We start from the raw sequence: 1,153,433 nt of genomic DNA, 5'->3' as shown, positions 1-1,153,433 counted from the left end.
GGCAGAAAACATGGGAAGAACGAACCAGAGTCCCAAAATTCCCTTCAAGTTCACAGCACCAAAAACCTAAGGACTGCAGATGATGCGCGTTGGTGCATCACAGATGGACTAGATTGAACAAGACATTTAATATTTAGGCCACTGTGATCAGTCCAGCCATGGGCAGGGGGGATCATCCAGGTGAACCCTCAATATTCAAGGTCAGTGGCTACGGATTTGAACTTATCACAGATTTTAGCATTCCGAGAGATTAGACATTATATCCAACACCAAGCCATAAAATTTTAGTTTCTTGTTTGTGCAGCAGTGGATGCCCACATCTTGCCCTTTCACATTGTTCTTCTGCTATGTGGGCATGATGCTTGGTGGAACAACATGCTCTTGGGAAAAGTCAGTTAACCCGAGTGAGGGTGAAAGTCATTGCTTAGAATGAGAGGCAGAAAGACAGAGAGAACCCGGCTCCCTGAGGTGATCCTGATGATTCTTTAGTTTAATGCTCTCTTCTTCAGAATCTCTCTTGCTTTAAAGTGAATTTTTTGGGCTTAAACCATTTAAAACCCATTTTCACTAGATAGACTTCCTTCATATCAAAATGTGTGTATTATATAGTACTATTGAAGCTCTTCTGTTGCTCACATTTAAGTCATGCCTTCTTTTTGCCTATTAATGTAACTTGCATGACTTTTATCAAAAATTTTAAGTTCTGGGGACAGAATAATAAAGAGCATTGCTAGTATTAGACTGATGATTTTATTTTTAGAAACATTACTCAGATGCTATTCCGTATCCTGGCAAAGAAGGTAAATCTGTGTGTCACATTTGCACATGGAAAGGCCAGCAGATCTGTAGTTACTTCTCATCTCTACTGTATGTGCAGATTAGGTCAGAGCAATATACGTATTCATTTTTAGTTGTGCTTAAACAACTACCACTATTCTGTAGACACCAGCGGTATATATCAAAAAGAAATTTCAAAATTAATGAACTAGCATTGAGAGATCTAGATAAATATCAAAAATAAAATATGCAATCATATTACAGAGAAAATGTTTTACAAATTTTAATTGTATAATGCATTCTATCTTCTATGTGTCATGATTATTATTATTGTTATTGTTATTGCTATTGTTCATCGTGGCCCAGGGTTGAATCTAGGCCTATCATATGCTAAGTAAGTGTTTTTCTAACTGTGCTACATTTCCAGATCACATTAAAGTTTGTCTTACTAGGAGGCAATTAAACACTGTTAATGAATTACTCTCCCTCATATATCCAGGAATTTAGAACACAACCCGAATAACACTGGTTCATTATACAGATAAAATTTGGGTCAACATTCCATGTTTCATATTAGTTAATTATATTTTTGATTATGAGAAGATTTTCAAGGCTTTTGTGAAATAGATAGCAATCTATTAAAATCAGGCCTTCAAAATCATCATAGCAGTTGTCTGTCACCAGCACTGCAGTAAAAGACATATACATTATAGTCACATTCATGAAAGGAGTTTCTTTTGATTAGGCTTTGTGATCTTCAATGGAAATTTTCAGGACCATTGAAAAATTTCATACATTTTTTTCTATGTCAATCTAAATTCTTTAGAGAGTAAATAAGGAAAGTGAATGGCTCTGTTAGACATTTCTCAATCATCTCTAAATGGGTCACAGTTTTTAATAGGATGTGTCAAATTAGAATTCTAGGAACTAAATTATGCCGAGTAACTCTGTAACATCTGCTTAATGAATTCTACACAGGGGTCAGCAAGTCATCAACTACTAATTGCAATTCATCACTGAAAGAGTAAAAATCAATGTATATTCTTCTCAAAACTGAAATTCAAGTAACTGTCTTCAAGAAATATTGAAAAAGTTGTAAATGACCAATGACAACCACAGATATATAGTGTTAGAGAAGAGAATGTACTATGTATGACATGTAATGTCTTGCTTTTTTCACTTTTATTCTTATATATAATCAAAATAATCAGACTATCGAAGTATTTTCTGCTTTGAGATGGTCTATTGTTTAATGTTTAATAAATCTTTATTTCATATAAGCATATCTATGTAAATGAATTTGTATTTTGCTTTATAGATTAAATTTATTTTATATATTTACTTTGGATTTATTGGAATTGAATGGCTGTACTGAAAACAGAAGAAAGACAAATATTTTGGGGGCCAACTGTAGAATGTTATACTTGTATATCTGTGTCTTCCAAAATTCTTATGTTGAAATTCTGACCTCCAAGCTGATGTCACACAGAGAAGCAATTGTGAAGTGAGCCACTGAAGTGTCTTTATGCAAGAGATGCCAGAAGCTTTCCTTATCCTTTCTATACATGTGTCTGAACCAAAAATCCAGAGAAAGTAAACTCACCAAAATTCCACTTTTGCGGAAGCTATTAAAAAGCTTCTTGACAAAGAATATAAATACTCAAATGGTAAGGTGGTAACCAATAATTTATTACAACCCAATTTAATTGTTTTCTCTTAGATTCCAAGTGTAAAGTATTTGGTGATGACTGAATCATTACAATATAATTGAACAACAGAATGTTTCATTATGCAGTATTCTTACTAATGACAGTTACCTAATAAGGTTTGTGTTCCTTGAAAAGAAAATTTTATTTTATAAAACTTGGTAGCAATAACTGCAAAATCGTCAAGCAGTTTCTTTATGGGAAGCAACGTATATAGCAACTTCAGATTAGTTGTCTGACTGAATCTCTTCCATTGTCATACATATAATTTATGTGGGTATTGACTTTAAAGTTTCTATTGCATTTTTAGTAACTCGGTTAATGAGTTTTGTGTATTAGTGTAGAAATACAAATCGGTATCTTTGTCAATGGCTGATGACTTAAAATATGTGAAAAAAAAACTATTTCCACTCTGTGTGACTTGGGTCTTGTAAGATATATATTTTAACTGTTCTAGTGATTTCTCTCTTGGGTATATTTAGAGAAAGTGGAAGAAAAGGACAATACAGTAGGGTGTCTTGTGACAAGTGCTTCCCCAGACACTACTGATAATTAGTGACATGAAAAATTAGCTAGAAAATAGCAAAGGCTTCTGCTTACTGTGACAGCCATATGATCAGTGTCTATGTGGAATTAGGTTATCCAAATTATACTTTTCCCTAAAAAACACCTACCATTTAGAAATAATGCATAGGCCAAGTGTTTTTAGAGAAAATATTTATATTAGATTTTTACTTTTGTTTCCTTTTTTATTCTTTAGGTGTTTTTGTACATTTTTAATTTTCTATACATAGTATTTATAATCTAATATTAATTGTATAATGAAATACTTTATTATTAAATATTAATAGCAATAATTAGTTCTTGAGTATTTTATATATGCCCGATATTATATACATATGTTAATTTTGGAACATCTCATGACCAATATATTAAAGAGTTTCCTCAACACAGCTCATGGGAAAATTGGATTCCAATTTTAAGTTATTATGAGGATAAAAATTTAATTACACCACAGTGTTTGCAAGTGGGACCTTTAGGAGGGAATAACCTTAGATGAAACCATAGGATAGGGACCCAACCCAGTGGTACCCTAACTTTATAAGAATAGGGAGATGGAAAGTAAGAATGCTCTGTCACTTCACCCGGGTGCTGCTGAGTCCTCACTATGAGGAAAAACCTCCCAAGTGCAGTCTCTGAAACTGGAACTTTCCCGAACACAAAGCTGTGGATGGAATCACATTTCTGAACCCCTCAGGTTGTGATATCCTATTACAGCAACAGAAAGCAAAGAAAGACAGATACTGAAGAAAACACTTAAGATTTTGAGAACTAAGAAATTTGCTTGCATTTCCTCATTTGAAAGTTACATATTATGTAGGCAGTTGAGTTTCAAACTCAAAAAGTTAAATAGTGCTCAATATAACTACTCTAGGAAAACAATAACTGCAAAAAAAAAAAGTAAAAGAAAAACACATAAAAATCCTGAACTCTCCTGTCTTCTATTGGTTTTCAAATAAAACATGGAATATTACTTGAATTATTTAAATTTTTGTTTTTCAAGTTACTCAATAAAATTATAGATATTCAACAATTAAAAATGTTAAAAGTAAATTTACCTCTTTCCCTAGAATAATGAGCATTAAAATGAGATGTAAGAATCAAGCATTGATGGTTCTTAACTATTTGCTATTCTTGATAAGATTTAAGAAATGTTCAACTATTTATAACACGTGTATCAGGTATGATCAAGGGCACCTCACAGAAACTAAAAGCAATCCTTGACTTCTATTTGAGCAAGGTCAAATTTTTCCTATATAAATACGAAAGACTAACAGTTATATTTGTCATATTTTCTTTTTCGTTAAAATAGGTATTTTTGTCTTACACTACCTATCTTAATTTTCATTCTATACAATATTCACAAATTAACAATCTCAACATGTGACAGTATTTGAATTTTTGAAAGTGTCAAAGCATAACATTACTTAGTGCTTACTTTATATTTGTCTTAACAAGAAGATTACCATGATGAAAACCAGCATGATATTTCAAGCAATTTAACCTTACAGCAGCTTATTTTATCATTTCAATCTGAGAAGTAGCATATAGAAAAAGCTCTATCATTTCGGGCTTATGTCTGCTAACTTTATTTTTTATTAATGAGGAGCATCAAAGTTTCCAAAATCTTTATTTTTACACACGTACACATACACATACAGGCAAATATTTGAATATATGTTTACATAACATTTTTACTAAAAAAGTAAAGGAAATTAAGATAAAAGAGGACATAACAATACAGGTCAGAACAGAGCAATTTAAGCAACATAGTGTTTCACCACAAGACAACCCAACATAACAGTAGTTACCTTAGTGTCCCTTTCCTTGAAATACTTGCTTATACCTTCGTATACTGTAGCATCAAACATACCAAGACAGTGTAAAGCCATTTAAGAGGAGGAAAGTATTACAGGGTATTTAGAACCAACTACCAGAAAATGACAATGATTTCTATAACATCTTCTTGTCTGTAAAAAATTTTGTTTATACTATCACATATAATAAAATCCAATAAGATACAACCTGATAAAACCGATGGAGACAGAAGAACAAAAGCTTTATCGGACTTCAAAATAAGATGATATTAAATCAGCACTAGTTATTATGATGTCTTGTTTTTTTTTCAAAATAACTATTTATACCAACACAGACAATAAAATTGGATACCCCAGAAAAAAATGATTCCAGTTAATGAGTGAAAACATATAAGGCTTCAAAACAATATAATGGGGAATCATGATTACCACATCCTTTTATGTATTCTTACCATTTCTTACACTAGGGAAACTATTTGTATTTAAACATATGAGTTTGCTTTATTTCTGTTATGAGTATGGTCTCAAGCTGTGCCCATTTATTTAAAATATATCAATGTAATCCTTCTTTATAGCTGAGTAGTACTCCATTGTATTAAAAATATCATAACTTGGGGCTGGGGATTTAGCTCAGCAGCATAAGTGCCTGCCTTGCAAGCAGGCAGTCGTGAGTTCGATCCCTGGTACCGATAAAAAGGAAAAAGACAAAAAAAAATCATAACTTTTTTAACCATTCCTCAGTTGATGGACACTTAGATTGTTTAAAGATCTGGCTATTACAAATTGTGCTGCTGTAAACATAGGTGCACATATATCACTGTGGTATGATGCTTTCAGTTCTTGTGGGAATATGCCCAGAAGTGGAATAGCTGGAACAAATTGGACTACCAATCCGAGCTTTTTGAGAAATCTCCAGACTGATCTCCACAATTGTGGCCTCAGTCTACACTCCCCCCAAGAGTGCAGGAGAGTTCCTTTTTCCCCAAAGCCTGTCCAGCATTTGTTGTTGGTGGTTTTCCTGATCCTGGTCATTCTTTCAGGAGTGAGATGGAATCTCAGTGTGGTTTTATTTGCATCTCTCTAATGACTAATAATGATGAACATTTTTTTCATGTGGTTATTTGCTATTTGTATTTCTTCATCTGAGAATTCTGTATTCATCTCAGATGACCATTTTTGTATTAAATCCTTGAATTTTGGCGTTCTGATTTTTTAAAATTCCTTATATGTTTTCTACAGAAGTCCTTTGTCTGAGCAACAGTTCACTAAGATTTTTTTCCCAGTTTGTAGGTTTTCTTTTCACTATGCTAGAGATTTCTTTTGACGCACTAAAACTTTTTAATTAGACATGATCCGTGTTATTGATTCTGGGAAGTATTTCCGTGCAGTTTTATTCCTGTTCATGAATTCTCTTGTTTACATAACTTTTGACAAACCAGGAATATTGTGCTCATACTGCATCTCATCTCAAAAACCTGGGCAGCAGAAATACACTACAAACTTTTCATCTTTTTAATGTCAATTTTTATTCCTCCTGAAAACTCTTCACTACGCAATACCTGAGAGTACACGTATATTCTTGGCATGTTATCAATGACAATTGGCAGTTATCAACTGCCAATTTCCAGGATGATAGAATCAGCATGCTTTCCTGTAAATTCTAAAAAGTAAAATACCTGTTTTAAAATGTAATTTAACTTGTAATTATACTTTAATTATTAAAAATTTATCACAAGTCTCAATATACCAAAACTGGTTTCTCATGCTGAATACTTGTTTTTGTGGCCTCAGTGTTATTCTAAAGTGTTCATTTATTTTTAAGGACCACCTTGAACAATGAGAACAATTAAAAGATGTATGCTTGTGTGTGTGTGTGTGTGTGTGTGTGTGTGTCTACATTCGTATATGTGGATGTATGTACAGATTGTTTACTTTTTTCCAAAGGAAACTCAATTCATCAGTCAATTTATTGTTTTAATTTTGAGCATGACATTTAGAAATATATATTTTTGTAGTTTTATTTCTAAAACTCTGCCAAGCTTGTATGTTTTTTATAAAAGCCAAACCAGCTTAAAATATCTTTGATCATACCACTTTGCTAAAGGTCAAAGCACTTTTGCGGAAGTGTAGGTATTTTAATGTCAGATCAAAAGGAATCACTTTCCAGCATTTAAAAAGGATTACAAAAAAAAAAAAAAAAAAAAAAAAAAAAAAAACCTCACAGATTTTAAAATGTTTTTCCTTCTAATCAGCCATATTTTCATTAATTACTTCATTTTTGAATAATCTCACCAGAGATTTGCACAGTCCTGAAAATTTAAATTTGGTGAACTTTGTAGAAATATCACTTTTATTTATCACAAAATCCAAAATGTTTTAAGATAAAGATATATTATCATTATTTTAAGCCATTATCATTTTATAAGAATATGAACCAACATTCATTCAATAGGTTGTCACTACAACTTGACTCACATTGCAAAAGATATGTGAAATACTTTAATGAAACCAGTTGATTCCTTGCAAAACTATCATCATTTGATAAATCTTAAAGACCGGTATATTCCATGAACATTGGGTGTTGCCCCCAACATACCCTCAGACTTTGATACTCACACTGCATTACAAGGCCTTGAGATAAAAGGGATGGGCTCAAAACTTTCCATCCCTTCCTACTTTAGGAAGAGATGGGAAACAAGAGTGAACAAAGGTAACAAAGCATTGTTATTTATAAGTGATTTTAAACACTGAGAAAGAGGATTCAATTGAGTTGACCAACAAAATGACAGGAAATAGGTTTGTTTACTAGAGGAAGAACTGCTGACCATGTATCAAACCGAATGTTGTCTCCCTGATTCCACCAAAGTTTCCAAAATGTAACAGTCCAGGACGCATTCTTGTCAATCAACAGAGCTTCACCATCTTTCTTACTTACTTTCCGTATGCTGCCAACCAACTGTGTAGTTAACCTGTGAAGTGTCTGAATAACTGCTGTTTTGTAATTATATTGAATAATTATTTACTTTAGAAAATCAAATAGTCAATTCATAGTACTAAAATGTTGTTTTATTACACAAAATAATTACATTGTATTTAATTACACATAAAGCAGTATATTGTATTTTGAATCTTCTTTCTTTCTTTTCTTTCCTTCTTTCTTCCTTCCTTCCTTTCTTTCTTTAATTTCTTTCTTTCTTTCTTTCTTTCTTTCTTTCTTTCTTTCTTTCTTTCTTTCTTTCTCTCTCTCCCTCTCTCCCTTTCTTTCTTTCTTTCTTTCTTTCTTTCTTTCTTTCTTTCTTTCTTTCTCTCTCTCTCTCCCTTTCTTTCTTTCTTTCTTTCTTTCTTTCTTTCTTTCTTTCTTTCTTTCTTTCTTTCTTTCTTTTCTTTCTTCCTTTCTTTCCTTTCTTCCCTACAAAGGTTTGTACACCTCCCAAGTTAGGCAACTGACCACAGGAAAGCATCTGACCACAGATCTGGTCTAAGACTTGCAGCATGCTGCAAAATACAGTGCACTGTTTGCCCTCCTCCAACCACTCATGAGATTAAAAAAAAAAAAAAAAAAAAAAGCACAGGCAATTATAATGCATTTTTAGCACCTTTAAAGTGGCTTCTCAATAATAACTTGAAGTGTCAGGAAGATCACTTTTAAGCTGTCTCATAGGATAGTGATACTCATTACATATTTACTATAATGAAATACATATGGCAAATCTTTATGAGCAAAGTGAAAATTATTTGTGACTTTCTTGGCTCAGAGTCAATATTCAGTGTATTTTAATTTTCAAAAAAGGATAAAAATATTGTGACTAGTTAATATCAAGTGTCTTCAGGCTTGTAAGTGGTCATGATTTAAATTTAATTTCTTTTGAATTTTGGACATATCTTACATGAAATTAAGCATATTTCTGATTAAAACATGGAAAATGTTCCCATGTAAATGCAAATAATGACAAAAAGTCATCTGTTCTTGAGAACTGTGCTATTTAGTTAAAACATGACTATTCCAAATATGTCACACTTAGGAATGAGATAGATATTACATTGCAAATTTATATTCTATTAAATAATCTGCATGAAGTCTTAATATATGTGAAGTATTTCTGAAGGGTCAGAAAGACCACAAAATCAAAAGAAATGTGCACTGCATACTTCTTTTGGTCAAATATGTTTATATTATCTCTTTGAATTCCCTGTTCATGAAAATCTTGATGGTATTGGTCAGGCAGAAGGCATCTGCTTCAATGGTCCATTTACGAGACTTGATGGAAGAAATTAATACATAGGAAATTTAAATAAATAATATTGATTATGATATAGAAAATATATACACTATCAATGGAAATGTAAATTATAACAAAATGAAAAACTGTATGAAGATTTCATTTTAAAAAACTAAAATTAGAACTACTACACAATACTCCTATAACATCTCTGGGTATACATGCAACTAATGGTAATGAATGTATTTATCATTTTTGTTGCAGTCAAGATATGGAATCAAGCTATATGTCCATCAACAGATGAAATGATAAAGAGAGTATTTTAGATCATACAGTGAAAGACTGTGTGTCCTTAAAAGAAGGGAATTTCTGTCACTTGTGAAAAAGGTATAAACTGGGAAGACATCATGGTAAGAGAACAAGGCTACCACAGAGAGACAAATGCATCGTACTTTTGCTTATATGTGGTATCAAAAAAGGGAATGAAACTACAGAAGCAGAGAATAGAACTGCAGGGACTCAATGATGAGGAATGGGAGAATGTGGACCAGAAGTTATACAGTGTCACAAGAATATACTATAAGTGTTTGAAATGATATGTGTTAATTAGCTTGATTCCATCATTCTACATTGTATAAATATATTGTAATATCACAATCTACCCTATTAATATGTACAGTTATAATATGTCAATGTTAAATTACATAAAAATATACAACACATTTACTGAGATTAATTAAATCCTTGTTCTAGACTAGAAATTATATAAATGAGCAGGATAATTATTCCTAATGAGTTATAAAAGCTATAGTAGGATTTCTGAGATCTGTTTAACTGTTTCACCTTCCTAAAGAACTGATATTATTCAGGGAGGTTAAGAAAATAGTATTAATTCAATCAGTAAATTTGACACTCACTCTTACATTATACAAGATTTGTCACTATTCATATATTTTCTTCCACAATATTTATGGTAAATATTAATTAATTTACATCCACTGTGCAAAGCATATCTTCATAAGTGTCTTTGTTTCCAACAGTCCAACATATGACCTTATTACTAAAAGTGATCTATAGGGTGATAGAATCTCTATTAATATACCAGCAATATTCATCACTGAACTAGAAAAAAAAAAAAAAACCTTGAATGTTCATATGGATTAGAAATGATCCAGGATAACCAAACCAATTTTGAGCAAAAAGAGCAAAGCATAATGCATCGTAACATGGGATTTCAGGTTATAGTACAAAGATACAGTAAAAAAATAAAAAGTAAATAATGACATACAAAGACGTGCAGACCAATGGGTTAGACACAGACATACCCACGCACACATGCAGCCAGTTAATTTTGAAGAAAGGAGCCAAAAACATAAAATGGGACAAATACAATTTCCTTAACAAAAGATCATAGGAAAACTGAATATTCACTCACAGAAGGCGAGAACTTGATTACCAGTTCTCTCCTTACACTAAAATCAAATCAAAATGGATCAAAGACTTAATTTTAATAAAGCATTGAAAATGTTGAAAGATAACATAGGTTACTGTGTTTTGTTTTGTTTTGTTTTGTTTTGTTTTGTTTTTAAATAAATTTTTACATTTGGAGCCAAAGAACCTGGCAAGGACTTCTTGAATAGAGTTCCAACAACATAAGAAATAAGATCAAGAATTAACAAATAGGATTATATAAAATGAAAAACCTCTACATAATAAAGAAGATAAGTATCTATTCATTATTTATAACTTGTATGGAAATCTTTATTGCCCTCAAAAATGTTTTCCTAGAATATCATATGCTTGAATCTCGTCTCATTGTTTGCCTCTATGTGATTATCTATCTATCTATCTATCTATCTATCTATCTATCTATCATGTCTCTATATTTTCCAGCACACTAAATTGTGTACATTAATAAATAGAAGATGAAAGTTTCTGAGCTTACATTCTCTTTAAGAGTCATTCAGCTCTGGCACTTCTTTGTACCTCTTGCACAGGAATCTTATAATTATAACACCTTATGGTAGCATGCAAATGAAAACAATACATATTTAAAATAATAATACTACATAACTGAGAAAGAGAATATCTTTTTTTAGGACCTTATGCTTTACAGGGGCTCACTATGCACCTAGATCTGGCCATGATTATGAATAGGACAGTGAATTCACAAGCCCAAAGGGAGAGAGGTAGTAGAATATGGGGTCACCTATTCTATCACTGGTTAAGTCATGCGACAGTACCTATGGACCTAGAAATCTGTCCCCAAATCATATTGAGACTGCTTTCAGAGCTGTGTCCTCTCTTCCTGCTGTCTTTCCTGGTAAACTATGCATTTGATACTTTCAGCTAGAAGCTGGTGAGAGCTGGGTGGGAAGAAAGTGGCAGGCAGCACAGTGCTAGACCGAGTTTCGACATTTCATTCGAGTTACCAAGTGTGCGCGTGCCAGGCATCTCGTGGAGTAAGATGAGCCAGAAGCCAGTTCTTTCCGTGTCAAAAATTCCAATGCTGGTCTTTCCAATTCAAGAACTGTGGTTCACTGGATTTCATTAGAAAGGCATAGATGGGTAGAAAAGCAGACCTAACTTCATTTAGTAGTGTGTTAATTTGACTTATGACTTTTAAATGGGTAAAAATATTGTCTGGGTCTTATTATTTTTTTCTTTTCTTTGTTAATATATATTTGGAGTGTATAAAAATTACATTCATCTCGGAGAACTAACACACATACCTATCATATTTTATCACTGTCCCTTCTTTCCATGACCTCCTCTCCTTTACCATGCCACCTCCAGATCCCTTTACACATCCTCAAAGCTTCACTTCCTGCCCTATCTCCTTTATTTTATTTTCCTCTTTACTTGCATTTTTTATAATCTGGATTTCTCATGTAAAATATAACAATGATCTTATCATCATCATAATCAACCTGATTATCATCTTAATGATGATCATCCTCTTCATCACCACCATTACTGATTTTAGTTTAAGGCTTGAAATCAAGGTTTCATGCATGTTAATCTTCTTAATTCCAACTGAGATCTAACGGTAGCCTTGCTAACTGTTCTTGCCTTGAGTCTTGAAAATGTTGAGCTTGATTTGGAAATTTCCTTAACTATAAGAAAAAAAACCACATATGCTCACAAACACAAATATATAACTCTTTTTATCATGCAAAATATCCATTGAGTATCTTATTTTGACTGCAGTTCTTGTAAGCGCTTACATGATTCAACAACAGCTGCCCATTTGACAAGATTCATTTTTTCCTGGAGGAAAATATTCAGTGAAAACACCAACAATTTACTTCTCATAATTCTTAGAGTATAAACAATGGAACATATATGTCAAACTGTTTTTAAAATTTTAATTATATGGAAACTACTATTAGCTATGAATGAAATCTTGAGGTTATAGTTCAGTCTTATTTATAACTTGCCTCATTCATGTATTTAAGACACACAGAGAAACATAAACATATATTCTAAGTAGAAACACTAGCAAGTGGACTTCATGAATCTGAGTGATAGCTGGAAAATAATTTAAGACCTGGTAGCACCACTGCTGGAAGTGGAATTCATTTAGAAACGTGGATCCTTTAAGTGCTTCCATTCTGCACAGATTTTGAATTTGCTTATCCATAACCAAGAGACATTAACGCCTGTATACTTCTACAAAATACATAAGTGCAGTTTGGATAATATTACATGATATTTTTCCAATTAGGGCTTTGTTATTTTATGATAAAAATGATATATGGTAAAATTTACAAGCAACAGTTCATAATATTGGGGAAGACAAGTCTGAAATAAAGCTTCAGGGTGTGTGTAATGTTTTCTTTTGTCTTTGGTTATTGATTCATAAATGTTGTACTCAGATCTAAATCAAAATAGTCAAAGTCTTTCCTTTACAATCTTCCACAGGGACTGAAAATCATAATGAGACACACTGATGAGTTATCATCTGTTTACACTGTCATTAACACATATTATCACATAATTAGACTGGACATTGGCCATCTCAGAGACAACTAAAAAAACAAATGCACACGTGAAAGACAAATGTGGACACAGAGCACTGTAAGCTGTGCATGGGTAGTGACACAATCCAGAGAACTCAAGATATTCTGTCATCACATGTACAGTGCACAATGTCGGTAATCAAATCAGTGTCTCCATCTGTGTACCACAGATTAGTTACCTGTTAAATTTTTGATCTCCTAAAACTGGAGACGTTATTTTAACACTGCTATTTTCAGGGAGGGAAGAAAATCATAATGGCCTTGGTAATTGTTAGGAAGTATTGACACAGTGAACATTATAGGTATGATATCTCTGGAGCTTGTGGGTTCAGCTGCATTTTGAAACAGATAACTAGGTCTCCCTTAGGATCTTCTTTTTCTTTTTTTTTTTTTTTTTGTTTTTTTTTTGTGTGTAAGTTTACAAAGGTCAGATGCCAGTGTGATCTAGAATAAGAGCTTTTGTGGGTGACTTTGAAAGGTTATTTTAGAGAAAAATCACATGAAGGATCAGTGCTGCAAAGAGCTGCGTGGAATGTGGCTGGAGTCTTATTTCCTAATAGATCTTGTGTGAGGGAACTAGAAAGCCCTAGTTTCTCAAGTATGCAGAATTCAGCTTCCATTTAATAAATAAAAACAGAGGAAGTATCTCACAGACTTTCTGGCATATGTGACGCAATGTCCATTGGACATCAAATGATTAGGGGATCAATTGTACCAATATAGTAAATTCTGAAATATCTACTTCATGGTGCAATAGAATCATTAGATTGGATCTTCGTGACAAAGAACAAGGCTTATTTTTTATGGACTATAATTCATAGTGCAACAACCTCAGAATTCTGCAAATTTTTATTGGCTGTTTGTGATACTATCAATACCCTGGCTTTTGCTTCCAGGAAAAATATGAAACTCTGAGTTTTGCAGAAAAGAAGAGCATCTTTAGTGTATATTTCACATTAATGCCATTGACATTGCAAAATAACGAGCAGTTGGTGAATAATGTAAATTTCTTTTTGAATTAACTGCATATATTTTATCTGTGGATGACTCCAAATAATTAACAATTGAAGAAATATAAACACTTCTTGTTTGACTGCAAAGTAATGATATTCAATATTTAAACTTAGTAAACTAGGATTTTTGGTTTACCCTGCCATAGCCCTGATTTGGGAACCTACATATGTCTTACAGTTTCAGCTTTAGAGATCTGCTCTCTCTTTTTTTTTTTTAAATTTTACTTAAGAGGAAAAAGAGAAAAACACAAAACAAAACAAAGCGGTGTAAGGGTACACGTAATACAGAACTACAAAAAAAAAAAATAACAGTAAGAAATCACCTGTTAATAGATTACATATTATCATCTTGGAAATAGTTGCTCAAATCACAGTATCAAAGAATACAAACTGGACATTCAAACAGAGAGACTGCAAACAGCTGTGTTCAATGATCCAAAAACATTAATATAGTAAGCTATTTAACACCCCTAAACACACTTGCTGTTATATCCGTTAGAGCTCTTTTTTTTTCCCTCTCTTTTTTACAACAAAATTTACACATTTTGGATTTTATTACTCCTTAGTTCTTATTACTTTTGGGGGGGGATAATAAAGTCAAATATGGCAAAACAAAGCTGTCGGTCAAAACCAAGGATAGACATAGCACATGATGTAGAACAGAGTACAAGGTTATCAACAATGGTTATCAACTTTGTCTCTTGTTTCCTTAAAAAGAATTGTCTATCTCATTAGATATTATAAAGTTGGACAAAACAGTAGAGAACAAGACCTATAAAACTTAGGCATTGTAAACATTACAGGATTTCCAAAGGAGACAATAGTCAAACCAGAATGGGCATCTTAGTGAATCTTATTGCCTTCAAAGTAGTTGCCTATACCCTCAAACTTGATACTATCATACAGAATGGAACAGTCTCATCAGTCAAAACAAGAGCGTGGGAGTATTACAGGACTTCAAAACAAGTTAATAGGAAATCAAAAAGAGTTACTGCTCTCCAACTGAGGGTTAAAGAACATAGATTGGGAGCTGATGTGATTGTGCAATGATATATTCACCATGGGGATGTGATGCTAGTTGCAAGGCACAGGTATAAAGTCAGATGATCTGAGATGTCAGCGTCAAACTGCAGATGAAGAGAGTGAGAGAGTGCAAGAATTAAATTGTTAGAATTGTGGTAAAGTACCATGAAGATATGCTCAATCAGTACGTTTCATATAGGATACTGTTACATTAATTTATTTTTTCTTCTCATTTCCTGTATATTCATGGGGAAAAAAACAGTAAAATGCGTATTAAAAGAATGATTTTTTTTGTTACAACACTGAAAAAAATTTAAATCATTGTAGAAAAAACACTTATAAAAGTATGGTTTCTTGTTTGAGTTTAGGAATTATTGTCCAAGAAATGGTACATCTGTGGGTCTTACTTACAAAATTGTTACTTTAGCACTCAAGTTACAATAAATATGAGCCATGAGTTAATTAACATTTTTAGTGAGTTTTCTTTGCAAGTCATTTCTGAGTATGAATGCTTCCTGTAAGCTCAGTTATAATACATAGGTAGTAATATGCTTATCTTTTCCAGAAAATATCATCTCGCTGTTTCTAAGCACAAAGAGGAGTCAACCCACAGATTCTGAGAGTAGCAGATTGTTGCTCTACAATAAACTGATTACCAACTTGGACACAAGTGACTTTTATCACAGATCATAACATAACCCACATAAAATATGAATGCATTTGAGAAGGATTTACTGCATATCTAAGTGCAATATCTAACAATTTTCCTGGATGCTCCAGAAATAAGCAAAGTACAGTATAGAAAGTGTCTTCCTCTAGTAATAAAAGTGATTACTGTCAAGGTCCAAAGGTCCAAGACGAATATCAGAATTTCTGAAAGTTCGCTTATGTTCCAGTCTCTACCATTATTAGCCATCAAATATGGGGTCTTTAGTAAACTCTGAGGCTCTGGTTCACAAGATTGTTAATTTACAAATTTTGATCCTGAAAACTTCCATAACAGGAAGTGCTGTCTGCTCTCAGATGCAAGACTTGTTCTTTTAAAGAAGAATATAGTGCAAATATCTAATTGTTCCTGTATTACACAGTTTCTTTTTTCTATCTACTGGGTGTTATTTGATTGTCCTAACAGGGAAAAAATACTATAGCACTATCCAAAGTGTTTAATAATTGATTTTTAAGGGCTGGGGAATTAGCTCAGTTGCATAAATACCTGCCTGCAGGTGTGAGGTTGGGAAATCTATGTCCAGTACCGGTAAAAAAAAAAAAAAAAAAAAAAAAAAAAAAAAAAAAAAAAAAAAAAAAAAACCTTCTAAATTGAAAAACACTATACCGAGTGACAGAAGTATACTTTTGTTTCATTTTAAATATATTTTCTACAATTAGGAAAGACAATTCCTTAAAACAGAAGAAAGAATATCTGTTTTGATAGAAAAATAGATTTATAGCTTTGTTTGCACAAATGCATGCATCTAGTTTACCAACACTTACACATGGAAAGAAATAAATTATATTAAATTTTTATAAGTATACTATCATTCTCATTTTCATAAAATGTATTTATACTTATTGTATTGATGCATTTGCTACAAAAAAAGTAAATAAATACTTGTTATAGATTGATTATTCTCCCCTCTACCAAATTCCTACAATGAAGCCCTAAGTTCGAAGCTCAGAAATGGAGTGTGTTTGGCATGAAGGATTTTTATGAGGGAGTGAAATTGCAAGTGAGTCTTTAAAATGGACTCTCCTTTAATGCTTATTCCAAATTGGATGTGGTGGTAAGCAACTATAATCCCCACTCTCTTCAGGCTGAAGCAGGGTATTGTTATGAGTCCAAGGTCATCCTGGACTAAATAGAGAGACTCTATCTCAACCCCACCCCATCTCTATTCCAAATCTTATATATTTATTAAAAGAGTAAGATACAAACATAGTCACTATATCCTACAAGTGCAAGATAAGTATCAGGTAAACAGTTTGAATAGAGCCATCTACAATGCAAGCACAGTCTCAGGAGAAACTTGTTACTACCTTGTGGTCACATTTCCTACTCCAAAACTGGAAGAAAATAAATTTTTGTAGTTTAAACTGTCTAGGCTCTAAGTTTCCATATGGTAACCATCAAAATAAAACATAGTGCTTAAAAACTTTTGAATTTCATTTTTCCCTTACAAGAAGGAAAATAATGTGAACACAGTTATGTTCCATCAAGTATTTTGTTACTCTGTATATTGAAAGGATATTTATTTTCTGAATTGACTATTTTCTAAAATTTAAAATATTAATATAATTATCTTGGACTTATATAAATTAAAATTTAACTATGAATTTATTCTATAATATTTTTCTACAGGTTAAATATCATGATATTTAGAAAAACTGAGTATTTGTATTTAAAGTACTTTAAATTTAGCATTCTGCAGTATATAATGCTTCCATAGTTCAAATATTTGAAGTACTCTTATCAATTGACATTATGTCAGTGAATGCCATTTCATATTACATATACACAATTCATAATTACTAGAAGGATATACTAATAACAGTTTCTAGCACTTGATTTACATAAAATCTTATTTTGGTTGCCATACAAATAACTATGTTAGCTAAACACAAAATATAAACAGTGAGAGTTTTATGAATTCAAATGTGACTAAAGAGCTTAGAAAATTAATAATTTACTTAACACAGCATGACTATTATTCACTGAAGTCAACATTATGAACCAGTATTCAAAAGTCAGTTTCTAAGCCTATGATGCTAAGTTTTACACAATAATTTTAGAAAAGACTTCCTTCAAACTTGTCAGATGATATAACATATACACATTTTGCATATGCATGAACATTATATTATATATTTATATGCATTTTTTCATATATATATATATATATATATATATATATATATATAAATGAGAGTTCTACAAAACATGTTTATTCATTTCAGGAAAAGAAAAACCTGTATTAATATTTTAATACTAAATTTATTGCGACATCCTGCATAAAGATGTTACTTTTGGGCTGTTGAATTACAATAGATGGTCAAAGTGCTGGCCATGAGCTTCCAGGTAATTATTATTAAAGCAAATTACTTGATCACTGAGATTGTTGTACACATATCCAGGTTTCTCTAAGTGCCACCATTTTAGTGGGTTTTCTATAGTATACAGCATCCTCTGGCATCTTCTGTATGAGCGTAACACCATCTGTTGGGAAACATCTTACTATTTTTCATTTCCTGAAGTATATACACATTTTTTGGCAGTCTCTGTTTTTAAGAAAATGTGTGCATATATTTGTAATCACATGTGTATATATACAGATGTATGTGTTTACTTATATAGGATTATATATAATAATGGGCTTCTTATACTATAGAAACATGAAATATTTTATAGATTTAAACATATTCAAAGCAAATTTGTATAGAAACAACAAAAAAAGAAAGAAAACAACCAAAAATAAATTCAAATAAATTGCTTTTATTTATCTCATTACATTATGGGACACTTTCTACTTCATTCTGCTTGTTTCCAATTTCAAAATTAGCAGAATTCTTGCACAGACCTTACAATCTCCATAAAATCCTTCAACTCTATTTTAAGTTGTTATTTTAGGTAACAGAAAATATATAATTAATTGACTGAAATAGTTGTGATCCTATATCCTTTATATTTCTAAAATGATCAATTGTAACTACTAAAACTTTCACCTCTTTTGAAATGAAATGTTAGAAATACACTGATAACATTAAAAGTGACATTAAACTTACCTAATACTTTTCTGTTTTTCAGAATTTTCTATGAGATTCTAGGCACAAAAACTAAGAGAAATTACCAAGATCTGATAAAATATTTATACTAGACTAGGTTGTATAAATATTATAAGTGTTATGATCAATAAAAATGTGTTTATCTGAGTCAGAAAACGGGGAAATTGCATTGGTGCAAGTATGTGTCTAACTTGATGCTGCAGAGAGAAGCTGGGACATGAATCTAGTACAGCAAGTGTCAACCAATGAGAACAGCTAAACATAGAAATCCTGACACTCTTCCTTTGCTGTTACTCTCAGGGCACCAGCACGTCCTCAGGAAGAATCAAGGCCACAGTGTCCCTTTGCAAGCAATACCCACAGAAATTGTGAGTGAGCAGATTTGACACAGATGAGACGCGAAGGTTTCTAGAGAATTCATTTGGAAGACACAGTTGAATGAAATGGAAAAAAAAAATATAAATATCACTGCTGAAGGAGCATATAACCTCTTAAGGTTAGATTTGGCAGAATGAATCAGAAATTCACATTTTTTTAAAAATAGGGAAGTGCTTCAAGAATGAACAAGCTGCAAATCAGGTTTTTGTAAGGGATACTGTCCCTGATCCTGAGGAAAAATGTTGAAAATTCTCAGTCATTAGAGGAATAGAATCTAACATGTATAATCCACAGTAGTGTTTTTCACCAAGCAACGAAAAAATTGTGTTGTCATTTTTATCAACACTGTTTAATGGATTAAGAGTAAAATACATTAAATAGATTACTGAGAAATATTCTGATGAGTCTTCTCAGATCATTGGGAACGATCAGTTTTTATATTTCTTAGTCAAATTTTGTGCAATTGTTATGCCGAACGACTATATTTAGTATTATTGCTGAATCCCACTCAGACTGAGAAAGTGTTCTTTTTAAATGTATAGTAAAAGGTAAAAGAAACTCAACTCTTTAATGTTGGATTTCCCACTTGGATCTGTAAAACTCAAAAGTGAGTCATTGAAAGCAGGCTACGAGCAAAAGTGCTCACATTGGAGTGTTCACAAATACACCAAGAATATACACTTTCAACTTCAAACACTTGACAGCTTTCACAGGCTGAAATTTTGAAGAAGTCTAGTAATATTTCAGCTAAACTATAAAGACAGAAAAAAAAGAAATAAATAAATCAATATGTCACCTGGTTCATACCTACAAATGCTATCCATTATTTTACATGCCTGACCTCCAAACTTCTTGATTTCTGGCTAAAGGATATAGGCACATAAGGGAATTATTGTGCACTGTGCATTGATTTGCTAGGAATATTTTAACCAACTACCACAAAGTAAATGTCAAAAAAACCAGAAATTTATCATCTTGCAGTTTGCAAGTCAGAGTGCTGAGATGCAAGGTATTGATCTTCTGTTGTGTGTAGGGGAGACCATTTCCTACTCCCCCTGTCTTTCTTATGACTTGCTGGAAAGCTTCACTATTTTCTGGTTTGTAGAAGCGCCATCATGATTTTTGCCTTTATCTTCAAATGAGAGTCCTACTGTGTGCTTACCTGCCCCCTCGTTTCTTTCACTTTCAAGGACAACAGTCATAGTATATCAGAAAGTGCCTTAATGACCTAATTTTACTCCATTGCCTCTGAAAAGACTATCTCCATCTGAGGTCGAATTCTGAGGTACTATGTGCTTGCCTAGGCTTCAACATATAAATGAGGGAGAGATAACTTATAAATGGTGGAGACATAACAACTCAAACTCTATTATGCTATTAAACTAACTACTATGTCAAGTTTTGTGGTTATAAAAAGTGGAGGGCATCATTATAATAAACACATGAAACACGCTATGTCAGTGTCATTTCAGAATTAAACAACGGTGACCCAATTTTGTTAAGAACATACATATCATTCACAGCCACTACCTTGCTGAAATTTGGGGGGGAAAACTATATTACTGTTTTTTTGTAGTGTGAAATTTTGGGTTGTATCTTTTGGAGTACTGGTTGGAAATCAATCACTCAACCCTGTAACCTAGATTTCAGCTAAGGACAAGTACTCCAAGTCAAGGTCTATGCCTTTTCACTTTTCCCTGATCAGAGGTGCAAGACTGTCAGAGAATGAGATTGAGTATGAGACCAAATAATTTTGTGGGATCTGCTAAATTAAAATCAAGTGGATGTAGGGGAAAGAAGCTCCCAACCTACTATATGTCCAGAATGAGTTCCTGTTGTCTAAAATTGAAGAAAAAATTTAGGAACAACAGAGGTTAAAAGCAAAAACATTTATTGAGATAAGGAAACTTCTACCTAAGAGATAGATAGAAGGGATGCCAAGTGGGTTGCCAGGGTCTCTGTCTGTTGTGAGGATTTTTATAGAATGAAACCACGAGGTGAGGCAGGTTTAAAGTTGGGGATAACCGAGAACTCCCAAGGCAGATGGACATGAGGTGGGACAGAGCTATGGTCAACTAATAAGTAACTGTTCAGTAAAACTGACCAAATCAGGAACAAATGGGGAAGCAAGTCATATAGCAAGCGAGCATTCTTTATGGATCAGTGACTCTTCTTCTAGGGGACTGGGATAGTAACTCCTTCTCAGAGTGATCCAGATTTAATCCCTAAGGATTATGCTCAAGGTTCTTTTGCTTTCTGTCTGGAGATGTGGCCTACAGCAAGAGATGTTTGTCTCCTCCAAGATCATCAGACATCTTGGTACAAGCTTCTTCAAGGGCCAAACCCTGGCTGACAGCCCATAATATTTCTAACTAGCTCAGCTGCCTGTAACAAGGTAACTCATACTTTAAATACAGGAAGTAAGAAAGATACTTTGTAGCAATTTTGATTTTGAATAAGATAGTTTTTAGACGAAAAGTCATTATTTATCGATTAGCCCATTCAAATCTCAGGAATACTTCATATTCCTGTTAACATATGATGCACACTTTTTTGATCTGTTATCCGCTACTACAAGGAAAAACACAGATTGAGTCATTTTAAAGCAATAGATGTTACTTCACTAACATTTCTGGAATATGGGAAGTTCAAGAACGTGGCAGAAGCATCTTGTGAGGGTCTTCATTTTGCATCTTTCCATGGCCAAACACCAAACTAATCACCTCTTTTTAAGCCCCACAACACCATGCTATTGCATTGGACATTCGACTCCACACATGAACTTTACAGACCAAATTACAGCACATACAAAATGGGAATCTCCTCCATATAACCAGAAACCTTATGGCACTGGGCACCTAGATCTGCCAGCATTTGTCTACCAAAGGGAAGACAAATACATTAAATGTGCTTCTATAAAAGTGTTCTCAAGAAATGGAGTTACTACCCAAAGGAATAGAAATCTTTTGGATGTTTTAATTATTTTAGAATTCTAAGATTTATTGTGCTATTGAGAGGGTTTTTTTGTACATCTTCAATCTTGTAATTCCCACTTGGATGATTATATATTTGGTAGAATTCAAAAGCAGCAATTTCAAAGGTCAGAATACATTTTAGAAAGAAAGGGTCAGTTATAGTCCATTTGAGTATATAGAGAGAAAAACGTAAAGGCTGCTTCTGAAGGACTGATTGTGATTACTTTTAAGAGAAAGTTTAAATGTAGGTTTCTTTTTCCTCTCACTTGCGTTTGTGTGCTAAGCAGCTCGGAGGGTTTTACAGGGTGGCCCTGAAACAGCTGTGGGCAATGTGCTCCTGGGAGACACAGACTAGTACAAGATGATTTGTGTATAAAGACTTCCTGCACTTCTTATATTTGACTGTCTGCGAGATGGATTTTCTACGGTAAATGTGTAACTTTTGATAGTGTAACACAGATCACAACTTTGTCACACAAGGATTTTGGTCTTCACTTAAAAAGCCAAGAGCAACCCTGAAGCAACTGTACGCCACAGGCTCCAGGAAAGATTCCTGCCGCAGGCAAAGGCAAATGCTTCTGAACCACCCAGATGCCATCAGTGTGTGTGCACTTCTTTGCCATCCTGTGCAGCTGGAGTGGTGGTCACAGCTGCTGCGGTGGTCAGTAAGGCTAAAGTGACAATTAACACAACCTTTCTACCATGTATTGTCTCACCTATCTGACTCAGATAGCTGTAAATATGTGTCTAGTAATAAAAATTGCTTCTTAGACGTCAGTTGGATTCTTTATTCACATTCCTGCTCTATCAAAAACATTTGCAGCTTTAAACGCTTCATATTGTTTAGGTTCTTTTGCTTTTTTGTTTCATTTTAAACCACGGCCACAGACCCAAATTCACTGAGCCACATTCTCAACCCCTTATTTTTAATTCACTTAGCGTGTCACAACAAAGCATGTAATATATTTTTACTAAGACATTCAATACACTTCTAACTCATTCATACTAAAGTTCTACCTTATATTCATATTTTTAACTAAAACATTACTCATTACTAGCCCTTTAGAAATATCAAAATGCATGAAATTAATGTAAGTAATAGGTGACTACTGAATTTATAGGCACTAAAGGAAACAATACACAGTTCTATTTTTTGTCCTTTATAAGTATTTTTAGAATCTCTTTCCACAACCTTGTCATTCATCCCTGATCTTCCTATCACACATATGCAAACTTCTTTTTTTCTGCATTTTGTTTCCCCTAAATAGTTCTACAATGAACATCAGAACATGCGCTGATCTCTTGATGCTGATGATTTTGTTTCTTTGGTTGCATAATCAGGAAATAAATGACTGGATGTTGTGGTATTTTTGTTTGTTTGTTTTAGATTCTCTAAGGAGAGTTCAGAGCTTTTATGACTATATCAACTGACCTTCCTGAGAAAAACCAGGCCTCTGCTCTTCTATATCTTCAACAAATTTGATTTTCTTTTTCTTTTTGATAACAGCCACTCTCACAAATACTCCGTATATTTCCTGGGACTTTTGTTTGGTGTTTCACTGATAACTCACACAGGACAAGATAATTACAGGACTGTATCACTCATGTGCATAATTCAAACCAGTAGAACTCAGAATGGTATGGGGTAGGGAAGGAAGAAGGTAATTCTTTATCACCAAGTTAGATAACTATGTACAAATAACCTGCTATATAACATGGTGTCTACACTTGAGAATACTTGGAATTTCTTTAAAGCTTTCAAAGCATAAAATGAAAGCTTAACTGAGGAGACAGATATGTTGGCAGAGTTGTTTGTTGTAATAAAACTCACAAAACACAGTTATCAAATTACCATAGGATATAGTTAAAGATTATAAAGTTTTATTTTTCAGTTGTCAATCATATAAAACTAACAAGAAACAAAAAGTGAGGACAGCTTCGAGTTGGGCAGAGCCTGGCACCCTGGTGACATCAGTCAGCTGCCCCAGGCACAGAGACAACTGGCAGTGTCTTCTGGGATTGAGCTACACCTCTGGTTGGTACCCAACAAGCAAGTATAAAATTTTTATGACTCTGTGACATCCACAAGTTACAACCTAACTTTTGGATTGACTGGCTCAGAGACTCGAGGCTAGCCTGCACCATCCCTGCATCCCTGCATCCTTGCATGTAACTCAGATAACAGCAAATAGGGGAGGGCAGCAAAACCCCAATCAACCTGCTTTGGAAAGACTGTAAGCAATACAGAGAGGGCCAGACACCCCCAGGACATACCAGTCTGAAAGAAACCAGAAACATGACAAGAGATAGATTAAAAAAAAAAAAAAAAAAAAAAAAAAAAAAAAACTCCAGCTGCCGAACCTGGGAAAATAAGCCCAAGAGAGAGAACCAGCACAGTAACCATCCAATATTAGATACAGCATCAGCCAAAATAAAGAAATACATTCATGATCCCATAGAAGAATTAAAAACTGTACTTCTGATCCAAGTGAGGCAAGATATAAAAAGATTAATTAAAGAAAAGATAAGCCCCTCCCAAGAGAACACAGATGGAAGAACTACCAAAATCAGAAAAGAAAAAAGAATCTGCTGATGAAGAATTCAAACATAAACTAGAATACATGAAACAGATCCAAAGAAATTACCAGGAAACTAAAAACTCCATTGAAAACTGGCAAAATGCCTTGACAGAAACTAAAGTTAACTTTTTGAAACTTGAAGAGAGATTTATGATATGTGATTGCAAAAGAAAAGACCTCTTAAAAATAATTAGGAACCAGAAAGAAACAATTCAAAGGCTAGAAGATGACAAAAGGATACATAACTTAAGAATAAAGCACGTGAGTGAAGAAGCAGGAGTAACCAAAAATGAAATACAAAGAATATTCACAGATGTAATAAAGGAAAACTTTCCAAGCATAGGAAAAAGAAATGATATCCAGATAAATGATGCATACAGAATTCCAGCCACCTACAACCAAAACAAATCTACACCCAGACATATAATAATCAAGATTCCAGAAATCCACCAAAAGAACACAATGCTAAAAGCAGCCAGGGAAAAAATCGGATTACGTACCATGAGAAAATTAACAAAATAACAACAGACTTATCAACACAACTCTCAAATAGAGAAGAGCCTAGGGGGAAATAGTCCAAGCCTTGAAAGATAATAATTTTCAACCAAAACTGATGTACCCAGAAAAACTCTCTCTGCAAATTAATGGAGAAATAAGATGTTTCCAAGATAAGGAGGAACTGTGGGAGTTCATGACCACCAATCCAACCCTAAAAAGAATGCTGAAAGGCATTCCATAGAGAGAGAGAGAGGAAGGGATACCAGGATTCCAGCAAAAGTGGCAGAAAGGTCTCAATGAACAGGGAAGACAGTGGAATGAGGGAGTAAAGTGGACAAATTATAGCAGTAAAGTGGAGTAGCAGACCTGAGGCAGAGACGGTAAGCTATAATCTTTAATATAGATAGCCTTGATACACTAAAATAAATAAAACAGTCAGAGTAGTTTAGGAGACAGGCTCCATCAAGATGCTCTGAATGGGATATACACTCAACCCAAAGGAGGATTAATAAACTGAAAGTCAAAGATGAGAAAACAAAGCTAAATACAACATGAAACCAGAGAGAAATAGGAACAGCTCATCCAGCAGCTGCAGATAGATTGGAAAGCTATGACACTTTTGGGCAGGGTAGAACTATACAGCTGGAAGGAAGGAAAACCCTATGACTTTAGTGAGTAAAGGAATATAGTCCAAGCTCAAGATCAGTGGTAGAAAATTTCATCAAAACTCAGATAGACAATGAGCTGGTCCACTAATCTAAAAACTAAAGGAGCTAATAAGACCCAAAACATACAAAGCATCCTGAGAAGTAGAAAGGTGAAAAATAGCCTACGAAAGGAAGGCAGATGACATTGTTAATAGTGTATCAGGATTTAAAAGTCACAGTAGCCTTATCACTCTGTTTAGTTTGATTTTATTTTGTTTTGGTCTGTCCACTTGTATCAGATTTAGGGGCACAGTCATCTAACCCAAAAATAGCAGTTTGTACCACGGTAAATATCCTTAATTTCTTATTAACTTAACTAAAACCCTGTATTACTTACATTGTCTTACTATGACTGAACTTATTTGAATCTGGCTTATTAGACTGCAGTTTTGCCTTGGCTGATTTTTTCAAATTTTGTATGCATGATATTATCAAGTCTAAAAGTAGAAGCAACTACTATGAAGATGACAAGATGTAAAAGATATCCATACCGGATTTGATTATTCATCACTCTCAAGTCCTATATCGTTTTCAAAGTTGTGTTTTTATAAAAGTAGCTATGTAATACTATGTTTAACTATATTAAGCCTGATGATGTGTACAAGTCAATTGAAAATAACAAGAGAAAGTATAGTAACTATGGTAGATCACTTATATACTTTGCGGTCTTATGTGTCTTTTTCATTGTGTGTTTTTCTAGGAATTTGTTTTGTTGTCTTGTTATGATCTTTTTTCCCTATAATACAGAGATGATAGATATACATGTAGAAATTCACACATGGGAAGAGCTTTTTAAACTATTTATGGGAACAGATTATATAATGCATGATGTAATGCACAGATATTCTGAATAAGAAGAGACACTAAGAAACCCAATGCTAATTCTGTAACATTATGATATAAAATCTAGCAATAATATTATTCACTGGTCAGAGGGATATTAGTATAGTCCCTTAAGTTCAATTTCAGGATATGTAAAGATAAGGACAGCTATTATGAAGAGAATGAGAGACATTATGCTATTCATTAGTGATGTCCCAAATGTCAGATCTTAAAGACCTAAGAAGCCTCCATCATCCTGTAATGATTTGATTGGTTCTGTAATATGCAGTATGTATTCAGTCTGTGCAAAGATGGGGACAACTATTTGCTCATTTTAAAAAATTTTAATTAAAAAAATTAAAGAAAGAAGGAGATCAAGATAAAAGAGGACCTAACAACATAACAACACAGCTCAGAACAGAAAATTTTAGTAACATAGTGTTTCACCACAAGATAACCCGACATAACAAGAGCTACCATAGTATCTATTTCCCTGAAATATTTTAGTATAAATTCGTATATTATAGCATCGACCACAACATGACAGTGTGAAACCATTCAAGAGATTGAAAGTCTGCATGGTATTTAAGACCAACTAACAGGAAATGAACAATGGTTCCTGTATTATCTGCATGTCTATAAAAGTTGTTTATATTCTCACATATAATAAAATCCAATAAGATACATGATAAACCAATGGAGACAGAAGAACAAAATCTGCAGAGGACTTCAAAACAAAATGCTATTAAAACAGCACTACCAATTATATTGTACTGTTTTCTTCAAAATAACTGTTCATAGCATCACAGACAATAAAATCAAACAACCTAGAATAAAACCATTCCAATTAATGAATGAAATCATTATACGACTTCAAAACAATATAATGGGAATCATGTTTACCATAATTTTATGTATTCTTACCATTTCTTACAGTAGGGAAACTATTTGGCTTTTATACATTTGAGTTTGATTTATTTTGCTTATGAGTATTGTCTCAAGATGTGCCCATTTATTTATAAATGTGTCAATGTGATCTTCTTTATAGCTGAGTAGTTATATAAAAATACCACAACATTTCTCCATTCCTCAGTTGATGGACACTTAGATTGTTTCTAAGATCTGGCTATTACAAATTGCGTTGCTATAAAAATGGGTGCACATATATCATTACGGTCTGATGTTGTCAGTTTTTCTTGGAATATGTCTAGAAGTGGAATAGCTGGAACAAATGGGACTTCCTACCCAGCTTTCTGAGAAATCTCCAGACTGACCTCCACAATGGTTGCAGCAGCTTACAATCCCACCAACAGTGTAGGATAGTTCCTTTTTCCCCACAGCCTATTCAGCATTTGTTTTTGGTGGTTTTCTTGAACCTGGCCATTCCTTCAGGAGTGAGAAAAAATTTCAACGGGGTTTTAATTTGCATTTCTCTAGTGAGTAAAAATGATGAACATTTTTAATGTATTTAGTTTGCATTTGTATTTCTTCATTTGATAATTGTGTATTCATCTCATATGCCATTTTTGGATTGGATCTTTGAATAATAGGGGTCTGATTTTTTAATTCTTTATAAGTTTTAGAGAGAAGTCCTTTGTCTGAGGGAAAGTTCACTGATATTTTGTCTCAGTTTGTGTATTTTTTTTCACTATGCTGGAGATTTCTTTTAATGTGCAGAAACTTTTTATTAAGAGGTGATTCAATTTATTGATTCTGGGAAATATTCCCCGTGCAGTTTGATTCTTGTTCATGAATTCTCTACCTCCCCCTGTGTCTTCAAGTGTTTACCCAATTTGTCTTCCAATATATTTAGTATTTCTGTTTTAAAATTTAGATCTTTGATTCATTTAGATTTTAATTTAGTACATGGTGATAGGCATGTGTCTTGTATTAGTTTTCTGCATATGGAGAGCCAGTTTTTCCAACACCATTTATTAAAAAGACTGTCCTTCTTCCAGTGAAAATGTTTGGCCCATTTATCAAAAAATATGGTGGTTGAGTGTTTGTAGTTGTGATTGTATCTTCTAATCTATTCCATTGATCTTCAATTCTGTTTTGAATCCAGTACCATGTTGATTTTACTCCAGTTTCTTTGTAGTATATCTTCCAGTCAGGGATTGTGATGCCTCCTGCTTTGCCTTTGCTGTTTAGAACTGTCTTTGCTATTCTAGCTGTTTTCTGGTTCCAGATGAATTTTAGGAGTGTGATTTCTCTAATTCCATGAGGTATGTTGATGTTATTTTCATTGGGGTTGCATTGAATTTGTATAAGAGTTTTGGGAGAATGGCTATTTTCACAATATTTATTGTTCCTATCCATGGGCAAGGGATGTCTTTCCACTTTCTGATAACCTCTGCAATTTATTTTTTCAATGTATTATAATTTTCCCTACATAGTTCTTTCACTTCTTTCATGAGCATAATTCCTAAATGTTTGATTTTTTTGGTTGCTAGTGTGAAGAGTGTGGCTAATCTTATTTCCCTCTCTGCTACTTTGTTGTCAGTATATAGAAATGCTGTTGATTTTTGAGTATTCATTTTGTATCCAGCTACACTGCTGAATTTATTTATATATCTACAAGTCTTTCAATGGAGTTTTAGGGGTTTTCTATGTAGAGTATCACGTCATCTGCAAAAAAATGATAAATTAACTTCTTCTTTTCCTATCTTTACCCCTTATATTTCTCTCTCTTGTCTAATTGCTCTGGCTAATATTTGCAGTACTATATTAAATAGGAGCAGTGATAAGAAACATCCTTGTGTTGTGCCTGATTTTAAGTAAAGGACTTCAGTATTTGGCCATTTAGTATGATACTGGCTGTTGGTTTGTCATAGATGGCCTTTATTATATTAAGGTAAAAACTGTATGTTCCAATTTTCTGTAAGGTTATTATCATAAATGAATGTTGGACCTTACAAAAGCTTTTTCTACATCTATAGAAATCATCATGTGAGTCTTACTTTTGGCTTTATTGATATGGTGGATTACATTTACTGATTTACGTATGTTGAACCATCCCTGCCATGCCTGCGATGAATCCCACTTGATCACGTTGTATAATCTTCTTGATGATTTGCTGCCTCCTATTTGCCAATATCTTATTGAGTATTTTTCCATCTGTGTTCATTAGGTTGATTGGTCTGTAGTTCTGCTTTTTAGTTGTGTCATTCTCAGGTTTCGGTACTAGAGTAATATTTGCTTCCTGGCATGACTTAGGAAGGATTACTTCCCTTTCAATTTCACTGAAGAGTTTGCGGAGTGTCAGCATTAAGTCTTCTTTTATTTCTTATAGAATTCTGCAGTGAATTCATCTGGGCCTGGCTCTACTTTGTAGATAAGGACTTAGTTACATTATCAATTTCATGAATAGAAATTGGGTTATTCAGCAGTTTTACATTCTTGACCTAGCTTTGGTACTTCATATGTTTCTAGGAATCTATTTCTTCTGTGTTATCAAACTTATGAGAGCAGATGTTTTCAAAATAGGTGCTGATGATCTTCTGTATTTCTACAGAGTCTGTTTGATTTCACCTTTTTCATTCCTTATTGCATGAATTTGAGCTTTTTCTTCCGTTTTTTAAATAAGGTTGGGTAGGTGTTTATCAATTATATTTATTCTTTCAAAGAACCAAAGACAGCATATGGTTGGATTTTGTTCCTTGATCCATTCTGCCAGTCTGTTTCTTTTAATTGATGAATTGAAACCATTAGCATTAATGGTTATACCTGTTACCTATTGGTTTATTATTAAAATGTTATCTTTCTGCTGTTGAATCTTTATCTTTCCATTCTGATTAATTTTCTGCTTTGCTTAGTGGTTTTATCCTAAATGTATCTAAACTATCTTTCAGTATTCTTTGCAGGTTTTTCAGGAAGGTGTTTAGCTGTTCTTTGTCATGGAATTATCTTATTTCTTCATGGATTTTGAAGGACAGTTTTGAAGGGTACATCAGTCTAGGTTGGAAATCATTTTTCTTTAGGATCTGGAATACTTCATGCTCTTCTTGACTTTATTGTTTGTGCTGAGAAGTCTGCTAGTTTCTGATAGTTTTGCATTTAGAGGTGATCTGTCTTTTCTCTCTGACAGCTTTTAATATTCTATTCTTATGTTGGATTTCTGAGATGGTGATTATTATATGTGTGGGTGTAGTTTTATTTTGGTTATTTTATTTGAAGTTGTATATGCTTCAGTGATCCTGATGTCAGTTTCCAATATCAGGTTTGGGAAATTTTCAGCTATTACTTCTGTAAATATCCTCTTGACATTCTTCATGTTGTCTCCTTCTTCTTCATTTTTCCCTATCAATCATATGTTTTTTTTCTTTGCATAATCTTGCAGCTGTTAAATTATTATTTCCTGATTTCTTGTTATTTTTAAAAGATCTTCCCCTTAAAAGATCTTTCGCTTCACTAGCTGCAATCCTGTCTTCAAGGTCTGAAATTCTATCTTCACTTTCATTGAAGCAGTTTTTATAACTTTCAATGAATTTTTTGGTTGCCTGTATATCTCTTTGCATCTGCTTTATGCATTCTATTTGTTTCTTATATTGTTCATCCTACCTTTTTTTTAGTTCCTCCTATTTTTTAACTGTGTCTTCTTTAGATATGTTCAGCATCTCTTTCATTTCTTTTATCATTTCTTCTTCTACCTGGGAGAATATTTTTAGTTTTGATTCCTTTAAAGATTTCCATATTTTCTTCTTTATTTTAGTTGCTTTTATTTCAGGTATTTCAGGTGTATGTCATAAGTTTTCTTCCATGTACATAGCTCTGAATGTTTCTAGGGATGGGCTGTTTGTTTGAGATTGCATTTTTGTCTTTCTGTTTGGCATTTTCCTACATTTCTGTGCTTCAAGTGTTGTTCCAAGGCTCCCCCTAGATGTGTTGGAAATCATCTCCTGTGCCCTATGCTCCTGGGACTGAATGGAAGTTGGTGAGCCTGGCCCAGTTAGGCCCTCAGGCCCTCCTGTTCCACCTTCAGTGTTCCAGGTATCTGGGCAGGCAGCTAACCACTGTGCATGATGGGTTAAAACTCTCCCTGGGTGAAGACCAATGCCTTGGAACTCACTTCACCTACTTTCAAATCCCAAATCAAATTGAAGAAGGTCACTGGGCATAATATAGTTTGTCCACCAAATCTCCCAAGGCTAGTCTAGTGTTTCTGGGCTCTGGACAGTTCCTTGATCCCTGGAAGACATGATCTTAAAGTCTTCCTGGACTCAGGGTGGTGGACAAATTTACCCAAGTCGCCAGAGTTTCCTGGTTTGTGAGAAGGTCACTGGGCATGCCCTGGGCAGGCTTGAAACCTGTCAAGAGCAGCCTAGTGTGGTTGGGCTCTGGGTGGGTCCTTGAGCTCTAGAAGAGATGTTCTTAAAGTCTCCCAGGGAATCCGGATGACATGCAGACTCACTTCAACAGCTAACTGAGTTTCCCAGTTTGGGAGAAGGTCACTGGGCATGTCCTCGGCAGTTCTGAAACCTGCCAACCACAGCCCAGTGTGGCTGGGCTCTGGATGGGTCCTTGAGCTCTGAAAGAGATGCTCTTAAAGTCTCCCAGGGGCTCCAGATGTCATGCAGACTTACCCCAGCCAGCTGAATTTCCTAGTTTTCAGGTACAACTATTTGGAAGAAAACTAGAGACAATAAGATAGATAGTGAAGATCTCCAGTGGACTGGCTTTGAAATCTGTATTTTTTTTATCAGTACCAGGGATCAAACTCATGACTGCTTGCTTGCAAGGCAGGTGCTTATGCAGCTGAGCTAAGTCCCCAGCCCCTGAAATCTGTATCTCTTTAAATATTTTCATTATGAACTGTTTTGTTCTATTTTGATATGTTTAATCTTGTCCTCTTTAAGATGAGAAAAAAAAAACAAGTGTGTAAGACTGATAATCAAAATACTAAATTTTTGTTGGATCATTGAGCAGAATTGTTGGCAGTGCCACTATTTGAATGTTCTTTGTATGCTTTAATATTGTAACCTGAACAACTATTTCTAAGATGAAAATATGTACCTTATCAACTCGTGATTTCTCACTGTTTATTTTTCTGTAATTTTCTATAAAAAGTGCTTTTTTTTCTATTTTTTTGTTCTTTCTTTCTCTTTAAATAATAATAAAAAAAGAAACAAAATGTTATTTGGTATAAATCATGTAAGTTGGAATTACAGATACCAAGGATGTTACTGATTTTTTAACTACTGAGATTTTGCAAATAATTATAGAAAATTTTCCCCATTTATTAAGGAGTTGTGGATATCAAAGGAAGTTGGAATTTGCTGGGATTAATTTTACTGTTAAGCACCTTTGGAAATAGCAAAAGATGAATAGCTCTTTTCCTTCCTTTTAATTCACCACAACATGCTGAAAGGCTGGGTGAACACAATTAAATATCTGTTTGTTTATTTATCTATTCAATAACTCAAAAATATTTTAAAGGATTGAAAAAAAAGCATCAGTTCTCCTATGAGGATCACAGTCTAGTGTGTAATACTCTCTCACTTCCTGCTGTTATTTGAATCAATTAAATACTCCTTATTGTCTTTTTCTCAAATGAAAATTGTACCATGAGGATTTAGAGGAAAATCTCTTAAAATGTTAGAAAATATTTTTAAGTTATGATCCATCAATCATGAAAATCTACAGCCATTGATAATTCCCTCAATTTCTACTTGGTACTTCTTATCTTGATTAATGGCCCTTAGCTTTAGTTCTATATTCCAATCATCTGAGGAAATTTAGATAAAGATACAAATAAAAATACTGGGGAGGTTAGACATAGATACAGAAAGTGAATATCTGGGACACAAATTTAAGTATCTGTATTTTTAAAACTCTTGCAAGTTTATTAACAGCTGTGGAACACTTTTATGTGGATAACCCAGTTCTGACCAATTTCAGTAATTATTCTGTGATTTTTGTGTCAGCTATCTCATTGGTACAGCTTCATCCATTATAGGTGCTCGTATCTTTAAAAATCTATCTAATATCTTATCTAAACTTCCTAAGAATCCTACAATCTATCTAGATATTCTAACAATAATTAACCTTGTTTGCAAAATTATGAGTAGAACATTTCTATAAAATTAAAAATCACACCTTGACCACTATAATCAATATGACACAAAAGGAAAAATAAATTATAATTATATTAGGATTTATAATTCAGCACATCACAGCATTAGAGTGCCTCTGCATGCATCCAGTCTAGACAGATAGAAAGTGAGAAAGTCTGCATTCTTTCAACAAGACAGTTGCTAAGCAGTTATTTGCTTTGTATGCAAATATTGCAGAACTTACAAAAAAAAAAAAAAAAACTTACAGAGGCTCATAATCCCAGTGGATTTTGACCTTACATAGTTATAAAATGACTAACAAATTGGATTACACTTCTGTGCATATTGATAATAGAATTTAAATTAACTACACAAAATGTAACTGTTTCCTGAGACCTGATTTTAATATAAGAGTAGCTGTAGAAAGATTAATACAAGCCTTTGTAAAAAATCGACAGTTGGAATTTCGTGGCAGAAAAATTCTGTTTTGAGTTTGTATGGCAGCAAATGTATCACTTTATCTTCATTAGAAGAGATCTTTTAAATGGTTTATGTGAAGATTAATATTTTAATTGTTTTTTCTAAATATTGTACAGTGACAGGCTTTAATTAATCATCCAAGCACTAGGGCAGTTAAGTACACTGATACTGTCTTGGTTTTTATTGTTTGTTTGTTTTTGGTACCAGGGATTGAACTCATGACCTCACACTTGCCAGGCAGGCGCTTGTGTGACTGAGCTAAATCCCCAGCCAAAAATTTTTTGGCTACTATCTTCTTATATGCTGTAGTGCAATAGGTTAAATTATTGAATCATACTTAGTTTGAACGTGATACACAGGTGAGATTAAGAAGCAATAATATAAGGAATAAATAGATCTATGTTAGAATATTGTTAAACATTTAATCATGTCCAAATAGTTGTTACTTTTATAAATATTACAGTAGATTTTAAATATCAAACAATTTGAGTTTTTCTTCACCACCTTTTGTGATAATTTTATTTACTATAGGAGTTAGATTCTAAAAATTTTCTGATTTTAATAGTTTTCATAGTAAGTTTGAAGAGTAAACCTTAGTGTTTACATTGTGATGAATTTCTTTATTGTTTGGTGATTTCAACTGTACAGGAAGATCATTTGATGCAGTCACATATTTAGTAGCATGTCCCAGTGATCTTTCTTTGAACTATATTAAGTGACATTATGTTGAAAAAGTATATAATGAGTTGATAAGACTTACAGAAACATGCATGCAGATCTTTTTCCTCCTACCAGTCAAAATTAATTACATTCTAAACACTAAAAAGGTTTTGATATATACTTTTTGACACTAAGACATTAACTTGAATGACATTTAGTACTGAAGTGCCTGATAGCATATCAACACTATGAACAAAATAGTAAAGAAGTTTGTAAAAGCCATTTGGAATGGACAGAAAAGACAGAATATGTACTTGATTTTGTCTCATTTTATACCACTAACTCTCTAATCCCTTATGTAAAATGTAAGGTCTGGGCTAGTTTGTCAGTTAACCCTAAATAACAGTGACAAAATGATCGTTTCAGAGTCACAGTTTTAGAAAGTGTTAAAAGTCAGAGTGACATCTCCATCTTTCCTTGCTCTCCAAAGCTCGTTGTGTTTTGCAGCTTTTCTTGCATTATTGATTGAGTTTCTAGCCCTAAGCATGCAACTTAATACTTTTAGTAATTATTGGGATAAATTATATTTACAAGAAATATTTTTGATTGGGAATATGATATTGAGAAATATATGAGTGAGTCCTATTTTTGATCATGGGGAATATCATTAGCAGTGAACTAGGGTTGTTCATAGCAAAATTATATAACCTCACAATGACTGCTGCTAGGATTCCTACTTAACAGTTTTTACCACTGACTGTAATAGTTGGCTACTTTTTTTTACCAAACTTTTAGAGCTGTGATTTAAGATTATGTTTTCACGACTCATGTTTTGTACAAGATGCAATAATTTTAGAAGTCATCATTGAGGAAGATCTTGAAGAACCAGAGTTACATGATGATATTTATGCATTGTTGCAAGTAGAATAATGGTTCCTAAAGACATTTGTATTGGTATTCCAAGCATCTGAGATTACTTACATTGTCATGACAAAAGGAAATTTACAGATATGATTAAATATCTTGACATGGTGAGGTTACCCTGGGTTATTCTACAAGGGCTACTTTATTGGCATTCATTCATAATCATGGAGCAACTACTCTGGCCATTATCAGAAAAGGAGATAGAAGTATGGTCAGAGATAAAGCTATGTGTACTGATGGACGACAGAAACAAAAAGTTAAGTAGGTTTGGGAGCTTCTAGCACTGGCAGAATAATAAAAGAAGGTACAATTTCCATTTTGGCATCTAAAGAAGACTATAGCTCTTTAAACACACCAGTTTTAGCTCAGTGAAATATGTCAGATTTCTAAGTTACAGAGGTGGAAGATGATCAATTTGTATTGTTTCATGCTTGCAACTCTGTGGTAATAAAATGGTATAGAAATACAAAAATAATTCACACACTGTAGGCATAATTGTTTAAAGGTGTTTGTACCTACATTCTGATGCATTTTTACCTTTCAGAATTTAAGTTCACAATAGAATTTCTCTCCAACAATCTCATTATCTCCTTATGCATTACTCATGTTAAAAAATGTTGGGGCTTACTCAGTTTAAGAACATGCTAACTCTCTGAAAAACTTTCTTTGCTATGTGGTAAAGGCAAATCTGAAATATAGTGTATTTAATTTCTTTTCTTTTTTTTCCCCCTATTTACAAATGAACTACACCTACTTTAAATTTGTATCTAAAAACTTTGGAACATTTTATTAAGAATAAAATTTAAATGTATGTTTCTTGTAAAGTGATTTTACTTTATTTGTGCACACGTTTACATGATTTCCTCTACCAATAAGAAGGAATCAATTTCTTTTGATGTCTTTAACTTATCTTTCAAGGCGCACAGACCTCATCTAATGAGAGTCACAGAACGTGGGCCTTCCAAATCCGCGTTCAACTGCACACCTTTCATAAAAGTTTCAATGTCAGTTACTCTAACACATTTAAGAAATTAAGAAAATAATTCATATCACTAGAGATTTTTTTACCCTAATATAACAAAAAACTACATGTAACGTAAATACTGTCATAACCATTACTCATAAGTCTTAAGACCAGAATCAATGTTCATCTCTCCAAACAATGTTTTAGAGCAAATGATAAATTAAAGAAATACTTGGCAAACATGCATGTACAATCAAATTCATAAACACATGTATTGTTTAATGTACACATACCTACATATATGATGCATAAGTAGTAATGTTGTGAGTTGCATTTCACATTTACTACTAATAATTACATTTAAAGCATTTGTGCTTTGAGTATCTCATAATAATTACATTATTAGTTTATGACATTATAACTTTCAATATTTCCATTTATGTTCTCAAATCAGATTATCAGATTATTATCAGATCATTTCTACTGAAAAACTAATCCTTAATAATTTAAATGCCATAAAATAAACTAATCAATTTTATCTAATGCTTTTTAATGATTTTCATGAAAACATGTCATAACGAAAACACAGAAATTTGAGCACATATCCAACTCACTCAAGAGGAATAAAATGTGTCTTTCATAGTATATTAAATTTAATGTCCTCATTATAAATTTAATATCATCATTTTCATCAGTCTGTAAAACTAGCATGGAGATTTGTTATATGCAATGACATGACTGCAATACCAGGACAAACTCATAATGACCTCTAAAAATGATGACAAGCTTCAAACAAGAAAACTCATTAAACAGGTTGTACAGTTAATTTTGTAAACATGTTCCAAACACATTTTGGCAGAAGAAGGATACAAATATTTCAAGGATAATTTATGGGGTTTATAAAAACTTGACTGCTTTCCAATTAAAGCCATTAATAAATTTTTAAAATTTTAATCTTTTAAGATCTTTATTGCATTTTATCACTTGATTATTGTTGTTGTTGTTGTTTTTAATACAATGTTAAGGAACTGAAACTATGCCAAATTTTAATATTCTATATAAGGAAAAATACTGGAATTTGTTCCTCTACTTTTCAATGTGGCTAGCCAAGAAATACATACATTCACATATATGTATATGCATAATTAATAATTAAAATATTTTAAAATTAAATAATTAAGCAACAATTAAATCCAGCAAAATTATAAGCAGAGAAACAGTGCCCAAGTTTAGTTAAATAAATAACTACAAATAAAACTCTTGGGAATAAATTAAGAAGAAACATAAGTTAGTACATACAGCCTTTAGACACATAAAACGCTAACATAATTTAAGAAGCAAAGAAAATCCCAGGGCAGAGTCAAAAGCTACACAGAGTAACTGCCACCTACAGCTTATTACTGATCACTAACTAAGAAGACTGAAACTCAAATGACTGAGAGATGATGAAAAAGAAACAAGAGCAGTGTAAACCCAATGGACACCTTCACCAGATTTGCAGAGAAGTAGTGACTTGCTAATCAAACTGAAACAACGGAGTTCAGTGTCTATGCCAACTGCTGCTCTGGGTTGTTCTTTTCCTTTCTGTTCGGAAATCATTAGTTCATTTTCACAATGTCGCATAAAGAAGTTAAACAAGAATTGCATATCTGAATGAGGTTCATTAAATTATAGAGAAGTCTCACAAACATCCATGTAAATTATCAATGTACATAATAGAATCATAATATGTCAAAATACCTTGGGCAAGTTTTGGAATGAAGACTTGATCAATACCTAAATGAACTACCAGTAAGCTGGTGGCAGATCTTACTGCTCATGGTGACGTAACTTACTGAGGTCTCTAAATTAGAATACCAGCCATTCTGTGTTAGTCATTAAGAGATTCTCCAGACAGTCTAGTTTACTGCTCAGTAAATGCATGACCTTGGGAAACACCTTGGTTGTTTAAATTCTATGTATATCATCAGTGGATAAATTATGATACTGGTACCTGTTGGTGGAAATCCCTATGAGGATTCACTGAAATAATCCATGACTGATGATAGAATTACAATAAAATTCATCAAGAGGAGAGAAAACTATGTAAGGCAAAATTTCTTACACTAAGAAATGAGGAAAGTCATACTGAAATCAGAAAAAGGAAAAATAAACATTGAGAACATGTTTCTCTTGCTTAGTTTAAAACAAAAACAATTTGTATTTCCTACAGCTGGAGTTTAAAACAGAAAGTCTCATGCATGTGTTGAATAAAGCATGTTTCCCTCAGACAAAGATGTCTTTTGAACCAGTGGGAGTGAATAAGCTTGCCATGAAAGGGAGAGATGTGTCTTCTGGAACAGTAGAGAATATGGGTTCAGTGTCATCCTCAGCCTCACATAATTGCTGTACTAACCATGTTATATTCCAGGGGACAAAACCCACCCATCCTGGAAGGTGTAGAGGGCAACTGTGTAATTTCATTTACATTTTACAATACAATCCTATCTATGCATTTATGTAACAAGATCTTCCCTTATGAGTTTAAAAATATTAAAGCTAAAGAATTTGAAAAAAATATCACAGCTAAAAATGATTAAGTTTAGGATGAAATCTGAAGTGTACTAATAGGTCACTTAGCAAAAATTTTTATGTTCAGAGAAAATTTCTAACTTTATATACTTTTCCAAAATAAAGAAATTAATTTAAGCTCAAAACTTTATAAACGTTATCTTTATCTCTAAATACCTTAAGTCCAGTGTTAAATTTATAGTCTACTAATGAATTACATGTATTAGAATTATCTTTATATGTAGACATATCTATGTAAACATCACTTATTAATCTACCCTTTTATATGTGACCCATCTAGAATAAATCAGAAATGCTCCAAATTTTTGAGCATATTTGTTGATCTTTCACTTTAGATCTCTGTTTAAATAAGATTCTATAAACAACAACTTGTTAGAGACAATGATATACATAGCATACAAAAATTTATGTAAAATATAGTATAATCATTGAAGAGACTGCTAAACCTCTAAATTAATTGATTTGACAGCTTAATGTAAAATGAATAGTCAGTGAGTTCTCTAAATTAAACATTGCATTTTGTTTTTCTTTTAGCAGAAACTTTTGACGTTTTTAATACTTTCTTCCAAACTGCGTATCCTTTTGTATTAAATTGATTCCTTCCTTCTAAACTTTCATTGAATAATATTAACTTTACTTTGACTCTATCTACACTGCATAGCCCAAGATAAGTTGGAAAACAAATACCATGTTCATTTTTTCATATTCTAGATTAGGTGTATCATTAAATTATTTGGTCCAGCTCTGAGTTATTAGAAATGACAGAAATATTTTTCCCAATTCAGACATGAATTGTATAATATCTTTAATATTTGTATTCGTGTTATGTTCTGCTATTTTATTTATATTTCAATGAGAGTATAGAAAATACAGAAATTTATTTTGAGTTGTCTCATTAGTAAAGTTTAAACTTAGACTGAGTTAGTAGAGCAGAACAGGACATTTTAATGTCACCTGAGGCACATAAATCAAGAGAACTTTAATCAAATTTTGATCCTATAAGAAGTACCAGTTCTTCTTCTCCCTTTGGGTTTAACTGGAGTTTGAAGTTGCTTCAAATAAGGAAAATTGACATTGATTACATTTTTCTGAACTTTGTTCATAGTTGAAATTCTATAGTTATGAAATGTAAAGGAAAGGTCAGTATATTCCTTCTTCTAATGCTTCTTTTCAAGTCTGTGATATCATTAACACAAAAAAAGCTTCTCAGGCAGTGGTCAGTCCATCGTGTATATACCCAATTCACATTAAAAGTAATGAAATATGTTCACTCTGGCAACACAGCTGCTTTCAACATGCTGAAACTGTAAGGACGTGGATATGTATGCTCTTCACCTCTGGGAAGTACTTATCTAAAATTTCAGATTGTTGAACCACCACGGGGAAGAATTACTGCTACCGTAAAATACGAAAACAAAAATCTGGCTCCAAAAATGAAATTCAACTTATTTTCTTAAACTCAAATCTCTGATTTGTTGTGTTTAATTTTATTTATTGCTTCATTATTATATTCACATTATTGTAATGAATGTTCTGACTCATAATTTTATCTTTTGCATTCATCCAATAATGTTCCCCATATCTCAGTGATATATCGTAGTAAATCTTAAGGCAAAGTTTCTGAAATTTACATTTATCCTGCATATCAATCAATAAGTTTAAAGAGTGGAAAAGGAGTTTTCACTTACAGTGACTCTTTAAATAAACATTTAAGTTTACTTTTAAGGCATTCAGTTTAAAAGACATGAAGGAAATATATAACCTGAACTTTATCACTGCAGGGTTGATGTGATCTTAACATATTTCTGTAGTTTAAATCTAAAGTTAACTTTGAGTATGAGATCAGCTTTTTCAGTCACATGTGCTAATTTGCAAGACAGGGGTGGAATATGGGCTTTAGCAAGAGGCTAAAGGAAGAACTCCCAGTGGTTCAGGAAATTCTTGCAAATCAGTGGACCCCCAGTTCTTTAGATGTAGCCTTTGAAACCCTGGCGACCAAATGTTTAAAAGGGAGACTGAGCAATCTTTTGCCAGAAAATCGTACAGTAATAAATATAAGAAGTTGAAGGGGTTATTTTGCATTGAATTTCAATAAGAAAATGCTCCTTCTTACCTAGTCAGCAGAGTAAAATCCCATCTATTCCCTCCTCTCTTTTAGAAAATGATAATGTCTCAGCCAGAATTCCAAGGGCACAGTGACTTATCTCCGAGAGAGTGGCCGGGTAAAGTGCACAAGTAAAACACTCAACATGTTTAACAAGTTGAAGCAGCAGCCTGTATTTGGCAGACGACATTGTGAGAATGATTCACTCCTGCAAATGGGCACAATAAATCTCTGCTAAGATGAAGGGATCCACAATGAGAAGGAACACATGTGTTGATCAGAAACAGTCGATTGGGGTAAAAAAGCAGAGATTTCTAAAATGAAATAAAAGAGGTTAGACTGGGGCAGATCATTTTATTATCCACATTGATATGATGTCCCCATTATATTTATAAATTATCAATGATTGTTATTAATATTTAATGTCACACTAATTTATGCTAGTCATATCTATTTCTTAAATCAGTGTTAGGCAATATTTAAATCTAATGCAATATTTAAAAGCCTAAAATAAAGGAATTTCTCTGGGCAATGATTATTATGTTTGGACAGAACAAGATTATTAACACGACTTCAGTATCTATATCACAATCATCATAATAATAACAATACTGAATAGATTTTCAAATTTGTGCAGCAAATACGAAAATAATGTGATTTAGTAGGAGATCATTTGAAATTGATTCACATCCTACTGTGTATTTTTTTATATTGGGAAATTTCCTTAATTTCTTTGCATATTGCAACATAAATATGTTATGATTATGTAATTATTCTTGAATGATGGTCAATTTTACGTGCCACAGAAACTGAATTAAAGGATACATACATAGCTGCCAATGTATTTTTTCTGATTGTGTCTGGAAGGTGATTTTAGAACACACTGCCATGAAAGTCAATGAACTTAGTGGGAACAATCTTATCTCTAGTGAGGGGCAACATCACCTACCCAGCTACCTGCCCAGCTAGGGCAGAAAGGGAGATGCTGGGTAAGTTTGCTTGCTCTTTGACAGTGCAGGGATGCTCCTCTGTCTCTGATCTCGAGCATCAAGACCATGCTGTCCAGATTTTGTACATTCCTTGGCTTCTCAGATTTAGGGTCAAGATTGAGAGTTATACCATGCCTCTTCTGGTTATGAGGTTTTGGGGCTGAGTCTGAACTATTTTATTCTTTTTGCTTGTGTTATTACTTTTAGATAGCTTAGCCCACAATTCTTGGATTTTCTCAGCTTCCAAATCCTGAAAACCATTGATTCTTACATATATATACTTATTATCACTATTTTCCTGCCAAATTCTGGTTAATATATCAAGCAAGTATATTATTAATATGAATTGGATAATGCTTGTAAAATGCTGAACACAGCAAATACTATTATAGTGTGCATTTGACAATTCATTTCCATAACTGATGTCGCTGATAATTTCTTCTCCTATGATAAGAGCCATCACTTGTAAGACTATTTATTTTAAATGAAAAAAAAATGATTTCTCTACAGCATAACAAAGTATTTACTTTCAATATTTAGCATAGTTCATAAGATTTTTGTTTTATATCAACATTTATTATTTATTGAGTATGCAGAAAAATGACTTTTAAATTAGATTTAAAAAAAACAGATGCAGTCATATATTCCTCAAACATTTAGTTATATTCACCATGAACTTTTTCAGAATTCCATATGCTGATCAATTAAAAAGAAATCTTGTATTTAGAAGGAAGAAATGCATATAAAGATACTTCAGTTCTCAAAACTCCTGAATTATCTAGTACACCAGGTAAAATTTTCCTCATATAACCACAGAGGTTGTTTCTCTGCCAAAATACTCAATTTTGTGAAAACAAACCCACAAATTTATATAACATTCTAAAACATTCAAATAATGCAACATTTTCTATGTTACTTCATTTTCTTTCTTTCAAGATCCTGTGACAATAAATACTCTTGATTTTTTTAATCCTTGAAAATATAAACTTACCAAGCACAAAGGACATTAGTCTCTCTTCAATATTCTTTGAGGTGCTGAGTGCAAAATTGGTTTCAGAAATAAAAATGCTGGCATTAAGCTAGCATCTAAATTTGGCAACGGAGAGTAGCTTTTTTCTATATGATACTGAGAGATGCACTAGAAAATGGACTTTTCAGACCCTTGAAGACGTTTGCTGTGTTCCCAGGGAATCAGGGAAAAGTTATACTGAAATCTAATTCTTGACGGAAAGTGCATGGGAATAGAGGACCAACTCTTTGATCTTCAATACACTTCAATAAATGGAGCAACGTTACCTGTTTCCAGTATTTTATCAATCAAGAAAAATCTGATAATAGCATACTCCAATACATTCTGACTTTGGTCCGTTGTTTCCTTTACAGAGTAATTTCCACAAACAAATATATTCAGCTTAATGTTTTTTTTCCAACCCAATTAATGCTTCTTTCGATTTTGGTTTTTCAATTATGCTCAATATTAATAAACAATGATGTATAATGCATTACTTATGCATGTTACTTGAATTAGGATTCTGCTAATATGTCTTTAAGAACTACAGGGTGATTAGGTTAGGTTATTGCATTGTTGACCAATACAGGTCGTATATATCAATGAAAGTTACACTATTACAAGCATTACAGGAAAAAAATACTGAAAAATAATTCCTTAGCTAAATTTAATGAGCACTCAACATCCACTAAAGACAAAAACAGTAGTTCTTCAAGTGTTCCAAAAACAGTTTTTATTATTAAAATTGCATTAGTGATCCCTCTAGATACTGTTTCCCCTATATTTTCTCAGTTTATTATATATTTTTTATTTCTTGAACTTGTTTTTGTTTAATAAAAGTAATGGCTTTTATAGGAAGCTATTTAGCTCAGCAGCACATGTGCCTGGTTGGCAAGTGCAAGGTGGTGAGCTTGATATCTGTTTAAAAAAAAAAAAAAAAAAAACTGTAGAAGTAATGGTTTTTCCTATTGTAATTTTTGTTTACTCCCTGTCACTCTCATTTGTGTTCTGGCTGTTCTTATTCTGTGAGATGCGCTAGAAAACGGGTTTCACAGCCATCTTTCCTAGAACATCTACCATCACAGTCTCACTCCCCTTCCATCACCCAATCCGTGGTATCTCGTTACTGTATGTCCTGCTTCTTCTGCCTCATGCTTCACGTATAATGCAATATCTTAATTTGTATTTCACTTTCTCTCTTATAATTTATTTGGACGTTAAATATGTAGAACTCATGAACATTTCTGACAAACGAGGAATTCGTGCCAGGCATTTTTGTGGACAAAAAGATTCAGCCCTGATCACTGCAAAATTCTTGCCTTCAGAAATATACATCAGTGGTATTGATTAACTCATTTAAACATTATCGTCCCTGTCAAGTACAGTCTTCTGCAAAATTACTCAACAAAAACCCAATTAGTTAGAAACTCTTTGGGTCAAGTCGCATAGGTTAACTCAGGCAACTCTGAGCATAGTAATAAGGTACTGCATCTTACCTTTTCTAGGGTGAACACAGACCCAGCACAAATGGAAATACCTTGTATCCTTCCCCTGCCCCCGAAAATGCCTTGAAAACAAATGATAAATTCCAATGTGAGAGAATAAAGAGGTTTATGGATAGCAAATAGAATGCATTTTCCTTTTCATTTGAAATGATATTATGTGGTTTGAATTTCATTTTCTTGAATATTCTATGTAAAAGAGTGCCAAGTCAGTTTCTCTATATGTGCTGGGTATATGAAAATTATGTTCGTAGTCTATGCCTAGACATTTCTTTCATTTTGCAGCAAATAGAAATGTTACTGTTTTTCTCGACAGAGTAGAGTTCTTTCATCCATAGCTCTTCAAAGTCATTATTGTACTTTAAACAAAATATCTATATGAAATTTTGATATAAATAAAAAAACACATTAGAATACTGTAAACAGTTAATACATGGTATTTTCATATTTTATTACAAAACTGTTTCATGAAGATTTTTAGTATTCGGATTCATTAGTGATAATACACATTTTGCCTTTACGAACAATATTGAGAACAGGTATGAACATACACATGTACACGTTTTCCTTCACACACATATGAGCATGCACACACATGTGCACACTCTAATAGGATAACAGAAATAGGATTAGAGGTACACGAGATCTAATAGAAGGAACATGCAGACACATGAGAGGACAGAGGCAAGGATGAGCTGGGAGAGTCAGCAGTCAGCACACACTTTTGAAGCTTTCTAAAAGAGGAAGGAGGCTTGAATAAAAGGAGTATCGAATGTCTTCTTTGAAAAATACTCAGTTCAATGTCATTGCTTATTTTGCATTGGGGTATTTGTGGTTTTTATAATTTTATAAAAATTCCTTATATTTTGGAAATTAACTCTATCAACTTGCTTGACTTTTCATTCTCCTGTTTTATCATTTATTCTTAAAAGAGAAAGAAATTCTTTCATGTGTAACATGGATCAGTTGGGAGGATTTTGTGAGAAATGAAATAAGGAGTCATGGTAGGAAAATTACAACGTAATTCTACTTCTGTGACGCATCTTTAATAGTAAGCTGATTAAGAGTGATACAGTTGGGAGCTGGGGATTTAGCTCAGCGGCATAAGCCCTGCCTTGGGAGCAGGCAATCCCGAGTTCGATTCCTATATCAATTTAAAAAAAAAAAAAAAAAAAGAGTGATACAATTACAGGACTTGTCAAAATTTGAAAAATGCATGGTCGAAGGGAATATTTTCATGGTGCACAGTTTCACTTATGCTAAATGAATTACTTTTTAAAATATGTTGTGTATTTACCATGGTAATAGTGCAATGGTGGGCATCATATAAGCTGCTCAGAATGTAGAGCTCATTTTAAGTGCTTTCCCACACAGCAGCACAGGCATACTCAGAAGCATCCAGTGAACACGGACTCCAAGAGAAATAGGAAAACTTGGGAGCTATTTTATAAATATATTACTTTATTGTGTTGGTGATGTCATAGAGTTCTATATCTTCAATTTCATCAAGTTTTAGACATCAAACAAACAAGTACTGTTCTTTGATATTAATTATAACTTAGCAAAACTGTTAATTAAATGTTGGTAAATAGCATTTAAAGTGAGTTATTTAAAGATGCCTAATACAAAAATTATATTAATGGGAAGCATTTATTTGTTGGGTTCATTTCATAAGTTAATAAAATACCTTAACAACAATATATAATATTTAAAATAGCAGATACATTTAACAAGAATTTAACATGTTTTATTAGATTTGAGGCATAAAATTATTCTTAAATTTAGGATTAAATTCATAGTAAGTTATAATATTTCACACACAGATATGACAGTGTCTTTTCAGCTTTGCTGGTAAATGTTCCAGTCATAGAAATGTCAACAAGTTATGAGCCATCATTGCATTATTTAGGTAACATGGGAAGTGCTTTTTATAAATCCTTATCATTGCTATCCATGTAAATTAGGTATTCCTGAAATTTGTTAAGTCAAATCCTGAATATATTACTAAATATAGTGTTGGATTTTCCCTGAAATCTAAGTACATTCATAGATTCTATTCTACTGTGTATATCTGTTAAGAGAGGGCATACAATAATCTCCACATGAAGAAACGAATTTCTAATGTAGTTTTGCATGGAGATTTTGTCATTTATAGAGAGAGCTAATGACAATGCATTCCATCAGGACTCCTGGTACCAGTAAGGACTATTTAAAGGACCTGGCCCTTTACACCTTCCACCTGTGTCAATGGCCCAAAGCAGTGGGCCTCTGGAGTTCACATTTTTACAAGGAGAAAAACTTAAGTGTCTCTGAAAAGCTCTGATATTTACATCACTGACAAAATTCTTATTCTTAGTAATACCAGTTATACACCAAGAAAGCATATTATTTTTCTTTCAAAATACCCTATATCCGTTTATTAATCATCATGGGTATATTTATTCAACAAACAATAAAACATCTAGTACTTCCATTAGGCTTGCTATTTCCTATTATGAGCTTTAGAGTCTCAGAAGACATTACCAAAAGCTATAAAAAAAATCAATATGCTCAAAGCTCAGGCCATTTAATGTATTTCAAAGAAAGCAGTTGAGAGATTTAGGTTATATAATGTATGCTTTATTCAAAGGTGCTACAGTTTCTTTCTAAAGTTTTTAAAACCTTAAGGAAAAAATGACTTACTTCCTCATTAACAAGATAACTTTTGGTTAAGTTACTCAAATTTTCTTTGCCCCAGATTGATGTAAATAAAGGAACTAATAAAAATGTTCTCTCTGGGCTGGGGACATGGCTGGGGTGCAGTGCATGCTTTGCCAGGAAAAGCCTTTCGTTCAACCACAAGAAAAACTTTAAATAAATAAAGCAATCATTATTATAATGTAGATATGCGACTAAAATTAAGCAATGCTAGTAAAAATTTACTAATATTTCGAATGGGAAATGTTTAATGATATTAAACATTATTCTGTATGAATAATGGCATACATATTATTTTGCAGAAGTCTTTGGCCTAAAACTCCAAATCAATATAGCTTCACCTTAATATATAGTGTATACTTATCACTTTAATATTGCCATAATATCTCATTGTACAGTACAATAATTTTCTATTAATCTCTATTGACACATTGAGATTTTGTTTTGCTTTCTTTTGCCATTATAAACAATAATGTTATGTCATTGTTGTGTACCTATGTCACATAGTAAGTGTATCTTCTTCCATTCGCTAGAATCACAATCTAAATGCTAGGTCAGAGGACATACATACTTTTGAGCCTGAAAGAGATCTGAACTTTATTTGTCAAAAGTGAAGCAATTTATAGTGGCACTGCAAAGTTCAAGAATGTCCATCATCCTAAAAGTACCCTAAAATATTTTTTTAAAAAATTTTTTGTACATGTGTTTTTTAATATAGCCAAATTAGAATTTTGACAGACAGATCAGCAAAATGTCTGTCTCAACAAATTCACAGTATATTTTAGAATAAAAAGATATAAATTGAGAGATACATGATTTTAGTAATAAATCCTGAAATTATGAGTGCCTGCTGGGGATATGAAACATAATAAAAAATTTGGTTCATTGTAAAGAAATACGCAACAATTTTATGTGCATGGATAATGCCTGATGTATTATTCACCAAATTACTCTTGCAGTTGCTTCATGTCTTTCCTTTCTGTATCCATGACACACAATTTAAGTCAGTATACAAAGTAAATATTAACATTTAAGTTTAATTTCAATAATATGAATACTAATATAATTGAATTGGTAATCATATTAGTTAATATAAAACTAAGATAACTAACAGCACATGTTTCTATTATGTATCTATCAAATTTTAAAATCAGTTTATATAATCAAGATTGTGTCTCACAGAAAATATTTCAGAAGTCTGTTGAAAAGCATATAGCATTTGTTAAAGAGAAGGTAGTAATTAATGTCTAATTCCACAGAAACTATACTATTGAAAATTCTTGCAATAATGAATAGCAAGTGATGGTAATTTTCAAAATTTTGAATTACAGGCATTTCTGTATCCAGCAATGAATTATACACATACTTTAGTTCATCAGCACATATACGACAAAATTTTTGAAACATATCAATTTCATAAAGTATATATATATATATATATATATATATATATATACACATATGCATAGTATAGATTACATATATATGACAATATATAGTTGTACATATATGTATCAAAATACCTAGTTAGGTTCTATGATTATATCTTTTATACAAATTATTGGAAGCTATTCATTCATAAACACAGAAGAAATCTTAATATACAAAGTTTTCTCTACAGGTAAACAATAAAATAATTTTGTCAAATTCTACTTCCTTTTGATTTCTTTTTGTAGAAAATGTTTCTCATTGTCCTAATGATAATCAGAACTTTTACAGATGCACTCAGATATTTTCACTAAGTGCTCACACAATTCACAGGGTGATGCTCCTTTTCAGTAACAAGAATGGAGAAGCAGTTGGTAGGCTCCACAACCTTTAGAAAAATAGTGGATATGAGTATAGAGCTTTCAAGAACTTACTAGAATATTATATATTGAATAATTCTATTGAATCAACACTTACTATCATTTTAAATTATCTATTTATGTAACCAAAATTTTAACACGGACAGTTTGGAAATGTACTCTAAGAAAACAGCACTAATTGGGTCAAGCAAAATTTATGACAGAATTAGATCTTAACAACCACACTATTTACACATTTCCTCAGATTATGGCTTATATTTGGCTGTCCCCAAAGCCTCATATTCTCAATATGTGGCTTTTGGAAGGTGAGTGGGATATGGGAGAGGTGCAACTGCCTTGCTATTACTGAGGTCTGGTCAGTCTCAACAGTAGGGTCACAGGACTCACAGCATGCAAGGATGCAGCTTTCTTCCTTTCCTTCTACTCTGTCAATCACTCGGAAGTAAACACCATTCACCATGTCTCTTTTGTCCTGGAGCCAGCCAACTCTGGATCGAAACCTCTAACCTGCAAAATGTTTACCAAAATAAACCGTTCCTTAATTTGTATGGTGTCAAGTGTTTTGCCTCAGTGAGGAGGAAATTGACTGAGGCTCCTCAATATATTTTAAAACAATTGAAATTTAACAGAACAATTTAAACAATTGCAATGAATCAAATCCACCCCCCAAATGAAAGAGAGGAATAGAAAAAGAGAGACAGAGAGAGAGAGAAAGACAGGAAGAAAGAGAAAGAGAGAGAGAGAAAGAAAGAAAGAAAGAGAGAGAGAAAGAAAGAAAGAAAGAAAGAAAGAAAGAAAGAAAGAAAGAAAGTTTAAACAAGAAAGAGATTTTGTGCAAGATAGAAGTGTAAACCCACCTGATATCCACAAATTTTGGTGATGATGACTATATTAACCTTAACAATACCACTAACATCAGAAGTCTCACCTTCATTCTGATTGTTGTCCTTCATTTATTGGGATCAGATATGGTCCAAATTCTTCTCTCTGCTCATGGTTCTAGATCATGCTTCACATCTTTTTGTAGAATGATTTAGAAACATTAAAAAGACACACCAGATACCTGATAGAATCTCTGCTGGATGATTTGTCTTTGATTGCATGACCTAGAATTCAGTCAGATGATTCAAAGTATTTCCAAATAGTACATGAATAAACGATTGTCTCTCTTAAATGGAAATTTGTCAAATTAAATATTGTTATCCTATCATTAATGATGAAGACCAAGATAAGTGTTGATGGTGTACCGGTAGCCTCCACCACAGAGATTTAAAGGTGTTTTCCAGAATAAAATTATATATCGGGGATGATTATTTAAAGACTCCATCATCCTATAATGATTTGATTAGTTCTATAATATGCAATAAGTATAGAAAGTGGGTGAAGTTAGGGACAACTATTTGTAAGAAGCTAGAGACAGTTAGATAAGGTAGATCTCCAGTGGACTTGCTTTGAAATCTGTATTTCTTTAAATTGTTTTTTATTTTTTTTTAAATGTTCTGTTCTGTTTTGATATGGTTAATCTTATCCTCTTAGAGATGTAAAGCAAATAGGTGGGACTGATAATCATATTACGGAGCTTTTGTTCGGCCATAGAGCAGAATGGTTTGTAGGGTCATTTTTTTTTTAATGTCATTCTATATACTTTAATTCTATAACCTGAACAGCCATTTCGAAGATGACAATTTGTAACTTATCAACTGGCAATTTCTTACCTTTTGTTTGTCTGTAATTTAGAATTATTTCTACCCTTTTTTTTTTAATCTCCATGTATTTTTTTTTCGTTTCCTTTTCTTTAAATAAAAAAAAAAAAAAAGGCTAACACAAGGATTGGGAGGGGGAAATTACAAAAGGCTCTGAATAAAACAGAGAAGTAAATGAGAGCATTCTGTGGTGGGAGAGGCGAGTCGATGTTTTATCAGTTTTGTCTTGCTGTGACAGACTGCATATCTCATAACTAAAGGAATTAATTTCTTATAGTTCTAGAAGCTGGTAAATTCAAGATACAGGTACTTACAGATTTGGTATCTCATAAGAGCCAGGCCTCTGTGCTCAAGAAAGCTCTTCAAGTGATGCATTTCCTGGAAGATAGAAACATTGTTCTTCACAAGGAATGAGGGCAAAGAGAGAGACATAACTGTGAAAAACAATTTTAAAAGCATTAAACTCATTACCGAATCTGGAGCCCTCAGAGCTTAATCACTTCTTAAAGATTCCATATCCCAACGTTATTGCATTGTTAATTGAATTCAGCACTAGCTTTGGAGAGGTCAAACATGTAAAGTTTAGTGGTTGAGTCCTTGAAAATCTTGAAGGAACATAAAATTGCATTTTTCAGGTTTTGAAATTTGACTCTACTGCCTTCTGACTAAACCAAAGTGTGTGCAGTTCTAGGCACAATACTTAAATTAGTTTTGAATATGCTCTATTCCATAAAATATGCGTGTCAAAATTCAAATCATTAAAGTTAATTTGAATTAGTACTATATGTCATGATGGTTGATATCAAATATTATTCTTCTGAAAACTGAGTTGACCACAATTGATATTAAGATTTAGACAATATGTTGATGTTCTTTACAGAGATAATTATTCCTGTTATTAATTCTTAATGTCAAAATGACATGTTAAACAACCATGCCTTGAAATAATGAGGAAGCTATAAATTATAAAGACTGTGTATGCTTTTACTTTATGATATTAACATCCAAGACAAAAATTTGATTACTGAAGACTGACCTGTAATCATGAGTAGTACTATTCACTGATACTGAAGATCTCAAAACCAAAAATGTATTCCAAAGACACATAACCAAGAAAAGTAAAAAACAAGCATGCTAATAAATGCAGAAATTACTAGATGTCTTGGAAGAAAATTTGATGCAGGTTTTTCAGTCTTTGTATAGACAAAATATGGTAGAATAATAATGCTTATAGAATATAAATTCCCTATGAAATTAGATCATATCAATTAATTTGTTCAGTTGGACTCATTTTCTTGAGGAATCACCTAGTATTTATCACCAGACACATTCTACTAAGTCAGGCTGGACTAGAAATAAAAGTAGTATCATTATTAGCAGTATATTTATGGTTAAAATTGTCTGTTTTTGTATTTTGTGTCAATGATATCACGATAAAAAATGAGGTGCCAAAATAAGCTATTTTGAACTACTTTCTATACTAAAAAGAATAATGAATAATTTGACAATTTTATTGGCTATGTATCAAAATACATTTCTTAAAGACAGAATCAAGGAGAAGAAACAACCTTATCTGGTCATGTTGCATACAGATGTACCTCACCATGTTCCTGAGATAAGAAAAAAGGACATCCCAAGACTTAAGAAGGTATTCCAATCAAAATCCAATATAATATTTCCAGTCAGATTACTATTTTGGTAAATAGTTTGTTTGAAAGCAATTTTGGCTCACCTTCCTTGAGCAGTTAAGTGTAACATTAAAGAAAATGTCTGAAAACAATACTACTACATTTCACAGAGGTAATATTTCAAAATCTATTGAACTGTGATACAATTTGAAATCAAAAATTATGAGAAACCTAATCTTTAAAATTTTTAAGTCAAAATGAGTATTTTCCATAATTTAGATTATAGCAAATCTCAACTTCCTGATATAAATTATATAATTCCAATGTTATTTCTACAGGAATTTGATACATAATATATAATCATCAATTAATCTTTGGGCAAGGTTTCCTACCAAAGGGTCACTAAGAGAAAAGTACTAAAAAGTCTGGATGGTTTATAAACTACAAAAGTCTGTTTTCTCTAATTTGCTTCAGTAATGGAATATGGTCAGAATATCAGAAATGGTTTGCTTAACCATCCTGAACTATGAAGTTCAGATAAATATATAATATCTTTTGGTATTGAATCTATCATTTTATTTCTCTTTGGCAAAGCTGAGAATATACAGTACATAATTGGGAAAGGTATTACTTATGGATACACACACAAATAAACTTCAACATTTTGTTTACAATTATTAAATTTTAACACTCTTTATTCTTCACTTTCATAATTAATCACTTCATGTAAAAATAGGGGAAAAAACTCAGCCCAGTTCATACCTAGTTACATGAAATAACCAGCTAAAGTATTAGACCAAATGTATGCCATCTTTTATATGCACACATTGAAGCTGAAGGATAAAATACATCATGATGATGCTCTTTGTAAGAATAGAGTTATTGTAGTGGTCTCAGTTTTATATATGGATACCAAAAAATATGCTTGTAAAAACAATGTCTCTAAAAGTTCATTATGTTAGAAATTCTATAAAAATTCAGAAACCCATTTCTCCTGAATTAAAGTTTACATTATGGTTAATACTTTAGATGCTGTACAGAACATTTTTTGTTTGTTTGCTTGTTTTTTTATATTGCATCTGGGATTAATATAGGGCATCCTGAATCCTAGTAAATGGTAATATCATGAGCATCACAAGTCCAACTTAAATCCCAGGTTGCAGATTATTTTTCAATCTTTAATCCTTTTTTCTCTAATAACTAAACCTCATGTCATTGATTTTATCATATGCTTATCTTTAGGAGTTTATCTGCACTTTTATATATGTAGTGCTATGTGAATACATAGTAAGATTTATTATAAAGAATTAAGCAGGTGGAGAGTCACAGTGCAGGCTGTAATGGAATGAAGCTCAGGAGGAGGCCGTGGCACCGGGGCACTGGTTATCCCTTTTTCCACAGGCAGCATTCAGGAAGAAAGACAGAGGGAAGAGTGAGTAGCTGCACACTCATTTTGCTGGTAAGCCCCAGAGAGGGCCTAAGGCTCCTTTTAATAGCTTTCCAAGTGATTCCTCCACCTCAGTCCAGGGAAACAATCTTTCACCTTGTTGTAGTTCATGACCGTGGCATGGCACAAAGGATGAGAGATTACTCAGCATCTACGTACATTTTAACCTCTAAGCCCAAAGGGGCTGCCTCAACCAAGACCCCTCAGTGTGAGTCTCAGGAGAAAACAAACCTTAGCTGAAAATTCTTTGACTTTTTTTTGGTAAGTCCAGGAAGCAAAATAAAGGACAAAAGAAGGACACTTGTGCAGCAATCCACATAGAGGAAAGGGATAGAGCAGAACGATGGGGGAAGATGAGCCTGGCCTCATAAGTGGCTGACTTTAGGGCTAATCTAAGTGATTAATTAGAACAAGGGGAGAAAAAGGACCACACCACACATTTCTTAAGCTGATGCGTTTTGATTCAACTTGGACTTGTGGCCTCGTGGGCTTATTTTTAATCTTTAATCATTCATTCCTGAAGATTTTGAGTGTGTGCCCCCAACAGTGCCTAATCCCTGCACGTCCATCTCATACACATCTCTGCCCCTGGATAATGCTCCACAGTACCTAAAGCAAGGCAATCAGGGGCTTTAATCACATTTCCAGTTCATTCTTAGAAAAACCTAGATTTGAGTTTCAGTAATACAGTGTGAGTTGTCTAGACAGTTTTCTCACATAATTAACAGGGTTCTATGCTACACAAATATGATACCTTTAATTGGCTTTTACCTGGATGCAGATGGGGCTCCCAAAAAGGTGGCAGTAATTCAAGACCTGTCCACTAATGTCCACATTAGGTTTTCCATATATGGCTAACCAGTAATGAGGACAGAGTCAAAATCTGTGGCAGACCTGCCATTTCACAAGAAGATGTGGCTGAAGTATGCCACTATAATTACTGAGTACAACAATACTGCACTGTAATCCAGGCAGGTTATATTTCTACTGACCCTTCCTCAATGGGAAGCTAAAATTGCTCCACTTCCCTGTTCAAATATATCCTTTAGTTTCTAGAATATTCCTTTCTGATTGTATGTTGATAGTACATAAATAGTTAGGAGATACAAAGTATACTTCCAACTTATTTTTAGTTTTGAACTGCATCTATTTTAGTAAAAACAGATGACACCTTTGACAATACAATTCTCAAAAATCTTTTTGGATCGAAACAACAAACTGTAACGTTTTCAATTACACAAACCTATATTTGTTCATATGTGGAGACAACCTACTATCTACATTTCTTTTATTTTAAAGAAGATAAAACAAAATAAAACCAATCAAAAATAAACCAGTTGTAAAAGATACAGGACTTCAAAACAATATGAAATCAACAATAGTTACCATAGCACCTTTTGATGTTTTCAAAACAGCTGCAGATAACTTCAGATATAGTGAAAATCAAACAGCAGAATAGCCTAGAAATGATAAAAACAAAAGAATGAATGCAATAAAAGATTTCAAGACAAGCCAATAGTAAATCCAAAATTGCTACCATAATATATGTTTCTGTCCTTGAAATAGCTTCTCCTGACATTGGATTTATCATAACCAAACCAAACAAAAGAGAATAAGCCCAATCCAACTCAAAAAAAGAATGGCAATGATATAGGACCTCAAAACAAGGTGATATGGCATCAACAATGCTGCAGCCCTCAGAAGGACATTCCCTCCAGATGCCACACTGTGTACCGCCATCTTCTGAACCTATAATCAGAGCACTGGCCCTAAACCTGCAGTGCTAGTCAAACATCAAACACCACAGACATCCAATTGCATTTCACCTCCTTCGCTGTCACCACAGCCTGTGCTTCTCTGGATAACTGGGTCAATTACAGTGTGGGGGTTGGTATTTCTTGTTGTCCAGCCCACACACCTGAATGCATTGGGGTCTGTGTGTTCCAGTCCAGTGGTTACCCGCACATGGCACTGGATCCTAGAAGGGGTTTGTTTGGTGATGTAGCTTTTCTCTACCCCCAGTCTGTGACTGGTGCAGATTCATAGGCAGAGGTTGGGATCTGTCTGGTCCCGGTCCACTGGTGTCCCATGAATCTATAGTCTACTTCTAACTGAGAAATAAATTTTAGAATTTCTGAGATCCTGAAAGTTTTATGCACACTATTGATTTGCTTGGTCTCTGTCAGTATCCCCAAATCCACATTCTCTCTGTAGCTCTTAGTTTTAGAAATTTCTGCCATTTTAATAGGCCAAGGATGAGAGATTCTCCAACATATTAAGCTTTGAAAAGAAATATTTTTGTTTCTTTCTGCTTGAAAAAAAAATGTTTCTTAATTTGACTTTTTCTCCTGAGGTATTTATCAGATGCAGCACACCCCAAAAAATCAACTTCCTAAATTCTTTGTGAAAATACACTTGAGACTTCTGCTTCCGGCTGCATGCAGAATGCATGAGATTGGAAGCTCGGTGGTGTCCAGCTGCGAGAGACCCAGGGATGCAATTTCCTCCAAGGGCCTGAGTGCTGGCGACCCTCTGGCAGGCACAGAACCTGGGTTCTGGTAAAATGTATTTGTGCTTCTGGGAGAACACGGCAGATAGATAGCAGCAGCTTCAGAGGCTCTCTGAGAAACCACACTTAAAATCTAGGAATGGTGCCGGGCGAGAAATCCTAAGCAAGGGAAATATACTTTGCCGACCTAGGAATGAACTAAACTAAGAGAAACCAATGGGAAATGCAATCCTGGTGATATAACAGGAACAGATAAGGTCTCAGTGTGGAAGCTGGACCCCGTACCACTGGAAGCTGCGATTTGAATTTCCTGCAGCCACTGCTGTATCCCAATTGGCACAGCAAGGAGAGAGGGGTGAAAGCTCTGAGAGTGGGAAGCAGTAAATAAAGTTGAGAGCAGGACTGGCCAGGAGCACTGCATCAACCTGTGGTGAGTGAGGGGATAGGGGACCCTTCCATACAATAGGAGGCTTCAGCAAAAGACATACTGGGAATGGGCAGACTACCTGGAACAGGATGCTGCAGTGACTTCAGTCACATATTCCCCTCTCAAGCGGGATTGGTGGGGAGTTCCTGACCTGTGTGATGCCACTGACTAAGACCCAGTAGGCTAGCCCAAACCAGATCCCAGCACCTTGAGATGCACCCTAGCAGTGAAGCCTTCGGTAGGTTGACCTGCAGGGGCGGGCCCAGCATAGGCTGCACAGGTCTGTGTCTCCCTGATACACTGCAGTGGGTGGGAACACCTAACTGGCGCAATTCAAACAAACTGTAATTGACAAAAAAAAGAAACTGGGCCTCTTATATACGCTTGTATAAAAGAAACAAAAACTATGGGAAGAGGGAACAACAAGAAAGGGTCCTCGCCCCCAATCCTGAGAAACATGCAATATCAGACACAGCACCAATAGACACAAAGCACTATCTCCAGAGCCTCATAGACGAGTTCAGGAATGAAGCTATTAATGACCTGAAGCAAGATGTAAGTGGAAAAGTTAGAGAAACGATAAGCACAGCCCAAGAAAAAAAACAGATGGTAGAATGGAAGAACAGAAAAAAAGGGGAGAATTGTTTGATGAAGAAAATAGAGAAAGCATTGAATACATGAAGCAGGTTCAAAGAGATTACCAGGAAACTAAAAACTCTATTGAAAACTGGCATAAAAGCTTGAAAGAAACTAAGGATAGGTTATCTGAACTGTAGGGCATATTTGTAATACGGGAGCGTGAAATAAAAAACTTCTTAAAAATAGCAAAAAAAAAAAAAAAAAAAACAAACAAACAACAACAGTACAAAGGTTAGAAGATGATAAGAGGATCTATAACTTAAGAATTAAGAACATAAAAGAAGAAGTAGGGACACAAACAAATGGACTACAAAAGCTATCCACAGAAATAATCCAAGAGAAATTCCCTAATTTAGCAAATGGTAAAGATACTCATATATGAGGCATACAGGACCCAGCCACCTACTACCCAAACAGAGCTACACCAAGGCATATAATAATCAAAATTCCAGAAATCCAATATAAGAACAGAATATTAAAAGCCATCAGAGACAAGAAACACATCACTTACAAGGGAACACCCATCAGAATTACAGCAGACTTCTTGACACAAACCATCAAATCACGAAGAGCATGGGGGGAAATAATTCAAGCTTTGAAAGAAAATAACCACCAGCCAAGATTGATAGAGCCTGCACAACTGTCCCTAGAAACTGATGGAAAAACAAGCTGCTTTCAGGATAAAGAGGAACTAGGGGAATTTGCAACCACCAATTCAACTCTACAGAGAATACAGCAGGATATTCTAAAAAAAAGAAAATTCCAAGATTCCAGAAATAGTACTAGAGAGGCCACAATGAATGGAGCAGAAAGCTAAATGAAGAAGACAAACTGACAACAAATGACAGAAAAAGAGCTCAGCAGAAATGAGGCAGAGAAGATCAGATGGTAGGAACAGCTTTTTTGGAGCAAACAAGACATCATAATAGCTAGTGCTGATTTAGTATCATCTTGTTTTGAAGTCCCATCAAACTTGTATTCTTCTGTCTCCATTGGTCTTAAAAGGTTGTATCTTATTGGATTTTATTATATATGATAATATAAGTAAAAACTTTTATAGACAAGGAGATTATACAGAAACCATTGTTCATTTTTGGTTAATTGGTTCTAAACACCCTATAATAATGTCATTCTCTTGAATGGTTTTATAGTGTCTTGATATGTTTGATGCTACAGTATAAGAAGTTATACTAAAAGATTTCAAGGAAAGCGACACTATGATAACTATTTTTATGTCAGGATATCTTGTGGTGAAACACTATTTTGCTTAAATGGTTATGTTTTGACCTGCGCTGTTCTGTTGTTATGCCATCTTTTATCTCAATCCCCCCACTTTTTAAAAATTATTTACTTTTTTATTTTTATCTTTTTAAGGGAGATATAAATAAAAAAGCAGAATACATTATAGTAACCTACTTTGATTTCCTATTAACTTGATTTGAAATCCTGTATTGCCCTCATCATCTTGTTTTGACTGATTTTCCCCTATTTTTCTTTGCTTGATAGTACTAAGTTTGAAAGTATAGGCAAAACTGTGAAGACAATAAGAATCATTATGACTTCCATTCCGGCTATTATCTTCTTTTAATGTCCTGTAACGTCTCCAGTGCTTAGGTTTTATTCTTTCCTGTTTTGTTCAATTTTATTATAACTGTCAATTCTTCTTAAAATAGCAAGAGGCAGTATGGTAACCATCGTTGATCACCTTGCATTTTGTTTTTACATTATGTATTATGTCCATCCTTTTGATTTGACTGACTCTGTTCTGATATGTCGCATTTGGTTTTAATCTCTTCACAGAAAGTAATAAGAACTGTGGGAGTAATAAATCCCAAAATGTGTAATTGTCATTATACAAAAGAAAAGAAAGTGCTCTAAAGTTTATAACTGCATATATATTTAAGTGTATAAGATAGATAACCATATTACTGAGGTTTTTTGGATCATTGAACAAAACTGTTTGCACTCTCACTGTTTGAAAGTCCACTTTATATGCTTCAATTTTGTAACTTGGACAACTATTTCTAAGATGAGAATATGTAATCTATTAACTAGTGATTTCTTCCTGCTTATTTTTTAAATTTTGTTTCACTTATACCTTTTTTTCTGTTTTTTTTTTTGTTCTTTTTCTCCTTAAATAAAAAAAAAATGTATTTGTGTTTTCAAAAAAAAGAAAATATACTTGAGCTAACTCTATGTCCACAAGGTATAATTTTTTTCTTTCATTTTATCACTGATAATAGGTTTGATAAAATTCTAACATTAAGGTAAACAGACTGGTAAGGTATACAGACTGGCCTTGAAGAATGTAGAATTACAATTTCTCATCAATCTTCCATTCTTCATTAGCATTCACATATTTGACCTTCCAACATTTCACTTCACTGTCAACTTCATATATTCAGGTTTTATTAAGTAAATTGCTATTAATGGTACCTAATGCTGTTTTGCATGATTGTTTCTTTCCAGAAAATCTACCAATAATGAAGAATTCAGGGGAAAAAGGTCACATCTTCTGCTACATGTACTGCCAGGTAGACACTCTCCCTTAAGACCAGTTTTAAATGACAGCTGATTTCAGCAGGCAGAAAGGACTATGAAAGTTTATGTTGACCTGACCAAAGGCAAACTGTTAATTACTGATCAAGAAACCCAGAAATACATTTAAAGGCAGCACAAATGCTGTATGCTAGTCTAGTATCATTTTTGACATAATCTGTTTCCAGACTCTTTTGAAAAACACAAATTTGATTTTACAAAATCACCATTGTAGTGCATTTTACTGAGTGTTTTATTCTAAATTCAAACTCATTCATTTGAAGATGTATCCAAGTCATCTTCTAAAGGTAGTTCTCAAAGACTTTCCACTTTTATTTGGCACTCTGAAGACATTTAATATTTTCTATTCTGATGCAAAATATTACTTTCCCACTTCCATGTATCAGAATCCCCAGGACTTCTTGACACATTATCAACTGTGCCATCTCACTAAACAGCAACAAAAAAATCACAAAAATTAAACCAAAAAAGCGCAGTATCTTCTCTTTTCTCAATATGTTGACTCCATAAATCACAGCTCAGTTTTGCTCACTGTGTTATAGACGGTTATTTTCTAATCTGTAGTTCTTTGTAGTCATGGTTCAGTTGCTTTATCTCTGAATGTCACCTTGTGTATGTCACCATCAAAGCATCCATCACGCTGTGGAGGGGTTTGTATTTTGCCATTCACTCTTCCAGAAATCATTGAGCTCCACCGTGTACCACACAAACCAGTGCTTGGCAGACAACTTTACACACGAAGACATTCCACACATGTTCAGAGACAATATTTAAGTTAATAAATATCCACAATAAATTTAAGAACATTTATATCAGTCAGGAAGCTTAATAGGACTCTCCCTCAAAATAATCAAGTCATTTGTGAAGAATATACAATATATATTCCACTGAAAGGTTACATTTAATTAAGATATTTATGAGCATAGTGATTTTTTATAAAAGATTTTGTTTATTTAATATCTTAAGTAAATAAGTAAGACTATATTCTAAGGAAAAAATTGATTCTTCAGCCCTTGGAATATCCTTGCTGTGTAAGTTCAATATCTCAACACAAAAAATAAAAAGTCACTTTTTTCAAGATTTCCTTTTTTGTATATTAAGCAGCAGTTATTGAGCTCATTGGACTGCAAAATACAATAAACGTCTTCATTCCACGGCCAAGCTATTCATCTGCACTGAAGTGAAAAAAGTGTGCAATGATTTTTTGAAAGGCTACTGCTTTGTCAGAAATAGAAGGTACTGCCAAACTTTCCTTAGAAAATAAAACATGTTTCTACCAATGTTCTGCTACATAAATGGATTTGTTTTCACAAACATTTATGTTTTAATAGGAAAGGTTTATTCCTGGAATGGGGAGGGGATGGACACAAATTGTACAGCATCGTCCTCTCTCCACTTGTATTTTTGAAGCAGACCTTGAGCGGCCATTGCTGACATTTGTGTTCTGGAGTGAGGTCTGATTTTGTGCTGTGAAGGACTGAAATTTAATCATGGTCCATGAAAGTGAACAAACAATAAGAAAGATTGTGCGTTGGAAATATAACAACATAAACTTTGAAAAATAACACATTATCAGTTGGGCAATCAATGAAAACAAATATATGAGGAGTGTAGAATACTCAGGGTTTGAAGAAATATGAGAGAAACTAGGGAAACCACCCTACATAGAGGATTAAAAATGGGTTAGAAATGAATGCTGGAGGTAATTATCTGAATTGCTATACAGTCACGTTTATCTCATTTGTCAACAGGTATAGCTTTTAATACAGGAAGGCAGAACATGAAAAAAGAAAAATATCAGTCCAGAAAATCAATTATTGAGTAGGCATAATTTTTTAATTTAATAGGACAAATACATTTCTAATAAAAATTTAAGAATGAACAGATTTAAATAAATCAACTTTTTCTTTTTTAGATTTAAATATAATCTTCCTGTATTTTAAAATATATTTTCAGTTGTGTAGATATTTTCTGGGAATTTGGTTATTGAAGCAACAGTTTTACTTACTTATATGAATGGATAAAGCCTATGTAAAATGAAATTTGAAGTTTTGAAGATTTCCAGCATAATTTCTGAATCTGCACATCATCTCCAATCCATGTTAATATGGTGTTTCAATATGTAACACTTTCTTGTGTTCGTTAGATCCTTGTGGGAATGTCCACTACAGAGTAACTTCTGTAATTCATTTTGAAACATAAAATGTGTAGAAATATCAATTGCATTCTGTAAATTTGTACTAAATAAACAGATTTGTTGTTATTAGCATAAAGCAGTGAAGTAATATAGACAATGTCAGTCATAAATGTCTGGAAAGGTCCTTTCTTCTTCTGAGACTATCACATATGTGATGCAGTCAATATTACCCTCATTTGAAGGCTCAGTCTTTTGTTTCCCTTGTGGCTAAGGAACAACCTAAATTTATTGCACAGTATGGGAGTGTTTTCCAAAACTTCTTAATAACTTCTGCTGTAGATTAATGGAAGCTTGATGAAGAGCAAGCCATAGCCTTGTATCTAGTGATCTTGAAACAAAATGAGAAAAAACATCGAGGAAACTATTATCCTTGGAAATCCCCAAGCTTTGCCTCTGCTTATTCTTTTTTCAAATGTCTAGTCGTCAGACCCAGAAGGCTGATTTGTCCAGGAACTTCACCTGAGTTTAAGAGAATATTTTAGGGATCATACTGCAGAAAACTACACTAATTTTTAATTTTCTATATTTTGTGCTGTAATATTTAACAACACTCAACTTTGGAAACCTGTCCTTTCATGGATATGCTTTCCTTGTAGAGGGAAACAGAAAACTTTTGTCTGACTTTTTAAAAATTGAAAAATCCACTAGACACCAAAATATTACTTTTCATAATATTGTTAACAAGTCCAGTGAAATGACAAGTGGGGATGTGTGTTTTCCCTTTATTAACCTGGTTCTAAAGAAACAAGTACAGGTGTAGACACAGGTGTAGGCAGATCAGAATCCAGACTGCACAGGAAATACAACAAAGAATCAACAAATGAGACCTCACCTTGTTAAAAAATTTTGTACAGCAAAACAAATCACCAACAAAGCGAAAGACTACTAACCACGTGGGAAAACATTATAGCCAGTTTTCCCTCCAGTAAAGGACTTACATCTAGAACAAGGATAGAATTGAAAAAAATCAGGCCCTCAAAATTCAAAGACCCGATCCAAAAATGAGCATTTGAAATGAAAATATACTTCTCAGAGGAAAAGTAAAACAGCAGTAAATATATGAAAAACACGTTCAGCATCTTTACCCATTTGAGAGATGCAAACTAAAACAACACTGAGATTCCATCTCACTCCAGAAAGAATGGCCGTCATCAAGAAAACAACCAATAACAAATGCTGGAAGGACCTTGGAGAAAAAGGAATGTCTCTAAACAATTAGTGGAGTGTAGAATGGTGTAATAACTGGAAATCATATTGGAGATTTCTCAAAACACTGAAATTAGAGAACTCTTTCCACCTAGCTATTTTCCTTATTGGTATATTTTCAGAAGAATTAAAACTATTATACCACAGTGACATATGGGCTTACATGTTTGTAGAAGCAAGACTTGTAATAACCAACTCTTGGAAACAACTCAAATGCCCAGCAAACAAGGAATGGAGAAAAATGTGTTCATTAATAAATTGAAATAATAGCAAAAAAACCCACCTGACACTCATAAGTAAATAAATGCAACTTGGGACCATGCAAGTAAGGAGAATTAATCACACTCACTAGTGTGAGAATCCGACAGAGTTAACAAGATAAAAAATATACAATAATATTGTAAGTCAAGAAGAAACTGTTCCACAGAAAAGAAAAACTGTGATGACAGAAAGGGGAAAAGAAGGAAGAGAAAAGGAAAAGAAATATATGTATATAAACAGAAGACAGAAGATTTCTCTTGGTTCAATGGAGGGAAAGTTTTGTGCTAGTAATTTTCTGGACCATGTTTTATGCCTATATTTTGTTCTCTGAACAACTGTTGTGTGACTATAACAATACAAAATATGTTTTGTATTGTAACTAGCCTTTTTTGAAACTCTGATTTATTGTTATTTCTTACTTTTACTGTTTAAAATTAAAAACAAAAAAATTCATAAGTAAGAATAACTATGTAAATAAAAACAAAAAAAGCCTTAAAATGACAGGTGCCTCATTTTCTCAAATACATTTGAGTCATAGTATCATCATGATAGTCAAAGTGATGGATCATCTTTAAATCATACTCAGTGTCATCATGGTGGTAAAGATGATGTTTCAGTGTGTGACGAAAATAAAAAGCCAACACTAAACAGAGGTGTATTATAGTTACTCAGCTCTCCCTCAGTGGAGAAGTAGCACTGGAAGAGAAGGGAAAAAAGAATGTCCATTAAAAAGAAAGCTTTATTTTACTGTAATGAGAGAAAGAATGGTAGAGAAGAAAAGAATGATGAATTAACAACTATGATCAGGCACACGGACACTGAAGCTCACTTATATTTTGAGTTGTTTTTTTTTAACTGACAAATGCTGGAGTTTTAGGATGCATGCTTGTTTGTCACATATATGGTAGCTTTAATTAACATGAAGACATTTTTACTATAGTAAGGAGATAACCTATAATGTATTCTATTTGTATTATGACCTTCATGGTAAAGTTCTATATTCATTCTAGATTATGAAAGAATTTATAATTTAAGGGCCTCCTGAATTCAGTTTTTATTCCAAGCCCTTCCATTTCTAAATGTTATTGTCTTACCAGAACTCTAATATTCAAGTGATATTTATCATCTTTAAATAGCTTATCTGTAGAATCCTGCCTTTCAGTTAGGCAAATTGACCTGTACGATTGTAATATTCAAGAAAGAAAGAAAGTCATAGTTCACTACATAGAATTATAGAAGCATTGGATACAATAGTGGAACTCAAGGTCCTCTTTTCTTACAAAGATAAACACATCATATCTTTTCAATTTGATCACTAATTATCTTTACTGCAAGTTTTGTTATGAATAACCACGTGGTGTTGTGTTATGTTTCATTTTTTTTTTTTTTTGCGTGACACAGGGCCTCACTATGCAGTTCAGACTGGCCTTGAACTCACTATGCAGCACAAATTGTCCTCAAGCTCACGGTGATACTTGCTGCTTCCTTAGTTTCCCCAGTGCTGGGATGAAAAACATATGCCGCCATGTCCGACTTGGCACATCTGTTTTTCACTATGCCAATTTATGTCATTTTATCACACCAAAATTCTTACCAAGATGCATAATCTTGTTTTTCCAAAGAGGTGGGAACTTTGCTATCTCAAATCATAGTGATCTCAAAGCAAGTGCCATAATATTTTGCAATATGAGTACAAGAAATATGAAAAAGTTAATGACAAACAAGGGAAACATGTCATTACATAGAAAGTGGGTTATTGTCAGATTAAATGTGGGTAGTAATCACACCAGGACAGAAGTCAGATATCTTGTACTATATTGCAATAGGGCTCCAGACAAACGAGTTTCTGCTGAGTTTATGACTGATACATTGTAAAACTTATTTTTATGAATGTAACATATAAATGATCAAACCAGTTAGTCCCACTTCATAACGGAAGAATGTGCAAGCTATAAAATGAAATTGCTATATACAAAAATTAATTGCTCTGCTTCGTACAGTCCTGTAGACATGTTTCCACAACTTTTACTTTTCCTACCCGTTATTGATAGTACAGATTTCTTAGTGATCTCAACCAGTGTTTTTAGTACCAGCCTTGTTTGTTTCAGTCATATCCTTTGCTGTGGTTGAATGTGTTTTCTCAGGACTTCAGGAAAATAGGAAGATACTATGAGTTTATCATAAACAAAAATCATTCAATTTATAAAATCACTTGTGTTTCTGACATCTGACATTTCAACCTTTTTATTTCAACAAGGGTGATTTTAGATAGCTTTGTGTTGTTTTTTGTATATTTCTTGAGAGATTTATCATGCCATTGAGAGCTACTAGTAAAATTTATAGTAGCTTCATGCCACACTGTAGAAAATCAGATAGATAGATAGATAGATAGATAGATAGATAGATATACACACAATATGTAAATATCTATATAGACAATGATTTTAAAATTCTACTCTAAACACTATGCCCTTTTTCTCTCCTTAAAATGAAAAACAGTGATTACAATGTGACCCACACAATTATTTATTTTTCTTTATTAACCTATTTGTTGGAACTGTGAAAAAGTGGATTTTTTTGGTTTCACTTATCTTTGTGACATTTCTGGACTAATTTTAATTAACTTTTACTTCATTTGATGTCACAGTGCTCTGATTCCTTTAAAATGTCAGATTTTAGAATGCTGACATTTTCTTGGAAAGAGCAAGGACCTGAACGAGTTAATTAGGAAGCACTGGTCACTTGGAGATTCCTGTGTAAAAGTCAGTTTATTTTGTAGATAAACTGATGCCCCTGCAGGCAGAGAAACATTTTTCAATGTGATACCGAAATTGTTTTGTATTCTAAATTGTGTTCCACACTTCTTTCTGGTGAGAGAACTGACTATGTTTTTCTTTTTCCTAATTTAAAGGTCTGATAATAATCAGGAAAACAAATGTACTCATTTTAAAGTTTCTTGACAGGAGTTTGTCACAGTGTGTTTACATTATATTAATAACTGTGCTTAACACAGGAAGACTATAATAAATGCTTCTTTTTTTTTAAATTTTTTTTAATTTTTATTTAAGGAGAAAAGAAAAGAAAGAAAAAAAAAACAGTGAAGGGGTACCAGTTATACAGATTTACAGAATAAAAAAATGCGCACTAGGAAATCACAAGTTAATGGATTACATATTGCCACCTTAGAAATAATTGTTCAAGTCACAAAATTAAAGCTTGTAGAGTGGACATTCCAACAATGATACTGCAAACAGTTCTGTTCAATGATCCAATAAAACTCTGTGATATCATTTTCTATCTTATATATTTAAATATACATGCAGTTATATAGTTTAGAGCACTTTCTTTTCCTCTCTTTTGTACAGTGACTATTACACATTTTGGTTTTCATTGCTCCCACGGTTCTTATTGCTTTTTTGGAAGAGAGTAAAACCAAATGTGACATAACAGATCAGAATCGGTCAAGTCAAAAGGGTGGACATAATAGATAATATAAAAACATAATACAAGGTGATCAACAATGGTTACCATAATGCCTCCCGCTATTTCTAATAGAATTGCCTATATCATTAGTTGTAATACAATTGAACAAACCGTAAAGAATAAAACCGACAAAACCTAAACATTGGAGATATTGTAGGTCTTCAAAAGTAGATAAAAGTCAACGAGAATGGGCGTCATAATGAATCTCATTATCTTCTCAGCTGATGCCTAAACTTTCGAACCTGATACTATCCAGCAAAACAGAATAGAGGAACCTCAGTCAAAAACAAGATGGTGAGAGTAATACAGGGCTTCAAATCGAGATAATAGAAAGTCAAAGTGGGTTACTATATTATATCCTGCTATATTTTTCCCTTTAATTAAGTGGATAAAAATAAAAAAGTAAATAATGGAGTGGAGATTGAGAAAAAAGAGGGCATAACAGCGAAACAGGGCAGATCAAAACATAACCATTTAAGCAGAATAGTGTTTCACCACCAGATAATCCTGACCCAAAAATAGTTACCATATTGACTCCCTCCCTGAAGTCCTTGAGTACAACTTCATATACTGTAGCATTAAGTATATCAAAACAATGTAAAACCATTTAAGAGAATGACAGCATTATAGAGTATTTAGAATCGACTAACAGAAAATGAACAATGGTCTCTGTGTAATCTCCTTGTCTTTAAAAGGTTTTTGCTTATACTATCGTACATAACAAAATCCAATAAGATACAACCTGTTTAGACCATTGGAGACAGAAGAACAAAAACTAGATGAGACTTCAAAACAAGATGATACTAAATCAGCATTACCTATTAAGATGTCATTTTCTCCAAAATAGCTGTTCCTATCATCCAATCTTCTCTGTCTCATTTCTGTTGAGCTCTTTTTCTGTCAGTAGCTGTCAGTTTGTCTTCTTCATTTTGTTCTCTGCTCCATTCCTTGTGGCCTCCCTGCCACTATTTCTGGGTTCTTTGTATTTTTCTTTTTTTAGAATATCCTGCAATATTTTCTGTAGGGTTGAATTGGTGGTTGCAAATTCCCCCAGTTCCTCTTTATCCTGGAAGCACCTCATTTTCCCATCAATTTCCAGGGACAGTTGTGCAGGATATCTCAATCTTGGCTGGAGATTATTATCTTTCAAAGCTTGAATTATTTCTCCCCATGCTCTTCGTGATTTGATGGTTTGTGAAGAGAAATCTGCTGTAATTCTGATGGGTATTCCCTTGTGAGTGATCTGTTTCTTGTCTCTTACAGCTTTTAATATTCTGTTCTTGTATTGAATTTCTGGAATTTTTATTATTATATGCCTGGGTGTTTCTCTGTTAGGGTTGTAGGTAGCTGGGGTCCTGTATGCCACATACATTTGAGTATCTTTACCTTTTGCTTAATTAGGAAAATTCTCCTGGATTATTTCTGTGAGTAGCTTTTGTAGTTCACTTGTTTGTGTCCCTACTTCTTCTTTTATGTTCTTAATCCTTAAGTTATGGCTCCTCTTATCATCTTCTTGTCTTTGTATTATTGTTGTGTGTTTCTTTGTTATTTTTATGAAGTTTTTCATTTCATTCTCCCATGTTTCAAGTCTGCCCTCCAATTCAGATAGTCTGTCCTTAGTTTCTTTCAAGCTGTTATGCCAGTCTTGGGTAGACTTCTTAATTTCTTGGTAGTCCCTTTGCACCTGCTTCACATACTCAATGCTTTCTCTGTTTTCTCCATCAAGCAATTCTCCCCTCTTTTTCTGTTCTTCCATTCCACCATCTGCTTTTTCCTGGGTGGTGCTTAGCATTTCTCTAACTATTCTGCATACTTCTAGCTTCAGGTCATTGATAACTTCATTCCTGAATTGGTCTATGAGGCTCTCTAAATGGCGCTTAATGTATATTGGTGCAGTGTCCAGTATTGCCTGATTCTCAGGATTGGGGGCCGAGGAGCCTTTTTTGTTGCTTTCCTTCCCCATATTTTCTGTTCCTTATAAAATGCAATCTTACACAGGAGGCCCAGCTTCCCTGCCTGTCAGCCACAGCCCGATCAAATTGCGCTGGCTAGTTGTTCCTGCGCCCCAGGGAGTTGCGGAGGAGGCAGCTCTCGCGGGGGTCGGTCGCTCCTCCAGGCCACCGTCAGGCTCTGGGATCTGGGCTAGGCCAGCCTAGGGAGTCCGCCAGCAGCGTCACGCAGGCCAGGCACCTTTCACCAATCCCGTCCGAGAGGGGAATGTGCGGCTGCAGCTGCCACCGCGCCCTGCTCTTACAGGACTGTCCGAGCCCAGAAAAACCTCCGCTGGAGTCAAACTGTGGTAGGGAGTCAGTTCCTCGCTCACCTCGCCACCAGTCAGCCTTCCTCCCTGTCCGTCGCGTTTCCGACTCCGTTCGCAGACTCCCGTTCCCAAAGCTCGGTGGGCGCGTCTCTCCTTGCCGAGCCGCTGTGGAGGCAGCCGGCCGCCGGGCGGCGGGAAATCCAAACCGCGGTTTCCAATGGCGCAGGGACGAGCCTCCACACCGAGATTTTTCTGTTCCTATTTTAGCGCCAGGACTGTATTCCAAGTTGGATTCTCTCAGCCCAGTTCGTTCCTGAGTCAGCAGAGCATATCTCTACTGGTTCGTATCTCCTTAGTCCGCTTCATTCCTGGCCTCTGAGCCGAGTCTTTAGAGAGCCTTCAGTAGCTGCTGCTGTCTGTCCGCCATGTTCTCCAAGAGTCCAATAAATGCTTCTTATGTTAGCGCTAAATGAAAGAGTGACAGAGAAATAGTAAAAAGGAAGACGTGATTCAGACAAAAGGTGAAAAAATGGTTGAAAAGTTACAAGAATTGTTTCCAATGAGACAAATGAACACTTGAACTTCATTCAACCAAAGGCAGCTGAACATTTGATGCTGAAGTAATTTTGAAGCTGAATTCATGTAAATATTTAAATATAAGCATTTGGAGATCATAAAATTATGAGGCAGATACCAAATTCTGAAGAATACAAAAAAGCAGCTTAGAGATATGAGTGGGTAAGGGAAAAAGACTGACTGTGACACTTTTGTATTTACATAAGAGAATATTAAATTCGAAATTTTACATATAAAAGTTGTTTTTTGGTTGTTTACATGACCCATGTTGTGAAATATATAATGAAGTACCTTGTTTGGTTTAGTATTTCCAAAGAGTATTTTTAGAATTTAGAATAACAGTAAATAAGATACACAGTAATTTTTAGTGCTTTGGGGTAATCAATATCTTACAAACAAAATTGTCTATTAAAGAAAACATAGAATTAATATAGAATAGCAGTAAATTCAAAAAATAAAGGCTAAATAAGTGAAATTAAACTAACCATGTGTATATCTAACCTTTAATTGTGAAGAATATATGTTAGTATATATAAATTTTTATCTGGTGTCCATTTTCCATATCTAATCATGTTATCCAGGCAAGTGGTTGAACCACTGAGCAAAATCCTTCACCCATTACAGTGATTTTTATATTGTCTGAAAAACAAGAGAGAAAAAGACAGAGAAAGAGATATATTTTAACTACTACTAATAAAAATGTTTTAATGAAATGAAATAATGGAAATATATATTAACTATTCATTGGGCTATTTATAGATTTTGAAGGTAGACATAAACATGAAATACATGAGGATGACTTTTTGTTGTTGTTGTTGTTGTTGTTGTTGTTGTTTTTGTCTTTTTTCCTTTTTATCGGTACCAGGGAACAAACTCACGACTGCCTGCTTTCAAGGTACCAGGGATCAAACTCATGACTGCCTGCCTGCTTTTGCCGGTGAGCTAAACCCCCAGCCCCGAGGATGATGTTTTTTTAAATGATGGTACGAATGCTATGTTACGTTTAGAATTTTTGGTCCTGACTTAGTGATGGGGTCCCTAGCACTCTGCCTTGTCTCCCACATTCCACCAGGTGAATTTAATGCATTGGACAAATCTCTACCCTAGCTAGTTTGTGATAGTTGTGTTATTAGATCTTGAATCATTACCACTAAGGCATACATTGTGACACTGATATTTGTTGGGGAGAGAAGCAGGAAACCAGGAATCAAACTCAGGACCTTGCACTTATCAGGCAAGCCCTTGTGCTATTTAGCTACATCCTCAGCCCTAAATTGTGACCTTTACATGAATCCAAATTTAAATATAATCAGATATGTTCAAAACTTTCATTTCCAAAGCTGCCAACATGTAACATGTACCTGATTTCTCATCACTGCATTGTCAAACCAGCTGGGATTCAGAGAAATTATTTTATATCCCTGCTGGGCAATAATGAAATGATTTTTCACCCTGTTTGAAACTCATGAAGATCTGCATGAAATGGAAATTGAACTGAAATCCATAAGGTATCAACCAGAGGATCCAGTGCATGCATATATATATATATATATATATATATATATATATGCATTTTATATTTTTCTATCCTCTGTTCTCTTTCTTGCAGACATATAGATAATGAGACTATATATTTATATGTATATATATATATATATATATATATATATATATATTTCTCTCAACTCATTGCTCATTGAAAAGGCAGGTTTCACCCTTGTGTGATCTCAGCAAGCATTTAACAATAGTTAATTTCACAAAGGATCTGAAAGCAGTTGGGCATTATGATGAAACAGAAGGCTGTTACTAACTGTATCTAATGTGGGAATGTTGATTATTGATCCCTTAAGTCACAACTAGTGTTGGTAAAAATGTAGCTAAAATTATCATGAGTCAAACTAGAGGAGTCAAATTTGTTACTTTTTTATTGCTTGTGCAAATCTTAGATGTATCCAAATGTGACAAATTGCTATCCTTTTTTAAAACAAACTAATGTCATCAACAATTTTATATTTTACATTGACACTAGCTTTTATGCTTCAAAAAATTATAAATAGATACTTGAGCAACTATCTCTAAGATGATAATTGTAATCTATTAACTGGTGATTTCTTACTTTTTGTTTGTTTGTTCTGTATTAATTGTACACTGCTTTGTTTTGTTTTGTTTTTTTCTCTTTTTCCTTTTAAATAAAAGAAAAAAATATAAATAGAACAAAGGAGAGCACTCTTTTACCCATGAACTGAGAAAATTATTTTTGATTAATTAAATAGGTACGGCTTTAAGAAAGGGATAAGTTTCCTGGCATAGCTGCACATGCCTGTAATCTCAGCAGTTGGAGACTGAGGCAGGCAGATCACTGTGAGTTTGAGACCAGCCTGGGTTACAAAGTGAGTTCAAAGCCAGCCTGAATTGTGTAGCAAAACTCTGTCTCAAAAGGACAAATAAGTAAGGCATAAATAAAATTGGTCTAAATTACAAAGGTAAGATAATTTAAAAATAATTGTTTTTTGCAGGTAGTTTTCTTCTGAATTGAAAAATACAGAAAAATTTCTTTAATTTAATATTACTGCCTCTTCACCATGAGAGCTGAACAAAACTTATGAAGACAGTCTTATATAATACATGAATGCTTAGATATCTCCAAGGTGGTCTTCATATGCAAATTGTATTAAAATGATCTTGGTTTTAACAGATAGGGCAATGTGACTTTACCCTAGCAGATTATGATGTATGTACCCATTTATGGTAGCAATGATGACACCTTACATAGCTATATCAGCTTTCTTTCTCTCATCTTTATGACCTAAATAATCAGTTCTACTGTAAGTTTTTTGAAAACTCAAAATTTCCAAGCAATAGGCATAAGGAAAAAAATTGAACTTGGCATAGAATTCAGAATTTCATGTAGGACTTTGTCTGTTACAAAGAGTGAAATCTGCATTCAACTGCACCAAGTTACCTAGAAATACATAAAAGAACACATGGAATCATGAACACAAGACTCTGAGGACTTTCTCTGGAGTCACCGCCCCTGCCTGCTTTCACAGGACCTTACTTTGACCACTTTCCTAAACTCCAAAGCACATCAGGAAGCCTATTGGCCCCATACTGAGCTTTCCCTTTAATTTTGCCCCTGTTTTATCAGTTTAATGTTATTTCTCTTCTTTACAATTGTCTGTCCTCTGTTCTCCTTCTTGCAGAGTCACAGACAAGCAAACTTCAAATTCTTGTGAAAGTAATTTGACATTTTTCTATATAGTCTTTATTTTTCAATTGTGTAACATGCATAATCTGTGCTACTGTATCTCTTTTTATGGAAAAAAGTAAAACAAAAATTCACAACAGAAGAATAGATGGATAACAAGAGTTAATACATTGCACATTATTTTTGAAGCAGTTACTTGGGATACAAGGTATGAACACCACAATTTCTCCAATCATTATTAGCACAAGCCTTCCTTTTAATGAAATAAAAGACATAAATAGCATAACTGACTTTTGTTATTTTTTTCCTTTTCCCTACTTCTCTTTCCTCTTTCACCCATCGTAGCTCTTTTTTTTCCTTTTGAATAATTTCTTCCCTTTACACATTATTGTTGACACTGTAAACTTTAAATACTCTGTTTCTCACACTAGAGAAACAATATGATGTTTATACATGTGAGTCTGATTTATTTCTCTTATGAATGTGGTCTTTAGTTGTATATATTTACTTATAAAAGTACTGAGCTTAGGCTTCTTTATGGCAGAGAAGCACCATGACCCCTGAGGCTCCTGAGGTTTTTGGATGAAGGACCACGAGAGGATGAGAAAATAAAGAAAGGACAAAAGAGAGAGTCAACCCTTATTCCCCAAGTGGGAGGAAAGGGATCGCTCCCTAACTGTGGGGACGTTTATTTATACATCCAGCAACACGATGTCACGTGGTACCCCTTTGCCTAGCAACCCATTTCTGGGATTGTCTAGGGGCTTGGTGCTTTTCTGGGATGAAGCTGGTATGTCATACAGATTGCCCCAGGCCCTCTTTGTTCTTGGGGAGGTCATGTCCCAGCCCTGCAAGTATGATCAATTTCTAGCTTCAATGGCTACCAACAGAGTAGTACATCATTGTATAAAAGTGCAACATCTTTGTATCCATTCTTCAGTTGATGGGCATTTGTGTTGTTTCTAAGATCTAGCTATTACAAATTGTGCTGTTATAAACATGAATTGCTGTGGGGTGTTGTTTTTATTTCTTCTTGGCATATAGCCAGAAAGGGAATAGCTTGGTAGAATGGGACCTCTATTTCTAATTTTTTGAGAAATTTTATTTTTTTGATTTCCACAGTCACAGAGTATTCTACACTCCCATCAATAGTACAGAAGTGGGCCTTTCTCCCCACAACCCCACCAGCATATGTTATTGGTTTATTGCTTACTAATGGTCACTTTTTCTGGGGTGAGATGGAATCTCAGTGTTGTTTTAATGTTTATCTCTCAAATTTTCAGTAATGTGGACCACTTTTTCATATATTTATTTGCCATTTATAGGCCTTCATTGGAGAAGTGTCTATTAATATCAAATGCTCTATTTTTATTGGATCTCAAGTTTTAGGAGTCTGAATTTTTCAATTCTTTTTATTTCTCTAGATATGTCTTTTTACCTTATTATTTTTGTCCTTATTTTATGATGCAAAAGTTGTATGATTCACACATGACCCTATTTCCCCCCTAACCTTTCATGTGTCTTGCTGGAAAAGTTTGTAGTGTGATGATATTTATGAAAATATTTTTGATTTTAGAACAAGAAGTAGCTATTAAACTTTGGAACTATTAAACTCTGTGGCATGATTGTTATTTTGTTTCAGTTTGAATGGACTCATGGACTTCCAGATAGCTGACAAAATAATATTTCTTGGTTAGTCTTTGCAGTTATCTTTGGAAAAGTTTAATGTATGAGATGATTAGGAAATCAGATGCTCTTCTAAGTGCACAGGCTTCATCCAATAGCTGTGCATCCACGGAGAATATAATAGAATAGAACACTAAAATTATGGCACGAACTGCTTCTCTATTGAATACTTCTACTTAGCCACTTACAAGATGCTGTCACCAACATAAATCTGTCCATGACACTTTTGAACATTTTTGGATGATAAAATATATAATGATGTTTGCTTGTTTCAAATATTACTGGATAAATCAAAGGATAATTAGGGGAAATCAATCCTCACCTTAAACGCTCTATAAATGACTTGAGAATTTTGAGATATGTTTAGATGTTTTATCTGTATCCAAAGGGAACAGAATTATCTCTCATTCACTGAGTTCCAATTGTGAAAGACAGATTCACTCTGCTATAGGGTGATTCACAAGTTAAGTTGAACTCCCAGCCACTGTTAAAGTGTTGGCATTGATTAGGAAAGTTAGGATCTTGTAACCTAAGACAGTGATGTATGCAAATATTCTCATGAAGTTGGGGATATTGAGCTCCTTCTTTGTCACTAGACAGAGGCTTTCAGTATCAGAAAAGTGGTTTCCCCACTGCTAGTGACAGCAGCCATCACCCATTCCAGTGAGCAAGCACCACGGACAGCATCACATGTTTTTGTTTTTTAAACCTGCAGCAGAGGGGATATTTCCACTGATTGCCCAACGAAGCTGCCATCTAATACATGTGATTATCCTCAGGCTCTATTCCCATACCTGCTTGCTTTTCAACCTTAAAGAAGATGCCAGTCCCAGTAGATCTCTAAAGGTAAGCTGGAAAGTGTGACCCAGAAGAGGGACACTTCACACTGAAGGAACATTCTGAGTTTTCTAAGTTGCATAAGCATTAATTTTGAGAAAATATATGATACTAGATATTTAGGGTAACAGATGATAGTAAAGGTCACATTTTTAAAATATGGGTTTAATAAGTACAGCTTTCATGTGTAATGTTACAATTCAGTAGATAAATGGTTTTAAACTATTTTCTAAACATTTGTCTGCCTGGATCAATTGTGCAACATATGTTGGTCTAATGTAGAAAAAGAATGAAAAGTCTCAGAAAGTTGGTGCTGTTAAGTAGACTTGTAGATTTTTCATACAAAGCATATTAATTCACACGAGGGTAATCGGAAATACATAAAGGAATGTCAAAAATAAATTTGGTCCGGAGGGAGCTTAAACACTCTTGGGGAGATCTTGATCATCTTTTTCCATAATTATTCCAAAACAAAGTACACGTTACTATTGAATCAAGACATTATAGCCTATGTGTATTGTACATAGATCACACAGTTAGTGTAAGGGTTCAGATTAATAGAATTTAATTTCATTCCTTTTTTCTTATCTGGTACACAATGCATCACTCTTTTCTCAATTGAATTTATGCCAGTGATGCCAGCATTGGCCCTTAGAATTGTCATCATTGGGGCTGGGGATTTAAGCTCCGCAGCATAAGTGCCTGCCTTGCAAGCACATGGACGTGAGTTCAATCCTGGGTACCAATAAAAAAAAAAAAAAAGAAAGAAAAAGAAATGTCATTATCTTGATTATAATAAGCAGCATTGTTTTCTTTACCACAATGTACAATTTTTTATCTTAAAGAGAATAAAACATAACAAAACAAAACGCAAAAGCAGAATAAAGCAAATCACAACAGAAAAAAGCAAAAATGCAGGACTTCGTAATAAGACAACAGGAAATCAGTAATCAACAATACAATAATATCTCTCATTTTCTTCAAAATTCGTGTCCCTACTATCACACAAAATAAAACCAAACAACCCAAAATGGAAAAAAGCTAATCAAAACAAAAGAACAAATGCATTATAGTACTAAAAATAGAAAACCAACAATATCTGCAATAATTTCTCTTGTTTTCTTCAAAATAGTTTTCCATACCATCATACATAATAAAATCAAACAAAACAAAAGTGAACAAATTCACTTTTTAAAAAATAAAGATATTATAGAACTTCAGAACAAGATAATAGAAAATCAACCATGGTTGCCATAATACATGATGTTATCTTCAAAACAGTGAACCATATCATCACATAGAGTAAAATCTTACAAAACAAGCTAGAGTAAAACAAAATTAACAAAATTATGAAAACAATACAAGAATTTAAAACAGGATAATAGGAAATTGTAGTGGTTATCACTTTCACTTTTTAAATGATTCTCCCCTATCATTTTCATAATACCTATTGTGATTTTTGGATTGACTAACTCAGTTTTTTATGCTAGAGAGATAACTCAGTGTTCACCCGTGTGAATCCAAACCATTTCAGCCATGAGTATGATCTCCAAATCCATCTATTTACATACAGGAAACTTGAGATTATCCTACTTTATAGCTGAAGAGATTTCAACTATATGAAAATCCCTTACTTTTTGTATCCATTCTACAGTTGATGGGCAAGTTATTCTTGCCATTTTCTGAACTTCTGTTGTGTGGAAAAATAGTTTTCTCTCCTTTGATTTTCAGTCTATGAATTTTCGTTAAAGTTAAATACTTTTCTTATATTCAGTGCATTGATGGACCTTGTTTCTTCATCTGCTCTCCCTGTGCTTTGTTTTATTGCTGAATGGAGCCCTCTACACTGATGGTATGACTGGCATGCACTGGTCCACCTCTGCTGTGCTGCCTTGTTGCTGTTGTCCTTCTGTTTTCCCCTTCATTCAGTTACCCTTCCTGTTGTGATCCTCCTCTGCTCCTGTTCCTGCAATCATGGCCATCTTTATCTCTCTCTAGAATGTCCTTCAGAAATACCTGTAGGGTTGGTTTGGTGGTCATGAATTACTTCAATTGTTCTTTATCGTGGAAGTGTCTTATTTTTCCATCAATTTTGAAAGATAGTTTTGCGAGGTAGATCAACCTGGTTGAAGTTGTTTTCTTTCAGGATTTGAAACACTTCACTCCAAATGCTTCTTAACTTTATGTTTTGTGTTGAAAAGTCTGCTGTGATTCTGATTGGGTTCCTTTATAGATGATCTGTTTCTTTTCTGCAACAGCTTTTAATATTACATTCTTGTGTTGAATTTCTGGGATCTTGATTATTATATGTGTGAGTATAGACATATTTTGGTTATGTCTATTTGGAGTTCTAAATGCTTCACTTAGGTGTATGCCAGATTATTTTCCCATGTTTGGGAAGTTTTCTGTTATTACTTCTGTAAATAGTCTTTTTATATCATTTGTGTTGAACCTTGGTCTTTAACTGACACACATAACTCTTAAATTTTTTCCTTTACATCATCTTGCAGCCAGTGAGTAGTTATTTCCTCTTGCTTGTCGTTTTTAAGACATCTTTCCACTGATGATTGTTAGCTGCAATCTTGTGTTCAAGGTCTGAAAGTCTGTCTTCTCTCTCTTTCAAATGATTTTTCTAGCTTTTGATAGACATTTTAATTCCTGGGTATCTCTTTCTCTGTCTTTTGTGAATTGTAATTCCTTTCTATATTGTTTATTCATGGTTTCCATCATTTTCATACGCTCCTCTTTATTAATCTATGTCTTCTTTAGAATCACTCAGAAATTCATTCATTATGTATATGATTTCTTCTTTTACTTGAGATATTATTCTGGATCTGATTACTTTTACAACCTCATAATTGTTTCTTGATTTAATTTACCATCCTCTCCGAGATTTTGGGAGTGTGACTTCCATTTTTTCCCATGCTTATATCTCCCAGACTTGTTCTGTGTATTAAGTTGTACATTATTTTTATGTAAACATTTTAATGCAAATGAAGTCCAGCTGTCTTTATGATACAAAAACATGGAATATTATCTTTCAGTGCTTTTGTTTTATCAGTATTTGTATAATTTCCTTTTGTATCTTGAGAGTGTTAACTGCTAAGCCACAGTGCCTACGAAAGCTGATGATGTTGTAAATCTTTATATATATATATATATATATATATATCAATCTAGCAATTGTTTTTCATATCTGAGTTTATTTAATTTGTTAATTTCTCTGCCATAGTATACAATGTTTTATGTATACATACATAAATACAGAAATAGAAGTATCAATTTTCTTAATATGTAGATTTTATTTTTATTATGCCTTATTTGATATAAAGTATACTTGTAATCACCTTTCCTTAATAATAGGTTATCTTGTTCTTAAAAACTCTTTCTATTCAGAGTGTGTAAGCATTATATTTGCTTTAATATTCACATTTATTGCTTAGTTTCAATAATTTATTATGAGTTTTGCGTGATGTGAGAAACGTAACAGAAGTTTTCACAATTTTTATTGCAACGTTCTTTCATTTACTCTGTAATAATCTCAGCAATGTAATATAAGTAACTACGACAGAGAAAAATGAAAGTACATGCATGAGTAAAAATATATGCATATATCATATATAATTGTAATTCAAAAGTATTTTGACTTAACTCTTAAAAGTGTTAATTTTGCTTCTTTTTACTTTAAGCGCATTTAAAAAACACCAGTCTTCTTTCATTACTTTTACATTGTTGTATCAGTGTGCATTGGTTCCACAGATTGCAGGGCTCTTTTCGCTGGTCTGTGCTTGCATATATAGACTTTAGTCATTGCCTTCCTATGTTTCCCCTACGCCTGGAACATTCTTTCCTCTAGTTCACATTCAGGGATTTGCTTAATGCACGTGATATGTTTTGAGCCTATTTATCTCCCACTAGCTTTGACACTTAAGAACAAAATGATTAGAAAAGAAAACATAAATTGAGTCATCATAATGCGCTTCAATACATACATTAAATACTTCCATTGTTTTGGAAAAACTTGTTTTTATACCACATTCCACTATATTATTTGAGGCTCTTTTATGTGATCTGCATTATTTTAGTCCATTTTACTTCAACTTGAATCATTACTCTGAGATATCCAGAATTAAAGAGAAATTAATTCACTAAAACAAAAATTAAAATAGAAAGGTGCAAGAATGAAAATAGATGGCTCTGTCCAACTGTGGAAACTGCTTCAAGTTACCCTTTGGACATTTTAGTTATTATTCTTTGCTCACCACGTCCTGAAATTATTGAAATGGTAATTTTTCCTGATGGTAATTTAACTTTTGAAACATTTCCCAAGGCATTTCTCTAAAAGGTAAGAGTCTCTCCTTTTAACCTGTTCTCTGTTATTCCACAAAGCAGTTGAAAGCTAGACATTCTCAGGGAAGGAACATCTTATGATGGAGCCCTCTTTTGCCCTGGCACAGGAGGAATGCAGCATGTCTCTGGTGAAGTTAGTAAAGGAGAAAGACGAATATTCTTTTACAAATACCTAATGATTGTACCCATAAGTGTGAGTCCAGTATCATGGAAGAGAAGATGTGGGGAAGTAAGAATAAATGCACTTTTTTTCCTTCTTGTGGAGAGGCTGGCAAGCAAGGAGTACTTGTTTTACTATTTGGAGGAGAACACCTGGTAGAGTTCCCAGAAATCAATATGAATATACTTCAGAAGACTTCTTACGTGATCTACTGAGTATTCAAGAATGTCTTACTATTGTTTTTCTAGTTGTTCACAAATTTTCTATGGCTAGTTGTGTTAATTCATTTCTAACTTCAATGCACAATGATATGATAGTCTGCAGAGACTCATTTCAATTATTTTGTACTGAGTTATGCCAGCATAGGAAACTAATATGTGGTCTTTTTGGAGAGAGTTCCATATGCTCCTGAGGCGGGGAGGGAAAAACTATATGATTTTGTAGTAAGGAAAAATGCTTTGTAGATATCCATTAGTATTAGAATATCTCTGTTATTTCTTTGTTGAATTTCTGTTTAGTTGATCAGTCTTTTTATAAAAGTGCAGTATTGATAACCCCACTGTGTTCACATGATGTTTATTGAACCCAATATGTCCAGCGTTTATCTCATAAAGTTAGGATCTCCATGCACACATATTTATAGCCCCTTTTATTATATTGAGTTGTTCTTAATAGTCAGTGGCATTATAAGCCCCTTCTGAACATTTTCAGTTTAAAGTTTAATTTGAACATGAAATTGCTACCTCTGTTTCCTTTAGGGTTAATGACACATAGAATATTTTATCCATTCTTTGGCTTTTTATTCTATGTTTTTTTTTCTCTTTGGATTAGGTGAGTTTCTTGAGTGCAACAGATGTTTGGTTTCTGTTTTTTGATCCAGTAGACAAATTCATGTATTTGTTGGGGTAGTTGAGACAATCTGCATTGAATTATTCCTGAAAGATACCGATTTATTATTGCCATATTCTTCTAATTTTTATGATTCCATTATTTTTTTTCTTTTTATTTAATTAATTGCATTACTGGATGTATTCATTGCATATGATTTTTTTTTCTTTGTTGTCTCTGTCTAGGATATTGATTATGTTTTGGAGTGTTGATTTGGTGTTAATGTATCTCCTAAAATATTGTTTTGATGGACTACATTTATTTCTCCCTCATTTTGATAGATTTTTTTTAGGGTACAGTATTCTTGGCTGAGAGATGTTTCCTTTAAAGATCTGAAATACTTCATTCCAAGCTGTCCTGGCATGTAAGATTTGTGCTCAAAAGTCTGCAGCAATAATGGGTTTACTTTTATACATGATTGTTTGCTTTTCTCTGATAGCTTTTAAGATTCTGTCTTTTTTATTGGAAATCTGGGCTTTCACTGGGAGATGTTATGGGGAACTATTTTTTTTTTTTATTTCTGTAAACCAATCTTTCATTCCTTGGGTTGCCTTTCATTCCAATTAGCCTTAAGTTAGTCTTCTTAATATCTGCTGGATATAATTTTCTTAATTTATCATAATTTTCCATTGTTCCTTGATTTTAGAAATCTTATTTTCACATTGGTTATTTCTGCAAGTTATAAACTCTATACAATATTTGTGTCTTTTATTCATGTCTGCTATTTTTTCATGGAGTTTGTATCTTTAATAAATTTGCCATTCATATCATGAAACAGTTTGGTCAGCTCATTCAGTTTTACTTGTTTCTCTCACATCCACATTGGTCAGTTTGTATGTCAGTTACAGCCTCTTTAGGGCCATGTCCTCTTTGATCTCACCAACTTCCATTAACTCTTCCCCAATCACTTCATACAGTTCACCTATCTGGTGTTTTATTTCCTTTCCATTTCTCCATAGGTGATTTTTTATTTACTTTCGTAGATTTGAGGGTCTTTATGGGCATTATATTTCTCTCTCTCTCTCTCTCCCCCCCCCTCTCTCTCTCTCTCTCTCTCTCTCTCTCTCTCTCTCTCTCTCTCTGTGTGTGTGTGTGTGTGTGTGTGTGCATTTTGGTGCTGAGTCTTTAGGTCAGATACAGTTTGCTTTTGATATCAGGATATTTTTTAGTTAGATTCTGTTTTCAGTGATGTATTTGAGGATTTAATTATGCAGATCTAATCGGCATCTTTTTTTACAATTCCTGTTAAATGAGTTAAAGCCTGTCACTGCATTGCCAGGAGAAAATTCCTACTGATTACAACAGCAACTACACATCCAATTGTACAGCACGCCTACGTGTTAAACATTGTTTTCACACATTCGTCCTTCATCAGTATCCTTTACGCTTAGTAATCTTTTGCTATTACAACTTAGTCTGTGATGTGGGAAAGGAAGGTAAGAGGAGGAGCTGAATCTGTATGGAGAGACATAGATAAGAGATATAATAAATTTTAAAGAGATCAGATGAGGGATCAATTTCTGATTGAATTCTTTTATATTTATAATAAAACGTTAGTGCTGACGGATTTTAAGAAGTCATTTGTTGGAGTGGGGATATGAGGTAGGAGAAATAAGACACAATTTGGAATTAGGAAAGCTTGGATGCTATAAGACATTGTGGATGAATTTGTGGTTAAGATGATATAAGAACTTGTGGATTTATTTGTGTTTTTTTTAATTATTTTGATACAATTCTTTTAGAAGCTGCTATTGTGGGCATAGTTAATTGCAAGCTTTTATCGCTGGGCTGAGATCATATCACCTCAATTAATTGTGAGGAGGATACAGACTTCTCCTAATTCTGCCAGTGTCTTATAACTATTGCTTCTCTTGGTTCTGGGCAAATCACCATGTTCTAATTTCAGGGATTGTCTGCCTAGTATGTCATCACAAGCCCTCTGTCTTACCAATCCCCTTTATTCCTTTATGCTCTGGTCCTGAACTAACCATGTCTGAAAAGTTCCTCTGCAGCCAATGGCACATGATGTACTCCCTGGGTTTGGTCTGGGGATACTTTTCTCCAGCACAGAAGAGTGTTCGCTATTCAAGATTTGTTGCTAACTCAGGTATGTTTCAGTCTCTGTGGAAGTGACATGGAAGAGATCATTCTTCTCCAGCTGTCCAGTCTCACTGCCTCTCCTGCATCTCCCTGCATGCAATTATTTGGTTTTTGCTAACAGCTTCAGCTCCATCCCACCTTTTGTAGTGTTTAGCTTATCTGAGTCTTGATTCTGTGAGATGTGCTTGCCAGTAGCAAGCCAGGAAGAATGCGCTGTGGGATCACCGTGTTTCCTGATCTTAGCAGTGTGATAGGCTAATAGAGGATATTGGAAGAACTTGTCCCAGGAATCTGTCCTCTGCAGCAAAAGCTCTCTCCCTGGGTTTGCCAGAGTTGCTCTCATAAGGGTGCCAGTGTGTGTGAGATACGGAACAGTGCTGGTAACACTTCCCCTTTTCAGTGATCCAGATATTTGGTTTCATTTAGATGGACTGTCTTTCAGATTGAGTATCTGTTTCTGCTTGTCTCTGCCATTCCAGAATACCAGAAAGTTTGGTAACTATTTCTTTATGGAATCTTTATGGACCCTTCTTCTAATCGGCATGTTGCATATGTAACTTGATTTTCATAAAAGGCTTGCATGGTAGTTTTTTCCTCCATGAATTGAAAACATTTCTTCATGTATTTTTAGCCTCTAATGTTGCATAAAACAACAGCTATGAGTGCATTTAAGTATGACATGCATTGTGTATTTCTGTAACTCTTCCAAAGTTTCTTATAATTTAAATTATTCCAAAATAAAATTAGAGGTTCTTTCGATTAGATTTTTCATTTTTCCTGCCAATCTCTTTTGAAGTCTTTGAAGGTTTAGGGTTTATCTTATGAAAACTTTCAGGTATTTTGTTTGTACATTGTTCTCCTGTCCACCTTGTCTTGGAAAGCATTCTGAAAAGAGGAGTGGTAATAGATAAGTCCTCTTTCTCTTCTGTACTTACAATTTATCCATTATGCACTTCATTTATTTTTTTCATATTTAGTACCTTATTCTGTCAGGCAGCTGATCTTGATTTGGTGCTACAATATCAGTAGTTAGCTGGTTTCTCTTTTACTACTGTTCGGAAAACCAATCTAGCAACTTACCAGAATACAAAACCACTGTCAAAGTGTAAATGTTTTATATATATATATATATATATATATATATATATATATATATATGAAATTGAATAGCAAATAGATAGTGTTACATACAATAGTATCAAAAATATAAAATATATTTTAAATAAATTTAGCAAAATTGGATATGATAATTAAATGGAAGAAAGCAAATTTTACTGAAGAAAAGAGACCTATGCATACACTAGATAGCTTGCACATGTAGGAAATATTAGTGTAAGACATTAATTTTTATACTAAATTGGGATTTTGAAAAGTTTTCTCAGTTGATTGTCACATGGAGTAAATCTAGTGTCATTTGGGAGCAAAAGCTTGTGCAAAAACCACAAGGCCCTTGTGTGTTCATCATAGAAAAAAGTAATTTAAAGAAAATAGCATCAAAAGCAGCTACACTGCCCTGGAAAGGAACGCTGATTCTGTGATAACACAGAGAAAGTTCTTGAGTTCAGAGAAAAATATATCTCAGACAAGAGAATTACAAATTGATAGGAAAAGAGTGAAAAAAAAAGTTATTTAAGAAGATTGAATTACTCAAAAACTCTCCTGAAAATTTGCCAATTAAGTCATTGGATGTACCCTTTGTGACATTTTGGAGAACTAATCATTGATAATCAGAAGATAATCGTTTTTTTTTTTTTTTTCATTTTCTACAATTCACTTTTTACCTAATCTACACCAAAAAGCTTTTCAGTACTTGGGGGTAATCATTTCCTTGTCTTGTTCACCAGAATAAGATGGTCCCGACTTTCAGATACAGAAATCACCATGCCAAACACCCAATGGTGCTGCAAACCCCCAAGAGAGTTGGGATGAGTTCCAGAGGAACTCATCTGAGAGCAGACAGGGACAGGGTGTTGAAATAATCAGGAAATTTGAGTATCCAAATTCACAGATATTTCAAATGATCAGCAAGTATTGAGAAAAAAGAATACGAAAGGGATGGATGATAGCATTTTATCAGATTTCCACAACTCCTCTCAGTATTGAATTGCTGGTTTAGAGATAAATTTGAATCCCAAGATAGCAATTTAAATGTCAGAGGAATTCAGTGATAATCTGTGTGAGTTTGGAAAACATTTAAAATGTGAGTGGCTATAATTGTACTGAATTTTAATATATATGTAAGAACACCTTCAGATGATAAGGGTGTTTTGATTGGATAGTTACAACCCATCTAGGTACAAATAATTTTTGAGCTTTCATAATCCTTATGGCTCATTGATTTGCCTTGCTCAAAGCATCAGGCTTTATGTGTCTTTAATTAAAATATAAATATAATGAACATTTTATGTGCTATAAGATGTGTTTTCCGTTTAGGCTTTTAAATAGAGAAATATACAAATGTAGCTTTTAAATTTTTGCAGTTTGCATTGGATCTCAGCACTCAGAAACACTAACCCTCAGCAGCACATACCCTAGAAACAAGAGCCATTATTGGTGGGAACCTATGCTGTTCGCCAAACAATACAAGGAGAAACAAATCACTGAACTACAATTGGCCCATCCCTAAGGGTATTGAAATGTAGCTAATTTGTTTTGCTGTAGTGCCTCCTTTTTTTCCAGCACAAATATAATTAAAATAGAAATGGTAGGAGTCTATCAAAAATGTTTGCATTCCACAAAATAGTTGCATAAGTCATTGCAGAAAAATCTCATAAACTTCCAGTTATTATTTTGAGGAAGCTTATTATTATCTTCTTTCTCCAAAAAAAAATGATGCTAAACAAATTCCTTTTAAAGTGATCAGATAGAGATTATCCTTTTGCTTTCACTATTAAAAAAATTAATTTAAATTAGAACCAATTTAGCCAGGCGTGGATTTTTCTCAGTGATTTTCCCTAGGAAACCATCATTATTATGCTTTATATGCTAGTATGAATTAAATATTTTTCAATTAGTCATGTAGTTTAATTTCGAGCACTTCCCATTGAGAGGACTCCTGATGGCCGAAGTGGGATTAGGGTCCACACCTGCTAAGCAGGTGCTCTACACTTTTCTCTCTGTTCATGACAGAGAAAAGAAATGATTCTCCATCTTGGTGAGTATATGTCTTTTTTTTTAAGGAAATATATTAAAAACTGGATAATACTTTTCTAAAATTTGGAGGAATTCAGGTCAAAAGAGGAGGAAGCTGGACGTGGTGGTGCAAAGCTGTAGTCTCAACACCTCGCAGGCTGAGGCAGGAGGATCACTAAGTTTGAGGCCATCTGGGCTATGTAGTAAGTTTGAGGCTAGCCTGTACTACATGATGAGACCCTGTCTCCAAAAAAGGAAAAAAAATGCAAAGGAAACGATGACATTTATGCTGACAGACTACTAAAAGGTTCAATGATACGCACTCTGCAAGCAGATTGAACAAGGTTCTAATCCCAGCTCTACCAATTACTAGATCTGTGGTTTTGGGCACAGATCTAGTGAATCTTAATGATCAATATTCTTATCTGTAAAGTGGCCTTAATAATAGAATAATTTTATAATGGTATTGAGTTGACATTCCTAAAGTACTTGGAGCAGTCCAAAGACCGCACTAATTATGTTCATTATAACAGTTGGTACTTATTTCAAGTTTGCTTAATCACTTCTTCGTCTTTATTGGTTCTTTTCATGTTTTTTTTCTGGTATTCTACTTTTTTTCTTTTGGTCTATGATAGTGTAATTTAAACTTTAAGGTAATAATGTTTCTATTGACCCAATTTATGTCAAGACTCTAGTATTGCTGCCATCATGAACAGTGTGTATACCCCACAACTACTTTTCCCCCTTTTTCATGTTTCTTGTGGCATACCAAGGAATATCATAAATCAGAAAGAAACAAAACATGTACAATAAGTACAATGCTTATAACATCTATACTCTTTGTAAAAAAAATTGGCTAGCTTTATTTAATTGCACACTTGAAGTAATGTTCTACAAAACATCAATTTCATATAATTGCATTGATGAGTAATTTTCTAGTTAAATTAACATTATTCCAGAGAACACAGCACTTTTAAATTGTTAGTATACCTCCCTCCACACACATATAAATAAGGTCATTACTTCAATTGTAATATTTAAATGTCTAAAGCTTAATAAGTAGAAAAGTACAATAAAAATGTCTTTAAAGACTTGTATATTACTTTAATGAAGTGGTTTGCCAAGTAATCCTCAACACGTTAACTCTGAAAAGATAAAATTAATCTAACTGGCTTTCATCAAAACCAAGAAGAAAGAAAATTCAAAAGAAAAGCAAATGAAGACAATGGTGATAATATAGTATTACTGGTCTGAAGACATCTTTTTGAAAAGTGCAGAGATGTAAACCCTAGACAGATCTCCATGCATGATATGAACTTGACGGTGTTGCTAACACATTTCAAAGATAATGTACTTGTGCATATAATTAACCTTAATTATTTGTCATTTCTGTATTTGAGGATTCACATACTCATTAAGGATTATTTTTGTCCCTAACATGAATACCCACATTTCTTTTATATCATGTGAAGATGTGTGTAGATTGAGAGATAAAAGCGAGGAGCTAAAAAAGTGGTCTCTCCACTGAGTTGAATCAAGGTGCCCCTCTACTGTTTATTTCAGCTTTTGCACAGTACATGTTGATTATTTCCATTCTGCGTAATGACTCTGTTTTAGATTTTCATGCTCTTTATTAGTGACTTACCTGTTTAATAAAATAAACACAATGGAACTCCAGAAATTTCATTTAAATCCTTTATGCAAAAGAAGACCATGACATAATCTGTAGAGAAAATATATGTACCAGATAAGCTCTATATGGTACCATTGGTTCTGACAGCGCTATTCAGGAGTTAGTGCCATGAAATATTTAGAGAAAGAACAAGAAATTCTCTGGTCTGTATGTGAGGTGATTGAGAAAACTTTTAAATTAACATGAAGGGTTTGGAATGAACCTATGAACAAAAGATAAAAAAAAAAAAATTCATGGATTTCACAGTGGACTCTGATCCTAAATAAACATTTCCTTTTCCATGTGTATTGAGTATTTTGTTGCTGGAATGAGAAAGACAATAACCAACAAAAACCGTGGTGGGCAGGAATATCATAAGACTTAAAAACAAAAACAGATTAGATAATGTTGTCCTGATTATCAAATGAAAAGAAGAGAAACTATTATCCTAGAAAACTGTGCATAATTGATTATTTGTAAGAAATATAAATTTAATAAGATCCTGTTCAACAAAACAAAGTCATTTGTTGAGTACCTAACAAAAATGTTGATACCAGAAAATCTTTTGAAATTAACTGTGTATATCATAAAAAATTTGGTTCAATATACACTGATTATATTGATGCTTATTATATCTGTTTTAGGATATTAAACACAATTAAACTTTGAATTTGATATAATTCTACATATGAAATATTCATTAGGTATATTTGAGAATATGTATTCTCCTGTCCAATATAAACTATACTACTCCTCTCTTATTTATTGATACCCAGAATTAATGTTTCTTTGTAGTTTGTCTTTCTTTTAGACTATTGTCTTTTCAAGTTATCTACCTAATCACAAACTACCAGCTCATTTATTTCTTAAAACTTTATTTTTCTAAGAAAATATACTTAAGATACTCTTTCATTTAAGAACTAAAAATACTATCTAATTAACAACACATAGGATGTGAATTATTTTGTTTTGATTTGTTTTTGATTTGTTTTGCTGTGAAAAAGGGTCTCACTTTGTAGTTCAGACGGGCTTGAACTCCCTATATAGCCACGGCTGACCTCAAACCCATACCAATCCTCCAGCCTCAGCCTCCCAAGTACTGGCTTCACAATCATGTGTCATCATGCCAGGCTTGTGATTTTTCAATTGTTCTTTAATATCCTATTTTTATTACACACAATATGATTTTTCATTGCATGTTTGCAAATAAAGTGGTTTGCCTTCTTATATTGCTTATCATCTTGTATTTGCTAGCAATTAAATCATAAGTGAATATCAGTAATAAGCATCCGAATAGAAAAAATAAGTCAAAAACCAGGATTCAAAATTGTCCTGGTAGTTCTTGAAGCCTAAGTAAGGACGGCCAACGTGTGTTACCAAAATGAATAATGTCAATTCTAACTGGTAGTCTGAGTATGTTAGCAATGTGAGTAAAATAAGACGTATAAATACTTCATGGATTTGTGCCCATAAAGGTGTTGTGTCAAATTCACTTTGTAAATGCTAATGTTGCAGGTAGCTGAGCTACTTAGAAACATTATAGGCAGTGAGATAGAGTTAGGTCCTCAATGGAGGTAGCTCCCTGGCAGCTCCCTGGGAAGCTGAGGCCTCCTTCTATGGGCCAGGCCTCAAGACAAAAAACCCTACAATACACCCATGTCCTGAGATTGATACACTAAATAGTTCCCATCTCCCTAGCAAAGACTCGCTGCTCTCTAAGAATGCCAGCTTTCTATGTGACTGGCTTCCACATTTGTCCCTAATGTAATCAATTTTATCTGAACGATTGAGCTTATTGGCTACAATCATTATGTCCCACCTTATGCCCATCTGCCTTATGAGTTCCCAGGCTTCCCTCACATTGAACCCATGGTTTTAATCGATAAAAGACCCAGAAAAAGACAGAGTCTTGGGAACCCGCTAGGGACCTCATCTGTCTGTCTCAGACAGAAGCTTTGTTTCTCTCAATAAATATATTCTACCGTCACCTCCGTTGTTCCTAAAATTCATTCTTCGATTTTAGAGAACACGAACACGTGGATATAGTAGGTTGGGCATTTCCTTCCTCTATATCAATAACAGGTTCTTTGGATTATAGGAAATTGTAATTAATAATTTAAAGGACACAAGAGATATGAATTTGCTGGGACTGAAACACCTTTGACATGTAAGCATGCACGACTCACAGGAATGTTCAGATGTAACATGGGGAAGAGAGAGGGGTTCACCTAAGGTGGAAAAGAAAAGACGTAACCCAGGCTCCAGTGTCACCCAAGGGTGAACCCAGGTACAGGCTAGGGTAGATATGAACAAGCAAAGGGCTAAAGCTCGCTGCTCTAAATTTTGTTACAGGAAAACAATATTAGGAAAATAGAAGAAACTAGCAATGTCTTTAATCTTAGGAAAAGCATGCACTGACAATTTTACTTCTTATATTTCCTTCTACATGCCATACATGTGTTAGGTTTCCCCCCGGACATATTAAAAAGAGTTGATATCAGATAACAGGGTAATTGCTTATTTCTTTGCATTTTAGGTTGATGTGTAACTTATATTTCATCTATTTATTTATATTTTATAAACATAAGCAAAGGTGAGAAATTAATTGCACTTAAACTAACAATAAACTAATATGCCTATATTATCTCACTTTGGTTTTAGATTTATGAAGTTCAGGATAATCAGAACAATTCAGCTTATTAAACTTTTGTATTTTTCAAACATCTTATTTTTGAATTCTCCATTATTTCACAAGATAATAGAAATTTTCTCTATCATACTTATAAAATTTACATGAATGGAAGCTTTTCCTCTGTGCATTGTGTTCTTACTCATTAGCGATAAATGAATGGTGAAACTTCTAGCTACCACAGAAAACTGTATTTCTGCATTTCTTGCAGATTATAGATTATATCGTATTGGAATGTAACCAATTCCTCTGTTCCTTTTCCAGAATTTTGTGACTTTCTGTACAATATTTTGAAAGACCATCAAGCTTAGTATTCTTATTCATTATTAGTATTTTATTCATTATTTCACTCAGCAAATATTTAATGAGTCACGCTGTGTGTCAAGTGTTGTCCTAAGCTTAGAAGATCTATCACTGAACAAAATACAGAAACACGTCTGCCTTCATAAATTTAATAACAGAACAATGAAATTCATTGTTAAAGGCAGGAGAAAGAAGAAGCCAAGTTCCTAACACATCTTAGAACTTTGTTTTAAAATTTGTGTGTGTGTGTTTGTGTGTGTGTGTGTGTGTGTGTGTGTGTGTGTGTGTGTGTGTGTGTGTTTTGAGACAGGATCTTTTCATGTGGTTCAGACTGGCCTTGAACTCAAAGTACTTTTGGCTGACCTCAAACATGGCGCAATTCTCCTGCCTCACCTTCCCCTGTGCTCAGATTACAGGTGTGCACCACCTCACCTGGCTGTTTTAGAAGTTCTAAAAGAATGCATTTTACATTTGTAAGTAAAATTTATATCTTCATATACCTGTTAATATTGTTTCATGGTTTATTTATAAATGATTATAGAATTTTCTCTGAATCACTTTCACACTCTAATATAGTTTGAAAATATTTTAAAATTGTTGAATTGTATATACTTAAAATGTTTTTTCACATATGGTGACAGTATAAAGTGCTTAAATCAATACAGCTTACAAAGCTATCCACTGAATGATTTTTCGTTTTCAAAGTAAGATTAACACTTAATATCTACTTTTCAAACAATTTTGCAGTACAATATGCTGTTATCCATTATTGAATAGTTACAATAGTTACAATAATTTACAAACTGTAAATTCAACCTTCTGAGAAAAATGGCAGGTAAACTGCTACTTCTTAAATAAAATATACACAGTAGTGCAAATACATATGTACATTTTTGTAAGTATCATATGCATTTAAAAATGTGTAAAAGCTATTGAATTGTCTGAAACAGGAATTATTTCTAAGGCATGAATTATGAAATACTACGTTATACATCTTACCAATTAGAAAAATATACCACCTTTAATACATTTCTAAACAGCTACAGGACTCGACTAGTCAGATGATTGTAAAATCTACTTATATTAGGTCTTTCAAATTATCAGTAAATATTATTTAGATCCATGTTATTTTTATAAAATCATGTTTCATGAAAAGCTTCATTTCTCAGTTGATTTTCAAAAGTATCTTTCACGTTTACAAGCCATGCTTGAAAATTACTTCATTAACAATGCAATCTTCAACCTCCAGTAATATAAATCTTTTTGTTCAGGAGGTTACTGATATATGATTGACAGAAATGGGCAATGTCAAAAAAAAAAAAAAAGAAAAAAAAAGAAAAAGAAAGAGATGAAGCAACCAAGTGAGTACAGGGAGAGCTGATATGATTTTGTTTAAAGCATGTTGAGAAAAACACTGGATTTCCTAAGTTTTATGTGGCAGCGAGCAGGTTTTTAATAATAAACCTTCAAGTTGCAACTTGTGAAACTGCCAGTTCTATATCAATCATTCGGTTTCACAGATGCAATGTTATAACAGGACCATAGCAAGGACACTGCACTTCTAATGTGTGTGCAACTGCTTGTTTCACGGTTTTAAATGTAAAATGAATCATTATGACTTTTCTTTTTTCTATATCTCTTAAAGTCGTGGTTAGCTTTATTCACTGATTGAATATTCTGAGCATTTGAGTTTCCATACTGCAGATAATATAAATTTCTGTTTTTATGTTGATAACAATTATAAAAATTAAATTTATTTAACCACTAAAGCTAGTGATTAGAAATTCAATATAATTTAAAAATTTATCCCAGAATGAGATTCATTCTTGAAATACTTACTCAGAAACATTTTTGCATGTAATGTGCTTTTCATCTTTCAATTGTTAAAAGTCAATGGAGAGTTGATGAATTAAAAAAATTCATACCTAAGATGATTAAAATTATACTAAAAACTTAAAATCAATTTTGTCTATCACTCGATCACCAAGTTGTCCATGAGACCTTGTTTATATCTCAAAACGTAATGAATTTATGTAATAAAAGTATCTCAAACTGTAATGAATTTACTTAATGAATAATATTTCAAACAGGCATTGGATAATTATTTGACTATCTTTCCTCATGTTTATAATTATTTCATTTAACTTTCACAGTAAAGCATGGAATTTAGATAAAACTACTTGGACATTCTCTCCCTATGGTTACTATCTGTATATTTTGCTCATGTTTTAGCACACAGCATGCACCTGGTTCAGATGGCTTCTGAATGTGCATTGAAATTTATCTAGAAGATCAGCAAATGTCAGTTTTTCTATGTTCAGTAAGTCACTTCTGTGATGCCAGATACCTCTAACGTGGCTTCATGCACAAAAAACAAAAACAAAAACAAAAACAAACAAACAAACAAAAAAAAACCACCATAATGAGAGACTGTGCAAGTCCTAAGGGGTAGAGGAGTTAGTTGCTCAGCAAATAGAATTGAACTTTTCAAGAAGCAGAATTCCATTTAGTTAGTTCTGTTGTCTTTCATCATTTTGCCCTGCACTGTTAGGCAGGAACAAAGATCCATTTGCTGTGTGTTTTGTTTCCTTGACTGTGTTGAGATGCTGAGATTTGAGATGATATATTAATACATAAAATTTTCTTCTCAAGTATTCAAATAATAACAATCCAGAAAACAAAACATTTGTGATTCTCAATAGAGTTGCAAACATATTTAATTCAATATATTCTTCTTTGAACCATGGATATATTAAAAGATACATGTGTTAATGATGAAATATTGATTTGTAATATAATAAAACTCAAATTTAAGAGAAGCAATCACAGAGAATATGGATGTTTTACAGTATGCTTCTTTTAATTTGTAAGACCAGGTTCCTTTGAGTGTGACATTTATTGACCGTATGACACATTCTTTGAACTACTTCAGGTGATTTCTAATTCCCCTTAAACACTTCTAACAATCTTACCTTGTATATCTTAGTACCTCCACTTTATAGATAGGGGTATAAATGTCCGAGACTCCATATACATCAAAAGAATTTAGGCACTTATATATTTCAGGCTCTTTCAGTAAACAAAATAACGCCTTCTTTGAGCGCATTGTACTAAAAACTAAATTGTTGGCTACACTCTTTTCTCACGTATAATAATGACATATAAAATTTGACTTTTTTTTGACCATTACTAAACATTTTAAATTGATTTAAATGATGAAAAATGCACTAGATTACTGACTTTTTCTGGAGATAAGAAACAACAATTATTTTGATTGAATGCTGGCTACTGTTAAATAGAAGTATTAGTTGTTATATCATTATTTGATAACATGTAAAATTAGTATTTAATCAGGAGTAAGTACAATACAATTTAGATCTTCCGATTTGAAACCAATCATGTATTTTCATTGAGCAATTGGCATTTGTTTCCTATATTGAGTTATTAAAGTGTTTTTTGTTTTATTAAAATTTGAATATATATCTTTGTTCTCCAGATTCTGGCACTTTGGGCAACTTATTTAATTTCTCTACATCCCAATTTCCCGCTTTTGAAAATAATATGTTGGAAATATGCATGGCATGAGTTTATGAGCACTAAAAGTTTGTGCATGGAAAAATTAGCCAAAATAATCATAAACACAATTAGAACCTGATAAATGCAAATTGTAGTTAAAAGTTACTTGTAACATATAGTGATGAAATTCATCAAAAATTAGAGCAACTAACCTACTTTATAGGTATATAAGACTAAAATATTACTATTTAAATGCATGTGTTATATTTAAAGTAATATGAAACGCATTTACTGAATTACATACATTAGGTTAGTTACCTTACAATAATATATATAAATTCAGGTTATGTATTTCTGGTAAATTGCATTAGACACTTTTAAAATTATTTTGGTTGATTCTGTTTCATTTTTACTAAGATAGAAAACTAAGTTAACAGAACATTAATGTACCAATCACAAGAAAATAGAAAATATTGTTATAATTTATGAAATGTCAGTCTTTTGGCTTGCTGTAATCTAGCAGAAAATTGCTTTTGAGCTTCCCCACAAAATTGGTTTTTAGCTTTTTGAGTTAGTTGCAATATTTTTGTGTAAATGTTTTTTTCATTCATCATTAACCACATTTTCTTAGTAATGATTATTATTTAATCGAGAAAACTGAATGTAACCAAGATTCTTCATAATTCCTTAACACAAGATTGACATTCAAAAGTAGAAAAACAAAAACATATTAACTCTATTGTTTTTGAGGTGAAGGATCAATATTTGCCAAAAAATAATCCTAATAATAGTTGACTAAGATATTGTTTTTCTTTTTTTTTATTGGTACTGGGGATCAAACTCACGACCGCCTGCTTGCAAGTCAGGTGCTTATGCCGCTGAGCTAAATCCCCAGCCCCTAAGATATTGTTCTTTCATGTATCAACATGTAATCATAAATTCAAAGGGCCCTGTTTTGAAATTATTGTAAATAGTCCAGTTCAAGAAAATGTTAAAAAGAAATATATTTGAAAACAGTATTTTAAGTTATTTTCCAAAGGTAAAATTAACCCTTATAAAATGGCAAAATCACATTCTAAGTAATAAACTTTTAAGAGTGATTCTGTAGATATATGGAAGAATATTTTGAAAACATTCTAATTTTTTCTTTCAAATATTTTACACAGTTAAATGCCTTCTATAATCATTTGTTTGCTTTGCTCTGGGCCTGAAATGTGTAATACTGTTCATTTCCCATACTACACACTCTTTTTTTTTTTACTGGCATAAATATGCAAAATACGATATCCTGTGTCCTAAAACCGCAAGTTTCCATCATTATCTAAGTAATCACACAGTGGGAAAATTAACCTGTCTTCACAGAACTTCCCTATTAATCCTTTTTCCTAGTGAAAATACAATAAACATTTGATAGTTAATATTCATATATTCTTGTAAACATCAGCTACTTCAACTAAATGCTTCAAATTAGTGACAGAAATGGGGTAAGACAGATCATAGTATGTCTAGTAAGATGAGAAAACTGACCTGCAGACATGTGAGATCGTTTTGAAAGTTTGTGTGTTGGCCTGTGAAGTTCCAGGAATGGAATATGGCAACAAACAAAAGACATGATACTGCCTAATTTGTAGCTAGTATCACCAAGGATTTGCATGCTATTAGGCTTCCTAAGTGTTTCACTATTTCTTCACTTGTATGCTGCCATGCGCAAAGGTACCTTAGGGAAAGGTGAGAAACGAGGTTCTGGTTGAAGCTGAGTGCAAGACACTGAGTTATTATAAACCGCAGTGACCAGGATGCATTGATTTGAGTGTAAGAAAATCCTGACAATCAAAGCTATTGAATTAGTATTACCATATCCTGGAAAATAGTAACAGTGTCACAAAAATATGTCTTTTATTTGTTATTATTTCAAGGACACAAAATATGTCATGTACCGAGATGTTTTCCATTAATAAGAAAGCCTTTAACAATAAAATCAAAAGTGCTTTCAAATGAAAAATATATGTTCAAAATTTTTTTTTAAATTTTGAATATTAAGTAGATGAAAGACTTTGAAGCACACTAATGATATTGCCAGTTTTGCATAGCGTTCTTTGTTGTACACTCCTTTAGAATTCCCTGTAGACATGATTTACTTACTGGTATTTGTACATTGTATTTGAGATATAATGAAATCATACATTATGAGAACTGCAGGTTTATAATATATTAAATTAAGCACCACACCCCGTTATCTTCACACTCAATCAGCACTTATTCTTACTTCTCTCATCTTTTACATTGGGATAGTCATCAGATTCCCATGCATTTAATCAGTGCAACAGATAAAAATTCACAGGATCATGCATTTCTATTTCTGTAGTTGAATACTGTTATTTTTAAATGCAATTCCAAGGACAACATTAAATGTGATATGTCTAAAAAAAACTTGAAAGTTGAATTCAGGAGGCTTCAGGCCACCAAAAGTAGCAGCAATGTAACAGCAAATTGGCAAGGAAAGAATACTAAAATATTTTGCTAATATTTAGCTCAGGTATTTTTAAAACTGTAAGATCAAATTTTGGCATCTGTTTCCTGAATTTCATTTGAAATTTCCACATTAACCATGATAAGAGCCTATGTAGTATCTGGGATATACCAGCGTTTCTTAATTAGAAATTTCATATGTTCATCAAATGCATGTAGACTTATGGCAGCACGATGCTCAAACATTACCACTGGACTAGTAACCATGCTCAGGCAACCAGTGGTAATTTGGAAACTACATGAAAGGTCTGTGAAGTTACAGATAGGACTGTGCCACCAAAATTTGCGCTTTCGTTAGAGTGTGGAACAATGTATTTCATACAAACTTTGTCACTTTTGGTGGAAAACTGCCATACTTGGAATGAAAGGCGTGTTCTGTTGGGAAGGAGCTGTGTTGTTGAAATTCATTCATTCATGCATGCATTCGTTTTTTCCATTAATATTATTGTACTTCTCCCTAAGCTTAGGGGGTACAAGATACAAGAGAGACAAAACACACTCCTGCTTTAAACTGTCTCACTATTAGGGAATATGTTCTCATTGATTGATAATGAAAACAGATTTTTAAGAAAACATGTAAGTATGTGTGAGCAATACCATCCAGGCATGAAAGGCTTCCTGAAGTAAATGATAACTGAAATTTAGCAGAATATATTAATAAGTTACAAAGTAATATTTAGATGGGAAAGTGGAAGGGAACATTTGCCATAAAGATTATGGCATGTACAAAAAAATAAAGAGTACGAAATTATGCAAGAAATGAAGTCTGAAGAGCAGAAACCTGCTCCGAATAAGTCCAGGGAATACCACTTTTCCCAAAATCATGTAACAGTTGTGAAATTCTTTAGTGCCCATGCAATGAGTCAGGCCCACATTTTTCTGGGGATAAGCTCAGAACACTTCAATATCTTTGCTTGTTGTTCAAATTTTGAGAAATCCAGTGTTTAAGCCAGTGTGGATTCATGACAGCACTTGGTTCTTAATAAATTCCTGCTTCTATAAATAAGATTTGAATTCATACATAATCACTCAGATGCTAAAATTCTTCACCCTTAGCCACAACCTAAAAACACCAACAACAAAATCAACAACAACAACTAAAACCCCAAACGTGGTTCTGCCCCCCTTTGTTTTGAGCAACATCACACAATTTTAGTGCTATTTATTGTTGCCCTAAGCCAATATATCTGGCTTTGTCATACAAGCTCGTACATGATGTACTTTTGCTTTTAACTTTAACAAGATCTGAAAGTAGATTGCCCAACTGGGAATATCTTTTAAGGCGCTTTGGCAATGTAGCTTGGTGATTCTCTTCCCAATTGCTACGTTTAAATTCATCTGCATCAGTAGCTAACTCTATAATCAAAGACAAATACCTTTTTTAAATCAGATTGTCCAGATCTCTTTGGTACTATAATAGTATTTCCCTTGGAATGCTGTTGCTCTTAAAATTGAGTTAACATGCACAGTGTAATTAAAAAGATGTTTTAGAAAGACTTCATGTTGAGAAACTTGAATTTCTTTCTGTGCAAAATAAGTAGTAGGTGAATGTTTTTAATTCATAGACCATCAAGCTGACGAACAGGAAATGTATAGAACAGTAAGGATGCCAGTAAACAGTAGTTAAAAGAGAATGTAAGAGTACTTAAAACATGATGGTAAGTGTAAGCTTAAGACGAAGTAATTAAACAAGTGTAACTTGTGGAGAATTCTATAAACAATGTGCAAATAAAGCTTAATATAAAAAAAAGTTGTTACACAGCATGGACAATGTACCTAAAAGTGTCCTATGGTTTGGTATAATATTGTCATACGGGTTTTGGTCTTAGTCTAGCCTTTAAGCAGTTAACCAATTCATTTCAGCTGTTAAGAAACTGGCCCGCTTAGGGAAGTTCTGCATTTTACAGACATGGAGCAGCTCACTGCAGCCCTCTCCAGTCCTTCTGCCCCATGTTAGTCTCTTTCTTTTCTCATGTGAGCAGTGTATATATTTCTTCTTTTCCTTCTATTAACTAATATTTCAGGAAATTTGTCATCTTTATTGACCTTATAAAGACTCACATTTTAGTTCATTGACTTCTCAGTAACTTTCAGTTTTAGTGATTTCTGCTCTGATTAATAATACTTTATTATTTTTAATATTTTAGACATAATTTGCTATTCTTTAGAAAGTGAAGGCTCTTGACTATAGAGCTTCACTTTTATTAATATTTTAATTGCCTTGCCTTTTCCTCTGACAACTATTTTCTGTTACTAAAATTCTACATCATTGAGACTTATTTTCTCCATTTTTTAATTCTAAAGCTTTCTTTTTCTGTATATGCTTTTAGAAGCACATCGTTGCAGTTTAAATGCTTGAGAAATTTCTAGCTTCTTTTCTAGTACTGATTTCTAGTTGATCAACATCATGCTCTGACAATATACTTTATGTGACTTGTAGACTAAGACTAAGTTTGTTGTGACAAATGTTATGCCCAAGAATGCAGTCTGTACTGGATAATATTCCACATGAAGTTGACAAGAACATGTTTTCTTTTATCGTTTAATGAAATATTATATAACATTAGATTTTAAGAATTACGTCTATATTCGTCCTTCGTAGTTTTACCTGCTAAGTTTATCAATTATTGGAAGACGGTCAGTGAATTCCTCAGCTATACTACTGTGTGCTTTATTCTCTCTGTAGTTCTATCAGCTTTTTCTTCATGCATTCTGATGTTTATTTAAGCCACATTACACTCTATCATGTCTTCAACTGCTTTTACTCATTATACTTAGTATGTTTTGCACTCTTTTTTACCTTCTCTGGCTTAGTTGAGCATTTTGAAAGATTCCTTTTCCTCTTTTCTGAGCATATCTATGATTCTTTTTTAAAAATTATGTAGGCATTTAGTTTTCCACATATTTTTTAACAAATGTAAGCCTATTTTCAAATTATGCTATTCTTATTGTGCCATAAAACATCCCTCTCCATTCCTCTTTAGCTTGCTCTTATATTACAGTCATAATATATTACTGTTGTCATTCCTATATGTTGTCATTCCTAGTTGCATAAGACTATAATCTTAAAAATTGGAAGGCTACTCACACACACGAATATGCTGAATACAAATATACCATGTGTAAGAAAGTACTCCCATTCATAAAAACGATTTTCTGCTATACGTGTCTTCTAACATTTTTGTAAATGTTTGTTCCTTTAGGATTTTACTTCCAAGAACAAATTTTATTCCTGTTCATGTAAACTTTTTAGTTTACATTTGCCTCATTACATTTGTCTCATCCTAACTTATATAAGCATTTTCAGATATTTATTCTATTTTCCAGAGTACATACATATTTTCAAGTTCATCATTCTGAAAATCTAGTGCAGAGGGCTGCTATGTCTATTTTTGATTCATTACTGTATTTGAATGTAACATACTTTGTAATATACCCACGTTTAAAAATTTGTGACTCCTGCATCTGCTACCACGCAATCAGAATTTTCCTTTGTTGAATAATTTGCTCAATCACAAGAAGTATATGGGAATGAAGTATCTAGTCTTCTCATGCATTATATTCAGAAATCTGTCTGTTTCTGTGGAAGAAAAGTAAAAAGGATTCATAAGAGTAGAATTTGAAATCCAACACAATATTAGAGGACAGCCACGTGAACTGTTTTAATCTTCCTGTTTGCATATGACTAAAATTTGTTGCATTATTAACCACAAATAAAAAGTTGAAAACAATTTACAAGTAGATGGGTAATAGATTGCAGACATAAAATAATTTAAAAAGTACTTGTTGTTAGAAATGTTTGAAATTCATAAAATGTCCATTTACCTAAATTAATACGCAGATATCCAAGTCTGATAAAATATCATTTGTTTCCTACAAAAATAAGAAAATAAGCAGGTTTGTTTTACCGAGTCATAGAAGGATATGAATACCAATGCAGTTTTAAGGAGAAAAACAGAACTAGAAAGATTATGGTTTCTGATATCAAATTAGATTACAACGTGCTAGTAATAAAAGATCTTAACACTGGTATAAAAGCAGGCTCATAAACCCCAGGAAACCCCAGGAAATAAGTCCAAATGTAACACAGGCAACCTTATCTCTGTTCTGATTTCATGGACTAAATCAGTCATATATTGAAAATCATCAAGAGAATGATTGTATCTGTAATGAATATGAAACTTTGTCTTATTATTCCCTATATTGTGGAGTATAACAAGTATTTACTAGACATATACTCTGATTTACTTTTATATGGAAACTGAAAAAGTCAAATACATGAAAGTAGAGTGAAGAATACTAGTAATTGAAAGTTGGAGTAAACAAAACAAGTAAACCCTGACCAAATCGTACAAACATGCAATGGCTCGAATAATGAATGCGGGATATCTAAAGCGTAGCATGGTAATTATATTTAATAATCGTGTATGATAAATTTAACATTTGCTGAGCAGACCTTATTATCATCACATTTAACAAAAACTTATATGAAATGATGGTTGTGCTCATTAGCTTGATTATGTAAAAACTGCACAAGATCTATTTATCGATCTATTGTCTAAAAATATCACGTTGTACACTTTGTGCATAATTTTTATCACCTAACTCAACAGAGCTAAAATGATAACTTTTATAATTTTAAGGTAAATTGCAGGTGCTTTAGTGATGAAGAACTTGGCATTTTTCCTTTCAGCAATTCCATGTGTACGCAAAATATAGACAATCAGAATATCATGAACACTTACTGGTAATTGTGGACTTTGTGGTTTTTATTTAATTATGCAGCAACAAAGAAAATTAAAGATTTGATAAAGAAATATTTTCTCAGTTTCCATTTAATGCAAAATTTAAAAATGACTTTCTTACTATTGAATTTGTTGCACAAAAATATATCAGAATTCACATTTTATTAATTCTATATCATATATTTATGAAATTATTTTAATATAAAAATGTTATTCACATGAAGCTAAAGTGATTGTTGTAGATTTTTAGCAAATGGAAATTTATAGATATAAATATGGTTATCATAAATGTGGAATTTATTTTATAAAAATAATTACAAAATTAACATCTTCAATGTTTAATGGAAACTAAGCTCGATATGCAGAATCTTTTTTCCAAACATAGAAATGCAAATAAATTTAACTAAAAATTAAAAACAGCAACTCTTCTAAATGTAATTACAGGAAATACATTATACATACTGCATGTTAAACGGCACATTGTACATTTGAGAATTACTCTAAGGAATGCTGTAGGTTAAATGAGGATTCATCAAAGAAAGGTTCAAAATAGGTGATAATGAAGGACATGATAACGGTTACTAAGTAAATATTTTCACATACAGGAAACATTGATATATAATTTCAAATAAATTTCCTCTAGAAAAACAAAAAGAAAGAAAAGACAGTAAGAGACAGAGTGAAAGAAAGAAAAGGAAGAAAGGAAGAAAGGAAGAAAGAAAGAAAGAAAGAAAGAAAGAAAGAAAGAAAGAAAGAAAGAAAAACAGACATGCACAGGATCACACAAATTCTTTGAACTTATACGTCCTTACAAATATAATTAGTAATGTTAAAATGATTTATCAGACTAAGATAGTCTCGAATAAGTATAAATGTTACCCTTTTTAAAAGATATCTATAAGCCAGGGGTTTAGCTCAGAGGTATAAGTGCCTGCCTGGCAAGCATGAGGTCATGATTACAATCCCCAGTAAGACGTGCATAAAACGACTGCTTCAGATCACTATATGACAGCTGTCTCTGCGTGAAGTAATGCAGCTCAGCTGCAAGGCAAGAAACAGAATTTACATCCACCAGGAAATGCTGAGAAGTAAGCAACATCCTTATACATGTTGCAGAAAAAAAAAGAAAGCCCCTAAACAACTTAATTTTGAATTTTTGGCCTCCAGAATATGAGAAAAACTATTGTTTAAAGATCTCTGGTTTGTAGTGATTTCTTAGAACACTTCCCCACAAAAAACTGACCAAATCATCTGAAGTTACTAAAGCAAGTTACTAAAAACTGTGAGTCAAAAGTGATTGTTACCTCGAGCATTCATATATATTTAAGTGTCTGAATGACTGACAAGTGTAAAATGTACAGGAAAACTTAAGCATATTTTAACTGGTGCAAACTTTTATGGACTAGAATAAATCAGGGTAAAGGTGAAAAGGTGAGTCCAGAGGAAGAAGTACTTACATTTTTAGAGGTGAAATGTAAGTATTCAGTGTAGAGTGTGGATTATACAGACGATTGAGTGATGTAAGAGATGCAGCAAAGTCTCTTCTGGAACATGGCTACAGATGGAGAGAATGAAAACACCCTCAGTACTGAGAAAGGGTGGAGTATGTGGAAGAAAGGAAGGATGGATTAGATCCTGGCAGATGAAAATGCAGTACAGGAAGATAACAGTGGATGTAGCCATGGTAAGAATTAAAAAAAAAAAAAAAAAAAAAAAAAAGAGCTGATAAGGAACGAAACTATTTATTAATTTCTCAAGTTTTAATGTTTATTAGACATTAGAATACAGATGTGTGACAGCTGAATTTATCACGGTCAGATTTTGTGTAGACATTAAATTATGCTTGGAAACAATCAGTGTCTTATATATCATGCATGTAACTATGCCTGCCTACATAATTTTTTCGTTGAACTTTGTGACTCACAAGTTTACAATCAGGTCAGTATTTCACTGCGCACCTCCTCTACCTTTCCAGATGAAATAAATGAAGTTTAGTGGTTTGAAGGTGTAGGGCAGGTCTAGCTTTCTACAGAGCTTGCACTTACTTTTTACATTTTACTGCCACATGTTTGAAAAGGTGATTTTATTGTCCTCAGGTCCACTGTGAAGATGTAGGAGATTTATGTTTGAGGGAATTGAAAGGGGATGGTAAAGGAGAAGGGATGTGAGAAAAACAGGTGAATCTTACATAAGCTTTTTTGGGAGAGACCTGCACCGAGAGGGCTGGAGGAGAAAATCTGAACCAACATAGGACATCAAAGGCTGTGATTGGAAGCATCTTTCATAAGGGGAGAGGACGAGGAGTATCCCAGATGAGGACCCAAAGAGGGCCCTACACAGCCTGGTGAGGTCACTCAGCAGCATGGGGGTATCAAGCCGGAAGCTGAGGGGCTCTGGAGCAGAGAACTTCAAAGGTGGGAGTTGCTGAGGGTCCTGGAACCCCAATCCTCCATGGCCAACAGACACTGATGATTAGTAGGAAGCAGCTGTTTCTAAATGACTAAAAGTCTGCATATTTGGAATGTTTTAAGAAATATGTGATGAGCAGAAAAGTGAGTGTGGTGTTATCTAATCTTTGCATAATCTGTCTCATCTTGAGATGAAAAGAATAAAGTATCTAAGGACAACACACAGAGAAGAGAAACTCAATTTGTAATTTTGAAATATGATAATTTAATTATAGCTCAGACAATCAATAGGAAAAAAAGAAATAAGAGTCATGAGAATACTGCGGGAAATAAATGTCTGACAGAACTTTAACATATATTTCATAAATACATTAATGGGTTTTATATGTTACTGAATATTATTTAATGCTGTTATTTATAAAGTTTCCTTCTCCTAATATTCATCTCAGAACCTAATATATCAGCCTCCTAGTTAATAAATAATGTCCATAATACTAATTATATAGTGAGCACACATTAATGAGCAAAATAAAATTGTAACAGGCCCATTTTTCCCTTGTGCTTTCATTTGCTCTGTGTTAAAAATGAGCACATGAAGCTAGATAGTGTCTTGAGAACTTCAATTTTCAAAAAAAAATCACTCACATAAGTCATGCAATGAAGACCAAAAAGGAGATAATGCACACCATCCCCAGCGCACAGTATTCTGTTAATGCAAATCACCGCCAATACGGTTTTGCAATCAACCTTTGACAAGGACAGCTAAGTAGTGAAATGCCAATGGCACACAGAGTGTTTCAGTTTAGGACAAAGTAAGAAGCATGCAGGAGGAAATGAAATCACTTCTTGGAACTAAAGTTTCAGAGAAAACTTCCTAGTTCGTAGCGGTTTTCCTCCTTCCACGGTTGACTGGTAAACTTTTATTTGTGATCTAACTGCCTGGAGTATAGAGAGATTAATAACCTCCAGAAGAAACTGTTAAGCCATTTAATTGCTATTTAGTGGATTTAGGGACACACATGGAAAGTTGTACTTTATCAAAGAACCAAAATTGGGTCACTGCGGGGAGGGGACTACAAATCACTCAGATACTAATGTGCCTCCAGAAAAGGCTTGTTCAAATGTTATCAGTGTGGAGATTTTTTTCGAAGTAACTCAATCTGTGACTTCATGTTTAATATTGAATATATTTTCTTGCCTACCTTCATTCCTCACTCCCTTCTTTCTTTGTTTCTCTTGATTTTAGTTTTATCTTTTGTGACTTTCTTTCCGGCACAAGTCATGACTCATACTGTAGAGCAAATATGAATGTATCAATACATTTTAATTCCTCAATAGTGTTTAACTTGCTGCCTAGAATGTTATTTAATACTGAGACAACTATCCATGAGATAATTCAAAATGTATCACAATGGAATAATGATAACAATGGAAAAATTGTATTCTTTATATGGCAGATACTTACGTATTAATGTGCTAATAAGAAAAATAGTAGTTAACTTTTAGTAATAATATGATTAAATTAATAAAACTAATGTGCCGAAATTGAACACAAAGTGAGAAAGTTGTTTCTTACAGTAAGGTTTATGAGTCTGCTACTGGACTCCTGGGCTCTTGTGTGATGTAACGAGAACCCAGCAGACCCTAAAATTGCTCCATGGCATTACCCCTCTCATGCCCTCACCATCCATCCTGTCCGCATCAGAACATCGTCAGGATGAGTCTGCCTTCCCTGCCATGAGATCCTGAGGTGGAGAGACTTGCTGAGGAATGCAGTGAGATTTAGGTGGACCCTAAATCATGGAATGTTGCAACAATAGAACACATGAAACAACATAAATTATTTCGTGTTACTCAGAAGTCTGGCAAATTTCAGTACTGGCAAACAAATCCAGAGATAGTAGCAAAGCTAAATTCAATATTAAGAAAAGTAACTCAAAATCTAAGATTATTATTTTGCAAAATAGATTAAAATTTTTTGATCTACTCCAGTCACTTATTTCAAAAGTTGAGTCAGGTGATCAATCAAATCTACCACTATTAATGGTTAGAGTAAGTGATAATGTGACTATTGACAATATACTTACAGTATTTTACATCCTTCTTTAAGTCTGGATGCGAAGCAGTTAACAAAACATTCATGCACATGTTTTATAAGTGCAATTGATTGGCAGAAAGAGAAAAATATTGTATACCAGGGAAGGAGCAAGATAATCCTTTGTCATGAGGCTGTCTGGTGTACTACAGGGTGGAGAACAATGTCTCTGGCTTATACGCATAAGAGATAAAGAACCATCAGTATCACCTGCATTTGTGTCAGATATGTCTTCAGACATTGCCAAATGTTATCCAGGACAAGCTATTTTTTTTAAGATGAGCATAATTTATATGGTCAACAGTACATATCAAAAAAGGTATGCAAAGAAAAGTGTTAAACAATGGAGGGAAATGAACTGAACTTTGCCAAAATTTGTGTTAACCTCCCTTTATTTACAGTTCAGTGGTTATTTTCACATGTTTTTTGATTCAAAATTAAAAAAAAAACAACAAATAACAGAGGAAAGCACCTATGAAAAAGAAAAAAAATAATGAAAAAGAAAAAAAAAAGCAACTTCACTTTTTCCTATAAAGTGCTGTGATTATAACTATTCCTTTGAAATTCATCTGTTTGTTTTTCAGATCTGTTTTTAGAATGAGGGGAAACTGTTTGCTTCATAATGTCTTGTTTTGTAAATAATATATTTTCATAGCACTCCTATCTTAATCCCAAGATCAAGGAGATAGTGCCAGAAAAACAAAGCAATTAGCACAAAATTGAGCCTAGTTTTATCTGTTTAGAAAATCGTATTAACCTCCCTTCACAACTTCACCAGTTCTTGCTTGAGCACTGGGGAAGCTGCTGGGAAGTGCTACTATCTATAGGAAGAAAATAATACCCTCCCTGCAGTCCATAAAACTGCCAGAAAAGGACCTTGTGTTCAAAAGTAAACGCTTTAAAATTCCTGATAAATAATAACACATTAAATTAATAGACAAAATAGCTAGGCATCTTAAATTCATAACTTATCTTCAATAATTTCTTATTTTTAAATTTGTGATATATATCATGGGAAATTGTTGTATGTCCTTCATTGAAATGGTAACTTAGATATAGTAGGAGACATATTTTGCTAGAGGTGCTTGTTCTCTACACCGATGTCTTTCATAGATGTTCAGTGTGATGGGATTAAAGTGTATTTTCACTGTTGGAGAATGGCTGGGGTCCTTCACCTCCATTTTATGACAATAACTCAGTAACAGAAGTTAGTAGTGTAAGTGGTTTTATAACATACCCACTGGTAATATAAAGTACAGTATATCTTTGAAATGTCTTATTGCCATTTGAGCTATAGAAAATTATCTTTATTAATTATGTCAATAAATTATTATTATTATTATTATTATTATCATTGATATTTCATCTATTATAGGTGTGTTATCATTAACTAGGCACTGGTAAAATGACCCTAAATATAAGAATCTGTTTTAATTGTTGCTATGTGCTAAATTAGTCATCTTTAATTCAGGGAAGCCTAGAAAGCAGTTTGGAACCCAGAGAAAACTATTGACTGTAAATAGTAATATGAATGCCTTGACATAAATTTATATAAAAATCTAATTATATTTTGAAATGACTCCCCTGTGCTTTGAGTTTTGATTGCACAGTTGCATTGTTATGATAATTTTTTTAATCTTTTAGATGAAAAAGTCAGCTGATCACCAATACACACTGTTACTTAAACAATTTTAACTCAGCTATCCACTGCGTTCCCAGTGTTTGGGAATGATTTTGTGACCCACTTTGAAATTACAACATAGGAAATTGGGCTTCTGGTAACTTTGTCATGGAACAGTAGTAGCTACAGCAACAAGAAAGTGCATAACAAAAGCAGTAGCTAGCAGAAGGAAGCACTCAGCTTGCAATGGGTGATGAGACTACAAGCACTGTCTCTAAGGTTCAGTATCGCTGGCATTACTGTGTCTCTGAACTCATTATTTTTGCTTCTTGGGGTAAAATCTCCCTGGATTCCTAAGATTACCATAACCAAATGTCACACACTATATGATCTTAAATTACAGGGATTTATTTTCATACTATAGTTAGATTTAAGGCAAGCTATGCATAACTATGTGCTTTAGAATTCTTTGTTTGGATACAGACGGTCACCTAAAGATGTTGTCATTATCAGAGTTTTGTCCACATTACAAAATTATGTTCAAGTAATTCCGAAACTCTAATGCCATTATTTTTAATTATTTTTCTGCTCAAATATGTTGCCTGGTTTTATTCAGAGGTCCTGAATCCCAAACCTTAGCTTTAGTAGCTTAATAATAATAATAATAATAATAATAATAAATGATAAGAATGACTGTAAGACTTAAATGCCATAGGGCAAATAATTTACAGTTCAGTCACAATCATGTTTTACACAGTCAATAAAAAGTAATTGTGGCCAATATCATAATTTTTATGATTAACATGAAAATTACAATTATAACCTCACTTGGATGTATTTGATTTTTATTATATTTTGTAATTTGATCCTATTTAATGTCATTCTTATGTTTCTTAAGTGATTTCTGTACTAAATTCGGAGAAATCGAATGTTATTTGGGGAAACATAGAAAAGGAAAGACATTTTCCCCACTGGCAAAACAAAATTTGAGCACTATTTTCTTTGGTAAATGTGAAGTTTTGAATTGTTTTTTTACAACCAAGTAGTGTTTCATTGAAACTTAAGCTATATTTTCATAGAAAAAAACTATATAAATGAGGTATATTTCATATGCATGCAGCCAGGGAAATATTATTATATGACAAGGACAGAGAGATGGTTCTGCAGTAATTAAATCTCCAAATCAAATTCAATATCTTAAGAGAATCGAAGACTATTTTTTGATGAAAGATAATCCTCCATAATAGAGTGCTTGCCTGACATCTTTGAGGCCCTCTGTTCATTTCCAGCTCTGCAAACACAAGAAATGTTTATTTCTTGCTCAACTCAGGTTGGTGGTGGCAAACAGATCTGGTAATTTCACAGCAGTATCTGGTGTTACACTGTAACTATTGGGCCACAAGTAGAGACAGCTCATGAGAGTTGTTTTGCAAGTAAATTATCTTTTCCTGTATGTGAGAAGCTCTGTACACTTATCACTTTATCAGAACTACTCACAAGTCTCTATGTATACACATGGGATGCGGGAAGTATAATTTTATTAAACATTGAAAATTCAGAGTGCTGATATTACAGAAATATTTAGTGAGCTAAGTTAAATAGTACCAAATTTTACCTCCTCCTTGTCTCAAATCTAATTTTATGCATTTAAACACTTATAAACAGGAAATGTTTTATGGTACACAATATACAAATATATATGTAATATAAAATAAGGTGGGGCATACAGATCAAAGAATATCATGGAAAATGAATTTTTCTGGAGACCATAAAGTTAAGTAAAATAAATCAGACACTCAGGCTTAAATATTACATTGTTTCTCTTTTATGAGGAACCCAGACTAGCAATAAGGAGCAAAATAAATAAAACATAGACAGTAGGAAGTGGAGTGAGAGATCATCCCCAGAAGAGACTGGGGCCAAGAGGTGAAAGGAGTGGAAGGGAAAAGTATCAATGGATGGAAAAGGAAATGAACATGTGCTTTGCATGTGTACTGACTCCACACGCGGCATATGAAAACTACGCACTGCAAATGCACAGAAAATAAGTATATAAAAAGGAGGTAAACAAAGGCATAGAGAGAAAAGAGACAAAGAGCAGGAAATGGGTATTAAAAAGGAATTAATATATGTTATGAGCATGAACCAATTTTCCACAAGGAATATAAAAATTATGTTCTTTACCCATGTACTAACAAAGCGAGTAAAAATCTATAAATTTCTCATCCCTAATAGTTATATGGTGGGTAAAATAAATGTGATGTGCTATGTTCCTTTCTTTTCCCTTAGCCACAAATCATTGTTGAAACAGAAAATAAAAAAACTTATTGATATTTAACAAAGCATCACTTTTAGAATTATCTGTTGCAAAAAAAGTGCTTTTATATTATAGATTCATAAATTTGTGTCACTCCAAACTGTTAAAGAATGATGGATGTTGTTAGAAATAAACCAATATTAGCATAGAAGACTATTGAGTTAAAATGCTGTAACATTAATAATTTGAAAAGAACTGCTTTAAAGAAATGACACATGCAAGCTTTGTAACAAAACATCACCATATTCAGAGGAGTAATATTAAATTACGCATAGCTACTTTTTGCTTATAGGCAAAGTATACTTTTCAAATTATAATTTTGCTTTTTGTTTCCTTTTTGTTAGCATTTTCCTTTTCTTTTAAATCAAAGGTTTTGATGATTCTGATTATAATGAAACCTAAAGAATTCTAAAAATTGGAAAAATTAACCTTTTTTACCAAACATATTTTGTAAATCCCTATTCTATGGTATAGTAGCATGAACATTAAAGAAGAAAACTATGATGAAATATACACAAAAATGATTTTACATAAGAAATTTGAAGTTTTAAATATTAAATATATTAAGACCAACAGAAAATGTCATGTGCATTTTTCATGCTGTGTTACAATTGTTTTCCTTACTTTCAAGAATCCATCAAATATAAATGTTGAAAAATAGAGAAAGCCTGTAAAAGGTTATACATTTCTCCTGGGCAAACGATTGTGCATTGCCTTGTGAAATGCAGAATGTTAGATTGTGCACACGGATTGGCTCATTTATTATTCAGATTTTACTTTTATTTCTGAGTCTATTAGTGTGCAAATGTTAAAGAATCATTGGATGTTTATTGTTTTTTAAGTGGTAATTAAAATTAGTAGCATCTCTGTGTTACACAAATTATGAAAATTTGAACATAAATTTACATGTACTTTTTTAAACATTTGTTCTACATGGGCTTCACTTGTTATCGCTCATAGGGAAAGTGGAGCGGTAACAGCTGTATCCGTCCATTCCCTTGATGTGAGTGAAAAGCAGCATGTTCAAATGCTCTCTGTTGTCTCCCTGGAGGTCTGAGAGTAAATATACTCACAATTTCTAGTCTCAGAAGAAATGGCCCACTTTTTATGTCATAAGATCTGAATTCCTCACCATCTTTTAAGTGGTCAAAAATATAAGCCAGAATAACGAATTAATCACATATGTAGCAAACTTGATATAACATGGAGCGTGATTTGTATTATTGGTTTACTGTTTTATGTGTATGTGTCAAGTTGATTATATGAAAGGATAATTAGCTGGAAAAGCCTTGTTTCTCAGTTGGAGTGTTTCTGGGTGATATTAACATTTAAAGAAGCTATATTTTTACCCAACATGGACAGGGATCAATCAACTGAGGACCTGGATAGATGAAAAATGCAAAGGAAACATGCTTGTCTTGACCCTGGGCACCAGAACTCAAGGGTCATTGGCCTTTGGAGTAAAGTGCACCATTGACTCCAGTGTTTGACAGTTACACTATGAACACTTTTATTTCAGATTTTCAATCCTGTACTAAACAATACCACCAGCTTTTCTTCTACTTTACCTCACAGACCTGTTATGGAACTTCTCAGCTTCCATTGATAAGCTACCAATTCTTCTAACAAAAGTTCTATCTATCTACATCTATCTATTTATCTATCTATGTATTATCCATCTGTTTATCATCTATCTATCTGGTCTGCTATTTGTTTCATCTTTCTGGATAAGCTTAATACAATTAGTTTTTGGTACTTTCTTTTGTTTTAGGTCTTCTCTCATCACATACCAGTAAGAGATTATAGCAGAAATTTATTTTTCCTCAGTATTGTGCATTGAAGTGAAGCTAAATGAAGGTAATAACACTGTCTTGGTTACTTTTCTCTCATTACTGAGACAAAATACTGGATTCCCAAAATGAAGGAAGGAAAGGTATATTTATCTTACAGATTTTGGAGGTCCCAGTTCGTACTCAGCTCCAAGGCATGGACATTGGGCTAAGGGGCAATTGTTCATGGTGGCTGCAAGCCACAAGACTGAAAGGGACAAAAAGGGGATACCTCCTTCCTTCCCTTGTATTGTATACCTGCTACCTGCCCCTGGGCGGGTGCAGCATCCACACCACCAACCCCAGTGCTAGATGATGACTCAATCTGAAACACTAGTCTTTAGCCACCTTTGAAAGGCCTGCCTCCCTGCCATGGACTGCATGACAATTTGGGGGGACTTCTAGGCACAAACCATGACATGCAATGTTGAAATTTATGAAAATTGTAACAAAGTCTGTGAGTGCTAGGAGTGTAGCTGAATAGCAGAGGACTTGCTCAGCATGAGTGAGGCACTAGGTTTGATGACCAGAACCAGAGTTGGGGTTCTCTGTCCCATGGTCCTCTCCATATTTTTGCAGACAACATTTAATATTCTTTGGTCTGTAGTAGTGGAACAAATCTTTACATGGCATTGTTCATCTACCTCTTTGTGTTCACATTTCTCTTAAGGACAGTGTCATAGAGATTTAAAGTCCTTTCTAATGACTTACTTAATTTACTCATCTGCAAGGACCTTGCTTGTAATAAGTTCACATTCAGATGCAGTGAGTGTTAGGATTTTAACAAATTTTGGAGGATAACATTCAAATTCACAATGTAAGATAATCACTTTAGGATTGCTGAGGAGAAGTTCTTTTTTTTTTTTTTTAGTTGTTCATCTTGGTAGTACTTGATGTTTACATTGCCCTTGGAGAGTAGGTACCGGTACTGGACATATCTTGTTCTTTTCTATTTCCCTCCCACAGCCCACCTGCCTTCCTTCTCCCAACTCTGGATCCCTTTCCTCAATTTTACTGCCACCACCACCACTACTACTACTACTATTTGTAGTTCATTCTTAGGACAGATTTCATTCACTGAGGGTGGTTGATAGGTGCACATGATAGACGTTAAATCCTTTATGACTGCTTCCTTTTTCCCATCTTCCCACACTCAGATTGGCATCCCTTTACATTTGCCAAAGATTTATATCCTGTTTTCTGTGATCAATCTTTTATTTTTGTAACGCATTTAAGAATGGTGTCAGAGAAACGCATTTAAGCATGGGTGTCTGATTTATTTTACTTAACATTATTTTTGCAATGTGAATCCATCTCACTGCAACTGTCTCAAATGCCTTTGAGTCTTTTGAGAGAAGCACCATATTTTTTAAGATCATCGCTTTTATATTTTATATTATTTTGACATTTTCAGGGGCCTAGCTGATTAGAGACTTTTAGGAGTATTTCAGTCTTTAAAAAAATGAATAACTTTTCTTTTTTTTTTTAATTTTTAATTTTGGAGGAGAAATGACCTTGATAATATAGCAAATTGCCTGCGCTGATCTGTAGTTTGAGATTCTCCATCCCTGGCAAGTAAGCAGAGTTATAACTTAAATGAATCGTTGTGACTTCATGCCCTATAATCAATTCCTTTATCTTACTTTCATATACCAAGCCAATATATATTTTGTTCCAAACCTAGGCAGCAATGATACTACTAGAAAAGTTCTTCCATTAAAGCTTACCAGAATCATTGAAATTAAACCAATAATAAGTTTTTGAACATGAACTGTTACACATTTCCTTGAGATATCAAGATAGTCATGGCCTAAGTCTTATCCTTAGTTACACCTCTGCTAAACTTGGTGCTTCCCTATATGACACTATTAGTGAGAGTTACCTAGTGTGGGGAAAAAAGGTTTTCAGGAACAGATAGAAGATAGATAGTAGATAGATAGATAGATAGATAGATAGATAGATAGATACATAGATACATAGATAACATACCATTTGTGAGAACAAAATTGATTTGTATGATTGTGGAAAGCCAAGAAATCCTGATATCTACAGTGAGTAGCCAAAGTCTCAGGAGAGCCAATAAGTCAGGCTTAAAAGTTACCAGGCTTTGTTCAGAAATGTTAATGTTTCAGGTTGATCTTGGAGACAAGAAACAGTCAATGTCCCAGGTGAACACAAGAGGTCAAGAGAAACTCATTCATGCAACATTCTTTGCTCTTCTTGGAACTCCTACTGGCTGGATGAGGGGCCTCTCATGTAAATAAGCACAATGAGCTTCCATCAGTCTACAGATTCCTAATTTCATCTCATCTAGAAATATCTCTACAGGCACACCAGAGTAATGTCTCACCGACTACAGGGGCCACCGTCGTCCTGCCAGGTTGGCAGACAATTCACCAACACAGGCCCTGCATGGCTTGGTGGATCATGTTCTCCCTGGTCTCTCAAGGGTGCTAACTTGTGCAGTTCCTCACTCAGTCACCCCATAGAGTCCAGTCTAGCAAGTGCTGCCAGGAGACTTGCGGGACTCTTTCCGGATCCATGTGAATCTCAGTGGTTGGTGCCCTGCACGCTTCTCCAGACCTCTCTTCCTCCTCATCCTCTCTCAGAGGAAGGTTGTACCTCCATCAGCCCACATGGTCACATTGTCTTGCCTTGAGCTTTATATCTATAGGATCTGACTAATAATTTTAGGACTAGAATTCTGTGAAAGGAAAAATAGATATAAAAAGTCTTAAAACCTATACAGTAAAGCTAATTTAAATTTTCTAATCAATAAAATGATAATATATAGAACCATATCCAGAAAGGAAATCAATACAAAATTTCATTTCAGAAATATATGTTGTGCTATACATATGCGATCAGTTGTTATAGATAAGAAATTTCTTCCATGGGGTAGAATGGGACTCCCAATTTTTATATTAAGTTCAATGAATTAATCATTATAAAAATACCCTGAAAGAAGACTATAACTCAGAAATAAATTGTTATTTATTATGACATTTATTATGACTTATGCAAGTAACTAGTTAGTACTAGTATCCAGTAAGCCAAAGAACCAAAGAGGGAAATGTTTGTCATGTAAATTATTAAAGACACTAAACAGAATTCTAAATATTGGAAAATATGTAACAAATATGAGTGTATTCCGGATGTAAATATATTATTACCAAAAACTTTGAAATGCATCCTTATTTTTGAACCAGTACTCATTTTCAAACAAAAACTATTTTAAGATAGATTCATGTATGCAGCTATAAAAATCAAGCTCAATGATAATTATAGGTGAATGTGCAGGAAGAGATTACAGAAATGAAGACCTATTAATATGTCACTTTTCCACTAAAATAACGTAGGAGAATAATGTATGTTGACGTGTAAAAACACTATTGATATATCAATACAGACAAAAAATAATTTATTAATCTTTTGTGACTCAACTGTTCATAGATTGTAAAACATTAAAAGATACACAGTAAAATCTGGGGAGAAGTTACTTATAGAGTTAAAATTACTGATTTTTTTTGTTTCTTCACATGTCAGTGTGAGTTTATTCAATTCACTGCCACAATGAAACATTAAATTTGGGAAGTTTTATAAATATTATTTAATAAGAAGAATGTTTATGAAACATAAAAAAAGTGCAATCCAATTTTTTCAAACCAGAATTTTAGAAGTATCTATATCATCTTTATAGGGATGTGGGCTACAAAAGGGGTAAAAGAACGTGAAATATTAATGTGGAACAGAATATAACTCCGTTTTCAGTGTTTGAAGTATGGACACTGAACCTTCCCACCATTTTCTAAGACAGGGTCTCCTTAAATAGTCCCGTCTGAGTTCAGACTAGCGATACTTCTGCCTCAGCCTGCAGAGTGCTGAGACTACAGGCAGCACCGCCACACCAGGCTTGTCTGTGTTTTAATGTTTCCTCGAGCCAAATTTGAGACCCGGTTGAGAGGCAAGCTCATGAGTTACCCTGTTTTCGCACGCTTCTAAGCTCAATCCACAGCGGTTTCCCTCTTCGTTTCTATGTGGTAGATCATAAACGCCTATCAACACAGAGCCAGGTACCAAAACCCAAGCCAGCTCTAACCTGCTTGCCAGAAACAAGGTCCCTGCACAGCTCTGGGTTCCAGTTATACTGTGTGCAGCTCCAGCACCCTGGATGATCCAGCCAAGCGGCCTTCTCTCCCGTGCAGTTGCTGTAGAGACTTATACTCTTTGTCTATGCTAGTAACTGTGTCCTGGGTTCCATTATCCAAACAACACTAAATTTTATAAAACCAAACGTACACATGTCTCTCCAGATGGGTACAAACATGTAACTTTTCTTCCACAACTGCTGCCCTCATTTAAATTTTCATTATCTCTACGGCAAATGATTATAATGTTCTTCTAATACAAACTTTACATTCTCAAATTATCAGTGCCTAATGTTTTCTGTTAAACAAGTTGATTTGGCATGGTTTTCTTTATATATTATGTTTTTAGATGGTATTTCAATTGTGTATTCATACTAGTTTTTCTGTCCTTAATACATGCATTGTATTGGGAAGAATGCACTTAGAAAATGTTTTATCTTTTTTCTCTGTAATCATTGCTGTCTTATCCATGATGAAATTCTCTGGTCATTGTTCAAAAACTAATGTTAATATATACTCAATCCCAGCATAAAATTAGTACCTTCTGTTTTAATAACTGTAACATCTGGAAAACATCATCACGATGTGAATTACTATGTTTCACACCTGTGTAGTTACATTTCCACTTCTCAACTATAAATGAACTTTCTGAAATAGGTAAGTACAGTTAATTTTCCCCTGTTTTCTCAGTCATCAATTACATGACAAGTGGGCTGTATTCAATAATCTTTCCAGCTGAATATCCTGGAACTACATATTTATAAATCTTTAATTAGAATATAATTCTTTGAATATGAAATCACATTTAATTCAACATCTTTGAATTTAGAGAGTAAACTATAAAGAAAATGGTTGAGACTTAATTTCATAAATATAATATCTGTATTTCTGATGCCAACACGAAAGTTTTATATGGCTCAGAAATAGTTAAATAGTAAACTATGCAGATATTTCAAAACACTTTATCCTAGAGATCATAAATTCAGTGATTCTCTCTGGTAATATTTGATCTATTTTATTCTATTGAAAGTCAGGCAGATTTATACACAATATCCACCAGGAAGAAACTGTCATCTTTGCAGTCCTTAGAAGGACAGATTTATATCTATCAAGAGTCAGAGCCTCCAAATCCTGCATTTTTATGTTTATTCAGCACCACAGAGACAGCGACTGTGAGAGCGAGATTCATGGACATGATTCCCTCACGCTCTGTAGAATTACCATTCTAGAAATTGTAGCTGGTATGAAAACTCCACTGGCTTTCTTTTAGAAAAAATAGCTCTGAGCTAAATATTTAACAAATTGCATAATAACTTACAGGATCAGTACAATCTCTGGAGAAATATACCACGCGTGGTGGGAGAGTTGGTGAAAAGAAGGTAAAAAGATTTCATAGAGAGTTGTACTCTAAATTTATTAGTAAAAAAGTAGTCTTAAATTTTCCTGTAACCCTATCTGAATACACATTATATAGTTTTTGTGTGTATTGTACATTTACTTATATGTCCAAATATATGCTACATATTTTAACTAATTAATTACAGATAGTATATTGCAAAGTCTGACTCGGTGCACTGATTAAAATCTTAGATATTCATGTCCCGCCTTCTTCTGTCATATTAAATGTCAATATTATTTGTACCAGATCAACTCAAGTCACACTTCTGGATATGAAGGTGGGAAATTCAGAAAGAACATCAGCAGTTAATAAGCTTACTTCACAAGGCAAAGAGGAAAATTAAAAGGTATTTCTCCCTTGAAGTCCAACATTTTGCTTTCTGTACATTAATATATTATCAAATTTTTACTTGAAATTTTAACCTTATGCCTCGTGTTAGTTTTGCTCAATTTGAAATAAGAACTTAAAAATAATACTAATAAGTAAAAATACTTGTATGTTTCTTGTGTTCCTCAATTTTTTTTCTTAATCACTGAGGATCTGTATCTCTTTTTATCTTTTCTTTTCTTTTCTTTTCTTTGTTTGTTTTTTAGTTGCTACCGTGGATCATACTCAAAAACCTCCCAGTTGACAGGCAGGTGCTTTTGCTGTTGAGCTAAATCCCCAGGAAATAATCTGTATTTCATAGCCACTGTGGTTTAAACAACAAGTTAGCAAAAATGAACATGTTACCCATTTGTAATAACAATCACAGAGATTGTAGTTCCACCCCAGTTACTCCCCAAACATAAAAGTACCATACGATTCGAGGCAGCATTTAACCAAGATCCTTGGAGGAGTCTTCACTTCTAGTGAGAAATTGCAAACTGAAGTACATTTTCAGTGGCAGAGTAGAGAGTCTAACATGTATGAATTACTATTTCTGGGTACTTTCCTTCATTTGTTTTATAAAACACAGTTCATAGAGACCTTCTGTTCATGTTCTCCAGCCATAAGGAGCAGATGGCTGCTTCTTTGGTGGTTAGAATGTAGACCAACAGCAGTGTACTATACCATGTTTACTCTCTCTTGGATCTGATCAATAATGGAGAAGCTTTGCAGGTCATAAATTTGCAAATAGCAATAATAAAGCATATTGCTAAACAGCTCTTACTCTTAAATGCACTTTGTGAATAATGAGACTTCTGTGAATTGGAAAGAATTGAAAATATGTACTCACAGATCTATATATTAAGGGAATATTATATATATATATGCATTAATTCATCAGAAATACTAGATAACCTCTTATATTTACAAAGAAATAGCATAGATTACAAAATATGAATTATAGTATGTGTGACAAAGAAAATAATATTTCAAAATATTAATAGTGTACAAAAGAAAATAAGATGACAAAAATAATGATTTCCTTACAAAATGTATAACTAAATATTGATTTTGTTTGCTTAGTATTTATTGTACTTTTAAAAATTAGCTATTTATGTCTTTGGAATCACTGAATGTGTTTTGTAAACTACCTATTGTTAACAAGGAAAACAAAGTATCTCATCTCGGCTGGTGTCAAGCTATAATTATAGGAACATTTTCACACAGTTAATTTTGATTGTATTCACTTAAAAATATCTGCTAAGTAGGGGTTGTCAATGCATTCAGGACATGCCTGACTTGTCAAAAGGCTGGAAATATCACTTAGCATACTAAATTTTTGCAGCAACTAAAATACATTTTGAAGAAATAAAAATGAACCATTTTCATCATTTGAAGAAAAATATTGGCCAATTTTTTAACAACTGGATGCACATGAATACTTGCAGGTAATTTATAAACAAAATAAGTTGTTTTCCTAGTATTTGACAGTATCTTTCTAACATTGTTCTTTTGATGAAGAAAAACAGTCAGTCCTCAACTTCATGTTGTCATCTAATTCACAAACTAAAAATAAAAAAAAAAAAAAAAAAAAAAAAAAAACAACTCTCAACATACCAGAATTACTCAAATACCAGGCCCTAGTGAGGCACCCATATAAACTGCCTAATTACTATATCTAACAAGAAATCATTCTAAAAAATATTAGAATCCTTATCTAAACATTAGTTTATATACATATCTTGAGACAATTTACTTCTAAAAGTCTTTATAAAATATTTTAGAAATATGTGACTAGAATTTCTGTAAAATTACAACTTCCAAAGGAAACTAATAATAATAATAATAATAATAAAATAGTGACTACAAAGTAATTATTTTTTTCATTATCACAATGATTTCTCTTAAGTCACATTTGAAAATCGTGCTGTTATAGTCCATGTGTGTTTTGGTAGTGTTGCAGGCAGCTGAGTTAGTTAGAAATATAGGAAGTCAGATAGGGCTGGCCCTCAAAGAAGCCAGAGTACAAGTTCAGATACTTTGCAGGCTTAGTAAAGACAATCACCTGCTGTGGGCCAGATTTCAAGACAAAAAGCAAAACAAATACAATCAAATCTTCAGGAACTACAGTTCAAATAGTTCTCTGTCACCCTGAGGAAGTCAGGAATCAGCATCTCCACCCCCCCCACCAAAGGAAGAGTCACTGCTATTAAGCCTGCCTGCTGACTATGTCCCACTGGTTTGTAATTTAATCAATTTTACCTGAGCAATTCATCTTATTGGTTGACCGCAGCTCTGTCCCACCTTATGCCCCCCTGTGAATTTCCATTTTTCTCCACCTTATATCCCTCTCACCTCATGATATTACTCTACAAAACTACCTAGAAAAAACCAAGTTTTTGGCAACCTGCTGGGGATCCCTTCTGTCTCTTTCAGACAGCTTTCTTTCACTCAACATTCTTAACCTCTGTTGTTCTTAAAATTCACTCTTTGATTTTAGAGAACATGAACTCAAAATGCACATATAGTAGGCTGGGTGTTTCATTCCATATATCCCTTGGAAAGCTTTTCTTTCTAAGATGCTGACATTGGAAACATTTTTCAAATTTCATTTTTTAAAATATATATCTAAACAAAAATTGCAATAGAAAAAGCACAACCAGAATGGAAGGATTTTTTAAAGGGGATTACAGTAGGGAATAGAGGCCAGCATACATTTGAACTCAACCCCAGTGAAATAAATGATAAGGGTGGAGTTTCTAAAAGCTCAAAGAAGAGGATGGAAAAAGGACAGATTTTAAGCCATTTGTCTTTGTTGATTTGTCCTTCCAAAAGAACAGCTAATATTGCCCTAATTCTATGTCTTCAAGACAAGAGACAGCTTCAAAATGTAGTAGAAAGTATCTGTTGTACACTAGCAAAGAGGTTTCATTATATTTGTATTATACCAAAATACCTGTAATGTGGCCTACTGTTCTGTATGAATTTTTCTTTTCCTCTGGAGGACCTAATTGATATGCTAATCAATGCTGTCCTCTGTAAAGAATGGTGATTCCCTAAAAATCTTACCTAATTGATAAGTTAACCATGGTTGCCCTCTACAAATAACAGACATGATGCTAGAGTAAGCTGATAAAGGATTGTTAATTACTGCTAGACTTCTGTCCTCTGCAAAGGAAAACATAGTGTGTTCCTCATTGACAGTTTTCCTGATCTACATCCATAACGCTTTACTTTGTTAACTGTGATATGTACTTAAATGTGGTAAGTATAGAGCATCAACACACAGCTTTTGCAATCTCCAACTGTACTGTGTCACTGGGCCCAGGATAAAATAAATCAGTGCTCCTTTTTTAAAGTATGTCTTTGCCTCATTTTTGAACTCAAGTTTGAGGGTTCGTTTGTGGATTACAAGATTTGAGGGCTCGTCCCGGATTACTGGAGGACCTCCCCAAATTATTTTTTCACTGATCAATCTGCTAAACATGTTAAGTATTTGTTTTTTTTTTTTTTTTGCTTGTTTGTATTTTGAGTGTACACATTCATAAATACAGATAAAATGAGACAACTTCCGGGGGCTTTTTTTTTTTTTTTTTGCCTGTTTTATAAAACATAAATTACAATTAAATTATAATTTATGGCTTTTGGGGCTCATTTGTAACTCTGGGCTTTGACTGGTGTGGGGGTTTTTGCCCGTTTGTAATTGGATGCACGCAGTGACTGCAGATGTGCTAGGGCTCTTTCTGCACCAGACTCCGGGGTCTATCACTTGTTTGTAATGTGGGGCTTTCACTCATGCGTGTGGCTTCAACCCATTTGGAGCTTCGGTCTGTTTGGGACTTGGGTTCTTGGGGGCTTCAGCCCATTTGGGGCTTTGACCCATGTGTGTGGCTTCGGCCTATTTGGAGCTTTGGCCTGTGTGGTTCTTCGACCCGTTTGGGGCTTCAGCCTGTGTGTGTGGTTTCAGCCCATTCAGGGCTTCAGCCCATGTGGGGCTTTGGCTCCTCTGTGGGGCTTCGTCCCATGTGGGGCTTCGTCCCATGTGGGGCTTTGGCCCATCTATAACTTTGGGGCCTTTTGCCTTTGTGTATTTATGTTCAGTGTTTTTGTACTTTGAAATTGTCTTCCTGTTTGAATCTGTTACTAACTTTAGGGTTTCTTTTTTTTTTTTTTTTTTTTTTTTTTTTTTGCCCATTTGAACTTGTTGAATTTGTTACTAGCTTAGGGACTCATTGCTCATTTCTGTTGCAGGATCCATTTGGCTCGGTGGACTCAAGGTTCATATTGAAAATTGTTTCCTTTAGCTCACCAAACTGTGCACAAATCAACCTTTATTTGTGTGTTTAATGTAGCTCTTTTCTTTTGTGGTGCTTTGTTTAATGTTTTAGTCCTCAATTGATTACTTGCAACTTCGGCATGCCTTTTTAAAAAGTATTTTTCTTTCTGGTTAAAATGCGAATATATGTGCACATATATATGTATATTTATGGTTTTTAAAAATCATATCAACTTTACCAAGTAAAAACCAGGTCATACTGTAATTGAGCCTGTTAAAAAGTGTACATGTTTTGTTTTGTTTTGTTTTGTTTTTAAATGTAGCATTTTATTGTGGTAAAAAGACACAAAATGATTAAATATGTTTCAGACTGCTAAAAAGGTCACTTCAAAGATTTTGTTAAAGGTTTTAATGCTGTCTAAAAATCAAGAGAAAAAGCAATTGACTGATAATAATTAAAAAGAAAAAAAGTGGTTTTGTCTTAAAGCAAAAAAATAAAAGAGAAAATGCTTTCTTTCTGTGGCATGGCTATCAAGAGCAAAGAGCCCAAAAGGATAATTTGCAATACTGTGAGTTTGGTGGAGGGAAATTTCCAGGAATGCTATAGATTGTAAAGACAGAGTTGAGATTTTTGATTGCTTAAAAAAAAAAAAAAAAAAAAAAAAAAAAGAAAAGAAACAATTTGTCTTGTACTAGAAAAAGCCGATCTAAATTTAAAAGAAATAACTATTGTGCCTAATGTGATTGGTGATTATAGAGATAAAATACAAGTTCTTGCATGTGCTGTGGGCATCTGGGTATTATGCGGCACAATTAATTTTGTTACCTATGAAAAAGCCCTCTTTTGTTAAGCATGTAATTTCAGTAAAACAATGGCCTGCCATGTGGCACCCTGGGACAAAAAAGTGGTGTGCCGTCCAGATAAAGCCTGCCCTCTGATCTGAAATTCCAGAACTATGCGTTCCTTTTGTCCCACCATGATTGGGCAACCAGATAGCCATTAGGACACACTAGAAAACCCACCAATTTGCCCAAGATAGCAGAGGTGAAACAATTGGCTAATAAGTCTCCCTCAGGGTTTTCTGAAAAGATTGTAAAAGGCCTACCACATTTATACACTGGTAGCACCTAAAAATGCAAGGGCCATTAATATTGTCTTTGTAACTCAGTCGACCCCTGATTATAAGAAAAATTTCAAAAGTTTAGGAGATTTGAGAGAATGCCCTTTATCCAGTTATTAAATGTTGCTTAAAATATATTTGACAACCTAGAGGACCCTAAATACCAGACTTAAGAGGTTTCTGCTGGACAGAAAGACCACATTGGTTGTTGGACTCTCCATAAAAAAATAAAATAAAATAAAACTCTTTCCTCACAGCAAATACAAGCCATCCAACAGATTCCAGTCCCTGTGACTAAAAATCAAGTGCAAACATTTCTAGGAGTCATAGGACTGACCCAGAGTTTGGGACGCTGGCAGAGGCCTGTTGCCTGTCTTTCCAAGAGACTTGATTATGTGGCAGCCAGCTGGCCACCTTGTCTGCGGGTGATTTCCTCTGTGGCCTGCCTGGTAAAGGAGGCTTAACAATTGACTTTTGGACAAAAACTTTTGATTTTGTCCCCTCCTATTCAACGGAGAGTCTCATCAATGCTCTGCCAGATTGATGACTACCCAACTCCCAAGTCATTCATTATCAGGCATTACTTCTAGATCTGACCACCATCAGTTTCAAGGGAACAGTGGCTTCAAACTCTGCTATTCTGCTGCCTGATAATTCCCCTCCTTGCTGCTCCATGACTGTATTGGGAACCAGACTTTACAGATGAGCCACTATTCAGAGTTCCTTTACATTTCTTAGATGAAAACAGTTACATCTATCAAGGTGTCTTAGTTACTTTTTACTCATTGCTGAGACAAAGTACCTGAAGCCCAAGTTGGGAAAGGAAAGGTTTATTTCTTACAGTTTTTTGGAGGTTTCAGTCCACATTCAATTGGCTGCAAGGCAGGCAGGCACGGCTGGGCCGCAGTTCATCACGGCTGCAAAACAGCAAGCAGGAACCAGCAAAGAGCAAGACACACCTTCTTCCTGCCCTTACATCACATCCTGGCTCCACCCCTATGTGGGTGGAGCACTAACACCATCAATCCAAGCACTAGACAATGAAGCATCACAAATGCACAATGCAAACGTATGAGGTTTGGGGGCCACAGACATAAACCATGACATTTCACTCCTGGCCCCCAGGATTCAAGTATATCCTTTATACAAAAGACATTTAGACTACCTCCAAGATTTGGCAAAATTCTAACAGATTTCAACTCCCCCAGCATTTCTCTTAAATCCTCTTTGCTCCCTTTTTGCAGCTTTCCTTGGATCACCCATGCTCCTGGCTTTTCCAAACTTTTGGGGTCTCCACTGCACCTTTGGCTTCACCTTTACATCTTCACAAATTGCCCTCTCACGGGCACACTGCTTGGCCTCCCAGGCCCTTTGCAATTGAGGTGGAAGCCGTCTTACCCTTAGAATTCATGCGTTTTCCTTGCACCTAAAATTAGCACCTTGTGGATGCCGCTAAGGTTTGCTGCTAGCTGAAGCAGTAGCCAGGTTTTTCTCTCTCTTGGCTGTAGGGGTCAATTGCCTGGATTGCAGGGCTCTGTTTGCCTGATTGTGAGAAAAAGATTCTCTATATTGCCACGATTCTGGAAACTCATGTGGCCTCTGTGGCCATTTTGGAACCTCCTGTGGCCTCTGTTGCCATTTTGGAACCTCATGTGGCCTCTGTCACCATTCTGGAGCATGGTGCTCTGAACAAATTCTTTCAACTTTGCCATGAAGCTACAAAGGTGGGGACCTGCTTTTTGGGATTTTGTGGGGCCATCTTTCTTATCTTTCTGTTTCCCATTAATAATCAAAATCTCAACTCTGTCTTTACAATCCACAAGCTTCCTGGAATAGTCCTTCTGGCTGAACTTGCAGCATTGTGAATTATCCTGCTGGGCTCTTTGCTCTTGATTTGAAACATAAAGCTGGCTGAAAGCCCCCAACAATAGCCATGCCACAGCCTCAATATTTGATTGCTTTTGAATTTCTTTTTGAAGATTAATCGGTCCATTGCCCTTTGTCTCAGTCTCAGGCAAAGTCTCTGGCCATGAGCAAAATGCAGACAAACTTTCTGCCAAAGCATAACACACGTCATATGGAGTACAGCAACTAATGCAGTCCTTCCCAGCAGAAACCTCCGAAGCCTGGTCTTTATCATGAGGCTTTTTATCAGCCTTCTGGTCTCCTGAACCTGACCAGTATAGTATCTCCTCTACAGAACAGCCTAAACTGTTCCAGCTTTATGTATCCAGGTGACATGTCCGAACCTTTCCAAACTCTTAAAAAACATGGTCAGGTATAGTCACAGCAAACGACCCCACTCCTGGTACCAAAATCTGTCTTAGTTACTTTTTACTCGTTGCTGAGACAAAATACCTGAAGCCCAAAGTTGGGAAGGGAAAGGTTTATTTCTTACAGTTTTTTGGAGGTTTCCAAGTATTGGCTCAAGGACATATAGTCTTCTTCAAAGGTCAGAATAACATGGATTGCATTGTTATAAAGATGGTCGTGCATGTATCCCTGTAATATGATATCTTTAAAATTTTGGGGAAAATACCTGGTTTAGAAGAATACCTGGGTCGGATCAAATGGAATTTCTAGTTTTAGCTTTTGGAGGAATTTCCAATGTATTTCCATAGAGGTTTCATCAAGTTAGATTCCTAGCTTGCTAACTCTTCTCTCCTTGCCTCATCAAAATTTGTTATTTTTCACGTTTTGATGATAATAATTATTTATTAAGACGGAATCTGAGTTTTTGTTGTTTCAAGTTCTCTAATGCAAGAGATGATGAACATTTCTTTGTGTATTTATTGGCCATCTTTACTTCTTAGGTGAAGTATCTATTCATTTCAATTGTGCATTTTTTTCATTGAGATTTTATCTAATACTCTTGAGTTTCTTGTGTATTCTAGATATTAGGCCTGTGTCAGGAGTAGCTGAATTAAACTTTTTGCTATTCTGCTGGTTATACTTTCATTCTGCTATTGTTTCTTTTGCATTAGAGAAGATTTTTTAATTCCACATGATCCCATTTGTTGATTCTTGGATTTATTTCATGTGCAATCAGCTTTCATTTCAGTAAGTTCATCCATACACCTATGACTACAAGAGCTTTATGTAATTTATTCTCCATCTGTCTGTCTAAATGTCTCTGTAGTGACACCTAGGTCTTTGATCCATTTTGATTTTAGTTTTGTATATGGTGAGAGACATACGTTTACATCCAGTCATCTCCATGGAGATAGCCACTCTTCTCAGCATCATTTGCTAAAGAGGCAGGCCATCTTGCCTCCAGTGCGTGCTCTTGGCTTCTTTGTCCAAGACCAAGTGCTTCAATGTGCTTCAGCCTGTTTCTATCTCCTCTATTCTGTTCCATTGATCCTTACCTTTGTCTTAGTGCTAGTACTACCTCTGCATTCCTAAAATACTACTTCAAATCCAGGATTGTGATGCCCCCTGCCTTGCTTTTGTTACCCAGGATTGTTTCTAACCTATGAGTCTCTCCAGTACCAAATGAATTTTAGAACTGATTTCTCCAGTTCTGTGAAAACTGTTGGAATTCTCATTGGGGTTGTCTTTAATTTAAACATCAATTTTAGAAGTATTACCATTTTGACTAGATGGTTTCTTCCCCTCCCCCGCAGGAAATAGGGATATATTTCTATTCTGATGTGCTCTTTGATTTCCTTTTTCAGAGGGCTATAGTTCATGTTATAGAAGCTCTTCATTTCCTTAGCTACGTTAATTCCTCACAATCAATTTTTCATTGGTGCTCTTTTGAATAACATTTTCTTCTCAATTTCCCAGTGGGTTAAATATTGCAAGGAAAGCAATTGGTTCTTGTGTGTTGATTTTGGATCCTGCTTCATTGTCAATCTGACTTTAATTCTAGAAATCATTGGTGGACTTTTTGTGGTCATCTATGTGCATATAATGACAGTCTGTGTCTTTCATATTGGGAGTTTAGATCATTAATGTTGAGCTTTATTACTGAATACTGTATTCCTATCATTGCCTCATTTCCCTCTTGCTAGTTCCCTGTATTTCCCCCTTGCTTACTTAACTGTAACTGGTATGTTCCACCTTCTTTTATTGTTATTTTCATAGAATCTTTGTCTCCATAGTTTAAATGTGTTTACAAATTTTTGAAGAATTGGTGATCTTTAATTTATTTAAGTATGTTTTATCATGGGAATATCTTAATTCTATATCAATTTCAAAAATTGTTTCACAGGGTATGTCAGCCTGGGTTGAAAATTGTTTACAGGTTTCAGAATTTAAACTTTGTTTAAAGTTTTCCTGGACTTTATGATTTGAGTTGAGAGATGTGCTGTAATTTAGATTGGTTTACCATTATAAATGGTTTCTTAGTTTTCTAACTTATGAGAAAATTATTTCCCCAGGCTTTATTATTTCTTTCCTTGTTGGAACTCGTCATTTTCACTACTTCTTCAACTCTTTTTCAGGGTTTCAGAATAAAACATTTTCTTTTTGTACTGATATCAGTCTTAGTTACTAGATATATCAACGTAATTGATATTTTATTAAAATATGTAGGATATCCATTCTATCTTTAAATGGGCTATGACCCATTTTTCTCTTTCTAATCAGTGTAATAATTATATCAATGTTATCATTTGTAAATCCTAAGTAGTACATGATATTAGTATCATGTACACAATATGAACTATGAAAATAAAATGTGAAGAAAAACCCTTGAATGCATAACGCCTTGATTTACATAATATTATTTGCTATTTTGTTCTTCATATGCATAAAATAAGACATTAGTTTTTGGTTAAATATCCCCCATAATAGCTTGAAGACTAACTGTATAAAGTCATGTGCTATATATATTCTTTTCTGCAATACAGTACCATTGTGAATAATTATAGAAATTAATGGCCTTACATCAGTGTGGCACTAAATCAAGCAAAACCTCTAAATTATGTTAATTGCAGGATGCAGCTAAAATATTTGGTCAATGAACCTTTATGAATTGTATTAATGTGCAAAAATAATTTTGCTGCAATGTATATATCATGCTAACACATGTTTATAATGATTGGCTTTAGAATATAATGTCAGGTCTGAGAGAAGGGAGAGGATAGGAGAGAGAGAGAGAGGAAGAAGTCCGTGGGAGGTATGGAGCGGACGGCCATGAAAGTAGTGGGCAGTGGTGGCTTAATTCCGGGAATGCGGGGAGGAGGCCCCCTTCCGCCGGCCTGGGCGCAGCCTCTCCACTGCACCTGGGGCCGTGGTTAACATGGGGAGAGGAGACTGGCGCGCTGGCTGCTGGAATCTGGCGATCTCTCTCTGGCGATCTCTCTTTTGTGACCTCTCTCTCTCTAGCGATCTCTCTCTCGGACATGTGGCGTGGGGGAATCTAAATAGCCTAAGCTTAGGGCAGCGCCCCAAGGCCATTAGAGATGTACCGGTATCTCATTGGCGCACAGGTTCTTAAGGATGGGGATATAGGGTTACAGTCAAGTTCTTAGGGGGGGGGGGGTTTCTAACTTAGCTGCAGCCTTTTCTGGTTACAGTGTTCCGTCTGGGCCAGCAACTCTTTCATATAATATTTCTTACAATGTTGTCTCCTAGAATTATACATTTATTTCCTAAATTTGCATCTTAGAAATCAACTTAGTTTTATACTGTCTTGGCATTGAATTAAATTGAAATTGTCTCTTTTTCCTCATATACATCACACATTTTCCACTTAAGAATAATATACTCTTTAACTATAGGATTATTTTTATTGTTGAATAATTATCATAATTGGCCTTTGTTTAAAAAGTACATATTTGTTATCCTAAAGTTTCTTTGGATAAGGCATCTGCACGTATTCATTCTTCATCCAAGGTCTTCCACATTTGAAATCAAAATGTAAAGTGAATCTGTTTTTTTTTTTTTTAATTTTCTTTAAAAGGAAAAAGAGAAAAAACAAAACAAAACAAAGCAGTGTAAGGGTACAAGTAATAGAAAACTACAAAAAAAAAAAAAACAGCAAAAATCACCAGTTAATAGACAACATTATTATCATCTTAGAGATAGTTGCTCACATCACAGTATCAAAGCATACAAAGTGGACATTCAAACAGTGAGACTGCAAACAGTTGTGTTCAATGATCCAACCAAAAACATTAATATGGTCAGCTATTTAACACCCCTAAACACACTTGCTATTGTATCTTTTAGAACCCTTTTTTTCCTTCTCTTTTTTAAAACAAAATTTATACATTTTGGGTTTTATTACTCCTTAGTTCTTATTACTTTTGGGGGGGGAATAAGGTCAAATATGGCAAAACAAAGCTGTCAGTCAAAACCAAGGATAGACATAGCACATGATGTAAAAACAGAGTACAAGTTTATCAACAATGGTTACCATTAATGTCTCTTGTTTCCTTAAAAAGAATTGTCTATCTCATTAGGTATTACAAAGTTGAACAAAACAGTAGAGAACAAGACCAATAAAACTTAAGCATTATAAACATTACAGGACTTCCAAAGGAGACAATAGTCAAACCAGAATGGGCAACTTAGTGAATCCTGTTGCCTTCAAAGTAGTTGCTTATACCCTCAAACTTGATACTATCATACAGAATGGAACACAGTCTAATCAGTCAAATTAAGATAGTGGGATTATTACAGGACTTCAAAACAAGTTAATAGGAAATCAAAAAAAGTTACTATTATATATCCTGCTAATTTTTAAAATTTTTCCCCTTAATTAAAAAAAAAAACATAAAAATAACTAAATAATTTTTTAATGAATAAAGGAGAGATTGAGATAAAAGAGGACATAACAACATAGCAATACAGGTCAAAGCATGACTGTTTCAGCAACCTAGTGCTTCACCACCAAATAACTCGACTTAATAGTAGTTACCATAGTGTCTGTCTTTTTCCTTGAAATATTTGAATAAAGCTTCATATACTATAGCTTCAAATATTTCCATATCAAGAAGCCCAGAATAAAGCCTTTCCAATTAATAAGTGAAAACTTTATAAGGCTTCAAGGCCACAAAATGGGGAATCATGATTATCCAATATTTTTATATATTTGAATCATTATTTACATTAGGGAAACTATTTGGTATTCACAAATGTGAGATTGATTTATTTCACTTATGAGTATGGTCTCAAGCTGCACCCATTTATTGATAAATATCTCAATGTGGTCCTTCTTTATAGCTGAATAATACTCCATTGTATAGAAATACCTCAACTTTTTTTATCCATTCCTCACTTGATGGACACTTGGGTTGTTTCCAAGATCTAGTGGTTACAAATTGTGCTGCTTTAAACATATGTGCACATATATCACTATGGTATGATGCTTTCAGTTCTTCTGGGAATATGCCTAGAGGTGGAATAGCTGGAATAAATGGGACTTCCAATCCCAGCTTTTTGAGAACTCTCCAGACTGACCTCCACAAAGGTTGTACCACTCTACGCTCCCACCAACAGTGTAGGAGGGTTCCTTTTTCCCCACAGCCTCTCCAGCATTTGTTGTTGGTTTTCTTGATCCTGGCCATTCTTTCAGGAGTGAGATGGTATCTCAGTGTGGTTTTAATTTGCATTTCTCTAATGACCAATGATGATGAACATGTTTTCATGTATTTATTTGCCATTTGTATTTCTTCATCTGTGAAGTGCGTATTCATGGCAGATGCCCATTTTTGGATTGGATCTTTGAATTTTGGGGGTCTGAGTTTTTTTTTTTAATTCTTTATATGTTTTAGACAAGAGTCCCTTGTCTGAGAGAGAGTTCACTAAAATCTTTTCCCAGTTTGTGGGTTTTCTTTTCACTATGCTGGAGATTTCTTTTGACATGCGGAAACTTTTTAATAAGAAGTGGTCCTAGTTATTGATTCTGGGAAGTAGTTCCCATGTGGTTTGAGTCCTGTTCATGAATTCTCTACCTACTCCTATGTCTCCAAGGTTTCTACCCAATTTGTCTTCCAATAGATTTAGTGTTTCTGTTTTAATATTCAGATCTTTGACCCATTTAGATTTTAATTTATTACATGTTGATAGACATGGGTCTAGCTTTAGTTTTCGGCAAAGGGAGAGCCATTTTTTTCTAGCACCATTTATTAAAGAGACTGTCGTTCTTCCAGTGAACCTGCTTGGCTCCTTTATCAAAGATAAGGTGGTTGAGTGTGTTTGTAGTTGTGGTTGTATCTTCTAATCTATTCCATTGATCTTCAGCTCTGATTTGCTTCCAATACCATGTTGATTTTACTACTGTTGCTTTGTAGTATAACTTCAAGTCAGGGATTGTGATGCCTCCTGCTTTGTTTTTGCTGCTTAGAATTGCCTTTGCTATTCTAGGTCTCTTCTGGTTCCAGATGAAATTTAGGAGTGATTTCTCTAGATGTATAAGGTATGTTGATGGTATTTTTATTGGTATTCCATTGAATCTGTATAACAGTTTTGGGAGAATGGCCATTTTCACAATGTTTGTTCTTCCTATCCATGAGGAAGGGATGTTTTTCCATTTTCTGAGATCATCTTCAATTTCTTTTTTCAGTGTATTATAATTTTCCTTGTATAAGTCTTTCACTTCTTTCGTAAGAGTAATTCCTAAATATTTCATTTTTTTGCTTGCTAATGTGAAGAGTGTGGTTTCTCTTATTTCCTTCTCTGTGATTTTGTTGCTCGTGTATAGGAATGCTATTGATTTCTGAGTATTGATTTTTTATCCAGCTACATTGCTGAATTTATTTATTGTATCTAAGAGTCTTTTAATGGAGTAGGGGGTCTTCTATGTAGAGTATAATGTCATCTGCCAACAATGATAATTTAACTTCTTCTTTTCCTATCCTTACCCATTTTATTTCTCTCCCTTGCCTAATTGCCCTGGCTAGTACTTCCAGTACTATATTAAATAGGAATGGTGATAAAGGACATTCTTGTCTTGTGCCTGATTTTAAAGTAAAGGCTTTCAATTTTTGGCCATTTAGTATGATGCTGGATGTTGGTTTGTCATAAATGGCCTTTATTATATTGAGATAAAGACCATCTATTCCAATTTTCTGTAAAGTTCTTATCATGAATGAATGTTGGATCTTATCAAAGGCTTTTTCTGCATCTATAGAAATGATCATGTGATTCTTACTTTTGACTTTATTTGTACGGTGGGTTAGATTTATTGATTTATGTATGTTGAACCATCCTTGCATTCCTGGGATGAAGCCTACTAGGTCATGTTGTATAATCTTCTTGATGATTTGCTGCATCCTATTTGCCAATATTTTATTGAGGATTTTTGCATCTGTGTTCATTAGGGAGATTGGTCTATAGTTCCCTTTTTTGTTGGGTCTTTCTCAGGTTTTGGTACTAGAGTAATATTTGCTTCCAGGAATGACTTAAGAAGGATGCTTCCCTTTCAATTTCATTGAATATTTTGAGGAGTGTCAGCTTTAGGTCTTCTTTGTATTTCTTGTAGAATTCTGCAGTGAATCCATCAGGCCTGGGCTCTTCTTTGTAGGTAAGGACTTAATTACATTTTCAAGTTCATTAATAGAGATTGGGTTATTCAACAGTTTTACATGCTCTTGATCTAGCTTTGGTACTTCATATGTTTCTAAGAATCTGTCTATTTCTTCTGTATTATCAAACCTTTGAGAGTAGATGTTTTCGAAATAGGTGTTGATCTTCTGTATTTCTATTGGGTCTATAGTGATTTCACCTTTTTCATTTCTTATTGCACGAATTTGTGCTTTTTCTTCCCTTTTTTTAAATAAGGTTGGCTAGGGGCTTATCGATTTTATTTATCTTTCAAAGAACCAAATCTTTGATTCGTTGATTCTTTGGGTTTTTTTCTTAGTCTCTATTTTATTGATTTCTGCTCTGATTTTTATAATTTCCTCCCTTCTTTTGGCTTTGGGCTTGACTTGCTCTTCTCTTGCTAGCTGTTTGAGGTGTAGCATCAAGTTATTTATCTGTATTCTGTCTGATTTCCTGATGTGGGAATTCAGTGCAATAAATTTTCCTCTGAGGACAGCTTTCATTGCATCCCACATGTTCTGGTAAGTTGTATCTGCATTTTCATTTTCTTTTAGGTATTGTTTAATTTCTTCTGTGACCCACTGATTACTCAAGAGTGTGTTATTCAGTTTCCATTTGTTTGCGGGATTTTTGCAGTATCTTTTATCATTAATTTCTAATTTCAGAAAGCTATGATCTGATAACATGCAAGGGATGATTTCAACTCTTTTGCATTTGTTTAAATATGTTCTGTGAGCCAATATATGGTCTATTTTGAGAATGATCCATGTACTTCAGAGAAGAATGTGTTTTCTGATGTTGTTGGGTGGAACATTCTATAATGTCTATCAAATCCATTTGTTGGCAGGTGTGATTCATTTCTGTTATTTTTTTGTTCATTTTCTGTCTGATTGATCTGTTCCTTGGTGTCAATGGCGTATTAAGGTCTCCTGTTACAATTGTGTTACTGATAATTTGAGTTTTCATTTCTGTTAATAGTTGTTTTATATAACTGGGTTCTCTGGAGTTTGGTGCATATATATTTAAGATAGTCATCTCTTCCTTTTGGAGTTTTCCCCTAACAAGTATGTAGTGACCTTCTTTGTCCTTTATGGTCATTGTTGGTTTAAAGTTCACGTTGTCTGCAAACAGAAGGCTACTATTGCTTTTTTTTTTCGGATTCCTGCTGCATGAAGTACTGTTTTCCATCCTTTGACTTTCAGTCTGTGAGTATCCTTCTGGGTTAGATGGGTTTCCTGTAAACAGCATATGGTTGGATTTTGTTTCTTGATCCATTCTGCTAGTCTGTTTATTTTAATTGGTGCATTGAGACCATTTACATTAATGGTTATTACTGTTAAATGTTGGTTTATTGTTGACGTTATCTCTCTGCTGTTGCATCTTTATCTTTCTGTTCTGTTTAATTATCTGCTTTGCTTAGTGGTTTTTTTCTTTGTGTATCTAAACTGTCTTTCAATTTTTTTTCAGGGTTGGTTTGGTGTTCATGAAGTTCTTCAGCTGTTCTTTGTCATGTAAGTATTGCATTTAACCATCAATTTTGAATGATAGTTTTCAGGATACATCAGTCTAGGTTGGAAATCATTTTGCTTTAGGGTCTGGAATATTTCACTCCCTGCTCTTCTTGACTTTATTTTTTGTGCTGAGAAGTCTGCTGTGATTCTGATAGGTTTTCCTTTGTAAGTGATCTGTCTTTTCTCTCTGACAGCTTTTAATAATCTATTCTTGTGTTGGATTTCTGGGATGGTGATTATTATACGTCTGGGTGTAGTTTTATTTTAGTTATGACTATTTGGAGTTCTGTATGCTTCAGTGATCCTCATGTCTGTTTCTGATCTCATGCTTGAGAAATTTTCAGCTATTACTTCTCTAAATATCCTCTTGACATCCTTTATGTTGTCTCCTTTTTCATTAATCCCTATCATTCTTATGTTATATTTCTTTGCATCATCTTGCAGTTGTTGAATTGTTGTTTCCTGATTCCTTGTTATTTTTAAAAGATCTTTCCTTTCCTGTTCACTAGCTGCAATCCTGTCTTCAAGGTCTGAAATTCTATCTTCACTTTCATTGAGGCAGTTTTTACAACTTTCAATGGAGTTTTTTATTTCCTGTATATCTCTGTGCATCTGCATTATGCATTCCATTTGTTTCTTATATTGCTCATCTAGGGATTCTATCTTTTTGTTTAGTTCCTCCAATTTTTTAACTGTGTTTTCTTTAGATATATTCAGAATCTCTTTAATTTCTTTTATCATTTCTTCTTTTACCTGGGAGCTTATTTCGAGTTTGAAATTCTTTAGAGCTTCCTGCTGTTGCTTGTTAATTTCAGTAGCTATTGTGTCCAATATTTGATGTGAATGGCATATATTTTTTTCTATATACCTTGCTCCTAGGGTTTCTTGAGATGGGCTGGAGGTTTGAGGTTGTAATTTGGACTTTCATTTTGTCATTTTCCTATATTTCTGTGTTTCAAGTGTTATTTGAAAGCTTCCTCGAGGTCTGTTGAAATCCCCTTCTATGTTCGCAGCTTCTGAGACTCTGGCACCCCGTTACCCTAAGCCACTGGGCCTGTAGAACCAATGGCCCTCTTCTGCCTGTTTAGAACTCTGTAGTTCCAGATAAGCTGGACTTCAGGGACACTGTGCACCCCCCTGCTTGTTGGAAGCTCCATAGTTCTCCAAGCGCAGCCAGGATGGGGAGTCGGATGTAGATACCTCAAACCCACTTATCCACTTCACTGCACCTGGAAGCCTGGAGGGTCCCGAACAGTCTGGGCTTTAGGCAGAGTGTGCTGAGCACTTAGCATAGGCCGCGGGGACTCTGGAACCTGCAATGCTCCTCTGCTTGCTGAGATAGCCACAGTCCTCCAGACACATGGAGAGGCGGAAATAGGTGCCCCAGATCCGCCCAGCCCCTCCTGTGCACACAGGTGGTGAGGTGCAGGAGTCCCAAATAGGCTGGGCTCCGGGGATAGCGTGTACTCACCTACTTGTTGGAAGCTCCACAGTTCTCCAAGCTCAACCGGGATGGGGAGGGGGATGTAGATACCTCAAACCACCTATCCTCTCACTGCACCCGGAAGCCTGGAGGGTCCCTCACAGTCTGGGCTTTGGGCAGAGTGTGCTGAGCACTTACTACAGGCTGAAGGGCCTCTGGAACCTGCGATGGTCCCCTGCTTGCTGAGATATCCTCAGTCCTCCAGACACATGGGGAGGCGGATGTAGGTGCCCCCATTGCTTGATTTCTTGACAGTAGGTGGTAATATGGGTACCGGGCTGGAGAGGCGGCAGCAGCGCCCACCTCTGCTCAGCTAGATGCCCACCTTCTGGTCCCCAGCAGTGGTAGTATGGGTCCTGGGCAGGGGGCGTGAATCTGTTTTTGAACTTGGGATCTTCTTCCTGCCTCACGGTGCTGAGAGAGCTCAGCTCACTCTGATCATGAGACTGAAATTCTTATTTTCTTACTCTGTAAGGGCCAGAGTTGGTTCTCATCTCATAAAAGTCACTCTAGTCCTCATCATATGTTCCAGAACAATGTAGCTTACTTCTTCAAATACCTTGCTTTTGCTCAAAGAAGACATCTTTGTATCTTTAACACAGTATGTTCGATAACACGGCACAATTACAGGAGTGATCACATTATATTCATGGGCGTGACTTACAGTCCTAGTTTGGTAGCTATGCCCGGGTAAGACTCCTGAGGACAAGTTTAGAATTTAGCCTGTCTCGTTTCCCAACCACACTACCTCAAGACACAGGCACAAAATGCTTTCTTCTTGGTCCCAAGTAAAATATTCACTGTCAGAGTTTTTCTGCAATCACCAAATTAGTTAGCATTTATTCTCGTATGAAATTTTCACTGCTGGAAAGGTGCTACATATTTTTTAAAGGGAATGAGGAGCTGAACAATTTTTGAGTACTTCTAGTCATTATACTATTTTTTCCTTTATCTGTATATTAAACAAAGACCATCTGATATGCAATGTCTCACTAGAAAATCCATTTATGAATTAATGAACGTATAGCCACCCCCCCTCCAAATATTTCAACTAATTAAAAATTAGGGCACTACTCTATAATCTAACATTCCACTACTGTATATATGAAAGATGATATAGGGAAAGAAAGAAAGAAAGGAAGGAAGGAAGGAAGGAAGAGAAAAATAGGCACAGAGAAATCAATGCACATCACATGAAAATTCATAATAGCAAATAAATAGAGACAGCCTATGTGTTCATCAGCTGACGAATGAAGAAACCAGGGTACTTATATGAAATATGATGTTACTCAAATACAAAATAGAATGGAATCTGTTTATAGTTATTGTTGAGAGGAAGATCTGGCATACTCTTAAACGGTAGTGTCACTGTCAATAATTGTTAACTGTTGCAGAATTTTAAAAAATTAGAAAAAAGGATTTCAAAAGTTGATAAGTGATTTATTTTATACACATACATATATATTGCATCTGATAAGCACATTTCACTAACACGTTTTTCTTTTTTCTTTCTTTTTTTTTTTTTTTTTTTTTCTCTATCCATCCCAGGGATCAAACTCATGACTGAGTGCTTATAAGGCAGGTGCTTATGCCACTGAGCTAAATCCCCAGGCCCACATACAGGTTTCAAAATACCATTTTACTCCATGAATACGTACTCTGCATGCATTAGATAAATAAATTTAGTTTTACAAAAGGAGTAACATTATCCACTATCTTTTTAACTTCATTGCTTTATTTCCAAATCTTTCTTACACAAATACCTCATTGATCGTGAATGTTTGGTCCTTATTGAAAAATTTTAGAATCTATTTGAAAACTTTTACAATGGAAGCTTTCTTGCCAAAATGAAGGCTGTGGTACATGACATGAAAATTAGGACATCAATTGTCATGTTCAAAAGCAAAGAAATATCTCCATAAATTTGATTTCACTTTATGTAATTTAAGTGATGCTGCTACAGGTGTATCTAGATCGAGCAAGGCAAGGACATTTCTATAGTTGTGACAAATTTTGTTTGACCTACTTGATACTTGACTTTGTGTATTTCAGTAGCTGCTGTGATAATCAAACACCTGGGCAATGTTTGCAGTCTTTCAAGATGTCACTTTGGGACATGAATTGGTGTTAACATACACATAAATCATTTCAATAAGCCAAGAGGACCGGAAGCAGATCTTCAGCTCAAAGAGTCACCTTCTGAGGTAAACGAAAAGTTCAGTCAGCTAGTTGAAATGCATTCATTTTCTAAATTATTTAGTGTTACTTTATTTTATCCCTAATAAATTTAAGTAAAAATTGATGTTACTAAAATTAAAAGTGATTTCATCACACGTAAAATTCATAAACAAAACATGGCTTGTGATACCAACATTAAAAAACATTCAAGAAGAAAGACTTCCTATTTTAGAATATTAAATATTGAAAAGTGACTAAAATTATAGGATGGTTCTATTTTGTCAGTTTTCTGTGACCCTTAGGGCGAACAGATTTAGAGGGCAGAAATATTGAAAAATAAGGTAAAATAGCAAACATTAATTTCGTGGCATTCAAAACTTGTGAAGATTATGATGAGATTTTGTGTCCTATGAGGAGATCAACTTTTAAATACAGTATTCTATATAACACTTCTCAATAGTGAACTTTTCTGACTTCTCAGTGTCTTTAGCTACATTGTAAACACAGAGATTTTCAGGAGCCATAGGTATTTCAATTCTGCATTTCCATTGAAGAAAATCTATAATTAAATTTCATGTCTTAACTAGTGAAAACTGAGAACATTCATCAGGACATTAAAAAGAGTAAAGTTAGCATAATTTAATTTGAAGTGGCTTTTAATTAATAAGTGTGATGATTAATATTGATTGCCTCCCTACTGGACAATCAAGTTGGTGGATTAGTAAAGAACACCTGTGTGAATCCTGAGTGCGTGACCTTGTGGATTATATGTTTTCGGCACACTCTGATATTCTTTCCTTCTGTCCTACATCCAGATGGCTACGGAGTGCACAGCTGTGCCCTGCCATGCTGTTCTGCTGCGCTGTTTCCAACTTGGGATAATCTAACTATGGACTGTAAGTGCCAGTTCTGGAGCCAAAATTTAATTTCTTCCTCTCACTCTGAAAAAAAGTGCCAGATACTTGGCAAATCAATAAAAACTGCCTGATATCATATGTATTTAAAGGTAATTTATTTTTATTATTTCAAAGCATAATATTCAGGGTTGTAAGCCTGGAAAATCACATAACAAATTTAACACAAGTTTTGATGATAAATATTATGAAAGTCCAGCTACAGAAATATCTTAGAAAATATTACAGCAGTTTAGTTTGGGGCAAGACAAAAGGGCATAAGGGAAAATTATTACAATAGAGCAAGCAAATTAATAGAGAAAATGTGGGCACATGAAAAAATCAATGTTGGCAGAGAAAGTACAAAAAGAATAAAGAAGGAACTTCTATTAGTCTTCATCCTTTCTCATAGTCAGCACCCTACACGGTTAGCATACAGCAGTTTAGAAAAATTACAGTATGAAGGAAATGCTTAAAGTTATATGCGTACATTTTTGATTACTCAGGAAATAAACTTCTTGTGTCATAGATGTGTTCTATAAACTTCACTACCAGAATTTTGGTGGTTTAGCAAGAAAAGAGCCTCAGAATTATCATTAATATCCTTGATGTCAAATTAATGCCTATGTTACATTCAGTTTCTCCTCTCCCTGGGTTCACACAATATTCAATCCACTTTCTCCAACTTTCTGTCTTCTCGATTTCTATAATGGAAGTGTAGCTTTCTGTCTACATAGTACTGGGCTAAACATTCCAAAATCCAGCTGCTCCAAAACTACTGTTTAGCTACATTGTCTGGTGTCTGCTACAAGAGAACCCAGGCTCCAGGCACCCATGGTGCCTATAAACTGTGAGCTGTTCAGGATTTCAGGTGTGCTGTAGTACTTATGAATATATATATATATATATATATATATATATATATATATGTATGTATATAAGGGCACACACACACACACACACACACACACAGAATTAGCATTCTTTGCTATGCCATATAATTTAAACTTCATTTATCTTTTTTCCTGCTTCTGAAACTCTGGGTTCTTCTATCTCCTCTCTAATGCACATGTTATTTTTCAGTTGATGTATATTATTTGATTTTATTTTCCTGCTGTTATTTGAGGAGAGCAGGGAGAAAGTGGCCATAAGAAATATTTCAACAAAGAATTTGACTTTAAGTGTTGCTTTGTCTTCAAATTCTTCACTTAATTTATTCAAATAGTTACCTGCATCTCAATCACTTCTTGAATTAGTTATTCCTCTTAAAATTCCACCACTCAGTGAGAATTCTTTACATGGTTGCTTGGAAATGTTTGAGGTAGATTTATCCTAAAAATACAATGTCCCTGCAAGTGCCTGCGTGTGCATGTGATCGTGTTTGCTGTTTTACTGCAGACTTGCAGTGTCATTATATCCTGAAGAACGAAAAAGGCATAGCTTACTCCATCTTGAAATATACTGAGGTCTCTTTTATGACTTACTGCATTTGTTTACTCCTTTTTTTAAGAAAAAATGTTGGGCTTTATTATTACAGCTCTTTCTTTATTAATTTCAGAGCTCACACTGCTTAGCTGTTGTTCATTTTGTATTCCTGTAATAATTCCACCCATATTTTGTCATTCAAGTTAACTCTTGGATGGCTATGAATACATTTCACCACTGGTTTGTTATTATTTTGCAGTAGTTGCTATTGGATGCAGCCTTATCTGATAACTTTCAGTGCTTATTCTCGGAAGCAGTATATCATATTCCAAAACTGCAGATGTGATGTAATCTTAGGAATCAAAAAGGTAATTTAACATACTTACAGATTAAAGGGTGGCAATCATATACCTCACACAGAGCTAACAATGGATATTCTGCACCAAGAAAAAATAGTAAGTACAGTGGTATTTCCACACATACCCTTATTCTACTCAAGTGAGTTTTGCAAAGATCGTGTTCTGATGTGAAGAATGGGTGTGTTTGCCAACCATTTACCCTTGTGCTGAGTCATTTTATGTAGTTCTTCTCTTATTTTCTATTTTTCAATTTCCTGAAAAAAATTTACTCCAATATGATTGGATATCCATCTGGCCCTCAGTTCTTTTGCACATGAGTAGTTATTTTTGGGTCCCTCTTAATATATTTTGGTAATTGATATTCCAAATTTTCCATATAAAATGGCTCTATGTGTATTCTCTCTTTAAATAAACTATTTTTCTTTTTATACACTATCTTACTATATTAAGGTTTTAAGTTTGGTGAAATGCCAGTTACTCTTTTGCTAAATTCTTTTTCTTTCTCTGGGGCTTGTCTGAATATTGATAATTCGAACTATGTCTTTTTGGTCACTTGTGCATTACATCAAGCATTATTTATTTGATATATATCTTCTTGATGTCATCTGCCTCCTTATATATCCATTGTATTTTTACATCTGTTCATTTAAAATCTGATTTTCTATCACCTATTTATCACATATATAACCATCTCTGGAGAAATGTTCTTGCAACTGAAAATTGACATCAACATGTGTTCCTCTGAATGTGATTATGTGGAAGAATTAGGAAGTCCTTAGAATGATTATTTTGAGCCAAGGTTTTGGTCTCCTGTGTGTTGACAATGCAATACCCCAAGTCCAGTCTATAGAGGATTTCCTACCACTCCCTCTAGAATTTAATCTTTTCTCTGAGTTTTCTGTATTGGGTTCAAAATATCCTGACAAACATCAGAAGAGGAATTTTTCTGAGGTAATCCATTCACCTCTGTCTCTCCTTCTCTCATCAATCTTGCAAAATCCAAAGCCAAAGAACGTCATCTGTCTATGAGCTGAAACAAGCTTGGTTATATATTTGTTTTCTTTTAAAACGTCTTTCTGCCTTTCAACAGGACATGAGAAATTTTCTGCTGAAATGAGATGGAAATAAGCACCTCCAAACCACTGCTCTTGTTTAGCCCCGCCATCTAGCGTGCTCGTGTCTGCCCTGGACGACCTGTACTTGCAAAGAAGGGAAAAGCATTTTATGCTAGTACTTTTAGAATCAAACACAATCAAATTAAATTTATCTTTAAATCCTTTAAGTTAGAATTATTGTGATATGTGTTTATTATTTGGTATATTTAGTATGTTGGCCTGCAAAGATATATACTAGAAATAATATAAGCATTTCAATAAAATTGCCTATCAGTATAATTTTTTCATTAATTATATATACATTTATTTTCTCATAATACAATTAATGGAACAAAAATGACTTCTATCCATACTCACTGGCCCACTGACTATGAAAAAGAATCCCCTTATTCTAGAACATTTTTTTACAAAATTAAGCATATTCTGACTCTCTATAAGAGAGCTTAGTCTCCTGAGTGTATACCTGATTTCTTGATCAAATTTTAGTTGTTTGCCATGTTTTTCCAAGTCTAAAAACTGATTATAAAATCATTTTATCCTTCTTTAACCTAAAGAATCACTAAGCCAAAGTTCTTTTTCATTATTCTTTGAATTTCTAGCAAACCCAGTATTTATTTTTACAGTTATGTTATGTATTAGCTCATATTATCTTCTACCATAAGGTTTATTTATGGCTTGAATATTTTAAGTTCATTCCTATTAGACTGAAAACACTGAGCAAATAGGATCTTGATTCTTTGTTGTATTTTATTCCCTACTTGTTGAAAATACACGAATTCCAAACGTATACTAACCATTCAAGAAGTGTCGCTATTTTAATACTGTAATTAATTAATTTATCACATAAAAGCAAATATAATGGAAATACAATAGCATTATAATTTTATTCAGTATGACAAGTGTCAGTTTAGTACTTTTTATATATTTCAAAGTTATCATAGTCAGGGATAGGGTATTTTTATGCTATCGACTAGTATAATTTTCTTTTTTTTAATATAGCTCAAGGGGTACCCAGAAATAGGTTTATAGTATTAAAAGCGTTTCCTTAAGAAGTATAGAAATATGTTATTCAGATTCACAGAAATCCACAAAATTTGTTCTTTCAAATTTCACACACTTTTCTATCATAACAAAGATTCTTCCTATTTTACAAAATGACATACACATAAGACAGTGAACATAGCCACATTTCCACTCATTTCTGTAACTTCCTAGGGAATTCTTCTGAATTCTTTAGATGTGCTTTAACTCTGTGGCAGAAATTTTATTGTGAAGTGAAATAAAGCTGAAATCTGTTCACTGAAATTGGCATTATGCTTGCTTAGGCATAAATGTTCGCCGAACTTGAAGTGGTTTAAGATACTGTCTCACAAATTTCTCAAGCATTTTCTGGCACAAGTGGTTGACTTGAAGAAAACTGTCATATGTTCTTAAAATATATATGAGTGTTTGTATACCATTCAGGCTGAACTTATATCATTTGAATTCTCTTACGTAAAAATATTTCAAAAATCCTGAAGTGTGTTCTCAGAATGACGTAACAAATACCTACCCCAAAAGTTAAGCACACGTTAAAAATTTAGCAGACTGAATTAATATTTTCAGCAATCAATTATAGATGGAGTTGAGGCTTCTTTTTATGCATGCACTATTCTGTCTCAGAGATGTGCAGTTTTGCAGTCAGGATAATTTCTATAGTATCAATATTTTAAAAGTAGAATTTATGAATAAAACTTTACTGCATTTTAAAACTTACTCTTATAGGATAATATGATAAGTATTACTCAGGAAAAACTGTTTCTCTGATGAAAGCTTAGAAGATGTGTTATCAAGATTAAATAAAAGTAAGCCTCATTCTGTCTCTATCTGTTGTCCACTGACAAAACCAGGGCAGGATTTTAGGTAATTGTCCTTAGCACTTCCTTCTGTGTTAACCAGAGTGAAATCGGGTCAAACTCCCAGTCTAATAAACCTGGGGAAAGAGAGGGGAATTTCTTTAAATAGAGAAGAATTTGTACCCAAACTAGTAGGCATTTTCACCTCACACTAATATCCTGTTACCTCCTGCAGCTATGGCTGGCAGGCAAAGCAAATTCATAATTGATGCACATAAGTGATTATTTTCAGAAACTAAAGCATTCTCTCTCATGCTCTCGCATGGTGTACTCATTCTTAAATTTTACACCATGTCTACAATATGTTTAAACAAGCCTTTGATGAACTCTTACAGTTACCATTTGATTTTGTTTAATGATTCCAGAATTTTTGTTAATATGTGATTATTTAGAGTGCCTGAGATTTATTGATTACTAATCTATGTTCCTGTATGTGGGTTGTCACTTTATGTTTAGTATGCTTATTGTAATTACTGCTGTACCCAGTTGGTACTCAGTTTCATTTTTATGTTTATAAAAAACAATAAGATGCTTAATTATTCTAACATAAAATGTGCATCTACACACATTTTCTAAACATTTAAAATGGTACCAAATTATGTATAATGTAAAAATTAAATGAAAATGATTAAGTCTAAAACATGGAGTTAAATATTTAAACATATTTCATTTTGCACAGTAGACTATGAAAGACTTATACAACAGTTACGGCTTCTGTTTAAATCACTGAAGTCTGATTTGTACCTAGATGGGTTTTTGGAGATGATTTAAATTGGCATGATACTCATCAGTGGATTGGTCCACTGATAGGTTTATAGCTAGATGTGATGTTAGAAAGTGAAACCTTGTTGGACAAGTAGTCTTTGGAGGCGTGGCCTTGAAGGTTCTCTTTCCCTCCTCCCTTGATCTATCTCTGTGCTTTCTGCTGCCAACCCATGAGCAGTTCTCCTTTGTGACACTCCTTTGCCACGTCGCCATGCCTCAGAGCCACCAGCCTTGGCATTGGAATCTCAAGAAACTGTGAACCAAAATAAACATTCTCTCCTTTAGGAGTTGTGAATGTCGGGGATCATGTCTCAGTGATGGGAAGAGTAACTAAAACAGTAATATACAGTTAATGAGTGAAATGCCAGCACTTGATCAAAAACATCAGAGCTTATTAGCCAAAATGCTACTGGATTAACTGTATAGTATGTGCAGCTCAGATATTTTGGTAGCTATTTGATAAATAATACTTGTTACAATTGAAGGAAAAAAAAAAAAACCCAAAAAACTAAGGGCCACTCTAGACAGTTATCAATTTTCAATATTATTGGAAACTATACTTCTAAGAAAATTTTCTCTAAGCCCAATGCTTGTATTGAGTTTGTGTCTTTATTTGTGATTTTTATTTTTTATTTATTTCTTAATTAAATTTTTTGGTACACTACAGGCATTGCATAATGATCACATTCATTATAAAAATTGTATCTGGATCTGATAGAACTTCCTATTTTTTCTCATTCTTATACTCTCCTTTCAACTCCTGTACTCTAGTATTAGGTACAAAAATACATATTTAAAAGTTTGAACTCAAGATCAATGAAGTTTTACTGATGTATACTCTTGAATGTTTTCCTCCCAGGAGAAAATATAGTAAAACAGCCTGTATCCCGGCACTCCAAACACTATTCTAATTCTTAAGGCCACAAATTTGCTAAGCCTGTAACATTTGTCTGTCTTATTTGTTCACTAATACATTTATAATTTTTCAGCTGTTTATGAGTAGTTATGTATTGCTGTTTTATTGTTATATCATATTCCTTTATATTAGTGTATAAGAGTCCATTGAACTGTTTTAGAACATTTCCATTTGTTTTCATTTTTGATCTCTTAAATACAATGTTGCAATACATATATCTGCATATCTTTTGATAGACATAAATATATAATTTTTGTGAAGTGTAATTTCAGATTTTTAAAGTAAAAGTATACTTAACTTTAGAAGATACAGTTGAAATGTCCAAAATATCTGTACTAATTTACTGGGCAACAGCAATACAAAGTTTTAGATTTGCACAATATTCTGACAATCATATTGTGTCAGACTTTTAATAATTGCATCTCTTATAGCAGAATATAGTAATTTTTTACTCAGTATTGCTTACCAGGTTGAGGTTTGCTTTTCATTTTATTCGTATTAAAATTTAATTAATAAATTTTTAATATTTATAGTCTAACTTTTTACATAAAATAGAGAAGTTTTCTTTACACTTTATAGTATTATTTATCTACTTCAATGTCATGTTGTCATCCTATGTTTTCATGCAGAATAATTAGGATTTTTTCTTCTAAATTCCATAGCTATAGTTCACTATGAATTTGTTATGCTGTATGGTGAGATGCAGAGGCTGAATTTTATTTCTCACATGGATATCACAATACCAAGTAACACTGACTGTGTTACTCTATTTCCTACAGAATGACATTTAGTTATGTTTTAGATCTCTTTATCAATGTCACTCTCCCAATTTGTGTACGTTTAAAAATAAGAATAGTGCAGAAAAATTGAAACATAAAAAGAATATCCTTAACCAAAAAAAGAAGGAAAAAAAAAAAGAATTATCTTACAGATAGAACAAATAAAGATAAATGTGAAAGACTTAAATTTAACCATACTCATATTTATGGTACATTGAAAGGCAAACATTGTCAGTTTAGATTTAAAAACAATATGTTCTAACCATAGGTTGATTACAGAAAATCCACTTTCAAAATGAAGTCACAGTTTGAAAGATGAAAGCAGATATGTTGTGTATTAGTCAGCTTTGTTTTATTAAAATGAACTACCTGGCACTACTAACCAGTAAGGAGCAAGGTTTCCTTAGTTCACAGAGTGAAGCACCCCCCACCCAAAGTCAACTGGCCCCATTGTTTTGAAACCCTGGCGAGAACTCTGGGTTGCAGCTGAGGGGAAGTTATGTTTCATTAGAACACTTTTATCTTGCAGGCAGGGAGCAGACAGAAGACAGAAAAAAATGTGCTTCCACATTCTTTTCAGGGCGCATCCTGAAGGACTTCAGGACCACCCACCATCATCCCATTCCCTAAGGATTCTACAACTTCCTAATGGTACCACGCTGGAAACAAAGCCTGTGACATGTGTCACTTCTGAGCTCACTGATCCAAATCACAGTGTCATTCTAATATTAGTCAAAAGACACCTTTTCAGTGTCTTCAAAAGAAATCTTTTCAGTTGACATAATGAGAAATGGAAGCTTTTCCTTATTTTTTTAATTTTATTTAAGGAGAAAAAGAAAACAAACAGAAAAAGGGTAAAAGTAATACATAATTATAAACAACAGTAGGAAATCACTAGTTAATAGATTACATATTGTCATCTTAGAAATAGTTGTGCAAGTTACAAAATTAAAGCACATAAAGTGGACATTCAAACGTTGAGACTGCAAACAGTTCTGTTCAGTGATCCAACAAAAACTCAGTAATATGGTCATCTATCTTATAGGCTTAAATATACACACAGTTATATCCTTTAGAGCACTTTCTTTTCCTCTGTTTTTTAAAATGACACTTACATGTTTTGGGTTTTATTACTCCCAGAGTTCTTATTACTTTTCTTTTTGAAGAGAATAAAACCAAGTGTGACATAACAAAACAGAGTCAGTCAAATCAAAAGGATGGACATAGTACATAATGTAAAAACAGAATACAAGGTGATCAACAATGTTTATCATAATGCCTCTTGCTATCTTAAAAAGAATTGCTTATATCATCAGTTATAATAAAATTGAACAAAACAGTAGAGAACAAAACCAATAAAACCAAAACATTGGAGACATTACAGGACTTCAAAAGAAGATAATAGTCAAACCAGAATGGGCGTAATAGTGAATCTTATTGTCTTCAAAGTTGTTGCCTATACTCTCAAACTTGGTACTATCAAGCAAAACAGAATAGAGTAAAATCAGTCAAAAATAAGATGGTAAGAGCAATACAGGGTTTCAAATCAAGTTAATAGGAAATCAAAGTGACTTACTATAATATATCCTGCTATTTTTATTTATTTTTTCCTTAATTAAAAAGATAAAAGTAAAAAAAAATAATAAAAAAAGAGATTGAGATAAAAGAGGACATAACAAAACTGCATAGGTCAGAACATAACAATCTAAGCAATGTAGTGTTTCACCACAAGGTATCCCGAAGTAAAAGTAGTTACCATAGTGTCTCTTTCCTTGATATTTGAGTAAAACTTCCTATACCGTAGCATCAAACGTATCAAGACAATGTAAAACCATTCAAGAGAATTACAGTATTACAGGATATTTAGAACCAACTAACAGAAAATGAACAATGGTTTGTCTATTAACTCCTTATCTATAAAAGTCTTTGTTTATAATAGCACATATAATAAAATACAATAAGATAACAACATGTTAAGACCGATGGAGACAAAAGAACAAAAGCTTGATGGGACTTCAAAACAAGATGATATTAAATCAGCACTAGCTATTATGATGTCTTGTTTTCTCCAAAATAGCTGTTCATACTATCACAGACAGTAAAATCAAACAGCCCAGAATAAAACCATTCCAACTAATTAATGAAAACATTATAAGTCTTCAAAGCAATACAATGGGGAATCATGATTAGCACATACTTTTCTGTATTGTTATCATTTTTTACACTAGGGAAACAATTCGGTATTTATACATGTGAGTTTGATTTATTTCACTTATGAGTATGGTCTCAAGCTGTGCCCATTTATTTATAAATATCTCAATGTTATCATTCTTTATAGCTGAGTAGTACTCAAGAAGTAGTTTTTCTTAAAAGGATGAAAGTATGAGTGACCAAGAAGGTAACAAGCTGTAAAACTTTGATGCTATCACTAAATGAAGAGTCATTCTGAAAGAGAATTTGCATAAATCTTCTTTGACCACGTATTCATAAGATTCAGATGATGTGTTATTTTGTTGCAAACACACTATAACTTTGTTTAGAAAGCATTATCATCCCTCATTTTTACCAGGAGAGTTTATTTTCACCTGAGGCCAATTCTAGAGGTGCAAGTGTCATGTAGGGGAGCAACTGGTTGGAACAGTTACCATGAGGCAGAAGCTGTTACTGATCTTAGCGGTTAAGAGAATAAAAGGGATCAGTTACCGGTAATCTAGAGAAGCTGAGACGATTAGCTCTCATAGAGATAAACATTGCTATTTAACTGGCAGATACAACAAATCCAAGAAATAGGCAAAAGAAAACTTCACGTCAATTTTTATCTTCCTCACAATCCCCAACTTCCTTGCATTTTCTAACCTCTTCAGTTTTCTTCTCGGGTTTCTAGTTTACTGAATCTTACCCCAAGAATATAGGCTAAATGGAAAACAGTGTTTTATGACCATAACGACTTCCAAAACCTGCTTGAGTAAATTGAGGCAAAATTATCCATGCTATGCATGGAAATAGTCTTCAAAAAGTTATACTGCACAATGATCTCCTAAATGCCATCACTTCAGAATGTCACCATATTTATATGAAGCCTGGTCACTGCAGATATGTAGTGATTAATTAAGTAATGAGGAGTTCGTACAAGAGCTTCCTGAGAACATAATCTGATATGGCTGAAGTTCTTATAAAGAGAGAGAATGAGAATATGAACACACACACGCGCGCGCGCGCGCACACACACACACACACACACACACACACACACACTGGAGATTGAGCTACAATAGATGGGTGTGGTGTTGTGCACCTGTAATCTCAGAAGTTTGGGAGGCTGCAGTAGGAGCCTAACCTGATAATTTAGGGATTTAGGGAGAGCTTGTTTTAAAATTAATTTTAAAAAAGGTCTGGGAATAGAACTCAGTGAGAAGTCCCTAGATTCAACCCGCAGCATGATGAAGAAAAACAAAAATAAAGAAAAGATTGATTTATTCTATGACCAACTCAAAATTTAACACAAAAATAAAAGTAAAATGTAAAGTGAATCCCTGCAAGAGACCAGGACTATCTCTCAGGAGTTCAAAGTGTAACCTATTTTCTAACACATCTCAGACACACGTAATAATAGGGATGCATAGTGTTTTTCATTAAATCCACTAAACATAATTAAAATTTATTCATGAGACATATTACTATAATATAATATCTTTGATTATGAATCTATTGAGTTTTGTGGTTAATATCTCAGTGTAGCTAGACCACAGCCGAAGTTATTTGATCAAATACGTTGTGTAGGTGTTGCTATGAAGGTATTATATAAATGTTAACTCCTCTGACCAGGTGACCTCAAGGAAAGAAATTACAGTCAGTTAAGCAGTTGATCTTCAATCAGAGAAGCAATCTTAAGAACATTAAGAGCTTCAGGGAATCTTCTCTCTCAAAATAGCAGCATCAGCTTCTTTTTGAATTTCCAGGATATTCACACACCCTGCACCTTTTGGATTTCAAGCGCTCATGGTCACATGGAACAATTCCTTTGTAAATAATCATTTATTTCTCTAGGGTGCCCTAATAAATAGAGATTTTTCTATTGCTTTTAAGAACATACGCATTTCCATTCCTCTTGGCTTTTGAAACAGAATACATTTCTCTTTTTGAACGAGCCATGACAATCTTCTCATTTTGCTTTGAATTGCTACAGTGTCAGTCTATCTACACGATTCGGCTCCTCTTTTGCTTTTATAACCCTAACTCTCTCCTCATCCTCCTCCCCCGTCTCTCCGCAGGAGCACAGGAAGGGACTGTGCCCCTTCTCAGCCTCCCATCTCCCCCTGAGGGATCCGGGTCAGCTCTAGAGTCAGTGCCTGGCTGGGGAACCAAACGGCTCCCGCTGTGTTCAGAATCACTTTCCGTGGAGGACAGGCAGGACAAGGACTCATGAATTAAGACAAGAACATTTTTAACTCTAGATAGAACACAAAATTAGGTCATGGCAGTTTCCTCAGCTTCTCCCCAAAGTAATTTGATGTATAATTCCAATTTATCCTCACTATATGAGATATTTAACAATGGAATGAGAAACTAACTTTGGCCTTACATGTGGGCATTTACAAAAAGGAAAATTGGAATAGGAAGATAATGTGATGCTGAAATAAGTACTTGTAAAAATGAATAAATTATTATAATTCACCAAAGGTAACACTGGCCTGTGTCCTCCCTTAATTACTGAAGCCTCACGTCTCTGACCACTGATTTGAGGACATCTGCACAGAAACAGTTTCTGACACAATCTTTGTGAGCTCTAAATGTAAATAAAGTAATTTCAATAAATATCTTAATATATATTAGTGTTTTGCTTAATTTATCTCACTAAATCATGTGCAAAGTAATATCCTATTTTATAAAATTAAGTGTAAATATCTCCATTTGTGGGTTCCTTTGTATTATTTTTGTTAGAGAAAAATCACTGAAGTGGAGAGACTGCTTTGAAAATATCTTTAGTCAAAATTTATTTCAGCTGTAATCCTTTTGTTTCTATAGAATTATGCAAGTAATGAAGTTGACAATTATGACTCAAAATTTTAGTAACATTTTCATTTATCTCTTGATTTTCATTTTTTAAATTAAAAATGATTTCTCAAATCTTTTTGGAAGATGAAGCTTTCTGTGTGACATACATCTCTTATTTCTCTTCTATTTGTTCTTTTCATGTGTCTATTGATTTCTTCTAGAATTAATCCACAATATGCCCACTTTTTGGGTCAAAATCTTCTTTGGGATGATTGTATTCATTATAGGCAGCTAAACATATTCACTGTTCCTTCTTTCTACCATTCACATGATTTTTCAATCTTTGATTTTTAAGAACCCAGAAATATACATGTTTAGGGTGACAATACAATTTGAAACATGTATACACTGTATAGTGATCAAACTTAAGCCTTACCTTAACAATTTTGACAGTCAGTTCTACTTTTCATTGTATTCTTGTATTTTTAGTTCAGTTTTCCCCTAATTGAAAAAAAATAAGAAAAAAATAGATTAATTTTTAAAAACGGTGGGGTTGAGGTAAAAGAGGACATTGTATTAGAACAACACAGGTCAGAATCGAACAATTTAAGCATCATTGTGTTTCACCCCCAGATAATCTAACATAATAGTAGTCACCATAGTGCCTCCTTCCTTGAATTATTTGAGTATAACTTCATATACTATAGCATCAAGCTTATCAAGTCAGTCTAAAGCTATTCAAGAGAATGAAGAAATTACAGGGTATTTAGAACCAGTTAACAGAAAACAAACAATGGTTTCTATATTATCTCTTTACCTATAAAAATTCTGCTTATACTATCACATATAGTAAAATATAGTAAGATACCACATGTTAAAACCAGTGGAAACAGGTGTACAACAGCTTGATGGGACTTCAAAACAAGATGGTATTATATCAGCACTAGCTTTTATGATGTGTTGTTTTCTTCAGAATAGCTATTTGTACTATCACCGATACTAAACTTGAACAACACAGGTTAAAACCATTGCAATTAATGAGTGACAACATTATATGGATTCAAACCAATATGATTGGGAATCATGATCACCACATACTTTTATGTATTCTTATCATTGTTTACACGAGGGAAACTATTCGGTACTTATACATGTGAGTTTGATTTATTGCACTTATGAGTATGGTCTCAAGCTGCGTCCATTTATTTATAAATATCTCAATGTGTTCATTCTTTATAGCTGAGTAGTACACCATTGTATAAAGATACCACAACTTTTTTATCCATTCCTCAGTTGATGGACACTTAGGTTGTTTCCAAGATCTGGCTATTACAAATTGTGCTACTATAAGCGTGGGTGCACATGTATCACAGTGGTGTGATGCTTTCAGTTCTTCTGAAAATATGCCTAGAAGTGGAATAGCTGGGTCAAATGGGGCTTCCAGTGCAAGCTTTTTGAGAAATCTCCAGACTGACCTCCACAATGATCATACTCGTCTACACTCCTACAGTGTAGGACAGTTCCTTTTTCCCCACAGCCTCTCCAGCATTTGTTGTGGGTGGTTTTCTTGATCCTGGCCATTCTTTCCGTAGTGAGATGAAACCTCAGTGTTGTTTTATTTGCATCACTCTAATGACCAATGATCCTGAAACATTTTTCCATGTATTTATTTTCCTTTTGAGTTTCTTCATCTGAAAATTTTTATTCATCTCAGATGCCCATTTTTGGATTGGCTCTTTGAATTTTGGGGGTCTGATTTTTTTAAATTCTTTATATGTTTTAGACAGAAGTCCTTTGTCTGAGGGGAAGTTCACTAAGATTTTTTCACATTTTGTGGGGTTCCTTTTGACTATGCTGGAAATTTCTTTTGACGTGCAGAAACTTTTTAATAAATGTGATCCCAGCTATTGACTCAGGCAAATATTTCTCATGCAGTTTGAGTCCTGTTCAGGAATTCTTTACCTACTCCTATGTCTTCAAGGTTTTTACCCAATTTGTCTTCCAATAGATTTAGTTTTTCTGTTTTAATATTCAGATCTTTGATCCATTTAGATTTTATTTTAGTACATGGTGGTAGGCATGGGTCTAGTTTTAGTTTTCGGCACATGGAGAGCCAGTTTTTCAACACCATTTATTAAAGACACTGTCGTTTTCCAGTGAACATATTTGGCCCCTTTATCAAAGATAAGGTGGTTGAGTGTGTTTTGTAGTTGTGGTTGTATCTTCTAATCTATTCCACTGATCTTCGGTCTGCTTTGGTTCCAGTACCATGTTGATTTTACTACAGTTTCCATGTAGTATGACTTCAAATCAGGGATTGTGATGCCTCCTGCCTTGTCTTTGTTGCTTAGAACTGTCCTTGCTATTCTAGGTCTCTTCTCACTCCAGATGAATTTTAGGAGTGATTTCTGGAGTACTATAAGGTATGTTGATTGTATTTTTATCGGGATTGCATTGAATCTGTATAAAAGTTTTTGGAGAATGGCCATTTTCACAATATTTATTCTTCCTACTCATGAGAAAGGGATGTCTTTCCATTTTCTGAGATCATATTCAATTTCATTTTTCAGTGTATTATAATTTTCCCTGTATAGGTCTTTCACTTCTTTTGTGAGAGTAATTCCTAAATATTTCTTTTTTTTTTTTTTTTTGGTTGCTAGTGTGAAAGGTGTGGCCTCTCTTATTTCTCTCTCTGTGACTTTGTTGTTAGTGTATAGGAATGATATTGATTTTTGAGTATTGATTCTGTATCTAGCTACATTCCTGAATTTATTTATTATATCTGGGAGTCTTTCAATGGAATTTTGGGATCTTCTATATAGAGTATCATGTCATCTGCAAATAATGATAATTTAACTTCTTCTTTTCCTATCTTTATGCCTTTTATTTCTCTCTCTTATCCAATTGCTCTGGCCAGTATTTCAAGTACTATATTAAATAGGAGTGTGATAAGCGACATCCTTGTCTTGTGCCTGATTTAAAAGTAAAGGCCTTCAATTTTTGGCCATTTATTATGATATTGGGTGTTGGTTTGTCATAGACAGCTTTTATTATATTGAGATAAAGACCATTTATTCCAATTTTCTGCAAGGTTCTTATCATAAATGAATGTTGGACCTTATCAAAGGCTTTTCTGCATCAATAAAATGATCATGTGATTCTTACTTTTGGGTTTATTGATATGGTGGACTACATTTATTGATTTACGTATGTTGAACCATCCCTGCATGCCTCAGATGAATCCCAGTTGGTCGAGGTATATGATCTTCTTGATGATTTGCTGCATCCTATTTGCCAATATTTTATTGAGGATTTTTGCATCTGTGTTCATTAGGGAGATTGGTCTGTAGTTCTCCTTTTCACTTGTATCCTTCTCTGGTGTTGTTACTAGAGTAATATTTAGTTCTAGGAACGATTTAGGAAAGATTGCTTCCCTTTCATTTTCATTGAAGAGTTTGAGGAGTGTTGGCATTAGATCATCTTTGTATTTCTTGCAGAATTCTGCAGTAAATCCGTCCTGGCCTGGGCTCTTCTTTGTAGGTAAAGATTTAATAATGTTTTCAATTTCATTAATAGAAATTGGGTTATTCAGTAGTTTTTCAACATCATGCCCTAGCTTTGGTACTTCGTATGCTTCTAGGAATCTATTTCCTCTGTGTTGTCAAACCTTTGAAAGTAGAAGTTTTTGAAATAGGTGTTGATGATCTTCTGTATTTCTATAGGGTCTGTAGTAATTTTGCCTCTTTCACTCCTTATTGCATGAATTTGAGGTTTTTCTTCCTTTTTTAAAATAAGGTTGGCTAGGGGCTTATCGATTTTATTTATTCTTTCAAAGAACCAGCTTTTTGATTCTTTTATTTTTTTTGATTTTTTTTTTTTTTTTTTTTTTTTTTTTTTTTTTTTTGGTCTGTATTGCATTGATTTCTGCTCTGATTTTTATAATTTCTTCTGTTCTTTTGGCTTTGGGCTTGACTTGCTCTTCTTTTTCTAGATTTTTGAGGTGTAAAATCAGGTTATTTGTATTCGTTCTGTGTTCCTAACGTGGGAACTCAGTGCAATAAATTTTCCTCTGAGGGCAGCTTTCATTGCATCCCACAGATTCCACTAAGTTGTATTTGTGTTTTCATTTGTTTGTAGGTATTGTTTAATTTCTTCTTTAATTTCCTCTGTCACTCACTGATTATTCAAGGGTATGTTACTCTGTTTCAATGTGTTTGTGGAATTTTTGCAGTATCTTTTATCATTAATTTCTAATTTCATAGCGCTATGGTCCGATAGCATGCAAGAGAAAATTTCGACCCTTTTGCATTTATTTACATATGTTCTGTGAATTAATATATGGTCTATTTTAGAGAATGACTCATGTACTGCTGAGAAGAATGTGTATTCTATTGCTGTTGGATGATATATTCTGTATACGCCTATTAGCTTCATTTGTTCACAGGTGTGATTCAGTTCTTTTATTTCTTTGTTGATTTTCTGTGTGGTTGATCTGTCCATTGGTGTCAATGGTGTGTTAAGATCTCCTGTTAGAATTGTGTTACTGCTAATTTGGTTTTTAATTTCTGTGAGTACTTGTTTTATATAACAAGTTGCTCGGGAGTTTGGTGCATATATATTTAAGATAGTTATCTCTTCCTCTTGAAGTTTTCCCCTAACCAGTATGTAGTGTTCTTCTTTATCCCTTGTGATCATTATTGGTTTGAAATTCAGATATCTGCAAACAGAATAGCTACCTCTACTTTTTAAAATTTTTTTTTAATTTTTTAATTTTTTTATTTTGGGGGATCCTGTTGCATGAAGTATTGTTTTCCATCCTTTGACTTTTAGTCTGTGAGTATCCTTTTGGGTTAGATAGGTTTCTTATAGACAGCATATGGTTGGATTCTGTTTCTTGATCCATTCTGCCAGTCTGTTTCTTTTAATTGGTGCATTGAGACCATTTACAATGATGGTTAGAACTGTTATATATTGATTTGTTGTTAACATGTTATCTTTTTGCTGTTGCATCTTTATCTTCCATTCTGTTTAATTGTCTGCTTTGTTTAGTGGTTTTTTCCTAAATGTATCTAGGCTGTCTTTCAGTATTCTTTGCAGGGTTGGCTTGGCTTGGTGATCATGAAGTTTTTAGGCTGTTCTTTGTCATGGAAGTATCTTATTTATCCATCAATTTTGAAGGACAGTTTTTCAGGGTACATCAGCCTACGTTGGAAATCATTTTCCTTTAGGATCTGAAATACTTTACTCCACACTCTTCTTGACTTTATTGTTTGTGATGAGAAGTCTGCTGTGATTCTGATAGGTTTTCCTTTATAGGTGACCTGTCTTTTCTTTCTGACAGCTTTTAATATTCTATTCTTTTGTTCGATTTCTGGGATGTTCATTATTATATGTCTGGGTGTAGATTTATTTTGGTTATGGCTATTTGGAGTTCTATATGCTTCATTGATCTTGATATCAGTATCTAATCTTGTGTTTGGAAAATTTTCAGCTATTACTTCTCTAAATATCCTCTTGACATCCTTTATGATGTCCCCTTCTTTTTCATTTATTCCTATCAACCTTATGTTGTTCTGCTTTGCATCATTTTGCAGGTGTTGAATTGTTATTTCCTGATTTCTTGTTATTTTTAAAATATCTTTCCTTTCCTGTTTGCTATGTGCAATCTTGTCTTTAAGGTCTGAGATTCTATCTTCACATTCATTCAGGTGGTTTTTACAACTTTCAATGGAGTTTTTGATTTCCTGTATATCTCTTTGCATCTGCTTTATTTATTCTGTTTGTTTCTTATATTGCTCATCCAGGGATTCTATCTTTTTGTTTAGGTCCTCCAATTTTTTAACTGTGTCTTTTTTAGATATGTTCAGCATCTCCTTCATTTTTTTTATCATTTCTTCTTTTACTGAGAGATTATTTCTAGTTTGAATTCCTTTAAGATTTTCCAGAGTTGCTTCTTTATTTCTGTTACTGTTATTTTAGGTATTTCAGGTATGTGGAATGTGTTTTCTTCTATGCATGTGGTTCCTAGGCTTCCTTGGGATGGGCTGGATGTTTGATGTTGCATTTTGGTCTTTCATTTTGTCATTTTCCTATATTTTTGAGCTTCAAGTGTTGTGCCAAGTGAGGGAGAGAGTTCCCCCAGACCGTGTCTAGGCCCGACTGGCTGGGCCCACAGGAAACCATGGCCTGGCCCCTCAGGCGGGAAAGAGTGCTCCCTGAGACTGGGATGGGATTCCGTGCCTAGGCCCAAATGGCTGGGCACGGCCAGAAACCACATGCTGGTCCCCAGGCAACAAAGAGAGTTCCCCTAGACTGAGGCAGGATTCCATGCCCATCTGACTCACTGGTCCCAGCAGGAAACCACAGGAAGATCCCCAGGCAATGAAAGAGTTCCCCCACACCAGGGCAGGATTCCTGGGGCAGGATTCCTTGTCTAGGCCCCACTCGCTGGTCCTGGGGTAGTGCTAATTGTAGTTATTTCTAAAAGTAACTGTTCAAAAAGTTGATACTGTTATCTTGGTATTTAATTTTATGTACAAAACTATGGGGAACACGCAGGGTATCAAAAACAGCCTTACCTGACCCCGTTTCCCCACATGCTGACCTCATCTCAGTGTGGAATGTGAGATCCTTCCTGCTGACATTTTTCTCCTTTGTAACCTCAGCTCTACATAGAATTTAGAGCGCTATAATGTGTTTATTACTTGTGTAGTGAAAATTATGCTCAAGTATTTTCTGTTTTTTAAAGTTTACTGTCTTTTGGAAATTTTCCAATACATAGTTTTTCAGGATATTTTCAACACTTCCTTGCTCATCTCTGGGATCATTTCTTTGTTTTCCATTTCCGTAATTGTCAGGGCTCGGTTTGCTATTGTATTGCAGAATTTAGGCAGATTCACAGTCAAAATTATACAGCTTTATGTTGTTATCCATGTACATATTTTCTATCAGATTGGACAGCCTGAACACCAAAAATTATTATTTTATATGTAAAATCAAAACTCATAGTACTTAATTTCATATACCAACATATTAGTCACGTTTTTGAATTAATAAATTAATTCACCAAAACAATGTTGTGCAGAATATATGCTTCCTTATTTCATTTTCAAAAACTAACCTCTTGTCTTTCAGTGTTAAATTCCTCACAAAAGCTTTTTTTTTTTTCCAGTTGCCTCTGTGATCTTGATAAATTCAGCCTTCTCTTTCTCATTTTCTTTCTCAAGATGTCTTTTTCAACAGCTTTTTCCCCTCAACCACAGAAACGCAGTGGGTATGATTAACCGTTAAAACAGACATTTAGAAACCTTGACATTCAAAAAATTCAAAATATTTTCTTCTTTCTTCCATTTTTTTTCCTCCCTAGTTCTTATGGAAGAAAACAATCATTTATTCTACCAATCTTTTCAGTCTCTCTCTGTGGTTAACGTTACCCTGCGTGTTTCCTCACAGTTTCCCAGCTGTTAACCACAACTCAGGAAATCTACGTGCTCTTGCAAATTGGTGCCTTTACAGAGGTGTGGAGTGCAGGCTCCGTTGGGCCCCAGAGTGGCTCTTGTCAGGCTTCTCCTGCTCTGTCAGGTCCTCACCCTCATTCACCCCAGCAAAGCTTTTTATTCTGCAGTTGTCCACTATCCCATCTCACAGAGGTCCCATTACCCCACGGTATCCTCCACACAATCCCACCTCTGCATGCTCAACTTACGGTTCCAGTAGTTGTCAAATATGAAAACGTCAACTTTCTGTTTCCGTTGTAAACCTGGTGAACCCTCTAGGGTTGTTTTGCTTTCTTAGGTTGGAAGAATAAAAATCCAGAGTCCTCACACTGAGCTACATCAAATGCTCTTTAATTTAATTTATTTCAATTTAATTCAATTCCATTTAATTTAAAGTCAAGTCTCACTAAATCCCTAGGTTAACAAGGCTGGACTCAAACTTGTGATTCTCCTACATTAGCCTCGAAAAGTGCCAATATTACAAGTGTGTGCCCAGAGGCTCAGCTTCCTAAATCCTTTTGATCAACAATTTTTCAAAGAACGTAAATTTTTGTCTGTCATTTTATTGGCAATGCCTTTGATGTCCTGGCAAAAAGAATGTTTGTAATCCTACTTTTGGGAGTCCTTTTCCCTGGTTTTGTTTTTTAAATAGTTGTACAGTTTCTGATCATACATGTAGGCAATAGATTGAAATAGTCTATAGATCACAAATTAATTTTTGTATATGACATTATAAATTGGTAAAATTTTGTTCTTTTGTTTATTAATATCAGTTGCCTATAAATGATCTTGACACTCTTGTTAAGAATCTTTTGTCCATATAATCAAAAGTTTATTTTAGATTCTCTATCCTGTTCTCACTTAATGCCAGTAACACATTGTTTTGATTACTAGGATACATTTTTAATAATTTTTCAATTTGGAAATTGTAGGTTTTCTAAATTTGTCTTGCTTTTTAGGATTATTTCAGCTACTTGAAATTTCTTGATTCTGTGTAAATTTAGTATACTTTTTTATTCATAGAAAATTATTACTAGTATTTTGATAGAAATTTCATAAACGTATGGTTTTCTTTTGGTATTTGTATCTTAATATTAATTATTCCAAGCCAAGTAGACAACTTTAGTTTTGTTTTCTTTTTTCTGTTACCATTTAATTGTATTTTCATTTAATTGAAAAAACAGAACTTTCACATGATTGGTTAAATTAATACCTATTCCACTGATGTTATTATACAGGAAATTTCTGTATTAGATTTCTTTGGGTTTGTTCATTGCTAGTATACAAAAAGCAACTGAGTTTTGTGTGTTTTGTATCCAGTTAAATATAAAAATACACTAATTAGATCGAGTATAATCTAGTAATATCTATAGGCTTTTCTGGATGTCATCTGAATAGAGATGATTTTACTTCTTCTTTGCCTAGTAAGATTCTTCTTTATGCATTATTTCCCTGGCTAAGACTTCATACAGTGTTGAAAAAAGCAGAGCGAGCAGGCCTCCTTGCCTTGTTCTCTTGTTACAGAAAGAGCTTTCAAGCCTTTATTATTGAGAATGGTGTTCATATGAATTTTCCATCTATTGATATTATTGTGCTGAAGCAGATCCATTTTAGTATGAATTTGGTGAGGTTTTTTCAACCTGATACTTATTTCATTTTATTATATGCTTTTTATTTTTTCTTCATTCATATGTTTCTGTATGAGTCCACTTTCCAAAATCTAGAACACAGCACTGAAAATTCAGCCTTTAAAGGATGGGAGGGTTAAACTGTTCCATGGAAAGGGGTGTACAATCCATGTTTGGCTGCTTCCACAGCAGAAAGATCATGGGGAGAGAGCATGGTAGAGAAAGCTGCTGAGTCATGGTACTGAGAAACCGAAGAGGAGACCAGTGCCAGAGAAGAGGGTCAGTGTCTATATTTAGTCCTCAAATTAAAGTGTCCGTGACCCACCCTGAAACACAAAGAATTGTGGTTTCCTAATCTTTCTAGATATTCAAGTCAATCAAGTTAACAGAGTTAAGCTAAATCACCATGGTTAACGTGGTCAATTATAGTAATAGTGTTCATACGTGGAAAAATTCTTGTATTACAAAATAAATCCAATTGTTTATGACGTATAATCATTTTAGAATGTTGATGAATTTGGATTCCTAGTTCTAACTTGATTAATTTTGCATAGAAGTTCAGATGGGACGTTGGATAGTCACTAGTTCTAGCATCTTTCACTTTGAGTATAAGCATGGTGCTCCTCCTATCTTATTGCGACTCTTTGGAAACTGAGAAATACTGGCTATAGTTCATCAATAAATTTGCATTTTACTATTAAAGCCATCATGTACAAGGCTATAGTGATTGCAGTGGAGCGTCAAACTGATGGCCTTTGAGATCCACTTGATAAATTGGGGGAAACACACTTCTAAATGTGGGTCACAGAGGCTTGGCCCAGGATTTGTGTCTTCTCTCTCAGCTTCCCTTTCTGGAGCTGTTCATCTACTCTGCATCCCAGTTGCCATGCACTAAGCAGTTTTGCTCCACCACGGTCTTCCACAGTGGAGCTTCCACCGTGGAGCCAAGTGACTGTAGATTAAGTCCCCTTCCCACATGATCCAAATTAAACATCCTCTTTTTAATTTGTAAATGTCTGACAGGGTGGTCAGAAATAAAAAATACAAGGGAGTATTGCAGTGGGAGGCCACTGCTGTGCAGGGCCGCTGCTGGATTTTGCAGTTTAGAAGCCTTTGCCATGTTTGTTGAAGGAGTTTAGAAGACTTGGGGATGAACTGTAGAGAAGTCTGCATGAATACAGCGTGATGGGTGACTCTGGGTAGAACTCAGTAAGCCCAGGCTTAAGGAGTTTCAGCTGAGAACAAGGCCTCTGTTGCATTTGGAGCAGAGACCATGTGTGTTACACTCTGGAAGATACTTTCCTAACTTTTTCTCATGTCCCACCACTTCTCAAAAGATTAAGATTAAGGATTATGAACTAATACTCTGACAGATGAAATTTCAAAACAGACCAAATTCTAAGCTACAATGTGGATACTATAGGCTGCTTTTAGTCACATTTGGAGTGAGAATTTGAGGCAAAAGGCAGTGAAAAATTGTTCAAAAACTTAATTTTGACCCAGAAGGAACAATGTGCAAAGTTTGAACTAAAGAAACTGTGGCTCTTGAAGAGATAAGTGTATTCTATTTGTCCAGGGAAAATAAGACAGATGCCTCAAGGCTTCTGAGAAATCAGAAATATCCTCCCATCACAGTATCCAGGGTCAAAGGCATAATACTTTCCATTGAGAAAGGAATCTCTGGTTCCTTATTGCGGACTGCCTAGATAATTGGTTCCCCAGACCCATTTCCTTCTGCTCAGGCATGCAGGTACTCAGAGGCTACCTGTAACCCTGGTACCCAAATCATTGGCTACTAGCCTCAATGATAGCAGACCTTGGTGTCATCGTCTGATGCAAGTTTTATCTGCACACAATATGAGAGTTGTGGAGTCATGGAGGCTTCCAGCCAGATATCAAAGGAAGGCCTGGGAGGGCAGTGCATGAAGCCATGGGAATGAAGCCAAAGCTGCAGACTGCAGAAACTCGTTGCTGCCAGGAATGTGGAACATCTGCTCAATAAAGATGCAGTGTGCGAGTGGAGACAATCAAAGGCTAAGTCATTTAGGCTGAAACTACCAAACACAGGAGTGGAGCTGGCCAAGCCCAATGGAAATCACATTTTACCAGTGTGTTCCCCAGATGCCTGATATGGAGCTACAGGACTTAAAGTTTTCCCTAGTGACTTTTGGTCTTGCTTTGGTTTGATTCCCTTCTATGCCCCTATACCTCCCTTTAGGATGGGAGTACTTACCCTGTGTCAATTGTACCCCAAGATTATGTATCTTGTTTTTTACTTTTTGACAGCGGTCACAGCTAACAATTTGCCTTGAGTCTTAAAGAAGAAGTTGATTCAGAGTTTGTATTAATTGTGGAACCCTAGACGCACTGAGAGGGGATTTCTGCATTTTTGATTGTGTGCAGAAGAGCTGTACTGTGTAAGATGTAAGTATAAATTTACCTTTTTCTTTGAAGTGTAAGTATGGTGTACAGATCTGTCTATGTATGCAGACAAGGTATGGAATAGTTTGCATATGAAAAGAATGTGTTTGTAAATGAAATAGGATGTGGTAATTTAGGATGAAGTATTCACTTTATGGGTTCTGTGAGCCACCTGATGAATTGGTAGAGCACATTTATTCATCTGGGTGGATGATAGAGGTGTGGACACAGAAATTTTGGCTGGTCCCTCACCCTTTTGGCTCTGACACTGTTCCTACCTCAGCCTCCCAGGCAGCATGAACTAAGCAATTTTGTTCTTCTACACCCTTCCACAATGATAAAGGAAAAAGCAGAGGTGAATGTGGTTGTAAAATATAACAATAGCTATATATACCTGGCCTGTCTTGGTTATTTTTCTCATTGCTGAGACAAAATACCTGACACCTAATATTAAAGGAGGAAAATTTGTTTAGCTCATTTGGAGGTTTCAGTCCATAACTAGCAGGCTCCAAAGTAGGGTGACATGGCAGAGCGGCAACAGTTCATGGTGGAAGAAGAAGGCAAAAGCAACAAGAGCAAAACAGGGAGAGAGCAAGCTTCTGTTCCTCCCCGTGTTGCTAACAGGCTACAGCCCCACTCCTAGGGCAGGTGAGGCTCTCACACCATCCCCTGCCCTCCTCTTGCACAGGCTGAAGATGTTTACAAAGTGAGGACCCTGGCCACCTGCTGAGTTGCTTGATTAACTTCTAATATTCTCAGGTAGAATCAATGTATCAATCATTTCAATACCTTAGCTATGATATATCTTTTTTGTAATCACTTTGGATGAATATCAACCTTATACTTATTTCTCATTGATTACGCTCTTCATTTCTTTCTGGGTAAGTCTAGTGGTAAACATCTATCAATCCATCAATCAACCCCAAAATTCTCTGATTTTTTTCTGTGAATGTCATAACTTTTCCTTAATTGTTGAAGGACAATTTTCCCGATATTCTGTACTTTGTAGATGGTTTTCTTGTCTTTGCTGTTAATTTCCTGTGAGCATGCTCAATGTCTTTTACTCTCCCTAGTTTTTGTTGAGAAAGTGGAGTGCAATCTTAATGAATTTTTTTCTTGTATGTGACCAAATGTCTTTTTTATTTTTGCTGAGATGGTAACCCTGCTTGTCTAGCACAGGTGTGCATGAGATACAGTTATATAACCATAATTTAGCACGGGTAAATACTCATACACTGGTTATGGCACTGTGTAATAATGTAAATATGAGATAATAACCTGTATGTTAATTATACTATAAAGATCTAGGTGGTTCTTGTGCACCCTGCAGTCTCGTGTATTGTGTGTAAATGTGCTTTGTGTTCTGCTCTGTTTCATTCCACCTACTATTGCTACTGATGTCTTCCACATGTACATTCTCTCTCAAAGAAAATCCTCCCTTGCCCCCACCTTCCCTGATTGGAACAATTACACTCTGCTTATAATGCGACTTGGTGCAAAGTTTTATACATGTTTACTATCAAAAAGGTTTTGAGTCTTTGGCATATCTTAAACTTACACACACCTTTACCTAATTTGGGGAGTTTTCATCTATTATTTCTTTAAATTGTCAGTGTGCCTCTTTCTCTCTTCTGTTTCCAAAGGAACCACAGTGTCAGTGCTAATCAGATTCATGTTGGCTCACAAGTTTCCTTACACTCTGATTATTTTTCTACATTTTTGTCTCTTTATTATACCCGATAGTTTCTATTATTTTATCCTCTGGTTTACTGCTCAAATATGGTTTCTTATAAAATTTTCATTTCAATTATTGTAGTTTTTGCTCTGTGGTCTCTATGGGGGATTAACTAATGGTCGCCCTGCATACCCAGATAACTGAATGATCATAGTGCTGTGTGGAAAGCCCACCTCATGATTGTTGCCAATGGCATAGAAAGAGAACTGGAGGGAAAGACGGTGTGCTTTGTGTTCTCCTGGAGAAGCTTGTCACACTAGAGAAAAATACAAGAAGACACATACCAGCCCTTTAAATCTCCTACAAGTCATTTTATTCAAAGGGTAAGAGGATTGAAGGAAAGTGCAGAAAAAATGGTCACTGTTTTTTGTTGTATTCTCTTATGAAAATGGCAGCCAGTGCGCAGATTCCAAAAATGCAGTAGTTTGAAGACAAGGTACTGTTTTATTTAGCCCTGACCCATATGAGCTCTGTGCAAGCATTCCAGGAACGTTCACTTTTTGCCATGGGGCTGAGAGGTACAGAGTAAGATTCTGCTGTTCTAAGAGTTTAAATGGAACAAAATAACTGCAATTTCTCTTTCTAGCCTTCAAGGGGCATTATATAGTGTAAAGGGACTGCTTCATAAATAGTTACTTCAGATTCTTATTCTCTACAAAGAAGGCAGTGGAAGAATTCGAATTCTAATACTTTCTACTCTTTTGTCTTCTAGTAATCACTCTATTAATGTTAATTTATTTTGCTCTTTCCAATAATATCAGTTATAACACCCTCAAATCAATAGCTGGATCATTATTTTCTGTTTTGTTAACAGCTGATTCCCAAAATCTTAACCATATTAAGATGATGGGTTCTGGAATTTGGTAGCCATATAATGATTGTGTATCATTTTACAAGGTAATACATCTCTTTAATATCAAATTCAATTTCATAGAGTTTTAAGACTTAAGAGATTGTTATATGAAAAAAAATATTAGGTCATCATATGTCTTTCAATAAATTAATCATATGTCTTTCAATAAATTATGCTTAAATTAATCTAAGCATAAATTATTGATGTGTCTTTTTATTGATGATTGACCAAATCACTATATTCTAGGGAAAATTCAAAAAAAAAAAAGAAGTGGAGAAAAAATTTTGGACAATATCAGGCTTTTAGCATTAGCAAGTTTATATTTTAGTAGGAAAATATGTATAATGACAATTGAACACATAAGGTACATGCAATTAGATAAATGTGAGACAGAGAGAAAAAATGGTGGTGTATAAGGGGTGTAACCTTTAGTATTAAATTTTTCCCAGTTGCCTCTCTGTGCAGAATCTTCTTTAGTAGCATGAAAACCCAAGTATGTGCACTGTGGTTTTACACTATTGCTTTACTCATTCCCACCTTCAGGACATTTGTGTTGCCTTTAAATGAAAAGTAGTAGTGGCATCCCAGGTGGTTATTGACTTTTAGTTGGGTCTCCTAGTATTCAATACACCTTTCTCCTAGAAAGTTCTCCCAAAGCACAGTTCAAATTCTACTACCTCTCTGCTAAAATATTAGAAATTGTTTTCAAATTCCCAAATTACTAAGATCCCAGTTTTCAGATTTCTCCCTTGTGTTTGGCTAATTAATGGCCCCAATATTTCTGCCTCCTTTGACCTATCATGTGGCTTCACTTGACCTTCCTCTATTTTTTAAAAAGGAACATTACCACAATATGATTTTTACAAACATGGTCTCTGTATTGTTTTAGAATCAATGTGATCTTTCTTTTTAGTAGTATTTACATTTTGAGTTACTATTAAAAAGGGAGACAATTGTTCTCCTTGTGCTTTTTTTTTTTTTTTTTTTTAAGAACTCCTTATACCAGACTGTAAACTCCTGGATAACTGGCTACTTATAGTATGCTGGAAATAGCAAGATACAAGCTGCCCTGTTCTTCATTTACCTATGGTTTTTTTTTTTTTCTTTTTTTTTCAGTTTCTGAGAGTTGAAAACCTGATGCAAAATGTTGCTCCATAAATATTTGCTTTACTGCATAAGTTAAATCACTAAAATTGTCTTCCAAAGAGTATTATAATTTTTTATAGTCTGAACCTCAACTGAGCTGAGCTCCCTGGACATACACCACAACAGCTGTTTTTGACTTTGTTTAGAAGACACATCAGAGTATCCATGCATTTTGTTTCTATCATATGAAGTTGAAGGTTGAAACTAAAATGGCTAATACCTGAAATTTAATGTCCACTTGGAATTGAGCTGTCATCAATTATTCTTATATAATTTGTTTTACTGCCTACAGTAATGCATTATCTCAATGAAAAAGTCACTAAATCTTGTTGATCAAACAGTGTGAATTTGATAAAAGCAGTCATCTCCTAATAAGAAACAGAAAAAAGAAAACATGTCTAAAGTCCATCAGTGTTAACTTCCATTTGTGACAGGGATGAAGTAAAATACTTTAATAGTTCAAAAATAATAATGTTAAAAGCTTTCTGTGATAGACTGAATGTAAAAGTAAAAAAAGTATGCATAGTTGTAAAATAAAGATTTTTAACATGTTTATTTACTATGCACTATTTTAATTTAAATGATAGCTTAATTAATAAACATGTCAAGTTTATTGCTGCAAAAATACTGCATTTTTATGGTTTGAGTACACTGACCACATCAACTTTTCTTTTTTCACTTTTTTTTGTTATTGTTGTTCTAATGGATTTATGCCAGGAATAAAAATCCTTCCTGGTCTTCAGTGGTTTATTTTGTGCTTCTTATGGTTGGTCACAGTATTTGAGCAATGAATGTGTCACTTTAAGAAGAAAATCTTCTTAACTTTGAAGGATTGAATCAGGTGTGAAGTGCACTATTTGATACATTTAGAAGTGTCCCTTTGTAGATTTGTGCTTTAAAATTGAAAAAAAAAAATATTCTAGAGACGGACGCTTGACTCAGACATTGGTTAACCAATATCTGAAAACATCACCATTCCTTAGGACAAAAAAATATTGATCACAAATTTTCTATAACAAAATAAATAACTTTTAACAGTACACGAAATATTAGGTGCTGTTTAATTGATTTGAGTCATGCAGATTCCTCCAGGCATAGTTTCTAGCCAAACAGAAAAATTTCAGTGTATGCAGTTTTGCTCCTGAAATTTTTTGGATATAACTGAATATGAAAGATATTTTTCACATAAATAGCACAGTGCTCCTCTGCAGCACTTCCTAAATAATGATGGATAAAAGATGAGTATGTACATGTTAATTTCAGTTGGATTAGAAGGGGTACATTTTTAAAATGCAATAACACTAAGCTTGCTTTAAGCCTCTGTTCTCTCCAAACCTACTGCTAAGGGAGGCAAAATAATGAAAAATACTTTGCTAAACTGCTGGCAAAACTCTTATTGTTTGTACCACTCTTGGAAAAGACTCTTGGGACTAGCAGTAGAATCCTTGCTATTGATTGGCTGGTTAAATAGAGGACTATTAGCTTCAGACAGGCTAGATTGATTATACAGCAGCAGCAACAGCAGCAGCAGCAGCAGCAACAGCTCAGACTCAGAGCTGAGTGAGCATCAGGGTGAAAAGGAGAGAGAGAAAAGAGAGGTGTGGAAGGCTGTGCACGTTCCGTAGCATCACTATGTAACTGCTGCTGCTGCTGATAATCTTGCTTCCAGCTCCCTCCCGTCAACAACTTACTGAGGTGCCTTTTCTTTTACAAAAGGATGTCAGCTCTGAGACCCAGCAAGAAATAACAGACCTCACCTTGGAATAGCTCGTCCCACTCCTGCATCATTAAAGTGGATTTTGTAAAGAAAACAAAAATCAAGCCCCATTACAGCCCCTCCTCATTCCAGCACTGAACAGAAACTGTTTCATGCTCCAGGTAAGGAAAACAAATCTTTATCTCTGTGCTTCATTTTAGTCATTTCTGGTAAAATACAGGATAGCTTTGCATGCTTTAAAAGCAGAGTTTGCAGTCATGCATTAAAGTCAATTCAATACACACAACTATAGATTTAAGAATGTAAGAATGCACATTTATACAGATATGTTTGCTTTTCCCCCCAGGTGTGTGTGTTTATAAAACCACTAGATTATAAGTTTATGTGCCAGAGACTCCATTTAAAGGAAGAAAAAGCCAAATTCATACCTTATTTTTTAGTATAGGTATTTTGCTGACAGCCTTAAATACGTTCATAAATATTATTTTTAGGAGTTAAACAACTTTGAGAAATAGCATATCGAGAAAGGATAGTTACTACATTAACAGCTAAGTATTATATTTCATGTAGACATAGAATCTATGTGCTTTTCAGTCTTTTTTAAAAGTCTGTCTTTTGATTGCCATTTTAACTTCAAAATAAACATAACATATCTTATGCGATGTGATACTAGACTGCCCTCATTACAGCTATTAGTGGCTGTCACCTGTTCCTAGCAAAGTACTGAGCAGGCAATGAAGTAGGATGCTGGAGATCTTCAGCTATTCCATTCCACAGTTCATTGCTAAGCTGCAGTCCTATCAATTAACGTTTAAAGTGTCACTGATAGTATGTGCAGGTAACATGTCAATGAATTTAAAGGAACTTTCATATATTAAATTCTCTACTGGGAGCAGGGCTTTTAAAATTATTTCTTAGGAAAGCGATGGAATAGAAAAAGAAAAGCCAGCTGTGGCATTGCAGTACTGATGTACTTGGTGGACCTTAGGTTTATGGGTCACAAGTATCAATTATTAAAGAGAGAATGTTGTGACACAGAGCATTCGTGTCATAGTTATGGTAAAATTAAAATGACTTTTGGCATTTTGAATATCCATTTTTAGGGAATCAATGAAGAGGTATTTTATCCCAAGAACTATTCTGAGTGTCTTTTCAGTGAAGTTCTCTGAGTCACTCCGTTAACTGAAGAACATATTGTCAAAAGTAATAAGTCAACAAAAGCCCTGCTTTTAAAAAAATATATATTTAATGTACAAAGAAACTAACTGGGAATGCCCTTGAGAGAGCCAATACATTTGAAGTTTACTGTAAACACTACATTGCTTTACTGGTGTTTACTTCACCCTGTTTTTATGTTACTATCAACCGGTGAAAAACAATTATTTATGATATCAATATTAACACCTCAGTGTAACACTACATTGAACTACTTCCCAAAGATAGAACTATTACAACTTCCTAAATATTTCTGTTGGTAGTAATCACATCAGAAGAGTAATCACAACTTTCAGCTTAATAGGAATTTTGAAAAGTACAGTTTATGTGAAGCAATTGAGATATATATTGAGGAATATTGATCGTTTTGTGTTTGAAGAGTTATCTGAATAAAGGTTTATACATCTATATCTATATCTATATCTATATCTATATCTATATCTATATCTATATCTATATCTATATCTATCTGCTTCTCCTGGATACTGAGGAAGGCAGTATAGGTTATACTTTCCTGGATGTAGTAACAATATTATAACAAATTCACATTCAACATTGGTAAAAATTTGTTATAGTCTTGCTTAATTATTTGGCAAACGTATAAATTATGTGTTTTTTAACATGTTCTCATTTGTATCTTTAACAATCATTTTTGTGCAAATGATCTTATATCTCATTAAATGATGTAATTTGTTTAAATAGAATTAACAGCTTTTAAACCATAAAATTATTTAAAATTCATAATTTTCTCAGTAAAACTATTTTCTGCAGAAATTGTTTTATGGCATGTATGTGCTCTATTGAGATATACAATAAAGGAAATTGATTATCAATTTATTTTTATTTCTGTAACATCCACTCTGATTTTAGCATGAGTATATGTAGACCTCCATACTTAATTTTTTACTGAGAAGTGCATCCCTTCTTTGAGAAGACGTTTAAGAATTGTTTTTTAAGCTGTCATTACACCTAGACATTCAACTTAGCTTACTCTTGGTATTCATTTCTTCTTTTTCTTTATTATACACTATGGAATGTCTCTTACAAGAAATTTAATTCTCTAGCTCCTTTCATAGGAAATATTCAGTGATTGAATAAAAAGTACTTTCTTTTTAAAACAGCATTTCACACTTTCTAGGCATGTAATTAACAAGTCTCCTGCATTCCAGATCAGTGCTTTTCAGCAAACGTGATTGAGGAAGACAGCTGCCCCGGAGTGATTAATGTGAGGGTCAGTGTGATTCTCAGCTTTTCCTGCTTACTTAACCAACTTATCTTAGCAATTCTCACTTTTCCTTGTGTGTTTGAGAGCAGAGCATTTGACTGTTTTTTCCCAACTTCTTGTTCATTTCCATAGCATCAGACATCTGTCCTGATTATACTTGTAACCTTGCAGAATCAAGGGTTCCGAATGAGCAGCTTCTCTTGCTGTTATAGATCCAGGAGCCATTAGGGGGCTCCTGCTTCCTTGCAATCCTCAGTAAACCCTGCACAAGTGACGCTGCCTTCTTCAAATGTTCCCTGCTTACACCTAGAGTACCACTCGAAATAGCGTCCTACACTTCCCTGTCCCACAAAGGAACATCTAAAATCAGTAAGAAGCCTTTATTTTTGCAATAGAAGTATATACAGCCTATGCTTTTTAAGTGTGGTTACTTCAGATTTATTTTTATTTTTGAATGTTTATAAAAATGACTGAGAATATAGAAATGGCCTATTTATTCCAGACAAATTTAAAAGTTATATCCACATGCCAATATAAGTTTAAAATAAGATGACTCGGATAGGAATAATACTATTTTACATTTTTTTTCAAATGTTTGCCTGCAGCTTGATGAGTGCTGTTGACTCTGTAGGCTCCCTGCAGTTTCGCTTTCAGAAGAATTGAACAACAGGCAGCTGAGAGGAGTATCTATTTTTAACACAAATAAGCATGGGAATGCAAAAGTAATAGGATAGTTTTACCATATATATAATGAAAACGTCATAATTACAGTAATATGACATTTTGATTACATGGGAAAGTAATACAAAAACTAATTATGGAAGAAAGTTACTGAACATATTACATTTTAAAGACATCATTTTCAATTTCATTGCAGACTTTCCTTATACAGGGAAACATATTTTCCCTTCTCTACATCAACCAAAGATAATCCTCTACTATAGGGCTTGCCTGGGAAGGTGCCAGCACTGGAGGAATAGATGGACCTGTGATCTGTTTAGAAGGACTAGGCTTTTCACTAAGTGAGCTGTCTTCTTGCAAAGAGAAGTGACATCCACCACTGTGAGATATTTCTTTTGGGAAATGAGAGGAGGGGAGGGTCTCGCAGCAATGAACCATAGAACTGAATTTTTTTTCAAAGAACTTGTTGGCTTATCAAGGTGGAAGCTGGTGTTTAAATAAGATAGAAAGATCGAAATTGTCAAGAGTGCTTTGAACATAAAAACTAGGAGTTTTGTTCTTTGTGTGAAAATACACATAACTTGAAGGGAGAAACTTGTGAATACAACTGGTGTGATATAAATAACTCTGTGGACAGAGCTCAAACCTACCTGAAGAATGGTGAACTGAAGTCTACTGCATTCCTTTTCACACAAAGGGGTTCTGGAAATGTTCATTATTGAATAGTATAAATGAGCGATGTGATGCTACATTTTATGTAAAAGTATGAAAAACCCTAAGAAATGTAATTTTCTCTGAAAAGAAAATCTTTTGTGGTACAGTAGCGAGTCATAAAAGATGAAGGAAAGGGCTAACACTGAAAATAGGACAAATTACAGCAACTATATGTGAAATTTTGCATGGCAAAAGTTGGCCCAGAACCAAGAGAAAATCAAAACTATGCAAGAAGTATTTTCATGCTTTCTATTTAATGATAAAAAATAACTATACCACTGAAGTGGAATATTTTTGCAACTCACATAAGAAGGAGAGAAAGGTGCCCTCCAAGATAGGGGGTACGGAAATGGGTAGCTGTTAATAAACTGAATACAAAATAAGTCTCATTTTTAAGGACTTTTATGGAAACCAATACATGGTATTAATAATTATATAGCAAACATTTACTTATAATTGTTATTGCTATTTTTAACAATTAATTAAATTGTATTACTTATAAAATTACCTTTGGGTTTATCTTTATTAACCTATATGTGTGCCAGGAATATAGTTCAGTGGTACGGCGCCTTCCTGGAAAGCACAAGGTCATGAGTTCCATGCTAGGTGCTAAAATAAATGAATAAATATTTAAATTAAAAGAAAATATAAGAGCTGGAGATTTAGCTCAGAGGCGTAAGCACCTGCCTTTCAGGCAAGCAGTCGTGAGTTTGATCCCTGGTACCGATAAAAAGGAAACATACCAAAAAAAAAAAAAAAAAAATCTGTATGTGTGCTTGGTAAGCATGTAGGTCAGCAGTGACCCCACTTTCCTGGCACCAATTTTTGTCTCACTTTTCACTTGTTGCTGAGACAAAATACTTGAACTCCAAATTTAGGGAGGGAAAGGTTTATTTCTTACAGTTCTTGGAGGTTCCAGTCCATACTTAATTATCTGCAATGCAAGGTAGCATGACAGGGCTATCATACATGGCCGCTGCAAACAGCAAGCCACCAACCTGGACCAGAAGAAGAGAGCATCTTCCCACCCTTACATCGGATGTGTGCTGGCTCCACTCCTACATGGGCATAGCACTCACACCACCAATCCACGCACCAGATAATGAACCAATAGCAAACTCAAGATTTAGTGTTGTCTATAATTGCATAAGGCTTGGGATCCACTGACATAAACCATGACACCATGTTGTCTATTTTATATTTTATGATTGATAAAGTGAGAGTCCCGGTCTAATTTGTAACCTTAGTCTCAGAAATCCTATGACAAATTGCCTCATCAGCAGTGCAGAGTGAGTAGAGTTTGTGTCTACCTGGGCTCCAGGACTACATTTCATGACTGAAGAAAGAGTTCTAAAGGACAGCAGACAGTGTGACAGAGGACTCAGATGGGCCTCTCTAAGGTCAGAGATAAAAATGGAGATTCAAGTGGGTCACTGCTGTTATGTTGCCTGGCCACATGATTTAAGAGCTTTGGAAATTAATTTGGAAAATTTTGAGAGACTGGCCAAAAAGACAGCTACAACATATGGTCTATGCTGTAACCATATTGGAGACTCTGGTGGGAGCCTGGAAAAGTCAGAGTCTGAAGGAAATGCTGCCAGTTAAGAGGAAGCATGGGAGATTTCTTGTGAGGATTGCAACCGCTGCTTGGAGCCCAGGTCGTGTATTGTGCTTTGGATGAAAGTTGGTTTTCCTTTAGTTTTTGTTTAGTGATATTACCCAGTGGCAGAAAAAATTTCATGGCAGCCTACTGTTGGAAAGGTTCTCCATGGTTATTCCAGAGAGCTTTTGAGCAGATCTGTATTGGAAATATAAAGAGCCAGTAGAGGAATTTAAAACATTTGCTCACAAAGAAGGCTTTAGTAGAACTGTGGGTTACAAATATGAAACAGAGAGTAACGTAGTTGTTTAGGAGAACAGGATAATGTAAAAATGAACTGAAGTCTTTCACCTGAAGATAAGAGTATATTTCAATTGCAGGAGATCCTTATATTTTTGTCTTGCCATTAAAAGTTAATGGGAAGTGAGGAATGTGATTGTAATCTTTTAGTTTGATTTTAATATTTTTATGTTAGTAACCAGACTACTTAATCAAAGTATTGTGTTATAGTGTTGAACCTTGGTCATCTTTGAATATTTTGGTACAGAAATAAGGGTAAAAAGAATTGTATATATTTATTTTTGTATAAAGGTAAATATGAATACACCAAGACATATTAACCTTTCACAAATCTGCCAATAAAGATTGTGGTTAAAGGAAATGTGGGTGGTTATCAAGTTGACCAGGGGTGGATTGTTATAGATTAAAAACTATTGGCCAACTCAGTACCAGCTGAATTAAATCAGCATGGTGCTGAGTGTAGATGGCCTACCTGAGGAAAGTTGCCAGCATAGAGACATGGAGAAGGAAAAGTTAGGTGTTGTGGGTTCTTGTAAATCTTGCTGTTTTGAGCCATTGGTTCTCCTGGAGGAGCTTGTCATGGCTAGATTCCCCAGTGTGAGTTAAACCCGTGTCATCAGAGGAGCTCAGAACCTTATTGATGAGAGTGGTTCTCATTCTTTTTGGGGAGCTTTGGACCTTACAGTGAGCATTTGGATTGCTTCCTGGCTCCGGAGGGGAAGATGTGTCATGTTTAATCTCCAGGAGTAGCTTGTCATGCTGACTTTCTGGCATGTACTCAGCTGTTCTTATCTTCGTAGGAGCTTGGAAACTTTGTGTCACTGGGGATGGCTGTGCCCTTTTCAGGGCAGCTCCGATTCTTATTTTGAGTGTGACTTCTTGCCTCCAGTATAGAAACCTCAACCTACCAGCATGGCTCCTTCATCCCACTGACATAGACTTTCTAACTTCCACCACTGACCTTTTGCCCTTCCCAGTGTAGATCCATAAACCAGACTGGCGCAAGTCCTTCTTGTAGGCTCTAGACCTTCAGCTGGACTCATGGAAGGCATTGTCAGGAGCTCTAGGTTTTCATCTTGACTCAGGCGGACATTGCTGTGGGATTCATGCCCTTGGCTGAAAATTCTGGGTCTTTAGTGTTGTGGACATATTTACTGAACTTTCTTCTGTTTAACTCTGGGTGATCATCATAAAATAATGTTATAAATTCTGTGTTCTGATTCTAATTGTTCTCCTTACATCCGCTGACTGTAGCACATGGGTTTACAGTATTATGTGCTATTCATGGTGGACAATACAAAGAATGCAACATGCTTGACCAAGACAGTGGACCATGATGTCTGAACAACATATTCAGGACAGCCATGGCCAATGGCTTCCATATAAAATGGACTCAATATTTTACGAAAAGAAATATTTAGATCAATTTTAGGTTTACAGATCAGTGAGAGGAATAAATAGAATTTTCTTCTGTCTTGTCATTCTCAACCTTTCCCCACAGAAAGAATGGCTATATCAAGAAATCAAATTATCACATATGTTGGCAAGGCTTTGAAGAAAAAGAAATTCTTCTACACTGTTGAGAATGTACACTAGTGAAACCATTATGGAATAAGCATAATGATTTCCCCCAAAAAATACAGGATCAAGGTTTTAGTTCAGTGGTAGAGTACTTTCTGGCAAGAATGAGATCCTTAGTTCAACTTCTAGTGCAAAAAAAAATTATGTATGTGTGTGAGTATAAGTTCAATTTGACTCATATTCCTGAGACAATTAAAATTTTCAAATTAAATTGATACATTCCTATCCATCGCAATGGCTTGTATCTAAAAGTTCCCTAAATACCCATGTGGTCATAGTCAGGACTTTTCTGAAGTGGCTGGATTTAGGGTGGATGAATATGAATTAAGGATGTGATACTGGAATTAACAGTTTGGAAAATGGAAGTCCAGCCCTGGTGTGAGAGTCACCAATCATTTGGCTTATGTCCTGGATAGAATACAAAGGAAAAAGAAGAAAGGTGGGCTTCCTGCTGCTATTGCTGAGAAAAAAAGGCTGGTTACTGCTCCAGCTGGCTGAAGACCTTGGCATCACACATGGTGCTGGCTTTAGGTGCATGAAAAATGCAAGAGTTGAGGGCTCAGGATAGTTTAAGCTCAGATTTCAGAAGGAGGCCTGAGAAATATGCCCATGAAAGGGCAGTGTGTGAAAGTGTGAGTGTAAAGCAACAGGTGCACTGGAACCCGAGAACACCAGAGAAACCAGGAATGGGCATCCTCATAGGAGAGCTGCAAAGAGTGAGCAGAACTAGTCCAAAACAGAAACTGTGGGAACTATAAACACCCGTGGCCCAGCGTGGTGGAATCAGTTAAACCGTTTCCAGTTTACATCTTCTTGCAGAATGGCCTAGATTTGGACATGAGATCTCACTTCTCTTTCTCTCTCTCTCTCTCTCTCTCTCTATATATATATATATATATATATATATATATATATATATATATATTTGTCTTTTTCCTTTTTATCGGTACTGGGGATCGAACCCACGGCTGCCTGCTTGCAAGGCAGGCGCTTATGCTGCTGAGTTAAATCCCCAGCCCCTATATATTTTTTGAAATGGCAGCATTTATGTTGTGCTTTTGAATGTTGAAAGTGTTTAACTTTCTTTTCATTTGTACAGGGGCTCACAGCTTTAACTTACAGATGAGAATTTGATGTGAACTTTTCAGAAATGGTGAAACTGTTAGAATGTTGGCACCTCTTAAAGATGGATTAAAAGTCTTTTGAGTAAACGGATGTACATGAGTCTTGGAGGCCAGGAGCAAGAACACTATGGCTTGTATCCTGATTTTCCTGCAGAGCCTCTTGGCCCACAACTGGGCTTTTTGGAGGCGGCTGGAATTAAAATATGAAAATGTGGATTGAGGGAGGCTGAGGATGTGGATAATGGAAGCCCATCCATTGTGTGGATGGTGGGTGTTGCTAGGCTTCTGGTTTGGGTGGCATATTAAGAGAAAAGAAGGTACGTTTGCTGCTGCCACTGTCGCTTATTGCTTTTTGCCTGCCCTGCCGTAGACTGTTTCTCTTCTCTCATGTCCTTATGACTTGCTTCTTTGCCTTGAAGACATCTAATTATAGACTGCAACCTCTACCAGTGGGGAGCCAAAATACACCTTTTCTTCTTTAGTCATTTAACGGTTTACCCTGAGTGTCACAAGCAACACATTTATGTACTGTATATTCCAAATAGACAATCAAATAGATGTCATTTCATCCATTCGATTCTTGACTGAATAAATTTGATAATGTTGTCATTTTATATTTCCTGTTATCTTACCAATTAATGGAAAAAATGCAATTTTTGGTCACTGTGTATTTAAATGATTGATTTTGATAAGTGGTTAAATTTCCTCCTTGACGTTGGATATTTTGTCCTGGAAATTATAAGAGTAACTAAGACCTCCATGTTTGCAGTAGCACAAGTCATAGTGACTAAACCTTAGAAGAGGCCTATGTCTGTTCATAGATGATTTGTTAAAGAAAATACAGTATTTATACACAATGGACTATTAGCTGTCATAAAGGACAAACTTCACTGATTTATAGGAAATTGAATACATCTTGAGAACATAATATTAATTAAAATAATTCAGTCATGCAAGCTTAAATATTGTGTAGCTTCCTTTTTATGGAAACCTAAAATAAAAATAAACAGATAAGTAAAAATTAAATAATAGGAAATAAGGAGATAGTTTTGTTTTGTTTTCAAACAGGAAGATACCAGGATATAGGAGAACAGGAATAAAAGAAAAGTATTTTCATGTACTAAACTTCCATGATGAATATAACTGCTATGTACTGTAAGTACATGTTAATAAAATTTTAAAAATAACTTATTCATTTAAAGTATATAAGTAATCACATAGCTCAGAATCTATCATTTTGTAGGCCCTCTTTTTCGGTTAAAAGACTGTAAAAATAACTATAAAGTATTCTAATCTGTTTTTCCAGTATTTTAATGCATTATCTAAATATCCCTGAAATTTCTAAATATATTTCTAAATATATTTCTAAATATCCCTGAAATTATCTGGCTTTAAATTGTTTATAAGAGATCTAAAATCCTCAAGGAAACCAAGGTTCTTTTATTACCTACCCTGGACTGTAGTTTCCAACACATTCAGCTATTTCCAACTAGAAGTGAGCTACATCTTTCATATCCAATATGCTTTCTTTCAACTTTCCACTTACACCTTTGATAAGTCTTCATTTGACCCATCTTTCTCACCCTGCTTGTAAACTCAAGATTTCTCTTTCCTCATCTCTTTCTTATTTCTATTGTGATAATCACATGAATTTTTTTTAATTATTAACTCACAGTTTTATGGGTCTGCATAACATCTTACTATTTGAATTTATGATTTGAAATAGGAAAGGTGATCCTTTGCATTTCTTTTAGATTTTTGTCTTCAAAGCACAATTTTTTATGGTATTATTTGAAGTAAAAAACATTGCTACATTAATAAAAGTTCTATTAACTATTCTTGAAAATGTGTTTTGCTTCAAATTTTCTTTCCTAATAGTTCATCTGAAACAGAGAACAATCTAGTAGGTCAAGCAAGTCTAATGGTCTAATCTTTATGCAAATGTGAATATCTACAAATTAAAAAACATGTATATTTGTGTCTTCTCACTGGGGAGAAAGAAATTCTGACTGGTGTATTAATGAGTTAACTCCCTAAAAATGGATAGAACTGTGGATGAATGTAAGATAAACATATTTTTAAATATTTTTGGCAACAAAACAATGTTCTTGTTGAAGTAGAGTGATTTAAGGCAAAATTCAGAATATGGAATATATTTATACATCCCCTGTGTTGATTACTACTTTCTTCTTACTAAGAAAAAATACCTGACATACAAAATGAATGAAGAAGGAAAGATTCATTTAGCGCACAGTTTGTGGAGGTTTCACAGTTTGTGGAGGCTCCAAGGCGGGGTGATGTGGCACACAGGCAACTGTTCTTGGTGGTGGAAAACAGCAAAATCAGCAAGAGCAAAAATGGAGAAGCAAAAGGGGAGAAAAAAAAAAGACTCTTTCTATCCCTTGTATTGTAGATAGTCCACATTTACTTCAGTGTTGCACCCAAAACCATAATCCCAGCATTAGACCACAAATTCTAGAATTAGCTGCCTTCAAAAGCCCAATCCCAATGGTTTCACAAGACTTTGGGAGGACATCCAGACACAAACCACAACATCCTCTTAATGCACTTATTAAGTTAAAAGATATGCAGATTTGAGCCAAAGAGTTGGGTAAATTTGATAACCTGTTAAATTTTCCAAGATTTCTTGAAACAGTGCAGAGACACATGTGAGTCACTCTCAGGTTTTTGTCACTGTCCCCATCTCTCTCTGTGTGGATAATTTGCTAACACACTTATACATAGAAGATTGACTTACACTTTGAAATGTGCACCCTTGACATTTGTTTAATAATTTATGTGTACTTTTAATATTCTTTTATATAAAATTAGCTTTTGGCTGGTAGAGATTACCATGGCATCATTTGAATCATCTAGATATTCAACAGTTCTGTCCTAGAACAATATAACTTTAGTTTCTAGGCTTGAATTAGCAAACTGAACAACTCATTGCCATGAATGCTCCTTCTTGTAGTGTTTCTCAAATCTTTTGAGAGAACTATGTGATGCACAGCAGGAAAATCAACACCAAAGGCATTAGAAATACCCTAAAATAATTTTATGAAGTGAAATTTTGAAATTTATTTCTTAGAGGGAAAGAAAGACTGAAGTGCTGAATTTCAAAGTCAGGTTCTTCTATCTGTGATGTGGATTGTTCCACACCATGGTCTATTGATTTCATCACTCTAGAAAATTAGAAAAAAAATTGTTTGAATAATTTGTCATCTTGAATCCCATCTTCTTTATAATAAGGACAATAATGACAAATATGTGTCTAGGTGACCAAATTGTTCATTGAGATTAATGCTTTTAGAAGCTTGGAAAAATTGCTGACAAAATCAAAGTCATGTGAACAACAGAAGTGCTCACCTTAGCATAAGTGCTTCTGGATCCCTAGTGCTTAATAATATACCAACAAGACTTCAGCAGCCTTCATTCAATCATGCAAAAAACATGATAAGCATCGTATTTTACTTATAATGATTTGTGTGGATGCAAAGACAAATTAAATCAGAAACTGCTTCTCAAGCAGGCAAGGAATAAAAGTGTAGCTGTGCTCTTTTCCACCCTAACACACCATTCTGTGCTGTTTTCTAAGGGCTGGGTTGAGCCATTTGGAAGAATATTTCCTGGTTAGCTTTCCATTCTATTCTACCAAGAAATACTTCATGTTCTTAGATGGCAGGAATGAGAGAAATGCCTTGATGTTCCTTGTTTGCTGCTCTTCTCAGTGTGTCTAGTGCCCAGCATCTCAGCAGCAGCAGGTGACTCAAGAACATGTGCCTGCTCTTTCTAGCTGTTCCTGATGTGCCCAGAAGTGAGCTCACTGTGTCCCCTGAAATGGCAGCACCAGTAAGATTTTCTGTAGCGCCATTGTTTCCCTCCTCTGTTATTCACACTCTTATTTTTTCAGTAAGTGCTGTCACTGAGAAAGCAAAACACTCCAAAGTCCTTGTTAAAGAAAGAGAGAAGGACTGAAAACAGAACCAGCTTTGCCTCATACACACCCCTGCTCCGCTTCATCCACTGCAAACAAAATACATATAAAATATAAATATTAAATAAAATACTGTATAAGAAAAATATATAAAATTTTATATAAATATGTAAAACATTGATACTTTTTTAAAATACAAAAAAAGAAAATGGCAAACATATATTTCTTGGCAAGGAGTCAACATGAAAATGTTCATTATTGTTACTTCATTAAAAGCATGTTTGTGAGCTAACAGATCCTAGAGAAAACTAAGGAGGTCTTCCTCATCCAGCTGTTCCACAAATGAGGGCTGCATCCAGCATCTAAAGTCTCTTCATGTCACCGTTCCAGTCTTATATTTTCAGCTCCCGAAGATACCCATTAAACTTCCTGCTAAAGTGACTGGTGTGCTTGCAGTATTCCTGAGCTAGTGCTTACTGAAATGAGTTCAGATTTCAGCTGATAACACAAGAATTCATAACAGAAGTAATGTGAGTTCTCCTTGTTATATTTAGGCAATTGGTGTGGCCATGTCTTTAGCCTTGGGCGCAGTCCTGAGCTATTTGCTGATAGAAAGCCTGAACACACAACCTGGAGCATGCGAAGATTGTCTCAATTAATCACATAACCAACCATGTCTTCCTGTGCGGCAGGGCCTTCTGAAACACAGCTCCAGCAAGTACCTGGTGGTGACTTTCCTGTAACAATTGTCCCTACTGCTAATTGCAAAAACATAAAGGTGAAAAATTTGCTTCAAATCCACTTGAAAGCGAACAAACAAACAAGATCCTATCATTACTAGAGAATCAGATTCTAATACGATCTGAGTGGGTGAGAGTTGAGCTGAAGAGCTCCCGATGCTCAGTTCCTCTAAGCCTCTTCTGACAGCAGAAGCAGCCTTCCTTGCCCAGCCTGAGCAGACCAAGCTCCCCAGGCTTTCAAATCCAGTAATACACTACCTGAGTTCCTTCCTCGCCACGTTGAAGATTTACTTTCCAATGCTCCCTTCTCCTTATCTCTTTACCTTAATAATTAGGCCCAGAGTTCATCATACTCCAGAGGGATTTTTACAATATCTAACATAAGAAAAGCTAATTAATATCGGTAAAAAAAATAGTAAGGCTTATAGAAGGTGCTAGATTCTAAGAAGCTAGAAAAAATATTACAAAATGTAACGCGGGATCTGGCTAAATTTAGTTGGAGAGTATAACTTCAAGGATCCTTTTCTAACCCATTTCCTTGCACTCCACAGTGTGGCACTGAGGGGTTACTTGGTGCTCATGGTGCTCATGTCCCTTACCTTGCCCTGGGGTAAGTGTTGACTAGTCTAGATAACTTGTAAATTGGAATTCATTTCCTATGTCTAATGTAAAATGTAAGTTGGAATGCATTTCCTATATCTAATATATCTTAGCCATGCAAAAGAGATGGCTTCCCTTCCTGATTTTGTGGCTGACTTGGAACTGTAGTTCACTGCTGCTACCCAGATTGCAAGAAAGCATCATAGCAGCAGTTGATAGCCTGGGAAACAAAAGCACTATGCCAACTTCGAAGGGCATTTTATTTTCCTGAGGATATATCACTTTTGAACCATCTTAACATAAAAAAACTGTAACATCAAATCATTGTAAATTGGAGAGCATCTGTATTCATCAGTAATCTACACTCACGCAGGTTGCAATGCCAGACTTTATTTATCATAACTCATAGGGAAGAGTGAAATAAAAATGCTTAAGCAAATTTATGATTTTTCAAATTTCTCTCTACCCTAACTCTCACCAAGCAAGCTCAGAGCATACAAACCTTACTATTAACAACAGAAACAGTTGTGAGCAGAGTATGTTCATTGCTGCTTGCAATGATTTCTAGTATAGTCCAAGTGTGAGACATGATGTTGGAAGATGATACTTTTGAGATGGGCTCTCTGGTATCCCTGTAGACTGAGGGTAACCATAGTGATTGAAACCAAGCATCAGTGCCTTACTGCATAGCTAAATTTCAGTAAGGTGAATGTACCAAATAAACACAAGAAATAAAGAACTTATCTGGGTGTTTCTGTTGGCAGAATCTGTACTTTTCAAGGGTCAGTGTTCTTACTACAGCTTACTGAATGTATAGACTTGAACTTCCACAAAGGAGGTTCAGATCCACTCATTCATTCATTCATGAGGCAAAACAGGCCAGATCATGTAAATAAAACCATGTCATTAGTATGCTGGATCCTTTTGCACACAGACCCATCCTCCCTTAAACAAGTACAATTTTAAATTTCCATCTAAATCTTTTCAAAGGAACTAATATGACTTATACTATGGTAAACAAATTGGTGAAGAAAACAAGCACTCCTGAAAATTCATCCCAAGGTCAGAGGTAATATTAATTTCTCATTATTCAAAATACATATTGACCTCATTAATCCCTGAAAGTACACTTAATGTAAAAATAGTTGGCCAATTGTAGCATCCTTGTATTAGATCTCCGACTCTCAGAGTGAAGGAGTTATGGAAGAGAGAACAAGATGCAAAGTGCTGAGAACTTTCTCCCTGTATAAAGCTCTAATGGATAAAGTGTGTACTAATCGCTATCATTCTAAAATCAAGACACTTTGCAAAATGGTGAGACAATAAAGCAGATATTAATTTTGCTGTTCTTCACTTGGTCAAACAAGGGAATTCAGAGGACCTGATATTTGAGTCGTTCCTAAAATAACTGTGATGAAAGAGAAGAAATTCACAAAAACTATGGGGTATATAGACTACTTAGTAAAAAAAATATATATATATTTGCCAAGTATAGTATCTTTGTATAAATGAGAGCTTTTGACACTGGAAAGATAGACTGTTAAATACATAACCAAAATGTATTATATATTATGCTGCAGAATGTGGACTTTTTGATAATTAACCTTTAAATATTTTTAATCCATGGTGATATGTGATCTTACTTTATTAAATGGTATAAGAGTTGTGTTAACAATTAATAAAGACTACACTGGCTCTGGGACCTTTCTGTAATTAGAAAACATAGAGCCTAATATTTTGGATGCAGAACTCTCAACTAGTTTCTTTCATTTCGACCATTAGCCTGAAGATTATAGTCCTGTTTGTTAACAACAACAGTTTAAGGAGCTCTGTTGAGATGAATTCTGTGCCAGATCTTATGTAAATAAATGAGTTGCCTAAAGTAATAGAACTTCCTTTAGTGCGTCTGTTGATATTTATGTATGCAAAGCCACACTCCAGATGTGTTATAACTAGCTCTTTGAATTAAGCTTCTGATTGAACACCTAAAACACAGCAGTAAATTTTTTTTTCAAACCCAAAGAACACTAATTGCAAAGATAGTCACTAACATTTAAATATTTTCCTTTTTGTTCTTGTTTACTTATTTCTTAAAAACAAAATGTAAGTTAAACTTCTTGTCAGCAATTAAAGAGAAGAGCATATGGATATGAAGGAATCTTTCTAGACATAGATAAATGGGGTATAATCATGCTGGAGCACTCAGCAGTTCTGCAGAGGTTGACCAGGTGAGCTTTTGAATGCTTATGACACAAAATAAATTGTTTAGTACACATTAACTCTAAAGCCACACATTTTGTTGATATGCTTTTATAGATAAACTGTTACAAATTTAATTTAAAGATTTATAGGCAAGTCTCATAATTTTAAGAAAGAAAATACTTCCTTTTAATACCAACAGGCTGTCCCTTTCCATACCACATCCTTTTGATTTTTACCTGTATGATAACTTACAAACAAAAATATATTGTTTGATGCAGTGGGGCTTATGCAATTCTGCTCTGACGTTAGTAATTCTTATGCTAGAGGTGCAAGAGAATATTAAAATAGTAATTATGGTAGTTTTGTGCTTATTTTAGCAGAGCATAATATTTTAGTTACTTAACCCAATTAAATATATATTTCATAATGTTAAGTGTATAGAAAATAATCTCTGACAAAATAATTTTTGATAACATGGTTTTATATATTGTGTATTATTAAAATATCAATTAATATGCTGTTCAACTTTTTTATTCATAACTGAAGTGCATGAGCGACTCCTCTTAGATCTCCTCTCAAATATTTCTATATTCCGCAGTAAGAATATCCCTCAGCCATTATTAAAAATAATATCTAGTATTCCTTTGTGTATAGCAAAAATTACATATTACTCTATGTCTCCCAGCAATTTCAAAACTCTTGGTAATAATTTCTATTTCTCCTTTTAGTACTCTATTACATATATGAACAATTTGGTATGAAAATAATTCCCCAAAATTTCCTTTACCCTTTGGATTTGTGAATGTCCAATTTAGGTCACCTATTTTCTTTTCTATTATAGATCTTTGGATTTTATGAATTTTATAATTAAACTTTAATGAATTTTACTCTAATAATTTTGAATATTACTGAAAAAATCACCATGTGCCATTTTATTCAAAACAGGATATTTGATTTGAAAGTTTTCATGCAGGTCTTAGCATTAATTTTCAAGTATTTATATTTTTAAATACAAAATAAAAGTCTCATTTTGAGTTTTAATGTTTTAGAAACGTGGTTCTTTGAAACATGATTCTACTGAAACAAAGTAGTAATGAAAATATTACAAGACAAGGTTAAGTCATTTTCATATAAAAATAATGTTAAACTAGGAATCTAGAATTATTTTAATTATTAGAATCATCTATTCCTGCTTTAAAGATATTTCCCTTTTACATAGTTTGAATATTTAAATTCTTTGTGTTGTATATTTTATGTCTTCACAAAGATTTGCTGACATGCATACACTATTACACATCATACAGAGTGGGCTGCTGACATGCACACACTAGTATAGCATCATACAGAGCGGACTGGCTGTACTGGAGCCCTTACACTTTACCAATTCTTCCTTCCTTGCCTTCCCTGGTAACTACAAATCTTTTCTTTCTGTACATAGGTTTGGCTTTTTTGGTATGCTTCATTATTGAAATCATATAATAACACTTTCTAATTGTCATTTTCCATTTAGTATTATTTACTTAAAGCCCATTTGTAGCATTTCATGGCTTGAGACCTTATTTTTAATGTTAAAAAGTTCTCTAGTTTCCTGATAAATCACAACTTACTTATCCATTCACCTATTAAAGAACATCTTGCTGCTTTAATAATTGGGCAAATGTGAATAAAGTTGCTAAACATTAATGTGCAGGTCTTTGTGTAGGCTTAACTTCTCCATCACTTGGGTAAATAACAAGGAATATGATTGCCAGATTAAATGCTATGAATGATCCTGTTTCATAAGAAGCTAATTTATAGCCTTTCCAGAGTGAGGCTATTGATTTACGTTTCCCCCACAATGACCAGGTGTTCCTGTTGCTCCATGTCCTCAGCAGCACGGGTGCTGTAATATTCTGGATTTTGGCCATTCTCATGTAGGCTACTTGCTGTTTTAATTTGCATTTCCCTAATGATATATTACATGGAACATTTTTCCATGTATTACTAGTTATCTATATATTTTGATGAGCTCTCTGCTCAGATCTTTGATCACTTTTAATCAGAATCTTAGCCTTCTTATTGCTAAGGTTTCAAGATATTTTTGTACCTTTTATACTAGCTTTTTATTCCATGTGTCTTTGCCCTGGCCTGTGGCTTGTGTTCTCAATCTCGTGATATTACACACAGTTTAAGAATTTATAGATAATCTCTTCATTTATTAAACTTTTAGTTGCCTTTATCAAGAAAACCTAATTTCTCATGTCTCCCAGGCTTAGTGTTCTGGAGGCTTTGGATAGATTTTAATGATCTCTGAGTAGAATTTTATTCTGAAGATGTGTTCTATCATCTGAATCTTCCATGTCACCATTGTAACAGTATTAAATTAGAGCTGGGACTTTTAGGAGGATATTTGATCCCGAAAGGATACTGACACAGGACTGTGCTCATTATTGCAATGGTGACTCCTGATTCAAAAGATTTCGGTCCAATTCCCTTTCGCTACCTCATGGGCTTTGTTATACAATGCCATGCAAACATGCCCTCACTTCCTGCGGTTTCTCAGTGTTGGACATCATAGGCTCTGAAACATGAGCTCAGTATAATATTTTGTTTATAATTTACCCAGCATCTGATATTCTATGTAAAAATGGAAATGCAGACTGGCATTCTCAGCATTTTCCACTGGGAGAACCTGACAAGATTACTTGCTAGAATGGATCTTGTGAAAGGTACATTTCTATTCTGGACCGTTTCTATTCTGCTCGAGAATTACCTTTACCTCTCAGTGGATATTTGTTTTCTTTTAACTGTTTAAAGTCATTTGGTGACTCCTAAAATATTATTCAAACTCTTAAATTTATTTCTGTACCAAAATCATATGTGCGTTGAGATTTCCACTGACACACAATAAGCCATTAAACAATGAATTATAAGTTTGACTATTAAGCCAGATATTTGCAGTAAAAGTTCTGAAAATAGGGTCTCCTGTGAGTAGTGCAAAAGATCACTAAAAAGATGTCCTATTTTAGGGGCAGCCCCTTTAAAATCCTACCTGTCACACAAAAAATGCTGAAATCTGTGACAGCATGATGGCCTACTGCCCATGAGTCTGCTGATTCGGTCCTTGAATTGTTCCAGGGCGCATTTTCACCTGCACTTAGCAGCTGTTTCTTGCTTGGTTCAGTGGAGCATGTGATGCTAAACCAAGCCACAGGTCAATAAAGTCACTTACAATGATCAACCCCGTAGGCAGGAGGGGTGATAAACAGCCAGAGCACTAGACAACAGACCGAGCAGGGAAATTTCGCACTTTAGCTAGTAACCTGCAATCAAGTAAGTCAGCAGCCTGCATATCTCCGCAATTAATTTTACTACCTTTGGAGAGTCAGGCAACAAACTTTTAAATGCTTTTAGCCTTTAAGTGGAGATGGTAGTGTTTAGACATCAAACAATTTCAGAAACCTTTCAGCCTCAATTTGTATGTACCTAGAAAGTGATCTCTTATTTTTTATTTTATTAGGTATAATTCAATACTCACTTTAAATTCTTCATAGTTCTCTAATGTTTTCTTATAAGAATGAATTAAGAAATTCATTTGTAATAATTCTAAAGTGGCATTAATTAATACTTCAATAAAACCAAAAACTGCCCTCATTGAGGGCATGTTAAGTCTCATGAATTAGTATTATTGCAATTAACCCTCAAAACAGGCTACAAAGATAAATGACATATTCACTATTGTAAACACTCTTTATGCAAACTGAGTTAAGAAAACAAGTTAAGTAACATTCTAGTATTGTAGAAAATATGAACTGAAGTACTAAATGTAAGTGTTTCATGGAGTCTACATATTTATTTCATCATTAGAAACCTAAGTGTTTATTTAGAAAATTAGATTCATAAAATTGACAATTGTTAAATCCTTAGTAGTTTTTAAAAATTTTTTAAATGTGTGCTACGTTATTTTCCATAGCATTTAAGACCAATGCAAGAGTGAAACAACTTGTTATATTTATGTATGAATCACAACAAAAACATTGGTTACCAATTAAATAATTAAAATTCTTGACTCCAATAGGTGACACGGTCACAACTCCTGACATAATCCTCATATTAGCCCCTGAAAATCAAAATGTTTTTATGATATTAGGTGGATGATCAACTTATCTCTCAAGTAAGTGTCTAAGTTTGTATAACATTATATATAATCAGAATTTCTTAATTTTCTTCATTCAACCATATATTTTACCAAAGACCTAATTTTATTTTATTGTGTAATTTGGACAAATATTTTTTGCATTTAGTCACAGTTGTGAAAGATAGCAAAAACATATATGAGGTGAAACTTTCAGTTTCTATGTGAAAGCTAACCTACTTGTATTATTAACAATGATTCCCACTTTGTACAGAGTTTTATCAAGGCATTAAACATCAGATCAGTGTCAACTTCAGGAGGAACAGAAATGGGTGACATATAAAGTCAAAGTGTTTTAGAAGACAGACCTTGAATTTTTTTGCAGTTTATAGATATTTCTTGTGTTGATATAAGCACATTGTAATGCAAATAATGTAGCTCTAATTAACTGAGCAGTCAGGAGAGTAAAGTACAGCTGGGTGTGGTGAATCATGAGTCTAATCCTAGCACCCTGGGAAACTGAGGCAGGAGGCTCCTACGTAAGTATTTAAGCTCCTTATTGATGTAGTGAATTAAGACCCTGTTTTAAAATTAGAAAGCAATATTTAAAAAGTGTTGGGTTTGTAGTTCAATATAAAGGTCCTGGATTCAACCTCTAGTCCTCCTAAAAGTAAAAGAACAAAAGACAGTAAAGTGCAGTGTTGAACAGCATGTGATATATGTTAAACGGAGTTCAGAGAGAGAAGACTATCTTAGGGTTAAAATGGTCCAATAAACCTCTGAAAAGGAGAGCAGGTGGAATGTATGTATCAGATGACCACTGGGATTTATTGTTTCTTATTAAAGTAGATTTATTTGAAATTAGCAAATTTATTTCAAGATTTCAAGCTATAGAAGACATAATATATTTTCTAAGAGATCTACAAATTCCTAGAAATCAGCAAGCCCAGAGAATGACCTTCTAACTCCTTCTTTTCGTCTGTTTCTCTCTGTCTATCTCTGTCTCTCTCTGTCTCTCTCTCTCTCTCTCTCTCTCTCTCTCTATATATATATATATATATATATATATATATATATCCCCAATGTTTTCTTCAAAATTTCTTGCTTCCAAATTAATCTTTATGTGTTCTTAATAATTATTGATTCCCTCTGAGTATTCCCAAGTAAAATAATGTTACATCTCTTATGCTATTCTCTGTGGCCAGTAGAGTTTAGTTAAAACTTGAGGAGAGATAGAAGACATGGTGCATCCCAGAAGCACTGAGAAGCCTCAGCACTGAGTCACTGCTGTGTGCTGTGTGCAATGATTTTGCCACCAACCCAGAGAGATGGTACATGTAGTACTTGGTTTTATGGCAGCTCTGAGATTTATCTTGTTCTTTCTGGAGGACTTTCTCAGTTCCCTTGCCTTCTTATGCTATTTAAGAGACTGCCGAGTTGTTCTTACTCAGTGTTCTGCACCTAATTGTCTCTACCAGAGTTCTTCTCTAAAACTCAAGTCTAACACACAAACCAACTAGCTAACTAAAGGCCAAAGGACTTTTTTTTTTTTTTTTTTTTTTAAATAAGGACGTACTCTGTTTAAGTGCTTCTGATATTCACCTGGGAGGAGATGGAGGTCGCTGTTAGGTTCCATTTGTCCTAATTGGGCTTTGAAAGCTTAAGTGGTAAATTGTGACCATATAGAAAATGTAGACTTTTCCAAATGCTAGTGCTTTATTTTCATTGAAGGTCTCTAGTGAACAGAAAGTGAATAAAGTGTGTCTCATCATTATGATATTCTTTGTGTCATAGTTTCTGTCTCTGTGATTTGTACTCCTTTGCGTTAGAAATATCCCTAGGGGATGGGGATTTAGCTCAGCGGCATAAGCGCCTGCTTTGTAAGCAGGCAGTCGTGAGTTGGATCCCCGGTACCGATAAAAAAAGGAAAAAGACCAAAAAATAAAAAAAATAAATAAATATCCCTTCCTTACTGACTCAACTTTCCAGTTGTTTCCCAGGTGGGCGTCTCATTTGTCCCACCTGTCTCCATAGAGTCCCTCACCGTCCTAGTCACTCCACTGTGAACCTAGTTTTCTTATGACATTCTTAAAATGTTTTGGTAAACACTAAACACAGTGGTGCAGATGTGGTTTTATAAGTAAAAGATAAACGATGCAAAAGTTAGATGTAACACATTTCTGTTTATGAAAACACTTGGTTTTCTCTTGTAGCTTAAAAGTCATATATTGTGGTTTTTGACAAAGAAACCCTCTGTACAGTATTTCTCAAATCTCCTTTTGATATTCTGTATATATGCATCATGTTTTGGTGTCACTCTCATCATATGTATTTTTGTTTTTGTTTTCTTCACTTCCATTTTGTCTTTCATTTCCTCCATGCAATTAATTGTTGAATAGTCATTATTTTGGATTTGTTTAACTCTGTTTATATTTTTACATGCCATATGAAACTGTTCTCATTATGCATGATATATACACACACACACACATATATATATATATATATATGACAAATCATCTCTATATTATAAGATAATATTTCTTGATATCCCCATTCAAACAGGTTTCAAGTTACCTGAAATCATTACACTTAAAAAACTCCAGCTATTTTCAATGAGGAAATGAACACAAGCATATATGATATTTCATTGATAGATTAGTTTTGCAACATCTATAGCATCTTATAAATTTTAACCTTGAAATTTGTCACTCTGATACAACACAGTAGGGAGTGAAAAAACGATCTGTGCCTCGTTCTGAGAAAACTTTCTGTCATGCTGGTGTAAAGCATGCTCCTGAAACACACTGGAAAGTTCTTTTATGTGACAGTCATAATAAATGCATTGACCAATCAGCAGGGATGAAGTATCCAGAAGTAAAGCTTCTCAAAGTGATTGTCCTCCACCTTTGACTTCACAAAGTAATCATTTTTTTAAATTATTGTATAGCCTATGCACTGAAAATGTCCATTCGAAATATTTATCTCCTAGACAGTTTGCTTATAAAATTGAAAGTCTTTTTAAATCTGCTGAACACTTTGATGAGTGAGGTACATATATTTTTAACTTCAGTCTGTTAGCAAAATATGAAAGAAGCTTAATGGATCTTAAAACAGTTTTACAATTCCCCTGTGGAAAATGAAATACAATGTTTCCGTTAGATACACAAATTAGGTTTGGTGATAAGAAGAGTTCCAGAAGAAGTGAAAGCCCTCAGAAAATCAAGAGAAACCAGTGACTTGTTACAGTATGTGTGTTGATGTGAAAGAAACAGAAGAGAAATGATTGTTTTAAATTTTTTGGCTTCCGAAACTGGACACAAAAATTCCATTTTAAAAAAGCGGGGACAACTGAAAAGCGATGTAACTAATGAGTTTCCTCTGGGCAAGTATTACCTTTGAAATAAGTGGGAGAATGTATCTGCAAAATAAAGATCTCGAGGAAATTAGTCTGCATCCTCAGAAGAGACTGGGGAGCAACTTCACACGTACGAGATAGATGAATCCAGTGCAATACCCAAAATTATCGGAGGATAGTGCTGCAAAAACATGATCATTAAAAGTCAGACTGTTTATGAATTATAACAAAATAGACCGAGAAAGAATGAGGAGAGCCTGCAAGCTGTTTCCTAGAAAAATGCCTAGGAAGTAGAGGAGAATTTGAGGAGTTTTCGTAGTTATCTATTACTTTATAACCAATTTGTCCAATGTGCTTCAGATAATGATAATCATCCCATTATTTCTTAAGATTTCTTTATCTAAAATCTGTAAAATATTTGGACGTAATGATTTTGGCCTATCTGAGCTTAGACTGCCCTAACAGAACACCACATTGGGGAGGCTAATCAGGTGAGATGCTTTGCTCACAGTTCTAAGTCTGGTAAGTGCAAGATGAAGCAAAGGGATGTCTGGCTTCATGAATGACTGCGATTTCAAAATGTGTTCATGGTGTGTGTGTGTGTGTGTGTGTGTGTGTGTGTGTGTGTGTGTGTGAGAGAGAGAGATTGAGAGAGAGAGAGAGAGAGAGAGAGAGAGAGAGAGAGAGAGGCAGAGGCAGAGGCAAAAATAGAGGCAGAGGGAGAGGCAGAGACAGAGGAAAGGAATATACTCAGGTCTACTAAAGACGCTACTTACAATGTAAGACTCTAACTTCATGTTGTTCCCTAAAATTTAACACCTCAAAGAACCTAAATCTGCCCCACAATAGTTTAGGACTTGAACTTACATGAATTTTAGAGGACACTGACTTTCACTCTATGACCTGGCTCTTTTGGATCAGAGCTAGAGCCGCTGAGGTGCACTCTAATGTTATCTCCGTCTTCCTTTCCTCTCTTGCCTTCCTCACGTGACCTCCTGCTGTGTGTCTGTGGTGCCTTACTATAAGGTGAGTTCAAGTGCTGGGACTGCATGCATGGTAGCAGAGGGCCTGGATGTAAACATTCACTGCATAGCTGTCTATATGACCCTTTATGACATAATTCCAGAAGTCATACAGTGCTACTTGTGAAGGATCCAATTGGTGACAAATCTATCCAAATTAAAGTTGTGTGAGGTTCTGACTCTTAATGGAGAAAAGAGAAAGTTCCAGAAGAGCATATAGATTGGGAAAACTGTTATGCTCTCCTTAAAAAAAAAATCAAAATGCAGCATAAAAACGTGACCTCAGAGTGTCATCTGTGGTGGAGACATCAATTATGGCAATATTTAAAAATTGTCTATTGGATTTATTCCAATGAAGTCATAACATGACACTGATAAAAAACAAAGTAAGATTCAGTGATTTTAGAATGCATGAGACCTGAGGAAGTAGACAGGGTATGAAATTCCATTGCAAGCTTTGGAGATGAAGATTAGGAAACATGATCTTGAAGATTTAGCTTTTCAAAGCCTGGCTTTGCAACATAGGCAAGACTTGACCATGCTTCTGGGGTAAAGGGAAATACATAGAATGTGAGCTTTACATCAAATTTGTCCTCATTTTACAAGTTTTGTGGGCATGCAGTCAATCCTCTTTTCAAATTTTAACAACAGAATTAAATAATAGTGACCAATGCTGTCTTATCCAAGTAAGTCAACTAACTTGCTGTCACTTTACAAAGAATATTTCCTAAACCATTTACTTTCAGAGAAACTCTCACAAAGTATATTAAAAATGGTGTTGTTCCTTGGAATGAGTTTCTGAAAGAAATATCTTCTATCCAGACCAAATATTTGTCCAAATATTACACAGTTGCTAGTATATTAGTTATTACAGGGGACACTGGAAAATGATTGTAAAAGAAGAAGTTTAAGGACAAGAGAAAATCTTTAGTATCAAATCTGTCATTCTTTTGAAGTGAAAGAATACTGATGTAACAGTATTAGAAATGTAACTATTATTAAAAAATAATAGTTACACAAAAGAATTGTTATTTTCAAATCACAATTATTCTGCTAAATAATATAAAGTGACTACACCACTTTGGGCGTGGTTAAAGAAATAATTGTTTGTTCTGTCCTATAAGGTATGTGACTTGAGCATCACAGTACAGTTAACAAGTTTTTTCTGACATATTACAAGAGGTAGCTTTGTTTACATAGTGGAATCTTTGATTTCTGTAACTAGCATGCTGCAGTTGGACCATTTAGTTTTTAGTCAGTCAATTTGTGAGAATGATTAAGGGACATTTTACTAAGATTCTTTGTAATATATGGAGATCCCATAGTCAGGAATTTTCTTAACATAGAAGTTTATAAGATTATAATATGGCTAATACACATTAACCATTGCTTCTGGGTTTCGTTTTTGTTGTTTGTGGTTGTTAATTTGTGTGAAGAAATCTTGTTTTGGTCACAAGGACAGAGTGTCAGTGATATGCAGGGTGACATGGGAGAGTCCCAAGCATACCACAGAGCTTGGGTCAGGCCTAGGCAACTGAGAATTTCATCATCAGAGCAGTAACTTTATTAATAAAGACTGTGTAGAACATATAGGAATATACTTTAGGATGGTATGGATTTTTTTAAATAAAACATTTTCAAAATTACTACATATATCAGACATTTTGCATAGAACAGAGACAAAAATAGCTTTTATAAATGTTTGAAACAAAAATGTTTTATAAATGTTTGAAAATAGAATAACAGAACCTATGAACAACTATAGTAGATCTTGGGAAAAACTTCAAGGGATTCTACAAATCCAGAAAAAAAAATTGTCCTAACATAATATTAAATAGAGGCTGCATCTTGGCAAAATTAAATTTTATAAATTTTGTATGCAAAAACTGAAGATGAAATTCTGTATATTTTATCTTTTATTCTCCTTAAAATGAAAAAATAAAAAATAATTTGTTACACTTCAAATCTAAATATTTTTTTCAAATATAATATTGTTATCACTTTTTTGAAACACTTCAACCCCTGATTGAGAGTATCAATACATTATTTTTTCAGAATAAGTCCAAAGTATAAAATGTAGCAAAGAAAAATGTGATTAGTATATATTTGCATGGATATTCTAAAAATGTGTGTGTGTGTGTGTGTGTGTGTGTGTGTGTGTGTGTGTTTGTGTGTGTGTGTGTGTTTATGTGAAATATTTATTTTCATCATTGGTCAGCAAGTCTTTGGCAAACATATTTCCAAATGATTGATGTTCCTTGAAAATTCAGTGAGATAATCTGAGTAACATATAAGATAATTGGATTTCATACCACTTATAGATTTCTATATTTTTTTTGTCCTTTTAAGAAATTGATCGCAATTTGTAAATCAGAACAAGTATAAGTTTGGAGATTTAAAGCTACATATTATTTTTGGAGGACCTATTGCAATTATCAATTTACATGAAATAAGATGTTGAAGCAGAAACCCCAATGACTCTTTCTATATAGCAGTCAGAGCAAATATACTCTTGTAGAAGTGGAGAGCAGCCTGTGAGTAAAATGGTATTCAAAATAGGACACGTGTTTCTCTCTGTTTCCATTAACACTTGGTGAAGTCAGACACAGGCGCGTGCATAAAATGCACGAGCATTTACAGGCAATTACAGACTCACCTCTGAGCAATCAAACTAAATCTGTCCTGATAGAACTAAAATGCTGAGTAGGGAGGTGCTGAAGACTCGCCTTTGGAGGAGTAAAAATGTAGTCAGTGGATTTGGACAACTCTAAACATCAAGAACAAATTAAACACCAAGGAAAATCTTTGCACAAGTATCCTTCATATGTATCTTAGAAACAAGATGATAAAGGTTTATCTTTAAAAATAAGAAAGAAAAAAGAAAGAAATAGGGACCCTTTAAAATTATTTTAGGCAAGAGTTTGTCTCATACCTTAAGTTTCATATTAGAAAAATAATGCCATGTGCTCCTAACAGTTTTTATGTAATTATTTATTGGTTCTTAAAGGACATCAGTTTTAAGACATATACTTCTTTCAACTTTGCAAAAAAAGTTTTCAGAAACTTTGGGCCTTTAAAGCAGCTCAAAATCATAATTCCAAGATGGATATCATTGGATTAAAATGAAAGTTTAAAGAGATTACATTTTCTTCTGGATGTTCTGAGACAGATGCTGTCTCCATTATTTTAGGGTTTATCTGTTTATTTATTTGATATAATTCAGATCTTTATAATTATAAAGCTCCAGCTCCTTTCCAGCCTGTCACCTACTGCATTCCAGTTACTGTCCTCTGCAGATTTCCTAAATGCTTTCTCTTGTGGCTCCTTCGCTTTACTGCCAAAACCAGCAAGTTCAAGACTAGGCTTTTCTCCTTCCATTGTGAGTTCTCAGGCTTCCATCTTCCTTTTACACTTTTAAATAATTTTAAGAGCTTATATGTTAAAGGTAAGCCCTTCATTGCAATTTAGCATATTTTTTTAATGCTTTACTCTTCATTCCATTTGCAAATTTCCATCTCCATGTCATCCCATCTGCTATCATGTATAGTGAAAACTAAGATAATCCCTTGGTCATAATTAAGTATGATTAACAGATAATGAATAATCAATTGCGTAAAATTAAAATAACACCCACAATATGTCAGAATAGCCTCCATTATATTGTCTCCATGAAACTATTTCAGCATATTAGAGATTTAAAATGACAACATTACTTTTTCACTCATGTTATATATTGTGGTTCTTCAACTAGCCTTTGCTTCATATATTATAACCCTAGAGTTAATGCCAAAACAGGAGGAACCATCCCAGCATGCTGAGAAAGAAAATGTAGTAGTGGATGACTTATTGGCGATGTTGAAAATGTCTGCTACATTTGATAGTTAGGTTTCTCCTTGCTTTTCACTGAGTAACCAAGCCATGTGTCCGCCCATGACGTCCAGGTGTAGGAAAAATGTAATTTTACTACAGATGTAGGATGAGAACCAGACTCTTTTGGTGATCTTCAGGAATTGGTATTAAATATATATGATTAAAGCAGAAGTGGAAATTTCAATGACCCTTGCTAGGTAAGACTTTTACAGATGACTGTATCTAATCTGAAATATTAAAAAAAAAAAGCTTCCTTGAATAGTGATCTTTTGAAATGGAACCAGAGGATGAATGGGGCTTTAAGAAATGAACGATTGAGTGGAAGCTGTCATTTGGGAGCATCTACAAGTACCATACTCCAATGGGAGACAGTAGGCACCTTGAGGACTCTCCAGACGGTATAAATGGAGGTCTGTAAATTGTCTGTAAAATACCAAAGACTTGTATTTTAAGCAATATACTGCACACAATTCTGTGGAAATTTATTTACCTAGAAAAAAGTGTCCTATCCTGAAGTAAACTCTAGCTGAGGTTTACCTAGGATTTGGAATAATTTGAGACAGTTTAACATGCTTAAAAGAAAACTTTAGTCTGACACCCAGGGCTACTGCTGGCCTGGAACAGGCAGATACGTGCCTTTTCCCTGTGGGTCAGCATTATTTGCCAACGGGGGTAGAGAGAAGAAGAAGGCCACACTAGGAATTACATCCAGTCTGGGAACTGGCTCCATACACGGGCCACCACCAAGCTAGGACAGACAGACTCCAGCCACTTCCAGTGCAAGGGCTAGCAAAAAAGAAGTACCAACAATCATTCCCCTCACTCTGAAAATGGGTGACTCACTTATCTAAGAAGAAACACGGGCTGTGATGACAGCCATCAAGGTGAAATGCAATTGGATTCCTGTGGTATTTGGGATTTCACTAACTTTGTAGGTCTAGGGTCAGTGGTCTGATCACAGGTTCACAAGATAGTGGTGTGCAGTGTGACATCTAGGGGGATCTCCTTCTGAGGGTTGCAGCCCTTGTTGAATCCCTATGACTCTGTTTTGGAAGTCTGTATTGTTTACATTATTTTGTTGAATTGGGTTTTATTCTCTTTTGTTTTGTTTGTTTATGTTAAATCTGATGATGTGAACAGCTATTTCAAAGGTAGCAAGATATATTATGGTAGCAATTTTGTATTTACTATTGCCTTGATTTGAAGTCCTTTATTGTATTCATTGTATTGTTTTTAGTGTTTCTATGATTTTTGTTCTATTTGATTTTTATCACATCTGAAAATATCTTCAGCTATTTTCAAGACATCAAAAGGCATTATGGTAACTATTGTTGATTTTGTATAATTTTGAAGTCCTATATCTCTTACAGTAGTTTGTTTTGATTGGTTTTATTGTTTTATCCTCCTTACAAGAAAATGAAATAAAAAAAGAAAACTTTAATAGTTTCCAGAGTATCCTTAGTGAATGTGCTATAAAAACCCCTGAGGTGCTTGTTAAACTATAAGACCTTAGCCAACTGTGATAATCTTTACAAGTGGATTAACAAAACACAGTTTTAGAGACACTTCAGCAATAATGGGAAATTTCTGAAATCCAGGAGATACTCCTATGAATGCTTTTGGAGGAATGAATAGTTTCTCAGTCTTTAATCCTTTATCTGGAATCTATAGGACTATGTACAATAAGATCACATTTGTGAAAAAAATACATTTATGAAGCAAAAGATGGCCATAAAAGAACCAGTACATTCATATTTTAATATTCCAAAGTCTGATTATTATCATGGCAGTATAATATCGTGTAATTGGCAATGGCTTCATTTTTTATAGCAGTGGTCATAGTAACACTGCTGTTGTGGTGGTCAGTGCCTAAGATCACCTTGATAGAAATGCCACATTGTTCCTAGTGATGTGAAACATCAGACAAAATCCTGCAGTCCTGAATGAAGACTTCCCGCTGTGTTCTATTCATTCAAGACAGGAAATATAAGCTACTAATCAGTTATATAAATATAGTATACACAAAGACATTTAGATTTCCTTTTAATTCCCAAATCTCCCCTACCAAATTGATTTCCATAAAAGGTCTCTATACTATTAACTTTAATTATTTGAAATTTCATTTTTCTTATAATGTTTTTTGTGACTTACTTTATTTGATATTTTACTACAATGTATATAATCATTATGCTCACCTACATAGGGTTTGATAGTTGAAGATAATCCTTTAGATGTCTGTTTTTAAAATTGTAGTCCATACTATTTGGCTTTTTATATACATTGCTTTCCTTTATCTTCATCTTAAATTTTGCTTTTGAATAAAAATTAAGGCTATGGATATAATTCACATTTCCAGGGTGAGACTATAGCTCATAATTGGTAAGACTATAGCTCAGCAGTACAGCGCCTTCCTGACAAGCATGGGGTCATGAGTTCGGATCCTGTAAGTTCATGACTCCATATAAATTTGCTTTTAAAGTAAGCTTGAACAGTTTTGTTTACTTACCTGTCACTAGAATCTTCTCTTTAAATAAAGAACATGAATGGAAACACCCAGCACCTTGTCCTCCATCAAACATGGGCAGGCAATTTTAGCAAACATAGCCAAGTCTTATTATTCTGTTGCTATAGATTTACAAATTTCAATTTTAAAAATGCTGGAAAAACTGACATTGTATGTGATGGAGGAACAAACACTTAAAGCAAATTGTTTTTACAAAATTTTGGGTGAAAGAGCTTTCACACATCTTTTCTTTCATCTTGTGTATGAGTCTGTTTTGCATTCATATTCTAGCTTCCTTTGTGACAAACTAATGCATACTCTTCCCAACTGTGCTACACATTTGAGACCATGTCTCCAATTTAGAAATGTCTCTTTGGAGTTAAAGCTCGGCAGCATGAGCACCTGCCTGGCAAGTGCAAGGTTGTGAGTGTGATTCCTGATATATAAAAAATTAAATACCTCTTTCAATTATCACCTCTTTGTTTGTAATGCTTTTGGCCACAATCTAACCTGGCAACACAGAGATGGACATAATTTTAGCAATGAGTCTAATTACATATGTTCCAAAACATCTTGCACATAGATAATCTTAGTCTCTAAAAATAATTTAATGGATATCATCTGAAAATATTAGATATTCATAAAATTTGATGCAAATAAATGGATATTTTATATTGTTATAATACTAACCAAACAAGTGACATGAAAAATGGCTTTAGCATTCCAAGAATATATCACTTTGAAAATTCTTGACACAATGTTATATGATTGTTCAACTAGAATCCATATGGAAGAAAGAGAGTACAGAGTAAAATGCAGACTTGCTGAACTTACTTATGATTTTTGCTTCTGAAGTGAAGACTGAGAAATGGAATCAAAAAGGTAGAAATATCAGAGAAACCAGAGAGTAGTGGGCATAATTCATGTCTTGTAACACTCTCCATTGCAGTGTACCCCTCTGGGTAGTCTTAAAAGTGGTAGTAATCCAGAGATAACTCACCTGAAACAGGAGGTGCAGGAAGAATAACATGAGAGTCTGACTGCTTCATAGACCAATATTTAAATTCTAGTTGATTGAAAGTCATACAATTTGGAAGTTCTTGCTGAATTCAAGAGATTCCATGCCAAAGAAATGTGAAAGATTGAAAATTATCAGTTTTAAATGAATTTATACTTTTTATGAAAATACAACTATAATTGTTTCCACATAGTGAAAATATGTGTGAAATATATATACATATATATATATATAAATTATATATATATAAATATATATAATGTGTGTTTGACTTCATATATATATATATATATATATGTGTGTGTGTGTGTGTGTGTGTGCAGTAGTACGTATAATATATATACATATTCTTACATGATTCTATGTGTGTATACACATATACATATGCTTATTATATGAATTAAAATATCAGCAAAAGTCTTTACCCCAAGAACAGGATGTGGTTTCTTTATAGTTAGTTCACAGTTTCCCTCTGTAATATAATAACAATAACAATAATAAAAATGTACCTTTAGTACTTACTATATACCACTCTTTTTTTCTATTCTTGCTGATAACAATAATAACTGATTTTATTTACTATTAAGTATTCACCTGCTATTTGCTAAATAGTTTACAAGTATGTAGAAACTAGACTTTAAGATAAACAGTAACTTCTCCAGGAACTCACAACTAATGAATGTTAAACGATGAAATTAAACCTAGAGATATTGATGCTGCACTTCATCATGCCATACAGTTACCTCTCACATGGTTCTTCTGGAAAGAACAGAACAGCAAAGCCCTGCTGCTTTGTCTTCTTAATGGTAATTCCTTGGGTTGTAAAATACATTTTACTTCCCTACGTATTTCTTCTTAAAAATCTTCTTAAAAACCACAGAGATGCACCTTAATTTTATAAGTTCAGTCATGTGCCTTACTTATGTTACATAGAAAAATATTTTTCCTAATATTGAAGAAGCAAATAATATTTTTAGATTAACTTACCAACTGCATTCCAGTTTACAACACAGTACAGCTCCTGTAGCACCATGGACACATACTCATTTGACCTTACGTTAATGCTCAGACAGCATTTTATCTAACTTCTTAATTACTTTACAAGCCATGTTATTTATATTTTGTTGCATCAAATTCACTGTGTAAAAGGAAAAAAAAAGTAGATGCATTTAAATTTTATCAGTAATTTTCTTACCTGTCATTTTACCAGATAAAATTATTTTACAGACTTTCAAGATTTCAATGATACAATTTCATGATTTATAATTGAATATGAAAGTACCACCCCTTTTTTGAAATGAAAGTAGCAAAAGATACTTGATAGCTGAAGCATTTTAAGAGGATATTAAAATCTCTTTCAATGTCAAATGAAACAAGACCAATAATTTGATGTAACTTGTTAGTATTTTTGAAATATTTCTAATCATATTTATAGATTTCTTTCCTTATTGTGACTTCCACTTCAATAGGTATACTGAGACATGTAATCCTAATTTTTAACCTCTTTCAGAATGATATTTAATCATCAAATGGAAAGACAGCGATATGCTAAGCACAATGTAAGGCATATCCCCATTCTAGTTGACCACACTGAGATTAAAAAAAAAAAAACTGATAATAAAATTCATTAACTAATGAGGAACATTTTCACTGATTTGCAAGATTTCATAAAGATCACAGGGGAGTAATATACTGGTTCAAGTGCTTCGTTCAGTATCGGTCACTTTTACCACTGTATATTTGACCAATGTCATGAATCCTGTTATTAAATTGGTCCTCAGATTGAATACTGCTCTAAAGCGTTAGTGAATGATGTTATGGCTTAATTTCTGTTACCAAAAAACTACAGTTTATTCTAAAATTCATATTTGAGAAACTGATACAGTGCAACATTTTAGAATTACTCCCGTGTTAATTAAGGCATTACTGTATTTTATTTATATCTATTTCCTCCTCCTTTTTTAGTCACTCACATGTGTTATATCATTGAAAAACAGGATCGTTGCTTTGGAGCAATCCATCAAATATTTTAGGTTACTATAAAATTTCATAAAATTGCACATGACTGACCATATTTCTTTGAACTGCATGTGGTATGCAGTGCCTACTATGTAGCTACCATAATTATTATTATTGCATGGATTACTGGTGATATATAATTATAATTATCACATTTTTCAGGATTATGATGTTGTATTTCCTTGAGATTGAATGTATTTTTAAATTAGTGCTTAGGATGTGACTGCTCTGTGTGACCTACTGCAGAGAACACTGTAGGAATAATGTAGCTTATGTCTGATTTTGCAGAAGCACTATGCTAATGTACTGTCATAAATATTAAATGAAAAGAAGCCACAATTTTGTATCAACTACTAAATGACACAAAATCAAAGATGTACCAATTTTTTGTGCTGTTTTGGGGTTGAAGTTATTACCAAAACCACTAAGACATTTAAATTTGGATATTAAGCATTTAGGTGAGTTAGTTTCATTATACAAATAATTATTTAGTATAATCATTAAAAAAGAACTGGATCAATTCTTTCATATTTTCAATGAGTACCCTGAGTCTTTGATAAATGAGATAAATATTACAAACTCACACAAGTTATAAATGACAGACTGGGATTTCCATGTCAGAATGTAAAGCCAATCTCATTACCAAAGTCTTTGTTACCAGAAGAAAACTTTGTAATAGTTTTTAGTTTCTGGTGTGTATATATGAGCACCAGCGCAGATGGTGATTGTAATACAATATGCTTTAATTTGTACATGTGTGTCAACTAATATTAATGTTTCCTTTAGATGTCTACAGAGTCAAACTTTCTTGACTTTAAAAAAATTTGTACCTGCCTTGAAAGCAGGCAGTCGTGAGTTCAATCCCCGGTACCGATAAAAAAGAAAAAAAAAAAAATTTTTTTTGTAATGGCTCAAAAAGTTCTAGTCAACAACTTCCATTACTTTCTGATAGAACAACTTATTCTTGATTGTCATAGTGTGGAAAACGTCTTGACAGAAGGTCTTTTGGTTCCTGGTTTCATCATACAGAACTCTGTATTGACTCTTGGCAGGAAATATTAGCAGTGGCATTTTAGAAGCTGCAAGCTATCAATAAATATAGGCACTAATGTCATGGTTGAGTCACCACTACAGAGGCAGCATAGGGACTCAAAATTGTCTCTTTAGTTTCACCATGACTGTGATCTATTTTAAATAGGTATATTGAGCAAAAAAATTGATTTACTATAATTTTTATCTTCTATAGCTGTGGCTGACAACTTCAATAGTAAATTGGCAATATAGACAGGTATCCACTAAATGAAATCACCACACAAAGGTCATTATTCCACAATAGAAGTGATTATCAATTTCACACAGTACGCAAATGCAAATTAGCTAACAGATAACATTTTCTTTTTTCTTCAAGCCCAAAAAAAACCTGAGAAACTGATTAGAGATTCACTTATATGCAGTAAACATAATAAAATCTCTTCCTGTCATGGCTCCATCCCCAAAGAACAGAGGAATGTGCCAGAGATTAATGGTCATGATTAACTCCATACAGGTTGTGGTTTCACTGCTCAGTGATTATTCTGTCATGATTCTGCATGACATGCTACCAGAGTCACATATGCTTTCAGCCATAAAGTCCAACAAGAATAAAAGGTCAAGGCACTTAGTTGCAAGTATTCCTTCATTCTGGCACATGTGTTCACAGTAAAAGTCATAGCAATTGCATAATTAAAGTGGTAACATGGGTGTAGTATCAGGTGCCACAGAGTCCATTGTGAAGCATAATAGACTGGAGTCAGGAGATGAAAGCACCAGGTTTTCCTAAGCACCCAGCATGTACACAAGAGGAATGCATTACACAACTAAATCTGATCAACTTAATTCAAAGGACTTTTGAAATCAAGTCTTACATCCTGCTCAAGTTATGTTTTAATTTTACAGCATTCTGTCTCATGAACTGTGAATTTTGACTTGCTGACCATTTATGTTTAAGCTTACTTTTCTCAGAGGAATAGGATATTAATTAATTTTGCAGTATTTTTCTTCTATTTGCAAATAAACTCACAGTTATAAAACTATATAAGTCTTAAGTGGAGTGTTTTCCATCACAAAATAGAGAAAATCACAAATTGTTGTCTAAAATACAATGAAAAGTATGATCACATACTTTGTTTAGTCATACCGATGATTCAAAATAATGCATTTCTTAGTATTTCTAAACTTCACAAGTGCAGCATTTTACTATATATGACTTCATATTCCTTAGTGTGTGTGGCTCATGTACCAAAATTTTCCATTATTATAGCCAAACATTTTCAGATTTTAAGAACTTGAACAAATATTTGTGTGCATAACTTTTTACCAAGTGGACAGAACACTTGGAAATGTTTTCTTTCTATTTATTTGGTATTTGTGTTATAAGGAATTTAATTCTTCATGACTCAAGATACAGTCTTTTGAACCCAAATGAGCTTAATTCCTTCTGTGGCATCTGTGAGTCTCCTGTTGCCTTTAGTTCTCTTTATAGAAGCTTTTAAAAATAATATGTAGGAGAATATGGTCCGCTATGCTTTTAAAGCTTTCAAAGTATCATCAAGTCAGATAACACGATGTATTTTCATTGATTTATAAAATGTAATTAATAGCTTACTTTCCACAAAAAATTATATATGATTTTAAACAAACATTATTGAATAAACTAACAAATGTTTGTAAAGCATATATCTGTTGTACAATATTATACCGTAATTATACTGTTATATGAAAATTTACTATGAATATATGTTACTAGCAAATGAAAATATTTCTCACTCTTTATTTATTATGTAGACTCCAGTTTTACTGTAAAACTAAAATCAGTACCCAATACCTGGGGATACCTCCCAGAGTGTATATATAAATACTGTTTCTAAGCATGATACAGTCCTGAGAATATAAGCAAAAAGTCAACCTGGAGTTCACCTAGTGCATCCATGACATGAATGGAAGAGTTTTGACATGATAATGCCTAAGCCATTCAAAAACTACTGGTTGGTTGTAAATGTAAAGTACCACTCCCCAGATTTTCAAATTATAATGAATATTATTTTCGAAATCTACTACCTGTTCTCAAAATTAGAACAAATCTGAAACTAATTAATGAAACAAGGTAAACATTGATTATACAATGGGATATTTATAGCTGTTGACACTTCCCACAAATATTTTATTCCAAAGTTACGTCTTATTATTCCACCTTTAAATAGCTATGTTCTAGTAGATGCACAATAGACCTATCACACATATGCAGGCATTTACACTAAGACACTTTAGAAAGTATGCCTAAAAGGCTTTCCAAACATAAGTATCTTTAAAAAATATATTAGTAAGTGATAAATAGCATGACTTGTTATTTACTCCATTCTAAGCATTTATGAAGAGATCTCTTTGCTCAGTGACTTGGAAGAAATTAGACATTTTAATGCATTAGCTAGAAAGATGGAAATTACTTTTTTTTTCTTTTTGAAGTATATTTAGAAGTATATTATAAAATATGTATATAAAGAAACTAAACACCTGTGAACCAAACTATACTCCTAGCTTTTGTTACTGTTATTTTTTTATGTGAAAAATCCATAAGACACTAAATCCTAGTGAGCACCAAATTCTTAGATCAGGAAAGGGCAAGGCAAGGACCAGATTGAACAGAGGAATCTCTTTCCCCACAGGAGCCATGACTGGTAGGCTAGAGAAGTAAGGAGCTATCTGTTATTCAGTCTAAGTACTACAGAGGTGGACCATCTAAATTTCCAGTGGACGGTTTATTTATGATAGGGCTAGAGAAGAAAGATTTTCCAGGTTCATATCTACCTTCAGTGTCTTTGAGACCTCTAAAAATCAAAAGTGCTGAATTCATATAAAGTGAATGAAGTCAGAACATCTAAAATTTTTCCACTGGGTTTTCTTACCTGTTAAATTAGTAACAATCCATGTTACTTTCCATTTTTGAGTGCACTGCACAATCAATTACCTCTGAGTTAAAAAGCCGTTGTGGAAAATAGTGTGAATTTTTGCAACTTCAGCTGATAAAGACCAATTCAGTCTTCCCAAGCTCCTTCTCTAGCTGGTAATGCAGCCATTTTCTCTTGGTCCTAAGTGAATCAGAGTACCAGTTCCAATGCCCAGGCATCAGCTACACTTGTGCAATCAGAAGCATTAGGAAAGTTCATTCTTCTCAAATTGAATAGTTTAATCAAAATTATATTTGGATCTTACAGATATGTGTTTAATTTTAAGTTATTGTAGTAAAGTACCTATCACCACTTAATCTTCTAAAAATATGTTCGCTCATTTCAAAATCCACTTATCCTTGACACTTTCCAAAGCAGTTCTGAACTCCTCTTTTGTGTCTTTATTGGGTGTTGTTAAAAATATGGTAAATCCTGCTGTTGGTTGCCATCCACCATAAAGACAGACTTATAAAATATTGATATCTCCATTCACTTTATTTGCCAAATCTGTCATCATGCAAATTCCTATTGGTTTTATTTTGTTTTGTTTTTTGTTTTGCACTGGGATTTGAACTCACAAACTCATGCTTCCCAGGCAGGTGCTGTACTGCTGAAAAATATCCCTGGCCCACATCATGCAAATATGCAAATACTGACTCTTCCTCAAAGTTAAAATATCTAAGAAAAGTAAGCATTTTGGATTAATGTACAATACAAAGGAGGTCACAGCAATGCAACTAAAGACACTGGTGAAAGAGGATTACCAGAACTGCTTCAAACAGCACGAGGATGATGCAATAAAAGCCTCCAAAGCATAGGTGAATATTTTGAGGGGAATTAATGGCAGTGTGCCCTTTACTGTAATGAGATTTTTTTAAAATGTTAAATAATATTTCTTTTACTCCATCCTTCACTCTTTAAACTATTTCCGTTTTTGGTGTTTACTGCATCCCAACAAGTTTGGGAAACAACAAATACGTTCATTGTCTATTGAATAAGTAAGTAGAAAGACTTCATTGGTAACTGAGTTTTGCAGGAGACAGAAGGAATTGGTGCCATTTTTTTTTTATCCTGAACCCAATTTTCATTACTCTTTAGTTGAAGAGAAGAACAGGTAATCATGTGTCAAGTATTTTACAACTAAAATACTTTTTATATCTTTTGAGTAGTTTCTCTATTATAAAATAATGCTACTGAAACTCATGCTACTGAAACTTAAAAATATGTAACATTGCCAAAATTTTTGGAGAGTTCTGCATCTGATGGTGAAAAGAAAGTAACATGTATTATAAACCCTGTGCTCCCTCAAAGGAGGTCAGGTATATTCTTAGTCGTGGTTCCTCATTGCTGAGACACAGCAGGCAGCTTCCTTAACTTAAGTAAAGGTTTTTTGGCTCACATTTTCAATCTGTGTTCAGATGACCAATGGCAGGAAAAAAAAAAAAAGTAGCAGAGGAATGTGGCAGAGCACAGCTGCATATATCATGTTGTCAGGAATCACACAGCAGTGGAATGAGCCATGGAGGGAAAGAGGGATCCTAATTCTTTAGTTGATAAACCCACTAACAAAAATTTCATCCCCATGACCCAGCTACTTCCAAAAGCCCTACCTCTAAACATAGGAGGCTTTGGGGGACATTCCATATCTCAAACATAACAATTTTGAATGTATGAATTGTTAAGAAAATATAAATCTTTGTCCCTGAGAAATGATCACTCAGCTGATTTCTGAAAGCCAAAAATTCTACTCAATAAGGTTGAACTGTTTTGTATAGATCAAGCAGACTTCCATATTTTTAAGTAGTTTCACACTACTGTTTAACAGTTATTTTATTCTAGTTTTTGTTCAATCTAGAAGTGGTTTTCAATGCTTGATGTATTTTAGAATCATGTTAGAACCTGTTATTTATAAATCTATATTCTTTCTTTTTTTATTTGTTTTTGTTTGTTTTGTTTTGATTTTGTACCAGGGATTGAACTCACAGCCTTGTGCTTGCCAGGGAGGTGCTTACACTACTGAGGTAAATCCCTGGCTCTTGATTTATATTATTTCTGATTAAGTTGAGTGTTTTATTAAGTTTTGAAAATGCTTCTAATGTACAATCAATTCCAAAACAATTGTGGTAAAAGTTAAGTAGACTTTCTTTGTGAATAATGCAAACAAAATTCTACAGTGTGAAAAATTAATGCTTTGCTTGATTTTTCAAATAATTTTATTTGCAAAAATCTCTCTTTGTGAATGAAAAAATATAAATGAACATATCTGATAGTAAACCTGGGTACAAGACAGTAAGTTCATGCCCACAATACCAATTTTGCCCCCTGCCCCAGATACCATGGCTGGTTAGAATACCAACAGGAATCCAAAGACCCAGGACAAAGCCCAGCACCAGACACACACACACACACACACACACACACACACACACACACACACACACCTCTGGATGTCAAAGAAATCACCAATGTCAGTAACATGGAGATTAAAGCCTCCATTGAAAGCATATGCAACAGATTGAAAGAAAAGACAGAATTAAAGCTAAAGATCACGAAAAGAAAGATACCTTAACAGTTGCAAGAGACCATGGGGTCATGAGTTCAATAGTTCGATACCCAGTAAGAACAACAACAGCAATGACACCATCAAAATCAATCTAATAGCTGCAAGATGAAGCAAAGAAGAATAACACACAATTGATTGGGGTCAATGAGAAAGCTGCAGACAGCATAAATGCCATAACAATCATAAATATAGAGACAACTAATAAGGCATCACCCAACTATTTAAGACAGTTATTGATAGGCATGGAAAACAAGTTAGACAGGAAACCTCAGTACTCCATTGTCACAGAAGGAAAGATCAACTAGACAGACAATCAGCAAAGAAATAGCAGAGCTGGAGCTGGGACTTTAGCTGAGCCTTCCTTGTAAGTGCCTGCTTGGAAATGCGAGGTCCTGAGTTCAATGCCTAGCACCAAAAAAAAAAAAAAAAAAAAAAAAAAAAAAAAAGAAAGAAAGAAAAAAAAAAAAAAGAAGAAATATCAGAGCTGAATCAAACCTGGGAACAAATACACTTAACAGGAAGAAATCATACCCTGAGGCTATGCACCAGGAGCACAGAGAGATCCTGGGAAACCATCACCAAACTGGATGAACCACTGCCCTGTGCCTCTTCACCACTCCAGGAACTCAGGTGCTAGTCCAGTCCACTACACCAAGGGACTGGCAGCCAGTACTGGAAGCATCTGGGATGCAGCAATGGGCTGATTCAGAAGAACACAGGAAAATATCAAGATGAAGGAGCAAAATACAGTCTCAGACCTCCAGCAGACACAGAATAAGTTTAGGAGACACAGACACAGGAGAAATTAGAAGTCACACACCTAAAATTTCTGAAAAGATAGCAACTGAAGTGAAGATGCAACTTAGTTCTTGTACTATTTGGCTAAGTTTTACATGCCGATGTCTGGTGGTATGTGATAGGATTATTTCCAAAAGATGAGAAGTATAATACAAAAGAGGCCTTTATTCTGAGAACACGGAGAGAGAGAACTAGCACCCCCGACTGCTGGAGTCTGGCTTTTTCTCTGGTGGACATGTGACGTGGCGTCGGGAGTATGTAAGTAGCCTCGGTTTGGGGTGGAACCTAAGGGGACATCAGGGATGCACAGGTAGCCCATTGGTCCTAGTTTAGCGCCATAGGTAAGTTCCCAGGGGCAGGGAAGATGATGTCACAGGTAAATTCATAGGGGTGGGGGAGATAGGAGCTTCCTGGTTCCAGTTGAGGCTTTTCTGGTTACAGAGTCCTGTCTGGGCCAAAACCCTTTCAGTATGGTCAGTTCCTTTGAAGTTAACAAGAGACATTATGGTAACCACTATCCATTTCCTATTATATTGCTTTGAAGTCCTATATCACTTTCATTGTTTTGTTTTTATTAACTTTATTTTGTTTTATTCTCTTTAAAATAATTTTTAAAAACATATATATGAGTGTAAAACATAACCTCAAAGAAATATATATTTAATAAATGTATATATTATATGTAGTGTAAAATATAAGCAGAAAATGAGTCATACCATTTCAAATAGGAATAGTGTTCCATAACTTATTAATTGATAAAAAAATGGTAGATCTCCTGAAATTGCATGTATTACTAAAAACATTTTAATAAAAATTTCTCATGATTAAGCAAAAATGACGTATAGAAGCTAGTAAATGTTAACTTACAATAGGATACATTTTTGTATAAAAGATTCAGTTAGAAATTTCCAAGCTGCAAATACAGATTCAATAGCCAAATGTCTCTGTGCAAGTCCATTGTTTGGGGAAATATTACCTCTATTCAAAACAGCAAGAGTCCTTTCTTTTTCTCTCTGATGTGCCGATCTTTGACTTCCTCAGCATTGCCATTTTCACCTCCTATCCTAGGGAAAACAAATACCTGTCAAGTTGAAAGTTGTATTGTGCTCAGGCATTGTTGTTTCTACTAAGTTTTAGCTTCTTTCTCAACACTTTATATTTTGTAATCAATAAAAACATTCAGGTTAAAATAAATCACACTCCCCAACTATCTCTTGGTTATTACTTTGTAGGCCATGCATTATGAAAACTCCTATGGTAAAAATACTTTAACTCACAAATATTTATGGACTTCAGTTTCAGCTCACAAAGACAAATTACTTCCAATAATTGTTTCTGTGGTGTTAGAACAATATATAAAATCCTGATCTTTAAAATTTTAGCGATAACAACAAAAGACTGCAGTTTCTGAGAAAAGGGAAACAAAGCAGTGTTTTCCAGAAGACAGTGTGGGAAGGGGAAAAGGCAAATGGTGCAGGGTTCTGACAGAATTAGGAAGCAGAAATTAGAATTTCTAGAGTTTAAGATGACTGAATCACAGTGGACAGACTTACCAGAACAAAACACAGCGCAGCCAGCTATGACCCTTTCACTTTTGACTTTAGACTCCTGAAATGTGTTGTCTACTAGGAGAGAGTAATGAAGCTACAAAAACTGAAAACAGAACGCTCATCAGATACATCAACAAGGCAAACATATTCAGAGCTGGAATTTGTGGTGATAGCAGCTTCCAGGAGAAACTCAGTGAGAGGGGAACCTATGCAAACACCACTGACATGGTGGTTTAAGTGTAGACAGAATCATGCCTCTCTTCCCTGCGGTGGTGGGAATAAGTATCTTTGCAGGTCAATACGTAAACGCTTAGTATTCAGGGTGGCCTGTTTAGGGGGTGCTCTGGGCCTTTGCTAGGTAAGCCGTGGTGGGGGACACTTAGTACAGCAGGATCCTGACTTGGAAGAGAGTGAAGGAAATTCAGTCTGCTATTTGAACTGAGGTACAGCCAGGTTAACATATTCTAAGCTGTTTAGAGTTAGGCTAATTTTCTCCAGATTGATTTAACTTAACTGAATGTTACAAAATTGATAGCAGCTTAATGGGATTTCTGCAATGACAGTTTAAACAAATAATAATACAAATGAAAGTTTTAAAAAATAATTTCCCTTCAATATAACTTTTTTATCAACTATGTTTTAAATTTTTTAAAAATGTGACAAGAATATGTAATGAATATATATATGCATTATGTATGCACACATGTATATATTCAGATGGATATACACAGAAAATTTAGAGAAAGAATTTTTGTCCATAATTTCTAACAATTAGCATTAAGCAAATATATACCTTTTGAGATATTATAGATAGATAGATAGATAGATAGATAGATAGATAGATAGATAGATAGGAAAGTGGCTACATATATACTGGAGATTTATTTGGAATAAGGAATATCTCATTCTTTTTAAATAGATTATTTTTAAAATTTAAAAACCAAGAAAAGAAATTTGCAGAGCCTCAGGTACCATAGTGCGAAAGTTTTTGATTTATTTACATTCAAATTCTAGGTAAATTTGAGTATATTATTCATAAAGAAATTTTTACAAATTTTCAATTGAAGTTAATTTGACATAGGAAAACATAGTAAGAATTTATAGAATTACATACAAAGAAGGTCAATTTATAACTAAGGCTAGATAAATTTACTTAAAATTCTCCTGTACATTTATGTACAACTGTCTTTCCTTTTTTCTTTCTTCCCTTGCTTTTATTTTCATATCCCTTTTTCTCCCAAACATAAAGAAATACTTTTTTCTTACAAAATAGAAATATCCAGAAATATTCGGTAATTTAAAATCTATGATATCTTCTAGCAGTCCCTTTATAATATTCTGCAAGGTGAGAAATTATGTAGATAAGCTTCCCTGCAGAGGTTACATTGAATAGCTGTGTTTCAGCATATTCCAACCATGATTATGATATAGAGAATTTAAATAAAGATTCTGCTAAACTTAGATTTGCCCAGGGTCAGCACACAGTCTGCTACAAAGGAAAGGAATGCCTTAGATCATGCATATTCTCAGCCAGCATTTTTCACAGACTTACAGTCAGATTAAATTGTCAACTCAGCTAATGGCAAGGAATAAGAAGACATTTGCAAAAGGAACGCATGAGCAAATTTGCTTTCAGCAGGTTTTTTAGCATTAATAAAAATTAAAGTTTTTGGTAGTGTAGCACTTAAAAAGTGATTGAAATGAGAATACAAAGACAGTGATTCCTGTCTTGCACAAAGATACACCGCATTGAATAACTGTGGAGAGAAATGAATTGCAATGTATTAAAATGATGAAATTTGTAAATTTGCTGTTAAACTTTTAAATCCTACGGTTGCATGGCTAGCATGAAAACAAGGCAAATTATTACTTAAAGGGATGTTATATGCAAGATTTTTGATTCACTGGTTGCATATTAATCACAGCTAAGTTAAATGCCATACTCAATTGTTTGATTCTTTTTCCTCAACATCCTTGGTAGAAGAGATACAAGTGTGTGCACATAAATTAAAGATAAATTCTTTCAGATTATGAATCATGTCTGTAATGAAAAACACTTTATGAACGGTTTCACACGAGCCCAAGAGAGGATTTTTTAAAATATTAATTTATTGGTTCTGAAACCTTCTGGAAATAGAGAATCAGGCACTGTCTTGCCTTTAGAGGAGTATATAAAATGTCAGATTTCTCTTATCCTGCCTCACATTATTATTATTATACATTTACCTAAAAGAAGACCTGTCTGGTTCATTCTGTATAATCCATGTCTTATTCTCTGTATCATAACTAATAAATGTGTTGCTCAATATATTGAGGAGCAGTAAACTGTAATTAAACACAATGTACCTAAGCCATAGTTAAACCACCCATTTGTATTTATTCGTATCGTGGCACTTCAGTGTATGCTTATTTAGTAACCTTGATAACAATTGCTGGACAGGATAATAAATGTCCCATGAGATGTGGTTATTACTGTCAAATAACTTCCGTCCTTTATTAATTTGCTGGGAGTGCCATCACTAACTGCTACAGATGGCTTAAATAAGAGCAATTTATTTTCTCACTATCTTGAGGCTAGAAATGCATGGTAAGAATCAGAGGAATTTTTACAAGAAGCTTTTAGAACATTCACAGTCTTTCTGTGCAAGTTTCTGGAATCTTTCTTGTGCATGTACAAATTTCCCTAATATATAAACACCAGTTCTGTTGATTGGAGGCCTATTCTGAACATATAACTGTTTTTAACATGTAATTTTAAATTAACCACTTCTGGGGACTTTTTCTCAAAATATGTGTATGCGTTGAGATGCTACGGCATAGGACACGAGAACTGGATATTGGAACAAGTCACCACGTGCCAAATCCTAGTTGTTCTACACTTCATTAAAAGGGTAGAACGTTAAAATCCCACATCTTACTCATTAATTTTATAGTCAAATAATTTAACTGTACTTGACACAAAATGCTTGCTAGCCAGCCTATAATTTGAACAAGATCCCCACTTGCCACCACAAAAGAAATCGCTGTAGAAATCAATGCCTTTCTTTGCTACATCAGTTTTTCTTTTCTACTGAATCATTTCTACCATCACACAAATTTATACCTGATTCCAAGTGTAAATATACATCTCTTCAATTGGTTTTTCCCACCAGATACTGCTCCATTCATCTACTCTTTGTAAGGAAAACATTTTAGATTGGGGTGATGGTTACATTCACATTTTTTCTCATAAACCCTTCTACATCCACTCCCACAAAGTCATGGCTTCATCTAAATGCCTGTCAAGTTCAACATTGAGCGCCCTTTGGCTAAATCTACTAGCTAATTCAGATTGTTAAGTCTCATTTGTCTGATCATCAAGGAATGATCATTTCTTGTTTAGGATGGTAGTGACAGCTGAGCCCACGTTAATTTAATATTTATGTGTTGATAGTGGAATTTTAACTACTAACAACGTCGCAGTGAGCACACGATCATCCAACTCTTCTTAATTCCTTTTTTACATTTATACATCTTGACTTCTATACAGTTTAAAAATTTTGTCTCAGTCATTTAACTTGACATTTGCATAGTTTTCACTTACTACTTTTGCTAAACAGTAACATGTAAGTATGATCAGACTATTTTTTTCTACCCATCCTATTTTTAACTATTACATTTTCTTATGCATTGCTTTTATATTATAATTTTTTGCTGCATAGATTTTATACATTTGCTTATTCTCTACCCAAATTTCTCTTGTGGTATTCAGATGAATTACTTTCATGAAAAAAAAAAAAAAAGAAAAGAAAGAAAAGCTTTTCATTCTCTTGCTGCATTTTATTTTTGGTCGCAAGAATAATTTCTGGATAGCATAAACTTTCTTACTAAAAGCTTTGACTTCCTATTACCATTTGTGGTACATTTAACCCTTTGAAACATATGGTTCCTTGATGGTTTGGTTATATTTGAGAAATCATCAAAATCTGTAATTAAAGGATGAGAGAATTATTTGCCTACTAGCATATGCTAATTCAGTCAAAATACCATTTGTATTCGACAGACGTCTCCCCTGCTTGTTATGGTTTATAGAGGAACTGTACAACATTGGCATATGCTACTCAAAAGTGATTATGGATCTTACGGCCAAATTTGATTGCACAATAAAAGCAGAAACCCAGACGTTCATGCTTTGAAGATGAGGTATACATTTAAATCTTTTCTTCCTGAGCTCAGCATCACCTACCAGTTTTCTTTATTCTTTCTGTAATATATATTTGATTATTCACAAAGCATCTATGGGAGCAAGCCCAGTACCAGGCTCCTTTGGAAAATGAAGCCAGGGAATTGCAAGATGGAGGTCAGCCTCACAACTTAATGAGACTTTTTTTTATCTCAATACAAACTTGTAGAGAAGGGCAATTGAGAACACAGATCAAAGGCAGCATACATGCCTTGGATGTGTCTTGCCCTGGGTTCAATCCTAGTACCACAAAAATATCTGACAACCTATCAGCTATAAAATATTTCTCACTACAATAAAAAAGTTAAGTCAATGACTTTCCAGTTGCCATGAAAAGAAAAAAATAAAGTTGAGATAAGACGATTTTGGTTTTGTCAGATACAGGCTCACTGAGTATCCTAGGTGGATTTCGGTTATGTGAGGGAAGAAAACAAACAAACAAACAAAAAAATTCACTGGCAGGAGGATATCTGTATATCTTCTACTAGTATTCCTCTGTACTCTCCATTTAAATTTGACATCAGGGTCATCATTATGTGTACTGTAAACAAGAAACTTGAAAGATTAGAGTAAAAAATGGATGGATGTATTTTGGGATAAATATTTAGGATCAAAATCACTATTTGATTTTATAAAATACAATTAATTTAATTTCCATTCCCTCTCATAATCAAGTCCACTTTCATTGTTCAAGAATTCTCCCCACGTTCCCTGAGACAAACATCCCAGCCACACCAACTGTGACAGTGTCTCAGCTCAGCAGAGATGTAATATTGTAAAATTGGAACTCAAGTGCCATAGATTTCACTTTTTCAATGGGACTGGGATAATTTGAGTATTTTATTTTAAAAGGCAGAATATTATCTTGATCTACATGGAATGCTTTCTTTAACATGATTAAGAACCTTTTAAGAACCTTGTAAGCCGGGATAGTTTCACAGAGTGAGCACGCATGCTAAGTGAATAAAAGATGGAAGCCCTTTATTTTGAAGACTTATCAATACCTGGGCAGTCAGATTTAAATTAGTTTCCTATGCATGTGAAATTTCTTGTTTTAAGATAATTATTGACCAATTGAATTAATATTTCAATTAAAATCATATTATGTGTTAACCCAAAATAGTAATATACTCACTTAAAAGATCCATTATGTAGACTTACTTCATTTATCATAGTATTGACCTTCACAGTAAGTTTTTATAGTATCCTGCTTCATTGTTTGTTATATCGTGTTTAATATTTATTATGTCATCATACGTTCTTGGAGAAAATACATATGAACAAAATAATTTTTTAAAACTTTATCTTTATATCCATGATTTTAAATTTAAAAGTTCTCAAACGAACTCATATCTAATAAATAAAGTCTACATTAGAATGTAAATAATAATTCATTCAATTTATTACATTGTAGTTCACAAGCATGCAACAGTTGCCAAAGAATTATCAAACATAATAGCAAGTATAGAGATTTTAATTCAATAACTGTAAAAAATATACACAGTTCTCTCTTATGAACAGACTATAAAATGTGCTTAAAATTCCATTCAAACTGGTTGAATTTCCACTGTACTAAAATATAGTAGATAAAATTATACTAAAGCATTATACTAAAATCTAGCTAATGAAATCTGCAAAGGAAGAATTAACCACACTTAAGTGGTTCCTGTGATTTGAAAACAAATAACTCATCAGCAACTTTAGAATAAATGAAGTTATAAATTCTGTCTCCTCTCACTATAGATTTAAAAATTCCTTATGGAAAACTGAAAAGAAACAAACTAATACATCCTCAGGTGTACAGTAGCATAACTAGTCACATAAATCAGTCTTACACACTCCATATCAGTTCCTGATTTTGTAGAAATGGAATGAGCCTAAAAAATTAAGAAGCACAAAGGAAACTTAAATTTTTTGTTTAATATAAATTCACTGCTTATTGTCTAATCTCTTTACACTTTGTTCCTAATCCCAGTAGTATCAACAAATCCTTGACGTTTTATCACTTATGATGATAATTACTTCATTTGCAAACCAAGTATAAAGTTATCTTCATTGAAATTGTTTCCTCTAGTACTACATTCTGTGAAATATCTGACTTTGTTTGCATTCTTAGAGACACTGGTACACAGTTTACAGTAAATTATTCACTAAATTTCCCGCTTCTATACACAACTATACTTTATATTTTGTATTTATAGGATTATAAAATCATTTCCAAACTACTTTTTTCAATTCTCTGAAATTTCTCCAAGATTGTTGTATTCCAGTATTTATAGAACATCGTAAAATAAATGAAATAAAGTGTCCATGTGAACTTTCCAGCAGAGAATTTCTCCAAAGCTAATCCCTTTTTCATCAATGTGCTCTAAAGTGAAAAAACACAAATTATAATGGAGTTACCCTTATAAGTATTTTTACAAATCTTTCAAAATTTTTATTCATTGTTTAACATATAATTTATGGTGCAATTAACAATGATATCCCGTGTCAAATTTTTGAAAATAATAACTTTAAGTTCAGTTTCATCCTGTAAGTTAAAGGCACAAAAATTTAAAGAAATGAACATTCTCCATGTTACAGTCACTCTGTGACTATCAATCCAGATCTTAATATGTTTAATTAAGCTAATGCCAGTCAATTAGTCAAGCAGCTTAACTTCATATTTTTCTGGCTCTGATGATGATAGAACTGTAAATGTTTATAGATGAGAAAATAGGAAGTCTGCCAATAGCCATTCAAAAAAAGATGAAAGTCAAATTGGTTTGTAATACCGAAATTCCCTGTCTTTCGGGGAAACTTCTAACTTTGAAGATCATGACATCCCAAAGCTAGTAGACTTTCTCCAGGGGAGGTGTGAATCAGTGTTACAGAGTTGACCTTTGGAAGTGCTTCGTAGCTAAAATATATCTTTTCCTTTTAACTTTTTATTTTATTGGTACATTTTACTTATACAAAATAATCACAAGATTCTTTTCTCTGTTCTCCTTCCCTTCCCCCTTTATTTACAAAGCTTTGTTCTCATTTTTCTTCTTTTTTTCTTGTCCTTTATTGCCTTTCTTCCTCTTGCCTCTCTTGCTTCCCTTCTCATTTAAGTTTTTCTGTTTTGCTCTTGAGTTTATTTCCTCCTTCTTTCCTTCCTGTCTTCTCCACCAATTTCCCAAATTTTGGGTACCTCCGTGTGTCCTCCAGCCTTGCGTCTAATCTCTCTTCTCTACTTCTCAACTTCCCTCTGAACTCCTATTAAAATTTCTCCCCTGAAGGTAAAATCTCCGTATTGAGGGCATAATTACTGTATGCAATGTACTGGTTCCTTTTAAATTTCTTTTGTATAATCTAGTTCATAGGGTTAAAGTTAGCAAATTAATAGTTACCAGTTTACCATTGTTTAGGCTGTTTTTGATGTTACTGTTATTGCTGATTGTACTACATTAGTCAAGGTGACATAATTGTTCAGATCAGCTGTTCTTTCTGATATACCTAAACTGAGATTCCTCCAGAGTCACAAACAATATTATATGCCAGGGCCAAAGAACAAGTACTGGGCCAAGTAGGCAGGAACTTTCCATTTCTAGTTAAATAGAAGAAGTGAGATCTTGCAAAGGACTCAAACCCAGAATCCAGCTACGTCTGGAAGACAAGTTTGAGGGGTAGACATTTCCTAACAGTTCCAAATAGTAACTAGATAACTACTCACTGTAAATAATTTACAACAATCAACATAGGGATTAAGCTAAAATTAAAAAAAAAAAAATAAGAGGGGAAATTAGAAGATGCTTAAACAAGATGCTAACACCAGACTTCCAATTCACCAAAGGCAAACCCAGAGGGGACTGAGGAGAAACAATTTAAAAACCAACATGTATTTAGATCCATTAGAATAGCTACATGCTTGAATAAGAAGGGCTGGCTGTGTTTAGAATAAAAAGTTGCTAAATATCAATGAACAGGTGTTTCTGAACAGGATTAAACATACTAAGAGTGGACACTCGGGTGTGTAGAATGGATTAGGTCATAGATTTCTAAGGAGAAGGAGAACAGAAACTGTCTCTTTAGAACAAAGCTCTCACTGGATGCTGACTCACATATGTGTTGAGTGCACTTGTTTAGTACAGGACTGGTATGCAAATTAGATATCTGTCCTCTATACAGTGCAAGAGGCCTTTGTGGCTCTGGTTACCCCTCTCCTTTACTTCATAGTTTCCTCTCACTCTCTTTTTTCTGTTCTTCCAAATTCTGCCACTGGCAAGATGTACATATAAGTCTCGGTGGAACTTGTTACACAATTATTAATTCACTAATTTTGTTCAAAATCATTTCTATTTCATCAGCAATCACTGCCAGTGGCAATCTTCATTACACAAATGTTTATTCATTTAATGGTTAACAGAAATATTTCCTGCCTTCCTCATACTATTCATGTGTTATTTAGGTTTATATTTATTTAATTTTCTCTCATTATGACTTTTGGAGTCATTGGAACATATGATCTTCATAAAAGTTGTTAAGAATGATATATCCATAAAATATAAATGAGTACAAAAAAGCAATGTCCAATTAGTTGCCTCTGAATAAGCTCAGAGTCTATGGAGTAATGACATTGTTAACAAACATTGCATCTGAAAACATAGTTTATAAGTGATATTCTTTCCACATGGCAGGTAAAAATCTTTAATACTTACTAATTTCCCATTTCATTGAGCAGTTTATCAGCTTGTTGGTTGAGCAATAAACTGGGACTTATGATTTGTCAGGAAGAAATCTTTTGGCAACACACTTATAGGTGCATACAAAAAATCACCCATGGGGATACAGTGTCATTCACAAGTATTCTTACTCGACTTTCAATCAGCACATGTAACACCATGAGCTTCATTTCCTTATGCAGACCTCTGGTGGAGAACATTAGGGAAAAATCCATAGCTCAAAGTTTTGGATATAAGGAAGAGGCAATCTACAGGGAAGCGAGAAGTAAGTGCAGTATAGATGATAGGAGGATTTTGGTTGCCAAGATCAGAGGAGCTTGAGGAAGTTCATATATAGATGAAACGTAAAGTTACATTGAAAGCATATTTAATGTTAATATTTATTCTATCTACCTCACATTATTGAAAGACATTGAACATTAACATCTGTAAAAACATCACTTTGTAATATAGCCTGTAAATATCATAAATCATTTAATCATTATCATCATTTTCACGAATACCTCTGATATATATATTTGTATAGTAACTGTATGTGTTAAACATATTATGTACATGATAACCAAATATACATTTGAATTCATGTTTCTTATCAGGAGAAAAATATTTATTAAAGGACAAAAATTTCCATCTAATGATGAATACATACATATATATATATATATATATATATATATATGAAATCTAAATTAACTCTGTAAATATTTTCAGTTCCCTAAAAGTGGGTATATTTGTGATTTCTCTAATACAAAATTACTATGAGTTTTATATGTGAAATTTCAAAGGAAATAAATATAAATATATCAGTACTTTTCATATGATTTGATCATTTCTGGCTGTACTTAAGATTGACCTAGTAAATTTATATTGTAGTACATGAAATAATCATTTTGTGTTTAATTTTCATTATTTATTACTTGCATAATTGATCTAATATAGAGCTCTTATTTGTACTGTCAAAAAATGAAATTTTCCAGTGTCATTTCTATCAGATTGTTTGCTCAGATAGTAGAATTTCCATATAACACCTAATCACATAGCTATCTTCTTAAGAAATATTTTTTGAATTTTCAATTTAGTTTTTGTTAAAATTTAAACTTGTCATATTACATGGGGCCATTGTAAAATAAAAACTGAAGATCTTTATATTTGTAAGGCGTCTCACATTTTATAGGCCACATCCAATTGCTGGGTCTTCCCTTCCTTATTAAAATTAAATAAAGAATTCGATCACTGGTACCAATAAAAAAATTAAATAAAGACTTGTTTTGGGTTTTTAAAAAATCAATAAACATTATTTTATCATACTCATTTTAGTTAACTCTATAAAATATATTTTATAAAATCTACCTAAATTATTGCTCACATTTTCAGAAAGTAAATGGAAAAATAATGAAAGCTTTAATATATAGTAGTGAAAAATTTTTAAGGGAGAGATCATTGGTGACTGATGAGCCTGTACAGAATCTCTACGTATCAAGGTTCTTTGAAGTACTACAGAAGTTAGGTCACACTTTAAGCTTTTTATAAAGGTTATTTTAGTAATTACAGTGGGATGATGAGGAATAAGTCAAAGATGATTGGATACAACACAGGAGGGCAGGGGACTAAGCTCAGTGATGTAAGCTCCTGTCTGGCAAGCCCAAGGTTGTGAGTTTTATCCCCCGTAACAACATCAACCACCACCATAACAAAAATACAATATAGGTTGCATTTTAATTCATAATCACAGGAAATGTGTTACAATGCAGAGCTAATTTACAGTTTTTCAGTTTGCAGAAGATAATATCACAGGTCAAACTCAGTGATGAACTCATAAAGATTTTCTAAAAATATATGAACAAATATAAGAAAACCTGAACTCATTCTCTACCAGAAAGTTCTGGACCTACTAAAGAAATCTAATACAAATGGCCAAATTAAAAGATTAAAGACAAATGGATGAAGAGATGTAAAATTTCTTTAGTTTCAAAATGGCTTATAATTTATTTAATGTATACAATTTGCTACCCAAATTCCAAAAGAATATACTTCTACAAGGAATATATATCTAATGATCTTGATATAAAAAACTCACTAAGAAATAAAATAAAATAAGCAAACTTAAATTATATAAAATGAACACATTTAATAATGTGATAATCTATGTATCCTCTTTAAATGAAGAATAGGACAAGGCATTTTCTTTGACTTTCTTTATGACTACTGGGATAGGAAAAGGAGGAAAAGAAGGGAAAAGATTGTGTGTGTGTGTGTGTGTGTGTGTGTGTGTGTGTGTGTACTCTTATTTTATATGGTAAAGTTATTTTTCCAAGAAAATTTAAGATGCTTAAAACTGATAAAATAAATACAATTCTAGTCACCATTCATAAGAGTGGAAAATTATAAATCTCCATCAAACGTAAGTGTGTTTTTCTCTCCATTAGCTTATATAATCAAATATGTTACATTTTATTTCAGTATCATAGTTAAAAATGCTTTCTTTGAAATTTTTTATTAACATCTCTTTTACTGTGAATTGTGTCTCTTTCGTGTATTTCAGCATATTTGCATTTCTTTTATGGCAAACTATCTTTGCATTGTTTGCCTACCGATTATTGGTATTTTCTCTACTTTTAGAAGCTTGGTTTAATGAAAATTGGCTCTTCAAAGTAATACATTTCCTTGTTAATCATTTAGTTTTTCTTATTTCAACTTTTATTATAGTTTCTTCCAGAAAATTCCCAACCACCTGCCTTTCATTCTAGGACAGAATTCTGCCTGCTTGATCTCAAGCACTGTGCATACACAAGTACTTGTAAAAATAATATTGAGAAAGAAAAAGAAAGAAAGAAAGAAAGAAAGAAAGAAAGAAAGAAAGAAAGAAAAAGGAAAGAAAGAAGGAAGGAAGGGAGGAAGGAAGGAAGCTAGGAAGGGAAGAAAGAAAGAAAAGAAAGAAAGAAAAGAAAGAAAGAAAGAAAGAAAGAAAGAAAAAGAAAGAAAGAAAGAAAGAAAGAAAGAAAGAAAGAAAGAAAGAAAGAAAAAGAAAAAGAAAAAAAAAGCTGCCAAATTCCCTCCAGTAATTGTTCAATCTTTTCTACTGGATTTTGAATCCGGGGTTATGCTGTAATTCACTCTCATCTATTCCATTCCCTTTCTGATCTGGTGCTCTTAGATTTCTGATTTATTTAGATCGTGTGTTGATCTGTTGTTTGAGGGCCAACTGTTTTGATTTTGCTTCTACTATTTGAAATGTCATCTGTTAAAATGAGTTAAAATTTTCTCTCATGTATCTGCATGTGTTCTAAATTTCCCATCTTGTTCCAGTCGGTGTGTTCTAACCCACCACTCTAGGAACATCTTTACCCACTCTCCGTCAATTCACATGATGCTTCAAATTTCCTGGCTCCTTCTGGTTATTTAATGTTCCAGAGGAAATGAATTTCTCAGTCACTTTACAAAGCTTCAGGCAATAAACGTGATGTCTTCATTCAGAAAGCATTCTGTTCATAAATTAAATGAGAGTGGCTGTTGTTAGGTTTTAATGTCTTTATTTCCAAGGACATAACATGACACAGCACTTCTTCAAGACAAGAATTGAGGCGGAAATTAGCTAGATGAAGATAATGGCTGGCACGCTGAAAAACACATTCAAAACAATTAGAACCACTTGACATTTGGCAAGTGTGGACCTGTCTAGAGAGCTAAATTTTCATTATTAATGCTAATCAATATAGTGTGGGTTATGCTGGAAGAGAAGGGCTTTATTCCTACAGGAATTTTAAAAAATATATAATATACTAATATAGCAACAAAGCTTCCACAGATAAACTAATATAGTAGTATACACAAGGTTTTATAGATCTGTTGAATTTTTAAATCCTGTACTCACGAGTAATATGTAACTCTAGGACAAGTTTTATTATCCTTATATGAAAATGTTATTGAAGAACGCTAATGAAATATGATATTTTCTTTGTTCCTTTTTAATCTTCTCATCAATGTTTCTTGTGAAAATGAAACCAATTTTTTAACATTTGCTTTCTTGATAAGTTAAAATCAAATATTATCTTCATGGCATATTAAACTGTCCAAATAAATAGTGCAACTCCATACCTTTGAAAAATATGTGTAATAAATATTCTATATGTCTAAGTAAAGCCTAAAAAGAGATTCAGTGGTTTTGAAAAAGATTTAGAATTTTTAGATTAGTTAAATTTAGTTAAGTGAACATTATCAATATAGTTTTATAAACTATTGCAGTAAACATTAAAGACTGGATTGCACGTCCACCTTTTATTTTAAACTTCTACCATGAATTTCTCAGTTGCATTTTGAATGTGATGAAAATGTGTCATTTAAGGAGACAACACTGAACCCAGCGTTCTGTATGATTTTCTCCAACTACCAGGAACTTATTTATACTTTTTTCTCTTGTTTTTCAATACTTTCCATTTTCTGTATTACTTGTATGAGAACGAAAACTTATACAGTTCATAATTTTTATTACAGAATTAATCTATACCTTCAAGTCCAACATTTTATTAAGATCCATTTCCAAAACCATGACTTCACCCAAATATCTTAATGAAGTTTTGTTATTACAAAAGAGCTTCCAACAAATATCAGTAGAGATATTTTACTTACATTAATTCACTCAGTATACATTGTGATTCTAGGTGCCAGTCATTCTTTTCATCCATGGGAATGTGTTCCTTGTCTTGAAGTTTGGACTTTCTATTACAATGTAGCAAATTATATTGTATAGTCTTAGCAACTTAAAAATATACCTCAGGTACAACTTGGGGGTGCATTTATTTGCATATTGACAACTCTTAGCTTGGACAGGTATGATTTCTTGCTTGTGTGCCATGCACATGAACATCTATCATATTTTATTTTTATTTTTTATTGTTTATTTTATTTTTTTCATTTTTTGAGACAAGGTCTCACAATGCAGTTCAGGTTGGCCTTGACTCCACTTCGGAGGCTGGGCTGGTCTCACACTCACAGTTTGTTTTATATCAACTATTTTACCATACTTTTAGAATACTGTATTCATCTTTGATGTTTATTTCTAGTGGAATCTAATAAGTTCTGGTGATTTACTTTTACTCTTTTATGTTCATCTGTGAAAAATCCACTCTATAAAAACTGTAGTCTATAAAAATTCTTAATGTAAGTATATTAGAATATTTTTTTTACTTGGCCAAAACTCAGTGATATATCTGTACAATACAAAGTGAACAGGTTTAAGAAAGTCAGACTGAGGAGGAAGGAAGCACCGAAAGATCTGTAAAACAAAAAAACTGAAAAGGGGAGAGATGTTAGACTATTACAGGGGAGAACTCTGTGCTTATAAAATGGAAACACAGAAAGAAGCATCTGCTCATTGTCAAATACTCATGATACAAAATGTTAGGACCTGAAAGAATAAAAGTAACATAATTCCAGTAGTGGTCAGTGATGATCATAATTCCATAGGTGGTTATCTTGTCATCCAAAAGTGAGGGAAATATTATAATAAAATATTGATGCATCTTCTGCAAAAGCATTATAGAATTAATTTGTTGTTTATTCAAATAAGGGTCTTTAAAGAGCCACTTAAATTTAGATCAGGCCTCATAGGTCAAATAAGTGAAAATATAGTGAAAAGCCAACCAGGATATCCATCATCTACATCTTCACTAATAAATTTAGCAAACAGACATTTTATTGATATTTTGTGACCTACAGAACAAAAGGAAAGATCCATAAGACTACCTAAAATATGTTCTTCAAAGAAAGACAGTAATTCAAAAAAATTCAGAAGGACAGTATCTGCTACTATCCAGATAGTAAAGTTGCGTTTTGTATCGAGCATTTAAAAATATACCATACATACAAAAATATTGAGTAAATCTGGTAAAATTGTTGTTTTTATAATTCTGTTATATTATCACATAAAATTAATTAAATATATAATTTGGCCATCATGCATGTAAATAGTTGGGCAACTTACTGGATAAGCCAACAAAATATTTTTTGGTGACTTTACATTTGCTTACGTTTCTTGAATAGAGCTCATCTTTATTCTTTGTGTTATGTGGTCTGCTTCAAAAGAATAGGAGCTCTTTCCAGCATTCCTCAAGCATGACTGGTAGCTCAGCTCGATCTCATCTATTTCTGTCTTGTGGGACTCTCCACAAAGCTGCACAAATTTTCTCAGCATGAGTGAAAGTTTGGATAAGGGAAAATGGGAAGTTGCCAATCTGCTCATACTTCAGTGTTTCACGACAGCTGACATGTAGAACAGGTTGTTTTCTTTCTGTTCTGCGGAAAGTGTAAAGCCTTCCAACAAAGTGTTTAATGTGGACTTTTCTCTTGCACCCATGCTGTAGATTACTGAATATAATAGTTTGATTGTGATGCTGAATATATGTGTCTTTACCAAAAAAAAAAAAAAAAAAAAAAAAACACACAAAAAGAAAAGAAATTCTATTAGAACAGTTACAAGCCCATTAAAATTTCCCAAAAGAGGAAGATGAAGCATAAATTTATTTCTCTGTAAGAAAGATAACAAAAAGCTTAATATTTTGAATATAGTATTCATAATATATGAAGAACATACAAAACTGGCAAAAAGATAAGGAACTATGAAATAAATAATTACAGACAGATAAATCTTCGTATTTTCAGATCACTGTAGACACAGAACATTGATTTATATAGTAATATAAAATACAGTGACCCTAGTTGTGTCACAAATATCAAAAAAGATATCTAATGTAAAATTAAAATAACTTTAGAATTGCAATACTTTAGTTACCCACAGCTTTGTAATAATATTCCCATAAGCTCACAATTTCTTTTAGTTAGAATTTGGCATGGCTTAAGTTCTCTGTAAGTTATGATAAGAAAATTGGATGAATATTTAAATTTAAAAATATCACAATAAAATATGTTGCTAATAATCCCCATCAATAAACAGTCCCTCAGTTAGCATACACCTATCCTTTCTTTCTTGCTGTTTTCAAAGCAGTTGTCAGAGTCTTCTTTTCTTTAGTTATGATTTGTGAAGCCCATGATGTCCTGAACTGATTCAAAATATTTACTTTTCATGGCCAGTTTGACTTTGGGGAGAAGCCAGAAGTTTCATGGTGCCAGATCTGGTGAATAAGTAGATGATGAAACAGTGGAATGTTTTAAGAGCCTGCCTTTCTATTGGTCGACATTTGTCAGCAATATTCACTGTAATTTTGATTTCATTATAGAAAGATTGTCAGAAAATAGGACTTCCAGAATGCTTCAGAAAATGGCTACAAGAATGGGATGAATATGTTTGAAGAGAAGGGGAAGTTCTTAAGGCTGTTTAATGGGAATATTAGAATAACTTTTAATGAAACCATCACAAATAATTGGATCATATCTTGTACTTTAGTACTAATTAAGGCAGCAATTAAAGTTTCAGCGAGAATTCTCATTTGGAGCCTTTACAGTGTAACTGTTTTCATGTGCTAATAGACATAGATTTCAGTTCCTGTTCACCTGGAGACTACCTGTACCTTCTGGAGGTGGTCTGCAGTTCCTTGATACATGAGGTTTCTTAGAATGAACATTGGAGCTCCCAAAGAAAGGTGTAGTGAAAACTCAGCATAGTGGGCAATGTGATCTAGTAGGATTTAGGTCAATCAATATGGAATTACTGCAGTGCCCAACGATCCTCATGAGGACTTCACAGAGGATGATAACCAAGCAGTAAAGAGAGTTAAGGGTCATCTTCACTGTCAGTGCATATCGAATAGTAATGAAGTATCAACACACCAGCACTACAAAAGACTCCTAAATACAGTAACTACTTTTGTTTGTGCCAAGTAAATCAAGGTCAGCATCATTTTTGCCTCCTTTGTCATTCTTTTACCCTCTTTATTGGGTCAGTGATTAGGCACTATTTCTGTTTCTCAAGGGCATCAGTTATTGCCATTCTCCCTCCAACAGGTACCCAGAAAGGGAAACACATGACTATGGTGGCTTCAGTGTTAGACTACAAGGATTGGGTGGAGGTCTTATCACCTGAAGGACTGTACATTATGCAAAACCAGTAATTGCTGCCACTCAGAAATAGGGGGTCAGAGATTGACAGAACAACTTTTTTTTAGAGAAGTTAAAATCCTTGATTTTAATGAGAAAATTTGACATTGGTAAAGCAGTGTGCAGAAAATATACCTATAATACAAATATGTGTGACAATCTAATAGTTTTTTACCTCAGATTTTAAATATTTTTTTCAATTTCAAATCTTTTTCTTATATCTTTTATATGATATATCTCTAAAATGTGCTTGAAAGAGATTAAATTTGCATATGTTGCAAATTTACATGAAGGTGAGCAGGATACCAAATTGTGAAAGGTATAATCATATTTTATGGGAATGATTGATATTAGGAAATGTTTGAAGTTATTAAATATTTGTCACTAAATGTACCATGATGCTGTGTTTAAAAAGGACTAAAAGAAAACAAAACAAAGAAAAAAAAAAAAAAAACAAGACTGAACGTTTTATCACTTTGCTTAATATGTACCATCTAGAATTGTCATGTAGAGAATGATACCCTGGACAAAACAATGGCCTCTTTCTTTTAAGAATGCTCTTCATGAAGCTCTTTCAGTTAAAAGTGTCCTAATGAACACCGCAAATATAGCACATCCCCTTGTGATGTTTTCTTTGTAAGGTACACAGGTCTTCTATCACTTGGATCTAACTCTTCCTTGACTACTGACATACTTTCCATAGTCAGGATCTAGTTTTCTTACTGACAACTTTGCTTAAAATTTGTTCTCTTATCAATTTTTCCTACCTTTTGCAGGTCCTAGCTCTTAAAATTCAATTTAAGCATCTTTTTTTGTATTAAAATGTTTCTGATTCCCCCAATTATATTCAAATCTTCTTCTACAAAGGTTAAGTGTTCTTTAAAATATTGCAGTCATAATACTTAAGTCACTGTCTTTTGAATGATCCAGTGTGTATTGTACGGCATAATTTTATAATTTTAAACATAGTTCTGAGAGAAGTATTGATGACATGCATTATTTTCTACACTTTAGGGAAAATGCTGGAAATATTGTGTTTTTGTTTACTTACCATAAAGCCCTATGAAGAACTTTGTTCAATATTGAAAATAAGAAATTACAAAGGCTTAAGGTTTATATGGTGCCATTAATGTGGACACTGTAATGGCAATGCAAATTTCATATAGTGGGTCTTTTATGACAATCACAGAAAGAAACAAAATATCAAAAGGTGAAATTGTTCTTTGAAACTCCTAGGAAATAATGAAAAACAGTTTGCATTTAGAACTTGAATGACCTAGTTTTTTGACTCAGTGTTTTATTTCAATTTAAAGTAAAATAATTGGATTAAAATCATATTAGTATTCATTTGAAGATTTAAATTTCCTCATGTTTGGGGCTTAATCATTGTTAGCACTTATTATTTTGAAAGTTAATCAGTATTTCAAGAAACACTGAAAAATTCATAAAAAGTCTCAAATTTCTTTTATGTACTATTAAAATTTTAAATGTCTTGTCATTGGCATATAAACACACAAGAGAACAAAGAAATGAATCACTGAATTTTGGATGTTTAAGATCCTGAAGTTCTTTTGTATTTCTATCTCTTGCTCATGATATAATAGATATTAATAAACTGAATATTATTATCCCTTACAAATTTGAATTAATATGAAAATAATGGTTGAAAAATCTGATAAAAGCCTTTCTCTTTGTGGCACTATAATAAACTTAGTTCTCTAATTGGCTTTCGTTGAGTGTATCTGAACATCCCTCCTTTTTTTTCCTAAGTTCACACTAGCATTGACCTTTTCTTCATAAAAGGAAAATTTATTCTCATTAAATTTAATTGCGTAGTTAATGTTTTCATTGAGGTGCCTATTAAGCTCCTCTCTGACATTTCTCAGATCACTTAAGGTTCTGAACTTGTCATGGAAAAATGTCAACCCATGAAAACACCCAATTCTCCTTTTTAAATGTACTAACCCTGACTGAGACGCCTATTGCTTCTCGATAGTCTACGGAACCTGTTTCACGTACCTGCATTGGTACTTTCCCAGGAAGCCTGTTTCAAAGATATCTTTTTTGTATCTTATACACACTTGTACTAAGATCAAATATGTGATCATAGTTATCAGTGATATTCAAAATTTCATAGTTTTTGTTTTCTAAAAATAAAATATTTGCAAAATTGGTGTATCTAAACTTCAAAACAAAAGAAAACAAAAAGAAGCAATAACAGTAAAACAAAACAAAAAATAAAAACAAATGAACATATAGAAAAAAAAAAGCTGATTTCTTTATAGCAGGTTCCTGAGTGGTTTGCTTCTTACCTATTCCATGAATCTTCCCTTTATAATTAGAATTAACTCATTGAAAAGCATGGACAGTGACTACAATTCTCTTGTGCTTGAGGCAACTGGGTTTTTTTAGGCATTAATTAAGAGTTAACTATGAAGAAAATTATCAAGGTAGTTTTGACTGTGGTTGATAACCTTGACTTCTGCCACTGTGTACCTTTCACCACCTGCAGTGTTTCAAGCTGAGCATGCCGTGTATATGCATCTTCAGCATCCATTTTCCTGATTTTGAGAATAGTAATCTTCTGAGCAACCAAACTTCATCCTTGGAATAGTTCAAAGGATACCCAAAGGAGAAAGAAGATCTCCATCCTTTAATTCTTCTGATTTTTGCCAGTTTGTTGTAAAAATCTAAAACTAGACTTAGTAACATTTGGGATGACAGGCATAGATTGTCTTTGAATAATACTTTATTATAGGAGTTTCATAAACTCTGTTTTCCTTTTTTTTCTCAGACAAGTTGATATGACTTTCTAACTAATAGCAAACCCTTATGTGCTATTTAACCTTACTTTCTAGTCCCAATCTTTTGCGATATTTTCTTGAAATAATAACTTGTATATATTGTATATGTGTGTGGCAAATGTATTTCTTTTAAAGATAATATATAGTTTCTCCTGACCTGAATTTTTATTGCAGATTTATCTGTAGTATTCTTTTGTAAATAGGCACCATTATGATTGGCTTAGTCTTCTTTAATCTGTACATGGTTAGGTACACTTATAAATCATTATTTTTTGGATTTAGTAATAATAAAGAATATATTATAGAGTTAATTGGCAATATAGAATAAAGCTATTCCCCAGTACTCACCTATGAAGTGTTACAATATCACACTTATATTACAAATAAAATAGACATATTTATATTAATTTAACAATTCTAAAATTATTTATGTTTAAAAATATTACATGTATTTAAAACTAGAAATTATCTTTAAGAATATGATATTTTATCATATATGTAAAATATAAGGAAAGTGGCCTGTATATCCAGGTCATACAGTTATTTAATAAGAGCTGACATAAATTATTGTGTAACATCATACTTACATTTGAAAATAATTTGCTAAATTTGGCCAAAATGTGTACAGTATCTGTGTCCTTATAGTTACTACACCAAGGCCACTTGAGTTTAAACTTTAAAAATTGGATCACAATATGATTCTTTTAAAATTATAACAAAATCATTTAAAATATAAAATGCTTATTAGCTGGATCTAGTGAACAAATACTAAATATTATTTGGATATAAATATTAATATTTAAATTATACTAAAACTATCATAAAATCTTATATTTGTGTTTTTAGACACTTAATATACATATAATGTCATTAAGGTATGAAATATACAGATATATTTCATAAATATTAATATACATAGATTAAGACATTAATATATATGAAATATCTGTATATTTTATATATCATTATGCATATATTAAGGAATTTATATATTTGAAATATATATATATTTCATTGAAAGCATGATGCAAAAATTATAATGACATATTCCCATCTCAGCAGAATCTCCCATTTCATTGCCATTATTTTTAGAGTCAGTTTTTCTAGCTGTACTAAAATTCTTACTTAATGATGCCTTAAATTAATTTTCAGAATGTCCAGTAAAGGAACACCAGATATTCAAAACATCTTTAGGGCCCACGGTTTCCTTGATAATGAATCACGGTTTACCCTCCTTACCAGTTCCAGGCCAGTAGTGATCCCAAGTATTCAGAGTAACTTAGAGGAGTGACAAATTCCTCACTTCCTTAGGTGGCCCATAATAATTTAATTCTATAGTTATTGTTATAATCCAAACATGTTTGCTTTATTACATATTCAAATTTATTTTTGAAATATTTGTTTAGCGTTAGAACAGAAGTTGAACTATTTGCACCTGAACATCAAATACACAACTCCTATTTCCTTAAAAGTATTGTCATATCTAATTAACGGAGGCTAACAAAATTTCTAAAGAGGCATTTAGATAAATACACCTCTCTCAAAATTAGCATCAACAACTGGATTGAGTGTTTTACCATTGTGGAAAAGAATATTTAAAATGTATTTTTCAGCCTTAAAAATTATAAAATTTATTTCCTACAAAACAGGAAGTCATACTGATTAGATTTCAAAGTAATCTTATGAAGATACGCCGTGTCCCAAGGTTGTCTAGCCACAGCACTAGAAATAGCTAAGGGAATCTACATATGTGTATGTAACATGTAGCATGGTGAAAGCATGGAAATAACATAAGACATTAATTTTATTGGGTGTGAGGGAAATAGGCATCTTCACATACTATTTGAATAATGCTTGTCATATGAGAATAAATGTTTATACTTCAGCATACCAATTTTCCAGTAAATGACAAATTTAAAATACTTATTTGATCAACTCATTCATTTATAAATTTAGGCATGTATTGATTCATTATATGCATAAAATTCTAATCAATCATTTATATAGTAAATTATCTTACCCTATTTTGTATTAATATCTAGATCTCCATTCTCAAAGAGATTGGTCACCCAAATCTAAATTTATTAGATTTACTGTTGCAAAGAAAACACTTCACTGATTCTCCTTTATATTTCAGAATCAGAAATCCTCTTTTAAAGATATTTTAGGGATTTAGTCTAGAGACAGGTTGGTGCTGAGAAGATACTGACAGATAATAACTTTAGGTCAGTGGGAGCTTTGAGGCAAAGGCCTTAATCCAAATTCTGTTAAGCATTAGTGTTTCTAAGTATATTCTTTAGAGTGTTCATGGCTCATTTATCTTGAAGTTATTTTATGATGCATTAGACAAGAAATGTTAAATTCAAAGTTAAAAATGAATATTTAGACTAATAATCTTAAATATTTGAATTAAACTAAGAAATTAATTTCACCCTCAGTATAAAAGCCCTGATATAAGTAGTTAAAGGTATTTATTCATCAAGTTATTCTTCACTGTGACTGAATATAAATATAATGAAGTTTTGAATTACAACTGAGTTGAGTGACTTTTATTTTTAAACTGCACACATCAAAGATTTATTAACATGGTTTAACATTGATATTAAACAAGAAACTTGAGTAAAGATCTAGAAATTCAATTTCAGGAACTATTTAGAGGTTTTGATTTGTAGCACTTTTCAAAACAGCAGAAATAAAAATTTTTAAAATGATATTACCTATGACAAATTTTACTTAATTTAACCCAGTTTTATATTTTTAATAAGGTATGTAAATGTTTACATCGCATACAATTAATATATGGTATTTCGTAGATTTAAACTATGAAAAGTTTAACTGAAATCTTCTTTCTAATGAAGTATTTAGTGTATTTTTATAGTGGTGAAATCAGTGGAAATAACATAAATACATACAGCTGATAAGATTCTAATCCTTCCAGGGACATTTATTTATAAAAGATTGAAAACTAAACGGTTTTAACACACATAGGTAGTCTATTAATACCCCAGACATTATGATTAAACACAGAGGTCCCCTCTCGACCTGAGTTTGTATTTTTTCCTGTTTTTTTGTAACACAAAGTCCCTACATCACCCAGACTGGGCAACATCCTGCCTCAACATCCCAGAGTGCTAGCGTTACTCATATAGAGCCCCATGCCATGCTTGAGGTAGTGCTTTCTAGAATTTCATTAACTCATATTTTCAGTTAACTGTGAACAAACATAATCCAAAATCAGTAAAACAGAAAATTCTAAAAAAGAATCTAAAAAAAAAAATTCAGTTTCATACACTCTCTGCTGTCTGACAGAATCGTGCAAATTAGCATTATGTTGCATTCAGGTCATGAATTCTTATTTGCCGACGCTGTGCACATTGTAGTATTCACTAGCTACCTGCTCACTCAGCAACTAGCTCAGTTATAAAACTGTTTTGGTTCATAATATTTAGATTTATAATATAATTACTATATGTAATAATAGCCCTAAAAACAGTATTTCCAACAATATCCAATTCCAAGGTTAAAAAAGCCCCTCAAAGTACACACAACTTTGAGGAAAGGGTCATTTTGAAACATGATTTTGGTCTATGGTCAACTGGCTCCAAACCAGAAATAGAATGGCAGAGGACATGGTGGTCAAACCATCACAACAAAGAAGCTGAAACAGAAAAGAGTGTTTGAGGACAAGAAGACATGCTCCAGGTCACACTTCCAATGAGCCTCCTCTAGCCATGCCCCATCTGCTAAGGGCACATTCAACTGCTGAACCAGTCAGTGCCAATGACCGTTTTAGGGGACATTTTAGAAATAATGATCTTCTCTCAGTTCCTGTAACACCCAAGGCTGGTTCATTATGCAAAATGCATTTAGTTCATTTCCAAGAGGCAGCACAGTTTTGATTCTCTCAAGTTTGCTGAAAAGTAGAAAGTTTTCTCTGCAACTCCAGATAAACTCTTAGCTATGAGCAAAACCACCAACACCAACATTTCCAGTAAAGAGAGGCATAGATTAATTATTCTCATTCAAAAATGGAAAATGAGGGGATTAAAAGGAATAAGATGAAAGAAAGACTGAGCTACAATTGGGCAAATACTAATTTTGTAGTTCAGTGTCCAGCAACTGGTATAAATTGTGTCAGGATGTGAGCCCACCCATAGGATGTTGATTACTTTGCCTTTATGACCTTTCTTTGGGTGTCTCTGCTCAATGCAGCACCTTTTTCAGCAACCATTCCATGCTCTTGGTATCTCTAACTTCCTGAGTCCTTACCTGAAATTACTGGTTCAGTCTCATGGTGTCACTCACTGCCCTTTCTGTAGATGCAGGACTTCTTTTGAAATTTGAATGGAAGCCTCCCTGACCCACAATTCTTACATTCTGCTTGACCTAGATTTCTGCATTTGGTTTCTGGTGAAGTCAAACTTTATAGCTCGTAGATGGAAATTTCTGATTCTGTTCCACATTCTGGAAGAGCAATTTCTCTCCAAAGCTTCACTATAAAGGACATTGGTCTGCACTTTCCTAGGTCAGGGCAGCAGAATAACAAGTTCAAGATTATTCCATGCAAATAAATGACTTAGCTAGCCCCTGTCTAAAAATAAAAAATTAAAGATTAACAACTTTGAAAGTAAAAACTAAAATTAAAAAAAAAAAAATCTCAAGTGGCTAGAGGTGAAATTCGGTGTAAGGACCCTCAGTAGACTCCCCAGTACCAACAAAAACAAAGCTCCTGATCCACTGGATTCATATAGGTGCTAAGGTAAATTTTGGAGAAAGAAAAATATTTGAATCAGAACATATATTTTCCGACATGTAAATATACTTTCCTTCTTTTATTTTCTGAGCACCATTTGATGAAACATACACCTTTAAGGCAAAGGAGAAAGTGAGCAGAAAACATTCCCTTTTATTTATCTTTTTAGTAGTATTTGAAATTTATTGTGTATTTTAGACAAAAACAAATGAGCAAAAACTAGAGTTTTGCCAATTTCATATAAGGCTTGCAACAACTGGGGTCATTATTTTGCTCTCGATCTCATAGAGATCTTCTCTTTGTTTATGGCAGCTCAGCCACACGGTGTTTATTCAGTTGAGCATAATGCGAGTCTGCTTTTTTCTTCCTCTCTATTTTTGACATTTGCTCTTGCTTCAAATTTCTGAATGGTTTAATCTCTTCATTCTCTTTAAACATTTTTTCATGCATCACATTTCATACTCGAATGATCTGTCACCCACCCTCTGCTCCCAACTGAAGTTCCTTTGTACCTTTTTATTTTATTCAGAACAATGTGTCATCTTCTTACATAACAAAGCATACAAATTCCTTGTTATAGCAAGTTTATTGCCTTTATCTGTCTCCCTCCGTTTTCCATCCATATATATATACAACAGAGCACTCCATAAGGATGAAGATAACTATTTGATTCTTCAGATAGCAACACCTGGGTTGCCACAAGCACAAATTTACTTTTATTAAATGAAGTACAGGTTGAATTTTTCGTATGCCACTCAAATGTAAGTGTAAAGACTATTTTCATTATTCATTTGTTGGTTCCTGTAATCTTTTATTTTAAAATAATTCCCAGTTTTGCCTGATTTTATAACTAATATTAGATGTATCACTGTAATTTTTATGAAATATAATTCAGACAATATATGTCTAATTGCAAGTGTAAACCAATTAATATTCTGAATTTAAGAATTCTTTATTTTTTTCCTTTTTGGCATATTTTTTGATTGGTAGAATTATTTTACTAGTTTTTCTTCTGAAAAATGGTCATGAATCATTTATCTATCAGTCATTTTCTTATTTGAAAGATAGTACAGTGAGGTCTAAAATTTGAGGTTCCCATACTTTCCAAGGCACCATCAATATCATGGTACTGCACAAAGGACAAATGAAAGCAAACTGTTCTCTATTATCACTGACTTCCCCACCTGCCCAGTGTCCTTGCATTTTCCATGAAAATCACTAAGCGGGTAATGGTCAGCTTGGTTGTTGACTGGTTTACATTAGTGTTTCTTAGTAATGATGTACACTTTCTATCTTTATATTTATTTCAGATCAGTATTTTACTTTAATTTGATTTTATATTTTCTGTTCATTTTTTTCTTTTCTCATTTCAAGATATTGCATGTGAAATCTTTAATCCTCATTTTAAATATTTATCATCTTGTTAAAACTGATTGATTGTCTATTATATAAATTTATATTTTGTGACCTAAGTTATAGTCTACTTAAACTTTTCAGATGCATTAATTATTAGGTTGTGTGTATCATTTTTACTATGCCTTTCATTTAGGCTGTAATTATTTTGTGAATTCTGCAAATTTGAATCTTATTTATCTTACATTCCCTTCTTTCTTTTTTTAAATTACTTTCAACTTTTTCAGATTTATGTTCTTAAAAGAGAGAACACTGGAATGTTTTAGTGATAAAATGTCTACTTAGCGTGTGCAAAAGTCTGGGTACAAAAAAAAAAAAAAAAAGATACAGATTGTGCCAGCAGAGTCTTTGTGATGACTGTGAAGAGCTATCAGAGTAGATTCTTGTTTCCTGGGTTATTAATAGTCTCGTACATGTTACATCTTGTTATTTTGTGAGTAGAGTTATGGCCAGATGGTTCTTCTTCATCATAATCAGGTAAAAGCCAGAGGCAGAAACGGGAACCATGATAGCTTGAAGTCTTTACCTTCAGCAGAGATTTGCTGTTGAACAGCTTTTCAGTCCTGGAGCGCTGTCACTTTGTAAAGCAGACAGGATGCTAACCACGATTTAGGGACATTTGTTAGGCTTTGTCCTCTGCTGTTGGGCTCCCCTCCTTCCTTCTTTTCATCAGAGACATTTGTTGCCTCCAGTGATGAAAGAACACAGTGCAAAGGAGTTTACAGTTAATAAAATAATTTCAAATAGTCTCTTAAATAAGAGAGACCACGAGCAAAAAGAGGCAACACTAATCGTTGCATGAAAGTTCACCCAAAAGAGATTTTCAAACTCGGAAGAAAATGTTTGGTCGGTTTTCAAGTAGTCAAGAATTCACCTTATAGAATTAAACACACACACACACACACACACACACACACACACACACACACACAATGTTATGACAAGATTGTTGCTGAAATATTTATATCCTATTTGATATTGCTTCCTTTTTTTCCTTCTAATTTTGCATAAAACAGCCCCAAACAAACCCTTAACCCCAGAAGCACCCTAGTCCGCTGACCTTGCTGAGCCTGAAGGATCACAGGGCCTGCGGGATGAATGGTGTTGCCTGGTGTCGCGGTTTCTCTCCTGCTGCTCCTCTTGGCTGTTCTTTCATAGTTGAGTTTCCATAGAGTCATTTTCCGTCCTCTGAAGACATGCATTCCCCTGGACTGCTCTGTTCTCAGGGAAGTAGCCAAGAAACAAGCTGTTAAAACTTGGACGCTGACTTGTGGGCACAGGCCTCCCATCTGGGGCTCCTGCAGAGCCTCTTTGCACACTGCCAAGCTCTTGAACTGCCCTGCCTGTGGTCAGCCCGTTCCTTGCATTGGTGGCGGACACTCTTGCAGCAGCAAAGCCAAATAAAGTAGCCTCTGCTTGTTCTCAGCAGAGAGCACGCTGCTGGGTCCACAGGTAGAAACAGGGAGAGTGATGCCACAGCCAAATCTACCCCAAATATTTCATATGATTTCTTGAGAGTGAAAATCATTCCCTAAGTACATGCCATAAACAGCCCCGTGTTTGTTATTGTCTACTTCAGTCTTTTTACAATCTGTTTGATCACCAGCTGGTTTAACTTCTTAAGGGGAGCTGTATAAACACCTTGTTCAAAATTTAGTCTCTTAAATAAGGAAACCATTCTCAGCAGTGAACAGAAAAAGAATAATTGAAGCACATGTGTGCTATCAAAATATTTCCTTGAAGAGATTTCAAAGAAAACTGAGGGATCTAGAGACTTAAAGTACTTTAAATACAATTAAATATTTAAATATTCTGAAATTAATACAGAATATAATTGGTACAACTGCAGGCATTCAGAATTTTAAATATCTGAAAACTTGTCTTCCTCTGGTTATGACATATATGTATTAGTTAGCATTTTACCAGGACAACCTTTCTTGTCAAATTGAAAGGCGAAGTTATTTCCACATAAATCTAAAAATAGAACTTTGCCAGTGATATTTCATAGGTAACATTTGAGATGTCAGGAAGTAGAACACTATATATTTTAAGGACACCTTTGTTTCTTATACTCTTGGAATGTTTGAACTATTTATTTGAAATTTGGAGAATATAATGTATTTAAATTGAAAGCAATGTTAACAAATATTAGGCTGCTAAAATCACTTCAGCTTCTAAATGGTAAAGTTATTGGTAGTCAATTTTCAATTTTCTTGTTTTAAAGAAGGCACAGTGACACTAAATAACAAACAACTCTAAGGAAATAATCACACATAGTGATTTACATAAAATTTGTTGTTGTGTGACATGTTGCATTCCATACTTTTTTTGGGAAAAACTAATGATGAATTCATACCTCAAGGAGATGACATAAGCTCTCTGAATTCATAGATAATTTATTAAAATATGAAATAAATCTATTCAGCTTTTAATACATTTTAGAGAGAATTCCAACCTGAGAACAGGAACAAAATAAATTACAATTAATATATGATTAATTCAGAACAAATTATAAGGTATAAGGAAAATAATGAATATTTTAGCACTGTATTTTGGTTAACGAAGACTAAAGACGAATGGTTACAGAGAAGAATCCCTCTGATGGTTAATGTTATGTGTCATCCTAGCTGGACATTAGTGAATGTATATTTTGTCATATACTGTTCTGCATATCTATGAGAGTGTGCTTGGATAAGATTTACATTTAACCCATTGGACTTTGACCAATTTTTCTGCATAATATGGGAGAGTTTGGGTCAATCAGCTAAAAGTTTCAGTAAAAGAAGTGAATGAATTCCCCAGAACAAGAGGAAATTCTCCAGCAAATCATTTTGGAATGTACGATATCAGCTCCTGAGTCTCCAGCTTGAAAATTTTTAAACATGAATTCTAAGTTGATTCTGTTTTGTCTCTTGAACAGTCAGCCTATCTTGCTGATTTTGGACATGCAGCCTACCCTAATCAATGCTAACTAATCCTTAAAATATGTTTTCTTATCTCTTGATTTTCTGTTCTTTGTCACTTCAAAGGGTTCAAGTTCTGGAGAATTTTAACACTCTTTCTTTGTAATTTTATTACCTGAAATGTAAATATTGCTAAACTTTTTATGTTACTAGACATTTTCCTAGTTTTCTTGTAGAAATATCTATCGTAAGTTCAAATTTAGTCCTGTTCAAGCACTGTGGTTGTGTGTTTTGAAGAATCTTAAAAAAAAAAAAAAAAAAAAAAAAACCTTCAGAAAAACTAAAACTAGAGATTTCATTTGACCAAGAAATAATATAGGCCAGCAGAAACAAAATATATCTAGTTTTTATGAAGAAAATTTTCTGGCATGTTTGTGAATGTTCATCTAGAATTCTAATTTGAGTTAAGTATTAAAAATGCTCGGTATGCCTTCAGTCTGAATTAAAGTTGCATACATCTTTAGATTTACAAATAGCTGTTCCATGGAAGCAAAATAAATATTGTTTTGAAGTACTCATGTCATTTTGTGAGATATACTAAATTTCCATGGCTAAAATACAAAGAAGTAACCACTATTTTAAATCTCGTGTTAACTGAATTATTCGTAGAGGGAAGATAGCTAAGAGAAAACCTGGAATTCATAGAATATTTGATAAATGTAAAGTATTAAGTCATGTATTTTTATGTTTTCATTTATTACTTATAGAAAACTGTAGAGCTATGGAAAATTGTATCATAAAGAATAAAATGATTCCCAAAAGTTCAGGAAGACACAGAACCACGGATATGAAAACTGAGCTTAAACCCCAACCCATTAATCACTGAATGAACTGACGATTCCAACAGAGCAGCTTGGCCATGATAATCTTACAGACTTAGCAATTTTACTAATCTTAAAAGAATATTTTTAATTATAGTTAAAATTTAATCTTATTAAATTTAATGAATACATCCATGCTACGTTTATTATTTATTTTTTAGTCACTTACTGCATAAAGTTCCTCAGAAGAGTTTTGATTTCTTTTGCTCTTTTGTTCTCTTTCTCCTTTTCTTTCTTTCTCTTTGTTTTATTATTATTGATTTATTATTTATTTTTTTACTGGGAATGGAAACCAATGACTTCACATTGATCTGCATTTACACTCCTTTGTCATCTTTTTACTCTGAAACAGACTTTCTAAGATGCTAAATTGCCCAAGCTGAGGTCAAACTTAGCATCCTCCTATCTCAGAAACTCAAAAGACTGGGATTTCAGATGAGAGCAACATGGCCTGATAAGTTTGATAACTTATAAACATAAGTTCATAAGTTTTTTCTACTAAAGTTCAGTGACACAACTGAGACAACATACAGTAGAGACAGGAGTAGACCTGAGCATTTCTCTCATTTTATCAGTCTAGGCTCTTAGAATCTCTCAGGTTATTACTTATCAGAAAAAAATGATAAAACTAGTTATCACTCAGAACTTTGATTTTTACACTTTCCATATCATAATCATTGTCATAAATTATAAGCTTTTGATCACAAAAATGGTCTGGGGGTTTTGATATGTAAAAAGTCCAAACTTTTACATCACAAACTATCAATTATTCCTGGGTATTGAGCAGGTATACATTTTTTGGTTTACCATCAAATTATTCAGTACTCCCTACTGGCTGTATATTGGGGCCAACTTAAAATTTATAGTCATCATTTAGATAATTTTTCAAAGATACATACATTAATACCTTCTAGAATAATTTCTGTCAAGAGTGGGTGCTCAATCAGATTTGCTAAGGTAGTGATGTCTGGGATGTGTTTTCTGTGGCATACTCACATCTCCAGGAAAATGAATGTGGGCAGAAAAATAAAAGTACAATGTATAGCACTGTTACCTAGGGATGTGCTCAGTGTTAGAGGGCTTGCCTAGCACATGTGTATCCCGAGGTCACTCACTAGCAGCACAAAATATGAAAAAAAAAAAGTGGAACTAAATTGTATAGCAAGTGATACCTGGAGAAACAAAAAGGTTTCAGGAAGTTTTCTGTATTTGTGTCATAGAAATATAAAAACAGAGCTTTTCAGGTTAAATCAGTTAATCCAATCCTCAAGTGGAAGCGGCTTCTTGTTTTAACACATGTGTGATAAGGCGGTCCATATCCTAAAAATGTATTCACCACTCAAACTATAATATTAAAACATAGTGTTTGAAAAATAACACAGCATTAAAGTTAACACACTGAAATTAAAACCTGTTCTTCGTTATGTCATTTTGGCTCAAAGTTTCAATACAAGATTATTTTTATGAGAATTTTTTTAAAATTGAAATCATCCACCTTACCCTGATGAGTTAGGGTTATGTAATTGTGATGCCTTATTTAGAAAATAAGAATGACTAATTCTATTAGCTCCTGAAGTAGTTGAGTCAATTTTAATGTGTTAAGAAATTATGCATATATATCAATATATTCATATATTTGTGTACACATATATTAAGTGTTGATTTCATGTCATCTGCATAACATGTCAAGACAATGAAAGAACACCAAGCCTTTGAGTTCTAACTCTAACGTAGAGATTGTTTTATCCATTGTGGAAGAGACTAGTTTTAACAGCAAAACCATCTGAAGTTTGCCATACGACATTTTCTGTGTGACATTTATTCTAAATTTTGAGGGCTCCCATTGTGAAGTAAATTCAAAACCTCTGAATTCCCCACGTGTCTCATCAAGCTGTACACAGGGAGAAACTGGCTAACCTGAGAGTCTTGAAAGGTTACGTGAAAACCTTTCCAGTGCTCTTTCTGGAGAGAAGGCATTTTAATATGAAGGAGCTATCATGTATATGTCTATATAAAGCTCATGGAAGTGTAATTAGAATTAACAAAATTATAAATCATGCATATGTATTTAAAAATGCAAGTGAAGTGTTTCCTATGGGTTTTAGACATTTAGAATTCCATTAATATATATTGTAGCTGTAGGATATGTCTTTTGAAATTGCATTAACATGTTGAAATTTAAAAAGGATAAAAATAATCCCTTTTTTCAGGAGCAAAATATATGACATTTTCAGAATAAAAGGTACAAAGAAAGAAATGGCATCTGTAGAAATGACAGATCCGACAGCCAATCAGTGGCTGAGAGATCGGCCACTGCTGAATGCCACTGCTGAAGGCGAGTTACAACTGATGGCACAAGACCTCTGCTGCCGCCCGGGGGGCCTGCTTGGACGTGGACTCTGTGTTCTGTTCAGATTTGACAGTAAAATCTTGAATTGAGCTTGGCAAAAAATATGCAAATTAAGTGTAGTATATTTGTCTTCACAATATTAAAATCTGGGATATTGTCACAGTGTTGCAGAGATATGATTTAAAATACTGTGCAATACTTAATAACACTGTGCCTCTGAGATGGACAATTCATAAATTTTATGGTTTTGACATCACCCAAGGCTAAATTAAAAGAGTTAATTCAAAAATTTTTATTTTGTTTTGTTTTGTTTTATTTTGGTACTGAGGGTGGAACCCAGGATGCCTGTATTATTTAGCTACATCCCAGCTATTCATTCGTTTGTTTGTTTGTTTCTGAGGCACATCCTTGTTTGGGTTAACTGGTCTCAAAGCTGCAGTTCTCAATGCAAGACTACTGAGAGGGCTGGGATTTGAGCTAGTTTTCAAGTTAACTTTAGGAAATGTGTTACCTTTTTTCAGATTTTAAAGTAAAATGAAATTATGATGTACGTTTGCTATCTAGAAACGACACTGAGTAAACACAGTGACCTTCTAAATGCCAAGCTCTGATATATAATGAGCACACTTAGTTATAAATGAAAACATATATGTATATGTCTATGTGTGTACTTGCACTCACATATTTAGGCATTCATCTCATGAATCAGTTAAATTTCTTTTAGCCTACATGTTATTCTTGTAGGTCTATAGTATATATTTTTCCTGACAAAAAGTAATCTTACATCCTGTTATACAGAAATACATAAAAATACGAGTATGAAACAAGAACAGTTTAAGGAGCATAAAATTATCAGTTTTTCATTTATGTTATGAATGGATTACTTTTTGTTTGAAACAAAGTCTTACTCTATATTTCAAACTGGCCTTACACTAATTATGTTGCTCATTCTGTCCTTGAACCTGTGGTGTTCTTCCTGCCTCAGCCTCCCAAGTGCTTGGAGTTCTGGTGTGAGCTAGCACACACAGCATGAATGGATTATTAAGTATGTGGTTAGCTGCATCAGAATCACACTGAGTGTTAGAGGACAGCTTTTATGACCTACCGCAAGCAAGACCTTGCCACCTCAAGGAACATCCAGACAGTGCCTTGACACTGACACTGACACTGACACTGACACTGTACAAACCAGAGGGACACGGATTCCCACTCTGAATCCCTGTGCTCTGCACCCTGAGTTTCATGACCAGTACACCAAGAACATTCATTACCTTCTGTCTTCCTGTCACCTTTGGAATTTTTCAGTTTCTATCTCAGTGACCAGAGTGCACCTTGTCCTTGATCTAATTAAAATGTAATAACAATTCAGGTCCTACATTTCTGAGATGAAAAAAGTAACATTAAAAAAGGAAATGTGACCCACATGCAGTAGACAGAATCTAGTTCAATCCATCCCTTTATCACTTAATGGCAATTTACACAACTTCATACATATGTGATCCCATTTTCCAGAACAAAGCCTCAAATTTATTAATGAAAACCTGCCAATCCTTTGTCAAAAATAGTCTCACAATCAGAAACCTGATCCTGAATAATAAAGTTGATCATCACTAGCAAATGTGTATAAAATAATGCAAAATGATACAGTAAAAGAAATGCAGTAAAAATACACATTATTTTATTATTTTTTGTATTTTAAAGACAAAACAATGATACAAAATTTCTAAAACAAGACAGTATGAGAGTAGTAATGGTTAATATTTTATATTGTTGTCTTAATGTAGTTTCTCATATTATCAGATATGAACAAGAAAAATGATCAAAGTGGTACCAACCTTTCTTTTCAATGAACCACTAGAAGTTAGTAGTATAACTATATTAACTATTATATATATATATATATATATATATATATATATATATATATGTATTTGTTTTCCCCTTCTTTGTTTTCTCCTTTTTGCACCCTAATTTCTCTTTCCTTTTGAAGAATTTCTTCTCATTTCACAAAATCTATTATACATTTTGGATCTTATTTACTCTTCAACTTCTTACACTAAGGAGACAATATGATGTTTACACATGTAAGTCTGATTTATTTGTCTTATAAGTGTGGTCTCAAGTTGCAATGCAGTTACCTATAAAAGCCTCCAGTTTATCATTCTTTATACTGAGTAGCACTGTATTGTATTGAAATAGTACAACTTGGGCCAGGGATTTAGCTCAGCAGCATAAATGTCTGCTTGCCATGCAAGAGGTCCTGTAAGAGGTCCTGTGTTGGATCCCTGGTCAAAAAAAATAAATAAATAAATATAAATAAATAAATAAATAAATAAATAAATAAAAGTTTTTTATTTGTTCCTAACTTGATGGGTTTTTGGACTGTTTCCAAGATTTTGCTATTGCAAATTGTGTTGCTATAAGTATGGGTGCACCTAGACTGTTGTGCACATATGTTGATGCTCTTAATTATTCTGGAAAAAAATCAGAGAGACGAATAACTGGGCGGAATGGGATTTTTAATCATAACTTTTTGAATAATCTCCAAACTGATTTCCACAGTTTTTGCACCAGTATACACTCCCACAAAAGGTAGAGAATTGTTCCTTTCCCCCCACAGCCTCACCAGCATTTGTTTTTGGTTAATTTATTCATGATAGTCATGCTTTATGAGTTGAAATGAAAACTAAGCATGGTTTTAAACTGTATTTCTCTAATGACCAATGATGTTGAACATTTTTTTCATCTTTACTTGCTATTTTTATTTCTTCATCTAAGAGTTGTGTATTAATCTAGATACCCGTTTTTAGATTTAGTCTTTGAATTTTGGGGGTTTGCCTTTCCTTTCAATACTTAATATGTTAAATACTTAATATGTTCTAGACAGAAATCCTTTCTCAGAGGGACAGTTGACTAAAACCTTTTCCTCCTTTGCGGATTCACTTTTCACTTTGTTAGTGATTTCTTGTGTTGAGCAACCCTTTTTAATAAGATGAAATCCCAGCTGTTGATTCTTTGAAGTATTTCCCAGGTAGTTTGGGTTTTGTTCATGAAATCTCTGCCTCCACCCATATCTTCAATATTTCTACCTACTTTTTCTTCCAGTAAATTTAGTGTTTCTCTTTTAATATTTAGATCTCTGAACCCTTTTGACTTTGGTTTAGTGGGATAGACATGGGTCTAGTTTTTGCAGCACAATTTATTAAAGAAGCTATTTTTCTTCCAATATTTGGCTCTTTTGTCAAAAACAAGGTGGCTGAGTGTATTTGAATTGTGTCTTAATATTCTGTTGTATTCTTCTAATCTATAAATATGTTTAATTTATTTTCATTGCCAGTACCGTGCTGATTTTATAACAGTACTTTTGAATTGTAATTTCAGGTCATAGATTCTGATGCCTCTGCCCTACTTTTGTTGGCCAGTATTGCCTTTGATGTTTTAGGTCTCTTCTTTTTCCAAATGAGTTTTAGGAATGCTTTCTATAGTTCTGTTTGGTATGTTAATGGTATTTTGGAATTGTATTAAATCTGTGTAACAGTTTTAGTTGTATGGCCATTTTAACTATGTTGGTTTTTTCTATGCATAAATAAGAAAGGAACACTTTCAGTTTTCTCATATCCTCTTCAATCTCCTTTTCAAGAGTACTGTAATTTTCAATGTATACGTCTTTTACTTCCTTTGTTAGATTGATTCCTAAGTATTTCATTTTTGGCATGCTTTGTGAATTGTATGCCTTTTCTAATTTCTTTCTTAATAATGTTTTTTGTTTGTGTACATGAATGCTATTGATTTTTGAGTTTTGATTTATAGCCAGCTAGGCTACTGAATTTAATTATTAATTATAGAAATCTTTTGGTGGAGTTTTGGGGTCTTCTTTGTAAATTATTATATCATCAGCAAATAATTTTAATTTTTCTTCCTTTTCAATCCTTATTCCTTTTATTTCTCTCTCTTGTCCAAATGTTCTGTCTAATGTTTCCAGAACTGTACTGATAAGGAATGGTGGTAGTGGATATCCTTGTTATTCCTGATTTTAGAATGAAAATTTTCATTTGTTTATCCATTTAGTATGATATTGGTTGTAGCTTTGTAATACATACCTTTTATTGAATTGCAGTAAAGACTATCTATTCCAATTTCCTGTTGTGATTTTGTAATGAATAATTGTTGGACTTTATCAATTTTTTTTTTTTGCATTTGTTGAGAAGATCATGTGATTTTTATCTTTGGCTTTTTGAAATGTTATATTACATTTGTTGATTTGTATTTGTGGAACCATTCTTACATTCCTGGGAAGATTCTCAGTTTATCATGGAGTATAAATTTGATGATTTGTTGCATTCTGTTTACTACTATCTTATTGAGGATTTTTGCACCTATGCTACTTAGGGAGATTGGCCTATAGTTGCCTTTCTTGTTGAGTCTTTCTCAGATTTTCGTATCAGTGTAGTACTTGCTTCCCAAAAGGTGTTGGGTAGTACTGCTTCTCTTTCAATTTCATTAAACAGTTCAAAGAGTATTAGCATTATTATCTTCTCTATATTTCTCATAGAACTCAGCAGTGAATCCATCAGGACATGGGCATTTTGGTTGGTAAATTTTTAATTAAATTTTCAATGTCGTTAACTGATATTGGGTATTCCAAATTTTTATATCCAATTAATTCTGTTCTGATAATTAAGCATATCTAGGATTCTGTTCATTTCTTCTGTGTTTTCCGTCCTAGGTAGGCAAGTAAATATTTTTCTAGTAGGTATTTATGATCTTCTGAATATCTATGGGATCTGTAGTGATTTCACCCCTTTCATTCTTCAATGCATGAATTCGAGTCTTTTCTTTCCTTTTTCTCATACGTTGGGATAAGATTTTAATAATTTTATGTATTTATTTTTGAAGGACAGATTCTCTGATTCATTCTTTGTATTGTTTTATTTTCAATGGTGCTTATTCCTGCTCTGATTTGTATAATTTCCCTCCTTGTATGGGCATTGCACATGTCTTATTCTTTTTTCTAAATGTTTGAAGAGAAATATTATGTTATTTGGGAACATTATTATGTTTTCCTGATTTGAGAATTCCCCACTATGAATTCTCCTCTTAGGACTGCTTTCATTGCATCCAATAAGTTCCAGTATGTTATATGTGCATCCTTGTTTAGTTGTAGATATTATTTAATTTCTTTCTTAATTTTATCTGTGACCCATTGGTTATTTAAGAGAGAGTTAATTAATTTCCATGTGTATACGAAGGTTCTTTTTGGTTCTTTTGCCATTAATTTCCAACTTCATTTCACTATGGTCAGATAATATGCATGGGAACATTTCAGTTCCTTTGTATTTAATGTTCTGTGGGCTAGTATATTGTCTATTTGAGTGAATGTCCCATATGCAGCTAGGAAGAATGTGTATTCTGATAATGTTGGTTGGAACACTGTGAAAACATCTAATAAATTCATTTGTTTACAGGTTTTGTTTCAGTTTTGATATTTCCTTACTGCTTTTTTGTATAGCTAGTCTATCTCTTTGTGACAATAGTGTATTAAGTCTACCAGTTCAATTATGCTATTATTTGATTTTTAATGTTTATTAATAATTGTCTTATATAGTAGGGCACTCCTATATTTGGTGCACAAATAATTGTTTTTGTTATGTCTTCCTGTTGAAGTTTTGCCTTAATGACTATATTTTGAACTTCTTTATCAGTTTTGATGATTCTTGGTTTGATATCCACATTGTCTACAAACAGAATATCTACTCCTACTTTTTTAGGTTCCTGTTGTATGGAATATTGTTTTTCATCCTTGTACTTTCATTCCATGAATTTATTTTTGAGTTAAATGTGTTTCTTGTATATAATGAATCTTGTTTCTTCATTCATTCTTACAGTCCATTTTTTCCCCCATTGGTGAATAGAGGCCAGTTAATTTTATGTTTATAATTGATTTGCATTGGCTTATCTTTGTCGTGATAGTTTCCTGAAGTTGGTTCCCTGATTTTCCCCGGTTCAATTTCTAGCCCTGCTTTGGTGGTTTCTTTCTGTTGTTGTTCTTGAGTTGAAGGTATTCTTTTTAAATCTCTATTCAGAATATCTTTTATAACTTTTATTAGCATTGCTTTAATGGTCATAAATTTTTTTCAGTTGTTCTTTGTCATGAATATATTTCATTTCTCCATTAATTTTGAAAGACTTGCAGGGAATATAAATCTGAGTAGTTGGAAGTTGTTTTCTTTCAGACCTTGAAGTACTCTTTTTGACTTGGAGGTTTGTGTTGACAAGTCTGCCATGATTCTGATGGGCTTTCTTTTACAGATGATCTGTTTCTTTTCTCTAACTCATTTTAATATTCTGTTATTGTGCTGAATTTATGAAAACTTTATTATCATATGTCTTGGTGTAGTTTTATTTTGGGTGCTTGAAATTCTATATGATTCATTTATTTCTATGATTCATTTATTTGTATTTATCCATGATTGTGAAGTTTTCTGCCATTATTTCTCCAAAGGCATTGTTGTTTTGGTGGTGGTCGTTGTTGTTGTTTTGCAATTTCCGTGTCTCCAACTTTCTTGATAACCACAATCATTCTACGTTATTCTTATTCTCTTCATTTTGTAGCAGTTGGATTGATTTTTTTCATGGTTTCTTGGCTATTTTTAAGGAGGTAAAGAATGTAATAGCATGTGAAGAATCAATTAGAAAGTGAAAACAGTATTTACTCACTTGTAACAAGTAGTTGAGGAATGAGAGAATGGAGATCAATAGAAGAAAATTGAAAAAAAATCTAAGAAACCTAAACAATGAGTAAAAAAAGGAATAGGAGAACAAAGAAGAAAAGAAGAAAGAAAAAGAGCTCAGCAAAAGAGAAGAGAAAATAAAAGCCTAAAAACAAAAATAATGACAATATATAAAATGAAATGAGATGACATTCAACTAGACAGGAAATGGATAGCCAATCAGACAAACGAGGAAGAAGAGAAGTAGTAACATGCATCTGGTGTTTACAGTTCTGTGATAGCGCCCATGTGAGACCCCAGGATTGTGCTGAGTATGGAGTTGGTGTGGCCTCTGGATGTTGCAGCTGGGACTGGTCTTCGGTGGTGGGGTTCTCCAAAGCCCGACCGCTGGATCCTCACTGCTACTTCAGGCACTTCCATTTGTGAGTCTCACTGATTACACTCCAGAGCATGGGTGTACCTGCGTGCCCAGGTCCTGCTGTCCTGCCACATTGTTTTAATATTGAATGAATATAAATGAAGATATTCTGTAGTACCAATTTCAACAACCATTGTTCATGAGATCAGAATTCATATATATTTTTATCTGAAAGTATCAAGATTTTAGCCTTGAGGAAATAAACTCCAAGTCAGAACATCTGTCAACTGCTGCCTGTGTGAAGTTAGATTACCCATGTACTTGGGATTATTAAAAAAAAAAAAAAAAAAAAAAAATGAAAAGGTCTTTCACTTCCAGACATGTTCATTGTAGTCACTGTGTTACAATCAATTCTTTCAATCAGGATCTCAATCAAGGTAACAGGATCAAAAGAGCAAGACCTTCCTTGACCTGTAGGTTCAGTATCCAAAAGAATCCCAAATGATGCACAGAACCCATTGTATCATCTCTTTTAAAAAATGCAAACTCTTTCCTACTTGTGTCCCAATCAGTATACCTCAGTGTCATTCTGGAACTACTGTATCCTTTCTTATATTAAAAAAAAAGGATATCTTATACCTCTGTATAAAATATAACTTCAAATTCTAAATCATTAGGAAGTCTACCAGTAAGACTGAAAATCATGATGGATTCTGCATTGTGAAAATCACATTATTTTCTTAGAAAGCCAAAGAAAAACTGAAAAAGAATATATAAAAAGAATTTGAAAATTTAAAATCAATTACCTGAGCTTTGTTTTCTTAACATATATGTATATTTCATGTTACATAAACAGTGAAAGGACTTAATTTTATGTCAATTTTCAAAATTTTTGAAATTCATATTTTGTCAAACTATAAATCATATTTAATATAAATGTTATTCTTGTTAACACTACTAGAAGATAGAAAATTTGATGAATGTTTATATCTACAACTAAAATAAATTTCAAATATATATAAAATAAATAAATTACCATGGAGGATTCTGTCTTTGTTACTTTTCTCTTTTGCTGGGATAAAATACCTAACACCCAAAATTAAGGAAGGAAAGGTTTATTTAGTTAGCACATGGTTTGTGGATGTTTCAGTCCAAAATCAGTTGGTTCCAATTCAAGGTGACATGATTGAGGGGCAAAATGGCAGCTGCAAATGACAAAAAGCGAAAAGAGCAAAAAAGACATGCGCACTCCCACCCTCTCTTTTATATGGTACTGAGACTCCCTGACCTTGGCTAGTGCAGGACTCACACTGACAAGACAAAGAACCAAACACAAATGCTGGGATCCTCCCTGACTCTATGAGGCATGCGGGGACATTCAAACACAAATCCTGGTGGGCTCTTTCTATGTATTTAAAGTATTTAAAATACTAAAAATATAAAAAGTAATCAGTGACATTTACATATCTACTCCACAAATTGCCTGAATCATGATAATCATAATATATTCAATATTACATGAATGGAGTTTATCAGAATACTTTTAGCTATTATTTGATTTTAGTTGTACATTAAATTTATGAATTTTATTATATTCTAGTTGCAATCGTGAAATATCAGTTAATAGTCCAAAATTATGAAGTTTTGTGCTATTTAACTAAAACAATAATATATAATATGTGCTATATATGTATGAAACTGGGGCCATTCCATATATGTCCAGCTGGAATGATGAAAATATGTCTCAGCAAATAAATGTTGTAATTGCAATTTCATTTTAAGAAACAGATGCCTTATAAATCATTGGATAATGTCAAGACTACACATTTTTTAGTTAAATGTGAGTCATTGAAATAAACCTGTTGCCTAATAAAATTATATTAGAATATACAAATTTAACATTTAATACGTGCCTTTCATGTCAATACCCTTTGTTACCATATACATTTGAACCTGGCTCTTTGTTATGTGTCATTCTGAGTGGTCTATTGGCTTTTATATTTGATGTGTTCTTGATCATTTTTGGCTTTAAGAAATTAGTATCATATTCAAGAAAGATACCTTAACTGCTGTGCTCTTTGGTAGAATGAAGTTTTTGAATTACCAGTAGCAATTATGTGCGTGCTATCTTGAATGGAAATCCCAGCGAAATAAACATTTTACTAACTCAAGCTAGCAGTCAATCTTAAAACACTGATGTTGTGGTAGTGACAGAATGAGAGAGACATGCCAGGAAAGAAAGAAGAATAGAGAGAAAAATTAACAATTCAAGTCAGAAAGTGCCTGGGGCTTAAACAAAAGAGACAGACCCAATGCAACTAACAAGGAGGTGAAAGTTGTCCTTTCTACCTGTCCAGTCTATCTTCCAGTGCATGTTGCTGAATGTCAGAATCCCATGGTGGCAATAGTGTCACATTTGACACCCGTGAATCACTTGATCACTTCAGTACTCTCTCTCCATCTCTCTCTATCTCTCTGTCTCTCTGTCTCTGTCTCTCTCTCTGTCTCTCTCTCTGTCTCTCTCTCTGTCTCTCTCTCTGTCTCTCTCTCTCTCTCTCTCTCTCTCTCTCTCTCTCTCTCTCTCTCTCCAATGGCAACAACACTTAAGACGTAGGATGCTACCAATTTTTTCGTACCATTTCCACTGAATCATAGCCCCATTAACTTTAACCATCCTCCCTCTGTAAAACCACCTGACCATACAGGGAGAAAAACTAATATAGCATCCCTAAAATCCTATGGTGTAAAACTAAAAATATAACAGAAAAAATACAAGGAAAATTTAAAACTCTTTGAGAAGCTTCATATATTTTAAAAGGCTGTGATCAGTGAACATATGGATTAACAAGAATATTATAGAATCAGTAAGAAATAGAAACCTTGAATAAAAAGATATCACCAGTAATTAAACTTAAATTTGAAGAATTTCCATGAAAATAGTTTCTCAGTATATGTACTAACATGTTAGTTTTTAAATTAAAAAAAAATAAAATATAATACCAAACAAAAAAGATTTTAAAAGAGTAAGGGTATTTATAATTTATGTAGCATTATTAACATTATTCATAACTTCAAAAAAGCAGTGCAATATATTTTAAACGTGTAATTTAGATACAAAAATTATTTCAAACTTAAATATAACAAAATGATAGCCAAATCAGAAAGCAGTATATATCACATCTAATAATTTGGGCTTTGTCATTACAAGTAAAATAATTCAACTCAACTGAATTTAAGCAAAAGCAAATAAAACAGTTAGTAAACTGAATTTAGAGTTTGCTTCAAAAGCTGTTGTAAAAACTGTTCAAAAAAAATCCTTAACTTTTAACTACTGTGCACTTAATGTTTACTTTTTTTGTATGCTGGTTTTAATATTAGACAGTTTTCCATAAAATGATCAGACGGGTCAGCATCAGACTAAAAATTATCATCTGTTACATTAATATGTTTAGTGAAAATAATTACAGCAAAACCTGAAAGATAGACAATAACTGGCCTAGGCTGTAATGTGCTAAAATTCCAACCAATCATGGTGCCTCTTACAATGTACAACTTTTAAACCTTTACTGTACTGATTACAGAACCAAATTTTTAGTTTGGAGTTTATTTCAAGTGCATGGACTTAGAGCATGTCAAGAATTCTTCTCTGAAGGAAAGTTAAGAGTTCTGTTACCAGAAGGTAGCCAAAATCAATAGCTGGAGTTTTTCATAGTGTTGTTTTAACGTGTTCTCCTTAAATAAATGGGATTTTGTTTTGTAGACAAATGAACCTCTTGTGACAGTTCACAACTCTGGGCACATCTAAATCCCTTCTAAATAGGGTGTCTAATTCTTGATAACTCATACTTTATCTATGGTTATTAACTCTGTAAAGTTTAACATTTAATTTTTTTTTATTTCTATACTCAGCTTATATTCTTTTATCTTCAGAGAACTCTGGCTAAAATTATGCCCAGAAAGAATAGATGTACATTAGAACAGAAGAAAACTAGACATATTTGTAGGAAGTTTTTCAAAAAATTACTACACTCATTGTTTAAAAAGTTGCTAACTTTATTATACTAATTGTATATATTATATACTCAGTGTATTTTACCTCTCCAAATTGATTGCTTTCTTTCATATCAGTACTCATTTGTCTAAATTGTAATATATAACTCCCAACATATAAATACCCATGATTATGTATTACAGAAAAATGGTATAACTCAATCTCTCCTGAAAGCCCACTGATGGATTTCGTCACGTTTTTTATCAACACTCCTATCTTTAATTAATGATAATTTAGTGTCATTTCTGCTCCCTATACATAAACTGCAATTTTGCTCTTCCTGTCCTTTTTTTTTTTTTTTTTTTTTTTTTTTTTTTTTTTTTTATCTCTGTTACTTGGTTTTGGGATATTGAAATCTTGTTTTGTTGGTGGATTTTAGGATATTTTTGTTCTGCAAAAATACTTGGTTTGTACAAGCATAAATGATAGTATGGATTTACATTTATTAAAGAGTTGAAAATAAATGTGCTCTGCAGAGTTTGGGGCAAGTAATAGTAGGAGAAAAAGTTCGTTGTGCAATATGATAGTGGAAGAAAGAGCAGAGTAGAAAGCTCAATGGTGAGTGTTCTTTTGTATTTCCTGCTCCTCAGGCTGGCATCAGGTCTAGAATCCTACTAAAAAATTGCTTGAAGTCTCATGAGATTTGAAGGTAGCCCTTTCCAATTCATTCCAGGTGCAAAAAGTGTTTTCACAAATGTCTTCTTAATCTCCAGGATTGGTCAAGGTCACATCCAATTGTCCAGAAAGTTTGTCACATCCTAGTCTCTTATTTCAGGTTCATTTAGTGTTGAGCTAGTTCAAAGTAAGAAATTGCAGAGCAAAGTAAAGCTGATCACCTCAGTCAGGAAACAGAGATAAAAGGGAGGAGGCAGGGACAGGAATAAACCTTCTGAGTCATGCCCATCTCTTCTTACTAGACCACACTCCAGATGCAAGAGACTTTTGGGAGACATTCCCTAACTAAACCATAACACTCATCCTTGGTGTTCTTAACAATCATGTTCATCTGATTATGAAAAATGCATTTAGTCCGTCAATAAGAGGTGAAAATTTCTTAACAGCCTCAATCGGCTGAAAAGTCCAAAATGACCTCTAAGATTCAAGGCAAACTCCTTCTGACAGTCCCTTAAAAAATAAATGTAAATTCCATTATATTCAATGGGAAATGGTAAACATTCACATCCTACAAAGGGAAGAATAGGGGACTACAATGATATTGGACCAAAACAAGATGAAAACAAAACAGGGCAAGCTCTGAATCTTATAGCTCCATTTGCAGCACCTGGGGCACATTGTAGTGAGATGTGCAGGTCAAAGGATTTGAGTGTCCCTGCCTCTATTGTCTTGTCAGTTGCTGCCTCCACGGGCTTTCAAGGTGGCAGGCTCCACACACTCCTACTGCTTCCACCAGTGACACGCCACACCCCTGGCATCTTCACTTCCTGTGGGGTCCACGGTATATATTGCTTCCCTCTCACAGTTTCACACATTACCTTCTGAGGGACACAGCCTCCCAAGCCTTCCTTTGAAATATGAGTGGAAGCTTTCAGAAACCACAGCACTTAAATTCTGCATGCCTAAAAAGACAGCACTAGATAGATGATGCCCAGGTTTTCCATGAGCTGCAGCAGTATCCCAGACCACATATGTCATGGCAGCAGCCTTTGATGGCCTGAACGGCTGAACTCTGGGTAACTTTTACTAAATGAAGAGGGCACCCTGGGGCTCTCTTCTAAAAGCTAAATCATTCAAAATGAGTTTACCCTTTAATACATTTAAGCATAGGATAAGTTAGGTCTGCCTACTCCCTGAGATATCTTCAAGGCATACATTTTATTGTTCTAAGACAAAGTACTCCACTTCTTTTTAAGGTTAATCTTTTCAATAACTCATGTTTTTCTTGGCTTCATTTCTGGTGAAACTCTTTCATATTATTCCACTGTACTTACTGCTCTTGAGTCTCATTGCTCTGGCTAAAAGTAGCCAGATACTCCATAACACATTCTGAACTCAGATCTGCCTTGTAATTTCTTCCACCTGATAAATTACTCTATCGTCTTTAAATTCAGTCTCTTACAAAGCCTTAGGAAGTATAAACAAACAAATTCTTTAATAGGATGAAAGACACATTGTCTCTAGTTCAGTTTCCAAGGTAGTGTTCAGCCCCAAATAAAAGATCAGTTATGCATTTACTGCACACATCTTTAGGCATTATGAGCATCTGAGTTCCTACAAGAATTGCTCATCAAGCTCTGTTCACACTTTCATTAACCTGAACCATGAAACGGCCAAACTCCTCTTCCTAGCCATTTGCAAGGGCTTCTGAATCACACGGTCAGGGGGAGTCACAGCAGTGATCTCACTTGTGGTACCAAGAGTATGCAGATGTTAGGTTAAGATGGCTTTTTCATTGGTATGGTCATAGTTACTGTAATGATATCTGATAAATAGACAGATATTCTTAACAGAATGAAAATTAGGTCTAAGAGGCAGTGTAACTGTTGTCAGTGAACAATCCTTTATGAGGCAAATGGATAAGTAGTTAGGATTTTGAGAATAGTACCCTAATTAAATGTATATTTTAAAAGAATTGTCGGAACACATGTGAGGAATGCCAATCATGAAGCTGCTGCTGTAATTCAGGTGCAGTGTGCAGGTTATTTAGTGCTGTGGTATTCCAACAAAGAATGCAATGCAAAGCGATTTTATTGAACCAGGTAATATTTACAAAGCTCAGTCTCCAGAAAGAGGCAGTGTTCAACATTGTTAATGACACATAAATTCTGACGACAGTCTTTTACAGCAGAGTACAAAAATTACCCAACAAAATTAGAGTAAGTGGAATAGAAAAGATAATAATTTTCCTTTAAGTATATTTAAGAGAGATGTGGAGGAGGGCTGAAAGAACATTTTCAATAATTTTAGCTGCAACTGGGTAAACACAAATGGTGAAGAGCATAAAGGGGTCCAGAAACAGTACACTTGAAGAGCAGGAAAGCTACAACAAAAGCATGATAGGAATGGTTCAGTAGAGAGGACACACTGGTGGCCTCAAAGGTAGAACCCAGAATTGTCCAAATGATGTCACTGAGCAGCAAAGAGAGATTTCACACATAATAATTGGCCAGTGTGTGAAGTTACTGAGTCCAGGGCAAAGTGAGAATCGTAATATAGCTCCAGATTATTGCAAGCATATACCATAGCAAAATCGGAGTTTGTTCGAATGAAGAGTCATATTATATTTACATAAAAATACTGCAAGGAGGTCAAGGACCTGGGTGAGGCTTTGGCAACACTGCATAAGAGAAGGTCTTGGCAAGTGGCACATTCAAAACAGTGAAAGCAGAGTTTGAAGGTACGGATGTCAAACAGGAAGATACATGTGAGGACACAGGATTGGATTTATTTGTCAGGGAATTTGGAAGCCTGTATCAGCTAAAAGTGAGTACAGGAAAAAAAGATCTTTGAAGAAAGGAAAAGGGTACAGAGTGCTCTTGGATGAGAATGAAAGAGAAAAGGCAAAACAGAAATGAATTATTTTAGAGTTGAAAAAGAATTTAAAATAGATCGGGTACAATACATCCGTATTTTTCTAGAGCCATGTCAGTGTTCAGCTTTGGGGCTAGATTAGTGAAAAGTTGAATTTCAGGAAGTTCAGCGTTTCGTCAAATTTAATGAGACATTCAGAGAAGAATGGTGTGTATAAGACGTATGTAAGGGAGTCATTTAAACATCTGGCCATGGAATTTATACCTAGTTCTGGTAAAAGAAGAAAAAATATAAAGGTGGTGAGAGAAAGTGAAAATGCTGTGTAATCAATAAATATACCTCCCCGCTGGCATAAAGGCTTATCAGAGAGGGATTGCTTTAGGCAGTGAGTTACAAGCAAAGGGTCAGGAAGCGGAGCCCACAGAGTGTGAGGCATGAAATTGAGATTACAGAGGAGCTGCTGTAATACATAACAACAGCAAGGTAGAGGTCATGACTATCGGACCGCGGCTTGGGGAATGTGAAGAACTGGTTCACAGCAGTTTAAGAAACTGAGAAACTCAAATATGGTTAGGATTTCCGTGCACTCTGAAAATTAAAATCGCCCAAGTTTCTGGGAAAAAAAAGTAATAGTGGGATAGGAGCTAAAGATACCAATAACCAAGGCAAGAAGTAGATGTCAGTCAATTCTAATGTAATGAGTGAGAGCCACTGAAGTCTGATAGAAACAGAATGTCCCGAAGAGAGGAAGGAGGAGATGCATCTGAAGTCCTACCTACATCCAGGTTCACTGATAAGAAAAACACAGTGGGAGCATAACAAAATGTCTCTACGACTTTTAGACTGGAAGGAGCAGTGAACAGTACCCTTAGGTAAGGGCCTAACATTAATCAGAACAAACTGAGAAGTGCATTTTCAGTGAATCAGCTGAAAAGGGGGATTTTATGATGATAAAATTGTATTTCAGTAAAAACTTTTCTGATAGCAGTGGCATCTAGGAAACTGGCAAAGACAGAGGCGAAGGTAACTGTTTTCTAATTTTTACGATATTTAAATGACTTTTTTGACAGATTGTTTTCTCTCATAGATTCCAAAAATATTTTATGTCTTTCAAATGTCAATCTGTTGCAACATATGAATAGCATAAATGACTGTTTCCAGAAAAATAATATAGCAGAACTATCCATAATCATTGACAACTGCAGACAGATCGTGGTGGTTAATTCACATGAAAAATATATTGGATATTTGTTATCATTCTACATTCATTGGCATGTGTTTGCACTTTGATTGGGCTGTAAAGTTGTTGTCTGCTACCTGCTTCCATGTTTTTACAAGCATCACTGTTACGTGCTGCAAAGGGACTAAAAAACAGTATATAAGCCAGCTTTTTCCAAGGAAATAGGATATGGAAGTCATAGTAAGTTTATTTTTCTTTAACTTGACTGATATTTCCTATGATTTTCTAGTCTGATATACCAGTATAATTTTAATAAGTTTCTTCTTTTGTTGTTCTCAGCTATGTGTCCAGGGCCTAACGACACTAAGCAAGTAATCTAACATCAGAGTACACACCTAGTTCTTTAATTATATTTTCTATGTATTTTCAGGTCATCACCTTCATGTATATCTAGTTTTTTACTCTGACTATTTAGTCAAATTCATTTCCTTAAATAGTTCTGGTTTTACATGGGATCTAAATTACATTTCTGAAAGTTATTAGGAAATATTTTATAGGGGAGTAAAATGCTTGGAAGTTATTTTGGATTATAAAACAATCTTTTGAAATAAATTTTAGATATATCAGGAAAATGTCAATGTTTCTCAGCTCATTTGGGATCCTTGGTATTTCAAAATATTAAATGATAAATAAAACACCATGAGGTCTTTGCCCAAATAATTAAATAAGGAGTGGAAGAGAGAAAATGATGAGACATAGATGTCAACAGATATTAAAACTGAATCTTTATATGTCAGATGGAGAATTATATTTATATATGTTTGGCATCAAGAAGTAATTAAAGTATTTTAAAATGAGAGAATGCTATCAATCAAATATATAGAAAATTAAATAATGACAAGTTATTTTACAGCAAAACCCACCTAATGGAAAGCATCTGTTGGTTCATTTGTTTGTTTTGTTTTGTTTTTGGTACTGGGGATCAAACTCATGACCTTGCCTTTGCCAAGCAGGCACATATGCCGCAGGAGCTAAACTCCGGCAACATCTATTGTTTTTATATCTGTAAATGGTACTGTTTTCAAGCCATTAGTTAGGAGATGCTTCCCAGTTCTTTCTCTTCTCTGTCATATTTAATCACCTAATTATAAATCCATGGGCTCAATAGTTTCAATTCAGTAATTATGTATAAGTCAGTGAAACTTTGTATTCTAGTGAATGCCAATTTCACTCTTAAATTCTTCAAAAGAATTCTCATGATGTTCTTTCCTGATACTTTCATCTAATCCAAACTACTAACCTATCCAGTCTCTTTTGCTCACATCTACTCTTTTTTGTTGATTTCTATTTTATCATTACATACCAAAGATTAAATCCATACATCTATAGCTTATCAGAGCTTTTAGAATCTGGATAAAATATTGCATTTGTATATGAAGAGGAATCTGTTCACCCCTGTGTGTAAGACTGTAGTTTTATTATATCACTTATTTGGTTGTGTTTTTTTTTTCTTTACATTACTGTTAGATTTTTCAAACAAGAGCACGTATTTTTACCATTCAAGAATCACAAAAGATTTCAAGAACCACAATAGACTGTAAAGTTTTATATATTGAATAAAATATGGATGATAAAATTGGAGAAGTACTTTTACTCTCTGAATATATTTTCCATAATAGATATGTTGGTTCATATAGTTATCATATCTATTAGGCAATATCTTTTATTAGGCAAATTCATTTTAATTTATTTCAAAGGATAAGTTTTTATATCTTTTAGGTCATAAAAAATTCTCTGGTTATGATTTATTCCACCATTATCTATTTCACATTATATCTTCCTTTATTGCAACAATGCAAAATTACTTGTATTCACAAACCATAATTTAAGGATACTTTTGAGACAGTGATTATATTCTGAGAGCTAGGAAAGTAGAGCACATCTCTCTTTCCATTAAATAAATGGCATAAACTATGAAGGTTTTAAGTTTGCTGAAATAAAAACTCTGGTTCATTATCAGTCTGTCAGGACAGATATGGTGAAAAAGCTTAACAAAGATACACATTCCTCGAAAAGATGAAAAATCTAGGCCTGACACAGAATGTAATTAAGGAAAAAATCTATTAGGTTTGTGGAGACTGATATGCATCGCTCCTACTTGTGAAAAGATAGCTCGATTACACAGTCTGTGCAACCACAGGATTAGACAGAAGTACAATGTGTGTAATTATGTGTCATATTCTCTATAAAAGAACTTAATACAAAGGCAATGTTGTGATTTAAGGAGTAACGAAATCATCAACTATACTGTACTTATGGATCTGCATTTAATGTGTTTATTTCTAACTATGAAATATATTTTGCTATAAAATGATCTAATATTTAATTTTGTGATTTGAATACCTTACTTTATAGAGTAATAGAGACTCAGCTTGAAACAGCACTGCAAATTATGTGATTGTATTGATTTCCTCATAAAGAACTTCCCAGGTTTAAGGAACACTGAAAATCATGTTCTGCACATTGTATTTCTGTATTATGCAAGTCATAGGCTCATATATCAGTTTGCTTTCAGTAATTGCATGGAAATGACCTCCATATTTTTGATATTTGTTATTCATAAAGAAAATGGCAAGAAACACAGGAGGGTCTAATTCATGAGGTCTTTAAAATGCTTATAGATTTCTGAGTATGATTAGAGAAAATGGGGAAGCTGCCTGCTCTATTGGATGATCAATATGGACAAATATTAGCAACCAGAAAATCAGTCTTGTCAAGGACAGCAAGTTATCAGCTCACCTCATGTGATGAAAAGCACCATTTTCTTAGATCTTTATTAGCAGATGTGGAGCCACAATTGCAGATTAAAAGTTACAAGTCATGATGAAACAGTTAATCTACTACTTTTTTGTAGATTGTCACTCTAATTAAGAAAACAAATGATACTTTGAATTACTACTTCAAGGTTTAATTTCCCAAATTGTATTTTATTGCCTTAAATTTATGATGCCTTCATCTGAATGTATATTAATATAGGTTGGAATGAATTTCAAATATTATGCAGGGCATTGTTAATCATATGATAGTCATTCAGAAAAAAACTTACAATCAGTACATCAACATTATTCTTACACAAATTATAGAAACAAACTACACATGAGAAGTTGACCAGTAGGAAAATATTAAAGTATATTCAATGAAGAAATCCTTTATAATGTTTCATTTACTTGGAATACTATAAAATAATTTCTAAAATCTCAGTATTTCTTATGATTTATTATACTACATAGGTTTATAACAGGTTACATGACATAAACCTTTTTGAAAATTTTTATAAACCTCATTAAATTTTTAAAATAAGTTTATTTTGTAATAAAAGTAAGCTTCTTGCTTGTGAAATATTCTGGGGTAAACGAATTTTTATATCATTATCCACATTTAAATTCTTCTCTAAAGAAGAGAAAAGCAGGCCTAAGTGAATTTTTGTTATCATTAGGAGTTTACAAATGATTTTCATGGTGTTGGTAATTTTACTGTCATCAGTAACTACAAAGGCTCCATGCTCACTTCTTACTGCCATCCTGCCTCTTCTTCATTGTATCCTAAGTCTGCTTCACTTCAGTGATTCTTGTTTTGTATCTACAAGCTTTACTACTGGCTTTAACATACTATTGTAAAACTTAACTTCATATTCTTCATTGGCTGAACGAGCCCACATCCAGCATGCTAAACCAATATTCACGTAATTTTAGAAAGCATAGGTTCCCAATACCTCTGTATTGTTAAGAACCCCTATACATCTAGAATGGCAGTATTTATTGATAAATATACTAAAACTGTCCTGAAATATTCATCAATATGTTATTTACTTAAAAACTTCAATACTATCTTTCCTTTACCTCCCTTTTTACTTCCTTCCCAGCACACCAGAACAGACTCTGGGTTATAGAACCTTTGCTTTTTATACATTTTCTCTCTTTCTTCACTGATTCTCTGTACAGGTTTTACTTGTTCTCTCTCATGTTCACAATTATTTGCAAAGATTTTATTTCAAATTCTCATTCTCCATCTTCTTACTCTCCATCAACCTGCTCATTCATTTTTACTAAACATCCCCTACTGACAATTCATAAATATGTCTTCTCTTAAATACTGCTTACCACAATTTACAATATAGGAGTTTACAAGAATTTTTAATCTAAGAAATTTTAACCATCACTCTTACATAAAAGAATGAACATATGAATGAATAAGTTTCTCCTATGTCTTTCTAGTCTAAGTAATTTTTCCTCTATTTTTCTATCCTATTCTCAGTGTTCACTCAAAGTGCGCCCTAATCATTGATAATCATTTTAAAGAAAAAACAAGATGACCCTGCAGTGTAATTCTACTCAGTTGTATCCACATCCTCATTAACGTAAGATCCACCACACGAATGTAACATATCCAGTTGGCATGGAATCACAGACGTGACTGTTTCTTGGCATGCGCTTCCCAATGTTTTACTCATTTCTTCTCCCATTGGCTTGGCAATAATTACTTGGTTTGTTGCGTGTAGTTTTCCTTAGAAACTTGAGGATTTTCTGTGTTAGACACATGACTTAAAATCTCCAAATTTAAAAGCAAGAGAAAATACAATCTGCACTCTATTCAATATGAAGACAGTGCTATCCTGACATTCTAATTTCAAATATTCATGTCTACCTTGTGAAAGGAATTTGTTTTTCCCTCAGAAAGCAATAAAAGTAGTCACTTATTTGGCACTTGTTGCGTTCATATCTTTTTAACCTCTTAAAAAATTTAAATCTGCTCTCTGGCATTGTAGTATACAAATTACTCATTTTTACATTTTTCCTGCTTACTAACTTTATGACTGTCACTGAACTTGAATTACTAAACTTCAAGATACTCTCCAATGTCTGTCTAGTTTTCTAGAAATTATGGTAATTTTCCCATTCGACTGGGATGCAATGATGAGGATTTTCTCTCTTTCATTCTTTGCCACTGTGTCTTATCCACAGCCACCCGATCCTCTTGCACGGCTCTCTCTCTCTCTCTCTCTCTGCTTCATCGCTCATTCTCAGCTGCCATTGTGCTGGTCAGCACCCACATGCTAGACATCCTGCCCCAACTCTCTTCAGACTTGTGGCCAGATTCACGTTGGATTCATACTGCCTGGGTTTGCATATCATCTCAATACACCATTCATAATAGCTATGAGACCTACTGGCACACTATCAAACCTTTAGACCAGGAGATCCTTAATACACTTAAAAAAGAAATAGGGCAATGTTGTTACATCTGGCTGCTTCGCAGGGAACAAGAGATGTCCCGCCTGGGGTAAAAGCACCACTGCCCTGCCATGCAAGCAGTCCACTGGGATCATGAAAGCCCAAATAAATTATTAGAGGGACAAAGTTCAACAAAAAGAAAACACTATTTTTAAAGAGGAAAAATAGAGAGAAAGGAAATAAATATTAATACCCTGATAAGGGAGCATCAAGGTAGGGGGCTCCGGAGAGATGGAGGATGGCAGGTTCTCTTCCTAACGCCTTTTCTTTCTGTCTGTGTGTTTATTTGTCTTTGGTCTCTAATTTAGTTCTTTATCTTTGGGGTAGACAACTTGGTACCAAGAGAGTACATTATTTATTATTAGCATGTAGTTAGTAAGGGGCATGTGAAGATGTACTTCACTCTATAACAGCACTAGGGTATCTATTGAACTCTACAATGACACTAGAGTGAATAAATAGTGACTCTAGAAGTGTGTAAGTGTCAGTCATACTGCCTTAGTCAGCACTCTCCTTGTTTTCTCGGTACTCTGTTGAGGAGAGAGTGGCACACTTGGGGTCAGTTGTGCACTTGGTTTGCTCTCTGTGCCTCCACTGACAGCTCTTTTCCTTGTCTCTGGCTTCAAGTCCCGAGGCTCTATGTGCCATCTTTATGCTGCTTTACTTTTTTCCTCCTTTTATTTCCCTGCTTCTATCCTCGACCTGTTTCCCAGGGGAATTTCTCTGGTAAGGTTTATTTTTAAATCCTTGTAGTCACAATTGTCTAGAAGACTTCATGAAGTCTCTATTCTATGTTTTTTCCCGGATCATACAGTATTTTCAAACAACACATGCCATAAATGTAGGAATATTTAAACAAGTGCACACAGCCCTATAATACATCTTTTGACACAGAATAATATAATTATTGAAAGCGCAATCAGAACATTCCAATTTTGCATGAACATTGAAATGGGTTGATGAACCACAGATGTGAATATTTAAATATACTGGATAAGTTCATCACCTTATAAAAAGGTTAAATGAATTTTTAATTGCACACACAATATGTATAAAATCTGGCTTTTCTCATTTTTGGAATATTATGCACCATTCTTATAAATTTGTTACCTACTGAATTTACTTATATCTCCCTATGATGTTAATATAAATTATTTAGAAAGTGATTAACGAGCTTCAGTGTTTTCATGTGGTCATTATGTATTCTAGCATCTAGTTTTGGAAATTACTAATTTAATGTCTATGCATTTCTGTCGAGGCAACTATCTTATTGTTTCATACTGTTACTTTATGTATTCTTAATGAAAATTTTTTATCATCTAACAACAAAATGCCCAGCCACATAACCACATTGATTGAGTTGAGGCATCACATTTGTTATGTGTAACAACTTTTTATACTCAACTTCTACTCTGTAAAATTGAAACTATTAAAAACCTTTTAATGGGTGAGTTATTTAAACATGTGAAGTTCTGAGAACAATGCAATAGAAAATATTCAATAGACATCACATGTCATTTTGTATTATTTGAAGTTATCTCTTTTGTAATTCAGGATAGCTAGCAGCAATTTGTAGGTCTTAACCTGAATTTATTATCTTTATATATGATACTCTACCTACCTTCTCCTCTGCAGTGCCAACCTTTAATGGACTATTTAATAAAAGAAGATCCTGTAGCATCATTTCAATAGCTTGACTTTATGGCCTGTTTTTCTCTGGCATTCCCCTAGACTTCAAATGTCATTGTTTCATTTTCTAAGCTGAAAACTGCGGGAAAATAAAAATAAACTTGTGAAATTCTTTTGAAACACTCATATCATTAAAAGCTTTCCACATTACAGGTGTATTTTAGTTTGCATAGTGTTGGAACATGTACACATAATCACACAGAACTCTTCTAAATGTCAAGAAAAATCAATTTTACAAATGTCAATCCTCAGCCAGGAATTCATAAAACTCAGCTCCCTTTAAAGGATCTTCCTCTAATTTATGATAAAAGATAAATAATTTCTATTTACCATTTTTTCAAACAGGGAAAATGAACATAGCTACATTTTGTTTGATAATTAATTTAGTATTTCAGAGTCATCATATGCAAGTATATGTATTATACATTGAAAATAACATGGCATATATTCTGTCCTATAGGTTTTTAAGATAATACACTTAAATATTTACATGAACATTTCAAGAAATTATTAGACACATGATTTACTATTAAACATTCATTTATATGTTTGTATCTTGAGAAAATATTAAACTTTAATTGTATTCTTCATTTTATTGTCTGAAGCTCTGCATGTATACTGATAAAATTGTGGTACAACAGATCAGTGATAGGGAAACTCTTAGAGCTTCCAATGTTGCAAACAGTCCACTGTGACAGGCATGCCTTAGGTTTGTCACCACTTCTGTTGTTCAAAAGGCCACGATCAGTCTATAAGGTTGTGCTCCATTTGAGAATAATAGACTGCACTAAATAATGTTATTCATATTTTCATTTTCAATTTGGTATTTATACTTAGTGATACCTTTTATTTGCATGCTGGCACATTTTATCTTATGATTTCCTAATGAACTTCAAATGTCTTACTTAAACCACACAAATTTCTTAAAGCTTTCACTATACTTTAAATCAAAATTTTCCAACGAAACCGTTTTTGTGGCTAGAGTTCCATGTATAGTCTCTTTATCAGGAATTTTAGGCACTTCTGTAACCACTATTTTTAGTAGGCTATTTGAGATATACCTGCAGTTGTAGACAAATTGGTCAAAACTTCTTCAAATATCAGAGTTTAGAATCCAAAGGTGAATATTTTAAAAGTATTTACATGGATGAAGAAATCACTAACAGTTAGATAACAGCATATAAACAGTCTCTTTCTTTGGCCAATTCCATCTTTTGTTTTTACATTTTCTAATTGATTTTCTAGAACGATTGTCTTCCGTGCCTCTCGGCACTGTGTGCACAGAACCTCTCTGTTAGAGGAGAATGAGGCTGGCATAGTAATAACCTGAGTTTTCTGTCAGCATCGTCATCCCAAACTCTTGCCAACTTCTCCTATCAAAGCACACATCAGATATTTGAATCTCTTTGCTGAGCTGTAGTAAATATTTCCCTTGGTTTTTGGAATGAAGAAGGCAAAATACTAACAATTTCTAATCCTTAGGTCCTATCCTGTGTTTTCACATATCTTGGTAGTTATTCTTTGATTTTTTGTCAAATTATTTTCAATTGGAATATGTCAATTAATTAATAATGACCTTGAATAATAATAGAATCATAATATGGAAAAACCCGCTTGTCATGAACTATGGCCACTGTATTTGTAACAATCATTTATACAATATCGTTTGTATACTAATTAACTCTAAAGTAATTAGTCTTTGGATTTCCATAATTGAATATTCACTTGTCCCTAATTATATTTTAGGCATGACAAAATTCTGACACATTTTATTAAATGAACATTCTGAATGCTAAATATTTATCAGTCTTTTCTATGGCATTCAATCTATAATTGAAATATTCTTGTACAAACATCTTTATAATCTTGTTTTTTTGAAAGTTACACATAAATTTAAAAATCATTTCATTTTTTAAGTAGTTAGGCAAAGTTGCAATCATATTGAATTTTATTAACTTAATAAGGGTGTATTAATACCTTGATATGTAGTTCAAAGTTGGACTTAAAGTTACAATATAGCCAAGACTGGCCTGGAACTCACAGAGACCCTCTTTCCTCCTCTTCCTAAGTTCCAGGATTGCACAAATGGGGTGTGATGGCCAAGCAAAATTTTATTTTACAAAGACTGTTGAAAGCACAAAAATATAATATAGGAGAAAATTATGTCATTAATGGAAGCAAAATATCACAGTTATGTGGATATTTGGCAATAGCTGGACATAAATTACATATTTATATTTTCCAAAAACACTCAAATTTTGATGACTACATTTTACAGCTGGAAATCAATGGTCTCTGGCTTGAACTTAATTAGACTAATTGACACTTAACTTTTGGAATGATACATCTTCAGTGTGACATTACTAAATAATTGTTCCCAACACTTCCAGTGACTAGACATATTCCATGTTTAAGGTCAGTTTTGAATTCTTAAGATCCTTCAAAAGCTATGAATCACATTCAGCAAATATGGTAACATTTAATATTAATGTGTCGCTCTTAAAAAAGTTAAACAGCATACTATGTTTAATTATTTATGTTGAATCACCTGAAAAAAAATCATTTGAAACAATTGCCAAGTATTCATGTCAACTACAAACGCAATTGTGTTTACTTGCAGTTCTTATGAACTGGGCACTGATATGGAAAGCCATGGTCTCCTTAGTTTTTAGTGCTTCCTGTGAGTCATCCACAGTAGACAGGTATGAAGTGACAGGGCACGCACCTGAGAAGCAGCTACGTGTATTTGAAAATGCTAGGTAAAGTCTCTCCGTCCTGAGACTTCTAATTGGAAGTCAGAGACATAAATTGGAATTTACAGGAGAGGGCTATTTGAGAAAGGAATCCATTCAGAATGTAATATATATATATATAATATATATTACATTCTGAATGGATATTAAATAAATAAAACACATACACACACACACACATACATATATATATATATGATTTTTTTATTTATTTATCATTTTTGAGTCAAGGTATCATTATGGAGTTTTGGCTGGCCCTGAATTCACTCTGCAGTCCATGTTGATCTCAAACTGATGACAATCTTCCTGTTTAACCTCCTGAGTGATGGGATTACAGGGGAGAGCCATTACATGTACATGTATAATACTGAAATGTTCGACATGTACACTGTTGAATGAATAAGAAGGAAAATTGAACAAAAGCCATTGAACCATTCAAAGAAATTAAACATAGGGTAGGATTTGACAGAGAGAGAGAGAGAGAGAGAGAGAGAGAGAGAGAGAGAGAGAGAAACAGAACGGAGAGATAGATGGGAAAAGAATGAAAGGTGCTTAGGTGGCTTATATAAAAGCTAACTTTCATATTCTGCTTTTAGTAAAATAGCAATAAAATCGATTGACTTACTGGAGGACCAAAATACTAGATGCTTTATACTTTAGGAATGCATGATAAGGGGCCAGAGTTAGCTCAGTAGCTTCAGCCCCTGTCTGCTAAGGGCAAGGTTATGAGTTCCATCACAGGTACAAAAACAAACAAAAAACAACAGAAAGATAAATACTGGTATTTAAATTTGAAAATGACTAAATATTTTATATTCTCATCAAAAAGAAATTAATTTGTGAAACATTTTAAAGAAAAAAAAGCGAAAACATCCTAATATATAATTATGCTTGAAAACAACAAGAAAGATAGAAAAAGAAAGAAGTCAGAATCAAGGCTTGGAAGCTGTGGAAACGATGAATTTCTGAGGATACCAGCAGCGCTTACCCAGTGCAAGCGCAGAGCTTGGGCTCAGCAGTGGCTGCGGATTCTGAGCTTCCCTTACCCCACCATCACTCTGGCCTATTTCGTGATACCAGTGAAAAGCAGCCATTTTCGGCAGAAGCAAACCGCAGCAGGCTGGAGGATGCTGCACTGGACAGAATGCCGTGTGAGCTCTCACAGGGCCTCCTACGCAGGCTACTGTCCCAATTTGACCTCTGCAACACTTTCTGGTAAAAACAGTCTATTCACAAGAATCGATTGTATTTGATCTGACTCCAGCTCATTCAGTGAGCCAAGAGACATCCTGAGTGGGTTAGAGAAAAATGCTCAGAGATGAATAAATCAATTTTTTAACTTCAGAGTTACATGAGTGAATTACACTAGTTAAAGTTTGCAAAAGGGTAAGGGTCCAGACAGAAGGTGAGAGAAAGGAGGGGAGGCACATGAGGAATACAGTCATTATCTCCTGCAAACTAGTCCTAACACAAATTTAAAAAGGGAAAAATTAATTTAAAAATATGAGAAACGAGAAGTCTCCATGTGACTTTTAAAATTTCCAACACATTTCTGGGTTTCTACAAAGACACACTCATATAGAAGGCTGAACATCTGCTTACAGGGAAAGATCGGATCACTTGAGTATCTCATCTATTGCTAAGATTCAATGTCTGTCCCTGAACAAATAACATCAACAACAAAACAAAGAGAAAGATCAGTGATAAAAACAAATCTTTGTGAAGGGGAAAACATGATTCCCAGCGTTGGTAACTTTCATTATTAAAACTCATTTAAACATAAATAAATTCAAATATGCTTAAACTATAGAAAAAACTGCACTTTAAAAAATTACCAATATTTCATAAATCATGTAAAGAATGAAGAAAGCACTCCTTAAATTCAGGAAAAAATTCACTAAAGCTGTTTCTGAGGAAACTTGGAATTTAAACTTATTCAAAAAAAATTAAATCATTTATTATGAATCTGGAAAGGACAAGTATATTAACTAAAAGAATTGATGCAAACAATATCTCATAAAAAGGATAATACTAATGAAGTACAAAATTTAAAACTGGAAATTCTGGAATATACAAGTCTAATAACTGAAATTAAAAATTTACTAGAAACTTAGAGCAGTAGATTGGAGCTGGCACAAATAATCTGTGAACTTCAAAAGAAGCAGTTTGAAGAGGTAATATCTGAATAATATAAAAATATTTGCATAAATTATAGGCCTATTCTCCAAAACTCAAAAGGATAATGTCGGAAAGAACAAGGTGAAAAAACTAATCACACAAGAAAGACCTTGTGTCTGTCAAGGATACTTACTCTCACCAGTGTTTGCAAAAGAAATCATGCAGTTCCAGAGACTGAATATAAGACAGATAATTCAGTGAAAGAAAACAATGCCAGTGAAAACTCCTAAATTATGTATCTTTCAACAATGAAAGGTAAATACAGATATTTCCAGTAAACAGAAACTATTAGCAGGCCATTGGCACTGAAGGAAAAGGAGAGTAAGAATAAGACGGAGAGTAACAATATGACAAAAAATAACAGAAAGAAGAGGAAGAAAGGAGGAAGAGGAGCAGGAGGAAGAGGAAGAAAACCTGAAGGGAATAGTCTTAACATTCCAAGCCAGGAAAGGAAGAGCCCAGGGGAAAGAAAATATGCAAATATATCATTTTTAAAATGTATAATGTCAGCTCTACCTTCTGTGACACAAAAGACAATTGTGTCATGATTAGAAAGAAGTACTTGCGATCTGTTGATGTATAAAGCTGTTGTTTGTATGAAGATAATAATATAAAGGAGAGCAGCAAAGGGATACATCCAAAAATTTTTTGTGGATTCTGTGGCTCAAGCTTGAGATCCCTGCATTCTAGGCAGCATGGGCAGTGGCTCTTCTTCTTCAAGGGGAAGCCTAGCCTGAGCAATTTAGATGCTGTTAAATGCTGAAAGGAGGAGGAGATACAGCCCATTTCAAAGATCTAGAGCTCTATTTCCATTAACCCCAATTCTACACAGACTCACAAAAAGCAAACACAAAGAGATAAGAAAGTTGTCATACCATTCAGGTTCAATTAGCATTCCTTTAAATCATGTCATTTTAAATTAGCACATCTAAAAAGGTTACTGTTGAAAGAACAGATTGTAAGGGTTGGGGATTTATTTCAGCAGCATAAGAGCCTGCTTGGCAAGCTTGAGGTTGTGAGTTTGATTACCGGGCCTCCCCCGCCCCCCAAAAAAGAATAGATTGTAAATAATTATGGAAAATGCTATATTATTCAGGAAATAATTAGAAGAGAATTGGAGGTTCTCCTGTTAGAGAAAACTGATTTGCTATTTGTTATGGATTGAAATAACATTTATAAATATATATTGATCTCCAATAGAATTTCAAAATAAATGAAGGAAAAATGGAAAGAATTGAAATGAGAAACTGACTATTCAACTACTAGAGTTGAGACCGCTTTTCCTATAGTGAATGGAATAAATAAAGAGAACTACTAACAAAGCAAGTTAAATATGTTGTATACAGATAGCAATTCCCCACTGTGAATGTAGGTATTATGTACTGAAAATATGTACTAATAAAAGTGAAAAAAGAAAAAAAAATACACACAGTATGTGCAAACACAAGCAACAAAATCAGAGAGAAGTCCAGAAAGAAAATAGAATAGGTCAGAAGGTATGATAAAATTACTAACTCAATTAGGCAAATATCTCTAGAGTTGAGGCAAATAACAATAGAGCACAATTTCTTCTCAAATGCATATAACACATTATCCGGGATAAACCCTAGATAGGGCATAAAACACGCATCAGTAATTTTTGAAATGCTTGAAATAATATAAAGTACATTCTGTAAAACAGTAGAGTTAATTTAGAAATCAATAATGTAAGTCAATTTTGAGAATTCACAAGATAGCCTTAAATAACCAATTACCAATGAAAAAATGCAAGCCAAATCAGACAACACTTAAATATAATGAAAACAAAACAAAATTTACAACATGCAGCTAAACCAACTTGTAGAGGAAATTCATAGGTAAAAACACATAGAAAAAAAAAATTCAGTAAACACCCTATTATGCCACACTAAAAACCCATACGTTGATGCAGACTCTCAGATTCTGTTAGTTCTTTGTATGTTCTATATATGAATAATGAATGACCAGCAGTAGTAAGGCCATGCTGATGCCCACACGTCCCATCATGATTGAAGATAGCTTCAGCTTTTCATAGTACAATAAGATAGGAACATGTTTCTTTTATGTTTGGGACCCAAAATAGCAACAAAAGATGTAATATCTAAAATTACTTAGCATTATGTTAAGTAGTTCTTATTTTCTTATCCAACATTTCCAGTTCCATGTTTATCTTGGTTTCTGTTTTTATGTTCAAAGCCCTTTGATTACTTTATTTGACTCAGTAAACAGTTTGAAAGAAATTAAATTGTATTTTTCACTGAGATAGAGCACTACCTTAAGTCAAGCATAATTTCAGAGTCCTGTTTATCTATAATTCCTCAAAAGCCAAAATCCACTAAAATTAAAATACATTTAAAGTTCATTTCCTTTTAGTCCACATTTCTGCATTGAAGTTCATTTCAATGCAAAAAGAATATTAAGCACACAAACATAAGTGTATCAAGTCTCACCCTATAAAACTAGGTAATTTTGAAAATTTATTTGCTTTTAATTAATGGACTACGTAGGAAAATGCTAGGTTTGGTTTGAGAGACTTGACTCTGAGTATAGATACTAAAATTGTTATATCTGTTGTGAAATAGTTAAAACTACAAAGCCTAGAATGAAAATCATAAAATGTCCCTTTTAGTGTTTTAAGAAACATTAGGTTAATTAACTGAAATGAAACCTAACTCTAAATATAATTTCCTTTCACTTTTCACTTTTAATTTTTCCAAAATAAATCAGGCAAAGAATTTTTTTAAAAAATTATTTTTATATAAATATATCATCGTGGTGTTTTTCTTCAACCATCGAAAAGATTGTTTAATTTCATGAAATGTACTTACATAGAAAACTACATGATATTCAAAAAAAGCTAGTGTCTGCATTAAGTTAATATTGATTTCTTTATTAAAAATAGAATAACAATTAGTACATCTTCAAAATCAAGCAACACTTCTGTATCATGCATCTCCCTATGCATGCAGTAGGTTTCTTTTACTTAGATGTTGTCTTTTTTTTTTTTTTTTTGTCTTTTTCCTTTTTATCGGTGCCGGTGATCTATCTCACTACTGCCTGCTTGAAAGGCAGGGGCTTATGCCGCTGAACTAAATCCCCAGCCCCTTAAATTCTGTCTTTTTACCTTAAAATTTTACAGAGTTTCAGGAAAAAAGACTACTCAGTTTCTTCACTCAAATGAAGAATATAATATTAATAACGTGTCAATTTTATATTGGCATATATTAATAAAATCTGCATTACTTTTATAAACACATATAAGAAAGGTGTTAGCTTTAGAAACATTACCCCGAGTAATTTATCATAACAAGAGTTCCCAGGCACATTCTGTCAAGTAGTAAGTTGTTTATCTTCTGCAGATTAAGTCACTTAATACAGTTTTTGGCTATATGGTTACATAAATAATTTTTTAGAAAATGAAAGAGATTTAAAATTTAGTGCTTGGGACATAGACCCTACTTATCACATATTTGTTGGCTTAAAAAAGAAAATACTGTTTTAAATAAATACACTTAATAAATAGATTTAAATGTTTAGGTTTGATTTTTGTAGGTGTAAAAGATCACATATGTAGGAAGTTTACTAGAAACCTAAATACAATGTTCTGTAAAACAAACAGGTTTGTATAAATAGAATAAATATGAAACAATAAACTAAACTACTTTTGAAAACTTAATTCTTGTGCAAGACAGCACTACTTTTGGCAAGATATGATAGTATGTATCTTCTTGCTTTCTACCCTCAACAATTTATTCTATTAAGCCTTAAAAATTATGTCTAAATTTTTCTCAAAGTAATTTGCATGATTCCCTGCTTGTAATTCCCTAGTTTAGACCCTTCCCACTAATTCTTTCTTCTGTAGCAATAGCTTTTTATTTTATCTTTGTCTTGATCTCCTTGAATCTTGCAGATTGGGAGTAATGTGACTGATTTAAATTTTAAATTTCATTGTGCCATTTCATTCAGTATAACCTTCAGTGACTTGTTTTCAAATAAGTCTATGCTTATAGTTTTATGCATGCAATCATGTGTATACATTATCTGTACAGTTACGAATAACTTTTGTATAAAATGTATTCCTCATGCATTAACAGGAATAAATATTGTGAAGGAAATCCAATTCCATCTGTTTTGGAATGAAAATAGCACAAAATAAATAAACAGTAAACTACCTGTGAAGCATGTAGCTTGATTATTGACATGGGACCAGTTACACATTGTATTAAACCTCCGTTAGGGTTTGAACCTGGAATGCCCTCAAGCATGCACTCGTTCATGGGCATTTTGGAAATGGACTCAAGCGAAGGAACACTGTCATTCACTTGCTGCTAGCACAAGGGGCTCCTTCCTGATCACCACGATGTGAGCAGACTTCTTCCACATCAGCCCCTTGCACAATGCTGTTTCTTTCTAGGAACCATCTGACAATGAACTGAAACCCCCAACAAATGTGACTCAAATAAACCTCTCCTCCTTTAAGTTGTATGTGTCAGGAATCGTGTCCCGAATATGAGAGAGTGACTAGGACGCCCATCCTATATTATGAGATATAAATCAAAATTAAAACATAATATGAATAATAATTTCCCTTGGCCTACGCACCTCTGCCAGCTGCAGCTTTGTAAGATAGCAGGCAGATTCATTTTATAAGTACTAAATCAATTATTTGAAACATTAATCATAATTTTGTGCTTCAGAAGATAATGAGATGTGCCGCAAAATAGTTGGAGTTATTTGTGTCACTAATTTAAAAAGTAGTAAGTTTTTTTTTTTCCTTGTTAGACATCAGTTGCTAGTTAAGGTAGGTGACTTCATGGTTTTGGAAACTGTACCAGGTATGTTTCCTACTTTATAAAGGACAAGATCAATCTTTGAAGAAAATAGTTCTTCTAAAGCAGGGGAGCCTGATAACAGCAGACTTGGGATTTGCACAGGCTTGAGCTGAGGAGAATTAAAGCTCTTCACCACACAACATGTGTTTGTTTTTCACTGTGCAAAGCAACATGACCAAAAATCAAAGCCTAGAATCATATATTATCGTGAGAATACTGCTTTATAAATACAAACATGAATATAAATATGAATATAAATCAATGCACATATATTTGTCTCTAAAAACAGATAGGAAAATTATTTTTTTATTGTAGCCTACCCTTTGCTTTCCACTGTGGATCTGTGCATTTTCCTGCAGTTTGTGGATTTGAGTTCAGTCTCTGCTCTATTGCAATTGTATTAATAGTTATTGAAATAATCTTCAGTGACTTATTCCTTGTCATCTTGAACAAGTGTCAGAATAATTGTTTACCTTGTAAATTATTTTTAAATTCCCAGATTACTTATTCTTTTCCCCCCATTTTGATGTGCATTTGTTACTGTCATGTACAGTGTTGCTTTTTAGCCCTGAATTTTTTATTTTTTTAATATGCAATACTTACGAAATCAGATAATCAAAGTTGTGAGAATTTTGTGCAAATGAGAATTAAATGGCATTATTCAGTTCAGTCTGTGTAACAGCTATGTCTATTATTTTAATTTTATGCTATATTTGGAAAGTTGGATTAGCAGAAAGCAGTAACCGTGAAAGACAGAATACTTCTGTGCTGTGTTTCATGTAGTGTCTAAAAACATCTATATGATTTTAATTTGCCTTCAATAGAAAGCTACAGATGGTCAACAAAGCTTAATATTTGTGATTTTGCTTCAAATGATCATTAAATATAAACATATAACCCTTTTTGTATCAAACTGTCACTTTTTGTTGATATATTTGTCTTGCCTGGCAGACTAGCTGCATCTCCTTTTGGAATTTGCTTTCTTCATATCAAATGAAGTCTCAAGTCACTGATGGCTAGAAAAAAATAATTTAGTATACCATATGCTTCAGATGATCACAACTTAAATATTGATATTAAATATTGATGACAAGGAATGAATGAAAAAAGTGATTTCTTTATTTTTGCTAAATGTCAGCCACAGATGGCCTTCAAATCTCACAGCTTGATGCTAAGATTACATAATTTGATTCAACTAAGAAAAGAACTTGTCGAACGTAAAGATGTCTTCCCTTCATCTACAAAAGAACTTTGGTTATATTATACACAAGCTAACATGTGTTAAACAGTCTGACTGGGGAATGAATTTCCCTTCATTAATTTATTTATCCATATAAATTAGTCATCAGATTATTTCCATGTAGAGACTTTGTTTAAAATCTTCAACTTGATCTGCATCCTGGAAATTTGACTCTTGCATTTCATAAGGCATTCAAGCTCTGAATCTGATACAAACAGATGCACAATGTTGTGAAAACATACCTTCTTATTCTCTTTTGTTGATAAGATAAATTTACCAACTGTTGGCTGCTGGCAAAACATGTTACTTAATTTTATTAAATTCTAAAACACTTGATTCATTTTTTTCAATATTGCTTCTCCTTAGGCTGTTGAGCATAACAGAAAATAAATTCTTAGTCTTTGAGATTCAAATATTATTCTACTCACATACTTTAAAAGCAAAACATGAAATGATTAAATCTTCAACAAATCTAGGAAACATTTGTGTTGGAAATATATTTAAGCATTATAATTTAAAGCATTCTATTAAAAAGTGCACCCAAGAAAGGCCATGTCACTAAAATCAACGCATGATTTTTTAATGAGGACTTTTCTTCACAAATTTAAACGTTATATTCTGAGCAAATAGTAAGAAATACTGAGAACACATAATATTGCTGCAAGTATTATTCTAGATATTAAAATATTCAACTTTAATAATATCAGCAAAGGCCTCATCAAATATAACACTGGCTAGGAATTCACAGAAATTATTACAGAACTATATGGAGTTTATTTGACCAAGCAACAAAGGGAAAATCTCGTACTATTAAAAAGGTTACATATAAGTAGTAATAAATATCTCTTGTTCTACAAATGCACAAATTAGTATCGAGACATTAAATAGAGAATGAAAAAATGTGAATTAAATTCTTAAAGTTCTCAAATATATACTTCAACATATATAAAATCAGATTCTTTCAATGACTCATAGATGAAAACAAAGCACTATTTGATCCTACATTTAGCCATATAATTGAATGCGTTATTTGTATTTGGAGGAAAGAACAAGAGCTAATGAGAGACAGAGACAGAACTAACTCGTTTTTCATGTTTATTGAGAACACCTATGACCTCGAGATCGACAATAGAAATATTGTAGAAAATTAACTAAAAGGGATAGAATAATGACCACTGAAATACTGGCAACATGAGAAAAAAAGATAAACACTGCAGAAGCATAGTATAATTTTGTGAATTTCACATTTAAGAATCAGTCTAATAGTAGATAGTAATAGTAGTTAAATGATCCTGAATTTCTAGTATTAGTGGCCATCTACTAGCTCTCTCATTGCTGGACCATGATAACCAGCAACCATCACTTAAAGGAGAGATTAATTCAGTTAATGGATTTGATTCATTGTCTTACTTACTTTTTTATTTCTGAGTCACAATTCCTAAGCCCTGCTACTTTGGCTCCCATTTCAGTCCATAGTTACTTAACCCCAAGAGACGATGGCATGGTGCAGGGGCATGATGGAGATCAACTGCTTATCTGTGGAAGACAGGAAGCAGAGAGCCAAAGATGTTGATGGTAAAGGATATGTAACATTCCAGGCTAGGCCCAGAGTAATCCACCTCTTCCAGACCCAGTCTACTGTGAGTAAATCGACTTCCAGATCCAGACTACTATGAGTAAATAATCCAATCTCGTTCCAAAATCCCCACATATGAATGCATGAGTCTCTTGAGAGACATCTAGATATAAACCATGACATCCATAAGCATCTGGCTCTAAGACACAATCATAAAGTTGGAAGGCTGTGGTGGGCCAAAGTTACTTATATCATGGTGGCAGAAAACAGAGTGAGAGAAGAGTGTCAAACCAGGGAAGGCAACAGATCTGATGTAGACCTTGAAGCTATCCCATCACAACTCATGCCAAGACATATGGATTCCAGGGGAAGATCAGTGCCCATCAAATTGAAACTACCCTGACCACTATAAGTTGTAGTGTTAAAAAGTTGCTACCCAGAGGTATCTTCGTAAACCACTTTTGAATAGACTAAGTAAAGACTATTTTAACATCATGATGCTACTACCCCTTGTACAACTGTGCTGGCATTTTTCAAAAGTTCAAGTTCAAATCTCTTCTGCAACTTAAGGAAAAATTTGAGGTGAAAGTTTCTGTAAAATTCAAAAGCAATTTACATGATTCTAAGGTATAATGGCATAACATAAACATTTCCATTTCAAAAGGGAAAAAGAAAAGAGTAGAAAAAAAGATTAGATTAAAAAAAGACCAAAACCCAGCCCAGGAATCATTAAATTTTGTAGTTCATGTTTGTTATCACTAGAGGTAAATGTGAATTAAAATGCCTCCCCACCCATATAGCTTTTCAACAGGCATGGCCTGCTTTTCTGTGCTCATACCACTTTCAAGATGCTCAGCAAGTTCTGGTGTCTCTGAATTCCTAGAATCTAAAATAAACTTTGCTTTTTTTTTTTTTTTTCCTGTAGCTTCACATTTGAAATATGAATGGAAACTTCCCTGACCCCATAACTCTTGCATTGTGCATGCTAGTAAAACCAACAACATGCTGACAACAGCAAAGTGTGGTGTCAGCCACAACAAGGACCATGGAACAACAGCCTCTGAGTGTATTTATTGCTGAGCTTGTGAAATGAATCTGGAGGAATCAAATCCAAAGGAGAACTTTCTTAAGCATATAGGTTCCATTAAGATCTTTCTCAAAAAACAAATTTTTTTTTTTTTTTTAACATTATAACACTGTTGAGCCTAGGATGGGTGGGGTGCGTGCTGGACTTAGTCTTTTCTCTCTCTCTCTCTCTCTCTCTCTCTCTCTCTCTCTCTCTTTCTTTCTTTCTTTCTTTCTTTCTTTTGTTCTTTCTTTCTTTCTTTCTTTCTTTCTTTCTTTCTTTCTTTCTTTCTTTCATCTTTCATGAGACAGGTTATTGCTATGTAGTTCAGGCTAGGCTTTAGCTATGTACCCCAGATTAGTTTCTAACTCACTGTAATCTTCCTGACTCATCCTCCAAGTGCTGGGATAAAAGATTTTTGCCATCATGCCTGACATCTTTCTGCATCTTTCTGATGCCTGATATGCCCTCATAGCATCATTTGTCTTTTCATTGAACAAACTACATGCTTTCCTTTTAATGGTTTCAATAGTAGAAATGACCCCTCCTCTAGCCCTAAATTTATACAGGGCTACTTTGGGGACATATCTGAAGCCATTCATATTTTTATGCTCTGACTTTTATTCCTCATTTTTACTATAAATCTCCGTAAAATTAACCAACTGCACTCTGGCCACAACCTGAATTTTAGGCTGCCTTGAAATTTTCTCTCTCAGATTTATTTGCTTTCTGGCCTTAATTTCAATTTTTTCAAAGTCTCAGTTATGACAAAATACAGATGAATTTTCTATCAGTGTAATAAATCTGATTTCTCCTCGACCTGGCAGTGGAGTCCTTGTACCTAAATGAAACCTGCCAAGACTGGCCTTTATCATCCACATTCTTCTCAGCCTTTCAGTCTCCTGAGCTCTGACTAAATCATCCAGAAGACTTTGCTTATATCATTCCAGGACTTCTTGAAATACTTTGAAAAACTTTCAAATTTCTACCACACACTTGTTCCAAAAGCTTCTAAACCATGTGATTGTATACAGTCACAAGAAATCTCCCACTCCAAGTGCCAGTTTTCCGTGTTAATTAGCGCTCACTCTGTGACATGATACCTAACACCCACAGTTTAAAGGAGGAAAGGTGTAATTCGGGTCACAGTTTCAGTTCACGATCAGCTGGCTCGAAATTAAAAAAAAAAATATGGAAATGCATGGCAGAGCAAAGATCCATTGTCCACACTGGCTTGGAAGCAAAGCAGTAAAGTAGCACAGCAGAAATGACAGGAGGCTAGATTTAGACTTCATGGCCACCTCCCCGTGATCCAGGCAGACACAGACAGAAGTGTGCTTTACCAACCCCTGGGACACAATGCTGAACAAAGCAGGTTCAGTCTCCACACAAAGCACCACAGGTGACGGACAAATTTATTGAGCATCTATACAATGCCGACAATAATTATTTGTCTAAAATCACTGGATATTGTGCAGGAATCAGTCATTATTAAATTCCCCTGAACCATCAAAATACTTAAAATGGTTGCTATTCTAGGATGCATCACTGAGTTGTCAGATAAGGACTTTATGGAACCTGTGACCATGGAGATGCCGTTACTCATACTCATCCATGCTATTTTGGAAAAAAAAAAATATGTATAGACTGTTTAGTTTAATTTTAGGATATTATACATAATTCTATCAAGTCATTCTACCTATGGTGGTTATATCTTTACACAATAATGTGAACTGTTTTAAAGAGATCTTTTCTCTTTCCTGGTCTTTCTGGCAAAAGCTATGCTTTTGCATTTTTGCCCATTTAGATGTTAACTTGCAATGAGCTCCTGAGTTACTTATTGGCAGTGCTTATATATTTGATCCATTCGATTTGAACATTTGTCCCTATTCATGAGCTGTCACAGACATTATTGGCACTTTTTTTTTTCAACATCATTATTTCTCCTGTGACTTGCATTGTCAGAAGAGTAGCAGGCTTTTCCCGTGAGGTTTCTTTCCTGCAACAGTCAATAACTGGTAGACCAATTAGGGCTCAGCAGGCAGCAAGTGTTTCTTTCTGTAGCTAAGCTTCCTTTGTTTTACTCTTCGCTCATTCAATATTTTATGAGACCTGACACTTTCAGTGAAGGCACCTGTTATTTGTATGACATGACTCAGCTTTCTATGTAACTCAAACCCCCAGGATCATCTAGCATCAGATTGTAAATTCATGACACAGTGTATGCATATGTAAGTTTTATATAGATCATCCCATATTTGAAATAAAATTTCTAGCATTTTCATTCCAACGGAGTATAGTAACCGCAAATCTGATATTACTGTAAGGCATTGGAGAGCTGTTCTTTCTTAGTACTATCCAATTATATTGTTTATTAAGAAATCTCAAATGTATGCTTCGTTTGACTCTTTGAATATTTTAACTCTTTAGTATAAACGTATTAGTATTAACAATGAAACAGTTTAGGGTTTGTCTTTTTGTATAGTTATTGTTCTGAGCTCCAGAATGCCAAAAACAAGTTTTGGTGGGATAAGGCAAACTTTTGAAGATTTTTCTACTCTGGTAAGTATCATAGAGCCCTATATTGAAGCCAAAATACTAAGAATTGCATTTCTTAGGAATCAGAAATTTACTGCACAGGTAACAGTATAGGTAACAGTTACCAAAGCAATTAACAAGATAGGTAAAATATACATTGTCATATGTCACCACAACCGTGAAATAAATTGGGATTTTGGGTCTCCTCTTTAATCTTATTTTACTGACTTTCTCATGTGAATAAATGTGACTGATTTTGGGGTTGTTTCAGTTTGCTTTTGACTTTGGAAACTGAAGGAATGCTACATTTTCATCTGCACTTTTACAAGGAGAAAATACAGTATAAGAAAAAAGAATAAACTATCATGACAAGCCTCTGTTTCTATTTGGAGAGCATTTCCGTCATCCAAACTCAACTTCTCTGCATTGTGTGTGTTTGTAGTAGGATCTGCTTAGGTTTCCAATCTGGGCTTCCCTCTTCATTCCACACATAATGCAAATAAGATGAATATACTAGTGAAAGTCATTTGCTTTTAAGTAAGAGGCAAGAACTTTGAGCATACTTGTTGATTCTGTTTTACTAACTTGTTTTTCAGCTGTGTATGGTTTATGATTTTACTGCAATCAATTCTTAGTGTTTTTTCTCATTTCTTCTGATCAAAAGGAGATATTACATATATTTTTGCCAGAACTTCAGAAAGTGGTCCTTCTCTGTACTCTAGAAAGAAATGTTCTCACAAATTTCTTTAGGTATAAACCTAAATAGAATGATTGCTTAAATTGTACCATTTACTTTTAACCATGGTTATAGTCATTGTCTCACCTTTGTTTTATATTTATATGCTTTGAAATGTTTTTTTACTTTGTTAGGTTATAAAAATTCCAATCTCTCCAAAGTTCAAAATCTGGAGTTTATGTCATATTAACATTACTAGGTATTACACTGTAACACTGCATTCTATGTATTTGATTCCCTTAGAAAGTGAGTAATTGAATCCTAGAACTTGTTTTATTTTTGTGGTTTACTTATCTTATATTGCATAATCACTCATTCATTATTTATAATGATCAAATGTAATTAATGAAGAAAAATAGAGAAAAAGAAATTTATGTTTCCTCGATATACTAGCTTTAAAAATGTAATTTTGTCCTAGATATACTAGCTTTAAAAATGTGAACATTATCTACCCTTTTTCATTTAAATGGACAGTGGAAAATATTTGGAAAATTTTCAAGATGCATAATGATTTTAAAATGTAATTCCCCAAGTTATGAATTGTTATATCTGAAATGGAAGATAATTTGAGAAAAATATAAACACATACTACCTACTGATATATATAGGAGAAATGTAGATGTATGAGCTTTAGACACATTATTTTGAAAGTATGGATTTCATCTCATGTGGCATTTTAGCAACAAGATGTAAAAGTATCAGAATCATGCCATGAAAATTAAATCAAGCGCATAAAGGAGATGGATATGTTGAAATTGAGTAAGGCTATAAAATCAGTTTAATAACTTTGTTACCAATGTACCTTAATTAATAAACTAGAAAATAATACATATATTGAAATTAATATTGCCTATTACAGCATTATTTAAACTGAACTGCATATATATGTATATATATATATATATATATATATATATATATTCAAATATACACGTATTTGATTAAAAATCATTTTTTCAGTTTGGATTAGAAATGCGCTTCAAAATCTCAAGTTTTGAATCCTTAGCAAAATGTGCTCCTGGGAGGTGTGTCCATCCAGAAAAAGCAGGTTGTTGAGGGAGTGACCTGGAAAGACAGACCTCCCCCCGACAGACCTCTCTGTCTGCTTCTTTGAAGCCATGATGTGAGCAGTTTTCCTATACAGGAAACCCTTCCTCCATGCCATTTCAATCTTAGAGCCAGGTCAACAAACTATAATCATGAGTCAAAATAAAATGCTCCTGGCTCTAGTCATGGGTGTCCGTGATATGTCAGCCATGGGGCAGCTGACTAACAGGATTACAGAACTTTCTGGGTATGTTGTTTGTCTTTTGCATGGTAGTCTTACGTGATTTTTCAGTCAATTAATTTGAACACTTTTGATTGAGACTGTCTCTGCCAAAGCTTTCAAAACAGGGAGCTGTGGGAATGACAGAGATGTGCATTCGTCAATATTGTTTTACATTAAATAAAATTAACTTTATGTGATCACCTATATTATGGCTATTAACCTTGGTTCTTCTGTTTCCTAGCGGAGTTATCATCAGACTGTCTTTATTCATCAAACTATTTCCTTTTTTTTTTTTTTTTTTTTGATTGTATCATTTGGAAATGCTTAACCTTCTTTTTGCATATTTTTAATTTACTATATATTGAGGCTTTATATACTTAATTCACCCATCATTGTTTTACAGTTCATCAAAATTATTATATTTACCCCAAAATAAGTATTTTCTCTAATAACAACTTATTATACATTACTCTGTGGGCCTATTTCCCATTACTCACATTTGTGAGAATTTTTGGTTATATCAGTTTTTTTCATCTTCCTAATTCTTAGAAATAACCAAAGAAAAATAGAAAATATGATACTTTAAAGCCATAAATTTCTAAAGAAAAAAGCACCATGGTGTGTATATTTATTAATGCATATTTATGTATGTGGGCATATGTGCATATATATATGAAATATTATGTATAAAATATTAATTTTATTGACTTGAGAAATGTGTAGCAGATTAAAAGCATGTCTGGGTCAGTCATGGGTGCATGGTAGAGGTAAATATATCTGGATTTTTCTCTCCCTTCTGGTTACTGCAAGGTCAGTAGTTTCCTCTACCACACAATTTCTGGCTTAGCTGATGGATCATGGACTAAACTAAAATCACGAGCCAGCTTGAACCTTTTCTATTTTAAGATCTTTATGTTAGTTATTTTGGTCATAGGACTTCAAGCTGTTTAACACAATATACATATTTTAAGTGAATACTTGCAGTAAATGTTCATTGCATTTACTTCCAGCAACTTTTTTAGGAAAAAAAAAAAAAAAAACAAAAAAAAAAACTACATTGTAAAATCCAGTGCCTTGTTACTTTTGCTGATAGATGATGTTTAAAGATAATAGCTACAGTGAAAGAGAGTTAAATATGATTAAGCTGAAAGAGACAACCTGTAGGATACGAACAAGCACATAATAGTAGGAGGGTTGATTTCAATTTCAACTTAAGAATTCATGAATCAAATAGTGCTTTGATTTACAATGCAGAGGGCACAGAAGAGTGAGCTACATTTCCACAAGAAAGTGGAACAATCAATGGAAGCATTTAGTAAGTGTTTCTAGCAATTGAATATGTTATTTCATGTTCTAGCAGTAGAGTGAAATGGATCGTTCTATTTGTCTTCCTCCAGCCTTCACTTACGTGTATTAATTAGCGTGTAGTGGTGCACTGCAGATTAGAAAGAGTGATTTAAAAATACATGAGTGAATAAATAAAGCAAATACTCAAATTATGCAGTGAAGATCTTCATTTTGGTAGCTATAGCTTAGAAGTTTCTACCTATAAGAGTTTGCTTAAAATCATTGGAAATGTATAAATTTTATAGATTAAAAATAACAAAAAGGAAATATAAGTAATGATGTTATACTCATAAAATATTAACAATAACAAAAATAGTTCATAAAAGTTATTGCTTAGTAAGTCTCCACATAAGCATGTATTCTGCTACTAGTTTTAAAAGTTTTGTTAAATATTATTTTAGAAAGGAATAAAAACAGAAAATCAATCAAACCAAACCAGTGTAAGAGACTTCAAAACATTTCAAAATCAACAATAGTAATCATAATGCCATTTTATGCCTTCAAAACAGCTGCTGATAACTTTGGACATAGTAACAATCAAATAGAATGGAATAGAACAGAAACAGTAAAAACAAAACAATGAATACAATAAAGGACTTCAAAACAAGCCTATAGTAAGTCCAAAATTGCTACCATAATATATCTTGCCATCCTTGAAATAGCTTCTCCTGCAATTGGATTTAACATAACCAAAAAATACAAAAGAGAATAAAACCCAATTCAACAAAACAATGGAAACGATATAGGACCTCAAAGCAAGACCATAGGGAATCAGCAATGGCTGCAACACTCCAAAGGGGACCCCCCCCCAGATGCTACACTGTGTACCGCTATCCTCTGAGCCTGTGATCAGACCACTGGCCCTAGACCTGCAGTGTTAGCGAAACACCAAAGCACCACAGGTATCCAATTGCATTTCATCTCCATATCTGTCATCTCAGCCTGTGTTTCTCTGGATAAGCCAGTTGCTTACTGGGTGGGAGGGATGGGTTGGGGATTGAGACTTCTTGTTTGCCAGCCCTGCACCAGAAGGGCTTGATTCTAGATGTTTCCAGTCTGGCAGCAGCCCATGCATGGCGCTGGTTTCCACACTGGATTTGCTTGCAGGTGCAGCATTGTTCTCTCTCTCCACTACTACTCTGATATCTGTTTTTAAAATATGTTCTTTCATGTGTTTATGATAGTTAACTACCATAAAAAAACAAAACAAAACAAAACAAAACAACAACAACAAAAAACACTTATTTTAATTGCCTGGGTTTCTACTCTTGATATTTGCCTTAGTTACTTTTCTCATTGCTGAGATCAAATACCTGACACACTAAATTTAAGGAGGGAGGATTTTCTTGAGCTCACAGTCTGTGCAAGTTTCGGTCATAATCAGCTCGCTCCAAGTCAGGGTCTTGAGGCAAGGGAACACCAGAGAATAAACACAGGTAGGCAGGAGACAGCAAAAGCAGCAAGCAGTCCTGATTTTCCTTTTTACCCCATCTAGGATATAACTATGGAGTTATTTACTGCTGTCCTCAGTAACTTCATTCAGCCAGGCCAGAGCTATTCTAATTACAATCAGTGGACTAATTTAGGACCACCCACCCTTAATGCCAGCACCACACACCTCACATTCAGGTGGTTTTCAAAAGCCCCATCTGGGAGGCCATGAGGTTTTGTAGGCAAATCTACATACAAGCCATAACAATGTCTAAATTACATTTTTGAGACAGATTCTCAATTACTGGCAATTGCTTCCATCTTTTGCAAGTGACTCTGTATGATAGCACAACACAGAGAGTGGTTGTTTTTATGTCACTCTTCTCCAGAATAAAATATCCAACAGGCTGACCTATTTCAGGCAGCAGTTTTGATTTGTGAGTCTGTAATGATGCAAGACGTATACCCTGTCTTAGCGACACACAACCTTGTCAGTTTATGATCCTGTAGTCAGAGAAACAGAGCAATAATAGTCGTTTCATCATGAAATTGTTCTGTCAGAATGTTCCTGAATAAAATGAATTTAGAAAATATTCGCTAACTTCTTCACTCATACAGCACTCTACCTGCAAACATTTTTCTTACTTACATTATAGTTGTGTGTTGTCCTAGCACAAAGTATCATATTTCATGCTGAGCACTTCAGACACACACAAACACCGGAGGCCCTTGTGCTTTGTAGTTGAGGGCAGAAATGAGCAAATCATGTCCTTAAGCTTTAATTCAGACCTGGACCATATGAAATGAGCCAGATTTTTCTTTTTCTACCATCTTTAGTTGCAAAAAAGCTGAGGAATTCAAACTCAAGAAAAAAGAATTACAATTGTGTAGCAAACTTATCAGCCTATAGCACATTAGAGAAAGGAGAGAAGTGTTTCATGGCTGGAACACTATGTATACATGAAAGAAGAAAATGTGACACAAAAAACATACAGTAGCCTTCTCAGCACTGTTAAATTATTAGGGATGCATGCAGAGCGAAACTCCCCTGGACTGAGAAAGCACCCTGGAACTTGGTGCTTCTCCCTTTGAAAGAGGATAGAAGCCAGATAGTGAATTGAAGTCTAATTTACTTTGCATGCAAATGTGAATTTAGACTCCAATTTACAGGAGCACATTAAAGTCGTCAAATGAACAGAAAAATCATTATTTCATGTTGTACAAAAAGTTATAAAAATACAGATTGGCCTTCTTAGGAAATTAGAATTTTTCAATGGAGAATAATTCCCTAAGTAGAGTACAAGCTTCAAGAGTGAATTTATTTTCATTTCTTACTTGCATTAAACAAAATACTCAAGAGTTAACTGTTAATTCATCCGCAAATGATAAAATATCATGTATATATGTATTGGAATCCCTCTGAGAATTAGATGTGGTTTGTCCTACAAGGAGTCAAGCATTGGAGACTTGGTCCTGGGTTGGTGATGGGAGAGACTGTGGAATACTGAAGGCTGCAGCCTATTAGGAGTGCATTGGAGATGCTGTTTTAGTTAAGGATTAAGATTTGTTTTAAAATAGTCTCTGTCTCTGTATCTGTCTCTCTCTCTCTCTCTCTCTCTGTTCTGTTTCTGTCTCTCTGGCTTCTAATCATGCTGTACAATCTTGAGCATGCTTTTATAATACTCGTGAATCTCATAATGATGGCATCTGACACAGTTTGAAATATCTAGGGGATCTTGCTGGAGCTGGTGCAGAGTGTGGAGTTTCACACTTGAAAACTATGAGCTATTTTTTTTTTTTATTTGTAAAATGCCTTGCCTCAAGCATGTTGTTACAGCAATGAAAAATGCATTATTTTAAACCCTAATTCCCAGTACTTTATAATGTCACTTTATAATCCCACAACCATAATAAAACATTAACATTACATATTCTAGTTAAATTGGGCTGTAATCTACTAAGGATACCTTTGACAGGAGAAATGTAAGGGCACAGACAAAATAGAGAAAATACGTAATGTTAAAGGTTGAAGACAACCATATACAAACCAGGCAAAAGGTTGCAGAATGAAATCAAGATTGTTCTGGTGCATCTAATGATGCACTGACCTCAGACTATCGGCATCTAGAACTATGAGAAAATACTGGAAGTTTAAATCACCCAGTGTGTGCATTTGTTATGGCACCCCAAGGGGAACAAAACAGTGACATTCTCTGATCATGAGCTCAACAAATACTTACTATGATCCTTGTATTTAACTTAAGCCATTCTATTCTCTCTAGCTCTTGCCTCCTACGGGCCTCAAACATCAGCAGCTGCTTTGAATTTTCTGTTTGTCTACTTTGCCTCTGAATATAAAATTGACATTGGGTTCTGAATGAGATCAAACAATGGAAATCAGAGTGGAAATGAGAATTAGTAGTATAAGAATAATGACTACTGCTAATTAAGGCACTCAGATGTTAACAAACTAAACTTTTTTTTTTTTTTTTTTTTTTTTTTTTTTTTTTTTTTTTAACCAGGGATTAAATTCACGCCCTCACACTTGCCAGGCAGCTGGTTACACTGTTGAGCTAAATCCCCTGTCCCAGCTAACTACTTCTGTAACTCTCCATTCATTTCTATTTCATGTGGTACAGTAATCATCCTGACAATCTTGCATGCTCAATGAAATTATATATTCCAAAACAGTGTCACAGTGTATCCTGAGTCACTGTATATGTTTTTAGTGAACCTGTTATAAGTTTATGAGATTTTTGGCTGATATTTGAGAGCGTCTGTTTTTCTTTGCAAAAAAAAAATGGTCTAACATTGATCAGTTTGTAGAGTTTATTTATAGAGAAAACAAATAAATTACATCATGAGCAGTTTTAGCGGTCTCTTGTACATCAGAATTTTTCATTATGTGTCAATTTCTCATTAAATTGCACTTAAAATGTTTTAAACCATGGTAGAAGAAACGCTTTATAAAAATTAAATTTAACATAATTGATGTGCATAAAGAATGCAGACATCAAGAATTAGGTAGCATCAGAATAAGAGGTGGAGAGTGCTCCCTCTAGCGTTCATTGTTTTAATGTCACAAGAACTATTCCTAAATTCCAGTGTTTACATTGGTAAAATCTTTATTTATAGAGACAACAAATTCATACTAACCACCTGATTTTTAACCTGCAGTAATACAATATTAAATAATGATAGGCAGTATGTCACTTAACCTACAGTTTTTTTTTGTACAAGCATGAAATACAAAATGCATCTATTTTGCACCTATGCAAGATTTTTTTTTTTTTTTTTACATCTAAATAAAACAAAGCACATAGATTGGAAGGAACTATTCGCAGTCATAGAAAAACAGCAGTAGAAAATAATAGTAGTTTTCTTACTGGAGAAACATTATTGCACTGATCTGAAGAACACAGATTTAAATCAAGGAGATTAAATCCAAGATCTTCCTGGCCACGATTTGTTCACATGAACTAGGCTGAATTTTTATTCAAATGTGAGTGAGGATGAAATACTTCTCATGTTAAAAAATTAAAAAATCAGTACGAGTCAATGTAAATTGTTTAATCTTTTCTTTGTAATCTGAGAAGTGGCCAATAAAAAGAATCTCCTTAAGATTTTAAAGATTACATACTATACCAATTTCCCTTCTCCGGTTCAAACATTATTTCTTTGATTTGGACACAGTATCCCTTGACTAGGCAAGTGTGTTAATGTTAAGCAAAATTCATTGACTTCATTTCTACATGTTTTGTACTAGCAAAGCCGATATAAATGCATTAGGAATCTTTGTGTCTCTGATGATTTTAGCCCTTCATTTATGGATTTTACATAGTTATGTTTTAATAAAGCTTTGGAAAAAAAATAATACAAATACAAAATTCTAAGAAATTTTCACAACATCAATATATATAAAACAAGATTCTTTTTCAATAAGTTTTAATAAGACCAAATGATCACAAATGATCACGCTAATCAAACCATGTATATGTATAATTATTGTCATAGTCATTTAATAAGTTAGACCTTATTTTGAATCAAAGATTGATAAAAAGCTTGATAGACCATGATACTCAAGCATAGGTCTATGTAATATGTCATTTGCTTTTACTTTATTGTTTAAAATGTAGTTAATGCAGAAGTACTCTGTGTTAAAATTTATACAAACAGCTCTTGTTTTTTTCTCAAAGTAGGTTGATCTTTCTGTCTTTAGTACATCACACTTCTAGAAAGAATGTAAAATCTGTAACCTTTTTTGTCTCACACCCATATTTATAAGGCTGGTTAGGACTATCAAAATAGTGAAAAATTTTGTGGTGGTGCACCGCAAAGTCATTCATCTCAGACTTGTCTACAAAGTAGTTTAACATCTACTTAGCAATTTCTTTTTCTGGCCTACATAGGTTTTATGGGTCAAATTAGCAATTCTGAAATAAATGCGGTGTATAGAGCCTGTGTAAGAAGAGAGTGCTGTGCATTTTCCTTACGATGAAGGTACGCTTTCCTTCCTTCCCTCTGCATTCTCTTTTTTTCTTAAACACACACACACACACACACACACACACACACACAGTATTAGAAGTACGGCTATGTATTTGATCGCTCTTGTCCTCTTCACCTGGAATTGAATTCTCCTAGGTAGGCGAGGTACTGTGAAGGGGAAGAATAGTTTGCCCACCCCTGCAGAGATGCTACAATCTACAGAAACTTCCAAGGAACCGGCATATATCAGAACTGCAAAGGCGAGTATCCGAGTCTCCCTTGAGGAGAGAAATTGGATGAAAACACGCTCGGAAAAAGGAAGCAGCACAATCAGCAAAGGAATAGAAGAGTGTTTGTGCTATTTTACACTTCCCTGCAGAACATCAATATTTTATAGGCTTCTCCGTTGGGAAATGACAGAAGATTCTATCTCCACTAAGTAAAAACATGCATCGCTCTCTTTGAGAAATTGCCTATTTTCTTCTAGATGATGGGAAAAATTACTAATGCTTGCATTTTTCAAGGAAAGTCTTTCTTATTTCCTTTTCTTGCTTTATTTTGCCTACTTCTGAGAAAAACTATCAAAGCAAGGCAGAAAAGGGACTGAATGATATGGATTACTTGTGGTTCATTACTGTGCTTACATGTGTTCTGTACGAAAACAAATTGAACTAAAAACAATTTCATATTTTTCTAATTGGAAAAGTGACATGTTTCAATGAATGAATTTGCAACTTCAAAGTAATAGAAGCCATTGTATTTCTGCATCTAGATGTTTTCATTTCTAAAAATAAATCAAAATACATTAAGCTTGTCAGCAGATTCCTTGGAGTTATTAATTTTATGCCTCATTAATAATTTTTAAAAGTCAACAAAATTGTTAACATACCTCAAAAATAAGGCAGTAAAGGAATCGTACAAAATTCAAAAAGAAATAGGCATTTATTTAATAAGAGGCTAGTCTAAGAATAATAAATATAAAGGATATTGAATCACAACATCATTTGCCCGTGCACTGGCAAAATAAATTTTGCTGAATTCTTTATTTAGAAAGCACCCTGCATCTATTTATGAACTCATGGAATTTCAAGGCATTCTCTCATTTTGTCTTTTTATACCCTGAATCTATTGACAGGCTTTCTCTTGAAAAGTTTATCTGAACTTATTCTAAGGATGTTATGCATTCAGGGAAACGGGAGGAATTGGAGAAATGTCATGTATTCAAACTTTCAGGGGATACGTTTAGGTTATTTTCCAAAGTGAAAGTACTCTACATCAGCCATTGAAAGGGTTTATAATGTTACCCAATACATATTGGAAGGAAACAAAGCTACTTCCTGCAACATAAGCCTAGCCTGGCCATTTCATTTCTAGGGGAACGCAGCCAGTTTCATGATTTGAAACTTAATGGGTCTTTCTTTGCAAGATTTTAATACTTCAGAAAAAATTTAACAGTAATGAAACAAATTCCTGCTTATTCCTGTATCATTTTCACAAAGGTACTTATTTTTCTGCTGCTGTAACTGAATACCATTTATAGGAATAATTATAAGCAGTAGCATTGTGTTTAGGTTATAGTTATGGGCCCCATAAAGCCCAAAACCAAAGGGCCACATATATCCCCTATATGACTCCATCCCAAAAGAAAAGCTAGTGAATAAAGTCTTAAAATCAGTTGTTCTAACTCTGTGGGAGGTAAGGATATTCGTTCATGCCAAATTTCCCTCAGTGAAGACACCTGGAGTCCCAGACAACTATAGACCAATTAGTTTCATTTTTAGCCACATACTAGGCCAGTTATTTAAATACAAGGTGATCACAGCTGGCGTTTTGCCGTGATTTTTGTAGGACAGCATAACAAGAAATACAAAAATGATAATTTTACCAATTTATTCAATAATTTTTATGTGATGGTACATTTTAAAACATTCATTACACAGTGCAGTGTTCTAATAAGGACAATAGTATCACGTCTCGCTCCAGATTCTTTTTCATTATCATCTTCCTGTTAACAAACACACTTTACACTGTTGTGTTCACGTTTCCTTCTTTCGGTGGGTGGGATAATTTCGATAAATGTCTACTCACTAAACTTAATATGAAGACATCCATGATGTAGGTTTTGTTTGGTGTTCTACTGTCTTGTATTTTTACATTGTTTGGTCTATTAGACATAGCCTAAATTGTAAATTAGTTTTGAACAATTTTTTTTGAATAATTAACAAAGGATTTCTATATGTCTTAGTGCAGAAAGTGCAGAGGTATTTTAAAATAATTTATTTTCCTTTTTTGTTTGATTACAGGACAGCTTGTTCAGCTGCCAACAACTCTCATAGAATTATTGTCATCCCTGGCGGCTTTGTAATATTTTAAGTTTAAGCCCTTCTTTCAAATTCTGTCAATTTCTATCATGAATAGTTTGCAATAACGAGAGTCTTTTGCCTTTCTATTTCATAATACGGATTTTTCCTCTCAAATATGCTAAGGTCTCTCCTTTTTTCATGTTGTTTGTTTTTTTGTTTGCTTGATTTGTTTTGCAGAACTTTCGGTATTTCCCATTCAGTCTCGAGTGTCCCAAATGTGTCTGTTTTGTGTTGTAAAGGAATATCACTGAGTTCTTTCACTTTGGAATATCACTGAGAACTATCGAAAGTTATATCCAGTTACATACTATAAAGATTTTTGTAGAATGTAGCAAAGAATTGAGGTTATTTTCTACCAGTAAAATAGATACTAACTAGTAAAGGAAAATCATCAAAGCTTACTACTAGATTTCTTTAAATACTTACAGTAAAGTTGAATACAGTATTCTCAATGAACAGATATGTACAAAATAGTCAATATAACAAAATACACAGAATATGGATGTTGGAGAGACACTTGAGACATTCAGTATGTAAGCAAATGCAATGCCCAGGTGATGCTGGGTTAAAATTAATTTATTAAAAAGCTAGTTCTCAAAAATGGCCATATTTTGCTATCATCTATCTACATCTTTATCTCCAAAAACTACTTAATACTTTTATCTATTTATCTATCATATATCTATATATCTATCATTTTTCTTATTTATGAAATTTCAAATTCACTGTCATAAATCTGCCATAATTGTGCTCTTTTTACTTATATAGCATATTTATTTTTTCTCTGTTTATGTCTACGTAGCTTAACTCCACATTGAAATCAATTAAAACTTAATCTTAATAATATTTCTTCTATTGATACTATTCCCAGTAGATTAGTCAGAATTCATGCTTTGTATATCAGTAACCGCATTATCCAAAATACATTGCATTATATTGTTAACTATGCAATTACACATTCATTTATACAACATATACTAGTAAAATATATCAGAATACAACTACATAATATACTTTATTATTAATTTTCTTCATTTGGCTTTCCTAATGATGTGACTGGGGATTAGCTATCAGAGATTCATTTAAGCCCTTCTCTAAGAATAGAATATACTTGTCCTCTGAGTGTTCATCCCATGTCAGCCTATTGCTTAGCAGTGTGTAAATGAAATAATTATTTTTAATACATATGGAGTTAATTTGCATTCTAATATATGTAAATTTGCAATGCCAACATATAAAAACTTTATTCATATGGTTTACTCTACCAGCATGCACTTAACTAGAAAATGACTCTCAATTAGTCATAGTAGAATGAATGAGATAGAAATAATATGAGGATACAACTGGCAGAATTAGAATATAGAAAAAATATGTACTCTACCCTCAACCATCGAATCAATTTCACTATTTAAAGCTGTACTCAAAAGAAATCAAGTATTACTAATAGAGTGAATATGTGACCTTTAAAATTATCTCATGTAAGCAAATTCTTTTTTTTTTTTTTTTTTTTTTTTTTTTTTTTTTTTTGTGGTTTTCGTTTTTATCGGTACCAGGGATCGAACTCATGACTCCCTGCTTGCAAGGCAGGTGCTTATGCCGCTGAGCTAAATCCCTAGCCCCTGTAAGCAAATTCTTAGTATTCCCATTAATTAGTTTAAATTGTATATTCATCATTATGTATCATACATTATTAAAAATAAGATCTTTCTTATCCATATTACAAATATTTTCTAATGCAAAAGGAACTGTGCAGAATAATGTGTCATGTTTATTATATTAGTCTTGGCAAATATTTTCTTTTTAAGAAAATAGATGCTTCCGAGGGTGCCTTTGCCTACTGTTTAATTAATCAATCTAAATTCTAAATAATTTTGTAAAATTCAAAATAATATAGTGCCATTTTCAGATATCAATCCAAAAGTTTTGTACTTTTAACTTACTCATTAATGAATAGTAATGTGCATGTTAAATCAAATATTTCACATTGAATGTTAAATGAAAATAACTTAAAACAGTTCTTAGTGGATAATTTTGTGCTTGTTGTACTTTATCATCTAGCAATTCGTGATCAGTGTTTTCTGAGAGCTTTTTCTGGCACATCAAGGACTATTCATTTAATCACCCACCAATTCAGAAAGAGATAAATTCTGGTTCAGCTCCATTTCCTGGGTCAGGAAGATGAGGATCAGAAGAGTTACAAATATTTTAATAGTATAACAGAAAATGAGGCCCCCCAAAGCCAACATACTTCGGTTTCTTATTTGCCTGTATAATAGATTCTATTCCATTTCTGGTTTAGCCCGTCTCTTAGAAATAGCTGGTCATCATGATGCACAATGTATAAACCAATCCCCACTGACAAGCCATTCTGCTTCTGTATTTCCTGCTTGCTTATCCCATGTGAGCCCTAGACCATCAGAGATCAGGGCCTAGCACTCTGGGAATGACTCTAATCAATGCCTGTTGGCATAAATACATTTGTTTCCAAATTCTGAATATCACCCTGATGTTTTTGCTTGTTGTTGCAATAGATTTTAGACAGTGGTAAAAATTTTAGATCAGGACTCATATTCCTGTTGGCTTTGCAGCTGTTTCCTGTCTACATTCGACAAAAGGAGTAGGATTCATTGCCTATAAGGTACACTGCTATTTGGTTTACTCAAAAAGACATTAATAAATATCTCATGCAGTCCTTTCAAACAGAAGTGACAGAAGTCCTATTAAAGTTCAGAGTGAAATATTTAAGCATTTTTTAGAAGTCATATGTATGTAACTGTGGCATATTTAATTGTCTAATTTAGCCACCAAATGATCTACAGTCAGGATGGTTTGGATTTTCATGGATCTAGGTTTCTACACATCCTTTTCACTATTCATTATTATATTAATTGTGTAAGTAATATATGCAGATTTATAAACTGAGTCAATGTATATTGATTTAACTATGATATGCCAATTTAAAAACTGTTATCTATAAAAATATCTTTTGTTTATGCATAACATAGTTTTAACAATATCAGGATATATTTTAATAAATAATAAAATGATGAGATGATAAGATTAATAGCATAATTAACATTTAAAATAGAATTTATCGGGGCTGGGGATTTAGCCCAGTGGCATAAGCGCTTGCCTTGCAAGCAGGCAGTCGTGAGTCAATCCCCGGTACCAATAAAAAAAGGAAAAAGACAAAAAAAAAAGTTAAAATACAATTTATCAAAATTTATGAAGTTGCTTTTATCATACTCTAAAATATCTTTTACTAAGAATAATAACTCTAATAATAGTTATAACGTTTCCATTTGTATATATGGTTCTAAAATTTTAATGAATATTATCTGATTTAATTTTCCCTAATGAAAATGACGATTCTGGTCTATTGGTACCATGGCATAAAAGATGAGAGAATCTAGAGACAATGATATCTTGTAACTCTGGCAGGTTACACAGAAAGTGAGAGAGATTTTCAACCGTGTAATCTATGTTCATAAGAACTAAAGCTCATAGCTATTGTATTAGCTAATATTTAGTAGTTAGCACATAGTACATTGCCATGTTTTTAAAAACTGATCACAAAACGATAATTATAATTATGATTATATCTAATTTGTTTTTGCATCCAGTTAGCACAAAGTCTATCCAAAACAAAATATGTTATTTGGAGAAGTACTGCAAGTTTCTTGTAAATAGCAACCAAAAACCATCTGTTTTAGCAAGCTATTTACCAGCATAAATAAAAAATATAACAAGTAAACTTGTTAATTCTCTGAGGTGTAAAATATCAAAACATTAATAGATACACCTGAATTACAACAAAATATGAGTTTGAATCAACTTATTTTTAACCAATATAACATAAGTCTTTTTGTAAAAGAACTTTTGCAGCTGACTTTGAATAATTTTAAAAGCAAAAATCATTTCTATGCCAAATCTCTGCAACTATTTCAATATAATTATTTGTCACTTCTTATTATTTATTAAGTTCTTGAAGTAAATGTAGGTAGCATACATAAAACTTATACCACCAGTTCTGATACCTTGCACATAGGATTTTGGTTCAGTATATAAATGAGGCTTTATTTTATGTGATTGTCCAAATGTTTTTTGGGTTTTTGTTGTTGTTGTTGTTTTTTACTGGGGACAGAATTCATGGTCTTGTGCTTTCCAGGCAGGCACTTATGCCACTGAACTAAATCCCCAGTGCTGTCCAAATGTTTTCTAAAAATAAAATTATACTTATCAATTATTCTTGTCTCTCTTTTCATTTTGTTATTTTTCTAAAGTTAATATTTGCCTAATTTTATTTTGATTAGCTGAAAGAAAACAAAACAAAACAACAATGAAAAAGATACCAGTGTACTCTCTGTCGCATTCTCCAAGTTCTAAGGACCATTGCAATAGACTTCCCAAGCATCTAGCTCTTAAGTTTCTGTTTACCTGCTCCTATTTCAGCCAGGATAGAATGATGGATTTGCTTTTCTCTCAGGACAACTCTCAGTTTCAATTTTGCTGAGAAATTCCTGGTCCCTTTCTGTAGTTCTTTTTTCCAGCATAAGAAACACAGTGCCTTTTAAAATCTGTGTTTATTCTTTATAGAGATGAAAACGAATTTATAATGTTTTTCCTAAACAACATACAAATAGATATACTGGTTCTCTACAGTTCTGTTTTCTCTCTTTCCCGTGGACTCCACAGTAGCTGATAGAAATACATAGAAATTCTGTTGTAGATGCTGTAAATGAGAACAGGTTCTTTCTATTAGATTTGTTCTTTACAAGTTTCTTTTGGTTCATAAACTTCTGCAATTTCAAATACTAAGCGTTGATAATGAATGATTAATCTTCATTAAGTAAGAAAAATGTATTACAGTGTAAAGCCAAACTTTGCTCACCTGTCACTTTCTGGAATCCTTAGTTATTTGTAGTCTTTGTAGACAGAGTTTCTAATTTTGCTGCACATTATAATCACCATAACTTTTATTTTCTAATTTCTTGAAACTTATCATTCCTTTTTTGGAGTTCTTCATTGATATTCACATTTCTGAAAATACTCATTTTTTACAGTGTGATATTTCCAAGATGGTTTTCTGCGTATATTTCATTGTTAAGTATATTTACACATTTATTCTTCTATTATAAGTGCTTTCACCATTTCTTCTGCATTGCACATAGATTTTCCTTAAATTATTTTGGTTAAAGTATTTTAAGATGAAAAATTTTCACAAATAGCTATCAATATTCATCCAGCTATTTCTGCTTTAAAAAGACTTTATGAATTTTCATTCTTCAAAGACTTTATAAAAAGACTTGTTGCAAGTTGTGATGGTCTGTGTACATGTTAATGTGTTCCTAAAAGTACACAGGTTTGACTGGAAATTTGGAACAATAGCAAATTCTTGATATAGATTATGCAGTAAACAGGTAGAAAACATGAGATTTTATGAAAACCATAAGTAGTTAGTGTAGAGTAGTAGATACTCTACTCAAAGGTGTTTAATTTCTGTATTAAACCATCACACTGGCCCCTTAATCAGGGGTATGATGCTGCTAACAATATTCCCAGAACTGGAGGGAGAAGAGAGCTAAATTTCCCTTGTACACTGAACTTGCTTCTGTTCAGTCTCTGTATTTTGGATGTGGAAAATCAGCACATCATTTGTTTGTGCTCAGGATTCACAAGTCTAGATGAGTTCATTTTCATCTCCTATAGATAATACAATTCTTCTTTCAGAAATGGAGATTTCTAGCACTAGAGAGGATTGAAGGGTATGTTGTTCATCTTCCTGGCTCTGTAAGAAAACATAGGAGATAATAAACTTAAAGGGTAGAAATATCTGAGGAAGTAAACTTACTCTGGCCCATGGTTTCAGAGGATTCATTCCCTTGGTCCTGGGCTGGTGATAAGAATGAAATCTTCTGCAGTGTAACTCATCTCATACAGCTCAGTCACCAAGAAAACGAGCTAGAAATTAAAGGGCTAGATCGGGTCCCCAAAAGTGTGCTCTAACCACCTCTCTGTATTAGTGTTTGCTAGAGGAAATAATTTAATATAAAACATACAACATCCTTTATTAGGTAGGCTTATAGGAAAAAATCTCATAGCCATCAATGAATGTAACTTGTTTTCTGCAGGCGGAAGGATCAGACTATCCAAGCAAAGGTGCAAACCGAGAGTTCACAGGGGAGTCCAACAAAACCTGTTTTGGGAGGCTAAAGAGTCTTCACTAGAACCTTGAAGGAACTGGAGATGAACATCCAAAGGCAGTCACAAAACTAGTGCTCTGAATTAAGACGGATGACTTCCCTCCTCTTCCTCTTTTTATTCCATCCAATCTTCAAGCCTGTTGGTTATTGTCACTCACACCAGGGGTGAGTCCTGCCTCCTAGTTTACAGCCTGCCTGTCAGTAACCCAGCAACACACCAGAGCTTTATTAACCTGCCATGTGCTTCTTCTTACATCAAGTTAACATATCACAATTAATAATTACACCCCCCTCAACTAAGCCCAACCTATGATTCCATTATCATCTAATAATGGATTAAATTATCAACACATTAATCCACTGATGAAGTTAGAGATGACGGTACAGTCACTTTCCAGACGCTCTGCTTCTGACCACAGCTGCATAGGCCACAACTCCAACATGAGCCTCTAGGGAAAAATAAAGATCTAACCATAACAGAAAATCTAACACCAACACTATATAGCAGCTTTCAAACTAACATATGGGTTTAGGTTGGTATCCAGTGCTACATCAAAGAAATAATGAAATATAATTTTAGCATGTTTATTTTTATGGAAGACCCATGAAAGCAAAAGTACCCTACAAAATTCATAGTGTCCTGCAAAGCCATTAGTCTACCACTGCTGCAGATCCTGAAAGAAACATTGTCCAGCACCCTGGACAAAAATTCCCCCAAATCTGATAAGCCAGAAGAGGGAGATACTAGTTTGCTGTTTTGACAGTGGTAACAAATAAAGCATAAAGGATTTACAGATTACCCAAGGTCCACCCAAGGTTACCCAGTAACAGATTCAGGATTAGCTCACATCTGCAGGTGCGTGGTGTTCTAAAAAGGCACTGCTGAGGCTGGATTGTGCCAACACAGCCTTACCAACAACCTTCTCCATTCTGATGAAAAGAGGAATGATTCTTGTGCTTTCCAAAGTTTCTGTGATATGAACTGGTGATTCTGGTGAAATATTTACTCCTTGGCAATTGAGATTAACTTTTCTCTATTGAGTTCTGTTAAGTTTATCTATCATCATATGCTCTAAATTATTATAATTTGTGTCTCGGGGTTTGAATGTAAAGAATGTTCATTAAAAGTAAGCATATATTTAAAGTTTGGATCTGATTTTGAGATAATAAAGTAAAACTTTTTTGAGACAATAGATAATATTCTCATGTAAACTAGTTTGCTTAAGGTAAAATGAATTGATTTGGAAAACTAAATTTTATAGGAGTATACTAAAATTTGTACACAAAGTTATATTTTATTATTAATGTTATATAAGTAGGTATAAAACCATATTATGAATGCCAAGTTAAACCATCTCTGGAGAGAACATTTAACATCCTATTTGAAAACATTCTGAAAGTGTTTTTTTACTTGAATTCATTATATTATCACATACCACACAAACCATGATTATATAGTTTTATTTAATTGCAGAGAGATGAGTGGATTTTAGAATGTAAACTATTTAGAAAGCATATTCCAGGTTGCTTTTCCTCTCTAGATATGCATTTAAAAGCTCAATTAAAGGGCTATTTATTCACTCAAAGTATAATTTATAAATTTATTTAGAACTACACATATCTCTGTTGCACAAAAGGATTTTGTTTTTTCCACTTTTTTAAACTCTGATAATTTGGAGTTAGAATACTTAATACAGGGAAACTGTTTTAGTGTCTAACACTGTCGTTAGAGTGTCTCCATGAAAAGGTAGCTAGACAATTTTTGAACATAGTAATCAAATACAAAATAAGTTGATAAATTTATGGGTGTATCAGGCAAATTGCCACAAATAATATCAGTGCAGTGCTTCTTTAGAGTTTAGTGAATTATGCACTTATTTATCTATATGTGTATGGGTACACATTTATGTACATACGTTAAATATTTTAAACACAAACACCTTATGAATTCATTCCAATTTTCTTGTTTTCACCACATTGAATTATTTCAGCTTGTATAGAGTTGAATGTGAACATGAGAACACACACACACACACATACACACACACACACTCACACAAATGGATCACAAACAAAACTTTAAGAAGACACCACACACCACAGCAGTCTTGAGTCTAAGTTAAAAATGTGAAAAAGGGTAATATTCTGTGCATTCTAAATTAAGTAGTATGTTAGTTACTCTGCTTGATACTGGTAGCAAACGCCCACAGCTTAAAAAAGGAAGATTCTATTTTGAATCACTATTTTTATAAGATTCAGTTTATGGTCAGGCTCCAAGGCAAGAAAGCTCTGGAAGAGATGATTTGCTGATGTCATGTCAGCAAGATGGCAGAGAGAGACAGGCAGAAACATGGAGAAAGCTACATTTTTCCAGGTCACAGCCCCAGATACTTGCTTGTAATCACGGCAAACCTCCCAGTAGGAAGTCAACTATGAGCTTGTTTCCAATGATGGCCCCAGAAGACTTTTGGGAAACAGCCTGTGTCTACATCATAAGATTCCAAGCCCTACCTCCAAAATACATGTCACCATCTTCTTTGAAAAATGCATTTAGTTCTTCTCTAAATTGCATTTAGCCCATCTCTAAAAATGGCCAGATTTTAACAGTTACCACTGCTAGCATATAATTGCACTGGGAAACAATCTCATTTGAAAAATAATGAAAAGGAGAGAATGGAGAAAATTAACTAAAACAAGGCAGACATGCAGATGTGAAACCATTAAATCCATTTCTCTGTGTCCAGAGCATGGTGCAAATTTTGACAAGATGTAAGGTCCCATTTGCCAGTTGCAGCCCTCGTGGACTTTGTCTTGCTGTGATTTTGCTCAACACCTACATCTTTCCTGAGAAGACATTCCATGCTTCAGGCTTCCTTAACTTCCTGGGCTCTCCACTACAGTTTGGCTTCACTCTCATATCCATATGTATTACCCTCTGAAAGCCTCCCTGACACCACAACTCTTGCATTGTGCATGCCCTTAAAACTACCACTGTAATCTACTGCTAGCTTGAGAAATAGTCAGACCCTCTTGGATCATGACTGCAGCTTCTCTCAGTGTCTGGATGTCTTAACTCCAAGAAGTGTTTCTTAGTTTGCCTTTGGCCTGCAAAAGGTAATGTCTTGCTTACCTCCAAGATACCACCAAAGAATCTTTGCTATTGTCATGATGAAAATATGTGGCATCTTTTTTTCTTGAATGCTAATCTTTTCAAAAAGAAGTCTTTTGGTCGTAGTTTTACAGGACCAAAATTATAAGCTCCTTCCTTTCTAGTTACCTATCAATTTTTTTCTATTTATTCAGCTCTGCTTCTTACCCCTGATTTTTCAGAGTAGACATGTATAAAATCAGGCAACAGTACTCAAGTAATAGTCTCAACATTGGGCTGCCTTGATTTTTCTCTCATTAGATTAATTAGGCTGATGCCCTGAGTTTCAGTATCTCATGATTCTCAGGACTTGGGCAAAATATAGAAAAAATTTTCAGCCAGAGAGTAATGTATATATTCTGTAGGTCAATGAAGTTCTTTCACCAAACTGAAATGTTCTGACGCATTCTTTCCTTATGTATATTTCTATCAGCATACTGATCTGAGCTCTGTCCAGAACTCCACCAAGCTCAGTTTATAGAACTGTAGAATTTCTCCAACGAGCACCACCAAAACTTCCCAAAATTCTCCTTCAATCCAGTTCAAGGTGGTTTTGAACCACAAGGCCAGGTATAGTCACAGTAATATCTCACTTCTTCCACCAAAATCTTAGTTAATCTCCTCATTGCTAGGGAAACAATTACGCAATATACAAATCTTAAAGCAAAAAAGATTATTTTGGCTCATAATTTTTAGAAAATACAGTCCATAGTCAGCTGTCACCAAGATAAGAAGTGCATGTTGGAATAGTCTAGCTGGTGAAAGACGCTCAATTCATGATGATCAGGAAGTAGACAGAGAAAGGAGGCTCTGATGGGGGACATGCACTTCAAGGTGAGGACTCCAGTGACCTGCTACTAACCAGGACTTAATTTCTAATGGCAAGTTAGCTATGAACTTGGTAGTTTCAAAAACCACTGGTGAATGCAACACTCATGAGCCAATCATGTTCCTAAGAGAGGGGACCTTTAGGGAACACTTCAGATCTAAACTATATGTAGAAGAACTGTTTAAATCTGAAGTCTTATTCATTTATTTGCTATTATTTGGTATCAAACTCAAATGAATGTGCAAACAAGTATAGATCTAGAAGGAAAAAATGCATATATTTTCAAAAATAAGTTTTCGTATTTATTCCCATCTTAAAATTTTAAATTTCATGAAAAAGTTCATTAATAAATATAAAAAAAAATCAGGACTATATGTAGGGAAGGACTATCAATCTTATTTTGCATATTTGCTGTGTATAGTGAAAATCCCTAAAACTTGTCAAAAATCTTATACATTTACATGGCATAGTAATAAGAGGTATGATTTTTATAAGGAATAAAAAAAGAGCCTGTTTATATTTCATTTGGAAAGATATTTTTAAAAAATTAATTTTAGATTATGATGAAAACAAGGCAAAATAAAATTCTATTACTTTTTTAATACTGAATAACAATAAAGCAAGTTATTCTTGTCTATTGAAGAATCCTGAGTCATTTTACAAGCTTTTATAAAAGTTCTGTTTTTTAAAAAAAAATAAGAGATCTTGAGGGGACCAATAAAAGCTAGAGTTGTCTTCCTTTCTGTGCTTTAACATCTAATTATCAACTATGTAATAAAAAATAAAGTTAGATTACATTTTTTTTTACTTGTTAGAGTATTGTTTATTTTTATGTCATTATTGGTCCTTTACAAAGAAAAAAATCTTGAACTTTCATTCATTTTTTCACACATTTTTTCTTGTAAATAGGTATGGTTTTTACAAAGACAAGTGACAAATGTATGTAAAATATATTTTCACTTGCTATAATCTGTCTTTTTCAGGTTGGAAATGTCTGAAAGTTTGATATACTGAAACTCTAGGTTAACCAACTTGCTTTGTGGGTTGAAGTGGAGACTTCATCTAAGAATACTATAAATCACAAGAAACAAAATTATTTTTAAAAAGGCACTGCTCTTGTGCTTGTAAAATATGATAAATTTTCTTCTTCAATGATCATTTTTCAGAAACACTTAACATTTTTTCTTGAAAAATAGATATATAATAAAGAAAAATAAATGGACTTCAAAGTTGGAAATTAAAATTTTACGATTGAAGTAGATGGTTCACCCTCACACATTATATGTACATAAATTATACATGTACTTCTTACCTCAGGTTGTAACATCAAAGTACCATATGCTGAATGGCTCATAAACAATAGAAACTTATTTCTCACAGGGAGAATCAAAGCACAAGATGAGTGTGGTGACATCACCAAGTTCTCTGGAGCACAGGATGAGTGACATTACCAAGTTCTCAGGAGGGCTGCCATCTAGGTGGCACACTATATTTTCATTATTTGCTTACATGTTCAAAAGAGACTGAGAGAAACTTTTAAAGTTTCCTAGTAAGGACATTGACTCCATGCCTGAAGATTAAGTAGTCATGATGAAAGCATTTCACACAGGACCTCTTCCTAAGGCCATCACATGGGAGATTAAGAATTCAACGTATGAACTGAGAAGAGGAGAAACAAACCTTCGGTCCAGTGTATTGCATATCAATATTTATAGATAGATAGATAGATAGATAGATAGATAGATAGATAGACAGATAGATAGACAGACATCAGAACTAGAGCTAGAGTTAGAGCCATAGCTAGAGCCAGATATAGACAAGAATATATAGATATAGATATATAGATATAGGTGTATGATGTAGATATATATGATAAATTATACTTGTCAGGTTGCAATTGTTCATTTACAGTTTAATTTTAGAAAGTTTACTTTTCTGAATGGGCTTATCCTTACCAGAGAAAAATAAAGCAAAATAAAACATGAATTAACATTTTAACCTGCATTTTGACTCAGAATTTCTGCCTAAAATAATGATGGCCTCATTATAGTGTATTTGTTAGCAAATGTAGCTTCTAAATATGCATCACGATGATCAAATACATGTTTTTAACAAATTGTCCCCTAGAGAAAATATAAGCAAATATCAGCCATGGGATAAGACACACTCTTTTGTTTAAAATTTGATGCCAGCTACGTCTTTGGTAGCAAATTCACAGCTTTTCTTTTCCTCTATTTTTGTAACAGGTGTCCATCAAAGTGACCACCCTCAGGGCTGTGCAGACCAAATGAGGTCATGTAAGAGAAGGGCTTAGAAAAAAAGCAACCATCACCCTAGAACTAAATGAAAGTCCAATTTCTGTGATGTAATAATTATTGAGATAAGTGGAACTTGGTTATTCATCTCTAATTTAGACACCGCCTCCTGCGCCCTGCTTTTTAATGTGAAGAATGTGATTGAGAACACTGAATGCCATATTCTCCTGAGAATCTGGAATAACACAGCAAACAGTGTTTACAGCTCTTGCTTGTTCAACATGATTTGCTGGTACTGAGTTTTTCAAATCACCAACAAGCCGCAATGTACATTTTATTTTTAACAAATTTGTTTTTTTCACTCCTCAACCCTGAACACCAAATGTGATCTAACTGTGTTAATTTAGTTTCAGAATGAATTTTAGCTGATGATATTTTTATAATAATGGAAGATTATAGCATCTCATAATTATCATTATAGCACAAAAAGAATTACGAAGTTGAAGTCATATGCTCTTTTTAAAGATAATCTTATTCTATGCCCAATATTTTGTATTAAAATAAGAAAAAAAAACATAAAAAATCCCAAGGAAATAAATATCCAGGAAACAATACAGCAATTTTTATCAAGAAAACTTAAGTTTATAGCATTTCTATTATATTTGTAATGGATATTCTCAAGCAAAAACCATCTGAATTGCTAACTATCATTCATAGCTTACAAAATAACCTCAAATTACTATACAAAAACAAAACAAAAATATTCTTAAATATTTTCATTATTAGACTCTTCAGCCTTTGTAAATTGGAAATCAAATGATATAATCTATATACTTAAAGAAACTCACTAAAACTATGTACTGAAAATTTATGTACAAAGAGAAATCTTATTTTTTCCTCATATAGTGCTTTTTCAAGGTTTAATTTTTTTTTTTTTTTTTTTGAACTGGTGATCGAACTCATGACCTCGCACCTGCCAGACAGATGCTTATGCTACTGAGCTAAATCCCCAATCGCTTCCGGGCTTAATTTCTAATACAGTGTGTATATTTCACAAACGTATCACTGTTTACTTTTTACCTCCCATTATAAGTCAAGTAATCCACCTGCTATTAATTGACCCTGTAATTATTTATTTGTTCTTTAGGTACATTTCTAAATTAACTTTAAGTTTCTTCATGGTGTAAATATTTGACATTATTATAATATTATTTATACCAATATTAAAATTATAGTCTTTCATATTAATCTCTTATACCGAATATTTTACCAGCTGTTCAAGTAATATCAGTCCATTTTTATTTATATTTATATTGAGACAGCCTTTTTTGTACATAATTTAGTAAATGAAATATAACTAAAATCTGACTTTCCTTTTAGTGAACAATTTAAATGAATTTTTATCTCTATTGCACTCTTTATTAAGTCACATTGCATTTTTCTATTTATAACTATTTTTATTTTGTATTATTTCTCATCAATTTTCTTCTGTTCTCTGTTTTCATTGTGTTTTAATTAGATTTAAAGTTAAAAATTAAAAGCTTTCCTAAAAAGAATAATACATTTTTATGTATCCTGGAATAGTACATCATTTATTAGTTTAATTAATTTATTTTATTGGTACATTTTAGAGATACATAATGACCACATTCATCATAGGGAATTTGTACCAGCATAACTTGATTATCTTTTTTTTAAAATTTCTTACCTTCTCTTCAAGCCTTTTTCCCCCACTTATTTACGAAAGCTTTGTATCCATTTTTTCTTTCTTATCCCTCTCTGTGACCTGGCTTATTAATTATAACATGCTATCAATATTTATCAACTTTATTATAAATTATAAGATTTCTTACATTTTAAAATCACAAAATGTATTTTTGTATGCCTTTTTTCTAATAAATTTTACATTTTAAAGTTGTAAAATTGTTTTAATCCACTTAGTGTTTGTTATTATAAAAATACTGACTTGTCTTAGTTACCACTTATTAATAATATATTTTGTAGTTAAAAGTGCTATACTTCTCTTTAATCTTTATTCTGCAAAATCATTCAACCATTTTAAGTAATTTGTATTTTTAAAAATAAATTTGAGGTTGCTTTTTGATTTCTGTAAAACTTGCCATTTGGATTTGAGTATATACACATAGGAATTACACTATGTAATTCCTGAAATAAACTGAAGCTATAATTTGTTTTCTGTAGTAAAAAACATCTAATAATAATAAATATCTCCAAACATATGACTATTAGTAAAGTTTCTTTTGCAACTGGAATTAAATCAAAGTAGCTTAAATCCTGGAGCTATAAAATTAAATGGGTTCAATACACATGAAAATAAAACCAATATATCAAAATTGATAGCATACAGAAATGATAATTAATGATTGCATGATGAGCACCTAAATGGAGAAATTTCTCTGAGATACAAGATTTAAATACATAAGAAAACAAAGAACATGGCTAACCCACAGCTGCAGGAAGGAAAGGAAAAGTATAGTTTTATTTATAGTGGAAATAAAGAGAATAGAGAAAAATCTTAAAAAGATAACCGAGATATGTGTTCTGTTTTTGAACAGATAAATACAATTGGTATAAGTTTAACTTTATGAAGAAAAGGAGAAGCATCAACTAATTAAAAGCAGAAACAACATGGGAAATATTACAAGTAATGGCACAAAATTAAATACAATTTTCTGAAATTCCTATGAATCGTTGAACACCAACAAGCTCAGTTAAAAATGAATGCATTTCTTTATTCACATCATTATTTATTGTAATTTGATTGTTGAAACTATATAATTTCTACATATTTATAAAATTTTCCATTTTCTTTTTAAAATTTTATTTTAAAGAATAAAATTAAACATAACAAAACAGATGAGAAGAAAACTATGTAATTAACACAAATTTCAAAGAAAGACAACCTGAGATCTCCACTGTCTATCATACTGTCTCTAGTTTTCTTCCAAATAGTTGTTCATATCTTCACATACTATGAATCCAAACAAAACAAACTAGTATAAAACTCATCAGAACAGGATGATCAAGGCATTATAGGTCCTCAAAACCAGACAATAGGGAAGTCAACAATGGCTAACATAACATCTCTCATTCTTTTCAATATAGCTGTTCATGCTCTCATGTATGTTGAAATTAAACAATACAAACTAAACAATACAGACTAAAATCACTCTGAACAAAGAATAATACTATTGCTAGATTTCCAGCATGATGGAATCATCACTGGGAATCTTAGTGTCTCTTTTCTTCAAAGTAGCTGTTCATTTCGTCATGGATTATATAATCAGTTCTCGTAAACTGGTTAGAAGTTCTACACATGTATGAGTCTCTACATGTATAACTATCATTTCTGTATTAGAGGGGAAAAAACAAAACAAATTCCTAGAAAAACACGAAACAAAAAATACAAATAAACAACAATAGCAAAGAGCCCAAACACTGACAATATAGACCTTCCAAAAAAGATAGTTGGAGCATAAGGAGGATTGTTATTTTACACAATGATCTTCAAGAGTTCCTCAGATCAGCATACAATAATATGCACAACTGTTCCAATCCTATGAATGTTAACTATTTTGTTCTAAGAACTTATAGAAATTGTAGCACAATCCTCTTAGCGATACTAAGTGTATTTATATAACTTTAGAAATTTTTTCTTTTCCCTTCCTTTTCCTTTTTCCTCATTTTCCCTGAGGTATTAACTTTTCTCCTTTTGGCAGATTCTTATCCTTTCACTGTATTTACTATTTTAGTATCTTATGTACTCTTACCATTTCTTACTCTAGGGGGACTATAGGGCATTTACACATGTGAGTTTGATTTATTTCACTTATGAGTATGCTCTTGAGTTACTTATAAATATTTCATCCATTTACTTATAAATATTTCAATGTGATCATTCTTTATAGCTGAGTACTACATTTTATAAAAACACCACATCTTTTTATCCAATCCTCAGTTTATGGACATTTGTTTCCAAGTTCTGACTATTACAAATTGTGCTGCTATAAACATGGATGCCCATATATCACTGTGGTATGATGCTTTCAGTTTCTGGGAATATGCCTAGGAGTGAAATACCTGGATCAGATGGGATCTCCAATCCCAGCATTCTGAGAAATCTCAAGACAGACTTCCACAATGGTTGCACCAGTCTACACTCCCACCAACAGTGAAGGAGAGTTCCTTTTTCCCCACAGCTTCTCCAGCATTTGTTGTTATTTTCTTTATCCTAATCATTCTTTCTGGAGTGAGATGGAATCTCAGTGTTGTTTTAATTTGCATTTCTCTAATGACTAATATTGATGAACTTTTTTTTTTTCATGTATCTATTTTAATTTGTATTTCTTCATCTGAGAACTGTTTATTCATTTCAGATGCCCATTTTTAGAAAGGCTCTTTGAATTTTGGGGATCTGATTTTTTAAAAATTCTTTATATGTTCTAGACAGAAGTTCTTTGTCTGAAGGACACTTCACTAAAATTTTTTTCAAAATTTGTGGGTTTTCTTTTCACTATGCTGGAGATTTCTTTCAACATTCAAAAACTCTTTAATAGGATGTGATCCCAGTTATTGATTCTAGGAAGTATTTCCTGTGAAGTTTGATTCTTGTTCGTGAATTCTCTATCTACCCGTATGTCTTCAAGATTTTTGCCTACTTTGTCTTCCAGAAGACTTAGTGTTTCTGTGTTTATAGTTAGATCTTTGATCCATTTAGTATTTAGTTTAGTACATGGTAATAGGCATGGTTCTAGTTTTAGTTTTCAGCATATGGAGAGCCAATTGTTCTAGCACCATTTATTAAACAGACTATCCTTCTTCCAGTTAACTTGTTTGTCCCTCTATCAAAGATAAGGTGGCTGATTGTGTTTGTAGTTGTAGTTGTATCTTCTAATCTAATCCATTCATCTTCTGGTTTGTTTTTATTCCATTATTATGCTGAATTTATTATGGTAGCTTTGTAGTATAACCTAAAGTTAGGGATTGTGTTCTCTCGTGCCTTTCTTTTGTTGCTTAGGATTGCCTTTGCTATTCTAGGTCATTTCTGGTTCCAGATGAATTTTAGGAGTGATTTCTCTAGATCTGTGAGGTATGCTACTGGTACTTTGATTGGGATTGAATTAAATCTGTGTAATAGTTTGGGAGAATAGCCATTTTCACAATATTTGCTCTTTCTATCTATGAACAAGGGATGTCTTTCCAATTTCTGAGGTCCTCTTCAATTTCTTTTTCAGGCTATTATAATTTTCCCTGAAAAGATCTTTTACTTCTTTTGTTAGATTGACTCCTAAGTATTCCATTTTTTTGGATGCTGTGGTGCAGAGTGTGGCTTCTCTTATTTCTCTCTTAGTGGTTTTGTTGTTAATAAATAGGAATGCTATTGATTTTTGAATGTTGACTTTGCATCCAGCTACATTATTGAATGAATTTATTGTATTTAGGAGTCTTTCAATGGAATTTTTCGTGTCTTCTATGTAGGAGAATCATGTCATCTGCAAATAATGATAATTTAATATCTTCTTTCCCTATCCTTTCTCCTTTTCTCTCTCTTTTTTAATTGCTCTGGCTAGTATTTCTAGCACTATGTTGAATAGGAATGGTGATAAAGTACATCTTTGTCTGGTTCCTGATTTCAGGGTAAAGGCTTTCTCTTTTTGGCTGTTTAATATGATGCTGGCTGTTGGTTTGTCCTAGATGGCTTTTATCATATTGAGATAAAGACCATCCATTCCAATTTTCTGTGAGGTTCTTGTCATGAATAAGTGTTGGACCTTATCAAAAGCTTTTTTTTTTTTTTTTTTTTTTTTTTTGCATCTATAGGAATGAACATGTGGTTCTCTATTGATATCATGGATTATATTTATTGATTTGTGTATGTTGAACCATCCCTGCATTCTTGGGGTAAATCTCACTTGGTTACATTGCATAAGTTTCTTGTTAATTTGCTGCATTCTGTTTGCCAATAACTTACTGAGAATTTTTGTATCTATCGTTCATTCGGGAGATTGGCTTGTAATTCTCTTTATTGATTGCGTCTTTCTCAGGTTTTGATGTTAGAATAATATTTGCTTCCAGGTTTGAGTTAGGGAGAATTGCTTACCTTTCAATTTTATTGAAGAGTGTGAAGAGTGTCGGCATTAAGTCTTCTTTGAATTTCTTGTAGAATTCCACAGTGAATCCATCTGGACCTGGTCTTTCTTTGTTGGTAAGGATGTAATTACATTTTCAATTTCATTAATTGAAATTGGGTTATTCCACAGTTTTGTATCTTGACCCACCTTTGGTAATTCAAATGTTTCTAGGAATCTGTCCATTTTTTCTTGTAAAAAATATGGAATGCTTCACAAATTTGCAAGTCATCTTTGGGCCATACTAATTAATCTTCTCTGTATCAATCAATTTTAGTATATGTGATGCCAAAGTGAGCACAACTTTTCCATTTTCTATCTGCTATTGACTTTTTTTTAAATTTCTCTTGTGAAGGAAATTTGGTGTGATTTTTTTTCATAAAGTTGTTAAACTAGGTTTACAGTCCTAACATGGTATATCTTTAAGAATATTCTCTTCTCAATTTTTAAATATGTCTTGCTGCTGTTAGGTTAAATGTTTTCTGTTCTCATGCCCATTTGTTCTTGATAAGATATTGAACTCTATGACCTCATGTTTGTGAGGTAGGTGCTGTGCCACTGAGCGACAGCCCTGGCCTGTCCCATTTATTCTTTAGTGTTCATATCTACTATTTTTTAGTGATTTTTCTTTCCAATTATTTTATTATTATGACAGTGTAATATCTTAATATAATGTAATGACTATAATACAGTTTTTAATTCTTTCATATGTGTGTGTGTGTGTGCATACAGAATTATAATTTTTATACATCAATGGAAATTGCTTACTTTATAATTGTATGGTGTTCTTTCCTGTCTTTCTGTGTAGTTTTTTTTTTTTTGCATAAAATCTACTCTGAAATATTGGTAGATATACTTACATGCTCTTTTTGCTACTATTTGAAGAGAGTGTCATCCTCAACCCCTCACTTTCTCGTTATTTGTGTCTTTTAAATGTAATATGACTGTAATAGAAAGTATATATTCTTATTACATGTTTTAAAAATTCATTCATCTGTTCCATGAGTTGTAATAGACATTTTACAGCATTTATTTTTATGGTAATTATTAACAGAAAGGAATTTATCATTTAATCTTTTCTGCCTTACTTTTAATTTTCAGATCCTTTAATTTTCACATCCTATTGCTCTTCCTTTTCTTCATGTCTCTCTTTGAGTTTTGCTCTTTTCTTATTCAAGACTCTAGTCTCTTTATTATGTAAATTTTACATTGATACTTTCTTCCTAAGTACCAAGGGACTTTCTTAAAATGTCTTAAAAATATCCACATTAAACTACTTGCTATTCTGATTGCACACAAAAGTTATATTTTTATTTCCTCCCCAAAATGTGTTAAGGATATCATACTTTATACTTATTTGTAGGTAAATCTATTTAAATATTATATATTTATTTTAATAGACTTGTCTTTTAACTCATGTACTAAGACAAATTTACACACCACGGTTTCAATATTGTAAGGGTCCATAATTTTTTTATACTGTCACCTTTTCCAATGAGTTTTAAATGTTCATATCTATCATGTTGATCCTTTTCATCTACCAGTTGTTTCTTTTCAAGAAACACACTTTAGTGTTCTTTATAAGGCGCATCTAGTCTGTATAAATAACCTGTATATTTGTCCTTCTAGCCTAGCTAGAGGTTCTGGGGCATCATAAACTCTGATACTAATCCAAATTACTGTCTTTTTTCGAAACAACCTCCCAGTATCTAGAGTATGCCAGATCTAATCAACACTCAGATAAATGAGACCAAAATGAAGCTGTTTGGCAGCACCTTGAAAAGTTGACACTTCAGTGAGGTCAATCAATTTTCTCCATTCATTTCCTTCCTTTTAGTGAAGCTAGCACAGATTTATTTTTTTAACCTGATTTATCTGTTCTAACCTGGAGTAAAAGCTAAGTAAGCCTCAACTCTGTTTCAGCTTGCTATCTGTTCTGAGGAAATCCCCAGGCATCTAATATACAGAGGAATCCTTCAGCACTCTAAAAAAGTCAAGGCAGAAGCTAATTTCTAAGACAGGGGAAACAGTTGAAGAGTAAACCCAGGATTCAGCCCCTCTTCTCCCTAGAGAGAGAGAGCTGCCCTCTCCTCCTATTTCTCTAACACTGCACTGAGGAGGAAGAAACTGTCCCACCATTTTCACAGTGGCTGGTTTTACATTTCCCCATGGTATAAGAGCATCTCAAATAAATGTTACATTTCTTATAAAGGTAATTGATAAGTATATTTATTTAATTAGTTTATTCATAAGCAAGAGAGGCTGCTCTATCTACTTATTGGTACATCACAGAATTCTGAAGAGATTGATCATTCTTAAACCACATTAGTTATTTTTATGTTTGTTCAATGCTCCACAGTTTGCATTGGTTGAAGTAACTACTTGATTTTATACTCTTTTCTATGTGGCCATTTTGGTTCTAAATTAAGTTATCCTTCTTTATTGACTTTCTAACCGATTTTGATTAAATATGGACAGAACAATAATTTGAAAGTATTCTGATTTTAAATAGCATCTTTGTTTGGTAAAAGCCTCTGTTAACAGCAGGATGGATCTCCTTTATTTGTATTTCATGACTTATGACAGCTATTTCATTGAATTACTTAGGTTGTTTTTGGTTTCGTTAATTTATCTTATTCTTTTGAAGTTACATTTAAATGTTTTGATATTATAGCATTCCATTACATACCTCTTTAATTTGAAAAATGAGATTTCATAAAGTTTCTTATTTCAATTATTTTTTTAACATTCGACACTCTTGATAATTTTTTTTTTTTTTTTGTCTTTTTCCTTTTTATCGGTACCAGTGATCAAACTCACGACTGCGTGCTTGCAAAGCAGGCACTTATGCCACTGAGCTAAATCCCCAGCCCCAACATTTGACACTCTTAAAACCACTAATGAGCAGAAGAGATAACATAATTGACACAATATTATAATATGGCTATTATAAGAACTATCATGAATAAAACATTTGTTTTTATCTACTGAATTTTGTAACATTATAGTAGTAATATTTTTAAAAATAATCTTCAAATGCCAAAAAAACTGCACTTTAGATCAATATACAAACAAGTGTCCATGTGATTGTATGTATATATACTTATTTTTTGTGGTTTTTGTTTTATACTGTCTGGGTTTATTTATTCATTTATTTTTTGGTTTGATTTTTGGTAAACCATGAGTGAGAACTCTCACTACCAACTTGCTTTTTTTCAGAAAGTAAGGAAAACTGTATCAATAAAAACATAAAGTGAGTATTAGGTTTACAATACAGGTCTTAGGTAGATTAAAATGTTTATATAATTTCTGGTTCTAATATTTCAATAAATTTTGTTGAACATTTATTTTGAAATTAATTATTTTTTACTATGTTTCTTGTAAGGGGATATTATTATATAATATTTTGAATTATCCAAATGATAAAATATTAATCCATTAATCTGTGTGCATTCCCCAAGAAACAATTTTAAAATATTGAGTGAGGTTTAGAAAATCAAATAAATGATTCTCTCCCTTAGGAGTGCATTTAGAAATCATTTTTCATTAGAGTTGCTGAGATGTGAATCAGAGAATAGAAGTATGCATGTGAATGTTAAGTAACTGAAAAAAACATGTTTCCTTCATATGCCTTGTCTAAACTTAATAAGTTGCTTGATTTCCTAATAAATGGAATATTGATTTCAAACAGATAATTATATGTGAATAGTTACAACATGAATAAAACATAAATAAAATATATGAACATTTGACTCTACTTGAAATTATCAAGAAAATATAACTCACTACCACTGTGTTACTACAAATCAGATCGCTATTTGCAGCAGTAAGTTCCTTGAAAAGAAAAACAAGTATTATTTTTGTCCTAGATTTATCATACAGATATGAATTTTACAAGTACTGATACAAAGGTTACTATATATCATGCTGCACTGCGTGAGAAAGGGATCATGAAGCAGATATCTGGCTGGTATTTTACGCAGTAGTGCAAACGGGATGTTTTCACACTGAGATATTTTCTATGAAAAAAATATATGGTATTCTAGGATGATAAGTTCAGTAAAGTCAGAACAGCAAACTGTCCTAAACATATAATGTATGGTGGAGAGCTGGGAGGCTAGGAATAATCTGTGCAGTGTTGGGACCAGGCATAGGCAAACACAGAATATGTAAGTATAAGTGTTTTGAGGTGAGCACAGCCCTGCATGTTCCAGGACCAGAAAGCTCATGAGTTTGGAGCATTCATAGCAATGAGAAGAAGCAAAGCAGAGAAATAAGGCAAGTTGGCAGAACTACATCGGAAGGCTTAATAGGTCAAGAGAAAACGTGACCACGTCATTATTAGAACTATGAGCAGGCACAAAAAAAAAAAATATTTGAAGCAAAGATATTGTATGATATAGTTTATAATTTATAATATCACTGGAAAATAAAAGCAAATTAAGCTGGTAGGCAAATTATCTGAAGGATATGGGCCAATGAGGAGAGTGGAACTGAAGAGGTAATAAGTGATAGGAGTTTGGTCTGCTGTCTCACCACCAGTGAAAAAGGTTTTAAATGGATGTATGATTATTAGTTGACACAAACATGCATAAGAATTATAAGAAAAAAAATCAGAAACAAGACCTCACCTTTCTTACATGTTTTCTGTGTAATAACTGCATAGGTTCTTCATGTGAGGGGAAAAAAAGATGGAAATCGTGATTTTAAAGCAGGGGAACACGAATTCTTCACTCAGCATAGAAAAAACAAGAAATACAGATCACTTAAGGAAGCGTTTGTTCAATTACAAAAGTTTTGATGTGATGTAAAAATGTGAAATCTATCATTTATGTTATCATGAATAAATTTCTACAAATTTTCATTCCTGAATGCAATAAATCTACTTTGTATATCTGATAAAGATACCTTTGATTATCTATTTTCATCATTTTTTTCCTTTTTTTTTGGGGGGGGGGATACCGGAGATCAAACTCACAACCACACACTTGCAAGGCAGGCACTTATGCCGCAAAGCTAAATCCCCAGCCCATTTTTTTTTTTTCATTTCTTATAAATAACAATACACTTCATTTCAAAAATTCACAAACTAATTAGCATACAATGTGTTCTTGTTATAAGCACCTTCAGAATAGTATTGTCAGATAACTATTGTCAATGATATTGTCCTAGGTAAATATAAAACTCATATATTTACAAATTATATATTTTTTTTTATTTAAGAGGAAAAAGAGAAAAACACAAAACAAAACAAAGCAGTGTAAGGTTACACATAATACATAACTACAAAAAAAAACATAACAGTAAGAAATCACCTGTTAATAGATTACATAATATCATCTTGGAAATAGTTGCTCAAATCACAGTATCAAAGAATACAAAGTAGACATTCAAACGGAGAGACTGCAAACAGCTGTGTTCAATTGTTTTGACTGATTAGACTCTGTTCCATTCTGTGCGATAGTAGCAAGTTTGAAGGTATAGGCAACTAATTTGAAGGCAATAAGATTCACAAAGATGCCCATTCTGGTTTGACTATTGTCTCCTTTGGAAGTCCTGTAATGTTCACAATGCCTAAGTTTTATTGGTCTTGTTCTCCACTGTTTTGTCCGGCTTTATAATATCTAATGAGATGGACAATTCCTTTTAAGGAAACAAGAGACAATGTTGATAACCATTGTTGATGACCTTGTACTCTGTTCTACATCATGTGCTAAGGATCGCATTGAGATATTTATCAATAAATGGGCGCAGCTTGAGACCATACTCATAAGTGAAATAAATCAATCTCGCATGTATGAATACCGAATAGTTTCCCTAATGTAAGTAATGATTCAAATATATAAAAATATGTGATAATCATGATTCCCCATTATGTGGCCTTGAAGCCTTATAAAATTTTCACTTATTAATTAGAAAGGCTAATATATCCCAGTTTTTTCTCAGAATTTGTTCTGACAATAAATAAATTAGACATAAATGACACAATAATGAAAAGTCAGTGTCAATGAAGAATAAAATGTTCAGTGAGTGAAGAAAAGAAAACATCATTTTCAACATAGGAGACCGAACAACTGATTTTTGTGTGTGAGGTACTTGGTGTTTGTTTGATTTTTTTGACAGTGAGAGGTTTCTAGGAAAGCTGCTAGTAGGCATTTCAGAGATAAAGGGCTTAGCCTGGAACTGATGACCATGATTCAGCTATGCAGAAAAATTCTAGAGGCGACCGGAGATATGGAAAAGAGATTTTACTGATCACTAGATCTGAGACTGAAGTTTGCCACCTTGACATTCTTTAGGATTTTTTAGTTTTTAAACCCCAATTCTAATAATTGTTGGTTTTCAGGTAAAACAAACAAACAAACAAACAAACAAATTCCCGGACAACAGAAAAAGCTTATGCACATGTTGTATTTTTTAAAATTTTGTTTAGTTTATATCATAGCCACTTACCTTGTACACTTCGGCCACGTAAATTTTTATTTTATTTTATTTTATTTATTTATTTGTTTATTTATTTCTTTATTTATCTATTTATTTATTTTTGAGACAGAGTCGTGCTGTATAGTTGAGGCTGGTGTTGAACTCACTGCATAGATCAGGCTAAATTCAACTAGCTGTGATCTTCGTGCCTCAGCCTCTGGAGTGTTGAGATCACAGGCATGTGCCACCCACCTGGTGAATGAAAAAGCTTTAAGCATTTGTTTTATGCTATTCCATATTTGCCAAATCCCAAAGCACCCACCTGGGTTTTTCTAAGGCAGAGAATACTATACTGTTAAATTATTATTACAATGCAAGTATTTTCTCCTTTAAATTCTTCACATTTTGTCATTTTCTAATGAAAAACAATTATATTTATGACACAAAAAGAGGAATCCAAACTATTGAAGAAGATGAATCATTATTTTTCTAAAATGCTTTGTATGATTTATGCAACAAGTTTAGTAAAGATATTTTAAAGTATTTGCTGGTAAATTTAATGAATACATGAATTAATTCAAAAATGTTTGTGTATGATGATCTGCCTGTTATACTCACCACATTTTGACACTAAAGACTTTAATAACATTTTTGTCCACTATATTTGACTTTTATTGTGTCACGTATTGTAACTAACATGACATCAAAAAATTGATGTAACATTACCATCAATTACTTAAAATTAATCTTAGCCAAAGCAAATTGAGAAATCTTATATTTACATTACCTTTAAAATCTAATAAATAGTTGTAGTATTCCTATTTTCAATAAGATCTTTCTAGAGACTAGTGTTTATTAGAATGAAACATTGCAATGAAGATTCCTTGATAAATATAAGTAATTACAGGAAAAATATACTATTTAAATCTAAATGTATTTTGTTCAAATGTTCACTAACAATGATGTTAATGTGATATAAATTTGCTAAATGTCCCTTGCATAATAGAACCCTAAGTTATAGATATAATAGCTACACTGATCCCCACAAAAGCTAGTTGAGGAGATACTCTAAATATTACCAGTATGCAACTTTTACCATGAAATATAGGCAAGTCCTCTCTGACCAATTCATTTTAGACTTGGATTAGAGAACTTAATTATTATCCTGTGGAGTCAGATCTCTCTAGTGATGTAACAGCAGGAGGTTTTACTGAATTACAAGATGTCATATGTTTCAGAGCATCATTTCTAGATTGCATATGTTTAAACCCCTATTTACTTTTAGGCAACTTGATATTTAATATTTTGGTGTTACATTTTGATGTCTTAAACAAGAGCAATAATTCATTCTTATGAAGTATTTGACGGGATATAGGGATATAGAGAAGATTGTAATTACTGAAATGTGATCAGGGCCAATTACTAGGAGATATTACTGTTATTAGATTTTATCATTACAATATAAAGAAACCTAAAATTTATTTCATGTCTCTGAATGCCAGTCCCTATATTATTTTTTCATCTGATACCATGACAGCTAATTAATTTTTTTTTTGTCTTTTTCATTTTTATCGGTACCAGGGATCGAACTCACGACGGCCTGCTTGCAAGGCAGGTGCTTATGCCGCTGAGCTAAATCCCCAGCCCCCTAATTAAATTTTTTTAAAGAAACTGAGGCTCAGAATGACTAAGCCACTTTTCAAGGACTATATTACATAATTTAAAATTAAAGATTTTCTGCTACTGCATCATTATTTTTTCTCTATGTCATTTACTTTCCTAAAAGTGGCATATCAACTTATATTCATTCATTATTTTATTAAATCTTTCCTGGGTTGACCCCTTCCCGTCATGCACTCTTTCTCTAGGTAAAGGTTACCAACTTAGTCTCTTACTTCCTATTTCTTTCCATTACGTAGAATGAAAAAATTATATATGTTATCATCATTTTTGGCCTTATACAACAAGCCATATTAAATTTGAAGTGAAATTTAATAATAGAAGAGCAAGTAGAATTGCTTTAATGTTCATTTAGTTAGTTCTCTCAATTTTATGTTCCCTTAATCTATCTTAAGTTCCTCAAGCACAGCGCTCATGCCAGATGGATGTATTATTTGAGTGAAACAGAGATGCAGGAAGCAGGCAGATTTCTATAACTGGTTTAATTGCTTTCTGTGTGGGCTGCCTTGCTCTTCCCTCCTGAGAACCTGCTAACCTTGTCATGGAAAGCCAGATTCTTTTGTTTTCTCTTTTTGTCACAGAGCAGTGTTGAAGTTGCTTTCTGTGGTTTTTCAGTCATGACCACTTTACAGATTAAATCTCTGAGCAATGCATTAAAAAATTTAAAATAAGTATATTCATAGAGCATTGAATCAGTTCAAAAAGGGAATTTTTTGTCTATGTGTGTTTTACAAAAACTGAAAAGCTGTGCTTTTATCACATGATTATTATTCTGGTGCATAGTGACTGTTCATGCACCTTAAAACCAACTTCGAGGACAGCAGAATTGTTTTGAAAGACGTTACACTTAAAATGAGAAACATATATATGCTTGAATTTTAGTATGAAAGGTAAAGCAGTCAAAAAATTGAGTGACATTTTTTTCATTTATTAACTGGCTTAAATCTAAGCAGTATAGCAGCCCATTGGCTCTGCTATCAATTGAACAATTAAAATATGCTAAACACAACTGAGGAAATGAATATTTAATATTAACATTAAATTAAATATATATATATATATATATATATATATATATATATATTTTTTTTTTTTTTTTTTTTTTTTTTTGGTACTGGGGATTGAACTCACTACCTTGTGCTTTCCAGGCAGACACTTAAGCCACTGAGCTAAATCCCCAGCCCCTAATATATTTATTTTTGGTGGAGTTTGATTAGTACACATTTGCAGGGCATAATGATTACATTCACTGGAGAGAACTGATACATACACATCACACGTTTCCATTCTTTCCTCCCCTCACCTCTCTCTAACCCCTTTTGCTTTTCCAGCATCAAATTCATTGGTTTCATATCAATAATTACCATATACACAGATTAAAAACCAGATGAATAGGCTAAAGAAAATTAAAAACGTGTAAGACAATGATATTAAGTCATGGTACACTTTTAGATACCTATCCACAATAGATTATAAATACCTTTTATTTTCTCTTTTTTCTACTGTTCTGTTTGTTTCTATTATTTTTATCTCATATACTAAGAATATGAATATATATCCATATCCTATGAATATGAATGTATATTTATATATAATGCCTGTCTTATTTCACATATATATGAGAAAGAGACAGGGAGAGCGCAGGAGACAGTTTTTAGATAAGAGAAATTTGCTCTTTCAGGCATCAGTAGTCTTGTCAGTTGATTGTCAGCACATTGAAAGTTTACCAAACCCAGCGAGCCGCTGTATGTCCTACTCTGTATAAGCAAGAAAGTGGAAACATAAATTGTTTTCTTGCTTATTCTGCAATGCCCAGGATCCTAGTTAGCGTCAGGATTCTCAGAAGCCTGCCAGCTTAGCTCAAACAGGCCCCGTGATCCCCAGGCTGGCACAGTGCTTGTCATGAAGGTTTAAGAAATTATTCCAAATCAGCCTTTTGGGAGAGAGAGGTGGGCCAAAGGGGATCAGCACTTAGTTCAGGATTATTTAGAACAACTAAGGACAATTTCTCAGGCCTCTCACTAGGGATCTGGGCGTCTGTGCTCTTTTCTAGGTTTGTCAGAAGGTACTGATCTGCAAGAATTCTCTATCTTATAAACATCAATAGCGTGTGAAATAGGTCTGTTGGTGTTCTCTGGATTTCTTGGTTAAATTATAATGCAAGTTGCTTATGAATATTAAATCACAGACAAAAGTACAACATAATTTAATTTAATCAAACGAGTAATATAACCAGTATATAAATACCTTCAGCTTCTGACAAGTCCCACTACAAGTACTGTTTGAGAGGATGTGCCAAAACTGGAACCCTTGTGCGAGTTCGTAAGAATGTGAAATGTAGCTACTGTGGAAAGCCATATGGAATTTCCTCACACAAGTACAAACAGAAATATGATATGATCTCACATTCACTTCCGGGTCTATATTCAAAGACACGGGAGTCAGAGTCTTTAAATGGCACCGAGATTCTCATGTTCATTTTTACATTATTCACGGTAGCCAAGTCATCAGATGCTCCAAATAGCCAAGAGAGTGAATGAATAAAGAAAATGTGGTATACGGATCCTTCTTAGCTTGTACAGGATTAATTTCTAATAATCCATCACTATTTTAAAACACTGTGGAGTAAAAAAAAAGTACATTTAGCACACAGAACTTACCCCCTTGGCATCAGGCCTTGCTGTACATGTAGAGTATCTGATGTTGATTCTCATGACTGTGAGACTGAATGAAAGCTGAGTTTTGCTGACCGTAGAGTATGAATCATACTATATGTATCACTAAGGAGGGAAAGGTAAACATCAGATATCTCAAGGATTTTATCTACTGAATACATAGGACCATCATGTCATTGTAAAATTGAAAAATTAGAGAGATGTGCCATCATCAGATACCCAAGCAATGGAACAGAATTCAGCCTTTAAAAAGAGACTAGTGTCATAGGCAACATGAGTAAACACTGATGTTATGTGAGGTCAGAGAAGCTAATTACTGAAGAAAAAAATATGGCCTGGCTTGACTTACATAAAGTATCTACAATGGTCAAATTCAACAAAAAGAAAGTAGAATCTTTATGGGACTTACCAGAAACTAGGGGATGGTGTAAATGGAGGAATTATTCTTTGCATATAGCAGTTTAGTTAATGTAAAATGAGTTAATTTTACTTTTTTCTCTGTAGTAGTTTGTTGTTAAAATTTCTGCATTGTTCTTTTAAAATTTCTTGTAGCTAGTAATTTTTATGTTTAACTGCTTTCCCCAGAATACAATTTTAAAAGAAAAAAATAATTCTCTATAATTTCATTTTTTCATTTAAATTACTAAACAGTATATATAAATTGTATATTTTATATCAATTGTATATCAATTTCTTCCCATACCATTGGTACTTAACTTTTAATGAGGTTTAATCTAAATTTTATGCTCATTTTTCATTGCACAGTCTTGCTAGGTTGTGTAACACGGCAGACATTTTAATTTCTACACCATATTCCTTTTGGTAAAGTCATTGTTATCCTTACTCCAATCATGAAAAGCTATTACTCTTTTATCATAGCAGTTACACATTTTTATATTATTAATCATACTCAAGTGTATTTCTATTTCAAGATCACATTCTGTAATTATGTGATTTGCAAATTCTTTTCAATAAATCTTCAGTTTTCATTCGTCTTTAGGGAAAAAATAGATCAAAGAAAGCATTTTAGTTAAGTAAAAACTAAGTGTTAATACAGATGATATTGCAGTGCAGTAGTAAGTTATGACAGTTGTCAGCTAGAAGGCGTTCTGCGTCCTTGTGGATAGTAAAGGCAGCTAAAAAACTGAAACAAAACAAGGCCCGGGTGCTCAATATTCCACCTATTAGTGGCTCCAAAAATTATGTTAGCCATTTCCAAGAAAATCAGGGGTTCTGTCAGCCTTTGAAAGCTTTGCAAAACATTCCTGAAAAAAAAAAATCCTGTTTCTCTGATGTAGTTAACGTACTCCCACAGCATATGGACAGCTACATATTACGCTTAAGCTTTAATTTTTACACTTTCAATGACTGATGTTTGGATATAATTTTTGTTTGACCATTTCGTTTTCTAAATGGCCTCAATAGTGCTAACTCACAACATCCAAATGTAAAAAATGGCGGGGGGGGGGTAAAATACTTTTTGTTACTACACAAAGTTTAACACAAGGTCACTTTAGAATGCTAGGTACAGCACAGAAAAGGATACTGTTATCAAATTATAGCAAAGGAAATATTCTTAGAAAGGAGATTTAGATTGTGTCCAAGATGGCAAGTTAGGTAAACATTCCCTGGCCGCAACCACCCACTTTCCATAGAATGGTCCTGCTGAGTGTGTGTAATTTTTAATGAAAATGTTTCTGTTTCCATAGAAAACAATGGTTACTATAGCGTTGATTGGCAGGAAATGAATAACTTCAAAGAGAAATGGAAAATAAATGCTAAGTGTTTAGCAGTGGGTTCAAAGTGAAGTAAAACACAGGCCATAGGTATAGTACAACCTACAGCATTGTAATATACACATGAATGGCATTTGATTTTAAAGACCTGTAAAACCAGTGTTGCTTTTAATAGCTTATTAATAATGCTTGATCCCTGTAAAACTCAAAAATACAGGCCCGACTGCCTCGCTCACAGGTGTTCCTCTCTCACTGCCTTTCTCCAAGGTGGCGTTTGTCTGCTTCACCCTCCTGTAAGGCAGTGAAGAACCTGGAACATATTTTTCCATAGCGGGGCTGATCTTCCCATGAAAGTGCTAACACCTTCACCGGCACTGATGGAAGGGAGGAAAGGATGACAGTTTTCTTGTCTGTTTTCCCCTTCTATCTAAACTGTTCCTGCTGGCCATAAAATAATGTCATAAGGTATTAGTGTAGTGAATTCACTTACACAAAAGGCTACAGTCATCCCCACTCTTTCCACTGAAAGCAAATGTCTGCCCTGAGCTGGTCCATTTTTGTCAATAATTCTGCAGTGTTATTCTTGACAAAACAAAATGAAATAAATCCCCTTGAGGTACATTTTCTTCACATAGCCTACGCTTATCACATCCTCTAGAGCACTATCTCATGACCCCATTTTCATATAAATCGTACAATGAAAAACCTATCACGTCTGTGATCATATAGAAGTGTCTGTCTCCCTTTTCAGATTTTATACTTTGAAAGTAAAAATATACAGTATTGTCTACAGACATTTCCATATTATCTGATATCTAACTAGTGATTCATTTTAGGTACTGATCCACTTTGGGGGGATGAGTGAGCATGGTGTTGTCTTTCAGTTAAGGTATTTAGTATTCAATATCAATATGACTTGCAAAATGTTTAATGTTATCATGGCTTCAACTGAAATATTTTTCTTGTATTTTCTTTCATCTTTTCATTTTTAATGATTCTATTAGAATCTAACTTCCTCATAGGACCTGAACATAAAAAGGTAAGGTAAAATGCTTTCTTATATGTTAGTAAAATGTTTTGCTGACTAACTCTTTATGTCAAGGTCAGTCTTTTCTCTATTTATAGCTGATATTGAGTTTGGTTCTTCATTTGTTGAATGGACAGGCTGTTGGGTAATCCTCAGAGCTCAGCTTGATGCATTTCTGTTACTGGGGTTTCTGTGCATATTAATACACTTTATATGTATATTTTTCTTATATAAGAGTTGATTTTAAAGAACTTATTTTATTCACTTCTTCAAATTTCTTTATCTTATTCATATCCTGTTTGTTAAAATATAGTATTTCTCTGGTCCTCAGGTTTTAAATGACCAATAAATGTGGAGTGTATATAATTCATTACATAGAAAGTCCAACCAATGTTATTCTACGAGAAACTGTATAGGCTGGTGGAGAATAATTTTCCATAGTATATTTTGCAAAACAATCAATATAGTTCCTTTTTTTTTTGGCTCTAAAATCCTATCTCCTTACGCTATGTTAAATTTTTATCATAGAAATTGATAGACATATGTTATATCTCAGAAATTGTGCAGAGAAATTACAAACTATTCCATAAAGACAAATTATCTTTTTTTTTCAATTAACTTTTAAAACAGTACCTTAACTTGTCATTTTATGAATAGCTATGCATCCATAGCCTACAACTAACCAGAGCTTCTCTCTCCAAGGTTATTTTCATGCTTTGGATAATTATGTGACTAGTGGGCCAGTATATAGCTCAGCAGCACAAGCACCTGCCTGGCAAGTGCAAGGTCCTGGGTTCAATTCTGGTTAAAACAAAACAAAACAAAACAAAACAAACAAACAAACAAAAAAAACTGGATTGGAATTTTATGTATTAACATTTTAGTATATATCAGATAGATAATAAGACTTATCAGAAGATAATAAGTCTTCACAGCCAAAGATGTCTTCTACAAAATAACTACACTTTGTATCTATCAAGGAGCTATGGAGAGACATCGTTCTTATTTACAAAAGAAAGAAAAGAAATTAAGATGTTTCAGTCCTCCACATTGTATAATTACATAATCTTGAAAACTCATTTGAGCCCAGATTTACCTTGAGAACCTCTCTACTCAGGCATGGAGCAAAGGAAGTTCAAGGATTAATATTTAATGCACTTTGAACTCATCCGTCAATGTTGAATTAAATTGACAAATATATTTTTAAGAGATGCCACATTTTAAAACTAGCTATTTCCTTTGTGCTATTTCTTCCCCCATTTTGCAAAGACATCCACTTCGTGCCTTTAGCCATCAATCATGGAAACCACAGTCCTCTCTGGCTGAAAGAAAAACAATAAAAACACTTGAGATACTTTATAGAATTCAGATATTGGAACAATTGCACTGTCTTAGTGCCTTTTTTTTTTTTTTAAGTATCCATCTAGGAGACCGATTTAGATTCAGTGATTGGGGTCATAGCCTATGGCTCGCGGACTCTCTTTTCTCTCTTCTTTGTTTGCAGAGTCTTTAATGGTCAAGAATAATTCAGTGGTGTTTACTCCTTATTTGTCACTACTAAAAACGAATATAAATTGAGCTTATTTGTGTCTTAGGATATGTTTAAAATATATGTTAATTACATTTATTTTAGAGAATTGCATCTTCATCTAGTTTTACCATATTTTATTCATTAAGCTTTATCACAATATGCTGAATCTGTGTTTTAAAACAAATTCCTACATCTAAGCATTTAATTTTAGATACATTAATATCACCAATTTTTCATTTATAATTCAGCTTGTTTTATTTTTAATTCAGTTGAACATGTGTATTCATATTTTCATCAAACATTTCTTTAGTAGGTTTGCATGTTTCAGAGTATTATTGCTAATTCTGCTAGTCCTGAAATAAAGGAGAAATTTCATAAATTTTTGATATGTTCAAAATAATCTGTTTGGACTACATACTGACCCAATGATCACTCTTCAACAGAACTGTAACCTGACATTTGTGATTATAAGCAGTGATTTAATGTAAAATTTCCCAAATACAGATGTATAACATATTTTCCAAGGAAATTGTATGATTATAAGAAGCGATGGTTTAAACATTCATGTATGGAAATTATGATAAAAAAGAAAGGCACATGATATAAGCAAATTATCATAGTTGTTGATAGCATCCTACGTTTGAGATGTGATGTACCTTTCATAGTTTTTAGATTTCATAACAGCCTGGAACACTGAAAGCTTTTCCAACAAGGTCACTAGTCTTTCTCTTGAATTTCATAGCTTTTTATAATAGCTACTTTGTGTAGAATGTTCTGAAGACATAGAGTATGGAGAGAATACCCATTTGCCTATATAAACCATTTTTGATATTTGGCCAAGTTTCCGTGTATGTGATATTATCTGAAATGTTTTTAGTAGGTTGTATATTAATGTAAGATAAATTTCCTTATTGCTTTTGTGTATCTTAGAAAGTTGTCTCAACCCTTATTATTGATTTGATGAAACAATTCTCAGGCAAAATAAATCACCTAAGATGCTAAAAGCAGTTTGGTTTCAGTTATAGATCTAAGCTACTGTATTGCTAAAATCAATCTACTAATGATGTAAGGTTTCCATTCCTTTATTTGAAATGAAAATTTTAGAATCACACTGTGTAACATGCATGTTTGACATTGTAAAGGTTAGAAAGTCTTTAGAATTTTCACATTTGGATTTAAAATTACCATATGTGTGAGGGGATGTTATTAGAGTTAAAAACTGAGTTTGCTTACAGAGACCACTAGGTTAAACCCCTAGACATGCAAAATAAGTAACTGGATGGAGTGTCCCAGTATTTTTCTTAAATTTTGGATAAATAATAATTCCACACATCAATTTTCTCATGTTGGATTTTACAACATGGCTTTTTATTTCTCTCTGGATAATATATCCTCAGAGAAAGGGGATCATTTTCTAACAAAGTTAAGTTAGCTGAAGTTTCCTTTCCTGCAGCAAGATGAGGAGTGTGATTTTGTAAAGAAATTACCTCACATACTCACTCTGTTCAGATAGAAATACGAATGTTCCTCACAGCAGAAGTTTAGATTCATAAGCAGGAAATTAGCGTCCATTGGAAGATATTAACTTTTGTGAACATTAATCCTAGTTGATTATTTTTGCTATGGTGCATTTATCACTGCTCAGGATCTTCAGCAGGAATGCTCAAAATAGTTCGTTAGTTCTCAGACCTTATTTCCCATTTTCCTTTTAAATTTAATTTTAGTTTTCCCTACTTGTATATTATATAAAACTCCTGCAGGAGTTCCAGTATGGTGCATTTGTGTAGTGTTCCCTATCTCAATTCAATCCTTCTTTCCCTAGTGCAGACATATCATCTGCATTTTAAATATATGTCTGCAAATCACACTATGTTTAACAACCATTATCATTTTGTTTTGATTAAATATTGCAAAGTGCATTGCTTTTTTTGATTTTTACTTTCAGCCATGCATATTTTTACATTTTGTAAAGGTCAACTTTCCTACTGCCAGCTTCCAGGTAACTAATACAAAAGAAAGGGACTAGCCCAGTGTTACCTAAGCTGCAGTGACGCTTTTGGAATAAAAACATTGTTTACAATACTTCTCCTAATTCTTCTGAAATTATATTTATAATCAAATGATTTGAGAAAAAAAAAAAGAGAAACAAGGAGAAGTAAATAATTTATGGATCTATAAACATGAATTGTAATACATGATGGGGACAAATACTTCACGTTCAAAAAAGGAATTTTTTACTATTATTAAAATTCAAATTGCATACACACTGAAAAACGGTAGAGAGCAGCTATATTTTTTAAAGGAGCAAGCTTGTTATATTGAAAAGAAAGTGACTACTTTACAAAGAGCCAAACTTTAGGTCATTTTGTCCACAATATGATATTTAAGTACAATGACAACCAATTATGCAAGTTACCTTTAAAGGACACCATATCTGTTATTTTATTCCTGGTATCCTTTATTCCTTCATTCATTTTTGTTTAAATTCATTTTAACTGGTATAGAAAAAATTAATTTTTAAAGATCAAATTTCTGGAGTGACTTATTCCTCAAGCTGTTATAAATATTTTACTATTTTCATATGAAAGATAAAATCTGAAAATTAAATTGTGAAACTATATGCCATTTATATATTAATTATTGTCTAATCTAAATGTACTAAGATGTTTAGATATTTTACTCTTAGCACACATCAAGCTCTTTCATCTTATCAATGTTGTGTTTTCATTTATTATGCTAAAGACTTGTGTCCTTATCCCTAAGAAAATTATTAACTTTGGAGTCATAGATAGAAATTAACTGATCTGTCTCACGGATCAGTCTGTGGGCCTCGCCTGGAGAGGGGACGGAGATGGAGGGCTGGGCAAGAGAAAAGAGATGGAGACAAGTAGGATTGCATTCAAGTCTGCTTATTCTTAAAATGGCTACAACTTATATAGGGTGGAAGTGGGCCAATGGGGCAGGAAGAGGGCATGGAGTGTTATCTGATAGGTCATCATCACATCCGGATATATGACGTAAGCAGGAGAGGATTATGGGAAATGTAGGCTGAAACGGAAGTTGCGCACGTCATGTGCACTGTAGGCAAGGGGAGGATCATGGGAAATGTAAGCTGACACCCAAAATGCCCTCAAGTGGGAGGGGCAGGGCAGCAGCAGCCACTCTAAGCCACTCCCTACATCTCCTCCCTTATTATTATATATTTTTTAGGAATATGGAAGGCCCTGGGAGGATAGCGCTTGTCTTGGGTCAAGGACTCCTCAAATGAACCCAATCGAGCCTTACCCATCATGGGCAGGCAGGACAGCTGTTGGTCCTGGGCCTGTCTTAGGTGGCCGATGGCACAACATATGTGTCCTAGTTGCCCGTCTCTGGCTGCCTGTCCAGTGCTTCAGGGCATTTGGGCCACAGTATCGTGTAGACGATTGGTGGGTGTTATTTCCTGGTAAGTTTGTTGTTCTGCCATTTCCAACCGGTGGTAATGTACCTGAATGGGCTTTGCCATAAATTTGTCAATCCTGTTATTAACGTTATTAATGAGCATCATGATCCTCTAAAAAATGCAAGGTCCTACAGTAAGCAGTAACAGCAAGGCAGCTAGGGGTCCCAAGAGGGGGGCAATGTAAGGGAAGAGACCCCCCACATGGAGGAGAAGGTGGTTTCTCTGAGGCACTCTTTTCCTCTCTCTTTGAGAAACTCCCTTAGTTTATTCATGGACTCTTTAATGATTCCTGAGTGGTCAGCATAAAAACAACATTCTTCCTTGAGGGTAGCATATAAGCCACCCTCCTTTAAAAATAGGAGGTCTAGCCCTCTCCTATTTTGTAAGACTACTTCAGACAAGGATGTTAAGGACTTTTGTAGGGCTGTTATAGATGTTTGTATTTCTTTTAGATCTTGGTCTACTGCCGCCTGTAAATGGGACAAGCAGGCATCTTGTGTCACCAGTGCTGCAGTTCCTGTCCCCACACCCACCACGACCCCCAGCACTAGCAGTGCAGCCAAGGTTAGGGACACGGGTTCTCTTTTGACTCTGTAAGCACCCTGTAAGTCCTGGAAAAAGAGATTGTCAGAATGGTAAACTATACGAGGAAGGACCTGAACAAGAACGCAAAAGTCAGCCAATTGATTAAAGACATTGGTTGATATGCAGGAGGAAAGGCCAGTAGTACAGGCCCAAAGTGTTCCTTGGGGCGGGATATGGTATTGGTTACTAGGGAAATCTGTGTGAAATTGTGCACACAGTTGTCTTTGATGTTGGGGCCAGTGATCTTTCATACCAAGACAGGTACCTTGTCCAGAGATGTTGGGGAGGTTCATTTTATTGTGGACGGTCCAACTGCAGGCACTCGTGTCAGAGGAAGTAACGAAGGTCACATTTGAGTGCCTTTCCTTGGTAATATGGAGGAGGGGGGAAGCCAAGCACAACCAGCAAGATGGGGTCAAATTAGGCTGCGTTAGATTTAAGGCATGATAAGCTCCTGAGATTAGAATCTGAAAGATGAGTGGGGTCCTTGGATGGGGATGTATGGGGGGGGGTTAAAGTGGGAGTCTGAATTGGTGGGGGATTGGTTTGGGGATCCTGAGCCCTTGGAGGGTTGGGGACTTTAGTGTGAGGGCCTGACTTTGGTTTAAGGGCTTTATTTGGGCCCACTTTCATAGTAGGTAAGGGTAGGCTCTTTTTTTATGTAAATAAGGCCTCCCCTGTCTGTGCTCTGTTCATAATATTGAAAACCCCAGGTTGTCCCTGTAGCCAGGCAAGGTGTGGTGACATTGATTTCTAGGTATTGACAGGTCATTACTCCCCCATACCACCAATAAAATGGTGTGCACCCCCATGGCCAACATCCTAATTGGAGGTCTTTGTCAGGAATAAAGGGGGTCCAGCCTGTCGCTGCGGTTTCGCAGCCCCAATAGGCACAATAATAGTGTCCCGGGTAATTGCAGTATGTTCTACCTCTGGTGGAAGCAGGGCAAAGGTATACGGGTATTAAGTTGAGGCATGGATCTATAGGAACAAGGTCACAGGAATAGGCTTTAAAGTTTGGGTTTCCTGATCCCGTCCAGGTGGTGACAACCTTATAGTCTTTCCAACGTCCAAGAATGCACTTCCAGGGCTGATGTGGGTCACTGTGCTCTTTTGTCAGGTGCAGTTGCATTAAGAGTCCAACAGTGATCCACACAGAAGCCAGCATTGTCTGTAAGAGAGCACAAAGAGTTTGGGCCTCAGGAGATGGCATCACTCCTGGGCATCATCTGGATTTTTAGATGAAGGACTGTCTATTTGCTTTACAAGTCGTTCAGGTAGCCATCGGGCTCCCTTTTCCTGTAAACACCAGCCTCGACCCCAGATGAGAACAGGGTCAGGGCCATTCTAGGTATTGGTTATTGGATCTCACCACAACACAGAGGCGAATTGTGTCTGTGTCTGTGTATGCCAAAAGCCAGATGCCGCTGAGCAGCCTAAGGCATCCAGGGATAGAAAATTCAAAATAAAGAGGGCATGTGAAAGAATATTTTTAGGCGACCCTCGGGTTGGGTACTAGGTTCCCCCTTTTATTTTATCTATGGTAGATTTGAGGGAGTGATGTGCACGTTCCTGTCCTTGAGGATTGTAAGGTATACCCATGGTGTGGAGCATATTAAGGCATTTACAAAATTTGGCAAAAGAGGTACTAGTATAGCCTGGGCCATTGTCTGTTTTGAGCTGTTGGGGACATCCTAGAACTGAGAGGGCTGATAGCATATGGGCTATAATATGCTTAGTAGCCTCTCCAGTCTGCAGTGTGGCAAAGATGAAACCACTGTATGTGTCAACAATTACATGTATATATTTTAAGCTGCCAATTTCATTAAAATGAGTGACATTCATTTGCCATAAGGCATTGGGGATTAAACCTCTTGGGTTGACTCCCAGATGTTGAACAGGCAAATGAACAGCACAGGAGGGGCAATTTTTTACAATTTGTCTGGCTTGTTTTCAAGTAATTTTATGGAGGAGGCGGAGAGTCTGGGCATTGAGATGGTGTAACTGGTGAGCCTGTTGGGCCTCAGATATCTTGGAGTCATCTATAGGCTCAGAGTAGGCAATGAATACCTGTGTCCATGTGGCAATAACAGCCAAATGATTTCCCTGAGCAAGGGGACCTGGGAGGCCAGAATGAGCTCACAAGTGGCCAATGAAAAACTTATGACTGTGAAACAGAATCATGTCTTGCAATTGTTTGAATAGGTATGAAGCTGGGGAGGCATGGCTCATGGTTGCAACAGTTTCTAGTAATGGAACAGACTGGGTGAGGTAGGCACTATCAGTGAACAAATTGAAGGGTTGATTGGGGTAAGCAGTGAAAACCGCCAGGATGGCCTGTAATTCAGCCAGCTGTGCAGAAGAGGTGTCTGTCTGGAGGGTAAAAACATTGTCTTGAGCTACATAGGCAGCCTTACTGGAGGAGGAGCCATCAGTAAAAAACACTGGGGTACCAGAAAGGGGCTGTGAAGCTGTAATTTTGGGGAATACAAATGTGTGATGGTTAGCAAAGTCAACTAACCTATTTGGAGGGTAATGGTTATCAGTGGTCCCTGAGAAGGAGGCCATAGCAATAGGCCATGCCTCAGTGGTCTGGAGTAGCCAGTCCACTTGATCTTTGGTGAAGGGTTGAATGATGACGTCTGCTTTCTTTCCAAAATAACATTTTCCTAGCCTTCTGCCTTGAATTATCAGGTCAGAGACTGCTTGGTATAAGGCAATAATATTCTCTTTGGGGAGACTGGCAGATGAAGCCACATAAGAGGAGCATGTTGCCAAAATACTGCCATGAGAGAAAGTTTTGTATTAAAAATGAGATATTGTAGCGGCCTATTATAATCTATGAAGGAGACAGTTTGTTGAGTGATAGCCTCTTCTACTGTATGGAGTGTTTTTCTAGCATTGGGTGTAAGCTCTCGGTGGGAAGTTGGGTCATTGTCTCCTTGGAGGATCTCATAAAGGGTTGTAGGTCATGTTTGGTCAATTTTAAATAGGGTAAAAGCCAATTAATTTCACCTAGGAGCTTTTGAAAATCATTAAGTGTCTTAAGGCCGTCAAGCCTTAGTTGAGGCTTTGGAGAAAACACCCGAGTGCCTTGTAACTGAAAGCCCAAATATGTATATGGGTCAGTAAGCTGGACCTTGTCAGGGGCTATTTGAAGCCCAGCCTTTTGTAAGGCAGCTTGTAATGCCTGATAACACTGTAAAGTCTGGTCTTGACTCTCTCCCACCAAGAGGATATCATCCATATAATGGGAGATATATATATTTGGCCAATGATCTCTACCTGGCTGTATTGTGGCAGCGACAAAAGACTGGCATAGCTTGGGGGAGTTAGCCATACCTTGTGCTAAGACTCACCATTGAAATCTCTGCATAGGGGCTCTAAAATTAATTGATGGGAGACTGAAGGCAAAACGCTTTTGGTCATTTGGATGTAAGGGAATAGAAAAAAAGCAATCTTTAAGATCTATGACAATTTTAAAAAATCCCAGGGGAATGGCACTGGGTGAAGGGAGGCCTGGCTGTAGGGGTCCCATTAAGACCATGGTCTTATTTATTGCCCCAAGGTCTTGTAGCAGCCTCCATTTCCCCGACTTTTTTCGAATAACAAAGATAGGTGTGTTCCAAGGGGAATCACTAGGGCCAATGTGGCCTGCATCTAACTGGTCTAGCACCAGCTGTTGTGCGGCTGTAAGCTTTTCAGAGGTAAGGGGCCTTTGATTGACCCAAACAGGTTTGTCTGACAACCAGGTATCCTGCTTTTTACTGTAGAAATGCTCTTCTGAATATTTCCAATAGTTAGGATAGTTATAAAAAATAAGTAACAGAAAATTGAACAACCAGGTAATCTCTTTTGCATGGGCCGCAGGAATGTCAATGACCCCTATTGAAAATGGCCTAGGCCTGTTTTAGAGGGGTTTGGGGTTGGGGAAATAGGAACTTTGATACCTGAACTCTGTTTACCTAAACCTTGATTAGGAAGGAAACCCTGAGTGAGCATTTGTTTGGTGACTATAGTATTAGGGCTGCTCATCATCATTGCCATTTGGGTTAGTAAATCTCTGCCCCACAAATTAAGGGGTAGCACTTCTACAATATAGGGCTGTATGTGCCCCTGATTGTTTTCTTTATCTTTCCAGGTAAGTAGACTGGCACTACGTTGTGGATTTTTAGATTGTCCAATCCCTTGCAAATGTGTCATGGTGGTTTCTAAGGGCCATGTGGGAGGCCAGTCCTCCTTTCTAATGACTGTCACATCAGCACCTGTATCTATGAGCCCTGAAAAACTTTTCCGTTAAGCAATAAAGCCATAAGAGGTTTATCTTTGGAAATGCATTGAGCCCAATATATATCTGAGGATCCAAGGGAAGAATTTCCCCTTAGGAGGCCACAGCTGCATTAGGAGTTTGGACTAAAGGCAATATCACCAACTGAGCAATACGTTGTCCTTGGCCAATGGAAACCAGGCCAGAAATAGAGGATTTCATGACAGTAATTTCACCAGTATAGTCATTATCTATGACTCCTGGAACAACTTGTAATCTTTTAAAATTGTACTACCATGTCTAAGAATTAATCCACATGTGTCATTAGGAAGAGGGCCATAAATCCAGGTAGGGATGGCTTGTATTCCCATGTTGGGAGCTAACACTATATTGGAGGTGGAACAGACTTTATCCCTGTCAATTAAATACATAGTTACATCTTAAGAATTTGTTGTACAGGAAAGCATTTAGGGAAGTCCAAAGTGATTGATTGTATTTGTAGTGAAATTTCATATGCAGATGCTAATATGTTGGTAAACACCTTGATAAACTGTTGCCTTATAGTTTGTGTAATCTTTATTGTGTCACAAAATTATTCTTTTATTTCTTTAGTAATGTCCCATGAAAAGTAATGGATACACAAAATAGTTTTGCCCACTGTTATTAGCTGCTAGTTTTATTGTACATTTCATCTCAAATCTACTTGATAGATGGAACATGATTAGTCTCCTAAATCCCTCGTGAATGCAGAGTTTACAAAAAGTATCTGTGCCCTTGTGCACAGCATGGGTATTGCAAAATAAAGAGTTCAGTGACTTTCATAAAGCAGACATACACAGAAATGTCCCGGGTTATAAATTAGAATAACTCAAAGCATATTCTGAAAAATTTAAAGAGTGGTTAATGATAGGAATGATATGCTTCTGTATAATTGATCTTATTATGAAGTGAAAATTTGATCTGCACTCTCCGATATGGTAGCCAATATTCTCATACAGATGTTTAATTTAAATTCACCAGCCACATTAGAAAGCTGAATGCTAAGGGCAAAAAAAAAGAAATTCTAATTTTTTAGCAGTCAGAGAAGGTAAGCTCAAAGTTAATTCTACTTGCAAAATCTTTGACATTCAATTGAAATACAGGTAAATCTGTGAGCAAAGTAAATTTGATTCTCCCACATATTAACACGTTTATCAGTTATGCTTTGGATCAATTTTTCATTCATAATCAATATAGTTATGTGAGATAACATTCAGATGTTAATTCTTTCACAGTTCATTCTTTTCCTAGAGGCTTGTTTGTTTAGTTTAATATAATTTACTTGATGATTCTTTGTTTAAAATTATAATTTTAGGGAATGATAACATTATATGATGATGGGGTTTATTTTGGGAACTTGGTAACTGCATTTAAGATATGTTAATTAATTTTGATCTTCTTGTCCCCTCTACTTTTTCTTCCATGTCCTGACTGTCCCTTTTCCAGTATCCAAATTGTATATCATGGTTTCTTGACCTCTCTATCTTAAAATACTATTAATATATTTTAATAACCTCATATAAATAAGAAACAGATATTTAACTTTCTGAGTCCTACTAATTTTTAAACATCATGCTCTATAGTGCTTGAAAATAATATGATTTTATTTTTCTTTATGAATGAAGGTTCTCATGATTGTAAGAATTCCAATTTTTGTAGAAGTAACCTATGAGCATTGGAAAATTCGATACTCTCCTGATTTAATCTACAGTAGAATAAGAAATTTCAGTTACTTTCCATCTCTTATCTCTTGGGTCCTCAGATTAATGTTAGTGTAGAACTCTTATTGTAGAGAGTTTATTAAATAATAAATTGATATAGTGCTATACTTAAGAAATTCCATTGTATATATTCATTAAACATCTACTTTTCCCCCCAAAACCACTGTCAATCATTTCAACAATCTGAGTGATATAATTCATTATTAACTTTCCTGTTGATTTTTTTGAGATATCTGCAGATTCGAGTCTAAACTGAAGCAGTTGTGTATAGTGGTTAAAAAACTGGAATAGTTAAGTTAGACAGACTTTTATTCCACTGTCATTTAGTAGAAGAAGAAGAACCTTACATTCTAGGTCTGCATATTCTTTCATGCCCAAAACACTCAGCACTCCACGTAGCACATGGAGAGACCACATGATTCTTACTGTAAAGATTATGCTAAAATCATCCATGCACTTTTGTTTTGCCATTATTCCTTAAAAAATTAACTTATTTTCTGATATACTTAGTAAAATTGCTAAAATCAGTTAATTACTTATTCATATGTGCTTTGTCTGATTACAAATTTTGTAAAGGTGTTTCTTAAAGCTCATAATGTGGTATGCATATGTCATATTATTTAATGTTTATAATATGTAATAGAGATTGACATTAATATCAAAAATGAATAGTTCAAGCACATATTAGTTATGCTATCCCCCACATTTCTATATTTATTGATTTATTTATAGTATACTTATCATAGGCAAAGGACCTCTTTTTTTCTGATGTTAACTTGTTTTAAAAAATATTTGTCAACCCTTCTTACCGTCTTTATTTACAATTTTTTTTCCGTTTCTCCCTTCTTATCACATATAGTAGGGAAATCGGAAAAAAATCAAGTTTCATCATATGAAGGTACCAATTCTGCATAACGAATGTGATTGGTATGGATGGCTAAAATGTACCAATAAAATTTATTAATTAAAGAACTAACTTAGATGACACTCAACAAATATTTTTCAAAAGAGACTGACGTCAATTATTTCCCAATTTGCACTTTGATTAAACATATAGAAAATTAAAAATGACGAGGACAAAGTTTTCACGGAAGTAGTGAAACATAATCTTGTGCCAAGACGTGACTTACTCAGTACTTAGTATAGCACCCTAGAACATCTCTGCTGTGTGATTGGGTGACTAATCTAAATAATTATGATTGAAAGAATGTTAGATATTAGTCTCTTTTACTCAGTTCTCTGAGGTTAAATTATTTAATCTCTAAAGTAATAATAGTAATTATAGCTTACTGCTGATATGAGAATTAAATATATGAACAGATATAAATATATTCCTGTTACGTATGACTGATGATGAAGAGTGATGGGGGTGATTAAAATGTCCTTCTAATTTACTTGAAAGTAAAATTTCCAGCTCATTTTCCAAAGGGACCCTATTAACTACTCCCTAAAGAAAATCTGTGAAGTCTATACATATCCCTTTACAAAATGCAGCAATAAAATAACATTGTATTATTAAATTACTGTTGAACCTCTGTGTTGGTGCATGCATGTCATCCCGGCACCCTTGGAGGCTGAGGCATAATTGCCAATTGCATCCAATTCTGGACAACTTAGAACTACATGAGATCTGATTTCAGAATTTAAAAGCAAAAATTTAAAAAGGGCTGGGGATACAGCTCACTGTGAAGGTCCTGCTAAATCTCCAGGACAACAGGAACAACAAAAAGAGAAGTTTATTTAATTTTCTATGTTTTCATTCCCACTTCTTACAATAATTGATTGTGATTCATTGAGGACCAACGCCTCATTGACAATAACAGAGGCAGACAGTGCAAGAGGGCGTCTACATTTCAAGCCATCTCTGATACCCCTGGATCCTCATAAGTCCTCCCACAGACATCTCAGTGGGAAAGGGAAGGGGTGTGTTGGTAGGCAAAACCCACAGAAATTAGTCCGCAACATTTCACAACAAAAGAAATGAAGAAGCTGGTGTCTGACTGCCAGCGCCAGTTTTTTCTCAGAAAAAAATAAATGAAATAAAATCAACTTTGAATTGGGAAGATGTCAAGTGAATTGTTCCTCTAGCTTTATTGTGATAACATACTGTGCGATTTTAAATTTTATTTCATGTGTGTTACTGGTCGTAATCAGTGTAGGATATTTACACTGACATTTGCCAGACAAATGTTCTCATCTTCTCTTCTCCTATTCTTTCCCCTTGAGTACAACAGCTAGAGCACTTTGGATTCAATTCAGTGGAAGCATCCTCCTCCTCCTCCTCTTCTCCTCCCCCCCCTTCCTCTACTTCCTGTTCCTCCCCTATTTTTTTTTTAATTCTTTTTAATTCTTTCTTGTGATTTATACCTACCTTAGGGCTTCAAAGATTTTCAGTTTTCCACCCTACTCCATCTAAGGAATAAAAATCAATTTCCAGGATTTCTATAGTTCTTCTTTTGTTTGTTTGTTTCTATAGAAGCCAAGGGCAAGCTGAGAAGATGAGAAGAAATAAAAAGAAATTTAAAAAAAAAAAAGAGAGAGAAAGAAAGATTTATTTCCAAGTCTAAGCAAAAGCTGAGTCCCAAGATAAAAGAAAAAGTGAAGGATAATGAGAAAAAAGGAGCATAAAACAAAGAAAACTGCTAGAGAACCACACTGAATTTGGCTTTTGTTCTGAAAATTCACAGAGTAATAAATTATAAGGGAACGCAGGACATCTTTCCTGTCATGGAAACCGTATCTACCGCCTGACTAGGGAGCCGAGCGACAGTGGGCAGATGGAGGGCGAGGGCTTCGCGCAGCTCCCTGCCAGCTCCCTGAGTCTGACTGGTGATGCACACTTGCTGCTGGCACCGAGCTGGGCTTCCTTCGCTCCAGCGCTGATACTGCTGGTTCAAGTCATGTTTTTCTTTTTTTTTTCTTTTGTGCCCAAGTTAGATGCTCAGATCTGAAAGCTTAAATATATCAAGTCTTAGCAATGTTTCTCCAAAGCCAAAAGAGGATAGTATAATTTTTTTTTAAGCTCTGATTTAAAATGGGAACCAGCATGCTAAAATAGATGCACTGTTCTTCAAAAATTCAGATAGGAAGCATTGCTCTGTCGATGATCTCATTTAGAAGATGCTAGAAAGCAATAGGCCTCCTTCTACTGCTACTCCCCAAATTTTCATATTATGGCCTTGAATTAATTTCCTCTGGCTTTTACATTTAGATATTTATTTCTCTTCTACAGGAAAAACCAGTAAGAACTCCTTGATTGTTTTAACTGCTTTAACCCAAATAGTGATTTCCTAGAAGAGATTAAAGGGACTGTATTAAATATAAAAGTCCTTAGGTAATTAAAAATTATTGTCCCAATGATTTCATCAATACATTTTGTCTTAGGAGCCATAAAATTATTTTGACTTATGTAACACCGAAGCCTTTTCTGAATACAGCATACTTAGAATACAAAAGTCCATAGAACCTTCCAGTACTTTTGTCCTGACCCAAACACTAACCACTTAAAATCAGCTTCTCAGAAAAGAAGCATTAGACATCAATGTTTTTTATAAAGCCTTCCAGTAATTGTAATGGACATAGATGAGAGCAGTCTTTTTTATATTAAAAGATATTCTTTCTTTGGTGGAAGCAAATAAGACTATCTTGCATCAGTGCAAGCAAGGAAAACAATGATTCCAAATTAGTAATCTTAAATTTGTATACACATGGAAGCACACATATACATTATTTCTAAACACACACCAAATATTTAGTAAAATGAGAATTAAGAATACCACACTTTTACTTAACTGTGCTGTGCTTTATAAATATTAGCATATATAACATGTAAGTGTACATCAATTACCTGTTTCTGAAGGGGGAATGAGGCCTGTGCCCTGGAGATTTGATACCAAAAATGAAAGTCACATATTAGTTTTGTTTCTCCATATCCCAACAGCTGGGGTTCTAAGTCAAATGTAGCACTAACTGTTTGCTTTGCATGATCTAATACAGTAAGTCAGACCTCTGGTTACATTTTACCATCAGGCTAGATAGTGGAAAGGTTGTTATGCTGGCCAAAGTTTGGGGGAACCCCAGCGCTTCAATTCTGATGTTTCAAGAACTGAAATCTTTGAGAGTTTGCAAAGATTAATTAACTTGAACTCTAAGTAGGAGATTGATCTTGAATAAGCTAACACTTGTGTACTGCTCTTACTTAAAGGACAGCAGTGTGTCTACTCTGTCAGTCACTGTATTCTTAGCTACAGAGTGTTTGCAGGCTGATTTCTAGCCCACAAGGAAGACTTTAGCTGCCTAGAATTACTAAACATCACCCTACAAGTGCAGACCAATTACACCACATGTGGCCAGGGAAATATTATTTTTAGGGAAAGACTATAAGTGTACATTGTTTACTAAAAAGTAAAACAAAAGCAATCGTTGTAGGTGAACTTGGAATTATTGCATTCTCCACACCATCCCAATCACCATGGACAAATGAAGAGCTATCTTATTTCTCTTCCTCAAATAAGAGTCCTAGTCTAATATCTGCTGTCTGATTGGCATAAAATTAAAACACACAGATTCAACACATTCATATTAGGTAATATATATTAAACACTTACGTGTTACCAACCATCTTAAATGTTTCCATTCAATGGCTAATTATTCCTCACAACAAATCTGTGAAAAGGTTATTGTTAGTTTTTTTTTTCATTTTTAGAGAAATGAATTTAGATATTAATGAAATTCACTAACAATTATGAGGCAAAATGTTAGCAAAGTTTGAGTGTAGAATTTGTAAAGGGTACCTAGACTCTACCACTGCTTGTCATGATACTTAGGAAGAAACTATACTTTTGAAAAAAAAAATTAGGCCTATGATGGTAACACACACCTGTAATCCTACATGATGGGAACCTGTTGGATTGCAAGTTGAAGTTTATTCTTGGCAACTTAAAGCCTTAGTGAGAATCTAAAAGTAAAACAGGCGTGGAAAAAATTACAGAGTAAGTGGGTCAGTGTGGAACTGATTAGAAAACTGTTGCAGTAGATAATGTGCCTTACCCTGAGATATGGATTGGGACAGAGAAAAATCGAACAGACACAAAGAAGACAGATACCAAAGACACTTAAGACATTGTATGTGCAAGGCTTGGTGATTGAGGAGTTATAGTGGATAAGAAGGAAGACATGTCAACCATTACTCTTGGTTTTTTATCTTGAGAAATGACACAGGAGAACTAGAGGAAAAAAAGGTGTGTGTGTGTGTGTGTGTGTGTGTGTGTGTGTGTGTGATCATGAATTTAGTTTTGAACATGATATATGTAAACAGGTTACAGATTTCAACTGGAATAATTAGGCAGGTTTTAGTGTATTTTATTTACATCTCCTCTAATGACTGAGGAGAACGCTTTTCATGGAATTTCTAACTGGATTTTCCACTGAAAGGAAGAGAACTAAATAAATTACCTGTAAAGAAAACAGAAAAGAGATATATAGAAAGCAACCTTTTTATTTAGAACCCAGCAATGGAAGTCATGTTTTATATTAATGAGTTGCCATGAGATGGAGCAAAGTGATGTATAGAATTAGGAACTCTTCCTTACAAATGAAATGGAGAAACACATGATATATATTTAGCGAAACAGAAATAAAAAGAAAAGAAAAAAAATTGAGGATTACCAGGATTTTAGAAGACATCAATCAAATACAAAGATACTGACATGATACAGTGTAGAAACTGTACTGAAGTGATTGCAAATTGTGTCCGTGGGAGAGTGATCAGTTTTGACCTAATTACCTAGAATCATTTTGACATTTTTACATCCATCATTACTGGTGATAAGCTTAATATGAAAAGAAGCACAGAAATATAACTTTAGGCAGCTAAACATATCTGTGATCACATGATTTTGATAATTTAGAGTTAGGAAAGGCTGGATTTTTTTTTTTTTTTTTTTTTTTTTTTTTTTTTTTTTGCCAGAGTCATAGTGAGGTATATAAGGAACAGCTTGAGGAGCCTTTGTCTCTCAAGATCAGGCAGAACTATGGAGAAGCTCTGTGTTCCCTCAAGTCTTCTTTGTTGAAGCCCTCATATCAATGCGGTCATATTGGAAATAAACTCTTTGAGAGGTCACAAAGGTCCAGCCCTCATAATAGCATTAGAAATCTTAGAACCAAAGATAGCAGAGTATGTTCCCTCCTTCCTCTCTCTGTCCCTGGCTCCGACCTGCTTTTATATGAGGAACCCATGAGAAGAAAGCCATCTGTAAGCAAGAAGACGTCCTTACTGGACCCCGCCATCACGTTGGCAAACTGGTAGTATTTTATAGTTCAAACCCCCATCCATGTTTTCTTGGTATTACGAAATAACACTGTATTTGTATCCTCACATTATTAGGACTATTATCAGGTGCAGATTAAAATCATTATTATATGTCAGGGGAAACATCAATCATGATAGACATTATACACATCAATATACCTTATCTGTCCATAATCACTGTTTAAAATTCAATGCTTAAGAATCTTAAGAAGTTCTAATGCCTAAACTATTCAAATTTTAAGTCACCTTGGGAAAAATCACTTAATATTTTATTTCTGTAAAAATTCACCTTTTTTGCTTGTTTGTTTGTTTTTGTCTTTTCGAGACAAGGTCTTGCTGTACTGTTCAAGCTGGTCTTGAGCTCACTTCATAGCCCAGGCTGGACCCTCCTGTCTCTAGAAATTCAATTTTTATATAGATAGTGTTCAACAGTTCTTACAAAAAATTATGCACTCAAAATATGTATTCTAGATATTTTCTGTTTTTAATTGCTTTAAAAGCAAATACTTGAACAGGTGATTTGTAGAAGTCTCCTTTGGTTCATCGTTGCTTTTATCTTTAAAATATGTATACATAAAGTGTACACCTGTGCTCCCATGCATAGACGTCAGCTGGTCATTTTTTTCTTCTCTAACACTGTTTTTATTTAAAAGTTTTGATGAATTTAAAATTATTTACCAATATCCCAAAAAGATTAGTTTTGCATCAGAGATATTAGATATCTAAAAAAAAAATAAAATAATGCCATGCGTTCTTGCCTTCACTGAGCTCTGCTTCTTTCTGTTGGGAAAAACCAGAAGAATGAAACATGGCAGAAACACCAGGAAAACTTGCATCCTTCTCCTTCATACAGCCAAATATTGTGTCTCTTTTCAAAAGCTAGCTCATAATTTGGATTTTTTGTGACACTACCTGCCAAATAAAAGGTAATGCCTAACTCAAGATGTTAAAAAGATTACAGATTATTTAAACTGCTTAGCAAGCTAGCTACAAGAAAGCAAAAATCAATCTTGTTTACTGTCGTTATCATGACATAAGGAGTGAGGCATCACAGATAATTAGTAATGCTTCAGAAAGCATTACTAATATAAAATTACTAAAATAAAACTTTATTTTAGATGAGGATGAAGGGATTTGTTTTTAAATGGTGGGAGTTCATAAGGAAGACTATGTAAAAGGACTTTTTGAGTACAGATTGTGGCCTGATGGTATCATATCCACAAGACTGAAAAACTAGGACGTAAGTGGACCAAAAGAAGACAAAGTGACGCTTTAAGTATCACTGATCATTTAGGTAGGAACTTACTGACGGCACTTGAAACTGTTTTCGTAGTGGCCCATTAGAATTGTTGAAATAGGCATAAACAATTCAGGCTACAGAATATGCCACCATAAAGGTAGCACTGAGAAACAGTAGAAAATATCACTGGAGCCTAGAATAAAAACTAAAACTAATCAACCCTTGGTCATATTTCAGTTATAAAACTGCACGGTCTATAACCCATTTACTCCTTCAGTGGTCCTTCAAGCTCACTTTTGCTTCATAAATCCTGCTAAAGCCCACCTTCAATTTACTGTTGTACTGAGAGTGTAGCATAAAGAGAAATTTGGGGTTTAAGGAAGAATTTGGTCGCAAGGTGAAGCTTTACAATACCTAACATAGTGTGGGCGGTTGATTGTGCAGGGAAAAAACTACGTACCCCTTACCAGCCATCATAGTCCACAAACCATTCAAGGTTAATGTGCCTCAAAAGAAACTCCCTGTCTTTTCTCCCAACTCTTTACCCCCCTGCTTCGAGCTTTGCCAATGATGTTTCCAGCTTTTTAACACACTTAAGTGGCCTGCAATGAATGGAGTTACCTTTAGTGTATAACTTTCATGCGTCCGCAGTGTGATCCACCTACTTAAGCACGGATAAAGAAGAGGAGAGGAGTACATTCATCATACTTATCACTTTAAAGAAGCTTCAGCCTGAACGAACAGCAAGATGAATAATTTTCAAGCTGAGTAATGAGTTAAGATGCTTCCCTGGCATTCTATCAATAGGGCCTTTGATTAGGAGAGCGTTTTATTAATTGTTCATCTAAAATTTGATTCGACTGAGCTCAGTCTCATTTTGCCTGAGAAATCACCCTACAGTGAAATAGGAGCTGTGTGTTTGTCAGGTGCTTGTTTTACTTCAATAACAATGAAAGTGATGGATTAAATGTCTGTTTCTCAAGAGGAAAGCATGACTTTTCACTGAATAAGAAAATAAAAGAAGTTTTATATAAATGGTTCTGATTAATGTCTAACTAAAGTACATTCTTTGACAATGCATGTTAATTTAATTTTGAGGCTATAGTATATATATATATATATATATATATATATATATATTCCTCATTTTTTAATTTTTAAACTTGCATAATTTGTTTTTGGCATAAATGCAGGCAGTATTTTTTTCTGAATTTCTTTGTTTGTAACTAATTAAAATTGTCTTTGTAAAATATTTAAAATACATGATATTATTTTTCAAGATTATTCATTCTAGCAAAATTTATTGGGCACATACTGTGAATTGTATTTTTTTTTCCACTAGTTTGACATTGGATTTGAAATATTTGGTTAGATCAACTAACAATATTTGCTATTTGTGAATAGAAGAAACAATACTGATTCACTTCTAAAAGCCAAATATTCCAATTTAGTTTTTTTGTTTGCAATATGTTTGCCAATATAACTAAGTAGATAATTTATGAAGATAACAACATTTTGTGGATTTAGTTATCTGTCATCAATGCAAAAAGCCAAAATATTTCTAAATTAAACCCACTATTAACAAAGATAGATATTCCCAATATATTTGCTTTGATTCTATGATACTAAAATGAAATCTATGGATAATGAAAAATATATTAAACGCTATATATAGCAATAATTCAGTGGAGGTCCTCACATCTGATATTTCCATGTTTAATGAGAGGTAACACTACTGAGTGTTTCTTTTATTTAAAATATTTCTTACTCAAGTTGTTTTCTAATAACTAGTGTAATATTTCTAGAGTTATAAAATTGACACAAAATTGATGTGTGTCAAGGGAGTCTTAATAAGTGAGTGCATAACTTACCAAGGATTTTTTTTTTAGAATTGATATAATTTGTGAAAGGCTGAATTATTTATGAAAGACTGAATTTATTTTTGTACTAGGAATCGAACTCACAAACTTGCACTTGCCAGGTAGCTGCTTAGGCCACTGAGCTAAATCTCTGGCCCTGAATCGTTTATTTATGAAAGGTTGTATCAGCAAATTATAATCTAAATTACAGTGATAAAACAAATTTCAGAAGCAATATTTGGTATATTTACTCTATTTTATTAACATTACTTTCAGCTAGTCTTTGTATATTCTATACGTGTGGCCACATTTAAATCTCTTAGTGTTTTTTTTGTGTGCTAAAATTAAAAAAAAAAAAAACCACGGGTTAATACTGTACTATAATGATTTAAAAGCATTTTATCTTTGAGAAGATAGTTTAGATTTAAATTCTTAGTGGTCTAAATGAAATCATTTACATAATACAAAACTACTAAAAACAAAAACATTTACAGCATAATTTTTGAGGTTTTTTTATCTCCATTAAAGGACAGGATTTACTGATAGAAAAAAGTCCATGTCAACATACTTAATCCCCTAAATATACCATCTTGAACTTGTGGTCAACTTTTCCAATGAAGGTTAAACAAGTCTATATGTAGTTGCATGGATTCAATTATCAGGGGCATTATACTCAGAGCAGGGAAAATTACATGCATTGTCTTATTTAAAATTTTACTATTTGGCACCTGTACCTGGGGCAGAATTCCAACCAAATTGTAAGTGGGAATGATGCCAACCTAACAGATGAACTGAATATACCCATGCCAAGAGGCCGTGCTCACATATCAAATGTGTTTACCTAGGGCAGGATTCCCAGTAATAAATCTTCAAAGATGCTCAGAAAAACTGTGCCAGAGTGAAGACACTGCCTCTTCTATAATCCATCTGGAGTGTAGATTACCCTTGAGTTTATTTTTAAATGTGTAACCTAGCCACCAAAGTTTGATATCTTTTCAATCTGGAGAGAGAATAATTTTTGAATTTATGTATTTAATCACTCTACCCTTAGTGTATGGTTTATCTAAACATTTATTTTATCACAAGTGTATAAGCACACTTTGTTGACTACAATTCACATAGAAAAATTAATGATAAAATTATATAACCTATGAGATAGATTTTTAAAGGATATTATTTTTGAGATCCTCAATATTCTTTTAATATTCACCTAAAATTATAAAGATGACTGCAAAGTAAAATCTACATTTTACCTTTGCAAGGTAGTAAAAAATAAGGTTTTATTAAGACATTTTATCTGCCTATCAATCTTAAGAAAACATCTGAAAGTTAGAAGTTGAACTGTTTTATTGAGAAAAAGTATTGATTCTCAAAATAATGAGCTTAAAAATCTGTTATGAGAAAATGTTTCAAAGAAAACAGTTGGACAATTACTGTATCCACTGAAATTGACTAATATTATTCCTATTTGAAGTTAAAGGTGTGTTTAATGAAATCTTCTGTGAGTCTGATTCACAAAATTAGTTAGAACATTTTGTGGCCAGTATTTTCCCATAATTTAGGAAAAGGCTGAACACCAAAGTTCAGAGACTACCAAGCATTTAAAGCCATAATTTATGGAAAAATGTGTACAGAGGAAGACCATTCGTTCAGCAGCATGAGAGCAACATGGATCTTGAAAGACAAAAATGCTGTAAAACCTACGCTTCTCAATAATGCATAATTTGTATGAAAACCAAATTTTAATATTCTAAATATTTTACAAGATTTTCTGCAACACAAGCAGCAATTCCCTTTAAAAAGAAAAAAAAAACCTTATATTTTCTTAAATAAGCAAAACATGGTAATTGCAGAGATTTTTGACAATATAAATGTGCACAGAGTATAATACCTAATAAATTGTTCCAAATCCAGTGTTAGGCCTTGTGAATATCTAGATATGTGTGTGCCTGTGTTAAAAAGAGATCAAGGTTTCATTGCTGAAATTTTTAAATTTTTCAGCTAAAAAAATTTTAGGAAACATTTTAAATTTTAAAATGTGTTCAGTTTTTGCACCTATTTCACATGAACAGTGTGGTTCTGAGTATTTTGCTTTGTAGTTTTGCATCTTTGAAATAAAAGAAAATAATTCTGTATACATTTCTTGAATTAATAACTTGAATCATAAGTCTGAATGCTCCTCATGTTCTAAACTAGTAAATTATATTTTGTGGCCAAATGTTATTTTTCCAAGCACTTTGAATGGTCCTCCAAACAAGTGAACACTAATAAAAATTCAATTCTGTTGCCACACTATATATAGCCTCCAACATACTAGTTGTAGTTACAAACGCTTTTGTTATTAACTGATAACAGATAGGATGTTATTTTAAATATTATTTTCCTCTAGTTACATTTGACTAAATTATTTGGTTTGGTTTTCTTTGGCCAATGTGTCATTGAATCTATTTATTAGCTGGCTGCAAGTTACAATTGCCTAAGTTTATTTTATGCTAAGTACATAGAATCATCTATTCTCTTTCTTATGTAAATACACACGTATTCATTTTCATAAAGAAGTTTTCCTTCTAATATGTTACATAAACATTGCATTGCCTATTAAATTCTAACTTAATTACCCTTGTTTATCAAGAGATTAAGTTTTCTTGATTTATATAAAGTATCTCTGATGATTGGCTTTATTTCTCTAGCTCCTTCTTTCTTCTGTGGATATGATTATTTCTTTCTATCAATATCACAAAACTTTCATTCACTTTAAATTCTAAGTAAAGATCATTTTTTACTTTTTATTATACTCATATATTAGACAAAATTATTAAATGTATAAATGTATGGTCTAATAAACACTTCATCTTATTATTCGTGAATTAAGTGCTGAAGCATCTTACATATGTTTTCTTACATATGTATTTGAGATTTTTGCAATAGTGTTTTTAATTTTCTAGTTGCATTTATAACAAATTGTAATGCTTTATTTAAAAAAGGGACATATTTTTTTTCTCATTTAAATTAATAATAGTCACATTTTCTAGTGAAGCTTTATTGTATGCATAAGGTTGAAGTCTGTCATATATCTGTGAATTCAAAATCATTGAATATGTTAGTGAACATGTAGCAACTTTTGGTTTCCTTTTTGGATTGGAAAATATTAACAAGGATACAAATCCCTTGATAGTCAATATGTTTTTTATGTAAACAGGACACTCTAAGATAAATTTGCTATAAATTTTATGAAAATATTGGGTTTGCAGTATGCAAATATATAGGTAAAATTGTAGTTGATTAAACATTTAGCTTCAATTATCTCCAAATTCTATCCTCCCTTTTAATACTCTTTTCTAATCAAACAAATATACTGTAAGGTAGATTTTTTTTTGTACTTCACACAACAGAAAGTTACAACTGTACCTGACAAGTAACGATAGAAGAGTACTTATTGTGAAAAGGACCAAAACAAAACTTTCCAAAGCTTGTTCTCTCCATCTCAGGATGAAGTTTCTCAGAAAAGAAAGAAAAGTCAGTGATGTGGGAACAACGTTTAGCCGATCCATTCTTTGCAAATGGGTAGTATAGTTAAAAAAAGAAATACTTCTCTTTCATGTACAAGCTAGTTCCAATTCATACATGGAACACCGCCTGCAAACGTGTGTGACATTTCAAAGAACACATATGTAGTTTTTGTTATGTCCAGAAAACACAGTGAAGTCAAAGGCATGCCGTTGCTTCCATAAGGAGCACCAGTGAAGTTGGCATGGGTGTGTTGTGAGGATAGCCAGCCTCCCCCCTGTATGTCTGACACAGAAAAATGACAATTCCTTCATTTACTACATAGCTCATAGGGAATTAGATGTACAAGACAATGATCGAAGAAAATACAGGTTAGGGGAGGAAAGACAAAGGAGGTGGAGAAATGCAGGAGAGCTTTAAAAACTGTTAGGGATGTCTGAAGTCCTAAGGAAGGAGGGAAAGAATGTAGGTGTGGTTCTAAGAGAATTCTAAAAAGAGACCCAGGCAGTGCTTGAGCCGATATTACCTTTCAGGTGAGTGTTTCCCTGGGACTGCTGGCCTGAACTTATCTGTTATGTTCAGCCCTGTTTGGGGACACCTGAGGCCAGTTGAGTAATTTTGAGTCAGTAGTTTAAGAATTACAAAGGGCAGTGACTGGCAGCACCATCCACCTCTGTCCCTATGGGCAGGAGGTCTGATGGCAATATTGCCATGACTACTATGACACTATCCATGGATGCTTTTTTCTTTTCTTTTTAAATTTCTACCACAATGCCACCCTAAATCTCCTCTGTGCAAGATGTCTGACTTTTGCTGAAGCAAACATTAAGAAGCTGCTGAATCAAATGAAAGAATAACTATGGGGTGTCATATGATTAAAGCATGCTCACTCATTGTGAATGAAGTAATAAGTAGTTTACATAAATTTAACCTAATTATGTTAAAATTGTCCTAGTAAGCAATGTACCCTCAATTCCAATCAGGGAGAAAAAGTAAACACTGTTTATATAACTAAGTAAAAGAGTGTCATTCTGTGCTTTTGTTATACTTGAAAAATGCCTCATTTTATTTATAACATTTTGTTATGTAGTGGGGATTTAAAACTGTCTCAACAAAACACTCTGACAATTCTCCATCCAAAACACAACAGCTGCTTTCACTTCTGATAAAAATATAATGGGAGGTTTGAAGTTAAAAGTGGTTTCTTTAAAGGAATCTATCTTCCTTCCTTCCTTCCTTCCTTCCTTCCTTCCTTCCTTCCTTCCTTCCTTCCTTCTTTCCTTCCTTCCTTCCTTCCTTCCTTCCTTCCTTCCTTCCTTCCTTCCTTCCTTCCTTCCTTCCTTCCTTCTTTCTTGACTTAGTTTTCTTTTGAAGACATTGTATTGACCACAGACCTTGCACAGTTACCTACAGCTCTTATCATCGTGAGCAACGTAATCTTTACACTTCCAATAAAGGAAAATCTGTCTATTTTCTTTCCAATTTCTCAAACTTGTAGGAGAAAATATAAAAAGAAGCAGGAGTTCTTGGAATTCAGCTGACTCAGACTGCCAGAAAAGACAAATTACAGCTTTCAAAAGCTGGAAAATAGTCATAAGAATGAATCACATTAGCTAAGGGGGTAATGGCTGATTGCCAAGCGATAAGCAATTCTGCAGAAACTTTGGTGCCAACAGCCAGAAGGCTGAACACAAAACATCAGAATCTAAGTAACAGCCTAAATTCTTGGTGAGTCAGACGAGAATGTTCCAATGAGAGATTTTATGTAGCACTGAGTGTATCATAATGATAAGTTAAACTGAATTGTAAAGTTACCACACTGAATACATATTGCTATGGAACATGTATAAGAGGATTTTACTAATTATGCATATAGTATGTTTTAAGTAAATCTCAGAAAAGGGGACATCTCTCCCCTTTAATACCTGAAAATGTTACGTATCTTATGAAAAGGGAATCTCTGAAAAGCCTCATGCTTCCTGACAAGCAATGCTTCAGAGCGAAGATGTACAAGAAAAGAAAAATCAGAAGCTTGTTGAAAAAAGAAACAATCCAGAGACTGCTGCAATTAATTTACATGTGAGGAATAAAACAACATATTCAGTAGGAAAATACAAGATTGTGAGAAATCACATTGCTGTTGTATGTGAACATCTTTCAATTTTTAGGGAAAAGAGTGAATCAAATGAAAAAATCACTATTTGCTATACAGTTAAAAAGAAGAAAAAAAAACACATAAAGTCCCACACAAAAGACATCCTTCCCATTAGTGTTTCAAATTAGAGCTATTTTCCATGATACAATTTTGTAAATTTCAGTCTATTCCTATTATGTCCTAAGATGCAGACATTTAATAAGAAAAATGGCAGGATAGCAAAAGGTATAAATTATGTCATTGGCACTCAAAAATAACAATAGAAACCTATTTTCCTATAGAAAAAATTGTAATACTGACCATCATGTAGTATAGGTTGCATAAAATTTATAATTTTTAATGTACCAGGGATCAAACTCACAACTAACGCTTGCCAGGCAGGCACTTACACCACTGAGCTAAAACCTCCCAGCCCTAAATTCATTAAATTTGGAATAAAAAGATATAAAGAAATAATTTGATAGTCTACAAAATTTACACCTGGCTCAGACAGGCTCTGATTCCACTTCTTTAGATACCAAATCATGATTTTTTCCAAAAAGAGGAAATAATGTATAAATTATCCACATGTCTTTCAGAAAAACTCAGAAAAAATATAGAAACAAAGGAACTTTAACCCTTAGATCAATGATGGTGACATTGGTAGTATTGAAATAAATATTTCTAGGAAATCATGCTTATGTTTCCATGAATTTGTTCAGCAAATTGTTACCAGGTAGTTACTAAATGCTAAGCTCAGGTTGAAACACTTGAAATGTCAGTGAACACCATAGAAAAGAAATTAGCATTAAGTATATATTCAAGAAGAAAATAAGGAAAATAAGCAGTAACATATTCTATTTATGGAAAAATATGAAATTTATGTAATATTGTAGAAGATAATAAATGTCTAAATAAAGAAGCAATCATGGAAAGGAGAAAAAGCTATGCTGGTCGATGCAGTTTTCAATCGAATGGTCAGGGATGTCCTCAGAAGATAACATCAAAGGGAGGTTTTGACAGATATATATATAAGCTAATTTCATTTTTACTTATCCAAAGTAAAAAGGCTTGAATATCCTTTGAGATTCCAAGGTAGTCTTATATTTTTTTCCCTATTCATTTGTTCATTTCAAAAAGAAGTCAAACTTTTCAAAGTAAGAATAAGTCTAAGATGAAAAATATTCTGAATGAATAGGACAGTTTGACTGATGGATCAAAAGTTATTTTCATATCTAAATTTTTGAAGAACTTCTAATAATGTTTGCAGTAATTTAAATTTCGCCCAACAAGGAGACAAAGTTTCTTTCATCATACTCTAGTCAACACTAATTATCTTTGTCATTTTTCAAGTGGTCATTTTTACTAGGGTGATATTTCCTTATAGTTTTAATTTGTATATCTCTGATGTTCAGTGATATTGATACTTCTTTTATATTTGATCGTTTTTATATCTTCTTTCAAGAAATATCTCTTAAGATTATTTTTTCATTTTTACTCAAGGTATTGTTTTGGATGGAGTTGTGTTCTTTAATATTTTGGCTATTACAATTCTTATCAGATTTATAGTTTGACAGTGTTTTCTTGCATCCTTTATTATGGCTTCACTCTTTTTGATTATTTACTTTGGAGTACAGAAGATTTTTCATAAAGTATATAGTTTCACCTACTACCCATTTGTTGCCTGTGTGTTTGGAGTCATATCAAAAATGTGATGTCTAAAACCAGCATCTTAGAGAAAGCCTCCAGTGTTTTAATCTAATAATTTGACAATTTATGATTTTACATTGAAATTTTCCATCTAATTTGAAATACTTTTATATATGGTGTGACATAAGTTTTTTTTACATTCTTACAGATGTTTAAATTTAATTTTTACAATATTATTCAATTTAAAGATTTTTTTAACTCTATTAAATGTACTTTGCTAAAAATCAGATGACTGTAGATATATTAATATATTTCTCAGTTTTTCATTCTATTTCCTGAGCTGTGTCAGATTGTTAGTACTAGGCTATTTTACTTTGATGTTTGTTTTAAACTCTGCTGATTTCCCTTTAGGATTATTACTTTTAGGCAAGATAATTTTGAATATTAGTGGTATCTTTAGTGATTTCATACGAATTTTGAAGTTATTCTATTTTAGGAAGCATATTATGGTATTTTGTGAATGACTATGTTAAACCTATATATAATGTAGGGCATATGAGCATTTTTTTAAAAAGTGAGATTTTTTTTTTGCCCAAATCCATTAACACAGGGTATTTTTAAAATTAGTCGGTTGCATCTTCCTCAGTTTCTTTCATCAGTGTTTTACGTTTTTCATTGTAGAGCTATTTTATCTCCTTCATTAAGCTTATTTCTTTTATTATATATTAAGTAGCTTTTGTAAATGTGACTGTTTTCTTGAATACTTGTTCTTAGTGCATAGAAATACTGATTATTGTATTTTGACTTTGGGTCATGTAAACTTAATGAATTTATTTGTTTTAATTCTCTGATATACATGCATATATATGTAAATCGTTTCCATACTTTTTCCTTTTTTTAACATTGTGATTCCATTTTCAAATAAGCTGTGTTTAAATTCATAGATTTTTTCCTACTAGCTTAGTTATGCTATTGATGTTCTCTATTACATTTTTCAACTTCTTCATTATATTTTATATTCCAGGACTTGTGTTTTACTATCATTATTTTAATTGTTATTTCATGTTCCCTCTGAAATTTCTTGTCTGACTACTTACTGTTTTCTTCATTTTTCTTAATTGTATCCTTACTTTTTGTAAAATTTACTGGCCTCTATTGTCTTTGCTAAACACCATTATTTGGAATTCTTGTGAGTCTGTCCTCATAACTAACTTTTATGATCAGTCCCTGGCACCTTTTTTTTTCTCTCGTGGGTAATATCCTGTTTTCTATTCCTCTCAATCCTATCATCATACACCAAATATGTACAATTTTTAACCTGTGAAAATACATATTCCTGGTTTAACAACATGATTTTTTTTCTGGTAAAATTTATTGCAAATGCAGCGCTCAGGCATTCCAGAAGATTGGACAGATGTACTTCAGAAGCTTGAAAGTTGCTACAGCAGGTGTAATGCAGGGGTAGACCAGAAACCCAGGGCCACCCAAGTTGGCCTGCTGCTAAGGGGTGCATGGGAACAGACACAGTTCCTATCAGCATCCTATGGGCTGAAGATCAAACTCACGAGGCAAGTCTCAAGCTTGAAGTTGGGTAGTCTTCTCTAGTATCAAGTTTTTTAGACTAGTGGCTCATTTTCATGTACCAACCTGGCACATGAGGCTATGTTGGTCTGCATTTCACTTTGATGGGTCCACTGTTGCAGCTCAGTGCAAAGTGTAATGCTGATTTACCTTACTTTCTATGGAGCGGAAGATATTCCTTTCTCTCTCTGAGTTATGTCCCCCAGGGTTTGTGGAGGGATGACAAATGTCATGTACATCTGTCTTTTTTATTTATCATTTTCAACACATTTGTTCTTAGGCTACTGCCAAGTACTATAATGCCCTATCTTGTCTTCTTTGCTCTTGTGAAGATATTTTTATGCTTGGATTGCACTAAAATTGATGCATCTGCAGGAGAGACAGTTACTGAGTCTCCTCTCTTCCCACCCTTATTTTCCTCCACAAGTTTGTTTTCTAATAGATTAATCAACTAGGTTAATGACCAGCTGGACAGTTTAATTGTTCCTTGTCCTTTGACTTTTTCCTAAGCATTAAGTTTTACATAGGAACTCAATTTGTTTCGAAGCCAACCTTGCCTATTATTTTTTCCTCTAGATTATGTGAGATGTTCTGAGAGGCAGTATCAGGTATACTGGATTGACCTTTACCAACTGTGATCCATTCTTCGAACCCGTGCAAACTGGTGGCTTAAATTAATATTTGAGTTTTCATTTACCACGATTACAACCCTTAATGTGGCTCTTGCTTATTTCTTCTTGAAACATCTGAAATTGAGTAGAAAATGCCTCCAAATGGTGTTCAGATTAATGACTGTCTGAAATGATTGCTTCCTAGCTTTGAAACAATATATCCTGACTTATCTTTTGAAAATTATACAAGGGAAATGCAAAGTTTCATTTGAAAGAATAACATCCATCAAGTTTGTAAATAAGCAGCTGAGACATTATTCTCTTGTAATCTTCTTCTATTCCCAAAGCTTTATATGATGATTCTGTATCCCTTTCATGTTTTCACTTGCTATGAATGCATAGCCCATGAATTTCCTTTTAATAATCTACTACTTTATCTTTTATCTCTGTGTTTGAACTCTAATGCTTACTGGATCAAACACTTTCTTTTATCAATAGGATGAAAAAGATTTCCCATGCATTATTCTCAATTTAAAAATAAAATGGTGTATACTGAAGATTAATGCCAAAAAGAAGAGCAGAAATTTCAGATTACTCAATTAGTTATGCATAAATCTTGGGATATATGTTGCATGAGTTTGACTCACATTGCACGAAAATTCTACCATTTATCTTCAGAAAAGCAAAGTAAAATGTTTCAGACATATAGATTTTCCCTGAGGTAATCCTGCTTTGTCACACATTTCTAAAATTCAGTGATTACGTGACAGGAAAATACATTCCAAATGACTTTTCAAAGTACTTTTCTCCCTTCTGTGACATCCCGTATGATCCCTACTGCTATTTCTTTATTGCACAAGTGAGGAAATCATAGACTAAGAAAGCATAAACTTTCAAGTACCATTCACTTCACATGAGTACATTAGAGCTCATTTCATGAGTAATGTAGTCCATTAGAGAGGTAATACTCATTTCTAAGTCAATAATTTACAATGATGATCAAATGCTTCCTAAAATATATCAATTAACTTCAAAAATATCATTCAGCAAATATGTAAGAGATATTCTTTATATTTGTTTTTTGAAGATGAAGAACAAGAAATAATAATTTCCTGAATTTCCAAAAGAAGTTGGGGGGCACTGTAAACCACGTATATCACAATTAATGTTCCCCGGAAAGCTGTGTTAGCCTATAAGTTAAGAGCACCCTACCTCTTCTACCTGCATTAATTATGAGCTGGAACAATACCCTACCTCTGCAGTAATAATTCTACCCACACACATTGTTCTGTATTCCACTGTGGAGTCTTCTATCTTTTAATTTGTGCTCTCCAGAGGAGTTAAATATACTGTTTTATTTTATCATGTGATCACCTGATCTAAAGATTTTTTTTTCTTGGATGATTTTCATTTTCCAGCTTATTAATCTTTGTCATAACAACAAATGATCTCCTACCACACTTAACGAGGGAAGCAGTGTCCCGTCTCACAGTCTGTAAAACTGATGAAGAAAAAAGAAACAACTATTTGTCTTACTAGCTAAAGGCACTGAAAACTTTACTGAGCTCATACTAGCTGATGTCATGTTTCTATTCAGGTTTTATCTGGATCAAACCTGCATTTTGCAGTCATATTTTGCCGCATGTTGTAATTGTTTTCAAAATATGGATTTAGGTACATGTTTTTCTTTGAAAGTTCTAATTAAGCAATTAGTAGATGTCTTTTATTGTTAATTCATTTGTTGTTCCATGCTTTGTGATGCTTGAGGATCATGTGTTTGAGAAGGAGGTTAGATGTGAATGAAGGTATTATATAATTTGCTTCTAGTAACAGTTTATTACACAATTAAAACATGTGGATTAGAAGGCTCCTTTTCATGCTTTAATTGTAATACTCTTGAATTGAACAATGTAGAGTATACAATTCACTCTGTTCACTCTTATTTATATTATGTTTTTTCCTTTTAAATCCCTATGTGTCTAAGAAAGAAAATTAGCATTGTTTTCTCTACTTTTTCCTATAGGAAGAGGAACTGTCACAAGTAAATTGATGATTGTTAATCACACTCTTTCTGTAATGTAAATAACACACAAATGAAAAGTTCTGTTGATGTCTTTTCTTGTAAGTCAGCTTAATATTTTTTTAAAATATATTTCAGTTACTTTGATGTGTACATTAATTCTGATTTGTTTGATGGACAAATATGAACTAATTTTCTACCATGTTTTATGTACTCCTTTATGTTCTAGAGTATAGCAGTGAACACTGCAGAGAGAAATCTTTTATCCATCCCAGTGGATAAAATAATTTGAAGTATGACAATAATAAGAGAAATAAAGAAAATAATATATCAGTGAGGCTTAAGTAGTGACAAAAAATGAAATTTTGTTTTAATAAGAAGGTCAAGATGTCCTTACTCCAGGTCACCTTAAATTAAAACTTGAAGACAGTAATCACGAACATATCTAAGGGTAAATTATAGCTTGCAAAAGAAATAGTAAATGCCAAAGTCCTAAATCATTTTAGTAATTGGAACATTAGATAAACTAACAAAACCTGAATAGCACAGTGGCATTAGGAAATGTAGCGGAACATATTAGCAGGCATATCGGGAGGAAGGATGTCATTTAGCGAATCACTGGGACTTTGGTTTTAACTCCTTTGGGATATTGGGGTAAACCAGAAAGCACCTGGACAAGGTCACTCCTACATATTTTAAAATCAAGAGATCAGTGAGAGGAAATATGTGAGCCAGTGAGGCAGATGACATCACGGTCCAGGAGAGAGGGTGGGCATCACCAAAAGTGTGTGTGTCAGTGAGCAAGGCAAAGGCGCTTTCAAGACCCAGATGACAGCGAGTGCTACTCAATGTAACAATGGTGCGAGAAAAAAGGTAGGGACCCACAACACCCACCATGTCTGAGTTCTGATAAAGTGAGAGGATAGGGGGTCCTTGCATGGAGATGGGAAGACACACTTAGGTGTATGTCACCAAGGTACTGAGAATTGGTTATTTTAGTACCTTTATCATTAGATAAAATATTTCATAAGTTAGAATAATAACATACTTTCCCTGCAAACACTTAGTTGTCTAGTTCTTTTGTTATTATATAATAATCTCTCAGAAACCCTTGTCTTTTTATTCTCACTGATTTATGTAATTCTTCAATCCTCTTTGCCTTGACTAATTGGTGCAATAGCCTCAGATCACCTCTCTGCTACTCATCATTAACCTATTCAATACCTGTAGAGCACTGGAGTCTGATTAAATACTCTTGAAACAGGCCAAGAATTCCTTGTGCATTTCAAAATCCTTAAAGACTCCACTTACTATTTTCCTAGTAATTTCCTATATACATTCATAAGGCATTCTAGTGTTAGACTCAAAATCTTAATATGTAATATCTTAAATGCATTTGACATCTTTGCTCAGTACAAATTACACTCCTGTACACTGAGATGCTCTGTATCACAGGAATGATTTTTGTCATAAAGAGAATTGGAGGGACTCTGTCTTTGTCCTTTACCCTGTATTGATTTTATCATGTTCTTTTTCCTTTGATACAATTTTAATTTCCTCTCTATACATTCTCAAATCCTGTAGTGAGGACTTATGGATATTCAGTCTCTCATTTATAAATGTTTGTATTATTTGCACTTGTATGTTTTCAGTTGTATCTATCAAATTGCTATCCTTTTGGATTCCTCTAGGAAGATCATTTTGGGCAAGAAAACATAATCCATGTAACCTTCACCTCTTTTGAGTGAAGGGTTTTAACATCAGCATCATACTGCAGCTGATCTTGGCCTGTTGCAATTATATCTGTGTGACGGATGACAGTTAACTCCTGAAACATTTAATGCATTTAGCCTTTAATTTCGCTTTCTAGGCTTTAAAGGGTAGAATGAACTGCAATGAATACAGAAATTCAAGGAGTCATATTGTAAACGGAAAGGATATTTGGATTCCGTGCATTTATGTGCTTGATTACATGAAAGTAATTTCTTGCATATATGCAGGAAATTAGATAAATTATTAGATCTAATATTACCTTAGTTTTCAAACTACTACTTTATTTTTTTAATGACTAAGCTTCATAGTTATATGCAATCACCTATTTGGATGTTCACCAAGAATGATGTTTCTAATTTTTTTCAAAATTGTTGATTTATTTGTTTTGCTTTGTTTTGTCTTGTTTTTGTTTTGAGACACAATCTCACTATGTAGTTCCAGCTGGCCTTGAACTCACTGTGTAGCCCAGGCTGACCTCAAACTCACAGCACTCCTCCTGCCTCTGCCTCCTGAGGGCTGGGATTCCAGGCAGGTACCACCACTCTGGGTTAGAATAACCTTTCTAAGCAGGAATTATTTTAAATGCCCATTATTATCCACAAAGATGCAATCTAAAAGGAGTTTAAATTATAAAATTAAAGCATATAAAGTGGACATTCATACAGTGAAATTGCAGACAATTCCGTTCAAAAGAATCGACAAAAGTGAAAAGACGAGGTAAATAATATATTTTCATCCTTTGAAAATAGTCACGGATGGAAAGATATTGTGCCAATTCTGAGAAAAGATATTGTGCCAATTCTGAGAGGGTTAAAAAAAAAATGAACACGCTTGAAAAGTATGTAACTTTTGAAGAGGAACTCAAGTTGAATACCCTAACTCAAAAATAATGCGGTTTTAAGAATCGGTGGGATCCTATATTGGGGGGGGGGGTAAATTCAAATACAAGTTTATGTGTTTGTTAACAACCTCTACCTGTTGACTGTAAGCGCCCGTGGTCTGAGGGCGCTCACGCTGCTCTTCCTCTAGGCTGCCAGATATCCAGATATGCAGTGTAATCCGAATCACTGCAGAAATCACACGTGCAGACGGTCTGTCCAGGAGACAGAATTTTTTTTTTTTTTTTTTTTTTTTTTTAAATAGAAAAATCTTAACAGAGTCGGGTGTGGTGGCTCACACCTGTAATCCCGGCACTTGGGAGGCTTGGGCAGGTGGATCATTGCAAGTTCGAGGCCAGACTGGGCTACAAAGTAAACCCAAGGCCAGCCTCAACATAGTGAAACCCTGTCTCAAAAAGACAAGAAAAAAAAAAAAAAAAAAAAAAAAAAGAAAGAAAGAAAAGAAAAATCTTGAGCTCTTACAAATGAGAGAAAAATAATAGTCATTTGGGAACCAAACAGTGTTATTTGAATTGCAAATCTTTAAACATCATTGTGTAATTCAGATATATAACAGCTTGGTGGAAATTGATCTCAGATGTAGTTTCTCTAATCGGCAGGGAGGGGGAGCCCATGGCCGCCTCTGTCGTGACCTGAAAGGGTCCTGCTTGTCTACTGCACAATCCGGTTAAAATCTTACAGAGGGGGAAAAAAAAGTTACATGGTTAGCTAAATCATATTTATGATTTTATTTTGAATTCCTTTTGACTTGAGAGTTGCTAAAATATAACTCACTTTTTCACTACCTGCAGTTTTTGAATCCAAGCTTTCCTTGTATTTAAAATAATTTATATTTGCCTTGGTGAATACTACTGTATTAGAATATTCCATAAGCATTCAAGATTTAGTGGCATATGCTATGTGAAATACAAACCTGCCTCCTTTCCAATGTACCATTAATTATTTCTCTGAAAATATATGTTAATTAAAACTTGAGGTTCAATATGAATATTTTTGTTTGATTACTCTGTGGAAACGTTACGGCAATATTTTCTTAACTCCATCTCACCTTTTTTTCCCATAATATTCTTTGTATATGTGAACACATATCTGGTTTGATCAAACAGAAACATGCATAAGTTGAACATTTTAAAATGCAAGTATTGGTACTTCCTAAAATTCAATATGATTTCAAAAGAAATGGATCGATAATCACTCGTTCTTCTGTGCTTTTGTTCATTCCCTTGTTCCACCTATGAAACCTTTTACATTTGCAGTATCTCCGAGTGCTATGCATTATTCAACATTCAGTTCGTTTGCAAATCCTCTCTTGAAACCCCCAGAAATGTTTTCTGGCTATGTAGCTTATTTGTGTGGGATTAGATAGCAGGTTAGCTTTACATGATATCAGCAAAATAATCTACTGCAGAGCTGACTACTGGCTGTAGAAAATGCAAAAAAAAAGAGGCAGACAGTTGCCAAATCACTTTAATTTTAATGTATCAAAGACATAGACTCAGTAGTGCATCCTAGGTGTCAGGAAAACAGGAGAATCCGCATAATTACAGGAGAAATCATTTATGTTCTGTGTTACACAGAGTAGGACACAACCAATTTGATTGTACCTGGACATTATTGTGAAATATCAATTCAGAATCAGCCTGGGGGTGAGACAAACATGCTTGGCAGGCTCTCCTAATAGCTTGATTACTCTTTAGGAACCTGGATGGGTGCCAAGCTACTTGGCTGGCAAAAAGGTGATTACAATCAAGATTTCAGTAGTCAGGTCAGCCTGGGTCCCTGCATGAGAAAAAACATGATTTCAAAGTAATTACTATTGTTAACTTTTGATAGCACAATATTTGGCATGATTTAAAAGTAAAAGTAAAGGACTACTATTATTAACTTTGATAGCTCATTTGGCTGTATTTACCAAAAGTGTAAGTATGTTATAGAATTTTAGAATTCTGAATTATATTATATGGATTAACTCTAGCTATAGAGCTGCTACATAATACTCATCTAGAAATTAACACAGATTTGTCAATATGTGTTAAACTATTAACTTTCTGGTTTTTTCCAGAGATTTTTTTTAATTGAGTAAGCTTGGTCTTAATTATAAAAAATAGCATGCATTTATATTCAATAGAAACTAAACAATGCAAATGTTTTTAATATATAACATTATCTTTATTTGCATTGTCAAGTGACTTAATTCAATCATCTCTTTTTTCCTTCAATAATATTTTCTCTCTTTGTACAACATTAGTTAACTGGTGAAGTTACCTCTAGGTTTGGAGAGTTGCTTGTGTTGTCCAAATAATCTGTAAAAAATAGTGGGGACAGTGATATTCACAACACATAAAGATGTCTGAAGTCTACAAGCAATACTTCAACCAGTTGCTCTCTTACCTGGAATTCACAAACATGGAGCACTGGAATTTGATTTAATTTGAAGAAAATAATTACAGATAAGTTATGTAACACTGATGACCAAAGTAATTAAGCTTGGAGATACACATTCATAATTATGATATAAATATATCACAATTCATTGTATCTTAATATATACATTACGTGGAGAACCAGTAACTTAGATAATAATTTAAATGACAGATGGATTCTTAAAGAGGTAACTAAATTGAACAGTGAAGTGGACTCAGGAATGTGCACACATACTGAAATATGGAAAGAGGAGAATGACTAAGTATCAAAGATTAAAGAGGCTCCCTGTGAAGTGGAGGACAATCACTGAAAATTATATCCAGGATCCAAGAATGAATAACACTACTGAGAGCCCAGTGCAAATGACAACCAGCATATACATTATCAGTGACGGTGGGATAAGTATATTTTTGAAAGCAGAAAAGAGATGAGAAAAGGTATGACATGCGATGGAACATTGAGAAAATTGATTGTAAAAGAGGACGAAGCATCTGAGGAAGTGAAGCTGACCCATAAGAAATGTGTTTCGAGGACTTATTTTTAAAAGATAGGAAAGATAAATATAACAAAGTGACCTACTAAATAACGCGATAGTGAAATGGCCCCCCAAAAGGTGCACAATTCCTGGTGGCCACAGTTGACAAGGTGGCATACAAAAATTATTTGTTTTGCTCTGATCATTTATTTGTGGCCATTGGGTCCCATTGTAGAACATCTAAAATATATAAATTGAGCATAAAAGATGACAATAAAATAGAAAATGAACCATCATGTCATTCCTGTCCTCCAGTTAGACACAATATACTAGAAGAGACAGACATTTGGAGATGTTGTTATTTTATGGTAAAGGTTCACATGCAAGTCAGATAGATGAAAGGATTCCATTGTAGGAAATGCGTGGGCTTTCCACAAAAATAGGTTTTGAGAACAGTTTAAGGACATTCTTCAGAAAGAAGAAAATTCATAAAAACTCCTCTTAAATATTACTCCTCTTAAATATTAAATAATTACTTTCACTAAGAAGCTATAAAATCCACATCCTGTAAAATTATTCAGTTCCTGGAATACAGTTGATTATAAATATTGTTACTAATTCCAAGTTAATGATAAAGAAAACTGATCTTTAGTGAAAGTAAGTCTTAAAGGACATAGTTTAAAGAAAAAGGACAGAGGTCTGCAGAGGAGGAGCTGGGCAGATCTGGGGTGCCCTCACTGGCCTCTCTGCATGTCTGGAGGACTCTGGATATCTGCGCCCAGACTGCTGGAGTTCCCTCAGGCTTCCAGGTGCAGTGAAGGAGAGAGGTGGGTTTGAGGCTTCCACATCAGCCTCCCCATTCCCGGCTTCATTTGGAGACCTGCTGAGCTCCCGATAGGTGGGCTGGCCCACACAACCAGCCTAGCCCAGCCTGTTTAGCAGCCGCGCCTGGCCATAGGTCTGCAGAGGAGGAGCTGGGCAGATCTGGGGTGCCCTCACTGGCCTCTCTGCATGTCTGGAGGACTCTGGATATCTGCGCCCAGACTGCTGGAGTTCCCTCAGGCTTCCAGGTGCAGTGAAGGAGAGAGGTGGGTTTGAGGCTTCCACATCAGCCTCCCCATTCCCGGCTTCATTTGGAGACCTGCTGAGCTCCCGATAGGTGGGCTGGCCCACACTACCAGCCTAGCCCAGCCTGTTTAGCTGCCGCGCCTGGCCATAGGTCTGCAGAAGAGGAGCTGGGCAGATCTGGGGTGCCCTCACTGGTCTCCCTGCGTGTCTGGAGGACTCTGGATATCTGCTCCCAGACTGCTGGAGTTCCCTCAGGCTTCCAGGTGCAGTGAAGGAGAGAGGTGGGTTTGAGGCTTCCACATCAGCCTCCCCATTCCGGGCTTCACTTGGAGACCTGCTGAGCTCCCCATAGGTGGGCTGGCCCACACTACCAGCCTAGCCCAGCCTGTTTAGCTGCCGCGCCCCGCCATAGGCCTGCAGAGGGGGAGCTGGGCAGATTTGGGGTGCCTGCATCAGCCTCTCCATGTGTCTGGAGGACTGTGGATATCTCTGCAACCAGGGAGGGTCCACAGGTTCCTGAAGCACTGCGGCCTGTGGTGAGTACCCTAACCCGGCTGCGACTGAAGAACTGTGGAGCTTCCAAGGGGCAGGTGGGCGCACAGTGTCCCTGAGGCCCAGCTTGTCTGGAACTGCGGAGTTCTGAGCAGGCAGAGGAGGGCCACTGGTTCTGTAGGCCTAATGGCTTGGGGTAGCACGGCGCCAGAGTCTCAGTAGCTCCAAACATAGAAGGGGATTTTCAACAGATCCTGAGGAAGCTTTCAAATAACACTTGAAACACAGAAATATAGGAAAATGACAAAACGAAAGACCAAATTACAACCTCAAACCTCCAGCCCATCTCAAGAAACCCTAGGAGCGATGTATATAGAAGAAAATATATCCCATCCACCTCATATATCGGACACAATAGCCACTGAAATTGACAAACAACTCCAGGAAGCTTTAAAGAAATTCAAACTCGAAATAATCTCCCAGATAAAAGAAGAAATGATAAAAGAAATGAAAGAGATTCTAAATATATCTAAAGAAAACACAGATAAAAAATTAGAGGAACTAAACAAAAAGATAGAATCCCTAGACGAGCAATATAAGAAACAAACAGAATACATAATGCAGATGCACAGAGATATACAGGAAATAAAAAACTCCACTGAAAGTTGTAAAAACCGCCTTAATGAAAGTGAAGATAGAATTTCAGACCTTGAAGACAGGATTGCAGCTAGTGAACAGGAAAGGAAAGATCTTTTGAAAATAACAAGGAACGAGGAAACAACAATTCAACAACTGCAAGACGATGCAAAGAAGAATAACATAAGAATGATAGGGATTAATGAAAGAGAGGGAGACAACATGAAGGATGTCAGGAGGATATTTAGAGAAGTAATAGCTGAAAATTTCCCAAGCATGAGATCAGAAACTGACATCAGGATCAGTGAAGCATATATAACTCTAAACAGTCATAACCAAAATAAAACTACACCCAGACATATAATAATCACCATCCCAGAAATCCAACACAAGAATAGATTATTAAAAGCTGTCAGAGAGAAAAGACAAATCACTTATAAAGGAAAACCTATCAGAATCACAGCAGACTTCTCAGCACAAACGACAAAGTCAAGAAGAGCATGGAGTGAAGTATTCCAGATCCTAAAGCAAAATGATTTCCAACCAAGACTGATATATCCTGCAAAACTATCATTCAAAATAGATGGTGCAATACGATACTTCCATGACAAAGAACAGCTGAAGAACTTCATGAACACCAAACCAACCCTGAAAAAAATATTGAAAGACAGTTTAGATACACAAAGGAAAAAACCACTAAGCAAAGCAAATAATTAAACAGAACAGAAAGATAAAGATGCAACAGAAGAGAGATAACATTCCTACAATTAACCAGCATTTAACAGTAATAACCATTAATGTAAATGGTCTCAATGCACCAATCAAAAGAAACAGACTAGCAGAATGGATCAAGAAACAAAATCCAACCATATGCTGTTTACAGGAAACCCATCTAACCCAGAAAGATACTCACAGACTGAAAGTCAAAGGATGGAAAACAATTCTTCATGCAGCAGGAATCCAAAAAAAGGCAGGAGTAGCCATTCTGTTTGCAGACAACGTGAACTTTAAACCAACAATGACCATAAAGGACAAAGAAGGTCACTACATACTCGTAAGGGGAAAACTCCAAGAGGAAGAGATAACTATCTTAAATATATACGCACCAAACTCCAGAGCACCCAGTTATATAAAACAATTATTAACAGAAATGAAAACTCAAATTATCAGTAACACAATTGTAACAGGAGACCTTAATACACCACTGACACCAAGGGACAGATCAACCAGACAGAAAATGAGCAAAGAAATAACAGAACTGAATCACACCTGTGAACAAATGGGTTTGATAGACATATACAGAATGTTCCACCCAACAACATCAGAATACACATTCTTCTCAGCAGTACATGGATCATTTTCTAAAATAGACCATATATTAGCTCACAGAACATATTTAAGCAAATGCAAAAGAGTTGAAATCATCCCTTGCATATTATCGGATCATAGCGCTCTGAAATTAGAAATTAATGACAAAGGATACTGCAAAAATTCCGCAAACACATGGAAACTAAATAACACACTCTTGAGTAATCAGTGGGTCACAGAAGAAATTAAAGAAGAAATTAAACAATACCTAAAAGAAAATGAAAATGCAGATACAACTTACTGGAATCTGTGGGATGCAATGAAAGCCGTTCTGAGAGGAAAATTTATTGCACTGAGTTCCCACATCAGGAAAACAGAACGAATACAAATAAATAACTTGATGCTACACCTCAAACAGCTAGAAAAAGAAGAGCAAGTCAAGCCCAAAGCCAAAAGAAGAGAGGAAATTATAAAAATCAGAGCAGAAATCAATGCAATAGAGACTAAGAAAACAATCCAAAGAATCAACGAATCAAAGAGTTGGTTCTTTGAAAGAATAAATAAAATCGATAAGCCCCTAGCCAACCTTATTAAAAAAAAGGAAAGAAAAAGCTCAAATTCATGCAATAAGAAATGAAAAAGGAGAAATCACTACAGACCCAATAGAAATACAGAGGATCATCAACACCTATTTCGAAAACCTCTACTCTCAAAAGTTTGATAACACAGAAGAAATAGACAGATTCTTAGAAGCATATGAAGTACCAAAGCTAGATCAAGAGGATATAAAACTGTTGAATAACCCAATCTCTGCTAATGAAATTGAGAATGTAATTGGGTCCTTGCCCACCAAGAAGAGCCCAGGCCCAGATGGATTCACTGCAGAATTCTACAAGAAATATAAAGAAGACCTAATGCCGACACTCCTCAAACTATTCAATGAAATTGAAAGGGAAGCAATCCTTCCTAAGTCATTCCTGGAAGCAAATATTACTCTAGTACCAAAACCTGAGAAAGACCCAACTATAAAAGAGAACTATAGACCGATCTCCCTAATGAACACAGATGCAAAAATCCTCAATAAAATATTGGCAAATAGGATCCAGCAAATCATCAAGAAGATTATACACCATGACCAAGTGGGATTCATCCCAGGAATGCAAGGATGGTTCAACATACGCAAATCAATAAATGTAATCCACCATATCAATAAAGCCAAAAATAAGAATCACATGATCATCTCTATAGATGCAGAAAAAGCCTTCGATAAGGTCCAATACTTATTCATGATAAGAACTTTACAGAAAATTGGAATAAATGGTCTTTACCTCAATATAATAAAGGCCATTTATGACAAACCAACAGCCAGCATCATACTAAATGGCCAAAAATTGAAAGCCTTTACTTTAAAATCGGGTACAAGACAAGGATGTCCTTTATCACCACTCCTATTTAATATAGTACTGGAAGTACTAGCCAGAGCAATTAGGCAAGAAAGAGAAATAAAAGGGGTAAAGATAGGAAAAGAAGAAGTTAAATTATCATTGTTTGCAGATGACATGATACTCTACATAGAAGACCCCCTAAACTCCATTGAAATACTCTTAGATACAATAAATAAATTCAGTAATGTGGCTGGATACAAAATCAATACTCAGAAATCAATAGCATTCCTATACACAAACAACAAAATTACAGAGAGGGAAATAAGAGAAACTGGACTATTCACATTAGCAAGCAAAAAAATGAAATATTTAGGAATTACTCTTACAAAAGAAGTGAAAGACTTATACAGTGAAAATTATAATACACTGAAAAAGGAAATTGAAGATGATCTCAGAAAATGGAAAGACATCCCTTGCTCATGGATAGGAAGAACAAACATTGTGAAAATGGCCATTCTCCCAAAACTGTTATACAGATTCAATGCAATCCCAATAGAAATACCATCAACATACCTTATAGATCTAGAGAAATCACTCCTAAATTTCATCTGGAACCAGAAGAGACCTAGAATCGCAAAGGCAATTCTAAGCAGCAAAGACAAAGCAGGAGGCATCACAATCCCTGACTTGAAGTTATACTACAAAGCAACAGTAGTAAAATCAACATGGTATTGGAATCAAAACAGAGCTGAAGATCAGTGGAATAGATTAGAAGATACAACCACAACTACGAACACACTCAACCACCTTATTTTTGACAAAGGAGCCAAGCAGGTTCACTGGAAGAACGACAGTCTCTTTAATAAATGGTGCTGGAAAAACTGGCTCTCCATTTGCCGAAAACTAAAGCTACACCCATGTCTATCACCATGTACTAAATTAAAATCTAAATGGGTCAAAGATCTGAATATTAAAACAGAAACACTAAATCTATTGGAAGACAAAATAGGTAGAAACCTTGGAGACATAGGAGTAGGTAAAGAATTCATGAACAGGACTCAAACTGCACGGGAAATACTTCCCAGAATCAATAACTGGGACCACTTCTTATTAAAAAGTTTCTGCATGTCAAAAGAAATCTCCAGCATAGTGAAAAGAAAACCCACAAACTGGGAAAAGATTTTAGTGAACTCTCTCTCAGACAAGGGCCTCTTGTCTAAAACATATAAAGAATTAAAGAAACTCAGACCTCCGAAATTCAAAGATCCAATCCAAAAATGGGCATCTGAGATGAATATGCAATTCTCAGATGAAGAAATGCAAATGGCAAATAAATACATGAATTTATGCTCATCATCATTGGTCATTAGAGAAATGCAAATTAAAACCACACTGAGATACCATCTCACTCCTGAAAGAATGGCCAGGATCAAGAAAACCGACAACAAATGCTGGAGAGGCTGTGGGGAAAAAGGAACTCTCCTGCACTGCTGGTGGGAGTGTAGACTGGTACAGCCTTTGTGGAGATCTGTCTGGAGATTTCTCAAAATGTTGGGACTGGAAATCCCATTTATTCCAGCTATTCCACTTCTAGGCATATTCCCAGAAGAACTGAAAGCATCATACCACAGTGATATATGTGCACCTATGTTTATAGCAGCACAATTTGTAATCGCCAGGTCTTGGAAACAACCCAAGTGCCCATCAACTGAGGAATGGATAAAAAAGTTGTGGTATTTCTATACAATGGAGTATTATTCAGCTATAAAGAAGGATCACATTGAGATATTTATCAATAAATGGGCGCAGCTTGAGACCATACTCATTAGTGAAATAAATCAATCTCACATGTGTGAATACCGAATAGTTTCCCTAATGTAAATAATGATTCAAATATATAAAAATATGTGGTAATCATGATTCCCCATTAGGTGGCCTTGAAGCCTTATAAAGTTTTCACTCATTAATTAGAAAGGCTTTATTCTGGGCTTCTTGATATGAAAATATTTGAAGCTAGAGTATATGAAGTTTTATCCAGATATTTCAAGGAAAAAGACACTATGGTAACTACTATTAAGTCAGGTTATAAGGTGGTGAAGTACTAGGTTGTTGAAACAGTCATGCTGTGACCTCTATTGTTATATTGTTATGTCCCGTTTTATCTCAATCTCCCCCTTATTGTTTCAAAAAAATTATTTAGTCATTTCTTATGTTTGTCTTAATTAAAGAAAAAATTCAAAAAAATTAGGATATATAAATAGTAACTCTTTTCGATTTCCTATTAACTTGTTTTGAAGTCCCGTAGTACTCCCACGATCTTGTTTTGACTGATTAGACTCTGTTCCATTCTATATGATAGTATCAAGTTTGAAGACATAGGCAACTACTTTGAAGACAATAAGATTCACTAAGATACTCATTCTGGTTTGACTATTGTCTTCTTTGAAAGTCCTGTAATGTTTACAATGCCTAAGTTTTATTGGTCTTGTTCTCTACTGTTTTGTCCAACTTTATAATATCTAATAAGATAGACAATTCTTTTTAAGGAAACAAGGGACAACGTTGATAACCATTGTTGATAAACTTGTACTCTGTTCTACACCATGTGCTATGTCTATACTTGGTATTGACTGACAGCTTTGTTTAGCCATATTTGACTGTATTCTCCCCCCCCCCAAAGAAAGTAATAAGCACTAAGGAGTAATAAAATCCAAGATGTGTAAATTTTGTTGTAAAAAAGAGAGGGAAAAAAAAAGAAAAAGAGCTCTAACGGATATAACAGCAAGTGTGTTTGGGGGTGTTAAATAGCTGACTTTATCAATGTTTTTGGAACATTGAACACAGCTGTTTGCAGTCTCCCTGTTTGAATGTCCACCTTGTGTTCTTTGATACTGTGATTTGAGGAACTATTTTCAAGAAGATAGTGTGTAATCTACTAGCAGGTGATTTCTTACTGTTATGTTTTTTTGTTTTGTTTTGTTTTGTTTTGTTTTGTTTTGTTTTTGTAGTTCTGTATTGCGTGTACCCTTACGCCGCTTTGGTTTGTTTTGTGTTTTTCTCTTTTTCCTCTTAAATAAAAAAATATATATATATATATAAAAAAAAATAAAGAAAAAGGACATAGTTTTAATAAGGGGTACCATGAATACCATTAGAGTCTAAAATAAATACAAGTTGATTATTTAAGATTGATTGTTAATGGGGGAACTTGCAAGAGAGAATAACTGATTCAAAGAGAAGTCAAAGTTTTAAACACGGATCCATGCCTGTGATAAAAAATGATTAAGTAAAAGGATGAATATGTACTATGGTGCCTTAGTTTTATATTTTTGTTTTAGCTAAATTGCCTTTTTGATGACAGATTAGATTATACATCTCTACCTCATTCCCAGGCTTTTTTCATCTCTCTCCTTCAGGATGTGTCTCTCTCTCTCTCTCTCTCTCTCTCTCTCTCTCTCTCTCTCTCTCTCTCCTTTCTTGTCTCCCTATCTCTCTCAGTACCGGGGACCCATCCCAGATCTTTGTACATATGTCTCTAGCTTTTATATATGTGTGCCTGCATGCATTTGGTGTAGGGTCTTCCCAGTGTCTGCATTGCTCAGTGTGGGTTAGAACTTGCAATCCGTCACCATAGACAACCTGATGATTATACTACAAGATGGCAAACCTAGGCCATGACATCTGTCTTTTATATCTTTAAGCTATAAACATCTTAGAAATCTCTTTAATTTACATGGCACCATAGCATCAAATAGCTGAATAATTGAGCTGGATAATATCATCTTTCCAGTGTAGAATTTCCATCAATATTTTAGTCTGTTTGGATTTCTGACATATTTTTTTTCCAATTTAAGTGAATTGTTCTTCATTCAGAAAGAAATTGAATCTGTCTTCTAAAAAGTCAATAGCCACAAATGTGTATCTGATTTGAGCTATTCCTACTATCTCATACATTGACAAGTGGTGGATCTGATTCCCACTTTAAATTAGTGCAATTTAAGTAGGTACCAGTTAATTGATCTTAAATGACAGTCTTCTAGGCATGGAACATTAAGCACTGGCATAACAAATATGCCTGAATGAGGATCAATGCTGCAACCTTTTTTATCATTAGCAGGTTACTCAGGTTACACTAATTGACCTAATTTCCATATGTCTAGCTATATAGGAATTTCCAGAGAGCTATCTATTATATACTTGCAAGAGAATTAAAATATATAGCATTGAAATCGTCTATAGAGTGAAAGAAAATTAATTATTTTTGTATCTGTGAATTTTCTGGTGCTTAAATATAACACGAACAAAAACACCAATATTTAAAGAACACTTTAATCCTACTATAATCTTTAGAGTAAAATAGCAGAAAATATGAATGAATGCAAAAGAACTAAGGAAGTCTATTGTTCTAATATGGACTGAATTTGAAAAACATTTACTCTTTGGATATGATGGTCCCCCAAAAAATCAGAGTGTGAGAATGCAATATCTTCCTGATATTGTTTGGATGCATCCTCTAAGGCTTAATCCCCAGTGCAACAATTTGGAGAGGTTGGACCTTTAAATATTTACCAGGCTATGAGAGTGTGTCCCTCATGAGTGCATTAAAAGTGTATATTAGTCATTTTGCAATGAGTTCAGTTGAAAAAGTGAGTTTGGCCCTCACTGTGCTCCCCAGCACATGTACACTCAGATGCCTGCTCCTGACCTCTCCGTGACAAGAATCCCTCCTCGTTGGCCTTTCCAGATACTAAATCAAAGATAGATTCATCTGTGCTCTGCACATTACCCAGTATCAGGCATTCTGTTATAACAGCACAAAATGACTAAGGCAGGAGGTATGGTTTTCTATTTTGATTGAGTTGGAAGTGTGTTTCTCTGTCTGTGTACTCTGTGGAATGGTAAGCACACAGTCAAACTGAACAGCATTCTTGATAAAAGCAGCAAAAGCCTTGTTTAGTGTTGAATGCATTATTTTGAAACAGACCTAAATTACTTGCTTTTAAAAATATACACAGTGGTCTCGTAAAGGGAACATAGGTGTCAGTCACATGTATTATATATGAAGGCCCTATGTTTAGGGGGTATTGAACACATCTTGGTATTGTCCTCTCAAGGAATATATTTCCATATAATTCCCCCAACCAATAGAGAAGGACCCATTTCATCTTAGTCTTACTGGCTAAAGACTGTGCTGTGCAGCTTAATTATATTCTAAAGAACAAATGCATGATGTAAGATATTCTAATGCAAGCATTTTTGATAGTTGTACACATGTGAATATTCCTCAAGCTTTGCTTGCTTTTAAATACTTGATCTTTCTCATTTACCATAGAGATTAACTTCAAGTACTTATTGACATCTGAGACTGAATACAGACCATATGCTAAAGATCATGCATATCACATCATATCATTTCAACCTGCCTTTCTTTTTAATCTGTTCCCTCAATGATAAACTCCTTGTTGACTGAAGGCTATTTTGTCTAGAACTCTACAATAGTTGGAAAAAGTTTTAATGTTTTGATATGCAGTTACAAAAGGAATTAAAGTCATGCGCAAATATCTCACAGATTGACTCTTTTATCGTATTTTCATTAGAAAGTTAACACAATGTATTTCTTTATGAAGTCTCTAATTTCAAAGTGTTGCTATGAAAACCAAAACAGAGCAGTTAAAATTACTCTGTCAAACTGCTTTTTGTCAATTCACTGTGTGCTTTGAAGATTTTTTTCGCTTCAGACTTTCTTTGGATTCCTCTAATTAATAAATCAGCTTTAATTTTACAAAGGAAGCTTGTTTAACATACTTGACATTTATTGAGGATTTTCATGTTGGGTGCTGCTTACACTCTGTATAAACAATCCTATTTAATTCTGATTATGATGCTATGATGTATTGTTACTTTGTCAGCTGAGGAGGAAAAAGCTGAAGCTGTAAAACTTGAATACAAAATTTCCTAAAATTATACAGTTTATGAAGTTACAATGTTGTGGCTCCCCTCATACTTTCTCGACAACTAAATGTGTAACTTTTGTTTAGTTTGATATGATGATACAGAATAAATTTACATCTCTTTAGTGGGATTTTACTCAACTCCAATTTTACTTTAGTTTCACTTCTATAGATAGGATCAATAATCATAAAAGCAATTAAGATTATTATGAATAATAAATATTTTAATGCACCCCGTCAGCATGTGGCTTCAGCTGAAATCAGTGATATCTCTCCAGCCACGTGAGATCCAACACTGTATCTTGAATAGTTTGGAAACACATTAGGAATTAGGAAATTGTTTTCCGGCTATTTCCTACAAAAAATGCTATTTAGTTGTTAGAATTTTTGCGTATATTTCTTCTCAGTTAAATCTCATAACCATAGAGATGTCCACATAAACTATAATTTCTAAAGTTGGAATTTTCTATAGTAATGCAAATCAAGTATGCCCTAAATGTTAAAGATACGCACACTGTAGGCTTTGATAGTGTTTGCAGCCCTGTGGGCGAGATAGGAAGATGGTTGGGAATCATATCACTTGCTTTTAATAATCTATTAAATCTTGGTTAATGACTTTGAGTTCAACCAACTTCACTTCTTTGCTTCTTCTATATACATAGGGAAACAAAATTATGATTTTCTCATCAACATATCTTAAAGGAAGAGATAGAAAGGACCAGGAAAGGAATAAAAGAGAAGGAAATGTACAGAAAAGTAAAGGAATTAGAAGGGAAAGGCAAGAAATTAAAAGAGAAAGAAGAAAAACAGAAGGAACATTTATGATTATTTTAAATGTATGATTATTTTTAATAATCATAGAAATACAATTGAAAAGTGGCACTATTTTATGCAACAGTAGAGGTATTTTTGTTAGTGTAATATCACATCTTCACCTAAAGAGATCCTTTTCACTGAATTTCTCCTTGACTCCCACTTCAATTTGTCCCAAGTAGAAAGTACATATGTAGGTAAGAAAGCTCACAGTTAGGCACCAAGATATCAAACCTGGAATATCTTATTTTCAGTAGTTTCTGAAATGCTAAGTTCACCCAGCGTCGTCTAAGAAATTTAATATGGCGGGAACAAAACAGACTTTGAATCTAAAGAAATAGGGCACTTAAGAAAATAGTTTTCAGGATTCTAATGATCCTTCCTTTCATGGATATCTTCCTTTTCCTCTAAAGTTATTGAACTTTAGAATATGATTCTAAATATACAGAATTAATTCTCATTTTTCAAACTGTAAGAATGTAGAGTACCCTGATCAGGCGAAAACAAGAAAAACAAGGTGATCAATTAACAATGAAAAACTGAGTGTCCTACTGTGAACTTCTATAAAATGCATACTGGGAATATTAGAAAGCTTTATGCCCTGAATATAAACCACAGGAGACTTATCATGCATCAGCCTAAATAACCATAGGAGGTTGGCTAGGACTAGAAACTCCTCTCGGACTGTGCAGTGCTCAGGCCCTCAGCGCAGCCCATAGCAGTGTGTCCACCATAATTTTGTCATGGCCTATAGGAAACAGCCAGCATCATAGAAGCAGATGTGAGAAGACTGTGCAGTAGTACCTGGCTCAGAAGTTACTGCCTTTGTGCTAAGTTCCAAGGCTTCAGAGGTAAAGGACCCTGGAGAAACAGAAACCTCAGGGGTAACTGAGGAAGTAGGAGCTTACATAATGATGATGAAATACAACTAAATTTTCACTTGCTGGAAATTGCTTTCAGATGTGAGTGGGATATCTTAACACTCTGTGTTCCTCCACCAAGCAAAAAGTGGGACAGCAAAAATTACAGCTCCTCTAAGGGGAACTGAATGGCAAGTTACATTCCTGAGTGTATTGAAGATCTAATTCACTGTCGTTACAGTTCCACATAGACACTTCTCTCATTATATTGTTAAATTTAAGGAATGTATGTGTGTAGTTATCCTCTTGATGGGGAAAACAGGTGATGCCTACAACATAAAGGGGGAGACATTTATTTTGTTCAGAAAGTTTCAGTCTTTTGTTAGTGAGCGTCATGATAAAAACAGCATGGCGAAGTGTGAGGAGACACAGATCCTCACTCTGATAGTGGGAACAGTGCTGGAGAGGAAGGGGCCAGGAAACAGATTTAATCTCCCAAGTCAAACTTTCAGAACCCTCTTAGAAACACATAATCAATCCTGAGGCAGCAGCAAACCCTTCAAGTTGCCAGTCAAGATTAACCATCATATTATGGCAGCATTTGCACCATAAAGAATGCAAAAGTGACTTCATTTTTGTCTTATCGTTATAGAAAAGTCAAGGTCAATCTTACTAAAAGTAACTGGGCAAAAATGACTGTAAAATTTTAAAGTCATCTTTACTCTTGGTTACTTTTTATGCAAATACATCTCAAAGATTGGTAAAGGTATTTTTCTGAAGGATATGCAGTTCCTAGCAGCAAACACACTCAGCTCTCCATGCACAGTTAAAGATACATGGCTTTGCTAAGGGAAGGCAACAGCAGGGACAATGCGGGGAGCTGCACTGATGGAGCAGAAGAACGAGAAACACCGAGGAGGAGCTGCTGCTTCACTTAGATGCTTAATACACTGAATAAATCATGTGCAGTGTTATAGACTATTTTAGATATATTCACATGCATAGCAAAGTTTGGAAATCTGAATTGAAAAGTGATGGACAGACACATATACCACAAATCTGAAACCCATCTATTTTTGTCAGCTGTTTTGGAATTCATCATTAAAATGAAGGTATTCTGTCTTTACGTAAGTGACGTTTTAAAAAATAAAATAGACATAAATAAACAATAAAGTTAGTTATCTACTGACAGATCGATGAGAAAGTTTTTAAAATTTTAAATATGTGGAGGAGTTTGATGAAAAATAGCACATAGAGAGAGGTTTAAATAAGATTCATGATTCATATCAATTCTTGGAGTGCGGAGCTAATCTGGGTGGGTGAACAACAGACTGAAGTCAGAGTACAGAAAGGTGGAAACACACAACTGTATCGCCATAAAAGTTACACAGTATTTTATCTTAATATTTACTCACCAAAATAAGAGTTAATGTTAGTGAAATATGCCAGATAAAGGAAGATACAGTTCATTTTGTCAAGGGAAAAAGTTGAAGCATCTTTAACAAAAGCATGACAAAATAAATACTTCATGCCTTAATAAACAATACAGTAAACATGACAGGGAAGAATGACAGAAGCTGAGGCTGGGGATTTAGCTCAGCAGCATAACATTTAGCTGGCAGATTCGAGGTCATGAGTTCAATTCCCAGTACCAAAAAGAAAATAAATAAATAAATAGAAGGATACGAAGTGAAGTTTGGTGCATGCATCATCATGAGATGGATAAGTAGATTGAGATTCAGAATTCAGCACAAAAATCCATGCAAGAATAGGATATTAAAATATTTCCCCAAGATCTGAGAGACTTTATGAAGAGAATAACTTGGGGGAAATAGGTAGAAAATCTGATGACGGGAAAACATTTCTAATAAATTATAATGCTTAGTAGTTTTGAATGAAAACCTCAGAAGATGGTTTGTTTTACACCGAACTGTTCAATAAAAAGCCAATGATATTGCTTGGAGGTTATAAATAAACTTGCAGGACAGAAAAGATCCTGAAACTTTATTTTCTTATGTTGTTTCCTTTTGTGGTTGGTAAGCTCGAATTTTCTATTTTCTCCCACAGAGGTGGATCAGCAGTTCCCAAGGTATACTGTTCTGCTGAGTGCTAATAGGAGTTACAAAATAAAACACATCAAACAAAACAAAAATAACTACAATAATAACACTTTCGTGGTCAACAGATTGTGAAAATTGTAGGTTAAGAAAAATCTAAAAGTTTCTAGTACTGTAGTATTTTCAATATTTTCAGTGAACTAGGTTACATTTTATCATCTAAGTAGAAAATATACCATACAGCACTTCCTCAAATTATTTCAAAATACAAGCATTTGTGCATTCTATATTCCCAGACTACTTCCTGGAGCATTAGATTCCTGTATCGCATCCCATAAACTTTATGGTATATTGTAAACACTCACGATGATATCTAAAGCTTATCAACCACAAAATGCACAAGACATTATATTTAATTGTTATCCAAGGTCATTATTTTGTGATATTCATAAAGGTCCGTGTTGAAATTAGTTTGTAAGCTGGTAATGTCTACTGAATGAGGCTTCTGGTCAAAGCACCTAGTTCAGTTAACTGAAGTTTCTTAGGAACTGTTTGCATAAAACAAAAAAGCTCATTCTGCATCCATACATAGATGTATTAGTTATATGTGCCATTTAAGAGTGACTTTTGAATTTATAATGCCACATTTTTCTTCTAAAAAGCAAAGACATGAAAAATATCATGCCTTTTTAATGGAAGTGGGATGACATGGAAGAGGCTTATCTTCTATTATAAAATTTTTAACAGAGGTGCCTTTTTGTCAGGAATTCAGTTGTACTTCCAAATCAAAGAAAATGAAATTGCATTTAAATAAATGCTTCTTTACACAGCTGTCAGGATGGACTTACATTTCACTCAGAATTTATCTTGATCTGACATTTGTTGAAATTTAAAGATGTGCCTGGACATTGATTGTATGATTATAATCTTCCCAGAGAAGATGTGAACTTCTAAATGAAATACCAAAAGTTTAGTTGATTTCTAATAATACACAGCAGCTAAAAATAATCAGATCATAACCAGTATTTTTCCACCATAAGTTGAAAGTTAATTTTCTTCTATTAACATTGATTTACTCATTTAGTAAGAAGCTGTGGCATCTTACAGATTTCTGATATGTTTGTTTTTTGTAAAACTTTTAATATTTGTAAAGAAAATAAAAAGGCTGGCTAAAATCTTGAATAGTTAAAAGAAGTGTTAAAATATCCAGTGATAGAATTATTATCCCTCTTAAGTATGTATAAATGACAAAATTTAAGATAATATGTAAACTAAATGGTACTCATGTTATGTCTTCTCTTTTCATCTTTACGTCTCTCTTTGTTATCAGGTTTTCTTCACATTCTCTATTTTCTATTGTTTCCTTTAAGGCCAAAGCCATCACATTTTTCAAGTTAAATATAAGGCTCTAATTAGTGCCTTATCTCAAGATAAAACTAAAGAATTTTCAATTCATTCAAAATTAATAAACTTGAAAGTATCTATTCAGAAAGAGCATTGTCTCTATCAATATGTGTTTCATTAAACGTAAGTAATTACATGTACAGTGAAAAAAATTTGATTTTTAAGGAGACAATACTAATCAGCATTGACATAAACTTCATAAAAATGTAATATTTATTTGCAATTTCAATACTCTAAAAATTTAAATATAATGTTATCATTAGAGGCCTGAAATTATATAACCAGCTGTTGCTTAGTGTCAACATTTTTTTTCAGAATGTTGGTATTATTGTCCACCCCAATGCCATTTGAACAAACATTTAAATTTATAATCAAGTAGCAATTGAATTATATTCAAAGTAATATGCTAAATGATTATCAAGAGAACATGAACACCCTCATTCTATGTGAGAACAGTATTTAATCATGAAAGTATATCTCATCACCTCACTTCCCTAAAGACAAAATTCAGTCCTTCTAGGGCATGTGATCTTTGCCAGCATTTACATTCTTCATTCAGAAAAACAGCAGTGTGTGTTACAATTGGATTTGTGTTTTAGAGGTATTAAGCTTGCTGTGTTTCATGTATTTATTCAAGAATTATTGAGTGAGATCCATTTATATCTATAGCTATATCCTTATCTGTGTCTATCAGTATCTATAGCTACATCTACATTATCTATATCTATCTATATATTTGTGATTATGTGTATATTCTCATCACTATTCTTAGAGCTAGGAAATAAAATCTTAAAAAAAAAGAAGAAAATTCACTTAGGAGGATCACAATCTTCAAAGAAGAGTGAAATAAATAGTAATGTAAAAAATGCAGACATATTTGGAATCATAACCAAAAAGAGGAATTTAAAAAGAGAGTTATGATCCGGATTCCAGATTCTGATTACTAAAGCAGCTTCTATAAATACATAAAATCTAGATGATGAAAAAAAAAGAAAAAAAACATTAATTTCCTACCAGTGTAACAAATACTGGAGAAATATCATCTGATAAATAGAAAAGTTCTATTTTGGCTCATGGTATTAGAGTTTCTAGTCAATGACGGCTTGGTCCTGTCACTTGAATCTATGTTGAAGCAGCAAGTAATCCTCATAGTGAGCAGTGCAGGCTGGAGAAAAGCCATTCACTTCCTGGCTGGGAGTTAAACCATAACAAAAAGAGTAACAGGAAGGGTCTGGAGTTTCATTTTCCCCATTTGGAGGGGCCCTCTCATTACCTAAATCTCCCTTGGGAGGGTCCACCGCCTCCTGTCAGAGCTACCTAGAGATCCAACTTTTAAAAATGGGCTTGAGGGACAGTTCAGATTTAAATTATAGCAGATGTCAAACAGAACTCTAAAAGCTGAGTGTCTGACACACATAGAATTGCAAATGCAAAATCCACACTTTAGGAATGAGCCTGCATGCTTGTTGTAGAGATGTCAGTTGCCAAATGCAGTCTGCTGAGCTGTGGGAGGATCTGTAGAAATGTGGTCTGCAAAGGAAGGAGGATGCAGATTATGTAGGACCCTGCAGCCCACTCTGGCTAGAGGGTTTTGGGTTTGAGTTGTAGGATTTATTGTAGCCCAAGATTTGTAGTATTAATCAAAATATTAAGTCCATAGCAAAGGAGTAAAATATGACCTTCTATGTCTTGAAGAACTTTAACTGATACTTGGATTCAAGATTTTAGGCCAAATAATGTTGGATCTGGGAAACAATTGAGAGACTTGAAAATAGTGAAAAGTTAGAACTCAAATCAATGGAGATGCATAAGAAGGTATTGATTTTTTTTAAGGTAAGCTTTGCAAATGAAGCCAGCAGAAACCAATGAAGTAACTAAAAGGAGAAGTTATAAAAGCTAGATTTTTGATTTGAGAAATTAGAGACATGTTAGTGTATTTTTATTTTAAACAGAAGTAGAGGACATGAAGTAGAATTTATAGTCTTTTTGATCCCAAAATTATTACAATAATTATCGTATGTGACAAGAATTTCTGCAATGAGTCTATAAATTTTGTTTCTTAATATATCAAATGATTAAACACTATTTGCATTTACACATTCTCTACTCTTATAAAGAAATATTATTTTATGATCCTTGTGAGTTCATAAATCTAATACACATCACTCCTAATAAAGACCATATATATTTCATACCATAGTGTTTTCATTTCTCTAGAGTCTCATCTATGAATTATTGTATGGCTACTCCATGCTCTGGTAAATGTGTATTAGCTTCTAGAATTAAAGTTGATAAATTTGGAGAGTGTGTGTGTTAATTTAAAGTGATCCACATGCGAAAGCAATGTTGTTGATTTCTAGCTTTTGGGAGTGAAGTGCAGTATATATGATTTAAACTTTTTAAAAAGCTTAAAATATGGTGACATAAGTGTCATATTAAAACATAATGGGGTTCATGAAAGTAATTTATGAAGAAATACCAAAGACAATTTATTGATATGTATAGAAATCTACATAGAGATATCTTAAAAAGTGGTACCTTTTTCATCTTAAGTTAGACTACATTTAATATCCAATATATTTAAATTTTTCCTATAAGTGTTTTTCCTTTTTTGAAGCTTGTATAAGAGAAAGTGGTTAAACATATAATTAAGTCAGTGCACACTATGTAAATAAAAACTGATAAGGAATTCATAGTAATAATATGTGTTTTGTTGTGGATTTTCTATGGTATTTTTCATATGATATGTATTTTCTGCAAAGAGGCCAAAAGTTATAAGGCTATAAACAGTCTCGATGCCTGCCAATTCAAAGGTCATGATTTCATATCTAGTACAAAAAACAAAGAGCAAAAAAAAAAAAAAAAAAAAAAAAAAACCAAGCAAACAAAAAACACAGTCTTTGAAAGAAAGCTAACACAATGTGATTTTTTAAAATTTCAATTAACAGAATTCCAATATTCTGAAAATGATTTAAAATTATTATTAATTTTAGAATAATAGACATTATTCTATAATTGGTTTATGTGGTTGTTTCCCAGAGTATTTGGGAATCCTGTACATTTCCTGAACTGAAGCCATATGTATTGCCATTTTCACAAAGGGAACCAGTAGCCAACAGATTAAGATTTTCTATCTTAAGCCAAAAATCAAAAGAAAAAGATTTAAGAAGTGATCCAAATGTCTGGAGGGGGTATGACTCATATTTTGACACCAGTATGTTTTCAGAGGTTCCTCAAATATACATTATTAGCTGAAGAAATTTGAGTGATAACAGTTTACAGTCACTTATATATAGAAAATGCATGAACTATGCTTTCCTTTGGGTGCCCACACACACTACACACAGCCCAACACACTTATAGTGAGAAAACAAGGCAGGTTCTGGGTATAGAGCTTTTTACTTCACTTCCAAGGTGCTCAGCTTAGAGCCCCATTGATAAATGCTTCTGAATATTCTTTTGAAATCTAGCCACCATTATCCTGAAAATTTTTCGATAAACCTACTTGTCTTAGGAGCTAAACAACTGCAGCATAAATCTTGTCGTCAGTAATTTTGTATGTAAGTCCACAGACACACTTCATGGATTCTAATTTTACTGTATTATGGCAACATCTGATAACTGGCTGAGGAAAACCTCAAACCGAGATGTTTTAATTTCATGAAAAGAATGCCAAATGAACTTGCTTCTCACCAAGTAAAATGATACAAAAAAATTTGGTCGCTCTCATAATACTGACATCCTTGTTAGTGAAACAGAGAAAGTTAATAAAAAAGAAATGACACGAGAATTATCTCACTGAAGAACAAAGCTCTTTTGTTCAACGAGAAAACATGTTTTGCTGCGTACGTTAATAGTGCTCATAAAAATCACTTTTACATCTAATCAAGACTCTTAAGTATCTGGCAAATATAACTGAAACACCTATATCTTAGTATACTTAAGTTATAATTTTTTATATCATTGAATATAAATTATCTTGTCAATGCTGAAGTGTTTATTATGGTGCTTTACACTAAAGAAGGTTATATATATAAGTTCATCACTTTATCAAATATTTACTCATGTGTTATGTGTAAGACCTTGTTCCCAAATTAAGATTGCAAATGAATTCCCTTCTGTATAGTTGGCAAGACTGCTGAAATAAAGATTAATATACTAAAACAAAGAAAATAATATATGATATAAAAATTAATCTAAGATATAAATAAATATGAAAGGCTTAAGATTTCAGGAAGAGAAAATTTCACAAATTAGAATAAAGTTTTTCAGGGATAATCTAAGCCATCTTTCACTTTGTCATGAAATTATGTGTTAAAGAATATAAATGTGTGAACTTTCATCAAATTATTGAAGGACAAGACATGAAAAGCCTTCGGTGTGGATCTGGCGAAATTCAAGCGAGCTGGGAGGAGCCTATGAAAGTGGTTACAAGGAATGTGTTGTTAATAGGACATGAGGTAGAACAACACTGAGCTCTATAAATCAGCAGTGTTAATTGCTGATGCATAAATAACTATAATCAGTGCAAATACACAATTCCAAAGGGATGCTTGCAAAGCATGTAAAGAGTATTGGGTTGAAAACTTCGTTCTCATTTATTAGAAATTTTCAATGGGTTCTATAGAATCAGAATTTACTGCAAGTTTGGGAATTGAAGAGTTAAGACAAATTAGCAGTAATAGGTACAGGACAAGGAAAAATAGCAAGAAATGAGTGACAGCTTTCAGGTTGTGTCCATTTAGTATGGTGTTGTTTTTGGTTTGTCAAAAATGGCTTTATCAGACATAGGTAGAGACCATCTATTGTGATTTTCTGTAGGATTTTTGTTATGAATGAGTGCTGGACTTTATCAGAAGCTTATACTGTATCTATTGAGATGATCATGGACTTTTGTTTTTGGTTCTATTGATATGGTTTGTTACATTTATTAATTTGCATATGTTGAAATATCTCAACATTCCTGGGATGAATCTCATTTGGTCATGTTGTATATTCTAGGTGATTTGCTACATTTTGTTTGCTAACATTCTGTTTAGAATTTTTACATCTATGTTCTTTAGGGATATTGGCTAATGAACTCTTTTTTGGTTGAAGTTTTGTTTGATTTTGTTGTAAAGGCAATATTTGTCTCTAGGAATGAGTTAGCGAATATTGCTTCCTTTCTAAATTCATTAAAGAGCTTGAGGAATATTGGTATTAATCTTCTCTAAATTTCTTGTAGAATTCAAGTTTGAATCAAATAGGAAGTGGGATTTTCCTTTTGGTAAGTTTTAAATTACATTGTCAATCTCATTAACTTATATTGGGTTATTTAGAATGTTTATATTTTTTTGATTCAGCTTTGGCAATTCATATGTATCAGATTCTGTCCATTTGTTCTGTATTTTCTGTTCTACATGAGTAAAGATTTTTGAAGTAGGTATTGATGAGCTTCTGGATTTCTGCAGGATCTGTAGTGATTTACTCTTCCAAGAAGGAAATAGAGGCCTTTCTTCCCTTTCTTTTTTGGTAAGATTGGCTAAGGGTCTATCAATTTTACTTATCCTTTCAAAAAGCCAACCTTGGATTCATTAATTCTTTGCACCATTTTCTTAGTCTCAGTTGAATTAATTTCTGGTCTGATTTTTGTAATTTCTTCTATTGTTGGGTTTTGGTTTGCCTTGCTCTTCTTTTTCTAAAGTTTGAGGCACAACATAAGGATATTTTTGTACCTGGGTGTGCTCATTCCATTTTCCTGATATGAGAATTTGCTGCTATAAATACCCTCTTAGGACTAATTCCATTGTTTTCCACTGGGTCAAGCATGTTGTACCTGCATTTTTCTTTAACTGTAGACATTGTTTAGTGACTTTAATTTAACTTGTAGCCTATTGGTTGTTCAGGAGGGTGTTATTTATTTTTCAAGAGTTTATGGAGCTTTTGCAGTTTCCTTTGCCAATAATTTCCAATTTCTTTATACTATGGTCAGATAATGTACATGGGATAATTTCAGTTGCTTTGCATTTCCTGAAGCATGTTCAGTGCACTAATATATATTTTTGAGAATGTGCCATGTGCAGCTGAGAAGAATGCACCCTTCTCAGATAAAGAAACAAATATGAAGTAAAATATATGAAACATTTTTCGATATCACTGGTCATTCAAGAGATGCAAATTAAAACAACACTGATATTCAATCTCATTCCAGAAAGAACAGCTACCATCAAGAAATCAACCAATAACAAATGATGGTGTGGTTATGGGGAAAAGGGAATTCTCCCTCCTGTTGGAGAATAGACTGGTGCAACTACTTGGAAATCAGTGTGGAAATTCCTTAAAAACTAGGACAGGAGATACTACTCAACTTATTTATTTCCTCTCTACATGTTTTCCTAGGAAAATTTAAAAACATACACCACTATAGCAGCATAATTCGTGATTGTTAAATCTTGAAAATGTCCCAAAAGCCCACCAACTCAGAAATGGATAAAAAGATGTGGTATATTTGTACAATGGAGTTCTATTCAGGCATAAAGAAGGATGAATTTGAGGCTTTTATAGATACTGGATGAAACTTGAGACCATACTCACAATGAAATAAATCATACTTACAGTGCAAACATTCTATTGTCTCCTTAGTATAAGAAGCTGAAAGAGTAAATAAGATCCAACATGTACAGTAGACACTGTGAAATGGAAAGAAACTTCAAAAGGAGAGAGAAACAGGGATGATGAAAGGAGAACAGAACAAAAAGTAAACGGAAAAAAAATGTGTAAAACTTAAGTTAGTTATACTACTAATTTTATTAGTTCAATGAAAACAGAGGTTTGTGATTATGCTGTTTAATCCATTTTTCATACCGAGAGCTTGTAATCTGAGCAACTACATTGAAAATAATACATTGTTTTAATCATCATTATTGTCATATTATCTTGTTTTAAACTTTTGTATCATCATTTTTCTTCTTAAATAAAAAGTATATCATAAGAAAAAAGAAAAGAATACAGAATGATAAGAAGCAAATGAATAATGTATTTATGTATATTATAAATATGAAGTTGTGTTTCTGTAAACAGGCAAATTTTTGATGTCAAAACTGAAATGGAAGGAAGAGGAAGCAGAAATTTATCAATTACCAGAAATGTAACAATATTTAAATGCCACGAACACTCTCCCATGACACTGTAAGATACTATGTAGATATTAACTCATTTTACATCATTTGTGATATGAGACAAAATGAGTGAGGGTAATAAACCCAAATTTTCATGACAAGTAAATTGCAGATATGAGATCTGAAGCAGGCATTCTGACTGCAGATTCTCCATCTGCTCTTATCTAACTGCTTTATATTCTGCTGTGGGTTGCTAGGCATTTTTTCCTCAAATAAAGTAGAGAAATAAAATCTGGATTGCAAACTAGTGATAATGGTAAATGGGGCGTGAAAAAAACAAGCACAGAATATGTACTTGAGGAGTTTAAAGACAAACAAAACCAAGAAATTTTTCATTATTGAGTGGAAGGGTTGGCAAGGTAATGCTCAGGTTTCTTACCCTACTTGTTTTTAGAATATAATGCATCTAGACACAATCATAAGAAGAAAGGGCAGAAAGGAAATTAAACTGTGTGGAACACCCATTACTGGCACTGGAGCTCATTAAAGCATCATATGTATTTTCTTAGTCCATTCGTTGTAATGTGAGTCACTTTCCACAGTCTGCAGAGTAATTGAGAGCATCACAGTTTGCACCCGGATTCCTATGGCTTCGGAACCTGTATTGGCCTCTCTGTGTCAGAAAGCACAAAAGGAGGAAAAAAAAAAAAAAAAACCTAGCAGAGAGAATAAGAATCTTTTCTTGTTTAGTAGGAAAACAAATAATGTGTACATAGAAATATTTGAATGCAGTTAAATAAATATTTGATTTATATTTTTCTGAAACCAAAAGGAAATTTATCAAGAAGATAGGGCCAGAGTTTTGATGAAATGTGGTGAAAATAAATGTGGGTGCAAGTTACAAGAATAATATCATAAAACAAACACATTAAGTATAAAAGCAGTGTCTCCCCAGATATTAATTAGCAAAAAAGCAAACTTTAACGATAGTTGGCAGAAATTAGTGTAAAGAATTGGTTGGGGCCATTTCTTTTTTTTTTTTTTTTTCAGTCATCCAAATCATATATATGATCATGGGTTAATTTGTTTACATTGCTTTTTACTAAAAAAAAAGTTATGAACAGTAATATTGTCTTCATTTATTTTTGTAGTAAATAAGATATTCAAGAGGCATTCTTTAAATTATCAAGATACCTATAGATGTTGCTTCGTGTTATTTCCACATTGTTTTAATTTAAATGTTTGTTTAAGTCAGGCAGGGTGGCACACACCTGTAAGCCTACCACTCAGGAGGCTGAGGCAGGAGGGTCACTGATTGTTCAAGGCAGGCCTGGGCTACAAATTGAGCTCAAGGCCAGCCTGAGCTGTGTAGTGAGACTCTGTCTCAAAAAGATATTAAATAAATAAATACACACATAAATAAATAAGGTTTTGTTTAAACTAACACCATTTATTTAATTGTAGATTTTAGACATGTACTTCTGTGACAAGTATATCCTGGCAGCTAAGGCATAGATGCTAAAACATATTAAGGCAATCAGCCTTCTGTATCAAACTATCCAAAGTGGGGAGGATACAAGGAAGGAAACAAAAATGGTCCTTTATTTACACAATGTGAAATCCCACATGCTCTTTTCTATTTCGTCCCCTGAGCAATGATTAGGCAGTCACACTTTCTGTGTAAGTTGCGTGATCAACAACATTAGTGAGCCAGGCAATATGTCAGTGCAACGTTTAAGAAGTGTTGCCTTCGTATGAAAATAAAAACTTTGATTAAAGGAGTATCCGTAATCACTGGGTCATTGAGCGTTATGTAAAACTAGATGCAAGACCACAGGTCATGTAATGTTGAGTACACCTAGTGAAGAGTCTCTCTGGCCTGGATACAAGGATATTTTTGGTTTTGAAAGCACAGTGATTTATGTCAATTTACTTCAAATTCTCAACAGTTATGATTTACAAAGTCGATACTAGAAAATGTAACATGTTGGCAACTTCTTTACTTGCTTTCTAATACTTGTTTACTTTAAGTATCTTTCATTTTCATTTTTGTCAGTGTTTTCAAAGCTTATTGAAATCAAAGCAAACATTTCATCGACCTGTTTTCATTTCCACACACCAAAATGCTTTAGAACTATAAGAGAAATTTTCATCTTGACTCTCCAGTCATCCAGAATTAACATACAACTCGGTAAAAAAATTTTCCATGAAACACAGCTTGGAAAACAACCAACAAGAAATGCAGTAGCTCTTCAAAGAGAGAAATAAACCTTTACAAGTTGTGCTACTATGTTTAATGTTTGGAGTAAAAAGGTCTTTTCATTTAATATTCATCAAGAAAGCTCACCTTGAGTAGATGCAATGAAAACAAAGTGTCTTTACATCCATAATAAATACATTATAGTTTATATTAGTGTTAATGTATGTAAAAATAGTAATGTTAACATTTAACACAGGATTTAAACTAACCATTACGAAAACAATATAACCAAGCTCCAAGGGCTACAAGTTTCTGGGTCAATATGTATTCTTCCATAATGAGGGATATTGTTTAATTATTTGGGAAATGTTAGGTGGAGGCCCTGAGTAATAACCACAGTGCATCATGTCTCTTGGCAAATTTGGATATAATGTGAAAACAAGTCAATATAAAGGGGAGGAAAACAATGATGTAGTTCCACTCTGGTCTTCATTTCTCAAGAACACTTTGCACTCTAGGAAGTGCGTGTTCACTGCCAGTGAACAGATAGTAGGCAGTTCATTCTCATTTTTGGGGACTCCACGGCTTTCTCACCTTAACACTGGAAGGTGCCGATCTGAAATCACACTTCTCTAGTGCTGCTGTAACTTTAATCTTTACACATAGTGAGGATGTTAATTATTTGATATGAAACACATTCTGAGGATGGAATACCATGTACTAGATGTCTGTTGCCGAAAAAGAAAACACTTACTGAGTTCAACCTGTTACCACCTCTTGTCTGAAGTGCTCAGTAGGCTCCTATCAGAGCTCACCACGTGCCCTCTCCCCCCTGACACCCACCCTATGCACAGCAGCCCGAAAAGACTGTTGTATATTACACATCCATTCTTGTTACTCCCCTGCAAAAATCTCTCCAGGGATTTTCATTATTCTTACAAGACCATTTGTCATCCCACACTGTCTCTACACTTGCCAGTTAAACTGGCCTCTTACACTTTGTCTCTTTTAAACTGGCATACACATCTCAAGTTAGAATTCGCAATATTATATAATCTATAATAGCTAAGCCAACGTGTTAGAAAGCAGAGCCTCAGAAACCTATTTTACCATATTAATGGGGTAACTCATTGGTTGCAAGGGCTTTGCGTTTTTTCAGTTTATTAGCTATAGCAAGGAAGTATCTGAATAAGCAGTCTTTCTAAATAATGCATTTTACATATTGTATATCATTAAAATTTGCTTTCTCATTTTTACAAGGATTTGTGAAGAGTGAATACAACTTTTGGGGCTTCATAATGTAAAAACGTTGTTTTTAAAAGTATGTCTCTCCTAGACCTTGTCCTTATAAATATGTCTTCTTCTCTATGCTGTTCAGGAAATCAAGTAATTCCCTTCAGGATGGAGAATGTCAGAACAGGCTCAAGCCATTAGGGAAATCCATTAGCAAATGGTACAAAATTTATAACATATTAGGAAAAGTTTGCTCCGCATGTCGACCACGGCCACCACTAAACAATTTTTTATTACCATATAATAATATTGCTTAGCATGATTAAACATAAATTTTACCTGAAAGGCAATTCATTATGTACAACATATGACAACCTCAGAGTTCATTACCAAAATGTAATTCTTATTGTCATGTTTTAAACAATTTTATTTTTAAAAATAATTGTTTATACTACCCAGGCTGGATTCAGAGTGGGAATATTACTAGTGTCATTTGTAAAAACTCTCTGTCAATGGATATCAGGGCAAACATGTTCCCCATTAACAGTAGATAAATCTGATATAGCGAGAGACAAAAGCTAAAGTCAAGTGAAATGTGTTTTTAGAAAAACAAATGTTATGTGTCCACAGTGTCTGTTTCTCTGCCTACAGCCCCGCATGTTCAGTAAGGTCTACTACGGTGGACCCATTGGTGAAATCTTACATTATCTACTGAGTGCTTGTATTGCATCTCCTAGAGCACATCGTTCTGAAAATGACAAGTTTAAAACTATAGACAACAGATATATTTCACCATCAAATAATTACTGGCACACAGACATAAAGTACAAGCGAAGTACTCAAGCCTCTACTATTTCTGCAGTCTCATATGTAAAAACTACATTCTAGTTCAGAAAAAAAAAAAAAAATAGCAGTCTGAGTTTTGTGCCATAACAATCTTTAAATAATTTCAGAAATTCCCACTTTAATGTTATTTAACCAATAAAATTAGATCTAAATAGCTGATTTAAAATATTATCATTTATGCTGTACAAATGAGCAAAATTACTTTAAACAGAGGGATTTAAGATATTTTTCACTTTCATTTCTCAAAACATACCTGCCCAGTCCCTCAACCCCTAAAGACGTGGCACAACATAATCCTTCCTCTTAGAAAACTTACAGAAACTATGACTTAACTCTATTCCTCTTAGAATGATTTTACCAAAACAATTGTATGTAACTTCCTGGGATTCCTCTTAAAATTTCAAATCTTTTGTGTCTTAAACTAGTTTATCACTCAAGTTAAAATTTATGGTCTCGCAAGTATGAGGAAATTGAATGCATTAATTCCAAACTGTAAAATCAGTAAAATATGAGAAGCAAAGAGTATAGAGAAGGATGGTAAATTAGGAGAATATAATTTAGAAGATGTCTCCTACAAATGCCCCTGCCTTTGAATTACACAGATCAAATAGTTTGTATTTCAACAGAACTAATAATAATAATAATAATACCAATAATAATGTTACAAATATTGAAAAATTCGACATTGGCTTTGACAGTATTCTTAAAGAAATATGAAAAATTTATCATAAAAGCTACAAAGTCACAATGATAGGTATAAAGAAATTTATTTAAAATAGATCATGCTGTGCTTTCTTTTTGCTTATCGATTTCATTGGACCACAGAAAATAGAAATCAAAAGAAGCTTGTGTCATCAGAGGCTTTCGAAAATCAAGGCTTTGTACACAAATTTCCAAAAATTCTGATTGTACCATCACATTAACTCAAGGAATGTAAACTGATAAAAATGTTAGTTTCATAATGATTTATACATGGATACTTTTATAGAAGTCACTAAAGTGGAAATGTTAAAATGTGGCTAAATTAAATGAAAGTTGAATTTTAATGTATTTTCCTACAACTCAGTGGAGTCCAGCACTTTCCCACACTGAATTCATCTAAGAAAAGTGTCTATACAGTTACTATACTCTAATCCTAGGAAGAAAAAATATTTCAGTTCCCCCAAAATGCTTATTGTTCAAGGAAACAGGAAGAGGAGGGAAGTCTTTCACCAAAGCTTTGAGCAGAACATCAACCTCTGATGAATGGATTCTGTATTTTCCACTTCTTTTTATTCTGGGTCTAAATGTAAACCATTTGGTGTATCTCCTTCAAATTTTTCCCCTTTAAATTTCTTTCTTAAGGTAAATAATGTCTGCTCAAACTATTTTTATAGGATAATATAATATATACATATTTAATATACAGATATGTAAGATTAAAAAGAAAGATGGCATGCTTTAAAATAAATGTATTTGGTTAAAGTAATTTTATTTTAATGAAAAAAGTTTTTATATATTAGAAGCATATGACCTAAGTCTAGGATATTGGAAATGTTAGAGTTTAAAATACATTTGCTGTAGTTCAGAGCAAATGTTTTGTTTGTTAGGTCAAAGAGGTTAGCGTGTTGTGAAATAAATACTGCCTGATGATATTTTGTATTCTGTTGATGAGAGACTCATTTATTCTTGAGTATATGTGAAATCCAAGCACCTAGGGGAGACATAAAAAAGTTACTTTTCTCATCTGTTTTCAACAGTAGCATCTTGAAATCAATTCCAGCCTCCACCTGCTCTACAAATGTGTTGGAAATTGTCTTCTGAAACTCAGTGGGACTAGAGGTCTTTTTTGAAAAATAAAGTTTTTTCTTTTAATAATGTGGAACTAGCAGGAAAAGAGGAAAAAACAATGTTTAATAAAGCTTCAGCAAGGAAATGCACACCCATTGCTGAATCCCTGTGAAAGCCAGAGTGGCTCAGACCCTATTTCTCTGTTAACGTATTCATGAGATTGGAGAGGACAGAGATGTGCTAACCACTGGACAGCTCCCAGGTCCCCATTCTAGACTGAGACTCAACCACTCTAACAAAACTGACTTTAGCATATTTTCCAGCATCATAAAAACTTAATCATAAAAGCTCTCAAATTACAATTTTTGCAAATATTTATTTAACATGTTGGGTGATAAATTGCAGCTCTTATAATTATTGGAGTCTATCCATTCACCTGTATTAGACATGTATAGCCAACTCTTAGAAGAATAACATATTCTTTTTTTTTTTTTTTTAATTTTCCTTAGGTAAGAAACATACAACCCTGCAAGATATTGAATGTAAAATATGTTGCATCTTCCTTGACTAAGATTCTTAGGGTATATTTTTATAGGAAGGAATACATGTTCAGCTGAGGGCATAGATATTCTACTTCTGAAAAATTATTTCTTTGATATCTTTTTGAAAATAAATTTTCCTAAAATGTTACATCTTTTGTTTATGTGTGTTTGTGATTTAGATTGACATACTTGAACTTTTCTTTAATTTCATGAAATCCTATCCTTTCTTTCATCCTATCCTAGACCTTGACTTGAATTCAGCCCCGAGGCCCCCATTCTGATGCCAAACCATATGAATTCCATCCAGAATTGGGGCAATATTTTAGTGTTTAGTTTTCCAGCCATAGTAAAGCCAATGTTGCCTTCTACCTATAGGACAAAATTAATTCCCTAATAGTTCTTCAGGCTCCCTTAGAAGGCTGTCAACAGACAGAGGTCATTCATTTAACCTAAATTCAGACTACCCTTTTTAAAACACAGGGAATATTCCTGTATCACAGAAAAATTAAAAATGTCTTCTAAAATTTTGGACATAGGCTTTTCCTGATTAGCAGTCCGTTTCTGGTTTTATTCCTGACTCTTTCCCCTCATATTCTAGCAGCCCTCAACTTCAGTCTTCCTCTGAAAATCTGAAATGTATCTGTTTGGATGTCTGAGTATATTTCTTTTCAATGTTTAAAATTATTTTACTTAAGTGCTTTATTCTTCAATTCCTTCAGCACCCACCATAGATAATATGAAAACCTACTGATATTTTGTATTCTCTTCAGAAATATATCAAAATATCATACTTTTTAAATTATCATGAAGTTTATTACTGTTCTCCTTTACCAGAATTTATGATGCATATTGAATTATTAAATGACTTCTGTCATTTTGGAACAGTACCTGGCACAGAAGCCCTCGTATATATTCTTTATTACATGTAATAAACCAGATTATTCATATTTTAAACTCCCAGAATTTTAAAAAAAATATTTTTTGAGAGTCAAAGTTATGAGTATGTACTTTTTATATTTGAAAGTCAATTGCTTTATATTTTCTTCTTTAGTTAATTTTAAAAATGAGGTACCATTCTTTGTTAATGAATTCACAAAGAAAGGATTATCAAAGAAAGGATTATCAAACATTCTAGATTTCCAAACTTGTACAGTACTCTAGCACCCATAATTTTGTTGTCACTTAAACTTGTTTCTTTTATCACTCTTTACAATATTTCCCTAGTTAACATGTTTTATTTGATTTTTGTATGAAAAATGAAAGAACAAAGCTGCATTTTTATAGATGAAGACATCGCTGTGTAAGATTTTAATTTTTGAGAGCTGAGGGTTATTTCAAGGTGTAAATAAATTTCTTATTGTTGTTGTTGGTTTTGTTTTGTTTTTCCCTTATGCGATTGACTTGTGTTCCTTCTGAGCTCATTTCTTTATCTGGCTACTTAAAAAGTACCTAAAAGAAGATGTTGGCTCTGCCCACAGAAATAACTTAGTATAGAGACAAGCTAGTTTTCTGGAAGGCAAGTTCTATTTCTCTTTCATTTTCTAGGTAGAAAGCAAATCTTACAGTTGGATAATTCAGGTTACTATAGAATTGAGGGCTACACTACATTGGCAATTATATCTTCTAATTATTTATTAGATTAAAAACATTGTAGATAATACTGTCAAAGGACTAATTCTCAACTCATTTTATACACTCTTTACTCTTTTCCAATTACATCACTGGGAAGAAGACAGTTTTTTGAGTAGTCTAGGAGAATGCATATATATATTTTAAAGTCTATCATGACTTCAATTGGAGCATCGGAGATCATATTACCTCCCTCAGGGTCCTAACGCTAACAACTTCCTAAATTTGTTTGGAGGATTACAGTTTGTCGTTTTTATAATGACAAAAAGTTCTAAGAAAAAGTGACTTGGCATTAGCTATTTCACTAGGGAAGTGCGGTTGAGACTCTGTACTAAGTAATGTTGGTTTATACAGACTCATACGATAAAGCTTTTTGTGTTCCTGGTGATTCTCCTGTGAAAATACAGTATTTCTTTATTATCCTTGCTGTGCCTTACCACAAGGATTTGATTACTTTTGACAGATTGTCTGTAACAAAAATTAAAGCCAAGCCGCAGTCCTCTTTTGGTGTAGTCTGAAGCAATCTGTCCTTGTTAAATTCAAGCTTCAGTACCAGACTTCAAGAATTCAAAAGCAACTTTTCTCATTTTCTAGCAGTAGGGAATTAGAAAGTGAGCCAGCCTCTCTCTGTGTCCATTTCCAGATGTTAAATGAGGACACTTTTCTCCGGGGAAGTTATGTGGTGATTCAGAAAATGTCTAGATAAATGAGAGCTGTGGGATCACATCATGAGTTACATGTTAACAGCTTTAATGTAATGAAATATCACAAGTCTATTTCTATGTCACACTGTTTTCTGTATTTTTAAAATTTTTCATGAAATATGTGTTATGAACTTAAATTTGTGGCTGTTCATTTCAGGTGACTGAATGGATTATATTCTTTCTGGTAAGACGGGAAATAAAAAAATAGGCATAATACAGTACAGATAAATGGACCTGTATCTATCCGTCTCAATATACATTTGCATAACACAAGGCAATAAATATTTAAATGTATATTAAATTATTAAAATGTGTTATGATTTAAGTGTATTTAAAATTTCATGATCTTATTAAAGAAAAATATTATATATTTATATATTGTAAATTAGCTTATTTATGATATTTTATATTGAAAGACATTCAAAGTAACATTTATTTTGAGACAGTTTAGAGACATCAAAACATACTATGAAAATTTACAGCGATAATTTTGATTTTGTTGACATTATAATTAATCGCTGCTATTTATCACCACACTGATCACACAAGTGTGACTATAAATGGAGAGCTCATGATCCACTGTGAATTTCAGTGTAAAACATAAAATGCCTTTTTGTTTTTATAGATTATATTTTTATTTTTCTAAGATTAAACATATCAATATATGCCTTTTTCTATAATACTTTAGGGCTTTACAGTTGTATTTAACCAATTAATGTTTAAAGTATTTTTTTCTATTAAATAAATTTGTATACACAAATAGAATTCAAAGTTCACTTTAAATAGCTCAGGCACTTATCATGTACAATATTCAAATCACAGCCTAAAGATTAGTATGCTGACTTGATCCTTCATATTAAGTATGTTTTTGCCAAAAAGCAAAAACAATGCTGTCTGTATACATATGTGGTTACTGTAGTTAGAATAAACACATTTAAACAAAGAGTTTTTATTTCTTTTTTTTTTTTATTTTGTAAGCCACTCTCATCAAAAGAATATGGTACAATTTACAAATTTACAAGGGTGTGTAACCTTGAAATTAAAAAAAATGTAAGAGTGAGACAAAAATAAAGTCAGGATAAAAATGATGTGAATGTTGCTACTCCCTTAAATATAATAATATTATGTAAATTTTGGGGAGGTTGAAAATCTACTTTTGCATTATTGAAATATTCTTCCTATATTTAAAAGAACATTGACTATCACATCTTGTTGAAAGATGAGTAAGGTATCTAATACCATCTGTGTTATCTCTCCTTTAAGGGACACTCAAGTCAAAACCTGCCATCATATTAACAAGTAAACATCCTATATTTGAAATGCATAGAGCTTGGCTGAAATACTTTATTGCTTTTTCTGTCATGAGATAATAAAATATATTTTTCTTCAGCGCAGACTCATAATTATACTAGAAAAATGAAAAAAATATATTAAATAACAATTTATTGGATATAGGATAGAAAATTGCTTAATTATTTAAAAAGATTATGTTTGGTATACAAGAGGATCAGTATGTGTGCATTAATATGCTTTCTTAACAGCATAATGTTAAAATTTACCTTTACTAAAAACTAACACATAAATTTAAATATTTTTAATATGTGATCACAAAACATTTGATATTATTTCTATCTAGACTTTTCTGTAAGGTGCTCAATTATTTTATGAAGTGACAGACATTCATTAGACTACTTACTGTGAATTTTTTAGATGCAGATTCATTAGATGAAAATCATGGAAAAGACACAAGGGTCTGTGCATGCATGAAAAGAAATGAATATGTTCCAAAATGCCATAATCCAAAGAATAGCACACCAATATATTTCTCTTCTACTCAAAAATTGCATTTTGGCATTTTGCACAATGTTAGTGTATTGAATCAGACTTTAAAATATAATATTTGTATAACAGAAAACTCAGTGAAATAAGGCTTTAGGTAGTAATTATTCAAAACATCTGTTGTACCAAATAGCAACACTATATGTTATTGGAATTGAATGTGGGGTCCTTGCATTATTTTAAATCGCCAATGTTTCTTTATTTTCCAACAAGGTTTTACTAAATCACTAAGTTGCCCAGATAGGACTTGAATTTGTAATCCTCCTACCTCAGCCCCCCCCCCAATCCTGTATAGTGTACATTTTTGTTCATACAGTCTGGTGTGTTAAATTTTCCTGTAACAGTGACTGGTGATACATTTACATATTTAACTTATTTTTAATTTGTACTTTTTTCTTCTTAGGACAATGTATGAAACATTTTCATGAACTCTTAAACTTCAAATACTTCACATGAAGCAAAATTATCATGATTTTTGGATAGAAAACTTGTCTGTTGAGTATTCCTTATGTTATCCGTGAACTTTACTTTTTCTTTTCCTTTCCATTCAGCGGATATTTCTTCTGTATGTATTTATAAATGTTTTCCTTTGAAATTTTTCTCTTATTGTCATTTGCCATGTATACTGTTTGTTGTCTGTTTGCTGCCATCAAAGAAGAGTTCAAATGCAACCATTACACTGCCATTAGATTGAATTGTTCATCTCTCATGGGAGAGAGAAAGAGAGAGAGAGAGAGAGAGAGAGAGAGAGACAGACAGACAGACAGACAGACAGACAGACAGACAGAGAAATTCTAAGCCACTAGACCACTACTGTGACTACAAGCTTTTGGTACGTAGAGTCTTAAGAGAAGTAATCCAGGTAAGACAAAAACATCAGACTAGGTTTACAAAGAGAAAAGACACAGATAAAGATTTATAAAGAGAAGATAGAACATAATTTGATGATGAATTCAGGCTTCTATAAGACAAAGAGCCATAAGAACTGGCACGGACACCAGAAGCTAGGATAAAAGAATACAAAAGGACTCCAATTACCAGCCCCATACACATTCCATGTCCTTCAGACTGAGCGGAGCTATGGGTAAAAGTTGATTTTTGGATGTTTAACCTTCAAATGTATTAGAGAATAAATGTCTATGTTTTAAGCCACCTGGTTTTGGGTCATTGCTGTCAGCTTTAGGAATGAACAGAGCTGCATTTTCCTCTTCCTCAGTATCTACAACCAAAAGACAGAGCCTTTTCAAAAATACTGACAGGTCAAAGTAAAGATGATTTCACCACAATTTTAGAAAGGCAGTCCAGGCACTCAGCAGTCATGTTATCCAACTTCAACATATTCGTAGCCTTCATTTCTTCAGCAAATTTCTCCTCTCAGATGCAATAGATTTTTGCTAAAATACAACAGTATTTCTCAAAACTGAAATCTGTACTATCAGTATTAGAAATTGAACTACCAATGGTCTCTCAGTTTACTCACATTCATTTGTATCTCAGTCTTCATAGCTAATTGAAATAAGAAACAAGAAAATGAATCTTCTCATTACCGATGAAAAGCTAATACCTCCATATTCTGAATGTTATATCTGCCAGTGTCAGACTACAAAGTTGTATCTTTGCAAAGGTTTTAGTGCTGGTATCAGGGAGCTCCGACGGGAAGATAATTGGCGGTCATTAGGGAGTCATCTAATCATAGAGCTTGCAAAATGTGGTATGAAGGCCCGAGAGAGGCAGGTAATGATGTACACTAATCAGACAGAATGGAGGTGCAACCACTGGGCAGAATCAAAATAAGCAATAAGTCTAGGAAAGCCGGGGAGATATTCTAAATTGGAAATAATATTTCTCAACCAAAAAAAAAATAAAATAAAATAAAGCACTTTGGGATCAGTGATGCCTGAACAAACTCTTTTAGATTCTTTTACTTTGGGATACAAATATCAAGAAAAATCAAAGCTGGATCCAGTGATGGCTTACTCATCATTATTTTTTTTTTTCTTTCAGAAAATAAATTTTCCCTTATAATTACTTAACTATACATTATGTGATTTTACTCAAATTTCTGTGATCTTTTAAAAATTGTTGACTTAAAATAAATAAAAACAAAACAAATCTTGTGTTTGCTATTCATTGTGCTCTTTCCAGATTGTGCTTTTCTTTGGGACCAAATTGTTCCCTTTTTATTTATTTATTTATTTATTTATTTATTTATTTATTTCTGTCTCTTGAAATATTTGTTCTGCTTCCAGTGCTCTGTCAAAGAGATTTTCTCTTAATGCTAGAATGGTCTTCATATTGTCAAATTCAATGCAGTTTTTAGTGCTTATCCTTCTTAAGCTGGATGCAATCCTACACTCAGCTTCCCATCACGACACTCGAGATCATCCCTTATTGACTCACTTTAAGGATCTTTTCTTTTTACTTTTTGTTTTGTGTCGCTTCACTTTTTGAATCTATTAGTCTTCTGTACTATTTGTGAAGCTGAGTTTTGTTCCATTCTTCCTTTTCTATAGGATCAACAGGAACCAATTTACCAACAGTGCTCTCATATTTCTTATTCAGAATTTTCCATTCAAATAAAAACATCTTTGATCCACTATTTCTCAAGCAAACGAGACATAAAATGCTCTAGCCTGACTTCTTCTTTCTGCACAAGAAAACAGCTATCCTTATAATACATATTTTATTTACAGCCTTAATAACGTATTTTGAATCCGTATGTCTTCTTTATGCCTCTCACCAAGTTCCTGCTTAGGGACAGGTTTGCTTTTCTCCTTGAAATGCCAGTATCTTTATACCTGAACCCATTTTACCCTGTCTTTTGCCTGTATGTCAGTTCTGAATGGACCTGAATCTTATCAGTTTACTACTGTGTGGGGAACTTCTCAAGGATTCTCCTAGCAATACCAAGTTGAGCCCAGTCGCAAAAATGGTGCAACAATCGCAATGTTCTGATTGCAGTACATATAGCAAATGCATGCATGGTGATGCTTTCACCTGTCTGTCTTTTTGTTTTCCACAGTGCTAACATACTACTGTATCAAATGAGCCAGCCTTTCCATGCTTTCATGGTTTTGAATAAATTAGTGGCTTGGTCTGGCTTTCCAGATTCACTTAGACTTTCTCCAGAAACCTACAAACTTGTCAAAATGCTGTTCAGAGATCACTATCTTATAAAATCTCTCAGTCTCTAGGTTTTCTGCTGTATTTTGATTTGGGTACTTTTATGATCATAGTAAATTCTTTGACTGTATAAAGGCAAAGTCTATGTGTTACTTCTTCTTGTGATACCAGCAGTTAGTTTTGATAAAAATCTCAGGTGGTCATTTAAATATGCCTTGAGTAGGTCGAGCTCTCTGCTTGTCTCTCTGATCTTCATATTCCTATCCAGATACAGAGCCACCTAAGCCCGAATGACATGCTCTTATTCTACTACTCAACATGCATTTTTCTTAAAATCAGGTTGATACACCGAGTAGTGATTTTCAAACTTTAATGTTTAAGTTGAATTCCTGACAGATTGTTCAGTCAGATGCCTTGGATTCATCTCTAGAAGTTCTGACTTCATTGTTGGTGAAGTGGCTTATGGATTTCCAACAGATCAACAGGTGCTTTTGTTTATGGAGGTAACAAGATAATTTTGAAAACAACTTAAGTAGAAGACACTAGAGAGAAAAAGAGCATAGGGGAAGTGTATGGTAGACATCTGAATTACTTTTATAATATGTGTATGTGTTACTCCTATCTACTTAATGCTGGAAAAAAATATATATATATTCCAATAATGTTACAACTAGAATAATGATATTAGTCACAGGGCTACAGGAAGATTTAAAAATGGAAACAATTGCCATATATATTCTTTTTCTCAGGATTCCCTTTAAACTGCCCGTGCAATTTTACAGCTTTTGCTTGCCATTTGCCTTCTAACTATCAGGTCATTATTGAGTCTTCAGGTTAATTTGTATCTTATCTACAGTGTTTGCCTGCTATCCTACTACTAATACTCAACCTTAAGAACTTAAAACCTTTTTTGCAAATATATTTCCTGACCTCATTTTGCAACAGCAAACAGAAATGTTTAAATGTCACCCAGGATTTAGAGGTAAATTTATTTATGTTGATGGACACTGACCAACCAGGATCATTCCCAAAATATCAGGCCTTAAAGGATCAGGAGAGATGCTTTTATGGGGTACGTTAGCAACAATGGAGTACTTAGCTGTTTTGATTGGTTTTTATAGCATGCACCATAAATGACCAGCTATGTGTCAGAGCAACCAACCATTTCTCAGAAACAGAAGTAACAGGAACTATCACAGGAACCAAAGTAAACTAGAGGTTACCTGGGCAGCTAACAGAAACTAAAGAACATTAGAAGGGGAGATATTCTACTACAACTCGATTCCACTGAAAATTGAAAATTTGAAGTAGTGTAATGTTCACTGCACAAATGAGGAAACATTCACAGACTTGGCTTCTGGTCTTGTTGCTCAAAGTTGGTGCTGCCACCTAATGGACTGCCACCTACTGCCACCTAATAGACAGAGCTTATCTGACAAGACAGGTACCATGAATATATATGAGTATAATGTAACCACAGATCACTGAGTGTGGCAACTTAGTGACAACATTTGCAGTGACCAAGAATAGAGCTTTATATTTAATCTCTTACTCAGGTTTTAGCTTTATGACTTACTCAAATTATTGGAGTTGCAGTTTAATTATATAATAATTATCTCAATAATTTTACAATTATTATTGTTAAATTGAAATAAAGTTTGTTTTAAATATTAAACTTGTGACTATCAAATAGTGAGTGAATTACTCTGTTAATACTATATTTAATTATTGAATATAATTAGCCGACAATAAACACATATAAGTAGAAATGGGAATCTGTTGATGCCACTGATTATAAAGATTGTGTTTTATTGGTGAGGACTGGACTCAGGCCCTTGTGCATGTTGGGTAATTGCTGTGATACAGAACTAAACCACAGCCCTTGATGCCACTGAGTAAAAAGAAAAATGAGAACATTTGGCATAATAAAATATGAATAATCTGAATTACAATGCTTAAAATATCATCATGATGAAATAAATATGTTGAGGTACATATGAAATGGTAATTTGTATAAAATTAAATTTTAAAAAAGAAAAATAAACATTAAAACATGAAGATGTTCTTGATATATGTTTAAGTTGCAACTATTTAAAATTTAAAATTCCACAAATTTCTACTCTAATGAAAATATAATGCCTACTATTCGGTTTCTAACTTTAAACTAACATGCCCTCTGTATGTGTATATAATAGTGTGCATTTTTTGTGGAGGCAGCTTTGTTACAACACTAAATCTAACTCATTTAACAAGGAGTTATTATCCAAAATAAATATAAAACTCCAGAAATTCAAAAGTAAAAGAAAATGTGTTCAATTAAAATGGACAATAAAACTAAATAAACACTTATCAAAAAGAAGCAAATGGTTAATGGGTATGTGAGGTAATGATCCACATCCCTAAACATCAGAGAGATGTAAATCGGAATCACTGCAGACTGTTCATCTCCCCTAAAAAGAGTGGCCCAAGTCAACAAGAAAGAAAATAGCAGCTGGCAATGAAGATGTGAAAAATGAAACCAGCACACCCCACTGGAATGAATGTTTACTAGTTCAAATGTGACGGAAGACAGTACAGAGATTCCTCAAAAGTTTAAAGATAAAATTATCTAATGGTAACCAGCCCCATTCCTCGTTATATACCCAAAAGAAAGCTGAAGCCACAGTCCCAGGCTTATTTCATTGTTGTTACGATAGCTAAGAAGTAGACATAGCTGGTGAGTGTAAAGACATGTACAGACATCCATCAAGAACAATAAAGAATTAGAATCTGTGATTTGCAGGGACAGAAACTGGAGGTCATTATGATAAATGAAATAAATCGGGTACAGAGAGACAAATACTACATGACAGCAAGGACCTCATTTTCTTTTAATCCAGAAGATGAACTAGTGTTTTAGTGTTGCTCATAAGCACAGGTAAACAGATATGCTAGTAGAACAAGTAGTTCTGAACAAATCTAAACTGTCATTATTTAAAATGGTCCACTAGACATTGGCAATAGAACTGATTGATTACTGTATAATTCTAAACGTCACTGTCTACTTCAGAAGCAACAGGAAATGTTTGGATGTGATTTTTGAACTTTAGATATTTAACAGAGTTTCTTGGGAAGCTCAGAGGAGCCAAAGTGACTTAAGGCTATAATCAATAAGACGACTGCTATTCAAATGGAGACCACAGCAGCAGACAGAGGTCAAGCAACTGTTACTTTGAATACCGAACTTTCCAGAGACTAGGTGTGGTTTTGATGTAGTTTCCAGCTGTATCCACCCCATTGTCTAACAGAATATTCACCTTTCACCATCCGTGATGAGTACACTACGGACTCATTCCAGGCACCACTCAGGAGTTGATTAATGCATTCAAAATGAGTTATGATTCAGACACAGATCTACATTTAGTTAGGACAAGAGGCGTATACTATTGCATGATAGACTGATTATTGATTGTGTACTGTAGAACTAAATGAATTTGAACCATAAAGAATTAACAAATGAGATGATAAATAAGATTGATTTGATTATACAATATTTACATGTATCATTAATATGTACACTTTTAGATTTTTAAGAATCAGTTAAAATATATATATATATATATATATATATATATATATATATACTTATTTATTTTTGAAACAGGGACTCACTATGTAGCCCAGGCTGGCTTTGAACTCAATGTGATCCTCCTGCCTCAGCCTTCCAAGTGCTGAAGTTATAGGTGTGTAATACCATACCTGGCTAATAAGTACTTTTTAAAGTAACAATTAAAACTCAAGTTACTATTACAGTAAAGGGTGTATTAAAATGAACGTATATCTTCCCTTCTTAATGCTATCTGGTGTTACTCATTTAGATTTTCATTCCTAACAACCTATTCATAATTTGGTTAATCATATGACACTAGAAATGAGTTGCCTTTTACCCAACTTGAGAATAATGAATGACCAAAATCTTTAAAAATGGCCCAGTGTCTTTCTTTTGCCATCACTAGCATGTTTTTATTCTAAAATAAAAATAAATGCTTGTGTTTTGTAAAGGAATTTGAGTATATTTCAACCTACTTCACCTTATTTTTAGCATAGCCATTCACTCACACATGCTTGAGTTCTCCTAAAGATTTCTATTACAGTTAAAGTTTCCAGTTGTCTGAGAAGATGTAACACAGTGAGATTCTTCCTGTGAATTGGTAACAGTTCTTTTTTATTGCAAAGGGCATTCACACAGAAAAAGAATTTATGCCTTCATTTTCTATGGAGGTTGCATGACATCTTATCCAAAGTGACAGAAAAAAATGATCCTAGAATATCTTCAGTATATTTTGCTGAATGTTAACAGCAGGTTCAGATGTGTTTCATTTCTGACCTTGTACAATGTTTTATTGTTTATGCAATGCTTTATGCATCAAATATAGAAAATTCTATGAATACTTCAGCTGTGGACAAAAGGATAAATTTGAAAAAACAGGTCAGTCTTACCAATACCATATTTATTGTATCATTCCATGGTATAAGAAATGCATGACAGACTTTGTTACATTTTAAGTGCATTGCTGAGGAGTCATAATACTGATCTGTTTTGTGTGAATGCTTCTTGGTCTAAACTCCAAAAACTTATCCATTCCAGGTCTACAATTAATTAATGTTTCCAAACAGATTTACTACATATTATTTCTATTATAGTTATCAATGTCATAACTCAGGGTTTATATATATGCATGCTGTATGTTTTGGTGATATATTATGTGAATAAAAATAAAGATGACTAAATGTAATAAAGCTCATCATAACACTCATTTTAAGAGATTTTAATACTCATATAATCTTTAGAATATTTTTGTAGGTAATTTGAGAAAACTATTTAAGATTCTTACATATGCAGATAAGTTTTAGTTTATCTCTAAAACTTATACTAAAAGTAATAAAATATTAGAATCAGGGACATATGAAACATTGTATCTTTCAATAAAATTTGAGTATTTTAACAATAATTTGTATATTTTTAGTTTTATAAAGTACATGATTCATATACTACAATCAATTCTTATCTGGAATTGTAAATTATATCATTAATTCTGGATTTATTTTGGTCTGAGTATAAGGAATTGTATATGCCTCTTTTATTTTTAAGTACAATACTATTTTTTAGCAAAATTAGTAAAAATTTATACAAATAAAAATTATATACCCTGAGCTACTTCGGGACCCACGCTCACCCCGGACAGGGAACTTCATGGCTTCCTGTTGCACTGGACCAGCTGGGTCGGTGTTAAGCTGGTCTGCCCCACCCCCAGTGACCCTCTCAGGGAACTGGGTGGTCAGCGTCCCAGTAGCTGAGGGCATAGAAGAGGATTTCCAACAAACACTGGGGATAACATTTGAAACAAAGAAATATAGGAAAATGACAAAATGAAAGATCAAATTACAATCTCAAATGTCTAGCCCAACCTTAGAAAACTTAGAAAGCTATGTAAATAGAAGAAAATATATGACATACACCTGAAATATCAGACATGATAGCAACTGAAATAAAGAAACAACTCTGGGAAGTTTTAAAGAAGTTCAAACTAGAAATAATCTCTCAGGTAAAAAAAGAAATGATAAAAAAAACAATGAAGGAGATGATGAACACATCTACAGAAAGCACAGTTAAAAAAATTGGAGGAACTACAAAAAGATAGAATCCGTGGAAGAACAATTATAAGAAACAAATGGAATGCATAAAACATGCAAAGAAATATACAGGAAATCAAAAATTCCACTGAAAGCTGTAAAAACCATCTCAATGAAAATAATTTCAGACCTCCTGGACAAGATTGCAGCTAGTGAACAGGAAAGGAAAATATTTTTAAAATAACAAGGAATCAGGAAATACCAATTCAACAACTGCAAGATAGAAGCAAAGAAAAATAACATAAGACTGATAGGGATAAATGAAAAAAGAAGAGGACAACATAAACGATGTCAAGAGGATATTTAGAGAAGTTATAGCTGAAAGTTTCCTAAACATGAGATTGGAAACTGATATCAGGATCAGTGAAGCATATAGAACTCCAAATAGACATAACCAAAATAAAACTAAACCCAGACATATAATAATCACCATCCCAGAAATCCAACATAAGAATAGAATTTTAAAAGCTGTCAGAGAGAAGACAGATCATTTATAAAGGAAAACCTATCAGAATCACAGCAGACATCTCAGCACAATCAATAAAGTCCTGAAGAGCATGGAGTGAAGTATTTCAGATCCTAAAGGAAAAGGATTTCCAACCTAGACTGATGTACCCTGAAAACTCCTTAAAAACTGATGGAGAAATAAGGTACTTCCATGACAAAGAAGAGCTGAAGAACTTCATGATCACCAGGCCAACTCTGCAAAGAATACTGAAAGACAGTTTAGATACACTTAGGAAAAAAACACTAAGAAAAGCAGAAAATTAAACAGAACAAAAAGATGAAGATTCAACAGCGGAAAGATAACATGTCAATAATAAACCAACATGTAACAGTTATAACCACTAATGTAAATGGTCTCAATGCACCAATTAAAAGAAACAGACTGGCAGAATTGATCAAGAAACAAAATCCAACCATATGCTGTCTACAAGAAACCCATCTAACCCAAAAGGATACTCACAGACAGACTGAAAGTCAAAGGATGAAAAACAATACTTCATGCAACAGGAACCCCCCATGAAAGAGGGTTTAGCTATTTTGTTTGAAGACAATGAACTTTAAGCCAATAATGATCAGAAGAGATAAAGAAGGTCACTACATACTGGTTAAGGGAAAACTTCATGAGAAAGAGATAACTATCTTAAATATATATGCACCAAATTCCAGAGAATCCAATTATATAAAATAAGTATTAACAAAAATGAAAAACCAAATTATCACTGACACAATTATAACCTTACAGAAAATTGTAATAGATGGTCTTTACCTCAATATAATAAAGGCCATGTATGACAAACCAACAGCCAGTATCATACTAAATGGCCAAAAATTGAAGGCCTTTACCTTAAAATCAGGCACAAGACAAAGATGTCCCTTATCACTGCTCCTATTTAATATAGTACTGGAAATACTAGCCAGAGCAATTAGACAAGAGAGAAAAATAAAAGGTATAAAGATAGGAAAAGAAGAAGTTAAATTATCATTATTTGCAGATGACATGATACTCTACATAGACGACCCCAAAACTACATTGAAAGACTCTTAGATATAATAAATAAATTCATCAATATAGCTGCATACAAAATCAATACTCAAAAATCAATAGGATTCTTATACACTAACAACAAGATCACAGAGAAAAAATAAGATATGACACACCCTTCACACTAGCAACTAAAAAAATGAAATATTTAGGGATTATTCTCATGAAAGACTGAAGATCTATATAGAAAAAATCATAATACACTGATAAAAGAAATTAATCTCAGAAAATTGAAAGACATCCCTTGCTCATGGACAGGAAAAATAACTACTGTGAAATTGGCAATTCTCCCAAAATTGTTACACAGATTTAATGCAATTCCAACAAAAATTCCATCAACATACCTCATAGATCTCGAGAAATCACTCCTAAAATACATTTGGAGTGAGAAGAGACCTACAATAGCAAAGAGAGTTCTAAGCATCAAAGGCAAGGTAGGAGGCATCACAATCCCTGAGTTGAAGTTATACTGCATAGCAACTGTAGTAAAATCAACATGGTACTGGAATAAAAAACAAGCTGAAGATCAGTGGAGTACATTAGAAGATACAACCACAACTACAAACACATGTAACCACTGTGTCTTTGATAAAGGAGCCAAACATGTTCACTGGAAGAATGACAGTCTCTTTAATAAATATTGTTGGAAAATCTGGCCCTCCATATGCCGAAAACTAAAACTAGACCCCTGACTATCACCATGTACTAAAATAAAATCTAAATGGATCAAAAATCTGAATATTGAAACAGAAACACTAAATCTATTGAAAGACAAATTGTGTAAAAACCTTGAAGTCCTAGGGGTAGGTATAGAATTCATGAACAGGACTCAAACGTCATGGGAAATACTTCCCAGAATCAATAACTGGGATCACCTCTTACTAAAAACTTTCTGCATGTCAAAATAAATCTCCACCATAGGGAAAAAAACCCACAAACCAGGAAAAAATCTTAGTGAACTGTCCCACAGACAAAGGACTCCTGCCTAAAACATATAAAGAATTAAAAAAAAAAATTAGTCCCCCAAAACTCGAAGATCCAACCCAAAAATGGGCATCTGAGACGAATATATAATTTTCAGATGAAGAAATACAAATGTCAAACCATTACATGAAAAAGTGTTCATCATCATTAGTTATTAGAGAAACACAAATTAAAACCACACTGAGATTTCATCTCACTCCTGAAAGAATGGCCAGAATCAAGAAAACCACCACCACCAAATCAGGGAGAGGCTGTGGCTAACAAGGAACTCTTCTGCACTGTTGATGGGAGTGTAGAGTGATGCAGCCATTGTGAAGGTCAGTCTGGAGATTTCTCAAAAAGCTGGAATTGGAAGTCCCATTTTTTCCAGCTATTCCACTTCTAGAGATATTCCCAGAAGAACTGAAAACATCATACCACAGTGATATATGTGCACCCATGTTTATAGCAGCACAATTTGTAATAGCCATCTTGGAAACAACCTAACTGCCCATCAACTGAGGAATGGATAAAAATTTTGTGGTTAATTTTATACAATGAAGTACTACTCAGCTATAAAAAAGGATTACATTAAGATATTTATAAATTGGCACAGCTTGAGATCATATTCATAATTGAAATAAATCAAAGTCACATGTATGAATACAGAATTGTTTCCCTAGTGTAAGAAATGATATAAATACATAAAACTATGTGTTAATCATGATTCCCCATTACATTTTTTGAAGCTTTATAATGTTTTCACTCATTAAGTGCAATGGTTTTATTCTGGGCTGTTTGATTTTATATTCTGTGATGGCATGAACAGCTATTTTGAAGAAAACAAGACATCATAATAGCTAGTGCTGATTTAATATCATCTTGTCTTGAAGTCCCTTCAAGCTGTTGTTCTTCTGTCTCAATTGGTTTTATCATGTTGTATCTTACTGGACTTGATTATATGTGATAGTGTAAACAAAATTTTTTATAGGCCAAGAGATAATATAGAAACCATTGTTCATTTTCTGTTACCTGGTTCTAAATACCCTGTAATACTTTCATCATCTTAATGGTTTCACACTGTCTTGATATATTTGATGCTATAGTATAGGAAGTTATACTCAAATATTTCAAAGAAAGAGACACTATGGTAACTATTACTAAGCCAGGTAATCTTGTGGTGAAACACTATGTTACTTAAATTGTTCTGTTCTGATCTGTGTTGTTATGTTGTTAATGTCCTCTTTTATCTCAATCTCCCCCTTTTAAAAATATTTATTTATTTATAATTTTTAATTAAGGGACAATATATAAAAAATAGCAGGAAACATTATAGTGATTTTTTTTTTATTTCTTATTAACTTGCTTGAAGCCCTGTATTGCTCTCACCATCTTGTTTTGACTGATTTTACTCTATTCTGTTTTGTTTGGTAGTATCAAGTTTGAGGGTAGAGGCAACTACTTTGAAGGCAATAAGATCACTGTGATTACCAATCTGGTTTGACTATTATCTTCTTTTGAAGCCCTGTAAGGTCTCCAATGTTTCTGGTTTTTTGGTTTTGTTCTGTACTGTTTTGTTCAATTTTATTATACCTTACGATATAGGCAAGTCTTTTTAAGGTAGCAAGAGGCATTATGGTAATCATTGTTGATCACTTTGTATTCCGTTTTTACATGATGTACTACGTCCATCCTTTGTTTTGACTGACTGTGCTTTGTTTTATCACATTTGGTTCTATTCTCTTCCAAAAAAAAAAAAAAAGTAGTAAGAACTATGGGAGTAATAAAACCCAAAATGTGTAATTGTTATTGTAAAAAGGAGAGGAAAAGAAAGTGCTCTAAAGGATACAACTGCAAGTGTGTTTAGGTGTGTAAGATAAATGACCATATTACTAAGTTTTTGTTGGATCTTTGAACACAACTCTTTGCAGTCTCACTGCTTGAATGTCCACTTTGTCTCTTTTAATTTTGTAACTTGAACAACTATTTCTAAGATGACAATATGTAATCTATTAACTAGCGATTTCTTATTGTTTATTTTTTTGAAATTCTGTATTACTTGTACCCTTTTAGTGTTTTGTGTTTTTCTCTTTAAATAAAACTTTAAAAAAAATTGTACCCCCTTAAATGATCTAAAATAAGTTTTCCACAAATGGGTAAAATGTTTATACTGATGATGATATAAAACATCATAATGGGATTTTTGTCCATTTAACTTTTTATTTGTTTTTTTTTTATTCTTTAAAAAGGAAAACAAAAAAAAGAAATAATACAGAATTTTGAAATGAACGTATCCCAGATAGATGGGCAAAAATATTAAAACAATTATTTCTTAGGTTTTAGAGACCACGAATATGTAAAATACAGACTGAAACTGTTGATACCACTATGATGTAGGGAAATGATTTTTATTTTACCCAATCACAGTTCTTAGAACAAAGCTCCTAGAATATATGCTCTGGGAGTATGCATTATCCCTTCCTGGGTTCAATGAGCTGGACCATAAACTTGATCACAGAGATGAAGGCAGGAAAGAAGGAGCTCCTGTACAAGTGGGGCTGTGAGTCACTTCACCGCGTGGAATCCCTGGGTGAGCACTGATGAGCAGATGAAAGTGCAGTAGATGTACACAGTTACCTCAGTGCAAGGCTTAGTACAGGAGGTTAATCCACACTGTGACTTTGAATATTTTCTGCAGCTTGGAATCCCCAAGACAATAAATATAAATTACTCTAGCACAAAATACAGACATATAACAAGGTTTGTATAATTATGTAACAATTTTCCAACTGAAATCTCATATATTTTTTTAAATTTAAATGTACACTATGGTAACTTAAAATATTTCTATCTTTGTGGTTTTGATCAAAATTAATAGCTGTATTTTCCATTTAGAACAGTTATGTAAATGGTTATTAGGATTTAACTGGTATTATAAATAACAGTTAAATAATAAGTATATTCTATTAATGACTATTACTGCTGTACATTTAGAACTACCTAATTAAATGCTGAACTCACAAATCTCCATTAATATAAAGATTTTAATTCATAATTTTATTAAGATTGTTATTTTATTTTTATAATTGTAATTAAAATCCATTGAAATTCCATTTTAAAATTTTCTTTCTAGCATGTTGAAAAATCAACTATATATTCCAATAATGGTAATAATGATAATTATTGTTATTTATTCCAAAAAATATAAACTCTTTTCTAAAGCAAATACTTGCACGCTCGTTGGTCTTTTCCTTAAAAGCACATCTTTCTCAAAAAATACATTTTGACATCATAACACTGAGATATCACAGAAAATAAGAACAAGTATGTAGAACACATTTTAAATTAAAAACCATAGTATATACAAAAAAGTAGACCAATAATCTATACCTCTTTAAGATACCAAACTATCAACTATTATATGTGATGCATAATATTGACAAGGAGGGCTGTCATATTCTTATTTCAAAAGCTACATAATTTGTTTGAAATGTGTCCTTGTATATCTGTAACATCTCTTATGGGATCTACAAATTCTGCTTTGAAAAGGGGGGAAATGGGTTGGGTGTTCATCCCTCATATATTCATATTAATTTAGGAGTTGTATATACATTTTAATATATAGCCTATGGATAAAATTTATGTAATATATACACCACATACGTAGGGTATCCACTACATCCACAGCATAGAAATCACAACAAATATATAGTAATTTAAAATTTATATTCTAATATATTCAGCTATAATTTAGAATTTTAATTTTGTTTCAAAATTCTACTGTGTGGGGAGAGAAATTGCCTCACGAGGTGCTCTGCTTCTCAATTGATATATCCACTGGTAAGTTCAGTAGCTGACTGTGTTAGTAGTTGGGGCCCAGCTGCAGGCAGATCCCTGAGCACATGGTCGAAGAGTGTAACCTGGCTTCCAGCTCCTCATCCTTCTGAGTCTTTACTGCCATACGCAGAGCTACTTCACATTTGCCATGTCCCTTTGCTAACCTTTCTGCTTTGTGGCACGCCAAGCCTAGACTGAAACTGTGGCCAGAATAAAACTATTTTCCTTTTTAAAAATAATTATTTTTCTTTTGAACTATGATGTTAAGTTTTGTTTCCAGCGATGGGAATGTGACTGAGATATATTCTTACAAGTAATGGGGTGGCCTTGAATGTACCAGAGTGTGACATCTTTCAAGGGATTGTTTGGTTACTTTCCTCTTGTTGCTGAGACAAAATACCTGATAACCAATTTAGAGAAGGAAAGATTTATGTATCCTCACAGTTTGTGGAAGTTTCAGTCTTTAATCAGCTGGATCTAAGGCAGAGTGCTACATGACAGAACACAACAGTTCATGGTGGCAGAGAAGAGCACAAGTGACAATAGCAAAAGGGGAGAAGCATAAAGAGAAGACTCCGTCTCTTCCTTGTATTGCACACAGGCCACACCCACTTGGGTGTAATATTCCCACCCATAACCCCAGCAATGGACCATGAATCATTTACAAACTCGGAAGCCTGTCTTCATGACTGCATGAGGCTATCGGGGGACATCCAGACTCAAATCCTAACAGGGACAAATACTCTTAAAATATTAATACTTACATGCAACAAGCGCACACATTTAGTTGAAGAACTGGAAGACAAAATATACTTTTCTATACTTTTGCAGTAAGTTTAATCTTCTGAAGATCTGCTTCCATTAGATAAAGCATAATTACAACTTTACAGGTTATTACTTACAATTTTGGACTTGTTTTGTAAGATGTACAATAACTTTCACCAGTAACATGAAAGAACACAAAAGTACATTCTGTTTATATGAAGAAATGGCTAAAATGACTGTTGTAAGCAATGCATAAATATTTTGTCTAGAAAAAAGAATTTCTATTATGTGTTGATTTTTAAAGGGAAAATAAAAATACCAATAGTCATATTAGTTTTTATGTGTAAGAGTTTTTTAAAAACCTTGCCAAAATAAAGATATTAAAACATCAGGAAGCATGCCCAAACACTGATAATTAACTTCCAACATTATGGTTTTGAAATAAGCATTAAATGTACCATCATTAAGCACAACTTGATTTTTAAATCATATATATTTCTATGTTTAGCCTCTGATAATTGAAGTCAGAAAATTCTGTCTGAAAAAGAAACTCCCAGGGAAAATTAGCAAGGTCTCAGAGAAAGTCATTAGACAACAGGTAGAAGCCAGTTGGTCATAGTTCTAAGTATAGGACTTTACTAATAGTTTTAAGTGTAGTAAATTTTTTTTCCCAAGAAGTATATTGAATGAAGGAATTGACATAATTCACAAAAAGAACAAATCCTAACTATCATATCACTCTTACAATTTCATTGAGGAAAAGGATAATTCACAGAAACATAATAATATATTTTGATTAATCAGGATATTTTAATTCTAGAAAAATCTAAAGGACAAATTCAAATTATATATTTAATGACTTATAATATATTCTGAGTAAGAAAAATTAATGAAATAATCTTCATGGAAAGTGTCATAAAGTAGCTTCTGCAGCATTACTTTCATAGAAAATTATATTCCTGGATTTAAACATTGTTTCTGCTCCGTTATCTTGTGGAGAAGCTACACTTAAAAGTTGGATTTTTTTCTTCAATATTTATGCAGTGTGCTACTAATTGGTAAACCTGGTTTTTTCTTCAGATATGCAAATATTAACAGCGCTATAAATGTTTCCAAACAACTTTTTCCTGGAATTAGATTTGGAGGAGGATTTTAACAAACATATTAAGAAGAAATAATATACTGGTAGAAGTTTTAGTAGAAGTCTCTATTTTTTGCATTCCACTTAGAGATTCATAATATAATGGATGATATTAAGATTTAAGTCTTGTATTAAAACTCAAAATTAAAACTCAAAATTAATTATTGTTGAATGCTTATTGCTAAAAAAATATTCGACAGTATAGAACATGTCTTCCAAAATCAAATGATAGAATCCAAACAAGTGATTTTTAAATTAATGTTCTTTTAAATCAATTGAAGTCATTCATATAAAGATGTCCCTACTCACATCTTTTATTTTAATCGGACAAATGTATACAACATCTCTTGCCTTTTAACAATATCTTTTTAACGTATATTCAATGAGACATATAAGCTGCACATACTTTAAGTTTTATAATAATAATTTTGGCATCATTACAACCATTAACAAATCAAGATATGTTTTTGTTTACAGTCTCAGAGAGTACATACATGTCTTCTAATTATTACATTCTGAGGCATGCAAGCATTGGTCAAGCTGTCTCCACTATGTCCTTTACTAATTTTCAAATTTGTACGTAATTGTAATTAGGGGGCTGTTTTAGTATAGCGTAATCATTTTGAGAGTTACCTATATTATTTATTGTTTTTCATTTAGTAGTATTATATAGTAGGACTATATCGATTCATTTATATTTACCTATCAGATTATAGAAAATTGATTGTTTTGGTTAGGTTTTCTTTTGCTCAATGCATAATCAAATTCAAGAAGTCAGTAAGGGAATGCTATAGGGACAATTTCTAAGCACTCCAGGGGAAAATCTGTTTGATGTCTTTTAGTTTCTCATACTGTTGACATCACTGCCACTTCATGCCAGAACTCAGCTCACTAGATACTTCACTGAAAACCACTCAGCCCATTATCGTGTACTGTTAACTCTTGAGTTACTTCCCGTGTCTCTCTTTTCTTGTTTTAAACATTGTAATACTAGATTAGAGCCCACTTTACTTACCTTGCCCTAACTTCTGTATTTCTGAGATACTTTAATCTACAAATAAGGCTCGATTTTCAGGTGCTGTAGTAATAAGACTACAAAAGCATTTCTTTCTGAAGGACACAATTCAACTACAAACAACTGACTGCCTCCAAATCTTAATTTATTCCATGTCTTAGTTACTTTTCTTCTTGCTGGGGAAAAAAATACCCAACACTGAAACATTAAAGTAGGACAGATTAATTTCAGCTTATAATTCAGCGCATAGTGCGCTGGCTCCAAAACAGGATGGCATATCCAAGGCCAAGGGCACCACAGAGGAGAGCTGATTGAGAGGCAGACAAGAGGCAGCAAGGGGCAGCAGCAGCGAAACTGGCTCCTTTCCGTCTCTTCATATCCCATCCCAAACGACAGAGGTATAGGTGGCTCCATCCATACCAACGGTGTGGCTTTGATTAGCCTTACTCTTCTTCCCAGGATCAGTGCCCCCGAATCTCCATTCACACACCCTAATCCAACCAATTTTGAAACTCCCCACCTAGGACCACTCTTTCGAGTGGTGGCATCTAGATGAAAGTAGCAACAAACTATGTTCCCTAGCATCATGAGCATCTCTGCTTCCTGACAGCATTAATGCAATTAACTGGGAGAGGAAGTCAGCAAACCTTTGTAGTAAATTCATAGCAAATATAAACTATGTGTTTTTTTGCTTATAGCATGATTTATATTTTTATAAATATTTAATAATTCTGACATTTCATATGAAAATATAGGTATTATATTAAACTTGAAATGTTAATGAGGTAGTAGTTTTACATGACTTTAATGCATCTGTCAGCTGAATATGCCAGTGATTGGCATGTCCAATTAGTAACACGGTGTACACTTCACAATGTTTACATCATTTCCTAGTTCTTCTTAAACCAAATTCATTTCCCCATACTGTTGCCTGGTGCTTGGAAATGTACATATTCTTGATCCTAGACTACTATAATTCTTTTGACTTCTGAACACCAGAATAACTGTTAAAACTATAGTAACTAATCCACAACAACAAAGATCTTGAGTGTAGAAAATCATATATTAATTGGATCTGCATGATATTATGTATGATCGGGGTTAATATTTCTGTTTGTTGAATATGTGAAATAAGGCATTGGATCTTAACATTTTACAGTTAATAAGAATGATGAGAACAGAACAAATAAAACTCAAAAATATTTTCCTTAAAAATTTGTCTTTGCACAAAATAATTATCAGTATAATGTATAAAATGCATGCAAATGATTAAATGCACCCATTCCTTCATTCTTAGTGTTTGCCAATGTGCATTCACATTGTCTGATTTTCAGTTACAGTAATTGTACTGAAAAATTGATATCAATTAGTCTGAAAATTGTTTACTCTTTGTCAGAGTATGATAGTGGCCATTCATGATTTCCTGGAAATAATTGCAGGTTTTGCATCTCGAAGATTATTGCATTCCCTTTGAAATTTATTTTCAATGCCATGGTCAGTGTTTTAAATAGATTGCATAGTATGCAGTTGTAAAACTATGCACTAAAGACAGACATTGGTGTTTGTTATTACCTAATAGAGTGTGTATATTTTGATGTTTCAGCTTTATCAGCAATATAAAGAAAATACTGCTACCTATTGAAAATTATTGCTGTATCTATTCTATTTGATGCCATGCCAACCCATAAGATCATGTATCTTTATGGCTTTTTCTTTTATATTTTCCTTTATTGTTCTATATTGGTTCTTTACTTGAAGCTTGCAAAGTATTCTCCTCTATAAAGGAAACAAAGAAAGAAAAATTACACCCCCAGAGTACTAAGCTAAAGTATTCTCTCCCATCAATGTCAGATTATTTGAAACAAGCAAACAAACAAACAAGTGAATCGGGTTCAGTAATATTTTTGTTTTCTTACTCTCTCTGCTTTTTAAATGTCAAGTTATTACAACTCTTAACCCAACAAGTGTCTGAAGTCGATTTCATTACTGAAAATCATTTTGCTGTCCTATACTGGCTGAGACCCTGGGTGACTATTCTAACTGAGATTTGGGTTAAACCACCTCTACTGTGGGTTGCCTTCCTTAGACTGTCCGCAGTCCCCTTTGCTAACCTGATTTCCTTTAGCATCACTGGATTCTCAGCAGCACTCATGATGCTATTCTTGGTCCATCAGTCTTTTACAAGACAAGCATTGTGCTTAGCTAAACTTTTTTACCATCTATTTTTACTCTGAAAAATATGAAACAAGTTGAAAAAAGGCAGTGCAGCAAATACCTATAAAATCATGAAACATTCTCTCACTGTCTCTGTCTTTCTGTCTTTCTGTCACTCTGTCTGTCTCTCTGTCCCTCTCCTTTCTCTCTCTCTCTCTCTCTCTCTCTCTCTCTCTCTCTCTCTGTCTGTCTCTCTCTGTCTCTGTCTCTCTCTCTGTCTCTCTCTCTCTCTCTCTCTTTCTCTCTCTCTGCAGATACACTAAGTAGCTTCTGTAAATACTTCAATTTGGCTCTTGTAAGAATAAGGAAAATTATCATATTATGCTACATTTTCTATGACATAATTGTACAGGCCATTGGCCTTAAACAGCAGGTACATTTTTTTTTTCTTTTCTCGGCCAAATCAAGATATCATCATTAAATCCATGTCTCCTACCACCTCTCTTTTTGGCTTGCACAGAGCAACATTTTGGTGATGTCTTCACAGAATATTTAAGCATTTTCATCCCCGAGGTATCTTCTTTTCACAAGAATGGAAGACCTGTTGGGTTGGAAACTCCTATTCATCATTTAAGATGAAATACCCTTTGAAGGGCACCAGTCCAAATGCTGTCAAAGATTAGTGCCTCAACCTATGAACTTGAGGAATCAAAATTAATCCTTAACCTCATACATATCAACAATAACATTATTCCACCCTAGAAAAAAAAACAACTCAATAAATTAAATATTCAGCTTATATCTTAATTTGACATTATCTTCAGGACTTTATTATAGTTTGATATTAATTTAAGATAGTCAAAATACACAAAGATATTAATTGATGTCTTATCTTCTTTTAATAAAGACATTTCTCCAATATTTTATTGTTATCCTTATTTATGTATTTTTGCACTGAAATTATTTTATTTTATTTCTATGTTTTTGAGATAGGGTCTTGCTTTGCAATTTAGGCTGGTATTGAATTCTCTTTGTAGCGCACTGGCCTCAGACCCACTGTGACCTTTCTGCCTTAGCCTGATTTTATTTTTAAAATGTCCAGATCACCATGTTGTGTAAAGTCTCACTTCTTGGGTATTTTCATGGTTACTCATTACCAATTTCACATTTCCTGCTTTGGGCAAACATACTGATAGGTAAGATATAATTCACATTTCATGTTGTTCTGTCCTACTTAAATGGGATTGTCTTAATTTAGAAATTCCCTACATTTTTAAAATCACCCTAAACAGAAGGCTGTAACATTATCCACATAATAAAAATACTAAAATCTATACCTGAAGTTAAGATTGAGTTGCCCAGTTGCATCTGTTTGACTGGCTCTGTCAGTTCATACAACCCTCAGAAAGCTCAGTCTGTTAAAAAATCAACAGTGTGCTTTTCTGCCAAGTCTCCCAAGCAGAATTCACATTTAGTTCTCCAATCTTTAGTTCCTCAGTCTTTCCTGAGAATATTAGCCTTAAAAGTGTGAGATGGTATCAGAGACTCAGTGTTAGCTATCCTGTAGCTCACACTGTCCTGTTCTAGTTTACTTAATATGGTATATTTGGCCTCTAAGGCTTAAATACATTTTACTCTCTTTTTCTCTACTCCAATAATTTCTTTCTTGTATTATTCTATCAGTTTACCAATGCTACCAAATATATTGGAATAGAATTTATTGAGATATTATGTTTAAGTCCCCACATTCATCACTTTTAAATCTTTTAAAGTTACATCTTAAAGTCATCCTTCTTCTCTTTCAATCTTTATTCATATTATCAGAAAGTTGTTCTCAGGAAAATATTCTCACAATACATTCTTCAGCCTACAAGTGGAGAATTTAAATACAGCCTGATGAACATCTCAGCTACACCTCTGCTGAGCATACCAGTTGTCTTAGTCTGTTAAAGACTTGTTGTGTCCGTCTAAAAGCATTTTAACAAGCATTTAGATGGGCAAAAATTGTGAATGAAATGAAATCCCAGTTGTTGATTCTTTGAAGTGCTTCTTGTGCAGCTTGGGTTTTGTTCATGAACTCTCTGACTAACCCTATGTGTTCAAGAGTTCCGTCTACTTTCTCTTCCAGCAGAGTTAGTATTTTTGTTTTAATATTTAGATATTTGATCCATTTTGACTTTAGTGTTTAATGATAGACATGGGGATACTTTTAGTATGTGGCATGTGGAAAACCAGTTTTTCCATCATCATCTATTAAAGATGCTATCTTTTTTCTAGTGAATACATTTGGCTGCTTTGTCAAAGATAAGGTGGCCGAATGTATTTGGAGATGTGTCTACATTTTCTGACCTGTTCCACTGATCCTCAGGATGTTTTTTTTTTTTTTTTTCTTCATTTTTTTCTGATTTTATTGCAGTACTTTTGTGGATAATTTCAAGTAAGCCTCTCGCTTTGTCTTTGTTGCCCAGGATTGCCTTTCCTATTCTAGGTCTCCTCTGCTTCCAAATGAATTTCAGGATAATTTTCTTTAGATCTGTGAGGTATGCTAATGCTATTTTGATCAGGATTGCATTAAATCTGTATAACAGTTTTGGCCGTTTTTGCTATTTGATTCTTCCTATTCATGAGCAAGGGATATCTTTCCATTTCTCTGTCTCTGTCTCTGTCTCTGTCTCTCTCTCTCTCTCTCTCTCTCTCTCTCTCTCTCTCTCTCTCTCTCTCTCTCTCTCTCTCTCTCTCTCTCTCTCTCTCTCTCTCTCTCTCTCTCTCTGTTACAGGGATTCAAACTCATGACCTTGAATATTCCAGGCAGGCACTTATGGTGCTGAGAAAAATCCCTGCTCCTATCTCTCCATTTTCTGATATCCTCTTCGATCAATCCCCACAAATTCAAGAATCCAATGCAAAAATCGATTTGTCAGATGATTATGCATTTTTCACCTCAATAAATACAAATTACAAATACAGATATGAATAAAATATTCAACATCATTGATCATTTGAGAATTGCAAATTAAAACAACATTGAGATTATTTCTCACCCCACAAACAATGGCTATTATCAAGAAATCAACTAATAACAAATGCTGGTAGAGATGTGGAGACAAAGAAATATTTCTACACTCTTGGTGGAAATGTAGAATCAACACGGTGATTTCAACCATGGTAGAGATCACTGTGAGATTACTCAAAGATTCCTCAAAGATTGGAGTTCATATTTTACCTAGATATTACCCTCCTGTATGTTTTCCCACAAGAAATGAAAGCATTGCCACAGCAATATATGTGCACTCAAGTTTGAAGCTGCACAATTTGTAGTAGCTGAATCTTGGAAACAACCCAATCTGAGGAACAGATAAAAAGTTGTGGTACATTTATGAAATGAAGTACTAATTAGCTATAAAGAAAAATAAACACAAAGCTTTTATATGCAATTGAATATAATTTGAGACCATACTCGTATGTGAAATAAACCAGACTCGCATGTATACCAGCACATTGTCTCTCTACTGTAAGAAACTGAAATGGTAAATAAGATCCAAATAAGATACAAATAAGGTTCAGTAGATATTGTAAAAGAGGAAGAAACTGCACCCAAAGAAAGAACAACTGTCATTGAAAGAACAGTTTGTGTTTATTTTACTTGATCAATTTTTGATGCCTGTGTCTTATAATCCAAGTAACTATGTTGAAGACAACAATGCACAATATATTAATCATTGTTCATATCGTGTTAACTTGATTTGAAATTCTTTATCACTTTTTAATTTTTTTAAATAAAGGAGAAACTATTTTGAGATGTCAAATTAACAGACTTATTTAGTTAGAGTCAGGTTTTAAAAATGAATTTTAATTTTTTAAGTGATGAGTTGAATCACGCAAAAAACTTCAGCTGTCTAGCAAGATAACTTATATTTTTTTTAAATTTTGTTTTAGATCTCATTTTTATATGTTGCTCAATTACAGTAGACTTGTATTCAACTTCCATTTTTATATGATTAATGAGGATAATGATATGCCTGTAGGTTCATTAAAAGAGTGTTGGTAACAAATTTTATATTATACTGCTGTGCGTATGTAATTATTTTTGTCTAGATGTCCCCTAAAGTCTCATGCAGTCATGGGGACAGGTTTCTAAGTTCTTGTGATTGGCTCATGTTCCAATACTGTGATTTAAGGTTGTGAGTGCTATACCTAAGTAGGCGTGGCCACCATGAAATACAAGGGCCAGAAAGAATCTTCTATTGTGCTCTATTTTTTAAAATATTTTTTATTTTTAAGAGAATAAAACAAAACAAACAAAACAACCCAGTATAAAGCCAATATAAACAAAACAATGAAAGCAATACAGGAGTTCAAAACAAGATAATCAGAAATTAACAATGGCTACCATAATATATCTTGTTACCTTCAAAACAGATGCCCATGCCATCAAATGTAATAAAATCAAAGCCCATAGAGCAATATAAAAACCAATCAAAACAAAACAGTGAAAATGATACAGGTCTTTGGAACAAGCTCATAGGGAATTAACAATGGCTACCACCTTCTCTTTTTAGACAATTCCTCACCTTTCACTTTCACAGTGTATTGTTCATTTTGGATACCACTAACTCCTTCAGTTGTTTATACTAGAGAGGCAGTATGATGTTCACCCATGTGAGTCCAAACCATTTAACCCAAGAGTGTGGTCACATGTTGCATCTATTTATCTACAAGATCCTTATGACTATCCTTCTTTAGAGCTGAGTAGCTTTCCATTGTATAAAAATATCATATTTTCCTTATCCATTCTGAGAATGACGGGCAAGCTATCCCTGCTTTTTGTGGTTCTGTGTCACATGGAGCTTTGATTTCTCTCCTTTGACTTTCATTTTGTGACTTTCCTTTTGAGTTAATGTGTTTCTTGTATACAACATGGGTGGGAGAAGCAACTAGCCTACCCCACGTGCAAGACGGCTGCCATCAGGACTCTCCTGCAGGAAGCCAGCATAAACCAGGAGAAACAGTCATGCTTCAAAGAAGCCTCCAGTGTCGGGAGAAACCCACCATGCACTCTACCACTTCTGGGGAACCTGAGTTTTTTTTTTTTTTTTTTTTTTTTTTTTTTAATACAAATATAAATGTATAATAAGCATCCCCTGACATTCAGAATGGGTAGCCAGCATGGGACACACCTGAACCCCACAAACTACTCATCCAGAGGAACCCAGGAAAATGTCAAGACAAAGGGGCAAAAGACAATCTCTGGCTTCCAGCGCAAATGGAAGAAGTCTGGGAAACATAGATATGGAAGAAAGCGGATGTTGCACACCTGAAATTTCTGGAATGATGGTTCTTCCATTTTTGATCTGTTGCTTTTGCTATTTTCTGCCACCATGAACTGCTGCCCTCTGCCATGTGCCACTCAATCTTGGAGCCAACCAAGAATGACTGAAGCCTCCACAAATTGTATACTACATAAATCTTTCCCTCTTTAAATTTGGGCACAGAATGTTTTGTCTCAGCAATGAGAGAAAAGTAACCAAAAACATAAACTACTAAATATTTTCCCATTTAATATATCTGATTTTCCGCTTACTTTGTAAATCTCAATTTACAATTATATACTGACATCATAACGTAATACTAATATTTAAAACTTTGATCCCTTGAGAATGATCTCATCCATTTAAAATTTTGAAATAACGAAAATGAATTAAAAGTTTTCCTTAGCAATATTACTTGTTGCTAAGAGCGTTGTTACTCTTCCATTTAGTTTTAAGTCAGAGATTGTTATATCTTTAGTTAGCGCTGTCTTTAGTAGAAATAAATTTTATGTATTTTATATTAAAACTTTAATGATAGGTTTATAAAGCATCAGTTTAACTGACCATGTTTTGTCATGTTTGTATTTTTCTTATTGCTTTAAATTAGATACTTTGATTAATAAAGCATTGTGAAAATTTTTATTATTAACATTGATGTATAACGCATTCTATGTATATTATAGATTTATATTTGTATAAAAATTTAAACAACTGTGACATTTTCCTCTCAAGTAGTAAACAGGGAATAAACACATACCTGATATAATTATAAACTTCTCTTCTCGAACATATGGACAAGCAGATGGGTACTGTTTTATCTCAGTTCAAACATGAAACTTATTGAGAAAAAAATTCATAATATGTAGAGTAAGACAAGGATTTAATTTAAAATCCATTTGATATATTTTCATAACAAAAAAGCTGAGAGGAAACAATGTAAAGAGCAGAGGAACTCCTTTATGTTTCTTAAATCATTGATTTAGGGATAATTTTTAGACCACTAACATTCACTGTCATGAAAATCATGTGCTTCTTTTGCAGTGCAGCTAAAAGTAGGATAAAAATGGTAGCTTGTTTGTTTATATATTTTTATTTATCTTTGCAAAGTGAAAAAATATTATTAGTAAAATACAACATCATGGGAGAAAAGTAATGGAATATATTCAGTTTGTTTCTTTTTCTTACATCAGACTCGCACAGAATAGAAAAATCAACTAAAATGTTCTCTGTGACTACCGTAAGTTTATTCCTCTGCATAATACCATATAATTTGTACTGCTTGGAGCTTCTTGTCTCTATTACTTTACCTCTCCTCTGAAAAAGGAGTCCATTGGACCAACTGTTTTGAAATTCTTGCAGATTTGAAGAACTGAGGAGAGTTGCACAGAAAACATTCATAACTGATTTTGTGAATCTATCCCATCTTTTTGAATAGTGTCATTTTAACAATTATTTTTGTTTAGTGTTCAGTGAAAGTTTACTTTTATAGATGGTAGAAATCCAGTAAAAACAAAGTTGTGGGAAATAGTGAACATTTCCAGTTTGAAAATAATGGACACAATGTTGCATGCTAAGGATAATTTTGGAGATGAAAGACAGTGGATAATCATAGCTTTCAGATCTTGTCTTTTCCTTGGCATATTTTACTAGTGCACGAGAACTGCCAGCATTTCCACATCACACAGTACTTGTGTAGAATACAATAAACATGATCAGGCAATTAATTCATCTTTGATTTTTCCTTTCAAGTATTTATTATCTACAATGAATCCTTTTAAAAACTCCTAGCAAATAAAGAGCAACAATCAATTGATAATCTGTTTAATGTCTTTATCAAACTCTTTATGGAATCCTCTATGCCTTAATTTATATCATAAATTGAGTTATTAGTATGGTAAATTTTGTATCAGTAACTTTTTTTTTAATTTTTCTCTACATATTTGCTTGAAAATATAATTGGAGCTTTCTTTTTGTTTTAAAAATTATATAAATTAATTGATATAGCATATTTGATTTCTCATTGCTTATTTCTGAGAGTAAAATTAATGAATGGAGATGCAACTTATTTTTACTTCTCTGCAGTATTATACTATATAAGTCTGCCAAAATTTTCTCAATTATATTGCATAGGATGCACAACTGAGTAGTTAACCATTCTTTTTTGTTTTCTAGAATGCTGCATTCGTGTGAAATTCCTTGGAAGTAATTGTTAATGTAGAGGTATGGACAGCCTCTAGCATGATTTAGACAACTGTCCTTATGTTTCATTAGTACTGATCACCCTACTGCTCTTTGCTTGCTTGTGTTGGGTGTCAAATTAAAGTATCTCACATAAAGCATTAGTAGTTACTATATTTTTATGAAATAAATACTCCTTTCACTGTGAAGTGTTTTAAAAAATATTGTCTCCACTTTTATAATCAAGGTTACATTTTCTTTCTTTCAAAATTTATAAATATCTTCTAGATATGTGTTTTGTTTTATTTTATCCCTTTTAAAATAAATTTCAGACTTGTGCTGCCTTTAATGTGTTGCAGTGCTATCTCTAACGAACGGTGGTGTTCACTGTCTTCATAATGAATTTTGTAACCACAAATTTATATGTACATTAGAATTTATAAGTGCCACATTTTGGACATTTGACATAGGTATGAAAGCTTTGCATACTTCAAATACATAATTTCTCAATATGTTTGCTAAATGTTTTCTTTCAGAGAAAATTATTTATTCAACTAAGAATTGTTACCTTTTTATAGTACAATGTTAGAACATCATTTTGTTCACTTCCTCTGTAGTCATCTAAAAAAATAGGCACCTAAATCATGTTTATTAAGGAGTTTGCCATGTTTATTAAGGAGTTTGACGTCACCCCTCAAACATCAGGCATGCACATGTATCTGGCTTTTGGTTTTCTTGGCTTCTTTTTCCATTTGGCCAGCAAACACCTTTCCTAATAGCAGCCCTGCCTTCAAATAAAGGTGCTGTCTCATAGGGTACCTTCCTACGTAGCATTACTCTTCTCCATCAGTTTTGGTTTGTGCCTTTAAAAAAAAACATATTTGAATCTTGGAATACCTGTCTACAACTCAAAATTTGTTTGTAAAGTTCATAAAGATAAGTTTTAAAATTACTGAAACTTTTAATAAATTCTGGAGAAAAATAAGGTCTTGTAACAATAATCTTTCTGTTTTAAGAGATGACCAGAGAAAATATTTTTTCTTTCTAAATCTCAAGGAATACTGATTATGTATTTTTTTAAAAAAACATCCATTTAAATTATACCTTTCAGTGGTTTGTAGTATATTCAGGAACTTTGTAGTTACCACCATAATAAATTTTATTCTTAGTTTCTTTTGGGGGAATGTTTGAGACAGTCTCTCTCTATGGAGCTAAGGCTGGTCTTGAATCCACTATGTAGCACAGGGTGTCCTCGAACTCAAGCTATCTTCTTGCCTCAGCCTCCTGAGTGCTGGGATGCATCACTCTGGCTGGCACCATGATAAGTTTTAGAATATTTTTAACACTTCTAAAAACAAACTCATATCTAAGTCATCACCCTAACCTGCCATTCCACCACCACTGGCCTGCTTCACATTTCTGAAGACTGGCGTATCCTGAACATTTTATATGAATGCAATCATACAAAATATGGCCAATTTGTATTTAATATGTCTTTAAGACTCATCCACATTGTAGCACTTATTAGTATTTCATTTCTTTATTCCGTTGAATAGTAGTCCATTGGGTGCATGTATCAGTTTGTTTAGTTCTGTATTTTGGGTGAACAGATGAATCACTATTTGAGTTCATTCTACTTGTTTAACTTTTACGAATGATTCTGCTTTACACATGTCTGTACAAATTGGTGTTGATAGGTGGATAGGTGTTTGCACTAAGCTTGGGTCCAGGAGTGGAATTTCTGAGAAACAGAGTAACTTTAAACCACTGCAAAAATTTACAACTTTGTTTTCTACAGAGACCACACTGTTTTATATTGCTGCAAGCAGGGTTTATTGGTCTAATTTTTTTATGTCTTCATCAACACTTGTTATTATTTGTCTTTCTTAAAAATTCTAGACATTCTAGTGGGTGGAAAGTGCTGTCTCATTGTGGTTTAGATTTGAATTTTCACCATTGCCAGTATACGGAGGATTTGTGTCCTAATTGGCTATTTGTATGATCTCTTTGAAGATCCTCCCTCCCTCCTTTGTAAGTTGATTCATTTGTCTTTTTATTCTTGAACTGTAACAGTTCTCTATATCTTTATACTCAATAATTTTATCTAATGTGATTTACAAAACTATAAGAGCACCAGGCATAGTGGCACTTGTCTATAAACCCAGCACCTGGGAGGCTGAGGCAGGAGAATCAGTGACCTTGAGACAAATCTAGGCTATTCAGTGAGTTCAAGGACAGCCTAAAGTGCAGTGAAATCTTACTTCAAAAAATAAGTAAAAAATAACAATAAAAATATAAAATAAAAAATAAAAATGACAAAATAAAATATTAAAAAGTCAAAAGGGCTGGGAGTTTAGTTGAGTGTAAATGCTCTAGACTCAGTCCCCAGGACCATGCACGATACAAACATGCAACACACACACACACACACACACACACACACACACACACACACACACTCAAACATATCAAAGCAAATACAACAACTGAAATTAAGACATTAAGACTCTTAAAAATAGAAGTTTTAGAAGAAAGCCTAAATCTGTGAGTTTGAGCTCAGTAACATTTTTTAAGCTGTGACACTAAAACACAAGCAACAAACAGAAAAATAGATAAATTGAATATCATTAAAATTGAAACTTTCAAGCTTCAAAGAATGGCATCAAGAAAGTGAAATGAGCCAGGCACAGTGGTGTGTGCCTGTATTTCTACATCTTATGTCAAATATTTATGATGTTTGTATAGCAACACAGCAACTTGTCTTTGGTCAATATTTACTCTATTTTTAATTTTTTTTTCATTTCAGTTTGAGGTGAGTCTCTTCTAATAATTACTAACTGTGCTTTTAAAAGCCAGTACAATTTTCCCTTCAGTTAACCATTTATCTCCACCAAAGTTATTATAATTTATAACATGTCATTTAATACTGTATTCACAATTGCAGTCTTTCGAACTGTAAACTGAACGGGATTCTTCTCATAAATTCTAATGGAAACAGTTTTTGTATTTTTCTAACAGTGTTTTAGGAGGAGCAGTAATTGTTACATTCCAATGCAATCTTTTCTTAAAACTGTAGTCTTTCAGTTCCATATGTTTGCACGTTTGTGCACGTGTGTGTATGTGTTTCTGTCTTACTTTTTCTGTTCCTCAGGTGTTTTAAATTTTATTTCTCTTATTGAATAACATTTCCGAGAAGACTCTCAGTTTTGTAGCTAAGACTTGATGACCAGAAGTTTGTATTCATTGGCACATAGATGATTAAAACATTTGGCTTGTTACTTTGGAAATCTGTTCTATCATTTTTCTAGGAGAGGAAACAAATTACTTTGTAAATAGATCTACATATTTATGTTTCATGTGTGTATAGAGCAATAATAACACTCATCATATTAGAATTATAAGAAATAAATCAATTTGTAACTTTTACTATGAAACATCAAATATAAAATATGCTGCTTGAAGAAATCATATCTTTTATTACATTTTTGTATTTGATTGCATTTCACATATTAATACATATTTTAATGATAAAGACTGCCAAAAATATTTTACTTAAAAATATTATCTGCATATCCCTATCTTAAAATTAAACAATTTCCTACTAATGTTTCATTTTTAAGTACACTTATAATATAATTAAAATCTCATATTGTTCCTGAATATTTCTCAGTATATTAAGTATTCATTTCAAAGCATTTTTACTGTAAAATGATTTTTATAATTTAACTTAAAAGTCCTTATGTGATCAATAACAACTTTTATGGCTGATAGTAAATGGATATTTCAAATCAAATTTTTTTCTCATCACCCTCAGAATATTATCTCTCAATAAATATACCAATATGGTTTATTGTTTAATTATTCTAAATACTCTATGTGTTTTAATGACACAACTTTCAGAGTTGTACTCAATTCAATATTCATGTAGATTAAAACCATATCTATAAGTATGGTCACATCTCTCATTTTGTTGATGATTGATCATTTTTTAAACTTATCAGTTATTATTAAGGATTGAGTCTCTCAGTTTTTACTCTAGGATCATTGTAGAATTAAATAAAAAAGAAAAAGATTTTCCCTTTACATGAAATGTATGAGTTAATTTTGATTGTATGAGAAAATTTTAGTTTAAAATATGCATTAACTCAGTCAAAAGTAATTAGTGTAAACATGAGCATAATTTTCTTTGGATGCTATGTGTTTTGCTTTTTCCAACAGAGACCTTGTTATGTAATTCAGACAAACCTCAAACTGGCAAGCCTATTGACTCTGTTTCTCAAATTTTGGGAGTATAAACGTTTACAACTATGCCTGTCTCTGAGACTCTAAGTTAAAAATAAATTTTGTTGTTCTATGTAATTCTCTTGTACACTTGGCTTGTGGTTTAATGGATTTGGTTAGCTTTTCACATCTGGGTTTTAAAAAACATATTCTTCAATCTTGTTATATTCTTATTTGAAGTATGAGAAAAGAATATGTCCTCATTCATGTAACTTTTAAAAGGTATATAAAACATTTTTCAGTTCATTTAAGATTATGTATTCATTATACTATAAAAACTTTAAAATTGATGATATTTATAGTTAGCTTTCAACGTGCAATCTGAAACCACATTATTGAATATCTCCTATTATTTTCAATAAAAATGTCATTAAGTCTTACACATGAAAAATATTTTACTCATTCATGATTTTGAAATACAATGTATTGATCCTTTTAAAAGCATCAATTCACTGGAATATACATATCTTACAAATGTCGACACATTTTGTAAAAATTCCATTATGGATATTTGTAATATTCAGCTGAGAAAAGTCTTTAGAGGTTAAAATAAATCTGTTAAACTTGTGGGGCAGTAACAATTTTTTAATATATTCATATTTCTTTAGATAGTGGATTTTAGTACTTTTAACAAACATGGATTGTTTTCTTTGATGCAGAAAGTTCACATTGAAGAAAAGTATCTACCAAACATCTAACTAAGCACTGATATCCTCACCCTGTGTCAAGTAAAATTTTGTTTCATGAAGAAACAGCTCCTTCAGTTCATATCACAGCCCGAAAGAGCCCACATATGATTTTCCTATCATACTTCATACAAAAATTGAAAAGATTTATGTTTATTTCTCATTTCTCCACATAATCTATGAAAACCAAATGTGTACAAAATCACTCATTCCTATGCATGCATGTAAAATCTGGGCACAGAGACATAGGACTTTTATAAATCATTTTTTCTACAGATTGATAGAGTTTCACACAAATCATAAAACAATGGTGCCAGCAATCTATTATTTAGATTTAAACACTCATATTATATAATGCATTAATTACTGGAATTTGCAAATTAAAAATGGCAATGTTTATGCTCAATAGCATTGCTTTGATTTATGTCAACACTGTGAAATGTGTGATCTAAGACATCAGTATTTTTACTGTTTCACCGTTGGCATCTCTATTAATGAAAGCAACAAATATATTTTTTAATTCTCATGAAAACTGCATAAACCCCACACATATCCTGGCAAGCCCTTAGGGATATTCATGAGTCTAGTACCATATTTCAATGAGCCCTGCTTTAATATAATTTTTCTGTCACATTCACTATGGTGTACCTTAGATGCCATGTGTATATTCATAGCAATAAACAACAGAAAATCTGCCATAACTACATAACTTAGAGGAACACTTTTAATGAATATTTTTATACATAACTTAATTACATTGTTTGGGCTCTCGGTTATTATATTTTGTGCTGTGATGTGAAAACACAATGAAGAAGATTGCTGCTTCGTGACCCATTTTGCCAAAGACACTAAATCATTTTCGTTTATGGACATAATTGCCACATCTCATTAGCTAATGGAGATAATGACCATTAAAATTCTTTCCTAATTTATAGGCCCCTCTATCACAATTTAATAACAATGCTGTTGCAGCTTCATAGCAAAATTGGCTTACAAATGACCCTAATGAATGAGCTGCACCTTGTACCAAGGATTATTTATTCATTACACTCCTAATCGTACCCCATAGTGGAATGTCACAGTCCAGTGTGAGTCAGTCAAAAGGTTTATGACAGATATGTTGGAAATCGGAAGTGAAATGACCACGAAGAATAACTGTATTATTTAGCATACCTTGTTTATATAGTACTTCAGCCAGTTCTATTTTGAATGCTAAATTAATAAATGATTAATGGCCTTTTTTATAGTTTAGTGTAATAGGATTGCAAAAATGTTTTTTTGAGTAATATGTTTTTATTTTCTAACTTGAAAATGTACCTTGTGTTTCAAACTCCTTATTTTGTGTCTCTGAGAACTTTCTTAACAGTTCCTAGCACTATTAGGGCTGAAGTCCTTGCCTTCTGTTTGAATGTCAGCTACTTTTAAATTTTAGCTTCTAGAAATAACCTTCATATCGAAACCAAAATATAGTCATGAATGACATAGTGACATTTTGGTGAAGGAAAGCCACATATACTATGATCATTCCATGTACTTAAAGTGGAGCAGAGAAACTTCTAACATCTAATAGATTGTGGTCATCGTAGTACCTTAGATAGTGCAATGGGCTACACAATATTTCTCATCACGTCACTACAAACAAACTTACTGCCCTATCGTTCACACAGATGAACAACACATACAGGTATATTTAGTACAGTGTGCAATGCATGATAATAATGACAAATGATTGGATTACTAGTTTAAGCATTTAGTATGCTATGCTTTCTGCAATTATTTTTAGAATGCACTTATATTTTTAAAAATCAAGTTGAATGTAACAAGTATACCACCACTGTGATTTCATGTATCTCATGTTTACTGCAATTCACAAATGTGTGACTTGTTTTGTGATTGGTATTGATTTACTCTCTTACTGTTTTCTTCATTATGACCCCAGAAGCAATAGCTGTGTGTGTGTGTGTATATATATATATATATATATATATATATATATATATATATGTGTGTGTGTGTGTGTGTGTGTGTGTGTGTACCTAATTTTTTACAACTGGGTGCTGATACACTATATCCCAGTCATTAAGAGGTGCATAATGATGGCATTGTCTTCAAATTGATCAAGAGAATCATTCTGCTATAATGGAGTCTTGTACGACATGGAATTAACACAGACTGTCCCATCATGTTGTCATTTTGTGCCACTTTCCAAGGAAGATGATTCCAGAGGACCTACAGAAAAGGGTCAAACCTGGCACTATATGATCTAGAACTATTTACGTTCTTGTGAGAGACAAATTTTATTTGCCCCCTTGTAGGACTTCACAGAGTCTCACCCTATGCAATATCAGCCTGAAGTCCAGAATCTCATGAAAGTTTCATCACCTCAAACTCTAAACCCTACATTAATTGCAGGTATAGATGCTCATCCTGGATGTCAATCCTTAAGTAGATTTTCTAAGACACATTTTCCTACCTGTGAGCCTGAATTAGAATCTACACGAATGTTTAGCATTAATTACTGTTACAATAATTTCTTAAAATCCTTCTGTGCTTTCCCTAGTTTCTGATTCCAAGGTATTGTACCATTTTTGCAGATATATATTACGACAATAAATACAAACATCAAAATCTCTATTGAATTTCTATGCTTTGTAACAAATGGTCTCAAATTCTCTATGGATCTGGAGTTCACATAAAGCTGTACCTGAATTCTTTACTCAGATCTCAGACAAAATCAAGTTTAATCTAGGTTTTGACCTTCTCAAAGTTAAAACCCAGGGAATTCACGGTGATTAACTAATACCAGCTTCCCCTCTGACTTCTGATGTTAAGTAACCCAAGGCCTTTCTTTTGACTATCCTTTTAACACTAGTTTGTCTTTGAACTTTTTTATTGCCTAATAATTATGATATTAGGCACATAATTGTGGTAATCATGATAATAGCTGGAAATTTTTTGTCATAGAGCTTGGGCTTTGTATTTGAAAATAATTAAAAGCGATTATGACCACAAATGCTATAGTTAATTTGTTCACAAATTACTTGGTAATTTTTATGCTGATTCAATGTAATGTATTAATTTAGACAGAGCAGTAAAATATCCAAATATGTATGCATTTTTAGTATTATAAATGCTTACAATTTTTCATATGGTATATTTGCCCTTCTTTCTAATTAAAATTAGTTATTAAGTGCTGGCTGAAACTGAGACGTCTTAGTAAAGATGCTTAACATATTAAATGAGTGAACAGCTGATGAGGAATAATTATTGAGTATGAATTTTGCTAAGAGGAGGATATGACCTTGGAGCAAGTGATCAATTCAAATGAAATATTAAATATATATTTTCTGATTGGCATACTTACTTGGAAGTTCTACATTTTTAAACATAAAAAAATACAATATTACTTTGACATGACCTAGTTCTTTAGAAACACAATTGCAAGTTGTAACAAAGAATTATAATATTGTTTTATTATACACTCACATTTTTATTATTTCTGAACAACTGCACAAATTTTAGCTTTTGTGAATACACAATAAGACCATAAAGTGGAGAATGAATTGAAAAGAATTGGAATTCATTGTAACATGAATAGTTTTGAAAGAGTGACCTACATAGTGAGGATATATTTTATACAAATACATATATATTTCATAGTATTCCTTAACGAATGTGCATTTTTTATTCTACCAACTATGCAGCAGTAGAAACAAATAATTGGAGAATTTCCATAAAATGATTGTGCCACTATATAACACAGGGCTTTCGAGAAATGGTTGGAGTATAGACAAGATAATGTGATTTATGGTGAAATGACTCTTTCTTAGTAAAATGAACATATTAGGAAACCTTTTCAGGTTTTTGATTGTGTAAGTCTATTGCATTTAAAGAAATACACATAAAAGAGGAAACAGTTTGATTGGTGACATTTCCTGAAAGAGAATGCTTTTCAATGTAGTAAGAACCATTATAAATTCATTCTCTCTTACAAGACTTTTAATAATTTTATTAAAAGATTGTATCATGCCGGAGATTTAGCTCAGCAGCATAAACACCTGCTTGGCAAACGCTAAGTCACAAGTTCTATCCCTAGTACCAAAAAACAAACAGAACAAACAGAAAGATTGTATTGAGTCTAGAGAAAAACTGTGCCTGGGGATGTATGCATGGAAGAAGATGTTCCTTGTTCAGGGTAGCAATGGAGCAGACATAACTGTAGCATATGGTATCTCTTTTACTTCCAATGGTCCTTAGGTAACCTTAGCAGAAGCTACTGATATACATACATAATACATTCCATACATAGATAAACTCCTCTGTGCTCAGGTTTGAGTTTCCACTTAGTTGAATATTCAAATTCGGATTTTAACATTACTGATTGATCCTTACCATTCTGCATCCAAATAATATGTGCATGTGTTTCTGCTTATGCTTTATGAACGATATGATTTTGTAAGTACAAAATGACGATCTGATTTTGTAAGTACAACAACAGAACACTGAACAATCTGAAGTTGCTGAAGCTAAACTCCTTAAGCAATCCCGTTAGGTTCCATTTACTTCTTATGTTGTAAAATGTGTTTGTCATAATGCCTTCTAAGATATTTTTCTTCTTTATATAAATATGATGGATCGATGAATGGACACATAGATGATTATATAGATGACAGAGAAAGATCAAATTATTGCAGCTTTCTTTCTGCTCACAATATTTTAAAAAATCATATCAGATTTCCTACTTTCCTTTCTCATATTCTAGTTTTACATTCTCCAAACTTAAAGGTCTGTCCTGAACTTTAAATTCTCACATTAAAACTTTGAGACTCATAAGGTCTCTCCAAATCATTTTCTGGAGACTTTTTTTTTTTTTTTTTTTTTTTTTTTTTGTCTAGCTGCCGATTTCTTCTGTCATAGCATTTCTACTTGAATGATCATCCACAATTTCCTCAGCCATTAGTAGGCATTTACATATTTAAATGTGCATTTATTTGGAGTCATATTTATATTTTTCTCCTGCACCATTGTCATTTTCTAACGCTTAAGCATTAGGAATCCAGGAGCCATAACCTTTTGATCATTCACTGCTCTCCACAAGTGAAAATAATATTTGACACATTGCTTGGGTTACACCCTATTTCTTGTTTTCTTAATATTCAAATGGTTTCAAGATCCATGAACTATTTAATTAATTAAACATACTATAAATATGAGTAACAATGATCATAAATACTTTTAATATTATTTAAAAGCCCTACTAAGTAATGCATATTTTAATATTGACTATATGCTAGGCACAGTGTTATTTGTTTGTATCAATTATAATTCTAAAATAGAACTCAGAACTTGAAAAATGGTTAATTGTATCTACCTGAAACAACCGAAGAAACAGTGAATTAAAGAATAAAAGCTAATTGCCTAATCTTAGCAGGTAACTCTGAGATAACTAAAATACTAACTCTTTTTGCAAAAGTCTTTACATTGAAAAATATTAGATGTTCGGACCTTTCAAAACTTTACCCCTTTCAAAATCTATTTACTCACCATTCTTACCTCTGTATAATTTATAACATAATACATAGGTTTTATTTAATTTGTAACTATGTATGCAAGCATATTTGGTATCTTATATATACATGTAATTCTAAATAATATGTATATGCAAGTTTTAAAAGTCTTTCATATTATGTTCCTTTTTTTCCTCTACAGGATTTGAGTGCAACAATATATAAGAAGAAAATATATCACTGAATACCGGTAGAGTAAATTCAAAGGTAAGCTTTATGAAACTGATATATTAAAAATATGTAATAATGCATAGTAATGTTAAAAGTGTCCTGAAGTTTTGGGTACAGTGCCTGTAGCTGTACTGAACTATTTATAGGTTAATGGGGTAAAAAGTCTCACATTAAATATCACCTAGCTCATCATTTTCTCTAATAAGTTGCTGAACATTTTCTCATAGACATACTTTTCAAATATCAGAGACTCAGCAAGGTGGATTGACCATTAAGTTTCCTGAGAGACATTGTAGAAGTTTCATTGGTGACGTTCTATAAAAATAATCATTAACCTTTGTAAAGTAGATTCATATGTAAGGTTTATTAGAACAAAACCTTTATCTTTGGGTGATACTTATAAGCATTGGCTTTGAAAAAATTTAATGGTTGGCAATGATGAAAATATATCACCTATCATTTCAGTGGATGAATAAAATATCTCATAAAATACTTCTCATAATAAAAATGGCTTAAAAGTTAAATTTCTCATTAAAGGTGAAATAATAAATGACATATTAAGGAAAAGAATTATTTTAGCTTACTTAGTGTAAAGCATACTTAATCACACTTACTCTATATAATGCCACACACACACACACACACACACACACACACACACACATACTTCTTATTACTTACACAAATGGAAGTATCGAAGTCAAATTTCAAAACATTCAAAGTCCTTGGAGTAAAAGTTCACGACTTTTGGTTATGTGCTTTTCATCTTTCGAGATGTACCTTAAATGTGAATCTCTTCCTTTATTAATACATACAATGAGGGGCCACAGCAAAAACCAAAGGGCTAGATATTGTCCTCTGTAGAAGCAGTTGTCCAAGTTGCAAAATCAAAGGATCAAAGGTGGACAGTTACTCAGACATTCACAGAGCAAAGCAAGCTGTCCAATGATCTAGTGAAAACTTAGAAATGTGGTCATCTCTGTTACACACTTACACATACAATGATATCCTTTAGAGCACTTTTCCTCACTTTCGCTTTCACAATTTCTATTATACATTTAGATCTATTATTATTTCAGGTTTTTTTTTATTATTTTGTTTACCCTAGAGAGACAATGTGATATTTACAAATTATTTTTTTCATCAACTAATAATTTCTCTGTGTTAATATTTTTCTTCAAAACTATGTATTACCTCTACCCATTTTTCCTTTTTGTCTGCTTTTTTTCTTTCTTTCTTTAAATTAAAAAAAAAGCTTCATTTATTAAAAAAAAAAAAAAGGACACTGCTTTCAGTGATCAGATACAGTTACCACACAGCGGGAGATTCCCAGCTTCCTCCCATCCATCAGGTGTAGTCTCAGTCCTTCTCAGGAGCCTGTATCATTCAAAGTGTGGGAGATTTGAAGCAAGTTTGAACTTTGTATCGTACAGGTTCAGAGTGTATCAATGATGATCTTGTTGTTCTTTAAGTGTGCTATACTTGGGAACAAATGCAAACAGACAATACTGTGTTATAAAATATCTAGTGGCAGGCAGAGCCAATCATCAATCAACCACTTTGTTACAAGAACACAAAGCTTTATTTAGCATCACATGTAAACTATAACAGAGAAAAAACAGTGAGTTTGAGTGTGTACATTCATTTTTAATGCCTATATTGCAAATTTACAATCTTTAAAATTAAAATATTAGTTCTTTATCATATTTCAGTTTATGACTCTATCATTAGCATTATGATTGTTTTGCAGCATTATGTTGAATTGACTCATTGATTCTTCATGTTGTAGCTAAGTTCCATGAAACAACTTCAGAGATGACTATCGTCATACTGGTGAACTTCACAGAATGTATTTTTCCTGAGGTGAAGATTCCTCACATTTTAATCTTATCCAAGTTTCATCATCATATTTCAAATTTATACACAGGAAAAGAACAGGATACCCTTTGCCTATTTAATTAATCTGAATATAATTTTCAGGTTCCACTATTATTAAAACATTTAAAAAATGAAAAAGAAATCTGGGAAAAGAGACTTGATACTAATCATCTTATCATGGTGAAGTCCACCCAGGGATTTATTTGACTTTATACTAAATCTCACTTAATCTTTGGTTCTTCTAATTTATACTTGCAGTATTAATATAAAATATAATGTTTTACAGAGATAATATCTAGAGAATTTAATAAGTGAAGACAGAATTAAGATTAATGACTGAGAAAGAAAATGTTTGCTTGAACATTAGTCATGGTTGTAATTTTTATGTCAGCTTATTCTGTTTTATAAATTCTGGCTTAGAACCAGCAGTTTTTTTAAAGTTAAATATAGACGTATTTCAGAAAGTAAATGTCTACTGTACTTTTATAAGCTTTAGCTATAAAGTTTTCATTTATATTTTCTTCAGAAAGGGATTTTTCAGGAAAGCATTTCTAGTTTAAATTTATATCTGTATGATCTTCAGAGTAGATGTAAGTATATATCTGCATGCATTTTTGAGCAGCTGTAAATTGTATTACAAGTTACCAAATAGTAAACATTTCTATAATTATTAAAAGTACACTGTTTTGTAAACTGTCAAAATGAAAAACACATTTATTTAAATGAAATGAACATAATCCCCAATTTATAGATTCATACTTAGTCTATCGCACATCAATTTTTTATGAATTATTGCTCTTTTTGATAATTTTTGATAACCGGGTAATGCTTACTTTATCGCTTAATATTTATTCTTGTCATTTCTCTTCCTAACAGTGTAAGTACTAATGTCTATTTCCAGCAGTTGATACTAGGATTACGGAGATTCCATATGCTTCGCTATAGGGTAGCACTTTATGTATTTTCCTGCACATTTTTTAATTCAATAAATAAATATTCTCATATTATGTAAAGAAATCAATCAAATGTATTAACTGAGCAAATTTAACCACATAAATTGTTAATTTTATGCTTGTCATATGTAAAAGACTGTAAAATGTTTTAGTCACTAATACTTATTTATGACCTCCAGGAAGTGATTGGTGTTCTTAAATTCATTTACTCCCTAAAATTGCCTAATTAAATTTTTAATTATTTTTGTTCAACAATAAATCTGACATGGTGTGATATTATGACTTTAGTTATTTTACTTTAAATATCGCCATAAAGCAGTTATCATCAGCATTTGTGTACATTTGAGTTCTTAAGAACACAGCGGTAAATCTAGTCCACAATAACGAATAAGCAAGACCAACACGCTTATCTGTGTCGGCTTAACCGGTAGGAACTCTGGTTTCTAGATGCACTGGTGGAGGTCTATGTTCTAGTGACAATGTGGGTTGCATATGTTCTAGTTATAATGGTGGGATGTATATATTCTGTTTCCTAAGAAGTTCAATAGGTCTGCATCCACGCTTCCGTATCACTTGTCCTACGATTTGTGGGTGAGAAAGAGTCCATAGCAAGGGGATTTTGTCTGGCATCTCTGAGATGAATGTTCTCTTGGCATGTAACCCGGTACATCTGTGCGCACGTCTCCACTGGGGTGTAATGTCAAGCTGACTGGTCCTGAGGAAGAATATGATTACATACTTTCTTGCACATTTGTTGATAAACAACATTATTCAACTTGCTTCAAATCAAACATTTATCCTTGTAACTTATTCCACAGTGTCCCTTATATGAAACATGTCTCATAAAGAAACAACCTTAATCCAATCTGCAGTAAATCGATCATCATGGAATTTAAATAGCACCCAAATCTTCCACTTCTCACAAAAATAACCTCATGAAAAACATTTTCTTAATTCAGTGATCATTCACAACATTTTAACTTATATAAATTAATAAAATTACTTAAGTACTTTATTAAATATATTTCTATGTACTTGAAACATTGCAAAGTAAAAAAAAATAATTACTTTAAGGAAAATTTCAATGTGTATATTCAAGTACAATAACTTATTGGAGATAATCATAATTTTTCTAGTAAAACCCTGTTTCTAAATTCTCTACTTTTTTCATTTTGATTAAACTTTTTATCTCTAATCATAATTATTTATATTATATTTATTATAGTAAAGATAAGATGTCTACAGGCTTTGTCTTAAACCTCTAAAATCATTCTCTTCCAAAAAATCCTTCACTTATTATGGAATGCCAAACATTTTTTACCAAGACTGTTGTGTTATAGTTACAATTAAATAATCACTGTAAGGAAATTTGCCTTAGTGTATTTGCATTTATTTTCCTTCATTCTGCCTGTCCTGTTTTACTCTTCTCCATCCTCAGAACTAGTTAACATTATCAGTGCAAGATAGATTAATCAATATTAATCAGACTGAGCGAAGGAAGCAAAGCATTGAAGGGCCAATTTAATAGAGCTTTCCTCCAACAGTGTACAGGTGGTATCAGGCAGCAGCGAGCTGATGGATGGTGTGAAAGGACTACCATGTTTAATCCTGATCCATTAAAAGGAAATAATTTATTTGATTGCCAAAGTATTTATCTTTGTTGTCTGTGAAGAAATGAATTACAATTGATTTTTCTCCAATGAGGGGAGGAGGAAAAGTTTTTCAGGGGCTGAGCTGAGCTCAGGGAAAAAGGCTGAAACTTTGGTAAATAATTAACCAACCATGTGATTTTCCTTGATAAAAGGAAATTTTTCCAAATGCCACTAGTTTAAGTTTATGCATATAAATGTTTCCATGCTCAGTGTAAACCATTTCATGTGATTGGGATACACAATTTCATTTTCTATATTCAATTATCCAATTAAGCAGGAAATGTTCATTATTTTGTTGATGGGAAAACTAAATGTAGATGGATTGTGGTCCTAATGCAAGGAATGTTTGCTCTTAAGCAACAGGAATATGTGATATGGTGTGATTTATTAAAGTATAACGATGGTTAAGGAAATATGATCTTTAAGGCTCTTTGGGTTATTTTTTAAATTATGAATTCATGATTATTTACTTTGAGATTTTTTATCCACATTTTATAGTACAATGCTAAGACATCTACCTCAAATTTCCATAAATTATGTACAAATTTTGTTTAGCATTTTTATACCTAGAGATTTTAAAGTGTTCATGAAAATTTCCATAAATTATGTACAAATTTTGTTTAGCATTTTTATACCTAGAGATTTTAAAGTGTTCATGAAAATTTCCATGAATTTGTTACTAAACAGATTTTAAGCAATAAAAACAAATAGAAAAATACTTGAATAAAATATGGACTACATAGAATATATAGTAGTTTTCCAGCCACATTATGTGATAATTAACAAGCATAAATAACAAAGTTACCCGAATGAGATTTGTGCAAAATAAGAGGGTGTCTTTCTATGTTGTTGATTTGTTTGTTTTTGCAGTTCTGGGGATGAACCCCCACACCTCATGCATTCTAGGCAAGTACTTTACCAAATATTGAAGTGCAGCCAGAAAGATTATTTTATATGTCACTTTCATGAGAAATAATATGCTCTTTACACATGTTTTCTGACTTGTTACACATTTAACTTGATACTTTATAGAATTAACACAAAATCGAACTTTTAAGACACCTGTATAAATGTACCTTCCTTTGTAATTATGCATCTCTTTATGCTCTTTATTAAAACATTCCCAAATTTGCTCTACATCCCCAAATTTGGACATTCTCTGGGTCATTAACCACAAACTCTCATGAGTATGAGGACACTTCACTGTTACGTGTCCTTATTTTACTTAAGTTGTTATAAATGCAAATTACTGATAATAACACTATTGCTGTAGTATTTCCTTCTGATAAATCTGTCCGAAAATGCAGTTAAAATTGTTTATGTGCTTTAACAGTCATTGATAAAGAACGACAGCAAAAAAATGGTAACTCCTTTGAGGCTCAGTCCTCCTCAAAGTTTTTTAAATGCTTTATTTGTGGTGGGGGTTTTAAAGTAATGCAATCTGATTTATATCAAATAATGTTAATTCCAGGAACATAGAGTATGTGCCCTCTAAATGTTCTAAATTACCTAAAGAAGGCATGATTATCCAAATTTTGTCAGAGAATATCTTATTAAACAATTCAATATAGATTAAGTTGCATTCATACGCAGATTTATGAGCTGCAATGTTAGAACTTTTTCTTGTTTCTCAGCTGGACTCTATTGTTTTCGTTTTCTCCTTTGTTCTGATTTCTTTTCCATCTCAATATATAAATTGTTTTGGTAACATTTGTTTTTGAATTCAAATCCAGACATATTTATGGGGATATAAAAATGTTTTAGACCCTCTTTTCTACAGCTTCACCTACTTCAAACTAGAATATATTACTACATAATGCCATCTAGTTCAACTTTATTGAAAAAATGGCGTATCCAGATTGCATGGAGTATCAGTAAAATAGAGTTGAGATCAGTTCTAACATGAGTGCAGATTTTATTTATTAAGTCTGCTTCGCAAGGAGAGAAAAAGCCATTATGTGTAACTGAAGACAAATCGAACAAAATGTCATTTATTTCCGATTTAATGTAAACCCTGCGTACAGGTAAATCATCGAGGGAGAGGGATGCTAAATCAAAATATGAGATCTTTAAGTTTTGAAGTTTCATATCAACTATAGCTTTACACAGACTCAGTGATAAAATCTGATGTGAAAAGACTGAATATATTAAAGCAACATGTGAAGATAAGCTTGTTTCTCTCTGACCTCGATTCAAGGTGCTGTTTTCCTGGATACTTCATCCTACTTCTATGATATTTTCACTAGAAGTAGAGACAAGCACAGGTGAAAAATTGCTTTTCATAGTAAAATAATGCATTATGTGAAATCACATACAGTTCAAAACATTTTTTTTTTAAAATTGGGAGGAATTTTTGAAGACTTAAAATGTCAAGGAACTAGATTAACCTTGCATTTATCTCTTATAAGTAAATTTTATTGCTTTTATTTCCACCAGTTCAAATTAGGAAACTTTATTAATGTCTTGGACTTGTTATCTCAGATAATTTTCTTAAGTATATAAGATATTGATGTTTTCGAAAATCATGGATTGATAAAATTAATTTAAGGATGTTTTCTTGTACTTTCTTGTACATTGTCACAATACTGTGGCCAGTCTTGGGTGTGCTGGCATATAGCCAGAAAACTGAAGAACGGATGACCATTTTGATAATCTTGTAGCAGTGAATACAGAATGTCAAAAATAATTTTTGAACCAAAATAATGTTTTTATGCTTGCACAGTATACAAAATTATATTTCAAATATAAGATTCAATTTCCTTCTGCAAAGATTATTCTATAATTTATAGGTAGTAATTTGGGAATTCTGATACTTACCTGCTGTTTTCAATTATATGTTGAAATTATAATGTGTGTAATATCTATCTTCTGTGTAAATTATAAAAAAATCATATAATGCTCCAAAGTTGTGTAAGGTGTAATAAAATTATAATTGCATATTGTCCAAAGTTTTGAGTTGACATATCAGGGGTCCAGGCTTCATGAATGAAACCCCTGTGTTTTAATTATTTAACTTGTGTGATCTTGGGAAATAAATGTTTATTTCCTGAGATTCTACCTCATGATTTGATAACTAGTGTATGTAGAGGAGTGGGGATTTTCATGTTTCAATCCTTAATCTGAGTCCATTCCATTATAAAGTTTCACCACTCTATTTTACAGTGATGAACATAATTTGGGGCTTGTTGTAATGCTATTATTAACTTAATTCAGAGTTCTTCATTTGGATATGCTTAAATATTTAAGTAAAATTTATTGAAAGATGAAAACACTGTAATTTAAACATTCAGTTTTGAATGAGTTTATTATTATGTGTTGGAAAAATGTAAACATATAATTTGGAAACAAATAGGTATTCCTCTGAAGACAATATCATAAGTAATTACTAATGATTTCATAACTATAACAATTACATCACATTTTTATCATGTCACAAAATATTTTAGGGGATTGCACTTAAACATTTAGAAGGAATCTTAATGACATAAAGTTTGCTATAAAATAAATCATTAAAACTGAGATATGTTGAAATGTTCGAAATTGTTAAATACAGATTATGGAGCAGATGTGATTGCTTGTGAACAGCATTTCTTCACGTGAGTTTGGCAGGAATTATTTTCCTAAATAGGGACCACATTTACCAGGCACCCTTACAGAGACACAGTCCTAGGACCTGAAGGGTAAATAAGAGGGAAACATCTCCCGGGTCCAACCCCAGCCACCTCCTGGACTTGTTTCTCCCTGCTCTTTCCACTATGCAGCTGTCTGAAACGAAGGCAAATGCTCCCCAGGAAGGACTTGGAATCCTTGAAGCACACGTGACCATGCTTGGGCAGATTGGGTCCTAGGTTACTGCCTTGAAGAATACTGCCCCACTGACTTAATCCTTCACCCAGCGCTTTAGAATGAATTACAAGGAAATGGATTGTGTTTGAAATGTTATAAAAATACCATTTATTTACTTTAACTGACTTTATAATAATTCAGTGATGCTTTGCTCATTTCTGGATTTCAGTGAAGAACTTTATTACTTATTGCAAAAAAAAAAAGATTGGTTGAGCAGGAGAAAAGATAAGAAAATGTTTTATTCAAATTTTATAGAATCAAGAATAAGTTCAGTGAGATAATGCAACTGCTTATGGCATTATTTATAAGGTTAACAAATTAACACTTTTCTGATAGCTGCTGTACTTACAGTTTTCTTAGCAGTAAGTTGTAATAAAAAAGTAAATAAACTGGGTAGACAGTTTAATTCCATTATAAAATTACCTTATATCCCTTTAAATCCAAGATTCGTCCAGCAAAAGAATTACATGGAATTATTTTGCATCAAATTTTGAATTTATTTATCCTATATGCGTGTTACTATAGCAAATTTTATCACCTCAACTACTTTTGGTCTAATTTTTCAGAAATCAAATTAACATATATCAAGTGTAGGAACAGTACCTCTGACTTGATGGGAATCTTGGGAACTAGAAATAATTTCTGTTGGTAGTCATTTTCCTTAATAGCTAAGAAGTTTATCTAAAAATTTCTGTGTAGCACAAGTGTACAAAAACACACTTACATTTGCACAGACACAAATATATATTTATACAAATGGACACATATGTACACAGACGTGTACGCTTACACACACATGTACATCATATGTTAGGAACTCTATTCATTTCTGTCTACTTTTAAGAATAACAATATGTAAACAATATGTATATAGACATGAGATTCTATTTCAAAGGGACATCAGACCAGGATTTTAATTCCATTTCTGGCATTTAGTAGTTTAAAGTTAATGAAATTATGCCTCAATAAATCTATTAAAATATTTAAATGGTTAGCTTTGCATTGTTAACTTATTAACAAATAAAAATAAAACTTAAAAAATTTTTAAAGTAGTATGTAATAATTAAGTCAAATAAACTAGAAATCAGAATGTGTTTTTTCTGAAACTTTAAAACATTATCTTCAGACTTCACTGAAAAAAGCCTTGTAAATCAAACACAGCATACATTCAATGAAGATTTACAGATGCTAAATGGATCAAAGTATAAGAGTATAATTAAGGAAAGTATTAAAATTTTGCATTAGTGTCTACATATTATAAATTGCATATAAACATATATAGTACATTCAAATATTGTGACATAACAAATCTCCAAATAACTGCATATGCAGACTTGAATGAAAAATACCCAGTTTTGCAGATTTATGTGGATTAACTAATCTCAGAATTTCAAGCATTAGCTATTTTTAAACATCTATGCATGAAACATTTTTAGCATAGAAAATAAATTCTTCCATAAACCCCATTTTCAGCCTATAACCTCTGTCCTTATGTATTACATCAATTGATTCTTACACATAGTTCAAACAGAAAATCAGAATGTCAATTTTATTGTTGCCCAAACTATTATTTTCTTTTTAGATTTCATAATAAATAAAGTTTAAAGCATTGTCTTGTAAATCTCACAAACTCACACTTTGATGCACATTACGGTTTGATTTTTTCTTTGCTAATGCTAACTATGTATTTTCTCACCTTCTCTTCCTTCTGTGTGCTAAAGAACAGAAGTGATGGTTTTGTGACACAGGGCATTGGACCCAGAGCATTTTCACTGAGTTACAGCTTCAGTCTTTTAATTTATTTTTCAGGTTTTTTTTTTTGTTTGTTTGTTTGTTTGTTTTAAACAGGGTGTCCCTAGTTCCTAAAATGCCCAGGCTAGGCTGAAAATTTTAGTACTTCTACCTCAGTCTCCCAGAGTTTGGGAATTAGAGGCAAGCACACTAAGGACAGTTGATATTTATTTTATATCTCATCTTTTATTGTCACTTTACTTAAAGCTAGCACAATGTAGATTCTGTTTTTCAGGAATTTCATAGGTCTCTAATTTTTCCCTTCACACACCTTTACCTAGTACATATGTGCATCATTATAGTCAGATATCCGTTTCTTAATTTTCATCAAGTAAAAACAAGGTAGTAAAGAGGGAAGGCAACAGAGGAGGACGTATTTGTCTTCACAGGATCACTTGACTCCACATATCTTTGCTTTATTCATGATCATACATGTTTTACATTATCTTTTATCTCAGGAGTATTAATGTTACAGCTTTCAATCTTGGTTGATTATTCTGTTTAAATTTACATTGTACATAAAAGGACAGGTCTACGTTTTTCTGGTAACATTAGTTGCAAAAAGGGCTGGGGATTTAGCTCAGTGGCATAAGTGCCTGTCTTGCAAGCAGGCGGTCATGAGTTCAATCCCTGGTACTGATTAAAAAAAATTGGTTGCAAAAACTATCATTACACCATTTATTGTCTTAGTATGTATGTCAAAATCAATGACTTATTTATGATTGGAAATTCTTGGCTTTCTGTAATATTTCATTGGTGCATTTGCCTGTAATAATCTTAATGCCTCACTGTGTTTTTTAGTATAGGTTTATGAAGACTTGCAATAACATTTTGGATTATACACCAAATCAATTTTGTTCTTAGGTAATAAGTTCATCTGTGAATCCATGTTTCACGATGCATTCTGACTTTAGTATTCTTTTTGGTTTTATTGCATAAACATAGATTGCCTGTATAATTTTGGACTTACTAATAAATGTGAATCTCCTCATCCTTTTATGGATGTTAGAGTAAAAAAATATTGTGTCTTTCATCATTAAATAAAATATTGGTTATTGACACAAATTTCAATTTCTGGAATAAACTTCTAATGTTCTGATATATTGTATTTTCTAAAACCGTATGCATAGAATTTGATTTACTTTCATGTTCTTTGATATCATGGTACACTGTTTTTGTCCTGAGCTTGTTTCAAGTAAGTGCCTGCTTCAGGAATGAAATAAGATGTCTCTCCTTTCATTTCCTTTGAACTCATGCAGTTTCTTTGATTTCTTCTTAAAATTGGAAATAATTATCTAGCAAAACCACATACATTAAATTGAAAAAAAAATCAGTTTGTCTCACAGGACTGTAGTGTCTTAAATTTCTCAATTTCTCCTTTGTGAACCTTGAGAGTTGATTTCACTTGTAGAATCTGTCCACTTATTCTAAGTTGTTCAAATCATTACCAGGAATGTTTTTCTAAAATACCTTTATTGTCCTTTTAAAAATTAGTGATGTCATTTCTCATTATGCATTGGTATTTCACAACTTATATCTTCTTTCTCTTAGTAATAAAATTGCAGTTGTGAAGAAAATCTTAAAATTTGCTTTATCTCTTTCAAAATAATACTTTATGCGTATAATTTAAGTTGAGTTTTTCTTTTGTATTTTAAGCACATTTTTCCTTTGCCCTATAATTGGAAATTTCCTGACAAGAAATCTATTGCTATTCTTATATTTGTCCTTCTTGAATTTCTGAGTCTACTTCATCCAGCTGTTCATAGAGTTATCTTTATCATATGTCTTTTCTGCAATAGCATCATATAAGTCTGTGGCTTGTCCTACACTCTGCTTCCTGATGGTGAGGCAGGCAGGAAACTCACCCAAGATGTAATTCTCTCCATGTTTCTGTAGCACTGATTTAATAACATTACATTTGGGATATCTAAGCCTTTTTGTCCCTCTTCTATTCTTTGGTGACGATAATTATATGGACAGAAATTTATTGGCACTGCTTTTACAGGAGTTTGTTTGTTTGTTTGTTTTGTTTTTAATATTTGCTTCCTCTCTGAGTCTCCTTTAAGGGTTTATTGGTTCAGACCGATATCACTTGTTGACATAGGTGAAGGGTGTAAGTTACAAGTGGTGACTTCTGAGTGTTCTAGAAGCTAAGAAGCTGTCATCAGTTATGGTTTCTCTTAGAGATTGTTTGCCAGTTTACAGATGGTCTCCTTTCCGTTATACTCTCACGTGAATGATGGAAAACAAACCGTGGGTGTAAGTCCATATTTCCTCTTATGGCAGAATGTATCTCATTCAGGGAAAGATATGATCAGTAGGCCAGAATGAACTATTTTGAGAAAGCAGCTTTTAGAGTAAAATGATGAATGATATGAAAAACTATATTGTGTAGATATGGTAGAAGCTATATAAAAACAAGATGGAGAAAATGTTCAGAGGGGAAATGGATAAGATTTAGTCCTTGTGTTTATTGGCTCCTTGAAGAATCCTCCATATAATCTGGCTACATTGATTTCTTCTAATTGAATACACTTATGAGTTTATGGTCAGCTAGTGGGTTAAATGCAGGTTGGATGGTGGAAGATCTCTATGATTGAGACTCCCCCTTGGGTTAGACCTTACATTGGACTTGGGGAGAGACAGTGACAAACAGATACATGCACAGAGAAAAAGATGTAAGACAAGAATGTAAAGAGAGAGAAAAAGAGAAAGGGAAGGTGGAGAAGGAAATAGAGGAGAAAAAAACAGGAGTGATAGGAGTTAAATGTGCTAAGTCCTAAGTCGAAATGAACACACATCACTTTCACCAGTTATGTGCAGTACATCATGAATCATGGAACAAAAAGATACATAACAGATCTGATTTACAAAATTAATAGGTAGGTTTTATTTTTATTGGGAATAATGTCGCATTAAACTGTGAGTCAGTGATTCAACAAGGAATATAAATTTTATTTATTTTTTGCGATCTATCTTGACTAAGAATTTTCATAGGTAACATTAATGGTACAATAACAAGACATTAGAACACCAAGCTTAAATGGAGTGAGCATACTAAAATCTATTCCTGTAGCAATATTAAAAACTATGCCTAATGCAATCTTGGAGTCTCTAACGTATGTATTCTTTTCTCCTGAAAAATATAGTTGTCTCTGTGACAACAGTATTTCTGTAAAATAGGTCCACTACCTAAAACAAAAAGAGCAAAAAATCACTAAAAATGAGAAAGATATTCAAGATTTTTCAACAGCTACAAAATAATATCAAGTACTTCAAATCACAGATTTTATTTTTACTTTTATTCAAAAATATCTTCTTCCCATCATTGCAAGAAGTATCCACGTGGTGTTTTTATCAAGTTAATTTTTGTAAGTACAATAGAAATAGACTCCATCCGTTTTGATAAAGTGATGCTGCAAAATAAATAAGATACTAAATGCTAAAAGTAGCAACAAAGGAAAAGCAGTTTGAAATTACCCAGAGTATTGACAAATTGCAAAAAATTAGGTCCAACTCCTAAGCTTAAAAATAATTTTGATGGAACTTTGACAAAACCCAAATACCTATAATTTAATATTCATTATCCACTGATAGCCTTTCTTTCGTTTCTTTTTCACAAAACATAGCTATACAGGCATGATAGTTACACTTATTTCATATTAATAGGTTTAGCTTATGCTTATTTCAGGATCTCATTGCCTGAGGATTTACAAGGAAGTCAACAAAGTAATGAAACATATGCATCATTTGGAACACTAAGAAAAAGTATGAAATGTAGTTCTCATATTGCCTCTTTGTTCTAGCCCATCTGTAAGCGATGGCTACCTCGAGAGCCTTTATGCATAAAAATTAAATAAAAACAATTTAAAATTAATTTTAATTTTTATTTTTCACAACAATAAATGTTTTGTGTTTGTGTTTGTTTAACAAACCCTCCTCAGAAAATGTATGTATATTAAACTAATGCATTATCATTATTACTCATTGGATTCTAGTATCTGTTCTTTATAAATCTATCGGTATGCTTTAACTATTACTTTAATATTAGCTTTTATAACACTAGAAATACATTATATTTTTAATACTACCATGTATTCATTAACTTCATATCCAATAATGATGAAAGACAAGATCATCATCATTATTATTATGAAATATTAGTCTGAAAATCAGAGAAAATGATTGCATTACCATGTAGCTTTGTAATTTTCACAAGCTATACAAGTTCCCTTGACCTATTTCAGACTATAAATGATAAAAATTTCAATTGATCTACTGAACCTAGAGCCTACTTTCTTCAGACTTCTGTAAGTTCGTAGAATTTGATCCTTCAGTTACCACTAGGGGGAATTAAAACCATGAACACTCGATTTTAATATTTTTGAAAGATTACATAATTGTGAAATTCGTGGTTTCTTTTCTAATTTTGATTCACATATTGCAGGAAAGTTGTTGTGCTGATAAAAAACTATTTCAAAATATAACCATAACGAGAATAAGACCCACTTCTATGCTTTTCCATTATCAAGAGACCACCTCAGGATCACCAGGCAAGCATTTTGCTGGTCTCTGTGTTCTGACCTCCTGTAAAGAGCACTGTGTGATCATTTCACATACATGACATTTCTTCAACATCCGGACCTTCCCAACCTCCTTTCTCTGTATACATTGTTGAGTCGCATGATAATCATCAAGATGATTCCCCAACAATCATTTCTGGTACATTCTTTCTTCTTTCTTCTTTCTTCTATTTGTTGATAGAAATAAGGTAAATTTTCACATGACATGCCATTTTAACAGTGTGTAACATAAAATAAGACAATGTATTCCAGGAAACAAACTAGAAAGACAAGCGAATTCAAGTAAGATGCAATGTCTCTGCAAATAATAATATTCATAAAATGCGGAGGAGAAAAGGAGGAAAGCCAGGTATATATGATACAAAGACGTGGGTGTGACATGGGTTAAACAAGATGGTCACCAGTTAACATAGAAAACTAGAGTTTATTTGTTACCAAAAAGATGATATAAACAGAAGGACATACTTGTAGTAGGAATTTCAGCTTTTCTAATCCATGAGGTATTGATACAAATCACAATCTAGTTCCCTCTTGAGAGAATTTTTTTTTTTATTTTGAAAATGTACTTTTCAGTGTTATCAGGCCATATCGATCAATTCTATTTCTTTATGTACCAAAAAACCTAAGTGAATATTGTCATTGTGCATCTCAAATTCCCTGACTTTAGACTCATGATCTTAGTGTTCTATACTGTTGAACAAAGAATTATGTGCATCCAATTATTAGAAAAAGCATAAATGGAAAATATTATTTCAAGTGAATGGAACGCAACACATCTGGGATCACAGAGGATTTTACCGTCTAGTGAATTTTGGAAAAAATCCTCAGTTTAGTTTCTCATTCTAAACAAACACATGAATATGACTAATACTCCAATTAAAACTAAGTAAATAGATATTTATGAGCACAATATCTGTGAACTAACCAAACTACAACCTCATTTGGAGGTAAGTAATGCCAACAACATACCCTAATATGCAGAATAGTGTGGAAAATAAATAATAGAAATAAAACCATAATCAAATTATTAATTTACAATGCTCCTCTCAAAACAGAATATTGTACACTATATGAGGAATAAACAAGACTTTTACCAGTGTGGGCTTTTTTCCCAGAAATAGAAGCACAAAAAAACATATATAACTAAGGAGGTTAAAAAAAAGATTATATTTCAAGAAGACACTTGAAGAGAAAAACAATACTCTTACTGAATTTGAAAAGAAACGTTTTGTTTAAATGTGTTAATAAATTTTACAGACTATATTAGTGTATCATCAAGAGGAAATAAGTAAGAATTCTGATGTAGGAAAATAACTCAATAAAATTAATAATTCTAAAACATAATGTGCACATAAGTACCACAATCTACCAGTAATGAACCAAGTGTTCTTTCTTTGCCTTGTAAAGTAGTTCAAAATCTCTGGTTATGAATCAATAGTCAGGTGAGGAAATTTTCCCAATGTGCTAATCATAATGAGTAAATGTTTGTAGGTTTTGAGACTCTGTAATGATTGGGAATATTCAATGAAACAGAACATTACATTTCTTTGTTAATTTTAATGTGAAGTCTATGACATAGTTACAAAACACTCTCACTGGTTTCAGTAAACATATGATCCATAATTCAGAGTAAGCATTTTAATAAACAATGAGATATTCTATACTCATTCATAAAATTACAGATTCAAAATCTTTAGAATCTTTTCATGTGACCCAGTGACATTCTCTTCCATATCTCCTTTGGCATCTTAACAAAGACTAAAAATGAAGTGGTAAAGATACACATTTAGGGCTGGGATTTAGCTCAGCGGCATAAGCACCTGCCTTGCAAGCAAGCAGTCGTGAGTGAGTTCAATTCCTGGTACCCGTAAAAAGGAAAAAAAAAAAAAAAAAAAAGATACACATTTGGAAAACAAAAATTAAAAAAGAATGAATCAGACAATTTATCAGCCTCTGTGTGGAGCCCCACACAAGTATCCATTGACTTAATCTACTAGAAGTACATGACATACATTACAGTCAAACTCACTCTGTTACTGTGGAAAGCTTGTCCATTCTTCTCCTTGAGAATGGCATGTGCTTGGTACGCACTGGATTTGCCACAAAATACTATTTCATAGCCATAAAATGCAATGTTAAGAGAAAGGTGAGCATGAAAAAATCACAGTGCGGTACCTTGAGAAGTGGCAGGAAATGACATGCAGGGGTTGATGCTTGTGGCAGAGAAGATAAGAAATCTGCAGACAGATGCGGGTCTGAGAATGTCTGTGTTTGCCTGCTGGGCCAGATAGAAGAGATCTCATGTATTCTAATGTGATGGGAAGAGCCTGGTGGCGAAGAAGTTGAGCTGAAAGCAATGCGGAACCACTACTTTGTCTTTCCGAGGTGAAAGTGAAAATGGCTTACTATACAGCAGAATGATCAACCTCAGAAGACTATAGAGCAACAGAAAGGTGGTGGTAGACATGGCTGATGTTCTGTGAGTGTGAGGGATGATTTTTGGGCCTCAGAGTCTTTGTTACCTTTATGAACCAAAGTCTCATCCTGTGTTGCTTCCATGTGAGACCTTGAGGACAGGGGTGGTATCTATTTCATGCCTTCCTCACACTCTGCCCTACTAAACAAGTTATCTTTGTTCTGGTTCACATCTCTTTCCTCAGGTATCTCCTACACTCAAGCAAAAGATTGCTCTTTCTCTGTCTCTCTCTGTCTCTCTCTCTCTCTCTCTCTCTCTCTCTCTCTCTCTCTCTCTCTTCCTACAGCAAATACCCTCTATCCTGGGGTTTCTGTTTGTGTAGTGTTTGACTTCATCAGAAATTCCAAAGAACAATTACAATGTCAAAATTCTCCTGGAGAAACTCAAGCACCCAGTTTCAAGTTTGTCCCAGCTCCTGCTCCTGCTCCTGCTTTTGCAAGAGCACTCATGAAACCCCCGTTCAATCTTCTGGTTGGCTTCTTTTCATTTTTACAAATAGTACTTAGGCTAGGAGTTTGCAAACCATAGAGTATAATCACCATGTGACTGAGTCTATGCACATGGTGGTATCATCAGGCTATAGCTAACGTGTGTGTCAACAGGAGTGCTATTCCTTTTATCTGTTATTTTGTTGACATGACATGGAAAGTTGATTATTCCCTTTTGTATCCACTCATTCAACAAGTACTGTATTCATTAAGAAACTGCTTCGCTAAAGCATTCTTCCAAGGCTTAAGGGTACAGATTGTTCCTGTGCAAAGATAGGAAGTTTGTACTTTGAAGAACAAACAGTATGTCATATTAGGAGATAAAAGCTATAGGGAAAAGGTGACATGACAAGGAAGACAGACATTTCCTGTACATGCAGTGTATTAAGATTTTCACACAAGAATTCACTGATGTGATAACGTAAGAGTAATTACTGAAAGTGCATGCGGGAAAAAGTTATCAAAATAGCAGAAGAAAGTTTCTTCCCAGAACAAGGGCATTATTCTGAGTTTGCAAAGACAACTAGAAAAGACCCTGTTTGACTGAAGAGAGACCTTGAGGAGAATGAGAGAGAATGAAATCAGAAAGCGAACATGAATGTACAGTTAGACAATAGCATGAATATTCATGACAAAAGTGAATACTCAAGAAACAGAGATTTTCTTTGTAAATGCTATATAATTAGTTTAAAAAAACAAACAAACAAACAAACAAACAAACAAAAAACCTCTTGAAATTTAGAATAAAAAACAAACCTAGGATGGAAATGTTGTGTCAGGCTTTTTTTTGTTATATTGTAAATGATTTATCAAGTCAGTAAAAAGAAAACATATTTTTGCTTCAATTAAAAGGATTGCATTTCATTACACCCACCAAGTTTCAGCCAAAGCCATGGTAATTGAATAGAATTAGAAGAAAATAGCAAACAATATGAATGAGCGCTCAGTATCAATCCATGCAAATTGATTTTGCAACAAATCAAAGCTTGAAGTAAAGTAGAAATAAGCAAAACCAAACGGCACAGTCAAATTCAGCTGTCTTACTTCTTTCCACAAACTGAGAACTATCAAAATTATGCAGATTAGGAATTTTGCATAAGACCCAATAATACAAAAATAATATGAATATCCACAAAGAACAGTGCCCTCTCCACAATCACATTTCACAATGACCTGAAGCAGGAACAGAACACTCCTTTGCATTACAAGGTAACCCTAGTTTTTCTATTAGCATGAGAAGTGCGAATCTTAAATACCTTTGCTTGTTTGTTGATTAGAAACTTGAACTATGTTTCTAGTAACAAGAGTGAGTCAACTATCTGTGAGAGTGATTTCATATGCTCAAAATAAGAACTTGATATAGAGACACTGACAGTCAGAAGGTCTTAGTGAAAAGACACCTCAATTTATCTCCTGTGGCAGTCAGGCTGTTGCAAATTTTGAAGCAGAAACCAAAACGGAAAATGGGCAGAGTTTCCCAACCACTTAACAAAAAGAAGTAAATTCTTAAGAATTATAATTCTTATCTTTCAAGTATAATTTTAACTCCATGCATTTCAAATTCCTAAATCAAATTAAAACTATTTCTGAGAATATTTAAATTTATGTTTTGCAAAAGATGCCCATAATTAAGTGACCATAAAAGGAGTTTGACTAAATATTAACTCATAGTAAATACATAGCTGATACATGAGAACATAGGTGGCAGAAAACATTACTATTATATTAACAAAGGCAGAAATCTTTTACATGATATTTATGCTAATCTAGCGTAACATTTTATATTTTAGTCTAAAATTATAAACTTGAGAATAAATATCAGAAAGTAATACTTCTGAAAAAGATGTCATAAATGCATGATTTCAGCTAAATATGGTTTATTTCATTCAATGAATAAACTTAGAGCCTAAGTCATAATTTGTTGTTATTTTTTTCTTCAAATCAAACTGTTAGTTATACATTTTGTGAGTATACTATTGAAAAGAACACGTCCACAATTCCTGGAACCCAAAATAACTAAGTTAAATCTCAATTCTAGAAGATATATTATTCTATACTTATCCAAACATCTTTCATTCCCCTAGTTTTGTCCTTCTATGTTATCATCGAGTTACAGGAATAAATAGAGTCCTGCATTTCTAACTTCTAAGTCTCATCCGAGAGACTAAATGCCCTGGAAGTTGTGGTTAGCAAGCTGAACTTCACTGATGAAATTCTAACTATGTAAAAAACAGATAGTTTGAGAAAATTTGCATAAAATTTCATCTTTCTTATATGTATAATGAAAAAATAATCATAGTAGCAGATATCCAGAGATGTTGTGGGGATTAGACACATTTATTCACAATGTAATCCATTGGATTCATTTTTCCAGTATAATTATAGATTTTTAAACAAGGATGTATAAATATCTTCTCTTCAGCAAAATTGTTGTGCTTGCTCTGCCGTTATCATTTCCATCTTCCTGTTTACATGTTCAAGGTCTTTCGTAGGTAAAAGTAGGGCCCAAACAATGTAGGACATCTGTTTTTCTCCATGATCACTCAATCTAAGAGAACAAATGATGTACTAGAATAAGCCAGACCTGTCCTCTCTACGCCGCACTACCCAGGTTGTTTACTTGGGCAAGGCAGTTTTCCCAGGTGAAAGGGGACATTAATGATTACAGAGGGGCATTCCAGACACACAGGACAGTATGAATGGGTGTCCCGCTGAGCAGCTGAGGCAGGTTAGCACAAGGAAGAATGAATACTTCAACTGAGATTCATTTGAGCTTCACAAATGGTACAAAGGACCGGAAACAACAATCTCATGTTGGATACAATATTATAAAATACGTCATCAGGATGTTGGTTTTGTAGTTGTCACACGTGGTGTTTCCTCTGCTGCTGCTGTTTCTACCAATAGTAAGAGAGGAAAATATTCTCAGAGAAGCATTAGGAATATTTGCCAGAAGAAGCAGAATGCTTAGAAAAGAAACTATTACACAATCTCACATAAAATTAAATTAAGAAAGTCCATTTTAATAGATACTTAACTAAGGCAAGAAAAGGAAACAATGGACGAAGTTTCTATGTATTAAAAAACTCAGGGTACCTCTTAAAAAAAGAATAAATTCCTATTTTTAACTCTGTACCTTTACTTTTTATGTAAGGGCATTTTATGTCATCCCTCACTGACCTTGAAAATGATAGTTTTGTTTTATAGAATTTAAATGAGATATGAGCACAAAATGTGTTGTTAAAATGCTATTTTCCAGCGTGAATAAAAGTCAAACAAATCTAAATCTAATTTCACTATTTTAAATTAACTTATTAGGCAGAATAAGTTCACATCTTTAAGTACTGTTGAAAACAAAAATATGATTATCATAACCCATATTCATAATTGCTATAATTTTGAAAATATTTCATATTGAAGATATTAAAACAGATCATTCATAGAAATAATAATTGTAAAATATTATTAGATGCCCAAATGATGAAACAAACTATAGATTAAGGCCAGGTCTCTATTAAAAATGACTCCAATTCTGCATGCACTCTTAAAATGAACTTTGAAGTGCACACACCTGAATCACTGTTGATTGTAAAATAAAATTATAACTCCACTCATTTTAAGAGGGAAAAATTGAATCTAACTTATCAACTAAAGAAATATACACCAAGTGCTACTCTAGAGCAAATTTAAGGGAGCATATATTTAATTTTTTAATGCCAAGTAAATTTTAAAATAGCTTCATAATACAGATAACCAATGAAATCTGAAAAGGAGCAGTGAAGAAAATTGTCATTAATACCATTGGCAAGTGGAAAAATCGTGAAGGAAAGGTAAAATAATCTTCCTACACACCTGAGAGGAAGAATGTAGTTTAGCAAATGATACACCAGGAACCTGAAAACAATTCACAACTCTGACTTACCACTGCAGAAGAAAAATGACTTCCGTGTCAAAATTGTATAGAAGAAATAAAAAAAAAAAAAAAAAAAAAAAAAAAAAAAAAAAAAACTCAAAAGACAGATGAAACTAGAAAATTTGAAAATTTAAAATTGGTTATTACTCAGGAGGAAATGCAAAAATCTAATACTCTTATGTAGCCTAGTAAGCATATTTGAGAGAAAAAGAGAGAACTTAAAGGATCAATAATAATTCACTGGTTGAGTGAAATATTCTCAAATATGTTTTTCTGTCTTTTTGAGAGAGTGTTTCACTATGCAGTTCAGGCTTGCATTGAACTCATTTTGTAGTTCCAGGTTTCCTCCAACTTGTAATAGTGATCCACCTGCCTCAGCCTCCCAGTACTGGGATTATAGGCATGTGCCACCATACCCAGCTTAAACTGTTTCCTAAATTTAAGATAATACTACATCTTTTAGCCTTCGAATGTTATTTAAAAAGTGGAAAATGCTAATTTCTATCTTTTTTTAATTGTTAGCGTTGGTATAGATTTTAGAGTTAGCTTGAGAATCAAATGAATCTTACAGTAGAAATTCCAGAACTAATGAAAAAAGCTAAAATACAAGATTAAAGAGAGTACCTTTCGTGATAACAAAATCTATGAAAGATCTGCTATAGTGCAATAAATTCATTAAGAACAAAAGTAAAGACTGCTACACTTGGACAAATACATTGTTTGCTAGTTTTTACATTCAAAAATAGCAACAGAAATATTAAAGAACAGGTCTAACTTTTAAACACTTACAATATTAAGATTTAGGATTATAATCAAATATAATGCAAAAATAGAAATATATAAAATTAAGGAATATATAAAATTATACAAACTATAATTTCAGGAGTAAAAAAAAAACATTTTTCTAATTTAATCAGTTTGTCAGAGTTTCTGACATTCTTTTGGTTTTTGGTTACTTTACATATTCAATAGTTTGTTTTTAGTACCCGTAGGCCAAAATCCTAATAATTCTATTCATTAGCAAAATTGGTATAAACAAACTAAATGAGAGTAGATGATTAGACTTCTTAGCAATGTTAATGTATTTTCTCCGGATTTTAAAGTATCATGGTATGCTCTACTCTGTGAATTCCCTGAGGTGATCATTGGAGGCTGAGCTCAGTTTGCAGGAATAGGTCAGAATTAGCAGCATTCAGAACTAGACCAACACAGTCGCTTGCCTGTTGGCCTTTCTGAGTTTCCAAATCTTCCCTGCATTTATGGCCAATACTCTGATATGTTTTTGGATCTTGCTCCTGACTTACATTATTTTTTATAATGATTTCCCAATGTCCCTGGGATTAAGTATAAATTTTGTCCATTTCATTACATTGCCTGTAATCTGCCTGAATGTTTCATCAATCCTTGCCTCACATGTCTTCCTGCAAGTCTGCCATCACCTTTGTCTCTAAATGATTCTATTTCCTGACCTTTCCTCTTCCACAGAATATTCTACACTGAACACCCCAGTCAAATAATTGCAGATATAATGATAAGGTCAAGTTCTACTTGGCATAAATATTTTACCTCCTTAATAAATTTTATCAATTACACTGTGTCCCCCAAATCAGTTATTCCTACTTTCATTATAATGCATGTCCTTATCATTCTGTAATGCATATTTATTGATTAATACATGTAGTTGCTTTGTATTTTGTGTACCAACGGATACCTATGGGAATATGCACGCACAACGTATTCAATAAATATCATCTTGTCAAAAATCATGCATCTCTACATTTATTGGAAACCCAAAGTATATATGCAAATCTGTTTTCAGTTCACCAGTGTTAGAGATTGAACTGTGTGTGGCACAAGTTACACTGACGTCCTAACCACTGAATGTGACCTTATTAGAAACAGATGTAACAAATGAAGATGACATCATCAGTGCTGACTCTAAACCCAAATGATTGTCATCTTGTAAGTAGTGGAGGCACTGTGGGAGTCCGACTCAAAGGGAAAGGCAGACATGTGACATCAGAGACAGAGATCAGAGTGAGTCTTCTGATAGCTAATGAGCCAAGGATTGCTAGCAAACACCAGAAGCTATTGAGGCAAGGAAAGATTCGCCTCCTTACAGGTTTCAAGGAGAGTATGGCTCCCTGTCAAGCCTGAAGTTGTGAGTCCAATTCTTGGTACCAGAAGAGAGGGAGGGAGGAAGAGAGAGAGAGAGAGAGAGAGAGAGAGAGAGAGAGAGAGAGACAGACACAGACACAGACACAGACACAGACACAGACACAGACACAGACACAGACACAGACACAGACACAGACACAGACAGACACAGACAGACACAGACAGACAATGAGACTGACTCTGGTGACTCTTAGTTTTCATTTGACAGTTTGGACTCTAGTTTGAGATAGTATACTTTGTTATATAACATCCATAGAAAATTATGACAGCGGGGCTGGGGATTTAGCTCAGCGGCACAAGCGCCTGTCTTGAAAGCAGGCAGTCCTGTGTTCGATCCCCGGTACTGATAAAAAGGAAAAAGACAAAAAAAAAAAAAAAAAAAAAAAAAAAAAAAAAAAAAAATTATGACAGAGCAGATCAATCAGAATAAATAACTTTCATATCATAAAAGTCATCATAAAGATGAAATTCATAGATTAAAATAAATGGGTTTATTTTTGTGTATGTTTGCTTTGGTTTGTTATCGGGAATTGAATTTAGGACCTTGTGTTTACCAGGCAGGTACCTGTGCTGCTGAGCCATATCCCTGATCCTAAAATAATGTTCTTGAAAATGCAAATGACTTTTTATTTGGAACAGCACCAATGTGTAATAATAATAATCTGTATCAGTGCAATGAAGTATCTTAATAAAGAACTTTCAATTATAATATTCATTGGATCCTGGATATCATACAATATGTCTCATGCTGTATTATAATTTTTGCACAAGATAAAAATTCTGAAGGAGCTTTTGTATCTGATACTGAATTCAAGTCATTTATTTTTCCCAGACTAATATAAATTGTAAGTGAAATAGCCAGCAATTATGTTCTGATTGCTGATTTGAGGCCTGATGTTCCATTCCTGTGCCACATAATCCAGTGCTTTCCAAAGATAGATTCTGTACACTTGATTATTATCATTAACTGAAGGCAGGGGAAAGGTGGTGTTTACTAAACTATATTCTAGAAGACCTGTCTGGGCAGAAATTTTCTTAATTAGTGAAATTTTAGGTGCTATGCAGAATATCACTACTTGTTCCTTTATGAACTTTGGCAGAATTCTAGTCATTTGTCTTAGAATTCAAGTAATGTCTCTATAATCTCTCATTGAAGCATCTCTTTTGTAATCTTATTCTACATAAAATACATTTTTCTCTCCAAACAGACACATGGTTTCTTGGCTTTAATAAGCTGCTAGAACTAAATGCCACGACAAAATCTCAGGACTCAGCAACAACAAATAGCAAGATTGGCAAGATGCCTTAGGACAATTGCATGATCAGTGCCACTGTGAGAGGGATCTGTGCAATGCGATTTCTGTTTCTTTCAACTACACACTCTTAGATCTGGTAATTTTCATGGCAAGGTTACTGGGGAGGCTGAACTTCTTAACGCATGCACATATACTAACTTGAACTTTAAGGCAAAAGACCATTTTTAAGTTTGGATTTGGAAAAATAATAGTGTTCTTTGTGCACTTTGATCCATTATCTTACAGTTATTGTGCACCTACACTGCACTTGTGGTTTAATGGGTCTCTTTAGAAGAGAACTGAGGAAAAAGGGATGAAGGATGTGTGTCCATTTGAGTTCACAGTGAAAACCACCCTTTAACAGACTAATTTCATGCACTTTATACCAGAAAGCACACGCTCCACAACATTTCTGTAGGTTCATAAGGAAGCATTTCACATGACTACAGTGACATAATAGGTTTTAAAACTATGATACTATCCATTGTGTGGAGTTTCTACATGTATATAACTCATGTATGCCTTTGCTTGCCTTTCTCCCCACACCCTCCATCTCTTGCTCTCATTTTTTTTTTTTTTTTTTTTTTTTTTTTTGTCTTTTTATCGGTACCGGGGATCGAACTCACAACTGCCTGCTTGCAAGGCAGGCGCTTATGCCGCTGAGCTAAATCCCCAGCCCCTCTTGCTCTCCTTTTGCAAAGATCCCTATGCACTGTGCCCTATCAACTAACTTATATTTTCCTTTTTAATTTATTTATATCTTGGGTTTCTTGTATAGGACAACTCATAAGATATTTAAGCTTGCATGTCTGACTTACGTCATTTAATGTTATAATCTCAAGGTTCATCTATTTTCCTACAGGTGACTCTTCACCCTTATGTCTGTAATATCCCTCCCTTCACTATAAATACCACAGTTTCTTTAATCATTCATCTCTTTGGAACTATGATCAGCTTTCAACATTTAGCTGTCATTGAAGGGATGTGAATGGATGAGAGGCCTGTAAATTGATTTTAGTGGTAAGCATATTTCACATCCTTAAATAATACAGAATTCTATCCCCCCATACTTACATTCTGGTCAATTATCTAATATATATTTCAATTGGGAATTATCCATAGATTTGTCATATGCTTCAATTGTATAAATGTGAACTAAAATATACAAAATGGAACTAGAATGCCCAATGATTAACACATTAGGACTGTTAAAAACATGAAAATATCACTACAGTTGAACTTACTTTTTTTCCAAGTTACAAAGATAAACATAACTCCTCACTGAAGATCAGAGCAGCCCAATATCCTAATAGATGAGCCCCCAGGTAAGATTATTTGCATTTAATATCTGTGCCTATCCCAGGTTAGGTCCATGATTTTAGACAATCCTTTGGCCTTTCTGTGCCTCAATTTCTTGCCTGTGAAATACAAATTTGTGATCTACTATTTATTTGTAAGTAATTCAAGAAACAAGCATGTTTAAGCTCTCAAAATTCCTCTTGGCAAATTAATGAGTTCTATAACTGGAACCCCCTGGAAAATGCATTCTGGAGTATATTGACACCTAAATAATGTGGAATTTAGTGTCAGAAAAGAAAATGATTAGTGCACACAAAAGAGGCAGTAGAGGAAACAATTTACCTAGCAGTTTTGCAGTTTTTCATTTTGAATGCAAAGCACAGGTGTAATGATTTCTTCTTTTACTGTCAAGATACGCAGATGTATAGGTCTCCCAGAGAGCAGGCTAGATTTTCATGCTTTATCTTAAAGACCAAATAGGTATTATGAAGAGCTTCAACACGTTCCTAATCATCTGGTTTCTTTTTTTTTTTTTTTTTTAATCTGCTTTTACTAATGTATGTTTGCAGTACACGCAGTATACATTCATTCCAGGGAATAAGCACCTGTACATAATGCAGCTTGTTTCTTCTTTTTTAAAGCCCCTTTCCCTTCCCTCTCTCTTCCTCTTTCCCCTCTTCCATTCTTGTTATTATTAGTATTGGCTCTTGGGAACTGTCATATAGTGTTTGCATTAGATGCAGTTATTAGGTTCCTGCGCATGGAAAATTTTAATTCTTCATATACTCCATTCCCTGGCCCCTCTCTTCTCTCCCCCTACCTCCTGGGCCCCTTTGCATTAGCAAGTGATCCACCCTCTTTCTCTTGTTAGCCATATTTTATCACGCTTTTTGTACTTTGCCTTACCTGTCCTCTGGTTTCAAATCCAGTTGACTCCCTAAACTTATTTATAGTTTGGCATCCTTATTATTTTTGAGTTTTATTTATAAACTTGTCTTTAAGTGGCCAAGTAAAAGTGATTCAGTGTTTATGATGCTTCCTCATATTACAAATTAAGTAGCAAACAATTTGATCTATATATGGGATCTTTGAAAATATGTCCTATCAAATTTGCCAGATTATTGAAGTTAAAATGTACATATGGATATTTATTTCCAATCAGATAAATATAAATACAGGCAGAATTTTGTCACTTTTAAATTTTTAAGGAGCACAAATTATCTGAAAGATAACATATTTATTCATTGATTAAATATATTAAAATAAAGCATTTTATAATACGTAATCATAGATATTCCAAGGTGTTATCTATATTGAAAGAGCCACCTTTTAGTAATCTTATGGATCTATATTTCCATTGATTTCATTTAAATAAAACTATGCTTCCAGGTAATATTATGTATCAGTATAATAATATTTCTATAGAGAGTTTTTAGTTCCTCTTATCAATAAGTTAGACACACCATAATGTGTATATACTTCAAAACAGCATCTTATAGTTTTAAGAAATATGCATCTCTATAGATTTAAAATGAAATAGAAAAACTAAATAAGTAAAGTCAATATGCAATAGATTTATAATATTAGGACATGTTATATAGTCAATTGTGCCTTAATGAAATCCATCACTGAAAAGACAGGTATAGACATCATGGAAACATAACATAAATAAATATGAATAACATGCATTAGATTAAATAGTGCTTTCAATTTTTGCTCAGAATACTAAAAGATTTTTCATATAATAACAATAAACAATAGATAATTTAAAGTAGCTGAATTTTCTGGTTCAATGAGTGCTACTCTTGTGAAGTGCAAATCTCAGTCTAGGGTCATTGCGAACAGACAGAAAACTGGCTGTTTCTAAATGTGAAAAAGGAATCGGTAGGCTTCTCTGAGTTAATTATCTTAGACTCTAACCTTGCAGTTTCACTTTTGAACTTACTGTATATTACTCAGTTTAGTACTTTAAAAATAAAAATATTCAGTTCATTAACCAGTCCAATGATAGCTTTTGAAGAGAGCTCAATAAAAATAAAATTAAAAAAACTAAAAGTGAATCTGACAACTTTAACTAAGGACAACAAACCTAGGGGGAAAAATTAAATCAGGCTTGAAGTTATGGTGATGAAATGCAAATATGAAATTGCCTTTTGGTCTCTTAGGGAAAGAAATGCAGGTAAGGGTAATGAGGAAGGAAAAAATTGTCCTCCTAGCAACTTAGATCAGCTGAATCATCTGTGGGATTGAGGAACATGTTAAGTGTTGCAGAAAACTTGCACCTCTTCCTGATTTTTACCCTACTCACATTCTTGAGTCTATTTTCTGCCCTTACAGCAGTGCGAACCTGGGTCCCTTTGATTCATTAGTAACTACGGATTTTTTATAGCCAAATGTGAATGCATATGAATTGTTATGCAATTGTCTTCTAGTATACACATATGTGCATACACACGCACGCGCACACACACACACACACACACACACAAATTCATTCTACTCATTTAAACAATATCTTGACACCAGCCACAATTCAAGACCACTATAGCATTCTCAGAAAACATGAAAGAGATGGGAATATGAGAGAGAAGTAAAAATTTTCTTTTATAGGAGCAGAGGAATTGTAGGAACCTAGAATTGCAACCTGAAGAGAAGTAGAATCATGTTATGGAAGGTTTAATATAGCAAGATATTTCCCCAATTACCTGCACAACGGATTACTTATTTTGAAGTAAGTGTTTAATAAAAGTAGACAAAATCTGATAATGAATAATGATTTTCCTCTTTTTTTCTCTTTATTTTCTTTCCATCCTTACTTACAATGAAATACTGTTAAAAGACATTGATTCATCCAATGGAGCCAATGCATTATTTAACTTGCTCTATAAATTTGCAGACTTGTGAAGATGAAGTGTAAAGAGTCCTTCTCATCTATTGAATAAAAAATGCCTCCAGTGAGATAGCAATCAAAATATTAGCCACCAGGGGTAATAATGATACCTATGAAAAGCAAGCAGTTCAACACAGAAGAAAGAAGACAAATGAATTAATGATCACAATGAAACTGGAAGAATGGGTTAAGGAATGCACATCATACTAGATTTATAGTTAAAAATACATACGCTTTACAATCACTGAAGTATGTTTTACTATGAAAAATAGTGAAATTCTTTTTCATCTTGTGAAGATAAGAAAAAGAGAGAATGGTGGTAACAGCACAGATTATAAACTGACTTTGTATTTGGATCAGGTTTTCCAGGAAGGAAATGCCTGAGTACAAGCTTTTGAGGAGGAAACTTAATTGGCCAGTCAGAGCTGCTCTAAAACACCAGTCTCGCACTTTGCCATCTGCCTAATTTTTAAAAGCTATTAAAATTACCATGACAGCAAGAAAATAAAAATGAAATCTTTCTCATAGGAGGACATAAAGTAGGATACTTCTTAACAGACAGTAAGTACTTCCTTTTGCAAATGATAGTAATGAAGATTATGATGATGATGACAATGAGAATAACAATGCTGAGGGTGAGGATTATGAAAATGGCCAGCACTGGGGCCAGTGTAGCTAGGGAAAGTGTGCATGCTGAGTGACAATGACCTGCATAACGAAGCAGGTGTCGTTAGTACAATAAAAAAAAATTTGCGATATCAGGAATTTAATAACATTTGTATGGCAGGCATAAGATGAAGCACATATTTCAGTCTCCTGAAGCACTCAGTATTCTGTAGTTTCAGACTGTATTTTATTAATTCAATGTCACACAGAAAATATTGGATTCAATTTGATCAAAATGTTTACATTAATTGATTGCCTTAAAATATGTTGTCTACATTGTATATATTTAATTGTTAAATCAAATATCAATAATGGAAATAAAGCACTGTGCACAAATTTTAGCATTACAAGTGTTGAGTTACTTTAGGATGCTACCTTTCTTAGAGTTGCATTCTTATTGAATGTGTTCAAATACTGGCAAAAGATTAATATTTGCAAATATTTCATAAAAATGTAAACATCTCATAAAAACGCGTATCACTGTCCTTTAGTTTTAATGTGAAGATATTGATTTAAACTATTTTGTCACATTTAAACTACTTAAATCTTTATTGAATGTCTAAAAGTTTATTGCAAATAATTGCCTAATATTTATATTAATAGCTCAAAATAAAATATAACTAATAATGTCTCCTGTATTACTTTAAAATCAAACAATAGCCAGGATGCATTTGGTAGCTACAAGGAGGAAATTGTTATTTTTGAGACAGGGTCTTCCTAAGTTTCTAAGCAGTGCAGGCTACATTCCAACTCATGATTCCCCTGCCTCAGGCTCTCAAAGTGCAGAGTCTACAGGCATGTGCCTCTATTACGGGCATTTTAGTTTCTTTCCTTTGCTATTTCAGGGACAAAAAAAGAATAATGATATTCGAATTTGGAATCCATATAATATAGTTTGAAAATAGCCTTTCCTAACTTAAATTAATGATTGGGGACGATTGTCTCAGCCCCATTTCTATTCTCTAAAGTAAGAAAAATTGTCCTACACTTCAAGATTATTAAAACAATAAATTACATATACAAGTACTAGCCCTTTATTTTGACTAATTATAAGGTTTATTCTTATTGTTGTAAAATCCATGCAGCATCCATCCACCATTGTTACTGTTGTGTGTGACATTACACAGGTAAGTGACATTGTGGATATTCACATTATAATGAAATCATCATCAATATCCATCACCACAGCAGTTCTTCTCCAAATAAAAATTCATGCAACTTAATTTGAACTCCCTGATGCTCCCCTTACTGCCCCAGGTCCTAACCATGCCTAAGATACTGCTGTATTAAAGAATTTGAATACATGTACTCAGAAGCTCATAGAATTTGGCTATGCCAGGCCTGGTGCCAAATGACTGCAGGCCTAACACTCTGGGAAGCTGAGTTAACACCAAATCTGAGAAACTTGGAGATCTGGAGATTTAGTGAGACCCCAGAGTAGAAAATAATAATAATAATAATAAAAATCTCTCAGGACTGTTGATCAGTGCATGTTCGTAGGTTGAATCCTCATTACAAACAAGTAAGTTAAAATGCAATCATTTACCTTATGTTGAATAACTTACTTTACCTAGCAAAACATCTTCCAGATTTACTGATATTGCAGCATCTGTCAGGATTTCCTTCATTTTAAAGTAATAAGTCTTGCATCTTCCTGTCTGTTCATCATTTTGTTTATCCATGTATTCATTCATGGTCTCTGGTTGCTTCTGGTTTTTGTTTTTGCAAATAATGCTGCTATGCATGTGGGTACACAGATAAATGTTTGAGTTCCTGCTTTAATTTCATGTGGATGTATGACTACAAACTATGCTGGATGATATATAATCCGTAATATCAGAAGGAACCATCACTGTTTACCATGGTGGCTGTGTTACACATGTTTCCAACAGCAGTGTGTGGGTTTCAATTTTAGATCTTCTTATCAACACTTATTTTTGATTTTTCTAAGAACAGTAAGTCTAATAGACATCATGTAGAATCTTATTATAGCTTTAGTCATTGTACTCCAGTGATTGGCAATGTTAAGCAACATTTCCTGAGCTTATTAGAAATGTCTTTATATTTTTAGAGGTGTTTACTCAAATCCATCCTTATTTTTAAATTCAATTTTATGCTTGGTTGCTGATTATCCTGTTAAATCTTAGTTCTATAATTTTGTGAATAGTAATTCTATGACATGTGTGATATGCAAATCATTTTCCAGTTTTCTGATTTATATGTTATTCTATTGATTATATATATATATATATATATATATATATATATATATATTATGGAAAAGAGGTAGAAAATCCCTAACAGAAATAGGAGACTAATAATAAACAATACATTTCACATTGTTATCATTCATTTTTCAGAGTACAACGTATGGATATTGAAATTTCCCATTTAATATTAACAGAAACATTCCCTCTCAGCGAACTAAGAGACAGTAATAATATAACTGATCTGTATTTTATTTCATTTCTATTTCATTCTTTCTCCCTTTCCCTACCTTAGTTCCTTTCGTTTTTTTAGCAATTTCTTCCCATTTGTATCTATTGTACATCACAGACCTTATTAACTCTTTCTATTTTTACACCAGGGAGACAATACAGTGTTTACAAAAGTGAATATGATTTATTTCACTTTTGAATATAGCACCAAATTATGAATATAGTATCCATTTACCTGTAAAAAGCCTTAAGTTTATCCTTATTTATTTCTGAATATTATTTCATTGTATAAAAATACTACATCTTTTTTTAAATCCATTCCTCAGTTGATGAGCCTTTCAGCTTTATACATGATTTATGTATTACAAATTGTGCTGCTATAAACATGGGTGCACATATATTGCTGTAGTGTGATGGTTTAATTTCTTTTGGAAAGATACACAGCAGGAGAATTGCTAGGTCAAATGGGACCTTTAATCCTAGAGTCTTGAAGAATCTTCACACTAATTTCCATGGTGGTTGCACCACTCTCCACCAATAACAAGAGCAGAAAAGGACTCTGTTTTCATTACAGCCCTGCTAGCATTTGTTATTGACTGATTTCCTTATGATAGGCATGTTTTTCTGGAGTGAAATGTAATGTCAGTGTTTATTTAATTTACATCTCTCAAAAGACCAATCAGGTTGAACATTTTTTTCCATATGTTTATTTGTCATTTGTATGTCTTCATCTGAGAAGTCTGTATTCATTTCAGATGCTCATTTGTGGATTTGGTCTTTAAATTCTGAGACCTGATTTTTTTTCCACTCTTTCCATGTTATATATAGACATTCTTCATGTGAGAAATAATTGTCTAAAATTATTTCCCACCCTGAGGGTTATCTTTTCACTCTGTTGGTGATTTATTTTGATTTTTAAAAGCTTCTTAATAAGATGAGATCCCAGTAGTTGATTGATTGAGGCAATCTGGGTTTTGTTCATGAACTCTCTGCCTACATTTATGTCTTCAAGATTTCTCCCTACATTTTTTTGAAATAGATTTAGTTTTTCTGTTCTAATCTTTAGGTCTTTGATCCATTATTACATTAGTTTAGTGTATGGTGATAGAAATATGTCTAGTTTAAGTCTTTGACATGTGAAGACGAATTTTGTCAGCATCATTTATTAAAAAGTTTATCTTTCTTCCAGTGAATATGTTTGGCCCCTTTGTCAAAGATAAGATGTCTGAGTGATTGTACATTTTTAAAATATTGGTAAGCACTCACTTACCTAATTTTGCTTGTGTTTTGGTGTCACTTATAAGAAAACACTGTCAAATTTCTGTGTCCTGAATAATTTCTCTTGAATTCTAAGGAATCTGATATTTTTATTTTGGTTACTGTGCTTAAGTCTTCAATCAATATGGAGTTAAAAATTTTAGATTAAGAACAGATTCTAACTTTTTTTTTTTGCATATGCTGTCTGGTTTTCCCAATACCATTTGTCAATATTGATTTTCAATAGATGTGTCTTAGTTTTATTTTTCTTCCCATTTTCATTTCTATGTCCTGCTTTGTCCCACTATCCTATTTTATTTCTCATCATTCTATCCTTTCTTCCAACAAATGTTCATTGCTTACCAGCTTCTCATCGAGTGCTGCATCAGACACTTGATATAAAGTAAGATAACATAGTTAAATTTAAATCCAATCTAAATGTGGATTTAGAATTAGGTGAAGTTTGATAAGGTAGGGATAAAAATGTATATAAAGGCAAAACTAGAGAAAGAGAAAACTGCTAAGGAGATATAGAAGGTAGATTTTATGTTCACAGTAAATGATAAGAGAATCTTCCATGAAATAGTATTTAAGCAATACAGTAAGGAAACAAAAAGCAAACAATAGACATATCCCCAAGAAGGACTACAGTAGCAAAAGTCCTCAAACAAAGATGTGGGTTCTGATAACCCCAGGGGCTCCCAGGTAAGGAAAATGAAATGAGACAAGCTAGAATATGTCAGAAAAGTTCAGAGATAGAAGAAGGCAATGTATGACAATTTTGTTGTCATTTACAGACTTTGAATTTCATTCTAAGTAACACAGGAAAGCGGTGGAGTAATTGGAAGAAAGAAGTGGTACAGTATGAATTACCTTTCAAGGAGAATCATTGTGATGGCTCCACGGTAAACTTACTGTGATTTTGGTAGCAAAGGTGGATAGAAGTGGTCAATTTAGGATGCCCCTAAAATAGCTCGGGTCAAGTAATACATAGTCTCTTTTTCTAATTTCATCTACTGTGATTTTACAGCAATAAAATTTCCAAAGAGACTGTATTTGACTCTTTGCTTTCAACAGCAGATAATAGAAAATAAAAACATTCAGTAGACGGACTAAGTATTATGACAAAGGTATACATGATGCTTTTGGATACGTAACTTCACTTCAATTGTAACAAAATCACTCTGTGGTATATATTTCTCTGATTTTTACAAAAAGCCAGAAACATAATAATGCCCATTTCCATTATTCGCTGTCACAAATCAGTGATATGCCACAGGCAGAGTGATGGATTTAGTTGTTTTGACTTTATGTTAGAAAGGGCTTTTTTTATTGTTGAAAATAAATACAAAATGAAAAGTAAAAAAGAGACAAGGTTTGCAGAGCTGCACTATACCTGAAGCTAGTCTGAATAAGTTACACATTCCATCATTCATATCAAAGTTTCTTACAATGGCTTTCACTGCAGATGTGGGTAGAGACTGATCATCAAATCATAACAAGCCTTTTCTTTCCCTGTTTTATCTCTGGCTGCCAGTTCCTGTTCATTAAATGTGGCTTCATTAAAGTCAAATATATAATTAGAAAAAAATGTATAATTTTGAAGCCTAATATTTCTAGACTAGCTTTTTCTCAGTTAAATTTAGTGGAAGAGTCAATAACTCAGAGAATTCTACGATTGCAGTGTCTTGGATTTGTTATTGTTCATTTTTAATGATTTAAGAACAGCTCATGTTTCCAGATGCCATGCAGCAAGAAAATATATGCATTTATTTTATATATTTTCTGTATATCATTTTAATTACTCCCATAACAATCATGGATAGTTTAAATTTTAAGCATGATTTATTAGATAAAATCAATGTTACAAAAACCTACCATATGTCTACTGTGGAACAAATCATAGTTTGTCTCTTCATTTGCTTACTGGCATATTATGCAAAACAGTCTGCTTAATACAAGAGAAACAATCTTGAAAATCAGGCACTGCATTCCTTGAGCCAAGCCTAGATAAAGATACAACTGTGACAATAAATCTGTAAAATTTGCTGAATACTCATTAAATATAAACAAAGTGGGTTTCAAAACAGATAAGAAAATAACTATTACCGGTACAGTACCACCCAGAGTGACACACGTTTCTTTCTTGGCCTATTGTTTTATGGGAGTTTTTGTTCAATAATACTTTCTATTCTTTTCCCTACTCAGAGAATATAATTGTCCAATATTTCCAGGACTAAGATGAAATGAGGAGAGAAAAGATAAATTGAAAAGTGTCAGGTTTTTAAAAAAATATATTAACAAACTCATCATGAAAATTACTTTTCAAATGAATGGCCAGTTATTTTGGCAAATCTATCTTAACTTTTCTACATAATTATTTTGAAACAAAATTTAAGCAACTTTAAAGAGTAGGTCAGTGTGAATCAAGTTTATTTTGGCTTCTAAGAGGAAATTAACAGTGATGATGGCCATGAATATACTAATAACAGCTATCCCTGAGAGTTTTCTCTAAATTACACTATTCTAAGCACTTGCCTGCAATGTTTTATTTGTCCTCACTAATGATGTCACACATAGTAAAATTTAGTCAAAACAAGAGTTTTCATTCCTATCCTCAGTACACTGATGCTCGAAGTGAAAAGCCAGAAAAACGGCTAGCGAGCTGTGGGCTTAGCTCAGCATTCAGGTTCCCTACTGAGTTCTTCAACACAGCTCTGTGTCCTGACACTGAAGATCTTTGTCTGACACTCATGATTCTATTACAAAATGAATGAGAATAAGTGATTTAAATAATAATAAGCATTTTTTTTTCAAAATTTTGAAGGCTAGAGTGTTCAAACTCAAGATGTCAGGACTTGATGTCTGACTAGCACATTTTTAATGTGTCTTCACAGGGCAGAAGATAGAAGAGTTAAAAAAAAAAAAAAAAGAAAGAAAGAAAGAAAAAAAAACCTAAACCCTAAGTAAATTCTCTCCAGCTTTTGATGAGGACTGGTTCTTTTCATAATTGCAAAACCTGCATAATATAGGTGCTTCTTTGAAGGCTCCCCTTCTTAATTCCATCAAAATGAGGATCAAATTTCCATATAGGAATTGAAAGGCAGAGCAAGACCATAGCACAAAGGAATGGTAGGCATTTATGTTTTCCAATCTTAAGAATCAAACTGAACTGGTAAAAATGCACACATATTCAGACTCTAGCAAAACCTATTGTGCTCACTTGGTTTTGCTGCTAATCTTAAATGAGATCATTCTTATTTACAAAAAATGAATATTGTTTTTATCCATTCTTGGATTTATTTTCTCTCCATTTTCTAAAAAGATTTGAAAGATGGATTAGTAAGAGTAGATCACACATCATCTTTTCTTTGCTTGGGAAATTGGCAGGCCTGATGGCAATGAATACCGTCATATGTACAGGTGCCTATGAGCAAGAACAATGTGATACACAGAGCATAAAAAACAAATGTGAACCTGGGCTGGACACAGGACATGACTGTAAATTACTGCAGGAATTTAGTCAGGCAGCACAAACTCTTGGAGGCTTCATTTCTTCACTTCTACGAGTAAGCACTAATACTACCACTTAGCATATTTAATTTATAGGCCTTGTAGGAGAAGACAATAACATAAGTAGTATATTGCCAATAAGGAGCTTCATAAATATGATTATTATTCTTCGTTTTATTTCGCCAATCATGTAGTTACTCTTTCCATAGGTCAAACACTATACTTCTCCGGCTGGTGATAAAATTCTTACGTAACAAGCAGCAGATCCTGAATTAGATCCCCAAGACTAAAACCATAAAACAAAACTGTTGGTCATATAGTATTGTTTAGCAAATCACATCAAATTTTGGCAAGTTCAAACATTATTTCTTTTAATTGTTTTTTGTGGTTGTATGTTTTATCTAAGAAATTCTTCTTGCTTGTGTGACATTTCCAGAAAAAGCGCATGTGTGCCCAGCTGGGAATCCAGTGGGTCCCCACTGACCCTGCCCCAAAGCCTCTCACTCTGCTGGTACTCCATTGTCTAGCACTCTCAGCAAACCCTTCTCTTTTTGAAGATATGTGGGGATTTCTGATAACTCACCAACTTTCTGGCAGAAGGATTATTTCAGGAGGATATCTCCTAATATAAAAAGCTGTGCATTTCTGTGTGTACTGTTTCTGTATGTTGCACTAACTAAAGCAAATTGTATAACCAAGCCTTGAGGAAACAGAAAGACACAACCCAAGGCATGAATGTCAATACTGCTCCTATAAAGGCACATATGTTTAAAGTCTGAAACACATTGGAGTAGTGCTGATTTCATATGGTTTGAGTCCTATGACTTGGTACGCATGTTCTTAATATCATGTAACTCAAGAACTTACCTAGTTCTCTGTTTCAGCTTCATCTAGCTGTTAAAACGAGGCATTTCTTTTCTTTCTGAATCACTATTAGGAATGAGAAAAATTCCTTGAATTTTCTTTATACTTACCATGAGTATTCTAAGTGTAGGAAGCTGCCAGTGTTGTTAACTTATCTGTTTGTTTGTCCCATTATAATACTGGTTTAAGCCCAGATTTCACATTCATTATCTTTTGACAGTGATTCAACCTGCCATACACTATCTGATGTAACTATTACTTTTAGTTTACAGCTTTTGTCCCACCTCTTAGAGCCAACTCCAATAGGTGATCCTTGCCATCTAGTTTTGAGTCAAATTCTACTTGAAGTTTTTTGTCAGCTTCGACTTGAAAAATACAAGTAATACGGCTCTGTCCACCAATAAAATCATCCAATGAAACAATAGATGTCTCATTTTCCACAGAATCAATTTGAAATTTTTGTTCCAACACTTAACGTATTTTCTCTGCAATGCTGCTATTTTCTTGTATGTGAAAAGTGAAAATATCTAACTATCCATTCTCAAGTTATTTTTTGATTAAAATCCATGTGAAAGTGCTTTGGGAATTACTAATTACAACGCATGGAAAAGTATTATTATGGCCTCCACACCCCTGCTGTTTTTACACATTTTCCACTCACTATTTTGCCACCTGGTGTGTGAGAAAAGCAGGGCACTTACTATTTTACAGCAGCAAACCAAAGAAAGAAAATGTACACTGATTAATGAAGAAAGGTTTGGTCTCACGCCTGCTCTAGGTATTTCATGCTTTTTTTTTTTCTTAATTAGAACTTTAAAAAGCTATTTGGTTTATATTCAGATGGTTAGCACAGGAAAGGATATTGGTGTCAGAAAGGAGAAAGTCTGGGTGGCAGTCAGCATTCTTTAGGGGAAGAAAAACAATAGACTAGAAAAGAGACATATCTAGATGTGCATATTTATTTTGAGGAGGTAGCTCTTGTGATGTCTTAAAAGACCTCAAATTTGTAGTAGACAACTGGAAACTCTGGAAGGAGCAGTGGTCCAAAAATTTACAAGGCCTGAGCCTGAAGACTTCCTGTTTAACTCTGAATGGCAAGGCAGGAAAGACATAGTCCTCCTGCTGAAGTTTTCATGCAGATATTCTCCCTTGATTCTCCTGTGGTCAGCTGCTTTGCTGGATTTGTGATTTCCCCTGATTGGAAGGTTCCTTTCATGTTAGGCACACATTTAATCTCATTCAGAAAACGTGTTAGATCCAGTGTAAATGTCTGGGCACTCACCGCCTGGTCAAGATGTCCCTTAAATTTAGCCATCACAAGCAGCAAGGAAAGACAAAACAGCCATGGTGATTGTGTTGGCTGCTTGAATAGCTTTGTGTTTATACTTCATATCTTCAAGTTAATAGGATGTTCCAAAATGGATTTTTAAATGAAGGAACTACATAATAATCCTAAAATACAAGCAAATTGTTCGCTTCTTCCTCTTTTCCAGCAGTCTATACAGAGACTTTGTGATGATAAGGCTTAGATTCCAGCAATTGTGCCATAAATACTATTATTTTGCACAACTAATGTGATCACTGATGGTTGTTAATAACACTGCTTTTTTTCAGAAATGGAATTGATACAGACAGAACTAGGAAATTGGAAGTACTAGAATTTTAGTACATTTAGACAAATAAAAACAAATAATTGGTTCATGATAAATTACTTGATGATTTTTACAAGTGATATATTATCCATTTTTATATAAATATTTATAAAATTTTGAAGAATTTAATATTAATATAATATGTAGAGGCAAAGTAAAACTCTAAAACCTTAATACTGTTTTAAGCGGAATTCATTGGAATGGTTATTAAGATAGCAAAAATAGGAGCTGGGGATTTAGCTCAGCGGCATAATTGCCTGCCTTCCAAGCAGGCAGTCGTGAGTTCAATTCCTGGTACTGATAAAAAGGAAAAAGACCAAAAAAAAAAAAAAAAAAAAAGCAAAAAATCTAAGACTTCCATTACTTTTAATATAAATGGATATTTTTCTGGAGTGAATAAAATATATTACAAAGTAATTAACTTGTTTTTAAAACTAATTAATTCCAGCTGAGGGCTTAGCTCAGCACAGAGGCCTGCCAAGCAAGTGGTAGGTCGCAAGGTTGATTCCTGTTACCAGAGCAAAACAAACCAACAACAACAACAACAACAACATAATTCATTCCTTTAAAAGGAAGTGTTTTGGTAATAGCTTTATGGTCTTTTTAAACTAAAATATTTTCAAGTCATCATTTTAGTCACTGAATCTGACATATGAAGAAAAAATTCACAGGCTACAGTTTTTTTACTAACCTGCATAAATCATAAACTATAGCTAAATGTCTTATTAATAATTTGAGCTAAATATTTGATCCTTTGCTTTTGTGTAGAATTTACTTGAAAACTGAAATTTTACAAACTCATAATTATCCTGCAACCCTCTGAAAGAACAACAAAAATTATTGGCAAATAATAATGTGACCTCTGAAATGGTTGCAAAAGCTACAGAAAGGCAACACACCTTATTTGTATTCCTTTAAATTATCCACTTAAAAACAAATAAGCAATGAGAAAAAAAATAGCTGAGAATGAGAAATGAAACATGGTTGATTCATACAAGAAAAATGTAAGTAGGTGACAGAAAAAATGAACTTTTTTGGAAAATGTTTTATATTGGTCAGAGTAGCAGCCCTAACTGTTTTCAGACAAGTCCTCAAACTCAATGGCTTACCATTTTGCTTTATTCGGCTACAGCCCAGTAAGTCCTCAGTGGGTTGAGCATCCTACAGTCATTTATGAATGCATAGTAACCTCTTTATTTTATGATTTCTGTGTCCTGTGTTCATCGGAAAACTTTGAGAGCAGCCCTTAGTTTTCTAAGTCAATATCTGTATGTACAGGGAAAGACAGGGTGTGTCGGGATTAGGGGAAAGGCACATCTATTAAAGGACTTCAGAATTCAAGCGACATGTATCTGTCCTTACTCTAATACTCTAATAGTCAAGAAGTCCCACAGAGATGCCAAAGATGCTGGAACTTTTTCTTTAACTATAAGTTTATAAGATGTCCCAGCAAGGGTTTGGGGAGACTATGGGTTCTCTCTAAACCTAGGTAAATATTATGGTAAAATATGTGGGTTAAATTATAGCAAAAGGAGTCACAGGGCTTTGATGTGGATTAGTCTGTCACATACATTATAAATAAAAGGAAAACTAGCAATACTAACAACAAGGAATGTACTAGACAGATTTGTTGTTGCCTCAGCACTAGGGTCCATGACACTTCATCAGTAAATAAAGGAAGTCTCAGAAAGGTGTTGTATGAATGCATAGAGCCATGGCTTGCATATAGTCTAGAATTGTGATTACAGCACAGGAATTTATACCTATTCCTTAGATCACCTCCTCTTCTCCACTCCTCTTCCTCTCCTTCTTCATGCCTCTCTTCTTTCTTCTTCCTCTGAGTTGTACTCTTTCTCTTTCTCCTCCATATTTGTCATTAATATGAAAAATAAAATGAATCTGTAATAAAATGTGTCAATAATACAGTGTCATGTATGTTCCAGAGACAGTCCCTGATCTTACCGATTTGGTTGAAATGAAGAATGATTTTTCACTGTTTTGTCTATGTTTGTCTATGTTTCAGGGCTTATAAAAATAAAAAGCCTCATTTAAAAAATAAATTAAGAGTTTTGTTATATCACAAGTTCTTTAAAGTACAATAAGAAATCATTTCCAATTCTATCACTCAATTGCTACTATTTACTATTCTGCTAATTAGCTTTGTGTATTTTCTTCATGAATTTGCTATTGCTATGAAAATGGGATCATATTAACAATATTCTATAAATAAACCATCTTTCCTTAAAAAGAATGCAAAGCACTAACAATTTGTATCTTTGTATTGGCTGTATAATGTTTCATTTATCTTGAGTCTTTGAACAAGCATGTATTTCTGTGTTGTTATACACGATGCCTAAGGGTTTAATCATTCAGCTTTCTAAAATTAGTTTCCTGTGGTATTTCATTGTTTATATGCTTATTTTCCCATTGAAATTTGAAACAAATTCTTGTATTTTACTTCCTGCAGCTCATAATCTATACCTTAGTAAGTAATTACGGAAAGATGATTTCACACTGTTACATATTGTTGATCTGTTAAAGTTTCAATCATGAAAATGAAACAACATCCAAGATAGGAAAACCAAATTAGACAGTAAATAGAACACCTACATTGTAACTAGGTGACAGGCTCATGAGACCTCAAATACAAGTGGATTTGGATAAACATTAATAACTCCAAGTTACAGTTACTATGAAAACGTCCATAAGAAGCCACTTGAGGAACCTTGGAAACAGAACTGAAAATCGTTCTGTGGGCACTAAATGACTCAGAGAGCCAAACTAAGGCAGCAACCAAAATTGACCACCCTGGGACTTATTTGGAATTGAAACCCCTATTCTTGGATGAATTCCAAGAGGCACCATAAGGTCAACAATTTCAAGTCATCCAAGCTTGTAGTCTACAAACCCAGGAGACTGGGAAACCAAAGCGCTCTCCAAAGTCAAAGCCAAGCAATAGAATCTTAATGAGCTGGATGGATAATGAGCAAAGAATTAGAAAAAGTTCAGATAAAAGAGTTTGGGAAGTAGAGTCTTACTAGTTTTAATTTATGGACAAGAAAGAACGGAAATTTGACAGTGAAGTGAGAAAAACTATAATGGCCACTCCTTAGCCCTTGAGTTAAGAAAGAATATTTCTTGAGCCATGGGAAAAGATTTTGGATTTATTCGTTGAATATTTAAAGGAGCAGATAAAATAAGGGAGCCAAAAACACTCTTATGGATGAAGAATTATGTCAGAAATTCAAGCACACAAAATGTGTGAAAATATAAGATGTTTCAAAGTGAACTTTAAGAAACAAGGTGGTAAAGGTTATAAACAACACCAATCTGAATCACTAAAATTCAGAAAAGAGGTTATTGACAAAAAAGTAAAAACACAGGTACAAAATTCAGTTTAGCATTAAAGTGAAATGCTCAAAGCATATCTGTATTAATATCTCTACATAAATCCCTGAAAAAAATAAAACAATAGAAGTGATCAAATACTAGAACTTATTCTCCATTTAAATTATTCAACATAAGAACTCTCAAATTTAATTAAAGAGCCCTTTGTGTTTAAGAATTGTGTCAGCAAAATATATTCTAGTAAAAATCTGGACTATCAAATGAGAGAAAAATTAAATCTATGAAGAAAAAAAGATATTTTATAGAATTTTTAAATGTTTATTTGTAAAGGACACTACTACAATAAAGCATTAATTATGAATTTACGTTCCAATTAGAACAATGACCAGAAGTCTGGATATGTTCTGTTAATAGGTAAAGGATGAATTGCACATGAGAGCATAGGGTTGACAGCAGTTATTTCAAGAACGAAATAGATGCTCTGGGAAATGTGACAAAATTTTCACACACAGAAGTTAATATAACACCTGTCATGTGTCTCAAACTTTACTGATACAGGATGAGAACAAAGTGATTATGCACATAAACCAAGATAATCAGAAGACGAAAATAATTAGAACTGATTCTTAAATCTGGAATCTTGTTATACTCTTGTTTTGCATATTTTGAAATATTCTATACATAATTTTCAAAGAAAACTTTTCATCTTCTACATTTAAACTGATAATTCTCCATTATGTTATTACTTATTATTTCTAATATTGTAAGCCAAACAGTGATTAATTTATGTATTTTGTCATGGTATCTGGGGTAATACTCAATTGAACTTAACCTTCTAGGTTATTTGGCTTATCAGTGTGAAAGATATCAGTGTTTTCTCTAAAGTTGAAGTATTTAAAAGGCATTGACATATTTTTAAGGTATCTATGTTCATAACCATACCCTGCTGGAGTAAAATATACATTGTTTTTTTCAACATTTTGTGCTTTAACCATTAGAAACACAAATGGTTTATTTAATCACTCACAGTTGTATGAGTGGAGTTATTCACAATAACTCTATCTTTGTTCAAGACAGAGCATTTTTTTCATTCTCATTTCTGAGATCTATATATTTTGCTCAAGGTACATGGCAGAGGAAGATAAGAGAGAATAAATAAACGGACAAAAATAAGATACATTATGTACATGGCTAACCAAAGAACAGTCATTATGTACTACAAACGTGAGCTAAGACAAATGTATATTGGAAGAATAATAAAAAGAAATTTCAGCCATGTTATTTTAGCACTGGAAACCCTTCAATGGTTTCCTATTTTTCTTAGGAAGACAGAAGTCCTGGCGATGCATTTTTGTGTCCACTTCCTGCCTCTTCAGCCTTATTCAGCTTTAGCTGTTAAATCTTGCTCTTCTTTTTCCCCACAGCCTCTCCAGCATTTGTTGATGGTGGTTACCTTGATCCTGACCATTCTTTCAGGAATGAGATGGAATCTCAGTGTGGTTTCAATTTGCATTTCTCTAATGAGTAATGATGATGAACATTTTTTCCTGTATTTATTTGCCATTTGTGTTTCATCATCGTCTGAGAAGTGTATATTCATCTCAGATACCCATTTTTGGATTGGATCTTTGAATTTAGAAGGTCTATAGTATATGAAGTTTTAAAATTCTTTATATGTTTTAGATAGAATTCCTTTGTCTGAGGGGAGAGTTCACTAAGATTTTTTCCCAGTTTGTGAGTTTTCTTTTCACTATGCTGGAGATTTCTTTTGACATGCAAAAACTTTTAATAAGATGTGATCCCAGTTATTGATTCTGGGAAGTATTTCCCTTGCGGTTTGATTCCTGTTCAGAATACTCTACCTACCCCTATGTCTTCAAGGTGTTTACCCAATTTGTCTTCCAATAGATTTAGTGTTTCTGTTTTAATACTCAGATCTTGTTCCATTTAGACTTTAATTTAGTACATGGTGATAGGCATGGGTCTAGTTTTAGTTTTCGGCAGATAGAGAGCCAGTTTTTCCAACATCATTTATTAAAGAGACTGTCCTTATTCCAGTGAACATTTTTGGCCCCTTTATCAAAGATAAGGTGGTTGAGTGTGTTTGTAGTTGTGGTTTTATCTTCTAATCTATCCATTGATCCTTGGCTCTGTTTTGATTCCAGTACCATGTTGATTTTACTATGGTTGCTTTGTAGTATAACTTCAGGTCAGGGATTGTGATGCCTCCTGCCTTGCCTTTGCTGCTTGGAACTGTTTTTGCTATTCTAGGTCTGTATTTGCTCCAGATTAATTTTAGGAGTGATTTCTCTAAATCTATGAGGTATGTTGATGGTATTTTTATTTGGACTGCAATGAATTTGTATGACAGTTTTGGGAGACTGGCCATTTTCACAGTATTTACTCTTCCTATCCATGAGCAAGAGATATCTTTCTGAAATCGTCTTCAATTTCTTTTTTTCCATGTATTATAATTTTCCATGAATAGGTCTTTCACCTTCATTCATGAGAGTAATTCCTAAATATTTCACTCTTTTGGTTGCTACTATGAAGAGTGTGGCATCTCTTATTTCTCTGTAGTGATTTTGTTGTTAGTGTATAGGAATACAGTTGACGTTTGAGTATTGATTTTGTATACTGCTACATTGCTGAATTTATTATATGTAAGAGTCTTTCAATGGAGTTTTGGGGTCTTCTATGTATCATGTCAACTGCAAACAATGATAATTTAACTTCTTCTTTTCCTATTTTTACCACTTTTATTTATCTCTCTTGTTTAATTGCTCTGGCTAATATTTCCAGTACTATATTAAATAGGAGAGATGACATGGGACTTACTTGTTTTTTCTGCACTGTTGGTGGGAGTGTAGACTGGTGCAACCATTGTTGAAGTCAGTCTGGAGATTTCTCAAAAAGCTGGGATTGGAAATCCCATTTGTTCCAGCTATTCCACTTCTAGGCATATTCAGAAGAACTGAAAGCATCATACCACAGTGATATACGTGCACCCATGTTTATAGCAGCACAATTTGTAATCGCCAGATCTTGGAAACAACCTAAATGTCCATCAACTGAAGAATGGATAAAAAAGTTGTGGTATTTTTATACAATGGTGTACTACTCAGCTATGAAGAAGAATAACATTGAGATATTTATAAATAAATGAGCACAGCTTGGATCACTCTCATAAGTGAAATAAATCAAACTCACATGCATGAATACCGAATAGTTTCTCTAGAGAAGAAATGATATAAACATATAAAAGTATGTGGTATTCATGATTCCCCTTTATATGGCTTTGAAGCTTTATAAAGTGTTCACCCTTTAATTGGAATGGTTTTATTCTGGGCCGTTTGATTTTATTGTCTATGATGATATGAACAGCTATTTTGAAGAAAACAAGTCATCATAATAGCTAGTGCTGATTTAATATAATCTTGTTTTGAAGTCCCATCAAACTCTTTTTCTTCTGTCTCCTTTAGTTTTATCATGTTTTATCTTATTGGATTTTATTACATGTGATTGTATAAACAAAAATTTTATAGGCAAAAAGATATATATATATATATAAACCATTGTTCATTTTCTGTTAGCTATTTCTAAATAACCTGTAATACTTTCATCCTCTTGAATGGTTTCACACTGTCTTGATATGTTTGATGTTATAGTATATGAAGTTATACTCAAATATTTCAAGGAAAGAGACACTATGGTAACTACTAAGTCAGGTTATCCTGTGGTGAAGTACTATGTTGCTTAATTGTTCTGTTCTGACCTGTATTGTTATGTTGTTATGTCCTCTTTTATCCCAATCTCCCTGTTATTTATTTATTTTTTTAATTAAAGGAAAATTTTTTTTTAAATAGCAGGATATATTATAGTAACTTTTTTATTACCTATTAACTTGATTTGAAGCCCTGTACTGCTCTCACCATCTTGGTTTGACTGATTTTAGTCTATTCTGTTTTGCTGGATAGTATCACCTTTGAGGGTATAGGCAACTATTTTGAAGGTACTAAGATTCACTATGATGCCGATTATGGTTTGACTATTATCTTCGTTTGAAGTCCTGTAATGTTTCCAATGTTTAGGCTTTATTGGTTTTGTTCTGTACTGCTTTGTTCAATTTTATTATACCTTATCATATAGACAATTTTTTTCATGGTAGCAAGAGGCACTATGGTAACCATTGTTGACCACCTTGTATTCTGTTTTTACATTATGTACTATGTCAATTCTTTGTTTTGACTGACTACTTTGTTTTATCACATTTGGTTCTATTCCTTCCAAAAAAGTAATAAGGACTATGGGAGTAATAAAACCCAAAATATGTAATTGTTATTGTAAAAAAGAAAAGAAAAGAAAATATTCTAAAGGATACAACTGAAAGTGTGTTAAGTTGTTTAAGATAGATGACCATATTACTAAGTTTTTGTTGGATCACTGAACACAACTGTGTGCAATCTCACTGTTTGAACGTCCACTTTGTATGTGTTAATTTTGTAACTTGAACAGCTATATCTAAGATGACAATATGTAATCTATTAACTAGTGATTTCTTTCTTTTTTTTTGAAATTCTGAATTACTTGTACCCTTTTACTGTTTTGTTTTCTTCTTCTTCTTCTTCTTCTTTCTTTAAATAAAAAAAAAAAATCTTGCCCTTCTATGACATTTGCAAATGACCAGCTACTGGCTGAAGTGTTACTTCAAGCATTCATGTAATTAATGAATCTCCAGTAATAAGCTTCTTAAGCACACAAGCCACAAGGCTTGTGCATTCTAACACTTGCCTGTTTTCCAGGACTATGGGCCATATCAGGGATTTACAAATTTTTTAATGAAGTGATTTCTGAACATTCTAGAGGTTTGCACTTGATCTTTCCAGCAAATATTTCTGCTCCCCTTTATCTTTCTCATGAGTTTTCTTACGTAATTTTTCTCATTTCCAGTGTCATCGTTTAACTTTTATTTTTTGGAAACAATACCAAATCAGTAAAACTTATTCAATGGATGAGTTTACAAGAAAACCACTGAAATATCATAAATACTGTGTAAGATTGTGTCATTTAAACTAAATAGATACCAGGACACTGTAGAATCACAAACACAAAAACTTATCAAATTTACAAATTGGGACAATGTAACTGATTTTTATTGAGTAATAAAAATTGAAGTAACATAAAAATATAAAAAGAAACAAGGGAAAGTGGACAATGAAGAATTTGCCCTACAATGCCTCTTATATTATTATTGTACCATAGGTAAAATATTGTAATCAGAAAACTTTCTAAACTCAGGTAGCACAATTGTGTACAGTGATGTTTTATCAAATTTCTCAACATATGTTCTTCATGTTAGGCTGAAAGAGCACCTGATGAGTCTAATGGTCATGCTAGGATAATAGACAACTGACATTAGATATTTCAGTTACTTTACATCAAGGTAAAGAAAGGGAATCCATTTAATTAAATTAAATGCTTGGAAAAGATGAAGATATCTTTGTTTTCCTACATGGAGAAGTTTGAGTTGTACATTTGATAATGTTTCACCAAATTTTTAATGTGTCATTAAAATTCAATTTCATACTTTCATATATATTATTTCATTTAATATTTAGAAATTTGGTTTAATAGTTTAATTCAAAAAAGTATAGTTGATTTTACAGAGAAATAAATGTACAGTGATCATTACAACTAAAATTATATACTTTCTAATGAAGTGTTTTGGTACAGTTTAGATATACATAAAGATCAGATCATCATAATTTGTACTTGTACATGATATAATTTAGTTCTTTTTCCCTTCCATTGAATCCTTTTCTCTCTCCTTTTTAACAAAAGCTTTGTTTCTATTTTCCCTCCTTTTTCCATGTTTTCTTTTTCCTTTTTTCCTTCCTCCCCCTCACTGGATCTCCTTCCAATTTAAACAATTTCTTCCTATTTCACAATATATTTTATATATTTTGATACTTACTTGTCAGTTTGTCACCCAAAGAGATAATATGATAATTACTCATGTAAAAGGTTTATTTTACTTAAAAGTATAGACTCTAAGTGCATCCATTTACCTACAAATGTCTCATTAACTCTTTATGATTATTACTCTGTTTAAAAAAAATCACATCTTTATTATATATTCATCAGTTGATGGGCATTTGGTTTGTGTCCAAGATTTAGTTTTAACAAATTGTGCTACTATAAATAGGAGAATATATATATAGATATATATAGATATAGATATAGATATAGATATAGATAGATATAGATATATATGATATATGATATATAAATAGGAGAATATATATATATATATATATATATATATATATATATATATATGTGTGTGTGTGTGTGTGTGTGTGTGTGTGTGTAAGATATGATCAGTAATAGCTAGGTCAAATGGGACCTTTAGACCTTGGATTTTTGAGGAATCTTTACACTAATTTCCACAATGATTGCACGAGTCTACACTCCCACCAGCAGTGAAGAAAGGATCTTCCCTTTACTCTTTCACATTTATTATTGATTGATTTCTTGATAATAACCATACTTTCTGGAGTGAGATGGAATCTCAGCATTGTTTTAATTTGCACTTCCTGGATGACCAGTGAAGCTGAACAACTTTTCACATATTTAGTCTCTATTTGTATTTCTTCATCTGAGATGTAAGTATTCATCTCAGGTGCTCATTTTTGAACAGGGTCTTTACATTTGTAATTTGATTTCCTTTTTAGTTCTTAATCTTTTCTATGTAGTAGTCTTTTTTGTGAGGTATAATTGGAAATAATGTTTCCACCTCTTTGGTTGTCTCACTTTCCTATTGGTGATTTATTTTGCTGTGCAAAATCATTTTAACAACACGAGATCACAGTTGTTGATTCTTTGTAATATATGCTGCTTTTTTTCTTGAAGTCTTTGCATACACCTATGTCTTTGATATTTCTTTGTGATTTCTCTTCTACTAAATTTAATGTTTCTGTATTAACATTTATATATTTGATTCATTTTTACTTTAATTTAGTGCATGGTGATAGACATGGGTCGAGTTTTTTCTTTGGCTTGTGGAAAGACAGTTTTTCCAGTACCATTTATTAAACAGGCTATCTTTCTTCCAGTTAACATCTTTGGCACTTTTTTTAAAGACAAGGTGACCAACGAGTTTTTGAGTTATTTCTGTATCTTGCAATCTGTTCCACTGATCCTCAAGTTTGACTTTTTTGCTGTTTTTATAACAGTTGCTCTGTACAATAATTTCATGTCAGAGATTGCAGTGTCCCCTGACTTGCCTTTATTGTCTGGAATTGTTTGCACTATTTTAGGTCCCTTTTGGTTCCAAATGAACTCTAGAAACTTTACTTAGAGCAATTGGTCAATAGAAACAAATAAAAGGAATAAAGATAGGCAAAAGAAGTTTACTTATTATTGTTTGCAGATAAAATTGACCCTACAGTTCCCTAAAATTTCATCAAAAACCTATAGATTTAATCAAATTCACTTGCATAGCTGAAAACAATGCCAGCCTTCAAAAATCAATAAGATTCCTGTACACAAGTAACAAATTCACACACAACAAGTAGGGAAATCACACCTTTTACAATAGCATTGGAAAAAAATGAAATACATTGGAATTAATCTAACAAAAGAAGTAAAGGATTTCTACATTGAACACGACCGTACTCTGAAAAAGGAGATTGGAGAGGACATAGAAAGATAGCCATTACTACTGGGCAGGAAGGATCAACATAGTGAAAATGGTTATACTACTAAAATAATTGTACTGATTTAATGCAGTTTCAATCAAAACACCATCATCATACCTCACCAAACTAAAATTGTATACTCTTATAAAGCTCATTGTTTAATTAGGATATTGTCATTATAGAAAACTTCTTAATTAGAAATTTATTGAATATAAGTAAATATTCAAAGTAAAAAGGATTTGATTAAATGCTAACTAATTATTTTGGATACACAAATATTATTTAATTTTGATTTCATTAATTACATATCTTTTTCTCTAATTTAAAATTCAATAAATCTTTTAGTTATACTACCAGTAAAGTACTGATTTTGTTATCAAATGACCTAAGTAATATTTAGCATGTTAAGGATCGCTTTTAGCATATATAAAATACATTAAAACAAATAATGTCCAAGAAGTACCAATAATTAAGTTAATTCAACATATTCTAAGTGTTTACTAATCACTTTTTTGGTACCTATGGTTCAAAGGAGAATATCATCCAGTTTAAGTAAAAAAAAGTTATTTTCAATATTTTCACTCAAAAGTACTTCCATTTCTTAGAATATAAACTATTGAAAAATTTTGATGCGTTCCATATAATATAAACTAAATCAAATTTCTCTCTTTGGTTTGGTAATGTATCATGGAAATATTGGAATTATTACATGTTATTTAATACTTATACCATATAGACATATTGAACTCATTCGATGACATTTATATCTCACAAATAAATACATTTGAAGTACATTTAAAACTAACTATATTTGAGAAGTCTATGTCACTTACATTATCATAATTAAGTTTTATATTATTATAGATTTGTAAATGCACATTTATTTAACTGTACTCATTAAGCATTGTTTAAATTATAACTTAATTAGTTATAATAAAGTGTTCTATATTTTGATAACTTCAACTTATATTAACAGCCCCCCAAAATAGCCCCCCAAAAATAATGTTTATAGGTGGAAAAATATATTATTGATTTTTAATTTTGGAAATCAAAGTATAACTGATTAGTACCTTTCAAATTTTATGTCTGACTAGAGGTACTATGGTAAATGTTCTTGCTTGGAGAAATAATTTAAGTATTACTGTTTTTAAAAAGCAATGGACCATCATTAGTAAATTAAAATATATAGAAAAGTCATTGTGAGACAGCTTAAAAATTTCTATCAAGTTCCTTTATAATTCTGTTTCTCACTCACCCATTCAAAATATCCTTTAGTGTCTCATGTTAAGTATTTGCTCCTGCCTCCAGATCCATGCTCTTAATTCTTTCTATTTTCTGATCCATAAAACTGCCCAAGTCTATGGTAGATACATGCCCAACTTCTTGCTGCCAAGATCATTGCTTCTGTAGCAGGAGAAATCAGGCAGAAAGGGGCTGATTTCTAGCCACTTTCTCATTAAGTTGCCACTGGGGCTATGTATGCACTCATCTGCCCAAGGCAGTATCTTTTATGATTTTCTTCACCTACTTGCTTTTAACCTAGAACTGGGGGCAGTTATCTGTTGCAAAGTCACGTAGGTCTATAAAAATTCCTGTGTTAGTGCATTCTCCCGAAGGACTCCAGCTCCGAGTCCTGTAAATTAGATTTTGGTCTCATGGACCGTCTCTGTACTCCTGGGACTTGAGAGCTCCATTGCCAGTGAAGCACCTGACGTAAATCTTAGTGCCACAGAATTCCTTCTTTTTAATTTACTTTATTTATGTCCTGTGTACCTAGTTTTATTTCTCCATGTTTTTGTTTAAAGAATAGATGGACATAGATTTACCTAAATTTCTTACATCCAGGAATAAACTCCAAACATCTCTTAACTTCTGCCAGCATTTGTCATCTTACCCATTCCAAAGTTCAGGTGCCAAAGAGAAATAAAGTGTTTAGAGTGCCCGAGGCTAACCCAGTGGCACAGTGCCTACCTGGAAAGTATGGGACCATGAGTTTCATTTCCAGTACCCAAAAAAGGAAGAAATTTTTCAGATTTGCAAATGCAAAATGTACAATTTTTGTGGTATTTGTGTTTTCAGATGAGAACATACCACGACAAGGTTGAACTCAATTCCAAAATTCAGAGTCTCCACTCTTTAAACACTGTTTAGATGTGACCGGAAGTGTGTATTGTTGAAATATTTGTAAGCAATAAACTGTTAAAATCCTTTAGGACTGATGTTTATACTTAGGGTGTGGTTGTATTTGTTTTGCTTCTTGTCTTAAAGTCTGGCCCACATCAGGAAGTGTCTGTCACCTCTAAGGTTACCTTCTTCTGCACTGGCTCCAGCCCTGACTGCCTATAATATTTCTATCTAACTCAGCTGCCTATAACAATATGTACAAAATTAGAGAATGCATTTAAAAAGTCACTTTTACACAAAGAAAATAATGAAGAATGTTTCTTTTCAAATGGTCCTAATAGACTTTCCATTTTCACTGAATTTTTTTTTCATAAGACAAATTTTCTCTAGTCAATTCAATTTTCCAATGTAGATTTCCATGTCAAAAACTTTTATTCCTCCAATAATTTTTGTTCAAAAGATACAAATGGACAAATTGTGAACAATTTATTGTTAAAGTCCATTTGCCTCTATTCACTTACTGAGAAAGCATTCAAAAGAATGAAAAGTAGACAGAATTTGACGAGAGGAACAAATGGAGCTTATGCTATATCTGCGTAAAATAGTCTGTAATTAAATGATGCCAAAATTTTAATATATTACGTGTAATGATGGTATTCTAATGATATAAGAATACTACTTCAATATGCTTAAAATAGGTAACTAAAACCTCACATGAAGAGCCGTTCTTTAAAACACAGAGAACATGTGGATGAAATTACCAGAATAAGGATTTGATAATAATTTAATCTAAGAGCTGTACAGATAAATCACTATTTGCTTTATGTTTACTTCATTTGCATTCATTTAATTTATCATGTTATATAGGCTAATTCTTGTATGAAAAACACTAGCTGTAAAGCATTTTTATGGAAGCAATCCTATCTCTTTCAAGTTTGATTCTAAACTACACACCATGCCAGTCCTCCTACTGAAAAGTACGAAAGATATTCTATAAAATTAAAAAGAGCAAACTCTGTGATTGCATCAATTACCAGGCATGAAAACAAGAAATCATAAGACCAAAATCTAATTTACAGCAAAAAAACGAAGAGGAGTGAATGGCATTAAACTGGAACGGCCTCCTGCCCAGGGGTGTTATAAAACAAGCCCATGGAAATTGAGCTTTGTTTTTCATAGGTTTATGAGACTAACTCAAGATTTTAAACCCTATAGGGGAAGTTCTGTGTACAGCTGAGGCTCCAAATGGTCATAAATGTAGGAAAAGAATGCTGCAAATATAAGGCATTTCTTTCATTCAGGTGCTGGCCAAGAAATACCTTTTGCCTCAAAATGCAGGCTTAGGAAAGAAACAATGTCATTGAAAATTAACATTCTAAGTCAACTTTTAAATTCCTTATATGGATTTAAACTTATTTTTTTGCCTTAAAATATTTTAATGTTGTGATCATAATCATATGGATCCTGTACTCTTGAAAAAAGTAAGTAATTGTTGCATTTCTCAAAGTCCTTTGAATAAAGTTCTAATGGAAAATGAGTTCACAGTCTAAAAAAATCACAAAACACAAAAGAAAGCAACAGCATAAATGAAAAAAAAAAAGTACAACAAATATTGTATCAGACTCAAACGATGAGCCAGTAATTTATTTTAAAGATGAATGAGAATTGAATATTTTTGCAGTTCATAAGAAATGAAAAAAAAAAAATAATGAAAGCACAGCACAACTGCAGTTGAGCTTTACAGGTATCCTTCAAATTTGTCCCCATGATACAGTGTACTTCCTTGTATCCAGGCTGCTTTGGGTCATCTGCCATATGGACTGTGGATGTGGCAAATCTTCATGCCTTTCAATGGGAAAGAACCAAGTATAACTACAGGAAGACATACAGAGAACAGTTACAGGCTGGGAATTCTGTGTAGGACTTCCCAATTTGAAGCGAATCTCCATGTAAAAAAGAAATTGTGCAAGATTACTGAATTATGAAGAGCAACACAAAAAGACCCAGTGGACTGTGGAGACAGTTTAGAAGGCTGTATCCAAACATCTAGCTGAATACAATCACATGCAGACTTCCATCAGGTCACCTAATACTGAGCCTAATCTACCCAGAGAATCACAACAGATCGAGTCAATCAATCAATCAATCAATTTTAAACAGGTGGTAAAGCACTGGCTTTTTCAATGGTTATATTTGTAAATATTTCTAGCCCGTGTGTCATACAGTCTTTTTGTTTTCCCCACAATTGCTCAATTTTAACCCCAAATCAGCCTGTTCATATGGAAACAGATAAAACTCTACTAATCAACACTGAATTTTGAATTTAGTAAAATTTCACATCAAAATATATTCTGTTTTAATCATTTAAAAATGGCTACCATTCTTGGTACTCAAGTGTGTCAAGGTATGTTGTGAGTAGTTCAGCCAGTGGGCTATTGTTTTAGAACTCTACTATGAGCCACTTTATTTTGGAGTAGTTTCTTGTACATCAGTAAATAGCAGAAACAACTGCAGCTAAAGTTTGAGTGCCACTGCAAGGAGCTTTGATTATTATGACGAAGGCTGTTTGTCATTTTCTCTGGTGTCACTTCTGCTTGGAATTCTCCCCATTTACATGTAGTTCATTGATCTGATTTCCTCTCCCAAGATACAAGTGAACATTGATTAAATTCTATTTCTCAAATGAAGGTTACTAAAAGAGACAAAATTCTTTTGCATACATTTTATATAGCAAGAGCGACAAATGTTTCAAAAGCAGGGCATATCTTGCCAGACTAGTTGAAAAGTCACAGTTGAAAGATTTGTGACTAAATCACCAAATTTGGTCGTCCTCCTTCTGGTAAAGAATGTTTTATGAATGTGAATTTTGCTTAGAGTGGTTCAATTTTCAATAATGGATGGAATATTGGTTGTCTTAGTCTAGGTTGACCCTGGACTGGAATACATGAATTATCTTAAAACAGATCCCAGAACTGACTTGCCAGGTTAACTAGGCATTATGAGTCATTTCCAACGAGAGAATCTAGAAACCATGGATGCATAAGTCTTTGTATCAGCTGTCTCTAGATTAATCTCTTTTGCTTCATTATATTCTGAATTCAGGAAAAGCCACACATAACTTTGTGACAGGCCTCAGCACTGCATGGTGTTCTCTCTACTGCTTCAACTCAGCTTTGAGTTAAAGTTTCATACAAGTCATTTTAATGGCAAGTAATCAGATCCTAAATTCAGTGAAAGTCATCCACCAACAAAAAATAAAGAAGATCTGACAGTGCTGCTTTTGATTGTATGGACTTTGCAATAGATGAGGGCACATCCAGAAGGTGAGCAAGATTTTGATTTGTTGCTTTATCCTATCTTCTCACAAGATAGAAACATTCAGAATTAACACTAACGTGGGTACTTCTAATCGACCATCAGTCCGATCAAATTTTTTCTTCAGGCAGGATAGTTGCCATTTGTAGAGTGAAGTACATGTCCCATGCAGGTTTGTTGTTGATGCCGATGTCATTTTCCTGTGAATATTGTTCTGAGATAAGTGACAGATGGGTCAGAGTGCTGCTCTGCTCATCTCTAGAAAATTTCATATTCCTGCTTTGATTTCCTGTTGTTTATCTTTGAGAGATTGCTTTCTTAATAAAATCTGCTCATGTAGAAAGCCCACAGGAAATAGTGAAATTAAATAAATTGAAATAAATAAATCTCCACTCTGGGTATGCTTTCCTTTGATCTCTATGAGAGTACTGATGTTCAAGAAATTGTTGAAATTAGTATTATGGTAGAATATTTTTTTTAGAAATATGACAAAATGTTCCACTGTTAACAAAGGCTTTGATTTACCTTTAAAATTTTAACCTGTTCTTTTCTTTGTTGACCGAGTTTTTCATGATAGATTAACTGTGGATCTTACATAGCAGAAAGCCTATGGAAGGCCAACAAATTTCATGGATTTTGTGTATTTTTATTGGCTGCTACTATTTTAGGCAGATAATCACACTTTTATTGTATCATAATTTGACTTCTATAACCCCCAAATATTTAAGCATTACTGACCTATGGAAATCTCCCTCAAAATATTTCACCTTTTATTTCAAATAAATAACTTATATGTGGGCAACTATTGGCTTTATTGAAAATCAGTTAAGTGAAACAAAGTTTCTCTAAGTAAAATTAATGAGTCCTTGGGGAGATGCAAGTGTAAACGATCTTAGTTTTTCAAAGAGCAGCCTCCAACTGAGTTAACCAGGGAACCACGGTGACCTTAGTTCAGTGCTAATCTCTAGACCCATCTTGCTTTTATTAAGTGCATTTTTACACCTAAATTAGTTTACAAGAGAATTTCACAAGAATAAGGTTTTGCCTTTTTACAGAGTCAGAATTAGGCATCAGTGAAGAGATAACCTCTTATCTTCTTTTAACAAGCTTTTTATGATTTTTTTTTTTTTTGGTTGAGAACTGAGATTGTGTAAAAGATTATAAGGATTAACCAGCTGAAAATTCAGTGCTCAGTCTGCAGCTATGGGAGAGAAATTTAATCTTTATGTCTACTTCGAAAATGTTCCAAAACTCTAAGCAATTTTCTTCATTTCTGACTTTAGACTCTGTAAACAAATGTGCAATGTAAAAGTCAGTAAAGGGGCTCACCAAATGCCAATGTTAAGGAATTCATCTGTTCACAATGCCTTAATTTGATTTCAATACATTGTGTAAAATTTTGCATTCTAAAAGTCATTAGCATTACATTTAATTTGATTCTAATAATTAGCACTTGGTTATACACACTCAACATTTCTTTAATTATTTTTAAGAGAACATAAAATTTAACTCTAACTATGTACATACTATGTAAATGATTAATACTGAAAATTTTAATTTAATTAGACATTAATTTAATTTAATTATACATTTATGGAAAGATTTTAATTTAATTTAATTAGACATTTATGGAAAGATTTTAATTACTAAAAATAAACCTGTGATGCATTATATTTCCTGGATGTTTCCACTGAAACCATTTCATTTATCAGTTTTTTTGGTATTAATTAGTTAAAGATTTAAACTTCCTTCTTATATTTATAAATTATTGAAAGATTAATAAGTTATCCTAGGTGTTTTGGATAACAAGTAAATGCAATTTGTAATCATCAAACAAACCAAGATCACCATGTAGTTAAATAAAATATAGAAGCTGAGTGCATGACAATAATTCCAGCACGGGAAGGCTGAGGCAAGAGGTTCACTGAGTCTGATGCCAGCCTGGGCTACATAGTAAAATCAGAACCAGCCTGCACTACATAGTGAGGCCCTGTCAAAAAACAAACAAGTGAACAAAAAACCTAAAATAATAAAATAAAACATAGGAAATCGATCTTTATCAAAACTAAAGTCAACCAGATTATAATCTTTGATGACATTTATCATTAATAAATATGATTATTTCAAGAAATATTAAATTTTTAATAAAAGAACGAAAGTGTAACCCTTTTTTCATTTTGTTATCAAGATTATATTCTTTAGAATCAAATATTTCCTAAAATCCTCATCATGTTTTTTCTATTGCAAGACATCCTAGGGTCCAATCATTCAACTTTTAAAAAAAAATGATTCTCAAAATTCAGCTCATAAAAACAAATGAAATATAACCAATTATAAGGAAAATAGAAAGGAGTTAATACTGTAAGTACCTTGTAGACTCGAAGTTAAAATTAGGATGAGCATCTCCAAATCCATTGTGCGCACTGCCTTCTTATAATAGGCCTTTCCCTCCTAACAAAATGCTCCTGCTTCTCCGTGCCTTACTCTTTCCTTTCTTACTTCCTTACTGTTTCCTTTCCTTTCCTTTCCTTACTGTTTCCTTTCTACTATATGCATCCTTCTACTATATGCATCCTATTATTTTAAGCAAGCATCTTCAATATTTTATATTTTTAATCCTCAGGCCATTTCTTACCATACTGTTAAATATGCTTTACTTTTATTGTCAAGATTTGCTCTAGTATCTTGAAATTACATAAAATTAGATTATTTTCATTTCTATAATTGAGGAACTATAACAAAGCTCCAATAATCTTTCCATATAAGTCTGTGATTATTTTAAACCAATTCTCAAATTTCAATACCAAAGAATTGCCATGAAAATCCCCTATAATGTTAATTTTAAAAAGCTGTATATGCTACTTATTCCAAAACTTTGGAAGAATAGTAAAAATAAAATCACCCCTTAAGGGAAGGTGAAGCCATTCTTCTCTATCCACCTTCCCAAGAAAGTATAATTTATGGTCGTTTGTTCAACACCCATTCATTTGGAAAATTTTAAGAATATTATATAGAAAGTTTTTTTTATAACTGAACTTAAATTTTTTTAAATTTTATAAATCATGTTTCCTGATGACCTTCAAATTTTCTTTTCTTTCTTTCCTTGATTTCTATAATAGCAAAATTTTCTCAGACGACAAATAAATTACTGATAAAATGGAGCTGGTGGTGATTATATGAACTTTGGTAAAGGGTACAGAAGAGCCTTTCAAAATCTTTATTTCTCCAGCTCATTGTTGAGTAAGCATCAAAATGTGTCCTCATGACTAGCTCCTGAATGGTAAGGAAAAAAGAAGGCAGTCAAAAATGAAGGAGGAAATGAACCTAGCTTTAGGTTGAGTCCTGTGTGAAATGGGGAGAAATGATACCAATAGAAAGCCTTTCTTGTGATTTCTATTCTCATTTGTGGAAATTATTTTACTTCGAATAGAAACTTTTAAAGACAACAGCATTAGCAATACCACGACTGATACAACTTGATCACCCTCAATAGTATCTTTCCCAATATCTCTCTTCAGAAATAGCCAAATGAAAACCAGACATTTGAACAAGAGAATGGCCTGAGTCCTGGGAGGGTCTGAAATTGAAATATGAAATGGCAAATGCTGTTGAAATAACACAAAATGTTGAAAAGAGATCTAAAAGGGCATTGAAAGTAGTGGCATGGCCATACAAGTGCAATCAGTAAGAGTTGAATTCATACAGAAATGAGTCAGGAATGGAAGAAAAATTGGGTAGAAAATGAAGGTATGTTGGAAACTTACTGTAGACTGGTATTTTTTGCTGAGAAATTAAGGAAATAGTTAATAGTATTGAAGTTGAAGAATGAATACAATGTCATTTTAAATATTTTTTGTCCTCATTGTTTTATTTATTCTGGGAACCACATACTCCTATTTAGATTTTATTAAGTAACAGAGTATAAAGAATCTCTCAGTGGTATTGGAAGACTTGAATGGGCCATGGAAAGTTCTCTGTAACAAGGACAGATGGAAAATTTTCTGTATTAAAACTGGAAGGGAAAAAAGGAGCAGAATTAATACAAATTCAGATTAGTGCTCAAGTTGGGAAAGAGAGAAAAACCTTTTATCCTGTTGTCTCTAAAAGTCTGTCTGTATGTTTGTTTAAGGCACAGGCTTGTTAGAGAAGGTTACTAAACAGATGAAGCGGGCTGAAATTAGCGTTGCAATGAATGACATCTTTAAACCTTATTTGGGTCAATGTTGCGATTAGTGTCTTCATACTAACACTGATCTGAACTATTGCCCTGTTATTTTCTGCCGGCCGGCTTCACTTTAGAGGAACTAACTAATTAGATGAGTTAGATGAGCAGATTTAGAGTTTCAATGAACTGAATAAATTACAGAGTGCTGACAAGAGCCAAATATTGGTTAAGGAAACACATGCAGAAGATATTTTTCAATAATGACTTGAAAGTGAATAAAGAAGAATAAACGTGAATTACATTGTGGATGGGAAACAAAATGACTGATTTAGTGATCATGGAGGCAAAACAACTTCTGCTTTAAGATACGTTTGGTAAAATAAAGGATAAGCTGAAATAGCTGAGGTTTAAAACCTTGACCTGACTAATCCTAAAGATGTCATTTTGGCATTGGGCAAAACTAAAAATGAGATGTTAAGATTTTAGAATATGCAAGGTAGGTAAGAGAACTTTGGAAATGAAAAGGATGATAATAGTAACGCAATCCAAGGAAGCAAAGACATTTTTATCCTTGGTTTTTTTATTGGCTATTTATTCTGTCATTGCTTTTCATTTTTTTCTTTTTCTTTTTAAAATGAAAGAATTCAGTAACAGTACATTTATGGAAGAATCTACTGGTTTCTCCAAGTAAAACTGATTTTCTATTTTTTTATTTTAAAGTCTAAGTATTTTAATTTTATTTTTGTTATTAAAATATTATTTTAGTAAGAATGGGGCAAAATCATTTTTAAGACAAAATAAAGAACCAAAAGAAACAAGCAAAAAAAAAAAAAAAAAAGATTTTGGCCCCTATCTTCTGTAGTATTTTGTGTCCACAGCCTGCCCATGTCCTGCTGTGTCCTTTCAAGCCCAAGGGTCAGTTAACTTCTACCCCAGATGGTCTTATAGAATCCCATGACACCAAATAGCAATGTCACCCTCTCTCTGTCAAATTCAGTCTTATATCTTTGACTATCTTAACATAAACTAGTGTAGTTCTAAAGCTGAATGTTGATTTCAGAATTAGAAGCAGGACCCTTGTTTGTGAGATCTGTAACGTGGTTAAGTGTTTCACATTGGCAAGGAGTAGGAGTTTGTCTCCTCTTTTCTTTTTAGATTTTTTGTTACAATGGGAAAAAAAAGATTGTGATTTAAATAAAATTATTTATTGAAAAATCATCCTCGTTTAAAATATGAAAAAGAATATCTAACAGTAAATGACAATAGCATTTTCTAGTCTGCATTTAAATGTAGAACAAATGATTGTATAAAGGAAGAAAAGGTAACAGACTGAAGAAATTTTCTATTTTTATTAAACATATTTAAAATTATGTTGTTAATATTGTACGTATAATATCCATCAATGTAAGTTTGGTAATAAGAATTAGGGAGAAAATGTACTTATAGAGATTACAGTGTTTGCAATTTTAAAATTTCTTCTTCTTTTATTTTCTTATACATATTTGTATTCTTCTGTTTATTTGTTTTTAATAATTCAATTTTCTCATTGTTAATAGTGCAGTCTAATACTTCTGGCCAAGCTAGACTGTGTACAGCGCAGTCAATTTGTTTCTGCTTAATAACATTGCAGTGCTTTTGTGTAAATAATGCTTATATTTGTTCATATGGTTTATGTCAAAAGTTCCAAAAGGGAAACAAAGAACTGTTAGAATAACAAATCCCTAAGTATTTCCTGAGACAATCTTATTAAATACACTATATATGCAAATTCAAATCAAACAATAATCGTTTTCAAGTAAAATGCAGTGATTTATGTCACTTAAAATTGAAAATTAATCAGACATTTTCCATTAGCAGTCTCTCAATGCATAATTCTATTTGTGATAAATTAAACTTTATTCTTTTTAGAAGTAAATCTTGTAAAAATATGTGCATACTTCTGAAAAATTAGATTAAACAATATTTTCAAATTTTAAGTCTTCACTCAAAGAAATGAGGAACATTGGTGATGAATTTATCAAAATTATGAAAAACCATTACTTCCAACTGTACTGTTTTTGAAAAGAAAATTATGTCTTGTCTGATAAATTGTTAGAATGCATAGTACTTTAGGACTTCGGTACTATTAGTAGTACATTATGAACTAAACAAACTTATGTAACTTAGCATATGTATCTCTCATTCATAAATATTTTACAATTTTGTTTGGTTGTAAGAAAAGATAACTAGTGTCCTGATGAGCATTTATTTATTCACTTGTAAAAATTTTTTGTATTTAATACTTATGAAGTGTGAAACATTTTTTTTTTAAGTTCTTCAACCTAGAAGTATGTTTGGAAGCTTGTCTACCTGAAGCTTTATTTCTAATGACATGTACAAAAATAAATGAGTAGATAAGTCATTATTCTGATGTAAAACAGCATGATACATTTCAGAGAGGTAGTTAGGTAGATAGTAATGGGGTTTGAAAGATGGACTATGACTTTAGGAAAGAACTCAGGGAATGTCCTTCCCTTGGCTAAAAGTAAACAGAATCTCTACAATGAAAATGAGCCAACATGAAGAACACCAGCTAACATGTAGGCTACTAAACTGGTGTGCAAATATTTAAGGAACTGAATAATTTCCAAACTCTGAGGGACAGAGTAAAATCACGGATCCAAGTTTTGTCTGATATTCAAATCACAGAGTGAAAACTGGTGTCAGAAACATGATTTAGAAGACATTGAGCAGAGGATTGCTCTACATCAAGATATCTGTCTTGATGTGTGAAGTTTCAGATGCCTGCTAGAAATGCAAATGGAGATGTTCAGTAAGCTGTCCTGCAGACACGTGTGCAATGCGGAAAAGTCAGTACTGTGACACTGGGAGCAAAGGTCCCAGTCATTAGGGTGCGGGAGCAATAATATTTGGAGTCATGGGACTCTGAGGTTATCTGGGATGGGAATTAATGAAGGATCCTAGGCCACGAAGGGACACAGCAGAGAATCCAGGGTGGAATGGACAGGCTAGGAAACTAGCGTTACAGAAAGAGAGGAACCCAAATGTAGACAACGCAGTAATAAGTACTAAGATAGCAAGAGAGTGCTGTGCAAAGTGAGGAACAGAAGCTTCGGGAGAGCAGACCAGGACTGAAGCTAAGTGGGCTGGGCTAAGGGTTCCTGGCTAGCAGAGAAGGCTACAGAAGTGATTTTCTGGTAACAGTGACTGTGGTCACTGTAAATGCCAAGAAATCTTAGAAGTTGAAAGTCGTACCAGATTTCTAAAATAAACATAGCCTCTGGTAATTTTTTTCCATGATGATTTACATCTTCCTTCAAAGGATTATATAGATAAAAATAGATTACAGAGTTATAGAGACTGCTATGCCATTTAATAATTCATGAACATACTACTTTATCTTCTTTACAAAAAGTTCTAAGGTTTGAGAAACAACATGGCTATAGATAGAAATGTGTTTATGTGTTCCTTTGGCATACCAACTTAAATATGGTGCCAACACGCAATAGATGATTTTCCATAATAGTGCAAAAATTAATACATAAGGTTCACTGGTTCTGACTGGCACTTCTGGCAGCAGTGTGGATCCCAGGAAAGTAAAGCAATATTCAGGGAATCATAAGTTTGAAGAACTACCTTGTTCTCCCCTTATGAGCCTTCACATGAGTACAAACTGTTAGTTATAATTAGTGCTAATATTCAGCTACAGGGTGAGTAGATTGGAGACAACCCCTAATTTGCTTTAAAAAAAAACTAAATATAATAAAATATATAAAAAAACTTATTCAAAACTATAAATTTGAAATTTTGGGATGCAATTAATCTAATTTGTATATAAAAATCACATTATACAAAAATTTAACAGGTAGGAAAACCTTAGAAGTGGAATATACTGCTAATGTTTAAAGTAAATCTTTAGTACAATAACATTAATAATTACTTACCATGTGAAATAGTCACATCTTTACACATTAAACACAGCTGTTTTTAAAATGGATATGCTTTAAATTTTACAGAACACTTTTCATAAATATATCAGCATCAGAGATTATATAAAAATAAGATCTAAATGTAATAATTAACAATGATTACAAATTTCTATGTCTCTAAAAATTCCATAACAAACCTAGATTTTCCTTTTTTTATATTTGTATATTTTACTCAATTTCTAGCACTGCCATAATTAAATGCCACTAAATGAGTAGCTCAAACAGAATGGAATTTATTGTCTGACAATTCTGCCAGGAAGCAGCCCAAAATGAGCTTTTCACAGGGTTGATTCCTTCTGAGAACTGAGAATTCCATGCCTCTCTCCTCGCTACTGGTGGATTGCTGGCAATTTTTGACATTCTTTGGATTGCACAGAAACCCATATTTCTGTTACTGTATTCACATGGCAATTTTCATGTGTGAGTCTCTCCAAATTCCTCTCTTTCACAGAAATATGTCTCAAGTTGGATTTAGAGTTCATCTTAATGGCCTCATTTAATTGGATTATCTCTAGAAATATCCTGTCTCCATGTAATGTCACAACTAGAAATATTAGAAATCTCAGAATCACGGTAGGAGTTGAATGCAATTCAAAGCATAATGAGCCACCTCATTTCCCCAATATTCACATCATATTTATCTGCCAAATGTATTCATTAACTCTGACAATCTTTATTCCTTTCATCAACTCTTACAATCTCATCATAATATCATCTTAATCAAGTATTGATTAAACTTGGAATATGACTTATCCTGAAACAAAATGTCAATATGAAACAGAGAATAAGACATAATATCTATTTTCAAGATACAATCATGGGATAGAAATTCTCATTTAAAAAGAAAAACTATCAGAACAACAAAAATATAAGATCATAGTCCTCACACAAGTGCGAACACGGGCTAATTAGATTTTAAGACATGATAATAATCCACTTTGGTTTGATGATGCTGTGTGTCCTGTGCTCATGGTGGAGGGAGCCCAGCGTTCGAGGACCTCACCTTCCTGCTTTCTTTTACAATCTACCCTTTTCCTTGCTCTCTAGGCCCTGAATGGGAGCCTTCCTGTTGGTCATTTTGCCTTGGTGGACAAGCCATTTTCCCGATAGGTTTCTGTATTCTGGTCATTTTGCTTTTATTTTATTTTATTTTATTTTATTTTATTTTATTTTATTTTATTTTATTTTATTTTATTTTACTTGTGTATCTGTTAGTCCATCTGGTTATGTTTCTGTCAGTACAAATGTGTATAAAGTATAACTGGCCTTCCAAAGAGTCATACAGGGCTAAGGTATGACAGAAGAGGATCTTCCCTAGATCTTCCCTGAATAACTACATCTCTATTTCTATTTTCTGTTTCATGCTTCTACTGCATGATATATCTAACCATTATACCAAATAGTTGTCCAATCTTGTCTCTGTTTCAAGTGTGCTATCTTAATAGAAAGAAATCCTTCAAATAACAATACTGACTTATATTATCATTTTTTTTCAAATTAGTTCAACCCCTTTTCACTAGACACAAGCAATAAGAAGAAATCATACAATGGCTTCAACATGTTGCTTTAGAATACTCCAGTTCATCACTCACCAATTCTAACTTCCGTCCAATAGAATGCAATTTACAAAGTAACCTTTGAGAATCTATATTCAGATTCATTCATTTTTGTTCTGCTGCTACTGACAGTTCCGCCTGAATTAGTTCTGACCAGAATTATCTTTCAGATTCATTTTTCTAGCATCAAATTGCTCATGACAGTCTGTATATGATTTGTAATAATGGATGTTCTTTGTAGTTCTCCTTTGGATCACCATTAAAGTTGATCTTAATGTCTATGTATTTTGGAAATTTAACCTTTTTCAAATCATGCATCTTGATACTCTTTCAGCCTCAACTCACCTACCTCCAAAACTGTTTCTTTGTTTCCAGATTTTTACTAGAGCAACCCAATTTTCAGAATCAAAATTGTTAGCTGTCTGGGATTTAATTAAAGTATCATGAACTTATTACATAAATTTATTATCTCATACACCAATTACCTATTGTCTCAATAGATAAGAAATTCAAGACTAAAATATATACTGTTATGGTTTTTTGAAAGATATGAAAAAGGATCCCATCCAGTTATCTCTGCTGTCTTGTTGTTAGTCAGGGGAGTTTCATTCCGGTGGCCTCGAACACCATTCCAGTCTGAGCACACAAACTACAGGAAATACTGAGTTGGGTCTGGTGATGTCCCATTATTTGATGGAAAATAATGTGCCATTGCACAGATTTCAAGTGCACTTTGCAGTAGATGTGACTGAATTGCGATCTGCTGTACCTTTCAAGCTAGTATCTGCTTTGCTTCCATGTACCTTCATCTGTTTGACTTTCAATGTCCCCACAAGAACAGCGTAATCTTCATAATAGATTATGATGCATTCTATCTAGACTTCCTTTGCACATCTGGGTATTAAATCCTTGTTGGATATACTTCTTAGCTTGTTTTCATATTCTCTACTTCTCTTATTTCTCCTGAATTGGTTTTCCTTCAATCCCATGTGGTAGCCCCTTCTATTCAATTTAAACTAAAGCCATTGGCCAAATAATAAATGTCTATTAGGTACATATGTGTGTGTGTGTGTGTGTGTGTGTGTGTGTGTGTGTGTGTGTGTGTTGTGGTTTCCAAGAATTCAATTCTTGATTAGGGGGGCAGGTACAAAAATATATGTGCAACACCACTTACAGTTTCCAAAATAGAAGCATGCATAGTGAGATTATGAATTCAGGCAAGTCAGAATTTCTTCCTTCAGATTCAGCGAAAGTTAGTGGTGGAGCTGGAAATAGAAGATGAGTGGGAGTGTGTCTGGTAGATGAGTGTGTCTGGTAGATGAGCGCATTGCAATCCCCGGAACAGTCAAGTGAGAAGGTGTCCTGGCAGCTGAGTAAGTGGGGATTCAGTGAGTGACAGGTGGTTGTCAATGCTGGAAGAAAAGTAGAACCTAAATTGGAAAATACTTCAAGTTATCTGAAATTTTCATAGAAAGGTAACTGATTACTCAGAGAAATGAGTACAGTGTGAGCCGAACCTACTGTATTCCAAAAGATCAGTTCAGTTTCAGCCCTGACATTCAGAGTGGCTGACATCTGTCAGGCCAATTTGCACAAGGAATAGCTGAAAACACTGAAAAATTAATAATTTATTAGAGCCACCTGAAAAGTGAGGACACGCAACGCCGCTCCTTCAAAATCTGGGAAGAGAAGCAGGTCCAGATAGAATCTGCTTCCTTGAAACTGACGGTGCAGGAACCATAAACAGGGGAGTTCACTGCTGTTTTAAATCAAATCATGTCTGAGTCTGAGTCCTGATGTCAGATGATGCTGGGAAAAGTTGTGTGGAGATGGAAACGGAGAGGGCTCCGTCAGCAGGATTTCGTTAGGAGAAGATGAGAGAGCAAAACTCTGGTAGGCATGAATGAGAAAAGAAGGATAATTATGAAAAACTCTCAGAGCACCCCCTATAATGAACGTGGACTCCCTTAAGTGCTGTACCAGAAGACAGTCCCTGAGGCTGTTCTGTCACACAGCCCTGTCTCACTGTCTGGTGTTTCCCAGGAAGGGAAGTGAATCCCGTCTACTGGGGTCAGGTCTGGAAGAAAATGGACAGTAAATATGGCAACCAGTTCAGTGAATAGGAAACGACGGGAGAAAGTTACAGCACTTGTGAATGAAAGACAGTCCTGAGACCAAACTCGCTAACAGACTGAAACGTAGTTGTAAGATTGTGTGACACTTACTTTCCATCATCTAACCAGTGTGTCAACTTGATTCCATTAAAATCTCCTGGCTAACAATTGAAAGATTTGCAAGTCAGAGAGTCTCTGAAGGGGAGATCTTTGAAAACACGAAATTCAAGAAGTGACTTAAAAAATGCTATGGATTTGAAGCTTTGTGTATCTAGAGTTGAAGTTATCATGAATTGCTATATGTGTCAAATACCAAGAAAAGCAGAGTCTCAAGAAATAAAGCAGTGTACTTACGGAAAATGGACCTTGAAATCATCAAAACAATTATTTAAAACCACAGTGATCAATATATTAATACTCTAATGGAAAATAAAAATATCCAATCACAAATATACACTATAAGCAGAAATAGGAATTATGAGACTCAATAAAAGAAAATGCTCAACATTACAAGCTCTGTGACACAACTGAAAACTCTCATCTCTCTTGACTGATTGTAGAGAAGAAATCAATTAGTGAGCTGGAAGATAGGCCAATAGAAAGTTTTCAACTTAAAATGTAATGACAAAAATGGTGGAAATTAAAAGAGAAAATAAAACTTCAGGAAATACAGGCCATTATGAAAAGCTGTAAAGTGTATCCAAGTGGAAGAGAAGAGAAACATATTTTCTGAAATTAGTGGCATATAACAAACCATAAACAGGATAGTACATAAAATGCCAACTAAAATAAATGCAAAAGAACAAATTGTTATCTTGAAAATTGTATAATTATTGTTGTAATGATGAATAAAAAAAATGGAGGAACAAAAAGTAGCCTGATGGTTCACTGTGAATTTCTGGCCTTCATCAGCAGATTAATCTTGCATTTTTGATAACCTATCTGCTCATTTCAAATGTTTAGTTTTTCAGTTATTAAAAAAAATGAAACTCCCCCATGAATACGTCATAGTTAATCCTATGTGTTAATTTGGCTAAGCTATGACATGCAGATATTTGGTTAATTACCAGTTTATATTTTGGCACGAGTATATATTTTAGATCAGATTAAATTTAAATCTATAGAATTAGTATGTCACATTAATCCATTTTTTTGAATGCTGTTAATGAAGAGAGCTAGTTCCTCCAGGGGAGAGAGAAAGCTATCTCCAGATTGCTTCAGTTGCAGGTGTAACATCTGTTCTTTCTTAGGACTGCAGCCTTTCAGTCCTGCAGATTTTCCAGTTTATGTCTGTCTGTCTGTCTGTCTGTCTGTCTCTCTGTTGTTTCCCTCTCCATCTCACTGCATATAATTTTCTCCTCTTAGGCACACACACTCACATACGTCCTATGTGTTTTGGCGATCTAGAGGAAGAACTTTGCCTAATAGATTATCTTTCCGAGTTTATATCTAGATATTTTCATATAGATATCTTTGATTCCCCCAAAGAATATCATTTTCATTCCAATAATATATAAATGTCATTTCCACTGAATCTACTTCTAAATTTACTTTGTCAGAATCAATATTCAATATCATTTGTATATATAAAATATATAGTGACACAAAAAGGTCAAATGTTTGAAGTATCACTTTACTCTGAGATTTGACTGATTTTTCCATAACATGTATTTGTATCAATTGTACAATTTTATAATTTGAAAAATATCAGATTATATAACATATCACAAATGCTTTAATTTTCTATCATAGTTAGATACATTATGTTGAAGTAAAAATGATTCTTTACATCCTGGTGATTTGCATAGCCAGAGAGTTACATGACTATTCATATTTAAACTCATATTATATACTTCTAATTCTTATTACTTATTCTTATTCACAAGTCATCTATGGGCCCTCCCTGGGACCAATGTTCAAGGAGGAATACTGACTGGAATGTCCTGGTTTTATGAAGGGAGAAAATGAAAATATTTAAGCTGAATGGTTTCACATCATCTTCTCATGAAATGTACATGCCACATTTACATATTCGCTCCCATTTCTTCAGCCAAACCATGTAACTTGTCTAAGCCTTTCCAGCCTCTCTTGAATTTGCAAGGAAAACGGAAATAGAACTTTTGCAAATAGGAAGGGGACAGAGAGTTGAGAGGATTAAGAAGGGAGAGGAAGGTTAGTGGGTGAAAAGAATGAATTAAGAGGTGTTATATGCATGTAAAAAGTCTCCAAAATAAACACATTGTCATTATATACTGCATATATGTACTAAACAAAAAAATTAAAGTAAAACAGTTTCCTCATGTGTAACACATACTTCCCTTGTCAATTAGCATGAGCTGGACATATGCAGCACATCAATGTACTGTGTCATCTACTAATAGCTTATTTGAAATAGAAAAACAATGCACAAAGTTGGTATATATTTTCTTTTGAAAGGGAGCTTAGTAATAGAATTTTAGTCAGATATTGAAGGGGAGGGGAGGTAGAAAAAAGAAATTCACTAAGGATATAAGTTTCCTAAAGTGGTTATAGCAAATTACCAGAGACACAGAGACTAAAACAAAATAAAAGTTTCACCTTGTGGATCAAAAAATCAAACCCCAAATTGTGAAAGGTAGAAACACAGCTGCTTTTAGGGTGGTGCTTCCTCGGGAAGATTAAGGAGAATCATCTCTGTGTCTCTTCCAGCATCTGATGGCTGATGCTTTTGCTTAGCCTGCAGCTGACTAATGCAACCATGAAGACCAAATCTTCCTATGTAAGTCACATTTTTCTCTGTGTGACAAATCTTTTTTTTTTTTTCCCATCCTTATAAAGATACAAGTGAATGTATTTAGGACACAACTATATCTGCAAAGAAATTTCTTTTCTTTCTTTTTCTCTGACCAGATGAAATATTATACAGTGCATCAGGAATAAAGATACGAGAGTATTTTGGTTGTCATTTCTCAGCCTACTACATTTAACTTATCTCTTTTTCTTGCTTTTGTTGGCTCCTTGGCTATTTCTCTAGCGATACAAGTCCCCAAGGTTTTTTGATACTTTAACCACAAATGTAGAAAAACAGAACTATATTTATTTTTTTTATTTAAAGAGAAAACAAAACAAAACAGTAAAAGAGTACAAGTAATACAGAATTTCAAAAAATAAACAGTAAGGAATCACTAGTTAATGGACTACATATTGTCATCTTAGAAATAGTTGTTCGAATTATTCATCTTAGAAATAGTTGTTACAGAATTAAAGCATACAAAGCGGACATTCAAACAGTGAGATTTCAAACAGCTCTGTTCAATGATCCATCAAAAACTTAGTAATATGGTTTTCTATCTTACACGCTTAAAATGCAGTTAAATCTTTTAGAGCACTTTTCTCTCTTTTTTATAATAACAATTATACATTTTGGGTTTTATTACTCCCACAGTACTTATTACTTTTTTTGAAGAGAATAAACCAAATTTGACAAAACAAAACAGTATCAGTTAGAACAGAAGGATGGACATAGTACACGATGTAAAAACAGAATAGCAGGTGATCAACAATGGTTCCCATAATGCCTCTTGCTACCTTTAAAAGAGTTGCCTATATCATCAGGTATAAATGAATTGAACAAAACAGTACAGAACAAAACCAATAAAACCTAAACATTGGAGACCTTAAAGGACTTCAGAAGAAGTTAATAGTCAAACCAGAATAGGCATCATAGTGAATTTTATTGCCTTCAAAGTAGTTGCCTATATCCTCAAACTTGATACTTTCAAACAGAATGGAACAGAGTAAAATCAGTCAAAACAAGATGATGACAGTAATATAGGTGTTCAAATCAGGTTAATAGGAAAACAAAAACATTACTATAATATATCCAGCTATTTTTTAATTTATTTTTCCCTTAAAAAATAAATTAATTTTGTAAAAAAGGGGAAAAAAGGGAGATTGAGATAAAAGAGGACATAACAACAAAACAACGCAGGTCAAAACAGAATGATTTAAGCAACAATTTCATCACCAGATAACCTGACATAGCAGTAGTTACCATAGTGTTTCTTTCCTTGAAATATTTGAGTATAACTTCTTATACTATAGCATCAAATATATCAAGACAGTGTGAAACCATTCAAGAGAATGAAAGTATTACAGGGTATTTAGAACCAGCTAACAGAAAACGAACAAAGGTTTCTATATTATCTCTTTGCCTATAAAAATTTTTGTTTATATTATCAAATATATTAAAATCCAATAAGAAACAACATGATAAAACCAAAGGAGTTAGAAGAAAAACAGCTTGATGGGACTTCAAAACAAGATGATATTAAATCAACACTAGCTATTATGATGTCTTGTTTTCTTCAAAATAGCTGTTCATACTATCACAGACAATAAAATCATACTGGAACCAAAACAGAGCTGAAGATCAGTGGAATAGATTAGAAGATACAACCACAACTACAAACACACTCAACCACCTTATCTTTGATAAAGGGGCCAAGAAGGTTCACTGGAAAAATGACAGTCTCTTTAATAAATGGTGTTGGAAAAATTGGCTCTCCATTTGCCAAAAACTAAAAGTAGACCCATGCCTATCACCATGTACTAAATTAAAATCTAAATGGATCAAAGATCTGAATATTAAAACAGAAACACTAAATCTATTGGAAGACAAATTGTGTAAAAACCTTGAAGAGATAGGAATGGGTATAGAATTCATGAACAGGACTCAAACCGCACAGGAAATACTTCCCAGAATCAATATCTGGGATCACATCTTATTAAAAAGTTTCTGCATGTCAAAAGAAATCTCCAGCATAGTGAAAAGAAAAGCCACAAACTGGGAAAAAAAATCTTAGTGAATTGTCCCTCAGAAAAGGACTTATGTCTAAAACATATAAAGAATTTAAAAAATCAGACCTTCAAAATCAAAGATCCAATCCAAAAATGGTCTTCTGAGATGAATACACACTTCTCAGATGGAGAAATACAAATGGCAAATAAATACATTAAAAAATGTTCATCATCATTAGTCATTAGGGAAATGTAAATTAAAATCACGCTGAGATTTCATCTCCCTCCTGAAAGAATGGCCAGGATCAAGAAAACCACCAACAAGAAATGCTGCTGAGTCTTTGGGGAAAAAGGAACTCTCCTGCACTGTTGGTGGGAATGTAGACTGATGCAACATTGTGGAAGTGAATCTGGAGATTTCTCAAAAAGCTGGGATTGGAAGTCCCATTTGTTTGAGCTATTCCACTTCTAGGCATATACCCAGAAGAACTGAAAGCATCATACCACAGTGATTTATGTGCACCCATGTTTATAGCAACACAATTTATAATAGCCAGATCTTGGAAACAACCTAAGTGTCCATCAACTGAGGAATGGATAAAAAATTTTGGTATTTTTATACAATGGAGTACTACTGAGCTATAAAGATGGATCACATTGAGATATTTATAAATAAATGGGTGAAGCTTGAGACCATATTCATATGTGAAATAAATCACACTGAAGTTATTTTACAACTTGTCCTTTAAACTTCAGAGGCAGACTGTTTCTGAATCCCAAATTCAGATTTTAGAATTGAGGAACGTATTTTCCAAGCATTTCCCACGAATCCTGTTTTCATCTGGCCTTTTTCTGAGCAGACTGTTGGACCTTTTCCATTTCAGATGATCAATTAAGAAAGAAGAGCTAACGGTTGTATCCTCAAACTTTCTGAAAAACAACTATTACATTAGCATCAAATGCAGTAGTCTAGAGAAAAAGCATTGCTGCATTAGTTGTCTTTAAAATAGCCTTAACATTTATTTTGTGAGATTTTCTACTTTTCTTAAACTTTATTGAATACATTTTTACATGCAAATATAGAAGATCCCAAGAATAAGTTTACTGATACAATTTCTGATAAATCACATCTCACAAAATCACATTTTGCTTCTAAATGTTAGTAATACGATAAGCTGACTTACTCAGCTATTCCTGGAAGGTAAAGCCTTCTGATTTGTGTCAGGAATAGACAAGGGCTTGGACAATGAATTACTCCTTCAGGTATTGCAGGAAGGCTGACTCATCACTATATGATGGCCTGCATATTGATTTATAATACACTGACATTTCACAGTTCTAAAGTCCTATAAAAGCAAACTCCACGGGGTCCTACATTTGAATGGTTAATGCCACAGTACATTACATGTCACCTGGAAACCCTATTTTAAAATTCTACCACATTTTCTTCTTCCCTGGCAGAAGAATCCTTTAGTAGTTCACGGCCATTTCAACCAGGTTTTCTTAAAAATAATAGTGCTATTCCCTTCTATAGTGTTTTCAAAGAATGTTGTCATTTTTTTTTTAATTTTCAAAGTATGCTTGTGAGATGAAAAGAGAATTATTTGCATTAAATATGAAGGAAATTGAGGCAAAAATTAAAAAGACTTCTCAGTGACACAGTCTGAGAAGTTACTTAACTTTAAAAAATTCTTTCTATATAAAATGGGATAATGTTGACATTTCCTTCAAGAAATGCCACTAGGGAGAAAAGGGTGAGCCAATATGATCTGAAAGTTGTGTTCGGTGACTGTCATCCATGGGAAATTATAAAGGCCAGCCTCCTCCTCAGTGAAGACTAAATGGCTCCATGGCTATAATTCATTTCTTCCTTTCTTATAGATTTGTTTCACTTGACCTTTTACTCAGGCAGAACATATATGTATAAAAACACAGGAAAACAAAAGACTTGATGATGAGTACTATTTCTGTAATATTGCCATGCAGTGTGCATAAAGATATCATGAAAACATCCTCATGATTGAATTTAAGTGTATAAGGCAGTGATCAAAATGTATGTGGAGTGCTTAAATTTTAAAATATTCATCACAGTAAAAAAAATATTTTTAATTAAACCCTTTCAAATATTGCCTCTCACAATGACAGAGTTTTTTCAAGGACTGAAGTACGACCTTGCACTTGCCAGGCAGGCACTTATGCCACTGAGCTACACCCCTCCTTTTCCTTTGGTTCTCACCACTGTCTAAAGGAGTGCTGAAAATCCCCTTTCATGAATGTCTGGTTGAGGTGTGGTCTAAATATATTGAAAACCACTGCCAGGTGCCACCCATCTGAAAGAAAGGTTTCTAAAACCAGAGGGTCCTAATTTAAACTATTCATGCGATCTGACACCATTCAACTTCTGACTCTTAAATTCAAAGTAACCATGAAAGCTAAATTTTCACCAATTCTGAGCACAGAGGCAACCATGAGAGCTCAATTAGAAACATCTAATGAATGAGAACTTCTAGAATATATTCAGTTTGACAATAACCCACAGCCTTCTGATCCACTTCTACAAGAGATTCAGAAGACATAGCAAGAAGGTTTTGATAAGCGTGTTGGAAGGAAAGAGGAGTTTTTTGGGGAAAAGAGGAGATTAATGGTAATGTGTCTTTTGCTGAAATAATAATATCCACTGTGTATTTCAATCACACTGCCTATAATACTGTATTATTTGCTATAAGCTACGTGTCCTATGCATACCTATCATTTTTTATCTCATATAACTGAAAATTTTGAAACTGCTAAACAGCTCGCCCCAATTCTCATTCCACTTTGTGTTTCCATGTATTTGATTGAGCTACTTTATATGGCAGTCGTCCTTAAATATCATTATTCTTTTAACCTATTTCTGTCATTTAGTCTGGTAACATTAAATGGGAAAATTCTAGAACAAGCAAATCATAAGTTTAAAGACCTCAGAGGAGGATGACTGAATTGTGTGCCATTCTGTTCACCCCACCAAGACCTGCACATTCCTTTCCCCCAGTATCTCAGTAATTTATACACTACTGGGCCATTGGCCACTTAGCCAGTTTCAGTCATCCAATCACTGCCATCCTGTCTCAGTGCTTGGTTCAAGTGGCCCCCTGTTGGGACAGCTGACCTATACTTGGTCACCATAGCCACATCGTCCACCTCCACCATGCTCCATCATAGCACTGTTGTATCTTCTTAACTCACCGTAAGCAGAAGAGCAAGCAAGAAATTATTTTGATGTCTTGTTTTCTCCAAAATGGCAGTTCCTACCATCCAACCTTCTCTGCCTCATTTCTGTTGAGCTCTTTTTCTGTCACTAGTTGTCAGTTTGTCCTCTTTATTTCGCTTTCTGCTCCATTCATTGTCGCCTCTCTGCCACTGTTTCTGGAATCTTGGTATTTTTCATTTTTAGAATATCCTGCAGTAATCTCTGTAGAGTTGAATTGGTGGTTGCAAATTCCCCTAGCTCCTCTTTATCCTGCAAGCACCTTGTTTTTCCATCAATTTCTAGGGACAGTTGTGCAGGATATAACAATCTTGGCTGAAGGTTATTATCTTTCAAAGCTTGAATTATTTCCCCCACGCTCTTTGTGATTTGATGGTTGTGCCGAGAAGTCTGCTGTAATTCTGATGGGTGTTCTCTTGTAAGTGATCTGTTTCTTGTCTCTGATAGCTTTTAATATTCTGTTCTTATATTGGATTTCTGGAATTTTAATTATTATATGCCTGGGTGTAGCTCTGTTTGGGTTGTAGGTGGCTGGGGTCCTGTATGCCTCATACATCTGAGTATCTTTAACTTTTGCTAAATTAGGGAAATTCTCCTGGATTATTTCTGTGAATAACTTTTTTAGTTCATTTGTTTTGAGTCCCTACTTCTTCTTTTCTGTTCTTAATTCTTAAGTTATAGGTCCTCTTATCATCTTTTAGCCTTTGTATTATTGCTGTTTGTTTTCTTGTTATTTTTAAGAAGTTTTTCATTTCATGCTCCCAACTTACAAATCTGTCCTCCAGTTCTGATAATCTATCCTTAGTTTCTTTAAAGCTGTTATGCCAGCTTTCAATAGAGTTTTTAGTTTCCTGGTAATCTCTTTGAACCTACTTCACGTATTCTATGTTTTCTCTATTTTTCTCCATCAAACAATTCTCCCCTTTTTTTCTGTTATTCCATTCCACCATCTGTTTTTTCTTGGGTGGTGCTTAGCATTTCTCTAACTATTATACTTATTTCTTGCTTTATATCATTAAATACTTCATTTTTGAACTCGTCTATGAGGCTCCAGAAATACCACTTTATGTATACAGGTGCCGTGTTTGATATTGCATGTTTTCTGTCTTCATTCTCTTTTGCATTTACCTTTCCTGCATCAGTGTTCTATAGGTAGTGCTGATTTAATATCCTCTTGTTTTGAAGTCCAATCAAGCTTTTGTTCTTTTGTCTCCATCGGTTTTAACGTGTTGTATCTTATTGTATTTTATTATAAGTGATAATATAAATAAAAACTTTTATATACAAGGAGATTATACAGAAACCATTGTTCATTTTATGTTAGTTGATTCTAAATACCCTGTAATGCTGTAATTCACTTGAACGGTTTTACATTGCCTTGATACGTTTGATGCTACAGTATATGAAGTTATAACCAAAGATTTTAAAGGAAGAGACACTATGGTAACTACTATTATGTCGAGATTATCTTGTGGTGAAACACTATTTTGCTTAAATGGCTATGTTCTGACCTGCGCTGTTTTGTTGTTATGCCCTCTTTTTTTATCTCAATCTCCTTTTTATTATCTGCTTTTTCATTTTTGTCCTTTTAATTAAGGGAAAAATAAATAAAAAATAGCAGGATATATTATAGTAACCCACTTTGATTTCCTATTAACTTGATTTGTAACTCTGTATTGCTCTCACCATCTTGTTTTGACTGATTTTCCTCTATTCTGTTATGCTTGATAGTACCAAGTTTGAAAGTATAGGCAACAACTATGAAGACAATAAGATTCCTTGTGATGCCCATTCTGGTTCACTGTTATCTTCTTTTGAAGTCCTCTAATGTCTCCAATGTTTTGGTTTTATTGGTCTTATTCTTTACTGTTTTGTTCAATTTTATTATAACTGATGATTTAGGCAATTATTCTCAAGATAGCAAGAGGCAGTATGGTAACCATTGTTGATTACCTTGTATTTTGTTTTTACATTATGTATTATGTCCATCCTTTTGATTTGACTGACTCTGTACTGGTATGTCACATTTGGTTTTACTTTCTTCAAAAGAAAAAAAAAAAGTAATAAGAACTTTGGGAGTAATAAAACCCAAAATGTGTTACAGTCATTGTACAAAAGAAAGGAAAAGAAAGTTCTCTAAAAGATATAACTTCATATATATTTAAGTGTATAAGACAGATAACTATATTACTGAGTTTTGTTGGATCATTGAACAAAACTGTTTGCAGTCTCACTGTTTGAAAGTCCTCTCTATATGCTTTAATTTTGTAAATTCAACAACTATTTCTAAGATGACAATATGTAATTAACTAGTGATTTCCTACTGTTTATTTTTTTCTCAAAGTCTGTATAACTTGTACACTTTTTCTTTTTTCTCCTTAAATAAAATTTAAAAAAAAAGAAATTATTTTGAGACACAGAGTTTGCATTCACACAAGTTTCATTGCAGTGTATAACTAGAATTGTTCTTCTTTAGAATTAGTCATTACTAATCTCTTACTCTGCCTAATGTACAAATGTATTAATTTTATCATATGTACTAATGCATTGGGAAAATGCTGTATTATCGGACTTGACACCATTTGTACTTTAAAGAATCTTCTGAGTGCCTTGCACACTAATCTCTGTAGCTAAAAATATGAAATTATGCAACATGTGTCCTTCTGTGTCTATTTGTTCTTCTTGAAATGTCATCATGTTGTTTTCATGTTGCATATGACAATTTCCTCCTGTTTTTAAGGCTGGATATTTCTTTGTATATATGGACAATATTTTCTTTATCTTTTAATCTTTAGCTAGGCATTTAATTTATTCCTGTAGTTTGCATCTTGTGAGTGATACTGTAATGAATATGAGGATGAAAATATTTCTTTGAAATACTGATTTCAATACTTTTGGAAAATACCAAGAAAAGACACCACTAGATCATATAGTAACTCTATCTCTTACTATCAGGGGAAGCTCATTACTTATTCCACAGTGATTGCACCATTTTACATTACCACCAATAGTATACAAGGATTCCAATTTCTTCTATTTATGAACATTTATTAATATTTTATCATAATAGCCCTCCTAACTGATATGAGAGTATATCTCATTATACTTTTGATTTGTACTTTGCTGAGGACTAAATGCTAAGAACCATTATTCATTTTTTGTCTCTGGATAAATATGAATTCAAATCATTTGCCCATTTATAAATCAGTTTATTTGCATTTTTGCTACAACTTTATGGTAGAGTTTTTAAAATGTATTTTCACATTGCTCCCTCATGAGGTAAGTGAATGAAAAACATACTTTTGTTTTAAGTGGGTTACATTTTCACTTTGATGATTGTTTACATTGCTGGGAAGAACCTATTCAGTTTGCTCTAGCCCACTTTTCTATTTCTAGTTTTCCTGCTTGTGGATTTATGACTAAGGAACGATGACCAAAACAGGAGACATGATGCTCCTCTCCTCTCCTATATTTACAATTTCAGGACTTACACTTATCTGCTTAATGTAATTTGATGTTTTATATACTACATGAGACAAGATTCCAATTTCATTGTTTTTCATATATCCATTCTCTAATAACATTTATTGGGAAATCTTACGTTTTCTTCAGCAAATATTCTTAGAATGTTTATCAAAGGTAAACTATGTTTGTTATTTGGGTCTCTCTTATTGTAAGTGGTTTATCCTGTGTCTGCCTTGTTGTCAGTACCATGTTATTATTATAGCTTTATCATTGGAATTGAAAGGAGGAAATGAGATTGCTTAACACTGTATTCTTTCTCAAGACTATTTTTGGAGTTTTTTTTTTCGATTTCTATGCAAATTTTTCATATTTTCATATTTCTGAGAAATACTATAATAGTATTTTTAAGGAGGATACCTTGAAGTTGTAAATGCTTTGTGCACATGATAAGTACAGAAAGATGGTGGTGTGGTGGTACCATGAAGGGAGGGAGTCCTCAGAGGGAGAGAAAATGATCAAATGGAAACACCGTGAGGTGAATCAGATGTGACACGCCAGAAGTTCCTGCTTCAACAAAAACAAGTGTTTATTCCTGCATATTTAAGAAAGTATGTATAGCATATGAATTTTTGTATTGATCTTTCTCATTTAAAGAAAATTCACTGGGCAATTTAAATGCAAATTCTTTGTAAACACAGAAAAAAATCAGAGACACACTATGAGACATTTTCTCCAGAAAAGTTTTATTTTTACAAGCTTGATAACAAAATATGATGATGTGAAAGGCAAATATCATAAAAACTAATGGTCAATAAATACAGGAAATGTCCAACTCCTTGGTCATTAGACACATGCAATTTAAAAGAACATTAAAATACCATCTTACTCCTGCAAGAATGATATCATCCAGAAATTAAATAAAAACGAATACTGGTGATTCTGTGAGATAAAAGAACACACACTGTTGGTGAGAGTGTAAGCTAGTAAAATTACTATGGAAAACAGTATGGAGATTTCGCAAAAACTAAAAGTAGAAATTCACTCAATGTAGCTGTTCTCCTTCTAGACATCTTTTCAAAAGAGATAGAGATCATATTACAATGGTACATGCATGCCCATGTTTACAGCAGCACAGCTTATAATAGCTAATCTTGTAGGTGACAATCATATCCATCCACAGATGAATGGATAAAAACAGTGTAGTACTACTCTGCCAGTAAAAAAGATATACTTGTGTTATTTTAGGTAAATGAATATACCTTGAGACTGCAATGCTAAGTAAAAGTAAATCAGACACACAAGCTTAAGTATTGCATGTTTTTTTCTTATATCAGAAAACCAACACATCAGTAAAGAGTAGAATGAGACAAATAATAGAAGTAAGGAAATAGACTATTTGCATTAAGGAGGGAACAAGAGATAGAGGAGTGGGGAAAAGGAAGGGGGTAGGGGGAAATTTAAAATGTACTGCCTATGTGTTCCAGCAGAAGGAATGCAAATATTATATACTGCCAATATGCACTAGTAAAAATTTTAAAATATGGAAAAACAACCAAAATCTGCACAAGCTTATATTTGGCAAATAAAATGCATCCAAGCAACAACACAATACAATATCCCTCTGATGATTTCAAATAGTTTTCTATATAATTTCAAAATAACAGTGGACACACCTATACAGACACAGTTGTACAGTTAACACAAGTATTAGTACAAACAAGATTTATTTGTAAATGTAATTTATAAAACGTCTACTTTTAGATTTTTGTTACTGAACCCTCAGTTTTCTTCTTCAGGTGAATAAAACAAAGCGTTCTGACACAATATAAAATTTATCACTTGCAGGTGTGTAATAGTGGAGGTACTTTGCTTATTGACTTTATATTGTGTTTCCATAATTGATAACACCAAATTACTGATGTCTTTACCAATGGACTGTTGATAATAAATTATAGATTATCCCATAATACATATATGTAAATTATGTATTTCTTTCTGTTAACCCATATGATTTTTAAATTGAAAAGTTGTGGTCCTAAAAAATATGAAATTTGGACCTCTGACATTGTGCAGGTATCAGTGCAAGCAACATTCTCTCTCGAGTATGTCAGGCCAATCGAATGTACCTTTCTTTTCCTTATCGTGTACTAATTACTGCTTGATAATCATCAATAAAGACCTTGTGCTTCAAGGACAGCTCCTTGCTTTTCTGCTGATTAAGCATGTAAAAAATGTGCACTGTGAATGAGGTAAGAAATATTGTACATAACTGGAATGCATCAATAAACCAAAGAAATATGAATCCCTGTATTCACGGAAAATGCATTATAGCACATTTTCAACCAAGCAATTTGAATTCTCACTTATTTGCTATCAAAAGAACTTAACTTTATCCTAAGTCTTTGTAGAGTTAAGGAGGACAGGGAATATAGCTTAGCAAAGACTAAAATAAATAAGTGTGTCAGCGTAATAAGAGAAGCCAATAATTTTAAGAATTTTTCTAAATACGATCTCTTTTAATTCTCACAGCAATTGTATTTCTCAGTAAGGGGACTGGGACTCAAGGTGATTACACAGCTTGTGTTAGATGTAACTGATTTAGAGCTCCTGTTTTTCTGTTTAAATCTAGTTCCTCACATGTAAATGCATGCTGTGATTGTTTTAGCACAATTATTTCCTTAGAACACAAACGAGCATCTAAATGATACTGATCTGCTTTTTTACATTGTTTTAAAATACACTTTTTTATAACCTTTTCTATGGGACAAATAAAAAATATATAAACATTCCAGCTGGAATTTTAGCTCAGTGGCACAAACGCCTGCTTGACAAGTGTGAGGTCATGAGTTTGAGCCCTAGGACCAAGAATAAAAAAAATGCATTGCAGTGCTTCCTTCCCCCAAATAAAATTTTTATTAATAATGTCTGAATTATCCTTCTTATTTCCTTTTCCTCAAATCACTACTTATCAGCTCATATTTTTCTCTCACTGACATTTCTCTGGAGGTCTCTTTTTACCAAGACCCTGACTTCTTTTTCAGGAGGGCCACAAACATCAAGTTCGATATCTTCAGATAAAATTACAAAAAGTCCAAGTTCTGTTTTTTTCATCTGCATGTCTGTATCTCCAACTCATCACACATGCACAATTAAAGTTGAGTCCTTATTCATTTTTGCTACTGACTTATCAATGCTTCCGTGGAACATCTAGAGCCACTTGGAGTCAGTGAAGGCTCTAGCATGACCTGGGACGCAGAATGGAAGCTCAAAGCTGGAAGAATGTAGGTGAACCTCATCTCAGTAAAACACCTGGAGAGAACTTCCTCTTAAGGAACTTACTTTTGGGAAGTATTCAAATTTAGGTATTAACAGAGAGTTGGGAGAAAAAATGGAAATGTAGAAATAAATCTAAACAAGGTTTGGAGAACAGGACAGAGGACAAGGAAAGCTTCACAACACCAATTGCCAGGAGGTGAGTGATGTATCCAGAAAACAACTAGAGGACATCAAAAGACTGTGAGAAAGTGACCTGGAATCCACACGGCACACCCACCCTGGAGAAGTGCTGTCTAACTCTTTCCCTGTAATCACTGTATAGAGCAACTTTGATGGCATAGCATACCCAGTAGGGAGCCACGCTGGCTGATACTTGTCTGATTGACTACTTTGGGAATGAAAAGTCCTTACATTTTCTTGGCTCTGGGTGCCAGAAACTAAAATAGTACACTGAATTCTTAGATGTTGGGCTGGAGAGTTCTATCAGCTCTGGAGGAGAGTTTTTAGGACTCTGTTAAGAGCCCTGTGTCATGTGAGTGAAGCAAGGTTTATTTCCACTTTGTCAAATTGCAAAAGTATCTACAGCAACTCTGGGGAGAATGAGCTTTTGTGTGCAGTTGCATGCAGTAGCTAAGTTCCAGGCACTAGTGCAGAAGGGAATGGTGCATGAGAAGCTTCCTGAGGTATCTCATCCCTGGCAATACGGGAAGTCACAACCCTCATAGCACTCGGCCCTAAGGAATCCTAGATAACAGCTACTGGTGTCACATCTGCTTCGGGAGAACACAGAGAAGCACCAGACTAAAACACAGAGGGTGAATTTTAATTTCTGTGCTAGCTGATTCTAATTGGCATGATAATCGGCCCTTACCAATGATTCTGGAAACTATTCTCTGGTTCTCAGGTTAGAAATAAAAGGGAGAGGGTAAGGAAGGCATGAACAGGATACAAACTGTGCCCTTTCCACACGGTGTGTAGTCAAATAGGTCATGGAAATAGGATCTGTTCTCCCAAGGTGGAAAATTTTTCTTTTTTCCATAGAATTATCTTTGGCAGAAAGAAAATTATTACCTTCTTTATTAAGACATAAAGGAATGGTTATCTTTTTAAAAGATTTAATCAACTTGTTTAAAGAGACATATCTATATCTCAATTTTGTTTTTCTCTATATCACTTTGCTTTGATCTTTTTATTTCCCCTATACCTCACATATACTTTTCTTTTGATAGTTAATTCAAAACAATTTTGATATTTAGTTAAAATCAGTTTATAATATGAGTGTCTGTAACAGGACCTCAGAGAGTTCTCAAGTAAATAAGCTATTGTGTGTGACAGCCTTAAAAAAAAAATAAGAGAAACTCATCACAAATCATCAGAAGAAAAGAAATAATAAATATTAGAGCAGAAAAAAGTGAAATGGAGAGTTTTTAAATAGTATCAATAAAACAGACAGTGATTTGTAAGGAAACACAATGAGAAACTCAAGCAAATGCACCAAAAGCAAAATTTAAAAATAAGCCAAAGTAAAATAATTAATCTGAGATCATTAGGGAATATTTTCAAAAATCATACATCACTACATTGGAAGATCTAGAAAAAAAAATGGAAAAGTTTCTAAATATACTCCCAACATTGAACAAAGAAGATTTTAAAATTAGTTCACTGACAATGAAATTGAAATGGAAATACAAATTAATAAATGTCAAGACAAATCTAATAACAGACAAATTCCCTGCTGAATTTTACCAAATGTGAAAAGGAAAGCAAATATGAATAATCTTTAGACTGTCCTCAAACACAATCTACAAATCCAATATTACCTTGCTACTAAAATTTAGTAAGGACCCAATAATACTGTAGTCTAATATAATTGATAAGCATGAATATAAAAATCTTCAAAAAATCATACAATGAATTAAAAATAACACTTTAAAAAGATTATGTACATTGAATAAGGTGATTTTATTCCAGGGATGAAGTTTGGTCCAATATTCATGAATTACTAAGTATACTATATCTCACAAATAGAATCAGTAATCAAAATCGCCAAATTATCTCACTAGATACGGAAAAATCCTTAGGTAAAATTCTTGGTTCTTTCTAATAAAAATTCTAAAGAAACTAGGTATAGAAAGATCACACTCAATCATAATAAAGGTGTCATACAACAAAACCTTTGCCAGTATCTTACTGGCAAAATCTTATTTCCCGTTTTCATGGGAAATAAACCTAATTTCGTCAAAAATCATAAAGTAGACAAGTGCGCCCATATTTAACATTTTTATTTCTCCACAGGCCTCATTGTGGGAGGGAAGAAGGTAAACACTGTGATTACTAAGCTTTCTGCTAGCACAGAAGTTACGGTAATGACTATGGACCCTGAATTCAGTTTGGGTATAGTGTTTTAGAACTCTATAGTTTATATCATGAAAGTATTGTTCACAGCCAAACATTTTTGAATCTCCTTTTTTCTACTTTTAGTTTGGAATTTTAAGCTAATTTGACTTTCGTAGACATTTTGCATCAGCTTACTAACAAGAGAAATGCAGAAATTCAGCCTTGCTATTCAGCATGAACATTTCAATCATTCTGTTTTCTGTATGATCTCAGTATTCTCCTTCCATAGCTGGAAACCTGCTGAGATGTGGATTTAAGTGCATGGGTACAATATTAACGTTGTGCAGCAGGAAGAGAAAACTGTAGCTTTTCATGTTTTAAAGTCTTTTCTTCTAGGATGCTGATTGCGAGCTAACGGTAATAATTTCCATCTGGTGTGTTTGCACCTGCTGTACACCCTCATTCTCATCTTCCCTTTGTGTAGGAAAGTTGGTGCATTTTCTTCAAGAGCGGTTAAGTTCTGTTCTTTTTAATAATACAAATAGTAAAAATCATTGTGAGCTCACAGTTTCATTAAAACAAAGTTTAATTAAAAAGCAAATAAAGTCATGAATGTATAATTTTCTTGCTGGAAAACAAATCTTAAGAGCTCATGTGAGTTGATTTCATTTTATTTAATCATTTCTAAAGCATTAATTACTTGAAAACTCTTGAGAAAGGGTTTAAAAAAACTTAGAAATTAAACTAAGGTTATACCTATTTTCTTTTTACAAATAAATGTTCCTGGAAATACTGTAGAAATGACAAAGACAGAGAGAGATAGAGAGAGAGAGAGAGAGAGAGAGAGAGAGAGAGAGAGAGAGAGACAGAGAAATTCAGAGAGAGAGACAGAGACTCAGAGAGAGAGAGAGAGAAAGAGAGAGAGAGAGAGAGAAAGAGAGAGAGAGAGAATCTGTACAAAATGCTATAGGTAGTAGATATGTACTTCATGTATATACAATATGATTTGCACAGATAAAAAACTGAAAGTTCAAAACTAACCTTGCCTTTCTGACTAAATTATATGGTGGAAGTTTTAGAAGAGTATCTCAAAATTTTAATTTGTGAATACCCAAATGTTGTTAACTTAAAAAAATGTTTCCAGAAACTTCTAAACTTAATCAACCCTGATATGTTTAATCTACAGTGACACAGTAATTATTCAAATATTTGTCATATTGTATATGATAATGCAAATTTGTGTACAGATAAGAACACAGTCAGGATAGTTACTCAATTGCAACCATTTGACTTTTGAATGGTGAAGTCCAAAGTAAATAAGTGTTGATGTGTTTTGAAAAATAATGTGATAGATCTAATGTACATCATACATTAAATGATCCATTGGCTTATAATATATATGATCTGGTAGATCTTTCACAACCATTCAGAATGCAGTCATACCATTCAGAATATCATTACTAATGCAAAATATTTGGAATAAACATAGGATCAGCAAAAGGACTAGCGTATTACATTGCTCATTAATTTCTTTGAAGAAGTTTGTTGGATATGACATACTCCTTTTGTATGCAAAATAGTTTAGAAATACAGATTCCTTTTATCTTACTTAGTTTTGCTGAGACAGTCCATAAAATATTGCAAAATGTAAAAAGGCTTCATCAGCATTAAGTTATATGACTCCTTAAAAAATGTCCTTAAATACTGCAGTGCTATTTTCTAGATAATTATAAAGTGGAAATAATGATAGTTCTCACAGAGTACCTGATCTTGTCTTGTATTAAAAGACTCAGCCTTATTAATCACTCAGTAGAGTCTGGTAAAATATCGTAGAAAAAGCTTTATAAGTAGAGTTTTCCTTATTGTTGCTCTGGAGGCTGATAATAATACTATCCTGCTGTTACTGATTTCAACTCTATGGAAATGATTCAGGTTTTGTTCTTCTTCAATGTCTGTCATAATTAGTGCACATTCACATCCTAACACTGAGCACCTCTGGCTATCGTTTTGTTTTCTTTGGGTTTTTTTTTTTTTCCTTGTGTTTTTCTCCTTGTAACGAGTTTCTGAAAAGGCAATCCTATTTATCTGTGAAGTGTATGGAGTTCCTGACACCTTTCAGACAGGTCAGAGTGAACTGAATGCTCTTACCATAATAGTTTGAAATAGCACTCACTTTAGGCTTAGTGTGTTGAGAACAGAATAAGCATCACTGTGGTATCTGTGAATATGGCATACAGCAGAGATTTATTTTTATTTTAAATAATATCAAAATATATTGCATAATACATTTTAATACAGTACTACAATTAAATATTCTTATTGTGCTGTCATGTTGAAAGAAATGTAATGAAAAACCAGATGCTTCTTGTATGTTTAATTTGATGAATAGTTGTATTTTCTCATATTATATGAGCTTTCTGCCCTGCATTATATCTTACATCTGACTCTATGTATGACATAGAAATACTTTTAAAATTAATGCAGAATAATAGAGGGAATGTGTATTTAAATCTAATGTTTGGGTTTTCTGCACATTATCCTAAATTTATAGGTGGCTTTACTTACATTTTTTGCCCAAGAAAAGTCAATATGTATTATTCTACTCTATACATTTTTGGGAACAGTTTGTCCAAATTTCTGTCTCTTTATTTATTCACTGGTTGCAGATAGATAGATTCATAGACAATCAGCCATAGATAAATGTATGGACAGAAATTCAAACAATTTCATATCTCTGAAAGAGCACAAACTCAATAATACACAGGATGTAGAGGTGGATACCAGTACTGCAACTAGATTTTCAAAATAATATCAGTAAATTGATAGTGAATACATGCATTCAGTTGATTAGCAGCATAATAATGTATAAGAAAATATTACAGATGTGGAGATATTTAACAAAGGTGCATACTAGAGAAAAGAAAGGGGATTGGGAGAGGGGAAAGAAGAGCCTGGTGGGGTAAAAAGGGGTGGAAATTGTCAAAGTAAATTATACACATTCATGAATATGGAAATTTTAACCCACATAATCAATATGAACTAGTAAAATAGTTCAATATTTACAGGCAATAGATATCTGCATGTTGCATAACACAGTGCAGTAACATGTAATTCATCTCACATTTTATTTACAAAAGAAAGAAACGCAAGCAAACGAGAAGGGATTTCATCAAAATTTCCCCTAGTAATTAGACTGACCCAATGACTTGAGCCACTTTCTCAGATTTTCATGAACTTTAACTGTACCTCTATGGGGATAAAGGTGGGGGATCATATGTAGTGATCCAGTTAGTTCTCAACATTAACTTCAGGCATTGTGAATGCATTAAATGGACTATCACGGCTTTGGGAAAGAGTCTTCTAGAATAGCTCAAAGCCCTCATCAGCACTTGTATGCGTTAATTCGGGCATGCAATAAAAATGAGCTACATTTTGTGTGTGAAAGAGAATAGTTATGAAATCAACCCAAATAATTATAAAACAGTGCAACCAATTCAAGGACAGTAGTGAAACAGATGGTGGATTCTTACGACTGGTAAATGTGCTGTCCCAGTTAGTAAAAGATGGACACTGTATAAATAGGAGTAGAAGAGACATCCTTGGGTTGGAAAACACAGGTTTAAACATTGAAAGGCAGAGGAAAGCTTTGTATTTTTAGCATCATATTGTTAAACTAAAACTTAAAAGCATTGTACAGCTTAAATATGTAGCAGGTAATTGTAGAGCGATGCAAATTCCTTGAATCACAGCTTCATTTTTGTATTTTAAAATTGACATGGAAATACTTTAGGTTTTCAAGAATAGTGAAAATGACATTATTTTAAGAGCCACACTTATTAAATATTTTACAGCAACTACATTAAAAGTTAGTTTGTAGCATTTAAAAATCCTTTGCCACCCATCATTGATTATTGTTGTATTTTATAATAAATACTTATACATCTACTTCAGTTGCTACAAATGTGATTAGAACCTTTTATAGTACAGGATGCGAAACGTTCAATTCATGTTTTAAAAATTACCTGAACAAAGTTGAACAATACACTTTATTCTTCCCCCTCATAACAATTTTCTAAAATGTTATTGTTATAAAGGGCACCATGTGAGAAAGCCTTCCGTGACTCTATTTTTAATATGGTGTACTTTTCAGCTCGTTGATATATCATTCTTTAACAATAATTTTTTTCTAAGTCTTCCTAATAATTTGATCCTTTCTGGGAATTATTTGCATAAGATAATGAAGTAGGATTAGACAGGAATTAGGAGCAAAGTTATTAACATACCCTCTGTCTTAGCTACTTTTCTCTTCTTACTCACAGTTTGTAAGAGTCTAGGTTCATAATCAGCTGGCTCCAAGATAAGGTGACATAGGAGACCAACATTAAAGAGAAGTTGTTCCTAGTGGGAAGAATTTAGCAAAATAGAAGGAACGACCACAGCTCTTTCTATGCTTTATATCTTATCCAGGCTGCTTATGACAAGTAGCACTCGCACACTTAATCCTAGTGCCTTTTTTTTCTTAGTACTGTCAAATGAATCAGTTCCTGCATTGCACACTGTAGACTGCCACCTCTGAAAAAAGACCCACCTATGACTACATAAGGCTTTGGGGAGACATCTAGACACTAGCCATAACAACTTCACATACATTCACTGGTCCTGTGGTCTTACACTAGACGTAATAGGACATGTATTTATTTTTCCTCAGTCATAAAGCAAATGCAAATACAAAAGAAGAGAAATGATTTCTCAAATTGCTGTTTAGAAAAATGAATGTAACATTGCCTTCAATATTGTTACCTACAAATCCAAAAAGACTTTAATGAATTTTGTGAAATATCTTAAAATTGTTGTACATGTATTTTTGAGCATCATCACAATTTACTACAAATAACCTAGAAGTACTTTAAAATCTTTAATAGCTTCACATATTTTAATTCTGATCACGGCATTTCTAAAATCTCATTTCAATTTGCAATCCCTTCTTCTAAATCAACATGTTTTGATCCTGTGGTAAATGTTGTTTATAACTTGAAGGTGATAATAAAACTAAATCCTACTTATTGCTTAATAGATCTTCAATTTAGAATCTGTGCACTCAATTTATCTCTACTTGGTTTAAACAAATGCTATACTATAAAGGTCACATTTGACTGACAAATGTAAACAAGTAATCCTAATAAAGTCTCACTAAGTAGAAGCATATTTTCAACATTTAGAGTTTGAATGCATTTGTTTTTCAGAAATAATTGAATGGAAATCAGTTATATTTTATTTTTCTTGGTACACTGTGTGTATCAACGCAAAATTATTTGTTTGGATTTAGATCAGATCAGATTACTGTTTTTTGATGTAACATATCCTCATATTTATGTGCTTTTAACATGTGAGCCTGTTTAGAAATATTAAAAGTGATGACCCTAGACTGAGATCTAAGTACAAAGAAGTTATGATTAAAGTTATAGATATAAATTAAATTCAAAATATATTTTATTAAATGATGAAGTTGAAGAGCAACCAAACATTCCTCAAAGCTATCATATTTGGTAGCCATCTATCTATCTATCTATCTATCTATCTATCTATTATTCAAGGGAAATAAATAATTCTAAAATATGTGCTTAATTTTTAATTGTCAATGGGATTAAATAGTGGTAAGAGATACCTTTTTTCTTTATTTTTGTAAACACACCTATGGTTACAACTTTGCTCTAAAAGCGTTATTTCCCTGCCAAATAGGTTTAGTCAAATCTGCAGCCTAAAAACCTTGTGTCCTGGAGCTAACTTCTTATTCTAGCTATAGTCTTCATTACACTGCAGACATCATTTTATTTTTTTTATTTCATCTACCACATCATGATGACTCTATACTCTTTTTCCTGCTATATTGCTAAATTTCAAGCAATCATAAATTTCATGGAATATTGAAAGTACTTTGAAAAGATAAAACTGAAAGTCATTAATTTTGCAGTTTTTAGCAAAATTTAAAATACTTACTCATGCTTTAAAATTTGCTACCATAATTACAGTTATAATGAACTGTGTAACCATGATATGAGATATATGATACAGCAAGCCCCATAGGATAACCAGATCCAAGTGCATATTTATAAATTTCTGCAGGAATTGAATGTTAAACCTCAAAATACTGGATATCATCATTGCAGTCTCAAATTCATTGTTAAGTCACAGAAATAAACCTGTAGCCATCTTTGAGGTAGACATCACCTCCTCCCATACAGAAAATATAATAGCACTCATTTCAGTCAGGATAAGAGGAGGGTGAGAAGAGCTAAAAGGGATTTTGCCAGTTTTACATGCTTGTGCAGGCTGTTGCTAATCTTTTCCTGGAGAGTCTGTCGGGGAATAAACATGGTGAGCTATGATTGAATAGGATGAGATTACTTTATTCAGTAGCTTCTCTGTTTTATTCCCTGGATGCAAACTGGAATCACTTGAAATGTATACAAACACAGATAAATTTCTGTCTCTGTCTCTGTCTCCCCACTCTGTGTGTATATATAAGAAGTTTTAGGGTTTTTTTTTTTTTGACTCCTTGTTTAACACCAGTACTCTGTCTTATGAACATAGTAAGATGAACTAGTTCATCTCACTTCATAATAAGATGCCTAGTTGAATTACAAGCCCAGTGTGATGATACAAGAACATAACGCTTTAGAAGACAATTAAGTCTTAGTGAGGTCATGAGACTGCAGCTGTACAATGGTTTTGTTTTTTATAAGAAGAAGAAATGTCAGGGATATAGCTCAGCAGCATAAATGCCTGCCTGCCAGGCACAAAGTCCTGAGTTCAATTCCCAGTACAAAAAGAAAAAAGACAGAGAGAGAAACTGAAAAAAAGATCAGTGCTCTCCTTCTCCGTCCCTCTCATGGCTACCTGTCTTCTTCTCTCTTCATGCTGTGACGAAAAACAGAAATGTGCTCACCAAGAAGTGAACCTTCATCTGAAACTCAATTAGCAAAAACTTTGCTTTTGGGAGTTTCAGCATCCCAAAAGGACAAAGTAAATTTATTTTATTGAAGTAGCTTGGTCTAGTAATTTATTATAGACATACAAGTGAACTAAACCATTCTGCACGTCTTTCAGTCCTTAGACTCTACCGCCTCAGGTTCCTCCCTCTCAGTGAGGGTAAGAGCCAAGCAGTGCTTTTCTGGGGCAGATTCGTCTATCCACAATTGTGGTGGAATTTTCACCTTCTTAGGTTCCTGAAAATTGAAAGAAACAGTTTCTGTTTCATCTTCTTATTCCCTCTTGCTCACCTCCTGCCTGTTCTTCCAGAATAGGCTCTGATAAGCCACTTCATTAAAAACTAGAGTATGTCTAGCAGTGTAGTTCAGATTTAAGGCATGTGCTTAGCACACAGAATAACTTGGGGTTTGATATCTTGTATCAGAAAGGAAAGAGAGAGAGAGAGAGAGAGAGAGAGAGAGAGAGAGAGAGACAGAGACAGAGACAGAGAGAGAGACAGAGAAAGACAGAGAGACAGAGACAGAGATAGAGACAGAGAAACAGAGAGAGAGAGATAGAGACAGAGAAACAGAGAGAGAGAGAGAGAGAGAGAGAGAGAGAGAGAGAGAGAGAGAGACAGAGAGAGAGTGAGAGAGACTCAAATTTTCAAGCTTTACTAAGGGATTTATGGGCCAATGAATAATTCATGAATATTATAGCATCCAGATCCAGAAGAGTTGGAGGGTTCTGTATTCCCATGAACTGAGAAGCAGTGTTATCTAAGATAAACATGGAAATTAAACAACATTCTGGCCACATAAATGCATTTGACTTACTTAAGTGTGGTTCTTATCTAAGGAGTCCCCTTGATGTACTAGGATTTGGCTTCTTGGCTGTTTTTGAAGCTAGGTCAGTTGTGAAAATGCCCCCAATTCTAGATTTTAGTTTAATTATGTAAGAGATTCAGATACAAAGACAAACTCCAGCCAAGTTATATTCAACAACATCATCTAACTTATAATATATTCATTTCTGCGCTTATTCATTTTTTATCAACATTCTATCTAGCAGAAAAACTCCTTAGGAGAAAAATATGATCGGTTTATGTTCTCTGTTGTATCCAAGTACCAAAGGCATCTTTGTGCTTAAGGTTGCATTACATCAATGTGGCTTCCTTGATATTTAGTGCTCATCATAAATCCCCTGAGGCTGGCATCCACACTGTGGTCTGTGTGATCCATCTCCCTTTACTACCCTTAACTAGTCTCTGATTTGCTGTCAATGCTTGAGCTGCTCTGTACTCCTAAAAGTTCTGCTAAGATGCCATCTTCTTGCTATCATGGCTGTCTGTAGCAGTTTAGCTCTGGGTGACTGTATTTCCTTTACTTACCTGAAATTTATGACTATCAGCAATGGTCCTCTAATACCAATCTGCAAAAATAAGAAGCACAAATGAGACAGCACAAATTCAAGTCATCAGGACTCTAAAGAAAAATACTGTAGAGCTTAAGGAAAGAATATTGAGAAAAACAGTGAACAGTGTTCACCACAAAGCACGTATAATAGTAAGATTGCAGAGAGTATTTTGTGATAGTCTTTTTACTCAGAGTTCGTGTAAACTCATTCCCTGCTGACCGCTTCCTCTTGGGCATGGCATTTCCCCAAAGATTCTTAACTGCCCTCCAGTCCTGCTGTGGCTTAGCTTCTTCTCCTCTTGCATTGTTTCCCTTGGAAATGAGTGTCCTGATCACTGACATTTTTACTAGGAGTTCTCATTTCTGTTACTATTTAGGCATAAAAACCTTTACAAAATCTTTTCTTTGACCTTATTATTTCCCAGGGAACCAAGGAGGCTGTCACTGATACTAACGTCTTTGTAACCTCTTTTGTTGAACCACTTTGACAAAGAGCTAAGAAAGCCTTTTTCATTATGTTGTTGTCAGGTCTTTTGTATCATAGTTCTATTCTGGAATCATCATGTTGGCATCAGAAAGTCACTGCTCTGCCAGGAACACTAGTGTGAAGTGATTTGTTGACAATGTTGATTAGAAGGGAGAGATGTAAATAAATGTTGTATATTTATATATTTATTTGAATGAAATTGTAACGCTACATCACAGCTCCTTATACACAGAGAAAAAAAAGAAACAATTAAAAATAATATATTTGCTAAGGAATACAGCTTCAGTTTGAAGAAGAAACTTATAATTCCTCTATAAAGAGGGATTCAGTTGCATTCTATTAACGAAATACGTACATCAGCACTTTGTTTCCAACATGATCTAATATGGAAAATTATGCAATGTTTATAATGCAATACAGTATTTAAAATATATGTTATGAAATAAAACATCATTAAAATATCATTAACATATGGTAAGCATGTGTTTTTTCCTATCCTATTGTATTTTAAAAATTCTTACATTACAGGAAGGGTCATGTGTTCCACATTTACATTGTGTCTTTATCAAAAGCTGACAACACAATACGCTTCCATGAAAAATTTAATTGAAAAATTCAATGCGCCTATTCTAACCAACTGAGCCTACTTTCTTGAAATAAAATTTCAAATTGTGCTAAACATAATATCTTCAGTTGCAGAGTCTCGGGTTCCAAAACTCAGTGTGAAATTCCTCCAAAGAATCAAAATCTCTGCCAACCACAGAGTGCATTCATTTGTATGTGTTTCTTGAAAGGAAGGGAATATGAATAATCTGAATTATGAAGAATGATTTTGCTTTTTTTCCATACTCACTATGAGTAATTTAATTTAAACATGCTTATTTATCAATTTGCCATAATTATATTTGCCAGAAAATTCATATTATTCTTCATATTTTTGATTATTCACAAAACATTACTTGGCAGTATACTACTATGTCCATGAATCATATGATTAGGTAAAATTATAGTAAATATTTGGAAGTAAGTCAGATTCACATATATAATCATATTTTTCATATAAATTTTTAGCAACATGCTTCGTTACCCAAGATGATTTCTATGGTAGTATTATAAATTTGAAAATTCTGGATAACAGAACAAGAACTCAGCATTAATTGCAAAGTACCTATTCTACCTTAAATAATCATGTCATATTATATACTGTAAGTATGAAATACTTACAAATGATGGAAAATGTTCTGCCTTACAATATACAGATCATTTTCAATAGCTGCATATTTTTAAAATCAAGGGGCAACTATAAAATTCAAGGCCTCATACTAGTTTATTCTTTGCATAAGCCTGGGGTGTATTTTATCGGACTTGCTATGTATAAATATAAAACACTAAAAAAAAAAATAGTTTAAACATACAAGACACTTTTTACGTTACAGGAATTTTCATAAGATACTGAAAATCTCCAAATCTTCGTTTGTTAAACTATTTGAACTCTAACCCTAATCTTTAATACTATTGAAGGAGAGTATTTATATATTTGCCTTCTAGTATAGGTTTTCTCCAAGATGTTACTCAGGCATCCAGGCTTCTTTCAGTGTGGTGGGTAATTTCTCCATCTGAGGCATTTTGCTTTCCTCTTTCTGAATGGACACAGAGTACAAACGGTTCTGTGTGTCTAGTTTACAAGCCTTTTACTTCTCTTCTGTCCACATTACTTGTCCCTATGACTGACACTGCCACCTTTTAAGAGTACAGAGCCTTGCAAAGCCTTCCTACGTTCTTGGGGAAAGGAAACCAGGTTGGTGAATATCTAGTTAGCTTGATCAAAATAAAAGAAATCCAAAGAGGTTGGATAAGTCCCCTCACAGAGCCACATTCGTATACAGTGTGTGCGTGTTAATTAGCAAGGAACTTATCCATAACCTTGAACTCATGGAAAGGAAAATTAGGAGAAAAGAAAATCTTATCTACAAAGGTAAGAATTCACCTCCACTGTATTGGTCCCACTTCATTCCACATAGCAGAGGTCAAAATAAAGGGCAGATGTCATTGTTACCTAAACTGTTTTATAGAAATCACTTTGTTAAACATTAATCACATTCTTTGAATCTGAGCAGTTGAAAGCACTGACAAAAAGAAAAGATTAAACAAATGACTGACCTAGACCAATTTTAATTGCTAATAAGGATAGAAATACTTTTTTCTTTCTTAGTTATGAGACATCAAAGTATTAGAAAGAAATAAGACCAATCTGCATGCAAGTTAGCCTCTTATTCCAAGGAGGAATAATTGTCTTAAAATATATTTCTGCTTTGTTGAGAATAGATTCCATTAGTGAAAAGATAAAATGAATATTTAGTCCCAGATACACGATTCATTTTCAATGCTCTTATCACTGATCTTTTAGTCTTATCCTACTACTTTTAGTGTTGACATTAGGAACTCTTGTTTTATTTACAGAGCCTATATCAACTCAGCCTTTTAAAGAATATATTTAAGGCTGCTCTTGCCAGTTTGCCCTCTCACATACCTGTTCTTGCCCTCCGCATGATTCTGATAATGAAATATGCCTTTCAGCATGGCGACCATGTCTTTCCAGAACATTCTCTTTAATAGGAACACTCTTTATTCAGAAGATAATAGTTCCAACCTGCGCTCTAAACATTTCTTTCCATGGTGGTCTTAGATACAATGTCATTTTCTATTTTTATATGAATTCAAACACTGTGTTTTCTTACACTTTGGTGCTATTACTCATTATATATTAGACATGTGACAGTCGTTTACTAGGAGCTAGGGCACAGATGAGGCAGCACTACAAAAGTTTCTACAGATGGAGAAAAGATTAAAGAAGTTATCATGTATAGAATGCTAAGTAAAAAAACTTTTAATCAACATTGATGTTTTCTTTAATTCATGCATTTTATAATCTTCGGAGAATACTACTTATTCTCTTTACAGATGAAGAAATTGAGCATCAGAAAGTTTGAATAAGTGCCCCGTGGTGCCATATCTAGGTACTTCGAATCCTGGCAGCCTAAGTCCTTAACTATGCAGACCAGCATACTGTGATGCTAAAAAGTGAGTGATGGTTAGGGTCAAAGTAGCCAAAGTGAAGAACTTAGTGAGAACTAGTAACAAAAAAATCAGGAAGAAACAGAGTCTAAGGCAGGAAATGTGGCCCTGGGGATCTGCAGAAGCAAACTTGTTTCATAAGAAAAATGGAAACTAAAGTTAAGCATTAACTCTCAGGATTGGGAAATGGGACCACCAAGAGATCTGAGATAAAATTTTAGGAAAGAATTGGAAAAATTCAGTGCTCTGACTTAATGGAAACTATGAGAGATTCTGATTCCCCAACGTCATATATTAAAATTCTAATCCTTAGTGGGGCTGAGGATATAGCTCAGTAGCACAAGAACCTTCATGGCAAGTACACGGTCCTCAGTTTGAATTCTGGAACAACAACAAAATACTTAAAATCCTAGCCCCAGTACCTCAAAATATGACTGTATCTGAAGATGAGCCTTTAACAAGAAAATTGAGTCAAATAAATGTATATAGATGAACCCTAGTCCAATGATAACATATGAAGAGAAAATAAAGCATAGATGTATATGTATTGAGTTAGGCACCATCAAAAAAGACTAAGTGGCATTTTCATGAGAAGAGATGTCCTGTGTACAAGCAGGGAAGAAAACAAGGTAAGGTTCCAGTTTGAGCTCAGCCATCCACAAGGCAGAGGGAAAACCGTCAGGAAAAATCAAAGCTGTGAACAGCTGGACCTTAAGATGACCTTTCCTTAGGATTAAAAGTTACCACATTTCTGGTGTTTAAGTCATCCAGACTCTGTTATTTCATCACAGACTTGGTAAATGAACGCAGTGCTTGAAGAAAATGCATCAATCAAAAATGACTATTAAAGTCTGATGCGAAACTACTTTTAAGACAAAGACAAGGTAGTCATTTAAGAACTTCATTTCTATTAATAAAATTATGAACTTAAAACAGTCTGTAATGTGCTCCATAAAACAGTGCCTAGAACTGCAATATGAAATATCAAAAAGCTCAATGTAGTAATAAAAATGCATTCTGTAAGCTAAACAATGCCTTAAAAAATATGTTTTATGTGCATACAATCTGAGGATGTGGTAGATGAGCTTTACACTATTAGATTAACAAATTGATGTATTTGTGGAGTTATTTTAGCTTATTGTCTAATTTATTCTTGAGTATTATTATAAATATACATTTTGGGGAAAATAAAATGCCATGTGAATATGTTATTGTCATTGTACAATCCAACCAAGTTTCAAAGTTCCAATATAATTTCAAAATAATTTCCAAAAGAAATGAGATATAGTTTTACAGTACCTTGAGGTGATGCTATAAATAAACAAACAATTTTCACATCAAATCGAAGAGGTATTAAACGACTTTTTAGTACATTTCATTTAGTTTTTTGTTTTGTTTTGTTTTTCTGATTTTTTTTTCCATACTAGAGATAAAAGTCAGGCCTTGCCAATTCTAGACAAGCTCTTTGTTACTAAGGTGGATCCTAAATTCATCTTACTTTATTTATTTATTTATTTTTTTGTATCAGGAGTGGAACTCATGACCTTGCTTACCAGGCAGGCCCTTGTGCCACTAAGCTAAATCGTCAGCCCTCAATCTACACTTCATATAGTCTAAATTATTAAGACCTGTGAAATGGTGTAAAAGGTGTGCAGAATCCTTTGCACACCTGAGAATTTTTTACCTTGTCACGTATTCATTTATTCAACATATCTGTACTTTACAGCTCTATATCCATGAAAATTATAGCAGAAAATAGATCACAAATTTGAACGCATTGAAGAGAAAATGATCAAGGTAAATGAAGTGGTTGAGAGTTCTGAGCACAGTTGAGTAAGCTCCTGAGAATAGAAGAAACTCGCTGCTTTGATTAGAACTCACAAAGGGTTTGTTTGTGGGTTTTTGCCACATCGCCCTGCGAAGTACGAAAGAGAATAAGTTATGGTGCAAGTAAGGCACGATGTGCTGTGCACTGCAGTCCAGGCCGAGATGGTAGCAGTGGAAAGAAACACATCAAAGCAGAGCGGCTGAGAACTTTAACAGCTGTCTCCTCTGGCTGGAGAGTTTCTACCAGTGCTCCCCTGTAGCCTGCCCCACCAGAAGCAAGGTTATACACCGAGATCCATGGATATCAATCTCTGGGTCCAAAACAGAGGAGCAAAAATAACTAAAAACCAAGGGTTGCTTATTTTTAATACTTGCTTAATATATTCCAGACATTGTACTTCCATAGAAGCAAAAAAAAAAAAAGGTTAAAATCTGCATTATGCCTCAAATAGATTCTCTTTTACGTTATGCCTCAAATAGATTCCCTTTACATCAAGGTACATATCAGTGATAGTCTCACAGCCAAAGATGGCAACAATCCAAATGTCCATCAGCAGATAAATGATACTCAAATTATATATACATGTACAATGGAGCCCTATTTAGTTACAAAAGAACGAGATCCTAATGCATGCCAAAAAAGAGTAAAAATCTTAAAAACATTATGCTAAAGGGAATGAGCCAGGCATAAGATGATAAATATTGTATAATTCTGTTTCTACAAGTCATCTAAATCAGGCAACTTCACAGATACAAAACATAAAGCAGAAATTGCCAAGGGTTGGAAGAGGGAATTACAAAGTTGTTTGCAGTTTCTATTTGGGATGATAACAAAGTTTTAGAGATAGATGTTGTTAGTGGTTGTACAGAATTACTAGTGTGCCAAATCTCACTGAATTGTTCATTTAAAATGGTTGAAATGATGAATTTTAGGTTATAAATATATACCCTCTTACACACAAAATCTGGCCTCAAGTAAGTTACTTTCAGTGAGGGAGTTAGATTATAAAATGTGAGAGTCAAGAGATACATCTCAAAGGAATTCAATAAAGCGGTGAAAGTGGGGGTGGGGTATGGCTTTAGAGGCAAGGATTAAAATTTTAGTAAAACATTCAGACAATGTTTAGGGAAAAGATAACATGGGATTGGGGCTGGAGGTTTAGCTCAGCGGCATAAGCGCCTGCCTTGGAAGCAGGTAGTCGTGAATTCGATCCCCGGTACCGATAAAAAGGAAAAAGAAAAAGAAAAAAAAATAATAATAACATAGGATACAATCTTTGGGATCTGGGAGAGTCTGTCATTCTTAGACCTAGGTGAGTGCACTGAAAATAGCAGACCATCACTGGGAATTTTCTGGGGGAAACACGTAGAGCAGAGGTTAGAAATGAGAGAGAAAGCTGACAAATGATGAGATTACAGAGGTAACAGGAACCAAGCCGTCCTAGGTTATTTCCACTCTGAGAAAAATGAGAATTCATTGGACTGTCTTGAGCAGACTTGTATTTTAATGGAACACAGTTCAAAACTCTGTGATGTATTTTTGTACTGTGTTTCACAAATGTATATATCATGCATCAGAAATTCTAGGACCTGTCCCTGTAAAGCTAATGGAGGCCCGTGGGCTTTCTGCTTCCATTACATTTCTCCATCCTAATTGACTAGTCTTCTTCATTGCAACACTTCAAGGATTTCTACTTAGGGTTGATGAGTAGAAGTTATTTTAAATTAATTATTACGGTTCTAGGCAGCTGATGTTATTTTCTTGTCTTGAGAAAATTATTTGAAGTGTGATTTTAAATATATCCATAAATATATGCAGCGATCGTCACATGTTCAAATTCTGTGTCTGAAGAACTATGACTAAAATGTTAGACTGGGGCTGGGGATTTAGCTCAGCGGCATAAGCGCCTGCCTTGCAAACAGGCAGTCGTGAGTTCGATCCCCGGTACCGATAAAAAGGAAAAAAGACAAAAATAAAATAAAATGTTAGACTATAAATTAAATGTATTATATTAACACTATGCTTGCTTAATATGCACATACATTTTGCACGATGCAGATCTAAATACATTTGTGCATATAATGGGTATATATGGTTATAGTTTTAGAAATATCTGTATATATCTACATGTCCCATACCTAAAAATACACTTCTAAATCCCATTTGAAAACATTTTTGCCTAAGTGCCTAAGAGAGATTGTGAGCATGAATTTTATTTGAAAGTTATCCGATCAACTCTAATTTGTCCCTGGAATTCAGAACTATTTGCCGGAGACAGACGCTAGAAGACACAAGCCCAGGGACTGGCTGGTGGGGAATCAAGCAGAAGTGACTTCATAATATTTACTTTCTGTCTCTAAGGTAATGTTAAAATGTTTAATAATTATTTCGTAAACTTTTCTTCTATTTAGTTTCTATGCATGTATTTCTCATGAGTTCGGTAACATAGACAATTGCTGTTATTCCATACCACACCAGGAAAAGGCCATCCCATTCATCTACTTCAGCTCAGTGCTTTTTGATCATGAATCTTGATTTTGTGAATCTGTTTAGTCAAAGATATAGGTGTCTGATTTACTTTTAAAGATCCTGTTTGAAAGCATTTCATACAAATTGTCAGCTCTTTGGAGAACACTGTAATTAACTATAACAAAATAGAGAAGGCCGAAAGGATTGACATATTACAGTGAGTTGCTTAAAACACAGTAATTTGATGGATGCTGCAAAGAATTTTGCCTGTAATGAATGGACACATGATACAAAAACAAGCATGGGATTTGTCCCAGTGGCATTTCTCAGGCAGCCATCACAGGAACACTTCTCTAAGCATTGGAATTCTTACTGACAGTACCAATTTGTGACAGCGTGATGGAGACAGTTCTTAGAAAAAAATTGAAACCAGGGCTTTGTGTATGTGTATTTTATTTCCAAACACTAATACTAAACCAAAAAAAAAAAAGTTAAGAACCAATAAAATGATGTTTTGTAGGAAAGAATGTTTAATTTTTCCCCTTATTTTATGTTCACAGACACCTTATACTGCAATCTATCTTCAGTGAAAGTGAAGAATTTTGATTACTATGGTTGGTTGAAAATCCTTTCCCATCTTCCTCATGTTGCCAAGAGTCCTTTCGTTCAGCTCTCCTTGTTTACTGGTTTATGCATATTCTCCAATTGGTGTCTTTACACAGACAAGCTGAGGGAGAGACAATCAAATAGTTAATGGAAGGAAATGAACAAGGCCTCAGGGTGAGTCAGACCCAGCCATCCTGTCCTAGCAGGCCTCGTTCTAGCCTGAGCATCAGCCCACTATTCACCAGCACTCACCCAGGCCTGCCCTTGCTGAAATGCAGCACATCAAGCCCATGGTCTCTGCTCAAGCCTTCCACTGCTAATGCTGGGAAGCCTCTCAGAAGGCACTCAGAAAGCACAGATCACGGTCCAGAGGTGATAAAGAACAAGCCTAAGACATATTTCAAACATTAAAATTGATGTAGGAAGAATAATCAAACATACTCTTAAGTTTCAAATGAAATTTTGTTAGAGTAAATGACATATTGTCATGAATCCTCCTCAAAATAATGCTGCTCACTTCAGGCACACTTGTTTCATTGTGCTTGCCACTCTCCAAAGCAGTTCAGGAGTCCTCTTTCCTGATTGTCTCCTCATGGTGAGATCAAAACCACGCAGAATACTGGTACCAAATGCCTTGCAAAGAAAAGTCAGGCTCATAAAATAAACAAACAAACAAAAAATGTGACATGTCCTCATCTGCTTAGTCACCATGTCTGATTCCATGTGGCTTCCGGCTCTTCCTCAGAGTGGAAAAAAAAAATTGTGGAAATTAAGTATTTTAAATAAATTTAGAGGCATCTTGATGGTGTAACTAAAGGTGTCTCAGAAAGAGGAGTTCTCGATCTTCTTCAGGAAAGGGCAAGCACCATGGGAAGGGTGCAATCCGAGTGAGGGGGCAGGTGGAATTGGAGACAAATTTTTATTTAAACATTCTGAGTATGTTTTGTTATTCTTCACGCTTCAAGTTTAAGATCAAGTACAGCTTAGGATTTTTCTTGATTATCTCTGGACCATGATGTGATGTTTATTTGTGTCCTCATTTAAACAATTATGAACTCATCAGTCCCCACCTGCTGCACCCCTCACATGCGGGTCATTCTGAATACGTGTACATAAATACTTACACAGCAGTCGCGGATGCCTGAATAAGAGCTCAGCAGAGCTGTTTTATTAATTTAAATGTGTTCCTTTTAAGAAATTAATTTTCTTAAATTACTGCTGAAAAATAAAAGGTTTAGCGGGGCTTTTGTTTTGTTTTCCCTAATCATGCCCTCCTATTACGAGGCTGACTCATTACCGCTGATCTTCAGTAAGTCTGGAAATAACTATACACTGTGGTCTGCATTTGGGCCCTGGAATACAGTTGGTGGAGAATTTGCAGTCTGTTTTCCAATGTTTAAAATTCTACACCTGCAATAGTCATTATTGCTTGTATTACCAGATTTTTCATTGATACTTTCAGAGGGATGATTTTTGGATCCTGACAAGGGTGGCAATTAGTAAGGTCTCTTAGGAATCTTTGAACCTGGCTTAGGCAGAGTTCTGAATGTAGAGATAGCTTCCCACCCTTTGCAGCTCTCCATAAGTGTCATATTGGTAGATTTGTAAATAATCTTTACTAAAAGAGGTGTCTTTCCCATTACAAAGAATTTTTTTTCCCTTGAATCCTTGCTGAATTTCCCTATGAACCATTCTTATTGATTGTAGCATCCTGGAAACTTTTTTAGATTTATATATATTACAGACAAATATTTCTTAGATTTAACCAGTCATAATTATATGATCATTTGTTTACTCCCTCAGTGAAAGATACAATTAAAATATACTTGCTTATGAAACTATTAAAACACAAAGTAAAATCCACACTATTAAATGTTAAAGGACAATACATAGTTTTTTTGTTTTTGTTTTTGTTTTTTCCCAGTGAAAATGCCAGTGGTGCTGTAGGAGGTGCTCAACCCTATAGCATACAGAGTGTGTCAGGAGGTAGATAGTGAGTACCAACTGGAGAGAAAGATAATGAAGTTGAGGCTCAATGGATGTATAACTTTCAATCAAGGGTTAATTTTAGATGTCACAAAGATACATTCTGACATAAGCATTAAAGCAAATCTCATCGTGTTATATGTTTTGGGTCATATCAAAATGACTATAGCAATAAACATAAAACTAAAACTTTCACAATCACGTGGTTCAAAATGGTGTTGGCATTGAAATGCCTAATGAACGCACTATGTTATTCTGCTCTTAGAAGCCAGAGTTGTTAATCTCTACAATCACCCAATCCATTATTATATCCTCTCATAGAAAGAAAATTGGAAATCAGTAGAAAGTGGCATTTTGCTGTAATTGAGCTTATGTTTATTCACAAAGCGGTTTTGTTTTCCTTATGTGCTGCCAGACATCTGGAAAAAGACTGAAAATTTTAGCAAAATACCAACATCTTTTCAAGTATCTAAATTATGGTTGCATTTATGCTTCCTCTAAATATTTGATGAAATTTAGTTTATATAAAAAAAATATATGTTTCTTTGCAAGTTATTTTCCAAGTTATTACTCACTTTAGAATTTTAAACTAGGAATCTGATTTGAGAAAACAATGAAGAACAGAGTTTGAAAATTGGAGACTATTAATATAGTTTGGCAAAATCAAACATTTTGCCTAATAATTTCAAGAACAAAAAGGTTCACTTTTCTAAAGGTTGTACTATTAATGGCTGAGTATTTATAATAATCTCTGCCATTAACAATGCCCTTTACTTTGTTTTCAATAATATAGACCTAAAGAAAAATACTTAAAATCTAAGTAAGAAAATAGACATGTGTGATCTGATAGGTCATTATGTCTTCACATATTCTTTGAAATTCCACTGATCATATTGACAAAATAAAATAAACTTTGAAGTAAATATTAACTATTTTACTGAAAATATGATTTATCATTTATATCCAATAAAACAATTTTACAAGTGGAATTTTAAGGAGTCAAACTCAGGTAACCAGAGGCAAAAGTTTTGCTGCCAGGATTTGGGATGGTGAACTGGAAAGTGTAGAGAATAAGGAAACATTTTTCAATTATGCAACAAATGCATTTTAAGGATCTAATATATGTCACGAACTATGACTATTTTGCTAGTTGATTTTGCGATTATTTGTGTACAATGAATACTCCTCTCAAATCATAGCAGTATATACCTTGAAAAATATGCATATATGATTGCTAAAAATTGGGCATTTTAAATTTAAGAAAAAGTCTTATAAAATATAATGAGTAAGGTGGATAAAAATCAATTTTGTTTGTGCATAATCAGTAGTGATTTTATGTTTTCTGCCATGATTAAAGTCATCTCTATTGGCTTTATGTTGTAATTTAGCATCTGTGAACACAGCACACTAATCATTCTCCCCGTTGGAGTGGCATAAACATTTACTTACTTTCTTGTTACACTTGGAATCTAAGGTATAAGAAGTGCAATACTGCACATAGGGGAGATTTATAAAACAAATAACTGTATTTCTTGCTGAACACTAGTAAAGAAATAGAAAACACAAATAACAAATGACGGGCAGGAGGGTCTTGCAGATGTGAGTGATGAGACAAGCCTTGGAGCATGTGCATAAGTATTTTGTCTCGGATTATTTTCAATAACACATTATTTTCAATAACAATATTAAAATATGTCATGGAATTTGTTAGAGACCCGCAAACATGAAGTATATTTAGAAAAATTTTAATACAATACTTCTGAACTGAAAACATTATCTCTTGAGGATATTTTTGTCACGTCACAATTTCAGTTCAAATTTCACAAGACATCATTTCTGTTCTTCAGATGTGATTATATTTATAATGTTTTTCTGGTTGAGCAAAACACAATTCCCAGTCTATGAAAAAGCACTAGAAAGGAATGTATTGTCAGTCTCAAGAGAAATAGATCTCACCACTGTCACAGAAAGCTCGTGCACACACAGAGGTGTCTCTTAGAGTCTGGATCTACAGTCCAAGGGCCAGTGGGTCATATGTTTTCCCCTTACCAGAGCCCTGCCAGATACTTTGTCAAGTCCCCCTTTGAAAACATTCTGTTGTATGTTGCACAACTGCAGCACCTTGTACCAGAAGGAAAATGAAATCACTAGAATGAAATCCCTTGACAGTATTTCAGTCATGCAAGGTAGCAGAAATCATATTTCCTTTGCTTATAGTTCCAAAATTACAGCACAAAACAAAACATAATCCTCCTGATGTGACTTTATATCCTTACACAATGACTGTAACTGCATTCTGACTCTGCCTCACCAGGGGAGCTTGGCTGGTGTCATCAAGCACTGTGGAACTGTGATAGCTGAATTGAGTTTTGTTTCTGTTAAATGAGTTTTGCTTGGATTTTTACAAAAGTATTACCTCTTCTATTTAAAGAAAAAAAGTGTACAAGTATTAAAAGGCTATGAAAGCAAAGAATGCTATTAATTTGTATGATACTTACAGAATTAAACTAACAATTCAGAGGACAACCTGATTAAAATAAAGTGAGATAAAATTTCACTGCCACTCTTATTATTCTGGTGAATTAGGTATTATACGCTAAATAAGAAGATTCACAATTTTATTTTAAAAAGCCTCAAGTAGACAATATACTAAATGATCATGACTTGTAATTATTTGCTATGTGTTTTATATGTGAATCTTTGTATGTGTTTTTGTATAAAAATATGATTCTAATTTTTTTTTTTTACTTACATTATGGTGCCTGAAGTTCATGAATATCTTCCAGGTTTCTTTTTTATTCCTTTTATTTCTTTCTTTGTTTCACAGGAAAATGAATTGTCAACCTCTATACATCTGATCCCCACAAGTGTATTCTGTCCCCGTATGTATCCTCACCAGATGAGTACACTCATTACAACTCATGAGCCCACTTTGACATGTCCTTGTCACTCGAGGGCCGTGTTCACATTGAAGTTCACTCCACAAGTTGTGTTTACTGTGGGTTTGGTTGGATGTATGATGACATTTATCCACGATTATTGTATCATACTTTTTTCACTATCCTATAAATACTCTGTGCCATTCACCCCTGCTTTCCCCCAGCCCACAGCAAATGCAGATCTTTTTGGTCTCTCCAGTGTCAACTTTTCCATAATTTCATATAATTAGAATTGTATACCCTGTAGGCTCTTCAAACCAAATCCTTTCACCTGGCGCTATGTGTGTCCAGTTTTCTTCATAATTGTGACTTGACAATTTATTTCTTTTTAGCACTGAGTGACACTTGTTTTTTTTTTTTTTAAGAGTGTACTTTATATGAATGTATCCGCCTAACATATTGAATGGTTGAATTTAATTTTTGTTTGAACATATTGTTTGCTTTCAGGTTTGGCCATAATGTTTGAAGACCATATTGCTTGCTTTCAAATTTGAGTAATTATGACTACATCTGTCATAACATAATTTATTATTTTTTGTTAGCACATGTTTCCAGTAGGTAATTGCTACATTTATTGTAGGGAGATGGTACATGTGAATCTTAGCTCTTTGCTTTGTTTTGTTCTGTAGATCTCCCTGTTTCTCTCCCTCCCTGTTTATTCCAACTCTTGGTCTTGTTCTCCTTTACAAAACTTCTGTTTTTATTTTTTCTTCAATTATTTTTTATTCCCTTTCTCTATTCTCCCTTCTCTTAACTCTGGGTCTTATTCCCTCATTAATCTGAAAAAAGAAAGAGAGATAATTTAGGAGAAGAAATTTAGGAGAACTCTCTTATGTTAATTTAGGAGAAGAAAAACCATACATTGTCTCAGTTAATGTATTTGACTGATTTCATTTAGCACTATAGTCTCAAGGTGTTTCCACTTATCTAGGAACTCCTCAAGTTTATCTTTCTTTATGGAAGAGTAGTACCTTGTATACAAACATATTTTCTTCATCCTTTCATCTGTGAATATGCATATATGCCACCTTAAAGATTAAGCTATCATTAATTGTACTGCTATGAACATGGCAATGTCAGGTTTCTTTTATAAACCTAGTTCAGTGGAACAGACTCATGAATTTTGGGAAAAATGTATTCATTGTGTTTTACATATATCCTTCTCAAAACTTTCTGCTAAACTAATTCAATGACATTTGTTACAACTGACAGTTTATTATCAACTCATTCCTTTAACTCATCAAGAATTCTTTATGTCTTTCTTGAAAGGAAATGTATTTTATAAACACAAAAATTTTTCCAAAGATTCCACTGAAGTCTATTTCTTGTTTTTGTTACAGATTCTTTTTAATTTGTATTTTATTTTTAAATTTTTAAACCTTTTCACATGATTTTCATACAATTAAATCATATAAGGACTATATTTTACCATTTATTTTATATAATATATACTGTATTTAGGAAGAGCGCTCATCACCAGATATACAAGAGTTGACAGTATCAATTGCAATTGTATAAAATATTAATAGAAAAACTAAAAAATATTTTCTGAATCATATGCAACTTCATAAGTGCATAAGAGAGGAGATGTGAAATAAATACTGTTGCAAATCTATTTTTAAATGAAAAGAAAATAAACTAAGAGTAGCAGACATCTTTTAGTCTATGTATTTTGGGTCAGATTAAGAATATTGGGCTATGTCTCTTTTCTAAAGAAGTTTATAATAGTATAGTTACAAAATAATATAATACTAAGAAGTGATAATTCTTTATACCATCTTACCAAAATCTTCATAAAAACTTAGAACCATATTAAGATGATAAACAATGAGCTGATGAATTTTAACATTGTTATGATACTATATATGTTTAATATGACATCACATTTTTTTACTTCAAAAGTCATAGAAAGCCCTGTGTTATCATAAATCAGTCTTTCTCAAAGTTGGATTCAGAACACTTTATTGATTTCTAAGAGGTATTTAAGAGTAGGGAGCCATGGAAGACTAGGATTTAAAGCAATAGACCAGCTACTGGCCTTGAGATGGAGGACAGTTTAACCCATCATTCCCCCATTCTTGTACAAAACTAGAATGATTCTGTTTGTTAGCTACCAGCTATAACTGTCAAAAGCCAACTGTGAAGGGCTTTAACAATAAGTGACTTTGTCAGCGCACAAACAAGGATGCGTCACTCACCTGGCCAGTCACTCTGCATTCTGGCTGTTTCTCTCCTGTTGTCCTCTCCGTATGATGTCCCATATGCTGGCATTGTCCCCATAGCCTACCTTCTCTCATGGACAGAATTCATTTGTCAGAAATCTCCAAAATTACATGGTTCCTTAGTTATAGGGGACCTGGCCAAGATCTCCAAACTCCTAAACAAGTATAAGGTAAAGACTTAAATACATCAGACAAATGATATGAGTTTAGACATCCAGGAGGATCAAAACCTCTAGCATAGTTTGAGATTTTCAGTGCTGAGACAAGGAGTGTCTTTCGGTGGCCTTTATTAATTTACTTTTCAAACAAAGGGTTACCTTGGAAGTGGTCCAAGAACTTTTCCAAACAACAGAGGATAATTTAGGAGAACTATCTTATGTTAGTTTAGGAGAAGTATCTTAGGAGAAATTCTCCAGGTTGACTTTCACTAGAGGAGTGAAATGCATTCAGCTACAACCTTCATCTTGTTGACTGGGTTGGATCCAGGTGTCCTCCTCTGTGGCCTTATCTTATCTCATGCTTTGAGGCATCTCTTTATTATCTGCTATGACATGGCTTTGCTGCACCCTGCATGTGTATTCAATTTCCAGATACAATGGCTCCCAACACTTAGTGACATCCAGTAGGAAAGAAATATCTTATATTCCTGTAGATTTTATCTAAGACAAGAATTGTGTTGGGGTGTTGGTTTTGGTTTTGGTGTTGGTTTTTGTTTTGTCTTTTTCTTAAGATATCTCCAGCAAAACTATCTTTACAAGGGCCTTATTGACCAGAATTGGGTGGCGCAGCCATTCCAGAACAAATACTTGGAGGAAAGGAAACACTATTACATCCATCAGACTTAAGTCTTTGTCAGTTCTCCAAATGGATTCTAGAAGTATTGACTGAGATAGTTAGAAAAAAAAAAATAATAACCATGAAGGTGAAGAAGTATATTTCTGACTGATATGATTATGAAATATAGTTTCTTTTGTAATCTTTTTTAGTAGTTTGGGAAAAACTAACTGTATATTGTTTTGCATTGCTTTACCGGAAGGCAAAAATAAAAGTATTTCTTTTTTAATTTTAACAAAACTTAGTGTAAAATATCTATGTATGTGAGATAATTCCTTTAAATGTAGGTGGAAATGGTATTTGTAAACCAAAGCGATAAAAGTGAGAATTTAACACATTGAATGTTGCTAGGAGAGAGATTAATGGTGATACTGTACTTATTTAATATTTTTCAACTATTTTTCTTGTATTATCCAGGCTAATTTTTTTGGATGTTATTTTACAGCACCTATAACTACACTTGCATTTATTCACTTTCCCAAGTGTTTTCACTCTAGCTTGATACTACTATGGCACATTAGAGAAATTTACCCACAGGACATGCAGTTTCGCAAACAAATGGGGTTTATTTCTGACCACAGAGGTCAGTCAGCTCACCATTAAAACTGCTGGCTGATGAGTGTCAATTCCTTTATCTGCTTCTGTTACATGTCTCTTTGTGAGTTCACAAGGTCAGGGGGTTTTCATGGATACCGTGGGTGCAGCACTAGCATTGCTTTGGAATGTTTCAAGACCTTCTTACATGGCTGGTTAATTAATACATAGAATGTGGGCTCCAGACAATTGGTGCCTTGGACAAACCTGTTTGTTTCTCTTTCCATAGATTTTATGGTCAATGAAGGGAGAGGAGAAACTTTTGGGGATTTGGCCAAATTTTCATTCACTGTTTGAAGTCTGTTAATTAGGCATCTAAACTATAATCTATAGGCCATAATATAAGTTTTTAAAACTAGGATTTGGGGATTTCAAAAGGGAAAAAAAAAGCAAAGCAAAGAAAGCAAATAGTGAGGGTTTACTTATCATCACAGATTATATACTTCCATGGTTTCTTCGTTAGTTCAAAACAGCTGGAGACTGAACTTTAATTAAAAAAAAAATCATCTTTGGTTAGAGAGAACTGTCCGTTCTTAGGTATTCACAGTATAAAATGTCATTACGTTCTAATTTATCTTGAACTCACCCGCTTATTCAGTATTTCTTTCTTCTCTTGGCAAATCTTTTTACCTTTTAATCCTTATCTAAAATTTAGCAACTCTATATCCAAATGAGATGACATTCTGAGTGTTGATTTTTACACTATCATTCTTATCTAATAATTTGTACCAAGATGAAATTCTCAGATCAAATGAAAGAAATGAGAGAAACAGAATAATCTGAAGACAACACTGAATTCTGTAGTATGAAAAGATAGGTAGTGGTACATATACTATTAGTCTTGAAATATGCAAAAATTAGGGAAAATACATGATTGTTAGAATTTTTGGCATGTTTTTAATATCCTATAATTAAAATGTATATTTGTAGTATTCTCTCCAGGGCTATATTTCATACTTGTTTCCAATAGTGTTGTTTCAAGTAAATTATGAATTTGTATGTTACAATAGTCACCTATGCTGAAAATTTATTAGAAGACTTATTTTTAGAAGTCTCTATTTTTAAATCTTTTAACAGTATATATTTATTATTTTGCAAGTACTATGGTTGGTATTAGCGATTAAATGCTAAATTATTTCTAAGATATTCATATTGTAACATAAAAAATTGAAACATAAATTAATTCAAATATACTGAAACAAAACAATGCAAAGAAGGAGGGAGAATGGGTAAGGGTGAGAGATTTGCTTGAGACAATTGAGGGAAGGATTCACATCTCTGTTCATTAGTTCTGAATGATACTGTTCATATACTCTTCTAAAAATGTTTTGTTTTCCATTTACTTTCTCTTTTTTCTCTCTCATCCTTTCTTCTTTCTCCTAAGTTTTAGTTCTTCTTTAAAAAAAAAAAAACTCAATTCAATCATAGGATTCTTCGTACCAGTTCCAAAATATCTGTGATATATTGATACTTTTGTAACATAAAATATGGAAGCATTTAATGGGACTTCATACTTTATTATTCTCAACTATGTTAATTAACCTTATATTGATAAGTGGATCTCCTAAGATTATTGTGGGATCAATACATTCTTCGAATTTCTGCACAAAGTGACCACATTTGAATATATCTTGGCATCTAGCTGTACAACTCCATTGACTCTGTATAACCTAGAGGGCTGAGTCATTGTTCTGGTCCTAATGAGTTAACAAAATTCTTCACACCACTACTAAATTATATTACTTCTGAATTGATCACAAGAGTCTGATTACTTAGAGAAAAAAGATTTTATATATACTTGCAACTTTTCTGTATTAATGAAGTTCAAAGTAATAAAGAGAACGCAATAAAGAGTCCAAATGCCAAGCATTAACTATTAACTATAAAGGCAAAAGAGCAGTCTACAAGGTAGACTTCTGAAGATGATACTTTATTATCTAACACAGAATATACATATGAGGTTGTCATCCAATGAGGGATTAGATCCCTCCAAAATTCTTGCAATGAGACCTAAATACATAAAGTGATGTAATCCAGAAGTGAAGACTTGAGTGGTGATTAGACCATATGTTTGAAGCCCTTTATATGTTTCTCTTTTATATAGATAAACACAAGAGAACTTTCGTTTCTTTGATTTCCTCTCAGTTTTGTAGAGAGAGGGTAACTGTCCCTAGGTGACAATGTGTGCCCTCAGCGGGCAGAGAACAGATATAGGTGCTCTGATCTTTGACGTCCCAGCCCCTGAAATTGTGAGGTCTAATATATGTTCTTTAATCCACCTGACGCTGGGGCGAATCTGTTGTCACCACCCAAGTAAAGATAATGTTTTTGATTATCCGTCAGACAAAATCTTGCCAAAAGTGTTCAGAACAAAACAATTTTAATCTATTGCTTTCTTTTCCTCCATTGACAAACTCCTTTGTCATGATAAAATCTTCACAGGTGAATTCCTGGGCTACATCTTAGACAGCATGTGACATGTTTAAGTTTTAAGTACACAGCTGAATCTTACTGTTTGTTTCTTTTATTCTTTCATTCCCTACTAACTCACTTTCCCTGCAGAAATAAGAGACGCTGATTAAGTCAAAGTGGGAAGTGATTGTGCCGATCTTCCCAGTCCTCAAATATTGGACAGAAAAAGGAGATTTTGAATTTTGCACTCCTAAAACAAACTGTATAGCCCTGTAAAATGCCATATTTTCTCTATGCCTAGGAAGACTTTTAGTAGCAAAAAATAAAACTTCAGTGAGATGCTTTTTTTTCTGTTCCAAAATATTAAATATTGGAGTGAACAGAAAACTCAATGTTATGCAATTGTAAGAGAAAACATCATGGAGTTTTTATTTGTTTTGTACAAATTTATAAATATTTGGATCCCATTCATTAAAACAAATAAAGAAGTATCACCACTGCTGTGATAGAATGAAATATTTTCAGATTTCAGATTTCAGAATATGTTCCTATTTGGCCAGAGCTTTTATAAACATAGTTTTTCTTCTTGTACACTGCAAATGCTACCATATTTCTCATTTATCTTCTGAATTTTTTTAAAAACAACTCTTTTCTTACCAACAAATAGCCTCCTGAAGTATATTCAGAAAAAAATATTTATTGCACTATTTTTTTTTCCAAAGCACTCTTTCTTGTTTGATGTTGTATATTTGCTATTTCACAACCTGTAAATCAAAATCCTTGAGGGACTACTGCCATCTCCACACTGGAAAGTGATTTGGAGTGCCCCAAAATTCATTGAAGGGCTATGTTCTCCTAAGCCTACATCGGCAGTTTGCCATGTCATCAATCTTGTTCAGCTGAACATCGTGACAATTTGTCCAGACAACACTACATAAAGGATAGCAAAAGGTTATTTTTAGGTGATGAAGTTTTTCTGACAAATACAATATGCCAAGGTTTATAGCTGTGTAAAACCAAGCTCATACACAAGAATTCTTTGCTATAGGAATCTTCTCCTCTGCAGTGCAGGGAAATATGTTTATGCACTGTTTTTAGAAAGCAACTTACAACATAGCAGATGTCTCTATCATTCTTATCAATTTCAGGGAGTAGGGGTTGCCAGGGAAAGTGAATAGTAATATCAGTGTCAGGTCTGTCTAAGGAATTTTTAGTAGTAAATACAAAGCACAATGCAAATAAATTGGAATTTGATGCACTTCATTTTATGTGCCATGTAGAGCAAATGCTTGCAGAAAACATGCATAAGTCAATTTTCATTAATTCATGGAACCATGTTGAAGACTATTAATTCAGGCATTTATTTTCAGTGTTATTTTTGTTTTTCTTGGGAAAGAGTATCAGTTGTAAAATAAATCTATACCAGAAGTAGATAAAGGTATTATAGATTCATGTGACATATTAATAGAAAATATATTGTCAAATATACTCTAAACATATTCAGAGTATAAATATAGTGCAGAATATAAAGTTTGATAGTTTAAAAAATACATTGAAGATTGAAATACATAATTTATATTTTAATGACAGTGCTTACTATTGTTCTTACTTGCAATGAGGTTTTCTTTCTTTTGGAATCTACTTAAAAATGTGATTTACTGAATGTCACTTAATGAAAGCTGTTTTGCAAGGATTAATTAAAAGAATAGCCAAGCTCATCACTTCATAATGAGGTTTACAATAATTTTTTGTTTAGGTTTTGTTGCCATTCCAACTGTTGAAAATAAAACAGATACGTTATATTGCAGCAAAGTATGTGGCATTATTTTATCAAATCTAAATCACTCCAATATCAAATTTAAAAATTCTAAAGCAATTTTATATATAATTACAAATATGTATAGTATAATACCATGTATTAAAGGCATGTTTTAATAAAAAGCTTATATATTATATATACTATATAATGTCATCATGAATCATACCCATTTTAATAACACCAGAGTTCATAATTTTATGAACAATATAGTAAAGAAAAAAGTCAATGTTGGATATTTTTTGAATCATGCTATTATTTGAATCTGTAGTAATGACATTTTATAAGGTCAATTTTTATATAAAACCCAGGGTACATTTCTCACTTTTTGATTGCCTGCAAACTGTCATTAACGCAAAAAATTTTGCATTAGAAAGGTCACAGACTTCAGATGACAAAATAAGGCAGAATTCTATTTTGAGGGTCTCATCATAAACCTTGCAAAAATACTTAACCTTACTCTTGAGCAAAGTAAAAGGTGTAAATCTGTGTTCTAATATTATTTCACTTTTATTTATTTTTCCTCAAATTAAAATGCTTTATCTTCTGCTCACCCTCTGGGACTATACACACACTATAGGATTTAATATTGCTCCCATTCAATAAGCATCATGGACCCAAAGAGTGCTGAGAAGTCTGTTATATGTGAGCCACTTTGTCTCGGAGCACAACGCCCTGGGAGCGTACGACGACCAGCTTCAGCACAGAGAAATCAAAGCATGCAGGTTGTGTGCCTTGTGGGATCCTGTATGATTTTCTGTTGTAACTTAGCTCCTAGTATCCAACTTTCCATCCCCTGAGAAGGAGAATCTGCATAATTTCATGATTTGCTGCATAACAAGATGAAGATGAACAGCATACTGTTGTTTTACGGATAATAAAAATAATTACAGACAGTAATATTTTTATGTTGTAGTTTTCCCAAAGACAAAATGATATATAAAATGCATTTATTTTCTAAGAAATGTACTTATATAGCAATTATGGCTCTACTATATTATCATTTTAATGTTCAAGTAATCAGCATCAGATGCTTTTACTGTAAAAATTAAGAGAAATTAACAAACCATTGATCCCTCCCCATATGTACTCTGTTAAAATCTTTTAAGCATTTGTTTGTGATATTGTATACTGCCTAGGCTTAATATAGGATCATTCATATTTCTGCTTATTTTGAAAGCACACATATAACCAGGGTATATTGTCAAACAGAAACAAAAGTGTCTGTACTTTTATTGTAATTATTTTGCATTTCAAATACAACTGTGTCATTTTCTAAGTTAATTTGGAATGTTAATTGACTATTTGACTTACTTATTTCAAGTAGTACTTAGACATTTTATTCAGCCTCTTTTGTTCCACAAATCCAAAGCAAAACTTACAAAACTCTACACAAGACAGTATTTTTAACTAGTCAAGCGTACATGAATAATCAGTTTAAAAACTATAAGGTTGTTCAGAGCTACTAAAAAAAAATAAGCCCCTCAGAATTAAATATAACAGACAAGATATATAATTATCATAGGCAGATACAATAAGTTAGATATTTTGGTAATAGAAGCATGCAAAATAAATGGCCCTGGTTCCACCTGTATAATTTCTATATACATAATTACTATATTTTATTCATTACAGAAAAAGAAAGGCCAATTTTATAGCCAGTTACCTTAATCTGAATACCTTTATGATCTTTGCTGAAATCAAGAAAGACTCTTATCATATAAGGCAAGGTTTATGTGCAATAACATTTTTGATTTCTTACACATGTATTGAATTCAACACCGTGGTTACCTAAGAAAATAAGTCTTTTAAAATGATATTCCTAGTCAAGAGTACAGCTCAGTGGCACTGCGCCTGCCTGGCAGGTGTGCGGTTGTGAGTGCCCTTGATAGTATTTAAAAAAAAGTCCCAACTAAGTGAAATTTGGTTTTAGAAAAAGCAGTATCTCTACAATATAAATGGTAAGATTTCCCAAGCATTCTGTGAATCCCCTGTCACCAGTTGATTAAGGAGCTTGTAAATTTACAAGTGTTAAGATGATCAAGTTCATGGATGCTGCTATTTCTTTATTGTAATCATCCTTTCCCTCTTTTTTCTTGTTGACCATCAGTTTTTTGCTATATATTTATTAGCAAAAAAATACTGTTCATTAGAAAGTAGTTAATTTAATGGCTTATTTTCTTTTAATTTCTCTGCTTTATTAGACTAAGACACAGTGGGCAATTTTAAATTAACAGAAATGTATTTGGCTCAGAGTCCTTCGGCTTGAAAGTCCAAGAACAAGAAACTCGCATCTGGCAACATACTGCTTGATCCATCATCCTTGACAGAAGGTGAGAGGAGAACTGCGAACAGGAGAGGGGACCAATTCACGGCTGTGTTCTTGAGTATAATCAGTTATTAATGAACATAGACATATAGATGACATGGCAAAGAAAAATTAGACTATAAATCTAAAGGCAGAGATTGAACCCTTTTTTTACAGGTGAATATTTACTTTGAGTTGCAAATTGAAGGATCATTCAGATTTAAAAATAAAAGTTCCAGTCTATCTTTGCCAAAGAACATTAATCCATTCATGAGGACAGAAAACTCACCGCCCAATCATCTTGCAAGTCTGTCCTCCAGATTCAGTCACGTGCCATGAAAGGGTGCATTCTGGGAAATGCATGCTCAGATGGATTTTGTCATTGTTCAAACACCATACAGAGTACTTGTACATGATCATATGGGATTGGCTTCCAAATGTGGTTATAGCATTCTTGAGAGTAACATTCCTAGTGGTATCACAATGACAATCACATTTCATCCAGACTCCTTGAGAGACAAACACTGAAAACACAGCATGCACCACAATACTGGTGTTACTGCTTTCAGTGTAAACTACCTTATGCTAATATATTCTGGGTTCTTTTCTTTTTTTTCTGGATACTTTTTATATCTTATATCTTATCATCATTAATTAAATAACCAGATATTTCTGTGCAAGATTCTATTGGTCTAATGCTGATGTAAACAAATTTCCTTTATTCAAAAAAAAAGTAGATCATTGGTAAAAATGTCGTGAAAATCTGCACAAAGTTTAAACAAAGATCAAGGGGAACACATGTAAAACAAAACTCCATTGAAAAGTATTTTTATATGCATAGTGCTGTAGGGTATTACTTTGTATGCAACTTCCTGTGTGCTTGAGGGGAAAAAAAGAAACAACAATAAAAAGAAAGTCAGAGAAAGAAAGTGCTTTTGGGCAAACAAATGAACAATATCACATCAAATCCCAGATTTGTTTCACAATTACAAACATCTGAAAATGCTCATCTCACCTGAGGACCTCCCTGAATATTTAGAGGCTGTGACCATAACATGATGGTGAGAGATATTTTAAAAATGTCATATAGGTTTTTCCAAAGTTGAGCAAATGAAACCTGTGCACAAAACATGCACACACACTGAAAAGAAACTATTTGCATTCAATAGTGTTAGAATTACCGGCAGAACAATGCTAAAAAATATGATTAGGAAAACACTGTTGTCTCAATCTGTTCCCCATCTTCCTAATCAAAATAAAAAATTTACTTGTCAGTCTTAAGTTTTAAAAATATTCTGAAATTAGTAACTAAAGAGTTTACATGCACACCTCCTAAGATTCAGTAATGTGAACGACATTGAAAAATCATGCATAAGAACTAACAATTACATTTCTGTCTTCCTCGTATTAAAAAATGTGTAATCATCACTTCCAGACCCATCATCTGTAAAACAAGCATCCAGTTGATCTGTAATGTGCTTTCAGCTCAAACAGTGTCAGATATACATTTTTAAATCTTCCTGTCAATATTTCATGGATGTATGCATTCCAGTCAAAATTTTAAATGAAATTAATTTTAGGAACCATTGATTAATTTTCCAAACATTCTCATTCTCTTTAGGAAATAATATCTCACTTGAAATCTTTAAACTATCAGGGATTCTTTGTGGCTGAACATCTTTCTAAAACCATTGTGAATTCTTAAAATCGCATGCACTGTACATTCGGGATAGCATTTGGGGGGAAATTTCTTTGTGTTTAAAGATCATTTACATATTTTAACACAATAGTGCTATATGACATAGCATTATAGGTCCTGTTCTGGACATTTCAAAGTTCTTTGAGTTCCTGTGAAGCTCAGGTCAGTTGTCACTATAATTAAAGTGGAATATCTGGACTATTTCAAAGGTTCTAATGTTTAATCCTCCACCCTACTAATAGCTTCCTTGCAATTATTTCCCATGGTGCTTTCAACGTAACTGAATTTTCATCTGTTGTAATCCCGAATATTCAGTCAAGAGAAATAATCCTCTTTTAATTGGACAAAGGAATCACTGGAAGGGAAATTCTTGGAGTGGATCATATATGTGACTGAGAATATTTCTTCTTATAAGACACTCTCTTAATATTTATGTCAACTCAAAACTCACTGACTGTGTTCTTTTCCTGAGGATTTCATTGTTTGTTATAATTATGTAATTCATATTAGGATGGGGGGCATAGTACTTGCTGAATGAAAGTAATGACAGAAATAGATGTGATAAATTTAACCTGGAAACTTCCAAATCAAGCATTTTTTAAAATCACCCATTTTATTTACAAGGCGATGTATTAATCAGCATCTTTAAGAGGAAATTCTCAGCAAAGGTGAAGTCTTCAAATTAACTTCTGTAGTGTTTAATGGGGAGAAATACAGCTCAATTCCTAGAGGATGTGAAATATATCCTGGCATATCTGAAGTGTGTTTGGAAGCACAGTATTTGCTACTTTACAGTGCTACCCTTTGGAAGAGAAAAATACTTCAGAGATATGTCCTGTATGTGTGTGCAAGTTACAAAATCACCTTACAGCACTTAGATTTTACAAGTTATTGAAGAAGTTGAGAAGACTGGGCTGTGATTACTTATGCTTCTTGCAGTTTCAGACTAGTTAATAGCCCTTATGCACTCAGGTTTTTAGCTGCATGTTGATAACAACTAAGGTTTATTTTATTGTAATTCATGTACTTTGAATAATTAAATGAAAATTGCGACTGAATTGCTTAGACCTGGCTTCAAACTTTAAGATTCTGGGGCTTTAGGTCAATTGACCACATTTTCTTTGCTGTACAGATGAACAATGATTAGAAAATGAGGCAGCAGCTGATGGACACAATCACTATAAATATTATATTAAAATTAAGAGAGCTGTGCACTAAGTTTTTAAACTACTCTTAAACTTACTTCATATAAAAATCATTTAAACAAGGAAACCCTTGCTAATTATGAAGGAATTGGGGAATTTTTACCATTTTCTGTATACCATTTCTTGGGAATTAAATCTTGAGCTAAGTTTTTACAGTATCTGGTACTACTTCAGTGCAATAGAAAACAAAATCAAATATGTTCTGAATCTAAATTTCTTATTAGCTGTAGCTTATTATCTTTTTCTTGACAGGCCGACCGCATCTGATGTATTCATGTGAAGGAGTTGTGTGATTTCAATTTTAATTTCAATTCTCACTTGCACTTCGGATGTGTTTACATTGCCTCAAGAAATTATTATACACTAATTCTCTAGAATTATCAGGCTGAGTACTTCCATTAAACTTATTCAGCTAATTTTTTTAGAATCAACACAGAAACTATATTTGTTAGTCACATTTGTGACTAAAGACCAGAAATAATCAGTTTGTAAGCAAAAAGACTTTTCGTGTTTCTGAACGTTGATTCCTTGTCCTGGTTGCTATTTGGCTTAGACAGAAGCTGTAGATAGTGGGAGCTCCATTTAGGACAGGAACACAGCTCAGCTCATGGCAGCCAGGAAACAGGAGGGAAGGGGAGATCACTTGAGGCAAAATATGTCTTCCCTAGGGTACAACCGAAATGACCTGCTTCCTCCAAACAGCACGGTTTTTTATGTCCTCACCATTTACGCATAGTCTCTTAAATTATAAATCCTTAAGTGTATTAATGTATTCATGAAGCCAGAATTCTTATTTACAAGTCACCTCCTGTATCTTTCACTTTTGAGTGCTACTTCATTTGGAACCCAGTCATCCACGGATGAGTTTTGAGGGACATATTTGAGACCCAAGTAAGTTTAATAGTAGTGTGTGTCAGTAAGACGTACAGTGGAAGTCAGTGGTAATTATAATATCGGGCTTGATTGAAAAATATTTTCTGTTGAGTCACAGTTATTATATTTTATATGCTTATACTATATTCACCTGCAACATTAAATGTTGTAGTGATTTGACTGAAAATACCTGGACGTATATTATTCATATAGTTTCTTTTTATTGCTGAATATTTGCATTTGTTCTCTGAAATTATTCTTCTGAGTTTATTATTCTTCTTAGAAAAAAGACTCAGTCACCTTACACCAAATCTTGGTGCAGACCTTACATTAATTACATCAAACCTCAATAGAAACAGCACCTGTGAAAGTTGTCCAGGTGTTATGGCCTATGTCTAGGTGTCTCCCCAAAGCTTCATGGGCTCCTAGGCAAGGCTTTTGGGAGGTCGCTTGATCATTGGTGTCTGATGTTGGATAAAGGATTTAATAACAGATCAGTCCTCTAACTGGATCACCACAGTTCTGGGCGTGGCTTAATAGATTAATTGAAAAGTGATGCCTCACACTGACTGTGGGTGGCCCAATCATATAGGCTTGCAGCAGGATAGAACACAGAGGGACAAAAAGAAGGCAAGATCCTTGCTCATTTCCTCCTTTCTTCCATTCCATGGCCTGTTTTGTCCTCTAGAATGTCACTCTGCCATGCAGTCTAGCTGTGGAGTCATCTGAACATGGACAGAGCCCTCTTCTTACTGTGAATTAAAATATCTGTTTCCTTCTTTAACTTGTGAGTAGCAGGTATTTTGTCACAGCAACAAGAAGCCACCAAGACACTACATCTTCCACACTCACGCTTCATATTTTATTGTCTCATCAACCATCCTGTTTGCAATCAGAGGGAGTCTTCATCAGCGGCCATGGTTGACTTCTGAAGTATAGGCCAACAGGGTTGCTACTTTTCCTCCAAACACATCCATATCACATCATTAAAATATTATTTCTACTTGATTGTCAGAACACACTTTATTTCTTATATTTATGCTCTTCAATTTATTAACTTAATTCATTTTTCTCACGATTCTTCAAAATTTGTCCTCAATCAGCTTATCTTCTTATTTTCTCTCCCGCCTAGTTGAGAGCCTGAAATACTTTCATTTCTACACTTCACTGGCTACAAACATTGCAAATGTATTCTTTACAAATCTCTTTATTTTTCTGATACATAACTCTTGTGTTATGATACTTATCAAAAAGCTTCTCTGGCACTAAAATTTATTCTTGGTTATTTATCTGTTCATTCAGTTTTTCAAATGTATGGATAACCAAGCATTCCCAGCAGGCAGAAAATATTCTCTTAGAGTGGTCCCCTAAATTACTCTCTGCTATTTTTATTATGTCCCTTTCAGTGGAAAAACCATTCCTTAAAATTACTCTATAAATCATTGAACATGTATATTTTTAACATCTATGATATTTCATACATAGTTCCAGACTATGGAAACTTTAGGAAAGAAAAGGTTAAGCTATCTTATAAAGACTGTAGTAGAAAAGGCAAAAAGAATCTTAACATATAATTTCAAGAACAATGTCCGGACGGATTATGCAATAGGGTAACAGATTTTAAAGAGTTAGTGGACCAAAATAGAAATATTTCTATACAGTAATTTTCTATTCAAATATTCTACACAGTAACTGTCTATATGGTTGTCTATATTGAGCAAGAAATGCTTCTGAGGAAGTGTCACATAAACCTCAGTCATGAGAAGAATGTACCCATTTGAAAGGTCTGAGAAATAGCATCCCTGACAAAAATCATAGTGCATGCAAAGGCCCTGAGATAGAAAGAGATTTGGTGTATTTTTATAATACAAATCAATCTCTTACCTTGGCATGAAAACATTTTCAGTATAGTCAACCTTTTACGTTCTTATTTTTGACATCACAGCCCATGTCAAAATCCTTTAAAAAATCCTTAAATCAGGAAAGTTTTAAAATAATATGAAGAACAGCATAGCTAAAAGAAGAAAAATCTACACTCATTCTTTATGAGCTCTTAAGACTTGATCTAAGTTAGAGTTTGAGTTAATTTGAATTTAAAGGAGTACAAGTATGATATCTGAAGACCAAGTTAATCAAGATGATGAAATTATGTTTGTCAATTTGGTCTTATTTTCTCATCATATTGTAGCTCCAAGCTACCAATGAAATCAGTGAACTGTTAAATCTGATGAGTTACACAATTCACAAAATTAATTCATTATTCCTGTATATTTTAATCATTTCATTCATATGCTCAGTCAAAAATAGGCTTATTTCAAACACAATTTGGTTATCAGAAACTTGATCATGGAGAAAATTATGATTATTTCTCCAATCATACTTCACTTACATAGCAAGTATCTGAGATACTTTAGTATTCTTATTATACTTGTTTTAATTTTTATCATAAAGTTATTGTAAAAATAGATAAAATCATCAAGACAATATGGTTGCCAACCAAATATCAATTCTGAAAACACAGACCTACGGAGTTTTCAGCTTTCCTTTAGAATTTACTTTAGGAAAAGAAAAACTATAGAGAAATTCAGTTTACTCTGCCTCTCCCCACTGTGTTGCTGGCTCATTCTCAGCCACTCAGCAATATACAAAAGTTGTGTTGTGAGTATTCAACATGCACCTTAGAATATATGTTATACTCAAAACAACGCATACTACTTTACTGTTACTGGTTTCATCATTTTTGCCTTTTTCTAGAGTCTCTAATGCCGTGACATTAGAAATATTTGCATTTTTGTATATGACACATGTATAAGATGTGGTGTTTTAAAACTCAACATACTTTAAACACAAAAAATTATATTAATGTCATGGCAGTTCTTTTTTCTTTTAGTTTCTTTTAGTTCTTGTTCGTTAATTTTGTTTCATGAAAACTGAGAACTAAACTCGGAACCTATTTTTAAAGTATGTTTCAGAAAATGATTTATATTAAAATAAAAATTAGACAGATAAAACCAAAGGAAAGTGATAAGGCTATTTTGGTTTTGTTTCGTTCAGAAAGTAGCAAAAAAAAAAAAAAAAAAAAAAAAAACAATCCCATTATTTATTTTCTTGAGTTTTAAATATGGGAACAAAGACAAAAGAAACAAAATGAAAGTGCTAATGAGGAAAAAAAGGAAAATCTAGCAAAAGTGACAAGCAACTGTGTGGCATTTATTTCCCTGGGAATAATATATATGATATGCATGTGGGGACCTATATAGTAATGAAATAAGAAGATATTCATCATTAATGAGGAACCTTTCTTAATTTATAGTTGGTTTAAAAATTAATTAGCCTTTAATCACTGGAAGATTTCATTTAATTAAAATCCACTGATGACCTGAGTACCTGTACTATAGCACACTGCCAGACAGAACTCGGAACTACTCTGAGATTGAAAATAAATCAGTAGTGTGAATAGATTAGCAAAAATGCTAGAGTTGGTTACCAGGGGTTAGCTGAGTCTTACGATGGATAAATATTTGTCTAATGCTTTGTGTCACATGAGGAGTTAGAGAACCACCGTTTTGATGGTGTAACTTTTTTTCTGTTCGTCTTTTTTAACGATGACTCAAAAGTACATCAAAATTTGCACACAGTAAAAACTCTAATAGCTATCAGAAGTGGTCTAACGTGCCCACAAATGTATTATAACAATTTGCATATTAGTTTCGATAACATATTGCTTCTTTTTGGCTTCAGGCAATGTTTTATAGCCCAAAATACTGTTTATATGTCATTGTAAGTAGGAAAATTTATGAATACATTAGACAACCATGCATACATGTAGGCCACTGTCGAAAAGGTTAATTTTGGTAAAACCCAATATTCAAAATAAATTTATTTTGAATGTTTTAAAGTTTATAATAGATTTCCATATTCTACTGTTACTATTATTATATTTTCCGGTTCTAGTAAAATCAGACAACTTTTGATGAGGATCAAATGTATAGTATTCTCTATATTTTCTCATTTACTGAGTCAGCCTGTTTTATATATATATATATATTTATTTTGCAATGGGTGAAAACTATATATCATATTTTGGTCACTGAATGTAGTTTTGAATAGAAAAATCAAAATGTTTCAGGTTAAAGTTTTTTCCTATAGACAGTCTATCTTTTTCTTCTGTTTTATGGAAGCCACATTTCTTCAAACACCTTAATAAGAGTTCTTAAAAGTAGCCAGGCCTGATGAGTGAATTCCCTTGGGTGCATCGCACCTCACATCGTAGCAAAAGTTGCAATTCAGATGAATAAGTGATAATTTAATATGTAAAAGGACAATAAATATACTGATTTCTATATATCAAAAATATTTCACTGAGGCTATTACATATTTATAAAGATTCATACATTCTTTTAGATTTCTGGACAAGTAATCGTTACATGATCCTGTGTCTCATAATCAGTGGACAGGAAAGGAGAACAAGGCCAAGAGGGGAGATGAGAGGGAGAAGGGAGGGAAAGAAGAGGAGGAAAGGGGAGCATAAACAGGGAAGAGAACGAGAGAGTGACATGGAAAGACAGAGAGAGAGAGAGAAAGAGACAGAGAGTGAAGGAGAGAGAAAGAGGGAACTTCCAGGCTTTATTTTCGCACATCCTTGTGAGAGACTGAGAAATCGGTATCTAACTCTGTGTATCCGAAAATCTCTGCCTGATCAATGTAGTCAGACAAATTTGTTCTGACTTCTGACATGCAAAATTAGAAATATGTTCTAGTTTGGCCTCTGCAGTGGTAATTTCTGTGGATACAGTTTTTGTTACTTTATACTTGTCTTTATTTCTAATATTGCTTTCTTAACAATAGTCATATCCTGAACTGTATAAAGATACTTGAAATCTATTTTGAAAGCCCAATAAGTGAAAATAGTTCCATTTTAATGTCATCTCCAGTAAACTTCTTGTAGTTACTAAAATTTATTTTGTAAAATGGGTAAATATATGTTACCCATTCTTAGGATATTCCATTTTAAATGCCAAGAAAAGGCTACAATAAATTCATCATAGTATTCATATTTTATCTAATAAAATTATAAATTCAAAAATTTAGTAAATTTTCATATATTTATACTACATTTAGTGAATTATTTAAGGAAATTACAATTAAAGTTTTTCAAATGATATAGTTAATGTATTTACAAAATTATCATTGACATAGTTTTCAAAATTCAAAACAAAATCAACTAAACCTAATTAACATAAATCTATAGAATGTGAGTTCACAAATTATATCTTTTAAATAAACTATTTATAATTTATGTGTTTTCTAATTTTAATAAAGAGGCATTCAAGGAAAATTTTTAAAAATATGTCGGAAAACAAACAGAATCAGCTATAAAATTGAAATGTTTGTAACCGTTTCCTCAGTATTAATAGGAAAAATTCTAAGTCACGAAGTTCTGAATCAAGAGAGAGTATCAGCGATGAAGCTGGAACCCTCAGCTGTGATAAACTTTAACTTCCATATTCTGGATTTTGAAGAGACACACTGTGATTGAGGAAGGATCTTTTATTTATATAGCATACGTCATTCAGACAGACACACTCAGTTTCAATATTAATCTCAGACTCCATATTTGAAGCCCTTCAGGAAAAACAATCAATTACCCAAAAAATGTAAAAATGTTACATCACAAATAAAATGATCAGTAATACATTTAAGGTAACTCAAATCTACATATACAAATATAAAATATTATTTTTATTTTGCTTGTTGGGAAACCTATTGCTTCTTACTGTATCTTGTGTTTGTAAATATTTTCATATTTTTCAAACCTATTCCCTTAATAACTTAATTATTTTAATTAGTTCTGAAGCTATCCCAATGCAATCAGCTGGCTCGAGTCAGTGTCTTCATTTATGCTGATTTCTGTAAGGAAACAACAACAACAACAACAACAACAACAACAACAACAACAAAAAAGATGGAAAAGAGGATCCCAGTTTGGTTGGTGTATATTCACGTGTCTCTAAGTCATCTGATTAGCTAAAGAAGTAATATTGTCGTTTAACACTGTGCTTTCTATATTATACGAATATTTAAGGAATATAACACGTTTTTTTTAATCCAATAAATGAAAACGAGTCTATAAACACACTGATAAAATCACACAGAAATTTGAAAAAGAGCTAACATTTATTTCTTAATTATAATAAATGAAATCAGGTTTGTCTCACACAGATTATTTTAGGACAAAGCAAACTCCTGGTTTCTAAAAAACCGACCCTAGTTAAGAGCCAACAACAAGAATGAAGATAAATAGCAGTGACTAGACACGTTATTTATCAATTTTTCTTGATAAAGTCGATTCATCTTTCGCTCTTCAGTTTGTATCTGAAATGGCAAAAAATGTCAGGATTTAATGTTGCATTCCAAATGAAATTGCTAACTTTCAACTACAGTGTTTTAAATTTCCTGAGTCCTGAGATTATTTCTCACCGCCACCTTCTGTACACTGTGTACTTCAGATGAAGTTTGAATCTTTGGAAAGCACGGTTTGCTCTCAAAATAACACATCAAAGCCATGGATAAATCTTAAATGTTATATTCTAACTTTCTGATATGGGTACACAATAGAGCAAATTATGATGCAACATAAGCAATCTCCAAATGCATATAACTGCTTATATCATCATTTTAATTCATTGCAAATATTTGTTGAGCTTGGATCTGAGTGTTTGCCAGTAAATTTAATGCTGAGTACCAGTGCTGTGCGGGAGAAATGTATAAATATGAAGATGGGCTGCAAGCATTTAGGCTTCACCCTAGGCTGTGCTGATCCTAGGATATATAGGGACAGCAGGGTACTTATATAACTAAAGGTAGTTGAGAGGTAGAATGTCCAGATGTTGTTGAGAAAGAAAAATTTCAATTTTGCTTAGTTCATGGCCTGAGCACAGTGCCTCATACTCAGAATTAACCAAAGCAATTCAATTATTTGTAGGACATTTTGGTTTTAATGAAAACAATGGTGAAAGTGATTTCTCTGCTAAGTAGAACATCAAGCTAGCGATTACAGTTTCTGAGATTGATTGCTTACTAGCAAAGTGCGATGTTTGTCAGTGACCTCTGAGCTCAGTGAAGATTTGCTCTGCTTTGTAAATCACACTTGAATTTTATTATTTAAGATTCCTATAATCTCACATTAGGGAAGTAAATCGGTGAGCAGAAAGTCTGCACATACTCAGTGAAGACCCCCTTACAATTTCCTAAACCTGGAGCAATTTCTGATATTCCAATATGCTTTATTTTGCTGATAAAATAAGAAAGGTGATAATTGTATAAATGTACATTGATTTCTGGTTGTTTTTTTATGTAGGATTATTTTATTGATGGTTTAATTTTATTCTGGTTGCAATTGTGTGACTCTTTCATAGAATACTGGTGATACCTGAGATTCTTAAGCAAATTAATTGTTAACTTAAAGTACTTTACAAAAACTATTATTGTAGTAACTAATGATGAATGCATCAATCATTGGATAGTCAAAAACTATGCAAAAGTAATATTTTTATTTATAAGAAACATACGAGATGAAATTCTATGTGCATTATTAGGCAAATATAAATTTAAGATTATTTTAAAAGACAAATTAACAAAATCTACAAGAGGCACTTAGTTATTATTTTATGATTTGAGGAGATTCCCCTAACATTCTTGACCTGGTTTTAATGCACTGAAATTATGTACTTGTGCATCTGTAAAACACTTCATTTCTTTTAATCAAAATTGTCTAAGAAAAGAGAAGAGCAGTTCTCACCGTCTATTTCTCTTTTTACAACTGATTTTGATAAAAGGTTCATTGGCTATTAATAAAAAACTTCCCTTTCATTAGCTTACAAGCTAAGAAGATCAAGAAATATTCTAAGGTTGATTATTATGTTTAATCAAACAACCTCACGTACTAATCTGTTGATACTATTCTTATTGGTTCATTCCGTATCTTCTTTGGGTCTGCACTAAGTCAGCATCTTAGATGTGGTTCTATTTGTGCTGCATAACAATCAAGGCAAACGGTTCTTAACCACATTTCTCAGTTCAGAGAGCTACCCAACTTGAGGAACTTCTTCTCACCCCTCTTGAATCACGTGTGTAGTAGGGAAGATAACAGTGCCTACACTACTTTGTGTGATGCTACTGCTGAATACACAGCGATACTCAGCATGTGGCCTGTCTCTCAGCAGTTTGGGGGAGAGTGGATAATTATTATCATTTCTGGGCTATGCCTAAGACTGAACCTCTTGAATGGTTTGCTGTGGTATACACAAAACTTAAATGAAAGAATAAATATGCTACTAATTGAAAAAAAGAGATTTTGTTTTGCTATCTAAGTGTATCTACCAGCTCAATGTCCATGTGATTTGTTTTTATAAATCAAAATGCATAAATTGTAGAGGGTATTTTTGTTTCTTTTTCTTTTTTTTTTTTTTTTTTTTTTTTTTTGTATTGGGGATCAAACTCATGGATTCATGCTTGCTAGGCAAGGGCTTGTGCCACTGAGCTAAATCTTATAATCCAACTCTTTTGAAGATAACAATGTGCATTTTAACAATCATTGTTAAATTCCTATCACCTGGTTTTGATAGGCTCTTAAATAATTACAAAAAATGAATAAATTTGGTTAAATGAGTAAGCTAGAAGTGAAAAATAATATGCTGATATTTCTGCTATCCTCATTTAATCTTTTTTATTGACTTTATTTTTTTTGTCTTTTAGTGTAGTTTGCTATCAATTCATTGTAAAATATTTATTATAAGTCAATAATATCATCATTGCTCTCAATGATAGAAAAATTCAAATATTTTATATTGCACTTAATGAATAAGTTTATTTAAGATGTCTTTAAATGTTCATAAACCTAAAGTTAAAAAAAACTATCACCACAAAATTAGTAATTTGTTGATGCTTAGTTTTGTATATTAACATAGAAAATGGTTGTGTGCTTATTTTTTAGAACAGTAGAATTATAATAATGTTGTTTTGTTTTAATTTTTTAATTGTTTTCCAATAAAATTTTAATGGTATTATGTGTATGTACCTGAAAGTTATTAGCTGTTTTTTATAATTTATTTTCAAATTGTAAGAATAATTTCATGCTATTTTAAATAGCTATTGCAGAAGATACTTAGTGAAATTTCACTGATACTTCCAATACGAAGTGCTTCTCTATAGGATATATAAGATGTAACTATTTTAAATTATTCTAGGCATTTAAAACATAAGAATATTTTCATGAGGTTTGTGTCTGTGACAATATTGAATTAACTTCCTATTTTAAAGATTCAGTTTCTTTTTTCCTTTTGTATTATAAGTACAAAAAATTCAGGAAAACAGCACTTCCTCAATCCTACAAAAATGCTTTTTAAAAATATTGTCATATCTTCTTTCAAATTCCGTTACATCGTATGTTTTTTTAAATAACATAATGAATAGTACTTGGTTTGTCTTCATTTACATAGAACTGAGCACAGATACATCAATGTAACTCTCTAATGATGCCATTTTAAGCAGCATAATAAGGTATCTTTTTCTCTGATAAAATGACAACTTTATTTCAGAAGTATTCTGTTACCACTGTGCTTAACTGTCACCTTGATGATTAAGAGACTCCTGGTGAGATCAATGGATCATAGAGGGAAGCTACACTCCTCAGTTGATCAGTCCACCAGTGTTCAGGGCTGAAAGCACTGTAAGAGATGAGGCCTAGTTGGAGGAGGGTCACCAATGCATGACTCTGCAGATCTTGCAAAGGCTGCATCTCTGCCCCTTCTGGCCCTTTGCTTCTCAGGCTCCCCAAGTGAGTAACTGTTCCACATACATTTCTACCACTGTGTTCCTGCCCTAGAGCCAGCTGACCAGGGTGAAGCCTGTGAAGCCTATAGCCACACCAAGCCCTCCGCCTTTATTTGCAGGTATTGTACACTTTGTAACAGCGATGGAGTGCTGACCAATGTGTATATTACCACAGTTTTATTCTACTGCACTTTGATAAATCATGCAAGTTTTCCTGCCTTGAGTTCATATTTCTCAAATGCATATTTATTTTTTTCAAAAGTCTACAGTTTATATGAAGAATTTTATGGCACACAGTATTAGATTTGAGGAATTAAGTGGTTTTTAATTAAAATGCCAACTCTTTATTCATTGTATTTTAAATATGATTTTGAGACAGTGCTATGAGTCATAATCACTTAATAAATTCCAACTTGCCAAGTTTAATATTAGCTGCAACTACAGTACGCTTTTTATAGTGTATTCATTAATGAGGAACCATTGAGTTTGCTGTCATATTTTTCAGTTAATGTAAATTTTATTGGCACAATTATAAAAAGCTTGTAAGACAAGTTAGCCCAAACCATGAATATTTATTTATCTAAGATTTACTTTCCTCTACTCAGTAATCTGTTCTTCATGAGTGTGTTTGATTTAATTTCTTTTGGAGGTGTTTGGTTCCATAAGAGGATCCCATGACTAGTCTAGAAAATTTAAAAATAATGCTATAGAATAATATTACAAGGAGCAAAAAAAAATTCCTGTCTTCAATAAATTCACCCCAAAGTTCAAAATTACATCCAGTATTTTAACATATTAATGTTCTGAGAATAAAATGAAGTTTTATTTCCTTCTTTAAGGAGAAGTTACATAGATCTAAAAATTAAGGAAATGTGTTTATTGAGTTACAAATGGATTATCTTATAGAACAACCATCACAAAATTATCACTTACTTAGCAAGGTCAGCCAAAAGGGGTGTGTAGATGTTTCTCTTTTATGCTAAGTTTTTCTATACTGTATGAAAGTAACTATGAAAGCTTTGGTACGTTTGTCTGTTTCTTTACTTATTTTATGAGTAAACTCATTTAATCCAATACCAGGAAGCCAAGGAATATACATATTAATTTCTGCCAGGGCAGGAGTATAGCAAACATTGGCTGAGAAAAACTAGCAACATTTTTTTTTTTTTTTTTGTCTTTTTCGTTTTTATCGTTACCAGGGATCGAACTCACGACTGCCTGCTTGCAAGGCAGGCACTTATGCCGCTGAGCTAAATCCCCAGCCCCTAATTTCTTAATATTAAGTAAGATTCTGTAATAAATAGACTTACATTATCTTAACAAAATCTCATCAAGAGCTAGAAGTCATGCTAAAAACTTCTGTTCCTTCCCTGTTCTATAGTTTTCCAACATACTGTTTATTTAATGAAACAACTAAACATCAAAAAGGTTAATCATACATAAAACACTGCATTTTACTTATTTACACTCATTTGTGTACCTTCCTGATCAGTACACTTGCCTAAGAGCAGTTTAATGATTTATTATACTGACTTAAATATAGAGTCATATTTTGTCTAAGCATTTGAGAAATAATTTTGTGTCGCTGAATGATGAAGTGATTTTCATACTTGAGTCATTTTTGACTCCAGTCAAGTATCTTTTACAATTAAAGGCAATGCATGACTTAAAGGGACATATTGCTCAAGAATCGCAAGCATATTATGTATACACTTTGTCTAATAAATGTGATTTAAATACCATGTTCTAAACATAACCAATGGGTAGTCTTTATTAGTTAGTTAAGAAATTAACCTCTTTTTCCCAGAATGGTTGAAACAAATTTTGAAGGTGAAGTTCCATAATCTCAGAATAGAGCCACATATCTGAAATATATTCATAACAAAATAATAGCCATATTGCAGAAACTTAATGTGACAAATATCATTTAAAAAATATAATGAACTAGAAAAGTTAAATTTACCTTTTTTTCAAAGCTTTGTAATCCTGTTGCCTGATATAATGTCTGTCAGATTTTGAGCAGCCCAAATTTGCATGTTAAAATAATTGATAAAGTGCAAGGTTTTGAGTTTGATTCTCAAACCAAAAAAAAAAAAAAAAAATATATATATATATATGTATATATATATATATATAATTGACTAAGAAAAAGAATTATATGTTAATAGAATTACCATTACTTCTACAAATAGAGTATAATTACTTCTATATGAATTACTAATTTTGCTACATTAGTATAAAATTAAAATCTGACTAAATTATAGAACAGAATATTAACATAGATAATTCAGAACAGAAAATTCAAAGTACATTCTAAAATTCAAAGGATTAAGATGTGAGATTACTGTAAACTTTTATTTTTCTTTTAAGACTCAGAAGAAGACCTAAACATAAAAATTCATGACATGCACTCATGAAAGACATACACTTAAATTACAATAATGTTGAATACTGAACAAATATCTTATTTTGAATTTTCTGCTTCCCACTAACCTACTCATAAGAAGTAAGTGACAAAACATATTGCCACTTGGTCTTCTGTACTGTTTTGTGCCATTTACTCACTATGAATTATATCTTAGGTTGACACAGAGAACAAATGGAACTGTTGATAATTTTGAGAATAGTACCTACTTTCCTATGTTGTTTGAGAATATGTAAACTTCATTCTTTAGCTTCCTAATTTACCTCAGAAAGTCCAGGTTGAAGTATTCTTTTATTACATTCCTTCAAATAAAGACTAAAAACGTACTTGTTTCTGTGCTTAGAATTTGATGTAAGGTAACCAAAATGAGCTGGGCCCAATCACCTTCTCCCTACCCCAACATTTTGTTTTAACCCAAAAGTTCATACTGGGAACAATGATTTATTTCTCAAGAAAAATCTTATCCATTTTTGCATGCCAAAGTGCATTTCTGTACATTTAAAGCATACAGAGCTTTGGATCCTAAATTTAGAAATAAACTGAAGCCTTCAAGGTACAGGCCCTCTTTAGTGCTGGCAAAAAAACCCAACTCCTTTCTTCCCAGAGGCAGTGGCTATTTTGCTCATAACAATTGTAGATCCAGGCATTTATGCATTCCCTTCTTTAGAATAAACGCCCACTCTATTTTGGGTCAGGTGGTAAAAATGAAAGTGTAAATGTCAACTTCAACGTCCCCAGATTTCTTCAAAAATGAACCTCTGTGTTAAGTTGACTTCATTCATTTCTTTCACCAAAGTAACTATACCTCTGAAATAACAGTGGTGGAAATAAAGCAGGATTTTCCTGAAAACCAATTGCTGGGTTAGTGTATTTACTTACTTTATAAATGCATGCTTAGCCTCACTCTCTGAGCATGGGTGCAGAATACAAATATAGCAACTAAAATTACCATATGTTTTTCTGCTGTGGAAAATTTCCCAGCATCTTTGCAGAATTTTATCACTTGACTATTGACAAAAATCATCCTTTCTAGACACAGTCTTGACTTGGCTTGCACTTACAAGTTAACTCTGTTTAAAAAAATATTCATTTTGAAGACTAAGAATGTTGGAATTCTGTATCTGAGAATTCAGAACTTAGTTTGTGTGGCTACCCGCCTTGAACATAACAATATTAGACACATGAAGAATAGTTTCTGCTTGCTTATGTGACAGTGGCCTTCAGCTGATTCTCATTTACAATAAATCTGAAACAATTCTTAGATGTGTTCAAAATGATTACTCTTTCACACATGTTAAACTGGTTGGATATAAAAATTAAAACCATAACTTTGTTAAGCTACAGAGCAAAATAAAACAAAACAAAGCAAATTGTCCCTGGGATTTGTTGTCTTTCATACAAAATATGAAGGGCAGTGATGCAGTGGAGATTTTTTTTTTTTTTTTTCCTACCGCGGAGCAAACTCACAACCTTGTGCTTGCCAGGGAGGCGCTTCTGCTGCTGAGCTAAACTCCCAGCACCTTGCAGATAATTTTGAAACAAAAATGTTATCTTCATCTCCTGGCCAGGCTGCGGTACCTGCAGCTGTCCACAAGGGGGTATTCGCTTTGGCCAGTTTATTAAATCCACCTGTCTTCTATGTGAATAAGTCAATCCAGACAATGAGAAATACTATACTTGTCAACAACAGAAGGACATATTGTTTTTTTTTCCCAATATGTCTGAGCAACTTGAGAATTTAAAGACAGTGTAATCATACTAAATTCTAAACTTAAAATAAGCACAGGGGCAGAGGCAGTTCATGAAGGTCCAGGAGCCAGCCAAGTCCTGAGTGTGCCCGTGTGTACCCATGCAAGGAGACTGTAAAAGAAAGAAGACATACAATAAAGAACAAAAAGGTGTTTGACTAGTACTGAGAAAGACATTAAACACATAAGCACGCAAGCCTCACTGAACTTCACATTATTCACAGAGAAATGCAGTTACTTCAGAGCTGCATAACTATAATTTCTGTTACCTGCTTTGCTATCCTAACACATTATGTTTTAAGAATAAAAGACAGGAAAAAGCTGTAAGAGAGAAACAAAAGGACTGCTATATTGTAAATACCACATATGCGTGCTTTTAAATTGAGCACAAGAATCCTTACTTAATATTATCTTGATGACAAACTGTGTACATTCTTCTATTCAACTCACACTTTCAGCATATCTATGGGAAAGACATACACAAATTTACTTACTGTATGCCATATATATGAGGTTGTAATACATTTCTTGATGGAGTATATTTTAAAGGAAAGTGATGCAAAATAAGTAAAACTTAAGTATAAGACAGTGTATTATATTGAATATGAATATATTATCTTATTGAATTGAATAAGATACATATATGTGTATATATATATTCCAATTTTCTGGGAAACATTCTGTAAAATGCATTAGTCAAAGGCTCACTCAGATGTGTTTTGGGGGTCAACACTGCGTGAGGGATGAGGAAATGATTAGGGCTGGATGGAGATGATGGAAATTTTTCTACACTTTAACCCTAAAATGCTGGATGTCCCTTGAGTATTAAACCTGTGTCCTAGGTTTTGCTTCCTCTCCCCCTGTCTCAGCAGCTGTGAGCATGGGCTGTTCCCAGGATGAAGGAATCCTCATGGGTAAGAAGATTCTCTTCACCTGAGGACTACTTCCAGAGAGGAATCCAGCAGAGCACTCTTCAGAGCCATTGTTCCAAAGGCTGAAGAATGAGGTCAGCAGCAGGGTTTGGGGGGACACAGCTGAGTTCCATGTGGTCCCTGCAAATGCAAAAATCTATGAAGCCTGGGTCTGGATAACTGGAATTCACATCATTCCGTATCTTTCTATACAAGTAGAGTAGGCGATATTTGAACAAAAGCTTAGCAGGATAGCTGGATGGGAGAACATACAGGAGGGAACAGGTGAAGCAAAGCAAGGAGCAGCGAATAAGCTGGTTTGGTCTGCTGAGATGACCTGAAATGTGAGCATCAGGAAGTGAAATCAAAGAGAAAAACCCACAACTTGTAGTACAGAATTTTGTCAGCTATGTACAATATTTTTACTTCTAACTGAAATTAGGATCACTGAAGACTTTGGAGCAGAAGACTGGCATTGAGCAGCTAATTTTGAAAGCATAATTTTATTGCAGTTTTTAGTAGAAACACTACTTACTGAGTAGGAGGGTGAAAGTGAACAATGGAAGTAAAGAAAACGCTACAACAGGCGGGGTTGATGAGGACAGATGGTGAGGTCCAGGTGAACAGTTTGAACTGGCTCTGGACCTTCAGAGTTACATGCAGAATTCGTGAATATTTTGAAATGGAGCTACTAACATATTTGCTTCATATTTGTGAAGTAGAAAAGAAGGTTGAGTTATTAAAGATGTCTCCAAGGTATCCATGGTTACCTCTAAACACATAGTGTTGCAGGAAATATGCAGCTGTGGGAGCAGGGGAAGCATTTTTCAGAGCTAGGAGTGCAATAGTGATGTAAATCACCCAGTGATGATATTTTGATCAGCCAAATGAATGAAACCACTATGATTTTATACAAAACTAAGAGAAAAATTTCAAAGGATTGCCCCAAAATTGTTGAGGAAGATATAATTTCATTCATTTTGCATAATTTTAAAAACTTTAAAATGACATGAAAGTAACAAAATTGGGATTAAACCATATGAATCTGGTGGGCCACATAAATCTTCTCTTTTTTCAAATTTTCTTTAAGTGTTTAGAAGTTTTGTAAAGTCTACCTTTCTTGAATGGTGAAAAAGAAAAATAAGGCACAATACACTTGTAAAGTATGTTTGAGCAAACTGATTTATGAACTGCGCTGCATCAAACCTGGAGAAATTTGGATGATTTGCAAGAGACAAGTGGGTGTTGAAGTAACACTAAGAACATGTAGGTGAGCCTCTGTAGTTATCCTCTCTGGTTTACCCCACTGGATGATCCCTAGGTTTATTTGCTGTTAAATTCATAAATTCTGTTTCTCTTCAATGTAAGAAGGTGTAAAAAATGGTTCAAGTTGCTGTGCTTTGAAAATTAAGCAAACAGCATTTATCTCTGCAAACTTATTATGTGATACCTTGCTTTGACACCTAGCACAAATGACAGATTTTGTTTTAGATATGGTTCAATTTTGTCACCAAGTCCTACAAATTATCTTATAGATAAAATATAAAATATCTTAAAGAGGTATAAAGAACCCTTAAAAACACTTAAAGGAGGGTCAGGGGTTTAACTCAGTGCCTCAGGTGGCTGCCTGGTAAGTGTGAGGTCCTAATATTGTCCCCTAGCATCAAAACAAAACAAAAAAATGCTGAAGGGTAACAGTTCTCAGTTTTCCTTAGTAGCATTATCTTTATGTTAACATAGTAGAATCACAATTCAGAAGTAAATAATTATCAAGAAATATGTTTGAAGACATCATGGTGCTTGAAATATTGAATAAAATACGACATGATTTATGCTGCTATCATCAGAGTTACATTCAAGTGCATCCATGTACAAGTATTTTATCATTGTATGCATGTTTATTGTGTATACTCTAAATGTATACGATATTAATAGATATATACATAGTAAAAAGTTAATTTTAGTGAAACTAATGAACATATCTAATAAACTAATAAACATAACCTAGCACTTATTTCTCCTTAAAACTCCTGACTACTATTTCTAGCTCTAACTTTAACGTTGTGTATTAAATCTTCCCGCTTATTAATCTTCTCTGCTAATTGGTTTATATTGGCATATATCTCACGTGAAAATATGCTCAGCTTCACAAATCATCTGGCAGTGTTCAATTACATTTGATTTCTAAGCTATTAAGAGATACATTAAAACTCATAGAAAAACCCATTTTTGCCCATTTGTGACAAAAACACTTAAGTAAAACTTTAACAGAATTAAAGTTCTGAGACTGAACTATGAAACTAAACTTTTATACTGCATTAAGCTGAGAACTGTTTCCAAAATTAGGCATTAAAATCACCTACTACTTTAGATAAGACCCTAAAACAAAGTCTGATTAAACTGCACTCAGCTGCACTTAATGATTTTTAAAGCTTAAGAGCTTAAGAAAATACTATGGCATTGCAATTTGTTCAGAGTAACAAAGATTTAATAGAATACTTAGAACTCAGTTTAAATCCAATTAGAAGTATATGTGGAAACAGAACTTCTCACATCTGTAAGGCTGACAGTAAATATTTATTTTCTGAGTGATACTTGCTAATACTCTACTTCCTAATTGGTATTCTATATTGAGTAGCAGACTCAAAATCAGTTTGAAGGGACTGCACATTTCAGTCTTTAACAATAGGCTCTCTGAAAGCAAATGTTTGCTTGAGTGCTACTGTTCTATTTTAAATTTCTTTGAATTTGGGTTAATAAGTCTGGAATCCTTTGTTTGTGACATGAGTTCCAATTAACTGCACAATTTAGAAACATATTACTCCTCTCCCTACTTAGAGATTTCCAAACCAAATCTGGACTCTACTATTGTTTCCCCTTGCATATAATAAGGAAAATAACACCAAATTTATTTAAAGTTCATGTAAGATTTTGCACACACATTGCATAATTTCTATGGAAAATATATATTTTAGTGAATTTTTTTCCTTTAAAAATTTGTGGATGCTCATCAGATAATTTTTATAATAAAATTCATTTCTATTCAAACTCTTTACCAAGCTGGGTGTGGTGATGCACACCTATAATCCCAGCATTTGAAAAGCAAAGACAGGGGATCTTTGCAAATTTGAGACCAGCCTGGGCTACAGAGTGAGCTCAAGGCCATCCTGAACTGCACAGTGAGACCATGTCTGAAAAAGACAAAAATAAGTAAATGAAAACATTTAGCTTTGTGTGTGTGTGTTTTGGTTGAACTTAATCCTGAATCATTTTAACTCCTCTCTAAATGATCCCTTTTGATTTTTTACTTTGGCCTTCTAGTACATTATTCTTATTAACAGTCACACATTCTGTTAAATCTACTATTTTAAAACACCCTGTTATTTCCAAAATCTACTCCACCTATTTCTCTGTTACATCCTACTCTTCCTTATAAGATATTCTTTGAAAGTGTTGACTCTTATTGTTTTTTTTTTAAATAAATTCCTCTGTTTTGGTCTGAGCAAATATCAATCAAGCTTTCTTTTTTACAAATACACCAAAATTGTTTTTGCAAAGCACTTCAAAAGCCAGCAGTTAGTGTTTCCTGATGATTTTCATTGATATATTAAAGAGATTTGACTTAAATAACTTCCTCCTTCTTGTAACTTATTTATTGTCTATTAATCATCCTTCATCTATCTCTATAGAAAAAAAAGGATAGATAGATAGATAGATAGATAGATAGATAGATAGAACTTTTACTGATAACCAGAGGATCCCATATATGTACCAGGAAGTCATGTATATAAATTGTGTGTGTACACGTTTGGCTTGGCCAAAAGTCTAAATTTCTTTTTATTGTTTTCTTCAAATCCAGATTTTGATTTTTTTTACAAAGACATGAAAATTTTTATCTCTGATTCAATGCTTTCCTTAACTGCAGAAGCCTATGCACTAAACAGGTTGGACATCTCCACTCAGAGGTGAGAATTATCACCTCCAAAACATAAATCTTCAATTTACCCATGCTCAATAGGTTTCTCCCAACATACCCCTCAACTCAGTAAAAATCTAATATTTGACAGCATTGTTCTTCCAGTTACTCAGCATAGAATATGTAGCATCACCACAAAGTGTACATTTCTTTTACTTTTCATATTATAACAGGAATAAAGTTTATGGATTCAACCTTGAAAATACTTCTATGACTTGACCTTTGCTTTCTATTGTCTCGGCTATCAACCATGTTTAACTTACTGTAATTTCTGCCCTGGATTTCTAATGATATTCTAATATTCCTACATTATTATTCTTTTGAATTGTGTATTTTCACACAAGAAAGATAAAGGTCTTTTAAAACCTAATAAAATCCTATGTCATCCATATTATCTTAATCCACTTTGGCTGCTATAACAAGACTCCACAAATACACTTACATCTCTCAGTTTTCAAAGCTGGGAAGTTCAAAATGAAGATCCTGGAGACATCAGGAAAGGGACGCTTTATGGTGCCGATTTTCCTAGAAGGTTTTAAACTAATGTCCACATCAGAGCCTTCACACTGTTCATTCTTTCTTGGTTAATTGTTCTTCCTCATCTGGGTCATGTTTTCCAAGTCTTTGTTCAAATGTCTTTCCTGGTGACATGATCAAAATGACACAATAGGACGGTGTCTGCTGCAGTCAGAACAGTGACTGATTCTTTCTGTTTTCTTACTCTTCATATTTTACATAAAAATCTGTGGTATTATGTGATTATTCATAATGTATATAACCTTCATAGCATATGTGTCATGGTTTATGTTGGTGGCCACCAAGCCTCATGCCTTTGCATTATGCATTTGTGATTAGTTCATTGTCTATCGCTTGGATTGGGGGAATGAATGCTACACTGGCCTAGGGGTGGGACCAGGCTGTGATGTAAGGCCGGCAGAAGGCACATCTTGCTGTCTTGCTGGTTTCTGCCTTGCTGTTTGCAGCTGCCTTGGAGGCCAACTGAGTATGGACTGAAACCTCCAAAAATTGTAAGAAATAAACCTTTCCTTTCCCAACTTTAGGCATCAGGTATTTTGTCTTAGTGACAAGTAAAAAGTAACTAAGACAATATGTATATATATTCCATGAAATATTCTATATCTGTCTATCTATCTATCTATCTATCTATCTGTCTATATCTATCTATCTATACATGCATTTATATTATATATGCATGTGTATATGTCATGGGGAATAAATGCATATACATATATATATATATATATATAGTATGCCATGGTGAATATATATATATATATATATATATATATATATATATTTAATATGGGTTTTTAAAATTTTCTTCATGCTGGGAATAAGTTGATTGGCACTATAGAAGAGCATCTGTAGATTAAGATATAATAATTTCTTTCTAGATAAAAAATTGATAAAAAGGAGAATTACAGGTCACAGGAGTAGAGAGCTTTGTAATTGTAATGCTGCAAATTAGTTTTAGATTTGAGGCATTTCGTATTTTTGGTCTATAAAGAATTTTGTTTAAATATATCTCTTGGTTAGATTAGACAGGAAGCAATTTATTTCTGTCTTTCTTTCTTTCTTTCTTTCTTTCTTTCTTTCTTTCTGAAATAGGGTTTTGGCATGTAGTTCTGGCTAGCATTGAAGTCACTATTAAGAGTAGTTGGATTTAATTTTATAATGATCCTCCTGATTCTAACTCCTGAGTGTTGGGATTACAGGAATGAATCTCCCAAACCCACTCAATAAACAGAAAGTAATTTAATGTGTCTTCTAAAGATATAGACTAACAGTAGCTACCAAAATTAGTACATCACAGTAATGATATTCCAAATTTAAAATAAATCAGTCTTTCAGAAAATGTAAGTATAGCAAAGTCTAAACTTTAAATAATTTTCATCGCAAATGCTTTGTGTTCCTTAGTTTCGTCTGTTCTTAACACTTTAGCTATAAAGTGGTTTCATTTTAGGAACAAATGTGGTCCTTTAACCTACTATAAAATCTTATCATGGTCAACTTGAATTTGTCGTTCCTGAGGTTAGAAATCATCTATCTGATCTAACCTAGGAACTGCTTATGCTTTTATTTTCTTTTCTGATTTTTGTGATTCTCTGTAAGTGGCAAGAGGACACTGTTGTGAATGACCTATAGGCCATTCGAAGTCTCAAGTCTCAATGAGCAGAAGTGAAAGTCTCACCAGGAGCAACACTAGTACCCAACCTGTCAGCATTGCCATGTGATCCCAAGAGTTTCAGAGAGATATTTTCTCAATATATTTCTTAATGTGTTTGCAAATCTTATAACATTAACATGAATTAACCAGATGTCAAACAGGACACAGCAGAATGTAAAAGAAGGATGGTAAATGCAAAGTAATTCTGAAGAGAGCATCTGATCTGTGCCCTACACCATGCACACACCATCTGGACCAGTCTATAAACATATGTGCTAGAATATGTTGGAATGAAAAGAATATGAATAAGAAAATATTTAAGCATTGTCTAGTACTCAAGAAGTGAACTAAATGTCTAGAGCAGGAGCAATAATATATATTAATTACTTACTCACATCCACTCATGATGGGAGGAGGTGGGAAAGTGGGATGTACAGAGAGAGAAGAACGCAGACAAGTGTAAGTCAGGATTGCCCTGGGCTAGCAGGGTGGACCACCGGATGATAGGATTCACATTCTGCCTCTACATTTGACTTCTTATGTAATCTTAGCCCATTGACTTCCTCTTTGTATAACTGTTTTCTCTTCTTTTATACAGGGATAATAACGTTTCCTATTGCTAAGTGATTCCTATGCTTGTGAAGTATTTAAATGCGATAAAGCATATTATGTTGGCTAAAACGGAGAACAGGTGCGATAAGTTGAAGGAATTCTCCTTGGTAGTAATATTTTTCAGCTGGCTGGAAAGTTAAAATTCCATTTAATTATGAATGAGGAATAGCTTGCTTATCCTAAATTATGAAGGGGATACAAGCACTGACTTGGCTTACAAGAGAGTTTTACAAAAGACATTAGTAGTAATAAATATAAAAGCCTGCTGATTCTCACACATACCAGGGCACTATGGCAGTGCTTACTTAGATCAGTCACTCTACTTGCCAATGAGCGAGGTGTTTGCATGTCACTGAGAAGCTGCTTCGTTGTCTATTCACTCCTACACTGAAGGGGAGGCTCTGTACCTTCATGCAAAAGATCATTCTAGAATCTGAGATGATTGTTTCTAAGATTCATAATATTTGAAAACTGGAGAAACTGCCTACTATAATCATGAGTGCAATACAGTTAGATTAAGCAAAAATAATTACAGTAATTTTTAATGCATGTAAAGATTAGAGATAATCAATGAAGAGCTGGTGTTACATCAAAAGAGGCATCCTGGGCCCATGATTCTGATTCCAGTGAAGACTTTTTATACACAGGTCAAATAGGTTTAGGAAAACACAATCTAAGAAATATAATCTGTGTTCATCAGAGAACTATGTCCACCAAAAAGAAATAAGGACAGAAGGAGGGGAGAAACAAGGAAGGAAACAATGGAGAAGTTAAAGAGACAGGAAGGCAGGAGGGAGGGAAAGAAAAAACAGAGAACAGGAGGGAAATGCATCTAGGACAACCACAGGCAACCCGATAACCTGCAGAGGACACTTCCAATTTCTACAAAGAAATAAACCTTTGCAAGCAAGTCAGTTCTCTTTACTTACAGAAATTGTGAAGATGTGGTGCTTCCAGAAAAATTCTGAAACATTCAATTAAAAAGAACTTTAATTCTAACTTTAATTCTTCGAACACACAGCAAAGGAAGAAGATATTACATAATATTGCAGTACAGGAATAGAAATTTAATCCTAGCCCAAAGTATACTTCTGATACCGTCATAAAACTTCAAGAAAGAGTTTATCTCACCATAAAAAAATGCCAAGCATATTTTTGAAGGAAACAAATAAATATGATGCTTAGATACTTCATTTTTCTTTAGTTAAATTTATCTTCTCAGTTCTGATTTTACACAATTAGCATAGCCGAACTAAATACATGAGTGAGCGGTGAATAATGAGGTAGTCACACTTAGAATGACTACAGGAGATGAAAATATACATAACTATTCATGTCTTCTATAATTATTCACAGAGTATTCCATGTAAAAGAAGCTTCTCCAACTAAATTTCATTTTGTAATTACTTCTAGCAATCTTGCCCTAAACTTCAAAAAAAAAAAATTGTAAGGACGTGACATATCTTCTCTTCATATATATATATATATATATATATATATATATATATATATACATACACACACACACATATATATATATATACACATTTCTTTAATATTAACTTGCAAGTAATACACACTTAAAATTAACATTTTTCTTTCTTTCCACTCTTAAACTTAACAATTTTTCAAAAATGTTGACATAGACCCTTGGGTTACCAAAATCACTTCTAAAATCAAATGATGATAAGAAGTAAGAGCAAACAAACATGCATTTGCAAAAATATTTGTGTCTAATATTGCTTATGATATTCAGAAAGTTATATTATATATTATTCTTTTACATATTTTTTGACTTTTACCCAAACTTCACATTACTGAAGGGATGCAAGCTTACAAGTGTGGAAAATAGGGGGCTAACTGTAGGAAACAAAACAGACTTTATTTTTATGTTCACTATAATAATTATACTTTTAAAATATTTCAAGAAATTATATATAGTGCATATTTATCAAATCTATGTGATTCAAACCATAGCTGTATTAACTTTTGTAATTTTAAAAAAGACTATGTACTTAACTGGGTCATTTATCTCCCAATTTCACGTTCTTAAAAACTCTACTGTATGATTTTTTATTATCACTCCTCAGAATTCAAGATTGCAGACACAGTTTAACCAATGAATGGACCAATAAAATCGTCAAGACTGACCTGGGATATAGTATCACTTATTATCATGATGTCACTATGGAGATGTGGATTTCAAATTATACATATTCGATCACAAACAACAGCCCCACTTTGATCTTTAAATTGTGTACCCTGGTATGCAGCCACCACAGGAAGAGGAAGTGAAAGTTTAATTGTTAGAAATAAAAAGACACTTTTAGCAATGTCCATAAAGCCAAAGACATGAGAGTTAACTTCTAATGGAGCCATATGTAATCAGTATGTGGTTTAATGGGTAAGAATACGTCTTACCTGTCATGAGAAAGGCCAGGCTCAAACTACACAGTGTTTTTAAGCCAGCGTTCTCAGATGGGGAAGATTTTGTGCCATTACTGAGTGGCATGGTGAAGGGGTGTCTAGGAGACAGCACGGGTGCTGCCAGCGTTGCAGTGTTATTCAACCCAAATTGTTAGTAATGCCAGACATGGTGGTGCACTCCTGTAACCCTAGCACTTAGGAGGCTGAGGCAGGAGAATTGTTTGCAAGTTTGAGACCAGCTTTGGCTAAAACGTGAACTCAAGTCCAGCCTGAACTGCACGTCCAAACCCTGTTTGGAAAAGACCAAAACAATAACAAGTTAATAGTGCTTAAGGTAAAAAATCATACCCTAGTAAACAAGGACTGTGATTTAAAAGATAAAAATCTAATAGGAAAGAATGAAAGTTTCCATGAAGAAGGCTCATATTCAAATTAAATTTTGGCTGATAAAGTATTTTCCTGATAAATATTTTATTAATGTACTTACTATTTTATGTTAATGAATGAATTGCCATTAAGTGATATTTTTCCTTGAAGCCAAAAATTCTCCTATTCCTGAATTTAAAAACAGTGACTGATGCTATGATTGATTGCATGTGAAAATTCTTTAGTGAACATCAGAATTTCCTCACCAGACATTTTCAGTCCTGAGAATCCCTAAAGAAAATACCCACGGGAAGATCCAGGTGAAAATAAGTTTATCATTTCATATTGACTCCAACTTTTATTTACACTTATTAGGAGGACATTCCTTCTCTCCTTCTGTATCAGGAAGTGTGGCTGGCTCAGTATCAGTTAGGTGTAGAGCAGGGAAGTACAAGAGGAGCTTATGGATCTGAACTCTGGTTGACACTACTCACTGCTTAGCTGTTAGGTTTACAAATGTGCCTGCCACATTCATCTTCAGGTTTCTATACTTGTATCTTCAAAAATCTCAATGTATTTCTTGCTCTTTGAAAGCAAAGGTATATGGTAATAAAGTTTTATAGCCTAGGTTCTAAATATGTATGATGCATTGCCATTTGTTATGTTGCTTACTTAGAAAAATTCCATAGAATTATTATTCTGCTTTTTTTTATTGGCAAAATGCTGTTGAATGTACTGGCATCACAACTGCTGACTCACCAGAAAGGACACAACAGCATCGTGCCAGTATTTATGAAAGAGGAGCTGTTTAAAATGAAAATGAATTGCTTCACATTTTAAAACCTGAAATTGCACCATGTCAATGTATCAAGAAGATCACGGGAAATATCAAACTACCACTGTCATACTTGTCACACTTTTTCAGTGTGAATATTATCTGCATTGTTTCATTCTAGTAGAAAAGCAGCTTGAATTTTTTCTGAAGGGAGAAAAAAAGCCATTTTGTTATTTAAAAAAGAAAATTTTACAATATTGATTCACAAAATTAGACGAGATAAATATGACATGAGTTCCTAGCAATTCATGAGGCATAATCAACATGGAATCTCTAGTCTCCTAAACTCTAGGTCTGATTTATGAAACAAGTTGTCATTCTCAGGGCTCCGAAAGACAAGAATGGCAAATATCAGAATGGAGCTACACTGAATGAAGGTACTTTATATTGTGATACTGTGTCACATAGTAATTACTTACTCATCAATACAGTATAGCATCACTCTATTATGAAACTAAAATATGATATGGTGAGAAACTTTGAAAGGTTTACTTACTTATTATAATGAAGGCTAATAATTTGAAGCTCCATATGCTAGGACTGTATTACTAGAGATCATGTGGTGAGGTGCCCACTTCAAGGTTGTGATCACTCTAACTTGTTGAAAACAGTAACGACTACCTAGTGTCTCTTTCCCAAGAACATGAGGGATGCGTATGTAACTCTAGCTCACAGTTCTTTGCTCATGTAAAATGGCGCATGGGTTCTTGATGAGTATTGGAGTAGCTTTGAACAGAGAGACGCAGAAAGGTGTCATGTTATTTCACATTTGAAAAAATTCTTAAGAAACATAATACCCAGCCTCCCAATGAATACCACACTGCCTTTATTTAGTGTCGAAGTGGGCAGAATACACAGTATTCTGAACAGACCTCTGACAAGGAAGTTATCGTTCTACGAAGGAATGACTATTTCCTAGAATTCCTTTTAGATAATTCATAAGAAATATCACATAAGAACTATTCTTTTTGGCATTGTCGTTGTTCTTCATGAGAAGTAAGCCATGATTCTCAACATTTTTGCTTATTCGAAATAGAACTTTTCACAGCATGCTCTTTTTTTATATTGGAAGATGATTTTCCCGTCCATCTCAAACTTCTTTGTGTAAAATCAAATATCTTTAGTTCTCTCATAAAAATTCAAAAATATTATACACCTTGACTTTTTTTGATCCTAAGCCCTCTTATAGTTAGTGCTCTTTCCGGCACACAGTAGGCTAAGCTGTTCTAAGCCCAGGGTAAAGCTTTTCTACAGCTCTGCAGCTTTCATTTTGTGATTTTGCTCTAACATCAATTCATCTGTCTATCGATCCTTAAAGAAAATATCTGCAGAAATGATAAAGAGCATGTTGGGGATACTTATGAATCACATCACCTTAGGTGACATAACTTCAAAGTTCTAATCTAGTAAACTAAAAGATTTTAATCTGGCACTCCAAAGATCAGAAATTAGACTCTGATTCATTAGACGCTAGCTTTTCCCCACTTTTCCTCTTGTCTTTTGCTTTTAACGATCATCTTTAAACTTGCTGATGGCCATGTTGAGAGGTTCAGTTATTATCTTATTGGATCCTTTCACTCAAGAGGCAAGGTGGGTACAACTTCTCCATAGTGTGATAAAAACAGATGTGGCATGAAAGATTGTCACCTTCCCTATTCCTTGGCTCTTTGACGCTGAACAACATGTAATTGGCAGGGAGACAGCTGTGGATTTGCAACCTTTGGACATTCTTTGTGTAAATAAGTCTACACCTGATCTACTGCCCTATGTTGGTCTACTTTTGTCCACTACATTCCTAATAATCTTATGAATGACTATTAGTTGGCTTCATGATTCTCTAATATACTATCTTGAAGGTCCAATTATTATGACTATCTTCCTACTTTAAACTTCAACAAAAATTAATAACCAACCACAACAATGAAAAAGAAACCAGAAAATATATATCCAACCAACAAACTGTTCATACCACCCTAAAATGAAATCAGAACAATAAAAATTAGTTATTAGAAATTATTAGAAAGGACATTCGGTAATTTTGTTGTTGTTGCCCAGTTTTACCATTTTTAGCAAATTGGTTAGTACTTTATATTCATTTATTTTTGAAAGCAAGCTACATTATGTGTTCTCTTTCTGTTATCTGAAACACGCCCGACAGTAAAGCACCTAACTCATTATTACTTAAATAAATAGTAATAACACTGTATATCCTAGACTGCATGCATATTTTGGGGATGTTAATGTAGTCTACTGCTCTCTCTACAGTGATAACAAATCCTCAAATTTTATACTAGAAAAGTTCATACCTAATAGTTCATGTTTAATAATGTGGCCTGACAGGGTGAGGACACAGGACGACCCAGGTACTTCTTAGATCCTCATTAAGCTTCTGAATGACTAAGAAATGAAGATGCTATGTCTAAACATGGACCAGGATCTAAAGCTTTCATGAAGAAGCATTCAGTGCACCTACATTCCTTGGTCATGCAGATCGGGATTATGAGCCTTACTAAAAATACCAGAAATAAGGTTATAAGGGAACTCGGAGAGGTGTAGGTTGTGTATCTGTGTGTGTGCACAGATGTGTAAGCATGTTTGTTGTGAGATTGGGTAGACAGATGATTCATAGATGGATCATAGATTCATGACACTGAAATAGATTATAAAGAGATAGATGGCAGATAAGTGATAGATAAATATGCGGATAGGTGATAGAAATTTTTTCTAAGAAATTTATTTACGTAGTCAGTGGGGTTAGGAAGTGCAGATCAGTACCATTGTTCTAGCTGTAGAGAGAGCAGGATCAATGGTGCAGGTTCAATCTATATTCAAGTGGCACAAGACCTTAAGTAGCTAAAATTTTAATCTGAGTCAGTGCTAAAGTGACAGAAGGCTGAGCACAAAGAATATCCTTAAACGAAAAAAAGTTTTTTTCTTATTCAGTGTTTTCTTCTGTTCAGATGTTCAGTGAACCCATCCACATTGCAGAACACAGTCTGACTTTTTAGTCCAGCCAACCTTTTAAGTATTAGTCTGTTAGTCTCATCCAGAAATATCTTCAGAGGTACAGTACACCCGAAAGTAAAGTTCACCCAAATATGTAAAAAAAAAAAAAAAAAATCTGTTGCCCAGAGGTGACCTATAACACTGTGATGATCACAATTTGTGTTTCCAAAATGCTTGAGCCTTATAAGTTTGAAATACAAGAGTGAATTGAAAAAGAAAAAAGAAAAAAAAAAGCGTATGCTCTAACTTTAAATACACAGAGAAAGAACACAGTATCAGAATGGATTTTTAAAGTTGTTTATGAAAGAGGAACAGTCTGCTTCATTTAGTGGATAGGAAAACACTTAAAGGAAAATGAATCTTTGGTCCTCATGGTGTGGTCTCATGTAGATGAGCCTAAACTCTACCAATTTCTCATCTTCATGTACAGTCACATTTCTTCCCCCCACACACTCCGTATTACCATCCACATATGTGCCTAACACACTTTAGAAATGATACCATGCAGCTGCTTCCGTTGCCATCTGTTATATTGTAAGTCACTCCTTTGAATTTTATGTAATTTCTGAGAATTGTGTCATTCTCATATGAGGTTCTTCTTTCTAAATATTGTGCTAGTTTACGATCAGAGAATTTTAAAAGAAAGATATCTAAAAATTTATGTTACATTTATATTTTTACTAGAATAATATCTAATCATCATCGAGAGCTAGAAATGACCTGATAAAGAACCTAAGACAAGTTACTTGGCCATATTACAACTGCATACTTATTACTGACATTAATGAAACAGATTAGTTCTTGTTTGTGTTAAAAGTACCTAGATAGATTGCTTGCCAAATGCATGATATAATGTACAGTGTCTGGTTGCTAATGGAAACCAACTTTTGTCTTCTTCTGATCTGATATCGCTTCCTCCATTCCAAAATAAGGGAATGTACTTTTCAATTTGGACAGGAAAATGCCACAGTGGACATAAAATAATTCTAGGCACTAAATGCTGGAGCCTTACTTATTTGGAAAGGAGCAACATTGAGACCATGGATTTCAGACAGTCTGCTGACTTCAGGGAGCCATTCACTCCATTTCATTTAATACACACACATCTGCCTGTGCAGTCTCAATATTTTGGTAGAGCCAAATACAGTAAATACGTTGTAGTCTGTTGGACAATGGGCACACCTGTCCTTTAGAAATTTCAATATACTCTGATATTTTGTGGCCCAAGCTGCAATACCCTATTTTTATGACAGATATTTATAAAGGAATTACCCACCTAAATCTCATATTGTGGAAGAGGAAACATTTGTAAGAGATAAATGCATTTTTAACAGTAGGTACTGTAACTGGAACCAGGTGCTATCTCACTGTTATTTATTTACATTTCCCTGATGAATGACATACTTTTCACAAAAAATATTACTTATAGAGGAATATAGTTGTTAACCATTTAAATGTCTTTTTTTGAACAATGTAGACTCATGGAATTAATTTCACTTAATTAGATTATTCCAGTTCTGCTATTGAGATTTTTAGTTCATCACACATTATTGATAAGAAGAGGAACTCTCACACATTGTTGGCAGGAGCACAAATTAATAGAATCTTTACATAGAATATGTAGGAGGATCCTAGGTAAACTAAAAAAAGATTTAACAAATTAGCCATCCCATCACTCTAGGAATAAAATCAGCATGTCAAACAGATACCCATAGGTCAGTTTTCACAGCTGTAGTATTCAGAATAGTTAAGATATAACCCACTTTGGTTACATCAGTGAATAAATAGATAAAGGGTGAGTGTACACAATAGAATATTATTTGATCATAAAAGAATGACGTCTTACTATTTATAGCAAAATAGATGAAATATAAAAACAATATGTTAAGTGAAGTTAAGAAAAAAACATACGATACATTGCATGTCACATGTGGAAATTGGGAAATTGTCTATCTGAATGTTGAATTGATTACTTGAGTCAAGGCGAGTGGAGCGGAAGATAATTAGATGGAAATTCAATAATAGATACCTAAATGTTTTAGAGATATGTAAGTTCTAATATTTTATAACAAAAGGTATTTTTATAATTCACCATAACATACATTTTGTGATTAATTGAAGAGAAGCCATTAAAGGATAAGACAAAATAATGATAAGTAGACCGAAATGTTAATTACTGTTATTTTATCAGTTCATTTCGTATACAAACATGGAAACTACAACTGCCCCAGTGAAAGTGTATAATAACTACATATCAATGACAAACTAAAAAATGTTTACAGCAATAGAAATGCTAACCCCCTTGATTTGGTTATTGTGCATTGTATGCCCCTAACAAACTGTCCCATTTTCCCTATAAATTCATACTAATGTAATAAAAATTAATTTTAAGAGACAGACAACATGCCTTATCAACAGTAGTAATAACATTAATTTGTCCTACTTGCTGAGATTAGTGTACATCCATGGCATGGCCAAGCAAGATACTTTCGGTGCTGCAGGGGCAGCTGAGTTCTCTGAAACTTTATTTAAGAATAACTTTTTCTTTCTGTAGTTCTCAGCACACTGCTGCTGATATAGATGAAAGAAACTCCTAAACTACTAGATGTTTGGTGTATGCTCGTGTTCTCTAAAATTGAAGAATGAATTTAGGAACAATGGAGGCTAAGGGCAGAATATATATATTGAAAGAAAGAAAGTTTCTGCCTGAGAGAGTCAGAAGAGATCCTGAGTGGGTTTTCTAGGGAATTTTATAGAGCAAAGCCTCAGAGTGAGGCAGGTCCAAGGTGGGGACAAAGTGGGAACTGCTAAAGTGGGCATGAGGTGGGACACAATTATAGCCAACCAATAAGTTGAAGAGTGTAATTGCTCAGGTAAAACTGATTAAACTGGGACAAATGGGGAAATGAATCCCATAAAAAGCAGGCATGAATATGGAGCAGGCTCTTCCTACAGGGAATTGGGTTAGTGGCTCCTACTGGCTTTTTCAGGGTAATAGAGACCTACTTAGAATATCAATTCCTGTTGTTCATCCTTAGGATGCGGGTGCATTTGCTTGATCTTTTACATTGAGGTCTGACCCAGAGCCTGAGGTGCCTGTGTCTCCCACAGTTATAAGATATTTCTTCTACAATGGTTTCTTCAAAAGCCCAGCCCTATCTGACTGCCTATTAATATTTCTATATAACACAGCTGCCTGCAACATGGTTACAAAACTAGGAGACAATCAAACCTTACTGAGGCTACCCTGAATCTCACAGATTTGCTATTTGAACATAATTTGACCCACGGTCAATTCATTTATCTTTACTTCTCTGAAGAAAAAAAAAGCTATTTATTTATTTACTTATTTATCTATCAATCGATCTATTGTCTTTTTTCAAATAAGGTTTCATTAGCAGTTCAGGCTGGCCTTGATCTCACTTGATAGCCAAGGATGGTCTCAAATTTGCAGCAATCCTCGTGCTTCAGCCTGTGAGTGCTAGGATTACAGGTTTGTGCCACCGTACACAGCCTGGCCTTTTAAATTTTTCTTATAGTTGCAAATAGGGGATTTTTTTTTCTACAGAAATGAAAGAGATTTTAGTTTTCAGTGAAAGACACAGGATTCCAGTCTTGCCTGTCATATTTAAGAGTATGCATGTCTTCAAAGGATAGTATTAGATGCTGATTACAGATAAATCTTTCTTTGTGGTAATTATATCACTGCAAATGATCTTTCACATTTTTACTTTTTTGCCTGAAGCCCCATAATGAGTCAATGAAGTATCACATTGTAGGTATACATACCCAAGTTCAGTTGCTGACTTAGATTCTTGTAGATAATAACATTCTCAAAACCTGAAGCACTATTACTGCATATTGAATCACTGTATAAATCATTATATACCTAAACAAACAATAACATTGTATATTCAAAAGAAAAATTAAGTTTTTTCAGTGTCAGATTAAGACATGATGTATGTAAAATATATATGGTTTAAGTTTAAAGATAAAATGTAATCATAATATAAGAATATAACCTCTTATATATAAAAAGGTAAAAATATACATATATTTAAGAGATTATACTATTAATTGTACTTTTTTTTCTTAAAGGTACAGAAGGGATATTTTTATAGAAAATATAGTCAAAAAACAAATGTCTTTCCTCTCACAACTATGATCCTCCTTTTGCTTTATAATTGATTAGTACTAATGGACTGATATTTTAGAAAAATGGGACTTTATTTCTATTTTCTTCTAGATTCTCTAAAAATTTGCATCTTCAAAGGTCAATGGCTTCTTTACAGAGGTGACTGTCCATTGTGATACCAGAAATATTTAATTTATCCCATAAATAATTTCCTAATTTCATTCATATCAAAATACCCAGTAAGGTTAAGGATTCAAGAGTACCCACCCTGTTTTATTATTTTGTTCAGGTGTTTGGCACTCCATAACCAGTGTCACCACCTATCCTTCTAATTGAAGATAAAGAAGAGCATAGACATCAATAGGGGTGAAATACAGGTCTCAGTTTGGGAGCTGTTAAGTGCAGTGGCTCTCTGATTCCCTAGTGGTCTCAGAAATTGCCTGAGATCGCTGGGGAATCCTCACCACTTTGTTACTGTCACTATAGATTTATCAATTCTGTGTATTTAATACATCACCTGGAAAGCTATTATACCCAGAGCCCCTTCTAAAGCTTACAAATACATGAATATTCTAAGCCATTCTTTTTCAAAGTCTTTGTTTCTTTTCTGATATACATTAAGGAAATCTCCATCTTTCTGATTATTTTTACCATAGTAATTCCAGTGTGGCCCACATTTTGAAGAGAAAATCAAATCCACAAAATTCAGACTACTATGAATATGTAAAATCACAGCAACTGATAAAATTTCAGACTGTTTCATAAATAAATTTTCTCTGAATGAATATGAACAGGATGACACAACTAGCAATAACCTAGCTGACATCCCTCATGACTCTTTTCCACTTCTGTTAATATTAGAGGAATTACAGAGCTGTATATAGGTCTGCCTCAAGGAGTTGCATGAAACATATGTCACTTGTGAAATTTTTTAATCCACTCTTTCATCCACAGCAAAATTCTCTCTGAAAGAGCAAACATCATTGATTAGATTAGGTCAGTATTATCATTTTAAAATATGAACATAGCCCTCTTATAATTCTATTGCTCCATTTGTCTAAGTAGGTATAATTGGTCAATAAAGGTACAGTTTTGAGGTTGTCCAGAATACTATTTATGATCTACCTTCTAAATTATAGTATGAAACATGCATTGGGGTGTAGATAAAAAATGTCACCTCTTCTATTGGCCAATCACATCTCATATTATCTGAATTTCTTTTCACGAAATTCATATTCCTTAAATACAGGTGCTTTTAACTTTCTCTTTGCTTGTTTTCACCAAAATCATCTGTCTCCCAATATATCATGGCTGATCAATTCACCTTATCTTTACTATCCTAATAAAACAATAATCTTTGGGTGGAGACAAGTATTTATAGATATATAGGAATCTGTGCAGCAGTCAGATATAAGACCTCTCTGTGAGCCATATGTGTGATCACAGGATGCCTTCTGCTTTGACATCATTTTACAACAGTTTTTTTTTTTTTTTTTCCCATCTACTTCTATGAAGACGGCCTTGAGTTTAAGACAGTATGTGGAAGCCAGACTTCTGATAGTATGAATGTAGTACATACTGAGACATTCTGCATCAGAGGTTTTTCGAGGAGTGTGCTTATCTGTTAGACTTCAGCTATCAGTAAAATGTCTCTCTCATTTTGAGTGAAGTTGTATTCTTCTTGTGGACATAGGACAATGGCAGAGAAAGGTGGGTTTCAGGTTAGTGTACTCCTTATCTCTACCTAACATAGAATTGTTTCTCAGGTCAGAATTGCCTAGACTTTGATAATTTGGCTAGAAAAAGATTTTGACCCAAACCTTCACTATGTTGTCTATTAGAATAAGAATGTATTGTGTGAAGGAGTAAATAGAGTTCTTGTATGAAAATTGTTTTTAAATTAAAAAAAATGGCTTAGAGAAATTAGTATCTGCATGTCTTTAACATATAAGTATTTATAATCTTATGAACAACAATGATAAAGTTCTCAGGCAATATGGCAGATACCTGTAATCTCAGCCACTCTGGAGGTTGAGATGGGAGAATTGTAAGTTCTATAAATTTTTGTTTGCTTTGCTTCTTATTTTTGTCTTTATTTCATGCTAATACTTAGATACAAGCCAAAACAAATATATATGTTGGAATTTTTGTTGTTTTCTCATTCTGTAATTCTTATATTTAGTGATTAAAGACTCAAAACATATGTAAGTAGAATATGTACTTAGTTATCTTTATGGGCATATTTGGAAAAAACCAAAACTGATGCCCTTTTTATTAGTGAGTCCCAGGAGCACCTTATCTTTAAAACACCATCATTTTTTAGAAACTATAAAGTAATGTAGGATGGGTTTCATTATATATCCCCTCCCTAAATTTCCAACCTTCACTGTATTTGGTAATGAGCAGAAGATGGATTTCATTCCTGTGATTATATTATGATATAAAACACCAGTGATGTTACATTCAGGATTCAGCTGGTCTAGTCTGATATAATTTCACAAGCTCCTTCAAATCATGGTGCTTTCTTCAACTGGGGACAGAAGCAGAAACCTTGGGTTTGAAGCACAAAAATGGTTCAAATACTGTTGCTGCAAGCTTAGAGAAGGAGAGGACCATGTGGTCTGAAACACTTGACACCTTTGGGGGCTGAGAATGGCCCACAGTTGACATTCCTCAAACATAATGACACCCCAGAACTAAAATTAAGTGCAATTAAATTAACTCTATGTTTAATTTTCTTTTTTCCTAATCAATGTCAAATAATTGTGCATGATTATTATGGTTTGGTCTTTTTGATATATCTGTATGTTAGATAAATACAGTGTCACTTCATATGTTTAGCATTTCTGTGTAGCAAAAGCATTGAAAACCTCTGGCTTTCTTGGAGTGTTCATGATGATGACCCCACCGTGTATTAGAAATTTCTCGTACCCAACTATAGCTTGGCACCAATTGACCAATCACCTCTGGTTCTCCATCTGCACTAACATTCTCAGACTCTGTCTCTATGCATCTATTCTCAATTTCTATGCATCAAGTTCTTTAAATTCCATTTTATGAATGAGAACATGTGGTATTTGTCTTCCCATATCTTCTCCTCCAGTTCTCGTTTCGGTTCTGTTGGCAGCAATCCTCAGGTGGGCCACTCACAGCCAGCCCCAGGCTGATTCGGTTCCGCTGGGTGTTACAAGTTGACCATTGGTTAATATTTCACAGTTATTTTCTTATATTTTAGAATGGTATAATTAATAATATATAACTTTTTTGAATCTTCCAGGTAGTCAAATTTTAAAGTTCACCAGACTATATCATACAAACATCATTTTAACACTGAGCCATTAATCAGTTCCCAATAATTAATTAGTGCAGATAATCTCATGAAAACAGGAAAAAATCTTGTTTTAATTAAATATCAAAGTAAAACTCAGTAAGTTTTTGTTGTAAACTTTAAAATTTGAATATAAATGAAATGCGTGAGGTACAAATATAAGAATTTTTTTCTGAGACGGTGGCCAAGAATTTTATAAGCTCTAATTAAGATGTTATGAAAAAAAGTTTTATCTGTGGAATTATAAAACTGTATAGTTAGAAAAATCATAAAATGTAACATCTTTAACCATACCCATTCACTTTAACATAACCTGCTTAGAACATGAAGACTGGCTTTAGGAGTCACATCATTTCCCCTAAATAATACAGATATTCATGTGTTTCTTTTTTTATCCCATTTAGACAACCCACGATATTAGTAACAAATGATCTGCGTAAAGTCATTAATGTGGAGTTGGGAATTTTAACACAAACTATACCTTACAGCAATTCATGAATAAACAAACATTGTTACTTTGCATTCAGAGACATGTTTTGAAAGACTGCAGCAGAAACTCCACTTTATTTTAAACTGATGATTTTTCAGAATAGTTTTAAATAGGATGATAAAGTTTCTCATATTTCATATTTATGAAAAAGTGGGAATCACTATCAGATATGAGGAAACTGCCATTTGCTCTTCACATTGATATTAATATTCAAATGCTCTGTAAATATGTTAAATCCTTTGAAACTGATCTCAAAACAGTAGAAATGTACCTCACAAAGCTCGCTAAGTTAATAAAACTATCTTCTGGTTGTATACATGTATATTCTGTTAGAACAAAGAGATCTGAAAATAAATTGTGGAGGGAATTTCTAACATTGTTAAGTTTTATTTTCACGTAGTATAATATTTCTGGAGAATAAATGAACATTTAGTGTTTTCATAAAGGATAAGAAAATATTTTAATAAATAAAAGGTAGATATACACTACTATTATTAGCATTAAATGGAAAATTTTGTGATATTTTATAAGTTGTTCACTGTTTTTTATAAACAGTTCAGTTATTTTTAGATATATACTCCTTTAATATATAGCAAATTAGGATTTCAATAAATGAAACCATTTATTAAAACATCAGAGTATCACTAGACTAATGATCATTGTTTCCATTAATCCATGCCCATTAATTATGCAAACATTTAACAAAATATTTTCTATATTTTATGATAGGAGCAAGACCACCAATATTGAACAAACCACGCCCACAGGAGAAACGTTTATTTGTATTACTTAACACAGTACCTGATGCTTATCAAACCATTCCAATGGATTTTCTTCCAGGGACTTTTCTCTCAAAACTACCTATAAAAATTGGAGAGTGCTGGGGACATAGCTCAGTGGCACAGAGTTTCCTTGGCAAGCAAAAGGTTATGAGTTCAATTTCTGGTTCAAAAATTTTATATATATATATATATATATATGTAGACAGAGAGAGAGAGAGTGAGAGATGGAGAGATGGAACTTTTAACTCATAAATGTTGAATCACTCTTTCATGAGATGAGGTTCAATTCCCCATGATGAATGAAGCCAACAGATGAGCAGCTCACCAGCAGGGAAAATTTTTACTGACCTCAAAGAATGCCTCCCTCCTAGGAGAGTAAGAAAAAATATTGTCATGCTGTCTGAGAGGGTTCAATTAACCTGAATAAAGGGTATTGCATTGCATTTTGTACACAATAGGTTCTCAATAAGTACGCAGTCATGTCTGTTTTTTTCTCAGATTGCCATGTGATTTACATATATGATAATTTGTCAAAACTTGCAAAGATACAACCTGATATGCATGCAGTAATTAGTTTTATTAAATCGTGTTCTTTGTTTTGTTGAGTACATTAGCCTAAAAGTTAACATGCATATTATGCAAATGTCAGAAAAATATTTCATATATTCTAACATATATTTTAAGCATATAAGCTTAGCATCATTTACTTATAAAAGCCACTTGAAATAATTGGAATTATTTTCATAAAATAAAATTTAAGCAGTTAATTTTAATATTTAAGTCTAATACCTATGATTTAAATTTTATCTTAGCTAAAACTTTTTGTATTTTCAATATATTATATTAACCTTATTTCTAATGTTTTAATAGATTTTTAATTAATTGTATGCAGTACATACATAATAATTACATTTCTTGGGCCAGAGATTTAGCTCAGTGGCATAAGCACCTACATGACAAGTACAAGGTCATGAGTTCGATCTTTGGTACCAAAAACAAATAAATAAATAAAATAAAAAATAAAGAGAAAAAATTAAATTTCTTGTGTGAAGTGGGTTCATGTATGCAGCTCATCTCAATTCTTTTTCATCCTTTTCTTCTCCCCTCCCTTCCTTCCCCATTAACTCTTGATCTGCTTCTTGTTTGAAAAAAAAATCTGTCTCCTTACTAACCATTATTTAATTTTTATTTTGCTTTTTATTTATAACTCATTTGGCATATAAGAGAACACACGTGACTTTTAAGTTTGTATTTCTGAATTATTTAATTTGTTGTGGTCTTGAAATTCATGCACTTCCCTACCAGTGGCTCCAGCTTACCCTTCTCTGTGTCTCACCACTGTTTGTAGTACTAGCACCTTTGTTTGTACAAGCTTCGTTTTCCTTATCCATTCTCCCACTGAAGGACATGTAGACGACTTCCAACATTTAGCAAGCATGAAATTTGCCACTAAAAATCTGGACATGCATGAATCACTGTAATATAATGTTTTCAACACTTTCAGGAAGGTATCCAGAAATAGAAGAGCTGGGTCATATGGAATGGCTTGTTTTAGTTTTTCTGAGACATGTCCATGCTGATTTCCATAGTGCTTGTTCTAGTTTACGTTACAGCTGACAAAGTAAAAGGCTCCTTTTTACCCCTGAAGTTTCACTAGCAATTGTTATTATTTGGTTGCTTAATGAAAGCCACTTTTTTATAATTAGATGTAATCTAATTATATTATTTGCATTTTTCTAGCGACCGCTGATTTATTAACTATTTTTAATTCTTCTACCGAGACATATCTATTCCTTTTATGTGTCTATTTTTGATTATTTTATTTCAGGGAATTTTAATATCTTAAAATTTTTGTGTATTCTAGATTTTATCCCTCTGTCTGAGGAATAGCTGGTAAAATTGTTTCCCATTCTGCAGGTTGTCTCTTCACTTTGTTGATTGTTTCTTTGACTGAACAGAAAGTTTTTCAATTTGATATGATTCCATTTGCTGATTCTTGGTACTATGTTCTGTGAAAACAGGGTTCTGTTCAGAAAGTTCTTGTCTACACCTCTGTCTTCAAGAGTTTCAATGTTTTATCTTCAAGCTAATTATTTCTGTTTTAACATTTAGATCTTTGATCCATTTTAATTTTAGACTAGTACCTGGCAAAAAAATGTGCATCTAGATTCATTCTTCCATGTGTGGATAGAAGCTTCTTAGCATCATTTGTTTGAAAAACTATCTTTCCAAAGGAGTATGTTTTCTACCCCTTTGTCAAAGATCAAATAATCGAACATAGTTTGTGTTGTTTCTGTATCTTCTATTACTCCATACCCATGTCTGTTTTTGTGCCAGTACCATGCTGATCTTATCATTGTAGCTTTGTAGCATAACTTCAGCTGTGGGATTGAGATGGTTTCTTCTTAACTCTTGTTACCCAGGATTGCTTTCACTATTCTGGGGCTCTTCTGTTTTCATATGAATTTTGGGATTGTTTTCTCACATCTATGAAGAATGCTATTGGTATTTTGATTGAGGTTGCATTAAATCTATACATCAGTTTTGGAGATCTGGCTATTTGGTCTAAACTATCCATGAAGAGAAGATATCTTACAATTTACTGAAATTCCCTTTGAGCCCCTTTCTTAGAATACTGTAGTATTCACTATAGAAGTGTTGATCTCCAGTGTCACAGTCAAATGTTGTTAAAATTTGTTGTTTTGATCCAAATATTTTAATCTGTGAAAAGAATTGCAAGTTAATAAATAAAGTCTATATACTTCCTTATGTGATAGAAACTTGGAACTGTTATGCTTATGTGCATGTACATAGCTATAATGAATATTGCTGTTTATATTTCATGTTCAATAAATGCTTATTAATAATATTTTAGGCTTATCTACATATTATTTCTACACCTCACAGAAAATCAAAGAAAAGTGAAATTTTAAAAGTTTTCCCATTTCAGAAAGATGCATTTTAGAGGACATATCCCACAGACTGGATCTCCATGGCCACAAATCACACACAAAGCATTGGAGTATTTCTCTACTGACTAACAATTAGGGTCTTCTTATTATACTTTTGCAAGAAATTCTTCAGTTATAACTGCTCTCCTTAAAGAAAAATATATATTTTTTTTTTGTCTTTCTCATTTTTATCGGTACCAGGGATCGAATTCACGACTGCCTGCTTGCAAGGCAGGCACTTATGCTGCTGAGCTAAATCCCCAGCCCGAAAAATATAAATTATTAAGAAAGATAGGTACAAAAGTACATTTAATTTAGTAAACAAAAACAAAATCAAAAACAAAAATGGTATATCATGTAAGAACACACTGATTTAAAATATGAACTTCTATTACACATTATGGGAGATAACTTAAAAGTAAGATTTATGTGGAGCTTGGTAGTTTGTGGATGTTTAGAAACAAGCATACTTATAAACAGGAGTTACTATTAATGAAATGAAATCCTGACTCGAATTCATAGAAACAAGAATTTGGTGCAGAAAGTTGTTATATAAAAATAATCTTCTGCGGTGGCTAGCCTAGAACACAGGCTTGAATATTACAATTTTGAGTTTATGTTAACAATGGAGAATTCCTGAACTTATTAAGAGAAAAAGAACCCTAGGACAAGAAACCTGATTAAGAGAAAATTACAGCCCTGGGGCTGTCACCAAACATTATTCCGTGAACAATAAAAGAAAATCATATTTGAGCAACAAAAATTAATACTGTTTGGCCAAAGACTAAAACAAAATGTTGGTTTTCCTTTGTTAATTAACTGAGTGATTAAACTGTGGCCATTTTTTCCATTCGTTAGTTGAAAATCACATGAACCTCTTTTGTATGTTTTACAACAATGTTCACTGAGTATACGACTAAGTATAAAACAAGAGTGGAAAAATCAAAAACATTCTAACACTTCATCTCAATGTTTTTCTTAGGCCTCTATTCATAAACTAGAAAAAGACATAAAACTTACCTTGATTCATACAAGTTTTCTACATCAAAAGTTTTATTCTACAAATTAAGAGGAATCCTCTGATCCTTAGAAATTTGTAGGCAAGTGGAAAGGTACAACAGAGATTGTCATAATATCTGTACTTTTATTTGGAAAATTATTCCTGCTGCAAGGAGGGACTCCTCAACACTGCTTCAGAATGCAAAGAAAGCTTTATAAAGCAAAAGCTTACATAACTGCATCTTGCTAAAAATGAAAGGGAGCACAGAATCCTGACAGACTCTTCTCCATAGAGAAAAAAAGTATGTGCAAAGGCATGAAATCAAAGATATGGCCCTACAAAAGTGCTTTAATCATTATTTTTGGAGAAAAGTAAAGGAAATTATTGGTGAATAAGTCAATTTATTAATGACCATGTCAGTCAAGTAGTGATACAACTGCATCTTTATTCAGAAACGAACTGTCAATCCTCAAATCCACTTCCAATTTTTGATCTAAAACTAGTGAACTTACTGATAAATGTTTCAGATGGATTCAGGCTCATGCTTTTCAGTCTGTGCACCATTATACGCTCAGGAAACACATTTATCTGTTGGTTCAAAACTTTCAGTTTCTTTCAGTCATTCCCATGATACACTCTAAACCCTTGAGTAGAACAAATAACAGTTTTCTTTACTTCCATCTATTCATCATGTCCACTCATACATTAAAACTAGTAGTCATTTCAAAGTGCTTATTCTACCGGACTTACATATTTCAGGTCTGTTTATCTGCAAGTGATTGTATAGCAAACAGGCCTATATACTTGTATTTTGGCAGCTTCAAAATTTCCTGAAACGCTGCTCACTCTTTAAATTGTTTCCTTACCTCGGCTTTTCTGATACTCACCTTATTTTTCCATGTCTTCGGAGTTCCTTTACACAACAGTTTATCATCCTGTATCACTTTGCCCATTATTTATTTTTACATAACATCTTAGAAAAGGTTAAACTGTTTTCAAGCCAAGAGCATTTCTTATTTCCTCAACTAAGAGCCTAGAGCAACACTAAGCCAATTTTAAACCTAAAAACAAAAAAGGTCTTGTGAAAATTAATGAATGTATAAAGAAAATCAGTGGAAAATTTTGGATTTCAACCTTTGAACAATGATTAATTTAAGACATTTGACAGAAGAGCAGTTGTTTAGTGGTGAGATTATTTTTTATAACTATGATTTGGGTACAGTATGTGATAGGTACTGTGGATTTGTTTGGTCCATCCTTTTTTCAAAGAACATCCTTTTGTTCTGTACTGGCTGGAAACTTCAAAACTGCATTTCCCAGACTATTGCAGCATGAGTGCCAGATGGAATTTAAGTTTCTCTACTCAGTGCGGGAGGCTGAGCAGAATTGAGTTGGTTATGGAGAAAGGCAGAGTAATTTGCTGTTTGGATTTGCTCATAGGCAGCATGATTCTGGAGAAGTTACTGGAGTAATTACAGCTAAAGTAGCTCATTCTGTGCTCTAGATTTGGTGTAGTTTTCTCTACTGTTTAGTCTTTGAGTATCTGTACTATTTAATCAAAGCCTTTCTTCTTTACCAAGCCAAATGGATTTACATTTTCATAACCAAGAAACCTGGTCAATGAAGCGTGTGAACAATTGAATGGAACTAGCAGAGAAAGGAGACAGCAGTTACACGGTACCACTGGGACAGGGCAAGGGGCTGAGCACAGGAAAGCCAAAGTACGGACATCACAGTGCAGGGATGGCTGTGAGAGGCAGGGCTTGAAAGAATGATACGACTTCCATACTAATTGAAAGTGAAAGGAAGCATGACAAAAAATATCAGGTTAAATTTATATCATCAGTTTAAAGATGAATTCCAAGAGGGCTCAGATACTTAGGAAAAGGAGCTTCTATTACAAATGGTATATTACTGTTCAGCAATGAGAATGACATCAGAAACAAAAGTACTGCTCATATTTAAGTAGATTGTAAAAAAATTCTGGGTGTTTCTACAAGGAATAAAATTGATTCTTCAACTACCAAATATAAAGTCACCAAATACAAATACTACTATATCTAAAGTTGTATAAGAACAAGCTATAAGTTTAATGAGTATAAAAGCTTAAATGCAAATTCGCATAGGAAAATGAAATCAATTATATATGTGTCAGATTTTTTTCATTCTAATGTCAAACAGCCTTCATGGTCTTCTATCGACATAATAAACCACTAAAATGTAGGAACCTGAGATTACCTATAGTATAAAACTTGGGAATCGTTTTTTTAAAAAATTTATTATTTTGAAGGTAGTAAAATTTAACAGCATGATGGAACAAAGCCAATTGAGACAATGTAGTAAAATTGGTACAGAATCTCATAGCAGGTTACCATGAAAACAGTAATAGGTACCAAAGTATATCTCGTTATCTTCACAATAGTTGTCCTTTCAATCAAGTATAGCAAAATCAAGTGAAATACAGACTATTATAGAACTTATCAAAACGGAATACTGAATGGAACAAACAAAGCATAACAGTGATAAAAATGTTTGCCTTCAAAGAGATGGTAGAAGGAAATCCCCCCTTATTTGCTATATTGCACATGGTCAACCTCTCAAGAGATGCTCAGATCTCTAATTCCCATTTGCTAAAGGGGGGGGGGGGGACATTTGATTCTCAGCTGGTGTGCCAGTAGGCTCATGGCTACTTATCAGGGAGGTGAGCTGGTTACTTGATTTCCCAGCACCCTAAGTTCCAACATGGCGCGTATCTCAGGAGACTCTGGGTGGTTTGTGCCCTAGGGCATGAGCCACAGCTGGAAAACCAAGCAAACCAGCTCATCTCCCTGGAATCATTTCACTTTTATTCTCAATTTTCATCTTTTAATAATTTTTTTAGGACTTACTTAAATTGTTATAATACTCTCTCAAGTCTGGAATTACTTTTATACTATATAATCATTTTAAGCAAAATATTTTGATGTGGCCATATAACTCAGTCATGATATGATACATCAATCTAATTAAAATGAAGAAAAATATTTTATACATTTTGCATGATTGTCTTAAAGTCTTATGCATGAAAAATTAAATATTTGCAGTTTTTGCACATTTCTTTGTGTGCGCATAGATATGAATATATATATATATATTATATATAGTATAATATGTTTATATTAGTTTCCAAGGTTTCTCAAAGTATACATTAACATAATTCATTTAAATATTGCTCTAGAAGACAAACTTGGTAGCATATCTGAGATCAACCTGGACAACTGCATCAGATCCAGTCTTAAAAAAATAATAAATAAATTTTAAAATACTTGAGTAGACACCAATGAATTTTTATTAGATTATATAAAGCAATAGATTAGACAATCATTGTATCAGAAAAATCAACTTCTAGGGCTTTACAACTGCTTTCTTCTTATGTCCAGTTCCATAGAAATCAAGAATGTGTCCATCTACTCCAGAGGCATGTGTTTGGGCTGTGGAAGGGACTCTCTAGATGGAAAGGAAAAAACAGACAAGTGACACTTTCCACCAGAATATCAACATTTCAATAGTTTACTGTGACCAGACATTTTTCTAGACAAGGGAAAAAGGACAGATGTATCACATACCTCTACCAAGATCCTGTTAGCTATTTCTGAATGTTGTTTTCTCAGTGAATCCAAACATCTGGATTTTCACTCACTTGATGTTACTATTTTTGTATTGAATCATTTCTCTAAAAACAGTATATGAAGTACACTTAGTGTAACAACAGAGAAATAAGGGTCACCTTTGAATATGAACTCAATGGAGTAGGCCAAATCAGAGTATTTTGTGCTATTTAAATTATAAAAATGAAGAATTTTCAGTGAAATACAAAACAACCAACGCATAGTGCAGGATAACCTCAATAATAGAAGTGGAATAACTGACACAATTATTTCTTTATAGCATAAGGCTTGCCTTCTGAAATGTTTTGAGCTACAAAAAACAGTTGCATTATAATATCTTGAGAGTGGTTGTTTTCTGAAAATAAATTCTTTATCACATTATTTTTATTATTTTATTAAGCAAAGATTTATCAAAAAAAGAAGTCTATGGCTTCTTCTAACTGGAAAAAATATGCAAATTCATTAGCAAATACATGTGAATAATGCAATGCTATTCTCTTCTATTTCTCTATAATGCATATAGATATATTTTAGATTTCATAATTATGCTTACAGTACATCATCAGAATAAAGTATGCAAAACTTATCAGATTAATTCATTTTTACATCAATTTAGAGTAAAAATTCCTTAATTTAAGCTATTTAATTTTGTCTTCCAAATTAGGTTCATTCTTATTTTATGACCTATATATTGTAAGTACAATAGTCATTTCTTCTTTAATGATGGTTTCCTATGACTTAATGTTGTGAAAATATCAAAGTATAATTCATATCATCAGTTCATTAGCTATGCAATGATTTTAGATGTGTCGGTGGTTTTTTGTTTGAAGTGCTGAAATTTCATTGTTTCCTTATATGACTGTTACTCATTTAAGTCTCATGGGAAAAGCAATCCTGATTCTTCCTATTTTTAGTGTTTTTTAAAATTTCTATCTATACTCTTAAACTATTATTCTAGGAGACCTATTTAATTAAAAAATAGCTTAATTTACTACAGCTATTTTTCCTTTTATTTTATTGAGATTCCTCATGGTGAAATACCAAAATTTCATTAAAATGTTAAGTTAAACTATTTTATTTTACTTACACAAAGTCTGTGTCACATATAAATGAAGCTCAGTAAAGAAAGTCTTTTAAGGTTTGCTTCATAGAAATTCTTTTTCAAAAAGCCCTGCCCTTGAACACAAATTTCTAAGTTCACTTTTGTGTTTTAATTGGGCCTACCTTAACTCTAATTATCCTCGTATCAAAGAAAATCCCTCAATTTATCTGTGTCTGTGTCAATAAAACATGAGTGCTCTGTAAAGCATCCACTTTGCAAATAGAGATGGGTCTGACTACTTGACTAGGGCCAAGTTCTGTAGGAGATTCACATTCTATCAGTGTTTCAGTTCTGGACATGAAAAAAAGGAAGATAATAGTACTTCCTCACCCAATCATTATGAAGATTAACTAGTAAATGCTCAGCAGTGTTTATTGAAGTTCTAATATACCCGAAAATTTAAAAATATTATATTTGTTAGGTCTCTCTCTTCAATTTTCCCTCTGATACTTGCCCATTGTCTTTTGCTTGCAGTATTTTTCCTTGGATCAAAATAGCTGTTGTTAGAAGCTAAGGAGAATAAGGAAGAAAGAGAAAGTTAGGGGTCAGGTCACACTTCCAAAGACATTTTTATTACAGGTATAAATTTCGATGTTCTGTGGTACAGCCAAATAAAAATAATTTAAAGATCCATCACACACATGTATGCATGTATGCATGTATGCATGTATGCATGTATGCCTGTGTGTGTGCATGTCAAAATAAAGAGAAGGAATTTGATTACTCAGGATAAAGAAATGATAAAAATGTAGTTTGATTAACACAATAATCACTTTGAATTGATTACTAGTCAAGGTTTACATGGATCAAAATATCGTATCTAAATGTTATGCATTCAATAATTATTTTAATAAGAGAAAAAGTTCATTAACGTTTCTGAATGCATGCAATGTATAGAAAGCTATATATTCAAAAGTCATTCAAAATGGTGTGTGATAGAAGATAGAGACCAATTCCTACACACCGAGGGCAGTGGTCATTTTTAACAGTGCCACTGTCAGAGAAGTTTCCAAACATTTACTAACCTATTATTTTATAGTTTTCTTCTTTGCATGATAAAATATACCCAGCATTGCCAGGGTTTTGTCTTAAGACTCAGGTAATGAAGCCTTACATTTCCTGATCTATTCTTTGGCCAAAAGAACTGCTGGCCACTGCTAAAACAACAATCCTTTACCTATAGTTGTCAAATGCTTTTGATATAATTGAGTCACTCAAAACGAAGATGACATGCGAAATAAAGTGACATTATGTAAGGTACATTTTAACTCATTTTTTGTCTGGACTTTGACCATTGCAATTTTTTTTTTTTTTACTTTTTTTTCCTTTTTATCAATAAAAATTCATCCTTCAAGAATCTTCTAAATGGTATGTTCTGACTTTAGCCCAGTAATATCCATGAACATAATATTTTGTTCCTCCATGGAAAAAGGACATGAGAGTACATGTAACCAAAAATAGCAAGTTTGACATTCTTTTGGATGTTAAAAAATTATAATTAGAATTTGGGTAAGACTGTTATTTTACCACCATATTGGCAAGGAAAGCCTGAATTTAAGAAATAGAAAATGAGTCTTGATCAGACAAAGCCAAGTATCCAAGGGAAAAAAAAAATTCCTTAAATACACGAGAATGTTTCAGTATATATTTAGTGCTTCAGAAATACAGATATTGAACACAGTGTCTGAAAAAAATATTTGACATTTTAAGAAAGACTTCTTAAACAATTTTAAAAAGAATTCATCCATTTCTTTCCCCAAAGAGTTTTGAAAATGCATTATAAAATTCTTGACTTAATGTGATCTTCATTTTAGAGTTCCATTTTCTCAAAAACAAAAGAACAATAACATGAGAAAGAGAAAATTAAATGAAGGTCAGCATTTAAAATGTGCATTTATAATTCTCATAAATAATTAATTGTTGTTTTCTTTTTATTGGTAAACAACTCTAAATGCCTCAGATAATACAAATACCTTGCCCATAGTACACTGAGGCAAATCTGATACACCGATAGAGTTTAAGAATCAAAATTAAAGCCTGAAACTCATGCCAATTGATTAGAAAACAATTGAGGATAAGAATAATTTCTTCCTGGAATGCCTAAGCAAATGCGAAGGCTAGGTATTTTACTGTTCAGTTGAAACTGGAAAGTTATAAATTACTCTCTCCTATCTCCTTCCTTTCTTATGCTACAAATAGCAGTCTGCTTCCAAGTGGACAATATCAAATGTTCGTTGATTAAAAATAAAAGAATTTCTGAGTTCAGAGAATCTCCGCTGATCCCACTTTCACCATTGTGTATCTTCCCAAAGTTTGGTCTTCTTAAGATCCTGGTATCTTGATTTAAATTTTGTCAATCTATAGATTGAAGACTTTGTTCATCTGCAACATCATCTCATCATTCCAATGCCAATTTCTATGCTTACTTACCTTTTTATCAAACAAACATACCAAAGTAAATAAGTAGGCATGTGTCTGTCTACCATATCTGTTGTGATAATAACTTATCTGCCATTTTTAAGAGCAAACTAGGTAATTCCCAAGAGCCTTTTAAGATTTCTTTATTCAGTTGTCACTTTATGTATTCGTCCTACTTTAATTGTTATGACTGATATCTTTATATAATATGCACTTCATGATATACAAATCTATCATTCACAAAGATATTTAGCAATTGTAAAAAAATCTGATTCATTCTTTTGTTATTTATCCTCTGTCAAATACTGAGATTTCTTCTGCTGACTATTTTGATCCAAAATATAGCTCTTCAAATCATGCCCAACTATGCAATCCAAATCTTCTTCCACTATGCAGTAAAATGTGTATACTGGATTTTTGAAGAGAGATCTCTACAATAAAGGGACATTAATGTTCTGAGAAATACCTCACTCAGCCAAATGATCGGTCATTCATTAATTCACTTTAGTTGAATATTTTCCCCATTTGAGGCAAAAAGAGTGATTTACTTTTGGAATGCCTGCATTCGATGCCTCAGAACAGTTTTTGAATGGTGCTTTCTTAGATAACGGATTCCAGCTTTCTGAAGTCATGCTCCTTCTTTTCCACTTCATCACCAATAACATTTAAATCTTTCCTGAAGTTAGAGAATAATAGCTCCCTAAGATGACTGAAACTTTGTTATGCTTAGCCTTTGGCTTTAACTATATATGATTTAAAAAAAATCTTTACCTTTCATATTTCAAAGCTGAAAACTTAGATAAAATGGTTTACTTCCAATGGTGCTGGCTCTCAGTGCTGTCGTTACTGGATTATTTCTCATCCTTTCAGCCAGCACTCTAATACATTATTTCTGTGAAGAATGTCGGGGTCCTCTCTACTATTTGGGTTCTGAGAGCTGACATTCTGATTTTTTCCCACACAGTAGTGTTCATTACATCACAAGTATTAAAAAATATGCACCTTCTTTTTCTCTTTTAGCAATTAGACTGTGGATTGCTTGTGAGCAGAGACTGGATGCATTTCCTTTATCCTAAAAGTTTAGCCAGTTCTTAGCCTAGACCTTGCTCTTGTAAGTATTTCAACGTGCAGATAAATATTCTTTTTTGGAGTTCAGCAAATTTGAAAGAACAGTAACGCTGTTTTGCTCTGGCCTATATGGATAACCCCTACTTTTAATTTTGTACATTCAGACAAATGTTTTGAACATTCTGCTTTGGTATTTTTGTACAACCACAGTGATATGCATTCTTCAAAATGGTACATTAAGCAGCAGGGTATCTATTGACTTAAATAAGCAATCTAAAAATATTTTGGATCTCACCATAAAAAAACTTCCTTGCTGTTAACAGGAAAGCACAACAGATATAGTTGACTCCATAAAACAAAGTTATATTCTAATTTTAGATCTTAAAAAGTTTAAATAGTGTGTTTACAATGAGACTTGTGGGCTCTCTTAATGTTTAACATGTAAAAATATTTTGGTAAGTGTGATTTTAAACGCTATGTTATTCTCCACGGTTCGTTTGCGTTATCTGTGTTGATAATGTACAAAGCTATATTGAGGAAATGGTGAAGTAGAAGCCTTAACTGTTTTAGATGCTTGAATCCTATAAATAAAATGCAACTGACATTAGCTAATGATATAAATATATAATAAGCAAGAGACATTTACTAAAAGGCATTGAAAATAATCTTTCCCTTTCCTAATGTCATAGACAAAAAGTTCAGACATTCTAAATTGGGTAGTCATCGATCTAGTAAGTTTAGCCCCATTTTGTAACTACAAGAGAACTTACCAGAGTCCTTTCAATGTAAACTTCACTTGTAACTCTAGAGAGGACACATCAAGAGGACAGGCTCAGTGAGATGGGGGTTCCATATAAAGGGGCCCCCTTGAGATCATTGTCACACTATCTCTGAATCCTTCCACATCCCCACAATATAATGCGGATGTAAACAGTGTTATACCCTCACAGTTTAAAGGCAAGTTCACATGTCTATAATAACATTAATTTCAAATAAATATCGATATAGGAAAATAGACAGGGAGATACATTTTTCAAAAATATTGATATTTGTCATTCATATTAATAAGGTAACATCATTTCAGAATATTAGCGTCATACATTTATTTCAAAACTTATCATCTTATATCTATTATTCAGATAAATATAAAACTAAAAATTCTGAGTGTATAGGAGCAATTCCAAATAATGATTGTTTTATAATTATGGGAAACATTCATTTGAACACTTGTAAAAAAAGTTTAATGGAATTGAAGACTAGCATGGTCACTTTTGCAAAATAATTTCATCCGCATATTAACATCACGGGATAATCTATGTGTATTCTTTGGTGTCTCTTGTACCAAAAATGGTTCACCTTATTTCTCTGTGAAGTACTACAATAAAAAATGTAGAAGTTATAACTCAGTGTGCAGCTCTTGTGAAGTTGTTCCTGGGTGTATTTAAAAAACAATCCTGTGACTTCACCGGAAATTTTCATTATCTCCAGAATTGTTCAGTATTTCGAAATAAGTTTTATTATTCATTAAATTTAATTAGAGAACTTAAATCTTAACTTTTAAGAAAAAAATGAGTAGAATAAAGCTGAAAAATATCTTTCAAACCATGATTTTCTTTGCTAAATATAGATGAAGTTTTAAACAATAAAATTTAAAAATAACTTTAGCATATATTCTAACACAGACTCAATCTTCATAAAAATAACATTTTTCCTGATTACAGTAAATACTGCTTTATTACATAAGTAAGAAATATATAGATTTATGTAGCACATGTATATTTAAACCAGAGTACACTTATTAAAGATATCAAAATTTCTGAGCTACTCTTTTGATGCTGTTTTCTCCAAGTGTTTACATAGTATTTGTTTCTCTCTTAATGAGTAATGTAAGCTTTATCATAAGTACTCTTTTATGGAACTTCAGAATTGATTTTAGCCTCCTGGATAAATCACTTAACGTAGAAAATGAAGTAAACTCTCTTTTTGTTGTACCTATTCCATTGGGATATAAGTAATTTTGTTATAAAATTATAAACCAGCAAAAGGAATTTGCTTCTGGGAAAGTAATTTAGTGACAAGCATGGAAAAAATGAGATAAAACCACGCAAATATGAATTATATGGTGTCACATTCACGTCTGATTTGTATTTCCCGAAATAAAATACCTTCACCAAAGGAAAAACATACTCTTTTTCAAATGTGCTGGAAAAGCTATCTATCCACATGCTGAAGACTAAACATAGACCATGTCTTTCAGCATACACTAAGTTAAACAAGAAATGGACAAAGTTCAATGCATTTGGTCTGCTGGAAGACCAATAGGTAGAATCATTGAAGACAAGCATGCAGGCAACGATGTTCTGAACAGAACACCAGTAGTGTGAGAAGTAATACCAAGAACTGAAATTGGATCATATCAAAATAAAAAGCTTATGTACAGCAAAAAAAAGCACTAACAGAATAAGAGGTAATCTACAGGATGGAAAAAGCCAACTAAACCTCACACAAGTGATGAACACCTGGAATATATAAGCAACTTTAAAATAAATAGAACCTCAAATTTATAGACCAAATTTAAAAAAAAAATGTGCATCTGAAATATATAAACACTTTGATGAAGAAATACAATAAACATGGGAAAATTGTTCTATATCACTGATTATTCAAGAAATGGACATTGAAACAATACTGTGATTCCCTCAGGCTCTAGAAAGAATGGCTGTCATCAGGAAATCAAACCATAACACGTGCTGAGTATGTTTTGGGCTGGAAAGGACCCTTCTAAATGGTTGAGAGAACTGTGAACTGGTGCTACTCAAAGTTAAAAAGAAAAAAAAAAAAAAAAGAAAGAAAGCTACAGGTATAGTTAATTGTTCAATTAGTTCTAACTGTACTTTTGCCCACATTTTCCCTACAATATCCTTCTTTCCATAATAAATTCTCTTCCTTCTTTGTTAATTTTTCTTTGAAATTATTTTGGGTTGTGTTATTCAAAATGAAGCACTCTGTGCAACTGCACAGATTTTGTCCCTGAATGTATGTATTTCAGAGAGATGTTAGGGTCACTGAATAATGATAAATATGTAGCTATCTCTGTCATTAAGCTATAGTTCAGATACTCAGCAAACAATCAACAGATAAAGATGCATGGCCTTGAATGTCAAAGAACACCACTTTAAAATCAGTTGAATCAAATGAAGGGTGTTACTGAGTTAAACATTAACTTAAGTTAAAATCCACTGTGATGTAAAGAGTAGAAGGATTTGGCCAGGCATAACAGTAAATGGAAAGAAATTGTTTTAGAAGTTAATCTTGTAATTTGGTGGAAAAGGGATAGTAAATCGGACAAGAAAATGTCAGTTGGGCTAGAGAGCAGTACTTCCTCTAATGACCTACCAGTTTAACAACTGTTTGGGCTTAAGATAGAGGTGCACTGTTCAGACTAATGACCTGCAGCTATGGACTTAAAATCACATTTGAATTTGTGGCACCTCCCTTTCTACCATACAGAAGAGCAAGAGGGAGGCAGTGCAGCGTTTTAGTGGCTTCTTCTACTGTACATAACTGTAATTTTCCTGACTGTGCTGTACAATAATCTATTTTATGTTCTATTATATATTAAAGTGCTTGCATATAAGTATCTTGCAAATAAAAATCAAAGTCCTCAAGTCGGAGTTTCCTTTGGCCATTTCTTCAGTCTGAATATTGTATACAGTTCCTCATTTAGCAACTCATCCATTTAATGACCTGGGGTAGAAATGGTACTGGTTGTTAAGGAATGTCTGGAAAGGGCTCTTAAAATGCTATTTGTGAGCTAAAATGATAGTATGACACACTTGATGTATGTCAACCACAGAGGAGAAGAAATAGACATAAGAAGCAACTCTGGAGTTCCTAAAATATTTGACTAAGTCAAGAAGTATGTCAATCACTGGAATAGAAATGTGCAGAATATGACCAATAACAAGATAAACATTTAAGATCTGAAATAGTTGGAGTGGCACTTAAGAGATACCCACATGGACAAAGAAGTAAGCAGTTGGCTAAAATGTTCAGAGGAGAGGATTGGAACAGAGAAACTGAGATACACAGGTGAGAGTTCATTGGAATACAGAAGTTACATAACCCCTCAGTGTCTGACAGATTGCCTATGTCTGAGTGCTGAGTAAAAATTAAATTAAACTGTCACAACGAACTCCAATCTTTAAGCATAGAGAAAAGCAAGTCTAAAGAATCAGAGGAAAAGCAACAAGAGGGAAGGAAGCAAAAGTGTAGATACGTTTTGCCTAAACTTAAAAGGTTCATGACCAGAAATACTGAACATTGAGATATGGACCAAAACCACGTCATAAGCTTGATTGGTTTAGAAACTGTAAGAGATGCAAATATTTCTATTTTCATCTCTTAAGTGGCTGCCATGGACAGATATTTCCTTGTTTTGAAAATACTTATTTTGTAAGCATTTTATTAATGTTACTAGGTTTCCTTCCTCTTCTGTTCTCACAAGCTGTCTTTTCATAATACTTAGATTCATTTAAGTCAAAGTTAGGATACATTCTATTGAGGATTTACTATTTTGCTCTTGTCTACAACTACAATTTTGCTACATAAATGAAGGTGCATTTATGTATTATGGTCTTGAATAACAATAACTAATTCTATGGAAATATGTTTACTCTTAAAGACAGCAGATTTTGATTTCTAAGTACCATGTCTCAGAACAATTTTTGGAAAGTTGATAGGGAAAAGCACTTCAATGGCACAGACTCCTCTGTGCCAAGGTTGCTTGTTTCCATTTTCACATATACAAACCTGTAACTTGTGTGCTATTACAGTCACTACATAGACAGACACCATTACTTTTCCATACTATATAGCAAACTGTTCTAGCCATATGGGCTCTTTAAAATAAACTAAAAATTCTAAGTGTTTTCATAATTTTATTGCTGTAGATTTGAACATAGGCAGAATATAATTTCCTTGGCAGCAAACTTGTATTTGATGTACACTATCACTACCTGTTCATTTATTGAATCCTCTTAGACTGCATATTAAAACCCCAAGGGGGCGAGGATATTATTATAAACATGCAGTGTAGTTTCATAATCTCTGGCTTTAACAAATAGATAATAATAATTTTTTTTAAATCTGCAGTCTAGTTGAATACTTTAGCAAAATTAACATATCTGTGAAACACAGTTGTTATGTGCCCTCTACCAACAGATTGCCCATAACATGCTCTGTTTGTGATGAGATATTAAAGACCAGCTCTCATAATTTTTCACTCCACATTTATAGATTTGTTTCTGCTGACAGACTAGTGGAAATGTAATTAAATGTTTAGTTTAATTAAAATGGAACATAAATACTTGTTCTCAGAAATTCAATGCAGTCCCCAAAATAGCAAACATAAGGGATCACTTCTCAAAACCATGTTCTACTGATTCTCTATATGTGTGTGTTTTTCTAACATTCGAGTATAATTACTGATATACTGCACAATTCCAAAGCTGCATTATCATTGCCCACCTCAAACATACACACACACACACACACACACACACACACACACACTCACACACTCACACACGCACACACACACACACAAAAGGTGGAAATTCAGAATCTTTAAAAAGTCAAGTATAGACATTGATGCTGTGTAAATCCATCAAGGAATACCCAGTGAATTACTGGGCTATGCTAAGTACGGAAAGGCTCACCACAAGTGTGTCCATACCAGGCATCAAAAAAGTTTTTTTTTTTTTGTTTTTTTTTTTTTGTAAAGAGCCAGGGAGAAATGTTTATGGCTTTGTGGGCCATATGGCCTCAGTCAACTTTACCCATTTCTACTGTGGTAGGAAGAAAGCAGCTGGTTTTTAATCAAATGGGCATGATTGTTTTAACGCATCTTTATTTATTGACACTGAAATTTGAAATTCATATAATTTTTCTGTTGTGCCCAAAAGACTTACTTTGGTTTTCATTAACCATTTAAATGCTGTAAAAACATCCTCAGCTCACACACCAAACAAAAGTAAGTGGCAGGCTCCATTTTACCTGCAAGCGTGGTCTGACCTCGCTCCCTCTCCAGCTCTGTCTCCTTCTCTCTGTTTCTCTAGTCCAAAAGGTTGCCACATTTCAGAGTATTCAGTAAATATGCATTGTCTGCTAATCTCCATGTTATTCTTTATTCTCTACTCATACAGGGAGATTATTTTTCTCTTCGCTGAGTACTTATTTCATTGTTCCTGCAGACTTAGTGATGTTTAAAACATCCACATTTACATATTTTAGGGATAGCTAACTGTCCCATTTAGGAGCATTTTATGGGCTATGTGTTCACTTTTAAAAAACATAGACTGTTTATTCAGTCAACAAAAGTGCCCTGAATAAATTAACTAAATACTATATTTCCATGGGAAGAAATTCTCAACAAGGTACTCACAATCTTTAAGTAGTTCCTCCTGACATGAATATTTGGTGTGTATAAGAGCAAGATCTGAGAAAAAAAAAATCAGAATCTGGTCCCTATTTTTATTATAAATCATTAGCCAATAGACCCTTTATAATTAATTAATTTATGATTTAATTTTCTAATTTTAAGTGGCATCTTGCCATGCATTAGGTAATGCTAACTAGTTTTTCTGAATTGTTTGTGCTTGCATTGAAGCATTTCTATACTTACATACAAGTGATAGGTTTAAAAAATTATAATGAACATTATTGAATTTTTTTTCAATTAAACATAATTTCTCTTATTCAAAAAATATTTTTTTTTGCCTAGAGTGAATAAATTTAAAATGAGACTGCTAACCAGATGTGGTGGCACACCCTGAAAACCCAGCACCCAAAAGGCTGAGGCAGGAGGATTGCTGAGAGTTCAGGGCCAGCCTAGGTTCCAAAGTGAGATCAAGGCCAATGAACCACATAGTAAAACCCTATCTGAAAAAAGCCAAAAAAAAATGCTATTCTTGTTAAAATTTTTAAAAATCAATTTAAAAGTTGATTGTGATAGCTGAAAGTTCTTAAAATACATATCTGATAATTGATATGTTTACATTTCTCACAAAAAATTATTGTATGGCTTTCACATAATTGCTTATCACATTTTATAATTTTGAGGCCACAGGAAGCAAGTTTCTTTTAAAATTAAATGTATATCACTAATTTTGTTGTGATTTTGAAAATGAATTATTTACTATATTCTTTTATGGTTTACCAAAGATTTACTGTACTGCCAAATATTATCACTTTAATTAGAAGATTCGTCCTGCACATAGCAAACTATTACTCCATAAAATGCATTAAAATCAACACTTTAACTTCAAAGTTACAGTAGTGATTAACCTTCAAGTATAATCATCTTTAATGTGTATTTATAAAATATTATCTACTGCTTGATAAATATATGGAAACCAAGAGCAATAGAAAAGTGAAAAAAATGAGTAAATTCATATTTCATTACTCTGATCATTAATACTTTGTTGTTTCTCATTTAAATTTTAATGTCCATTGGTAAGCATTGTACAAACTATAGACATACATGATTAAAAATGTCCTACAGTGAAAATGTTTAAATAATACAGAAATTTCTTCTTCATTCTCTGTACTATAGAGGAATATTAATTTTTAATTTTCCTGGTAGACAATATTTTCATGGCTACATCTTATTCTCAGAATCTAAGACAATTTTTCTGTAAACTGTCCACCAATAACCATGAGAAGAGCTGGACAATCACACAACCATTCATTCGGCTCCAACTGCTGTCATGTGTTATTCCAGGACTGCACATACCACTTAAAAATAATTTTCACTTCTGATCTTTCCACTCTAATTTTGGCAAACAGAAACATTAAACTTTATAAAAGAAGATGAAATCTAGATCTTTACTCATTTTTCATACTGTTTCTTAATCTTTTCATGGGCTGTATTATTCATTGTCGTATTGATTTGAGATCCTAAATTCTTACCTATATTTTATGATATTATCAAATGGGAAACTTGATGAGTAGAATCAATCCACTTGTGAAATCATCTCTGAATTATTTGCCCAAAGAACTGTCTCCCAAGTGCTAACACTCACTCTCCTACCTTGTTTAATTGTAAGAATCAGTTCATGGAAGGCTGGTAAATATTTAGATCCCAAATGCTTTTATTGATGAGTCTGATTTAGTTACTTAGAGACCTAAAATTAGTGTCCCATGAAACTAGGCTAATTTAATGATTGTTCTCTTTTGATCTACCACTCTGTGACTGGTCTTCATGTATTTATTTTGTTTTTGTCATTTTTCAATTTTTTATAGAATCAGACTCCATTGGGGTAATTACATATGTTTTCAGAGAAAAATCATTTCAAATACATAGAAACAACAGTGATAATATTTCAAAATAATTAAGCCTGCAATCATAATTATTTTTTATGCAATCATTACAACTTACAAGGAAGTACACTAAAAAAGTGAACTGTTCATTTTGTTGGGTTTCTTTTTCTCTGTTTCTGTTTCAAATACTCACTGTTGCGCTCTGCAGCTTCTGTGATTGGCAAACCAATCCCCTTTATCTCTGGTCTCTTAGTTTTGTCCCCTGGAACTGCAAAATAGAGAAAATCTATATCTTCCCTGAACAGATTGCAGATGGTAGCAGGTCCCTGCTTTAATTCTGTCACTTTTCAGAGAAGCGGGTAATCTCAGTCGCATAAGATGTCAACAAATGTATCACGTTGCTATCATGATGCATCATGTTCTAGTTTTCTTTTGTACTCCATTCTCTTTGGTTCAGTTACTTATAGCTGGTTAATTTGAGGGAGATCCTACTTATATGTACATATGTGCTTTGTTTAAGACCTAAATGGAAATTGAGAGACTATTTATCAATTATTATAAATGTTATTTGCCACGTATGAGCATCAGATTCTATAATTGGTAAATTAGACAATTTATCACATTCGCTCTTTGTAATAGCCACAACTTCTCTTCCAAGCTAGGTCCTATTATACCATCAAAAATAAGCAAACTGAGAGTAGCTGTATATGAAAGGGAATACTTCAGTATCTACCCAAAATGACCTCTGTCCAAAATCAGAACATTTCTTTCAATGAATATTTTTAAAAACTGTGGCTTAAGAAACAAAAAGGAAAAAACTCAGTTTTAAAATATTATCCACAAAAACAGAGAAATTTTAGAAATGGCTAATCAAGTGGCATCCTTAAAGTTTCAACTCACAAGTTGTATCAGTTACAGTGCTCTTATGTTGAAGAGTAAAACTGTATGTACATAACATAGTCATACTAAGATAGTGTAGTTTTGTTTTTGTTTTGTTTTGTTTTGTTTTGTTTTGTTTTTTGTAAGAAAAGAATCTGACTTAAAAGCTGAGAGGAGGAAGCAATCAATGTTGGTAATGGCTAGTTACTAATAATGGCAGGACATATGGTTAGAGACAACGTATATTAAACTCTCAGCACGCACAAATGAACACTGAGTAATCTTGAGATATGACAATGGCCGTGACAGTTCCATTTAGACAATGGATTTAAGCCTGGATAAATAGAAGATTAAGGATGGAAAAAAGCTAATCCTACCTACACTTTGATGCTGCACTTTGAAGCAAAAAGTGGCAAGAAGGGTGATGGATTTAGAGTCTGCGTTTTCATGGATCTCTGGACATTTTCCCATAATTCCATTTGACCAGTGGTGTTGAGAAGTACCAGGCATAGCAATGCAGAACCTTCACAGTTTGCTTCAGATCAGGGAACTGACCTACATTATAAAGAAAAAATTATGTAAGATAACAAGATATAGTTAAATCACTTCCTTTTATTCTAAGTAATCTGGCTACAAACCTAAATTAAGTGAATTTACGTATTTATTCTTGTCACACATCCAGTTTCAAAGACACTGTTCTCTTTTTAAGTTACTCTGTTCTTTGGGAAGCGGATGGCCTCTAAAATCTTTTAACTGAATTAAAAAAGTCAGACTTCAGGGCATCTCTTAAGCATTCTTTCAAGTCATATATGGTTTCTTTTTAAGTTTTTATTCAAGTAATATGGACAATGAATACCAAGTAACACACTGTGCTTTACGTGCACTCAAGCACGTATATACCTATATATTCAAAGTAAGGCAGGGTGGTGGAATTCACATTTCAATTTTTTTCCTTAATTTTCTTATATAACTAATTATACATGCTAACTACTTGGAAATCCTTTTATAAAGAAACTTTAAATAAGCAAGGAAATGATAAAGCTGTGCTAATCACACTCTCAAATGGAGATCAAACTCTTCATGCATTAAAATAACAGGAAATTATGAGATTTCATTTGACAATTTTGTATGCTGCAGAATGTGCAAATCCCTACCATACTGAGAGTTAATTTGATCTACTTTTAGTTGTACATTTTTTTCACAATGACCCAACTTTATCATGGAATTTCTGCATTTTCACCTTGTGTGCCTTGGTAAATATGGGAAAACTTCTATTCATTAATCAGTAATAGGTTAGGTCTTAAATTAGTAAAACAGCTTTAAAATGCAGTGATGTAAGAATTAGGATGCTTTTGCTGATCATGTCTTTTGAATTGTTAAAATATCAGACCTCTGCTCTCTTGTTTCCAGCCCCCTTTCTTCACCGTCTCTTATTTCTTTCTTTATCCCTCTCTCGCTCTCCCTCCCTCTGCCTCGCTCAGCTCATCCCACCCAACTCGTCTATCATTGATCTTTAGACAGTGCCTGAAGCAGTGTATCAACACCACCATCATCACCGTCTGTGCGTGACTCATAAAATGATGTTACCCACCAATACTCTCTCCAAAACTATCATCTCATTCATGTTGCAAACTGACTCTTGGATTTTTCCTCAAAATGTTACCTAATGTCTAACTAGAAACACATTTTTATTTGAATTCATTAATGTTCCCTAACAGAAATTACAATTTTCTTCTTTCCTTGTACAGATGATAATGCAAGTTTTTCTTTCTAGGACAGCCACGTTAGAAAATTGTGATTCATTCTTATTTCTACTACTGTGTTATATTTAATTCTTGCTCTAAATGCATCCAATTTGCATGTCTTTCTTTTGGTCTATTCTTCCAGCAACATCAATGCATTTATTATATCTTTCTGAATCATAATTATAAACTTTGCCACAGCTTTTTCATTATATAGTACAGTGTAATATTCAATCTGGCATATGCAGTGATAATCAACTACCAAATATTCTGCCAAATTTTATGTAATACACTAAAGCTACAGACAGCATTTCCAGCAAGGCAAATTGAGAGTAGACTCCTGTTCTGATTTTATTCTTTCTACATTTGACTTACTAAGATCTTAAATCTCCTCACATTTCCCACTGTTTCCCAGCTTATATCTGTATAGTTTACTGACATCCTAATGGCATGGAATGCAATCACTCATGCTGTGTGATAATTACAATGCTCCTGTCTAGTTAGAAAAATATCATAAATATACTTTATGAATTTACTATAATACACTATAGGGAATATAATATACTTTATGAATTTGAAGAAACTTGATATGGACATCAGTGGATACTTTGCAAATTGTTGATTAATGCAAGCTAAGTTGTATTTAAGTCATTGAAGCGGGAGTAACAGTGATCACTACTGTGTGTTAGCAAAAAATAAAAACATGCAGTCATAAAAATATCACGTGAAAAAGGCCTCCAACTCCAGCCTGATGTCTTATTCCTCCATCCTGAAATTATTCATTATTTTAACAAGAGCCTCCATGTATTTCTATTTTACAATGTTTGCCCAATAATGTAGTTGGTTCTGGTATTAAGGAAATGATATATGTTAATGTATAGAATTTTGCGTTTCCTTTTCAATTATGGAGTCATTGAGTGAGTGTGTGTGCGTGCATGTGTGTGTGTGTGTGGGCGGGTGTTCACATGCATGTGTGAGTGGGAATGATGGTCGTTTTAGTTATGTAAGGACCGGTCAAAGAGAAGCAGCAATGGAACGCTGCCCAAACTGCTTTTGTGTTGCTATGTATAGTACATTTTGTATAGTATCTTCTGCTTTTCTGTTTTCCTGTAACTTTAAAATGTATTTTATAATTATATATCCTCTATTTTCTGAACTGCATAAACCATCTTCCACTCATAACCAGTAATAGATAATATAAAATTCTATTGTGGAATTCAGGACAACATAATACTATTTTCTGTTTCTTTTCTTCATTAAAAATATTGTAACTTTCTGTATCGTTTTCATTTACCTGAAAACCACCTTCTTTTGTCACAGTTCCTTGATTCTGCCAACTCTGTTGCAGGTGACCTCCAAAATGCCAAACATAACATGACAGCTCACTTATGCTACCAAAATTAGCACGGCTCATTTCTGCATGCTTAGTGACCTTCTTTCTCTATTTCATCAGTTTTTTGACCATAAGTTCTGCTTTATGTTTTATAACTGTAGCATTTCATATGAGATTCTCTCCACTGACAAGCACACAGCTAGTGTATTTTATATAAAATTCTTGTTCAATTTTATTTCTAAGCTTGTTTCTCCAAATATGAGGTAATAATCATGAGACAATCGCTTAAAGTCATTTAAGTCATCTAAAAGTTGGTGATGACAATCAAACATCTACTTCCTTTAGTTTCCTTTTTCCAGTAACTATACACACACAACACACACACACACACACACACACACACACACACACACACACTCACATATATTCTCTGACCAGAATCAAGAACTGTCTTAAATTCTTATCATATTCATCCTGTTATAAACTTTCATATTCTTTATTTTTAAAATATTTTGTCAGTGCTTCTGCCCATAGTTTGAATCGATGATCTCATAATGTATTATCAGTTTAGTTTAAGTATTACTAGTTAAGATCCTCGAAATTCGACCCTTTGGTAGCAGCATAGAGATACAGCTGGAAGATCAAAATTTTCATTTCATAATCAAAACCACCCATTTAATCATACCCCAGGCTTTTACAAAGAATAAAACTGATGCGTATTAAACTTGCCCTTACTTCTGTTTCATCTATGAATTCTGCCCCTGCTTTAATTTCATTTATGTGTTTTTTGAGCATCTTGTAGCTTCCCCTCATATTCTCTGATCTCTTCTTGTGATTCTGGGATAATTTAGTTTCATTGTTAAAGTTAGATCCAAGAATCGTTAGTTAAATATTCTGAATAATTTAAGAAACTTAATGGAATTGGATGAAACCATGTGTATGCCGCTATTGCAGGACAATACTGTTGGTGTTTAAGTTTCCTTCACTGTTTCTTGAGGGAAGGATTTCATCACATTTTATACACATCATTGGAATCCATAAGATGTACCACAATAAACTTAAGCAAAATCTGGAAGAAAAAGTCATGCATATTTTCCATTTGTTCTTTAAAGTTTTCAGAGTTTATTACTGCATAAGTATGTATTGGCAAAGTCATGTTAAGCTGTACATCAACCTGAAAAAAACAAAATGACACAAGATGAGTTGATAAAAGATTGATAAATGAATCATGCATGAAGTTGTCAGAAATGGTCCAGAAGAGAATAGAATTTTGTAAACCTTCTTTATCTTTTACTCAACTTAGAAATATCTAAGGTTTCTGTAGTAAATTCTGCCATTGAGATCTGAAAAGGAAAATCTATTTCAAGTAGGTCTCTGGAGAATTTTTTTAAACACAAAGTTTTCTTTTAAAAAATGTTTGCATCAATCAATTTTTATTTTGAGTCTATATTATTAAAACTCACTTCCAATTTTACTTCTCTCAGAAGTGATCTACTAACACACTCAAACTCACCAATTTTTAAATATATAGTTAGTTAAAATTGCCTATGTATGGCTTATGAAGTTAAAAACGTTATATCTTAATTTTTGTTTATTAACACAAAGCTAGAAGATCCACACTGCTTCTTTTTATGTCTTTTAATTAAAGCGAGGTCAGTGCTATCACATCTGACATTCTGTGCATTTTCCAAATACACATTATTATGTACAATGCTTGTATTCATATGCAGGAATGTTTAGTGCTAAGTATGTTAAAGAGTTACAGACACTTGTGCCAAACTGGATATTCTAGCAGGTTTTCTGATTCAGCATTAAGATAATTTAAGTCCATTACTGTCCTCAGTTAGAAAAAACATGATAGGGAAATGAATATAACCAGAAATCATTAGAGAAAACAAGAAATGGCCAGCAAAAATTCTAGTAATCACATGGATAGAAGTAGAAATGATAAAATATTAATTTTAGTTATTGAATAAGCAAACTGAAAAATGCTATTGCTCAAAGGTAGCAAGAATCCAATTAAATTTTTACTGCTTTTAATGGTATAGGAAGCAATAAAGTAATAACAAGTTCTAAAAATTGTTTGTGTATGATAGTGGTGGCAATTCTGGAGCATCATACATTAAAATACAATAACACAGAGGCCCAAGTAAGAAATTAGAAGCAGAACTATTCATTGACACTTCACTTATAATATCAAAAAATTAGTGGCAACATCACTGTTCAATGGTAGGGAAAGATTTAAAGCATATCAGACCTATATTGTGGCAAATAATACTAATAATCTATTGAAAATGTCGGGTCATAACTTTATGTGACATAAAACAATCTGAGGTATTTAAACTTAAAAAAATAGAATATATAAAAGTCTGATAAAATATTCTTCATAAAAACAGTAAATTTGGGCCTTCCTATACACTTCTAACTTCTTGAATGTTAACATATTCACGTTAACAGTATTTTAAAATACCAATGATTCGGTCAACCAGAAGTTCAGCATAATTAAATATTAATGCAATAACCCTTACCTTTTCAGACTGATGTTACCAAAAATGATTTTAATATTTTCCTCTTTCCTGGTACTATAAATATGGCATTAATAATTCAATAAAATATTCCTTTGATAGCTGAGAATCTGATAATGCCTCAGGATATTCTAAATATCAATTTTCATTAGATAGCATGGAAAAGGTAAACACAGATTTTGCTGAATGCTTTCTCCAGGATATTTCATAGGAGCTATAGTTTCTCTTTGGTTAATTTATGATGTGTTTCTTGCTGCTATAAACAGAGCGGGGAAAGGAAATTTAAGTTAAAGTATTAATATTAAACAGTCACTAGGCCTCTACTAAGTTATCTAATGTCTTTTATTTGCCAAGAACTGTGCTTGACACATTTGTATGTGAAAAATTATTTAAAACTTGAATTTGTTCCTGTGTGCCAATGGTATTGTAATCTACAACTGAGGTGGTGTGTTTGGAAAATAAAATAATAAAATTAAACAGTTGAATGTAGAATTAACCTGCACAGTAGACATCTGGCCTTGAACCTACGTATCTCACAACACAAAGTTATCTAAAAAACCACTGCCGGTATTAATAATATCCTTTTGATAGGTATTTTATTCTATTACAAGCAATATAAGTATTATATTCTATTACAAAACAAAGGCAGAAAGAAAGAAATAAATTTATGTAAAATTTACTATTTGTCCATTAAGATTAGGTTTGATTGAATCTTGCAAGGCTAATCAATCTGTCCAGACATGAGGTTCTCGAAGATGATCATGCAATACAGGAGCACTGTATTCATAGGAAGATCCATCCACCGGTGAGCTCAGCTGGCAGGTGTATTGATTGGAGGTGGGCTGTGGCTAGAAGAGGGGTCACATGGTGTGCCCTGAAGGGGTAAATCTCCCTGCCCGCCTCCTCCCTTCTCTCTCTGCTTCTCCTCTGCCATCAAGTTAGCAGCTCCTCTCACCCAGACCCTTCCACCATCAGCTTCTGTCTGTAACTAGGAGACAAACTAAACTTTTCTCCTTTAAATTGCAACTGTTTGGTATTTTGCTCTAATGACAAAATGACTAAGACAATGTCTGATCAATTCCTCTATATTTAATTCTCGTAAGAGACCGAAGATATAGATGGGGCTGTTTATTTTCTGTGTCAGCCAGACTGAGTGAGGTGATACCCAGACAGCAGGTGGGACTTTTCAGAAAGATGTTAACATTTGAATTTGCAGACTGAGGAGGTTAAATTTCCTTCGCTGACATAGGCCAGGGTCTTCCACTCCTATAAGGCTGTGAGTAGGACAGAAAGCTAAAATATACTGTGTGCTTGAACAGGTCCATCCCTTTCACTCGCCCTCAGGGAGCAGTGTCCCTGGTCTTACACTGTCCTCTTCACCTGGAATTGAGTCCCCGGAGTTTCAGGGCTTTGTGTCTGGAGTTGAGCTGCAACAATGGCTTCCTGATACAGTCATGGGACCCAGCACAAATCACTGTGTGAGTCATGCCTTCATGAATCTTTCTGAGTAACTACATCTGTATAGATAAATATCCTGCTGTTTGTGTCCCATTGGGGAATCCTGGTTAGCCTGCTACACATTAGCATAGTTTGCTGGTGAAAAAAAAAAAAAATAACCACATAATGCTATGTAAGTTGTCTTGTTTGTTTGGTTCTTGATACTGTGTTCCTAACAACCCTGCCATGGCTACTCTAAAAAAAACATTTTAGTGAAATGATATTTTCATAAGCGGTTAAAATTATTTTAAGACCTCAAGGTGAACTCTAGTCAAATTTTTTGGAGAAAAACTTTTTTTGGAAGAAATATCCTTTGTTCTGACCCTTAAAAGATAGATAAACAGGCATGGTGAGAGAAAAATTAAGGAAAGTAGGCTTTCTAGGTGTGAAGGAAGTAGAGAAGCTGAACATGATGGTATCTTTGTCAAAGAAAGGAATGCGATTATAATGTAACTAATTAATTAATGTAACTGATTAGCATTAACTATAACTCTACTAACTTGCAATATTCCAGGTAAATTCTTAATATTTTAACTGTAGCATTATTGGTGTCTTAATTGTAAACATTTTATTTCATTAAGGATGCTGGTTAACATTTTATGTAGCATATTACAGAATGGATATTGCTGAAGTTATTTTCTCTACAAATCTCTGTCTTACCTGTAAGTTTTGATTCTAAAGCTTGATCGGCTCCATGCCTTTAATACACACATTCATTTGAATCCTACATGGTCTTTCTACCTTAGTGTATTGAGATATCACTCAGTGTCTCAAAAACCATCAGAAAACTGTAGTTCCCCATCGAAGTACAATGATTTCTTGGAAAATATTTTATTGGTGTACATTGGGGTTCGCATCATTGATAAAAGCCATGGTCAGAGTAACTGATACCTAGAGCTCTGCAAAACACAGACAAGTACCTCCACATTTGCATATACCCATGCTTCTCTAGATACCTATTTTGGAAATAATCATACTTAAATTCTTCACATGTTTTATAATTAAACCATGACACATAAGTAATGAGATATAGATATATGTGTCATTCATTCCTGTATTCCCAAGGTGAATGTCTATCATACTAGGCAAGAAGAATATACATCTCAGCAGTGAGCCCATGCATTTTCCTCCTGGAGATTCTCTCATGTCTTTAAAAGCATACCTTCCAATATTGCTAATTTACACAATCATTTCAGTACTTCTTGATTTGTAGAACTTATTCATGATATAAGTTTGGAAAATATTTACTTTCATCTAGTATTTTTCATTAGCAAATCATCAATTTACAAACAGCATTGTAGTTTTGGACGAAATATGCCATGCATTTTTGTTCAGAATATTTAATTGCTAAAAGATAGGTTCCACAGTTTAATATACTTTCACTTTTCCTGAAAATCATTGTATTTATTCTACTATTTATAGAAATAATCATATACCTTACAAGAAGTGGAGTTTAGGTTTTTCTTTGTCAGTTGTCAAGAGTATATTATTAGCTCCAATGAGCTAATTAGAGCATTAATATTTGGGCAGGGTATATAGGTTAGTGGCACAGAGATCGCCTGGCAAGTGCAAGGTTTTGAGTTCATTTCCTTGTGCCAAAAGCAACAATGAAAAAGAACACTGAATTTCACATGCAGAGAAGAAAATTTTTTAAATGGAGCATTCAGTGATATTATAAGGGCAATATTACTTTTAGAAATAGTCACACATTATCTTACTAATCAAACAACTAACTATTTTAATGTGTATCATTGTAAACAAAATGGTAATGATGCAGAGGTAATGGAATGTTAATTAGATAAAACGTGGTTTCATTTTTCAGGATATACCAATATGTCACTTTGTACACTGTACAATATTTATATATCACAGATATATCTCATTAAATGAGAAAATGAACCACTGCACCGTATTGGTGCAATTTACTATTCTAAATGCTGAATTACAACAAGGATATCCTTACCTTTCCTGTATTCCTTCATTGATGTTTGGAAATATTACATAGCCTTCTAAATTTCCATGGTAAAATTGAGCATGAGAAGACATCGAAAGAGACAATTTTCTGGGTCTCAGAAAGCGATCACAGCTTAGCACGACAATTTTATCTTTCCAGTTCCTGTATTCTGACCAGCATCAATCGTGTGTTGGATGTTTTTCTGTCACAAGTTAAAATGATTCTTATAACTCTCCCAAGGTAACATAAGAGGGGATGCAGTATCAAAATGTCCATGCTTTCAGTTTCAGAGATTAGCTCTGTAATAAATCCTGTTGACTGTTACATTGCTCACTTTTTTGAACTAATCTTTGACATAAAGAGAAAATAAGCACCTGGTTTTCGTCGAGCAGCACGTTCCACATTGGTTCACTGGCTTTCTTCTTTTTAACCTGAAAATACAACAGACTTACTAAGTGGCTGACAGGTTCGCTTTTCTAGGGCTGAGGAAAGCTGGCACACATTCAGAGTATCAAACTTTGAAAGCCACTTAAATCCAGGGTACACTGCATCATTGGGTTTGTGGAGAATCTAGAGCCCTTACTCTGAGTGCATTCTCACTGATACAAATCCATCCTGGGCAAATGGATTCTTTTCCTTTAAATGTCTTGCATTCTTCAGCGGTTTTTGACAATTCTCTCTGTCTGCATTCCCACTCAGAAGCAAATTCCCCTTGACTTCCCATTATGACTATCTACTGGATGTACTTATTATGGTCTTATCCAAGGAAAACCACCAAGGGAGCCTAGCAAAAACATGTTTTGTTTTGAAGTGCGTCCCTAGGATACTTATTGCTGGAGTCTGAGCAAAGGCTTCAGTAACAAGCTGGCAAGCAAACATTTATTTCATTCGATGAGAGACAGTCAAATAACAGTTAGGCTTCTCTAGAGAATGCCATAATGTGAAATTTTTAAATTAAACTACACGACCTCTAGCAGGCCAAAAGCTCCTTCCTATTTCCCTGTTTGTTTTGAAATCTATTCTTTTTGTTTTCATGTTCTCAAGAAGGTAAAATATAAAGTCTTCTTTTTTCAGTATCCTTTTCAATAAAAATGAATGAAAATTTGTGTCTAGACACTACGCAAACAAAATTCCTCTTTTGAATCAGAAGCTGCATGGAAAAGACTATAAGAAATAGCATAAGAAGGATCCATTCTGATGCTATTGTTTGTGTCCTACTTTGTGCTAGAGTCTACATTTTAGACATTTACGAATTCTAATTACATTATAACATCTTTCTTAAGAGCAGCTAAAACACTCAAATGTGTAATTCCACAATTAGAATTAATCCAATGCTTGTGCACACACCACTGTTTTGGTTGATTTATTTAATTGTACGGAATGCACAAACTAAAATCAATCGCTGAGCACTTCCCATCACTCTCCTGGAATAAAGACAGACAAATATAATTCCAATTGATTCAAAAACACTCCTCCCTAGGTTCTTTAAATTTCTATGAATTATTACTTCCTTTCTCAAACTGAATGACCTTTCGCAAAACAGGAAATAGAGAAAAACAGGAGACCATTACAAGTTAAATAACCTTTCTAAAAGTTTACCATGGATTAGAAACAGCTACATAGATTCTCACTGAATCCTCAGGGAGACTGTGAAGTGAGAATTAATTTAGGTTTTAAAGGGAAGCCCTAGGATGGTAAGTGAAAAAGCACAAAGGAATTTGGACCCAGAACGATGTCTCAGTCAGCATTTGAATCCATGACTTCTGCTCCTTAGAGATCTCATTAACCTTCTCTTGCCACTTCTCTGAGGTTTAAATCATTTTATTTACCCAATCCTCTGAACCTGAGAATTCGTAGTTTTATCAACTAAGCAGAAAAAATAAACCTGTCCTCTTCATGTTTGCCATGATTGAGAATCTCTTATGCTTTTTCATATGTCTGACAAGGGACCCCTAGAGTGGCCATTCAATTTAGATAAACTCCTACACTGGGTCACTGCACTGCTTTGCTGGGATGCTGGATGGTTCTAATGGGTGAGCGTGGGTGGGATCCTGCTGCGAGCAACTACTGAAGTTGTTTCAGCTGTTCCCACCAATTTTGAATACAGCCAATCAGGCCTGAAACTCCTGTTATCAAAAGCTACGTGCATTACAAATCGCTTTAATGTATTCTGCAGTCATAAGAGGTGAGAAGTTCACGTGGGTGATAGTTTTCCGGGCACAAGCCAAGGAGGGTGGGCGAAGCACTGCGGTTCCCATTCATCTTCAGGAACACAGAGCTGACCTCCAGAGCAAGCTCTGAGTCCTCCCTGCCTGGAATTCATGGGGCTTAGGCATTAAAGGGCATGGCTCAGGCTCGATCGCGGCTACCCCTGACTATGGATCACTGCTGGATGAGCCAGCAGCTGAATGCTTAGCAGGCTGTGGCGACTCTGCACGGAAATATGAAAATCTATTACCAGCTTGCCACATCAGCGCCTGCCCTGCCTGCTTTTGCTAGTTGCCTCCTGCTGTCTACTCCCACTCCATCTGACAGTGAAACCCCGCTCCCCCGCACTCCCCTTTCCCTCCCCGGCTGAGAATGGATGGCCTCAACTGTCACGGAGTCCTGGCTGTCATTTTCCAACAGCTCAGGGATTTTTTTTTTATTTGGGGGGGGGGTGTCGATCTGTTTATTCCAACGATCTTTGCATTCATTGCACTGATTTTCAAACGACCTTGCCGATGGGGCTGTTGCACAGTGTCCGTTCAAGTGCCTTAGAATCCGTGCAGCCCCGAAAGTCTCCTACGATGGGGTGGGGGAGGCAGGAGGCTGGAGGGGAAGGCGGCAGGGAAGAGAGGAAGGAGAGACAGGCAGAGCCGAGCAGCAGCCAGACAGGCGCTGCCAGCCAATCAGAAGCGCGCTCCGGAGCTGCAGAGCCTGGAGCTGGGCGCCCGGGCTGGAGGTGCGCGAGCCGAGTCCGGGCTCTGAGGACCGCAAGCAGCTGTGCCCGGAGCTCTGGGAAAGTCCCCTCTCTGCTGTTCATGCATTAAGTTCCTTTCCACCAGTTAGGGCAAGTCAGCTAAGGTAAGCTTCCATCCATGCCACTTTCCTCTGTCGTGACATTAATATATATATTTTGTACCGGGGGCTGCTTACCTAGTTGAGAGTCTAACGCCTATTTGGGGAAATCTTGCTTCTTGCATGTGCGTTTCGCAGGATCTCATGTTAACCGGAAAGTTGTGGCTCCCGCCGTAGCCCCACGGCCGGCACACGTCTGGGTCTGGTTAGGCTGGGTTGTGGCGGTGCAGCCTGGGTCTGTGCGTCCCCGAACCGGCCAGGGCTCTGTCTGTGTTGCTCTGTGATGTGCCCTGCTGCTGTGCCCTGCCCCTGAAGAAGTTGCAGGGTTACTCGGCAAGGCGCGTTTGGATCAGGATGGCATCCGTGTCCGCTGTCATTTACGCGGATCTGTAGAAGTGAGCCAAAAGCATGATAAGAATCAGGCAGAGACGTTGCATTTGGATTTTCCATAGCGCTTTTTAATAATCGCCTTTCCACCATCCGCTAAAATTCCGTGGTATCTGAGCACTGAACTGCAGTAAGGTAGCTGAATGTTTCTTTTCCTTCTTTCATTTTTTTTTTTTTTTTCATTTTCTTTTGGTGAATCTCTTACTGGCTTACATAAAAGCTTATTAGGGCTGTAAATGAAACTTTTACTTTTTTAAAAAGGGCACTATAAATGATGGGTGGAAAGAAATTAGGTAGGGTTCTGTGACCAGTGCCACACTTTATTTAGTATACGTCCTTGTGTTTGCTTCACTTTCACTCGTTGATTTTTCTTAACTTCCAGAAGATGATGTTGTCAAGTGTGGAAGTACTACTTTCTCTTAATTTTCATATTTTTAGAACCAAGATAAAATTATGCCTTGTTCATGTCTGTGAGTGGGTATGTCTGTGTGCATGTGTGTGAGTGTGAGTGTGTATAGATATGGAGCTAGGCAAGCCTTTTCCTACGTAACAGGTGAAGAATATAATTTTATTAGTTAGGTTATTAAAATATTTCCTTATTTGTTGTCATATTCAGCGAGCTTTCTATGTCAAGAATAATCATAGTTTATTTAAACTCACTTGGAAATCTAGAAAAATTAAAATGAAAATCTTAGCTAAAATCATTATGGTCTTTGGTTTGTGCAGGTGATGGCATTCACGGCTCTGAGCCGAGAGACAGATCAGAGAAAGATTTTGTTATGCAGCCAACAAAACCCAACTAACTACAAATGCTGCCTGTATTTTTCAATCTTTATTTCCTCTCTGGAATCACCCACAGATTTTTCAAAACAGGGAGCTTTCCTTCTGCAGTAACTGTTTTTCTCTAGTTTAGTATTCTTGTCATATCCGAGAACATATTTAATTCTAAATCAAGAGTTTTGAAGTCCAGACTATATCTTATACATATTTTGTGAGATGTAGGAAGGGGAATACAGGAATAGTAGTAGAGAATTACTTCTGTGACATTCTGGTCCAAGCACCAATCAACATTGTAGTTTCCTTCAAGCTTCCTGGTGTGTACTTTTTCCTCTTATGTATTTAATTCCAAATTTACTGGTAATAAGTTAAACCAGTATAGGCCACCTTGACTATTCATCCCATAAGTCATTCATTTAATAGGAACTGTCATATATTATTCTATATGATTTTTTCACAGTTAGCTTTCTTAAGAAAAACAAACAGTATTAATGGTATACATTGGTTGCCTGACAGCAAAGAAATGTAGAAAATGACAATGCACTGTTTTAGATGAAACAGAAATCCATCCAATAGGAGATCACCCAATAGCAAAAGAGCATACAATAGGAGGACAGTGACAGGAAACTAGCTGTAACTATATCCAGTGCATGCTCAATATGATTAGTTATGCTAATTTGAAAGCATGGGCAGTAACAGCTACCATTTGGATCAAGTCTATACATTAAACACATTGCAAATTATTGTTCCTACCAAATATCCATTTCAAGTAGAATTAGATTATATGAGTCTCTCTCATATCATAAATATTTTAGATAAAACATGCTATAAGAGGTAACCCTAAAGGACTTTGTTTCCACTGGCTGATATAAATAGCATTATTTTGTTTTGTATTGATTTTCATGATCTGATGAATACAAATCACAGATTTAGAAGTCTGTGTTCCCTGCCTTTTCAATACTTGGCTTATTGATGACTAAGAGACAGAAGTATCCCAATGTGTACATGCTGACTTGAGTGTCACACACAATCTAGGCATGCACATGTCCTTCAACAGATCTAGGGTGAGACCTACTGATCGTATTGACCTTACTTGTCTGGAGTCCATATATCTGATACAGGATAGTCCAGTGAAGAGCAGAAATATTGAGAGATTAAAGACAGAAAGTTTGTAACTTTAAAATAGAGGACAGAACTGCAAACTTTTAAATTTGATCATGAGATTTTATTAGAGTTGTATTATATGTGTCTACAGAACTAGATTCCAGATTAGGCCTTTTTAACTTTACTGCTGTTGATATTGTGGGCTTTTAAATATCTGAGAATCTGGCAGCCTGTCCTGTGTATTGTGATCTCATTAGCAGCATGCCTGTTTTCTAGGTGCTAGATGCCAGTAATAGGATCCCACGCAAAAGTACCGCCATATTTGTTAACTGTAGCATTGGAGGACTGAATACACTGCGAACGGTTTCTCCAAGAAAAAGAAGTTTGTATTTTAGGGTCATACACAGTACGTTGTAGACTTTCCAGTTTCTACTAGTATCTAACCCACTCTTCTTGCTTTGATAACAAATGGATTTCAAGTTGTGGCCTGTATTGGACTAAAAGAGTAGTATGGAAGAACATAATCTTATATCTTCTTTTTTTTTCTGAAAACTGACAGCTTGTGGTCATACTGTTGTCTGCTAATGTAGAGGGGCCCTAACTAAGAAAATATTGAGAAAAGCACAATGCAGATGTTAAGCTGAACAAATTTTATTTCAGTTTATCAGATCAAATGCACTTTTAATTCAACTGATAAATAACTGATTCTCTAAAATAGATTCAGTTATTTTGGGATGAGGTATTTATGTATATGTGGGTTGGTAAAATAGAAAGTTCACTCCAGTAATACTATATGTTTGCTCTACTTCTCTGTGTTTCAAATTGCTAGAAATAACATAAGATTTTTAAAAGTGTAGCTCTATGTCGTATTTTCTTTATTTCTTCATTCATTGATGCACGTGTAAGTTGTTTACAGTGCATTGAAATTGTGAATTGTGCTGTTATAAGCATGGGTATGCATGTATCACAAAAATAGCATTTTTTAAAAAATCTGGGCTCGAACTTATGACCTTGCATATGCCATACAGGAAGAACCTTGTGCCGCTGAGCTAAACCCCTGACCCTAATAGCATGTTTAGCTGTCCGGGGAATATCCCCCATATAGGTATATCTGTGTTAATTTTAAGGAATATCCATGCTGATTTCATTCATGGCTGTATTAGTTTACTTTCACATCAAGACATAAAAGGATTCTTTTTATCCTACAACTTGCCAACTGTGTGAGTGTGTGTGTGTGTGTGTGTGTGTGTGTGTGTGTGTGTGTCCTTGATGGCAGCCATTCTGGTTTAAGAAATAATGCTAGAAATATTTTGATTTTTATTTCCCTATTGGCTAAAGAGGCTGACAGTCTTTCAAGAAGTCTTTAAAGAAGTACAGAAGATCAGTGTATATATTTCTGTACTGTATTTCTTGAAAGATCTGTCCATTTTGCTCATTTCCTCATTTTTGATTAGGTCATGTGGTTATTGAAGATTCACTTTTGAAGTGCTTTATCTATTCCAGGTCCTCTACCAGAAGAGTAAGTGGCAAAAATAATTTTCCTATTTTATAAGTTGATTTTTTCTTTGCTATGCAGATGTTTTGAGTTTGACATAATCTTATTTTTTTTTTTTTTCTGGGATTGAACTCACAAACTCGCATCTGCCAAACAGGCACTTATGCCATTGGACTAAACCCTTGGCCCCTATTTGTTAATTCTTGACAGTAGCTTTGATACTAAAGAGGTTCTCCTTATGAAGTTCCTTTTGGTGCCTATGGATTCCTCCTTCCAGAAGAACAAGTTCACATCATCACCAGGAAAACTGATGGGATTTGGGCCCATCATGTTAAGTAAAACAAGTCCAGTAAGGAAAATTTAAACATTGTATGGTTTGTTTAATATAAGAAATCTAAAATAAAAATAGAGAGTAACAGGGAGAGATGAAAGGAGTTAGAAAGACTTTTTTATTTTTTTGAAGGAAAAGAGAAGTAGGAAGGAGAAATGTACAGAAGAGAAAGGGGCTAGAAAATGATTGCAGCACAGTAGATCTCTGTACCAATTTCCCAAAATGAATGAAAATTTTGCTTATTGGAAACCTATACCAGTGTAGACGGGGAACATAAAACACAGTTCTTTGATAGTGATACAGTGTGACACAGTAAAAGACAGTGAGTGTAATGAGTTGGAGCCTCTGCACTTTGGACACTGCTGAGGGTTCAGTCCCATGTGGCCTGTCTTTAGCCATTTTCCTAGTAAGAAGGGAGGTAACAAAAGCTATAAAAACGTGTTATATTTTGTGTAATTTTTAAGGATCAGAGTGAATGCTGGTAAATCACTATAGATTCAGGGTCTTTGATGACTTGGTTAATAATAATTGATTCAGGACCCTAGAACTCCCAGCTTTTCCAATATGGATAAAAATCATGTACAAGAAGGTTAATGTCTTCTTAAATGTATTTTTGTGAAGAAATAAGATCTTCAATTTTAGAATCTTTATAATTTTATTGAAAAAAGATAAAAACAAAATAATAGAGAAAAACAATAGCTAATACTGAACAGGTTGTTGTCTTTAAATTAGTTGTTCAAGGCACACGATATGGGCATAAAAATTGCTCGAGTCAATATTAACACAAACCTTCCTTTTATGAACTAAGAGACACTGATAGCACAACTGATTTGAATTTTTCTCCTTTTTCCTACTGACTTTTCCCCTTTCACTCATTCTAGTTCCTTTTTCCGTTTGAATAATTTCTTCCCATTTCAAAGTATTGTGCATTTAATGATTATTTACTCTTTCAATTCTCACACCAGGGAAATAATGCAGTGCTTATACACATCAGTCTGATGTATTTCACTTATGAGTATGGCCTCAAGTTGAACCCATTTACCTATAAAAGACTCAAGCTTATTCTTTTTTACAACTGAGTTATACTCTATTTTATAAAAATACATTTTTCTATCCATTCCACATTGGACCGGCATTTGAGTTGTTTCTAATATTTAGTTACTACAAATTGTGCTGCCATAAACATGGGTGCACATAATATTACTGTGCTAGGATAATTTTAATTTTCTGGGAAGATACCCAGAAAGGGAATAGCTAGCTCAAATGGGACCCGTTATTCTAGTTTTTGAGGAATCTCCACACAGATTTCCACAATGATTGGATTAGGCTGCACTCCCACCATCAGTGGAAAAGAGATTCTTTTTCCTCATATCCCCACCAGCATTTGTTATTGTTGATTTCTTGATGGAGCCATTTTTCTGGGGTAAGATGGTATCTCAGAGTTATTTTAATTTGCATCTCCCAAATGACCAGTGATATAGAGCATTGTTTCATGTATGTATTTGCCATTTGTATGCCATTTGAGCAGTATGTATCCATCTCAGATGCGTGTATTTGGGTTAAGTTTTTGAATTTGAAATATGATTTTTCAATATTTATATGTTCTAGATAGAAGTCCTTTATCTGAGAGACAATTGGCTAATTTTTTTTTTCCAACTCTGTGGTTTGCCTTTTCACTCTGTTGGTGATTTCTTTTGCTGATAGGGGGAAAAATAACAGATTGATGGCCAGTGGAAAAGATTAGAAGATGCAGACAAAATAGCAAAGATACTCAGCTACCGTATCTTTGACAAAAGGGCCAAAGAGATTCAATCAATGGAGGAAAGGAGGAAAGATAGTCTCTTTAATAAATGGTGCTGGGAAAACTAGTTTCTTATATGTCAGTGACTAAAACTGGACCCATGTCTATCACATGCACTATTCTAAAGTCAATATGGGTCAAATATCTAAATATTAAAACATAAACACTAATCTACTGGAAGAGTAAATAGGTAAAAAACTTGAAGTCATAGGCATAGGTAGAGATTCATGAACAAAACCCAGACTGCATAGGAAGTATTTCAATGAATTGACAACTGGCATCTCATTATTGATTTTAGACTTTTTAATTTAATAATTTAATTATGCATAGACCTTAATTTAATGATTTAATTATACATAGACTTTAGTTTTGTTCTTATTTCTACCCTAATACTTTCCTAATTTGGATGTTACACATAGTAAAACATATTTTTATGAATGTGGGTTGGCTGCTCAACAGTAAACATTATTTTCATTTCTGTATATAATCATAAATTATATTTTCTATGATTAGATTAATATGAATAAAAAACTAACTATAAATTTATATATAAGTATAAAAGATATGGAATGATACATGCTTATATGCACAGAAACATTTGGTTAAAATCAACATGTTCCTGCTAGTATATGAAATAAGTTTTATATCACGCTTATTGTAAATATGATTATTTTAAGAATTCATAACTTTGTTTTGTCTCTAAGTTATCTAAACTGAACCCACACCTTTGGTCCTCCTGGCTCAGCCTTCAAATGCTAGAATTACAGGCCGGCACGATCAGGGACAGCTAGCAACAATTTTGTACAAGATTCTAGGGTTCCATTAAGTTCAGTGAGGTCATTTGATTTTCACTGTGTTGTAGAGACATGTTTGCTTAGACATTTCTCTTTTCATTAATTTACTACACTTTCAGGGTGGTGGATGACCCTGCCATACTGTTTATTATCCATTTTTACTGTTGCACAGCATTGCATAAATATACTCTTATTCACTTACAGATTCCTCATTAAAGTGTTGCTAATGAAGAATAAATGGAATGTCAACACAGATTAATTCTCTTTTTTCCCTCTGTCGGTGTTGAGAGTGCTTTGACTAACTGTAGTACATCTTCTCAAAATATATTTCTAGGTTAACTGAATATACAGACAGGAACAGTAGAAGAAGATATAACAGTAGCATTTGCTTCCCAGCACCCCATCCCGCACTACTGCTGCTTCCTTAAGTAATGAAATCTGTAGTATACAGATTTTTACATTGCTAGGCTGAAAGCAATTTAGCAAACTTCTTAGTATTTGAGAATAAAATGAATAAAGTTTGAGCCTTGAGAGTATTCAAGTGAAATGTTTGACTAAAAACCATTTCACTTATGAAAAGAAAGTTTCTTAAGTTCCAAGACTGTTTTATTTAGAATTTTACTTGCACTGCACATAATATGATACAAGAAATTGCTGGCAAGAAGGGTGCAGATTGTGCAAATCCCGCCAATGAATAGGAATTCAACTGTCATTTCCATTTCATTACATATTTTGAAGAACACAAGGATATTAAACAGGGATTTCTTGTTATTATGTGGAGACCACTCAAGTCAACTTACATATGACACATGTCTCTCATAAGTAGCTACATACACTAGGGGGTGACTGCAAAGTTCACTTCATGCAATTGTTTTATTTTTCATGCAATTGTTCTCAGTCCATTGTTTTTCAACAATGTTTTCAAATGTATTTCTGGAATAATGACAGTCAATGTAACATAAACAAGCCATAATTTTATTTTAAGGTATAAATATTTTCAAACCTAAGAAAGGTATGAGAGAATTCTTATTTACATTCATTCCCCTTTGGAATAAAAATAATAAATTTTTCAGTTTTTAGAAGAAATTTGCAATGTATTACAGAGAGAAAGAAAAAAACAGATTCCTTTATATGAGACTTCTGGAAACAAATCCTTATGAAGAAATCAAAAATACTGAAAAAGGGAAGATATTCACAATGAAGTTAAAAATCAATTTAACCATTTAATAAATCTAATAATACATTTGTAGAAATTAAAATTAATAAATTTTTAAATATTGAACTGCTGACATATACATTTTTGTATGTTATGATTTGTACATGGGTTTGAACAAAAATCTGTCTGGCTCAAAACTGTACTGAGATGAATATGGATATCTGTCAAAGTTTTCTGTATCATTTATATTATCTTTTTTGAAAGTAATCTTTAGCTGAAATGTATGACATAATTTGAATGAGCAAGGACATTATAGACAAAAAGACAGTTTGATTGCATGCAATCTTATTGCCTTTCGACAATCTACTTATGATTGATTGACTGTATTTAATTCAGAATCGAAAAGAAAGCCTTTGTCATTGAGACTGTGAAATAAACCAGTTCACAAAGACTTGAGAAAGATTTTCTGCTTTGGTGATTGAGATTCTAACTTTAAGAAATTCGTCATATTTTTTAAAAGCAAAACTCCATTAAATATTAAATTATATTTACTCTACTAAACATTAAGCTGTATTTTTATTCATTCAGTTATGGGAGTTGAAATCAGTTTATGAATAATAATGCTAGACACAGCCATTGTTAATATTTTATAGTATTTGTAGAAAATTGTATTTATTAAGGTGAAAAGAAACAAGAGATGAGAAGGAAGGTTTGAAGAGATGATTGGTAATATGGTTCTTAGTGTTTTAGCTTCCATAGTTAGGGAGCCATCAATGATAAGAACACTTTGATTAAAAGCTCAAAGAAAATGTTGAAATTCTCATTATTTTGAAAAATGTCTTTTTACAATGGAGCCTCTTTTTCCAAGGAGACTGGCAAGCATAAAATTCACTGAGGATAATTATAACTGATCCATTTATACAGCAAGAAGATGCCATAGGTGCCATATGATGAATATACCTTCAAAACTCATGTTAAAAGCTCAATAAAAGAGTGCTGGGAGTTGAGGCAAAATAAGAGATGCAGATATAATAAGGTTTATCCTCCTTGGAATGCAATGTGGATATTTTACAAACAACTGGTAAGAGCAGGTTTATTCTATCTTGCTGTCCTACTTTCTTTCATGGAAGGAGAGAACAACAAAGACCTCTTCACATGCTGGCACCCTGACTGTGGTCGCCCAACCCTCCAAAAGTGAGAAGAAATAAATCTGCTTTTCAAAACAAAATCACCTAGTCTGTAACATTTTTGTTTCATCAACACAAAATGGGATAAGATGTAGAATATAAGAAGACATACTAAGAGATGACAGGAATCAGATTGCAAACTGGTTTTACAGATGAGTGTGAGGACTGGATTTTTTTTTTTTTTTTTTTATGAGAGTTGGGCTGGCATTAGATGTTTCTGAGCAGAAAAAAGACTTCACATGATTTTATTTCAGCAAGAACCTCAACACTGGGTTGGAGTTAGACTAGAGAGGAGCTGGGATAAAACCGGGGAGCTCAGTTAAAGCTCCCAAGATTGCTAAGAGATAACAGTGAATTACAATGGAATAACAACAGCCCAGAGAGAAGAGGTTGGATTCTGCATTTGTCTCCAAAGTAAAGCTGGCAAAATTTGATGCTTCATAGGAAGTCGGCGTCATGGGAGAAAAAGAGGATAAAAGACAATTATTTTTATTATGGGTCTTAGGCATGAAGGAAGTAATCAATGGCTCTTAAGAAAAGAGAGAATTGACAAGCAATTCTGGCAGACAAAGAAGAGAGACAGGAGAAACAAAGAGCAGAGCTTTACACAGTTTCTTATTATGAAATTCATGCAGAGATGCTCTGGAATCTGTTGAATAGAAAAGAGTACAGTGCAGAGGATGGCTGTGCCCAAGTCAGCACCAGAGTCATTATTTAAAGCTGAGAAATGAATGTGAGAGAAGACATGGAACAATTAAACAACGGAAGAACTGGGACTCAGAACTGCTGCACTGAGTCACTGGAAGATGAGATTTTCTGTATGGGAAAGAGGAGACCAGTCCGATGAGTGAATGCTGCAGGAAGAGCCAGTTTGGAAGAGATCACATTGAAAGATATCTTAAATTCTTAACGTGGAGATTCACAATTACCTAAGAACATAAACCCTACATCCCTGTTACTTGATATGAATATATATATATATATATATATATATATATATATATATTAACTTTTTAGGATGATGTGTTGGAAACTTAATCCTCAATGCCATAGTTTGGCAGTTGGGTCTTAAATGGAAGTTTAAGTCATCATGCCAGGGTTAGTGCTATTATGAAATGTGCTTGCAGTACCCTTCTTTCTTCTCCTCTTCTGCCATGCAACGACCTGACAAGAAGGTTCTCACCAGATGTGAGCCCTTGATCTTGGACACTGGAAAATGACAAGTTAAATTTCTGTTCCTAGTAAACTTCCCAGTTTATGTGCATTATAGCAGCACAAAGAAAATAAAGATGCCCATGATTGGTATTTCACTTCAAGTGAAAAGAATTTTTGTCTTAATCTTTAAAAACAATGCTTGACTTAAAGGAAATTGTTATAGTACGGTACCTCAGTATGTGAATTTACTTCTTTTCATGATTTTGGTTACAAACTGAATTGGATAAGAACTGAATCAAATGTAATTGTTAGGTTCAACAGTGACTTTATGGGGAAATTTAATTTAGCTCATGACCTATTTGCTGTCAGAATTGTGAAAATGCACCACGTGTAGTTAATTTATGTGTCTATGGTACTCATTTTAGATTCAAAGTGATTCTGATATTGAAAAGATTGTTAATGTCATAAACACAAATAAAGCCATGAGCATATTCATTTAATCATCTACAAATTCATTCATTATATTTTTCTTTCAAAATGTGTATCTTTATGCCAAATATTTGCTTTTTAGAAATTTCTATTTTGCAACATAATGTATATTTCATTTGGTAATTGTTCTTGGAAATTTCAATCATGTCAATGCAAAAATTATAACAAAGGAAAACTTAGACCAGATACGGACAGTTTCTCTTCTTAATGAGGAACAAACCTTATGATTCTATTTCCCATGTTACTAGTGTTCTATGTTTAGAATTTCAAGTGTAATATAAATCACTAAGAAATGAAATATTAATCTCTAGTTTGAATTACGGATATGAAATATTATTAATTTTTGAGAGTGCTACTTATACAAATGTACACAATACACTAAAATACTATTTCATATTAAGTGTTGCCTCTGATTTGAGGGCTGTGTTGTAGGCAGAGAACTGGCCCCATATGCGTATCCTAAACCCTGGAGCCTGTGATTATGTCATATTACACGAAACAGCATTGAAGTTGTTAATGAGGAAACCTACAATAAAGAGTAAGAAGGGAATCCTTTGTTTTTAAATGTAAAGGATAGAGGCAGAGGGGTTACAGTACCACCTTGGCACCAGGACTAAGTTTTCTCATGCTGGCTTGGAGCACAGAGGAAGATCTGGCTGATTCTTGAACCTGGGAAAGGCAAGGAAGTGTGTGGTCCCCTAGAGACCCAAGTCACATCATAGCGTGCTAGCCCTGTTGTAGTACTTTGTTGAGGCAGGTGTTTAACTTCTGACCTAAGAAACTGAAATATAATGTTGCTTTGTCCTTTTAATGCACTAGTTTAAAGTGCCATCTTACTGTAGCATTGGGAAGTATTATCAGGTGTGTTATCTTCTTTGTCTTATTAAACAGTAAATCATATGAATATTATACATATGAATATTATCAGCAAACACATAGAATATCATTGAATTGGTAATAATATATCACTGACCTGATATTGTTATACTGTTAAGCATGAAATTACTGAAAACATCATTAAATCAAGCCAGAGGAATGTCACTGATGAAAGATGTTATTTTTTTCAAAAACAAGACTGTAGCTTCTCCCCTGAAAGAATATAATTTATCCAACCTAATGTAATCTTATGCATCCCCAATAACTAAATAGTATTGCAGTTTATGAGTTTAATTGAACTTCTCTGGTTCTTTTGCCCAAATGTGGTTTTAATATCACAGAAGAACTTTGTTTGGCTTTTTAAAATAAATTATTAATTTATATAACTATGCAAAAAATAAACTAAAATATGAAGCAAAACAAATATGTAACCATTCTCCATTTGGCTTTTTTAGTACAGAATTATTTACTAAATTTTTAAGCAATATCTTTTAAAGAATAAATTGGTAGAATATTTTATTACTTAGAAAGTATAAAGGTATAACCTGGCATGTTTAATGAAATTGGGGTTACAATGAGAATATGGAAATCAGTTTAGTTCTACTGATTTTAGTTCTTTTTAGATAAATGAGTTATTTCTTAATCTTCTCAAAATGTTATGTAAAGAAAAAGTTATTCATCCTCTCAGCTTGAATGACTTTGTCTCATCGTAACATTTATGAGGATTGTCATAAATGACAAGAAAATTTATGACCCATAAAATCATAAAAAGCAATAGTAAGGCAAACCACTAATAATATTTGGATAATTACATTCTTATTTTAATCTTTAAAATACCCACAGCTATTGTTTATACATAACTGGCTTCAAAAACACAAGAACATGCTCTGTTAAGGAGAGCAATATCTTTCCTCATGTCCAAAGCCAAAGCTGCACATCGTGAGAACACACAGGGAATAACATACACCTGTTGGTAACCGACTTAGTTACTTTCTTGTCTCTGGGACCAAATACCCGGTACCCACAGTTTAAAGAAGAAGCAGTTTATTTGGCTCACATTTTCAGCCCAGAGTCCACCAGTACCAAGGAACAAATCAAGGTTTTGGAAAGTATTTGGAAAAGTGTTCACACCTGGGAGGCCAGGGAACAGAAAGAGGAGAGAGGCCAGAGAGGGTGATGAACACCTCTGGGTCACACCTGCATTGAGCTGTCTCTTCCCAGTAGGCCCGCCTACTTACTGAGTGAATACTCAACTACAACAAGCCCCACTTGTGAATCTAGGGACTTCTAAAGAACAGTCTAGATCTAAGCCATAGCAATTACCCTAGAAATCATGGAATGAAAAAATAGTTCATCAAGTCTCAAATTCCTTACAAAACATTTCAATAAAAAATTTGTGTTCCTGGAAATAAATAAAAACTGCTGCATGATTGGACCAAGTCTCCTCTTTTGTCTCTCTTTGGAGCCTGTGGAAATACCAACTTGTTTTACAGCTCTCATCTGGCTCCAAAGCCCTGGCTAGAATAATAGAGGCAGTGTGAAACATAGGTCTGCAGCCAGGCACAAGCTAATGCCATATTCTTTTTCATATTTTGCTTTTCCAATTTATTTTATTATTAATTTCTTTAGATGACAGATGTTGATTTTAGTAAGTAAAAGGCTAGGTTAGTAACCTCCAATTGCCTTTCTCTTATGCAAACATAGCTAAAATATCCATAAATTACTAATCTGTTTTTCCATTTAAACCATTTTTCACATACCTAGAAGCACATAGGTCAATGTGTGTAAATACACATACATCTAGATGCATTTATGTATACCTGAAATTTGTTCACCTTTTTCCTTCGTTTAAGGAAAATGATGCATTTATTGTTATAATATTCCCAGCTTATCTTTCCCTATCCTAAATTGTATCACTTACATGTCTACAAAGCAATGCATTTGTCTGATTCTTGTTCGTCATTACTGTTTATTCCTTTACTGATTTACATTTCATGTTGAAGACCATATCCCTTCAACTTCTGTTCCTTTGAATTTCTCTTTTCTTTTTTAATTATCATATTTCTTTTATAATACCATTTTTATTTCCTTATTTGCTTGCAATTTATTAATGTCTGTAAATTTTCTAAAAATATGCACATTTAATGCCTATTCTTTGATCCCATTTTGTCCCCTATTAACCTCACTTATCTACTCCCCTTTGTCCTCCTACATCATTCTTTCCTCTAGCTTCATAATAAACTTATTTCTTTCTTTGTCAATTTTTTAGAATCACATATTATGAAGAATATCTGACAATTGTCTTTCTGAGTCTGATGTATTTCACATAACAGTGATTCCTAGCTCCAACCATTTATCAGCAAATAACATTTTATTTTTCTTTATGACCTAGGTATAATTTCTTCATCCACTTATCTTTTAGTGGACCACTATGCTGCTTGTATATCTGGGCTATTGTAAAATTTACTGTAATGAAGGTTAGCATCCTGCTCTCCTAATTCCTCTGGATTTGCATCAAGGAGTGGGAAAGCTGGATTAAATGGTAGCTTCAGTTTTAGTTTTTGAGCAAACTTCAATCTGGTTTCCACAGTGACTGTCCTGATTTGTATCCCTACCAACAGGGTAGGACAGTACTTTTCCCCCGAACCTTTAGTGGCATGGCAGGCAGGGGACCAGGAATCAAACACAGGACCTTGTGCTTACTGAGTTATGTCCCCAGGCACTTATTGTTTTTCAAATTCTCAGTCAAATCCTTTTTGACTGAGGTCAGATGAAATTTCAGCATGGCTCTGACTTGTAGTTCCCTAAAGGCTAAAGAAATACTTTACCATTTACTTACTGAGCACCTGAGAACTCCTTTGCAGAAGTGTCCCTTATCCAGTTGTCCTGTTTTATTTGATTGGGCTACATGATGTTTTTACATGTCCAGGGGTTTTTAATTGTAGATGTCAATGCTTTTGTCAGAAAAGTAGCTGGGAAATATCTTCTTCCATTCTATAGGCTATTTCTTCACATTATTAGTTGTTCCTTTTCTGTACATGCAATTTATTATTTGGTGTCCCACTTCTTAATTCTTGCTATTATTTTCTCTGCTGGCAGAGTCATAATGAGGAAGTCTTCCTGGGTAAATGGATTCAAATGTTGATAGAGAAATTCAAAATTCCCAAAATAACCCAAGGAATCATAAACAAAAAAGGCAATACAGGAAGCAACACAATATTAAATTTGAAATTACACTACAAAACCTTGGTAGACAAAACAGCATGGTACTGGCAGCAAACAAAGACATATAGGTCAAATGAATACAGTAGAGGAAAAGAAACAAACACATAAAAATATAGCCATGTGTTTCTTGACAAAGGTGCCAAAAGTTGGAGAAAAGAGAGTCTGTTTAACAAACCGTACAAAGAACACTGCATATCCACAAGTGGTAATTTGAAACCAAAGATCTCAAGCTGCATAAAAATATATTAAAAAGGAATCCAAGAACGATTCTGAAACTTTAAAATTTTGTCATATTTCTGAACATTTTATTTCTTTCCTTTGGGAGTCTTGATTTTATTGGTCTTTCCAATCTTACTAATATTTTCTTGTCCTTTAAATCTTCTTTCTCTGAAGTCATTTCACTTTATTAAACTCTAAAGAGCAGTACAATTTTTCTTTGAAACCTTGGATAGTGAAGAATAAATCCACACACTTGCTCTCTGAAATTTGCAGGTGGAATCATCAATCTGTCATTATTCGAGACAGTTCAAAAGGTCTTAACTCTTGTTTGACTATAGTGTATACTCTGTACTTTGTAACACTAAAACAAAGAACTTCTTTGTCTCAGTCTCTGTCTCTGTCTCGGTCTAGGTCTAGGTCTCGGTCTCTGTATCTATCTATCTATCTATCTATCTATCTATCTGTCTATCTGATTGTCTTTAACTTGTTTTTCACATAATTGTGTAGATTGAAGAAAGTCTGTGATATTTGTGTTTTCTGACACCTACATAACTTTTGGTTGTTCTCTTGAATTTTTTATGTAAACTAAAATTTAAAACCTTTTATTTCAGAGTTTTAACGCCCAATTGATGGAAGTATCACTTATGAAAGCAACCTCTGATCCAGTTAGTTCTCACTTGTCTAATAAAAGGAGGAAAAGAGCTTTCAGAATAACAAGTACCGGAAGTTTATGAGTAACACTGTTTTGAAATTGCCAATATGAGTCACCCTTGCAGATGAGGTACTCTTCACAGTTTCAAAAGCACATTTTGGGGAACTGTTATTTTGAAAATGTGTAGTAAGAATGACTGGTTTCTCTGAGAAAGCATAACCACTTTCAATCCTTTGCTGAGGGTTTCATGTCTATGCAAAAATGTATTTTTATCATTTAAATTTGATAATAGTATCCTGGAAGTGCTGACTTTTCTAAGTATAACATTGTGATTTTCAGTAAGGGGTAAACTAGGACATTCTGTCCGCATCCTGGAAATTATAGCTGTTCTTTTACTAAAGGAGACATCAAACATTTAAAATTAAAATGAAACACATTAACTCAATGAAAACTCTGAATTGTTCAAGTCAATAAACTCTTATGAAGTTTAATATTAGATAACACTTGTTTACGTTTCTAATTTATCAAAAACCACAAGAAAGCTTTTTATACAAAAATTTGATGTTCTAAATGACATAAAATATTTAATAAAAGAATTGATTCAAATAAGGTTATTTTTATTTTTATTGATCTTTTTGCTCTAAGTTCTCTCAACTTAGATCTTTCACTTGAGATTACATTAAAATTTTTATTACAGTACATTTCAAAAAAATTCACAAGTTATTTTTTCTTCCTTTTATTTTTGTGTCTAATATTACTCAATTTTTGATAATTTATTGTATTTTACGAAGGAAAACATAAAAATAACATTTTTATGAAAAATATAAAAGTAGCATATTTTGGCAAAATGTTTCTCAGTGAATGCAAAAGAACTTTGTGTAAGTATTAGTTCTAAACATTTTCAGATATTTAATAAGATTTGTACTTTAAATTCAGGATTCATTTTACTCTATTGATTCTCTTAGACCTCTCCAATAAAATTGAATATTCATAATTGGTTTGTGTGTGCATAGTCAACCATGATAACTGACTGTCTTTTCTGGAACCTCAGCATATTCTAATGCTTTTCCCATATGAAATCTCCTTGTTGGCTTTCTGTCAAGCCATGAAGTAAGGTTTCAGTAATGTCATGGTATATCTGTGGCCCCAGGCTCATGAGTTTGAATTGTGCATTTGTGACTTGTTCATTATCTAGTGCGTGGATTGATGGTGTCAGTGCTGTACCCACATAGGAGTACAGCAAGATGTAATGTAATGGCAGGAAGAAAGTGTGCCTTGTGCTCTTTTGGTGGTTTCTGCCTTGCTGTTTGCAGCCACCATGACTGCAGCTCTGCCATGCCACCCTGCCTTGGAGCCAACAGAGTATAGACTAAAAGCTCCAAAAACTGTAAGAAATAAACTTTCCTTTCCCACTTTGCACATCAGGTACTTTGTCTCAGCGATCAGCAAAAAGTAGCTAAGACAGAATTTGGTACCGAGAATGAGGTTGTTTGCTGTAACTATACCTGATCATGTTTTTCAACAGGCTTTGGAAATGGCTTGTGGGCAGAGATTTAAAAGGTTTGGACATGTCACCTGGATGCATAGAGCTGGGGCAGCTTAGGCTGTTGTGTAGAGGAGATTCTGATCAGAGCTCAGGGGACCAGAAGGCTTGAGAGATTTCTGGTAGAAAAAAGGACTCCCCTGGTTGTTGGACTCCCATGATGTATGTTATGGCTTGGCAGAAAGTTTGTCTGCATTTTGCTCATGCCCAGAGACTTTGCCTGTTACTAAAACAAAGAGCAATCGACTGATTAATCTAGAGAAAAAAAAAAAAATAAAACAATTAAATACTGAGGGTGTGGCATGGTTATTGTTGGGGGCTTTTAGTCAGCTTTATGTTGCAAATCAAGAGCAAAGAGCCCAGCAGGATAAATTGCAATTGTGAGTTTTGCCAAAAGAAAAATTCCAGGAATGCTGTAGATCATCAAGACAGAGTTGAGACTTTGAATGCTGAGAAAAAACAAAAAGATAAAAAAAAGTTTGCTCGGGGCTGGGGATTTAGCTCAGCGGCATAAGCTCCTGCCTTGTAAAGCAGGCAGTCATGAGTTCAATCCCCAGTACCGATAAAAAGGAAAAAGACAAAAAAAAAAAAAAAAAAAAAAAAATGCTCAGAGGAAAAAGCTACAGAACGCCATGATCTAGAATGGCGACAGAGGCCACACCAAGTTCCAAAATGGCAACAACATAGAAAAGGTTTTCTTCACCATCAGTTTCACAGAGCCCAACTGTCCAGATAATTGACCCCAACAGCAAAAAGAAAAAAAAAAAAAAAAAAAAAAAAAAGCCTGGCTACTGCTCCAGCTAGTACAAACCTTGGTGGGATCCACATGGTGCTGATTTTAGACACACACACACACACACACGCACACACAAAGATGCACAAATTCTAAGGGTAAGACGGCTTCCACCTTGATTGCAAAAGTCCTGGGAGGCCAAACAGTGTGTCCCTTCGAGGGCAATTTATAAAGATGTAAGGGTAAAGCCAAAGGTGCAATGGAAACCCAAAAGTTCGGAAACGCCAGAAACGTAGATGATCCAAGAAAAGCTGCAAAAAGCGAGCAGAAAAGATTTAAGAAAAAAGCTGTGAGAGCTAATATCTATGAAAGTGTCATGGGGGTGAAATCACCCAAGCCTTTGGGAGCTTGCAAACAGATTGCTTTAGATGCTGAACATAAAACTCTTAAGACTTAATGTTGGTCCTGCTGGATGTTGGACTTACTTTGTTTCCAATGCTGTATATTCCCCTGCTTGTAACTTTTGGAATGGTAATGTTTATCTTGTGCCTTTGCCTTTCAAAAATGTTTAACCTTGTTTCATTTGTACAGGGTGTTAATAGTTTACCTTAGATTTTAAAGGAGACTTGAGACTTAGACTACTCAGCAGTACGGAAACTCTTAGGATTTTGACAACTCTTGGAAGTGGACTAAATGTCTTTGATATAAAAGATGTACGTGAATCCTGGGGGCCAGAGTGGAATGTCTGTGGCCCCCAGGCCTCATGAGTTTGCATTGTGCGTTTGTGATTGGTTGTTTGTCTAGTGCTTGGACTGATGGTGTCAGGGCTACACCCGCATAGGGGTAGAGCCAAGATGTAAGGTACTGGCAGGAAGAAGCTGTGTCTTACACTGTTTTGCCTGGGTTCTGCCTTGCTGGTTGCAGCGCCATGAACTACAGCTTTGCCATGCCACCCTACTTTGGAGCCAACTGGTATGGACTAAAACCTCCAAAACCTGTAAGAAATAAACTTTCATTTCCCACTTTGTGCATCAGGTATTTTGTCTCAGCAACCAGTAAAAAATAATGAAGACAAGTAACTTCATTTTGTATCAGAGTAAATTAAAGTCATAGAAGCTCATGGGCATAACCCAAAAAGGCATAGTTAGTGGCTGAGTCAACCTAGAAGATGCCATTCCTCTTCCATCTGTCATGGTGCTTCACCACCTCCAGACACATCCTTCTATCCTGAGTCTCGCCTGATGTTTGAACCTCACATTTATTTTACAACATTTGTAAAATTAGTGGGTCAGGGACTGTCTCGTGGAGCCACCACCATATCTGCAGCATAAATTGTACACATAATTGAATTTCTTGTCTCATCTCAATTTTTAAAAAAAGGTAGATTGCTACTACTATTTACATCCTGTGTGAAGTTTTCGTTCCCCACACCCTCCCTGATTCCTGCCCTCAACTGGAGACATCACAAGTATTTCTCCTCATAATGGATCAGTTCCAAAATTGTGTTCAGGGAACTTCCTTCTCTGTAGCACAACTGAAGGCTACTTTGTCCATTCTCTGTGCTTGGACTTAGTGTGTTTTTGTCATTTAAGTAAATGACACCACTCTTTGCTTGTCATTTATTCTAAAATGATACGTAGTATACCTTATTTTTGTTTTCAACTTTTTTTTTTTTTTTTTTTTTTTTTGCTGGTATTCATTGAACTACTCTTTTATGCTTTCCTTTCTTCAAATATGCTGAGCTCTCCACAGGAAAGCTGGACAGTCTTTTCTGACTGAAATGACAGTCTGTAAAAATCTTTTCTATGTCTTACTCCTTTTTTTACCTTTATGTTTTTCTCAGTCCTCCACAAGGAAAATCATGCAACAAAAAGTAGGTCTCTGTCATACCAATCTGCTTGTTTTTATGTTCTTCAATAATGTTTATTAAATTATCTTTTTTTCTCAACCACAGACAAAATGAAAATCTTAGTTTATCTAGGATATTGCTGTCTCCTCCATTACTTTTGGATTATAAATATTTAAAATTTGATCTGTCATACAGTCTGAATATAACACCTAAAATAAAATATATGACAAAATATACTACATATAATAAAGTGCATCAATTCAGGCTTTATAAACAACACAATTTTTATTGATTCATTGTCTATATAGGTAATCATGCAGATATAAATTACATAGGGTAAAATAAATTGCCATAAAGTGAATACACCCAAATATTTCCCAGCAACAAAAAGTAAATACTCTGTACATTCCAAAAGCTCTCCACTTGGACCTTGAGAATCTCTTCAACATCTCAAAATCTCACAGTTTAGACTGGCTTCTAAGAGTATAAATCAAGTTGTTCATTGTATTTTTAATTGCATATACCAAGACATTATCATGTCATTGTATTTGGCTTCTCATCATCGCTGTTGTAAAAATGTATATTTTACTGAATGTCCTGAAATGTAATTCATTTTCATTGTCTCATTGATTGTTATATTTGGTAACATATCATAATTCATTTATTTTTATCAGTTCATTTGTACTGTCTGAAAATTTTAAATGATAGAAATAACACAACTATGAATGATACTTGTAATTGCCTCTGGAGGACATGGGAGTGCCTTTATTGGAATTCATATTGGGAGTGGAATTACTATGCTATGCTGTATGGGTATATTTGATTTTAGTAGACTCAGATAAGCATTTTTCTAAGTGGACCTAACCACCATATGAGCTATCTTGTCATTGTCAGTGGCATTAGCTTTGATCATTCTTACTGCTGTGTAGTCTTATTTTCTTGTGTTATTCACTAACATATTCTCATCTTTAAAACCAAATCAGGTTTGAGATTAAAACTCACTGGCAGTATACTTGTTTAGCACCCCCAAGGTCTTTACTTCAATTCCTAGTATAGCAATAAACAAACAAATAAATCTGTGTGGCTGGCCATGAAAATGTATGCCTACAATTCCAAGGCTGAGACAAGGGGATTGCAAGTTTCAGTATGAGCTAGATAGACCCCTTAGTGATTTGGAGAAACCCTGTCTCAAAATTTAAAAAAAAAAAATAAAGAATAAAAGAGGAAAGGGGATGTAGCCCATTGTAAAAGCCTTAGACTTATTCCTCAATATAATATTAATAAATATTAAAACACTTAATGGCAGTATATCCTCTATTAATTTTAATATTTGAAATAAAACATCTGTATTATTAGATAAGAGTTTTTAGTGGTTAGAAATCGACAAAGGCTTAGATTTATTACTTTTAACTTTCAATGAACATTTTTTATATAATTTAATGGTAAGATGCAATATAAATGCAGATGCTGGGGAAAGAAATTATGCTTTGCAACCCATAAAATTAATATAGAAAATGATAAAAACAAAACCCATACTGAAAATCAATGAGCCCATTCATTTTGTGCATTACATATAAAACATGAATTAGGCTTTAAATACCATTTGTAGATCATGTCACCATTAGATGAACAAGATTGTCACATTTCTTTTGTACAGTCCCTCTTTAATTTGTATTAAATAGCCATTAACCAACAAATGATGGTGGTTAGACCCCAGGTAGCAAATGTTTGCCCTTCTTCAAAGTTTGAACACTTTCTCTCTTTTAAAGTGTCGATCCATGTAACTGAGACTTGGAGGAAGCCAAATCATTGTGCCTGTGTTCCCTGTGCAGCTTGGTTACATGGTCCTCTGGGCTTCCCGCAGTGTGTTTACAGTACATCTTTCCAGTCTGCTGAAGTTGATGCATAAGAGGTGGAATTCATTCCCATATATTAAGCATGAAAGGGATGAGACACTGTCACTCTTGATGAATCCTCTTTGAGGTCTTATGACATCATGGGATATTGTTTTAAAGATATCTGCTTGAGAAGAAACATTTTGGATCCTTGTACCACATATTATAAGCACTGACATTTTGCTGTTTTTATCTGAAGGACTCACATTATATCCAGTGTTTTTTAATTTGATGAGTTATTTAAAGAGCAATTATTAGAAAGTTTTTTCCTTTAGTATAAAAGGATTAAAAAATCCATAGAGCAGGTGGAGATGAATATGAGGTTATTCTATGAACAAGAAGATATTTTGTTTTTCTGTAAAATTTCATCATTAAATTTCTAATGAAAATACCTTATTTGTTAAGTGTTATCTACTTCACTTATACATGTCAAGAAATTAACTTTAATTCAGTTTTGTATTTGGATAGCTTTCAACATTATTTAATATATCCAAATATTTGAGTGTAATGAAAACGCATGATTTTTAATAATTAGAATTCAGAAGATTGAAACTGATTATAAACAAATATATTAGAATTATTTGTTGTGTAAGAACTTTCAAGTACTACCCTATGAACTATATTCCCATAGAAACATGAGATTAGGATTTTCATATTTATTCATTTGTGGTTTTCTGTTAGTATTGTTTTCTTATAGCATTTTATAGCTATTTGAAGGGAAAAGTAATTCAGGTTTTAATATGAAAAGCTTAAAAGAACACTGTAGTGTTTTCTGTGTTCTTTTCTAATTTATCTGATTATGTATATTTCATATTTTCAAATTTCATTACACTGTGATCATAAAGTAAAAAGTGGTTACTTAAAAGCATAAAATGCTTAAAATTTAGCTCAAAGAAAAAGTTATTTTGTCCCATTTAAAAATCAAATCCAAATGTGCAAATATGTATTATGTATTACAAATATAATGACTATTGGATTATGATAATATCACAATTTTTAAATAAAGTGATTGCTATTAAATTGATGTTCTTAGTTAAATTGCCTGCCATAATTTATTTCTATCGTTTCTTTTATTCTATCATTTATTCAATGATTAGCTTAATCCTATTTCAATTTCAAACTATTTTTCTGCTACTTTGTGTCTACCATTTTTAATTAGCTATTTACTTTTGTCTAAGTATCTTTTTTTTGTTTTGTTTTTTACATTTTTATCGGTAGCAGGGATTGAACTCACAACTGCCTGCTTGCAAGGCAGGTGCTTATTCCGCTGAGCTAAATCCCAAGCTCCTTGTCTAAGTATCTTAAGTCCTTTTCAGCACTTCTATTTTAGCGCTTATTGCTCATGTATTTTTCACCTCTGATCTTTTTTTAATATCCAGCAGCAGATTATTTTCATGAATGAACTTACAATCTGTGTAAAATTTAGTAGAGGTATGTAATGGTCATAGATTCTAAATGCTTATATTACTCTTATAGGGCATTAACTTATAAATGACTTAGGTTATTATCCTCTTTTGTAGTGAGAGTATCATTGCTCTGCTCTTTATAACATGGATAAACTTGTGAGAAACATTTTATTTTAATTTCCTGAGACCAACAGGGTCTTCTGTATGTAGCATGAAATTTCAAAACAAATTGTTTTACAGTTTGATTACATTAACATTTGTGACTCCAAGAAAAGTTATCTGATTTTCTATTTGGAAAATGTGTAAGATGTGAACTGAAGTCATTAAGATGTAATGTTTCAAGTTCAAAATATACTGTTAAACAAATAAACAAACAAACAAACAAGAAACCAGCCAGGAAATCAAGTCTTCATTATCACTTCCCTTTAAATAGCTTGAATTAAGCTTCCATATGTTTTCTATTTCTGACACTGGCAGCATCACGATTCTTAAGGCCAATAATTCTTGATATTTCCCCCATAATCTGTTTCCAATGATTTCGTTTTGTAAATAATATGTATTACTACTAAAAATTTTTATTCCAATAACTCCCAATTTGTATCCTTAGTGTTTATTTAAAAGACACTTTTATGGCATTAATTTTCATTTATTATTTTTTACAATTGCTTTTCATCACCTTTGTGCACTATAAATGACTTAATACCAAATATAGAATCAGGGTCTGGCCTAGATCCCCAATCTCTCAAAGAGGTGTAAGATGAAGGCTTTAAATAAATGAGATGATTGGTATGATTCTAGTGCTCCAAGAGGATCAAAACCCTCTGCAGAGTTCTTGACTTTTAGGGATAAGATCAAGAGCTTCTCTGGGCTGCCCATGTTTATTAGATTTTCAAACAAAGAGATCGGATAGTGAAGAAAGTGCAGGAAATGAGCAGGACCTTCAAAGCCACTTCAAAGACTTCTCCAAGTAATAAATTATGCCAGTGTGGGAGAACCATCTTATCACCATGATGACATCTAGGTATGACTGAGACTGCAGGAGATGCCTGCAGCTGCAGTCTCTATTTACTCAATTAGTGTTGGAGCCAAGGTGTCCTCAACTATAGCCCTGTCTTGCCCTTTGAGGTGTCTCTGGCCTCACAGGCCACTACTAGTTCACTTAGTTCACTTTCTATGAATCAGTTCTCATCGCCAGGCAAGGGGCCATGACCTAGGCCAGACTCACCGATGAACACAGAAAGCTTTAATTTTAAATACTACTCAGAGCCGCTTCATAGTGATTTCCAATAATATAGTATTATTGATTTCTTTTTATTACACACATGGTGTGTATTTTAGTTAACTAGTTTAATATTAGTGCATCATTTTCTTTAGTTGATATTAGAAATGTTGTGGGAAATATATATGTACATTTACACCTTTTGCTTATGATGCCATCTTTTATTGTGCTTCATTTTAAAATCAGTTTTTTTCAAAATATGACAATACCCTGGAAGAAAACTTTGAAATAGTTCATCAGAACTAATAATAAAATAAATTGGTTTCCTTTAATTATTGATTGTAAACAGAAGTATGCACATAGTTCTTGATTTTAATAACTTGCAGTTTACTGATGGAATAGAAAGCTTATCTGAAAAAACCAATCTCTTAGCTCATTTTGAGTAATAACAATTGATAAAACTAGACTCTCTTTACTAGAAAGAGAAATTGTCTTTTTATTTAATAGTAGTAACTTTTCTATATTTTTTAGAATCTGTTACTAATATGAACATTTGCTAAATATATAATTTTCCATGTTTTATCTATAAAGAGAAAAATAAATATGTAGTATGTATCTAAATTGAATATCAAGTTATGTAGGTAGAAAATGTAACATTAGAATTTAATAAACTTTTCTTTTTCATCCAGATTTATGAGCTCTTAATCTTCTTTCAGGCCTCCATATTTTTGGTGATTAAAGATTAGAAGCCTAACTAATATCCATGAAATTATGACATTTTTTCACGCTGAGCAAGAGCATTATTGGATGTATTATTTATGATCTTATCATAATTGAATTAAGTAATCTGAACAGAACAGCTGCAGAGAAATGAGCATACAATATACTTTAGTGACCAATAACTTTCAACAATATATACCAAGTTTCCAAAGCGATGTTTCTATTGCCTTTCTTCCACTTTTTAAAATAAATTCTCCTTTTATACATAAATCAATTTAGAATGTGCAGTAGCAAGTTCAATCTCACCAAATAAAATTAATTCATTTTATTTCCTGAAAGCAATTACTTTTTTATGAAAGCCACATACCATCTGTTCAGTATTTACTACAGGTTGTTATCCTTGCAGGAATAATAACAAAAAAGCAAAGTCTCCCATTGCACCACATGAACACCTTTTGTGGGTTCAGTGACCCCAAGAGACACACACCGGCTATTGACTTCGGAGAACAATGCATGAGGAGATTTTGCATTCCAGACAGTGACGTTTTACCACCCACAGCATAACTCTCCTCATTCCTTTTGCATCTTCTGTTTAAATATAGTATTATTTATTTGAAATCGATGGCACGTTCTATAGTTTTGTTAGCCCTTGCTAGTTTGCAGAGTGAAAGTAATATAAGAAGCCACACCTACAATTTTAGTTTATGGATTCATCTCCAATTGATATTTGGTAATAACTAATGGTATCTATTTACTTCATATTATTTTTAGTTTAATTAGTACATGCTTGCATTATGGAATAATTGCATTCATCCTGAAGTGTTATGTGTCATCTAGCACACCTTAATTTTTTCAGGACCCCTTCCTCTCCCGTTCTTTCCCTCTTCCTCTACTTTTTGTTCCTCTTCCCATTTTCAAAAGCTCTATCTTCTTGTTGTCTATTATCTATCTTTTATTTATACTTTAGATTTCCCATATAAAAAAAGTCATGCCCATATTTAAGCTTATGCTTCTGATGTATTTCACTTGATATCATGTTATCAATTTCCTACAAAGGACTCAAATCTATCCTTTTGTAGCAGAGCAACACTTTACTGTGTATAAATACTATATTTTCTTTGGTTTTCAATTGATGGACTCCCCCAAGATTTATGTATTATGAGTTGTCCTGCTATTAATGTGAGTATTCATATCACTGTAATATGTTTTCTTTACATATTCTGTTTATAGATCTAGAAGGGAAATACTATTTATGGAGTTTTCTATGATAATGATGTTTTGTCAACACTCAATATAATAAACCCAGGAATTTTTAATTCAGCTTTCTATGAGTATAACAGAATATTTGAGAAAATTAGCTTGTGAAAAGAAAGGTTTGTTTTGGCTCAGAGGCTTTTAAGTTCCAAAGGCTATCTTTTGACCCCATTACTGTAGCCTGTCTGTGATCAGAGAGAAGTTTCAGCAAGAGGAAGAGAGAGGCAGAGGACAGCCAGGAAGCAGAGAGTAAAGAGGACCAGGAAGAGAATCCCCTTCAAGCACATGTGCCCAGTGCCAGAACGACATATTGAAGGATCTGCCATGCCAGCGACTCCTCCTTTGACCCTACTTTTTGACACTCAGTCCCTCTAAAATCTTTGTGCCACTTTAATAGTTGCGTAGAGAGCTAAGTGCAGATTCATGGTTTTTTTTTTATGTTCTTGGTGAGAATTATTGAGAAAATCCATTTATTGGTCACTATTATATTCCTACAAATATCATTCCATTTGTTCACTTTCATTAATATAAGATACATTACTTATTTATATTTAACAAATTAAATTCGAGTAAAGTAATATAGACAAATGATGAATATATGCCTTATAAAATTAATTAAAAATAGCACATATATTCTCAGAAAATTTATTCATTTCATATTACTAAGATTTATTTGGGTCTGGTAGGAAGCTTTATGTTGAATAGCTCAGTCCTACACTTTCCAGAAAAACACAAAAGAGGATTTATTGAATGTTTGTCTTGGAGAAGATTATTAAAAATATTCATTCTCTATAATCTACTTAAAATGAATTAATTCCTATGTAATTCATCAAAGCTAGGAAAAGTGAGGTTATTATCATTTTTGTTGTGATTTCCTGACTTTAATGATAAAAGACTTCATTATATTTCTGAGACTATTCGACTTTTATATATTTTTACTCTCAAATTTAAGTTGGGATTAGACCTACTGCTTATCAAAATTTCTGAGAAGTAAAAACAAAACAGAAATAACAATAAAAAAACATCAAAAAACCCCAGATATACAAATTAGCATGCATGGTCCCTTTCACCATGGGGAATACACATTTCTTTCAGAATATTCTGAGTTTAAAATTTTCCTATTCATGAAGATTTCTGAAAGTTGGTTCTGCTGGAATAGTGTAAAAATTCTTAAGCAGAATATTTTTCCTAGCCAAGATTTTATTTCCAGGCATAAAACTATGATGCTCTTGTTAATAAATGTGGGAAAGACAAAAATCAAATATAAAACACAGATTTGTCAAATGTTTAAAAATCCATGATTTTATTGAAAAAAAAAAAAAAAAGAAAATGAAGTGATTTTAAAGTCAGCCCATGTCTTAAGTATTTCCTTGTGTGGTTTTCAATAATGTGTTCCTCCAAAAAAATTTCTCAGTGATTCCACAGATAGTTTAGATAGGCAAGCAAATCAAAATAGTTGAAAAATAAAAGTTGCAATGTAATATTAAAAGATGCATTTAGTACCTGGAAAACTTTCTATGTTTTTTTGGAGGGGTAAATCTGTTACAGGAACTAAGTAATAAAATAGTCATTAATGAAAAAATATCTGAACAAAACCCTCCCAGGCAGCCAGCAGATTATAGATTACAATCTCTACAAACTGAGTTCAATGAACTTTCTTCCTTTAACTAGTGGATGTTGGACAATTTGTCCTCAGCAATGACAGAAAAATAACTACGAATTTACATTTTTGTAAGATTCCACTGCATATTCATCTACCTAGTCAATGCTTCACACACTGTCCTCTTTAGGGCACTCTGTCTGATCTTCCAGGATTTCTTTTAAAATCTGTATGGACGCCTTCCGGACCTCACAGCTCTTGAATTCTGTGTGTGCCTAAAACCAGCACCGTGTGGATGGTGCCAAGGTCTGCTGCCAGCTGGAGCAGTAGCCAGGCTTACAAGTCTCCTGACTGTAGGGATCCAATGCCTGTTTAGTAAACTCCGAGGAACAAATTCTGCAAATTCCGGACCATGGAGCTCTGGGGTCTCTTCTTAAAGCAATCTTTCACTTTTGAAGTTTTGAGGCAGCAAACACGATGCCCTTAGGCCATTTTTTCTATTTTCTTGTTCCTTCTCAGCCACCCAGATTTTCTTTGCTCTGTCCTTTCAGCTTCCTGAATGGGCAAAGTCAAATGTTTTAAAACATTTTGCTGGGCTTTTTCCTCTTGATTCACAGCACAAATTTAGCTAAAAGCCTCCAACAGTAGTCACATCACTGCCTCAACATTTGACTGCCTTGAAATTTGTTCTTCCTTTCCATTTTTGAAAAACTCATCTCTAAGATGTAATTTTAAGTACAAAAAGCATATATTTCTATCACATGTATTTACAAATTTTCAATTTAAAAATATCAATGTTAAACATCAGCCCACATTGTTAAATAAATGTAATAATAATTAACGAAAGGATTAATTTTCTCAAAACAACATTCACAAAAGGTTTGACAATTAGAAAAACAAATTATTTAAATTTTAAAGTCAATGTAATTAAAACAATAATGATACACACAAATATATACATCATATATATACATATGAAGTGTAGTAATTGTGTCCTGTAGTTGTTTTTTTAGAAATTATGATAAGTATGCAATATATACATAGATTTGGTTTGTTTGTTTGTTTGTTTTGTTTTGTTTTGGGGACAGAATCTCACCATGTACTTAAAGCTGAGATGAACTCCTTATATAACCCAGGTAGGCCTCTAACTCCAATGATCTTCCTGCTTCAACCTCCTGAATGCTGGGATTAAGGTGTGCACCACCACATCTGGCATATTATAAATTTAAGAGATCATAATTAACAATATTCTAATGAAAATTTTAAATTTGAAAGTATTTTAAAGTGTTTCAGAAACATTTAGATGCAAATTCATATGCACACATGTTTACACACATGCACACATTTGTTCAAACAAAAAGTGGACAAAGCCTGTGACTATCAGTCACAGTAATTATCTACTTTCAGGTTACTTACTTTTCCGTTCTATCTTTCAGTTTTCCTTTTTCGTTTGCCCTTTTCCTCTGTCTTTGCTTTCTTGATCTATTTCACCTATATTGTTCTCTTTTTCTTCTCCATAACCACTGTATTGAAAATGTTGAGTCATTTGCTCTCAGAATAAGAAATGCTAGTTAATGACACTATTGAGTTAATCAAATAAGCGACTCAGTGCGACAGAAGATGTGACTTTGAAAATACATAGCAAATGGTCAGTAACATTCTCTATGGGCTCTGATGCCAGTGGTCTGAGTGATTCTATACCCCCACTATGTAGGAAGTTCCAGCAATGTCCTAAAATACTATCAAAGATTATTTGCAAAGCAAAATATCACATAGGAGGCCATGTGTTGTTTGCTATTGCCAGACTTCCCAAACTTAAGCAGAGAGGTTCAAGCTATGCAGGTGAGTTACACAGAGGGTCATAGAATCATACTGATAGACTATAATGGTACAGGGGTTATTATACAACTCGAGCTCCGTTTTTATTTTTAATATATATTTAGCCAATACCGCTGAGTAATACAAGTTGTTGGCATGTATTAGGAACTAAGGAAATAATAACAAACCACTGGCCTCAGGGAGCTTTCAGTATACCTTAGAAAGTTATCTATGACAGGTTATATTTCCCTGGTATATTATTTCTAGTGCAATAAAAATCATCATTGCTAAGATATCACTGTTGTTTTTCATAAATCTGCTGTTTTGGATATGAAGCTCATTTATCATTAAATATTATGGGATTTCATATTCTCAACAAGAATGATAAATATTGATGTAGATAGAGTCATATGCAGCTTTATCCATCAACTACTCATGGGCGTTAATCCTCCTCAGAGATTTTCACACTGCAGCTCTGCTTGTTTCCCGTTGTCATATATAATTCATATAAGACATTCAAGAGCAGAGCTCTGTGGAGAAAGATACTGTGGTAAATTCCAAAATAGTTCCAGATGGATATCAATCTTTCTGATATATAGATAGATAGATAGATAGATAGATATTGTATCTTGATATTACTACCTTTAATTAGCTTTTACATTTCTTTTAATTAGGGCCTCAGCTTTCTGTCCATGGATGCTTGAGACATTCCAGTAGAAAATAAAATCTGTTTCTCAGCAGATTAAAATGTCAAAACCCTGTTCTTGCTTCTGATGCTGCAGCACTGAGTACTTCTAATTCCTATTAGTGGATATTCTCAGTGAGAATTAGATCAACACTGAGGAATCTGGAGAGTCTGCATTCATGTGGGCAAAGCTTGACAAGGAGTTATTGAGAATTACTTCATACTCTTGTGTATCTACTGAATTTGAACCTCTAGAAACACATGTACATGTTTATGAATGTTTTGGGAGGTACTTATAATTTATAATATGTAAACATTTTATGTAATTATATATATATCGCACATATGTTTATAATGATATATTAATGTCACGCACATGAAGTATATATACAAGTGAGGTGATGAAAAAGTCTGCTTATACTGCTCAGTGTGCTTGCCTCTTTTCAGGATGCCATTTCAATCTCTGATACAAAGCATGAAATATAATAATAAATTTATTAGTTATATAATGTTTGTGTGCTTTATGTACATATAAGGGTGTATTTAAGAACATCAATATAATATTTATAGTACTTCATAAGAATTAAAATAATATTGCAGCCAGGAATAACCAGTTTCTATTTAAGCATATGGAGCTGCTTTAGTTGTTGTTTATGCTTTATATTAAAAAGGTTGGCTGCCTATACAAAGAAATTGTCAAAATACTTCAAATAATGTAGCATTTCATTTTTGGGCAAAACAGTGTGCATTATATTTTCAAGGAGACCTTGGCCTTACTCTGCAATTGAACAGAATTACTGGCATTTTCTTTATTTTCCATTAACCTCTCTATGTTTGTTCTAGTATGCAATAGAGGGCTATTTATTTTGAAATTTAAAGGACTGGGATATGGCTTAGAGGTACAGCAACTGCCTGGCAAGTGTGAGTTCTTAATTCATTTCTCAGTTACAAAAACATAAACAAAAAAAAAACCCAAAGGAACCCCCCAAAAACAACAAAAAATGCAGACAGAAATTGAAAATATTCTTGAGAAAATAAAATGCGTATTTTTGCTGGCTTGCTATTTTAAATTAAAATATGATCTGTGAATGAAAAAGAAAAGAAATATAACAATTTTGAGGTCTAAACATCTCATTGAAGAGTCATTTTAAGACAAAATAGGATAAACAGAATTAAATTTTCTTGAGTTGTTCATCTTTCTGAGATCTTATTTTTTGTCAGCCTTTGTTGCGTTATTCAGTAGGGTGTGTAATATTGTGACTGGTCGGGTCACCTGACTTCCCATTCATGGTTTTTATCTTTCTCATGCCCCTAACTGATTAGCGGTATTTCAGGTAAAAGAAATCCCATACTGATGAAATAACAGATCTCAATCACTAAATTCTTAAATAACTTGTGTAGAAAACACCTGAATGATTAAACTGAGCCAAGTTGGCTTGTTCAATAACTAAAAAATAAACACACAAATTTTATAATATCCAGGTTAAAAGTCTTAAGAATGATTTCTTATATTTGAAAATTCAAAGTTACCTCTCATTTCCTACCAAAAACAAAAAAGAAAGAAAAAATGTAAATAAAGAAGGACAAAGAAGAGATGACTCAGAATAATATACAATAACCTACGATCTGACACTGATAAGTTTCAAAGCTGGATCCTAAGTTATTTGATGGCAAGAACCAGAAATCTGCTTCCTTACTACTAAACAAATGCCAGAAACTTGACAAGCACCAAGTGATACTGGTTGAATGAATAAATATACAAGACAAATATGTAAAAGTGAACTTGGTAATGTAATATGTCCCTATATCATACTGAGAATATGTTATCTGAACTTTTGAACTCTAGTATAATTGATCCTTATAAATTTAGTTTAACACTCCAGGATGTACTTCAACTAGGTCATGGAAATTTAGGAAAGCTGGAAGAAACAAAGCTTTTCTTTAATGCATTATATTTTACCATAGTCTTTGGTTATATTTTAGGAGACAGCTTAGACTTCTAAAGTAGTAGGATATAGATTAGGTTCCACAGGTCATTGGCAAAGGTGCCCTTGAAGAAAGTTGTTGACAACTTACTATGTGTTCTCATTACCACGCCTTAATCTGTAAAATTAAAAAAAAAAAAAAAACTATTTTGCATTATGTCATTTGTGTCTGTATTTCTTCTGTCTCTTATTCTCAGATGAATGTTAACATTTTTCAATACAAACATCATGCAGGATAAAAATACAAAAAATGTGGTGGTTTGTTTGTTTTGTTTATATTGAATTAATGTCAAGAACATTTAACTTTAAATAAGTATAACTTTTAGCATATACTAAGTTCTAAGCAATAGGTAACATTCTTATTACATAAAGGAATTTTAGATATGCAATATCTATTGGAGAACTAGATTGTAAATGGAAGAATTTGATACCAAATTGTTGCTTAGCATTTTAACTTTAAAATTCAGTGAATATAAGGCATCACTAAGTATTGAAACATGATTTTATTTGGATTTCTGTGCAGAAACTTATCAGAAGGCTCACCAGGGAAGTGGAATATTTAGTAGTAGCTAATAATATATGTAATACTAACTGCAAGTTACTAAGAATTATTATGACCTATTCTTTCAGACAAATTAAAACAATCAAAGTTTGATCTTTAGAATTCCCTGTACAAGTAAATTAAGAGTTAGAGAAGAGTTAGATCAAAAGCATTAAAAGGCAGTATGTGTTGGTTTCATTGCATAAGTGAAATTTGATTGTAGGAAATTAAGGGAGTGTGAAAGAAGCTATCCACTGTTCATTTCAATTTAATATCTAAATTTCTGAAAAAAATAACTTACAACTAAATAATACAAATTCCATCTCTAATGGCATATTTTGTTTTCCTACTGATTTTAATGACACTTATACAAGTTTATTTTTCCTTACTGATATGTCCCAGTCATGTATGTAAAGATATTACATAATCAGTGTTCTGCTTATCATTTTGGAATTGCCATGCAGCTGTGTGGTTGACATTTTTCATTTTAAACTTAAAATGCGATTCTTTTTAAATGTGTTCAAGATTTCATATTTTGAGACTGTACAAAACTTGGGCATCTTTATTTTTCAACAGTGGCATTCACTATGTCTATGATAAAAGTATTTATAATCATGTTCAAAGTAGTCCTGTCAACTTGACTGGAAAACGAGACTCAGAAAAGTGAGTGGATGGATAATGGAGTCTCTGTACCCAAGGGTCAGTTAGTCCACTGATGTTCATGGCTGTATGTGGGGACAGGGACTCTTAGGAGGTCAATCACTGGGCTGTGCCTTTGAAAGATGTAGCTCTTCCTGGTCCATGAATATTTCCTTTGCATCCCTAACGTTTAAGACTTGGAGCCGGTCATGCATGAAGTGACTCTTAGCCAAGCTAAAGCTCTCTTTCTCTGAACTGTGAGTGATGAGGAGTTAGTTTGGCAACTGAAAACCTGAGCAGTATGAGCCATGTTATTAATAGCTTTCATTTTAAAATCTTCAAAATCTTAAATCTTTCTTTTGTCCACCCTATAATTGAAACAAATTATCTTGGCCTTTTTCTTTCTTTCTTTTGGATCCAAGCCTCCCTCCATATACATATAAAACAGATAGAAATTCTAAAGTAATATATATTTCCATGTTTTGTTCGGAAACTAATGTTCAGATTCTGCTTAGGAGGCAAGACAAAAAGCTACCGCAGGATGCTATAAAGGACTAAACTGATTTCCTGTGCTGTTTTCCAGTCTACAAAATAACTCACACCGTTAAATTGACTTCAGGAAACAAACTATTTATCAAGATGTCAACACAAAAGACAACCAAGAAAGAGGATTCATCTTACTGGAAGAGCAGAAGAAGTCTGATATATATATATATATATATATATATATATATATATATATATATTTTTTTTTTTTTGTGGGGATTGTACTTAATGACTTTTATACCTGAACATTTTACTTTTTGTTCAAATTGAACTTTTTTGTCTACTAAGAATTTCTTATCAATAACTATACTAAAAATACACAGGTATAATTAACAAACAAAACACAGGTTGAAGAGTATTCATTTTTGATTATCTTTTATTTTTGGTCCAAATACCTTGAGCATTTAAGATATAAACAGTACCCATTATTTGATTGTTGTGGCTAATACACTTATTTACTCTTTGTTGTTAAAATATTCAGTATTAGTTTTCAGTGTGGTATTCATTCATTGTGTTATAATGTCTAATATCAGCATTCTAAATTACGTATAGCTATTCAGGATTATGTTCTAATATAGATATTCTAAGATTTTAGGATTTAGCAGAGACCTTAGTTTTTTTCTTTCAATGTCATCAGTGAGGACAGTGTATGTCTTTCTTCCTTAGAACTCAACAATAGATATTTTGAGCATAGCAGATTGTTTTAAATGCTCTCTTAGGTGTATCTTGAAATGGAAACCAACTGATTTCCATAATAATGCAGGTAAATATGTGTTTCCATAATAATATAGGTAAATGATACAGATAAATCTTATCTCTCAGTAATATAACTGAAAAGAATAACATGGATAATGTGGACTTTCTATAGATGTATTTATTTTCTCTTTTACCATCTTTCATTTTAATCAATTGAATGATTATAGTGATGCATCTCTATGTTGATATATCTGCATTTCTCTACATGAAATTTCCATAAATTTCTTCTCTATACATTAATATAATATATGGTCTTGGAGCATGCACTGAATATTCAAAATGAATGGACATTTAGAGCTATGGAAACATTATGTAGTACTTCTGTGTATTGTAAAATATTGACAGTTTAAAATATAATGACATACAGTCTTTCATATTCCTTCAGTGAAATGCTTTCAGTTTTTCATATTTCAATATTTTTGCCTATTCTGCAAAATCAATCAGATAGATTTTATGTGTTAGTAATGAATGAAGATTGTCATATGGAGAAGTGTATTTTGTAGAGACCTTGATGAGTGATTTTTTGTCCTTGATGTACTTTGGCTTCAGATTTGCAGCAGAGCTGTGGAGACACAAAAGGAACCGTGAACCGTAACTCTTCAATCATGCCATAACTCTAGGAATTTGAATTTTGAGGTTTCAGTTCTGCCTCTGTTGCAGTTTGAAATTGTTGCAGTAACAAGATGATTGTTTAGGTGAATAAGAATCTTGTTGATATAGATTTTTTTGTTTGTTTTGTTTGCTTCTTTGATTTTAGATTTCCAATTAAGGAAGTTAAGAATTAGTGAATTTATTTTGTTTTTAGAGTGTAGTAGATTTGGTATTGTTGGTATCCCTTCAGGTTCCTAAATATTTATGACCATTGATATCTCTGAATGGCGAGAATACAAAATTAGGATAATAATGATAACAAACAGCTGGAACAGCCTCTATACAGTTGAAAACTAACAAGTAACCTAAGGTGAAAATGTGAATTCTTACTAAGATGTCAACTTTAATTTTAATACTTGTGGCTGCATTAAAATGCAATGTATTTAATATTCTAGAGACCACACATGTGGCAATCTTAAATTCTCCATACTATAAAATAAAATATCACAATTAAGTTTCCTTTAGGACAGAGCTCCCATATAACTATTTATGTTTCTATGTCCCAATATGAACAAGCACAACATTATACAGACTACTTTCTAGCACCCTGATAATGTTAACAACAGTGCCCATTTCCTAAAATAAATGGTATCAGTTAACAATTCATAGCTGATATACACAGGCCATCGCAGCACTTGGGAAGCTGAGACAGGAAGATCACAAGTTAGAGTCATGTCTGGATAACTTGATGAGACTGTCTCTCAAAATAAAAATAATAAATGATAAAAGGGCTGTGGATGTCACACTTTTTATGTCATTCTGTCATTTCCAGAAAAAGAATGAATAAATATTAAAGAAAATACAAATACACAATTCATGGAATAACAAATTCTATAAATAACAGTGTCTTATTATAGTTATATGGTTTCCCTCTTATTATACTTCTAAAACGGCATTTATGGTATCACAGATATGTGTGGTATCACTGTTTACTTTTATAGAATTTAAAGTTTTACACCAAATAAAAATACCTACTTCCTGTGTATGACATCAAAGCTAGTGAGACAAGTGCAGTGCTTCCCACTGGGATTTGGAAAAATTCTCAACTTTGTAATCAATACTTCTGCAAACAGCTAATTGGAAGCAGTTTTTTTTTGTTGTTGTTGTTTTTGTTTTTTGTCTTTTTCCTTTTTATCGGTACCGGGGATCGAACTCACGACTGCCTGCTTGCAAGGTAGGCGCTTATGCCGAAAGCTAAACCTCCAGCCCCGGAAGCAGTTCTAAAGACAAAATTTATAAACCTCAGATATCACCAACTATTCTGGGTCTTCAAGGGCATGATTTCAACTTATTCCTCCATAGTGACTAATTACTGTCCCTGAATAAAAGCAATGGACACACTAATCCAATCGAGAACAAGGCACTCAGTACAAGCTATTAATATTTTAGTAGTGAACCAGGAATTGAAAGATTTTAGTATGGGATGACAGTGATTTGAAGTCCGCTTTTCAGTTTTATATTGTTGTTACCATCTCTTTTGTACCTATTAATACTCAAGCAAGGTAAGAATGCATATCATATGCCAAACTTTTGTTAATTTCAATACATATTTTTGCAAGAATTCTTAATTTTTGATTAATGCTCTGAAATTTTCTTGGTATCAGTTTTTATCTGGTAACTTAAATTCCAGGTAATAGTTAACAGCCATAATTGCTAAGAAAAAAATATTTGAAACAATTATTTTTTCATCATTGCAATTGTACTTTTCCAGAAGTCACAAGACAGAAATAGCTTCATGGTTACTTTTTAAAATAAAATAAATATGGATTACTTTTGTAATGAGAAGTATTTGGTTGAAGAAAATTTGTCAAATAAATGTAATTTTATTTTATTTATTAAGAAAATATGTAAGTATTGAAATGCAAGAGAATATATAGAAAATGTATACACACACACACAAACACAAGCACACATCTCAGTTCGTGGGCTTAATTTGATTCAAGATCCTGGAAAAGATGGCCACATTCCTGTGATCCAGCAGAAAAGATAGCTGTAGCAGTGTTTGTCACTTGATACTGTTTGCAAACAAAATATTGCCCAACTGTTCATAAACAAAATGTTTGTGAACTGAGGTACCACTATGTACGTGTATTTTTATACTTTTCAGAGGACACTTTAGAGCCTTGCTTATAGAAAGAATATGCCCCCCGCTTTTTTTTTCCAACTAATCAGGTTCTGTTTCATTTGAGGCAGGATCTTGCTAGCCCTGACTGGTCTCTTATTTACAGCAATTCTGCCACAGCCTCCCAAGCATAGCCACCATGGCCAACAATGTTGTTTTTACTATTAGTTAAAGTCACATTTATCTGTCTATCCTAAAATCCAAAAGCAATGACAATTGGGGTGCTTATGTTCTCTTAGAAATCTAGAGTAATACTAGTGAAAGTCAAAGCTTATTTGTGGCTTCCAAATGGAGAAAATGAAATTTTCCAGTGCAAGTCAGTATTTTCTTAGACTGTTTAGAACAAGTGGAAAGATACTATGCATTGTGCTTGTATAATGTAAGAATGGACTTCAGCTGTGAAATCATTACATAGGCTTTTGGTATGAAGTGTTGAAAGGGAAAAAATAAACACACCTCACAACCCAGATTCTTTTTTCCTAAACCCAAGTCTAAAACTAAGTACAAGAACAAAGATGACCATTTTGAAGTAAAGTGTTTTGGGACATGCTGAGGATGTTCTTGGTGTTTTTCTTTTGAGTCCAGGGCGATATGAGATAATATAGTGATATACTGCTGCTAATGCTATATTGGATTCCACACATGTAAATGGGCCTAATTTTACTTGACAAATATAACTTTCTAATAGTAATCTATTGTTTAGACATTAAGTACTTCTTGAAGTAAAGCTGTGTCAAACTCTTTACTATTATTAAATTTACCATAAAGCACTTTCATTAACTTGTTTAAATCCTTGAAAAAGTTCCAAACACAAATACTTTGTATACACTTCCACTTTGAAATAGTTTCAGCATCATAGAAAGTTGAGGAAAAATCCAAACAGGTCCCATAACTCTTTCATTGTTTCTCCATTAATGTCAATATGCTTATAAACATGTACCATGATTCACACTTATACAAAGAACAGAACTGATCTGGATTTCAGTTGCATATTCACTTGTTTATGTGTTCCTGTTTTTGTATAGTCGTATGCAGCTTTATCACAGGATACATGCATGTACCTGCTCCTGTGTAAGCATAGTCCTTACACAAGACACCACTCACACTTTTTCTATCTCTGCAGTGGCTGTCTCTCAATGATGTTATATAATGGCTCTGAATTGTACGCAGGTCGTTACACAATCACATTCTTGCTGATTGCTAAGATTGTATGGTTTGTGTAACTCAGTTTGTTTAAACATTCACCCATTCTTTAGTGGGTCTAAATACACAAATAATTCACTTTCGTTTTGATCGTGGTGGAAGTTATTGTGAGTGTTTGTGTTTTTTGCACGGTTAATACCATTCGTTTCTCAGGGATTATCATGAGTACAATTGCTTATTTGTATTATAAATATTTTGACTGTATTTTAAAAGAATAATTCCAAACTATTTTCAATAGTAAACATACCATTTTTCGCTTAAGTGACCAAATTTCTTCACGTCTTTTGTCAGCATATTTTTATGTTAACCATTCTAATCTGTATTTAGGGATAATAACATGTAGTTTTAATTTATATCTCCTTAATAGCTAATGATAGTGAACCTCTTTTAAAGTGCATATATTTTATCTGTAGACCAATTAAAATGTCTGCTCATTCCCAGTTTTCTAACTGTAATTGTTTTTATTTGTTTTTCTTTTGATATCAAAAGGTTATACTATGCTCCCACAGAATCTTGTGGAGACATATAGTTTGCAAACATTTTTTTTCATACTCTGCTTTTTGTCTTTTTAATTTAATAACAGAAATGTCAGGAAAGCAAAAATTTCTTATTTCAACTCAGTAAAGTTCATCAATTTTTCCTGTTACAGAGTCTGTTTTAGGGATTAAGTCTATGAAAGTTTTGCCTGTATACATTCTGTAGATTCTATTTCCTGTTTAATTTTTTTTCTTAGATGTGTAGCTCTATGTTTGCTTGTCAGATTTGTGCTCATAGTGAGTTAACTTTCATAGAAGATACAAGCTTTATACTAAGACATTATTTTATTTCTGTTTCCTGTGTCTTATGAACCTGATTAGAAAATCCAATACTATTTTGGGTAAGCACAGTAAGAGCAAATCTCCTTGCATTATTCTTGATCTTAGAATATAACTATTTAGTCTTACATTGTTAAAGATAATACACTATTAAATATATTCATTACCCTTCTTGGGGTGTGTGTGTGTGTGTGTGTGTGTGCACTTTATTAAGTATAGGCAGTGTAACACCTTGAGCATTCATCGGAGGAGTTTCTGAAGGGTGATCATATGTTAGGATGGGGATCATGTAAGAAAAGAGGGGGTCACTGCATGTGTGATCTGGAGGTCATCTTCCTTCGGCTCATGGCTTGATCATTCTCTGCCTTCTGTGATCCCTGCAGTGAGCACTTTTCTCTACCATGCCCCTGTACCATGCTATCCTGCCTCAGAGCCAACTGACAATGGACCGAATCCTCTAAGAACTGTGACCAAAATAAACCTCTCCTCCTTAATGTGTTCAGTAATGTGTACCAACAACAGGGAATTAATTAAGATAGGAAGTGCAGTATCACCTAATCCTAAATTCCTATGTGTTTTATATGAGTTTTTTGAATTTTTATTATTTCCTCTACATTAACTGATGTGTTCATAATAATTTTATATGTTCTTTTGATACTATGGATTGCATTCCTCAACTTTTAATATTTCATTGGCTTTGCATATCTTAAGTAATTTTCACTTGTCATACCGAATTAGTTTTATACATTACTTGGTGCAATTTTGTGATAATTTTTGAGATTTTTTTTTTTTTTTAGCATTTCAGGTCCTGAGATACATCAATCTTTAATTTTCTTGCTTTGTATTTTCTTAGTCTGGTTTTAAAGCCAGTACAGCCTTATAAAATATGTTGGAAAGTATTCCCTGTACTTATGTTTTCTGAATTAGACTGTTTTAAAATTGATTTTAATTGTTTTAATGATTGGCAAATTGGCTAGTATAGCCACATAAGCTTGAGAATCTCATATTTGGAATAAAGATAATGTGGTTTATATTAACTGGTTAAGAACCTGTTTGAGTTGTATATTTTCTTTTAGTTGAGATTATTTTTTTGTTTAGTTTCCCTCTCTGGTCCTTAAATTTCTTTAATATTTCCTTTGGATTCATTGCACAGTGCAGCAGATGGTTCTAATTTTTCATCCAGTAAAGAAATGCAATTTTAGAAACTGATGAGAAAAAAAGATAATCTATCTCAAACATTCCTGACTTACCCTGATTCTTTGATTTTCTTTTCTACTTTCCATTATCATTTCCAGTTTGCTTAGGGACTTTTTTTTTTTTTTTAATAGTTGGTCTACTGACAAGAATTCTCTTAATTTATTTTCTCCAACAATACCTGTATTTCTCCTTTCCCTCTGAAAGGATAGTTATACTGAATACTCAATTCTCAACTGGCATTTCTATCACTTTATCATTTGGAAAAAAATTCTATTACTATTTCCAGGCCTTTCTGGTTACAGATGAGATATCTGCTGTCATTCAAATTGACAATCTTCATAGGTAGTAAGGCATTTTACATTGTATTGTTATGACTTGTTTCTGTGTTCTTTTGTTTGTTTGATTTTAATGTGACTGTGTGTGTACTGACGGGTATACACTGTATGAACTTTATTTTCTTTCTTGACATATTTTTGAGGAATTTACAGCAATTTTTTTCCTTTAATTGTGTTTTGCTTCCTGCTTTTCCCTTGTCATTTTTGATTCCTACTATGTAAGCAGTAGATCTACCGATAGAATTGTCCCACAGATTCTTGATGCTCTACTAACTTCTTTGAATATGTTTTCGGTGTCAATCAAATTCTTTTGATTTTTTCATAACTGTGACTGATTCTATCCTCTATCACTTTAATTTTCTAGTGAAAACAATATTTTGGAATAAACATATAGTATTGTAGGTTTTAGTTATATAATTTCCATTAGGTATTTTTAAAAATAATACATCTATTTATTTGTTGAGAAATTTACCTTTTTCATTTTTCTCCAGAGAATTTTCTCTTATTTTATGGTCAAAAAGTAAAACTGAATTTCCCAATGAAATAATAAGAAAATAATGTTAACATATTAATGTTAATTTTAAAGTAATTGCTGAATATGTGTAGAGGATTGTTGAAGAACTTGTATGATACTGTTTTCAAATCCTTGTTAGGTAAGTCCAAAATTTCATTCATTGTTCCTATTTGGTGTCTTTTCTCATCAAATCACAAATAGGTTTCTTTGTAGATGACGTAGTATTTTAGGTGGTACTTTCCATCTTGAGTATATAGGAGAATCACAACCATTTTTAAACGTTTTATTTTACCAGTCAGTTACTGTTTCTAAAATTCTTAATGTGTCAATTCCACTCTACGTTGGTGGGTCAGAGTCAGTTTTTCTTCAAGGTCCCTCAGCCTTGACCTTCCTCAGCACCTCCTGCGGTCAAAGACGAATTTGAACAGAGAACTCACCTAACATAATCCTTCACTGGGATAGAGTGAAAAAAGTCTCTGATTGTTATTGATAGGTGCTAAACCAGTATTTCCAAATTATTCCATATGTAGGGCTTGTAGACATCAGCTTCTACTGACATAGTTGTCAGATCAGCCTCAACACTCAAAGTATGGATCTGGGATTTGGACCTGCACTACATGCATTCTGGGATTGTTTTCCTTGGCCATTTGGTTCATAAGGTAGGATTTTCATTTCTTGGAGGTTCTGGTTGTACTGTTCACTAGTTCCTAACACAAGATTGATTGTAAATTAAAAAGAAAGAGAGAAAGGCAGATCAGTACAGTGTCATTTCTTCAGTCATGAAGTATCAAATCTGATACGTTTTGTCTTTCTAGTTGTCAGTGTTCTTTTCTGGCTGGCCAGTTAGGTAGAAGCAGACAAAAAATATCCCATATGTATATGTATGGAATAAGGCATGTGAGTACCCAGATCAGTACACATGTCCCCTTCATACACAGTGGTTAAAGACACAGCTCTTTCATTTTCACAAAGACATTGAAAAAAATAGACAGAGGGAAAGACCCCACATTCCACCAACAGAAACTGTTGTTGCAAAGTATACTTCTACCTTTCTGTTTCTTGAAAAACACTGAAGGGAACTGAGGATTTCTGTCTGTTTTCTAAACCATGCTTACTAGTAATTAAGCAAAAGAGCAAAATCATACCACAGTATTAGGAATGAAGAATCTAGTATGTTTCAAAAATTATACAATCACTTTAAATATTCTAGTTTTCTTATGTGTTTCGTATCTATTAAAATGTTATTTTTAACAAATGCATTTTAAAGTTGAATAGATGACAATTACCTTTTATGTGTCTTGTCAAATATTGTTATGGGAAATAAAATGGGACAGTCAGAATTTTAGGGAAATAAAAATCGATTAAATGCGTATTAGTGGAAATCTAATTACTTATCAGAATGTGTAGCATGAAACCTGAGTAATCTTATGAGGAAATATGTCAAATGTGTTAAATTGGAAAAGATAAAAGAGAAAATGTCAAGCAGGTACTTTCCTCCAGACTACTACAATTCACTTAGAATTTAAAATTAAAATAGAATGTCATATTGCTCTATTTTATCAGTTGAATCAATTAACCTGCTTGTCAATATCTTGGTAGTTGGAATATTTTATATCAAAATGAATACATATAACTGCTTCTTGTTAATAATACAAAATAACTATTCAGGAAAAACACTTTCTTTCTTTTCTACAAATTAGCAGGTAATAAGATTTCCCAAAGAGCACAGTCTTAAATATTTGTTTTTAGAAAAATATTTAAATATTTACTTTTGTTAGCTTTTTTAATGTAAGAATCTAACTACAAACGGAATATTATGGTGTTCTAAAGGGTCAGTTGCCAATATATTAAAATGTTAAAACTCTTCCTTACCAGAGTTAAGTCCCAAAGACTTCTCAAATGTTTCTTGGGTATTAAACAGTTTTCATGTGTTGTTATAAACAGAGTTAGCATGTTTGTTTTCACTTTCTCTAAATAGATCTGCAAATTCATGGCAGAAGATGGATCAGAGGACTGTTATTCAAATATGACATTTAAATCACATCTCAGTTTAGAGCTCAGAATGGCTGTCACATCATGACAAGATTGGTTATTTACAATCTGAGCTCTATTTAGGGATTCATGTGTTTGGATTCATTCTATATCTGCTTGAAATATTGCATTTAGCTTCATGTTTCCTCCCAATTCACTTTGAGAACTGAATTACTTAGATTGATATGGTAGAGTGGAGTGAAAATGGCATTTCTATTCAACGGAGCTCATCTGAATTCTAGCTTCACCATATAGCAATTCCATATGCTTGTCAAATCTTTTAACTTTTCTATTTTCTAGTTTTCTTACTGAAAAAAAAGGACCATGACAGTCATTTTTAATCTGTGTAACTTACCATATGTTTTTCAAAGATCTAGTGGGGTTGGTGTGATATAAACACACTCTTTAAAATCATCGTGTTGTAATTATTGTTTTAATATTTTCTATACACTCACAGTTACTTGAAACTAAGCTGAAAAGGCACCACAGTATTAAAAAGCGTTGGCTCATGATAGAGAGGCATTATATCTATCTTTCAGTCCCATCGCCAGCTTCTGGTTTTGATGTGTGTGTGTGTGCAAGCAATCAAAACTCATCAGAGGCAAGAAATCCAGTCCAGCTGCCTCTTTGACTGCTTCGTGCTGAGGGTCAGGGCATTTCCTGACATGTGCTGTGTACCTGAGATGTGTCTTCTATTTCTATCATGACCTCTATTTTTCTTCAGAGTTTCTCCAGTTTGGCATGAAGTCAAACTGTTTTCACTTGTTAATCCGTCTGCAGCAAGCTGGAAAGGAAACAGGTTACATGTTGGTGAGGAGGATATTGTCATCCATAGTTTCATAAAATGTCAAATTAATGATCGGTATTGTTCTTCACAGAATTATAAAGGAAACACGTTGCTTTAGAAAACAGAATACTTTATGGAAATACAGCTTTCCTGATAATGTCCAGGAATGTATTTTATTTGTAATGAATTTTAAGGCCAGAAAGACAGTTCTAAATGGCAGTATTCTTTATTTAGCTGTCAGCAATCCAGTGGCTGAAGTAGACTGCACTTCTTTCCAAGGAGGCTTTCAGCAGTTTGAAGCTGATTTAATGTATTTCAGGGAGGATGAATATCTGTTGAAAGGAAATAGCATTTGGCTCAATACAGGAGAAATGGCCTCAGTGAAACTTGTAAATTCATCCACAAGAGAGTCTAAAAATTCTGAATTTCAAAAACTAGCCCATCATTGGATGAGAATTTAATTATTATGATTTGTGATATATTTCCTGATGCTGAAGCTTTGTTCAAATGACTTTGATGACTTATTTCCTATTTGAGACTCAATTCCCTTATTATATCTTCTCATGCTGGTTGTAAATATAACTGTCATCTTTAGACTTATGCAAAACATCAAGAGTTCAGGTTGAAGGAAAATAATATATTATCATAAAACAAGTACAAGTGCGAAGAAGGGACATTTGTATTACTTTCGCACTTCTAAGTAGCTTGATTCATTGTTTTAGGCAAATATGTCAGTAACTCACATTGTTTTTCTCCCTCTGGAGCAAGATTTAGAAAGTATGAGTGTAGAAATTCTTAAACATGGATCAGGCACAATCCGGCAGCAGAAGCTTAGCAGGAGCATTCACACTGCCTGTGACGGTCCTTTCTTGACCCTGTAGTTGCTACATGATCTTTAGCAAGTAACATACTACGCAGTCTTCTCATGCTTCTCTAGCAGACCCCACAGACAGGGTGTTTACAAACAACAGTGATTTATTTCTCACAATGTCCATGACCACCACATCTAAAATCATGGTGCCAGGAAATCTGATGTCTGCTAGAGACTTTGGAAACACTTGAATTTACTGTTTCATAAACTTCTTTCCATGTCTTCATATTTTGGAAGGGGTAAGAAAACTGTCTGGAGTGTTTTGGATAAAGATCAGTGAACACACCACCGGGAGGGACCTTAATCACCGAGCACTGTCACATTGAGGTTGGCTTTCAGTGCAGACCTTTGGGCACAAATGTTTACTATATTTACTCCCTAAATATTTTAATGTCCCCTTTAATAATGAATAGTGTGTGCAAAATAATACACTGAACATCCTGCAGTTATTCCAAATATGAAGTCAGGGGAAAAATAGAGTTCCATTTTAGTTTTGGAATACTTACTGGTAAAACTAGAGGCAAATAACGCAAGGCAATTGAAATTTCTCTTTGGTAAAGGTTTTATAAGAAATAAACAGGTGCTTGAAAAGCAAGTGTTTGAGGAAAAGCTTCATTTTAAAAGAAAAGTCAGAGAAAATGTTTTCTGTGGAGATACCATAGCATGTACCGTGAAAACTGAGATGACAATAAAGACCAACTTCTCTAGCTATATAGACGGGTGAGCACAAATGTCAATAAGAGCTTTGGTCGGTTTTATTCAGAGGTACATTAAAAGAGAATAATTATAATACAACTTGCACAATTATGTTGTGGATAAAAAATAGATTTAGAGTTTGATGTAGCAATTGGTTTATGCAGAGTTATGTAAGTCAAATATTCAGTGTTATTTTTTTCTTATGTCAAGATCTATGTGCTTATACATTTAAAAAGAGTCAAATAGTTATTTGATGGATGTGTTGAAGATGAGAGAGTCACAGTATTGAAGACTGAGTTAATAAAGAGAAAAAGCATTATGACTAGGACAGAGACATTTGAGGTTTAAAATAATAGGGTAGTAAAGGAAAGGGAAATAAAATTTGGCTATATTTATACAATATTTAGAATAGATTGATAAAATATAATTGTTATTATTATAAATATTCACTATATGTTAAATATTGATTATGATATGAATAGTTTTCATCTTCAAAAAGTTGAATGGGCTATTAATCTCTATTATGAGATAGTTTTAAATGTGGTGTTAAAAAGAATAAAAATAAAAGTACTCAATGCTCTACACATAATAAAAACAAGGAAAGCACAAATATTGGAAAGATTCATTTCTTGAGTACTCATGAAAAACTTGTCAAAGTATATAAATTATGAATTTTGCCTTTTTAAATGGAGTTAGTATGTGGAAGATGAAATAGTTGCTACAATTAATAAACAAATAATTTTATTTTCACCTACTTTCTCAAAAATGATGGAAGTGTTTAAATTAAATATATATGGTCTTGAATTGAATAGAATTTGTTTCAGTAAAAATTTAGTGATAATTATTTGATGTTGTGAACTTTCTTTCACTCTTCAATTTAACACACTAATATGATTGCTAAAGAAGTAGCATTACAAAATTTGAAATGAAAACTTTTTGTTTTGGTATACAAAAGTGTATTCCATTCCAAGTCTGGGAAAATATCCTGAACCTAATCACCCTTTAAGACACAAATTAAATTTCTAACAGAATGCTTTAATTCATAATTAGTATATATATATATAGTAACAAATCTAATCAAGGCAGAAAATTGTGCCAAAATTAAGCTCCTATTTCAATATACTAGTGACAAAAAAGAATTACATACTTGTTCAATAGTCATGTAATAGTGAAATGACTGACTTTGAAGCTAAAAAATCTGCATTCTAATTTTTGAAAGTAGAAAAACAATTACTAAAAGTAACAAAAAAGTGTTGCAATAGCTTTTTTAATTGCTTATCTTATTAGGAAAAATAACACTTTTATTCAAATTCATACATGATAGAGATGTTTAAATCAAGATTCACAACTATGCCAACAAATCTGAAGAAAAAAATTATATATACTGCTGCTGGAGTAGAAGTAAAGGGACAAAAATTAATTATTAAACTCCTATTGAAGAATTCACTTCAAAAATGTTGTTGGCCAATATTTTGATCCTCATTAGGAACGTATAGTCAACTATAAAAATCAACTAAAAAAGTTTTCATCTAAAATTACTGTTTCCCTTTTTAAAATCTATTGCTTGATATATAAGAAGAAACAATTCCATTTTAATGCTACTTTTAACTTTAAGATAAAGATAGGAAGATATGCTCAAAATGTACATTAAAAATGAATTAATATTTGACAACTATTGAACTACTGGTGAATTTTTAAAAATATGAACAAATCCTTGTATGAAATATTTTTAAAAGTTTAAGAATAGTGTAATACACAGTGATTCTTATTTTTCCATCAAAGTTATGATCAATTTCATGTAGAAATATGCACATTTAAAAATAGGTACTTAGCAAGATATGTAGTTTGTAAAGAGCTGGGGATATAGCCCAGCAGCAAGCAAGCAGTCATGGGTTTGATTCCCAGTGCCAATAATAATAATAATAATAATAATAATAAAAGATACATACTTTGTGCACTGGAAAATATTTCAGAAACAAAGTATGGCATTAAATGTTAGTGAAGACACTGACCATGGTTAGTGGTAGTCAGTGGTAGTCAGTGGTAGTCAGTGGTACACAGTGACCATGACTAGCAGTAGAGGAATAATACATTTACAGAATTCTTAATTATCTCTGCAAGTTGTTTGAATAATATGTAATTGTTCTAGCTATTACTGGGATTCTAAAGTTACTAATCTTACTGGGATAGGCTATCCTACATGAGAACCTATCTCTGCCAGTCAATCTTAGTTAAGATTAAATGGGACCATAGCTGGATTAAAAGACTCCTGGACAGGTGATTTTATTTTGGCGCTTTGTACTCACCAGTGGATTAATTTACTTATGTTTATAGCTGAATGTGTTGTCTGGAGGTGGGAGCCAGTTGAAGTGGAGCCTGGGTCCTGTCATTGGAGGCTGTGGCTCTCGCTGGTGGCGCAGTGCTCCCCTTCCTAGAAGCCTTGCTCTGCCAGGGCCCTCTGCCACGATGTCGTGCTTCACCTTAGGCAAACAGCGTGCACCCACCCATGCACCTGCAGGACTCTTTCCTCATTCAATTGTGTATGTCAGACATCTGTTCCAATGACTGAAAAGCCCCTCAATATGGTACCTAACAGTGAAAGAGTCACCCTTTAAGAAATGCTGTATCTAGTGCATTTGATGTCATAATATTATCAATGTGGTCTAATACATAAACTTGGTGTTTCATTCCAAAAATGATATTCTCAGAAGTCAGTCATGATACCAAGGTAAGATTTCCATGATTCAGCATCCCTGGGATTTGAAATCCTCAACTCACACTCCTATATATTCCTTGATCTTGATATGCTACATCCTTCCTGGGAGGAAGACCATAAAAATCACATACTTCATAGCATATGTTTCTAAACTAAGGTGTTTTTAAACAGTGACTCATAAAAGGAGTATCTGTTTATCTATTATTTAATCTTTAAAAAGTCTTAAAATTTCTTGTCATAGTCTTAGGATGTTTCTTTCCATTGTATGTTAGGAAAATAATAGAATAGAGAAGAAAAAAAAAGGAAGAAAATGGAATTAATTGGAATGGAATAGAGTTGAATAGTAAAGAATATTCGTTCTCCCAGTAGTGAGAAGAGTTATTGTTCACACTTCCTTTGTAGTTTCACGTTGTGTGTTCCTGAGTGTGTCTATGAGTCATAAAGTATGTTTGCAACCAAAACTGATTGAAAACCTATTGTAGCATGTATTGACTTTTCATAGATTTTAGAATAATTAAGGTTTCTCTTTCTAATACTGGTGCATCACCATCCCTGGCATCTCACACATTTCACACCTGTTGGTGAGTGATATCTTCACTGCTCCACTCTAAGCCCCTCAATGCTCACATTGTTCTGAAAAGGCCAGTTTGCATCACACAACATGTATTCCGTAGAGAGGAACACACGGAATTAGAAGTACGCATCCAGAACTAGTCTTTTTGTGAAAACCTAACTATGTTTTTAAGAGATTTTCCTCTTCCTTTAGAGTAACGCACAACTATAAAATTACTTAAAAACGGTATGTAGAACTCTATTGATATATTGATACAAAAATTTTTTACTTGAAAATTATCTTTTTTATTAATTGAAGAATTAGTGTAGCTATTTGACTTCTTTTTTTGGAAGAATGTAGAGTACTTTATTTTCATCATTTAGTGTTTTCAGCCCTATGATTATGTAGCATTTCTTTTATGTGATCTCCTGGCACTGGACAATAACCATGATTCTAATCACACCCTTTAGAATCATAACATTAAAATTTAAGACCAAATGATCAAATGGAACCTATCTGGAACACAAAAAAATCACTTAGCAAATAAGCATTGATAAAATTTCTATCTATCTATCTATCTATCTATCTATCTATCTATTATCTTCGTATCATCTATGTATCTATCATCCATATTTAGTTCAGTGTTCTAAAATGACGTGTATGTTTATGTTATTCTATAGAGAAAATTATCTCTACCCATTCTCATAGTCTAGCTTAATTATGAAGGTCCATAGAAAAAACAAAGAAATATACTAAGAACACACCAGCAAGCCAGAGCATTTTATTATTCATCATTTAAAGTTGGAATTAGAAAAGATAAAGAAATATAAAGGAAAAAGTAAAGTTTGCCTAGAGCTTGACCTAGAAAAACAAGTCAGCAAAAAATGACAGAACTACCCTTCGAACAAATCTTTCCTGTTCTCCATTTCCAAATCAGAAGTGATACTTGAAGATAGAAACAAAATTATTTGTCAATGCTTTCCAAATACTTTTTTGCTTGAGGAAATGTGATAAATACACTTGTGATAGTTGGAAGTCTCAGCCCCCCGCACCTTTTTATCTGAGCTTATTTTAACAGAACTTTTAAGAGCAAATAATAAAGTATAATGCTTAACACTTGAGCAAACCCTTTTTGATGGATAGAAAAATTTTTGACTTTGCCTTTATTATTTTATGCATGGCTGAAAATATATTAAAATATATTAATAAAAATGAATGAAACACCTAAGCTCCTCCGGTGTCTTTATATCAAAGCCATATTTCCTCTCATCAAAGTTCTTCCAGTGAGTATTCTCGAAACATGTGAGGTCTTTTATATTTATTATGAAATGTAAGTTAAAAATGTTTAAACATTTCTTCTGGCATGCTCCAGGCTTCACTGTTAGCAATGAATCTTTAGGGAATCATCTGTCTGTGAATGGCTTTCCCATACCTGTTAGAAAGCAAAACCTTATGCATAAACATGCGAGGAATATTCAGGGAAAGTAAAATGTGAAATTAGTGCAAGCGAATTATCATCATTCCTAAAATGCGATGGTTGTCGCGCGATATTTGACCTATACAGTTGAGTGGTTCTGAATAAACTCAGATTAACCTCCTTTCTACAACATGAAGTGTTAAAATGTAGTTGAACCTATGAAATCCTTCCAAAATATAGTACATCTGAATTTATTCATTCATTTATTCAACTTTATTTCATTCTTTGGGAATCAATGTGTATCAGTTATTGCCAATAGTAGGGCTTAGCAGAGGAAATACTTTCTGCTCTCAGAGAATCTATATCTATTGATACTGATGCTTAAAATGCTTACTCAGATAAGAAAAGAAATTAAGAAGCAGTCTTGGAAGTGGAGAGAAAATATCGAGCAATTAAGATGGTAATAAAATCCAAGTGTGAATTATATCTTAGCAATTGAACATCTCAGTGAAGTTTAGGGAATAAATACTCAAAATCAGCAAGACAATATATTTGCGTTGTTTTGAGTCAGGAGAGCACATTACTTTCATAAATGACAAAAAGGAACAAGTTTTAATAATTATCATCTTTACAGTTTTAAGGATTAGAGCATTTTAAAAGGATATGCCTTTAAGATGTGATGATTTCAAGGGAAGGAGAAATTTAAATTAATATAAAAAGGAAAATAAGAGTAAGACTAACAATCTATTTAAATAAAGCCGATGAAAATGAGTACTGAGCTATTTAAATGTTTCTGGTTGGTTAAGGAAGATGACACCAAGAACTGATTATTTCATTTCACAGCAGGGAAGTTAGTGCCTTGCTAAAAGCAATTCAAATGGATTTATAATGGCAAGAGTCTGAATAAAATTGATACAAAAGACCAAAAGAGGGAAAATGGATATTAGAAATTGAAGTAATTGTTTCCAAAAGTTTGTCTTTCATGGAAAATAATAGTTGGAGAAACCAACTAGAGAAGGAATTGAGGTCAATATTCAGGGAATTTATGTAATACATGAGTTTATATGTAAGGGGATGCTTTCCATAATTGGACATGAAAAAGAGAAACATTGAGTACATGAAGGATTTAAAGTAAATTTCCAAAAAGCTGGTTGGATTATTATACACTATAGGTTCATGGACAGTAAAGAACTGTTAAGATAATAATGTAAATCAAGGTAAGACAACAGAGACTATGGGCAGAAGTGATACTTGCCAACTAATAGTACTTGTGTGTGTGTGAAATTATTTTTAAGAGAAATTCCAGTGGATGTGCATTTTATCATTATAGGAAAAAAAGATTTGATATGGTTCAGACCAGTATCACTGAAGAAGATAAGGAAATTGGGTGGCTCAGTGTGGAGCAAGGGAGGAGAATTGTATAGAGGTAAAATTAGGTTGTAGAGAATATGTAAGCCAGATTAGAAAAAGAAAGTAGCTAAGTGAGACAAAACAGATTATTTCTTTGTCAATATTTTTCTTACTCTAGAAGTCTTGATATAGTCCCAGTACTACTGATTTATGTTTCTTCGACTCTTATTCTCCAAGTGCCATCTTGGTTTTCAAAGAACTTGGAATCCCAGACATTAATTATACGGCACACTCACTCCTGTGGCTTTGGACCCTGAAGTATCCCCATTCATAAATGTCACCCTGTAAAAACAAAAATGGACAGCATGAAACAATCAGTAATAGAAGTCTGAGAGGAGAAGTGGAATGAAGATGGTTCTAAGATAAAGATAGTGACGGAAAGTGGGAAGTAAAATACAAAAAGACAGAGAAATTTTGCTACACGCAAAGAAAGATCGAACACTTGGAGTAGTTAACAAGATATAAATAAGATATAACAAGAAATATAAACAAGTTAATATATGTGCAAGACTCCAAGGAAGGGAAAATTTGTTTTTGTGCAATGATCTTCTGTTTTATTCTTGTATTAGAAAATACTAATTATTTGGCATTTTCCCCAGTTTTTGGCATGAAAGGCATAATCAATTCTGAAACATTTTCCTCATAAGTAAATATAAGCAGGACCATGTCTGTATCTAATGCTTAGTCAAATTTCGACAGATTTGAGAGTTTTACTGAAAATAATGTCTTACTAAAAAGTGTAAAGCGTTTTTTCTTTTTTTTTTTTTTTTTTTAATCAAGAATCAAACTCAGAACCTTGTGCTTGCCAGGTAGGCACTTATGCTGAGCTACATTCCTAGTCATTTAAAGGGAATCCAGCTACACTTCAAATATGAAACAAATCACTTAGTGAGTAGCTTTTTGGTTTAGATCTCAATACCCTCCCAAGCCACATATGTTCAGAGGGTGACTGAGTGATGAGGGCCCTAACATCATCAGTGAATTAACACATTTATAGGGTCATAAATTATGGCATTCTTGGGAGGTGATGGAAACTTACAGGTGGAGCCTGATTGAATGAGTGTCCAGAGAATGTGAAGTAGGAGACTGCCCCCTGGTCTCTTCCTCTCTGGTTCTTTCCCATACCTCTGCTTCCTGGTCACCAGGAGGTGAGCAGCATTTCTGCACCATGCCCTTTTGTCATCCTTTCTCACTCCTCTGAGCCCAGTGAATGAAGCAGCGAAACATGTATCCAGTTGGAATAAGCCGGTCCTCATTTCCGATGTTTTTGTTAGGGCTGTGGAAACCTGACAAGCACAAGGTGGTAACAGGAATGGTTCCAGCATCTAGGCATCAATTTTAAGCATGTTGGCAAGAAACATATGCATTCCAAATTTTAAAATCCATAGCAATCTAAAAAAATAAAATTTCAACATTGAGTTTACAAATGATCATTTCTTTTTTTTCCATCTACAAACAATAAAACAGTGAAAGAATCAGCTGAAGATATGCTAGAATTTTAACTTACTTGACACTATTTTGACAGATGAAATCACAACTGAGATTAGATTGGAATGACATAAAAATTAGCATTGAAGAATACTGTAGTTGCACCAAGAAGAATAATTTTATTAATCAAATATATGAAGTATAACCACATTCTTAAATAACTTTTAACCATGATGAAATTAGTGATATAACTTATGTGAATGCTGTATTACTGTGAGTTTATTGGTTTGATTGACTAACACCATTTTTACACTTGAATATTTTAGGATTTGTGTACTTAGTGTCCTAACCCATGTAGGTAACATGTATGTAAATGTATAACTGCAAAGACATAGTACAAGAATAAGCCCTCATTGCATTTCCATTCTTGGACTTAAAATCACTAGGTTCATAGGAATTCTTGTCATGGATTTTGAATTGAATTTCTATTATTAAACTATAAAATAATCCAAAGACGGATGTGTTTTGCTTTATAAACAGTGACAAACATGACCTTCTTAAATGCATCATGAGTCTATGTAACATAAACCAAGCTGTTTCACAAGCTTAAATATAGAGTCTCAGTGGGCTTTCAGGTCGTCTGTACTCTTGGAATCACACCAGGCCTCTTGTTACTGAGCTGCTGTAACTCTTTGCACGCACTATCTAACTATACAGTGTTTGTCTTGTGAAGCACAGATATCTCCAAAGGCTTATGGGGCCTCCTTGAGAGAAAACACTTGGTCAGTATTTTCTTCTTAATTGACATGACTTTAGAACACATGCGCACACACACACACACACACACACACACACACAACTACTGTGGAAAACATTGTAAAAAATGCCTTTTGCATTTCCAATGAATATGGGTGGGCTTATACTTTAAACAGTGGACATTTTCACATTTCAAAGCATTTTTCTGTTCAACTTTTCCTTTACTCCTGTGTTGTAGTTCTGCTTCTTTGGTGTATGTGTATGTGTAGTATCTGATCTTTCCTGCTTTTTATTTATTTTGGTCACATTCTAGAGATAGTATTTTACAATTATAAACACATTTCCCGCTAGGTCCCTTGAGTTGGAATCTCAACATTGCTAATTATCAAGGGTTTGCAAAAGTAACCCTCATGAATTCAATTAACCTCTCTGTGTTCTGCTTGTATACCAGGGATGGTAGTTACAACATGTGTCCCCTTAAGCTTCTTTGAAGACCAAATGAGCTAATCTGTTGAAGGGATTGACAATTTCCTGGCTTGTACTGTGCAATCACTTTCAATAAGTAACTTGAAATATAAAAATACTGCAGTGAACATTTATTTATAAGTATTACTAGAAAATTCAACATATGTACATAAGCTGGGATGACTCCATTTACCCTAGAAAAAGTGCAAAGGAAGTTAGATCCTAGGCTGTGATACTCGGCTTAAAGTAGCAACTTTAACACACAGACATTTAAACCTCTGACACATTAGAGTCTATTTAACTCAAAAGTCTTTAAAGTCATGGATAAATCATCATACAGAAGTTTCTCAGTATCTGGGTTTCCAAACCAGAGAACAATGTATCACTATGCAGGACATTTACATGCTCAATTGATTCCTTTATCTTTAAGGGGTAACTTAGTTCACCATATCTCTACTTGGACTAGACTCTCAGATTCCCTGGAAACCATGTGTTTGCAAATGCTTATAAACATATTATATATGTGCATACATACCAAATATGTATCTATATGTATACAACAAATATCAGTCCCAATATTATCTATACCTCTTGTGTACGCTTGGGTAGAACCATCAGAATGTTCATTTTCATTGCCGTTACATCTGGTTTATTGGTTGCACTAGAATCTTTCCTAAAACAATATTCCTCCCTTCATGTCACTTGTCATCTTTTGTAGAGAAAGAGTTGAAGCCAGTGTTCAGGAGCCAGCGTCTTTTCTGATCGGGACTGTGTCCGATGTGGTTAGTAGCACGCTTCTGTCTGTATGCAGCATTGAGTTTGCAGGTGTTTTTGCAGCTGTGTCTGATGCCAGTCACCCTTAAATGATTAAATTTTATTAAAGATCCGTACTTTGACTTCTGTAATACTCAGGAGGGAGGACTTGGTGGCTCATAACAATAGATGACTACACAGATTGATCAACAGTGATTTTCCTTTCCATTGACCACAGAAAGCATGGACAGATGGGAAGTTTGCACTCCTCAGCACTCTTATCCATTATAAAATGTTGCAAAATATGTTTTTACATTGTTGAATGAACTCCCAAGACATTTTACAGCAGCTTACTTACAAAGCACATTTAAGGATGGAGAACGTGTGTATATTTAGATAAAAAGTGAAGGATATTGAATTTAGCATGCTTTAGGACTTTTCTAACCCAGGTCTAAGATTTTCTCTTAGTTTCTTTGACTGGAAAGTGAGATAATAACAGTCTTTGATCACAACACCTCAGTGAGGATTAAGCTAGTGACATAAGCAGAGAGCTTAGCAGGACTGACACTCAATAATCAGTAGTCAATTTAATAACAGTTCCCCTGGATCAAGATAGGGTTGAACTGATGGTTCATCGCACTGCCACCATGAGGGACTTATCTGGCTCTTGGTATTTGCCAGTATCATGTGTCACTTTTGCTGCTCTAATCCATTATTCCTTGCTTTCCTTAAATATAAAGGTCAGATGTGAATATTATTTATCCACATATGCTATATTCTAAGTTCAGATGAAACATTTATAACAATAGTTCACTTTTCTCTAGGAGAAATTTATGTTTTTGGTTAATTTCCAAATCAAACACAAAAGTAAGTAGCATTGACTGTGTAGTATTGGTGTATTTTGTGTTTTTTGTTTGTTTTTGTCTTTTTCCTTTTTATCAGTACCAAGGATTGAACTCACGACTGCCTGCTTGCAAGGCAGGCGCTTGTGCTGCTGAGCTAAACCTCCAGCCCGGTGTATTTTGTTTTGTTTAACTTTATTTATTTATTTATTTATTTATTTTATTTATTTATTTATTTTGTCTTTTTCGATTTTATTGGTACCAGGGATCAAACTCACGACTGCCAGCTTGCAAGGCAGGTACTTATGCCGCTGATCTAAATCCCCAGCCCCTTGTGTAACTTTTTTATATAGTTTTTATATAATGTTTTGTGCCATGCTCTGTCCTAAGCATTTGCAATCACTTTATATATAGTTTCTAGTGGTGAAAGAGCAAATAACACACAGTAATACAGCATATTTAGTAGAATATTTTTAAAATAATATTTGTTTTAAATTTTTGTTTGCAATTTGACTTGGTATGAATGACTTTGGCCAGAAGCCACTGAAAACCTGGGGATTCTTTGCAGATAATCAAGAGAATCTGTTGTGCTCCTCACAGTGCTTGGGTATTGTCTGAGTTTCTCCCTGGCAATGAATTCTGCAGCACATGGCCTGACATGTGTGTCTTAGGAGCTCTGCATGATCAAAGAAAATTTATAAAAATAAATGAATATACCTAAAATAAACACAATATAAAAGAATAGATTTAATAGACTTGAAACTGCTAATTGGTTTAGTAGCCAAATTTTCAATTTAAATACTTAAAATCATGATGAATCAGACTTTTTGAAAGGCATGTCATCTTTTGGGTCACAATCAGGTCAGAGTTTGTAATGTATTTACAAGCGCAATACATGAATACTGCATCATATTTTTCAGTGTTCCAGAGATAAATTGAGACCCAAATTCTCAAGTCTTCACTGAATTATGATAGTTTGAGAATTGTTTTTCCATTAAGAACTCATTTTTTTAATATTGAAATCTTTAAAAATAGTGTCCCTGGATCAGAAAGTAGATGACCTAAAATAACATCCAACTGAAATATGATTTTTAAAAATAAAAGACATCATAAGTTTTCTCATTTGTATATTTTCATACTTTAGTTCAGAGTCACATATTTTTCTGTTAAATTATGGTAGGCTACTATGTTTTCTTAAGCAAGTAGCAGCATTTTTACATTTAGATTCAATATAATACATGGCTAAGAATTCAGTGTCAGGAGTTGTAAGCTTCTTGAGGTCAGCTGAAGGCACTGTGTAGTCTTTGCACTAACGTTATTCAACCTCATCTATCAAGTGAATGTAAGAGTACAAGCTAGATTTAGAGTAAAATGTAAGAGTAAGGCTGAGAACAAAACAAACTCTTACATTCTCATTTAAATACTCCAGAACTCATGCTGTCTGCTGTATCCTGAGTAAGGACCATCTGTTTTCCCTGAGAGGAATCCCCTCTATGCCATCATTTATGTAAAACTTTTAAGCAGATTGATTTCGTTGACAACAGGTTGAACTTTTTGAGTCATTCACAATTACTGACTACATTATAAGCACTCAATAAATATTAGCAACAATTCTTACTATGTAATTGAAAAGGATGATATCATAATATATCTCAGGGTAAATTCTAAACAATATCACAGCCAATATGCTAAGCTGGTGACAATATTTAATATTTATTTTTACAGCTTATAAATGATAAAATATGGATGTCAGTCAAACCCAGATTATCTGTTTAGCTGCTTCTTTTTAATAGGATTCATACAAATGTTTTCTATACAAAAAGTAAATTTTCTTTTTATATTTAATGTTTTAAAATACTTAAATTCATTTCTAGAATAAAGTCCAACCTGTCTGCGCATATCTAGAGTAAAATAAAATCAAATAAATTAAAATAAGCAAACTTAGAAAGTCTACCTTTGATTTTCATTGTAGTGGCAAACAAAAATTCTATGACTCACTGTATCATTTGAAAAATCTCTACTCAAAAAACAGACCTAGTCTGCGTTCACTGCAAATGGATGACATCATACTTGAAAATCTATTTTACTGCCCATAAAATGTAACAAAATCAACAAATGTAAAGTTGTTTTGATTGATATAAAGTAGAATGTTCAGATATATAAATGAAAATATTAATCTTACCAACTACAAACTCCTTTGGTTTTAGTTAATTTTCCATTCACAAATTTGAGAAAATATTAATTAACAAAGATTCGTAAATATTGTAGGGAGTGCTTTAAGAACACACTTAGAATGCTCAGCATATTCCTCAAGTAAATCAGAATGCAGGAGCACTTTGATTCTGGGGTGATCCCCACTCGAGTTATGATGGGAATACAGTGCTCAGGGTTGCTTGTGTTCACACAGACTGGTGTCCAGCATAGTGAAGTGGACATTTTGCTTTATGTTAGTTTTAGAAATATTTAAAATATATTACAAATGGAATTAAACTCAAAGATTTGTTGGGCCTGTGCACTTAAAGATTGAGAACATTATGTTTTTAAAGCCACCATTTCACAGAAAGAGTGCACAGGAATGGTTGGAGCTGCCCTTCACCTGAGGAGCTCAGGCTTTGTGTTTCTAGCTGCTTCCTGCCCCTCCTGATTCAGGTCCCTCTTCTTCACTCTGTGTGCCTTTATGCTCAGTCAGAGGCCATCATTTACATTACTATTACTCATCTGCCTTGTAAAACTTGCTGGTTTTAACCTTGGGTAGAATTATTCTTAATATCCCAACCGACAAAATGTAAATGGCTAGAAGTTTAAGAATAGAAAATAAAGGGAAACAAAAATAAAAGATACTACAAAGAAATTACTAAGAAAAATGGAGGGGAAAACTAAGTAAAAGAGAAATTTCAGTACTAAAGTAGCATATTCCTCCATAGTTCCAATACTTTTCCTTCATATATATATATATATATATATATATATATATATATATATGTAAAATACTTTATTAATAAGTACTGTAAGCCTAGGACTGAACCATTTTATTTACAGCTTCACTTGTTGTGTAAAAGTGGCATTTCATCGACTGAAGTATAGACAATGAGAGCAATCCCTTAAGTACATAACGTGCCACAGCTTTTCTATAAAACCCACTCCGCGTACCTGTTCAGAGCATGATCCCTCTCCTGGAAACACTACCTCTCACTGGGGACGCCGCAGCCCTTGATCTGTAGCTTTTTTTCCACAAGAGGTGAACAACAGCTTTAGGCAGTTGTCAGAATTTCTGCCATATAACTATGAATCTTTTAAAAGCTATCCTTTTAAGAAGAAAGCACTGTTATTCAGTAGGAAATTCATAAGTATGGCTGCAGATTTTTTAGAAGGGTTACAGAATGATATTTAGAGGCTTTTAAACATCTGAATTAACAGTTTATGTATTACACAACTCACTTCTTTGACTTGAGTTTGGGATATGAGGATTAAGAAAAATTGTAAAGAAACACTGAGTTTTTTGTAATTATATCAGTATGTGCTACAATATTTCAATAGATTCTGAGTCTCTGGTCATGCTTTTTCTTTATAAATTTGTTATATATGTGAAGATAGAGGTACACTAAGAAAGGAATTATAACTCAGTCAATATATCAGTGACAACTATATTTAAAGAAAAAAAATATCCAGCTGTTATTGATTTGGGACAAAACACTCTATACTGATTAGTGTTAAGCAATAACCTTAATGCTCAATGTGAGCATGTCCAAGATATCAGGCAGGGCAAAGAAAAGAAAACCTGTCTATGGTCAGTGTGTTCTGCACCCATTTGTGAAAAGACAAGGTGGGTTCACAGTAATCTCATTTGTTGGCAACCGGAATGGTTTAGAGTTTTTCCCTTACTTACCTGGGTTGGTACTGAGGTAGCTTGCAGGCAGGGTTCGGATGAACTGGGTGGTTGGATTTTTTGTACATTATCTCTGCATGGGACTTAGTTTGCAAACTCCAGGATTCTTTTTAAAGAAGAAAAAGGAAGTTGTGTGCCTTTTCATGCCCTAATTTTGCAAGTTATAGCACTGCATCTGCTGTACCTTGTTGCTCAAAGCAATCTTTAAAGGATTGACTGCATCCAAGTACATAGAGGGTATAAAGAAAGATGCTGATTGACTGTAAAAGGACAATCAGAAAATTTATATCAAAACTGTCATTGAAAATAAATTAAAAGTGTTGTCTTACAGTGAAATAAATAGAACAATATATAGCTATTTCTAGCATAAATGCATTTTCTGCACTTACCTTCCTCAAAGAAGATGTCAGATAGAGAAACATTTTGGGAGTGCTACCAAAGTGAAAATGTACGGCTTTTTGGTTTAGTTCTTTTCTTCTTTAGTAATTATTCCTGTATAAGGAGAATAATGGAAAAATGCATGTCTCAAAGGCTAGTATACTTAAACACAGAGATTAAGCAAATTTCTAGGGATAAAAGAACAAGTCTGAGATAAAGAAGAAATATTAAAAGTAAATTCACTGAAGTATGTAGCATCTTAGAGATTTTATATTTTTCTGTCAGAAGCCGACAGCGATCTTGTTAACAACAAACAGAGGGAGGAGGTTTGGGTTGATTTTCATGTCAAAAACACAGATCTGAGAGGATCAAAGTCATAATATTAAACTGCATGATAACACTCGAGGTTTATGTGACAGGCTTGATCTTCCACAATATCCACAAAATTCTTTCACTGAAAAAGGCTTTATGCTTATATTTTCAGCATTTGAACAACTGGATCATTTTTAAAGCACCACTTTGTAGTAATTTCAAGCTTATTTAACCACATCATAACTTGATGGAGAGAAATATGAACACTGCTTCAGTTGACCCAGCCAAAAAAAAAAAAAAAAAAAAGTAAAAATCTGTCTAGAAAAAGAAATACTTTTTTTGTTGATATTCCTCTCAAAAGCCTCTCAAAAGGTTATTTTCACTGGCAATTTATTTTATATTAAAACAATTGGTTTAATCATCCCAAATGGAAAACAAATTAGTCTTTTTAAAAACATAAATCAGTTTTTACAATGCACTGGAGATAAAATAATTTATCACTGAAAATGTCAATTCAGCAAAATATTTCATCTTTTAGTCCCTTCCTATTTACATAACCCCAAAATGAGCTAGTTTTGGCAAGACTTTCTCCATATTTAAAATCTAAGTAAAATGTGATATATACTCACTCCCAAACACATGCCTTTCAATGACTTTGGATTCCTGACATATTAAAAATTATTGACTGCTCTAAATAGGTTATGTTATGTTTCTGTGGGTTATATGTCTTACTATTTATTTTGTTAGCCACTAAAAACTAAAACTGAAGACATTTATGAGAATGTCTCTCCTCATGCTGTATTACCAGTATAGTTTACAAAACTTATTTTTGCCAATTTATCAAATACGTGTTTCATGACTTTGTATATCTCTTTGCAAGAGTTTGCATTTCTTTTATGGTAAAGTTTTTATTTACACCCTTGAATGTTTTTACATTGAGTTTTGAAATCTTCCTTTATCCTTAAGTGTCTATATTTTCAGATTGTTAAAATGTTCTCCTTGACACAATGAGCAAACATTTTTGTATTTGGTTGTAATGATTTGATTTTGGGGCACGTTTGATGTGCATATTTGAAAACAGATACGATTGGGTTTATTATCATGTCTACTTTTCATTCCTAGCTTTAATTATAGAAGTTTTTAAGATTTCAAATTATAAAAGTTGGCACTTCTTGTATACCACTTCTAGGGCATTAAAAGTACTTTTGTACTTTTATGGAATTTATTTTTGTAGCATGTTTGAAGCAATCTTTTTTTTCTGCTTGAATACACATTATTGATTTTTTTTCTTTGAAGCTTGAACCAATACTTTTATTGTATACTGAGTCCCTCTGTGATTTCATGAGCATTTATATGTATATTTGTACACACATGTACGCATGTATGTGTGTCTTTACTTTGTTCTCTTGTCTTCATTGTCACAGATGAGTGGGGTAAGTTTAAAATCTTGTCTAATCTGTCATTTACTAAATATCAGTTTTTATGGCCATATGCTAGTTAATTGAAAGAAAGTAATGATACTTGCTATGATCACATTAATATTTTTAATTAGGCTCCAAAATCATGCTTTTTAATTTTCAAACACCAAGTACTTCTTGTTATCTATATTTTATTTAGTGAATTATTATCTGTTATTGTTATTTTAAATGCATAAACATAATTATTTGTTTGCTTATAAATTCTCAATATCTGCATTATATAATAAAGACAAAACACTTTTCTTTAGGATGTGAGGAGCTACAATTTTTGCATTTCAAAGATAACATTTGAATAAGAGTTTCAAAAGGTAATACTATGTTTGAGAAAATATATATTAGTGAAAAATAATATTTTCTAATGTTTAGTCTGAATGAAATTTCAATTCTTTTAAACTGATTACAGCACTACGGACTCAGAATGTCCGTTATTAGGGAGTGTGAGGCAGGAGGATCATAAATCCAGCTCAGCCTGGGTAACTTACTAAGCACTCCTCAATATAAAATAAAAGAGCAGGGAATATGGCTCAGTCATAGAGCCTTTGTCTTGCAACTGTCAGCTCCTGTGTTCAGTTCTCAGGAACAGGGAAGAGACAGTTTTTAGGAGATAAATTTAGAGACTGAAAGCAATGTACTGATACAGAATCTGAATAATATTAGATCTTACTTTTCCTTTATAGTGTATGAATGACTCTTCTCAACCCATATTAAAAGAGAATCAGAATCCATAAACACAATTTAGTTGCTTTGGGCTTTTATAGCCCTATTTTTCCTCTCACATTTCTAATTTGTTTCTTCTATTGTATAGGAAAATAGAACCCAGAAATCCCATTGGGAATCCACATTGTAAGCTCATCTCCATGTCTTTATGGTCATCCAAACATTTGTTTTCTTATATAGAATAGGAAGATCAATTATACTTTCAAATATAAATGAGTATTTTCTTTTCCCTGAAATGATTTGACATCTGTAAAAAAAAAAAAAAAAAAAAAAAAAAAAAAAAAAAAAGTTAAAATATGATAATTGCTGTGACAGCATAAAGACACAAACCTTATATGGTACTACCATGACCGGTTTTTGGTCACAAGACTTCTGGGATCAAATTTGAAGGTTTATCCATACTGGGAAATTCTCAACTATTTATAGACATTAACAATTAAATTATGTTTTGATGGTGATTGCATAAAGTTAGGACAGACTGCTAAGGTTAAAATCTTACTTCCTACAAACCAATTCCCACTTCAGACATCAATCACAAGTAGTAATCTCCAGGTTACCCAGGTTCAACTTGACTACAAATCCAGGTTAGCATAACCCTAACCTGGAGTTCAATTATTTTCTCAAGCATTTATACTGGTCAATGATCCTTTATTTAATGTTACCTGTATGGCATGCAAGATTCAATAAAAAATATTATAAAATACAGAAGAACATCCGGAAGAAGTGCAGAGAAGGTGATTAGAAGGGTCGCAGGCACAGGAATTTCTATTCAAGCAGTGAGTTGATGAACTTGCCTGGGAAATATCGGCAGAAGCACTGACTTCCTGCAAGCTCTGATAACCCCTGTATTTTAAGTTTAATTGATTCTGTTGTTTGGGCATGATAGATTGAGTCATTAGCTTCTTCTCTATCCTACTCCTTTCTGAGATTCCCTGAGTGAAGCTGAAGCCTGAGGGGCAGGAGGGGACAAGGAAAATGGAGACAAATCTGTAACAATGTGTTTTGCTCCCTTAGGAATAAGAACCTGTCCTCAAATAGTCTCGGAGCTTCAGTCCTGGTCATTTCATTATTGTCCATTCAAGTGTGGTAGAAAATGTTGTGTTAGCATAGCAAAGAATTCTCTCTCCTATCACCTTTATCCTTCAGAAAATTCTAAGCACTTTACAAGTTTTAAGTGAATGAAGTATAAACATGTATTTCATACTGTGTTGCACAATCATGCCTTACTTAACTGTAACTTGTAATTCTATTAATGCTTTTGAGACTTTTTATACATTTTCAAGGAAAGTTCTAATTTTGATAAAATAATAAAAAGTATTGAAATGTGTCATATTATTTATATTCTTATTTATAAATTATTAACTAGAAATTTTCCAGTTATTTGTTGGAGGCTGCATTGCATCTATTACTATACACGTCAAAAGATATGATCACTGCTATGATTTGCAATATACAAAAGTACTATAATACTTAGAACTAATCACCATATCATGATGGATTTTGTTTGTTAATTTACAGAGAAATTATTGTATTTGGATTTTGTTTGTTAATTTACAGAGAAATTATTGTGTTTGATAGTTTTCCAAATATTCATCTTTAATTTTAAAATCTTACCTCTCATATCTGCAACATTAACTGTGCTGTCAAAGTACAATGGTATCTAAGCATTATATTTGAAATCAACTTTAAATAAATGTTTATTCACATTATCTTAATTATATACTAATGACTATATTAATTTTCAGTGCTTAAATTGTTGAACTTTTAGAAGTCAACACACTTTCTTACATTGCCCCTTTAAAGTAAAATATTAAACCTGATTTTGACATAGTTTAACAGAATAAATGCCTACCATTATAAACAAGCAAATTTTCATCACTACATAATATTTATTTTACCCAAGAGATGATACTAAAATACTGTAACACAATCTTAGAGAATTACAATGTTACCCAATTTCCTTGAGAAATATGAGTTTCTGAAAATAAATATTGCATTATGATCCTCTTTCTTCCACATCTCTTATCTTCTCTTTAACCCAGGGATGTACTGGAAATTACCCCTGAGAGATTTATTAGAATTCGCCCATCATAGAAGCTTAGGTTGCATTCACTGAACCACATGAAAGAGCCTAATAATATAAATGAAATTGTGACCACATCATTTTATAAGATCAAGTTCACCACACACATTTTGGCATATTATTTCCTAGATACTGAAGAAATGTGCCAATAAATAATGTAGTGCTCTTGCTTCAAAAGCTTGTGCTAATAAGACCTCAATTTAATATGATGTGTATTGATGTGTATCTGCATCCATTAGCTGCTGTTGATCCACAAGAGATAAACTGAATAGATCGTCTTTTGCTGCCTTAGGGACAGGAAATATTATTCTCCCGATCCCAGGACCATTAAGTGGGGACACAAAAATGTAAAACCAGGCACTTTCTTTCATAACTCTTAACCTAACGTCTCTTCTGCTCTTCTGGAGTTTATCTCAGCTAGGAGGCTAAGACTTCTAGCAACTTTATGTAATTTAAATCTTGAGGGCCAAGACAATTTAAATTCTTCTTCACAGGGGGAAAAATGACAAAATACAACAGAATGAGAAAAGCTCTACATAATATTTCACAAAATGTTGTCCATTCTTGTAGACAGAGAAAGTTTCTAGTTAATATACATCAAAATTTTCTTTAAATTCCTATTTTTGAACTCCTAATACTGAGTAACAACTTTTAGAAGTCATTATAATCAGATGTTTCAAATTAACTCATTTAGAGTAATGTGCTGTCATGAAACTAGTGAAATGGTGTTACATTTCCACATGATACATCTTGCATTCAGACACACAGCTAATACATTTTAAAATCAGTTGTGGATAATTTAAAGAAATTTGGATTGCACTGATCATTAATTTATAAATATTTTAATATCATTTTCACAAAAGCTTGCTTTAGTAACCATGTCTTCTCATTTAACGTATGAATGCTGTGCAACTCTTAGCTTGGTCTCTGCTGACTAACAGAATTCTTAGCAGCAAATTCTATTTAAACCACTTTTGTGCATTATCCAAATTAAATGAATTTGTTCACTTTAGCATATTTGTTGAATGACAACATCAAAAATATCAAAGGCCTCTGTTAAACTACAATTTAACTAGAAATGTTAAGTGATTTTTTAAATATTTGAAATCACATTAAATAACATTAATAACATTAAATAACATCGTTGTATTTTTTCTGACCTCAGTCCTTCTCTTAAGTATTTTGGATAGAATCAGTGACAGATAGGGCAACACCTTTCTCTGTATTCATAGGTAAAGGACTTTACATTGTAGCTGAAATGCATGTGAAATAAACAACAAAGAAAGTACATGGCATTGTGAAGACCATAAATATATATACAGAAAATAAACATACAAATAAGAGAGATGCAGATAGCTCCAGAAAAACAGAAATGCACTTTTGTCCAATGGTGTCAGGTCTGGCCCAAGGCTGAAGACTAAAGACACCGCTGACAACAGGAGTCTCACTGTAAACATGAGGTTTGCACAAGAATTTCAGTGACAAGGGGACATAATTTCTGTGGGCGTTGTATTTTTCCTAACAGATCAGCTACATCTGGGTTTAGGGAGTAAGCAGTGGGTGTTGTGTTTGAAGTTATGAGATGATTGAAGCAAAAATAAAAGTAACTGGAGGCCAGAAGCAGCAGCACTCTGTAGCCAGGGTAAACAGCTTTTGGGTCTTGGTAGTCTCACACTGAATGCAATGTGGGCTTATTATGGTGTGGATTAAGTGGCAATAAAGCAGTGGAAAAGGACTAGTGGAAGCAAGATCAGATGGTAATGGGAGGTCTGAGGTGGGAAGGAGGTGCAGCTTGACAGCAAAAACATAAATAAATCTGTGCATTAGTACACAACTTGAAAACACATAAAGGGGTAACTTGTGGAATAAATCAAGTTATTTAGTTGCTTTATAATCTTTTAGGAAATAAAAGACATTGGTCTTTTAATTAAATAAAATAGAATGTATATACTTATTACATGAAGAGTATAATCTGCTTGTTAGCGCAGATGGTTGGTTCATACAATCTTCCTTCACAAATGTCTATGTCCAATGAGAACATTCAGAGAAAAAAAGCAGAACAAAGTTATCAGAAAATAATCTGTTTTCCATCTGTCACTCAGTGGATGGTTTGCATTGTCATGCTATCTTATACAATTGAAATAAAACTAGTTTCATTTGTTTTGTCTCCAAGGAGACTCATTATAAAAAACAGATCTGGAATATGTATCAATAATAAATGCCCAATGGCCCAGACCATGTTGAAGCAATGATAATGCTATACTAAATGTCCATCTCCTGAGGATGTATTGGAAAAGGGACTAAGTCTGAGAGGGAGTTTGTACTATATATTTCTTTTTGTTTTGTTTTTGTGGTGCTGGGGATTGAACCTAGGGCCTTGGGCATGCAAGGCAAGAACTCTACCACTGAGCCACATCCCCAGCCCTTGTACTATATTTTTAAAGTTTCTTCCTTCACTGGTATTGAATGATTTTTTTAAAAAAAAATCTATAAGAATGCTACATGTAATTTGACAAGCTATAGTCTGTTTCAAATTGAATAAAGTTTAACCGTGTTCAGTCCACACAAATCAACCTAGACCCTCCTTCCGGGCTTGGAATAGCTCTCCTGGCTCCTGCCTGTGAGGGTGGTCTGGGCTGAGACCTGCGCTCCCAGAGTACATTTCACTATATCACTGACAATCATCACAGGGTACATGAAACTTTCTCAGTGCTGATTTTTCCAGGAAATGATCTCTGGATAAGAAAAATAAAAACTTCATACTTCCGTTCTAACAAATGGCATTACATTTTTAAAAGATTAACAATTTAACAGTTGAAGTTTTTGGCAGAAATATTATGGAACAAAAAGAGCAAGACGATTTTTGGACATTCTGTTTCCATGAAGGTCAAATTTCATTGTTAAGAAGGAAATAAGGCAGTGGAAATTGATCATGTACACTGACGATTTCTGTGTACTCTTTATGGGAGTAAAGCAATCAGCTGAGGATTCAAAGTTGGAAAGCAGAAGACGTAATTGAAAATACTGAAAAAATAATTGAAATCCAGAGGGAAGGAGGTAAAAATAGAAGACAACTGAGACGTGAACTGGAAAAAATTAATCACAGGTAGAGTTCCTTTCAAAAATTATTTGAGGAGACTATAGGGGCTAAGAAATCAAAGACAGATGTTTAAAATATCATTTTTAAATATATTCCTTAAATTACCATATTTTACTGCAACACCAAAATTCCCATGTACATTTACTTTTCTAAGATGATCTTTATAGTGTTTCTATTTAGCACAAATGCACCTTTCTAAGTCACATCATGTTTTTAAACCTTCCTCTTGATATATATATATATATGCAGTAGGAAAAACATGTCCAGAATTCCATCATGAAACTTTAAGTGACAGTTTCTACTGTCACATTCCTCACTGTCGGCTGTTAGTGTGGTGAGAGTGATCATGTTTGTTTATTTCTTTTTTTTTCTGAGATATTGTCTCTAGATTTGACAACATTGTAGACCTGGCACTTTGTTGTACTTCTTTGTTTCATGTGGCTAAAAAAGGAATTATTAATTTGGAAGGGGGTATTTCACATTGATTTGTATCTTCAGCCCTTTTCTTAGTTTGCTTTATTTCTATTTACTAGTACATGTCTGTAGTACATAATGTTGACATTCTGTGTTGGGAATTGGCATGTGTAGACACAGTAATAGATCCTAATTCTCTTTTTATCTTCTTCCCATTACCTCTTTTTTCCTCTACCAATCCGTTGAATCCCTTCCTTAAAAAAAAAAAAACATAGGGGCTAGGGATTTAGCTCAGTGGCATAAGCACCTGCCTAGCAAGCAGGCAGTCGTGAGTTCGATCCCCGGTACCGGAAAAAAGAAAAAAAAATACATTTTTGCATCACCTAGGTCTTACTTTCCTTAGGTAGAGCTGATACATTACACATTACACATTATCATCATTTTTTTTAATCCCCTATCCTTCCCCTCTACCCTTTCTCTCCGTCTCTTTGTCCTTTATCCCTTTGAGAAATATTTATCTTCTCACTTCCTGCTGGTTATCTTTTATTTTGCTCTTTATTTATAGTTCAGTTTCTCATATAAGAGGAATTGGGCATATTTAAAGTGTTGTGTGTGATTTATTTCACTTAACATGCTTTTATGATATACCCATTTTATTACAAAGACTAAAGTTTGTTGTTTTTAATTGGAGACTAATGCACCACTGGGTGTGGATACCACATTTTCTTTACCCATTCATCTGTTGATGGACATGTGGGCCACTCCCAAGATCCAGCTATAATGAACTGTGCTGCCATAAACCTGGGTAAGCGTGTGTCAACATAACATAATGTCTTTAACTCTTTTGGGAAGATACCTAAAAGGAGAAGACATGGGTCTAATGAAATTTCTAGTTTCAATTTTTTTGAGGCCTCTCACTACGGATTTCCTTGGTGGTTGTATCCATGAGTTGCTCCACCTCTCCTCTAACTTGTGGTTCTCCTGCCTCAGTCTTCCAGGTTCAGGGAGTTGAGGCACCCTCCAGCACATCTCTCTGACTTCTAAGCAATTGTGTACAGTATTGCTAAGTGCTCTGCTATTCAAAGAATTCTAATGACTTTAATTTTTTATCACATTCTTTTCAGCCATCATTTCAGCCATTCATACTTTAATAAATTTTACCAACAATATTCACTCAAAACACACATAATTATAGTACTGGGTATAGGTGTATATATGTATGTGCATTGCATATATCTATATATGTATGTATTATATAAATATCATATATGATTATATCTGTATATCACAAAATATGTTTACATATAGTATAATTTGTACACATATATGTGTAAACTAGGCACTACCTTTTGAATATGTATACCTTCATATATGTGTTAAGATACATGTGTATATAATGTGCATGCAAATCTAGACATGTCTCCATATATTAGTTCTAAATAGAAAATTTAATTTGATTATTTCCCCTTGTAATACTGTTCTAATTATTTTTTTTAAGTTCTGATAAGCATAGACGCCCATATGGCTAAGGGAAATACATCAATTTATATATGTGATATGGAACAGATACTTTAAATTACTATAAAACAGATATAAAGAGGAAAGTTTTCATTTTTTTCAGTAAAATATATTGAATGTTAATGTATTTTTGCCCTTCATATATAAAATGCAATGAAATTCTTTGATAAAAAGGAGTCACAAAGTGTCTTCACACTCCCTTTTACTATAAAATTCAATGTTATTCTGCATCTATTTTGAACCAGCTTAGGCATGTATTTACTTTATTCACTAATGCATTTTGTCATGCACTTGCTATTATATGAGAATGGTATTCTCAGGATTTTAAAATTACATTTGATAGAAGCAAAACGGATAAAATTGTTTTCCTATCATTTTTCATCATTCTTATTCTACTTCATATGAATGTGTTACAGTTTTGCCTTTTTGTATCACCGCAATGCTCCTAATTCTCTATCCTGCACATCTGCAAATGTCTAGTCTAATCGAGGAGCACGGAAAAGAGTCATCAGTGAGGATCCTGAGAAGTTAATTTGCATATATGGCTCCAGATGCCTCTCTAGAATTAGAGATTATTGGCCCGCAGCCCACATCCTCTCTGTCTTCCCCAGCCTCCAAATTCTTGCTATTTGGTCCATCTAAGTATAAATTCCTCTGAAGACTCAGTCAGCTCTTGCAGGAACTTGCTCTTTACTTCCTAAACGACCTCTAACACTTACTTCCATGCATGAAACCTATATACCTTCATGGATTTGATTCTTTTAATCAGAGTCTAAGCAAAGCAAAATCTTTGAAATTAAAAGATCCAATGGGCATGGTGGCACACCTGTAATCCCAGCACTCATTAGTTGAGGCAAGAGCATTGTGTGAGTTGGAGGCCACTTGGTTTATATAGTGAGTTCAAGGACAACCTGCACTATAAAGCAATATCTTATAAAAAAAAAATAGAAGAAGAAGAAAAGAAAAGAAAAAAAGAACAAGCCAGAAAGAGAAAATAGAAAATCCTAGGAATTCATTCCAACTCATAATAAAAGTTACAATGTATTTTTGTTTTTTTCTCACATTTTTATTAGTGCATATTTGCATAAAAGTTTCTGGTTATAAATTTCATATAATTTCCTCATTCTCTACTCCTTTCTGAATCCTTTTATGAAAACACAAGCTAAGCAGTAGCCAAAATGATTCTATATGTGTGAATTGTCAACATGTACTAATACAAAATTTTGAAGTTAAAAAACACAAGCTAAAGTATTCTTTGGATTGATTCATTAATCTGTATTGTTTCTTTTTTTTAGAATAAGATGTTACTAACATAAAAAAGCATGATTTTTCCTTCACCTTACTGTCTCATTTTACTGTTCATATATTTAGTTGTACTTTCAACCATCATTAAAATGAGGATTATGATGAAAGATTAAAAATGTGTTGTATACATATTCTATCAATTACTATGTTAAGAAAAATGACTTTTAGTATATTTCTTTCTTTCTCTCCAGAGAGATAGATAAAGTAATTTTCCTTAGCATCCTCACATTCTTCCTGCCAATTCCCTAACCAAATACTTCTAAGGCCTCTCATAGCCTCTGAGAAATTTCTGACTCCCTTGACTGGATTGGAGATCCTTGAAAAACATGCAGATCTAGACCTCAGTGATCCCTTACTGCTTCCTTTTTCCTTCCTGGCAGGATGTCCTCTCTTTCAGGAAAGTCTACTGTTTCCTGTGGTTGTGACCCAGAACGCTGAGTACTTTTAGCTTTGCTCCACTTCCTGCATTGCATGTGTGGTCATGCTTTCTTCAGGCTGAGCTTACATACGGATGTCTTTGTTCCATTTTTCATCCTTCTCTTTTGTACACTGTCTCTTTCTCATAGTATCTGCTGCTTCTGACTTCACGACCTAGGACAGCTTACTGGAAAAATCATTCAACTCCTCGTTGCTGCTCTGTAAAAAGAACAAACTTTACTTTAGGACAGACAGTTGTTTGAGTTTACTGCATCAGTTTGACAAGGTGCCCTAAGTCAATCTGATATGTGGTCTCATTACAGAAACAAAAAGCTTCCCTTTCAAGTGATTTCAATCATTCTGTTTCAAGCAGATCCTTTAGTTTTCAGGTCTAACTTGAGGGCCTTGGGCTCTCACATGTCCCTCATATTCTTAAAGAAAATATTATGACATCGATGAACTGCAGTACTTTACTTCAACTTTTGATGTTGTTTTGCTAAAGCGACTACTTTCACAGAGCATTTTCATGTCATTGGTCATTAATAGCTAGACAATCATGAGCTCTTCTTTCTTCTTCCACTGTGCTGTATTCCGGAGGAGTCTCACCAATGCCTTTAATTATTACTTTGAATCGATGGCTCCCCCAAACTAGTTTTAACTTAGATGCCTCCTCTGATTTCCTAAGCTATAAATCTAGCTGCTTCAGGGACACCACTGCTTACAGTCTCAAAGGCAGCTCCATTCCACTCGCCCACGTGTGAATGCGTGATACTACTCCCCACCCACCAAAGCAAAGAGAGGCTCACCATGACTGCGTGGCATCCACTGCTCAAGCAGGGGACGTAAAAATAACCTGTGAAACACTGCTATATTGAGTTCAGTTTTTCTGTGGAGTCCACCCAGAACACCATAACCAAATACTACACATTGAGTAGCTTAAAGAAAATATACTTAGTTGCTGAGGCAGGAACATTCAGGGAAGCAGGGCTGGCAGATTTGGTTTCTGCTGAGGATGCCAGGTGAGCCCTGTAAATAGCTGCCTTCTCTCTGCATCCTCACATGGCAAAGACTACTGATAACAAACATTAGAGGGTAACACGTGTCATCTGGGTGGCTTATCATGAGTGTTATCTCAATCTAATTGTCTTCCAAAGTTACCAACTCAAAATGCCAACATATTCTTGTTAAGGCTTTCACATCTTCATTTGGGTGAACCAGGTACCCAAGTTGTCCTTACCAGAAAGTGCACTCTGACAATTTTTGTTTGAACTTGCCCTTTGTTTATTTTTTTTTTCCTATCTCCATCATGAATAACCTCTCTCAAGCCTCCAGCATATTTTATCTAGACTTGTAAGGATTTGTTTATTACCCCCAAAATTTTTTTAATTATAATGGGAATATATCCATGGGACGCATCTCCCCACTTTCATAACATCTTGCTGTTGGGACAAGAACATTTTTCAAATTAGGACTTCAAGCTGGCATCCACTTTAGGTGTTTGGCTTCTTTTTCCAAATCCCTCCCTCCTTCCTCCTCGCTATTTCACCGGCATTCACAAAAGCTTTCTTTCAGTTGATTCATGCCCTCAGTTGTCTGAGTATGCTCTTCCCTTAGGAGGGGCAGAGTGAGTCTTAGATAAATACTTCTGAATATTTTTTTTTCCTATTTCTCTAAGACATAGTTATAATTTTATCTGACTTTTTCACTAAGATACTTTCATAGAGCACTTATATTTCCTCTCCCAGAGTACATATAAATATATTAAATATTAATATAAGTCAAAAATATTGATCGGTTGCCTGGGAATATCTCTGATCATATCCATTTGTCATCTTACCTACAAGAGAGCCACTGAATAGTTAAATTCTGAGGATAGCAACCAAATAATTCTCAACCACATCAGTTCATAATGCAGAGCTTAATGGGAAAACAGGCTTTTGCTACTGCATCCTTAAGGAAAATGTGCTTGTTTATCCCCTGGGGTAATCTAAACCTGTACAGATTGTTTTTATTTAGGTAGCTGAGATTCATTAAAAGAGTAATTGTGGTGCTGCTGACTAATTTTGGTTCCTGTTCTCTAGGATATATTTCATAGCATGTCGTAAGTCCTCAATAATTGTAAATAACACCAATTTGCGAGCAGCTCTTTTTATGTCTCCTGCTTATTACGTCCCCTTTTGGCCACGGCTGTTGAGCAACACAGGGGCTGATTTATTTCCTGAGAAGGAAATAAACTATCCACATTTTGAAGGTTAACTGATACATTAACACAGGAGAAAATCTATTTAGTGTAGCCCTGAAGGATATTTGCTTCAGCCAAAATAAACTCACAGACAAAATTGAAATCAGTCTCTGTCCATCTGTAAGAGAGGAGAAAATAAAATACAATTCATCTATATATTTGTAGTTTAAAGTGTAGTAATTATCACCAAAAGAGAAACAAGATTCCCGTCAGCCACACGTGATACTTATTTAATTTGACTACTTAACATAAAGCAGGGAAGCAGATGTATTTCTGTGAGCAGTTACATAGATTGATATATTTGGAATGCAAGTTCTTTCTTCTGTTACAATGAGAGTTGAAGTGAAAGCAAAAACAAAACATACAGCAAATCAATTTATCTTTCCTTTTTAAAAGTAGAATTTTCTACAAACTACAATATATGCAAGTGCAAAATAAGTGAGCTTACTATAAATAAAAATGAGTACGTGCATTTTTCCATGGCACCTGCTAGGTATCTTCAACACAACATTTCTAAGCTAAGCCAGTTATGGTGGTGCTTATCTATAGTCCCAGCTCTCTAGAGGACTGAGGATTGCAAGTTTGAACCCAAGCTGGGTAATTTAGTGATTTAGCAGTCTTAAAATTAGAAGGAGGGAATATAGATCAGGGTAAAGCCTTTGATTCAATCTATATTGTTGAAAAAAAAATGAGAGAGAAAGAAACAGAGAAAATTTGCTGCAATAATTATTGAAATAATGTTAATATCAAAAGTCCATGTGTAACACAACTGAAGAAAATCACTTCACTTCATTAACTTTCCGAACATCACTGGAATATTTGGCCCATGGCTGACTGACAGAAAGGCAGGCACATCATAGAGAAAGAGTGCAGAGCAGTTAAGCTCCTTTATTTCATGGCAACTGAGCAACCACCTAAAGGAACAGTGCTCTAAGAAGAATTCCATCTCCAGGAGACACCAAGGTCACACCTCCATGACACACCCAGAAGTGTGAGCTATTGTTTTCTGGTAAACAATTCGACACTTTCTAAAACAATAGACTGGTGATTACCTTGGATTCTAGTTTATGGAGAAAGACATTATCATCACGTCTTGCACTACTCAATATAGAGAACAGGTCTTTCTCTTCTCTGCACTATGACTATTCTCTGTTTGTTTAATAAAGCTGATCTTCCTGAGGTTGCCTAGTGCACCCAAAATCACTGAGATAAGCGCAGCTAATATATAGCTGAACCTAGAACCGAAGTTTGGTTAAGTGACTCTTGGGTTCCTCTATTTCACTGATTTCCTCTTTAGGTAAATGGTTAACCTCATAAATAGATATTAACATTTTTATTTCTTTTTTGATTTAGGGAAACTTACTGTTGTGTTCAGGGGTTGCAAGAAGAACAATTACATACCAGACACATAATTTGTAGTATTATTTCTAACGATCACCCAAGGAGTCAAACACAAAGAAAGTGCAGGAAATCTGTCCACACCACTGAGGACCTTGAAAATCCAGCAGAGGACGTGAATCCCATGGCAATAACCTGCATGAGTTCAGCTGAAAGCTTAGAGCCCAGGACAATGACCTGTGCAAATTATTTCAAGGATCCAAACTGAGAAGGCAGAAAGGTCAGCATTGAAACTAGAAATTCTATTCCAGCAGGGTGAGGGTTCTGTGCCAGCAGGCTGAGGGTTCTGCAGTAGGCCAAGAAGTGATGCTCAATGTAATGGAACAGGGCTCCCCAAAAAAGTATCACAGTCCTCCTCAGTGACAATGAGATCCCAAGCTCCTCCAACAATGAGAACAGCCAAGTATGTACCAGGAAACCAGCATGACAAGCTTCTGGGGATTTTACAGCAAACATCTTCCTTCCCATCCTGATCCAGAAAGTGACTTTCAGAGTAAGGACCACAGTTAGGAGCCATTGAGACTGATATATGTGGAGGACTGTTGCATGGCCAAGACATGGCTGAACTGAGAAAAACGAGACATCTCAGGGAGCAAAACAGATGACAGCTTAGGACATCTGGCTCCAACGCCAATTAATCGGATGGAGATTGTGGCTGTAGCTATTTCACTTCTGTAGAGGGATTCACCTGGAGACTTTCTCACTTTCTCCTAGGATAGTTCCCCTTAATTAGCAGAGTCTGTTGCTTGGAGGGGTCCTTAAACCCATTCCAAGGTCCTGCTCAGGATTCCTGGGTTTTCCATTCTAACCTCTTCCTTGTTTGAACACTAAAAAAAAAAAAAAAAAAAAAAAAAACAGGCTTCCCAAAGACATTTCTTGTTTTAGCCCCAGGGTTTATAAGTCTGCAAAGGGTTTTGATTCTCCTGGAGCCCTAAAAATCATACCACAGGGCTCATTCATTTAAGCTTTCACCGTACTCTCATTTGGGAGATTGAGGATCTTGGCCAGGTCCCCCACAGACCAAAGTTCCCCCAAAGTGAATTGCAGTCATCCTCAACAACAAGGTCCTGAGCTCCTCTGTTGATTACAGCTGAGTTCTTATCAGGGGAGCCAGGATGACAAGCTCCTCCAGGAGAACCAATGGTTCCAAACAACACTTGGGAGAACCCACAGTGCTACTCCTCTTCTTCAGGTCTTCTTTTTATGCTTGCAATCAGCCTCAGGTGGGCCACTCAGGCTCAGCACCAAGCTAATTCAGTTCAGCTGGTGTTTAAATTGACCACTAGTTGCCAATCCTCTACACTTACACTCTAGCAAGTGGGTCTCAACATTAAATTTTATGTCCACATTGCAACGTGATAAAATAGAATTCAATTTACTACTACACGTGATCATGTTTTATACCTATTCTTGAATAAAATAATGGAAATCTTAGCTCAGAAGAAAATAAATAACTGATTGATGGTTTTTGTATGCATGTGTAGCACTCTGGGCAAGAAAGAGCTGTGGAATCCTAGAAAAACCCAAACATCTTCTATGTATCAGGTTCAGTACTTCAATATCAGGTAGCAACCAGAAAGAAAAGGCATACAATTATAGAAGTTATATTTGAAAAGTAACATTTCACTGTGAAATATATTGTTTTTATTTTAAATTCAGCTTTTTCTCTCTTTTTCTTAATATGTTTGGCTGTAATACTACAAAACTTCTGTTACATATAATAAAATTTTACCAAAACTATATTTTATTGAAATAAGTTTAAATCTATACATTTTCTTTGTAAATATTAAGTGCATTAAAATAATATTGCTTTAAATTTTCACAATTCTCTTTTTATGAAACTTTTAATGATGTTTATAGGATTTTCTCTACATTAAAACAAGTCAAAAAAGTGATCAAGTATCACTGAAAATGTTTATAATAATAAATAAGCCTTCTAAAATAACATTTTTTCCCCTACAAACAAGAATAGAAAGAAGAAAGAATAGCTTTTTGATGTTGCTAGGAGACATCATAGGGAAATAACTGCAAATTATATATTAGTCAGAAATTTATGATTAACTCGCTTTTTTTCACAGAGACTTTCAAGGATATATGCCAGTATACTAAGTATAAGACATTATTTTAGTTTGTGTCAAAAATTAAAGGTAAATGAAAGGGTTATAGTGTATGAAGTTGTTATGTTATATTATGTTATGTTATGTTATGTTATGTTATGTTATGTTATGTTATAGAACATTTCTATAACAGAAAAGCAATGTAGCTCGGTGGTAGAGTGCTTCCCTAGCATGGATGGCTCTCTGTGTTCAATCCTCTGCATTGAAAAAAAAAAAAAAAAAAAAAAAGAAAAAGGGAAAGAAAAAAATTATCATTGCTAACATTGTCTCATTTAGGTAATAAATATATTTTTCATATGTTAAACTTATTTTACACATTTGAGTAGATTCATCATAAGACTTTGAATATAAATACATTCAATTTAATAAATTATAGCATTAAGTATCTGCACATGAAACTTTAAATTCTAATACATATTACATAGTCAGTATGAATGAAAAGTATCAAAGTGTAAAATGGTTTACTCAAAGGGTTTTAAAATCACGAGAAATGCATAGATATTGTTTATAAATTACATGTATTTGTCCTATGATATTCCTGTTAACGTGAAATTTAAATCAAGGTTTATAAATTTTTGAAGCTTTTTCACTAGATCTTAGAAATATCAACACAGATTCCATTTTCATATAATTAGCTGATCATCAAGGAATGAATAATTTCTTGAAAAATCTCTAGGAATAATTAAATATTGGAGTTTGATTTTACTGCAAACACACAGTGTTGAATGGTACATTTATTTGCAAGGGAAAGAAAAATAATTTGGAATATCTTGTAGACAATTCTCCTAGCTTCAGAATTAAAATCACTTTAAAAGTCTAGGTGATATTTCTGAAGATGAACTAATCTGAGCATAGAGATGCAGAGGAATTATTTGTTTGGAAAATGTCTCTTAATATTACCAATAAATATTACAAACATCTAGCTGAAACTTGTTAGTGTTCTCCTTTATTTTTCTTTGCCCTAAATTTGTATAATTTCTAGGTCTGGTAATTTTACTACAGCTGTATTTTTTACCAAAAACCCAGTGTTATGTACTAAATTATGCCAAATGAATGCTTCTACCGTGTGCCACATTGTTCAGAAGATCAAAAATAAACATATAGAAATAAAACTACAACCCATTAGCTTTTGTCAATCTGGTAACTAGTGTTGATCAATTCTTTTTCATAAGATGACATAAAAGATTCAAAAGAATGACTATAATACTGAAATAAAATTCATTAGTATATTTAGAAATCATGAATATTTGTTATGTTGATACATTTGAAGAGGTGGCTGGATCTAGAATGTGTGACTGATCCATGACGCAATGCTAGAAGTAAAGGAGCTTAGAATATGGTGAGTGATTACTAAATTAGTCCATTGACTGATCTGGCACCATTTCAGTTATCAGAATGTAATATAAAAGAAGCAACTTTGTTATAAACTTGGTAATGTGATAATTTGGTAGTGCTTGCTCTAAACTTTTTAAATTTAATTTTACTTTTCTCATATTTCAATGCAGCATTAATAAAATTTAAAACTGCTAAGGGCCCTTACTCACTTGCTTTGCTTCCATTGCCTGCCATGAATTGTTTCTCCCCTGCCATGTCTGTCTACAATGTCACCCTGGTTGGTAGCCAGTCAACATTGTACTGAAATCTCTACAAATTGTGAGCTATATAAACCTTTTGTTGCTCAACTCTGGGTGTTCGATATTTTGTCACAGCAGCTAGAAAAGTAACTAAGACAAAATTTGGTACCAGACAAGCTGGGTCATTAAATTGATTCTGATTGACCATGTAGTTTAGCAGCTTCTGGAACTAGCTTGTAGGAAGGGAAAGAGTTAGAAAAGGGTACGAGATTCTGGCTTTAAAAGCAGAGCTGGAACAACCTCAGCTGTTCTTGATGGGAAATTCTGGTCAGAGCTGAGAAGACCAGAATTCTGGTAGAAGTAAAAAATAAAATGCATGATTATATTTTTATTGCAATTAAATTCACATAAATCATTAAAACAGATTTTTCTTTGTTGAAATGACCAACAGTATTAAGAAAAAATCTTTTAAAAATTTAAAACACCAACAAACATTTGGAGAAGTCACTTATAACTGAATTAAGCATTATTCCCTGAGGTTTTCTTACAATATTAGTAATAATGGAAATAATCATAATGCAGGAAATAATTTATTCAAGACCAACCAGTAATATATTAATAAAATCCTATGTGCTAATTCTATTTTACAAATTTTATAGAGGAGAAGATAAAATCACACAGGTTCTCAATATGCTGCTCATGGCTGGAATAGAAAAGTCAGGACTTCAACCTGCTTGTTTGACTGCAAAGTCTGTTGATGATTTTTACCACTTACATGGTATTGTTGAAAGGCTTTTATTATATAAAGGCTTTATGGATATGTTTAAATTGTCATGGGTTATTCTCAAGGAGGAGAAAATGGAAGACATTTCTAAAAACATAACAGCTTATAAAAGCTTAGTACTAAAGTTGAGTTTCAAAACTCAAACTAGGATGGATAATTATAAAGAAACAAATATTATAAATTTACCATTAGCATTTACCATTTAGCATTTTATTATTGCTAAAATTTAATATGCATTTGTACATTTGCAACTGTGTATACTGAAGTGGGCTCATACCACACATAACATTGTTTTGAGGTCTTAATTATACCTAGTTTATTTTTTCTTTTTAAAATATAATTTTGGGAGTTCTTCATCAGAGGACTACAATTTCCCTTTGCTATAGAATTTTATGCGTATGACATGATATTTTTATTTTTTAGTTTATGGATTTACTTTTTGGTGCTGGGAATTGAACTAAATACCTAGTGCTTTCCAGGCAGGTGTGGTGTCACTCAGCTACAACCCCAGCCCTAATATGGTATTTTTAGCTGTTGGCAAAAGTCAGTAGATTGTATTACTTGGATTTATTCACATTGCAGCACTCAAATGTCACATCCATGGAAAAGCATCTTCCTCGTTCCCCCACCCCAGCATCTTCCTTGTTCCCCCACCCCAGCTTCTTGCAACCATGATACTCTCGGCTCCTGTGTGGTTAATTGTTTTGATTAATAATAAACATGAAACAATGTCACGTGTCCTTCTATGACTGGCTCACTTCACTTAGCGTGATATCCTCCAGGTCTGTCATGTTGTTGCATATGACAGAATTTCTCTTTACCACGACTGAAGAACATTCCACTGTTATTACATAAGCACATTTCCCTTTATCTAGTCATCCAATTCACTTTTAGTTTATGTCCATGTATTTGATGTTATAAATGATGTTGAAATGAGCACAGTACTGACAATACATCCTGTAAAGGAATTAGAGATATTACAGTGTGGTTTTGTCAAATTTTGATTTCTATTTATCTGAATATGTATCTAGAAGTAGAATGACTGCTCATGATGGTTCTAATATTAGTTTTTCAGTAACTTCTGAATGTTTTTGATAGCAACCATTCAGATTCCAGGGTATTCACATCCTTTGCAGCATTTATCATTTTTCGTACTTTTATAATAGCTATTTGCTTTGTGGGGGTCATGAAAGATCATTAAAGTATCTTTTGGTAAAGTATTGTCCAGGCTGGCTCTAGTAGGCAGTTGCAGAGCCTTTGTGGTGAGACTTTGGGGAAGGATTTTGGTTCTTGGGGGCATACCTTTGAAGGTGATTGTAGGGTGGTCATTTCTTCCCGAAGTATTTGTTTCATGGCCATGACATGAACACAGCTCCCCCAAGTCCTTCGTGTCATTGCCAAGAACCACCCCACCAGAAGTCCAAAAGCAGTGGGGCCACATGCAACTGTGAGCCATAATATCTTACATATTCATTACATATTGTGTTTCATTAAAGTGAGAGAAAGCTGACTAATGGACCTTCATAGAAAATGACATTTCATAACTTTCTGATTAGCGTGTCTTGAGTGATCAGTGATGCTGTGCCAGTGTTCTGCATTTTGTATCTTACTTGAGAAATGTCTATTCAAGTTCATTGCTCCTTTTTCAACTATGATAATTGCATTACTTCTACTCAGAGGACTTTCAAGTATATTTTAGAAAGTAAACCCTAATAATTATATGACTTATAAATAAATTTTCCCCTTTTCATAGAGAACATTTTTACTTTTGAAATTTTCTTTTCTGTAAAGAAGCCTTTTAATCTGATGTAATCCCATTAATTTTGCATTTGCTTTGTGCTTTTTGTACAAAATCCATGAAATGGCTAATCTGTTCCTCTAATTGCCTGTAGAAATTTTGCTTGTGATGCATATTTTCACTTCTCAATGTGTTTTTTCTCATGTCCACATAATAATGTCTTCATAACCTGCATGATTTTATTCCCTTAAATGCCAAATTTATTTATCCTATCTCTCCATTAAATAACTTTCTCTACATTTTCAATATGAATAGTCACATTAGTCTTTCGAAAGCACTATATTTGTATATATCTACACTTAATGTTATAGAATTAATTATAAAATTTTATATATAGATTTTCCTATAGATTATTATGAAATATGACAAAATATTTCCTTTCAAATGCAATGATGTGTGAAATATACATAAAATGGAAAATAAGTGGTCCCAAATATTGTTTGATATATATCTTTTTGGGGTTGTACCAAGAATCCAACTCAGGACTTCATACTTTCCAGGCAGACATTGTGGTGCTGAGCTGTATCCTCATCCTTGACTTATATTTTTAAGAAAGAAAATAAATATTGAAAATCTTTTCTTAAGGAAATGAATACTGAATAAGTATAAATATATTGTTAATAACAGGATCAGGATAATTCCCAAGCCTAGAAATTCAGTATAATCTCTACTGTATATTTGCTATAATTGAAGACCATTCATAATTGCTGAAAACATTTTTCATTGCAGCATAATGTACACATGGAAAAACTATAGATCATAAGTCATAAATCAATGAAATTTTATTGTAAAACACTCATGTTATCTTCACTGAGATAAAGAAAATGAACTGCATAGACACCCGGAAATAACTACGCATGGTAGCACATACCTACAATCCCAGTCCTCTGGCAGGCTGAGGCAAATTTTAGCACAGTCAGTGCAAATTTGTGACCTAGTGAAACCCTGTCTCATGATAAAAATAAAGGTACAAATGGAATGTAGCTCAATTCAAAGATCTTCATTTGAAGAATCTTCGTTTGTTATTAAAATGTTCCCAATTTTATTGGATATATACATACAATTATAGTAACTGAAAACTGTGTCTGTAGATATTTGGATTTACTAAACATTGCAACATAGTTCTTCAAAATGAGTATAACAAACTTAAAGCCTGTGCAATGACTTTCCAGTTTAACCAAATTTATATGTACAATTTTTTTGTTTGTTTGTTTGTTTTATAGCTTTAAACATTTCCAGGAGAGTACAGTGTGTCACTCTGGATTTTACTCACATTTCTTTGATGACTACTGGATTTAATCATCATTTTAAATGTTTGCTGGTAATTTAGGATATATGTTCCCTTGTAAGGTCACTGTGCTCATATGTTATTCCTATTTTTTTTTCCCACACATTCTCAGTGGCTTTCTGTTTCTAGTAATTCTTTACAAATAAGTACTCTGTTGAATACATACACAGCAAATGTGTATGTATTCTGTGCAGTTCTGTTTTATTAATTAGGGGATTGCATCTCTGAATTTTATTTTACTTCATGTTACATATTTTTTTTTTACAGAACTGTGCTTTTTCTATGCTCCTTAGGAGAAAATGTTCCCTGTGACTGTAAAGCATGTGTGAGCTTCCATAATTCCATGCCAGTCTCCATCTCCAATGGCGCGGGCCTCTTATTTTATGTCTGTGATCACCCTGTATCTTTTTTAAAGGAATATTGTGATGGTCCAGTTGCTTTCTAAATGACTTAAGACAATTTATTTTAAATGCTTTCCCAAATACTTGTGTGTAATATTATCGGGTTGCTGTTACGGGAGGAAGGACATATTTTGAAGGACATAATGCCAAGTTCCCCAGATACAACCTCACGTCACCACCACACAGTCTAGGGAAAGAGCAGTCCTTTAACCTCTGGGCGCCTCCTGTGACCTTTTGTCACTGTATTTACTCTATCTCACCAGCCTTCACCTTCTAAAGCACCAGTTGGTCCTCCAGCCTTTATTATTTTTATTGACGATTCAATCATGTCATACAAACATAATAAACAGGGAAACTATTTTGTTTCTATTGTTTAATTTGCTGTAATCCCATGAGATGCATCAAAATAAGTTATCATTTATCGATTTTCTTTTGACTGAGCTTTTCATGCTAAGAATGTGTCACTGTCTATTTTATTATGGCCATGTGGAAGACATCCCAGTTATTTCTAAATACAGGCTGTGACAAATAACCCTGATATTGTCAGTTTTGTGCAGGTATTTCTGTCAAAATAAGTTTTCATTTCTCTGGGATCAATGCCCAGGAGTAAAATTGCTGGATCATTTGGAACTACTGGTAAGTTTAAAACACTGTCATTTTTAATACAAAGGACCATTTCTCTCTAAGGCTGAGGGTTTTACTGCAAAGAGAAATGCAAGTTGTCCAGTGCTTTACTCAGAAAAATCACTGCTTTATAAAAATTATGGTCATGGTCAGCATTTGTAGCTTCTTAAATTTCTTACAAATAGACTTTTATAGGGTCTCTATTGAATCACACGTCATTCCATCAAAAATCTATCCTTGCATTTCAGATTTCTTCTTAAAAAAAAAAAAAAAAAACTCTGAATTCTAGGGGATACAATGTGTCAGCTCTTTATTGAGTATAACCTAGGCATAGGCTGAATAACATTTACATAGATTGATGTTCAGTGGTCAATGTTATTAGCTACTTAAAACAAAAAGATTGACAATGAGCATAAGACCCATAAGCAAACAGTGCCAGAGAATTACTGGTGTACACCAAAGAGAAAAATTCACCTTCAGGATTTTTCAGCATTTAAAGCCTAACCTCATCATTCTTCTTGAAGCCCTAAGAAATTCTTCAAGCCAGTGTGACACAGTGATAAATTACACTTTGATGTTCACTAATATTGGACAAGTTTGAAAGAAGATAGGAAAGTGCAGGCGTCAAATGCTACTGACTCTGTAGCCCCAAATGCCTGTAAAAATATTTATAAAGATAAATGGGAATTCACATGAAAAACCTTGTAGGACCATGCAAAAAAAAAAAATGTAATCACACTTCCTTTTAGCTACACTACATAGATGGATTTTAATTTTCTCTGATACAGTAATGAAAAGTCTATATAGAAAACACAAGAAATAAGTCATCACGGTGGAAATTTAACTGGCTTATATTATAACAATTAAAAATTTTAATTTCCAGACCTTAAAATCCATTAGTTTTGGGGATGTGGCAATCAGTCATCATGATCTGATATTTTTTCATCTTTTATTATGACATTTATTTAGTATCTATTTCTCATTCTTTTATGCCATGAGATATTTCTATGTTATTAAAGTATACTCAGTTTCTCAAGAAACCGTTCATATGAAAAATTCAGTTTTTCATATTCAGTTGAATAACGGACACCAAAAGTTTGTTAATTTAAGATGGCATCTATTTATTTTAAAGTGGAAGTCTACACTCTTTTCTTTTAAATTCAGTTATTATTTATTTTAAAATAGATAATTTTTACAATACAAGGAAAGCAAAAATTAACAATTATGCAAAGCAGTACTGATAATGTTCATGATTAATGTTTCTGCTCTAAAATACAATATTAGTGGCTCATTCCCAACCTCTAACCCTTAGGATAGAAAAATTCCAGTATAATCTAATGAGTAAAGCATGCAAAGCAGACTAAATGTGCTCACTACAAAAGTCGTTTGCCATCAAACTTTCCCATTAACTAACTCTGAGAGGTTAGCTGACTAAAAACAACCACTGAAGTGCTGAGAGATAACACTCTAGCTTCAGTAAATCTTCCTTAAATAGAATCCGCCACTCAGTGAGAACATACAAGACCAAGATTCCATTGTAGTTTTCCTCTTAATTTCCCCCAGCACCTTCTCTAACAGAAAATGTAACTAATTATTGTTGTTGTTGTTGATGGTGGTGTGTGTATGTAAACCAGCTGGGCTTACAACCTAAGGATATTTTAAATCCTTATTACCAAAGAATCATTAAGAAATAAAATTAGTCTGGGTATCTCTGAATATAGTCTAGCACGTTATTTTTGGAATGCGCCTGCGGGATTCAGTAATTGGTTGTAACTAAGAAAAATGTAGACATATACAAATCTATCCATGGGCAAAATTTTTCTTTATGCTTCTTATTCTACTTTAAAATAATTTATGTAAACATGATTAAAATAATATTTGGAAACGTACATATTTTTCACAAATATAATTTTATATTGTATCATTTAACTATATCTGCATGTCTAAATCTGATCACAGTATTCTACCAAAACACCAAAATTGGGTTAATTTGTATGAAGGAGACATTTATTTTTCATGGCAAGTCCATGGTCAAAGCAAATTAGGTATTGGAAAATGTTTTTTTTTTTTTTTTTTTTTTTTTTTGTAGGTAGCTCTCTGTTTCTTATGTGGATCTATCTTGAGGGAGCTCTCTGAGGTTTCTTTTCCTAATTGCATTCAAATGGGTTCAGCCCAAATGACAGAAATCACCTCTCAAAGTTCCCACCACCTAACAGTGAATCACATGGAAAACGAATCTTAACACAGCATAATACATGATTCTAAAACCTTACAATCAGCACTTAATATTTCAAGTTCTAGAGGATCAAAATACAAGGCACATTTTAATGGAATAGCTTAGCTTCAGGGTCTGTTAACAGCTCACCATCAAAAATGTTGACAGTAGGTTTGACCTTTGGAAACCATGATGGAATCTGAAAGACAAACTCGCGGTTGTCAAGAGCCTTATCTTCCTCTCTGGGCATCTGTTTGAATATTCTTACCCATATCACAGGCTAGCTAGCTTCAAACTTAGTGAACAATCCAAAAGAATGTAAGGTGGGAAATTCGTAGAAGTTAGACCCTGTAATTCCAACAATATCCACATTTTTTATAGGTTGACCATCATTTGTATCAGAAGGACACCCACATCCATAAATACTGTACTAGGAAGGCACTGCGTATGAGGAACAAAGACTACTGGAGACTGTCTTAGCTGACATAATTCTGATTTTAAGAATTGTAGGCAATTGATGATTATTAAGCGAAAACATCAAAAAAATTGTACTCTGCAGAAATGCTTATTTGCTTGTAACTCAACTTAAAATGCCACTAATAGTATTAATTTTAATATATCATGATTAGTGTGCAATATATATGTATATATATATATCACAGAATTCATCTTCCTCCCTAATGGTAATCTCAGCTAGACAGCTTTAGAAATACCCTCATCCTTCATATGCCTAACCAAGTAAGATTCTACTGTTATTCTCCTTTTAGCTCAGAAACACTATATTTTCTAGTTTTTCAATAAAACTAATCTCTATTCCTAGTAGTGATTAATATTTCAAATACGTAAATTAAATCTAATTTTTGGTATAATTTTGTACTTACAACATACATGAAAATATTCGTTTAATACTCCTTTTAATTTTCCACAAATTTTTAGGGAGTAAGGTAATAGAAGAGATAGCTACATGCACAAACAAAATAAAAACAAAAATAATGTCAGCACGAAACTGCTCCTTCAGGCATCTCATCTGTGACAACTTCTCATTTTATCTTTCCTTCCCGTTACTAAGAGTCCCTCTCTCCTGTTTTGAAACAAGGAAATGCTTTTAAAATGAAATATGTAATTACATTCCATTCTCTTGGTAAATGTGTGAGTCAGTAAAAAATCAAGCTTAAATGTAACAGGAAAATCAGATCTGTCTAGGCAGATTTGTATCTTTTTCAGTGCTGAATTTCTGTTCTGAAAATAGAGAATCTCAGCTCTGGGAGAAATGTGAAGATTATATGAACCTCATACCAATCTGTTTGCTAGAACCTTCCTTGTTTACCAGGTTCTAAATATAATCCAGTTCATGTTTAAGGAGATGTAACGTCAGGGAGCCCCATATCTCTTTTGGGGAGTATGATCTATTTGAAACTATTAAAAGTTGTTTTTGTGTTCATAAATTGAGTCAAATGAATGATACCTTTTCTTTTTCATGTGGTCATCACTCAGTTATATGCAATGTATCTCCAAACCACTCACTCTGGCCTAATGGTTTTGGTCTTACTCAGTCCCAGTTTTCAAAAGAAGTCAGGATTACTGAGCTCATCTTCCTGACCCTTTTATTCAAGGTCACTTCCCATTCACATGTCATTTCTTCCCTCTGCCTCGGCTGCTTTTTGAAATACATGTATCCCAGATTTCTGGAAGGCAAAGCTACAAAATAAGCACATTGGAAATATTCTGTCACTTAAGGAAAAAGGGAAGGTTTCTGAGGTTAACAGACTCTAATTTGTTAAAGACTGAATCATGTAGAAGAGAATGGGTAATAGAATGTCGCCAAAGGTGGTTTCCTAGGCCAGTGGTCATCACTGCAGAAACTTAGAAAAAAGAAAAAATTTTTGTCTATAGTATGTGTTCAGAAACTATATTATTCAAATTGCTTTTTCTGTGTAGCTCTTTCTACAAAGAATGCCTATAATAGTTATTCTAAAAATAATCTAAATAGTATTTAAAATATATCCATTAATGCTCTGTGTTAACACTATCCTGAGTTTGATTGGTGAGAGGTGAGTACATATCATAATTAAAACTAGGTTAGTTTTCTGTAACCTGTTCACCTGTGGATTGAGATTAGCAACTGGACATTTATGTTTCCGACAGAATTATTGTGGTAGGAAGAATGTGGTTTTGCAACAATATTCATATCCTAACCCAAAATAACCTGTAAATCCATTACTCCACTGAAGAGGAAATACTTTACAAATATGATTAACAGTCGTAAAATGGCAAAATATCTGTGATGTCTGAGTGAGACAGAGTTGATGTTTTAAATGGATAGGTGGATTGAAGGACTGTTTTTAGTGGAGTAAACAAAATATTTATTTTTAATCTATGTATTTATATTTATATTCATCTTGCAAAATATAGATATATATCATATTTTAATCATTTTTACTTGCATTTTCTGATCTTCCCTTCCCTTTTCCTTGTTCATATATCACACACTTGTCTTCCTAAGAGTCTAGCTCCTTAATTCTTATGTATCTTTTATTTTTCTCTTTAAATTATTTATGCTTTGTGCTTGTCAAAAAAGAAAAAAAAAACATTACACACTTAACCTTCTCTGTCTCAGCTATTTAACTTAGCACTCGTCTTACGATGCATGTGATGTACAAATGGTTCTAACTTACCCTTTCTTATGGTACAAGGATTCACCCATTATGAGCATATAGACTTCTCTCAAGATTAAGCTCAAAATTGTGCGATTACAAATTTGGATATGCACTTACCACAGTAATATCACATTGTTAACTCTTTCAGGAAGGTATCCAGAGAAATTTGATTGAGTTTATTGGAATTTCTATTTTCAGTTTCTTCAGAAATGTCCATACTGATTTTTATAGTGGTTTCACCAGTTTACATTCTCATCAGCATTGAAGATTATTTCTTATTATTCCATAACTTCACCAGGATTTGTTGTTTCCTGAATCTGAGATCATAAAAATCTTTCTGGAAAGAAATCTCAGTTTCATTGTGTGTTTCTTGATCCAGATTTATCTATAGACAAAGATACTGAACATTTTTTTAATGTATTTATTGGACATAGTACTTCATGTTTTGAGAAATGTTTATTGGTTTCAATCGCACTTTTTTTCCATTGGGTCTTTTGTTTGGGGATGATTCAGTTTTTAGTTCTTCATACATGCTAGATATTAATCCACAACCAAATGACTCAGAGGACAAAGCAATATTTATTTCCCAATTAATTCGGAGTTTTCTTCACTGTGTTTGTTGCTTCCTTTGGTGAGGTTTTTATTTTGATTCAACCTCACTTGCTGATTTTTGTGTGTGTGTGTGTGTGTGTGCAAATAGTGTTCTGTTTAGAAAGTCCTTGCATTTGCCTGTGTCTTCAGAAATGTTACTGAATAGTATCTCCAGTACATTCAGTGTTTCTGTTATTACATCTAAGTCTGTGATACATTTTTATTTTTATTTATTTATTTTTTTTAATTTTACTACAAGGTGAGTGATCTGGGTCTGTGTTCATTGCTCTGTGTGTGGATACAGGTTTCCCAGCACCTTCCTGTTAAAGCTGCTCTTTACTTCAGTGGAGATTTTGGCCCATTAAACAGACAAACAAACAACAAACAAATGAGGAAAACAGATGACTGAATGTTGTTTCTGCATCCCAAATTCCATTTCATTGATCAATATGTCCACTTTTGAGCCAGCATCGCCCTGTTTCTATTTCCGTAGCTTTGTGTTGTAACCTGAAATCCAGGACTGCAAGGCCCTTGCTTTGCCCCCTTCCTCTGCTTTACTCTAGCTACGCTTGATCTCGTGATCCAACATGAATTTTATGAGTTCTGCAAGAAAACAAAGTCCTATCTCTATTTCTTCCTTAATTTGTTTGGTATCTGTTGTCATCTCCCCTTTCTTCTAAATTATCTCTTTCCCTTTCTCCTCCCTTACTCCTCCCCTCACCTTTACTTCCCAGATTTGTCATTAGTTACAGTCCAAGGTGTTACTTTGTTAGTGCTGATAAAATGGTTAAATTGTTTAAAAAAAAGCTTTCACTGATAGTATTGACAGTAAATTACTTAGATGGTGATGAAATTAATAATTGTTCTTTCCTTTCAGCATAGTAACTCAAATTGTCACTATTTTATATTGAATGTATTGAAGAAGTACATAAATAGCAAACATAACCAACACCAGGGTTACAGCTAAAGGGAAGCATGCACTTAATCAAAGATCAAGGGATCTATCTTGACTGATCTTAAAAACTCAGAAAAAAAAATACTAAACGAACAAACAAGAAAAGATACAAAAATTGAAAAAAAAGGTAACAAGATGCCTCTAAAACTTCAGCCAAAAGCTGATTTCAAAGGCACTAACATATAGGAAAACACAGACAAAGAATTCAAAAACTCTGTGGTTAAAATACCTGAAGAGACCAGTAGAGGGGAGAACTCTGAGACAGAGGAAGGAGCCCACACCAGGAAGCGCAGGAGGCACCCAAAGCTGTAAAAAGCAGTAAAGGGCTCATTTCCACAGCCTTCAGGAGGGAGCCCTCGCTGCCCCACTGACTTCAGTTTCCTTTCAAATTTCTGAACGTCAGAACTGTAAAATAATAGACTTATGTCCTGTTAAGCAGCCAACTTAAAGGAGTATTTTTAGAGTGAAAGTTGCAAATAAGTATAATAACTCATCCTTGAGTGCCCTTAACGGAGTTGCCCTTTTTTCCACCAGCAGTTCTACTGTGTATTGCATTTCTTCTTCTTTCCCTATGGCTGTTTATCATATGCAATTTTCCTCTCCCGGAACAATACGTTGCACACAGTCTGACATCCCTCACTCCTCATTATTCCTTGCTAGGTGGACACAACTGCTCACTCCTCGGACACTGGGCTGACCACAGGCTCTGAGGTAGACTTTGACTAGTACAGGCAATTAATTCATTAATTAATTAATTAAGCAAGGAAAAAAAAGAGAAGCATATCAACCTTTTAGCTTTTGAAAATAAGTACATTAAGATCTTTTAAAAATCAATATGAATTGTTAGATCTTCTTATTCTGTTTAGAGAGCCTTTGGTTCTAAAGCTGCCTTTGTTCTTGGAAGAAAATTTTAGGCTTTGTCCTATGAGCCATGGATTTTTCCAAACATTAAATCTGAATTATTCTGGGCATAGGAAACATACAATCAATAATAATTTATTGAGACCAGGTGGTTTTTCTATACAACAAAAGAAAAATCAAAAATCAGTGTTTCCCCAGAACATAAATTCAAACATCCTAACTATGTTAAATCAGTGAACCAAGTAATATGAATGTTTAAGTAATTAATATTTGCAGAAACATATTTTTAAGTTTGAACTTCAGTAAATTTCAAAATTATGTGGAGATAGTATAACTATGCACATAAAAATTTTAAAGATATCTAGAATTGGAGTCATAACTCAATGCTAAACGACTTGTGTAGCTTGTAAAAAGCTACCACCAAAACAAAAAAAAATATTAAAATAAAGTAGAGATGAATAATTAAAATTCATAAATAATTTTAGCAAATGTTTTGACACTACGAAAATAGACATTAATATGTATTTTTATATACTAACCCCAATTAGAAATTTAAAAATAAATATTATAATTTAAATCTGCATCACAAACCATGCATTTACTAACAAATGTAATAAGATATATAAGATTTCTTTATACACACAAATATCCTCAAACTATTATTGAGACTATGCTAAAACTTGAGCGATCTATCTATATTTCTACCCATCTATTTACGTAATGCACAAGAATTAGAGGTTCATGAAAATGATAGCACATTCAAAATCGACAAATGTGGTTGAAAACAATGAACTGAAATACCTCGCTACTTGTATGGGCGTTGATAGAAAGTCAGAGTAGATCTCGATTTTAGATTTTACCTTAACCACAAAGATATAAATTTAATTTTTGATTCTGATGATCTATACATTATGCTAGGGAATCAACAAGATAGAAAGTGGTAAAATTCTTGACTTTTTCTTGATACTTAATTATTTTATTTGAATCACTACATCTTTAAATACTGAATTTACATAGAGACAAGTATAATGCCTTTATAATATGAAGTATTAATTATGTTTTACTAATTGATTACGAGGATCTTCGCATGCATTCAAAGGTCAGGTTTCTCTTTATGGCGGCCCTGTGTGAGCGTCCTTCATTACATTTGAATATATCAAAGTGGTTATTAGAAACATCTTTTGTTACAGAGAGGGAGGAGGAGCAGAGGGAGAGGTTGTTAAAACAAACAAGCAATATATATATATATATATATATATATATATATATATATATATAATTGGATGTAATAGTCCTTTCCCCCCAGTTGACAAGAGTAAATAAATACCGCTCATTCACACAGATATCTTTTTTTAAATATAGACTGTTACAAGTGTTTTCAATATTAAAGAAATCATTTTATGATTCCTTTCTCATTTGACTTTTATATTTGTTATTTATATAATAAGAGTAATGATGTGCAAAATACTTTCTCATCACTTGTGATTTATTTATATTTTTGTAACTTTAAAATCATATAAGAGCAAACAGCAAGGAATGAAATCATAGATTTCATGTTAAAATAAGGAAAAAAGCTCAAGGGGAAACGTCACTGTGTAGGCAGCGCTGGTGAAGGTTTCCAAGTCCTTCCCTCACTGTTTGGCACTCACTTGCTGTCATTGTGTTCCACTATTAGGTCTTAGCTTTGTCTCAGAGCTCAGCCTGCAGAACCATCAAAACTTCAGAGAAAACAATTCTGTTCACAGTCGTTTACAGCGAGAGATTATATGAAGCACCCAAGCTTGATGCAGAACTTATTTTCAGACTTCTTAGTAGAGCATAGCTTCAGCCTGTAGCTATAATTTTAACTTCCCATTGACTGTCACTTGAAAATATATAGAAAAAGATGTGCTATTCGCAGAATTCCCCATAAAAGGTTTCAAGATTATACATTGCAGCATATTCAATTGACAACCCTTGCTTTACTGCACATAAAAATAATTACACATTGAAAAGAAATAAACACTTCACGGCCTATAAACACGTTGAACAAATTGTATTCCTTAAGTCACATTTCAGAAATTCAAATGAAATTTAAACAAAGGTGTCACAAGTAATAGTTGCTTAATATTACATATTAAAGTGATAGAATAATATTAAGCAATAGAATCATTTTATATTTTAAAGTGTAAGCATATTTTTTCAATATACTCTTATTATCCTTATGTATTTTTGAACTGAGATTTATTTCTGCATTTAGATGAAATAGCTGAACTATAATGCATGTTTATCTTAAAACACTTTATTATATACTTTCTCTCTTTCTTGGACAAACTTTATATGGAATTTTTATAGCTTAGGTATAACTTTGAAAATATATTATTTATATTCAATATAAAACAATATGTACAAGGTAATTTTAATTGTATGGAATTCCCTATTAAATTAACTGATGCTGACATAATACAAAATGAAAATAGTGTTTGTTTCTCAAAATGCTCAAGGCATGTTTCTCATTATAATTGTTCTATTTTGTAATTATTAAGCAAAGAAATAAACATGAAATTGAAATTCTGGATTAAAATTATGGTATTTTTTCAATCATTAAAATTGCAAGCGCAAAACTCATGCTTTGAAATCAAATACATCATAAATCCCTAATTTAAAAAAAAATGAAATTTTGGTGTGATAAGGAATCAATAGACAGTCCCTGTGCTCTGTAAAGACTTGATGTTCTTGTCTTTAAAGTATTAATTCCTTATTAATTTCCTTAAAAGTGCCTTGAGCACTTCATTTTGATGGGAAGCAAAAACTTCAACCTTTAAACTTAACAGGCATTGCATACATATTTTGTGCTTTAAGAACGGCGGCAGTTTTAAAATTAATTTCCATAGATTTGCAAACATCATTTGAAGAGCTTAAGATATAGTTTCCAAACAATATCAATGATTTCGATTTTCTGAGATATTGAGATGCTACAATTTATATTTTTAGCAATCTGCAGCATGTGGTAAGCAGTATGTGATCAACAGGTTAATTATATTGAAAGGATCCACTTGCTTGGAAAGCTCAAGCATGCATTTTTCTTTGAAAGGGTTGGCACATTCAACTGCATGGCATTTCTGTTGTCGAGCTGAAAGCACTTCATACATATGAATATGACATAGCCTTATAAAGATAAAACATCACATGTTATGTAAATGACTGTTGCTCATAATGTACTGTTAAATTTTATAATTTTTTCTATCTTACAATATTACAGAGGTCTTATTCATAGTAAAATTGACTTCATGATTATGATATGTATCTTCCTTTCTGTGTCCTAAGATATTTATTTTCAATAACAGTTATTATATACCATTTTCTCTGACTTCTGTCATGATTGTGACATTTTTATTCACTTCTGAATGAAATTATCTACTATCTATGTATACATGCTATATTTTCAGTATATTAATTCTTCAGAGATTTCAGATATAAATCAAATGTTGGACCTTAAATGAAATACTGTCATACTTTTGTGTATTTGATATACAATTAATGGTTATGCTATACATGTCAATAATTATATAATTATCTCTCTAAAGAGCAGATTAGAATTTAAGTATGAACGTGAAATTCTAATCATTTGCAATAAACATCATTGAATTTTTGTAAATAAATAGAATTTTTGATAGGTTTTTTAAAAGTCTCAAAATTTTAATTTTATTGATATATGTATGCATTGTATAAAAGATACATATTTATTTCTGCATGCTTATTCTCAGATGTAGAACATAAAATAATACAATATTCTATAAGGATATTTTTCTAGCTGAGATAATAAGCTACATCTTTAAAGAAGAGTAAAACAAGAGAACAAATTGTCAAATGTGCCTTTGAGTATGCAATGTTTTACTCAAAAGTGAATAAAATAGGATCGAGGATATAGCTCAGGACCACAAGTTCCTGCCTGGCAAGGGAAAGGTCCTGAGTTCAATTCCCAGTACCAAAAAAAAAAAAAAAAAAAAAAGACTAAAACATCAACGTTGAATAAAATGATAACTGTAAAGTTTATGTAGTATTAGGTGAACAGTAGTGCAAGGCATACAATATGAAAATAATCCACAACATATTGTTTAGCACTTTACTATTCATAGTTAGAGTGTATTGGCTACCCTGAGATACCCTAAAATGTATTACTAATTAATGAAGATACCTCAAGAATTTCAGTTGTAGAATTCCAAAAAAATACGATCTTCATCTACTTAAATGTAATATTCCTACAGACTATCATATATAATTACACGCACAAAATATGATTAAATTTTGCCTGAAGGAAGTAGCAAATGTACAAAGGTAATTGAAAACAGATGTAAAGACTTAGTTGTCATAAGTGTTTAAAAAATAAATACAAGGTAATAAGACTTTTTGGCTACATAAAATACTGAAAAACTCTAGAACAAAAGAATAACTTCTAATGTTTTCTTTTCTACAAAGAACAATAGTTTGCCTTTGGTCTGACCAAAATAACCTATAACTTATTATGTAATTTAACAGGTTTCTCACTATTAATAACAGTGATAGAGAATACACGGAACAAAATGCCTTATTTTAGATTCTTAAATCTTCTGTGGTTATTTAAAATAAATCATCACACGAGCGTTCTATTATCTCTTTGCTAATTTTCAATTGTTAGATAATTTCTCTTAATAATATTTGATCTACCTTCTGGTTTCATACACATTCTTTCTAAAATGCACTGTGTCTTTTATGGAACTGTGTAGTTTATTGTACTGTGTCTCTAATAAACTCTTTCCTCTCTCCTTCTGTCAGAGTATCACTTCCCAGGAGAGATGGAAGTAATTAAGTGTGTGAATTCAAAGGAAATCCCTGCCGGGATATAGGCATCATGCTAAGTATGAGTAAATAGAAATTGTTTGAGATGTCAACAATTAAAGCACACAGAGTCAATAAGTAGTTAGAGGCAAGATTAGCAATAGATAAGCCACTAAATAGGAATTTTGCTTTTTGAGAGGAAAGGTATCTTTATTTAGAAAGTTCTGAGTTTCTCTGTGAGGCTATGAATGTTTCAAACAGATTTTTCAATCTAATTTTAGAAATTTTGGATGTCGCATTAAAATTTCCTTCATGTTTTGAACAGATATAATTAAATGCTATTTAACGTGCCCTTCAAAATGAGGTACTTCAATAATTTACTGTGGTTCATTCCGCAGTGCTTTAGTCCAGAGCAATGATTACACCAAATTGATCTCTTGACATTTTTCACAGCACTTCATTTTCAAAGTATTTGGTTTTATACACATGCATATCAACCAAAAACATTGCAATTCAGAGAAGCTCTTTAGCAAACTGTCAAATAAATCCATGCTTCTTCAATGCTTAATTTGCTTCAATGCTAAATCCTATGGATTTGATGGTAATCTAAATGAGTGTAATTACTCTTCATTTTGGAGTTTCTAAAAATGCTTCTTTTAGCTAAAATTACTCAATCTGTATTCATCTCAATATGTGTGGATGATATTTGTTGTTTGGAAGCCTAACTTAAATAAAATTTAATTTGATATACTTAAGTGCCTAATATATATAGATAAGGAGTGCCTTGTTATTTTCCCATACTGAGTTATCTCTTATATTCAACAAATAGAAGATTCATTAGAGAGAATGACAGAGAGAAGAGAGACATAGGCAGAGACAGAGACAAAGAGAACATATAGACATTAATCTGAGCATGACAGTTTCTTTGGCATAGCCCTAAAACAGGAGTATGCCTTATATCACTGCATTTGGGAAAACATATTTGTCCTATGTCAAGAACATAACTACATGTTACACCATTTAATATTTCTAAAAGTCTGAGAAAGTATTTTTCTAAGATATATATACTCGTTGTCAGATAAGGTCATAGTTCAACAATTGCAAAGTGTTAGGCTTATCCTGGGTGAACTCAACTCTGTCTTTAGAAAAGACTGCTCAGTAAGCAAATGAAGATGAGTTAAACCTCTGTGGTTCCTCTCTAATGTACATATTCCATGTCCTGCTACAAGCACTTAGCTTTTTGAGATTTCTCAATAGTTCAGTCAAATCTCTCTGGAAACCATAGCACGGCTTTGGGGATGTCTGTGAATAGCTTATATCTTCTCTGTTGATTCATAGTAGCCAGATGTTTTGAAATTTATGTTTTTTTTTCACATTCATGTAAACAATGAAGTACATTTTTATAAAATTTGCCAAACATTGTATTGACAATAAATATAAGTATTTGGAAAACAAAAACCGAAACCTTTTTGTGTTTGTTTTATTTTCCATTTTATCATTTCATTTAACAATGTCAAAACTGTTGTCATGTCAGTCTTTGATGTGTTAATTCTTACTCCTTCATAGTAGGATTAAAAATAATCAGTTTTTTAAACTACACAACATTTTATTTACTTTAAGATTTAACAAAATGTTCCTCTCCACTTCTTTTAGAGCATTCTTATCACCCCATAAAAATCTTCTTCACAACATTACACTTACTTGTTTTTTCCACTTGATTTTGCTTAGATGAAAGCCCAAAGATATTGAACAGGTCAGTTTTAGTAAAAGAAGCTTAGATTAGAATAGCATTCACTGTAGCTGAAAGAAGCCTTCAGTGTACAGTCAGGTTTAGGTTTTCTGTTTATCAAAATGAAAATAAAAATAACAATGTGTTTTTTATTGCATAAAACAATGGAGAACTCATGCAAACTGCCCGAGACTATTTTGGTCTGTATTTAATCTCATTGTATGCTTATTGCTTAAAATTTTAGAAAATATAAAAACTACTTCCAAGCAAGAATTAAATTTTTAAGTTGAAATTTAATTTCTTACTTTATGCCAATGCACTTATAAATTTTTTTCAAGTGTGAGCTTACATTTATTATAGACCGTTCTGTAAAACATGCTCTTATTTATTTTATCAGATGTGACACAAATGACATGATTTAGGTAAGTCTTTTAATATTGAGACCTTTGACTTTTTTCATGAATGAAATGAGTATCATTTGAAATGAGTATCATCTTTGAGAGATTCCCAGGCGCAAATGACACAATTGATAAAAATTCTCTGCCACAGTGTATAAGCAGAAATTAAATACATGATAGGTATGCATGTATGTGTGTGTGTGTGTATATATATATATATATATATATATATATATATATATTTTTTTTTTTTTTTTTTTTTTTTTTTTTTTTTTGTGCTGGCTATGGAACTCACAACCTTGCGCTTGCCACACAGGCGTTTATGCCACTGAGCTAAAACCCCAGCCCTGAGGTATATTATTTATTATTATTTTCTCATTTAAAAAGGCATTCTCTATATTTATATCCCTATGAGATTTAAATTGCTTGTCATAATGATCAACACCATCCTGTTACTTTTTGGACTATCTTGTAGTTTAAAATATGTCTAAAGAAAAGCATCAATATCCTTTTGAGTTTACATACTACTATCAGCAGAAGTATCTCATGACTCATGATGAGACAAAATACTAAAAATTCATTAAACCTTTTTAATAGCTAAATTGTATTTCTTTGTTTGCCCATGATGCTAAATATTTAGATAAGTTCTTTTATATATTTTTGTTGTTGTTGTTGTTGTTATCAGGAATTGAACTCACGACCTCATACTTGGCAAATAGGCACCTGCGTTGCTGAGATAAACTCCCAACATTAGATAATTTCTTGTGATGTATACTTTGGCATCTTCATAAGTTACACTGTTAAAAAACAATCGTTCTTACATTGATGAGTTTTGTTCAACTTTTCTCTTTAGGAAAAAAAAATATTTCTGGGATCATGATCACTCAATCAAAATATATAGTCATTTAGGGTTTTTAAGACAGATGTAAAGGATAGTATTTGCTGCAGTCACTTTTTTGTCACTGAGACACATTGCCAGACACTCAAAATTTAAAGAAGAGTTTTAATTGGCTCTTGGTTTCAGAGGACTCAGTCCATGGTCAGCTGGCTCCAAGGTAAACACATTATGGAGAAAGAGCATTGCTGAACTAAGTTATGTAATTACAGTCAGAAATAGAGCGGGAAAGAGGTGCCAAGGAGGAGTGGGGTGTGGGACCAGATGTTGTATCCCAAGTTAGGCTTCCAGGATCCTCCAGGACCAATCCAGAAGCACATTTCAATAACACAATAACTTTCAAACCAGTCTAGGTGACACAATTAAGTTTACCCAACAAAGTAACTACTACTCAGAAAGATTTTTACAGTGTTGCTTTTAAAATACTGTTTAAGAATAATGTTTTTTTCTGGGTTTAAAACATGCAACCTGGGGTTCTTTTCACATTCAATTCAAAGCTAGTTAGCAAGATGAATACTCTGTCTACATTATAATGCACAAAGTGTACTAGAGAGGGCAATATTCATTACTGTAATAGATAAACCTGCAAATCTCAAATGCTTAACACAGATGACTCTATGTTTTACTCACCAGAAGTTGGTTGAGATTAGGGATGCCTGCATGGCTAAATCAGCCATGCAGAGTTTCACTCCTTCCACTAGAGTTCCACTTGACTATAGGTTCCCAGTATTTTTCTGTTCATTCACCAGTTAGGTAGGATATAATGCTGTCACGAGAGAACTTTATGGGCCACACCCAGAAATATACAATAATCATTACTAAATGGATTTTATTTGTAAGAACTTCATCTTAGTTTCACCTTTAATTCAAGGAAAAATAAGAAATTGTTTACATATGATGCTAAGAAAATTTGAACGTAGGTTAGGAAACAGTGATCTAGTCCCTATCAGTTATTCCCTTCTGATTCAACCATAATCATGCACATGAGTCATGTAACTCTCACCATAAAGAAGACAGTCATGCATCCATCTATTTAACAACTGAATTTTCTGGGTTAGAGTCTTCTCTAGGAAAAGAATCAAGATGCTAAAAGCAACCCCACCCACACATCACAAATCAAAAATAAAGGACAGAACTGGGATAACACAACCCCAACAAATGTTCTCTCAGGGAAAAAATAAAGGGAGAATGAGAGATACAAATAAGTCAATCCATATAAATTTTTAAATTCCCTAAGTATTGGTCATGAATTCTTTCAAACAAAAGGAAAATTCCTTCCATTATTCTTTTAGAGTATCTAGCTTTACATCACGAGTGAGTGAGATTTCCTTTTCTTGTTTAGATGTATCTTGAATAGAATCTAATGAATAAACCAGCCTTTCTGTCTTACTGTTACAACCTGTTTTGTGAGTGTTCCAATCTCAGTGTCCACAGTTTGACTTGGTGTCTGAGAGTATCTGAAGTCCTTAATTTAGGACTTTAGGATCATAGTTTCTTTGATAATAAGCTTTCCTCAGAAGACAAGTGGAATGATGGAGTTGTTCCAAGTGATAATAAACTCACCCAAATATATTACTTTTAAAAAAACTAAATCTTCATTTATAACCTTACAGCTTATCTCTGTGTCCTCTTGTCTGTATGATTAATCTTAGTCACTGAAGTGTCCTGAAACAAAAGAGTTGAGCATATCTGTAATACAGCATTATTATTTATGCAGAGTTTTCATTTCCTTCAATGGACACTTTTTTGAAAGCACACTTTTCCTTTTTAAATTCAATTCACAAATATCCTTAAACTTATTTTTTTATTTGTTGGAGTCCATACAGTGGTCATGGTCACCAATTCTAAGTCTATTTCTTTTGATCTCTATGTGGCACTCAGGAAGAGCTCTGAGTGAGCTAATCTCACTCAGAATGATTTTGTGGAGGCAGTTCTCAACTGCCATGCATGCCAATGATGCTCATAAAAATTCCTCTTGATTTGCAATGTCAGTAACCTGTCTTCTGCTTCACTGCCTTCTAAATTATCATAGGTGATTATTTCAGTAAAATTTTACTAATTCAGAACATAATGATAGTCACATTTCAAGGTACTAATTTCAACATTACTTGGAAGAATACTGGCAACCGACATACCCCACAATCTCAGTATCCTAACACATAGTAGTTTAATTTCTACTCAGTGTTTATTTGGAACTGATTGCAATTTGGCTTTAGTTTGTCATTCAGAGATGAGCCTCTTTTGATCATGCATGCTTACACAGCTCAAGGACTGGAAGTATTCTGCACTCTACCAGCAGATGGGAATCTAGGGTGCAGGATCCTGTGAGAGCTTTTTATGGACCAAGGCTGAATGTAGCTTTCCAACATGTTCAACCACATCCATTTGCCAGGAACTTAGTGCTTACCAGCAAGAGAGAGCAGGAAATGTACCACAGCTGATGCACAGTAAGAAGGGAAATGATATTGGTAAGTGAGAAAGATGCTGCGTTAACTACTCAGGGTAAAGAAAATTCTGAATTAAAACACTGAATTGTTGTTAATTTTACTTGCCTGCCTGAAGTTTTAATAAATAAAAGTTTGTGCATAATGGAAGGTGCTATAAAGAAAGACAAAGGTAAAATCTGACACTGAAAAAGAATTATTACACTAAGGAATACCACAAGAAATTTAGAGAAAAATATGCTTATAAATTTTTCATTTTCTCAATGAAAATTGTTTGACTGCAAAGTTTTAAATATACAAGAAGCCAAGTTATGATTATGTATAATGTATCAATGGAAATTAAAGAAAAAAAACATATTCTTTGTCCTAGATTTAACAATTTTGGGTGATGAAATTGTATTTGATTTCATTTGGATTACTAGCACTTAGAGAAAATTAAGTTCTTCATGGAAAGAACATTCTTCATGGAAAAAAATATCACATTTTCAAATTTAAAAATTTCTGATTGCATCAGTTAAGACAAATTTGAAAGATGGGATTATATACTCCTCTTTTTGTTGCTGACTCTCCTATTAGATAATTGGGGTCTATCAAACCTTGGTCATTGGTTTTATTATATCAAAATGTCAAACTCTTATCCCCTTATTACGGGAACTGTATCTTCTTTATGTGATTCAGTGAGATTGAATAAGGATTCAAGAGTACATAACACAAATACCCACCACTAAGAGGATTATCTTCGCATGGGAATGGCTCCAAGTGACAGAGTTGCCCTCACCTGTGAACTCATGCGAAGCCTCAGGCTTCACCAACCATCTGTTTTCAAGAAGTCTTATGGGTTATTCTACTGCAGGCTAAAAACTGAGAATTACTGGTCTGCTTGGCGCCTTTAGGAGCAGTAATCAGATGTGAGGAGATTCTTTTCCAGCTATACATGAAGCATCCTGAGCACTTTTCTAAACAGTAAACTTTTAAAATTTTACTTTTATTAGTTACACTGGTGGCACATAATGGTTACATTTGTCATGGGAAGCTGGTATGTGTAGGTAACACATTTTGATTCTGTTTTACTCTTCTATCATCTACTCTCCCCACCTTCCATCTCTTGGTCCACTTCCCATATGCAAAAGATTTATCCCCCACTCTCCTACTATAAACAGTAGACATAAAATGTGTAAGAACTGAGCTTCAGACACCTTTGTCCCCTTAACCTGCATTATATACTAAACATATTATCAAAATCACTGTTCTTATAAATGTCATAGCAGACATTTAGTAAACAAGTACATAAAAGAAACTCAGGTAGTGAAATTCAGTTCAACAAAAAAGTTTTTATTTCCTTTGTGCATATAAATCTATGTTTAGCAGGGCAGGGTGGTGCAAACCTATAATCCTAGCACTCAGAAGGCTGAGGCAGGAGGATCATTGTAAGGTCAAGACCAGCCTGGGCTACAAAGTGAGCTCAAGGCCAGTTCAAACTGCACGGCAAATACTGTGGTTTCTCTTCAGATCGTATAAATCTTTTGCCTTTAACGAACTGTATGGTGAGACTGTTTCAAAAAGAAAATAAGTACTTTTAAAAGTGGATGAAACAAACATTACATAGAAAAATCTATAAATATATGTTTAGTCAGGAAAATATACAAAGTAAAATATGAGACAATATTATGACTTGTGTCTAGAGGACCCCCAAAGCATCATACATTGATAGGTGGGTTTTTTTTTTTTCAGAGATAGATCTAAAGTGCACGTATTAATTTATAGTGTAAGACTAGAACGAAAGGCACTGGAATAAGACATAATGGAAAGAAAAATCTATAATTGCCCTTTGTTGCTTTGCAAATGTCTTCCATGCACTCTTTCTCCTATGTTACATCATCTTGCCTTGGAGCCAGCTGATTATGGATGGAAAGTTCTACAAACTGCAAGCGGAGTAACTCTTTTTCCTTTAACTTTTTGTTTTGAGTGTGTTATATCAGTAATGAAAATAGTAATTAAGATGGACAATAATATGAGTAAAGCAAGTCTGTTAACTGTAAAGGTAAATATGGAGAAATTGAATTCAAAATTTGGTATTATTCTTAATTTCTTGGAGTAGATGTTAAGAGCAAAATATTTCTAGCCTGGGGTGGCTAGAATAAAAACACAAGATTATTTGTTGTATTTTTATAAATATTTTGTAGAAGCTATTATTAAAGACACTTAAATATGCCAAGGTATAGAGACTCTGGGAAACAGATAGAAGATTTAAATTAATAATTTGGCTGAACTAGAATGGAATGTAGGCCGTGTAGAGTGCTGTGTCTAGAACTGGCCCTCCTAGAGGGAGGCAGGCACTTCTCACTTCAAGGTGGTCGCCACAGTGGACACAGGCCACGTTTTCAGCTTGTTAAAAGAAGTTAGGAAAAAAAGACCTAGAACTTTTGAAAATAGGAAGTAAAAGGGTTGAAGAGAGCAGGAAACCTGAGAGGAAGAGAACAAAAGACAAGAATTACTGTGTGTTTGTGCAAATACAAACCCCCACAATAAGCATAAATATTGTACAATACAGACATGTACTAATATAAACAATCAAACAATGAATAAGTAAGTAGAAGAATTTAAAATCATGTTTTTTTGCAGATAAAATCTTCAAATGTTTCAATTGTAAAAGAAATTTATATTTTATCATATTCTATTGGGAAAATGGTATATTTTCACGTGATAAAATTCTGTAGACCATATGCCAGTCTACAAATTCTGTGGCTTCCTATTATTTTCCAATTTTTAGGCAAACCCAGAAGAAAAATGCTCCACTTTGTGTCTCAGGCAAAGTGTACATTTTTATATTTTTATATCTTGAAACACAAATATGATAATGCACTTCCCCCTCCGCCCAGCCCAGTATTAGGACTGGGGCCCTGGACTTGCACTATGGGTTGCACCCCATCTTTTTTTCAATTATTTTATTTTGAGTTGGGTTTTCATTAACTCATAACTTCCCAGTTTGGACTCTTCCTGCCTAAATCTTCCAGAGTACCCATGTATTGACACACATGGCTTATAACACATACTTTTGAACTTGATTGCACAGAAGCTTCAAATGTTGGCCTTCAATTTTTGGCAAACTATCAGGAAATGCAAATATTAAGATTTGCATTGCCTGTGCCTTTTCTCCCAAGTCTTGGGTCCTAAACTCTCTCCTGTCACTTGATTTTAATTGCATTGAATCATTTTAATGTATATAATGCAAACTGTCCTCTTTCATGAAAAACTGGTAAGTATATGCATAGTTACATTGCTGCATAAGCACCAAGTATGCAGCTCCATTCATCGTTCTGATTAGAAGGGCTGCACATACAAAACATTCTGGACATTTCCTTCTAAGGGGCCTCATCAGACTGTGTGCCACAACGATGGATGCTGTGGAGTTGCCCCGATAAAACTATATTAATGAGAACATCTGATTTTTATTGGTAGAGATGATTAAAGCTGTAACTTCTTACATTCATGCCTATGTAACTTACATCGCTTTTTGACACTTCAAAAAGAAATCTATCTCTCAATGATTGGACTTTCATTCTTCCCTTTGTTGATAATGACTTAGTGCTTTTAAAGTCTTAGTGTAGACTTTTAGTGAAGTATGTGAACCACAACTGGGATGTACTTTGGGATGACAGGATGCCTTTTCTTCATGTTGTCATTTTTAGTTAGTTCTTTTTGCTCTTTGTCTTCCTCCTCTTCCACTTCCTCCTCCTCCTCCTCCTCCTCCTCCTCCTCTTCTTCTTCTTCTTCTTCAACAAGCAGAATTCCAGAGTTTTCTGTAACTCTATGTGGGTTATTTTCTTCATTGTTCCCAAAGGGTACTATGGTACTGGAGTTGATAATTGAAATCCTCAATGACCTGTAACTAGAGTAAGTAATTCTTTGTAGTGGCATAACTAACAATACTTACCTTAAGTACCATTACCCAGACCCAGAAATTCTCCTCACTTTTCATACCCCTTTAGGCATCTTTGTCTCTTAATTCACACTTATCCAGTCCTCTCAGATACACTCTAATATATTTACAGTTCTACAGGTCAATAGTAGAGGGAAGATTAAGTGTAAAAAAATTGGATTCGTGTCTTAAGAGACTATCATTTAGCTTTTGCACTTGAGGGGTAGGCATGCATCAGCTTTCTATTTCTGGGTTACAAATTACTATTACTTTTGGTACTCAAAGTTTAGGCCAGTACGCTTTATTTTACATTATTGATGGCCCTTGTCTCTGTCTATAGGTAAAGGAAGGTTAATCTCCCTTTGATTATCTCAAGTCAAATTGTTTCAAGTCATAATTATATATTATATATTTCTTAATCATTGTAATATAAAGGCAGTTTCTCCACAGTTTCTTGGAAACATATTACATTATTTGGACGTAGAAAAAAATAAAAGAAACACACAAATGTGATATAATACAGTCTAATACCAGATGGAACAAAATTACTAATGCCACATATATTTAGATTTAAGTAATTAATACAATACTTAAATATTATAGTAATGAATGAAGAACTGGTCCTATGCCTATTTTTTCAGCTCTACACTTTAATCTATGTAATATTCTATGATGTATTTTTTTTTTTTTTTGTACTGGGGATCAAACTCATGACCTCGCACTTGCCAGGCAGGGGCTTATGACTCTGAGCTAAATACTTGGTGCCTTAACCTGTATTTTTATTTGTTCATAATGCATCATTATTTCTCATATATGCAACCACCTACTTACAAAATATTCAATTTGTTGTACATGAAGAGCAAACAGCAAAATAAAAATTTAGTTAAATACTACAATTTTGGGGGTGTAACTAAGTAACAATGTACCTGCTTAGCACACATGAGGCCCTGAGATCAATTTCAATATCTAGTAAAAGAGACAAAGAGAGAGAGAGAGAAAAAGGAAGAGAGAGACATAGATATAGACAGAGAGACAGACTGCAGTACAGTGTTTAAGTGCAATGTTCAGAGAACCTTGTATTTGAAAAGCATTTCTAGGATACAATCTGTTACTGCAGTGTTCTCCGAATTTCTACTTATCTTATAGCTACATATCAAATTGCATCGAACTCAAAATAAATCTGGCGGTCAGGTCCTTTCCTGGCAAGGTTAGATTTTAAAAGTAAGATTATTTAATTGCTCATAAGTATTGTTTAGAAAATGGTTAAAGAAGTGGCAAGGTATAAAATTTAAAAATTCCATGCTATCAACTGTGTTTTTTTTAAAAAACTGTCTACAGATTGACATTTTATTTATTTATTTGATTATTTTATCTGTTTATCTTTTGTTGGCAAAAGGACTCAAACTCAGGATGTTTTCTACCCCAGCCCCTCAACTGTAAATTTTAATGAATGTTTGAATGTCAAAATACATTTCGGAACTGCTTTCTCTGAGAGGATACGCAGATACTCCAGTCAGTAGTGCATCCCTCACTGCCCCTGTCCTGCCCTTTCGTTCTGATTCCTTCATACAACATTGGCTCCTCACACATCTTCTCATTCTGCATCTTGTTTTTACACCTCACACATTCGCCTGTGTTTCTTCTTAATCTCACTGTACATTGGTGAGTGTGCTCCTTTTACAGAATCCTTTCTCTGACCTTTCCTCTTCTTATACCTCTGAATTGCCTTTCTTTTGCACTGAGACTGAGTTAAATAGTCAAAAAAAAAAAAAAGTTTGCTGCGTTTCCTAGATGTTGGGTTTTGTAAGGACACATTTCCTTCTTGACAGGATAATAATTTGATTATACTGATTATGTGTTCTTCATCACATACCCTGTTCCCAGCTGATTGCTCTCAGAGTTTTATTATAGAAATGCCTCAAGGCATAGTTAGTTTTGTAGCCAGAAAACGCTTTATGCATTGTAAGAGTCTTGATTTCTATTTTCAGACTCCAGAGTGAAGACCTCTACTCCACAAGTCTATACTATAAATAATTAGGTTTTAAAGGATATTTTCCTCCATAGCCAAGATGCGACAAGGATGTCACCCACAGAAGAGAGATGCACCAAAGGGAAAATGTAAAACTGTAAATTAATAAGCTCTCTGAGATATAATCCATAACCTTATTAACCTGAATATGGTGTAGTAAACAGCAGTGAATGATGGCATACATTTGATCACTCTGAGACAGAGAGATCTTAATCTATTTCCTCATTGCTGCTTGTGAAAACAAGTTGTGTTCATTAAATACCAAGATGTCATATTGGCAGGAGATGAGCTATGCCTGTATTCAGCAAAAAGTGCGGGAGTCAAATGTCCCAGGCTTCAGTTCCTGCAACCGATGAGCATTGGCAGAGGTGAACTAAATTCCCATTCTGTGGAAAAGGCAAACAGGTCATTCGGATCACAGCAAGATGGAAAAGGCAGGTGGCCTTCCAAGAGACAGGTCCAGAGCTCTCAAGTGAGATCAAACAGGCTGCCCCTTCCCAGAGAGAGATGAGGGCCTGTACACCTGCCACCTCGTTCCTCCTCCACCACCCCCATCCGTCACATTGAAGAATAAAATACTGAATTGACTAGCGTGTTCTCACAATGGGCTTCACTGAATTGAACAAAATTCAATATTGAAATGAAGTTTGACTCATATATTTTAAGTAACAAAATTTATATATTTTGTACATCTGACTGTAGGCTGTAGCTCAAGTGGCTTTTTTAATTGGAAAAAAAATCAATGACAAAAAAAAATTAAGTTGTTGCAATTATCCTGGTCTCACAATTGGCATTTTACATATATTGTTTAACTCATCCTTCTTCATGATTCATATGTATAGATGCCACTTGGAGTTCCCATTGAGAGTGTGGCTTTATTCACAGGTTTCTATGCAGATCATTTGTTTTGTGAAATGGCTCAAGGAACATGATTGATGCAGGCAGAAAAGGAAGCCAGTCTAAGTGGAAATTGTGTAGGTGGTCACAAAGAAACAGTGACAGTTTTGTGCATACAGGATTTGAAAGGCAGGAATATATATATATATATATATATATATATATATATATATTTTTTTTTTTTTTTCTGCAAACATTTCCTCAGTGGTCATTGGCTGCAGCTCCTTCCATGCCTAAGTTTGTCCTTGTGAGGTATTGGCCTAATTGCCTTCTACAGAGTCATATGAATAAGTTACAAAAGTATGGGATAGAAAATGTGCTATATACTGAGTGTCTTAGGCAAAGTTTTTCAGTGGTTATAGCCAGACACACTTAGTGGCCACAAGACAGCTATTCATAAAGTTTGACTTAAAGAATGCAAAGAAGTGACCTAAAAATTGTCTGATTCATTCAGGGCTGTTTCCATGAGTATGTGACCAGCTCAGTCACACAAGGTCTTGTGTACAGAAGGGTTCTGCGATGAGGATTTAACACTTTCTGGACAGGCTTCCCCATAATTCCTTTAAACTTACATTTTGTAAACTGTATGGAACAATAGAGTATGTGCCCTAACTTGGCATTTCACCTGGCATGCAGTCTTGCTGGTCACCAGCCCCTGGGATCCTTGAGGGCACTCCTTTTTCTTTGGTGCACTGGCCCAGAAAGATTGTATTTATCTTCTTCATCTTGAGATCTAACCATCATCTCTTAGACGGATTGACCAAACTGCATTGATATGTGGCAAAGGGACAACTCTGTCCTAGATGGCCCACTGTCATCTTTGGGAGCTGTGCCTGGTCATGAGAAGGTGGCCGTGCAGTGATTCAGTTTCAAGCCCACACATGGTGTCCTGTGGGGAAAGAACACAGCCTCAGTCTAGATTTCTGTAGCAGTGACAGGGGAGTCTGCTTGTTCCTCTGAATGCCTTCACTGCAGGTGTCACATGTGTTACTCAGAGTGAAGGAGATTGTCATCATTTAGCATTCCTCCCCTTTTGGGTGGAATCAGGGGGTTGGAAAGGGAGACCGACTTCTCAGTTAATCATGTTTCCTTCTCTCTGTATCTGATTTTTTGACATCTAAGTCATTGGTGACGAAAACAAGAGCAGTGTTTTCAAGGCCAACATATTCCCACAGAAGTAAAAGACTCGCTGCACCTCAAGGACAAATTTGCAATCTCAAGGTCTTCATTCCCCTCACCTCCGCACTCTCTCCTGTGGTCCTGTGTGTGCCACCTCCTCCTCTTGGCAGCTATGAGTAATACATTATCATTTTGATGGCAGGCATCTCCTGATTCTGACCTCAGCATCCTAGAACACAAAAAATTCTAGGTGCATTTTAATTCACAGCGGTGGGGACTGGACACATTTTAATTTACTGTTCCCTGCATTTAGGAAGCATCAATAGGATTTACTTAAGTCTCTTGCTTAAAGTCACCTCTGTGAAGAGTCCTGGCTCAGATTCTTGCTGAGTCATATTGTACCCCGAGGTTTTGTTCCTCTTAGAACAAAGTACCTGCAGTACTCAATTACGTTCAGAGAAGAGACAGCTATGTACTCTGAGTCACCTACCATTAAGCCTGACTCCCTGTCTTTGAAAATAACCTTTATAAAACACCATTAATCTTCCACTGGTAGTGAGGTGATATACTGGATTGTTTTTTTGGTGACTTTGGATCTTGTGTTAATAACCAGTGGCTTACAGCATAAGTCTCAATGGACAGGAAAAGTTAATATAGATTTTTCTATTTATATGGGAAGAGTGTGTTTAGATCACAAAATATAGTACAATAGACATTTAGAATATCTGACAGACCACTTTTCTTAGTACCCACTTAAATATCTATTTTATGACTGGAGTCGTGGAACACCTAAAACATAGTACATTGAGGCAGGAGGGTTATAAATTCCTGGACAATCTGGATTACATAAGAGACCCTGTTTCAAAAACAGTGTAGTTTTAACATTTCAACTTAAAGACCTTATTAATCAAAGGATTGGAATATTCCAATGACTTGTTTCACTTTAAAAACATAATTATGATGCATTATCATATATTAATACTGTAAAATTAATATTTGAATTTTAAATAGTGACTTTTCTCCATGAGCCATGTCCTTTGGTGGAGCTTAGGCAAGTATTTCTATTTAGTTCACCGATTTCTTCCTGTTCCATAAGTATATCTATTCTACATCTTCAAAATCCAAGTATAACTTTCCTTCTATTACCTGACATTCATATCTTGAGCCCAGAGTTCTATATGGGTTGTTGGTTTTTAGCCAATTCATTTTTAATGACTAATGAAATAGATACTGTACTTCTAACACATAGCAACTGGACCTTATACAGTTTAATATCACCACCAAAGTAATACAGTACCCCAAGCAATTTTCTCTGGTTTAGTAAACAGGAAACAAACGTCTCCAATTGTTCACCTCAAAAACTGCTCCTATTGTACATCTTCCCTATGTATTTTATCAACAGGCTCATGATATAAGGTTTGACTATCAAAGCAGATCGTATCTGTCCCCTTTCACTCTCTGAAGTCCATGGTCCCCTTATATCTATCTAGTCAATTGGTTCACACATCTTTTCCTTTGTACTTTCAGAGAGGAATCTGAACAAATGTCAGTGACTGACTATGTTAGAAGCAAATCTGCTTTGCCCCTCTTCTTTGCTTCAAGCACGTCCCACACAGTGTCAAAAGCAAAGTTTGTACTGAGATCCTTGTAATATGTGTAGCTCCCCCACCTCTCTGATTTTATCTCCTTAATTATCTCTTTCCAAGTGTCCCACCTCAGCCACTTCCCTGCACCTGTGCACAAACTCAGAGACTTTGACCTTCTCATCTCACGCTGGCTGTCTCCATCCGGGTATCCATACAATGAGTGCTTCACCTCTTGTACCATCCACACTGATGCCAAGAGAGAAAATAAACCGTAATAGTGATTTTATGCTAGTATTTTGTCCAATGTGAGTTAATTAGCTACTGCTTGTAAAGAACAAATGCAGGAAACATGGGATCCTCTGTTGCTTAAAAAGTAAAGAAAACACTGAAAGGCTTTCTCTAGAAATATTGTTGTTATGATTGAGTAGGTTTGTATATTGCTTCTCTTTTTGAACTAGTGAAATACCATATTATTTATTTGTACTCAAATTTGACTAAGAGATAGAATATAGGTTTAGTCCCGAGATCAGTCGGTATGCTATTTCACCATAACTTCAGAGGTTTGGAGAAAGAATAATAGGAGGGAAGAGGTGAAATAGTACTTTAGGAATCTAGTCTATCAATTTTATTATGCTTATTAGGAAATACTTGGAATCTATTTTTTTTAAATTGTTCACATAGGCTAGGTTTTAAAAAATAGATTAAATTCAGAAGGATTATGCTCAATGAAAATCATCTGAAATCACACTGGGTTTTTTGTTTGCATTTTATTTTATTTCATTTCATTTCAGTTTATTTTTAGAATTGGCCTTGAACTCACTAGTAGCCTAAGCTGGCTTCAAACTCACCACAGTCCCCTGCCTTAGCCTACCAAGTGCCAGAATTTCAGGTGAGCAGCACCACACCAAGCATCACAATAACTTTTTTGAATGTCAAAAAATATATCTAATTTCCTGAGGCTCTGGAATCCTTTCATACTGAACACTCAAGTACTGAGACTTGGTAACAAACCAGATCATAGCTATGCTTTATAATTAGAGAGAGAAATCAGACTAATAAAAATGTAATCATTTTTTAACAAGTAACTGACATGAACTACAATAAAATTGTCTGAAAAATATGTGCAAATTGTTTTACAGTACTCTAAAATTCAAATTATGAAGAAATCAGTGGAAGGTACTTTGTAGTCATGAGCTTTGGAATACGTTTTGAGGACTCATATATGTAAAATGAACAAAAGATAAAGACAAAAAGCATCAATTGTGGGACAATTCAGATGAAGGAGACTCCTCTTGTAAATACTGAGTGCAGAGACAGAACTGAGCAAAGGTTCTGAGTGAGGAGTATCAGAAAATAGTGCCAAGGTCTGGAAGAAGGTGGGGATTCTTTATTGTCATTCTCTTCTACAGAGTGTCACACTAGTCCATCAAACGGGTAACATTATGCTGATTGGATAATTGAACAAGGGCTGGCAAATACTCTGGGCTTATAAGGAGCATTTGCATGATGGACAATGGAAAAAAATCCAACTGTAATTGTAGGACTCTCTACCTCAATACAGTTTTTAGGAGTCTGGTGTGAGACATATGGAGATAGCTCTTCAAAGGTGATGGGAAGTTGCTGCATCCACCCCTCTGACATCAACAAACAGCCCTATGTCTATTAGGCAGGTTTAGAATTTGGAGGCGACACATTCCTTACTTGGCTGTAATACTCTGGCCCATTTGCTAACTAAGAAAGCTGCTATTTTGAGTGAGACCCACAGTAAGAGAAGACTATGCCTGATGTCCACACCACTACTCAGATCGGTCTGTCATGTGTTCCATATGACTTAGAAGGTCCAACAGTACTTGTCTTTCAGTGGGATAATAGGGTGCTTTCTCCAGGAGACTGACAGCCTCTCCTTAGATAAATCAGTGGATATTCTTAGGGTTTTGGAGCAAAGCTGTTTATGTCTACCTTGGTAACTAAATTTCTGTAGTACTCGTCTTTCCAACAGCGGAAACAAAAAAACAAAACAAAACAAAACAACAACAACAAAAACAGCATTCACAATTTAAAGTCAGTCTTTCACAGATTCAGTCCGTAGTTGGCTGGATGCAGTGCAGAAGCATCATGACAGAAGGGCATGGAAGAGCAAGATGCTCAGGTTCTGGTGGCTAAAAAGCAATAGGGAAATGATGCTATACAAAGGGATGATGGACCAGATTCTGACACTCAGGACAGTACCTATAACCCACATGATCCACCCAGAAGTGTGCCGATGCATCAAATTCAGAGGCAGAAAACAAAAAAGACTAGACTCTTTCTGCCACCTTGCTATATAAGGCAAGACACCATGCTTGATATTTTAGTTAACTGGCTCAGACATTTAATTTATGCCATGATTTTTGTTATGAAGTAAATAATAATTGGGAATTCAAAGCTATTTAAAATTTTGTGTCTGTGTTAGTGTGAATTCTACTTTCCCAGTAACCTGATTCATTCTTGCCATTAAAGCTTTACCAGGAAAATATATATGAATCTTTCTGAGGACTTCAGTCTTCCAAATATAATGTATATGTATATGTATATGTATATGTATATATACTATAAATGACATTATTTTGATAATGATAACCTATTTTATGTGTGCTACAGATTGTGACTTTGTATTACAGAAGTTAAGATTCAGAGATGGGAACTTACTAGCTGTATAGATTTCAATGGTTATTGATGGTAGTTGGACCTCAACACAAAATTTACATTTCAAATGAACTTATTTTTACTTTTGCTTTCCACTTCTGATTACTTACATACCTAATTCAACTTTCTCAACTGTAAAGTATTATTTTATGAATTTCAGAATAAAGTATTGAGTTGGTGGTTTCATTACTTTGTTAGCACTGCACTATCGAAGTATCATGCCACAGAATGAATGAATTACTTAAAGAGAAAAATTATATCATCACAGTCAAAGCATTTAAATTTTTCAAGATCGAATTCTTAGAAAAGTTGGCTTCTGACAGTGGTTCTCTCTTTGACTTGAGGGTGGTGCCCTTTGGCTGCCTGTTCACTTTGAAAAATAAATTTCTTATTCTTAAAAGGACATCAGTCAGACTGAAAAAGAGCCCAGGATGATGGTTTTATTTTTGACATAATATTAAATTTAATGAGTATATCCTAAAGTCACTCACATTCTGAGATAGCAGATAGCAGATACTTGATGTGTGCATTTTGAGGAGATACGATTCAGCAGTAAAAGTTGCCTCTTAATAGCTTTGTATCCATTACCACAACTTCAAGGTCAGTATGATTCTGAAAAACCTAGCTTTGGAAATATGAAAATGCAATAATAGAAATGATAATGCAAATGTATAAATGTGCTCAGTCTTGACATATAATAGCTTATGATTATTTTAAACATGATAAATAGGATACTCAGACATCTCAAATATATGAAATGCTATGGTAGTACTTCATGATATTAGTACATGTCATAACCACTTGTAGAAAACTTGGCAATACACTTGCACCTGGCTGTCTCCAGATATTTTTGAGGGCTGAAGTGTGGGCTAGCAATTTCCATTCCGAATGAGGTTATAGTTGAAGCTTTGTTGGACATGTATAGAAGTCAACTTAAGAACTACAGGTCCTATGTGTACACATTGACTTGAGTTAATTTTTATGTTTTTTCCTCTGAGGAATGTCATGACTTCATTTAGCATGCTTATGGAAAAAAAAATGGAAATTTCACAGAATTAACGCAGTGTGCTTCCCTTGGCATGAACTCAACAAGGGCAATTCTTCTTAGTAAAAAAAATAGTAAGACCATTTCTTACCATTATCCCCAAAATCCTTCCCTTTGTCTAGAAATTGCCTTGAAACTATCTTAAATGAGTTATTAGCTGAAAGATATAAGTTTTCTTTATTCAATATCTGATTTCCCAAATATGGCAACTTTTTAATCTATGCAAGAGATGATAAGATCTTTTCTTGTTGTTATAATGGCACTAAATCAACATGGAGTATTATCTGTTGTGGCTAAAAAAGAGAGTGATTATTAAACCATTACTACTGGAAGACACTTTGCGTGTAGATGTTAAAGCACAGCTGGCAGCGGCTCCCTCCCTCATGCACCAGATGTTCCGGTTCCTGTCGTTTGCTTCAAATTATTTATACACATGAATGGGGAAACAGAAGGCAAAGGAGGTGACCAAAGTCTTCTGCTCCAAATTGTGTTAACACTTATCAAATAATATAATAATATGTCACCGCCATTATGATGAAAACTTAAAAGTAAACTTATATACTGGAAAATGGCTCCTTTCTATCAAATGCATTCTACATGGTTGCTACTCTCTCCCAAAAGGAGAAATACAAATGTATCATATATATTTCCAAAAGGTTCATATAAAAATAAACAAAATTGAATGTTTGTTTTAAACTACCTTAAAAATTGAGTAGAACACTATTCATGTGGCTCTGAAACTTTTAATAATATATGTCAGAAATCATCTAAGGAATTTTCTTGTATTGTATTTTATGAAAATGATACAATTCTTTCAACTAGTCCTTTGTAGCTCAACACTTATAGATAAATATATATTTTGAGGGCTGGGGGTTTATGCCTGCCTTGCAAGAATGCGATTGTGTTTGATCCCCAGTACCGACTTAAAAAAAAAAAAACACTAAATATATATTTTGATCAAACAAAACCACACTTGGAAATAAAAGTATGCATTGCTAATTTTTACATATATCTTTTCCTTGGTATGTGACTAACTGTTATAAAAACATTTCTCCAATGCTATGAAAAAATGTTTGGATTACATTTGATTTTTGTTTCCAGTGCAAATTGATAACACTTTGGTAGCCAAAGTAGAATTTATTAGTCAGCAAATAAAAACTTTATAATATTGAAAGAAATACTCAGCTTTTTCTAAAAACAGAAGCTTCTTTTACATAACCCTAGGCCAAGTGTAAGAATTCACATCTTTTTCCATAGTCTTGCAAATCATTTATCATAACTTTAGCTTTTTGAGAAAAATCTTCTCAATAAGAAAATATATCTCTAAATAGGCATAAGCTGTATATCTCTAAATGTGAGTCTAGTTAATGGCACTCTTAATATATTTATTTATTTATTTTTTTATCGATACTGAGGATCGAACTCACAACTGCCTGTTTGAAAGGCAGGCGCTTATGCCACTGAGCTAAATCCCTATATGTCAAAGCCTTCCTGTGCTGTGCTCTTTCATGGACACGCTTAACTTTGAACTGTGGTATCTCTGTGTTTTCAGCACTTTACCAAATCTGCCTGTCAGGTTCAGATGTGTAGAGATTTGCAGATTTCCTGACTTAGTTTTACAAAAACACTTTTATGATTATTTGGATTTAGAAAGAAATGCTCCCACATTTCACCTTCACAGATGTATAAGCCCAGAACTGTAGTTATTCTGATCAGCTGGTTTATGCAATCTCAGTGCAGTTCTCCAGAGACAGGTTATTGTCATTAAATTCACTCTTTGTGTGATTCTGGGAGAATTCTTGAGGTTACTCCACTACTGATCGGAGGGGATCCTTTGATTTGCTGCTACCCTCACACTCCCTGGCTTACAGAAAGGTGTTACATATGAGTGTGAACCGTCACCTGCAAAAATGCATTTTATCAAGATTTACTTCTAGTGATTCTACTTGCTTGTGAGATATTTTTTGAGTGATTTCTATTTTTTTCCTTTCCATGAGGCAAAATAAAAGCTACATTGTTTCATTCCTGCAGACTTTAGGAGCCCTTATTGTTTAATTTAGATTCTAGACATAGATGCTCAAATGAACCAGACTCATGTTTGTGCATAAAAATCCTAATTCACACACTGAACAGTCAGCCCCTGGTGGACCTGTGTCTCTCTTAGGCTCAAACTTGCCAATGTTAAATCAAACATTCAAACAAAAACAGATTAGTTTGTACTGAAATGAAAGCATATGTTTCTATGTTCATGAATACACCTTTGAATAAATAATTATGCATTATTATTGTGAAATGTGTCAGATAAAACAATGAAAAAAATTATTTGTGAAATGTGTCATATAAAACTTTGTGATAAAAACACTATGAGAATAAGATGGTTTATTGTAAAATTATCAATTTAGATTTATCATTTTATTTATCACCATTTGTTGATACAGCTTTAAATTATTGTACTCATATCCAGAACTATGCATTTGTTTCAATTTTAATAGAGAATAGAACTTATAACTAAAGAGGAAAAGATTTTTTCTTCTCCATCAATGCCGAATTTTACTGTTTTGGTGTATTGATGTTTAATGTAAATAGTTAAAACTTTTATAATATGAGAAAATAATTGAACTATAATAACATAAGTATATTCACAATCAAAATATTAGATCTTGAGGTTACATTACTAATTTTGTGGAAAAGTAGATATGAAAGCTTCTTAAATATTTCCAATAAATATGTGTCATTAGAGGAGTTTTTTATAGGACTTCAATGCTGCAATTATAATAACAATGTGGAAGAATCCTCATGTAAAAATATCTAAAAGTTATCTAAAGGTACTCTGGAGAGCATCTTGTAGTTTGGTTTTGCATTTTGTTAATTTTATTTTTCCTCATCAAAATTTTACTAAGTTATACTTTAGTAGACAATAAGAGTTAATTGGAATATTCCACAGGGATTTTATTACAACCAGGAGACCATTCCTTATTTCTGTCCTTTTAAGTGATTCTGTTATGCAACATATTACCTACTTTACTCCCTAATTGCTGAAAACCATACAGTTGTATAAACAGGATAATGCAATAACTGGAAATATTTTTACCAAATTGCAAATGAAATCTCAACGAGTTTCCAGATAGTAAAAGTGAAAATCTTCACTTTCTAAACTCTCTCAGAAAATGAAATACTTACTAGTTTTCACTTCTTTTACATTTCCCTAATTAGTAACGTCTTGAAAATAATTTGGTTACTTTTCTTACTGTAAATCAAGTGACCTTACTTCTTTCTAGCTCATTGATGGTGGTGATGATAGCCATAATCATCTAGATGTTAAAGAGACAATGGGAACAAAACCACACTAGGAAATGTGCTCCTATGTTGGGGGATCCATGGCATGGGAGGTAGATATTAAGGGAGTAAGGAATTGAAGACTATACTAAAAGAAATCTGTCAATCCACTAATTAAAGAATTGTGCAGAGTTAAAATATGACACTTCCACAGACATAATATAAATAGTCTCCAGAATCACTGGTCGGGCCAGATGATAAAGATCTCTTTACAGAGGATGCTCATTTATGTAGACAGAAAAGTGGGCAGTTTTCACATAAGCCAATATCAATACCAAGTAAGCAGGAGCACACAGAAATGGGAAGTGGTTTTCAATTAAAGGAGCTAGGAAATCTCCAAAAACTGACCCTAGAAATGTAAATATATGAATTATCTTCCAGTCTTAAAGCAAAAAGAAACCCCATAAACATGCTCTCCATGTTCAGATATAACAATGCATAAAGAAGGCAAGGACTTGAACACAGAAGACATATTTATAAAATCAGGAATCTACTATATGCAACAAAACTGAAAAAGAAAAAACAGTCTCAGATGTAAATTCACGAAGGGCTCATCACTATCACCCCAACCTTACGAAAATTATGAAAGTAATCCTTGATTTGCAACGAAAACATGCCAGACAGCAAGAGAAAATATGAAAGTATAAATGTTACTAAAAAGAAAGTTCAGAATCTGTCAGAATAATTCATGTACACTTCAGAAAAAAAATAGTACAATGTTCTCTTCAACAGATCATCTTTCCCTCATATGAGGGACCTCAGAGGGTACTGTGTAACACAGAAAATCCACTACACTGCCAGCCCTTAGCGAAGAAATTGAAAATGCATGTGTGGTGATCTCAATGACCAAAGTTACCCAAGCAGCAGTTTGCCAGACTAAGAAATGTCTGAAAGGTCATGACCACTACTTTGATCACTTTTTGCAATTTTAGAGATGAAAGTAACTCGTACTAATGTCATGATGTGAGTTTGAGGTGAGCCTGAGTTGCGTATGCAATAGCAAGTGTTTTCAGCACTGTGGAAAACTGAAACTCTTGTACTTCAAGAATGTTATAGAGGTTACTCAAGACAACTGAAAATACAGCTACCCAGTGATCCGACCATTCCAATTGTAAGCCTTTATCTAAAGTAACTGAAATCTAGATCCAGGTGACATGTGCATCTCCATGCTCATTGGGACATTATTCACAATAATCAAGGGGCAGAAATAACAAATTTATCAATACATCCATGAATAAATCAATCAATAAATTTTGATATGTACATAGAAAAGATAAAGAAGTTAAACATAGTTAAAATATGCCATTTAAATCAATTATATTCAAAGAAAGACAAAAGGAGAAAAAAATTATGGGAAAAAGGAGCCAACAGTTGCAGAGAAAAAAACAATAGCAATGGTAATTTCTTTTCTATCAAATGTTAACTTTAATCCCATGACAGTTAAAGTCCTTATTTTAAAAAAAACATTGCTTGTAATCCCATCCTTTCAGGAGGCTTAGACAAGGAGGATCACGGTATATGACTACTTTATATGGCTCCTGAATTTCAGGTTATTATCTGTTTTGTAGCACTGAGCACATTAATTTGCATGGAATGAAGTTCAGTAGACACCATTTTATTAAATATGTAATGGGTACAGCAAAAGGCTGTCATATTGGATCTGCAGTTTGTTTTGCAATGACACTAGTGGATACTATTAAAAAGAATCTACCCATGTTACTCTTTTCATTGACAGTCTCAGTTACTGCATATCATTTGGACTATCATTTTAAAATATTTATTACATTAATTTAATGTTTATTAGATTATATATAAATTATTACAAAGAGTATCTCATGCCCACTCTACTCCAAATATTTTAGGAAAAATGAGGAATGCACAACCACTTGTAAAGATACTTATACCTGGCAAGATGGTCCCATAAAAACATTGGCAGCTCCAATCTCTCCCACTCTTTTTTTCTAAAGTATGTATTTTAAATAATTCTATTAGTACATGTTTGTAGTCTATAATGTTTAAATTCATGTTAGGAGACACATATGTTTAACATTTTAATCTAATAATAAAGTATATTCTGAGGCAGAAGATTTGTGACAACACAGACACCCTCTACTCTCAGTCTGTTTTTCATTTTTCAGCAGGAAGGAATGTTCTGAGAAATACTGCAGTTAGTGGCCACAGTATCCATGTTTTTACTTTACATGGTTCAGTGACCATGGTGAATTCTATTGTGTAAATATTACCGAAAATTACAGAAAAGCATAGTGCCTGAGTTTTGCATTGTAAACGTAAGGTGTGGAATGCCCTGATCGAGGAACCCTCGCTCTTTTTAGTAATGAGCCCAAGTTGATGGGAAGTGAGGTCAGCTGTTCAAAGGTGCAAAAGAAAAACCTGAGTTTACTTCTTTTTCATTAAGTGGTTAGAGTATTTTATTTAATAAGGAAGAAAATCCTCTCCTGAAGTTGTAAAGATCACCACTGATAATGAAAATTCTATCTATGAAATTACAAAAATTTTATTAGTTTTACTGGCACAACTCAGACAGCAAGTTATAGGAACAGTTTATGATAAGTGCATAGTTACGATGGAAAAACCATTCAACTGTGGTTTAGGGCTATCCATGGTTTCAGCCGTTCATGGGAGATCAGAGAATACATCCCCTGTAATTATGGCATGTGCATAGAAAGAATAACTTATAACTGAACACAGTATATGCTGTTTCAAATTAGACTACTGATGTACATTTAGCTTCATAATTCAATAGCTCATTTAATTACTTCTGCATTAAAAGGAACTAGTCAAAGCATGCTTTTATAGATGAAATGGAACTTTATTATTCAGTACTTATCTATATTTGATTCTGACAGGTTTATAAGTGAAAGGCTTGAGTATAATAGCCACATCAGAGCATGCTTTTAAAAAGTTTTGCTGTTACACGCATATTATAAATTTGAGCTTAGTCTCTGAATATCATTCCTGACAAAGAGTCCATAAGTAATATGTCTATTTTCTATTTATTTATTCCCTCATTCAACAAATGCTCATTCAATGATTAAGATATAAAAAGCAATAGACTTGTAAATGGAGGAATTGCTGCAGAACATTCGAGATGTCTGCATCAGACACAAAAGACCTTGCAGCCCATGATAAGATTACAATTTCAGATACAGATTGGGAAAACAACACTTACAGGAAATTTAGATGAGGTTCCCTACAACTCCATGTGATTTATGAACATTTGCATTTTTAACTACACAAAGCCTATTTAAGTCAATTTACAGATGGAGGAGTAAGAATAATGTTTAACTTCCTTTCACTGACCAAAGCAAGCTACTTAGCGGTGGGCCATTTGGAGAGACAAGTACACTCTCAAGAGGTGTCCAGATGGAGGGACAGGAAGCAGGTGGTACACACAGCCTACAACAGTGTACAGCATGGTGTTTGCAAAATATTTGCAGCACTCGCCCAACCACACAAAAAGTTAAAGCCATTCTCAGTTAAGGAGAGCTTGTACTAACTGTGCTTGCAAAATACTATTATATTTGCAGCAGACTTTCGGAAGAAAAAATCTTCAGTGAATGATAATATTAGTGAGACTCGGAGATGGTAATACTTGACACAATTTAGAAATAAACTACTTGACGTAATTTAATAGATATTTATGCTTGAACACTTGTTATGAGAAAATAGTTTATTGATATAAGAAAAACTTTTAAAGTTGTGGAGAACATAGTTAAGATAGAGAGGTAAGGGGAAAAAGTTAAATGAAAAATTCTGAAGGTAATATTAATGAGCTGTGAAAATAAAAATAGGTTTAGAACAAAAAATACTACAGATATTAATCCCTGGATTCTGCAAAAATGGATACCACATCTCCAAGTTTAGACATTAAAAAGATTGATAGAAAAATATGCTGAATGCTGCTGACACATTTAATCCAATGGAAAAACAAGCTAATAAAATAATGTGTGCTCTCACCCCTCTTACTCACTGGATCTAGGACAAAGTGACTTTTGGATGTCCATACAAGTTATAAGCTTTGAATAGTTTCAGGACATCAAGACTGCTAGGTTAATGCAACTAAAGACACTCATGAAAGAGAATTTACAGAACTGCTGCAGAATGTGGCAATAAAATGCGATAACTGAGTTTGATGCAAAGGGGAGAGTTTTGTGTAGAATTAATGACAATGAAGCTTTTATAGTTTTTAAAATTAAACTCATGTCCTGATTTTGATCATGCTTAATAGAGTGAAAATTTATGTACCTCCGAGCAATAGGATGCATGCCTAATGACATCATCATTCCCAAGGATGTGCTTAGGATTTCTAAATTCTTCATTATATTTGAGGGAAAATGAACTTTTACTCAGTAATGGTAATTTAAACTTATATAAGATCTTTGAAATTCACACTTAGTATATCATGTTTCTATTGACCTAGAGGTGTGATGGTTTTTAAATAACTCAGCATGAAATAGATCAGTCTTCTTATTTTCAAAATAAGCATCCTCGTAAGATCATCCTTATTATCTGATGAGTTTTTAGATTGAGTTCTGTTGCAATTGGTACTTCTAGGTTGATTCCCCAATCTGTGTTTGCAATGTCAATTTACTTCAGAGGATTCTCATAACATTAAGGTTTTCATAATATTAGATAAAATTATGGAAGGGCTAGTACAGAATAGTGCAGAATGAGACTCAGACAAATGTGTTTAAAATACATAGTTATACATATAACACTTGAACATGTTTTAAAAAATTTAAGGGTTTATTCTTTCTGAAATTAATATGTTAATCATCTCAGTGAAAATACATCATCCTTCTACTGGCACATACTGTTCATAGATATTCTGGACTTATTTGTTTTCAAGTTTTATAAATAAAGAACCCATTGCGTAAGAAATTCTGGGAAAACACTGGCAAGAAGCAACAGCATTGGGCATGAAGATGAAAATCCTTCACATCGAATATCATGCTAACTAGGCTCATAGAAAGAGTGCCGTTATCAAGAGCTATTAATGGTTCATGGTTGGATCTTAGATGATCTGAGAAACTCAACATAACGAGTTCATTTGGAAATGATTCTCAGTTCATAAATTCTTATGCTGTTTAACATGCTTAAAGATAATGCAGTGAAAACTTTTTAAGAGAGAGGTGAAATACAAGTGTGATTATTCGCTACAAAATGAACATTACAAGTTGTCTCTGCACATTGAATTAGGTAATTAAATTTTGTTCTGAAAAGTGAGCATGTAGAAGCCAGAGATTAATATGAGCAAGGAATATTGGATTATTTGGTAGGAGTAGTGAACACAAAGGAGAAGCTTGTGGTACAGATTATTTCACGTATTTCAGCTTTGTTAGGCACATTCCTTTGGAGTAACATAACAGCAATTATATTTATCAGAAGCAGTTCTTATTTTGAAATGTCAGATATCCATTTTATCCATAGAGAGTAGCAGATAAATTTTTCTGGAGAATATTATTTGCTATCAAAATTGACGAATGTGTACAGAAACAGGTTTGGGAAAAGTAGTATTCAGTGTTGTTTAAACACCCGGAAGCAAGATTGAGTCCTTATGGCTTGGATCTGTACTGTTAACTGCCTTTTCTTTCCTTGAACTGCCACTGGGTTCTGTCATAACTGCTGAACTCCTGGTTAAACTGGACTTTGAAACCATGAGCAGTGCCGTGAAAAATCTCAGCTCTCCTGACACTCATCCATCACTGGCTTCAGGATGTTGGAATATAATTTGCATGCATCTAAATTGGCGTATGTTCTAACAGGACATAGAAAGAAATTAATTTTGGCTTCAAGTGCTCAGTGGTGAGTTAGGACTCTGTTCATCAGATTGCATATATTTGAATTTTCCACGAAAGATGGCAAGATGTTTGAATGCTGCTTAGTAAACATTGTTACTATCTACTCACTACATTGGTCTTAATATGTGGTTTATTTTATTAAATTGAATGTGAATTCACTTTCACATATGGAGGGCAAGATTTCTTGCATAAAGGAGGAAATTTCATAATTATAGCTTTATCCTGCAATTTTATAATAAATGAAATTATTTTCTAAAGTACAGTAGAAATGCTTACAGTTTTTTGATCATTCTACAATATCAAATTTATGACCTACACTTGTCATAATCGATTTACAAGCATATAATTCATATATAAATTGATATTCTATTTTTGGAATGACAGATCAACATTGTAAACAAAGAAAATAGTCATTGTCGATATCAGAAACGCATTACAAAAGCTTCTTTCTTCACCTTTTGCTCATGAATTATGCTTTGTTAAATAACTGTATAAAGGGCAAAGATGTTAATTTCATTTGAAAATCACACCAAATGGTGAGAAAGTATTAAGATGACAACACCTGCTATATATTCATGAGGTAGCTTCTAAGAAGTATGATGAATTTTTTTTTTAATTAATTACTTAAAATTTAGAATTAATTGACTAAAATAAATATAAAATGATACTTTAGGTAGACTGGGGAAAGTATTGAAAATAATTACTCCAGCTAAGCATTTGAATAAATAGACTCAAAAATAGTACAGAATGAGACTTAAACAATTATAGGATTCACATAAGCACTTGCTGCAAAAGTCATAGTAAAGCAAAAAGTAAGAAATTTTGATTTTTAAAAATGTTCCTGTTCTTATGCCATATGGACTTAGAATGATATTGTTCTGTTTATTATAGTAAGACAGATTATGACTCACTTTAAGTCAGTGAAGCAGATATCTTCCATGAAATATTTTAAAACTTGAATTTCACTTGCATCAGATGCTTAAAATGAAATTTCAAGTAAAGTGTACACAATTCTTACACAACAATTAAAGTAGTTTATTATAAACTCATTTTTGGAAGAAGATGCTGATAGAAAAGAATATTCTGTAGGAAAATCTTGTAACTTTCTCAGCTTCAAATCTGAAACAAACCACTGTTATAGATATGTAAATAAGAAATATGGTATTATTGAATAGCAATGTTTTTAAATCAATTACGTTTTCCTATAAACTATTTTGTAATTCATTTAGTTATTATGAATAACTAATTTATGCTAATTTCCAGGAGTTACGTTTATGAAGTTAGAAATGATGTATCTAATTTTTTAAATAATATACAGGTTTCCTTGAATCAACATCATATTGTAACACTGAAATGCAGTATAATTACAGCAATATTTTATGCAAAATATTGTGTTTAAACTAGAAATTTGAGGATTAACTTTGCCCCTCACTTATTTCCTAGACATGTTCTTAAAATTTTAATGTATTGTGCAGCTATACCAAAACATATGTCCAAAACCTCAACATTATCTGTAGAATGACAGTATTTTTACCTCTGTTTTTTTGCTACTATATTCCCCTCCTTTATCTACAAAGTTGCTAGAATTGTGTGAGCTAAAATTAAAACTTACTGATGATATTCCTAAAATTGAAACTCCATCTTGCCTGCATATGAAGTTTACACTGTAGTTATTTTCAGCAGAAAATATCAAAATGTATGCAGTCTATGAGAGATCCAATGGACATGCTTACTTACATTCCATTACATCTATCTGTGCCTAAAGACTGTAGTAATTTATACATCTATATCTATATTTATATATCAGTTAAACTCTTTTCACATTTCGTTTTTATTACTTGTCAAAAACTTGAAGTAATTATTAGATTGATAGTGTAGTTCTGAAAATATTCAGGGAGTATTTTGTGAACACAGAGTGAATCACATGAACTGTGTGATTCATGTGTACTGTTTGCCACAAGTTTGTATTATATGTTAGAACAACAGAAAGAATTATATGAATATCCATATATGAAACTGAAAACTAACAGTGCAGGCAGAGAAGTACATTTAAAAAATATAAGAAAACATTTTTGTATTCAGAAACAATTTTCTTTGCCTATAAACATTATTCTTCCAAACAGCGTACTTTGATTCAAAACAAGTAGTTAAAATTGACGTGCCTTATAATGCTTGCATACTTAACCAATTTTTCCATTTGTGTTCACATGCTGTGAAGACTTGGAATCAGATGACTGCAACTTTGAATCTCCAGGTGCTTCAGGATGTAAATAAGTTCTGACATTTCGCCAGTGGGCAGTTAAATCATGGACACCAGAAACAGTTTACTTTGGACTGTCCTTCCGAAGGATGCTCTGGCTTCTCTCTTGAGCGCTCACTAAGCATCTGTAGCTGACACGAAGCAAAAGACAACTGTGAACTGGAAAGTGATCTTACAATGAAAATTACGAGTACATCTTGCATCTGTCCAGTCCTAGTGTGTCTCTGTTTTGTGCAGAGGTGTTATGGAACTTCTCACCACAGCTCCATCAAGGTGACCAGAAACCAAACCAAGCACGGGGAAGGTGAAACCGAAGTCCACCACCGTCCCAAAAGGGGATGGGTGTGGAATCAGTTCTTTGTTTTAGAAGAACATATGGGACCAGATCCACAGTATGTTGGAAAAGTAAGTCCTTTTTTGTTTGCTTTTTCTTCTCCTGAGAAACTGTGTGGTGGTATGTGGGCAGAGCTGGTTTAAGAGACAAAACACAAAGTTAAATAATGTTCTAGAAGCTTGGTCTCCTACTGGTGAGCTTAAAGTAGTAAGTGTAAAAAACACCATTGATTGTACTATGCTCCTTTGAGCTTTGTCCTAAGCATATTGAACTAAATATTCTTTACTAGAGCATTGCTCTTTTCTCTCTTACAGAGAAGAAAGAGTTCACTGAAAAAAGTTAAATAATTTTGTTACTAGGAAGGTAAGCTATAATTTGCTGTGTCGCTTACTGTTATGTTGATCTTTACTGAGAACATTTTATTTACATATTTGTGGGTGCTCATCACAGATTAGGGGTTGTTAGGGGTTCACTACACTATTTATGTTCTGAGGGATAGTTCCCAATCATACTACATGCAACAGGAATGAACAAGAGGACACTCTCAAGCATGAAATTCAAACATCGCTGTCTATAAATTATCTTTTATTGGAACATATTTCTACTTATTTATTTAAGCATGTCTATGCTTGAGTAGAATATCTACTGTGCAAATCTTGGTAGCAGGTTCTGAGATATTTTCATTACACACTCTGTACCTATCACAGTGTTTGGCAATGATCAAATGTAGTAATTCATACAAAAATATGTCCTCCAGTTTGAATTTTTTAAGTTATGTTAATGGCTGTGATAATTATTTCAAGTGATTGAAATAAAAATGTCATCAATCAGTGCTTTCAATATGAAGAGAGTTTTAGAGTTCTTTAACATTTTCTCTGGCACAGTTACCCCATATTCATAGTTAATTTAGTTCATATTTATTAACTCTTACTATTATTTTATTTTGACATTACATAAAAGTTGTAATGAACGTCTCTCTCTATATAACCTTTAGCATATAGGCATGTTTGTGGCTGACGTTTCGGAAAGAGTTTGATTAATACAATTTAATATTGTTAGCAATCTCTAGAACATCCTCTTAAATGATATTATAGTCTGCACTCTTATCAGATATAAACTAAGAATAAATGTTTGGGGCCCAGGGATTTAGTTTAGTGACCCAAGGGCTTGCCTGGCAAACACAAGGTCATAAGTTTGATCCATGGTACAGAATAAAGAAACAAAACGCAAAAAATCAATAGTGATTCTCTACAGGAATGCCAGCAAATGTGATAGTATAACTTGAAATTTTGAAAATATAATACATTGAAAAGCTTTTTGTACTTTTTATTCGAATTTTTGCTGTTATGAGTAAAAAATATTATTCTGTTTTGTAGATATATGACTTTTAAAAGTAATAGAGATTTTGTTTCAATTGGTTTTCTAGTTTCGTTAACTTATTGATATTAATGTTAATATAACAAGTACATAAGTTTTTTCAGTGTTATATTTTGATTTTTTTAAACTTAGAAATTATTATTTTAATATATGAATTCTAAGCATTTCCTCAAAAAATTTGTTTACTTTGGATTCTTATGAAATTTGAAGGATTTTTTAAATCACAATTACTCAAAGTAAAGATGTTTTTCCCCCCTTAATATTTTCAGTTTATCAGACCCACATTAGAAAATATTACTTATTAAATTAAAACTAGAGTGATGTAAAAGTTGAGTTCTGATGTTGTACAGTGGAGTTTGTAAGGATATATACATTTTTGTGACTGAAATAAGAATGTTTGATTATAACATGTTTGTTTCATTTTCCCAGCAGAATGTACCCTAGATATGGCAGTAGTAATTATCAAGTGTGTCAAGTCTTTATGGTGATGCTTAGGAACATTTAAACATATGCAGATTACATAATGTAAGGATCTACATTAAACAGGATGTTTATTAAAGTAAACTTGTTTGCAGTATGCTTCATATCTTTAAGCTGGCAGCTGCTTATGATTAGCTATTGATGTTGTGCTCCTTAAATGCATATCATTTTCATTTTGAGCGTGCAGAAGATTTCCTTAAATTAGCAAATACTATTATTTAACGAAAGGAATCTGTGTTTGTTCCAGAATATTTGGCGTGCATGGTTCTCCTTGCACTATTTTTTAAATTAGGTAAGAGATAAAATCATGAACAAGGTCCAATTGACTGTGTGTGCCTATGCAGTGGCATGCTTTAAGCTAAGAAATCTAATAATTTTTTAAAATTTTACCTTAAAATTTTCGCTGTGTTAACAGTAAAGACGGATTTTGTAAGTTCATAAAAGATTATATTTTTAAATAAGCAAATGAATTACATTCTCTGTGCTTCTTTTCTGCATTTAGGTAGCATATGCCCACAAGTGTTAAAATTTATCTAGATAAAAACATACAGTTTTGAAAATGTTTCTGTCATTTGTTAAGAATTTGGTTACTGGGCTGGGGATTTATCTCAGGAGCATAAGCGCCTACTTTGCAAGCATGCAGTTGTGAGTTCGATCCCTGGTACCAATTAAAAAAAAGAAAGAATTTGGTTACTGAAATTGTTTTCCTCTCACTTTTCTCTCCCTTTTAAAGTAGGAGAATGAGTAGGTAAGCACAGATCGGGGTAAATCTCTCCCTTTTTTAAAACAATAGCACAAAAATATGCATATATATGGTACATAAATATGAAACACTTTTACTGAATTCCTCAAGTAATAGAAAATGAAGTGTCGGGGCTGGGGATTTAGCTCAGCGGCATAAGCGCCTGCCTTGAAAGCAGGCAGTCGTGAGTTCGATCCCTGGTACCGATGAAAAGGAAAAAGACAAAAAAAAAAAAAAAAAAAAAAAAAAAAAAAAAAAAAAGAAAATGAAGTGTCTGGGAATGGTTGCGTGACTTTTAGTTGTTTATAGTATTAACTATGGAAGTATCAAGGGGTAGAACTTACGATGTCTGATCGTGTAATCAAGTTACTTTCTAATACATAGAGTATATGAGTTTTCTTTAATAGTCATAATATAATCATTTAATAGTCATTAAATAATAATCATTAAAATTCTCTATATTAATTACTCTATTTTCAAATTAAATATATAATTTCAACTTAAAGAGTGAAATAAATAGAAAGAATTGAGACATCCTGTCTTTCTATTTAAAGCCATGATTGCTATAACGTTACTATTAATTTTGAGTTAAAAACTAAATGCACAACAAGGAAGAGTGACAGTTACCTAATATTGTCAGGATGATAATTTTATAAACATTTTTACAACTTTCATCAAAATAGAAAACTTCTAAATATGAAGTTTAAAAATTATATAAAAAGCAAAGTGATAGCATGATTTTGAGAGAATTTTTAAGTAGGTAAACAAAAATTTAACTACTGTCCTTGGATCCAGATTAACAAAAACTAGATGCAAAGTGGAAAAGTTTAATTTGCTGTAGACTGACTTTGCAGTGACTCAGTAACATTTTGTTTTAAATAAATGAGATTTCAATAGTTAGTTGCATTCTAGAGATTAGTGATAATTTAATTAAATAAAATAGCAAATGTTTAAATGAATGAATTTATTTCCTAACATGGACAGTGTCTTTAAAAGGCCTCCTACACAAAACAATGTTGTGAACATATCTGTATCAACTCAAACTGTAAACTTTCTATAAATACATAAATGCATTTCCGTGTGCCTGCGTGTGCGTGCACATATGTGTGTGTGTGTGTGTGTGTGTGTATCAGTGATGCTTATCCATAAAGAACTCTGATCCCAAAGAGCACTGGGAAATATCTGGAAATTTTTTCACCAGTCTCTTAGTTATATTTGACATGCTCACAAGGACTTAGCCAAAAAAAAAGGTCCAGAAAAAATCAGAATAAAAAATGGAAACAATTATAATTCAGTAGATGTTGTACTAATATTTGTATCAATATATGTGTAATTTGTTTTGTGATTAAGGAAAGTTGATACCAAGAAAAAATTGAACAGCAGTCCAGGAAAATTCTAATGAATTTCTGAGCTTTAATTCAGTGTATTGTGGATGGCATTATTTAGTAAATGTTGGTGATGCTACTAAACATTTCATAACAGTTAGGACACACACACAACAGAAATCACCAGTCACAGTTATAATGTGCTGCACGTGAGAAGTTATAGTTCCAAGTATGCAAATACACATGTATGTGTATGTGTAAGAATACAAGAGTGTTTAATCTAACATGTTTCATGTCTGAAAAGCCAAATTGGTGACATTAATGTGCTACACGTGGTAGAGAGATATCGGTTAAGCAAAAAAACAAAACAAAACAAAACAAAACAAAAAACCGTTTGTTTAACTTGTATTATTTGGTCCGTTTAATAAGACTCTGTTTTTGCATAATGGTCTGTCCTTCCGATTTTTCCCTCTATTTTCTTTTTATTTATTATAAAAACTACTAATCAATTTTGTTCAATTTTTCTTTTTGGGCTGGCATTCATAACTGTATGTTAACTTGTATATGTGTAGTCACTCTGTTGTGGGACTTTATTGTAGGATAGCTTTTTAAAAAATATTTACATGCATTGGAGTCAGTCCTTAAGTGAGAGGAAGGATACTCATGAGAATTTATACATTGACATGTATAACCTTATTTGTTGGAAAGAAACAATTTTATAAGTTTGCAAAAACATTATGTTTTAATTAATAATTACTGATTTTGTGTATTTAATATAATATACATTTTATACATTTAACATAAACAACAATGCTGAAACACATGGTGACACCTCATTTCATAAAACTTAATGTGTTCCAAGATTCCATAAAACATGTTGATGCTTGTGTTCATCACCCAGAGCAGAGTTCACAACCTTTTTTGTTTGTTTGTTTTTGTTTTGTTTTTTTGCAAATGCTTCCTTTTGTGAATCAAATTGTTCAAAAACAAATTTCTCCATGAACACTGCTGTACTTAATTTGCATCTCAACTTGGCTGCATGTGGGCTGCCAACACTTAGGTTGAAAGTTTTCATACTGAGGTATGTTCGCTTGTTTCTTTGTTTTGAGAGAGTTTTGCTATATAGTTTAGACTGGCCTTGAACACAGCATTATCCCAGCTCAGCCTGGAACTAGCAGAAATTCTCCTGCCTCAGGCTATCAAGTGCTGTAATTACAGACATGCATCATCACACCTGGCTTTGGTAATAATTTCTTATAGCAAATAATTTTATGCACCACAAAGTCTAATAGACCACTGTGTTGCGTGTTCTTTACCTAAGCTGTTAAGTAGACTTTTACATTTCCCTTGTTACATTTCTTTTCAAGCATTCTGGCCTTCTAAAAAAAATCTCCATTCTGGTTTGGCATCTAAAGGAAACTAAAATTTGTGTTTTCTAAACTTCAGGGGATGAAAAAGGGAACTTTGGTGGCCAAAACCTGTAGCCAATTTTGTTTTCCTGTATTTATCTGTTAGTTTCTGTTGTGTTGTGTTTTCCCTCGTGTTACTAAGCTTATAGAAATTAATTTGCTTTCTTAAAATTCCTTACTCTTTTTGTTCCAATTACCTTTCACTAGTTCTAGAACACTTGTACTAGGCTTTCACTTTTAACTTTATATATCATTTCCAATTGTTTATAGTGAAAAAATTTATCAATACAATATTTCATGGTCATATCTTGCCTCAGACTTTTCTTTGTACAAAACTAAGATTTTCATTAATCTTTTTAATATCCCTTTTGTCTAAAAATAGTTGCATTATTGTAATATATTTTAACATACTCTTGCAGATTGGAAGAAGAAAATCTAAAATAGTCCCAAAATATAAAATTGAAATATTATACTTCAAAACCACTATTTATTTTCCATTAACTATAGACTGTTTTATTTACCATAAGGCATGAAAAGTTTTTATCATAGGTATTATATTATTCTAAAAAATGTGTTCCATTACTTTACTGTTTTTTATCCCATGAATAATTGAAATTTAATTGCATTGGACTTCATTCAACAAAGGCATTTAATTTGCAAGTGAATCTCAAAGCCCTTCAGATATGTTTCACAAAGTTTTTTTTTTAATGTTTGTTTTCTTTTATTAAAATTTAGGCACTTGACTTGTTAAAATAGTTATGAAATAAAATGCGACAGATCATTTTTCTCTAGGATTTCTTTTTCTTTTATGTGAAAAAGTTTTGGGATATTCATAGAAAATGGAATACTACTTTCTACATTAAACATAATTGACAGCATATATAAAAATGAACTAATGCTTAATTTTCCATTATACTTGATTTGTATTGTTGAACTTTGGGTTGAATATTTTGATTTTATTTGACAAACTTCAAATCTGGGTAGGATATATTCAATCCTTTAAAATTTGTTGAACACATTCTGTGCTCCTGTCAGTGTGCTAGCTATACAGTGCAAAATATAGACAAGTTGAGGCACAGTAACATGAAACCAGTATTTGTAGAAATACCCACCAACTATATACCCTGATGAGGATTATACGAAATTAAATTATAAGAAAGTGTGGATATGTCCGTAGCAAGGATGAAAAGCATGCAAACCTCCTCAGATGGGAAGGAACATGTGGGTTGAAAGTTTTAATACCTAGGTACATCTAGCAATGGAAAAACAGTTGAGAACAGTGAGCTAAATCTAGTCTCAGTACTGTGTTTATGTTGTAGAACTTTTATGTGTACGTTTGTGGACATGTCAAGACCTAACTGATACTTTAAAAGAAAATCATGCAGTATCTCTGTATTTATTGATATGTTTGTCAGTAGCCAATAATACTTGCTGCTGTGTGTGAAATTGACTGATGGGAACGAGAATTTAGGAAACAAAGCAGTAGGTTAATTTCTGGACAAGAGTTAATATATAATAGCAAAGAGAATAGCAAAGTACCAATTCTTAGTTTTGCATAATGATTCAAAGATAGTATTTCCATGTGCCCTATAATGTGCTACAGAATCAGAGCAACAGCCTGAGATCTACTTGGAATAAATATATAAATAACAACTAAACGATTGAACTGCAGACAAGTAGCCATGATTTTCTTTATATAAGACTTTGATCTTAACAAATTCAACCCCATTGAACAGATTTTTATTATGCACATTAATAAAACTGAATGAATGAAGTGATTTATAAGATTTTATTTGCCTGTATGAGTCACTGTTTCAAAGTAAATGATAGTTTTATTAAAACCTGGCAACGTGGCATAGACTCTGCAGGACGTGCAGATTAAATTAGTTAATTAGCCCCAGTGACTGGTAAGATGAACACCATAACAGGGGTAGCCTTGAGAACAAAGAACTGTGCCACAATACTCTGGATGCACTTAGAGCACCAAGCATAGAGAATGGCGTTGAAAGAACAGATGAACATAACTTAGGTCAGTTTAGGGAGTCTGAAGACTTAAAATAATAGTTGCTACTAGCAGAAAATAATACTCGTATATATTGCTTACAAGAACCCTCTAAGGTGAGAAATACCTGCAATTCTAGGACTGGAAGGCTGAAGCAGGAGGATCACAAGTTGCAGCCTGGGTCATCTTCAGCAGAGTGGAATTTTAGGAAACCTCCCCACCCAAAGGTGACTAAATGGCAGCCAAGCACAAACCAAGCAGAATAAACATTGGAAAACCCAGTAGAAGTTCAGAGATCATACAACACTGGCAACAGAGTCCAGTTCTGCTATAAGGTCAAAGGAGCATCACCCACACGTGTATGAGGATGCAGGGAAGGATGTCTCAGTGACGAGTGACATGAAGCATTCAGGACAGCTTTGATGGCAGAGAGAACACATTACCAATTCTCAAACCTCATCTGAAATTGATAGAAGGAAATATTTTGGAGGATATTGTGGAAGATTTTATACCTACTGGAATGAGATGTTAGCATGCAGGACCATTGGAAGCTGAGTGGCAGGTTCTGATATTATTGAGGGGCTGGCTAAGAAGTAAGAAGGACCACACCCAGGGACAAGGCTGACTAAGTCAGGTTTGGATGGTCTTCATCCAGGGTGCTCAGGGGCTTGCAGATTGACAGATCAAATAATTGCAGACAAGAAGAGATTATTGAGGAGGAAAGTGAACCACAATTACGATGCTTGAGTGAAAACAAATACAAGAATTACAACAGTTAATTTTATTCCTTTGGGTTATTTTCACCAGAACTGCATGAGTTTTGTTCAGGAGCAGGATCATATTAGAAGGATTAGTTAATGAAAGAGAATGGCTCCAAGTAAACAGAAACTCAAGGGCTAGTGGTGTTTTTTTTTTTTTTTTTTTTGTTTTGTTTTGTTTTTTTTTTAGAACTCTTCATATTTAGCCCTTTTAACTCAGGATACCTGAAAACATATTTTTCTCGGCATGCTCATATCTCAAATTCCTGTCATTTGCCTTAAAAAAAATTCACAATGTTTATATTGGTTTGTATCTTCTTGCTAGCTATTCAACTAAACCATGTTAAATTAGCTTAACATGCGAATGAAGTTATTACCTTGCATATCTGAAGAATAGAATAGGCTTCAGGCATATGTAGAATCAGATACAAATGATGTGATTAGGATTCCAACCAATCCCCTAAAGCTAAGAGCTCAAAAAACATGCAAGGAACAAAAGCGCCAGATTTACAGGCAGCAGTTCAAACAGTTTCTGCATTTTGTTATTAAAAAGCAGTTTTACTTCCTTGAAGCTCAGTACGGAGGGATTTTAACTGACCGCAAATTATTATTTCAAGGGTTTTTTTTTTTTTTTTTAAGACCCTCCCATTTTTTTAGATAGGAGTTTCTCTTAATTGTTAATCTGAGCCTTTTGATTGGAAACAATTGACATAAGTTAGATAAAAATAAAAGAATATGTTATAAAAGTTTAATTCATTTTATTGAGGAAATATTTATACCCTCTATACATTCTTTTTACTGAGCCACTGTCATGTCTGTATCTAATCACAGCTAAATGCTACCAAGCAGTAAGTCCTGAGGAAGTGGCTGAATTATCATGGTGGGCTTAGATCTGTGCTGTGTATCAGGGCTTTCTGCAGGGAGGTCGTGTGCCCCTCGGTCCTGTCCACTATTGCAGTGGCAGGCTGTGTGTAACCGCTGCACACATGCAGTTGAAGAACTGAATGTTTACATTTAATTATTTTACATAGTTACTTCTAGCTATCAAGAATCTTATTGGACAGCACATGATTAAACTAATCAGTGAGAAAATCTAGCCCAATTTGCAAAGTAAATAGAAAAGTATGTGTCTGTGAAGGTCACATGCATAAATAGCCATACAGCATGAAATTAAATGTGATGGATGAAAAGAATAGTTCTAATAAGGAGGAGAGACAGAAAGGCTGGGAGAGTGAAGCCTTTCTCTTCCACTTGGTGAGTGCATACATTGTTTTTGTTCATTTTATTTCTATGTTCTTGTGCAAAAGGCATCATTTAGTAAACTTGTATTTCATTATTTTATTCATTATGCTCCAAGACATATAAAATATAACTTCTTTTAACTAAACAGAAATTCAGAGTAGTTGGAGTGTAGTCTCTTTTTTAATTTATTTGTTCTTGTTTTGAAGAAAGAAATCTTACCTGTCAGGCTATATATGAAACTAAAGCTAACGATTCATAAACTTGTTCTGGGATATCTTCGCTGCTTGATAATTGCTTGTTCAGTTCATTAGCTACTTTGCATGCATGGGTTCTTTCTGCAGTTACATCAAAATTATGAGAAGCATTAAAGACGTTTATAGTATTCACTGTGGTATAAAGTATTTTTAATTAAAATAGAAGACGCATAAGCATAAAGGAAATGCTATAAGAAAGATGTACACCTTTTGGCTGAAATTACACTCCCTCCCACCTGTGACTGCTGTTGTTGATTTATGCTGGAGTTGTTTTTCTTCTTAATCTGGGGTAGCCATTGTGACTCCTCTTCTTTGAACTCTGTTATTGTTGTACCATTGAATTAAATTTACCATGAAGACTTTTACTATTTTTATAAAAATGTAGAGAAAGAAGAGTGGCATAATATATAATTACACTCCAATTATTGGCACAAACAATGTCAAGTAAATATTTACATGTTTCTGTGGGTGAAGCATCAATAGGAGATACAGCTGAGGAGGAGTGAATCCAGAAAGCTGTTGACTTGTACACAGCATGTTTCATATCCTGTGCTTTCCAGCTGCATCTTCGTGTCTATTAGAATTGTGGAAAACAAGAAGTTGAATGTATGCTGACTTTGAATTAGTATCTTTAAAACAAAACTTTGATAGGAAATGTAGGGCATATTTCACAAAGGTACACATCTCTTCCTCTCAACGTTCTTTTATATAACAATCAGGGGAAGCATTTTAAAAATTGTCATACCCCGAATGAAAATCAGATCTGTGAATCAAGACAACTAAAAGTACGTCTGATACTACCTTTTTTTATTGCTGTTGAAACCATCCTAAGTAAGTTTGTAACTCTGAGAATTACTAGTTTCTATATTCATTATACCAAACTTGTAGTAAAATACAAAAGGATATCCTGAGAAAAGTGACACAGTGACTAGGATAAACTTCTACCTTTTAAAATTAATGACATATGAAGATAATGATCATTTTACTACAGCATATCTGCCCTTACATTGTTTTTGTGATTCCATGTAACGGTGAAGCCTCTTGATATTTCTAAATGAAAGCGCTTCTCCAATTTTAAAACATATGAGTAAATGAAAGTATAGTTTTTGCTACATAAATATCTTTTAGGTCATCTTTGTTATTGTATTATGATTCAATTTATGGATGCAATGCACGTATATAATGGGAAAATTAAAAAATATAGAGCAATAGTAACTTAATTGACATTTGTATTTTCCTTATTTTTTCACGTTTAAATCCTGTTTTTGGAAAAAATAAACTATAGGGCTGAGGATTTAGTTCAGTGGCATAAGCACATGCCTGGCAAGCACGAGGTCATGAGTTCCATCCCTGGTGCGGAAATAAATATATAAGTAAATAAATAAACTACAATAGGAGATTCTGCAATTTAACTTATATAAATATATAAGATAAGCATATATATATGTGTACTAACCATATATCATTTTTATTCATATATTAACACTAATTATTCTCTTGACTGTGTTTGTAATACAAATCAAGCATCCCTCAACAGAATTATAGTCTCAAATGTTCAAAGATCTGAAACATTTTTAGCATCAAGTTGACATCAGGAGTGGAAAACAGTTTCATGTGATAAAGGTCCAAAGGTGGACATGCTAACAACACTGAGTGACCTCCAGGCTGTGTGCATTAGGTGTACATTAAACACAGGTGAAGCTGATGTTTAGACTTGCGGCTCCTCCCTAAGCTAATTCATTATATACATGGGAATATTACAAAATCAAAAATAAATTCAAAACCCAAATATTTGTGAGTCCAAGCATTACAGAGAATCAATATTTAATGTACATATGGGAGACACTGATGTACATTCTTGGTCACATTAACATTTATATGCTTAAAATTTCTCTCCACTCTATGAGAGAAATCCATAGAGTATTCTATCCTTGCTTTAAAACCATGCAAACAAATAAGTTTGGGCTACTTTTTAAAAGTACTTTAACACTCTCCCCAAAAGTAGATTTTTGCTGGATACCACAAAATAAGTGAAGATACAGCAAATGCTGAAAAAGCATTGCAAGTTTCTTGCTGAATTTTCCAGAGTATTGACTTCAGCCAGTGTAAATGAGTAAACAAAACTATTTCTTTTCTTTCTACTTCTGCCACATTTCTGGTGAGAATGTGATTCACATTTGCAGTTTGAAATCGAAAATAAAAATAGATCACTGGCTTGTGCTGTGTCAGACAATTACTATCAAAATTCTGTAGCTTAAAGCCAGTTGGAAGTGGACTTGTGTTTTTGTTCCTGTGAAACAAACATTCTGCTCTCATGCAATTACAGCATGAGACAACAGTGCTGGAAGGTACCTTTTCACTTAGCAATCCTGAGGAGTTCATCCAGGTACAAGGATAACAAAGCAGTTACAGAAAGATAGTGCTAGAAAGTTACAGGTCTGGCTGTGTACGCAATACATTTCCATTATAACTATGAAAATAAAATAAAATCCAACATATATTAAAAGAAATTGGGCCAAGGATTTAGCTCAACGGTTCAAGCACTTGCTCGGTAAGTGCAAAGTTGTGAGTTCACCTCCCGGTATCAAAAAATAATAAATAAATGAATGAATGAATAAATAAATAAATAAATGTTCCTATCTTCCCGTACTAAGAATCACACTGCACAGTTTTGTGGATGTGTGTGCATATATTTGAAAGTATAGGCAGCTTATTAGACTCCCTGTGAGCCCACAGATCTATGAAGAGTGAATTCATGCTTTGAAATTTTAACACAGAATTTGCATACATTAATATTTACTGTAATGTGTAGTGCCATTCTCATTTCTAAGTAAGTAGAATGGATCTATATAAAAGCACTATCGGCTGATACTTTAGAAATGCATAACTCCAACGCAAAAGAACTTTCTGAAGTTAGAGTCCTCTGTGTAATATAAACTTAATATTTACTTCAAATGGCTTTGTTGATGTCTCAAAATTAACTTACACTGAGTTACCCTGCAAGTCTCAGATGCGGCTTTCCTGCTGTTTTCTCTTATGAGTAATTACACCACTTTCCACTCAGATGGTCATTAACCATGACCAACAATCCTTCCTGAACCGCTTTGCACACCAGCCTTTATCTAAACCCAGTATGCCAAGGAGTGCTGTCAACTCCTCGTCTAAAAGTATATCTCTGTTCTGTCAGACTCTCATTTTTTTTTTTTTTTTCCTCATGGTCGCTCCACTCTAACTCATGTTGCCATCATCTTTCACCAGAAATATTACAATTCTTTTCTGACTTGAGATCGCCATGGCACAATCCAGACTGCTCTGATTTTGAACAGAAAACTGATCACATTATATGGCTGCAAATCCTTCAGAAGCTTCCAAATGCGTTAGGAATATCTCACTCCTTAATACAGACCAAAGCTCATGAGCCACTCCTCCTGTCACAGCATTCAGCTCCCTCTATTCTTTATCTATTACAGAAACTTGTTACTTAACTATAGAACTTATAAATTGGAAATATTTTTTTTCTAATCACAGCTGAATGTATCACTCTCCTATAGCATAACTTTTGCTTAACATTGATAATATCATTAAGACATAGCCAATTAACTGTCACATATTAAAAAGAGAAGGATGGAGAAAGAAAGAACGGGAAAAGAAAAGGAAAAGAGAAGTTTATACATAGATTAAAAGGAAAAAAAATTGAGGACAGGATCCCTAGTTTCCATTGTTTTTAACTTCATCCCTTGTAATTATTACAAACATAAGAAGATCAGATTATAGAAAAATATGACAGTTTACATAAGGCAGAAAAAAGGGATAAGGGCGATGTTCTGGAGATACATTCAGTCTGTTAAAGAGCTTGAATCAACATGGAAATTAAAAAATATAATGAGCCTGGGTGATACATTTATTTTATTGACATACCATAAAAATTAAAACTTGCAACATATATCATGTAAGTATAGATATATTTATATATTTTATTATGCATATTCATATATATATAGCTCATGATTGAGAAATAATAATATGCAATTTTATTTCTGATAAATAATTCCATAGATTATATATACAAATTTTATTATATATACTTTTATATATTTATATATTGATATAAATCACATGTTACATATGGTTAATATATGGACTTACTATTATGTATTGCTGTTTTTACTAATAGTACTAATTTACAACTCCAAATAGAACTACACAACTAATACAACTACACAGAAATATCAATTTTAAAACAATAGTTTTAGTGATCTTAAAAAATATGAAAGTTAGAAAACTTTGTTTTTGCTCTAATATTTACACATGCATTCGGAATAGAAGTATATATTGTTTTCTCTTGCCTGTTTCTCAAGCTGAGATTTTAGTAGTCTTTGTTTTTAACAGAGTGTTGCATACAATTTATTTTATTCTATTGGAAGTAGCCAAGTTCTTTTTACTTCAATTTTCTGACCCTTTGAACTTTGGCTTCTGCTTGATTTTAAGATAAGATATATTAATTAGAGGCATAAATTTAATTGTGTTTAGTTGCTACTTTCTTTATTGTACCTCACATTTCTTTGTTAATATTAAATACGAGACAATGTTTAAAGTGATGCAAATACATTAACACACTTTTTCCACATTGCCCCACGGTGAGGGAAGTAGTACTGTTATTTTCACTTTACTGATAAAATAACTGGAATTCAGTAAGTTTAAGTGATTTGTCCAAAGTCTTATGACTAGCAAATGAAATAGTATTTGCAAAAGTGGTCTGAATTCACGACCCTGTAAGATTAATATTTTATCTATATATTAATTTTTATTAATATTTAATTTATTAATATTTATAATATTTTATTTTATTCCCCATGAAATTTAGCAGGATAGGAGAATTTATTTCAAGTTTAGAACAGAAATAACTGTTCAATAAAAGCTTGCACTGAGGAGAAACTGGGGAGGATACTGCACCTGCTGCCCGTATGAGGGATCTTCCTATTATATACAGTGGTGCTCAGTTCATGAACTTCATTTCTTCCGCAGTTTTGGTCAAAAACAACTGGGATGAGAACCTAATTAAATTTCTACATGAGGTCAACATTGAACCTAACCACTGAATTTGATTTGTTTTTTGTCCAAATTGGTGCATTTATTTCTTCATAAATTCACATTTATTGACTTCTCAAGCTAGCTCCTATCACTAACTAGCCAGCTGTTAAAACCGGAATTAGAGGAAATAGAACTGATTAGTCATATTGAGTATTGACATATACATATAAGTGCTATTTCAAAGAGCTCAAACATCTCCCTTAAAGTCAGTCCTGTTAGTGCTATTCACTGGATACAGTACGTGATCCACAACTCTAGTGAGTAATGTGGTTGGATGTCTTGAATGTAGAAGATTATGTGTTTTCTCTTTCTTGATTTCGACATGTCAAGTTTGCTAGTGGCAACTATAATAATAATTTAGTGAGCACTTCTCACTAAAGGCAATCTAGCAGGTGAGACTCATCATATAATCGAAAATGCTAAGAGCAATCTCGAGTGTATGTAAAGTCTGGCAAATTAATAGAATACAATATGTATTTAAATGAAAATATTTAACTGAATTAAAATATTTAAGAAGCACATTTTCCACAAAATATATGTATTTATTTAAATGCCTTTCAAAGCAAACACTTAAAATTAAGACTATTCACCATAGGGAGTAAAATGACATAAATAAAATTACCTGACATAAATTTCAATGAATTTTTTGCAAGAAACAATTTTCCCTTTTTTTATCTCAAATCATCTTCATTAATGCCGTCTTGAAAAGTCATTGCATTTTTGTCTGAAGTAGACCAAATAAAATGTGACTACAGTTGTTTGCTTAAGACTTCTCAGCACCCCGCGAATAACATAAGGTCCATGAGAACCAGAAAGTAACAAATAGTACAGATTTTCCCCTGCTTGTTCTACACAGTCTAATTGGGCTTTTCCATTGGCAGTAGTTAATTTTAATCATTGACTCAAAAGTCAGCAAGAGAGAAGAAAGGGAATACTAAAAAATATTCAAGGACATTTATACAAAGTAATGAATGGTGTTAATTTTAACTGCTGTTATGAACATTGTTTCGTTTTGTCTTGAAGTCTATTTTTTTAAAAAAATTTAAATCTGCTTTGGACTTTGATCTCCTTTCTCCTTGATTTTTTAATTATTCTTTTAAGCTTCACAGTAGATTTTTTCTGCTGTTTATTAAATGGATTTAGGTCCATGAAAGGCTCACAATATTCCATCTTATTGCACAGATGCTAGAGTTGGTGTGGGCTAAAAAACAACTATCTCCTGCTTACCTGTTGGGTTCAGGTGCACTTTGATCAAGATCCCATATAAGGTATACAGTTAAGTAACTTGTTACTAGTCTCGATTGAATGGGATTAAGATATAGATGAGTTAGAGTTCAAATATATTGTATCTGGGCAAAGAAATGCATTTTAGATATAGAGAAAGTCTATTCTTCTCTATTCCTTCCTTTTTAGAACTGGTTATCTATATCTTCAAGAAAAATACTTGTAAGCTAGTACTAAGGAGCTAGTTTAATTTTACAAATAGAGCCAACCCACATCACATAAACACACAAGAAAATAATCCTTTTACTTAAATAGTTTTCATTTTTCAAATATAGGTAAAACAAGATATTCCTACAAAAATAAAAGACAAAGTATATTTGGGGTCTAAGGGAAGCGTAGGGTACATAAATGTTGTCACCTTGATATTTTTGATACACACAGTTGAGCCATCTTAAATTATAAATAATTGACTATTGCATATCATTTTTGTCACTTTAATGGTTTTTTAATGATTTGTACTTATTCTTCTATTTTGTTATTTGTGTAAACATATTATGAAAGAAAATTTTCATGAAGTTTTTTTTTTTTAATTTTGATTTTTTAACTTTGTTGTTAGTACTTCCAAAGATCAAAGCTATTATGAGAAAGTGACCTGTATTTTTCTATCTTACATTTGCTCTAATTATTAGCATTTTAGAAATGCAATAGTCTACATATAAGTATACCAAATGTGATAGAAAATTTCAGATTATTATACAGTTCTTTAAAAAATAAAATATTAGAAATTAAATAGTCTGTTGTTGAATTTATAGATGTTAATGGGAACAAGATCAGAAATTAAATATTCAATGGAAAGTGTAAATGGGAGAATTACCTTAAATGTAACATTTTATGATATAACACTTTACATATGTATACTATTTTTACATTATATATAAATATATATTATAGAATCAGTTTGCATGGTTTGTAAAAGCATGGGAAAATGCATTAAATAGAAGAAAATTTTTTTAAAAATTTAAATTTTTTTTAAAAGAGATTAAGACAAAAGAGGACAAAACGAAGCAGATCAGAACAGAACAATGCAAGCAACACTGCACTTCACCACAAGACAGCTGGATATTAACAGTAGCTACCATAATGTCTCTTTCTTTGAAATAGTTGTACATACCTCCATATACAATAGTACAAACATAACAAAATAGTATAAAACCATTCAAGAGAATGAAAATATTACAGGCATTCAGAACCAAATAACAGAAAACAAACAATGGCTACTATAATATAACATTTTCCATAAAAATTTTGTTTATACTGTCACACATATTAAGATCCAATAAGATACAACATGATAGAACCAATGGAAACAGAAGAATAAAGCCTGGTAGGACTTCAAAGCAAGATGATATGAAGTCAACAATGGCTGCCATAATGTCTTGTTTTCTTCAAAAATAGCTGCTCATCAATCACACATAATAAAATAAAAAACAATAAAACTATTCCAACTAATGAAAAGATTAAAGGCTTCACAGCAATGTAATGTAGAATCTTGATTACTATAAAATCTTATGTACTCTTACCATTTCTTACACAGTATTTATATATGTTAATTTAATTTATTGCACTTATGAGTATGGTCTCAAGCTGTGTCCATTTATTTATAAATATCTCAATGTGATCATTCTTTATAGCTGAGTATTACTCCATTGTATAAAAATACCACAACTTTTTTTATCCAGTCCTCAATTGATGGGCACTTAGGTTGTTTCCAAGATCTGGTTATTGCAAATTGTGCTGCTATAAACATGGGTGCACATATATCACTGTGGTATGATGTTTTCAGTTCTTCTGAGAATCTGCTTAGAAGTAGAAAGCTGAAACAAATGGGACTTCCAGTCCCAGCTTTTTTGAGAAATCTCCAGACTGACCTCCACAATGGTTGCAGCAGTCTACACTCCCACAAACAGTGCAGGAGAGTTATTTTTTCCACACAGCCTCTCCAGGATTTGTTGTTCGTAGTTTTCTTGATGATGGCCATTCTTTCTGTAGTGAGATGGAATCTCAGTGTGGTGTTGACATTTCTCTAATGAGTAATGATGAAATTTTTTTTCATGTATTTATTTGCCATTTGTATTTCTTCATCTGAAAATTGTGTACTCATCTCAGATGCCCATTTTTGAATTGGATCTTTGAATTTTGGGGATCTGATTTTTTTTTAATTCTTTATATGTTTTAGACAGAACTCCCTTGTCTGAGGGATAGTTTAGTAACATTATTTCCCAGTTTGTGAGTTTTCTTTTCACTGTGCTGGAGATTTCTTTTTACATGCACAAATTTTTTAATAAGATGTGATTCATTGTTGATTCTGGGAAGTAGTTCACATGCAATTTGATTCCTGTCAATGGATTCTCTACCTACCCCTATGTCTTGAAGATTTTTGCCTAATTTGTCTTCCCAACAGATTTAGTGTTTCTGTTTAATATGAAGATCTTTTATCTATTTAGATTTTAGTCTAGTGCATGGTGATAGGCATGGGTCCAGTTTTAGTTTTGGGCATACAGAGAGCCAGTTTTTTTTCAGCACCATTTATTAAAGAGGCCATATTTCTTACAGTGAACATATTTGCCCTCTTTATCAAAGATAAGGTGGTTGAATGTGTTTATAGTTGTGGTTATATCTTCTAATTTATTCCATTGATCTTCAGATTTGTTTTTATTCCAGTACCATATTGATTTTATTACAGTAGAATTGTACTATAACTTCAAGTCTGGGATTGTGATGCCTCCTGCCTTGCCTTTGCTTCTTAGAATTGCGGTTGCTATTCTAGGTCTCTCCTGGTTCCATATGAATTTTAGGAGTGACTTTCTCTAGATTTTTGTGGTATGTTAATTGTATTTTCATTGGATTGTATTTTCATTGAATCTTTTTAACAATTTTGGGAGAATGGCAATTTTCACAATATTTATTCTTCCTATCCATAAATAAGGAATGCCTTTCCATTTTCTGAGATCCTCTTCAATTTCTTTTTCAGAGCATTATAATGTTCCCTATATAGATCATTTGCTTCTTTTGTTAGATTAATTCCTAAGTATTTCATTTTTTGGAGGCTAGTGTGAAGGGTATGGATTCTCTTACTTCTATCACAGTGATTTTGTTGCTAGTGTATAAGAGTGCTATTGATTTTTAAATATTGACTGTATCCAGCTACATTGCTGAATTTATTTATTTATTATATCTAGGAGTCTTTCAATGGAGTTTTGTGGGGTAGAGTACCATATCATCTGCAAATAATGATAATTTAACTTCCATTTTCATATCTTTACTTCGTTAATTTCTCTCTCTTGTCCAATTGCTCTGGCTAGTGTTTCCAGTACTATTGTGGAATAGGAGTGGTGATAAGGTGCATCTTTGTCTTGTGCCTGATTTTAATGTAAACACTTTCAGTTTTTGGCCATTTAATATGATACTGGCTGTTGATTTGTCATAGATGGCCTTTATCATATTGAGCCAAACAATCTATTCCATTTTTCTGTAAAGGTTCTTGTCATGAATGAGTGTTGGACCTTAAAAAAGCTTTTCTGCATCTATAGAAATGATCATGTGATTCTTACTTTTGGCTTTATTGACATGGTAGATAACATCTATTGATTTACATATGATGAACCATCCCTGCATGTCTGAGATGAGTCCCATTGATGATGGTGTACAATCTTCTTAATGATTTGCTGCTTCCTGTTGCCAATATTTTATTGAGGATTTTTGCATTTGTGTTCATTAGGGAGACTGGCCTGTAGTTCTTTTTTTGAGTTGAGTCTTTCTCCAGTTTTGTTACTAGAGTAATGTTTGCTTCCAGGAATGACTTAGGAAGAATTGCTTCTATTTTTATTTCATTGAAGAGATTTAGGAATGTCGGCATTAAGTCTTTTTTTTTACTTATTGTAGAATTCTGCAGTGAATCCTTCTGGGCCTGGGCTCTTCTTTGTAGGTAAGGGCTTAATTACATTTTCAATTTCATTAATAGAAATTGAGTTATTCAGAAGTTTTACATCTTCTTGACCCAGTTTGGTGGTTCATATGTTTTTAGGAATCTGTCCATTTCTTCTATATTATTGAACTTATGAGAGCAGATGTTTTTGAAGTAGGTGAGGATGATCTTCTGTATATCTACATAACCTGTAGTGATTTCATAGTATTCATTCCTTATTGCATGAATTTAAGCTTTTTCTTCCCTTTTTCAATATGGTTGGCTAGAGGCTTATCAATTTTATTTATTATTTCACAGAACCAACTCTTTGATTCATTGATTTTTTTTATTGTTTTCTTAGTCTCTATTGCATTAATTTCTGCTCTGATTTTTACAATTTTTTCCATTCTTTTGGCTTTGGGATTGACTTGTTCTTATTTTTCTAGATGTTTGAGGTATAGCATCAGGTTGTTTATTGTTATCATTTTTTTTTCCTGATGTGGGAACTGAGTGCAATAAATTTTCCTCTGAGGACAGATTTCATTGCATCCCACAGTTACTGGAAGTTATATTTGTATTTTTGTTTGCTTGTAGGTATTGTTTAATTTCTTCTTTAATTTATTCAGTTGCTCTGATTCCTCTGAGTGCATTATTTAATTTCCATGTGTTTGTGGGGTTTTGCGGTTTCTTTTTTCATTAATCTCTGGTGTCATGGTGCTGCGATCTGATAATATACCTGGGAGAGTTTCAATTATTTTTCATTTACTTAAATATGTTCTGTAGGCTAGTATATGGTCTATTTAGACAATAACCCATGTACTGCTGAGAAGAATGTATATTCTGATGTTGCTGAATGGAACACTCTGTATAGGTCCATCAAGTCCATTTGTTCGCAGATGTGATTCATTTCTGTCATTTCTTTGCTGATTTTGTGTCTGGTTGATTTGTCCCTTTGGGTCAATGGTTTGTTAAATCCTTCTGTTAAATTGTATTATTGCTTATTTGATTTTTCATTTCTGTTAATACTTGCTTTGTATAGTTGTGTGCGCTGGTCATATATATCTAAGATTTTTATCTCTTCCTCTTGAAATTTTCTCCTAAATGGTATATAGTGACCTTGTTTATCTTTTTAGATATTTCTTGGTTTGAAGTTCACATTGTCTGCAAACAGAATAGCTACCCCCACCTGTTGGGGTTTCCTGTTGCAAGAAGTACTGTTTTCAATCCTTTGACTTTCAATCTATGAGTTTCCTTTGGGGTTAGATGAGTTTCTTGTAAATAGCATATGGTTGGATGTTGTTTCTTGATCCATTCTGCCAGTTTGTTTGTTTTAACTGGTGGATTGAGACCATTTACATTAATGGTTACAACTGGTATATATTGGCTTATTGTTGTCATGTTATCTTTTTGCTGTTCTATCTTTACCTTACCATTCTGTTTAATAGTCTGCCTTGCTTAGTGATTTTTTACTATGTGTATCGAGAATGTTTTTCAGTATTCTTTGTAGGGTTGGCTTGGTGATCATGAAATTTTTCAGCTGTTCTTTGTCATGGAAGTGTCTTGTTTCTTCATCCATTTTGAAGACAGTTTTTCAGGGTACATCAGTCTAGGTTGGAAGTCATTTTCCTTTAGGATATGAAATACTTCACTCCATGCTCTTTTTGACTTCATTGTTTATGTTGAGAAGTCTGTTGTGATTTGATAGGTTTTCCTTTATAGGTGATCTGTCTTTCCTCTCTAATGGCTTTTAATATTCTATTCTTATGTTGGATTTTTGGGATGATGATTATGATATGTCTGGGTGTAGTTTATTTTGGTTATGGCTCTTTGGATATCTGTATGCTTCACTAGTCTGTATGTCTGTTTCCATTCTTGTGTTTGGGAAATTTTCAGCTACTACTTCTATAAATAGTCTCTTGATATAATTTGCGTTGTCCTCTTTTTAAAAAATTTATCCCTATCAATCTTATGTTGTTTTTCTTTGCATCATCTTGCAGCTGTTAATTGTTATTTCCAGATTCCTTGTTATTTTAAAAATATCTTTCCTTTCCTGTTCACTAGCTGCAATCTTGTCTTCAAGGTCTGAAATTCTATCTTCACTTTCGTTGAGGCAGTTTTGACAACTTTCTCTCTCTTTTTTTGTCTTTTTCCTTTTTATTGGTACCGGGGATCGAACTCACAACTGCTTGCTTGCAAAGCAGGTGCTTATGCCACTGAGCTAAATCTCCAGCCCCTAGTTTTGACAATTTTCAATGGAATTTTTCATTTCCTGTATATCTCTTTGAATCTGTTTCATGTATTCTGTTTGTTTCTTATATTGTTCATCCAGGGATTCTACCTTTTTTTGTTGTTCCTCTAATTTTTTAACTGTGTCTTCTTTAGATGTGTTCAGCATCCCTTTCATTACTTTTATCATTTCTTCTTTTACCTGGGAGATTATTTCCAGTTTGAATTCCTTTAAAGCTTCCCAAAGTTGCTTTTTATTTCAATTGCTATTATTTCCAGTATTTCAGGTGTAAGGCATATATGTTCTTCCATGTGCATGGCTCCTAGACTTTCTTGGGATGGGCTGGAGGTTTGAGATTTTTTGGTCTTTCGTTTTGCCATTTTTCTATATTTCCATGTTTCAAGGGATGTCCCAAAGCTTTCCCTGGTGTTTTAGAAATCACCTCTTATGCCCTAGGCTTCTGGAACTGTATGGTGCTTGCTGACCATAGTCCAGTCAGGCCCACAGGACGTTCTTTGCCACCTCTTGTGTTCCAAGAATCTAGAAAGGCTCCTAACCACTTTGAGTGATGGTCCAAAGCTCTCCCTGGGCTAGCAGCGATGCGCTGGAACTCACCTCTGGCGCCCTCAGCTCACCTGATTGAAGAAGGTCATGGAGGATGATCTAGTCAGACCAGCTAAACATGCTGAGCCTAGCCCAGTATATCTGGAACCTGGATGGGCACCTAATTTTTGGGAGAGACAAACTCTCCCTGGGCCCCTGCTGGTGTGCTGGAACTCACCTCATGAGGCTTCAGCTCCTCAAATTGAAAGAAGGTCACTGGAAATGTCCAAGCTAAGCTAGAGAAACCTGCAGATTCCTGTCTAGTGTGGCTAGAATTTGGGCTGGCAGTTAAGTACTGCTGGGAGGATGCTCTTAAACTCTCAGAAAGAAGAGTTTTTAAGTTACTTCACATATTTAAAAATATTTCCAATAAAACTTTTCCATGCCATTTAGAAGTTTTATAGTAATTAAATGTATATTTATGAAAATAGAATCATTCTTCCACAAATTAGCTTTATTTTGCTTTACATTTAACAACTAATGGGAAGGGAAACAAGACATGAAAGAAGCATGGAGGGAAAGCGGAAGGACAGAAGGCAGAGAGAAAGTAAAAATAAATAAGATACGTTACATGCATGTGCCAACGTTTAATGCAATCATTATGTTCTTCATACATGTACTTAACAGAACTTTTAAAAGCTTTTAAAGTGGAACTTCTGGGTCAAAAGTTGTGCACATTTGTAATGTTGATCAATACTGACAAATTTCTCCCCAGGGTCTTTGTATCAATTTGCATTCTCACAACCGAAGTACATTAAAATATTAAAACTTACTCTTGGTTGAGCACAATTGCAAATGAATGTAATGCCAGTACTTGGCAGACTGAGGCAGGAAAATCGTCTGAAGTTTGAGGTCAGCCTAGACAACATAGAGATTTTAAGGACAGCCTGAACTCCACAGGGGGGCAGGGGCGCTTCTCAGCCTTTGAGTTCACAGATTGTGATATTTTGTGCCTTCTTTTGCTGAGATGTAGATGTGCATTTTCTTCTTAAAACTCCACAGGTTGACTGTAACCATACTCTCAAAGGGCTCAAAATCTCCTAAGTCTAAGAATCCTTAAAGCTTCATTGAAAATACAATGCTAAGTAAGAGTTTATTAAAATTGTGAATGTTTTTGGATGGATTATTGACTTTTGTGAAAGGCATCATGGACAACCTTGGTATTTAACATGCATCCAAATCATTGAAAAATGCGTGCATTTTCTTTACTTGACTCATTGTGACCTGAATGTATCAGTTCTAAGAGCATTCAGAGTATATCTCGTCATTATAAAGTCAATACCCCTATACAAAAATACACTAAAATTGTGGCATGTATGTTTCCAGAAAATTTTATTTTCTAGTAATACATAATTTTTCTAATTAGTTACCTATTTTTCAGCATTTTTGTTTTCAGTGATGTTTATTATATGGAATAGTCCAATGAAATTCATGTTACATCCAACTTCATAGTTTAACTTCTTTGTTTAGTTTTTGTAATTCAACATTTCCTATATGGCATTCTTTATGTCCAGAGGAGATTGTAAATGAAATTATGTGGTTTATTGAATCCTGTGCCCTACCTATGAAATTGATCCGGCCTGCAGATCAACAAGTTCGGAACTCCTGGAGGAGAAACGGGGATTAAATAAAAGACATGGGGGAGACAAAAAGAGACGAAGGCAAGTTGATGTTAACCCAATCAAGCCTCCGGTTTATTGAGAAAATAATCACACCTTTTATAGGCTAAAGGCGGGAGCTGGGACAGGAAGAGGTTAAACAGATGAATACAACAGGGTTACCATCACATCCGGATAAGTGACGTAAGCAGAAGAGGATTATGGTTAATGTAGGCAGACGCAGTGCCCATAGGAGAGAGAGAGAGAGACATCTAGGCAGCAATGCCTGTCACTCGGCTCCCTACATGAAATGATTAAGAGCTGCTTGAATATGTTAAATTTATATATTGTTAAATTAGACAGAAGCATTTATAGGTTAACTAAATAGAAATTATTTGAGGCTTCAATAAAATGTTAACTTTTTTAGTGCCTGGCCTTTAGGTTTTGGTGTGAACAGTTCATGACTATTTCTTTACTAAAAATACTTTTATCAAGAGGACTTATGAGAATAGAAGACTGTAGTTCTAAAAGAAGCTCAGAGCTCTGCTCATGTAGTAAGAAAAAAATAGAATTCCAATGATTTAGAATGAAAGAAAAAAGTAACTTGGATTGAAGTAAAGTGATGCGTAGATACACATCCTCTTCCTTATTTTAAGCACTTTAGATTATTCTTCAAGTAGCAATAATAGCTGTATTCACATCCAGGAAATCCTTGTGCAATATTAGCCACACTGCTCCAGCTATGAAATACACACTTCCTATACAATCCTATTCATCTTCCTACTGCTGGTCCAAGTTTAAAGTTTCCATTATTATTATTATTATTATTATTATTATTATTATATGTCATTTGTCTGTCTTAACTTGATCATTCCAGTCAGTAAATATGCATTTAACAATTCTACCCATATCAAGAGAATTTTAGTGTTTGAAGTTTTTAGTAATAATCGTTATTTACTGAAGGTCTTAGCAATAACTTTTTTTATTAGATGCCTATAACCAAATGCGTGCATGTGCACCCACCCCCCACAAACACGCATTTCATGTATTTAACTACATATAAACTCATTGATTATGCATTTCTGCATATCTGTATTTCATAATAGAAAATGAATATTAAGTATGTAAAAGTAGATTTATTCAAAATATATATTTTCACAGATTCTCACTAAATGAGGCATAAATGAATAAACGTTAAGAGAGCTTACTTGGTTACTGCAAGTGCGTAAAGGAGAGCTCTTGAAATCAAAATAATTTAACTTTTCAAAAGCCTGTTTTATAAAATACAAGTAGTTTATGGATGCTTTATGCATGGACAAAAAGATGAGAATCTATGAAGAGCATCATGTCTGCAAATAAAAGAACTATGCCAACCTGTGGAAGTGTGAGGGTTTTTTGCCTTGATTCTCAAAGAGCACAAAGTCTTTTTGTCCTGTATTTTGATAAATACAGTCTTTATTTATTCTGTAAACCAACACCATTGAAATTACACATTTTAACTATAATCTTGGTATACTTCATAGGTCAGAATGTTTAGCCCTTGAAAAGTGTCCTTTTTCAGCCACCTATTGTATTAAGACTTATTGATTGGTAGGCATTTATTCCCTTAAGACTTGTCTAGTATCACCTGAATCCAAGTTTAACATTTTAAACCCAAAGTTTAATAATATGAATTTATGAGAAATGGAGATAGAATCTATTTTAGTTTATAATTATTTTATGCTTAAGACTAAGTGATTATGTAGTCTAATACAATTTCAATCCCTATGAATTATAACCTATCACATTCCAATAAATATTTAGAATCAAGTTAATTTTTTACATGTCATTGAGCACATGTGAGTTTCTGTGACAGATGCTTATAAGATAAATTCTTATAGAACATGGAAATCTAGTACTTTGGTGTCTCTAAGAATATATATATATATATATATATATATATATATATATTGAATTTTGGACACACTTATAGACTGCATTTTCCCTTTTAAACTTAATTTATGTATATTTACATTTAACTCTATTTTAATTTAGAAATGTAAGACAATTATATTTCAAAATCACTAGAAAAGTAGTCTTTTTATGCAATACATATAATTAAAGTAAATTAAATGAAATATGTAATAAATAGATGAGTGTTATTTTTGTGTATGTTACTCAGAAATAAAATGCTCTGATTCATCTATAAAATTAACAAAACAGTATCTCCTCATAATCTTTTTATATTCAAAGAGCACAAGTATTAATCAGATAAAATGTAAATGCTCAAATAATAGCATGCATTTTAATGTTACTTTCACATAAATCATTTTAAATGGCTGTATTTTAGGAACCATTCATCTCAAAGAGTTGACATCTGCTTCAAATTCTTGTAGTAAGCATCCTTTTATCTTACACAATTCAAGGACTAGTGTACATTATATGACATTTATATTAGTGTGTCAGAACCTTATGCTATGTGAACATGAGACTAGACAACAAATGAGGAAAATTCTTTCTCTGAAAGATAGATAGGTAAGAGATTGCCCTGAGTTTGTGGCTAGCCTGGGATACATAGAGAGTTCCAGATCAGCCTGAACTACACAGTGAGACCCTGTCTTAAAAAAACAAACAAATAAAAAATGAAAATTAAGTTAGTAAGAAGTAGCGGAAAGGTTTTGTGGTTACTACATCCCATCAAAACTAAAACTTTGTGTGTGTCCAGTTTTTTTTTTTTTTTTTAAGTTAGTGCATCTTTGAATTATAGGCACTTTGCAATCTTTTGAGAAGTTGCTTGCATGTATGTAATACTGTGTGTGTGTGTGTGTGTGTGTGTGTGTGTGTGTGTGTGTGTGTGTGTTTAATGCCCTTTCCTCCACCTTCATCCCACTCCCTCTGGTTCTCTTATCCCTCTTTTCATTCTCATTGATATTATTAATCTCAGTTTACAATGTCCACATTCACGAGGTCACTGGGACCTTGTACCTGGAGTATCTTCACAACCCACTTCCCCATCCTCACTGTCATACCTGTCCTTCATCTCCTCAAACCCTTCCTGTATCCAAAAGATCGACCTGCTTGTCCTGCTCTATTCCTCGTTTTTATTTTGGGGTTGTAGTTTGTCTTACTCCAATGAGAGACACCGTACAATATTCAAGTGTATATGTGTGACTTATTTCACTTAAGATTATATTTTCCAGATGCTTCAATTTCCCTACAAAAGTGCCAAGTTTGTCCCTTATATCCAAGTAGCATTTCATTTTAAATAGATAGATAGATACCGCATTTTACTTATCCAGTTGTCTGTCGATATACAAGCCATTTCCAGATTTTTACCATTATGAATTGGGCTGCTGCATTTATATGCATGGACTGCTGTTGTATGATGTCATAAGTTCTTTGAGGAATAAAGAGATTGGCTGAGTCACATGGATTTTACTTTTAGTTCTTAGAGAAATCTCCATACTGGGGTTCATAATGGTTATAATAATTTACACTCCCATCAACAACTTAGGAGCGTTTCTTTTCATCACTGTCTTGCTAGGACATGTTCTTTTTTTTCTTTCTTTCTTGATGATTACCCTTCTTTCTGGACTAAGATGAAATTTTCACATTGGTATAACAGTATATCCCCAAAGCTCAGAGATGTTGAACATGTTTTCAGATATTCGCAGTCCATTTGCACTTATTTCTTTTGCCCTTTTCTTATCTGAATCTTTAATTTTAGATTGCCTAAAGGTTTGAGTTCTTTACACATTGTGTATGTTAATACTATGAGGGATAACTGACAACGGTTTTTATCATTGTATAGGTCATCTCTTTGCAAATTGATTCTTTTGCTACATAGCTTTTTATTCTGAGCTAATCTCATTTGTTGATTCTTGTTATTTATTATGAGCTGGGATTCTATTTAGAAACTCCTTTCCTAGATCTTTATTTTCATGCATTTTATTTATCTTATCTTCCAGAGGATTTTAAATTTAGATCTATTTTCCCTTTTTTTATGTAAAGAGGAAAAACAAACAAACAAACAAAAAAACCCCAAAAAACAAAGCAGTAAAAGGGTACAAGTATTACAGAATTTCAAGAAAAAAATATACAGTAAGAAATCACTAGTTAATAGATTACATATTGTCATCTTAGAAACAGTTGTCCAAACTACAAAATTAAAGTATAGAAAGTGAACATTCATACAGTGAGATTGCAGACAGTTCCGTTCAATGACCCAACAAAAACTCAGTAATACAGTTTTCTATCCTACACACTTAAATATACATGCAGTTGTATCCTTTAGGCCGCTTTCTTTTCCTCTCTTTTTTACAATAACAATTACACTTTTTGGGTTTTATTACTCACATAGTTCTTATTACTTTTTTTTTTGAAGATAATAAAACCAAATGTGACAAAGCAAAAGAGTCAGAAGAGAATGATGGACATATTATATGATGCAAAAATAGAATACCAGGTGATCAAAAATGATTACTATTATGCCTCTTACTATCTTGAAAGGTGTTGCACATATCATCAGGTATAATAGAATTGAACAAAACAGTACAGAATGAGACCAACAAAACCTACACTGGAGACCTTACAGGACTTCAAAAGAAGATCATGGTCGAACCATGATGCTCTTGATAGTAAATTTTATTGCCTTCAAAGTGGTTGCCTATACCCTCAAACATGATACTATCAAACAATACAGAATATAGTAAAATCAGACAGAATAAGATGGGGAGAGTAATACTGGGGTTCAAATCAGGTTAATAGGAAAACAAAAATGTTACTATAATATATCCCGCTATTTTTAAATTTAGTTTTCCCTAAAAAAATAAGAAAAAATAAATTAATCTAAAAAAGTGAGAGTTGAGATAAAAGAGTACATAATAACAGAACAACGCAGGTCAGAACCGAACAGTTTGTTTCACCACCAGATAATCTGACATAATAGTAGTCACCATAGTGTCTCTTTCCTTGAATTCTTTGAGTATAACTTTGTATACTATAGCATCAAACATATTAAGATAGTGTGAAGCCATTCAAGAGAATGTAAGAATTACAGGGTATTTAGAACCAGCTAACAGAAATCTTTGATTCATTTGGATTATAAAGCTGTGCATGATGAGAAATATGGTTCCAGTTTCAAGCTTCTGTAAACAGATATTCTGTTTCCCAGTATCAGTTATCCCAAGCATTGATTGTTGTCTTTCTTCAATGTATTTTTAGTCTTCCTTGTCAAAGATCAAATTTCTGAATGTATTTGGAGAAGTTGCTATGTCTTCTATTCTGTTCCGTTTTTCCGTGTATTTTTTGTTTGTTTGTTTGTTCCAGCACTATGATATTTTATATAACTATTTCTTTGTAGAACAGCTTGAATTCTGGTATTGTAAGTACTCCTGCTTTGCTCTTGTTATTCAAAATTTATATTGCTATTCTAGATCTTTTCTGGTTCCATGTGAATTTTAGGATTGCCTTCCATAGTTTTGTAAAGTATGTTGTCGTTATTTTAATTAGGACTGTATAAAACATATAGAATATTTTGGGAAGATTTGGGCCTTTTTATATTGTAGTCAGGAATTGTGAGTAGAACCATTAGAATCAGTACACAGAATTTATGGTATTATTTATGATGGTCACCCAGAGTTAAACACAAGAAAGTGCAGGAAATATGTCCACCGCATTAAAGATGCAGAATATTCAGCCAAGAGCCTGGATCCCACATCAATGTCCTGCATGAGTCCAGATGAAAACCCAGAGCTCATGACAATGCCTCTGACGAGTCCATCTGGATGTCTAGGGCCCATGAAATGGACTCACACCAGTATCTTTTATGGATCTATGCTGGAAAGGCCCAAAGGTCAGTGATGGAAGCTAGCAAGTCTATGCCAGGAGGGTGAAGGAGATGTGCTGGTAGGTTGTGATTTCTACACTGGATCTGAGAAGTCATTGTCAAACTAAGAATCAGGGTTGTCCTGAAAAGCACTACAGCCATCCTCAGCAACAGAGGTCCTGAGCTCCTCTGATGATAAAAAATTCAAGTACATGTCAGGAAGCCAGCATGACAAGTTTCTCCTGGAGATTAAATGAGACACATCTTCCCCTTCAGAGCCAGGAAGTGATGCTCAATGTAAGGACCAGAGTTTCTCCAAAGTGAACACAGACACTCTCACCAACAAGGTCCCAAACTCCTCCAATGACAAGGGTCAAATTCACCCTGGGGCAGGTAGGCATGACGAGCTCCTCCAGGAAAACCAACAGCTCAAACAGTAACAGTTAGTGAAAGTCACAGTGCCTACCTCTTCTTCTCCAAATCTATTTATTCTGGCAACTTTCTTCATTAGACCATCCATGATCAGCACCATGCTGATTTAATTCAGCTAGTTTTAAGTTGACCACCAGTTTGTAATCCGTAACAGATATTATTTTAATAGGCAAATTGGTTCTGCCTATTCAGAAAAAGGGAATATCTATGTTTTAGTATCCTCTTCAATCTCGTTTTGCAGAGTACTGTAGCTTTCTTTATAGATATCTTTTACTTTCTTATTTAGGTAATTTAATAGGTATCTCAATTTTTTTTAAGGTACTAAGAAGAACTTTTTGGTGGAGTTCCTTGAGTCTTCTATATAAAGCATCATTTCATTTGAAATAATGATAATTTCAGTTCTTCCTTTCCTACATGTATCATTTTTATTTTTTCTCCTATCTAAATACTCTGGTTAATTTTTCAAATACCATGTTAAATAGAAGTGGTGACAATGGACACCCTTGTCTTCTTCCTGGTTTACATGGACTCCTTTTAGTTTTTCTCCATTTAATATGACTCTAGAAATTAGTATTTTATAAACAGCTTTTATCAAATTCAGCTATGGTTTTTCCATGTCTATTTCCTTCAGAATTTTTTATAAGAATAAGATGTTACATTTTGTTGAAATTCATTCCTACATCCATTGATATGATCATGTGGCTTTTGATCTCGCTTCTGTTTGTGTGATCCTATGCTGGCATAAAACCTATTTGGTCATGATGTATGAACTTCTTGTTTTCTTTATTTTATTTGAAAAAAGATTAAACAAAACAGAAAATGGGAAGAAATAACACAAATTTTCAAAAAAAATAAACAGTAAAATATCACTAGTTGATGATTACATATTATCCTCTTACAAACAGTTGTTCAAGACACAAAAGTGCAACATACAAAATGGGGCTTCAAACAGCAAGACTGCAAACATTTCTGCTTAACTATCCAACAAAAACATAGTAATATGGGTCTAAATCCTATACACTTAAACATACATGAAGTTATCCATATCCTCATTTATATTGAGATTAAACAAACAAAAGCAAGCTAAAACCACTCTGAACAAACAATAATAGTATTCCTGGATTTCACATCAATCCATTTCTGGATTTCACAGACACTACGGGATCAGCACTAGATACTGTTGTGTCTCTTTTTCTTCAAAGTATTTGTTCATTTCATCATGTGTTATAAGTTTTTCTAAACTGTTTATAAGTTCTATGCATTCATGAGTCTTAACATGTATTTGTATCCTTTCTATATTGGAGAGAGAAATAAAAGAAAGCAAGACAAAACAAAATATATTCCTATAAACATATAAAATGGAAAAGACATATAAAACCTCTGTATAAGGAGTTCTAACATGGTTACTGTGTTATCTCTTGTTATTTTCAATAGAATGGTCTATAGCATCAGACATTGTATAATTGAATATAGTAGTACATAACAATATTAATAAAAACACACCTTGTAGATATTGTAAATCTTCAAAAACAGGTAGTATTCAAACTAGGATGGGTACTGTAGTGAATCTTGCCATGTTCAGGTGTCTGTACTCTCAGTCTTGATACTATCAATCATAACAGTTTTGAGAAAAATGTGTCAGTACCAATCAGCAATCAAAGAGACCAGATTTAACTAACTTCAGTTATGATAAAACAGTATCAGTTATACAGGGCTCCTAATTAAGTTAATGGGAAATTAAAGATAATTACTTTAATATGTCCTGTTACTTTTTTAAAAATTTTAATTAAGGAGAAAAAAAGGAAAAAAAAACAGAAAAAGGGTACAAGTTATACGGAATTTCAGAAAAAATAAACAGTAGGAAATCACTAGTTAATGGATTACATATTTTCATCTTAAAAATAGTTGTTCAAGTTACAAAATTGAAGCATATAAAGTGGACTTTCAAACAGTGAGACTGGAAATAGTTTTGTTCAGTGATCCAACAAAACTCAGTAATATGGTTATCTATCTTATACACTTAAACATATATGCAGTTATGTCTTTTAGATCACTTTCTTTTCCTCTCTTTGGTACAATGACAATTACACATTTTGGGTTTTACTATTCCCACTGTTCTTAACACTTTTTTTGAAGAGAGTAAAAACAAATGTGACATAACAGGACAGCGTCAGTCAAATCCAAAGGATAGACATAATACATAATGTAAAAACAAAATACAAAGTGATCAACAATGGTTACCGTAATGCCTCTTGCTATCTTAAAATGAATTTCCTATATCATCAGTTATAATAAAATTGAACAAAACAGTAAAGAACAAAACCAATAAAACCAAAACATTGAAGACATTAGAGGGTTTCAAAGGAAGATAATAGTCAAAGAGAATGGGCGTCATATTGAATCTTATTGTCTTCATAGCTGTTGCCTATATTTTCGAACTTGGTACTATCAAGCAAAACAGAATAGAGGAAAATCAGTAAAACAAGATGGTGAGAGCAATACAGGGTTTCAAACCAAGTTAATAGGAAATCAAACTGTTACTATAATATATCCAGCTGTTTTTTTTATTTTTCCCTTAAATAAAAGGCTAAAAATGAAAAAGTAAATAATAAAAAAGGAGATTGAGATAAAAGAGGGCACAATAACATACAGCGCAGGTCAAAACATAACCATTTAAGCAAAATAGTATTTCACCACAAGCTAATCCCGACATAAAAGTAGTTACTATAGTGTCTCTTTCCTTGAAATCTTTGAGAATAACTTTGTATACTATAGCATCAAACATATCAAGGCAATGTAAAACCGTTCAAGAGAATGACAGTATTACAGGGTATTTAGAATCAACTAACAGAAAATGAACAATGGTTTCTGTATAATCTCCTTGTCTATAAAATTTTTGTTTATATTATCACATATAATAAAATCCAATAAGATACAACATGTTAAGACTGATGGAGACCAAAGAACAAAAGCTGGATGGGACTTCAAAACAAGATGATATTAAATCAGCATTACCTATTATGATGTCTTGTTTTCTCCCAAATAGGTGTTCCTATCATCCAACCTTCTCTGCCTCATTTCTTTTGAGCTCTTTTTCTGTCATTAGTTGTCAGTTTGTCTTCTTTATTTTGCTTTCTGCTCCATTCATTGTAGCCTTTCAGCCACTGTTTCTAGAATCTTGGTATTTTTCTTTTTTAAACATCCTGCAGTATTCTATGTAGAGTTGAATTGGTGGTTGCAAATTCCCCTAGTTCCTCTTTATCCTGGAAGTACCTTGTTTTTCCATCAATTTCTAAGGACAGTTGTGCAGGATATATCAATCTTGGCTGGAGGTTATTATCTTTCAAAATTACTTCCCCCCAATTTCTTCATGATTTGATGGTTTGTGCCGAGAAGTCTGCTGTAATTCTGATGGTTGTTCCCTTGTAAGTGATCTGTTTCTTGTCTCTGATGGATTTTAATATTCTGTTCTTATATTGTATTTCTGGAATTTTGATTGTTATATGCCTGAGTGTAGCTCTGTTTGGGTTGTAGGTGGCTGGGGTCCTGTATGCCTCATAGATCTGAGTATCTTTACCTTTTGCTAAATTAGGGAATTTCTCCTGGATTATTTCTCTGAATAGCTTTTGTAGTTCATTTGTTTGTGTCCCTACTTCTTCTTTTATGTTCTTAATTTTTAAGTTATAGATCCTCTTATCAGCTTCTAGCCTTTGTATTATTGCTGTTTGTTTTCTTGTTGTTTGTAAGAAGTTTTTCATTTCATGCTCCCACTTTACAAATCTGTCCTGCAGTTCAGATAATCTATCCTTAGTTTCTTTCAAGCTGTTATGCTAGCTTTCAATATTTTTTAGTTTCCTGGTAATCTCTTTGAACCTGCTTCACGTATTCTATGTTTTCTCTATTTTCTCCATCAAACAATTCTCCCCTTTTTTTCCTGTTCTTTCATTCCACCATCTGTTCTTTCTTGCGCGGTGCTTAGCATTTCTCTAACTATTCTACTTATATCTTGCTTTAGGTCATTAAATACTTCACTTTTGAACTCATCTATGAGGCCCCAGAGATATCGCTTTATGTCTATCGGTGCTGTCTAATACTGCATGTTTTCTGTCTTCATTCTCCTTTGCATTTACCTTTCCTGAATCAGTGTTCTCAGGATTGGGGACTGACGACCCTTTCTTATTGCTCCCTCTTCCCATACTTTTTGTTCCTTCTATACAAACGTATATAGGAGGCCCAGTTTTTTTTTTTTTTTCTCTTTGTCTGTTACAGTTTGTTTGAATCCATTGGCTAGGTGTTACTGTCCAATGCAGTGTACTAGGGAGACACAGACCTGGGTAGCCTCTGCTGGGCCCACCCCTCTAGGTCAACCTACTAAAGGCTTCACTGCTAGGGTGCACAGCCAGGTGCTGGGACCTGGTTTGGGGTAGCCTATTGGATCTTAGTCTGCAGTGTCACCAGGCCAAGTGCTCCTCACCAATCCCACTTGAGAGGGGAATATGTGACTAAAGTCACTGCAGCATTTTATTCTGGCTAGTCTGCCTGGTCCCAGAATGTCCTCTGTTGGAGCCTCCTAGTCTATGAAAGGGTCGATGCAGGTCCACCTCTCACTCACCGCAGGTCGATGCAGGGCTCCACACCAGTCCCGCTCTCAGAGCTTTCACATGCTCTCTCTCCCTACTGTGCTGATAGGGATGCAGTGGCAGCAGCAGGAAATTCAAATCACGGCTTCCAGAGGCATGGATTCGAGCTTCAATGCCATGATTTAATTTGTTCCTGTTATAGCATAGCAATCTCTTTTATTTGTTCCTGTTATATTGCATTTCCAGTTGGTTTCTCTCCGCTTAGTTCGTTCTTGGGTCAGTAGGGTATATCTCTCCGTGCTTAGGACTCCCCACACCACACCATTCCTGAGTTCTAAGCTGGCAATCTGAGAGAGCCTCCGTGGCTGCTGTTATCTGTCCACCATGTTCTCCCAGAAGTCTGTCCTGTTACTTTTGGGATAACAGTCTGTGCCCTAAGATCTGGTGCATGTAGACAAACTGGGATAGAATAACATCTATCTAAGCGAAGCAGTGTGAGTAATGTGGGTTTTAGATTCTGATACACTATTAACAATATCCTCTGCCGTCTTTTAAAAGACAATTCCTCCTCTTTCACTCCTCCAGGGTGCACTGTGCATTTCTGAGTCTCACAATACCCTCAGTTTTTGATTGGGGGAGTAACCTCTTATTTACCTAAGTGGTTCCAAACCTGCTCCATCCTGGACTGGATCACTAGTTGTATACCTTTACCTATTAAAGCCTGTCTTTCTGACTTATCCACAAATACTGGTCTAGTTGCCTCTATTACTCTCTGTCACATCGAACATTGTTTTCTCATATTTGTTTTTTGGTCCATAAGCACTTTTTCAGGTTAATTATATTTCCTACAAAAAGCATCTTGGTGGACCCTACCTTATGATCTACTTTGCCTGTGTTTCTCTTTTTTTCTTCTTTGTTAGTGTATCAAGGCCATCTATATTAGAGAATATAGCCAACCTTTTCTGCCTAATTTCTGTTGTGCTCTTTTTCTGCTATTAATTGTCTGCTTTTTTTTTTTTTTTTTTTTTTTTTTTTTCTTCATGGCACATTCTGCTCCATTCATTGAGGCCTCTCTATCACTGTTCCTGGAATCCCGGTACTTTTCTCTCTCTCTCTAGAATGTCCTGCAGTATTCTCTGTAGAGATGGATTGGTGGTCATGAATTCCCCCAGTTCCTCTTTGTCTCGGGAGGATCTTGTTTCTCCATTAATTTCTAGAAATAGTTTTTCAGGGTACATCAATCTTGGGTGGAGGTTATTTTCTTTTAGGGCTTGGAATATATAGCTCCAAGCTCTTCTTGATTTGATGGTCTCTGTCGAGAAGTTTGTCATGATTTTGAAGAGTTTTCCTTTATAGGTAATCTGTTCTTATGTTCTAATATTGAATTTCTGGGATCTTGATTATTCTAATGTTCTGTTCTTATATTAAATTTCTGGAATCTTGATTATTATATGCCTGGGTGTATCTCTGTTTTGGTTTTAGGTAGCTGGCATTCTGTATACATCATACATCTGAGTATCTTTTCCTTTTCCTATTTGGGAAGTTTTCCTTGATTATTTGTTTTTATAGTCTTTGTAGTTCCTTTGCTTGTACCCCTACTTCTGCATTCACATTCTTTATTCTTAGGTTATAGATCCTCTTGTTATCTTACAGCCTTTGTATTGTTACTGCCTGTTTCCTTGTTATTTTAAAGAAAATTTCCCTTTCATGATCACACATTGCAAAACTGTCTTCCAGTTTGGATAATCTACCTTTAGTTTCTTTCAAGCAGTTTTGCCACCTTTCAATGGATTTTTAAAATTTCCTGGCAATCTATTTGGACCTGCTTCATGTATTCTATGTTTTCATTATATTCTTCATCAAACATTTCCCTTTTTTGTGCTCATTCATTCTTCCTTCTGTGTCTTCTTGAGAGGTGCTTAGCATATCTTTTATTAATCTACTTATATCTTGCTTTACTTTTTATACATTTTGAATTCATTTATGAGGTCCTGAAGATATCTCTTTATGTCTACTGATGCCATGTCTGATATTGCATGTTTGCTGTCCTCCATCTCTTTTGTATTTACCTCTCCTGGACCAATGTTCTCAGGGTTGGGTCTTGGGACTGTTCTTGTTGCTTCTTCTCATAGTTTTTGTGTCTTCCATACAGGCATATAGATGAGTTCCCAGTCCTTTTCCTTGTTGGTTATGGTTCTTCTGAATCACACTGGCTAAGTGATCTTGGCCACTCCAGTGTGTTATGGAAGTGAAAACAGTGGGGGCATATGCTGGCTCCTCCCCTCCAGGATAGACAACTTGCTGAGGCCTTCAATGCATTAGTTTGTGCTGGGCAAAGGGAACTGGTTTGGGACAACTTGGTCTCAGCCAAGGGCATGACCCAGGCCAACCATACCCCACCAATCTCGTCCAGGAAGGGAACAAATGACTGAAGTCACTGCTGTTCCTTGTTCTTGCCAGTGCTGTCCATTTCCAAAATGTCATCCTGTTGGTGCCTCTTTTCCCATGGAAGGGTTTTATTCCCGACACTCACCACAGGTTGACATAGGTCCCTTGCCAGCTCTGTTCTCTGTTGGGCTCAGGTACCTCTAACTTCAGTGTGACTGCACTTAAGTGCAAGTGTGGTTCCAGTGAGTCAAAGCAGAGGAAATTCAGGAATGTGAGAGCACAGAATCTTATCTGCCTCAATAGTAGTCCTACGACTTCATGTTTGACTAGTTCTTTTTGCCTTAGTTTTCCTGGGTCATGTGGATCCATCTCCCTCTGTTCAGGAATCCCCATATTGTGTTATCTCAGCGTCTGAGTTGTCTGTCTCAGGGAGCCTCTCTAATCTGCTCTTATCTATCCACCATCTTTATCAGAACCTTCCATGTGAATGTTTTGATGATGTGTTGCATCCTATTTCCTCTCATATTATTGCGTATTTTTTTTCATTCTTTTGGTAGTTGAATCTTTATCCCTTTGTGAATTTGTGATTTGAAGAACTTGAAGAATAGTGGTGATATATAATATCCTTAATAGGAACTGGGTCCAGTGACACATCCCAGTTTTCTACTGTAGATTTGTACTTAAGCATAATGGTAGTTGGCTCTGTTGTCTCATTACCTTTCCCTTAATGATGCAGGAAGAAATTCATTTTACAAGCAATTGGTATTATGAATCGTCAGGTGTGTGTACATGTGCAAAAAAGGAAAAATGGGATTTTTCCCATATTGTAATCTAACTTTATTTGATCATCACAGAGGGTCAAAAAGACTCATGCCATTTCAGAATGTTTTCAAAAATTTTGTTTTCTTTTGATTTTTCTCATAGAAGTAGCCCAGATCTGAAAAAAACAATTTGCAATTTTGAAGGAGGTCAAAAGTGAATCATCAGATTATTCATGCATGGATGATGATAGTGATTCATTATGGTAAAATACATGCTTTTATAACAGAAGAGTGGTGTGGGTTTTGATGATGCTGATGATAATTATGACTTTGAAGCTGGCCATGTAAGCTAAAGTTCCAGTGTAAAGGAAATGGAGCAAGAATCAACTGATGCTGACACAGAGGATATAGACCTCCTTGATTAACATGAAGAAGAAGACAGCAATCAACGTATATATTTGACTAGTCAAAGTGCTGGAAAGGTCCATGCAACTAAAAGGAATGATTCAGTGCTAGAACTAGGTCAAAAATATAGTGAGGGTCTTAGGAGGGGTGAAATTTATTGGAGAGAAGGCCAGTAATGCCATTCCATGTTGCAAATTGTAGCAATTGAAATACTGCAGCATGCTGTGAAATATACAAAGTCTAAAATGTAATTAAAATATTCTGTGTTCTGCATTCAAAAATGTATTGACTGTGACACCTGACTAGCTGAACTGAAAGAATTCGTAGGTCTAGTATACTTGTCAGGAATTTCTCATAGTGATCACAGGAATTTAAAGGATTTATGCACAACTGATGGGTTAAAATATGGCATAAAAATATATACCATTGAGAAATTTATTTTGGAATCCAGGAATTATGTCCTTATTTTCATGGTACTGAACTGACAGGTGCTATGAACAGCCTTGATGCTCTCTTCTCCCAAATTATTGGATTGAGTTATTTAACAACTTTTACCAGATTCAATGGAGGTCTCATGTAGTAACAGAGCACAAATTGACCAGAACAAGAAGTGTACACAGGAACAAAGCAGGAATTCCAAATGTATTGTTGTAGTTTCAAAACCATGAATTGTATAGTACAATTTTTGAATTTCACAAAGTTTGAACATTGGCTTCATGTATAGAAAAATAAAGAAAACTTTTACTGAATATACAAATAGGAAAATTTGACAAAAAAAGAAGACTGAGATGGAAACTTTCTACAACAAAACAAAAAGTGTAGATATTCTTAATGAGTGGTTAGATATGTATGCATGAGGTAATTTCTATTATCTTGTATTTATTTAGGCAGGCTTGATAGATTAGTATGTAATCTATTTTATAAAAAGTGCTAAATGCTGCTGAAAAGAATTTATACACTAATAGAGGTGTGGAAAACTGTAGGATATCTATTAAGTCCATATGTTTAAGGATCTTTTCAGCTCTGATATTTCTTTATCGATTTTTTTTGTTTGATCAATATATTTCTTTCTGAAAAAGGAGTATTGATTCCCTAATATGATTATTAATGAGTCTTTGTTTTTTTTTTTTAATTTCAGCAGTTTCTGTTTTATGAAGATAGGTGCTCCAATGTACAGAACATGGATATTTATCAATGTTATTGCTTCATAGTACATTGTTCTTGAGCTAGTGTATAGTGACATTCTTTGTTCCTTCTAATCAGTTTTAGTTTGAAGTTTACCGTTTCTGTGATTAAAATTGTACCTGTTTGTTTTCAGGTTCCAAGATGCATGAAGATTGCATCTTTCCTTTAATATTTAGTCTTTGAGTATCCTTTTGAATTAGATGAGTTTCTTGAATGCAGCAGATGATTGAGTTCTGCTTGTTTGATCCAATCTGCCAATCTGTATCTTTTAATTGAGGCTTTTAACTTTGAGAGATTTGATATAGGTGTGTCACTTATTTACTATCATTGTCTTCTCTCACTGTTGATGACTCTTTGTTTTTCATTTGCTGACACTTTTTGTTCTTATTTATTAATTAACCTTACTTTCATTTCCTCTGGGTTTTTAGCTGTGTTGATTCAGTCAATTTTTGTCAAGAATATTTCCATTGTGAGACACTGAGGGCAGGAACAGATGAGAACAGGGTGAGTGATGAAGTCTTTGGAAATCTGCCTTCATAAACACATGGTTTTATCAAGATATCCCTAACATAGTGGGTTACAAAGGAGTGAGTTTGTTACCAAAAACCAGGTCCTGCTGGTCAACTTGTTCTGATGTGATACCCTGCACTACCTCAGGACTCTGCAGTGTCACAAGCACTAAGAAGTGACATATCAATATAGATACTTGTCCTGGGACTTCTCCCCCACCAAAACAGTCTTATCCAGCCTTCGGATTTTATTAACTTTCTTAAATGGAGTAGACGATTGAATTCTACTTGTTTGATAATAAAATTTCATAAAATTAAGATATTTCATAAAATTAAGATATTTCTCATGTGCATCTACTTGATCATGAACAGTGGCCTGTCATGCTTCAAGCTTCCAATTTTATTTTTTTTTACTGCTACCTGCTACCTTCATGTTACATATAAGAGCGCTAGGGATCAATTTCATAGTTCTAAAATACAAGCAGGCAAAATAATTCAGTATGATTTATTATTTTAATTAGAAACAAAGTTAGTGAAATTTAAGAGCAGTAAAGACCTTTAATTTCAGTTTGTTTTGTAACTGTATACTAGATATCATTTTAAAAGTCTCAACCAATAGAGTATAATATATCAGTCCCAAAGTACTGCAGTCTTTTGAAAGAATAAATATTTTCTATCAACCTATATAGACATACAGAAATGCAAGTCCTGCAAAGTAATCCACAGGACTACATGTGCTTTCCCAAAGTACTAAATAATGAAAAAGTTACAGTAGCACCTGAGATGCTTTCTGTGTGCAGCAGTTTTTATTATATCAAGTATAAATATTCATATTATTAGGAATGAAGTTTTCCTGACACACATAAATTAGGAATAACTGTTAGTTATTTTTATTTTTCAACAACTTCTCCAAGGCTAATGGAACAATTTTTTTAAACTACAAGCAAAAATGTAATGATATTTTCACTAAGTGTCTTTAAGGGCATAGGAACTGAAAAACTGCGTTTGATCTTTTATCCTCATTGCAATGTTGAGGATTTGACGCTGAGGTTCATGCATGCTAATATCGTAACTCTCAGCAAAAGCCCCAAAATTGAGATAGAATATTTTTATGGTTAAATTCATCTCTGACAATTGTAAACTTTTATTTAGGTGTTGGTTTGAGATGACAGCATTATTTTAATATGCAAATAAATAGTACGTATTTCATTTTGGAACTATGAGATTTTTTTGAGCAAAACAACATTTGCAGTCAAGTGAATGAATTCATATTTGTACCTTTAAATTGGCTACAAGAATACACTAAAGTTTGTAATATTAGATTTGGAATGACACATTTATTTGGGAGTTTTCTTTGCCTCTAAAATCATGTTAAATATTTTATTTGCTGAATTTAATTTCATTTCATGCAAGAAAAACCTCAGAAGGCCAGAATTGATCATGGGGGCAGTATTCATTTTTAAGGACAGTATAAGCTCCTTTTCTAGAGCCACAGAGTTCTTATGAAATCATTTCCAATTTCAATGCAAACCTGACTTCAAAGGTACTGAAAATCATATGTTAACTGTGGGAAGCCTTATAAAAAAACCTAAAGATTGTGTTCATATACAGAAGGTCACAGAAATTACACTAGAGTTAAAAGAAAAGATATCATGTATTCAGTGAATTTGAAGCCAGTGATGCAAAAACATTTCCTCTCAGGGAAAATACTGAAGAGTTAAAAAAAAAAAAAAAAAAAAAAAAAAAAAAAAAAAAAAAGTTCAATATGATCTTCTAGATCTTCTATTCAGAATCTAAGAAAAAAAGCATCTACAACTAGTATTGAGGATTTTCAAGATAATGCTTTATGTCTTCATTTATAAATAAATTTTAAAAATATATAAAAATATGCTGGTAAAAATAGAACAGAAAACAGAAGTGCCCGAATATGAGATATTGATAAAATTAACTTGTTTTAAAATAAAGAAAAAGTTGACCTGGAAAATTGGGATCAGAAAAAATGCTGACACTATGAGATTACATCCTTCCCTTTTAAGTATAAGGAAAGAGGCACAGATACTGTTTAATATTCAGTATCTAATGTTGCAGAAGAGTTTGTAGCAGTATTAAACAATGCATACCTTCCGTATCTCTGAAGAGAGAATAGCATATCAAGACATAGTACAGTCTAGTGACCATTAGGAGGAGGGATTTTGCTGTACATTGATGCAGGTGGAATTTAGAGACTGTTCCTCTCCTCAGCTCACTCAGCTTCCTAGATGGATGATAATGCAGGCAGCAGTTTCAACTCATTATTCTGGATTAAAATTCCAATATTTTCCTGCTTCTAGGAACAGAAGACTTAGAAAGAACCATCTTACATATTCCAGTGAGAGCAGAGGTCCCTCAATGGAACTTTCTCTTGATCAGTCAGACAATAATGGCCTCATCTGTAAATTTCTCCATGGAGAAAGGTCACTGCAGAGGATAAACAGGCCCTGACAAGTTCTAAATGTTTGCATTAAGATTACCTTACAGATTAAAAGATGATACCAGGTATTTATCACATCTTCCCTAAGAATGCTTTACTTTTAGCATTTTATGTAATTCAAAAACTGTCCCTATTGTATGGAAATCCCTACTCTTTGATGTCCTATGGATTCAGAAGTGGACTGTGCTTATTTTTGTGAATGCATTGTGAGAAACCATTACCATGGGCTTTGAAATGAGCTGAGCAGAGCACAGTTGTTTTCCATGTACCTGTCCTGGACAGCAATTTTTGTGTCACATGATATTGTTGTGTATCAGTGAGAATATAGTATGAAATTCCTGTGGGATTCTTTATGTGAACATCTCTTTTCCTTTTGCTTAAAAAACTACTTAAGAATGTCATGGTGAATCACATAGTGTTGATCATTCTATGAAATAGACAAATTTTATAAGATTGCACAACCTACATTCTTATGAGATGTTTTGGTTTACACTGAGCATATTCCTCAAATGTCCTGTGAGCTGCTAGGATAGACTTCTGGAAGAGGAAAGGGCCATGGAGGCAGTGAGCCCATTTGGTCTTAGAATGTGGGGCCTAGCTGGGGGAGGCAGGTTAAGGGCAGCGTGACCTGGGGTGGAACATTTCCCGTGCTGGTCATTGCCATGGACTCTCTGGAAGTCCACGGTGTGGCCACTGTGTTGGGAGAAGCTGTCCTTTGTGGCTGACCCCTACATTTTGTAGATTTCTGTATTTGAGTCCATCTTACAGGAACTGAAATGTCTACACCGTGAGCCAAGAGAAATCTGTCCTCATTTAAGTTACAAATGGGTGGTATTTCTTTTTTCCAGTGGTGAAGTAAATTCTTAAAACACTAATATATCAGCATTCCTGTATCTCCTGGCTGTCACTTGATATGATGTAATCATCCTAATGGATGTAGAGATGTTTCGTGGGACTTTAATTTCAGTTCCTTTTCAAGTAGTAAATATAATTCAAGAAATCAACCAGGCAAAAGATTAACAATCCCTCAAATCATCAATATTTGGTAAGTCCAACTTCCATGTTTTTAAAAGAAAAAAAGTATAAACAAACAAAAATCAGAAAAAATCTTATTACACCTGAGGACTAGTAATGCTGGCATTTTTTTTTCAGATGCTTATATTTTATTCGTAGTGAGTTATTTGGGTAAATATTTTTCTTATTTGTTTTAGACAGTTATTTTCTGATTTCCAGATGACTCTCTCTCTCTCTCTCTCTCTCTCTCTCTCTCTCTCTCTCTCTCTCTCTCTCTCTTACTCTGTGGTGTGTGTGTGTGTTCTGCATATATGTTAAAGAAACAACTTTCATGTTATATATCTTTTGTAAGCCGTTTGTCTTTCATTCCTTGGTAACACCTGCCAAAGGGTGTTTTAAAACATTGTGTTGAAATCTAATCTCTGATGATTACATTTCTACATTATCCATGATTTCAGTTTTAAGTGTCACAAAAATATTGCCTACACCAGGTCAAGTATTTCTTTTCCAAATTTTATAGTTTGCGTTGTCCTCATTCTACTGGGACTCATGTTTAGTGAATTTGTTTGTGTCACTTATGGAAGGAAATTTATTTTACTTCATATGTATGTTAATAGTTCCCGATTCATTTCATGAAGTGACTATCCATTTTTCCTGGATTAAATTTACCCCTTTGTTGAAAGCCATTTTTCTGTGTATTAATGTGTTTATTAAAGAGCACACTGTTTTTTTCTCATTACGTGCGAAAAACAATTGTCTGTTATTATGTTATAGCATACTGTGCACTGCCAAATTTTTATAATTAATTTTGAAGCTATGTAAAATTATCCCTCCATGAATTTTTTGTATTGCTCTAACTATTTTGGCATGCTGGAATTATTAAATTAAATTTAGCCTTAGATGTTTACTAGTACAATGAAAGTCTGTTGGAAGTTTGAGTGAAATTATGATGAATTTGTGTTAAAATTAAGTCTTTTGAGAGTCAGATATATCTTTTTAGATATGGCTTTTACAGGTATAATGAAAACTTTCTGATTTTTGTTTGTTTATAGTTTTAAAAAATGGATGTTTGATTTAGCAAATATTTATGATATGAGTCTTTTTTTTTTCATCTTTTGCCTGGTTGATTTACCTAATTACATTTAATCATTTGAAAACGTTAAATCTATTTTTCCATCTTTTGTCATCATCAATTTGGTTATGATATATTATTTTTGACAATAGGTTGACTAGATTAAGTTTTTAAAGAAGTTATATACTGTCTTTAAATTCCTTAAACTACAAATTCAATTTTAAACATAAATGCAGGGCTACATTTGTTACTTGGTTAGTCTTTAATAATATTTGTTATTTTAGGTTTTTAATAAAACGTGTTGACTTTTTTACTGAAATTACTATTATTACTGTGATTATTACTATTATTATTATTACTATCATAGTTGCTGTTATTACTTACTGTTAATGGAACCCAGAGTTTTGACACTGAGCAAATTATAATTTGTCCACAGAATCTTGCTAAATAATTTTAGCTGATAAATACAATATCAAAATTGTACATATGAAAGAGATAGTATGATGTTCTGACACATTGATACATTGGATAATGCTTGTCAGTTTAAATATACCTGCTTCTCAAATATTCAATATTTCTTTGTGGTAAAAACTTTCAATGTAACCTCTTAAGATATTTTCAGATTCAAGCTCACTCTTCCCTTTGGTGATACTACTGTGGAACCCACTCCACACCCTGCTGTCTTTATTGAATCTTAATTAGTACTCACTTGTCCACAATTCCCCAGCTGTCTCCCCTTCTCTGGCCCACTCCCTGGAATACACGACCCTGTATGTTCCACTTTTTTTTTTATATCCCACACATGAGTAAGACTGTGTGGCACACATATAGATTATTTCATCTAATAATCAATATTAATTTAACATTCTAGTACCAATCGTGGTGTCATCAGACTTTTCAAATCCATCACTTTCAAATATAAACCAGTATTACTTTGGAAATATAAAAGAAAATAAATATTTAACTCTGTTGAGCTATATTATAAAATATTATTTAACACAAATTGTCCATTTAATTTTTTCTTCTATCAAAGAGAAAAAAGTCATTAACCTTACTTCACTGTGATTCATCACTAAGAAAGTCAGCAATTCAAAAGTCATAATTGCCTAATTGGAAGGGCTAATATTTCACTTGTAAAATTTTAAATGTGCAAGGCGAGCAGAGAATTTCTCAAACACAGATACATTTTCTTCCTCTCAGAAGTTTATTTAGACCTTGTAGAATAGCTTTCCAGTCAAGTTCTGTGTATCAGCTAGCATAACCCAACTGTGCTGCCATTCACTCATAAGTCAATATCATCTTTAACAACGATGTTTTTTATTAGAGAAACAGATTTGGGAGTTGAGAGAAATGAGAGAGGAGAAAGAGGAAATCTCAAATACATCTGTGCATCAGTTTTTTCTTTATAATAGTATTTTCTGTTTCAGCATTTGTATAAAATCTTGTGAATACCTAAGTGTCGTGTTATGTAATGTCTTATTAACACAGTCAACTTTGGACATAGGTGTTGTTTTTGGTCCTGACGTCGTGATTAGTTAATTACCAGGATCTCATTTCGTCTTCATGAGTATCATATTATTTATTATTTCTACATTCTAGTATAACCTCAAATTAAAACCTGTAGGACATGTGCACTGTTGTGCAGTTCCACAAAGACACGTTCCATAGTTTCCCTTCACATGTCCTTCACATACACTGTGAAAATAACTATGTCTCCTAAAATGTCATAAAACAACTTTGTAGCGCTTTTCAGGAATAAGATGATGCTGGTGATGCTAGAAGAGGAAATTGGTATGTGCTCTTTTTTTTTTTTTTAAATTTACCCATTCTTACCCTTATTTTTTTGTGTTGTTAACTCTTATTTCCTCTACTGTATGGCATCCAGTGTGTAATCCATTCACCACTACTTTGAATCTCATAATATATTTCATTTCCAGATGGTCTTCTTCAAATGCATATTCATTCTTGATGATTCGTATTGTTTGTACATCTTTATAATTTGGTCCTTTATTTTGCTGGTTACTTTACATGCAGTGTAATTATTCTTTAGACTTAATGTGCACCTGTCATGTGGTCACCATATTGAGTTCTTTTGACTGAATTCTTACATGTACTGGTTTGCTTTTCATGTGTTTCATAATCCATTTTGTTGGAGAGACATGTTTCCTTTTTATATGTACTCTTCCTTTGCACCGTATCATTTTTTCTGTCCAGGATATACATCTATTTTGGGTAGTAAAATGAGTACAATCAAATTTTTTTCAACTTTCTCCCTATAATTTCAGCAGACATCTGGGGGAATCTACGTCTTCATGTGTTTGAGTCTTGGCCTTTTCTTACTATGAGCTTCTTCTGTTCACTCCTGACTGTAGTTAGGGTCCAGGATCTGCAAGCCTGCTCATTTCAGTACTAGTTGGGTCAAAAACACACAAAAAGACATTGATTCCCTCATAATCAGAGAGGCTGGACATTCCAGAGCAGGAGGCCCACATGTGTGAGATCTTTTGCGGGGAGAAACATTGACCTGTCTTTGTATCCTCATGGGATGGATGAGAAACAAATATTACACTGACATCCCATTCATAAGGCTGCTTGGCTTGAGTCCTCCAACTCTTCTCACCTCTCAAATGCCTGATCTCTTAACTCCAACTACATTTGAGCATTTCAAAATGGAACTATGAGAGAGGACATGCACTCAGTCCTTAATCATTCCTAACTGGGATTCAGATAAATTGAGGGTTTTGCTTAGTTTCAGAATTCTGAGTTTCAGATATTTGTCTGCCTGAAATTTATTGCAAAATGTGTAATCCCCAAAACTCATGACACTGGTGGATTCTGAAAAAAAAAAATATTAATCTAAGAGTGATCAATGCAGCGGATATAGAGAAAACAATCCCACAGATCTTGCAGATAAATCTCTTCGCTCATTTCTGTCTTAGCCCTTATCATAAACGTTGGTTCTCAGTGAGCAAAAGTGTTCTTTATTCCTCATATGTGTATGCATATGTGTGCGTGTGTGTGTGTGTGTGTGTGTGTGTGTGTGTGTGTGCGTGCACATGAATTTACCATGAATGAAACCTTCAAGATTTTTGGTTTCTCATTTCCTACTCATCTGTCAACTGTCCAGATCCACTGAGTTTGCAGTTAGTCCACAACTCAGTTTCTCCAATTATCATATTTTTATCATAGTGAAAACTCAAATGTGCATTTACTTTCTTACCAATTACTTTTAATCTACAGAAAGCATCACTACATCAGCCTCTCCTTAATCTACATTTAGATAATCCCAGTTTTCAGTTTAGGGCCAAATTTACAGACATTGAGAAATCAAAAGCTCTGTTTCAGGCCCCCATTTGTTTTTAATTTTTTGCAAATAAAAGAGGAGCAAGAATTGGAAAGAGTGGAGAAGGATAGGAGGATAGGAAATGACAAAAAGAATTAAGATGAATCACATGTCTTCGGACCAATAACTCAGGATAAATGCAGTCATTTTGTTCTGTAAGCCTAGAGTAGAAAACTCTTTAAGGGAAGAATTCATGCACTTTAGTCTGTGCCTGTTCCACTCATGGGATGAAATCTTATGCCATCTCACTGAATTTTGCTTCAAATGTGAATTGTTCTTTTGTTTTTCCACATCTGCATCATATAAATTTCTCACATCTCAGTCACTTAGCGCCTTTTGCCGACTGCATCAAGTGTTTTGGTTTCAGAGTGATTGTAGCCTAATGCTCTCTCAGAGCCTAAATAACTGACTCAAATCACCAGGTAAGGATTTGTCATCCCAAGTGAGTAGCCTCCAGTGAGTATAAAATTTTGAGAAAAAGAGAAACTTTTGCATTTACATAACTCATTATAATACAGTTTAGGATTATTCTATTTATTATTAGTTACTGCTGTTAATTTCTTTCTTTGTTTGTTTTATAAATTAAACTATATCCTAAGTATGTGTGCACAAGAAAAAGACTATAATTCGCAGACTTTGAACAATGCACATTTTGTGGCCATCACTTAGACTCCTGAACACATTTCCTGTGACAAGTACACAGTCCCTAGTCCTCAAGATGGCCAAATACAATGCCACCTTTGAAATATTCTGTAGGCTACATGTTCTTATGTCCTAAAATGAATTCATTTCTGAATTTCAAATATAATCCCTATTTACTGTCTCTCTGCACACCATTCATATGTATATTTGTCTATTTTTTTGGGTCATTTCTTATCAAATGTTCAGTAGTTTGCCTATTCTAAATCCAATTGCAGATTGCTGTCTTTCTCAAATCCAATTCAGTTTCTGCAATTAGATAAATCAATCTCTTTATCTCCCCACACCTTTTTTTCCCTGGCGCCTCCTTCCTCCTTCTTTCCCTCTTCCCTTGGCCAGATTTTCAGATAGAAATTATTACACAGACTTCTCTTTGCATGCAAACTTTAGGTAAAAAGTCAGAAAGGAAATTGGGCTATACTTATTCCTTTGAGCATCTGATGCAATCTTTTTCTCTTGGCTCTAGAATTAAATATGCTAATTTTCTTGTTTTTGAATTTAAAATTATTTTTACATTCTGTCATCCTAAACAAAGACTCAGTTTGCTCGGTGCTTAGTAACTGTTAAATATATAGTTGCCGAAACATGAAAAAATGAAAAGAGAAAACTTGTATTCAACTTACAATCATGTGCATGGAAAAGATGCAAATAATATTATATAAAAGTATAATGAACATGAGTATCCAGTGGTTATAAACTAAATTGATATATTTCATAATATTTCTTCACCTTTCAGTTGTTAACATTTATTTAGGAGGAGACACAAAGTAAAAAAAAAATCAATTGTAAATAAGAGTGTCAATTTAACATATGATTGTTGAAGAATATGTTTGCATTTAGAAAGTGATAATATCAGGCTTTTCATAAATTTGTAAGTATACACACAATAATGTTAATTGACTAAACTGTGTATGCTTTGGCTCTGATGACTGAAGGTTTCAAACTGAATTTCTGTTACATGTTATTTTGTAACATTGAACAAATTAAACAAGTTGAGTCGGTTTCTTTATTGAAACAAAAAGAATAGCACTAATTCCCGGAGTTACAGTAATAGATAGATTCTTTCACCAGTGTATCTTAAGCATGCAGTTTGAACACTCTTTACAGAACACATTTTTGGGAGTTTAGAGACATAAAATCAAGCAAAATGTATTAGATGACAGGTCTGCATCTCAAAAGTTCTAAAATCAGTGTGTGGAGCAGCTGCACCCACCACCACCCTTCTCCAGCATATGAGAACATCTTCTTCCACTCCTCTCTGCCTCTGGCATGAGGTCTTTCAGACCAAACACCATGCCTTCAATTAAGTTGCAGGGTTCTGATGGAGAGATATTGGAAGTTGATGCTGACATTGCCAAACAGTCTGTGACAATCAATACCATGTTGGGAGATTTGGAAATGGATGATGAAGGAGATGATGACCCAGTTCTCTACCAAATGTTAATGCAGCAATATTAAAAAAAAAAAAGTCTTCCAATGGAGTACGCACTACAAGGATGACCCTCCTCTTCCTGGGTATGAAAACAAAACAACAAAAAAAAGGGAAACAGGACAGTCAGTGTCCACATTTAGGACCAAGGATCCTTAAAGTTGACCAAGGAACCCTTTTTGAACTTATTCCTGCAGCAAACTACCTAGATATAATGGTTGGCACAATATCACACGCAAATGTGATCAACAGGAAAACTGAGGAGATTCACAAGGCCTTTAAAATTTAAAAAGAAAAAAAAAGAAAAATGACTTTACTGAAGACAAGAGGCCCAGGTAGGCGAGGAGTGGTGTGAAGAGAAGGGAAAGGTTGGGCCTGAGCCTGTGACACTATAAGGATTGTTGCAAAAACTAGCTGCACTTCTCTGTTTACAGTTGCTGATATTAGACAAACAGGCAGTTACAATCAACGTGTGGAAACAGGAGCTTTTCTGGAAGCTGTAGTCAAAACTGCTCTTCACCAGGGCCTAGAAACGACCTGAATTCCTTTGCTTTTAGGTGAACTTCAATTCTTAGATGGTGGCATTGCATTTTAAATTCTCTCTTGCTCAGTGATCTTTTCTTCTGTCTCCACACTTTTTCTTCATGTGAACCACCTCTTTCTGCTGGTGTAAGAAGTCCTGTATGAAACCAGGCCTGGTGGCCCACGCCAACAGCCTCACATTTTCCGCAGGATGCGACAGAAAAGTCCTAAGTTGGATCCTAGCCACAAGGATATAGAACAAAGTGCCAAACCATTTCTAAGGATTACAATAATAATAATAACAACAACAACAACAACAACAACAACAATAATAATAATAATCTGTTTCAATAAATAATAAAATTAACAACAGTAGGGATTAAATTCAGTGTAAAGGCCCTAGGTTGAATTCCCAGCACTGCAAAATGAGAAATAAAATAAAAAGAACAATAAAAAATACTTTTGAAACCCTTGGCGTTATATTTAATATTCCTGGCTAGTTATATTATCTCTCCTTAAATTGTTTACTTTAACAAAGCCCATTTTTCATATAAAATAAAAATTTTAGATTTTATGAATTATTACATAAACTTTTTGAACTCTCTAGTAATTGCAAAATAAAAACATAGGATAGGCAGAAGGACAATATTCAAATAAAATTTATTTTGGATATTATTTAATTAATTTCAGGACCTTAGTTTTATAAACTAGTGGGAGAAAAAGTCTTCAAATCACCATAAAGATTTAATTAATAATGTCACAAAAATAATTCACAACTTATTTGGCTTATTTATATAGTAGGTATGGATCGTGATTAGAAGATAAATTTCCCTTCAGATTCACAGAGGCACTCTTTAAATGAATATATAATTTAAAAATATTCAAAAAACTATAACTGATCTCAAGCTAACGAATAAAAATAAGTCAATTGCTTTCACCCCTGCTCCTAACTTCTTAGTGCTTAGTTGATTTCTCAAGCTGCAGTTTAGTCTTCTTTGGTCTATAGATTTGTATTAATGAAAGTAAAGGAGACGTGGTTGGCGGGGGGCTAGTTGTTTAAATCAGCATGCCATTTAGAGATGCATCTCTATATGTCCTTGGTGGAATATTTCCTCAGTCTTAGTGGCTTGAAATACTACCTGAGGAAGCAGCAGAAAAACATGAAAATGAGGACAGATTTCCATTCACAGCACCAAAAAGTAGTCAGTCGAATAAGAAATCACAGACACTACAAAGATACAGAGATCTCCAAGTGTAGGTTTACAGTATGTAATCAGAGGACAGGGAAACTGTCTCTTAGGTTCATCACAACCCAGAAGCCTAAAAACAAAACAAAACAAACAATAGCAATAAAATCCTTCCATCTCTGGCTGGAAAAGAAGTTATTCTGTCGGTTTTAGTGAGTCAGAATTTTATACTTGCACCTCTGATTCCGGATATCTAAAGTAGTGGAATCGAAGCATCACTAAGGGCTATTATATTTTCAAGGTTCAGTTTTGCAGGAAATCTCTTCCCAGATCATTTTGATATGGAAAAAAAAATGTGATTCCTCATTAGTTAGTTGTTAAATGTTTTGAAATCTTGGTCCCACAACATGGGTAAATGAAGTCACAAGTGAGTGGAAGATGTTAGGAGAGTGTTTGTTAGAGGGGGAGAACTGTTCCAGGATTTCCAGGAAGGGTGAAGGGTGGGAGGACCACAGAGACCCTTTGCCAGGAATAATTTGTCCAGCAAGGCACAAGAGGCATACAACTTGGATTAAACTACAATAATCCTGTAGGTTTGCAAGTATAGTTTTAGGTAATCGATCGTGTAGGGAGCCAAATCACTTAGCAGGATTACATGGAAAAAATAAAGGCATTTTGGGGAAGGGATCAGTCTACAGTCTCGGATTGCCCACTAGAGCAACTGATACTTATTTGAACTTTCTGAACCCCGTTGTCTAATTGTAGCATGATTTCAAGTTGCCATGTGTCACTTACCGTGGCATAGATGCCTGGTATGGCATCTCTATCTTGAGGCCTGGCCTTCTTCAGGTGTGCCTTCTCATGTCTTTATTTTTGTGCTGACTTCCTTGAGAGCCCAAGGCCTCTCTGCCTGCATATTAATTTCCATTCAACTTTAGCAGCCTGTAATAAACTCGCACACCATTTGATACTCTTATGTTCACACTGGCTACTGGTTGCAGACATTAGTTTCTTGCTAAATGAGCTTCTCTGTAGGGCTTCCTGAGCATAGCAGTTTGTTTCCTTTAGTGAGGGTTTCCTGGGGCTGGATGAAGCTCAGATTGGGAGAGATAATGGTGATAGACTGTAAGAGCAGCTAAACCAGACATAGGCAGTAGCTTTTCACAACTCACTTTTCAAAATGGCGTCCCTTCAGTTTTATCTCTTTTTAAAATGTCCCTGGGTCTCATCCATACATGAGAATAAGAAATTATCTGAGAATACATGTAACAAGCCACAGCAAACTAGTGTGTGTTAGTACATGCAGTTCCTCAGCTGGTCTGACCACGATTACTTTCTGACAGATTCTCTCTTCCAAAAGCTATCAAATGTATCATCCCTGCACAATCCACAATCTCCACACAGAATTTAAGTCTGGATGTGAGGTGAGGCCCATGCATGTAGATATCTGTGCACTCTCAAGTATAATTCTCTACATCTAGCTCCAGGAAACTAGAAGGTATTCTGTGCATCATGCATCATGCAGTGATGGGAGAAGTATAAGCATTTGCATTTATTTTTCCAGAAAAATAAATCTTTGGGTCTAGAATTTCCAATATTATTAAATTGCATATATTTCTGTGCACGTTTGTTTGAAATTCCAAAATGGGTTCCAAAAACTATAGCATCGGCATTCCCCTTTAAGAAAACAACAAAGGAACAAACCCATTTTTTCCCAAAGGGAAAATAAGACACATAAATGAGTTGCAGGTTAATAATCTGAAATTCAGATAGAGAAATTGTGAAAATTAGTTTTGACAAGGCATGAAAATAATTTTCATGATACCTTTGGCTGATAATATAGTTACACTCTGAGTCATCTACCCTTCAATTAATGAAAGCTAAGAGGAGTTTGAAGTTGAGTAGTTATCATCCTATCACTGGAATTTGGTGAACCCAGCAGCCACATTTCTTAGAATTATTGAAGAATTGATCACAATAAAATTGAATTTTTACAACACAATTGAACTGTAAAATTGCATTCAAAATTTATCTGAAATTCTATTTATCAGAACATATATATAGTCCTATTTGAGGATCTTTGTTCTGTTCCTTTAATCTGTGACACCCAACTTGAAGCATCATAAATCCACCAATAGTGTTTTTTATCTACATTTTAACTGTGAGAAGATGTTTTCATTTCCAGATAATTTTGTAGTCAGTTTGTATATTTCTACAATATCTCATTGGCATTGCAGGTAAATTAAAGACCTGTTTAGAATTTTAAAAACTTAGTTTGGAGAAATTTCCAATCTGTGAATATGCTGTAGAAATAAAGTTTTGTTAATATTGTAGTAATTTTTGTCAGTGGCTCATGACTGAAAGAGATCTTTGCACACTTTGAATTAATTTTATTTCTTAATATTTAGAAATTTTGACGCTGCCCCAAATTATATTTCTTCAACTTTTATTTTTAATAGAACATGTTCGTATTACATAGTGACCACATCTCTGTGGGGGTGTGGATGTGCATGTAACAGCCCTCACCTCCTTTTGACCTCCTTTGGACCTTCCCACTCTATCTCCCTTCATCTCTTGGTCCTGTTCCCAACTGCAAAAATACTTTCTACATACTTTCTATTATTCAGGTTTTATTTTACTTTTTATTTATATTTTGGGTTTCTTACATAAGATAAATCACGCAATATTTAAGATGGTATGTTCGATTTATTTCACTTAACATTGTGGTCTCAAGGTACATGTACTTTCTTACAAATGATTCATGTTTACCATTCTTTAGGCCAGAGTGGTACTCTATTGTCTGGAAAAAATAACATTTTCTTTATCCATTCATCTATGATTTAGCTATCATAAATATGGGTGCTATAAAAATGGACATGTGAGTATCACAGTAATGTAACAACATTAAATCTTTCAGGAGAATACATAAGTATTGCTGAGTCAAATGATATTTTTACATTTTGTTTTTTGAGGAAACTTTATAGGTATTTTCATAATGATTTGCTAGTTTACATTCTCTTCAATAATGTAAATGGGTTCCTTTTTACCTGCAGTTCATCAATATTTGCTTATTTGGTTTGTTGGTAGGAGTCATTTTTCCGGAGAGGAATGGAACCTCAGTGCAGTTTATATTTGTTGAAATTTTTACTTCTGAGAAGTGGTTCCTCATTTCAATAGCCCAGATTTTTTAGTAAAATTTTGTTAATTTTTATATATCCTAGATATTAATCCTTGCCCGAGCATTATAGTTATAGATTTATTTTATTTTTGCTCATTGCTAGCATGTGGAGATGCATGCAGTTTTAAACAGTGTCCAGCATTGGGGATATAGCTCACTGGTACAGTGTCTGCTTAGCAAGGGTAAGGTCATGAGTTTAATTGCTGATACCTAAACAAATAAAGTATAGCCTATAACTTCTCTGACTTTCCTAAATTCACCTGTGTGTGCCATGTGTGTGTGTGTGTGTGTGTGTTATGTACATATGTGTCTATGTGTGCTGACTCTTGGAATTATCTTTGTCAAATTTGTAGCATCTTCGAATGGAAGAGTGTTTATTTTCAGTTAATGTAGTTCATGTGTGTGACTTGTCCTTAACCTTACTGAGTATGTCTGAGTATGTCTTTCATTGCTGTGTTAAATTATATGTCGTAAAAATGGACATAATTGACTTCTTTGAAATCATAGGAAAACAGTAATCTTTCACAATAAAGTATGATGCTGACTGTATGTAAGTTTTTGTAAATGCTCCTTGGAATTTTGAAAGCTGTAATTTACTAAATTTATGTAGTTTTCTTCATTATAGCCCACACACTTTGACTCATTTCTTTGGGTACACGTCATTATGCATAAACCAAATGTTTAGTTTTAGCTTTGTATATCATTTTTCAACTTTTATTTTCTTATATATTTTCCAATGACCATCCCTTCAGACTCCATGCAGTTAGATCTTATGTTTCAACTTCTGCCTTTTAATTGCTGTGTTTAGTGTATATCCTGATAGCTTTTTGAGATATAACTGGGAAGTTACAATCCTTACTGTTTCTAACTGTGAAATGTATTAGGTTTCAATTTATTTTGTGTGAAAGGATCATAATTCTTCAATTGCAGAATATTTGCATAGATCCCCAAAAGATTCCTGCAGTCAGTGCTATTTATTTCCCCCGTCTTCTCCTCCTCCAGCCTCTGGCAAACTTAGGTGTTTGTATGTTTGCTGTGGAGCATGTTTTCATTTTTCTTGGAAATGTACCTGAGACTAGAGTAACTGATTTATATGTTAATGATATGCATAACATATTGAAGATTTGCCAAATGATTTTCATAATGGCTATACCATTTTACAATTCCATCTGTAATCTGTGGTGTTCCAATTTCCAAATATCTGGCCAACAGTTTTTTTTTTTTTTTTTTTTTTTTTATCGTTTTGAAATATTATCTTTACTAGTGGGTGTGAAGTGGTTTCCTTCTGGTTTTAAAGAACTTTTCTCTAGTGACTAATAATGACCATAATTTTTATGCACTGACTGGTTGTTTACATCTTTATAGAAGTTTATGCTGAAATCCTGTGTTCATTTTTCAACTGCACATTATTTTCTTTTTGCGAAAGAGCTGCATTATTAATGACTTTAGATACTAAATGTTTATCAGCTATATGGCTTATACATATTTTTACCCATCGTGTGAGTTGTCATTTCACATTATTTTATGATGTGCTTTGAAGTAGAAAATTTTAATATTTAAATTTTACATTATTTTCTGTTATCTTTTTTTTAAAATTTATTTTAAAGAGATTAAGACAAAAAAGGACATAACAAAGCATATCAGATCAGAACAATGAAGGTAACACAGCATTTTAACACAAGGCAACCCATAGTTAAGAGTAACTACCATTGTGTCTCTTCCTTTGAAATAGGTGAGCATAGCTTCATATACGATAGCATCAAGCATAACGAAACAGTGTAAAACCATTCAAGGCAATGAAAGCATTACAAGTATTTCAGAACCAAATAACAGAGAATAGATTATAAGATACAACCTCAACTACAAACACACTCAACCACCCTATCCTTGATAAATTTTCTGTTATCTTTTAAAATGGTTCACTTAGGTTAATGTTATCTATTTTTAATTTTTAATTATATGTCTTTCCTAGTAACTAAAAAGATTCCATGAGATTTAATGTGTTCAAATTTAATTATAAATGTTTTCAAATTTTCTTTGTGATTTTTTAAAAATGATTTATCATTAGAGAATGTTTAATGTTAATTTTAATATATTTAGAAATTTCCCCAATTTTGCATGTTGGAGAATTTTAGCTTTAGTCCAGTTTTGTCAGAAATATATTCTATATTATTTCATCCTATATTCATTTACTTACACACTGTTATGATCTAGCATAGAATCTGTCTTGGAAATGGTTACAGTTATTCGGAGTTGTATACTCTTTGTTTTTGTGGTGTTTTCCTTAAGTACCACATTATAGTATTCCACACTGATGAATATATATATATATATTTTTTTTTCCTGAAAAATCAACTTTTTATTTGATGTAATATAGAAGTTCTGGAAATACAATTTATTGTCCCACATCTCATTTGTACATTTTTAACATGTGTTTGGGCTGTTTATATTTTGTTGTTTCTTTAATGAATTGTGTTCTCTTCTCAGGTTTTAATTTTGGTTAGTACACATTTGGAGTGCAAAATGATTAAATTTCTCATGCAGAGGTCATATGTGTTCATAACACATCTTAATTATTTTTTAGCCCTTTCCCATTCTCTCCCTCCATTTCTGGCTCTTTGAAATATTAAAACGCTTTAATCTCAACCTTCCTCATTTATTGGTGGATGAATGTTCCTTAGGGTTTTCCTTTGATACCTAGGATCAAGGTAACCTCTTAGTCTTGAGAAAATATATCATGAAGCAATTTTATTCAAAATGAGGTCCCCCTTCAAACTTTATCCTCTGGTATCTTCATAACTCCACATTTACTATCTGTGCTTACCTCTCTACTTTAGTTAAATGTGAATTTTAAGGACTTTTCCATCTTTTATAAACATATACCCAATCTTGAGTGTTTGCAAAGCTCTACCAATGCATGTGGATTTGTGAACTTTCTGGAACATGTCACAGCAAAGACGGGGAGATTGTCTTATTCCCTTTGTTGTCAGCACGTGATCATGTTTGCATTATCGTTTCTGATTTTTTTTTTTTTAAAATGAAGCATTACAATCCCCCAGCCTCTGTCCTTCTCTTCTCACCTACACTTGATGATTTCATCTATCTTCACTGCTAGAAATGTCACTTGTGGTGATTTCCCTGAAGTACACAAAGTCAATCTAAAGTTGGTAAAAGATTTCATTTTTAAATCTGTATTAATGCGGGACAATTCCAAAAGAATTGTAACATAATCAGGCCAAAATTGAATTTTGATCGTTCCCTTCAAATTTTCTGTACTGGACCCTTCCTCATTTCAGATGGTAGAACAGCTTCTTCTTCTTCTTCTTCTTCTTCTTCTTCTTCTTCTTCTTCTTCTTCTTCTTCTTCTTCTTCTTCTTCTTCTTTTGAAAATAACCAAACACTTAACATCTGTACTTGATATCTCTTTCATCTTTTATGTGATACCCATTCTTTTATCAAGAAATACATATTTCTAGAATATATTCATGATTGGGATAATCCCACTATTTGTGCAACCTCATCATGGTCTGGGCTATTTTCATCCATCTTTCTTCCAGCCGGAGTTTCTATTAATTCTCCTTACTGTCACTTTTGTTTCCCTATAGTTCATTCCAAGCACTGAACACACAGTAATCCTTTAAATGTGTAAATTATCTATAATACTCCACTGCTCAAAACTATCCCTTCTCCTCAGTGAAGTACCTTTAGCTATACACACACACACACACACACACACACACACACACACACACACACCGGCATCTTGAATTAAGGTCAATCCTTGAATGAAGGACACCTTCATTCAAGGTATCTATATGATATTCTGGCCAATGTATTTCGTATTTAGTCATGCAAAATTTCTGCTATACCCTGATTATTCTGTTTATTAACTTTCTCTCTTTACTACATTTACCTCATGTCACTTTCCAGTGTATGACCTAATAGTTGCAGTGTATTTTTGTGCTTTCTGCTTCTCAGTATTAGAATGAAGGTAGATTCTGACCAGGACATCTCAGGGCTGTTTGTTTTCAGTAAAGTGTGCGTATCGGTAACATGACTACCATGTGGTGTCACTCCAAAGATATGCATTAGATGATTAAATTCTGATAAAAGATTGCTGAATCAAATAATTGTATTTTATTGTTAGACAAAATTCCCTAAAGGATAAATCAAATTTGTACCTTAATCTTCTTTCTGTTGCTTTCTGCCTTGAAAAGACTGTAGAGAGGGCTTGGCTAAAATACCAGTACTGTTGATTTTATATATAAAAAAAAGATGAAATAACAACACATTTGAATGTGTCGGTGATGGGGAGATGCCAATACTTTCCTGGAACTGGAGTGATATTTAATTATTTGAGATTTAGAAAAACCAGACCCCTGAGACAGTTCTTCCTCAACTAGATCCTGATGGAAGATAAGATAGATTAATTCTGACAAAGAAGAAGTAATTTTGTATCCTGTGTTGTTTGTTCCATTTCAATTAATTGGTCTCTTTTTTATGATTCCTACAAATGAAAGTCTCAGGCATTGCCTACATCTTTTAGTTTTCAAAACTTTAGCCACTACAGAATGGAATATTCCACAATTAAGCTGATAGGTAAGAAATATGAGAAATTTGAACATTAGAGACATTTTGTAGTGTTTATCTTGTATAATAAGTATTCCCAAAGTTGGTTTTGGATGATAAAGACATTAACACAAGCATTGCTTTCTATTTCCATCCCCTAAGCATCCTCATTTACGCATTTGATTCCCCGTTAATACATTTAAATAAAAGATCAAAATTGCATTCAAAGGCGCATTGGTTCTTGTTAAACAAATACGTTAGCTCCTTGTTCTTATTTAATTGTCGCTTTTTCTTTGCTTCAATTAATTGTGCTATTTTTATGGAAGAATAATCTACTTTTAAACATATTAGTTCAATTTATGAGTATTGACTTTTTTTTTTTTTAATACCACAATTCAAACTCCTGACCTCACACTATTCAGGCAGGCTCTTTGCCACTGAGCTAAATTTCCAAGTCTTAACTTCTGGTTTTTCAAGGAGAATGGTAGCACACCAGTTGCTAAAAGCTGTTACTATATGATACGTTTCACTTTACATGAGTTATTAAATACATCTATTAACTTGCTTTAATTGTACCTTATCTGCAATGAAACATACATATTTATCTCACTTAAATAATTTCTTAGATCATGCACATTTTCCATATCACATTTTTGGCATTTTTATACAGAATGTGTTAGAAATGATAATAGAATAATTATTAATATATTTTGCCTTTATTTCTGTGTTTTGATGGAGTGTTGTAAACACAAACACCTTGTTTCTAAAAATGATTTAAATTGTGTAGCCAAAATATCACAGTTTAAACTCAGTGACATTCTTTTAGCATGGCTAGAAGTCCTAACTTAAGGAACTTTCAAAATTAATAGTTCTGCCACCATCTCCTTAACCTTTTAAAATTATTCTTCCCCAAAGAATAGAATATTATCTCACTGAGAAACTGTGCATTGGAATGAAAGCTATAAATTGTTAAATCCTGATCCTAATGTGGTTCAGGGTGCATAAACAGTTTTCCAAGGTGAACTCATGTGAGCCGCATTAGCTGTGTAAGTGCCATACATTACTTTTTAACACTAAGAAAGTGCCTGTTTAGGAAGGGAATGCCCGACAAGTGTTCATTACTCTGTCCTTGGATGGCTGTGTTTTCCTTGCATTTGGCTTTCACCACCCTCATTTGCTGTGTTCTACAGGACAGGTAATTAACCCCATTTTACTCTGTAATCAGATATAAAAAGATGTTTTATTAGGGCAATACCATATGCCTTTCAAAATGACAATATACCCTGCTGTAAGACTCTACACATATATTCCCACCATTGGGTTATGATACTCCTCTCTCGCTGGTATTATTTCAGTGTGCTACGAAATTCATTGTACATGACTAAAAGGAACTTTATGTCCCAAATATTTTCACTCATGTCACTATAAAAACTTTGGTTATTGTTCAATACAGGTGTTTCACAAATGATAAGTCTTTTTCTAGGTGCCAAATGATTTCACGAAGGTCATGAAAAACAAAACCAAAACAAGTACATTTTGTTATATCCAAAAAATTGAATATTCTTCCTTTTTCTTTGAGTTCCAACTTACTAATGAATTGGAAATGTTGGAGAACTCTGCTTTCCATAGTGTCCCACTGTATTTTACTTTCTTGTAATAAAATATTCAAATATTTATGAAATTCTTTTATAAGCTGAATCTGGTCAAGAAATTTCTACCGAAGCTGTACAACTCACACATTTTTAAGAACGATATGAAATTATTCATGATGCACACACGGCAGTGCATCAGTCTTATTTCAGATGTCTGCTCTTCCCATAAAGATAGTCCCTTTTGCATTGTATCCCTTTTCTATACTTTATCTGCTGCAATCATCTTCCTAGAGTGAAGACATTTCAAAATAAACTTTTATAAAATTCACTTTAGTGTGACTAGAAAACTGAAAACACTTTGTAAATAGGTTAAATTTTTTCAGCATTTCCAAAGTCAGAAATGGCTAAAAGGTGAACAAATGAGGTGATGTCACCGATTATTCTACATGAAAGAAAAATGTTCAGATCTCTTGGGAGATACTCTTTGAATATATGTCTGTCTTTTACAAAATTCCAGTTATTACTAGCTAGAAATATAGCACTGACAGTCACGGAAATACATGACTGAAATTGAAATAAGTTAAACTAGAGTTTTAAATACAAGCTATATACAACTTAAAAACATTTATTGGTTACCTATTAATGTGTTAATTATTTTTGGTTTAGGACATCATTTTAATGAATTTTCATTTGACAAAGATTTTTAAATATTTGACTAATTAATTGATCATCAATTAATTAATTAATGTATCATTATATCTCAAAAGGAAACTAGGATTTATTAATTGCCTAAGTTTACCGCAACTAATTACATTTTTAGTTTAAGCTTTAAAATGTTTAAAGAAAAATAACACTAAATATTTTTAATTTTAAATGTAAATGTTTATAATAGAAAATAATGCTATCATTCAAGTTATGAATTTAATATGTCTTAAGTATGTGTCTTATGGAAATTTTAATAATTCATATGTAACCCAATTTGAGCTATCATATTTTCCTGTTTAAGATTGCAATATAATATTAATTAATTAAAAATAATATTCCCACATTATTCTCACAAGTATAGAAACAACATTGATGAAGCAGAAATTTATAGTCCAAGCCCTACACATTAGTGAAATATTGATTTAGCAAAATGGTAACTTGGGTCATTGTCTTTCAATAAATATAGCTTATCAGTAATTCTTATATTCATTATTGACTCTCAGACAAATCCTGATGAAAATATATACAGTCATGTATTAATAAAAAAGTTTTCAAAAATGACGGTATAATTATGCCAAACACAGCAGAGAGTAAAAGCCATTTGATTCGAGATAATGTCCAGGACATGTGATGTGAGGTTGGAGTACAGCTGCGTAAGAAATTGTTCCTTGTGTATTTTACAGCTGCACTCCAATTCAGACAAAGGGGATGGATCTGTCAAGTACATTCTTACTGGAGAAGGTGCGGGGACTATATTTATCATTGACGACACCACAGGGGACATCCACTCAACCAAGAGCCTCGACAGAGAGCAGAAGACTCACTACGTGCTGCACGCCCAGGCCATTGACAGACGGACCAACAAGCCTCTGGAACCCGAATCCGAGTTCATCATCAAAGTGCAAGACATCAACGACAATGCTCCCAAATTCACAGACGGGCCGTACATCGTCACCGTGCCTGAGATGTCAGATATGGGTGAGGAAATGTATCTTTATATTTTACAAATTATTGTACATTGTGTTGAAATTCCAAAAGTTACTTCTGGAAAAAAGTTTGTGAGTGAGTGTGTGTGTGTGTGTGTGTGTGTGTGTGTGTGTGTAGAAGTCTGGGGAAGTTTGAAAATGTGAATATTTTTGCCTAAGGATGAAGGACATTGAGTCCATTTCAGTATTTATTAAATTTAATCTTTCAACCTGTAAGTGTAGATAATGTTTTGATTTTAAAGAAACCATGAATTTTTCAAACATTTAAAAATTACAGTTTCATTTAAAGTGAAAAACTCCTGTAGGGTTTGCTTAATTGACACGGGTTTTCATTCACAAAAATTGTTGATGTATATTAAGAACATACCAACTCATTGAGTGTGACCCTGTGCATAGGGAAAGACTGTACAATATCTGGAATATTTTAGCTACATGTTTTCAGACTTATAGCTCCTAAATAAATTATAACAACATTAATTGTAGAAGAAGTTGTTGCACTAAACATTAAAACTTCCCACATATTCTTTAGCACCTCCATGTATTATTTATTTCAAAATATATGAAGATCCGGTGGAACACTTGAATGCAGTTTTAAAAATTTGCAAACTGGCAGAGAATGTTAGTTATTTTTCAAATGCATGTTTCTTTTATCTACTTGGCTATGTAACAGCTTAGGAAGAATTCCCTTCAGGTTCACCTGAATGCTGTGAATGCACCATTTTGATGAGCCATGAACCAGACCTTGAGTTTGTCTAATGTGAGGGAGCTTTTCGCCCACTCACAGAGTGATGTAGTCTGCCCGTTTTATTTTACTATTATCATATACATGAAATTTAATAAGGTGACTAAAATGAAAATCAGTGATCATAATAATTTTACTATCTTTGTGATAGTCTAAGATTGATTTTGAATAGATATTGTATGTGTTTAATTTTAATGTATACATATATAATACGCATGATGAATATTTTTATTTAAACACAAAAAGAACAAAAAACAAGGCAAAACAGAAGAAACAGTAGAAGTAATACAGAATTTCAAACAAAAATATTAACATTAAAAAATTACTAGTTGATAAGTTACATGTTGTCCTCTTAGAAATAGTTGTTCTAGTTAAAAATCACAGCAAAAATGTGGACACTCAAACACTGACAGTTACAGTCCATTCTTTTTAATGCTGTAATGGGAACTTAGTAATATGGTCATTTATCTTACATACTTGAATGACCATATAGTTATATATTTTAGAACAGTTTCCTTCCCTTTCATTTTTACAGTATTTATGTACTTAGGATCTTATTACTCTTTCAGTGTTTATACTGTTTTACACTAGAGAGACAATGTGATATGTACCACTGTGAGACTTTTTGTTTTACTTACGAGGATATTCTCAAGTTGCCTCCATTTATCTATGAAGGCCTAAAGATCATCCTTTTTATAACTAAGTAATATTCCATTGTATAAAAGTACCACATCTTTTCATCCACTCCACAATTGGTAGGCTGTTTGGTTGTTTCCAAGATTTAGCTATTACAATTGTGCTGCTATACACATGGGTGCACATACATCGCTGTGACATGACATTTTCAGTTTTTCTGGGAAAATACCCAGTAGGGGAACAGCTGAATTGAATGGAACTTCCAACCCTAGTCTTCTGAGAAATCTCCATATTGATTCCATAGTGGCTGCACCAGCCTACACTCCCATCAGCAGTGGACAAATGTTCCTTTTCCCCCACAGCCTCACCAACATTTGTTATCAGTTGTTATCATGATAGCAGCTATTCTTTCCAGAGTGAGATGATATCTCAATGCTGTTTTAATTTGCATTTATTGAATGACCAAGAGGGTGAGCATTTCTTCATGTATTTATTTGACATTTGTATATCTTCATATGTGAAATATGTGTTCATCTTAGATGTCCATTTTGAAAAGTGTCTGAATTTCAGGAGGTTATATTTTTCAATGCTTTATGGACTCTGGGTATAAGTCTTTTGTCTGAGGGATTGTCATTCTGTGGGGTTTCTTTTCACTTTGTTGGTGATTTCTTTTGAAGTGCAAAAACATTTAATAAGATGTGATCCCAGTTGTCAATTCTTTGAAGTGTTTCCTGTGTGGTTTGCGTTTTGTTCATGAACTCTCCACCTATGCCTAAATCCTCAAGTTTTCTACCAGTGTTGTCTTCCAAAAGATTTAGTGTTTCTGTTTTAATACTTAGATATTTGATTCATTTTTACTTTAATGCATAGTAATAGGCATGGGTCTAGTTTCAGTCTTCAGCATGTGGACAGCCAACATATCCAACACCATTTATTAAAGAGGTTATCCTATTTTCAATGAACATGTTTAGTGCATTGTCAAATATTAGGTGGCTGAGTATCTTTGTAGTTGTGTTTGTATCTTCTAATCTTTTATCTAATCTTTTATCTCCATTGATTTTAGAGAATTAACAAAATTGATAAACCTCTAGCCAATCTTACAAAGGAAAAAAAATTCTCTAATCTTTTATCTAATCTTTTATCTCCATTGATTCTCAGGTCTATTTCTTTGCCAATACCATGCTGATTTTATCACTGTGGCTTTGTACTATAGTTTCAGTCAGGAATTGAGTTGCCTCCTTTGTTGCCCAGAATTGCCTTTGCTATTCTAGGTTTATTCTGTTTCCAAATGAACTTTTTGAGTGTATTCTCTGGATCTTTAAGATATTGCAATGGTATTTTGATTGATTGTATTAAATCTGTATAACAGTTTTGAGAGTATTGACATTTTCAAAATGGCTCTTCCTAACCAAGAGCAAGGAATATCTTTCCATTTTCTAATATCCTCTGCAGTTTCTACTTTTAGAGTAGTATAATTTTCAGCAAATAGTCTTTTACATTCTTGGTTAGGTTGATTTCTGGATATTTCATTTTTTAGATGATATTGTGAAAGGCAATATTTCCATAATTTCTCTCTCAGTGAGTTTTCTGTTTGTGTACAGGAATGCTATTGATTTCTGAGTGTTGACGTTCTATCTTACTATGCTTCTGAATTTGTTTATTACCTCAAGCAGTCTTTTTATGGAGTATTTTGGGTCTTCTATGTAAAGTATCATGTCATCTGCAAATATTGATAATTATACTTTTTTCCTTTCCTATCTTTATTCCTTTTATTTCTTCCTCTTGTTTGATTGCCCTGGCTAATTTTCGAGAACTAAATTGAATAGGAGTGGTGATAGTGGACATCCTTGTCTTGTTCCTCATTTTAGTTTAAAGGCTTTCAGTGTTAGACAATTTATAATATTAGCTGTTGATTGATCATACCTTGCCTTTATGAAATTGAGGTAGATACCATCTATTCTGAGTTTTTCCGGGGTTTTAGCATGAGCAAGTGTTGGACTTTATCAAAAGTGTTTTCTGCATCTATTGAAATGATCTTGTGATATTAGTTTTTATCTCCATTGATGTGTATTACATTTACTGATTTTTGTATGTTAAACCATCCCTGCTTTCCTGGAATAAATCCCACTTGGTTGTGGAGTAAAATCTTCTTGATTTCCTGCATTCTATTTGCCATTGTTGTATTAAGAATCTTTGCTTCAATGTTCACTAGTGATATTGCCCTATAGTTCTCTTTTTTGATTGGGTCTATCTATGATTTTTTATTCAGCATACTTGCCTCCAAAATGAGTTACATGGGATTTCTTCTTTTTCAATTTCATTGGAGATTTTAACGAGTACTGGCCTCAAATCTTCTCTAAATTTTTTTTGTAGAATTCAGTTGTGAATCCATTAGGACCAGGGATTTTCTTCATTTGTAATTTTTAATCACATTTTCAATTTCACTAGCTGATATTGGGTTATTCAAAATTGCTATATATTGTTGATTGAGCTTTGATGATTCATATGTTCCTAGAAATCTGTCCATCTCCACTGTGTTTTCTACCCTATGCTGGTAGAGATGTTCAAAGTAGGTATTCTTGATCTTTTGAATTTCCATAGGATCTGTAGTGTTTTCCCACTTTTCAGTCCTTATTGTGTGAATTTGAGTTTTTTCTTTTTTTTTCCTTTATAGGGTTGGTTAGAGGTTTATCAATTTTGTTAATTCTCTTAAAAAATTCTTTGATTTGTTAATTCTTTGGATTTTTTAGTTTTAATGGCATTAATTTCTGGTCTGATCTTTAAAATTTCCTCTTTTCTATGAGCTTTAGGTTTGAACTGCTCTTCCTTTTCTAGAACCTGGAGATGTAGCATCGGGTTATTTATTTGTGCTTATTCTATCTTCCTGATGTGACTACCTATTGCTATATATTTCCCTCTTAGGACCACTTTCATTTGTCCCACAGGTTACAGTATGTTGTATCTGCATTTTCATTGAATTGCAAATATTGCTTTATTTCTTCTTCAAATTTTCTTTTAGCCCACTGGTTGTTCAGAAGGTTGTTATTTAATTTATATGTTTTGCAATTAATTTTGCAATTATTTTCCAATTTCAATACGCTATGATCAGATAATATGCATGGGATAATTTCATTCCCTTTGCATTTAGTTAAGAATGCTTTATGGGTTAATATATGGTCTATTTTGGAGAATGTCCCATGTGCAGCTGAGAAGAATGTATATTCTGATGCGGTTGGGTGGAACACTCTGTAGACATTTACACAGTCCATTTGCTCACGGGTATGATTCAGTTCTATTATTTTGTTGCTGATTTTTTTTGTCTAGTTGATCTATATCTTTGTGACAGCGGGGTATTAAGATCTCCTATTGCAACTGTGTTCTTGTGTATTGGGTTTTTCATGTGCATTAGTATTTGTCTTTATATTTAGGTGCTCCTGTGTTTGGTGCATATATATTTATAATTGTTAGCTTTTCTTCTTGAAGTTTTCCATTAACAACTATGCAGTAACCTTCTTTATCTCTTTTAATCCTTTTAGGTTTGAAGTTCACATTGTCTACAAACAGAATAGCTATCCCTGCTTATTTCTGGGTTCCTCTGGCATGGAATATTGTTTTTCATCCTTTGACTTTTAATCTATGACTTTTCTTTAGAGTCAGATGTGTTTCTTGTATAGAGAATATTGTGGGATCCTGTTTCTTGATCAATTCTGTCAACCTATTTCTCTTTATAGGTGAATTGAGGCCATATGTATTTATGGATATAACTTATATGTACTGGCTCAACTTTGTCATGTTATGTTCCTATTGTTTGTTTTCTACGTTTCCCTCTTCTTTAATTCCTTGCCCTGCCTGGTGGTGTTTTTCTGCTGTTGTTCTGGAGATTGTGGTCAGTTTTGTCTCTGTCTAGTATGTCTTTCAGTATTCTTCCTGGGTTAGGTTTGGTGGACATGAATTTCTTCTGTTGTTCTTTGTCATGGAAGTATATTGTTTCTTCATTAAATCTGAAAGAGACTTTTTCTGGATACATCAGTCTGAGTTGAAAGTTGTTTTTCTTTCAGGGCTTGGAATACTTCACTTCAAGCTTGTCTTGACTTGAAGGTTTAGCTCAAAATTCTGCCATGATTTGATGGGTTTTTCTTAATAGGTGAGTTGTGTTTTTTCTCTAACAGGTTTTAGTATTCTGTTTTTATTTTCTATGTCTGGGATTTTAATTATTATAAGTCTGGGTGTATATTTATGTTGATCATGATTGTTTGTGGTTCTATATGCTTCTCTTCTATGTCTAACAGATTTTTTATTCATGTTTTGGAAATTTTCTTCTATCATTTCTGTGAATATTTTGGCTATGCCATTTACATTGACTCTGCATCTTCACTGATGCCTATCAGTCATAAATTGTTTTTCTTGGCATCATCTTGAAGCTGCTGGATAGTCATTTTCATGCTGCTTGGTAGTTTTTAAAAGTTCTATCCTTTCATGATCACTAACTGTGATCTTGTCCTCAAGGTCCGCAATTCTATCCTCAGCTTCATTTAAAGGGTTTTGCCAGCTTACAATAAAGTTTCTGTTTCTTTGATATCTCTTTGAATTTGTTTCATAGATCTGTTTGTTTTCTATATTGTTCATTCAAGGTTTCAATCAATTTTCCATGTTCCTGTATTTTTTTAATCCATTTCTTCTCTGTCTATGCTGATCAACTCCTTTACTAAGATTGTTACTTCTGTCTTTACATAAGCATCTATTTCTAGGTGATTTCCTCTATAGTTTCATGAATTTGTTTATTTCATTTCCTATATTATTGGAGATTTCTTTTGCATGGCATTTAATATCCTCTATTTCAATATCACCCATATGTGCTCCTGATGGAATAGATGTTTGAGACTGTATTTTGCCTTTTCATTTTGTCATTTTCATCATTTGGGTAAATATTTGATCTTTCAACTCCAATAGTCTCAACTATCTGTAGTGTGAGTCCTAGTGTCCTACTGTGTAGTTAGTTGATGTTTGTCCAATTGCTGGGTACCACAATGAAGAGAAAAGCCAGTCACTTGAATTCCTCCTTTAGGGCCTGTTAAGTGAATCCTGTATTCTTGCTGGGCTAACTAGCCTAAAAATATTGATATAGGTCAACTCTTAGTTCCTGCTGTTGTTATGTCTTTAGGTTGGTTCAGGTCACCAGATCTCCCTGTCTACAGTTTTTGTGTCAGCTGAGGCCCTGCTGTGTCACTAGGTGTCTCATAAGCTCTTTTGATTTTCTCCAAGTTGGGGGAGGCCTTATTGGAGGACTCCTCAATCTTTGTGATGTTCTCTGTGTGGAGCAGGGGATCACCCACTCTCTTGCAAGGTTCACCAAGGTCTTACACTTAGAGGGAGCTTTTCTACTGCTTCTGTTTACCCATCTCTATTTTAGGGGCAAACTCACCAGTCTCACTGGACTCTTCTGAGGTTTTCTGTTTGGATGAGGGATCCTGAGTCTCCTATCAAGACAGCATGATAATCCACTGTATTGCAAGGTTCTGGGAGAACGGGTTGGAGCCAAAGGTCAACCACAGTATTAGGTCCAGGAGGTGAAGGGCCCATGATTTGAGCCCATAGTGGCAGTCAGGGGCCTCCCGGGTATGCTGGGCATAGGGGCGTGCCTTGCATGAGAAATATTATAGTTATTAATGAACTAACACTGTGAATTTGAACATAGTTTGAATAATCTTTCCTGATTGGAAATCCCAGCCTTTTTTAGTTTCCTTCTAAGAGCCAAGTAGCTCCTGCAGGTTTTAGAGGTTGGCAGATGAGGGTCTCAACAAGCATCTTAGAAAAGAAAGGAGTTACTCTTTGTGGAGCCCAGAAGAAAGGACCCAAGCTCAGCACCAAAAAGACTGGGGAGAGCCCTGGAATATATTCAGGTTTATGAGTTGCCATGGAGTGTTGAGGAAGAATTGACAGCCTTGGCATGGTGTACCTTAGTGTGCCAGAGTTCCTATGGAAACCCAGGAAGAGAATTTCCTGGCAAGAGAAAGCACTGAAAACCCCTTGACCAATCTCATCTATCTTAGAGAGAGTCCCAAGGCACCATCGTTGAAAAGCAAGGGGAAGATACATTTAAGAGCAAGAGCCATGGAACACCAGGAAATAAATTGTAAAGTGGCAATAAAAGAAAAGAGAAACCTAGCAGAGTAGACATGAGAGCTAGCATTTCATTCCTACAGGTATGGGGAATCCTGAGGCCCCGGGAAGATTAGTACACTGTGATCGGTGTTTCTTTTATTTAATGAGTTAGTTAATAACAGAAAAGAGTCTCAATATGGATTACAGTGATGAAGGATCACAAATCAGTCTCACCCATTATCTTGGTACTTGAGAATATATTTGGTATGAAGAAATAGATTAAGAATCACAAAAAATATAAAATAAGTTGAAATTGTGAGGAAAAGATATGAAATGTACAGAGCATATTTATTAGAGCTATCATGTGAACAACATGTATTTCAGGAGAGCAAATAAAAACAGAGTGAGAAGAAAAGATGTTTCTCTTTTGCTGGGCACAGGGGGCATGCCTGTAACTGCAGCACTCGGGGGGCTGAGTCAGGAGGACTGTTGTAAGTGCAAGGCTAGCCTGGGCTGCATAGTGAGCTCAAGGCCAGCCTAACCCTAGTGAGACACTGTCTCAGAAAAAGAAAGAAACCAACAAACAAAAAAGTAAAAAAAAATTCTCCCTTGGAATGAAGAATACCTTAAATTTACTTATTTCATAGAATTATTGAGTCACAGAAAACATTAATGAACCAATATTACAACTCATTAGACACAGAATAGATTTTGACTTCTAAGTAAATCATATATAAACATTAAGATTATACTTCATATATAAACATTAAAATACAAAATTACTTAAAATACCAGTAAAAGGTAGACAGTTTACTCCTAGATAGACTACAAGTGAAAGAATAAATTCACATATCCTTTGTCCAGTCAGACTATTATGAATCTGTGAGGTGAAAAATTATTTGGAGAAAGTTCCAAAAATAATACTACATTCTGCTTTGCTGCAGAAAAAAAATAAGACAATGGTTCAGCGTTCCACTTATCAGAAGCCATCATGTTTAAACTCCACAGGGAGCTGGGAATGAAGAATGGTCAATAGTCTTAAATTCTCTTACAGAGGCTGGATGACTAGTTCAAAAACTTTAATATCTAATACTGGTTCACAAAAGGATCATACCTGTTTGTTTTCTGTCCTACTATGGTTTCAGACAAGAATATATTAAAAAGAATAGTTTTGGTTAGCTGTAAAGTGAATATTGAAAATTTTATTTTATTAGTGTGTTTCTGTGTTTAAACCCACCACAGTGGAAAAAAGTGAAAACACAGAAATCTCCCTAATAGCACATAGTACACTCTGAGTGTATATAAATTGATGTGAAAGTTGGTGAATAGAAAGTCACTGTATCTTTTTTGCCTCCACATGGAAGAAAATAAATTGAATCAGATTTTAGAAATCAAAAGCTACTGACATTTCAGAACAAGGATCACTGGAAGCAAGTTTAAAAAAAAAAAACTTACCACTTGGCTAAATTTGTAAATGATGCCTTACTGAGATACAACTTCATTCATAAAGATTACATACAGTTGTTTGGGCATGGCAATGGCAGCATTTAATAGGTAGGTAGAAAGCTATATGGCTCTTAAATCCTAATTTATATACTGCATTGATTTTTATAGGAAAAATATCTTTGGCAATTTCCACTGTAAGACATTGCAGGGAATGAAACCCACAGCAGGTGGAAAACTAGAGGAGAGTGTTACAAGTCTGACATCCAGGACAGTCAGTTCCCTGCCAGTCAGGCTGAACTAAGTACTTTTACACAGAAATTGACTATTGGGCAAAGAAATAAGACAGTGCTTGTTCCCTTTGTGTACTAAGGGGTATGCAGCTTCACTTCTGCATAGGTAAGAAACCTCCACTTTGCAGGGTAACACCCTTCAGCTGTAGTTGTTGACCTCCCAGGACTCCTTCTCACCCAGGACTTGCCGTGTAGCCTAGTGCCAGTTGTAGAAGGTATGTGAGATCTAAGGGGAGATTCCTCCAGGAAAGGTACCGGTTTCATGATGGAAAGCTCTTTAACACACATGTGCCACCCTTTACCATTGCCCTTTATTGTTGTCTGTCATGGACATGTCATTTTAAGGGGAACACATTGGTAAAAACTAGCATAATAAAGTGGTAAAAGCACAAAAAAAAAAAAAAAAAAAAAAAAAAACCAACACAATGATTCTATCAGAGCACTGAGCTGATTTTCCAGTATGGAAAATAACTTTCCAGTGTAAGAAAATAAACTTCTTTCTAAATTTGTTAATTAGCCTTGAAACATTCACACTAAATTGAGTGCTTTCTAGTTTTTAATGGAAACCCATGAAATCAAGAAATGAATCTAATACTGAACGCCAAGGAATAGTGAGAAAGGGGCCACCTCCAGATCAGAAACAGGGATGCTGTTTCCCATTAAATGCCTGGGTTTGGGCATGATGAGTGAAATCCTCACTCCATTTCCCTTGAACTACTGCACAGGTACTTACAGTGTCACATAATTTTTGCAGTGGCAGTGATTTTACTTTATGGCTGAGATGAAACTGTCATATAATTTAAAGTATCTAAGTCCTGTTTGCCACCATCAAAAAGTAATCAGTTGTATCCACAGCAGTTCTGATGGGTGGATGATCAGAGATTGGCATTATAAATGTGGACTTTGAGTTTGGCAGAATACCTCAGATGATGATCACAAACACATCAGGGAGTTTTGTCAGAGTCTGTAACTAAACAATGATCACAGAAGCAACTACCTGGAAGACTTGCTGCATCCTCACTCTACACTAGGCATTGCATGAAATAAATACATTTTTCTGGGTTAAGCATGCATACATATATTAATTATGAAGTGATACTACAAATAATAAGCAAATCTCATAACAAAAGCATTATTCTACTAATAAATCTTCATTTAAAGATATACTGTGTTCTAAGACTGCAGAGTATCAATAATATACAGTAGGTAATAATACATTTCTCTACAGACGATTCCTAATAAAATCACTATTTTTACCCTGTACTCATTGAGCTTTGAATAATAGAGTCATTTGAAAACAATCCATATATTTCTCCAATTTTTTTCTAGAGAAAAAAATGTGAAAGCATTTTATTCATTGAATGTTATCATGATAGCTAGTAATACAATAGCAAAAAAAAAATACTGTCTTTGAGCAAACTACAAGTATATAAGGAGATATTTTCAATACTGTGCTCCATAAGCCAGTTCAGCTTGTGTGTTTGAGAAGACATTTTATGTGAATTATTCATAATGCACACAGGTTTATCAGTTAGAATAAGGGGAAAAATTGATTCTCTACCCAGAGGATAAAATGATGAAAAATAGGTTTTCTTCCTTGTAAGGTTGCAGTCCCCAGGAAGTGATGTGTGTGTATGTGTGTGTGTGTCTGTGTGTGTGTGTGTGTGTGTGTGTGTGTGTATGTGTATAAGAAGAAATATACAGGAGCTTCATTAAAATGGTTGATCCTGTATGATTTTATCAAACATGCTATGAGAACACAGAAAAGGCAATAGCAGAAACTTCCTAGGTATGTGAGGATTCATCATACTGCAAATTAATGGTGCTTAGCAGTGGTCGGCAAACCACTGGAGATAAGGCAGTTTGTAACAACTTCAATGAGACAATCATAATAAAGAGGTTGTGTATTTCTTAGGACATAAAACTTATACTGTAGTGGTTGTTAGAAATATGTTTAGTTTTTTGTTTGTTTGTTTGTTTGTTTGTTTAAGGGGAATTGCATACTGCTAAAGGAAAAGTTTTTGAATTTTTCCCACTACTGACATACCATGGAGAGCTGCTCTGAGCATTGTATGATGGCTAGCAACATCCTGGGCGTCTGTCCAGGATGCTCTAGCTGCCTCTGTTTCAGTAACAATGTGTGATGCTGCCACACATTGAAATTCCTCCTAGGAGGAAAACTGCTCTCAACTGAGAGTCACTGCTCCTAGGGAACATGCAAGATAAAGGGATTAAAAAAAAAAAAAAACCTGGAAGCAGACACATCAATTGGATATTAAAAAAAAAAAAATTATCGTCACTTGAATAGTACCAGAATATTCATGCTTATATATTTGATGACCAAAACATTTTTTATCTGATTACATAAAAAAATTTGATTTTTCAACAGTAATTGCCATATTAAAATTTTATCACAAAATATGAGCCTGAAATATTTTATATCTCTATCTCTATCACTATGTCTATATCTATCTACCTATATCTGGCTGTCTATCTCACCAGTACTAATACAGCAAAGGTGGCCTTATCAGACAGAGTTCTCATAAGGAATGGCATGAGAATGTCACAGAGCTTATAGATGTACCATCTCATGGTAACAAAAGCCAGTGTCTTAGTTACTTTTTACTCATTGCTGAGACAAAATACCTGAAGCCCAAAGTTGGGAGAGGAAAGGTTTATTTCTTACAGTTTTTGGAGGTTTCAGTCCACACTCAGTTGGCTCCAAGACAGGCAGGCATGGCTGGGCTGCAGTTCATGGCGGCCGCCAGAGCAAACTCAAACCAGCAAAGAGAAAGACACACCTTCTTCCTGCCATTACATCACATCCTGGTTCCACCCCTATGTGGGTGGAGCACTGACACCATCAATCCAAGCACTATACAATGAACCATCACGAATGAACAATGCAAACTCATGAGGCCTGGGGGACACAAACATAAACCATGACAGCCAGTATGATTCAAGAATCAGATTCTCTCCTTTTGCAACAACCCAATATTGAGAAATGTAACGGGGATTCCACAAGAAACACATTAATCCCTTGAAGTGGTGTCTCCAAGGAAGTAGACCCCTCTGCTGATCACCCCCACTCGGAAGCTTACCAGCTCAACACAATACAGACCACTTTTCCAGCACCTGTACCTTGAGCGAAACACTCAAGTTATACCAAACTATAGCAAAAATCTTTGTTACCTTTTATCAGTTAGTCTATGAAAATGTTAATTTTTATATTATTAAAAGCTCAGGGTTTTCATGTTTTCCAAAGTATTTTCTGTACTTCATTAAAAGCCTTTATTAGAAATTTATTAATATTTATGAAAAAATTCTCAAAGATTTAAGAATGTGATACATTGATAATTATTGTACTATATAGAGAAAACTAACCATGAGATACTGATTGTATTTCTGACTTTTGAGCCAGAAATCAAGCAAAAGTGTTACACTTTAGAAATGAATATACAATGAATAAAATCTTACTTGTCACTCATTTCAAAATTATCACATAGACTTTCTCAAGTGATCAAGATATTAAACCATATTGCCATATTGTTTCTGTGTTGTTTATTGGTCTTTTTTGGTAATGGGATTTGAACTCAGGACCTTGTGTTTGCCAGGTAGGGGCTCTACCATTGAGCTATATCTGCCTCCATTAAACCAATTGCAAGAATATTTATTACTATCAACAAAAAGTGTTATCACTTAATTGTGTCATCAATCCTTTTTCTTTAAAACTATAAAATTATGTTTCTCTTCTATGTTCATAAAAGTACAACCAAATCTGCAATTATAGTCTTGCTTTCATGACAATCATGATTTCTATTTTGTTATGAACTTAATTTGGTTATACTACAGTCACTGCAAGTTTTTAAAATGTGTTTTATACTTATAAATTATTTCAAAGAAAAATTGTACTAGATCACAATGCAATTTCACTAAAAATAAACTTCACATTTTCTTTTCTTTTCAAAGCAACATTTCTAGACTGAAATGTAAAATTCTCTAACTTCTCTGTACACAAACAAAACATAAATTCATTTAACACTACTTAAAAACGTCTAACAGTTTGTAACAGGTTATATAGACATAATGGTTTTTAATTGAGAGTAGAGAGAACCAAGTATTTTATCAGTATTATAAGTATACGACTTATAAACCTGAGGCTAAATAAAGCTCTAAAACTGAGTTAACTGAAGTTTTACTGAATGATATTTAAAATCCACTCAGTCCCCTTCCCAGGAGATGCACTGAAAGGTTTATAATGTTTTTCATGTCTCCATTTCCCCCCTCCAATCTCTAAAGCCCCAGACCTGCTTGGCTTGCAGCTGTGTTCTTTGTTGCCGAGAAACTAGAAGAGACACCAGCTGTGCTGACTTTATTGCACTGCTTGTTGGGGTACTGATTTAGTTCTGCCCAGGCATCTTGGGAGCTCCATGCTGGACATATGCCAGGACTCAAGCAGCCAGTTACAAACCATCACCCCGGGGCATAATCTGCACAATGAGATCATCCAATCCAGTGAGACTGTGGCTGCCATTCTGCGAAGTGCATCAGCGTGCCTATAAGGAATCACTTCAGAGCACTGATGACCATATACTTAAAAGGAAGCCTCATGATTTTTTTATTTATCTTTTCCTTCTCAGAACTTTCCTTCAGTGTCACGTTTTTGTAGCAAATAAATACACACTTTAGTTGCTCAAAATAGTACCCATTTTCTTTACTTGTGATTTTATGGGCTGGAATCAGTTCTGCTGGGAACACACAATTGGGCTGTATTTTCTGCTGATAGAAGCATGCCTCATTCACAAGCAGTGTCGGGTGGTGGCTGTGAACTATTCCATCTGAGTCTCAGCCGGGTGACTTACATCTGATAGAGAATCCCCTATTGGCTAGGAGCAGAGGCTAAACCACTTCACCTGCTTTCTAAGAGCTGCATTTCAAGAGATGAGAATAGAAACTTCAAGGATTTGGAAGAATCTTAGAAAATCTACTGTTTCATTTTGAGTGTGTGTTGTTGCTGCCTTCTCACTTGAAACAAAATAGACTATAAATATTTATGAATAAATACATGACTATGCACTCCACTTACAATTAAATCTGGAAAATAGTTCTGTGGAAACACAGGCTCTCGGTGTGTTTAGCATCAGTATTCTAATATCTGTTTTTTCTTTTTTTTTTTTAAAGCTCAATGTTGCATAGTAGAATAATGACCCATTTTACATTATGTGATTAAATTTATTCCTGTAAAACCAAGTAGAACCAAATAAAACAAGTTACTTTTCTCCTTTAGCTCCATAGTAGTTATAACTCAGCAGACTGAATTTGTTATAACCTGTGGATTTGTTTGTCCTTTTGATTTGTGTAAAAGGTACAGACGTAGAATACTCTGATAAAAGTGACCACACCACAATAGAAAATATTTAACTGTAGCAGATACATTCTTCTATGTAAACTGGATATGATGTATGCATAGTAATTTTACATATGACGATTTAGGAAATATGACAGTCAAAGTATGTTTTTCATGATTGTGCCCCTTAATATAGACACACACACACACACACACACACACACACACACACACATGTCCACACATATGCAATCAGTTCTGAAAACAGGTTTGGTACAGACATATAAATATCATAAAAGTATCATTAATGACATTTTCATACTGGCAAATAGAATATCTTTATTTCTTGAAATTTAGTTCTCTTAATGGAAATTATTTGTCTTTTAAAAGGAGCATAACTTAAATATCCTATTATGAGTTATCTTAAAGAATCCAAGATACTTTTAGCATTTATCACATTGAATTTTGAATTTAATTTGAATGTATCTGACATCATACCAGTCTGTAAGCCTCAAAATTACTCTTTCTTAATATCATGTGTAGCTCACAAAATATCTCCCTAAATATGTACTAAATAGGTATAATATAAATAGAATAAGCAAAAGCAAATGACATCTTTTTCCAAAGAGTTTGAGAGGTGTTACTTAGTATAATATGTTGTTTACATAACTCTTTTGGATGTAATTAATGTTTACCTGCTTTCCCTTCTTCCTCCTCGTCCTCCAACACCACCACGTCTTCCTCTTCCTCCTTTTCCAGCTCATCCTCCTCCACCTCTTCTTCCTTTAGCTCGTCTCTGCCTCTGCCTACCCTGATGCACCTGTTCTGCTACTGCTGTCCCCGGCTCCTCCTCTTCCTCTCCCACTGGGTCCTCTCCTCTTCCTCCTCCTGCTTCATCCGCTCTTTCTTCCCCTTTACCTCCTCTTCCTCTAGCCTCTTCTTCTATTATTTATAGCAATGGAGATGTCTTTGTATTGTCCTACAGTCAGAGCCCTTTGTATCCTTTTTCTTTCTTTTTTAAAAATCTTTTTTTTATTTTAATGAGAATAAAACGAAACAAAACAGAACAAAGCAAATCACAACAGAACAATACAAGCAACCTTCAAAACAAGACAACAGGAAATCAACAGTGGCTACTTTATTGTCTTGTTTCCTTTAAAATAGATGTTCATACCATCACACATAATAAAATTGAACAAAACAAAACAGTAAAATCAATTAAATAAAACAATGAAAACATGATAGGACTTAAAAGCAAGATAATATGAAGTAAAAAATGATTACCACAATATAGCCCATTATGTTCAAAATAGCTTCCTACACTACAGAGTAAAATCTAACCAAACAAGACAGAAAAAATCCAAATCTGACAAATTTGTGAAAATGATACAAGAGTTCAAGATTAGACAATAAGAAATTAACAGTGGTTACTACCTTCCCCACGGAAGTATTTCCTCCCCTATCACTTTCATAGTATCTGATGTGTTTTTTGGATCCCACTAACTCCTTCTGTTTTTTTGTGCTAGGTTTCTCCCATATGAGTTCAAACGGTTTCACCTATGAATATGATCTCCAGTTGCATCCGTTTACCTGCAAGAGCTTCGAGATTATCCTACTTTATAACTATGTAGCCTTCCTGTATATGAAAACACCATATCTTTCCTATCCATTCTGTGGCTGTTGACAAGTTATTCCTGCTTTTTGCTGGTCTCCTGTTTTGTGCAACAATTGTTTTCTCTCCTTTAATTTTCAGTCAATGAATTTCTATATGAGTCAAATGTATCTTTTGTGTACAGTGTATTGATGGATCTTGTTTCTTGATCCACTCTCATTATGTTTCATTTTATTGTTGCATTAAGACCATTTACATTAATGGCTACAACCAGCATACATCAGTTTGTCTCTGCCATGCTATTCTCCTGCTGTGGCCCTGCACTTTCCCTCTTCATTCAGTTGCTTGTCCTGTCCTCCTCTTCTGCTGCGCTTGGAACCGTGGTATTCTTTATGTCTCCCTAGAATATCCTTCAGCATTATCTGTGGGGTTGTTTTGGTGGTCATGAATTTCTTCAGTTGATCGTTATAATGGAAGTGTCTTATTTTTCCAATAATTTTGAAAGACAGATTTTCAGGATACACCAGTCTGGGTTAGAAGTCATTTTCTATCAGGATTTGAAACACTTCACTCCAAACTCTTATTGATTTGATGGTTTTCTTGCTATGATTCTAATCAGTTTTCCTCTATAGGTGATCTGTTTCTTTAACAGCTTTTAATATTCTGTTCTTCTGCTGAATTTCTGGCATCTTGATCATAATATGTCTCAACGTAGATTTATTTTGTTTATGGCTAATTGCAGCTCTATATGCCTCACTTATCTGTATACTGGATCATTTCCCCATGTTTGGAAATTTTACTGCTCTTACTTCTGTAAATATTCTTTTTTTTTTTTTTTTTCATTTGTGTTGACCTCTGTTTCTTCACTGATACCTATCACTTTTAAATTATTTCTCTTTGTGTCAGCCTGCATCCATTGAAATATTATTTCCTGGTTCCTGTTATTTCTAAGAGAGCTTTCCTTTCATGATTTCTAGCTGCAAGCCCGTCTTCAGGGTCTGAAAATCTATCTTCAGTCTCTTTCAAGTGGTTTTGCCAGCTTTTGACTGACATTTTCATATCCTGGATACCTCTGTGAATCTGTTGCATGCACTGTAATCCCTTTTTATATTGTTCCGTCAGTGTTTCCATTATCTTCATATACACCTCTTGTTTATCTATGTCTTCTTTAGATACGCAGAACAAATTTTCAGTTGTTTTGTGATTTTTTCTCTTACCTGAAGCATTATTTCTTATTGGATTACTTTTGCAGTCTCATGCAGTTGCTTCTTTATTTCACTTCCTATCCTCTTGGAGACTTCAGGTGTGTCACTTCCATTTGCTTCCGTTACTGTATCTTTCATACTTGTTCTATGTGGCTGAAAGTCTGAGATTGCACTTTGCTCCTTCATCTTGATATTCTTCTGGGTTCCACCCAACAAGCTGGTTGTGGAGTCCGAGGCATTTCCTACACTGGCTGCCCCTCCTTGGTGCAGGAGAATGGGACAGGCTCTGGGCTCCTCTGACCACAGGTTTACAGGACACAAGGAAGGCTTCCCCAGACCTGTGTAGCTACACTGGAGGTTCCTCAATGGCCAGAGTATGTGCTGATGGAGCTGGTTCTCTCAGCCTGTGTGTCTACACTGGACTGCCACAATGGTGGCAGGCACACAGGGATGTGTTTGTATGATTCCCCAGGTGGGTGATGGCTACCCGAAGGAAGCAAGGACTCCAAGGGTGGCCTTGAGGTGTAGGGCACTTACATGGCTGTGAACTTCTGATTCCACTGACTACCCCCCAGAACTCAAGCTTTCTGAATGGAGCCGCAGGCAGGTGAAGGTGAATCTGGCTGTTTCTCTGCCAACATTCTCTCTATCATTTTTTAAGAGACAGATTTTCACTGAATTCCTAAATCATCTATACTATGCTACAGTTTGACAATCCTCTGCCTCAGGCTTCCAGAGTGCTGTGATTATATATGTGTGCTCCCACACCCAGCTTATTATTGCTTCATTGTTATTATTGAATGATATTTTCTGGTTGAACACAGATTTTCATCCTGATAATACTACTTTTGTTTTTGTTTGTTTCTCTCTTTCAATTGGATACAAAAACACAAAATCACGGCAATCAGGCATGAAACAGTTCTGTGTCAGGAAATTCATGATGACCATGGCAGACAGAAAGATGAGCAGGTGGGAAATGTTAGCATTGTGATCAGGATGTGAAATGAAGGCAGGGTGATTGGGAAGAGGGTGACGACACATCACAGAGACAGAAGGCAGTGCAGAAGGACTGCTTGTGCACCCTGGTCCTGGCTGCCATCCTTCAGATAGCCTTGTCCCACAGATCTTCAGCAGTCAGTCATGATGTGATGGCTGTGTGATCTCTGCCTGAATTGTAAGTCTTCTTGACTCCGATGAGCTTCTTTCCACCAAGCTCCACTTTATTCTTGAAAACCAGGGAATGTTTTCTTGTGCTGAACACTGATGAAGGGAGAATTTTGAAGCTCTGTTAGAACATTTTGCCTGCACAAATTAAATGGCTTCTTTCAATCTTATGCTGGTGGGAAATGGTGAAGCACAATGAAATACCGTGCAGGTGTGCTCTTTTGGAAAGGTAGTGCTACTTTAAGAGTCTTCTCTACAAACACTAATACATATAATCAAATATGATGGATCTTCTATATGCAGCTGTTTGTAGCAATTTATTATGAACAATAGAAAACTAATACATTATACCAGAAAAATCGAAGTCTACATCAGTCAGCAATGAGAAATATTATGAATCTTACATATTACCCCAACTAATGTATATGTAATATGTAACATATAAGAACAAATAGATAGATATCATGTTTATGATTGAAATTCAATGAAGTACTACAGCTCTTTTCTGTAGTAGACTTCCTGTGTAAGCTTTCTCCCCCATGAATATACTGCAGGATTTTAATCTGTATATTTAATTTTTCTTTATTCCTGGGTATTGAATTTTTTGCAACTGAATATACTTTGTTTCCGTTTCATTGTTTTAGATACCTTATTCAATGCCCCCAATGATATACACAGCTGTGTTGTTCATTTATTGTTTATAGCTATCAAAAATACTCAGCTCTGTAGCATCTGCATCTCTGCTAAATGCTCTTAATTATATTGTCCAATTAAAATGCCTCAAATACATAATACATAAATTTACAGTGTTGGTATGAAAGTATGATGACAACTTGTCATGTAAATAAAATGCATAGTTTTGTTTATAATGGATTTATTAAATAATATATGCATAATGACCTTTGGATTTGATATGAGTAGAGATAGATTTTAAAAGATAGACGACTTATAGTTAAGCTTGCTTTTCTAAAAGAAAAGAGAATTGAACTTGTATTTATTTTCCTTGTCAAAACCATGTGTTACTACTCCTATTCAAAATATCCAATAGGATTGTTAAAGCTAGTAGAAGAAAGAGAGAGGAAACGGTTGCTTGGTCCCCTTTCTGCAAACAGATACAGGAGTACTTGTTTGGAAACAGCTTTAAGTTTATAAAACATATACTATGACTTTATGTCATTAAATTATCTACTGAAACACCAATTAACTAAGAGAACCATAACTTAGTGGTTTCAACATTTTGCACAATCTCTCCCATTATGTTTAATTTCCTAGCCAATTATCATACACTCATCTGGAGCTCCAATAATCAGGGTAGCTTTCTTATGTGTTCATATTCACTGTGTCCTAATTGACCTCCCTCATGCGGTTAAGTGATTTTATTTCAAGTTAATTTTTGTTTTCATCTTTCTTCACTGAGCAAATAAGAGGAAATCACACATAGGTTAAAAAAAAAGAGCAAGAATTTCAACTTATTTTATACAACTTTATTTTAAAAACCATAATCCCAAAACATTTTGAGGCATCCTCTATTCAGTAAAGAATTGTCAACAAAATACTATAATAGTGGTGGAGAGAAGCGGGTCAGGAGCCTCTGTCACAAAGAGGATGAGTGGCAGAAAACCTGCACTAGAGTGGCCACAGTATGTTGTGTGAATGAAAACCAAATTTTAACGTTCAAAACTCCTGAAACTGAGGTATCATTTAGCAATATGGGAAACCCTGAGATACAGCTTTCTGATGCATTTCTCTGTGAGACATCATAGAGAATAGTCAAAGAAAGAGCGGGGAGAGGGTGGAAAGTGGGGAGAGAGACTGAGAGACAGAGTTAGATACGGGGGGGGGGGAAGGAAAGAAAAAAGTGTTTCAGTGAGAAACAAGAACGATAGGGTGAGATATCAATGGTGAAAAGACATTCATAAAATTACTGGAGCACTGGAAACACTGGGATGGGATAAGTGAGAGGAAAGAGACCAGGAAAGCTGACGGCTTTAAATATTAATGGCGAACATTTCTCTGTCCCAGAAAGCCCATATAAATACAAGAACACAAAAGCACATGGGAAAGGTACATATTAAGCTCAAGGTTTAAAAACAAGTTTTCTAACCTCTCTTGTGCAATAACATATGTTTTTATTTTACCAAAAAGCCTTTGATGACTTTTTTTAAAGGATGCCTTTTAAAAGTAAGAGTAAACAAGTGTAAATCATAAAAGGCATTTCTGTAAATCAATGAGTAGGCATCAGACAGAAACAAAAATAAAGACATAGAAACAAAACAGTTCTTGCTAACAGACTTATGTCCTAATATCGCCTCTTCTGGTGAAATTCATCCCTCCTTTCAAAGAAAGAAAGATGTTCAGCCTGCCTAGAAAGCATAACAACCTGCCCCAGTCATGTCATGAGGTATAGTAAGGGAGGGAGAAACTTCAAATTGATTTTTAACGAATAATTACTATTCAACTGTGCATAGCTTACTGTTGAGTGTCTCGCTTTTTGAAAAGTTACTCACCTTCCTTTTGAAATATAAACAAAAATAGTTCATTTTAATGAACATAAAGTGTTTCATTATAGACAAACAGTGTATTCAGAGAAAATAGAACAATTGAATTTTTGTTTAAATTTTATTTAAAGAAAAAAAAAGGTAAAGGGTACAAGTAATACAAAATTTCAAAAACATAAACAGTAAGTAATCACTAGTTTATAGATTACTTATTGTCATCTTAGAAATAGTTGTTCGAGTTACAAAATTAAAGCATACAAAGTGGACATTCAAATAATGAGACTACAAACAGTTCTGTTCAATGATCCAACAGAAACTTAGTAATATGGTCATCTATCTTACACGCCAAAACACACTTGCAATTGTATCCTTTAGAGCATTTTCTTTTCCTCTATTTTTGCAATAACAATTATACATTTTGGGTTTTACTACTCCCATAGATCTTATTACTTTTTTTTTTTTTTTGGAAGAGAATAGAACCAAAAGTGATAAAACAAAACAGTCACTCAAAATAAAGGATGGACATTGTACATGATGTAAAAACAGAATACAAGGTGATCAACAATGGTTACCACAATGCCTCTTGCTACCTTAAAAAGAATTGCCTATATCATCAGGTATAATAAAATTGAACCAAACAGTACTGAACAAAACCAATAAAACCTAAACATTGGAGACATTACAAGACTTCAAAAGAAGATAATAGTCAAACCACAATGGGCATCATAGTGAATCTTATTGCCTTCAAAGTAGTTGCCTATACCTCAAACTTGATACTATCAAACAAAACAGAATAGAGTAAAATCAGTCAAAACAAGATGGTCAGAGTAATACAGGGCTTCAAATCAAGTTAATAGGAAATCAAAACGTTACTATACTATATCCTGCTAATTTTTAAAAATTTTTCCTTAATTAAAAAACAATAAAAAATAAATAAATTTTTAAAAAGGGGGGAGATTGAGATAAAGGAGGAAATAACAACATAACAATATAATAACAGAACAATTTAAGCAACGTAGTGTTTCACTACAAGATAACCCGACTTAATAGTAGTTACTGTAGTCTCTCTTTCCTTGAAATATTTGAGTATAACTTCATATACTATAATATCAAACATATCAAGACAGTGTGAAACCATTCAAAATGATGAAAGTATTCCAGGGTATTTAAACCAGCTAACAGAAAACAAACAATGGTCTCTATATTATCTTGAAGATCAATGGAATAGATTAGAAGATACAACCACAACTACAAACACACTCAACCACCTTATCTTTGATAAAGGGGCCAAACAGGTTCACTGGAAGAACAACAGTCTCTTTAATAAATGGTGTTGGAAAAACTGGCTCTCCATATGCTGAAAACTAAAAGTAGACCCATGCCTATCACCATGTCCTAAATTAAAATCTAAATGGATCAAAGATCTGAATATTAAAAAAGAAACACTAAATCTATTGGAAGACAAATTGGGTAAAAATCTTGAATACATAGGGGTAGGTAGAGAATTCATGAACATGACTCAGACTACACAGGAAGTACTTCCCAAAAGCAATAACTGGGATCACCACTCATTAAAAAGTTTCTGCATGTCAAATGAAATGTCCAGCATAGAGAAAAGAAAATCCACAAACTGGAAAAAATTCTTAGTGAACTCTCCCTCAGCAAAGGACTTCTGTCTAAAACATATAAAGAATTAAAACAATCAGACTCCCAAATTCAAAGAATCATCCAAAAATGGGCATCTGAGATGAATACACAATTCTCAGATGAAGAAATACAAATGACAGGGGCTGGGGATTTAGCTCGGTGGCATAAGCACCTGCTTTGCAAGTGTGTGGTCATGAGGTTGATCCCTGGTGCAGAATCTGTGTTGCTCTGTTACAATGTCCTCTTTTATCTCAATTTCCCCCCTCCTTTTTTAACTAATCTATTTTTTTTATTTTTTTCCATTAAAGGAAAATTAAATTAAAAATAGTGGGATATATTATAGTAACTTTTTGTTTTCCTATTAAGCTGATTTGAACCCCAATATTGCTCTCCCCATTTTATTCTGCCTTATTTTACTATATTCTATTTTGTTTGATAGTATCAAGTTTGAGGTTATAAACAACCAATTTGAAGGTAATAAGATTTACTATGATGCCCATTAAGGTTTGACTATTATCTTCTTTTGAAGTCCTGTAAGGTCTCCAGTGTAGGTTTTATTGGTCTTGTTCTGTACTGTTTTGATCAATTCTATTATACCTGATGATATAGGCAACTCATTTTAAAAATAGCAAGAGGCACAATGGTAACCACTTTTGATCACCTGGTATTCTATTTTTGCTTCATGTACTATGCTCATCCTTCTGTTCTAACTGACTCTGTTTTGTTTAGTCATGTTTGGTTTTATTCTCTTCAAAAAAATGTAATAACAACTGTGGGAGTACAAAAACCCAAAAAGTATAATTGTTATTGTAAGTAGAGAGGAAAGGAAGGTGGTCTAGGGGATATAACTGCATTTATGTTTGAGTGTGTAGGATGGAAAATCATATTACTGAGTTTTGTTGGATCATTGAACGAAACTGTCTGCAATCTCACTGTATGAATGTCCAATTTATATGCTTTAATTTTATAATTTGGACAATTGTTTCTAAGATGACAATATGTAACCTATTAACTAGTTATTTCTTACACTATATTTTTTTCTTAAAATTCTGTATTACTTGTACCCTTTTACTGCTTTATTTACTTCCTTTTTTTCTCTTTAAATAAAAAAATACAAATGGCAAATAAATACATGAAAAATGTTCATCATCATTACTCATTAGAGAAATCAAATTAAAATCACACTGAGATTCCATCTCACTCCTGAAGGAATGACCAGGATCAAGAAAACCACTAACAATAAATGCTGGAGAGGCTGTAGGGAAAAAGGAACACTCCTGTACTGTTGGGGAGAGTGTGGACTGGTGCAACCATTGTGGAGGTCCGTCTGGAGATTTCTCAAAAAGCTGGGATTGGAAGTCCCATTTGTTCCAGCTGTTCCACTTCTGGGCATATTCCCATAAGAACTGAAAACATCATACCACAGTGATATATGTGCACCCATATTTATAGCAGCACAATTTGTAATAGCCAGATCTTTGAAACAACCTAAATGTCCATTAACTGAGGAATGGATACAAAATTTGTGGTATTTTTATACAACGGAGTACTACTCACCTATCAATAGGGATCACTTTGAGATATTTATAAATAAATGGATACACCTTGAGACCATACTCATAAGTGAAATACATCAAACTCACATGTATGAATACCAAATAGTTTCCCTAGTGTAAGAAATGATACAAATACACAAAAGTATATGGTAATTATGATTTCCCATTATATGGCTTTGAAGCCTTATGAAGTTTTCATTCATTAATTGGAAATTTTTTTCTAGGATTTTTGATTTTATTATCTGTGATTATATAAACAGCTATTTTGAAGAAAATAAGACATCATAATAGCTAGTGCTGATTTAAAATCATCTCAAGTCCCATCAAGCTATTGTTCTTCTGTCTCCACTGGTTTTATCATGTTGTATCTTATTGAATTTTATTATACGTGATAGTATAAACAAATTTTTTATAGCCAAAGTGAACAACTGAGTTTCAAAATTGATTTATCTTCACTACAAATCCCTGTTGTATTTAATACATAAAAATAGTTTGAAGTGGCGATTAATATTTGTAGGAATAAAAATAAGGTTAAAAAATAAATATGAGATGTCAAAAATTAAAAAGTTAGTAAATCATTAACACATTGAAAAAGGATAAACGTAATGATAGAATTGACCTCAAAATAAGTCATCCGAACACAAAAACAGCCAAGAACATGTTACATTTTGAAAAACAAAATGAAGAAGTAAAATGTAATATATTTTATAAAAAAGTATGATCAATTAAAATCACCATTAATTTATTGCAAACAATTTTTGATTAAAAATAAGTCTGAATTTTCAGATTAAAGTAAATCTAAACATGTACGAGGCAGGAAAATTATTTTCTGATAGTAGTTACTAAATTCTAAACCAAAGAAAGAGATAAAATTTTAAAGAAATGTTTACTTATGCTATAACTTTCATGAACAAAGAAAGAACAAACTGACGAACTATTTAAACATTTATGTAATTCAAACAGCATATGATCTGAAGATGTACAATACAGTTATTTTCCAATATAAAAGAACACAAAACTTTCCACAATTTCAGGCATAAAAGAGAAAAAATTCCAATCATGTGCTATATTACTTATAAAGTTCAGTAAAACAACAATTGTATTATACTTGAAGAATATAGATAAACATTAAGTGAAATAATATCATAAATATTAAACAAACCCTGAAAAGCCTTAATTTTGGCACTTCAAACATTATCCTTCTGATGACAGGATGAGGCATGCAGGCATTTACATCTTTATAATTAAACAACTATTTAGCTAGTTTTTCAGTGAATGACTTTTTGTACAATGAAGTAATGCTCCATACATCTTAATTTTATAACGTCTACATATTAAGATCAAACAAATAATAATAAGCTGTTTAGTTATTAAGCTCTTTAATAATAAGAGAAAAACCCATAATTACTTTTTTCCCCATCAACTATTAAAAAGAGTCTATATTGGAGCATTTGATAGTAAAATAGATAAGATAAATCACCAGGTTTAGCATGATCAGAAACTTTTGGAGTTTGGAAGTTATAGCTGATTTTATCAAAAAGCATAGCACAGCATGTGCTCAAGATGAATTTCAGGCTTTCTCTGGTTTGTATTAAGTTGTAAAAAGAGATGCATAAAATCCAGAAAAAACTGTCAGTAATTAACCATTGGTCTGCCATTTACACTCAATTGTTACTTGGATGTTTGTTGGAATTCTTTGACTGGAGGAAATGATAATCACCTGAAATCTGTACTGCTGAGTTGCGGAGAGTAGCCTTGTACCTGACCACAGAACTATCCGCTTTAAGAACTGACAGCTAAGGCTTACAATTCAGAGCACTGTTTTGTGTTTTGTGCCCTTTTTTATATTCAATCTCTCAAATTAGATCATAGGAAAGGCATAACAGTACTTTGTAAAGGAACAACATAATGTAATGCACATTACAGTGGCCAAAGGAATTATATTACTAAGAAATCAGGGAGTAAAGATGGCACATTATTTATACATTTCTTTTAAAATTATTAAGGGCACAGAACCTTTACTTATATTAATGAAGCAAGAGCTAGTGAGAAGAAATTTGGATAAATATACTCCTCAATTTTTCATTAGGATGAATCAGTAAATGTTTTCAAAAGTAACAAAATATAATTCAAAATGATGATGAAAGTACCATGTAAGTTAAAGAAATAATGATTGCATATGAATTGTGGATTTGGAGGAATCTAGGTACAGAAACTAAAAAATAAGATAACCCTTGATTTCATCTACTTGGTTTTTTTTCATTTTATTTTCCTTAAAGTTCCTTAAATAAATGTAGACTGCTCATCATACTCTGCAGGAAAATTATTTTGAAATGATTGATCTAAATTACTGACTCAAGATTGATCTAAATAACTGACTGCCCGTCATACATATGTTTAATGACAAACTTACACACACACACACACACACACACACACACACATATATATATATATATATATAATTTATTAAACAATAATTCAGTATCACTGTCATTCTTTGCGAGAAAGTAATGACAAAGTATTTTTATTCCTAGTACTCTATTTTATTTGGTAGGTTTTTTTGTTTCCTTGTTTACTTATATTTTTCTTTTATATCTTTTTCCTCTTGATATTATGAAAAAAGATTCAGAAATAATATAGTATTATTGATAACCAGATAAACTTGGCAATAGCGACATTTACTTTTCAGATGCATTTGATTTTTTCTTGAGACAAGTTCTCACTCTGTGAACCAGGCTGACCTCAAACTTGTGGTAATCTGCCTGCCTTACCCTTGAGAGTGTTACAATTACAGGTGTGCACCACAAAGCCCAGCTCAAATTTAATATTTTTTTAAATTAAAGCATTTTTAAATATAAGTAAATACATTGATAGAGAAATAGATAAAGGATCAGAAATGATACAGGCACTTAATGAATATAAATGTAAAAAACTGCTTATTTCTTATAAATTAACCATTATAAATTAATATTTAAAAAATCTTAATGTATTAGTTTTGACCTAAAGGTATCTTTCCTCTCTAAATATATTAATTAAAAAGAAAAAAAATCTCTCAAAATTATTCTTGTTACACATAAATAAATTATGGAATTCTTTGAGAAGTATTTAATTATTTAAATATCATATTGCTGTGTGAATAAAACTTTATCCGCATGAAAAAACATTCCTCCTTGAAGTCTAATCATGTTATGCTGTATGCAATGCACAAATCTACAGATTTATATGCACTGGAAATTTCAGTTTCTTGAATTTAAAAGCACCTAGACAATCATTTATAAGTCCTAATGATACTAGTGTATATAGCACAGAAGCTTTCTTCATGATTGTGAAATTATTGTGCTCTTTTCAAAAAACAGTTGCCTCACGAGGAATATAATCATTATGTGCAATGAATATATTCCAATAAAAAAAAATTTAATTGTAAAAAAATCAATTCCAGGTGTTACACTCCTAAAATCAAAGCAGAGGAGGATAGGGGAGGAAACCAATCTGAGAGGCAGAACATGTAAATGGTTTTATGAGATACACAAGTTTTATGACTATAGCAGGAGGCACAGAGTCACCCCAGTTACTTTTACAGCAATTGGTTTCTCTGTCCAGGAGAGCATGAGCATTCTCTTCGGCTGTGAAGGGACACAGTGTCAGCAGCTGGAGGTCTTTTCCTCTTAAGTCCCTGACACACTCCCTCAGTTGTCAAAATGTTTACCGAATTCCCTTCCCCTGTGGAGGCAGCAACTACGGCAGCCTCTCCCCAGACAGGTGCATCCGAAATCTAATTCAGGACATTCATGTACACACAGCTAAAACAGGCATAAAATACACTAATTAAGAAATAAACTTTAAGGATCAGTGCTGAATAGTACAATGGGGGACAGGGAAAAACATTGCACAGTTGCCTTGCAAAATAACTAGAACTTTAATTGTGTAACCTTTTCATATCTCAAATCCCCAGATATGTGAAAAGGCATTAAAATAATATAATTTTATCAATAGATTGATAACTTATCTAAATTAAATTGTTTATCAGAAGGGGTTGTTCACATCATTCTTATCAATAAATATTATTATTCCATTTAAAAAAGATAATATAAACATAGCTTGAGAAATGTGAACTGTCATGTTCAACAAAAAATTATTTAACTTAAATTACAAATAAATTAATGCTAGTGAAGGGTTAACATATAGCTAGAATACGGTTAGGATAGTGATTTTTGTTTCAGTACATAGCTCAGATGTTGCATAAATGTTCTTGCAGAAATATTTTATTTTTAATCTTATGACTGCTGAGTGAATAAAGCTTTATCAAATTATTCAATGGCTCAAATCCAGTTTTACTGCTCTGTTGGTGAAATTTCAGTCCTCCAGTGTGGAATGAAATTTAAGTTGTGTCTTGATGACTGTAGCTTTTTCACAGGGTTTTGGAAAATCTTCTGAGAATTAAGTCCTGTGAGATTCTCTCAGAGAGGTATTCTCAGTCATCATAAATCTTCAGCTTATTTTTACTCAAGATCCTTGCTCAACAAGGCTTCTCCGGAGAGTTTAACATAGATGTGAACCCTGACAAGTCATGCATAACCGTTTGCTATGTCAGAGTATTTGCTTTGTATTAAAATGCCTTATTAAATATTTCAAATTGGTCTTTAGAGACTTTCAAAGAAGTGTGCTCTGCTTCTCATTGATATGCAACTTTACAAAAAGTGTACTATTTATAAAGCAGTAATACAAAAAGAAACCAAGTGGAAAGAAGGACACCAGGGCGATCCCCAAGGAAAGAAGACTTAAATTTTATTGTGGAAAAGCTATTTTGAAAGCTTTGCTGTGTGTTTAAATCTTTTTCATATTTGTATAAAACATCAGCTGAGCAACTCTAATCCCTAGCATGGAAATAGCTGTGTATCAGAGGAAATATTTCATATGGAAATACTGTGTAATAAATAGCTAATGAAACGTTCAAATACAGTGATTCCAGGGTTATTTTTTATTGGCTACTCCTTTTTAAAATACAGAATGGTTCTATGCTCGCTTGAAAGATTTTTCTAATAGGAAACTGGTGATATAGGAAATGAGCTTTATCTATTGATCAAATCCATAAAATTCCCAGAGAAAATCAGACTCTTATTTGAATCTGCTGATACAAAAGTAGACATTTAAAATTCACACTATATATTTTTATTCAAATTACCACCATAGAAGATAATACTTTCCAATGTCCACTGTCTATGCAGGTTCAACACAGAATTTAAATAAAAGAATTGAATGATACAGTGGGGATCACTTTTCTCATACATATGAAAATATTTACATATTTTATTTAAAATTTAATGAGAAACAAAATTGTTAATTTAATGCCCTATGTGACATTAACTTACTTTAAAATACCAACAGATAGATCACTAGTAGTGTCTGAAAATAACAGAACTTTCAGGTAATGATCTGTTTAGTTTAAATTTTTATCTCATTTGTGTTCTGTGTGATAATAAATGGCACAGGAAACCATCCACTATGTTTTTTGAGTTACTATTTTAAAGCCTTGTTACAAGGGTCAGTCAGAAAACAGCTGTAAGTGATGCTATAATACTTTCTTGCTCAACCTGCCATAGACATGTACTACAAGCCAGGTTATTTAAACAGGAGAACGTCTTGCTACTGGTCCCAAAAGCAAAAAGCCTGCTGCTCTATATCAGAAGAACCACGCTCCCTTTGAAAGCCTTCAGGAAAGATCTGCTTCATGTTTCTCTCACGGCCACTGCCGATCCACTAACCATCTTCTGTGTTCTTTGCCACATCATACAAAAATTCTACCTCCAACTTTTCATGATCTTCTTTTTCTGTGTTTGTAGGTGTATTGGGGCTTGTGTTTAACTGTCAATCAATCTCCAAGTATTCCAGACTTGGAAAGATAGCTAACATAGTTTTTTAGGGTCCCACACTCCTCCAGTGTGATCTCTTCTTAACTAATCACATGAACAACAGTGCTCTTTCCAATTATGTGAGTGCCTTTGGGGCCAGAGAAAAGGGTTGAATCAAAGAAGTGAAACCTGAGAAGCAGCCCAACCCATAACCCACTCTTTTGTGAGATCTGTTTGTGACTATTTATTTTCTCATTACTTGTCATAGTCTGTGTGGATTGCTGTCTATCGCAGAATACCAGAAGGTGAATGATATATGCAAACGAATAGGTTTAGAGTTGTTAGAGTTGTGAGGAATGAGACTTAGCAATCAAAGTCCTGGCAGATTCAGTGTCTGGCATGTGGCTGATTTCTGGTTCACAGAAGGCCTTTTCTCCCTACCTTTCCACATAGGGCAGAAGAGGTAAGGAAGCTTTCCTTTCCTCCTTTATAGGGGCACTACCCTGAGACTAAATTCCAAGCGCATTCTCCCTCACCCACAACAAATTCCACCACTGGGGATAGGAGTTCAGAATATGAGCTCTGGGAAAGGAGCAGAAATATTTAGTCTGTAATATTTATGACTAAAATGAAGCACTTTCCCAATGTAAAGAAGCACTATTAAGTAACCCAGGGCTTTAAGTTTTTCCATCTAGATTTCTAATAAACAAGAAAGTAATACAAGTGTGTATTTTCCTTAGAGCCCGAAACACTCTTATAAATCCTTCTAGTAAGGAATATTTATAGAAGTTGGTAAGCTAATTTTTTCCATCCTTGCTAATTATGGCTACTCCCACTATCTTCTCTGACAGATTGGCTTTTTGTTGAGCGTGGCTGTTCACACACCTATTCTCTTTGTCACCAGCACTTGTGGTACTCAGAGAGGCAGTAAAGTACAGCCCAAGAAGTGATCTGTTCCTATAGTTTCAAAGGCAATTGCAATTGCTGAATACTTGTGAGATCCTCTATACAGAGTTGTATGTAGCTATTAAAACCATACTTGAGACACAGATAGATATATTTTCTTTTCTTTTGTTCTCAGTCCCCTCTGCTACTTTAACATCACCACAATCGAATCCTTCTTCTTCTGTTTGACTGATCTTCTAATGACTGATGTCATTTTCTGTTGCCTTCATGAATCTCCTCCCTCCATTAACAAGGATGGACTTTTATAAGCACCTCATTCTAAGCTGAGTAATTCTGTTGCTTTTGTGTGGTGATCCAACCTGTCATAGTAAATGAGGTGTGATCTTACAGCATGTCATTTTCAGCTTTCTTCATGGAATATTTGCTCAGGGACTTCTTTTAATACATTAAAATCTGCTTAATTTCAAATCAGTATTTCAGAGGCAGAGCTGGTTTAAAAACTTGAGGATTTTATGTGCCTGATTCCTTAGTGACCACTATTTTACTGTCTTCTATACAGCTATTTCCCTAAAACCCACAGGCCCTAGATGCCTGGAACCATTAATATATGTCTTACTAGATTAGTGCTTGGATTGATATGAAATTACAGTGCTTGGCAACATTATGAGCTTGTTGCATATTTGGAGTCTGACCTAATTACCTAATAGAGATTTTCATTCTTCTTCTCAGTGATGTATCAATGAAAATTCCTTCTAAATGAACTTTTATTTATAAATGTCTACCTTTTTGTATGTTTTAAGCGAATTAGATATATAAATATTGAGGATAGGTCACCTGGTGTGATATCACAGGTTCTTGTGTTATTATAATTACTCTTAAGAATGGGAAGGCTGTATGTGACTAGGTCTCATAGATTTGTGTTGGCAATTTATTTTCTTCTGAGACAACTTATGGTACACACAAGTCCAAATGCCTCTCACTGATTGAACTTATTCTGAAACATGAGCACATATTTCCATTGCTTTTAATTTTGAGATGATTAAAGATGAACATCCAATTATGAGATCAAACATGAAGACACTCTCTGTAGCCTTTACTCACTTTCCCGCAATGGGAGCATCTTTCAAAACAGTAGAACAAGGTACTAAGATTATGAGAATAGTATCATATATACCAATTATATTTCTACTTCCTTGTTTTACTTATGAAAATTTGCATATATGCAAATATGCATATTTGATTGTTTGCAACTGTACATTCATGATTTGATTTCACCACTATAAAGAAAAAGTGTTAAGCAGTTTCGGCATCCTGAAGATCTCTCCTGTTGTCATTTTGTAATAAAAGTATCTTCCTCATTATTTGTCCCTTCAGTTCTGCCAAATATTCTGTTATCAATTTCTAAACATTAGTCATTTCAATTGTATAAACAAAATCATAAAACAAATGATATTATATTATAGGTTTTTATTTTCCTTAGTATGATAATATGAATTCCATCCAAGCTGTCACACCTACACAGTGCTGTGTTCATTTTAATCCCCATTGTCAAGTGCTATTTCATAGAAAAATGCACCACAATTTAAGGGGTGTATCACTGAGAGACACTGAGCACAAGTCCAGGTTGAGACCACTTCAAAAGATTATATCATATTTGTTAATAATTTTATATGTTAATGTAAGTTCTTATGTCTTTGGTATAAATGTGCAAGCAGGATGCACTGAGTTTTATGGTGATTGTGTTTTTTGGTCTTAAAAGATACTTCCAGAATCTCGCATTTCACCAGCTGGTTGCACGTGACCCAGATTCCACGCATTCTTGCCCATATTGCTGTCATTGTTATGTTTTATTCATTTACAATTTGAATTAACTTTTAAACATGACATAATCCTACCCTCTTTAGTGTGTGTAATTGCATATTATTTTCAATTTTAAAATCTCAGTATCAAAGTGGTACATAAAGGCTGGACTGATAGTACGCTATTAGAAGCTCTCATGCATTTCTGATCTGCTAATTAGGGCGGTAAGTGGAAACTCTCATATCAATTCTAATAAACATTTTAGGATTCTTAAAGACACAAAACAGTAATTTTAAACTTGTGTCTGAATTTCCATTGGAAGTACAAGTTTTGTAATAGAACACATATTAACTCTGAAGCCATTGTATAATTTTTAACATTCAAAAATAAAACTCCTAAGTGCTTCTATACTCAAATACTAGACTGAGTACACATTTTTTAAAGTCTTACTTGATTATTCAAGTATTTTTATTCAATATGTAAAAGAGTAGGTAGACTTGTTATATAAAATGCAACATTACCTATAAATTATTATAAGACTTATAAGATATATTTTGTTAGTAAATCAGAGTCTGCTAAAGATGTTATAAAAAATGTCACACATCCATTAGTGGATGGTCTTTGCTTTACAGTTACATAAGTTTTGAGTTAGAAATAACTGATATATAATATAAATGTATTCAATTATGTATATTGTGTCATAATATATGAACACAAGGAAAATAGCACAATGAAATCATATTATCACCTAAAACACAGTAAGTTGATAAATTACTTTAACTTGTACTATATTGATTAAAACATACAGTTTCATGGGCATATCATAATGGTAGTTTTAGAAAGGTAATCATGTGTGTTAGTACTGTAATTAAGAAATGTTAGAAATAATCTGAGTCAAAAATAGAATCCAGTGGACCAGTTTTGAGATCCATTAATAATGCATATTAAAACCTCAAAAGGATGTGAAAATAAAAAGTTACTCGAATGAAGTGTTTTGAGGTCATTGAAACCATGATGTTCATTTATTCATCCTCTTACCTTAATTAAAAACTATTCAATCTACTGTTTGCTGAAATGTTACCAGGGTTGTTGGTATACCCTAATCTTTCTCACCAATAATCTGACAGTTAGGTCCAGTTTCATTAATGACCATCAATCCAGGGCTATTCTGATTAATATGAAGCTCTAAAAATATCCTTCTCCATGTAATTGAAATCTAAAGATATCTGAGACCAAGCGTTCTGGTTTGGATTTATTCAAGGCTGTGTGATTTGGAATGAATGCAAAAAAAATATATTCATATTTGAAAATTTAATTTAGTAAGATGTAGTCATTTTACCTCAAATTTAATTTGGTAGGGCATATTCATTGTATCTCTCCCATAGATATTTAAGCATGACCATTTTCTGTGTTCAAATTAACCATGTGCAATACGCCATCACACTAAAATTTGTTTTCCTGAATGCACAGGTACCTCTGTTCTACAGGTGACAGCGACGGATGCAGATGACCCCACCTATGGAAACAGCGCTCGGGTAGTTTACAGTATCCTCCAGGGTCAGCCCTACTTCTCCGTAGACCCTAAAACAGGTGAGTGTATTTACCTACAGTCTTCGATGGGGTGCTTGTTACAAGTAATCATGTGTATTTTTATTTCTATGGACTTTTCTTCTTCAGATATTGCTTTTCCTAGTATTTACAACTATTTACATTTTTTAGAACAATGTCATTGAATAAAGATAAATGTATTTTTAGGAAATCCACTATTGATTCACACACCAGTAAAATCGAATCACCTTTGCGTATTTCATTCTTTTTTTTTTTTTTTTTTTTTTTTTTTTTTTTTTTTTTTTTTTTTGTGCCTGGGGTTCAAACTCATGATCTTGTGCTTTCCTGGTAGTCACGTATGACACTGAAGTAAATCCCTAGCCTTGAATATTTATATTATGTATAAGTACTATTTAAAACAAAAATAGAATACTATATAAATTAAATGAATTGTATTTTTATACTTACTGGCTATAATTTTTGGCAGAGAAATAAGTGATGCCTCCAGATTTTTCCATAATATTTAAATTTAGTTATCTCATAATTTGTAAAACACACATGCACACATGCACACACACACACACACACACACACACACATACACACACACACACACATATATTTGTAAAATTGTATTGCACTGCTAGGATTTCAATTGGCATTTTTCCTAAAAAGCAATCTCTTTACTTCTTAGTTACTGAATTGCTTAAAGGAATTACTCTAATGACATATAAATATCTTTTTTTTCCTATAAAAACATAAATTCTATTCCCTTCTTTTTCTCTGGTGAAACAATTATACATCCAATTGTAATGAAAACAGAATAGAAAGGTACTAAGTGGTACCTTACAGTACAACTAAAAGCCATGTAAAGCACAAGTCCTTATTAATAAAATATTTTCACTAAGTCCCAGGAAAAAAAAAACAAGCTCGTTTACCCAGAGTTTTGTCAGTACCAGACTTGAAAGGGGATTTGACTTCATCAGTCTCCTCTCCCTTTTCTATGCCTCAAGGTGTGAATTCTCTGCCAAAAGAGCTCCTACACACACTGCTTATTGTTTCCTTCTCAGAAGAGAAGGCACACAATGCCTGTAGTCATTGGTGTAGAGATGAAGGCTCTACCTACACAGGTAAGTAGCGGTGTACTTTAGGCAAAAGAATTACAGATTAGAATATGTCATTAAATGAAGTGAAAATAGAAAATGGGAGATATTGAAACAAGTAACATAGTGAAGTCTAAAGCAAATAGATGACATAGATGTTCTTTCTGTGACAAAGTAAATCATTGGAAATGTGGATTAACTTAGTAGTGAAGCCATTTTGTATGTTAATAAATGTGATGGAACAAAATGATCAGTTATGTGTGTGCAGGGATCAGAGCTTGGAATCATCTGAAAGGTTAAAAAGCTCATTAGCTGACACACTGCTTATTTTCTTCTGTTTTCCTAACAATTAACTTTTAATATTATTAATTCTGATATAGATTGTGCTTTATTTTTACTTCCATATTTGAGATCAATTTGAAAAGTTTCAAATACAAAAGAAATATATTTATCACTTTCTATGTACAGTTTTTAGAGAAAAGGAACAAGGAAAATGAATATATTCATAGCCAAGTTGAATTAATATTAAATATACATGCTTTATAGTCATATAATCATAGTCCTATAGCCATGCTTATTTATCAATAAAAGCTATATTTACATAGTAGTTTCTTGCTAAAATATAGATACTATACATGATTTTTAAAAAAAATGTTGGCGCATCTTATGCATGTAATCAATTAAAAAATATCTGTGTTTGGGTCAGTGAGTGTGCTTGCACACGTTAGCACCCATGTGTTATACTTACATTTTGTTTATGTACTTGGATATTTAAATAAGATCTTTAAAGCAAAACAGACTGTGGTTTGTTCTTTAATGGAAACAATGAACCAATGATATTTTATTTAGATGAAAATTTGGGTATATGTAATTACTGCAAATTCAGCAAATGCTTCAGTTGTCAACAAATTTTTTATAGCAAAATAGTTCCTTACTGAATATCCACATTATGAAACTGTTGTATGAGCATTTGTTTGCTCCATTATTTAAGCAATATGATATACTGAGTGAAATGCACGCCTCCACCTTGATGTGATTTTATATATACTATACCAGCTAGCTCATCATGAAACCTTATGATATATACTCTACTGACTATATCAATGAGGAAAAAATGTTTTTAAAGAATCTTCAGTGTGCAAATGTTTTAGATAGAAATTTATTTTTAGAAAGTGTTGAGTGTTATAAAATAAAATACTCATTGTCCTTAAAGCTAAAATGTTTTTGTAATTTGTGTTTAAAACCCTATTACTAGGCAATTAAACACACTCAGAACTGATGAATTTAGTTCAGACCGTGTTTTAAAATGAGTGGAATAAAATCCAAGCAAATGCTGAGAAGCAATCAACTCCTCTGAATGGGATGTAATATAAAAGTGCAGGGAATTAGTCATTTATAAAGGTGTGTTTTACTAGCACCACTCAATCTCGTCTTTATAATTGAATCACACCTTTCCACACATTTCCTACTACTTTCATTGAAGATCAACTCTTTTTAAAGATACTTTTTAACCTGAAGTAAGATATCACTTTAAGTTCTTATGACAAATAAAAGAGTTTACATTGCTTCGTTTCCATTGTTAAAAAGTAAGCTTTGTTTTTCAGTATCATTTTATAATGGTGAGCTTCCAATTAGATCTTGTATTCCTATCATATAAATCATCAGTCAATTAAGTATCTAAAGAATGTAGTTCATTTGCCTTATATATAGAACTGATTTACTGTCTCAAATGTTTTCACTGAAATCGTATTAATCACTATAGTAAAATAAAATTCTTGTGAACAATATATCATCCTAAATAACTTGTGCCACGTTATCTATAAATGATGTTGCTTGTGTATAAAAAGTGTAATGATCATTTATAATGGTGGTTTAAACAGTAACTGTTATTTTAAAGGTTCGGAAAAACATGTCATGGAAATGTCAAAGAAACATACTATTTCTGACCATATGAAAACAAAGAAAACATTCCCAAGTAAAAATAAAATCAATAATCATAAAACAGTTAAAAGCTGAACAAGGTACTTTGAGGAAATTTGTATGCTGAATGAGAAAGTCATATTAATTGGTAGGAGACATAAATGAGAGAAACCAACTACCAGAAAATTTTATACTTCAAAAGAAGAAAAAATTTAGACAATACCATATTTAGTGTCTTATCTTTGAGTTCATGGTTCCTCTGCAGTAATATCTGCAGAGGAAGCAGGAGGTGTTCCCTGTTTGAAAGGAGTCATTAGTACACAGGTCTAGATGGATGCTGTTTCTACAAAATAACCTTACCTTAGCATCTCGTAGTAGAAATCAATCATCTATAAAAATAACTCTGATAAACCTCAGTGAGTTTTGTAACTGAAAATAGTTTTCAACATTTTTCCTGTGTGCATAATGTAACTAAATCCACAAATCCTTTTTCTTATCTGTAACCTCATCAAATTTATTTTATTTATCTATTTTTTAAAAAATTTTTGAACCAGGAAGCAAACCTCATACTTGACAATCAGGTGCTGTGCCACTGAGGTATATTCCTGGTCAATCTAAAATTTGCTAAAACAAAGAGCACAGATATTAAATTTGAGCAAAATATCTATGAATGATTGGAGGAAGAATGTAAAACACTCTTAAAAGCTCTGTAGATTCCAGTATTAATTTCACAAAATCTGGATGTAATTTAATAAATGTTTTCTGCTTCAAATCACTGTCTTACATTTAAGAAGAAAAAATATTTAAATTATGGTTCATATTATCTGTAAAAAAACTTAAAGATGATTCTATGAATATGCTTTATCAGTTTACTTCCTTTGTGGCCTATCCCTGACAGATAATAATAATGATAATAATACTTGATTGCATAAACAATGACATATATATTTAAATGTTTTTTCATATAATTGACTATATAATAGGCAAAAATCAATTCATCAACAACTCTCAAACCTGAAGAAATCTGCTCTCATATAAAGCAATAGAATATATCATTTCAAGACTGACATAATTTCAATTTCCAAATACACCTGGTTTTGTTTTATTTTGATAAGACTTCTAAAAACAAACAAAAACAAATCAACTAACCAAGAACAAAACAGTTCCTCAGCTGCAGCAGAGTATGTGGTAATGAATGATCAGCACAAGAATAAATATATTATATGCAGCCATTATGAAGCAGTGAAGCCCAGCAGACACTGGCGATACTTTGCTCAAAATAAATGTCTCATTTTGCTGATTCTATCACTATTCTAATTTTTCTCGAGGCAACAAAATACAGAGTTAAAAAACAAGATTTTCCACTGTGTGTTGCTACTGCAACATAGTGAGATATAAAAGAAAAGCAGCTGGAAGGTTTTAGTAATAATTTTGATCTCTTTATGTAGAGGTCAGTTATCCTCTTGGGTTTACTCTCTTTTAAAAACCCGCGCGTCGCTGGAAGCTCCGGAGTGCAGTTGTCATCACAGGACAACAAGCAAACCCAGAGACAGTCACAGCAGATTATTGAAGAGAGGATCTCAGTGAACTTACCCTGGTTCTGTTAATTTTATCTAGACACATACAGTGCATACCTGAGACTTCTGAAGAAAAGCACTCACAGAAGAATGCCCCGGTAGACAGTGGAGTGCGCTTCTCAGGTGCCATTGTCTTCTCCCATTCCAAGACCAACCGAGAACAGGGTGCACTCTCCAAATTAATAACTAACTTATGACTTTAGGACCAACACTGACCTGGAAAGGATCTTTTACACTGGTTAAATACTAAAAAAATATATATCGCTTGCAGATATTTGGAGGAGTCAAAAGAGGCTAAAATGAAATGTAGTTTTCTTTGATATTTTTGTTGAAAATATATATATAGCAAATGATTTTATTGAATTAGAAAACTACTGTATAGCTACTTTTGATGTCAGGTAACTATCCTACTGAGTAGTGAAGAAATCATTGTCACTAGTGACAGGGAAAATCTGATTTCAAACATAATTTTGACAATTCTAGTGAAAGAAAATTATGGGTCAGACTGGTGCTCTATGCTAGTGAGCCTGTCACTGTAACTTTAGCTGTGTCCATTAAAATGGGATGAGAACCAAAGTTACACTTGAGTAAACTTTGCTAAGTAAATCAAAAGTACATAAAGTTTTAAGCAAACCAAATAATGAAATCAATATAATTTTTAAATCTATTTTTATACCTATCAGCCATTTGTCACAATTTAAACAGTTATTAACAGGAGCTGAAACATTATCGGATTGACTAAAATGTTAGTGGTAGCTTTACATATTGAATTGGTAAGAATCGTTTATCAATTATAGTACATTTTATATAATTTGTTTCTAGTAAAAAATAAATTTACATTTTCTTTTTTGACATTACTACATGCTTTTTATGTCTCAGTATTATTTTGAAAAAAATATCAGGAATTATTTTGTTGGCGTCACACATTTTCAGTAAGTAGGCTGGCAAGTATAGGAGTTACCTGATCATTGTTCAATACTGAGTTTATGCATGACAAATATATTGCTGTTGTGAGTATAATTTTTTTAGCCTTTGTGTAATTCATAGAAGTCAATTGTCTGGCAATTTAGTCTTTCTGTTCCATTTCTTTAAACTTTTCTAAGAGCTCAATGCTTCTGTTGTCCAAGATAAAATAGTCTGCTTTCCATTAAATTGTTAGAATCTCCCCTAAGTTAACATGAAGAAATGATACTAATTTCTTTTCACAGTTGTCGAATCTCTCACCAGTTTCTGGAATTCAACCAAGCATTTTCTTCCCTATTGTTTTTCCACTTAGTAGGGTATCTCTCTTTCTGCCTTGTCTTTCTCAGATTCATTTCTACTTCTCTGATGGGTTCCTTAGATTATTAGAGCTAATATCTCTGACCTCTGAGTGACTCATTTACATTTCTTAAGCTATCTAGCTGTGCTGCTTTTGCTCACGTTGTTCTCTCCCTACTTTGAGGGCTTCCTAAGGGCATGGGCGTTTATTGCCACTTGACCCTTTCTGGCCTACAGGGCCAGAGTGCATCTTGCATACTCAAACATGTCCGCAGTGCTCTTGTTAGGGGGATATATGATTCCAATTTCAATATTTAGTGTATGAATGGTCTATAGACAAATATGACATAATCATTGAGGATTACCATTTTTATAAAATAAATTAATGTTACCTGTACTGTAAAATGTGTTTCTTCTGTGGTTTTCTGTAAATATCTGTTTTTGCTTATTTTGTTCAGTCTTATAAATTTTAATTTTAGAATATTTCTCTGTACATGGTCAAAAATGAGTAGTTGACAGCTTAGGAGGCTTAGTATTTCAGACATTATACTAAATGAAATTGCTGAGCTACTAGGTTGAAGCAAAAGTATTGTTGAGAAAAAACATTGGTTTTTATGTAGGAAATGCAAAACTGAATACTAAGCTGCAAACTCCTTCATATTTCCATTCCTCATTTTTGTGTCTTTCATAATGATTTGTGCTTTTGTTGACAGAAAAAAAAAAGATACAAATGTTTATTTTCTAGAATCAGAAAATATTTTAGAGATATTAGGTTTCAATTAGGACCAGTTTCTAATATTAATGTTCATAATGTACTATCATCACAATGACTTCAATTTTCTTTCTTTCTTTCTTTCTTTCTTTCTTTCTTTCTTTCTTTCTTTCTTCTTTCTTTCTTTCTTTCTTTTTTATTTTTTGTTCGTCACATTGGAAATTTAGACAATCTGATTAGGGAAAGAATAAAGAATGAACTTACAACTTTCAAAAAGATGTTTCTCCATGCTTTTTAAAATCTCAGATTCCTTTTACTTTGGTCTTATATGTCTGATCTTCACCTTTTAGGAGACAGACATTTTCTTCAAAATCCAAAGGAAGCCGCGTGTTCCCACGCATTGTGGGAAGAGATTTCCTCAGCTCCTGGCATTCTGCTGAGTCTGGATCAGGCAGAGGAAGCTTGGACTCTGCTGCTGAGTCTTAATTCTCATTTTTAACATTAAATTCTTCTTTCTATCCCTATAGCACTGACAAAAGTCACTACTCCTTTGTGTCCCAAAGACTGCTAACTTAGGACTTCCTCATCAGCCGACCTTTTCATAAAGATTGAGGGAATATGGGAAGTAACTCACTCATGCAAAAAGAAATCAACTTTAAGCTGAAGTTAAATCTTCCTAGCTCTGTCACAGGAGATTAAACTCATTCAATTGTTGCATAAGGCTGGAGTTCTCTCATGCTACTGGCTGCACGTTCTTGTCTCTGTTCTTTTAGTGCTTTCAAGAATATTCCACAAGAATTGAGTGAACATAGGAGGCTTTTTCATCCTCACGTGCGTTGCTTGCCAGATATGAGAGGCTTTATTCTTCCTCAAAGAGTTACAGTCTATGTTGCCCAAAGAGGAAATGCTCCGACCACAGAGGGCTATTTGAGCTAAATATAAGTTTTTGTGTGTTATACATAAAATGTGTTTTACATATGTGTGTGTATGTGTGTGTGTGTGTGTGTGTGTGTGTGTGTGTGTGTGTGTGTGTGCTTTAAAAGCACTTGAGTTTTGCTCACCAGATATTTCTCCTCAAATATAAGGCTTAAAATCTGAATATCATAGACTCTTCTCACCCTTGTCCTGCATCAGTAGCATAAAAAATTGTTTCTTGCTCTGAAAAACTGTATTGGTCACACTCACCATTTGTCTTCTTTGTGTTTTTTGAACCCTTCTTTTGTTCCTCCTCTGTTTTTAATCTTTTTCTAACCTGTTTTTTTTTTTTTACATTAGCAAATGTGTGTGTGTGTGTGTGTGTGTGTGAGTGTGTGTGTGTGTGTGTGTGTGTGTGTGTGTGTGTAGCTCACTAGAAATCTCTTGTCTGGCAGGTGGAGACCCTGGAATTAAACACCAGCACTGCGATAGCTTTCTTAGTTATTTCTCAGAATCTGACAATAATTAGGGAAGTCTGATGCACATGAATTGGAAGGTGACGGAGTAATAAGAGGGTGCGGGTTTGTGAGACGAACAGCCTTCCTATTGTGTTGACAAGGCCAGCTCTGCCCTTTATGCAAGGAGTTTCGAGCTACACAAATTCATGTGCAGGCTGGGACTCCTTATTAACAAGCAGCTTCGCCGCCAGCAGTTACCAAAGACCCACAGGAGAGTGTCATTCTTCGTTTGTAGGCTTTCATCGGATTCGGGAGTAGCTTATGTGTAAGAAATGAGGGCTTCTGGTCCCAGGCATTCTGTCTAAGCTACTGTATCTGAAAACCTCAGAAAACTGAAAGGGAAACACCATGCACACAGGTTTTCAGCACCATACTGTCTCTATATATTTAGATATCCAAAACCTCCATCACGTAGATTCAATCTAATAACCCAGTTAGGGCCCTCCAGTTGGCATTTGTTCCACGTGCTTGAAACATTTGTTCGTGTTTTTATTATTCAAATAAGTGTTTGTGGTGCCTAATTATGTGGCATTTCCTCTGCAAGCTAAGCACTTACAGTGCTGTTTTCCTGTCACAGCATCCACATAAAAAGCTCGGTTTCTTCTAATATTGTCACTTGAAAACAAGCAGCATTATGGCTGTCAAAGTGGTTCACGGTTTTTCGGGTCCCCTTCAGTCCTGCCAAACTCTTGTGAGCACTTCTCTCCAGGTGACTACTTGATTGACTGCTAGAGGTAGCTGACTGATAGCAGGTGCAAACATAAAGGAACAATAGTATCTTTTTAAGGCGCTTACTGGCTTGGACTATGTAAATACAGTCAGTAATCTTAACTCCTACACTTCTCCAGGATTATTTAGAGATAAAGTGGAATTCAATATACTCAGATTTGATTTTTAATTGTTTTTAATCCATTATTTCTTGGTATGTAACATTCATAATATAGCTAATTTTTAATGCAGCTGTAATCATTCATATTTTGCTGCCAGATATATTCTTCTTCACCCTAAGACAAGTAGGCATTCTCGATGGGCAAAAGAAATGACTTGAGAATGGGCCAAGAGACTCACATACTCAATAAAGTAACAGATTTGAGCATTATTTTTTCTACTTATGTGGTCATTACTTTTTCAGTCAATCATCGTGACATAGTATTATGGCCTGCCTCAATTAAATCGTTGCTTGTGGTGAGTAAAATGATGTTAGAAAATGATCAGGGATTAATGAAAGGAATTCATCGTTGTTCATTACAAAAGTTATTCTTTCATTGCGAGTAACAAACTCATCCTCTATAAAATAAGAAAGTAAGTACATTACATGTTTACTGTGGAGATGATTAACAACATACTCAAATTAAACAGGTTAACTCTGATATTTTTAACACTCATATCCATTTTGATTGATTTCTTTTTCTTTATAATTCTGTATGATTGGCATAAATAAATTAGTGTTTCTCTTGAGAGTAAATGTATTTTCTGTTTGTTTTTCCATACTTTTGAGTTACAATGCTACACAAAGATAAGTGATTGGTAAAAGTCTGTAGCTATCTTATGTTGTTTTTATCACAGTTAAATATGAATGATAAAATGGTGATTTATACTAAATTTTCTTATCTCCTAAAATTTTTCTTGTCTTTGACGTGATTTTCCGGTAGTCCATATACATGCCACTGCACATGATGGTAATGTTTGCTTCGTGCAGTGCCTGGTATTCTCAGCAAATGAGTACACTTTGGTTTTGACTCTTATTCAGCAGACAAGTTGTACAGAACATTATACATTAAGAGGCAAAATAATTTTATACAGAAAGAGATTTCTACTTTGTACAAATAATTGAGTCCATCTTCACAAGGTAAAACAGGACAGGAACCTTTGCAGAAAGAAAGTTAGAAAAGTATATTAAATAGTCTGAATAAACTGAATGTACAAAATGCATTTAATATTAGTTTAGGTTACTAGTCAGTATATTCTAGACTGTGTGACATAAAACTATGTATTTTAACCATAGTGGTAGAGTTTGGAAAGTGTGAATTCAGTACACCAACATGGTAAGATTATAGTTAAGATCCTTTTTCCAGGCACAGTATACGAATGGACACCTAGGAGTGAGGAGAACAAAAAGGAGCGTGGAGGGGAAAAACGGGAAAAGAAAGGAGAGGAGAGGAAAAGAGAGGAGGGGGGAGGGGAGGGAATATATATATATATATACCAGGCATCAAACTCACAGACAGGCTCTTTTGCCACTGAGCTAAACCCCAGATCTATGTCTCTCCTATTAAGGGCATTAATCTCATTCATGAGAGAGTGACCCTCATGGATTAATTTCCTACAGAAGGGTCCATCTTCAAAACAAATGGTGGTTAGGGTTTAAATATAAATATACAGGAGACATAAACACAGTATAAACTAGGTACAAAAAATGTGTCTTCAGTATATGGATTGTGTTTGTCCTTAAAGAATAACCAAGACAGATTCTGTATATGACCTGGATCCTGAACTCACCTATTTTTGAATTAGGTTTGGAAACATTATTTAACTTTATGAAGATTCACTATGAGTCATCACACAACAATTAACAAGACATCATGAGCAAGTACATGTAACTCAGTTAAAAAAGGACTATATTAATAGAGTAATGATATCCATTTAATCAGCCGAGTATGCCGGACCTCAGACATGCAGTGAATAAATGCTGAATTAGCCTTTCAAATAAACTTGTGATTAATTACATCTATTTGTAGTAGGAAAATAATGATCATACTGGATTGTAACTTATACAATATGTCACAGCCAAGCAAATGCTAATTAGGTGCAACTATGTTTTGCTCTGCTGTTGTACACAGGATGCCTTGATTTGTTTGGTGCCCTGTAAAGGAAAGAAACAAACACAACACTCTTAAATACCAGTGAAGGAAATTGTTATACGATGCTGACAGCACATTTCCTCCTTACACAAACTCCAAAGCACATCAGAGATCAGAGATCATTATTCTTCCTGAACTCTGAAGAGTAATCACCATCATGATCTCTTTAAAATACAATTTTGAAACATAATACATATATTGATTGATTGATCGATTGATTTCTTGGACAATATCTCATCATCACAGCTGATCATGAATCTGCTCTTCTCAGCAGATCTCAGATATATCTCAAGTCTATCTTAGCCTCCAAAATGCTGGGATTATAGGCATGCACTCCCATGCCCTGGTGGACACATGTACATTTAGAAAGGTTTACCTCTCTAACCACTGTCCATCACCTCTCTCTCTCTCTGTCTCTCTGTCTGTCTGTCTCTCTCTCTCTCTCTCTCTCTCTCTCTCTCTCTCTCTGTCTGTCTCTCTCTCTCTCTCTCTCTCTCTCTCTCTCTCTCAAATTCTAATATGTAGAGGCACACACAGAATTAATCTGAAGTTGAAAAAAGAGCAGTCAGGTATTTTATACTTTTCTCAGTTGCCTGGGACAGAAGGAAGATTCCATGTAGATTTCCATAAAATGTCACAGACTAGGAGATATGAAGCAGGCGACGCAAGAAACCATTTAAGCAAACTGTGTGCATGTTCACTTGATGAAGGCAGATGTCACACCAGGAGCCCTTTAGGTGGGAACTCAAGGATTGTGGCTCAGGCTGTTCACGCGATTTGTAAATTTAGAAAGGCTTTTAACAAGGTGCCCATCACAGAGGCCCTTAGAATAAAAGGATTTCACTTGTCCTTCTTGCAATATGAAAGAAAATTTTTTGTTTACTCTTATTCTCTGCTTGCATTGTGTTTCTTTGTATAAATATCAAGCTTCTGCTTCTCAAGATTGCTCATTCCCACCCCTCAGTTCAATATTCTTCTGATGATTTCCTATACTAACCATCAGGTTTATGTATCAACCTTGAATAATGTAATACACATTTTATAATTTTACTACTACCTAGTATATTAAAATGGAATACTTCACATCACACATTAAGGACTCAGATATAAACCTAATGTACTGACCAATATTCTTATACTAAAAATGAATATGTGTTTAATATAAAAATTTGCAATAAATAGTTGACAAAATACATCCATTTTATATAATTATATTATAAATTATGTGACATATGAAACTGAAATTGATTTGTGGCTGATTCTCATTGAAAACTACATGCTTTAATTTTCTTTGCATTTCAAATTTTCAAGAACCAGCTTCAACATCTAATTATTGTGATAACTACTTCGCTATATTTTTAAAACATACAATAGGGAAAATACTCTGTATCTCTGAACTTTAAAAAAAAAAAAACTATTACATTACATATTTCAGTTGACACTTCCAGGTTTTTCTGTAGTGCAAGTGTAAGAAAATCCATTTATACTAAGTTAAATTTGAACTAACTGATTCATTCACACAATATTTACGTCATTTCCATAGTATACAAGGAACCGTTAAATAATGATTAGTTGATGGAATAAAATCAGTGGCCACATTGCTGACAGTATCTTCTGAGAATTTTTGAATTGGTCTCAGAGCATATAATTTTCATGCTGACACACAGTTATTCAAGCTGATGATGCTCATCTTTCTCCAGTGGAAGAGGAGAGATGGGTTTGATCTTATTAGAGGCAGATTTTATAAATGTCCAGTGTATTCACAGTTCTATTTCAATCAACTGAGTAGTCACTATGATCTTTTCCTAGCATATAAATTGTGTCATCAACACAAATCAGCCAAACATTTTAGTTGAGTCTGCATAACCAAACACTCAGCCTTCTCTTTTACTGAAAATTATTGTTTATCTGTTATCCCTATAAACTCTGGAGAATATGTTTGTCAGCAAAGTTTTCTGACACAATTTCTTCTACATTGATTACGATACATTTAATCTTAAAATCCAAATACCAGTTATAAAAACACTTGTTTGAAGTTTTATTTTAATAAAAATATTTATCAGAATGAAAACACTGTCAATGATTTAATAAAATTAATGAAATTACATGCAACTGTGATTTGATACCCTTATTAAACATTTTTCAAACACAACAATAGAGTTTCAAGTCAACACAGAAAATACATGGTAAAAGGTAATATTATCTCCAAGAAGTAATCTATTATGTTGTACTATAATGATTATAAGTAGATTTATCATTTATTTTTTATAATATATGATATATAACAGTTGTTTTTCTTTAAATATTTCTTTCCATGAAGTCATTTTAAAAATATAATTTTGGAGCAAGGCCTGGTGGCTCATGTCTATAATCCCAGCACTTGGCTTGCTGAGGGAGGAGGATTGCCAGTTCAAGGCCAGCCTGGTTTACACACAAATAATAAATAATGTAGGTTAAGAAAAATAAATACCTCTCAAATCCACTTAAGTTTCTAGGTTCAAATTTGCTCCCAGGTTGCCAAAAAGACAGTTATTAAAACAAAAGAAGGACAATTATTTAAATGAAATGTAATACTTGTACTTTATTTGAAATTCAGACAATAATTTAGGCAACAACAATAACAAATATCCCTAATGGGTGATCTCTTGGCAGCCTGTGGAAGAACACTGGACTCACACTGGGATAACTTGTTATGATCTTGCTCTTCTGGATGGTACTATCCCCATGTGGCCCAATTAAATCAACTCATAACTCTCTGCTTGAATTTCCTCTCCTACAAAATGGGAACTAAATTTCCTGTCCATTGCTTAGCATGCATAAGGTTGGCACCACTGCCCCATCCTCAAAAACAAAATTCCACTTTAATTTGCTATCAAGAAATTTACAAATATTTAAAAACATGCAAATAAACATACACATTCAAATACATATACACGAAAGCACCCTACATGAAATATTTAATTGCAAAAAAGGACAGAATGTAGAGTAAGTTAGTGGTGAACCGTATCATCTTATTTGACAGCAGAAAAGCAGAGCGGTACCAGAAACTGAATTTTTACTTTTAGATTGGCGGTACATTCCAGTACTTTATTACCAATGTGGGGAAAGAATGCACCCCTGGACATGGATTGTATCCTTCACAGTGAAGGTGAGGTGTAGCTTTTGGCTGTGGTAGCAGAGGGTTCTGTACATAGTGCTCCTCGTAAGTTCTGACTGTACCCTTCCAGGCATGCGGTATGAGCTCACACCCCTGCATCCTGCTCTGGATAGTGTCCCCCAGGATGCTGATTGCAAAGCAGAAACCTAGGTAAAGAGCAAGTCGGTGTGTCATTGTCAGTGAGTTTCAGGGGAAAATATAATAATTGTTTTTTTCATGAGTATTTTTATACCTGATTGTAGGTGAGGCAAAAATAAAATATGTATAGTATTTTAATGTCTTCTGAATTTTACAAAGAATACATGGGGATTTCTAGTTTTTATGTTTCAATTTTTGCTGATCCTTAGCCATTCAATTATTCTTTCTGAGTAATAAGTTGATGTTTAATATTCAAGAGCAATGTACCCTTAGACTTCATAATACAGAGGTATTTTAAATTATCTTTTGTAGCAATATTGCAACATAATCAAAATTTATGACCCCAATGTGTACTTGTCTAATAAACAAGTCATTAGTTTGGAGACAGAAATTCAATAGAGAAAAGAATAATTATGGGTTTGTATTCCTTGTAAGCTGTTCCATTATTTTCTAGGCACACACAGAGCCCTTTAGCTACAGTCCAATTTCCTGTCTTCCCTTTCACAAGCAGAAGTACCCACTCAGTGCAGATAATTGTGCAGCAGTAACAGGAGGTTTCACGTTCTCTCCCAGGCAGGCAGGTGGATTGGAAGCTGCAGTTTCTAATTTGTGCAGCGCTATATCAAGTCAGTGTGTGGCTCGCAGTACTGTAGGTGGTGACGTCCTGAACCTTTTCCATTCTGTTGCAAGACCTTCCTATTTTCTTTGAGCACCATTTCTCCTCTTGAAATTTGCCTGTGGCTTCCTACCTTGCCAGATTTTATGAGCCTCACACAGCTCCTGTTGACGTTCATCTATTCAATAAATTTCATTAACACTGAACAGTTAGCAGACTTTCATCAGTTCATTAGGTACCATTAAGTCAACTCAGCCATAAAAATACAAAATAAAGGTTGTCTCCAACACACACACATACACACACACACACACACACACACACACACACACATTTTAAGTTAATTTGCATATTTCTGTATTATGCATTGTAATATGATTATTAACCTAGTGAATATATATCAATCTATGTATATTAAACACCCTTTCAAACTTCATTTCTATTAAAAATTTATAGTTTCCTTTCACTAAAACTTTGTCTGCTTTGTATTCTTACAATATTTTCTTATATTCTTGTCAAATAATTCACAAGATGTAAACATACAGAAGTCATTAATCTTATGTTTTTATCATTTGTGTTACTTAAAATATTTTATTTAATTTGATAGATGGAGTTTCACATCTTATTTTAGCAATTTTGTACAATGTCTATTTTCTCATTGCTCAGAAGAGATTTTAAAAGTGGAGAATTTTGTGAAAACATGCAGTTTATGAAAATACCCTATCTGAATATGCCCTAACATTTACATAAAAAACTACTAATAGGGTCACATGCTATTGATTAGATGCAACCCCCTGATGTGGATCATACACACCTGCTTTCCACACAAGCTCCCTGGATTTGTGTCTGTGTCTGTTTTGCATGTGTTTGTATCTGTGCACGCAGATGCTTACAGATGTGAAATTTTTAAAAGAAGATTTAACAGTGGATTTACTCTGAAATGAAACAGATAATGTATGAATGGAAGTTGACCCAAAAGACTTATATTTAACATTTCAGCTAGAAGAACCACCCAAAAGAAGGCTTTTAAATTATTTGTTTTTGTTTGTAAACTGGCAATTTATGAATAAAATTTATAAAAGATTAAAATGATATATCAAAGTAAGAAGATATCAAAGCAATAAGAACTTGTAGGAATAGGTATAGAAAGGAGTAGAAGTTGATTATTATAGATAAATCATAAAATACTTTCAATTAGAAACCTGCTAGAAAGATTCACTTTAATATTAGATATTGACATACAGTAAATTTTCAAAATGCTGAATTGATTTCAGTTCTTTCACAGAATTTCATAAAGTATTTGTTTGCTAAAACTAAAATTATCCTTACTAATTTTACCAATTGTAAGGGTTTAAAGAATAATAGATTGTAATAAACTGAGGATTGCTATTGCAATAATTATATGATTTGAATATTAATTTTTAAAATGCTGCCTAACTAAAATGAGTATGAATTGCAGAATTATTCAATTGTCATTCTAAAACGTTTTTATGAATGTTGTTTTAGGAACTATGCTCCATTTTCAAATAGCTTCATATAAATTTTGAATTAAGGTCTCTGGAACCTCAAAAAGTAAATATTAATTTAGATTTTATGGTATTTAAATTCTTGATTCAATACAGTATCTTCAACTATTCTAATTAATATGTGTTTCTATAAGCAAATTACATTTAAGTAATTTTATAGCACTTCTTTGTATCTTTAATTACTTTTTCCTTTCAAAATACATCTTATACAAATTGAACTTTGTTAATTTTTTGAATGAATTCAAAGTATTGTACAATTATTACAATTTTACTGGAAATATAAGGATTAGTATAATAACAGAACTGAAGTCATATGCTCTAGATAATTATAGTATCATGTTTGGTTTTTGTTCCACTTTCGTTATGTTTTATAATCTACACAATTATCACCACAAAGACTCATCAGTAGCCTAGGAAACGCCTGCCTTGCTGTATGTAATGTGGAAGAAAGACTACAGTTTTTCATACTATAATTCTAAGCCCCCTGTTTCACTGTAACAATGTAAAAAGTAATAATTTAGTAAATTTGAAAATATTATCCTCCTATAGATTTTTATTGCAACTTAAATTTATTCCAGCATGACTGATACATTAAAGACTAACTTACCTGTAATCTAAGCTTCTCATTTTTATACAGTTTTCTTCTATGGAAAATGTTAGATGACCACAGGAAACTGCACCCAGATAAGCATATGAATCACGTGGGTGTGCATACACACACACACACACACACACACACACACACTTCAAACTTTCACACTAGTTACTTCATTTCATGTACAATGACAGCAAATTATTCATAACAGGTGTTAAAATTTTTCAGAAAACTCTTCTTTCATCATTTGACAAAGATTCACAAGATGTAAATTTTCTAAAATCCTTTTCCACAAGGAGATACAGTGTATGTTAAGTATTTTTATGTATTTCTTAACAATGTAACTTGGAAACTTTTCAATCAGTTGCTAAAGCATATTTTATTTTTAACAAGGATTTTCAATGTCAGTTTCAAAAGTATTATTATTTCTACTGAGCAGTGTTTCACCACATGGTGATTTTTAGAAGAGTGAGTATGTATGTTGCCTTACTGTAGCAGAATTAATTGTAGTCGTAATAAGTCTCCCTTAGTTTAAATGAGTTAATTAATCAATCCAACTTATGAGTATTTTTTTAAGTAGAAACATTAGTAGGGACTGGTTAGAAAACACTCATTGCATCACAAAACTGATGCTCACTGTAGTATTTTCTTTTTTCTTGCAAAATGAAACGTCTCCTGTTTTGCAGTCAGGTAAGGGCTGTGTTGTAAGTGGAAAGGAGAAGAAAAGATGTGTGTTAGCTCCAAGACTGAAAATTTAGGAATCATCTTTGTGGTCTTCCAGACATCCCTTCTGCTTCCAGGGTGCTGTATCCTTGTCAAATCAGCAAATATATTCGCTCAAACAGAAGAAGCTAAATATAAGACTGTGGGTGAAAAGGAGATGTAACAGCATCAAAGCGGTACAGTGAATTAGAGTTAGAATACAGTGAAGGTACTTTAATCAGAGAACATCAGGCAGGGAAATGCAAATTGGAATGAAGGGTTGTTAGCCTGAAAGAAAGGTACCACTTCTGGGGATATTGCCTAAGACAGAGAGACACGGGGCGCAACAGCTTGAGAATCACCATTTTCCCAAACACTGGGCTCCTGACAAAACCTCTCAACAGGCAAAGAATAAGAAGTCTGTGAAAGAAAATGATTGTTTTGTTTTGTTTTGCAAACCAGAGCAGACAATGGCAGGAAAATGGAACTGCAAACAATTAGAAAAAATGATGTACACAGAGTGACCCTGGAAGCAATGTGCACTGGGATATGTGCTGTAAAAAGAAAGTGATCATATCCCTAGGTAACTGCTAGAAAACTTATCGTAGTCGGCCACATCACCATAGCTGGCCTGTGCTGTGGAAAAAAAAAAAAATACACATTTAATGTGCTAAGGGTTTTGGAATTCATTTCTCAGTTGTCTGGCTAAGGCTACTGTAATTTATAAGGTTAATTTATTTTCTCTAGCATATTTGTGCTTTGCATACTTAATAACTATGTTGGAGATGACTAGGATCCCCCTTTGGTTCTGGAGAAGCATATCAAATCTTGTTGCTAAGTAATGAAGCACATGATTTTTAACTAAAAGGGAGGACTTTAATGACACGAAAATATATTCTCTAATCTACCTCTAGAATTTTCTGTCCTTTTGATCCAAAATGAAAATACAAATGCTAGAAAGATAAATTTCATGTTCTAATCTAAGAGGTGTCACTACGCATTGCAGCTAGAATCCGAAAGGAAAGAGAGAAAGTATTCACCTGGTATGCCAAATGCAAAGTATTGAGTGTAGTGACCAAACAAGATTTAACTTATAAATCAACAACTTTTAAAATCTAAGATAACATTATATTTTCTTTCATATCCATTTATTCATTTTTTCTTGCTTAATAGATGAAATCACACATTACACATATTTAATTTCTGAATGAATGGTTGTACAATACATCAGTTAACACAGGAAAATCTTGAATATAAACAAATCCTACAAATTCAATTTAAACATTTATTATCTCATCAGAAAACCATGCATATATGTATTCTAATGTTCTTTATTCTTATTTTTGTATTTGACTAAAATAAATATAAGATTAGTTATAAATATAACTATTGTAGCACATTTGGTGATATATTAATTTTTTGCTATTATTTAGTGCTCAGATATTTAAAATTTTACAACAATAAGATGTATAAAATAGCATATGTAAAACACATTACATTTTAACTGTTATATTAATACTAAATACAATTTCTATATAACTCCAATTATTTAGTAGAAACACATTTGCAAACAGTTTGGTTTTTAAGTATGGCATATATCTTACAGTATGTTGTCAACTATAAACTGGAGTTTGTATATTACAGAAATACTTTCTTCTTTAATTTCTCATGAGCATAATGTAAAAGTTATAGAAAATGACTCAGACATGTTAGAGGGAAGCTGTGAACAACTGATCTGGAAAGGAAAATTACTTCAAAAAAGATACAAGAAGTATAGACATAAATACCAGTAATATTGTAGCATACGGAAATTATAGAAAAGTAAATGATGATAAACCTATCCAATAGCACTAAGGATGGGGGTAGTTTTGCGACTTTTTTTTCTCTATAACACATTCTCTATGAATAACTTCCTATTTTTACAAGAACTCAGTTACTAGGGGTTACATTACTAGGAGTATATATTGATTAAATTAACAGATACCTGGGAGATATATGTAATACATATCTGTGTGTTTGCATGATCATCCAAAATAAATGGATCTTGGGGATCCCCTCATGTCCTCAATCCTTTCCCCTCTGAGTACCTTCCCCTGTGTCAAGTGTGGCTCCTGCTGTGTCTGCAGCATATATTGATGCTTTCCATGTGATGTTTTCCTGGTATGCCGAATGCAAGAATTGTGGGATTAGGAGAATTTCTCTACAGATTTCAAATGAAGACCTGGGAATCCAGGAGGGAAGACCACCAAAGGATAGTGCAAGTTACTCTAGGAATAAAGCTAAAGGTGCAATGGAATCCATGGAAAGTTGGGCACATCAGGAACAAGCGATGGGTGCAAGGGGAAGCTGCAGGGGATGAGCAGAGGCGTCCAAGAGAGAGGCTGTGTAGGTTTCAGGCCGCAACGCCATAGCTGTGGTGCTGCCCAACCTCAGAAACTCATACTTCATCACTGACTGTCTCATCAGGTGTCAGATAAGCACTCGTGGGACTTACAGTGTGCCCTGCTGGGTTTTGGGCTACACTTGGACCAAATCTCGTCTCCCATTCCTCCCTTTCAAATGAGATTGCTTACACAGCAGCATTATACTGATGGATTACGTAACTTGTTTTTCATTTCACAGATATTTATAACTAAGTTTCACTTGAGCCCCAGAACAGACACAGACAGGAACTTTGGAAAAGTGAAACTGTTGATATTTTAAAGGAGGACTTTCATGGTGGTATACTTTACATTTGCAATATACTGGGTAGAGTTACAAAGTGTCTACTGTTTATTTAGAGAGTAAATGTGTTTAAGGGCTTATGTTTGTTGCCAGGGTATGAGATGGGTGGTTAGAATGGAATATCAGAATTGTTTTGTTTGGGTTCCTTTTAGGAAATTGGTGGAATACATCCCTGAGTGTGTCTAGCTGAGTCACAGAGGGATAGCCATGGGCTTCTTGTCTGGTCCATAGCTCATTTTGTTTGAAACTGTTCCTGTGCTGTTTCCTGTTAATGATGGACACAGGCAGTTTTGTCACACCTTGCCTTCTGCTATGGTATTCCTGCTTTGGGATCACCAGCCATGGACCGAAGCTTCTGAGACTGGGAGTCTCCTCCTTTAAATTGTGGTTGTGGTACATTATGTCCCAGCCACAGAGACAGCTGATCGATGCACAGATACAGTCCAAGTGAATAGGTGACATGCATACCAAATGGAGCACAGAGAATTTCAAGTTTTGAACATTAAAACTTGAATAAGTGTTCTTTATCCTGATATAATATATGCTAAATTCACTACTAAATACTAGTATTATTTAATATGTATAAAATTTTTGTGAGATAATAATTATCAGAATGCTATTAAATAAACAAAATAAGAATTAGAAAGTTTAAGTGACTTTCTGCTAAACTAAGAATTATGGATTTTTTTTTTTTTTAAACCACAAGACTAGCAACATTCAACCAAAATTCCAAAAATATCTCATAATTGAAAGTCATCTGTTTGGCCAATATAGAATTGTTGCCCTTTTCGTTTGTTTCAGTCCTGGCCATACTTTATTCATAAATATATAGTAAAAGAGGAAGAAATAGAACACTGTGTTATAAGAATTGAGGATTTGTGGATATCTGTTAACTTCCAGAAGTAGCCATAAGGATAGAAATAGCACTCATCTATACAAAGGGCCCAGCATGTAGATTAATGCATGGTAAACATTTTTTATGATATTGTATAATAGCTTAAATTACGTATAATATGTCACATAATTATTAAGAAACTATGAGAAAGTCATGAAAGAAGCACTGCCTTAATACATCCTTTAAAAGAGCTTTATTGAGCAACTAGGACAAATTCCAGAAAGCAAACAAACTATATATATATATATATATATATATATATATATATATATTGCTGAAATGTCTAAAAATGTTTTGGAAGATCTAATATAAATATGTAATATTGTTGTGGAAAACCCTGGACCAAAATAGATGGAAAGCAGGCAGGTACAAAGGAATCCGAAGGCAATTACTAATTATGCAAATGGGCTGGGGAAAACGGAATTGCAAATCACTGGTGCTGTCTTGGGGTTAAATAGACACATATATGTGTTTTAAGCAGGAACTACCAAAGGCTGACATTCAGGATATTTTATATTTGTTTACATAGGCTGAGTCATATGTTGTTTGGCAGATTTATTCCAAGCATGTTTAGTTGAGGGTTTCTTCAGGTCAAGGGCTTGAGTGAGCAGGAAAAATCAATCATTATCTGTATCTGAGCCATTTTTTTTTCCCAGAAGCAAGTTAGCACAACATGATATATTCTCAAAGTTAAACTTATCATACAAATTGCAGTTGGTGTTGGAATTTCGAGGCCAGCTGAATCTAAGTGGGCTTTGCCTACCTTTTCTACTTTTAATATAGTGTCTGCTTATGTTTTAAAATTCCATTTAAAATACCAAATAGGTAGAAAGTTAATTCCAACAGTGGTAAGTGTCTTTTAATACACCTTTTACACTTTGTAATACATTTTAAATATTAAATTAGCAATCTTCAAACTATCATTTTAGTAACATAGTCCTGTTCCGGAGGGCTTGATGAAACTGTCACCTCATGTCCCCACTTATATAGCAAAATTTGGTAGTGTCACTGCATACCATCAGAAAAAAATGCACCCCTCAAGTTATTTTAACAGACAAATTAAGATAACAAATCCGTAAAAGGTATTTTTTGAGAACTGTAAAGGCAAGGGCAAAAGAATTAAAAAAAAAAAAAAACACTGAATAATTTAGAGAACATCATAGCAGGAAACAGCAAAGTTTGCAGCCTGCCTAATCACCCTCGGGCTGGGGAAAAAGCAGAGCAATTGGAGACAGAACATCCTAAAACTTAGGGAAAAGGACTCATTCCAACTAGTGATAGAAAAATAAACCTCCGTGGAGGAGGCATGCCCAGAGAGACGTGGCATCTCCGAAGCTTCCAACAATTTCATAACAAAGATCTCACTCAGCTCTTTAAGGACCAGTGCTGCATTGCTGTGCTGATGTCTCTGACATGAATAGTGATCTGCTTCCGGAAGAGCCGAGTAAGAAAAACAAAAGTAAAATCAAAGTGCAAGAAGCTAGTACAAGCAGTAGGATTAGCGGAGCTACTGGGAGTAAGGGATAAGGAAAATACCCTTTTCCTCCCAGCAGCCCTCCTGTTCCTCTAGAGTGCCCTGCAGAATGGAAGAGGGAGCAGTTGCTGAAGCAGCCTTGTGCATTGCATAGTGGAACCTTAGCTCTGGGGATGGAAATGCAAAAAAAAAAAAAAAAAAAAAAAAAAAAAAAAAAAAAAAAAAACTTCAACTAAAAAAGATTTGGAGCTCAAATACTCTGTTCTGCAAATAATTGCACATATCAAGTTTCTTAAGCCACTATAAAACATTTCAAGGACAAACCTTAAGACATAATCAGAAGGATATATTTGTTAACAAAGCCTTTCAGTATTATCTTGTATAAGTGAAAAGGCTTGAGAAAGACCTAGAATGTTAAAAGCAGAAGAGAGACAAGATTTCATCGTATTTGTATATAATGAAACAGATGAACATTGTATATGATGACCAACAAAGATCTTTTATGACACACCAAATATTGAAAGGAAATATGGATATATTAGATTGGCATAAATGTTCCTGTAATAGAACATAGACTTTGACAAAACACTACCTGAAGAGAAAACTGGTTATTTCTCTCTTGAGCATAAGAGTCTAAGTTTGGGATTGGAAAGACCACTCAGGTTTAAGAATTCTTTCATGGTCTCACATTCTTTTATTGATTGCTCATTTAACTCTGAAGGGATTATTTTGAGTTTAGCTTCAGTTCTTGGTATGTTACAGATACAAATATCTTGAAAAGGTACCTAAAATCTAAGTTATTTTGAAGCTACTGCCTTAATACTAAATAGAATAAAAACTAAAGACAGAGTACCACATTAGTAACTAAATTATTAGCTCAAGTGAAATTCAGGAAAGATTTGTACATGATAGAAAGCAGAGAGTTGAAAGGCAAACTATCCTTCCAAATTAAGGTTTCTGATAACAGATTATGTTATTATTTGAAGATTTTCAGAACTATGAAAATTATTGGTAAACTGTTATTTACAATCATATTTTCCAAGTGATTTACTAAACTATTTAACTACACTTAATACATGCTACTATTTGATACATGTGTCTCTTCTTTATCTCATGATGTATTCATGAAGTCTGGCCTGATTAGTCTAAGGATTATTCTAGTTGATTCAGATAAGAGACTATGCAGTAGGAACTCATGAAATTAACACAGCTAAATTAAGACTTACAGACACAAATAGTGACTTTGACGCAAAATGTTTGCTCACGATTTTTAAAGGAATGTTACACTGAATAGTTTGTTATAGAAAGCAATCTTTCAGATCCAGTGTCTAATGGATGAGCATTACTGGGTGTGTTTTTTTTTGTTTCCCTCTTTTAAACTTATTTATTGTTTTTTCAGTAATTAAAGAATGTTACCCTCTTTAATCCTTAAGTGATAGTTTCATTTATTTGTTTATTTTCTAAAGTCAATACTTAAGTAAGCTTATATTTTCATTTTCTTTTGAATAACATTTCCCAATTTCCATCCATGGGTTTCTCAAAAATCTTCCATTGACATAAAGTTATCAGTTACTATTTTCTTTCTAGTAAAGAAACTAAAGTAGTAACGTAGAAAAAAAAATGTCTCTCCATTTACTTTCCACATTGTGAAAATCACATAAAAGTTTATTTCTTTAATTGTATTTTTCCTAATGAAATATAAGGGAGTTGTGAAGTGTGACCTATGGGAATTTAGGACAATATCCTCTTTTCTAACTACACAGTCTTTGCTGTCCATGAATCAACTGTCTGAAAAATGGAGAACGTGCTTCTAACTCTCTCCTAACTATATTATCTGCATTGAATGTATTTATAACTGTGAAGAGTTCATTCAACAGAAAATTACCAATTTTTAAACAGTTCAAATGCAGTGGTTAAACACAATTGTAAAATTTAAAAGTATCAAACATACAAAGTAGACAGAAGCTATTTTAGTTAATTAAATTTTTTATTATGATATTTTATAATTCTCTTTAAATTCTGCATCCTATGAAAGAGCTACAAGAAATGTCAAATAATTTATATTTATTTCTCTAATTCTGATTCTTTTTGCCTTAGTCATGGGTGAAAGAGACTTAAAATCAAAAAGTTTTAATAGAACAGTGTTATTACCTTTCTAAAATGTAATTACCTTATTAATAAAATATAACAGTTAGGGGGAGTTTGGATACTAAAAGGAGTATGGGGATTTAGCTCAGCGGCATAAGCTCCTGCCTTACAAGTGCATGATCGCGAGTTCGATCCTGGTAGAGGTAAAAAAATGAAATAAAATAAAATATAACAGTGATTATTAAAATAGCTGACTAACACACATGAATAACTATTTGAAGGAATTTATGCTATTTTGAATATAACCTAATATATAATCTATCACTCATCAATAAATAATTTAGTTTTTGATATTTTTTGCCTAACAAAATATAACCTGAGAGTGCATAAAATTCCTGCAGTCTAATGATAAGCTAAACAAACAAACAGAGAGCAGTATAATGGAAGGACAGCCCTGTAAGTGTTACATCTCATTTCACCAGTGTCTCAGATCTGAAAAATATAGTGCGTTGTGTGACAAGATACTGTTGTCTGTTAAATGAAATAAAGCATTAGTCATTTCTGGTTGAATTCACATACTGATCTAAGGACATTTCTGATTTAATTAAATCTCAAACAGCATAGATATTAAAGTCATTCCTGAAAGTAACTTTGTTGAGAACTGTTTATGTCTACAATATAGGAATAATCTAACAATCTTAGCTTTTTAACGTTCCTGCTCAAGGAAAAAAAAAAGATCCATTCGCCACCCCATCATGACTGAAAATTTCCTCACTCCTAAACTGAATTATATGTTTCAATATAGGTAGTAAGAACTTTTTAGAATTTCTTCACTTTGTCTCTGACAATATCTATGCTATTATGGCACTGATTTAATTTCTGACATTATTCTCTCGGGATTGATCTTGCCATGAGCTTTCCTTAGGTTACAAAAATCTTTGAATGGCCCAGTTAAGAAAATTTTACAAAATTACTTGGTCCATCCTAAACATTTCTGAACATTAGGATGCCTTATAGGCTTCCACAAATTAAAAACCATGCAAAAAATCAACTTCCTTTAGAAGAAAGGTTAATATGATCCCATGAAAATATGAAGCTTCTCAGAATGAAAGACATCAGGAGAAAAGTTGATCAATACCCTGAGTCAAAATTGTCATTTGCTTCCCAACTAGTTTCTAAAGTATAAAACGTAATTCTCACAGAAATTTATAAAAGCTGTAAAATGATTATCTGAATTTTATTTCTAACATAAATAGCTGCACAGAGGAGGGAAAATAATGACCCATGGACATCAGCTAATTGCTAGCACTTATGCAGGTCAAGCTGCAGCTGGCTTTGCTGCCTCCATGCCATGCTGAGATCCCATCAAAGAAATCAGCCTAACTGTGCTCCCTTTGCAAGGTGCAGCTGTGCAATGATGTTCAACTGTGGCTTTGTGAACAAAATTCCAGGCAGAAAAAATGATGGAGTCTTGAGCATCTTTATCTTTCCAAAAATTAACATATATTTTGGGAGGGGAGAAATGTAGCTCTAAGCTTGAAATAACAGCAAACTATCTGCATGTATCTGATGATGAAATGTAGTAATCATTCTCCAAGGTCAGCACTCCTTTCCTTGGCACTGGTGACACATAGCATGTCGTATTAAGAAATTACCTTGGGCAGCGTGTGTACAAGATCATCCCAAGCCAGGCTCTTGTCCTGCCTTCTCAACTGAGCTTGAATATCCACTTCTACATACATGCATTTCATTTTCAAAATGTGTCCTCTGCACTGTATACTTGCATGTGTTCCATTTACTGTATTCAATTGCTTGTGATTATCCTCATAATTTAGTATCCAAGCTGTATATTTTTTACAAAACGAAGATAGACGTAGAAATCTAACGCCTTAAGTGTAAATTTTTAAAATGCTATTTATTAAGTTCTCCAATCAAAATCATATAACCTAACAAATACCATAAAGCAAACTTCTTTCTTGTACAAACCTCTGAAAAGAGCTGTATAAGGGCCAGATACAGAAAGGAGCATTAATACAATGCCAGGTGTAGAAAAATTGAATTCAGTTGAAATATTAGCATGTAAAAGTGATCTGTGAGTAACTCAATGTATTATCACAACGGTATTATTTATTTGAGGTATGTGAAGAACAATGTAGTTAGTCATGATTTCTTCTGTGAAGTGTTCTTTTACATTTCTCTAACTATGACAGCTATTCCTATCCTGATAATCTTGAAAGTGATAAAATAGAAACACCAACATTATGACCTGAAACTACATGGATTCTCAACAATGTTTTTACTTTCACTGAGTTTTCAGGGCCTGAAATTTATTCTCCTTTCTCTCTCTTAAGTTTCTTAAATAACATACTCTAACAAAAACTCACGTATAAGTTTCTAATGAACTCCAGATTCATCTATTTAAGTGCTTACCAAGAAGCTCTACCTTGATATAAACAAGTACTGGATATTTCTCATGTGCTCCCCTGAACTAATAAACAAGATATAGCGTCTTCCTTGCTCTTCAAGCATTCATGCTTTCTTTAAATATTGTACTGGACTTCTTTAATTGCTCCTGTTGTGTTTGGCCATTCTTCATAGAATATTGAAGAATTCTCTGTGATTCATTTTGATTTTGGCCATTCTCCTTTATTTTCTGTTAATTGCACATTAATTGTCATTTGTCCTTTTGCTTTATAAGTTCAACAAATTGTTTAATTGTTCTCTGTTTTCACAGATTGAGATCCAGAATTCTGTTTCATCTGTTAAGAGATGTTGTGGAGTATTTTGAAAGATATATGAAACTCTTAAAGGTCTTAAGTATTTTTATATCCATACAAAACCCTATCCTTTTTATTATACATAGAGAACTTTTAAATGTAAATGCGTGAAATTGTTCTACTCCTGTCCTCTAAGATAAAATTCATTTCATCTTGCACATCACAGAAGCTCTTTCTGGGCTGATGTTTGCCTCAGTGCAGTTACATAAACTTTTTTTTTTTTTTTTTAACCATTCTTTAATACAAGTGCACATGCTCCTTAAATTCTAAGCAAATGCATTGGTTATAAATAATGTAATTTTTTCTCTCATTAACAAATTATGCTGTTGCTTGCCATTTCATTATGGAAAGCTGATCTCATATGTACCATTTATTCAACTACATTGTCATGGAGTTATATTCATGTTTTATCTGAAAAAAAAATGTCCAGCAATTTTCTAGAAGAGGTTTTGTCTTCACATTTATCAATGAAAATTTTTATGTTCTTCCCTTGTACTTCTTTGTAGAAAACTACCTCTCCCAAGTTGCATTCCCCAGGCCTGGGGGCCATCTGCATCTCTCCCCCTTGTTTTTGGTTCACCCTGCTTCTTCCATGACCCTCCTCAAAGTTCCAGGCAGATGCGCTCACGGCCCCGTTTCTGTAGTATTTTGAAATGTACTCCACCCTTCTGTCTTTCAAATCAGCTCTACCTGGAATCTTATCAATTTCTCTTAACTTTCAAGATCCTGATGCTTTGGATCCTCCCTAGATATTAGTTCCTAGTTGGTAGAAATTGACACTGTTTTGTGTTCATTTCTGCTGTTGCTGTTGATCTTTGCATTTACTGGGCTGTGCGTGGCCTAACTTGAGTTTGAGTTCAGCAAACACTGACTGACTAACGAAGACACAGGTGAAATCATTTGCATTTTTGCCACGTTCTGCTTGTTACCCGCTAACCTCATTCCTCTTTTCCTCTCATTAGATGGAAAGACAAATCCACTAATGAGTTACTAAATTCCTCAGTAATAAATATTTTCCTCTACTCTTTCTGAGGCAGTGATCATTAATGTAAATGAGATTGCTCATTATACATATTGGATTATGAATCATATTATGTGATAAAATATATACAGATGTAATGTTGCACTCGAGGAATCACAGAAAACTGTATAAAAAGAGAAGGAATATATTTAGGTTTTAAGTTTCTGGTATGTGACTTATTGTTTAAATATAGCCTCTCAAATATAAAATTTAGTACAATAACATGCATTGCTTTGAAACAAATTGATATAACGGCATGTTTAATGGATGCTGGTGAAATTCATTTCTATAAAATTCAGGTTAGACACAAAGAGTCAAGAGCTGGCTGTGGTATGCAGGCCTCATGACAGGGCTGTCATCAAGCCAAAGAACATAATGACAATGTACCTTGCAGTCACCTTCATTTCTTATGTTTGACAACTAATTAAGAAACATCATTCATTACAAGACTATTTTCAATTACTAAATTAAAAACTCATTCACACATCTTTTAATCCACTGAGCACTTTGACTTTCACTTGTTTCATTCAGAACTGAGCTGAGCTGATAAGTCTTTTTATTATTCTTTACAAGACGGACTCTATAACTCTGCAGTCATTTTTGATAAACACTTATCTCTTATTAATTAAATGGATAGCATTTAGACTTTAAATTGCTGTAACAGATTTTTTGATGTTATTGGTCTAATGTCCTAGCAGAACAGGGAAAAATTTAAAATATGTGGATGGTTATCATCTGATTTTCCCCCAATACTAATGAGAGTCTTATAAACTAGGAGAATATTAATGAGTAGTTTATTTCAACTTAAAAGTCTGCATAAAATTAATACAATAATATAATTCAACTGCTTTCATAAGAGCAATTTCAATAACACACAGATTCATAGAGAATACCCTACTATTGCCTCATGCAAAACAAATCACAAAAATAAAATGAAATTACATTGAAAGTTGTTTAGTTTCTAAATTCATGGGCATTCTTGTCAGAAAGTTTGTTCTCCCTTAATTACAGTTTCATTCTATGATGAAAAATATGTAATCATTATTTTGCATAAAGCTACATGCAAATCATGACTTTCTTGTGACAGGATCATATCATACAGTTCAGGAGGGCTTTGAACTCTATGTGTAGTCCAGGCTGCCTTCAAACTTGCTGAGATCCTCATCCTTCAGCCTGTTGAAGGAGAGGTTTCCAGGCGTGCGTTACTACTCCTGACTAACTCATCATTTAGAGAGGAAAATGAAAAGTTGCTCTATAATTTTTCACTAGTTTAATTATTACTATTAAAGTTGAATGTCTAAAATATGTTTAAATGTGTTTATTTTTTGATGTTGTATGTGGTACCTGGCTGGAAAGTAAGGAATAAAATTAGCTATGCCCTAACACATTTAGCACACAAGCACATTTATATTTCACAGAGCATATATAAAGTGCTGGTTGTGACAGCAAAAAGTAAGATGATTACTAATTGGATTTTATCATAAGGGCCAAAGTAGCCTCTTGGATTGCCCTATGCTTGTAATACCACTTAAGATGCTAGTGCAGGAGGAGCAGAAGTTCCTGGAAGCCTCGGCAACTTAGTGAGATTCTGTCTCATAATGAAAAATAAAAAGTAATTTGTGTTGCAGTTCAGCTGTAGACTGCCTTGATATGCATCCTCAGCATTATCAAAAAAATTAAAAATAAAAAAGTTCAGTGTAAGGACATTGAAATATCTAAAAATATGTAAAATAGGACGGTTGAGTAAAGTTATAGATGAATCTTGATATACTAATTAAATTTTGTCTGATTCTTGAAACGACAAATATATATTATATAATGTATATGCAATCTTTAGGTGTATGACATGCATATATATTTTATTGTTTTATTAAATATCATATTAAAATGAACTATTTATTTTGGAAGCTACCTTGTATTCCTGTGCTTCCTTGCTCAGGAGTAGCATTATTCTTTGTAAATATGAATGTATACATGTATTATATATACATAATATACTATATATATATAGTATATATATATAGGTGTAGTGTGCTTATAATTATGAAATATGCTAGAATTTGTAATACTAGAGTTTTGTCTTACAGTTTTAGGGGAGATAACTGTGTATAAAATACTTCAGTGACTAACTAGTTAAATATTATCTTTGCTCATCAACAAATACAAATTTATCAATGAAATATAATGTCTTTAAATTTTTAAGCTGTCATTTTAAATACTAAGATTAGTTAGAATAACTTTACATGATAACTATTATAAATTGGTCTAAAAAGTATTTTTTAATTTCTGTCACATTATCAAGTTAGATTTTTGACATAAAATGGGTTTTCAAGCTGAAATATTAATATTTTAATGCAACAAACAAGTTTGCCTTAACATAATAGATGAAAAATAGTAATATTCAAAGTAACTAAAATTTTTGACAGTGATCATTTCAGCATAATAAGAGAACCAAAATATATGAAGTGCTGATCCTTTCTGTAGTTTGTGAGTGATTTATTTGAGGTAACATTATTTTGTTAGATTTTATACCTTCTTTACATATCTTTATCTCCCAACAGAAGCTTAGGCAAGAGTAGAAAGAATGGTTCAATAAATTCAAATGACTGGTACGAGTATTTAATTTCCTCTTTCTCTGCTGCATTTTGTACATTCCCATTTTGAGCCTTTTTTATTACTCCAAGTACAACTTCTGTGACAATGAAATATTCTAGTTCTCCTTGGAAGCAGAACACTTTCCCCCCAAATCAATGTACTTTCAAGTAATTGGTTGGAGAAAAATTGATTTCTGGGAGAATTAACATGGAGTTATTTTATATCTGCTTCCATAAATTCTTTTAGATATACAATTAATTAAACATATTTGAAAGCATATGTTTCATTTTATAATAATTTTAGTTACCAGCTGTTCATTGACTGGCAGTATATTATTTTTTCTACTCTCAGAGAGCAAATGTGGAAGGATGTACATAATTGTTCTTATCCATTCCTCTTTTGAATTGGTTCACCAACATTTATTGTTTTTCCTGTCAAATACATGAGAGGTAACTTTTGTTCTAGCCCAACAATACTCATAATTATATCTTCCTTAGCTTTCCTCAGTAAGTTCAACTTGAATTCAGATTCTTTTTCTCAATCTATCTTAACTAGCAAAACAATGTTTTTCATACTCAGTCATTGCTTTCTAAATCATGGTTTTGAAAATGGAACATTCCAGAGTGTCTGTGAGTATAATTGTCGTTGACAAATTACACTGTATTATTGAAAAAGTTATTATAGTTGATCAAATAAAATATAGCTTTAAAATCAATGCCACTGCATTTTTAAAAGCCCCAGGATATATTACAATTGGATTAGATTCCAAGATTTACTGCTGAATTTATGTTACTTCAAAAAGATAATATGTTTCTAATTTTTAAAGATCCTTTGTAATAATTTTAAGTACAACAGTCGTGTTTTATGAAATGCTATGTAAATCCTTAAGTGTAAATTTTAATATAAAATTTCAGTGCATTTACTGAAACAATATTTACTGGTCAAGTAAATTTGGAATGGCTGGTAAATAAATTTAAGTATACTTCATTAGTAGAGAATTTCTCACTGCCGTTTAACATGCAATGCAAAAAGGCAAGGAGCAGGAAGCATAGATAATTTCCTTTTTTGTGACTTATTGAATCAAGGGCTCATTTTATTTCTTTAGAGATTGCCTCTCAAGACTGTTTTCAGCCAATATCACTTGGAAAATTAAGAATTAGAAGATTTTTAGTTCAAAAATTTCTCCAACCCTTTTCTAGCAGCCTGCTATTTTTAAATTTAAAATTCGTCAGAAGTTTCTTGCCTTCTGTTCTTTTGGAAAGGCATTGGATCATGGGTGCTCTTTAGCTCACCAACGGATCAATCCTCTGATGAGCTGATAGTTGAATAGGTTATTAGGAGTTAGGGTTTGGAAGATATGGTGAGTCACTAGGTGAATGACCTGAAATGTTTATCCTTGTACTTGATTCCCTTTTTTTTTTTTTCTCTCTGGTTTCTGGCTGCCATCCATTGTGCAGGTTTCCTTTTTTAGATGTTTCTCCCATGCCATTTTTCCATAAAGCTGGTGGAGCAAAGAATGAACTTCCTAAATCTGTAAGCCAAAATGATCCTCCCCACTTAATTCATGCATATTGAATATTTTGTACTAGTAATGGGCAATAATACATGGTTAAAAATATAGAAAGTAGATGTAGGCACACTCAGTCAAATAAGTCTTGATACATTTCCATGTACTTAAAAGTATCTGTTAAATCTTGTAAATCTAAATAGAAAAAAATTCTCAAAAAAAAAAAACAGAACTTAAAAATCATTATGGTAAATTGAATAAGCCAGAAACATTGTTAAATAAATACCACATATCCACATTCATGTGTCAAAGGTAAAAAATAAAAAAATGTCGATATCAAGGTAGAAACAAAATAGTTTGGATGAGCAGATGTTGTGAAACATAGGGAGAGGGCCACAGGAATGTTTGCCACATTACTGTTACAGAAGAGTGGCATCTATGGAATTTTAAAACATGTTAGCCTGATTATACTTTATGACATCCTACTATATATTTTACAAAGAATTGATGGAAAGTAGTTTTAAGTCTTTTGACAAAAAGGAATGATGAAATGGAAATGTTAATCAGTGCAATTTGATCATTAAATATAAAATTTTCACACTCTACAATTAGGGGAAGAATTTTACATATGTACACGTATGTGTCAATTAAAAATTAAAAGTCGAAGGAATTGTGGTTTTCACACTTATATTGATTTTAGTGTTTGCAAAAAGTGAGAGAACTTTGTAATTTTGTAAGATAGAACAATGTTTGTTTTCTCACCCAGATTCTTTCCTCCAATAAAATTTTCTCATTACTTGAAAGGTATCAGAAATGCCCTAATGTCCATCTGCAATATAAAGGAAAGCAGTTTTTAGAAACATTAATTTGGTTAGCTTTCATGAACAATCACAGTATGTATTGTAATATTTCAATATTTGAAACATTTCAGTTTGTTAAAGAAACACTGCATAATTTCTACCTTCTAGGACTTTATTCTTCCGTTAGAAATAGGAAATTCAAGTAGCTGTATTCATTCTTCAAAACTTTTTTTTATCAGTTTCTTGGGCCTCTTTGTTGATTTTTGATTCTTTCTAAAATTATACTAGAAAACCTAATTTCTCTACTCCTTTTTCCACATATATATTATTTTATGTGTTGAGAAAATCAAAACACAGATACAGAGTGCTATAATTTTAATTTTATCTATACAGTGAATATTTTCTGTACATTTTCCATTAATCACATATACTTTGTAGGTAATGAGTAAAACAAAGCTCACAATTAATGGACAGGGAAAGAAAAGAGAGCAAGTTGAGTATGGCTGTACATTTTTATGACTCATCACTTTGGTCTGAATTGCATAGCAAAGGTACAAAAGATCCTTTAAAGACATTTGAACTATTTCAACCAAGATTTAAGATGCTCCAAACTAATACAGTGAGAATATGGAGACAAAATAGACAATCTAAGTACACAATTTCAGGTGACAAAGTGTGTATACATGGCACAGTAAAAATTCTTGCATGGTGATATTTATCTCTATTATACACAACTAAGGCAGCACTCTAGGAAGCTGATTTGTCCTTTATTTTCCTCCATATACCTATGTGATATTTCATCATCACTATTGTTTCTGTGGAGCATATGCCAGATTAAAACAAATGCCAACATATCAAGTCAATTCTACAAAATGCAGTTGACAGCATATTGAGCCTGCACTGTACTTTTCAATAGAGATCAATTTCAGTAAGATTGAGATCCATGTCTAGGATTGTTTCTTCTACTCACAGTGAGCACATAATAAGCCTCACTTGTTGCATCTTTTCTTCTGGGATTTGGCTTCTGAAATACTTACACAATGTCCCTATCCTATGAACTGTTCGAGTATTCTATAGACCCCAAACTAAAGCACAGCCAGCTAGCAGGGAATAAATTCACTCCTTACCGGGTCCTCTGAGCTACAGTGCATCTGTATCAGGCTGTCTGAAAAGTCCCATCTCTCTCCACAGAGTCTTTCTGTCTCTAAGGTATGGCAGTACATCTGCTAATGCCATTGTCATCCATAGCCTCCTCCACTTTTTGAAAGAGAAAGGACAATTTACTCTGTATGTTGTATTAACATTTTTATTTCAATACTTAATGGATACATAAACAATTGATGTTTGTCACAATTCCTGTTTTTCTGGATGCATATTTTCCTGTGTACTTGTGTGTGTGTGTGTGTGTGTGTGTGTGTGTGTGTGTGTGCATGTTCACGTGCGTGTGTGTGTGTTCACGTGCGTGTGTGTGTGTGTCCTTCCAGGGGAAATGAAATCTTCACCCTTCATGTACTCCCACTTTTTTGTCACTAGTATTGCCCTAGTGTTAGTTTTCATATACAACTAACAAAACTCACAGACTTGGAAGGTTGCAACAATCCTCATTTCTTAACTCACAATACCGAGATTCTGTAGTTGAGGTGAGCTAAGCAGAGTTTCCACTTGGCCCCTCCTGTGGTTGAAATCAAGTGGTAGGCAGGGAAGGTTCTTGTCTGGAGAAGAAACTCTGCAGGTTCCTTTAGTTTTCTGCAAGTCTCCAATCCCCTGGAGCTGAAGAGCTGGGGTCCCAGCTTGCTTGCTGGCCCTGAGCTTGGGGTTGCCGTGGACTCCTTGAGGGCGTCCTCCAATTCTTCCCACTTGAGGCTGAACCCTTGTTCTTGAAATTCAGCAACAGATGACAGTTTTATCAGGTCTTTCTCGCACTTCAAGATAACTAAACTCCCAGAACTGCCAAAGAAAATGAAACTTTTAAAAACTCTTTGAAAACATAGCCAATTCGGTAAATTTCTCTATCTGAAGGTCAAATAATTAGTAACCTTAATTGTACTTGCAAAATCTTGTTAAAGCAACTCCTAAGTCACACAATTATGAGTGCAGTATCAGTTATTTTCAGTTGCAGATTTTGAAAACATCCAACCTTTGTGAGCCTCTGACCTGCCTTTTTATCTTCTGATCCAAAAGTGTTTGACAAGATGTGTAATTCATTGCACCCAAACTCTGGGAAAATATAAATTTTTTTAGAAGAAGATTATTTAAAGGTGGAGAAAAGGGAAGAAAAAGAGATAACAGGCAGCTATTCTGGACAGGTAGGGCTTTGAAAGTTAAATACCCCAAGTATGTCTTAATATTCAAACATTAAGATTGCTCAACTTAAATGGACATTATAATCTTTCAAAAATTTGAGCAATTAGGAAAATGTTTTATAGTTTACTTAAAGATATCAAATCACAACAGCAAAATAAAAAAAAATTTTTCTAAAAGATCAGTCGTTTTGTATGAATGTCCTTTTATGAACCAATAGCATGCTCTGTAGTAATGAAAGATATTTATATAGTTAAACTGAGATAATGTGAATGTTATAAATGTCAAGTTCTGGGAATTGAAGAGGATTTATAAACAATTTTAAATATATAAAAATATACAGTAAGTTTAAATAAATCAGAGTCAAGGAATAGTCACTGCGTGTGTTTGATTTTTTTTTTCTTTTTTTTTTTTTTAGTTTTGCTAAACGAATAAGTTCGTACAGCAAAGACATGTGCACGCATTTCCACTTGTTTTTAGGGTAATTTTTCTAATAATATTTTCCTAGCACATTTAAAAGATTGTAGTAATTTAAATACAAGGTGGAATGTTTTGTAAAGTGTATTTTTTTTTTTTTTTTGCAATTTGAAGAATTTTTTAAGATAACTGAGTCAGGTGGCTCAGTGTGAAGCAGTAACACTTTATTTTAGTTATGTTTTTACTGAGGTTTTACATTCATAATATATTTACGGTGTGTTTCTAAATGCTTTTGCAGCACACACTGTCATGGAGCTCCTGACTTAACTATCAGATATAAAGCACTAACCTCTCCTTGACATTTCCACGTTTCTGGCTAGGTAATCCTCTGGCTTAGCCTCAATTCCTAGTACTCAGTCATTTATTATTATTTTTCTACAGAGCTTCTTTTAACTTTTTTTTGGAAGAAAATGTTATATTCATTTAATTATTTTATCATTCATTTTTTATCTATTTTTTAATTTTATTGACATTATTTTCTTTCTACTTACGTAGTGTTAAATTTCATTTTAAATATTTGAAGTTTGAAACCAGAACATGATTTAGTTTTCCTTTTTTTTCCAGTATAATAGCTTATCTCAGTAAGTTTCTTTCTATCCAACTCCAGAGATAAATTGTCCAGATATAAAATATCCTTTTAGTTTTTACCCAATACAAACTATTTTCTAATATGCTTTGTAGCTTCTTTGAAACATGGGCCACTAACAAATCTGCTTTTCAATTTCCAGATATTTATGGATAGTTCATGTATTTTATGTTTTTGATTCTAATTTAATATCATCAGCGTCAGGGATCAGAATACATGAGTGTAAATGCACAAAGTTTTTTTTTTTTTTTTTTTTTTTTTTTTTTTTTTCAGAGCTGTTATGCTCTACGTTGTGGGAAGTTTTATGTGCAGTTGATCAGATATGTCTGTTTTCAGTTTTATAAGTGTAAGGCTGTTCAAGTGAGAGGAGCCGAACATCCAGGTCTTCCAAATGCTCTGTGTGGCTCAGCTCCAGTCTTCCCTGTGAATACTTCCTATGTGGATCCACAGGAAGGGTGCTGGAGAGACAGCCAACCCTTTTGTGTGTGTTTTGCTCAGAAGCCTTGCACTGTGACAAATTCATTCCTTGGCCACTTAACAAAAACTGTACCAAGTTCCTATTGAGTGATGCATTTGTTCACGGTGCTCTTCAGGTTGAGGAACCGTAATTACAGCTACTCTCCTTAAATGCTCCTATTGTGCCTTTGTCTTAGTCACTTTCTTCGCTGTTGGGACCAAACACCTGACCTTTGAAACACAAAAGAGAGCTTTATTTTGGCTCATTTCTCAGAAGCAGGTTTAAACACAGAAACGCGTGGTATAATGTCCTGGGCAGAGGACAGCTGCTCCTCTCTTAGCAGCCAAGAAACACAGGGAGTTTCACAGAGCAGGATGACAGGGCTCCTTTTCAGGTGACACCCCAAAATGGTCTTCAACCAGGCCAGGCTCTTAAGAGCAAGTCTGCCATACACCCACTCCTCCTCTGAGTGCATGCGAGTTTTGGGGTTGTCCTTAATCTAACTTCCTATTTTAATTTCCTATGTTTTTGAGCTTCCAGTTCTCTCTTACAATTTTGAGTCACGAAAGTAGTCAGTGCTTGTCATTGTTTTTTTTGCAAGTCCAGTATTTATTTGTCTTCCTGGTTCTTATTAATACTTTGATATTAGCAATACTGTTGCTAGCTCTCTAAATGGAAGCCAGGCATTTCAACTAAATTATTAGAGGAAAATAAGGAACATATGTCAGGACTGTTAGTTGCTCTTTGGAAGGTTTGTTTGGGTTGTATTTTGAGGAAGCTTATCCTTGTTACTGTTTCACTGTGAAAGACGATGAATGCTGTGCATAACAAAGTGAAAAAATAAAAATTGCACTTTTAAAACTGCTTACAGGAGTTGTGAAATAGTTGGATAAATACAATTTTAGAATTCCTGTGCAGAGTGGTACAAAATTACTTAGAGAATTGGAAGCCGATGTTTGACTTTATTCAAGTTGACAAGGGTAAAATGGGTAAACGTATTACATTTAAGTTGTGATTTTGTTTAAGGTTACACATATGCTCTCTACATATCAACAGCATCAGGACCTTGGGAACTAATGAATTTCAAATACTGTGAGCCTCATTTTTAACCACCTGTTCTGGCATACCATTGCCTGCAAGTAGGTAAGAATTATTGTCAAAGAAAATGGAATTATTTTCTCATAATGCCACAGTGCAGAAAGTTTAAGTTTAAGGTGCCAACAGGTTAGGTGTCCAGTAATGGTGCGGTAACTGTTTCCAAAGTGGCGTGTTGGCACTGTGTCCTTATATGTTAGAAGACTGGAGAGAAAATAAAGCACATGCCCATGCTGTCTCTGACCTTAATTCCATTAATGAGTGAGAATTTTTTAACATGTAATCATCTCCTAAAACATGCACATCTGAAAATATTACACTAAAGAGTTCATTGTAAACATGGAATTTGGAAGAAAACAAATAATATATAGCATTAACTGAATTTCTGTGCTTTTCAACAGCGTTTAAAATATTTTGATAGTTTGCTCCACTGAGGCAGTCATATATCACGACCAGAAACCTGTCAAATGCTTTCTTGATTCTGTTGGCACTTGTTATATATAGAATTGAGAAAGACAATATCATTGGTTTGAAAACATGAAATTGAATGTTTCAATGAAAGATGCTAAAATATTTTAAGAATATTTTGGAAGTCCAGAATTGCCAAATAAATGTGCTGGAGAGAAGTACTGTGCTCATATTTAGTAGTTGTAGTAGACCACAGTTGGATAATTAAAATCAGGAACAACTACTCAGGGTGCCTAAGACTTTCAAAACACATTCACAGACAAGCACTTTCTATAGCTAAGTGTTACTAGACGTAGTGAGAAAGTTCTGTTATTCTGAATATATTGTTTAAGAAACCAAATCTTATAAGAAATATCCAGACATATGGGCTTAAAACCCAGTACAGAGATTAGTCTATTTTTCTCAAGATGCAAAGTGAAGTAAGTCATTTTTTTTAATAAATCATTACATGTAGTACAAAAAAATGTTCTTATGCGTTAACATAGCATGAATACACTGTTGCTGATGATGGAAAGAGTATCATTTTTGCAGCCCCTTGCCATATACATAAAATGTATCTATATGAATATCTGTGAAAAAAGATGTTACATTTCAGGACCAAATAATGAATAAAAGAGCAACCAAAATCAACGTTGATGTAGGAGATAAGTTCTATTTAAATTTAAAAAAAATTCACATGTAGCATGAATCTTCAATCGAAATATTGTTCTAGGGATCAGAGAGACAGAAACCTAGATACCAAACATTCTAAGTTCTCATTTATCTCTGGTTTGGACTCTTCTGCTTACACTTAGTGTGGTTTGTGGTAAGAGGTATGCTTGCTATCTCATTTGGCTGGTAGACAGTATCTTAGGCACACTAAAAATTTCTTCAATGAAAAAAATGAAGACAAGCATATATATTAGGAATCACTATTCCTCACCTATTACAAGAAGCATGAAATTCCCAGAGTGACAAAAGTAGGTAATAAAGTTCCATTTTTTTTTTCCAAATCCTGTTTTCCTGAAGGTTTTTTAAATATACTTTGTTTTTATTTTTTATATATATTTTTTTATTTTAAAGGGAATAAAAATCAAGGAAGATAGAACAGAATAAAGCCAATCAAAATAAACCAGTATAAGGGAAATAGGACTTCAAAGCCTTACGAAATGCACAATAGTTGCCATAATACTTTTGTTGTCTTAAAAATAGCTACAGATAATTTCAGATATAGTAAAAATTGAACAGAACAATAGAATAGAAATATCAAAAAGCAAAAAAAAATGAATGCAATAACAGGCTTCAAAATAAGCCAATAGTAAATCCAAAATGGCTACGATAATATATCTTGCTATATTTGAAGTAGATGCTCATGCCATTGGATATAACAAAAATCAAACAAAACAAAAGAGAATAAAACCCAACCCAAAAAACAATGAAAATGATATGGTTTCCAGGCAGGGATCACTTTTTGATGAGGCCTGGTTCTCTCTCCTCTTCTGCAGTCCACAAATGGCTAGACTTTACTTTTAAAACAGAAAATTATATTTAATACTATATTACACTGTTTTTGTAAATATGTCTTTTACATCTATTAGTTGTTTTATATCTACTTCAAATACACATTTAAAAGTATTGGAGCCTTTGAAATTCATAGATTGTAGAATACTAGTTGAAAAATGTCAAAACACATTAATGAAAATGCTTCCTAAATTCTACTATAAATTTCACAGCGTATTTAAAATAATATTTTAAAGCTGTAATCTTCTAAGAGTATAGAAATGTTCCTATAATACTTTCACATGAAGCCATAGATTCTATTTTCTAGTATACAGTCAAAATAAAAATCCTCCTGTATCACACATACTTAAAAATATACTAAGTATATTTTTGAGTAATATGAAAATACATATGCAAGGATATGGATATGAATATGCATGTATACATTATGTTTCAATGTATAAATGAAATCTACATACAAATAAACTTACGCAATATACATGTACCTGCTTCGTTTTGGTATATACTTCTTTTAGTCAGAGTTTGTGCAGAGTACAATTAGAATTAGGACACAGAATTTATAATACTGTTTTATGATGGTCACCCAGAGTTGAACACAAGAAAATGCAGGAAATCTGTCCAGCATATTCAGCAAAGTTCCTGGATCCCACAGCAATGTCCCACATGAGTCCAAATGAAGACCCAGAGCTCATGACAATGCCTCCCAGGAGTCCAACTGGAGGTCTAGAGTCTACAAGGACTCACAAACGTCTCTTTTATGGATCTGCACTGGGAAGGCCCAAAGGTCAGTGGTGGAAGCTAGAAAGTCTTCGCCAGTGGGGTGAAGGAGCTGTGCTGGTAGTTAGAAAGTTCTATGCTGGAGCCTAGAAGCCACGCTCATAGTAAAGGCCAGCACTGCCCTGAAAAGCACCACAGCCATCCTCAGCCACATGTAGGTCCTGAAATCCTCCGATGATAAAAAGTCAAATATATGCCAGGAAGCCAGCATTACAAGTTTATCTGGGAGATTAAGTGGTGCATGTCTTCCCCTCCGGAGCCAGGAAGCGATGTTCAATGTGAGGATCAGAGTTCCCCCAAGTGAATCACAGCCACTCTCACCATGAAGGTCTCAAGCTCCCCTGATTGTGGTCGAACTCACCCTGGGGAAGCTAGTCATGAGGAGTTCCTCCAAGAGAACCAACAGCTCAAAAAGCAACACTTAGAGAAACGTGCAACAGCTAGCTTCTGCTTCTCCACATCTATATTTATGCTGGCAACTTTCCTTAGGTGGACCAGCTATGCTTAGCACCATGCTGATTTAACTCAGCTGGTGTTAATTTGACCATCATTTTTAACTCATAACAAATATTTCTATATAGACAGATCAATCAATTAGACAAGATAATATTGTTTAGGCCAGAATCTTTTTTCAGTAATAACCACTGAAATTAAAATGTGAAGAGTTCATGAATTTGTACTGAATTTGATACGTTTGATGATATATATATATATATATATATATATATATATATATATGTATAAATGTGTACCTGAGCTTTATATTTTTTTTAAAAAATTAACTAATAATTGTGGAATAAAATGCATCATTTTACTAATATTTTAATGGATAAATATTCTTATATTGAAGTCAATATCTTCTTTTTTATATTCTTCATAGAATAAAAATCTGCATATTGCCTCTGTACAGGCAAGTGTAGTTGGGATTATCACACTAATTAAGTGGCACGTCAGATATAGCTTCTAAAATTTTCCTCCTGATATTTGATATAAACCTTCAAAACTGCAGGGAAAAGTGACAATAGACCCCAGCACCGTGTTCTGTGATTGAGAGAAGCAGTTATCCTGGATAGCAAACTCAATTCACACGCTCTGTCATCCTTAGAATGTGCTCTCTAACGTGCTGTCAGCAGTAAATCCTACAGGATTCCCCCAAAGTCAATTGCTTCTTGTATTTGGGATTAAGATAAAAGTAAATTGATTCTTCTCACACACGGAGGGAGCAAGGAAGAGGAAAGACTTTTACTTTACTCACTTTTTTTTTTTTTTTTAATAACTGACAGATTTCTCCTGCCTCTCTAATAGTGGGTTCTTAGTAATTGAAATTCTGGCTATGGCATACACACAGTCATAGCAAACATGAGTGCAATTTCCCGTGGAGTTACTTTCCATGCAAATAATCAGGAAATTTATTTCTCAGTCACTTACTGTCAGGGCATAAAAAAGGCAATGCTTTCCCATGTTTAGCTGGGATGACTGCCAGGATATTACATCCATATGAATTTGCTATATCATTCAAAATATACCAACAATAGTAATCTGTGTTTTCTTACTTTAATTGAGCAAATTCAAAATTAGAATTAAAATTTTTAATGCACCTATTATTTGTAATTTATTTAATTTATTTGTAAATTTATTTAGATTTTAATTTATAAATATACAGTATAATGAGGTTAAAATTCATACTGAGATTATTTGAAACGTCTATATAGATTATGGGAACATTTGTACCAATTATTCTAACTATGATTCTAAAGAAAGTATTAACACAGATAAGGTCTCTTTATCCTTTTGGGTAGGCTAAGTATATAGTCAAATGCAACATAATAATTCTCTGAGTTACAATTCTCTGAGTGTTAGATGGCAATGTCTAAATTTATCAAAGAACATTGTACAAAAATAAATACTAACAAAATATTAGATAACTATTAATTTGCTGCTGACAAAAGTGGATACGGTTACACTGACCATTATTTTGACATTTATTCAAAAGCAACAATTGAAATTTACTATGGCGAAGTATTGCATAATTGCTAGAGTTAGGTTAGCTTTCAAGTAGAAGAGTAAATGCCTAAATTAAAAATAGGTTTACATTAACTATTTCCATGTCTGTATAAATATATGAGTAAATTAGAGGTGGGTTTTATATTTTGATGGGGTGTTCATTTATTCACACGGCATTCTGTCGGAGTCCTCAGCTGATACTTAAATGCAGACAGCATGAGATGAAGCTGAGTCGTATTTTAAGCTTGGTGGTCATAGCTTTACGTTTAGGTTTTCTGAGATAGCAACAAATTAATGGGTAATGGGAGGACAGTGTTAATCTTTCTTCTTTGGTTTCGTAAGATGGAAACTAATCAGATATAGAAGACTAAGAGATATAAACAAAATTTACAAAAATAGTGTTATATGGTATTAGATTATAATTTTCTATTTTAAAAATAAATTCTGTCATTTGTTAAAACAACTTATCTTCAAGAGAACAGGGGTTGGAAAAAGTGTAACTTCATTACCTATTTTCAGATGTGTGCTGTGTTAATATTTTCCCATAACCTGTAGGCAGTCTCTCCACTGTGCTGACCGTTGCCAATCTTCACCTGATCCTGTTCCTTCCAGCGCCTGCATATTAATATCACCAAGACTAAACGATCTTTCTCTTTTGGGATCTGCCACTTGCCTCTGATGATCATCTCTTTCAATTCCTACATAAATTATTTTTGTTTCAACATTTCCTCAAAATTATAATACTTATGCACACCTTTGTGAAGCAACAACTGCACTACCTAACACTGTTCTTGTCGACCTGTGCACTTTATTTTTTTAAATATCAGCCTCAGAAATGTTTCCTCTGATGCCTTCCTTAAATCATGTTCTAATTATTCCTAATCATCATGCAGATTTAACTTACGCTGTTGTTTTATGTGAACTTATTTCCAGCGTTGCTTGTTGTTGACTCTCTCACAGCAATGATCTGAAAAGGAAAAAAAATGGAATCTTAAATGGACATTGCTGATTATTTAAAAGTTGTCAGTAAACTATAACTAGTTAGAACAGAGGTATTGGTGGCAGATTGTCTGCAGGCCCCGGACTCTGAAATGCTGAGCCAGGAGAATTGCAAGGTTAAACTTCACTAGGAAAATGAATGACTTACCAAACCCTATCTCAAAAATGGAAAATAAAGAAGAACTGTGGAACAGCTCAGTGTAGACTCTCTGGGTTCAGTGCCCAGGATTCTAAATAAGTATTATAAGTATTTAGTTTCTCATACTTTAAATATTATTAAAATACCAAAAGGGTAAAAAGAAATATATATATATGAAAGTAATAATAAATTACAACTATCAAATAGGAACTATTATTTTCATATATAAAATTTTACTAGAATGTTACTAGTAACATTTAGTAATAATAATAATAATGATTATTTAATGCTTACTCCCAATAGTTTATAATTTTCATAATACATTTTATATTAATATTATCACATTTTTAAAAACTCCTCCGACTACATATTTTGAGATTCTTCAAATAAATAAACTTCTGACCATAGACCAGATATGAGACTGAGAATGCTAATCCCGTTGTATCTGAGACTGATTTTCTCGCTGCACAGTTTAAGTTTCACAAAATGATTCATAAGACCAATGATTCTTGTTTTGGTTATATTTGATTATCATACACTTGAGTTCCCCCAAATATAAACAGAAATGTAATACATAGTTTTATCTTTCTTACTGAATGTATTCAAGCAGATTTTTATTGTAAACTAGAGAAGAAAACATTTTATTTCCATTTTATCTGATAATTTCCATTTCCATTTTAGAATTTCCATTATAATGAATTTCCACTGTAGAGAACTTATTAGGTGAAATATTTTTTTTTCTAGTTAGAGTACTCTCTTTCTCCTTTAAGATTATTGACAGAATTTTTGATGGAATATATTGACTTCTAAATAGTTATTGCCTGATCCTGAGTACCAGGTCTTCCTAATTTTTATTGTATTACTAATGTTTGTTAGAAAACACATTCAAAGTGCAATAGTGAAATATCTATGGGAAGATATTCATTCATATATATATATATATGTGTGTGTGTGTGTGTGTGTGTGTGTGTGTGTGTGTGTGTAAATAGAGAGAGACAAATTCATTTTATCAAATTTCTGATTTTTTTCTGAAAAATACTTTTATTTATTCATGGTTCCTAGACTTAAAAAGCATCTACTAGAGCTCAAAGTAAACCATATATACATACATATATACATATATATATATATATATATATATATATATAGCAAATTTATATGGCATATATATCATATATATGGTATATTTTTATATATAATATATAATATATACGGTATATATATCATATATAGGGTATATATATATATGATACATATACATGGTTGAATAGGTCATATTAGTTATGGTAGATTGTATTTATTTCTTGAGTTCTGGAAAAATGGATCAATAATAATGGAACTTGTTAAAAAATGGAGAATTTTTCCCCGATTGAATATAAGATATTTGAGAACTGCCCTCATATTGTCTTTTTTTTGTTGTTGTTACCAATATTATCTTATTTGTGTCAGTGTTCAGCATGGTACATCATTTCATGTCTCAGGATATTCCAGTTCATGAGTTGCCACAAAAAAAATCTTATTGCCTTCTTGTCCTATTGAAATCTGATGTTTTCCCAGCATTTGTTCATCTTCCTCAATTTTCTTCATCTCAATTATTTTAAATAAACTAGAGGAAGACTTTTGGCTCCTTTTCTTGACATTGATTTTATGCTTAACGACCATTTTAACTGATATTTTAACTAACATTTAAAATAGAAAAATTTATTTATTTTTTATGGTGAGGCATTCATAATCTTTTAATTTTAAGTTGTAATTTTTCATAATTACTGAGTCATATCTGTTCATGTAGAAGACTTAAATGAATAAGGCAAATGTAGAAATGCTATTTACCTAAGTTATTAGAAAACAAAGTAGACTATTTCTGCGACTCTTTAAAGCTCTAATTTTCAGCAGTTTATCTTTTTAATGTGTTTATGTTTCCTAATTGCAGTGAGGGATTTATGAGCCCAATATTTTGGGGCTAGAATGATTTCTAGATAAGTTTGCTACAAAGAAATAGGGGCCAGTTCACTATCCTATGGTGATGTTAGCCTTCTCATCAAGAAAACAATTTTGAATTACTTGCTTTTGGATCCTGGTTCATTTTGTACAAACCTTGTGTACATACATGCATTGTAATGGCAGAAATTTATATCACTCTGTTTTGATAACTGCCAATAGTACAAACAGCAGAAATCACAACTGTCTTGTTCTGTGTTTAAGTTCTACAGAAAACAGAGAGGAGACAGCTGTTTCTAAATTACCCCTGCATGCTTGAACAGGTCTCCATGACAGACTACAAAATACAACCTTTAATTGCATCAACCTCTAATAGCCTAAGAGATTTAAAAATTTGAATTTCTGGATCCTAAGTTAGGAACATATAAGCTCCTTTTAAATTGATGAAGAATACAATTCCTTCATCTTTTCCTTGTGACTTCATAGATCTTTTCTCAGAAAGAGGATTTTAAATATGCTGAAATCTATGACCATCTTTGAAAGTTTAAAAAATGTATTAATTATTTCTATCCAACTCTCTTGTATTATACTTTTATCTCTTGACTAAGAACTTTTTCATAAGAAAAAAGCTGTGTTCCAGTATGGAAGCATTTTTTCCATATTCATCTTTTTTTATTCTTCTTCCTCTTACCCTTTGTCCATTGTCTATATTGTATTTTATTTTAGAAAACTTTACTGTCAGTTATAAGTTATGGAACATTTTCATACATTAGATTTCTTCTACTATTCTATTTTACTCTTGTTTGTGAGAAACTTGAATATCCTTTTCCTATATCTTCTACTTGAACTATATTTTTAGTGTCAATTTTGTAGTTTATTAATTCTAAACCTTCACATTAACTAATTTAAATTCAGTGATAAATTTCATGATTTTAAAAACATTTTACTCACAGTTTTAAATTTTTAAAAAATTATTTTGAAATATAGTTTTTCTCACAAAAAATGTAATTTTGATCTTTTATATCTTGATAAAAAGTGTTTATTATTTAAATTGCTTGAATAACAACAAAACAGCCACCCTGAATTTCCTTTGTCTTACATTTTACAGGCAAAATACCAGCAAATCTCATCAATATTTATATAATTACCTATAGTGTAATGCATTTTATTTTCAGCCTTTCTGCTACCTTAATTAGAGAAATTATCATTTACCTAGAAAATCAAACTATCATTGTACTTCCTCTCTTTTTTCTTCTTTTCTTTCACGTACTGAAGTTTTCAGAAAAAAAATGATACAAGATTCTTGATGGGAGTGGCGTTCATTGTATGAGAGAGCGTGTGGTCTCCATTCATCTGTTTCTTTTTCTAAAGCAAATATGTGTCTATACTTTGATATTTTCAAAAAGAAAGGATCCACTTGCTCACCTGATGGACATGACCTCATCTCTAGGGTAACAGAGGTGGGTGGCAGTGCCAGAAGCCACTTCCCAGAAACCCTTGCTCCCATGCCCTTGTCTGTCATTCTTCCTTGGGAGGTGACCATCCATGATGGCTGAGACTCAGAGAAACGGATACAAAGTGCTTTGCAGCAGACAAGCCCATGCACAGCTGGTTACATCAGAGTATGTGCTGCCCACACTAAAACCTACTGCCACTCCTCTAGAAGAGAAGCACGCAGAGCCCCCAAAGAAGGAAAGCCAGACCCAGAACCTGCAATAACTTCCATGATTTAGAGCTCTCTCTCTCTCTCTCTCTCTCTCTCTCTCTCTCTCTCTCTCAGTCTCTCTCTCCCTGATTTTTTTCCTATCCTTTAAATTTTCTCTTACACATCATCCTCCAGCCATAGTGGTTTCTAAACTTTTAAACTCCTCTGCCTCCCTCCAGCTTTGTATAATTAATGTTCAGTTTCACTTCTCTCTGGAAAGCTTTCCTTTACTTAACTGTGTGGAGTATACAACCATCCCTTCCCTTCTTTCTCTAATAAAATACCATCTCCCTAGATGTTTCTCTTCTCCAACAGCTTCACATAATATTCAAAGTGAATCAACTTCATTATACTCTGTGCTCATGTAATTTATCACTTACATCTATTTAAAACAGTAGCAGTAAATAATATTTATTGAATAGTTACCACCTGGAAGCACTCTCCAGTGGTATGATATTCTGTGTATAAATTCCTGTGATTATCACAGTGATACTATGAACAATCTTCTGCTATACTTTTATTTCACAAATCAAAGACACTGAAGGAGGCTATGAAATTTGGTCATGTTCACAAAGGACTAAGAAAAAGAGACTGCTACAAAACTGCGCATTCTTGAATGTGCTCTTAACTAGCACACTAGGCTGCCCTGAAATTTTCTCAAGTATATAGATGACTTATCCCTAGAGCTGCACACCGTTCATTTGAAAGCTATTGAATTTTTGGTCTAGAACGGAAGTTGAAAGCTGGTTTGATGTAAACTGGCATTACCATTTCAGAGGTCCAGAATCTTGAGAGACATACATATACTACTGGGGCATATGAAGCCTCTGCTAAGGAAAGAAACTTCTCCATCCCCCTCCCCCCGCTTTTTTTTTTCTTTTTTTGTGAGTATCTACATCCAGATCACGTACATCTCAGTATCTTGTTCAACACAACTTCCTCTGAATAATTATACTGAATTTCTTCCTACTTAAGACCTACAGTGTCATGAAATCCTATTCATACGCCACAATAAATAATAGTCTAAGTGAATTCTTGTGCTTTCTTATCCCTGTTGTTTAACCAGATTTAAGCCTCTGTGTATTGATGCTTAAGAATGATTTAGATACAGCCCAATGCCTGGATTTTGAACACATCGCCCTCCTTTGCTTCCCAGCCCCTATTCATTAAGATTTGTTGCGTAAGTGACTTTAAGATGGTGCGTATATGCCATCTGTGTCACATGCCAAGTATGAGGAGAAAACTTCTGCTCTAAGGTGCTTCTATTTTTTGGTTTTATATCCCTATAAAAGTTAAATGACTAACCTTTGATTGTTCTGATTTTTTCAACAGTACTGAGTACAATTTCATAATTTAGAATATTTCTCCAGTCAGACTCTTGGATTCTAAGTAATTTGTTGTCATTTTCCAAAAGTCATAGCCAGTATTATCCTGCAGTAAAATTTTTGGAAATAAATAAAACTTTGGAGGGCTGAGAATTTAGCTCAGCAACATAAGCACTACCTGGCAAGCTTGATTTTGTGAGCTCGATCCCTGGTACAACAATAAATAAATAAATAAATAAATAAATAAAATCTTTGAATTATTTCTTGATGAAATTAGAAGTAAAGACATTGTAGTTTTATTTCTCCCACTATTTTGAAGCATATTCAGAAATAGAAAATTGTATATATGTAAGACATATAACTTGATTTAATATCTGCAAAAGATTCATAATCAAATAAGCAATATATTCATCACAATACACAGTTACTATTTTCTGTGTGTGGTGAAGAATCTTTAAATTCTTTAGTTGTTACAGATTTCTAGCTAAAATATTTTTAACTATGGTTGGAATGCTGTGTGTTGTCTATCCAGAGCTCAATTATCTTGAAAACTGCTATTTTGAACTCTGTGATCAACATTTACCTGTATTGCTTTGTCTGGCCTGGTGATCACCATTCTATTCTGTTTAGGATCTGGAAATTTTTATATTCCACACATTTGTGATGATAGTGTATTTGTCTTTCTCCACCTGGCCAATTTCACTTAGCACACTGTCTTCCGGGTTTTGCCATCTTCTTGTAAACAGAAGGATCTTCTTTTATTACAGCAGAGTCGTACTTCATTGTGTATGAAAACCACATTTTGTCAACTGTGGTAAATCAGTGGATATTTCCATTACTTTAGTATCTTGGACATTGCAGCAAAATAGGTAATTAATAGAGTACCACAAAATAGTAATTTTATTTCCTATTAACACATTCCCAGAGGTCAGAGAGCTGTGTCACAAGTGCCAATATTTTTACCTGTGAAGCATTTTCCAGAGCTGTATATTTTTCACATAATTCACACAATCACCAATAACAACTATTTTCAGTTCCCATTTTGCATCTTCACCAAAATGAACCTCTGTTTTCTGAGAGAAGCGTTCCAGAAGGTGTGAAGTGGTAACATATCTGGGATTTGCTTTAACATTTCTCAATGATTAGCAAAAAACCTTTCCATTCCCATTTTCTATTCATATGCTTTCTCTCAAGAAATTTTACAAATATTTTTCCTAATTTTAATCGTTTTATGTTTTTGTTGTATTTAACTATTACGTTTTGTTAATCTCTTAATAGTTGGGTACAAACTACCAGACACAGATTAGCAAATTTTTTCCATTATGTTGATGTCCTTTTTATTCTATTGTTTTTTCCTCTGCCATGCAGGTGTTTTACTTCAAATGGAAAATGATATTTCTATGTTTGCACCATTTCATGTGCTTCTGAGCTGTCCCTAAAAGTCAATTGCACAGACCAGTATCAGGAACCTTTTCACAGTGTTTTCCTATGGTACCTTTATGGTTCAGGCCTTACATGAGTCTTTAATTTAGGTTGATTTTTCCATATGGCTAAGTAAGCATGTATTTTAATTCTTTTGTGTAGCTGGCCAGTATCCTATCATCATTTGTTGAAGTTTTTTTCATGATACATTCTTGTTGCCATTCTTGAAAATCAGTTATTTCCAAATTTTCTATTGTATCATGCAGCAAAGTGTATATATAAATATATGCAAATATCAAGCAGTTTCAACTTTTGTAGGTATTATGTATTTTAAAATCATGGAATGATACTGCTGGCTTTGTTAATCCCACTCAAGATGGCTTTATCTGCTTGAGATAGTTTATAGTCTCTTATTTATTTTAGCATTGCTTTTTATATTTCTGTAATTAATGTAATGTGAGTCATTAAAGAGTTTATTCAACTTTATATTACTTTGCACATTACATGGATTTTAGGAATATTGTATTAATTCTTCCAATTCATGGACATAGGTTGTCTTTTTGTTTTTCTGTGTTTTCCTTAATTTCTATTATCAATGCTTTGCAATTTATTTTACAAGGTCTTTTCTTTTTTCTTCTTTAGAGATTTAACTAATAAGTATTTTGTTATGTCTGCTGCTACTGTGAAAGAATGTGTTTTCTTGACTGGTCCTTAGTTTATTTTTTTTTTCTTCAGCAATCCAATTAACTTTGTTCTGTAAGTTTATATTCTGGCAGCATGATAAATTTTTATTACTTTCAATGTTGTTGCTGTTGACAAGTATTTAGAAGCTTCTAAATGACCAAACTGTCCATAGATAGATGTCTTTCTAGCCCTTTCCTAGTCAAGTGTCTTCAATTTTTCTGCTGTTCTATTTTCTATGGCTGGGCTTGTACTAAATAGATATTTAATGCCTTATACTATTTCTCAGAGAGAAACCTTTCAATTGTGCCCATTAATTATGTTGACTATACAATTGTGCTTACATAAATCCCTTCTTACTTATTTTGTTGAGAGAATTTTGACCCTGAATGCATATTAAAATGTAAAATGGTCTATGTCTATTAATTAACATAATCATGTGTGTTTTAAAGTTCTTTAATGTGTTTATCACAGTAACTGATTTGCATTTGGAGTTATTCTTGTATCACAGGTGCAAATACCATTTGGTCATAGTATATGTTCATTTTAGAGAACTGTTGGATTTCTGTTCTACATTTTACTGAGGTTTTATTCATGAATAATATTGATCTATCATTTTAACTTCTTGTTTACTTGTTTGCTTGACTCTGGTTCTTATTTTTGTTGTATATCAGAGTCTTACAAAACTCAGAATTAGTTTTGAAAAGGTTTATCTTCTAATTGGGCAGACACTTTTAATAAAGATTGATATTAATACATCTTTGAATGTTTGGTGGTATTTAAATATGAATTGTTGTAATTTTGAGTTTTCTTTTTCAGAAGATAGTTAATTTCTAGTCTCCTTATTTGTTGTGAGTCTGTATGGTTTTCAATTTCTTTGATTCAGTGCTGTCCATGGTTGTTTCCTGCAATGTTTATGTTTCTCTTTGGTCATAAAGTCTGTTGGTTTATAATCACTCCCGATAATGTTTAATCAATGATGTTTATTTCAGAGGCATTCATTAATGCCTTTTCTTTCATTTCTGACTTTATGTACCTTCATTTTTTTTTTCATTTTTCTCTGTCTAATTGATTGATTTCTGCTATAAATTTTACTTTCCCTTGCTAATCTTCTCCACAATTTTCCACCATGTAACAGTCTCCAGATATAAGGACATGATGAGTCTGAACCACACCCTTCAAACATTTTTGCAGAAAGGCTTAGGAAACTGTTCCTCATGCTATTCTACTTCTTCTGGAACTCATGTGCAAAAAATTTGTAGTTATGTTGTGTTGTGCTGGTCATAGGGTGGAGAGTATAGGTGAGAAATGTACATAGAAAATGAGAAGTATTCCTCCTACCATATACTTAAGCAAAATAAAGCACTTAGTATCTAACAACTTCTGCCTTGAAGGAATATTTTTGAGAAGGAAGATCCGAAGGCCTTTCTTTCCATAAAATATGGGGAAAATAAAGCAACTTGAAAATGATTTACATGCGCTAATAACAAGAGAGGCTGTGGTTTCCATTAGATAGGCTGCAGTCAACGTCAAAACTCAGGAAAAATAAGGATCATATATTGTCTGGTCTCCAACATCAGTGTTTCCAAAACATTATCTGGTGGAAGTGATATTCAGTTATTACTCCCAGACTATAAAAGGAGTAGGATCTTTGTGCGAAACTATTGTGTTTTTGATTAATTTGTTGTATACATTAATGATCACCTTGTAATTTATTAATTTCCTTCCTTAGTAAATATTTACGGACAACTTCTTATAAGTGCAGCAATTACATAAATTATCTGAGATATTAACAGACAAAATAAACCTTTATATGGGACAACTTGGCTTAAATTCTGATGGTCAGAGATGAAGAAATTAGACAATAAATAATGAAAATGACATAAAAATAGACTCTTAGAAGTGATATTAAAGAAAAATATTCATGATCTGTGTTAGAATCTAGTAAGGAGTTTATTCAGGACCATAAAATAGGTTTAGGGATCATTGCAATGTGATTTTATAGGTAGGAAGACAGTTTAGACTCAACTGTGGATACAATAGGGAAAATGAATTTACAGTCAGGGAGTAGGGTTGATGGGAATAAGTCAGTAATAAGACAGATTTTCTGTCCACTGGGACAGAAAATTACTGAGAGGAAAGGTTAGACATGAGCTTCATGTTTGCTGCAGAGAAGTGAGAGTGAGCAGATCCCACCATGGAAATGAGAAATTAAGGGTCACCAGTGCTAGAGGTACTGGGTCTGCTTTGAAGAGAGTTTATGAAAGCCTGAATGTTTTTAGTCATGACACAATCCTTGTCATTTTCCAGAGTTACTAAGTCGGAAAAACCAGTCCACATGCGGAGTAGAACAAAGTAAAATATGCTGTTAAATGCAAGGTCAAAGTTGGCATGCAGAGGATGATTAATATGTCCTATTCCACGTACAAAGCTCTACCTGATGAAGCGAAACTCGTGCTAGTTTGGGCTCACTCACCTGTTTAATGAATTCATACTGCAAAGCAACCTGCACAATGCACATATAAAGCCTTTTTTTTGTCAGTTTAAAAATGTACAAGACAAAGGAAAACAGAAAAATCCAACAAAACAAAACAGAAATCAATCTACCTGCATTTTGGAGCTTTCGAAAGCTCTCCCCTAATTTTCCCCAGAGGAGCAGAACTTCATTAGAGCACTGGCACAGATGGCTTGGATTCAGTCTTTTTCTCTCAGTTTCGCTTGAGAGGAGATGGTATTTATTTTGTCATTTCTGGCTAAAAAAGAAGAGTCATACTGCTTAGAAAAGATAACAGTAATCATTGTTATATAAATAAGATACAAAAGTAAACTTATGCTTACAAAATGCTAACAAAATTAGAGATATGATTAAGAATACACACATCGTATTTAAGTTTGCTCTCTCTTATTCTCACTATCTCACTAGCAGGTTTCTATTAACTTGAGTAACTGAACAAAATAGGAAAAAATCAATATTACTGCGAATGCAAAACATACTTCAAGGGTTACTAAACCATTTTGTATTAACTAATTAGCATGTCTCCAATTTCATAGACTTTTTGGTCTTTATAGAAATAAAATAGTTTGGAATTTGTTTTCATACATGGCATGCATTGATATAATTGATAACTGATGTGCATGGAAATTGATAATCAATTTTAAATGAACAATGAAAATATAAAATTTAAGTTTCTTTACACATTCAATGTAAACCACATAAAAAGTAATGTAACACAATTTAGTCAGCAGAACATTTGAACATAGTTATGTTCTGCATTTTTTGGCTGAAAAAAGGTTTATACATAGTTTTCAACCAGTAAAACATGATACCAATGAGAGTTAATACATATTAATTAATTTAGATTTTGTCATATCATGGTGTTTATATATTTTAAGCCATAGCATTGTATATAATAAGTATATAATTGTATGTCAATTTTAAAAATAATGGGAAAGGGCTAATTATTTATTCAGTAAATAGTAAGCTCAGTATACATACCAGTCCGCAGTTTACAATTCTTTTCAGCAGTGTTTACTGCTTTTGCTGATTCAGACAATATTAAAGGAGAACTTTTTAATGTAGTGATTGAAAATCATTGATTGACCGAACTCTGTCTCAGCACATAATGACTTCATGAGTAATAATATTTCACAGTTCATTGGTGCTTTCCTAAATGAAATCCTACTTCATTTTTCAAGTAACTTTCCACAGCTGCTGTCAGCTACAATAAATACACATTTTGACTAAAACAAAGGATAAAATCTAGTTTTTCTCCTACCAAAGCACATGATATGACCTCTTACGCTGTTAAAGTTTCTGATGCAATTTTTCTAAGTAAATAAGTGGCTAGATGTAAGTATATAGAAAGGAAAGTAGACAGATCAATACATATAATCTGCTTCGTCAGAATTTAAATTTTTATTTCTTACTTTTTTGGTAAAGGTAGAGTGCAAACAGATACCTCAGTATCTTGTTAATAAACTATAAGTTCAAATTGCTACAAATATTTCCAGACATGTAATGCAGATTCCAAAGTTTGAAGGAATTTACTAGCTTATAAAGAAATAGTATTTCATTTTTCATCTGTGAGAAGTGGTTTGAATAAAAATATACAATAATAATCTTTCCCTGGATTAAACCACAAGAATACAACTTTTTAGAGTTCCCTCAATTATTTACTTATGTATATGTTTGTTTCATGTATTAAAAGTTTAGTTAAGGATTAAATAACTGGAAGTAATTGATGCATATTAAAAAAAAAAAAACAACTTACAAGAAGTAAAATATAAAGAATTCCTGAAGCAGCTCTGATAGGTTGAACTGCTAACTAACTCAAGTATGTAACAGGGTACACCCATTCTTTCAGTCTGTAAAGTAAACTGGCTTCTACAAACAGTGGAAAACACTAAACAAATCTTAGCTACTGTAATGTATAAGCATCCTTCCCTGTATCGCAAAGACCACTCTGAGTTAAGAATTAAGTGGTCTAGCTACAAAATTTGGTAGAGTTTGAATTATTAAAAACCCTAGAGCAGTGTTCATCATCATTCTTTGGGAGAGTATTTCTCTCTAATCTTGATTATATTATAAAATGACTTGTACACAGAATGATATATTTTTTTTAAATTAGCAATAATTATAACCTTGTGATTTTACCAGTGCTTTTTAGGCAGTTATGTAAATGCTTTGCAATACTATTTTGCTTAGTCATTTTAATAACCTTGCATTAAAATGAGAATCTTGACTTATGTTCATTTGTAAGAAGAACCTGATATTGGGGCTAGAAACTTCATTAAGAGGCAAAGGATCAAACAATGAGAATAAATGATGGGTTTTGTCCATCTGTCTGTAAAGACCAAAGTTCCAATTGTTACACTATTTTTAATGTTGCTAACATGTTCTTGTTTACGGAAACAGAAAAAGCATCATCTTGCCCCATTAAATAATAATATGTTTGTTTCAAAATAAAGTTATATGCACTATTTTCTTCCACACAATATGTTATTCTATATAATAAATAAATACAAAAATATTACAATAAACAAATATTACAAAAAGTAGAAATTTTTTTCATTAATCTCCTACTTGGCACAGCAAGTTTACCTCAAGGAAAGAGATCTGTTTCAAGCTTGTACCAGACAGTTACTATCAATATTCCCGAAACAAAGACAGGTGACTGGGGCACCCCAGTCATCTCCCCACTTCTATCAATCTCGTCAACCAAGAAGTATAAGCTGTAGAATTTAGAAAATAAAGTTAAATTTTAATAATGAGGTCATTTCCCTTACTTTTAACCTATCAGGACTCACTGTTTAGATAAAATAAAAACTGGCATTGTTTGAAAGAAGGCTCTTTGGATTAAATTAATTATGCAATGTAAACCGAAAAAATCAGTGGCCAATTTGCAAGCTCATCCACTTTTGAAATGTTTTCTATACTTATTTGTATTCTGATACTTCATTCAGGATAATGCAATCAACATTCATTGAATTAATGAATTCACTAAATGAAGTTACCGAAGTATTTGGTGATACCTAATTTGTTAGACTCTCATTCTTTCAACAGGAAAAGTGCAATTGGGAGAAACAGTCTGTGCTTAATATCTATTGGCAGATAGAGACTACACTTGTATCTCTGCTTCATTATTAAGTTCTCTTCGATAGCAGGAATGAAAATGTAAAAATTGAAGAAAGTATAAAATATCTCTGCTATAGAGGGAAAAAGTATGACAGAAACCAAAACAATCAAGATTTAAAAACAATTTTTTGTATCCAAAAGAAACTAGGTGAGCACACTGGAAGCCAAATAATGCAGTACAGATAGAATGTGATGTGCAGGACACCATACTGTATTCTCTGTTTAGTGTCCCCCAACTGTGTGACAGTAATCTCTGAAGCCAGCTGTGATGCAGAGACAAAACCTAATTAGAGTGTGCACACACAGATGCTTCAGTGATGCTACAGTAGAGGATTATGTGGACACAGAATTTAGGAAGAGTCTGACATAGTCACCAAGGACACTGTGGTGTTCATATGAAGGAAAAAGAAAAAGAAAACACCGTCCTTTTAGGTGTTTGGCAGTGACTGCTGCTTAAAGGAAAGAATATGGGTGACAAAATTATTACTATCACATTTAACATACCATTGGATACCTGTAAAGTATTTATAATTATGTGTATATACAGAGACACAGAGATAAAAGATTGAGACTCATGATATTATGTAAAAATGTTTTAATGCCATGGTTATGATTGTAAGAAAATATTCAAGAGAATAAAAGGAATTCAGAGTTCACAAATAACAAAGACTTTTGAGTCACCAAGTAGAAACCCCAAAAGAAAATGGAAAATAATTGGAGATTTCAATGACAAAAGTTACCTGTAACCTATAAAAATAAATTTAGAAATACAATTATAGTTACAGTTGAAAGCAAAACAATGAATATCTCTCCAATGACAGATTAAGATACATCAAACACAAATGCAAATTTAAAAATTAAAACAAGAAGCAGCCAATGTCATGTCCATCTACAAAACAGTGGATCTTCTAAATTTACTGGTGGTAAATCAGGGGAGGTAGGAAAATGTCTCAAAAACCATGGTTTTCAATATAAATTTCCCTTCAAGAAAATGCTCTTTTCTAAATGATTAAGAAACAAGAAAATCTTGTATTTATTGAAGCAGATTAAAACTGTAATGAATATATATTCTTTTTAAATGTTTCCATGAATTACCAGTGTAATTTCTTATTAATCAAATAAACCTATCATATTGATGTTTGTATTTTATAGTTGAGAATTTTTCGCAATGAAATAACAGAAGTAAGATTTAATTGTTCCTCCCTACACCCTCAACTTTACCATGAAGCCTCAGTATGACTAACAATTCATTTACAATTACATACAGGGGAAAACTCTCATTGAATGGGGTATGCAATTAGTGACAAATAGGGGAGTTACAATAGTAGAAGAGACAAAAATACTTGAAAAAAACTAAGAAAGAATGATACGTTTTAAAATAACTTATTAAAGTTAGGTCTTGGGTAGAGCTCAGTGATACAGTGGTTACCTAGTGTGTTACAGTGCCTGGCATTCCATTCCTAGCATCACACACACACACACACACACACCCCTTAAATTTCAATCACATTAATGTTGCATAATATCACCTCTGAATTACTTTGAACATAGTTACTGGACTGTAATTCTTTTAAATTCTTCATAGCTCTAAGATACAATATGTGCATATTACATTTTCTTCAATCTTTATTAATTACTTGTAGCATGCTCCAACTTCCCAGAGATGCCTGGAATGAAACCAGGAATGATGCCTGGAATGTACCATGCTTTGTGCATGGTAAGGCAAATGCTCGGCACCAAACATAAGTCTCTAAGCATGTTCCCTTTTGCTTCGAAAGCTGTTTCACCTGATCTATAACTTGAAAATGGCTTTGGAGTTTCAGGAATGACTCACCCAATGACTTTGTCAGAGAAAAGAGAAAAGAAACACCCTACAAAATAGAAATGTATTTCTAAATTGAAGACTTCAGTAAATAAATGTTATACAAGTAATAAATTCAAAATATGGTTAAAATCTTAACACAGTAAAGGAATGAATTTAAAGAGAATTAAATGTCATGAATATTACGCCGCTGCTCTCAATTTACCTGGGGAAATGTAAAATTGATCATTTGATACATCTTAATTATCCAGATGGAGGAATATTTCAGGCTATGGTTTACTGATATTTACATTCTTATTCAATCTTTAATTAATCTCCATTAGATTTATTTTTGAAAAGAAAATACTGCAGAGGAAGGTGGCCATATTCTTTTCAAGTGAGATCATGCAGTAACTTTGATAAATGATGCTTGAATTCTTGGAAAGACATTTATAGGTTCTTTAGAATCCTAAGACTGAATAACAGTGAAATAAACAGTGAAAGGTGCTAAATCAATAAAAGTGTAAGATTTCTGGGTCTATTTGAATAGAAGAAACATCTCTATATATACAACTAAACCAGTACCTCACTGTCCTTGTCTTCCTCAGCAATTATAAATCCCTTTGTAATTCAGTTTTTATTTTCATCTTCTCTTACAGTTTCTCAGCTGATCCTCTGAACTGTAAATAACACCAGGCACATGATTCCTATCTAGGTGCCCAGCATCAGAACTTGGCATTCCGCCTGTGTCACACTACTTTCATTAATGCAGTATTTATTCTACTTAATATGTGGGTTTCCTTAAATGCCTCCGACTATTTCTGTCACCTTTTGCAACTAAGAAACAAAATAAATACTGAATGAAGAGTGAGTTTAAGAAGAAAATCTTTACATGAAAATTAGAAAGCAGTCACTCCCAAGAGACATAAGCTTGGGCCATCTCACAAAATTCAGGACTTTCAGTTGCAAAAACAAAAGAAAATGAACATAAATACTCAAAAAGAAGCCCAGAGCAGTGGAGCTCTATTAAACCCATGTGCCACTTTAGATAATGCAGAACATTTTGGAATATAAAGCTATTTTTGAAAGGTTTTATTTGAAATATTAGTTGATCCATATCTCGTAGGATATAGATTGACAAAGAAAGGGGCATATTGGTGACTGCTAAGTAGAGAAAGAACACATACATGGGCAATTTAAATCACTAATGAGAAATATTTCTTAAAATTTCTTCTAATTTAAACATACTTTCATGTGTAAATATTTTTCTCCACTTTTGGAACATAGTGCATACTTTTTTTTTTTTTTTTTTTTTTAAGTATCTGTGAGTGAACCCTGTGTATGCCGAAGGTCTTTCAAATTCAGCTGAAGAAATTCTGTGTGGTCAATCTGTCACTGGATTTGCGGAGTAAACCGGAATTATCCTTTACTAATATGAAGGAGTGCTGGATTCGACCTGAAATGTTCCCCAAATGTCTCATATGTTCAGAAGTGGAAGGTTTTGGAAGGTGATTGTCATTAGTAGGCTAACAAATTAATTAATTCATCTAGATGAATGTGCTGTTAGGCCCTTGTTGGAAGACAAGAGTCACTGAAGGGGTGATCGGGAAGGCTGAGTTCTTGCCCTCAAATTTTCCTTCTCTTTTGTTTACTTTCCTATTGCCATCAGTCAAGGATATTTTCTTCACAATGTCTTTTTGCCATGTTGTTTCTTCCTTGGACCCATTGACAAGGAACTGAACATTTTTATACCATGAAATAAAATGAACTTATCTGAGTTACATGTATCACGTATTTAGCTGAACAATGGAAATGTTGACCCATACAAAAGGTAATTCAGCCAATTTTTCCAACTGATGCACATTCACAGAAAGCAACAAGATAATATTAATACCAGTCAAAACTGTCTGCATCTTATTGCTTCTTCTTGACTAGGATTATAGATTGACTTTGTATCACTAACCTTTTTCTAAAGCTAACATTTTTACCACGATTGGTGCTTCTTAGTAAGTACTTCAAGGAATGAGGTTTCATGTGGGAATCATTTTGACCATTAATTACAATAATTGACATTTTCTGCACTACAGTAGGCAAGAGTTAGTTCAACTCCGTCTGTCTCTTTATAATTATCATTTTCTTCTTGACCTACCATCCCAGCCCTGTGCACTCAGTGCAATGAGTTCAACTACCCATGGATCTTTTCCTCAAATGTCTCTTACGCACATGAAAATCAGTCTGAACACGAATTAATAACCTCTTCACTGTTCCTTCCCTTACACTTCTTATTTTGTGGCCGGATTTCCTATTGACCTGGGTCCTTAAACCAAATACCTGAGTGCCATTAGGGTCAATGTTCTCTTCACACTCGGCTTCTAATCAGTCAGCTCATCCTTACAAATTCACTTCAAAATGTGTCATATAACATTTACTTCAATGCATACTCACTGTTCAATTTAAGCTAGAATGCCACATTTCCTATTAGGCAGGCTCTGACTCCAATTCATTTTTACACTGTTCAGACCATATCAGACTTGATTTAGTGACAGCATTTGACACATGGGAGCAGTTTCTATCTAGTGAAATACTTCTTGGTTTACAGGATGTGATACCTTCTAGCTTTTCACTCTCTCTCAGTGTTCTCTGGTCTGACTTTTCTTTAAGCCCTAGGTGGAAATGTTCAGTAATTGAGCATTTTACCTACAAACATTCTTTGTTAATCATATAAAGTTAAAACTTCAAATATGATCTTTAGAGAGACAGTGACAGAGATAGAGACAGAAAGACCCTTTTGATCTCCAATCGTCTGGTGACACTTTTTACTGTTTATTTAAGGTTCAAACACTCACAGTCATCTTAGACTTATGTTTTTTTCTTTCAGACCACACAATTCCAGTGCTATCCTTACCTTCCAGGCAGAGGTAATGTCTGATTAAAGTACCTTACTTCATTTTAGCTAACTTTTGGTAATTATCTCTGGACCTATTTCCTTGATCCCATCATTTTTCACAGTCTGTTCCTAGTACAATGAGAAGATCAATCATGTTAAAATGTGAAATCGTGTCTCTTCTTTCTCTCAGATTTACCAATGACTTCCCATCTCCCTGTGGCAAAGCCAAAACACTGGTAAATCTTAGCCATCCTTCAGCATCGGGGCTGCATACTACCATTCTGACCACATCTCCTGTTGGTGCTGTTCCCTTTTTGCTCTACATAATCCATTCTCACCTTTTCCTTCAGCTATAAGCAGCCACCCAGCGGGAATTCTGTACCTGACTCTTCTCTCATGCAGTGCTTTCTGTCAACTCTTTTTAATGTTACCATCCCTAGCAATTAGCAGTGTGCTAGTAAATATCTAGCAACATAATTGTGTCTGCATTTTTGGAAGCATATTTTGCATAAGTTCTATATATAACAGACAGTTAATAGCATGGTAAAATCATGTCAGCATAGTCAAAGTTACAATATTTCCAATAACTACAGATGCAGATCACACAAACTTGTAGGAAGTTTCATTTTATCTATGAAAAATGAAAGATGTTCAACAGAAACAGTACTGTCCGTAGAAATAGCTTTTTAAAATAATGTTAAAGCCTTCTGATGTTTGAACATTTATACCCACGGAACAGCAAATCACTCTCCACTTCTGCTCCTGAAAGCCACCATTCTACTTTCTTACTTTTAGGAGTTTGACAGCATTAGAAGTCACACATCAAGTGGAAACATGCCTTATGTGTCATTCTGGGATTAACAAATGTCACTAAGCATGTCATTTTGTTTTGTCATGTGTGGCAAGATTTCCTTTTTATTTATGACTGAACAAAATTCCCTAGTAGATGTGTACCACATTGGTGCATTCATCAGCCAATGAATATTTCGTGTCTTGCTTTACCCTGACTATTATGAAAAACACTGCAAGAAACAGGAGAGTGAAGATACATATGAGATTTGGATTTCATTCTTTTGGGTATTACCAATAAATTTTTCAAAAGAATGCTTGGTACCACTCAATATCAAGAAATGAAATGACAGCATACCTATATTTGTGACTACAAAAAAAAAAGATAAAAATTGGAAAAATGGGGAGAAATTTGAATCCAGGTACTCTAGTGAAGGGAATTAAAACAGTGCCAGAGAAATGGAAAAACAGTATGTTAATTCATTTAAAAAAAGAGTAAAAGTAAAATTAAAGTATAATACAGAAATGCTATTTTTGTATCTATAACAAAAATAATTGGATTTTTTTGTTTAGATGAACCATAGAGCTGCTAAACATATCCACTGAGTTTCATATCAACACAAGTTTCAGGTTTTACATTCTTTAAAATGTGGTATTTCTTAGCGATACCTAATTGAGAATTTAGCAAATGGAAAGTCAAAACCATAATTTATAGAGTTTAATACATCCTCCAGCACTATTCTGCACATGCAATTTATAAACCTAAGAGATATGTATTGTTTTCCATAGTTAACTCACAAACAATGAGTAGTTTAGAGATAAAAATATTGACCACAGACTATGAATCCTAATTGCATAGGCTGAATTTTGGTTTTTTTATTCCTATCTATTCTTGGGTCATATTTTTAACTTTAGTGATTGCATCTTTTTTCAAAAAATAGGAGACATAATGGGCATAGTCCATGTAAGGATTTAATATATTGATTAAGATAAAGAATTCTTCACAATTTTAGATGGGGGTTAAATACTGAAGTACTCAGTATTTTTATTATTAAAATTCTACTACTTCATTCTTGATATTCACTCCTACCTTACCAGCTTTTGAAGGCTGTACTTTAGTTGAGTTTGTTTTCCACCATACAGTATTTCTCAGAAAATTTTTGTCCAATGAAGCAGTCAAGGTGAAGGCTTGATGATCCGGAAAAGTGTTCATCTTCAAAAAAAGGCAGAGTTCTTATCAGCATAATCGTTATATATTAAAACTAAGAGCATTGAATTTATGGCAGTAGATCACATTTAAATGTTAGGGACGCAAGTAATAAGTAAAATCAACAACATAAAATGGGAATAAAATATTCTAATTCACAAACGTCTTATGTTTCTATTTTTCTGAATATGTTTATGTCAACAAATCCATAGAACAAAATACCAATTGTTATAATTATGTTCTTCATGCTCTGACTTCAACTCACTCTTTCTTTAGTATTCTATAATATATATATATATATATATATATATATATATATATATATCTTATCTATATCTGTCTGTCTGTCTACCTGTCAGTCAGTCTGTCTGTCTATACTCGTCATCAAACTCAAGACCTGGCACTTGCCAGGCAGTTGCTGTGCTATTAAGCTATCTCCCCAGCCCTCCTCCACCTTTTCTTCTTCCTGTTCATACTGTTTTTCTCTCCCACTTTGTTTTTCTTGTCTATGTCTCTGCTCGTATCTCTCTTCGAAACAGGCCAAAACTGCTGCAGACACCTCTGGTTTTAAGCATTGAATTATTTGAGCTGATGCCACTGTGACATCAAGATTAAGTCCTGAATTAGATTTCAGATTTTCACTTCATTTTCGTATGTGATTTGAAGATAGTTAGTTAAACTTCGAATTTTTCATCTCATGAAATACGTGTAAAATACTTGTGAGATGTATACCCAAAGGGAGTGTTTCATCACAGTCCATAAACAAAATGTGTGAATTCTTCCTTTTCTCCTAGGCAGCAATAAAATGTGTCAACAGCAATTTTACAGAAAGATGAAAAAGTGTAGAAGAGGAACTATCCTATCTTCCTACTGAAGCATAAAATTGTCTACCTCCAGAAATTTATGACTGTTAATTCCATGAGCCATAGCTTGTAGCAAATATGTTTTTTCATCTACCATGTCACTGTGTCACATAGTATCTTATATATTTCCTTATAAGTAAAATAAATGGTGTAACAAAAATATAAACAGAGAGCTGAAGTTTAACCCATGACCTACTGGTGTCTTAGGCATTTAAATGTGCTAAATATATCTACGGATATAACCATTCAACTGCTCACCAGTGCCGATAACAATGACTGAAATAGTGTGAAATGCAGTCAGTCTCGTCTTTCCAATCATCAACAGAAGAAGTATTTTAAATAAATTAACAAATAAAACATTAACAAGTTTAGATAGTGTTTTAATCACTAAGTGCCTAATTTTTGCAGTAACTCAACAGACAGCTTGTGCTGAATGTCACCCCCTGCACTTTCTAGATACAGACCTTTCCACACCGAGCCTTCTTTCCACGGACAGCTGTTTCTTCAAACATTTGCAGAGACTTCCCACTTAGCATACTCCAACAAAGAATGTACATTTTTATCAAAATCTTCCATTTTGATCATTTGAACTTGTATTAACCTCTTGCCAGAAACTTACTTTGCAAATAATTTATGATACTTTTTAATTTGTCTCTGGACTCTGTTGACTGTGTTCTTAGCTTTGCATAAGCTTTTCACTTTAATATAATCTATTTGTCCATTACTTTTTTTTCCTGTGTTTTCTGGTCTTGTCAAACAAATTTTGGTCCTTATTCTAATCTGCTAATTTTTTCTCTATATTTTCTTCAAGTATTTTCATATTGAAGCTTTCAATCAGCTTGGTTTTTCTATCTTACTATTTTATTTTCTTTTTTCCTGTGTGGTTGCATCTTGTTAATGAATGAACCTGTGTTAATGAATTAACATACTGCTTTTCCATTTCTTTTTTCCTGTGTGCTGTAGATCTCAACATTATAAATGATAGGGAAGAGTTCTAGAGTTGAAATATTAGTTGTCTTAAATTATACTTTTCTTTTTTTTTAAAGAAAATACGTGGGGGTGATGTCACCTTTCTCTGAGTGGACACTCTTTCACATCAGCACCCTTTATTTAAAAGACTGTAGTTTCTCCATTTTGTCCTTTCTAAACATATTCCTACGAGATCTGCTGAATACCAATTGACTTTAGGTATATAAGTTTATTCTGGGTTTCTCTTTTCTCTTTCATTGTTTTGTGTATATGTTTTATGCGAGTACCATACTGTTATATTTATATAGCTTTAGTATAGTTTGAAGTCATATTTTTGAGATGTGCCCTATTTTTTCTTTTTCCTCAAGACAGTTCTGCTTACTTTGTGTGTGTATATGTGTGTGTTTCCATGTGTTTGTAGGTATAAACATTGTAGGATTGTTTCTATTTCTGTAAACAATGTCTTGTTCCATTGCTACCAGTTTCATTCATTTTGTAACTTGCTTTGAGTAACAAGGACATTTTAACAAAGTAGTTTTGTCCAATTCAGAATTAGGATATTTCTTTAGATTTATGGAGATGCTCTACAATGTGTTATATCAATTTCTTTTTAGAATTCATTGTAGAAATTATACAACTCTGAGAGTCTGGGGATTTAGCTCAGGGGCATAAGCACCTGCCTTGCAAGCAGGCAGTTGTGAGTTCGATCCCTGGTACCGACAAAAATGAAAAAGACAAAAAAAAAAAAAAAAAAAAGAAATTATACAACTCTGGTACAATTTAAACTTGGGAGTTATATGGGTGTAATGATATTCTTCTCTGTGTGGTTATCTTTTCTTCTAAGTGTAATGTATTTAAAAAATATGATATGATATTATATGATATGAGATATATATATATAACACGTACATAAGAAGATATACACATCTAATTTTGTAGATATTTAAGTGAGAATTCATTCTTAAAATTAGCTTCACACAATTTGTTATTGATATATAGTAAAAGCATTGAAGATTTTTTTATTTTAAAGAGAAATAAACGCAGAAAAAATGAAAACCAAACAAAAGAAACATACAACAACAAACCCAAATCAATATCAGTATATGATTTCAAGACAAGATGATAAAAATTTAACAAAGGTTGTTATATTGCATATTGTTATCTGCAAAAGAGTTTGCTTAGATTGGCAGATACAGGCTCGCAGAATTGAATACACAATATGAGCACTAACTGTCCTTTCCTTGAACTGATAGAATTAGTAGTATAATTATCTCAGCTATCTTGACTGTATTTTTGTTTTATTCCTTTTCCTTTCTTTCTTTTCTTCTTTCCCCCACCCCTATTGTTCTTTTCCTTTGAGCAATTTACTTCCCTTTAGGCACTGATTTTATGTTGATTTTGTATCCCATACTAAATGTATCAATTGTAATAATGATTTATTGTTAAGTGGCTCCTACGTGCTTTCAGAGAAATAATTGTCATATAACAGATTTCCTATGACGTTATAGATAGCAACATAGCAAAAGAAGAAAAAAATAAAGAAATTGGCAACAGACTAACGTGCATTGTAGTCATGAAAAGAAACACAGCCCTTCCTTTTAGAAATGTATGTATTTACCATAGAGGTTTCTGAAGAGGTTTGAATGTATGTGTGCATTTTTTCTACTTTATTAGGCATTTTATTTTGCAGACTTAAGTGATATTAATGAATAAAACACATTTGCACAATATCTTCATATTAGCTTTTTATTTGGTGGGTAAAAATGCAATATAACATTGTGGAGAATCCACTGCGGAATGTGCATCAGTAGTCAAGGACAGTAATCAAAGTTCAGATCAATGAATGATGCTGAGCTAGTGATGTTTACAGTCACAGGTGAATATTCAGTGTTAAGAACTTATAATCAGCAAGGCAGTTACAAGCCAAACATATCCGGGTGATTAGAAGAAACAGTCAGAAGGTAATTTGCAGACAGTGAGATATCTTTGATCATGTATCAGGAATGTATTTAACAATGTGATACACAGATGATCACATCCTAGTGATTCAACCCACTAACACAGGAGACTAGAAAACAAAATTCCTGCTAAAATGTTTGAAGTAAACGTTACCAGTGAAGCACAGCAGACAAACATTCACAGTTGGATAGAGACTTTCAATAAAACATGTATTGGAAACACATCTGTTTATTTTAAAATAAATGAACAATGCAATCATTGGTTCTTTTTAATTTTAAAATGTGCTAAGGGAAGTAATGGAAATTTATCAGAGGGTATAATGTGTTTCTAAAATATATGAGACATTGAACTTGATCCAAAGAACCATAAAAATATGCTAATGTAAAGGCCAAATGATGTGGCTTATTATTATTATTATTTCAAAACAATAGTCAGTTATGCTGTAGTTCCTGGATATGTGGATATATAGATACATGTCAGAAACCATCAACCAAGCAAGCAAACAAGATTCTTTTCTTGCGCTATATTAACATTTCATACAAATTTATGGATCAGAGCTGTGAAAATTGTATATATGTACATGTGTAAAAGTGTCTTTTTTCTCAGATAAAATGCTCCTCTTTTAAAAAGAAATTAATAAAACTGAAAGAATGAACAAATTTATTTTAGAGCAAATATAACAACCTTGTATAATACAAGGGTCAGATATAAAAGCCACCTCCCTATGCACCACATATTACACTTGAGTATAAAATACAAATATGTAACAACTTGCATTTGCAAGAAATACCTAGTTTTATACCCAACAAAGTATATACAAGATATACTTAAAAAAAACCTCAAAGCAACTAAAGAAGTAGATGGAAATATATTACATGTTCATGGAGAGAAATGTTCAAAATTATCAAAGTGTTCGTTCACCTCAGCTTGATCTATAGGTTCAAAACTATACCAATGAAAAGTTACTTTGTAAATACTGATGAAACGCTAAGTGTTGTAGGCACAGACAAAAGACTCAGAAGAACCAGCACAGGGCGTAAGAGTCATAATCGTTTAGTGGATTATATTAAAAGAAGTTTAAAATCTTTTTGCTGAAAGACTTTGTCAGACAAAACCAACTGCACAAGTCATGTGTGATAAGGTAACTGTAACAATCAGTTCTGCATGTCCATTTGAATGGGTCATGGCTCCATTTACTGTGATTTCTGAATGTTTCTACAATGACGTTTCCAGTCAGGATTAGTATTTGAAACAGTGTAGCTTTGGAGAAAATTTATCTCCCTAATGTACCTGAGCATCATTCAAAACATTGAAGGGAAAACCAGGCAGGTGAGAAAGGGAGCGAGAGGGCAAATAGAGACTAATGGGAGCCCACAGCAGCCTGGGGTGACCTGCAGGGTGCTGCCTGTGCCCTTTCAGGATGTTGCAGCTCTTGGCTGTGGGAGGGATAGCCAGAGGCAGACAGAGTACTGCCAGGGTGCTAGGAGCTAGGTTTTGGGACCTGAGGGTTGGTTGCTGCCTGGCCAAGTGAAGCCGCCCAGGGAGAGTAAGCAGGCTAAGTGTGGACATCAAGGTGGTAATGATGGGTACAGGGAATGTGGGCAGGACAAGCCTGGTAGAACTATATCTGCATGACCACTTCCTGGTGAGGAGCTACCAGAACACCACTGGGGCTGTCACTGTGGCTAAAATGATGTCTGTTGGAGACCAGACAGTGACTTTGGGAATTGGGATGCAGTAGGCTTTGAGCACTATGAGGCCGTATGTAGAACCTACCAAAAAGGTGCCAAAGCAACCGTCATCTGCTGTAACTTCACAGACAACAGCTTTGAAAGAGCTCCTGGTAAAGGAGCTGCAAAACATAGAGGAGAGCTGTCAGATCTACCAGTGTGGCACCAGATTGACCTGCTGGAGGAAGACTGGCAGCGTCATTCTGTAGATTTTCCATGATATCCAGGACTATGCAGACATCCAGTAAGAGGGGCCAAAGTGTGGACCAACTCTTCTAGAAAGTGGCAGATCATTACATCAGTGTGGCTGCCTTCCATGATGGAGGACAAGGACATGGACCTGGGCCAGAAGGCAAAGCCATACTTCTGCAGCTGTTGTCATCACCAAGGCATCACTCACCTGACCCTGGGGAATTAAAGGAATTCCCCGGTAGGATTGGGTGGTCAAGTGTCTGAGCTACCCCAGGTCCACAGAGGTGGTGGCCTGTGCTGACTCATGGGATGGAGGCAGCTCTGGGTTGACTTTGGGCATTAGGATGGCTAAGGGCTAATTTCAATCTCAGGCTTCTGTCCTGCATAGCACTTGGTCTACAGGCTCTTTAATGATCTGCAAATAAAGTCAAAGCACTATAAATTTTTAAAAAATGAATAAATCTAGTTTTAGATAGAGGAAGAGAGAATTTTGCATTCTGTCTGATTGCTTTACATGGAGCATTGACATTCTGTTCTCAGACTAGAATTTCCAACATCAAATTTCCTGATCCTGAGGCCTCAAAAATAAAACTCACTTGCACTAACATTCCTCAGTCTTCATTTTGCAGGTGGCTTACCTCTATAACAATATTAGAACCTTTTTCCTAATAAAACTACCTATTTGTCTATCTAATCTAATTTGTTGTTTCCATGAAGAACTCTACTACTTCACAATTAATCCACGTTAAAAGTCAACAAGTGAGCAATCTCATTAGGAAGAAAGAAAAATAAGCAAAATAGTTGAAAAGACTCTTTCCTAAAGAAAGCAAGCTGAGTGTGATCACACACTCTTACAATCCTAACACTCTGGAAAATTGCGCATGATGCTTGTAAGCTGCAGCTCAGTCTGGGCAATTTAACAACTTAGCGTGATTTTGTCTCAAAATAAAGCATGCAAAAGTATTGCAGAAGTAGGTCAGTGTGAGACCTCTGGAGTGACTCTCTAGTACCACAGAGAAAAAGAAAACAACAAATCTGTAGATGGCAAACAAATATATAAAAAGGAGTTCCATATCAGATGCCACCTGGGAATTGCAAATTATAATAAACATTAAATACCACTGAACACTTTTTAAAATGGCCAAAATGAGGAGTGTTGGCAACATCACAGGAGGGCTAGAGTATAGGGCAACAGGATATTCATTGTTTATGGAATGTATTGAAAAGAGACATGGACAGTGTCTAACAAAATACTCATACCAGATGACTGTCAATAACAGATATTATCCAAAGGCTTGGGAAACATATGCCCATCCCAAAACTTATGCATACAAGTTGGCACCCATTTTAGTTATAATTAACAACCCATAAAGGCAATCAATATATCCTTTAGTAAGTCAAAGGGCATAGAAGCGATAGGCCATTCACGTAATAAATGGAATGTCATCACTAAAAATGTGTGCTATCAAGTTACAGAAACACATGGAGGAAGTTTAAATGAGTATAAAGTGAATGAAGACAACATTAAAGGGTCACCTTTGCATATTGCAATTGTGTAACTTCCTGGATGAAGAGAATATAAAGATTAATGTTCAAGGGCCGCAGAAAAAAAAGTGAAAATGTAGAATGGAAGGGATTCTTGTAGCAGTGGATGATAATTTAATGGTAATATAAAGTGGATGTGTGTTATTATTCATGTGTCAAAACTCAATAAAGGCCAGACACCCAAAGAGAGTCTTAATGTACATCCTCCACTTTAAGTGATAATAACGCATCAGTGCAGGTTTATCAGGTGTAACAAATGTGCCATTCTCGAGGACAATAGTGTAGGAGGAAGTGCACAAGGGGAAAGGCGTGTGTGGAAATTTCCTCTGGATTATTTCTCTCTTGCTAAATTGAACAAAAATATAGACTATTTAAAAGAAAAAAAATATTGCGCCCTCATTTTGCTCTAAGTTCCCTGTCTTTCTTGTGTTCTGGGGGCTCTGTTGCTGGGAGCATTCAACTGTACTACCTCTCAGTTTCTCCTGTGTCCCGAGCAGAGGTCCTGGCAAAGCAAATACACTTGGGTCATCTTTAGGAGAATCTGTGAGGTCAAGTAAACCTTGAGAAATTCTTTCTGAGAAGTGTGTGTTGGTTCTGGATATGATCATTCCCTTCCATGAGAAAATATGACTCAGAAACTTCCATTTTGTTCAGGAAGTCACAGTGGTACAAAAAAGTAACATTATGGCAACTCATCTATATTACAAAGCAGATATATTCCTGAGGTTCTATCTCTGATGCTAAAAAATTTAAATTACATGTAAAGATACACTTACCTTTTTACTTTATAATGGTTGGATTTATCTTTAGATTTTTTTTTTTTTTTTTTTTTTTTTTTTTTTTTGGTGGTACCAGGGATCGAACTCACGACCTTGGACCTTGCACTTGCCAGGAGGGCACTTATGCTGCTGAGCTAAATCCATAGCCCCAATTTTTATGTTTTGTACAACAAAATTTTAACATTCTCATAGTCTTCCCTAACACAGGGAAGTCCTACTTGTAATGTATTATTCTTTAAAAAGACATGTGTATTCTTTTCAAATACAAGAAAACATACATTACTATTATGAATTATTTTCATAAATCTTTTTTGCTAGTTCATTCCTACTTGTGTAATTATCATATGTGATGAAACATTGTTCATTTAATAAGAATGCTTGAGGCTTTTTTCATATGCATGAATTAGAAGAATCATTTATTATCATATTATTATAATTTATGTTGATAATAATTATCTTTCTTCCTTAGCTTCAGGAAAGTTTCCTGAACTGCTTGGGTTATATTTTAACAACTGTTGAAAAGCATGTGACATTTTTCTTGACACCTGAGGTTCTCCACTGAAGTCATTACACATTCGGTCATTCCCAATTTCTTTCTAAAGAAAAGAAAACTTGCTTATCTTCCATTGAATACAAGTTACTGGTTAATATTCTACGTTTAAAGTTATTTTTATTTTAGCCTTGAATATAGAGCTCCATTTCATTTCTTATGTCAATATATGCTTTGTAAAAATACTTGGTAAATTTCATAGTTATCAAAACTGGATATCGGCTTGGTAAACTTTATTATAGCTATAAATGACAACTTATTGTGAGTTACAACAGTAATTAATTAAACATGAGTTCAATTGAAGTTAAAGGTGTCTTTCTTAGCATTACCACTATCCAAATTATATTTAATAGAATTAAAATGGAAGAATTAAATGATCCATATTTGAAGGAGTTAACGTATTTACACTAAAGATATATTCACACAGATACACATATACACAGCTTTTTATCTGCATGACAGGTTTGAAGAATTTTATGACACTTAATGTATTCTAGATAAACTTGGTCCTGTGGAAAATCTGGTTTTGGTATTTATATTTAAGAGACTACTTACAAAGATATCTGATGTATGAGAAAAGTCATTTTGTATTCATAATCACAAATAGATATCTAATATTTTCATCTCCTCATTCAATCCAAGTATCCATGATGAAAAATGCATTAAATGTCCCCATTTGAATTATGAGATATATAAGCTATGTGATTCCTAAATGAATCTTATCATTCTATTTCACTTATATATAAAGATCTGGTTTTTGTTACTGTTTCAGACATAATGTACTTTTTGTCTTGATATGTTAAAATTTTTCCTGCTGAAGGTATGTTCAAGTATCCACACCCCTCTAACGTTTTCCGTCATAAACTTTGGCTCTGTAAGGAGCTGTGCAGATAGCTCTGTGAAGAGACTACCCTCTGCTTGAATCAGAAAGGCAATTTTAAGACACTTCTGTGAAGAATGCGTGGTGAGGTATTCAGTGCACCAACAAGAAGAATAATCCTAAAGAGAGGGCTGCCCCAAAGGGCCATCAACACAGTGATGTAAATTGGTGAGCACGTAAGTGATGTGCCATCACAGAAACCCTTGGGATGTGTGGTTCTAATAAATGTGTCCATGTAAGTTTCATGCATTGCTAAGTTATTGTTTTTCTCTGAAGAGTGGCCTCTCTCAACTGTGCTTTTCCAGATATGCTTCTTAAAAGAGAAAATTAAGCTTCTTTATGTCAAAGGTAAAAATCATAATGAGTTTTCTAAATATATATATATATTACAGGAGTTATTAGAACAGCTTTGCACAATATGGACAGAGAAGCCAGAGAACACTACTCAGTGGTCATTCAAGCCAAAGACATGGCTGGACAAGTCGGAGGCCTTTCAGGATCCACAACCGTCAACATCACCTTGACCGATGTCAATGACAACCCACCACGTTTTCCTCAGAGTAGGTACCTGTTTCCTGTGACTTGAATTCATCACTATGCATTTATGGAAAACAGATAAGATAGTAGAATGCACAATATTTTTTTAATTGGAAATATTTTACTTTTGTTTCCGTTGGTTGACCTTTGTTTTTCTTTGTCAGGAGTAAATCCCTCAGCCCACTGACTCCTGAAAGTGAAAGGTAACTAATACCATGGAGAAGTATTCATTTCTGTGCCTAGTACATTAAACCTAAAAATATCATGCAATGATGTCAAGTAGTAAAATATATATTTGCAAAAATAAAATGCTTGTAATACATTATTAGAGATTCTACTTATGCACTATTATATAATATGCACATTCTCTGAAAAATTTATAAATCTTTCATGCAAGAAATGAGTAGTGATAATACATGTGCACATGCACAGGAACACTGCACAAATGTGCACATGTAAGTGTCATCTAGAAGTGAATCATAACTAATGTAATGAAAAGAACTCAGAATAGAATATGAATGTTGAAACAAAGCTCAGAATCTGAAAAGCAACTTAGGAGAGCAGAGATGGTATGGATTCTTTGAAATTCAAGCCAGATAATATTTATGGTATCTGCACAATACGAAAGATATAATTTTTAATACATTGGAGTGTTTTTAACATTGCAGAGATTGTAGGAGATCTTTTAAAGAACAATCATGAGTCATATTAAAAAAATTATAGGAGAGCTGTCAAGATTTTCCAACTTACAATTATGCTTAAAGTCTCGTGACATGGACCACTTAATATGTTGATAAAGGCTTTCATGAATCTGTATGAAGTATCTTTCTCATAATTATCTCATAATGTTACTTTCAGTAAATATAAAATCAAGTTATGGTGGAATACCTTATATTCCAAAAATATAATAATGTTTTGTGTATCTTTATGTCAATTGATATTTTTCTACACGTTCATTTATGTATTTAATATTTGTTCTATATATTTCTTTGAAATCTCCTTTGAAGAAATAGCAGAGGCGCATTTTCTATTTTCTCTTTCATACACGCTTGTGTTTGTGTTCTTCTTATACTTACGTTCATAATTTCACGCTTCCTTTACTAGCACAAAAGCTTTTAATTAAGAAAGACAGTTGTGCAGTTGTTATACCATAAGTGTTCATTCTCTGAACAGTAATTAATAAATGGTTGTTAAGTGAATGAATTAGTTGAATTCAAATACTCCACCAAATTATCATTGTTTAAAAAGTCATTGTTAAACAATGCAAGGGCCGGGGTTTAGCTCAGCGCAGCATAAGCAACTACCTAGCAAGTGTGATGTCATGAATTTGATCCCTGGTATCAAAATAGAAAGAAAAAAAATAAACACATTAAGCTAGGTTTTTGATTAAGTAAAATTCATTTTAAATTATTACTATTTTGTGATTTATATAGAGATATCGTCCTAAAGCCTCATAACTTTTAGGAAGGGCTATTAAAAGATGATTTGATTATTGGGTTATTTTAGTTTACTTGTTCCTAAAAGGTGGCTTCTGGTTGGACATGGTGAGTAATTAAAGGATGATCTAGGAAAGTATATCTACCTTTCCAACTCTTCCCCTGACCCTCTCCTTCCTGAATTGCATGAAATAAACGACTTGTTCTTCATCATCCCTAATTGCTATGCTCTCTTGTCTTCAAACCATCAGACTATAGATTCAAATATGAACTGGAATGCACCTATCCTTTAATTTTCAGTTGTCAGGTATTTTGTCCCATGGTGAGGAAAGTGAGGATGAAAAACTTTAGTACCAGGAGTAGGGTCTCTGCCATGCAGTTTAGAGACCTCTGGAACTGGTTTGTGGGAGGTGTTTGAAAATGTTTCAAGGTGGTAGTTAGAAGAGCCATACAATGCTATAAACCAAGCATGGAGAAATATTGTGGTAAAAGTTTGGAAGACAGGAATGCTGATTAAAAAAATAGGCAGCAAATGAGACTCAGGAAGTTTTAGTTCTCAGCAAAGACTTTATTGTTGTATTCTAGGCCGTATGTATTTTGCTACATCAAAAAATGTCTGTGTTTTGTGCATGATCTATGACTTTATGTGAAACTGAAATTAAGGATAGTGGAGTAATAGATCTGAAGGAGGAAACTTCAAGACAGTCCATGCTTCATGGTACAGTGTGGTTATTCTTCCTGATTCTAGTAAGAATTACTGAGAGAAACAGGAGTAAGAAGAGCACATAAAGGGTGTTCAGTTTTACCAGATGTAAAGTGCCTGAAAAGATGGAGTGGAGCACAGCTAGATGGGTGAAAAGCTCAGCAGTAAACCCGTGGAGCATAACACTGGCTCCCACAAACTCAAACCTTAGGTTTCTGCTGTAAATTCTGACTTTGGCATAATAGTAGTTGACTGTGCATCTCAGTGCCTTTCCCTGAGTGACATGGGAAGCAAGTTTAATGTCTACATACTCGATACGATAAAAGGCAAAGTGTGTGCATGTGTGGAAAAGTGTTAAACGGTGATATATAACCAGATGAATCTTTTTGGAGAGTCTTTGTGTATGTTTTACCTGAGTGTCAAAGGGGGTATAACACAGCTATATCACATTAGGATTTGATTTTAAACATTTTATTTTGATTTTTTCTGCTTGACATAGCCCAATTTAGTAGAGTCACACATGAAAAAACAGGTTTATAAGTTATGAAGGGAATCAAATGTGAATCATTCTTCATTCATCCATGGGTGATGAAAATGATCCATGATGGAAAAAATACAGGTCTTCATAGCAGCAGAGTGGTGTGTGTGTGTTTGATGATGATGATGATGGTGATGATGACAATGACTTTGAAGTTGGCCATATGAGCCCAAGTTTCTATTATAGTTAAATGGAGCAAGAATGCAGATGATGAGGAAAACAGCAATATGAGTAGATATTTGACTAGTCTAAATGTTGCAAAGTGGACACACAACTAAATGGAAAAATCCAGTGTTAGAACTAGACCCAAAAAAATAGTGAGGGTCTTTTCAGGGTTGAAACATACTTGAGATAAAGTCAGTACAGCCATTCAAGGTTAGAAAATATAACAGATGAAATGCTACAAGATGCTGTGGAATACACACAGGCTGATATACCATTAAAATATTCTTCATGCACAATAACCATATTGAAATATGTATTATGACACAACACTAGCTGAACTGAAATCATTCATAGGTCTGCTGTGCTTAGCAGGGATTTCTTATGGCAATTGCAGAAATATAAATGATTTATAGAAGAATGATGGATTACAATATGATGTAAAAATTTATACCATTGTACATGTAAAGACTTATTATTCTTTCAGCTTAGAAACTTATCCTAGAACTTGGCCACCAGGTCTTTATTTATATGGTAAAAAAAAACAAATGGTAGTTGAAACAGACTTATTGCTCCCACCTCTGATACTAGTTAGCCTGTAACTCTTGATAATCAGTTTACCAGTTTTCAATTAATGTCACATTTGCTAACAGAGAACAGGTTGACCAAACCAGAAATGATATATAGGAATACAGCAGAAATTGCAAATGCTATAATATTAAAAAAAAAAGAATTAAGTAATACAATCCTTACATTTCAGAAAGATTTACATTGGCTGCATATGTGGCAAAGAAAAACAAACTGTTATAGCTGATGTCAACTTTTTGCAATGATTGAAATTTTAATAGGAAAATCTCAACAAATTGGGAGCCTAAGACAGAAACAAAATCAAAGGTGAAGTAGATGATGCTGGGTTATGCAACAACTATAAAGTCACATGAAACAAAGCATTGGTCAATAGTTGTGTTTTACTCAACCCTAACCATGTGTGGAAAGTAAAGTTTGATGATTTATAAAGAAAATAATAACTACAAAATACCTTGAAATTTTTTTCTTAGAAGACCAGGACCGGAGTCTTCTGAATCTCTTATATAATTTTTAGCAAAGGAAAAGCAAAGTTTTTCTGTCCAGGAAACTATGCAAAAAAAATATTGTGGACCACATTGCTGAGCTGCAGTTAAACAGAGGACACAACATCCTAAAGAGCTAGTATGACAACAGGAAAGATGTCACCTGTGCCCTTCAAGAAAGGCCAGGAAAATGAAACATACATGCTATTAGTATAGTCAATACTTGCGTATGAGACATGCCATTTTCATGTGTGAAGCCATTCTTAGGTGTGACAATCAAAGAAAAGCTTATTTTTGCTGTAGAGTTCTATTGCTATTTTATAGATTTTTATTTCAGATATTGTATCTTAGGTTTTGAAAGTAAGTAAACACATGATGTGAAAATGTGTGCATTTTAAAACTCATTACACATTTGATATTTTATTTATTGATATTTTATTTTCTTACTAAGTGCATGTTGTACAAAATAGTAGTAAGTTCTTGATAAAACAGGAAGAGAAGAAAGGTGACAAGAATGACCTGTCACATAGGAAAGAAAAGTTAAACACATGTACTGTCAGTGTAAGTGAAATGTATACATGGAATGTGCAGCTTCCATGTGTGTACAATGTCTTAGGTATGAATTTTGAAGTAAAGTAGGTATTGAAGTATAGATTATTAGTTTTATAGAGCACTATTTGTATTTTCATTGCAGTTCATATAAGAATTTATTTTTGATGTTTTGTAAATGTTGTACACTAAAGTCTAGTTGATGTTGAAAATGTTGATGCATTTCTATAAAGACTAAGTAAATATTAAAAATATAGTACTCTATTTTATGTCTTCATGTTAATCACTTATATTTAATGTAATAAAATTAAAATGAATAATTCATTAATAGAAACATTCTAAGAATAACACATACATGGTTATGTCACTTAATGACAAAATTATGTTATGCTTTTATAAAAAGCCAAATACTTTGGATCAGGATAAAGCAAACATGGTTTGAGTTCATGTCAGGAATTATCAAGACCCTTCTATTTTGTCCCTCCAGGGTTCAAGGGTATAAACCTTTCATTTTAGAAGACAGTCTTGGAAACACGCTAGAAAAGGACTATTTAAGAAATTGGTTCCTTGAAATTTTTTTCATAGTGCTAACCCATCCAGGCATTCAGAGACCTCTGTGGCCATTATACAAAAGGACCTGGCTAATACTCAAGGTGGTGGGGAATCTTGGCATCATCTACATGGTGCTGATTTTATCATTTTGCAAAATGTTTGACTGTAAGGAAGCCACCCATCCAGATTTCAGAAGAGGGAAGCCAGGCTGTTTGTATGTGAGAAGGCAGTGTGTGAAGCTGTAACAGTGAAACCCAAAAGTATCATGGAGGAAGCTGAGGATGTTAGGAATGTGGGACATTTGCAGAAAGTTTCAAGGAATTATCAGATTCAAAGCAAGAGAGAAATCATGATTATTACAACTACTGGCAATGGCTTAAGAATAAAGCCTTCCAAGCCATTTGGAATTCACATCTCACCACAATTTTCCTCCTATGACCCTCAGGGAGGTTCAGGATTTACAGTGTGCTGATTGATTGATTTCTACATTACTTTTTTTTTTTTTTTTTTGGTTACTTTCTCTCCCCTGCTCCTCCCTTTTGGAATAGAAATATTTACCCTGTGTAAAACCCTGGGTCGGTAGCATTTATCTTCCTTTCTTGATTCTTACAGTGGGTCACAGCTCATTTGCCTTAAATCTAAGGAGACTAGATTTGAACTTTATAGCAATGATAGATATATTATGATTTGCCAGCTCTTCAGGATAAACCATATAACTTTTGCATACAGAAATTCTTAGGATCATTTTGAGGACCCAGGGTAGAATGCTATGGCTTATATCTAGATGTTCACTCACAAAGCCTCATGTGATCATACATAGGCCTTTTGGAAGGTGATTAGATTCTAGGGCTGTTAGGATATTTTTTTCTTAAGAGGTGTATGTTACTCAGAAGTAAAAAGTCGCTGTGAGAGTAACCTCAAAGAGCATATCTCATGTTCCAACTCCTTCCTTGGCTGTTTCCAGGCTTCCCTGGAGTAAGCAGTGCCAACTTCATCATGTCCCTCTGCCATGATAGTCTGCCTTGAAAACATCCTGGTATCAACAGAATCATGACCAAAAGTTAGCCTTCCCTCCAAGCTAAAAGGGTGTAGTACTTTGTCCCAATAATGAAGAAAGTAAGACATGATGTTACAAATGAGTTTTTGTGAATTATTTCCTTCCTTGCTCTATAAAGTATACTAGACAAAAATTATAGCTCATAGGTGTTTCACATCGTGTTTCACCTTAGAATGTAACCAAATTTGTACAGGTTAGACACTTCAGTGTACTCTTGTATGTCATATTGGTTAGTCATCAAAATATGCACATACACATATGTAACTATAAAGATGTGACGTTATTTCATAAGATCAGGAAATTGAAAATGAGAGATTTATTTTTAATGGGAAAGGATCAGAGTTGAACTCTCCAATTTACTTTCCTTGACCATCTTTACACTCCTTGACCAATGCATTTTTTTTCTACTGCTTAGTAGTGTGACTATAATTGATAATGTCATATGTAATGTTTCAAGGTAGATAAAAGGATTTTAAATAATCTTATGATAGAGAATTGAAAAGTATTCAAGCTCATGAACATGTTAAATTTTATGATTTTTAAACAATATGTACATGTATCAAAACATAACACTGTTATTTATGATCAATTACCGTGCCAATTAACAGCAAAATATATTTAAAAATAATGAATGATAATGCCAGACTAAAAATACAAACTAATAACACTAAGTTATATACCTTATTCTTGATTCTAACACCACTATTTTCAAAATGTATAGCATTGTACATCAAAGTCTAATTGTATAAAAATGGGCTCCAGAAAACACGCACACACAAACACACACACAACAGTATGGTTACATACATGTTTATTGTAATGTTCTATATTCTATTCATTCTCTTTTTTAAAATTATTTACTTTATAAATCCATTAAGATATTTTTAGCTGTCAGAATATTATAATTTTGAAAATATTGAAATAAAATTTGTTTAGATATACCAGGATATAGACTCTCGAGAAATTTATAGCTAGTTTTTTATTCTAAGCACAATGCAATTGTCTAAGCATATATTTGCTCTACTAAACACGGAAACATTAAATATATACTCAGAATTAATCATTGTAAATAACGGGCTCTGTCTTCAATTAGGAACTTTCTGCACAAATGATGGACACATGGAAATTCTTCCACAGTGTCATGTCATTAAAGTTGTGATGTCATTAAAGTTTTGAAATAGCATGGCATATTTCCAGAACTTTACATGCTGTATTATTTAAAATGCATTTTATTTTGTCATTCGAGCCCAGAAAATATAATGCTGCTTTCATATAAGATCATCATGGAAAAATGAGATTGTAGGACTATTGGTTCATTTATTTTTAAGCACTGGAACTCATAAAGTCACTATCTGGTGGGGAAATGTAAACTTCATAGAGAAAAAGAGAATGAACCATGAACTATCACGAACACTTTCATTCACAAAGCCCTATAATATGCATAAATTTAAATACAATTCAAATTATATAGAAACCATAACCAGTATCAGGTGGGTATAGTAGCCTAATTTTTCCCATAGCATGTACTATTTTATAGTTGTCCTTGTGATTTCTCTCGCTTTTGCTCATCTGAGCAAATTTTCTTGCACTATTACTGCAACCAAGCGTACCACTACTGGTTTCCTACAACAATGCAAAAATATTCATCCTCATCCCGATTCCTCCTGCTGTGAATTTACCTTGTGTTTAAAGGTGAACTGAATTATTATTTGTATTTTAATTAATTATCACTTTACCTTAAAAGGAATGAATTGAGTAAGTGTGTGAGAGTTAGAAAGGGAACCAGAGCCAGCAAGACAGTGTATGATGTCTCTTCCCTTGGTAGTTGCAGTTTTAGTTTCTTAATGTTCAAGGCAAATAAAGGTCCTGAAGAAGCAAGCTGTTTGTCACTATCAGAAAGATAGCAAGCGAGAATAGCAGATAATACATGGTCAACTAAAAAGACAGTGACTACTCAAAGTGATACCAATAGTTGGGCTGGAAAGTGTTAAGTTCCAGAAGTTCCTCTCAAACAGAGAGGAAATCATCTACTCTTTGGCTTGAATCTTTAGCTTCCGAGTAAAACAGCTCAGGATGTGGAGTTGCTATATTAGTTTTTTATAGAAGTAAATATATTTGGCTTTTTAAACTTTCTGTAATTTTCTTTTCTAGCTTTTACTATGTTTGGTGTGTTATGCTTGTTGCATAATGTGTTCTTATGCATAAAAAGTCACTAATATTTAGTATTATGAATAAGAAATATGCATGTAAAATTAAATACCTCAAAAAGAAGTTTGTATATTTTTGTATTCTAAATGAGATGATCTGTGTTTTAGAAATATCCTACCAAATAACAGAGTTGGAAAAAATAAATAACCGCGTGCCCCAAATCATAAAACAAACAGTAGAAACTTCATGGTTTAACAAAACTTTGTCAAGAATTTGAAATTAATGTAAGTTTCAAGTAATCCAGGAAGTCAAGCCAACTTGTGATCTCCAATTGAAAGTATGCTGTAAAATATTTTTACATCCATGCCTAATTCCATAGGTGGCAGTATTTCCCATAAGGACACCAAACATCTCAATTGTTTAATTGGCTTGCTAAGTTAAGTTAGTGATAAAGAAAACATCATTAGTGGAAAGATTGATATGAATTTGTTAATAGCAAATTATATTAGAAGGACCGTTGATTTAAATGTATGACTTACATATTCAATAAAGCAAATCTATACACTTATTTGATTGGCAAATTTTTCAATGCTTTGCCTGAAAAAAAAAAAAAGAAAGAAAGCTTTTGTCACACCAAAATGTGAAGTGTATACCTTAATTCAAGAGAGTTAAGATGTCCAGGTCTTTTTTTTTTTTTTTTAATTTTATTTAAAAGGAAAAAGAGAAAAACACAAAACAAAACAAAGCGGTGTAAGGGTACAAATAATACAGAACTACAAAAAAAAAAAAAAAAAGTAAGAAATCACCAGTTAATAGATTACATATTATCATCTTAGAGATAGTTGCTTTGAGATGTCTAGGTCTTTCAAAAATGGTGGCATCACTTTTTATGTTGTAGTTAGAGGCATATACTTGGAAACTGAGTGTTTCTTCACTATGCAATTGATTTAAATAAAATTTATCACTTCCTTTAAAGAAGGTAAATGAGTAAAGCTTATCTAATTCTACACATGCAAATCAGAGAAAATTTATGCTTCCACTGTTTCAATTCTATATATCCTTAGAATTTTTGTTTGTCAGCTTCTGAAACGTACGTGATAATATTTCCCAAGATGATATTGAGTTGTTCCATTTCTCCAATTTAGTTTCTGTCTTTTTTCTTAAACTTTGAAATCACATAAGTAAATACATACAAATAGAAGGATTTTGTGTCTTTCTTAGATTGAAATTAATTATCTGTGGAAAACTCTGATTTACTTGGAGCCTAATGACCATAGCATCCAGAGATTTTGAGTAATGCTAGCATCTGTACCCCAGTATGTTTCAAAAGATTTTTGGTGGCTCACTTTTCCATCTCTATACTTTCTCTTAAAAAAAAAAATCCTGTGTTATTTGAAACTTCTCTGATTCATCTTGTGGTGTTTTCAAGATCAGTATAAATCAGTAGAATTTTTCTCTGAATTCAATTTTATTCCTTTAGAATGGGTTTTTAAACATCAATTTTAGAAACATAGCCATAGGTTTCTGCCTTTTCAAACGGTCCAGAGCTTTACACCACAGATGATATCAAAGTTCTTCCCTAATTTCAGTAGATACCTTTCAGGGGAATGCAGTAGTTTGTAGGGATACTGTGTCAGTTGTGTATACTTCACCAGTCAAGGATGATTAAAAAGCTGGAGCTCTATAAAACATTGATTCTTATAATCTTCCTGCTAGTTCACTGTGTCAAGAAGAGCAGAAAGTTTTTCTTATCACAAATCCATTATAACAAAACCATAATAAGGCCAAAGGACCTCAAGTCTCAGAGAAGAGTGTGTTGTGTCCATGATTTTCTATGTTGGTAGAGATCACTAAACTAAAAAATGACATGTGTTTCTCTCGTTGACTATGAGTTTATCTTTGTCAGGTGGTATCTCCAATACTTACAGAAAAGAGCTAGAAAAAATCGTTGTTTTTTCCTTGTACATTATTTTGTTGCTGTAGTCCTTAGAGTCAGATAATATGATAAATAACATATGACATCATATCATATGAAAACATGATTCAGTTCTAATTCAGTTCTATTTCATATTCTTTTAATTTTTAATTACTTTATAAATGTATAAGTTTAGAGGAAGGCATGTGAATTAGCATCTTTACTTTGATCTCCAAATTAGCCTAAATGTTTTCAGTTATTTTAAGCACAAAACACCATGCTATTTGTCTGATTATTATAAAGTGTCTATATTAAACTTCCATTATATTCAGTGCAGTTCAGTCAACCTCTTAATTATATTTTTACAGGAATAGAAACCATTGGTTATACAATTTATTTACAAGCACAAAAGAGCCCAAAATTTCAAATGTCCTGAACAAGTAGGTGGATAAGTGGATATGAAACAATTGTTACTGGAGATAATAAAATTTTATGTAGGCTTTAAAAAGTAGGAAATCTTGCAATATGCACCATGAATTAACATGGTAAATATTAACTTTAGTCAATTTAGGAAATCATGCAGTACAACACCAAATGATCACAATTAAATGAGTAATCTAATAGTTAGATGTGTAGACTCAAAGAAGAGTTGCTTATCAGGGAGTAGAAGGGGGCTAGTGATTTTCTAAACAACTGAGACTGAGGATAATATATCTTATAATTCTCATGAAAAACATTGTGCTAATAAATAACAGCAATGTATTTTCACATACATGTGTGTTAAAGATTTCAATCTCATGTCAAATGTTATTAATATAATGGGAAAAGAAGAATTCACCACACATTCAACACATATACTTTTATTTTAATAGTGCATTGCACTTAAAAAAAGATTAGCAGAGGAAAATTATTTTTGTATAAGCTGTACCATCATTTATTTAGAGTCTAATTTTATCCTTTTACACTGTTGAATTACTATTAATTTATCTTGGCTAGAAATCTTACACCAAATTACATCTTAATTCACAGTTCCTGTTACTTATGATGTTCTTTTGAATTTGTTATAACAAAATGCTTTAATAAATATGTTGCTAGCTTCCCAATAGACAGTTGTTAAAATACGGTTATTCTGCTTTTTAATAAGCACTTCATAAGTGTTTATAATAAAATTTTCAATAAACATTCATTATCAGGAAAGTCTTTCAAAATGTTTTGTAATCATGAATGTCAGGCAATAATAAATTTGGAATCAATAGTTTTACTGTTGTTGGACATAAGACATACATTGCAAAAATTAAGGGTGTTCAACAAGCACTACATGAAATTACTTATGTAGCTATTGTTTTCAGTTTCTCATACTTCAACTTGATCATCAATTTTGTTTTAATTTGAATAACTGTGAGTATTATGAAGCCATACTAAATCATTTCTGACAATTGGTGGAAAATATGTCGTGAATGTATGTAGCAATATATTCATTGTCTCTACAGTGATTTATATAGCTCACTAAATTTAAAATAATTCCTAAACCTATTTCTGCAGGTGTTCATTTTCGATTGTGTTTCTCTGTATAGTTCCATGATTGCAGTTTTATATTTGAATATTCCATGCTATGTGGAGGGAGACACTTGACTAACTCAATTTTTATTTGCTATCATCCTAGATATTTCATTTTATATTTCTGTTGTTTACATGTGGAATGCTAATGAAATATTTCAAATCAGGCTTACAAAATATTTTTCTTTAGCGTATTTCAATGTATTTTAAATTTACATGAATCTAGTATTTTATTAACTAAATAATAAACTCATAATTTTAAATCTGGAAAGAATTCATTGTATTCATTTCCTAGCATGATATTCATTTGATTATGTGGTCTTAATATGTACCACATTTTGCTTAAAAGATTGATGTGATATGAAGATTACTAATATTGAGTTGGTTTAATTTGAAATACTTCTCAGAGCACTATCAACTGTACGTTCCTGAGTCAGCTCAAGTTGGTTCAGCTGTCGGGAAAATCAAGGCAAATGATGCGGACATCGGTTCTAATGCTGACATGACTTACTCCATCATAAACGGAGACGGCATTGGGATATTCTCCATCTCCACCGACAAAGACACCAGAGAAGGGATTATTTCATTAAAAAAGGTAAAAAGAACATTGTTTTGATGACTTAAGTTACCAATCGTAACAGGAATGAAAATTCAGTGGAGACATAAATAGCCCACATTGTCACTCTATAAGATAATGAAATATTTTCTTTTTAAAATGTACTTACACTTATGATTATATTTCAATCTTCTTATCCTCTATCAGGAAATATGGTTTGCTAAGGTGAGAAGACTTGAGGCAAAAGTATTGAGAATATGATTTTCCTCGTGTTTCTTTTTACTTGGACAGTGCTCAAATCTGCCTAAAATATTCCAGGCATATCAGTCAAAGATCAAGTGTAATGCATTTTCCTTAAATACACTTACGAATGTCATTAGTATACCTCTCTCTTGAGTCTGTTAATAGCAAAAGAGGGCAGACTGCACAGCACTATTGAAATTAGTGAAAACAGTACAATATCGATCATCTTAGAAATAAGTTTTTTGATCATCTGTAAATTATTCGAGATAGGTACCTAATTATGATAATTTACAGAAAGCTATATTTTAAAAGGTATGTGATTTTGGTTTTATAATTTGTACATCTTGTAAAGGACAGTAGTAACATATTCATATTATTTTTTAAAGTGTATTATTGGGCAGAGACAAAAGGAGTATGGTAGTTCATATACCACACTGAGATCAATGCATAAAAACTGAATATGCAAAGCTAATTATTATTTTATTATCATACTATTTTACGTTTTATCCATTTTGGAAATAAAGACTGCTTTTTTGTAATAAAACTACCTGTAAGCTTAAAATAAAATGAGCATGTAAATGAGATTTACGTTTCAAATGTCTTTCGCTTTTGTAATATCTGTTCCTTCATTGTTTGGCCATCTGTGACCTTAGTTAGTATTCTTATATTTTATCTATTTTACAATTTATCCCTTTATTGACATACAAATTGTTTCCCTCTCCTCTGCTTTCTTGCCTTCTATCTCTTTGTGTTTCCAAATATCCTAATTTGTGCTTGACTCAGTTCCATTTTCGTTTCTCTGCCTCCTCATATTAAGTACTTTTTATTTCTCATTTTCTTCAAATACATACATAAATTAATGTGTAACTCATCTTTTGTGTTTTCTACAAACTTATGCTCATGCAGTAAATTTTTAGAGTTTTCAGGTGACAGACTAAAGGAATGGCACTGGTCATGTTGCCCGTTTTCTGGGTTGTACTAATCTGAGAAACATCGAGAGAATTTTCTAAGTGATATGAAATTATTCAGGGTGCTAGTTAACATGCTATAGAAATAACATTTAGCATGGTGGTCACGGAACCATTAAGAGAGTTTGGTGGAGCTATTGATTTTTTCTCATTATTTACTAATCATAAGACTATTGTTAGGAAAAAAAAACATTGTCTTGTGCTTCTAGAGTACATAATGTTCGTATTGGTCATGTCATTTTAAATATATTGTGAAAATCTATTAGAACAAAAAGGCTTTAAGTGAAATTCTTAATGTATTATATTCCAGTGTTGTCATGCATTCAGGCTCAAGTTGGGGATCACGGTAAAATTCAGGCCTCTGTCTCCTGAATTCCCATTTTTTGGTAAGACTGGACTGGGACTGGATTGCCTGTTCTCCAGGTGATTCTTAATACAAAGGAAACATAGATTGAGGAACATACTTCTGTAGATCTTAAAGTAAAACAATTCATCTACTAATCTCGCTAATTATCTGTTTTGTGCTTCACATATACTTTTTATAATATTAAACCACATTAATTCTTCTCAAAGTAATGATAAGTTTACATCAATTTAAATTGACTATCAATGTGTGTGAGAAATCACAGCCCCTTCTCTGAGGATTTTTTTAGTAATATGGAGAGAAAGTTTATGATGCAAGTAACTGGGAGAATTAAAACTAAATATTTTAAGTCACTAGAAGTCTTCACATATAGAAGGATAAAAGTTCAATAAGAAAATGACTTAAGCAACAGTCTTGAGATAAAGATGATCCTAACTGGAGTATTGATCACAGGTGACAAGTACCAGATATCATGGCAAAGACTCCCCTTTGCTAGGGCAGCTGGTTGACGGGGAAGAAAACTAATGGCTGTAGATAAGGTTGCAATAATCTATCTGATGGACATTTGTGGTGACTGTTGTCTATCTCTATCGAACCTTAGTACCTTTATAAAATTAAGAAATATCATATTTTTGAAAAGTGAACATGCCAAGAAAGAGATCTCACTTTTCTTTGTGGGTGAATTTAAAATAATTTTATCTGTAATACAACATAAAATGATGTGTGTATACAATATATTTAATTTCATTCTCTTTGCACACATCAGTGTTATTTTCAAGGATAAAATTGTTTCCTTCTGGTAAAGTATTGTAATGATGTTCTGAAAACTATGGACAATCAATTCAAATTATCTTTTGTCATTTTGTCCTGAATTATTTTAATATAGTCTAGAGTTTTAATATCTGAAGTGAATTAATGTTCACATTCTTTTAAATTTTAGATGCTTTGATTTACTGGTTTTAAATGTTTACTTTGGAAATAATTGCAATTTGAGAAGTAAACTGTATAACTGGATATTTTTCCCCTTCAAGAATTACAGAGTTGGCAGAAATGGATTTTATAGTCCTTAAAAGCCTGTTTCTTATTTAATGTCTGAGGCAGCTCACCTTAGTCAGCAAGGCAGAAAAGCAAATCTCTTCAAAGATCAAAATCAGCACAGCTGAATAAATCTGCTAGCAGGAACTTTTGCACACTCTTGCCCGTATCATTCTTTCATCAGAAAATTGCCGAGTCAAATTCACTGATGCATGATGTGATCCATTGTAAATACACTTTGATAACTTTCATTCATTGTTTAATGGAGCCCAACTGGGTGGAAAGGTGAGGAAGAGATAAGGATGAAAGCCAGTGATGTACTTCTCCCTCTGACATGAAGTCAGAGAGGTGCTTCTCCTCAGCAGTCTCTTGCAAAATTTCTTCTTTTGGTCCCAAGATCAATCCACACTGTGTAAAATTCTTTTTAACATTTTTTTAATTTCAAAGCACTAATGTTACTTGCTCTCACCATTACTGACAAATACCATTTGTCACTTTCCTTTTGCTGGCTTGAAGTCTGCTGTTTATACGATGAGTGTTCATTTAACCCTGCCTAAAAAATGCTGAACTTGTCCTTGAAATCAACAATGAATATAGAATATATGAATTGTACTGTGGAAAAAAAGAATTAAGTTTCACCTTGGGACTTAGGATATCTCAAGTCTTTGAAACTTCAGTGTTTGTCAATACTTTGTGAGGCGATCATATCAAAGAGATAAAATATGACAAAATAGTTCACTGAGTCGTGTCTTAGAGATACAACACTCACTTTGGAAACTGGAGAGAACAAAACGCCATGAGCACAGCTCCTTGCATGCATGTGCACCTCTGTTCTTTGTTGACCTCCTTCCCTTTTTCCCATCAGATAGAAAGCTGTGTCCTTGTCCTTCAGAGTACAAGTAAAATTAAGTAAGTACAACCTGTCCAAATCCACTTTCCTTCACTATTCTCCCTCTTTGAACAAATTTTTATTTTATAAATTGTAGAATCAATATTCAAATTCTAGTATGCAATAAAAATCTAAACATTACATATTTTAGTATCAAAACCTTATTCTGGCTTCTGCTTTTATACTTACTAGGTTTTAGCATCTGAAGTGTTATCCTGCTTTTCTAAAGCCAAGTGAAAGAAGAGTCCAAGATTCAGATACTAACGACTCTATCCCTAGTGAGGTTAAGTCAGAGAGGTGCTACTGAGCCACATTTCACCTTACTGTGTCATCTATCAGCATGATCATGAGGCTGAGTAGACAGATCATTCGAACTGCATTGTATAGTCCCACAATAAAAATGAATGCACTGTTTGGAAATGATTGATCTCGTGAAACATCCTAATGAGATATATCTATACATTCAAGACCATTGGTAACCATTCATATGTATATATATATATATATATATATATATATATATATATATATATTCATTTAATTATTTATATACATTGCATATATGCATAAGAATATGCATATTTAGCCTGGCGTGGTGGTTCATGCCTATAATCCCAGCACTTGGGAGGCTGAGGTGGGAGGATCATTGCAAGTTTGAAACCAGCCTGTGCTACAAAAAGTGAGCTCAAGGCCAGCTGGAACTGCATAGCAAGACTCCATCTCAAAAAAGACAAAAAGAAAAAAAAAAGAATATGTATATTTATGTGAAAGTAGATAATTAAATAATGTAATATATATCTCTAATGTATACCATAATATAGGTGTAAACTTCATAAATACTGTTATACAGTAGTTTAAAAAATATTTGCATTTCTCATGTTCAACTGACATAAGAGAAAATATCATATCATTTGTATCAATATCCTGGGAATTACACACAATGAACTAATGTGAACTTCTCTTTACAAATGTAAAGAGAAATGTGAAGTTTATGCTTGTTGTCTGGTCTCTTGAGAATTTCCAGCATCCCCAAATAACTCTTGACAAATACCAAAAATTATATATAATAAGAATGTCAAGCTAGAAAAGCATCTGTTTTGGGGGGCCATGTCAGTGGCCCCCAAGCCTCAGGCAATTATGTGTTTGTGATTGGTTCATTGTCTAGTGCTTTGATTGGTGGTGTGAGTGCGTCTCCCGCCTAGGGATGGAGCCAGGATATGATGTAATGGCCGGAAAAATGTGTCTTTCTCTGTCTTGTGGATTTTCCACTTTGCTGTTTGCAGCTGCCATGAATGGCTACCCCAACATGCCATGCTTCCTTGCAGCCAAATGAGTATGGACTGAAACCTGCAACCTGTAAGAAATGAACCTTTCCTTCCTAACTTTGGGCATCAGATATTTTGTCCCAGCAACAAGTAAAAAGTAACTAAGGGAGCATCATTTACATTTATTGTTTCCTTGTGTTTTGAAAAATGTCATTATTTAAAATACATGTTTTTAAGAAAAAAAATGAATGTCAGGCACTCTTGTAAGATTTGGAAATGATTTTCATGATTAAAACAGTGCATTTACACTAAAAATTGTTGATAACAAACTTAGAATTATTAACCCACCCCCAGTGCAGAAATACTGGTTGACGGTAAAGCACAGAAATTTAGAACCAGGAGAGGCCATAAAGGTCACTGTTAACTTATGAGAGAATAAATTAAGTCTTCTTTAACTCTAAGAAGAATTAAATGATAGAACAGCTTGCTAAACAGTTTTGTCAGTATCACTGTAATTATGATATTTTTATAGTTCCATGAGAGGAATATACTAGACGATTTAAGGCATGGTAGAAGTAACTGAGGAGAAACAATTAAAAAGTACTAAATATGTACAGCTGGCTGGGAAATGACTGATGTGAAAGCTGATAGGTGGCTACAGTGATATGAAATGGATTAATAGTAAAGAGGCAAATGTACTATTTTATAAAGAAAAAGGGAAATGGTATGTAAAAGTAATTACTAAAATTAGGAAACTAAAACGAGATAAAAATCGAAATCAATTCATTTACAGTGAGCCACATAAATCAGGATACTGAGCAGTACCTAAAGAAAAGAGAAGCCCATTAGCCTAGGAAAGTTAAAATTATATCAGGACAAGCAGCTCTATCAGGACAAATAATATGGAAGTGTTTACTCAAATAATATTTCAGTTACCTCTCTGAGTCTAAATTTTAATATATATATATATATATATATATATATATATATATATATACTCAGAGTTCTGGTAGGTACAGTTAGCAATCATATAATGTAATAGTGAATACTTGGAAAAGTTATGCATGACAGCAGTTTTTATTAATAAGAATCTTACATGCCACTAAAATCTATTTATTAGTATTTATGTAACTACAGTACTACATCACAATACTTATTTTGTTAAGTAGATTTCTAGCAGCATAATCAGTCATGTAAAGGCACAACAGAGATTATAACCCAAGCTTATCATTTTCAAGCTGTTTCCTTTGGAAAGATGCTGTGAACTTTTATGTTCCTCAGTTTCCTCATAGGAAAATTGGGGACAGGCAGACATATAGAGAGTTTGTAATGATTAAACGAGCTAATCAGTGTTCTTTGTGTAGGGTGCTCATGAGTGAAATGCTATTGAATATTTTATCCTTTGATTCAATAGCACTTCCTCAACTCTAGATAAAAGTACATTTGAGGCTGAAAGAAAGTTATTAATCATCCCACTTGTACTAGGAATTTTTCCAGATACATGGATTATGAAGATGAATGAGATATATTCTTTCTTCCGGGGGAAATATGGTAGACATGAAATATTATTGTAATACATGATGTTATATGATAATGCCATAGGTTACTAAAACTATTATCAGCCTGGATATAGAAGATGACCAATTTTTCAAAAATGAGATGAGAAAAATCTTTCTATGGCAGATTATTTTAAAACATCTGTACTGTATATTGGAAAAACAACAATGTATATTCACTAAGTTAAGATTTTATATTCAGTCATGTTTTTTTTAAGTCAGTAGGAGGATTGTAATCAAACAATTTTGAAAGTGAAAGAAGATGGGCCACTGTCTTAAGAAAATCATTGTCCTCTACCCTGAACTACTTGTGGATACTAAAGATAATGATAACCATGATCACTGATTTCAACTGCTATTAAGACAAAGGAAATAGATCAGAATGTGGAATAAATGTGTACCTTAAAATGTGGAAAGAGTATCACTTTAATTAAGCAAATAAGACTTTACCTTAAATAAATTCATCATGTTACTGTTACTTTCAAAGAGTAAAGTAATAGAAGTCAGAATAAGTAATCTACGTTAGTTATACTGGCGCCCTTAATATTACAAAGGGAAAATATTAGAAAAGTAATATTACTAATATGTAATGAAAGTAAAATTAAAATACTCTATTGCACTTCATTTGCACATGATATATGGTATAAATATTTGCTGGCAATGTAAATGCAGATTGAGGTTATTAACTAATTTATATGAATTGATATTGTCAGAAGAACAAAAATATAAACCTTTAAAAAATCATGAAAAGAGTTTAATACAACAAAACTAGTGATAAGTAAAATAAAGAAATTAAGATTAAGTAAGAGGTAGAATAAATACAAATAAACAGATAAAATTTTACCCATCATAATGAAATCTTTGTCAAATTCATAAAAATACAGAATAGTGCTTTCAAATAAATGCTAATTTATATTGTATAATCATAGCAATTCACCATAATTATACAATGATATTAGCTTACTTATGCAGACTATTAAACTGAATGTTTACAAAGAACCAATTAAGATATATATCAGGAGATTCTGATAAAAAGATAATGTGTTTTATCAGTTTCAGCCTATGGCAGAAATGATTTAAAATTGTGAGTAATTCATTCCATAATGTAATGAATAAGAAGTTGATACAAACTAATATCTATACTCTGAAGATATGCTTTTCATTTCTGTGAGGCTACACAATACTTAGTAAGACTAAACAGTACTCTGTTTCACAGTCAAGTTATCAATGTCCAAAGTGTACAGTGAAATGCTGTCAGATGTAAACTCTGAATAAATGGGAAAAAATTCCAGAATACAAATATTATTCAATCTAGAAGTTACATAATCTCTGAAACAGAAAACTTTTCCATTAATAATTACCAAATGAAAGGAAGAAGTGAACTATCAATGACAGAAATTTTAGAAAAAGAATATATTTGGAAATCATATGCATTATGGTTTGGATATAAAATGATCCTCCACAGTGTGCCCGTGTTTTAACTAAGGGCTTAGAAAAGTTGATTGATCCATGGTGTAGTGTCAGAGGAGTGAATAATTAAATTAAAGCATACATGTATATAATATATATATATATATATATATATATATATATATATATATAATATATGCATGTATTACAGAAAAAGACATTTTTCCGTTAACCCTTCTTGAAGTATCCCTCCTCACTCAAAAACACATTTACCCTGTCCTTCTTACTAATATGTGAAGCAGTCCTGAGAGTCCTCATTTATGAGAGTCTTTGAGTTGTGCTGTTACAGTAGTCTCCGTGTCCTAAACCAACACAAAACACTTACCACCCATGGTCAATTTTCCTTTGGAGAAGAGCCAGAAATCACACAGTGACGGACTGAGTTAATAGCGAAGGGCAGGACATACTCACACCTTCAAAACCCCACCCGTCCATTGGGTGACGGTTGACTGCAGCATTCATGGTAGCTTTGAGCACACCTCATGAAGAGCAATAAAGATTACGCAGAACTGCTTCAGAACACAGCAGAAACAACAGAATAAGTGTGTTTGCTACCAGGAATGTTCCAGAGGATAAATGCAGCGTGTCTCTTATTCTGATTTCCAAAATCTTCATAATAATCACAGTTTTAATCATACCACTACGTTTCAGGGACTTTTTCATTGATGAGCTCATAGCTGAATGTGTTGTTAGGACGTGGGTGTGGCTGAAGGGGAATGATCACTAGGGATATCCTGGAAGGGCTGGATGCTTCTCCTGTTTTTGTGCTTTCTGGCTGTCATAGAGTGAGGAGCTGCTCTCTCCCATGTGCACTTCTGCCAAGTTGTTTATGGCTGGGAGCTGGCTGACCATAGTCTGGATCCACAGAATTAAAATTCTCTCTCTTCAAATTGTAGCTCGTAGGTATTTGGTCCTAGAATAGGAAAATTGTTAAATGCAATATAATAGAAATTAAGTATGTCTGAAAAATTATTCATAACTGTAGGTACTTTTCTGAAAAAAATATAGTTAGATAAATCTATAACTAAAATAAAAACAAAACATTAGTGAAAATTTTAGAAAACATAAATATATAATAAGTTTACAATCCTGATTATTTAGACAGATAAAAGATAATAACCCTTAATCCATCTTCTTAATAAAAATAAATGAATTAACAGAAAAATGATTACAGTTAGAAATGTTTTGACATACTATTTTCTTATTCCTATAAAAATAGATACTATAGAGAGGCTATTTTTGGAAAAAATTATTATGAGCAGATTCAGATAAATAATAAATTCATATGAAAAAGTCATGACTCCACTGCCTCCCTGGATACAGCAGACCCAGTGATTCTGTAAGGAATTTTATCAAATCTGAAAGAGCAAATAATTTCAATTCCAGGTGAATCTTCTGACACACTAAAGAAGAATAATTTTTTACTACAACTGGAAAGTAAACCATATGGCTGTACACTACTTTCTAGCAAAGTGGTACCAATTTTCAAATGAGTAGCATGAAATGAGAGACATAGATCACAGTTCTAGAGGCTGAACTCTCCTTTTTCCATAAACTGAAGGGGACACATAGCCCTTACTTCTTTCCAATATTGGTGATATCAAGCACCCTTCCTTGAGCTCAAAAACAGGTCACTCTTATCTCTGTAAATGCATTTATGGTGCATTAATTTTTATTTTCCCCTACTAAAGTTCTCCCTAGCTTATAGGAGATTTTATCATTGGATTTATCATTTAATGAGAATTCCAAGAAACATCCCTCAGGTTCTCTTTATTATATGACTTAAGTGCACCATTTTATGTATATATATATATATATATATATATTGTGGGTCACAAACAGCTTAACTACCATCTCCTTCTGGCTTCCCCCAATTCATGTGTTCTTCATACATAAAATAAATTGAGTCTGTCCAAAGATAACTACAAGGATCAATGTACTACAAAATCAATTCTAAGACAAAAATCTTACCTAAATGTCATTGCTCATGAAGTTCTCATCCTCGCTGTCAGAACCAGGTGGGAGTAAAACTATCTATTTCCGTCCTATAACTAAAATTTTCATATGTGTCACCTGAACCTAGAACATTAGTTATCATTAGCAAACTTCAGTCACAGGAGAAGCATAGAATAACAGTTACAGACACCAACAGTACAAAATTAGAAGACCGAAGAACTAAGGCAGTCTCTAGCCTCAATTTTAAAATCCAGTAGGGACAATTTTCCTGTTTCACAGATTAAAACTCACCATCTGTGGATTCATTCTTTGCTCTCTAATCACATACATCTGGTGACGACTGCCTGTGCACTGTGCATAAATCATGTCAAATCTAAGTTTGCATTGATACAAATCTTTATCACTCTAACTTCACAGCTGGGATTTCTGAACAAATTTGACATCTCATCTTGCAGGATGTTGCATTACAATGTCAGTTGACCGTATCCGTGCAAGGGGATCTTCCTTTTCTGTAAGCCGGGGCAGGTACAGATGCTTGAAAGACAGGGAACAGAGTTCCCTTAAAATCCACAGAGAGAGTAGATTCCTAACAAATATGCAAATGCTTACTTTCAGAATATCAAGAAACATGAATTTTACTGTGTGATTCTGCCTCGTTTGTAGCACTTTGCTGTAATAATCCAAGAAAACTAACATAGTAGGATTAACAGAAACAGTAAATCAATACAAGTATTAAACAAGAAAGCAATACAAGTATTAAACAAGGTGTCCACAGAAGTATTATAAACATCCTGCTCGAACAATGCATATCATAAATGGGATAAAAGTGGAACTGTTTGCAAAGTTCAGTGTTAGAGGAATATTTATACTAGACTGAATCACATGACATTGACATTTCTTTATTGTGCAGTTTATAAAAGTAATAATGTATAAAGCCAAGTTTGATTTTTTTAAAGGTTAAAAGTTGCCAGAGCACATACATCTTATATTTGCTGTAATTCCTTTCATTCCTGACTGGTAAGTCACCTCACTAACTATGGTCATCATCAATTTGACTTTTGGAATTATAAATGTATCCTAGTTAATGGTGATAGGAAAAATGCAAGACATTGAGATAAATTCCAATTTTAAATAGATAACAAATTATTTTTATCACTACATTTCACATGATTATTTAAACATTACATGAAAGATAATCATAAATTACCTTAAATTAAAATTTAATTCAGTGTTCAAGAACATAATTGATTCAACTTAGCAACTCTGATTCTATTACTTGTAAATATGAGAATTAATAATGTAAGTATTTTTAGTACAGAGAATAAATTCTATAAAATAAAAGAAAATCTGATATTACTCCTGGAATATTTCTCTCTAAATGTTACCTTAATGATTTCCACATTTCCTTATCATTTACCTATTACCCGTCTGAACATTGCATGATAATCTAGACTTCCAAAGGAAAAAAAACAACATCATTGTTCTAAAGTTTTGTAAAATATTATGAACTACATTCACATAATAACATCGTAAGCACTATCAAGTATCTTGATGAAGCGAAATCCATGATGTTAAGAATAAAAAATTACAAAACCAAGCCCAGTCTTGCCGTCACTAATAACTTTAAAAGAAAGTGCTATTCCCCATCTTTCTTCAACTCCTTCAACCTGATTGACTGGCCATGAGTCACACAGAAACAACAGATGTTCATGTATCTGACATCGTAATAGCCACAAAAGAGTTCTTTTTCAGTATCATGCACTGTCACTGTCTCTGTCAACACACCTAACAATTTCATATTAACTTCATTATCTTTTAAAATGATTCCTTATTTTTTGTTTTATGTTTTAAGGTAAAAAATATTGTAATCACTTTATAAACTCCTAGCTAGGTATTAAATGTTATTCCTATCTGTGATACTTTAACACCACAGATAAATTTTTGGATTTTTTTAAACCATTTTCTTATTAAAATCAGAGATGAGGGAAACACATTTTGTTGTTCCAATAAAACAGACTTTTTATGAAAAATCTGCTGGTCAGTAAGCAAAGTAAAACCCATTCGACAGACCTCTCAAAAGTTCAAAGATTACTAATAAAACTTCTCAAAAATATTTAAAATTAAGTAGATGATTGAAATAGTTTTACACATTTGCCACAGTTACAGTTTTAAGAAAAGACTGACAATTGTAATGCCACTTTACTTACTACTGTGTTTACAAAAATAATAAGGTACTTTGTACATATTGCACTCATAACCTTAATCTACAAGAGTAAATAAGCATAAACAAGTTCCTCACAGAACTTTGCTATGCTTGAAATTTACCCTCACTCTATTCTCTTTATACATGAGGTAGTTAAATACATCTATTCACGTTAATTCATCTGTTTCTCATTTCCTATCCCAACCTGAATGTTTTCTCTCATTCCTTTGTGGCTCCAGATGGGTCCCCATCCCTCCATCTGTCAGTCCTGGCAAATAAGTCCCTCAAAATCATTATCACTGCCAGAGGGAAGTTAAATATATATTATGTGATCGTGAACACAAACATATGTGTGCACATAAACAGGCTGCACCTGGGCAGTAGGTAGGTTAATGTTGAAACATATGACAGCAAACTTGCCAAGGGACTTGCTAAAAAATGGAAAGAGACGTATGTCAATGTGCTTGCACAGCTTGGTGATATTATCGGAGAGGATGAGAGGTGCCCAGAATCTCCTCCACAAATTTCACTGAGTGTTGTAAAACACCACACTGTGAATAACCAGAAAAGAAGGACTTAGAGTCTATTAATATTGTGGTAAAAGTGTTCCAAACCACCCCAATAAAGTAAATATTCTGATTTTTAGGAGTAATATATAGAATAGCTATTTATTTTGTGGGAAGAATCTTAGTCACTCTAAAGCCTTTCGTAGTGAAGCATTGACTCCAAATAGTTCTACACATTGATTATAGACAAATGGTAAATACGCCAGGACTTTTGCTTCCCATGTGCAACTTGCCCAGTATTTAGAGTGAAATAGCCTGTTCTAAAAACTACACATTTGTTGCTTCAGGAATAGGATGAATGACCACGAGAAGTTTTTGGCTTTTAAGAGCTGAAATGTCTAAAAATCAGAATATTTACTTTATTGGGGTGGTTTGGAACACTTTTACCACAATATTAATAGACTCTAAGTCCTTCTTTTCTGGTTATACACAGTGTGGTGTTTTACAACACTCAGTGAAATTTGTGGAGGAGATTCTGGGCACCTCTCATCCTCTCCGATAATATCACCAAGCTGTGCAAGCACATTGACATACGTCTCTTTCCATTTTTTAGCAAGTCCCTTGGCAAGTTTGCTGTCATATGTTTCAACATTAACCTACCTACTGCCCAGGTGCAGCCTGTTTATGTGCACACATATGTTTGTGTTCACGATCACATAATATATATTTAACTTCCCTCTGGCAGTGATAATGATTTTGAGGGACTTATTTTCCAACCTCATCGGACATCAGATATACCAGAATGTTGATCTTGGACTTCATATTTTATTCCTTAGGCTACCAAGTCTATAGTTTTCTGTACTAATCCAAAGTAATTAGAGAATTTTCTCTTAAATGAAACCATCTGCATTGTCTCATAATGAATGACTTTTCTCCAATCTTGTCAAGACAGAATGACTGATCATCCATGAGGAATGATCATTGCTTGATCTTGCAAGAGTAAAGCAATGTAATGTAAACATATTGATTTTACAAACTGAAAACTAATCATATTTTACAATGGGATATCAGGTTTAAAACAAGCAAAGTAAACAGAAAATGACGATATATTAAATCTGTGGCTATAGAACTAACATTGGGATTGCCGAATCTAATAATATTTACTCTTTGAGATTTTTGAGGTACCTCGGTATCTTTTTTCTTAGTAGCTGTACTGCATTCTATTTTCACTAACAGTGTAGATAACTCTCCTTTCTCCATATCCAACAGATAACAGTTGTTATCTGTTGTCACTAAGAGTGAAAGTATATCCACTTGTAGCTTGGATTGACATCTCCCTGATGACTAATTGTGTAGAGATTTTTGTCCTATAACCAGTTGACTATTTCTATCTTTTTTTGAAAGCAGCCTGTAATTTGTTTTGCTGACCATAATGGTACTTTGTTGACTTATTTTCCTATTGACTTGCTCATCTTCCTTCTGTATTCTTGTTATTAATTTCTTTTCAGACATATAATTATAAATATTTTGTCCCATTATATTATTACTTCACTCTACTGACTGTGCTTTTGTGTGTGTGTTTGTGTGCAGATGTTTGGACTCTGATGTTATTTCATTCATTAGTTTTTGCTTTGGCTACCTGTGTTTTTGGCATCAGTCTTAGTCTCCTTGCTCTGCTTCCTAAGACAAAATGCCTGACTCCCCAACATAAAGAAGGAAATTTTTATTTATCTTACAAGTTATAGATGTTTCAATCCATAGTCAGGTGACTCCAAGGCGGGATGGCGTGGCAGATAGGTATCACAGGATCAAAACAGTTCATGGTAGGCAGAAAAGAGCAAAAAAAAAGCAAGTAATCTTAACACTGTTGTTTTTCCCCTTTTGTCTCATCCAGTCTACTCAGGGAGTGTACCATTCCCCCGTGAGCTTAACATTACACCATGAATCAGTTCCAGGATCATCCACCCATCTCTGGAAAGCCCTGCCTAAGACTGCATGAAACTTTGTAAGAATATCTAGACACAAGCCACAAGTGTCATTTCAAAAAACAAAACAAACAAAAAATTACCCACACCAATTTCCTGAAGTATTTCCATTTTCTTCTAATACTGTTCTTTATCCAGATGTTCCATTTAAATCTGTAAGGTTCTCGCCTTGCTGTCTGTGTTGTGGTTGTTGGTGTCTCATCTCATTCCTCTTCTCACCCACCACATTTCTCTAGCAACATTTATTAAAGTGACTGCCATTGCCCAAATGTGTCATCTTGTTCTTGGCCAAATACCTCCTGGCTGCATTCTCACTATGAGGTACATTTGCAAAGGATATGAAATCAGAGTTGTCATGAGATATTTGCAATTGTGTATTTACTCCAATACTACAAATAATGGCAAGATACACAACTAAAATGTGTGTCAATCTACAGATAAATTAATATAGATAATATGGGACAAATGCCATAATACAATTTTATTCAATAATAAATAGATGCTACTCAATGATAAAATACAATAAAATCCTGTCATTTGTGGCAGCTTGGAGGGACTTGAATATTTTGTTAAGTGCAAAAAGCCCAAAATATCACAATAGAGACTGTGTGATTTTTATGATTGTATGAAATGTAAAAAAGCTTATTTCATAGATATATAGAATGGTTTATAATATATGGGAAGACTGAAGGCCCACAGCAGAGACAAGAAATGATAACATTTACAAAGACAAATTTAGGTATAAGGAATACATTTTGATGTATTATTCCACAAAATAGGCATGGTATTTTAAAATTTTGTGAGTATAAATCAAAAGATTAAAAAAAAAAACATTTTGCTGTCCACACCAAATTTGTTACAACTGTTTAAAATGATGGATTACCTAAATATTGTGAGTTTACTTATTAGACAACATACACCTGTGTACACCATAGGTATGCATAATTATTATGTTCCAATTCAAATTAATGTTGAAAAGCTAATGATATGAGATAATTTGTTTAAATGCAAATGTAGATTGAGATACTCTAATAAGTCACTAGAGAAGAGTAACAACAAAAGTCATTGAAAAGCAAATTTGTTTTTCTATGAAGAATTATATTTCTATATACTTATGAGTAGCCTTAGGGTTATATAAAATTACTGTAGATTCAGACTTGAGTTTTCGTGGTTTTTGATTTAGATACTATTAGAAAAGCTATTGATTTACTCTTAAGAAAAGTAAAGAAACATATATTCAATTTGAGTTGAAAACATTCTATCTTATCTGTACTCCAGCAATTTCTAGAAGTTTAAATTGTATGATTAGCAATTATTTTAAAGAAAATCTCCAAAGTGTTCATTTGCATTTCTGAGTTCTTAGAGTAATAAAAATATTCACTCAACTAGAAAAAAGGTTGAAGGAACTCTAACTCTGGTACTTCTTCACAAATGAAAACAATCCTTCTTTGAAAATACAGAAGTATGAATATGGCAATCTTGCTTATTCCACAGCCATTGAACTATGAGAAAAAGAAGTCATACACCCTCAACATAGAAGGAGCAAATACACACCTCGATTTTCGATTTTCTCACCTGGGTCCTTTCAAAGATGCCACCATGCTGAAGATCATTGTTGGAGATGTAGATGAACCACCACTGTTTTCCATGCCTTCCTACATCATGGAAGTGTACGAAAATGCCAAGATCGGGACCACTGTTGGCACAGTTCTGGCACAAGACCCCGACAGTGCTAACAGTTTAGTAAGGTACGATATGTTTCAGTATTTCAGACTTGTATCCATATGACTGCTTCTCACATTAATTTAATAGGAATTTAATAATGCTTAAACATTTTTACTTAGCAGATTTTTTTTTTATGAATTAGTAAGACATGTCACTATACCCATGCAAATATTGTTGAACATACGGGGACATTTTTCCATTTGGCTTAGTGGATAATTGACTGAGGTAGTTGTCTCATAAATGACCAGAAATTAAGATACTCTGGTTTCTTATTAATGGTAAATATAAATATTGTGCAACAGGTAAATCAAAAGCTAAGGACAACATTCATCTCTAACTAACTTCTGTTTCCTCTGGCCATGTAGTAGTTCCTTTTTAGCTAGTTATCTACTCTTGTCTGTAAAAGAAAAATGTCTCTTGGAATTAATGTGACACTACATAAAGTTATGTGCCTAATGTACTGAATACATGATCTGTGCCATGTATAAATGCTGCTGGATCTAAAGCTGTCTAGAGTGACAACTTGTGACTTGATCTCTGAAGACAGGAAGATGCTTTTAGACATTGTGCCATGTCTGCCATCAGTTGGGTGATAGTTATTGAACTCTGGCAATTCTAAAACTCCAAAGAGGTAAAGAAAGCATAATAATGTAACAGTGTGCTCATTGGGTTAAATTATATTGAACTAAATGATTTCACACAATGCCCTTAAGTGTTTACTAGGGAAATCTTATTGTTTTAGTATTTCATACATTAATGATAATTAAAGTCTTACTGAATAATCAGCAAAGGTTTCATTTTCTCTCATCTATGATGGAATCAAAGGAACTTTATATGTATGAAATTCTTACATATGTTTATATATTTGGAAATTGTGGTGCCCTAAAATTATGGAATCCTTAAAACTTGTGTTTCCTCTTTCTTGTAAAATCTTTGCTCTCACCTTCTTTAGGATTCATCAATTTTAACAAAAGCTAACATACTCAACATTCCCTTGATATCTTTGTAATGTTTATGAAAGTCCTCAGTTTTTCCCATCACCTGAATATTTCATTTTGAAAAAGTATCAGTAGCACCCATGCATCCAGGGAAAGCAGTTTTCTGTGCAGAAATATGTACATTCACCAAATTAACTACATTTGTAAGTCAAAAACAGAATTTGTACATGCTGAGGGAAAATCCAAAGCATTGCTTGAAGAGGAAGAGTAGGTCAAGTATGAAAAATAATGCAGGCAAGACTAGTGGAAGAAAAGCAGTCACTGATAAAAAAAAATGAATATATTCATTGTCTAACAGGATGACAACACATTAAAACACATTACAATTTGGCATTCTATAAAATGTCACGTTTGAATGCTTCTTTTGACTCCTAACTGTAATATGTTTAAATATGTTTAAAATACAATACCATGAAGGCCATGTGTTATTCTTTGCTAAAAGCATCCAAAGGCTTGGGAAATTAAAATATTCCATGATACTAGATTTATACAAAATATTTGATATGAATTGCAAAACCTATTTTTGAAAATTATATTTTGATACCAATGACCTAGTCTTTAATTTTAATTTAAGAAAGGAAGGTACAATCATATGGGCAGTGACATCATACTACTTAGCATGAAGACCAATATGACTCACATAATAAGAAATCACACGCATGCACGCACGCACGCACGCATGCACCCACATGCACACCCCTCAGCTTGAAATTCAAGCAAGATACAAATTTAGGAAAGTGAATATTGTGAAATAGTCAAAAATCTCCGCAGGAGCAGGACCAATATGATTAGCATGTGATGTGATGTGATGTGATGTGATGTGATGTGATGTGATGTGGTGTGATGTGATGTGGTGTGATGTGATGTGATGTAATGCTTGTGTCTGTGTGTGTATGTGGAGACTGAGTGGCAGAAAAGGGCAAGAGACAGAGTCAGAACAAAAGAGAAAGCAAGAAAAATGATCCGACGGCATTCCTTCACATAGTTTGTGAGTGCATGTCTTAGTTACTTTTTTTACTCATCTCTGACAAAATATTGATGCCCAAGTTGGGAAAGAAAAGGTTTATTTCTTACAGTTTTGGGAGGTTTCAGTCCACACTCAGTTGACACCCAGGCAGGCGGGCGTGACTGGGTCGCTCATGGCGGGTGCAAACAGCAAACAGTAACCAGCAAAGAGCAAGACACACCTTCCTGCCATTACATCACATCCTGGCTCCACCCCTTTGTGCGTGGAGCACTGACACCACTAATCCAAGCACTAGACAATGAACGAATAACAAATGCACAATTCAAACTCATGAGGCCTGGGGGACACAAACATAAACCATGACAGTGCACTTTCAAACTTTGCAGAGTAACCCAGAGTCTAAGGTCCAAGAGAAAATTTCTGCAGAAAGACCACATGTGTGCAGAATTGTTTTATTTCTAAGATGATAGAACTTTGGTGAATAATTAAAGTTTCAATTACTTTCTGGGCAAATCCACCTTCTAGGGAGTAATCTATTTTAATGAAAATTCATAGATTTCAAAGTCCATGTAGTATAAAAACCTCATAGAATAATATAGAATAATGTTTGCTCAAATATCTGGACATCCTTGCACGAACAAGTTGGGAGGAAAAATCATTCCTCACATTGTATAGTAAACGTGATCATGTAGGGTAGAGCTGTGCATAGACAATCGCTCCAATACTTGCTGAGGCAATGATTTAGGAAGACTGAACAGATTCCCCTACTAGGTTAGAGAAAAGAGGGACAGAGGATGGAGGAGGGAATGAAAGCATCTTGTCTATATGAGGAGCCGTGATTACTTTCAGGAAAAGGCAACTAATGAGACTGCAGAGGAAGGCTAGAGAGAGATGAGAAAAGGGTGTGTTGCTAAGCTGTGGTAACGAAAGTATGCTGCCAGAGATGACAAAGGGAAAGAAGAGAAAACAAAGTAGCTTCAGTAATTAAAAATGCATCAGAAAAGAGAGACTTGCATTTCAAAATAAATAATAATGAAGTGAAAGATGTGTTATATCTCAGAAATGTAATCCAAAAAGGTAAAATTAAGGTCTGTGATATGCTTTTTTGTACTCATTTATGCTTCCAAACATCACGGATTAGATCTGGGCAATCAAGATGTCTGTAGAACATCCTTTTCTGTTTCTTTAATCTCCTCCCACTTCTCCCTTGATTCTCTCTGTCTCTGTCTCTGTCTCTGTCTCTGTGTCTGTCTCTCTCTCTGTCTCTCTCTCTGTCTCTCTCTCTCTCTTTCTCTCTCTCAAATATGACTTTTTGTTTCCTAACAACACTCCCCTTATGTTACTCTTTTATTAATTTATTCTTTTGCTTTCTTTATTGAAGAGTAAAACAAGCTTCTTTAATTGCTCTTTTTACCCCAATCTGTGAAAACACTCCACCCTGTTAGTGCTGTGTTTCTCATGCTAAGATTAAAGCTCTGCCCTCCACCAGGGCAGGGATTAATGTCTGGAGAAACTGCTGAGAGTGTCTTAGCTTAGACTGCTCCCACAAATTTCCCTGGAAATGCAGTATAAACTGGACACAGCTATTTCTCACTGTTCTGGAGATAGGAAACCCAGTGTTCCAAGTGCCTGCTCCAAACATCTGCTGAGGACCTGCCTCCTGCTTTGCAGACAGCTGTCTCTTTGTTGTGTCCTTGAATGGCCAAATAAAAAGAAAGAATGCAAGCAAATAATGTCCTGTTTCTTTTTTATAAGAGCTTGGTTTCACGAATTTCCCGTACCAACCTCTGGAAGCAATTTCCTGCTTTAGGTACTTTGATTGCTGTGACTGCTTACTCTAGACAGGATGACTTGTCACCAATGGAAATTTGTTTCTCATGATGATGGAACTAGGAGGATGGGATCAGCATGCATTCTGCCAACTCCTGATTCTCTCACTTACTGAAAGCTAGCTAGCTAGTTAGCGCTCTCTCTCTTTCTACCAGGGCACTAAGCTCAGTCTCAACAGTTTCACTCTCATGACTTAATGGCTACCTGGACTCCACCTATGAATTTTGTGGGGCTATAAGCATCAAGTCCATGACTGATTGGGTGCTTTTGGCATCTAGCTGTAGAGACCAGAGGTCAAGCTTCAGATCCTATCACTTACGGTGCTCCTACAACAAACAATTCTTTTGCACCAAAAGTCAATAGTTCTAAAGTTTAGAAACCCTGATATCGAAAAAAACAAAGTACATGGTGGATTGTTGAAAATACAATACTTATTGTATTCATGAAATAATTTTGAGAAAATCCTTCCGGCAGCTATGAGTCAATATGCATAATTCATATACATACAAAGTTATGTAAATATTTCAGTGTATTTGAATCAACCAAATAAACTGTCTATGAAGAATTTATTCCTTAAATGTATTATGAATTGTCTCAATATTTGTCCCATATCATTGCATGTATTTAATTGAACATTCACTCTGATATGTACATTCTCCTAGTTGTTGAGATACTAAGATGGGTAAATTGTTTCCAAATATTATCAGAGGAAAACAAAGTGTATTAGCATATGTGCTGTTCTTCTTTGTACAGTTTTTGTGTTACAAAACTAATGAATCCTGCTGCATATCCCTTAAAATAATCCCAGACTCATAATTGCTCTTTGAGGGCACAATTTACATAACATTTATTCTTGATCTTAATACACATGTAATTTATACATAGCTTTAGGTTTAATATTGTAGAAGAAAACAGAAAACATAACAAACCGAAAAAGAAGCCTTCTACTTCATCGTTTCTCTGGGGCCAATGTCTGTACTTGTTAGAAAAGCATACTCCAAATGTGTACATTCCACTGTGCCCAGAAATGCAATTAACTCTAAGTTTATGGACTAGGGAATAAAGGGAAGTGTAATTCTTACAGGCGCTGGTGAGAATCTGCCTGACTAGTCTTTTGTATTTCAATTTTCTAAACTGTTAGCAAGACCTCAGATTTCTTAATGCACAGACTGTCCAGTAATTTTCTTTTTCTACTTAAAATAAGATGTACAATTTGTGGCACTATAATGATCATCTTTTGTTTAAAAATGCATAAAATTAGAGACTCGCTGTTACCCAGCAGAGAAGACAACTTTGTTTTCTGTCAGCTATATACCCAGGATGACAATATTGGATTCAGAACCTCACTGATTAGCTACTGAGCTTTGGGAAAAGTGATTCTGTAGCATGTGACTATTAAAACTAGTGACCATGTCTTATTTGCTATCTCTTGACCAGAGATATTATGTCTTATTCTACAAATCTTTAATAAATTCAGAGGAGACTGTGCCATTTTTCTAACGTGTGAAGAAACTGAAGCCCTGAAAATGAGGGCATATGACCAAGTTTACAGAATAAAATTCTGGATTCAGGGTACAAACCTAAGTTTGATTTACTCTGAAAACAATGATTGTTCTTAAAGCAACATATGTATCATTTCAATAAATTTCAACTACTAAAAACCAAAATTGAAGACAATGCAGGTTTGCAAATGTAATGCATTGCAGGTTAAAAGGGTCAAACCAGCAAAAACCCAAATGATTATTTTAAATGCTTAGAAAGCCATCAATCAAATGTCAGTAGCTGAAGTAGCTTTCTGTATGAATTATTTTCTTAAAATGGAAAAAAATGATAATATTGCTCCTCAAGAATAAAAGTGTTTAAGTTCATAATGCCACCATATAACAATGGCGAAATAATGCACTATTTCATGTAATGTAAGAAAAATTTGTTGGAGTTCCCCAATCATATTTCTCATATGGTGGACAGCTTCGGTTGCTGAATTTGCATGAATCAGACAGTATACACCCTCATTGTTTTATTTTCCATTCTCTTCTTTTTTCTTTTCTTTGTTACTTTTTTTTTGTTTCATTTATTTGTTTTGTCGTACTTTGAAATGCTTTTTCAAAGTAAGTGATGCCTCTCAAATTCCTGTGGAAACTGATTTTCACTTTTTAAATTTTAAATACATTTATTTTACTGTGATAGACAGGAAAATGAAAAGAATAAGTGACTTTGAAGTACTAAGTTTTGTTATTGAAATAAAAAGCAACTATTCTAGTGCATTTTGACATCACAATTATCTTTAGTCTATGTCTCCATAATAAAAGGGAAATTGAGTACAAATGATGAATTAGGCATTTTGTTTGAAGGACTATTTGTTGAAGAAAATACTTGAATAAAGGTACTCATTACTGAAATTGATTGTTTATTATAGTCCCAGCTTGTCTGCTTATTTTACTGAAAATACTAAATTGAATAATGAATCTTTATACTATTGTGATATAATATATTGCTTTTTCTCTTTTCTCCTTGCCTTGGATCATGTTACTAGAAATATAAAGTGGTGAATGTCTCTACATCAGAACAGAGAGCGCTTGTAAAATAAAGGTTACAGCCCATATTTATACGTTAGTGTGAGAACCCTACAAAAAACTTTTCTATGCAGAGTAAGGTGTGAATAGACCCATTGATCTGTGATTATGAAATTACTTACAGTTTGCAAAGGAACTTTGTACAATTAGGGGATTTTCAAGACTGCTGGACAAAGCATGGCTGACGCTAACTGAACTGAGTTTCCTAGCCAATTGCTGTATTACTAATGCTACACAAGACATATCTCACTATCACTGGCAAGTTCAGAAGTGCTGTCTAGGACAGACATTTTGCCACTTACCAAACAAAGAACGTCATGTATGCTGAGCATTCTTAAGGTTATCATGGTACAGCAAAGACATCATGTTGCAGGAGCCCTTAAATCCATCTCAGTGTTTCCCTGCACTTTACCACTTTGGGCCGAATGTTTCTACAGATGGAGCTGCAGTAACCTATATATACTGATATGTTAGTCCTCACTGCTGCCTTGTATTTCGCCTCAAGTATAAAAGCTGTTAGTCCCCGGTAGTTTCATTACACTTGAAAATGTTCCCACACTATGACCTATCTGAAATACTAGATGAATTATACATTTATTTGTTCTTTTTTCAATATTTAGAATCTGTCAATGAAAGAGAAAATATGCTGTAAAGGAGGAAATATTTTAAGTTATTCTCAAAATCTAATTTCAAGCATCATGCATAATGTGTGTCTATGATATTAAAAAATCTATGAATGTATATTTTAGGTATACATGGGAAGACATGAGTTACTGGCATCATAATTTCTAGCAAAATACTTACAAAAGAAGTGAAAATTACTAGCACCATCATCATTAATTTTACCTTAGGGTTAGGAATGAAAAGATCCTCCATTATCTTGTTTATTGCATAAAGTATGAGGCTAAGCAACAGTATTTATGCACACGTTACTATTTATAAAGGAAATTAATTTAGCTTATTTCAATTTCCTATGAAAGTTAATTCAGGTATGCAGAGCAGGAATTAAAAAGTATTTCTTAGATGAGATTTTTCCAGAAGCAGACTATAGTCTAAGATTATTTTATGGAAGGGTTTTTTTGTTTGATTGTTTGTTTGTTTGTTTGTTTCAGTCTAGATCTTACTGTGTTAGACACAGTGCTGGAAAGAAAAAAAAAATTAAAGTACTTGTTGCTTATGAACTAATTCATCAGAATATACCGTTATGTGACTTACTTTCTTATATTATCTTTTAACCTCAATTTACATTGACTTGTTTTGATAGCTATCAGCTTGATTTTTTTTGAAGAACGTTAAGCTTCAGTTACACATTTCCATCACAAATCTCAATTTAAAAAACACCTTTTATAATCAAAAGTTTACTTGATTTCATACTTTCTAGCATAGCTAAAAATGTTAATATTAGAATTTATAAAAATAACCCTTAAATACGAGTGTATTATTTTATAAAATTTAAGATATGTTTACATTTATAAGAATTTTTTGTAACGAGGATTGAACTCATGACCTCACACTTGCCAAGCAGAAGATGCCAAGCAAATGGATTTTGAAAAACTATTTGAAAAATAACCTAATGAAAATATTTTCAGTTTAAAAATCATTTGGGATTTAGCTTAGCAGCATAACTCCCTGCTTAGCAAGCACAAGGTTGCAAGTTAAATCCCTGGTTAAAAAAAAAAAAGCCTATAAACAAATAAATAAATAAAAATCATTTGTTTTGTAAACACTTTATAGACTCATGTCACTTCCTAATTTGTAATGATTGTCACCGACTTGCTTTATATCTGATACTCAAAATAGTTTTGAATAGTTTCTTTTCCCTGACATTTCTATTTGTCTTTTTGCTGAGTTTTTATTTCCTTTGCTGGGCAGAAATCCAAGGGTAGTTAAGTAGAACTATTTAGTTATACTTCACTCAGAATTCAATTGCAACTGCATGAAGATGACTCTTTGAATTGAAAAATCCTTCAGTGTTTGGTACTAATATATATTTGATTTCCCAAGAGACCTGAGCCACATAGAGAAGTAAATAATATGAATTTTAAGATGCATGTCAGCAATGTATTTACCATTTACCAAATTATTTTTGCTCTATTGTTAACATTTATGTTAGGAAACTTGATTTGAAGTATTCTAACAGGCAAAGAGTGCCCCAGCAAAAATATTTAATTATTTCCAGATTATTCATTGAGCTTGTAAACAAGATCAGCCATCAGATTTTCTAGATGAAATTTGGAAATGATCGAATTCTTCAGTTGGTACATGTTCTGACCCATTTTGTAGGTGCGTATACTTGCCCCATTGACTTCAGTTTGTTCTCATCTTTGTTGACAGTGACTTCAGGAATCTCGAGGTTGAACATGTTCCATTTTGAGGTCATCTGATTTCCAGATATAGGGCATATTTTCTTAGAATTTCTTCAAAACTAGTTGATGACAGCTTCTTTCAAATAATAAAATAGCCAGTAGATCAACATTAAATTTTATTCTTGCTAGTTTGACAAAAATTGACCCATTTAAAGCAATTGGATCTGATTCTCCGAATCATGCCTTAGAAGGAGTGCTATGAGTATTCTTGATAACAACTCAAACCCCCCAAAATCATGGGTTTTCAGCACAGCATGATTTCATGTTTTGGGAAATCCATGGCTGCTACTACTCTGTAATACTGAGAATAAATGTCTCTGATTGTCTTTATAGCTGTACCTTTACTTTTAATGCTATATTTCCATGCTCAACATTCTTCAATTAATACATAGTTATTTCTAGAGCAATCAGTGTACACTATTCAATTACTTGGTTGAATCACACAATTGTACATCACATAGGCCGTCACTTTAAAGGCGTTATTTATATACTAATAGGTTCGTAAATTTCTTTGGATTATTTGTATTCTGTAGACTCATTCTGTCCTTTGCTATTAATGTTTTCTACTATATCAGTGAATGTGTACTTATGGACTGATGGAAGACTTTCTACCTTATCAATATGCTCTGCACACCCCACTGGCATTGTGTCTCTGAGTGACATATAGTCATATTATAGTGATACTCTCTGTTCTATAAAGCATGATGAACTTTTACTATCTCTAATACAACAGTTACCATATATTTTCACTCATTTTTTCACAATTTTGTGTTATTATTTTTGAAGTGTTCGTACTAATTTAATGGCACATTGCTATTTTTGTGTTATGAAAAAAATTCTTTTCATTTTACACGAATATTGCCATTTTAGAAGCTCCTTTTTTTTGACAGAATCATTGCCTATAATACAGAAAATGTTTTATATTATCTCCAGTACAAAATAAGGGAATGTCAACTTTCTGGATGACATAGAGCACTGTGTCACTGATGTCCACGCAAGAAAACCTGCCTGAAAACTGTCATGAGTCAGGAGTTTTACTTTTATTCAGTGATATTAAATGTACTCTCTTTTGAAGTCTATTTATTTTATGCTATATATTATTGTATGAGGACATATTAGTTACACAGAATACTGCATTTTAAAAATTATTTTGGAACAGGAATGTGATCTGGTATTCACTGTTATAAAATTCCAAACTCTTCACATCTTTGAGATTTATCAAATTAGCCTATCATGTTTGCCTTCCCGATCAAAATATTTAATTATCACTCAGCTTCCTAACAAATTTCTTTATATCCACTCATTCCTTCCAACAGTATTTTTTTTTCTTTTTTATCGGTACTGGGGCTTGAACTCACGACTGCCTGCTTGCCAGGCAGGCACTTATGCCCAAAAGTACTTTTATTATCTCCCATGTCACTTCATAATTCTAGATTTCCCTCTTTGGAGTGCTCTTAGCTTTCTGCTATATCCTCTCTACATTTATATTGACTTTTAGTCTTAAAACATTGTATGCCTTAGTGCTAATACTTATCTTTTAAAGGTTTTTCTAGCTAGGACTGTATTGTTTTCATTACCTTAAATATGTGCTGCATTGCATCAAATCTAAGATATCTATACAGAAAACACATTTGAAGTCCACGCCCATAAATTAATCTATTTTTTCCTCCCTACATTTAGGTAGTTAGCATCTGAAGCATATTATAGTTAAGGTATCAATATCACCTAAACTATTTATCATTAACTGTTTCCTAAAGAAATGAGTCTATTGATTCCATACCAAAAAATACTGTGCATGTACACAACACACACACACACACACACACACACACACACACACACACACGCACACACACACACACACAAGCCATTAATAATTTGTCTCTTTACAAATATCACTCTAAAAGTTTTAGATTTTTGTATGTACAACATGGCCCCATTTTTTGTAACTCATGCCATTTACATCAATTTTAACAATTTTTCCAAGATGATTTCTTTCCATATAAATTGTTTGTAAATTTATGCAATATAAGATTAAAATAGTCACTGAAATTTTTCCAGCAAATGATTAAATCTGTTATTCATTTCATTCAAAATTCTTCCAATTTTCTTCACAACAGAGATAAAGTTGTTGGGGTGCGGCCCAGGACTGCAGACCTGCCCCGAGATGCCCATCTGGTTCACGCTTCATAGCCACGTTGACCCACGTAGTCTTTATTTGCCCCTACCTCATCATAGCACTGGGGTCAAACCCAAGGCCTTCACACTGAGCAACGCATCCCCAGCCATTTTATTTAGATTTTTGAGACAGTGTCTCTCTATATTGCTCTGACTGCTTTTACTTTTTTTCTAATTTACCCAAGACTTTTATTTAATTAACACCTTTGCACTTATTTCCCTCTATTCTGAATATTCTTCTGCTACCATTATTCTCATTTTGCATAATCAGTTTATTTTTATCTTTAGGTCTAGATGAAACACTACCTTAGCTGAGATTTAGCAAGTATTAGAACAAAAGTGACCATTTTTCTCCTTAAATAGTTCTGAAAATAATTTAGGAAAATTCTGGAAAGTATAATTATTGGCTACATTACTTGCTTAACTGCGGGGTGCTCACCCTTGCTGAATAAGAATAACCCCACAGCATAGTGAGATTTGCCTGCCTGCTCTTCCAGCTGGGCACACTCATTCCTGCACCATCACTCTCCTTGGCTGGGAATTTAAGGCATCACCTCTACACCGCGGGTCTCATCCTTCTGCTGGAGTGAGTGAGCAGATGAAGCATGCTGTCCTTGTTAAATGGCAGGGCATCTGTGGAAATGTGGAAATGTTTATGAATCCAAGAGCTGGGCTAGGGGGCTGGGGATTTAGCTCAGCGGCATAGGTGCCTGCCTTGCAGGTGCAAAGTCATGAGTTCGATTCCTGGTATAAAAAAAGGGGGAAAACATCCATGAAGAAGACCTGGGAAAGGGTGACTATTACCACTTTCAGTACAAATGTAAGCTGGAGGCCAAAGCTAATATGAATAAACCTGGCCAAGTTATAGGTCAGGCTGGTGCTATTGGTGATTTATACTTTTACTTCTAGTGAGTTCTTATTAGTTAACTAATCACAGATTTGTTCAAATAAAGTAATAAAGAATACAGGTAAGCATTGTCAATGCTTTTCATTTCACTCTAGTCTTCAAATCTCAGCTGTAATAAAATCCCAAGACAAATTTACCTAAGAAATCTGGGATTGTAAAAATGTTGCTCATACAAAGAGATGTTATATTCTACCATTTTTTCCAACATAACACTAGCACTCCAGAAATGATTTCTTGCTTCCATCTGATGCTACTATTTACTTTTATTTCATGAAGTTTGATTTTTTTAAAAACTTAATGTATGAATAATTATAAGCAATATACTTCAGGGATAGTTAAGAATTGAGTGAAAAATCATTACTGTAGCTTCTGTGTTAAAGTGCTGTCGATCATGTGTGAAAATCTTTAAAGTGAAGTATAAAAATTAAAGTACCCTTGAATATTTTAAGCATTTGTCTTAGTTTTTGATTCAGTTTTATTTTCCCCATTATAGCCTCAAGGAAAAAAGACCACTGCCTTTTTTTTTCCATATAGATACTTCATCAACTACAGTGTTGAAGAGGACAGATTTTTCAACATTGACGCCAATACTGGAACCATTAAGACTTCCAAGATTTTGGATAGAGAAGAGACTCCATGGTACAACATCACAGTTGCTGCTTCAGAAAACGGTAAAGTTAGCTTTTGCATTATAGTGTGACATGTCCCTTCTATATGAAGTCTTATGTAGAGATCTTCTTGAGAGGAGGTTTCAGCCCATTCTTGTTTCTGCTGTAAAGTCCAAACATTTACAAAGCATATTAAATAAATTTACTTCTTGTTGGATTATGAATAAGCACTGAAATCATTTCTTTTACTATAAATCCAGGGTAGCTGTAAAAATTGACATAACAGAACCCTTAATCTTCAAACTTGAGTCAAGAATGTTTGATTCTTTTCCTGAGTGTGAGTCTTCCTAGTTTATATATGTATGCTGTAATTAAGCCACCAACTCATTAGATTAAAGTTATTTGGCATAGAGCAGTTTTAAAAGCTTTGAAAATCTACAGGTGCACTTAGATGATTTTATAATTCAGAAGAACGTGAACACGATTATCAGTGGTTATGACAGTGCTGAAATCAAATTAAAAGTCTTAGAAAATAGATTCACATGTGGGGCAGTATTGTTGTAATTATGTATGGGCCAATGAATTTATAAATCAATTATCCCCATTTTATAATTTTATGTGAATTTACGTAAAGCTTTAAGAAAGAGTTCAACACATAAATTTATCAGGACTCTAAATTTGTCAGATAATAGGAATACTAATATCAAACCCAAGACAATACTATGTAAAATGAATCTCTCTTCTTACTTTTCCTCAAGAGAATACAGGGCATTAAAATACAGATTTATTTGGATATAATTCACATAGTATGCTGTATGTCTTTCTGATTATCCTCTAACCTGTGCCTTTACAGGATACAATTGATCACTCTGCTTATTATCAATACATGAAAGAATTGCACAACATGAGTCTCCTTAGGACTGATTTGCTTCCCTTAGCATCACAGCTTCAAGAACCATCTATGTCCTATTATGTGTTACAACCCTTTTATCCCTTTTTATTCACAGAACCTATTCTATTGTTTGGTTGGACAATGTTTCATTTGTTCATTCATCATATCATAGACTGTAGTGTTGTTCTGTTTTTGCCTAATGAGATTGATGCTGCAGTGAGCATTAGTGTGAAGCTTTTATTTTAAAGATATAACTACATTTTTACTTTTCATCGTTTACGATTATCTCTTTGAAATGCATACAGTTTGCAAGCATCTTGACAAGTGGATCCATGTATATAATACAGCTTATTTCTTTGTGTTTTTTTTTCCTTGTTTTCTTATTATTACTATTTTCTTAATTTGCCTCCTCTTCCCTCCTGGATCCCTGAGTCCTCTCACCATTTTCCATTCTTCAAATTTTGGAATTCCAAAAATCTCCACATTATCATTACCATTTTTTTTATTATTTTTATTTCATTATAACTATTTTTATGGCCATACAGTGACACATCATTGCATTTTATGAACTTTTCCATTACCTTTTGTTATATATCAATGCTTAGGCTATTTCAAACTTTTCTATTCTACCTAAAATTTTGGTATTGTTTTCATTGGTAAAATCAACTCAATTGTTTCCATTTAGTGGCCCATATAATATTAAAACATACATATACTAATTACTTTTAAATGAGTGTTATAAAGAATATTTTTAAATGGGTATTATAAAGAATGCATGGATGGGTTTCTTTGTTACCCTTTTGGTTAACTTGCATTTTCAAAGTAAATAGACTAGGTAGGCAAATTGTATCTTTAATTATCCAAAGTCTATTAAATAGCTGTTACATAATGACTCATTAAAATCAGTAACAAAATGAAATAATGAAGAGGTTAACAAATCCAACAATAAGTGATGATAACATTGAGCAGAATTTTTAGAAAACTAAAGAAACTTAGATCAGAAACCATATTTCATATTAATTGTCACTCACACCTAAGCCCAGATAATAGGTACATCAATTAGAACTAATTTATAAATACATATATGTACTTGCATATGTGTAATTTTTGTAAGTGTTAATCTCAACAAGAGCTACATTTCCCAAGCATGAGATCAGAAACTGACATCAGGATCAGTGAAGCATATAGAACTCCAAACAGTCATAACCAAAATAAAACTACACCCAGACATATAATAATCACCATCCCAGAAATCCAACACAAGAATAGATTATTAAAAGCTGTCAGAGAGAAAAGACAGATCACTTATAAAGGAAAACCTATCAGAATCACAGCAGACTTCTCAGCACAAACGATAAAGTCAAGAAGAGCATGGAGTGAAGTATTCCAGATCCTAAAGCAAAATGATTTCCAACCGAGACTGATATATCCTGCAAAATTATCATTCAAAATAGATGGTGCATATTCTAAATTTTTTCTGATGCATTCTGTTTTGGAAATAGGTTAAAAGATTTTCAAATTGGATTTTTAAAAAACCTTTTTAATCTAACATTTTCTAAAAAAACTGTTTTGAAAAATTATTTTTAATACTGTTTAACATACTTTTTAGCATTTTTATGGGTTTGGACAATTAAAAGAAAGATGGTTCTTGCAATTAGAATTGTGAATGCACCAAGATTTAAGAGCTCACGAGGGTAAAGCAAAGGCTTGCAATAAAAGAAGAGTTTTCTTGCTCTTACTGAACAGTCTTCACGTGGAAGGTATCACAGGAGAATGTAATGTAACATAATTGAAAAGCTTGTGAGCATGCAGATAGAGCGCAGGTAATTGTTTAGTTGAATAGTCAATTGTAGAAACAGGAAACACATTCACTTCCAGGCTAAGATGCCATTTATTGCTCCTCCTTTGCACAACTATAAATTAGCTCCCATTTACATGGTATAGTTTTACAAATGCATTGATCCTAACGAGAAATCTGTGAAGATGATACACACTATTCCCATTTCACATATCTGGGGAGTGGGACCCAAGCAAGACATAGATCTAAATATTCCAAGTTTTAGACCTACACTCATTCCAGTAAGACCCTCTAAGAAAGTTCACTGAGCCCAAGCATTAGACAGGTAATTTAACTAAGATTTAATTTTATTATCGATTTTAAAATCACATTCTGAGGTAAGTTTATTTTTAACTTCTATATAGAGGACATTATGACTGTCCTAAATTCAGTAATATGTTTAAAGAATTATAGGGTATTGTATTATCATATTTCACAGTTCTTGGGGAATAGCACTTTATAAATAAATATCTATGGAACAGATTCATTATAGGCAACAAAAGTCTCCTATGCAGCACATAACCCAAGTATTTGGAAACTTCCATTCTTCTGCTTCATTAACAGATAACTGCATGTTAACCTGGTAGGTTCCACTGGGATCTCTACCTAGGGACCAGAATATTAAAATCATATTTTAAATGGATCATATCTTGGTCTCTTATCTGGTAACTGGACAGTTCTGATTTCCTGTTTATTCTCGATGGAGTCTACTTCTTTGAGGAAATGGAGGTGAGGTCTCATTTCCTGGATGTTTGTTTTCTGGGATTGCAATTTTCATCTAGAGTATAGTAGTAGCAAACCTAAGGCACCCCTGCCTGCCGCAGAGGGGTTTTTGTGTCACTGAAAGCTCTAAACTGCTTGCCATCACTGAGAAGGATGCCTGTGCACCTCTCACACCAACCTCACTTCTGCTCACAAGCAGGAGCTCATCCCACACTTTTAATCACTTTGAATTTCTTTTCTGTTGCCAGGTAGAAAAGAGGCTGTTTTCAGTGATTTGCCTGATTGAGTCAGGACCACCCAATCACTTGTGTATTTTATAATCAGGTGATTTGGGACTTTGCTTACATCTTCAAAACCGTTTCACTAGAGTTTGAATAAAATACCAATGGATTGGAATCTCATGCTATCATTAGAATTTTGGCTGTCATAACCCTAATATATGTGGCAAAAATTAGAGTGTTGTCATATACTTCTAAATGGATAAAACACTTTCCTTCAGATTTCCATGGTATGATTTAATTTCCTTGTATTAACTTCAGTGTGATATGTATTTTTATCCCTACTGCTCTTTGGACTCTGCCAATGGCGATGCCAGTGGCTGCCCACCAACCAAGTCCAGTCAGCGCTCTGTCCCTTCCTTCCCCTGATTTCCTATCATGTGTTTCCATATTAATGGTTCCTTGCCTCCTAATGTATTCTGTTTCGTTATCTATCATTCTAACACTTTGATGTGGTAGACTATAAATTCCCTGTCCTAAATGATGCACTGAATAACCCACTCCAAATGTAATAATAAGCAATACTTGTAAGACAGTGTGATATTTTAGGCACTAAGCATGTTGAAGTCATTACTTTTCTTGGGAAGAATTTAACAATCCAATGCATAAATGATCTAGCAACGTGTCCTCTAATCCTTCGCCAAACTCAAATTAATCATAAAAGGTAAACATTTGTAATTTACTCATATCATCGAGGCAATCATAATATAAATAAAAGCACTCATGCAATTGAATTCTAGAACTTCCTCAGAAAATGGTAAGAACGATGGAAAATTGAGCTTAAAATTTGGGGGATATCTTAATGGAAATTGATGACAATGTGACTTTTTCTGTAACTGTTAAAAATTTAAACATTAACCATATATATTGATCACACTTTATATATCTATTATAAAAAAACTGAATCTAGAAGAAAAATTTTATATTGTCTGTGTTCAATGATTCTTTTATGTTCTGAGCTTACATACAAATATCTTCAAAGTCTAGAGTACACAAACTTCAAATTTAAACCAATTGCTAACCTCACCTGATAAAAATTTAATATTTATGGATCAGTAATTTATCCCACTGTCTTTAACCAGAAATTATTTGAAGCAGATATACCTAAAAATACTGAAACCTGTTACTTTAGAGTGGTTTTAACTGCACATCACATCTGCATTAACTGTTATTGTTACCATGATATTTCAATGTGTAATTTTTCAAAGAGATTCTAATTAGCACATTTTTAACACACAAAGAGTATAGTACATCAGAAATTTGCATTCATTCAGGCAGTGGTCAAAAGTGATAAAACAGAAAGCTGGAAAATTAGCTTAGTGGTAGAGCACATATTTCAATATATTGCTTACACATTGGCATGCTAAAATATATTGCAAAATATCAGTAAACAATGTAATTCAACAATTCCTATGTGTCTGCAATAAGCAAAAGCTAAAATGAGTGACTTGTAGTCACAGTAAATCGTCAATGTGCAATAAAATTTTTGACTTGGGCTAAAATCTTTTCGAGATGGGACTGAACCGTAGGACTATACATCCCAAACATCTCATTCACCAGTAAGTCTGTCCTGGCTGTTGGCAGAGTGACTCAGCTCAACTCCTGGGCTTCTTTGTGGGACAGCTTGAGGGTACTGATGTCCTGTGGTTGACGTCACTGACAATTATCCAGAGTGAGCAAACTGATGGTATCAGTCTTCCTCATGACCAAGGCTCAGAAATCACTTGTTCCTACTGCAATATTCTTCAGTTTAAACAGACCAACCCTGTTAACAGAGGAAGTCATTTGCAGTGACAGGAGCACCAGGATAGAAACACTGGTGACACCTGTTACCTGGGTACTAACACTGACATATCGTGTTTATTAAATCATTGGGAAATGATCACTTCCCACTGCCTTTGAAAGCTTCTTTTGTATGTGAATTGTGAGTATTCTTGAACTGATTAAGGTAGCAAAAAGTATGAGATTATTGACATGGATGCTGGATCATTATGTCCACTTTAAATCTTAACTTGTAGTCAGTAGCATTTAAAATTCTTGGGTTCTACACAAATAAAAGAGACTAATGAGATGCTTACAGCATTTACAATTTACAATCTTTTGATGTTCACATTATATGTTGATTTATTTGAGGGTTTCTCACTGTCACAATCTTAATAGCATACTGCATAAAATTATAAGTTTATTTATTCAAAAAAATCAACTGAAGTTCGTTTTTTCTATGAGATTTTAAGTTATTTATAATAATTGATGATTACATGGTTAAAGATTTTTGAGAACTTTTTAGGATTTAATGACTTTGGTATGCACATTTTGATTGCTACCTTTCTGCAATATGCTTCAATACATATGTAAAATTTGATTCAGGTGTATACACCTAGGTAAACATAACTAAAATTCATAATACTGTATTGTAGAAGGTATTATAGAGGACACTGCTTAGTGAAAACTCTTAGCATGTACTTCAATTTAGTTGTAACATTTTACATTTTATGAATTTTCATTTTCTGTGCATCATCCTTAGGAACTGAAAATCTTTTAATTTTAATCACTTTGGGTGATTACACTTTGGGTGATTACACTTTGGGTGATTACACTTTGGGTGTAAAGTGTAAATAAATAGAGGTTTTAATTTATGTGTTATTAATGAATAAATTTTTTTGAAAATATTTTTACAACCTTACTGGTCACATGTACATATCCTTTTGTAATCTAATTTACTTTTTGTACTGATTTTCAGAGTAAATTGTTTTAAGAGCTATTTTTACATTTCAGATAAGACTCTTTCATTGTATTGATATTCTGTTTGGAAAATTTTTATTTGGGTTACTTTATATTTTAATGGCAAGCATTTTTAATTATTGCAAGTTTAAAAAGTGGGTTCTATTTTATGATGAGTAATTCTTCTGCCCAGTCTATAAAATCTTCACTTACCTAGTCATTTCTGGTATTGCTAATTATGTATTAATAATTTTCCATTGCATATGTTCTTATGATATATTAACTGTTTCCTTTTAATTGAGATTTGATACCATAAAATACCATAGTCATTTTTGCTTTTTCTAGATACATAGATTCATGTTTTTCATTTTTATGTTTAGGATTAAACTCCATTTAGTGCTATTTTATATTATTGATTCATATATAATAATTGTAACAGGTTTTGGGGGACAGTGAAATGTTTGGAAATATACATATACTCTGACTTGATCAAATCAGTGTAGTTAGCATGTCTACCAACTCAGATATTCATTATTACTTTATATTGGGAACATTTTACAAACTCTTGGCTAGCTGTCTTGAAATACGCACCAGCTTTGGATTCTAGTCACCCTGATATGGGAGAGGACCTGAAACCTCTTCTCCCTTCTGGTCAATCTTTCCCTCTCTTCCGTCCCTGAATCCTATCCCTGGTAAAGAATACTCTACTGTCCACCTCTTTGGGGTCAGTCTTCTTATTTAGGAGGCTTGGGTGCATGCATTTTTGTAGATTAAGAAAGCACCATCATGTCTTAGTCGCCAGGTTTCTTTTTTTGTTAAAAGTACTCAAATAAAATATAAACGTTATATTAAGCTTTTAAAGCGTTATTAAAACAGTTGTCTGTGGTGTATGTAATAATAAATGGACCTTAAATTTTAGTGATTCTTTTATTTTTTTTTTACTTTCTAATGGCTTAAAAGTGAGACGTACTGTAGAAGCTATGTGTTGTATTTGGATTTTTTTCCCCCAAACTAGTAACTTCACTTGGCACAGGACCACCACGCAGCTGCCCCTCCCACTCAGCCACGCCAGCATCTGAGTAAATGACGGATGCCCTGTGGCTGATTGTGTGGCCAAGCTATAAAAATCTCCACTGTGAAAAAAAATCATCTCTCTTTTACCCATTCTCAGTTGATCAGCATTGTAACTGTTTCCAAGATTTACCTATTAGAAACTGTACTGCCTTAAAAGTGGATGCACATATGTCGCTGTGCTATGATGATTTGGATTCCTAAGGGAAAATGCTCCGAAGGAAATAGCTGGGTCAAATGGGCCCCTAGTTCTAGATTTTAAAGAATTTCCACACTGATTTCCACAGTGGTTGTACCAGTCTACACTCCCAACAACAATGGAGAAGGCTTCTTTTTTTCTCTAGTCTCTCTTGTTTTTGGTTGATTTCTGGAAGGTAGCAATTCTTACTTGAGTGAGGTGAAATTTCATTGTTGTTGTAATTTGAATCTCTTGAATGACTAATGATGTTAAACTTTTTTTCATGTATTTATTTGCTGTTTTTGTATTCATCTGAGATGTCTGTTTTTGCACTGGGTCTTTACGTCTTGGAGATGCGTGAATTTTTTTTTTTTTTCAAAGTCCTATATGTTGTAGATAGTAACCCTTTTTTCTGAGGAACACCTGGCTAAAAATGTTTCCCAGGCTGAGGTTTTATAAATTGAGTAAAGAAGCCCTAAAAAAGGATAAAGGAAACATTTACAATTACATGGATACACCTTGAGATCATACTCTTAAATACATTGGACACATGTGTATGAGTATAACAATGTCTCGCTGGTGTGAGAAACTCAAAGAGTAAATAAGGACCAAAATATACATTATATATTATGAAATAGAAAATTGTTCAAAAGGAAAGGGGAACTAGGATGGAAGTGAGAGATAGGAAAGAAAGGGGAAAAAAAGGATAGAAGAAGGATAAAATGGAAACATAGCTTTGTAGATAAGGAGGGGGGAAAAGTGGCAGGGAATGAAAGCGATTGAGTAAAAAGGACAAATCGATATACATACATACAGTTATAAATTCTCTGTGATCGTTATGCATGTTTAAATTCTACCAATTAACTTAATAAATTAAAAATACTCCCATGGCTTTGCTGTTCTAAATGCATTTTGAGTTTCTGAAAATTTTAACGTGATGGTGCTATAATCCAATTGGAAGCATTGAAGTGTCTGCACAATAATTTTAAATGTTCAGTAAGCAGCTTTTGATGGGTCATGACAGAGACTTTACCAAACTCCAGGACCTGCAGAGACGCAGTCCATGTGCCTATGTCTCTCAGGAAGCCCAGAGTGTGTGTGCACTGCCCACTTTCCATGTCTGAGCAATGTCTTCACATTTCTATGTTTTATAGATTTTATAATAATTTATGTTGGGAGATTAGTCTGCTGTCAGATTTTTTTTTCTTTAAATCAAAACTTTTTTTTCCTTTGAATGTTAATTCAAAGCCTTTTAAGCGTGTTAAGTTACCTAATTAATTTAAATATTACAGAAAAGAAAAATGTATAAGTACTTATTGTGTATGATCAGTAAAGTCTAAGTTTAGCGTTTTCCTAAGATCTGATAAAGGGTCTTCCTGGGAATATACTGGAGATTATAATGAAAATTAGGTAATTACAAAATATCAGGATATTTCACACAAGTCTGAAATGTTGCCATACTTAGCCTGTTTTGAAAATGACTTCATGTTTTTCACTCCTTGAATTAAACAATTTTGTGCTTCACAGATTTTCCAGTGTATGTGATTTTCACAAGAATGACAGTATTCCAAAATAATGGCAGATCCATTCTGATAAATAAGACTTTATCTGTGCCTACATCAATAAATTTTATGCACATTCAAGTATTTTCATACAAACACTTAAGAAATACACATCATTAGAGGTTTCCATTTCCCCGTATCAGTCCGTTCTTATTTTATTATTTATTTACATATTTATTTATTTAACTTTTGAAGACAGGGTCTCAGTATGTAGTTCAGACTGGGATTGAAGTCACTATGTAACCTAGGCTAGCTTCAAACTCTCAGCAAACCCTCTTGCCTCAGCCTCTTGTGTATTGGGATTATAGGCATGCACCACCACACTTGGCTACAAGTTTGGTTTTAATTAACAAAACTATTTTCTTAATTGTGATTGTATCTGATAAGAAGAAAATTATTGTCATACTATTTATTCCCCAAAATTAAAACTGACAAATATTTGCTTCTATATAAGTATGTTTCATTACAATGAAAAGAATGATTTAAATATGTGGATTTGATATCATTTTCTATCATAAAATTCACATAATTTATCTTAAAATTTTATTTAGCTACAGTAAAGGAATGTTTCTGGAGTAATCTATTGGATAACATATTCACCAAAAATGCTAAATATAATAAATTATTTTGGAAGTAGTATTTATTTTCTCAATTTATACTTAATAGGATCTGTAGAGAGGAAAAGAGAGAGGTGGGCATTTTAGTCGTATAAATGTACATTGTGGTAGAGCGATCTATAAACTATATAGTAATAAGGTGTTTCTGTTTTTCATTGTTTTATTTCAGCTTGCTTGCCTAAAAATTAAATATAATGCTTCGTATAAAATTTTAAAATCCTGTACAAGCAAAAATAGCAGAAATATTTTATTTCAAAACAAGCAAATTGAGGCCAAAGATTTAGCTCAGTGGCATAAGTGCGGTCATGAGTTCGAACCCTCATACCAAACAAAAAAAAATGCAAATTTAATGACTGAAATGAAAGTTTATGGAAGTTTATGTGAGAATTTGAGAAGTTGTTTTCAGAACTTATTTTTTAGGGGGTGTCTTAAGGAAATAATGCAAACATCTCTCTTAAAAAACAAACCATTATTCTAACATTTCAAAAAAATCTGGTTTCAATCCAGAGTGACTGTTCAAATGACCAAGAACACTTTGGTTTCTATATTTATCTATAATGAAATTCTTTCACAAAAATCAAAGAAATAAAGTGCGAAATATATTATTTATATATTTTATATGTCTTTCTTTATACTCTCAGGACTTTATAAATATTCTGTAGCTGTAAACATGATCTTTAAGATGTATTTACTGCAAATTACTATCATCATAGTAGAACATTTTATAAAGTAAATTTTCATAAAGAAAAGAGTTAAAACTATATTAGAGAAAACTAATATATCATAAAAATAAGAAACTTTATGTTTTGCATTTGTAAACCTCACTACATTTAACATTTACATCAGAATATAAACTGTTAGAGACCTACCAAGTTTCCTACTAAACGTGTATTAATGAAAAGGATTAAGATAGTTGACGGTAGGTACATGTTTAAATTACAATCGCTTTGAGGCAATATAAATTAAACCTTTAAGTCATTGTTTTTAAGAATATGAATTTTTCTTCATTTAATGTTCAAATTGAGACATTCATCTAATTGCCCAATTTAATTGCTCCATTTTTTCTATATCTCATTACATACAAGGCTTATATCACACTTTTCATAAGCACTCAGTGGATGAAGCTGATTGTTACTCAGTTTATAGAGGATTCTTCACACAGCCCAGCCTCAAACCCATCTTTATATTGGAATACCAAGTCCACTGCATCGGCAACCCCTCAGGGGCAGTCTGCTGGTGTGAGTCCCTGATACACAGGTGCAGCCCTATCTGTGGGTCATTTATACATAGCGGACTTGATGCACAACGTGCTTGTACACGACTGACAGGATGGCATATATTTGTTTTTATTTAGATTTTCATTTTATTATTAAGAAAAGTTTAAAAGCATATTCTGGTGCCTCCCTTGTTTGTCATTGCAAAATCTTCATGGAATCTTAGCTGTTTTTTTTTTTTTTTTTTTTTTTAATAGGTACCAGGGCTCGAACTCACGACTGCGCGTTGCAAGGCAGGCGCTTATGCTGCTGAGCTAAATCCTCAGCACCAGTTTAGCTCTTTCTTAAAAACACAACTTTCTAAGACAAAAAGAACATACTCCAGGCTTACAGGAAAATAACTAAAACTCAAAGTAAGAAATAGCTTTCTGGAAGTTTTGCTTTTGAAGAATCCTCGAAGTGAGGTTTATATTGAAGTATTTGCTGATTTCAACTTTCTGTGCCATCAAAAGTATTAAAACAGATTACTAGAGGAGAGGTGTGAAAATATAAATAACAGAATATTGAATTAAGGCTAGAGAAATTATCCAGTTTTAGTCTTAGAAAACACACAGAATGGTTTTAGGTAAAGCGATTGACACTCACAGAATGAAAGATTTATGCAAGGACCATCGGAAGTAACACATGGACACCTAAAAAGTTTCCAGTTTCACAGATAATTAGTGAACATAACAAAATAACCAAAATGCACGCAGATGGGCTGCAGTTTGGGCAGGACCGAGGACTTGTAGCTGTGTATTTCTAGATCATCCTACTTCTAGTAAGCAGCAGTCACGTTGCACCCAGCAGTGTGTTCAGCTCACTGTTCTGTTGTGTTTTCCTCACAACAAGGTTAGAAAGACCCTGTCTCAAAACAAACTAAAAGAAAGTCTCTGGAGAGGTAGCTCTGGGAAGGCATTTATTTAATCAGATTCTCCTATGATTTTTGCACCCTCAGTAAGGTTACATTAACTTTAGCTTCCCAGAGGACACAGAACAGTAGCTCCGCAAATAAAAATGGTATTTGTTTCATCTCAAATGTTGTACTTTCAATTATCAAATTATATTTTAGTGACTGAACAGGGTGGTTATAAGCAAAATGACTGACAAATGGAATGAGTGTACTTCTGCGTAGAAGCACTCAGTTTTGTTTGCTTCCAGGGGGAGCAGACTCCAGTACCTGGCCGGTCCAGGATATAGCATCAAGACCCTGGGCCATGGCAGGTAATAGCTAAGGTCGAACAATCATTTGTTATTTTACACAGGTTTTTTCACCACACTGTATTCTTTCAGACATTCTCTCATACAAAACATGTTTTCCTACTTCTCTGAGATACTTCTAACCCAGAAAAAGAACAAAGATGTTTTGTACTAAGAAAAAGACGTCTTCTGACACCAGTGATTAAAGCTAATTGGATTATTCTTGCCTTATAGAGCAAGAGGAGATTGTTTTCACTTTTCAAATGTGAAAGCTATAAGAACATATAAAATGAATCAAGTATGATGTTGAGAATAGAAAAACATAGACTTTGTGACAATAATAAGACAAGAGAAGGGAGTAATAAACTTGGTTTTGCCAAACTAAGTTTTATAACTAGGTATTGGCCACATTTCCATAAAACTAGCCCTGTGGGAGGCTGAGGCAGGAAGAGTCCAAGTTTGACTCCAGCCTGTACCACCTCATGAGTTAGAAAAACCCTGTCTCAAAATAATATATTAAAATAAGTTCTCTGGGGAGGTAACTCGATGAAGGCATTTGTTTAATTTCCACTATAAATAAAAACAACCAAACAAATTAACTCATATAACCTAAATATCAATATTTTGTCTTTGATAATTTAAAAATTCTAAAGAAATTCTGTTAAATTAAAAATATAAAATGATAAAGCTATGATAAATATAAGCATTTAGAAAAATAGTAGTACTATATTTTTAATTATTCAAAATAACTAAATATTCAGTACAGTACTTAGGTTAGTGGATATATTTATTTTATTTTTATAATAAAAACCTACTTGATCCATTAATGTACAAATTTGACTTCTTTTATACTATCTAAACAATCAAATATTAATTAAAATAACATTTTCAATTATATATGAATCGGGGCTGGGGATTTAGCTCAGCGGCATAAGCGCCTGCCTTGCAAGCAGGCAGTCGTGAGTTCAAGCCCTGGTACCAATAAAAACGAAAAAGACAAAAAAAAATTATATATGAATCAATTAACAGAATATATTAAAGATGTTTTATTACTTTATCCATATATTTATAATATTCAGTGTCAACAATGAACATATTAAAATAAAAAAACACATCTTTGTATTTAAGAATTGCACTTTTACTAAGGACCATATCCTAATTGAATCTTTCTTGCCTTTGCATGTTGTTTGTATTTTATTTTTATTTTCAAATTTAAGTTGTCTGGATGCAGGTTTCTAATGTATTTCCAAAAAAATATCTCAGCCAACGTTTTGTTTCTGAAATTGTTCAATGCATTGATTATGTTGTGAGTAATTTTTATGATATAAATTCACAGTAGTTTTTCTGTTTGGGTATTGTTTGAACACAAGAGCATTTTGATTGGATTTGTAATATATGTATTTTGGAAGTACCTGGCAGTATAGCTAAGGAAATTGGTGGATATTTGGCATTGCCAATGCCCATTGGAAATTGCTGGATATACAACTAAAAAGGAATTGCATAGTGTGTACCTTCTAGATGTTCCTACTAATCTATACCCAAATTTACCCATGGATAAATGGTGTTAAATTTTATAGCATCATGTCAATATAGTTAGTGTTAAAACATTGTAAGCTAAGTTGATTAACCCCACATTTCTTTAAAAGTCAGTAATACTGAAAATATTTTATGTATTTATTTGGCTTTCTTATGAATTTTGATAAATATTCTCATTAATTATTTGCCATTTATATTTTGCTAGCACTGTACTGTCTTTGGTATGTTTTTACTACATATCATAAATACAATTTATGTGTCATCATATGTGCTGCAAATATCCTTCCTTATCTTGTGACAATATTTTCTTCCTGCATTATAACATATTAAGAGGAATTGAAAAAAGTTGTAGGATCAATGATATTTTAAGATTTTGTGTTTTGTGCATTTTGTATTTTGAGTTCTTTTATTACTTATTTTCCTATGTGAACATTAATGTTTTCTTACAATTATACATAAATATTTTATATATGCGTGTAATTTAAAAGGGGTTTTGTTTTTTTTTTTTTTCTTATTTTTATCATTCATATAAGTCATGCTGTTACCATTTTTTGGTAAATTCTTTACCACTCAGTTGATCTGCAGTGACATAATAATTATAAATTAACTTTCTTCATATTGTGGGTATAAGATTTGTTTTCTCTTTCTCGCTATGCAATTATAAAGTGCATTATGTTCTAATACAAGGTAATAAGTCCTAATAAATCATAGGGCAATTCTCCTTTAATACTTTTTTTTCTTAAAAGTCTGAATAACATCAGTATTTATAAACCTAGGCAGTAGCCTTCAATTTCTATGAAGAATTCTCTTTGCATTTGTATTAATTGTATTGAAATACAGATCCATCCAAAGGGATCAGACTCACTTAAGACATTACACCTTATGCAGAGACATACAAGAGCTCTTGATTTCCTCAGATTTTCCTTAGATTTGTTTTAATTAAATTAAAAAGATTTAATGGCTTGCAGATAGATGTTTCATATTATTAATTTAATAGAGTCATTTTGTTTCTACTATGTAACTGTTAGTTTTGTATTGTGTGATGTATGTGATTTTGGGATATATGTATACTATTACAGTTTTTGTTTTTTATTTTTGTTCAGTGATTGTGTATGCTACTTTATTATAATTTCAGTTCTTTGATTTTGTGTAAATTTCTTGAATTAAAAAGTTTCCCTTCTTCCTTACTGGCTTCCATTTTTTCTTCTTTTCTTCTCTCTATCATTTCTGTCTACACAAGATTTCTTCAAATACATTTTACCAAAATAATGGTTTTTAGGACATAAGTTAAGTCATTTTACTCTTTCGATTATTCTATTGATATGTAATTTCTTTCAGTGTGAGTGTATGCTAGTTAATATTATCAAACTGCTACATGTTATACAAAACAAGGTGTGAAACATTTCCTTCTTCATCTGTTTTCAACAAGAAAATGTTGAGAGCGAAATGATTTCCCTCTTTAATTTTAGATATAATCACAAAAGACCTAGGGAAACTTCTTTCCTAAAATTGATTTTCTTAAGCTTTTTGTACTACTAATTATATTTTCAATTTCTTTTGGAATATCTATGGGATTTTTCTTACTATTAACATCTGCTGTATAAACATGCATACCTCGTTTTCCATTCACATAGTTAGTTTTATCTTATGTTGTATGTTCATAAAACTCTTTATTTTTTGCCTTTAATTTACCCTTATTCCTTACTGTGTTAGTTTATTATAATTTAAATTTTGTCTTTTTTAAAGAAACTAGCAAATACATCAGTGATAAGAAAAAAGAGAGACAACCACAGTACATCTGGAGAGTGAGGGGAAAATGTAGTCGAGGAAATATGTAAATTTTCTTCTATGAATTTTGAATCTTTAGCTTTGAAATATAAAATAAAACCAAAAACTTGCTTTCCATTCCATCATTTAATCAGTAAACTCACTGCAGTGTGATGAAAGAAGTTGAAAATATTCTAAGGTGTTCAATGTAATATTTTGAAGTCTAACAGAATTATATGCAAATTATATGCTAAGTACTTAAATTATTCATATATTCCCAAATGTAACAGCATCACACACTGCATATATTTCCTAACAAGAAGAAAATGATAATTTGTAGAAAGTACTTTACTTTGTGGTTTCTGAGTTTATTTGTGTTTCAGTTGAACATTTTTTAAAACTTATGTGATTTTTTGAATAACTGCTGTGGTTACATTAATGATGAACCTATTGTTTCAGTTCTTAGACTCTCATAGTATACAAAAAGTTCTGACAATTTTCTCCCACTCTATTTCCTGCTTAGCATATAATCTCTGTACTATGAAAAATTATCATTTTACTATTCATGTCAGGCCTTGGCTGTTCATTTTTTAAATTTATTTTTCTTGAAGCTACTGAGTTTCAGCAAAAACTGCCTTCATAAAGGTGTCTTTTGCCAAACTTTTGCTGCAGGGTATGGAGCCAGTGACAAGCCACAGTATTAAAATTTGTTTTAAACCCATCCTGCAAGTGTGCGTGGAAATACTAAATACATCCCTATGTGTTTTGCAGACAATCCTGGTTTACTGAGCCATGTCACAGTGGGTATTAGAGTTTTGGATGTCAATGACAATCCACCAGAACTTGCCAGAGAATATGATATTGTTGTCTGTGAAAATTCTAAGCCTGGCCAGGTAAGTTAATTGTTTCCTTCCCATCTTTGAATAGAAGAAACATAAGCAGCTTTATTTCTATTATACTATGATATAATCCCCCCAAATCCTCCAGTGTAATGTTTGCACTCTGAAGATTTTAGAAAGCTTTACCTTGAAGGACAAATATATTTTTTTCAGAATTACAGAATTTAAATATTCTTTATAATCTCATAAGTAATTCAGAGCAATGGACTTACTTATGCATGATGCATTCATCATGCCAATAAAACTATATCAAAAATTTTACCTAAAACTCTGAATTAAGGGAGAGGAAACAGTAAATTTTTTGTCCTAACAAAGCATAGAGATCTACCAGGAAGAGGAGCTGGTACACTACTTTGGGATACCTAGTGCACTTCATATCAACATTGATTGAATGATGACACTGATAGTTAAAAGAACAATAGCGCTGACACAGTGAGTGCATACGTTAGTTAACGACATGTGGAAGTGCAGAGAGAAAGCTTGAACTCAGACTCTGAGGCTGAAAATGCCACGATATTTACTTCAAAAGGTGAGAAAGTTCTGAAAGCAGTCTGGTTTGGTTGCAGCATATTGAACAAGTGACACTAGAAAAAAATGTGAATTAATATCTGTTGTTAAGGTAACATGCACAAAAATATTCAAATTAAAGTATATTTATCATCATACGATTTCTACAGTCAGACACTTAAGAATATGCATGGCTTTGGGACTTTGTAGAATCTCGTAAGACTGTGATCAGCTGTCGTGGCATTCTTCTTGCTCAAGCCCTGGGAATCTGTTTCAAATTCGCGTGCTTGCTTGTAGCTCTCAATTCCCTTTCAGCTGTGAGTCTGAGATGTTTAGGGTTAAACTTAGACACTCAAAGCTTCCCAGTGTTCTAAGATACTACTCAGGTCTCCTGGTAAATGAACTCTTGCAATACAACCACACAATTTACCAAGTAAAAACAAGCTTGCTAGTGAGTCTGTTAACAAAATGGTATCTTGCAATGTAATCTAGTGAGCCACCCTGCAATATTCTCAGGGTCCCGTTTTTCACTGGTCAAAAGAACAGCACAATTTATATCAATCTCTATGCAAAACGGGTTACAGTAAGAAATGCAGTCTGAGATTACCTTAGTATCTCTTCACTACCTAAACATCTAGAGGGATATACATGGTTTCAGCAGTCTATCTGAGTTAGAAAGACTTTCTTATACTCTTTGGTAAGACAGATCCAGTGTAACATCTAAAGTACTTTAGTCATTTTGAAACTTGTGATGAAATCATGGCCTCATGAAACTACTTTGTATAATTATGTATTATGTGAATCACCACTAATATGTTGACATTTCTTGTGTATGTTTTAATACCAGCAGGCAATGTATTTTCTTCTGTTTAGTTTTTAGTAATTAATGAATCAGATGGCACTCAGAACCACCTGAGGTTTAAAGAACTCTTTCTAGTAGTATAAGCAGAAAGCTTTCATAGATAGAACACAGAGAAAAAGAGATGTCACCTGATTGGCTTGAGTTAGGCATTTACCTTAATCGGGTGTTTTCTGATCTGTTTTCATGTTATATTGGCTGAAGTTAAACTACTTGTGATAGCTTGAAATCTAACTTGTTATGCATTATGAAATATGGATAAGGAGAAAAATGATATTCAAACGAAAAATTCAGATTATTGAAAATACAGTAATTGAAAACGATTTGGCAATCTTGATAATAGTTTATTGGCATAAGATAAAACACAATCTACAATGAAGAAAAAATAAATCACATTTAAAATCCATGCACAAAATGGAATTAAAAAGAAATAATACAAAGTTAGCAGCATTGCAGATGAATGGAGCATATATTTTTATTTATTATTCAATTCCCAAAGGCATGAAAAAGAGAACATAAAAGCAATTGATAGATATGTTATTGAATTATTATTGAACTTTCATGCCTGTTTCAGTAATTATTGGATTACTCACATGGAATTAATAAGGATATTAAAATTAAACAACATAATTATAGAAGCTTACTGATTGGCAAATACACTATCTCCATATTATATGTTATTTTGCACAAAATGTTAAAAATATTTGCTGTGTTGGACCATAATGCAAGTTTTAAACACTTGTAAAGAATGGATATTATTATATTTTATTATAATAAAATACAGAATTATAATAATTCATAAATTACTACAAGGGCAAGATATTATTGTAAATGAATGAATTCATCTAACTCAATGAAGATATCAAAATGAAAATTAATTAAAATATGTGGATGCTGCGACAGTGAAAATACAGCATATCAAAATTACATCCAACAAAAAGGGGACAAGTGAAATAAATAAATACAGCCCAGAAATAGAAATGATCAATAAATACATGAGAAAATTCAGCATCTCTGGTCAATAGAGAAAGGCAAATTAAAATATTAAGGTTGCATATTTTTCCAGAAATTATGACTATGATTAAAAAACAAACAAACAAAAAACATGTAGCAGGAAATTCTGGGACGGGACCAGGGATATAACTCAGTGGCACAGCAGCGCCTGCCTGGCAAGTGCGTGGTCATGACTTCAATTCTTAGTAAAAAAAAAAAAAGAAAAAAAAAAAAAAGGAAGAGAGAGAGAGAAAAAAAGAAAAGAAAAAAGAAATTCAAGTGAGGCTTTGGGAAGAAAGGACTTTACAGTGTTGGTGGGAATTTAACTTAGTACAACCATAATGGAAGTCAATATGCACATTCAAAAAATGGAAAAGAAAAGAAACCTAAAAGACGTGATTTCATTTGATCAATCACTCCCTGCTAGGTAACTTCTCAAAACGGCTAAAAACACTACCTTCCAGTGATATATCCAGACCCACATTTACAGCAGCATATTTTGCAATAGTTAAACGTTGGAAGAGGTTTACATGTCCCTCAACAGATGAATGAAGAAAATGTGATACCGATACATAATGGTATTCATCTCTGCTACAAAGAAGGATAAACTTGGCTTATTTGTAGGAAAAATTATGGACCTTGTGATAATAATATTAAGTAAAATAAATTAGACACACTTGCTTATGTACTATATAGTTCCTTTTAATGACAAAAAATATAAATGAGTAAAATGAAAGAGAGGTAATAAAACATAGGAAAATACATCTTTTGTAAATAGGAAGAGGACCAACACATGAAAGGAGGAGACAAAAGCACGGTAAAAGTATTAAAATGTTATATATATATATATATATATATATATATATATATGTGTGTGTGTGTGTGTGTGTGTGTGTGTGTATGAATTCCATGATGGATATGATTTGCATCTAAGATAACTAATTAAATTCAGTTAGTCAGTTAAATAACTTTCAGATTTGTACAACACCCATCTGGCAAGTGCATGTCATGAGCTTGATTCCTGGTACCTAAATAAATAAATCTTATGATTAAAGGAAACTATGGTTATTGTGAGTGTATAAAATTGAAAAAATAAAATAATGCTTAGTAAAATCAATCACTCATTTTGAAAAACTTTGAAAAAGTGCAGTAAAGAAAAGGACAACTAATGAAGGGCAATCAATAAAACGTTAAGTGATCAAAAAAGAAAATTCAAGAACCCAGAATCATTTATTTGAAAGCACAGAAAAGTTATTGGTGAGAAAAAAGAAACAAAATAAATAAAAATAGTGAGAAAATATAGAGAAAAACCATTAGACACATAAAGATTTCAATAGCTGAAAAATATTAAAATGAATATATTAATAAGTGAAAATTTAGTTACAACAAATAGATTTTTAAAGGAATTTTTTCAAAACTCTAACAAGTATAAAGTTATTACTCTTTAGTCATTAAATATTTTAAATATATAAAAGAAATCCTCCCCAGTATATGCCTGTCTCAGGGTGAATTTCAAAAACATTTTGTAAAATAATCACAATATTGAAAAGTTGTCTACCTTTTAGAAAAAGAGGCAATTATTTTTCTATGAATTTGTAACTAAAATGTAATTTTATCATCACAACATTCCAGGTAAATTGATGAAATTTTATGTGTGACTATAGATATAATAATGACAGATAAAATATTATCAAATAAAATTTTTAAATTAAATCATCAAATTTTATTTGCAAAATTCAAAGAACTTGAGAAAGGTCATCATCATTTTTATTAGTAATGCAATTAATAACAACAGTGAGAATGTTTCTAAGTACTGACGTATCTTTGGAATAGATTAAAATATTTACTGGTACAATGATTGTATAAAGATGTATCTCTTTGTAGTACAATTAGTAAAGTTTAAATATTTTACCACTTCATACCACATTAAACATTAACACAAGGAATAAGCACCATCCTTGTAAGGATTGAATTACTCTTACAAGTGGAAATCATTACAGTTGAGGCCCTATTCTTTAATTATTTTTTTTTCCTTTTGTTAACTCACTGCTGTAAAAATCGGCAAATCAAAGATAAGTTATAAAGCATCAATTAAAGGCTGATATTTGCATCACAAATTGCTGATATTTTCTGGATAACTGTAAATTTTAAAAACAGACAGGAGTAGGTACATTTGCTTCTGAGTTCTGAGGTCATCTCAGTGTCTGAGAGGGAAGCGTGGTCTCCTGCCATGGTGTGGCACAACATTCCAGGCCCAATTCTGGTCCGTTGACACTTTCTGCCAGGGCCCTTGAACGAATGTTTACAGATGTGAATTACTGGCTCACTTTTCTGCTCTGTGCAAAGTGGTGACTTTATTGACGTGTCCTATTGTCCGGTTCCTGTGGCAGTGACAGTTCACTGAGTCATTGTCAGGAGGATTTACTCCCCTTCAGTACCACACTGCTGGCCTTTGTCTCCTGCTTTATCCTCTATGTTGACAGCTTAAGCTGGAAATGCTTCTAAAGGCGGATTTTATGTGACATTGACAAGTACTTCCTGCATCTCTACCATAAAGCAGTTGTCAGAATTTCGGGACATTTTCTAAGCCTAAATTTTATGAGTTTAGGACTAGATTAGTTGGAAATTCACTTATTCATTGCTATCTATGCCTTAAATGCTAGTACATTTTCTGAAACATCTGTATTTGTCAGAACCTGCTTATTTCTAGACTAGGGTTTATGAATCATTTATATGAAATAACTGTTTCAAGAACTATTGTTAAAATAAATTTCCATATTCAAAGTCTACATCTTCTATTACATATGTGCCAATAATTTTCAGAAATGTATCACAAGAGTTAGCACCCACAAGTAATAGTCTATTAATACATTTTGCACTGTTATTTGTGACATTTATTGTTTAAAACTCATTTATTAATATTCTGTGGCTCACAATTTATGATTTTATATATACACTGATACACTTAGATCATTATATTGTTGCCTTGCAGCATTTATTTCAAACTTTGTAACAAAATATTTAAAGTTTAATTAAGGATAGAACACTCATTTTATGTATTTCTTGGGGCAAATATATTGCTACAAATTATTACAATTGTGTTTAGGCTGTGTTACAGCCATTACAGAGGAAAATGATTGTGTCCTTTCCGTTTAACTTTACAATTGTTGGTTCCTTTGAGGTATGTCGACAGAATTTGAGGGAGAACTTGATACGTTTAGAATAGAATACTTTATTTAAACAATGCTTTCTGAAGTACGTTCTCTAGTGTACAGAAAATTTCTTTTTATGACAGATGTTGGGACTTTGGGGTTGCATGTATATTAATATGCATGCAGTATACATAAATCTGTGCAGGGAGATGGGTCACATGAAAGTTTAAACTGTATCTAACAGCAGACCTCTGGTCAGTCCAAGTAGCCATGAAAACTTCAACACTATAGTTCTCTGAGGAAATACATTTTCCTGTTTTTTAAAAAAGGTATCTTTTCAGACTTTCCTAAAAAATTAAAGAGGCATGCATGCATGAAATTTGAAGTCAGTTCCTAAGCAGACTAAATTCAAAAGAGTCTTCATGTATTCATATAGAATTTCTCTACTGTTCTTTTGCTTGTTGCATTTGAAGTGAACTCAGAAACACTGTATTAAAAAATTCAGTATATAACACTAATCTCTGATACATCACATGCAGTTTTATTATGTAATTTGTATGTTGTTAATAACATGTGAAAAAGCCTCAGCTATTTTAACTATCAAAAGTTGATATAATTTTAAATTATACATTTATATCAACTTTTATGTTTTGAAACAAACTGATTAAACAAGATATCCTATCTTTCTTAGAATTACTTTTCAACTAAAATTTTAAGGTTACCTCACACACCAAAGAGAATACCTTAGTACTTGTTTAAATGTATGACACAAGTATTTTTTTCCTAACAAAGAACTATAATAGTAAATCATCTTGCCAAATAAAACTTTAAAGTAACATACGTTTATTTACAAGTCCATCAAAATATCCCTGGTGATTATTTATAAATATTAAGTGTCAATTTGAATCTTTTCCTTATTGAAAGGCATGTTAAATGTGTGGCTTTATATATTTCAAAATAATCTAAATTGTATTTATTAATAATTATTGATATATGATGGGGAGTATGGGGTGCAGTGAGAAGAAAAGAAGAAATAAAAGGAAAACTGTTAAAAAAATTTGTCTTACCAAACAATTGAAAAACAGAAAACTTTTAGGACAAGATATATAAATCATTACTCTGAAAATGAGTAGAAAATATTAAAGATGGAAAATTGGAAATCATCTAGGTATCCGCCAGATGTTTAAATTTTAAAATAAACATATTAACTTTCCATTTATATTTTCTAAAAAAATCTTGAGGGAACCGTGAATGAAAATCTTATTTTCTGATGAAAGAGAAGATGTGACTTGCAAAAGAGAAAATCTGGATATGTCATCTAAGGACAAGAGACTATAATAAAATTTAGCAGAAAACAGACCAGCGTTTTATCTCTTGGAAATATGTTTCAGAGGTATCCTAAATAAAATTTAGTCATCTGATTGAGTATCAATTTTAAGAGTTCACAAGGAATGCAAGCAAAATGTATTCACTAATATTACTTTTCAAAGAGAAATTTTCTTACTAAGAAAAACAAATTTGTCACAAATTATTTCCTCTAGGGATTAAATTTCAAATACTTTTGATAAAAGTGGAAAGTATAACTCAGTAAAAATTAAAGGAACCAGTAATCACAATACAACATGAGTTATAACCCAGTTTATCAAATAGAACAAGCTCAAACTTGTAGAAAAAAATTGCAAAAGCATTAAAGTTACTTAAAAACTAACTTTGACTTGAAGACAATAATAATAATAATAATAATAATAATAATAATAATTCCCCAGATGTGAAAACTGGAAACATAACACAGCTCAGATAAACTAAATGACTTGCCCTCTATCAAATCCCTCTGAAATTATATTTGGGGATAAAAGCGGAGCTCGCAAATATATTAGAATGGTATAAATTATCATAAAGAAAACAGATATGCACACAGGAAAATGCCAATGATAGAAGAATATATGATAAATGTGTTTATTTTTCGAAGAAACCAAAGCAGGAGTAAATGAGCCTCTACCTGCCTGTGTGTGTGTACATGTGTGCGTGTATAACTTTGTGTGACTGTGTATATGTGAATGTGTATGTTTGTGGTGGCAGCAGAGGATGAGACAATGACACATTGCTTAAATACTTATATTTACTTAACCCTGAAAACAAATTTGAAATTGTGTCCTTGTTTTCATTAATTTTTTTTTTTGTTGTTGTTTTTGTTTTTGTTTCTTTTTAAGCAACAAATGTGCATAGGATGTAACTTTACTTCTCAGTCCATAAAGCACTTTGGAATCTATTTGAAGTTTTTCATGCTTCTGAGAAAAAACAAAAGGCCAAATTACTCTGCTTTATCCATCCTGCCATGGAAAAAGAACATAAACAGTAGGAAGGATGAGCATTTTAGCTCAAAAGTAGATATTACAGATTGAAATCGAGTAAAAAGTAATGATAGGGACATCTCTGGAGGTGTGCAGCTGATGGACACATAAAATCTCTTGCTGACAAAGTCAGTTTTGACCCATGAAGGCAAGACGTGAAGGTGTGAGCACCGTGCACTCATGGAGGAAGCGGATCACTGTCATATTCTGAACCGCAATCTTTCCTGTTACTTCATGAAATCCTGTGCTTTTGTTTATCTGTTTGTTTGCATTTTTTTTTTTGTTTTTTGACTCCTACTGCCCTGATCATTCCTTCTCAGTATATCTATAATTCCTCTCATCTCCTCTAATAAATATTATTCTTCGTATATAGAGAGAGGAGTTTAGGTTTTAACTGAAGTATTCTTAGTTGAAGTTTTAAAACCCTTGTAAAAATTTAAATGAGGGAAAATTGCTTAAAATTTTCATAACAAGTATATCACTTCCCTCAGTGAACATCCTCTATTTCAAAATAATTAAACTGTATTTTATAGCTTTTTTTTTCTTTTTCTTCAATTTTTCAAAGGGAGAGCTTCAAAGAGAACACTTAAATGTTTAACATGTTAATTATTAAGATGAAGATATGATATAGTTTGTTTGGATTCTTAAATATTCCAATTGGCATACCTATTATAATGTGTTCCCCTTGGGAGGAAATGTTAGTGTAGACACTGTGGAATATAGCATAGATATTCCTCCAAAATTAAAAATAGAACTACTATATGATCAACCAATTGCACTGCTGGGCATATACCCAGAGAGATGAAGTCCTTATATCGAAAAGATACTCGCACCTCATGTTTCTTGCAACCCGGTTTAGTATAGCCAATATACGAGATCAACTCAGAGGCCTTCCAGTGCATGACTGGATGAAGACAGCGTGGTATATTTACAGAGGGTTATACCATTCGGCCATGACAAAGAAAAGCTGCCCTTGCAGCAATATTGATGGAACTGGAGAGCCTTATGTGAAGTGAAACAAGCCAGAAACAGAAAGGAAAGTAGCATGCATCCTTATTCAATTACTGAATCATATGAATCAAGCTTAAGGAACTACAGGAGGAATAGTGGCCACCAGAGGTGAGGAAGGGTAGGAGGGGATGAGACATAAATGAAGTGGGTTTTCTAGGTGGTGAGAAGGGTTTTAGAGGGACAGGAGCAGGATCCAGGGCGCAGGCATGTTCAAAGGATGTGATCAAGGCATTATGTATGCATGAATACGATTATCACAGTGAATTTGATTAATCAGTATATTTAATATGGGTTGGTAATTAAAATGGTATTTTATAACCTAAGTCATACAGAAAATAAAGAATTTGTGATCCAACATTGGGTTACTGAATATACATGTTTCAAGTTTCTCTCTCTCTCTCTCTGTCTCTCTCTGTCTTTCTCTCTGTCTCTCTCTGTCTCTCTCTCTCTCTTTCTCTCTCTCTCTCTTTAATGCTCACTGCACACATATTTTGCAATTTCTTTGTTTTGACCAGTAGAGATAATAGATTATTAATAACTTGCATCACATTCTGGCTTTGCCTCTGCAACTGTGTGGCAGATTAAACTTCTGTATGAGTCAGTTTCTTCACCAGTAAAATTTGGATCCAAATCTCAAAGCTATCTGGAGACACTGAACCAAAAATAAAATAAAATAAAAGTAATGCTCTGCTATTTTTGTATTTACTAGCATAAAATAATATGCACTTTCAAGTTCTTCTGTCTCAATATTGGAGTGTTTATATTTTTTCTAACAATAGTAAATGTTCTCTCAAAACAGGTAATCATACAAAACCTTACAAATAATTGGCCTCACTTCTTGAGTGATATTAAAAAAAACTGTCATCACAAAAAGCGAAATATAATGCTTATAAGATGTACCATGTTTTACCTAAAATCAGATGAAGAATAAGTTTAATGGTACGTTTAGGAGTTAAATTTTAAACATGTGTATTGGAAAATGAATTTTTAAAAATTCTTTTATTTTAACAATAAGATCATGTATTATAACTCAAATCAAAGAAAGGAGCCACGTTCAATTCACTATTCGGTATGTGTTTTCTTTAGGTTATTCATACCATCAGTGCCACTGATAAAGATGATTTTGCCAATGGCCCGAGATTTAACTTCTTTCTTGATGAAAGCCTGCCTATGAACCCGAACTTTACCCTTAAGGACAACGAAGGTGAACATGAATATCCACTTTTTTATCTATACAGCTTCTGCTCCAACCTGATATTGAATAGGATGATTAGTTTTGTTTATTCTTATAACTCACAAACTGCTTACAAATCAGTATTCAGCTTACAAATCAGTTTGTTGCTAATGTGTTACGATCTGTGAATTGCTTATACTTACAATGGAGCCATATGCACAGATAACATTCATTGAATTTATTCCGAAGCAATCCTTTAAACAAGAAAAGTACATGTAATGTGCTCTTGGCAAGTTTTAAGAGAAAACTTCGCTGACAAATGTTTATAAGAGCTGCTGCAAATGCTAGAAGGTAAAAATATTTAAATTAGACAAAAATGAAGAATATATCCTAGAGACAGGAAAGGAAATGCAATGTTTGAAATCATCTTGTATTAGCAAGGCTATCAAAATATGCTGTGCAAATTATATTTCCTCTCGTTATTGTGAACGTTTGCAAAAGTACGTGTAGAAAACTATGTACAACTACATAATATTATGGAAGTTCTTTAAACATTTGTTTAGCAATGTGCAATTCAAAGGGGAAATCGCACCTCAGTACCTTAGTAACAATGGAAGTGTCAACTTTATTTATATACCATGTTTGATAGACTCCTCAAGATTGTTTAGAAGTCATTTTTGTTCTATGGGGAAATAATAAAAATACTATCTGAAATTTTCTAATTAGCAGAAGATTTTTCCCTCTCCAAATTTTCATATTTATCTGAATTTGTTATTATGTAGGATGTAACCCTTGCCTCTGGCGTTTATATTGCAAACAAAGGCATATTGCAAACATCTTGGCAAGTAAGTTTAGTTATCTTCCTAACACAAATAACTTTTTCTCATTTCCCCTAAGTGTTTTTAAATGATCACAAGTACACTAAAGAGTGCAGGAAAACACTCCAGGTTATTATAAACATTCTAAACTTACCTGTCTCTCTCAATTTATGTGACACTATGGTCTGCTGTACTTTGCAGAATCTGTATACACAAGTGCATTTGCACATTACAAATTCCATTCAGACAACTTTTACATTTACTTACACTGAACATTCCATCCCACAGTACAAATATATTTGGCCAAAAATGTATGCAACAGGAAAAGAAAAACTAGCACATATATCGTAAAACTGAATTTATTCAGATATCATGAGATTAGTACAAGTCAGGTTTGGCTTCTACAATGACAAGACGTGCTGAAAGTGTTGGGCATGAGCTTCCAGACAGTTTTTACTACAAGGAACTTCTGAAATGGGTGTATGTTTTTTTGGTGGACCCTGTTTATTTGGTGTAAGTAAACATATGAAACATTGAGCAAAAAGTATCTTGACAAGATGTGCGCATCTGTAATTATAGCACTCTGAGGATATAGGCGGGCAGATCAGAAATTCTGAGCCAGTTGCCATAGTGAATTCCAGGTTAGTTGACCTCCACGGTGAGTTTCTGTCCCAAACTAACAGAGACAAACAAAAATCATTTCCCACTTGCTCTACATTTCAAATAATTTTCTGATTTGGAGTAGCTTAACTTCCTTAGTAAGATCAAAGCATAGGAAGTTATATTTCACTCAAATTACCTTTATTCCAGTAAGTTTTACTTTACATTTTAAAAATTTCAAATTGAAGATGTTTCAGTGTTCACTTCATATTTAAATACATATTAAGTTTAAACTATTTAAACTACATAGCTTGTAACTATGAAAATGCTTTAAGGAAACAGGAGAATTCTATTGTTGTTGAAACGCACATTACTATCAAAGTCTTTCCTACAACATTATTTTATCTGGAATTTACAAATTCAATTAATGATTTCATTAAATATCTTAATTCAGTGAAACCAAATACCACAGACTTTACACATTTAAGGCGTTTTCCTTAAAGTACACACACATTTTCAAAGACTACATGTGTATGTTAGTCAGCATTTATACTTTTCATGAAAATAAATTCTTAAATCATTGAAGCTCTTTAAAGTGTGAGAAGCCCATGGAATGTTATTTACGTAGTGTCAAGCATGTAAAATATATGTCTAGGACTATTTTTCAACTTACCAGATTTAAAGAAATTATAAACAACATAAATTTAAAACAGCAAATCTTTGCAGCAGCAGCAGCACACAGATGAAAATATGTTCGAGCATAAGCCTCAGTTGTACCGTAGAAGTGCAGACCTCTTCACCTGGATCTCCTGAGCCTCCATTTTTGCATCCATTAATCATAATTTAATATCCCAACTGGATCATTTTAGGAAAGTTACTGGTATATAAAAATATTAGAATCAGATGAGTGGTGGGGATAATAATTAAGAGCTGAAAAAAAACCAGGACTACTGGACCCAGGGTGCTTGAATCTCACAGTTTATGAGTTAGTAGAGATTTACGTGGTCCCAGAACATATAGAAAGACATCTAGAAGAAAAAATTAAACCATTATTTTTCTGAAGCTACTGTTTGCATAGAAGTGCATATTCAGGGACTCAGAGGAAAGTAGAGATAGCCTCTAGACTACAACACATGAAAGCCATTATCTCCATGGAATATTCCACAATGTTTTATGGCACAGCATGAGTGCAGACAAATAGATTTTCCAAAAATCTGGAGAAAAGGTTACACATTGTTATGCCTCAAATTAAACTGTGAAAGTTAGTGAAGAAATTTTATAAAATAAATTCACTCTGCATAATTAAAATATGAGTACAACCAGGGATTTAGCTCAGCAGCATAAGTGCTTGCCTGGCAAGAACAAGGTCATGAGCTCCATACCTAGTACAAAAAAAAAAAAAAAAAAAAAAAAAAAAAAAGAAATATAAAGACAAAATTATCTGACTTAAGTGTTTCACATTCTTAAATTTAAAAAATCTAACATCTTTTGAAAAAGAGCAAAGTTTCTATTACAGAAACTGAGACAACAATAAAACTAAAGACTATTATATGGAAATAATTGCAAAATTTTAAACACAATAAGACTGTAATATTTGCATATATTGTAAAACACCAGAGGAATGTAGAAAAATATATAGAAATTCATTGTTTACTGATAGGTAAGCAGAAAAGCATATAGAAATTAATTGTGTATGGATATGTATGCATATATTTGCATATGTATTTATATGTGTGTATATAAATCACATTTACATAGTACACAAAACTGTTATTTTAAATATGCAGAAACTATAGTGAAGCATATATTTGATAATATTGAAATATGTAGATGAAAATGACACACATCAAATTCATATGGTTAGATATGAGAAGAATTGAGAAAAACTGAGATCAGGTGTATAATGAAGTCTGTATATATGTGTATTTTCAAAAAGATTAAAATAAATTTGGCCAAAAATATGTATAACGTTTGAGTAGCAATATTTTAGTCTTGGTGTGAGTGAATTAGTTATAATAAGTTTACCACAAAATAGAAATTCACTTATTTACTCAATCAGTGTGAATTTAAACATTATTTATATCAATTTCGATGATTAATGATTATCTCTTCACAAGTGGTATCAGGATTTATTTCTTTTTTTCAAAGACATCTACTGTGACAGAACAATCACTTATTCATTTGGTACCAAAATCACCAGAGTTGTTCCCAGCTGTAATCCCAGGTACACTGGAGACAAATGCCAAAATCCAAGTTCAAGGCTAAGCTGGAGAATACAAGAACCCCCCCAAATATTGAGAGCTGTGGCTCCATATTAATGGCAGAGTGCTTGTCTACCACCTGTGCGAACCTGGGATTCAAAACAAACAGTGCAAAAGAAAGAAAAATGATGTAGTACAAAAAACACAATTGCAGTATACGATTAGGAGAAGATATGTTCTTATCCTTGGGGTGAAAAGTTAGTAAATAGTCAAGATTGTTTCTTAGAGACTGAGGTGGATCAATGAAAGCCGTGAGGTGTTTAATAGAAAAAAAAGGGAAACATACTTGGCAGATAGTTAAGCAAACCTAAAGAATTTAAATTGAGGAAGAATGTAAAAGTGATATCAAAGATCAAACGCATGATACAAACTTAGCCATATCAAATCAGAACTTGGTGAGAAACACAATCTGTAATCACTGTCACAGTTTCTTAGATCACAGAAATCAGTTTTCTTTTTGTCTCTGTTTTATCATAAATACAGTGGAGGACAAGGAAGCTAATGAAAGAATAAAATTTCTGAGTTTCTTAGTTACTACATGGATGTTGGATTATAAAGGGAAAGAATATCAGAACTATTGTGGATTCTTTAAGATTCTGGACAGCTTTCTCTGTTGTGAACAATGACCTCAGAATTTCTTTAGATTTGTAAATCCTCCCCATGGAGGTACTTGTGTGAGAACACTGCTCTCTGTGGAGCTCCTGTAAGCCTTCCTACCTTACATGCAAGGCCCTTAACTTCTTTTCTGTTTTAGGAGATCTCTTCAAAATGTCTGTATAATAATGTTTGAAAAAGATACTATCCAGTTTAAAAGTAATGGACATATTTATTTCCTGAATAGCTTAATAGAATGATGACTCTTTTCAAAGTTGGTGATTCCAAATCCCTGACAATGGACTCTAGCTTTCCAAATGGAATTTCCTTACCTGGTAACCAAAATCACTGGGTGCATCACATCCAGTTGCGGGGATCTTCTACTTCAGTATACTCACTGTGAAATATTAGGACCCTATTTTAAATGAGAGTTCATATTGTTTTCTGTAAGTCAGTTAAAATACTCTGTTTTCTGACTCAGAAGCATGGTCTACTCTGAGTATCCATGTATTATGCAAGCTAAAGTCCTAGCATGCAAACATGGTCATATCTTAAACAAAACCTTTCACATTCCTGATATATCACTGAAATAATTCCTAGCAGAAACTACTGTAAACCACCTAATTATTAAGATTTATTAAAAAGTTGATACTAAAGTCATACTAGAGAGAGGATACCTTATCTGTTGAATCTTAGCTCTTATTTGTACCGTAAAGAGATTCTGCTAGTTAGAACAACTGACCATGTGAACATGTTTAAAACAGAAGTCCATCCATCTCTCTTTTTTTTTTCTTTTCTCAGATCTCTTTGCTCTCCATGAGAACTTCCCTGCCATATGTCTTATGCCCAATTAATGTGGAATTTGCTAATTATTATGAACATTGTAAAGTGAATGTCTAATTGACTTTTCCATCATGTTTACTACAAAGTTACTTTAATTTGGATCTAGTTTTACTATGCACTCTGATATATTGTTAGGGGAAAAAAATGGAGCTGGTGATCTAGGTAAGAAAGCCACAATCTTACTAAAGATTTTTGAAATTCATTCAAAAGAAAATGTGGTCCATACATTCACTGCTTGGGCTGACAGCCACGTTTCCTTTTATAGGCAAATTAAACATAGGTGCAATTCTTTGTTTTTGTTCCTATTTTCTTTAAAACATTATTCTTACAATTTTACACTCCTTGTCACTTTACACTGGTTCCTGGAATAGATGTCAGTTTCTCCAGTGGCAGAGAGGGGAGGCAGGACTCTAATCTGTAGCCTTGTCTCTTGAAATGTCCAGCTGAATGTAGGCGAGGTTCAGACACAGCCTGGAAGAGTAGATGCCTTCATCGTTTTTCAGCTGCTTTGACCAAATGCCTGAGACTGGGAAATAATAAAGAACAAATATTTATTTACCAAAGTTCTGGAAGCAGACAAATAGAATCATTTTCTGTCTTTTTAGAACCTGATATCTGCTTCCAAGATAGAGACTTAACCTCTGCTTTTTCTGGAGGGGATAAATACTAACCATCCCTGGGCAGGAAGCAAAGAAAATGCACTTCCCTAAGTACTTATTTTGTCTTTTATCCACTCATGAGTAGTGCATTCATTCCCCTTATAATGTGTCAATGTTATCGATTGGTGATCCATCTTCTAACACCTGTATTTTTGAGCAGACAGAAACATTGAAGCCATAGTGCTAGAAGAGAATAAAAACATAAAATATTTTCTCTAGAAATTCGATATTTACTATTTCCTCTGATAAGCACTTAGAAGGGACATTATCACTTTAATCCAATCTGAGGCGGAGCTGAAGCTCGGTTTTGATCTGCAATTTTGTCTCATTTCTGGTCTGTTCTTGTTGCTACTAGTACAGGATATTCTAGGACTTTGTACTGAGTGCCTGCTTGCGTATGTGCAGTGATCGTTCACATGAATCATTATCTGTTCAGCATAAAGATAGGGACAGTAAGTTCCTCTTAGACTGCTGGGCATCTTTACCTTAGGGATTTACCTTTAAAAAAAAATCCAACTTTGCTTCCTATTTAATTTATCAACATTAAAGAATGTCTTTAGATAAAATTAACCATGTCTTCTAATTTGAGGCCCTTCAGTTTACAGTTTGATTTCAAACCAAGGGAAATTCTCAAAATCTCTCCTAGTTTTTTTTTTTTTTTTTTCCTCCATTTTATGAGTCCAGGATCGTTCTAGCTCCTAATATAAGCAAATACCTACAGAATAAAGGTATCCTGTAAGCAGCCATTCATTGAATAAGTTTTCTTCTTTGAAATTGTAATGCTTCTGTCTTGCTTCAGCAGTTTCGTAAGGTGACTAAACAGGCATTTTCCCATAATTTTCCAATTTTATCTTTCTTACTACTGGAGTTTTTGTCAGTTTAAAAGTTCTCATTTTTTTTTTTTTAACTTGGTTTCACCTTGATTTCTGTTGAGAAGTCAGAGACATTTGGAAACAATTTCATTAAGTGCTTTGTACATAAATTAGATGTATAAGAAACAATTGTTCCATGATAATCTAATTATCATCAAGGTAATGGTGATTTGGATATTCCTTTGTCACTTCAGATTCAATTAAAATTGGTTTAGAAACCTGTTCCAAAACTGGAACAATATCCAGATCTCCAAAATTTCTGAGAATAAAAGAAGGTTAGTGACCCTCCATGTGCCAAGTTACCATCACAACAACAGAAAAAAAAAAAAAAAAAAAGTCACAAGTTTTCTAATTGTTTTTGTCTCTATCACCTTACATGCCTGTTCCAGTTCTCCATTCTCCCAAAGTACTCAATGTTCAGAGTACAAACTGTCGTAGCAGGTTCAGGTAAGCAAACTTCAGAGAAACAGCAAACTTCAGAAGCTGTCTAGAAGAGCTGTCAGCTGATAGTAATTACAGCATAAAGTCCAATATCAAACTCACTTGTCTACAATATCATTCTATAATAAAATGTGCAGCTAAGTAAAACTGCCAGTGAATGCATCTATGAGTTTCCTGCTAAAGCATTTAGCTTTTTGAGATTTGCAAGATGATATCTAGGTACTGATTCGTCTCCGTCATAATGGCTTTCTGAATCAGAGCACATGTAGCTTCTGTAAATGAGGATCACAGGACCAGAGAACAGTCAGGTGGACACATGATGGAGATGGCATGTGTATACCTCCCACATCATAAACAGAAAAACATATTCAGTCAATGGCATGAGAAATCTTACACTGACAAAATATTGCAAATTTTAAAACTCCAGTAAAATGATAGAATGTGATTGGACATTGCTGAAAATTGAATCTGTAACCTCAAAAATTATAAAAGCAATATAGAAAGATGTTTCAGAGTTTTAGATGAGAGAGTTGCTTCTCTTTGAAACCAGTTGTTACCTTTACTGTGCCTAGTAGTTGTCTTTTATGAAATGCAGATAGGTTGAAAATTACTAATATTTTAGGATTTTTTTTTGCAAACAGATAAAATCATAAAATATTTGAAACAATGCATGAAACATTGGAAGTCATACAGGGCCCATCAAAGATAAATTAAGTATAAGTGAAAACACAATAATATATCAATTGAATTCATTACTCAGAGTGAAGTATAATTTTGTTTAAGATTTGAAGAATACACAGATTTCCCAGAAAAATCTTTTAACTTGACAGTTGATTAAATAGTTTTACAGATTTCTAGATAACAGACCTAAATTGTATAGATTTTGAATAGAGTCAATGTACTATTATATGTCAAACCAGAACCAAATGATAGATGAAGGCTTTAGTAATACTGGAAGGGGAAAAAACTGCCTAAGTGTGACATTTTCTTGCAAGAGCTATCATTCACTTGGTAATTAAGGAAGAACATTTTAAGACACCAAATGCTCAGAAAATGTAACAACTATGCATCAGTGACAAAAAGATTCTATTACTAAAACATATAGCTTTATGTAGACAAATAAAAATATAAAATAAGTGTTAACAAAGGTAAAGGCCAAGTGTGAAAGTCCATGTATGATTAAACATCCAGCAAAATGATCATTGCATGGTAATTAATCACAAATAAAAACCAATAATATCAATAAAACAGAAATCATTACACTTCATCAAAATACTAAACAAATGTGCTTTGATTGTCCACAGAAACTCATTGTTTACTTAGGGGGCTAATTAAAAATGAAGAAAATACTTTAGACATATACTGGAGCCCACACAAACCCTGTGCCCTCCAAGTTACAGTCCACATGGAATGTTAAGCAAGTGACCCTCCAATTCACATACTGGAGCATTAGGATTTGATACCACACTTCCCTGAAATTCTTACTAAAAAGAGAAAGAGTGAGAAGAGGAAGAAGGAGAAGGAGGAGGAGGAGGAGGAGAGACAAAATGACCAAGAAGGGACAGGAAATTGAAAGAAGAGGAAGAAGAAAGAGAACATAATGTTTGTCTTCTAAGAAATTCTGTAGTCAGTTCTTACTATGGATTTTCACCTGATACTTTATCTTTGAAGTGACTGGTACGCTCTGCTGCAGAGTATGAGGCGGTGATTTGAACTGTCCCCTGTCAGGAATCTGAGGAATTAAAACCTCAGTCTCTTGCTTGCCTGGAGCTTTCTGTTTAGTTGGGAAAATAAGGACACTGTGAAATGTAATTGAAGTTACAGGCAATAAATATGAATATTTTTTTTAAAAAATCACTGAAGAGTTATTTAAAGTTCAAAAACTGGAACATGATTTTACTTCAAAGTTAAGAATGCAATTCACCAGTCATTAGAGTTAATCCAGGATTAGTTTTGAAGTGGAGGAAGGAATAAGAAAGCATAGACCAGCTGCAGCTGCAGCAGCTACAGTTCAATGTCAAAGCCCTGGGTGGAGGACACTAGGTTCCATCTGCAGTGCTGCTCGGGGAGAAAAAGTGTACAGGTTGGAAATGCACCATTGGTCATGTCATTCAGAAAATCCTGACTTTATGGTTAAGTGAGATAAATCAGGTGTACAAACTGAAATATCAATTATTTTTTTTAATATAAGAAACTGAAAATGTAAAGAGAATAATGAAATACAGATAATAGGAAACAAGGATATAGACCACTTGCAAGAAGGAAGGTGATCAAGAGATGCAGGAAGGAGGCACAAAGTGGGTGAAAAAAATAGGAGGCACTCGGTGCATGCATCAGTTCCCCACTAGGAATGTAACCACTAGGTCTGTAGACACGTACTGATAAAACTTATAAGAAAGGAAGCAAGAGAGAGAGACATGGAAAGAAATAAAGAAGGAAGAAAGGAAGAAAGAAAGAAAAAAGGAAGGAAAGAAGAAAGAGAAAGAAAGAAAGAAAGAAGAAAGAAAAAATGAAAGAAAGGAAAGAAAGAAAGAAAGAAAGAAAGAAAGAAAGAAAAAGAAAGAAAGAAAGAAAGAAAGAAAGAAAGAAAGAAAGAAAGAGAAAGAAAGAAAGAAAAACAAAAACAAAAACAAAAAAACAAACAGAGATCAAGCAAAGAAGAAAAATCTAGCCAGGAAAATATGGCAAAACAGGATCACTGGTATTTTTATCAGCTGCCAAGAACACGTTCGTATGCTCTAAGCTACATTCTTTGCTGCAACATAAATAGATCATTCTTCCATTCCATACTTTGGCATTTCAATGGCAAATTGTGTTGGGTAGAAAAAAAAAAAAAAAAACCTGATGCTCAGGAAAAAATTCTCACTATTGATCAAGAAATCTACCCTCCTTAGTAACACCTAGTGACTTTGATTCCGAGAAGAACTAAAGGGAAAATTGTTTTTACAATATATCCTGTGAAATACACAACGAATGAAGAGTAAAATAAAGAATACTAAGGAGTAGGGAGATTTTTCTTAAATGGCAAAGGGATCAAGAGCTGCAGAGAGGTAACAATGGGGAAAGGAGAAAGAAAAAATAGCACCTGTTACATGCATATACCAACTCCACAGGAGGAGGTAAACCTTATGTATTGCAAACATATACTAATAAAACACACACTGAGAATATTTTTATATTGACCTTATATTATAAATGAATATATTGGTAGTAATAAAATTTTGTGTAAAATTAAAAGTCAAATTTTGAAATTATTTTTTGTGTCACAGCAAGAAAAAGTGACACAATTAAAAGGCAGTTTTTTTTTATTCTATCACTTGCTATTTAAACTGTAAAATTTTAATTTTAGCAACAAAAAGTTCCAAGAATGACTTCAACTTAATTCAGTTTCGACAGCAAGTGCTCCACAGACATAATATAACAAAATTTTTGAATTTAAGCTTGAACTAAGGTTCTGGTCCTCCAGTTCCTTTGCCCGTGCCATTTGTATTATGTAATCCCCTACTTCAACATAATCGTTACTCTGTCGTGGTTAATCTATTCTCTTTCATGATTTATATTCAGGCTCTTGAGGGAATAGGATCTATTTAATGCAGGAGATTTGTGTCAGTAATTCCTGTGCTTAATTCTAATTGTAAGGTACATTTGTAAGTCCTACAGATTTTAGCAGTAAGAGAGATCACTGCTAATTGTGTGTACATTTCTATGTCTCCATGTTCTCAGAGTTCCAAATCACATGCAATGTGTTGTTCCAGTTTAAAAATCCTTATCATGGTTTCTTGAGAATTTGCTGTCAAAAATACCAGCCACTTATGGCTGTCTAGATTTGGTTCATCTTCTCCATGCTCATAGATGCTTGCATTATTCCAAAAGGAATGCATGCAAGCGGAATATATTTTTAAACAATAAAATGCACAAAATCATCATTTTTCATCATGTTTGCTGAAAGTCCTGTTTGCTGCTGGTGTTAGTCGGCTTTCCATTGCCATGATGGAATCCCAGAGAGAAGTTCTTACCTTGGAAAGACTGTTTAACTCGCAGCCTCTGAGCTTCACTACGTATTCTGGCTGATGTTTTGGTCTGTGGTGAAGTAGAACTTGCTTGCCTGTGGCAGCAGGTAAACAAAGACTGAATACAGGGCCAGGCCCCAGCACCCGCTGCTGGGCACGCCATGACTTAACCATCTTCCTCTAAGCCCCACTCTGAGTGTCCTCTGTCTCTCAGTAACACCACAGGCTGGTGCAGGTAGCTTTGGGGAAGATTTTGACGTAAGCTGGTCTTGGCCATTTTACCTCTTTGCTCCACTTTGAAACTTTGGTTTTTGTCTTCCTTATTTACTGTTTGTATTAACTTTTATTCTAAATACGAATATTGTAAAGTTTCTGTATAATGTTTATTAAAGAACTTAAAAAGTCACATGAGACTGTTACTGGTTTGGAGGTGACAGCTATTTGGAGTGGTTTGGAAGGAGAGGCAACTTTAAGGTTACTTTGCAAAAATGTCTTCAGGGACGTTTTCTAAGTTGATTAGTCACTGTTAAAAAGTATTTTCAGAGCCTTTTCGAGTTTCCTGATGCCTCCCAGTGAACCGGAGGTATTTTCATTTGATACAATTTGAAATCATGGGATTTTTAAAAATAGTTATTTGGTATTTCCTTTGCATCCTCAGATTTGTGGGAGTCAATATCCCCGTAGTTTATTTTTGTCCTTCAACCAAGAACTCACAGCTGGTGTTGTAATGTGCTTAATTTCTCTACAGAGTATAGCCATTTAAAATTCTGCTTATATCCACAGGGTTCAGGAGAATGGTTAGTGATTTCTCCCATTCCTAAACAAAATCTGCCCTGAGTTACAAATCAAGCCTCCAGCATCCCCTAAAGGAGGTGGCAGCCATGGTGGCCTGCAGAGTCACTTTTCCCTGTGGGCTCAGGGGCCGGGACAGTGGTTTTCTGCTACCCTGGCTCCTTTTCCTTTCCAGTCAAATCTCAGTCTTCACTTAGGAACAGCTACCCGCCACACCCAACAGCACTGCACTGCCCTTTGTCTAGAGTAGGCACACAAAAGCTTCAGGAGAGAGAGGTTTAACAGCCTGTAACCATCTCAGGCCAGGGCAGGAAAGAGGATTTTATCTGGAGACATTTTGCTTTTGCATTTTTTTGGATCTTTTATTTAGATAGAAAAACATTCTTTTGTTCTCTTTCTCCTTATTTCAAGTGCTATTGATTTTTGTTGTTATTGTTATTGTTGTTCTCTTTTTATTATACAAATACAGACAGACAGACACACATACACACACACACACACACACACACACACACACACACACACACACACTTCTTTCCTTCTGGGTTTTCTTACCACATTGCCTCTCATCTTTATGCTCCTGCCTCCAATGACAATGAAAATAAAGCAGACTGATACCGACCAAGACAAAAAACCAAAACAAAAATAAGTAGAAAAACAAGATTAAAATGTTGCTACCCTTACCATTCCATGCCACCCTTGCTTGGCTATCATTTTGCAAAATGTATGTGCCACACATTAGCTTTAATTCCTTCCCTGCTACAAATCACACAGTAAAGTAGGAGTTGTCATCCCTACCCCCTCCAACAAGGCAGGGGAAACTGTACATGATTGTTACACTATGTTTGTTCACTTTAAAAATTCTCTTGTTATAACAGTTCTTAATGACTTTAAATCAAATAACTCCAAAAGTAGTTTCTTCTGCTTCTTCTCCACGCCCTCCCCCTGTTCCCTAGTAAAATAACACTTTTTGTTACTGACAATGATAAATAATGGGTAAAAAGTTTCTCTTCTCTCTATTTGTGTTTTTCTGCCACTGCTCTTGTCCTTGTATCTGCAATTATCACGATGATCTTATTTATCATTTTACATTTAGAATTGGACTTTCAAACACCTCATTTTTTTTCTTCTTCTTCATCCCTCTCCCCTCCTAAATTAACACTTGACAAATTCATGTGTTATTCATGGGCAGATTTGCAGATATTCTTAAACGGTCACAATTTTGTTTCAGATCTATTTGTGTTTTCCAGTCTGTGATACAGACTGTTGCATATACTGATTTGCCCATAACCCCGTTGTCTAATTAATGGCAACAAAGAATGGACCAGTTTCAAACGTGGTTTTAAAATGTTAATAAAAGGCTTCTTTGCAGTGAGAGATGGCTTTTGGTGTTGCAAACCCAAAAGAAATGGAAGAACTGCTACTACCTGAACCCTGATAATCATTTGATTACAATCTAATCTTTTTTGTGCCATATTCTAAGTCTCTCTGTATAGCAAGTGGGCCTACTGAGTGGTTACGACTATTTTTCCAAAATCATACATGACTCCGAAGACAAAATGGACAGCCAGTGGCTGTGTTTGTATACAATTTAAACATTAGTAAGAAAAATGGAAGAAATGTTCAAAAGGATGACATTCCAACGTGCAAATCAGAGCATAATAACATAGTGACTCTTACACATTTTTATGGTTGGTACTCAGGCAAAGGAGGCCACACGCATGTTTATAAACTACCTGAGCAGGCAGAATCTAGTCTAAAAGCAGATTAGAGTCATTCTAAGACTGACCGAGCAGAAGTCAGGGAATAGGAGAGAAAGAACAAAGCTTACTGTGGAGAGCATAAAGCGATCATGCTGCTGAAGTGTTACAAGTTATGCTGGTTCATTTTGGATTTAATTTCTTAACACAGCCTGGCATAATGAGAAACTGTAACACAAGACAGGTTCCTGCTGAGTGTAGTTCAAATCATTATTTGTCAAGCACCTCTTATGTGAAAGGAGCTTTGCTGGAAACCACAACATCCCTGTTTCATGCATGGGATCTAATAATAGTTCAATTATGAATCCGTTTTCTTGCAGCTGGAGAACGAGAGAAAATCAAACACAACACGAATCCATGCCATTTGGTCTGTTTGGTAGATGATGAGGCTCAATCATCTATTTTTTTCAAACACATAAAATATAAAAAATAAAGTAAAAATGTAATGTCTAATTAGAGACTCACATAGGAAGATCTCAAATATTTCTGCCAGCCTGGTAGACTTGGACATATTGTCATTGTTTGCTAGGTGGTTTACTTGAGATACAAATAAGTCTCCACTTGAATTATCAAGTAAGGATTACATTGAAATGCAAGGAGGAGTATAAGAACCTAACAATTCAGTTTCACAGATCACGTAGTTTAGTAATTTTGAGGTTGAAAATGAATTTCCTTTTGCCTCAGGGGATATGCTAAAACTCATGCCTTATTTTAATTTAAAGCAACTCACAGTGTGCATCCCACCCAACAAGGTCCTTCAATATATTGAACACAAAATAATGCTATATATAACATTGGCTTAATGAAATTGTATCAGAAATCCAAAAGCAGGCTGCAACATATTCTAGTATATTTTGTTGCTTTCTGTCTCTATATGTACAATACTTTAAAGAGTATCTAATTAAATATATATTAATGTAAAATATTTATAAAAATTCCCATCAATGTTATCATCAGTTATGAAATATACCTACAATTTCTTTAATTACACAAATGAAAGCATTACTTTGCTAATTATTACTGGTTCCCAAAAGGATACATTTTAATTATTTCAAAATCATCAAAATGATAGTTTTAATATACCTTCATGAATCAGATGAGGTATACATACATGAAATCATCCTGTTTTTCCTGTATGCCTACAAGTTTGAACAAGAAATGGAGTTATACAATAAAATGAAAAATGAATTCTCATTTTTTGCAGGATTAAAATGTGTGCAAAGCTATTTATTCATTAAATTGATATTATAATTGCAGAAAAGATTAGGGTTATGCCTTGTTGATTGTAATCAGAAAGAAATTAATTTTTAAGTTCTTATGAAAAATTTCTAGACACTTTTAGAAACTCTTTGGTCATTTATCCTTACCAGACATGTGGTAACATTTTTGTTGCAAAAAGTCTTTCAAAAACACAATTTTATCTTTTATTTTCCCATGGTAAAATTTTCTATCAACCATCCAGACTTCCTACACCCTTGGCAACAGGTTAAAATGTTGCTTTTAAACTGATCAACTCAAAAATATACATGATACTCCAATAAAGGCATTCATTAAAGCTATGTGTAGTCAGTGCTATTCCTAAGATAATTTTACTTGGTTAGGCACCTCTGCGTCTGTAGATCTGTCCCACCTGAAGGTCTCCACAGTTTATAAACTAAAATTTATCTTGGCGTTTACTTCTTATTGCATTTTGTCTTGTTCAAGTTGTTCTAAATTTCATTGGAAATGAATGTATTAACTATATTAACTTTGTATTAGAATTATTTACAAGGTTTTGTCTGTATTCAAACTATGGAGGGATAAATTTAGGAGCCAAATTTGTGTGCATATTATTGGAGATGATCTGTTAATTGATGCTGATGAAGGCATTTTCTCATCACAGATGTTCTGTCTTTCTGTAGTTCTCTTTATACAGCTCATATGGATTTTATCAGTTTGAATGTTATTCAAAACATTCTATAATTTTATTTGAAGCACATGTAATGTTTGAAGATTTTTGTTGCTCATGTCACTTAATTTGGTACTTTCTACAAGGCAAATTATGTTTACAGATATTTATATGTATTGCATACTTGCATGCATGTACACGTGTATGTATAAATTTTTCCATATCACTGTCATTTTCTCCCTCAGTACTAAAAGTTTTCTTTTTCAAGTTCAGTGAGTCTCTACCAAGAACATTTTTTGCTGTTCTGCTAAAGTACAGAACATCCGCTGTCAAGAGCTCATTATTGTACTCTGTTAGACCTTTCTAGGTGGAAAGCTCTTTGCTTCATCCATCCTCTTTTCTTTTAAGAAGTTAAACCTTCAGCTGAAAAGTTCAGAAAACATTTTTATTTCTTTGTGTCATGAAGTTTCCCTTTTAAAATCTTTAAAACCTAAGCAAATAGATTGCAACTTTCTTGATTTCTAATCATACTTCAAATTAAATTTCTAATAATTATATAAAGAGTATGAAGGGTATACTAGTCCAGAACCATTAAAGGGAAATCTCATCTACCAATGCCTGTTATCGTATTATATGTTGCTTTCATGTTTTCTGAAATCTGAGGACAAGAGACTTAGATCACTTCTTCAGTGCACCAGTTATGAAAATCACTAACATGTTTGGTCCCATAAATATTTACTTCTTACATTTTCCTTTAATGTTGTTAAATAGGAATAAGTTTGTGTTAATCATGAAGTAATAAACTTATAACTTGATACATCTGTTTCCTCAAAGATCAAGCTTTCAGGGGCGAATATGCCATTTGTGTTTCAAATGCATAATGTAATTTCTTCCTCCCTTTTTCCTAGTCTCTGAGTCTCCCTACTAGTCTCTATTCTGACTTACTTCAGAGTAGAAAATTAATACATGTTTAAATTCTCCTTTTATTTGAAAAGCACATCTTTTGTTAATTCTTCTTTGAAGTATTCATATTTTCCTCGATAGCATAGGTTCAACAATGCATGTGCAGTTATACTGTGTATATTTTTTGTATTTGATTCTCTATATTTTATTGAATATTTGCGAAATTATCTTTCTGTTGTATTAATTGAACAATGTGTAATCCAGAAGATATTGCATGTACTGGATCATGACTATCATAAATACACCTATGCAAAACAGAATTTTAACTTTTATGCTAGGCATACTTAATATGAGGACAAAAGCCTCTGCTGTAGCCTAATGGTTGCTGTAGATAACTTATCCTTCAGTGCTGTCAGCAGTGGGACGGAAAAGATCTAAACTTTGGCATAGACACTGATTCTAAGAGGCTCCAGAAGAGTGTGACCTTGCTTATGCACCCAATCAGCACCTAGGACAACAGTTATTTTTACGAAGGGGATCCAAAAAGCACATCAAGTGTACATCAATGTTGTAATTTCACTAATGTACATTCTGGATGAGGAATAAACCAAAAAAATGTACTGTAGACTGTATTCACTCAAGGACATTAATATCAGTTTGTGGTGAAAGACACTGTAGTTTTGAACAGGATTCTAGAATATACTAGTTTTCATCTGTGTAAATTTGGTCTGTTTATACTCCAGAATTCAAAGCAATTATAATTATCATTTATAATATAAATTGCCTTTGCAGTGAAAAACAAGGAATCGAACACATTCTTTACTAGTTTCTGTGGGTTTATTATATGACATTGGAAAAGCACATAAACAGACTCTACTATTTTATCCATCATTAACCTCCCAATGAGAATATTCTCTAATGAGAGAGTTCACATCATAGTTCACTTTTAAATGTTTATCAATGTGATATTTCCATGGAAATATAGTCTTACCAGTGGATTTTTACACATTTTTAATGTATTAATATCGCTTACATACCTTGGTAAAAATAGTCTTCTCACTTACAGTCTGAGGTTTGGGAAGTTCTTCCCAGCTCACCATGAAGTTTAGGATACTCTGAGTTTCAAGCCGTTGTCTTTCTTACATCTTTTTAGCTGCTGCATGCATATCCAAAAGGTTGATTACTTCCTCCATCCTCTGTCCTCAAACTGTTCTCCTAACCCTCTAGTTTGGCTGTATCAAGTTTTCAAATTAGGCCATTCAATTTGAGAAAAAAATTATCAATGCCAACTCCAGGATAATTGTCCCTTCATGCTCGCTTGTCTGTTACATAAGGTGAAAAAAAAAAAAAAAAAAAAAAAAGTCACACATATACATTTTATCCATTCAAGGAAATGTGGATCTTTAATGGCAGCTTTACTAAGTGCACTTTGTTTTGCTTATGTCTGTCATAGATAACACAGCCAGCATTCTGACAAGGCGGAGGAGATTTAGTCGAACTATTCAGGATGTGTATTATCTGCCCATTATGATCTCTGATGGTGGAATCCCCTCTCTCAGCAGCAGCAGCACCCTCACCATCAGGGTTTGTGCGTGCGAGAGAGATGGGCGCGTGCGGACCTGCCACGCAGAAGCCTTTCTGTCCTCCGCGGGTCTGAGTACAGGAGCCCTCATCGCTATTCTCCTCTGTGTGCTCATCCTCCTGGGTAAGTCACCCTGCTCCGGGGGGCGATGCGATGGCACATCGGAGTAAGAGCGGACCGTTTATACAGTATTGCACTGTAAGATGTGCAGGCATGTGGGTGCGAAGACTAACTGCACAGACTTGCTTTTGATTAACTTTCACAGTACTGTAGTTGAATTAATTTGATTCAAGTATGATGAGAAGTTGGGAACAGCAGAGTCAGAAGGAAAACTGAAATAGTTTCCGAGTCTCTAATTCAGAAATTTTAAGATATTCTGAATCCTATCTTCAAAAGGTTTTTGGCAATTTATTTCGCAGAACGTAATTCTAAAATGAATCTGATGAAGACTCATAACACCTGAATGTTATACACATAGTACAAATAAGAATAGAAATTGAATGTACAAGAAGAGGGCTGTAGTTAATAACAATATTGAACCATGCATTGGAAATTGTCAAGAGAGCAGCTTTCCGTGCTCTCACTACCTACATACACATAAAAGGGGATGACTTAGAGGATTGGTAGGTTACCTAGCTTGACGGTAGTTAATGGTTCCCGATGTACTAATGTATAAAACATATTGGTCCCACAAACATACATGATAAATAAGAAATCTACATTGATCTGAAATACTAGTCACCATTATTATCTTATTTTCATTCTCAACTACTTTAGTCCAATATATCATAATGTTACTAATTTAATTTAAATTAGAGACCAGAGATATCACTCACTGCATAGCACCTGCATGGTAAGTCAAGGTCCTGAGTTCAATTTCCAGTAGAAAAAAATGCTAAATTAAATTGAATTCAAACTAATAGGATTTCTAAACTTCGAAATTTACATTTTATTCTATTAAAAATTGTCTAATTTTATAGCATCTTTTAGTAGTCTATTGTCATATCCATTTTGAATCTCATATTACACTAAACCCTTTCAATTGTTATTTAAAGTGAAACACAGTAAAAAGAAAAAAAAATGAAATATAGAACCCAACTTTTTAATAAGAAAGATAAATGATATCAGTCATTTTTACTTCTACATTTAGTGTAGTTACATGTTCACTTTTCTGTTCCAATCTTGTCCTTCCTCTTCCTGACTTAACTTTAGCTCCTTTTTGGGTACTGCTTTAAATGACAGTAAAGCTGCATGTTTGGGTGAAACCTAGGCATTTTTGCAAGGAAGTGTCCTTGCTTATCTCCTGGCATGGATGACAAGTTACTCATACAGATGGAGTGACCAGTAAAATGAAATGAAACTGAAAAGAACAGGGGGGATTAGGGGTAGGAATGGGACATTTGCAATTTGTTAGGAAGGCCAAAAGCAAGCTTTATTCCAGGTGTATAAAGAAGGATTTAAAATAAGAAATCAATCTCATAGTATAATTTACAATTTGTAAAAATACACAGTGCATTAATTAATCATGCTGTCAAGAGAGCCCATAGATAAAACAATTAAGAGGGAAGTTTGATGTCTCCCTCAGATAACATGATTTAAATTAGCATATTTTCAGTGAACCTGAAAGAAACTGAACATTACCAAGATACTTCATGTGAAGTGAAAATGACCTTTGAAAACTTAGATATCTAGGTGAGGTAGCGTGATACACACCAGTCTGTGTCTGGCTGAACGTGGGCCCTGATTTCACCTGAGCTGCAGACATTGAAGATATATTTGATATATTTTATTTTCAAAGACACACAGGGGATGAATATACAGAGAAACTACAGACTAACTCTGAGCCAAGCAGAACTTCAGAATGATCACTAGGTCAAGAAAGAAAAGGGAACAGAGAAAAATGAACAAGTCAGGAAAAAGAACACTGGAAAAATGTTCAAAGGAAAAGTGGTGTCCTAGAAGATGATATGCTATGCAGACCCAGTAAAAATCATCAGAGCTTCTTAGCACTTAAATACATTGAGCACCAGAATTATGATTTGTATTTAGCAGTGTGGAACTTGGAGATTTGGTAAACACAGCAAGAGGTGTTTCAACACAGCACATACTTTACACAAAATATGTGGGACCAAGGAAGCCAGGAAAATTGGGTTTCCAAAATTTGATTTATTGATACAATTATTGGCCACATCTGCTATTTTTTCTATGCAACATTAAAATTATAATATTTATAATTTTGCCTTTAAAATTAAAAAAAGAACACAAAACACAACAGAGTAAAATAAAAAGCTATACAATACAAACAAAATCTCTGGAATATTCTAGGGTTACTAAAAGAAGTCACAGAAAATAGAAATAACTGATTTTAATATAAGCCTTTCCAAGTCTTTGTTGTACAAGACAGTCCATTTGAAAAAGAAACATGATCCTCAATTTTGCTTTCATTGATCAGCATACAATTATCTTCACGTGTTAAAATGAAAACTTAAAAATTAATTGAAAATTTTATTATAAAAGAAAATGTCAAAGTGTATTATGCAGAAAAATATTATTATTTCAAGCAGGTGATACTTTATTTTTATTGAATTCCATGACAATATGTTTAGTCTCTGGTATAAGTAACAGTATATTTATATTATGTATATATCCATCAGGAACTCTGAACAACATTGGAATCTTAAATGTTTATATAGAAAATTTTATAATTTAATAAATAGAATCATTCTTTTGAATTTGTGCTGAACAACTATGAATAACAAAATTTATATGGCATTGAAAGAGTTTATATTTATTCAGACAATATCTGGCAATCAATTTTAAATACTTTCACCTGAAAATTAATTCTAAGTTAATTTGTGAGTTCACAAGTTTCACTGAAATTATCACTAACACGAAAAGATCATAAAAATGTATTTTTAAATTTGTAATTCTGAAATAACACTCACCCATAATATCTAAACAAAGATTACATTATTATACATTACATTACATTATATAATATTGGGGGGCTGGGGATTTTGCTCAGCGGCATAAGCGCCTGCCTTGCAAGCAGGCAGTCCTGAGTTCGATCCCTGGTACCGATAAAAATGAAAAAGACAAAAAAAAATTATAATATTGAAGACCATAGAATATACTAGCTTCATTGTTCATAAAAATTGTACGAGTGGTACTTTTCTTTTATTGACATCCATGACAATATTTTTACTTTGTGGTGTAAATCACTGCATATTGTTATTATGTGTACTATCACTCAAATCTCACATAAATTTTACATACAATTCTTTTTAGCAGATAAAATGCAATATACAGCCAAATAAAAATGTTTATATATGTATATATACATATATGTAGAGAGAGCGGTATGGATTATAGTATAAATGTATCACATGCAGTGATATAATATTTTTACATATACACTTTATGCAGTATTTTGTGTATATGTATGAATCTCAAATATTATTTGGGAGCATATTATATTTTACATTATATAAGTATATATGTATGTGTGTATAAAATTAACATTTATGTTTATATATATTCTTAATTGCATTTATTTGTGCATTTTAGGTATGACTACATTCATCATAGGAAATCTGTACCCGTACATAACACACAAGATTCTCTTACCTTCCCTATAACTCAAATTCCCCTACTTACTTATAAAATCTTTACTTCCATTTTTTTCCTGTTTCATCATTTTGCTTCTTTTTGCTGTATTTCTCTCTCCCCATCCCTAATTGCTCTTCCCTATATTTGAACATTTTACTCAAATTTATATTTAACTGAATGTTACGCTTTTTTCCAACATGATAAACCTAGCAACCTGAGATGTCAGCTTAATATGCTTTCTTAATTAATGTATTATAATGTAAAGAACTAGATAACTACTATCACAAAGTCCAGCGTATTAGCAATGCAAGAAGAAAACAATCTGCATAGCTGTAGCGCACTGTTGGGTCTAATTGCAGTCTATAGCAAAGTTGATGTGAGGTGATTACTTCTATTTAGTAACAATTTAGTATATCAAGTTGGAAGATCTAGAATAATGAGAAGTCACCCAAGCGAAGCTGATGAGCTTTATTTCTGTCAACTGATCTAGAGATTTCAGCATTATTAGTGTTAATGACTAATCTACAGTGTTGACACAACCTCCAGTGAGCTGCAGTCCAGCTGATCACTGGGTTCTTTGTTACACACACACACACACACACACACACACACACACACACACAGAGTGAAGTGACATGGAAGATGGAAGATGATTCCTTCTTCATTGTGAGAAGTCCTACATTATGGCGTCAGTTTGCCCATCTCCATCTCTCTGAGCCACTCTTTAGATTACAAGTATTTTATACCCTCTCCTCAGTCTCAAATTCCTCATTTTATAATTGAATGAAACTTCAGCTCTTCCATGAAATTTAAATGAATGAGTTGTGTCAAAGTGTTTCCCAGAGACTTTCTGTGTACAGAGCAGGTAATATTTTCGAGCTTGTTAAACACATGTAATTATGAATACACTGCTGTACAAAATTAACAATTCCCAAATGAGATCAGCTATGTGCAATATCTGTTCTTTGATTGTCTAAAAAATATACCAAAAATTAAAGGTGTAAAGGTAGACGCTCCTCTCAATTTTGAAAAAACTTTAAATTTTATATTGCTTTCCCATCATTGATTTCTTTCACTTAAAATACTAAATTGTTACCCTGAAATGGGAGTCAAGAAACCTGAATTCCTGAGCCTTGTAAATGAGAATATCATTATTATCTTCTACAGAAAAGCAGCAGCTTGCTGTGCTGCCTTGGGGCACTCATTTTTTATCTTGAGGGAGGCATTAAAGTATCTTGAGTTATTCAGAGTCAAGGGTTTTGCTTCAGAGCAGTTGGTGATTCAAAGCAGGCACTAAAACGTGCTGCTGTCCAGTCTCCAAAAATTCATGTTTTCTCCTGACTCTTCATTCTCTTTCTATTTTTCTTCAGCGATTGTAGTACTTTTTATCACCCTGAGGCGGAGTAAAAAGGAGCCCCTGATCATTTCGGAAGAAGATGTCCGGGAGAACGTGGTCACCTATGATGACGAAGGGGGAGGGGAGGAAGACACGGAGGCCTTTGACATCACAGCGCTGAGAAACCCTTCTGCTGCAGAGGAGCTCAAGTGCCGGAGAGACATCCGGCCGGAGGTGAAGCTCACGCCCAGACACCAGACGTTATCCACCCTGGAAAGTATAGATGTTCAGGAATTTCTTAAGCAAAGACTGGTGGAGGCAGACCTAGACCCCAGCGTCCCCCCATATGACTCTCTTCAGACTTATGCCTATGAGGGCCAGAGATCAGAAGCTGGCTCTATCAGCTCCCTGGACTCAGTAACCACACAATCAGATCAGGATTATCACTACCTTGGAGACTGGGGGCCAGAGTTTAAAAAGCTGGCTGAACTCTACGGAGAAATAGAATCTCAAAGAACAACTTAGGGGCTGATTCTAACAACCTTGCAGACTTTGCTTCCAGAGCCAATGAAGATGTAACCTCAGCAATGACAAGGAGGAGGCTTGCAAACTGTACCTGGAACTGAACACCCTGTACACAGCTCCTGTAGAAACAAGTGCCCTTTTTATAAGCAAAACTGGGTTATATAATGGAAAGAAAGTCAAATATAAGAAAAAGATACAGAGAGAAAGCTATCATTCCTTGTGTATATTTTCAATTGCTCAATAAAGTCTGTCGTACCTTTAATTAACAATACCTGAAATAAGCCAAACAATGAATATCCGTTTCAATATCTGTGATTTTTTTTTTTTTCCCCAACCGCAAAAAACTAAACAAAGGGACTCTAAATCAATGACTACTACCACTTATTGGGGTGGGACACTGAGGAAACTTGTACAAGTAATCATGACCTTTGTCCACTCTGGCTCTGCTGGGTAAACCCTTGAGACTGAAAGTCCGATATTATGACGGATCTCCTGAGCCTTGTCTGGTTTTGCTGTCCCACAAGGTGTCCCCAGGACAACAGGCTGCCCCATCACGAACTTCTCTGTACCATTTCCTGTGCCCTCCCCAGTTCTTCTCTCCATACAAAACTGATGGAGCTTGGGGATTTGCTGCCTGCACTCTACTGTATGCAATTTTGGTGCACATCTGTGCGTCAACTGTATCTGTCCCTCCTGCCCTCCATCATTTTAAAGGGACACCCCCCCTTTCTAAATGGGAACCATGAATGGTTGAAGGTAAACTACAATAAAGTCAGGAGGACTTTTAATTTAAAAAACAGCTAAAACCTTATCCCGTGTGACATGTTAGGGTACACCAGGTTCTCCTTTGTTTGAACATGCAAATCAGCAGTTTTAGTCATTTCTGTAACTAAAAGTGATTGTCCAAAGTTTCACTGATTGATTAGTTTACACTGCAGCCTACTCACTAATTTATGTCATGGATACTTATCACACATAAATGCTTCACATGATAACAGTTCAGTCTAAAACAATCCTATCATTTTATGAGCATTAACTTCTTAGACTCCTGGAGGACTGAACTCTAGTCTTTGCACACCTTTTAGACTCTGTCAGTCTCACAACGTGATTAGTTTTTACATGTTTGGTGACTTCAAAAAATATGTAGGATTCGGCACAAAAAAATGAGAGAATCACATTTTTCCTTGGACACAATATTGAAAGTTGGAAGCTTCATGGTTTCAAAATTATAACACATTAATGACACTGACGTCCCCGCCTACCTCACAGGGCTGTTGTGAGGATCACATAAGAGTCTGTGAAAATATTTTGCACACTGCAAAGTCTTGTGCTGCACAAAGGCTTGCAGACACTGTATTTTAATTTTTCAGTTTACAAATACATGTTTACATACATTTTTCATAAAACATCTTATTATCTTAGGTGAAGTTTGTGGGAACTTCAGCTAATGTTTAAATATACAACATACAAGTCTAACTGTTTTCCTATTTTCCTAAGCAGTCTAGTTTTCTTGAGGTTTTGGTTTTCCAAATCGTTTTAGATAATAATTGCTTCGTGCTATTGAACTTGAAGTAAAATTTCACAGCATACTTGTCTGAATCACTAGCTATGATCTCACCACTGTATATGCAATTAATTGAAATTTTTAAATTCATGAAATAAGAATTATTTGAAGGGAACAATTTTCCTTTACTATTTAAAATTTTTTACCATCTAATGTCCCCACAAGTTATATGACATCTTCTGTCTGATTCTACCCACGTGCAAAATTTTGGATTTTGCCTGTTTGTCACTGCCCTGTGCTATATTATATTCCAGTTTTGAGGTATGGGAAGTAAGTTTAATTTGAGTAATTCTCAGTTTGTGTTTAAAGCCTGAGGAATAAAATGTAATTTAAGCTTTTACAACATTTTAGCTTTCCAGATGCTGCTTTATCATTTTTTTTTACTTCATAATGGTGTACGGTCCAGTGTTAAAAGATGGAGGGGCTTGCAGGACACCTCCTAGACACACAGCCTCTGACTATGCTAATGCTGGACTCTGACTCCCTGTGGAGTGTGCCCTTGGACAACATCTGTGAATCCTGGAGTGTTCACTTTATTCTACAAAGAGGACAGGGAAGATCAAGTTTTGGAAGTTAAACATTCTTTGAATTTAGATTTTAGATAAACTATCAAAGATTTACAATTAAAGTATTCCTCTAATAGCTTAGCAGAGAAAGATCGTAAAGATGATTATCTTTGTACTCGTGTAGACATTTACACAAACGTCAAGGTCTTATGTGTGATTCTCAACAGAGCACTCTTTTTCATTTAAAGGGAAAATAGAAAAATCAAGAAGCAAACAACAATCAAAAATAATAACAAAATCAAAATGCTGTTAATGTAACAAATTTTATTTACACTGTCTAATGATAAAACATTTCTTCTAAGCCAATGATGTGAAATCTAAATATGAAAGCAAAATGAAGTTTCATTAGTCTTTAAATATTTTCCACATTGATCTGTTTTAAACGTTACTGAAAGTGTTTTAAGCCCTGTATTTTAGATGGACTCTGAAAATAGCCACATCACTTTGACATTAGGATTCAGACATTTATAGTCAGAAATTATTCCCGTCACAGGTTTGTGCAAACATACTTGAAGAAGCAATTGAGGACAAAATGATGACTGTGCTGAAGATATATGCATAGATAAATTGTGATTTTACCATTGTATGAGATCAGCCACATGTATCCAATCTACTTAGAATCACGTCCGCTTAGCCACCCGAATGTGTACACATGCAGTATTCTGAATATTTGGAAAATGTGAAAATTTACAAAGTGAAGATTTAAATGTTAATTTGATTCACTTATATGATGAATATAAAATTTTAGTGAAAGTTCAATACTGATAGATGATTCAAAGTGAAATGATTTTATTTACACTTATGTAGCCTAAATTTCAGAGGTTTCACTTCAGCATTAAGTCACAGAGATGGTAAAGTGAAGATCAGGTAGAGATAGCAAACAGGATTAAGTCAAGTTTTAGAAATGAAGATTCAGTAGACACAGTGCAGTGAATAATTACAAGTCTTGAGTCTCCTACCTAGTATATGCAATTCAGGGAAAATATTTGCTTAAAAGGAGGAAAGTGTATTGGGTCTTCTATTTCCTCCAAAGAGATGCTTAATACAAAATGAGTCTTTTATTGATGTTGTGGTTCTTAAGACTTGTACACATAAATTGAAGTTAGTGTCTCTATTTCAGTTTAAATATAAGGAAAAGGGAAAAAAATCAAATACATTCATTTCAGAACCACCAAGACACTGCAGTGTACTGAATACAACAGTCAAACATGCTTGGATCTAGCAAGTCAATGTGTGTTAGCAGGAGCGGGGCTTCATCAGCTTTTGGACAAATTAAAACTCTACAACTCAATTTAGTGAAAAAAGCAAGTCTCATGTTTCAAGACAAACTTGTGTTTATCTTCTACTAAGTTAATTGAATTCCTTTCCTTTCAATGTCAAGTCTGAAATCTTTGGGAAAATGTAAGGCACTTTCAAAACTCAGTCTCTCTCTCTCTCTCTCTCTCTCTCTCTCTCTCTCTCTCTCTCTCTCCCTCCCTCCCTCCATCTCTGATTAATACTATCTGAGAAATGCAAAAGCACTTTAACATTTTTTGTCTTCTACCTCATCTGCAGAAATATTGTTTTTCAATGTAGGATGAGAAATCTCCTAAATTCCAAGCCTCACATAACTTACAACCTTTCAAAGATAACTGGAACCAAAGTCAGTTTTATTTTTAAATTTCCAAATAAGAATTTTAAAATTAAATATTAAACACAATACTTTTTAGAACATCAAAACCATTTGCCTACTCTGGTTTATGCCAATAAAAGTTGTAAGGAATTAGATGAGGCATTTATTTTATTGATGAAAGAAATCAGAGAAAAATAGAAAAGTTTTTTCTTTGAAGTGTTCATTTAAAAAACAGAAAAAAAAATACTTCTCCAGTTAACAGACAAACAAAGTACCACATTTGTCTGCTCTGTTGAGTTCCTGGCAATGAATATTTGCTCTTCAAAATTTTAGAGATATCGAAAATTATGTTAGTAATGATGTTTTTTAAACTCTGTGGTGACAGTGAGTGGTGAAAGAGGGCACCCATGGGATTTTGAAATTACATCCTTTGAAGGAAAGAGCTGCCTTTCATAGCTAGCAAAGAGTCTGTCAGATGGTTTCCTCTTATTGCACAGCGCACTCACTTGGAACAAAGAAAATGTGCTATAATCGTGTCATCTAAATAATTTCATCGTGTATATTTTTCTTACATGAAAAGCATCAGATTCTTATTTTTAATCATCGGGTAGCATTTTAAAGTGGCATTTAAAATCCACAATTATTACTGACCTGCAGGAACTGAGTAAGGTATTCCGCACAAGCACTATCTAAGGCGTATTGAAGACATGGAGAGGGATATGGGAAAAATCCTAGTGACCCATGTCATCGTCAGTGTAATGCAGCCTCTTCAGAGAATTAAAGTTTGCCCCTCAAACGCTGTGGGCAGTGGACAAGAAAGCACAATGGCCAGGGTTCTAGCAGAGACCCAGAAGCAATGGTGTGAGAGAGCACAGCAGTGTCCATATGTGTGACACTGGGCAAATTCATAGGGTGGAGAGTGCAGTAAGGGAGACCACAGAGGGAGATAAAAACAAGGGCAGTAGCTTTGCATGTCCCAAAGTAAATTCCCTCTGGTCGTACTGGAGAAAGTAAAGGCAGGGAAACAATGCCAGTGTGAGACTTTAAGGGAAGACAAAGTCAGCCTTTGGGTGATGGATCAGATCTTAATCTGTAATCAGTGTCCCTGGGTTTACTAAGTTTACAGAAAAGTGATCATGGTCATATCCATTTTTTTCTTTGGTGGATGGGGGGGGCTGCATCTTTTATAAATACTTATCAGCCATTTAAGAATTATTGAATGAAAATTCTGTGTGTGCTCCTACAGGATAGTATTGGATAATTTTGTTTTCCAAAAACTACAATACTCATATTAGCAATTAGTTTAGAAATTTCTTTTAAAAAGTCATAGGTAATGTAAATCTAATGTTTTTTTTGGTAAAAACAGAGTTTTATCTACCTTTCAATCTTTTTAACAAAATGAAGGCATATATATGCTTTCAGGAACATTTTTTTTTTCACAAAACTTTATTCATGGCTGCCTAAGGAGCTTTATTTTCTATAATCAGTTTTTAGGCATAAAAATATTTTTGAAATAAAGAAATATACAAAAACCAAAGACCATATTGCTGCCTTCTTATAATCACATTAGTTATTTTTGATGAGATATTTTTAATTCTTAACAACACAAATATAGCATGCATTCCAGTGCTTGATTAGGTAGTGCTTTATATTTAATTTTCTTTTGAAAAAGTTTTCATTATGAGACATGAAGATTTTGTGATTTGTTAACATTAATAGTAGACAGCCTGAAATTCCTACTTTTGAAATTCCTATCTTCCTGTGTTTTTCTTTTTTCACATTTACTATCTTAATTTTATAGCCCTTGAAAACTATATTTGTGCACTTTTCAGAATAAATTCAAGAACTTTTTTTTTTTCCCCCATAGGTAGAGAACAGTTACATTGCTTCCAGAGTTAGGATTTCTGTGCATTTCCTGTGTGTTCAAAAATCATGCTTTATTTCAGTAAAAAGTAATAAAAAATATTGCATTCAGAAAAGTGCTCTGTGACAGTGACCTACCCTGGGTCTGAAACATTCCAGATGTTTGGTGTGGTTTTGTAGCGCTTACAGAACTCTATTTCCATTTACCTGGAAAGAATATCATTTTAACTTTTCCAAAGATAGTTGGGAGTGTATTTTTATTTTTTATGTGAGATTTATTTTAAATATTACAAATGGCTTTAATGAGTTAATTGATTAGCCATTTTTTCTGAAATTAAATTGGAATTTTACATATTGTTTAATATATTGTCAGTATGACATTCAACACAGTCAATAACTGAAATTTTAAAAAGTATATGATTTCAATATTTTTCTCTTTAATCAAAAGTAAATTTAAAATATAGTTTTTGTAGAAGAGGCACTCACATGGAATAAATATTCTAGTTTACTCACTTGAGTGACATATTCTCTTTATAACAACACATAAATTTCATGATGTTGGGCAGTGGATATAGCTCAGAAGTACACTGCCTGTCTGGCAAGTGTGAGTTTGATCCCTGGTACAATATAAAAGATTATGATATTGATCACACAACAATGAATTAACAATACGTTAATTCCATTTAATGAAATAGACTACAAAATTTATATCGAAGTACAATGCATAAGGTTTTCTAATTTCTATTTAGTAGAATTCTCAGAATATGATTCCTGAGGCAATAAAAATATAAACTTTTCCCTTTGGGACTCATTAGCATCGATCATTCATTTGTTACACGTGTTCAGTCACGATAGCCAACTACTTTTTCCATTTCTAGCTGTCGTCATTTCATTCTGAGAGAATGAATGAATAAAAGAAGTGTCATGACTTACTGGAACAAGAGTTTGAAAACTGCACTTCTTGACTCCTCAACCTTCCCTTTCCCAATCAGTGTCTTGAAACACAGAGGGCACGGACACCATAGATGGATCAATGTCTGACATAAGGAGGGAAAGTTTAGGCTTGGAGTCTGGGTATCACAGTTTCCACTATACATTCTGTGAAAATTACTAATTCTGCCTGTGTACTATCAGTTTAAACATTGTTTAAATAACACTCCAATTGTAAATGAAATAGTGTCTTTACATTTCTCTCTCAGAGTTATGGATACCAGATAGATCCTTATCAAATTGACTAGTTTTACTAATATGGTTTCATTATTGTTCCCTCTGTCTTCCCAAAGAGTCGTCATCAGGATTTTGTGACCTGCATTATGTAAAACAAGTAATCAAGGGTGGGCTGAATTGCAGCTTAGTCGAAGCATTTTCTATCAAAATACTCCAGGAAAAGAAAACATCGCAGTATTAGCTTATCTCATCCTTCTTTCCACCACGCTGAGGACAAAAGAAAACATAATATCTACTGTTGTACCTCATATATTGAATCTTCTCGGGTATTTTTAACATAAAAATATTCAAATATGAATAGACAAATAAATTCAAAGATGTAATGAATTATGCTTACTTTTTACTTATTTTCTCTCAATTTTAATCTTTAGTTATAATGATCATTTTAGATTGTCAACTTAATTATTTAAGAAAACAAGTGATTTCCACTCGTGTTTTTGAGGAAAATATAATTGAAATGTTTTGAATAAGAATATTTAGAAACATATAACACACTTAAAATTCAAGGGACACAACATTCTTTAGCATAGTTATACAATATATTTTTATGATCAAAAATATACTTGTGGGCTGGGGATTTAGCTCAGTGGCATAAGCAGGCAAGCAGGCAGTCATGAGTTCGATCCCTGGTACCGATAAAAAGGAAAAGGACTGTATATATATATATATATATATATATATATATATATACTTGCACGATGTTATCTGAGCCCATTTTGTACTTTTAATAGAAGATATATGTTCTATTTATGGAGGCATTGGAGAGAATAAAAATGATTCCTTGGCATCCATGTTTTTTCTGCATAATAGTAAAGATTTATATTCTTCATGCAGGAAGAAAAAAACACTTGGTTATCACAATTCTTATATTCATTTTTTAGATAGCATATATACATTTTATAGGCAGACAATGACTTCAGGGCACAAAAGCAGATCTTATTGAAAAGTGCAGTTTGAAAAAAGTCTTGTGTTTAACCCTTATATCAACCATAAACCTATTGCTGTCTTTTAAATACCACGTAACCTTCTTATTCATGGAAAAGACAGAAACCACTATGTGAGAAAATAATAGAAATTTGCATAATTGTTTTTTTCTCTCTCAAATACTATTTTATTTCAATAAATAGTTTAGAATCCACGAATCTTTACGTAAGTCCCTCAAACCTGTTTCTCTCTTTATGTTGTCTGTGTCTGTTATTGACAGATCTGATCTCACAATTTTTATTTTTACTATAAAACATTTCTACTTGAATTCCTTAGTACATGTTTGCAATACATAATGATTACACTCATTGTAGGATTTTTATTCATATATATAGCCCTCAATACACTTTTTCCCCTCCCTGCACTCTTTTTCATTTTTCCAGCATAAGATTGATTTATTTATAAGTTTTTGTAAGATGAATTATTACATATACAGGAGGAAAACCAGAGTAGTAGGCCAAAGACCATATGAAACATGTCAGACCACTGTACTCAGTCAAGGTAAAATTTAAATACATTATCCTCGCTGGATAATGATACTTTTGTTTTATTTCTATTTTCCCTTACTTTCATATTTTATGTAATATATATATATATATAGTTCATTTCATATTTTATGTAATATATGATGTATTTTTCATATTAGAGAATAAGAAGATAGATTACAGAGAGAAAGGTTTTACTATAAGAAAAAAATGCTATAATTTAGGTTTGTTTCTTAGTTACTTTACTTAACAAGGGTTTGAAACTATGAGCATTTTACTACAAATGCCTTGTATGTATCCTTTTTATGGAAGAGTAGTATGCATTGGATATAAATGCCATATTTTTCATCCATTCATCTGTTGATGGACATATAGGCTGTTTCCAAGATGTAACTGTTATGAAGTGCTACAATGTGGATATGCACGCTTTACTGTGAAATGATGTCTCTAAGAGGCCATTTATTCTGTTGTGAAGGAATTTATTTCTTTTGCCTAATCTACCTAGAGCTGTTTCTTTGCCTCTGATTTGTTCCACTAATCTGAGTCTGGGTTTTACTTGTTTATTTTTTTCACAACCATATTGTTTTTATCACTGTAGCTTTGTAGTACAGTTGAAGTCTGGATTTGTCATACCTTCTGCCTTGGCCTTTTTGCCAAGAATTGCTGTTGTTCTTGTAGCTCTCTTCTGGGTCCAAATGAATGTTAGTATTACTTTTCCCAGTTCTGTAAGGAATGTTACTGATATTTCTATTGAGAGTATGTTAAATCTATATAACAGTTTTGGAAATAGTACAATTTTGACTATGGTGATTCTGCCTATCCAGGAAAAGAAGTTATCTTTCCATTTTCTGATATTTTCCTCAATATTCTTTTGCAGAATACTGTAGTTTTCGTCGCTGAGATCTTGGTTACATTATTTCTATGTATTGCATTTTTTCTTGATCCTTTTGTGAGGACACTACTTCCCTGAGTTTGCACTCAGTGGGTTTGCTATTAGTATATAGGAATGCTGTTGCTTTTGAGCTTTGATTTTGTATCCTGTTATATTTTCAAATTTAGATATTAGTTCTAAGAGTATTTTGTTGGAATTTTTGGGGACTTCAATGTAAAGCATCCTATCATCAGCAAAAGATTATAATTTAAATTATCCCATCCCCATCCATATTGATTTTATTCCTTTCTCTTGTCTTATTTCCTTGTCTAATGTTTCAAGAACAATTTTAAACAAAATCTGATAGCAGATATCCTTCTCTTTTTCTTGATTTTACAGGGAAAGCTTTCAGCTTCTCTTCATCTAATATGATATCCAGTGAAGAAGTACAGGACAAAACATGATTCAGAACAAAGTTGTAATAACAGTGAAATAGTGGTTTTTTAAAAGCACTATTCTGGTGCATTCAATCCCTCATTTTGCAAGTGGTTCTAGAAAACCATCAGCCTTACCAGTTTACAAATAAATTTTAAGGTAAAAAATAAACAGTAGATAAAATGATTTTTAAACTGCATTAAAGAGTTATGATTATACCATTTAGTATAGAACAGTACCTGAGTATAACAAAAAAAGAAAGAAAAACAAAAGATTTTTAAAAATATAAGCAGGGCTACAATGGCACTGGTAATACCTAGACTGAAGCTTTTCCTCGTGAGTCAGTGTCATGCATCAACTGAAGGGTGAGAAAATAATCCCCTACCAGCAAACAAGCCCAATTGGGAAACCAGCACCATGCATGGACTGCTGCTGGACTGAAAATAGTTGGACCCAAGCCTCTTCCTGTGACTCAGCACCATTCATGGACTGAGGGGGTGATGAGGGGAGAAAGAAAAGTGCTGCGCCAGCAAACAAGCACAATCTGGAAACCAGTGCAATGCGTAGGCTGCTGCAGGACTAGGAAAAGCTAGACCCAAGCCCCTTGCAGTGCACCTGCTGGCAAATAGGAAGTACCAATCCCACCTCCTCGCCTGAAAGTGACCAGTTGATCTGGAGAAACACAGCTGTGATGATAGCTATGGAGGTGAAAAGCCATTGGATACCTGTGGCGCTTTGGTGTTTCACTAACATTGCAAGTGTAGGGCCAGTGGTCTGATTATAGGCTCAGAACAGCGTGGTACACAGTGGAGCATCTAGGGGAGGATCTCCTTTTGAGAGTTGCAGCCATTGCTGATTCCTTATGATTTTCTTTTGGGGTCCTATATTGGTTTCATTATTTTGTTGGGATGGGTTTTATCATCTTTTGTTTTGTTTGATTATGTTAAATTTGATGGCAAGGGAAGCTATTTCAAGCATGGTAAGATATATTACAGTAGCAATTTTGGGTTTACTATAGGCTTATTTTCAAATCCTTTATTACATTCATTGTTTTGTTTTTATTATTTCTATTTTGTTCTGATTTTCTTGGTTTTTACTATGTCTGAAGTTACTTGTAGCTATTGTGAAGACATCAAAAGGCATTATGGTAATTACTGCTGATTTTGTAATATTTTGAAATCCTGTATCTCTTACACTGTTTGGTTTTGATTTGTTTTAGTCTGTTTTATTCTCCTCAAAATAAAATAAAAAAATCTGAGGATGATACCAAGAAAGTTAATTCTAGTGTTAGATAAATGATTTTAAAACAGTTAGAGTTGAAGAGCTAACTGAGTATCTTTGTAGTGTTATAAACCTCTAATGTCTTTGCTGCGAAATCATAATTTAAGACAAAAACACATCATACAACTGTGCAAATCAAAAGACCCAAGACAGTATAGCAAGTCAAATGAAATGAAGGGCATAAAATTACTAAAAATTTTAGGATTAGAAATGTTTTGTGTTATCCAAATTGTTACAATGCAATTTAGTAAGTCATGAAACAATGACTAGTAGCTCCCCTTCTTGTATGACTTTTAGAAAGTAAAAATTGATTATGAGAAAACTTAGAATCCCTTCTTTGAAAGCCCCTGGTATTTTATCTTTGAGATGAAATCTGGGAGAAAAAAATAAAGCTACCCAAATGTAAAGTAATAAATTCTAGAAATCAAAAACCAAATTATTCAATAAGAATAAGTCATAAATTTGAGTATATACAGTATATCGCTGATCCAGACTATAGTTCATATTGAAAAAGATAGTATTGGAAACTTGGAACCAATAACAAAATTTATCAATCCCAAATGACAATCTGGTCTATCTCATGCAAAGTTGCTAGAAATATTTTCTACTGTTTCCCTTAGAACACTAGAATTTTCCATAGAACAGTATCTAAAATAGTTCAAAACTGAGCCATAAATACACTGAGATATTTCAAAATATTTTGAACTAGAAAACATAAATATAAACACCATAAAAATGAAGAATTTACAAAAATTAATTCCCTGATATCCATAGAGTATGGGATAGGATGAAGGGAAAATTACGATTTGAAAAACCTGCAAGGTTTTCTTTATGATTTTATATTAAATCTGTTTAAGAATTTCCATGTACTGGATGATGCGTTCGTGTATTATAAAAAAGCATTTATTATTAATGCTAGCAATATAGTGTGATTTCTTTATCCATGATAGTATCTCTGAAAATTTTCCAAATAACTTTTAAATTTAGCTTGATTTCTTTAAGCCAAAAAGTACTTATAATTTTACTCTGAGAAATATTCTACTGCCTCAGCAAAGCATACATATACCAGATGCATTCTCAATGCAGATTCAAACTTCCGTAAAGAAAACCATAGTCAAGAGAGCAAATGTTATCCCTGATTAGAGCCAGGTTATACTTTTAGCTAGAAATACATGTAGATTTTAAAATTATCTAATATTTAATTATACACAGTAGCTAAGCAAACTAAAGAATTAATATATTTGAAAAAAATATGTATGAATTTTCTTCTGAACATTTTTGCAATTACCTTTCCTTGCATATGCCCAAAAAGTTATACTTTGGACTTTTTATTTTCCTTATACTTTTGCCAATATGCAATATTGCATGTTAGTTCATTGCAGAAATCACTTAAATATTCTTCTGTGATTTTGTTACCTTTTCTTTTTTTAAGACAGGGTGTCACTATGTGGTTCATCTCAGCCTTGAACTTCCTTTGAAGGCCATGCTGGCCTTAAACTCACAGAGATCCTCCTGCCTCAGCCTTCCAAGTGTTGAGATTAGAGGTGTCAAGGTTTATGTCTGTGTCCCTCAGGCCTCATGAGTTTGAATTGTGCATTTGTTATTTGTTCATTGTCTAGTGCTTGGATTGATGGTATTAGTGCTCCACCTACATAGGGGTGGAGCCAGGATGTGATGTAATGGCAGGAAGAAGGTGTATCTTGCTCTTTGCTGTTCCTGCTTGCTGTTTGCAGTCGCCATGAATGGTGGCCCAGCCATGCCCACCTGCTTGGGAGCCAACTGAGCGTGGACTGAAACCTCCAAAACCTGTATGAAATAAACCTTTCCTTTCCCAACTTGGGCTTCAGGTATTTTGTCTCAGTGATGAGCATAAAGTAACTAAGACATAATTTGGTACCGAGGAGTGGGATCATTTGCTATGACTATACCTGGCCATGTTTTTCAAGAGGCTTTGGAAATGGCTTGTGGGTGGAGTTTGGAAAGATTCAGACATGTTGCCTGGATGCATAGAGCTGGAGCAGCTTAGGCTGTTCTGTAGAGGAGATTCTGGTCAGAGCTATGGAGACCAGAAGGCTGATAGAAAGCCTGATGGTAAAGACCAGGCTTGGGAGGTTTCTGCTGGGATGAAGGACTGCACTGGTTGTTGGACTCCACGTGATGTGTGTTATGGCTTGGCAGAAAGTTTGTCTGCATTTTGCTCCTGCCCAGAGACTTTGCCTGAGACTGAGACAAAGGGCAATGGACTGATTAATCTTGAAAATGAAATTAAAAAGCAATTGAACATTGAGGTTGTGGCATGGCTATTTTGGGGGGCTTTCAGCCAGCTTAATGTTTCCAATCAAGAGCAAAGAGCCCAGCAGGATAATTTCCAGTACTGTGAGTTTGGCCAGAAGCAAAATTCCAGGAAGGGTGTGGATTGTAAAGACAGAGTTGATATTTTGATTCCTGAAGAGAAACAGAGAGATTAAAAAAAAAGATGGCCCTGGGGCATCCCAGGAAGTGGGTCCCCCCCCCCAGTACAACCTCACAGCAAAGGTGCAAAAAAATTTGCTCAGAGGGAAAAGCTGCAGAGCACCATGTTCCAGAATGGTGACAGCAGCCACATGAAGTTCCAGAATGGCGGCAACATAGAGAAGCTTTTTCTCACCATCAGGCAAACAGAGCCCTGCGATCCAGGCAACTGACCCCTACAGCCAAGAGAGGGAAAAGCCTGGCTACTGCTTCAGCTAGCAGCAAACCTTGGCGGCATCCACAAGGTGCTGATTTTAGATGCAAGGAAAATGCACAAATTCTGAGGGTAAGATGTCTTCCACCTCAATTGCAAAGGGCCTGGCAGGCCAAGCAGTGTGCCCCTGAGAGGGCAATTTGTGAAGATGTAAGTGTGAAGCCAAAGGTGCAGTAAAGACCCCAGAAGTTTGGAAAAGCCAGGAATGTGGATGATCCAAGGGAAGCTACAAAAACTGAGCAGAGAAGATTTAAGAGAAAAGCTTCAGGAGTTGAAATCGCTGGAAGTGCCCTGGGGGTGGACTCGCCCAAGCCTTTTGGAGCTTGCAACCAGATTGCTTCAGATGCCGAGTGTGCAACTCTAGGACTTAATGTTTGCCCTGCTGGATGTTGGACTTGCTTTGTTTCCAACACTTTATATCCCCCTGTTTGTAACTTTTGTAATGGTAATGTTTATCTTGTGCCCTTGCATTTCAGAAATGTTTAACCTTGTTTCATTTGTACAGGGGTTACAGTTAAGAGTTTGCCATAGATCTTGGAGGAGACTTTGGACTTGGACTTTTCAGCAATGCTGAAGCTGTTAGGACTTTGGCAACTCTTGGAGGTAGACTAAATGTCTTTTGTATAAAGGATGTACATGAGTCCTGGGGGCCAGGGGTGGAATGTCATGGTTTATGTCTGTGTCCCCCAGGCCTCATGAGATTGAATTGTGCATTTGTTATTCATTCATTGTCTAATGCTTGGATTGATGGTGTCAGTGCTCCACCCACATGGGGGTGGAGCCAGGGTGTGATGTAATGGTAGGAAGAAGGTGTGTCCTGCTCTTTGCCAGTCCTGGCTTGCTGTTTGCAGCCACCATGAATGGCAGCCCAGCCATGCCGGCCTGCCTTGGAGCCAACTGAGTGTGTACTGAGACCTCCAAAAACTGTAAGAAATAAACCTTTCCTTTCTCAGCTTGGGCATCAGGTATTTTGTCTCAGCAATGAGCATAAAGTAACTAAGCCAAGAGGTGTGCACCACCATACCCAGCCCTTCCTAATTTCTTGAAAGCTCAAGATTTTGTGTTTGGTCCAAATTTCTACCACTAATCCCAGGAGATGGAGGGTTTCTGGAACATGGATTATAGCAAATAGCTGTTCCTGCCTTAAACTGTTACTCATGATGATCCTGTTTGGGTGTCAGTGCTTTATTCCACTACAACAGTGCTCATTCATCTTCCAGAAGGGTGACTCTGTTAACCAAGCACAGGCACAGCAGAGGTCCTCACGGCAGCTTGGAGCAAATTCCATTCATCTCTGGCATCCAGGTAGCCCAGGAGTAGTTTATACATTACAAATTTTACTCATCCAGTATCTTATTGACAAATTGCTTAGCCAAAATAAAAACATTCTGACACACACACACACACACACACACACACACACACACACAGAGAGAGAGAGAGAGAGAGAGAGAGAGAGAGAGAGAGAGACATGGAAAGACAGGAAGAGACAAATACATGGATATTCAAAAGGTGTATATTATTTTTAAATAGATGAAATTAATTTGCTTATATCTTGGCTTTGTATTTTTCATTAATGAAATTTACGTATTATTTTAATATCTTATAACAGTTTGAATTGTGTTATCACTGCATTCTAAAATGAAAATTAAAACTGGAGTGTTTGAATACCTGCTGGGAAGATGGCAGACTGATAGGTAGCAGGGCAGATAGCCTCTTAGAGAAAGCACCTCAGACACTAGAATTTAATACCATGGAGAAGACAAGACAAAAGGAGAGGAATTCTCATGACCCAGGAAGAAACTGTGAAAAGAGAAAAAAAAAATAAGAAGAAGAAAGAAAGGGAGGAAAAATGTGAATGAGAGCTGGAACCAGATGCACTCTCACAGGAGCTGGTCCCACTCTGTGCAGGGGCACCTTGGAGTTAGATTACTCACTGTCATCCTGAAGTCATCATAGTGCTAAAATCAGGGACTGGAGAGCCCAAGGCCCTTGGCAGAGGATGCAGTGCAACAGAGAATGGAACCAATGGTGAGAGCTACGTTAACCCATGGTAAATGCTAGGAATTGGGTTGCACGGAGAGGGTGACCAGCTGGACAACATATTGGAGTTTCACAGGATGGGCTTGAACCTCAAACTGCAGTGGCATCAGTCAGCCACTCCTGCCTTCAAGTGGACTGGTGGGATCTGCTTGGGCTGGGTCACACTCCTGGTTGGAGCCCAATAGCCAGGGATGAAACTATCCTGAACCTGTGACATCTGCATGGCACAGACCAATGCATTGAAGGCACTCTCTGCAAAGCTGAATGGCTTAGAGGGGAAGGAGCATCCCACATTGTCTATGCATGCACTTCACAGATCAACAGTAAACTGGAGAAGGCAATTTAGCCAGCACTTCAGAAAAACTGTAAACAATATGGAAAAGGCCTGAGACCTCGACCATACACCTGTCTGAATGAAACCAGAAACATGACAAGAGAAAGAAATAACAAAAAGCTTCCAGCCACTGACTCAGGGAAAATAAGTCCAGGAGAGGTAAATACAAGAGATTGAGGGCAGCAAACATGCAATATTGAGCACAGCATCAGCAGACATAAATACCTTTGCGACCTCACAGACAAATTTTAAACTGAAATTCTAATTCAAATGAGGCAAGATATGGAAAGATTGATAAAATAAATGCTAAGCACCTCTCAAGAAGACACAGATGGAAGAATGGAGGAGCCCAGAAAAAGGAGAGAAACCTTTGATGAAGAATATAAACAAAATCTAGAATGCATGAAACAGATCCAAAGAGATTACCAGGAAATTAAAAACTCCATTGAAAGCTGGCAAAATCCCTTGGCAGAAACCAAAGTTAGACTTTCAAAACTTGAAGATATACTTGCAATGTGTGACCATGAAAGGAAAGATCTCTTAAAAATAACAAGGAACCAGGAAGTAAAGTAACAATATAAAGGCTAGAAGATGACAAGAGGATCTATAACTTAAGGATAAAAAATGTGAGTGAAGAAGCCAGAGTAACCACAAATGAAATACAAAGGCTATTCACAGAAATAATTAAGGAAAAATTCCCAAGCATTGCAACAGGAAATGATATTCAGACACATAAGGCCTACAGTACTCCAGTCAGCTACAACCAAAACAGATCTACACTGAGACATATAATAATCAAGATCACAGAAATTCATCACATGAACAGCTATTAAATGTGGTCATAGAAAAGAAACAGATCACCTATAACGGAAAACCCATCAAAATCATGACAGACTTCTCAACACAAACTATCAAATCAAGGAGAGCTTGGAGTAGAGTGTTCCAAAGTCTGAAAGAGAATAACCTCCAACCCAGATTGATATACTCAGCAAAACTGTCTCTCAAAATTAATGGAGAAAAAATATGCCTCCATGACAAAGAGGGACTGTGGGAATTTGTGACCAGTAATCCACCCCTACAAAAAAAATGCTGTAGAACATTCTAAAGAGAGAGAGAGAGAGAAAGAGAGAGAGAGAGAGAGAGAGAGAGAGAGAGAGAGAGAGAGAGAGAAATCACCAAGATTCCAGAAACAGTGGAAGAGAGGCCTCAATGAATGGGGCACACAGTGGAATGGAGGAGAAAAGTAGACAACCAACAGCAGAATAATAGCATAGCAGAAATGAAACAGAGAAGCCTGCCTGTAATCTCTCACATAGATGGCCTTGATACACTAACGAAAGAAACACAGGCAGAGCAGATGAGGAGAGAGGGTCCAATGAGATGCTCTGAATAGGAAATATAATCTACCTGGAAGAGCATTAATGAACTGAAAGTCAAAGATAAGAAATCAATGCTCTATGTGACAGGGAACCAGAGAGAAATAGGGGCAGCTCGTCCAGCAGCTATAGATAGGTTGGAAAGTCATGACACTTTTGTACAGTGGAGAACTACTCAGCTATAATGAAGGAAAACCTTGAGGCTTTAGTAGGCAAAGGAATACAGCTCAAGATCAAGCTCAGGGATAAGAAGGTTTAGAACCACTTAGACAGATAATGGGTTGCCTCCCTAATCTAAAAATTAAAGAAGTTAGTAGGACCCAAAATGTACAAAGCACCCTGAGAAAGGGAAAGGGATCATTTAAAAAAGGAAGGCGGAGGACATTGTTAATAGCATATCAGGTTTAAAATCCACATTATTCTTATCGCTCTGTTTAGCTTGATTTTATTCTGTTCCAGTCTGTCTGCTCGTACTAAATTTGAGGGCACAGACAGGTACCCCCAAATTAACAAGACATACTATGGTAATTATCCTCTATTTTCTATTAACTTAACCTGAAACCCTGTATTACTTACACTGTCTTACTATGACTGATCTTATTTGAATCTGGTTTGTTAAATCGCTGTTTTGTCTTGACTGATTTTATTCTAATTTGATATGCTTGATAGTATCAAGTCTAAAAGCAGAGGCAACTACTCTGAAGATGATAAGATGCAATAGGATACCAATTCAGGTTTGATTATTAACTGCTTTTGAAGTTCTATAATGTCTCCAATGTTTTGTTTTGATTAATATTGCTGTATAGTGCTGTGTTCAATTATATTATGCCTGGTGATACAGACAATTCTATTGAAAATAAGGAGTCATCATAGTAACTACTGTAGATCACCTAGTATTGTGGTTTTATTTGTCCTTTTCATTTCATGTTTTTCTAGGAATTTGTTTTGTTGTCTTGTTTTGATGTTTTCCCCTCTAAAACAGAAAGGATAGTTATACAGGTAGAGATTCACCCATGTGTAGAACTGCTAAACAATTTAGGAGACTAGATTATATAATGCATGATGTAATGAACAGATATTCTGAAGAAAAAGAGACACTAAGATATCCAGTGCTAGTTACTTAGTGTCATGATATAAAATGTCACAATGCTAGTATTTTATGTCCAGAGTGATATTAGTCTGTTTTCTTTTGTTTAATTTCAACATACATAAAGATATGGACAGCTATTTTGAAGAGAACAAGAGACATCATGGCAGCCGGTGTTGACCTTCCTATTGTCTGGCCTTGAAGACCTAAAAAGCCTTCAACATCCTGTTCTGATCAGTTTAGTACTATGTTTTTTTTTTTTTTTTTTTTTTTGGAGGGGGTATGAATTCACTGTGTGTGAAGGTATGGGGAACTATTTGGAAGAAAGCAAGAGACAATATGATAGACAGTGAAGATCTTCAGTGGTATTACTTTGAAACGTGTTTCTTAAATTGTTTTCTTATGATCTGTTTTGTTCTGCTTATTTTTACCCTCTTTAAAATTAAAAATAAATGAAGTGTTTCATTATATTCTGAGCTAAAATATTACTGTGTAGGCCTAGAAAAATCTGCTCTTTGAAAATTCATCAGATGGGGATCTGGGGATTTAGCTCAGCGGCATAAGCGCCTGCCTTGCAAGCAGGCAGTCGTGAGTTCGATCCCTGGTACCGATAAAAAGGAAAAAGACAAAAAAAAAAAAAAATTCATCAGACAACATGGATAAAATTATTTGAGTGCTACTTAAGATACAGGAAATACTGAGATTCTTAGGGTGAGTTACCTATGGTTTAATGTTTAAATAAAAATTTGTTATTTTTCTAAGTTTTCTGGAGTTAATTTTTGGTAAAATGTTAGAGTTGTTAAAATTTTTTAAATGTTAGGATTTTTAAATATTAAAATTTAATACTTTTCAAATTTAGTATTTTAAAATGTTTCCAAATATTTATCCAGAAGCTATTTGCATCATCTCACCACTCTTTTAAAGTCTTTTGCATTCATCTTTTTGTTTTCCTACTAAAACATTTTTTCTTTTTATCAAATGTGCAGGATTTATGTCTGTTTTATCACTTTCCAAAAGTCAGCGTTCAGTGTCAGTGTTACTTTCTATAACATGTGTGAACTTCTCTTATTTTTGCTCTAAGCTTCATGATACTTTAAGTTTTCTTCTGTTTTGTTTCCATTATTTAATTTTAATAACTATTTTTATTAATTTACTTTCAGATTTTCTAATTTTCTAATATTTGTCTTTCAAGGTATACGTTTTTCATTTTCCAGTTCCTTCTGTTTGTACACAATATTTTCACCTGTACTAAACAAAATATGAATTTCATTTGCATTTGCTAGTGGTGTTTTATTATTAGCTTAAAACATCTTGTATGTGTGCAAAAAATTAGTCTGAACAAAAATTTTTCAAATATTACGTTCCTTTAAAATATTGTACATATCAAATTATGTTAGAAAATGTGCATCCTCCATCTCTTAAAACACATTTTTTATAAAAAGCAGCAGTAATCACTTTATTTTCATTAAAATGTCAAGTATGAAACAAGTATGCTGTTATCCCTCATTCTGATGCGATGTCTTTCAATTTCCCTAGGTTTTTTTTTTTTTTTTTTTAATTTAGTTAGTTTTTGGAATATATTTTAAAGCTATAGTATTTTTATGTGCACTCCTATAATTCTTGCTTCAACTTTTATTTTGAATGTGTTGTGTTATGTACAGTGAAACTTTTTATTTCTAGTGGTGTTTTTATCATACACTATGTATATAGCCTTGTATCAGAATATTTTTGTTATTCCTGTAAATAATGCATTTTACATCTTTCATCTATAATCTTTTTGTTTTTATGTGTTATGATAATTTCTTGTAAGTCATATATAATCCATATACATGCCTTCTTATATATGTCTATGTGTATAATACTCTTTCTCCATATTTACTTGAACAAGGTAAGTCATCACACTGTGCTAAATTTAAAGGTATGAATAAGTGTATGTCTCTCGCACAAAAAAGGGAACCAACAATGTTGTGAGTGGAACATTGTGGCTCTGCCATGTTTGATTTCGCACTTACAATGCTGAGGTCGCTGTCACCATTTTTGTTACATCCTTGCACTGCTTCGGGTCTCACAGCGTGAATCTGGGTGCATCCTTCCTTTGATAGTAGTGGTCTGGTTTGAGGAGCACTGGTGTTAGTTCTTCTTAAAGTTCTGGTAAAATTCACCAGTGATCCAGCTGGTTCGTACTTTTCTTTGTTTGAAGACTTTTTCATCACTGCTTCCATCTCACCTTGTCTTATTAATTGCCTAGTTTGTTTTTCTATCCTCTTTGTTCAATCTTTGCAGTTAGCCTGCATCTAAACATTAATCTACTTCTTTTAGAGTATCCAGCTTATTTTAAATTATCAATGTAGTCCCAGTAATCCTTTAAACTTCAATTTTGTAATATCCTCCTTTTCATCTCTAATTGGATAGATTTGACTCTCTCTCTCTCTCTCTCTCTCTCTCTCTCTCTCTCTCTCTGTTAGTTAGGACAACAGTTTAACAGTCTTGTTTATTTTTCTCAAAAAGTCAGCTCTTTCAACGATCCTGAATATTTGTCTGATAATCTCCATTTCATTAACTTAAGCACAAATTCGTGTATTTTTCTCTTGTTGGGTTTGGCTCTGGTTTGCTTTTTCTGGAATCTTGAGATGCATCATTACATTATTTAGTAGAGTTTTCTCTGACATTTTAGTGAAAGCCCTCAGAGCTATAAGCATTCCTCATAGAACAAACTGTATGTCAGATGTTCGAGTGTGCTTTTTTCCATTATATATATATATATATGTAAAATAAATATTTTACATATATATATATTTTAATATAACCCTATATTCTTTATCATGTTTTTGGTTATTTCTTTTTATCGGAATGGGGTGGATTGCTTGAAACAGGATGCTACTTTATCATTTGTGCTGTCCTTGCACTCACGATGTAGTCCAGGTTGGTCAGTAACTTGTGGCAATCTTCCTGCTTCAGCCTCCCAAGTGCTGGGATTACACATATGCATCAGCATGCCCAGTTCTTTTTGGATACTTCTTGTTGCAATAATTTCATTTGTTACATTTGAAAATCATAGTCTTAGACATTTTAATTTAATGGCAACCAATTTGACACATACACATTAATAAAACTGAAAGTCAATCAAAATCATGTTTGATGACAGAAAGGTTTAAATATTTTGATAAAACTTCTTTCCAACACATTCAAACACTCTTGTAATCAGTATGCTTTTAACTCTGTATTTTCTAAGTTATGGTTGTAATTAAACATCTTTGCTATTTTCATTTTATTACTGTCAGTTTATATTTAGCCTTATGCAAGTCAATTTCTTTAGGAAAAATTAATTGCAACTTTAACTATATTCCTGAAATAAATTCTCTATAGTGATTTTCATTGCAAGATCAGCCTAATTTTTTCCAAAAATTTTGTCATTATCATTTTAGAAACTGTTGTAAGGTTTTTAAGACTTTAACAATATATTGTTCTCAATGTCTTGTGTAGTGCTTCACTGTTTCCTACTATCTACTATTCCTGATTATAAGTAAGCACTCATATTAGTTTTGTTTGCTATAAGTAACTTTTCTCTGAATTCTTAACTTTGCTTGGAAATTCCACCATTTGAAATTCTCTCTCTCTCTCTCTCTCTCTCTCTCTCTCTCTCTCACTATATATATATATATATATATATATATATATATATGTATATACACACACACACACACACATATGTATATACATATCTAGGTATAAGTATTTACATTACAATGCAGTACTGAGTGTTGAATTTGGAGATGTATTTCACACATGTAAAAATAATCATAATTATCTTTTCAAACATTGACTTTTATTTTTTCATATAATTTTTTTCATATACATTAGACTTTTCTTCCTTTGTCTAAATACTCTTTAATATTTTTTATGTTTTCTATAATTTGTATTCATGTTAATATTTTCAAATTTTCCTTAAATTCATTATTTTTCTAATCACCCATTTCCTTTCTCTTAATGTCAACATTCTCATTTATTTTACTGTGCATTTGATGTCTAAAAATCTGTTAAATGTTTTCATTTTGGATATATTTGTTTTATCAAATTCAAATTTATTTTAGCTTATAGAAAAATTGTGATTGTCATTCCAGAGAGTTCCCATGTAATTCACGTTGTCTTTCCTGTTACAGGCTGCATTTTCCCAAAATTCCTGCACTGAACGTCTGACCCCAGTGTGATGGTTAATAAAAACTGTTTACGTGGGAAAACATTAAATGTAGGTGAGGTTCTGATCATGAAGCTTTATGAGAGGATTAGCATCCTCCTAAGACCTTTTTCCACAACGTGAGCACACAGCAAGCAGGTAGCCATCTCGGTTAGAACTGACTTGGCGAACATCTTAGTCTTGAACTTCTCAGCCTCACAGACTGTGAGGAATGAAGCTCTGATGCTTAAGGCACCCAAGGTGCGGTATATGGCAGCAGCTCCAGCAGATTAATCCAGCGGGCCCTTGGGATCCACATCTTCTGCCTTGTCAGTTCTACCTAATGTAGATTAAACATATATTTAAATTTTTCTTTGTCTATGGACATATGCAAAATATTTTTCATAGGAATTCCTAAACACTGTAGTATAAGACGTAGTTTCTTGTATTTACACACTATTAGGCATCATAATGTAGGTGTGACTCAGAGTTCTCAGGAGGATCTGAGTATGTCATAGGTAATTACTCTAAAAGATTCTATCATCCATGGATATTACTGTCTTCTGGAATGTTGGCACCAATATGTAGAAGGAAAATTTTAATGGACTTTTAGAAACTGATTCAAAAGTCTACATAAACCCATAAATCAGCAAAAGACAGAGTAACTAACAGAACACTGACCATCTTCAATCTTGTAGTAGTACAGTTGATTTCATAGTTAATAAAACACAATGTGGATCACAATTCAAGTTTCCTCAGTTATTACTTGATACATTTCTATATCAGAATATAGTTTAGAATAACATATTACATTTATGCGTGAGGTCTCAGAGTCCTCTGAGCTGTAACAATTTTTCATCCTTTTCTTGTTTTGGTAACTGCCAGGTTTAAAGCAGACAAGCTAAACACCTTTAAAAGAAATAACTCCTCAGTTCAGAAATGCTTCTGATTGCAAACAGTTCAGTTTGAGAACAGAAGCATTCAGCAAAATTTTGCTTCCATTCATGAGCTCTGCTTTTAGTGACAAAAGGGACCGAAGCCATCTTCCCAACCCAAATGGGACCTCAGTTATTTTCCTCTGAATCATGGAACAAATTGAGTTTGTGAACTGCTGTACCACCATATTCCTATTTTCTTGTAGACAGACTGAAATTATGGATTTTTGGAAAGAAGTCCACAAAAGGAAATTAAAATTGTATTCACAGGATCTCAGGGGTACACTGTTGATGTTTTTCATCATTATTGACATTGACCTGGGATCCCTGTGCTGTTTTTATGGAAATCATTTTGTGCAAACCATCCATAAAAGTGTATTCATACTTACTGTTGTGAATACAGAGTAGTTACATCATTTATTTGGAATTCTCCACGAAAAGCTTATGTTTCCTTCCTCCTATTTTTTGTTTAATCACTCATTTATAACAAAGTGAGCATATTTATTTTATACCTTATATAATCTAATCTCAGTTTATTTATTTTAATATTATTATGTTCCTGTTTTAAAACTTTACAGTCCTTTGAATTGACATCTATATGATTTTATTGTCATACCACCAACAGTAGGTATTTGTTTTCATTGTGGGTGGATTGTTTTTTAGAATTTCCATATTTCGTATTTTGTACAAAATGTTCTAGTCTAACTTTTCATCAGTCTTACATTTCTCATTTGTCTTTGTCACTTGTATTTCATTGCTGAGACAAAATACATGATGCCCAAAATGAAGGAAGTAACTGTTTATTTATCTCACTGTTTGTGGAGGTTTCAGCCCATTATCAGCAGGCTCCATGGCAAGGTGGCATAGCAGCCAAGGCACTACTTCAAGACAGCAGCAAGCAAAAGCAGACAGAGCCAAAGAAGAGCGGGGAGTCAGTCTCTTTTTCTCCCTTATATTGTAAGCAGGCTACCCCATCCTAGCACACACACACCACTCAGCCATCAAAAAATCTCTGTGCCCTCCTCTTGCAAAGGATGAGGATGAGGATGTTTCCAAAGCAAGAGCCCTGTCTAAGAGTCTCTTAGTCCAACTTCTGAACTTCTCAAATTGATATAATATATCAACCATAACATCATTATATCAGGTTTTCTCCAAGAAATTTTATTCTGTTATTATGAAATGATATCAAAATAAAGATTTGAGTGTTGGCTATCTTAGTTCCTACTATGATAACAGTTGCTTCTTGATCATTGCCAAAGTGAAGAAGTGCACGTATCTGTTACCAGTAGTCATGTCTACTTTATTAAGTTAAAAATAGGTTTATTTTTTTCTATCCTAATCTATTAACAAATTGGCCTCTTAGTTTGCTTATCTATGAATTCCCATTTCCCCAGTGATAAAGCTGACTTCATTAGCACTATCCATTTGTTTAATCCTAGTACATAAAGAAAGAACAGTGTCAAGATTGTTAACACTGACCATTTTAGAACAAAACTTCATTATATTAGACCCAGTGCCTCATGCACTACCTTTTGCCTTTTTGTCATTAAGCAATCATACATTTCAGGTCAACAAATTTTCTTCTATGCTTGTAATTAAGTAGCTTTCTATATCGTTAATACAATCACATGACTTATCCATTCTACATTCTATCCTAGTTTTCCATTGACTTGTCAATTGAATGTTCTAATTAGTGCCCAGTAGTGTTCATGCTTTGTGATATACTTTCTGTAGGATTTGGCAAATATATAGTGACATATACTCACCATTACACCATCACTATCTTCACAAAATCTATGATTTAGTTGGTGAACACCCTTCTGTGAAATCCTGACAACCCTGTTTTCAATGTCTTCCTTCACCCCAGAATGTTATATAATTGCAATAAAAAGTAGACTTTTCAGGTCAACTTTTTAAAACATAGACATTTACTGTTAATTGTTTTATAAGTTATTTCTTTCTAACACAATTATTTACTGTATGGATATAGATCCATTGGGCTAATCATTCACCTGTTGTAGGCCATCTTAGTTGCTTCCAGGGTTTGACAGTCATGGATAAAATTATGACAAGCTCATACAATAGGGTATTTCCTCATTTTACTAGATATAAGCCTACTCATCATTAAAGCAAATAATTAAAGCTTAATATCTTCCTAGGAGTTCACATTGCTACAATTCCATGGTCCTTTCCCATTCATTTATATAACTTCTCTCAGCTTAAATTGTTTTTAATTTTAACATTTTACTGAGATTCATGAAAATTAATATAAATATTCCTAGGTATAAAGATTCAGAACCTTTAGTTCTTTCTTTAGTATGCTTGATTCCACAATTTTCAATATTAAATTTCCATGATATGGGTCTCATAAATTCATTATTTGACCTTTATAATCAGAAGGAAGACTTCATGATCCAGACAAGTTCAACCCAGGTGAATTTCTTCTGAAGCTGAGACTTCATTTTCCTTAAATTGTTCATGATTATGTACTGTTTATGATTATTTTTCAGTCTGATCTGAATCAAATTGCTTTTGTCCTGTGATTATTTTTCAGTCTAATCTACTCATAGTTCAAAAGCAATTAGATTCTTATTGCAGTTTGTGAAATCAAATGTCAGGATTAAGCTTGAAAACTTGAATTCCTTGAAGTAATAAGGGATGCTTCATAATGTTTCAAATTTAACATCTTGAATGGATCATGAAAGTATAATAATTTAAACCTTATGCATAAGTGAGAATATTATACAGAAGTCTTCGCAGAACTCCCTCATTTCATTCTGCCATTCACAGCTCTCTGGACACAGACGACACAGTAGAAAAAATTACGGTGCAGAAAGAAGTCAGGGATTTGAGAACAAACACCAAGGAAAATGTGACCTATTGACAAGTTCTTCCATGATAACATCACACAGAACTACAGAGGAAAACAAAAGACACAAATTAAGAGGAAGAAACCAAACAGCATAATGTTAACCCACTTTTGCCATGGTCACACTGATGAGCGTATTATTCCTCAGGTTGGAAATCTGGCAGTTCTTGGTATAGATCTCTAATATATGAAACGCAAACTCAGATTTTTCATGTGTACTAAAACTTGCAGGGATTTCAGGCAGGTGTTAATCATCTGTGATGTAAACTATTTTTTTTTTAATTTTATGTACGACTCACACTGAATTTAAATCTTAAGTTCGGCGAAATTCGTATTTAATAAATAGTACATTGGCTTTCAGATATTTTAGCTTTAGTTCCATGTTACATCATTTATAGGTTTTCCCTGAGTTAGCTCTTATGCCTGGTATCTAGACAGAATGTGTTTAATATTTCTGGCATTCAATTAATTTTACTAAGGGGAATCTTTATGGAAAGTATTAATACCTCATATATCAAGTCATTATGTGGAATAAAGGAATAAGTCAGCAGTGTCCAATACTGAAACAGATTTCAGGAACACAGAGTGCCCACATGCCCCATCTAACACAAACTCGTGCAATTATGTTTCGAAGCTACAGCACCAAGGTACAAACTGTGCTCAGCACACGATGTTGCCTTACTTTAACCCCCGAAGATGTGTGGCTTGCTTAGGATACTGGTGGCTGGAATTGTGCTCTCCTGTGTCTGAAAGACAGCAGCCCACAAGCCTGGGGAGTTTATCAGAAGTGGGAACAACTGATTACAAGAAATATGACACCCTTGCTAAAGAAGTATAATCAGTAATAACGATAGCACCAAGCGCAGTTTAGAAACCGACAAACTGTGCTAACTGCTAACTTGGTATTTCCAACCACAGAAGCAAGATCTATAGTTGCATAGAAGCACCCAATATAAACTAGCATTTGTATGCAGTCGTGATTTTGTTCTGTGGGGGAAGGGAATATCAGGGGATTAGGATATATATCAAGGTGACCAGAAAGACTAGAGACAGTTTTTAATCTGTGAAAACATCAATGTCACCAAAGACAACTGCTGAAAGAGAGACAAGACAGATGAAGCAAAACACTATAAATCAAAAGTTAACTCCCTTCAAAAAAAGAAAAAGAAGACAGAGGAAAATGAAACCATCTAGTCAATGAGTGGCAAAAAAAGAATGAAAGAGAAAGAAAAAAGAAAAGAAGAAAAAAGAAGAGAAAAGAAAAGGGAAAAATTCCCTAGTGCCCCATCCTGCTAGCCTCTCAGCCAAAGCTGCAGTCTGCACTGCGTCTATGCAGTACTCTGGGCGCGTGGATGATGCTGGCCACACCACTGCCCTGTCCTCACTGGTCTTAAGGCAGGATGGCGCAGCACCTTTGTCCTGTTGCTGGCCGAGGGCACTTGCCTGCTTGTGTTCCAGTCACAGGAGAGGGAGTTTGCCAGTCCTTTAACCAGTATTGAACAACAGTCACGATAATGGAGATTTTAGAAGAAAAGCTTTGTGCTTTTCCCTGTGTAATCAGATGTTGGCAGCCAGATTGTCATAAATGGCTTTTATCACGCTGAGATAAGGTCCTTGTGCACCTATTTTATTTAGAGGTTTTATTATGGCTGAATATAAGCTTTTATAAATTTTTTTCTGCATCTATGAAGACAAACATGTAGTGTTTGTTCTTGCCGCTGTTTAAATGCCGCATTACACTCACTGAACTGTGCGTGTTGAAGCACCTTTGCCTCCCTGGGAAAAGCACACTCAGTCATAAACTTTTTAATAATTTGTCACATCCTGTTTGCCAATATTTGGCTGAGAATCCTTATATCTTGTTCACTGAAGAAATTCTCTCGTAGTTTTCTTTTTAAATTGAGTTCTTGTCTGGTTTCAGGACCAAGGTTATGCTACTCTCAGGGAATGATTTTGAGCTAATTACTTTCTTTCAACATCATTAAATAGTAAGAGTAGTATGGACATTAAATGTTCACTAAATTTCCTGTAGAATTAAGTGGTGAATCCAGCAGGTGCTGAGAAACTATTTGTAAGTAGGATGTTTCTTCCTGCCGTAATTTCAATTGTGTTGACTTTTAGCTGAACTTTTAAAAATTACGTTTCAGAAACTTAGCATTATGAATGAGTGTGTTTGTTTTATGAAGTTTGATGCACTGTATCCAGTGAATATATATGTATAAGTGTTATCTCTTTTGTTTAATTGTTCTCTTAGAAATATTTAGTGTCATTCTCTGCCTCTTCTGATGAAATTTAAAGAACCCCTATTTGGTTGAAAATCTTACATAATATTGATAGTTTTTGGAGCCTTTTCACATGGAAAATCTTTTTCTATCTTTTAATATTTAGCGTTTTATCTCTATCCCTATTATACCATTATGTCTGCTAGCATATGTATAAATTATTTGCAAAAAAGTAGCAAAAATTGGAAACGTGTGAGATGACTTGTATTTTATATAATAGTAATGTTATATTTATTTTGTAAAGTGTAAATTTTGCATTTGTAAACTTAATTGTTACCCCCATGCTAGAATTTTAAAGTGTATTACCTGTATCAGAAACATAGCATTAGGAATGAGTATGCAACTGAGTTGATTGATTAAAATTAAATTCTATATTTAAACACTGTGTTTGAATACAAAGACAATTTGAAATAGATGTAGATATTTATGGATTCATATTAAATGTCTAACTCTTTGAAACGCAAAATCCACAAACCTAATTTTAGTAATTAGAAGTTATTATATAAGAATATGACTTCAAATATTTTTTTTCCATGTTGTCTTCCAGTGGTTTCAAAATTTTTTGGTTTGTAGCTAGGACTTTGATACATTTTTCTGTGATTTAGTACAGACTGAAATGTTTGGATTTACTGTCAATATTTTTCATATGATTTTACTTTCACAGCACCATTTGCTTAAGAGCGTGCCTTCTATCCATGTATATTTTTGGTACTTCTCTTATAGGAGAACCTAAAAATTCATGAATTAATAAAGAAATGCTTAGAGGACAGTGGACAGGAATTCTGAAGGTAGATTTCTAGAGACGGGGAAGGTGACAATCAGGAAAGAGTAAGAAAAGGGAGATGGGGAAAGGGATTAAAAACTGATCATATTAAATGATTGTAACAACTTCACATGGTAAACCCACTGTCGTGTACTATAAATATATAATATATGATGGATATTGTCTTCAGATTTAACTTATCTCATGTTCATCAATGTCCTCAACTTGTTTTAGATCATCAGTTTTTCTTGTGAATTTTTCATGATAAATTTTAAACACAAGAAGACTTAGTCTAAACAGTTTATTCTAACACAAATTGCTTTCTATTCCATTGAAACTCCTTTGCATTCTAGCACTGCTTGTTTGATGTAATCAAGGCTATATTTCATATGATTATAGATGAATAAAGTTGATAAGAAATGCAGATCCTTCCTTATATGATTGACAGTTTTGAGTAAAAATTTAAGAAGCAGATTCAAGGACACTTGGGAAAGAACAGACATAAATCTTAAGGACTCTGATCTGTATGATTTATTTTTGTCTCTTATAGTTTTTAAAATGTCCATGTTCCTTTGTTACAAGCAGAATTAACACTGTAATGCAAAGTTTTTCTTTCTGTTTAGGGGGGCCCTGCTTGGAACATAAAATATTCACTTACATTGTTCATTGTTCAAGCCCTGAAATTAGTGGAGATGGTGGAAATATGGCAGGACAACAATTTACTCTCTTATACTGATATCGTGTAGTTATCTAAATGTGATGATCACAGCAATTTTTTTTCCATTTAAAGAGAAAGAAAAGAAAATGAAAATTTCTAAAGAAAGTTAAACTAGACCTTCATTTTTTGATTAAACTAAATCAACACGTATTAGTAAATATTTTCTCTCTGCGTAATTATAATGGATAGGTTTCAATTAAATATGTATTTTTTATGAAAGTAAATTTCTGGATGTTGATTAGGAGGTTTGAATGCTAACTTAATCACTTAACAGTTTGTGCCCAGCCTTCACTTCACTAGCACTGCAGTACAAATTTTTATGTACTAACTAACCATTACCAGCGTCACTCAGGTAGGTGTTATTTCAACCAGATGGTCTTGAATTGAATAAATTTAATAGACTTGCCATTTTTGCATTTGTTGTTATAATATCTCAAAATATCAATGTGCAATTTTTGTTGTCCAGTATTTAAATAATTAACATTGGTAAGAGTTAGACAGCTATATGGAGCATCTTTCAGTCTCTTCCTGAGTAAACACGTGGAATACCAAAGTGTGCTATCTTTGTGGAGATGCTGTAGTTAAAAACAAAACAAAACAAAAACAAACAAACAAACAAACAAACAAAAAACAGAAGCAGAACAGTTTGTGCCAATTTCTTGTCTCCCAACACATAAATGAAGATTGGATTTAAGGAAGATACCAAATAAATCAACTGTCCTATGTAGAGCCAATGGGTCTTCCCATTCTGTACCTTTTCTGTGCATCTTCTGTCAACCTATGGTGCCCAGAATGGCAGTCCTGGAAACACTTACTGAAATAACCAACTGTCACCTGTGCAGAGGAAACCTTGTTGACTTCTCTTAACTAAAGACTTAGTTCTCTTTTTAACAAGTTAAATGATTTTTAGATACAGTAATACATCATGAACAGAAGCACTGGACAAAATTTTGCTTCTATTCACCAACATGACATACAATGAATCCAGTAGCTGCCATCTTCCCCACAGAAACTCGAAGCAAACCCTCTCCACCCCGAGCTAATTAAGTTTGTGAACAGAAATAGTTAATTTAACTAATTACCCTTGGAACAAATTTTTACAAACTGAGATGGTATTTAAGAAACCTAACACTATAAAAATGGACACAAATAATAGTTGAGAAAAGCTTTAATATACCTGATTCAGTCACCAAAAGAAGGTTTACATTTCATTATTAGACATTTCCCAAGAATAATCAAATAATATTAAATATTATTTATTTTAAAATATTAAAATAATGAATGAAAAGGAGCCTGCCAATAGAAAGAGTTATTATAATACTACATGTGACTAACTAAATTTAAAAACAAAAATAGCTGTAAATGCAATCATTATAATCTGAATAAAGAATAAAAAAATTTCTGCAAAATAATAATCTAGGGCAATAAGGAAATTAATTTAGATATTGTGAGGAAAAAGATTTTTAGTATGATAGGTAGAAGATCTATGATGTTTCAAAAATCTGAAAATAAATGAGTGCAAAACAAGTGAAATAAAAATAGAAAAATTTACTTTTGAGTATCTGCAAAACACAAAGTCATTTGTTGTTGTTATTTATTTATTTATTTACTTAATTTAGTGTTTTAGAGAGGGTTTTTCTATGTAGTTCAGACTTGCCTTGAACTTGCAGCAATCCTGTCTCAGCCTCCTGAGTGCTGGGATTACACTCTGTACCACCTGCATGGTGCCAGGTAAAATCATTGGCTAACACAGGGTAATAGGAGAATTTTTAAGGCATCAGACAAACATGAGCTAGAGTACTTGCTAAATTAGAATAAACGATATTGGGCTCAGAATGGGACAAAATGAAAGCATTCAAATTTATAATAAATGCTGTGGGGAACCACTCAGACTGTGTCAAAGCTCAGGGTGTGTCAGGATGCTTCCTCACATGCCAGAGGATGATCCCATTGTGGGTACAGACATACATGAGGGCAAAATTATATCACCATGACTTCGCTGTGAACGACTATGCATGTGCCAAGGAGACCAACATGAAAGATGTAAATAGTTGATAAAAACCTGTATTCAAAACAGATGATAAAAATGCAGGTGGCTTGTATGCTGTTCTCTGTCCTGTGTTGTGTGCATTGTTGCTAGTGTCTTGCATGAGTGTGTTCTTTACCGAGGGACCTTACATGTGAAAATTGCTCTTGGGCCCTTCAAGTCGGCCAACAAAAGGAATCTTTGCAAAACTATTGCAATGATATATTTATTAACTGTCACCACCAATTTACCTGTATTACAGAAAAGCAATTTTATCTCATTGTGAAAACTTAAGGTAATAAAAACATATTATCCTAATAAATCAGAAATATTACATTTTTTTCAAGAAACAACATCAAAGCTTTGTTAAATTTGAGTATCTATTCCTTCCAATGCCAATGTAAGAAATGAGCATTGAATAAAAGGAGAGATTTGAATGCAGAAGTCTTAAGGGAGAGGGAAGGACAGAATTGTTAACATCTGTATCCTTCTCCCCAAATATCTTAATTGCTATGGATTATCTCATAATGAAATTGTTTCAATAGTGATTAGTGTAATTTGTCTTCTTTTTCATTACAATGTATGTTTCCAGAGGTAGTTCTAGGCATAACACAGATGAGGTGTGGTAGTGTTCACTTCATGGGAAAATAGATTGAAGTGTGGGTTGCAAAAGTCTTCACCTTCATCAAAATACTTTTAAATTTTAATTTTATGGTCAAAATGTTGCAAACCATTTTGAAAAATATTTTACATAACAGTAATATAATTTGTATATTTTAAAGCTCCACCTAAAAATTTTAATATTCTAAAAAAAAATAGAAAATGAAAACATTTGTACTTAATCTTACTTTGCTTCCCATCATATATATCTATTGAGTGTATTCTGAATTAAATGATATTTTAATACTTCTAATCACTTTTCTAATTAACTAATGATCAGCTTGCAACCTCCAGCTGAACTGAATCTGCACAGTGCTGAATGTAGAAAGCCCACCTGAGGATTGCTGCCAACATCATAAAGGAGACCAGCAGGAGGAGATGTTATGCTGCTGATTCTCCTAGGGAAACCTGTCACCTTGGTTTACCTGATATGAACTCAGCTGTTCTCATCCTCCATGGAGCTCAGGTCTTTACCATCACTGAGGATGGTTGCGGTTCTCTTCAAGGGAGCGCTGGTCCCTACTTTGAGCATCGTTGCCTGACTCCAGTGCAGATCGCTCACCCTGCTGGCACAGATCCCTCATCCCACTGCCACAGACTTTCTAGCTTTCTACTGACCTTTGTATAGGGTTATGACCTAGATCCCCATCTCCCAATTGAATGTACGGCAGAGGTTAAATAAAAAGAGATGAATTGTATGAATTCTTAGGACTCCAGAAGGGTCAAAACCCTTAAATTAAGCTCGAGACTCTGAGGGTTTAGACAAAGGATTACTCCACTTATATTAGTCCACCATATTACATTAGGACCAAGGACAAAAGGCAGAGAAACTGAGGTAAGTAAAAGCAATGAGCAGGACCTTCGGAGTCACTTCAAGAACGTCTCCAAGTAATGAATCAAGTCAATTTAGTAGCACTGTCTTACCATGAAGACATGGTAGAAGTGAAACTTCAGGAGTAATCTTTGCAGCTGCAGTCTCTACCTTGTTAATTGGGGTTGGAGTCAAGTGTCCACAGCTGTGGCCTTATCTTGCCCTTTGAGTATCTCTGACCTCACAGGCCACTACAGGCCTCAGTCAGGATCAGTGATTCATAGAGGTTCACTTACTATGAATCAACCCGTTGCCTGGCAAGGGGCCTAGGCTTAGGACAGACTCACAGATAAACATAGAAAGCCAATTCGTAAAATTGAAATCCTGCTCAGAGCCACTTTGCAGTGGTCTCCAACACTTTGGGCCTTCCAAGTGGAGACTCTTGATAGAGAGTTACATGAGATGTTGTCATGGACCCTAGGCCTCCAGCTGGTCACTGCCACGGAATCCAGGCCCTCAATTGGATTATTTGTGTCTCTAGTGCATGGACAGGTTCCCTACATTATTCTTTACTGGAATTTGTGGGTGAATATTATAAAATAATCCTATAAATTATGTGTTTCGTACTAAATCTATTCCCATGCATGCCCTAACTACAACACTAAAATAAGTAAAACTGGAGACTGGGGATTTAGCTCAGTAGTGCAAGCACCTGCTTGGAAAGTGTGAGGTTTTGAGTTTGATCCCCAGTACCAATAATTAAATAAGTAAAATAAGTAAAATTTATGATTGAATTTTGTCTAAAAAAAGACCAAATTTTTGAATTGTGCTTCTCTGACAGTCTATTTGTCAGAGTAAGGATTTGTCTACTAGACTCACTTAAAATTAAAAATTAAATAGTGAAAGTGATATCCTGATTTTTCTCCTGTTGCAAGGCCTACAAAAGCTAAGGAAAGTGTCACTGATGCTTCTTCAGTCGCTCTGCTGTTACACTGAGATGCCTTGCTGCCTAGAAGCTTAGACTGCGTAGAGAGACCTGGTGCCACTTGAAAATGCCGAAGGCAGTCTCACCAGCAGCCTTTGGGAGACTTTATCTGAAGGAAAATCAGTGGTTTGCTTGTTTAAGAGAAAAATGGATTTTGTGCATTACAGTTTTTATGGTTTATTTTCTCAGTAAAGGTCTCCATGTAGGTCCACTAAATTATAACAAGGGCAATCTAAATCCCAAGTTGCCAGGAAGAGTCTTGGTTTACTCCTTTCTTCCAGCACCATTAATTTCAGAGTACCCATTCTGTCTTAGAAATGTTCCATTTGAATGATTAGTTAATAATCATTCAAACCATCTAAATAAAATTCATTATATCCAAATGTGCAAAACAAATATTTTCATTCTAGATGATTTCTTCAGTTTGTGTTCACTTGTATGAACATACACATAAATAGTGTAATGATTAAGCCCCAATTAAGTTTTTCTGCATATGGAGAAGTTTTTATTGATTTGATTATGGATGAGCCAATAGATTACCTATTTCATTTATTTTAAAGTCAATCCTGAGGTGGTGTATCCTTTCTCCTAGATGGCTAAATAAAGATAAAACCATTGCAAATGATCTACTATGGCTGATGGGCAACTGTTAAGTATTATGGCGCAGTATTATGGATGCAGAATTCATTCAGATTATCTTGTTTAGGATATGAGGTTGTTTTGTTAGTGAGCTGAATTTTCTGCTCAGGTAGTAAAACCTTGAGGCAGTGCCCTCAGTGAGACAGAAGGGCAGCAAAAGGCAGGAACGTTATTCCCTCTGAAGTGGCAACTTCGCTTTGAAGTTAGACAAGGCCTCAAACACTGGGCATGACCCATGAAAGAAATGCCAGTTTTATTTCTCAATGACACATTCTGATTCTCATGGAGGAACCCCTTAGAAATGGGCTACGATGGTCCAGTAACAAACTCTCAAGTGCCCGTCAGAATTAGAGAAAAGAGCTCAACCTGACACTCAGAGCTTGCTAATATCTGCCAGATTTTTAAGGACTGAGCTTCAATGACCAAAATATAATTTTCACAGGCATTTCTCATTCCACAAATTCCAAAAGTGTAAAGGGTCCCAGTCCAGGTCTTGTTTTTCTCCTACACTTTTTCTAGAGATCTTCTAGTATCTTTCCAAACTTCACTATTTCATAAAGACACTTTAGTAACTGTTCTGGATATGGTATATTTTATAGTAACACTAAAATATACATATAAAAAGTTTAAGAATCCCTTTTATTTTTTTATTGAACATATAAACAGTTTCACATTTGCCAGTCAAATGTTTTTGTTGTGTATAATAAATCTCAAGCAGTTTGTTGCTATGCAATGAAAAATAAAGTAATTTTTCTCTGAACAAAGAATTTAAAGCCTTCTACCAAATATATAAAACTGTGGGAGGCTGTCGGGTTAGTTTTAATCCAGGGCAGAATGTTACACTCTGTAGAAGCTCAGTGGAATATTGATATCTCTAGAAACAGAAAATATGCATCAGCCTTTACTTGACTTTTAGCACCAGCAAAACATTAAGAATTAAATACTTAAAGGAAAATTTTCAGACAACAAACCAGTGTTTAAAAAGTCAAATTGAAACAATAACAAAAATACCCTTTACAAAAGAAAGCATTATGATTACGTTTTAAGTATAACAATGTAGACTGTAATTATGAATAAAATCATCCATTTTGCTTGAATTATAAAAAAGTGCTTTTGTATCACCTTTAAAGAATTTGTATGCCCTATTTTACAATGTTGTTTGCATCTGAACTGTCTTTTTAACTCTAATATGTGTATGTTAAATATATAAAAATTTATTTCTATAGATGACGAAATGTATAAGTCAACAACTCATTTTACATAAACACTTCATGATCTAATGATATTATTATATTTATATCCCCTTTACTGCAGCTTATTATTGTCCTTTTTGGAATTTAAGAGTAATCATGTTAATGAGGCTCTCTTTATTCACTCAATTCTATTCCTGGCTCAGTGAATCTAAGCTCAAACTAGTACCTAATATACTGTAGTCTAGTGTGTTTTAGCTCTATAATAATGCTGTGTCAGCATCTAATCTCCTGTTTTGTGAATAGAGACTGTTTTGGATAATACTGGTCCTTTACATGTCCAAATATTTAGAATTAAATTATTATGTGTTAAGTCAAGCTGGGATTTTAATAAAAATGATGAAATTTTCATCTGTTAGAAAAATAATTTTTATATTAAGTTATTCAATTTATAACCCTACGTAACATATTTTTAATATTCCAGTAAAGTTTTGTGGCTTTTGAGATATTTGCATTTTTATTTGGTAGCAGTTTTCTTTAGAATTTGAGCTACTCTGTTTCTTTCTTTTCTTCCTTCCTTTCTTCCTTTTCTCATTTCTTTCTTTCTTGCTTGCTTTTCTCTTTTTTTCCTGTCTTTCTTTGTTCATGTGCTAGGGATCAAATCTAGTTCATTGCAAATTCAAAGTATCTGTTTTACCACTTAAGAGTCTTGCAAATGGAGCATTTTGTGATGCAGTGTTTTAAAGATCTCAGACTTCTTTCACTGTGGGAACTTATAATGAAAATAAAACACAGCAAGCATTGATCTTATAAATGATACTTCATACTTCCATAAGAAATAGCCCACAAAATGTGCAGTAAGTAAAATACACTAATGGCATCTCCTTAAAGACAAAATTAAATTTTCCCAGTAGACACAGTGAGTGGCATCCTTAGAGCAGTTGCTCAAAACTTACTGCTGACAGAGGCTTTCATGCCGTCCTGACTACCTTGGTTGCTTCTATTGCCCTGCTTTGGAAGAAAGATGATGAAAAATAAGTGTTATGCTCCAGGCATATGCACATCATTTTGTTCAAATTTAATTTCATAGATGCAAGTTGCATGCTTATGTAATTGCATAAATGTTTGTGACATTTCAGGTACTTATGTTTTCAGGAAGAATACAAACACATGCTCTGCTAAGTAGCCATAATATAGAAGGATAGATAGATAGGTGATAGATAGATAGACAGATAGATAGACAGATGATAGATAGATATAATCATAGGTGTACATGTACTTATTTGTGTCGCCTAATAAGTCCACCATTTACAGAAAAAAGAGCTATACTTTGATAATTACAAGATAAGGAAAGTATTTAATTCCATCACCTAAGACAAGATTTAAGTCACCTGAAGCTACCAGGTGTCAGCAAAATGTATGCAATAAAACTGATTGATAATTAAAGGTGTTATTAATGTACTACCTCTAGAATTCTGGTCAGTTTTGGGCTTGTGAGAAAACATGCAACAACAATGTTGGAGTATATATTTAAATAGTTTGCACTTCAATTTAGGTGATTTTCCTTTAAGAACATGAAAATCCTCTAAAAATCCCTCTGCAATTAGCTGGACAAGAATCTACTTATTTCCATTATTATTAAGGTATCAGACAATTAGCAAACATTTAGGCATTTGCTGGTTTCTAGAATTGCATCTCTCAATATCCAAGTAAATTGACTCTTTTCATGGTACAAATTGTTCAACTTAGGAATCATTGTAATTAAAATGTAATGGATATTTATTATCACATCATTTTATGACATTAAATACACATGGTCATAGAGAAAAGGGAATTTATTCAAATATGCCTGATTACATGTTCTAGTATTCCAACATTTATTTTTAGTAAAAGAATATCATGCGTAACACAATATTTTTAGCTCTTAACCAGCTCTTAATCTTAATAAAGATTGTACCTTAAACATTATTTTCAATTGAAAATATTCTAGTAAAGAGAAACAACAGGGCAAATAGAAATCTTTTCTCCATAAAATATAATAGATTTTTCTGAGTATTTTGCAGGTTAAAGTAACAGTGAATTTTTGAAGAACATCTATTTCACAGTTAAAGAAATTTTCAACATGGAATGTGTTTATATATTCGATGTTAATATTATATATTAATCTATATAGGAAAAATTTGGATTTTTTGACAAAGTGAATAGAATACTGACATTACTGTCTCCCATAGTTATATATATAGATAAAAAAAAAAACTTTGAACATTAATGGGAAAAAAGGATTATTGGATTCCTATTAATTGGTTTAAAATACTGCTTCTCCTCTTAGAAAATCTGAAATATTTAGGTAATTCAAACCGCTGATTTTTCAATTTCCTAATAAAAGGAAAGGAGTTGGTTTCCCTTTAAATAGCTATCTTTAGCACAAAATGAAACAAAACAAACTGAAACTTAGTGCTATTGTTTTGTTAAATGCTTACTCATGCTTCTGAAAAGTATTTTTTTCCTTTTTAAAAAACATTTTAATATCAATATTTTAATATTTGAATTTTTAAAATGCCTTTGGAGTCATAATAATACAGTATTATATACTTGCCCTCCTTAAACTAGACTGTCAAAACGGTTTAAAACAAAATGGTCATTTTTTTAAAAATCAGTCCTTCTATGCATTCAGGGAAAATTACATGACCCATGATGAATTTACTATCTGTGTACTGTGATGGACCTCACTACCTCTCTCTGTATTGTTTGTCAGGTCTCAGATTCTATCAGAATTACCAAGACCTGTGCGAGTTTGCAGAAGCTGCAAAACCTTCTAATAGTGAAGAAACCAATCTTAACCGAATAAAACCTGAAAAATCCAGTTCTGTGTAGTTCTGCCCAGTATTCCCTCATCCCTAACACCCATGAGTCTGTTGGTAAACCATTTCATACCCACTACATGTCGGGGACAGTATTTTTATAACTAGAAAGAGTCTAGAATTATGTGATGTTGACCGTATTTACCTCAATTATAATAAGATCTAGAAACAACAGGAAATACATAATTGCAACACAACAGTATTTTAAAATGGAGTTCCAATACTTACAGATCAGTGTGTAATTGGAAACTACTTTGAAATTAATTGCCACAAGTGGATTTATGCTAAATTATCCACAACAGTACCAGATGGTTAAAGATGTTTCAATTTGATTTTACAGAATATCAAGTATAAAACTCCAAATGGCACAGTCAGATTTAGAAAGGAAGAAAGTACATGATCAGAGCTTTTAAAGTAATGCTCAGTCAGTTTTATAGCACCTTGAAATTGATCTTACTCAACTGGATGAACTTAATGTGAAAAACATTCTTATAAGAATTGTAAATAGTTCACGTTTACAAGATCCAATTCCAAATCATTTGTTCCACCAACAACATTTGGAATTTAACTACATATTCCAAGGGACCTACTTGAAATTCCATATATTCAATCAGCAGGATGCCTTTGCTTTAGAATTCCTTCCATTCTGTGATTCCATAAGAAAATGAGCAAATCACCTGTGGATCCTCTGAACCTTATTTAAAATAAGACATATAGTATGGTTTTTGCCGTTTCCAAATGATAAATCCATAAGGATTTGCCCCTCTGGAGCGACTAAAATGTTTTCAAATGAATGAAATGCATTTCACCAAGCCAATCCACTTCCTGTTCTATTTTTGCCTACAGTGAGCGTATCAAAGTCTGTGTGGTAGAAAAGAGAGAGTGTGGCTACTCACAAGATAATTCATTTGTCCAGATGTTTTCCAAGGATATTGTTGTATCTGTTTTTCTAGAACAGTTTTTTGTTAGAAGATTCACTTGCTACATGCCGGTTATGATTGGTCATTTTAGTGACTTACCATTTCTAACTAATAAGCAGTAAACTTCATGCAAAATAATGGAAATCAGAGTGCAGCACTTCAGAGTTTGTGTGCCATACTAAAGTGTTCATTACGTTTTCTGTTCTTTACCTTAGCTATCACCTCTTCCCCACGCTACACGATGTCCCACTATGTAAAACATGATTTTGAGAATGTTCGCTTTGTTTCTACTCTAAGATCATTCTTTTGCAAATGACTGATAAGTCTGTAATTTCTTTCTTGAGTTTTATGCCTTTGATTTTAACAACAGCTTGGATGATCTTAGTTCAGGCATTAAGAATTTTGTTTTCAATTTCTGTTTGATTTCTATTAAGATGACATCATTAAGAGAGTAATTTTCTTAAAAGATATCCAGGAAAACACTGGAAAAACTAACTGTATATACTCAGATCTTGCTGTTTCTCAAAGGTTCAGGAAGAAAAATATTACATTTTAGGAAACATTTGATTTTCACTAGTAGAAAGGCATCGACTTAGTAAATACAGCAGTGTTTTACTTCTATTGTGCTTCTGACAATGTTTTGCTCATATTTGAGATTTACTGGAAGAAGGAGGAGGAGGCGGATAACAATTATGCCATACACTGATTGCAGAGCATCCTTCAACATTTATTCAGTAATTTAGAATTTACCAAGGGGTCACGTGTGGGTGTCACTGTGTGCGTCCTGCTAGGAGAAAGTGAAGTTCTCAACTTCTAAACTGAGGAGAAAATTCACCTCGTACTCATTATAACAGGATTCTCTGTTCCTATAAATATATCATCCACCTTAACAAAGATGAGTTGGCTTAAAGCAGCATTTACTGGTTACTTTTTCTTTTCTTTTTCCTCCTATTCTGTGCCCAGGAATTTCAGCAAAAACAAAAATGAGTTAGTGTCTATACAATACAAATTTAACTAAATATTATTTATTTATAATTTAACTAAATATGTAAAAAATTTTCAATGAGGGTTCATACCTAAATGAATGAAGATGATTTGCAATGATACAATATAACTGAAACAATATCATAAAATGAGAACAATGTGGAGATGTTTGTATACACACATATGTACACACATGCGTGCACACACACCCACACAACATAGTATAATTAATCTGTTATATATAAAGTGAGTCCAGCAAAATGCATTACATAAGTGACATACACTAGTGTCTGTGGCATTTTATTCATTCTCTTTTTTGGGATATTTTGCACAATATTGATTGGCTTCTGGCACAACCTGTGATATTCTGGCCCAGAAGTGATCCTCATTAGAAAGGCCACTGCAGTTTATTGACAGGATTGTGGGCCTCAGCCACTGAAAAATTTTAATTCTGGCTTATTCTGGAAGAGCATTCTTATTAACTCTTCAGACCCTGTGCTCTGCAAAAGTGTGGTCCCTTTTCCTGAGCAAATCCTTGACTTCTTTATGGCTCCTCTGAAGGCGTTTCCTTTTATCTTTGTGTGATGCCTTATCTGAAATTTACTGAATTGTGGAATAATTATAATTCATTCTTTGGAAGGAAAAGATACACTTTATGGATTAGTAAGACCTAACTCAAAACAAAAGCAAACCAACACAAAAACATTAATTTCTGCTTAGATTTTCATCTCCTGTCCTCAACAAACTCAACTGATTTCACAATTTCATTGTTTAACTATTTCAATCTTTATAGGAGCAGTTGAAGTCTGTGTTTAATTAGTTACATGAATAAATATGAAGCTGGGCATATTTTATAAAATTACTGATGAGTAGGAATAATAGCATGCCTACATGAAAATGATTATTGCTTATTCCTTCCTGATGCCATATTTTCCTGCAGTTGTACTGAGCTGGAGGGATTGGAAGCCTGAATAGCAAATGCATTGATATTCGAAGCCCTTTGATATGTGTTCCCTAGTTTCCTCTCTCTCCTCCGAAAATGTATCAGCCATGAAAGATTTTGACTGAAGAAAGGGCATTGGGAAAAGGAACTGCAGCACAGAGCACGGAGCATACCTGGACTGAAACCTCTCGTAATAATGGCTTTGCTTCAGTTTTGAACTTGCTGAGCCTTTCTTGAAGAAGGAACTGAGAGAACAGAGAACATAGTTTTCATCTCCATACTTTTCCTCAAGCAATTCTTCAAACCAGAGCCATAGTCCCGCAGACCTCTCATATTTTGAAACAAGCTGTTTCTAGCAGACTTTTGCATTTTATTTGATGATATATCACATATTGCAACTCTCCTTTAGTTGCAGTATTTCCCGCAACATCCAACTATTCCCAGAGTTACTGATCTGTCCGGGTGGCACAGGAGATTGTCCATCAAATGTTGTCTTTTCTCTAATAAAACAGGGGAAAGTAAACCATTGCTAGAAATTATATTACTTCGTGGACGTCACTGTCTAATACATCTGCTTTTCCAAAGAGAAAGTACTGTTTTGAGGTAGCTGGACTCCTGTTTAACTGTGTGACTTAGAGATACTTATTAAATATTTTTGAAATTCAGTATTCTTATCTGGAAGATGATGAGACCAGAGAATTGCAATTTACTTAAGTTTGTGCATAGCATGTTTGAAAATATTCTTTTGAAGGGCTGGGGATTTAGCTCAACGGCATAAGCACCTGCCTGGCAAGCAGGTGGTTGTGAGTTTGATCCCTGGTACCGATAAAAAAAAAAAAAAAATTCCATTGTATGAAAATATTCTTTTGATGGATCAGTAAGTGTAGGGAATAGACAGATGGTTGAACCTGACTACACTTTATCCCAATATTAATAAGATGAGAGAAACACAAAGTGGGCTAGGATTCTACCTGCCTGTACAAATTTTCTGCTTTTTTCACAGTTTACTTTTTTTCCCCTTTTTTCTGTGGAAGTCTTGAAGATTTTTCAGTAGTATGTTGTATGCTATTTTATTTTATAACTACATTTTTTACAAGGCTAAGCTTTTATTCCTCTTGTTCCTCTCCATTGTCGGTCTTGTTGATTTTGCCAGCTCATCAAAAAGCAAACCAATCCCATAAAGATATGATTCATGATTTATGTGGAAAGATGTTTTAAATATACAAAGACAAAGAAACAAATTATTTTATTACAAAAATCATAGATTGGGGAAAAGAATCTGATCAGTATCACAATAAATCAGAAATGATTCTAAGGAAGAAGAAAAAAGCTAAAAAATATAGTAATTAATTTATGCTTAAATCTAAGGATAAAATCTAAGGATTTATGCTTAAATCTAAGAATAAAAATCTAAAGACAAAAACATACAAAGAAAACAAATGGAAATGTAATTGTAGCTTAGCAATATAGTGTATATTTATTCTAACAAAATATATGAAAGACTGCTCCGTGGTAACCCAAAGTAGGAGTTGCTATACATCAATTCTTGATAGGCATCAATTCTTGGTAGTATTTAAATTGGCATTTGACTTTGTTAGCACATATTAGAAATAGAGAAAGTTTTAAATTTATTTGATAGGCTAAAAATTAAATAAGGGAACAAGAAAAGTGTAGCTAGCAAAATCATGTTATTATGTTGTAATTCTAACATAAAATTCTTGTGAAATTGACTGGAAGATTTTGATTAATGACATGTAAGTAAGCTTACATTTGATTAGACATCATTCAGAAATCTAGGGGAAAAAACAGGTGCTCTTTAAAACAGCCCCATTTAAACAACAAAAATAGTGAAGATATGAAACACGGGAAAAGAATGATTTAATTGTATTCAAATACTTTGAAAGGAAATAACAGATATCTTGCCATTTCAATCAGTTAATAGTGTTACATTTTTAGTAATTTTTAAAATGTGAGTATATACCAACAATCACATTTATGGATTTTCAAATTATAATGTGTAAAGCTTAACAAGAAATAATAAACAAACGGCTTGAGAGTGATATATTTGAAAATGCTTGTAGGAACCTATGAGGGAAGACCACAAAAAGCATTCCTTGAGCTTTGCACACTACCTGTATTTTTCTTGCTTTTTATAGTGAGTATATATATATCATATTCCTTTTACATTAGAATTTCATTTTGATTTTGGAGCTAGAGATCAAATTCACAGCCTCCTGCATCCTAGATAATTTCTCTACTACTGAACTATATACCTCTAGGTCTTAAGTATCTATTTTTAAAACCAAATTTATGTAAAAGAGATTTAAAGCATTTATAATTATTGGAATTATACTATTTAAGGCAGTAACTAGTAATGCATATTTGCATACCTATACACATGTGATGAGTTTGAGTGACTATAATTTAAAGTGTGATACAGATTATGAGTGGCAGCTGACTTTTCTATCCATGCATACAATTAATGTTTAATAGTTTGAAAAAGTATTGGTCATGGTTCAATAAACACTTCAGAGCCACACACATTAATATCTGGCAAGACTTTGAGTGATCCAGGAATCCATTATATTAATTCAAAACAGTATCAAGGACCTTGAGACTACTGGCCAAGGGGCAGTTAGAGAATGCTGCTGGTACTCTAATTATTTTAAACATTTTCTGATTGATTCACTACATGTGTGCATATTTCTGAGGTCCAGTGTGTTGAGCATGATAATTAACCAGCTAATACTTTATTCATGTTTCTTCGATATGTTTCATCTGCAATAATTACTATCTGAGACAAAATACAGGCTGTGTCTGGTGTAAAAATATTATCATAACAAAATCAGATGTGTTTTAGAATTTAAGTGAAATATTTTAACTATGAGTGAAAACATAAGTTAGGACATTGTGAAATAAAATATTTCTCAAAAATTTGATAATAGGCATAATTTACAAATAAAAATAAGTTTCTGTGATTGTGTTAACTGAATTAAACTTGATATATTGCTCATACAATGTAGATTGAATTATGGTTTCATTTAAATTTATTTTCATGTGATTTTTAAACTCCATTTCTTAAATATAGTTAACAGTAGGTAAAAACATGCACCAAATGAGCAAAACATACACTTGAACTGATACATTTCAAAGACAAGAGAATGAAAATAATAATGTGAGCACAATCAACATTTTGGTATAAAAGTGATCATCATCATACTGACTGTAGCGTTCTAGCTTCCAAGACAATATAAGAGGTAAAATAACTTTTGGTCTTGAGAATTATATTATCTAGAAATTAAAATAATGTTTTCATATTTATTAAGTTCACATATTAATACAGAGAGAGGAAATATTCCTTAGATTCTCATAGATCATTAGACACCACTATAAAATTAGTAACTGAACTACAGCCTCCTTCTTGTAAGTTTTGCAAATACTTTTGAAATTTTTACTAATCTGAAATCATATTCTTGGAAAATTTGTTTTTCCACTTGGAGTAATAGAAATAAAGGGTAACAATTCATACTGTTCAAGGACATAGGCTCGCTGGCTTTATGTAATGCTTCTCCAGGGCTTGTCCCATACTCTTTGCTATACGTAGGGTTGTGAACCCCCAATTCCATATTAAAATTCTAATCCTTAGTACTTTAGAATGCAACTTTATTTTGAAATGGAGTCATTCTAAGTGCAATTAGTTCAGTTAAAACATCATTTAGGCTGGCCCTCATCCAGTACTAATATCAATGTGACTGTGCACATTTGCACATTTGCACTATACATGAAAACAGTGTAGAAAGACACAGGGGGAAAAGCCAAACAAAAATGACATCTAATTAAGACGATGATTTTTCAAGTCCATCCAACTGACACCTTGATGTTAGGCTCCCAGCTAGCAGAACTGTGAGGCAGTAAATATCTGTGTTTTAATGGACCTACCTTATGACTGTTAGTCATAATGGCTTCAGCAAATCAAAGCACACATGATTTCTCTTTCCCATGTATTTGATAAATCTGTTGTTGTTCTTTTCAAGATTTCAGAAATATTTGGTGATCAGTATTTTGTATTACAAGATAACTGCAAACTCAGGGTTTTCTTTTAACTTCTGCAACCATTCTGTTATCCTTCACAAGGGCAAATAGTTTTGTCTTTTATTCACTGATACAGTCTAAGTGACCTGAAGAGTGTGTTTGGCATATGGCTGGCACTCAATAAAAATTTGTTGCGTGAATGATTGAATCCTCTTATGAGACTGGAAGGGTGTAACCATTACTTCTCCCTGAGCAGACCGCTATTCGACCATATTGCAAAAGTGAGCCAAGAGAGTGCTTCTCAGCAGATCCAAAGGATTTCCTCCGCAAATAATTATGGGTCAGCACCATAAGGAAAAATATCAAATTGAGCCTGTAAAATCCCACATTGAGAGGAATATAAGAATCATTTCCTGTTGATTTTTCAAACACATTTTATGGTCATTGGGCCCAGATATAAAAAGAAATACTGAAAAATAAATGTCACAAAGGCAGGAAAGCCTTAAAATTTCCTGCTGACACTTCTGTTTAATCATTTAAAAGATCCCTGAAGACAGATTTTTAAACATCTGTCTTTCTAGAATGTATAAAAGTGACTCACTTTATACGAGCTGACAAATTGTCAAGAGGTACCTGTAAAATCAATCATAGTTATTTCATTCCAAGAGAAAAGCATGAATTCACCAGCCATTGGCCCAATCACTAAGTGAAAAACAGAAAAGTAATCTCATTTTGTTTTGACAGTTGCAATTTTGTAATAGAAAAAAGGTGAATAGAGTGCTATTAATTTGGTCTCTTATTGTGGGCAAGGAAGCATCCTTGAAATCAAGACGAGTGCTGAGAGCTTAAATTTTGACTCTGATTCTGGCCAATTTGCCAACAATTCTGATGGAAACACATATCTCATATTTCATTTCTTTTCATCAATTTTTCTGACTTCTCTAGATAATTTTTCCATATTCCTGATTTCTGGTTTCTCTTAAGAGAAACTTCAGTGTAAGGAGACTACGCAGTTCCCATAAATTACACTTGCTGCTGCTGATGAAGATTATAAAAAATGATGAAAATAATATTGTGTAACTGTTAATAGTTACATTTAAGAAATATTTGTTGCCAAAAGTAGATTAAACACACTTAAGGCTCAACTACTCCTCAGTTGAAATGGTACAGGCTTTAGTTTCAATCCCTAGTTCCAAAAATATCAATTTATATGAGTGTTCTAAGTAAATGTTTTTCAATGAAATGCAATGAAAATAAACATGCCTCAAGAATAATTCAAGGCTATTGAATCTTTGAACACAGAAAAAATAAAACAGGTATGTATTCTTTATGATGTATAAAAATAATTAGAATAAAATAATATACAATGTTATAAACAGGCACTAAATTGAAAATTAGACTTATAATTAAAGCACATTCATATTCTTTCATTTCTTCTAGCCTAGTTTCCTCTGGAGGAAAATAATCAGAAACACCACTTTCTTTATACAGTCATTACAAATATTACTATCTATGTATAGTTTTCAGTGTCTGAAATGCTGGCTGTTGAATAAATAGGATTCTGTCTATTACCTTAGTATTACAGATCAGAGGATAGGCCAGTACTAATCTGAGTTGGACTTCAGTTTTTGAAAAACACACTGTTGACTGGATGTAGAAGCAAGCAGAGTCATCACTGTATGAAAAAATATGTAAAGATATAAAAGTGGAGCTAGGTCAAGTGAGATCATAACTCTTAAAAGCAAACATCTTCGAAATGAAGAAAAGCACATAAAATTATAGTATTTAGACTCTACCCCATTTTCTTTCTTTAGAGGCAGACTGGTATACTTTGTGTATCTTTTAAGAACTGATATTTCCAAATGAGTGAGGACATTGTCTCAATGTCCTTAAATGTTGTCTAGAAGACAATACTTCATTGAATGGTAAATTTGGAAGACTTTCGGAATTTCCTCTGAAATTTGATGATGCTATGGTTTTGCTGACTTGAAGGAGACTCACATTTGTCTTCAGCAAATAAAACTCAGCCACAAAAATGTTGACTACCGCATGAAAGGACAGAACAAGTAGGATCCATCTCAGGAATATAGGAATGGATTAACATACATAAATCAATCAGTAATGTAACACATCATATCAATAGAGCCAAAGAAAAAAATTAAAGGATCATCTCAATAGACGCAGAAAAACCATTTGACAAAATTCAACCCCCGATAATCATAAAATTCCAACAGAAAATTTGGATAGATGGTCTTTATCTCCACCTGATAAAAGCCTTGTATGGCAAACTATCAACCAGCGTCATACTGAACTGTCAAAACCTGAAAGCTTTCACTCTAAAACCAGAAATAAAACAAGAATATTCAAATGCACCAATTGAATGCAGCCCTGGAAACACAAGTCAGAGAAATTAGACAAGAAAACAAAAAGTATAAAGATAGGAAAGAAAGAGATAAAATTATAACAATTTGAGGATGGCATGATATTTTACATAGAAGATTCCAAAATATCTGCCAAAAAACTCCTAGATTTTGTAACCAATTTCACTCACATAGCTTGACATAAAGTCAAATACCAACAATCAGTAGCATTCCTGTACACAAATAATAAATTCATTGAGAAAGAAATTAGGAAAACAGTATCTTTTTTAAAAGCATCAAGAAAAAAATAAATACTTAAGAATTCATCTAATTATAGAAGTGAAAAATCTCTATGTTGACAACTACAGTACTCTGACAAAGAATATAGAAGATGGTACCAAAAATTAGAAATATGTTCCTTGCTTTTGGGTAGGAAAAATGATTAAAAGGAAAAAAAAGTAACACTTCCAAAATTGTTTACAGATTTAATCCAATTCCCATGAAAGTATCACTAACACATCTCACAAAATTACATTAAATGTTTGTAAAATTCATTTAAAATAAAAAAAAGACTCAAAATAGCATAAAATCTCAGGGCAACAAGAAAAGGCAGGGGAAAGCACAACCTCTGGCGTGAAATTATACTACAAAGCTACTGTGATAAAAAAAAGCATGATACTGGAAAATTTAAAAACAGAATCAAAGGAACAGATTAATAGATAACTAAGAACCCAAATATAATAACCTACCTTATCTTTTACAAAGAAGCCAAGCATATTCACTGGAAGAAAGAAAGCAATTTTAATGAATTGTGTGGGAAGAAACTGGCTTCCCTTATACCAAAGACTAAATGTAGACCCACGCCTATCACTATGTACTTAACTGAAATCAGAATACTTGAAAGATCTAAATATTAAAATAGAAGCACTAAATCTGATGGAAGATAAATAGGTAGAACACTTGAAGACATACATGTGGGCAAAGATTTTATCAACAAAGCTTCATTCATACAGGAAATATTGTATCAACAACTTGTACCTCATCATATTAAAAACCTTTTGCATAGCAAAATAAATAACCAAAAAAAAAAATAGAGTGCAAAAGACAACTCACAAAGTAGAAAAATATTTTAGCCCGTTATCCCTAGGACAAAAGACTTACATCTAGAACATATACAGAATTGAAAAAAAAAAAAAAAAACTTTTAAAGAACCAATCCAAAAATGGGCATCTGAGATGAATGCATACTTCTCAGATGAAGAACTACTAGTGGAAAATAAATGTATGGAAAACTGTTCAGCATCATTGGTGAATTGTGAGATGCAAGATAAAGCAATGCTGAGATTCTCTCTCATTCTAGAAAGAATAGCCCTCATCAAGAAATCAGCCAGTAACAAATGGAAATGGAGTTGCAGGGAAAACAGGATTCTGTTCCACTGCTGGGGAGAGTGTTGCCTGGTGCAACCACTGTGGAAATAGTTAAAAAAAAAAAAAAATAGAACTGGAGGATCTATCTGACCCAGGTATTTCCTTTCTTGGACTCTTCCCATCAATTAAAATATTGTACAACAGCAATATTTATAGCAACACAGTATATAATAGCTAAATCTTGAAAACAACCCAGATGCCCATCAGTTGAGCAGTACATATAAAAGATATGGGTTTTTTTGTACAGTACAGTAATTCTCAGCCATAAAGAGTAAGATTGAGACATTTATGGATGCACTTTTAAACCATAATTGTAAGTGACATAAATCAGGCACATATGCATAAACATCGCATTGTGTCTCAGTTGTGGAGAACTGAAATGTAAATAAAATCTAAAATTTATAATAGATATGAAATCAGAGGAAATTGTTTAAAAAATTGGAGCTAGGGAAGAAGCAGAGATAAAGGAAGGAAAGGAAAGGAAATAAATGAGGAAAGAAAAGTAAAATGGAAAAAATGCAAAGAAGGAGAAGAGGAATTTAAGGAAGCAGAGGGGAATGGGAAAAACTGGAATCAAAGTATATGATGTACAGATAAAAATTCCCTATAATGAGTGTGATCATTGTATTATTAAACCTTAACTGTAAAAGTGCAACACAACAAATGAAGTCCACCTTCTACAAAAAAAGTGAAAACAATCCGTTTGGCAAGAGAGGTAATTTGATCAGGTATTTTAAAAAGTTTCAATAAATCTTTAAAGATTAAAATGATATTACAGATAATCTGATATAAAAATTGAAATAAATTCAAAACCAATAACATCTAAATAACCAACACCAACAAATCATTGAAAATTAAGCAACACTCTTTAAACAACGAACAGGCCAATAAAGCAGAGTAGAAATCCAACAGTATTTTGAACTTGGTTATTGATTATGAAACAAACTATTAAAATACAATGCATGATAATTTCTATTTGATTAGTTATTTCAAAATTTTCAGGCAGACATATAATCTGACTTCATCATATATTCAGCGTTTAATTAATTAATCACTATACAGTTTAGAGAGCCTTGAGCTTGCTTATGCAGTGTAGGCTGGCCTCAAAAACATGGCCATACTCCTGTCTGAGTGCTAAGATTATATACCCAGTCCAATGTTTAAATTAAATCAGCTTGAGACTTGTTGACCATAAAGATATTGTGCTCTGATACTTCAATATTGTCAATTTTCTTTATGGCCAAGATATTCTCAAGTATCTCTGCAGCTATATTGTGTCCTCACAATTCTTCTGTTCCCATGTATCTAGTGCACATGGATGATGCCAAGGTCCACTACCAGCTGGTGCCAGGTTTTCCTCTCTCTTGGATGTAGAGGAGGGGAAGTTGCTGGGTCACGAGCCTCTGGACATGATTCTGAGCAACAAATTTTCTAGGCTGTCACCACTGTGGAACCTGGTGTGGCCCCACCACCATCCTGGAATGTGTGGCTTTATGCACAAAGCAAAGTGCTTCACTTCTGCAGTTTTGAGGTTGCAAAAGTTAGAGACCCACTGCTTCCAGAGATTCCTCCAGGCCATCTTTTCTATCCTTCTGTTCCTTTACAGCAATCAAGATCTCAGATCTGGATTTACAGTCCAGCCTTGCTGAAGCATTTTCCCCTGGTCAAACTTATAATACTTCAAATCACCCTGTTGGACTCTTTGCTCTTGATTCACAATCTGGCTAAAAGGGCCTAACAATAGCCATGCCACCACTTCAGCATTTGACTGCCCTGAAATTCCTTTTACCAGATTAATCAGCCCACAACCTTTAATCTCAGTCTCAGGAAAAATCTCTAGACAGGAGTAAAATGCAGACAGCCCTCTGCCAAGCCATAACACATATCATCTGGAGTCCAAAAGCCAATGCAGTCTTTCCATTCAGAAATCTCTGTAGCCTAATATTTACTGGTTTTTTGGTCTTCTAAGCTCTGACCAGAATCTCCCATGCAGAACAGCCTAAGCTCTACTCTTTCAGCCAACATCTCTGTACCTTTCCAAAGTCATTTCCACAGGCTTTTCAACCACATGGTCAGATATAATCACAACAGTGACCTCACTCCTGATACCAAGTTTGCTGTAATCGGAGGTTGCAAGGAACATAGGACTCCATGGCAAAACACTGAGTGAGTTCAGCGGAAATACTTTAGAGCTCATAACGATGCTTCCCACAAGTCCAACTGGAGGTGTACGTCACACAATAATGACTCATGCAAGCTTATTTCACGGATATGTACTGGGAAAACCCAAAAATCAGCAGTGGAAATATGCTACTAGAGTTAAGGATCTGTGCCGGTAAGTTGAAGGTTCTGCACTGGTACCAAAAAGCAACACTAAAAATAAGAACAAGGGTTCCCCCAAAAAGTACCATAGCTATTTTCAAGGACAACAGGGTCTCAAGCTCCTCCAGTAATGAAAAAGCTGAGTTCATATCAGGGAAATCAGCCTGGCAAGGTCTTCCAAGGTAACCAACAGTTCCAAACAACAATGCTTAGAAGAACCCACAATGTTTAGGAGAACCCACCATGCTACTCTTTCTTGCCTAATCTCCTTTTGCTGACAAAAGTCCTCAGCTAGGCCATCTATACTCAGCACCACACTGATTCAGTTCAACTGGTTTTTAAATGACCATCAATGTTCAATCAACCACACCCTATTTATTAACTTTTAATTTACTTATAAGAAGTTAATAATACTTAAGATCTATTTAGTCTATGTTTCTATTTTACATTGCCTGTATTATTTAACTCAGCCACTCTTAGATTTCCAAATGTGTTTTGAGATTTAAAATCAATACCCATCTTTTTTCTCCTCTTATTCTTTTTTTGTCTTCTTCATTTTCATCCCCCACGTATTTTTTCTATTATAGAAAGTTACACTTTTATATTTAGTCATTTGGCTTTTTATCTTTGAGTTAATCTGTTTGTTCTTTTGCTAAGTTCTAAGTAGTTTAAACTTTGAGGACAGTAGATTACAAATTGAGTCTAGGGGCTGTGTGAGGTCATCTTTGTCCTGTACTTTGAGCCAGGTTGGATGATGGAAACACACTAACAACCTGCCATCTCCCTGCTCTGTCTGCATCAACTTAAAGACCCTCATGAGCAGAAGACAGCCACACTCCTCTGAGTCATCGAATAATCCCTTGATCATTGTCCTCAATCCATAAGTGTCCAGGTCCTGGTTGCCTTGTGGCCTTGTGTTCCCTGTGAAAACCTGGTCAGTCCAGTTCCCATTACATCGCCATTTGGTGTATTGCTCTTTCTTTTTGCCATGAACCACAACATATTGCCAAAGATTGGGATCCACTGCAAGTGTCATCCATGTATTTACCTTTAAGATTTTTCTTTTATCTAAATTTTACATGAAGCATTTAAATCATTTTTGTATATTCTTCTGTTTTTTGACTAGCTTCCTTTTACATGATGTTCACATTCTTTGTGAGGAACTGGTAAATGCACATAAAATATCTATCTTCCCTTCCCTCCCCTCCCTTTCTGTTCCCCCCATCTTTAGATGCATTTCCTGTCTGAAAAAGAACCACCTACCTACTTGCTTTGAATGATTTTATTTATTGTGCTCTTTATTTATACTTTGGAATTTCTCATATGAAAGCAACCATGCAGTATTTAGGCTTGTTTATCTCACTTACTGCTATGGTCTCAGGCTTGATTTATTTTCCTACAAATGGTTGGAGTGATTCTGTTGCACGGTAGCGTGATTCTCCACTGAGTATAAACATCACATTTTCTTTAACCATTCATCTCTTAATCAACATATAAGTTGATTTCAAGATTTAGTTATGAATTGTGCTGCTGTGGGCATACATGTATCACTGTGATATGATGTTTTTAAATCTTTCAGGAGGAATCTCAGAAGGGAATCACTGGGTGGAGTGGAATTTCTAGTGCAGCATTTCACTGTGCTATGATAAAGCATTGTTGTCATTTATTTAAATTGTAGTGTTTTAAAATGGACTGCTGCTGTTGTCCTTTGTTTCAGAATATATTAGATGACATAAAACTACATATTTTTATTTAGAATATTTTATGTTAAGCAATGCCTTTCTCACTAATTACTATTGAATCTCATTATAAAGATTTCAGAGCATATTTTCTAGTATATATAAAACTAAATTGCATAGTTACATGCAAAATTCTCCTGGGTGATATACAAGATGCTAGATGTGATAAGAAACTATTACTGGCTATGTTATGATTACATTTCTCAATCTCATTGTTTTGATTTCAACATGTTTGATTCTGTCTCCCAGCATATTAGACAATATTAGTTAATATACATATAATTATTTTTCTCCCTACTAATCCTATGTAAATTTTAATATTAGAAAGTGTTATGCTTCAGAAATAGAGAAAGATTGAATTGTCAGTCATGACAACAGCTCATAATGAATGGGGAACTCTTGGTATTAGGGTAAAATTAGAAGACCAAATCTCAGTACTTCCTGGTACATGATGTGATTCCAAATATACAGAACAAGACCTAAAGAGAATGTTTTGCAGCACAGGACTTCTTCACACAAGGGAGTAATAAAACATTGTGAAGGAGTTGAAGTTTCTTCTTCTCACTAAGTAGTAAGCTACCTCCACAGCTCCCCGTGGATGGGACTCAGAGGAAGCAGGAGACAGAGACACCGCTCTTCCTGCCTCAGAGAAGGCGGCCTGAGCTTTACGCCCTCACAGTTTTCCTTTGCCTTTGCTCTCAGTCTTCCTGCAGGCAGCGTGGACTCTGCAGCTGAATGCTGGCATCGGGTCACAGCCGAGGAAAGCCAGGTTGAAGCAATGACAATTTGTAGGAGGATATGAGCAAACCTGCTTGATATTTCCTTCAAGGGAGACATTATCTTTATGTTCCTGATCAGGAAACAAATATATGACTTCTATTCCAGGAGGAGAGAGTTTATAAATGTCCTTAAGCTATCTGCTCCACAAACATCTTTGAAATAAATAGTCTGGAAAATTCTACTGATGCTTCTTCATAAGATTTTTCAGAAGCACAGTCAAATAGAATTGTATCTCAACAGGAAAATCTCATGCACATGTACATCAATAATAATGGTGTTTTTATTGCATATCTTTTATGTGGGTTTTTTTTTCTGTAAAGCATAAAGATTATCATGCTGTATTATTTTGGAAAGCAGCATTTTGACATCTATTTCTGTTTACCAGTAAGTATGGGAATGAAGTATACAAGTTAAGTGACTGCAGAGTCAGGAAATAATCAAATGATACATGACAAAGGATGACATTTATTTGTAATTTCTACATGAAATGACATTCGCCAATTCTTTTGTACTTCCTATTCATCTTGATATAAGATTCCATCATTTATGGCATTTCACTTCTCAGACAGATGGAAAAAAGACAACTTAAATTAATGTCTTCTACCTATGATGTCTGCTATCAAGTACCAGATGATATGAATTATATAGTTTCAAAAAATGGTTAATGTCTTAATAAAGACATTTTGGATGTTCATGGTTATAAATGATGAAGCCATATTGAAATATAAATCACTTATAAAAGCATGTCACTAGTCAGTGTAATATTGCTAATTGCTGATTTCAAGGCCTGAGCCAAGCGTAAGAATTTCCCTGACATTTTCTTCAGGCAAGGCAATCGAATGAAATCGATTTAGTCTTTTTTCAAGCACTTTTTTAATTTGAAAGTACTTCATTTATACCTGCTTTATGTAGTTCTCAAAATGACTTTCTTCTTTTCATATGCTTTTGTATACTTTCCAAATCTCAAACTTTAATTTTCAAAACTACCAGCAAGTGACTGCTTATTTTTATTCTGTCTTATTTGTGTTTTTATAAGAGGAAGAGATCTAACTGATGAGAAGACTCTGAGATCCTTCCAGGATAGAGAGTTAGAGATGAATTTAAGCTTGATATTTTATGATTTCAGACCTTTACACTCAGCAGTAATCTGAGTTGGTAGCTGAATCAAATTTGAATGAGCCATAGGTGGCAATGACTTAAAAAATGGCTACTTTTCAAATAACTGTTGTTATGTGTCCAGTAGCATATATTCATATCTAACACTTTTTAATGTAACGTGTTAAAGATGAATGGAGGGCAATTATAAATACAGGTTTGGATATAACATATAACTTCATTTTTATTTTTTATTTAAAAAAGAAAGAAAAACAAAACAAAACAAAATGGTAGAAGTAATACAGAATTTCAAAGAAAAACATTAACACTAAGAAGTTACTAGCTGATAAGTTACATGTTATCCTCTTTGAAATAGTTGTTCAAGTTACAAAATCAAAGCATAAAAAGTGGACACTCAATATTCTATTATTGATAGTGCAGACCGTTCTGTTCAGTGCTCTAATGGAAACTTAGTAATATGGTCATCTATCTTACACACTTAAACGTACAAACAGTTATATCCCTTAGAGCATTTTCCTTTCATTTCTACAACATCTATCATGTATTTTGGATCTTACTACTCCTTCGGTTTTTATTATTTTTTTACACTAGAGAGACCATGTGACCTTTACAAAAATGTGTCTTATTTATTTCACTTATGAAAATAGTTCCAAGTTGCCTCCATTTACTATAAAGTTCTCAATATCATCCTTTTTTATAGCTGAGTAATATTCCATTCTGCCCATTCTGCAGTTGATGGGCATTTTCATTGTTTTCAAGATTTAGCTATTATAAACTGTGCTGATATCAACATGGATGCAATATATCACTTTTCAATTTTGCAGGAAAATACCCAGGAGGCGAATAGCTAGGTTGAATGAATTTTTAAAAATACACAAATATTTTTAAGTGAAATGTATTTGAGTGTAGATAAATTATTCTGGTTTTTCAAATTTTACAAAACTATAAACAAAATGTGCCTTGTCATTTTCAGTTGATGTTTTCAACCTGAAAGCTACTTATATGCAAAATAAAATCAACACCACCTCATATCAATAATTTTATAGTTTGGATTATATTACACTAAGCATATTGTAGTTTTAGAACATTTCAAGAGACAGAAAAAAGGAATCCATTCATTTTCTAATTCTTTCCTCATCATTCTCACTCTTCTCTTTTATTATGTTAAGTAACAGAATATTAGAACTACATAGACTTTCTAAAGAAAAATATAACAATATAGTTAAACAGAAGTTTATTTTTATAAACGTTAAGAGAAGAAAATTTACTTTTATTATGGATCATTTCTTTGTCAGGAGCCTATATGTGTTTTCTATTTTATTTTGATAATAATTTTTCCAAGTAGATGTTGCTTCATAAGTTAGAAAACTTCAGTAATTTATTTATAAGAAATGAAGTGATTGCTTGAACTAGAAATTCAAATTGTTTGCCTAATACTTACTTATAAAGTTCCAGAAATACCACAGGTAGACTGGAGATATTCATTTTGGCCGGATGCCTCTGCACCTTAGTTTAAATACAAAAGGAGTAAAAGATGTCATAGAAGGACTGATTCAATGTGATTAAATTATGGACTGCAAAGATACAGTTTACAAGAAATGGGAGTTTTGGAAAGTGATTGAGTTATGAGTGACAAAACACCATCAATGGATTAACCTATTGACAGATTTATAGTTTAATGGCATCATTTGTATATGATAGAAGCTTAGAAGCTGAGGCCCCGTAGAAGGATCAGGTCTTGGCTGTGTCACCTTGAGGAGTGTACCTAATCCCAGCCCTTCTTGCTGGCTCTCACCTCTCTGCTTCCTACCCAACATGAATTAAGCAACTTCCCCATACCTGCTCAGCCCTGATGCTCTGCCTCATCGCTGGCACAGAAACTATGGAGGACCATGGACTGTACCTTCTAAACTGTGAGCCAAAGTAACAATTTCTTCTTTAGACTGTTGATGTCAGTTATTTTTTAATAGCAACAGAAGCTGCCTGATAAGTAATAACACACTACAAGATGGAAGGATGTTATTATTTTCAGATGTGATAAATTTGTTTCAGATTATGAGCTCATTCACAAACAATGCCACAAAACAATTTTGAGAGTAAAATGTTTTTAAAAACTACTAACACTGATACATTTTAAGTTTAGGTTGAAGCTAATGCTGCTATCTCCTTCCTTAAAATCCACAACAATCACTATTTTGCTAAGATAATATAAGTTGATAGGGAATAAAAGTTATGTTTATATTTGAATTATACTTTCATAAATGTTCTATTTTCTGGTTTAGTCTAAATGACTTTGTTTTTAGTGTCCATTTACTCTTGTTCTTTTTCTTCTTTTCACTTTTCTCTTACTCTTTCTTAGAAACTCTACCCAACAGATCACACTCCAGGATTATCCACTGTGGAAGATTTCAACATGTGTTTTAGGCAGATTCTGAGCTTTGGTGCTTCTTTAGCTTCCTGCTCACAAATATCCTCCCAATGATCACTTCAGCAGTAAACTAGCTGTTTTCTCATAAGTATCCTCCCTCTGTTTTTAAAATCAGCATTTAATCTTTTCTGGCTTTATGCTAATCAGCTTCTCCTTTGTATCCCACTTTATTTATCTCATTATGAGTTATCACTCGGTTCCTTGAATCCTGTCATCACTTTCTTTTCTTTCTACTTTATCAAAATCACAAAACAATGGGAACTTTTTCACTCCACTGCATCTACTGTATCTTCTTTCATCTAATGCCAAGCTTCCTGAAAGGACAGAAGGCATGTGTTTCTGTTCGTATGAGGAAATAAATCTAAGGAGCATACTAGACAAAAATATTAAAGACACAGTTAAACTTGTAAGACACACGTATGCAGAAAAAATGAGAAAATGTCAAGAGAACTAAGGTTAAAAAAATATAGCAGGATCAATAATTATAAATGTTATTCAATAACTAACTTAAGCCTTTTTGGCTTTCATAACAAACTACTAAAAATGTGAAATTTACGAATAACTTAATATCTAACATTTATAGAGGTCAATAAGCTCAAATTAAATTGCAAATTATTTTAGTCTACTGAGGACCTGTCTCTCGTAGATGCTCGTGTGTATGTGGCATGTGTGAGACATGCAAAGAATAATGAAATTTCTTTATAAATTACAATAAAATGTATTGTTACCAATCCACCTCAAAATAGTTCCCCTTGTCTTGAAAATGCTTATCCTATCCTTCTGACGCAGTGTTATCCCCTTTCTGAAGCAGTGTTAAACACCGTTTTTTATGAGAGTCATTAGCTGCTCTACAGTTGCTTCCTAGAGGTCCTGAATTGATTCCAAATGTTAACCTTTCATGGTGATTTTGTTTTGACAAAGAACCACAAGTCTCATGCTGTCCGATCCGTTGAAGATAGCAGAAGAGGACACATTACCTTGTTCATAAGAGGCCACCTTTCCACTGGGTGTTAGCTGGCAGAATCACTCATAGTAATTTTCAATCATGTCTCCTAAAGACATTCAGGAAGAGCACACCCCGAATGCTGCGGGAGGACCCAAGTGTGCGCAGGTGAAGAGAAATATTTTAAGAAGGAAAAATAGCAATGAGTGTTTTACCATAATTTTTAAAATTCAGCATCCTTTGTATATTTTGGTCACTCCTTATATGTGCCTTCATGTGCTGGAAAACAGAAACAAAAGGAACTTATCCATTCCTCCTGTCCTTTACAAGGTCATTGATCTCACTGACTTAATCATTACCTAAAGGCATCCCCAGTTACCATCACATGGCTCTTTAAGTCTAATGCAAATTGAAATAGGGAACAGACAAATTTAGGCTATAATCAGTTTAAAACAAGTTTAATTTTAAATAGAATAACAAGTCAAATCTGAAACATTTTTCCCGTATAAAAGATATAATTAAGATAATCTGTTCCATAAACTTGAAAATAAAAATCTGAGTAATACTTTACTAAATATTGATCAATTGTACTGCAGAAAAACAGAGTAACAGTTTTCTCATCAAACCCATAAAACATGAAAGAAGACTTAACAAAATGACTAATGGCACCATACTCAAACAAAGGCAACTACTCACCTCTCCAACAGAGTGAGAATATTTTGCTTGCAATGTTTTGAAAGTATCTCCAAATACAATGTTGTGTGGAATATATGTTAAAGAACAGTATGTAAACAGATTATTTTTCTAAAATTTCCCAATTCAACATTGTATTCTAATTTTGATATGGATGAAGGATTTGTTATTATCAGATTTACAGTTAATTATTTAGATTTCAAGACTAGCATTCTGAAATGCATATTATTAAGTTTGGATTAAGGCATGCCACAAAATCACTACCTACATAATGAATGACATACATTAAAAATGTTATGAGAAGTAATTTTTTTTTCTCTAACGGATAATGATTTTGTTTTGGCATTTTAAAAATAATGTACTTAGCTTTGAATACCCAGGTTTGCTGTCTGAAAGCCATAATCCTTTTTTCATTTATCTATAAGATCTGAATCATTTTCATTTGACTTTAGTCTGTCTTTTCAGTACATAAGCACACTGAATGTTTGTTCCATAGTATTAACTTTAAGCTCAGATAACATTATATATGTCAAAGAATTAGGTTTTTAAAAATAAACCCCAAATTTCCTTTTAAATATCTTTAAAATAGTACTAAAACCAAGACATGTTTAGTATCTTTAAATTATGAGTATGTTTGATGTTCTATGTATATTTCCAGAAGTAATTATTTGATGATTATTTTTTCTTTACCATGTAGTTATTCATTTTGTTTGTCTTTTTATTAATTTTTTTATTTTAAAGAGAAAAAAACAATAAAATACTATTTCAAAACAGGCTAGTAGGAGAATACCAATAATTAATATTTGTGGTTATATTCATAATAGTTGTTCAGAATAAAAGATATAAACATGAAGTATTGTCCAAACAATAGTAGCACAACCCTTTCTTTTCAATGAACTAAAGATACCAGGTATATCAAGATAATATATCATTTCCCTCCCTTCCTTTCCCTTTTCTCCAATCACAGTTTTTCTCTATCTTCTTCTCTTCTTCAGACTCTTTCTTTCCTATTCCCAATATCTTTTGTACACTTTGGATGTTATTAACTTGCTCAGTTTCTCACACTAGTGAGACAAATGATGCTTACGCATGTGTATCTGATTGTTTCACTTATGAGTATGAGCCTTCGCTGTATATTTCCTATGCTTATCTAACCTGCAAAAGACTGTATTATCTTATCTTGAAGTTTAAAAAGTATGTAGATCAAAAAGACTTATAGAATCCAAGAACAGTTTGTTCTCTTTGCTGTTCTAAATCTGTCCTAAATCCTTTATTTGATTTCTTTTGCATACAATTCTTGAAAGTGTGCAAAGTATAAACTGATAAAGTGACGTTTCTATAACTTCGCTTCACCTGAAACTTGTACTCATGTGACTGTATCAAAAAGGACTAAATTATTTGTAAAACTGAACTTTCTACACAGTAGCAAGTTCCCAGTAAGATCAGGTATGAGACCTTAATGTTATTTAAGAGTCAGAAATTTGCATCCAATCCAACCACTTGAATAACCTTAAAGAAAGTAGTAAAATACTATTAGGAGTGTGTATGTGTGTACTCACATGCTCTGTATACTAGGTATGTGGAGATAGAGTCATGGGAAGATGAGAGTGTTGACAATGAGAAATTATCCACTTTGTTGGATGCCATATAAATTAGAAAGCATTTTTTATCAAGCCCTGATCCCACCTAAAGCAAACTAATATTAACGAAGTTAATATCAGAATTTTACTTAGAAATCGAGCAGGAATGACTCATTTAAAAGCCATGTAATGCTACTCACATCAACAAAGTAGTTCCTCTTTCCATTATTTGGTAAAATATAAAATATAATAATATGGTCATACTCTATATATATTGCCGTATGATCTGTGATATGCTTTATGTATTATCGTTATACCATGCACCAAGCACATGAAACACAACATTTTCTATGACTGAATGCTACAATGAATAATTGAATGATTATAAGTCAAAATAGATTTATTAATCCAGAATTGTAGATAATGGCCATAAATTTAAAAGTATTACAGTTTGGTATATGCAGTGTAGGTCTATTATTTAGAATAGGTAACTAACAAATAATCTCCACATTGCAGAAATTAATACAAACACACACCCACACACGCACACACACACACAGACACACACACACACACACACACACACACACGCCCACAGGCCAGCATTCTGGAAGATGAGCAAGAGGATAACCATGAGTTTGTGGTAGCCTGACCTACAAAACTTACAAAGTAAGTTCAAGTTCAGTCTGAACTACAGTGAGACTTTGTCTAAAGAAAAAAATACAGACAAATTGTTTGGCTTGCTGTGTTCTACCTTTTTGTCCTGTGGGACTCCCACATAGGAAGCCCATGGTTTCGTGCATCATAGTGAACAGTATAGGAAAACAGAAACACATGATGAAATACTATAGGTCATTAACAGTCACTTTTTATAATAATTAATTTGTCTGAGAAAATCACAGCATTCCAAAAGTAAAAAAGGCTGTAGTCTGCTGATTCACAGAGAAAATGAAGAACTGAAGTACCTTAGAAGGGCACAAGTATCTGTGGCAGTAATGCTGTAATTCAATGCTTTGGTATCAAATACTCAGTGTAAGTTTGAGGCATCCATTCTGAGTAGACCACAAAGCGTCACACTTAGGGTAACACAGCATTGCGAGTCACAGGTTTAAAAATCCCCATGTATCCTGGCTATATCAATAAATTGGGATGAGGAGTCAGAGTCTCAGAATGTCAAGATTGTCTGACTTTTATTTGTTTGGCTATTTATTTTGTGAATGTGATGTTGAGAAAAAATATGATCAGGAGTTAACATTTGAATGCACAACTAATTCCCTTGAAGGAAGACTGAAGGACAGTTACAACTGGAGGAATGTGAGATGATATTGTTTGAACTGCTGCAATTGAAATTTACAAAGATTGCCATTTGTAAACATTTTCTGAGGCACAAAATTACCTCTTTTGAAATGCAAGAAGAAGAGTAATCAAAGATATTTAAAACAATAATAGAAAAATAACTCCAAGTGTTATTCTTCAGAAGACGTCTAAAGGGAAACAATATAGCTTGTTTATAAACAATCATTATTAAGCTGAGCACCGTGATGTGTTCCTGTAATCTCAGCTATTTGAGAGGTAGAGGCTGGGGGGTCACTTGATTCCAGGACTTTTAGGATCAGTTGAGCAAGACCTGCTGCCAACCAACAAGTTCCTTAAGATAATAAAAACTACAAAAACCATCACTGAGGGAAAGTTGGCAATAAAATTTTATTCAAACATTTTTTTAAACCCATTCCTTAATCACATATTATCCAGGATAATATGACAATATTAGAAGTTTGAAACAGTCGCTCAAATAGTCTCTTAAAATAAGAACGAGGATGCAGCCTCAGTGTAATGTTTAAAGATCATGAGTTAAACTATTATTTTAGCAATTGGCAGTTCTAACCAGCTCCCCTGTTACACTTGGCAGGCAGAAGAGAAGCCGTTAGGAGCAGAGGACCACCTCATCCCCATCCATCATCACGATGTTCTACTTTCATTTTTTTTTTTTTTTGCTAATAAACAAAAATGTTACTGTACCTAGAGGTATTAGTAAACTCAGGCCCAGTAGATTTCTGTCATCAATTACCTTGAGGTTTGAAAAATGTTTAATGCATGAAAGATAAAGGAAATTGTGGACAAAGAATGTTAAATTCAATAAACATACTTACTAGACAGACAAGAACAGGTGTAGCTGTAGGCTGCATTGCCAGCCCATCAAACATACCCACACCCAGGTGCAGCTCAAAACCCAGAGGCCCATAGCCTCCTGGGATTCTCTGAATCCTGCCATATTTATTTCTTTAATTTATCTTACCTATTACTGCAAGAAATGGACAAAAAGCGGAATAAAATAGTTTCTGTCAACTCTGTATTTATCATATGATACATTGCATAATGCATTTTATTATCTACATAGCAGCAGTCCTAAGGTTTCATTTACTTTTATTCTACAATTTTAGGAAACTAATATTATTTTTCAGTTTCTGTGGGTAAACTACACTGAAAGTTTTTCATGAAGAGACGTATTCAAACTTTTTGTCACCTTTAATAATACAAAATATTTTTATTTGGTTTTGAAAAATTGAATGGTTGAATATCTGGGTCCTTGGTCAAACCTTTGTTTATTTTTGCTTTTTCACAAAAGATATTAACAAGGTTTCCTGTCACAAAGAAGCCCTGCATAAATTGTCTCTAGTCTACTATTTTGCTTTGCCCTTTTGTGTTCCCCCACCTCAAACCCCACCCCCCGCGGTTCTTCCTCATTAATCTGCTTCTGCATTTTGTGCTCTTGTGACTTTTTCTCTCCTCTTCTCTCTTAACAATTGCTCTGAGGGAACTGAAATGATAAAAGGGAGAGAATTCATCTTAAATGTAGACATTTGCAGAGCAGCAGTGCCACAAAGAACCTGAAGCAAAAAGATACAGGTTGAAAAAAAGGTTTAAAGTTTGAGCAGTCTGAGGCGTTATATTACGACAAGTGTTTACCTCAGCCTCAGCTTCAATAAATGAAATGAAGTTTCATTTTCCAAGGCATAGGAAAATATTAAGAAATGCACTTTAATTTTCTTTCCTTTGGGTCTTGCATTTGTAAAGGTAGCAGTCCCTACATAGCATGCAGTAAACCTACATTCAAGCTTAATTAGTATTTGATTGCCAAACACAAACTATCATAATCATTTTCACAATGACCTAACAGGACATTTCATTAACTTAAAGCAGACCACTAAAAAAGTGAAAAATAATAGATGCTGTTCTCAAAGAAGGAGCTCCAAGCAGGAATCTGGACTGAGTTGAACTTACCTTGACTATGTATTTCCATCTGCAATTTCCTGTAGGTACTTCATATACGTTTCAACAGTGACTTCCATTGGACACAATCTGGCGATCTTTCTTTTTCCTAATTCAAACATAGGTCAGCATAACCTCATTCTGTTTTCTTGTTCTGTCAATAACTATTCTGTGCATTTCAAAAGTGACCAATTTCTTATGAAGGTAGAAAATTAGATCTACCCTTTAGAGTTGACATGCCTTGGTAATATATAGGATAGATTAACACGCAGCAAAAATAAAGAGATGATACAGGTATACAGGTCCAGATACCCTTATCCTGGTGTTATTCTTAGACACCAAGTGGGTATGATATACAATGGTTGGTAGCATTCCAACTGCTTCATTTTAACTCTTCTCCAAGGGTAACCTTAGAGATCTCTTGAAGGATAGAATTATTCCATGAAGTTTATTACAGAAACTGAGTGAGACAGGGAGATATTTTTAAGAGATCTTTAATGTATGATTCTGGGAAAAGAGAGGATATCATGTCCTTCATAGCATTTATGCATACATAAATTTTCTTATAAATGTCCTGTAGAAAGATTATTCGGTGTGGGTGGTTCTACTTTGTTTATTAAGTTGCTGCTGGCATTTTGATGAATCAAGGCAGTATATGAACCAAATGAGGAATCAAGTCCTCTGGAAAGTATCAAATTGCAGTAAAGAACTTATTACAGTGCCTCTAATCACTATTGGAAGACTGTCATTTCTCTGAAGCATAGTCATAAACCAAATTAGCTTAAACCAATGCCCTAAATAAGATGCTGTGTTTATGCCTAATAATGTTTTCAGCTCTGCCTGAGAACGCCCACCTGAGCAAACTCATTTCTAGCTCTGCCTCCTCTTCGAAGTTAATTATGTAACTAGCATGAGCCTTGCAACTGATCTGAGAATGTTTAGGACAGTAAATACAGCAACTTATCAACTTCTACAAATCTTCTAATTTCCTGTCACACATGTGTAAATATAAACCTAATCATGTCTTTCAACTACTGCCCATTTTGTGATTTTATAAAATTATTGTGTCATACATTTGCTAAAAGTGGCAGTGCATGTGTTTTCTATTTTAAAATATTTTGACATCATTTGGAATTGCAACACTGATTGATTCTCATAAGAAATGTGCAAGATTTAGAGTCTTACTGAAAAGAAAATATAATTTTTTTTTCTCTTTGTGTAAGTCAGTGCTTACTAAAGCAACAGACGTAATGCAAGATATACAAATGTATAAGAACTTACAGGATTGGCTTGGCATGATCATCTAGTCAGGTGCGAAAATGTGCAAAGTATCTGTCCACGCCCTTGAGGTCTGAAGCCTAGAGCTCACTGCAGGGTCCTATGTGAGTCCGTATCAGGAGGCTGAAGGCGTTGTGTTAGAAGCCAGCAGAAAACATCCAATCAAAGTGAAGACTGGAGCTCTTTGAAACAGTGGCCAGCCTTCCTTCTTCGTTTCCCTTTTATATCATTCAAGTGACAAGTCTACGCAGGGTGAGCCTTTTGTCATCAGCAAACCTCCTCCGTCACAGCTGGGCCTCTGCTGACTCAGTTTACTTGGACAGCTCTTACTCAACCTGAAGCTAACCATCACATCCCTCAGTAGAAGGCACGTGTTCATGCTCAATTACTAAATTCTACTGTGATTTATTGTCTCAATTATTCACTTTTCAAATAATCTTTTTCTAGGTCCTGTTTCCTCAGTCACACATTTTTCTCTCAATATATGTTTCTTAATTTAAAATTTTCTTTCACATACTCAGTTGCAAGTTACTTCTCTCTGATTCTTTCTCACATCCTGTCTCCCTCTCACACACACACATGCAAATACACACACACACACACACACACACACACACACACACACACACACACACCCGCGTGCAGAAACACACACACCACACCCTTATTTCAATGAAGAACCACAATTGTCTTCCTAAGAACCCCTAATAATTCTTATTTGAGTTATTCCTGGAAACTTTTTCCACTTCTGCTGTTTTTAAGCGTATTTTGGTACGATATTTCTCATATTTACTAATTTTTGTAATGCTGGATTCATTCAGTCTAACAAAAGGAAACTAAATTTATAATAGTTGAGCAGTTAATTTATTCTCCATTTGAAATCGCTTCCGCAGGTGAGCCCTATTACCATTTCACCAAGATGAGCTTTGCTAGTTTGAGGATGTTATATTTACTCAAGTGAAGGAAGTAGCTTCTGTAAGTCGTCTGTTCACTAATCCACTTAATCGTTGTTTATAGCTGTAAACTTGGAGTTTTATCCAATATGTTTCAACATTAATTAAGAGCATGACTGGAGAATGTTCTTCCCTGATTATAAAACACACTCTTAATGGTCATAACTGCCTTAATAAAGTCTGTAAAGCCTCATTCCTACCCATTGTAAGATTTTGTGCATATATTTCAAAAATCTTAATTTGTCATAAATTTTAAAAATTAGGATTATAGTAGTAAATAAAATACTTTTGATATCTCCTTGTATCTAAATTATGCCAAGCCTAAAGTTGTGAATTCGCTTCCCAGTACCAAAAAATTAAATAAATAAACCATGATTTTACAGCACAACAAAATTTATGAGAATATCATTGATTGGTACTATAATAAATATGGAAGTCCATTTCTATATTAGGAAAATTAAATACATTCAACATAGATTTTAAATATACAACATTTTAAGTATTTATTACTTGGTATACTTAAATTATTTTTATTATTTAATTTATCATTTCATTGAACTTTGTGTCTTTTCCTATCATTTATCAGTTTAATCCAATTTTCTGTTTCTATTTTTTTTCTTTCAAATCTAACATTTTATTTTTTCCCAAAGACAACAGTGTCTTCAGAATACATCTGGATGTAGGTATATTCTATCATATGCAAAAGTTATCTATGTATTTAAAACTGTTAAAAAAATCCAACATTTATATCTTTAAATACTTTTTCCAGCCTATTTTCTATTTCCAGATAAATGGGTAACAGCCAAAAAAGATCCAGTTTGTTTGCTTTTTATCTGGTCCAGGGATCAAACTCATGACCACCTGCTTGCAAGGCAGGTGCTTATGTCACTGAGCTAAATCCCCAGCCCCAAAAGATCTTGTTTGAAAAGCAGTATCATTTGTGTAGCATTATAGTTTCTCAGTATGAATCAAGAAAGTCCAAACTCTGTGCTCTCTGGTTGTGACTATCACACAACAGTATGAATTCTTAATATGAGTGATCATTGAAAGCCATTCCAGATACTCCTCTGATACATTCAAGTAGTTCATCGCATAAATTTATCTCTGATCCCCTCAGACCCCTACACCTTTATATTCAATACAGTTTATTTTTTGTGACCTGAGTCTGATCAAAAATTATAATGATGTTTGTGTAGCAGATTATTTAATTTTAGTACAATGATTTTTGCAGATAGCAGTGAGCACTGTAGCAGAAATAATATATGTCTTCATCTGAGAGAACTTCATTAGGCTTGGCAAATATCAGGTGTTCACTAAGGTGGATTTGTTTTAGTAAACATATTTTATTTCCTTAATGCAATATCAAGTATTCAATACCCTGCTTTTCAATTCTAATAAAATAATTAATTTAAATATTAATTTAAAATATGCATGTAGACTCCCAAGCCACTTTCTCATTTTCAGAGAAAAAAATCATAAAATGAATGCTATCTGATAATCATTTTTAGCTTTCAATAAAATATCTGAGACTACATCTTTTGTAATAAAAGCATTAAATTAAGCCTATACCAGGCTCTTTTTCTAGTCTAAAGTGTAATATATATGCTGTTTCTAAGCGCACAATTATCTCCCTGACACCTTTGAAAAACTGAAGCAGGGGTATTCAAAGTCTAAACTGAGCCTGGTTTGTTTAGAGACTTAGCAAAAGGTTTTAAAATATAAAAATAAATTAATGCAAACGTACATGAATTGATGATGAAACTAAGTGAAAAGGTTCAATCTCCTGTAACAAAGGCTGAATATTAAATTAAATCTATTACTGATGAAATAAATGAGCAAAAGGATTGAGGAGAGAAGGTGATGACACTGATAAATGAATGCATCTGAAACCTAAAGCAGAGTCCTGTGCTCACAGCTGCTGAGATGCTGTTGTTCGGTATATTTTATACTTGGGTCACAGCTGTAAGATCTGTGTATGGGACTGCAACACAGTGAAAACTACCCTAATGAGTGAGATAAATCTTCCCATGTCTGCTGAGTTATATGAACTCTATTACATTTTATGTTTTATTTTTCACAGTTAATTTTATTTTTACAATGATCTTAAACAGTTCTGAAAAGCCATTGTAAAATAGTACCTGTTGAGTTTTAACTACAATTATAAATACTACCAAGTATTTGTTTCTCCAGTTAATCATTATAGTTGCTATATTTTGAAAAAAACATGAAAGGATTCTGAGAATTTTAAAATACCAATTTGAAAATATATCCATATGTGTGTGTGTGGGTTCATATATATATATATATATATATATATATATATACTCTATTTTTGCTTATTCTTACGTTTATATTTAATAAATGCAAATTTAAGAAAAATACAAGTCTTTCTAATGTGTCCTAATGTTTTGCGATTTAGAAAATTTTGGAAGACTGTTAGCAATTGGATTATGTTGCCCACTGTGAGTGAAACAAATGAGGGTGAATTTTGTAATTTAGCATAAGAGGAAGATGGTGTTGTATCATACTGCATGTTAGAAATATTACTGGCCAAAGATCTAAGGACTATGGTATGAATCTTTATGTCTTCCTACAAATGAATATGTTACAATCCTACCAATCTCTGCCATGATGTACAACTCATTGGCAGAGTGATTAGTCATGAAACTGAAGGCCGCAAGAGAGGGATAGTGTCCTTATAAAACAGAGCCTGTCTTAGTTCCTTTTCTCATTGCTGAGACAAAATACCTGGCAACCAAAGTTAGGGAAGGAAAGGTTTATTTCTTACAGTTCTTAGATGTTTCAGTCCATACTCAAGACAAGCAATGTGGCGTGGTGAAGCAGCCATTCATTGCTACTGCAAACAGCAAAAGTAAAAGAGAAAGACACACCTTCTTCTTGCAATTACATCGTTTCCTGCCTCCACCTTAGGCGGGTGTAGCTTTCATGTTTTTTCTGACTGGCAGTTTGTCTCTCTCTTTCACGATTAGGGCTGGTATGTTTATATAACTCCATCAGGAAGAATAATCTTTTTGTTATAAGTTTTCTCATTGGTAACCTTAATTCCTCTATAACCTAATATACCATTGCTGGGGGATATGAAACTGGACATTTAGTTCAGGCCATTGTACTGCTTAACATAGTGATTTTATAATATCTCTAGGTGACAGTCTTTCCAATTTTATTAAAATATATGTTTCTCAACACTGTATTTTATACTACTTGAACACTGCAGAGTTTGTAAAGATATTATGATTATTTTAAGAAATGGGACCCATCATGGGGGCACAAGCCTATAATTTCAGCTTTTGGGAGGCTGACACAGCCAGATCATTGGGACTGTAAGACCAACCTGGGCTGCAAAGTGAGCTGAAAGCCAGCTTGAACTGCTAGTGAGACCTAGTCTCAAAAAAAGAAAAAGAAAAAAGAAAAAAGAAAAACTAAAAACTAAAAATTAAAAAAAAAAAGAAGTGAGAAGCTGTTCTTTAAGAACACTGTCTAAGAAAAGATGGTTTTGAGATAATGATACAAGACTCTATTAGATTTGTATGAAAAAAGGAGCATTAGACTTGAATGTTGATGTTTATATGGAGGTTGGGAGAAAAGAACAAGTGTGAAAAGTATAGAGTATGATATTATCACAAATGGAAAAAACAGTTTTGTATAAAATTATTTTCCACTTAAAATAGTATTTGTTCTTTTGAGATCTCTCTGCAATTCTTTTGGAAAATATTTATTTAAATATGCAATTATTTAAACGATGATTTAATGGCCAATTTCCTTGTACTTAGAACATCACCTATGCAAACTTTTAACTGAAGGTAAAGACAGCTCTGAAATAATGTATCTCTTCTTTTTTGTTGCATTTTCTCTGTCCTGTCTGTGACACTGTTACACCCCTGAGCTAACATCAATCATGTTCTTTTCCGATAGTGTTTCCTTTTAAAAGAGTATCAACAAGGACCATGTTCATACTCCCTTTGCTTTTTCATGTTGGCTTTCTGCAACCTTTCATATTAATATTGCTCACTTCTTTTGTTTTTTTCATAAGATACTCTGCTATACTTCTGACACATTTTTCTAAGTTTATCTTTAAAAAAAAAAATACAATATCCCTTTGTGCTGATACCAACATTTTCTTACCAATGATAACTAATTCCTAAATCTTGTTTTTAAAATATCATAATGCTGACCTAAACCATAAGCTAGTCTAGCTAAATTATTGACCATAACATCCTTACTTTCACTGTTACTTGTTCTGTCTTAGTATAATGTTATTCATGGTCTCTTTTGTGTCTTACCTACTGGTGATAGCTCTGTGAAATTAATTCAGTGAAATACATCTAATCAATATTTGCATTCATATATTGCTTCTGTTTTACACACTAAGGAAGGTGAATATATCCTAAAATTTATACTTTAATTAAAAAAAATACTAAGACATTTTCAATCCATACTATTTTGATTCTTGCTGCTGAGTCTATGCAGTTATATTTGACATTTTCCCTAAATGTGTTTTGAGCTATGTCCTACAAAACCATTTAGAATTTATCCAAATTAGGACTCATTCATTGTGCTGCTTAATATTATGCACAATGCTTCAGTACGTACTCTTGGCACAGTGTAAATCTCTTCGGGCATGAGCTTCCCTCCTACTGCGATGTGGTTCTGTATAAAGAATTTTCATTTGATTCAGCCTTGTATTCCAGTTATGAGCTCAGTGCTATAAATAAAACTCAAAATACTTTAAAAGATAAAAAAGTAAAAGGTTATTCCTTGCTTTTTTCCTCATGAATGTTTACCAAACTTATGAATATATATTATGAAAAAAAAAAGAAATTGACAAACTTTTACATTACTCTTAAATATTCTCTTGTGTTCCTATGTAAAATATAACCTATATGTGTGAGATACATGTGTATGCATACATCTGCCTTTATGAACTCTAGTTCTATGAGTCTAAGATAATTTTATGCCACTGGAAGGTGACAGAACCTTGGATGGTTTTCAAATTTGGGACTTCTATCTGAGAATCCTCATTCTGCCCTCTGACCACAAGATGGTAAATACTGCTTCTCATCTCCCAGTGCCTCAATACCCATTTCATGCCCTACCTGTCATAAGCTGGATTTGGGGGGGCAACTCAAGAGAATATGGCTTCTGTGTTGTCTGGTTTCAATAAGAATATTTCTTATAGTAATTTACTGACTTTGAATTCAATTTCTCAATCATTCATTTCACCCTCTGCTGTTTGAGTTACTATAAATGGTTATGGGTGCTCTTTCCTGTATGTATACCACAAAAGTTGTTTAAATCTTATCAATCTCCCTAGAGTTTTAATTTATAAAATGATTCATTTTATATGTTAATATTTTGGAGCTATTTATTTTGGTTTGGAAAAATGTTATTTTCAAACCTTTACTGAGTTGGGAAATTATTTTTCTTTTTTTCTATTTCTGCTCTTTTCATACGACAGTGGACACCAACACACTTATATGGAACTGTGTTTATGACAGTTATTGTCTACCATTCATGTGACATCAAATACAGTTTCTGGAACACTGTACTTTTTGGCCAGTTACCTACGAACAGGCCTCCATGCAAGGTGCTTATGCATGTAGTTAAGTAGTTATAACTATGGAAGTAGACTCAGTGTTGTTCAAACCCTTCTGCATGGATCGATTACCACAGAATGTTCCAGCATATATGAATTCCCTATTATCTCAAGAAAGTCTCATTCTTTTAGTATATTTAAATTGTGAAGATAGAGGTTTGTTAGGAACTCAGTTATAAGAACTATTTAGTATTCATTGATCATCACTAGATGAATTTGTTTTATTTTATCTCTGTAGTAGTGCTAAATTTTATAGTACATTTTTGTACTTCTCGATTTAAAAGACAGTCGCCTTGGAGCTAAGGAAACTGTAAGTAAACAGATGTCAAAATAAAATGATTTTATGAAATAATTTATAAATCTGCCCTAACAAAGTACTTTCAATCGAGTGGTTTGAAATAATAGAAATTTGTTGTCTCACAGCTTTTGGTGGCCGGAAACCTGATAAGAGATTTGCATGGCTGCTTTCTTCAGGGAGACGTGAAAAAACATCCACCTCACCATGTTCTTCTTTATTTGGGCAGCAGTCTGTGGCATGTACTGACATGTAGTTTTACTCTAATGCTTATCTTATCCTCATCAGCCATTTCCTGATTTCATGTCTGTAACCAACATATCCCTTTCTTCCCAGACGGAAGTCATGTTGGGTTTGGGACGCGCCCTACTACAATATGATCTCATTCCATCTTGCATTAGCTATGACTCTATTTTCTACTTCTTTTTTTTTTTTTTTTTTTTTTTTTTGTCTTTTTCGTTTTTTTATCGGTACCAGGGATCGAACTCATGACTGCCTGCTTGCAAGGCAGGCGCTTATGCCGCTGAGCTAAATCCCCAACCCCTATTTTCTACTTCTTAATAAGTTTATCTTCTATGGATTTAGGAATTAGGTCTTGAGTAAATAAATTTTGGATACACATAATTCAACTCATAGCAGCTTATGAATGAGTTAACTCTTGCTGCATGACTCATTCATTTTGCAATGAAAACAGAAATAATAAAATGACACGCAGATGATGGAGGCAGACTTATTTTACATGATGGGCAATGACTAAGGTCATCCCCAAAATATCAGGCCTGATCTCTGGTGGTCTAGGCTAATAGGGGAAAAGCAAGCAGGAAGTACAGAGGCTGAACAGCTTATCAACTGGCAAATAGTTCCTACAATATGCTTCGTAGTGATCGGCAATGCATCACAGTGACCAGCCATTTCTAGGAAGCAGAAGCAACTCGAACTGTAACAGGAACTTTTACATGGGCACCTAACAGACTGGCTGGGGGACATTTTCTGCAACATTTTCGTCAAAGTTTTTTCAGGCTGTCAAACTGGATCAGAAGCACTTGGCCCCTTAGTTGGGTTTAACATGCTTGTTTGTTCAGCTGAAAAGCTCTGCTTGGGAAGGTCAGCTGCTTGGTTGTGACTGATCCAATGATGTAATTTTGTTCATCATTTGTCATTCTAGACCAGAGCTGTTCGCTTGACAACAGAGTCCAAATGCCGTTAAAGAAAATGTCCATTGCTTGCTTGCTTTTCAGATCTCTGTTTATTTCATATTTACTGATGTCCCATTGATCAAAGCAACTCACATCCAGTTTCAGTATAGAGGAGTGGTCTTAGCTCTTGATAAGTAGATCTATACCTTCATGTAGGAAATGAAGAATTTACCAATTTTAGAATTTACCATAGCTTTTCTGAAGAACAGAAATGGAATTTGTATGAATATTTAAATATTTCAACTGAATTTTTAATTAAAAGAAAAAAGTGATTAAAAAGAAATTAGATTTCTGTCATGAATAAAACTGAAAAAAATGTAAATTGTAGCAAGAGCTCATAATTTAATTCTCTTATCCTAATTTTCATAAACTTTGCTCTTTTTCCCAAGGCAAATTAATTTCATGATCTGTACCTTTTCTCATTGCAATTTATTAATTTCTTCTCTATGCCCCTTTTCTTCTCTGTGCTACTTTTCTAGCATAAAGGAAAACCATAGTCAAGGGTTCTAACTCTTAGAAACATGACAGCATTACAGATGAAACCAATTACAGATCATATCACTTATATAATGATTCAAATTCTTACCACAAAATAACCTACTTCTACATTTGTTCCTTTCTTCCAAGCATAATGCCTTAACGTTTGGAACTTTTTATATTTGATTGGATCAGTTCTGTTTTCCAGGAAAAATAAACATTTCTGCTCTCCATCAGAGAATATTTACAGGCTTATTGATGATCCAGTATCTATTTACTCATATTTTGAAAGGAATAGCATGGTTTCTTCCTAAATAACTGTATCTTCTCCCTGAAGGATAGTGTTGCTAGTGACTTTACACAGATAAAAAGTGAATGATTTGTACCAAGGCATCCTCACTCACTTTCCTTAGACTTCTAATCTTGAGATACATGATTCAGTAACAGCAAAGGAAAGAAGGTAATCCTGACTCCGGAGTGGTTTTTGCTTGTAAACAATAATTTTTCTATCCAATTGTTTTACTACTTGCTAGTCTAAAACATTTTTCAATTCATAGAAAATAAGACTTTAATCGAACTACAAGTATAAAATAAATAACTGAATGATTAAAGTTTACTTACAAAATTTCAAAGTATAACAAAAAGTAAATACAGTTCAAAAGGTATAATAGATATTATAAAAGGGAAGTAAACTTCTCAAAATAAAGAGAAGTTCGGATCAAGGAAAGGAGAAAAGCAGTGTGAGCAAAAAAATTTAAATATATATATATATATATATATATATATATATATAATATATGTATTTTTATGATACCTAAGATAATTTTATTACTCTTAGTTCTGTGAAAGGAACAGCTAGGGCTTATATTGTTCAATCAATGTTTTATGTCTATATCTGGTAATCTAGGCAACTATTTTGCAGACAACAATATGCAATATAATAACCATTATTAATTTCCTATCATTTTGTTTTGAAATTTTGTATCATTTTGTTGTTTTTTATTTTCTTTAAAAGAAAAAAAATGAAAATTCATTACTTTGCCACTTTGAATAATTCAAAATTATATGCGAATCATTACTAATTTTGAATGTCAGCACATTCATTGTATACAACCTAAACATCATTTGGTTTTGCTTCCACTTCCAGTTAGATTAAAACCATACTTATTTTTCCTTAAGCTACCATGATTAGGAACTTTATAAATAATAACTAATAACATTTAGAAGTTATTTTATTTTTGGGTTTTTACTGTGCCTATATGAGATGATATTGATAATGACATTTTGTAGAATGATTAAGCAAATAATTGAAATGATTTAACAATAATTAAGTTGTAAGAAGAAGAAACGAATATGGACAAAAATAGACATTTAGAAATAAGATATATAACATAAAAATAATCCTGACTAAAATGGAGGAAGAAACTTAACCTGTCATGTACCATCAAGGTGCATGTTTTCAAATGTATTTTTGTCATGCAATTAACAGTGACCAGAAAAACAAAACTACGTTAAAGATAACAAAACCTATGAGAATATTTTAAAAAAAGTTTCAAAACCTAGATCGGCATGTAATTTTAATAGCATAGTATCAGAAAGTTTGCAGATATATGTAACAGATCATTAATACTTATCTGAAAGGAATGGCTCTATTTCACAAAAGATGCACGCATGCAAACACTTACACATATAATTATGTAGGTTCATTCACAACATTGCAAGTCCTCCTGGTGTGGTTTTCAGCATTCACTTCACTGCATGAAAGTACTCTGCTCTGCTTTTCTTTAGCAGTCCACTTTCTTTGCAGGTAGACATCAGCATTAACAATGTGTGCATGCCTCTATCCAACAGCTCAGAAAAAACTAGCAAGACTGTTGAGAACATAGCCCTGCTTTATCACTCATTAATTTGAAAAACTTCCCAGTGTATGTTCTAAATTTTTCATTACAGATCTCTGGCAAGTTTAAGCACAATGGTAATTTCCTTGCTAACATATTAGGTTTGATCAAATATATGGCTACGATTTTCTTAAATTATAATAGTAATGACACATTGCAACTCAAACACTTCCCTCACTTGGAAGACATTTATCTTAACATTTGTGGAACTTTCTGGAGCAGTATCGAAGCCCTCTTTCGCAGTTTTCATTTATTTGTGCTGTGGTGGCTGCTTAATGGTGCTTACTCAATTTTTCTTTTCTGTATTTTTGGATTTTTTTTTTTTTTTTTTTTTTTTTTTTGTACCGGGATCAAACTCACAACCTCGTGCTTGCCAGGCAGGCACTTATGCCACTGTGCTAAATCCCCAGCCGCGTACTCAATTTTTGATCACCTCTCAGAAAGCCAATCACAAAACAGGACTTTGAGTACTGCTGGAAAAGTGGCATCAGTGATGTGATGAATGTGTTTGAAATCAAGGAGTGTATTTTGAGGTGTATTTGTGGCAATGTCTTTAATTGTAAGAAATTAAACTTTAAAATTTCACCAACATTTTGATACTCCTTGTATTACTTTTAGAACCCTGTACATAATTTTTAACTTCACCAGTTATGTAACTTTACTTTGCAGATGCTTTAGGTAACCTTAGAAATGAACTGCATCTTTTTTTTTTTTTTTTTTTTTTTTTTTTTTTTTTTTTTTTTTTGCTTTGTTTTATTTTGTTTTGAATCTCTGCCTCTGTCACAGTTTATGTTGGTGGCCCCCAAGCCTCTTGCAATTATGCCTTTGTGATTAGCTCTTGTCTAGTGCTTGGATTGATGTTGTGAGTGGTACACTCACCTAGGGGTGGAGCCAGGATATGATGTAAAGACAGGAAGAAAGTGTGTATCTCTCGGTTTCCGCCTTGCTGTTTTCAGCTGCCATGAACTGCGGCCCTACCATGCCACCCTGCCTTGGAGCCAACTGACTATGGACTGAAACCTCTAAGAACTGTAAGAAATAAACCTTTTGCCATGGTTTATGTCTGTGTCCCCCAGGCCTCTTGAGTTTGCATTGTGCATTTGTGATTGGTTCATTGTCTAGTGCTTGGATTGATGGTGTCAGTACTACGCCCACAAAGGGGTGGAGCCAGGATGTGAAGTAATGGCAGGAAGAAGGTGTGTCTTGCTCTTTGCAGGTTCCTGCTTGCTGTTTGCAGCCACCATGAACTGCAGCCCAGCCATACCCGCCTGCCTTGGGGACATCTGAGTGTGGACTGAAACCTCCAAAAACTGTAAGAAATAAACCTTTCCTTTCCCAACTTTGGGGTTCAGGTATTTTTGTCTCAGCAACCAGTAAGAAGTAACTAAGACAGAACCTTTCCTTCCCTAATCTTGTGTGTCAAGTATTTTGTCTCAGCAATGAGTAAAAAGTAACTAAGACAGCATCAAAATCTACTGTTCTTGAACCAAACTGAGACCAAAGGAAGATGGATAATATACGCAGAAATGATAAAAGTGCAAAGTGCTGTGTGTTACTTATCTTTTTGTCACTGTGACAAATACCTGATATAAACACCATAGAAGAAGGAAAATCTATCAGCTAGCTCTCTGTCATCTATCAGTTCACAAGCTTCAGCCCATGTTCTGCTGGCTCCAAGGCAAAAACAACACGATGGGAATCACGGCAGAAGAAAGCTGCTCACTCATGGTGTGTGCTGAGCAGAGTGGGAAGCAGACAGTGGGGGCAAGAGTCTGGGCCCCCACCCGCAATGGCCTGCTGCTCCCAGCTGAGCCCCTCATCACGAAAAGCCCTTTCACCCCTGAACTCACTAGTGGATTAATCCATTCATAATGCCAGCACCATCATGATCCAGTGTCCCTCACAGCCCCAACCCTGAAAACACTACTGAAGTGACATTAAGTCATCAGTACACAAGCTTTTGGAGCACAGGATTATTTAAACAAGATATTATCTAAAAGAAATGTCCTTAAAGAAAAGGTGATCCTATAGAAGAACATAATATATATACTACTTATCCAGTGATCACTTACTTATTCTCATCAAAATCCAGGGAGGAGAAAAATTTCTATTCATTTTTTGTTTTCAATATGTCTTCTGTTTTACAGACCATGAGAAAGAAATTATAATAAAAGGTAAAATTTGGGGGCTGGGGATTTAGCTCAGTGGCATAAACGCCTGCCTTGCAAGCAGGTAGTCGTGAGTTCAATCCCCGGTACCGATAAAAAAGAAAAAGACAAGAAAAAAAAAAAAAAAAAAAAAAAAAAAAAAAAAGAAAAAGAAAAAAAAAGGTAAAATTTGAGTAAGTAATTAATGCCTAGTACAAGATGTGTTTTACAGCTGACAAGAAAGTATGATGGAAATACCAAGTCTACATAAAAGTCAACATTGTCAATAATATCTTATACTCAAGGGAAATTTTATTTTTGCAAACAGTCCATATGAAAAAATAAAATATTTTAAGTCTATGATGTCATTGATATGTAAAAGGCAAAAATATTATTTCTAGCTTTCTTGACTCTAAAAGTCACAGAGTCCATAAATGAAGGCTGTTAGAACTTACATATAAAAATATAACTTTGAAATTTGTATTAAAACACTGAAAGTTGACTTTTTCTATAAAACTAGAAGAGTTTGCCTTCCACATATCTTAGCTATAAAATGTATTTTCGCACCAGTCATAAGATATAGATCTTTATTTGATCTCAGTGCCACTTACTATATCATATCTATTTCAAGATAATTTATAATACATACAAACTTGGTGTTAATACATAATTCAGGAAGCTCTAAATGACTAACACTGTTTAAGTGAGCTCAGTATAAGAGCATATTTTAAGGTTACTATATATCTAATGAGACAAGTAGTTCACAGTTCCCAATTATTCATGGCTCATGTCAGATGACAAATTATCAAATATATTAATAAAACATATAATCTCAGCCAGTGTATTATGTAGTGTAACAGAAAGAAATCCTCACATTTTTCATAGGCTAGAAAAGCTTCTATGCATTATTTAAACGCAAATTTATTTTTCATGCTGTTTCTTTTTTTCATGGTATTCCAAACTAAATAATAACATTATTAGAGAAAGAAGAATAAAACAAAGTTAAGATTAAAAAATAAATTTCCCATTGTCTTTATTTTTTTGCTCCTGTTCATTCCAATATTTGGTTCCCGTTTTCTTTAGTTGATAATATACACACATTCTTATATCACATTAAATTTAGGTAGATACTATAATATTTTTGATTGAGTATAATACCATTTGTTTCAAAATGTGTAATACAGTCCAACTCATGTACATGTACTTGGACCCTTGGACATTTACTGAATAATATTGTGAGTTGGATAGTGTATAAGGTTTTTGCCACCAGATCTGATGGAATTAGAGAAGAGAGGCCAGGGCACTAATGTGAAGCAGTAGGGTCCTGTGGGAACCAACTGGACCATGAAGGGAATCTCAGTCAGTTAGAAGCTCCAGCAAGCACCGCCCAGCAATCTGCCTTTGCTCTTCACTGTTCAAATGCAATCAAATGTAAAATATCCAGCACAAGGCTTTATAAGTGTTTAGTGAACTAATAGTTTAATCAAGGAAGAAATTTAAATATTTATTTTATCTAATATTGGTTATTGCTACTCACTTTTCAGTCTTAGGTTATAGGTCTCCTTTTCTGGCTCTCTCTCTCTGTCTCTCTCTCTGTCTCTCTCTCTGTCTCTCTCTGTCTCTCTCTTTCTCTCTCTCTCTCTCTCTCTCTCTGTCTCTCTCTGTCTCTCTCTTCCTCTGTAAGTATGTGTGTGGGAGATTCTCTAGTTTTATTGAAACTTTGAGATAATGCCATGACAAAGATGATTTTCTACAGTGACATGTTTTGTTTTTTTAGTTGTGAAAGCATCTTACCTGATCAACTTGGCATGTGCAAAATTGTACACTAAGCAGGAAGGTGATGTCAAATAATTAAGATATATCAGGAATTTGTGCCAAGACCCCAGGATAAACACAATCATTATGTTTTGCAAGCACATATTAATAAAGATAAAAATTACAAAGAGTAAAAAATCATAATCTTTTCAATTCAAAATATTAGCCTATTATTATTATTATTGGAAAACTTTTGACTGAGAGTGGTACCAGACAAAGTTCTACAGTAATCTGCTAATTAGAAAAATGAATTTCGTTTGCTCAAAAATACATGAATGCTTGGTGTTTACTTATTAACGCAATTCTGGAATTCAACACCCTGAATGGCCAATATAAAATTATCCTCAAGAAAGATTTTTTTTAAAAAATTACAGTAAAATAAATAATGCCAGACCGGACCATTTATACATTTGGTTCTGTCTCAGTGGCTGGTTTAGGTGGTGAATTACTGGCAAATTCCAGTGCACACTTGCTTTAGTAAGTCCCTATATTAGACATGCCAGGAAGCAGTCCCCTTTGCAGTTTGGCAAAAGATGTAATTCTATTCTTCTCATAATAAGAAATAAAGCTTTCTTTTATGAATCTGAAAGAGGGCATAAACAAAACGAGCTAGCAGAGAAGTTTCCTAGAAAGATTCAGGAATGTGCAGGTAGTATAATGGTAAAGAAATATACAGATTTACAAGGTCTGCAGCATACAAAACAGAGGAACTAGTTTTTAAGGTGAATGGAACACTTACATAAGCTAGTCTCTCCAGCAGCAGATACAAGACATTTTTAAAAATTATATAAGCGCTTGAAGCTAAAGATAAGACAAACCATAATACAAGAAAATGAAAATATTTCCTATCCAAGTCTAAGTTTCTCATCTTAAGGCCAAGTGAAAGGAAATGAGTGCATCGAAGTGAGACTTTGAAGCAAAGTCATGTTATTACTTCTTCCAAGCCTCAGGCTATTTATAATCAAAAACACATCTATTTAGAGATAAGAAAACCCACTCAGCCACAGACTCAGTAGGATAGAGAAGGACCATTTCAGTTAACATAGTCTTAATGATGTGGAAAAATAGTGGGAAAAATTTTTCTGGTTTTTATTTATTACTCTTTTGTTCTAACATATTCCTTGTTAGTATCAACAGATAATTTTATTTTATGTTTATATCTTCTAAATTATATAGCTCCTCTTCTTTGGTAAGATACATTTGAATTCTGTTCTACAATATATGAAAACAATCTTAAAATACGATTTTTAAATCTTACCATCAAAATACAGATTATAAAAGTCTTTTAAATAATACTCAAGATCACTTTTCATGTAAATCATTGTTTACATATGTGTTAACATTTTGGGGAATTTTAATTTATTTATATTGGAAAAAGCTAGCTCAATATGGGCAAAATTAAATTAAATCACCATCTTCATTTAAAAAGTAGCTTATCTGCTTTTGAATGATAAATCACCAGATACTTTATTTTTTTATACTGGGTAGTAATGTAACTTTTCAAAGTATCAATGATAGAGTGAAGATTATTAACACTATCAATACACTCTCCTTCAGTTATTGTTAATATTTAGATATGTTTTAGCTTCATGATTTTTTTTCCACTAAGCATACTGAAAGTTGTTTCTAAAATTAGTTGTGTTGTTTCTAAAATTAAATAACAGGCAAGGGGAAAATAAATGTTTAATAAACTGTTGTTGGAAAAGAGATATACTTGTAGTAATTTTTAATTAGAAATATATCTTTCCTAATTATATGGAAAAAACGAAATCATGTGGTATTTTCCTGTGGTTTATAAGGAACAACTTACACAACCAATAAAACTCAAGTGGAATTTGAAGAACATGAAGTTACAAATATTTTCTGTTTCCCTTTAAAGTGATGCAGACTTATACAGGGCAAACAATATGCTGTGTTAGTTACTTTTTACTGTTGCGAGACAAATACCTGCCGCCCAAAGTTGGAAAAAAAATGTTTATTTCTTACAGTTTTGGGGGGTTTCAGTCCACACTCATTTGGCTCCTAAGGCAGGGGACATGGCAGGGGACCCAGCTCGTGCGGGTTACAAACAGCAAGGGGGAAACAGGCAAGAGAGACACATTCCTTCTTCCAGATATTACATTGTGTGCTGGCTCCATCCCTAGGTGGGTGTAGCACTGACACCATCAATCCAAACACTAGACAACGAACCAATCACAAATGCACAATGCAAATACATGAGGCCTGGCGACCAATGTCAATTCAGATAAGGCATGATAGATGCCTTATCTGAATGAAAAATAATTGAGTTAAAATTTTTTGAGTTATAGTTTTAGGTTATGAAGTAGCTTTTATTAAAAGTAAGTAAGAAATTGAGAGGAGCTACATTACTAATAATAAAACCATGCATGCTATAATGTTTGATGAAGCAAAATTTGTACCTGCTGGCTTCAATCAAGAAAGCTTTCATCAAGGAACTGTGATTCAACTTATATTTTTAAAGCATTTAAGCAAAGAATATAAGCAAAGTAAAATTAAAAAGGATGATCTCTGAACTATTTATGTGGGGATCACAGTGCTTAATACATGACCTCAGGAAGGAATTTTGGAGCCTTGTGGACCCACCATACAGAGAAAGCAAGCTTACTTCCCTCCCTAAGAGTCAACAGGAAATCCACTCAGAGCCATGTCTAACCACAACATAGATCAGAGCTCCTCATCAGAAAAGAAAAAGAAAAGAAAGAAAAATAATTTGAAGTGTTTAGTAAAAGCAATGCCAAATTTGAACTGTTTAAAACTCAATTCATAGAAAATATAACACCCAAGAAAACAATTGTAAAGGAAGTGCACAAAAGCTTTCTGGTATAACATCTTTAAAAGGTCAGTTCATATTGGTAAATGGAGTTAGATAAAATTGTGTACCGCAAATCTGTCTTTTCATTAACACTGGTCCATATCTTCAATGGCGGCTTTCTAAGATCATAATGGAGCTGAAAACTTCCTTTTGACAGCCAGCATCCCAGCTGTTGTAAAGCTCTAGAACTATGTCTCATTTTTGGTGTTTGTGGTGATGCTGATATGAATTAACTTCACAGCATGCATATTAAAGTATTATACACATAATTATATTCAGTACTTGATAATGGTCATGAACATGTTACTTGGTTTTCATATTTACTACATCTTGCTTCAAACCACTTTATAGTGTATTTCACCCACTTACTAAAACAACAGCACACTATAAAACACAGTCTCTTCTAAGTCTCTCAGAAGTATTCTATAAGAAAGTGTAGATACATAGATGAGGACAACTCCATGCATGCTGTGACCTCTGAATCTTTTCCAGTGGGACAAATTGTGAGGGAAGGAGACAGTTGCACTGATGATCCTGACCCTATAAGTTTAAAAAGCTCCCAAATATTTTAAAAATTTACCATTTCCAAATACATATAGAATAAAGATACAAAGGAGAGAATTATTTTTGTACATTTATACAACATTTTTGTGCTTTAACTTTTTTGTAAATACAAAAGTTATAGCATGAGTAAGTAAAATACATAATATGATCAATTTATTATTGAAGGAAACAAAGTATATGTTAATAAACTTAGCATAGCCTGACTATGCAATGTTTTAGAGGTCTATAATAGTAGACTTCAATATTCTAAGCTTGCACATTCACCAGTTGTACACTCAAGTGACTCCTTAAGGGCAGGTTCTTATCCAGCAAACTTTATTGAGAAAAAGTGCCCTATACAAGGATGTATAGCATTGTTCACCTTTTATAAATGTTTTGTTTTCTATCTTTTATATGTACAGATACAGAAATACTTGCTGTGGTGTTTTACTTGCCTAGAACTATATAGGATTGTACCCTAGGACCAACAGGCTCATTAGGTAGCCTAGCTGTATAATAGACAACATCATCTATGATGTCCACACAAAGATGAAATCACCTGAGAATGCATTTCTCAAAATATGTGTGTGTTAAATTATACATGACTGTGTTTGAGAATGTAATTTTTAATTACTGATTGTAAAACATACACATGCACCACACAGTTTTTAGCTGTCAAACATTTCAAAAACAATTTCACACAAGAACAATAACAATTTTAGAAGATAAGTTTTTGACTTTGTGTAGCAAAACAGAAGACCCGTGGTACCCATTAACTGTGCAGTGCAAAGTCCATTGGAGCATATTTTTGTTTGTGTTTCATGTTTTTAGGAATGTGTTTTATCAGAACTAAGTGCCAAAAGCATTGCTTCTTATTCTCTGAGTGGATATGTAAATGGTAAGTGTTAAGAAATTATTGAGTGTAACAGCCCCTTAAAATTATTAGGTAGAAAAAATTAATCAAAAAAAATTATACAAGATCACATTTGATTCTTACAAAATGCAAAATTAAACTATATAAAACTGAAAAATTGACACTTTTTATAAAATTAAACTTTAAAATACACTAACAATATATCATTTAAGACAACTGAGATTATTAAAGGAGAAGAAATGCAACCAGTAAATTTCAAAATGATTAGTGTATTTCTGTGGTCATTTTGAGGTACAAACATGATGCCCTGCACTCATGCTGCAGCTTATGCCTGGAAAGGCCCCCAAATCTGGCTGGTAAAACTTACTTCTTAAAGAGGTGCTATTAGAATTGGCAAGTTTGACATGGAGTCTTTTGAACATTATTCTCATCTTTCAGGGCAGAGCTTCAATGGGGATCTGAGATCTTCTTTTCTCTCTTCCCACTCTCCCTTGTTTCTCCTGCATGCAGTGAGTGATTATTTTCTCCCACACACGTCTGCTGCACCAGCCCAGGCCCACAGCAACTAGGTCCATTATTCATGGAACTAAAACCTCCAAAATGCTGCACCAAAATAAAATATTTTCCCTTTGTACGTGGTTTCCAGAAATATTTACTACAATCATTGAAAGGCAACACAATAAAACAATGCTGGAAGGATAGAAATTGAAATAAACTTTGATCACATATCTAATTTATATGTAGAGTTACATAACATAAATAAAAGTGATACAACAAATTAAACAGATAATTATCAAGTGTATGAAGATTGATGCTATTAAGGTATGCAAACTAAGTGAAAATTGACAAATAATCAAGTGGGAAAATATGTATGAAATTAATCAAATATTTAATGATCAGAGAAAGTTGGATATATTTTTAAAAATTAACGAAAATTAATTTAAAAGTAGAATATGTTTTCTTACTCATCAAAGAAGCAAAAATCTCTGATTTGCAGACATGGGAAGAAAAGGAAAAATATGAAATATACGTTATTTTTGAAAGCCATCTATGGCTACTTGCTTAAATTTCAATACACTAATCATTACATTCAATATCCTCACACTGGGAAATCACATCTGGAGAGACAAATGTATCAAATTATAGTTAAAATGGGTTGCTGCATATAGCTCTTCAGAGTAAAGATTCTGAAATCAAAGTCAAATTATTTTGATTTAGAACTTAAAGCTTTATCTCATAGTACTTTATCATCTTATCCATGACAGTTTTCTATGACTCAGTGGTATCGTTACACCTTTAAATTGTCAAGAATGGCACAGAAATTATTAAATGTAAATACACAGTTGTTAGGTACATATATAAATGGGAAGTTAATGCATGAAAATTGACACCTAAAATACAACAGGGGTGATGTTTGGATATACAGCAATTACAAATTTTACACATTTGTACATATCATGTGCTTTGCATACACATGAAAATGGGATAAAAGTTATCATTGTTATATGTTTATAGATGACATATAAAATGGATAATAGTAAAACATAAAATTGCAAGCTGAGAAAATACTTCCTAGAAAAATATTAATCTATTTTGTATTTCTTAATGATGTATTTCTTAATTTTCTTTTATTTATTCTATAATAAGAAGAATTGAACCTGTGAGAGACCAAGATACAGTCTCACTCTTTCATTTTATTTTATTTTATTTTATTTTATTTTGAGGCAGCATCTTGCTAGGTTACTCAGGGAGGCATGGAACTTGTGGTCCTTGTGACTCAAACTCTTGTGTAACTGAAATTACAGGTGTGTGATAACATGCCTGGACTGAATTTTTTTTTTGCTTCTGTTTTATTGATCTTTTCTTTAATTTACCTTATTCTTAACCAATGCATGATATTTGCTTTACCATATCTCCACTTTGCACATCTCAGTGTAATAAACATTCTATGTGGTTTAACTTCTATCTTTACACTTCCTTCAGAAAAAATACCTCTGACTTTGCTACTCTATGTTTTCTTTCTTTGGAATACCATCATTTTAAAGAAAAACTAAGAAAACAATTGAAAAACAAATTCACTCAAAGAAAAAAAATTCTTGGTTCATAATGGCAGGTGAAAATTTTCTTCAATTTTTAGGAATTTTGTAAACCAGTTGATTGTCTTTGGAAGTTTGACATGAGCTTTTACTAGTTTTCCAGGTCTGGTTCCACAAAGTAACACAAATTGAGTGTATTTTTAAAAATTATTGTCTAATCATTAGGAAGCTGCACATTTGTGAAGAAGATGTGAGCAGGGCCATCCACCTTCTGAAGGTAGGAAAGAAGGGTTTCTTTCTGTTTTATACCTTACTATAGTTTCTTTTAGTGGTATAATTCCAATGTTTAAATGTTGTTTCCCTGGGTACCTATTAATCTGTCTGTCAAAATTTATGTCTTTTAAAAGGAAAGTACAAATTAGGTCTACTGTCTCTCATTTTACTTGGTTACCTCACTAAAGATCCTTTCCCCCAATAACGCTACCACCTGGGGTATTCGGCTTGAGGACCCCTCAGTATCTCAGGGGAGGAGACTTAGGCAATTCAACCCCACAGTAGTGAAAATATTTGCACTGTAGTGACTGGCAAACATTGCAGAGTAGCTTTTTTCTACCTTAACCCGATCTACATTTACCAACACACTATATACATCCATCGTATATAACACAAATATACATTTACTAAACAGTGGTTTCCCTCCTGGGAAATAAACTATGAGAAACAGAGAAAAAGACAAATCTTTAAAATACCAATTTTTAATTGGACTCACCATTACATTATTAGGAATACATTCTTTGAAAGTAATGGAAAATAATACGTTCATAGCCTAAATATCCTCACACAAATTGTATTTACCTAATGACTTTCTATTTGGCTTGGGAAATAATTATACAAAATAAATATTTAAACGTAATTGCATTATAATTGCATTTGAAAATATGTATTGATCTTGAATATGCTGTTTTCATTATTACTTCCCTCTCCTACTTCTTTTTTTTTTCTTTCTTCTTCTGTGCCTCCTCATCCTTTTATTCTTGTTCATTTCCATCTTCTCCTTTTCTCCTCCTTCTTTGCAAATCCTTGGCATTATGCCTAAGAAGAAACCAAGGTTACTAAACCAGAAATCATAATAATGGAGTAATGAAACATAATTGCACAAAAAGTTTGTGATATAAATCGGCATAACAATAATGCATGGCACTATTATCTATAGATAAACTTATAATAAAATTCATTTCACTTAAATAAAATCGTTTTACTATTTATAAAATCAATGATTGACGTATAAAAATTAGCATAATCTCTTTCTCCCAAAATATTGCTTTCAGAGTATCATTTTAAAAGATCACATTTACTTTGATGTGCCTCAACCTTCGCTGTGGTGAAAAGGTGAACAGCATGCAATGTTTGTATTGATATGATAATAATTACACTAAAAATATGTTGCATCTTTGATATTACTAGAAGATTTAATAAGTTAGCCGTAGGAATTACTGTGTGTTATGGTTTGTGTTCGTATGCCCCCCAAGCCTCATGCAATCATGGACTCAGCTGAAACTAACTTTCGGGATTGGTTCATTGTCTGGCACTGGGATTAGTGGTGTAAGTGCTACCCCTCACCAGGGGTGGAGTCAGCATACAGTATAAAGACGGGAAAATGGCATGTCTTTCTTTTGCTCTGTTTGCTCTTACTATTTACGGTGACCATAAATGGCTGCCCTACCATGCCATCCTGCTTTGGAGCCAGCTGAATATAGACTGAATCTCCGAAACTCTAAGAAATAAACCTTTCCTGCTTCATTTGAGCATTAGGTATTTTGTCTCAACAGTGTGAGAAAAGTAATTAAGTCACTGTGTGAAGCTTTTTACATTCTTTCAGATAGGTCACCAACTCAAATACATGTGGCACAAATTCATTGCTTGGTGAACTAGGGGAAAAAGAACGCAAGATGACATATAGATATGGAGATAATGAAATGTAAATGTAAATATCAAAGATCCATAGTGAGCTGTAAACAAGAATAATTTCACAATTTTCCTTTATGCTCATGTACTATGGAATGTAAACCACTTATTATATATTTGTGTAAAAATATTATTGCAAGTCATAGAAATAAAAGAATATATAAAATGCACCTATCACTTTATATATAGCACAAGTAATTCATTCAATAAATATCAATCATTTTCTAATTGCTAGATGCATTACTAATTCTGTATGTAGTAAAATTAATGAGAAAACCCTGTCCATTAGGAAAATACAGTCAATTTTGAAAGGTAGACACACAAGTAAAATACTAGAATAAAATTTATCAAGGACTAAGTGCTATCAGTATATTATTCAATTCTAAGCTTCACTAAAGCAAACCAAGAATTCAAAAAGAAGCAAAATTATTTAAAAAAAATAGTGAAAATTCTACTAACTGAAACATAAAGGTGTGTGATCTTTGTGGCATGTATTTTTCTGAAAATATTTTAATGATTTCTGTTTTACTGAAACAATTTTCCTTCTGTGTAATCCAGCTTTTCTGTTTTGATTCTAAGAAACACTATACAAAATACAGCATTCTTTACCAAAAAAAAAAAAAAAAAAAGCTTTTTTAAAAAAATTTTGTACCAAGGATTGAAAGCACAACCTTGCACTTTGCCGGGCAAACGCTTGTAGTATTGATCTATATCCCCAGACCCCATATTGTATAATGCAAGAATTGCATAAGCTCAACTAGTGTTACCTAAAAGGATTTTACATGAGGATATGCAAAAGAGGAACTGGAAAGATGTAAGAGGGGGAAGTATCCTGTGAAACAGTTAATCATTCAGCTTTACCTATTTTCTTGGTTAAACACTTCTCTCTCTCTCTCTCCCTGAGTTTAGCAGAATCACCACACTTTTTTTGTGGAAACCACAATTTTTCCATGTGCTACTCCTATGTATTTCCCTACTCTCTACCTACCCTGCAACTTACAGTAAGGGAACACTTCCTCCACCCGCAGCTTGTGCATTGATATAACTAGAGTGTTTTCCTAGACAGAACCCACTTCCAGAGAACAATCCCTGGGCATTATGGTATGTCAAATATCAGGAAAAGAAAATTAATTTATTTCAACCTAAAACATTCCTACCCCTTTTGATATTGCAGTCTGAATATATTTCATTTAATTAAAAGAGGGACTATAAATTTACAAATACAAATTTTGTGTGATACTATGACTCAGCAACATAAAAATTTCTAACACAACTTTTATGTGCTCAAAAACAAAAAGAATGTTTCAAATATGAATAGTACCTTCAAAAGAGACACATTTGAAAGGACATGTGTTTCTGTGTCTACAAATTCTACAGAGCCAGTGTCTAAATAACAGTTGACTCTAGATTTAATCTGTAAATTTTCCAGAAAAAAGAAAAATGTTGAAAACTTGCAAAACAATCTGGCATTTTTCACTTTGTAGTCTAGCCAATTCATCATTTTACAACAATGCTGTAAGCATGAAAATCTAGAAATACCCTAAACTCCATAGTTGTGGGTGTTCAGACTTAGAAGTACAGTTTATCATACACTGGCCCGGGCTGAAAAATCAGGTTGAAATGAACTCACTATCTGTCTGACGTTACAAAGAAAGACTCATGGATATTTTTGTGAACTCAGTGAAATTACCTGTAGGAAATTACGCCCATAGGTTGATTTATCTGTAGAAAGAAGAAAAACTTTTATCAGCTTTTCAAAGTGATACATGGTGGCAAAAATGTAGAAGAAACCTTTTTAAAGTACAGAAGAATTTGACATGCAAGGTTATTCTCAGTAGTCTGAAAATAGCAAACACACACACACACACACACACACACACACACACACACACGTCTGAAACTCTCATTAGAGAGACACTTTTTCTGGAAGAAATGCAAACCAATATAGATATTAAGTGAAAATTTCTCTTTTCATAGTAGCATAAAATGTTCTTGGTATTAACACTGACATGCTCATAATCAATATCATTTAATTGAAATTCAAGAGCAATTCAAAGTGATATACCAGACTTTTTGTTTGTTTTATTTGTTTTTTTTTTATTTTCATAAACATACATTTTTTCCTATTAAGGGAATATCTGTCTAACAACGAATTAATTTTCTATGCATGAAAAACTCATTTATATGTACTCTTGCACTCACACTCAAAGCATGACTTAATAATGATGTTTGCTGTTTATATCTCTGGAATTCTCTAGCCTCCTATCTAAACTCCCTGTCTATCATGTTGATTTGTTTCTAACAATTGCAGGTTAATAATGAGAGGTATCACAGGTGATACAACTCACAGTATCTTTTTTTTCTGTAGCTATTTTTTATAGAGAAGCATAAAGCACCAGAGATTTTGTAGATTTGACCTGCCTATAAATACATAACCTGTTATTCTTTAATTCATTTGACTCTTCTGGGACAATTTACAAAGATAAAGGCTGGCAAAATGATTGATTATACTTTCTCATAGAGAAGACATGTGGATGTATTTAACCAACAGGAGTTATGTATATTTTATAAAACCTATTTGTACTACAAGAAATTACTTTTGATTTTGGGGGGAATGGTGCTAATGTTAATTAAAAACCTACATAATTAATAGGTATTGATGCCTCGAAAACTAATTTATGCATCCAAAGTTCACAACATTTCTATCCAAATTGATGTTCTATAAGTCTGAATTAGAATGTGTTATGGTAATATATAAATTTTATTTAAATAGATTACAATGTGTATGTGTTTATCAAAAGCACAGTTAATTGAGTTATTTTTACTAATAGCTTACCTATGCAATTTAATCAATATTTAGATGTAGACGTGCCAAACTTATAAATGATATATTAAAATCATCCACAAAACACTTAGCCTTGAAAAAATGTACTTTAAGTTGATTTAATAACTTTAGGTCATCCTACTTTTCATCTATCAGTCTTATTAGCTGTACTCCTATGCTAAAATGTAATACACATTATGAATTTTATACCTAACATTCCGACAGCACTGTGATCAAGTTTAACTGAAACCAATGGAAAAAGAACATTTTTTAACACTTTATGTAACAATTCTAGGCCATTACTACCCATCCCAAGAAACAACTGGAAACATGGATTCTATTTAAATTTAATGAAATCAGTTTTGGAATGATTATTCATTAGAGATTTCAGGATTTTTTTTACTCATGACAGTCATGAGTTTTGCATGCATTTATTTCAGCTTTTAAAACTATGATCTGTGTTGGTGCTGCCTGGAAGAATTTTGCATTTCCATCCCAGTTTAGTTAAGAACTCAGCTCACTGAAGTCAGTGAAGTGTAAAGACTAAAGGGCTTGTGTTGATGTAGGAGTCCACCATCACAGAGATGAGAGGAGGCAACTCAGTGGTCCTCCATTGGACTCATGGGCTTTCATCCAGAATAGCACTTTTTATCACATATAAAATTTCACTGACTAAAACAAGACATATGCTTATTACACAAGGATAAGTGAATGTCTCTAAGAAAGGAATAGTTAATAGTTTTTTTTTTTTAAAGAAAAACCTATCTCAAATAAATCACTTGAGAATAAGTCTAGATTCCTTGTATTTGATTAAAATAGTAGGTGAGCACAGAAGCTACTAAGACAAACATTGGTTTTCAGGAACACTTAGAGTAATGAATGTGAATATAGATGCAAAGTAAATCTACAAAAGATTTTCACATATACTTTCTTATGTTAGGTCATAACTAGAATACATACAAATCCCATTTGGGAGGACTTGTTTAAAATTCTACAGTTCCCAGTGTTCTTAACTGTAAAATGGAACCATTTGTATTTATCTCACATATTTGTTGGAAAGACCACCTGACCAATGGTGTACAAAGGTAGAAACTCTAAAGGCTGATTAAATAAATTTAATAAATATGCATATATTTCACTATTTAGATTATCTTTCTCAAAAAATAGATGTATAGATTATTAAATAGATAGATATAGATAGAGATCAATCTCCAGTTATTCAGTTTGGGACTATTTAACTGAATCCTTTCAGAAAAATAAAAAAAAATATGTATTTTTCAATACTGGCTTAAATATTTGAAAGAAAAACATTGATCGGCATTGCAGATATGCTGAAGTCTGTAAATAATTTCTATATATCCTATAAGAACATAACCAGTCATTACCTACCAGCTGTTTTTCTCTACAAGGGCTAAAATTCTAGTGAAGATGTACTCAGAACTCCATAGGGAATGATTTAAAACCCCCAAAACTCAGAATGGCACTGAATGAAAAAGGACCAAGCAACATTTGAAGCACGGAAGAAAGTAATTCGGAGAATAGATGTAATATTTCTTCATGTCAGCTGATAATCACTTCAGTAAAATGTATCACTTTTATATCAGCAGAAATTCTAGGGATCAGGTCTAGGAAAGAAAATAGTGTAAAAACTGTGCCAAGCACACAGTATTAAACATCTCACACTGCCTCATTTTCAGAGTAAACAAAATAAAATACTCTTTAAACTTGTTAAAATATTCTCCACATATAAGAATGCAAATAAAGTAAAATGAGAAATCCCACTGTTAAAGAGTTTAAACTATGATATGGTAATAAGATTTAAATATTTCCTTGGATAGCAGCTCTAATACATTGCTGGCTTCTATTTATACAGTGAATATGCACTACATGTATTAGTATATGAGAGATATCACTAAGAAAGAGGCACTCATGTATCACTTCAAAATATGTTTTACCTCACAACAACAGCTGCGTAGGTTTTATGTTTAAATTGAGAGCAAGAAGATCTGTTGGCTAATGAATGAAACAAATAAATAATTTTAAATGTGGATACATATTACACTTAAAGGAGTTAAAAGGTACTTGGAAAGCAAAATAAATTCATAAAATTGAATGATCTATATGCTAGCTTTTCCTGTAGTAACAGAGAATCTCTGCTTTCAATCACAGACACGAGTCTCTCATTCATAAATCTGCAAATTGGCAAAGGCTCAACCTGGCTCTGCTCATCTTCTCTTCTTATCCGGGTTTCAAGCTGAGGAAGCAGCCCCCAGCTGCTACACGATGTTCCTATGGTGGAAGCCAAGAAAATAAATACTGAATCTGTTCACAGAGGCAAGGTGAGAAGTGAAGATGTAACTTACACTTAAGGCTCTGGAAAAAGGAAACCCATCGCTGAGACTAATGAGAGACACAAGGAAGGTGAGTTGAAAAATAAACTCACAGGGAAAGAAAATATAATTGGAGACAAATGTAAAAAATACTAGCCTTTTCTAAATAGCAGTTTCTCTGCCTCATGAAAATACGCTCTTTGACATGAATTAACTCAATCTCATCCTACCACGATATGAGCTTCAGGGCCTAGGTCCTTTTAATATTTCTCCATTGCATAGACAGTGATCCCTGATCTCGGTAACAACACAGACACACGAGGTCCGTCTCTCCTCAGACACAGCATGCAACAGTGCAGGATAGCTAAACTGAGCTGACGCATTCAGAAAAGGACAGATTTCCACATTGGGTACTTGCCATAACTATGCTAAACTACTACTGTGATGGTGTAGGGAGCAACATCTGTCCACGACTCTCACAGTGATTAACATAATACAATGTTCCAGCAAAAGTGAGGTGCAATGCACTTACTGGTTATGATCCTGTAAAAGTCATACATGGAGATCTTAGTGCCAAATGTGATGATATTTGGAAGTGGAAGGTTCATAGGTGATCAGGACATGATAAAGGGCCTTGTGCATGGGTTGTGTCTTCCTATCAGAGGCCCCAAATTTCCTCATTCATTTGTCTGGCACGTGAGATACAAGAGGTACAATACTTCATACCCTGAAAAGATGTTTTCATCAGAGTTCAATCAGACTTGTACACTGATCTTGCCTTTCCAGGCCTTAAAAATTTCTGTTCCTCATATACCAACCAGTCTGCTACACTGTATTTTAGTGGTCAGAACTAAGCAGCTCCGGCATTCACACAAACCTTAACCTTAGAGGGAGAAGAATACCTTAGAGAGAGTCATAACCTTAGAGAGAGAAGAAAATAGTTGAAAACAATAACACAATGTAACAAATAATGAAAACAATAACAATGTAATCACAAATACTCAGCGTGAGCTGTTAATTGATTGATGGGACGAGAGGAAGGAAAACTAGCATATTAAAAAGCTTTGAGATGAGAAATGGTTTGATGTAGCTGAACATTCCACAGTGCACCAGTGATGCTGAAATGCAGTGAGAAAGAGAACAGGGGAGGATGTGAAGAGGTGCGAGGGCTGAATACATCCCAGCCACATCCCCACGATCAGGGAGCAGCAGAGGGCAATGGATTTAAACCAGGGAACGCAATGGGAAAGCGTTATGTGTGTTTGATAAGTAAGAGAGCAACTTAGAATACGTTTTAGTTTTGTACACATTTGTGCTGTCTGACTTTATTTACCAAAATCAGCAGCTCAGTTGACAATATGTGTGCAAGATAAACTAAGGAAATCCTTGTAAGAAAAATTGATAAAGAAAGGATAGAAGAAGCAGGTTGTGGGGAGGAGAAAAGTTCTGCTAGGACACCGCCAGCCTGGTACATCTGGGGAACAGAGATGAGACTAAGAATCTGTCCTCCCCAACGTGAGAGAGCTGAGAAGCCAACTGGCATCCTCCAGAAATGAGGTGAAGGCCAACCTGGACAGGGTCATTCCCTGCTCTTCCCACGCTCGCCTCCAAGTGAACGCAGCCAGCACAGGACTCCCTCTGGACTCTTCCCTTGGCTGGACAGGGGACGGGGAGGTGGGAACTAACTGCACAGGCACTTATTAGTTTTATTTTTCCAGTACCGGGATCGAACTCACAACCTCGCGCCTATCAGGCAGGTGCTTATGCTGCTAAACTACATTCTTGGCAACACAGGTATTTACTACAGTAATGCAAGTACTTAGGTCACATTTATTTTCCTGTTTACTCGTTGTTTTTCTTTTCCATTAGAAAAAGTATCTTGAAGGCACGGGTTCTCTGCTTTCCCTTCACGGAATGTCAGTCGTTTCAGTCGGGATCTTACAGGCAGTCAGCGAAGGTGTGGAGCTGTGAGTGAGAACACAGAACAGGCGCGCTATTGGATTCTGATTATTACAAAGTTTATGTGGAAAAATAAGTTTTAAAACATTCATACTTTGAAATATCATTTTACAGCACACATGGAGATCAAGCTTGCTGTATATTAGAATTTGTGAAAAAGTGTAAGTTAAAATAATATGAAAAAAAGTTTTTAAAATGCTGGACAAACATGAGATAAAAAATTAAATTATATAATAATTTCAAAGTGAAATATGCCTAGATATGCAAAGGTAAACGATTAACAGTTTGTGTTAATATAATCTAATTGATTATCTGTTGATAGCATGAGGCAAAATTTTAGAATTTTCTATGTGCCTTTGATCATAGAAATGTGCATGCATTTAAGAATTTTTCATGTATATGGAAGTTCTCAAGAAATCACAACAATCACGTTTTATAAGACCTGATTTGTACTTGATGAAAACTACTTTTTAAAACAGCACTTAAATTTTTAAAATAGATAACTGATGGAATTAAAGCAAGCAATAAGTTTGCAAAGACATGCTGGTATTTTTTTTGAAGTAAACTGTCTTAAGTAAAAAACATTAGCTTTATAATGAATCAAAGTACATATACATATCTATGTAAATGAAACAAAAATTCATGAAGCACTACTAACATGTGAATTATTTTATTGTCTAAATTATTATATTTTATACAGTAATAATTTTGGAGGAGCTCTGTTAAATCATAGGGCTCACTATTGGTGGAAATTAGCAGTCTTAAAAGTCTTAGATTTGTTGGTTTTAAAGGACACAGTGTTTTATGATGCACACTGGCAATCTTAACCAGTACTCCCACTTATGAGATACTATTTTCCTAACCAATGAATCTGCTAGGGAAAATTGAATGAGAGATTATTGTTAGGGAATTCTGGATAATTCTCTCACACTTAAATCTTCTTTTAGGGAAAATAACTTACAAATTTAGTACTCTGCTTTGTTGTTTAAATTAAATCAAAGTTAAGTACAATTCAGTTGTATGTCCTTATTAAATTGAAGACATAAATACACTCTAAATGCACTGAAATATGTTAGGCTTTTTATTTATGGGTTCTGTTAGTATCTCCATGATTTTACAAAAAATATGTACTTAAATTTTGAAAACTATATTCTAAAGATTTTATTTATGTGCATTTTGGGTACTCATAATTTATATAATCGATAATGGTGTAAACTAAAATTACTGATTGTAAAATATACCTCAAAATATAACAAGAGAAAGGAAAAGTTACAATAAATTTCTAATATTTTTAAAGATATAGAATATTGAAATAATTGACTTATTTTTTTAAATACTCAAAGTTATTCATAACATATCTTCATTCCCATTCATATCTGTCTTCATTCCCAAAATGAGTCCTGGTTACATCAAGCAAGATCATCATATTCTGTTTTCCAAAACAAGCAGTTGAGATGGCTAATAAAACATTTAATTTGGCAAAAAAAAGACAACTCTTTCTTATGAAAAGTAAATGAAATTGTATTTGGAACTTGCATTGGGCTAAAAATGCAAGAAAAGTAAACTATACAATTTGTACTCTTAGAGATAATAACTTTTTAATGGCCATGATATAGATATAACGGAATCATTTGTTAAAAGAAGTAAGGATTATATCTGAGTACTGATTCCTGACTGTTAGACATATCCAAATTCCCATCCTGGTGCACCTGAGCATAAGCACTGTCTGCTCTCAAACTGCTGGTGCATGTGTTTCAGTGTAAATGTTGAGTTTGTCAACCTGTGACCTTTGCGTCTTTTCTAGACTGAAGATGTTAAAAGATTCAGTGACTATTCTGGGACTCTCATTTTAGCCCTAATGTCATAGCATTTTTCTGATAACTATTTAACATATTGTCTACAATACATTACACATAGGCATATAATTAATATTTTAGAGGAAGAGTCTATTTTAAATAGATGTTCGGAATAGTTATATATAATTAAAAGGTACAGTTTTAAATGTAATAGTAGGGTCAGGAAGGTTATGTTGGTCATAGTAGCAAACACCTGTAGTTACAATAATTGGAGAGGTTCAAGCTTCAAAATGGAACCCAGCCTAGGCAACTTAGTGAATAAGAAAGGCCTTTTGGTAGATAAATAGATGATAGATAGGTAGATATATAGAGTGACAGAGAGACAGATAGATAACTGGAGGTGTATATCTATTTTGAGAATCCTGAATTTAATATCCATTACTAAAAATTAAATTTAAAATTTTAATAATATGCAGACAGATGACATTTAATTCATTATATACAAAATAGATGATTAATAGATCTGCAGAATGTATAATATGATGAGACATAGTCTGGGAAATATTATTGCTTTTTTATTCAGATTGCTAGAACAAAAACCACAGACTAAGAAGTGAAATTATATATATAAAAATTATATATATATATATATATATATATATATATATATATATATATATTCTGAGATCACAGTGCTAGCATGACCAGGGACAGTGGGAACCCCCTTCAGGATTGGAGGCGGCCAGGTTCTCCTGTGCTTTTGCATGGTGGAAATATTCAAGTTAGTCCTCTAGCCTCTCCTTACATGGACATTACTACCATTCTCGAGGGCTCCTCTCCTGACCACTTCCTGAAAGCCTCACCTCCTAACATCATCACAGAGGAGATGAGATTTCAAACTATGAATTTTAGAGTGACACATTCAATCCACTATGACCATTCAAAACAAATAAATCCAAATTTGCTGTTCAAACACTACCTATGAGACTGTTAACTGCTACATGCAGAAAAAAGTTGGCAAGAATTCAGTTCCTTGTGCTTGATGAGTGTTTTGTTAGATTCATTATTTTTTTTGTCTCTTTTGGTGTATGATTTCCTAGGTTTAATGGATTAATATTTATTATTATAAACTGTGGGAGTACAACTTTTTTCTGATGACTTTTCTTTGAGGTACACATTTAATAGAGGCATATGCATTGTAAAACACACACACACATGCACAGGTACATTTATAGAATGGGTTTTAAATCTAAAACCATGAGTGGAATTATAAATTGTTCTGGAACAGCAAGACATTAACTGTGTTCCATGAAGATACCGGACAGAAAAAAAAAACTAGACTCAGATAAGTATTTCTATAACTACAACTGAATCTTGTGATTACTGAATCTGTAATCTGAGTAACTGATTTGCTACAATTTTCTCGGCCACATGGAGATGACAGTGAGAGTTCTTTAGCAAAAGTGGCATTCCACAGACCATGAACAATATATGCACAAGTTTAGGAGTTAATGGAAAGTAACTGAATAACTTGAGATTAATTAAGAGATGCATCTTCTAAAGTAGTATCTGACTTTATTATGCAGACAAATAAGTCTCCAAGAAATATTAGTGAAGAAGTATATATGGATTGTACACAGTGAAGAAATATATAACTTGAAAAGTAAATAAATGTATTTTGGCAGAGATTATTTCAAAGCTGATAAATAGGAGCATGCAAAGTCAAGAATGTGTAAAGAAATCTAGGCAATCTCAAAGACTCACAGAAACCTTGTATTTTGATATAACTATCCAAATGATGGTTGCAGATATGGATGGAGGAAAGTTCTGAGAAATAAGATCTACAGAGGAGTCTATTTGAAATGCTCCAAGGTTTGTTTCAGGTTGTCTGGAACTTGTACATAGGAAGAATATAGTAAACATGAAGAAAAGGTAATTTTTTTTCACCCTGTTACATTTGTAACAGAGGTGACATGGTCCCTATGAATGTGTGTCTCCAGGTTCCTATGTTGAAAGTTCAAATGTTGATAATTAGCGGTGCTTATTTTTGAGAGTTGCTTAATCACGAAAGTGAAGTTACAGTGAATGACATTAGTGTCTTTAGCAAGCTGATTCCTGAGGGACTGCTGACCCTTTTACCATGTGAGGTAACTTTGTGAAGGCAGTATCCACCGAATGGAAATGAGTCTTTTTCTTTTTTTATTTAAAAAAAAAAGGAAACAAAAAAATACATGGAGATTTAAAAAAAGGGTAGAAATAATACAAAATTACAGAAAAACAAACGGTAAGAAATTGCTGGTTGATAAGTTACATATTGTCATCTTAGAAATAGCTGTTCAGGTTATAGAATTAAAGTATTTAGAATGACATTCAAAAAGTGACACTGCACACAGTTCTGCTCAATTATTGAACAAAAGCTCAGTAATATGGTTATCAGTCCTACACATTTGTTTTACATCTCAAAGAGGGTAAGATTAAACATATCAAAACAGAACAAAACAGTTAAAAAACAGTTTAAAGAAATACACATTTCAAAGCAAGTCCACTGGAGATCTTCACTGTCTATCTAACTGTCTCTAGTTTCTTACAAATAGTTGTTCCCATCTTCACCCACTTTATATACTTATTGCATATTATAGAACTAATCAAATCATTACAGGATCATGAAGGCTTTTTAGGTCTTCAAGATCTAACATTAGGGAAGACAATGAAATGAGTCTTCATGGGACAATGAGGCTGCTGCTACTTTTAATTCAGACAGACTCTAAAATGGTGAGAAATTTGTTTATTATAAATGACTGGGTGGATGGTGCATATTGTGAACTAACAGAGGATATAGTAGTAATTTTTTTATTAAGTCAACAATAGCATGTCAAGAATATCAGAAAAATGAAAACAGCAAGATTTCAAAAGTGAGAGATATATGGAGCTTTGCTTCCTTGAAATTATTTGTTATATTTTTCTACATAAATTTTCAAATTTTTTTACACATTTAAAAATTACTTAGGAATATATTTAAGAAAAAATAATCCTGCTTACATTTCAAAATTTATTATTTGCTCATCAAGTGGGAAGCATGAGATTAACTCACTACTTTCTAGGTCGTTGTCACCTGCACTGTGTGACAGTTTCATTCTACACATGAAGGTTTGTTTACAGCATAAATAGATAATATGAACTAAATAGTAAATAAGTATTCAGAAAATTAGAGAAAGAAACAAATAAGGATCCTTTCACAGTGAAAGGATTTAGATACAAAATGGTTATGCTTACTTTGTCAACTTGGAAATTTTATTATAGTAAATCTTTCTTTTACTGTGAGGATTTGTACTTCACAAAATGTCAGATAGAAAACAAATGACAATTTGGGAGGTCATCCATAAAAGACAGTAGCTTCTCTATCCTCTGAGAGCAACATTCCTGAACATTCAAGTCTTACTGTTTATCATTCTTTTCTTGTGTGGATACGATCCATGGCCAACTTCCAATAACTGAGTTCTCTGAAAATTAGCACGGTGAGTGTGAATATATGCACATGATCATGTAGAGTAGGTCTGTCCACAACTGTAATGTAAAGAAATATTTGCTTGGTAGCTGTGAAAAAACAAGCAGACTAAATTAGATCTTACTGAAAACCTTCTCTCTTGGAAGATGGATGTGTTACAGAGTGGATGTGACTCCTAAATCAGTCACTCTCTAGCTTTCTGCTTGGAATGTCATGTTGCTTTCTGAAACATGCTCCCAGCATGATGCAATTCACAGTAGTGTGACACCATAAAAGCACCCTTACCAGGGCTGACCCAATGCTGGTGTCATGCTCTTGAGTTTCCAGTACAAGTAATAAAATAAACCTCATTACAAATTGAATTTGCCTCCAGGATTTTGTTACAGTAACACCAGCATATACCTTGGGAAAATGCACATGACAACAAATTCAGGTTACTCTGCTTGATGGCCAAAACTGAATTAGATTTTGCTACCCTAGAATCACAAGAAACTGAATGCTGCTATCACAAAGAAAGGAAATAGATCTTTCATAAGTTCAACTTTCTGTTGAGGATGAAATTCAGATCAGATTTCATAGTCTTATAAGACACCAAGCTAATGACAGAACAAAACTGTGGCCAGAAATCTGAAAGGCAGATAATACAAGTGCTCCACAGAGCACTGAATTTGTGGTAGTATTAATGAGTGGTAATAAGTTAACATAAATGTGCAGAGATTTAATTGGTGTGCTTTTCTCTGACATGATTAAGTGTTAACATTAATATTTTACTTCAAGTACTTGAAGATGGGTCTTTATGATGTCACTTTAAATTTGAAAATAAAACTCATGGGTTCCAGAGGCTGGGCAGCCTGGTGTAAGTGCCCTGTGCACTTTCCCCAGAGTCCAGCTCATTTGGGACCCTCCCTTCGCCCTGGACAGGGAATTTTGTGGTTTCCAGGTGCACTGGACTAGCACAACTGGTACTGAGTGGGCCTGCAATGGCCTCCCCACTCCTGGGGAGAAGCACCCGGGGAAGTTTTGGAATAACACTTGAAACACAACACAGAAATATAGAAAAATGACAAAATGAAAGACCAAACCTCCAGCCCATCCCAAGAAATGTTAGGAGCTTTTTATATAGAAAAAAATACATGCAATACACCTGAAATATTGGACATAATAGCAACTGAAATAAAGAAGCAACTTTGGGAAGCATTAAAGGAATTCAAACTAGAAATAAATTTCCCAGGTAAAAGAAGAAATGATAAAAGAACTGAAGGAGATGCTGAACATATCTAAAGAACACACAGTTAAAAAATTGGAGGAACTGAACAGAAAGATAGAATCCCTTGATGAACAATATAAGAAACAAACAGAATACAAAAAGGAGACGCAAAGGGATATACAGGAAATCAAAAATTCCATTGAAAGCTGTAAAAATCACCTCAGTGAAAGTAAAAATAGAATTTTAGACCTCGAAGACAAGATTGCTGCTTGTGAACAGAGAAGGAAAGATTGTTTAAAAGTAAGGAATCAGGAAATAACAATTCAATAATTGCAGGATGACACAAAGAAAAAACCATAAGATTGATAGGGATTAATGAAAAAGAAGAGGACAATATAAAGAATGTCAAAATGATATTTAGAGAAATAATAGCTAAAATTTTCCCAAACATGATAATGGAAACCAACATCAGGATCAGTGAAGCATATAGAACTCCAAATAGTCACAATCAAAATAAAACTACACAAAGACATATAATAATTACAATCTCAGAAATCCAACATAAGGAAAGAATATTAAAAGCTGTCAGAGAGAAAAGACAGATCACCTATAAAGGAAAACCTATCAGAAGCACAGCAGACTTCTCAGCACAAACAATAAAGGCAAGAAGAACATGGAGTGAAGTATTCCAGATCCTAAAGGAAAATGATTTCCAACCTAGACTGATGTACCCTGCAAAAATGTCCTTCAAAATCAATGGAGAAGTAAGATACTGCCATGACAAAGAACAGCTAAAAAACTTCATGATCACCAAGACAGCCCTGCAAACAATTTGAAAGACAGTTTAGATACACTTAGGGAAAAAACACTAAACAAAGCAGACAATTAAACAGAACAGAAAGATAAAGATGCAGCAGCAGGAAGATAACATGTCAACAATAAAACAACATATAACACTTATAATCATTTATGTAAATGGTCTCAAACCACCAGTTAAAGAAACAGACTGGCAGAATGGATCAAGAAACAAAATCCAACCATATACTGTCTACAAGAAACACATCTAACCCAAAAGGATACTCACAGACTTAAAGTCAAAGGACGGAAAACAACACTTCATGCAACAGGAACCCCTCCCCCCAAAAACAAATAAGCGGGAGTAGTCATTTTGTTTGCAGACAATGTGAACTTTAAACGAATAATGATCAAAAGAGATAAAGGAGGTCACTACATACTGGTTAGGGGAAAACTCCAAGAGGAAGAGATAACTATCTTAAATATATATGCACCAAATTCCAGAGCACCCAGTTATATAAAACAAGTATTAACAGAAGTGAAAAACCAAATTATCAGTAAAATAATTATAACAGGAGACCTTAACACAACTTTGACACCAAGTGACAGATCAACCAGACAGAAAACCAGCAAAGACATTACAGAACTGAATCACACCTGTGAACAAATGGACTTCATAGACATACACAGAGTGTTCCATTCAACAACATCAGAATACACATTCTTCTCAGCAGTACATGGGTCATCCTCTAAAATAGAAGATATATTAGCTCACAGAACATATTTAAATAAATGCAAAAGAGTTGAAATTATCCCTTGCATTTATCAGATCATAGCACCATGAAATTAGAAATTAATGATAAAACATGCTGCAAAAATCCCCCACACATGGAAACTGCATAACACACTCTTGAGTAATCAGCATGTCACAGGGGAAACTAAAGAAGATATTAAACCATACCTATAAACAAACAAAAATACAAGTACAACTTACCGGAATCTGTGGGATGCAATGAAAGCTGTCCTCAGAGGAAAATTTATTGCACTTAGTTCCCACATCAGGAAAAAAGAACAAACACAAATAAATAACCTGATGTTACATCTCAAACATCTAGAAAAGGAAGAGCAGGTCAAGCCCAAGCCAAAAGAAGAGAGGAAATCATAAAAATCAGAGCACAAATCAATGCAATAGAGACTAAGAAAACAATCCAAAGAATCAATGAATCAAAGGGTTGGTTCATTAAAAGAATAAATAAAATTGATAAGCTCCTAGCCACCTTTATTTTAAAAAGGGAATAAAAAGCTTCAATTCATGCAATAAGACATGAAAAATGTGAAATCAGTACAGACTCTATACAAATACAGAAGATCATCAACACCTATTTTGAAAACCTCTACTCTCACAGGTTTGATAACACAGAAAAAATAGACAGATTCCTAGAAACATATGAAGTAGCAAAGCGAGGTCAAGAAAATGTAAAACTGCTGAATAATCCAATTTCTATTAATTAAACTGAAAATGTAATTAAGTTCTTGTCTACAAAGAAGAGCCCAGGCCCAGATGGATTCACTGCAGAATTCTATAAGAAATACCAAGAAGACTTAATGCTGACACTCCTCAAACTCTTCAATGAATTTGAAAGGAAAGCAATCCTTCCTAAGTCATTCCTGGAAGCAAATATTAATCTAGTACCAAAACCTGAGAAATATTCAACTGAAAAGAGAACTATAGACCAATCTCCCTAATGAACTAAGATGCAAAAATCCTCAATAAAATATTGGCAAATAGGATGTGGCAAATCATCAAGAAGATGTATACAATATGGCCACGTGGGATTCATCCCAGGCATGCAGGGATGGTTCAAGTTATGTAAATCAATAAATGTAATCCACCATATCAATAAGGCCAAAAGTAAGAATCATATGATCATTTCTATAGATGCAGAAAAAGGTCAGATGTGAGCCAACATTCATTTATAACAAGAACCTTACAGAAAATTGGAATAGATGGTCTTTACCTCAATATAATAAAGGCCATCAATGTCAAACCAACAGCCAGTGTCATACAAAGTAACCAAAAATTGAAGGCCTTTACTTAAAAATCAGGCACAAGATAAAGATGTCCCTTATCACCACTCCTACTAAATATAGTACTGGAAATACTAGCCAAAGCAATTAGACAAGAGAGAGAAATAAAAGTGGTAAAGATAGGAAAGAAATTAAATTATCAGTGTTTGCAGATGACATGATACTCTATACAGAAGACCCTTAAAACTCCATTGAAAGACTCTTACATGTAATAAATAAATTCATTAATGTAGCTAGAAACAAAATCAATACTCAAAAATCAATAGTATTTCTATGCAGTAACAACAAAATCCCTGATAGAAAAATAAGAAAAGCCATACCCTTCACACTAGCAACCAAAAAATGAAGTATTTAGGAATTACTCTCATGAAATAAGTGAAAAACCTATACAGAGAAAATTATACACTGAAAAAAGAAATTGAAGACAATCTCAGAAAATAGGAAGACATTGCTTGCTCATGGATAGGAATAATAAATATTGTGAAAATGGTCATTCTCCCAAAACTGTCATACAGATTCAATGCAATCCCAATAAAAATACCATCAACATACCTCATAGATCTTGAGAAATCACTCTTAAAATTCATCTGGAGTGGGAAGAGACCTAGAATAGCAAAGACAGTTCTAAACAGCAAAGGCAAGGCAGGATGCATCACAATCCCTGACTTGAAGTTATACTACAAAGCATAGTAAAATCAACATGGTACTGGAATCAAAACAGAGCTGAAGATCAATGGAAGAGATTACAAGATACAACCACAACTACAAACACACTCAACCACCTTATCTTTGATAAAGGGCCTAAACAGTTTCACTGGAAGAATGACAGTCTCTTTAATAAATGGTGTTCTAAAAACTGACTCCATATGCCAAAAACTGAAACTAGACCCATGCCTATCACCATGTACTAAACTAAAATCTAAATGGATCAAAGATCTGAATATTAAAACAGAAACACTAAATCTATTGGAAGACTAATTGAGTAAAAACCTTTAAGACGTAGGGGTAGGTAGAGAATTCATGAACAGGACTCAAACTGCATGGGAAATACTTTCCAGAAACAATAACTGGGATTGCCTCTCATTAAATAGTTTCTGCACGTCAAAAGAAATCTCCAGCATAGTGAAAAGTAAACCCACAAACTGGGAAAAAAATCTTAGTGGGCTGTCCCTCAGACAAAGGACTTCTGCCAATAAAGAATTTTAAAAAATCAGACCCACAAAATTCAAAGATTCAACCCAAAAATGAGCTTCTGAGATGAATACACACATCTCAGATGAAAAAAAATATATAAATGGCAATAAATATATGAAAAAATGTTCATCATCATTACTCATTAGAGAAATGCAAATTAAAACTACATTGAAATTCCATCTTACTCCTGAAAGAATGGCCAGGATCAAGAAAACCACCAACAACAAATGCTGGAGAGGGTGTGGGGAAAAAGGAACTCTCCTGCACTGTTGGTGGGAGTGTAGGCTGCTCCAACTATTGTGCAGGTCAGTCTGGAGATTTCTCACAAAGCTGGGATTGGAAGTCCCATTTGTTCTAGCTATTCCACTTATAGGCATATTCCCAGAAGAACTGAAAACATCATACCACAGTGATAGACGTGCCCCCATGTTTATAGCAGCACAATTTGTAATAGCCAGATCTTGGAAACAACCTAAGTGTCCATCAACTGAGGAATGGATTAAAAAATCTGTAGTATTTTTATACAATGGAGTACTACTCAGCTATAAAGAATGATCACAGTGAGATATTTATAAATTAATGGGCACAGCTTGAGACCATACTCATAAGTGAAATAAATCCAACTCACATGTATGAATACCGAGTAGTTTCCCTAGTGTAAGAAATGATATAAACACATAAATGTATGTGGTAATCATGATTCCCCATTATATGGCTTTGAAGCCTTATAAAGTTTTCACTCCTTAATTGGAATGGTTTTATTCTGGGTTGTTTGATATTGTTGTCTGTGATGATATGACCAGCTATCCTGAAGAAAAGAAGATATCATAATAGCTAGTGCTGATTTAATATCATCCTGTTTTGAAGTTCCATCAAACTGTTGTTTTCTGTCTCCATTGCTTTTCTCATGTATCTTATTGAATTTTATTATGTTATAGTATAAATAAAACTTTTTTATAGGCAAAGAGATAATATAGAAACCTTGTTTGTTTTCTGTTAGCTGGTTCTAAATACCCTGTATTACTTCCTATTGAATGGTTTCACACTGCCTTTATATGTTTGATGCCATAGTATACGAAGTTATACTCAAATATTCCAAGGAAAGAGACACTATGGTAACTACTATTAAGTTGGATTATCTTGTGGTGAAACACTATGTTGCTTAAATTGTTCTCTTCTGACCTGCATTGTTATGTTGTTATGTCCTCTTTCATCTCAGTCTCCTCTTTTTTAGACATTTATTATTTGTTAATTAAGGTAAAATTCTTTTAAAAAAATTAGCAGAATATATTATAGTAACTTTTTGATTTCCTATTAACTTGATTTGAAGCCCTATATTGTTCTCACCATCTTGTTTTGAATAATTTTACTCTATTCTATTCTGTTTGATAGTGTCAAGTTTGAGGCAATAGGCAACTACTTCGAAGGCAATAAGATTCATTATGATGCCCATTGTGGTTTGACTATTATCTTCTTTTGAAGTCCAGTAATGTTTCCAATGCTTGTGTTTTATTGGTTTTGTTCTGTACTGTCTTGTTCAATTTTATTATTCCTGATGATCTAGGGAATTCTTTTTAAGGTAGCAAGAGGCATTATGGTAACCACTGTTGATTACCTTGTATTCTGTTTTTACGTCATGTACTATGTCCATCCTTTGTTTTGACTGGCTGCTTTATTTCATCACATTTTGTTTTATCCTCTTCCAAAAAAGTGATAAGAACTGTGGGACTAATAAAACCCAAAATGTGTAAATGTGATCGTAAAAAAGAGAGGAAAAGAAAGTGCTCTACAGGATACAACTGCAAGTGTGTTTAGATGTGTAAGATAGATAACCATATTAGTAAGTTTTTGTTGGATCATTGAACACAACTGTGTACAGTCTCACTGTTTGAATGTCCAATTTGCATTGTTTAAATTTGTAACTTGAACAACTACTTCTAAGATGACATATGTAATCTATTAACTAGTGATTTGTTACTGTTTATTGTTTTTTGAAATTCTGTATTACTTGTACCTTTTATTGTTTTCTTCTTTTCTTTAAATAATTTTTTTTTAAAAAAGAAAATAAAAATCACTAGCCAGATTTAACTATTAATCTCAGTTTCATGTTTGTCGTCCTGGACTCTCCTCCTAAGGTCTGACACACAACCCCAGGTACGAAAACGAGTGACTTTTCCAAGGGGATCAGGCCTTCTGTTTAGAATATTTCTTCTTTCTTGGAAAGGCAGCATAAATTGATAGAAACAATTTTATTTTTCCTTTGAAGACTTCAAAACAAGTCAACATACACAACTATTTCTCCTATGAATCCTCTGGCTTTGGAAGTCAATATTCCAAAAGCAACACTCTTAGTTTCAAAAAGGTAAAAATCATTGCTTCAATATGAGTTCAATGTAAGGGATAAATGATTCCCATTTTTTCCAACGTAAAACTAATTGAGAAAAAGAAAGAAAGAAAAATGAAAGCAAAGCACTATATTTATGTTAATAGCACTAGTGTTGAAAATGTCTCAATATCATCACATAAATATTGTGTGAAAGTGAAGTAGATAGATAATATCAAAAGTAAAGGTCAAAGGAACTGAGTTCTCAAATTTAAGTCTTTCTATCTAATTCCTTGTTGGAAAAAGATTACTTTGCAGATGGGGACAAAAAACAATGTGGAAAGTTTTCCTTACTGATTTATTTCAAGAAAATGTGAAAGACAACTCTTCCATAGAAGCTTATGTATTAGTTTCATCTTACTTCTAGCCAAAAACTTGATATGAAAGATAAGAATATGATGTTCAACCTTGGGAAAACCTACTTTAAAAATAATTAATGGAAATTTTATCTGAAAAATTGGAATTGTTCTTTGTATTTTAGATAGCATAATTACATATAATATAAATTACCTATGCTATTGTCAGGTTTAAATTTTTATCGATTGAGATATGATTAGTACAAATGCAATGTATTTCAAAAATATTATAAAGTAGCTAGTTCTATTTAAGACAAAATGTATTTGAAGAGCTTTGTTTTAAAAACTGATTCGAAAAATAAATTGTTGACTGAAAACCTAGTATTTTGGATATGAAGCAATTAATTGGCACGTCAGATCAAATGTTACGTGTTTACTTTTATCTTCACGCTAAAATTCAAACTATGTTGGTTGAAAATACTCAGAAACAGCTGATTCTCAAAAGTGCTAATTTGCTTCTCCTAATCTCTATTAAATAAATGAAACTGAAGAGTGGGAATAAAGATTTGAAGTGGAATTTATTTGACCATGAGCAGTAGTATTTCTAGTCATATAATGAGTAAGAATGTAACTTACTGTTTTTAACACTCACCAAGTAAAGACTTACATCTCCTCTCAGATACATAACTGCACAAATGCATTCAATTTCTGACTTGAATATTGTCTGTGACACACTATAATTTAGATTTAATGTGTTCATTAAGAAAATGCAAAATCTAAGTTGCTTTTTGTTTGTATTTTAATTGTTGTGGCTATAACATAAAATTCATTATCCTGAATTTTAATTACAATTCTTCATTAAATATTCTGAATTTTAAAAACTGAACAGGCAAGAATGTACTTTGTTTCACTGTCATGATGTTTTGTAGAAATCTGTTATTTTTATGGGCTCCCTTGTTTATAGCAGCACAATTTGTAATAGCCAGATTTTGGAAACAACCTAAATGCCCATCAACTGAGGAATGGATACAAACGATGTCATATTTTTATATAATGGAGTACTATTCAGCTATAAAGAACGACCACATTGAGATATTTATAAATAAATGGATGCAACTTGAGACCATACTCATTAGCAAAATAAATCAAACTCACATGTGTAAATACCGAATAGTCTCTCTAGTGTAAGAAATGGTAAAAGTACAAAAGATTTTATGGTAATCATGGTTTCCCATTATATTGCTTTGAAGTCATAAGGTTTTCATTCATTGGTTAGGATGGTTTTATTCTGTTTTGTTTTATCTTATTATATGTTATGACTATAACAGCTACTTTGAAGAAAACAAGACACTATGGCAGTCATTGCTGACTACTATCATTTTGCTTTGAAGTCCTACAATGCGTTTGTCCTTCTATTTCCATTGGTTCTAACGTGTTGTTTCTCATGAGATTTTAATATGTGTGATCGCATAAACAAGTTTTTTAAGGAAAAGAAGATATTATAGTAGCCATTGTTCATTTTACGTAATTCAGTTTTGAAAGTCCTGTAATACTTTTGTTCTCTTGAATGGTTTTATACTATTCAGTTATGTTTGATATTATTGTGTGTGGAGGTATGCTCAACTATTTCAAAGAAAAGAGACATTATGGTAGCTATAGTTGATGCCCAGTTGTCTTGTTGTGAAGTGCTGTATTGCTTGCATTATTCTGTTTTGATTTGATTTTTTCTCTTCTATTTTGTTTTATTCTCTTTAAAATTAAAAAGAAAAAACGTCCGTTATTTTCTCAAATATTCACAAAAGAACCTTCACATGTTTGGTCTCATTAAATTAAACATAGGCACAATATATTACTGAAAATATCTTACTCTAGTTTTATTTTGAAAATCCATCTTTATTGTCCCCTTTCTTTTTCATTTTTAATGTACTGACAACAATATGACAAAACATGCCTTTTAATACGATTCTGTATTACCAGAGATAGCTACAACAACATTCTTCAAAACCTGCTCAGGTAACTGTCATTTTTATAACAGCACATTGCAAGCTGCACCGGTGCTAATGCAGAGGTCATTAAAAAATTAAAAAATTCTTCTTTGGAATTCAGGTAAAATGATCTTGTACCATTCTAAGTACATATAAATAGTCAAGATTACACTTGCTCTATAATTTGTAACAAAGTAGTGTGATTATATCAAGAAAGACTACTTTGTTCTATTGGTTCTTATCAAATGTGTCACTAGATGTTAGTCTTTAATTAAAGGGTGATCATTATCAGTCACTTTGCCAATTTTAAATAAGTGATTATAGTATCACTTTCAATGAAACTGGCATTATTATTGTCAGGAGCACCTAAAATAAACCTTTTATGATAATCAGGGGTTAAGTCCTGCCGCGGAATCTGTTTTGTCTATGTCACTATGGAGAAACCAGAACCTTGGGGTTACTGGACTTTGGAAGAAATCTCAAGTGTTTCTAGGAGTTGAAGACATTTAGTACTTTACTAATTTCATTAGCTTTTTTTAACTTGAAGTAGAATGAAAAATTAAACTAAGGACGCTATTAAAATTGAGGGAAGAGTTTCCAAATATACAGTATATGTACCAATATAAAGTCATATATATATTTATGTAAGTGTGCATATAACAAATGTTTTCAAGTGTATTAGTATGAAAGCAATAAACAATAGAAAATAGAAAAGTGATAACATAAAGTTAAGTTAAATGACTTAAAGAAAGGCTGCCCAGTTGGCTACTTGGGGGCCCAGGAAGAGAGAATTCAGATGGCATCTCCTGCGAGCCTCCTGGCATGTCGGCTGAGAATAAAAACTCCTCCCCACCCACCCCATAAGCAAATGGGCTGGTTCAGTGGACAGGACAGGTTTATAGCAACTGATGTACAAAAAGCAACTGGATGCTTATAGTGTTTGGTTGACTTTGCAGGTCGGGGCCAGCGATCTGAGCATCTATTGGGAGGATGACAGCATGCAATGTAGTGAATATGGAGGTTTTTTTCTATCTTATATTCCAAATCCAATACTGTTCTCACTGTTTTGTTTTGTTCCAGTTAATTTGTTTGCTCTATTCAATGTTCTGTTTTGATTGGTCTTACTGTTTTGTTTTGGTTTGATTTTGCTGCATCTGAGGAATGGACAACTATTGTGAAGATAACAAGATGTACTGTGGTAGCCACTGTTTTCGAAGCTCTGTGCCAAGTTTATGCTTTGTTTTGATTGTCTTTATTCTGCTTTGTTTTGTTGAGTTTTATTATCTGTAAAAATGTAAAAAGCTTACATTAATTGCAGCAAAGCATGTTTCAAAAATAGTGTTTTAAGGGACTTTCAAAATGACAACAATATCCAGAATATCTATATTCTAAAATTTAAAACTAATTGTCAGAATTTATAGTAAATTATTGTTCTCTTATAACAGTATATGATACCAATACAGTACTAATCTATAAAATTATTAATGCTGCGCTAGAGATATAGCTTAGCAGTGCAGCGCCTGTCTGGCAAACTCAGGATCCTAAGTTACATTTCCAGTACCCATTTACACAATCCAAAAAGTTAGTGCTAAATTTCCCATTGATCAATATTATGTTAAATTATATTTTGTCATTTTTTCTGGCAGTCTGTTGACTTGTGTAATATTATGGGAAGTTTAGGAAAGGTATAATGAAAACTACAATTATATAAATGTATGTATATATATATGACCAGTTATCTAGCTACATATGTTATATATTTATGTGCATTTTATGGCCATAATAATAAATTAGATAATCTATTATAAAAACTCCTCTTTTATTTTTCAGTTTGAAGGAATAGAAGATGCCAGTTAAAACTGGATACTAGGTAGACTTATTACATAGATCGATCTGAACAAAATTTACAGTATTCTTATAGCTGGAAATGAAAAGCAGATTTTCATTGTCAAATAATTTGAAGAGTTACGTAAACAGTAAGCAAAAATACATGTTAGAAGACAACAACTATAGAAAACATCAACTTTTTATCATAGTATCTTAGACTAAGTCCACTTTATGTAATACTTGTATTTTTATAGACTGCCTTACATGACCAGAAATGTTTCTAAAGTTGGCTTTTAATAGTGGTTACTGTTGTTTAGTTATTCAACATCTGCAAAGAAGTAATACAAACCCTATCTTTCTGACCTCATTTCACAGGGACACATTTACACCTGTGACATTGCTAATTTAGTAATTCTTATAATTATCTATCTTCCTTGAATACCAATGGTTAATGAGAAATTTTCTTTGAGACAAAAAGGGAAAAACAAAACCCAAACTTCAAAGTTCCAAGAGTCTACTCTGGGTTTGTTAATTGGCTTAGGTGGGGGTGGTATTAAAGGAGGAGGAAAAGCAATTATTCTTTTTCCTTCCTTGTTTCTTTATGTTCTTCTATAAAATTTTGCTTTTTCTGCAGAAAGAGTTGGAGGAAGATAGCTCATGAAAAAAGTGGTGATCTGAGGGCCCAGATCAAATAATGCTTTATTTCAAGGAGCTTCAGGTTATCCTACAAGATGTCACTATTTGTTATTAATGCATTCTGAATCTAACAAATGAGAGTCTGTCTTCATTTGCATAACTTTCTGGAAGCTACAGTTAAAGAATAATACTCTGAATTTTTCTGATGTGCAATTTGTTGTTCCCCTTCAGTTTCTGGACCCCAGTATCTTGAAGTTCCAATCAGTGGTCCTCCAGCAAGCTCTAATGGGTAAGTCTTGCTATGTCCTCTCTATAAAGCTCGAGTTTTACTTGGATGAAATAAACAAACATGTATGATAATATTTCTGTATTATAAGCACTAAAACTTAAAACTTCTATAATTATGTATTTTACATAGATTTCCTCTGTTAGTTGCAAAGCTTTGAGTTAATTTAGCCTAATTTAAATTAATATACCTCTCTGACCATTAATCTTGATAGCTCAAACTTCATTAGATTGAGAAATACCCAGCAGATTAGCAAAGCATGCACAGAGGAATCTCTGGATTTGGCATTAGTTTGTGCATGTACCTTATTCCCCGACTCTGCTTCCTGGCTGCCACGAGCTAAGCAATTTTGCTGTTCCACATCCTTCCTCCATGAAGTTTCTACCTTGGAGCCTCCTAAGCGGTCACTAAATCTCCTGAATCCACCTGCTAACCTTTTCTCTTTTAAATTGCAGATTTCAAGAATTATGTGTCAGCAGCAAGATATCTTGCTAATACAATTTATTTCTTACTTCCAGATAATTGTTTAAAAATCCACAATAAAATTTTATTTAATTTAATAATACTAAAAATATTTTACTATATATATATATGTTTTAATATTTTGTATAGTGAATTTTAAAGTGTTGTTTACAGTAGGATGTATTTGTTCATGCAGCCATATTTGTGAAAATATGTTCATAACCTAGGTATATTCTTTTTTCCTTAGTCTATTTGAAGAAAATGTACCTAGCTAAAACTACATTGTAGAGCGACATTGATCTTTAATTATTCTATCTTTTATAATTCTGTATATTTTGCATTCATTTATGTATTATTTAAACATACACACACACAGATACACATGCTTTATTTTATAATCCAAGACTTACTAACAGGAGTTTTTCTCACCTGTAAACCTCTACCCTACACATTTCCTCCTAGTTCCATACCTTGTTAAAATTATTTAACTAGATAATTGTTTAAAAGCCTGAATTAAACACTTTCTTGTTGAATAATGAGTTATTCCATTACATTTAAAATAGACATATCTAGACTGCATACAGGTCATAAAATGGAATCGTACATAAGATCTTATGTCCCGCTAAACATCTCCCCTATGGAAAGTGGTACTTTTTAATATATAGTGATAATGCTAAAATTATAATTCCATATTTCCCAGTCTTACTATGCTAACTACTTTAATCTGGCTGTTATGACTTCTTTAACACTATTGTTTTATAAGCACCATATCCTATATTGACGACTAAATTGAATTTAACAATATCAAACTTTTATTCTTTCATATTAAAGTACACTTACTTTATAGATTTAGATAGTCATTTTTCATGATATTTAGCATAGGTACTCAAAGAAATAAAGAAGGATTTACTACAAATCACAAACCTGTGATCAATTCTCAAAATATAAAAAGCTTGAATTTTTAAGGATATTAATGAAAGAAATTCTGCAAATGTTTCTTATAATAACTTAGTATATTTTTGTACTGTTTGTGACATTCATGATTCCTTTAGAGAGTGAAGTGTATTTTTCTGTTATTCAGACATCATTGGGTGTCATTTTATATATTTACATAAATTTATAGGATTTTTCTCACGTAGGTGTCAGCCTGTGTACTAATCAGCTTTGTATCACTATAGTAAAATATTTGACACAAGCTTCTCAGGAAGTAAACAGAGGTGTCCTTTGGCTCATGGTTGTGGACTTTTAAGCCCCACAGCAGGCAAGCTCATTTGTTTGAAACTCTGGCTAGAGAGGCACATTCCACATATCCCAACAGCATTTTAAGTTAAAGAAAGAACTCACTTGATGAGCTGAGAAGCAGAGATGGACAAAGCACAGGTCACGGTCTTAAACTCCAACTGGAAGGCAGGTGCCCCAGGCACTAGAATATTTCCCATGAGGACCCGCCTTTCAAGGTCCACAGCACCTCCCATCAGGTACAGACCACAGCTTTAGCCTACGGATCTTTGCCCTGGGAACACTACTAAATTCAGAGAGGAGCTTTTTTGTTTATTAGTTAACTTTCTGTCTATGTGATTATCGGGCTTATGTGAAACAGGTGCCAAAAAAAAAAAAAAGAATTCTGCAAAATAAAAATATTTGAATTCTCCAATCTGTTTGTAAATAGTATTTCCAAATGAACTGTTTTTGTTTCCTTTTAACTTTTTTGACAGGGCTAAAATGTTGATGCTTCCTGTGGAACTTTAATTTCGTCAGGATTCATTCAATAATAATCTACTCCAAACTCAACCATCAATGTAAAGTCTAGATTGTTTGTCTGGAAACTGATGGGAATTGCATCTGGGGTACCTGGTTGATACCCCGGATCACTGCTTTTAGAACTGACACTTTGTAGAAAATGAAGCAAAAGCTCTTTATGAAAGACAGTGAGCAATTACATGAAAAAGGAGCAGCTGGAGAAAATGGAGGTTTATATGAATATCCTAGGAAATATTGCTGAACTCTGTGGAACCAGATTTGCAATGAATTTGTACTGTGCTATGGAAAACTCAAGCCAATGTGCGACTCTCACCATGCTCATATCTTTCATCACTGCAAATCCTCTCCTTCTGGGGGGAAATGTTAGATATAATAAAAGCAATATCAGTGATTAGATTATTGAGGAAAATGTACATTATAACCTGTTATTATTACCTAACTAGTATATAAATATATTTTAAAAGACTTTGTGTTGGTCATAGAGAATCTATGCATATCTTGCTTCAAAAGCAATCTGTGTTTTCTTATTGAGTCACCTTACAATTGATTGCATATGTCAATTTTAATTGTCAATGCTGGTTCTTTTTTCACTTATAAAATAACAAGTATTGATCATTTCTTACTGTAAATATGTGATTATGTAATAATAGCCTGTCTTGGAGAATCCTCATGCATCTGCATCTTTAGTAAATGTCTAGTGCATCAGATACAATGATAAATTTGGCAAATGCAGGCCTTTATGAAATTTTAAACTACAAAGGTTTTCAACTAATACAGCATTATCAAGTTACTTAAACTGTGTATGGCTAGTAAGAAGATACTTTTTGGAAGGAAAAGACAAAGTGTAGTCCTTAGAAATGACTATGTGTTACAAGTTTAGGGGCAGAATGTTCAGATGTTCTAGAAAGGAAAAGATTACTAACCCAATAGATTCTTTAAGTTATAATAAAAGAGTTCCTTATTGATACTCATGAATATGGACATATGATGATTACTATCCCTGGTAATCATTTTGCCAATTAATTTAGGTGTAGTAAATAGTGAAGAATGTATACATGCATCAAATCATAACAGTGTAGACTTGAATATATACATATATATATACATATTCAATACATAATTCATTTTTATTTTTAATTAACAAATATTTATGGCACACTATATGTTTTGATGCACATATACATGGTGGAAGAACTTGACTAAGGTAATTATTTTGTGATTTATCTAACATACAGTGAAAAAACAAAACAGAACCTATTGCCCCATGAATACTCAATCCCAATACCTTGTAAATGGCTTCAGTCAGTGCAATATGTGAGTCATCACAATAGAAAATAGAGCTTTTGATATTATTCCCTCTAACTAAATTATTTGTTGTTAGATATTTTTCAACGTCTTTAAAGATTAGAAAATGAGCAGATGGCTTTCAAGTAGCTCAGGATAAGCAGCACGGATGCAGGGCAAGGTTGGTACTGCGTGAAGGACATGCAGACAGAGCTGCTGATGCTGACACACAGTTTGGACCTCACCCAGCCTTGCGGGAGCTCAGAGCTGGGCTCTCCCCCGTCAGGAGCTTTACTGAATCAGGAACATCTGCCCCTTGAAGGACTTTTCTGTCTCTACAAGCTCTTTAATGGGATGAGACAGACAATGATTCCAGTCTCATCAGGACTGTCATCTCTGAGATCTGTTTTACTCAATTTTTGCTAAAAACCAGCCAATTCTTATCTGTGCTCCTCTCTATCTTGTAATAACCAATAATAATCCTTACATGCTATTATTTTCACTTTTCTGAAATCACTTCACAGACATCGGGAAGTTTTAGCTGTTACATTTTTTGAACACTGTGGATTTTTTGCACAATATGGATTTTCAACTTTTAAATCTTTAATTCCATTGTTTTTCTTTTGAATTCCTGGCCATTATATATTGTATTCTTTTGGTTGTGAAGGAACCCAGTGATATTTATTTGTGTAAATATTTAACAATCAGCTGTCCAAATGAGAACAAAACAATGACTGATTTCAAGTCTTTGATTAATTCTTCATTCAAAACACTCCCATCATGGGCTACTTGGAGGCTGTCAGTGTTCTACTAATGAGCATATGAAATCCAACTGAGGATATCATTTTCTGTACAAATTAGTGTAACATTAATGTATGATATATTCTCCCATCTGGATTGTATTAGCACACTGAAAATGTTCTGTATTTTTAGGTCTTTTAAAATTTACTTTGCAGTTTTTCCCAGGGAGAAGGGAGTCTATTTATTAGCCACTTGATTTCTGACTTTGATTTTTGCTTGGTTTTGTGCCTTAAATTATTCTGTGCCTAGGAATGAAGAGTTTTTGTACAAGCTTATCATCTAGCTTATCCTTGAAAACAGCCCCACACTAGGGATAATAGGAATCTACTGTACACAAAAGGTGCGGGGCAGAAAAAATAAATAAAGAAACACACAGACCCCATAAACTCACAACCAGAAGCAATAACAAGCTTGCCTTGATCCAAGAAAATAATCTCAGATTTGCAGAGTAACACAACCGCTCCATATTGAAAAATAATTAAAAACTTGTTTAAAATCAGTGAATTCTAAAATGATATTTTATGCAGTAATCACCCCGTAGTGGCCTGCCTGCAATCTCATATAACAGATAAGTGCCACCACGTTGGGGTGAAAAAACAAAAACTCAAATCCACACCACCACCACACCTTCAATCACATACCACATATGTTTTCCAAGGACTGTATTTGTTATTGGTAAAACATTAATAGCTTTTACTAGTGATCTGAATGTCAATTACTTTTATTATTTAAATTCTGGACAATAATCACTTTTATTTTACATTTCTTTTCCATTTATTGCTAACTGGAGTATTTTTCATCACTTCTTGCTCTTTGTATCATTTTAATATCTTTCCAGGCCTGGGATTTTTTGCCTGTGTATATTCTATGATATTCAAGTGATTTTTCCGAAGTATGCAGGCCAATTCATTATTAAAAGTCAACTTCTTCTCATGCACCTTATCAGGTTCAGTTTTCGGGTGTCTATTGAATACATAATAAATAAATAAATAAATAAATAAATAAATAGAAACAAATAAATGTCCCTTTAAAAGCCAGCCCCTTCTAAAATGCTGCTTCATATATAAATGGGCTTTTGTCTTTTCATAATTAAAACAAATTTCTCTGCTACTTAAAAATAGTACACAACTTTCATTAAAATCACTGCAGAAATGCTGCCAGGCTTGGAGGCAGAATAAATAAAGTGAGCAAGGAATACATTTCAAGGTACAAATTAGTTAACTAGGACAACCACTGAGACAATGTGACAACTTAGACACCTCTTTCTGCTTTGTAATAAAACAATCACAGTGATGTTAGTTCACATTCTACTTTTGATATCAATTGCACATCATATACTAGAATATTTAGTAACAATTTTCAGTATTTAAAAGATTTACTGGTGGTCACATACATTCATTTTTGTACCTTGTTGTGGTTAAATGTATCATAGTGAAATATTAAGGTAGTTGTTTATTTTTTTTAATAATGGGAAATGAATTAAAAAACTTGCACTTGTTTAAGATTTCAATCAATTTACATTTTACTGGAGTATTTGAAATATGAGTAGATGCATCTTAATGTTTCAAATATATACTTTTATGGCAGTACTGAAAATCAAACCCAGGCGCTCATGAATATTAGGTTTTATCACTGAGATACATTTCCAGCTCTCAAATAGATTAATCTCAATACAACATTACAGTTTACTTTGTAGATAACTCACATCTCAATAAATTATGTGCAGTTACACAACAACTAACTTTAAAATTTAAATCCAGAATGATTCTATTCCATTACAATTTCCACAAATAGTTTTTATACCCCTTTCTCAAGACTCAAAATGGCTTACTCTCTTGAATTGTAGAATATGGTGGTCAAACATTAACCCCAAATAATCTTACCTTCTGATTTTCACACTCTTCCCTTCTTGTCAACTCAATGTACCTCTTACACACAGAATATGCATACATGATGTAATTTCATAATTACCTTATTGTTTGAATAAGTGATTTGACAGGAGGTAAAGCCAGTGATCACTGGTTGTAAGACGTGGGTGAGATTCAGAGCTGTTAATAGGTTTAATGTGGAAAACTCAGTCTTTTGAGGGGATTCACACCATCCTTTCTTTCTTTCACTTCTTATGCTCTTTGAAGAAACAGGTTGCAATGAATTATACAACCGTAAGCAATGGGGTGCTTTCAACGACCTTGTAACCTGGTTGAGGTTATTTCAAGAGAAAGTCTGCAAAATGTAGTCCATTTCTGCTTAGCTGTTCAACAGAAACCTTCTTGAGACTCTAGAGAGAAGTGTTTAAGCCATGACATGATTCTGTTCTACAGAATTGAGGTTACAATGGGGATTGCTTTAAGTTGTTAGTTTTGAGATAATTGGTACACAGCACAAAATATGATTCGTAGAATATCCCTCTTCAGTGAATGAAGAAAAACATTACTTAAAATCTCAGGATCGCTAGAAGATAATTACCACACTAACACATACCATGTACTTGTACCCTTGTAATTTTTTTTATGATTTCTTAAGTATCTTGATTCATTTCTTTTCTCATATCTCTGGTTTTCCAAATATTTTATTTTGGTTCATAAAAGTTTATAAAAGCTTTGTTTTTTATTGTTCATTTTGTAAAATATATTTTATCAAAATACTTTTACTGCTTAAAAAGTACATAAAATGTTTACTATGTCTCATAATTAGTAAATTTAAACTGGATTTTATTTTACTTATTATAGTTGCCACATATGGTAAATTATATATGCATAGTATAGTTTATTTATGTTTTCTACTTACAGAGATTTTATACAACTATTTGAATAATCACTGAATAAGTATATCAGTTAAGAAGATATAAATGTAGTCCAGCTCCAAAACTCAGACTTTTAGAATTTATGCTACTCTGTCATAATTATATTTTCATTTCTTTGTATTTAATCTGATAGAATCATTATCTATTAATCCATTATCTATTAATATCCATTATATATTCATTAATCTATTATCATTAATATTCATTATATATAATATTATCTATTATCTATTAATATTCATTATATATTCATTATATTTTCTTTAAATAGTGTGCTGTTTCTATAAGTGAGGTTGCTGTCCTTTAAAATAACATTATTGAACATCTCCTATAAGGTAAAGTATGATTTTTATTTGAGCTTTAGAATTAATAGGGGGAGACTTGTATTTCAGCAGGAAATGGTATATGGTTAACAGAACATTGTTAATTGTCTGATTCTGATTCTGTGATGGGTCAAGGTTTTCACTGATTTTGAATAAATTTAAAGTTCTGTAAATTGCAGACACCTGATAGAAACACCTATTATTTTTGTCTATACACAAGTGAATAAATACTGCCTGTAGAGAAAATACCATTTTTCTCCTTCACAAACTGACTCCAGTTCTACATGGTGGTCAAATATACTACTGATAACAGTTTTACAGTTAATAGTTTGTAAATATTTCAGTAAACGATCTGTAAGAGTTTCCACTTTTTGACATGTACATTTCATGTAGTTTTAAGGTTCGTAATATTATGATTGAAAAGTGTCTTTTCACAGAACAGATTATAAAGTAGCCTGAATTACTGAATAGGGACAGAACAGTTGAGGACAGATGTCTAGAATATGCCCCTGGATCTGAAGTTTCAGTGGGTTATCACTGTTGAGGTGAGATAGGTCCGGGTACTTATTAAAAGCTGCAGCACGGATTTTATTTAGTTGGGTTTTTGGAAGGAGTAATTGCTGGAAAAGCCATTTTTCAAAAGTAGTTTCACACTGTGCTTGATCTGAGCAAAATCAATATAATCCCTTAGAAGTCCATCTGAATTTTTGGGATCAATTTTGCCTTCTCTATCAGAACTGTCTCCAATGTTTCTCACCTGAAAGAACTAGAAAGCTAAATTCAGCCAGTTAGAAAAATTTAGCAAAAAAACCAAATAATAATAATAATAATAATAATAATAATAATAAAGATACATTGTGATGAACATAGTGTCCACATTGTTAATGAATTCAACATTTGCAAAATCTAATTTAAAAATGAAGAGAAGCAAAGAACATACAGTGTTGGATGAGGAAGAGTACAATGTCCACAGACTCAATATACCTCTGAGTTAGAAGAGCATTCCACTTGCTAAGCCTAGGAAAAAGGTAGGGATTTGTACCTTCAGACTAATCTTGACAGGCAAGAAGTTATCTTTAAAGATACTAATATAATTCACTTTCATGTGAAGAGTAAGTTAAAATTCATTTTGACTATATTTTGTATGAATTATAGAACCATCTTTCAACAAAATTTTGCTAAACTGTCTTTCTTTTTCTGATACATTTTTGACATTGTGTTGACGGCTAGAAATTGCAGTGATAAAAGAAACAGTTTGCTTCATGAGTAAAGAGCTTGCAACAAGTGAAGTACAAGTAGAACAGAGTAATTCTGGATAATACAAGTTTCATCAAAGCAGTAATACAGAAAAGAGGAAAATCGAGAAATCACAAAGTGGAATAGTATTAATCAAAACAAAATAATCTGATCTATATCAATGCTTAATCCTTCAATCAGACTAACTTCAAACTGAATTTAAATTCACTGGTTTTGAAGCTTTGTGTTTATGCATTTTAGTTGTAAGTTTTCTACCAATTGTCATTATCTTTTTTGCTTATAATTTTAATTAAAATAATTTCACTAAAGAAGCCTCAGGTTTGTATAATAGTATTACAGGTGATATAAACATTTTGGATATTTTGAAGATATTAAATAATAGTTCAGATGAAAATTATGGGTGATGTGATGAGCATGAATATTTGTGTATATATATAATTTAATATATATATATATATATATATATATATATATATATATATATATATATAATTTAATATATATATATATATTAGAAAGAAAGCCTGGAATAATTTGAACTACCTTTGTTTGGTGTGCTCGGCTGTTCCGGGCTGTGTTCAATTCCCTTTGGAACACAGAAAGCCTTAATGAAAGCTATGATTAACCAGTTACATTTTCATAACTGAGGTCTAATTATAAGTTTACATTCCCCTGCCTGACAAAGAAAGAGCCATTGCTGCTGACAGCTGCACAAGCTATAAAATCCAGGAAGTGACTAACTAAGGAAATTTCAAACAGCTGTGACATTGTCAGAGCAAAACCCTGCCGTTTCTCTTATGTGAGGTGAGAGAAGATGTATCATTAAATACACAAGAAAACACGTCTTAATGTGAGCGTGCAGCAGTCCTCAGAGGTTGTAAAATTATAACTGCCAATTTTTTTAAACAAAGCCTACAAACTGCTGGTGCTTTAAATAGAAAGAGAAATATTGCAACCTCAAAACCTTCACCAAAATTTTCTGGGGCAAACTGTCTTCCTACTGTTTTTAATTTCACCTCAGACTAGTACTAGGTTTTTATAGGCTGCAGATAGGGCAGGAGTGAAATTCAGAGGTCGCCTTGTGTAGATGGATAGGATGAATATATGTTTTAACAATAAACATTAGCAAGTAATTTTCCAAAATTTGATTGAAAGACTGCCATGGAGTAGACGTTGATGTTCCCCTAAAATGCATATGCTGAAACTGCTATCTCAGTGGTGTTTGGAGAGGAGGTCATGTTGGAGGCAATTGGTCATGAGGCTGAGACTCTCATCATGAGATTAATGCCCTTGTAAGAAGAGGCCAGAGCGCTAACCAGGGGTCTTTCCTGTGTGAAGATTCTCATGGAAACTGTCTGCAACGTGGAAGGCTCTCCTCGCTTAACCTTGCACCTGCATATCAGATCTTTAGCATCTAGAACTGTAAGAAATATATTTTTGATGTTTATAGTAATATGTTACAGAGACAAATTGACTAGGACAAAATTTAGTATCAAGAAAGGATGCCTTGCTGTAACAAATATCCATTATGGAAATGGATAATTGTACAGACTGTTAAAAAAAAATTTCATGTGTATTCTAGAAGACAAGATTATTTCACTTTCCCTAGCTTGTTTTTATTGGCTTTGTTCTGTTTTGTTTTGCTTGGTTTTATTTTCTTTAAAATAAAAAGATTGTCACTGAGAGGACTACTGGACGTGATTGAATTGTGGACTAAAATCCACAAAGAAATCTTTCACCCTAAAGAATATATAAATAATCATGTTCACCATATTGGTAGAAACATGGATGGTTAAGATGAATCTAGTGTGTTCTCAAATGAAATGGAGAAAATGTTATTATAAGGCAACCCTGTTTAGAAAGTACAAAAGATCATCTCTGAAAATGTGCCCCTGCTTTAGCTTTTCATGGAAAATACATATTTAACTGACACAGTTTCGGGTAGAGTTATAGGAGTTCCTTGACTTTTCCTGATAACATATAATAAAATGCAAGATCTCAATTACTTTAAGATGGAAGTAACAACATGCCCCAAAAAAGCCTTGGGACATAAAATGATTTCATAATTTTTCAGTCAGTTCTTATTGTGACGAATGAGAAAAGGTGCTCAGAAGTGAACAATATGTGCATTACCACTGATCCACTTATGAAGAGATTAATATGGGTATGAATAGTAGGCTTAACTAGAACACCTCACAGGAAAACTGGCAACTTGAATGTCAGAAGAAAGAGACAGGAACAAAATGAACGCAGATTATCTGACTTCTTTAACTGTATAGGATGCACTCTCCTACTACTGTATTATAAACATAAGTGTTTTGTTTATCAAGACAAAGGAAAATAACACAATAGCTGATTTAGAGATTAGCTGATGTCTATGAATTCATTTTCCACAGCCCAAATAACCTCTGCCCAAAGCCTTGTGTTAGAACTGCCCGAGACATGGGTCCTTGAGAACTACCTATCTAACCTAAACTCTTAGTGTGGAAGGTCCATTCAACAGACTGGCAGGGTCTAAACTACTGTGCCTGTGGATCAAAAAAGTAATACCTTAGAAAAGATAGAAAGATTAACATGGAGCCAAAGAGCAATGTTCTTGATAATTAAGATCTCTACAATTTTGCCTTGATAGCTCTTAGTCTTGGTTAAGAAACACCACCTATTACTTCTTCCTCATTTCTCCATCTTGGGGTGGCAATCCTATATTATTTCTGTTCGATTATTTGATTTTTAAATCAAATAATGCATTTGATTTTTCAGGTTTACAGCTAGAAAACAATTTTGCTTGGGATGATTTGTAACTCGAATGTAACACAAATGTAATTGAGACGATATTCAGTACTTTAGATTCTAGACTTTAAATTTTGGAATTTATGTTGGAATGACTGAGAATTTAGGAGCTATTGTGATGCAGTGAATGTGTTTTTCATACAAGAAAACCATGGATTATAGAAATAGATTATAGGGTTATAGAATTAGAAATAGGATTATAGAAATAGAATAAAATGAACTGATTATGTCACTTTAGATTCACATATGGAAATGTTAATTCTAATGTGAATGCATTTTAGGGTCAAGGTGTTATGAAGTAATTGATTCAAGAGGGTACATGTTCATAAAGACCCTTATACAGACACTCCCACAGCTAGTGAGTATTTGCCACCATGTAAGGACACAGCAAAAGGTGACCCCCTGAATAATAGAAGACACTTGCCAAAACCTCAAATATGCTGGTTCTAACCTGAAACTTCTATCTCTAAAACTGAGATAAATATTCTTATTTCAGTCATATCTTCTATTGTATTTCATAATAGCAGCTCTAAGTTAAAGAATGATCAAGTAAAATTCAATAAAATATGAATACATATATGTATATATTACCTACTATTTCATTTTATATTAAAGAACTTTCACTAAAATATTAAATTTTTCCAAAAAAAAACCCAAAAAACAAAAAACAAAAAAACCCAAGAGTCCTGAAAATTAAACCATTTCATGTGGACTACGATTTTTGTTAATTCCACTAAAAGATGAATTCTGTATATTTGTCAAATAATTTATATGCCCTTTTGTTGAAACTAAGCTAAATAGACACAATCTTGTGAAAATTTCTTTCCAGAAGAGTTACCAAGTAACAACATAAACCAAAGATACCCTTTATTTTGCCAATTCTAAGATGTATTTTCTTTTTCTTTTCTATGTGTTTGTCTATGCATTTGATATCTCTGTATTCAGAGATATCAACCTTATGAATAGCAACTGTCTGTTGCTACGATCCAGGCTACAGCCTTTTAGTAAAGGAGCAGTTTTATTCTCCTACATACAAATATGTTCAGGCTTGTCATATGTCTTCAAAGCAGTAGGATCAGATGTTTTCTTTGCTGCAATATCACAACCCTTAAGAGAAAAGAACTACACAAGCAGAGAGAGCAGTGCTTCTTAAAACAAGCAAAATAAAATAAATAACAATGGATTTTCATTTTAAGTTTCAAGTGAAAAGAGGTATCCTTAGGGCATGAGGTCTAGGAGAAGGGTTGCAGTGGCTAAAATTGGCAGGGAGTAGAAAGGATGAAGAAGCTTTATGTGGCATGGACCGAGGTGTGAACAATAAAAATTACCTCACATAAAAGTACATCTTATTATTGCTGGTGTGAAATCTGGACACATATTCACTTTGGCATTTTAGTGTGCAAGATATGTAATGACTACTTCCAGAAGGAAAAAGAAACCAGAATCTTTTACTGCAATTAAAAATCTAGCAAAATATGTGCCAGTGGCTTGGATTAAACTTTGCAAAACAATAGTAGAACAATCTTTGCTTAAACTCTTCTTTCTCTGCATTTTCCATTTTCCTTAACTGCATGAAGGACAGCGTTGCACAAAACTGTGGAGAACCTTTCTATGAAGTAAAATAAAGTTTGGAAAGCTAAGCTGAAGTTAAAATAGGCTGGGGAATTTCATCATGTATTTGGGATAGGTAATAGTGATATTCAAAGTGGTTTATAATATGAAATAAAATCCATAAATGTCGTAATGAAAACATTTTATCTTTGTTAAAGTTGTAGCTTTCTTAGCAGTCTGTAAAGTAACTCTTGTCTCTTTGCTCAGACATAAGCCTGTGACATACTGTATGTGGTAGCCATACACAGCGTGCTGAGGAACCTGTAAAATGAGGTATGTGTTAGCAATGATTCTCATACGAGCTTCCAAAGACAGATGTTTTGCTTTAGAAGTAAACAATAAGAGTCATTGTTTTTACAATGATAGGTCTGTTATAAAATTTGTCCAAAATCTGAAGGAAAAGAGAACACTCTGAAAATGTTGTATTTTATCCAGCAAATCAAGGAACATACCCATAGGAAACAAAATACAGGCGAAGATGGCACAAATCAGAGAAAAAATGAGAAAACAGCTGGCACTTAGAAATAATTTAAGACCACTTGTAATAGCAAGGAAGAGCGCGCCACTGAGATGAGATCCAAATTATAAATGGGACAAGATCAGGCAGGGATCTCATTAACCTAAGGGAACAGGACCATATTTCACTTTAAATGCAATATGAAAGCATTTAAGGTGAAAATAAGATTATCTGATTCTTAATGTGCAAGTATTATTCTGCTCGGGCAACTCTACAGAGAACAGAATAGAAATATCCAGAGAGGAGAGGGTGAGTTAAAGGCTATTGCTGTTCCTTGTACAAGAGAGCAACCTGGGCAGTAATAGGAGGGAACAGAAAGAGTAATGCAGATTATAGATGGAACAATAAAGTATCAGAAGGACGGCAGTGTGGATATAATGGCTGAGATGCACATAGCAGTGTAAAGTGGCTACAGTTTTTCTTGCCTGAATGATGAGATAAGGTCTGGCCTTATTTTCTAACACAAGGGAGTTTCAAGGAGCAATGCATAAGAGAAGAGAAATGGAATTTCTTCCCAGAACAAGTTTGCAATGTAAAAGACCCATCAACATGGAGATATCAAGGGAAAGAATAGGCGCCTGGAACCAGAGCGCAGAGAAAAGCTTCAGACAAAGATGCTTAATTAAGGGTTTTCGATATAGCTCAGCAGTAGAACGATTGTCTAGCAGGCACAAAGGCATGAATTTGATCTCTAGCACCTCAAAAATAAATAATTAAATGAGGTATAATTCAAAAAAAATTATAGACCATGTTGACTACAGTAATGTGATGCTCATTTCAAAAGAACTATTTATGAACATATAAGAAAAGCAAAGCTCCGAGTTATTCTAATTAGATATAAAAATGAGGAAAAGTGTAAAAGCTGACTGTAATTGGAAAAGTGAAGAGCATCGTGTCAGGACACTCAAGAGACATCATTGCAAGTAAAAAGTGAAATATATTAATTCTGTTCAAAACTTTAGTACAATGGAAAAGAAGTGCCAACTGATTTGAAAATAACACAATGAAGTAATATATATATATATATATATATATATATATATATATATATATATATGGTAAAAGCTGAATCCAGCCAGTAGTGGAGAAGTAAATGTGGAAAGCCCACAAATTAATTTTTGAGAAGCAGTGTTTTAAAGGAAATCTCAGTGAATAGGACAAGAGAAATGAGGCCAGCTATTATCAGATAGAAGTTAAATATCTAGAAAATAAAAGTACATAAATTACATATTCCTTCAAAATATAAATTCCAATCACAAGCAAATGAATGCTTCTAGAAGTGAAAATTGACAATAATTACTTAGAGAAAGAAATATTCTGCATCTTTACCCTTAAGGAAACACAATTCAACATAATACTGAGATCCCATATTACTGTAGAAAGAATAACTACATCCAAAACTCAAACACAATGTTGGGGAAGATAAGCAGGAATAGGAACCATTCTTTTTTGCTGATGGGAATGTAAAAATGAGTACTACCACCATGGAAGTCAGTATAGTGATTTCTCAAAAAAACTAAAAACAGGAATTAAATTAAATGAGCTGTATCTCTCAAAGAGACAATCCCCAAAGTGAAAATTATCCTACTACATGTATATCAGGTTATAGTAGCACAATTCACAAAGCTAAGCTTGGAAACACTGTAGATCCCCCATCAAAAGGCAAATGGATAAAGTCAAGTTGATGAATGTACACCATAGAATTTTAGTCAGCCACGAAGAGACTAAATTATGGTCAAAGGAAAAAACATAGATCTTGAGATCATAATGTTAAGTGAAGTAAGTCAGGCACAAACTTAAATATCGCATAGTTTCTCTGCATTAGAAATCTAAACTATAAATCAAGACTAAAAGGAAAGGCAAATGGCAGGAAACAAAAAAGCAGACTTTGGGAAGACAGAGAATGAGATGAGAGAGAAAGATGAAGGTTAGAGATGTGAAGAAAAGTGGATGTAAAACGACCAAGATAAACACATTTACAGTTCCTCAAAAAGTATGTAAATATTTTGTATTGCAAAGATATACTACTAAACCAGGTTGAGATCAGCTCTGTATCAAGAGGAAAAATTATTATTCTTATGATTATTTTACTAGGGTGTTGTTGCAACATGAATTTCCATTATTGGGGCAAAAGTGCAAGATACAATAGAAAAGGGGAACTCCATTGAATAAATGACAGCAGAAAGTGAAGCCAGGAAGGAAGGAAAGAAGGAAGGAAGGAAGGAAGGAAGGAAGGAAGGAAGGAAGGAAGGAAGGAAGGAAGGAAGGGAGAATGTAAGAACAGAGACTGCTTTTAGAGTCAGGGACACTGCGCTGTAAGGACAGGATATACAACACACTTCTCCGACTGCAGAATATGTAATTGAGCAAGTTCCCCGTTGCAGAGTTCTGATACTGTATCTGCACTTACACTAAAACTACCTGCTTTCTACAGGACAGTTCCCAACTCCTGCCTAAGTACAGGAGCACCGCAAATCAGGCCCATTCCTGGGCCTGACTGCAGAATTCCCCATGGTCCTCGAGAATGCATGTTTTCTTCTGTTTTTCTTCAATGAAGGACAGACTGTACTACTGTACTGCTGTTTATCAAAAGTTCCTATCCCAGCCCACTCTTAATTTCCTTTGACAAAGCGGTGATGCCTTTCTTTAATAAAATTCTTAGAGAAAATCCTGGCTTCTTCTTTCCAAAGACTGCAGCTGACACAGGTAATATTGACAGCACTCTTACTAAATAAGGAGAAAGGTAGGGACTTGAAACTTGGTTCCTGGAGACACAGGCCTCTGATTTAGTGCATACAGTGTTCCTGAAGCATCTTATTCTTTAGAGTGTCTCCTTTCAGGTCATATTTCATCTCTGCCTTATGAAGGTTCTTCTGCTTTTCCATAGGAACACTTCCCTGAAAGTTTAAAAGCAGAATTAGAAACAGGCACCACAATGCCAGGACAGCCATGTGAAAATTCATGTAATGTTTTAATTTTCAGACAGCTAAGATATGAACTGTGCTTACCTGAGGTTTCTAAGGATTGAGTATATAATTAAACTTGTTAAGGATGAGTCAGAAAAGGGCCCAGGATTTAGCATTTAGCTCAGCAGCATAGCACCTGCCTGGCGAGCATGAGGTTGTGAGTTCAATCCTTGGCACACACACACACACACACACACACACACACACACAAAAAAAAAAAAAAAAAAAAGAGCCAAAAGAAAAATAAATATTATCAACAAAAGTTAAAATACTATGAGTATATGGGTATCAACAAACAAGGGAGATCATAGTCATTGAAGATGTTGAGGATGTATAAAATGAGTGACAATGGGGTGCGTGTGTATGCTAAAGTAGGCCCATGAAAACATCTAAGTATACGTGTAACTAAATAAGCTATTCTCTGGCCATCTCTCAGGATGTATCGAAGTTCTTACATCTGTATACATGACTTCCTGTCCCTCCACCCTACTCCGCAGTTAGATGAAAAACAGAAATAATTCATCATAATAAGGTTGTAACTGTCTCTCCTCTAACCTTTGTCTCAGTCAGGGTTTACTAGAGAAACAGATACAACACAAGATATACAAATGTATAAGAAATTACAAGATTGGCTTACAGTGGTCAGCCACAAAATCAGATGAGGGAGCATGCAGAGGGCGTCTGCATGCTGCAGGTTGAAGGGTTCAGCCCAATGGTTGGAGCTTACTGCAGTGTCTATGTAAGTCTGTATCAGGAGGCCAATGGGTCCAGACAAACAGTGAAGAATCTGCAATGGAAGGCTGAAGAGTCCCAGGCAGAAGCCGAACAGTTAGTGCCAGAAACCAGCAGATAATGTCCCAGCTGAAGGTGAAGACTGGAGCTCCTCCATGAAGCAGCAATCAGCCCCTCTTCATTTGCCTTTATTGTGTGCAGGCTACTCCCATGGGGTGGGTTTAGCACTCATACCATCTCGGTGCCCTCCCCTTGTACAGGCTAAGGATGTTAAAACTAGGGACCTTGCCCTCATCTCCAGCTAAATCACTTAGTTAAAGTTCCAAACTTCTCAAATTGGCACAATGATCAATATCCGAGAGCAGTAATGGATTGTACTCCAAACCGCAGGATGTAGAACTGCTAAGTGACTTAGTTGAGCTTCTAGACTTCTTGAGTTGACACAATGTATAAATCATAACAATGCATGAGAAAATTATTAGGAAAGAAGAAAGATTTAGGGTCCATCCAAGCCAACTAATGTCTGAAATGATTAATGTCCAATACTGTAATACAGGTATTGGTAACACTGAAAATATAGTGAAGAAATAGAAGACGGGCATTTTAGAACTCTTTCGGAACAGCACTATTTCATCCCATCCTCAAACCTGGACGCCTTGGCATATTTTACCAGTTTATCTCTTTCAGAGAAATGATGTTTTCTTATGAAGCATCCTTGTGTTAATGTCAAAAGAAACAGAATTTAAATGCTACAGTCAGATGAACTGATAGTACGCATGACACAGTTTCATCTATTAACTTTTCATTTAGGAGGAAAAAATTATTTGTTTCATAGTTATATTAAATAAACAATGGTATTCATGTGTTACTTAAGGTGAAGATGCATTTTGAGAAATGTGTTATTATAAATTTGTGTCATTATGCAGCCAGCATAGAGCACGCTTGCACAAAGGCCTATGATATAGCCTAATACCCACTTAGGCTGTATGGTATGTACAATCATATCTGAAAATCTCTGTTAACTGAAAGATCATTGTGTAGGGCATGATTGCATGCTCATCTAACACTGCACAACTAAAAGTCTTACAGATGGTAAGATTGTAAATGTATTCCTTTCTTAATAGACATAGAATTGTTCCTTTTCCTATAGTAATCTCCACTTGTCTCAAATTGATTGAGTCAATATAGATTCCAAGTAATTCAGTGGTTAAGACTGAAATAACCAGAGAATTGCAGTCAATTCAATTACTTTAACAGTCCTAACGACTAAATCTAATTGCTTAACTTGTATAGGTTGGGAATGATCTATCTGAAGCAGCTGGTCACTACTTTTGTTTAGGATGAAAATTAATCATTTTTGGAAGCTCATCCTACATACAACTCTACATTAAATGTAAGCACTGAATCTGGCATTGTAAAAAGCAGTTCTGCTGGCTTTCCTGATTTAGAAAGTAGAATAGTGGTGCAGGCATCGTACAGGTTTTAAAATGTTATATTAATTTTGTATGAGCAACAGGAAAGCATTTAGAGAATTTGGTAATGAGGAAAGGTTCTCTTAGTGCCTGTTTTCTGCAAATGACAATAGCATAGAACGATATTTTCCCTGCTGTTTTCAATCAGCTGCTCTCAGGATCATAATAAAACTCAATCAGTAATGATTGTAATGTATACAGGAAACCTTCAGATTATGATCAGAGAAGAAACTATTAAGTTGTCAAAATGCAGCTATAGCTACCATATGTGACAGGAAGAGCCTGTGGAGTTCTATGATGAACGGAAACTCAGTACAGTTGGAAATATGTGCATGCTTTATCATATTTTATGAATATCTGAACTGATAATAATGAAGCCTTTGACCTCACCAGAATTAAATTAGAACAGCTGTGATATCTCAATCCCAATTCATGTCAAATGAGCCCCTCACTTGCAACTTGTGCTCCACAATGGCACAAGCAAATTGTCCCAGTCTCAGTGATGTTTGAGTAGAGCTGTCGGGTTCCAACAGAGAGAAAGCAAAATCACGTGGGAAGTATTTAGTATCCACAAATATGAAATCTTTTAATTTTTTTCTAAAAGAAGAAAAAAAGACATTTCACAGTGAATTGTGCTCTGATTTAAAAATATTTCAATACATGTAAAATACATTTCCATTACATAATATATAGATTAAATAAAAGGATAAATAAATATGCCACCATGGCATCTGGAGCTTCACAAAATAACGCAGCATCAGGGGATTCATCACAAACTGTTTTGGAAGATGTAGGCGTCTTTTCCAAAAGAAAAAGCAGTCTACACTCAGAAAACAATTCAAGTTTTTTCTTCATTCTGATATCACCAGTCTTATGTATGTAAAGTTGAAAATACTTGTTTTAGAATTTGGGTTTTAGATTTTTTTTTATGTACCTATGCTAAAAAATAAAGAGGTATAAAAAATTCATAGTATCTGTGAGTGAAAGTACATTACATACTACAATTCTCTGATTAGAGTTGAAAAGTGACAACAGAGAGTATTTATTAATAAAAAATGTGATGGGGCATATTACCAATATCTTTTAACATTTTCTATTCCACGTCATTGATGCTTGGGTGCTTTGAGGAGTGAAGAATGAAGCAGATATGTCAGTTAATATATTAGAATCTGGTTTGGGATGTTCAAGTAAGTAAATTATTATGATTTATACCTACATGTCCCTCTGAAGTCTCTGCTGCACATGGGTGTGGCTTCAGAAAGGTGATTGGATAGTGAAGGAAGGTTCTCATTGGTGGATTAGCCCACAGCTGAGTTTATGGCTGCATGTGAGCCTGGGAGGCGGAGTCTATTCAGGGAGGTGGGTCAGGGGGCTTGTGGGCTGGAAGGTCTGTATGCTTCCTCCTCTCTTAATCTCTCTGCTTCCTGCTGCCATGCCATGAACTGTTCCTTCTTTTCCATTCTCCTCTGTGGTGCTCCCAACAGACAGCTTACTATGGACTAAAAGACTTGCAAACTGTGAACCAAAACACACCTTTTCTCCTTAGAGATGTAGGTCTCAAGAATTAATTTTGAATGACAAGAACACATATAAGACAAATATGTAGAAGAAAAAGTGCAAACACTCTCCATGGTGCAGGATGTGAATACACAGTAAGTCAAAGAAAGAAGGCCACGAGCCATTAAAGTGTGTCTCTTTAGGTACTGCTTTTATGGCAGCATGATTTCCATGACTTAATGACAAATAGGACTATTTCAGTTCTCCTCTCCGTTATCCACGGAAAACACCTCTTACTGTCTGGACTCTGCACTGCACTTGGGGTGTTTATGCTCCGTCAAGGACTCCATCCCTGTGAACCTGGCCTCTGCCTTGTCCTTAATCTCTCCTCAATCTCCTTAAACTGCTTCTCCCATTTGAAAATACAAAAAAAATCTTGTTTGATATTGATGATTTTTGAAATTCAAAGTGAGTGATGCATGTATTTTGTCTAAGTACAAACGATGGGCCGTAGGATCTGATCTGTTCTACTCTGTAAACACTTGCAATAAAGATCACTTTCACTGCATGACCTTTTAGCGGTTTAGTTCTGTCACTAGGTTGTCTTCAGAAAACAGGAAAATCTCTTCAGTTCTACATAGGAAGTTCTCTATGATCAAGCCAAGGTGGGCTCACGCAGATTAATGGCTCCCAGCAAGTCATTTTCGCAGTGTTTGGTTGTCGTCTTGAGCATTTAGTTCCATGTGCTGCATCCTGGTGTTGCTCTCTATGATTCCTGTAAAATTTGTTTGTCTTCTGTTCAGAGAAACCATGCCTTACCCCACTTTCTGCAAATGACTTCTCCCCATCTCTTTGCTCAAGGCCTATCGTCATTTACCTTTTAGCCCCTATCTAGGTACAGGATGAAAAATCAGCATTTCCCACCTTTGATTTTAAGGGTACACAGTGAGGTCTTCTCTGCCAAAGGACTACAAACTCCGTTTCTCATGAATTGTATAGTAGTTTATGCTGTAACTCTAGTGCCTGTCTGAAAATTGTTAACTCAGAAGCGTCAACCACAGGAATGATACCTATGGAGATATATCCTTTGCTCTTTTTTTTTTTTTTTTTTTCCTGGTACCAGGGATCAAACGCATGACCCTGCACTTGCCAGGCAGCTGTTTATGCTGCTGAACTAAATCCCCAGCCTAGAAGATATATTCTGATATGAGGAAAAGAGTCCAAGTGTTTCATATCCTCATGACATTGCATGAGAAAGATGATACTTTATAACAAGAATTTGTCCACCTACAAAACTGATAATTCTTCCTAGCACTTGGATGGCTGAGGCAGGAGAATCACCATGAATTTGAGGCCATCGTGGACTATGAGTGAGTCAAAGCCAGCCTGAACTGCATAGCGCAAACTTGTCTCAAAAACAAAACAAACAAACAAACAAAAAAGTACTAAGAATTGCAAATGTCATTATTATTGTTGATATTATTATCTATAATCAGTTTAACTTAATTTATTTCAATATACCAATTACCTAAAATACAGGGGAAATAAGTAAATATAATTTTTGACTGATTCTCATTTTTGGTAAAAGCTCATTGAAATAAAGGCATTTTTTAAGTGGAGATTTGATCCTTCAAGAACAAATTAACTTATTTATACTACTGGCTTTAATATATAGTTATTAAATCTTTATACTGGCATTTGTAAGGTGGCCATTGTAATTCTTTATTTAATAGTATAATGAGAACTTTACTTTTGCTTAGTTTATGTAATTCTTCAAGATACTCTTTGAAAAATCAAGAACAATGCATAGAAAAAGCTGAGTAAAACCTAATGAGATTAATTTTCTGAGAAAAAAAAAAAAAACTAACTTGAAATTGATGTTGGTAAGAATTGCCAAGAATGTAAAACCAGGACCGAGGGTCATGGCAGCAACAGGACACTTTCTTGACTCAGATGAGATTTCAGCGGGAAATGAAGAATAGTATGTGAAATCTTCGTCACAATAACTTTTTTTTTGCAATACTTTTAAAGTTCACAGCAATACAGAGCTTTGGTGTAGCATATGATGTAGGTGTTTATAAATAATTTTCCTCACTGTTGGGTGCCAATAGACTCAGGGCCACTCAGCCAAAAAACTACAAAATTACTACCTTATGTGATCATTTTTGTCATTTAGGTTTTCAGAGAACCTGCCTCAAGTACAGATGATACTTGCACAAAAATGTGTGTCTGGTAGAATCTACCACCTTAAATTTGAAACTCAGTTTCCAATTGTTTCCATCTTTTCTTTTTTCTCTTTCTTTCTTTCTTTCTTTCTTTCTTTCTTTCTTTCTTTCTTTCTTTCTTTCATTCTCTTTTTTACCCCTTAATTTCAAAAGTAGACCATGGCAGTTCTGGATGATG

At 33.6% G+C, this 1,153,433-nt stretch overlaps 1 protein-coding gene, 1 non-coding gene and 2 pseudogenes across 6 annotated transcripts; 3 read left to right on the top strand and 1 right to left on the bottom strand.

Annotated features, from left to right (window-relative positions):
- Positions 1-312,940: 312,940 nt before the first annotated feature.
- LOC111755892 (U6 spliceosomal RNA) lies at positions 312,941-313,044 on the bottom strand. The gene has a single exon (XR_002790429.1). It is a non-coding gene; the product is annotated as a U6 spliceosomal RNA (small nuclear RNA).
- Positions 313,045-436,585: 123,541 nt separating this feature from the next.
- Positions 436,586-1,018,725, top strand: Cdh18 (cadherin 18). Of its 5 annotated transcripts, none has more exons than XM_063258009.1 (12): positions 436,586-436,634; positions 754,375-754,821; positions 817,576-817,870; positions 852,152-852,271; positions 925,763-925,930; positions 938,002-938,189; positions 954,085-954,338; positions 966,669-966,805; positions 983,149-983,270; positions 993,236-993,353; positions 1,011,218-1,011,469; positions 1,016,326-1,018,725. In XM_063258009.1, exons 2-12 carry the CDS (start codon positions 754,594-754,596, stop codon positions 1,016,814-1,016,816), a joined length of 2,373 nt encoding a protein of 790 aa, XP_063114079.1. In that variant the 5' UTR covers positions 436,586-436,634; positions 754,375-754,593; the 3' UTR covers positions 1,016,817-1,018,725. The 5 variants fall into 5 exon arrangements, with proteins under 5 accessions (XP_063114079.1, XP_063114081.1, XP_063114080.1 ...); XM_063258011.1 differs by lacking the exon at positions 436,586-436,634 and adding an exon at positions 627,754-627,949 and having other exon boundaries at positions 1,011,327-1,011,469; positions 1,016,326-1,016,511; XM_063258010.1 differs by lacking the exon at positions 436,586-436,634 and adding an exon at positions 627,755-627,949 and having other exon boundaries at positions 1,011,324-1,011,469; positions 1,016,326-1,016,511.
- On the top strand, positions 804,948-805,922 carry LOC134477989 (S-phase kinase-associated protein 1-like; annotated as a pseudogene).
- On the top strand, positions 912,362-925,754 carry LOC106026970 (ras-related protein Rab-24-like; annotated as a pseudogene).
- Positions 1,018,726-1,153,433: the final 134,708 nt, after the last annotated feature.

The sequence above is a fragment of the Cavia porcellus genome, unplaced genomic scaffold (genome assembly GCF_034190915.1).
Source record: "Cavia porcellus strain 051 isolate PalLab524CR breed Dunkin Hartley unplaced genomic scaffold, mCavPor4.1 scaffold_11, whole genome shotgun sequence".
NCBI lineage: Eukaryota > Metazoa > Chordata > Mammalia > Rodentia > Caviidae > Cavia > Cavia porcellus.
This window is presented reverse-complemented; position numbering and strand designations above follow the sequence as displayed.

What these genes read in the sequence shown, in the direction of transcription:
- Cdh18 (XM_063258009.1), top strand. Translation starts at nt 754,594, where the DNA reads ATGAAAATTACGAGTACATCTTGCATCTGTCCAGTCCTAGTGTGTCTC. An exon ending in ATCCACAGTATGTTGGAAAA is followed by an intron (nt 754,822 to 817,575) that starts GTAAGTCCTTTT and finishes TGTATTTTACAG; the next exon opens with CTGCACTCCAATTCAGACAA. An exon ending in AAAATTCTAAGCCTGGCCAG is followed by an intron (nt 983,271 to 993,235) that starts GTAAGTTAATTG and finishes TGTTTTCTTTAG; the next exon opens with GTTATTCATACCATCAGTGC.